At 43.3% G+C, this 1,102,973-nt stretch overlaps 1 protein-coding gene, 3 non-coding genes and 1 pseudogene across 4 annotated transcripts; 1 reads left to right on the top strand and 4 right to left on the bottom strand.

Annotated features, from left to right (window-relative positions):
* Positions 1–74,967: 74,967 nt before the first annotated feature.
* Positions 74,968–952,863, bottom strand: LOC124606071. Its single transcript, XM_047138035.1, has 4 exons — positions 952,814–952,863; positions 411,043–411,106; positions 160,704–160,848; positions 74,968–75,100 (listed from the first exon to the last, which is right to left on the bottom strand). The coding sequence occupies exons 2-4, from the start codon at positions 411,101–411,103 to the stop codon at positions 74,968–74,970; spliced, it is 339 nt and encodes a 112-aa protein (XP_046993991.1). The 5' UTR covers positions 411,104–411,106; positions 952,814–952,863.
* Trnat-ugu lies at positions 393,634–393,708 on the bottom strand. Its single transcript has one exon. It is a non-coding gene; the product is annotated as a tRNA-Thr (tRNA).
* Trnaa-cgc lies at positions 408,462–408,534 on the bottom strand. The gene has a single exon. It is a non-coding gene; the product is annotated as a tRNA-Ala (tRNA).
* Positions 869,797–869,871, top strand: Trnas-uga. The gene has a single exon. It is a non-coding gene; the product is annotated as a tRNA-Ser (tRNA).
* Positions 931,268–931,385, bottom strand: LOC124608758 (annotated as a pseudogene).
* Positions 952,864–1,102,973: the final 150,110 nt, after the last annotated feature.

Consider the following 1,102,973-nt stretch of genomic DNA (forward strand, 5'->3'; position numbering starts at 1 on the left):
TGTTTACGTTATGTTAATGATTTTCTATATATGCCACTAAAAGCAATTATATAATAAAACTTTGTTCTGCTGCAACCATTAGCGGCTTGCAAACAACTTCAGCATGTACTGTGAAAAATGTGGATAACGATAACGATCGATACATAATTCATAAAAGCTTTATGAGACATGGCGGTCATATTGTGCACTTATTCAGTCTCTAACCATGACCACGAATACTTCTTTATATTTCTTTCATCCTTAGGCTTTTCGGAATTACGTCATTTTCAAAGGGACAAACTCCTGTTGATACAAAGTATCGTATCCAACTTAATCATGTTAACCATAAGTGCTGATACATTTTATATGAGCAGGATTTTGCTTTCGTATAATGCTGAAGCGACTAAGGATGAAATAAATAAAATGAACACTTGTCGTCAAGACGAGAGTTATAAAAACAACAGCGACATCTCTCCCGCTTCAACAAGACTTATAATGAAAACAAAAAAATGTATGTAATTGATTTCTCGCTTTGTTTTTATATTGTTTCATGTCCACTGACGTTATGGCCGAGTGAAGTCCATCATATGCAAATCGCAGACGGTCAGCGAAGTCGGCAGTTATATTTTTATGAACGAGAGGTTTGAATTTTCAGATTTTGTTCGACCCGTTTTAACTCCTACTCGATAAGAACTCCAAATACTGTAAATGTTCCAGAATTAGTTACACTAGCATATTTTGCATGTGATTTTCTTTACAGATGCAGTTATGAGAACCCCTCCTACAAATTTAATCTTCCATATGCCCTCTCTGCGACACAATACTTGTTCACCCATTTTCAAGTCGCTTTTTAGTACGCCCAAAAATACCGGCGGTTACAATTCGTGTGCAGCTACTCACAGAGGTCCAATGTGGGCTGTAATTATCGAGTGGCAGCGAAGCCTGGCACATATTCTATCGCATTAATGTGAAAAAAAAATTAATTTTTATTTTGGACTCCAGCTACAAATGTGGTTCTATGAATGCAAGAATGACGTATAGAAATGTTTCCATGTGTAGTGGATTACGAAACGGTACATGGGCAGAAAAGGTCAAACAAGTGGGAAAGGCATAATGTTGATTTTATTATTAATCACCGCTTACACAATTTGTGCAGTATGAATACCAGAGACATAGACTAGATGCTGCATTCTGTAAAACGACGTGGTCAGCTGTTGCTCGCAAAGTTCCGGTGGAATCTGAGGAACATGTTCCTGTATACTGGCCCTCATACCAGGTACAGAGTGCACGTGTACTTGGTAAACGCGTTCTTTTAGATATACCCATAACCAAAAATCACAGGGATTAGATTATCTCGCAAGCCATGCGTCTGGAAAACGTCTGGAACGTTGCATTAAGATCTTTCACTGGGCGCGCGACATGAGGTGTTGCCCTGCCTTCCACGAAAACAGTGGTTTCCACACAGTTTCGCTCTTGCGAAGCCGGAGTCACACATACTGCACATGGAGGTCTCGATAACGTGCGCACGTCTGAGTAAATCAGTAAGGCTCTCTGGATGTATCCTTTTCAAAGAAGAACGGACGGAGGATAAAGATGCTTGTGAGTCCTCATCACATGGCCACATGCTGCGAGTGCAATGGCTCTTCGACCACAACACGCGATTTAACGGCACTCCAAATTTGACACTTCTGTGTATTCACTGCATCCTGTAGTATAAACTGTGCTTCTTCAATTCATAGAATATCGCTCTTCCATGCGTCATCAACTTCGATCCGTGCCAGAAACCGAAGAGAAAATACAGAACGTTGCTGCGGACCATGATATACTATGTGATCAAAAGTATCCGGACACCTGGCTGAAAATGACTTAGAAGTTCGTGGTTACCTCCATCGGTAATGCTGGAACTCAATATGGTGTTGGCCCACCCTTAGCCTTGATGACAGCTTCCACTCACGCAGGCATACGTTCAATCTGATGCTGGAGGTTCAAATGGTTCAAATGGCTCTGAGCACTATGGGACTTAACTACTGCGGTCATCAGTCCCCTAGAACTTAGAACTACTTAAACCTAACTAACCTAAGGACATCACACACATCCATACCCGAGGCAGGATTCGAACCTGCGACCGTAGCGGTCACGCGGTTCCAGACTGTAGCGCCTATAACCGCACGGCCATTCTGGCCGGCCAGATGCTGGAGGCTTCTTGGGGAATGGCAACCCATTCTTCACGGACTGTTGTACTGAGGAAAGGTATCGATGTCGGTCGGTGAGGCCTGGGACGAAGTCGGCGTTCCAAAACATCCCAAAGGTGTTCTATAGGATTCAAGTCAGCGCTCTGTGCAGGCCACTCCATTACAGGGATATTATTGTCGTGTAACCATTCCGCCAGAAGCCACGCATTAATCCACTCAGCACAGTGCGGGGTGGTCTTATATAGGGCTTCTAATGAAGTGCCAACGGTGACCAGCACGATTATAGTACGATTGCATTCGTTTAATTCGTGAATGCAATTGGGTTTTAAGACAAACTCTTTTATGGTTTATATCGTTAATATTGCGGCAGCTATTTGTCGTACCACACAAAATACGACCTAGGCTACACATATGTAACTTATGTATCTGACATAGTTATGTCACATTTTCTTGTATTTTAATTTTTTTTATTTATTTATAGCAGTTAATTATTTAAAAAAAATATTGCACTGGACATATGATTGTATGCAGCACATTTGATTGTTATGTTGCATGGCCTATTACAACTGTGTAGTACGGATTTATGTATAATAGCGTATTCATATGCTCATCTATCATGCTATATTCAACAGTGAAAACTATTAACAACAGCATGACATAGGCAGAAGCATATTTGCCCTAATGTTACATTAGTTTTAATGAAATACAGTATGTCTTTTTGAACCACTTACATAGTTAACATGATACCTGTCAATTGTTAACGTATGTCCTATATCTTTTATAATAGTTCATTTGTTCTACTCATTGTACAGGGGCCTGAAAATGACATCAACCTAATGCCGAAACTGGTAGCCCATAAGAAGTTCATAAAATAAATTTCTACAATACATATGGCTGTTGGTAAATTATTGCATTAAGAAAAACATTATGAACATGTGCTCGGTCGTGTTGACAGATGCAAACGTCATCCCCGAATTGCCCTTCAACAGTGGAAAGCAAGCAGGTGCTTAAAACTTCAATGTAGGACTGTGCTCTCATAGTGCCACGCAAAACACAAAAACGCGACCATACCACAACACCACCGCCTCCGAATTTTACTTTTGGCACTACACACGCTGGCAGATAACATTCACCGGACATTCGCCGTACCCACACCATGCCATCGGATCGCCACATTGTGTACCGTGAATCAACACTCCACGCAACGTTTTTCCACTGTTCAATCGTCCATTGTTTACGCTCCTTACACCAAGCGAGGTTTATGAGCAGCAACTCGACCATGAAATCCAAGTTATCTCACCTTCCACCTAACTGACACAGTACTTGTACTGGATCCTGATGCAGTTTGGAATTCCTGTGTGATTGTCTGGATAGATGTCTGCCTACTACACATTACGACCCTCTTCAACTGTCGGTGGTCTCTGACAGCCAACAAACGAGGTCGGCCTGTACGCTTTTGTGCTGTACGTGTCCCTTCACGTTTCCACTTCACTATCACATCGGAAACAGTGGATCTAGGGATGCTTAGGAGTGTAGAAATCTCGCGTACAGACGTATGACACGAGTGACAGCCGGTCACCTGTCTAAGTTCGAAGTCCGTGAGTTCCGTGGAGCGCTCCCTTCAGCTCTCTCACGATGAATACTGAGGTCGCTGATATGGGATACCTGGCAGTATGTGCCAGCACAATGCACGTAATATGAGAAACTTATGTTTCTGGGGGTGTCCGGATACTTTTGATCACATAGTGTATTTCAGTTGCTGCACCGCCCGGAACTTGTACTGGTACTAGTGTAAAAGAGACCGCAAGGCTCTCCGTACAGTTGACCGTGGAATGGACAGCTCTTATAACTCTGCACGAGCATTAGCACGACCCGGGGCACGTGCTGCATGGTCATTTACTCTCTCAATGCAGCTCTGTAAATGCTGCCGTTCACATCAAACAGGTTCACTAACAGCGCAAGGTCTCTGTTCTCAATAGCCATACTGTTCACTCGCGGTATGACTTGTCAAATGACAAGATGGATGCCATACCGTCAAACAAATAGTGAACAGGACCAGCTTTGCATCTGGTGGCCAGAACTGGAACTAATTAGTTTTCCAACGTAGATCGGTTCCGCGTTAACGCACTAGCATATCTGTCAAGTTTCGCTGCGATACGAAAATTACAGCTCACACTGGATCTCTGTGAGTACCTGTTCTTCAACTGAAACCGCCCGATACTTGAACGAAGTTGTGTACTGCAGACCATCACTGTTGTTGTACATATTCTAGACATACTGTCGGTTGGAGCAGCAAGTTTTTACTCTACATCGTGATTTCTTTACTTTGCTTACGAGCTACAGATTTCGGTGCACAGTATCAACCTCAGGCCATATCCTGTCTCGCAGTCATCAAGCCCACTTCCCAAGTACGCGTGTCCACTTTTTTGACACATCTACTTGGGAAACGACAGAGACGACTGTAGGCCAGTGAATGGCCTGAGGATGGAATTGTGCACCGAAACAGACAGCCAGTAGGAAAAGTAAGAAATTGCGACTATAGATTAAAACATATAATTTTTCCTTTCCTGATTTTTACTTATCTTTTAGTCGAATACTATCGGGTTATTTCCCTTTGTTCCAAGCACTTGTCATAGACTTTTCCACTTTAAAGGAGAAAATGGTTCAAATGGCTCTGAGCACTATGGGACTCAACTGCTGTGGTCATAAGTCCCCTAGGACTTAGAACTACTTAAACCTAACTAACCTAAGGACATCACACACATCCATGCCCGAGGCAGGATTCGAACCTGCGACCGTAGCGGTCGTGCGGTTCCAGACTGTAGCGCCTTTAACCGCTCGGCCACTCCGGCCGGCTTTAAAGGAGAACTGTCGTTACACCACACAAAAACGTTGTCCAAGACTTTCTGAATTTCCTTACAGCCATCCGCCGATGATGCTTCTCTGCAGACGACAGTATTGTAAGTGAACCACCTAGTGGTGCTGTTGATCCTATTTAATAAATTGCTTGCTTATATTAATAATATCAGAAATTCAAGTAACCGTCCTAAAAGCACAGACGATACTATTCTTGTTCCTGTCGAACCTTCGCCATCAAATCACCGTGCCGGATTCTATTAATCAAGAATTTATTCTGTGGATATACCCCATATGATTAGATTTTGTTTACACTCTGAGTGGACAAAAATACAGTAACACCCAAAAACAGATTAGCATACCTAATACGGTTTAGGAAAACCCTTGGCTTTTAAAACACCTTCCAGTCGTCTCGGAATGGATAACTAAAGCTCCTGTATTGTTTGTATAGTTTTCAAGTGAATCTTATGCCATATTTCCTGCAAAATAACGGCAAGATCAAGCAACGGTGATGGGGGTAGATAGCAATCACCCGGTCTTCTCTCTACAGTAGATCAGAGAGGCTCCGTAATACTGAGACCTGGTGATTGTGTTGGCCAGGGGAGATGTGACACTTCATCGTCGTGCTCGCAAAACTAGTCCTGTACGATGCGATCAGTGTGAATAGGGGCCTGTCCTCTTGGAACACACCTTCACCGTTTGGAAAGAAACATTGTACCATAGGATGGAGCTGATCAGGAAAAATAGCTACAACGTCCCTGGAAATAATGCGACCTTGGAGATTAACCATGAGGCCACGAAGTACCACGATATGGCTGCCCAGGTCATGAACAATGACCCGCCATGTTTCACTCCTGTGTCATAAACTTTACCAGAAGCTGGAAACAGTGAGGTGCAAGACACATCCAAACAAATGACATTCTTCATTGCTCCATAATCCAGATTTTATATCTTCGGACCACGTTTTCCTGTTAAGCTGATTTGCATCACTAATGTGTGTTTTTGGAATTCTAGCTCACCCTGAAGTTACCTGCTGATGAAACTCACTTCGAGTTGTTTTGGTGCTGACAGGCTTTTTCCCGGTTTCCATGTATGCGGTATAATTCTTCGATATGCCGCCTCTTGAAATAGCGAACGCTTCGCCTATCTGGGTTACGGAAGGATCCACCATACGAGCACCAACAATTTGCCCACGTTTGAGGCCACTTTGCTCCTTCATAATGCACTCACGACTATGAAGGACACTGTCCTTATCACGACTGACACATGCAACGTACTGAGGGCCCTGCACAGGCGCCGTTCGGAGTCAAATAAAACAGCACCACCTGCAGGCTGAGCTAGCATCTGCACTGATGTTAAACCACGCATTTCGAAAGCGTTGTTTCCACAGTTTTGTACAACCCCTGTATATCTCTGAGGTGGTACTGGGTTGAACGCCTCTCAGAGGTCTAGGGAGACGGAATCCAGCCGATCCCTTACATCTGCAGTTTTTCAGGTATAATGCTTCAATAAAGTGGGAATGCAGCAGTGATCAAGGAGTTACGTTGTACGGATTGAAAATGATGGGAGGAGGGGATAGATGTGTGTGTGAGTGCTTCGCCGATGATCGTCACCAGTGTTTTCCGTGCGTCAGTGTCTCTCCGTCTGTGTACAGTGTCTTCATCTGTGTTTTCTCCTACGTTCGTGTCTCCACCTGGACGTCTTCATTTGTTTTCAACTGGTGCCACCCTTCAGTACAGTGTCTTCCGTCGAACGACTTCTGATCTCTCGTACAGTGTTCATCTTATATCTTTATGTTTTCTATGCCTTCCGTGTATTTATGTTGTGACTTTTGACAGAAGAGCTGCGTATGTAGGCCGCTGCCGGCCCGCCTCAGCTGAGGCATGAAATTACAATAAAGGAAAAAAAGGATAAATGTGCGTGGACTTAGGCCAGGCCATTATTATGGAGAGAAAAGAAAGGGGAGTGGATCTCTAACCTGCAAGAGGACTGGAGGGACGCCTAGCAAATCGGTTAGACGGAGTAGGGTGACAGAATTGTTTATCTCGGAGTGAAAATCGCTCTAATTTGCACGGAAAGAATGTTTGGTGGCTGTACAGATGCAGGGACGTATGGTTTGTTCGTTTATGAGGAGATAATAAATTAGGAGGCACCGATAGGGTTATTAGTATACAGTTTACGAAATGAATAGGCTGTACATAAATGTCGAATATGGATGAGAGAGACGTGTGGGAAGTACGATGAGCTGGTAAAAAGTAGAGCTTCACGATTATTTGTTCGCTTTTATAGAAACGAGAAACATACCAGTAAGGTATCACGGAAGACTAGAAGACCTACAGACGATATTACAGACGCTGTGTTAAAAGTATCACGCGTCGATAGGAGCCTGTCTCGTGTATGCTAAATAATTCTGTCGCTTCCAGCCTAGATGAAGGTGCGGCGGCAGGAATTTTCACGCTTGGGAACAAGCACGCGCAGTGGCTACGGGTTAGTTGGCGAATCGATATAGCCCGCTCCTGATGAATAGGTATCGGTTATTGGAACTCGGCGAACTCTGCGTTAACCGCTACGCAACAGGTATTCCGTGCGACGGGGCCCTGGCTCGCGTATCAGCGTGCCTTCGCTCCGGCCGACCGCAGCGGCGGTGCGTCCGCAGAAATCGCTGACGTCGATTCGATAACGGCGGAACGTCGTCACAGCGGCGGCAGCAGTTAAACTGTTCTGCGGAATGTGATAAAGCCTTAACCGAGACAAGGAATTTTTCCAATAACACAAATATTTCAAACGTAAAAATATTGCTGCTCACAGTCTCGTTTGATTTAAAATATTTTCTCTTTATGTTATACTTAATCTGTAACGAAATGCCTAAATACGTTACATATTCCATAAATAGAGACCTGGAGATGTTTTGAATTCTATAAAAGTCTAAATGTCAGTAATGTGTGAAACACGACAAGACAATTTAATGCAAAGAAACCTAATTTGCAGGATAAATTACATTGGTCCCCCAAAATAACGAGGAGATTAGCAAAATAAAATATTCCACGTGAAAATTTAGTCTGTTAATATCATAAACGTGCTGTTTAAAATAACCACAAGCACACAGATGCATCTGCAATTACCGAGCGAGGTGACGCAGTGGTCAGCAGACTGGACTCGCATGTGGGACGACGACGGTTCGAATCAAAAATCGAATGGTTCCAAGCACTATGGGACTTAACATCTGAGGTCATCAGTCCCCTAGACTTAGAACTGCATAAACCTAAATAACCTAAGGACATCACACACATCCACGCCCGAGGCAGGATTCGAACCTGCGACCGTAGCAACAGCGCAGTTCCTGACTGAAGTGCCTACAACCGCTCGGCCACAGCGGCCGGCACGGTTCGAATCGCATACAGAGCATCCAGATTTACATTTTCCGTGGTTTTCCTAAACCACTCCAGGCAAATATCGGAATGGTTTCTTCGGAAGGGCACGGCCAATTTCCTTTCCCAATACGTATCTAATGATTTCGATATCGGCTAGAAGTTAGACACTACTCTACGAAGCAGATAACTGCTTGATACAAAACAGAACGACATTACAGCTATGAGACGTAAGAAGCGTGGGGCTAATGACGCCGATGTATCATTCCTGTTGCAGTATTCAGAATGATGAATGAGTTTATAAAGCACTCTACATATATTAGTCTTGTGAAAGCATTTCTGCGTAAGTAACTACGGAAACTTACATCCATATCAGCCCTGATCCCTCTCTTTCTGAACTTTTCACCTTTCCCCCTTCCATATTAACTCTCTTGATGCCTTTCAACCTACCTCTTCTTTTAGTCATGATCTACTAGAAAGCTCTTTTCTCATAATTAGTTACTCGAGGTTCTTATCGAATCTTCTACACTAACATTTCGAAAGCATCTATTCTTCTCTTTTAGATATTGATGATCAACCATGTTTCGTTCTCGTATAAGGCAACACTCTAAATCTCTTCAGGAAATACTTTTTATCATGATTTAATACAGAAAAAGTCCCGCAATACTTCCAGTATCTCACTTCCTAATCTAATTCCCTCAGCTTCGATTGATTTAATTCGGCTACAATCCATCACCCTTCATTTATTTTTATTAACGGCCATATAACTTCTTTTCAAGACAGTATTCGTTTCTTTGCACCCCATTATAAAGTTACAACATTATCAGCAAATTGTAAATATCCATCTTCCTGAACATTAATTCCTTTCCCAATTTTCTCCTTAGTTTCCTTCAAAGCTTACTCTGCTTACTTACTCAATAATTTCGGGGATAGGCTACAATACTGCCTCACTTAATTCTTAACTACTCCCTGCTTTTCGTTCCGTAGACTCTTATAAATGCACTCTCTTTTCTGTAACTATGGACTGTGTCTAATTCGTTATACGCTGACGGAAAAAGAATCGCAACACCAAGAAGGAAGTTGGTAGGCGTGTTTCAAAATCTGAGACATGATGTCTATTAATGTTTCGCACCAGTCGCTTAAGAGTGGTGCTAGTATCGCCACTATGAGGAATGAGATCAGTTTTGCTTTAAATACACGCTGTAATGGTAGTGAGCGATAATTACTTTTGAGACTGGACTTGGTGAGTTGATGTTAGCTGAGAATGACTTCAAGGCGACAAAGACGCAATTATCAACAATTCACAGAGAGTGAACGAGGTCGTATGATACGGGTACGAGAAGCTGGATGCTCCTTCTGCGATATTGCAGAATGACTTGACAGGAATGTAGCTACTCTACATGACTGCTGATGGCAGTGGTCACGGGACCACCCTGTCGGCTACGGACGACCACATGGCGCTATCGAGAGGGAAGACCATCGTGTTCGACGTCTGGCTCTGGCGCATCGCACTGCATCGGCGGCAGCAATCTGAGCAGCAGCTGGTACCACAGTGACACAACGAACTGTCACAAATTGGTTACCTCAAGGACAGCACCGAGCCAGACGGCCTTAGCGTGCCTTTCACTGGCCACAAACTACCGCCGTTTGTGACTTCAGTGCTGTTAAGTGGAAGCTCACTGGAGGGCGGAGTAAAGGTCAGTTGTGTTTTGTGATGAAAGCTAGTTCTACCTTGTTGTCAGTGGTGGCCCTGTGTCGGTGACAAGGAGGCAAGCTGAGGGCCTGACGGTTATGGATGGCGCCAGAGTTGTCACCCGATGATGTACCATATGTGGTAGATTGGAGACAGGTCTGGTCATAGAGCAGACCAAGACAACATGTCGACACCCTGTGGAGCATGTTGGGTTATAAAAGTGGTATGTAGCCGAGCGTTACCCTATTGGAAAACACCCCCTGGAAACCTGTTGGTGTTTAGCAGCACAACAGGTCGAATCACCAGACTGAAGTACAATTTTGCAGTCAGGATGCGTGGGATGACCACGAGAGTGCTGCTGCTCCCATATCAACACACACCCCAGACTGTAACTCTAGGTGTAGGTCCAGTGTAGCGTAGCACATTGATGATTCTGAACAAAATACTTGACATGAATACATGCCCTTTTCTTAACCATACCCGACGTACACCTGTATGAAAATTACAGGTGTCACTCGCATGTCCTTTTTGAACAGAACTCACTTGCGAATACAACTGGGGCGATATTACTGACCGTTTGAAAGTGTACTTCACTTGCGCGTGGCGGGGCGAGGAGTCCGGAAACATATCCTGGGCGTAGGACTGGCCGCCATGGAGCCCTTTCTTGGGCGCCGAGGTCACCCGATTTTAGTTCTTTAACTGTTTCTGGGATTGGCGTATGGGCGAAGTCTACAAGAGCAGAGTGGGCACAAAAGGAGGAACTTCTCACTCGTATTTTACATGCAGGTGCTCAAGTAAAGGCCCGTACGAATGACCTCAGATCAGCGACGCAACAGCTGTCTGCAAGAGCTGCAAAATGCATCGCAGTTGACGGTGGAGTTTTTGAACATCTTCTGTGAGGAAATGTACACAATTAAACAAAACATTAGACCACACTAACTCCTTTACGATCACCGGCATTTGTCCTATTCCATTAATTAGTTTCCTTGGAAACTGTTGTCAAGTGTACTTGTGTTCATGTGACAATTTTTGTTTAGAACCACCAGTACCATCACCCCTCAAAGCGTGTACTTCTCATCCTCACTCACCTTGTATTACCAAGGACAGGCTAGTGTTATGACTGCGACAGGCACTTGCTGTTGTACAAGGAGAAGCACGGGACCCCGACCAAGTTTAAGATAGTTTGCCCTTTGCTGTGAGATCGCGATATCGTAGCGCGTTGAGTGCAGTACACTTCTTAAAGGTGACAGACATTCGAGCTGCCCTCCTATTACAAGCGGAGTGAGTCGAGTACGTATAAACGTCGCGTCTACACCGCAGACCAATGGCTGTTTTTACCCCTCACGAGTGAGTCACAGTTTAGCTTCGATGACGATGTATGAAGTGGATTGTCTCATGAAAATCCATCAGGCTGTACTTTCGCATTATCCTAGAAAATACTTGAAATACCAAAATAATCCGACGTTTCGGCCGAGTCGCGGCAGTCTCACTGTGCCATGAGGTTTATTTTAGTACTCTGAGTATTCTATAAGAGGAACTTTAACAAGATTGACACCGGCAGCGGAAGCCTCGCATTTACACATGTGTTCTTTAATGCTGAAATTCCAGTTGAAGAATTTGGAGCACTGTATTGTATGGTAGTGAAACATGGGCACAGGGGAAACCAGAACAGAAGAGAATCGAAGCGTTTAAGATGAGGTGCTACAGAAGATGGTTGAAAATTGGGTGGACTGATACGATAAGAAGGACAAGAAGTAGGGACAGGATGATAAGACATGTGCTAATACAACAGGGAATAGCCTCCTCGGTACTGGAGGGATCTGTTAAGGGTAAAAACTGTCGGGGAAGACAGAGATTGGGACACGTCCTTTGGGACACGTTCAAATCTTAGTCAATATACTGTAACATAGCTATAGTAAGACAGATATTCGAATGGCTATTCAAAAGACTGCTGGTCCTAGCTAAACAAAAAGCCTTTTACCCCATCATGTTACTTGCTCAAATAGGAACGGAGCAGGAAGGATCCTCCATTCTCCCTCCTCCCCCCCCCCCCCCCCCCCACACACACACAAACACCATCCAACCAGGATTCCGAGGGAAGCCTTCACAGATTTGGTCAGCTTGAGTCGGAGGCGAGGTCCACGTTTCGAGAAGTCGTTAGCCGTGATGACGGCGTTTCTGGATACAACCATCGCCCTGGTGTAAAGGGAAAAGTGATTCATCCGACCTGGCGACACGTTTACATTGATTTACGTTCCAGACTCGAAGAAACCGTGCTCACAGCAGTCGTAACTGACGATATCTTTGGCTCAACGTGGGAACACTTCGTGGTTGTTGTGCCGTGCGTGGCTCATGTTCCGCCATCATGTATTTTACACCCTGTTTTTTACTTCCACCTCACTACGTTAATTTAAATTATTATTGTTCCTGAGTTGCTGCTTTGCCTCACCGTGAGCGGTATTAGCAGTGCATATCGATATATCCCCTCTCGTAGTATCTTTGCTTGACTGCTATTACTTCCTGGTCGTTGCCTGTCGTAAGCCAGTTCGGGTCGCGAGTTTGGGCTGCCAGTCAGCTGGAACGCGTCTGGAGCGCAGTCTGGACCTGCCGGTTGTGGAGTTGCTATGCGGCACTATAGTCAATTCTTTTACCTTGGCGGCTCGCGCATGCCTGCCCAGACGCGGGAGATTGCTGCGTTGCCAGTTGCACGCGCCAAGAGAAGCAGCACCATAGTGTAGTATAGTTCGCAAACTTTACGTTTAGGGGGGAGCGCACAGTTTATGAAGTAAAGCCACCAAGGCCGCATTAACCGTTTCGCTACTTCAGAGACGTGCTCCCCGCATTCCGCGCTGTGCGCGATTTTGCACAGTCGAGCAGTGCAGACACATGGCGTTCCGACTGTTTTGACATACTTATCATTCGATTTCACAAAAACTATTTGGCCCAAAAATTTGATTTTTACACATCTTCTTGACTGATTCCTTCCCCCCATAAATGACTTAATTTTGTTTCGATGTTCAACGCAGTTATTGTGCAGCATTAAATGTAGCAAAACATGCCACGAAATTTTGAAGAGTTTGCAGTGGTAAAAGTCCACAGCGTATACTTTCCGTATAGTCGATTTTAGTTGCCACTAGAAATTTCAAAAAATTACATTCAAACGAATAAAATTTATGAAATAAGACTTCGATATTGTTTTCAAGTAAAGATTTGAACTCAGAACCTTTAGCATAGTAGCTTAACACCTTAACCATTACGCTAACGCAGCTCTTCGTTCGACTGGAGTCCTAGAGGATTTTAAAGAGTCACGCAAAATACCGACAAACACTGTTGGTATGATTATGAATTACTCACGTGTCGTCGAAGTACAATAGGACAATTACCGCTGTTCTTTATTGTGAAAAAGCAGTTAGTGAGAATGAATATCCTTGCTATTGCCTGAATTAGGAGGCTTATTGCTTGTTTGGTTTAATTGGTTTATAGAATATGAAGCAATTGGTATAAAGGATGCTTTTTCCAAACTTTCTTTTATAGAAAGTCTGCTATCAAGACATTGTTTTTGTTCAATTACTTTATTTATGATGGAACGTTTCTAAAACTGAAAACACTCGTTCATGCTCTGTACTGCAGTCGAGATCTGGCAACGTCGTTCTCTGTTCATTGGCTGATTGTGTTTTGTGACATCAGATGCGCAGACTGAACCTAAACTCGGCCGCCGTCGTAAATGACGCGCACTTTAGTGCAGTTGGGTTGGAGCAGTGAGGTCTGCGCCGACCACTGCCGTCACGCATAACTTGATCCGGGCCACGGTCTTGATGGATCGTCGGTCGGTCGTCCTACCAGACGACGAGTTTTAGCTTGCCGATCGTTCATGAGTCGGCTGTGTGTGTGTGTGTGTGTGTGTGTGTGTGTGTGTGTGTGCGTGCGTGTGCGTGCGCGCGCGCATCGACTCCCGATTTGTCTTTGCGCGTGAGCCCTTCAATTATTTCCGTCATTCCTTCCTCGATGTATAGATTTAACAGGTGGAGTGAAAGCCTACATCCCAGTCAAACAATGTTTTTAAACCGAGCACTCCGTTCTTTGTCTTCCACTCTTATTGCTCCCTCTTGACTCTTGTGTATATTGTATATTACCCGTCTTTCCCTACAGTTCATCCTTATTTTACTCAGAATTTCGACCATCTTGCACCATTTGACATTGTCGAACGCTTTTCCTAGTTCAATAGATCCTATGTACATATCTTAATTTTTCTTCAATCTTGATTCCATTATAAACAGTCGTTTTGTTTCCACCTCTCCCAATGATCTTGGAAATTCCGATGGAATCTTATCTATCCCTTCTGCCTTATTCGAGCTTTCCCAAAGCTATTTTAAATTCTGATTCTAACACTGCATCTCCTACCTCTTCTGTACAACACTTGTTTATTCTTCTATCACTACATCAAACTAGTCTTTCCCCTCACCGAGGCGTTTAATGTACTCTTTCCACTTATCCCCTCTTACATATAGAATTTAACAGCTTTATTTCCATTGCACTCTTAATGTTACCACCTTTGCTTTTAATTTCACATACGATTCTTTCGACTTTTCTGTATACTGAGTCAGTCCTTCCGACAAACGTTTCTTTTTCGATTTCTTCTCATTTTTTGTGCAACCATTTCACCTTGGCTTCTCTGTACTTACTTCATTATTAAGTGACTTGTATTTCTGTATTCCTGAATTTCCTTGAAAATTTTTGTATTTCTTTCTTTTATCGATTAGCTGATGTATTTCTACCGTTAACGATGTTTTTTTCTTTTTTTCCTCTTACCTTCTCTGTACCTACGTTCTATCTAACTTCTGTGATTGCCCCTTTTAGAAATGCCCTTCCTCTTCAACTGGGCTGCCTACTAAGCTACTCATTATCGCAGTATCTATAGCCTCAGAGAACTTCAAGCTTGTCTCTTCATGCCTTACAATTTCTGCAACCCACTTCTTTGCACAGTGAGTCTTTCTGACTAGTCACCTAAACTTCTGCCTACTCTTCATCACTACTAAATGGTGATCTGGGTCTATATCTACTCTCGGGTATTCTTTACAACCTAGTAACTGACTGCGGAATCTTTGCCTAATCGTGATGTAATCTAACTGAAATCTTCCCATATCTCCAGGCCTTTTCGAGATATACGTCCTACCCTTGAGGTGGAACAGGATATTGCCGGCCGGGGTGGCCGTGCGGTTATAGGCGCTACAGTCTGGAACCGCGTGACCGCTACGGTCGCAGGTTCGAATCCTGCCTCGGGCATGGATGTGTGTGATGTCCTTAGGGCAGTTAGGTTTAAGTAGTTCTAAGTTCTAGGGGACTGATGACCTCAGAAGTTAAGTCCCATAGTGCTCAGAGCCATTTTTTTTTGAACGGGATATTCGTTGTTAACAGCTGAAATTTATTGCAGAACTCAGTTAGTCTTTCTCCTCTCTCATTTCAAGTATCAAGCCGGTATTCTCGCATAACCCTTCCCTTACAACCGCTTTCCAATCTCCCACGACTATTAGATTTTCATCTCCCTTTATTTATTGTATTATCCGTTCAATATCCTGGTACACTTTCTCTATCTCATCATCTTCGGCTTGTGACGTCGGTCTGTATACCTGAAGTATCGTTGTCGGTGTTGGTTTGCTGTAGATTCTGATCAGCGCAAGCCTATCATTATTCACAATGGCTCACTCTCTACCCAACCTTCATAAAGAATCCTACTCTTGTTATACCATTTTCTGCTGCTGTTGATATTACCCTACTCATGTGACAGAAGTCCCTGTCTTCTCTCAATTTTACTCCATTCACCTCAACTATATCTAGACTGAGTCTTACCATTTACCTTTCCTAATTTTTAGTTTACTTACCAAATTCAAACTTCTGTCATTCCACGCTCCGACTCCTAGAACGTTACCCTCTCGTTGGTTGCTCAGTCTTTTTTCACGTGGTCACCTCCCGTTTGGCAGTCCCCTCTCGAAGACCCGAATGGGGGCTGGTCGAGAATCTTATGCTGGTGAAGTGGTCGTCATGACACTTTTCTTAATTACAGACCATATGTCGTGTGGATACGCATAATGTGTCTTTAATGCAGTAGTTCCCGTTGTCGTCTGCATCCTGAAGCCGTTGATCATTGCTGGTTCTTCCACCTTTAGAGGCAGCCCCCACCTCAAGGGCAAGGGATTGCCTTGAACCTCTGCCCGCTCCTTCGCCCTGTTTGACAAGGCCGTAGACTGAATGAGGAGATGACGATATACACTCAAAATTTAAGCAATCGCGAGTCGAGGATGTCTTTGTTACTAATCAAAGACTCTACCCCTAGTTCACGGCTGCACGCCGAGGATTTCGTGTTTCTCTTTTATTACGTACCAACTCCGCTGATATTGTCTCGTGTTTGTCCCAATGTTCTTATGGTTTACAGTGGCATCCGATTCTCTTTAATATAAATTTAAATGTTTCTTTAGCACTGGAAATTTATAGTAAATACTCCTAGATAATCTGCGTAAGCTTTACATGCTGTGCTTGAATTTTCCCCTCTGGTGCAGCATTAAGGAAATTTTGCGGAGTAATGGATCGAGCGTTATGACGATTACTTCTAAAATGATCAAATGTATGTGCTAAGGTCATCAGTCCCTAAACTTACACACTACTTAACCTAAATTATCCTAAGGACAAACACACACACCCATGCCCGAGGGAGGACTCGAACCTCCGCCGGGACCAGCCGCACAGTCCAGGACTGCAACGCCTGCGACCGGTCGGCTATGACGATTACTGCCGTAGATGATGGACATTCTTGTTTCACTGTATATTTGATGGGAAGGAAATGTATCTGTTGCTTCTTCGTTGACGAACTCTAAAGAATTGTAATATGTCAGCAGATTAAAGACTGCAGCTCAAAATTTATGGTCAAATCCTAGAATGTTCATGACTTTTCACAGATACGTGGGCGTGTTGAAAAGTACTGCATCCGCATTTTTTTATGTGAAATCTCTTCCACTTTTTATATAAAACTAATGTTATTAACATTCTTTATTCTTTGTGCCTACATATGAGCACTGCCGCTAGAGGACTCCGCTTCCTAGCGTGTAAGTGGCTGTGCGAAACATAATTATGTCCGAGCACGAGAAACAGAGTGCTGTAAATGAGTTTAGAATTCGAAGAGTTACTCCACATATGAAGCACCCTCTCCTTCATCATGACACACGAGCGCTGCTGCATCTGCAACAACTCGAGGCCTTCGTTTCATTGTCACCCTCCATACAGTCCCGACTTGGCCCATATCCAATTTTCATCCGTATGCAAAACTTAAAGATCATTTCTAGGACTTCACCTTGATAGTACTGGAGAGGTGTAAGCAGAGACGAGTTTGTGACTCCGTCAACAAAATCAAAAATTCCACAGTAACGGTCTCTCGTTGGAAGAAATGTTTTCGTCACCAGAGTGACTGTGTTGAGAATTATGTAGATATGAATGATAAAGATGTAGAATATTAATAGCGTATCTTTTCTTTAAAAAACTTTAAGAGTTTTCACGTAAAAAATTCGATGGCATTACTTTTTAGCATGCCGGCAGTTGTGGCCGAGCGGTTCTAGGCGCTTCAGTCCGGAGCTGCGCTGGTGCTACGGTCGCAGGTTCGTATCCTACCTCGGACATGGATGTGTGTGATGTCCTTAGGTTAGTTAGGTTTAAGTAGTTCTAAGTCTAGGGGACTGATGATCTCAGATGTTAAGTCCCATAGTGCTTAGAGCCATTTGAACTTCTCAGCAAGCCCTCGTCTTTGTAGCTGACGTTGTCGAATTCCCGTTTGAAGTCTATTGATATTATTGGTGTGGGAGTGTATACTACTTTTGCACATCCAGTGCACTCGTGGTACGCTAGAACTGCGTCGAATACTGTTCTACTTCGCACGGCACCAGTTTGGCCCTCACTGAGAATTTTGTTCACGATCGTCTTGAGGCGTCCGGTGAAGCATCGTGCTACGGTATTGTACTCGCAGTTTAGAAGCGTGGTGGGTCTAAGATTTTCGATATAGTACTTATTTTGACTTTTTTTGGTTAGGACAATTCGACATCCAAGGAAATTTTCTGGGCACTACGTTCCACTTGGGACTTCAGGACGTCCAAGCACTCTAGGTAGAATTCCACAGGCAGCCGTTAGTTCCAGGTGACCTTCGTCTTAGACTCGTCGTCAGTGCGTCGTGAAGGTCGACGTCAGTGAAACCTTCGTTGAGCTGGAGTCTGTCCGTGGCACGTTGCGTAGAAAATAAGTAGTCGCGTACTGTGAAAGATGGCTTCATTTCATATTTACTCCATGCGGTGTGTCGACGCGTGGGACTGAATCTACGTACGAACTGCTCCTACACACCTCCTATAGGGGACAGACGGTTGAAATGGCTCTAAGCACTATGGGATTTAACACCCCCTAGACTTAGAACTATTTAAACCTAACCAACCTAAGGACGTCACACACATCCATTCGCGAGGCAGGATTCGAACCTGCGACCGTAGCAGCAGCGCGGTTCCGGACTGAAGCGCCTAGAACTTATCGGGGACAGATCTGGGGACCTTTCTCTGCACGGAGAGTATCTGAACATCAGGCAGACGGATACCATGGGTTGCCGAGCATCGTCGTGTTGAAAGGTGGCACCACGATACTGCCGCTTGGGAAGTAGCACACGTAGATACGGTATGTCCGCCACGTACCGTTGTGCCGACAGAGTTTCTCCGATGAGTTCCTGCACTAACTGAAGTCATGCTCGATGACGTTCCGCACAATCACACCAGGAGCAACATCTCCGCAATTCTCTAAGCGACTGGAACGATGGGACCTCCGTCCGAGTTCGCTGCTATGCTCACCGTCGATGTTATCCGAGACAGCCAAGAACCACGGTTCTTCGCCGAACACAATACAACGCCGTTCATCAGCAGTCCATGCTTCCCAGACATGCCACCACTCCAGACAAGACCGTTTGTGTTGTGGTGCTAACGGTAGTCTACGTGCAGGACAGTAATTCCCTATTCTCACTGCCGCCAGTCTCAAACCAATAGTGCACGACGATACCAAACGTTGTAGGTAGTCCATTACCTGTTCTCAGATGGCAGGTAAGATTTGAAGGGGATACGATATGGTTGGTGCTCAGTACAACGATCCTCCCTTGTAATGGTCAGACGTGGTCGACTGGATCCTTGACGATCATTATGCCTGCCCTCACGTTCCCATGCAATCCAGAATCGCAAGACTGTCACATCCAAATGTCCCACAAATATGGATATTGGCGATCCAACCAGCTGGCCATATAGATACCCACCATGAGGTCCCTTTCAAACTCTATCACATGCTGATCACGCTATCTCAGAAATGTACGTGGGATCTCTGTGTCCTTCACACCGATCACCCAACGTATGACACTGTTCACTCCCTTTAAACAGAATACCCAATACCATTTTCGAAAACGACCTTTTGCTATTTCTTCCCCGTTTTAGTTGATTGTAATACCTCAGAATTACGAAGCGTAATATGTGGATGTAAAGAAATGAGATGACAGACTTACCCTACTAGAACAGAAGTGATATCTGGCGTTCCACAAGATAGCGTCATAGGCCCTCTGCTGTTCTTGACTTACATAAATGATCTTGGTGGTAATCTGAGCACCCCCCTAGATTGTTTGCAGATGACTCTGTAGTTTACCGTCTAGTAAAATCATCAGACGATCAATCCAATTGCAAAATGATCTAGAGAGAATTTCTGTATCGTGTGAAAAGTGGCACTAAAGTGTGAGGTCATCCTCATGGGTACTAAAAGAAATCCGATAAATTTTGGGTATACGATAAATCGCACAAATCTAAGGGCTGTCAATTCGACTAAATGCCTAGGAATTACAATTACGAGCAATTTAAATTGGAAAGACCACGTAGATAATATTGTGGGAAAGGCGAAACAAAGACTGCGCTTTGTTGGCAGAACACTTAGAAGATGCGACAAACCCACTAAAGAGACGGCCTACATTACACTCGTCCGTCCTCTGCTGGAATATTGCTGTGCGGTATGCGATCCTTACCAGGTAGGATTCACGGAGGACATCGAAAAAGTGCAAAGAAAGGCAGCTCGTTTCGTGTTATACTGGAATAGGGGTGAGAGTGTCACTGATACGATACGCGAGTTGGGGTGGCAGTCACTGAAACAAAGGCGGTTTTCTTTCCCGCGAGATCTATTTACGGAATTTCACTCACCAACTTTCTCTTCCGAATGCGAAAATATTTTGTTGACACCCACCTACGTAGGAGAAATGGTCATCATAATAAAATAAGAGAATTCAGAGCTCGAACGGAATGATTTAGGTGTTCCTTTTTCCCACGCGCCATTCGAGAGTAGAATGATAGAAGAGTATGAAAATGGTTCTATGAACCCTCTGCCAGGCACTTAAGTATGAATTGCAGGGTAACCATGTAGATGTTGATGTATATATACTAGAAACGAAAAAAGTGTTTGCTCCATTTTCACACCTTTAATTGAAGTAAAGTCCACGACCTTTTGCACGCTTCTTACCCAGCAGAAGTAAAAGTTTCTTCAGGATTCAGATTAGACTACAAGACGCATTACGCTAGAGATAGATGGGAAATGTGTTTTGTGTGTGTGTGTAAATATGAGTTACATATGAATACACGGGTGAAGCTACGGTCATGACGCTTGTAAATAAACAGATAACAGTAAATAAAGTTCGCCTGACTCCTAGAACAGTATTTTACACATTTCCAAGTGAGGAGTCACCCGAATCCTGGATTGATAAATGCTGCAGTTAATGTAAGCCCCTATCACGCGACTCATTCGTCCCGTACGTCATTTTTAATGCCACTCAGTTGCAATATGTACGCCCTACTGTCAGGATTAACTGCAGAAAGGTTTTGCACTGCAGTGTTCGGCGCTCTAAATGCGCGAGAGAACAGCTGTACGCCTGCGCTCGGCAGGAGTGGCGAGCCACTTGACTGTGCCATGTGTTTTTCTCGCCGTGCGCGCTGAGTCAGCGCCGGCCGCTATTCAGAGCTAATTACCGAAAGTAAATGTTGGTTACGGCGGCGCCTGCTGTTAATTAGGACAACAAGAAAGGTCACTGGATCAACGCGCTCAATGCGGCACTGGACGGCCGGTCCGCCAACAGCCGAAACAAAGCGAAAATGCTGCAGCTCCATCCAGTGACGAAATAGGACATGGAACTAGATACTTGGTGTTTCCTTCCGTTAATACTCAGCCCCAGCATGATTCGCAGTAAATATTCAAGTGCCATCATAATATACTAGTCCCACTCCATCATAAAAAATACCTTGTAACAAAATGTAGTAAAACTGTTGAAACATCAACAAAATCAATGTTTCAACACATCTAACACAAGACAATTCAAAAGAATATAGCGATTACAAACTGCTGTAACTCTTTCCTGCATATCGACGAGTCGATAAGAATTAGTGAGAATGTGAAAAAGAGTCTAAAGTTTCGATCGTTGCCTAGCACAGTCAGTCAGAAACCTGCGCTTTCCTCGTGATGTATAAGTGAAGAATTCCGTGTCGTACATGAAAATGACAGACCCATGCAGAACAAATTCTGCATGTTACGTTCTGTGAATTATCTGTCTGTCACAACAGTGCAGGAAGTATAGCAGGAATAATAGCGTGAATGACATAGCCTTCGGAACTCAGAATGCGCATATCTAATCCGTTCACGTCGGTGACTCCATATTTTCTTTAGAATGTATAATACGAAACGGGTTATCAGATGTCATCTGCGTAAAAAAGGTGAGTTATGTGGATCATGTACTGAACGTTATAACCACCTGCTTGAGAGGCTGTTACTCCACGTTTAGAACGTAATGCATGAACGTGGCATGCAGACGCCTCCGGAGGTATATGACAGCGGATTTTTACTCACACGACGCACAATTCGCGGCGTCGGGTTTTGATCAGGCAAATTTAGTGACCACGTAATCGCCTAGAGTTTATCGTACTCCTCAAACCACCACAGAAAGTACTGGCCATCTAACACGGGCAATTATCCCGCTAGAAGATGCGATAGCAGCCCGGGACGACATTAAGCATGAAAGAATACAGGTAGTCCGCCTGTATGATAGTTAGGGCAGGGCCGAACCGTGCACGAGTTTCGTTCACCAACAGTGAGTACAAACAGCATAGTTGAGAGGCAGATTACGACAGAATGTGGTCCACTACATTTGTCTGATCTCCTTTGGAACCGACTTTGTTTGCTGATATGCCCGTATTCGACGCAATTAAAGCATTGCTTGACCATTGGCAGGATCTACAGAACTCCATTTCAATGAACAGGTGGAGCGTCAGGAAAAGTTTTTGAATCTAAGATTGTTCTCTGCCATTCGCTACACATTTGACAGCCAACGTCTCTTCTTGCGATCATCAGCTACTAAATGTTCTGGGTTCAACTCCCATTCCGCACAGAACTGTTCGTCACTTTATCCCTAGTTCTAACGCGCATATCTAGCTATTTATGAGAGAAACAGATATTTAATGCCTATTAGTGACTAGAAAACAAAGGCGACAGGTTGTGGATTCTAATCCTTTTAAAGCCTTCTTTTTTTTTTTTTTTAGACTCAGTATTTCATTTATCAAACATTTCGCCACTCGAGAAAAATTCGATATCTAGCATTTGATTCTGGTTAGTTAAAAATCACAAACTGACGGAATAGATTACGAGCGGCTAATAAAGGTACCTGTATGAATTACTCCCTCGGCCATGTCCGCAAGCAGTAATTGGCCAGATATGTTTTACTGAAATTTATTCATTAGTTATTGCAAGAACAGTGACCACAAACACACGACAGAACTACATCTTTGTTTCAAACATCCGCCAGGTTACTATTTTTCCAATTTTCAAAATAGTCTACTATTACTCCGTGTGAAATATCCTACAGATTACGAAAATTGTTTGTTTTTTGCTTTCAGGTAAGATTTGCAGACATACCTCATGGACACACCTCATTTAGGGCAAAGCAACTTCAACACCTCGGTTGGGGGGGTTTAATGCAGACTGAATTTCTTAAAAACACCAGAAAGTGTTGTCCAACAGTCGATTACTAACGTGCAAAATGATTTACGTAGATTTTATGTTATTTTAATTATTTCCTTACATTTATGTATTTATTTATTGTAATTTTTCGAGTCATCGGGATACTGATTGGTTTGATGCGGCCCCTTAATCATCCCTATTCATCTCAGAGTAGCACTTGCAACACATATCCTCAATTATTTGCTAGACATATTCCAATATCTGTCTTCCTCTACAATATTTTTTGCTCTACAACTCCCTCTAGTGCAATGGAGGTTATTTCCCGCGGTCTTAAACAAATGTCCTATCATCCTGTCCCTTCTTCTTGTCAGTGTTTTACGTATACCCCTTGTCTCGCTCTCTCTACGAAGAACCTCCTCATTCCTCATCTTCAAAACGTCACAGAGATGTTCATCAAACGCCATTGGGAGCCGACTGGGCATCTTGAAGGCTTCAACTCGCAAATGTCAAAGAATTCTTAGCGGCTCGCCACGAACTTCTCTCCTCTCTTCAGCCTTCTTTTCAGAGTAGCACTTGCAACCGAAGTCCCCAATTATATGCTGGCTGTTCTCCAATCTCTGCTTTCACCTGTAGTTTAAAGCCTCTACCGTTCCCTCAAGTACCATGAATGTTACTCCCTGATTCCTAAAGTCACGTCCTGTCATCCTGTCCCTTCTTGTTTTCAATACGTTCCTTTTTTCGCCACTCTCCGGAGAACATCCCCATTTGTCATACTATCAGTGCAGTTGATTTTCAACATTCTTCACAAGCGTTTCGATTCTCCTCTGTTCCGTTTTTCCCACAATCCACATTTCTCTACCATTCAACGCTTAGTTCAAAACGTCCATTCTTAGAAATTTTTTCTTCAAATTAAGGCAAATTCTCTTGGACCGGAATGCCCTATTTGCCAGTGGTAGTCTGCGTTTTATGTCCCCATTTTTGGGTTTATTTCCTTCCTTGGTAGTAGACGTCCTTAACTTCGTGTTATTCGTGATTGCCAATTATGGTAAGTTTCTCACTGGTCCCATATCTGCTACTTCTCATTACTTTCGTCTTTCTTCTATTTGCTCTGTATCCATATACTGTACTCATTACAGAACTCATTCCGTTAATCAGGTGCTGGAAATTCTTCTTAATGTTCACTGAGGATAGCAATGTCATCAACGAGTTTTACAACTGATATCCTTTCGTACTGAATATTATCACCATACTTGAACCTTTCTTTTATTTCCGTAACTGTTTTATCGACATACAGATTGAACATAAGAAGCGAAAAGTTACATACCTGTGTTACTCCCTTTTTAATACCAGCACTTAGTTCTTGGTCTTCATGTCTTATTGTTCCCTCTTGGTCCTTGTTGTATATTATCCGTCATTTGCTATACCTGACCCCTACTTTTCTCAGAATTTCGAATATATTGCACAATTTTACATCGTCGAACGCTTTTTCCAGGGCGACAAATCCTATGATCGTGTCTTCATTTTCCTTCAGCCTTGCTCCCTCCTACCCGACTTATTTTTAAGTCTTCTAAGCTCTTTTAAAATATCGACTCTTGTTTCTTCTTCGATCAAGTACTCAGACAAGTCTTTCTCGTCATACTGGCCATCAATGTACTCTTTCCACCTATCCGCTCTCTCCTTTGCATTTGACAGTAGAAAGTCCAGTACACTCTTAATGATACCGCCCTCGTTTTCAGTTTCACCTAAGGCTGTTTTGACTTTCCTGTATGTTGAGTCACACCTTCCGACAATCATCCCTTTTTCGATTTCTTCACATTTTTCATGCAGTCATTACGCCTTAACTTTCCTGCACTTCCTGTTTCTTTCATTCCTTAGCAAATTGTACTTCTGTATTCCTGAATTAACCTGAACATTTTTGTACTTCCTTCCCTACCGATCACCTGAAGTATTTCTTCTGCTATCCATCGTTTCTTCGCAGTTACCTTCTTTGTATCTATGTTTTCTTTCCGACTTCTTTAATTGCCCTTTTTAGAGATGTCCACTCCTCTTCAACTTATCTGCGTAATGAGCTATTCTTTATCGCAGCATCTATAGCGTTAGAGAAATTCAAGCGTATTTCATCCCTTGGTGCTTCCATATTCCACTTCTTAGCACATTGATTCTTCTTAAACTTCAGCCTACTCTTCACCACTGTTAAACTGTGGTCTGAGTATATATCTGCTCCCCGGTACGCCTTACATTCCACTATCTGATTTCGGAAGCTCTGCCTGACCATGATTTAATCTAACAGAATTCTTCTCGTATCTTCCAGCCTTTTCCAAGTATAGTTCCTCCTTTGGTGGTTCTTGAGCAGAGTATTCGCTATTACTAACCGAAATTTGTTGCAGAACTCCGTTGGTATTTCTCTTCTCTCATTCTAAGTGCCAAGAACATATTCTCCCGTAACCCATTCTTCTACTCCTTCCCCTACAACAGCATTCGATTATTAGATTGGCATCTCCATTTACGTACTGAATTCCTGTTCAGTATCCTCATATAATTTGTCTATCTCATCATTTTCAGCTTGCTACGTCGCCAGGCATACATGAACTATAGTTTTCGGCGATGGTTTGCTGTTGATTCTGATGTGAATAACACTATCACTCTCTGGCCTGCCTTCCTATTCATAACGAATCCTACTCCCTTTATACCAAATGGTTCAAATGGCCCTGAGCACTATGGGACTTAACATCTATGGTCATCAGTCCCCTAGAACTTAGAACTACTTAGACCTAACTAATCTAAGGACAGCACACAACTCCCTTTATACCTTTTCTGCTGCTGTCGATGTTACTCATCTGACCAGAAATCCTTGTCTTCACTCAATTTTACTTCACTCACCCCCACTGTATCTAAACTGAGCCTTAGCAAATGGTTCAAATGGCTCTGAGCACTATGGGACGTAACTGCTGAGGTCATCAGTCCCCTAGAACTTAGAACTACTTAAACCTAACTAACCTAAGGACATCACACACATCCACGCTCGAGACAGGATTCGAACCTGCGACCGTAGCAGTCGCGCGGTTCCGGACTGAAGCGCCTAGAACCGCTCGGCCACCGCTACCTGCGAGCCTTAGCATTTGCCATTTTCTAGCTTACCTACCACGTTCAAACTTCTGACATTCCACGCCGCGACTAGTAGAACGTTATCCTTTCGTTGGTTGTTCAGTATTTTTCCCATGGTCATCTCCCCTTTGGCAGTCCCCGAAGATCCTAATGGGGGTAGTCCAGAATCTTGTGCCAATGGAGAGATCATCGTGACACTTTTCCAATTACATGCCACATGTCCTGTGGGTACACATTATGTGTCTTTAATGCAATGATTTCCATTGCGTTCTGAATTCTCATGTCGTTGCTCGTTGGTGATTCTTCCTCCTTTAGGGGCAGTTTGTCACCCTAAAGGCAAGAGAGTTCCCTGAAGCTCTGACCAATCCGCCACCCTCTTTGACAAGTTCGTTGGCTGAGTGAAGGTGACTTCTTATGCTAGGAGTTTTCGGCAGCCATCGCTGTACACTTTTATTCAAGATTGAAGCGGTGGAGGAATTCGAACCCAGCATCGAGGAAGTCGTGATTACTAATCAAACACACTATCCCTTACTCCGCCAGGGGACCTTAAACCTTGGTTTGCGATACAAATTTCAACTTGATGTGTCAACCCATTCCTGACAAAAAGGGATAATAGACAGACAGACAAACAGTCGGATAAGAAACGACAACACTTTTTTTCTCGTGATTTCCTTACTAGTACTGTTAAACCTTACTACTTGCCAACTTTCTTGATACTGGGTCGACAGGAAGTAAATAATAGTTATTGACCATTGAGTTTACGAGTATCTAAGTATGTGACATACATGACCGTATCTTTTTAGTGCACTGACTCAAGAGGTTTAATTTTTTACATCACCAAGGGACCATAGACGATACTATGTGACAAAAAATTTCAACATGATACATCTACTAGTTCCTGAGAAAAATGTGTGTTAACAGACGGTCAGACAGACAGTCGGGCAACAAATTACAAATAAAATCACTTTCCGTGTGATATAATGAATGAACAGTTTTCAGATTTTTCTCCTTTACTTGTACTGTGTGACCGAGCGAGGTGGCGCAGTGGTTAGCACACTGGACTCGCATTTGGGAGGAGGACGATTCAATCTCGCGTCCGGCCATCCTGGTTTAGGTTTTCCGTGATGTCCGTCCCCCCCCCCCCCCCCCCCCAAATCAACCCCAAACTTGTACTTTGCTTTTTGTCAAATTTCATGGTTGTAGGTCAAAAGGAACTACTCTATACGTTTTGATGAGTTTGTGGGTATGAAAATTTATGTTATAAACTGCCATATCTGTTGATTGCAGCCGGCTACTGTGGCCGAGCGGTTCTAGGCGCTACAGTGCGGAACCGCGATGCTGCTACGGTAGCAGGTTCGAATCCTGGATGTGTGTGGTGTCCTTAGGTTAGTTAGGTTTAAGTAGTTCTAAGTCTAGGGGACTGATGACCTTAGGTGTTAAGTCCACAGTGGTTAGTGCCATTTGAAGCATTTTTTTTTTATTGAATTGAATTGGAAGGTTAAATATTTCACACAGCTAAGGGACCGTAGGCGTTAGTATGTGAAATAAATTTCAACTTTATACGTCAACTCGTTCCTGGGAGAAAGGGTTTTTAACAAAATGGTTCAAATGGCTCTGAGCACTATGGGACTTAACTTCTGAGGTCATCAGTCCCCTAGAACTTAGAACTACTTAAACCTAACTAACCTAAGGACATCACACATACCCATGCCCGAGGCAGGATTCGAACCTGCGACCGTAGGGGTCGTGCAGTTCCAGGCTGTAGCGCCTAGAACCGCTCGGCCACTCCGGCCGGCGGTTTTTAACAGTGGGAGAGATAGACGGACGGACAACGAAGTGGTCCTCTAAGGTTTCCATTTTTGTTTATTGAAGTATGGAACCCTATAAAAACCGGCGAGTGGAGTGGCCGAGCGGCTCTAGGCGATACAGTATGAAACCGCGCGACCGCTACGGTCGCAGGTTCGAATCCTGCCTCGGGTACGGATGTTGTTATGTCCTTAGGTTAGGTAGGTTTAAGTAGTTGTAAGTTCTGGGGGACTGATGACCTCAGATGTTAAGTCCCATAGTGCTCAGAGCCATTTGAACCTAAAAAAAAGCATAAGATATACGTTTATCATACCATTTCAGAAGACCAGTAGTAGACAATTAGCGGACAGGTTTGCAAACTCCTTTAACAAATTTTAAAAAGTGTTACCCATCGCTGTACAGGCTGTGAGACAATTCTCGTGTACTCCTCAAGTACCTCATTCGCAGGTTACGACACAGCCGCCCTCTGCTCGCAACGCCGTGTGTACCAGAGACATTGTCTCCCCCGACATGCTTTCTTCTGCCTCCCGGGATGGCTGCTAGCGGGAGTTGCCTAAATTAGCGAGCGAGACTGATGCTCGCAATATTTCAGCCGCTGCGGAGCGCGTCGTCTCGGAGTAATTTAGCCGCTGCCGCTGCCGCCGCTAGCTCGTCGCAGCGCCCGTGACACACTTCTGTTCTCCTCTGTCTCCGGGCTCGGCTGCGAATAACACTCTTCCAGCCGGCCGCCTATTGGGCGCGACAGCAAGGTATTTTGCATGTTCTTTCGTCGTCCCCTGCTACTTACTTAAACATAGCGGTTTTCTCCGACTTACAAAGAGATGGAAATACGAATGCGGATATGCCTGCAGCCGTATTTCTGAGACGTCGCCTCTCTGGGTGCTCCGGAGAGGTCTTCAGATAAGGGCTCCTAGAAAGAGGGAGTGCGCCGGAGTGGCAGCTATTTGCACTGAAAGCACCGCGCAGCAGCTGTTAAGTCTCCGCCTCTAGGAATTCGCGGAACGAAACTACTGCAAACTCGAATACCTTTTTAAGCAAACACTTGAAACGAGAGTAAAATAGCTGTAAGAAATGTAAACCAAGCTTTGTGTTTTATTTTAGTGACGTCGCTGGTGCTCTGTCTACGACATAACAGTTCTGGAGGTAGGCACGTCATTGTTTTGCATCTGACGGAGTAGTTTAAGCCGCGAACTTTAAGATCATTAACGAACGACTGGAAATATATTTATTTACTTCCAGCAAGAACTATATCGCCTGCGGTGTCGACGGACCATGCTTTTAATAATGATATAACAAACAACCATAGTTTTAAAAAACTCATATACGATGGATATTCAGACAATAAGTTCCGATCGAGCGCGAAATGGATACAGTGAAAATCCGATGAAGCTTTGCACAGAGGTGTTGGGCAATGCCTCTAGTATTCCCGTCAATCGCGTCACGTCACTCTTCAATTCTGAGCGCACAGTGAGCACGTAAAGATGCCTAGATAATACTCTCTCCCGCCAAGTACTCAGAAGAGCCAAAGAAACTGGTACACCTGCCGAATATCATATAGGGCCCCCACGAGCTGGCAGAAGTGCCGCAGCACGACGTGTCATGGACTCATCTAATATCTGAAGTAGTCATGGAGGGAAGTGACACCATCCATCCTGCAGGGCTGTCGAAAAATCCACAACAGTACGACGGGGTGGAGAACCAACAGCACTTAGCAAGGCATCCCGTTTATACTCGATAACGTTCATCTCTAGGGAGTGTTTAAGCTTAGAAGAGTGTTCTGAGCCATTCTACAGAAATTCTGGACCTCTGGGGTGTCAGATTGTCCTGCTCTAAATGCCCAAGTCCATCGGAAAGCACAATGGACATGAATGGATGCAGGTGATCAGAAAGGATGCTTACGTACGCGTCACCTGTCAGAATCGTATCTAGACACATCAGGGGTCCCATGCACACGCCCCGCACCATTACAGAGCCTCCACCAGCTTGATCAGTCCCCTCCTGACATGCAGGTTCCACGGATTCATGAGATTGAATGCATACCCGTACACGTCCATCCGCTCGATATACACTCCTGGAAATTGAAATAACAACACCGTGAATTCATTGTCCCAGGAAGGGGAAACTTTATTGACACATTCCTGGGGTCAGATACATCACATGATCACACTGACAGAACCACAGGCACATAGACACAGGCAACAGAGCATGCACAATGTCGGCACTAGTACAGTGTATATCCACCTTTCGCAGCAATGCAGGCTGCTATTCTCCCATGGAGACGATCGTAGAGATGCTGGATGTAGTCCTGTGGAACGGCTTGCCATGCCATTTCCACCTGGCGCCTCAGTTGGACCAGCGTTCGTGCTGGAAGTGCAGACCGCGTGAGACGACGCTTCATCCAGTCCCAAACATGCTCAATGGGGGACAGATCCGGAGATCTTGCTGGCCAGGGTAGTTGACTTACACCTTCTAGAGCACGTTGGGTGGCACGGGATACATGCGGACGTGCATTGTCCTGTTGGAACAGCAAGTTCCCTTGCCGGTCTAGGAATGGTAGAACGATGGGTTCGATGACGGTTTGGATGTACCGTGCACTATTCAGTGTCCCCTCGACGATCACCAGTGGTGTACGGCCAGTGTAGGAGATCGCTCCCCACACCATGATGCCGGGTGTTGGCCCTGTGTGCCTCGGTCGTATGCAGTCCTGATTGTGGCGCTCACCTGCACGGCGCCAAACACGCATACGACCATCATTGGCACCAAGGCAGAAGCGACTCTCACCGCTGAAGACGACACGTCTCCATTCGTCCCTCCATTCACGCCTGTCGCGACACCACTGGAGGCGGGCTGCACGATGTTGGGGCGTGAGCGGAAGACGGCCTAACGGTGTGCGGGACCGTAGCCCAGCTTCATGGAGACGGTTGCGAATGGTCCTCGCCGATACCCCAGAAGCAACAGTGTCCCTAATTTGCTGGGAAGTGGCGGTGCGGTCCCCTACGGCACTGCGTAGGATCCTCCGGTCTTGGCGTGCATCCGTGCGTCGCTGCGGTCCGGTCCCAGGTCGACGGGCACGTGCACCTTCCGCCGACCACTGGCGACAACATCGATGTACTGTGGAGACCTCACGCCCCACGTGTTGAGCAATTCGGCGGTACGTCCACCCGGCCTCCCGCATGCCCACTATACGCCCTCGCTCAAAGTCCGTCAACTGCACATACGGTTCACGTCCACGCTGTCGCGGCATGCTACCAGTGTTAAAGACTGCGATGGAGATCCGTATGCCACGGCAAACTGGCTGACACTGACGGCGGCGGTGCACAAATGCTGCGCAGCTAGCGCCATTCGACGGCCAACACCGCGGTTCCTGGTGTGTCCGCTGTGCCGTGCGTGTGATCATTGCTTGTACAGCCCTCTCGCAGTGTCCGGAGCAAGTATGGTGGGTCTGACACACCGGTGTCAATGTGTTCTTTTTTCCATTTCCAGGAGTGTAATTTGAAACGAGACTCTTCCGACCAGGCAACATTTTCCCATCATTAACAGTCCGATGTTGATGTTGACGGGCCCAGGCGATGCGTAAAGTATCAAGGGTACACGAGAGGGCCTACAGTTCCGAAAGCTCATATCGATCATATTTCGTTGAATCGTTCGCACGCTGACACTTGTTGATGACCCATCACTGAAATCTGCAGCAATTTGCGGAAGGGTTGCACTTCTGTCACATTGGACCCGATCCTGCAGGATCTTTTTCCGGCCTCACCGATAGTGGAGATTTGATATCTTACCAGGTTCCTGATATTCACGGTAAACTCGTGAAATCGTCCTACAGGAAAATCTCCATTTCATAGCTATCTCTGAGATGCTGTGCCCCACCGCTCGTCCGCCGATTATAATACAACGTTCAAACTCACTTGAATCTTGATACTCTGCCATTGTAGCAGCAGTAACCGATCTAACAACTGCGCCAGACACTTGTTGGCCGCGCGGGGTAGCCACGCGGTCTCATGCGTCTTGTCACAGTCCGCGTGGCTCCGTTCCCCCCCCCCCCCCTTCCCTTACGGAAGTTCGAATCCTCCCTCGGGCACGGGTGTGTGTTTCGTCCTCAAACTAACTTAAGCTAAGGTAAGCTTAAGTAGTGTGTAAGCTTAGGGACCTGCCTGTTTACATATACTATGTGTTCTAAAGTATCCAGACACCCACAAAAACATACCTTTTTCCTATTAGGTGCATTGTGTTGCCATCTACTGCCAGGTACTCCATATTAGCGACCTCAGTAGTCACTAGACATCGTGAGACAGTAAAATGGGGCGCTCCGGGGAACTCACGGACTTTGAATGTGGTCATGTGATTGGGTGTCACTTGTTTCATGTCTGTACGCGACATTTCCACAACCCTAAACATCCCTAGATCCACTGTTGCCGATGTGATAGTGAAGTGGAAACGAGAAGGGACACGTACAGCACAAAAGCATACAGGCCGACCTCGTCTGTTGACTGACAGAGACCGCCGACAGTCGAAGAGAGTCATCATGTGTAATAGGCAGACATCTAACCAGACCATCACACAAGAATTCCAAACTGCATCAAGATCCACTGCAAGTATATGACAGTTAAGAGGGAGGTGAGAAAACTTGGATTCATGGTCGAGCGGCTACACATAAGCCACACATCACGCTGGTAAATACCAAACGACGCCTCGCTTCGTGTTAGAAGAGTAAAGATTGGACGATTGAACACTGGAATAACGTTGTGTGGAGTGACGATTCACGGTACACAATGTGGCGATCCGAAAGTAGGTTGTGGGTATGCCTAATGCCCAGTGAACGTCATCTGCCAGCGTATGTAGTGCCAACAGTAAAATTCGGAGGCTGTGGTGTTATGGTGTGGTCGTGTTTTTCATGGAGAGGGCTTGCACCCTTTGTTATTTTGCATGGCACTATCCCAGCCCAGGCCTACATTAATGTTTTAAGCACCTTCTTGTTTCCCACTGTTGAAGAACAATTCGGGGATGCGACTTGAATCTCTCAACACGATCGACAACCTGTTCATAATGCATGCTTGTGGCTGAGTGTTTACACGACAATAACATCCCTGTAATGGACTGCCCTGCACAGAGTCTTGACCTGAATCCTATAGAACACCTCTGGGATGATTTGGAACGCCGACTTCGTGCCAGGCCTCACCGACCGACATCGATACCCCTCCTCAGTGCAGCACTTCGGGAAGAATGGACTGCCATTTCCCAAGACACCTTCCAGCAACTGATTGAACGTATGCCTGCGAGAGTGTAAGCTGTCACCAAGGCTAAGGGTGGGCCAACACTATATTAAATTGTAGCTTACCGATGGAGGGCGCCACGAGCTTTTAATTCATTTTCAGCCAGGTGTCCCGATACTTTGGATCACATAGTGTACCTCTGTATTTGAATACGAATGCCTATTACAGGTTTTTGGCGCTTCTGTGTATGAGGGCCTGCTGAGAGATTTGGTCTGATGTCATGTAATCCACATAGCATAACTTTCATGTGTTTCCTTCTTCTTGATAACTTTCAGAAGCACCTTGCAGGGGCAATGAAGATGCTCCTGCAGCATTTTCGTGGGGAAGTGTTTTATCTCTCACAATATATTCCGTAATTGGCTCACTGAGTTTCATCTACACTTACGTGAACCGCTGCCCCTGAAGAGAAGTACTGTCATTATATTCTAAAAAACAGATCCACAGATGCGGAGATGCATCTCTCTTGTAACGTTTTATCAATTACAGGCTTCCTACAGGCAACTCCACTCACTGAAGTGAATATTTAGTTTGTTGCAGACATACGCAAGATACACCTTGAGCCGAGTGGCCCCGCCTTCCGAGGATTTTAAAATTTCGCCACCTACCGTGCGCGTCGCTGTCTTTCTAAGGGACGCTTCCTAGTGACCGTGACCCGAAACTTGCAGCGGGCAGAGATGTAGCTACCTCTCTTGTGAGGTGCAGTAGAGAGGAACTTGCCAGCAGAATGAGCCTTCTGTAGCTGTTGTGGTGATAGGTTTACATCCTTGAATCTCTGAGGCGTGGAGTCACTTGTATGTGGATCTTGTTGTGACAGGTTCCCTCTGGCGTCGTCATATGCAGTACAGTGGAGTTGTATACTATTCCGCTTTGTCCTAAGAAGCGCAAGTGCTTCGTCTATTTTGCTAAGCTGTCCGATAGTGTAGTTAATCGTTTGCGAATGGAAAAAAAGCATCGTCTAGAGTTGTTACCTTTTATCACTCGTAGTTAGTTTCCACTTCTGTGGACTGGCAAGCTGACGTCTTCGTAGTTTAGCGATGGGTCCAGTACGCATGTGTGTGCACCTCATCAATTTGTATGACGTATTCGACAATTGGTTCTACCTCGCCTTGCGACTGTTTCCTTAACAACTTGTGGTTGGTGATTAGACACATTTGCGTTCCCTTTTCGTATGCGAACGTGTGAAAGATTAGTTATTAATAGCTGTAGGTCACATACATTCACACCAGTGGGCGCGTCTGCTTCTGGTGGGTTTAGGCAGTGCGTCTAGTGAAACTAGTTCTGGTTCGCTTTGTGAGGATTTCACAGTTACGTGTAGTTGCGATAGTGACATTTACGTTCCCTGCGCATGCGAAACGTGTGGAAGATTCGGAACAAACAGTTTATTTTTCTGAGGCTCCGTACCAACAACTGTTGACTGAGATCCTGGGGCGTCGAAAGGAATTCATACATCAGTGATTGCAGCATTCGCGTAGTGAGTTTAGTGACAGGCAGTGAAAACTTCACGGAGATACTATGGAATGTGCTCCTGGAAGTTCAAGTATTTTCAAGTTGTTGCTCTCAGCTCTCACATGGCACGGTAACTCACGCATGAATTTTGAAGCTACCCGCTAGCTTTATGTTCTGTCAACATCCGTTTAGAATTTGTTTCCTGATGCAGCCGCCGACAAGGCGACCTCTCAGAGGTTCTATGGTGAGTTTGGTGAGTGTATGTGCTCCCGGTCAATCATATGTCACTTCTCGGAAAACTGCTGTTGGCTTGCTTGCGTGTGTTTCGGCAACGCGACTGTTAGATATTGGTTATTCCTCGCAAGCAAACCGAGTGGAGAATCAGTCACCAATAGTATGTCTGTCTAGTGCTCTTTACTAGCCATTATGTTTTGAGATCGTTGACTTTGTGGAACCCGACAGCAATTTGGTGTTATTCAAAATTCAAATGGCTCTGAGCACTATGGGACTTAACATCTATGGTCATCAGTCCCCTAGAACTTAGAACTACTTAAACCTAACTAACCTAAGGACATCACACAACACCCAGTCATCACGAGGCAGAGAAAATCCCTGACCCCGCCGGGAATCGAACCCGGGAACCCGGGCGCGGGAAGCGAGAACGCTACCGCACGACCACGAGCTGCGGTCCAATTTGGTGTTGATTGCTTGTGATCACATAATACGTACGATTGGTCAGTTTATCGACGGGGAAATGAATTCTGCTTGTCGCTCTGGTGGAAATGACCAGGGAGTCTCGTTTGTGTACTGTGTGAGAACTTGAGCAAGTGTAGTTAGATGTGGCTGTCATAATTAAGACCCGCTGCACCACTTTTACTCAGTCAGGTGCGCCCCTGTCGGATTGTCCGAGGAACGTGTAGTTTGCGAGGGCCGTGTCCAGACGATCACTGAAATTCACCAGACTGTGCTTAATGAATTGCTCTTAGTCTCACGGTTGAGTGTGTTGCACACATGTGTGCGTATTTAGTGAAGTTGTTTCTTTGTCTTGGCCATTGTTTTCCGTGAGTATCCTCGTCCTCTTTTTTGTATTATTTGTGTGTTGAACACGCTTCTGCTTGTTTACCTCGTCAGCGAGTTTTGCCACTGTGTGTTTTGGTCAGTTGTGAGGAACGTCATCCCCATTGTTTGTATTGTATGAACGTTTTTGAATCACGTTAGTTCTGTTTGTTGAACGGATGTGCGCAAGTCCAAGTTGTTGCTTTGTGTTGCTTGTAAGGAACAACATACTGGTGTTCGTTCGCGATGTTGTCCGCCTTACTCGATGGCTGTCCTGAGCTCCCAAAAGGAAAATCCTACAGCGAGAGCTGTTCTAATTCTTCTAGTGATAAATTAGCCTGTGGCACTAATTAATGCTAGCGCCGTATGCTGGGGTTCCGCTGTTATTGTTGATCGGGCTAATGCCTCTTTAGATATAACTAGGTTAAGACCCCGTCCTACACTGAAAACCTAGATTAAGCTATCGCTAGTGTTGGGCTCTACTAAATCTCTTAGGAACAAAGGCCTTTTATCACTTCTTCCACTATGGTATGTCAGATGTTGGGCGAAAAATAAAACTGCGCTGTTCATTGCTGCGACGTCCATCATATTCATCCATAATGCAAATGGCCATGTTCTTGTTTGTCTCTTGCAAGTATAATAACGAATTTTCTGGTCCATTTGATCTACTCTACCCTTCGTAGAGTTATAGAACTTTATTATATCTGATTTCTGTTTTGCATGAGTTTCATCAAGGTTTCTGTCGTGATGCATTGTGCTAATGAGAACTACAGACTTTTTCTTTTTGGGAACATAACTCACCATTGTAATGTCACCTCTAAATGCAAACAAAGAGGTATGAATCGCTATTGAGGCAGATAGTTTCATCTCATTAGGAATTTCTGGTTTATTTTGTTTGATTGTTCCCAACACTGTGCCGGCCGCGGTGGTCTAGCGGTTCTAGGCGCGCAGTCTGGAACCGCGCGACTGCTACGGTCGCAGGTTCGAATCCTGCCTCGGGCATGGATGTGTGTGATGTCCTTAGGTTAGTTATGTTTAATTAGTTCTAAGTTCTAGGCGACTGATGACCACAGAAGTTTAGTCGCATAGTGCTCAGAGCCATTTGAACCATTTTTGAGCCCAACACTGTGATTTGTTTCTGAAGCATCTTTTCTGCCAGCTGCAAACTGGTAAAAAAAGTTGTCACTAGTAATTTTTTTGATGATCCTTTAATGCTTTTAGCAAGATCTTTCACCACATTCAATCAAAGATTTTTCTGAAAAGGTTCATAGGGCTTCCTCCCCGTGTAAACAATTCCGTCTAAAGCGTATGCAGATGTAGCATCACAAAATCAAAATATGTTTATGCCATACTTGGCTGGATTACATGGCATATACTGCGTGAAGCTTGCATCTTCCACGGAATGGGACTAGCTGGTAGTCAACTGTGAGCGAATCATTGAGAATCATTCTATTTCTACACTTGTCAAGAAATAGTTCCCATACATAGCGAACAGCTGCAAGTTTGTCATCTGCAGATCGAGCGTCGCGGGTAGGCTTGTCATCAAATCTAATCATTCTCCTTATATCCTCGAGTCTATTTACTGACATGGTGTCCTTATATGTAGGATTTGCCTTTTCATCCAAGAATAATTCTCTAAGAGAGACATCTCAACTCTTCTCAACACCAGAAAGCAGTAAAAGACCAAGAAAACCCTCCTTTTCAGCAAGCGAAACGTTTTTCCACGTTTTACCACAAAAAGCAGCCACTCTTCTGGCTTTAATATCTGTGCAGTTGATGATTTCCTCTAGTATTTCCTTGGAGATGAAATAGTCCCAGGCATCCTTAGGTTTACAGGCTTTCAAACCACGGGCTTGACCATGAGCCTTCTTTACGATATAATGGACAGGCATACGAAAAGTTGCAGGAGGACCTAATTTCCAAATCGTTCCATTGCGACCAATGTATGTGTTGTCTTTTATACCTTTTTGTGGTGGTTCTTCATTTTCAGACTCTGATGAAGTAATATTATCGGAAGAACTGTCGTCTGCCTGAATATTCACATCTGCAGATTCACTGGCTGATTCTTCACTACTTGCATCTTCAAAAATATTTCCTTCCTCGCGAGAATCATCTTCTTCAAACCACTGAGCCACAACACTTTCAAAATTAGCTGCATTTGCACGTACTGATTCTCTTGCTTTGCGTGTCGAAGCCATAGCAAAAGGCGTGCCTTTCGAACAGCAGCTTGTGCAGCACTAAACGAGTCATACTCGTAACAATATGGGCCTTGCAGCAACAAACAAACCACAGTAACAATGAGGTTGACAAGAGCAGCACAGGATAACAATACTATGCAATAATAAAACATCTGATAGCAAAAAGATCAATAATACACCGACATCGGCAATATGTGAAAGTAGTGTGTATTATTTTTTAGTTATACTATTACTACTACAGCTACTGTTGCTGTTGGCACTCCTGTTGCTGCAAATACCACTACAGTTATTGTTGAATTAATAACTGCTCCCAAACAAATGTTGAAGACAATATAGGCTAAAGAACATTTATAAATGTGTGAGGGCTTCTGAAGCCCTGCTTATGCAGTCACGGTGTATTGGTAAACGTATTGAATTATACAAAAAACTTAAAAAGGTATCTCGTCCAGACTGGACAGGAGGAATGTCACGGTGTTAGTGAAAGAGTACTGGAAAGCAGTTTGAAATCAAACAAAAAATTACAGAATTTTTTTTTTTTTTAAATGAAGACATACAAGGACCTCGTAGGCCCTGTATATGCATCCTAGGGTTAACATCTGAGGTCATCAGTCCCCTAGAACTTAGAACGACTGAAACCTAACTAACTTAAGGACAATATTGTTAAGGCTTTCGTGGCCACTTGTTGACAAACTGCCTATGAACGTCGGCCGAAGAACCCGAGACAGATGCCAATAGGCAATTTGGTAACTTAAGGAGATCACGCACATCCATGCCCGAGGCAGGAGTCGGACCTGCGACCGTAGCGGTCGCGCGGTTCCAGACTGAAGCGCCTAGAGCCGCTCGGCCAGCCAAATCTGTGTCCAAACGAAAATGTAAGACTGTAAGATATCTTGGCTCACTTACTCCCCCCTCCCCCTACCCACCCGCTTTTCAGAAAGTCACCCCTGAAGTCGTAACGTGAAATCGACCCAGAATTGACGGAATCGACAGATAATTTAGAACCGAGTATTTTTCATCAAAATATTTGGGGTCAACGAACTCATATTTTCCTCAAAATCGATGAATGGATTAAGACTGCTCCTTACGCGGCTATAAGGTAAGCATCATTCAATATTAGCGGGGATGGTGTAGTGACAAAGGCGAGTCTACAGACTTTTTTTTCATTTGTGCTTTTTCCATTTCGAAACTGTTAGTAGTAGGAGGGTCAATAACGTAAGTAAATCAATAAGGAATAACAACAAAGTAGGCAAATATATTTCGGAAACTACTTGAATCGTAAAGAATTAAAAATTTAATCCTGGTCGCTTTACAATAGTACAGCAGTACTAGTGTCGATACACGCTGCTGCTGCCACTCACGGAGAGGACAACAACTTTATCGCGATAACCGCAGGAGAAATGAAACCACAGGACCGCAACCAAGCTTTAATCCAAGACAAGCATGAGTCGAGCCAGCCACGGCTCAGTACTCTTCGCCACACACCAGAAGAGAAAGCGAGATAGTACTGCAGTGTCGTCCAGTTCTTACGCCAAGTAGCTACACCAGAAGAAAAAACGAGTTAATATTTCTTTGTCATCCAGTTCGGAGTTAAGTTGAAAGTTTCAAGTCTTTAGCTGATAGGGAAGTTCTTTTAGAATCAGTTGCAAAATTTGTACCGAACAGGCATACAGGCAGACAGACATACAGACCGAAAAACAAAGTTCCCTCTATCACACACCATACTCGTAAGCGAGTTAAGGTTACAGCGTCATCCAGTTCTGCGCTATATTTAAAATTCAAAGTCTCTAGATTATCGGGAAGCTAGTTTAGAATCAAGTGCAAAATTTGTTCTGAGAAACAGACAAGAAACCGACCTAATAAAAAGATCTTAAAAAGTATTGTTTATTTGTATATCTACAGTGCAGCACCAGATATTAAACTTTTAGAACCAACGAAAAACTAATATTGAATGCCACAAGTACGAAATTCGTATTTCAATAAGTAAATAGACACATTTGGAAATATACTTTTTTTGGATATATACTATTCATTCACATCTCCTTGAAATAAGATACTTTATTTGTCTCTTAAATGGTTGTCAATCCTAGTCATAATTCATGTACAACCGAAAAGGCTGAGAAAGATGTAAGTAGAATCACTCAAACACGGTGAGTGAGTGAAAACATTCATATGATAGTCGCAATCGAGGGCATCTTGTTTCAGTCGGTTGTCTCATACTGAGTGAAACCACTCAAACGCGGGGAGTGAGAAAAATTCATACAGCTGACGTGGCCGCATAGGCTAGTTTCATTCAGTTGTTTCATTCGACTGAAAAAGCCGACTGAACGAAAAAACAATCGACTGACCAATCGATTGTTAAAAACAGTCACAACTAGCGGAAACGTCCTCGGCGGGACGTTAAACCCTAATTTTCCTGCACGACTCTTCGATAAATTATGTAGAGAGCACTGAACCAGAGAATGTGAAGGAGAGATATAATAGTCACGGATAAATTACTTATCCCTTTTCCTCAGGGTTGTTACCGTATAATTTGAGTCTTAAACTGAGGTATAACCTTTGCATTGTTATTTTGTAAACACTATTTTAGACCGTTATTCGTAGTCGAAGATCGAACACCCCATGCCATGTCCCTGAAAGTATTGTCTACACGATGGCCTGTTAACTTTTCATTTCCACTTTTTCGCTGACTTAGCGTACACACACACACACACACACACACACACACACACACACACACACACACACACACACGTGTCATGGACGTACTAACCCACACTTCACATATCATTTACAATTTTTTGAGATTTTATTTACTTTCGTCCTGTTACCACTTAGATCCTTGTAGAGGCAGTTTATTTGTTGAATGTTGTCTTTGGTTACTCTCACTAAAATAGACATTTTACCCGCCCAAGTTTTCGTTGACAATGAAGCTCTCTCCTAAAGGCCTCTGAGTTGATTTTATTACCGATCGCAACGAAAAGTCCAGCTGCTTTTCCAGGTACGCTGAGGCGTGGATGTTTCCTTTACCTTGTTAAGAACGAGATGTTTTTGTATGTAACTGGGCACCCGTGGGCGGCCTCTCTGGTAAGTCGATTGTCCACCCATCTTCCTTTTCGTAAATGTTCCAGTGTATAACGTAGGATACGTAAATAAATGGAGCTGCTTTTCCAAGTGCGCTGAGGTGAACATGTTATCTTTGGCTTGTTAAGAACGAGATGTCTTGTGACACTTAACCAACTTCGGTTGACGAAAATGACGGAAAATGTTCAAAGAAGAACACAAGAAAAGAACACAAGAACAGCGAGCTTCCTCACGAATTCGTTTAGTCAGCGGGAGAACATCAAAGAGGATTTTTTTTCCATTTTTGTTTTTTAAAATATTCTTCTGACATACTACTTACGTCCTCAATTATTTGCTGGCTGTATTCCAATTTCAGTCTCTGCTTCCACCTACAGCTTAAAGCCTCTACAGTTCAAGTACCACGGATTGTATTTCCTGATGCCTTAAGCCATGTCTTGTCATCCTGTGCCTTCTTCTTGTTCTCCATAACTTCCTTTTTCGCCGATTCTGCGAGGAACATACTTATTTCTCATCTTATCAGTCCAGCTGATTTTCAACATTCTTCTGCAGCATCACATTACAAACGCTCCGATTCTCTTCTGTTCCGTTTTTCCCACAGTTCATATTTCTCTATCGTAGAATGCTATGTTAGAAACGTACATTCCCAGAAATTTCTTCCTCAGATTAAAGCGTGTTTGATACTAGTAAACTTCACTTGCCCAGGGATGCCCTCCTTGCCTGTCCTAGACTGCTTCTGCCCTACACTACTGGCCATTAAAATTGCTACACCAAGAAGAAATGCAGATGATAAACGGATATTCATTGGACAAATATATTATACTAGAACTGACATGTGATTACATTTTCACGCAATTTGGGTGCATAGGTACTGAGAAATCAGTACCCACAACAACCACCTCTGGCCGCAATAACGGCCTTGATACGCCTAGGCGTTGAGTCAAACAGACTTTGTATCTCGTGTACAGCTACAGTTACCCATGCAGCTTCAACACAATACCACAGTTCATCAAGAGTAGTGACTGGCGTATTGTGACGAGCCAGTTGCTCGGCCACCATTGACCAGACGTTTTCAGTTGGTGAGAGATCTGGAGAATGGCCAGGGCAGCAATCGAACATTTTCTGTATCCAGAAAGGCCTGTACAGGACCTGCAAAATGCGGTCGTGCACTATCCTCCTGAAATGTAGGGTTTCGCAGGGATCGAATGAAGGGTACAGGCACGGGTCGTAACACATCTGAAATGTAACGTTCACTGTTCAAAGTGCCGTCAATGTGAACAAGAGGTGACCGAGACGTGTAACCAATGGCACCCCATACCATCACGCCGAGCGATACCCCAGTACGGCGATGACGAAAACACGCTTCCAATGTGCGTTCACCGCGATGTCGACGAACACGGATACAACCTTCATGATGCTGTAAACAGAACCTGGATTCATCCGAAAAATTGACGTTTTGCCATTCGTGCACCCAGGTTCGTCGTTGAGTACACCATCGCAGGCGCTCCTGTCTGTGATGCAGCGTCAAGGGTAACCGCAGCCATGGTCTCCGAGTTGATAGTCCATGCTGCTGCAAACGTCGTCGAACTGTTCGTGCAGATGGTTGTTGTCTTGCAAACGTCATCTGTTGACTCAGGGATCGAGACGTGGCTACAAGATCAGTTACAGCCATGCGGATAAGATGCCTGTCATCTCGACTGCTAGTGATACGAGGCCGTTGGGATCCAGCACGGCGTTCCGTATTACCCTCTTGAACCCACCGATTCTAACTGTCATTGGATCTCGACGAACGAGAGCAACAATGTCGCAATACGACAAAGCGCAATCGCGATAGGCTAGAATCCGACCTTTATCAAAGTCGGAAACGCGATGGTACGCATTTCTCCTCCTTACACGAGGCATCACGACAATGTTTCACCAGGCAACGCTGGTCAACTGCTGTTTGTGTATGAGAAATCGGTTGGAAACTTTCCACATGTCAGCACGTTGTAGGCGTCGCCACCGGCGCCAATGTTGTGTGAATGCTCTGAAAAGCTAATCATTTGCAAATCACATCATCTTCTTCCTGTCGGTTAAATTTCGCGTCTGTAGCACGTCATCTTCGTGGTGCAGCAATTTTAATGGCCAGTAGTGTATTTCGTCCGTCATGGGTTATTTTGCTTCCAAGTATCAGAATACCATAATTTCGCCTACTTCATCATCACCAATTTTGATGTTAAATTTCTCGCTATTCTCATATATGCCACTACTAATTACTTTGTCTGCTGTTCACAATCTGTACTCATTAACCGTACTTGCCAGTCAACAGATTCTGTAGTTCTGCATCACTTTCACTGAGCATCACTTTCACCTTGTATTTTAATCCCACTCTTGAACATTTGTTTTATTTTCGTCATCGTAAAAAGACTGAACTCCTGTCTCACAGTGTTTTTAATCTGAACACTTTGTTCTTGGTCTTTCGGTCTCATTATTACCCATTGGTTCTGCTAGATATTGTTTATCACTCGTCTTCCCCTATAGTTTATTTCTAATTTTCTCAGGAGTTAAAACCTCTTGCACCATTTCACATTGTCGAACGCTTGTTTTAGATCGACAAGTCCAATGAGCTTATTTTTATTTTTATTCTGTTTTCGATCCACTGTCAAGGGCAAAGCAACTGCCTCTCTAGTGCCTTCACCTTTCCTAAAACCAAACAAATCTTCATTTAAACATCATCAATTTTCTTTCCCAGTCTTCTGTATATTATTCTTGTCAGCGGCTTGGATGCATGTTAAGCTGACTGTGCAATAGTTTTCAAGCCTATCTCCCCTTGCTATCTTTGGAACTGTGTGGATGATATTTTTAAGAAAGTCTGATATTAAATTGCCACTTTCATATATTCTGTACACCATCTTAAATAGTCATTTGATTGCTATTTACCTTAATTATTTTAGAAATTTCGATGGAATATTGTATATCCCTTCTCCTTTGATTGATCTCAAGTCTTCCAGAGAGAACTCTTTTAAATTCTGACTAATACTGAATCGCCAACGTCTTCCTTATCAACTCTAGTTTCTTATTCTATCAAGTCAGCAGATAATTTCTCTCTCACCAGAGGCCTTCAGTGTACTCCAAATATCAGCTCTTGCCTCTGCATTTAGCAGTGGAACTTTCAAACTGTCTTTGCACACTTGAAGTTGCCACCCTTGCCTTTAATTTCACAAAGTTTTTTTTCTTTTTTTTTCCTGTATGCTGAGTCAGTCCTTCCAACAATATACAGAGTGGACCACTAAAACATTTCTGCGCAAATATCTCTGGAATAACAACAGATGTTGACAAAAGACTTTCGCGGTTATGGATTTTCAGCAGGGGCTCACGAAAATAAATTCTATGAGACATTAGATACCTCGTATTATTTCTTACACAACCAATACCATGAAAAATCACAAATGGAATAGCGTCGGCTGTATCGCGATAGCCGGCTCTTGGCGGCCGAGCGGTTTTAGGCGCTACAGTCTGGAACCACGCGACCCCTACGGTCGCAGGTTGGAATCCTGCCTAGGGCATGGATGTGTGTGATGTCCTTAGGTTAGTTAGGTTTAAGTAGTTCTAAGTTCTAGTGGACTGATGACCTCAGTAGTTAAGTCCCATAGTGCTCAGAGCCATTTGAACCATCTGTAACGCGATACGTCAATTACATGCCGAGGAGCTGAAAAGTAAAGTTGACGCTTGAAACAAATATCACGAACCGTTATTGTACATCCCAAAATACCGGCGTCATCCCCAGGTTGCCCACAATAGCGATGTGACTAACGTGCTTCGATGCTACAAATTCTGTACTTATTCCAATTTATTGGAAACAATACAAATATTAGTCACAGACACAATGAAAAATGATGAAAGGGTTTACTCGTTCATGCTTTGTTGATTTTTATTACATTACTACAGATGAAGTAAAGGTAAAGTGACACCGAATATCACCGGCTAGTGTAAACATAATTAATGGCAAACCAAGGGTCTAACAGAGCGATAAATCCTAGTTGTACGTTGTTGCACATCGATTACATAATGGTACGTTACACGAACAGGGCATGTAAACGAACGTTTTAATGTTTACGTTACAGTTGAACTTTTGCTCATAAGAAACGATTGTATAAACGTATAATAGTACCTATAAAACAAACATATGTCTTCTCAGAAACACACAACATGTACGCCTGAACGCAATCGCTTTCCTTACAGCAGAAACGCTACAGAACACGTTTGAAGAGATCGCCACTTTCCCGCGGGGTGGCCGCGCGGTTTGAGGCGCCATTTCACGGATGGTGCGGCCCCTCCAGCCGGAGTTTCGAGTCCTCCCTCGGGCATGGGTATGTGTGTTTTTCTTAGCATAGATTAGTTTAAGTAGTGAGTAAGTCTAGGTACCGAAGACCTCAGCAGTTTGGTCCCGTAGGAATTCACACACATTTGAACATTTAGATCGCCATTTACGCGACAACTGCGCTTTGCACGCTCCAACACTGATTGATTAGTGTTGTGTTTCTGGTACTACTGTAGCGCATGCAGCGGTAATACGGGTTTTCATATTGTCCACTGCTGCTTGAAACTTCTAATGCCCCAAATTTTTCACATGTCCTCAGACAAAGAATTTCATGGGGATGAGGTCCTGCGACCGTGCTGGAAATCTCTGAACAGCAAACATCTGTGTTCTCAGATCGCTTATTAAGGGCAAGTTTTTCGATCCAGATTGCATACCAGTTAGGTTCCTTTCAGAGTATGCTGATGTAATAGCTCCTTATTTAGCAATCATATACAACCGCTCACTTGTAAAATCATACCAATACTCAAGAAAGCAAATAGGAGTAATCCACTGAATTACTGACACGAATCATTGACGTCGATTTGCAATAGGATTTTGGAATCATGTACCGTGGTCGAACGTTACGAATTACCTCGAAGAAAACGGTCTATTGACATACAGTCAGCACTGATTCAGAAAATATCATTCTTTTGCAACACAACTAGCTTTTTATTCTCATGATGAGGTAGTTGAGGGCTAGCTACAGGGTATATCAGACTGTTTCCATGTTTATAGTTCTCCAGAGGGCTTTTGATATCGTGTCTCATGAGCGACTTATATGAAACTGAGTGCCTATGGAGTATCAGCTGTGCGACTGGATTCGTGATTTCCTGTCAAAAAGGCCACAGCTCTTAGTAACTGACACAACCTCATCAAGAAAAATAAAAGTGATATCTGGCGTTCCCCAAGGAAGTGTTATGGGCCCTATGCTGTACCTAATCTATACATATGATTTAGGAGACAATCTGACCAGCCTTCTTAGATTGTTTGCAGATGACACTGTCATGTTCCGTCCCATAAAGTTATCATAAATTAAAGCCAGTTGCAAAATGATTTAGTCAAAATAAGTTTATGTTGTGCAAAATGGCCACTGACACTAAATAATGGAAAGCATGGGGTCATCCAAATGAGTACTAAAAGGAATCCTTCAAGTTTCGGTTTCACGTTAAATCCGATAAATCTGAAGGCTGACAGTTCAACTAAATTACTAGGGATAGCAATTACGGACAATTGTATTCGAACGATCACACTCATAATGTCGTGGGGAAGGTGAACCAAAGGTTGTATTTTATTGGCAGAACACTCAGAAGACACAAAAAATCCACTACAAACACTGTCTACACTATGCTCGTCCATTCTTTGCTACAGTGCTGCTGTGAGATAGGACTGACGGAGGAAGTAGAGAAGTTCAAAGAAGGGCAGCTCGTTTTGTGTTGTCGCGAAGTAAGGGAGAGTGCACTACGGATATGACAATGCAAGTAAGGGTGGCAGTCATCAAAACAAAGGCGTTCTTCGCATCGGCAAGACCTTTTAAAAAAATTCAAACTTTCTTCACCGAATGCGAAAATTTTTAGTTGACGCCCACCGACATATGAAAAAATGGTCAACATAATAAAATAAGACAAATCAGAGCTCCCGCGGGAAGATTTAAGTGTTCGACTTTTCCAGTGTACTGTTCAAGAGTGGAACGATAGAGAAATAGGGTAAAAGTGGTTCGATGAACTCCATGCAAGGCCCTAAGTGTGAATTGCAGACTAGTCGTAGAGATGTGGATGTGTGACATTAGAGGATCCATTATTGTTCTTCGGAGCTCTACCCGAATTTACTTTCATTCCTGTAGAACATTCGCGGTCCGCAATGGCGCACTGCATTTCATTATAGATTCTTCGAGCAGCTCGTGTATTTCTGAAGATATTCTGCATGGCTCTATCGTGGTAATCGATAGATAATGTGGTACAGTGTCGGAGGCTTTGCGAAAATCTGGAAAGACTAAATATACTTACACGCATCTACTGTCAGCAAAGTATTGTATGTGGAAACCGAGTAAAGTTTCAAATGAGTAATTTTTCTGAACCCCTGATGATTCGTAAAAAGATACTTTCTTTCGACCAGGAATGGGATACAGTTCAAACTTGAATGTGCCGTAAGCACCAGCAACAGGCAGAAGTTTGGATTAGATTTTATACTAACTGCGCTCCTAGTTACCGCTGCTGTGAAGTTTGAATCTGATGGCTGTTAATACAGTGTGTGTGAACAAGCCATTGGCTTTCACAATCTAATCCTATACAAAAGTCATCGGTCTCAATGTCCAAACGGCCTCATTTCGGGAAGTTTTGATTATTGTTCTGTACTAACGAGCATCTGGCTTTATAACGTAAACTCCGTCCACACGCCGTGGTAGTCATGTCAGTACCGACCGAGCGCCGTGCCATCCTTCTTACATTGGCGTCATTGGAGGGGCTGGGAATCGGTACACGGCTCTCCTGGCTGTTGTCGGTTTTCGTTACCTGGACGCACGACTACTCTGCTCAGTAGCCCCTCATTTGGAATCCTGAGGCTGAGTGTACCCCATTCCAGAGCTCCCAACAAGGAAAAATTCGACAGCACCAGGAATCGAACCGGGTCCCCGCATGGCAGTAAGCCACACTGACCACTCTTCTATGGAGTCGGATATCTGGCATTTAAAAAAGAAAGTGTACCTGCACTCTTTTCCAGACACGTGGGAGAGTGGGAGATTAGTTTTGTTAATCTCATGTATTTATCCAAATCACGAAAAAAATTATTAGGTGTAATAACACTTTCTTCCTTCTAAAAATTTGCATTTGAAAACTTAGCTATACGACTAGCTCATGAATGTTTGAAAGTCTCAGGTAGTCTTAGTTCTCTCTCTTTCGTTAGCACGCAAACTACAGTCAGAAGTGCCTGCCGCTGTGGCCGAGCGGTTCTAGGCGCTTCAGTCCGGAACCGCGCGACCAATACGGTCGCAGGTTCGAATCTTGCCGCCAGCCGGGGTGGCCGAGCTGTTCTAGGCGCTTCAGTCTGGATCCGCGCGACCAATACGGTCGCAGGTTCGAATACTGCCTCGGGCATGGATGTGTGTGATGTCCTCAGGTTAGTTAGGTTTAAGTACTTCTAAGTTCTAGGGGACTAATGACCTCAGATGTTCAGTCCCATAGTGCTTCGAGCCATTTGAACCATTTGAACACTCAAAAGTTGTCATTTAGTCTTACTACTGTAGTGGATACACATTTAAAACCCACACCCCTTCCCGGAGCGTGTCTCGAACCGATGGTGGATAGTGGAAAACTCACTGTCGCAATTCGATCCACACGTTGTGTGTTCAGTCACTCACTCGTACGTATTTCCTGTACACAGAATTTGTTCAAACATGTTATTTGTCTGTTTGTGTGTGGTACAACGCTTAAACATGGAACTGAGGATGTCAACACCTGTATAGCCATATGCAGTAACACAGAAGCGCTAATGTGGTAATAAAATCACAAGCGTTCATGCTGTTATTACGGGAAATACAAAAGCGTATGTGCACTTATCGAGTTTTGGACAAGCGGCATAATCGAATCCTGTTATGTCGGCTCCAGCTAATCGGTGCAGGCAAAGCACATGACAGAAATTTTCTTGCTGAAGTTTGGTTTTGAGATTGATAAATGGCTGAGATATTATTTTACTCGAAGCAGATATAATAGGTAACAGCCCAGGTTTTGCAAACAACAGGCAGTCAATAACCATTAAAGTTAGCACCTATGTGTAGGTTAATACTAAATCTCTCTGTATGATTGCTCGTTTGGATAAAGAATCATTGCCTGAACTTGCGAAGCGGGTAGGTGAGCGACAAATGGTTCTGTCCCATAGCCTAGATTTATAGTCGATGGTCAAGTGCGCCGGCCGTCTTAGTATGGTCTTTAGGCCGTCTTTAGGCCGATTTACACCTTCGTTTAGGCTAGAGTCCCAATCTCTGCCTCAGAAAGCACGATACAGATATAATTCAAGTACAGTAATATGCAGAGAAACATTTACACGATTCACATACAAATGGCGCACAGCGCTTCCGTCTATGGTGATAGGAAGGGCATCTGGCCGCAAAATTAACACAAAATAAATTTGTAAAACCATGGAAACAGCGGACTCCATACGACGTGGAGAACTCTAGGAAAGAGTGACAAGAAGTCATCCATATGAATGCAAAAAGGAATCCGTTAAACTTAGGTTACACGATAATCCACTCTACAGGCAGTAAATTCAACAAATCTCTAGGAATTACAGTTATGAACAACGGAAAGAACACACAGAAAATGTTGTGGGGAAGGTGAACCAAAGACTGCGTTTTACTGGCAAAAGATGTAAGAAAAATGCACTAAAGCGACTGCCTACACTACGTTTGTCGCCCTCATTCGGAGTACTACTGCTGGACGTGGAATCATCACAAGATAGGATTAACGGAGTATGGAGAGAAAGTTCAGCTACGGGCAGACGTTTTGTACTATCGAGAAATAGGGGAGAGAATGTCACGGACGTGACTCAGGAATTGGGATGAACATCATTCACACAATGACATTTCTCGTTGCGGCGGGATTTCCTCGCGAAATTTCAATCATCAACTTTCTCTTCCGAATACGAAACTAATTTGTTGACGCCGACCTTCCTAGGAAGAAACGATCATCATAATAAAATAAGGGAAATCAGAGCTTGCACGGGAAAATATAGGTATTCGTTTTTTCCATGTTCGTTTTTTCCACGCGCTGTTTTAGAGTGGAGTAACAGAGAGTTACTGTGAAAGTGTTTCGACGAATCCTGCCAGGCAGAGTGTCCATTTAGATGTAGATACCTGATATACGTCTTGTCGAATTAAGTTGTCAGATATTTCATGTTGATCCTCCGTCTTTAAAATTCGAAAGAAATAGCATTCACGCTTCCAAATCCTCACTAATATTCATTCCGACATTCATAACTAACAACATAACAGGGCACATGCACCGAACACAGTAGTTCGAATTTGGTAGTTTACATATGATACCTAGCACAACTACACTAGGTGAGATCAACATAAACCATTTTGTAAGCACCTACTCAAGACAAGAACGTGAGGTTTGAAACGGGAGTAGCTACCCCAAAGCAGCTTAATACGCTGTTGAGAGGTAGGGCTGGGCAAGGAAATAAGAAAGCAGCGTTCACAGCTGAAAGCATTATTAATCTTTTATTTAAACAAAAGTCAAACTCGCTGACTCCTAATACGGCACTAGATATAAGTAACGAATCGGGCAGCTCTTACTAACGTAAGCTCCACTATTTCAAATAGCTAAGCAACCGAATCTCAGCTGTCAAACTTTGTTTACCAGGCTGCCCATAACAACTACAGCAGAAAGGCACATTGTTATTTGCGCAGAATTTACCATATAAAATCTTAGGGCATGTCAACTAACAGCTCCAACAAAATGTTTTACAAATAATTAAAATTATTACAGTGAAAAGCACTCGATTAAGTTAGACTTCAACGTATTTAAAAGGAATAACACCACCCAGTTCAGCCCTCAACATGGTCCAGAGTAAGCCACTCGAAGTATGACCAATTTAAACAGGCATTTCTGAATAATGTACCTCCACTAGCTCTGTAACGCAGACCACGAAACTTCCAGACATTTCACAAACGCAGCTAACAGATTTCCTTCCATTAAAGTGAACTTCAGTTCTTTCGGTGTGAACACCCATAAACAGCAAACACGGCAGACCTTCTGGGAAGGAGAAACTAGCCGCACCACTACGACTTTTACAAAATAAGGCGCAGAAGTCACAGAAAGAATCTGACCAAAATATTTTATGAATGGCTCTCAAAATCTCCACACGCTCGGCACAGGCAAATTTACACAGTTCCATCACCACCACAGCCAACCACAAACATCGTCTTCGTGGGATGAGGTCTGTGCTCTGCAAAAGCCATTTACTATCAGTTCCAGACAGTGGAGGTAAACCGGCCCCTCACCCTGCAAGTGCTACTTCCAATCCGACTCGCCTATTCTAACTGTGAACCTTTTTCCGTTATAAGCTCCTCGCGTATAGAACCACTGAAGATCATGCCCCGCTACCGATGTAGTGTCGCGGAATAGTAAAGAGTTGGAAACGTGGAATACAGTCAAAGTTTCGTTGCCTATGCCAAGAGCCTGAGGTAGTAGGTTAGCCAAGAGGTAGGAGGATTGCACATACACTCCTGGAAATGGAAAAAAGAACACATTGACACCGGTGTGTCAGACCCACCATACTTGCTCCGGACACTGCGAGAGGGCTGTACAAGCAATGATCACACGCACGGCACAGCGGACACACCAGGAACCGCGGTGTTGGCCGTCGAATGGCGCTAGCTGCGCAGCATTTGTGCACCGCCGCCGTCAGTGTCAGCCAGTTTGCCGTGGCATTCGGAGCTCCATCGCAGTCTTTAACACTGGTAGCATGCCGCGACAGCGTGGACGTGAACCGTATGTGCAGTTGACGGACTTTGAGCGAGGGCGTATAGTGGGCATGCGGGAGGCCGGGTGGACGTACCGCCGAATTGCTCAACACGTGGGGCGTGAGGTCTCCACAGTACATCGATGTTGTCGTCATTGGTTGGCGGAAGGTGCACGTGCCCGTCGACCTGGGACCGGACCGCAGCGACGCACGGATGCACGCCAAGACCGTAGCATCCTACGCAGTGCCGTAGGGGACCGCACCGCCACTTCCCAGCAAATTAGGGACACTGTTGCTCCTGGGGTATCGGCGAGGACCATTCGCAACCGTCTCCATGAAGCTGGGCTACGGTCCCGCACACCGTTAGGCCGTCTTCCGCTCACGCCCCAACATCGTGCAGCCCGCCTCCAGTGGTGTCGCGACAGGCGTGAATGGAGGGACGAATGGAGACGTGTCGTCTTCAGCGATGAGAGTCGCTTCTGCCTTGGTGCCAATGATGGTCGTATGCGTGTTTGGCGCCGTGCAGGTGAGCGCCACAATCAGGACTGCATACGACCGAGGCACTCAGGGCCAACACCCGGCATCATGGTGTGGGGAGCGATCTCCTGCACTGGCCGTACACCACTGGTGATCGTCGAGGGGACACTGAATAGTGCACGGTACATCCAAACCGTCATCGAACCCATCGTTCTACCATTCCTAGACCGGCAAGGGAACTTGCTGTTCCAACAGGACAATGCACGTCCGCATGTATCCCGTGCCACCCAACGTGCTCTAGAAGGTGTAAGTCAACTACCCTGGCCAGCAAGATCTCCGGATCTGTCCCCCATTGAGCATGTTTGGGACTGGATGAAGCGTCGTCTCACGCGGTCTGCACGTCCAGCACGAACGCTGGTCCAACTGAGGCGCCAGGTGGAAATGGCATGGCAAGCCGTTCCACAGGACTACATCCAGCATCTCTACGATCGTCTCCATGGGAGAATAGCAGCCTGCATTGCTGCGAAAGGTGGATATACACTGTACTAGTGCCGACATTGTGCATGCTCTGTTGCCTGTGTCTATGTGCCTGTGGTTCTGTCAGTGTGATCATGTGATGTATCTGACCCCAGGAATGTGTCAATAAAGTTTCCCCTTCCTGGGACAATGAATTCACGGTGTTCTTATTTCAATTTCCAGGAGTGTATATCGGAATGTGTCGTCACGCAGGGGCAATGGCCTGGTTACACACAACAGGCGAGAGAGAATTGCTTAGCACGCGGGATTTTGTTAGACGGAGACTTTCGCAAAGACAGAGGTATAGCGTCAAATGTACTGCATTTCACAACTTCGCCTAAGTCTGCCGCAAAAACACGTAACTCTGTCGCAAGAACACCTAAGAGGCGAGTAAGGCAGATGAATCAGCAGTATAAGTGGAACGAATGCGTTCATTACAAACGAGCATGACTTCAGGACGTCGCTCGTGCTTCCTTTAAATACGCCAGCTTTGACCGCAACAAGCGACGCGCACTCGCAGTTAGACTTGCAGTTAGATGTGTACTGGGTCGCTGCGTAGCGCTCAGCTCGGTGATCGACATGTTAATCTTTATTAAGGAGATGTTGCAGTAAGGGCGGCCAATCCAGCAGCAGACGTGAGGGGACAGTACCAGCTCTGGTCCCCTCTGCTGCCGCTGTTAATCATCAACCCAGGATTAGCAGACATCGCGGCAGACTCGCTCGCCGCCAATGCTGACCACATCAGTGAGCCGTCGTCGAGATCGTGCGGGGCCTAGGCCCTGTACATCCGCCGTTACAACCGGATGAGCCGACGACGCTGGGGGACTGTAGCCCGTTCCGCCCGTCCACCGCGGACGAGCCAGCAGGAGGAGCAGAGAAGAAGACGGGATGGGATAGAGTACACCCCGTACTACGAGGACGCCTCTCGTGCCGACAGCGTCGGGACTCCAACCCAGAGCCTACACGCGCAGCAGCTTGCTGACCGCAGCCGAGCCAGCCGGGCGCCGCCAGCCGCGCGCAGCCGAAGTAAGGGCATTCCTCCGCTACGTCACAGCAAGCGGCACTGCGCTAGCAAGACTGCGCGGCCCGGAACTGGTGTCATCGCTACGAGTCAGCGAGGACTCGGGGAAGGTCGTTGATACCACGAAGCCACATTGTACTCGGCAAGAATAAAGTTGCTATAAATTAATAATGTTTCTTTGGCGTTTCTGAAGCATCCACAGTCATTTCCTAGCATCCTGACTACTGGAGAGGTCACCGCTCGGGCATCCAGTCCACCGTAGGCGACCGTGACCACCGGGACGCCTACACCGAGATGTTGCGATCGATTGAACGATGCAGGTCGGCATAGCTCAAAGTTTGTAAACAGTTACTATGCTACCTTCAATGGACTAGGTCGCGCTATATCAGGATTAACGAGGAAAGCCAGGAGAGAATCGCATGGTTTTTAACATTCAGGAAACATGTTAGAGGGCTGCAGCCAGGAGTCCATAAAGCCCCGTGGCGTGAGTGGGAAGACAGTGCTGACCAGTTACTGAGAATTAGCAACCCGCCCCGTCCTCGTACGGGTAGCACTAAGTTCAAATGGTTCAAATGGCTCTGAGCACTATGGGACTTACCTTCTAAAGTCATCAGCCCCCTACAACTTAGAACTAATTAAACCTAACTAACCTAAGGACATCACACACACCCATGCCCGAGGCAGGATTCGAACCTGCGACCGTAGCGGTCGCGCGGTTCCAGACTGAAGCGCCTAGAACCGCTCGGCCACCCCTGCCGGCAGCACTAACAAGGGAACCTCCCCATCGCACCCCCCTCCCCCCCTCAGATTTAATTATAAGTTGGCACAGTGGATAGGCCTTGAAAAACTGAACGCAGATCAATCGAGAAAACAGGAAGAAGTTGTGTGGAACTGAAAAAAATAAGCAAAATATACAAACCGAGTAGTCCATGCGCAAGATATGCAACATCAAGGAGAGTATGAGCTCAAGATAGTAGTGGTCCCGTGGTTAGCGTGAGCAGCTGCGGAACAAGAGGTCTTGGGTTCAAGTCTTCCCGCGAGTGAAAAGTTTACTTTCTTTATTTTTGCAAAGTTATGATCTGCCCGTTCGTTCATTGACGTCTCTGTTTACTGTAATAAGTTTAGTGTCTGTGTTTTGCGATCGCACCGCCAAACCGTGCGATTAGTAGACGAAAGGACGTGCATTTCCAATGGGAACCGAAAACATTTGATCGTAAGGTCCTAGGTCAACCGATTCCTCCACAGGAAAACACGTCTGATATATTCTATACGACTCTGGTGACGGCATGTGCGTCACATGACAGGAATATGTTGTCGACCCATCTAACTTGTACACTTGGCGAATGGGTGAAAAGATTCTTCTACCTTGCCCGATCTAGGTTTTCTTGTGGATGTGATAATCACTCCCAAAAAAGTGATGAAAACGTAAGAGTTTGTCACAGAAACTGCAACAAATGAATGCAACAGTTACACAGTCGGCGCAGTTACCTCGCATCGGACGGACGGACGGACAGATAATAATTGTCTGAAAATAAAAAATTAAACTTTTCACTCGAGGGAAGACTTGAACCCAGGACCTCTCGTCCCGCAGCTGCTCACACTAACCACGGGACCACGGCGCTCCTGAGCTCACGCCATCCTTGATGTTACCTATCTTGCGCATGGACTACTCAGTTTGTATATTTTGCTTATTTTTTTCATAGTTCCACACAACTTCTTCCTGTTTTCTCGATTGATCTGTGTTCAGTTTTTCAAGGCCTATCCACTGTGCAACTTATAACTAAATCTGAGGGGGTTGCGATGGGGAGGTTCCCTTGTAAGTACGCGCGGTCGGTCGACTAGTGTGGTGTATACACAAACCTTCATTGCGGATCAGTCCGTCTGTTAATGAAAAACGTAACAAAATCCCTACAGTAGTTCCGAGATAAGCCATCACACACAGACAGAAAAATGTGGCGGGGGACTTTTATAATATTTTTCAAATGCGTCTTTCATTGCGCTTCTCTAGATGAAAGCGACATACATAAGAACGTCATTATTCAGCAGCAGAAAGCTGCTGCAAGGATATATCCTTTAGTACCAAGACTATTTTCGAAGTTGACGAAAGTTACCTTTTATTCAAACGCATACAAGAACATCTTACGTTATTACACAGCGGCTCCGAACGCGGGCTCGTGATGTTCTATGGAATCTTAGTTTGACGAATCGAAACTCAGCCTTCTGAGTGGATTAATAAGACCCGCTACGAATTCCTCTCTTACGTCAATTTCATCATCTCAGAATATCACTTGTCCCCACCGCCCTCAATTATTCTTTGGCTGTGTTCCGATCTCTGGCTTCCTTTACAGTTTTTACCCTCTACAGCTCCCTCTAGTATCATGGGAGTTATTCCCTGACGTCTTAACAGATGTCCAATTATCCTGTCCCTTCTTCTTGTAAGTGTTTTGTATATATTCTTTTCCTCGCATATTCTGCTGAAAACACCCTCATTCCCAGCAATAGCAGTCCACCTAATTCTCAAAATTATTCTGTAGCACCAAAATTTCAAATGCTTCGATTCCCTGATTCTCCCGCTTTTCCCACAGTCCATGTTTCACTACCATTGTGTGTACTGAACAGGGGACCTAGAAACGACAGAGAGGTTTCGACCCCGCCGTAGCCCTCAATGGTTCACAGGCCCACAACAGGCTACAGCAGTCCACTCAACCCACCGCCGCCCCACCCAGGGTTATTGTGCGGTTCGATTCATACCAGACGAGTGTAACCCCAAACGTTTGCGTGGCAGAGTAATCATGGTGTACGGGTACGTGGAGACAGTGTTTGCGCAGCAATCGCCGACATAGTGTAACTGAGGCGGAATGAGGGGAACGTGCCAGCATTCGCCGAGCAGATGGAAAACCGCCTTAAAAACCATCCACAGGCTGGCCGGCATACCGGACCTCGACACTAATCCGCCTGGCGGATTCGTGCCGGGGACTCGCATGCCTTCCCGCTCGTGAAGCAAACGCGTGGTTAGCCGGGCGGGCTTTCACTACCATAATGCTGTACTCCAACAGTACATTCTCAGAAATTTCTTCCTCCAACTACGGTTTTGTCTCATACTAGTAGACTTCTTGGTAAGTGATGCTCTCTTTGCTTGTACTAGTCCGTTTTTATGTCCTTCTTGCTGCGTCATGTGTTATTTTGATTCCAAGGTAAGAGAATACCTCCACTTCTCCACTTTTCCGACTTTTGATGATAAGCTTAACGCAAATTTCGTTTATGATACTCCTCGTCACTTCCATCTGTCTTTGCACTACGCTCAGTTCACATTCTTCTGTTCAACAGACTGTTCATTTCGTTCAACAGATCCTAAGGTTCTTTCCCATTTCGACTGAGGTTTGCGATATCATCAATACCATCAGCGAATTTTATCACTGACATCGTTTCACCTTGAATTTTGGCCGGCCGGAGTGGCCGTGCGGTTCTAGGCACTGCAGTCTGGAGCCCGCTACGGTCGCACGTTCGAATCCTGCCTCGGTCATGGATGTGTGTGATGTCCCTAGGTTAGTTAGGTTTAATTAGTTCTAAGTTCTAGGCGACTGATGACCTCAGAAGTTAAGTAGCATAGTGCTCAGAGCCATTTGAACCTTGAATTTTAATTCCTCCCTGATCCTTTCTTTTATCATTGCTCCTTCGATGTGTAGATTGAACGGCAGGGTTGAAATATTACATTACTGTATTACACCCTTTCTAATTCGACCACTTTTTCTTCACCTTTTATTCGCATTGTCTGCTGTTGGTTCTTGTACAAATATTACTCGCATTTCCCAGTAAATTACACATATTTCCCTGAGAATTTCGAACATCTTGCACTGTTTTATCCTGTCGAACCCATTTTCTATGCAGATAGTCAATAAATTCTTGCTTCCATTCTCAAGCGCTAGGTGATAACTTACTCTTATTGCCTTTTCCTTTCTAAAAGCCTTTGCGTTCTCTGACAGAATTAGATCAACGGCAAACTGCGATGTTTTATTTCTTCTCTGTGTTTCCTTTATTGATTGCTTAATGTCCAGACTGAATAACATTAACTAGAGCTACAACTCGGTCTCATCTCAACCGCCTCCCTTTGCACACCAACTAATCGGAAGTTTTGGTAAGTCTGAAGTTCGTAAGTAATTTTCATAGTTACACCAACAACGATGGTGCAAACCATATTCATTCATTCATCGAACATCTCGGAACAATTCAAAGCAGTAGCGAATCAGTTGACAAAGTCACCTCAAAATTAATAGAGTCTTCGAAAGCAGGTGAGGTGCAAAGGAAATGAAGAAGAACAGTATAAAGAAGTGATTGGCATGTTTAGAAAGTGCGGCGAACACTAAACTTTTTAGGACTCTCTGGTAATGCAGGGGCTCGGCTGCAAACGCCAGAGTTTAATGGAAAATTCCACGCACTGTCGTCTTGGCAGCCCCTCCTTCTCTACGATCCCTCTCCGCCTTAAACTCTCCAATCTCTGCCTGAGATCGACGATGCAGAGAGAGGCTCTATAAAAACTTTGCGTCCTTTGAGCTGCATTATCAACCAACCAAAAGCCAGCTGGAATTGAAACCGTTGTGTAAATGTTTGTATAAATTTTTAAATTACTTGTTTTGAACCTGGCTCCGAAGTTGTCCAGAACTTTTTAATGACTCCACGCCGCCTGTAACTGTTAATTTCTAGTTTATTTTCGTATTACTGCACAGTTTCTGTTTAGGCCGTTTTCAAGTATATAGTAGAAACGTTTTTCAGTTGTCTTATCACTGAAAAATCTGCGATGGAAAGTATTGCAATACTCTTGTGTTGTGCTTGATATGTATGGAGCACCCCCGTTGTAACTGGCACCATTGGTATGTTGCTGCGTTATATATTGCACTGCAACATAAATTAGCACCCAGGGTACAAAAAAAAATGGTTCAGATGGCTCTGTGCACTATGGCACTTAACATCTGAGGTCACCAGTCCCCTAAAACTTAGAGCAACTTAAACCTAACTAACCTAAGGACATCACACACATCCATGCCCAAAGCAGGATTCGAACCTGCGACCGTAGTGGTCGCGCGGCTCCAGACTGAAGCGCCTAGAACCGCTCGGCCACACCAGCCGGCCACCGGGTACAAGCTACGGCTAAGAGTGGGCTAAGACCAGCTTCATACGCAACATTTACAGGAGTACAGTACCGAAATATTTGTCGTACCATACTCTTGTTCAGAAAAAAACAGGGCACCTTGAACTACTAGTGATAGGACGTTCATATTCACAGAACACGTACATTAATATGTTCTGCAGAAATGATTACCATTTGAACCATGTTGAACCTCGGGTTCAGGGTCAATACTGATATCGCGGCGCAGCACCATCTGCCGGTAAAATATGCCTACGGCTCTCGTTGTCGCAGTAAACCGAAAATAATTGATCGGTGTGACTTGAGAAGACGTGCAGGATGCCCCACAGAGTTATGTGCGAATCGTAATGCCAAATCAGTGAGTTTGAAATGGGGCGCATTATTGGCAGAGAGGATGTGATGCATCCATTCGGGAAATTGCTGCCCGTGTGGGACGAAATGTGTCGGCCGTGCAACGGGTGTGTGCAGAATGGTTCACAGAAGGCTGTAGAACGCGACGAGATGGGTCAGGTAGCACCGCCCAGACGCCCCCCTTCCCGACAAGATCGACACCTCATCCGTTGACACTGTAGTACAGATCTGGGTACTCGGCTCTGGCGCAACAGTGGAACACATCGTACACTATCAGGGGTGACATTCCGCCGTCGTTTATTATGGCATGGGTTACGTGCACGTCTCCACTTCTTCTTCTGCTTTTAACAAATGTGCAGAAACTTGCTAGGGGGCAACGGTGCATGGAACGACGTCAGGTGGGGTCGGGAATGGCATCAGGTAGTGTTTTCGGACGAATCCAGAATCGGTTTGTGTGAAAATGATGGCTTCGTTTTGGTTCGCCACAGACAGGAGGAGCCTCATCACAGTGACTGCATTCGCACGATACATACAGTGCTAATTCAAGGGCTTGTACTTTGGGGTGCTGTTTGGTACAACCACAAGTCGCAATTGGTGCATGTTCAGTGTAAGTAGGCTGTTTAGGTTTTTATGTTGGTAACGCCACGTAGCGCTCTATATGAAAATCACTGACTTTGCTGTGTGAAGTCTGTGGCTGGTTGGCATTGTTGGAATAGTCGCTATTGTAGTGTTGGGCAATGGGATGTGAACAGCGCGTAGCGTTGCGCAGCTGGGGTTGGGCCGCCAACAGTGGTGGATGTGGGGAGAGAGATGTCAGAATTTTAAGAGCGGACGATCTGGACGTGTGTCCGCCAGATAGAGTAAATTTGTAATACTGGGTATCATGAACTGATATATATATATATATATATATATATATATATATATATATATAATGACTTTTGAACACTATTAAGGTAAATACTTGGTTTGTTCTCTATCAAAATCATTTGCTAAGTATGCCTATTAGTAGTTAGTGTCTTCAGTAGTTAGAATCTTTTATTTAGCTGACAGTATTGGCGCTCGCTGTATTGCAGAAGTTCGAGTAACGAAGATTTTTATGAGGTAAGTGATTCGTGAAAGGTATAGGTTATTGTCAGTCATGGCCATTCTTTTGTAGGGATTATTGAAAGTCAGATTGCGTTGCGCTAAAAATATTGTGTGTCAGTTTAGTGTTGATCAGAATAGGTAAAGAGTGAAATGTCTGAGTACGTTCAGTTCTGCTCAGCTGTTTGAAAATCAAATAATGTAAGAGGTTTAGCAGCTCAGACATTCATAAATTTTTCTAAGGGGACGTTTCACCCGGGCACTGTGACCACTGTGACCTGTGTGAATGACATACTGCGACCTGTAGCCATACCCTTTCTGCACAACACCCCAGACGCCTTTTTTCACCAAGACAATCCGCGACCATATGTTGCTGCACGATCATGTACCTTCTTGGAGTCACAGGATGTCAGCCTTCACATTCTACACACCAACGTGAATAATCAAATGGCACTGAGCACTATGGGACTTAACATCTACTGTCATCAGTCCCCTAGAACTTAGAACTACTTAAACCCAACTAACCTAAGAACAGCACACAAGACCCAGTCATCACGAAGCAGAGAAAATCCCTGACCCAGCCGGGAATCGAACCCGTGAACCCGGGCGCGAGAAGCGAGAACGCTACCGCACGACCACGAGCTGCGGACCGTGAATAATCATTTTGTCTCCCCTTCCCCAAAGTACCAGTGAAAACCTACCACAGTCCCTACAGTACTTCCTGAGATTAGGCTTCGTATATAGACAAAAATATGCAGCCTGCGAAATTCCTAATTTATGTAGATATTGTTTCATTATAAAAAACTCATACTACCTTCAGTATCACAGTTGATACAAAAGTTAAGAGCATTAATATTCACAACAATTTCGTTCGTCTCTGCATATTAATATATGCCGAAATCCTCGTTCCGATATCTTGAACCATTCACAAAATAATTTTTCTGCGATTCTCCCTGTAGTCCGGGGAACTTTTCGATGCGTTCGGTAACGCAGTCTGCATAAAGCATAGACAATTTTCAATTTTTTATTTTTTGATCTACGGTTCAGTTTCTAACTATCGTCACAGTTTTTATTCACAGGAATGACCTCCCAAAATCACCTAAGACCAGTACAGGCGGTCACTCGTGAATTTTGGAGCAAGTTGGATGTTTGCCGGTTCCCGTTCATAACACGTAACACAAGCAAGGGATAATATCCCACACCCGCTCGGCGAGGTTCAAGTGAATAACCTTCTCTGAAACGAAGACGCTTGTCGGCTTTCTGCCTGCTACGGTCGCAATCATCTATGGAAAGTAGTTAAAAGATGGTGAAATGGCGAGTGAGCGTCAAGGTGTTGGACGGCCACGCCTCACCACAAAACGTTAAGGTACGAGGGTTTACCACTCAACAAAGAAGTGTAGGAGCTGATCTATGGCAGACCTGACCAAAGAGTACATGCGATGAAGGGACAAGTGCTTCGGAGCACGTCGATCAACGTGGATGACTCTTACGTCCATCCATGTTGACCCAACAACATAGTTATGATCTTTGTTAGTACGGGATTATCGAGACTGCACAGAGGATCAATGCAAACGTGTCGCCTGATTTGGTGAATCACGTTTCTTGTCGCATGAAGACGTTAATCGTGCCCGGATACTTCGTCATCCAGATGAATACCTGCTACCTTCATTCACTGAGCCACGGACGCAAGCTTGTAGGAGCTGTATTACGCTATAGGAGCTTTCACCTGGGCTTTAATGGGTCCTGCAGTAGTAATCGCAGGCACTATGACAGCTGTGGACTGCGAGAACATTATTGCGAAGCACGTGTTTCGCTTCATGGTTGCTCTCTTCCAGCAGGATAACTGTCGTACTGCAAGACCAAAATCGTACTACAGCGGTTTCGTAGTGTGACTGAGAATTCATGTTGATGTCTCGGCCACCAATTTCGCCTGATGCAAACACGATTAAACACATCTGGAACGATAAAGGACACCAGCTCATAGCCGACAAACCAAAGGCCCATAATTTACGGTAATTGTGTGGCCTGTGCTTAGACATCTGGAGCCATATACTCCGGAAACCTACCAAGAAGAGATACAGATAATTAGAGGCCTATATCGTTGATTTCAATCTGTTGTGGAGTTATCGAATAGGTTCTATGCTCACATATTATGACTTTTTCGAGAAATAAAATATCCTCTTTAAAAATCAACATGTATCTCGAAAGCAGATATCTTGCGGAACTCAGCTCGCTCTGTTGCTCCATGAGGTCCACATCGCCGTAGCGGTGCTTAGGCTGATGCCATGTTCCTTGCCTTGACTTCAGGAAAGCATTCTACACTGTTCCCCACTGCAGCTTAGTGGGAAAGGATATAAGCTTACTGAGTGTCGGAACAGATCTGTGACTGAATTCAAGACTTTCTTGCGGACAGATCTTAAAGTCGCTCTTACCGGAACAAAATCAATAGATGCAAAGGTAATTACGTAGGTACTCCAAGGCAGTGTGATAGGACCGCTACAGTTTACCATGAATACAAGTCATGTATCAGAATGCGTCAGAAGCCCTTTAAGGTTGTTCACAGATGATGCGCTTGTCTGTAAGACGGTAGCAATACCAGAAGACAGTAACGATTTGCAGATGGACCTGCAGAGGACTGATGAATGGTGCAGGGACTGGCAGTTGATTCTGAACGTAAATAAATGTGGATATTGCGCATACATAGGAAAAGGAATCCACTACTATACAATTGCACTATTGATGACAAATTGCTGGAAATAGTAACTACCGTAATCTGTATCCGGAGCGACCTTAAGTGGAATGACCACATAAAACAAGTAATAGGAAAACGAGGTGCGAGGCTGAGATTCATGGGAAAAAATATTTTTGCTTACAAGGCGTCTGTTCGACCGATTTTTGAGTAGTGTTCATCTTCCTGGGCTCCTTATCTGGTGGGACTGATGTTTGAGGTAGAAGATCCGACGAAGAGAGGCATTGTGCATCACAGACGGGTTTACTTTTGAAATTTCAAAAATTGGTTCAAATGGCTCTGAGCACTATGGGACTTAACATCTATGGTCATCAGTCCCCTAGAACTTAGAACTACTTAAACCTAACTAACCCAAGGACATCACACAACACCCAGTCATCACGAGGCAGAGAAAATCCGTGTTCCCGCCGGGAATCGAACCCGGGAACCCGGGCGTGGGAAGCGAGAACGCTACCGCACGACCACGAGCTGCGGACTTTGAAATTTCGAGAGAGTACTTTCCAGGAAGAGTCGGACAGTGTGTCACTGTCTCCCACAAACGTCTCGCGAAATGGCTAGGACGAGAAAATTGGAGAAATTGGAGCTAACGTAGAGGCTTATCGGAACTCACTCTTTCCCCGCGCCATTCGCAGATGGCACAATCTAAGCGGGCATCAGTTAGTGTACCAGAAGTACACTCCACCACACACCTTCAGGTGGCTAGCGGAGTATGATGTAGGTGTAGATGACTGCGTGCTACGCTGAATAGATGCTGTATTGCATTCCATAAGTAGACCAACAAGCTATTAGGCATGTGGTATAATGTTTTGGCTCGTCACTCAGTTCATCAGCGTTAGTACCGGTGATAATAATGCGATCTAACATAGGACTGTCCATATTTTTAAAAATATCGGGAATCCGAAAAATCGATATTTAAGGAACTATCATTATCGGCTCTCGACATACCGAAAAGAGTATCGATATATCGGCGTAAATGATATTGACATACCTGCCTATAAAATGTCGGACCACATTGTAAATATACTGCTGTCTTTAAATCTGTATATTGAAGCATTGATTTCTTATTAGATATTCTGTAAGCCAACAAGCTAGCAGCCTGCTTATCCGCCTTAGAGCAAGAAGTGAAAGGAAAACTATGCACGTTCACGCTTTGCGATAACCACGTTTGTTACAGTGGTAACTGCATAAGTGGCACAATAAAAGGTGTCTGCCGGGTCTACCGTTCGGTTTCGTCACATATCGGATTTGTCCGAAACACTTTATGTCGACTTCCCTGATCCTTTTTTTTTTTTTTTCCTGCCAACGCCAGCGACCTAGCGTTTGGAATGTCAAAATTGCGTGGTGAAGCTACATGTTGCACTTTCAGTTGACAGCGTCGAGCGCCAATTATGTCAATATTTCCCCTCAGGCGTCTCCGCCCACCGCAACGACCAATCTTGTCATTTAAATTTTTGTTCATCATTTTCAGCAACTGTTTTTGAAGAAAATCGATGTGAAGAATAGCACGCTAGTTGCATTAAAAATTGTTTCTAACGCAAGTGATGATCTGTTTCATCACATCACATCGGAGATCTTGTTGTACCATTCACTTCATCCCCCCACCCCAAGTGATGATCTGTTTCTCCACATCGGAAATCTTGTTATTCCATTCACACCTCCTCACACCTCCACCCCCCCCCCCCCCCCCCCCAGTGCAGACAGTGTTCTTGTTTTTAGGTCACATATACAGGAAATAAAAGAGAGGTTCACGAGCGGAATTAAAATTCAAAGTGAAATCAACGATATGATTCGCTGATGACATTTCTATTCTAGGCGCTTCAGTCTGGAACAGCGCGTCCGCTACGGTCGCAGGTTCGAATCCTGCCTCGGGCATGGACGTGTGTGATATCCTTAGGTTAGTTAGGTCTAAGTATTTATAAGTTCTAGGGGACTGATGACCTCAGATGTTGAGTCCCATAGTGCTCAGATCCATTTGAGCCATTGTTACTCTGAGTGAAACTGAAGAAGAATTACATAATCTGCTGAATGCAATGAACAATCTAATGAGTACAGAATATAGACTGAGAGTAAATGGAAGAAAAATGAAAGTAATGAGAAGTAGCAGAAACGAGAACAGCGAGAAACTTAACAGCAGAATTAATGGTCACAAAGTAAATGAAGTTAAGGAATTCTGCTACCTAGGCAGCAAAACAACGAGTGACAGTCGGAGCAAGGAGGATATCAAAAGCAGTCTAGCAATGGCGAAAAGGGCTTTCCTGGGCGAGAGAAGTCTACTAGTTTCAAACATACGTCTTAATTTGCGGAAGAAATTTCTGAGATTGTACGTCTAGAGTACAGCATTGTATGGCAATTGACTGTGAGAAAACCGGAACAGAATAGAATCGAAGCGTTTGAGATGCGGTGCTACAGACTAAAGTTGAAAATTAGGTGGACTAATAAGGTAAGAAATGAGGAGGTTCTGCGCAGAATCGGAGAGGAAAGGAATGTGTGGAAAACACTGACAAGGAGAAGGGACAGTATGATAGGACATATGATAAATCATCAGGGAATAATTTCCATGATACTGGAGGGAGCTGTATTGACAAAACTGTGGAGGAAAACAGAGATTGGAATACATCCAGCAAATAATTGAGGACGTTGGTTGGAAGTGCTACTCTGAGCGACAGAAGTGGCGAGCCGCATCAAACCAGTCAGAAGACTGATAAAAAAATAGTGCTTGCTTCCCATAGTGAAAGAGAAAAACTGGACGTCATGAAAGCTCAAAAAGTAGTAAGACTCCTTCACACAGTGAAAGTGATGTTCTACTACAATTTCAAAAGAACAACTACAAATATTTTCCGAACATTGTGACAAAATGTAATATACAATAAAAGTATCGGTACTTGATATTGCCGTTTTGACAGCGATGTATCGGGGAAAAAATATGCCCTTTGTGTGTCCAAGCTTTTGGGGAAAATATCGATATGCTGATATCTTATCGACAGACCTAATCGAACACTGAAGTATGGGTAGAAAACATGGTCACTCACTGTGACTCTTCTGTTTGCAGTCCACTACCGGTGAAGGTAGCCGTTTATCGACCTCGAACTCAGAGACAGCTCAACAACGCACTAACAGACTCGTAAGTAAAAGCGTCCTACAGCCAATGCGCGTCGCTCAACTGTTGCGCGGCGCCGTCGACCGCCCCCGACGCGCCCGGCCTCTCCGCACGAGTAGATCGACCACAAACCAGCAGCCGCCGCCCTCACCCCGCTAAGTAAGGATTCAATTAGCGAGGCAGCGCGGCGCGGGCGAGCCGCGGTTTGCAACGCAGCGAGCCAGCGGGGGGCCTTTGTGCCGGGCCGTTTTACCTCGCCGCTCGCGCGCATTAGCTGCCAATAATCTTCTCCGAGCGCTCATCTCCACTCCGATATCGACAAAGTCGCGCGCTCGCCTGTATCGGACTTTTTGTTCGCGTAAAGAGCGCGGGCGTAATCCGCATATTCTGCGGAGCTGCCGTTGTGTGCGTATCACCCGCTGCGGCACAATGCCTAGAGGAGCACTCCTGGAACGCGATGCGCAAGGAAGGGTCGGATGAAGCGGACTCTCCAGATGACGAGAAGGGCTGAGAGCTCGCTCCGCTACGCATTTTATACCCCGTATTGTACGACACTGAACGCGATTCTCGAGCCACTGTATTCTTCATATCCGCCTGTCCATCACCTGCTCAAGTAGTAAAATTTCTCATACCACTTCTCCTCACCATTCACCGCCCGTCCAGAGGGTTCCGAGACAGATTTAATTCCTGGCGTATTAGTGACGTCGGTGCAGCAATTACGGCGTCATCTTCAGCTAACAGCTGTAAACATGAGACAAGCATTCGGCGACTCCAGGCTGAATTAAGTAGTGCACATGCGGCCGTAGTGTGTGCATGTTGTTGTGTCACGAATTCCAGGGGGGAGGGGCTCTGGGGGGGGGGGGGGGGGCATCTCTAAATCAAGTGCTCAAGACACTTTCCAGAATGTTTTCAAGAAAAGAAAAATGTGTGCACTGTCCTTCCGGCAAACCTTGACTCCCCAACAAAAACGACACGTGGACTCCTGCCGAGACTCGTTGAAACGCAAAAGGTTGACAGCTGTTTTCTAGAGAAAAAGCATTACGAGTGACGAGACTTAGCATTATCAGGACTAACCTATCACAAAACGACCCTGTGCAGAAATTCACGTGAAGCTTTAGCGCTTTGATGTCATAATCGACATTTAACTCGAGGCGCGGGTTGAGCAACATTCTGAAGGACTTTTCTCGTAGTTTCATGTGACTGTATGAACCGTTTGTGCGCTCTACTCAGGTGGGGGAAGACAAATTAGAAAACGTGAATCATTAAAACGACAATTTTTTTGTTAATCCAGTTATGAATATTTTTAGACTTTCGAAGGTATAGTATTCGAACATAGGAACTGCAGAACATTTCGTACTAAGTCGCCTGCTAAATCATATACTGATTAAGTTTGTTAGCTCAGGTTAGGAAAACAGCCATCTTTAGCGAGCGCCAGACCACTGATGGAAGAAACGACGATCATATTTAAACAGCACGTAAAATGTTACATACAGAAAAACTGGTTAATATGGAACTATAGACCTTAAAATAAACAAGTGACTTATTAATTTCCGCTTCCAATAAACAAGGACTTAACACAATTTCTTGTAAGTGCATTACTTTTCTACGTGAGACCCTAACTGCAGCTTTGTGTAAATTAACAAACGGTTGGCAAGGAGCTGTATGGAAGCATGTCACATCCAACAAATAACATGAGTTTATCGTCACATAGTGCTGAAAAAAACAGTCCAAACACCTGGAAGACATGGTCGGAAGTCAACGTAACTTTCTAAACGTACAAACCGAAATGGTTCAAATGGCTCTGAGAACTATCGGACTTAACATCTGAGTTCATCAGTCCCGTAGGTCGGGAATGCGCCATGGTGGATCTATGGCCCTAAAAAGACAGTCATCAGCGACGTGATTGTGGAACACACTCGGGCAAGCAAAAGTGTTTGGTAGTGTCTGGCGGAGCTCACCAGCTAAGCAGCTGCTGTGACGCGCTGTGTTGGGTATGCTCATCTGCACTTGTTGCCTTGCGCTTACCGCGCATTTGCTGTAAAAATACGAACAGATATTTGGAGCTATCCGATGTTTCATAGGGCTCTTTATACTGTGCCTTTTACGTCTGGGTTAACCCTGTTTTTATCTAAAGAGTTTGCCGGTTTCAGTTAACTTCTATTCCTAGAAGTTTTCCGTCTGTTTATACCACCGTTACACTGTGTGATATGCTTGAGTATGGTTGTTAATTCGTAAATACTATTTGTGCTAGTTTTGTGTAATTTATTTTGTACTCATGGTTAATGTAAGTTCAGTTTTACTACTTGTTGTTTTATCGCGAGCTATTGTTTGAATTTTATTTATACTTTTTTTAACAGAACGAGCCGGAGAGATTTGCCTCCTTCTTATATTGCACTGTGGGGAATTTTTCTGATCTTTTTCCATTTTTTTGAAAAAAGCATTAAGACAACCGTAAACTATTTACGGGAATTCAAGTAATATTTATCTGTTTTACTTAAAGCTGATGCTCACATTAATTTCTAGTCGTGCATACTTGTACATTGTTTTTTCTGATTTTCTCTGCTTACTTATCTTAAATGATGTAATTTGCAGCAGATCGAAACTCACGACTGCTTCCTTCACAGGGCTTAAGGTTAACCTCTGCGAGCAAAATCAAGACAGAAAAATTTCATATTACGTTTGTTTGCATATCCTTATCCACAGAAAACTTCAGTTTTAGAGGAAAAAGTAAACTGTACCCTCTCTTCCATTGGTTACCTGAGACTATTCTCACACTTGCGACACGCGGTGCCGCGTTAGCAAACAATGAGCAGTCCTGGTTGGCACTTGGTTGCAGATTATTGGCGACTCAAGCAGATTCCAAACGAAAAAAGAATAACAGGAAGAAAAATAAAAGCAAATAAAAAAGTCAATATTATGATGGAAATGACGCGGCAAAGTAATACAATCAAAAAAATTTAGATTTAGACCAGTTAATGAAATAAAAAAGGTAAAATCTGTTGATTAGGTTTAGAAAAATAAAAAATTTCTATACGTTTGACGATATTCGAACCTTTGACGTTCTACACGTGAGATTTACACGCCAACCACTACTCTATGCTTTTACACTGTAAAAAGGTATTGTATTTATGAGTGATGTCCCAGTCACTACGATTAATTGACAGTCTTCAAAAATTCGGCTTCGCGCGATGTCGTGTGAAGGTTAGCTAAAGTAATCCAATCCCTGTCATTATAAACTCCATATTCTATAAAAGGCAGTCTCCCGACTGACTGACTGGTTGACTCATCCCACACAGCTAAGAATAGGAACTTGAAATTTGGAGAAGGAGTGAATCTCAGACGGTAAGCCTGGGTTTAAGAAGGGATTTTTCAAAATTCCTAACCTAAGGGGGTGAAATAGGGGATAAAGGATTTTTTTTTTAAATTTCGCTATTTAGGCAATTTTGAAGTTAAATCAACGAAAATTGGTAGTTGGTTTCTCGGTCAGAAATAAATACGTGTTTCAGCATTTTTGGAAATTAAACTCCATGTGGATGAAATAGAAGGCGGAAGCTTTTTTTTGAAAATATAACGTTGTTAAAGGACTGCTACAGTTTTTTTAAAGTTACACTATGAACACTGATATTTGACTTCTCGGCCACAAATAAAAAAAAATAAAAAAAAACATGTTTCGCTGTTTTTGGCATTCAACTCCTACGGGGATGAGACAGGGGCTGAAACGTTTTATGAAAATAAGTCTTTAAAAGTTGGTTTTTGAGTTCTCTTTTAGAGATGAAAAATTTTGTTTCACTGTTTTTGGAAATTTAGCCCCTAAACGATTGAAATGAGGTTAGACTGATTCACTGACTCATCGTCGCACGGCTCAAATCGCTGCGAATAGAAACGAAGTTAGGAGAGGGTGTGGATTTTATACTGTAGACATCGTTTAAGAAAGAATTGTCCGAAATTCCGCTCCTAAGGGGGAGAAATAGGGGATGAAAGGCGTTTTGAAAGATGTCACTATTAAGGGAATTTTGAAGCTAGAAATACGAAAATTCGTATTTTGTTTCTCAATTAGAAAATACAAAATACGAGGTTCCGCATTTTTGGAAATTCAACCACTGAGGGTGACAAATACTTGGTGAAAGACTTTTGAAAATAAATAATTACCATAGAACTACTGAAGGATTTATTGGGCTACATTTATGACAGTATTTGACTTCTCGGTTAGAAATTAAAAAATACGTGTTTCTGGAAATGTAACCCCTAAGGGACTGCAATAGGGTATGAGAAGTTTTAGAAAAATATTTCGTTACATTTAATAAATTGTAGTTAAATTTATGAGTTGGTATTGCACTTCTCGGTTACACATAAAGAAATATTTTTTAGGAGATGAAAGTTCGTATGGAAATATCTGCACAAGAACGCAAAAGCCATGATTAAAAAAAATTTCGGACTCCACCTAAGTGTATCGCTTTTAGGTCAGAGGTACATTCGAAAAAGACCATTCCTTATGGCTTTGATTAACCTGAAAAACGTAGAAAGTGTTCCAATTTATGAACAACATAAAAATTCGGTTAAATAAGGAAAAAAAAATCACTGCAGGCCATACAATACACGCGAGTGAAGCAGCGGGCGCTAAGCTAGTAGCTGTAAAAATGTCACTAAATCGCGTCTTACGCGTAAAAGATCCAATATACACTCCTGGAAATGGAAAAAAGAACACCCACCATACTTGCTCCGGACACTGCGAGAGGGCTGTACAAGCAATGATCACACGCACGGCACAGCGGACACACCAGGAACCTCGGTGTTGGCCGTCGAATGGCGCTAGCTGCGCAGCATTTGTGCACCGCCGCCGTCAGTGTCAGCCAGTTTGCCGTGGCATACGGAGCTCCATCGCAGTCTTAAACACTGGTAGCATGCCGCGACAGCGTGGACGTGAACCGTATGTGCAGTTGACGGACGTTGAGCGAGGGCGTATAGTGGGCATGCGGGAGGCCGGGTGGACGTACCGCCGAATTGCTCAACACGTGGGGCGTGAGGTCTCCACAGTACATCGATGTTGTCGCCAGTGATCGGCGGAAGGTGCACGTGCCCGTCGACCTGGGACCGGACCGCAGCGACGCACGGATGCACGCCAAGACCGTAGGATCCTACGCAGTGCCGTAGGGGACCGCACCGCCGCTTCCCAGCAAATTAGGGACACTGTTGCTCCTGGGGTATCGGCGAGGACCATTCGCAACCGTCTCCATGAAGCTGGGCTACGGTCCCGCACACCGTTAGGCCGTCTTCCGCTCACGCCCCAACATCGTGCAGCCCGCCTCCAGTGGTGTCGCGACAGGCGTGAATGGAGGGACGAATGAAGACGTGTCGTCTTCAGCGATGAGAGTCGCTTCTGCCTTGGTGCCAATGATGGTCGTATGCGTGTTTGGCGCCGTGCAGGTGAGCGCCACAATCAGGACTGCATACGACCGAGGCACACAGGGCCAACACCCGGCATCATGGTGTGGGGAGCGATCTCCTACACTGGCCGTACACCACTGGTGATCGTCGAGGGGACACTGAATAGTGCACGGTACATCCAAACCGTCATCGAACCCATCGTTCTACCATTCCTAGACCGGCAAGGGAACTTGCTGTTCCAACAGGACAATGCACGTCCGCATGTATCCCGTGCCACCCAACGTGCTCTAGAAGGTGTAAGTCAACTACCCTGGCCAGCAAGATCTCCGGATCTGTCCCCCATTGAGCATGTTTGGGACTGGATGAAGCGTCGTCTCACGCGGTCTGCACGTCCAGCACGAACGCTGGTCCAACTGAGGCGCCAGGTGGAAATGGCATGGCAAGCCGTTCCACAGGACTACATCCAGCATCTCTACGATCGTCTCCATGGGAGAATAGCAGCCTGCATTGCTGCGAAAGGTGGATCTACACTGTACTAGTGCCGACATTGTGCATGCTCTGTTGCCTGTGTCTATGTGCCTGTGGTTCTGTCAGTGTGATCATGTGATGTATCTGACCCCAGGAATGTGTCAATAAAGTTTCCCCTTCCTGGGACAATGAATTCACGGTGTTCTTATTTCAATTTCCAGGAGTGTAGTAGCGTTTTATTAGCACTGTGCATGAAACATATTTCCTTGGTATCGTTTTGTGTGTGTGTGTGTGTGTGTGTGTGTGTGTGTGTTGTTTCTGGTGTGATTAAATTCTGTGATGAATTCCGAAATAAAAGGGCCAGACATAGGATTCGGGATCCAAACACATCGAGAAAAAAAACTAGACAAGGAGTTGGAAGTGAACTAATTGTTGTGACAGTTTGGCTATGGCGAATTGTTCGGACCTGACGTTGAGTGCTCTGATTGGAGGAAGCTAACTGCAACGCGTGAAGTGTCAACAGTCAAGTAATTTTAATCAGACTTGCAAATTTCGCAGTACCAGCACAGTGAATGTCTTAGCTCAAAGAACATATTTGTGTTTTCGTGCGAGTAAACGTTGTTACTTAAATATCGAAGCTCCTAGAACAGATAAATATACGTTCGTCTACAGGAGATTGGTCTACTTTACAAGGTACATTTGTTTAATTTGAAATCCTGAAAGTTATTACTGTAGTTTCAAAACTAATTCAAACATGGCGATGGGGTACGTTAAGCAGTTCTGTTGGAGCATGTTTATACACTATTTTGCATTGCCACCCTAACTGATACCCCAAGTCAAAGGAACTTCAGGACAACAGCAGTTGGAAGCTCAGTCTAAAACAATGAGGACACATGAGGATAAAAGTTAGAAATCGCTGACAAAGGTATTTGAATCAAATGAATCTCAAGCAGAAAGAATTAATTCTATGAGAGCAAGAACTGATTAAAAAATGGTTCAAATGACTCTGAGCACTATGGGACTTAACATCTATGGTCATCTGTCCCCTAGAACATAGAACTACTTAAACCTAACTAACCTAAGGGCATCACACAACACCCAGTCATCACGAGGCAGAGAAAATCCCTGACCCCGCCGGGAATCGAACCCGGGAACCCGGGCACGGGAAGCGAGAACGCTACCGCACGACCACTAGCTGCGGACAAAGAACTGATAAGAGCAAGAAATTTCTAAGTGGTAGAACAAGAAAAAATGAAGATGGACCTACCTCTAGTATCATTAGTGTGCTGCCCAAAGCCAGATTTTTCGGTAACTGTGCGATCAGTGGTGCAGATTGCTAACCAAAGGAACCTGAACTCGAGTCCTGGCTAGGTCGAAGATGTCCTCCACTCGGAGACTAGGTGTCGTATGGTCTTTGCGTACGTATAGCCATAAATGACATTCTACAGTTGAGGTGGCTTTCTGGGCGCGTCCCGAAAGCCAATAAAAAGGCAGGTTTTCACATGTTAACTCTCCACGCACTTCTATTTTCTCCCATCCTCTTCAGGTTCGCGTAGTTTCTGCTTTACTTTAGCTCGCCTATCCTGTATCTCCTCCTTCCTCTTAACTCCTCCTCAGAAACTAGCCCTTCCAAAGAGTCTGTTATCAAGCACTCCCATCTCAACGAATGTCCAATCCAGTTCTCCTCCCTTTCCCTTACAAAGAGCAGTCTGATGAAGAGGAAGAAAATTGTCTTTGTATTTACTGCTTGAAAGGATACAAACAACCAAAAAGAAATTAAGAATGCGTTCAGTATCTAGAATGTAAAAGGTGGGCTCATGACGTTTGTGCTACATGAAATACAATTTATGCACACATAAAGTAATGTAAGTAAGACAGCGGTTACGAACAGGCCTTTATGTAACATTCAGATATCTGTGTAGGTCGTATTATGTTAAGAGGTAGAAGTTCGCCAAAAATGTGTTTACTGCCAGAATTCTTTTAATTTATCTGTTAACTGGTGTAAGCAAGCCTGTGGTTTTGTTTACTTCCAGTAAAACTTTAGTAGAGAGGTTTGTTACTCATTATTGTCATCTATGAAATATTTAAAAGTGCAGCCATAGGTGCATTAATCCGCCCCTTACCCAGGGCACGTTTACTCATGCTAATATTGAATTTGAAGTACACAGCGTGATTCAATGCTCCTGCCGATGAGTTTCAGGCAATCCTCAGTGCCTGCAAATAGCACAAGCAAGATTTACATTTTCTCTTGCTCGCTACACACAGACTATTAATTCTACAGAAAAAATGAGCAGGACCTTTTTGCAGGAAATTTAATGTTGCTAATTTCCTTTACTGAGATGCGTTTTCGTCAGAGGCCGCAGTTTTCGAATAATTCAAGGAAAAAAAACGCGTTTTTCTTAAATAACTCGAAAACAGTGGTCTCCAGATAAAAGGTTTCCCAGTGCAAAATGTAACTATATTAAATTTCCTACAAAAAGACCCTATTCATTTTTTTATTGAGTACTAATAGTATGTGGCGAGCGACAGAATATGAACATTTCGCTCACGGTTCTTGAAGGCGTTGGATACAACTTATAGGGGCAGCTGAATCACCCTGCATATACCACGCTATACTTCAATATCCATGTTATAAGACAACAAATTTTTTAACCAAAGAAACTTTAAAAAATCCGGGAAAGAAATCTGCATAAATGTGTTTCGGTCTCCATTAACATATTGCCACCGCGAGCCGTTTGCACATCGGTTGCACAACATTACGCAACTGGCCCAAGTCGACGGCTGCGTCGTATTAGGTGCTTGTCGCCGTCGCCACGAAGACGCGCAGCGCTGGTAGCGGAGGCGGCGGGTACTCACTCTCTTTGTACTGCAGCACGTTGGGGTGGCGCTCTGCTATGACCATACAGCGGTAGCACCGGTCGCTCCTGCAATAAAACAAACAGCCGAGTCAGCTTCATTTGGCCGGCTCCACATATTTCTATTACTGGCTCACGTGCGCTGAAATCTCTTTCCGCGAGCTGCGGTTTCGTCTGGCGGCTGAAAAAAAAAAGAAATAAAAAAGAACAAAAAGAAAAAAATAGCTAGAAAGAAAGACAGAGCTTTGCGGTAAAGCCGCGGAGGCACGAGGGAAACAGTGGCACATACGCGAGCTGCATGCGGAGAAAAAAATTTTGTTTCGGAATTTACCGAGGCCACCGCGTTCGTGGAAGTAGCGATGCGAGAGTCCGCTGCCGCAGCCCGAACACGTCAACTCGCTGAAACGTTCGTATGGTAGACGTTACTTCCGTCTCCATCAAGAGATTGAGTTGTTTCACCATTTCGTGAAACCCCTAACCATACACCGAATCGCTTTTAAACTGAATGATCAAGTGAACAGATAAATTCCGTGTACCTGTATTTCAGAAAGGCGTCCGACACTGTACTACATCGCTGATTTCTAAAACAGATACAATAGTGTGCAGCAGCTTCGCAGGAATAAATAAAAAAGAGTGTGATTCGCTCCATAAATATTTGTCCAATAGAACCTAATACGTGCACTGAACTCTTACATTGGACTCGACGACAAATGCTCCACAGAAACGAAAGTAACATCAGTTATGGCCCAAGAAAGCGTAACAGAATTCCTGATGTTTCCAGTGTACATAAACGATTTAGCATATAGGATTATCAGCGCTGTAAGACTTTCCGCTCACAGTGGTGCTGTATACAGGTAGCATTGTTGTTGAGCGATCGTAAGGAAACGATGGAAGTACTGGGCAAAATTTATGCTTGCTATAATGAATGGCAGTCCTCTTTAAAAGTGGATAAGAAGAAAAAACCGCCTAAAGCATGAAATAAAACAACCCCATGATTACATTCCTGTTTCAATACCCTAACGAAATATTATCCGAAGAGACAATTCATTGGAAGTTCCGTAATTCCAATTGCATCTAATAAGTGATTTCGCGTAATACATGTATCTCATAAAATTTATTATTTCTTTTGTTTACTTGTGTATAATGCCTGTCAAATATACGTTCGCAATATTTTGCTATCAGTGATAAAGCCATAATTAAGAAAAATTAGGTTATCATTGTTGTCTTTCAGTATTTTATAAAATATGGTGTATATCTAGAATGAAATTTTCACTCTGCAGTGGATTGTGCGCTGATATGAAACTTCATAGCAGATTAAAACTGTGTGCCGGATCGAGACTCGAACTCGGGACCTTTGCCTTTCGCGGGCAAGTGCTCTACCGACTTTGTTTTTGTTAACATAAATGAGTATACAGTCTCACCATCAGCAGCAACCCAAATTTTTTTTTTATTTTTTGTGGGGGGGGCACAGGAGCAAGAAAACAAATAGGCTGCAGATAGAGTGCTATGCGTGAAAAGGATAAACATGTGTAAGGAAAGGAAAAAACTTAGAAGAGGAGGAGAAAGGAGAACTGAAATAAAATAGGAATACTTTCCGCGCCATGCTTCACTTTGGCGCGCAATGAGAAGAAAATGCATTCTCTCATTGACCATTAAAGGGGAACGTGGGATCGTCCAGTCTTGGCTGGCACGGTTCGTTGAGATTCCAGCTTTGAGGCAGGTTGGTGAAAATAATCTGTAAATAGTTCGCAAAAGTGGCCCGATAGTGTCGATGTCGGCGAAGGGTGTGGTGATGTACTTAGAGGCGTGTCCAAAAGTCCGCCGGATCGACGATGTCGTCCCGGAAGAGGTAGTTGACGGCCATGCCACTGATTCATGTGATGGCGTGCCACTTAGCCGATGGAAAGTAGGTCGTGTCGGGATATATCATCATGGTATGAGAAACGTGATGTGGTGGTACTCGGAGGTAGAGAGCCACAATCTTCTGTACGAGGGTCCAGACAGCTGCTGCTGGTCCACACTCAAAACGATGTAAATCTTTATCTTCGACATTGCACTCGAGGCACAGGGGTGAGTCCACCAGTGCGATGCGATGCACTTTCTGTCTTGTAGTATACTTGCCGTTGACAAGAAGGTACCACATAGAGGTGGTGTGATATGGTTGGTGGATCGTTTTCCAAACTGTAGGCCATGTTGTCCGACTCTTCGTGAAAAATGCTGTAGAGAAATTTCAATAGTGGCCGAGCGGTTCTAGGCGCTACAGTCTGGAACAGCGCGACCGTTACGGTCGCCGGTTCGAATCCTGGCTCGGGCATGGATGTGTGTGATGTCCTTAGGTTAGTTAGGTTTAGGTAGTTCTAAGTTCTAGTGGACTGACGACCTCAGCAGTTAAGTCCCATAGTGCTCAGAGACATTTTTTTTTATTTCAATAGTAACTATGCGTGATGCAAAACGGCTCTCTTGTAACGTTTGACATTGGAGTTTGCTTAGCATATCCATAAAGCCCTCCCGCCAGCTAAACGATCACTTGATCTTCATTGGATCTTCTCTATCTCCTCTATAAGTCCTATCTGATAGGGATCCCAGATAAATGAAGAATACTCAAGAATAGGGCGAACAAGTGCCTCGTAAGCCACTTCTTTCGTGGACGAGTTATATTTCCTTAAGATTCTTCCGATGAATCGGAATCTGCTTTTTCCACCATCTGTTTTATATGGTCAATCCACTGAAGGTCGCTCTGGATAGTTACGCCTAGATATGTTACGCCAGATACTGTCTCTAGCTGCTTGTCATCAGTAGTGTAGCTGTACAGTTAGGGATTTCTTTTCCTATGTATGCGCAATATGTTATATTTACTTACTTTCAGGGTCAACTGCCAGAGTGTGCACCATTCATCAGATCTCTGTAGGTCGTTCTGTAAATTCTTACTACCTTCTGGAGTTGCTACTTTGGTATAGACAACTACATCGTCTGCGAATAGCCTTAAAGAGCATCCGACGCTTTCTACTAGATCATTTATATATATTGTAAGCCGGCCGGTGTGGCCGTGCGGTTCTAGGCGCTTCAGTCTGGAACCGCGTGACCATTACGGTAGCAGGTTCGAATCCTGCCTAGGGCATGGATGTGTGTGATGTCCTTAGGTTAGTTAGGTTTAATTAGTTCTAAGTTCTAGGCGACTGATGACCTCAGAAGTTAAGTCCCATAGTGCTCAGAGCCATTTGAACCATTTATATATTGTAAACAGCAACGATCATATCTCACCTCCCTGTGGTACTCCGGATACATCTACATCTATATCTACATACATACTCCGCAATCCACCGTACGGTGCGTGGCGGAGGGTACCTCATACCACAACTACCATCTTCTCTCCCTGTTCCACTCCCAAAGAGAACGAGCCCTAATCTCTCTGTACGAGCCCTAATCTTGTCTTTGTGGTCTTTCCGCGATATGTAAGTTGGCGGCAGTAAAATTGTACTGCAGTCAACCTCAAATGCTGGTTCTCTAAATTTCCTCAGTAGCGATTCACCAAAAGAACGCCTCCTTTCCTCTAAAGACTCCCACCCGAGTTCCTGAAGCATTTCCGTAACACTCGCGTGATGATCAAACCTACCAATAACAAATGTAGCAGCGCGCCTCTGAATTGCTTCTATGTCCTCCCTCAATCCGACCTAATAGGGATCTCAAATGCTCGACCAGTACTCAAGAATAGGTCGTATTAGTGTTTTATAAGCGGTCTCCTTTACAGATGAACCACATCTTCCCAAAATTCTACCAATGAACCGAAGACGACTATCCGCCTTCCCCACAACTTTCATTACATGCTTGTCCCACTTCATATCGCTCTGTAATGTTACGCCCAAATATTTAATCGACGTGACTGTGTGAAGCGCTACACTACTAGTGGAGTATTCAAACATTACAGGATTCTTTTTCCTATTCATCTGCATTAATATACATTTATCTATTTTTAGAGTTAGCTGTCATTCCTTACACCAATCACAAATCCGGTCCAAGTCATCTTGTATCCTCCTACAGTCACTCAACGACGACACCTTCCGGTACACCACAGCATCATCAGCAAACAGCCGCACATTGCTATCCACCCTTTCCAAAAGATCATTTATGTAGATAGAAAACAACAGCGGACCTGCCACACTTCCCTGGGGCACTCAAGATGATACCCTCACCTCCGATGAACACTCACCATCAAGGACAACGTACTGGGTTCTGTAACTTACGAAGTCTTCGAGCCACTCACATACTTGGGAACCAATCGCATATGCTCGTACCTTAGTTAGGAGCCTGCAGTGGGGCACCGAGTCAAACGCTTTCCGGAAGTCAAGGAATATGGCATCCGTCTGATACCCTTCATCCATGCTTCGCAAGATATCATGTGAAGAAAGGGCAAGTTGCGTTTCGCAGGAGCGAAGCTTTCTAAAGTTGTGCTGATGTATGGAGAGCAACTTCTCTGTCTCAGGGAAATTCATTATATTCGAACTGAGAATATGTTCGAGAATCCTGCAACAAACCGATGTTAAGGATACTGGTCTGTAATTTTGAGGATCCGTCCGTCTACCCTTCTTATATGCAGGCGTCACCTGCGCTTTTTTCCAGTCGCTCGGGACTTTACGTTGTGCAAGAGATTCGCGATAAACGCAAGCTACGTAAGGAGCCAATGCAATAGAGTACTCTCTGGATAACCGAATTGGAATCCGATCAGGATCTGGAAATTTATTTATTTTCAACCTATTCATCTGCTTCACAACCCCAGGGACGTCTATCACTATGTCCTTCATACGGGAATCTGTACGAGACTCAAACGTCGGTATGTTTGTACGATCCTCCTGCTTGAAAGATTTCTCAAATTCTAAATTTAAAATCGATTTAGTTCTGTTAAGAGTGACGAGTTGAGTTCTATCTGCAAAAAAGTTTTGAATCCGATCGCTGGTCTACTCCGATACTTCGTAAGCTTTTATTTTTCTCATTAAACGGCACTGCGGGACGGTGCGAAATGCCTTACTGAAATCAAGGAACGCGGCATCAACCTGAGCGCCATTGTCCACTGCGCTCATACTTAAAGGTCTAGTCTGATTAGAATGGAACAGCTAGTCGGCCGTGACCTTAAGCGGGAGAACCGCCAATGCTCCACGTCAACGTGCAGTAACTACTCGCAGACGGCAGGTGACAGCACCAGCAGTAGAGCGTATATCAAGCGTGTCAGGGGGGGGGGGGGCGGAACGGATAATATTGCAGTTTTCGTAACGCGGACACGGAGTGACGTCCAAAAGGGCGTGGTCATTGGTTTTCAAACCAAGGGTGGAACCATTCCCAATATGATTACGTCTGTAAATTTCTCGCGTCCGGCCGTGTTTAAAGTACACAGTGCACGACAAAATGGCGCAATCCAAAACCGGTGCCTAGGTAACTGTGAAGCACCACGGGTCGTAGATGACAAGGCGTAAGGACGGCTGCGCAGATGTGTACGGGCAAATAGCGTGCAACTACTGAGCGACTGACCACCCAGATGAACCGATGGGTTAGCGACAGTCTCTCCTCAGGACCATTCAGCAAACGTTGGTGCGTAAGGGCCCCCGCAACTGGGTCCTGGTTCATGCACACATGCTGAAGGCTGTTCATCGGCAACGAAGGCTCGAATTTGCACGCCAGTATCGCAACTAGATGTCCACTGACTGGAGAAAGGTGGCCTTTTCAGATGACGCACGCTTTGTGCTCCATCGGACAAATGGCCATTGGCGTGTACGGCGTGAAACATCTGAAAGCAAACATCTTGCAACAATTGTTGCAAGGGTCCAGGCTGGCGGAGGGAGCCTTATGGTCTGGGCAATGTTTTCGTGGTATTCCCTTGGTGATCTACATCTACATCTACTTCCACACTCCGCAAGCCACCTAACGGTGTGTGGTGGAGAGTACCTTGAGTACCTCTATCGGTTCTCCCTTCTATTCCAGTCTCGTATTTTTGTGGAAAGTAAGATCGTCGGTATGCCCATGTGTGGGCTCTAATCTCTCTGATTTTATCCTCATGGTATCTTCGCGAGATATACTGTAGGAGGGAGCAATATACTGCTTGACTCCTCGGTGAAAGTATGTTCTCGAAACTTTAACAAAAGCCCGAACCAAGCCACTGAGCGTCTCTCTTGCAGAGAGTTCCACTGGAGTGATCTCGTTATTCTGGAAGGTACAATGGATCAATACAAGTATGACTCTAATCTTGGGGATCATTCCCGCCATTACATGCAGTTTTTTTTTCCTCGGCACTATGGCGCCTGCCACCAGGACAACGTAACGTGTCACACAACTCGCAGTGCACGTGCGTGGTTAGAAGAGCCCCAGGATGAACTTACCTTACTCCCCTGAATTTAAATTCAGTCGTGATTCTGTGGGACCACATCGATTGGGGTGCACACGTCATGGAACCTCAACCGAGAAACCCAGAGCACCTGGCCACGGCACTGCAGGCGGCACGGCTCCACATTCGGATTATCCCTGGTGTCCACTACTGTTTCGCAAAACCGTTATTTAATAATGTAGAAGGCTAGTGCTACACTGTTCATTCATTTCTCTCTCCCAATCATTGTGCGAACTGCACACAATATACACACATTGTTCATACCGTAATATTACACGCACTTCCAATGGAAGCCGGCCGAGAGGTTCTAGGCGCTTCAGGCTGGAACCGCGCGACCGCTACTGTCGCAGGTTCGAATCCTTCCTCGGGCATGGATGTGTGTGATGTCCTTAGGTTAGTTATGTTTAAGTAGTTCTAAGTTCTAGGGGACTCATGACCTTAGCAGTCAAGTCCCACAGTGCTCAGAGCCATTTGAACAATTTTTCAACTTCCAATGGATGTGAGGGCCATAGCGACAATGTCTGTTCCCCTTTTGGGTACCGCATCATCTTATTTGCCTGCCAGAAGAAAATGAGTGATATTTTGACCTCTGAAAGAAGATAAGGTGTTAGTACTTATTCCATAGCTTTGGGAGTAAGGTTTTACAGAAAATGAGAAAAATAAGGAAAAAAATAAGTAAAATGATAAATGTTTCATTGTCATTATGTATATGTCTTACATTTTTTTACCAGTCCCCATATCTGTGCTGCTGCTGCTCTCATCTATTACTTTCCCCTCTTTGGGGAAGTGTGAGGGGGAGTTTGTAGCCTTTCGGCTTTTACTCCCCTGTGATCGTGTGTATGTGATTTTTCTATAGTTTTTGGTGTCTGTGATTTGTGATGATTGTTGTGTGTGTGTCTGGTACTTGCCTGAGGTAGGCGAGAAGATTGGTGTTATATGGGAAGGAACAGGATTATGGATTGGGTGTTGGGATTTTCTCTTCGACTTAGTCGTCGAAGATCGTCATAGGGCGCTTGTGCTTATTGCGGGACATGTCATACCGACCTAGGGAGTGGATGAGTGCGTTTCCGGATCTGGAAGTTCCCTCATAGAAGGCCCTTGCCAGATCTTGGAAACGTTCTCTCAGGAGTGGAATTTCGGCTGCGGCGTGCAAGTCGTCTGTAGGGAACCCAAGAGGTAGGTGCAGTGCCCTTCTGAGGGCGCGGTTCTGCAGCCTCTGGAGTTTGTCCAGGTGCTGCTTTGCCGCGTATCCCCAGACAGGGCACGCATACTCCATTACTGGCCGCATCAGGGCCTAGTACACATTTACTGCTACTGGGCAGGGAAGGGAGCTGGTTGTGTTCAGGATGGGATGTAGGATGGACATTCTGGCGCAGGCCTTCCTGTGGACCTCGTCTATGTGGGGTTTCCACGTAAGACGAGAGTCCAAGGTTACTCCAAGGTACTTGGCGGTTCTGCGCCAGGGAAGTTGGGTTCCATTTAGGTGAAGGTGGAGGGGGGGACGTTGAGGAGGTTCGCGCCTTCCGAGCCTGCGGGTAATCAGCATTGCCTGCGTCTTCTCAGAGTTGATGGTGATGCGCCAGCGGCGGGCCCAAGTTTCTGCGTCATCTAAAACCTTTTGTAGCCTACGGATGACCAGGTCCTTGTTCGCGTTTCTCGTGTAGAAGGCTGTATCGTCAGCGTACTGTGCAGTGTGCACCAGGGGGGCCGTTGGAGTGTCCGCAGTGTACAAACTGTACAATACGGGCCCCAGGACCGATCCCTGTGGCACCCCAGCACGAATACGCCTTCTGGTGGAGGTGGCAGTTTCTACTTTGACGGAGAAAGCCCTATTCGTGAGATAGCTCTTGATCAGCTGAACTATGCTCCCGGGAAACCCTTGTGTGTACAACTTGTAGAGTAGCCCTCTATGCCATACTGAATCAAAGGCTTTGGCTACGTCTAGTAGCACTATCCGCAGTAGCCTCTGTGGTTGAAGCCCTCTGTAGCTGCTTCAACCATTCTCATGACCTGTTGAGGGGCAGAGTGGTTCTGCCGGAATCCAAACTGGAAATCCGGCAGAATTTGCTCTCTGGTAATATGTTCTTGTATGGGTCTTAGCAGGAGGCGCTCGTAGATCTTGCTGAGAGTTGGCAAGAGGCTAATCGGCCTGTAGTGCTGCGGGAATAGAGGGCCTTTCCCTGGTTTGTGTATCGCGACCACCTCCGCATGTTTCCAGCAAGCTGGGAAAACACGGGATCGAGCAATCTCGTTGAGGACGTTCGCGAGGTGTGTGATTGCTGTGGGTGGGAGATTTTTGACTAACTGATTAGTGACACTGTCGTGCCCTGGTGCCTTTTTTGTAGGGAGGGACCTGATTACTCTTGCCACGTCCTCGGGGGCAAAAAGTATGGGTTCGTCCTCTGGGTCCTCCTCGGCATTGAGGAAGACAGTCAGTTGACGACTGACTACCTCTTCATGGTCTTCATCCTGGGGTTCTGCCGCTTGGAACTGCTTCTCGAAGGAGTCGGCGAGGGCGTTGGCCTTTCCAGCATGGCTGTAGACCAGTACCCGCTCGCCATGCAGTGGCGGCATCCTAGCGCGTCGTTTTGTAAACTGTTTGGTCGCTTGCCATAGTGTATGATCGTCTACTTTGAGAGCTGTGAGGCGGTTTTGCCATTGCTGGTTTCTGTGCTCATTGAGCGCTACCTTCAGTTCTCTCTGTAGACAATTGAGCAGCCTCCTGGTGGCCTGATTTCTGGTGATATTCCACTCTTTTGCCACTCTGTTCTTATGTCGAATTTGAGCTAGCAAGTGTTCCGGAAGCTGTATTTGCGGCGGTGGGCCATCCCTTTGTGGAGGGGTGGCTTCTTCCACTGCTTGCAAGATGGTGCCTGTTAGGTCTTGTAGCGCTTGTTCTACTGTTTCGGCAGTAGGTGGCGGAGCGCGAGCGATATCAGAGGCGACAGTTTCTTGGTATCGCTCCCAGTCTGTACGTTTATACGACGTCTGGTACCGTGGGAGTGCTACCCATTCTCCCACATCGACCTCCAGAATCACTGGGTTGTGGTCGGAGGACATCCTGTTGATTGTTCTTGCGGCCACAAACCCTGCGATCCTCCTAGTGAGAGCTATATCTATTACGTCGGGCCTGCCTCCATTTTTTGGAAAATGTGTGGGCTCGACTGGACCCCATGTTTCGAAGTCGTGGGTGCGCGCTAGTTGTTGCAGTTTGGCGCATGCTCTGGAGGTTACTCTAGAATTCCAATCAGGATGTTTGGCATTGAAGTCTCCCCCTATTATGAGTTTGCCTTCAATTTGCCCTAGAGCAACTATGTCTCCCTCATCTATCTGGTCATGTGGGGGTCGGTAGACTGCAACAATTGTTAGGGGTCCAGTGGCAGTGGTTACTTCCACCGCCACTGCTTCGATTTTGTTGGTAGCTGGTAAGAATACCTGGTAGTGGGGGATCCCTCTTTTTACATATATAGCCACTCCTCCGCCTTGGGTTGGCCTGTCTTTACGGTAGCTAACGTAGTTGGGAACTGTCGCTTTTATTCCCGGTAGACAGGCGATGTCAAGCCTTGACAAGGTTATAGCAACAAAGACCCGTATTGTGAGGGCTATGGTGTTTCCAGTTGTGATGTATGGATGTGAGACCTGGACCATTAGAAAGGCTGAACGGCGAAGAACTGACTCCTTCGAATTGTGGTGTTGGAGGAAACTTCTTAGAGTTCCATGGACTGCAAGGAGAACCAACAGATTGGAACAAATAAAATCAGATTTCTCCCTGGAAGGTCTAATATTAAAACAAAATCTGACCTACTTTGGACACACGGTGCGAAGGCATGCCTCGCTGGAAAAAACATTAACGCTAGGGAAGATGAAGGAACTAGAAGAAGAGGACGTCAGAGGACGAGATGGATCAATGGCATCACAGAAGCAATGTGTTCCAACCTGGACGGAGAAAGTGCAAGACAGGAAAAAGTGGCGTGATTTGGTTCATGGGGTCACGAAGAGTCGGAACCGACTAAACGAATAGAGAGAGAGAGAGAGAGAGAGAGAGAGAGAGAGAGAGAGAATCAGTCTTCTGACTGGTTTGATGCGGCCCACCATGAATTCCTCTCTGTGCTAACCTCTTTATCTCAAAGTAGCACTTGCAACCTACGTCCTCAATTAGTGGTCAAAATGTTGTCTTTGTCAAATCGTCTAACTAAGAGACCCCGCCCAGTCCTCATTATCGATTTCGTCCAAATTTATTGTCTATGCAGAGTTTGGCCAGACGTAAAAGTGACAGAAATGGGTGCTCCAGACGTCCAAGTGTTTAGAAAAATATTTTGGCACGGGTCGGATGAGATATGGGCCATTTATGCAAGCATACTTTGCAGGCTGCTGAGGGAAGAGTGCAGAACGATAACCGGAGGGAGGTGGGGTCGTTCGCTATGTGCAAACTTTCTTATTGTTTTATTTTCAAATTTTTACTTCACTTATACTGCAAATAAACTGAAATAATGCTCAATGTATTGAATTTATTTTCTTACAAAGGCGTTAAATGGAAAGGCAAAGGAAAAACATATGAGTAAAAATATATTTCCAGATAGGGATTGAAAGGCGTACACCAGAACTTAGTATATAAAATTAGATTCTTTTATTATTTTACAGTTGATGATTTACACCTGTTGGAGTGAAATTCATCGTAAAAAGAGAGCAACATACTGTTCGAGTCCAGGAGCCGAGGGCTGCTCGAAGGTACAAAATGAAACTAACGCACGTCCTTTATCGTTTAATTACAATACCTTCTGGGAAAGTTATTTGCAGAGCCCTCGTGGACGTTGTAAGCAGAATCCTTTGATGGAAATTATTTGCAATCTCATATTTTCTTTTGCTTTTCCTTTTTATGACTTCTACTTCGCTCTCGTAGACTGTACGGTCTGCACAGATTTTTTTAATCGTATTCTTATGTTGTTCACAAATTGCAGCACCTTCTAAACTTTTCAAGCTGATTAAAGTCATAGAAACATGGTATTTTCCGAATGTGCTTCTGACCAAAAATCGATTCTGATAGCTGGTATCCTTTTGTTAGTCCTACCTTTGCGTTCTTGTGGTGATATTTCCCTAGAAATTTTCATTCACTAACACATATTTCTATACATCTAACCGAGAGGTGAAGTACCAGTTTTTATAAATTCAGCTTTACAATTCTTTAATATAACGAAATATTTTCTTAAGAATTACTATCCCCTATTTCACCCCCTTAGGGCTTGAATTTCCGCAAACGCTTAAACGCCTATTTTTTATCTGTAACTGAGAAGCGAAATACCAATTTTCCAAGTTGTAGGCTTTAAGAACGGTTTAGATTTCTTTAATAACGATTTATTTAGAAACAACTTTCATTCAATATTCCACCCCACAGGAATCAAATTTCAAAAAATGTTGAAACACACACTTCTTTTTCTACCAGCGTTCGTGTGTCCAGCTTCAAAATTGCCGTAATTGCGACATAGTTTTAGAAAACCTTTCATCTTCTATTTCACCTCGTTAGGGGTAGAATATCGTAAAATCCGCCCTTAAGATCAACACCCTATCCAAATTTCGCGTCTTTATATTTAGCGGTTTGTGCTGGGTGACGATAATACAATCTGTACATTGCCTTTTTTATATGCTGATTACTGTGGAAAATACAATACTTTGAGCATTATTTCTGTTTATTTGCAGTGTAAATAACGTAAAAACTGAAAAGTAATTATAAAGAAGTATCTGGATAGGGAATCGACCCCACGACCCTCGTATTACCGTTCTGTGCTGTTTCGGCTGCGCAAACAGCCGCCTGGTAACTACTCTCACATAAATAGCTCATGTTTCGGCCGAACAACGACAAAAATGCTCTTTTTTTTTAATTCTTGACCATCTGGAGCTCCCAGTACTGTTAATTTCATTTCTGGCGGGTAATGAGTACACCATAAATTTGGACGAAATCGATGATGATGTGGAGCAGCGGTCCCCTTGTAAGAATTCACGGGCAGTCCTAAGACGCGGTATTAAATGTGACGATCACTTAAAGCCAATATTAGCGGACGCGAACGAAAAACGTATATTTTTTGGAACTGTTCTGGGAAAAGGCAATGCAAGGTACAAAGGTTATCGCACATAAGACGCTATTCTAGAATACTGTTCTATGTTTGGATTCCGTATCACGTAATCAGACAACAGAAATCGAACGGCTTGAGCGATATGCTGCTAGGACCGGACGAAGTCTTTACAACACGTAAGAGAGTGCGAGAGAAATTCTGAAGCAACCTAAACAGGAGTCCTCGGAATAAAATGTAATGTACGTCTCGCAAAACCCTTTTCGATCAATTTAGAAAACTTGCATATCGACGAAGATCGTGAGATCATGGTATATCTCGCATAGCTATGAAGAGATTAAGATAAAACAGATTAGGTCACTCACAGACGCACAGAGACGGTTATAATTCTGTCGTTCATTGCGCGAATGGAACATTGGTTACCGTTTACCTTTTATCCCACGCCATACACTGTACCCCTTCACGCCCACACCGAGTTGGTGACCATGTCAAAAGATCTACTGTCACCTCTGCATTTGTTATTTCGTAATCGAGGACTTCATGGGGTCTGGGTACCCACTAACACGGTCGCATCGAGGAAACAGATAGTGAACGAAAAGCGAAAATGTTCAAATGTGTGTGAAATCTTATGGGATTTAACTGCTAAGGTCATCAGTCTCTAAGCTTACACACTACTTAACCTAAATTATCCTAAGGACAAACACACACACACCCATGCCCGAGGGAGGACTCGAACCTCCGCCGGGACCAGCCGCACAGCCCATGACTGCAGCGCCCTAGACCGCTCGGTTAATCCCAGCGGCTCGAAAAGCGAACAAAGGGTAGCGGTTTCAAGGACAAAGGGGGGAAAAATGCCAAGGCAAGAGCCAAGAGGGAAAAAAACCTCTGATACAATCTGGACGGGTAGTAAGAGCTGTAGCGGTTTCTTGCTATCTGCGACATACCATGCAAGGGGAGGGTGGTTGTTAGTTTTTGGTATCGAGCAATGCTCGGTATCGTTGTCATAGCGTAGACCATCATAAAAAGTGTCAGTCCTTTCCAGGTGGTGTACTGCTGGCTGGGAACCTCCAAAGTTTCCTGGGGCAGTTGCAGCGTCTGTATCTGTAACCTGCCAAGATTGCCGTGTAAGTGGTCGATTAGACATAAATTGATCACTGTGTAGGGGTTCTGGTTGGGTTTGTTAGCGTTTAGTGTGCAATACGGTTTCCCTGCGTTGCCAGTTGGTCCGCTAGTTTACTCCTGGCGGTGCCAGTTAATTTTATCTGTGCTTCAGGGGTTCATCAGTAAATGTCATGTTTGCGTCTTGGTTCAGCCGTGAACGGCTCGAGTTCATGCCCTTTATTGTTTGTCATCTTCTCTTACGGTACTGCCGCCTCGTTTTCTTATTCCATTTACTGGCATCACTAACTTCCTGCCTAACTCGTACGTGAGCGGCAGCAGCAGCGCGTATCGATAAGTGCACTGTCGTACCATCTCTGGAGCGACTGATTGTATTTCCGGGTCGTTGTGTGTCTGGGAGTCAGTTGAAGATGGACCAGCAGTGCAGTCGGGATGCAGCAGCAGTGAAGTCGGGACGGAGCGCCGGTAAGGCGCCGACAGCCAGTGCTCACCGACCGCTGGCGACACACATGAACTGTCCGACGGAGGGAGACTGGAGCGGGACGACCGTTGGTTGGTCGTTCGGTTGGTCGTCTCATCGGGCCTGGGCAGTCGGTCGGTTGGCGTGGAGCAGCGAGGTAGTTCCCGTCGCGAGGGGTTGGGCCGGAGCCGCTGGCGGCGTGCACGCGCGGTTGGAGTGTGAGCTACTATTTGCGAGTGCTGCGAAGTTCGTCGCCCACCGATCTTAGACATAGCAGTTGAGTCCTCACTTAACCTACTATCGAACCTCGGCTGTTTACATTTCTTCGTTTGATCCTGGTTGTCGCTTTTGGGACATTCCTGCGAGCAACAACATGGGTGTTTTCAAGTCGGCTAAGATTCCAGCGGTCTTCCTGTGGAGTTTAATTTAACTTAATTTATTCCCTGGTATTGAAGTTGACCAGCGGTATCTTCTGCCTTATGGCCTTTGACGTTCCGGTTACCTGCAATGGTCGTTGACGTAATTTTATTCAGTGTATTTTCCTCGTGGCGTTGTTGCTGTCCAGTGCGGCGTGTAGTTCGACAGCTGTGTTGTTTTAGTCGTTGTGGGCGCCAATATCCTGTGTGTCGTTGTATTGAAATCTTGTGGTCGTTTTGCTGGTTGCGTGGAGCGGAACCGTTCAGTTTTAGTTATTTGGTTGATGTGTGGCCTTCAACTATCAACATGTCTGAAATTAATGTACTTGTCTTGCCCTTAAGGCTTGAGATTATTATTCTCTTATATTGGGCCTTTAACCCAATTTTACATGAGATGTTTTAAGATAAGGCTTCTGCCTTCTAAATTGAAACTCTTTTCTAGGCCTTAAGTCGTTAAACATATTTTGTCGATATGTGGCCTTCAGCTGAGTATTAATATCTCTTAAAGTTCTTGTCTTGCCCTTAAGGCTTGAGATTGTTATTCTTAATAGGGGCCTTCAACCGAATTTCATATGAAATGTTTTAAGATACAGCCTTCTGCCTTTTAAAATTGAAACTCTTCTTTCTAGGGTTGGTTCAAATGGCTCTGAGCACTATGGGACTTAACTTCTAAGGTCATCAGTCCCCTAGAACTTAGAACTACTTAAACCTTACTAACCTAAGGACATCACACACATCCATGCCCGAGGCAGGATTCGAACCTGCGACCGTAGCGGTCGCGCGGTTGAAGACTGTAGCGCCTAGAACCGCTCGGCCACACCAGCCGGCTCTTTCTAGGACTTAAGCCGTTAAATTATTTGTTGATGTGCGGCCTTCAGCCGAGTTTTAATGTCTCTTAAATTAATGTTCTTGTCTTGCCATTAAGGCATAAGATTGTTATGCTTTTGTTTTAAGACAAGGCATTCTGCCTTTTGATTGAAACTCTTCTTATTGCTTAATATGCGGCCTCCAGCCAAGTTCGATTAAAATTAAAATGCTAAGGCCTTCAGCCTTTTTAGATTGAAGATTTAGAAAATATTCTTGGGTGAAACCTCCAAAAGAACCTTGTATTTCAATTTCTTGCTTAGGCCTTGTGTCTTGGATTTTGAGTGTGGCCTTCAGCTGATCTAAGGTTAATCAAAGGAGATAGATTAAAGTTTTGAGTGTTTTGTATCCTTTTTGTAATATTGTGTGTTGATGAATAAATTTTGTATGTTAAGTGAAACTGACAGCAACTTTTTGGCCCCTTTCCCCAAACCTAAATCGCTCTGTCCTGCTAGCCCAGGTAGTTATCCATAGGTGATTAATCGTCCCTAATTAGTGATGTTTTTGGCAATTGTGCTTCCACCTATGATTGTGATCGTAGTTACCCAGGTTAAGGATGACAGGATTGTTCAAGTATGTCGTTTTCTTGTACAGTCATGTGGCAACTTTTTTGAATACCTCTGTGAGAGTCTCAAGGTAGTATTCTCTATAAACGTCCAGGCCTGTGGAGAACATATACCGACTGTACGCAGAGTTCTGAGACTGATTTTATTGCTTGCATATGGCCGACGTTACCGCAGTAACTACGGTGGCTGATTGAACTAACAACTATTGACAACACATGCACATTCGATCAGTCAATTGTGAGCAGGCAGTCCTAAGCAGAGAACGTGGGGCCGTAGTGTGTCAACATCGCTGTGTCACGAATTTCAAAGGAGCAACATCTCTAATAATGTGTTTAAGACATTCTCCAGAATGTTCTCAAACAGAGGAAAATGTGCGCAAGTTTATTCCGCACACCCTGATTCCAGAACGCAAAAACGTCGCTTCGAGGACGCCTGCCGCGATTTAATTGTAATCCAAAACGCGAGCAGTTATTTTCTGGGAAAAAGTCATCAAGAGGGATGAAACTTCGTGAATACGACCCTATCACGAAACGACAGAGTGCATAAATTCACATGGAGGATCAACGCTTTGACGACAGAACCGTCATTCCTTTCAAGCCAATCGATTGCACGAACTGTAAAACCTTCTAAAGAAGGTCTTTTCTGACAGTTTCACATGGTTGTACGAACGTTCTGTGTGTTGCACTCAAATGAAGCGAGACTAAGTAGTGAGCCTTGTGCGGCTCGCGTTGGTGCCGTTGATAGGTTGGCATCAAGTAATAGGGATAGTGGCGTCTCGTTCTGTTCTTTTGTTTACTGGCGCTGTCTGTCTGCGAGTGGCAGCAGCATCGTTTATCGATATCTACAACGGTCCGGGACCGCTGGCAGCATGCAGGCATTGCCGGATCGAGGGCCTGTTTGCGAGGGGCACAATCTCGTTGTCCACCAGACCAAGGATGTTTAGCTGATTGAGCATTAATCCAGTAGTGAAACCTCCACTGTTTGGTGATCACGCCGTTTGTTAGTGCGTTGCTGCTCGCAGGGTCGCTGTGAGACGAACAGCAACAAGTGCAGCGCGTCGAGTTGGTGGAATCTATTAGCCGTCTTCTACTGCCTGTTATTAGTTTTTGAATTTTGTGTTATTATTGGTGAAGTGAAATCAGAGGTATTTTACTGCCCAGTGGCAGCTAACGCCCCAGTTACCTGCCCTGGAGGTTAACGTATTTTTGTGGCAATGTACTTTCCCTCGTCTTGCCGATGCTGTTCGGCATGATGCGTAGTTCGACAGCCTCCTTGACTGCGGTGTGGATTGTGGTTTCTTTTGTCTACCTTCGTTGTAGTGGTTCCTTCTGCCTTTTGATGTTTTAAACACCGGATTCTGAAGGCGCAGTGCTGTCTGTCACTTCGTCCTCGCTTGAATTATTCCGTTTTGTACCGGTTATCACACGTTAGGTTGATTTGGTAAGAGATTGATCGGCGTTTAAACCATCCCTAGTTTGAGTTGCCATCCTGTTAGGTGAGCATAACTCTTAGCTGCTTGTCTCACCGCTTACGCAGCTGTTGGGACTTTTCTAAGGTCGATCCTTGGAGCACTGTCTGTGGATCACTCCCATGGTCTGATTGTTTCAATTGTTTAAAAAAATATTTTGTTTAAATTATTCCTATTGCTTGTGGCCTTCAGCTGACAAATAATTTGAATTCTTTCTTATAAGGCCTTCAGCCATCAGTGTAGCTTGTGTTACAAAAAAAGTGTGTGAAATCTTACGGGACTTAACTGCTAAGGTCATCAGTCCCTAAGCTTACACACTACTTAACCTAAATTACCCCAAGGACAAACACACACACCCATGCCCGAGGGAGGACTCGAACCTCCGCCGGGATCAGCCGCACAGTCCATGACTGCAGCGCCTTAGACCGCTCGGCTAATACCACGTGGCAGCTTGTGTTACAGTCAATTTTTTAAATGATTGTTTAAAAAATTCTTTTAGTATTTTTGTTAACGTGTAATTGTCTTCCTCATTTGTAATTCCGGCCTTCAGCCGCTAATTGTTCTGAAGTATTGCTTGTGGCCTTCAACCGGCAAATAATTTTGAATTCTTTCTTAATAAGGCCTTCAGCCATCAGTGTAGCTTGCGCTAAAGTAATTTTTTTTAAATGATTGTTTTCAGAAAGTTATTTCCTTAAATAAAGTATATGTGTTTACTACGCAACCAATGGTAACTGATTAGGCCCCATTCACACGTTTTCCTGCTTTCCCTAAGGCCCACTTTTAAAGTAGACCACCTGAAGCAGAGAAACAACCATCTTAACGTTTCTATATTTTCTGCTAAGCCAGTTTCCAAACCTTTTACACTAACGGTGTCACTGGTGAGTTAAAACATGATGACAACTGCCCACCGTGGGATCGAACATAATATGGGGACGTTCGTAATATAATCGTTAGAATGAGCTCTCTTTCGTCTCTGATCCACTTATATAAGTGGATCAGAGACGAAAGAGAACTCATTCTAACGATTATATATAAGTCATATGGAATTTCTTTGAAAGTTTGTGGTAAGTTCCTATGGGTCCAAACTGCTGAAGTCATCGGTCCCTAGGCTTACGCGCTGCTTAATCTGAGTTAAAGTAACTTATGCCAAGGCCAACACACAAACCCATGTCCGAGGGAGGACTCGAACCTCCGGGAGAGGGGGGGGGGCAATGGGGAGGGGGGGGGGGGACCTCGCGAGCAGTGACAGGGCCCCAAGACCGCGCTGCTACTTCGCGCGGCGGCGTAATATGGGAGGGTCCACAGACGACAGTGATTTTGACAAGGGGCGGATTTTTATCGCCCGGAGCTTGGAAACGAGCTTCTCGAAAACGGCGAGTATGGTCGGCTGTTTGCGTACTACTGTCGTGGGTATACTTGCAAAGTGCTTCAACGACGGTGAAACGACCAGTTGAACGTCTCATTACAGAAAGCGAAGGTCGGCTGCTTCCTCCGTTTAAATAGCACGAGAGGCAGCAGTTTAGATTTGACTAAAGAATACATTGCTGAGCACAAGTTCTTCGACCACTCCGTTCAGCAACCATCATTGAACACATAGCACCCCGGTTTTCGACCAGTACGTGTTCCCATGTTCACTCATCGTCCATTACGATTGCAGTGGACACTGGATCACCGAAGTTGCACTTATATGAATGGAAACGTATCGCCTTGTCGAATGAATCAAGTTTCTTGTTGTACCAGGTGGACGGTAGAGACTGATTGCACCATCATCCGGGTGAACTGATGGGAACATACACCGCTGCACGGAAGCCAATGCGGACAGTATTATGCTACCGCGGACAGTCATGTGGGTTTCCATGGGACCTGCGGTAGTAATCGAAGGCACAGTGACAGCTGTGGACTACGTAAACAAAAGGCATTCGAGGCAGTTCCAGACTGCCACCTAACGAACAAAATATAAGCATACGGAATCACACACCAACTGTGTGTTTGGGCTGAGGAGCGTACGGCAAGCAGCATGCCATTCTGAAGTCTTCAGACACAAAAGTAACCTCGGGCGTGACGCTGAGGAGTGTGGTATTCAGTCCGAAGACTGGTTTGATCCAGCTCTTCATGCTAGTCCATCCTGTGCAACTTACATCTCTCTAAATCTGCTTACTGTATTCATCTCTTGGTCTCCCTCTGCAATTTTTACCCCCACACACTTCCCTCCAGTAATAAATTGGTGACACCTCGGTGCCTCAACCAAGCCTTTCGTCTAGTCGGCTTTCTTTAAATCCTATTCAGTGCCTGGGCATTAGTTATGTGATCTACCCATCTAATCTTCAGCATTCTTCTGTAGCACCACATTTCTCTTCTCTTCTAAATTTTCTTTTCTTCAGGAACACTCTTCTTGTTGTTGCCATCTATATTTTATATCCTCTCTACTATGGCCATCATCAATTATTTTGCTGCACAAATAACAAAATTCATCTACCGGATTGTGCCGTTTCCAAATCTATTCCCTCACCATCACCTAATTTAATACGACTACATTGCATTATTCTTGTTTTGCTTTTGATGATGTTCATCTTTTATCCTCCTTCGACGACCCTGTCCATTCCATTCAGTTGCTGGTCTAAGTCCGTTGCTATCTGAGAGAATTACAGTGTCATCGGCAAATCTCTCCAAAGGCCTCTTTAATTTCTCCTAATGACATATGCCTCTAAAACCCTACATTTATCCTCTACACATTCCTGCTTAGCCATATTGCACTTATGTCAATCTCATTTTTAAACTTTTGTTTCCCCTTTCGCTTTCTTCATTTGCTGTATTTTTATATTTTCTCCTTTCGTCAGTTAAAGTCATTATCTCCTGTGATATCCAAATATTCAGATGATGTTCAAATGTGAGTGAAATCTTATGGAACTTAACTGCTAAGGTCATCAGTCCCTAAGCTTACACACTACTTAACCTAAATTACCCTAAGGACAAACACACACACCCATGCCCGAGGGAGGACTTGAACCTCCGCCGGGACCATATCCAAATATTTCTACTACGCCTTTTGACCTATCTGATCCTATGCTGCCTTCACTATTTCATCTCTTAAAGAGTCTTCTACTGTATTCCTGTCCCCTGTACTAGTCACCCGTTCCCCAATGCTGCCTCTGAAACTCTCAACAACCTCTGGTTCTTTCACCTTATCCAAGTCCCGTCTCCTTAATTTCCCACCCCTTTTTCAATTTCTTTAGTTTTGTTCAACAGTTCACGACCATTACATTGTGGTCAGAGTCCACATCTGTCACTGGAAATGTCTTATAGTTAAAAATTTGGTTCCTAAATCTCTGTCTTACCATTATATAATCAGTCTGACACCTTTCAGTGCCACCAGGTCTTTCCCATGTATACAGCCTTCTTTCATGGTTCTTGACCGAAGTGTTAGCAATGATTCAATTATGCTTCGCCACAGATGGCGATGTAATCGGAGGAATGGAAATGGAAACACAATCGTATTTTACGACATGTTACTCAATGGCCCTTGAATATATTACGGCACGTGGGACCCCAATTTCCATGCTGAAATGGTAGCACAGACCAGAAATTCATAACTTCTAACTAGAAACCCTATTCGCAACGTTGTATTCCCCCAACAAATCGAACAAGGGACTACCCGACGCGCCACTGTGGCCGTCGCTCGAGGCGAAAGTTATTCTAGTTTTCCAATTACAGTAAGTGTTCAAACATAGTACCGCCAACTTCAATACATTTATTGATCTGCTTTTCAAATGAACGCACATCTGCGGGAATGTCAGTACAATCGTTTCTGATGCGGTTGATCATGTCTCCATGGCCTTTTGGCACTTGCTGGTACACCTTATCATTTAAATACCCCACAGAAAAATATGCGGAAACATCAAATCCGGCAACCTAGCAGGCCAGTTAATAGGGCCACCTCTGCCCATCCGCCAACCAGAGTGGCCGAGCGGTTCTAGGCGCTTGAGTCTGGAATCGCGAGACCGCTACAGTCGCAGGTTCGAAACCTGCTTCGGGCATGGATGTGAGTGATGTCCTTAGGTTAGTTAGGTTTAAGTAGTTCTAAGTTTTAGGGGACTGATGACCTCGTCCCATAGTGCTCAGAGCCATTTGAACCATTCTGCCTATCCATTGACCAATGTAAACGCGACCTAATACTTCCAGTGCTTCACTTGCGTAGTGCGCTGGGCAACGGTCATTCTGAAACCACATCCGTTGTCAAACGCCCAGGCCAACATCCTGCAGTAGTACTGGTAGTACCTGTTTCAAAAACGTTCGATATATGCGTCCATTCAACGTGCCGTCAATAAAATACGGACCAATGAATTTGTTCCCCATGGTGCCATACCAAACGTTAACTGACGAAGGACGTTGACGCTCATCTTGCCATAACCAGTAATGCATGTTATGCCGGTCAACGCTACCATGGTTTGTGCATGTAGAGTCTTGACATGCCCATTCACAAAACACATCCCGGGTATAGAAATTGGAGCCATGAAGATCTTGATGTAGTGACACGTGGTATGGATGATACTTATGATGATGCAGTATTGTGACAACACTACCTGCAGACATACGAGAATCGCGGTGTAATTGTGCTCTGCCGCTAGTACAACTATTTCACTAGCTTCCCCTGTAACACGTTTGCTTCATTTCCTTCTGTCGGTCTGTCATCAGCCATAAAAGCGTTCACAACCTTGTTATTTTACAAGGTTGTGAACGCTTTTATGGCTGATGACAGACCGACGAAGGAGAGCGAGCTACCTCAGCGAAACTATCGGCATACAAGGCAACAGTAGCCTCAGCATTTCTCCTGCATTATCCGTAAGTCAGAATCATTTCAATGTTTTCTTCTGTGGTTCAACATATATCATCCACTTGCACGTCTGTTCTCCAGGCAATAAACACTGCGCGAGTACTGTAGTTCTTAGAGCCGCTATCTGTTCTGCACGATACTTGAGCTCCGGTAGCACTGTACTGCCTGTTACGATACGTTGACTCTTCATGTGAATTTCTGCACTCTGGTGTTTCGTGATACGTTCGTTTTGATAATACCAAGATCCGTCCCTCTTGATAACTTTTTTTTCCTGAAGGTAATTGCTCGCGTTTTGGATTTCAGTGAAATAGCGGCAGGTGTCCTCGAATGGTTTTTGTGTTCTGGAGTTAAGGTGTACGGAACAAACTTTGCAGACATTTTCCTCTTCTTGATAACATTTTGTAGGATGTCTTAAACACTTGATTCAGAGATGTTGCTCTGTTGCTACATGGCCGCAATGGCACGATGAGTAGTCCCCCCTCGATACGTTGTGTGGTATCGTTGTATGCCTCCACACCCCGCACCCCCCTCTCAGATATACTACCTGGAATTATAACTCTTTTGACCCGATGTGTAGTTTACGAGATTAGAAAACTGTAGCGGAATGCAAGAAGTCCTGCAGTAGATCGACGCTCAGTGCAGGTAGTGAAAATTGACCCTCAACATAAAAAAACATGTAACGTATTGCGATTACATGGACAGGAAGACCATTTATTGTATGATTATACAATTATAGAACACTCTCGAGTAAGGCAGTGCCATACTTTCATTGGGAGAGTCCTCAGGAAATGAAGTTCATTAAAAAGATAGTAGCTTACAAAACGACCTATACTTGAGGATCGTTCTTAAGTATGGGATCCGTAGCAGACAAGACTCATAGGAAAAATAGAGACGACCCAAAGAGAAGCAGTATGTTTCGTTACAGGTTCACTTAGTAAACACGAAAGCGTCACGGAGATGATCAACCAAATCCAGTGGCAGCCGCTGGAAGGGAGGCGTTCTGCATCCTGGTGTAGTGTATTGTTAACTTTCTGAGTATACACGTTCTTAGAAGAGCCAGCAAATATATTGCTTACACTTACGTATATCTTGTGAAAAGACCACGAAGATAAAATTAGAGATATTTGATCACGTACGGAGACTTGCTGTCATTCGTTCTTCCCGTGAACTACACGCGAGTGGGACAGGAAAAGAGAGAAGCGACAGTGGTACAAAAGTAGCCTCCGCCGCGTACCACAAGGTGGTTTCCGGAATACAAATGTAGATGTACATGTAGAACGTTATTGCGAAAAGCCTGCCTCGTTTTCACCGATGGCAGTGGTATCTTCCCACAGCTCAACTGTCCACGTCACAAGGGCAGAATCGTGCCACTTGACGGGGCTTGATAGTGAACTCACATTGCCTTGGTCATTAAGTTAGCTTGATCTGAACACGGTGAAACACTTCTCGACGCCTATCGGGCGCCAACTCGCGAACCTAATTCACCAGACGATAACTGACCGGTCTGTGCAGTATGTTGCCACATACTTCCGACAAACTACTAATAACTTGCCGAATCCATGCCACGCAGAGCCTCTGTTTTATTCCATTCTAAAAATCGTCCAACACGTTATTAAATAGGTGGTCATAATCCTCTGCTAATCATTATATACAGCTGTAATCAGGCAATTGAAAAATTTTAACCCTTTGGCCCCATGATCGAGTCGAGTTCTCCTGTACGACAGTTGAAACACCCTCGATTAATTCGACGTCGATTGTTGCTAACCGAAATAGTAGTCTAATTTTGATGTGACCGTGCCCTATTACACAAATGTTAATCGGATTTATCTACTTTGGGAGTCGTTTCTATTCTGGATACGGCTACTCAACAATGTTCGCACAATGATAAAGTGTTCTGCAATAACCAACGCTCAGATGTTTTACACTGTTTTATTGGTTATGTTTGGACACATTTCTTTCGCCTCACGCCTCTAAATACTGTTAATCTCATCACAGTTTATTACGTCACACGATATAAGAATGGAATGCGCGCAGACACACACACACACACACACACACACACACACAATCTTTACTGCAATCCAGTATGTGGCCGGTGCGGTTGACGATTTTGCCTACCATCGATCTGTGTGAGGCAAAAATTTTTAATTGTTGTACAAGGGATCGCGGACCCCTTACAGGGTAAGCTTTTGCTGGCGGCGTCTGTAAAATTCTACCGGACGTGAGACCGCGTCACGCCGTGACATTATAGACGAAGGTTTGCCACTATTGAGGCCGGTTTCCGTAAGAGTGACTACTTTTTATTTGTGGTTCAAATGGCTCTGCGCACTATGGGACTTAACTTCTGAGGTCACCAGTCCCCTAGAACTTAGAACTACTTAAACCTAACCAACCTAAGGACATCACACACACCCATGTCCGAGGCACGATTCGAACCTTCGACCGTAGCGGTCGCGCGGTTCCAGACTGTAGCGCCTAGAATCGCTCGGCTACCCCTTTATTTGTGGTTACCATTTTATTTATACTATTGCGTCCCTATCTGTCTGCTTGAAAATTACTTCTGGTGCACTGTATGTTGATTCGATGGTAGGATCGAGGAGGAGAGATAATAAACGCTTATTGCCGTGAATATTTGACGTTTGTCTTATTGGTCGTCGTCGGCGATTCCAGTGAAAGTTGCCTTTGTGCCAAAGAGTTGCTATGTTGTATTAACTGGTGGCTGGTTAGGACTTCCTGTTGCCTGCGGTCTGGTGTTTACATAGCGCAATGGGACAGCTCCATGTTTGGTGTTGGTCGGCCGTTTTCCTATTTCGAAGACATCTCCGATTTTTCCCGTAGTGGCAGGAACAAATCTCGCTTGTCTGAATTGTATGGAGCCACCATATTTCTTTCATATGTCATTTAGTATGCTGACCGACCAATAAATATCAGCATTAAATTATCCAAGCTTTAAGCATTTGACACCTCTCCCCTCGATGTCACCGCATAAACATAATAAACATATAGCATATTTGGACGCACATTGCTTTGTATCTGGAAGTATACGTATGCATAAAATAGTAACGAGCAATCATCCTGCTGAAAGTTGCCTATAACAGTACTCGAAACGTCGGTTAACAAAACTTTTTTTTTATAGAAACTGGTCTTCTTTCATTCTGCTTCAGAAGCTTAATGAGAATATGTGCAACAACTGACGGTTGTTATTGTTGTCGTTTCCAGTGCTAAATGTGGTTTGATGTACCTAACCATGCTAGTGTATCCTGCGTCCTGCGCAAACCTCTCAGTCTGTGCACAATAACTGCAATTTTCAGCCACTGGCTCCGGTTTGCTATAGTCAAGCGTCAGTCCCCACCCCACCCTTTACAATTTTTAACTCCCGCACTTGGTGATAGTAACAAGTTAAATCTTCCTTGATGCCTAAATATGTGTCCTGATCGCTTCTTATATTCAATTTGTGCCAGAAATTTCTTATCTCTCTAATTCGATGTAATTCAATAGATATCCGTTCTACCTGATCTACAGCACTTTTCTACACTATATTCTTGCTTGAACGGTTGGTTGTTTGATTTAGGGGAGGGGACCAAACACCGAGGTCATCGGTCCCGGTTACGGAAGGATGAGGAAGAAAGTCGGCCCTTTCAAAGGAACCATCTCGGCATTTTCCTGAAGTGAAATCACGGGAAACCTAAATCAGAATGGGCGCAAAATAACGGAAAACCTAAATCAGGATGTCCGGACGCAGGTTGAACCGTCGACCTCCCGAATGCTAGTCTGAACTGTTCATCGTCCACCTTTCACTTGCGTACGCTCCATACAAATATCTTCGTAAGAGACTTCCTAACACTTAGGTTAATATTACACATTAATAAATTTCTCTTTCTCAAAAACGCATTTCTTTCCATCGCAAGTCTGCATTTTATATTATCTATAGCTTTACCATATTCCGTCAATGTGCTGTACAAATAGCAAAACTCATCTACTACTTTCAGCGTCTCATTTCCTAATCTAATTCCCTCAGCATCGTCTGACTTTATTCAACAATGTACCATTAACTTCGCTTTAACTCTTCTCCGTCCACTATCCATTCCGTTCAGCTCATCTTCCAAGTCATTACAGTTTTGGTTAATAATGTGCTCAAGACAGCCGCTGAGTAACCTGATTGCAAATTGATTGATCAAGCTGAAACGTTGCGTTTTACAGGTTGTAGCATTGCTGCCGATGACATAGGGTAAAGCTTTAACATTCTAAAATTTCAGAAGTTATGCCTAAACAGCAGCACTGTGTTGTCAAAAAGTAATAACTGGGGACAACCCCAGTGTTCGTTGTTCTGCTTAACATGGCCGTTGGGCTTAATAAGCTTTTATACCTTTCTGTATTTCTGACCATTCGAGGCAACCTTTGGGGAGATGTTATGAAAATCGAGGCTCTGTGCCTAAGAATGACAGCACTAGATTATCTTCTTCTTATGTTGTAATTCAAGGTTTAAGCACTCATATCTGTTCCATCTTCACTTTTCTCTGTGACCTTGTTCTTGGTCTTCCTGTATCCCTTCTTCTCCTTCACTGGTGTAGCATGGCCTGACGCTGGTTTGTCTCTACCCTCATTCTTTGTATGCCATGCTTTCATTTTCTTCAGTCTTTTCATTAATATCATAAACGTTTAGTTGAATCCTTATATCTTCATCTGTTATAAGCTCTTCACTGGTAGCACCTCCGACTTTCCTGAGACATCTCTTTGCTGCTGCTTGTAGTTTATTTTATCACATTTTTTAGGGTTCCATGACTTACTCCTATATTGAAATACAAGTGCAGCATGCTTTTACAAAATTTTATTTTTGTTATCTTCCATATTTTGTTCTGGAATGCTTTGTTTATCATACCACATATTGATTCATATTTGTTAATATTATTTTCTATATCCCTGTCCATACCATAGTTTACGTCGTATCCTAAAAAGTTACGGATGGAGACCTGCTCAAGTGGTGCATTATCTATTATTATTTTTGAGCATCTAAATCAACATCTACGTGATTACTTTGCTATTCACAATAAAGTGCCTGGGAGAAGGTTCAATGAACCACCTTCTTGCTGTCTCTCTACCGTTCCACTCTCGAACGGCACGCGGGAAAAACCAGCACTGAAATTTTTCTGTGCGAGCCCTGATTTCTCTTATTTCATCGTGATGATCATTTCTCCCTATGTAGGTGGGTGCCAACAGAATGTTTTCGTAATCGGAGGAGAAAACTGGTGATTGAATATCATGAAAAGATCCCGTCGCAACGAAAAACGACTTTGTTTTAGTGATTGCTTTCCAATTCATGTATCACGTCTGTGACACTATCTCCCCTATTTCGCGATAATACAAAACGAGCTGCCCTTCTTTGTACTTTTTCGATTTCATCAGTCAGTCCCACCTGATGCGGATCCCACACCGCACAGCAATACTCCAGAATAGGGCAGGAAGAGTATTTCATATTACGAGCCGTGAGTTTAGTTTTCTTTGATAATATTCGTAGATTATATTCACTTTTCCCTGATTGGTGTAGTATATATGTTGCTTTTTGTAGATCGTCTTTACTTTCTTCCAAAACTGTAACATAGGCTGTATACAGAAGGTTACGAACGTATTTATTTCTATTAATCTGTGTACCCGAATTTACTTCCTGTTTCTAGTTCATAATATTATCATTTACATATACATTAAGTAGCTTGGGCGACAGGCTACAGCTTTGCTTAAGTCCCTTATCGGCAGTGATTTCTTCAGTCTTATTACTGCCACCTTTTATTAACTTTTTTAGTCCTTGTATGACGTCTTTATAGCTTCAGTAGCTTATCTTGGAAATTCAGCTTTAGTTTGTTACCTTCCATAGTTTCTTTCTGTTGACCCATGTGCTAATTATCCGCAGAAATCTGAACTACTGCCGTTAATCGTGCACAACGCTGCTGACCGCTGTGGCGTACAGTCTTGAATAAATTAAATACCACCAACTCGGCTGCAGCCGCCATTTCGTAGCTTGTCGGCTGCAGCAGCGCTATGAACGTAACTATTAGACTCCTATTTACATAAAGAGGTGAACGGAGCTACACGTGTATGTGATATGCAGCTGAATAAAATTAACAGTCAAAAACAGTTTTTGTTTCGTAGTTTCTACTGGAAGTATAAAGCAAATACCATGATGGCTTTTGCAATTACATCACAGGCATCGTGGCGTTTTATTGTCCTCATAAAACATTTGAAACTTCCTTGCACTTACTTTCGTCATAAGTAGTGTATGCTCTAGATGTAATAGCATTAGTAAAAAGCAAAAATGGTGATATCCATTAACTTTGTTTGACAGATGTACTTAGTAATTGGTGACGATACTGAAAAACAAATATATACTTTTGTTTACGATTCAAACTTTTTCATGTTACGGTTTGTCTTTCAGATTGTAACTCGTCTTACATTTACATTGCATAATTAGATCAAGCTTATCCAATATGGATATTTAAGAACCCACAACTGTTTATTGAATATGAGTATAAAAACGGACAACCAGTCACCTTTATGAAATAGTCGTTTATTCCAAACACTGGTTTTCGAATCTTTCCAGGCATATTCAGATGCTAGATTGGAGGTTACACGACTATTTCACACCGTGCGTTATTACTTTAACCATCTGAATAAGCCTGAAAAGGTTCGAAAATCGGTTTCATGTGTTTCAAAAAAGCTACTGGTTGGAGGTTTCTGTATTTTTATCTTGTACAATGTATTGAAGCGCCAAAGTAACTGGTATAGACATGCGTATTCAAGTACACAGATATGTAAACAGGCAGAATCGGGCGCTGTGGTCGGCAACGCCTATATAAGACGACAAATGTCCGGCGCAGTTGTTAGATCGGTTACTGCTGCTACAATGGCAGGTTATCAAGACTTAAGTGAGTTTGGACGTAGTGTTATAATCGGCGTCGGAACGACGAGACACAACACCTCTGAGGTAGCAATGAAGCGGGAATTTTACCGTGCAACGATTTCACGAGTGCACCGTGAATACCAGGAATCCTGGAATACATCAAATCTCCGACATCGCTGAGGCCGGGAAAAGATCCTGCAAGAACGGGACCAACGACGACTCAAGAGAATCGTTCAACGTGACAGAAGGGTAACCCTTCCGAAAATTTCTGCAGATTTCAATGCTGGTTCATCAACAAGTGTCAGCGTGCGAACCATTCAACGAAACACCATCGATATTGGCTTTTGGAGCCGAAGGACCACTCGTATATCCTTGATGACTGCACGGCACAAAGCTTTACGCCTCGCCTGGGCCAACATTGGACTGTTGACGACTAGAAGCATATTACCTGGTCAGGCGAATCTCGTTTCAAATTGTATATAGCGGATGGACGTGTACGGTTATGGAGACAACGCCATGAATCCATGGACCCTGCATGTCAGCAGGGGACTGTTCAATCTGGTGGAGGCTCTGTAATGATGTGGGGCGTGTGCAGGTGGAGTGATATGGGACCCTGATACGTCTCTGACAAGCGACACGCATCCTGTCTGATCGCCTGCATCCATTCATGTCCATTGTGCATTTTGACGGTGTTGGGCAATTCCAGCTGGATAATGCGACACCCCACACCTCCAGAATTGCTACAGAGTGGCTCCAAAATGGTTCAAACGGCTCTGAGCACTATGGGACTTAACATCTGTGGTCATCAGTCCCCTAGACCTTAGAACTACTTAAACCTAATTAACCTAAGGACATCACACACATCCATGCCCGTGGCAGGATTCGAACCTGCGACCGTAGCAGTCGCAGTTCCGGACTGAGCGCCTAGAACCGCGAGACCAACTCGGCCGGCTGAATGGCTCCAGGAACACTTCCGCTGGCCATCAAACTCCCCAGACATGACCATTGTTGAACATATCTGGGATGCCTTGCAATGTGCTGTTTAGAAGATATCTCCACCACATGGTTTTCTTACGTATTTATGGACAACCCTGCAGGATTCATGGCGTCAGTTCCCTCGAGCACTACTTCAGACATTAGTCGAGTCCATGCCACGTCGTGTTGTGGCACTTCTGTGTGCTCGCGTGGGCCCTACACGGTATTAGGCAGGTGAACCATTTTCTTTGGCTCTTCAGTGTAGAATCAGCCAAAAAATACAGGAAACACATCCTCTGTCTGGTGACTGTCACTTAAAATAACGTTATCATATTTTTCACACTTATGCACATTTTTCAGTGGCATCCTTCTCTACCTGGCGGTCATATTTCCTCAAAAAAATAAACACGCTTTTGTCAGAAATATAGGTACAGTTTTCTGTGTGACAGTGTGACAAGGAGGAATAATGTGAGCGAGAACCTTGGCTGCTTTAAGTGCAGCTCCCTCCAGTACTTGAAGCGACAATTTCGATACCAAAATCTGTTTTTCATTCACACTGAAAATTTTCTATGGCATTTGAATAATGTTTAACGCTGCTTCAAATACACATTCTAAGCCGTCGTTGGAAGTGTAATTTTGAGTTCGGTTAATCCACGAACTCTTTCCCATTCAGACTCTTCACCTGCTGAAAGTGGTACATGTATTTCTACTTGACTTGTTTGATAGTTCTCTCGGCTAGATAATTCAGAGGCTGTTCTTCCTCGAGGGAAATCTCAGCTACGTCGTTATGTCGAAATTAACGCTTACAGTCATGGGTGCATCGTTGTTGGTTTGTGTCCCATCACAAGTACACCTGTGTTCTAAGTACTGCAGTCGATGAGGAATCAAGCATTTTCCGTTTGGTAATTGCCATGGCGACTGGGACGAAAATACAGCAATAATCCACAAAACTGTCTTAGAACTGAGGGAATATGGAACTGGATTATTAGTTCGAAACATGGCGAAAAGTTTTTTCAGGGCATCTTTTGAAAGCCTGCACAACAAAACACAGTGGAAATCTTCTTCAGTCATACGATAGTTGAAACTGTTAATTGCTGTGCTTGTTCCCAGAACTACTGTTGTTTTCCAGATCCTTGTTTTGTCAATTTTGAGAGCTGTGAAAAGCCTAATAACACTCATGGGAAACTGCAGAGCATCATAGTGTTTGCCCTCAACAGCTTCACATGTTGAATCTTTCTGCTTCCTCCAGGTCATTAATTTAAACCCCCCACCCCGGAAAGTTCTGTCTGTAAAATATGCAGTTGACCCAGCAGAACTCTGAAGTTTCTGTTGTTCTAGGGCATACATAATACCTGCTGGAACAGTATGATTTAAAAGTGCTTAAGCAAGACCAACTCTCATTTTATCGTAACTCCCTGTTCTTATTACATTTCTTTGTAGGTTACAAGTGATGTTCGATCTTTTGCTCTTTTTCAAAAGCTTATGGCTTTTCAACGGACGCAATGAAGACATCTGAAAGTGCAAATTATTGTCTTCAGAAAGACGTGATCGGAAATTGTTAAATGGTTTTTCAAATTCTTCAGAATAAGAACTACATCAGGCAAGAAACACAAACATCAGCCACGTGATTCATTGATCATGTCCAAAATTAAGCTAATAAATAAAACTAGATATTAAAATGTTGTATGATATGGAATTTAATGTTCTTACATAGCTGTGTTAAGAATAAAGTAAACTTAAGAACGCAGTAGCGTTAAGCTAAGAGAAAAGGAAGTAAAACGAATTACTTTGAATGAGAATCGACCTTGTGAGCGTTGTATCTGAAGTCCATTGCACTACCACTTAGCCTAGAAGCAGCTATGTATACAATGTATATGAGTTCATTGTTAAGTAATACGGAATAAGCGAAATCGTCTGCTTTCAAAATGCAGTGTACTACATACTACTGTGGCATTCTTCACCATAGAAAAGTTGACACGTTCTGTTAGCCTCTAAATTTAACGTCAATCGAATCTGTGTATTTCACACTCCTATAAATACTAACATAACCGCTAATTAGATCAATTCTCTCACTTACTCTTATATAATACTTCAGTCCAAAATGGCTTCTTGTATCACGTGGCATTCTACTAACCAATGGCAGCATTCAGTTGTCGGCAATTCAGATTCAGACCGGAACCGCGCTGCTGCTGCTGCTATCGCAGGTTCGAATCCTGCCTCGGGCATGGATGTATATGATGTCCTTAGGTTAGTTATTTTTAAGTAGTTCTAAGTCTACAGGACTGATGACCTCAGATGTTAAGTCCTATGGTGCTTGGAGCATTTGGCAATTTAGACATATTAGATTGTCACTATTTTCTTTATTCAGGGCTTTACTGTGGCGCGGCCTATGGTGCAAATATGTGAAGCAAGCAGCAACCATGCTACGGTGACCCACTCGTCTTTCTTACAGCCACGTAAGCGATTTTGAATAGGGCAAACAGTGGCATTCCGAGTGGTGGGTTGGTCCTTTCGGAGAATTGCCAAACAAGTCGGACGTGCTGCGTCAGTTGTGTAACGACGCTGGCATCGGTGGTCACGTGAACATACTCACACACACAGACTAGGTTCTGGACGTCCACGCAGCACAGACGCTCGCCAGGATCGTCGTTCTATAAGGGCGGCAGTAGCAGACCGTACGGCTACTACAGCTCAGGTAAGAGGTCTAATAGGCCCAGATGTGTCAGCACAAAATGTTGCGAACCAGTTATTGATAATGGGACTACGGGCACGCACACCTATAGGCCCCCTTCCAATCACGTCACAGTATCGACGTGCACGACTCGGCTGGTGCAGTCAGTGGATGACTTGGAATGGCGTTCCGTGGTCTTCAGCAATGAAAGCAAATTCTGCGTTGTTTGCGCGTACGACGTAGATCTTGTGATCGCTGTCTCATAGAGAGCATTCGTCCAAGACTCACTGATCTCACCCTAGGCCTGATGGTCAGGGGTGTGATAAGATACAGCTCTCATTCACCATTGGTATTACCGGAGGGGACGCTAGAAAGTCCATCCACAAAATTACGTCACACGTTAAGGGGGAGGGAGGAGATCAACAAAATATGACATCGTGTAACAAGGGGAAAGGGGAGGGGGCGACAAGTCTTAATGTTTGTGATGCTACATGTATAAGGTTTTACTTTGTATTACAACCATAAACTTCACCTCTAACGAAAAACTGTAAAACATTATCAATTCTGTCATTATTATTTACTAAGGTTTAAATTTGTTTATATCACTACTTGGCACGTGGCGGCCGCACAGTTTGATTGTTGTTCACGTTCGCTGTACGTACGTCTGCGCGCTTCCACTGTCTTTGAAGCTTTCACAAAAGCCGCCACCGCTCCGATTTCTTCTATGTTGTATTGTCAATATCAGTCAGGCGGAAGATGTTATTCTCTACTTATTATAAAGCAAAACCAGCAACCGCATCTTTCTATCTGTCTCTTGGAGTTTATCTCTGAAGGTGCAGGGTCGATTTCAGTGCAGTTCTCACTATCGTGTAGCTGAATTCTTCAGAGTTTTTAGTATACATATTGGGAGAAACGCCCATATTCGCTATTTTACGTCTTTACTTTTATTGAAGGAAGAAACCAAACAACACATACCACAAGGCACTAAACGTATCAGATATGCAACGAATTGTAAATCAGTTACAGCAAACATTCCTGAATCATCGCCTAATCATCAGAACGGTTCTAGCAATTAAATTGTAGTACTACAACCTGAGTTCAGTAGCTTACTGTTAGCACGCGATGCTGGCATGGCGACAGACGACGTAATAAAAAGAACGACAGCATTAAGAAAAAACATTCAACAGGAAAAACACACACTGAAGAGAAAGATCAGCGCGGCCGAACGACAGAGAAACAAAAAATTCTATAAATTTGTGAAAGTAATTCCGACTTAGCAGCAGCTCTTGAAATTCGGAATACAATGTAAATTTATGTCTGGAATACTGTTGGTCGGCCTAGAGCAGAAGAAATTCAGTCAGAAAAAAAATACACGTAGTAACTGTTCCTATTAAACTGCGCAAACCGGACTCTACTTTTCATGTAAAGCGTAAAGATAGCAATTCTGTATAGCTACTATAACAATCCCTGAGTCTTTAGCTTCACCTTTTGTGCCCTGGTCAGCTATTCCTTTCATCTATGGATGACAAAGCACGAGTGCCATTAGGTATTGCATCTGCCCCCGGTAGCTGAGTGGAAGCCGGCACGGTAGCTCAGCGTGTTCGGTCAGAGAGCTGGTTGGCCTCTGTAATAAAAAAGTGAGTGAAAGGATCAACAACGAACTTGAACGAATGTCATGTGATGACCGCAACGATAAAAAAAAAAAAAGTGGTCAGCATGACACAATGTCATTCCTAAGGGCCCGGGTTCGATTCCCGGCTGGGTCTAAGGTTTTCTCCGCACAGGGACTGGATGTTGTGTTGTCCTAATCACCATCATTTCATCCCCATTGACGCGCAGGTCGCCGAAGTGGCGTCAAATCGAAAAACTTGCACCCGGCCCGGCGAACGGTCTAACGGACGGGAGGCCCTAGTCACACGACATTTACATTTATATATTAGGTATTGCAGCAACAAATGGTCAGGTACCAACAGTAATGTGCCATGCCTACGATGTAAAATTGCCGCATAATGATTTCGTGGTGGGTGGAAAGCATAAACTTATACTCTCTGTTTATGCAGGTTTTGTAGTTAAGAAAGATGGTGAAGCAAAACCTGAATCTGTGATAATCTCAATGCCTACGTTCGTAGCGAATCGTAGTGGAAAACATTCTTCCTCTAAAGCAGAAACTCATCCTGTAGACGTGCGTACATTTTCTGAATTACCAGCTCTCGAAAAGTTAATGAGAAATCAAGAAGATTTTGTAAAACCTGTGTTTATTTTCATTCGTGATGGTGGTCCCGACAAAAATCCACGGTACGATCGAGTTATAGTTTTAGCTGTATAGCATTTTAAATATTTTGACTTGCAAGCTTTTTACATTGCCACAAGTACTCAAGGAGAAAGTGCTTTTAACACAGTGAGGTCACGAATAGCGCCTCGTATTTGCGAACTTACTGGTGTTGTGTTAGAACATGACAATTTCGGTTCACATCTTGATTCTAGTAATCGAGCTACTGACATCGATCAAGGAAAATGGAACTTTGAGCTTGCAAGCATCTTGCTGGTTAATATTTGGAGCCAAATGGTCATTGACGATTTTCCTGTAGTTGCTGAATACATTCTGCCAACACATACCAGACTGGATATCTTGCAGGCAACTTTGTACGCATATCACCGACGTGAATCACAATATTTTTCACAAACTGTAAAATTAAAGGTTGTCGCGTGTTGCGAGGTGCGTAGATCTAGAATGTGGCTATTATTACGAGAGGTTTGTTTTAATATCTTCCGTTTTGATTAAAGAGACTTCAGACTGGTATGTACCCGCACGAAATGATGTCTCCGAAGGTAACTTTTCTCCGCTGTTGTTACAGCTATCTTTGGGTATCCGACAGTCATCACATCTGAAGCAAGTTCCGAACGATGGCTATTGCCCCAGGGTCGAGGTATACGTATTTAAACGATGGTGTGGCATCTATGGCCTATAATGTTCAACATAAAAAGCCACTAACCTACACAAGCAATCACATAAGAGCCAACAAGTAGTTTTTCCTATCACAAAGATTCATCCTCAAAGAATTACAGGTAGACATGATAGGAAAGTTCTTTGTTTGATATATGATGACAATGTTATATGACTGGATGAAGATGATTTGGAAACATTGAATGTCACTAACATTATCTAAATCGAGAACTAACTGACTGCTATGCCAATCATAAATACTATAAAGGAATGGGTTGAAAGTCATTGGACACGAGATGATCAAATTTTGTATCATCCATTTGTTGTGTTATGTTTTGTAAATATTCTAAAACGTTTCATTTATTGTTGATTTAATGAAAAACATATTTTATATAGAAAATACAAATACTGTTTTAATTTAATAATTTCTGAATTTAAAACTGCAAAATATGTTATGGCACACCAGGGAAGGGCGTCATATAAATGTGACCACTTTTGACAAGGAGGGAGAGGAGAGGGCTCCAAGCCCGCATCTCGTGGTCGTGCGGTAGCGTTATCGCTTCCCACGCCCGGGTTCCCGGGTTCGATTCCCGGCGGGATCAGGGATTTTCTCTGCCTCGTGATGGCTGGGTGTTGTGTGATGTCCTTAGGTTAGTTAGGTTTAAGTAGTTCTAAGTTCTAGGGGACTGATGACCATAGATGTTAAGTCCCATAGTGCTCAGAGCCATTTGAATTTTTAGAGGGCTCCAAAAGTCAGGAAATCTGGATGTTGTAATTTATGGATGGCCCCTAAACAGCGATCGGTACTAGCAGAGTGTCGTTAGACCCGTTCTTTTGCCGTTTTTACAGCAGGTAGGTGATGCGTTTTTCCAACAGGATAATGCTTGTCCACACACTTCCCGTGAAGCACAATGTGCTCTGCAAGACGCTCAGATACTGTCCAGACCAGCACGACCTCCGGACTTCTCTATAATCGAGCCCATGTGGGATATGATGGGACGAGACGAGAAGATGCTTTCCAGACCAGCGCGATCTCCGGACTTGTCTCCAATCGAGCACATGCGGGATATCATGCGACGAGAAGTGACTCTCACGACTCGTCAGCCAACTCTTACAGAACTACGCGTTCAGATCAAGCAGGAGTGGAATAACGTATCCCAGGACAGTATTCGCCGTCTGTATGATCCACTGGATGCCAGTCAGCGCCTGCACTGCGGCCCGTGGAGGATACACCACGTACTAATACGGGTTTTCAAGTATGGGTTGATACCTGGTACTTCCGAACCACATGCGCTGTTAATCTGTAAATGTAATCATTTCGTATACTCCATATTCACTGTTACAACAACTCTTGAGTGGATTGAAAACCTCTAGAAGGGTGTACTAATTTTCAAAAATGTTCAAATGTGTGTGAAATCTTATGGGACTTAACTGCTAAGGTCATCAGTCCCTAAGCTTACACACTACTTAACCTAAATTATCCTAAGGACAAACACACACACCCATGCCCTAGCGAGGACGCGAACCTTCGCCGGGACCAGCCGCACAGTCCATGACTGCAGCGCCTTAGACCGCTCGGCTAATCGCACGCGGCACTAATTTTCTTTTTTTTCTTTTTTTTTCTGGCACTGTATTTCCAACTCACAATGCAAGCATTCACAGCAAGCGTTCACATGTTTGGTGACTTCGCGTTTCTAGGAATCGTACGGCCCAATTCTCAGACAGCAATGTCACCAAGCGGATATTTCCACACCAAGAAGTAAATATGAAGGCAACTTTTTGAATTGTAAGAGATTATGATTCGGGCCTATAATGATTTGGACTGTAAGTTCTCTGATGGGCGATTAGTTTTTGTCTTAATCTGCTCGCGTCCGGCCATCCTGATTTAGGTTTTCCGTGATTTTCCTAAATCGCTCCAGGCAAATGTCGGGATGGTTCCTTCGAAAGGGGACGGCCGATTTCCTTCCCCGTCCTTCCCCACTCCGATGAGACCGATGACCTCGCTGTTTGGTCTCTTTCCTCAACACAACAACCCAACAGCTCTTGATCTGCTCCAATTTAGATTACTTACGTCATTGTTCCTGAGGCACTCATAGTGTTATATGACTGCATCTGTGGGTAGCTGCGTGCCAGTCCATAGCACCAATTATGCCTCGGCTATCAACGTATGCTTATTTTGTCTAGAACTGGGAATAGGACACAATAACGAACAGAGTTGTATAATAGGAAACGAGCAGAATCGGTCATCATTGCTGTTAAGCATAGCCCTAAATGTTTGATGGAAAAGTTTGTTACAGTTAAGTTCGCTGTAGGAAGCAGGACTTTAACTATCTGATGAATACCTTCATACACTACTGGTCATTAAAATTGCTACACCAAGAAGAAATGCAGATGATAAACGGGTATTCATTGGACAAATATATTATACTAGAACTGACATGTGATTACATTTTCACGCAGTTTTGTTGCATAGATCCAGAGAAATCAGTACTCAGAACAACCACCTATGGCCGTAATAACGGCCTTGATACGCCTTGGCATTGAGTCAAACAGAGCTTGGATGGCGTGTACAGGTATAGCTGCCCATGCAGCTTCAACACGATACCACAGTTCATCAAGAGTAGTGACTGGCGTATTGTGATGAGCCAGTTACTCGGCCACTATTGACCGGACGTTTGCATTTGGTGAGAGATCTGGAGAATATGCTGGCCAGGGCATCGGTCGAACATTTTCTGTATCCAGAAAGGCCCTTACAGGACCTGTAATATGCGGTCGTGCATTATACTGCTGAAATGTAGGGTTTCGCAGGGATCGAATGAAGGGTAGAGCCACGGGTCGTAACACATCTGAAATGTAACGTCCATTCTTCAAAGTGTCGTCAATGCGAACCGAGATGTGTAACCAATAGCACCCCATACCATCACGCCGGGTGATACGCCAGTATGGCGATGACGAATACACGCTTCCAATGTGCGTTCACCGCGATGTCGCCAAACGCGGATGCGACCATCATGATGCTGTAAACAGAACCAGGATTCGTCTGAAAAATGACGTTTTGCCATTCGTGCACCCAGGTTCGTCGTTGAGTACACCATCGCATGCGCTCCTGACTGTGATGCAGCGTCAAGCGTAACCGCAGCCATGGTCTCCGAGCTGATAAATGGTTCAAATGGCTCTGAGCACTATGGGACTCAACTGCTGTGGTCATAAGTCCCCTAGAACTTAGAACTACTTAAACCTAACTAACCTAAGGACATCACACACATCCATGCCCGAGGCAGGATTCGAACCTGCGATCGTAGCGGTCGTGTGGTTCCAGACTGTAGCGCCTTTAACCGCTCGGCCACTCCGGCCGGCTCTCCGAGCTGATAGTCCATGCTGCTGCAAACGTCTTCGAACTGTTCATGCAGATGGTTGTTGTCTTGCAGACGTCCCCCATCTGTTGACTCAGGGCTCGAGACGTGGCTGCACGATCCGTTACAGCCATGCGGATAAAATGCATGTCATTTCGACTGCTAGTGATACGAGGCCGTTGGGATCCAGCACGGCGTTCCGTATTACCCTCCTGACCCCCCGATTCCATAATCTGCTAACAGTCATTGGATCTCGACCAACGCGAGCAGCCATGTCGCGATACGATAAACCGCAATCGCGATAGGCTACAATCCGACCTTTATCGAAGTCGGAAACGTGATGGTACGCATTTCTCCTCCTTACACGAGGCATCACAACAACGTTTCACCAGGCATCGCCGGTCGACTGCAGTTTGTGTATGAGAAATCGGTTGGAAACTTTCCTCATTTCAGCACGCTGTAGGTGTCGCCACCGGAGCCAACCTAGTGTGAATGCTCTCAAAAGCTAATCATTTGCATATCACAGCATCTTCTTCCTGTCGGTTAAAGTAAGCGTCTGTAGCACGCATCTACGTGGTATAGCAATTTTAATGGCCAGTAGTGTAGACTGTAAACTCTAATGACCTTATCGTTGTTGAAATATTAATCCATAAACAAATTAAGAAAGGACTAAACTAGTAGACGAAACAAGATTATTCATATCTGGCTCCGAGTCAGACGTAGGAGAGTATCGCTACTTTGAAGCACCTTGGCACAACGTAAGCGCGTTTATCGATGATTAAATGTTAAAGCCGCACTTAACTTTGCACGCTACTCATGCCGCTCATAAACCGCTCGGTGTTAGCCAACTGCGGAAGCAGTGAACCGCTTGAATGTGACAATCTCCGGCCGTACCTACGTTATGGAGAGATGCAATTTCGCGAATAAACCACAGAGCCAGCAGGTGGTAGTGTTCTGTCGATACACGGATGTGAGTATTGAGATTGAAATCAGCACTCCGGCGCAACAGTTTGTTGCGTTTGCAAACGTATGTGTTTGTTGTTCATTCATGCAATGAGACATGTTCTAGAGATACTTTGTGTCGAGGTGAAGTGTGATATAATTCTAGCTAACGCATTTACATACTGTGACATGCTTTTCTCCCTGTGCATTTATGCTAAACAGGGAGCGCCTGAACAGTCTAGAATGTTCTAATAGATCCACCCAATTTTATTTCTGTATTTGTAATATTTCAAAAAACATTTGTGTCTGTAATATGATTGTGTTTGATCCGTACGACACTGTTCAACATCCTGAAAAATATCATAAATAGCAGTGTACAATGTCCGTTTTTACATTGTATTGCCGCCCGGAGTGACCGAGCGGTTCTAGGCGCTTCAGTCTGGAACCGCGCGACCGCTACGGTCGCAGGTTCGAATCCTGCCTCGGGCATGGATGTGTGTGATGTCCTTAGGTTAGTTAGGTTTAAGTAGTTCTAAGTTCTAGAGGACTGATGACCTCAGATATTAAGTCCCATAGTGCTCAGGGACATTTGAACCATACATTGTATTATTCAGAAATTATTGATACATCATTTTATTCGAGGGACACATATTTCTTTCCCTTCTTAGTAAGGCATTGAATATTCGTTTTGCCAAAATGGGGGCCGGCCGCTGTGGTGGAGTGGTTCTAGGTGCTTCACTCCAGAACCGTGCTGCTGCTACGGTCGCAGGTTCGAATCCTGCCTCGGGCATGGATGTGTGGAGGTTTAAGTAGTTCTAAGCCTATGAGACCGATGACCTCAGATGTTAAGTCTCATAGTGATTAGAGCCAAAATGGGCTCAGATAAGAAAGAAGATTTGTTTTAAGTCCTTGTGTTTAAACTGATTTTACGAGTACGAAAAATCATTTACCTGTAGCGCAGGTAATATCTTGTACTACAAAGGCGGCACAGCTTCTTTCTCATCTCTTTCTGATTTTTCAGTTTGATTATTTATTCTTTCTACTATTGCTCAGGATTAATTTCAAGGAGGTAGTGAGATTTGTCTACCAATTTCTCGTGGTAATAACTGAGCATGTTTCCAAGACGAGAGTCAGTTAACAGGCGTGCTAGGGTAAATCCAAGAGTCTACTGTAATCATGGTATAAGCGTCACTTTTACCTAGTTGCAGCTATTTTGCATTATGATGCAGCACCAAGTATAGAAAACCTTCATGTTAATTTTTCATGGTAAAATTGGAAATCAGGAAATATTCTGTAGCTTTCACTTCCGCTTCTGGTTCGCTTGCCGCAATACTGGTAATGTCTTACATGATTGAACATGTTAACCTTCATTAGCTTCAGTTGCCCATTGTATTGTAATCCATTTTACTGTTTTCCCTCAAGGTTACCTATAATATTTGGTATACTAGCCGTATTATGTTTCGTGTTATCTGTGTCTTCACTTGTCACATACAATGCCGCAGGATGTTCACAAAATGACAAACTCAGAAACTATTATGACATACAATAATTCAGCCCAACTCACAGAGGAGGTGTAGTAATACAAAATGAAAAAGAGAGATATTCAGTAATGTTCCCAGTGTTAGTCATCACTGCCACTTATTGTTGATATTTCCATTCGTCTTCCTTTTGTGGGTGGTTATAAAAGTGGAATTGCAAAGAAAGGCAAGTTTTGGTAAGAAAATATTTAATGGAAATTTTAGACATCGACAATGTTGTTACTTGTAGGCTAAAGGAACATTTAAAGAAGTTAAACTTCTTAGCAGATTAAAACTGTGTGCCCAAAAATGAATCGAACTTCGGAGTTCTGATTTTCAAGGACAAGTGCCCTACGTCTGGCCTACAATAAGTAATTTATTCAAGTTACAGACATTTTTAAATGGTGAAAAACAGTATCAAGCCATTAAATATTAATGCCAATGTCTGTATGATGAATAATATAGCGAACGGCCATTCATGCATCATATAGTGTCCGACGAACGAGGGCGTCGTCGACAGCTCATCGACATTCCGATCACGCCTCATGACCCGCAGGTGACCAATAGGAATGACCTCGTTCGTGTTCTCGTCGATCACTACTGTTGTACGTACAGGGAAGAAGGTGGCGACGCTGAAACAGACGACTCCATTCTGCAATACGTCACGCCGATACTTTGGCAGTCACATGAGATGAAGTCGATAAGTGTGCAGTCAACAGATGGCCCGGCATTGACGGTTTACCGATTGGGTTTTACCGAGCCTATAGGGGACTCAAGGCAACGCGGTGGATGACTATGTTTCTGGGACTGACGACATCTGACCAAGCAGTCCCACCCGCCTTTGATGAGGGCACCATCATTCCGGTCTTCAAACCATCCCGTTGTGCGACGGTCATGAGCTATAGACCGCTCACCCTACTCAAAGCCGGTTACATAATTTTCGCCCACTTACTGGCGGTGTGTCTCCAGAAAATACTCACTCATGTCTTCTCCCCAGAGCAAACGACGCCAGGGGGGGGGGGCAGGGGGGGGGGACAGGTTAACATACAGATTACCACGGGGGAATCCCGCAACTTCATTGCGAAGCCGGCAGCCTGCCGAGTGGTCGTCGCTATAGGTCTCGATAGCGCCTTCGATAAAGTGCGCTACCATTTCTTGTTTCCAGTGGCTGCCCGCATGGGCATCTCCCCTCCCTTCATCGACGCAGTCCGGCGACTTTACAGCAGTGCCACTTCCCGTATCCAAGCCACTGGACATTTAGCAGGACCGGTACCCATTCGCTGTTCAGTTCAGCAAATATGGCCCTATCCACACTCCTGTACGCTATTGCCCTAGAGCCCCTCATTGGGACACTGTAGACCGAGCTCTCCGGTTTCACACTTCACCAACATACTTTTCGCTCTCGTACATATGCTGATTGCTGATGACCTCCTCATTCACTCCGGCTCAGAAATTTGAGCAATCCTCGAATTGATTACATGTTATGTGGCTGCTGCTGGCAGTGCCATGAATGTCACTAAATCTTTTGCGATGTACACTGGACGAGGCTTCCAGGAAGGTGAAGTAGCACCCCTGCCACCTGTGCGGACGTTCCGATACCTGGGCGTTACATTTACCCCTATCATCAAACGCACAGCGGCGAAGAATTTCCGTCGCCTCTTTCACGTCATCCGTAACGACGCCGACAGTACCTCCTGCGCCCCCCAGGACACATTTCAACGCATTTAAGCATCAAAATTTGCCGACTTCGCGATGTTCTCTCTCTACCGAAGGGGATTGTGGGCAACCTTCAGGCGGCTCTTGGCTATTACCTTACGGCTGGTTCCACGTTTAAAGTCCATTATGAGACACTTTCCCTGCCACACTGGATGGTGGCCACGGGCTCGTCAACGTCCGTGTGCGAGCTGCGGCCTTGTATATGAGTACCAAGAAAATACAGTGGACCGGACGGCGCACATCCCTAACACGCAGCTTGCTTCATGTCTCCTGCCTGCGTCCACTTCGGCACAGGTGTCTGTCGGCCATATCGTGCCTCATTTGTCTCCTATTTCGGCCTTTCTCATCGATTGCAATTACATACATACCAGCCTCCCAGTCACGCGTCCGCTTAAGACACGGATTTTTACAGCGTGCTATTGCGCTGTATTTACGGTAATATGATGGAGACAAAATATCCCTCCGCCCACAGGCAGATAGTGTGGAATAAAAAAATGGCTCTGAGCACTATGTGACTTAACATCTGAGGTCACCAGTCCCATAAACTTAGAACTACTTGTTGTTGTCGTTGTGGTCTTCAGTCCTGATACTGGTTTGATGCAGCTCTCCATGCTACTCTATCTTGTGCAAACTTCTTCATCTCCCAATACGTACAGCAGCCTACATCCTTCTGAATCTGTTTAGTGTATTCATCTCTTGGTCTACCTCTACGATTTTTACCCTCCATGCTGCCCTCCAATACTAAATTGATGATCCCTTGATGCCTCAGAACATATCCTACCAACCGATCCCTTCTTCTAGTCAAGTTGTGCCACAAACTCCTCTTCTCCCCAATCCTATTCAATACCTCCTCATTAGTTATGTGATCTACCCATTTAATCTTCAGCATTCTTCTGTAGCACCACATTTCAAGTGCTTCTACTCTCTTCTTGTCCAAACTATTTATCGCCCATGTTTCACTTCCATACATGGCTACACTCCATACAAATACTTTCAGAAACGACTTCCTGACGCTTAAATTTATACTCGATGTTAACAAATTTCTCTTCTTCAGAAACGCTTTCCTTGCCATTGCCAGTCTACATCCTCTCTACTTCGACCATCATCAGTTATTTTGCTCCCCAAATAGCGAAACTCCTTTACTACTTTAAGTGTCTCATTTCCTAATCTAATTCCCTCAGCATCACCTGACTTAATTCGACTACATTCCATTATCGTCGTTTTGCTTTTGTTGATGTTCATCTTATATCCTCCCTTCAAGACACTGTCCATTCCGTTCAACTGCTCTTCCAAGTCCTTTGCTGTCTCTGACAGAATTACAATGACATCGGCGAACCCTAAAGTTTTCATTTCTTCTCCATGGATTTTAATACCTACTCCGAATTTTTCTTTTGTTTCCTTTACTGCTTGCTCAATATATAGATTGAATAACATCAGGGATAGGCTACAACCCTATAGCACTCTTTCTAACCACTGCTTACCATTCATACCCCACGACTCTTATAACTGCCATCTGCTTTCTGTACAAATTGTAAATAGCGTTTCGCTCTCTGTATTTTACCCCTGCCACCTTCAGAATTTGAAAGAGAGTATTCCAGTCAACGTTGTCAAAAGCTTTCTCGAAGTCTACAAATGCTAGAAATGTAGGTTTGCCTGTTCTTAACTAACTTATTTAACTACTTAAACCTAACTAACCTAAGGACATCACACACATCCCTGACGGAGGCAGGATTCGAACCTGCGACCGTAGCAGTCGCGCGATTCCGGACTGAAACGCCTAGAACCACTCGGCTACCGCGGCCGGCTGTGTGGAGTACCTCATGAAACTTCAACTTCAGTTCTTACGAAATGGAGAGTGCACGCCGTCACTCTAGGAGGCAATATGGTATGGTTGGTACCGTTGAACATTGTAGCCGATCCAGTATCCAAAAACTGCTACAGTTTCATTATTTGGAAAATATTTCGTTATTCTTTTCTTATGACATACAGAAACAAGCAGCCTAGGTTCAAACTCCTTAACTTATAATTATCTACCACGGCGAACCCGACCTCATAAATGGAAAATATCATGTCTAAATTCAATTATATGAATGTGTGAAATCCGCAGATGTGATACATTATATGTGAATTGAAGGTGAAAGTGGAGGGGGGGAAGGGGAGGAGAAAGGTAAGGGAAGGGTTTAATGATGCCAGCTGCATTGGGACATTAAATAGAATCAACGGCAACGAGCGAAAATGTGTACTGAACCGGGATTCGAGTCCAGTACTCCTATGTACTAGGCAAGTGAGTTAAGATCCAGAACATCCGATGTAGCTGACGTAAATAATACCTTTCCTTTCCTTCCCCCCCCCCTTTCCACCACCTTCAGTTTACATATAATGTGCCACAGCAGCGGATTCTGCGTGGTGTCTGTTCTTTCGGACGTGTCCGAAACAACAGACACCAGGCTTTCATATAACTGATTCGCCTAGCTGGGAAGCGGATCAACCCCCCTCAGTGCGGACGCGGAAGTAATGTGACCAAAAGTATCCGCACACCCCGAAAAACATACGTTTTTCATATCAGGTGCGTTGTGTTGCCATCTACTGCCAGGTACGAGTACTCCATATCAGTGACCTCAGTAGTCATTAGACATCGTGAGAGAGCAGAATGGGGCATTCCTCGGAACTCACGGACTTCGAACGTGGTTATATGATTGGGTGTCACTCGTGTTATTCGTCTGTACGCGAGATTTCCACACTCCTAAACATCCCCAGGTCCACTGTTTCCGATGTGATAGTGAAGTGGAAACGTGAAGGGAGACGTACAACACAATAGCGTACAGGCCGACCTCGTCTGTTGACTGACAGTTGACGAGGGTCGTGATGTGTAATAGGCAGACATCTGTCCAGACCATCACACAGGAATTCCAAAATGCATCAGGATCCACTGCAAGTACTATGACAGTCAGGCGGGAGGTGAGAAAACTTGGATTTCATGGTCAAGTGGCTGCTCATAAGCCACAGATCAGGCTGGTAAATGTCAAAAGACGCCTGGCTCGGTGTAAGGAGCGTAAACGTTGGACGATTGAACAGTGTAAAAATGTTGAGTGGAGTGACAAATCACAGTGCACAATGTGGCGATCCGATGGCAGTGTGTGGGTATGGCGAATGCCTGGAGAACGTCATCTGCCAGCGTGTGTAATGCCAACAGTAAAATTCGGACGCGGTGGTGTTACGGTGTGGTCATGTTTTTCATGGAGGGGGCTTGCACCCCTTGTCGTTTTTCGTGGCATTATCACAGCACAGGCCTACATTGACGTTTTAAGCACCTTCATGCTTCCCACTGTCGATAAGCAATTTGGAGATGGCAATTGCACCTTTCAACACTATCGAGCTCCTGTTCATAATCCACGGCCTGTGGCGGAGTGGTTACACGACAATAACAGCCCTGTAATGGACTGGCCTGCACATAGTCCTGACTTAAATCCTCTAAAAAACCTTTGGGATTTTTGGAACGTCGTATCCGTGCCAGGCCTCGCCCACCGACATCGATACCTCTCTTCAGTACAGCACTCAGTGAAGAATGGGCTGCCATTCCCAAGAGAGCTTCCAGTACCTGATTGAACGTGCGCCTGCGAGAGTGGTAGCTGTCATCAAGGCTAAGGGGCCAACACCATATTGAATTCCAGCATTACCGATGAGGTCGCCACGAACTTTTAAGTCATTTTCAGTCAGGTGTCCTGATACTTTTGATCACATAGCGTAGATCTGACCTCATGCGGGACTCTTGGAGTAGCGAGCATGGAGGAAATGAACGGGGATTGCGGATAGGTGGGGCTCGATGGGATTGTGGATCGGCTGTGCGGTGTGCCGCGATGTTCCACGCGGTTGCGATAACACTGTCTTCCGTGTGGTGCAGTGATTAAAGTACATGCCTAGTAAACAGAACATCCGGGGTTCGAATGCTGGTTCGCTACCCATTTTCGCTCGTCGCCACTGATTTCGCGTAATGTCACGCTGCATCAGGCATCAATAATCCCTTCTCTTTTCTTTCTCCCCCCTCCCGCCATCCAACTTCAATTTACATCTAATGTCTAAATTTGTCCACTATTTCCATGACTAGCTGACGAATTAACAAAACCCTGTCAATTTTCAACTTGTTTTTTAATGTTTCATCCTTTAGAGCGACCAGACTGAAAAATAATGCATGACTTTGCAAAAACATAAAGATTTGACTGAACACAGAATAATAATATGAGTAATTAGTTGATAATTAAGCTCACCGTGGCCAGAGCTATATGTGATCAACAGAGTTATCATATTCCCATACTGTAAATGGGGAATTCATTTACGAGTCCTGTGCAAAGTACCCACAGTGATATTTGCTATATTTGGGTAGCAACAGTGGTGAGACTGACAGAAAGGCCAAATAAAATCAGAATATATGTTTCATAATTTGGGAACAAACCAGCGAGGAAATTTAGGCTTAGGCTTTATTATAAATATTAGACTTACAAACAGTATAACAGACAGTATCTCAGACAAAACAACAAGACGTGTTTAATAATAAACGAAAATTGTTGGAATTAAATCTCCACCAACAATTACAGGACCTATAACATACCAAAGAAGGTCTTAAACTACAGAACCATTCTATCCTAGCAAATGCCGGAGCACGTTAGTAAAATTAAAGGAGGTGAACAATACGTTAGGTCTGTAACATTTTCCTCTAGAAGAAAACAAATGAATATTGATTGGCACAGACCACATGAACTGAAAATAAAATTAACTCGACTTAGTCAAACAATAACAATCTGTAGAGGATGTGACGGTCCAAAATCAGGTTAGAATATTGAGTCGCGCAAAGTAAAATAAAATACAAATCTAGAAATAAACAGACTCATCAGGCAGGAAATTAAGAGATTTATTTAAGAATTTGGGTACCTACCGCATTAAATTAAGTTAAAGTTTTACTGTGTCAGAAAATGAACATACCTATATAAATGAAAGGAACAACCATTTAACACTGGAACTTGTACAAATAGCTGATAACGTTGCAGGTACGAAGGCAACAGAAGAAACGAACAAATGGTTCAAATGGCTCTGAGCACTATGGGACTTAACAGCTATGGTCATCAGTCCCCTAGAACTTAGAACTACTTAAACCTAACTAACCTAAGGACAGCACACAACACCCAGCCATCACGAGGCAGAGAAAATCCCTGACCCCGCCGGGAATCGAACCCGGGAACCCGGGCGTGGGAAGCGAGAACGCTACCGCACGACCACGAGATGCGGGCAAGAAACGAACATCTAAAACTGAAAAAGGCAGCTATTGAAAGGAAGGGAAGCGTTCCGAACAAACGACATCAGGGAAATGATAATTTAAATAAAAGTATTCGAAAGTGTCTTCGGGACATTGCGGGAAGCTATAACGGAAAGACAGCTGAAAAAAACTGAAAACAGTGGCAGATGGGACATCACGAAAGGGAAGGTACCTGGATACGACAATGTTTCAATAAAATTGTTTCAAACTGGAGCACAAATAACGCAAAAAGAACTTGCGTATGTGTTTGCAGAACGTCTGAAGACAATGATAATTCCCGAGAGCTAGAACAGTCACGAAATTACTCTGCGTCATAAGTGTGGAGACAAACACAGCATAAGGACAGTTTAGCCTAACAGCTTCCTATCCCTGACTAACAGAATTTCCACCAATCCCAAATCGTACAAGTGCGAATAGGACTCGCGTTCTGAGAGCTCCGTACTAACTTAATTATGTAAATAGTTAATTGCAATACAAGTCACTTAGGAATGAAATGAACAGAAAGTACAGGGAAGCTGAGGCAAAACGCACTCATGAAAAACGCGAAGAAATCGAAAAACAATGATTCTCGGAAGGACTGACTCAGCATAGAGTATTAGAATAAGAATTCTAAAGAGATTTGGACGACTTGACATCAAACAAGGCAGAAGGGATAGATAATATTACATCCGAATTTCTAAAATCACTGGACAAAGAGGCAACAAAACGTCTATGCAAGTTGGTACCCAGAATACCTGAGACTAACGATACACTATCAGAATTTCGAAAAAACATCATCCACACAATTCCGAAGATAGAAAGAGCAGACAAGTGCGAGAATTACCACACAATCAGCTTCATAACTCATGCATGCAAGTTTCTGACAACGATAATATACGGAAGATTGGAAAAGAAAACTGAGCGTCTGTTACATGACGATCAATTTGGCTTTATTAAATGTAAATGGGGAGGTATTTCTGACGTTGCGGTTGATAATGAGAGCAAGACTAAAGAAAAAGTAAGACACGTACATAGAATCTGTCGACGTGGAAAAGGCGTTCGATAATGTAAATGGTGCAAGATGTACGAAATTCTGAGAAAAACAGGGGTAACATATAGGGAATGACAGTTAATATACAATATTTACAGTAAGCAAGAGGGAACAATAAGATGGCAAAAGAACGAAGTGCTCGAATTAAAAAGTGTGTAAGACAGGGATTCAGCCTTTCGTCCCTACTTCTCAATCTGTACATCGAACAAGCAATGACGAAAATAAAAGAAACGTTCAAGAGTGGGATAAAAATTCAGGGTGAATCGATATCAGTGATAATACACGCTGATGACATTTCTACACTCAGTAGAAGTGAAGAAGAATTACAGGGTCTTCTGAATGGAATGGTCTAATGTGTACAGGCTAAGAGTTGAGAGTGAGTCGAAGAAAGACGAAAGTAAAGAGAAACAGCAGAAATTAAAATGGCGACAAATTTTACGACGAATTGGGGATCAGGAAGTAGATGAAGTTAAGGAATTCTGCTACCTAGGGAACAAAATACCCCAACACGGACAGAGCATCGAGGAAATGCAAAAAAAAAAAGGGGACGACTAATACCTGCAAAAAGGGCATTCCTGGCCAAGAGAAGTCTATTAGTATCAAAAATTCTATGATAGTGATACATGAACTGTGAGAACACTGGAACAGAAGAAACTCTAAGCATTTGAGTTATGTGGTACAGACGAATGTTAAAAATTAGGTGGACTAATAAGGTAAAGAATGAAGAATTTCTCCGCAGAATCGCTGAGGAAAGAAATATATGCAAAACACTGATAAGGAGAAAGACAGGATGATAGAATATCTGTTGTAGAGGAAGACAGAGATTGGAATACATATAGCAAATAAATGAGGTGGTAGGTTGCAATTGCTAATCAAAGATGAAAAGATTGGCACATGGAAGAATTCGTCGCGGGCCACATTAAGACATTCATAATAATGATAATAATAATTTTGTGTGTGTCAATTGTTTGGCGCAAGTCATTCCATTGGAAGCTACTTCGACGACATGTGCAGCCCTAACCTACCCCAGTAATCCAACCATGGAAAGGAGACCAACGGTTTAACGTGGAATCTGGTTCTCGTATTGTTTCTCGCGACTTCTTACGTCTCTGAGAGATAAAGGATAGTTTAAAACGAAAACTGAAAAATCCGTAATCCGATCTAGTTTCGATCCCTTGACCTGTCGGTTTCCAGAAACTTACCGCAGGACCACCAGTCCCGACATGCATACGTACTGCGGCATACATGGTCGTATCTTTTGATTGCATTGAGTTAGAAGCTTAAATTTTTTCAGGGGGGGGGGGAGGGGGGGGTTGACAGGTGCACAGACAAGAGACCGCAAAGCTTAGTATGTTGTGACACAAATTTCAATTTGATACCTCCACCTGTTCCTAAGAAAAGAGGTCTCAAAATTTGGACAGACAGGTAGACGGAACAAGGAATCCTATACAGGTCCCATTTTTACCGACTGAGGTACGGAACTCTAAAACTATTATACACTGAAGTGCCAAAGAAACTGGTAAAGGCATGCGTACTCAAATACAGAGATGTGTAAACAGGCAGAATAAGACGCTGCGACCGGCAACGCCTTTATAAGACAACAAGTGTCTGGCTCAGTTGTTAGATCGGTTACTGCTGCTACAGTGAGTTTGAAAGTGGTCTTATAGTCGGCGCACGAGCAATGGAGCACTGCATCTCCGAGCTAGTTTCACGAGTTTCACAGGTCACACGTACGTAAGCACTGAGGATTCCAACGGACTCGGGCAATTCCAGCGGGACAATGCGACACCCCTCACGTCCAGAATTGCTACAGAGCGGCTCTAGGAACACTCTTCGTAGTTTTATACACTCCCGCTGGCCACCAAACTCCCCAGACATGATCATTATTGAACGTATCTGGGATTCCTTGCAATGTGCTGTGCAGAAGAGATTTCCACCCTCTCGTAGTCTTGCGGATTTATGGATAGTCCTGCAGGAATCACGGTGTCAGTTCCCTCCAGCACTACTTCAGACATTAGTCGAGTCCATGCCACGTCGTGTTGCGGCACTTCTGTGTGGTCGAGGGAGCTCTGCACGATATTAGGCAGGAGTACCAGTTTCTTTCGCTCTTCAGTGTGTCAATATAAATAAAATATAGACGTAGCACAGCGGACGAGTTCTGGGCGACATTGTAGAATATGAATGCGAACTATAATTTTCGAAGTTGTTCAATGATATTTTCTGACTATTTTTGTGTAGAGTAACGGATCCGTGGTCTCGAGTGCTTCGTTACAGAGTAATTGAATTTCGTTTTATTTCGTATTCCCCCCCCCCCCCCCCTTTATCACAGAATTTTTATTGCATTTAATTTCCTTCCACTACAGCGCAAATCTGTAAATTATGCAGGGTGAGTCACATTTTACAATGCAACAAACGGCACTGATTACGTATTTGTTTATATGTTCAGATGTGCTAACAAAACTAGCGGGTTTCCATTTTAAAAAAACGTAGGTTTGTGTTAAAAAACATACTCCCGTGCATTTTTTTATGGTTTGTGTTAACCAATTACACTATCCCCTCTCCTCACGTTCGGTCTGTGGAATCGATTCGTCAGTATTTGATGTGGTTTACGAAATATATCCAGCGGTAATGTTAGGTGACTCACCCTGAATACCGTGTGTCTTGTTTGGAAAGAAACTTCCTCCATTTAGGCACGGTACTTGTTGTTCATAACGAAAATGCCCATATCACTCTTCGCACTCAAACTTGCAATCAGTACTGATTGATTCAATCTAGGGTTTGTTTTCCCGCAATGTTAACAGTACGTTAATTGTGATACGCAGTAATAGGGGTAAGTTTGCTATTTAAGAGGTACAGTGACGTGGCTACCATATCTGTGAGAATAGCTGACCATAGCATCGTCGTACCCTTTTTCCATTGCATTCTGTGAAGCCATACAGAATGTGCATATCGGGCAACTCTTAGTCTGTACTCCAGTCTACAGTTCCGTGTATCATTGTCAATCTACAACTAATACTGCAGTAAAAACAATAATGAAACGAAGAAGACGAGACACGGAGTAGCAGCGAATTAAAGTTGAAGGGTGAAGAGCGTAACGGGCGTTACTGTTGTCGGCAGCAAGTACCGCGAGTAAATGGAAAAAGTTTGCTTCAAAATAAGACAAACAGGGCACACCGTTAACATTTATGCTGTTGTCCAGATATTTTCTAGCCAAAACAGACAAAAAGATAAATGTGTTAGGAACTGAAATAAAATTCTATTACTTTGTGGCGAGCCTTTGTACTTTGACTAAGACTCAAAATTTTTTGGAAAACTTGTAACTTGATTTAAACTAATTATGCGTTTACACCCCCTGATACTGAACGCAGTGACTCAATACACATCAGTATACTGAAAAATGGACACTTGTCACAGCTTCCACTCCACTCCATAAAGATAGCGTAAAATTGACAATTGAAGGAGGAGGTCGGATCAGGAAATTCCATGACAACAAAACCATTCTCTGAAGTTTCAGAGGAAGTTTTCAGTAAGAGAAAGGAATACAGTAAGAGAAAGGAATACGCGCTAATATAGCCTATCTAAACAACGTTCGTTCTACTGATGACGCTATTATTTCCATGTTCAGAAGTAAACCTGAAAAATCAATTATAATATGAATGTAAGATACATGACGAATATGTCGAAAAGGAAGTGGTATAATGAAACTAAAGAAGCATTTGAAGTCATTTTGTATTTAGGGCAAGGGTAGATTCTGGGTGGGTAGGCAGGGGAAGAAATGAACAGCAGAGTGAAAATGGCTGCGGCTACTTTTGATAATAACAGTGTTTTCAGAATTAAATATCTGGTTTTTGTGAAAAGAGATGCGTTCGTATAACCAGTTTTGAGTTATGGCAGTCAGACACGTGATTTTTAATAAGTAATCCTTTCATAAACTAAGGGTTTCTCAGCAAGTAATGGGAAAATGTATGTTGATTATTAGGAAACATAGGACAAATAAATGGAGTAGTATACTGAGCCAGTGAACGGCGTTATAATGAAAACGAAATGGAAGTGGGTGGAACGTACAGTAAGGTGAACGGGTGTGACATGGATCAATGAAGTTCTTTGCTCGATTCCGAGCGATAACTCAAGACCCGAACGACGACGAAATCAAACCGGGGCACATGGCATTACAAAACATATATTACCAACACGGATGCGTGTAGCTCTTAATATCTCTTAGCATCTTGTGAGAAAATTATTTATGTTTACTACGGTGCGCACTGTGATCATTAATTATGATCTTTGCCGCATACGTCGAACAATAATAGAATGTATAGCTGTGAGTTTGTATTAACCCTTTGTACCAGATGGACTCTCCTAAGATATAACATAATGGTTCTGCACGATAACTCACTCTTGTTCTGGTGCTCGCGTGATGTAATCATATGATATAAAAGATATCGTATCACGTGACCAAAATGAGATTTTCACTCTGCAGCGGAGTGTGCGCTGATATGAAACTTCCTGGCAGATTAAAACTGTGTGCCGGACCGAGACTCGAACTCGGGACTTTTGCCTTACGCGGGGAAGTGCTCTACCGTCGGAGCTACCCAAGCACGACTCACGACCCGTCCACACAGCTTTACTTCTGCCAGTACCTCGTCTCCTACCTTCCAAACTTTACAGAAGCTCTCCTGCGAACCTTGCAGAACTAGCACTCCTGAAAGAAAGGATACTGCGGAGACATGGCTTAGCCAGAGCCTAGGGGATGTTTCCAGAATGAGATTTCCTCTGCAGCGGAGTATGCGCTGATATGAAACTTCCTGGCAGATTAAAACTGTGTGCTGGACCGAGACTCGAACTCGAGACCTTTGCCTTTTGCGGGCAAGTGCTCTACCATCTAAGCTACCCAAGCACGACTCACGACCCGTCCTCTCAGCTGGCTAAGCCATGTCTCCGCAATATCCTTTCCTTCGGGAGTGCTAGTTCTGCAAGGTTCACAGGAGAGCTTCTGTAAAGTTTGGATGGTAGGAGACGAGGTACTGGCAGAAGTAAAGCTGTGAGGAGGGGTCGTGAGTCGCGCTTGGGTAATGAGATGGTACGCACTTGTCCACGAAAGGCAAAGGTCCCGAGTTCGAGTCTCGGTCCGCATACAGTTTTAATCTGCCCGTAAGTTTCATCATATTACGTAATCACAGCTTTCATTCGAGTAGACTGTAAAAACTTAGTTGGATGCTACGAGAGCTAATCAGTTATTTATAGAACGTAGTGATTCTCAGTACTGTATAAGTGAAAGTCTTAACTAAATATCTCAGTGGTATACAATTATTAAAGCACGTGGGTACTGCTTATTATCCTGTCTTGTGTGAATTTTAGTAACGAACTTTTATATTTGTAATAATTTTTCTCTGCCCGGAGACCGGGTGTTTGTGTTGTCCTCATCATATCATATCATCATCATCATTTGCGACAGTGGCTGGATAGAACTGTGAAAAAAAAATCGGACTGTGTAACAACTGTGACATTGTACGGGCGCTAATGACTGTGCATTTGAGCGCCTCACAAACCAAACATCATTATCTTGTAATAATTAGCGACATGGTTAGAGCCTGCGATTAGATTTTTCTGATTTTTAATCCGATAACCACAATTATAGTATTGTTTAACAGAGAGATTCGTAATCAGTTTCTTAGAACACCAGAAAAGACGGCCGAAATATTGCGCTCACACGCTCCGTTAGTAAAACAAACAGAGAGGCTTACTTTAATCTGAAGACAGTAATTCGGAGAATCCAGCAGAAAACATCAAATGGGCAATGATGACAACGACGATGACGACAACGATTGATGATGATGGTGATGATGATGATGATGATGATGATGATGGTGATGGTGATCATGATGATGGTGATTATGATGATGGTGACATGATTACTACTTGATTTGCGTTTATACCACAATTTCTCATTAAATGGAACTTTGGAACAGATCCTTATTTCGTTACTCTTGACAATACTTAATTGAATTTTACAACTCACTAACATCAAATCCCTAAATCCGCGGTTAATGTAAAATTTCTTTCTATTAAATTATTCATACACACACATACACACACACACACACACACAAACACACACACACACACACACACACACACAACTTACATATCGACGATCACAGACCCTGAAGCTCATGTGCCGACCTTACAAAGTTTCTCCAAGGACGGCTTTGGGTCCGGCTCTCATGGGCATCCAGCTGCTGAAGGTCCTTCTGCAGTTCATCCTCTCACCGTTTCCTTTTTCTTTCAATTGGACGGGTACCATCAGGTTTCCCCGTAAGCACAACTTTGGCGCCGCAAGTGTCTGGCTTCATGCCAATGTGACCTACCAGTCTTATTCTCCGCGCTTTCATTTTGAGCACAGTGCCCGGACGGTTATCAGGTCGTACAGTCTTTTCTTCAAGTCGTACAGTTCTTTATTCCTTCTATGTCTCGAGATGTTCTCTATGGAGATTTGTCCTAAGATCTTTCTCATGATTCTTCGTTCAAAGATCCAAAAATTCTCTTCATCTTTACTTTGTAGTGCTAAAGTTTTACATACAATAACACTGGCAGTACCACTGCGTTATAGGCTTCAAAGTTGGTCTTAATTGACAGATTATTTTTGACATTATCTGCCTCACACTGAAATAAGTTTTAACTCCATTGACAGTACGTTGATCAGTTTCCTGTTTTCCGATACTATACCAGCTGAATCAGCTGCTAATGCATCTAAAAATTTTACTCTCTGGCGTTGTTCCATATTCCTACTGATGAGGGGCGTTTTAAGAGTGTCTCTGAATACTTTTATTATTACAGTGTTCCCAATATTAATCCACAGTCCAGTCTTACAGGTATTCGAATAATTCATTCCATTAAAAAAAGACTACGACACGTGTCTGGAAGTTAGTGAAGAATTCTTTCCAACCACGAACACAGATTTCAGGAATCTAGTCTGTTTACGGGAGATAGTGAATGTCTTTCCGTGGCGCATCAGGATGGGAGATTAAAACCTTGCTACCGCAATACTGAATGCAAATCTCAGACTAACAATCCGCTCAAAAATTATCTGCAGAAGTCTATCAAATAAGCCGCTCAACAACGTGAACTGTGACAACGAATAACTAGCAAAAAAGTAAGAAGAACAGTAGCTGTTCTGAGTGTTAACTCGGACACGCATGGGAGTTCGAGACATTATCCGACATATGCGTTGTAAATAATAATGAGGTTACCACGCGTCCTTCGCAATATTTCTACCGGGATTCTACACATCATCTTCAGGAAATAAAGTTGCCTGTTGTGTGAGCGTTAACTGTCACGAATAAACGGAGTGCACATCCCTTTCTTGGACTGGCACCTGGTTAGAGCACATTTACTTGAAACGTTTGACTTTGTTCTCCTACGTTTGGCTGTAGTAACAAGACTAAATATTTAAATTAATGGTTGTCGAGATATTTCATAGTGATATTTAGCACCGTTTCTGGTGCAATGTCATAAGAATAACACTGCGTTACTGGACAGTGAATGCTAATGGGCTATAAGGTGTTAGACGCTGAATTCAATGCCATATTGAAAGGCTGAGTTTTCCCTTTTTTCCAAAATTCAGATAACACGAAAAGCTGGAAATAATATTTCGTTCTTTAAACTGGACAGTGCAATGAAAATATCCGAATTTCAGTTACGTCACTGATATTATGAAGCTCGATATAATCATTTTATATCCTGTTTCCTTTCTCGGGAGCAGAAACTATTTACAAGACTGGCAGGGAGTGCTTTCGACACTGTCCCGAATTCGTTGAATTTTGTATATATCGTAGTTCTGTCGCTTAACTAATCTTTCGTTTCATAATATGACGCATCTCTCAGGTGTTCATGAGAAAAACGCTCTTAAAATTTAACACTCTCGCGAAGTGCTGTGTCTCAATGTCAATTTGGCGACCACCTGCGATAGCGGTTTTATTTAGACAAAGAGATAATATTCTCATCAGAAACTGAAAAGATTAAATCATTAAAAAAGCTTTTGGTTTCTAGATGCAACTAACTTAAATTTCAATGTTCGGAAGATTACCTTCACTATGCCGTATAGATGGAAAACTAATAACTACATATAGAGCAAACGCCAAGGTTTTACTCCTTACGAGCAGCGAAGGAGGAAATATTCGAGACGTTGTGTTTTAATTCACTATTCATGTGACCAGCGGAAGGAAAGTCTTTTATGCCCCATGAAAGACTGTATGGATAAAAATTATGTATTGTAAATTCTATAATTTAATATCACTTATGGAACGTTAGAGAAAGTTGCAAACCTTATCTCGGACTTCTTTTCTTACTTCTGCTTCCGTCCTACTCTTTCTAATAAATATTAACACACAGTCAAAAATATATGTTGCACATAATAGCCAAAAATTGAGAAAAAAATATTTTAAGAATCTTAAAACAATTAGTTGCAGGTAAATATTTGTAATTTTAGAAATACTGTGATTTATATGATTGAAAGTTATTATCCACATTGAATTTTTAAAACACACAAAAATGATTCTCCTGGAAGAAAACTTAAAAAACATCAATTTCAAACTACCAATGTGCGGCTCCGCTGCCCTGCCCATTGCTGACAATGCTACGCTGTTTAGTCGCTGATCTCATCGTAAGAAATATTTCGTTGTAAGCATGTAAAGCTTTGTAGATACTATTCTGTCGGACTCATGGGAGTTCAGCCCCTTCTTTTATGACTCCTCTGTAATATCTTCCCTTATGCTCGTATCTGCACTTTCATTTTATGATCCATTGTCTGTGACATGGAGTAATGAAACGAAGTAAAAGCGTTATTGTAACCAGTAACAAGTGTCTCACAAAAAAAAAAACCAATAGATTCTGAGAAATCAGCATGTTGAATATGAGAAAATATTCAATATCTTACTATTGGTAAGCCGGCCGGGGTGGCCGAGCGGTTCTAGGCGCTACAGTCTGGAACCGCGCGACCGCTACGATCGCAGGTTCGAATCCTGCCTCGGACATGGATGTGTCTGCTGTCCATAGGTTAGTTAGGATTAAGTAGTTCTAAGTTCTAGGGGACTGATGACCTTAGAAGTTAAGTCCTATAGTGCTCAGAGCCATTTTTTTTTACTATTGGTAAACACCTGTTTGATTACAAATGCCTCGAAAAATACTAGCAAGCTTAGCACTATAGATAAAGAGTATGCTTCATACTGCGCAAGTAAGCCAAAAACTGGACGACATTGGAAACCGTTTCAAAGTGACTGTCTTTTACGCGATACCACCAACAAGAGAAACAAGCATAACGGGAATAAAAAAATTTTAAATTAGGACATACAGTAGGAAGAGAAAATTACAGGGCTAGCAGTTAAATTAAATCAGATCGACTCTGTTATATTCATTCCAAACGATGAGGAGCAATTAATCACACACCACCGCTGGAGTCCCCTGAAATGCTATGATACAAACCAGCTTAATTTCCATTCCAGAGCTACCGTTGCCTTTGGTATTTAACTAGGAGCTTTTCTGCTAGCTTTCCAATATCAACGAATGTAATATCGAAATTAGCGCTTGTTCCCTGCTTTTATGCTGACTTTTTGCCGTGTAACACACCAAAGGGCTGCATTAATATCTTTGGTTGTAATTATTTGCTAGAAACCGGGTTAGTACCAGAACTCTAGACCACACGCCAATGAAAGCTTTGTAGATCGTATGTTTGGATTTAAGAGACGCTCTACTGAAACTGTCATTTAAATCTTTACTCCCCAAATTTTACAAGCATTAAATAGCAAAATAGCGAAGTTTGGTATTTTCTGCTACCTATCGTAGGTATTTGACTGCGTCAATGGCAATATTCTCCTAGAAGGTATAGCCAGCCAATGTATAATGTCATATCTAACCAACGCTCAAACTCAGGTCTGCTATTGATCCTCTTATACGCGAACGATATTACTGTTAATGCGCAATAAACAGAATTAATTCTTGCTGCGCATGCCACTATTACTGTAATCAGTCCAAGCATACATAGACTGTAGCAAAAGAAGAAAGGTAAACAATGTCCTTAAAATTATCATTGACTTGTTTTCTGCGAATTGTCTCACTCTCATTTATAAAAAGACACAACACATTCAGTTCTGCACATCTAGGGGAACTACTCCAAAGTAAGCGCAACACATGGTGAGGAAATAGTAAATAGGGTGTAGACATCAAAATTCTTAGGTTCACATATTAATGAGAATTAAAACTGGAAAAAGCACTTAACCGCGACCCAAAATAAATTAGTACAGCCACAATGGCACTTAAAATCATTGCCAGAGCAAGAAGTTGAGATATTTTGCATTTTTTCTTTCAATAATGCCTTATGGAATAATGTCGTGCATTAACTTGTCTTTAAGAAAAAATCTTCACTGCACAAAAAGATGCTGTAAAAATAACAAGTGTTGTCACGATCAACTTATACCCATCTGTTCAAGGAGTTAGCCATTTTGAGTACTGCTTCGCAGTATTTTTATTCCCTCATAAAGTTTGTTGAAAAGAATCCGCTGCAATTCGAAAGGAACAATGACGCACATAATTACAATACCAGAAGAATAAATGACAATAATTGCGCCGTATTAAAATTGTCTCTAGCACCAAAAGGGATGCACAATGCGACAATCAAAATTTTTGATCACTTACACAGTGATATAAAATGTGAGACACACAGCATAGAAAATTTGAAAACATACAAAAAAACGTTACAAACAATGGAAAATCCAGGATGGAACGTAACAATATTATGCAAAGGGTAGTTCCTACTCACCATATAGTAGACATTCTGAGTAGCAGATAGGCACAAAAAAAGGCTGTCACAAAATAAGCTTTCGGTCAACAAGGCTTTTGTCAAAAATAGACGACAAACAAACAAACACACACACACACACACACACACACACACACACACACACGCGCGCGCGCGCGCGCAGTCTCTGGCAACTGAAGCTGCAGCAGCTTTAGCTGGGTTCAACTATTTCAACTATTTTTCACTAAAAACGTTTCACTTTGACAACTCTTTCTATTCCATAGGAGAATTTGTATTATAATTTATAAAACATGGTGTGTAGGAATTACCAGTTCACATCTGTATGTCTTCTTTTGTATAAAAAATAAAATAAAAAACACTTATTAATGATTAGCATGAAGGCACATTAACAAAGTAATTTGTTAATTTGTGATGTGAATATGAACTGACTCAACGTCATGACGATTTATCGTGTTAATGATCCGTGGAACATGAAACTAACTAAGATAGAAAAAAGCACATGTAAATATAATTCTAATCACGTTCGTTAGGCTTATGGAACTAAATATTCTCCGGACGTCGTGTGGACATGTGATATGAGTAATTCAATGATTTTCAAAACAACGCATAATAATTAAATGTTTATGATAGCCGTACAGCTGCGTTCTCTCTCTCTCTTTCTGTCTCTCTCCCTCTGTCTGATACACACACACACACACACTCACTCACTCACATACTTCTAAAAATTACTAATAGATAAAATGTTAACTTAATTTAATAATTTGCATTTCCAACTGTACTTGGTAGGGTATTATCAGATCCATTATAGCTTCAATTACAGTAAGTCACTTGAATACCTTGTTTAAATCGAGGCACTGGGTGTTTCGTGTTCTTTTATTTTTTCTGATTACTTCATTCTGTAATTCTAGGTGTAGAAACGGATGTTAGAGTAATGACCTACCGTAGTCCAAGCCTTTGCGATCAGACACCAGGTGAGTAGGTACTGAGACAGAGGAAGTTCTAATTGGGAGTATTTGGAAGCAGACTTCCGGTTCCACTGTTTTGCGTCGCACCCATGGGATGGGCATTGGACATTTTTCGTATTTTCCTTATTTTGTATGCCTTTCACTCCCCAATCATTAGAACAAAGTGGACTAATGAAGTACGCTGTGCATTTCAGGGAATTATCATAGTAGGCTGGGTGTGGAGCACACGAATTCCCAATTGGCAATAACTGAGAGGTGGCATTTACCTAGTAACTACGGGAAATGGCATTGGAGGATAGAAACTATTTTACTTTATTTCTGGGATAATGTTCGCTATTGTCCTGCGTGTGCGAGTCTTGATTGTCCTGTGTGTGCGTGTCGTGTGTGTGTGTGTGTGTGTGTGTGTGTGTGTGTGTGTGTGTGTGACAGAGGGAGGGAGGGAGGGGGAGGGGGAGGGGGAGGGAGGGAGAGAGAGAGAGAGAGAGAGAGAGAGAGAGAGAGAGAGAGAAATACGTGCATGTAGTGTTTGCGTGACCTTTGTGTTACCGAAATTTTTCACTCTCTGCTCCTTGGTAGCACCAACTGGTATCCATCCAATTGCCGAGAACAGGTTCTAAGTTATACAGGGTGTCCCAGGAGAAATTCCCAATATTCAGGGATATCGCAGGACCTACCTTTCGAAGCAAAGTGTCTAGTAAACATTGGCTCTAAAATGTATATATTAAGAGCAATGATCACTTGTTTGTCTCCTCTGTTGTGAAACATAGCTCATCTATTGAACAAGTACTCATAGTTCTTGAGGTATGCATTTTAGACCCCGCGTTTACTAGACATTTTATCTTAGAATGATAATTCCTGTCATTTCGCTGAATTACATGGTGCCTGTTCCTTTGTACAAGCCCGATGGAGCAGACACCACGCGGAATCTGCAGCTGTGTTACATGTATGTAAACTGAAAGTGGAGGGGGAAGAAGGGAAAAGAACTAATTATGTCATCTGCATGGAGACCTTATGCAGAATCAGCGTCGACGAGTGAAAACGTGGCCAGACTGGAACTCGAACCTGGGATCTTCTGCTTACTTACCGTTAACCACTGCGGCACCCAGACACAAAGTTTATGGCAAATGCATGGACTATTTCAGACACTCCCCAGCTGACTCACACTCCCACCTAGCGCTACCTGTCCTCAATTCCCATCCATATCGTCCATGCTCGATAATTTTAGATTCCTGCTGGAGGTGGAAAGTAAATGCGGATCTAACCTTCAGTGTCCAAATGAACAGACACCACAGATACATATAACTGATTCACCTCGATGGGCAATAAAACCACAACCTTCATCTCGGAAGCACAATATGTTCGACCACCAATGGGAATATAAAGTCAGTGCATGTGGAGGACGTGGATCGGTACTGTGGACAGGTGGCACTAGAGGGGAGTGAAGATCGGCCGGGAAGCGTACCGAGACAGTACGCGCGTTTGCGTCAAATGCTGTGTCGGATAGGGCAGTGGTTAACGCAGCTTCCTAGTAACCAGGAGATCTCAGATTCGACTTCCAGTTCGGCACACATTTTCATTCATCACCGCTTATTCTGCATGAAGTGCAGTTGCAGCTGATATAATTATTTCCTTCCGCTTCCTTTCCTTTCTCCCCCTCCACCTTCACTTTACATAATAGGTCTGAATATTAAATATTCCTCCTTTGATACCCTCTATATCTGGTGAGATCGTAGTCGGATAGAGGGCTTTCCAGCAGTAGATAACTGGAGGAAACTACCAGTTCCAGGATTTGCCTAATAACCAAGTGAGATCTTTAGAAAACTAGTCGTAACTGGGAACCAGTCTTGGAAACTGTCTACGCTTTACAAAAATATATAAAGCTCTTCCCCATGGGCTTGATATAATACATGTACAAATTTTCATATTTCCAGTTGTTGATACAGCAATATTGTTTGGAGCTGCTGATGAGCATTTACATACATATTTGACGTTTATCACTTTGGCCATATTGGCCGGCCGCTGTGACCGGGCGGTTTTACGCGCTTTAGTCTGGAATCGCGCGACCGCTACGGTCGCAGGTACGAATCCTGCCTCGGGCATGGATGTGTGTGATGTCCTTAGGTTAATTAGGTTTAATCAGTTCTAAGTTCTAGGGGACTGATGACCTCATGTTAAGTCCCATAGTGCTCAGAGCCATTGAACCATTTTGAACTTTTTTCATATTCACACTCCTGTTAAAAACAGTTCTGGCTATATGTGACCACGCATGGAAACTTCCAATCACACACACTGTATCACCGTCTGACGACATATATAGTCCGATATATATCTCCTGAACTTCAGATACTGAACAACACAGAAGAAGCATTCCTTCCTTTTTTGTTTTTGATCATCAGTCTTCTGATTGGTCTGACGCGACTCGCCACCGCTTCCTCGCCTGTGCCGACCTCTTCATCTCAGAGTAGAATTTGCCTAAGTCTCCAATTGTTCGGTGGATGTCTTCCAGTCACTGTCTTCCCCTAGTGTATTTACCCTCTACAGTTTCCACTAGTAACATGGAAGTTATTCCCTGATGTCTTAACAAATGTCCTGCCATTCTGTCCCTTCTCCTTGCCAGTGTTTTCCACATATTCCTTTCCTCGCTGATTCTTCAGAGAACCTCCTCATTCCTTACCTTGTCAGTCTACAGCACCACATCTCAGACGCTTCGACTCTTTTTCCACAGTCCACTATTCACTTCCAAACAATGCAATTGTCAAAAAAAAAAAAGTGTGTGAAATCTTATGGGACTTAACTGCTAAGGTCATCAGTCCCTAAGCTTACACACTACTTAACCTAAATTGTCATAAGCACAAACACACACACCCATGCCCGAGGGAGGACTCGAACCTCCGCCTGGACCAGCGGCACAGTCCATGACTATAGCGCCTTAGACCGCTCGGCTGTGCAATTGTCCAAACTTTACTGCCAGAGAGTTCTTCCTCAGATGAAGAACAATGTTTCATATTCTGTATGGCTAGGAAGGCCCTGTATCTGTCTGCTTTTTATCTTTCTTACACAGTACATTATTTGTTAATCTCCTTCCAAAGCAGCAGATTTCCTTCGCATCGTCTACGCCTAGTACGTGGTCCCCAAATTTGGTGTCAAGTTTATCACTAATCACTTTTGTGCTACTGTTCAATACTTTCACTTTTCATTGAAATGTTCTCAATCCATCTTTTGTTCTCATTCGGCTGTTCATTTCTTCAACAGATCTGGCAATTCTTCCTCTTTTCCCAAACAATAACAAAGTCATCAGAGACTCTTACCACTCATATATCTTTTACCCTGAATTTTAATCTCGCTTCTGAACCCTTCTTTCATTTTCGTCATTGCTTGTTCAGTGTTCAAGGAGAGCAGTAAGGGCGAAAGATTACACACCTGTCTTACCCTTACGAATCCGAGCACTTCGTTCTTGGTCTCCATTATAATTGTTGCCAGAGGTTCTTGAAATTATTGCGTGCTACCCGTCTTTCCTTACAGCTTATACCTATTCTGTGAATGTCAAACATTCTCAATGAAGATTTCGAACGCTTCTTTAGTTAAAAAAATTCTTTGAAAGTGACTTGATTATTCCCTCTCTCGCTAGCATTAATACACTCATCGTCAGGCCTGCCTCTCTGGTGCATTTGTCTTTTCGAAAGCCAAACTGATCGTCATTTAACAGACCCGCAATTTTCTTTTCCATTTATGTCTTTATCATGTTATTTTTATTAGCAACTTTATCATGTTATTTTTATTAGCAACTTTGATCCATGAACTGTTAAGCTGCTTATGGGATAGCTCTAGGATTATTTTCCCTTCTTATTCTCAGTATTGTGTAGACGATGTTTTTCCAAAAGTCCAGTCTCATTGATCCTACACACCATGTGTTGTACTCTGGCAAAGAGATAAATGCTTAAATTAAAAATTTAAAAAATGTCCGACACAAAAATCCTCCAAAAATAATAAAATGTGTATTGCCCCTTTAAGTTTATTAAAAGTACCAATACTTTGATCCATTCATGGTCGCGCAGGGGGAGATGTAAGTAAGCAAAAGAATTGGAGGTTAACAGCACCTATTCTTCCTGGAATAGCCTGCTTTGATTATTTCTGAATGTAAACCTCTTCTGCTTAACGTCATTCTTCTATTTCCGCGTGTCCCGCATCCACACCTCAAAATAGCTTAGTGAATTTATAAATGTAAATGTCGTGTGACTAGGGCCTCCCGTTGGGTAGACCGTTCGCCGGGTGCAAGTCTTTCGATTTGACGCCACTTCGTCGACTTGCGATTACTTATTACATAAAATATGAAAACCAGTCATCTCTAACTAGCCTAAAATTGTTGAAGAATAGAGTTATCTATTTGTTTCATATCATATTTTTACATAACTACGCACGAACTTAGTTTCTTACATTAATTTATCTTACGAGACATATGTCCTGCTGTGTTCTGACAATACCATTCTAACTCAAGCTTCGTTAAACCACCTGCGCGAGTTGCGCGGTGTGTGACCAAGTGCGACGACCCCAACAGGCAGTCGCCAGACGGTTGTCGTCTGCATTGCGAATTTTTCGGAGTAAATTAACTGTGATTTAGGTCAACGACTTGAAATTGTTGTTTTGCCTCGCCGAAATCAGCATATTCTGATAATAGATGTTTTTTCATAAATATTGTTACAGTTCAAGATTTTGCCAATAGAATGTTTAAAAATATTTTTAAATTTAGAATATTTTGCAGTTTGCACTGCCAGCTACTATTAGTAACAGAAATGCATTAAACACGATCGTTGTATTTTATCATTGTCAGTTACGTGATTTACGTGTTTCCTTTTTTTTTAATTCACGCATATATTCAATGACTACGTTTCAGTATATATTTAGCTAATTTAGGTAACATATGGGTAATAGGTAGTGGCGATACTTCTAAATCGTCGGAAGAAAGTAGGCTGCCATTGCGTTCTCTTACAATTAGGCTGCCTAAATTATTAGGGCAAAATCATCTGATGTAGTACTGAATTGCAGATCTCAAGAAGAACTGCAAAAAAGTGCGACAGCATGTGTTTATCTTTTGTTGTTGAGACCAGTCACCTTTCTCTGCTTTGCAGATGCTGAAACGAGCGACTTCAAAAGACAAAAATCATCGTTGTTGGTCAACCGTAAAAGATAAACATATATTTTCAAATACTTTCATTTAGATCTTTTTGAGCTCTATTGTCTAGGACTACGTCATTGATGTAGCTCTTATGTATTACGTAGTGTAAATCAAGAGAGCGAACTGGTAAAAAGCGATTTTACGGCACTTAATTAAGCTGTTGGAATTTGAAGGGCTGAACAGACTTTCAAGAAACATAGCTAAGAACAATCCCGATTACACCAGCTTTCAAATTAAAAGACTCCATTAAAGTTGGACCTTTCGGTTGGGAGCTTCGATGCCAAAGACAGATACAAAAATACATATACACACACACACGTTAAACTGTGTTTGCAACAGGGGTTAAAAGCTCGCGTTAGAGTTGCGCTTTTCTGTATTTAGAAACAGAATTCGTGTCTGAGACGGTTGTGCCCGCAACTACCACGATCGTAAAAAACAGTTATTAAGGGTGCCATCAGATGAGCTTCCACTACACAAGTATGTGGAATATAAGAGGGTTTGTTATGACAATTTTTTACTGTCATGGAGGTAGCACATGTAGGTTGAAAATGCGCAAATATGTGAAATTAGATAATAGGTAAAATGTGAAAGAAAGTGATTATTTCAAAAATAAAAACAGCGTATGCAGGTAAATGATTCCCAACTAGAAATTCAAAGTGGCTGTAGATCCGTGTATGCAAAAGATTGTCTACACACCTACTCCAACAATCGTCAGATTATCGCTTCATCCAATGATTTTAGAGATTCCAAGCAATGCTATCCTTCCTTTCCGCCTCTGTTGGTCACAAGTCTCCCAAAGCTCTGTTAAAACCAGACCCTACTACTGAATCTCGCATCTTCCAGTGTAGCGCCAGCCGCCGAGCCGAGTGGACGCGCAGCAGAGCAGCAGCAGGACTTGTGTCATTAACTGTAAATTAATTTAGTCCTTGTTTTTTGTTCACGTGCTTCTGCAAAGAAGTAAACTGTACGTGTGTTTTACTGTGTAGACAAGTGGTTAGAAAATTAATCGTAGTTTTTCTCTTTGCTTTAGTCTTGTGAATAACGTGTGTAGGGCGGCTTCCTAGAGTAAATTTTCCGTGTAGGGAAATTTAATATCTTGCGGAGATCAGAGAAATCTGCACACCAACTTTTAGTGTTACTTCAGTCTCCTGGAATACACTCTTTCAAATTCTGAAGGTGGCAGGGGTAAAATACAGGGAGCGAAAGGCTATTTACAATTTGTACAGAAATCAGATAGCAGTTATAAAGAGTCGAGGGGCATGAAAGGGAAGCAGTGGTGCGGAAGGGAGTGAAACAGGCTTGTAGCCTCTCCCCGATGTTATTCAACCTGTCTATTGAGCAAGCAGTAAAGGAAACAAAAGAAAAATTCACAGTAGGTATTATAATCCATTAGCAAGAAATAAAAACTTTGAGGTTCGCCGATGACATTGTGATTCTTTCAGAGACAACAAAGGACTTGGAAGAGCAGTTGAACGGAATGGACAGTGTCTTAAAAGGAGGATATAAGGTGAACATCAACAAAAGAAAAATGAGGATAATGGAATGTAGTCGAATTAAATCGGATGATGCTGCGGGAATTAGATTCGGAAATGAGACGCTTAAAGCAGTAAAGGAGTTTTGCTATTTGGGGAGCAAAATAACTGATGATGGTCGAAGTAGAGAGGATATAAAATGTAGACTGGCAATGGCAAGGAGAGCGTTTCTGAAGAAGAGAAATTTGTTAACATCGAGTATAGATTTAAGTGTCAGGAAATCGTTTCTCAAAGTATTTGTATGGAGTGTAGCAATGTATGGAAGTGAAACATGGACGATTAATAGTTTGGACACGAAGAGAATAGAAGCTTTAGAAATGTGGTGCTACAGAAGAATGCTGAAGATTAGATGGGTAGATCACAAAAATAAGGAGGAGGTATTCAATAGAATTGGGAAGAAGTGGAGTTTGTGGCACAACTTGACAAGAAGAAGGGACCGGTTGGTACGACATGTTCTGAGGCAGCAAGGGATCACAAATTTAGCATTGAAGGGCAGTGTGGATGGTAAAAATCGTAGAGGGAGACGAAGAGATGAATACACTAAGCAGATTCAGAAGGATGTAGGTTGCAGTAAGTACTGAGAGATGAAGAAACTTGCACAGGATAGAGTAGCTTGGAGAGCTGCATCAAACCAGTCTCAGGACTGAAGACCACAACAACAACAACAACAATAACAACAACTATTCTCCTTTGGTATATTTTCAGACTCAGTAGTGCCATTTGAGACCTTATACCTATTTTATACACAGTACGATATGGCTAGGGACTTTGCTTGATGTGAGCGGACACAAGGAGAGCTGGCTGCCGTCCGTAAACGGCTGGAAGCTGCTGCGTTGGCAACCGTCGACAAGCTTCTAACTACTGCTCGAAGTAGCGGTGACGTCGGGGCGCCAGTGGCGAGACCTGCGACACCTTTGGTGCCACTGGAATCCCCTGGTGACACGGACGTCACTGCGGCTTCCGATTTGCAACATCTGACCGGTCCGTCCTCACTCCAGAGTGGGTGGCAGACAGTGGTGGGTTCGTGTGTCACTGGGCGGAAGGCGGAAGAGGGAGCAGGCCGTGCGGCTGGCTCCCTACGTCTTAGCAACAGATACGAAGTGCTTCCCAGTATTGATGATAACTCTGAGCCAGCAGTGAATGACTCTCCTGCGGTCGATTTTCCTGCCCATTCCGGACAAGTTCAGAGGGTGGGGTATGCTAGTAATTGGGAGCTAAAATGTTAGGCCGGTGATGGAGCCCCTCAAGTAGATAGCACGCAAGGCGAGAAAGAATTCCAATGTGTATTCGGTATGTTTGCGGGAGGTCTCATCCGTGATGTGGATGAGGCCTTTCCGGCGGCTATCGAGCGGACTGGGTGCAACTGGTTGCATGTAGCGGCACATGTCGGCACGAATGACGCCTGCTGCTTGGATTCTGAGGCCATCCTCGGCTCCTTTCGGCGGCTAGCTGATTTGGTGAAGGCAACTAGCAACGCACGAGGGGTGCAGGTTAAGCTGTCTGTTTTTAGCATCGTACCCATGGTTGATTGCGGTCCTCTGGTTTGGAGCAGAGTGGAAGGTCTAAACCAGAGGCTCATACGGCTCTGCGATGATATCGGATGCGAGTTTCTCGACCTCCGCTATTGAGTGCAGAATTGCAGGGTTCCCCTTAAAAGGTCAGACGTGCACTACACGCAGGAAGCTGCTACTAGGGTAGCGGAGTACGTGTAGCGTGCACATGGGGCTTTTTTAGGTTAGAGGACGCCTCCCTTGGGAGCAAACACGATTTACCTGTTAAATTAGCCACAGCGACCTCGGAGATTCTTGGTCCTTGCAGATCAGAGATAGAAAACATTAATATGATTTTAGTAAACTGCAGGAGCATCCAAGGAAAGATCCCAGAATTGGTATCGCTTATTGAAGGTTACAATGCACATATAGTATTGGGCACAGAAAGCTGGTTGAAGCCAGAAGTCAGTGACAACGAAATCCTAAGTTCAGACTGGAATGTTCATCGTAAGGATAGGTTGGTCGCCTATAGTGGCGGCGTGTTTGTTCAGCATCTCCGTAACGCTCTTGCACCAGCTAAACGATCCCGTGACGATACGCGCCGCTCTTCGTTGGATCTTCTCTATCTCCTCTATCAGTCCTCGAGATCCCAGATAGATCGGGCGAAGAAGCTATAGCGTGTGCTTTGGAAGCAAATACGTGTTTTACAACAATGTATATGCACGATATCAAGTTTGACCATTTCTAGGACTTTTCTTTGAAGTGTGTAAGCTTCGAACTGGGTCGAAATAATCATTCACGCAACTGGAACTGTTTCGCGGGTGGCCCGGGGCAGCCTCGAATTTTCGATATTTCCGAACCGGGGCAAAGACATGATAGTGGCACCCTCCACCCCTCCTACTCGAGCGTTTGAGATAGGACGTCAAAAAGTATCAAAATCGATTTTTCAAAAATATATCCATTTTGTAGGGCACAACTTTCTGAAGAGATTGATATACAAAGCATATATGTCGCGAGGAAATGTAAGACATGTTACTTGGTCTTAAATGTGTCAAAGCGCATAGCACGCCTCTTCACACAGCATTCTTCTCTCGCTTTGTGGAATTCAAACGTGTATATTTTGTAATAGGAGCCATCAAACCTATATTCAAGACAATAGAAATTAAAATATCCTCTGGTGCCTCTCTTACTCCCAGTCGACCAGTTCGACATCCTACTCCTCTTAAGAAAAAGCTTCGCAGTTAATACTGGGAGGGATTATTTGTAGAATAAGAACACTTCAGAAAATTTGCGCTCTTTATTGCCTGTGAGCAAATAACTTTCTTTTTTGCGGGCCATAAAATTAAATATGGGATACATAAAACCCGTAAAGACAAGAGACAAGCAAGACAGTACACATTTCTTCAATCCTTAGGTCCCAGCATTTTTTTCTCTCTGATCTTGTTACATCTTTATACGGCATTCTTTCCCTACATGAAAAATGTAAATTTCGTTGGCTGATATTGCAAAAGCTGTTAATACGAAATACCAAAGTCTGGTGTGCTTTCTCGATTTGATTACGTCTATTTTGTCACTGTATGTTAGATGAAACGTAATAGGCCTTTATAATATTGCTGAAATTTTACCATACGCCACATAAGCGAGACTGTTTCTGCACAAATGGTCATTTTTTATCTACCTCATTTACGTTATTAACACGACAGAATATAATTCACGAAGTACCAATACCAAATGCCTATTGGGCCTATTACAACCAAAAAGATTTTTGTTAGCGAATAGTTTCACATTTCATTCATATGCTTCTGTTTCTCAAGCGCGAGATCCAAAAGTTGTAGTAGTAGTAACAGTAGTACGAAATTTTTATATCAATTTGGAATCCTTCATATTCTACCATATAATTTGTGTGATGTCCCTGTTTCTTTTCCTTCCTCGTTCTAGGAAACAGTCTTGTCATCAGTAATTATGTAACTATTCCTGCCATTGTCAAAACTTACTCTCCGGTTAACTTCACTAACCTTGCCAGAATCATCGGTTTAGTTATCGCGCACTTATTCTCCGGCTAGGCGTCATTACGTGTTCCTACAACGGGTTTTACGCGCATTTTCGAGAATAGAACTTAAGCGGCTGTTAACCGGAAAAAGATTATATAATGGTAAGACAGAGATTTAGGAACCAGGTTTTAAATTGTAAGACATTTCCAGGGGCAGATGTGGACTCTGAGCACAATCTATTAGTTATGAACTGTAGATTATAACTGAAGAAACTGCAAAAAGGTGGGAATTTAAGGAGATCGGACCTGGATAAACTGACTAAACCAGAGGTTGTAGAGAGTTTCAGGGAGAGCGTAAGGGAACAATTGACAGGAATGGGGGAAAGAAATACAGTAGAAGAAGAATGGATAGCTTTGAGGGATGAAGTAGTGAAGCCAGCAGAGGATCAAGTAGGTAAAAGGACGAGAGCTAGTGGAAATCCTTGGGTAACAGAAGAAATATTGAATTTAATTGATGAAAGGAGAAAATATAAAAATGCAGTAAATGAAGCAGGCAAAAAGGAATACAAACGTCTCAAAAATGAGATCGACAGGAAGTGCAAAATGGCTAAGCAGGGATGGCTAGAGGACAAATGTAAGGACGTAGAGGCTGATCTCACTGGGGAAGATAATACTGCCTACAGGAAAATTAAAGAGACCTTCGGAGAAAAGAGAACCACTTGTATGAATATCAAGAGCTCAGATGGAAACCCAGTTCTAAGCAAAGAAGGGAAAGAAGAAAGGTGAAAGGAGTATATAGAGGGTATATACAAGGGCGATGTACTTGAGGACAATATTGTGGAAATGGAAGAGGATGTAAATGAAGATGAAATGGCAGATATGATTCTGCTTGAAGAGTTTGACAGAGCACTGAAAGATCTGAGTCAAAACAAGGCCCCGGGAGTAGCCAACATTCCCTTAGAACTACTGACAGCTTTGGGAGAGCCAGTCCTGACAAAACTCTACCATCTGGCGAGCAAGATGTATGAGACAGGTGAAATACCCTCAGACTTCAAGAAGAATGTAATAATTCCAATCCCAAAGAAACCACGAGTTGACAGATGTGAAAATTACCGAACTATCAGTTTAATAAGTCACTACTGGAAAATACTAACGCGAATTCTTTACAGACGAGTGAAAAAACTAGTAGAAGCCGACCTCGGGGAACATCAGTTTGGATTCCGTAAATATTGGAACACGTGAGGCAATACTGACCCTACAACTTATCTTAGAAGCTAGATTAAGGAAAGGCAAACCTACGTTTCTAGCATTTGTAGACTTAGAGAAAGCTTTTGACAATGTTGACTGGAATACTCTCTTTCAAATTCTGAAGGTGGCAGGGGTAAAATACAGGAAGCGAAAGGCTATTTACAATTTGTACGGAAACCATATGGCAGTTATAAGAGTCGAGGGACATAAAAGGGAAGCAGTGGTTGGGAAGGGAGTGAGACAGGGTTGTACCCTCTCCCCGATGTTATTCAATCTGTATGTTGAGCAACCAGTGAAGGAAACAAAAGTAGGAATTAAAATCCATGGAGAAGAAATAAAAACTTTGAGGTTCGCCAATGACATTGTGTCAGAGACAGCAAAGGACTTGGAAGAGCAGTTGAACGGAATGGATAGTCTCTTGAATGGAGGATATAAGATGAACATCAACAAAAGCAAAACGAGGATAATAGAATGTAGTCGAATTAAGTCAGGTGATGCTGAGGGAATGAGATTAGGAAATGAGACACTTAAAGTAGTAAAAGAGTTTTGCTATTTGGGGAGCAAAATAACTGATGATGGTCGAAGTAGAGGGGATATAAAATGTAGACTGGCAATGGCAAGGGAAGCGTTTCTGAAGAAGAGAAATTTGTTAACATCGAGTATAGATTTAAGTGTCAGGAAGTCGTTTCTGAAAGTATTTGTATGTAGTGTATGGAAGTGAAACATGGACGATAACTAGTTTGGACAAGGAGAGAATAGAAGCTTTCGAAATGTGGCGCTACAGAAGAATGCTGAAGATTAGATGGGTATATCACATAACTAATGTGGAGGTATTGAATAGGATTGGGGAGAAGTTTGTGGCACAACTTGACTATAAGGAGGGATCGGTTGGTAGGACATGTTCTGAGGCATCTAGGGATCACCAATTTAGTATTGGAGGGCAGCGTGGAGGGAGACCAAGAGATGAATATACCAAGTAGATTCAGAAGGATGTAGGTTGCAGTAGGTACTGGGAGATGAAGAAGCTTGCACAGGATAGAGTAGCATGGAGAGCTGCATCAAACCAGTCTCAGGACTGAAGACCACAACAACAACAACCGGGATCTGTGCAAGTGGCCCTTGGTGGTGTACGGATATGGCAAAAATTTTCTGGCAAAATTTCAATTTCTTGGATACACCGAGAAGGTAATATGTAATCTTTCTTACCCGTTATTCCTATTAGTCGATTATTTCCACTCTGGCAGTCTGAATCTATGGATTTCGCAAATAATTATAACAAGGCTTATCATTCGCACACCCAGTCAGCCACATAAACAGCGATTAGTATTATTCACCCGTTCGGGTTTATTCAGCTCAGCCCGTATCGTCCCGCCTCCTTTTAACCGCGGAAAAGTTTTTTTTTTATTTCTAGATGCGACGGGGATTCCCTGGTAGAGACATCACTAACACTATGCACTTATTCAAGAATCAACATATGATTCGTTCAGAAATGTATTCAAAAACCAACGGATGCGTTTCAAAATCATATGAATAATCGATAGATTAACGTGCGCTGGATGCAAGGAGCTTTTTGAAACACGGTTTTTTTCTTGAAGAATATGAATTTGGCTCCCCTTGAAATTAGCGCCCGGGGCTGATATCCCCGCTTCGAACTTTACTCCGGAGATATATAAGTGCCGCGTATTTCATATTGTGCGCATTCTGGAACTTCAATCCTACGACACAGCCCACGACAACACCAGCGACAGTACGGGAGTCTTATCATTATGTGCATCACATGCATTGTGATTGTGAACAAATTGGACTGTAATAAAATTGGGACTTTGTACGGGCGCTAATGACCGCGCAATTGAGCGTCCCACAAACCAATCGTCATCATCATCAACAACAACAGAAATTGGACATTATGTAAGAGGAAGACAAGACAAACATACAAGTAATGGCATACTTAAAGAAAGAAGATAATGACAGTCTGCAAATAAATACAATATCCGAATGTAAATGGTTCAATATTATAAAACACTCTGGACGGATGTACGAGATATACAGGTGATTCTATCTGAACCAGATAGGTGTATAGACTTAATACCGTTGGCGGAGCTACAGCATGCAGTAGAGTCCAGCAAGAAGAGCAAGACTCCAGGGTGTGACAAAACTAATACAGAAGTAATAAAATATGCACAACAGATTATCTCCATTAGGAAAGTGGGTGCACTCAGCGACTGGTTATGTAATTTATAAATGATAGAGCGCAGCAATCAGTCGTCCTTCATTATCAGTGCACTGTTTTACAAACTCGATGCATGTTAGTTCTCCGATGTTCGGGCATCAATCACAGTTCTCTGAATCACGTCGAATGAATCACGTTGAATGACTGGCGTTCACTTGTGTTAACGTACCTCTGCAGTGCCTGAGCGACGTTATTATCGTCGCCGTTGGCGGCGCATTGTTCCTGTGTACAAGTCTTTGAAATCAATAGACATTGACCTTGCTGGCTAATTCAATAAGCGGCAGCTTATTGGTGGTCCAAATGTCCTTCGTGGGCTGAGAATGCAGTTCACATGTAATGTCAGTGCTTTTTTGGAGGCAGTACATGGTTGATCTTGGCTGTTGTATGGGGGAACCATGCAGACTGTGGTGGCCTTGAAGCTTTCCCTGATGCAAATATTCTTGGATGGAAGACGCGGAGTGTGGCAGAGAGTACAGGTCCCATGTGGTACTTTGGCTCCAGATAAGCCCTTTATTTTGACAACAACAAGAAAGAAGAAGCTGAGTTCTGACGAACACTTGTTTATTTGGGCCAAAGTAGGGTATAACATCTGTAGAGTAAGATTACAAAAAAAAGGGCTCTGAGCACTACGGGACAACATCTGTGGTCATCAGTCCGCTAGAACTTAGAACTACTTAAACCTAACTAACCTATGGACATCACACACATCCATGCCCAAGGCAGGATTCGAACCTGCGATCGTAGCGGTCACGCGGCTCCATACTGAAGCTCCTAGAACCGCTCGGCCACACCGGCCGGCAGTAAGATTACAACAGAGATTACTAAAGTTCTATAAGGTTATAGTCTACCCGTGGTCTAGATACAGTCGGCTCTCAGCCGTGCTAGCGTGCGGAGCTGCTCCGCGCGCCGTCCGACGCTCCGCTCTCGGCGGTGTTTACTTCCGCGTCGCGGTGTTTGTGTATATCGAGTCCAGTACTAACGTACACCATGGCGCACTCGTACCGCCGTGCAACGATCAAAGTAACGTTTCAGGCCGAACATCCACGACCCAGAGCTTTCGAAGTCGAACAGTTCATACGTGAGGATCTACGTTTGAACCCCCAGGACGTAATCGGTATACATTTTTCCATCACTGGAAGTGTTGTCTACATCAAGATGTCGACGGAGGAAATTTGCAATGACATAATTCACCGTCATGCCACCGGACTGAAATTTAAACACTCTGATGGACATATGGGTCTGTGACAGTCGCCCATGCTGGATTCGGTCTCCGGACATTGCGGGTGTTTGAGCTCCCGTTCGAGGTGCCTCAGGATGTGGTCATTGCCGCTTTCCAACCATATGGCACCGTCTTGGGTCACGTCGCGGAGAAGTGGCAAACATTTACGACCTACCCCGTATTAAATGGCGTCCGGCAAATAAAAATTGAGCTGACGAAACATGTCCCATCGTACCTGCTGATTGGTGGTGTGAGGGCCATCGTCATGTACGATGGACAGCCACGAACGTGCGCAGGATGTGGCCAGGAGGGACATGTACGTTCCGAATGCTTACACCGCCGTTTAATACAGACGCCGTTACGTGAAGAGACCCAGGCTTCGACGGTCACATCCTTACCCATCACCTACGCCAAGGTTGCACAGGACCCCGTCGTACCAATCTCGATTGCGCCAGCAGCATCGTCAACGCCACCCGCCGCAGCACAACGCGCCGACGACAGAAGCACGGCGTCGCCTACAGTGCTCGCTTCAGGACCGTCCGGCTTGCAGACCGAAACCGATGTTCCTGTTGGAACCATGGACGTCGACCTCGGTGTCGTGCCGACGTCTGCCTTTGTCCAGACGGGATCGGCGTCAGACGACGGGCGACCACATTCTGATTCAGAAGGCCACATCAGAAAACAGTGGTCGCCTCGCAAACACAGGAAACGACGACGAACGCCTTCCGATGACGCCCTTTCTCAGACGGCCCCGCGAGATGTCGACCTGATGTCTGACGGTGACCTCCCACATTGCGTCCAGTCACTCGATGCGGCAGCAACAGGCGCCCCTCCTGTGACGCCTACTCTCCCAGCCTGGGACGTGTCCTCGTCGTTGTCAACGAATGATGACGGCGGTCCCCCTGCCACTCATGCTGCGGAATCCACAACACCCGTTCCGGAAGTACGTGACCGTCACATGTCTACGTCGTCAGCTTCCTGGGCCGATGACGTTGAAGAAGAAGTGGAGCAGACTGCCAGCGTGTCTACACAGGAGTCCACCTCGGCGACACTGGGGCTGGCGCCCCGCCAGTAATTATCACCACTGCGGGACCACCGGCGGGTCTCCACCTGCCGGCTACTTTTACCGCACGTTCTGCAAATACTGAGGATGGCCGTACATAGCAATATCGTATCGCCACGATGAATCTTCCCACCATTCGTGCCCCCCATAAACTGGCCATGTTCAGAGACACTATTTACTCTGCGGATGTGGATATAGCGCTCTTACAAGAGGTGTTTGTGGCTGACTTCCTAGTTCCCACCGGATACAACGCCCATGTTTCCCCCGCATCCGACACCGGTAGCGGCGTCGCCATCCTGCTACGTGACGGACTCCCTGCAGAGGACGTCATCTACCTCCCCACTGCGCGAGGTATGGCCCTCACACTGTTCGGCGTGCGTATTATTAATATCTACGCTCCGTACGGCACTGGCCGCCGTCATGACCGACAAACTTTTTTTGCCGAAAGCGTCACACCCCTCTTCACCGGTCCGCAGGACGATTTGGTACTCGGTGGGGATTTTAACTCGACACAAGAGCCCGCGGACCAACTCCCGCGACATTCCCCTTGTGCATCTCTCTCAGTGGTCATCGACCGTCTACGACTTGTTGACACATGGAAGAAGCTCCGCCGGCCGAAGTGGCCGTGCGGTTAAAGGCGCTGCAGTCTGGAACCGCGAGACCGCTACGGTCGCAGGTTCGAATCCTGCCTCGGGCATGGATGTTTGTGATGTCCTTAGGTTAGTTAGGTTTAACTAGTTCTATGTTCTAGGGGACTAATGACCTCAGCAGTTGAGTCCCATAGTGCTCAGAGCCATTTGAACCATTTGAAGAAGCTCCACGGAAATCAACCGGGCTATACATTCTACACCTCTCACTCGTCAAGCCGCATAGATCGCACCTACGTTACCCGCTCCCTTGCTGATGGCACACGTCGTGCGGAAGTCTGGCCCTTGGCCTTTTCCGACCATGATGCGTACCTCTGTGACGTCACTCTCGCCCGACAGCAAGTGTGGCATAGTCGTGGTCTGTGGAAACTCAATGTCGCTCACCTGACCTCCTCAGACTGTCGCCGTATGGTCGAAGAAGCGTGGGCACGCTGCCACCATCGTCGAGAAGCCTATGACTCCACCTTATCATGGTGGCTCTCCTGCGCAAAGCCGACCCTCAGGAAGACTCTGATGAGTTATGGGAAGGAATTAAAGTCTTGGCAAACTAATACCCTGCACTTCTACTACACCATTCTACGTGACTGTACGACGATGCCTTTTTCGCCAGCCCGGCAGTCGATGGTCCATCGCACGAAAGCGCAGATCTCCTTGATCATGCGGTGTCACTTGGAAGGCACTGTAGTCCGTTCTCGAGCTTCTAATCGAATCACTCGAGAACGTCCGTCGATGTACCACCTCCTTCAGGAAAGACAACGACGACGACGAGCTCTGATCCAAGTCCTCACTGATGTGGAAGGGCGCCGGCACGACACCCAACAAAGCATCGGTCGTACTCTCCATGTTCATTTTGCCGGGCTATACGCAGCCGTACCGCATTCTACAGCACTGATCACAGAAGTCGCTCAGCTTACTACGAACACTCTTCCGGAGGATGCAGTGCATGACCTCCAAGACGACGTAACCACGGATGAAGTGGTAGATGCTATCAAGGCGGGTTGCGATAACAGATCTCCTGGACCTGACGGTATAGCCATTGAATTTTATAAAAGTTTTCACTATTTGTTGGCTTCCACGTGGACGGCAATCGCACAAGAGCTGATGTCACCCATGACAGTGGTCCCGAGCGCCTTCCTAGAAGGCATTATTATCCCCGTACATAAACCGCGCGGGTTATCGAGGGTCCAGGACTATCGACCAATTACTTTGCTCAACAGCGACATGAAAATATTCACACGGCTACTGGCATCGCGACTCAAGAAGGTCGCACGTTACGTCACATCCTGCGACCAGACTTCCCTAGGAGGCGACAACAACATCCGTACGGCCCTTTGCCGTTACAGAGACATGATAGCATTAGCGCATTATCAGCGTCTCCGTGGCGCCTTGGCTTCACTGGACTTTAGCCAGGCTTTCGACCGTGTTGACCACTTCTATTTACGGACAGTGCTTCAGCATATGGGTTTTCCTGGCGGTATTGTCACAGTGGTTATGCGCCTGTTGAGTAGTGAAACCTCTAAAATCATGTACAATGGTCGCCTAACACCGCCCCTGGTCATCGCACGATCTGTATGCTTTCGCCTTGGAACCCCTGCTCCAGGGCATGCGCCAACGTTTGGACGGTATGGCTGTGCACGGCCACCGTTTTTGTTGTACAGTCTACGCAGACGACATATCTGCGCAGTGAAGATGAAGTACGAGCAGCACTGACATGGGTGGCGACTTACGGCGAAGCGTCGGAGATCCGTCTCAACGTGTCAAAATCCACGGTCCTGCTCATTGGTGAGGGCTTGCCGGAGAGATGCGCTGCCCCCCTTAGTGTCGCCGCCACCATACGGTGTCTTGGACTTGATTTCACAACAGACCTACGCCGCTCAGCGACTATCAATGGTAGACGCTTGCTACAGACAATCAGAGCAAATCTCGCAGATCACCGGCTACGAGCTCTCGACGTTATCCAACGCGCGCAATACGTGAACATGTATCATGCTTCCCGTATACCACACGTGGCTCAAGTACTACCAGTCCCAAATCTCCTGGCGCGACGACTGTTGATGGCTTTCGGCTCCTTCGTCAGCTCGGGGATGTTATTCAAGGTGCAGTATGAATCCCTTGCACTGCCACGAGATCGTGGCGGGGTGGGATTCATACACGTGCAGACTCGTGTCAAGGCACATACGTCCGCTCCCAACTAAAACTTTGGCATCGTTGCCCGCAGAGTCTTACTAGCCTCCTGCTTCACAACTTTGCACCGGCCTCCTTGTCCGCCCCAGTACTAGTATCAACCATTCCAACCCCCTTTTATTACATCCAACGATTTTTCCTGGAGTTCAGTTATATCTACCGGTCCTTACCACTTACACGTTTGTACCTCACGAAAACAGTCTCCGAATCGTTACAACAGTTCCGCCCGTCCAACCCCATCGAACATAAGTATCCACAGTACGTGTGGCGACACATATGGAAGGCGATCCATGAGCGTTTTCTCGAATCAGACGTTCAATCAGCGTGGTACATCACTGTGAATGGCAAACAAGTTAACCGAGATCGTCTGCACCGCATCCATCTCACCGTTTCATCCCTCTGCACCCACTGTGGAGTGGATGACACGGATGTCCACCGGTTCCACTGTGGCACAGCGTTCGAAGTCTGGACACTCGCGCGGCGAATTTTGGCGTTTCTTACTCGCCAGACACCGGCTCAGATCGACGTCCACATGGTTTTGTACCCCGATAAGACTTTCTACACCTCCACCAAAACTCACTCTGTGAATTGGATCTGTGGCCACACGATTCGCTATCTTTTTACTTCTGGCGACAAGTCTACGATAGGATATTGGACTTATCTCAACGAACAACACTGCGTCCTGATACGCAACCCACGCTATAAGCAATATTTTTCCAATTTCTTACGGAGCACTTTCGATGACCCACCTAGTAGCTGGAACGACCAAGCCCTGAGAAGCTGAAAACTGTATAACCCGAACCGAACTGAATAGATCTGCTACCCAGAACCCACGCCTACGCCATGAGAAGACAGGTTTGGACGAGCTGGCATGCTGTAGGCGGAGACACTTCAGGAGCTCCTGTAAGAAATGGTCTTTAGCTACAAGTCGCACGACGACTTTGATTAAAAAAATAGCTTATTATACCTCAAAATTTGTTCTTAAAGGAAAAAGAAATTTGATTTAGGCTTTGAGAAACCTTTTTTGTTCCAAAAGATTGCTTCTTCGCCAAAAAGCCCGAAGGAGATTCATTTTTGTTTACTGGAAGGAGAAACCAGTATAATTGGTGTCTTTGTTTTCTTTTGAAAAAAGGGGGTAGCGTCTTGATTCATAATCAAAAACGTCTTCGGTCCCGGGTTCGATCCCCGCCACTGCCTAAATTTTGATAAATAATCAGCATTGGCGGCCGAAGACTTCCGGCATAAGAAGTCAACCTCATTCTGCCAACGGCCTTGTCAAAGAGGGCGGGAGCGGATAGAGGTTCAGGGCACTCTCTTGTCCTAGGGTTGGGAAATTGCCCCTAAAGGCGGAAGAATCAGCAATGATCAACGACATGAGGATGCAGAAGGCAATGGAAACCACTGCATTAAAGACACGTAACGTGTATCCACAGTACATGTGGCCTGTAATTGAAGAAGTGTCATGATGATCTCTCCATTGGCAAAAGATTCCGGAAGAGTCCCCCATTCGGATCTCCGGGAGGGGACTGCCAAGGGGGAGGTTACCATGAGAAAAAACGTTGAATAATCAACGAAAGGATAACGTTCTACGAGTCGGGGCGTGGAATGTCAAAAGCTTGAACGTGGTAGGGAAACTGGAAAATCTGAAAAGGGAAATGCAAAGGCTCAATCTAGATATAGTAGGGGTCAGTGAAGTGAAGTGGAAAGAAGACAAGGATTTCTGGTCAGACGAGTATCGGGTAATATCAACAGCAGCAGAAAATGGTATAACAGGTGTAGGATTCGTTATGAATAGGAAGGTAGGGCAGAGGGTGTGTTACTGCGAACAGTTCAGTGACCGGGTTGTTCTAATCAGAATCGACAGCAGACCAACACCGACAACGATTGTTCAGGTATACATGCCGACGTCGCAAGCTGAAGATGAACAGATAGAGAAAGTGTATGAGGATATTGAAAGGGTAATGCAGTACGTAAAGAGGGACGAAAATCTAATAGTCATGGGCGACTGGAATGCAGTTGTAGGGGAAGGAGTAGAAGAAAAGGTTACAGGAGAATATGGGCTTGGGACAAGGAATGAAAGAGGAGAAAGACTAATTGAGTTGTGTAACAAGTTTCAGCTAGTAATAGCGAATACCCTGTTCAAGAATCACAAGAGGAGGAGGTATGCTTGGAAAAGGCCGGGAGACACGGGAAGATTTCAATTAGATTACATCACGGTCAGACACAGATTCCGAAATCAGAGACTGGATTGTAAGGCGTACCCAGGAGCAGATATAGATTCAGATCACAATATAGTAGTGATGAAGAGTAAGCTGAAGTTCAAGACATTAGTCAGGAAGAATCAATACACAAATAAGTGGGATAGAGCAATAAGGAATAGCGCAGTAGGCAGTACAGTTGAAGAGGAATGGACGTCTCTAAAAAGGGCCATCACAGAAGTTGGGAAGGAAAACATAGCTACAAAGAAGGTAGCTGCGAAGAAACCATGGGTAACAGAAGAAATACTCAGTGGATTGATGAAAGGAGGAAGTACAAACATGTTCCGGGAAAATCAGGAATACAGAAATACAAGTCGCTGAGGAATGAAAAATAGGAAGTGCAGGGAAGCTAAGACGAAATGGCTGCAGGAAAAATGTGAAGACATCGAAAAAGATATTATTGTTGGAAGGACAGACTCAGCATACAGGAAAGTCAAAACAACCTTTGGTGACATTAAAAGCAACGGTGGTAAGATTAAGAGTGCAACTGGAATCCCACTGTTAAATGCAGAGGAGAGAGCAGATAGGTGGAAAGAATACATTGAAAGCCTCTATGAGGGTGAAGATTTGTCTGATGTGATAGAAGAAGAAACAGGAGTCGATTTAGAAGAGATAGGGGATCCAGTATTAGAATCGGAATTTAAAAGAGCTTTGGAGGACTTACGGTCAAATAAGGCAGAAGGGATAGATAACATTCCATCAGAATTTCTAAAATCATTGGGGGAAGTGGCAACAAAACGACTATTCACGTTGGTGTGTAGAATATATGAGTCTGGCGACATACCATCTGACTTTCGGAAAAGCATCATCCACACAATTCCGAAGACGGCAAGAGCTGACAAGTGCGAAAATTATCGCACAATCAGCTTAACAGCTCATGCATCGAAGCTGCTTACAAGAATAATATACAGACGAATGGAAAAGAAAATTGATAATGCGCTAGGTGACGATCAGTTTGGCTTTAGGAAACGTAAAGGGACGAGAGAGGCAATTCTGACGTTACGGCTAATAATGGAAGCAAGGCTAAAAAAAAAAATCAAGACACTTTCATAGGATTTGTCGACCTGAAAAAAGCGTTCGACAACATAAAATGGTGCAAGCTGTTCGAGATTCTGAAAAAAAGTAGGGGTAAGCTATAGGGAGAGACGGGTCATATACAATATGTACACCAACCAAGAGGGAATAATAAGAGTGGACGATCAAGAACGAAGTGCTCGTATTAAGAAGGGTGTAAGACAAGACTGTAGCCTTTCACCCCTACTCTTCAATCTGTACATCGAGGAAGCAATGATGGAAATAAAAGAAAGGTTCAGGAGTGGAATTAAAATACAAGGTGAAAGGATATCAATGATACGATTCGCTGATGACATTGCTATCCTGAGTGAAAGTGAAGAACAATTAAATGATCTGCTAAACGGAATGAACAGTCTAATGAGTAAATCGGAGAAAGACGAAGGTAATGAGAAGTAGTAGAAATGAGAACAGCGAGAAACTTAACATCAGAATTGATGGTCACGAAGTCAATGAAGTTAAGGAATTCTGCTACCTAGGCAGTAAAATAACCAATGACGGACGGAGCAAGGAGGACATCAAAAGCAGACTCGCTGTGGCAAAGAAGGCATTTCTGGTCAAGAGAATTCTACTAATATCAAATACCGGCCTTAATTTGAGGAAGAAGTTTCTGAGGATGTACGTCTGGAGTACAGCATTGTATGGTAGTGAATCATGGCCTGGTGAAAACCGGAACAGAAGAGAATCGAAGCATTTGAGATGTGGTGCTATAGACGAATGTTGAAAATTAGGTGGACTGATAAGGAAGGAATGAGGAGGTTCTACGCAGAATCGGAGAGGAAAGGAATATGTGGAAAACACTGATAAGGAGAAGGGACAGGATGATAGGACATCTGCTAAGACATGAGGGAATGACTTCCATGGTACTAGAGGGAGCTGTAGAGGGCAAAGCCGCCCGCGGTGGCCGTGCGGTTCTGGCGCTGCAGTCCGGAACCGCGGGGCTGCTACGGTCGCAGGTTCGAATCCTGCCTCGAGCATGGGTGTGAGTGATGTCCTTAGGTTAGTTAGGTTTAAGTAGTTCTAAGTTCTAGGGGACTTATGACCTAAGATGTTGAGTCCCATAGTGCTCAGAGCCATTTGAACCATTTTTGTAGAGGGCAAAAACTGTAGAGGAAGACAGAGATTGGAATACGTCAAGCAAATAATTGAGGACGTAGGTTGCAAGTGCTACGCTGAGATGAAGAGGTTAGGACAGGAAAGGAATTCGTGGCGGGCCGCATCAAACCAGTCAGTAGACTGATGACCAATAAAAATAAGGTTATGACTATATCAGCTCTGCTCTATGGATGCGAAAACTGGCCTACTAAGGAGAGGGATGAAAAGAGAAAAGAGGTATGTGAAACGAATTTCCTTATATATCTTCATGGATATACAGGGTGTTTATAAATGAATACAGAGGTTTTAACTCTTTATAATATTTATTATATTAAACTAACAGCTATAAATGATATGTTAAATGAAAGAGAAACTCAGACAGTTTTACCAAGATCTTTGTAAATGTTCAATGTGAGAACCATTTGTCACACGGCTCACATCAAGTCTATAGCCGAATTCTTCCCAAACGTTGATAAGTGTTTTACTGATTGTAGTGACAGCTGCTTCTATCCGATTTCTTAATTTAGGGAGGCCTTCTGATAGCGGAGGCATGTACGCACGATCCTTAATAAAGCCCCAAAGGAAAAAAATCGCATGGCGTTAGGTTGGGTGAACGTGGAGGCCATGGAAAGTAAGCCCTGTCATTGTGCCCCCTTGCGGCCTATCCAGCGCACGGCTATAGACTTTTTGTGTGCCGTGTGACAAATGGTGCTCACATTGAACATTTATAAGGTTCTTGGTAAAACTGGTTGAGTTGCTCTTTCATTTGACATATCATTTGTAACTGTAAGTTTAATGTAATAAATATTATAAAGCGTTAAAACCCCGATATTCACTTATAAACGGCTAAAAAGAGAAATGATGACATCCGAGCTGAAGTAAGTATTCAGAACATAATTTACTTAAAAAAACAATATCAGTTGACATAGGAAGAACATAAAGACCATACACCAGATGGAATAATCACTAAAGCCATGAAACAATATAAATCAAGGTCAATGAAGAGATGCCTCGACCAATTTTGAAGGAGACGGAACTGACCAAAAGGTCCAATCCTTGATGTAGTCATAGATGTACATATAACGGGTCAGCAGCATCGCGCGTAATATCACATAAACGAAATGTCACTGTGCGTGCTGCAGGGAAAGTTAGTGAGAGATCGCAGCGAGTAGCGGCGCGCTCCTCACCTGTCTTCAACGAGGAACTTGTCGACGCCGTCGGTGTCCACGCAGCGGCCCTTGGTCTCGAGCACGGACGCGTTGACGGTGATGAGGTTCGGCACACCCGACTGGAACCAGCGGCCCGTCCACCCTCCCGGGAACTGGCACGCCCCTGCAACACAGCAGCAGGCGTCTTGTGCAGCAGCCAGACCTCTGAGCGGACGACATGAATGACAACTTACTGGCATAACAGTAGGAAAACGTTGACCCTCACATATCTCTTTGCGCTTTTGCTTCAGCTCTGTTACGATTATGTGATTCACGCATCTGACAAAAGTCATGGGATAGTGATACACACATTTACTGATGGCGGTACTATCGCATACACACGGTATAAAAGAGCGGTCCATCGGCGGAGCTGTGTACTCAGAGCTGTGTACTCACGTGACACATGTAAAAAGATTTCCGACGTGATTATGGCCGGCCGCGCGGAATTAGCCGAGCGGTCTGGGGCGCTGCAGTCCTGGACTGTGCGGCTGGTCGCGGCGGAGGTTCGAGTCCTCCCTCGGGCATGGGTGTGTGTGTTTGTCCTTAGGATAATTTAGGTTAAGTAGTGTGTAAGCTTAGGGACTGATGACCTTAGCAGTTAAGTCCCATAAGATTTCACACACATTTGAACATTTGATTATGGACGCACAGGGGAAACTAATAGACTTCGAACGCGAGATTGTAGTTGGACCTAGATGCATGGAACATTTCATTTCGTAAATCGTTAGGGAACACAATATTCCGAGATCCGAAGAGTCAAGAGTGTGTCGAGAATACTACTTTTCAGGCAATACCTCTCACGGAGAACGCAGTGGACGACGGCCTTCAGTAAACGACCGAGAGCAGCGGTGTTTGCATAGAGTTGTCAGTTCTAACAGACAAGCAACACTGCGCAAAATAGCCTCAGAAATCAATGTGGGACGTGCTGCGAAATTTGGTGCTGATGGTGTATGGCAGCAGACGATCTTTGCTAACAGCATGACATCGCCTGCAGTACCTCTCCTGTGCTCATGACCATATCGATTGGGCCCTACACGACTGGAAAACAATGGCATGGTCAATTGAGTCCCGATTTCAGTTGGTAAGACCTGATGGTAGGGTTCGAGACTGGCGCAGATCCCATGAATACATGGACCCACGTTATCAATAAGGCATTGTATAAGGTGGCAGTGGCTCCATGGTGGTGTGGTCTGTGATTACATGGAAAGCACTGGGTTGTCAGATCCAATTGAACCGATCTTTGACAGTAAATGGTTGTGTTCGGCTACTTGGAGACCATTTACGGCCATTACTGTGTTCATGTTTCCAAACAACGACGTCATGTCACTGGACCACTGTTCACGTTCACCATTGGCTTGAAGAACATTCTGGTCAATTCGAGTTGATGATTTGGCCACTCACATCGCCCATCATGAATCCCCGCGAACATTTATGGGAAATAATACAGAGGTCAGTTCGTGCACAACATCTTGCACACTCAACACATTCTCAATTATGGACGACAATGGAGACCGCATGGCTCAGCATTTCTGCAGGGGACGTTCGACGACTTGTTCAGTCCATGCCACCCGATGTTTCATTACACCGGACAAAAGGGGGTCCGACACAATACTAGGAGGTATAACGTTACTTTTTGTCACTTCAGTGTAGTTAATTTTAGTGAGCTTGCTACATTTTGTTGGCAGTGGAAAGTATTCGATTTCGTTTCACATCGTTGTATATTTCCCCTTGTCTGATATCCCACGCAAGCCTCCAAATATACGAAATGTATCGGTGGAGACATACATAGATCTCTCAAAGGGCTTCTTTCGACTAGTCGAAGCTGATTGTACTCGCAGTACGAACATGCAAAGCACTGCAAAGATGAACTTGAGATTTGAGGCAAATTTTGTAGGCATAAAATGAAAATTCAGATGAACAGTAACTTTCACCATATGTTTTCGTGGCTGTTGCCATTAGTGATAAAATCTATCGAGTTCCGTCATGCAGTATATCCCATCAAACTTCTTCAATATCCGACGTTTCGATAATTGTGCTGGTATGCTCTTCAAGATTCCACTGGTGCCACTGAGTGGCTATGTATTCTGTCATTCAGGTACTCAAGTGGAGTACTGAAAATATCAGTAGAGGGCACAAAATGTCGAGCATTAAAGGAAGTTTGGAGAGGAATGTGATGGGGCCTAAAGACTCAGGAGATTTAACATCAGATTATGTATATGTGCGGTGTACCATAATTAAAAGCTAAAAGTGACATATATCATGAATTAATTCTAAAGTTTACATTTCAAATACATTTTACTTCATACTGAACCTACTGGCGCCTCGTAAGAACAATACATTAACGGCTCTCACGGCCACTGAAACGTTTTGTATCTGTGATTGTTAATTTTTCACCACTGTCAGTTTTAATTATTGAGTATAACTTATAAACATATATATATATATATATATATATATATATATATATATATATATATATGTGTGTGTGTGTGTGTGTGTGTGTGTGTGTGTGTGTGTGTGGAGAAATCGGCTTCAGAAAGTGCAGATAGTTTGAATATGGGAATTGCTGTTTCGCTTTTTGTTTTACCAGTGGACTACACAATATTTATGTCCGGCTTTTTGATTGACGTAACGACGGCAAAAACCGCCACTGACAAGAACAAGTAGATGTCATGACAAGCAGCTAAGGAGGACACTTCCTAGTTCCTGTTGACAGTACCGCCCTGATACGCATATAGACGGGTGAGTTAAATTCGGCCGTGCGGGATTAGCCGAGCGGTCTTAGGCGCTGCAGTCATAGGCTGTGCGGCTGGTCCCGGCGGAGGTTCGAGTCCTTCCTCGGGCATGGGTGTGTGTGTTTGCCCTTAGGATAATTTAGGTTAAGTAGTGTGTAAGCTTAGGGACTGATGACCTTAGCAGTTAAGTCCCATAAGAGTTCACACACATTTGAACAGTTAAATTCGCTCGACGTCATTTTCCAAGAAGATCAGCCAACCAAGTCCTATGGAAGTACTTTAATTTCGAAAGTTATGAACCTCTTTCAGTCTTTTTCTTTCCTTCTTCATTTTACGACTAAGGCATTTCGTTATTAAGAAGCAGCTCCACGCAGATTTAGAATTACGTCGTTGTAGATATGAATTAGTTTTATGTTCTTCCGTCTTGTCATTAGTGAGCTACCAAAGAGTGATGACAGCTATGTAAATAATGGTTTGTGTGAAAATATGATACATAGCTTTTCGACCCTTTTCAGCGTTATCTAGACTTACTTTATTTTTCTGTACACTATAAATGTCACCACATAGAAGGCATAAAAATCCATAAAACCATGACACATTACGGACCTCAAATACAGCACAATTTGACAAATAATATTGATTGGCATTTTTTTCATTGTGGATCTAGGGCCATAGAAAACTCTTATGCGACTCAATCTATACTTATAGGGTGCACCATGCAATTCGAATCATCCGAATATTTCGTAAAAGTTTGTAGATTTTGAAACGAAAATTATCCGCAAATAATAGCACACAAAAATGACGTAATTTCACTGTATTGGCAACGCTAGTATCTTTTTCACCTAGCGACGTATAGAACCATCTTTTCCTTCAAACTGAACGAAGTAAGATTTTTAACGACATTCCCTGGAGAGCGGTGTGCTGACCCCACGCCCCTCCTATCCGCATCCTCCTCTGAGGATGACACGGCGGTCGGATGGTCCCATTAGGCCACTCGTGGCCTGAAGACGGCGTGCTTTTTTTTTAATTCTAAAACTCTTTGAAATATAACTTTGTAATATAGCTTTGTTAACGTGCGCAGTGAAACGTTCGCAAAATATCGTTATACGAATTTCTAAACACAAGTGCCAAGGGAGGCAGGAATACGCGGTCTCTATCTTTGCTAAAGTTGTAAACATCATTGAACAACTAATACTTCCCTTCAGCTGTATGTATTATTTAAAAATATAACCTGAGGTAAATTTCGAAACTAATTCGTATCATCTTAGCACACCTTTGCTTGATTAAATCGCGACCCACATTCGTGCAAACTCACTTGTACTTGCGCACGCACTTCCGACCTATCTACGTTACCGGCTGACGTACTGTACCGATGTAACATAAACTCTCAATTTTTATCTTTCCTCGAAGCAGTTCCTCGTCTGCGGTCATAAGCTATTTATTTCGTTCCTCTCGTTGCAGCGTAGCTTCGTACTTTCTACGTAGGGTTCTTGTAGCCTTCCAGTAACAATGACACAAATGACATGACCGTTAAACACCTTCTGTCTTCGTATCTTTGTGCGTACAACTGAAGTGTTCTTTTCGCATTACCTGTTCTCCGCAAAGAAGTAAAAGATCGCTTTTTCTTGGTTTCTGAAAAGAATTTTTTTTTCACGTTGACCAAGTCCTGTCATACGTAAACAACAAGGACAGAACACGAAGCTGCATTTCGTCTCTGACACCGTACATGAAACGTTTTCGCAGTATTCGTGCAATTTCACTTGGTTTGAAGATCATTCTGGACAATTCGAGTGAATGATTTGGCAACCCAGATCGTCCGACATGAATCCAACAGACTATTTGTGGGACATAATCGAGAGGTCAGTTTGTGCACAAAATCTTGCACCGGCAACACTTCAGCAATTATGGACTCTATGGAGTTGCTGGACAACTACGCGAAAAAGGAGGGCCGTCACGGTAATAGGTGGAACCCTATGATTTCTGTCACCTCAGTGTAACATTAAAGCGGTACAATGCTATAAACTTCGCGTCTGGCCATCCTGATATAGGTTTTCCGTGATTTTCCTAACTCGCTTCAGGCAAATGACGGGTTGGTTCCTGTGAAAGGGCATGGTCGATTTCCCTCCCCATCCTTCCCTAATCCGATGGGACCTATAACCATGCTGTTTGGTCCCCTCCGATAAACCAACCAACCAACACTTTCTCGCATGATGTGATGGATTTCCTATGTTATTAATTAAATAATTATTTTGTATTGCAATATGAAAACGGAAAGGCGTTGTGGAAAGTGGAGCACAGGTGAACTGCATTTATGTAACTAAATGAGGATTGCGGTTTAAATGAATGTGCGCGCATCTGACATGTGCCTAAGCTGAGGGGTAATCATGCTGAAAATAAAATCAAAATGTAGACTGGGATAGAAAAATGTTTAGCCGCAGTAAAGTATTTTCCAACGAAGCTGAAAACTAGTTGAAAGAGCTTATTCATACATCCGAAGAGTTAATGTTCGGTTTAAGCATGTCGAACGTAAGAATAATTGCGTTCGACCAAGCAGCAGAAAGCGGATTGCCCCATAATTGCAACTCTGAGAAGCCAAGTCAGAAAGTGGGTTGAAGGTGCCCATTCAAGAAATAGTGTCGAATCCGAGGCAAGTGATGAAAGCTCCAAACGAAACTTCCAAGACCCTGCCAAGGAGCCTGTGAGCTGAGGAGCAATCCGTGCTAAACAAAAAGGTAACGGAAGCAAAGGAGATGAAATCTAGAACTACAACTCCACCCGTCACCAGCAAGTGTTTTGGAGACTCTGCGGCAGAGCCACCACAGAAATTCATTAGTAGAACAGAGATGGGTATAACGAGTTGTGCGCGGAAGATCGAATAGAAGAAATGATCAGCTGCGTGAAATGCCAAATGTGAGGTCATGCACAGTGTACAGGGTTCGGGAAAGAAGACTGCAGTTCCTGATAATAGTGATGTAAGAGGTGAAATATGAAACGGTTCCTTAAATTAGACTAGTACATACACATTGTGATAAAAAGTATTCTGACACCTCCAAAACCGCAAATTTTTCATATCAAGCGCATTGTGCTGCCACCTACTGCCAGGTACTCCATCCATATCACCGACCTCAGTAGACATTAAATATCGTGAGAGAGCACAATGGAGCGCTCCGCGGAACTCGTCAGGTCCTTGGGTGTCACTTGTGTCATTCATCTGTATACGATATGTTCACACTCCTAAACATCCCTAGGTCCACTGGTTCCGATGTGATAGTGAAGTGGAAAGGTGAAGAGACACGCACAGCACAAAAGCGTACAGGCCGACCGCATCTGTTGACTGACAGAGACCGCCAGCAGTTGAAGAGGGTCTTAATGTGTAATAGGCAGATATCTATCGAGATTATCACACAGTAATTCCCACTGCATCAGGATCCACTGCAAGTACTATGAAAGGCGTAAGGTGAAAAAACTTGGATTTCATAGTCGAGCGGCTGCTCGTAAGCCACACATAATGCAGGTAAATGCCAAACGACGCCGCTCTTGGTATAAGTAGCGCAAACATTGGACGGTTGATCGGTGGAAAAATGTTGTGTACCGTGATTCATCACTACACACAATGTGGCGATCCGATGGCAGGGTGTGGGTATGGCGAATTCCCGGTGGACGTCATCTGCCAGCGTGTGTATTGCCAACAGTAAAATTCGAAGGCGGTGGTGTTATAGTGTGGTCGTGTTTTTCATGGAGGGGGCTTGCACCCTTTGTTGTTTTGCGGGGCAGTATCACAGCACACGCCTATACTCATGTTTTAAGCACCTTCCTCCTTGCCACTGTTGAAGAGCAATTCTGGGATGGGGACTGCATCTTTCAACACGATCGAGCACCAGTTTATAATGCACGGCGTGTGTCAGAGTGGTTACACGACAATAACATCCCTGTCATGGACTGGCCTGGGCTGAGTCCTGACCTGAAACCTATAGAACACTTTTAGGATGTTTTGGAACGCCGACTTTGTGCCAGGCCTCACCTACCGACATCGATACCTCTCCTCACTGCAGCACTCCGTCAAGAATGGGCTGCCATTCCCCAAGAAACCTTCCAGCACCTGACTGAACGTATGCCTGCGAGACTGGGAGCTGTCATCAAGGCTAAGGATGGGCCAACACCATACTGAATTCCGGTATTACCGATGAAGGGCGCCACGGACTTGTAAGTCATTTTTAGCCAGGCATCCTGATATTTATGATCACATAGTGTATCTATATGCTCAGAAACATAGTTTATGAGGGTGGTACAATTTATGCATCCAGCGGTACAAATTATGAAGCCTGAATCCTAATTTGCACTACTTGCAAATGTTTGGCGGTGTGACTAGGCGAAACTACTTTCGTCTGGCCACAAGCATGGGTTCTTTGATTGCTCAGTGAGGCAACACATCGAACTAGAATACATGAAACATTCAGATCTCTTCATTACTTAAATGAATAAAATATTTACTTAATTTTTACACTGATTTTAGTACAGGATTGCTTGATAAGTTACAACTATTACTGACTATTAATGCATCACTTCACGTACAGATTAACAAATTGTTCTATTGCAGGACAATGTTTCACGTTCAAATGAACAAATCCATGAGAAACTTGATCCTAGACAATGATGTTGACTCCTGTAACTGAGGCTCGATCGGGGCAGAGCTATTGCATGCTCGACACTATATTGACCTCAGTGTGAGGGCGCTGCTGTGCCTCTCATACGTCGTTGCAGAATTTAGCGAGACTTGGCTAATGTGCGTAGTATCGATTCGCATTGCCAACATTGGAGTGGCAACATGATCTCTGTGCGATTACCGCACTTAAAAACAAGGACGCTGTACTATTGCCGCACTTAAAAAGTGTAGTGTAGTGTGCAGAATTTCCAGTCTTTATTCAGGTACTGAGAACAACGCCTTTCAGTATAGATGGCATTGTTTAGATAAGTTTTTTTACATATTGTTTAGGCTATAATAAATAAAATCTCAGAAATGGTACGATTTAAGCAACTCTCCATTATGTAGTTGTAGATACATGTATCATAGAACAGTGGATGCCTTTAGGGTCAAGAGCGTATTTGATTCTGCAGCGAGAAAGACGTCACCGCAGCGAGCCCCGTTTCTGACGTAAGCGCATGATTCTTTAAGTATGACAGGCTAACCGCAAAGTGCCGGGCGACGCGCAGGCCAGTTGGCAGCACCAGCTATGCCCTAGCTGGTGTCACCCCAGATGAAAAGTACTCCGCAAAATCCAGGCACGCCCACACGTTACAGAGCTGTAGCTTCGACCGCGGCCCGCGCCGGTGTCTCGCGCCGCTGAAACACAGCCGCGACCTCAGGAATGATGCATCGCGAGGAGCGAAGAACGTGCGCTCCCCGGCTCTGTGACTGTGACGCCCTCGCTGTCTGCGAGCCCCTGGCGCCGGGGGTGTGGGTGATGACGGAGGTTGCGGCGCGAGAACTTAGCGTCTTTATTCAGCGGCGCAAGTTGTGCGATAAAGAAAACTTGTGCTTAATGAGGAACTTCCCAGCGAGGAAAATGCAGCGGGCGGCAGTGTCGTACTTAGTTACCACTTACAAGGGGCCAGCAGCAGCGTTCTGAGAAGGTGAGCAAACCTTGCATAGAATCCACACCGCAGATGACGTCACTGCAATTAATGAACGGCAGTTAAATACCTAGACCGTATTTTGTTCATCCTAAGTTCAACTCTAACGACCGATCAGAGATGGGATGTCTACCACAGGGTACCTACATAGGATGCTGTAAGGCCACTGGAAATAGGCCCTATTAATGTATCATGTACGAGGGCAGTTCAATAAGTAATGCAACACTTTTTTTTTCGGCCAATTTTGGTTGAAAAAACCGGAAATTTCTTGTGGAATATTTTCAAACATTCCCGCTTCGTCTCGTATAGTTTCATTGACTTCCGACAGGTGGCAGCGCTGTACGGAGCTGTTAAAATGGCGTATGTAACGGATGTGCGTTGCGAACAACGGGCAGTGATCGAGTTTCTTTTGGCGGAAAACCAGGGCGTCTCAGATATTCATAGGCGCTTGCAGAATGTCTACGGTGATCTGGCAGTGGACAAAATCACGGTGAGTCGTTGGGCAAAGCGTGTGTCATCATCGCCGCAAGGTCAAGCAAGACTGTCTGATCTCTCGCGTGCGGGCCGGCCGTGCACAGCTGTGACTCCTGCAATGGCGGAGCGTGCGAACACACTCGTTCGAGATGATCGACGGATCACCATCAAACAACTCAGTGCTCAACTTGACATCTCTGTTGGTAGTGCTGTCACAATTGTTCACCAGTTGGGATATTCAAAGGTTTGTTCCCGCTGGGTCCCTCGTTGTCTAACCGAACACCATAAAGAGCAAAGGAGAACCATCTGTGCGGAATTGCTTGCTCGTCATGTGGCTGAGGGTGACAATTTCTTGTCAAAGATTGTTACAGGCGATGAAACGTGGGTTCATCACTTCGAACCTGAAACAAAACGGCAATCAATGGAGTGGCGCCACACCCACTCCCCTACCAAGAAAAAGTTTAAAGCCATACCCTCAGCCGGTAAAGTCATGGTTACAGTCTTCTGGGACGCTGGAGGGGTTATTCTGTTCGATGTCCTTCCCCATGGTCAAACGATCAACTCTGAAGTGTATTGTGCTACTCTTCAGAAATTGAAGAAACGACTTCAGCGTGTTCGTAGGCACAAAAATCTGAACGAACTTCTCCTTCTTCATGACAACGCAAGACCTCACACAAGTCTTCGCACCCGAGAGGAGCTCACAAAACTTCAGTGGACTGTTCTTCCTCATGCACCCTACAGCCCCGATCTCGCACCGTCGGATTTCCATAAATTTGGCCCAATGAAGGACGCAATCCGTAGGAGGCACTACGCGGATGATGAAGAAGTTATTGATGCAGTACGACGTTGGCTCCGACATCGACCAGTGGAATGGTACCGTGCAGGCATACAGGCCCTCATTTCAAGGTGGCGTAAGGCCGTAGCATTGAATGGAGATTACGTTGAAAAATAGTGTTGTGTAGCTAAAAGATTGGGGAATAACCTGGTGTATTTCAATGCTGAATAAAACAAACTGTTTCAGAAAAAAAATGTGTTCCATTACTTATTGAACTGCCCTCGTGTTTTGTGTCTGACACGAATGATACAATGAGGCCACTACACGACTTAAAGTCATCACTGTTGTTGCCAATAACTCTTCTAATCTTGGAATGGCATCATTGCCGCCATTTGACTGTTAGTTTTTATTAGTTATGCTCGCTGCTGTGCAAAACGTAAAGACTAACTACATTAAGTAACGTAGCTAGAGCCTGGTTTTCATGCAAATGCATGCTGCACACATGTTTGCATGTTTCTCCCATTTGTGGTGTAAATGCATATTTCGAATATTTCATTTAAACAGTTCCATGAATGCATAAATATAGACATTAATTTACATGTATATCCACAATTATATGCATATTTACATGTAGATTTACATATAGATTTACATATTTACACGTATATTTACAATTAAGTGCCTGGCAGAGGCTTCATAGAACCACCTTCAAGCTAATTCTCTATTGTTCCACTACCAAACAGTTCGCGGGGCAAACAAACAATCAGATCCTTCCGTTCGAGCTCTGATTTATTTTATTGTGATGATCATTCTTCCGTTTGTAGATGAGCGCAAACAAAATATTTTCACAGTCTGATTAGAAAGCTGATGATGGAGATTCCATGAGAAGATCCTGTTGCATCCAAAAGTGCATCCAAAAACGCCTTTGTTTTTATAACTGGCGCCCAATTAGGATACATATCCGTCGCAATCTCTCACCTGTTCCGCGATAATACAAAATGAGCTGCCCTCCTTTGTACTATTATGATTCCTTCGATACTATCTGACGTGGATCCCACTCCGCACAGATATAGTCCGGAATAGGGTGGAGTAGCGTAGTGCAAGCAGTTCCTTTAGTGGTATTGTCATCTTCTGTTCTGCCAATAAATCGCATTCTTTGATTTCCCCACAAGATTACCTATATGATCCTTCCAATTTAAGTTATTCTTAATTGTAATAACCAGTACGTAGTTCACTCTACAGCCCTTAGATTTGTGTGTTTCGTCCTATAACCAAAATTTAGCAGATTTCTTTCAGTACTCATGTGGATAATTTCACACTTCTCATTTTTTAGGGTACATTCCCACTTTTCGCACCATAGAAATATCTTGTCTAAACCGCTTCTCATGAATGCATGGTGTCTGTTTCTTCGGACATGTTAGTAGGCATTTGTGTTAACCACTGCGTTATCCGGATACAATCCGGCCGACCCACATTGCCACCTAGCACCATCTGTCCACAGTCCCCTTTCAGGAATGCGCATAGGTGGCAACGTGAGAGGCGTGCCGAGATAGTCCGCACTATTGCGATAAACACTGTGTCCGGATGGCGCAGTGGTTAACACAGCTGTCTACTAGGCAGCAGATCCCAGGCTCGAATACCGGGTCGGCACACATTTTTCACTCGTCGCCGCTGATTCAGCATAACATCCCGATTCAGCTGACAATGGTTCCTTCCCTATTATTTCTCCTCCCTCCTCCTTTCGTTTACATAACTAAATAGTTTTGCAATATTTTTGGTCAGCTGATGACTTATAAGACGGTTAATGGCGGCATCATAAGTAAACTATCTAAGAGGGTTCCTCAGTTTGTCTCCTAAAGCTGGCAATAACGCAACGTTGGGGAGCGCCATATATTACTTCTCTTTTACTCGATGGCATTCAGTCACTTACTATACGAACTGTGACCTTTCTGACAGGAACTCAGTCACACAATTGAGATGATACTCTACAAGCACGCAATTTGATTCGAAGTAACTTGCGATGACTGGTGTCAAAAGCCTTCTGGAAATCTAAATATAGGGAATCAATTTGACATCCGCTGTCGATTACACTTATTACTACGTGAGAATAAAGAGCCAGTTGTGTTTCACAAGAACGATATTTTCTGGATCCGTGTTGGCTGTTTGTCAATAAATCGTTCTCTCCGAGACAACTCTGAATGTTTGAACACAATGTGTATTCCAAAATCCTACTCCAAATCGGCATTAGGGACATGGGCCTGTAATTCAACGGTTATTCTTATTTCTTTTCTTGGGTAGTGGTGTGAATTGTGCAACTTCCCACATAACATAATTTTCCTGGCGTCAGTGCACACATTGCAATAATTTGCATGATAGCACATTTTATCGACTTATTTCATTTGAATTACGCCAAAAATGCATAACGTGAGTAAATTCGCACATTTTGTTACAGTCCGTAAACTTCATAGAGAGTTCAAGCGGCGCTGTTCAGCTCAAATGGTTCAAATGGCTCTGAGCACTATGGGATTTAACATCTGAGGTCATCAGTCGCCTAGAACGTAGAGCTACTTAAACCTAACTAACCTAAGGACATCACACATACGCTTGCCCGAGGCAGGATTCGAACCTGCGACCGTAGCAGCAGCGCGGTTCCGGTCTGAAGCGTCTAGAACCGCTCGACCACAGCGGCCGGCGATGTTCAGCTCAATAGATGAAGAAGTCAATATACTTCTTCGCAATAAATTTAAATAAAAGATGGTTCTATTGTTAAGTCATACTGCCCCGTATATGGTGAAGGTCGGGAAAGCAATTAAAATATTTTATCCTAACTTAAAGCACGTTAAATGTTTAGCCCAAGCGCTACATAATGTAGCTGACATAATACGCCTGAAATACAACAGTGTGAATGAGCTAACATCCTCCACTAACAAATAAATATACACACTAAATACAAATGTTTGATAATTCTGACAGAATTAATTAATTCATTCGTGTGCTGACTTTTGTTTCTTACTGAACGTATTCTTGAAATCACGTGTCCGTGTTGCCGCAATTACAAATATACTGTCAGATTTAGCATTGCCACCACAGCCTACGTATTTTAACCAGATGGGTTACCTCTTTAACTGTGATGACTCGGATGAAGTTAAGAGACCGTAAATTCTCGCAAATTTATTCAATGTAACGTCTGATTGCTTCATTCTATTGAAAATGCTTGTTACTGCTCCTGTTTTCCCGGATTCAGGTCGTAGATACTTTCGAAGCCACTAACGCAAAATGGTTCAAATGGCTCTGAGCACTATGGGACTTAACTTCTGAGGTCATCAGTCCCCTAGAACTTAGAACTACTTAAACCTAACCTAAGGACATCACACACATCCATGCCCGAGGCAGGATTCGAACCTGCGACCGCAGCGGTCGCGCGGTTCCAGACTGTAGAGCCTAGAACCGCTCGACCACCCTGGCCGGCCCACTAACGCAGCCGGCCGCGGTGGTCGTGCGGTTCTAGGCGCTGCAGTCTGGAACCGAGCGATCGCTACGGTCGCAGGTTCGAATCCTGCCTCAGGCATGGAAGTGTGTGATGACCTTAGGTTAGTTAGGTTTAATTAGTTCTAAGTTCTAGGCGACTGATGACCTCCGAAGTTAAGTCGCATAGTGCTCAGAGTCATTTGAACCATTTTTGAACCACTAACGCAGCTTGCATTAAAGACGTGGAAGTTGCATTCAAGACAACAGGTTTGGTTCAAGACCTGATTTAAATCAAATTAAATTTAGCGCGTTTGCCTGCGGCAACAACGAAGTCGACGTTAGCGATATGGGTCTTTAATTCAGCTGTTTACTCCTATTTCCTTTCATGTCTAGTGGCGTGACTTGTGCCAATTTCCAAACTATATATTTCCTCTGGCCTCAGTGCATCTTGCAATAACTCGCATGATAGCACATTTAATTGACGTCATTTCCTCTGACAGTTATTGAAGAGGTTTACAAATCGTTGGAGTCCTCCTGTAGAGATGTAGGTGTAGCAGCAAAACGTAAGATGAACAAAGTTACCATTCAAGTCCTGATTTTGGGTTTATGGAGTTGATAAAAAATATTTTGTGGCGAAAATATGAAACACTTTCAACTTGATGTGACTTTATCCAAAATGTCGTAATTAAAGTATCCACATGTCGCTTCTTGTGATTCAGAAAGGTGTGCAAGTTCAGTGATATGTTTAATGGTATCTTCTGCATTAATGCATGCATATTTTACGAGGGTTGCCCAGAAAGTAATCCATAATATTGTTTTCTTCAACAATACTTTATTGAACATAATGATATTTACACACACACAAAAATGGTCTTTTATCTTCACACCCTATGTTTCCACGTAATCTCCATCCCGTTCTATGGCCTTCCTCCAGCGCGAAACAAGGGAGTGTATTCCCTGTCGGTACCAATCCTTGTCCTGGTGGCGGAGCCAGTGCTTCACTGTGTGAACGCCTCCTCATCATCCTCAAAGTGTCTTCCACGAATGGCATCATTTAATGGCCCAAACAAGTGGAAGTCCGAGGGGGATAGGTCAGGGCTGTAGGGTGGGTGGGGTACCACTGACCAAACCTGTTTTTCCATGTGTTCAGGAATCCTCATACTTCTTTGGGGCGTTATCGTGTTGGAGCAAAACATCTCCTGGGTTGCTGTGGCGCCGAAGTCGGAAGCGCGCCTTGGGTTTTGTTAACGTGCTGACATATACTTATAAATCAATGGCGCCACCTCTTCGCGTCAAATCAAAGAGAATCACACGTTCACAATCCCAGAACATGGTGATCATGACCTTACTGGTGGAATCAGTTCTTCGAAGTTTTTCTTCTGTGAGGAGTGGGAGTGGTGCCATTCCATCGACTGCCGTTTTGTTTCGGGCTGAAAAATGGTGAACCAAGGTTTCATCACTTCTCACTATCCTGGTCAAGAAAGCCTCTCTCTCAGCTACAAAACGTTGCAACAAATCAAGACAAATGTTTTTTCTGTTCGATTTGTGTTCCGTCGTTAGACACCGCGGAACCCATCTTGCACACGCTTATGAGTATCGAAGAGTGCAGATAATTGCATCCACACTTTCTTTTTCTGTCTGACAAATGCGTCTGTCCTCGAGAACGACAACATCAGCTCGCTGCAGCATGTCAGGTGTGGATGGTCTCCCCGATCGCTCCAAATCGTGGAGCTCCGCCGAATCGCCTTCTGATGACCTCACCCTCCGTGACCAGGGACTAATGTACATCTGTCGACAGCAGATGCTCCATAGACGTTGAACAAGCTTTGTGAATATTCCCCACAGTTTGTTTCTCTGCATTTAGGAAATCAATGAAGGCACGTTGCTTGTAACTTACATCACCTGCAGACGCAATTTTGAAACTGTCCTGCAGCTACGCTATCTGTCGGAAGTCGTAAACTTGGCATGCTCACTCAGGAGACATCAAAAAATACATGCGTAACGTTTCGCAATCGCAGAATTGTTTTCGGCTGCAAAAAATGCTGTCCATACTTTTTGGTAACCCTCGTACGATCTGGTAGTGCATGAAAACCCCAGAATCTCAATATTACGTGTTAATCACTCGGTGGACACGAATGAACGTGCTGGAGCATGTTGCCAGAGATCTCTCTGTCGTGAACAGAATGTTCGTCGTCACATGATGTGGCATCAGCGTAACTATACTTAAAAAATTAAATAAAAACAATCAACTTTACAGAATTAAATTTTTTCGTAAGAAATTAGATAAACGGGAGACGTTCGATGGAACAAGCAGTTACAGTGCACTGTGGTAGTGTTGTTCGTTGCCCGGAGACAGTGGGATGACTTCACACTGTGAAGAATCACCAGGAAACTGCAAGTGGCGAGCGCAGCCGAGGACTTTGGTATTGCTCACAGCATTGGTCCACATGCACGGGGAGCGTTCCGAACAACAGACACTGCTGCCGAAGTAGATGATGTATCGATTGTGGTCAAAAACAGCAGCAGACGACCACTGCATTGTGCAACAGGCAAGAAGGGACTCACATCAAACAGCGAATGCAACTGCAACCATATTTAACAGGTAGCACGGCAACTGCGTGGTGGTGGGCTCTTTGTTCGACGACCAGAAGTTGTGTTCTACTGACAGCCGCACAGCGGCGGCGCAGTTTGCGATGATGCGAAGAGCATAGGGTCAGGACGAACCACGAGTGAGGTTGCGTGCTCTTATCGGAAGAGAGCGGATAAAGTCTCAGTGGTGGACATACCCTCATATGGTGAGAGGTGAGAACTCGTATTGTTCGCAGAAACATTGTGGAACATCATCGTTTAGGTAGTCCAGGAGAGCTATAATGTTGCATGGGCGTACTGACCACTAACTCGTCCAAAGCGGCACACTCACCTATCAAAATTTTTGCGACACTGTGTTTATTTTGCCATGTGCGTCTTTTCTGGTGTGCATTCGGCCTTAGTTTTATTTTTAAGGATGGCAATTCGCGACTACACTGAACAGTGCAGGAGGAAAACCTCTTGGAATGAGAGGATATTTGGTGAATGGATTCGCCTTCCCGTTCACCGACTTAAATCCCATCGAACGCATGCGGAGTGCTGTAGGGAGAGGTATTGCACCACATCCACATTCAGAGACGGCCATCTAACAGTTCTCAACCGCGCTGGTGGAGAGCTCATCATCCTTGTGGCCAGCATGGGATTACGCTGCAGAATATATGCTGCCGTTCGTGGTGAGCACATACCCTACTGAAAAACGATCCACCTTTTGCAATGTCCAGGTGACCATCACAAATCGCGCTGACTTCAGTATAATTATTATCTGTGAATGAAAGTGTCAGATCGGTTCGTCTCATTGCGTATTTCTTTCAGTTAGCTTCTGCACTATAATGTAGCAGCCCATTCATGTATAGTCCAAATTTCATTGAGCTATGTTACGTGGCAATGACACATCATGTGAAAGTCACTTTCGTCATTCAGTTTTGCAAACAAGAGTATTTCACTATTGTCATTTCCATGACAACGGTCAAAATAGCTCAGTAAGTATCAGATATGTCTGAATGACATATCGTCGTCGACATACCATCATATCATCTGACGGTGAGACGGCTGATATACACTTAGTGAAAGGAAAGCGATATACACATACACAGATACCGCGTACACAAGGTATAAAAGGGCAGTCCATTGGCGGAGCTGTCAATCGCACGCTGGTGATTCATGTGAAAACGTTTCCGACGTGGCTACGGACGCACAACGGGACTTACCAGACTTTGAACGCGGAACGGTAGTTGCATCCTAACGCGTGGAACATTCTATTTCGGAAATCGTTAGGGAATTCAATATTCCTAGGTCCGTAGTGTCAAGAATGTGAAATACCAGATTTCAAGCATTACCACTCTCCACGAAAAACGCTTTGGCTGACGGCGTTCACTTAACGACCGAGAGCGGTGGCGTTTGCAGTGAGTTCTCAGTCCGAACAGACAAGCAATACTGCGTGAAATAATCGCAGAAATCAAAGTGGGATGTACGATGAACTTACCCGTCAGTACAGTGTGGCGAAATTTGGCGTTAATGTGCTATGGCAGCAGACGACTGACGCGAGTGCATTTGCTAACAGCACATCAATTGCAGCGCCTCATATCGTTTGGATCTTAGACAAGAGGAAAACCCTGGCCTGGTCAGATGAGTCCCGATTTTTGTTGGAAAGTGTTGATGGTACGCATAGTTGACATGGCGCAGACCCCGTGAAGCCATGACTAAAGTTGTCAACAAGGCACTGTGCTAGCTGATGGTAGCTCGTTAATGGTGTTGTCTGTGTTTACATGGAATTGACTGGGTTCTCTGGTCCAGCTGCCCCGATCATTGACTGTAAATGGCCATGTTCGGCTTCTTGGCGACCATTTGTAATCAATAATGGACTTCATGTTCCCAAACAACGATGGACTCCTTATGGACGACAATAGGCCATGACACTGAGGCATGATTGGTTTGAAGAACATTCTGGACAATTTGAGCGAATGATATGTCCACCCAGTTCGCCCGACATGAACATCATCGAAAATTTATGGGACCTAATCGAGAGGTCAGTTCGTGATCAAACTCTGGGGGAGCAAAACTTTCGTAATTATGGAAGGCTGTGAAGGCACCGCGGCTCAGTATTTCTGCAGGGGTCCAACGACTTGAGCTCATGCCACGTCGAGTTTCTGCACTACGCCAGGCAAAAGAAGATCCGAGATCATATTAGGAGGTATCCTATGACTTTCGTCACCTTAGACTACTGGTATATGTTACACATGTTTCGTGGTATTTCGACGATGACGTGCATTCAGATACCATTACACTTCAAAATGGCTCTACTCGTGACACCAAGATAGCGAAATAAATAATTAATAAAAATTTACAGTGAAATGGCAGCAATGAGTTCATTCAAAAGGTACAAGCGGCGTACAAAGAGTACTCCAACACATCTTTTTTTCTCATCCAGTTTGAGTTGTAAAATGTGGAATTTGTTGTGGCACATCATAGAATATTGCCGCTTCAACCCCGGTAGTTTCATGAAGTTCCGATAGGTGACAGCGCTATACGTATAATCCAAAATGGCGTATGTAACGGATGTGCGCTCCAAGCAGAGAGCTGTCACTGAGTTTCTTTTGGCGGAAAACCGGAGCATTACGGTTAATCGAATGCGCTTGCGGAATGTCGACGGGGACACGGCAGTGACCCAAAGCAAGTTAGTCGAAGCGTTGTTGTCATCGCAGCAACGTCGCGCGAATCTCTGAGATATCCCGCGTACCAGCAAGCCACACACAGCTGTGACTCCTGTACTTTAGTATGTGTGGACACTCTTTGTCGATGTGATCGGTGGTGTACAATCGAACATTTCGCTGTTCAACTGGACGTCTCTGTTGGCAGTGCTCACACAATTGTCCACCAGTTGCAGTACCCAAAGGTGTGTGCCAGCTGAGTTCCTCACCGCCTAACAGAATATCGTAAAGAGCATCTGTTAGGACCAATGAAGGATACACTCCACGGGAAGCACTGCGAGGATGATGGGGAGATTACTGATGCAGCAAGATGCTGGCTCCGACATCGGCTAGTAGAGCGGCACCATGCGGGAATGCTGACCCCCTCCCCCCCCGTCCCCAACCCCTCCACCAAGAAGGTGGCGTGGGAAAATAGGACTCTGTAGCAAAAAGAGTAGGAAATAATGTAGTGTAATGAAATCCTGAACAAAACCAAACTGATACGGGAAACAAAAATGCGTTCCATTACTCACTTAACGCCACGCATATATTATGACTGTCATTCACAAGCAAGGAAATATCACTTTGTTTAATATTTAACCCATATAAGGTACCAGGAAAGAATTTGGAAAATTGTTAATGCGGCCAAGTGAAACTGTGTAATATGTAACGTGCGCGTGGGGCACACAATACTCATTAAAGCCTGTACTATGGTAGATGAGTGGGGTTTACCTTACGAGGCAGGACTTTTGTATAGATATTGACTGCGTGTACCTGAATGGAGGCAAATCAGACTTACACACACTCTGTAATAACGATGATACGTCAAATAAATCCGAAATACAACTACACGTCAGGGCGGCCAAAAAGCAACACAGCAGATGCTACCAATTCGTTAATAATACGGTCGCCAGCCTAACTAGGCATAACTGAGTTTCTTCCCTGTATAAGTTGATGCACATTCATGCAAAACAACACGTAGTAACACTGCATAATATAGTAAATTTTATAACCAGAAAATCTATTGAACTGATAGTTTCACTTTCTGTACTGATATGGAAAAACCATGAATACATAACACTACACTATAATGTATACTACAAAACTTCGTACTGTCTATTGATCTGATTAAAATCGGGCATATGTTACCCTAGAAATAGCACTTCCGAATCACACACACAATTTCAATTTTGATAAAGGTAAAACACTGATAAATTTTGGCTTTTATATTAACTTTATCTTTGCTGGTCAAATCAGTTTAAAACACTTCAGAATTAAAATGAATAAAAGGGGGGGGGGGGGGGGGTGGACCATGAAACTGTTATGATCACTGTATAAAAGAAATTTGATTACTGAATTCATTATGCGCTCAAGATTTCCAGTATATGAGTTACTACTCTTTTTATCTTATTTCCTGCTTATTTAAATACCTTTTTATTTGTCTCGAAATAATTAAACTCCATTACTAAATCAATATTAAAGTTATCTTCCAACTTTGTTAGACCTTCGTTATTCATTTACTGGTTCATTAACAAAACAGTTCTTTAAACACCATTCTTACGTAGTTAGGTCTGCAGGTAATTATTATTAACACGCACTTTAATTTTTCATCTCGGGACACTCGGATTGCACAACATTTGGAAAGGACCCTATCTAAGTTAGTTGTAAGGATAATTAAATGATAGGAAAGTTCTGGTAAAATTCAAGTTGTTATTGAACAGTATGGAACAAAAGTAACACTGGTCCATACGAATACAGTACTAAAAGTTTCAACCTGTTTGTATCGATGCGGCGATTGGCGGGCGGCGAGATGGCGAGGTACAGAGCATACATACAGCCACAGCTATGGCTCTTGATGTATCGGCGCTTCGCTTCTTCTTAGCGTCGCAATACTTTTCCTTTTAGTGCCTATGGAATTTTGCCATGCTGTATAGGCGTTGGAAGGCATACCCGAGGCTCAATGAAAACTACGTCTTCCAGGAGAGCCTCCTCGCTCCAGAACGTGTTGCTCAGACCAATGCCAAACTCCAACTACTACTGCTGAGCCCGTTATTCCGTGCAGTGCCCGCGTGCATTTTCCCGCGCTCGCCTGCCATCCACCTTTTACCGCTCCCTTACAGACAGGGTATTCATCCGAGGTTTTACATTCTACATATTCTAACACATTGCCTACGTATGGACCAGACGCACAGCTACAATTTTAAACATGTTACAACAGTCTCAACATTTGTTACATTTCAATTCTATTACAATATTGTTTGACATTTGACATAAACGTTAATATTCACATTGAAAATTGTTTACAGTTTTCTTAACACAATGGCATGAAACAAGAAATTAAATGAAATCAGAACATCAATTACTCAAGTTTAAAGAAAAATCAGATGGAAAAAAAATTTACTTATATGTACAATAGTACAGCGTCGATGTTGTTACAAATACAGTTAGCAAACAGACTGACGCCCTTTGGCGCGTCCCCTGTGACATGTCTTTAGACGTTTCTCAGGACTTTCCGATCAGAGCGAGCGCGCAGAATTGGTGCACCTGAGTCATTTTGTGGAACTTGTCTTGTTTGTGAAATTCGCTTATTTTTCATCTCCAGCAATTCCAAATAAACAAATAATGTAAGTTATTTAGTTGCGTTCTCTCCACGTAGTTTTTATAGTGATTCTAATAATGAAAATTGTCTTCAGTTTCTTTCAAGCAAAGCTTTTACTTTCAAGATTTTCTGGAAATTAACTACGTTGTTAAAATGACTACACCTCGTCACAATAGATGCTCTTGAGTATATAACAGCTGTGCGAGACATAATATTTTGATTCTGGACTCGCCAAATCATTCTGATGATTTGGATACGTCGGAATCATAGAAAAATCGCCAAAATACATTAAGTGTAGTAATGAACACGAATTTGTAAGATCTGACGGTCGCTTGAACACATTTGTTTAATGCTAAAGGCATTATAGAAACTGACAAACCCGATAACAAAAAGAATCTTGAGCGAGCTAAGCAAGTAAGATGAAGGTTCATTTCAAGAAGACATTGCCAAAAAAGACTGAGAAACGAGCACTGTGCTGTTTACTGCGAATATTACGTGAAAGATCTGAGAAAATTTGCTACTAACTGATGGCCATATTACCTCTATAAGCTTCTAACAGGTTAAAAATATTATGGTTTTGGGAAAGAAATATTTGTGTGATTTTCATGGAATAAATGTACTATTTGACATTTTTTCCTCACTAGTAAATACCGGATATATATTTTAACACTAAAATACTTGAAAATTTCATAAAACGTGTGTAGGAAGGATCTATGAATCTTACTACCAATATGGCCGTGGTACTTATTTGAAATCTCATTGCACATTTGCTTTTTCTGCCTCGTCGCTTTCATGTGTTCGTGCCATTCGTATCGGCTGTGAAAAGTGTGTGAGAAACATACGGGCGGAAAACCTTTACGAAGAAGCAAGAAACAGATTGTGCTTACTACGAATTCAAAAAGTCCTTAGAAAAAACATTGTCGCTACCGATACCGCAGACTGCAGACTGCAGAAATAACATGTGAGCGTAACGGAGTTTATACGTCGATTGTATCAGGTGCGCAGAAAGAAAAACAGAGCACAGGTGAACTGTCAACTCCCGATAAGACGATATGACGGCGACGATAACAATGTCAATATTTTGTGAACAGTGCTCTGCAGTCTATGGTTAATGTTTCTTCAGAAATAAAGCACCTGCAATAACTAAACACAGTATAAAAACCTTTTAGGTTAGGTTTTACCCTGACTGTTACTGATATGTATTGTAACAACAAGTTTACTGTCACCAGTCATAATTTATTTCTTATTTCCTCTACGCGCTTCAGACTACGAAGTGTATGTCTTGTGTTTACGAGTTGGGGTAACTTGTGACGCTGTTTCCAGTGCTGACACGTTCTTTTTTCTGTCGTGTTATATCGCATACACCATCACATACACTTTGTAAACAGGCCATGCATATGTAATGTAAAACAACAGCAAAGCACCCTGTGTCCGCTGAAGACGGTGCCACATGCCACCCAAAGTCGTAAATACAACAAATATATGTCGTATTAATAAAAAAAAATCCCCTTGAAAGGCTGGAGCTTAAACCCCTGAAACACGCAGTGGAAATAAAATATATTGTGGCTGCCAACAGTAAAACTGTGGTCCAATAGTTAAATACGATATGCTACTTCCTTGTTCATACAAATTGTCCTAAAAAGATTAATAGTACGCTTCGTACCCGGAAGCGGAATGTTATGTTTCTGGATAAAATGGTTCAAACGGCTCTGAGCGCTATGGGACTTAACTTCTGAGGTCATCAGTCCCCTAGAACATAGAACTACTTAAACCTAACTAACCTAAGGACATGACAGACATCCATGCCCGAGGCAGGATTCAAAACTTCTTTTACAACATCTGCAGTGCCAGAAACATCATCTGTACTACTTGAACTCGAAGTCCAACCAGCAACATTTTTTGCGAAAAATTTATCTACTCTGTGAAGCGTTTTTAGAACACTGGCTTCTCGTTCACGCCTTTCCTTCGATAATTTCTGAAATGCCACCCAACTTAATTTTGCACGTTCGCTTTTTTCACTGTTATTCATGTTAAGGCACTTACAAAATTGGCAACCAACAATCAAAACAAAACAAAAATTGTAAAAGGTAAGAAAGAAAGACTGTATCCAGTTCCAATAGTCCTACACCGCAGATGAGCACAAAGCTTTTTACTTTAAACACGGCACACGAGCACAAAGAGTTTTCCTTTAAACACGGAGCCTTGAACTGATCAACTTGAATAATTCATCATAACTGTGCTATGAAAGAACGATAATGCAGAATAATTTAATTTCATTTTCACCTGTTCCTCTCTTGTCAGTGAAAGTTGAAGCACGCGTGCCGGCTGGAATTCGTCTCGTAAAGAAAAGGGGACAGTTCCTTTTCGGCTTCTGTTTCCCGCGTCGCCGGAATTTTAGCTGGGACGCAAATATGTTCTGAATATCCTTAACACTGTCTTTCTAATTTAAACTGCAAATAATTTTTTTAATTTCTTACAGCGAGGTGTGCTGGATCGACTCTTATAACATTTTAGCGGTTTCTATTGGCAGAGAATACAGACTACAACGTTTAAGTAGTCTTGCTGGCAGTTGATGTGGTGTGTTGCCATTTGTGTGAACACTGCTGTTATGTCTACATGCAAATGCACCTTTTGTTCCAACATAAAATAAAAATAACCTTTCCTCAAAGAAAAAAAGCTTAGTTAAGAAGTTTAATATAAAATTTCCAGTGCAGTGTACTATTCGATTGCACTGAGTGGGAACTTTGATATCGTGCAGACTGCAGCACAATAAATGAGACAAACGGAAGTTGGTTTCTTCTTCTTTTTCGCCACAAAAAGTAACTAAGTAAATAAATAAATAAAACCTTTAAACTGTCGTGAAGCGTATTTCACACATTACTAGGCATTCTGCTTATGTTCTTTTCGTATAAAGATGGGTTTAAAAATGTAAAACATTTCCAATATCAACATGTTTTGTTAAATGGGTGTTATTAAATCAAAGCTCAGATATTGAAGACCACAGAGCTTTCACATTAATTGTAGTAATGGAGGGCTGACTTGATGCTTCCCCATATTCATCATCATCATCATCATCATTAAGACTGATTATGCCTTTCAGCGTTCATTCTGGAGCATAGCCCCCTTATAAAATTCCTCCATGATCCCCTATTCAGTGCTAACATTGGTACCTCTTCTGATGTTAAACCTGTTACTTCAAAATCATTCTTAACCGAATCCAGGTACCTTCTCCTTGGTCTGCCCCGACTCCTCCTACCCTCTACTGCTGAACCCACGAGTCTCTTGGGTAACCTTGCTTCTCCCACCATCTAAGCCTGTTCGCCCTGACTGCTACATCTATAGAGTTCATTCCCAGTTTTTCTTTGATTTCCTCATTGTGGACACCCTCCTGCCATTGTTCTCATCTACTAGTACCTGCAATCATCCTAGCTACTTTCATATCCGTAACCTCAACCTTGTTGATAAGGTAACCTGAATCCACCCAGCTTTCGCTCCCATACAAAAAAGTTGGTCGATAGATTGAACGGTGCACAGATAACTTAGTCTTGGTACTGACTTCCTTCTTGCAGAAGAGAGTAGATCATAGCTGAGCGCTCACTGCATTAGCTTTGCTACACCTCGCTTCCAGTTCTTTCACTATGTTGCCATCCTGTGAGAATATGTATCTTAAGTACTTGAAACCGTCCACCTGTTCTAACTTTGTTCCTTCTATTTGGAACTCAATCCGTTTTTATCTCTTTCCCACTGACATTACTTTCGTTTTGGAGACGCTAATCTTCATACCATGGTCCTTACATTTCTGATCTAGCTCTGAAATATTACTTTGCAAACTTTCAATCGAATCTGCCATCACAACTAAGTCATCCGCATATGCAAGACTGCTTATTTTGCGTTCACATATCTTAATCTCACCCAGCCAGTCTATTGTTTTTAACATACGATCCATAAATAATATGAACAACAGTGGAGACAGGTTGCAGCCTTGTCTTACCCCTGAAACTACTCTGAACCATGAGCTCAATTTACCGTCAACTCTAACTGCTGCCTGGCTATCCATGTAAAGACCTTTAATTGCTTGCAAAAGTTTGCCTCCTATTCCATAATTTTGTAGAACAGACAATAACTTCCTCCTAGGAACCCGGTCATAAGCCTTTTCTAGATCTATAAAGCATAGATACAATTCCCTGTTCCATTCGTAACACTTCTCCATTATTTGCCGTAAGCTAAAGATCTGGTCCTGACAACCTCTAAGAGGCCTAAACCCACACTGATTTTCATCCAATTGGTCCTCAACTAATACTCGCACTTTCCTTTCAACAATACCTGAGAAGATTTTACCCACAACGCTGATTAAAGAGATACCTCTGTAGTTGTTACAATCTTCTCCGTTTCCATGTTTAAAGATTTTGTCCATTCTGATGGAACCTGTCCCGACTCCCAGGCCATTTCAATTATCCTGTGTAGCCATTTAAGACCTGACATTCCACTGTATTTGATGAGTTTCGACTTAATTTCATCCACCCAAGCTGCTTTATTGCACTGCAATCTATTGACCATTTTCTTCACTTCCTCAAATGTGATCCTATTTCCATCATCATTCCTATCCCGTTCTACCTCGAAATCTGAAGCATTACTGATCGTATTTTCACCTACATTGAGCGACTCTTCAAAATATTCCCCACAATTTCTACAAGAAATTTAACTAGAGTCTGGTTTTACATACTGAGGCTCACACATGTTACAATATTTAAGACACTGTTGATTAGTCTATCAAAGCTTTTCAGAGGTTCCGGTATTTAACGGGGAAAATATGGCAGGGTTAAGCAGAAGCCGACAGCATTCTCGGAATATTAACGTTTCAAACAATATATTGTAGATTGCCGTCCTGACAGCTTACTTGAAAATATTTTGAACAATCATGAAGATGATACCAGACAGAAACCCAATGTTAAATTTCCATTCAGTCACCAAGTAAACTACGTATATTTCCAAGTTTGTACTGTCGAATTTCGTTCTTATTTAAAATAGCAAGTTGTTTAACAATATTTTAAAAACTGTCTTTTGTAAGTGCAGTTATTTTAAAACGTAAAAGGCTAAAATGAGTACAGAGCAAAAGATGCCGCCCCCCTTATGGTGCCACCCGTAGGCCCGTTCCTAGTGGGCCGATGTGTAAAACCGCCACTGAGAGGGGTGTTGTGCATCTAGCAGAGACTTAATATTGGAACTCTGAATATGATTCAAGAAATGATAATGAAAAAAAAAATTGTGCTAAGACGGAGGCTTATCAGCAATCATTCTTGAATCGCGCCATAAGCGATAGAAACTGGAAATGGGGAAGGCACAATGTTACTAGAATTACGCTAAGTACAGATGTGGATATATATGGGTATTGAGGCAGTGAGTTCAAAAGTGTTAACAGTCTTTTGTGGGTGAATTACACTAACATATAGCTCATAAATCCGAAGGTGACATCTGCGTTTTCCAGGGCTAGATTCTACAATCGTTCAACGTTAAATCTTTTCGGATATATATTCCTAGATACTTTATGTTTTTGTACGTCGTAGAAGCTGTGAGAGAAGTGATGAATCCCACACGCCATTTGGCTGTGCACATATTCAGGAATGAATACTTCCTCTCACCTATACGGTTGGACGGTAAACCGTAAACTGAATCTGCGTGGTCCAATATCGATGGATATGTGTTTAAGTAAGTGAATTTTGGTATTTCTTATATTGGACCTGATCTACATAAGATGCACTCAATCGTTGTAACATCATTTATATGGAAACATACAACTGATCAAGTATATCTTATCTACGAGAAGTTAATTTCCGTCAAAAGTGGCATAAACTTTCACGTGGCGCGGTATTGTTTGTTACTACTGTAGAATAAATGTGCATAAATAGGCGTATCAAAAGATTATGAAATACACCGGAATAATACAGTGTAGGTTTCCACGTCCCGTCCTTTCGGGGCTGACATTTCATCTCTACTGCAAGAAACATATAAGTTATGTCGTACTCATGACAGAAAATGTGTTTCAAATGTTACGACATTTTCTCTCAAGGGACTCTAGATATACTAGGTAACCTTAGTTAGCTGATTTTAGATTTTTACACTTAAGTTAATACTGATCTTTAGTTTTATCGGTCAACAGCTTGTCAGTGATGTAGCTTGTGCCACTCTATCCCCCATAATTTTGAGAGAGCTGATCCTAATGGTTGGCTGTCGGACTGTAGGGCGGGTGACGTACTTCAGCCGCGATCAAACAATAACATTAAACTACTGCCTAACTGTACATGCGCAACTGCAATTATTTACTACCAAATTAAACTTAAAAAGGTGTGAGTGGCCTTATAAATATAAGATGACGCCCTTTATCATAATTATTTATTTTCAAGTCATGAAAACTCGCCTACCTGTGTCATCTGATGATACTGACAAATTGTGAAGCGTATGCACCCAAAAAAGATACGGACGATTCAACACTCATATTCCAACGAAATATTTCCCCAACGCACTACTGAACAACCTCGCTTAGTTTCTTTCTCAAAGCTCTTCATCACATGTTCGCTCGACCGAGACTGTCCCGCTAGTGCCCTCACGCGGTCGCTACTAAATGGCATTGTCGAAGCAACTCGACAATGTCCTCTAGGCCAGAAAATTCGAGAGACCACAGAAAATTCTAGAAGGTGAGGTTCGTCATCTAGCACCTGCTGCTGCTTAGCTCGCTGTCAAGGATGTCGATCACGATGTCCTTACACTGAGTTCGTAAAATTAGTTGATTTTAACGTGATTGTTGTATATCCAGGAACGTCACAATCTCGATCGACACTAACTGAATGAGCTCCAGAGTTTGTATCACTGACGTAACCTCTCCGGTAGTGTAGAAAGGATCCCATTTATGCGACATCCTACTACCGTTCAGACAGTACTGTACGCTACAGAATCCTACGCTATGAACGTGTTCCGCTGTCTTCTTGCATTATAAAAAACATTATTGATAACTTTGTATCACAAAAAACGAAGCCTGAAACAGGAGAAGAACGATGATAAACGTTCGAGAGCCATTCGAAATGGGAGACTTCTACTAAACCCCGCAAGCCGAATATTCGCATTCAAATCCATAGCGCACGCGGTACTGAAATACGAGAATGTTTGTAGTCGGCACACAAACCGCACCAGTCGGTAGCCATGCTGGCGGTCGCTCCTGTTGTAATACACAGCACTGTAACCCGAAGCGTCCGTCCGGTAAACCCAAGTCAAAGCGAACGCCGACTGCCTGCAGGTAGGCAACCCCCGACACAAGCAGAATTCTCTCTCTCTCTCTCAGTTCCTGCTTTCTGTTCATACGACGCGGGCAGCAAGGAGCGGGGTGAGTAGAGGGAGGGGGTGGGGGATGGAGAGTAACGTAATGCTCGTAAACACAGCCAGATCATGCTCGTAAGCTGTATTAGAGATGCTTCCTCAACGACGCTATAAAAGAAATCGTAGCCTTGCGCCCGTAATGACTGAAAAAGTTAAAGATCCCAACAGTTCGCAGATCTCGACACTTTTAAGGAATATCACCAATGACAGTAGGCCAGTTTGAGGGAAAAATCGGTATTGCGTCTCACGTAAGTTCAATGTACGTAGTTTGTAGCACATCAAAGAGTAGTCTTACGAAACATCACTTAACACGTACAGATGAAATTAGTAGAATCTCAGTGGGAAACGTATAATATCACATAAGTTATTTATCTAATCTCAAAATCTATGTTAGCGGTGTTCCTGCACCACGCTCTTGCTATATACATTCTCTTGAGATTAGTAATGAGGAACACTATTATATGAACCACGAAAAGGTGATAACGTCCTAGTCAAACCATTTATTGGGAACTGTCATAAGTCACAGAGGTATTGACTTTCTAAATGAATCAGATGTCCACTTCTCCTTAAACTTACATCAGTTCTCACTGTAATCATTATTTTTTATCTGACGTTTGTCACGTAAGTCTAGTCTTGGACAGTGGAATCTAGAAAATTCGGTTTGAGCCATAACATATGTTACAGGGAATAAGATGTGGCCTGCTAAGACTGCGCAAAGATTCACAATAGCATGAAACGCAGCATTCTGGACTGGTCACAGCGAGTTCAGACGAGAGGCGCAGTGGTAAGGACACAACTCTCACGAATTAGTCCGCCATCCTTTCCATGCCACCCTTTCCCTTTATATATGAAAGTCTTTCCTTTAAACAGTCACGGACGTAAGGGAACTGGCATTTGCTGCCATGAATGGTCTCCGAATTAAGTGAAATAAGAATTCCAGAGCCCAAATGGGTGCCTTTTCTTGTATTAGAGAAATCATTACAACTAATGTGTGAAATGAAGTGGTCTCTTTTTTGAAGTAAAATCTCATGAAATTTGGAAAATGCAAGAATTGTTTCGCAAGAAGAGTTAACATGATGGGAAAAATGAAGTTTTGTTGTGTAATGACTAAAAAATGGATCAAGAATTCAAGTACAGTCCAAAACACATTTTCATACGTCGTCAGATGTAACAGCTGGTAGCATATATTCTGAATTTGAGTTATCAGTAAACAGTCAATATTCTAAAACTGCCTCGCCACCATCTGTGTTCAGGTGCACTGTTTACTGCTGAATTACCTCGAGTATGTGTCCTGGAGAAGACATAATTTGGATGTGCATTCTTCTGAGTTATATGTCGGTACTCCCACCCAGAAAATGGGCAGAGACGGCAACATCATCTGCTTGGTAAACATATAGACTTTTGTCTAATAATTATAGCCAACTGAAGGGATAATGATACAACAAAATATCTTGGACTTGCTGTGTGGCCCATTTCGAACAGTATTTTTACGCTATACAATCTGTGAAAAGTTTCGAAGTTATCTAAATTAATTAACATTTTGCACTATAGATGTAACCTCGAATGATGTTCCTTTAGCTTAGTACCATTGAAGAAATAACTATTTTGTTGACATCATCCTTGATTAGGAATGCATGTCTAAATTTATAGCGAAATTAACATTAATAAAAGGAGTGAATCTCTTCTGACGATTTAAAAATTATATCTAGATAGTGCTAGAAGTGCTTGGATTATAAAGGTTATAACTTACAGTCTTTCGCCCCTACTGTTCAACCAACACATCGAGGAAGTGATGACGAAAATAAAACGAAGTTCAAGAGTGGGATTAAAATTCAGGGGGAAGGAACATCAATGATAAGGATCGCTGATGATAGTGCTTTCCTCAGTAAAAGTGAAGAAGTGTTATAAGACTCTTTGAATGTTATTAACTGTCCAGTGAGTACAGAACATGGATTGAGAGTAAACGTAAGAAAGACCAAAACAATGAGGATTATCAAAATTGAGAATAACGATAAACTTAGCATCAAAATTGGTGGCCACGAAAACGACAATGAGAACGAATTCCACTACCTTGGAAGCAAAATAACACATGACAGAGAAAGTAAGGAGGACGTAAAACACAGGCAAAGAGAGCATCACTGGCCAAAAGTAATAGTATCAAGCAGAGGTCTTAATTTCAGGGAGAATTTCTGAAATTTTCAGCAATCCGGTAAAGAAGAGAACTGAAGCGATTTAGATATGGTGCTATAGAAAGATGGTGAAAATTAAATGGATTGATAAGGAGTGAGGTGATTCTTCACAGAATCGGTGAAAACAGGAACATGATGAAAAAAACGCTGACAAAAAGAAGGGACGAGATACCAAGTCATGGGTTAAGACATCGTGGAATAACTTTCATTGTACTAGAGGGACCTATAGAGCATACAACTATAAGGAAAAATAGATATGAGAGCATATGCATCAAATAACTGAGTACGTAGGGGTAGGATGTAAGTAGTACTCTGAGAAGAAGAAGTTGACACAGAAGAGGAATTCGTGGAGGGCAACATCGAACCCGGCGGAAGAATGATGACTTCTTACAAAAAAAAGTATTTTTTACCGATTTCCAGAGATTTAATATAGGATAAAAACGTCTGTTGCAATATGAAAATTGTGAGTGATCTATCCTCGCATGAGCTTTATACATTTAGAATCATAAACATGTTAATAAGAGCAGGAGATGAGACTAAATAGCATCACAGTTTTGGAAGAGTAAATCAGTTCATATCGATGGTGCTATTGTGGAGAACAGAAGAAGGTGCCTGACCTTTGTTCCGACAAGACCAGCGTATTTCATCTGTCTTTAATGGTTAATAATGAATTAAGGTTGTGTCTACTTTCTTGCAAGTACACAAATTACTGTTTCGTTTTATCATCCAAACACGTTTTGCCACAGTTATGGCATCCCCAATGGGTTTTTTATTGTTTTTCTGAAGTACATATATATATACAGATCATTTTTAGATTAAGGGATATGATATAACAGGTTTGGTTGTCAGTTAAATTTGCATTTTACCTTTCATTTTATATTTTGTGCGTCCTGTGGCTGCCAACCAAAGCCAGCCACAGGTCTAAATTAGTACACCGTGTCATCTGCAAAGATGAGGGATGTTAGAAAATCGTCTGCAATGATTTTTTTGTTTCTATCCGATCTCTAAAATGTATGTACTGATAAAATTCGTGGCATATGCCATTTTTGCTGTTAACATTGTAGTATTTTGCTGGTCCTTAGCTGTGACAAGTTTGTTTTTATGAACCAGACGTGGTCTGTGCAGTTGATTCGAACCTATGGAAATTGATTAAAGTTTTGTGAAGCTTAGGTATGGCGAACTATTTCGTGTAGTTTGTTATTCATAGTTTAATTTTAATTATGTGGCAAAATAATTCTTGTATGTTACGGAAACGTTAACAGTATTGTGGTAAAGATTACCCTTGTTTTTCAGTGTTTATAAACCATGAGTTTTAAGATGGTACTGAATATATTAGTGATAGTTAACTTCTCATCAGTTACAGAAATTTGATGAATCCTATATAACTGCAAATCTGGATTCGTTATGTATCGCAATAAAAAAGTAGTAAGCAGTATGTGAACTGTTAGACGAAATCAATTAATGTGGCTAGAGTCTTAAGAAATGTATGGCTGAAAATTTCACGATTGTTTCATACATCTTTAAATTAAACATATTGTTAGAACACATGTTATGTTATAAGAACAATTTATGATTTTTTTCTTGCCAATACAAAATTTAATTGAATATGAGCTACCATGACAAATTCTTCAGTGGACTGAACCTTTACTTATTCTGTGATACAACTGTACTTTCTATTTCATATAAATTTTTCATCTTATAGGTTTTGCAAGAGAGACTGCCTGCTTCAGTTATTCATAAAACGAAACGCCATTCTGTTGCCATAATTTTTCACTGTCATTCGCAGATATCTCCGACTGAATCATTTTGTTTATAATGCTTTGTCGTCATAATTATCTACTCGAATGTGGCTGTCTTCATGTCATACTCTGTTTCTCAAATTAACTTCCAAGAAAGTTCACAACAGAGAGTTTCATCACTGACGTATATCTTTACATGTTGAGCCATCGTCTACAGACGGAGGTGGTGCGTTGCGAGAAGCGATTACCTCTACGCTTTAATTACGTCTCCTCGAATAAGAGAATTACAAAAGCTCGTCGATATCGTGTACGGTTTCTGTTTTACGTAAATTAGTCAGCCATTTATTGTATTGAAGTCGTAAGTCGTTATAACTCGACCTATGAGTGTTCGACTATTTAAATCTGGATTAAAGTCATTGGATAATTTTCTGAAATTTTCTTTCTCTGTTTGCTAGTTCAATAGTATCTAATATATTGTCTGATCTATACCTTGTCACTGGATCCTCATTCTGAAGGTGCGAAAGATTTAGGAAATCTTAGATTTGTTGTGTTTCATTAAGTCGCTTCAGACATCTGTCGAGATTGCTCCCTTATAAGAGGGAGAAGACCACGGTCAATTTCCTGTCAACAGACAGCTTATGCTCCGTCTTGTTGCCAAAGGGACGTTAAACGTTAACCTTTATTTGAACAACGAGTGTATCTAGCTGGACTCAGCAATATTCATTACATCGAGAAATATATTCAGAGATGTGAGTTACTTTTTCCCATTTCCTTCAAATGTTCAGTGTCAGTCTGAAAAGGGGAGTCTGCCGAGGTAGTTCCCTTAAAAGAGGGAGAAGACCACGGTCCATTTCCTGTCCAAAGAAATCTAATGCTCCATCTTGTCGTCAAAGGGACGTTAACCGTTAATCTTTGTTTGAACAACGAGTGTATCTAGCTGCACTCAGCAATATTCATTGCATCGAGAAATATATTCAAAGATGTCAGTGACCTTTTCCCATTCCTTTCAAATGTTAAGTGTCAGTCTGAAAAGGAGAAGTGATAGATTGCGTACAGTTTTGTCAACCGCACGCAAATTACTAAAGCCTTCTGGTAATTCCGATTTGTAAATATCAAATCAAAACTGTGAAGTTTATTTTCTCAACACCACATTTGCGAAACAACAGCTTATTAGCAGCATACCGGTGCCCTAGTATGGCCATCACTATGACGATGATTCTCCTAGTTTTATGTTCACACAGTTGCTAAAGACAACCATTTCAGTATCATTGTAATATTCTCTCTCTCTCTCTCTCTCTCTCTCACTCTCTATCTATCTATCTCTCTATCTATCTCTCTATCTATCTATCACACACACAACTCTATACGCCTTTATGTAATTACTCACGCACTCAATTACTTTTGACAGGAAGTTCCTTCATTGCAAGATCCATAGTTCGCATAAATATTGGGGTGCCCTTTACTCAGGATCAAAGAGATGCAAATTACTTTACGCAGTTGACAGTAACGTTAATAGGCGATGGGAAAATATTAAAACAACGTTTAAAACTGAGACTGAGAAAACTATAAACATTATAACCAATGCTGACTGGTCGCTAAAGCCCGCATCTCGTGGTCGTGCGGTAGCGTTCTCGCTTCCCACGCCCGGGTTCCCGGGTTCGATTCCCGGCGGGGTCAGGGATTTTCTCTGCCTCGTGATGGCTGGTTGTTGTGTGATGTCCTTAGGTTAGTTAGGTTTAAGTAGTTCTAAGTTCTAGGGGACTGATGACCATAGATGTTAAGTCCCATAGTGCTCAGAGCCATTTGAACCATTTTGAACTGGTCGCTAATAACAGTCACAAGATGCTAGTTGAACCTCTTTATTGCATTTTGCATTTCGGGTGTAGCAGACAATCAGATCTGTTAAAAAATTATTACACAATCATGAGCACAAAGGTAACCTACAGCAAATCGTCATCCAAAATATGTAACATATGACAATACAGGATTTACAAATGATTTATATCAAAATACAAAGTAGATGAGAAAATTTTAGACGCAGGCAATGCCACACACAAAAATCCATAATAAGATATTAGTGCCAAGTCATCAAGACCAACGTCAGTACACAAATAAAAGAAGTGATGAATCCAAAATTAAGATTAACACTACTCACACCAAATGGCATGCAAACCACTGACGATGCACTATGACGCCAAAAGAATTTTTCTTATATTTATAATTACAGATGTGCCATAGCTACTATCAAAAAGTTAAAAATAGGAAAAAACCAACAAGCAAAAATTTTTTAAAAATATTTTTATCCTTTCATGGACATAATGCAGCGCCACTGATTTGCACACCATCTGGTGTGTATATAGTTAATATTAATTTTAGATGCATAATTTGCTTACTAGACAGATCATCTGATGATGGGTAAGTCCGGAACACGTAATGCAATAAAGAAGTTCAACTAACGTCTGTGACCAATCAGCATTGGTTATAATTTTTAACAGTATTAGTAAGTTCGCAAACCTCGTAAACGACTTCATGTGATATTTAAAATATAATGAAACAAACATTTTTAAAGTCCATAAGCGAATCAGAACACTGTGGCTTACACACAAAACTGACATGAAAGAAGGTGTATGAGAGTGAAAGGGAATCTCCACGCTAAATGCTAATTGCTGGCTTCCAAAAAAAAGCTAGAAAAGAATACAGCAAACGAAAATATGAGAAGACAGAATAAAACTACAAAAAAGGAACCTGTTCAAAGAGGCCAAGCCAACTAGCTATTGGCGAGTAGAAGGTATCTACCAGGAGATGTTAAATGGAAGGAATGACCTAGTTTGAAGGTGGCAAAAGAATGTGGAACGCTATACAAGGACAGAAGAGGTGTTAAAGGCAATCAAGAGGCAATATGATACGGAACGTAAAGTTATAGAAGAGGAATGCAATTCTGTACAAAGAAATCTACTAGCATCAAACATCGACATCAATTTGTGGAAATAGTTTCTAAGAACTTGGGTTTGGAGCTCGGCATAATATGGAAAAGAATAAAGAACTGTGAGAAAACGGGAAAAGAAGAGAAAAGATATGTTCGAGATGAACTATATAAGGACTTTCAATATTAGATAGACTGATAAGATAAGAAATATGGAGGTTCTCTGCAGACATGGCAAAGAAAGGATCATATGGAAAGCAGAAGTAGAAGTGGCAGGATGATATGACATGAGTTAAGAGATCTGGAAATAACTTCCGTGGCATTGCACGAACCTGTAGAGGGTAAAAATTGCAGGGGAAGATTAAGATTCGACTATATGGGAGAAATAATTGAGCACACAGGGGTACTGTGAGATGAAGAGGTTGGCGCAAGATAGGGATTCGGGACAGGCTATATCAAACTAGTAAGAAGACTGATGAATCAAAAAACAAACAAAAAATTCTACGAATTTGAGTGGTTGGCAGCAGGAAAAGTAATCGAAAATCGATTCTTTTGAAATGTGTGTTTGTATAAGGATACTAACAGTTTCACAGACTGAAATGAGAGATCGGATCAGAATGAAGCTAAGAGAAATGAGGAGGAAAATAGCGCCAAAGAGTTCATGGAGGGACACTGCTCATCAAGTCACCAGGGGTTGAAGATGATGGATCATAATGAAATGTACTCAAGATGTGAGAAAGACAGACTTGTAGCCGGAGACATTAAACAGAGTGTCCCAGGAGGAATGATCAATATTCAGGGATATACGGTCGTTTGAAGAAAAAATGTCTGTTAAGCATGGTCTTTAGAATGCGTACCTTCAGAGCTATGAGCGCTTCTTTATCTTCTATATTATGTAACAAATCTTTTTTGATGCAAGCTCTTTGCTTTTCCCTATTTTGGGAGGAGCTGATGTCGACCAAAACAAGAGACCATTTGTATAAATGGCTCTAAAAGACAATCCTCAAGAGCTTGTTCAGTGGAAGAGGTGTTTCTCACAGTAGCGAAGAGACACAAGTGCTCGTAGTTGTTAAGGTATGCACTTAAGAGGCCATGTTTACTGGACATTCTTGCTTCATACGATAGTTCCTCTCATATTACTAAATACTGTCCATTCGTCTTGGGTGTTGAGACACTCCGTATATTTCTACCAGTCAAGTGCAGAAAAAGGGCATGTTGGTTACTATGCAGTGGCAACTAAATTTGCAACGCCAGAAATGATAGCAGAAACGGAAATTTTAGGTGTGTAATGTGTGTATAAAAAACAAGAAGTAAAAGTGTCGAGTCGAACTGAGCTTGGATGACAGGTTCTGGTACATTATTCCACATTGTTTCGTCCTTATGCTTGAGTTCATCAATCGCAGAAGCAGGCGAGAGATGGCGTGCAAATTTCTCGGCAGCGCATGATTAGGTGTTTAAAATGGAGGAGAGACCTGGGAACTTGATGGCCATGGAAACAAAGACCCCTTGTCTCGACCTAGGTCAAACTAGCACTGGCAACATGCAGTCTTGCGTTATTTTGTTGAAAGTACACATCATGGAAACCTCGAAGAGACGGTACAGCTGCAGTCTTAACATATCAAGACATCAAGGCTTCTGTCCAAATTACAGACTGTGTGAACCAGATGTTATCGTTTTGGGTATCCAATGGCAGCACATATCAACATCACGCCATATGTTGGGCCCGTACCATGGGGAATGGGGTCTGGCAACATTCGTTCTGCTCGAAGCCTCCAAGAAGGGATTCGTCTTTCATGACGCAGGATGTCAACGAGCCTCTCGGATTCCACTAGAAATACGGACCCCACAACGAACTTGTGACGCCACATTAGTCGTCTTGTTCGCCACACATGATGAACACTCGGCTCCCTGCAGGGCCTGTTGGAAATCGATATGTAATTGGAAAGGTAGCCTCTAAATGTCTTTGTTGTATTCTATCAAGAGCTTCCATGCAGTTACGAATTATTAAAATCATCTGAAACAGTTACTCCCTCCCCGCCAGAGACGGCTGCTGGCGCTCGTAAGACCAGCAATATCACGTGCTATGACGTATGCGCCACGACCGGTCTCGCTAGCGTCTAGGCAAGCCGCAGCAGTCCATGGTGCTGCACTGATCGTCGCACTGGCCTTTAGGATACTTGTCCTGCTGCAGACAAACCAGAATCGAGGTATATGATGTAGCTGTACGATCCTACACAGCCAAGCGGACATTGTGGCTGTCTTCTGGGACGGTGCTCTGCATAATGTTGAGTATGGCCCTCCTACTTATCTATTCCATATTCGCATGACTTGTGACTTTCCGGCGAACGCGAACAGTACCGCGAAACGCTACAGGTCAGTGTAGACAGGCCACAGTCCTGCCACTACCGAAACGACGCTGCTCAAGACAAACCGAGCTTCTCAAGACAAACCACGCGATTATCGCTCCGTAGACTTTCTCCGAAACGTTTCTTGGCAAGACCGGCATATTTCTATATGATGCCACACGTATATAGTACCCTTAAATAACTCCAGACTGGAGTGAGACTTATTGTTCAAATGTGGTCCTCTGGCTAATCGGACCTTGGATTAAGATATATATATTTTTACTGCTTGAAAAAATCTTCCTTCAGTTGCATTTTACGTCCAAATGCCAGGTTTCTCTGGCAGATTTTAGAAGCGCACCTCCTTTGTACTTTAAATTTGTACGAATCGGTTCAAACTGTGCAAGAACATAGATAAACTGATAAAGTCATAATGAATTTTTTGTTTTCTTTTGTCCAACAATCTTTATCCGTGGTCGAAATACGATGGTTTAAAGTCGAGCTAAATGTAACATGCGAAATTCGTTCTTACGTGAGTTGACTACGCGGAAACAGTTTGAAATGAATAAAATAAGTAAAAAAATGCATTCTTCCGATAAAATTGAAAACTAGCTTTCAGAAGTCTAGCTTCATTCGAATTTTATGTGCAAAAAATACGTTTTTGTTAATTGTTCTGCCCATGCCATTTCTACGTTCAAACATGATCGGTTCAAATTTTTGTATGACTGTAGACAAATACATGTAATTAATGGTCTTCGTGTTGTCTAGTGACAGGTTACCAAGATATAAGAAACATGGTTCGAAAGACAATAAAAAAGCTTACGCTGGATCAGTCGTCCCCAGAAAAAAAAAAAAAATCCACACCGGTTGCAAAGGTATGGCAGCCTAATGTCAGAATTATGGGAGAGTTAAAGTTGGGAACCAGAATGAAAAAAATGCTCATCTCATGGCACAGAACAGGTAATATTTCCTGGCCACAGTTAGGGATGTAAAAGAAAGGAACTAGTTGTCATAGTTACCTGGCAACTTCAAAACGTTTAAATCAAAGTATCTTGACATACTGACGCTTTTTTACGAGTTAACCCAACTTCCCCAGTTCAGTGAGTTCTCTTAGCTGCTAGGTGTTGGCACACTTGCATCTCGCAATTTATAGACTAAAACCCGAAAGATTCACCAGCCATAGCAAAAAATGATAATTCCTATACTATATGGCTGAAGAGCATACATGTAACAGCCCGAATAAATTTTTTCTTTGGGGGGGGGGGGGGGGGGGAATAAAATTTTGAACGGTGCATTTATTCCCATAGGGACACAAAGATTTTTTTTATTTCTGTCCGAGGGGTGTGGGTTTATTTTCTTCTTCCAAAGGGACCATTCCTCCCCCAGACCCAACCCCTGTTGCATATGGTGATGGCTGTCATGGCTGTTGGAATAAAAAGCACAAATTTAGGTGCTTCTGGAAAGTGGGATGCATTTACAACAAGAAGAGTCTGGGAGTGGAGGTACATCGTTAATAGTATCTACCCGAAAGGGAGTACAGACATCTCAAACTTTAGTGACACGTTGTGTCATATTGCACAACATGACAAATGTCATGTTGGATTACGTGTTAGTCATGTTATACTAGATGACGTGATGTATAAATTTACTTTACTTGACACAATGAGTACTAACACTAACAAGTAAATAAACGCGAATATGTCAAGTTGTTCTGATTTCACTGTCTTTGAAGCTGCCGGATACGTTGAAAAGCTATTTCCCTTTTCTTACACCCCTAACGCTGCCCAGGACAATGCCATTTTTTTGTTGTATAAGAGCATTTTTGATTCTGGCATCAGTTTCACTGTAGAAAAATTCGGGTAATAGCTTAAAAAGACAGCTTAGAGTATAGCGTGTATCGTGGGAGTCAGAAATGGAAATTATCATTGAATAATCTAAGAAAGAGATAGGAACAAAAGTAATACTAATAATAGTTATTATTATTATAGTAATAATAATGACAATTACGTGCTGTAGTTATTTACTTGGTTTAGAGTAATATTCTTAATAATTGGTGGTAGTATTTATTTCTCTGTCGAGCAGACCTACGTTAAACTAATAAAAAAAATGGTTCAAATGGCTCTGAGCACTATGGGACTCAACTGCTGAGGTCATTAGTCCCCTAGAACTTAGAACTAGGTAAACCTAACTAACCTAAGAACATCACAAACATCCATGCCCGAGGCAGGATTCGAACCTGCGACCGTAGCGGTCTTGCGGTTCCAGACTGCAGCGCCTTTAACCGCACGGCCACTTCGGCCGGCGTTAAACTAATAGTAGAAAAGAGAAGTTAGGAGGAAATCTGTAGATGAGTGGATTGGTCACAAACTACTTAACTGTAACTATAAAGTACGAATTAAGAGACGTACATTAGAGAAAGACACTAGTTTGGGATGTCGCCGATGTATTAGTACAGGGTATATAATAAATAATCATCTGATTTGGCAAATTTATATTTCTGAAACTAATAAACATACACAAAGAAGTTTGAATTTTGATGAACGGAAAACTCAAAAAATGTAATATGCCCCCTTAAGATACATGGCATGTGTCAATGCGGTATTCAAATTGCTCCCATGCTGCAGTGAACACGTCCTGAGCCACACCTTCCACAGCTACTGTTTTGCGATGTCTCAGTTCATTCATTGTTGTTGATAACGGAGGCACATAAACAGAGTCTTTTATGACCCCCCGCCCTCCCAGAAATAATCACATACAGTCAGGTCCTGTGTCCTTGGAGGCCAGTAATGTAAGGCTGAATCATCTGGTCCAGTGCGACCGATCCACCGCACAGTAATTCTTTGCTTTAAAAATTCCCACACTTCCAGATGCCAGTGTGACGGTGCCCCTTCCTGTTGGTACATGAAATTGTTCGGATGAATCTCAAATTGTGGGAAAGGAAAATTCTCAAGCATATCGAGATATGTGCTTCCTGTAACATTAAACACTAAGTGAGGAAGAAAACTCCCTCTTGCCAAGAACGAAACTACCCAAGTCCACACGTTGGTGTTTGTCACCTTCACGAAGAGCTTGCTGTAGTTGAATTTTGTATGGCTTCATGTGTAAACGTCGACGCAACACACAACAAACGAACATCAGGGGCATGTTGAGTTGTCGAGTTGCACGTCGAAAGTAATTCTGCGGACTCGTGTAACTATGGCGGACACGTTCGACGTCTGTTTCAGACACTCGGGGACAGCCCGGCGATTTGCCTTTGCACAAACAACTTGTTTCTCGGAATTGTTCAAGCCGTCGTCTAATGCTCTGCTCAAATGGCTCTGAGCACTATGGGACTTAACATCTATGGTCATCAGTCCCCTAGAACTTAGAACTACTTAAACCTAACTAACCTAAGGACAGCACACAACACCCAGCCATCACGAGGCAGAGAAAATCCCTGACCCCGCCGGGAATCGAACCCGTAATGCTCTGCGCTGTAGGAGAATCCACCCATACCTAGTACGAAAGTCACGCTGAACAATTATTACTGACAAGCACTGCACAAAACGTAGAACACAAAACGCTTTCTGTTGTCGCGACACCATTTTTACTAGAACTGAAGTGGGTGGGGAGCACACATTGTTGCCACTTAGCGGGAACCGTGTAAAACTCCAGAATTTGCTCTTTCCAACAGTACGTTGTCCACGCACATATCTCAAATAAGATAATAGTTATAATTTTTTTATCGGATGATTATTTTTGATACACCCTGTATACTAATTTTGGCGTCGCTGTTATCGAAGCGATGACTTTAAATGTGACAACATCGGAAGCCATGTATAAATAAGTCCTGGAAGTCATTTGTAGCCTCAGCAGGATATTCTGATAATGATGCAGCAGTTCAATTCCGGGGAAAACTCTCAAGAGGAAGAGACTGTATTGACCTGAGACACCTCTCCAAAAACTATGTAATTATTCTACCGAGAAATGTATTTCCGCTACCGGAAGCTATTCCGTACAGTCGTGCATTGCAGAATAACGTACCCAAATACTACGTGATCCGTTTTTCTACATGTCATGCACGTTGTGTACAGAGATAAATAGAGATAATTTTATAAAATAATGATGGTATCCAATATAGCTGCAATGTGATAAAGATCAGCACTAATAATTCATGAACGTCGTAAAACAATCTTGTTTTATCCTTTAAATTAAGATGAACGTGTCTTATTAGTGATTAAGTAAATGATTTAATTCTAATACTACACGGTTCGATGATCACCCCAAAGGCACGTAGAACGCAGTATCAAAGAATTCACAAATTTACACGCAGCTCTGTATGTACCTTACTAGTTAATGCTGCGCTCTTAGCTATGTGAAGTACTGCGCAAAGTGCCTTCGGCACTCGCCCTTTATCCCCAATTCTACTCAGGGGCGTTTCAAAACTAAAATTAGTGCACTTTCTATATGTTCATAAGTGTTCTAAACAATCTGTTCATCCAAACAAATACGAGATTTGCAAGAGAATTAGAAAACAAAAGGTGGCACTAAACGTACAGAGAAACCGAGTTCTCAACTTTATTTAAACTGAATTTTGAGAGTAAACTTCCAAAAGTATCCACATCGGTAGCAAAGTGTCACAAAAACATACAGTGAGCAGCAGGAAAATTTTTTTTAGTGCTTGCTCCTTCTTGCGTTCCAATCACGTGTAAAACCTATATTTATTTATTCTCTTTGATGGTATGTTAAGTCTTAAAAATATCGTCATTTTAAAATCCACTCACTCTCGTGCAGCCTTTCACATATCTCAGGAATCTCATTTGTGACCCATCTTCTTCAAAACATCTTTTCGTAATCATGACCAGTTTCTCTAAGTCGTACAGAAAAACGCGAATATCTGACTATAAAATATCTTATATCTTTTCTCGTTTCCCTAGATAACGTTCTTCGGATTGTCCCGCATGTAACTAGGAATTTTCTTCAGTTTCTCACAAATATCGATGCCGCACGGTGCATCAGAGCCAAGGCATTGGAAGTGACACACTTACTCAGTGGGTGCATTATCTACAGTTACTTCTGTTCAGACCGGTTAGTCATAATGCTTTTAATTCGCGACAAAATTTCGCGCTACATTCGGAGTAGATCTTTTGTATACAATACACTCCCACTCTTAGCAGTCCTATCTCTGGTCTACTCTGCAGGACACTGCTTAGGTCCTTAGAGAATTACACAATACTCAGAAGTCACAAAGAAAAAACAAGCTGTGTGATACTTCAGTAACAGACCTAGATCTAACAGGGAGTTAGTGATATTGAATTTAAGTATAAGAGGCCGATTGCATCTTCGATCTACCTGACGTTTACGACCAAGTGTGCAACATGACCACTTAGCTCGGCAATTCCACGACTTTTGTGGATATACCTTTCATTAAAAAAAAAAAAAAAAAAAAATGTTCTCATTATTCCTTGCTGATTGCAGGTCTATGGTTTTTATTCCGGTTTGCAGTTTTTTCCTTGTGTTCCTAATAAATACATTAATTGAAAAACTCTTCTCCCTACGTTTGTTTATTTCAGATTTTTAAGCAGCCGAAAATTCTCGCCAAGAAAACATTTAAATATGATTGATGTAAGTGTTACGAACATAAAACCTGCCACAAGTACATGCTGTTAGACAAGTGACACGTCTGGCACACATCAAATTTCTACTTGCATACTCCAGCTGAGGCAGCTTCTTTTAACAAAGTCCATTAAACGAGTTATAATAATGACGACATCCCTGTTTAATTCTTTGATGTCTTACGTATTGTTAATTTATGTTGAAGGACAGTTTTCTGTATAGTTCAGTGCATCTAAATAAGCACGGGGGTCCACAACAGACGGCTGATTCTGTGAACACAAATAATATTTATAAGATATTGGCTGAAATGAGTTGACAAAAGAAAAGATGTGCTGAAAGATGAAAGTGAAAAAAGGTTGATTACAAGGGCGTGCTGAGAAGCAATGCCACAGATTTTTTTCTGTGACAACTACTAAAGCTTATTAAATAAAACAAACGTTATTAACATCCCGAGTCTTTATTCTACATGTCTACACATTTATTTTTCAACATAGTCACCCTGGTGACGTACAAATTTCTCCTAACGAGAGACCAGTTGGTTGATACCGTCACTGTAGAGTGTTTGACTTAATTGACGGAGCCACAACCTCACCTCTGCTTGCACCGCTTCATCACTATCAAAGAAGTCGTGCACCTGTATAGTTAGGATATACACCACCGAGCTACACGCTACAATTCCTAGCTCTCTCGTGGCAGAGGGCTTCGGATATGAAGACATGAAGAAAGAAGACGTAGAATGTTAATAACTTTTTTTATTTAAAAACCCTGAAGAGTTTTCACTTAAAATATTCGAAGACATTACCTTTCAACACGTCCTCGTAGAAAGTTACACCCATGCTTATCAAACGATAGCTTTTGATCTTTGGAGAATCAGATTTTGTCCTGTAAAAATGTATGAAACTAATACACATTTTTTCTGGTAAACCTTCCGGGATGTAAGGTCGTGGTCCATGAAACTCTTCAGCTCCTAACGTTTCGTCCAGAGCTGCTCTGGACATCTTCAGAGGGGTGTTTCTCCTCCGGTGAGTCTTGCCGACTGACGGGTCGGACGTCTGAGAGCGACTTATGTATCGTAGAAAGTGGGCGCGGCCAGAGTTGCACGTGATATACAGAGATAATCTTTGTCAGAGATAAAACTTAAGTATCGATCGTAACTCTGGCCACGCCCACTTTCTACGATATATAAGTCGCTCTCAGACGTCCGACCCGTTCCCACCCTCAAGTACCTTGGCGTCACCCTCGACCGTCGCCTCTCCTGGACTCCCCATCTCCAGACAATCCAAGCCAAGGCACGTTCCCGACTCCGTCTCCTCAAGCTCCTTTCCGGCCGCACGTGGGGTCTGGACCCCTCCACAATCCTCCACACCTATAAATCCCTCATCCGCCCTATCCTTTGTTACGCCCATCCAGCCTGGATCTCCGCCCCCCCTACCTTCTATAGATCCCTCCAAATCCTTGAACGCCATGCTCTCCGCCTTGCCTATCGCATCCGTCTCCCCTCCCCCACGCGGATCCTGTATGATCTCATCCCCTTCCCCCACCTCCTCCTTTTCCTTGAAAGGATACGGATCCTGTACACCTCCCGTAAACTTGATCCTCCTCACCTGCTCGTGTCCCCGATCCTCTCCCACCCCCGCCCGCTGCCGCGCCTGTATTCCCACGTCCCACCCGGTCTCCATCTCTCCACCCTCCTTACGCTCTCCCAAGGTGGCTTCCGCCAGCTCCCCCTCCCTGATAATATCCTTGTCCCCTCCATCTACCCCTCTTATCAAATTTGGTCCTCCCCCCCACCTCCTGTGTCCTCTCCTTTAGGCACCCTCCCTCCCTCCCTTCCCTTCCCTCCTCTTTCCTTTCCCCCTCCCTCCTCCCCTCTCCACCGGGCTTCCCCTCCCCCTTCCTCCCTCCCCCTCTCTCCTTTGCCCATGGCATCTCTGCTCCCCCCTCTCCCATTCCCCTTCCCATTCCTCCTCCTCCACCTCCTCTCTTGGCAGGTCCCCGGACTCGTAAACGCTCAGTGAACATTCGCGCGCCGGAGATCATCGCCGTCAGTGTTTCGTGTGTGTGCCTTCGTTTGTGTGTAGTGTTGTTCGCCGTCACGCCCCCACCGTTCACGTGCCGTCGCCATCATCCATGTTCTGTGCATCGTGTCGCCCAGTGTTAGTGATGTTTCTCGTCCAGCGTGAACGGCTACATGTTTTTTCGATTTTTAGTGTCTACATTTTTTTTGCCCACCGTTATTACTGTCTACTCTGTGCCACCTTTATGTACTACTTGTTGTAACACTCAAGGCTGAAGAGCGGCGTATTGTGCTGCTGCCAGCCCGCCTTTGTATAAGGTGTTAAAATCACAATAAAGAAAAAAAAAAAAGTCCGACCCGTCAGTCGGCAAGACTCACCGGAGGAGAAACACCCCTCTGAAGATGTCCAGTGCAGCTCTGGACGAAACGTTAGGAGCTGAAGAGTTTCATGGACCACGACCTTACATCCCGGAAGGTTTACCAGAAGATATGTCATCCGGTCGTGAAAGCCTTCATACTAATACACATTCCTGTGTTGACACAATCATTTATTGGAATTAATTAAAGCATTACCTTTGAGGGAAAAAAAAGTGTCACACTTTAAGTATTTTGACCTGCTACTACGACTAAAATAATGCTGTTCCCTGAAAAGTCGCTTTCAAAAAAAATGCAATCAGTACTAAGCACAGATCCATTGATAATTACTTCTGGTGTTTCAAAAGATGACTGCGCGAAAACTACATACAGAAAATAGATACATACCAGTGGATTCGATTCGTAACACGCCCCATTACGTAGCTGCAGTAGGAGCAGGCGACTCAGAACATGAAGACAATCATCCGCTCCCTATTGTCGCATCGAATTAGTTCGCACTTGCATACAGGCAACCCAATGAACAGATTCCCAAAGTAGGCTGGTGTTATACCTTCCTAGGCAATTCGTGTCTAGCAACTTCAATGAATTGCACGCACGTGTTAATGTTTGCCGCATCACAAACAATTCCAGTACTGAGCGTACGAGTCGGGCGACCTTACGCCTATCACCGCTAGATGGCAAACGCATCGTTTCTGTGGTAGAAGACTTCATTTCATCGTAGCTCAGTTAATCAGCACGACGTTGTGGCATCGATAGCTACGATGCCACGGCGTAGATGCAAGTTCGTAGGTTGGCACTGAACCGACACTGACGGCAGCGCCCTCTAGAAGGCGCTGTGCAGCTCTACGAGCGCTGCTGAAGATTCAGCCAATTTGATGCCGAGCAGTCGACCAAGCAACGTCCAATTTCACTGTGGGGAGCCACTACTTGTAACTTTGTACTAGTAACTTGATGTACAGCTTCGCACCTACGTGCTCATCTTCAGTGCAAACGTTACGTATATATCATTGACTAATATTCTCTATTAAATGTTCTGTTAAGTTGAAAGCAGTATCGAGCTTTGTACCTCACCTGCTCCTACTCGCTTCCTAAATTCGGCCTATCCTTCAGTTTACAGAAGCAGACCCACTCGCCGCCTACCAGGAAGGATACAAAAGAAGTATTTGTAAATGATACACACAAACGTTCACTATCTATTAGTGAAAACCAGATCAAGATCCATATAGTATCCTGAGATTTTTGTCAGATTATGAATGTAATGTTAAGTCTGTAGCGCCAAAAACGTTTTTTTAATATAACTACAATTCAGCAGTTTTCGTTTCCTTGCCTTTACTTGTACTGTGAAACGTTGGTTCTTGTCAAATTTTATGATTATAGGTCAACGGGAAGCACCCTAAAGATTTTGAGTGAGTTTGCAAGTATCAAAATTTTGACATATATGGCCGTATCTTTCGGTGCGCTAACATAGAAACATAAATACTCGACAGGAACCATACACTTTAGTATGTGACATATATTTCAGTTTGCTACGTGTACCCCTTCCCGAGAATGTGTTATTAACAGTCGGACAGACAGACAGAAAGACAACAAAGTGATTCTATAAGGGCGATATTGCAGAGCCTGTGTTATTCTGAGGACACACTGCGGCAAAAACAACAGTTGCGAAACACAGCAGAGACTACCATCGGCTGTAGAGTGGAATGACGACGATGAAAATTTATCCCGGACCGGGACTCAAACCCGGATTTCCCGCTTATCGCGAGCGGTCGCCTTACCATTTGGCTATCCGTGCACGACTCTCAGCCAGACCCAAACTTCTCTATGTCATCAACCGTGCGTCTACGACCTGTACTCGCACATCCACTATGTGTATTCCTGTACAGATCAGACGCTGCACTTGAAATTCGAATGCCCGGTATCGGCAGATAAATACGATATTGCAGTGCTTGTGTTGTTCTGATGACAAATAGGTAAATGCTAAGGCGTCCGCTCGCGAGAAATCCGGGTTCGAGTCCCGGTCTGGCACAAATTTCATTGTACTGATTCCGTTCTACAGCTGATGGTAGTCATTATTCGAAAGTGCGAATTCATCTGATGTGATTCTAAAGGGGTTTCGTTTTCACCGGTTGAGGTACAGAACACTAAAAAGAGATTTTAGTTTGATTAAATATTGATACAGTGCTTGCTGTCTATTTTTAATGCTGATGGTGGTAAATTCGCGATAATTATATGAAACATTTCCTCTGATTTATTACATGGACTTACACATCTGCCTCCCAAGTGCATATCATCAGCCACCCGCTGTAGATTGCGTAGACGACACACTTAGCAGAGGGTGATAGTAGTGGGTCTATCTGTGTTCAACAAATGTATTCAAAGTAATTTTAGTGACGATAGAGAGTTAGCGAGCCAATGCTGTCCAGATGAATGCTGCAGAAGTTCCGCAAACGAAAGGTCTGGAAGGCAATGAAGGAGTGAAGGAAGGAGTTAGATAGGTGTAGTGGGGCGGACAGCAGCTTCATCCACCAGGCAGCCACCAAATCCAGCATCGTTTCCGCCGGGATTTAGCGTCACCAAGTCTGTGCCTAAATCGACATTGCCGGTGGACTAATCGAGCAAACCTCAACGGCAACGGTAATGTGGGTAGCAAATTGACATTCTAGACCCAACAGGTAGTACAATACGCAACTGTAACATTGTGATTGCAATTTGCTTTGCAGTCAAGCTTGGGGCATTTATATAGTAACGACATCGCTTCAGAATTGGTTTTCCATCATGGGTGCAAGGATTACCATTTCATTATGAACACTATTATTAATGTGAGCTACAGCACGAAATGGCAAAATTTAATTATTTGTTCCAAATCAGGGGTATGACGTCCAATACTTGCTACAGCCAAAGTGCTACTAGTAATTGGGGAACTCACTAGCTTCGGAAAACACCACACAGAGTAGTATAACGCAGTATTTGTATCATGAGAGACAACGCCCTGTACCGCACTCGAACCACTACGTCGATCTTACTATTCACAGGTGGAGCAGCCCTATAAGTGAGGTAACACTCCAGTAAATATGCAGAGATAAATCATACCCAATATTCGTAGATACAAGCTCATACCTGTACGTTTGGTACTAGAGTAACTTAAGAATCTACCAGAATTAGAAATTGCTACATATAGCTCAATGGACGCAGCAAATTTCAAATAATGTTTCATGTATTAAAGGCACGAAACCAATTGAAAGCCTGATGTTTATTTTCTTTAATAACGTCAGAATGTATTGTCCACACGTCTGCTATTCCAATGAAATCAATTTACGCGAAATTATTTAAAACAACACTGTCATCAATTTCATCTTATCTGAACGAGCACACCACAGTTTCGTGTAAGTTTGTACTCGCAAGCCCAAGACAACATTAGTCTTCACACGTACCACGTAACACGATAACTTAAGCACGACATGCTTTCGTTCCCAGCTGTATGTAAAAAAAGATTCCGTTACTCCTTTTACTAGACGTAAAGTAGGTATTTGGAAATATCTCTAATCTATGATGTAGGGACAACAATCCTTACGTTTCAAGAGCATTAAATACAGTACGGTCAGTCGAACAAGTAATGTCTCGTCTCTTTAATTTATTTTGCTTTACGGGAAGATTAAGTTAACGTCATAGTAATATAATAGATGTATACATCAGTATAACTGTCGTCAATGTACAACGTGTTGCACACCATGCAACGTATGTCGTTATGGTACTTGTTTTTCTTGTGAATCGTCAGCCAATGGCGCACCGCACCCTGTAGTGTTTCGCCATTCTGGAAATAGGACTTCTTCCCATTTACGTGGAAACGATGCATAAGATCGGAGAGTGTTGTTTATCTTGTCAGTTTTGCTAGCTTGTGCTTGAACTTGGGCTAGTAATAGTACAAAAAATATTTTAAGGAGCAACTCATCCACCGTTTGAATAAAAAATTAGGCAACAATGGTTATTTAAATAGTTTGAAATCGTGACAATAGTAAAACATGTGCTTTCCTCCACCACATTTGTAATACGTTAACTAATATTGCTAAAGAAAACATGAAACGTAGTGTATTCACGTGTCACGTACTATCTGTGTCTTTCTGCCACTGATAAACCTAATCCGCTTCAAAAATGGTTCATATGGCTCTGAGCACTATGGGACTTAACTCCTGAGACCATCAGTCCCTTAGAACTTAGAACTACTTAAACATAACTAACCTAAGGACATCACACACATCCATGCCCAAGGCAAGATTCGAACCTGCGACCGTAGCGGTCACGCGATTCCAGACTGTAGCGCCTAGAACCGCTCGGCCACCCCGGCCGGCTCATCCTCTTCCATTACTGTAAATGTGATAAATACTGCACAGTATTATCATAATACATATTTGGTAACAAATGTAATAATTACAATAGCTAGAGGATGTTATTATCGCTTAGTTAACAGATCCGGGAGAATGGAGTACGTATTTTGTAAATTTGTTGCGGCGAGTGTGTGCACAGATATTTATTTAAAAGTATGGCCGAAAGGTCTCCGTTACAAGACTCCAAACGGTGTTACGGTAATTTATAAAAGCTCTGTTTCATGTGAATTCGTCTATATTCTCGCTGTCATAAAATTCGCAGCAGTGGATTACTGCCAAATTAACGGCGATGTTTGATTTTTATGAAGTGCCAGTTGCTCGTTAATCGTATAATCAGCCGCAGTACGTGACAGGCTAATTAATTACATACTTTGCATTATTCTATAGGCGGTGAAAACTCTCCCATAATTTGCTGTTGGCAGTTGCGATCCTAAATTTCAGTCCTGCTTGCAAACGAATTTAATTGAAAATGCTACAGTTCACTTCTGCGTTAACATTTCGGATAATATAGGTTCTGAAGTATGGCCTAAGATGCATTCTCATTCGCTTTCAACAAAATATCTACCAGGTTTTTCGATGTTCCTGTTGCTCGATCACCAAAGTAACGGCTGTAAGGATCCTCAACTCTGGCCCTTGGCCTTCGGGAAATTTATAAAGAAAGGAAGGAAATTCGGATTTCATAACCGGTCGGTGACAATGTCGTTGAAGACAGAACGCAAGCTCGGAGTGAGGTGACTGTGGGAAATCACGGAAATCCTAGATCTGGGAGGCCAAGTAGGGTGTTGAACTGCTGCCATCCGACATACGATTCCAGAGTCTCAGTATTGAGCTACTTCGCGTGAGTAATTTCATGGTGTACGTATTTGCATCTCAAAATCTCTAAATTCGAAATTTCTTCTATATAAATGTATATATTTTTATTAGTACACTGGGAAGTGTACAACTAGGAACTACACTGGCCAAAAAGCGCTGCCGGGCTGGGCTAGACCTTGTGTGGGTGACCATCCGTCGCCGGGCGCTGCTGGCAAGCGGGGTGCATTCAACCCTTGTGAGGCAAACAGAGGAGTTACTTGATTGAGAAGTAGCGGCGCCGATCTCGTAAACTGACATACGGCTGGGAGAGCGGTGTGCTAACCACATGCCCCTCCATATCAGCATCCGGTTGTAACGCTGGACAGGTCAATATTATTCTGAAAACCTTCATAAAATTTTATACACAATATGTTATATTTCAAGCTAAAATTTATGAGAAGGGATTTCTTTATTTTCGAGACATAAGTACTACAGTTAAAGTTATCTTTTTAGAAAAATTTGGCACAATTAAAACTTCTATTATTAGTTATGCAATCTGGCACTGTTCACTATGTTTATTTCTGGATTCATTTATGAAATAATAATCGAAATTAACTGAAATTCATTTGTCAAGAAAAATTATAAACCCTATGGAATATGGTTATTACCGCAAAGTGAAGTAGTAGTAAGCATGCCTCTGACGTGATCGGACGTATTTTTGTATTTTGGGCGAAAAATTTAATTTCGGCTTTGTTAATGTCAAAATTCAAAAGACTGTATGATATACTAATATTCGACAAAATATATTAACGTAACAACAAAAATTCTGCCACAACAATCTTCAAATTGAGTGTGAGAATTTCAGCTTCAAGAATCAGACCCCTTTCGCAAGAACAACTGAAGCCAACTCTACACGGAAAGATAAGTAAACTAGAAAGTTTACTGTGATCTTCGCTCCTCTCAAGTTTTTCATAAGAAACTCTCCTTATTGTGTGTGGACAACAGCCGGCCGGGGTGGCCGAGCGGTTCGAGGCACTACAGTCTGGAGCCGCGCGACCGCTACGGTCGCAGGTTCGAATCATGCCTCGAGCATGGATGTGCGTGGTGTCCTTAGGTTAGTTAGGTTTAATGTGGTTCTAAGTTCTAGGGGAGTGATGACCTTAGCAGTTAAGTCCCATAGTGCTCAGAGCCACGTTCTACTTCTTGAAGAAAGCGTGAATCCAAGTGTGTTTGATACGGAATAATTTACCGTACTGAACTTTTCTCAAGCCTTCGTACGAGTTGTCGATTGCAGTGTATTATTGTCTGTTCCGCCCACAGGGTTTCGTTAATAAATTGTTACATCAGGTTGAGACAAGCCCACTTCCCTTGTTCAGCCTACAAGCACACGCAGATGTTAAACCGTCGATTGCGGTAATTCAAACCGGTACCGACACACAACATATACTTCAGGCGTCATGATGTGGGGAGCCATCGAACATGACTTAAGTTCACAAAACATTAAAGTAAAAGAGTAGAGAAAAGAGATGATTGTGTTCATATTTACAATAGAGTGAAAAAAAAAGTGCTAGGCAAACGAAGAGCGACACAGAAAATGAAAACATGCATCAAGAAATGAGACTGTGTAAAAGAAAGTCTGATGCATGTGGATGTGGAGTTAAAGGGTTACGGAGTAACCATCATTGCAACTGACATTGAGAAGAATTGTTTCTTTAATGATCTGACAAACCTATTAGATGGCATTAGCAATTGTAAGGAGCTCTACTTTTTATATTTTAATGGACGATTGGGTAAGCAGGTTGCTAACAGAGTCGTAGACAAATTTGGGGAGGATATTGTGAATGACAATGGAGAGAGGCTAGTAGAAATGTGTGGACAGTATGGTTTTAAGATACGGAAAGACATTTCCAACACAAAAAATTCTATAAATATACACGGACACAACCTACAAGAAAGTTACACTCTATAACTGACTATGCTTTGGCGAAATAGAGGCTCGTAGTAGTGTGTGGACAATACAGTCTTAAGGTATGTAATGGCTGTTTCAACCCAGAAAAATTCTGTAAACATACACGAACACAGCCACCAGTACAGTTATGGTCTTTAACTGATTATGCTGTAGGGAAAGAAAGTGATTGTGCTAGGGTGCAAGACTGAATAGTCTATTTTGGAATATAAAGTGGATCTGAACATTTCCTGCTTCAGTATGCACTTTCATTTTCCTTTCAAAAAGTGATAGGTGCCAGAACGATTGAAATGAGAATGGAGAGAAACTGGACCAACCTCAATACAAGTTACTATTACTCCAGGATCCTTCAGCTTTTTTCTTATACAAGTTTAGATAGAGTAGGGAGCTACACCAAACTGATGATACGACAGTGGAAGCAGAGTATAAGGCAGTTGTGATAGCTATTCACGAAGTGGTCTGTCAAAGACTCGGAGTAGTTGAGAAGAAGTCTACCAAATTTAAAAGTGATTGCTGGAATGATGATGTTGCAGCACATGTGAAGGAGAAAGAGGCCTACGGCAAGTGGCTTAAGATGATAAAAATAGTTATTACGACTGATGGGAAAAGCAAAGAAAGCAGTAACTAGCCTGAGTGTGCTTATGACCGTTTCCACTGCAACTTCTAATTCTTATGTACATGTGCAACATGAAACGCGTAAAATTACCAGCTTGCTTCCAATCAATTGATTATCCTCAGCGGCCTATTCCGTATTTTGTGGACTACATTTTCTTTCCTTGTCAAAGTGATTGCATACCTCCTTCGAGATATTGTGTCATAGTTATGTTAAAGAAAAATTCATCACAAACGTATTCAAAAATGTCATAAATGGAAGCAAGGATGAATGGGCAAATTATAGATGCATCACAGTTCCCAGCGCTGTATCTAGACTATAAGGTAAGATCCTAATTGAGAATTGAGAGAGTAATTGAGGGGCCGGCCGATGTGGCCGAGCGGTTCTAGGCGCTTCAGTCTGGAACCGTGTGACCTCTACGGTCGCAGGTTCGAATCCTGCCTCGGGCATGGACGTGTGTGATGTCCTTATGTTAGCTAGGTTTAAGTAGTTCTAAGTCTAGGGGACTGATGACCTCAGATATTAAGTCCCATAGTGCTCAGAGCCATTTCAGTAATTGAGGAAGTAGAAGACCGGAGTGGATTCCGTGCAGGCAGGTCCTGTTTCGATAATATCTGCAGCATTAGACAGGCGACTGGCAAGAGAAGTGGAAACAAATAGGAGACACGCGTAGTTCTTGTAGACTTGTGTAAGGCCCTTGACAGTGTACCACTTTCTAGGATGTGAGAAGCAACGAATCACCAGAACATTCAGGAACGATACGTACAAGCCGTTAGAAAGCTGTATTCGGATAATATTTGTTGTGTTAAAGTTTGGAAGTTACTAGCACTGAAGTGAGAGAAGGATGCTCCTTATCGCCTACACTCTTTAAAGTGTTTTCGATCGAATTACTAAAAAATCGGAAAATTAAATGCTAAAACATGGCAATACGTATAGGTAACGACACCACGTTCCCTCTAAATTTCACCGACAATCAGGTCATTTTCGCTGAGGAAGAAGGGAAAGTATATTATACGTTAAGAATGTTTACAGAAAAAAAATGAGCAGTGGGGTATTAAAATAAACTTCGCAAAGACAGAATACTTGGTTGTCGGAGGTATAAAAAGGGATCTTGAAATGGGCGATGGATCTACAATAAAGAACAATCGACTATACGAGTATTTAGGAACGACAATTTCGGACAAGAGTGAAAGCAAAAAGACATAGGAAAAGAAAAGGAAAGGTGGTAATTAAGCCACTACGTTCCATTATTTGGAATAAAAAGACGTGAAAAATTTTGAAAACGAGAGTATAGAAATGTATAGTTGAGCGCATTTCCTTGTTTGGTGCTGAACTGTGGAAAGCCTCCTGGGTCAATGTGAAGAAATTAAAAGGCAATGGAAATCGTGTTTTCGAGACGAAGTTGTAAAGTAACAGAAAGAGACACAATAAGAACTGATGTGCAACGAGAGCAGATGTTAGTTAGCAAGGATATTGTAAGCAGAACTGAAAATAAATGTCTAATGTGGAGATTGACAGAGTACAGATGACCTTCTAAAATGTGCCTCCGGAAACCTCCACTACACATAAAAAGTGGACGATCCCAGTTATACTGGAATGATGGAGTAAGCCGTGCGATGCAGACAGAGCCATGCAAGCAGAGGACTGGAAAGATAGAAGGAGGTGAAACTTGGATGTGAGAGACGCTGCTTGGTGTAGAAAACTCGCAGAAGGAAGAAGAAGAAGAAGAAGAAGAAGAACAACCCATGCTAGAGGGGTTGGAATGTCATACCGGTAAGTGGGTTAATACTGCCAAGATCTTCGTAAGTTTAATTCTATTTTGCAATCACTGAAATAATATCAACTACGCTCTCAAACTGTGTAGTTTCATTTAGTTTCCTCCTCCCCATCCTGGTGATTCGCTTCTTTTGTTAGGCAGCGTATTTCATTGCTTTCCTTCGGGGAGGTACAGCAGTCGTACTCAATCTGTGAAACGAAAATATCTATCTTCGACTGTAATTATTACCGATTTTTCACTACTAGGCAATTCCAGCTGTCGGGTCATTTTCAAGCTGTAGCAGCAACGAATGCACCGGAATTATGCAGGACATCAATAAACGAAAAACATTGAAAACTTACAGAACAACAGAAACCAAAACATAGAATCATTCATTTTTATTAATTGTACTAATGTAAGCGACACGTCTCGTGATTTTATAACTTTTTTTTTCCTATATCAATGTCTTATATGATTAATGTAAGTCCCGCTTCAAAACGGCGTAACAGCGGAAACTGGGCAAAGCGAATAAGAACGAGTAATTACAGACAAAGATGGGAAATGCTATTTTACACAGGATGTATTCCTTTACCGAAGTTTCGTTATTACAAGGAGTGAAAAGGTATCAGTACTTGTAAATGATTGTGTGTGTGTGTGTGTGTAATGCATGGACCTCAGCTCTCGTAACCTCCTTTTGGAGCGAATTTGGGGCATGACAGAGACCAGAGCACAGCAACGCAGCCGTACAATGGAGCTCGTTTTTGCCAGTTAATAATTGTTGCTTGGAAAACGGCTCTGGCAGGTGGAATGTGAACAAGTTGTGACTTTCGCGCCGCAGCGGAAAAAATTTTATTCCCCGCAGCAGCCGTTGAAAAACGAGCGTACGCTCGGGAAGATGCAGTTCTCAGAAAACTGCCAAGCGGAAATTTACGATGTCAACGCTTTTGGTGGTTTCTGCTTGTACGATAGGGGCAGACGGAAGAGATGCAGCCCGGTGAATTTCCATGAAAGGAATACTTGCCGTCCTAATCTGCTAAGGCAGTGTGACATGTTTGTATGAATTTGTCGTGGTTGGGATATTGGTGATCAAGGTGCCCAGATCTATGAAGTCAGCATAAAGTGCAGTGTTACATACAGGACTGTGCAAACTGTGAAGGATTTATAATGAAGTCACGCATCAGGAACGTATGGGAAATAACTGCATAAAATGACTCAGAGGTGAAAAATCATTACTAGAGTAACAGTTTTGTTTTATAACCAGAAGAGGAACAATAGGTGGGGTATTAGCACTCCACCAGAATATGCAAAAGAGGTAAAAAATCATCGATGTGATTGACCGTTGAAATTCCATTTGGAGCAAATTAATTTTCCAGCCGACCATCCATATTAAGACTTTCTGTGGTCGCTTGATACAAATGCCGAGACGGTTCCTCTTAAGGGGAGCGACATAATTCCCTGCGCATTCTACTTGAATTCCAGCTCGTATTTCGCCTCTAATGATCACATCATCGACGAAACCTTAAATCCTATTCTTCCTTTTCTTTTCTGGTGGCAAGAGGTGGAGGCGCTTTCTACTCTTCGACACGTGCGCCAGAATGATAAAAGTTATTACCACCGACGTTTGAACTGCTTGGCTCAGCAGTTGAACCAGGTTTATATTCAGCTATAGTTACTCTTGTTATTTACTGGATGTCCGGCTTGAGTATGTATTACTTTTTACTCTGGTACTGATTTACAGCAACGTAGGCAGTGGAGTAAAAGTGTATGGGAGTTATAAGGGCGGACATACACTGAAGCGCCAAAGAGACGGGTAGAGGCATGCGTATTCAAACACAGAGATATATAAACAGGCAGAATACGGTGCTGCGGCCGGCAACGCCTATGTAAGACGACAGATGTCTGGCACAGTTTTTATATCGGTTACTGCTGAACAATGGTATGTTATTAAGATTTCAGTGAGTTTGAACGTGGTGTTATAGTCGGCGCACTAGCGATGGGACCCACCATCTCCGAGGTAGCGCTGAAGTGGGGATTTTCCCGCACGATCATTTCACGAGTGAACCGTGAATATCAGGAATCCAGTAAAACATCTAATCTACGACATCGCTGCGGCCAGAGAAAGATCCTGTAAGAACGGGACAACGACGAGTGAAGAGAATCGCTCAACGTGATAGAAGTTCAACCCTTCCGCACACTGCTGCAGATTTCAATGCTGGGCCATCAACAAGGGTCAACGTGCGCACCTTTCAACAAAACATCATCGATATGGGCTTTCGGAGCCGAAGGCCCAATCGTGTACTCTTGATGACTGCACAGCACAAAGCTTTACACATCGCCTGGGCCCGTCAACACTGACAGTGCACTGCTGATGAGCGGAAACATTGCCTGGTCGGGCGAGTATCGTTTCAAATTATGTCGAACGGATGGCCGTGTACTGGTATGCAAACAACCTCATGAATCCATGGACCCTGCAGGAGACTGTTCAAGCTGGTGGAGGCTCTGTAATGGTGGGGGGCGTGTGCACTTGGAGTGTTATGGGACCACTGAAACTTCCCGATACGACTCTGACAGGTGGCACTTTCGTAAGCATCCTGTCTGATCACCTACATCCGAAGGGCTTGGGCAATTTCAACAGGACAGTGCGACACCCAGCACATCCAGAATTGCTACAAAGTGGCTCTAGAAACACTCTTCTGAGTTTAAACACTTCCGCTGGCCGTCAAACGCCTCAGACATGAAAATTAGTGAGCATATCTGGGATGCCCTGGAAAGTGCTGTTCAGAAGAGATTTCCATCCCATCGTACTCTTACGGATTTATGGGCAACCCTGCAGTATTCATGGTGTCAATTCCCTCCAGCACTACTTCAGACATTCGTCGAGTCCATGCCACATCGTGTTGCGGCACATCTGCGAGACCGCGAGGGCCTTACACGATATTAGGCAGGTGTACCACTTTCTTTGGGTCTTCAGTGTACAAGGAAGAAGTGAAAAAGTCTAGTAAACATGGGCTCTAAAATGCATACTTTTAGAGCTACGAGCACTTTTCATCTTTGCTACTATTTATTACAACAACAAAATTGAAAAACAAGCAGAATTCGCTTATGTACAAGGAAAGAGCTTGGTATTAAGAAACAACAAATGGTTCAAATGGCTCTGAGCACTATGGGACTTAACATCTGAGGTCATCAGAACTTAGAACTTAGAACTACTTAACCCTAACCAACCTAAGGACATCACACGCATCCATGCCCGAGGCAGGATTCGAACCTGCGCCCGTAGCGGTCGCGCGGTTGCAGACTGAAGCGCCTAGAACCGCTCGGCCACATCGGCAAGAAACAACAATAACGAGAAATATACTCAAAGGCAGGTACAAAAGAAACTCTCCTAGTTTTAGGATACGATAATAATGATACGATGCTAAAATTCAGGCAACGAAACAGTCTAAAAAGCAGTGGATTAGGAACTTCTACAAGAAATCTGCATTGCACTACAAATATTACGAGTACAATTAAGTCTGAAAGGGTTTTCAAATATCGGTAACAGTCACAAAATTCGTTGACTACTTAAATTATTTAATTAGCAACATGTTTCGATGTTAGATCTCATCATTAGCTTACAATTTCAATTCTACAAAATTAAACGATTTGAGTAGCTGACATATTTTGAGACTGATACAGGTATTTGTAAAGCTTTTCATATCTTTGAAACAATTACGGTCGATTAATAGTCACTATGGCTTCAAATTGAAATGAAGTACATGAACATCCAGATTATGCACTGCCGAATGACACATTCTGGCAGTCTAATATAAACTCCGACGAAGCTTGGGAGCACAGCACCCGCGCACTGCAGAGACAAGCCTTTTGCAGGTACCAGCAGCCACACTAGTCGATCTGTCGGCATTTCAGCGTGCAGTGTGGTCAGCTATCTTTGTGTTGTTCTCTCGCTAAGCCGCCAGCGGAGTCTTGGTCACACCCCTGACCAGACGTTCCGCTGGTTCCCCTGCTCTCGGAAGGACTCCAGCATCTCATTCCATTCTCTACTCTGTCGAAATGTCAACACCAGTGGCAATAAAAACTGCCAGCTGATTTGGTACCACCTGCTGAGGGGGGTAGGACCATTACTAACAGAACACAAATCGTTATTCGTCTTGTACAGTATTAGTATGAGCGTGCGCAATAATAACTACAAAACAGATTATCGTGCAGTTACTTATCAGTAGGTTTTCAGCCCTATCTTTTTCTTTTCTTTATTGGTTTTCGATCCCCCCCCCCCCCCCCCGAAAGGGGATGGGCTGGATGCAGCCTAGTACGCCACTCTTCAACCTACAGAAGTTTTAAAAACATAATAATGAAATAATAAATAATAAAAGCAGGTGATAAAAACGATGACTTTTACATTGTAAAATGGCGGAAAATTGTGGAAGATAAAATATAAAACAAGAGTTGGCGATGCTAATTAAAACACACAGTAAGCAGAGAGGGACAGACAATTGGTTCAAATGGCTCTGGGCACTATGGGACTCAACTGCTGTGGTCATCAGTCCCCTAGAACTTAGAACTACTTAAACCTAACTAACCTAAGGACATCACACACATCCATGCCCGAGGCAGGATTCGAACCTGCGACAGACAATTAAAAAAAAACACAGCGACAATCTGGTTTCTGTTCGCAAGAGATAAAATTACACCTAGCAACAGTATGGTTTCCTTTTGCTATACTTCGGAAAAGATGCACAACACTTAACACTCACTCACTTAAAAAGCTGCACCAAAACGTTGGCATGGAGATGAGACGCCACAGCCTTGGGCAGTGGGGGGGGGGGAGGGGGGGGGCTGGGAGGGGACACGGACAGATGAGAGGAAAAAAGAGGAGAGGAGAGAAAAAAAGGAAAAGAGGGGAGGAGCCGATGAAGGGAGAGGACTCATGAGGGGGGAAGGGTGGACACAAGAGGGAGTGAGGAAAGGCAGAGGAGGGGATTGCAAAAGGACTCAGGGGGAGAGAAGGGAGTCAAAGAGAGGATATGCATGGAATGGAAGAGGGAAAAACAAGATGAGGGCAGAAGGAAAGGACAGAGGTATGGAGGGGGAAGTGAGGATCTGAGTTGATGGAGGGATAAATGGAGTGAGCGAGGGCCTCATCTCGGAAGGGAGTTGATGGAAGCCACCTTCAGAAAGGAGATGAAGGGTGTAGACGTAGAGAGTAGGTGGGCACAACGGTGAAAGCACGGCAGTGGGTGGAGTTTGGAGAGGAGAGGGGGGGGGGGGGGGGATCAAGTTTGCTGGGAGTGTAGAGGACCTTGCATATGTGCGAGGAAAAGGAGCAGAAGGGGTAAAGGAATCAGGTCACAGAGGATCCGCATGGGGGATGGGAGGCTTATATGGAAGGCGAGTGCATGGCGCTTGAAGATCTGGAGGGACTCGTAGAATTTTTGGGGGGGGGGGGAAGGGGGGTGATGGAGATCCAGGCAGGACTGGCATAGCAGAGGACGGGACGGATCAAGGATTTATACGTGGAAGATGGTAGAGGGTTTCAACCCTCATGTCCAGCCAGAGAGGGGTCTAAGGAGATGGAGGCGGTTGTGGGCTTTGGATGGGATGATGCGTAGATGAGGGGTCCAGGTAAGGTGATGGTCAATGGTGAGTCCAAGGTATGTGAGGGTGGGGGAGAGGCGGACAAGACGGGCACAGATGGTAAGGGAAAATTCAAGGAGCCAGAAGGAGAAAGTGGTACGGCCTACAATGATTGCCTGGGTCTTGGAAGGATTGATTTTTAGGAGCAGCTGGTTACAACATGTGATAAAAAGATCAAGGTGATTCTGGAGAAGGCGTTGGGACCGTTGAAGGGTAGGAGCGAGGGCAAGGAAGGCGGTGTCATCGGCATACTGCAGGAGGTGTACTGGAGGGGGGGGGGGCATATCTGCTGCGTACAGGAGATAGACGAGAGGGGAGAGGACAGAGCCCTGGGGCACACCTGCAGAGGGGTAGAAGTTACGGGAATCCGTGTTATAAGCCTATTCTTACACAAGAACCTTACCTTTACACGAGGTGACTGTAATTACTGCTTTGATCTATTCCTGTATTGAGCTTCTTTTTCTCTCTGTATTCACTACTTTCATCCAATGCCTTCAAAACAATGATTCGTTCATTATAATACAGGGTGTATCAAAAAGAATCATCCCATTTTAAAAAAATCATATCTGTTATGTTATTTGAGATATGTGCGTGAACAACTTGCTGTAGGAAAAGGCAAACTCTCTAGTTTTTCTTGGTTCTCACTAGGTAGCAACACTGTGCGCCCACTACAGTTCTTGTAAAAATGGCGTCGGAACAATAGAAAGCGTTTTGTGTTCTCCGTTTTGCGCAATCCTGGTTAGTAACAACTGTTCAGCGAGACTGTCGTACTAGGTACGGTGTGGATCCTCCTACAGCACAGAGCATTAGACTATGGCATGAACAATTCCGAGAAACACGTTGTTTGTGTAAAGGCAAATCCCTGGGCCGTCCTCGAGTGTCTGACATAGACGTCGAACGCATCGGTCATAGTTTCAAAAAGAGTCCAAAGAAATCCGTTCGCCGAGCAGCTCGACAGCTCAACGTGTCCCCAATGTCCGTCTGGCGTGTGTTGCGTCGATGTTTTCATATGAAACCGTACAAAATATAGCTACTGCAAGCTCTTCGTGAAGGTGACAAACAACATCTTGTGTGTTCTTTAATTTCGTTCTTGGCAAGATGGAGGATGACAGTTTTCTTGCACGCTTAGTGTTTAGTGACGAGGCAACATTCCATTTAAATGGAAATGTTAACCGTCATAGTGTGAGAACACGGGTTACGGAACAACCCCACGAAACTGTACAACATGAGAGGGATTCTCCAAAATTTAATGTGTTTTGTGCAGTTTCACGGGGAAAGGTGTATGGTCCATTTTTCTTTGGGAAGAACAATGTTACAGGAAGCACATATCTCGATATGCTTAAGAACTTTCTTTTCCTACAGTTGTAGACTTATTCGGACGACTTCATTTACCAATAGGATCGGGTACCGCCACACTGGCATCTGGGAGTGTGGTAATATTTAAATCAAAGGATTACTGAACGACGGATCGGTCGCACTGGACCGAATAATTCAGCCTTACATTACTGGCCTCCAAGACCACCGTACCTGACTACGTGATTATTTCTAGTGGGGGTTTATAAAGGACTCTGTTTATGTGCCTCCGTTACCAACAACAATGAATAAACTGAGACATCGCGTAACAGCAGCTTTGGAAGCTGTAACTCAAGACGTACTCGCTGCAGTGTGGGAACAATGTGAATACCACATTGACATATGCCGTGCATCTCAAGGGGGCCATATTAAACACCTACGAAAAATAAAAATTTATTGTATATGTTTATTAGTTTGAGAAATACAAATGTGCCAGATCGGATGATTCTTTCTGATACGCCCTGTGTTTGTCCCTTCTTGTATTTTTATCACTCCTTTTCCTCCTAGTGCTACGTCAATGATTTCCGTCGCCTAAAAAGATGTTTCATTTGTTTCATATTGATGTGAGGTCTTCGGACACTTTATAGAAACTGTCCATGGTAAGGATTTGCAAGAACTTACATGCGCTCATGATTTAACAATAAATATTTGAGCTGATATTATCACAGTCACAATATCTGCCTACATTACATGAAAAAAATGGACAAAATGTTTCTCCATTGACAACGAAACTCCTAGAAACTGTATCCACTGACATAGTGTGTGTCAGTGATTTTGAGGTGAGGTTATGCTCAAATTATTTGTTCCATTTTAATTCCTATCCACCCGTTTATTTCTGCAAACAGAAAAAGAGGAAAAATTACCTTGATAAACTGAATAAATATTAATTCCGTGCACTACTCAGGCACCTTCCACTCCTACTGACATTGCAAGAAACATGAAACTTTGCACAATACGATTTCCGAGTGATATATTTTAGTCATTGCTGTAAGAACTTTATAACCTGCTAAGCGTATTGCTGGCTCTTAAAATTGCTGGCTGTTAAAATTGCAGCACCAGGAAGAACAGGAATTAACGAAATTTTACTTACTGTGCGTATACAGTGTAGTAGAAAGACCACATTATTAAATTTGTAGGTGATTTGGGAGTGAAATTTAGTGCACAGATCTCTCAACTCTGGCAGTAACAGTAACTGGAACCCAGACAGGCGTAGTCGCAGTGATCTTGGTTGACGTCACGCTATGCTTCTCGTGGCCGACGATAAATACAGGCCTCAAACCACATCCATGTGCGTCAGCAATATCGTGTTAGCTGCCGTCACACACAAACGCATACGTTCTCGAAGATTTCGTGAAGCTTCCTTGACCAAACTGCTTCAAAAAATTTGTAAAACTTCTTAGACCAACCTACTTCACTGAAGCTATTACACAATCGTAAAATTTTTCGTTGTAGTTGTTCAGGAATAGGTGCAGAACAGTTAAAAACAGCATATGTTGGTGGCCAGCGCACTGCTTGAAAAGAAAGAGAAATGGAAACGATTTTGGGTAAAACTATGTGGAGCCAGAAGAGAAACTCGAAGTGTTCACCTGAATTTGCTTCGTAAGATACAGTGCGAGGACATAAAGAACAACGAAAATTATTTGAAAATGGGCGTACAGACATCGCAATTTGCCCTCAAGAAAGAGGGCACTCATATTTGCATACACTGTACTCATTTAAGAAATGCCTCCTTTTAATTTCATTCATCATAATCGATGTTTTTGGAAAGCCTGCAACTGTGTCATTTGTTACATAAATAATGAAACACTGTACTAGTTACCTAATTTTAAATGCATATTTTGACGCTTTTGGTGAATTTATTCTCAATATGAAAAGGAGATAAGTATTTTACTTGGAGTTCTGTATATATGCGCAATGGCACGTGTAACTGCACGTTTTGAATGGTTCAAACAACACACGAACTGGAAAGCATCTGACTGCACGCGCTTGTACTTTTAAAATGGTCATAATTAATTATTTTGATGTGCCTGCCAGACTAAATAACAACTATACATGAATAATACTGGCTGTCTGCTGGGTCATCACTAGACAGAAGTCACTGGCAGTGAAAACGCATTAACTGTTACCACCAAAACTGCTACTCCACAGCCGAAACAATTGAGTAATGGAGAAATGCTTTCACCTAAACTACACGAGACTAGCCTCACTACTGCTCTTACCTATGACAGGTGACGTAATCGTACACACACGCCAAATCACATGAAAAAGTACAAATATAAAGCAACAATATTTATAAAACTACTTAGGTAGTAAATTATTCTTCTGTTTTGACTGAATGGTTGTGCAGCAGTGTAACTAAAATGCCTTTTCTTGTGCAAGAGTATTCGATCTATTATGAATACATTCAATCCATTGACTTACCTGTAGTAAAACTGAAGATTGGATAGAAACTGTACCAGGTGATGCCTATTGACAGATTTGAATGAAATCGTGACATTCAAATTCAGCTCCATTACTATAATTTGCCGTGAAGAGATGCAATAATCGATTTGTTATAAAAGAGATTTAAACTACAAAATTACTAATGAGAGTTGCAGAAAAATAACATTGTAGTTATGACTGTGGTAACAAGTAAATAGGATTTTACTATTCAACTTAAATAGTGGGAGACAATGGAGGCAGATCAGAGGTGGTAAGGAAGGCTGGGCCTCCTCACTTTTCTGTGGCAGAAGTAGAAGGTTAGTAGTAGTAGCAATAAATGTTTTTTTTTTTTTTTACAATAAAGCTTCATGAACTTTTATCAGCGAGAGCGAAAGACATTAGCTTGTGTTGTTCCTTCTAAACCCGGCAACGGTCTTGCCGCAGTGGATACACCGGTTCCCGCGAGATCACTGAAATTAAGCGCTGCCGGGGTGGTCGACATTTGGATGGGTGACCATCCAGGCCGCCATGCGCTGTTGCCATTTTTCTGGGTGCCCTCAGCCTCGTGATGCCAACTGAGGAGCTACTCGACGGAACAGTAGCAGATTCGGTCAAGAATACCATCGTAACGACCAGGAGAGCGGTGTGCTACCCCCACGCCCCTCCTAACCGCATCCTCCACTGAGGATGACACGGCAGTCAGATGGTACCGGTAGGCCACTCGTGGCCTGAAGACGGAGTGCTATTCCTTCTAAACCACCAGCACTATAGAGCAAGTCAAAGTGCGAAAACTTACCCCTTACCAAAGGCAGCCAGAGGCGCGAAGCATATGGTGAGGAGGCCAGACCGTCTGCAAGTGCTCCGTTGTCATGGTAACCTGACGTCACTACTAGGAACAGAAGAGGGGGTACAGGCTGTCGTACCTGTGTCGGTGTGCACTTCGGTGGCGCAAGAGGCCACAAGCTGCGGTGCCTTCTGTCTCGGTTTCCCTTGCATATTTTCCCTCCGTGCAATGATTCTAGATGAATCCCAATCTTGTAGAAGTAGTGATATGACGCTTTCGAGTAAGAACATCATTATTTCCTAGCGGAAGCTTTCGTTTTCAAGGAGATGTGAAACTGAATGATATGAAATTTCGAAGAAAGGACCTTTAACACCGGCGCTACACCTTCTTCCAGAGTTCATGGTATAAGCAGCACAAGAAGTTACGTGCCAGTCCTACGAAAGGAAAATTATTCTGCTCACGATGTTTGTTTTTAAACACAAGAAAACTGTATGATCCGCTGAGAGTTTCGACTGTGTGAAGAACTCTTCTAGGCACAAAAATCCAGGACACGCTATGGATTTTCCTGCCACGAAAATCTTGGCCCCAGCGAAAACTTTCTGGGATTCAGTAATTAAAGAATCTGTGGAGATACGCCTAGCGCAAAATCTTATAAATTGTGATGGCGGTTTTCAACTGGACAAGGCTTAGGACCCGGTGATCTCTCTAATTTCCTCGGAGAGAAAACATTTTATTCATAATGACAAGTACGACGACATCTGATGTCTGTTTTTAGCGACGCGGGCGCGAATTCTGACAGAGGGCGGACATGTAGTTTTCACCTTCACGCATGCGCCTGCGCGCCACATATAGAACAGTAGCTCCAGAGGGCGCGGATTTCGATTGAGGACGCTCCTGTGACGGTGGCCAACGCGCATGCGTCTCCAATTTTTTTCTATAAAGTCGACTCTGGGAACTTGCAGTCTCCAGTGACGAACACTCACCTGAAGATGGCTCGGCGATTGCCAGCCAAAATATCGTGGCAAGAAGTCAACATGATCCGGCTGCAATCCCGATATCTCATCGAACATACGCCGGGAAAACTTCAAGAATCACAAGTGTTTAGTATTTCAGAGCTACTTAGTGAACATCACAAACTGATGAAAATCAAACTCAACAATGATGTGAAAGCTTACAAAGACATCAAGAAAACACTAACTGACGTCACAAGCCTTTTGTGTAAGCAGGATCTAGCTTTCAGAGTTCATGACGAGAAAGAAGATTCCTTGATTCCCGGAAATTTCAGAGCCATTTTTAAACTTGTTCTAAACGATAATGGAGATTTGAAAGCAAACTGGAAGAAAATAGGCTACTTATACGGATTTCCGAAAACTATACAGAACAACCTGATTGAATGTAAATGAGAAGATTTCTGAATATCTATGGGATTGGAGCGTGGAATGTCAGATCCCTTAATCGGGAAAGTAGGTTAGAAAATTTAAAAAGGGAAATGGATAGGCTGAAGTTAGATATAGCAGGAATTAGTGAAGTTCGGCGGCAGGAGGAACAAGACTTTTGGTCGGGGAAACTACAGCCGTAACTTTTCCCGCGGGCATGCAGCTTTACTGTATGGTTAAATGATGATGGTGTCCTCTTGGGTAAAATATTCCGGAGGTAAAATAGTCCCCCATTCGGGTCTCCGGGCGGGGACTACTCAAGAGGACGTCGTTATCAGGAGAAAGAAAACTGGCGTTCTACGGATCGGAGCGTGGAATGTCAGATCCCTTAATCGGGCAGGTAGGTTAGAAAATTTAAAAAGCGAAATGGATAGGTTGAAGTTAGATATAGTAGGAATTAGTGAAGTTCGGTGGCAGGAGGAACAAGACTTTTGGTCAGGTGAATACAGGGTAATAAATACAAAATCAAATAGGGGTAATGCAGGACTAGGTTTAATAATGAAGAAAAAAATAGGAGTGCGGGTAAGCTACTACCAACAGCATGGTGAACGCATTATTGTGGCCAAGATAGACACGAAGCCCATGCCTTCTACAGTAGTACAAGTTTATATGCCAACTAGCTCTGAAGATGATGAATAAATTGATGAAATGTATGATGAGGTAAAAGAAATTATCAGGTAGTGAAGGGAGACGAAAATTTAATAGTCATGGGTGAGTTGAATTCGAGAGTAGGAAAAGGGAGAGAAGGAAACATAGTGAGTGAATATGGATTGGGGGAGAGAAATGAAAGAGGCAGCCGTCTGGAAGAATTTTGCACAGAGCATAACTTAATCATAATTAACTCTTGGTTCAAGAATCATAAAAGAAGGTTGTATACATGGAAGAATCCTGGAGATACTAGAAAGTATCAGATGGATTATATAATGGTAAGACAGAGATTTAGGAACCAGGTTTTAAATTGGGAGACATTTCCAGGGGCAGATGTGGACTCTGACCACAATCTATTGGTTATGAACTGTAGCTTAAAACTGAAGAAACTGCAAAAAGATGGGAATTTAAGCAGATGGGACTTGGATAAACTGACTAAACCAGAGGTTGTACAGAGTTTCAGGGAGAGCATAAGGGAACGATTGACAGGAATGGGGGAAAGAAATACAGTAGAAGAAGAATGGGTAGCTCTGAGGGATGAAGTAGTGAAGGCAGCAGAGCATCAAGTAGGTAAAAAGACGAGGGCTAGTAGAAATCCTTAGGTAACAGAAGAAACATTGAATTTAATTGATGAAAGGAGAAAATATAAAAGTGCAGTAAATGAAGCAGGCAAAAAGGAACACAAACGTCTCAAACATGAGATCGACAGGAAGTGTAAAATGGCTAAGGAGGGATGGCTAGAGGACAAATGTAAGGATGTAGAGGCTTATCTCACGAGGGGTAAGATAGATACTGCCTACAGGAACATTAAAGAGACCTTTGGAGAAAAGAGAGCCACTTGTATGAATGTCAAGAGCTCAGATGGCAACCCAGTTCTAAGCAAAGAAGGGAAAGCAGAAATGTGGAAGGAGTATATAGAGGGTCTATACAAAGGCAATGTACTTGAGGACAATATTATGGAAATGGAAGAGGATGTAGATGAAGATGAAATGGGAGATACGATACTGCGTGAAGAATTTGACAGAGCACTGAAAGACCTGAGTCGAAACAAGGCCCCAGGAGTAGACAACATTCCACTAGAACTACTGACGGACTTGGGAGAGCCAGTCCTGACAAAACTCTACCATCTGGTGAGCAAGATGTATGAGCCAGGCGAAATACCCTCAGACGTCAAGAAGAATATAATAATTCCAATCCCAAAGAAAGCAGGTGTTGACAAATGTGAAAATTACCGAACTATCAGTTTAATCAGTCACAGCTGCAAAATACTAACGCGAATTCTTTACAGACGAATGGAAAAACTGGTAGAAGCCGACCTCGGCGAAGATCAGTTTGGATTCCGCAGAAATGTTGGAACACGTGAGGCAATACTGACCCTACGACTTATCTTAGAAAATAGATTAAGGAAAGGCAAACCTACATTTCTGGCATTTGTAGACATATAGAAAGCTTTTGACAATGTTGACTGGAATACTCTCATTCAAATTCTAAAGGTGGCAGGGGTAAAATACAGCGAGCGAAAAGCTATTTACATTTTGTACAGAAACCAGATGGCAGTTGTAAGAGTCGAGGGGCATGAAAGGGAAGCAGCGGTTGGAGTGAGACAGGGTTGTAGCCTGTCCCCGATGTTATTCAATCTGTATATTGAGCAAGCAGTAAAGGAAACAAAAGAAAAATTCGGAGTAGGTATTAAAGTCCATAGAGAAGAAATAAAAAACGTTGAGGTTCGCCGATGACATTGTAATTCTGACAGAGACAGCAAAGGACTTGGAAGAGCTGTTGAACGGAATGGACAATGTCTTGAAAGGAGGATATAAGATGAAAATCAACAAAAGCAAAACGAGGATAATGGAATGTAGTCGAATTAAGTCAGGTGATGCTGAGGAAATTAGATTAGGAAATGTAGTAAAGGAGTTTTGCTATTTGGGGAGCAAAATAACTGATGATGGTCGAAGTAGACAGGATATAAAATGTAGACTGGCAAGGAAAGCGTTTCTGAAGAAGAGAAATTTGTTAACATCGGGTATAGATTTAAGTGTGAGGAAGTCGTTTCTGAAAGTATTTGTATGTAGTGTAGCCATGTATGGAAGTGGAACATGGACGATAAATAGTTTGGACAAGAAGAGAATAGAAGCTTTCGAAATGTGGTGTTATAGAAGAATGCTGAAAATTAGATGGGTAGATCACATAACTAATGTGGACGTATTGAATAGAATTGAGGAGAAGAGGAGTTTGTGGCACAATTTGACAAGAAGAAGGGACCGGTTGGTAGGACTTGTTCTGAAGCATCAAGGGATCACAAATTTAGCATTGGAGGGCAGCGTGGAGGGTAAAAATCGTAGAGGGAGACCAAGAGATGAATACACTAAACAGATTCAGAAGGATGTAGGTTGCAGTAAGTACTGGGAGATGAAGAAGCTTGCACAGGATAGAGTAGCATGGAGAGCTGCATCAAACCAGGCTCAGGACCGAAAACAACAACAACAACAACAACAACAACAACATGTTCAGATTTGGTTATAACCTCATTCTATGCTCGCATAGAGACTAGTCAAAATGCTATAGCGTTGTGAGGCTAATGGAGTCCAATGGAGACATTCAAGAACATTTTCTTGGTTGCCATTATATTAGCCAAGCTAGAACTGCTGCTGCTGCTGTATTTACTAAGTGGCGTGTTTCGAAATTATGATAGGAAGGACAAACTGGTGGCCCAGTCCTATGATGGTTCATCCATTCTGACAGGAAAATTAAATGGCCTGCAAAGGTCCGTGAAATTCCCCCTGCCCCCTCCAAGTCCTTTTTACTCAGTGTTTTGCTGCGGGGCTGTATCACCGGAGAGCAGGTAGCGGTGGCTAAACCGGCAATGCCCAATCCGCAACCTGGTCAGAAGGACCTCCTCACGCCGAGATGGTCGGGAGGATGTTGTCCAAGCAGTTGGGAGCGGTTTTACTGCCCGGAGCTTGTTTCCTTGGAGGGATGACCAAGCATCCCACCACAACGACACAAGCCTCTTACATACATCCCCACGAACGTCAGATGACGGGACAGAATGGGAGGCTGGCCGAGGCAGGAGGACTGCAGCCTTGGCTGCAGCATGCGCACCCTCATTCCCAGGCACTCCTACATGTCTGGGAACCCACATAAAGCTGACAGGAGAACCATTATCAGCGAAAGAATGGAGGGACTGCTGTATCCGTTGAATCAAGGGATGGACCGGATAGGGAGCTCCAAGGCTCTGAAGAGCACTGAGCGAGTCAGAGCAGAGTACATACGATGAATCGCGGTGGCGGCGGGCATACTGAACGGCCTGATGGAGAGCAAAAAGCTCGGCCGTAAAGCTGGAACATTGGTCGAGGAGCCGGTGTTTAAAGGTGGCGGCCCCGACGACAAAGGCACAGCCGACACCATCGTCAGTTTTGGAGCCATCGGTGTAAATAAAGGTGTGACCGGCAAGTCGAGCACGAAGTTCAACAAGCCGTGAGCAATACACTGCAGCCGGAGTACCCTCCTTCGGGAGTGAGCTGAGGTCGAGATAAATAGGAACCGGAGCCTGGAGCCAAGGTGGTGTCGGGCTCTCACCCTCTCTGAAGGGTTAGGGAGGGCAAAATCCAATTGTCGAAGCAGGCGACGGAAGCGGACTCCGGGTGGCAGCAGGGCAGACACATACAACCCGTACTGACGGTCGAGAGAATCGGCGAAGAAGGACTCGTAAGAGGGGTGGTCGGGCATAGACAACAACCGGCAGGCATACCGACACAGCAGTACGTCGCGCCGGTAGGTCAATGGTAACTCGGCAGCTTCAGCATAAAGACTCTCCACAGGACTAGTGTAGAAGGCTCCGGTCGCAAGACGTATCCCCCGATGGTGGATGGAGTTGAGCCGGCGTAAGAGGGACGGCCGAGCGGACGAGTAGACGAAGCTCACATAATCCAGCTTCGATCAGACTATGGACCGATACAAGCGAAGCAGGACAGTGCGATCCGCTCCCCAAGATGAACCGCTAAGAACTCTTAGGACATTAAGGGAACGTGTACAACGGGCCGCCAAATAAGAGACATGTGGAGACCAACACAGTTTCCTGTCCAACGTGAGCCCTAAAAACTTAGTTGTGTCCACGAATGGGAGAACAACGGGACCGAGATGTAAGGATGGCGGAAGCAACGCTTTATATCGCCAAAAGTTGATACAAACTGTCTTCTCTTCAGAGAACCGGAAGCCATTTGCCACGCTCCATGAGTAGAGGCTGTCTAGACAACGCTGAAGGCAGCGCTCCAGGAGGCATGTTCTCTGGGCACTGCAGTAGATCGCGAAGTCATCGACAAAGAGGGAGCCTGAGACATTAGGTGGAATGCAATCCATAATTGGATTGATCGCTATGGCAAAAAGGGCTACGCTCAAGACGGAGCCCTGAGGTACTCCGTTCTCCTGGAGGAAGACGTCTGACAATACGGAACCCACACGTACCCTAAACTTTCGATCTGTTAAAAAGGAATCAATAAAAAGGGGCAGGCGACCGCGTAGGCCCCACCTGTGCATAGTGCGGAGGATACCTCCTCTCCAACAGGTATCATAAGCCTTCTCCAAGTCGAAGAACACGGCTACCGTTTGGCGCCTTCGCAAAAAGTTGTTCATGATGAATGTCGACAGGGTCACAAGGTGGTCAACAGCGGAGCGGCGGCGACGAAAGCCGCATTGAACATTAGTAAGTAGTCGTCGAGATTCAAGAATCCAGACTAACCGAGCATTAACCATGCGCTCCATCACCTTACAGACACAGCTTGTAAGAGAAATGGGGCGGTAACTAGAAGGAAGGTGTCTATCCTTCCCAGGTTTGGGTATAGGAACAACAACGGCGTCACGCCAACGCATGGGGACTTGACCTTCGGTCCAGACGTGATTGTAGGTACGAAGAAGGAAGCTTTTGCCCGCCGGAGAAAGGTGTGCCAGCATCTGAACGTGAATGGCATCTGGCCCCGGAGCAGAGGACCGGGACAGTGCAAGCGCACGTTCGAGTTCCCGCATAGTAAAGGGGGCATCATAAGTTTCCTGATTCTGCGAATGGAAGGAAGGTCGCCGAGCCTCTTCTGCCTCTTTCCTGGGAAGGAAGGCAGGATGGTAATGGGCGGAGCTTGAAACCTCCGCGAAAAAGCGGCCAAAGGCGTTGGAGACAGCCACAGGATCAACAAGGACCTCATTACCTGAGGTCAGGCCAGGTACCGAGGAGTGGGCCTTAATGCCCGACAGCCGGCGCAGGCTACCCCAAACGACAGAAGAGGGAGTGAAACTGTTAAAGGAGCTGATGAAAGAGGCCCAACAAGCTTTTTTGCTGTCTTTGATGACTCTACGGCATTGCGCTCGGAGTCGTTTGTATTCTATACAATTCGCCAACGTAGGATGGCGGCGAAAGGCGCGTAAAGCACGTTGTCGAGCACGGATAGCGTCCCTACAAGCCTCGTTCCACCAGGGGACGGAAACGCGACGTGAAGAAGAAGTAGTACGAGGAATGGAACGTTCGGCAGCATTGATGATAACAGCCGTGAGGTATTCGACCTGACTGTCACAACTGGGAAAATCGTGGTCCGGAAAGGTAGCCAGGGATGAGTACAGTCCCCAGTCAGCTTTCAGTATGTTCCAGCTCGAAGGACGTGGGGATGGGGTGTGGTGCAGGAGACGAACGACACAGGGGAAGTGGTCGCTCGAATAGGTGTCAGAAAGGACATACCACTCGAACCGATGGGCAAAAGTGGCAGAACAGATCGAGAGGTCCAAGTGGGAGTAGGTATGAGTAGAGTCCGAAAGGAAAGTCGGGGCGCCGGTATTGAGGCAGACAAGATTGAGATGGTTGAGGACATCCGCCAAGAGTGAGCCTCTTGGACAGGACGCAGGAGAGCCCCAAAGGGGATGATGGGCATTGAAGTCGGCAAACAATAAAAACGGCGGGGGAAGCTGAACGATCAGGTGCATCATGTCAGCCCGACTAACCGCAGATGATGGTGGAGTGTAGATGGTACAAACTGAAAAAGTAAAAGCAGAAAGAGTAATGCGGACAGCTATTGCTTGGAGTGGGGTGGTCAATGGGATGGGATGGTAATAAACATCGTCCCGAACGAGCAACATGACCCCACCATGAGCTGGGATACCGTCCACAGGGGTGAGGTCATACCGCTCCGAGGTATAGTGGGTAAAGGCAATACGGTCAGTCGGGCGCAACTTGGTTTCCTGGAGACCAAGGACGAGCAGACAGTGCAGGCGGAGGAGCAGTTGTAATTCCTCCCGATTAGATCGGATACCTCGTATGTTCCAATGAAACAACGCCATCGCTAGTCAAAAGGTTGGGGGAACGAGACGGGGGAAGAGCTGGTCACCTCGACGGCCGCGGAGGGCCAGGTTGCGAGGGAACTACGCTACAACCGACGGGAGGCGGATCCGGTTCCATCGACTCGTCGCCAGCTGCGGCCGCTGTCCCTGGTTGTGTAGGATGGGCCGCATCATTTGCCGACGAAAGGCCGGCGGAGCGCCTGGCAGCAGAGCGTCCCGGCGAAACTGAGGACGGCCGGGAGCAGCGACTCACGGATGGAGCGTCAGACGAAACGCGCCGGGGTGGAGAGGGGGATAGAGACTTCTTCTTGGAGGCCTTCTTGGAAGGCCGAGGAGGCACAGGGATGGTGGGCTGGACCCGAAGAAGGTCCTCACACGCGGGGTCCGTTTTGGAACGCCGGACCTCGGAAGCTGGGGTCCGGAACGTTTCCCCGATGGACGCCTGAGAAGAGGATCGCTTCTCAGGTGGCGTGGGGGGAGGAGGAGGAGGAAGGGTGGCCCCTGGGGCAGAGGGGGTGGGGGCCATGGGGGAGGAGGATTTGGAAGGGAGGGATTTGGGAGGCGGAGGCAGAGCCCCCTGATGGGTGGAGGAGGTGGAGGGGGGACAGGATAGGGGTGAGGATACCGCAGAAGGAGTGGACACAACTGAGGCAAATGAGGTGGTCAATGGCACGGGATGGAGGCGGTCGTACTTCTTCCGGGCCTCAGAATAAGAGAGCCGATCCAAAGTTTTGATTTCTTGTATCTTTTTCTCCTTCTGATATGCGGGGCAGTCTGAGGATCTAGGCGAGTGGACGCCAGGACAATTAACGCACCGAGGTGGTGGGGTGCATGTATGTTCCTCACGAAGAGGACGTCCACAATCGCCACAAAGGGGCTCAGCCTCACACCGTGAACCGAGCGAGGTGGCGCAGTGGTTAGCACACTGGACTCGCATTCGGGAGGACGACGGTTCAATCCCGTCTCCGGCCATCCTGATTTAGGTTTTCCGTGATTTCCCTAACTCGCTTCAGGCAAATGCCGGGATGGTTCCTTTGAAAGGGCACGGCTGATTTCCTTCCCCATCCTTCCCTCACGCGAGCTTGCGCTCCGTCTCTAATGACCTCGTTGTCGCCGGGACGTTAAACACTAATCTCCTCCTCCTCCTCCTCCTCACACCGTGATGACATGTGCCCAAAGCGCAAACACCTAAAACAGCGCATAGGAGGCGGGACGTAAGGTCGCACGTCACACCGGTAGCACATCACCTTCACCTTCTCCGGGAGAACGTCCCCCTCGAAGGCGAGGGGAAAGGCCCCGGTGTCGATGCGACGGTCTTTGGGGTCGCGCTGGACTCGCCGGACGAAATGCACGCCTCGGCGCTCCAGGTTGGCCCTGAGCTCCTCATCAGATTGTAGCAGGAGGTCACGATGAAAAATAACCCCCTGCGTCCTATTTAGTGCCAGATGTGGGCCAATGGATACTGGGATGTCCCCTAGGCGGTCGCACGCCTGGAGCGCCGCCGACTGTGTGGCGGAGGTGGTCTTGATAAGGACGGACCCTGAACGCATCTTGCTGAGAGCCTCGATTTCCCCGAAGACGTCCTCAATGTGCTGAACAAAGAACATGGGCTTGGAGGTGGCGAACGTCCCCCCATCGGTTCGAGAACAGACCAAATAGTGGGGGAAGTACTTCGCCCCAAGCCGGCGGGCCTGTCCCTCCTCCCATGGAGTGGCCAAGGGGGAAAGGGCAGGAGAACCAGAACTAGAAACGGTACCTTTTCTTTTGAAAGACTCGGCCGCAGAGCGACCAGATACATGTTGACGTTTCATCTGCGAAACGTCCGCCCCGATACTACCCACTCCGACCAGGGGCTCTCCCCACGGGCGCCACCCAGCCACAGCAAGGGCCACCTGGCAGGATGACCATTGCCGGGAGTCCTGATGCCCCAAGGAGACGGGCATCTACTCCTTGGCCGACGTGGGGAGGGTCAGCTCAGGTATCGGCAGTACGATCCCTGTGTTGTCAGGGGGCTACAACCTAGAGGGTACATGACGACCCCACCACAACGGGCTGGCTACCGTGCTGGATTTCTGGTGCCATGGAAAGTCCATCATGATCGCTGGTGCAGATGGAGATGCACTATGGGCGTAACTTGGACAACCCATCAGGCGTTGAGGCCCAATTTGAGGAATAGTGGGTAAGGTTACAACGCCGGTGCCATGCTGAGTGCCAAGGTCTTAGTGCACTTAGGACCAGTGGTACACCATGTAAGGTGTCCTTCCCCAAAAGGCTCGTACTTCTGTAGAATTTTGAAAAATGGAGGTCAAACCCCAAGGGGGACCATTACATGGAAGGCCGAAACGGTTGAAACTCCTTGTAGTCGCCTCTTACGACAGGCAGGAATACCTCGGGCCTATTCTTACCCCGGACCCGCAGGGGGGGCGTCCTTGAACTGACGTAGTGAGCGGCCGCGTAGGAATTCGTGCTACCTGTTACGTGAAGATGCTCTCATAGTTGTATGTCCACTTGCAGAGACGTAGCAGTGCCATCGGATTCAGAGCGATATTTTTTTTAGTAATGAAGTGGGAAGAAGTTCTTTCATTGAAATAATTTTCACATGGGATGACATTATGGTGCGTTTATTTAAGAAACACCGTAAAATGAACTTGTTCACACTGATTATAAGTAACTATTAACGGTATGAGAGCATGGTCTACCGCATGCCTAGATCGAAATGCATCCTACCGACGACTGCCGACTATGGCGCACAGCCTGCGACTTGAGTGTACAATCGGTGTAGTTCGTATAAGGTCGTACATCTTCGGTTATGCCAAAGCTATTCATTTATTTATTAATACGAGGGCTGTCCAGAAAGTAAGTTACGATCGGTCGCGAAATGGAAACCACAGTGAAAACCAGAAACGTTCTATTTGCAACAGTTAGGTACACCTTCCACCTACTTCACTACATAGTCGCCGCTCCAGCTTCCAGTTTTATCGTAGTGTTGTATCAACTTCCCAATATCCTCGTCATAGAAAGCAGCCGCCTGTGCTTTCGGCCAGTTATTTGCACTGGTCTGCAGCTCGTTGTATGTGGAAAATTTTGTCTTCATAGCCAGCGATTCTTGTGAGCAGAGATGAGACTCAGGGGGAGCCAATTACAGACTGTATTATGGGTGATCAAACACTTCTCATCGGAAACGCTGCAGGAGCGTCTTCATTGCCCCTGCAGTGTGCGGCCGAGAATTGGCATGAAGAAGGAACTGCTCGACAATTGTGTTATGTGGGACGCATGACACAGGCGAAATCTCTAACCAGGCCTTCATACTTGGTGGGAGACCCTATTCCTTACGCATCTTCACGTGCTCACTGTCCACTCAAAACTGAAAAGAGCGACGCGGCACGGTCGACGGGCACACTAGAGACATTGCCCAACACATCTGTGCAAAGCTTTACCGGATTTTCCCAGTGGTTTACTTTTCGCGACCGATCGTAACTTACTTTCTGGACAGCCCTCGTATTAACGTTTCCAGGCATTTTAAAATTACTGAAAGACCCTAATGTCTGAGTAGCAAAGACAACATTTGTTAGCAAATATTTATTAATAAAAATTACTTGCTGCGTACCACAATAAATGTACTTTCCCTTTTATCTCTTTGCTGACGTCTCGAGCGATATCTGCATCGGAACCTCATCTCACTGGCTCTGAAAGCGCCAGATGGCCAACCGCCTCTACTAACCAGCGTGGGGACCTACTGCTCTCTTCTTACTCTGTACTTGCTGCAGCGTTGATACATTCACTTCACGTATATGAAATAGCACAACTGGAAATAAATTTCCCTCTTATCTGAAAATAAGGGGTACCTTACAATGTTATGAAAGATTCGGGAAGATGAAGGATCATAGAGTTAACTTGTTCTACAAGTAACAACACTCAAATACCCAACATATCAGTTTATTTGTAAATAAAAATGAGTATCATTCCTATTATTATTATTATTATTATTATTATTATTAGCAGTAGTAGTAGTAGTAGTAGTAGTAGTGGTGGTAGGATTGGTAGTAGTCCTCATCTTCTTAGTAGTAGTAGTAGTAGTGGCGGTGGTAGTGTTAGTTAGAAACATTAAACGGGAGCGAAAAGTGGTTTGTTAATACGTTTCCTAGCCTCCACAGAATTTAAGTCCAAGATACGATACTGGTTGGACAAAACATTTGACTGTGAGAAATATCTACGTTTGAGTTTAAACTAGATACATTCGGATTTATGTTGCTCTGAAATAACTGATCCAGCTCCAAAGATGTTTACCGTCATTTGTCTTCACACTAAGTCTACTACGTAATTTTTGGTCCTGGTGTAAAGAGTGACGCGACGGGAATAATGGTTACCACCAGAGAAGTATAAAAGTTTCCTCATTTGAGCTGTAGATATCATAAACCCTACGTCCCAAAGGAAACTACTAAGATGCCGAGAAGTCGTCACGAAAATATATAAAGTTAACTGTGCAATGTTACGTCGTCAAAACTGTTGCTTCGTTACGGCATATTGCTGGTAAAATCTCTTGAAATTCTTCAGAAGGGAATTTTGAATGGTATGTGCTGCACTGATACACGAACACAGTTTTAAGCGCCACAATGGACACCTAAATAACGATGTATTTGAGTAACGTGGAGTCTATTTATTAATACTTCACAGTCAGCTTTAATGTGTGCTTTCGTCCTCAGAGGAAATAATTTCACTATAGTTGCTCTGCTCACAGTCCACCTCCTCAAACAAAGAAACCAGGAAATAGTCATTTTTTTAGAAATACGGTCGAGACTACCACTGTAATTTGCAGTCTTCCGTCTTTTACTGGTAAAAATAAAGCCCATACTTATCTCGTACACAATCTTTGCTAGTCCAGCGTATACTCGCTTTTTGCGACGACTGGTCCCTTCTCGTATTTTCGGTCTCTTGATTCTTCATCTTGATATCATCTTCCCTCTGCGTCGATATTCTGCTGAATTTACAGTTCTTGTGTCGTGTCTCTTGCTTCTCCTTTCCCTTATGTCTTCTCTTTTTCAGTGATACATTCTAAAAACTCATGATCTCCTCGTAAATATTGCAGTAATGCTTCTATGATAATTTACTGGTTTCTTCTTCATATCGCTCATCTCTGCACGCTCTAACAGCTTACAGTGTCTCTGTACTTAAATTCTCTTCTCCACATTACACCTTCCGACTGTTAATACAAAGAAAACCGCCACTCTCTCGAAAAATTAACACTATTTTCCATTAATAAAACGACATCTCTTCCGTCCGTCTTTGCACTGCCCTGTCCCGTCCCAGCTTCAGCTGTCTTCAGTTTTCACTTCGGTCTCAATAAAAATTTGGACAGATTATACTACTCCTGTCGGACTAAAGCATTCTCTTATACTATAAATTACACACAGTCAGTCAGGAGCCCGCAGACTTGCTGTTTGCGTTGCTGATTCTCGATCACACCCTCATGGGTTCGATTCCCGCTGCGTCGGGGATTTTCTCCGCTGGGGACTGTGTTGGCGCCATCATCACCGACTCCTACGACGACGAAGTGACGTAAAATGAAAAGACTTGCGCAAGGCGGTCAAACGAACCCAAATGGGGCCTCCCGGACAATAATTCCATATGCACGTTTCATTTTTTTCATTACATGCTGTGGAAGTTCCATGGAAGATAACAACATATTTACGGAATACACTGAACTAATTTGAAATCATAAAAATAATGTAATGATGCACAAATTGCGTTAAATCATAGTTACATACAGGGCTTCCCTCTTAAGAGTCGTCAGACGCATTTTCTTTGATGTTTCGACAGGTATTTGCAATTTCGTTTTTTTTCAGTGTGTAACTGGAGTCAGTTACGAGAATTAAATATTGCTCATCACGTTTTTTTTCTGCAACGTCCAGTGTCGATGGAAGGCGTGACTACACTGCTGGCCACCGTAAATGCGCAACACCAAGAAAGACAAGAGGTAGCACAACAAAATTTATTTTGTAGATAACATGTTGACCAAGTATCAAATGATTACGTTTACAGACGTCTGTGGCATGTGGTTCCTGCCAGAATCAGTAGCCAGAGTAGCCGCCATTGTTGGAGATCACCGCTGCCACACGTCTCGGCATTGAGCCAAAGAGACGTTGGATGTGTTCCTGGGGTACAGCAGCCCAAGCAACTTCCACACGTTGCCAAAGATCATCTGGTGTGGCAGCTGGGGATGTAATCTGGGTCACTCGTTGAGCAACCATGGACCATATGTTTTCTATCGGAGAAAGATCCGGAGAGCGAGCCGGCCAGGGAAGCAATTCAATCTGGTTATTGACGAAGAACCTTTGGACAATGCGTGCCACGTGTGGTCGCGCATTATCCTGTTGAAATATGGCTGTGGCCGAGCCCTGAAGGTAAGGAAGGACAACTGGCTCCAGCACCTCGGATATGTAGCGCCGGTTATTTAAAGTACCGGCAATGCGTACTAGAGGCGTGCGAGAGTAATATCCAATACCGTCTCATACCATAATACCCGGTGCAAGACCGGTGTGGCGGTGCATAATGCAGCTGTCCAGCATCCTCTCTCCACGGTGGCTCCGCACTCGAATCCGACCATCGTGGTGCTGCAGACAGAAGCGTGCCTCGTCAGTAAAGACAACGTCATTCCATTCTGCCGTCCACATCCGTCTGTCATCACACCATTGGCGACGGAGACGTCTGTGGTTCTGCGTCAATGGTAGACGAAGCAATGGACGACTTGCGGACAGACCAATCTGCTGTAAACGGCGTCGAATGGTGCGTGCAGACACTGGATGATGCGTTACAGACGCAATGTGCTGTGCTATGGTTCGGGATGTCACTGAGCGATCCGTCACTGCCATGCGCACAATTTGCCTATCAGCACGTGAAGTGGAGCACCGAGGTGAATGCGATCGACCACGTCGGTCCGTCGTACCCTCCTGCATCCAACGGTCACATATCCGCATTACAGTTGTTTGGTTCCGTCCAACACGACTAGCGATTTCTCTGTATGATAATCCACAATCTCGGTAAGCCACTATCCTTCCTCTCTCGAACTCGGATACTTGATCAAAAGATGTTCGCTGTTGTCTACGAGGCATAACTGATCGTCTTGTGAAACAACCATAAGGTAAACACACGTGCCGAACGTACGCTCGTCGAAATCACCAAGTCTTAAATGGCGCTATGAGGTGGCGCCACAGGCGCGCGTGATGTGCGTCTGCGCTGAAATTCTAATCAGTTGCATATCTCATCGCTGCAAACTCATGGTGTAAATTTCACTTGATTCGGATGCTTCCTTCAGGGTGTTGCACTTACGGTGGCCAGCAGTGTAATTTTCCTGCTAAGAACAAAATTATTTTTAAGAAGAAATTTTACGTGCCCGTTCGATAGAGCGGTGCCTAATTAGTCTTATGTGATATTTGTTTTATCGATAAGTCCTCCCAGAGAAAGTAAACCGTAAAGAATAACAAGTACCCCGGCAGCGACAGCAATGTACAGACCCGCACTGACTGCTACCGCCTTGCAGCAGCGCTGCTCAATCGCTGCTGGAGTACTCGATATTCTTCGTGTTTCACTGTCCCGGTTAATGCGTATCGATATAACAAGTATCAGCACTAGACTAATATGGGGCCGCTTTATCGAAATGGCATGTAGAATTTCAGTATAAAAACCATTTAGTTCTTAACGTGAAGCAAACCGGCGATTTCTGTCGATAATGGGCGTCGCTTGAACGACTTGATCAGTGTTTTTTTTTAGCTGACTCCAGCTACACACTGCAAAAACGAATCTGCAAATATCTGGTGAAACATCAGAGAAGTTAGCCTGACGACTCTTGGAAGGGACAACCGGTACATCGTTTATCATTGAAAATACGCTGCATTTGTTTGAGATGGGCTGAAGAACCGCAATTTTGCCTCAACAGTCTTTCTGCCCATGCACCATTCTCGAATAGAACAGGAGAGGGAGGAAATAACAGTGGCTCCAAAAGTACACACACACCCAAACACACACACACACACACACACACACACACACACACACACACACACCCGCGCGCGTGCACGATACGTTGGTTTGCCGGTAGCAGACGAAGGACTCGACATGACGTAAATTAAATACATTATAGAAAATATCACTAACGATAAATGTCTAAATATTGTCTGGTGATGTCGGAAGTAATGTCTCTAGCAAGCTGTTAAAACTAAAAACACTTTTCACCTAACGGTCCTCATACGCTGCTCATCAGATTTTGCATTCATTATACCACATTCAGTACAAATTAATGAAATGTTTACTTTCGAAGCAAAATATTCTCCTTTGCAAAGACTATGTACTAATCCACAGTTCAAAAGAGGAATGGTTCGACTGTGGTAAAAACTTATTCTCGTCCAACCCCATACTAATATTTTAAGTCTGGTAACCGTTTTCTCTTCGTAAAATTTAATTAACTGGTCACAGAGAGGAACTTAACACAATATGAAGATAATAGCGGTATAACTTCGCAGAGCGCAAGGAATCGTATATTCACAATGTTAAAATTAGTTAGAAAATACCTAAATACTGAGCAAAAGCACGCTCTATTAAGAAACATTAGCGGAAGAAAAGCATTTTGCATTCACAGATCGCTGATTCATAAATTGTCCGCTTGAGGAGCCTGCTTTGGGGAATGACATGACAGCCGTCTTTGCTTTAAATAGGATTTTATGCCTACCTGCTTCGCGAAGCGCACGGTGTGTAACTGAGAACAGCGACGGGATCATTCGTCTTGACAGCTGAATGTAAGTCCAAGCATGACATGAAATCGAAACATCTGGACTACGTCTTAAGCTAAGAATATAAGCATTCGTCGAAAGTTACGTGAAAAAATCCTGCTCCTGAACTAACATGAATAACGACAAAAACCTTTTCGTCGTAGTAAATCTGCTTTGTAACCCGAGATGCGCACATTTCCAGTGACTTGATATATAACCCAGTTGAGATATCAGTGTTTTCATTTCGGTGAAAATAGGAATTACGATTTAATGCTACTATTTGCGAGAAACGACACGATCTTAATACTGATGGGACAATAGAAACTTGAGATTTATTTTTTTATAGTGTAAGCGTTGTTCAAGAAGGGATTCTTCGAAATTCCACCCCTATGGCGGTGAAATTGGGACGAAACGTTTTATTTATTTATTTTTAATATGTCGATATTAAGGCAATTTTGGAGCTAGACCTACAGAAACTGGTATTTGGTTTCTCGTTGACAAATAAAGAAAAACTTCGTCTACCATTTTTGGAAATTTAAGACATGGGTGTGAAATAGTGCGTGAAAGCTTTTTGTGAAATTAAAACGTTATTAATGACCTACTAAGCCATTTTTAAAACTGCCATTTAACTTCTCGGTTAGAAATTTAAAAAAAATACGTGTTTCACTATTTTTGTAAATTTAACCCTCTAAGATAGTGAAACAGAGGATAAAAAACGTTTTATGAAATTATTTCAATGTGAAAGCATTTTCAAAGTTAAATGTATGAAAATTTGCAATTGGCTTCTCTGTTAGAAGTACAAAAATACGTCTTTCGCCGCTTCTGGAAATTCAACCCCTAAGTGGATGAAACAGTGGATGAAAAATCTTAAGAGAATATTTCGTTATATTAAAAGCTTACTAAAGCTAAATCTATGAAAACTGATATTTGACTTCTCGGTCAGATATAAGGAAATATGTGTTAGGGGATCAAAGTTATTACGGAAAAATCACCACAAGATCGCAAAAGACATGGACAACGTAAACCTTGGATTAAAGCTACCAGAATCGCTATTTGGTCAGAAGTACATTCTGGAAGGTACATGGTTCTATGGCCTTAATCAGAGTGAAAAGTTTACAATGTGTTGCATTTCGTGAACAATTCGACTAAAGAAAAACAAAAACAAAAAGATCTGTTCAGGCCATAGCATACGCGAGCGAAGCAGCGGGCGCTAAGCCAGTATGTCAAAAATTAAAACAACAAAAGGAAATTTTGCAAGGTTGCATTTATTTTGACATAATACAGTACAAACAGGTGATAGTGACAATGTAAAGAATACAGAATGTAATCAACTACAACATGCATAAGGCTAGACAAAAATGTTTTTCGTTTATTTCCAACCTCACGGATTAGCACACACATGCTGACGAATGGTTAATATACTCAGTATGAGATGTGACCACCTCTGGCACCAATACAGGCCTGAAAACGGCGGGACATGCTGTGAATAACGCCCATTCTCCCCGCAGAGTTGGTCACAAGTCTTGGAGAGGGGTTGGTCGGTGCTGACGTGATGCAGGCAGTCTCCTTAGTACGACCCAAACGTGCTCTATGGGATTTCAATCAGGGGAGCGAGCAAGACGCGCCATGCGTGCAATATCTTCCGTTTCCGAAAAACATCAACCACCCGTCCTCTATGAGATCGAGCATTATCGTCAATCAATACGAAGTCTTGGTCCACATCATCTCGCAACAACAGCGCATGAATCCCAAGATCTCCTCAAGGTACCTGGCAGCAGGTAAATTTTGCTGATTCACCCGTACAATTTGATGAGGAGATCTTCGAGTTGTCAACATAATCACTGGCCTCACCATTAGGGATCCTCCTCGATATCGGTGTCTTTCCACGATGTTGGCTCAGAATTTCTTCAAAGTGCCCTCCAAATACGTCGAGAATCACTCTCCAGACCAAACAGGGACTCATCTGTGAAAAGAACATTGGACCACTGTTCGACGTCCGAGTGGCATGTTGACGTCTCCACTCAAGACGTTCCCTTCTGTGAAGACACGGCAGAGGTAAACAGACAGCACGTATCCAACAACAAAGGCCACTCTGCTGAAGCCTTCTGTACACTGTTTGCCTCGATTCAACACGTCCGGGGGATGCTGCGCGCTCAGATGCTAGTTGCAGTGCAGTACTAAGACGATACCATCGTGCCCTTACGACCAAATAGGTCCACTCTTTCTGATGTCGCATGTGGTCGGCCCTGTCCCAGTCTCCGGGTTACACTTTCGGTCTCTTTAAACTGTCGCCACATCCGACATACAGGGTGTTTCAAAAATGACCGGTGTATTTGAAACGGCAATAAAAACTAAACGAGCAGCGATAGAAATACACCGTTTGTTGCAATATGCTTGGGACAACAGTACATTTTCAGGCGGACAAACTTTCGAAATTACAGTAGTTACAATTTTCAACAACAGATGGCGCTGCAAGTGATGTGAAAGATATAGAAGACAACGCAGTCTGTGGGTGCGCCATTCTGTACGTCATCTTTCTGCTGCAAGCGTGTGCTGTTCACAACGTGCAAGTGTGCTGTGGACAACATGGTTTATTCCTTAGAACAGAGGATTTTTCTGGTGTTGGAATTCCACCACCTAGAACACAGTGTTGTTGCAACAAGACGAAGTTTTCAACGGAGGTTTAATGTAACCAAAGGACCGAAAAGCGATACAATAAAGGATCTGTTTGAAAAATTTCAACGGACTGGGAACGTGACGGATGAACGTGCTGGAAAGGTAGGCCGACCGCGTACGGCAACCACAGAGGGCAACACGCAGCTAGTGCAGCAGGTGATCCAACAGCGGCCTCGGGTTTCCGTTCGCCGTGTTGCAGCTGCGGTCCAAATGACGCCAACGTCCACGTATCGTCTCATGCGCCAGAGTTTACACCTCTAGCCATACAAAATTCAAACGCGGCAACCCCTCAGCGCCGCTACCATTGCTGCACGAGAGACATTCGCTAACGATATAGTGCACAGGATTGATGACGGCGATATGCATGTGGGCAGCATTTGGTTTCCTGACGAAGCTTATTTTTACCTGGACGGCTTCGTCAATAAACAGAACTGGCGCATATGGGGAACCGAAAAGCCCCATGTTGCAGTCCCATCGTCCCTGCATCCTCAAAAAGTACTGGTCTGGGCCGCCATTTCTTCCAAAGGAATCATTGGCCCATTTTTCAGATCCGAAACGATTACTGCATCTCGCTATCTGGACATTCTTCGTGAATTTGTGGCGGTACAAACTGCCTTTGACGACACTGCGAACACCTCGTGGTTTATGCAAGATGGTGCCCGGCCACATCGCACGGCCGACGTCTTTAATTTCCTGAATGAATATTTCGATGATCGTCTGATTGCTTTGGGCTATCCGAAACATACAGGAGGCGGCGTGGATTGGCCTCCCTATTCGCCAGACATGAACCCCTGTGAGTTCTTTCTGTGGGGACACGTGAAAGAACAGGTGTACCGCCAGAATCCAGAAACAATTGAACAGCTGAAGCAGTACATCTCATCTGCATGTGAAGCCATTCCGCCAGACACGTTGTCAAAGGTTTCGGGTAATTTCATTCAGAGACTACGCCATATTATTGCTACGCATGGTGGATATGTGGAAAATATCGTACTATAGAGTTTCCCAGACCGCAGCGCCATCTGTTGTTGACAATTGTAACTACTGTAATTTCGAAAGTTTGTCTGCCTGAAAATGTACTGTTGTGCCAAGCATATTGCAACAAACGGTGTATTTCTATCGCTGCTCGTTTAGTTTGTATTGCCGTTTCAAATATACCGGTCATTTTTGAAACACCCTGTACAATAGAACGATTCCCATTAAGCCATCGGGCCACATCAGTTTTCCACTTTCCTGCTTCAATCTTCCTACGGCCCTCCACAGCAGAGACTCTGTGGGCGTCTTCTCTGTGCCATACTGCACCGTCTGTGACTCTGTACACAGAGAGTGTGGACGTGGAACTACCCGGCAAACACTATCCCCTGACGTCATTACTAGCGTGCTTGTCCGTTGATCGAAATGCCATCTTCCGAGCACAACACGATCGTAATGACATCTGTTGACAGTTTCTATGATTATATGGTGAATTAGACACAGGACGCGGAAATAGCAGTTTGTTACTTTTATTTGCGACACCATTGTATATATCAACATAATGTCTAAGCACGAATATTAGCTCTGTTTGTGCAAATAACCATTCAAGAAACGGTGATTCTACTTTTGTTAGGCAGAGAGAGAGAGAGAGAGGGGGGGGGGGGGCTGTGGTATGAAATTGAGCATGGTTTCATATATATTTTTTAATGTTTATCCACAAAGTTAATTAAATTCTTGATTACTAGTATTCCCGGGCAATAATATCTTGGGTGCACAATAAAATTAATTTAGTAGCTTTACTCGCTGTCTTGAAATTCAAGACGTCTCTTCGTTCCCTCTGAATTAAAAGCTGTATTTGTTTTACCGGATAATGAGTAGTTCCGGAGCTGAAGTTTTATTTATTTTTGCTAAAACTTAAGGAAGCGGAGTTAAGTGAAGTTGTCCCGCGATATCCCGTTCTCGGATCAATACACAATGGCTCTGAAGCAGCACTGTACGTGCAGCAAGTTAAGACATTAACGAGCACAGTTTGATAACAGATGTAAGATCTGGTTTGGCAGTTAAACTCTGGTATGGCCGCTTTCGCATATGATACTCAGCTTTAACAAATTTCGAATAGACCACGTATCACGGCTTGCTTTTTAACTCTTCCTCATTTTACTCTCGGAATCTGACGTAGTTATACTCTCAATGATGATCAAATAGACGGTCTTTATTTCTATGTACCGCCGCCAAACTGCAGAAACTGACCACAGTCGCATAAAGGATTCTTGCTGTAAACTTGATACGGAGACTACTTCTTTTCCTTTGCAGTTTTCTTCACTTCATGATTTACGCATTTACCTGTTAAGACTTCGCACCATTTCCCTACACCTCTCCTTTGGTCTTCTTAAATATTTGTATCACATTAGGTGATAACGGCACGATATTTTTGATGGTACGAAGTCTCCCATTTTTTCATGCATTTTCTTTTACATATCTGAGTCTTGTTGTGTATGGTTTCTAGTCTCCTCTTACACTCTTATTCATTTTCCGTAATCTCTTCTTCATACTATTATTAGATATTCATCTATGCAACGTTGTAAATTGTATTCATCTTTGACATTTTGCCCAAGTCTTATTGCAGTGTGGCCGTTTTCTTGTGAAATTTGTCTTCTCTTTCTGAACTAGCCTTATTCCTAGGTAATAAATGTTAGTTAACATCTACAGACTCCACTTTTCAATCTTTCTTTCAGCAATGTGCCTATATCCGAAAACAAGTCCTAAACAGTCTAAGAATGAAACTTATATCTGGATTTTGATTTTAATTACTTTTTATAACTCTCACGATTCTCCTTGTCCAAAATATAATATTTCTTCACTTGAAAAATTTGTCGTTCCGTGAGACACATGCAGTTAATTTATGTTGTGTAAAGGTGTTTTAGGTTGTCCTCTTTACCATTCCTGTTTCGATTTCATCATTTAATGGCACATTCATATATGCCACCTAATTTATGTGAACACCGTTATTTCCCATTGCTTTCCATTACATCCAAGATCTTGTCTGAAAAACTTGTTGATTAAAATTGTGGTGTCACCGCCAGACACCGCACTTGCTAGGTGGTAGCCTTTAAATCGGCCGCGGTCCGTTAGTATACGTCAGACCCGCGTGTCGCCACTATCAGTGATTGCAGACCGAGCGCCACCACACGGCAGATCTAGTCTAGAGAGACTCCCTATCACTCGCCCAGTTGTACAGCCGACTTTGCTAGCCATGGTTCACTGTCTACATACGCTCTCATTTGCAGAGACGACTGTTTAGCATAGCTTTCAGCTACGTCATTTGCTACGACCTAGCAAGGCACCATATTCAGTTACTACACTCCTGGAAATTGAAATAAGAACACCGTGAATTCATTGCCCCAGGAAGGGGAAACTTTATTGACCCATTTCTGGGGTCAGATACATCACATGATCACACTGACAGAACCACAGGCACATAGACACAGGCAACAGAGCATGCACAATGTCGGCACTAGTACAGTGTATATCCACCTTTCGCAGCAATGCAGGCTGCTATTCTCCCATGGAGACGATCGTAGAGATGCTGGATGTAGTCCTGTGGAACGGCTTGCCATGCCATTTCCACCTGGCGCCTCAGCTGGACCAGCGTTCGTGCTGGACGTGCAGACCGCGTGAGACGACGCTTCATCCAGTCCCAAACATGCTCAATGGGGGACAGATCCGGAGATCTTGCTGGCCAGGGTAGTTGACTTACACCTTCTAGAGCACGTTGGGTGGCACGGGATACATGCGGACGTGCATTGTCCTGTTGGAACAGCAAGTTCCCTTGCCGGTCTAGGAATGGTAGAAAGATGGGTTCGATGACGGTTTGGATGTACCGTGCACTATTCAGTGTCCCCTCGACGATCTCCAGTGGTGTACGGCCAGTGTAGGAGATCGCTCCCCACACCATGATGCCGGGTGTTGGCCCTGTGTGCCTCGGTCGTATGCAGTCCTGATTGTGGCGCTCACCTGCACGGCGCCAAACACGCATACGACCATCATTGGCACCAAGGCAGAAGCGACTCTCATCACTGAAGACGACACGTCTCCATTCGTCCCTCCATTCACGCCTGTCGCGACACCACTGGAGGCGGGCTGCACGATGTTGGGGCGTGAGCGGAAGACGGCCTAACGGCGTGCGGGACCGTAGCCCAGCTTCATGGAGACGGTTGCGAATGGTCCTCGCCGATACCCCAGGAGCAACAGTGTCCCTAATTTGCTGGGAAGTGGCGGTGCGGTCCCCTACGGCACTGCGTAGGATCCTACGGTCTTGGCGTGCATCCGTGCGTCGCTGCGGTCCGGTCCCAGGTCGACGGGCACGTGCACCTTCCGCCGACCACTGGCGACAACATCGATGTACTGTGGAGACCTCACGCCCCACGTGTTGAGCAATTCGGCGGTACATCCACCCGGCCTCCCGCATGCCCACTATACGCCCTCGCCCAAAGTCCGTCAACTGCACATACGGTTCACGTCCACGCTGTCGCGGCATGCTACCAGTGTTAAAGACTGCGATGGAGCTCCGTATGCCACGGCAAACTGGCTGACACTGACGGCGGCGGTGCACAAATGCTGCGCAGCTAGCGCCATTCGACGGCCAACACCGCGGTTCCTGGTGTGTCCGCTGTGCCGTGCGTGTGATCATTGCTTGTACAACCCTCTCGCAGTGTCCGGAGCAAGTATGGTGGGTCTGACACACCGGTGTCAATGTGTTCTTTTTTCCATTTCCAGGAGTGTATGAATGTATTCTGAACAGATAATATTGTGAATCATGTACCGTCAAGAGCGACGTTCATCATTATTGGATTAAAGTTAAGTATCAAACTAATTACGTCCGCTTTCTGAATTCTAATTCCTTGTCATGTTCCTGACCTCACGTCAGTATAGTTCTTCCCTCCTCACGCCAGCCTGCGTGAGTTAAAACGCGTGCATTTCGGCCTCCTCTCGTAACACGGTGTTCGCTCTTTTGCCAACACAACAAAAATGTACTATAATCCGTCCTTTGCAGTAATATTGCAGTTACCATTTCAGATGTTTTTAATTTTTTAAATGAACGTCTATTATTTACTTAGTTTTACATTGGGCCTCCTGAGTCTTACTATTTTCACACAGAATTTGAGCACTAAATTCGTAAAAATTACAGTCCGTAATTTTAAGTTCTTTTCTTTCTCTATATCAGCTACTGCTGATTTCTATTTTTGGGGTACAGCGTTGGCTTTGCGGCAGGTATGCTTCCGGTGACCACTCAGTCTCAAAAATATACTGACGGAAAATATCGCAACACCAAGACGCAGTTGCGCGACGTAAGCGAAAGTAGGTAGGCGTGTTTCTACATCTGAAAGATGATGTCTGTTTCAGTTTCGGGCCAGTAGTATAAAAGTGGTGCTAGTAGCGCCATTATGAGGATGCATACCAGGGTTGCTTTAAATAGACGCTGCGACCTTCCTGGGCGTTAGTTACCTCTGACATTGGACGTGGTGAGTTGATGCTAGTCAAGAATTTCTTTAACGCGACAAAGACGATATTATCAAAACCTCTCTGAGTTGAATGAGGTCGTGTAATCGGGCTACGAGAAGCTAGATGTTCCTGCTGTGATACTGCAGAAAGACTTGGTAGGCATGTAGTCACTGCACATGATTGCTGGCAGCGGTGGTCACGAAAGACCAGGCTCCAGACGACGACGTGGAACTACCGAGAGGGAGGACCATCGTCCATAAATTTAGACAACACTGTCTGTAGAGTGCAGCGATCTGGTGCTAGCTTTGAATTAAAACCACAGACGAGAGTGCAATAATATTTATCTATTTTTACCGGATTCGGCCTATATTAAAGCCATCCTCAGATTTTTAGACCCCCTTTAGCTGCTGTTGGCAGCTCCGCGGTTCTTCACGTGCTACCACGATCGTACACTGTCAGTGTTACTGTGGAATAGCGGATTCGATCAAAAAAGCTGTGTTAGAGCATAAACATTATAAGGATCTAGAATGAGATTTTCACTCTGCAGCGGAGTGTGCGCTGATATGAAACTTCCTGGCAGATTAAAACTGTGTGCCCGACCGAGACTCGAACTCGGGACCTTTGCCTTTCGTGGGCAAGTGCTCTACCAACTGAGCTACCGAAGCACGACTCACGCCCGGTACTCACAGCTTTACTTCTGCCAATACCTCGTCTCCTACCTTCCAAACTTTACAGAAGTTCTCCTGCGAACCTTGCAGAACTAGCACTCCTGAAAGATGTTCGAGTCTCGGTCGGGCACACAGTTTTAATCTGCCAGGAAGTTTCATATCAGCGCACACTCCGCTGCAGAGTGAAAATCTCATTCTGGAAACATCCCCCAGGCTGTGGCTAAGCCATGTCTCTGCAATATCCTTTCTTTCAGGAGTGCTAGTTCTGCAAGGTTCGCAGGAGAGCTTCTGTAAAGTTTGGAAGGTTGGAGACGAGGTACTGGAAGAAGTAAAGCTGTGAGTACCGGGCGTGAGTCGTGCTTCGGTAGCTCAGTTCAGTCAGCCTTCGGCGGCGCAGCGGTTCGGACGGTGTTTACGTCCCTGCCGCACGTCTGCGCGAGAGGTGTTTACGTTACGTGTGTAGCGGTGTGTGGCGGTATACATAGAACGAATCATGGCTTTGTTGTTCCGCAAATCGACACTGAAATTTAGTTTTGCTAACGAATATGCTCGACCGAAGGCTTACGAGATCGAACGTTATTTACGGGACGAGGTGAAAATCGAACCTGACGTTCTAGTTGGAATACACTTATCTATAGTCAGCAGCGTGGTCTATGTCAAGCTCATAAATGAAGCGGCATGTGACGAACTACTACTTCGACACCGACAAGGACTTCGTTTCTGTCATTCGGACGGGAATGTTGGAGCGGTAACTGTTGAACACGCCGGCATGGGCCTCCGAACGATCCGCGTAATTGAGCTTCCATTCGAAGTGCCAGAAGAATTGGTGACAGACGCCCTGCGTCCTTACGGAACGGTCCTATCCCATGTGGCTGAAAAATGGGCGAGTTTCAAGACGTATCCTGTCCTCAATGGCGTCAGACAAATACGTATCGAACTCCGAAAACACGTCCCGTCATACTTGTACATCGCCGGTTGTCGGGCGATTGTCATTTACGACGGACAACCAAGGACGTGCTCTGGATGTGGGAAGGAGGGACACATACGTTCTGAGTGTGCTCAACGAAGGTTATTACAGCTGCCACGGGATGATCCACCCCTCACGCCGCATCCGACTGTGCTCCCCATGACTTACGTAGCCGCATTACGCGATGACGTGGGCCGCAAGACAGACGCGTACCAGAACACACAGACAGCGACGGATCGTGGCGAGCCACAGAAAGACGACGTTGCGGTGGACCGCCTGCAGCAGTCACAGGACGCCCTCTCTTCGGTTCCGCTTGCGGCCCCTTCAGATAACGCACTTGGAGACGTCGATCATACAACGGCGCACGATTCCGACGTCCCCCACGAACAACTGGAGACCATGCTGACCTCTGATTCCGAGGCCCGGCAACGTAAACAGCGATCACCAAAACGCCGGAAGAAGCGTCGCCTCACGGTGGAGAACGACCGCTCTGATCTAGCAGACAATTCTGAGAAGTTTACGGGTACAGAACAGACGACAATGGATACAGAAGAACTGCCTAGCGTGGATGCAACGGTGGCCAGCGGGACGGCGGCACGACCTACCGCTGACGATGTTCCAGACACAGCGAAGGCGCTCGATCGACGGCAACAGGCTACTGAGGAGGCTACGGCGCCTGCACCGCACAACAACGATGGGACACTAGGGGACTGGTCAGAAGACCCACCCCCGTGGGGAACTGATGATGCTAGAGGAACTGCTCCCACGCACTCTCCCGGTGTAAGACCGGAAGGGTGCACGGAATAACGGCAGACCATATGAGGGTACGGCGGGGGACGTTAGTACGACAGCAGCCTATGTACGGAAGAATTAGCGACCGTACGGTGCCCTATCTACGTTGACAGCCATGCAACAAGCTTATCGGATAGGGTCTGTTAACTTCAATAGCATTGGGACGCCGGTAAAAAATCAAGATGCTCAGTGACATGATAAAGGCTGCGGATTTAGACATAGCACTATTACAAGAAGTTCGGGTACTTCCCCCCTCGGACTTTTACGGTTACGACATTTACTGTTCCCCGTGTGACGAGAGGGGCGTTGGCACAGCTATTCTATTAAAGGAAGGGATACGTGCAGACGAAGTGGAATATTTGCCTTCTGCCCGTGGTACGGCCGTGACCATAGGTGGAATACGTTTGATCAACATATACGCACCGTCAGGCTCGGATAAGAGAAGGGACAGAGCAGATTTTTACGCCCATGAGGTTACACCGTTGTTCCAGGGACGATACGATGGTTGCATACTCGGCGGAGATTTTAATTGTGTGCTCGATAGAAAGGACCAACAACCTAACTATACTACTAGCCAAGAACTTAGGGAGCTGGTCAACGGGATGGAATTAGTCGATACATGGGACCTGAAGTATCGAAACCAACCAGGATACACATTTTTTACTAGCCACTCCGCGGGCCGTTTGGACCGGATCTACGTTTCAAGGGCGTTAGCAACGTCGACGGTGGACGCAGAAATATGGCCGACGGCATTTACAGACCACGAGGCATATATTTGTACGGTTAACCTTAATAGACAGCAGGTGTGGAGACGGAGCGGTAATTGGAAAATGAACGTCTCCCACCTGCGAGATGCAGAATGCCGACGCATGGTGGAGGACGCGTGGCATGGCTGCCTCCGTCGACGAAATTCTTTCGGTTCTGTCCTGCAGTGGTGGATCGAGTGCGCGAAGCCAGCTTTACGGAGAACGTTAATAGGTTACGGGAAGGAAGTTTCTCAATGGCAGCGCACGACCACTGAGTTTTACTTTACGGCTCTCCGGGAACTGTTAGCACAACCACCTACACCAGAACGCCAGACGGCCGTCCACCGAGTTAAAGCGAAGCTGGTACAACTTGCGAAGCAGAGGATGGCAGGTACGGTGATACGCGCGAGGTCGCAGGATTTCCTGCGCAACGAGGTTCCCTCGATGCATTACGTGATAAAGGAAAGACGAAGAAGACGCAGGAATTTAATACATGAGATCGATCTCGGCGATGGCCGTCGTTTTACAACACAGAGGGGCATAGCACAGGCGTTCACGGATCATTTTAGCAGATTCTATGCGAGCAACGGGGAGGGTCAGAGGGAGCTGGGGAACGTCCTGGAAGAGATCCCAGACGCGACGAGTGTGAACGGGGAAGCGGACGGGTTATCTGAAATTACGTGTGAAGAGCTGGAGGAAGCGATTACACGAGGTGCTTGCAACAAGTCCCCAGGTCCAGACGGATTCCCGTTGGAATTTTACCGTGCCTTTGTGACCATTATGACACCGATGTGGCTATGTATGTTTAATGAGCTTCTGCAGCAAGAAGTACCGGTTCACATTCAATTCACGGAAGGGCTCATGATACCAATACCGAAGCCCCGTGGTGGCAAACGGCCTTGTGATTATCGCCCCTTGACCCTCCTTAATAGTGACTACAAGATCTTCATGCGCATCCTGGGAAGTCGTATCAAAAAGTCGCTGGAGAATCGAATACATGCCGATCAGACTTGTCTTGGCGGAATCAGTAATATCCACACAGCCTTGGGAGACTATCGTGACGTCGTCGCCCTCGCGGCTGCATGCCGCCTCCGGGGGGCGATGGTTGCAGTAGATTTCGATCATGCTTTTGATCGCGTGGATCATGTGTACCTCGCGGCGGTGATGAATAGGATGGGTGTCTCGCCATTATTGACCAATGCTGTGATGCGTTTGTTGCACGGCGCCAGATCAGCGATGGTGGTCAACGGAGGGAGAACTGAGTATTTTAAGATCTTAAGATCAGTGAGACAGGGTTGCCCCTCGTCGATCCTCCTTTATGCAATCGCCTTAGAACCGTGCCTCGCAGGCCTTCGCCGCCGTCTTAGCGGGATCTCCCTACGGCAATTATCATTCAAATGCAGAGCATACGCGGATGATATTGTGTTCCTCGTACGGAATGAGAGGGAGACTCAAACAGCACTGGATTGGCTACAGGCGTATGGGATGGCAGCTGGAAGTGTGGTCAACTACCGAAAATCACAATTGATGCATGTGGGGCGTGGACTAGAACCAGGAACGGAAGGACCCTTACCTGCGGTGGAAACTCTCCGCTGTTTGGGTATCACCTTTCATAAAGAGACAGCGAGAACGGCTGCGGACAACTACCGAAGATTGTTACTCAGAGTCCGCACGGCAGTACGACTAAACGCCCTACGGTCGATGGATATGCTGCAGCGAGTGTTACTCGTCAACCTTTATCTCGCGCCCATGATGTGCCACCTGACGCACCTTCTTCCCTTGACGCGCACGATGGCTATGAGGATTCAGGCGACTTTTGGGTACTATGTGTGCCTGGGACAACTCTTTAAGGTACAGTACAACACGCTTACCCTCCCAGCGCGAGAGGGGGGCGTTGGTTTAGTGAACGTGCACGAGAAGGCGCGTGCCATGTATATTAATACTATGCTCAAACGGTGGCGCAACAGGAATCACTCGCTTACGGGGACGATCATCGAAGAACTCGTACCCACATCGCATCTTCCTCCAGTCAGTGTCGGCCATATATCACCCCCTTTAACGTATGTGCGCACGTTCCTCGTGGAACACAGTTACGTTCGAGAGCGTTTACCGACGACCCGACAGTCGACATCGAAGGACGTGTACCATCTGCTTCTTCGACAGATCGCCCGGAATAGGGTGGAACGCAAACATCCAGCTGTTAATTGGCACGTGGTGTGGCGCACGGTCCACCACCCCCACCTACCTACATCTGTCAGGTCAACATGGTACATTGTCGTCAACAGAAAATACCCTACAAATGATAAAAAGTACGCAATACATTTGGAGGATTCGCCCTTGTGTCAGCAATGCGGCGTGCTGGATACGGACGACCATCGGCTGGTCTGCGGCGAGGCATTGGCTGTCTGGACTCTCGCAAGAAAGATAATAGCGTTCATGCGGCGCACTATCTATACAGCAGTCTGTTCTGACATAGTATTTTTTCCAGAGGAAACGTATTTTCCGCGTCATAAGACGAACGCAGTGGCGTGGATCACAGGTATGACGGTCCATTACATCTATAGAGACACACGTACGAACTTACTGAACGTCCTGGATTACTGGCAATACTTGCAAGATGGACACACGAAACTATTACGGCTACAAAAGTACAAGGATTGGTATGCCAATTTCCTGGTAACGGTATTTGCGGACCCGCCATATACTTGGGGTGTGCCGGGTGCGCAAAGATGAGCGGCGGTGCTTTCGTTGTGAAACCGACCAAGTAGTGTGATCGACTAAGAACACTATGCGAGTATGCGACCTACGAAAAACTCACGCTTGAACAGTTAGCAATTGGATGTACTTCAAATTTTGTTTTCATATCCATAAATACTTTTCTTTAGGGTGCCGGAAGTGGCCCCATTTTGATTTTGTTGTTATTTCATGCTGCAAGGTAGGACGGCAGCGAGGTTCCTTCCAGGACAGTTATCATGTGTCAGGACGTACTATGTTTATTTTGTGAATAATAAAGGTTTCTGTTTCTCCTTTCTCTTACCTTCCTTCATATATATATATATATATATATATATATATATATATATATATATATATATATATATAAAGTGTAGAATCTTCTAAGTTGTTGCAGTCACCAAGGAAGGAACACAGCAAGTCAAGTGTTAGTTTTTGAAACTTAAATTTTGGCCGCTTTTGCTGCCTTGTAGTTGAAAAAATATAAAAATAAAAAGTTGGTAGAGCACTTGCCCGCGAAAGGCAAAGGTCCCGAGTTCGAGTCTCGGTCGGGCACACAGTTTTAATCTGCCAGGAAGCTTCATGATAAGGATCTCCTTTTCTTTCAGTGCAAACCATAAGTGCGAGCGATTTTTTATAGAAAGATGTTCTACGTAACTAAGAACTCCTTCGGCCACTTTACATTCACTACTGGCCATTAAAATTGCTACACCACGAAGATGACGTGCTACAGACGCGAAATTTAACCGACAGGAAGAAGATGCTGTGATATGCTAATGATTAGCTTTTCACAGCATTCACACAAGGTTGGCGCCGGTGGCGACACCTACAACGTGCGGACATGAGGAACGTTTCCAACCGATTTCTCATACACAAACAACAGTTGACCAGCGTTGCCTGGTGAAACGTTGTTGTGGTGCTTCGTGTAAGGAGGAGAAATGCATACCATCACGTTTCCGACTTTGATAAAGGTCGAATTGTAGCCGATCGCGATTGTGGTTTATCGTATCGCGACATTGCTGTTCGCGTTGGTCGAGATCCAATGACTGTTAGCAGAATATGGAATCGGTGGGTTCAGGAGGGTAATACGGAACGCCGTGCTGGATCCCAACGGCCTCGTATCACTAGTAGTCGAGATGAAAGGCATCTTATCCGCATGGCTGTAACGGATCGTGCAGCCACGTCTCGATCCCTGAATCAACAGATGGGGGTGTTTGCAAGACAACAACCATATGCACGAACAGTTCGACAACGTTTACAGCAGCATGGACAATCAGCTCGCAGACCATGGCTGCGGTTGCCCTTAACGCTGCATCATAGACAGGAGTGCCTGTGATGGTGTACTCAACGACGAACCTGGGTGCACGAATGGCAACACGTCAGTTTTCGGATGAATCCAGGTTCTGTTTACAGTATCATAATGGTCGATCCGTGTTTGGCGACATCGCGGTGAACGCACATTGGAAGAGTGTATTCGTCATCGCCATACTGGCGTTTCACCCGACGTGGTGGTGTGGTATGCCATTGGTTACACGTCTAGGTCACCTCTTGTTCACATTGACGGCACTTTGAACAGTGGACGAGCCAGCCGAAGTGGCCGTGCGGTTAAAGGCGCTGCAGTCTGGAACCGCAAGACCGCTACGGTCGCAGGTTCGAATCCTGCCTCGGGCATGGATGTTTGTGATGTCCTTAGGTTAGCTAGGTTTAACTAGTTCTAAGTTCTAGGGGACTAATGACCTCAGCAGTTGAGTCCCATAGTGCTCAGAGCCATTTGAACCATTTTTTTGAACAGTGGACGTTACATTTCAGATGTGTTACGATCCGTGGCTCTACCGTTCATTCGATCCCTGCGAAAGCCTACATTTCAGCAGGATAATGCGCGACCGCATTTTGCAGGTCTTGTACGGGCCTTTCTGGATACAGAAAATGTTCGACCGCTGCCCTGTCCAGCACATTCTCCAGATCTCTCACCAATTGAAAACGTCTGGTCAATGGTGGCCGAGCAACTGGCTCGTCACAATACGCCAGTCACTACTCTTCATGAACTGTGGTATCGTGTTGAAGCTGCATGGGCAGCTGTACCTGTACACGCCATCCAAGCTCTGACTCAATGCCCAGGCGTATCAAGGCCGTTATTACGGCCAGAGGTGGTTGTTCTGGGTACTGATTTCTCAGTGTCTATGCATCCAAACTGCGTGAAAATGAAATCACATGTCAGTTCTGGTATAATATATTTGTCCAAGGAATACCCGTTTATCATCTGCATTTCTTCTTGGTGTAGCAATTTTAATGGCCAGTAGTGTATAAATCAGACTAATCTCTCTGCAAACGCCTTTTATTGTAAGGGCTAGTCTAGTGAAAACGAGACAAATGGGAAGAAAGTATGTAAACTGTCTATTATTTCAAAACTAATCACCATAGCTGAAAATTATTTATCCCACTATGAGTCAATACGGTCAGCGCCTTCATGAAAAAATGTTTGCAGTTTGCCGGCCGAAGTGGCCGTGCGGTTAAAGGCACTGCAGTCTGGAACCGCAAGACCGCTACGGTCGCAGGTTCGAATCCTGCCTCGGGCATGGATGTTTGTGATGTCCTTAGGTTAGTTAGGTTTAACTAGTTCTAAGTTCTAGGGGACTAATGACCTCAGCAGTTGAGTCCCATAGTGCTCAGAGCCATTTGAACCATTTTTTTTTTTTTTGCAGTTTCCTACTGTACCTTGACTGTATCCACGGGTGCTCCTCTTCGTCCGAAGCAAATTGACGGCCACAAATCTATCTTTCTTCAGGGCTCCAAATGTACGGAAATCATATGGAGATATATGGGGACTGTATGGAGGATTAGCGTTCCACATGTTGCCAAGGTTATTTCGATTGTGCTGTAGAAGTTCCACTGAGAATCCGTTACACATCCTCCACAGAGTCTTGACCTCTTTCCTTGCGATTTACAGATTTTTGGGACCCTGAAGGAAGCCATCGTGGCCTTCATTCTGCCTCGGACGAAGAGGTGCACGCTTGGGTACAATCATGGTTCCGTAGGTAAGCGAAAACATTTTCCCATGAAACCGTTGAGCGTCTTGTCACACAGTGGGATAAATGTATTAGCAGCCATAGAGGTTATTTTGGAAATAATGAATAGTTTACTTACTTTTTTCCATTATGTCGTTTCATTTGACTGTCGCTTACACATTCGTTCCTCTTTCCACACTTTCGAAATATTTATTTAGGGATTCAAAAATGGTTCCAATGGCTCTGAGCACTATGGGACTTAACATCTGAAGTCATCAGTCCCCTAGAAACTAGAACTACTTAAACCTAACTAACCTAAGGACATCACACAAGTCCATGCGCGAGGCAGGATTCCAACCTGCGACCGTAGCAGTTGCGCGGTTCCGGACTGAGCCGCCTAGAACCGCTCGTCCACCGCGGCCGGCTATTTAGGGGTCTACAGTGATTAACCCACGAATTTATGTCATCCTTCTTTAGCAATTTTTTTTCGTTCTTGAGTTCCATCTTTAGTATAGCAGATGTTTTCCTTAGGTGTGTTGTTTTTTGTATGACCTCATGCTAGCCAGTGCTCTGTCGGCATATTCAAAGTCTAATCTTTGTGACTTCTACTTTCAATCTTGCATCATTAATAGCAATGATAAGTTATTAGTGGAATTCACACCTACAAAAGAGTTAGTTCTACAGGTTAAACGCCTTCTATTTAATCCAGTCAGTCTTTCCTGTGTTCCAGTCGTTGTTCTTATCATGTAACAATAAACTAAGTACCTGATCTCTAGTGGTCTGCCAACGGCGAATAGAGGCGTTGTCTCCATTGAAGGTGCTTCATTCATTACAATTTTATTACCTATAGGCAAAGCACTGTCCAAGAAATTATGAATATTTGCTTCGGCCTTGCAAACAGCGCTTGTTAGCCTATTTCGTCATAACAGTAAATATTATTTTGTTATACCCTAAGGATCACATTATAACAAGTGGATTTAACAAATATGAAACAATTTCCCGCGTTAATCGACAGCTGACAACACGCTCTTTTTTCCACGTCAGTGAAACCAATGAAATTGAGATATCGAATAAATTTTATTCTGACACGTGATTATTTATTACCATCTGGTTTTCGTTTTCACAGAAAACGATGCTTGCTGTCGACGTTTGATAGGTTACATACAAAAGTGATTCAACACGGCGTGTTGTTCGAATATCGACATCACTTCTACATGCTGCAGCTACCATTAATCGTTATTCTGCGAGCTCTCTCAGATCAGCGTTCCATCAATTTGTACCTTTGCATTAACGTAAATTTGCAAACATTTCAACTGTTTTCAATTTTAATTTTCGAGTTTATGTATTTCTATCACAGATCCTCCAATCTGTCTTATAGTAACCAGAAATGCGTGCATGCATCTGAACAGCTCGCCAAAATTATTTACTCCATTTCTGCTACCGTAATGAAAATCAAGATTCACTGAACAGTGTAATTACAGATTCTGAAACAAATTCGTAGGACTGTTTTCAGACAACACTAGTAATAAATACATTATCCTTTGCACGATCGTACGCAGAGAAGCTCCGTGTTTAGACGTTGAAACTTTCTTTTTGAACTTTGAATTCTTTCCTTAAACTGTGAAAACTTTCAACTTTCTGGATCAGCTAACTGCCTGCGGACACGTAGTTTATTACAGACACGTTTCAGCGCTCTGCTGGTATCAGAAATAAATTGCTAGCAAGCATAACAGTTCTTGTGTAGTTTCAAAAGTCAGCGAAAGAATCTGGAGTTTTACCCTGTGGGTTTTCTCGAGTTTTCATTATTTAACCAGGTAAAGTGGAAGCAAACTCAGACGACATAAAGCAAATTGAAATGCTAATAGACAATTAGCGGCTAGAGGAAGCAACGGAAGCGATAGGAGAACTCCTAAGACAAGCCGCTAATCCCAGGTACAAAAGAAGAGGGGAAAAATGGTTCGAAACAGAGTGTTACAGTCTAAGAAAAGATGTACTAGGAAGCCTACAGTGCGCATAGAACACTAAACTCCTCAGGACTTACGCCGAAAGACGAAATATCTGTAATAAAACTCTAAAAGAAAAGAAGAGAACATTCTGGGCAAGAGATCGAGCTGAAACACACTGCATCGATATGAAAATATGGAAGACCACTTCGACAACATACTGAGCAAGGAAGGAATAAGAGGGAGACCAGACGGCAAAGGGGCTACAATGCCACAAACAACCATGGAGTGGGACCCACTGGCCACAGAAGAGATCAAAGATGCCATTAACAGCACCAAGAACAAAAAAGCTGCAGGCCCTGACAGACTTTACAGCGAATATTTAAAAGATGCTGCCCAAATACTAACCCCAATATCGACAAAAATCTACAACAAGTGCACAGAAACAGCCTCCATTCTAGAACAGTGGAGACATTTAATAGTAAAATTGCTATATAAAGGTAAAGGAGAGACTCCAAGAACCCTAGCAAATACAGAGGTCTAGAAAACTTACTTTTCAAAGTGTTCACAAAAATAGTAACAGAAAGTACGAAGAAAACAATGGACGAACACCTCCCCGGAAGCCAAATGGGATTCAGGATGGGAAGATCAACTCAGACTGCAGTAGAACTAGTGCTAAAGAGCGTATGGGAAGCCCTTGAAGACAAAGTTTTATGTGGTATTTAGAGACTTCACAAAAGCCTTTGACTTTATGAACAGAAAATTAATGAACAAAAAATTAGACGAAACCTTATGAGAAAACAATATATGGACAAGGATCAGTAACCCAATACTGCGATGGAGCGAAATAAGGATCTCATAAATCCTAACCCTATCGGAGCCGATACTCCAATCAACCGGAGTAGTGCAGGGAGACCCACTGAGTCCTCTGTTATTTATCCTTGAAGCGGAAGAAATTATAAGAATACCCCGAAGGGAGGGTGTAATCTCATATGCATACGCAGACGATATTGTAATCTGCGCAAAGAACATTGCAAAGTTACAAGAAGAGATAAACGATATGGAAGACTGATGCGTCGAACACAGCTTCGAAATGAATGCGCCGAAAACAGAAATAATGATCTCAGAAATGGAGGAAAACCGCCTGCCTCAGCTGAGATCTTCATACGGGAGAGAAAACTGGATATCGTACCAGACTTCAAGTACCTAGGGGTCACAATACACACAACTGCAAAATGTTTCACAAAACATGTAACAGAGAAAGCAATGCGAGCAATAATGGCAATCCATGAAATACAATACATCAGATCCCTTAGCCTAAAGGAAGAAGTGGCACTATTCAGAGCCAAAATCTCCCAAATACCGACATACGGCATAGAAATTATCGGATCACATCTTCCAGTGAAAAAAGGAACGACATTAGAAAGAGTGAAGAAGTCAACCTATACAAAGAAAGCAACAGGAATGTCCAAAACACCACGATCTAGACTTAGCGAGGGAACCCTTCCTCACTGAAGGCTTACGGACAAACCTGATGCTACTCAACTGCAACGCTTTGGGAAGTTTACATTGAAGGAAAAGGGGGAAGAAGTACGTGCAGAAATTTACAGCACAGGCCGCACGATTGACTGAACGTGGCAAACGAAAACTTCTAAATGAGACATGTGATCACCAGAATGGCAGTCCATGGTAATCACCACCTTATTTGCAACAGCACGTCATATCATGACCCAAACGCAATGTGTGAGTGTAAACTGTGTCAAAACATATGCAAACGTTACCATATAGGACTCTGTACCAAAAGGACACGGTCAGTAAGTGATTATGCAAATCACAATATGTAAACTTTCTAATTCTCATTATTATTATCATTTTACTCTGAATTTGCGTGGCTATTTGGCTGCAATAAACTTACTATTATTATTATTCTTTGAAGTACAACATTTTTCTCAACGTGAAGCTACGCAACGGAATAAAAGAAATCCGACTACTAAGGTGTGCTTTCTCACAAGCCCATCGAAATGGAAACAATTTTTAACTTTGCTAATTAAATAAAAAAAAGAAAGTCATACAACTATTTAAAATACTTATTATTTGAACAATACACGGGATGTAGCCACCACCAATAAATTTTACGAAATATCAGTATATTCTACCTGATCTAAATTACCCGGACAGCTGTTAGTGGGCTTTAGTTATGAGATGCGCCCACCCTTAGTCTCTACGACGCTCTCAACGCTTTCAATGAGCTGTAAATGTCTGTGGAGGAATGGCAGCCCATTGTTTCGCAAGAGCCGAAATCAGAGAAGGTAATGATGGACACGTGGGTCTGGAGCGAAGTTCTAACTCAACCCTAAGGTGTTCGATTGCGTTCACGTCGGGACTATGAGCAGATCAGACAATTTCATGAATGTTAGTCCATAACAATTGCCTCACACATGCTGTTTTATGACAGGCTGCATTGTCATGCTAATACAAACATCTTTTATGGTTTCCCTACTGCACCATGAGTCCTGCAGGGTTGTCCTTAAATCCGTAAGACTATGAGGGGGTGGAGATCACTTCTGAACAGTACGTTGCAAAGCATCCCTGATGTGATCAATAATATTCATGGCTGGGTAATTTGGTAGCCAGCGGAAGTGTTTAAACGCAGAAGAGTGGGTGCTGGAGCCACTCTGTAGCAATTCTGGACGTGTGAGAGTTCGCATTGTCCTGCTGGAAATGCCCAAGTCCGTCAGAATGCACAATGGATATGAATGGATGCAGGTGGTCGGACAGGATGCTTACGTACGCGTCACTTGTCAGTCACATCTAGACTTATCAGGGGTTCCATGTCATTCCAAATGCATACACTCCACACCATTGCACAGCCTCCATCAGCTCGAACAGCCCCCTGCTGACACGCAAGGTCCATGGATTCCACACCCGTACACGTCATCCGCTCGATACAATTTGAAACGAGACTAGTCCGACCAGGCAAACTGTTTCCAGTCGTCGACAGTTCAATGACAGACCCAGGCGAGGCGTAAAGCTTCGTGTCATGCAGTCATCAAGGATACACGAGTACGCCTTCGGCTCCGAAATCCCATATCGATGATGTTTTTTGTTTTTTTTTCATACTCCGCAAGCCACCTGACGGTGTGTGGCGGAGGGTACCTTGAGTACCTCTATCGGTGCTCCCTTCTATTCCAGTCTCGTATTGTTCGTGGAAAGAAGGATTGTCGGTATGCCTCTGTGTGGGCTCTAATCTCTCTGATTTTATCCTCATGGTCTCTTCGCGAGATACACGTAGGAGGGAGCAATATACTGCTTGACTCTTCGGTGAAGGTATGTTCTCGAAACTTTGACAAAAGCCCGTACCGAGCTACTGAGCGTCTCTCCTGCAGAGTCTTCCACTGGAGTTTATCTATCATCTCCGTAACGCTTTCGCGATTACTAAATGATCCTGTAACGAAGCGCGCTGCTCTCCGTTGGATCTTCTCTATATCTTCTATCAACCCTATCTGGTACGGATACCACACTGCTGAGCAGTATTCAAGCAGTGGGCGAACAAGCGTACTGTAACCTACTTCCTTTGTTTTCGGATTGCATTTCCTTAGGATTCTTCCAATGAATCTCAGTCTGGCATCTGCTTTACCGACGATCAACATTATATGATCATTCCATTTTAAATCACTCCTAATGCGTACTCCCAGATAATTTATGGTATTAACTGCTTCCAGTTGCTGACATGCTATTTTGTAGCTAAATTATAAAGGATCTATCTTTCTGTGTATTCGCAGCACATTACACTTGTCTACATTGAGATTCAGTTGCCATTCCCTGCACCATGCGTCAATTCGCTGCAGATCCTCTCGCATTTCAGTACAATTTTTCATTGTTACAACCTCTCGATACACCACAGCATCATCTGCAAAAAGCCTCAGTGAACTTCCGATGTCATCCACAAGGTCATTTATGTATATTGTGAATAGCAACGGTCCTATGACACTCCCCTGCGGCCCACCTGAAATCACTCTTACTTCGGAAGACTTCTCTCCATTGAGAATGACATGCTGCGTCCTGTTATCTAGGAACTCCTCAATCCAATCACACAATTGGTCTGATAGTCCATATGCTCTTACTTTGTTCATTAAACGACTGTGGGGAACTGTATCGAACGCCTTGCGGAAGTCAAGAAACACGGCATCTACCTGTGAACCCGTGTCTATGGCCCTCTGAGTCTCGTGGACGAATAGCGCGAGCTGGGTTTCACATGACCGTCTTTTTCGAAACCCATGCTGATTCCTACAGATTAGATTTCTAGTTTCCAGAAAAGTCATTATACTCGAACACAATACGTGTTCCAAAATTCTACAACTGATCGACGTTAGAGATATAGGTCTATAGTTCTGCACATCTGCTCGACGTCCCTTCCTGAAAACGGGGATGACCTGTGCCCTTTTCCAATCCTTTGGAACGCTACGCTCTTCTAGAGACCTACGGTACACCGCTGCAAGAACGGGGGCAAGTTCCTTCTCGTACTCTGTGTAAAATTGAACTGGTATCCCATCAGGTCCAGAGGCCTTTCCTCTTTTGAGCGATTTTAATTGTTTCTCTATCCCTCTGTCGTCTATTTCGATATCTACCATTTTGTCATCTGTGCGACAATCTAGAGAAGGAACTACAGTGCAATCTTCCTCTGTGAAACAACTTTGGAAAAAGACATTTTGTATTTCGGCCTTTAGTCTGTCATCCTCTGTTTCAGTACCATTTTGGTCACAGAGTGTCTGGACATTTTGTTTTGATCCACCTACCGCTTTGACATAAGACCAAAATTTCTTAGGATTTTCTGCCAAGTCAGTACATAGAACTTTACTTTCGAATTCATTGAACGCCTCTCGCATAGCCCTCCTCACACTACATTTCGCTTCGCGTAATTTTTGTTTGTCTGCAAGGCTTTGGCTATGTTTATGTTTGCTGTGAAGTTCCCTTTGCTTCCGCAGCAGTTTTCTAACTCGTCGAATGATTCGCACGCCGGCACTTGCTTATGGCCCAGCATTGAAATCTGCAGTATTTTGCGGAAGGGGATGCACTTCTGTCACGTTGAACGATTCTCTTCAGCCGTCGTTGGTCCCGTTCTTGCGGGATCTTTTTCCGGCCGCAGCGATGCCGGAAATTTGATGTTTTACCGGATTCCTGATATCCATGGTACACTCACTTACGTCTTATAACCTTCCATTGTAGCAGCTGTAACCGATCTAAAAACTGCACCAGACACTTGTTGTCTTCTATAGGAGTTGCCGACCGCAGCGCCGTATTCTGCTGTTCACATATCTCTGTATCTGAATACGCAAGCCTTTACCAGTTTCTTTGGCGCTTCAGTGTATTCCACTGTTGGCACTACAAATGACTGCACGTAACATTCTCCAGGTATTCTTCAAATCCAAACCCTTCCGTTGGAATGCTGCAGGGCGCACTGTGATTCATTACTCCAAATCATTGTTTTCCAGTCATCCACTGGCTTTACACTACCTCAAAGTGTCGCTTAGCATTTACTACAGAAATGTGTTGCTTATGAGAAGCTGCTCGACCATTGTATCCCATTCGTTTCACCTTCCTACGCACAGTCATTGCGCTAACTGGACATCTGGTGCCACATCGCAACTCACGAGTGATTCCTTCCTCTGATTCCATGCGATTTTTTACATCCACCCTCTGCAATGCTCGACGGTCCTTTTCCGTCAGTACACGAGGTCTTGTTTAAGCTGTGGTTGTTCCTTCGCGTTACCACTTCGCAAGCACATCACCAACAGTCCACTTGGGCACCTTTACAAGATTTTAAATGTCGCTGATGGATCTGTTACTCAACTGACACCCAGCGATTGGTCCACGTTCGGAGTCATTCGGCTCTCTTGACGAACAGACTGTTTCTCCACTGACGACACGATATTCCCTGCCCATTTTATACCGGCAGGTCAACCTCTTGTGTCATCTAGTGCTCAATTCTGCATTGCACAGTGGTGTCCGGATACTTTTGTTCAGATATCATATTCCCCAGTTCAGCAACAGATTTTGAACAGGACAATTTTATAAATTATTAATAACAAAAAAGCGCACACTACAAATATACATTAACAACAAATTCTTAACGCCACCAGGATCGGTGGAGCACGATGAGGTCTCAGTCACCCACGGATTGCGGGGCGAGTTCTCACGCGTTCCACTTTCGCAAAACAGCTAAAGAACAAAACCCACAACCCTACTAACATCGCAAGTGACCTACACATGATGAAAAAAGGACATTGTATACCGAGAACTAACAGTAGAAGAAAATTAAGAGGCGTATTCGGAAAGTAAGGTCCGATTAGGCGCGAAGTGGAAACCACTGTGAAAGGCCGTTGTAACTTCGTATAAACGTGTTGGGCAGTGGCTTTAGTCTGCCTGTCGATCGCTTCAAGTCGCTCTTTTCAGTTCAGAGCACAAAGTGATCACGTAGAAACGCATAAAACAATAGTGTCTCCCGCCAAGTATGTGGATCCGGTGAGAGATTCCGCTTGAAGCTATGCAGCCCACATAACATAAATGTCATGCGTTTCTTTCTTCAAGACAATTTTCATCCGCATTCTGCAGTAGCAATGAAGACGCTCCTGCAGCGTCTTGGATGGAAAATGTTTGATCACCCACAATACAGTCCTTAATTGGCTCCCTCCGTTGATCATCTCTGCTCACATGAACCGCTGTCTACGAAGACAACATTTTGGCACAAACAACGGAAAGCAGACCAGCGTGGACCATTGGTGGAAAGCACAGGCGGTTGAATCTGTGACAAGCGTAGTGAAGAGTTTGTACAACGCCATGACAAATGTCTAAGTCGGAGTAGCGACTATTTAGGCAGGTAGCAGGAAGGTGTGGCTAACTGTTGTGAATAAAATTTTTTTTATTTTCACTGTGGTTTTTACTTCGCGATCGATCGGAACTTACTTTCCGAACAGCCCTCGCAGTAAAAACAAAATGCAATAGTGGAAGGTAAAAACGTAATAAACGAAAACACAACGCTTTGCAACAGTACGCCCTTTACCTCCCTAAGAGAACTGACGCAGGAAGCAGAACAGGGGGGGAAAAAAAACCACGCACACACACACACACACACACACACACACACACACACACACACACACACACAAACCATTTCACACACACAGAGACATACTGGGTGATCAAAAAGTCAGTAAAAATTTGAAAACTGAATAAATTACGGAATAATGTAGATAGAGAGGTACAAATTGACACACATGCTTGGAATGACATGGGGTTTTATTAGAACCAAAAAAATACAAACGTTCAAAAAATGTCCTACAGATGGCGCTTCATCTGATCAGAATAGCAAAAAATGTCCGACAGATGGCGCTTCATCTGATCAGAATAGCAATAATTAGCATAACAAAATAAGACAAAGCAAAGATGATGTTCTTTACAGGAAACGCTCAATATGTCCATCATCATTCCTCAACAATAGCTGTAGTCGAGGAATAATGTTGTGAACAGCACTGTATAGGATGTCTGCAGTTATGGTGAGGCATTGGCGTCGGATGTTGTCTTTCAGCATCCCTAGAAATGTCGGTCGCTCACGATACGCTTGCGGCTTCAGGTAAACCCAAAGCCAATAATCGCACGGCCTGAGGTCTGTGGACGTGGGAGGCCGAGCATGACGGAAGTGGCGGCTGAGCACACGATCACCACCAAACGACGCGCGCAAGAGATCTTTCACGCATCTAGCAATATGAAGTGTTTTTTTTTTTTTTTTGTTCTAATAAATCCCCATGTCATTCCAAGCATGTGTGTCAATTTTTACCTATGTATCTACATTATTCTGTGGTTTATTAAGTTTTCAAATTTATACTGACATTTTGATCACCCGGTAAATAACGAAGTCGTCAGAACTTACGCTACAATTTTCATAACCCTCTCGCAATTTGTGCTAAGTTTCTCGCGCCACACGCAAGAAGAAAGAAGGCGTAATGTTTTGGTTTATGAACAAGTTGCGAAATTTATGCTTTTCTGTGTCTAAAAGTAGCTACAAGCCGCCCACCGAACGTAAGTACATGCCAGACTGCGTAACAACCTAGAACACACCAAAGCTGTATCCACAACACTACCGAAATTCCAATTGTATGACGTTGACATACGTAAGTTAATGTTTCTGTTTTCGTTTTCTAACAGGCACTTATACGGTTACAAATTACATGATAACGCCGGAAACAGCGACAACTATCGCAAAAACCATGCCGACTCATAAAGCAAATAAGGTAATATGAAATTATTCACAGAAAACAATATTTGGAACCAAACAGTACACATGTAATAATGTTTTACAATATTTATATTATGCTATATTTGCATGTTTTATAATCGAAGAACCCTCTGATCATGGTAATATTGTCGTTTAAACTAGTTTGGGAATGAATAAATAAATAACAAAAGTGTTTTGCATCAAGGTGGACCCACAATCCCATATTGTTGGTTTGAGTGGCATTCACTGCTGTTGTGTATACGCGAGCCTTGACGTAATCCCAACAAAAGAAGACTAAAGGCGTGACATCGAGGTAGCACGGGGCCCATGTGATGGGACAGTTACGACTCGCCAACCTCTCAGGAAAGGCGTCATTCTGCATACACCGCAAGTTCAAACTGCAATACGGAGTCGAACCATAATGCTGGAAGATGACTGACGGCAGCAGCTCTTCGATCTGTGATAGCGGAAACCGTTCTGTCATATTTATATCGGCATCTACACCAGCATACATAATCCACAAGCCACGGTATGGTACACAGTGGAGGGTACTCCGTACCACAGCTAGTCGTTTGCTTTCCAATTCATTCAGCACTATCTACAGGCCTCTGTACGAGCTCCAGCTTCTCTTATCTTCGTGCTCCCTACGCGAAATTTACCTTGGCGGCAATAGAATCGTTCTGCAGTCAGCCTGAAATATCGGTTCTCAAACATTTCCCGATAGTTTTCCTGGAAAAGAACGTAGTCTTCCCTCAAAGGATTCCCCTTTGAGTTCACGAAGCATTCCGTAAAACGTTGATCGAACGTGCCGATAACAAATCTACCAGCATGCCGCAGCGTTGCTTCGATATCTTCCTTCAACCCAATCTGGCGGTGATCCCGAACACTCGAGAAATACTCAAGAAAGGGTCGCACTACTGTTCTATACGTGGTCTTTGTTTCTTAAACTTCTCCCAATAGACCGAAGTCGACCATTCGCTTTCCCCACTACCGTCCTTACGTGCTCGTTCCATTTCACATAGCCTTGTAACGTTACACCTAGATATTTAATCGAGGTGGCAGCGTGAAGCATCACAATATTAATGCTACATTCGCACATTACAGGGGTGTTTTTACTTCTCATCTGCATTAACCTACGTTTTTCTACGTTGAGAGCAATTCATCACGCCAGCTAGAAATTTTTCATGTCATCTTGAACCTCCTACAGTCACTCAAGGATGACACCTTCCCATAAGCTACAGCGTCATCAACAAACAGTCGTAGATTGCTTCTCACTTGTCACTCAGATCATTTATGTATACAGAGAATATGAGCGGTCCTGTCACACTTCTCTGGGGCACTCCTAACGACACCGTTGTCTCTAATGAACAATCTCCGTCGAGGACATCTGGGTACTATTACTTAAGAAGTTACCCAGCCGCTGACATATCAGGAAATCTAATACGTATACTCACACCTTCATTAACAATCTGCAGAGGGGCACTTTGTCCAACACTTTCCAGAAATCTAACAATGTAGAATCTGCCTGTTGACCTCGGCCCATGGTTCGCAGGATATCATGTACCAAAAGGGCAAGTTGAGTGTCTCAGGGGCGATGCATTCTATATCCGTGCTGATTTGTAGACAGAGTATAATATGTTTCCCTGAGACGGAAAAACTACTAACTAAGAATATGCTAAGGAATTCTGCACCAAACCAATGTTAACGATATTGGTCCGTAGTTCTGCAGGTCCGTTCTTTTTCCTTTCTTATACACAGGAGTCACCTGCGCTTTTTTTCAGTCGCTTGGGCGAGAGATTGGCGAGCAAGGGGCCAATGTCGTACAATACTTTTTGCAAAACCGAATTTCACCAGAAGCTGGAGAATTATTTGTTTTATACACTTTCACGTAAATATTTCCCATTATGGTTTTACCTTCGAAGAAAAGTGGAAATTTCACCCCATCGTGAATTGATCCGGAGCAAACATTGAGCTTCGGGCTATTACAGATGTATTCATTGGTGTTGTGTGCATTTTTGGAGCTCCAAATCCTGTTTCTGGTGGTTGATATGTCCAGAAATGTAGAACGTTGCTTCATCTGAAAATAGGTACTTTTTTCAGGTAGTCATTGTCAGCATTGATGGAGGCCAACATAGAACACGCGAATGCATACCGCACAAGACAATCGTTTCGCTGTAACGCTTCGATATTTTTTACTTTGTACGCAAAAAGGTGTAACCGCTTGTGTAACAGTTTATGAACAGTTAATCTTGCTTCCTGCTGTTCACGTCATGCATGACTAACTGACTTCTTGGAGCAGAAATAGAGCTTGCACTGTGTCAACACATGCCGGGGCACAGGTGAGTGGGAGGGGGGGGGGGTGGGGCGGGGGACTTCGAGAAAGGTCTCTTGACACCCCCTGTATCACTGAAGTTTTTGAACTACCTCAATGTGCTTGTTTCTGTCTGTGGTACTCTCCTATACTGACATCTATAGTTTCGCAATGCCATTGTCACAGATTTGGATTCTGCATACCAAATAACACTTGCTCCTCCTCCTTGCACGCCAATTCAAATCTCCCACCACGGAGAGAGCAAAAATAGAGAGAGACAAAGAGAGAGACAGAGAGAGACCTGTTAAGCGTTTTACAATTTACAACAAACCGTGGTTTTCTGCATACAACAAATCCTCAGCCATAATTTTATCGATTGATAGAGGGCCTTTATGAGCACCCTGTACCGTTGGTAATCTCAGTCGATATATAGATTTTTTTTTTTTTTTTTTTTTTTTTTTACAAATCGACCAGGGTTAAAGTATATACGTGCTAATATTCTTTAAAATATTGGTATATTGAACCCGTAGTCTATGGGTAACGTCTTTGATTAGTAATCAAACGTCCTCGGTTTCGACACCCACCACCACCACCTAAGGAGGAGGATATTAGTGTTTAACGTCCCGTCGACAACGAGGTCATTAGAGACGGAGCGCAAGCTCGGGTGAGGGAAGGATGGGGAAGGAAATCGGCCGTGCCCTTTCAAAGGAACCATCCCGTCATTTGCCTGAAGCGATTTAGGGAAATCACGGAAAACCTAAATCAGGATGGCCGGAGACGGGATTGAACCGTCGTCCTCCCGAATGCGAGTCCAGTGTGCTAACCACTGCGCCACCTCGCTCGGTCCCACCACCTAAACTTTGATTAATAATCAGCATTGGCGTCCGAAGACTTCCGGCATAAGAAGTCACCCTCCTTCTGCTAACGGCCTTGTCAAAGAGGGCGGAGGAGCTGACAGAGGTTCAGGGCACTCACTTATCCTTGGGGTGGGAAACTGCCCCTAAAGGCGGAAGAATCAGTAATGATTTGCGTAAGCATGCAGAAGCCAATGGAAACCACAGCTTTAAAGAGACGTAACGTGTATCCACAGGACATGTGGCATGCAATTCAAAACGTGTCGTGATGATCTCTCCATTGGCAAAAGATTTCGGAATAGTCCCCCATTCGGATCTCCGGGAGGGGACTGCCAAGGGGGAGATGACCATGAAAAAAAATAGAATAATCAACGAAAGGACAACGTTTTACGAGTCAGGGCGTGGAATGTCAGAAGTTTATACATGGTAGGGAACCTAGAAAATCTGAAATAGGAAATAAATGCAAACGGTAAATATAGATATACACTCCTGGAAATTGAAATAAGAACACCGTGAATTCATTGTCCCAGGAAGGGGAAACTATATTGACACATTCCTGGGGTCAGATACATCACATGATCACACTGACAGAACCACAGGCACATAGACACAGGCAACAGAGCATGCACAATGTCGGCACTAGTACAATGTATATCCACCTTTCGCAGCAATGCAGGCTGCTATTCTCCCATGGAGACGATCGTAGAGATGCTGGATGTAGTCCTGTGGAACGGCTTGCCATCCCATTTCCACCTGGCGCCTCAGTTGGACCAGCGTTCGTGCTGGACGTGCAGACCGCGTGAGACGACGCTTCATCCAGTCCCAAACATGCTCAATGGGGGACAGATCCGGAGATCTTGCTGGCCAGGGTAGTTGACTTACACCTTCTAGAGCACGTTGGGTGGCACGGGATACATGCGGACGTGCATTGTCCTGTTGGAACAGCAAGTTCCCTTGCCGGTCTAGGAATGGTAGAACGATGGGTTCGATGACGGTTTGGATGTACTGTGCACTATTCAGTGTCCCCTCGACGATCACCAGTGGTATACGGCCAGTGTAGGAGATCGCTCCCCACACCATGATGCCGGGTGTTGGCCATGTGTGCCTCGGTCGTATGCAGTCCTGATTGTGGCGCTCACCTGCACGGCGCCAAACACGCATACGACCATCATTGGCACCAAGGCAGAAGCGACTCTCATCGCTGAAGACGACACGTCTCCATTCGTCCCTCCATTCACGCCTGTCGCGACACCACTGGAGGCGGGCTGCACGATGTTGGGGCGTGAGCGGAAGACGGCCTAACGGTGTGCGGGACCGTAGCCCAGCTTCATGGAGACGGTTGCGAATGGTCCTCGCCAATACCCCAGGAGCAACAGTGTCCCTAATTTGCTGGGAAGTGGCGGTGCGGTCCCCTACGGCACTGCGTAGGATCCTACGGTCTTGGCGTGCATCCGTGCGTCGCTGCGGTCCGGTCCCAGGTCGATGGGCACGTGCACCTTCCGCCGACCACTGGCGACAACATCGATGTACTGTGGAGACCTCACGCCGCACGTGTTGAGCAATTCGGCGGTACGTCCACCCGGCCTCCCGCATGCCCACTATACGCCCTCGCTCAAAGTCCGTCAACTGCACATACGGTTCACGTCCACGCTGTCGCGGCATGCTACCAGTGTTAAAGACTGCGATGGAGCTCCGTATGCCACGGCAAACTGGCTGACACTGACGGCGGCGGTGCACAAATGCTGCGCAGCTAGCGCCATTCGACGGCCAACACCGCGGTTCCTGGTGTGTCCGCTGTGCCGTGCGTGTGATCATTGCTTGTACAGCCCTCTCGCAGTGTCCGGAGCAAGTATGGTGGGTCTGACACACCGGTGTCAATGTGTTCTTTTTTCCATTTCCAGGAGTGTAGTAGGGACCAGTGAAGTGAAATGGAAAGAAAACAAGGATTTCTGGTCAAATAAGTACAGGGAAAATATCAACAGAAGCAGAAAATGATACAACGGGAGTAGGATTCGTCATGAATGGGAAGGTAGGGTAGAGAGCGTGTTACCGTGAACAGTTCAGTGATACGGTTGTTCTTATCAGAATCAACAGCAAACCAATACCAAATACGATAGTTCAGGTATACATGCCGACATCGCAAACCCAAGATGAAGAAATAGAGAAAGTATATGAGGATATTGAAAGGGTGATGCAGTATGTAAAGGGGGACGAAAATCTAATAGTCATGGGCGACTGTAATGCAGTTGTAGGGGAAGGAGTAGAAGAAAAGGTTACAGGAGAATATGGGCTTGGGACAAGGAATGAAAGAGGAGAAAGACTTATTGAGTCCTGCAATAAATTTCAGCTAGTAATAGCGAATACTCTGTTCAAGCATCCCTAGAGGAGGAAGTATACTTGGAAAAGGCCGTGTGATACGGGTAGATTTCAGTTAGATACATCATGGTCAGACAGAGATTTCGAAATCAGATACCAGAGTGTAAGGCGTACCGGGGACCAGATATAGACTTATAGTACAATTCAGTAGTGACGAAGGGTAGGCTGAAATTTAAGAGATTAGTCAGGAAGAATCAATATACAAGGAAGAGGGATACGGAAGAAATATGGAATGGCAAGATACGCTTGAAGTTCTCCAAGGCTATAGATACAACAATAAGAATAACTCAGTAGGCAGTACAGTTGAAGAGGAATGGACGTCTCTAAAAAGGGCATTCACAGGCAAGGTAATTGCGAAGAAGCCATAGGTAACAGAAGAAAAATGTTCACGGAAATTCAGGAATGCAGAAATATATGTCGCTGAGGAATGAAATAAAGAGGAAGTGCAGCGAAGCTAAGACGAAATAGCTGCATGAAAATTATGAAGAAATCGAGGAAGAAATAATTGTCGGAAGGACTGACTCAGCATATTAGCAAGTCAAACAAACTTCGGTGAAATTAAAAGCTAAGGTGGCAACATTAAGAGTGCAGTGGGGATTCCACTGTGAAATGAAGAGGAGAGAGGGGATAGGTGAAGAGAGTACATTGAAAGCCTGTATGGGAAGAAAGATTTGTCTGACGTCATAAAAGAAGAAGCAGGAGTCGATTTACAAGAGATAGGAGATCCAGTATTAGAATCAGAATTTAAGAGGGCCTTGGAGCACTTAAGATCAAATAAGGTAGAAGAGATAGAAAACATTCCACCACAATTTCTAAAATGATTGGGGGAAGAAGCGAAAACACGACTATTCAAGTTGGCGCGTAAAATGCATGAGTCTGGTGACATACCATCTGACTTTCGTAAAAGTATCATCCACACAATTCCGAAGACTGCAAGAGCTGACAAGTGCGAGACTTATGGCATAATTAGCTTAACAGCCAATGCATCCGAGTTGCTAACAAGAGTAATATACAGAAGAATGGAAAAGGAAATTGAGGATGTTTTAGATGACGATCATTTTGGCTTGAGGAAAGGTAAAGGCACCAGAGAGGCAATTCTAACGTTGCGGTTGATAATGGAAGCAAGACTAAAGAAAAACAAAGACACGTTCATAGGATTCGTCGACCTGGAAAAAGCGTTCAACAATGTACACTCTGAGAAAATAGTGGTAAGCTATAGGCAGAGAAGGGTAATATACAATATGTAGAAGAGCCAACAGGGAATAATAAGAGTAGACGACCAAGAACGAAGTGCTCGGATTCAAAAGGATGTACGACAGGGATGTAGTCTTTCGCTCTTACTGTTCAATCTGTACCTCGAAGAAGGAATGATGGAAATAATAGTAAGGTTCAGAAGTGGAATTAAAATTCAATGTCAAAGTGTATCAGTGATTCGATACTCTGACGACATTGTTATCCTGAGTGAAAGTGAAGAAGAATTACATGATCTGTTGAACTGGATGAACAGTCTAATGAGTACAGGGTATAGGTTGAGAGTAGATCGAAGAAAGACAAAAGCAATGAGAACAAGCGGTAATGAGGACAGCGAGAAAACATCAGAATTGATGGCCACAAAGTAAATGAAGTTAAGGAATTCTGCCACGTAGGAAGCAAAATGAACAATGACGGTCAGCGCAAGGAGAACAAAAAAAGCAGGCTAGCACTGGCAAAAAGGGTGTTGCAGGCCAAGAGAAGTCTACTAGCATCAAAGATAGGCCTTAAGTTGAGGAAGAAATTTATGAGAATATACGTTTGGAGAACAGCATTGTATGGTAGTGAAACGTGAACTGTGGTAGAATCGAAATATAAGAGAAGCGAAGCAATTGAGAGGTGCTACAAACGAATGTTGAAAACCAGGTGGACTGATAAGGTAAGGAATGAGGAGGTACTGGGCAGAATCGGAGAGGAAAGGAATACGTGGAAAACACTGACAAGGAGAAGGAACAGGATGATAGGACATTTGTTAAGACATCAAGAAATTACTTTCATGTTTCTAGAGGGAGCTGTAGAGGGTAAAAACTATAGAGGAAAACAGGCATTGGAATACATCCAGCAAATAATTGAGGATGTAGGTTGCAAGTGCTCTTCTCTGAGACGAAGAGACTGGCACATAAGAGGAATTCGTGGTGGGCCGCATCAAACCAGTCAAAAGACTGATGACTCAAGAAAAAAAAATGGTAGATATCCTCAGTATGTGTGGTGAGGTAGAAGTTGGAAAGTCATAATCAACGAGTGTTTAGTCTCACCACTGTTGTGTGGCTTTGGGAGGGTGTACGCTATGCTCGAGGTGTGTACAAGTGTGTAAGCGTCCCTTATGCAATCCAGTTTACGTAGACACACATTCTCAATTAAACGTGACATAATTCAAATTGCAATATGCGATCTATTTTGAAAAACACTGTCTTATTCAATAACTGTCTTGTTGGCATTTGATGGATATGACTGTCATCATAGAACCACTATCTTGTTGTGAAAGTAACACATCGAATATTCATCTACCACCCATCATGATCACTTTAAATGGCTATTTGACGTGTTAATTTCGTAGGAAGACACTGGATCTGTCATTGCGTGGCTCCCAGGCTTCCTCTGTCTTGTTGTGCCATTTCCCATGATTCCACGACATATCAACATATGCTTTGTATTATTCACTAATGTGAACTTTTTTGTCTGCGTCTGAATTTTGTGTGATCGAAGTATGAAATTCAGCATACTGTGCGCTTACTCGTATTTAGATTACTGAATAGTACTTCCATCTACGATAATGACATGTTTATTTTTTACTGTTATGTTTCTATGATCTGCAGCCAACAATCCTTGATCATCGGCAAATAGTAAACTCGACGGGTAATCCCCATTTCCTCCACACTTTTTCATCCATTCTTGAAGACTTTCGTTGTGATAGTATTTAAACATAGTACTTACAATATAGCACAGTAAGGTCTTTGATTAGTCATATTACCTAACAATTTATTCTTCCGTTTTAATTATTGTTTCCAATCCTACGTAAACGTTTTTTAACTGGAGAAGCATATATATCTTATTTGTTGTGCTCTCGTCAAAATAACGATATAGATTCCTTATTGATACGGTATCGCATACTTTTTGTAAATACTTGAAAATTATGCGTGTGCCTCTTCCCCTGGCTCTTCTATTTTCAGTTATCTCGTTTATAGTAAATATAGTATCTACACAGGATCGGTCTCCGGTAAAGCCACTCCGTTCTTCTACTGTTATAATTTCACTCTCCAGACCTTTTTCTTTTTCACAATTCGACCATACAGTCTTCCTGATGCGGTAGCGCTAATGCTCCTATATTTGTTGCAAACTGTTTTCGATCTTTTCTTAGGGCAATCGTATGAAGTACACTTTTTCTATTCTTTTGAGGGTGTTCTTCTTTAAGCTGAATTACTTTTTGGGTCGGAGGACATCTTCGTAGGATTAATTGCCGTTCTTTGGGCTGTAGCAATCTATGTTCTTACGCAGTCCAATGTACAATGATACTGTTTGTTCTTGCGCTTCACAGTGTCATAGGAGAGTGGAAGAGAAAGCGAGAGAGGACAGCAGAAACACCGCAGGAACAGCTGCTGGCTTTAAATCCCGCAGCCGCTGGTGGCTACTGTGTTTCGCCTGCCGCCAAGGAAATGAGACAAAACGCGCTGCGGCGGTAACAAAAGGCGAGCGGGCCACTTTGGCGCTCGTTCTTCTGGCGGCCGCGCGGGGCGCCACCGGCGGACGCGGACGCGGGCTGCGAGCAGTGAACAGTGAGCACGGCGCAGGAAATGAATCCGGGCCCCGCCGGCAGACGAGAGATGGCCGCTTTGTCTGATGCGAGGGCCCGGCCAGCCACACCGATAACCGACGTTTGCTGGGCGTGAAAATGTTGCCGGCCCGCTTTGTGGCGCTGCCGCCCACCCTACACTCCCGTACACATACCTACGCACACGCACGCGCGTACTCTTGCCAGCAGTGCGCTCTTATGTCGAACTACACGCATGCCGCGTTGTCGCAATTACCTGACACGCGACCCGGCCCGGACACCCGGGCGGTGCAATCGCGCGTGGGCGCCGGAGCGTGTGTGTGCCGGCGCGCAACCTCTGCGCCCCCTCCACTGACCTCTCGCCCCTCCCCCCCCCCCTACACCATACCGCCCCTCGCGCAGGCCAGGCGCTCGGTGACGCGTGTCCTGAAACGCTCGGCGCCCTCACCAAAATTCCGTGCGCGACGGTGCAGCGAGGCACTGTGAGCTGCAACACGCGTATGCTGCTCCAACTGCTGGTATACTTCGTCAGTCGTGAAAAGACATGTAGATCTGTTGGCAGATAATACTGTGAACGTCACGTGGACAACCTGCTTGCACACACGTGCTTGGTATTTTTCGTTATTTCTGCTGTACCAGGGAGTCATGAACCCAGAAAATGATAAATGAGGCCACACACTGAGAGCCAAGGAGTAGATAAAAAATTGATACAATTGATGACCAATGAGACAGATTAATTAAAACACGGAACATTCACGTTTATTATCAAGCAGTTAATCTACACATATATTATGCAATATGTTTGTATGAATGTCCAGTATCTCCTCCTAAACCATAGGATCCATTTCATCCGAATTTGGTACATATACAGCTTAAAACAATGGAAATCAGCACTACGGGGCCTGGAATCTCCCAGCTCCGTAGCCCATGGCATGTAGGTGTCCCCGCATAGCTGGTATGTTGTGCAGGTTGTATGTATGTATCTTGCAGACGTTGCATGTTTGGGTGGACATGGCTGAGAAGGGTTACAGGGACTGGGTGAAGAATTGAGAGTGGAGATATGGTAGTTGGAGGGAATGGGGCAAATGGGATATGGGCAAGGGAATAGGAGGAGGAAGATGGATTGAGGGAAAGGAGGAAGAGGAAATCTGAGAAGAAGAGGTGAAAAGAGAGAGCAGGCAGGAGCAGATGGGCAGAGAGGGAGGGGAATGAGGAGATGTTTAGAGAGGGAGTAGGAGGAGATGGTGAGAGACAGGGGGAGGGGTGTGGGCAGAGAAAGGGAGGAGGAGGGTGAAATGTGGAAGACATCTAGGAAACGTAGAATACCAGTAGTGACCTGCTTAGCTACCTACTTCACAGGATCTATACAGTGGACAGCCCACACTGCAGGTGTGATATGTTGGAGTAGTACTGGTCTAGCTTGTCAGCACTGAGATAGTCAGAAAGAGGGATAGAGAGAGGGCTGAGGATAGAACAGACAGACAGGGTGGGAGGAAGAGATGTACAGAGAAAGGGGGTTGTAGGAGATGGTCAGAGAGAGAGGGGCAGGAGGAACTGGACACAGGGGAAGGGATTGATGCAGATGGCTGGTGGAGGGTCTAGAGAAGAAAAGGAGATGGATAGAGAAGGGACGAGGATATAGACAGAGAGAAAATATAGAAAAAGAGAGGGAAGAGAAGGAGATTTAGAGACACAGTGGAGAGAAAGAGAGGTGGGAAGATGAGATGTACCAAGTGACAGGGGGAGGAAGAGGTGGACATATGTGTCGAACGCATACGCGGTGAAGCCATGAGGAGAAGACTAGTACAAATACAAATCTGAGGGCTGATTCGACTACACGACTCAGTAATCTTCAAGCTGGTTGTGTGGAATAGACCACATCACTTCATGAAGTCAGTTATCACGAGAGGGCATGTTCGACAAACGACAGATGCCAGATAAGCGCATTACATCAAACATCTCGGTGTGGTGTGACGATGAGCTGACAGGTTGCAGCTTTCACCTTTCTTATTCAGCGGCCTCGAGGCGATGCCCAGGCGTAGCTTCCACGCAGACTGATCATCTTTCTTCATCACTTCCAGGTAGAATGCTCGGCATGCTACGCAACCTCTGTGTGTCTGCACTGCTGGAGGCGCTGTTCCGCGTTAATTGCCTCACAGAAGAGCTGTCCTCACAGTGGTGTGAGGAAGATATAAGACAAGGAAAGTGCAGTCGCAGACGAATCCTTAAGATCTAAGCTCTGGACTGCAAGAATTTTGGAAATTTGGAAATTTGGAAATTTTTGGTAAGTTCTTACGGGACCAAACTGCTGAGGTAATCGGTCCCTAAGCTTACGCACTATTTACTCTAACTTAAACTAACCTACGCTGAGGACAATACTCACACCCATGCCAAAGGGAGAACTTGAACCTCCGAAGGGGGCAGCAGCGTGGACCGTGACAAGGCGCCTGAGACCGTGCGGCTACCCCGCGCGGCGAACAAGAATTCGTGCGTTCAACGTGGAGCGGGAAAAGAGAAAATCACACGATGGAAAACATTCGAAAGGAAACTGAGATGTAACTCAAATCTGAAGAATAAACACGCAGTTGGCTGACATGCCTCCAGATGGCTAACTCACCGTCTCATTTCTGATTATTCAGTGTCTCAGCTTCAATCTCCTCTTGCTGTCATCAGCTGACTCTCTCCTGAATCTCTCCTTGCTGATAATGAAGCTCTGAGGTTGCTCGAACGTTCCATCATATCATGTGACAATTATCAATTCCAACCAACAGCTGACACGTTCCGTAACCATGCCTCCCATTCTTCGTGCACAGTGAAAATTTACAGTCTTGCGGTGGCTGACGTGTGACTCTACAACTACTGCTTTTTGTCATGTATTCCGTGTCCTGCACTCACCGTGATCTCCTCAGCAGATTGTTTTGAGCGTTGAGATGCCCAGAGAGCAACCACATAACGCCAAGTCCACTCGTTTGTAAAAGGAAGCCCACTCTTCGTGCATTTGTCTGCACGTGTATGAGACTTATTGACATCGCCCTTGTAGTTCAATGGACTTCACGCAAGGCATCTCTCCCTGCGCGTGGGAACATTTCATGCCTGCACTGTGTCCAATAGCTTGTTTGTCCGTCTGTGGAACGAAATACATCACTGATACCGCGTATCGTGGATTCGACAATTTGTTGGTAGGTTTGTGGAGGTATGTGGTATTAGATGTCTACGCACAGGTCATGTAATTCGCGACGATAACGCCCGATAGCGACGCAGATGGGTTCCATAGGATTTACATCAGGTGAATTTGGTCGTCTGGACATCAACGTGAGTTTACTATAATGCGCTTCATGCCACTGTAACACGATTCCGGTTCCAAGATACAGACAGTTATACTGCTGAAAGATGGCATCGCCGTCGGGGAAGACATGAAGCATGAAGGGATGCAGGTGGTTAGCAGCTGTCAGCGTGTCTTCGATTACTACCTCAGGTCCCAAGCAAGCACAGGACAATGTCTCTCACAACATAATACTGCTCTCACCAGCCTGCGTCTGTAGCGCGCTGCACGTTTCAAACCGCCATTCACCTCGATGACGGCGTTTGTGGAGACGACCATCAACCTAGTGTAGCAAAAATGTAATTCATCCGAAGAGCCGACAGGTTTCCATTCATCGACGCTCGAATCCCGATGGTCCCGCGCCCACTGCAATCGCAATTGACGATGTTGTTGCGTCAACATGTGAACACGTAGGGGTAGTCTGCTGCGGAGCCCCACGTTCAAAATGTACCATGAACGGTATACTCCGAAACACTTTTGCGTGCACCAGAATCGTCCTCTTTTAACACTGATACTTTATAGAGCAGACAAGCCTTCTCCGACCTCCACGTTCTGTGAAGAGTTGTGGACGTCCAACCATTTAGCGCCTTGTGGCAGTTTATGTCCTTCTACCTCTTCCGGCATAAGAAGTCAGCCTCATTCTGCCAACGGCCTTGTCAAAGAGGGCGGAGGAGCGGATAGAGGTTCAGGGCACTAGGGGTGGGAAATTGCCCCTAAAGGCGAAAGAATCAGCAATGATCAACGACATGAGGATGCAGAAGGCAATGGAAACCACTGCATTAAAGACACGTAACGTGTATCCACAGGACATGTGGCCTGTAATTGAAGAAGTGTCATGATGATCTCTCCATTGGCAAAAGATTCCGAAATAGTCCCCCATTCGGATCTCCGGGAGGGGACTGCCAAGGGGGAGGTTACCATGAGAAAAAGATTGAATAATCAACGAAAGGATAACGATCTACGAGCCGGGGCGTGGAATGTCAGAATCTTGAACGTGGTAGGGAAACTAGAAAATCTGAAAAGGGAAATGCAAAGGCTCAATCTAGATATATTAGGGGTCAGTGAAGTGAAGTGGAAGGAAGACAAGGATTTCTGGTCACATGAGTATCGGGTAATATCAACAGCAACAGAAAATGGTATGACAGGTGTAGGATTCGTTATGAATAGGAAGGTAGGGCAGAGGGTGTGTTACTGTGAACAGTTCAGTGACCGGGTTGTTCTAATCAGAATCGACAGCAGACCAACACCGACAACGATAATTCAGGTATACATGCCGACGTCGCAAGCTGAAGATGAACTGATAGAGAATGTGTATGAGGATATTGAAAGGGTAATGCAGTATGTAAAGGGGGACGAAAATCTAATAGTCATGGGCGACTGGAATGCAGTTGTAGGGGAAGGAGTAGAAGAAAAGGTTACAGGAGAATATGGGCCTGGGACAAGGAATGAAAGAGGAGAAAGACTAATTGAGTTCTGTAACAAGTTTCAGCTAGTAATAGCGAATACCCTGTTCAAGAATCACAAGAGGAGAATGCGCTAGGTGACGATCAGTTTGGCTTTAGGAAAAGTAAAGGGACGAGAGAGGCAATTCTGACGTTACGGCTAATAATGGAAGCAAGGCTAAAGAAAAATCAAGACACTTTCATAGAATTTGTCGACCTGGAAAAAGCGTTCGACAATATAAAGTGGTGCAAGCTGTTCGAGATTCTGAAAAAAGTAGGGGTAAGCTATAGGGAGAGACGGGTCATATACAATATCTACAACAACCAAGAGGGAATAATATGAGTGGACGATCAAGAACGAAGTGCTCGTATTAAGAAGGCTGTAGCCTTTCGCCCCTACTCTTCAATCTGTACATCAAGGAAGCAATGATGGAAATAAAAGAAAGGTTCAGGAGTGGAATTAAAATACAAGGTGAAAGGATCTCAATGATACGATTCACTGATGACATTGCTATCCTGAGTGAAAGTGAAGAAGAATTAAATGATCTGCTGAACGGAATGAACAGTCTAATGAGTACACAGTATGGTTTGAGAGTAAATCGGAGAAAGAAGAAGGTAATGAGAGGTAGTAGAAATGAGAACAACGAGAAACTTAACATCAGGATTGATGGTCACGAAGTCAATGAAGTTAAGGAATACTGCTACCTAGGCAGTAAAATAACCAATGACGGACGGAGCAAGGAGGACATCAAAAGCTGACTCGCTATGGCAAAAAAGGCATTTCTGGCCAAGAGAAGTCTACTAATATCAAATACCGGCCTTAATTTGAGAGAGAAATTTCTGAGGATGTACGTCTGGAGTACAGCATTGTATGGTAGTGAAACATGGACTGTGGGAAAACCGGAACAGAAGAGAATCGAAGCATTTGAGATGTGGTGCTATAGACGAATGTTGAAAATTAGGTGGACTGATAAGGTAAGAAATGAGGAGGTTCTATGCAGAATCGGAGAGGAAAGGAATATGTAGAAAACACTGATAAGGAGAAGGGACAGGATGATAGGACATCTGCTAAGACATGAGGGAATGACTTCCATGGTACTAGAGGGAGCTGTAGAGGGCAAAAACTGTAGAGGAAGACAGAGATTGGAATACTTCAAGAAAATAATTGAGGACGTAGGTTGCAAGTGCTACTCTGAGATGAAGAGGTTAGCACAGGAAAAGAATTCGTGGCGGGCCGCATCAAACCACTCAGTAGACTAATGACCAAAAAGAAAAACCTCTTTCCGTAGATGCTCAAGACAGTGGCAAGTGAACATTCGAGCAGCTTCGCCGTTTTCAGATATTCGTCCTCAGGGTCTGCGCAATAATAATCTCTTGTCGTTGCGGTCTTCTGTCCTGAGACTGGTTTGATGCAGCTCTCCATGCAAGCTTCTTCATCTCCCAGTACCTACTGCAACCTACATCCTTCTGAATCCGCTTAGTATATTCATCTCTTGGTCTCCCTCTACGATTTTTAGCCTCCATGCTGCCCTCCAATGCTAAATTTGTGATCCCTTGATGCTTCACAACATGTCCTACCAAACGGTGCCTTCTCTTTGTCACGTTGTGCCACAAACTCCTCTTCTCCCCAATTCTATTCAATACTTCCTCATTAGTTATGTGATCTACCCATCTAATCTTCAGCATTCCTCTGTAGCACCACATTTCGAAAGCTTCTATTCTCTTCTTGTCCAAACTATTTATCGCCCATGTTTCACTTCCGTACATGGCTACACTCCATACAAATACTTTCACAATCGACTTCCTGACACTTAAATCTATACTCGATGTTAACAAATTTCTCTTCTTCAGAAAAGCTTTCCTTGCCATTGCCAGTCTACATTTTATATCCTCTCTACTTCGACCATCATCAGTTATTTTTCTCCCCAAATAGCAATACTCCTTTACTACTTTGAGTGTCTCGCTTCCTAATCTAATTCCCTCAGCGTCAACCGACTTAATTCGACTACATTCCATTACCCTCGTTTTGCTTCTATTGATGTTCATCTTATATCCTCCTTTCAAGACGCTGCCCATTCCGTTCAAGTGCTCTTCCAGGTTTTTGCTGTCTCTGACAAAATTAGAATGTCATCAGCGAACCTCAAAGTTTTTATTTCTTCTCCATGGATTTTAATAACCACTCCGAATTTTTCTGTTGTTTCCATTTCTGCTTGCTCAATATACAGATTGAATAACATCAGGGAGAGGCTACAACCCTATCCCACTCCCTTCCCAACCACTGCTTCCCTTCCCTCGACTCTTATAACTGCCATCTACTTTCTGTACAAATTGTAAATAGCCTTTCGCTCCCTATATTTTACCCCTTCCACCTACAGAATTTGAAAGAGAGTATTCCAGTCAACATTGTCAAAAGCTTTCTTGAAGTCTACTAATGCTAGAAACGTAGGATTGCCTTTCCTTAATGTTTGTTCTATGGTAAGTCGTAAGGTCAGTATTGTCTCACGTGTTCCAACATTTCTACGGAATCCAAACTGATCTTCCCCGAGGTCGGCTTCTACTAGTTTTTCCATTCGTCGGTAAGGAATTCGCGTTAGTATTTTGCAGCTGTGACCTATTAAACTGATAGTTCGGTAATTTTCTTTGGGATTGGAATTATTATATTCTTCTTGAAGTCTGAGGGTATTTCGCCTGTCTCATACATCATGCTCACCAGATGGTAGAGTTTTGTCAGGAATGGCTCTCCCAAGGCCGTCAGTAGTTCTAATGGAATGTTGTCTACTGCCGGGGCCTTGTTTCGGCTCAGGTCTTTCAGTGTTCTGTGAAACCCTTCATGCAGTATCGTATCTCCCATTTCATCTTCATCTACATCCTCTTCTACTTCCGTAACATTGTCCTCAAGTACATCGCCCTTGTATAGACCCTCTATATACTCCTTTCACCTTTCTACTTTCCCTTCTTTGCTTAGAACTGGGTTGCCATCTGAGCTCTTGATATTCATACTGTAACGCCCCCTTTGAAAAAATTATTTGATTTTCAAACAGCTGAGCAGAACTGAACGTACTCAGATATTTCGCTCTTTACCTATTCTGATCAACACTAAACTGACACACAATATTTTTTGCGCAACGCAATCTGACTTTCAAAAATCCCCACAAAAGAATGGCCCTGACTAACGATAACCTATACCTTTCATGAATCACTTACCTCACAAAAATCTTCGTTACTCGAACTACTGCAATACAGCGAGCGCCACTACTGCCAGCTAAATAAAAGATTCTAACTACTGAAGGGACTAACTATTGGTATGCATAGCTAGCAAATGAAAGATTTTGATACAGAACAAACAATGTATTTACCTTAATAGTGTTCAAAAGTCATAATATATATATATATATATATCAGTTCAAGACATCCAGTCTTACAAATTTCCTTGCACTGATGGACACACGTCCAGATTATCCGCTCTCAAAACTCCGCCATCTCTCTCCCCACATCCACCGCTGCTAGTGGCTCAACTCCAACTGCGCAAAGCCACGCGCTGTTAAAATCCAACTGCCCAACACTACAATAGCAAATTCAAACAATGCAAACCAGCCACAGACTGCACACAGCACAGTCAGTGATTTTCATACAGAGCGCTACGTGGCGTTGCCAACATAAAAACCTAAACAGCCTACTTAAAAGTGGCTCTCTTTTCTCCAAAGTTCTCTTTAATTTTCCTGTAGACTGTAACTACCTTAACCCTAGTGAGATGAGCCACTACATCCTTACATTTGTCCTCTAGCCATCCCTGTTTAGCCATTTTGCACTTCCTGTCGATCTCATTTTTGAGACGTTTGTATTCCTTTTTGCCTGATTCATTTACTGCGATTTTATATTTTCTCCTTCCATCAATTAAATTCAATATCTCTTCTGTTACCCAAGGATTTCTACTAGCCCTCGTCTTTTTACCTACTTGATCCTCTGCTGCCTTCACTACTTCATCCCTCAGAGCTACCCATTCTTCTTCTACTGTATTTCTTTCCCCCATTCCTGTCACTTGTTCCCTTATGGTCTCCCTGAAACTCTGTACAACCTCTGGTTTAGTCAGTTTATCCAGGTCCCATCTCCTTAAATTCCCACCTTTTTGCAGTTTCTTCAGTTTTTATCTACAGTTTATAACCAATAGATTGTGGTCAGAGTTCACATCTGCCTCTGGAAATGTCTTACAATTTAAAACGTGGTTCCTAAATCTCTGTCTTACCATTATAACCATAATAATCTACCCTTCGTCAAAGTCGCTTATGTCAATGGATTTCCCCATTTGCAGCCCATTTCTTCGCTAGAGTGATCCCCTGTCCGTGTCTGCTCCGCATACCTACTATTGTTACCATGTCACGTGTCCGCAACGCCACAGCGCGGCATCAGCGTACGTTTTCACATAGCTGGATACAGTTGCGGTTCGTGGTTTCCATACTGAGGAAACCTGTAAATCTATTACCAATGTGGTCAAACCCTCGAGTGACATAGGTTCTCTGTGACTGATTTACTAATGGTATACTTTCTGGTGTTGAAACGCATAGTTGATTCCATCGTATGCACAAAATTTCGACGACCAACAAATTCCTCTGTAGGTGCTGTGAGCTGTTTTGCTATGTGTACACACTGTTAGGAATCCATCCAGACTGTACCGTTGTTGGTGTCGTTCCGCTATTTATATAACCGAGTTCGACTCCGGGTGTTCGCTAAGCTCTTTGATATTAATGTTTTCAGACAGCCGGACACGTGCCAATACCCGAAAGCACACCATTAATAAATCCTGGAGTGTCATAGAGTGAAACAGAGGGTAAAAACAGTATGGGATGACAGAAATTGGAATCTATCCAACCAGTAATTGAGGACATTTGATGCAAGTGTTACTACTGGATAGGGAGATTTGCACAGTAGAGTAAGTCATGGAAAGAAACATGAAACCAGTGACATTTCTATTCCGCGGCACTGTAATTATTTTTGTATGCAGTTTTCCACTCTCCCTCCCACCCCCGCCACCCCCCCCCCCCCCACCCCCCGCCGAGTGCGAACTGACCTTTTAACAAGCGGCCGTGATTTAAGTTAAGGTTTGCCTTGTTTTTGAAGGTCACATTGAGGCACCCCTGAAGGGGACGCACTAGGAACACTGCAACTTAGGAGGTCCAAGCCCGAACATGTCGTCGCCTAAAGTCTCGGGCTATTCGAAGACTGATGCCATCTGCCCGTGCAACACTAGCTGTGGATTCTTTTCTTCCACCACACAACAAATGGATCACCAAAGGAGATTCAGTGCGATGAGAAACGTTTTGGAGCAAACGTTTCTGTCAAGTCCCTTGTGTGACCTCAGCTAACTGTTGTTTACATTTTCGAGCATCATTCGATCTGACCGTGTTGACTGTTTGCGCTTAGTGGTGATTGTAATGGATGTAACTCCCCTTCTAGAATAAAGAAAAAGGTTTTTATGGGTACTCTATTATACCCGGTGTTCTATTATTTTCTATTGTTATTTGCTACGGTCGCAGGTTCGAATCCTGCCTCGGGCATGGATGTGTGTGATGTCCTTGGATTAGTTAGGTTTAAGTAGTTCTAAGTTCTAGGGGACTGATGACCACAGCTGTTAAGTCCCATAGTGCTCAGAGCCATTTGAACTATTTTTCTATTGTTATTGAGTTTCAGATACTTTTTTCACACAAGTTTAATGGTTCGTTTACTTGATATTCAAAATTCTGCCTGTTTTGTTTAATCCTTTTATTGCGAATGCCTCACCTATATGCATGTTCTATGGAGACTTCCAACTGTTGCAGCAACATTGTACGGCCAGTTTAATGCTATCAATACTTGGTGGCAGAGGCCATTTGCTTATTGTATATTGGCTACATTAATTCACATTTTATAGATTTATATCGTTGCTGCTGGAACAGGTGATGAATTTATATGCTGTCTGTCTGAAGCCTTGCGGCAGATGTATTGTTTAGATTCTATGAATTTTTGTGCAGCACAGGTCTCAAAATAAAGTTGTTTCTTGTGCTAAATAATATTTTAGGTAGACCCTCCCACTCCCAGTTCTTCAGTCTCTATCCTGTCAGTTAATTAATTCCCTTGCGCGTCTTACAACCACGTTGCACTCACGCAGCTACGATATAAATATTATTAAGGTACTAGAGTGGCGCATAAGTTCGTAGTGTTTTTGTTTTGCATGTTGGTTTTCCGGTTGCTATGGGTTTTTTATTTTTTGTCATTTTTGATTTTTTAGTTCACTGTTGCTATTTGAGTTTACATATTGTCATTTTGTCTTTTGGAGATAGTGATTGGAGCTCTGTATGTTAGAAAATAGAGTGCCAAGTGTAGAAACTGGAATATTCCGACAGGTTCTTCTGTTTCAGTTCAGTGGAGGGGTGACAGCAGCGGAGGCAGCCAGAAGCATTTGCGTCCTATAGGGGGATAATTCCATAGGACAGAGCAAGGCAGGAATCTGGTTTTAAGGAAGATCGTTTTGACACAAGTGACTCTCCACGTTCAGGAAGACCTTCGGGGTTTGATAACCGTTTAAACGTCTTAATCCACAATGATCCATGTCAGTGTAAACTGTCAAATGAGATGAACTGTGACCATTCCACCGTCGTGAGATACTCCCATGTTATGGTGTACAGGTACCGCAGGCTCTAAGCCAAAATCACAAAAATCAGCGGGTGCCCATACATCCATCTCTGCTTGCTCGTCATCAACTGGGTCGTGAACAACACCTACCATTCCTCTCCTGTATCGTTACTGGTGGCGAGAAATGGTATCTACGCTAACATATGGGAAAGAAAGGAATGGTAGAGCTCAAACTCCCCTACAATAATCTGCTCGTATCAACGTAAGATAATGTTATGCATCTGGTGAAACGGCGACGGTATGGTATTCTAAGAATTGCTTCCCTGAGGTGTAACCATCACAGCTGACATTTATTGTGAACAACTGAGACGTGTTGTAGATGCAGTACAAGAACAACGTCCGCGAAGGCTGCGTGAATTCGTGGTACTCCACGATACAGTCCGACTGCATTCTGCTAGCCTGACACAAAAATGCTATACGGGAACTGGTTTGGAATCATTCCGCACTCATTCATCTGATCTTGCACCCTCAGGTTCACCTTTTCCGCTCTCTGTCGAACAACATTCAGGGAATTTGCTTTCTGGATGAAAACGCGACGAGTTCTTTGCCCCAAAGAATGTGATACCTACAGTCGTAGAATCGAAAAGCTACTCAAGCGTTGAAAGACTGGAAATTGGAAATTAGTGGCAAGGTCTTATGGGACCAAACTACTTAGGTAATCGGTCCCTAAGCCTACAAGCTACTGAATCTAACTTTAACTTAAGCTATGGACAACACACACACCCATGCCCGAGGGAGGACTCGAACCTCCGACAGGGGGAGCAGCACGGACCATGACAAGGCGCCTCAAACCGCGCGGCTACCCCGCGCGGCTTGACAGACTGTTGTAAATAAAGAAGGAGACTATATTATTGATGATTAAAATTTCTGTTAAGTGTATCATATGTATTTATTTAACTTACGGAAAAAAGCTACGAATTTACGCACCAACCCAATACATTTGTAGAAATTGGGACTATATTTATTGTTAGGAATATTTTTTGTTATTAATACTCTATCCATAGTCACAATACTTTATTTTTCAGTTTTCGTCCATAGCGTTTCGAAGTTGTAACTACATTCTTAAGTACTTTTTTGGTCGTTACACTAGCTTAACTTTATCAAATTCACTTCGGAACGACATGTTTACCTTCTATAAGGAAGGATACGAACATGGCAGCCAGTCGCCATCCCAATGGATTATTATTATTCTGGCATAGCCAGATTGCAGCTACAGATATCCATTCTCAGTGCTAAAATACAAGGAAATTACAGAATCGGAATTAATTTACACAAAGCCTTAAGTAGAACGCTACGTTGTCCCATAACAATGATCCATTGTAGCCAACCTCCAATTTGATTGAGTTAAAGTCCAACAAACACGCAGCAGAACATGTCTCGTGGTTGCTGTTCACGATAAGTACATCAGCCTCAGTTTGTCATGTAGTGTAAGTAACGTCGTGTATAATACAAAAATAACTACCCCAGTTTTTAATAAATAAAATCAGTTTGTTTGTTTGGGTATCATTCTTTAAAACATTGAGACGTTCAAAAGTGATATGAAGAAAAGACACGAAGGAATTACGACATGTAGCTGCTAGTGGGCATTAATTTACGTCAATGGGAAAGCTGAAAATTTGTGCTGGAGAGGATTTGAACCTGATTCTCGTGCTCATTAGGCAGATGCTCTGACCACTGAACCATCCGAACACAGTGGTCACCGTAACTGCACGAACTAGTCTCCCGCCAAATCCAAATTCTCAACTTATCTGCACGCTACTAATATAGTGCCCCTGCCCATTATCCTTATTTCTCGCAGCGTTTCAGCGATTCCCGTAAGAAGAGACGCCATTTTCACCCTGCAGCCATTGCCAATCAACACACAAAGGAATTACCACATGTACCTGCTAATGGACATTAATTTACATCAATGGCGACTTCCATAAGAGCTGGAGCATGGTCTACATCTGCACTGAAGGGATCGTTGTCTCGTCTTGCCTTAATTGTATATATGGGGTTTGCTTTTTCGGACATGTTCGAAAGAATAGACAGAACGTATATGAGACAAAAACAGTCTACGATTTTATTTATTTGAAACTTCCTCTTTAATTATTTTTTATTAAACATCGACCTACAGAATTTTCCCTGACAAAGACAACTCAAATTTAAACTATTCATTTATTACCCATAATATACAAGCCTAACGCAATCTGACTGCTATACATTGATAACATGACTTCCAATAATTAACACAAAAGATTGGCCCTGAATTGCAAGAAATCCTAACAATAATACAAATCCAAAAAATATGAAATTAAAGAAATATGAAACTACTTTAAACTCTTGTTAATTGCTGAACTCATTTCAATCAAGAATCCCAACAGTACAAACTCCATTCTTTTTCATAAGTCACTTACCTCACAGAAAATGTTCAGAACACGAACTACAGCTATTACAGCTAGTAGCAACTACAGCCAGCTAAATAAAAAGATAGGCTAACTACTAGGAGGCATATAGCTAGCGAAAGAAAGGTTTTACTGAAGAGCAAACAACGTATTTAGAAAATTTTACCTTATTCATGTGACATACAATTCCAAAAATTATATAGTTGTCAATAATTCCACTGCCCAAACATTATCAACCAAACATCCATCATCATATACTTCCTCGCGTATTTTCTTATAAACACATCATTTCATCTCACTTTTCAATGCATGTCTTACCAACACAGAGTCTCCACTAAGAATATCATGTCCATGCTAACTACTAGTCCGTACAACCACAGAATCTCTTGCCGAGGGCGCAGAACGCTGTCAGCGATATTAACACAGTCTATAGCGCTGCCAACATACGAACAGGCTCCTTACATATTTATTTGCTTTGCCAGGTGCGGTATAATACAGTTTTACAATTACGGGAAACAGTGTGCCTCTTAGATGGTTGTTGTTAAAATAGAACATCAACACGCGTTCCTGAAATCTAATGATTAATGAAAGTGGTCACTTCATGGCGAGTGACCCTGAACTCAAATGACGATTATGGAGGTTAGAGATAATAAATTGCATATTTAGTAAGCCACAACCCTACTACCACTGCGAACTTACGTCTCAAAAGACAAGCACCTGTTTTTGTTTCGATATTTGATTATTTCATTTCAGTATCCAATATGTATTCTCTTTCTTTGTTCAGTTGAATTTTCGCTATCAGAAACAGCTCAGAGGCTTCGGATACAGTTGCAATGCAATCGGCAAACTTGTGATCGTATTGTTTAATTTAACATGCAGAGCAGCACTTCATTGGCTCCACGGGCAAAGTGCGACTGTGTGCCGCAAACCTGTGTAGTTACAAAATACATAACATCAGAGATAGCTGTATCCGGTATTGTTCGGTAGTAAATGAACCGATGACAGCCATGAAGTGGCTTGATTTCACCCGTGTGAACAACCACGCCTGCAACGCTTGTTCCACCTACATCTGTGGTGGTGCAATAGAAAGTAGCTGAATCATCTCATCAGTCTTACAGGTGTACTTGTAACCTGTCACCGACGTGAAACATTGCAACTAATGTACCTATTACGGAAGTACAATAAAATTCCTTTGCTAACTAGTAAGTAACATGCATCCCGGTCACGAATATTTTTTTTTTTTTTAATTTCAGTAAGTCAATATAAAATGGAACTTAAAAATTATATAGCTGTATGCAGTGCTGTCTCATTACAAACAACACCACGACAAATTAATCTTGCTCTATTAAAGGCCCCATGCATCGGTTTATGTAGAGGTAACGACAGAAACATCTCTCATGAAGAGAGACAGAGGTCTCTAGAATGTACACTACACTTTCTAACTTGATGAACAAAAAGCATGGTATTTTGATGTTATTAGTTTCGTTTGAAATGGCTCAAATGGCTCTGAGCACTATGGGACTCAACTTCTGAGGTCATCAGTCCACTAGAACTTAGAACTACTTAAACCTAACGAAGCTAAGGACATCACACACATCCATGCCCGAGGCAGGATTCGAACATGCGACCGTAGCGGTCTCGCGGTTCCAGACTGTAGCGCCTAGAACCGCACGGCCACTCCGGCCGGCAGTTTCGTTTGAAGAAGAACGACTATATTCAGGTCTGCGTACACACTGAACAAATGAAGCCAAAACTTAATTATAATAAACAAGTGTCACAAAACTAACAGGAAAAAACTGTGGTCGAGTTAAAGTATTGAATATGACAGTCTGCAGTAGCATAACAATTGCGCTGCAAGCAAAGACGATGGTGCGAATCATTCTCGGGTGGTAGCAACTTGGCCTCGATAAATACTGGCCAACAATACAAGCGACGGCTTCGGCTGTAATGTGGCGATGCATTTTGTGTTAGATCGAACTCCTGCAGCAGCCTGCATACAGCGGAAAGACAAACCCTCGCCAATTCAGTAACTTCAGTCTGTTCCGCCCCACTTCGGAACTTCCGACAGCTTCCGATAACTGGAAAATATCGTCGCTTAGTCATTCATAAGAGTACAAAACGAACACTCTAGCTCGACAGTATAGAATGTCTGAGGTGGAATGCTGCAACGTCTAATTACGCAAATTGTACATTGCTGCAGGGCTGCCATTCTGCTTTCAGCTCAGTTCGTAAATTTTTAATTTTGCTTGTAATTTATTTAGATGTCAAATATACAACTTAGAAAGAATGTGTACCGTAAAAGAAGCCGAACATGAATAAATGAGAACTTGGTACATCTTTCCACTTTCAAAAGCAAAAGATCTCTGTTAGATACAGTAATTTTTCATGTCGAGACCTATATAAGCGACGTCAGTTTGCCATCCGCCTCTACAAAAGACAATGGCTTCCAGGAAATGCGGGTAAACGTCCAGTTTACCTACAGACGTATTTTATTAGGAATATACAAACTTCCGAATATGAATGTATTATATGTGTACTATTACACACCACGGAAAACGTAATACGAGTTTTAATATGTCAGATAAACGTTTGCGTTGTTATTGCATCTCTGAATGGTATCAGTGCTACAGGAAAGAAAGACAAATTAGTGGAGAAGTGTCGATGCGTTGTGTTCTCAGGATATCTAAACGACAAATTAAGTGCCTCCTTTAGATGCAACCTAAAATTTACATATTTTTGGTGGCTAGTCGCAAAGTGAGTTTCTACTTGAATTCAGCTTCCCTTAGTCCACGTTAGACGATCATAAAAGAAAAAGCTTCCATAAGGTCTCAGTTCTGCGAACGACATGGAAATATTAAGGAAAAACGGTTTGAGGAGGGTCTTGTGCAGTGGATCCAATAATACCTCGATAAAAATATTGACCCAGATGGATCAATCTCGAAAATAAATGTCATGATTTTACCACAAAACTATAAACGTAGAACTCTACAGCTAAAACTCGGCACGAGTTCCTTTATTGAGAATGCACTCGGAGAAAATAACAGGCACTGTGGATAATAATGTGTATAATCAGAGACTGAAGACTACTTTTTTAGAGAGGTTTAATCCTGTTCCAGCTCTCATTGGAGGTCAGGCGAGTTTTATTTTCAAGTGCCTTCTGGCTAATACTTTTAAGATTAGAGTGGATTTCAAAAAGACGTACGTAAAATATTTAGGTAATTACACCACTGACCATTAAAATTGCTACACCATCGAAGATGACGTGCTACAGACGAGAAATTTAACCGACAGGAAGAAGATGCTGTGATATGCAAATGATTAGCTTTTCAGAGCATTCACACAAGGTCGGTGCCGGTGGCGACACCTGAAACGTGCTGACATGAGGAAAGTCTCATACACAAACAGCAGTTGACGGGCGTTGCCTGGTGAAACGTTGTTGTGAAGCCTCATGTAAGGAGGAAATACGTACCAACACGTTTCCGACTTTGATAAAGGTCGGTTTGTAGCTTATCGCGATTGCGGTTTATCGTGTCGCGACAATGCTGCTCGCGTTGGTCGAGATCCACTGACTGTTAGCTGAATATGGAATCGATGGGTTCAGGAGAGTAATACGGAACGCCGTGCTGGATCCCAACGGCCTCGTATCACTAGCAGTCGAGATGACAGGCATCTTATCCGCATGCCTGTAACGGATCGTGCAGCCACGTCTCGATCCCTGAGTCAACAGATGGGGACCTTCGCGAGACGACAACCATCTGCACAAACAGTTCGACGGCGTTTGCAGCAGCATGGACTATCAGCTTGGAGACCAAGGCTGCGGTTACCCTTGACGCTGCATCACAGACAGGAGCGCCTGCGATGGTGTACTCAACGACGAACCTGGGTGCACGAATGGCAAAGCGTAATTTTTTCGGATGAATCCACCTTTTTTTACATCATCATGATGGTCGCATCCGTATTTGGCGACATCGCGGTGAATGCACATTGGAAGCGTGTATTCGTCATCGCCATACTGGCGTATCATTCTGCGCGATGGTACGGGGTGTCACTGGTTACAAGTCTCGGTCACCTCTTGTTTAAACAGTGGACGTTACATTTCAGATGTGTTACGAAAAATGTTCAAATGTCTGTGAAATCTTATGGGACCTAACTGCTAAGGTCATCAGTCCCTAAGCTTACACACTACTTAACCTAAATTATCCTAAGGACACACACACACACACACACACACACACACACACACACACACACACACACACACACACACACACACACATGCGCGAGGGAGGACTCGAACCTCCGCCGGCATCAGCTGCACAGTCTATGACTGCTACGCCCGAAACCGCTCGGCTAATCCCGCGCGGCAAATGTGTTACGACTCGTAGCTCTACCCTTCATTTGTTCCCTGCGAAACCCTACATTTCAGCAGGATAATGAACGACCGCATGTTGCAGGTCCTGTACGGGCCTTTCTAGATACACAAAATGTTCGACTGTTGCCCTGGCCAGCACATTCTCCAGATCTCTCACCAAAAAAATGGTTCAAATGGCTCTGAGCACTGTGGGACTTAACTTCTAAGGTCATCAGTCCCCTAGAACTTAGAACTACTTAAACCTAACTAACCTAAGGACATCACACACATCCATGCCCGCGGCAGGATTCGAACCTGCGACCGTAGCGGAAGCGCGGTTCCAGACTGTAGCGCCTAGAACCGCTCGGCCACTTCGGCGGGCTTCTCTCACCTACTAAAAACGTCTGGTCAACGGTGCCCGAGCAACTGGCTCGTCACGATACGCCAGTCACTACTCTTGATGAACTGTGCTATCGTGTTGAACCTGCATGGGCAGCTGTACCTGTACACGCCATCCAATCTGTGTTTGACTCTATGCCTAGGCGTATCAAGGCCGTTATTACGGCCAGAGGTGGTTGTTCTGGGTACTGATTTCTGAGGATCTATGCACCCATATTGCGTGAAAATGTAATCACATGTCAGTTCTAGTATAATGTATTTGTCCAATGAATACCCGTTTATCATCTACATTTCTTCTTGGTGTAGCAATTTTAATGGCCAGTAGTGTATGTGGCAAGTTGTTCGAATATTTATTATTTCCCCGTAAACTCTTTACCCTGTTTCCCCTCTTTGTCCTGAAACGTATTTGGTAGCCACGGAATACTAAAACCCTCTACAACTGAGGTAAACCACTTCTAACACTACATAGCCCTAAGTGAAAAACGAAGTACGTAAGAGTGTTCTGCCGAAGGGGCCAGAGACAGAGGTCATATGCAAGTTAGTTGCGCTTGCGCGAATAAGTGTATGTGTTTGTGTATGTTGAAGAAATCCTTTTGAATGAAAGCTCACTTGTTCAGCAGTCTTTTTCTTGTGCCTGTCGTTCGCGCCTCACTCAGCATCTTCACCACCATATGGTAAGTACCAATCTATCCTTTCATAATATTTTAAGTAAATTTTAATATTGTAACTAGTGTACTTGTAGTAATACAGTTCGGTGTCATGATACCTGAGCGGCCTTAGAAAGACGCAAGGTCGCCTGAGTAAAAAAATGAAAAAACAAATGGGCCACGTCCATATTCTGAAAAAGAAAAAAAAGAAAACGCACTTACGAATTTTTATTTGTTTAGTGCAAATAATGTAAATACTGCAGTTGCAAATATAGTTTTACTATATTTTTTAGAATATCATTTACTGTTGACAATTACAACTACGATGAAATGTGCCTTCCAGTGATTGCCTTAGTAAAAAAGTCCCTGATGGCGTGCTACTTCCCTTTCCCAAACAAATAGTGGAATTTATTTTGTGTATTCACATTTCACAAGGGTCGAAATAATTTGGAAGCTGCATTTGCGTCTCCTCCTCCTAACTTACAGTAGTACAGCAGTTCCTGCAGTGATCTATCAGCAAAATTTTGGGTTCTTTTTGTAGTGTACGCCTTTCCCGAGAACCTGTGCTACTTTCACACACTGATAAGTCGATTACGGGCTTTCCTTTTTCGTTTTATTTCTCTGCCTGTTTCCCGTATCTAATGGCTTATTATTAACTCGCTCGTCGGTAACAAAAGAAAAAAGCGTACAAGATCACCACAATTTCTGCACGAGTGACGTATAGATTTTAAAAGAATATCTTGTAATTATTTGCTAAATCATCAACTTCTGAGATAAATAAGAAATTAGACGAGATTTGCTTCCCATAGGCACTTCAGCAACAATGCATAAACACATTTTCAGGTATTTCAGTATCACTGTGCATTATACACTGTAAGATTGTTTATTTGAATATGAAACGATATGCTGAAATTATCCACGTATCCTACGGCGCAAGAAACAAACAAACACTGTCCGAACAGGTCCGACCGTAAAGACCGGCCGTCGTGGTATCTTCAGCCCTTAGGTGTCACCGGATGCGGATACGGAGGGGCATGTGGCCAGCATGCCATTTTCCCGGTCGTTGGCAGTTTTCATGGCCGGTGCCGCTACTTCTCAGCCAAGTAGCTCCTCAACTGGCCTCATAAGGGCTGTGTGTACCCCGCTTGCCAACAGCACTCGGCAGACCCAGATGGTGACCTTGAAACGTCACCTTAGAAAAATTATAAATGACTGTGCTGGTAAACCTCTTACGTTATTTGATTTTCAAACAGCTGAGCAGAACTGAACGTCCTTAGACGTTTCTCTCTTTACTCATTCTGATCAACACTAGACACACAATATTTTTAGCGCAACGCAATCTGACATTCAGTAATCCCTACAATAGAATGGCCCTGACTAACAATAACCTATACTTTTCATGAATCACTTACCTCACAAAAATCTTCGTTACTCGAACTACTGCAATACAGCGAGCGCCAATACTGCCAGCTAAATAAAAGATTCTAACTACTGAAGGCACTAACTACTGATAGGCATAGTTAGCAAATGAAAGATTTTGATAGAGAACAAACAATGTATTTACCTTAATAATATATCAGTTTATGATATACAGTATTACAAATTTGCTCTTTCTGATGGACACACGTCCAGATCGTCCGCTCTCAAAATTCTGCCATCTCTCTCCCCACATCCACCACTGCTGGCGGCTCACCTCCAACTGCGCAATGCTACGCTCTGTTCATATCCAACTGCCCAACACTACAATAGCAAAAATTCCAACAATGCAAACCAGCCACAGACTGCACACAGCACAGTCAGTGAATTTCATATAGAGCGCTACGTGGCGTTACTAACATAAAAACCTAAACAGCCTACTTACAACCTACCCAAGTGCTAGTCAAGCCCAACAGCAATTAACTTCGGTGATCTGACAGGAACCGGAGTTACGACTGCAGCAATGCCGTTGGACGGTACAAAATTCTAACTTTAGAAACTGGAATAAGGAAATATAAAAGTACTGTTATAGTTTTATTTTTATCGTCTTCGGAATATCAGTGTCAACGTTAAACTATAATTCACATTCCATCACGTTCAAAACTCGATGGACATGGTTCATTACATTGCTGAACAAGGAGATCTCATTTCTTACAGTAACACAAATCTGTCAACAGATACTGGGGAGATACAGTCCAGGTCATGGTTCGTTTTCTCCCAAGGTAGGTCTACGTCTCGAATGCAAAAAGTGTTTAACCAAAAGAAATGAGCAACGTCCGCTTGTTTTACTCACGTTACATCGTCGATGAGTATGACGGCGCAATTGGGAGAACTCCCAATATTTTGGAGACGTACAGAGGTATTACTACTGGCGTCATAGTATGGGAAGCCATCGGTATGACTTCAGGTCACGGCCGGTAGTGATTGAGGGAACTTTGACGGCACAACGGTACGTCACGGACACCCTGCTTCCCCGTGTGTTACCTCTCATGTGACAGGTTTGTGGTACGATTTTTCAATAGCTCGTCCACACATGGAACATTCTGTATGAACTGACTGCGTGATGTTGAAGTACTTTCGTGGCCAGCAAATTCCTCAGATTCTCCCAGACAGAAGTTTTGTGCGACCAGCTCCGACACCAACTCCGTCCCCGTGCTACTGTTCACGATATCAAGGACATTGCAACAGTCAGGGACCAGCTTGCAGCGGATGGGATACAACGGCTTTATGATACCCTTCGAGTGTACTGATCAGTGTCAGAGAGGAATCAGCGTCATTCTGATACGTGGACCTACACAGCCAAATTCCTTGTAAATTTGATTCGATTTTGTAATCACTGCAGTGATATCACACAGCTTCTCAACCCACGAAGTTTCATTTCATTTCGTCCTCCTCTTCCGATTGCTACAAGTCTTTTTTGTCAGGCAATGTGGTAGTCTCTTCAATTATGTCAATTATGTTTTATTCCAATGGGGCATGATTATTATTATTTAAAGTGATTGTAAATACCAGTACTACATACTCAACAAGGATAGCTCTCTTGATGAACAAAATCTGTATCAGCATCTTTAAGAAAATGTTTGACGACTGACCGCCAACAACTAATCAGTCTGTCAGTCATTTGTAGCGATTCTCGTTCCAGTCGGTGGTTACTACCAATGAATCTACGACTGTGTGAAATCTATGTAATGGACACATCTATGGGAAGCGCAAAGTTAGTGGAAACGAGACTCGCGACTTTCCCTAAAGTTTACACTACCTGTAACGCCCCCATGAAATGTCTGGCAGTTGCAGAAGGCCGACGTTATGTTTTCGGCGGTAAAGACGAGTGGAAATAAGATGACCGCTTATATATGCACATGTAGTTATATCTTAGCGATAAAATATTATGCGTCTGTCTTTTTTCTATGTTTCTAAATTCCTTGCTTGCAATCTTTGGAGACAACCGGACTGCAGACAGTTTCTCTGCTACAGCAGATCTAGTGAAGACTGCTTCACGCAAACTGATTTCGCTAGTCACGGTCCGCGTCATTGATCTTAGTAAGCTACGCACTAAAGCTATGTTTCATAAACTTTTAATTTTTTAATGTAAAGAATGGATTTAATCCCGCACAATCGGACTGTAGAAGTGTATATAAGTGGAGATGTAAAAGTAAACGTGGTCTGCGGAAGGCCGATTACGAAGTAATTCACTTTAATCAATGAGCTCTCCTTACTGAAGATCCGGTAAATGCCCATCTTTGAGGTCGATGTGTGTGAGAGACGAGTAGGTCATTTGCTTGAAGAAAGGCAAAAGAAGTGTTATCACTAATCTTCTGTAGCTCATCCACGGTGTGGAATGATTTGGACGTGTCTGATGCTGCAACTTTATATTACGTTGTTGTTATTGTTGATCTGGTCTTTAATCCGAAGAGTAGTTTGATGCAGATCTCCACACTACCGTCTACTGTGCAAACCTCTTCATTTCCAAATAACTACTGTAACTCGCGACCTTTTGAACCCTCTATTCATCCCTCGGCCTGTCTGCAATTTTTACCTCAAGCGCCTCTCTGTATTATCGGTTCGACGCTTTCTTCATGCCCCAGGATGTGTCCTGTCAGCCGCTCCCTTCTTTTTGTCAAATTGTCTCACATATTTCTTTTTTTCCTCAGTTCAATTCATTCTCTCCTCACCAATTACTCGATCTTGGAAATCGACCGTTTCAGGACGAGTGTCCGAAAGGCACCCTAGGTTGCCCCGCGCTAGGCGTTATGTCACTTTTTTCTTCACAGACTATCAGTCACAAATCGACTCTTTCTACGAGAGCATGCCGTGTTTGCCAAAACAAGAAATTACAAGCCTATCTTAATGCGAGCTAAAAGCACGGACGGCTCTGGGCAATGAGGCGGCAAAATTCGTTTCAGTTCCAACACAGGTTGTAGGTAGGACAACGACTTGTTTGTTGCCCGGAGAAGCACGCTATGGTAAACAGTTTTCCACGTATTTGTCTTCTACGAATATGGACACATTCGACCAGCAAACTTCGGTATAAAGGCGACATGGCAGATAATCGGAAGCACTGCAAGAGCTTTCATGTGATTAGCAACCATTGCAGTAGTCAGGTTAGGTGGAGTCTTGTTTTTTGTGTGTCACGCAAAATAACGGGCCTTTGTTCACATTTTCAGTTGATTCAGAAAACATGGTACTAGACATCAGTAAAATCAAGCGGCTCACAAGCAGCTTTCTCTACTCATGACGAAGTTTTCAGGAGGTTCGTAGTGTTATCTCTTTTGTGATTCTGAGATGCTGATCGGAAGGAACGCGAGATACTCCGACTCGATGTTTATTCATTGACACCATGGCAAAATTGTATAAATAATGTACCGATAATTTTTACTGTTTCTCTGCTACATTTAGACTTCGTGAATTTATTAATTCCAATCTTTTCCCAGAAATTACCAATTTCTGCTATGTTACTTGCCTCCATGCTGAAATTTATTACATACTAGCTGACAAACCCGGTATTGCCTGGGTATTCATTTTGCCAGTTTTCTGTTAGAAATCATAAGTATTTCTGCAGTAAACTCAGTGTGAGACGATCCTATACAATTTCTCTATACTGGGTGCAAATGCTTCGCGTGTGTACAACGCAATTTTGTAGATCTCTCTATGGCAACGCCTCTTCATAGCTATAAAGCCCTTTTTGTTTTTGCCTACAACCGTTTGCGCTCTGCCCAGGTGTTAGCTGTCAAAAACACTGCGAAATGTCAAAGATTTCCTTAAGTTGACTCGACTATAGGAGTATCACAGCAGTAAAGAATAAATAAATTAAAACTTCGTACATGTTGCGGCATTTTTACAAACATCTTTATGACGTCGTATCTCTTCACCTATGAGTAGTACAATCATATATTTGTGTAGGTACATCCAGCTGCATATCTTGATACTGTCTATGAAATATGTTGCGAATAGAGTTAGTAGGAAAGGAGTAATAAAATTAAACGTCATGCATGATGCGACAGTTTTTCATGCATATCAGTGTTTATTACGTCATGTCTTTTGCTCTATGAGCGACACAACGATACAGTTTAATAGATATATTCAGCGAAGTATGTGATTACTGTCTCAAAAATGTACTGCGAATATAGTTAATACCAAAGAAGTAATAAATTCAGACGTATGCACGATGTGGTAGTTTTCCACGCATCTCAGTGTTCATGAAGTAAGATATCGCGAATTATGTGCGCTACCAAGATATAATTTTGTATGTGCATTTAGTGGCATGTGTATATACTGACAGCGAAATTTATTGCAAATAGAGTTAGTAGCACAGAAGTAACAAATTATAAACGGCATGTGCGACGCGGCAATTTTTACGCTTCTCATTGTTTTTGATGTCACATCTCCTGAACTATGACAGGTAGGCGGTTCTTACGGCCACACAGATAGTTACCTGACAGTAAGCTATATGTGTACCAAGAATGGCTGAAATAGGTCCAGTAGTTTAGGAGGAGATGTAGAACAAACATGTACACACAAATACATACATTCATTTTTGTAAAGTGTCCAAACACTTTCATAGCGTGGTGTGCTCCTGATGTTGCACTTGATTCAGGACTACACTGCACATGAGTTCCCTACTAGTCGTTCTTGTTTTACAAAAAAAAATTCTTTGTTAAGACTGCGCTGATGCAGTTACTCCGAGTTTATCCGCCAGTGAGAGTATGTAATTGCAAGTCATTGCATTCAGCGCATTAATTAAATATTCACAGGTTGTTAATCAAAATTAAGTAACAGATTACAAAAACATTTCTCATCGCTCAAATTAGAACTATAGGGTGCCATTTATCACACTTGGCGGTTTTGTAGAATGTGGTTAGCATTTTCATATACGGGTTCAGTATTCCATTGCGCTACTTCCGAGTACGAAGGGCGATTATCGCTGAAACAACTGGTTTTCGGACATACTGGTTTTCTTGCTCTCCATTTTAACCCGAGGGTTTAAAACGCGCAAAATAACAGGCTTCTGAAATAATCGATTTTCGTTTTCTTTATTGGCTGTTATTTCCAGTAATATATGTAGCCATCGAATAAAGGCTGAAAAATTCTATGTCTCCTCAAACTTTTGCATTATACATTCCAAAATACATAGAATCGAACTATCATCTGAACCGGGAAACGAGAGAAAGACGAACAATAAGATTTTCTAATAAATTTGTAGCATTATTTTTCTTTAACTATTTCCAATGAAATTTTTTTTGTAGTCAAACGTACAGGGTGTAGCGGGTATAAGTGCAGATATTTCTATCGGTGACTGAGTATGGAGTACTGAACAACATTACATCAGTATTTAAGTCACATGCAGACTGCTAGTTATAGCTATTACAAGTCATATGTTTTCAGATTGGCTAGTAACTGCAAGTACATGTGGCAAAAGCAAGCCATTAATGCTTAATTTCTCCTGGAAAGTACATCAGACGTTGAAGTGAGGACGTGTGGAAGCAAAACGCGTAGTCTATACTAACAGGTGTAGTCCAAATAGTGGCGCAACTATGACCGTGCAAAAAACATCAGCCCCTAAAGTTTGTGATATGTTTGTGGGAAGCTGTTCGACGCACGGAAAAAACCGACATACTGATGTGTGTACATTTTAACGTACCACATATCAAAAGTTTTCAGTAGTATCGTTGTATCTTTGTCTTTAAGGCTGATTGGAAGCTTTGCCGGTTGGACTTTTTCTTCCCTATGTCTAGAATTGATATTTTTTAATAAATTTTCAACTATTATCACTAAGGGAGTAACAAGACTTGCTGTAATGTACTCGCTTCCATAAATCTTCCTTGTGGCCTCGACGAAAGCCATTAAAGTATGCAATATTTCTGACAACAATTCAATGCAATTCAGTACTTCCAGACTAGGGATAGTATTATTCGGCATCAGAACCGCTGTATGACAACGAAAACGAGAAACTTCCGTATAGAGCAGTACGTAATAGAAAATTCACGAATAAATATTACTCGATTTACAAAAAAATTTTATTTACAAACAGAAATTTTAGCACCACAACTGTGGCAATCTAATAAATCGTTTTTTTAACTCCAGATTGAATAGGGTGTATCATGAGAGATACACGGATTAGCGACCACAAAGTTGTTGAAGCTAGACTGAGTACTGTGACATCCAAACCCACCAAAAAGAACCGAAAAATACACCTATTAAAAAATCGGATAAAAATTCGATTAACACCTTCCTGAGAGACAGTCTCCAATCCTTCCAATTTGACTTTATAAGCGTAAAACATACGTCATTTAAATTCAGAGAGATAATATCGACGGCAATTGAAAGATACATACCAAATAAATTAATAAGAGATGGTACTTATCCCCATGATACACAAAACACGTCAGAACACTATTGCAGAAGCAGCGAAAAAAAATTCCAAATTTAAAGGAACCCACAATCCCCAAAATTGGCGATGTTTTACAGACGCTCGAAATTTAGCGCGAACTTCAATTCGATATGATTTTAATAGTTTCCACAACGAAACTCTGTCCCGGAATCTGGCAGAACACGAAAATTATTCTGGTCGTATGTAAGGTACACCAGTCGCAAGACGCAATCACTACCTACACTGCGCTATAAAAATGGTGACGTTAATGATGACTGTGGAACTAAAGCAGAGTTACTAAACACGGTTCCCCGAAACACTTTCTCAAACGAAAACTAAGTAAATACACCAGAATTGGAATCAAGAACAACTTCCAACATTAGTAACTTAGAAGTAATATCCTTGGTGTGGCGAAGCAGCTTAAAACGCTTACGAAAAGCAATGCTTTCAGTCCAAAGTGTGTAATAGTCAACTTCCTTTCAAATTATGCTGATACAGTAGCTCCATATTTGACAATTATATACAACCGCTCGCTCATAGATAGCTGGAAAGTTGTACAAGTCACACCAACACCCAAGAATGGAAATAGGAGTAATCCGTTGAATTACAGACCTATATCTTTATCGTCGATTTGTAGTAGGATTTTGGAAAATATACTGTCCTCGAACATTACGAATCACCTCGAAGAAAACGATCGAAGAAGACGATAAAAACTAATTGCAAAATAATTTAGACAAGATACCTGTATGTTGCAAAAAGTGGCAATTGACTAAGTCACGAAAAGTATCAACTGATCCATACGAGCACTAAAAATAATCCGCTAAATTTCAATTACAAGATAAATCACACAAATATAAAAGCTGGAAACTCAACTAAATGCTTAGGTATTACAGTTACGAATAACTGAAATTAGAATGGTCACACAGATAATGTTGTGGGGAAAGCAAACAAAAGACAGCGATCTGTTGTCAGAACACTTAGAAAACGTAACAGGTCTGTTTAGACATTGATTACGCTACGCTTGTCCAGACTTATCTGGAGTATTGTTGTTCGATATGAAATCCGCATCAGACAGGATTGACTTCAAAGAAGGGCAGTTCGTCTTTTATTATCGCGAAATAAGGGTTCAAAAATGGTTCAAATGGCTCTGAGCACTATGGGACTTAACATCTATGGTCATCAGTCCCCTAGAACTTAGAACTACTTAAACCTAACTAACCTAAGGACATCATACAAAACCCAGTCATCACGAGGCAGAGAAAATCCCCGGCCCCGCCGGGAATCGAACCCGGGAATGGGAAGCGAGAACGCTATCGCACGACCATGAGCTGCGGACGCGAAACAAGGGAAAGAGTTCCGTGGGTATGATACGCGAATTGGCATGGCATTAAACAAAGGCGTTGTCCGCTGCGGCAGGACTTTCTCATGAAATTTCAATCAACAATTCTCCCATCAGAGTGTGGAAATATTTCGTTTTCACTCATCTACATAGGGAGAAATGATCATCACAATAAAGTAAGAGACATCAGAGCTCGCACGGAACGATTTAAGCATTGGTATTCCTGCGCGCTTTTCGAGAGCGAAACGGTAGAGAAGTAGCTTAAATGTGGTTCGATGAAGCCTCTGCCAGGCACTTAACTGTGAAGTACAGAGTAGTCAAGCAGATGTGGATGTTGTACTGTACACCTCTCAATAGCACTGAGTAATGAATGGGTCTTTTGTTGATTCATAACACGTTCTGTCGTAGAACATTGTAAATACAATACAGTAGAGCCATCCTATTGACAAGAAAAGTAAACGACACCTGCATATGATTTCCTAGTTATCAGGCTCGTCCTCCTTGTTTCCTTGAATGGAATAAAGACTTTACATGTAAATAAACAGCACAGTACGACTAAACTTGTACGAATTTTAGTTGTAAATAAGCTGGAAAACAGTAATGCTAGACAAAGCTGTAGAAAGTTTCCTTATGAATCTCCTTAAGCTGACTTCTCCGACCCCAGAATCCCTACCTCAAATTGTTCAGCGGAGCATTGTCTACGTCCTGTTACATTTTTGCACGCTCTTGCGGAAACAACCTGTATATTAGCTGAAACTGATAATATATTGCATTATTAATAATGACCACGTAGATAATGATAAATTATTTTTGTTGTATATCACATTACTGAAAATTGTTGTGACTTTTTAAAATGAAAACCCTTAAGCCACTTCCTGACGTACAGTTGTATTGACTTTGGAAATGATTTCGTCTACGAACATTTTATCAAGATTCGTAGCTCAGAGTAATAGAACAATGCAAAGTGTAAAAATTTTGTTGTCATCTTCTTGGTTACAAATAAGCTAATCTCAATAAGATAGCTCACTACAAATTAAATCTATATAAAGCTTAGCTAAGTCATCAGTTTCTACGAGCCAAAATTCATATTCACATGATGGCGTGTTACGTATTAGACTAGTGTAATATACAAAAATGTAGATGTGCAGCACATGTTTTATCGCAAGATATGCGGCCGTCTATAGAAGTGATAGCTTTACTAGTAAGAGATCTATGCAGTTAAAATTAGAATTATTATCCATAACGTTTGATTAACCTACCAGTACAAACAGTTTCACAAAAGACACTGCTAAATCTGTAATCAAAATATCACATTAAATATAGTTTATGAATTATGTTTGCGAACACGTCGTCTTCGACGCACTCATACTCATTAGGAAACACATGAAAAATACGAAAGCCATGTTAGCATCTGACCTCCATTACAAATTACCTCCTAATCTGTACTTGTATAATCAGAAAGATATTTTGGAAATTTTTTCGTGAAAGACTGTCTTCAAATACGACCGCTGAAATACAAATTTTATGGCTACAGTTGTTTGTCTCCAACATGAAAAATGCAGTAACCATGGAATATAATTACTTTACTTCGCATATGCTTAAAATGGTGACTAGAATTTTAAGGACATTGGACTCAAAATTCTTTTGCTTCATTGTAACTTGTACATGGAACATTAACTGTGAAACAATGCTTATAATAAGCACGATTATGTACGCCAAGAACACTGAGAACTAGCTCGTACCCAAATGTTCGATAAGGTTGGTATCTTTCTAGGGTTATGAAAGGTAAAACAATTATCGAATAATTCAAAAATAGTCATTTACGACTTTAAATAAACCTATCACATGTAAATCAGTGCTGATGGTATGCAGTCTACAAAACTTCAATATCAGTTATAAGCCGCATTTCTTATTAATAGCAAAGGAGTTTCCTTTCGTGTAAATAGTATGATGGAAGAGAAGATTATTCCCTTATGATGCAGTTCCTTGTGTTCTTTAAATCTGATAACAATTTCAACTGTAGTCAGGTTGCATGTAGCATATAGATGAAATATTACTCCGTGTTGTTATAGTGAATTTTGTTCCACAAACCTGATAATAATGTTAATTGTAGTAAGGCTGTACGTAGCATTTAGATTAAGTTTTGCTTTTTAAAGTGAATTTTGTGCACACTGAGTCAATTGCTGACCCACATACTGCTCTCGTAATGAGCACTCATTGCTGCTTCCTGTGACGCTACGTGCACGCTTGACAAGGCACTAAATAAATGCTTATTGTAACAACTGGTTAGCATTATTGGGCAGGTATTTTAATAACTGACAGCACTGCACGCCATCTGTTCAATGAAATATGCACTGACCACACGAATTCGAATTTCCATTGAACTAACCTATTATTTCTCCTTCGCTATAAACACTGGATTTCAGCAGCATAGCAGTTAATTATGATCTGCATGGAATTAATCGTTAATTCCACAGAGACAAGCTTAATTTGTAGTGCTAAGGAAATAACCGGACGTGGAATATTCAAACATTCTCTTTTCAGTTCATCATGATGTTAATCAGACATGAAGATATTGAAAGCCAACTAATTGTTGATTTATTTGGTTGTTGACGGGATCACACTTAAATGCTATTTATACAGGAAAAACTTCTCTTTCATTTTTCTGAATTCTCAATTAAATTATGGGGACTGGCAGCTTACTACTGATTTTTGTTGCAGGACACAGAGCACTATTCTAAGTCTTTTTAATTGTCCTATGTAGCAGCCCTGTATTTCATTTACTTTACTTCCCGCCCCCCCTCCCCAAATGTGGTAACGGCCATACGCACTGAGGTGTGACATATCTTCCTGCAGATGTCGTATAATGTTTGTCTGTAATTTCACATCTCGGTTTGGTAATATAAATATCACACTTGATGTGAGGCACGGGAAGATTGTTAACAAAACAGGTGGATAGCTTATTGCAGAGTGAGAATATTTATGCATCTTCCGTCAATATTTCTGGCGTTGTTGATGTGTATCCTTCAATGGTATTATTTGTCGGCTACTAGCATCCTTGGCTTATGTTATTCACAAATCAGCAGTATTGTATTTCATTATGCAAGATAAGTATGAAAGTTCTTGGAAGATTTAATTTTGCTAGGAATAAGCTTAAGTATATTCCAGTTTCTTTAAACATATATTCTTATACGACAAAGTCTACCATGAACTGCTCCAAAAAAAAAAAAAAAAAAAAAAAAAAAAAAAAAAAAAAAAAAAAAAAACGCTTTGTCTAGGATAGAACCTACGACTTCTTTCATATTAATTTACTACACTAAAAAATTAATCAACATCAATGATTGAGTAGCATTAAGGAAAACTCTCTGTAGGTGTTGAACATTTAGTATAGATACCAATATTTATTCTCACAGTATCATATATAATAATCAGTCTTCAGTCTAACGAACTTGTGCAGCTCTTATAATTACATTCAAAATTTGATCACTATATTTATAGCATTTCTAAAATTAAATATCTTCCCCAGGAGTAAACAAATCTAGTATAACATCTCCTCAGATGTATTGTATGGTGATCCACAGCGCTACAATGATTGCACCTAGTTTACAGCGTCAGAAACCAGAATCTAGCTCTTATCCCTTGAAACTAGGCTGTGTGTTAGTTTTTTCTTGTAGAGACAATTTTTTTATCTGCCAACACCGCATTTTCCAACTTCATATATTAAGAAATCGTGCAAGAAAAGCTTGAGTTTGATGTAGACTTTAATGTGGTAGTGTTTAAAACATTTTTTTTCTTTTTATGTAAGTTATGACACAAGAATGATCAAATACGGTATACAAAATTCAAATTATAAAATCAAATACGACGTCTGCACAGCTCTTATCGATCCGCTATTCAAAGCAAAAATAAATGTCAATTATTGGGCGTTAACTTGGCGGAAAAGTTCTGAGAATGTACACTTGACAGCAAAAAAAAGTGGGTCACTGCCGAATACAACCAACATAATGTAGCTGTGTTGCAGGTCCTCTAAACACCAAAACCCTGTGGGGTACAGTCGTTTGACTACACACACTGGGTACCGCAAGAGACTACTTGAGACCAAAAGTCCTTATGGCAGTCAGTCTAAGCGTCAACTAATATTGTCATACAAAACATGTTACAAAATACGTTCTTAGCGATGAGACACCCCATAACAGTCATAAACTAACCTCAATTACAACAAGTGACATTCCAAAAGTTCTGAGAAAACGGATTATTTTATATATATCGTACAGTAATACTTAGTCAAAATTAAATACTTGAGACAATATATGGAGTTACAAAGCTGTATGGCAATTGGAAAAAAAGTTTTCCGCTCTCGAAAACGTTTTCCATCCACATGCTGAACGTCGCTCAACGGCGAGTGGCTCTGGAAACTGGATATTGGACGAACCAGTAAAAAAACGTTATTAACGGCAACAGGCACTCTACGGAAATCTCAACAAAAAGGTTCAAATGGCTCTGAGCACTATGGGACTCAACATCTCAGGTCATCAGACCGCTAGAACTTAGAACTACTTAAACCTAATTAAACTAAGGACATCACACACATCCATGCCCGAGGCATGATTCGAACCTGCGACTGTAGCGGTCGTGCGGTTCCAGACTGAAGCGCCTAGAACCGCTCGGCCACCAGCGGCCGGTGAAATCTCAACATTAACAGAGAATCACCAGTAATGTCATTGTTCTCGTAATACATCATCAGATACACATACACAAAGTTAAACTTTAAATGACATGACCAACGTCGTCATTCTGGACCTGGATTCAAACCCAGCAACTATAGCCATTGCTAACTAAGCTAAGCTTTGTTTGTGCCTTATTGAGACCCGATCACTAGGCATAAAGAGACGTGAAGTATAGACGTTTGCACCAGTATCAGTTATCAATTCAGATCCTGAAAATAAATGACGAAAATGTTTGTACTGAACTGGGAATCCTGTCTTAACAGCTATCTTCCTGGGAACTACCCCCAACGACGTTTAACATGGTGTCATTCACAAGGAACAAGGTATGCTCATGTTTAAAATTGAAATGCCACCATGTAAAGCTTGTGACAGGAATGCAAACCCAGCACGTAATCCGATTGTTAACGAAGCACGTAAAATAATCAGTAGTCAAATATCAAATGTTTTCAACAATATCGAGGTGTTGGAACCTTAAATGACGATAGAATTGTTTTTGTCTGACTGGGTTTCGAACCCAGCATTTAGCGCCGTCGGTTTCTTGCGAGCAACAGACGATAAATAGCTATTGTTGGTTCACCAGTAGCGAGATGTGCGCATGTTTAGCTAGACATCAGGCGACGAAAAGTTCTGTGCTGAATGGAATTCAAACCCCGCACACGTGGTCATGAAGCCACTTTAACTATCAAATGCTTTTCCAATAATAGCTAGGAGTGGCATGTTTGTACTTCCAGTGATGTGATGGAAAATACTCTGCTGGCTAGAAGTTGAATCCACAAAATATCGTCGTCGGTGACCACAACGAACCCAACGTCAAACCCAAAACCGTTTTCGCCAGTAGGATGGAGAGGAATGTTTGAACTTGAAAAGATGTAAGGAAACGTTTGATCTTGTAGTGTTGTGATAAGAAGCTCATCATGTGGCTGTGAGTTGAAACGAATAAGTTACAGCTGACAACGCAAGGAGACGTTGAAAATGCAACAATATTTCACTAGCAGTTCGGAGTGCGCATGCTAGGGCTTGAATATTTTGTGCTGATGAGGATTCGAAACCAGATAGGTTCCTTTCGAGGAGGCCTAGAAGGGTTTGCAGTCTTGGGGAACACAGTGAAATCGAATTCGAATCCCAGTCCAGCACCACAATTTTCAACGTCTCAGTTTCAAATAAAGTAAGAGCCTTGCGAACTTACGTGGTCATTGGTACATTAAATGAAATACGTTTTCTAGTTTACGACGGCTTGCTGGTGACAGAGTCTGTGCCTTCCGGGGTTTCTCCATCTGTCACAGCTCAAACGAATGCCGCTCTGCCCCAGTCGGCAGCGAGGGATGTTATTTTTACTGAGGATATTGACTACGGAGCTTACTGGCGTTCTGCACTTGGCGTTACTAGGGGTGAAGGAGAGTTACTTGTGTGTGTTAAAAATCTACGCCTGACGTGAGATGTGAACCTACACGTTTTACACATCAATACAAGATTAATCCACCAGACCACAGAACCCCCTGCCAAGCATATAATTATGAATTGGAGAATATTCATTTAGATGTAGATGCAGATGTCAAGGGACGGGCAACAGGAAGGAGGGTGGGATCTGGGAATGGATAGAAGTGCAACATATAAGCGTGAAATGCTTGCAAAGTATTGGTTACTTAGATGTGTGCCACAGTTCGTTTTATCTTAGCATCGAGAGATAAGGAAGGACTGTTTTCAGAACGACAAATGGATTATAGGGAAGAGGAGATCAAAGAATACGGTTTCATAGGTGTTGAGAGGAATGATAGAGAGTAAAGACAGCAGCAATTAAAAGAGAAAATGTAGCGTCAATGGAAACCGCGAGATTTGTTTATAAAGTTTTGGGGGAATGGAATAGAAGGGCACTTGCGGCGATAGTGTCAAAGAGAGAGAGTGTGAGAGAGAATAGAGGAGATTTTAACAACGCGTAAACATAATATGAAATCGTTTGCGTATTGTGTGGAGGACGGAGGGTGTATTCATGGATGGAGGGGAAAAGAGAGATGTATTTAAAATAACAAAAACTACTGTGACAGGGTCCATGTACGCTGATTAGTTTGTAAGTATCTAGACAAGGTATAAATGAAGTCAAAATAGAGTATTTAACAAACTGTATATTCATAAGAAACCCACTTGAAATATAAAGGCAACTCAAAGGAAAACTAGCCCATATTTTATCTTTTCTGTTGCCACGCGATCTTCCACTAGCTCCCAATTATTTTATACAGAATCCTTCATTATTTTGTACGTCTATCATGCGTCTTGGCATAGAATATATAAGCCGTCGGACGTAACAGCCTGAAGAAGCAACTTCCTGCCAGGCTTCCAGGACGCAGTCCCAAATGGCGTCCGCAGTAGTTGGTTGGTTTCGTGGCCAGTTCTCTGTTAATGTTCTGGTGACCTCAGCCCACATGTTTTCCATGGGGTTAATATCAGCCATCCGTGGCAGCCAGTCCGTTGACGCCAATCGTGGAGAGCATCTGCTGAGCAAATGGTTCAAATGGCTCTGAGCACTATGCGACTTAACTTCTGAGGTCATCAGTCGCCTAGAACTTAGAACTAATTAAACCTAACTAACCTAAGGACATCACACACATCCATGCCCGAGGCAGGATTCGAACCTGCGACCGTAGCGGTCGCTCGGTTCCAGACTGTAGCGCCTAGAACCGCACAGCCACTCAGGCCGGCTTGCTGAACAAATGCAGACTTGTGAATGGTAAAATGGTCCTCTTGCAATGTTACGTCCCCCTCTGCGTACAGAATTCGCACTGATGGAAGCATCGCATTTTCCAATATGTGGGCATACTGCACGCTGTCCAGAGTACCTTCTGTTTTGTGAAGAATTCCCGCCCCTCTCGCAGGAATCCGACCCCAGCAGGTAAGAGATAGCCGGCCACTTCTTTTCGTCGTGGTTACATATTCGCGTCGATGGCGAGTCCCTTGCGGCCTGTAAACGATTCGTGGACCGTCGTTACTGGTGGAAAACACCTTCTCATCAGTAAAAATGACGTTGTCCCACGACGCCCTCAGATGGAGCTCCGCAAATGCTAGCCGGTATAAAACGTTGTCTTCGCTGAGCTCTTGTTTCACGGCGGATCGTCGTGCATGCAATCCAGTGTCCCTCAGCCTTCGGCGAATCGTGTCACTGGAGCCGGGGAAGTTGGTCTCCCGCTGCAGCTGCTTCGCGTTCAGAAAGGGATTTTCTCTGCTCCTAGACACTTAGGTCCCTGTCTTCCTGCTGTGAGCTCACTCTCTTCCTGCCTGAGCCAGGAGCCCTGTTGGTGGTGCCTCTTTCAAGGCAGATCCTCCACCATCTCGTTGCAGTGGTATGTGGTACGCCATACCGTGTGCCATCTTCTCTGATGGAACATCCTCCTTCCTCAATGAGAGCGACGACTCTACCTCGGCCGGCCGGAGCGGCCGGGCGGTTCTAGGCGCTTCAGTCTGGAACCGCTTGACCGCTACGGTCGCAGGTTCTAATCCTGCCTCGGGCATGGATGTGTGTGATGCCCTTAGGTTAGTTAGGTTTAAGTAGTTCTAAGTTCTAGGGGACTTCTGACCTCAGATGTTAAGTCCCATAGTGTTCAGAACTATTTGAACCATTTTTTGACTCTACCTCGAATAGACCTCTCCCAGTGAGCCACTACGGCAGACAGCCTGATGTGTATTTCTGCTTGCCGCTCTTATACTGATTCCAGGAGAGGAGGTAAACATATTTACGTCAAACGTAGCGGCAAAGGCAGAGGCATGCGGCGCAGCCGTGCTGGCTCGTCCCGGGCTGTTGGCCCACCAACGCCACCGCCAGCTCGCTCACTTGCGTCTCGCCTCGGCCAGCCTTTCTGGCCCGTAGCTCGCGAGCCGCGGCTAGTACAGACCCGGACCGGAAGGCTACGATCACTGCTTGATGGATCAACAGTTACACCTAACCTACCCAAGTCTGTAGTACAAACTAACGCAGCTACAGCTATTATGCTATAACATGTGCAGGCACACCTACAGTTGACGATTCATTCATATATTTGATGAACAATACTTCCAAAAATACATTCATTTTAAACATAGCTACCACAAAATATTTCACCTAGCTAGCAATAGCATGATGCAGGAAACTATTCTTTCTTGTAAGCGCTCTACATTAGATGTAGCCTTAAGAAAACGTGTATTCAACCACGACAACTAAGCGGAATGTAAAAGTAAGTAGGTTTGGCGGCAGCTTTTCCAAATAATAGTATATACGTAGTATATAATACACGTTTTCTACACTTATAGCATGCACTCAGTGTCTCTGAAACAATACGTGCTGTACGACGGAAATTACTTTCTGCTGAGGCACATCATTTACATCTAAATGATACACGACCACTAGAGACGGCAGTCAATCCACTTGTAAATTAACATCATGATATCGCAGATATTAGGCAACATGTTACTAGGGATGAGAAAGGCCTTAAGGTTTGCAACCAAGCATGCTACTACTTGCTACTACTGAATAAGAATTTGATTATTAACCTGTCTTCATAACCATGTGTGCGGCGTTCGACTCTCAGTCAGCATAGACGTTTTCGTCGCCTTATATCTAGTTAAACGTGCGCACATCTCGCTAATGGTGGACCAACATTGGACATTTCTCGTCTGCTCCTGGTTAGACAACGACGGCGGTAGGCGCCGGGTTCGAATCCCAGTCAGGCAATACAACTTCAGTCGTCATTTAAGGTTCCAACCTCACTACTGGTGACAAACTGTGATATCTACATTCTGATTTTACGTACTTATTCAGCAATCCGATTAGGTGCTGGGTTCGCATCCTTGTCCCCAGCATTACATGATGGCATTTCAATTTTAAACATGTGCATCCTTTGTTCCTTGACATGCAACAATATACAACATCTTTCGAGATTAATTACCAAGAAGGTAATTGTCATGTTAGGGTTCCTGGTTTCGTACAAACATCATCGTGAATTACGTTTAAGTTGAGACTTGATAACTGATTCTGGTGCAAACGTCAATATTTGACGTCTCTTTCTGCCTAGTGATCGAGTCTCGATAAGGCACAAAGCTTTGCTTGGCTAACAATGGCTTTACATTCTGGGTTTTGCATCCGGATCCAGAACGAAGACGTTGGTCATGTCATGTAAAGTACAACTTTGTGTACAAGTAACTGTTGATGAGTAATGTGAACCATGATATTACTTGTGATTCGCTGTTAATGTTGAGATTTCCGTAGAGTGCTTGCCGCCGTTAGTCACGTTTTCTTTTAACTGCTTAGTATTACATAAAGTTGATGTGAAACCACTCCCCGTTGAACGTTGAACGACGTTCAGCATGTGTTGGGTAAACCTTTTAGACAGCAAAGAACTTGTTTCCAAGTGCCATACAACTTAATAAATCCATATACTGTCTCAAATATTTAATTGTGCCTAAGGTTTACTGAACGATTTATGTGACAAAATTAGTTGTCCCATAACGTTTGAAATGTCACTTATTGTAATTAAGTTTAGTTTACAAACGTTAAGGACTGTCTGATCTCTTCTGTACTATTGTGGTGTTACTTTACATCTGGACACACTGTCGTAAAGACCGGTGTTCTCTAGTTGTCTCTAGCAGTACCCATTGTGTATCTTACAACGACTGTACTGTGGAGGGTTGCGACGATGTGCAACACAGATATCCAATGTTGGTTGCATACATTCAGGTGCAGCTTACACGTTGGAATTCAGGCATGACCCACTTTTTTTGCTGTCTAGTGTACATCTGGAAAAGTGAATTATGGACTGTGATAAAATCAGAGGAGAAGGACAAGATCACAGGACATCTTTCCTCAACCACTCGCGAGGTTGTCATAACCTCTCGCTTGCTACGAGAAAACTACTAGTGACATAGAAAAAAATAAACAGGATCTTCCTTTCTAGGAAATATAATGTAGTTAAATTTTGTACTAGGATACGTTTTCGTTACAGACCATAGTTTTCGAGTACAAAAGTGACCTTCAAACGCACCCTCACTCCCACATTCAACCCCCATCCGTCAGGTTTTCTAGTACGTTGTCTATAGCACTTCCTTCTACCACAGAACAAAAATTTGCTTCTGCACGAATTATTTTCCGCATACGACCTTTTTTGGCCTTCATTGACTGGCCTTACTGAGCCACCCGCTCAGTCAAGCACTTGGGGGTAGGACACTAAAGTGTCCGGATCGACCCGGCGTAGCAGCACAGTAGGGGGCGCATCTTTGAGTTTTGGTACGGTGCTGAGCATTCTGTCTTCTTGAAGGGGCATCACAGTCTTACTTATGCTGAGTAAAATTGGCAACGCCGGCAGAGTAAAATCCAGGACTATCTCCAATCTCATCACCTTTACACTGGCGACAACTACCTTCTTAGTTACCAACTTGTAGTCACAATTCGAAACAAGCGTTACGGGAGTTAATGGTTGATGGTTAAAATGAACTTTGGGACAGCGTAAATTCTTAGGAGGGGAAGAATTAATAGCTGCTAAGGGAGTGACACTGCATTCCAATTTAAGCTTTATAGTTACTAAAGAGCCAAAGAAACTGGTACAGTTGCCTAATATCGCGTAGCGAGCACGTAGAAGTACGTCTGAAGTAGTGCTGGAGGGAGCTGACACCGTGAATCCTGCAGTGCTGTTTATAAATCCGTAAGAGTACCAGAGGGTGCAGATATCTTCTGAACAGCACGTTGCAAGGCATTCGAGATATGCTTAAGAATGTTCATATCGGGGAGTTTGATGGCCAGCGGAAGTGTTTAAACTCGGAGGAATGATCCTGGAGCCACCCTGTAACAATTCTGGACGTGTGGGGTGTCGCATTGTCCTACTGGGATTGTCCAAGTCTGTCGGAATGCACAATAGATATGAATGGATGCAGGTGATCAGACATACGAGCCACCTGTCAGAGTCGTATCTAGACGTATCAGGAGTCCCATATCACTCCAAGTGCAAACGCCCCACGCCACTACAAAGCCTGCACCGGCTTGAACAGTCCCCTGCAATCAGGCAAGGTCCATGGACTCATGAGGTTGTCTCCACTTCTGTACATATCTATCCGTTCGACAGAATCTGAAACGAGACTTGTCCGACCAGGCAACATGTTTCCAGTCATCAACAGTGCAATGTCGGTGTTAACTGGCCAAAGCGAAACGTAAAGAAGCTTTGTGTCGTACAGTCATCAAGGGTACACGAGAGGGCCTTCGGCGCCGAAAGACCATATCGGTGATGTTTCGTTGAATGGTTCGCACGCTGACGCTTGTTCATGACCCAGCATTGAAATCTGCCACAATTTGCGGAACAGTTGCACTCTATCACTTTTAACGATTGTCTTCAGTCGTCGTTAGTCCCGTTCTTGCAGGATATTTTTCCAGCCGCAGTGATGTCGGAGATTTGATGTTTTACCGGATTCCTGATATTAGCGATACACTAGTGAAGTGGTAGTACGGGAAAATCCCCACTTCATCGCTACCTCGGAGCTCCTGAGTCCCATCGCTCGTGCGCCGACTATTGCACCACGTTCAAACTCACTAAAATCTTGACAACATGCCATTGTAGCAGTAGCAACCAATCTAACAACTGCGGCAGGCAGTTGTCTTATATAGCCGTTGCCGACCTCAGCTCCATATTCTACCTATTTACATATCTCTGTATTAAATACGCATGCATATACCAGTTTTCAGAGTAAATTTGAATAACGGTAATTATCACAGATTTTGATCGTTCATTAATATGTTGCTGTCATAAATGTGTTTATGAATAAATGTGAATAGTGAACTTAATATTGATTATGTTTGACCTTTCCACATACATTAAGTTGTAGGCTTCTACTCCGTGTTCCGGAAAATATTAGCAACCATCTAAAAACTATCAGCAACATATAACCCCAGTCAGTTAGCTGTATTCAGAATGAGTTACTCGTTTTCCAAATTCCCCATTTTAAGAACTATGCCTTGTTTTGTAATTTTCGCTCCATCCATTTAACTTTGGCGCAAGTATTTAGAGTTTAGTTCTTAAAGAAGTGGACTGCTCCCAATTAATTTTAAAGGCTTAAGATAATTCCATCACTGCGTGGTTTTGCAACTCTTTCAATCTGATACCATTAAATTCCAACAGCAAATTCAGCATCAATGTTATTCAACATATATCCTTTATACATCCCATTCAGTGCATCTTAAGTTTTGCTCGTGGGCGCTACTACCTTCTATCTCTTTAGTGTCATTTGAGACTCGCAACAAATGGAGGCAATATAGTATTTTACAACCAAAAGGTAACTTATTAACTAACACCACCAGAGGAGAATCAAATGGAGGTTGGCTGAATTTAAATTTTATGATTGTCGTCGTCGATCGTTTCTGCTATTACGTACGGAGTATCAACTACTGTACAGTTGTTGTTGTTGTTGTTGTTGTTGTGGTTTTCAGTCCAGAGACTGGTTTGATGCAGCTCTCCATGCTACTCTATCATGTGCAAGCTTCTTCATCTCCCAGTACCTACTGCAACCTACATCTTCTGAATCTGCTTAGTGTATTCATCTCTTGGCCTCCCTCTACGATTTTTACCTTCCACGCCGCCCTCCAATACTAAATTGGTGATCCCTTTACGCCTCAGAACATGTCCTACCAACCGATCCCTTCTTCTAATCAAATTGTGCCACAAATTTGTCTTCTCCTCAATTCTGTTCAATGCCTCCTCATTAGTTATGTAATCTACCCATCTAATCCTCCGCATTCCTCCCTATCGCCACATTTCGAAAGCTTCTATTCTTGTCCAAACTATTTATCGTCCGTGTTTCACTTCCATACATGGCTACACTCCATACAAATACTTTCAGAAACGACTTCCTGACACTTAAATCTACACTCGATATTAACAAATTTCTCTTCCTCAGAAACGCTCTCATTGCCATTGCCAGTCTACATTTTATATCCTCTCTACTTCGACCATCATCAGCTATTTTGCTCCCCAAATAGCTAAACTCCGGTACTAGATTGTGTTTCATTTCCTGATCTAATACCCTCAGCATACCCGATTTAATTCGACTACATTCCATTATGCTCGTTTTACTTTTGTTGATGTTCGTCTTATATCCTCCTTTCAAGACACTGTCCATTCCGTTCAACTGCTCTTCCAAGTCCTTTGCTGCCTCTGACAGAATTACAGTGCCATCAGCGAACCTCATAGTTTTTATTTCTTCTCCGTGGATTTTAATACCTACTCCGAATTTTTCTTTTGTTTCCTTTACTGCTTGCTCAATATACAGATTGAATAACATCGGGAGAGGCTACAACCCTGTCTCACTCCCTTCCCAACCACTGCTTCCCTTTCATGCCCGTCGACTCTTATAACTGCCATCTGGTTTCTGTACAAGTTGTAAATAGCCTTTCGCTCCCTCTATTTTACCCCTGCCACCTTCAGAACTTGAGAGTATTCCAGTCAACATTGTCAAGAGCTTTCTCTAAGTCTACAAATGCTAGAAACGTAGGTTTGCCTTTCCCTAATCTACCTTCTAAGATAGGTCGTAGGGTCAGTATTGCCTCCCGTGTTCCAATATTTCTACGGAATCCAAACTGATCTTCGCCGAGGTCGGCTTCTACCAGTTTTTCCATTCGTATGTAAAGAATTCGCGATAGTATTTTGCACCTGTGACTTATTAAACTGATAGTTCCAATCCTTTGGGATTGGAATTGTTACATTCTTCTTGAAGTCCAAGGGAATGTCGCCCGTCTCATACATCTTGCTCACTAGATTGAAGAGTTTTGTCAGGACTAGCTCTCCCAAGGCTGTCAGTAGTTCCAATGGAATTTTGTCTACTCCCGGAGCCTTGTTTCGACTCAAGTCTTTCAGTACTCTGTCAAACTCTTCGCGCAGTATCGTATCTCCCATTTCGTCTTCATCTACATCCTCTACCATTTCCATAATATTGTCCTCGAGTACATCGCCCTTGCATAGACCCTATATATACTCCTTCCACCTTTCTGCTTTCCCTTCTTTGCTTAGAACTGGGTTTCCATCAAAGCTCTTGATATTCTTACAAGTGGCTCTCTTTTCTCCAACGTTCTCTTTAATTTTCCTGTAGGCAGTATCTATCTTACCCCTAGTGAGATAAGCCCCTATATCGTGCCGGCCGAGGTGGTCTCGCGGTCCTAGGCGCTCAGTCCGGAACCGTGCGACCGCTACGGTCGCAGGTTCGAATCCTGCCTCGGGCATGGATGTGTGTGATGTCCTAAGGTTAGTTAGGTTTAAGTAGTTCTAAGTTCTAGGGGACTGATGACCTAAGATGTTAAGTCCCATAGTGCCCAGAGCCATTTGAACCATTTGAATCCTATATCGTTACATTTGTCCTCTAGCGATCCCTGCTTAGCCATTTTGCACTTCCTGTCGATCTCATTTTTGAGACGTTTGTATTCCTTTTTGCCTGCTTCATTTATTGCGTTTTTATATTTTCCCCTTTCATCAATTAAATTCAATATTTCCTCTGTTACCCAAGGATTTCTACTAGCCCTCGTCTTTTTACCTACTTGATGCTCTGCTGCCTTCACTACTTCATCCCTCAGAGCTACCCATTTTTCTTGTACTGTATTTCTTTCCCCCGTTCCTGTCAATTGTTCCCTTACGCTCTCCCTGAAACACTGTACAATCTCTGGTTTAGTCAGTTTATCCAGGTCCCATCTCCTTAAATTCCCACCTATTTGCAGTTTCTTGAGTTTCAATCTACAGTTCGTAACCAGTAGATTGTGGTCAGAGTCCACATCTGCCCCTGGAAATGTCTTACAATTTAAAACCTGGTTCCTAAATCTCTGTCTTACCATTATATAATCTATCTGATACCTTTTAGTATCTCCAGGATTCTTCCATGCATACAACCTTCTTTTATGATTCTTGAACCAAGTGTTAGCTACGATTAAGTTATGCTCTGTGCAAAATTCTACCAAACGGCTTCCTATTTGATTTCTTACCACCAATCCATATTCACTTACTATGTTCAACATTATAACCTTTATATATCCCATTCAGTACATCTAAAGTTTTGTTCGTGGGCGCTACCACCCTCTATCACTTTAGTGTCATTTGAGATTCGCAACAAACGGAGGCAATACAATACTGTCCAACCAAAAGTTAATAAGCTAACTAACACAGTCGGACGATCAGCAGATGGAGGTTGGCTGAATTTAAATTTAATGATTGTCGTCGTCGTCGGTTCAAATGGCTCTGAGCACTATGCGACTCAACTGCTGAGGTCATCAGTCGCCTAGAACTTAGAACTAATTAAACCTAACTAACCTAAGGACAGCACACAACACCCAGCCATCACGAGGCAGAGAAAATCCCTGACCCCGCCGGGAATCGAACCCGGGAACCCGGGCGTGGGAAGCGAGAACGCTACCGCACGACCACGAGATGCGGGCCGTCGTCGGTTGTTTCTGCTGCTACGTACGGAGTATCAAGTACTGCACAGTAACTGTACTAAAAAAAAGCGATCCAGATTAATGAGTGAGGGAGAAACGAGGTGCCGCTGTAAATTCACGCGGCTAGAACTCCATAGCGAAGAAGAAAACTGGGACGAATCAATACCTGAGCGAAAAATGTACCAGGCATGGGAGTTGGCTACGAAAGGATACAAAGAACCGAGTTTATATTCGGATTGGACGTGGCGAGCCGGAGTTTATTAGGGGTGGGGGCGGGGCCTGTTAGCGGCGCAAAGTGAATTGGTGGCTGTTAGCCGGTCCGGCGGCCGCCTGCCTTATCGCACCTCACCTCGCCTCGCCCCGCCACGCCTGTCGGCATGTTGGACGGCCCATTATTGCATGCAGCGCAGTGCGGCTCGCCTATCACCGGCCGGCGTGCCACGCTGTGACCTGGCTTCAAAATGCACGGCGATTCAGAATGAGTAAGACGAACCGAAAGTATTCCTGTGGCCTCAGCAATGCCTTTGTATCAGGAATATATACGGAGACTGAAAGGTTAAGTCTCACAGTTGAGGCTGGCAACAATAGAGTAAATGGTGTCGGAAGTTCCATGCGGCCTTTCGCGGATGATGGTGTAGTATAAAGAAGCGTTGCAGCATTAGAAAATTGCAGCGAAATGCAGGAAGATCTGCAGCGGATAGGCACTTGGTGTAGGGAATGGCAACTGACCCTTAACGTAGGCAAATGTAATCTATTGCGAATACATAGAGAGATGGATCCTTTATTGTATGATTATACACTACTGGCCATTAAAATTTCTACACCGAGAAGAAATGCAGATGATAAACGGGTATTCATTCGACAAATATATTATACTAGAACTGACATGTGATTACATTTGCACGCACTTTCGGTGCATAGATCCTGAGAAATCAGTACCCAGAACAACCACCTCTGGCCGTAATAACGGCCTTGATACGCCTGGGCATTGAGTCAAACAGAGCTTGGATGGCGTGTACAGGTACAGCTGCCCTTGCAGCTTTAACACGATACCACAGTTCATCAAGAGTAGTGACTGGCGTATTGTGACGAGCCAGTTGACGAGACGTTTTCAGTTGGTGAGAGATCTGGAGAATGTGCTGGCCATGGCAGCAGTCGAACGTTTTCTATGTCCAGAAAGGCCCGCACAGAAGCTGCAACATGCGGTCGTACATTATCCTGCTGAAATGGAAGGTTTCACAGGGATCGAATAAAGGGTAGAGCCACGGGTCGTAACACCTCTTAAATGTAACGTCTACTGCTCGAAGTGCAGTCAATGCGAACAAGAGTTGACCGAGACGTTTAACCAATGCCTCCCCATACCATCACGCCGTGTGATTCTAGGCGCTCAGTCAGGAACCGCGCGCCTGCTGCGGTCGCAGGTTCGAATCCTGCCTCCGGCATGGATGTGTGTGATGTCCTTAGGTTAGTTAGGTTTAAGTAGTTCTAAGTTCTAGGGGACTTATGACCACAGATGTTGAGTCCCATAGTGCTCAGAGCCATTTGAACCACGCCGTGTGATACGCCAATATGGCGATGACGAATACACGCTTCCAATGTGCGTTCACCGCTATGTCGTCAAACACGGATGCGATCATCACGATGCTGTATACAGAACCTGGATTCATCCGAAAAAATGACGTTTCGCCATTCGCGCACCCAGGTTCGTCGTTGAGTACACCATCGCAGGCGCTCCTGTCTGTGATGCAGCGTCAAGGGTAACCGCAGCCTTGGTTTCCAAGCTGATAGTCCATGCTGCTGCAAACGCCGTCGAACTGTTCGTGCAGATGGTTGTTGTCTTTCAAACGTCCCAATCTGTTGCCTCACGGATCAAGACGTGGCTGCACGATCCGTTACAGCCATCCGGATGAGATGCCTGTCATCTCGACTGCTAGTGATACGAGGCCGTTGGGATTCAGCACTGCGTTCCGAATTACCCTCCTGAACCCAGCGATTCCATATTCTGCTAACAGTCATTGGATCTCGACCAACGCAAGCAGCAGTGTCGCGATACGATAAATCGAAATCGCGATAGGCTACAATCCGACCTTTATCAAAGTCGGAAACGTGGTGGTACGCATTTCTCCTTCTTACACGAGGCATTACAACAACGTTTCACCAACCAACGCCGGTCAACTGCTGTTTGTGTATGAGAAATCAGTTGGAAACTTTCCTCATGTGAGCACGTTGTAGGTGTCGCCACCGGCGCCAACCTTGTGTGAATGCTCAGAAAAGCTAATCATTTGCATATCACAGATTCTTCTTCCTGTCGGTTACATTTAGCGTCTGTAGCAAGTCATCCTCATGGTGTAGCAATTTTAATGGCCAGTAGTGTATTACAGCGGAACAAACGCTGGTAGCAGTTACTGCAGTAAAATATCAGGGAGTATGCGTGCGGAACGATTTTAAGTGGAATTATCATATAAAATTAATTGTTGGTAAGGCGGGTGCCAGGTTGAGATTCGTTGGGAGAGTCCTTAGAAAATGTAGTCCATCAACAAAGGAGGTGGCTTACAAAACACTCGTTCGACCTATACTTCAGTATTGCTCATCAGTGTGGGATCCGTACCAGGTCAGGTTGACAGAGGAGATAGAGAGATCCAAAGAAGAGCGGCGAGTTTCGTCACAGGGTTATTTGGTAAGCGTGATAGTGTTATGGAGATGTTTAGGAAACTCAAGTGGTAGACTCTACAAGAGAGGCGCTCTGCATCGCGGTGTAGCTTGCTGTTCAGGTTTCGAGAGGGTGCGTTTCTGGGTGAGGTATCGAATATATTGCTTCCCCCTACTTATACCTCCCGAGGAGATCACGAAAGTAAAATTAGAGAGATTCGAGCTCGCACAGAGGCTTTCCGGCAGTCGTTCTTCCCGCGAACCATACGCGACTGGAACAGGAAAGGAAGGTAATGACAGTGGCACGTAAAGTGCCCTCCGCCACACACCGTTGGGTGGCTTGCGGGGTATAAATGTAGATGTAGATGTAGAATGAAACAATGGAAAGCTGCCGCTGTTGTTTATCGCTATCATTAGTATTCAAACTGGTGGCATCAGCGACAGAAAAGACGTATTTGTCACAGCGTACTCAAAAACGCTGTCGCTAAACGTTGTTCAAAGACTTTTTGGAACAAGTTTGGTAAAGTGGCACCATACCGTCGCAACATTGCTGGATGGGCAAAGACAGTGATTGTCAAAGTTTTTCAGTTAATGGCCAATATCGATGCTGTATGGTGACACCTCGGGCTGCAAAGGAAGGAGAGAGAGGGGGGGGGGGGGGGAGGGTGTAAAGCGGTAGCTCAAAGAGAACTACAGTTTTCACAAAACAATGATTATTAATAGAAACTTACCACTTACGCATTTTGGATCTGCATATTATAAGATAACGCACTAAGTATTATGCAGGGGAAAAAAGATAGTGGAATAGTATCCATTTTTCCGGAAGCGTACATAGAGACCAGTTTTCCGTATCTAAGCGGATAACGTGGCCAGTGCCACTGCAACAGCGTCCCGTGTTTAGTTTTTCTGATTCCCGGGCACTTTTTCTAGACGTCGTCATGGCCCGGTATCTTAAAGTATACCAACCAGCTGCAGCATACCGTTTGCAATAGGGTTTTTGTGTTATGCCAAATATAACAGAACAAAGTCGATTTTAAACTATATGTTGCGGCCACATGCAGTAAGCGTTGCTTCATGGAAAAACAGAGGCACGCTGGCGACTGAGGCATTGCAAAGTAGGCAGGCACACATAGCCTTGCTGACAGCAGCAGTCTACCAACAGGCTAACACAAGGACGCACACAGACCGAGCGCCGAGCGAAGCCTGGAGAGTGCTGAGTAAGGGGAAGTGAGGCCAGCACGCTAAGTTACGCTGCAATGTACTGTGGGAGTAATAACAAAAAGCTACCATTGAGGGTAAAAAACGTACTCCTGCCGGATATAAATAGTGGAGCGCAGGCAGCAACAGACAGAAGCCATTAGGAAGCAGTTCGGATCTGAGGACGGACGTGGTCCGTGTCTGAATGTTCAATCTTCGTAGGTGACGATTCCGGAAGTCTGTTCCAGCTCACAGGAGTCATTCGTTCGCCGCCAGATTCTAACTTCAGCTCTGGAGGTCGGTCAAAGTTCGGTCGGCACCATGGCTGACACTACAGCGAGAACTTCCAGTAGGACCGGCCGCAGAGCGGTCTAGGTCACAGGCGCAGCTGGGGACTGACGCCCGCACTTCAGGGCAACCCGGCCCCACGGCGCGTGGTCCGTCCGTGACGGGACCTCGCGGACATCGCGACTGACGGCTTCCCAGCCGCCGGTGCAACAGGCGCCGGCAGCTGACCTCACAGCGACGCGGCTCCGTGGGCGTGCCTGTACTGGGTTGCCGAGTGGCAACGAATTCATCTCAACCACGGGGCATCCTGGCTTCAGCGGAGCACTGGTGGCCTGAGGCTTCCGAATGCGATCAGCGGCGCGCGTTGCGCGCATTGTCGGAGAATCTACACAGCAGCAGCCAGGCGGAGGGATCCGCAGGGCTGGGCAGCGACGACGAGGGAGAAATTGTAAGGAAAGTTCAATAAATAATTGTAAAACTCCACACAGTCTCAGTCTGTGGCGCAACCAATGTGTCTGCTGCTAACGAGTGGTGCAGAAGTCGTAACAAATAACTTCTTTTATTCAAATTTGTCACTAAAGCATTGTTTGAGAGATTTCATGATGCCTTCAGCTTCCATTCTCTTTATTTCATGTACAATTGTATAATTTCGGCTTAGACTATTTTCAACTATTTTATGGATGATTTTTAGTAGTAAATTATGCCATGTATGTCGTTGGTCCTATGATTCCAAGTTATGCTCATAAAATAAATCCGAAATGTTTTTCGATATTTTAGGAGCATGTTACTTTCGAGCAGTTGTTGCAAAGCTGTTATATAAAGAGAATGGCAAAAGCTTCATCGCAGCTGCAGAACCTATCGCATTGAAAACAAAAGACATTGAATGGCAGATGATAGCTTTGAAAAAAAAATGGTTTAGAAGTCAGTTTTAACAGTGAATTACGCACGTTTTTTCTACAAGCAGCTCCTACTGGGATGAACTTGATTGCCACTTCATCCGACGAGAAGTGTGGCCACGTTTCTAGGTAGGATGCCACGTCGGCACATGAATCTATCGAACTGAAACAACTCGTAAATAACAGGGAACTACATTTACAGAGCAAAATACGTTGTTTAAACACTGACATTGTAAAGAGAATAATGTAAATGACTTACGTTACGTCAGACGACCCAAAGCAAAGAAGTTTGTGCTAAAAAATAACGGAACAAGTTTCCTCTGTTAGACTCACTGACAACAATAGCGATGTATATTAAAACTAGTCCGACCACTCCTTGGCAAGCCCGAGTGCCGAGGGCAAAATAGAGCAAGCCGCTTTTCCCGTCTTGGCCACTTTATCACCCCTGCCCCTAACGATCATACTATTCATTGTTAAACTACATGATTTAGTATGCTATATTAATAAAAGTAATTGCAACTGAGACACAATTGCAAACGTTTACTACATGTTTTGAATGTCAATTTCCTTTTACTCATTGCTCTGTACTACAATTACCGTTTTCGTTGCATATTACTTGCCATAGACATTTACCACATTTGAAGATGACAGTCTTAATATGGCGCGTTCAAGGGTCCATGTTACTTCCGCTTGACATTTACACTATAGCAGCTGATCGATACCGTTGCGCACGCTCCTGACTTGTCAGCACTGGAAGACAGTAAAATATTCCCCCTCTCACATCCAGCACTACAGTGGCCGTGCTACGTATCACTCTGCCCGTGACGTAAGCAGTAAGCTACTTATGTCACAGCTGAATTCACCAATGTCGCTTAAAATTAAGCACATCTTACAATATTACGTCTCTGTAAGGATTTTTTTTCATGAGCATTAAAAACACACTCTTAAGAAGCTCTTAAGGTTAGTTGACGTTTCTGGATTCAGCTGTTAGTTGCTTCATGCATGTTATTATAAAATACAGTTAAGAAACACAACGGTTGCCGAGAAAGTAAGTCACCGCATTTTTTTCTTCAACTCTTCCTTTTTCAACATAATGAGAATTACACACGAAAGAATGGTGTTTTATCTACACACCCTATTTTTCCACTTAATCTCCATCCCTCCAGCGCGGAACAAGGGCTTGTATGCTCTGTCGGTACCAATCCTTGTCCTGGTGGCGGAGCCTGCCTTCGCCGTGTGGACTGCCTTTGCTGAGCGACAGACGCAGCGCCAACTGCCGAGTCGTAATGCGTCTGTCCTCGCGAATGACATCATCAGCTAGCTGCAACATGTCAGGTGTGACAGCCGTGGATGGTCTCCCCCGATCGCTGCAAAACGTGGAGCTCAGCCGAACCGCCTTCTGATGACCTCACCCTCCTTGTCCAGCGATTAATTGTACTTATTTCGACAGCAGACGCCCCATAGACTTTGAACAGGTGTTTGTGAATATTACCCGCAGGTTTCTTTCTCTGCAATGAGAAATTCAATGACGGCATGTTGCTTGTAACGTACATCACTTACAGACGCCAATTTGAAACTGTCCTGCAGCTACGCTATCTATCGGAAGCGTCGGAAACTGGACACTCTCACTCAGGAATCTTCAAATAATACATAAGCAACGTTTCGCAGTCGTAGCATTGTTTTCGGCTAAGAAAAGAAAATGCGGTGCATTACTGTTTGGGCAATTCTCTTACCTGATTCGGGCAGAACGCGGCCCGTGAGCCGCAGTTTGACGACCACTGGGCAAAGCAAAAAATGTTCAAATGTGTGTGAAATCTTATGGGACTTAACTGATAAGGTCATCAGTCCCTAAGCGTACACATTACTTAACCTAAATTATCATAAGGACAATCACACACACACACCCATGCCCGAGGGAGGACTCTAACCTCCGCCGGGATCAGCCGCACAGTCTCAGACTGCAGCGCCTGAGACCACTCGGCTAATCCCACGCGGCACTGGGCAAAGCAATTCGAGAACACAGGGTGCATGTCTAAGACGAAAACCACAGGGTGGCCAACAGTGGACAATGAAACGGTGAAAAACATTCGTACAATCTACGAAAGAAGGTCGGATAATGCAAGCGTTGTGTCAACGGAGAAGAGAATGTATCTCAGTCAGCAGTGTGGCTTGTGTTGTTCTGCGTCTGCAGTTCAAGGATTACAGCACACAAATGTTGCAGGCACTAAAACCAGCCGATAAACCAAAAAGCCATCGGTTTTCAAGCTTGGATGGAGGTGAATAGTTTCTATGTGTTCTATGACGAGGTCATATTTCACGCAAGTGGCAAGGTGAACATGCATAATTTGAAAAAATGGGGAACGTAAAACCCGCAAACATGCGCCACAGGCAACCATAGATTATGTGGTCCCTTCTTCTTTGCAGAAACTACCACTACAGGCATAACCTATCTCTATAGCTTTCACTCTGGTTATTTGTTCCGTTGACAACAGGGGTACCCGACCTCATTTTGCAGTAGGACCAAGCCCCACTATATTGGCATAACTGCGTAAGTAATCAACATCTTCTGCAGTGGTCGATTGGTCATGCTGAGTCGAATGATGTGCCGTTAAAGCTGTGGCCCTCCAAGCCGCCTGACCTTACACCAACAGATTTTTTTCTTTGTGGGTGAGTATCCCCATTTCCGCAGGACTTAACATCAGCTAATGCACCAGATAAAGCTGCATCAAACCAGTCTCAGGACTGAAGACCACAACAATCGGAGCAGTTAGCTCCATTGATAGGGGGACAGGTCCGGCAAGAAATGCAATACCGGGTAGACATCTGCCGTGTCACAAATGGAGCCAACATCAAACATCTGGAAATGTCCATAGGAACTGTGAGAGTTAACCTTTCTGTCTACATGCATATTTTTGAAATAAAGTCATTAACATAGTCACAAGAATACTTTCCTTCTGGCCCATTTATTTTGAATAGCCCTGTATACTCGCCGATCCGAGTGACTTAGCACAGCGCAGTGTAGGGCAGGGAAGAACTTTAAAAAGGGTACAGAATATTCACGTGTGAATCTAATATCGCTACCTTCTTAGGCGGGAGGTAAATCTTCACACACGTCACAACTGCTAATGTGTGGTTACGAGCCGTAACTTACACAAGTACGAAATAATATCCTTGTTACTTCAAATGTAGTTAAACTGTATCTTTCGCACTTTTATAGTTTTAAATAACGATAGTTTCTGGATAAGTGTAGTCGTTGTGGTAACGGTAGTTGTGGGAATTAAGAGAAAACATGTTTAAAAATGATCCGAACGACGTAAAATTATAATCATAAATTTATTATACATCCTTGTACATACATTTCCGTGCACATAATTTTGAACAAAATCCTTTACAAAGAGTACAATACCTCGGTGAAAATGATATTTAAAGTAAAAATGTAATCCTTCTGTACTTCTAGTTTTCCATTTTCTTTAAAGGATACAAAAACGGTACTTGATTTAGTTATCCTCGAAGAGGCTACATACAATTGTCATCGAATAAAGATGCCGTTTGATAAATACTGTCCCGCTCTTTGAAGCGTTTGTCCCTGCGACTTGTTTACAGTGATCGCAAACGCAATTCTAATAGGCAACTGTCTTCTTGTCAACTGAAAAGGCATGCTTGGATCAGATGGTGTTACGTTTATCGGTAGCATGACAACAGTTTTCCCGGTTTCAATCAGCTGAGCGTTAATTGTAATCAGGGGACCCAGGTGAAACTTTCGTACTTTTATAGTTGTAAACAATGACAGTATTTAAAATAAGTGTAGTCGTTGGGATAAGAGTAGTCGTGGGAATGAAAACATCTTTAAAAACGAGCAGAATAGATTGATATAATAATCAAGTACATACATATCCATGGAAATAACTGTGAACAAAATTGAGTTACAGTAAATACGTCCGGCCTTAGTAGAAATAGATAAATCACAATTCAAGACGACATGTTTGTCTTTTCGGAAAGTACACACGTTTAGAAATACGATGGGCAGAGGTAATGCACTAATGCAGTTTTCACAGTTATTAGGCCCTATCTGTGACAATGCTGTTTACAAATTATCGAGTTAATAAGTACATTAAAACAAAATAAAATCGTATTTGTAATAAGATACTATGAAAAGGGAGTCTCTTATTCGCTTCGTAATATGTACATATGAAGCTGGGCATCATGACCTCCTTTTGTCTTCGATAGTTAAAAGTGTCTTTTATGTTAAAATTTTCCACAAATAATAAGTTTTAACGCAAAATCGGTATGCGGTGTCAGCAGTCAGTTAAAAAACCTTTCTAACGATATCTCATTCATCATTGTATGATGATCACGCGTTGAGAAAAAGGGATATCGAATAGAGAAATAATATATACTATTTCGCTGTGAATTATGATACACTCAGTAACCTAAATTACGATGGCCTGATGGTGATCTGAACCAATTTTCCGCCACGTTCAGTCTCTCAGTTCGAAATGACGGTCTGTCGCATGCAAACATCGCCAGTAATGACCGATACACCCGCATTAGTGACCGAAGAAGGACAAACGCGTCATCAGCACAGCTGTAGCCTGACGTGACCGGTGTCGACATACGAAGGTTATTTTTTTTCCAACCCCCGATCGGTGGTCAAATGAAAACTACAGTTAAAATAAAAAAATGTTTTATTTGCAAACATTTTGCTACACCTTCCAGCTAGTTCTCTACACAGACCCCACTGCGACTTAGACATTTCTCATAGCGTGGTACCAAATTTCCAATACCCTCGTCATATGAGGCCGACCAACCTCAACAACAGGACCATGGAATGATTAACATACGCTCAGAAATTTACCCCACTGGGAGACGAAACGATGAATTCCTGTTTCGCAGAGCACGGTCGGTCGCTGACGGATCCACAATCGTACCTACTCTTGCACATCCTCGTCTGACTGAAACCGACATCCATGCATGTCTTTTCTAGACCGCTAAAGATGTGAAAATCATACGGCGAAAGATCAGGGTTGTACGGAGGATGATGCAGTGTTTCCGAACCAAATTTCTGAAGCGTAAGCTTCGTCGAGTTGGCAGTGTGGGGGCGGGCGTTACCGTGCAACAGGATGATTCCCGTCTGGCAGCAAACTGTAAATCGAACAATGGAAACATTCCACATCTCCCTCGCTAAAGAAATCCAAAGCTGTTCAAGAAAGTTCCGGTATGGCGATGATGACCTTCTTCTTCAACTGCAGGGGCCCTCTGTTCGTAGAGTTCCCCGAGCGTGGAACCACAATCAGTGCGCAGTGCTACGGAGAAACTTTGCAGAAACAGCGACGCACCAAAGTCAATACGCCCAGGTATCCTATCGGAAGGACTCGTCCTGTAGCACGATAACACCTGCCCCCACGCTACCAATCAGACGGGAAGATGACGGTTCAATCCCGCGTCTGGCCATCCTGATTTAGGTTTTCCGTGATTTCCCTAAGTCGCTCCAGGCAAATGCCGGGATGGTTCCTTTCAAAAGGGCACGGCCGACTTCCTTCCCCGTCCTTCCCTAATCCGATGAGACCGATGACCTCGCTCAGACGAAGGCTATTTCAGCAATTTGGCTGGGAAAAACTGCAACATCCTTCATGTAGCCCAGATTTTCACCGTGTGATTTACACATCTTTGATGACCTGAAGGAAGACATGCGTGGATGTCAGTTTGAGTCCGACAAGGGGATAAGATTAGATGTGGGTAGGGATCCTCGTTCTGAGAAATATGAATTGAGCGTCTCGTTGTGCAGTAGGATAAATGACGTAACACGTGTGGGGATTTTTTTTTTTTTTTTTTTTGAATGGCGACATCCAGTCCATGGTCACGTCGTGGCAGGTGTTCAATATTCATTTGACTTCCCCTTATAGAAGGCAGCCACCTGTGCTTTCCGAGATTCCCCAATGCAGGTCTGCAACACGCTGTCTGCGCTAAAATGCAATCCTCATAGCCAGCAGCTCATGTGAGCGAAAACATTAAAATCAGTTGAGCCAAACATTTCCTTTTGAAAACGCTGCAGGAGCGTCGTTGTTTCACCTGCAATGTACAGAGTACTTTCATGAAGAACGATCTGCATGACCGTTACGTTATGTGGGCTGCACGAAAACAGGCGGAACCTCTCACCAGGCACTTCACATCTGGCAGAAGATTCCATTGCTCAATGCATCTTTACATGCTCACTGTGTGCTCTGAACTGAAGATCGATGCGTAGACAAGAGACACTGTACAACACATCTGTGCAAAGCTTCATCGGATTATCACTATAGTATTAATTTCACGGCCAGTCAGGGATTGAAAACCAAAATAGCCCTCGCATAATACATACACTATCCATTAAATTTTTCGTATGTCCATCCTTGTGATTGGAGGTCTGCAACACTTCGGTCATTCACATCTGTAATACACTACTGGCCATTAAAATTGATACACCAGGAAGAAATACAGGTGATAAACTGGTATTCCTTATACAAATATATTATACTAGAACTGACAGGTGATTACATTTTCACACAATTTGGGTGCATAGATCCTGAGAAATTAGTACCCAGAACAACCACCTCTGGCCGTAATAACGGCCTTGATACGCCTGGGCATTGAGTCAAACAGAGCTTGGATGGCGTGTACAGGTACAGCTGCCCATGCAGCTTCAACACGATACCACAGTTCATCAATAGTATTGAGTGGCGTATTGTGACGAGCCAGTTGCTCGGCCACCATTGGCCAGACATTTTCAATTGGTGAGAGATCTGGAGAATGTGCTGGCCAGGGCAGCAGTCGAACATTTTCTGTATCCAGAAAAGCCCGTACAGGACCTGCAACATGCGGTCGTGCATTATCCTGCTGAAATGTAAGGTTTCGCCGGGATCGAATGAAGGGTAGAGCCACGGGTCGTAACACATCTGAAATGTAGCGTCCACTGTTCAAAGTGCCGTCATTGCGAACAAGAGGTTACCGAGACGTGTAACCAGTGGCACCCCATACCATCGCGCTGGGTGATACGCCAGTATGGCGATGACGAATACACACTTACAATGTGCGTTCACCGCGATGTCGCCAAACACGGGTGCGACCATCACGATGCTGTAAACAAAACCTGGATTCATCCGAAAAAATGACGCTTTGCCATTCGTGCACCCAGGTTCGTCGTTGAGTACACCATCGCAGGCGCTCCTGTCTGTGATGCAGCGTCAAGGGTAACCGCAGCCATGGTCTCCGAGCTGATAGTCCACGCTGCTGCAAACGTCGTCGAACTGTTCGTGCAGATGGTTGTTGTCTTGCAAACGTCCCCATCTGTTGACTCAGTGATCGAGGCGTGGCTGCATGATCCGTTACAGCCATGCGGATAAGATGCCTGTCATCTGAACTGCTAGTGATACGAGGCCGTTGGGATCCAGCACGGCTTTCCGTATTACTCTCCTGAACCCACCGATTCCATATTCTGCTAACAGTCATTGGATGTCGACCAACGTGAGCAGCAATGTCGCAATACGATAAATCGCAATCGCGATAGGCTACAACCCGACCTTTATCAAAGTCGTAAACGTGATGGTACGCATTTCTGCTCCTTACACGAGGCATCACAACAACGTTTCACCAACCATTTCCGGTCAACTGTTGTTTGTGTATGAGAAATCGCTTGGAAACTTTCCTGGTGTCAGCACGTTGTAGGTGTCGCAACCGGCGCCAACATTGTGTGAATGCTCTGAAAAGTTAATCATTTGCATATCACAGCATCTTCTTCCTGTCATTAAATTTGGCGTCTGTAGTACGTCATCTTCGTGGTGCAGCAGTTTTAACGGCCAGTAGTGTAACTTGGAATACCTACAGCCGTCCTTAAGATGTCATTTATTATATGGCTACCAGTTTCGGTGCTTCAGTCCTCTATCTTCAGGCCTTAGTTGATGCTGATTGGATTAACACAATCCGCATACACGATTCATCAGTGGGCAACATCGGTAACTTGTTTCCACAGAGTGCCTATAACAACTCAAACCTTATATCTGATGGTTAGAGAGATAAATCGCTGTAAGCTGTAGGTGTTCCAATTTATTAGGTATTCAGAGAAGGTTTTCTTTACCGCAGGAGACTGGTGGGATGTAGAGCTCTTACCGAACTTCCAGAAAGACAATGTTTACAGTGGAAAACATAAAACATAATATAGGCATAAGAGGAACGAGCGGTTAATTTTATCACTTTACAATATTTGTACACGTGTGCTAAGCTGTCGGTAACAGAAGAAATGTTACCAGAAGTGCAGAGTAGTTGGCAGGTCCCGATAAGTTGGCGCCAGTTACTGTTGTATATCAAAATGGTTCTGTATGGAACTCTATGATTAGTATTTACAATCTACGTTTGCAACAGTTCGAAAAAATTCAAGACATAGTGCCGCACTTCCCGTTGAGCGCCTAGCGAGTCGGTGACGCAACCCGCCCGACTTGGCTAGGCTCCAGGGCCAGGACGCACAAGCGGACCGCGGACCACTGGAGTGACTACAGCGCCCGTACGGGATAAACCACTCCGGCTGGCGCCTGCAGATTAGTGTTTTTTCAAATATTTTTAGTATTGCCTCGAGAATAAAACTGGAGGCAATGGAACAGCTCAAGCAGTAATCTTAAATTGACATATATTTTTCCGTGGCTGCAGAGTTAATTCCACCCCTGGAAGTCGCTACTGGAAATTCTGGTAGTGGTTGGTTTACCCTAGCTACTGTTCGTTGTGAAAACGCCTCCCTTCCTGGACTGGAATCCTTCGCCGATCGAGATGTTATCGCCTACAAGACGTGGCATTGTGGAATCGTCCCTAAGACTCAAAGTAGACCTAGTTATGTTTATGTGTACAGAGGACGTACAGTTTTTGATTGAATGTATTTTGCTAAGATGCTCGCTCGCGGAAATAAATTTATAGAAAACACATACTCGAGTTGGCAGATTCACACATCGCCAGTAGTCTAAGCCAGAAGTGAACCAGTGGATACTGAAAATAATGTACTGGCCAGAGCTTTCGGTGCACATGTGGACAATGTTGTTTTTTTTTTTTTTTTTTTTTTAAGTTAACCAGAATCCTTCCGTAAATTTCAAGTAATTTCTTTGTCAATCATCTAAAATACCAGTAGCCGACATTTTGGGATTGGTAAATGATGATTTGCTGCCGCGGAAAGACGGAGATTGTAAGATATCTAGTTCATACAGTATGGTTTATAAACGGAGTTTCAAAAAATTCGCGTCAAAAATCTAAGTGGGACACATCAAGTCAGAAGGACAACTTTAGATAGAGACAAGATGTTTGCTTACGCTTCCTGACAACGGTAGCCGTCGTTTAGTACTTTCTAGCCCCGGGACGACGAAATTTCACCGAAATACATTGCGCCACAAAATTAGAGGATTACTTTTCCGGGAACCCGTAATTATCTCCCATTGTGACGCATAAATTTGAAACTTGACTCAAAGGTGCTTACAACAGTCTAGCGTGGCGCCCTGCGACGTCACCTTCCGGCTTGGCGACGCTTCAGACGGCAAGGTATCGACACATGCGAGAAAAAGGCTTCAGCTCAGAAGTCCATGTGGATTTTAAGGTTGGTTAATTATGTCACAGTAACACCAAAATTTACAACGATTCTGCTCAATCCAGCGTTTACGAGTCACTTTGTAAGATAGTCACACCTCCGCCTCCCTCTTACCCATATTTCACCCCTTCTTTTGACGCCTCTGGGATGGAGGTCACAACCGCGACACTCAGCTTTGACATTCGCGTGGTTTTCTTTTGGGTGGCCGAGGTAAACATTTCAGACACTCTGCCGCTTCAGGAAGGGTGCCATAAAGGGCGTCAATGAAACAACCGCTTCCTTGATGCACTGATTCCTGATCCATTTCATGGTCGAAAATGACAGTTCGCCGTGCGACGTGCAATGGGACGATGTTCTTGACAAATCTGGCCATTGCTGCTACCCCCTGGGCACTACGGGGCTGCTACCGCAATGAACGTGTTTCCATCCCTTTATAGTGGACTGTTCGAATATATTCGACGAAATTTGAACGCCGTCTGATGGAAAAAAAGTTTTTTATGCTTCTTACTCCCTCCTTTGTCGCGCCTTGTTCTAGTGTGGTCATGGAGTGACCACGGGAGGGTTCGGCATTGATACATGAGCGAACTAAACGGCAAAGTTCCCCTATAACACCACCCAATTAGGCAAGGCCCTTGGTGCCAGCCTTGCACCTTTGTTGAGCACGTTAAGAATGTATCAGACACAATCTTCGTGACCATTCAGTCTCGCAGCTGCTCTAGTGCCTGGAGGTAAACAAATTTCTTCGAGAGTGTCGAAGGGGTTGCCTAAAAACCACTTGCAGCTGGAGATCTTTGACAGAGCAGGTTGCAATGACTGACAGCATACAGGCGACCAGAGACAAGAGGCAGCTGTGCCTGCACTAGCGCATTAACCCCCCATCAGAGCGGCGATAATGCAGTTCATGGCGGCGACATCTTCACAGTTCTGTACCTGAGGTACTTCAGTTGCCAACTCGCTCAGGGGATGGGCAGTTTTACTGGACTCTTTAGTGTGCCAACGGCAGAACTCCCAGCTGGCTGCTGGGTTCTCAATTATACCTTCAAAAAGTGAAACCTACATTGTCAAAGATCTTTTATCTCTACCCTCAAGTTGATATACCTTCCTTGGAAGCTATTTCGGACTTTATTTCCACATGAAGTTCTGCTCCTTAGCCACTCAGGAACAGTTTCCTGCAGTTTCTCCCCATTTAGCACAATCACTCTGTACACAGGGTTTTTCAGAATGACGTTTTACAAATTTGGAGACATTTTTCTTGCATCACAACAAGATAAAATGTCCAGCAAACATGGACTCTAAAATGCATACCTTGAGAGCTATGAGCGCTTGTTCATTCTCTATACTGTGAACCACAGCTCTTCTACAGTAAGCTCTCTGCTTTCCATGTTTTGGGACGAGGTGGTGCGGACCAAAACAAGAAAAATTTGTCCGGTAAGCATGGACTCTAAAAAACATACCCTAACAGTTGCGATCGCTTTTTCATCTTCGCTACAGTGAAACATACCCCTTCTACAGATATGCATTTTAGAGTCAATGTTTACTACCCTTTTTTGCTTTTTTTTATTTTGCCCATACTATTTGCTCCCAATACATGGAAAGCAAAGAGCCTGCTTCAGAAAATAAGTGGTTCACAGTATGAATGATGAACAAGTGTTCAGAGCTGTTAAGGTATGCCTTTTAGAGCCCAAGCTTACTGGATTTTGTTTTGTTGTTTTGGTGCAAGGAACCTGTCCCCAAATCCTTGAACGTCTTTTGAAACACCCTATAGAGAAGAAGTGGCAGCATCACCAAGACTCATGTTCGCAATTTATTTTATCACAACTTTACAACTACTCCTCGTATCACTCTATTGTGCTGTGTTTTTTGTATGGCAGTGCTACTTTTTAGATATATACTGCAAAAGCAATTTTATTCAAAAACTAATTAGTTCTGCAGCCATGCTTTATGGAAATAACTTTTGTATGTAACCCACATATCGTACTATCAAAGTCAGATTTATTTTTTTCCTTTTAATCTCGATCTAGGCGGTGTAGCATCCGCCGAAATATGCGATACGAATGACAGGCTAGGGTCACTGCCCTGCTTTGTGCTTGATGTGAACCTCATGTTTAATTTCACTTGTTGTCGCTCACGCTACCTCCAGAGACATGTTACGCCATCCGTTTCGGAAAGGCGGAAATGAAATTTTAATAACATGTTGCGTTCTGCGAAAGGAAATGCGTAAACAAGTGTGCTTCAGAATGCCGCGTCTCCCAGAGGGATAGCACTCCCGGCCGCTCCATTCTGGCCTGTCGACACGTGCGGATGGCCAGCTCTTCGCTTTCACTGTACATCAAGTGTCTTTCTTTCAGAACTCGCTCCCACCAACCGCCCCATACCCGCTGTCAGCGAATGACCAGGAGATTACAAATCCGCCTTTGAAACAAAACCGTGGTTACGACAGCCCCACTTCCGGTCTCTGTTTGGATATTCTGCATTGCGACTGACATAGCTCTCGCTTTCGAAATGCTGTTTGTAGCAGAAAAATCCAGTGACATTGTGTGATGTACATTTTTCTATTAATTTGCTGTATATCAGTCTGGCCCTGTAACCGGCCCTACTGGTCACCACCGATTCATCCAGTTTTATGGTAAAATCAGGCCCTGGTCAGAAAATAAAGTGGCAGAAGTTGGAGCTTCACATGGCCAAGCGTTTAGAGAAAAAAAAAATACTTTTGGCACATGTCGAACGAGATATGTGTCATTTATGTGTAATCAAACGAAACCTTAAAAAAATTATTCCAATCCATATGTGGCATACAGCAAACCAGTGCTTAACAGTATTGGTTAAAAACAGTCTTGCTTGCAATTTTAGTTTTTTATTTTTCAGCGACGCGTTTCGTCTTATTTAGGCATCTTCAGGTTATCTTTTCTAGATGGTCGCGAGAGACACCAAGAACTGCATAACGCGTTCCCGTTCACAGGCGCGAGTAACAGAATAATGCTTACTCTACCTGAGCCCCCATCTTATTCTGTTACTCGCTCCTGTGAACGGGAAAGGGTTATGCAGATCTTGGTGTCTCTCGCGACCATCTAGAAAAGATAACCTACAGATTCCTAAATAAGGCGAAACGCGTCGTTGAAAAATAAAATACTAAAATTTCAACCAAGACAGTTTTTAACCAATACTGAAAACTTATGGTTCCGTAGACCTTTGTAAGTCTCGGCCAACTGTGATGTACTGTAGGATCTTGATAATTCGGCATATTCGGGGATCTGTCAAATATCAAGGTCATTTCAAAATATCAAGATCATTTCAAAAAATAGTTTAAAAGTAAGTGATATAAGAAAGACCAGTAGTTTTAACGTACAAAATGATGTAGTCGTTTATTAAACACAACAGGAGAGATCACAGTAAAAAGTTAAAAGCATGTATTACTCGTCTGTAAAAAAAGTTGTATTAAAAGTTGAATACTATACTATTCTGTTAAATCAGTTCAACGCTCGATGTTTTAGAAAAGTTCAATATGTATAAACAATTTTGTGTACGCCAGTTACGAAATGAAACACGCAGAAATGATTTGAAAAGATCAAGTACAAGCTTATCAATAAAAATTGTTACTAAGGTGTGGTGCAGTTTAATTGTACTCACTGTCCTCAGAAACAGCACAGGTATCTGACGTTATCGATGGCGTGGAATATGTCGGACTCGTATCTACCACTGATGGTTAAGCCCAAATTTTCTTCTGAGCAGACTGTAACATTGCAGGAATGCTAACTTGCTTCATGAACTTGATAAAAATTATTTTGTATGACATGCAGATTCAAAACCAGAAGCGTTTTACTGTCGGCTACTCCTAGAGAATTTCACGAAAGATTTTTGTGGTCTCCCCAAGGCCTCCGATTGTGTAGATCCTAATCTCTTAGAAAAACTCAAGTTGAGGGAAGTGATGGCTGGTTTGAATCATACTTCACAAATAGAATACAAAAGGGTGTGCTGAATAACTCAGACAATGTTGGAAAAGTGGAAAATTTTGGTGAATGAGCCCTAAGATCACAAATGGACTTTCAGAGTGTTCAATTTTAGGTCCAGTCCTATACCTTATAATATGTGAATGGCCTTCCCTTAACATTCAACAAGAAAAATTGGTCCTTTTGGGTGGCATACTAGTGTTGTAGTAGATGGAAAGCAACAGAAGAGTTAGTACACGACATTTTCCAGGGAATTGTTAAGTAGTTCTTTGAAGATGGACTCCACCAACATTTTGAAAAAGCACAATACATTCAGTTCTGTGCAACAAATAGAGTCAAACCAACAATTGATGCAGCATATGAGCAGGAGTCAGTAAGTAGGGTGGAATAGTCCAAATTTTTGGTGGTTGATACTGATGATAAACTGAACTGGAAGAGGTATATTACTGAGCTTCCCAAACAAGTAGGTTCAGCTACTTTTGCTCTTCGCATAATTGTTAATCTTTGAAGCAGGTATGTCAACATCCTGACGTATTTTGCATATTTACACTTCATATTTCGTAAGGAATAATTTTCTGGGGTAACTCATCACTTATAAATAACGTATTGACTGTATAAAAACAAGTGGTGTTCACCCACGGATGTCATGTAGGCACGTCTTCAAGGAGCTAGGCAATTTAACTGTGCCGTCACAATACATATTTCGCTAATGTAATTCGTCATAAATAATCCATCACAATTTAAGAAAGTTATGTACATAGCTACAACAGCAGAGGGAAAAAGACCTTTATTACCCTTGTTAAAGGTGTCACTGGCTCAGGCAAAAGTTTAATACGCAGCAATAAAAGTTTTTATCATTTGCCCAATAACATAAAATGTCTGACAGGTAGCGAATCAAGTTTTAAATCTAATTTAAAATCATTTCTCCTGGACAACTCCTTCTATTCCGTTGATGAACTTGTACTTAAAAACTGGTAGCCAGTAAACAAAACAAAAACAAAACAAGAGAACTTGTTTTGAATGTGGCTGCAAGAGTAGCACATGATAACGTTTGCATTAATGTTAACACTAATCATGTATACAAATCCTGTAAACTGTCTCATTCTATATCATTACGATAAAAGAATCGTTCAGATGATCTATGGAACAGGTAATTAAAGAGCTAACTAACTAATTTAACATGCCGTACTCTTCCCGCTGCGCCAACCGCTGCCTGGCATATGGAAATACGTTATCATAAAAGGCTCATGTCCCACCCCACCCGCACCAAAAATGCTATTTTTCCTAAGCGCTCGGTCATCTGGAACTTCCACTTCGTCTTTTTCATTTCTGGCGAAGCCTCGAATACACCACGAATTTGGACAGAATCCGTGACGACAACTACGCACGGTCCCATGACCAGTAGGAAAGTACCAGACTCTGGAACCAATGGTCTCGGGTTCGACTGTCACTCCAAGATTTCCATTTGTCACTTATCGCTTCTAGAAATTTTTGTTAATGAGAAGAATGATGAGTTGCACTGCAGTTTGGAATCCACGTTAAACAGTAAGTTCCTCCGTCATGGACAGTTAACTGCTGCAGGAAGACTCCATACCTGCTCCAACAGGATCATGTCAAGTGGTGTTCAAACCATATATCACCTAGGTGACAGAGTTAACTGCCTTACTATCTTATTATGTTCCTAAGTGTATTTAATTTTCACGATAACAGATATCGAGGTGGATACGGATGAAATGGAATGGGTATGGCAGCAGAACAGTGCAGATCGCTGTTACGGAAGGCATTGACAGATCTAGCGGCTGAGGTGTCAACAGCCCTGGGTCCACAGTTCTTACGTGAACAACAGCTACCGCGGGTCTCGCCTTCGCTCTGCGCCGTGCTCTGTTTTCTGCGAGCATAGTTTATTTCAGTCGCTGCTGCAGGCCTTGTTCTGTTTGCTACGTGCTCGTCTCTACGACGTGGTCGGATACGCCGCTATACGCCGCTCCTTCGTAGATTCCCTCTCACGTTGAGTTCTCGATTTCCGTTCCCTCTTCCCGGGTTGAGCTCTCCGGGCCTGCAGTCGAGCCAGCGTCTGCTAGTATAGTAATATTTTTTGCCAACAGTGACAGTATCGCAGTGTTTTCATCCCTGTGCGGATACAAAAGCGTATTACCGTAAGGCAACAGTGTAGCGTAGTCGTAAGCAGGGGCATTAGGAGCAGACTGGGATACTTAAAGGTTAAACAAGTCTGTAAAATAAAGGAACATAAGAAAACACTTGTTAAAGGCACTTAAAAGCACCTTGTATTGTACCTTAACGTACCTTACTCGAAAATCGCTTTAAACTGTATGGTTTTCTTTTTTTGGAGCTCGGTTCAGTGAATTTAAATGGAAGATTTGTGAATGAAAAGGATTGCTGCCAAGTTTGTTCCTCGGGTTCTGACTGACAAAAAATGGCTCTGAGCACTATGGGACTTACCATCTGAGGTCATCAGTGCCCTAGAACTTAGAACTACGTAAACCTAACTAACCTAAGGACATCACACATATCCATGCCCGAGGCAGGATTTGCACCTGCGACCGTAGAGGTCGCGCGGTTCCGGACTGAAGCGCCTAGAACAGCTCGGCCATTCTGACTGACAATCAAAAGGAACGTCGACTTGAAGCATGTTGTACGTGGAAGCAACAACTTGAAACTGATCCAGATTTTCTGTCATAGGTCATTACTGTGATGACCCAGAAACAAAGGAAGAGTCAAGCCAATGGAATACGTCATCGTCACCCCATCCAATAAAATGTCATCAAGTCATATCAGACATCAAAACAATGCTGATTTCCTTTTTTGATACCAAGTGCGTACTTCGTTCAGAGTTTGTTCCTTCAGGTCAGACCGTCAATCAAACCTTTTAAGTTGAAGTTGTAATAAGACTGCGCAACTGTGCTCGTAAAAGAGACTCGATTTGTGGCAGTTCCGCTGCCCCATGCACCTTATTCGCCTGACCTAGCTCCGTGCGACTTTTTCTTATTTCCAAGCATGAAAAGGTACATGAAATGACACCGATTTGATGACATTGAAGTTCTCAAGAGAAAAACGAGGGAGGAGCTGCCAGCCATCTCTAAAGATGAGTACAAAAAATGTGCAGTTGGACTGATATGGGACCGCAGATACGTCTAGCTACGACTCTTGGCAGGTGGCACGTACCTAAGGATCCTGTCTGATAACCTGCATCCATTCATGACCATTGTGCATTCCGACGGACTTGGGAAATTCCAGCAGAACAATGCGACACCCCGCAAGTCCAGAATTGCTACAGAGTGGATCCAGAAACACTCTTCTGAGTTCAGACACTTCCACTGGCCACTGAGCATATCTGGGATGCCTTGCAACGTGCTGTTCAGAAGAGTTCTCCACCCCCTCGTACTCTTACGGATTTATGGACAGCCCTGCAGGATTCATGGTGCCAATTCCCTTCAGCACTACTTCAGACATTAGTCGAGTCCATGTCACGTCGTTTTACGACACTTCTGCGTGCTCTCGGGGGCCCTAGGCTATATTAGGCAGGTGTACCAGTTTCTTTGGCTCTTCAGTTTTTGTAGCTTCTACGGGCGTTACTCCAAAAGAAATGCACACTATTTTCTTTAATCCATCTTTTATTCTACATGTTTGAAAGTTTTACAGTGCGTAGATACATCCTTTAGGAACAATATTTTCATTTCTCCACATAATTTCCATCCTTCTCAACTGCCTTACGCCATCTTGGAACCAGCGCCTGTATACCCGCATGGTAAAATTCTGGACCAACCTGTTGGAGCCACTGTTTGGCAGCGTGCACAAGGGAGTCATCATCTTCAAACCTTGTTCCACGAAGAGTGTCTTTCAGTTTCCCAAAGAGATGATAGTCACATGGAGCCAGGTCAGGACTGTAAGGCGGGTGTTTCAGCGTTGTCCATCCACGTTTTGTGATCGCTTCCATGGTTTTTTGACTGACATGTGCCCGTGCATTGTCGTGCAACAACAAAACATCCGGCTTTCGCCGATGTGGTCGAACACGACTCAGTCGAGCTTGAAGTTTCTTCAGTGTCGTCACATATGCATCAGAATTTATGGTGCCTCCACTTGGCATGATGTCCACAAGCAAGAGTCCTTCGGAATCGAAAAACACTGTAGGCATAACTTTGCCAGCAGAAGGTGTGATTTTGAATTTTTTTTTCCTTCGGTGAATTTGCTTGATACCACTCGACTGATTGCCTCCTCATCACTGGTGCAAAATGATGGAGCCATGTTTCATCACCTGTCACAGTTCTTCCAAGAAATTCATCTCCACCACTCTCGTACCGTTTTTCTTGTTCCCTTGTGAGCCACTGTCAACATCCTGAGAACCCACTTGGCAGAAAGTTTTTTTTTTAACGCCAGCACTTTCGGTATTCTGCAAACTCTTCCTTTTCCTATCCCAACGTAGCGCGACAATTCGTTCAATGTGATGCGTCTGTCAGCAGTCACCAATTCGTTATCCCTCTGTGTGTGCAGTACGAGGCTTGCCGCTGCTAGGACAATCCTCAATGTTGCCGTGCCCGCTTTCATCACGTAACCTGCTTCCCCACCGACTAACTGTACTGCGATGTACAGCAGCATCTCCATACACCTTTTTCAACCTCTTGTGGATGTTTCCCACTGTCTTGTTTTCACAGCACAGGAATTCTATGACAGAATGTTGCTTCTGACGAATGTCGAGCGTAGCAGCCATCTTGAAGACATGCTGTGACGGTGCCACTCACGGGAACAGGTTGAACTAATTGTTCAAACAAATTTCGGTCTTGCAGCCGGTGTCGTTCAATACTTCGCACGATATTTCAACTAGGGACCTGCCAGTCATCTTCAGGTGAGCCGTCGCAGACTGGCGAAAACGTCCTCCGTTCCGCAATATATAGCGTACTGTAACTATTCTGCACATGCGTCGCAAACTTGATAGATGAATCACACTGCCCGCCGGCAGCGCCCTCGCTGGTGGAATAGCGGAACTCAGTCGCCCTCTGCGTTGCTGTTTGCCACGGCCGTCGACGCACTCTGTCCTCTTCGATTTGAGCAAATCGTGGAGATGATAGGATTCCATGCACTGTCCAGCTGGTAGCCGCTGTCACGGTTTAACAGATTTTCCACCAGTCGTATTTCTACGGGTTCTTTAATAATAGAGTCCCAGAAAGACGTTCCTGTGGACAAAATCATTGTTTTCTCATACTCCATCGAATGTCCAGTAGAAATACAATGTTCAGCAATAGCGGACTTACATGGCTGCAGAAGGCGGGTGTAACGTTGATGTTCAGTGCACCGTTCTTTCACGGTGCGTGTGGTTTGACCTATGTAAGCCATACCACATTGGCACGGTATCTTGTAAATTCCGGCCTTTCGTAGTAAGATATTGTCCTTAACTGATTCCACAAGGTCCGCAATCTTCGATGGTAGGCGGAAAACCACTTTTACCTGAACTTTTCGGAGGATTCTTGCTATTTTAAGCGAAGTGTTGCCAACGAAAGGAAGAAAAGCTAAAGATTGTTCCAGCATGTTGTCCTCTTTATTCACTTCCTGCTTCTTAATTTTAACTGTTAGTGCCCTGTTAATCTGCCGGATGGAATACCCATTTTCGTGGAATACTGTCTGTAGATGGGCGAGTTCTTGAGGTAGGCTATCTAAATCTGAGACAGTATGAGCTCTATGAACAAGTGTTTTAAGCAAAGTCATGGTTTGCGATGGGTGATGGCAACTAGATGCTTGCAGGTACAAATCAGTATGAGTGGGTTTCCGGTAAACTGAATGCCCTAGAGAACCATAATTCTTCCTTCGAACCAGGACATCCAAGAATGGCAAACAACCATCTTTCTCTATTTCCATGCTATGAATGGAGTTAAGGTGATGTAGAAACTCCATTAATTTATCTTCTCCATGAGGCCACACTATGAAAGTGTCATCCACATACCGCCAAAAAACTGTTGGTTTCAGGGCAGCTGATTCAAGCGCTCTCTCTTCAAAATTCTCCATAAAAAGGTAGGCCACCAAAGGAGACAGGGGGACCCGTGGCGACACCGTCATTCTGTTCAAAATAGTCTTGATTAAACATAAAATAAGTTGAGGAAAGAGCGTGCCTGAACAAAGCAGTGATATCAACAGGAAACATGTTACCTATCAGTGTCAAAGAATCTGAGACCACATCAAAACTTACTAGAAGGTCTACAGTGCTAAGACGAAGAGTCCCCAGTCTATTGATAAAATCAGCTGAGTTTCGTATGTGATGTGAGCACTTGCCTTCGAAAGGTCTCAGTAAGGAAGCGAGATGTTTTGCTAAATCATATGTAGGAGCTCCAATGTTGCTCACTATTGGACGCAGAGGAAGACCCTCTTTATGAATCGTTGGCAGCCCATACACTCTTGGAGGTACACAACCATGTGGTCTTAACCTCTTAAAATTCACAGGTTGAAGTAAGTTTGAAAACAAGCGAGAAGGATGTATCTACACACTGTAAAACTTTCACACACACACAGAATGAAAACTGTATTTTTACAAAAATAGTGTGCACTTCTTTTGGAGTGACACTCGTAAAAAATAATTTTTTCTGGGTAATCCTCGTAGGCTTAGTGATGTGAGGCAGATACACAAAATAAAGGTCACCGAGAGCATCAGCATCACACAGGCGTGCGTTAGCGGTCTCTGTTACGGTGGTTGGCGGGCTGGATAGGTAGGTAGGTACGTAGGTAGGCTGGCATTCGGCCGCGAGACAGACCCCGTGATGGAGCCCCGTGGAGGGCGCGCCGCCTGCTGCGGCTGACGTAAATGGCAGCCCGCCTGACAGAGGACCGCCGGCAGCGGGCCGGCCCGGCACACCGCAGCGCAGCGCAGCGCAGCCGGCGCCGCGAATTTTTTTCCGATGGCTGCATTCGAGTGCCTGCGCGACCCACTCGTCGCCCGCTTCAATCCGTTTCCCGTGACACCCGACACGATAGGTTTATTTGTGTAAGTAGCCAGAGAGGGGCCGCGCGAAAAACACCACGGCTTCCGCGCGACGAATAAACAACGGACCTCTTCCGCAGAGTAATTGTAAGAGCGTACTGCTGTAGAGCTCGTCTGCGATGTCACTCCCGTTTCTGTGCACAATGGTTTGAAAGCTAAAATGAGGGCTATTTCAGACGCCGCAGTGTTCGCCGCTCGCATCACATGCGATCGATAGTGACGTACGAACACTGTACGTGTCGAACGAGTCATCTACATTTTGCCTGGGACACATTGTCTTAGAATTAAATTAAAATTATTCGATGGTCCTGAGCTACAGTCGTACAATATCTTTTGAAGGAATACACCACCATTTGACTGTATATTTCCTGTGTACAACATAGATTTCGGCTTTCACATCACTATCGAGTACAATGTTCGCAGGCCATTAAGGTATATTGCTGTGTACCGTGCAGTATTAGATTATATCATGCCATCATCGAGTAAAGTTTTCTTGGACCATTAACATTATTTTTCCGTATTGGTGCATGTGTCATCCTGCACAGTAGACAACAAAATGATGAGAATGGTCTAAGAAGGAGGTCTATGCGTGAAGCGTTCAGTGAATTCGAAAGTAAAATCCTATGTACCGACTTGACAGAAAATCCTAGGAAGTTCTGGTCTTACGTTAAATCAGTAAGTGGCTCGAAACAGCATATCAAGACACTCTGGGATGATGATGGCATTGAAACAGAGGATGACAGGCGTAAAGCTGAAATACTAAACACCTTTTCCCAAAGCTGTTTCACAGAGGAAGACCGCACTGCAGTTCCTTCTCTAAATCCTCGCACAAATGAAAAAAATGGCTGACATCGAAATAAGTGTCCAAGGAATAGAAAAGAAACTGAAATCACTCAACAGAGGAAAGTCCACTGGACCTGACGGGATACCAATTCGATTCTACACAGTGTACGCGAAAGAACTTGCCCTCCTTCCAACAGCCGTGTACCGCAAGTCTCTAGAGGAACGGAAGGTTCCAGATGATTGGAAAAGAGCACAGGTAGTCCCAGTCTTCAAGAAGGGTCGTCGAGCAGAGGCACAAAACTATAGACCTATATCTCTGACATCGATCTGTTGTAGAATTTTAGAACATGTTTTTTGCTTGCGTATCATCTCATTTCTGGAAACCCAGAATCTACTACTCTGTAGGAATCAACGTGAATTCCGGAAACAGCGATCGTGTGAGACCCAAATCGCTTTATTTGTTCTTACTTCCGGAAGGTGTTCGATACAGTTCTGCACTGTCGCCTGATAAACAAAGTAAGAACATACGAAATATCGGACCAGCTGTGTGGCTGGATTGAAGAGTTTTTAGCAAACAGAACACAGCATGTTGTTCTCAATGGAGAGACGTCTACAGACGTTAAAGTAACCTCTGGCGTGCCACAGGGGAGTGTTATGGGACCATTGCTCTTCACAATATATATAAATGACCTAGTTGATAGTGTCGGAAGTTCCATGCGGCTTTTCGCGGATGGTGCTGTAGTATACAGAAAAGTTGCAACATTAGAAAATTGCAGCGAAATGCAGGAAGATCTGCAGAATATATTGCTTCCCCCTACTTATACCTCCCGAGGAGATCACGAATGTAAAATTAGAGAGATTCGAGCGCGCACGGAGGCTTTCCGGCAGTCGTTCTTCCCGCGAACAATACGCGACTGGAACAGGAAAGGGAGGTAATGACAGAGGCACGTAAAGTGCCCTCCGCCACACACCGCTGGGTGGCTTGCGGAGTATAAATGTAAATGTGCGGAGTATAAATGTAGATGCAAATATAGAAGAAAATTGTAGTCAGTCAGCGCGCGGAATTACACATCTTGCACAGTACACAGTGAAATACGTTAATGTTCTACGACTATTCTGCTCGATAATAGCCGAAAGGTAGATTGTACAAAGGAAATATACAGTCAAATGGGGATGTATTCATTCAAAAATAAAAGGAAACAAAATAAAATTAGTTCCTAGCCTACAATTCTGACCAACGTTTTCACAAGGTTTTCCTTGTTTATAAAGCAAACGCTGGAACCGTAAAGCCCTCTTCCAAATATAGCCGCCGACCGCTGTGGCCGAGCAGTTACTGGCGCTTCAGTCCGGAACCGCGCTGCTGCTACGCTCGCAGTTTCGAATCCTGCCTCGGGCATGGATGTGTGTGTTGTCCTTAGGTTCGTTAGTCTAGGGGACTGATGACCTCAGATGTTAAGTCCCACAGTGCTTAGAGCCATTTGAGACAAATATAGCCATTTAGGACTCCTTCTCCCGCGCGATCAGCTGGCCAAATATCTCGCTGAAAAACCTGAAATATTCATGGACCATTACTCGAATAGGACACTCCACCTTGAGAATGATATGCGCAATTTCTGTGGGAAGTATAAACAATAACTTTCTATTGTAATATTTACAAAAAGTTTAACATCCACTTATCTCATTCCACTGTTTCTTAAAAAATCTATGGATTTTCCTTTACGTGGAACCTGCTTCAAATTCCTTAACACACAGCCTGCCTTTTCCATCATTTGCGTGACTGGTTTGATGCTGTCCTCCACCTTTTCCAGCGTGAAGATAAACTTTTCATTTCTAATTAACTAATGTACCATACATTCTCTACAAACTGCTAAGAATATCCCAGTTATTCGCCTCAAGCAAGACTAAAAAATAAGTGGACGACAAAAAAAAGACGATTTCGTGTTAAGAAAGGTGTGACACCGTGCTAGAATCTACAACCACTTTTGCTCAACTTGCACAGTGAAGAAGCAACGAAGGAGGTGATACAAAATTTCAGATGATAAAAGTGCAAGTGAAACATATCTGTGCTAGGATTCACAGATGGTGAAGATCTTCTGGGCGAAAGTCAGGAAGACTTAGAGAGACATGTTGAGAGCAATGAACAGCGTATATAGCACGGAATGTGATTTAAACATAGGCAAAACAGCCACTTGCATATCATCAACGACTTGCGCAACATCAAAATCTGGAATGACTTGTACATCAAAATTTGGAATGACCTGCACGGGATGAAAATGTGGAAGGATTTATATACAGTCAAACCTGGGAACGACTTCCACAACATCAAATTTGGGAATGACACGACGGTGGACGTGCTGTTCGAGAGTTGGTATGGTGTGTAGTTGGCTAACTTCAGCTTGGCCAATTATGTTTAGCAAAATACTACTTGCTACTGAAACTGTTTTCAAGTTTTTCCAAAACGCACCTGTCCCTGCATATTTTAGTGAACGTAACTATCAGTGGAAATTAAAGCATTTCCTAACAGTATATGAAGTAGTGTTTTACTTTCAGGTCTGAGATGACTTTATCAATCTTCGGGTACCAATACCACGCCTGTTTCCGTGACGTTATCCTCGTTACATAAACTTCCGCTAGTTTGCGACCTATTCTTTAAGCGAAAAAGATAGTACACTTCATACTTTAATAGCAGACCACGTGTCTTCATCAACGCTTCCATCTTGAAGCTGTGCGATGCATAACAGCACAGTTGCATCCATTATATTGGGTTCTGATCCAAGCCTCATTGCTCATTAGGAAGGGGTAGTGGGCACATAGGAGTGAAATCTCTCCTCTAAAGCAGCAAAATCATTACACTAATCAGAAATGTTCACAAATTATTATGATTATAAAACAAAATTATCTATTTTTATTGTTATTGTTATGAAAATCCTACGCATCTGTGGGATGTGGTGGTTGAGCGGATATTATATTTTAGTATGAAACTGGTAACTGTACAGATGTCATTGGTGATCTTGCAGCTCTCGAAGACTTTTCGTTGCTTATAGGCGTTGATAAATACCAACGGGGATAGTTGAAAAATGTGTGCTCCGGCCGGGACTCTAACCTGGACCTCCTGCTTGCATGGCAGACGCTCTATCCGACTGAGTCACCGAGGACAAACGATAGCGCGACTGCAGGGACTTATCTCTGGCACGCTCCCCATGAGATCCATGCTTTCCACCTTGCTGTGATATCTATACAGATACCAGCTTCATGTAGATAAGGCTTACCGGCCGATGATCGCCTTCACTGCGGATGCACTCAAATTGTCCGACCTCTTACGGGAATTGGTAGATTGACTGCCACGAGTAATGAGTATGGTGGACAAGGGCACTACAAATGTAGTGTATGGACAGAAAGTGGGAAAGTGTGGGTCTCACGGGGAGTGTGCCAGAGATACATCCCTACAGTCGCACTATCGTCTGTGTCCCCGGTAGCTCAGTCGGATAGAGCGTCTGCCATGTAAGCAGGAGGTCCCAGGTTCGAGTCAGAGGGTTTGCTAACCTCTGTAATAAATGAGTGAATACCTAACGAAGAACCTTAACGAGCGTCATCGGACGTCCGCCCCAAACAAATTCAACGAACAATATAGAACAAAATGAGAGCAACAACAACAAAAAAGTCCCGATCGAGGCACAAATTTTTCCACTGTCCCCGTTGATATTTATCAACGCCTATAAGCAGCGAACGGTCTAGATTTCATTATAACTTCATTATACTTTAGCGTTATGATGAGAGGAGAAAGAGTGTAAAAAAACTGACCACACAGAAGACAATCTTGGATGCACACCAGCTCCACACACTATCTGATCAAAAGTATGCGGACACTTACTAATGGACATGTGGGTTGTGTCCACCCATCGCTATGCTGCGGACATTATCAATGAGAAATCCGAATGTCTGCAGAGCAATTGCAGACCATTCTTTCTCAAGACACGACACCAGCGGGCGATGTCGACGTTTAACGCAACGAGAAGATGTTGAGTTGGGTCCATGATCGGGACACTTGGCACGCAAGTCCATCTCAGGAATGTTATTGTGCACGATCCTTGTCTCACAGATGCAATTTTATTGCACTGTCATTGTGATACAAACAATAATCATTCCTGAACTGTTCCTCTACTGCACGCAGCACACTTTGCTGCAAAAAGTTTTCATGCTCTTCGCATTAACGTTTACTTAAGCGTAACGGGGAGTTCACACCCTGACTACGAAAAATCCTTCCATACTATAACGCCACCTCCTGCGTAATTCACTGTTGGCACTATACATGATGGCAGGGAAAATTTTCCAGGCATTCGCCAAAACCAAATCCTTAAGTTGAACTGACACAGGGTACAGTCTGATTCTTACTCCAAACCACTCGTTTCCACTCATAGAATCATCCACTCCAGCTCAAGCGGCTCTAAGCACTGACTACAGAAATGCGTTGCTTAAGAGGAGATACTCGACCACTGTACTCCATTCTTTTTAACTGCCTGTGCACAGTCATTGTGATAGCTGTACTGCTGATAACGAGTGATTCGTTCTGCAAATTTCAGGAGATTTTTTACAACTGCCTTCCACAGTGTCCTTCAGTAAATCAGGTATGTCTGGTCTTGGTTATCTCTGGCTCCTCCGCTTTCCCTTTCACAATCACAGTACACGGACAGCTTTATGAGGGTTGAAATGCCCCTGATGAATCTGTTATTCAGGTGACAGGCAGTGACTAGTCCTAGTTCGAAGTCGCTGAGCTCTCCTGACCCGCCAACTCTGCTGTTAGTTCTTCTCCAGTGACAACACAATATTTTCCACCTCGTTTTATGCTGCTCTATCCGCCTCTCGTGACATCTGGTGGTCAATTCCGTACTACTCCCCTAGGGGTGTGCAGACGCTTTCGATCAGATAGTGTATGCCGGCAGCATTTGAAAATTTTGATCGCCTCTTCCATCTAAACATGGAATTTAATTCACATGAGCTGTTTACAATCGTAAGAGTTCTTGTTACCTTATTTTTTTGCAACACCTTCTTATTTCACCAACTGTATGTGACCAACAAGGGATGCAGAAATGATGTCACCTAGTTCCTGATGGCCAGAGTTTGCGTCAGTGACCTGTATTAAAATCCAAACCTCTCCACACTCTCGCGTGAAATGGGGGTACGTGTTACTTTGACTGTAATCCGTCCATTAGATGGGAAATCCAGCACGAAAGGGCAGCAGAGATTATTCAAGAGGATTATGCATTATGTTGCAACTGCGACCCAACCACTCGTTTCTCTCGTCACCAACCTGCACACACGTAACACAACACTGCACTAACCACCTCCATTACAGACAGCTACACTCTATACACACTCTACATAACTCACTCACCGTGTGCAAAGGTCCTATTATTTGCGGGGGAAGAAAGCCGTTTCCGATTAGCCCACCATTCGGTGTCTCCCAAACAATAATCTAATACTACTATTTTTTTCTTCCCCAGTATAACCATCCACGTCCCCTGCTGAGTGTATACAATCGAGGGTTAGTCAAAACGTTTTAATTACGACATTGAGAAAATGAGCTTCCGCAATTAATTTCTTTTTCTTTGTGCGTATATGTCAGCAAACACGAAATTTCCGCTCCACAATGCCCTAGCACGCTTTTAAAAGTCCCACGTAAAATGGCGCTACCCATTCGTAAAGTGGAGACTTGCGTCCTCTAGCGGAGTGCTACGATAAGACATCGTGGCGCGTCGTGTTTCGATGTGTATCTCTTCCAAGGTGACAATAAAAGCTTTACAACTTCTCGTAGTATTCAAATGTTCAGCAGTGTCTAGAAATGAAACCCTGGTTTTCGTACAAGAGATCAGAAGAATTTAAAAGCATGCTAAAGCTTTTAAGTCGGCAGCATTTCATGGTGCCTGACTCTTTCTGAGTAGACTGTCGTTTATAGTGTCTGTACTTTTTAGGAAACATTTTTATTAGCGTTGAAATTTGCAATCATACACCCATCTCCAATCTACTTGTATGAAACAGACTCTACAAGTAACATTATAACCTCACGCATTCACAGCGTCAAATATTTAATCTCTTTCTACATATCAGTATCATTTAGTAGTCAAATCATTATACTAGTTCACCATGACGTGGTTCTGCAACACTGGTATATAGTGTGTAACACTAACAAAGTGTAAACCATCCAAAACAGTATATGTAAACATTAACTGAATAAAGCAGAGTTTCTTTCTGGTCTCATCTCTGCTGCGGAGGATTAAGCAACGCCAAAGTTACATGTTCACCGCTGCAAGAAAATTCGACAACCTTGATGTCTGCTGTTGGCAGTGCAATTCGGACGATTCATAAAATTATTTTCCAAAAGTTTCTTTTTTGATGAGCTCGTAGCATGTTTCTTAGGTCAGAAAAAACATAGTATACATTTTTCAAATTTACTATTGCGCAACTACTTTATTAACTCGTTTTTTTATATACGACGAGTCTGGTTTCGTTTATTATGCAATTTTCAAATGTTTTGAGAATGAAACTATGGTCGAAGTAGGCTGTATGCTTTTTCTTACCAGTGCGATTGACCAGTTTCAAACTTGAGTCATTTTCAAGCAATTATCTCAAGCTTTTCTCGCTTCATTTTTTGAGGTGCGTGCTTGAAAACGACTCAAGGTTGAAACTGGTCAATCGCACTAATAATAAAAAGAATACAGCCAACGTAGACAATGTTTCCATTTTCAAAACACGTTGAGGCCGTGGACGCCTTACAAAAACAGAATTTTAAAATTTTCAGGTGTTCGCTTTAGACGTTATAATATAGCATGCGGGAGTGCTTTGCTGAGATTATTTTTCAGTTTTTGTGCTGAAGATAATTCTTCAGAAATGTATACATTTTGTTTTTCCATCTATATTCAATTGGCAGTAGAGCTTACCCCCATGACGCTTAAATGTATGTTTACAATTATCTTACCTTTGCGGACATTCAATGGTTACAGCTACAATACACGAACCATATTACTATCTGTTTTTGTGTATGATGCAAAGATAGTTGTGTGCCGAGAGTTCTATTATTTTTAATTCATTGCCTGGAGCCATGCAGCATTGAAATTCATACTATTTCTTTTAGGATGTCCTTACTGTTTTCCAAATATAGTTTGTGTTTTGGTCCCGCCTGTTCGCCTGATCGCATGTTCATTAAGAATTTCGTCTAGATACGCTTTTGTGCATGGATAACTTTCGAGTTCTTCCAGGATATCCATTGTTCAGTAGACGTGCACTTACGGTGTCAGCGGCTTTTGTGTTCCGTGCTGCAGATGATAATTGTTTGCGCGGTGAATGATGAAAAGTGAACACGATGTACGAGTTGAATGATTAGACAAGACTGCGGATAGTGAGAAAATAGCGTTCGATAATGACAGCCATAATGTGGAGTGTATCCCGTAACGTGGCAGCATAATGGAATGTATCGTGCAGGATGTTGTCATATAAAATGGAATATCCCATAAAATTACACTTTCCTCTTAGGTTCCTGCATCACCACAATATCGGAAGTCACAACATTTCGAAAATACGCCATAGAGTTTTCCAAATGATCGTTGGTCTACGCTACGGATGAGTCCGCCACAACAACCAGTTTTCTTACGCTCACATTCGTTGGCTTCGCCAACTCACAATCATCATTTCAACTTAACATATACCGCGGGCTATGCTAAAGGTCAAACTATAACACTGGAATACGAAACAATATCCTAGAACACTCTCATACTCCGAGAAATGTACAATACGAGAAACACACACGAAAACCATAATCAACTTTGTAATCCATAATTGCCATCACTAGTCTTCAAACTCGCGCTATCCATGTCTGAAACAATTCCTATATTTCGTAGAAACAAATAGCTCCTTTGCGCACACAACGTATAATTTTTATGGTATTTTCTATTTGTCCTGTTTGTGCTTCTTTTGCCTAAGTGCATGTAAAATGTAGAACGATTACTTTCACAGTTGCGACTGTGTTCTATGAGCCTAACTGCAAATTTCCTATATATCGGACATGTTTGTCCGATGGAAAGCTGTTTACAATCATCGAATGATATTTTACACATTCGTGGATTCGACAAAATTGGAATTTTAGTTTTTACTTATTTTATTTTCGGTTTTATAGTGTTATTGGTATTTTACATTTCAATCTGCCAGACTTTAGATCAAATTTTCTACTATCATAGGAACGTAGACATCTCACTACTGTACTTGTAATAGGTAATGATAATGACGTTCAAATGATCCACTAAAAATTAAATAGCTTACTCGTGAAAACTAAACTGATTACATATTACAGAAGTACAGAAAAATAAGTCAATAAATTTTGTGGACCTGACAATAAGCAATAATAACAACTATCACAGTTTGAAGTGTATACAACACCAAGCACGACAGTCATCATCATTAACAATGATTCCTGTCTTCCAAAATATTATAAATATCAATTCGTTAGATCATCGATCAACAGCATCACGAACTTACCACTTGACGCTGTTGCAACACAGAAAGAAATGGAAACGTAATGACACGTAGCACAACAAAATGCTTTCAACCCTGCAATAGTACTCTAACCATACAATCAGAGCATAGAACCAAAAATGCAAATCATAAGGAAAGAAATCACGGTGAAAGGAGAAGGAAATAATCACACAAAAACTTACTTATGGAACAGCAACATACATAGGTCATATTTCCATAAAACTCAATAATTTATTTAAAAAGACTTAGGTGAAAACGGCATTTCATACGAATAAAGCTTTAGACACAAACTACAATCCAAATTTTCTCGAATCTAGGAATATACAAAAGCCCATCTCCCAAATAATAATCTAATACGACTATTTTTTTCTTCACCAGTATAACCAGCCACGTCCCCTTCTGAGTGTATACTGTACGAGGGTTAGTCAAATGGTTCAAATGACTCTGAGCACTATGGGACTTAACATCTGAGGTCATCAGTCCCCTAGACTTAGAACTACTTAATCCTAACTAACCTAAGGACATCACACACATCCATGCCCGAGGCAGGATTCGAACCTACGACCGTAGCAGCAGCGCGGTTCCGGACTGAAGCGCCTAGAACCGCTCGGTCACAGCGGCCGGCTCTGAACGAATAGACGGAACGCAATCTCATACATTTTGCATGGCTGGCTCTCCCAAGGTTATCAGTAATTCAGACGGAATGTCGTCCACTCCTGAGGCCTTGTTTCGATTCAGATCTTTCAGTATTCCGCCATATTCTTCTCGCAGTATCATATATCCCATTTCATCTTCATATAAGTCCTCTTACAGTTCGACAATATTGCCTTCAAGTTCATCTCCCTCCTTCCACCCTTCAGCTCTCTCTTCAACGGGCTTCATGCTGGTTTTCTGTTTGAGCTCTTGATATTCGTACAGCTGCTTCTCTTTTCCCGAAAGGCCTCTTTAATTTTCCCGTAGGTGGTATCTACCTTTTCCCTAGCGAAATGTGCTTCTAAATCCTTATATTTGTCCTCTAGCCACTCCTGTTTAGCCATTTTACACTTCCTGTCATTCTCATTTTTAGACGTTTGTATTCCCTTTCTCCAGCTTCATTTGCTGCTTTTATACTTTCTCCTTGCATCACTTAAAGTCAATATCTTCTGTGTTATCCAAGGATTTCTAATAGACCTTGTCTTTTCACCCATCTGATCCTCTGCTGCCTTCACCATTTCATCTCTTAAACCTACCGATTCGCCGTCTACTGTATACTTTTCCCCTGTTCTAGTCAACTGTTGCCTAATGCTCCCTCTGAAACTCTCAACAACCTCTGGTTCTTTCAACTTATCCAGATCCCACCTCCTTAATTCCCTACCTTTTTTTCTTAATAAGAATCTATCTATCTTGAACTTCCGCTATTACTACTCCCACTTGACTTCCCACAGCCTCTGTAAATCACTAGAGACCAATGCAAGATAGTGCCCCAAATAAGGCAACGCAAAATTCCCACCACTGTGCTTCTTCGATACAATATTGTCCATCTCTGTCGTCATCGATGAAATTCAAAAATTCCTCCTTTTTATGAATGTAATACAGGTTGGTGACTGCATAATGCTGTAGAAAACTCTATGTCGGAAATATTAGTCCTGATGAAGACTGTAACAGTCGAAAAATGGCAATATTTTGCACAATCTCAGATGGCGTTCGGTAAACAGACAACGGCCATGAAAACCGAACTTCAATTTCTGTTAAATGCTCGAATCTTGGTCCCCCAATACCAAATTCCATTTACTTAACAGAAGTTAATATGAATGCTGGAATGGCTACTCAAAGCAGTGATATACGCACTTATAGGTATATATCACTGTCATCAGTCTGTCTTAGAATTGTGGAGCATGTTCCAAGCTCACGCATTATGACGTTTCTGGGAAGCTCAAATTACCTCTATAAAACCAGCACAGGTGCCGCAATCAGACATCTTGCGAAACACCACTCGCTCTGTTTGTCTATGAAATCCAGAGTACCATAGACACAGGCGCCCAGATTAATGCGGTCTGGTCTAGGGGCGGCGTGTTTGATTAAGAATCAAAACGTCCTGTGTCTCAATTTCAATCACAGCCACTGTTAAAGCTTTGAACGACCTTGTCGAGGTGGTTGGAGAAGAAGATGTAGCTTCAGGGCAACATTTCGTCCCTGAGATGGAAAACCATCCTTAAAAGGCAGAAGAATTAGCAATAATCAACGACATAAGGATGTAAATGGTAATGGAAAACACTGCATTAAAGGACTTATGACCTGTAACTAAAAGAGTGTCATGATGGTCTCTCTCCATTGGCAAACGACTCCGGATTACCCCCCCACTCGTGTCTCAAGGAGCGGCTGCCGAGGGGACTGCGACCATGATAGGGCAGCTAGAAATTATGAAAAGGGAAATACAAAGGCGCAAGACACATACAGTACGTGACAGTGAAATGAAATGGAAAGAAGATAAGGATTTCTTGTTAAGCGAATACAGAGTAATCTCAATAGCAGCAAAATTGGTGTAACAGGAGTATGATTCGTTATGGATAGGAACGTAGGGCAGCAAGTGTGTTACTGTGAACAGATCACCGATAGTGTTGTTCTCATCAGAATCGATAGCAAACCAGCGCCAACAATCGTTTAGATATACCTGCCACCGTCATAAACAGAAGCTAAAGAAACAGAGAAAGTATACTTAACGGTTAATTCAATATGTGAAGGGACGCGATAATCAAGCAACCATGGGCGATTGACAGTGGTAGTAAAGAAAGGAATAAAAGACAGAGTTAAGGGTGAATGTGGGCTTAGTATTAGGAATGAAAGAGCAGTTTCTGAGAATATGCCTTCGGATCAAAGCACTGTATAATACTGACTCTCGTACTGAGGGAAGCCGGCCGTTGTGGCCGAGCGGTTCTAGGCGCCTAAGTCGGGAACCACTCGGCCACTACGGTCGCAGGTTCTAATCCTGCCTCGGACATGGATGTATTTGATGTCCTTAGGTTAGTTAGGTTTAAGTAGTTCTAAGTTCTAGGGGACTGATGACCTCAGATGTTAAGTCCCGTAGTGCTCAGAGCCATTTGAACCATTTGACTGAGGAAACATCACGAAATAAGAAATCAAACCGTCTGCGATGATGTGGTGCCAAAGAAGAATAATGAAAACTAGGTGGACTGCATAGGTAAAGAATGAGGAGGTTCTCAAAAGAATTGGTGAAGAAAGGAACATATGGAAAACACTGACAGGAAGGAGGGCAGGATAATAGCACATTTGCTAAAACATCAGAGAATAACTTCCATGGTATTAGAGGGAGCTGTAGATGGTAAAACCTGAAACAAGGGTTGGGATTCATTCAAAAAATAACTGAAGACGAAAGGTGCAAGTGCTAATCTGAGATGAAGAGTTTTGGTCAAGATTGTTTTGTTAATTATTCGTTTTACTGTTGTGCTGATCACGGCTGAAACTGAAGCGCTTCAAAGTAGTTCGAGAACAAAAAATTCATATTCGCTCGAGCAGACTTTGATTAGAAAAAGTCAGTTCCAAAAAGTCGCATTTTTTTAAATTCTGATCTTAGCAACTTGCTGCCAACTATGCAATATTTAGTGATCTCCGTAAATAGTTGTTATTATAACTGAAGAAAAGAATAAATTTGATGTTCATATCGGACGAAAAACAGTTTGCAATTCCAATTGTATCACTCCAAACGTCATATTCTAAATATGACATTCTGTAGTAAAGAATGTCTAACGTAACCCTCAAGTGATGGAGTCCATCACACATTTGCTTTTCAGCAAATGTCTTAGCTTCCTTCAGTGTACTCCCAACCTTCTGTTTCTTACAAGTACACTACTCTAGCAATAGGTTAGCATTGACTTACTCTTATTGTTTTGTTTTGGATCAGTTTACGTCCGAGGTGTATAGTACACCTTGAGAGCGTTCTGAGCTTACCTATACACTGCTATATTCGCAAACAGCTTGTATAGCTTCGATCAAACACAGTTTACTATAGGTGTCAATTTCAGCCGTCTGTTCTTGATACCCGATACGTCACTAACTACAATGCTATCGCAACCAATCTCCAGGATACAGCGTGTGCATTAACTATGCTATAGCCTGAAGCTCGATACTGCCTAATTGTCCGCGTTCAAAATCTATGTTCAATACATCAAACAGTATTCTTTCATATTTCCTAAGCGACAGTGTTCAGCGTAACATCACGGGGTGCCGTCCGAGGTTGAACATTTTTTTCGCACAAGTACGATAGCGGTAAATATTCGCAAAACGCTACACCCTATCATTTCGTCTACTAAACTTTACGCTTCTCGTTATTTTTCTTTAATATAACATGCTTCATTTGCGTATTATTATGCTCTTTAGTGTCGGGCTTCGAAAATGCTACTGCTTCATCGTCACACAAACAACTTTTTAAATTGGTATGGTTGTTTTAAAGCTATTTTACAACATTCATCTTTTCCTGCATCTTTTCCGCATTTTATTTTTGTTCATAAGTCTTCTGACGAGCGTGATGGGGCACTTCCCCTCCAGAGTCAACGTCTTCATCTCGGAGAACGACTTACACCCAAAGTCCTCGATTATTTGTTAGATTCACTACCATACAATGATGTGTTCTCGACGAACATTCTCTGAAAAATCTTTTTCAAATGGAGCGTTATGTTTGACTTCTTTAACAGAGGAATATTTTTTCTGTGTTGCTGTGGTTCCTATATACGCCTTCCAAAGCAGCACAATTTCATTACTTCGTCTGCTACGTGACCTCCCATTTCAGTGCTCTAGGTAATTGCCAGTCTCATTTCAGCTATTCATTCCTTTCTTTGTACTTTGGTTTGCTCTCAGCCTATATTCTCTGCTCAGTGGATTGTTCTGTCCATTCGAAATGCCCTGCAATTCTTCCTCGTTTTCACTGACCATAGGGATGACGTCGTGGTTTTTTCTCAGAAAGATCACAGTTCGTGGTAACTGATAGAAAGTTATCGAGTAAAACAGAAGTAATATCTGGCCTTCCCAAGGAAGTGTTATGGACGCCACTGCTGTTTTTAATATATGTAAATGTTTTAGGTGATAATCTGAGCGTCATTTTAGAAAGTTTGCAGATAATGCATTCATTTTCCGTATAATATAGTAATCAGAAGATCAACATCAATTGCAGAATGATTTACGCCAGATATATGTATGGTGCGAAAAGTGGTAGATGACTCTATATAATGAGAAGTGTTAGATCATCCATATGAGTTCCAGAAGGAATTGTTTAAATTTCGGTTATACGATAAATCACATAAATCTAAAGGCTGTCAGTTCCATTGAATACCTGCGAATTACAAATACGAACAATTTAAACTGGAACTATCACGTAATTAATGTTGACGGGATGGCAAAACAAAGACTGTGTTTCATTACCGGAATACTTACAAGCTGCAACAGGTATATTAAAGAGACCAGCCGGCCTCTGTGGTCGAGCGGTTCTTGGCGCTTCAGTCCGGAACCGCGCTGCTGCTACGGTCGCAGGTTCGAATCCTGCCTTGGGCATGGATGTGTGTGATGCCCTTAGGGTCGTTAGGTTTAAGTAGTTCTAGTCTAGGGGACTGATGACTCAGATGTTAAATCTTATAGTGCTTACAGCCATTTGAACCAACTAAAAAGACTGCCTTCACTACACTTATCTGTTCTCTGCAAAAGTATTTCTGTGTAGTATGAGATACTTAATAGATAGGATTGACAGTGGACATCGAAAAATTTCAGAGAAGAAAAGCTTGTTTTCTATTACTGCGAAAAAGGGAGAGGGGAAGACCGTCATGGATGTGACACGCGAGCAGGATGGCAAATATCAAAATAAAGTCGTTTCTCGTTGCGGCGAGATCTTCTCACGAAATTTCAACCTCCAAATATTTTTTCAACACGCACCTACAGATGAAGAAGTGAGTTTTGTAATAAAATAAGCCAGAGCTCGCTCCGAGTATGACGTTAGAGAAATAGAGTGAAAGTGTTTCGATAAACCCTCTACCAGGTACTAAAGTGTGAGTATCAGAGTGGTCATGTAGACATAAATAGTTGGAGATATATGACATTTACTTGTAGGAAAACTGACAAAACAGTATAAGGATTATTCGTCTAGGTCCTTGATACTTGAACCAAATGATGTATTTAGAGCAAATTAAGTCCATACGAAAAAAATAGCTCAAATTGCTCTGAGTACTATGGGACTTAACATCTGAGGTCATCAGTCCTCTAGAACTTGGAACTACTTAAACCTAACTCCTAACTAACCTAAGGACATCACACACATCCATGCCCGAGGCAGGATTCGAACCTATGACCGTAGCAGTGCGCGGTTCTGGACTGAAGCGCCTAGAACGGCTTGGCCACCGCGGCCGGCTAACTCCATACGTAGCGATACGTTCAAATTGAAGGGCAAAAGTTCCCTGTTCCAAAATTTTCCACCGTCCGTTACAAGAAAATTATAAAAATATTTACCGAACTTCTGGACGCTACAACATTGTTTTAGCAGGGAACTTAAGCGGAAAGTTTTAACTCATACCACAAATGTAATTATGCGTCTCACTTTTTTAATTTCTACTTTTAGTGATATCATGTGATTTGGATTAGCTTTATACTGCGACGCTGTTTTTTACTTTTTCTTTTTTTTTTTTTTTTTTTTGTCCAGAAGTACTCTCTCTTCAGTTAGCAATGTCATTCGATAAACGTAGCAGGATAGTCTCATTGGCTTTGGTAATAGTGCAAGTAACGTTCTGTAAGACTGAAGCTTTGAGTGATGTCTTACGCTGTGCACGTATGGTTCACGTGGTGAAAAAACTATTCAGCACAGTCAGAGACCAGACCACAAATTCTGACCTAGCACACAATTCCTCCATGTGAGCTAAATTTTTAAACAAGTCTTCTCTTCTGGAGAACATGCCAGTTTGAGCTGGTATCTCCCTTTCTTCCGTATATTCCAAAAAATAAAAAATAAAAAAATAGAAGAATCAGATCTTTCGGATCTGTGGGAAGAAAAGGCAGACATCAACCACAAACGGACAGTACTGAATGTTTTTGTCGCCTGAACGACATGTGCACACCTGAGGTCATCACTAAAGGCTTCAGTCTTACAGAACCTTACTCGCACTATAATCAAAGCTGATGAGGCTATCCTCTCTACGTTTCTTGAATGACACTGCTAAGTGAAGAGACGGCACTTCTTGACAATTATAAAAACACCGTCGCAGTCCTGGTATGTTACACAGCTACAATTTTGAAAGGAAAGGTAATTTTTTTAAACACGCACGCACGCACGCACGCACACACACACACACACACACACACACACACACACACACACACACGTCAGTATCTCTTTCCTCTCCGTTACGTGCTGTCTCCTTTTGAAGACGATATTAAGTTGAAAGACAATGTAATGTAAAGGAGTTAAAGCATTTCATTCGCAGCAGCAAACAGTGGAAAGACTGATGATTATGATATAAAGCTAATCCAAATACAAACGATATCCCTAAAAGAAGAAATTAAAAAAGTGAGAGACATAATTAAAGTTGTGGTATGAGTTAAAACTTTCCACTTAAGTTCCATTCTCAAACAATATTGTTAGCGTCCAGAACGTCGGTAAATATTTTATCATTTTCTTGTAACATCCGGTGGAAAATTTTGAAACAGAGAATTTTTGCCGTTCAACGTGAACGTAACCACTAATTTCGTATGGACTTAATGATCTGGCGTAAATCACTCTGCGATTGGTTTTGATCTAACTGAAGAGAGAGTACTTCTTGTGCCGGTCAGAAACTTATATTTTGGTACAAAAATGGTTCAAATGGCTCTGAGCACTATGGGACTTAACATCTGTGGTCATCAGTCCCCTAGAACTTAGAACTACTTAAACCTAACCAACCTAAGGACATCACACACATCCATGCCCGAGGCAGGATTCGAACCTGCGGCCGTAGCAGCCGCGCGGTTCCGGACTGCGCGCCTAGAACCACTAGACCACCGCGGCCGGCTTATATTTTGGTCTGATGAAGTTTTGCAGTACTGTCTTTTACCAACTACTGTGTCCACCCATGTCAGCATCAGTACTGCACCCTACGCTCAACAGTCAACAACATTCCTTTTTCCCTAATAAATCCGTCCAGATCTCTTATCGATTTGTTTATTCACACTTTTCGATCTTTTCGAGCTCCAGATCAAAAAGTTCTAAGTCGTAAAACAAAGTTCAGTGTCAGTTGCAATTAAACCCATGCCATTCTAATGAACCAAAGAATCTGCATTCAGTTACTTAACTACTTCAATATCGATAACCATTAACTATTCTTTGTTGCTTGAGGATATACCCTACGAAGTTGTCTCATCTTTTAATCAGGTGCGCCATTTTTTTTCTTTCCATTTCAGTTCGGTACCTCTTGGTCAGTTATCCCATCGACTCATCTTTGTTCATCAGTTTTCTGTAACAACACATTTCAAAAGGTTGTATGCTCTTTCTTTCAGTATTGTTTGTCGTCGCTGTAAAGGGTGGCTATAATTAAACTTTCGCTGCTTCAGATAGTGCAGACGGAAAACTATTTACCGTATGGCTACCCAGTTTTATAGTAATGATGTTCAGACTGTGGGTTGCACGATTTGCATTGTTATTAGTTTCATGATTTGCCCGTAAGTGCCGGTACTGGGACGGCGACTTAGGGTTGGAAAACAGCGTGCTTTACAGTTGCAGACAGCCAACATGGATCCGGACAACCTGTTTTATCAAAACAACAGCAATAGTACTCCTGCATGTCGCAAGTATCGACGCATTAAGGGAATTCGGAGAAGTCCTCTTTCCGCACCGGCGTTGAAGAACATGATTCGGAAGTTCAAATTAACTGGCGAATTTTGAATTGCTCCTGGGAGAGTCCGATCGCCAATTGCTCCACAGATTGTTGAAGAAGTTACTGTTGCCATGCTTGCGAATTCTCGACGCAATGTACGATCTTCAAGTAGTGCACCTTCTGTGTCACAACAGCTGAACATTCCATGGCCTATCGTTCTAAAAGTGCAGTGAACAATTGTGAAATGTTGTATGTACAAACTTAACGCACCAGCTTTAACCACTTGGCGTAGACATTCTAGTGGACTTCGCTCTTGCGTTTCTCGTGAGGGGTGAGATTGACGACATGTGGTCTTGGAAAGTTTTGTGGAGTGATGAAGCACATGTTACGCTCTCTGGGACAGTGAAGACTCAGAGCTGTTGCATTTGGGGATCGTCACTTCCAAAAACGGTCATAAGTTCCCCTATATTGTGATCCCGTCACTGTGTGGTGTGGCTCAAGGCAAAGTTCATAACTGGTCCATTTTTCTTTGAGGAACTCTGATACCAAGGACATGCAGCGTGAATGGGACACGTTTATGTGATCAGAATAGCTAACCTGCCATCCCTGCTCTACAGGAGAGAGGTGCTATGGACTGTTTTGATGCACGATGGAGCGTCACCTTACATTGCTCGCGAGATCACTCGGTTACTCCGTACCACAGAGGGAGAAAAATGAATCACTGCCCGATCGTTCCAAACTGAAGGGCCCACCAAGGTCACCATATTTGAACCTATGTGATTTTGGCTGCGGGGTTACCTGAAGGACAGAGTTTACCTCCGGGAAACTAATACACTTTGGAGGCTGAAGTCAGCATAGCAAAGAAGGTAGCCAACAACGCACTTGAGATGTTTCGGGCAGCAGTAGAGCAGTCTCTAGTGCGGTTCAGGCTGTGTTGAGCGCTTATGGTCATCACATTGAGCAACGTTTGTAACGTGAAACGTATACATTGCAAAAAATGAACAAATGTTACTCTGTTGTGGAAATTAAAATGTGTTTCTTTCAAAGGTTTATTCGTTATCTCTTTTCCACGTGTCCTTGCACATGTTTCCTGATGTGTTGGTAAATGTGCCAACACCTTGTAGATAGAGGAGGCCGAAATGGAAGCTATCTAACGCAGACGGGCGTAAATTCTGGAACAGGATAAGTAGTGAATGGTAGCAAGAAAAGTATGCAGCTCCTCGAATACTTAACTTTTAATTATCCTTGTTGTTTACATCATTCTTGATGAGACATTTCATACGATAATTATCAAACTCTGTAAGGCTAATGGCGCCTTGCTAGGTCGTAGCCATGGACTTAGCTGAAGGCTATTCTAACAGTCTCTCGGCAAATGAGAGAAAGGCTTCGTAAGTGTAGTCGCTAGCAAAGTCGTCGTACAACTGGGGCGAGTGCTCTTCCGTATCTCGAGATCTGCCTTGTGGTGGCGCTCGGTCTGCGATCACACAGTGGCGACACGCGGGTCCGACATGTACTAAATGGACCGCGGCCGATTTAAGCTACCACCTAGCAAGTGTGGTGTCTGGCGGTGACACCACATTTCCACAACGTTTCATTTCCCTACGAGCACTCGTTTTTCAGGCAGGCCTTCTCAAGTAGCGAAAGTTTCATTACAACTGCCTTGTGCATAGAAGACTACATCCAGATAAACTTTCAGAAAATATTTCCTAACACATAAATTATAATTCAGTTATTTATTTTCGTCAGAGAAGCTTTTCTTTCTTACAGCCGTTCTCCTCGTTTCTGCCGCCGTAATATATTTTTCCGCCTAAATAAAAGAACTTGTGTAGTAATTCGAGTTTCCCACTGCCTAATTTAATTTTCTCAACATAAATTGTTTTAATTGGACTAGACTATGCGACGGTACCTGTCGGTTACTCTTCCAAACAGCATCACAAGCGAGCAATCCAGTTGCAACTTTACCTGTGGTTACTTGTAGTTTACTTACTTGGATTATTCTTTTTAAACAGTTAAAAAGTATACGGATAGAGTCGCAAATGGCTGCTTTCATGCCCCGCAGCTAATTCGCTCAAATAATCTGTAGCTTTGATCCTGCAAACAAATAGTCTATGCGTTGGCTAGGATGGTGAATTAATAAATTATACATAAATATAAAATAAGAGTCAAATGAATAATGTAATAATAAGAGTTCTATTCTAACTTCCGTAATTGATGTACAAGACAGAGAATTATGCTGGATAACGTTTATTCAAGAAAGAGCATCTCAAAAATGGAAGTGGTCCTACAATATTCAGTTAAAATACAGACAGAAAGTACCCTTATCGAATGCAGTAAAGTTACGTTAAGAGCGTTATGAGAATGGTAGCAAAATCCACAAATAGTCATCAAAAATACATGATCGATCACAGCACATGAAACATTCAACAGCTCAAAACAGTTCAGAGTTCGACATGATAATTCACAAATTAACCCACGCGATACAAAGAATAGTTGACTTAGTCTGTCTACTCTCCAGCCCTATTCTGGAGCAGTTCAGAACTCTCGAAATACAAATCCCATTCTGAACTTAAAGTATGGTAGCGGCCGTTCACCGCTCAGAATCCAAACATCTCCAAGATCGAATACCACGCGTTAACACAGGCAGGTCTGCCTCCTTCCAGAAATCGGGTAAAAGTCCCCCGAATCGTTCCGTTGAGCTCCTCACTCGAAAAGTCGCAGTCTCCAGTTGACTTACGTAGTGTTCTACAACCGTCTGCTTTTCCCCACCAAAAATACATCGTTCTTACGAGCTACTGAACTGATTTGACTTTACATGATCACTTTCTGAACCAAACAAACATGTTACTACAACATTTAAACAAAGAGAAGTTATAGACATTCACTCACACTCAGATCATTCACAATAATTACAAATGAAGAATTGTTCGTTAATAAATAAGCTAGTGTTCTTGCGCAAGTGCCCTCATCTTAACTGACAAAGAATTATCGTTAAATATTATTTAGGCAATTATTTATGCCTACTTGACAGGAGCGTCTTTTGGTTTTCTTTTCAACCACTGTGGTGTCTGCTAACATATGGAACTTACCACTTTCAAATTAGCAGAAAGTTCCAGGAGCACTTACAATCAAAATTTAAAGAAGTTATAGGCAAAATAGTAAATTGTTCATTAAATAATTACACAAGTATAACAAACAATATATGAGGTATTCATACCGTGTTCATTAGCTAGGTAAATGCGAGCAATACAATGTTGTGACAACCATTTGCTTAACAAAAAAGTTATAAAAGACGTCATAAATGAATATATTCAATAGAAACAGATGATTGGGTTCCAGAGACAATAGCTATCATGCAGTGCTATCATTGGAGGTACTGCATGTTGAGACCTCATGAAGCGTTTAAAAGTCGTTAATTCAGTGGTTCATTGTGAAAATGTTTATAAGCAGTGAAATATTAACATCTGTAGTTTTAAAGATATTGAAATCTTGTTGTGTCACTGGATGTTCCTAATTTTTATGAGATGAATGTATTCAGATCCACCTTAATTTGTAACTGTGATTTATTAGCCATCTTTAAGACTGTATGACACCCCACCATTTCTTGGAGCATTGTCTGTCCTCCTAACGATCGTCCGTTGCCAGAATTCCCCGCACTGGGATTAATCTACGTCCAGTCCTTTACTGACACACCTGGCTCAACCTGAGCCCCGAGCCCGCTAGCGGTCAGCCGTAGATCAAATTCACCTTACCTCGTAACAATTCCAGGTTCCCGATTAGCTCACCTGCATACTCGTTACGTTATAACTACATTACCACCATTTTACTTCTTATTTTCATCTTTTAATCCCTTTTGAAACACTATCTATTCCAATCAACCCCCTTTTGTCTCGTACGACGCTTCGCAGTCTGGTTATTGTACAAGCTGAAGATAATCACACCCGATATGTATCCCTCAACAGCATTTCAGAGAATGTATTTCAGGCAATACTGTCAGAAGCCTTCTTTTATTCTATATATGTTATAAAAGTAGATTTGTCTTTCTCCAGTCTGTTTCAAAATGGAAAGTGTTACTTCGTGTGTTTCTCTGGAACCCAAAATGATCTATCCGCAAGTCAGTTTCTACTGATCGTTTCATTCCTCTGTAGATAATTCGTTTTAGTACTTTACAACCATGACCTACTAAACGTATCGTTCGATGATACACTTATTATCTAGTTAGTTACTTTAGTTACTTTTTTAGTTAGTTACACGTTCCATAGATCATTTGAATGATTTTCTTATCTAAATTACGCAGAAACATTTAGTTTAAAGAATATATATATATATATATATATATATATATATATATATATATATATATGTGTGTGTGTGTGTGTGTGTGTGTGTGTGTGTGTGTGTGTGTGTGTAACTGCATGAGAAAGTTGGAAAATAATACGTTCATGATTATATATATATATATATATATATATATATATATATATATAATCAGTTTTCACATTCATACTGGGATGTTTTACAAGCAACCAATTTTTTAATACGAGGATTGGGACTTAAATAGTGGCAACTATTTATTCACAAACGAAACAAAAGAGTTACATGTTTGCATCTGTTACCGTCCTTCCGAGTAGTCACCAGCGTTGTGTAGAACCCGTTGCCAGCGAGGTGGAAGGCGTAGTATACCGTTAGCAGAGCCTGGTCTGTTGATGGTGCAAATGGAGCGGTCTACTGCCTGTCGAATCTCTGGAACAGTTCTGACGCGAATGCCACGAAGTGGTTCCTTCATGTTCGGAATCAAATCAAAGTCACAAGGACTTAAGTCCGGGAGTATAGTGGATGGTACAGTACTTCCCAGTCCCATCGACCGAACAGTGCAGCCACAGCTTGCGCTATATCCGCCCGCGCATTGTCGTGCAAACTGATAGGTGGGTTGCGCAGAAAGTGTCGCCGCTTCTTTCGCAAAGCTGATAGCAGGTGATGCTCCAAAAACTAACAGTAATATTGTGCATTGACAGCCTGCCGTGGAGGAACGTAATGCGTTAGGACAATACCATCACAGTCGTACATGAGAATCACAACTTTAGACCACTCCATTCGCATCATCAACAGAACAGGCTATGCTAACGGTATACTATGCCTTCCACATCGCTGGCAACGGATTCTACAAAACGCTGGTGACTACTTTGAAGGACAGTAACAGGTGCAAACATGTAACTCTTTTGTATCGGTTGTGAATAAATAGTTGCCACTATTTAAGTTCCAACCCTCGTATAAATTCATGTATGCAACAGGAGTTGTGCAGAAGAAATTATTTTAGGTTAGATTAAAACTTGCTTTGATAGTTGTTAGACATTTGATGTTACTGTGACAGACATCAAAAATTTTTGTTAATGCATATTAAAGTCTTGACAGTTTTAATAAGGGTAATAGTCGTCATTTTTCCTTCTAATCTTGTAGGTATGGTCACCACTATTATTATCAAACTGTGTTGCATTGTTTAAGATTTAATAACAAGTACACTGTTTTTGTTCTGCTGATTTTATGGATTATTTACGATGAATTTCACTTGCAAATATATATGTGTATGTATTGAGAAGGTGCAGTTAAAATGCCTAACTGGTTAGGTTAGTGGTGTTTAACGTCCCGTCGACAACGAGGTCATTAGAGACGGAGCGCAAGCTCGGGTTAGGGAAGGATGGGGAAGGAAATCGGCCGTGCCCTTTCAACGGAACCATCCCGGCATTTGCCTGAAACGATTTAGGGAAATCACGGAAAACCTAAATCAGGATGGCCGGAGACGGGATTGAACCGTCGTCCTCCCGAATGCGAGTCTAGTGTGCTAACCACTGCGCCATCTCGCTCGGTAAAATGCCTAACTCCTTGAAGAAATACCTGAAGGTAAACACCAAATATCACATTAGTGCAGTCAGTACTATCTTTGTAAATGATGAGTTACACCAGAAAATTTATCACTAAGATATTTTGGAGAAGAAATACCGCACATGTGTTAAGACTTTATGAATTCTTTTCCCAGTTTCAGAATTTTTCTGAATTAAGTTCATTAAATATGATGATACGATATTACCTATTGGTGATACATGAAATTTTGTGCCGGATGGCGATTGGAACCTGGATTTCCCACTTGCCACAAGGGGTCATCTTAACCACTTCGTCTGCCTGAGCACGCTTCCAGGACGGACCCCCAACGTTCATATATAATTTTGTCTATGGCCCCATCGCTTCCAACTTGTACCACGGTCACAGGCTTTCAAGGAGACAAATGGATTCGACATTAGTATTTTGGGCCCCAAGGCTTGTAATACTTGTTCGTAACAATATCTGAAGAAACAGACATTGGTGACGATCTTGCAGCTGTACTAAATTTATGAATTTTATTAATAATTGTGGAATCTTTCTGACATAAGCTGCATTAAATATGAAGATGCTACCTGTTGGTGACCCACGAAAATTGAAGCATGTTCAGATAGCTGAAGTGGTTAAGGCGACCGCTCGATACAGGTGGGAAATCCGGGTTCGAGACCTGGTCCACCACAAATTTTCTTGTGTCAAAAGTAGCTAATATCTCCAACTAATGCAGCTAATGTCTGGAATATTCCGAAATTGCAAATAAATTTTATCGCCAATGTCTGCTTCTTCTGACAATGTTAAAAATAAATATGTTAGGAGGTTACCCCGTTCGTTTTCAACACTAGCAACAACAAGAATAGCAAAAGTAGCGGAAATAATTGCTTGAGCATCTCAGTAATGCGCTTCTTCAAGTTCAAGTTTTCATCAACATTTATACCCGGAAATATATCCGTTGTATGCAACTATGTATAGTGTATTTTCTCGAAATTATGGTAGAGTCAGTTTTCAGAGAAGCACTTAATAATTCTTTAAAAATGAATATTAGTTTTTTCTGCTGTTTAGGGATATGGTATAACATCTGCAAAATTACCAGTTCTGCTTGATGCATGTTAAGTGGAAGGTCATTCACATACATAAGAAATGGGAGGGTATCCGTAAATGAACCTTGTGGGATTGACATCATTTCCATTAATCAGCACATATTTTGTGTTCCGTTTGTTGAGTATGATTCAAAACAGATGTTTGTAAAGCTATCAGTTCCATAAAATTTGTTTTTAGGATTCCGTGCCTCAGGCTGTAGAAACGGAACCCTTACAGGACTGATTTCTTGTCCGACTGTCTATCTATCTGTCCGTCCGAGCGTTAAAAACCTTTTTCTCAGTAACGATCAAACGTATCAAGTGGAATTTATGGCCGGTCGGAGTGGCCGTGCGGTTCTAGGCGTTACAGTCTGGAGCCGAGCGACCGCTACGGTCACAGGTTCGAATCCTGCCTCGGGCAAGGATGTGTGTGATGTCCTTAGGTTAGTTAGGTTTAATTAGTTCTAAGTTCTAGGCGACTGATGACCTCAGAAGTTTAGTCGCATAGTGCTCAGAGCCATTTGAACTATTTTTTGAAATTTGTGTCACATGCTGAGGTCTATGGACCCTTGGCGTTGTAAAACATTGAAGCTTCTAAATCTATGCAGTCCATGTCATACATTTTGATGCAAACTCACGCATCAAAAACGTTTCCAGTTGGCCTAGAATCATGAAATTTGGCAAAAAGTAAGGTTTCCCAGTGCAAGTAAAGGAAAAATTACGAAAATTGTTAATTTGTAAATATATCATACGAAAAGGTATTTCTTTTGTCATTTGCTTAACCTACGTCAAACTTGAAATTAAGACAATCAGCAGTTCTGCATTCTGGCTGACAGGGTCGCAATGGTAAAAGTCAAACATCAGGCAAGGAATGACTATATTGCTCGTACACTACTGGCCATTAAAATTGCTACACCAAGAAGAAATGCAGACGATAAACGGGTATTAATTGGACAAGTATACTAGAACTGATATGTGATTACATTTTTACCCAATTTGGGTGCATAGATCCTGAAAAATCAGTACCCAGAACAGCCATCTCTGGCCGTAATAACGTCCTTGTTACGCCTGGGCATTGAGTGGAACAGAGCTTGGATGGCGTCTTCAGATACAGCTGCCCATGCAGCTTCAACACGATACCACAGTTCATCAAGAGTAGTGACTGGCGTATTGTGACGAGCCAATTGCTCGGCCACCATTGTCCAGACGTTTTCAATTGGTGAGAGATCTGGAGTATGTGCTGGCCATGGCATCAGTCGAACATTTTCTGTATCCAGAAAGGCCCGTACAGGACCTACAACATTCGGTCGTGCATTATCCTGCTGAAATGTAGGGTTTCGCAGGGATCCAATGAAGGGTAGAGCCACTGGTCGTAACACATCTCAAATGTAACCTCCACTGTTCAAAGTGCCGTCAATGCGAACAAGAGGTGACCGTGTAACCAATGGCACCCCATACCATCACGCCGAGTGATACGCCAGTATGGCGATGACGAATACACGCTTCCAATGTGCGTTCACCGCGATATCGCCAAACAAGGATACGACGATCATGATGCTGTAAGCAGAACCTGGCTTCATCCGAAAAAAATGACGTTTTGCCATTCGTGTACCCAGGTTCTTCGTTGAGTACACCATCGCAGGCGCTCCTGTCTGTGATGCAGCGTCAAGGGTAACCGCAGCCATGGTCTCCGAGCTGATAGTCCATACTGCTGCAAACGTCGTCTAACTGCTCGTGCAGATGGTTGTTGTCTTGCAAACGTCCCCATCTGTTGACTCAGGTATCGAGCGTGGCTGCACGATCCGTTACAGCCATGCGGATAAGATGCCTCTCATCTCGACGTTCAGGCCGTTGGCCGTTGGCCGTTGGCCGTTGGGATCCAGCTCGGCGTTCCATATTACCCTCCTGAACCCCCGATTCCATATTCTGCTAACAGTCATTGGATCTCGGCCAACGCGAGCAGCACTGTCGCCATACGATAAACCGCAATCGCGATACGCTACAATCCGACCTTTATCAAAGTCGGAAACGTGATGGTACGCATTTCTCCTCCTTACACGAGGCATCACAACAACGTTTCACCAGGCAACGCCGGTCAACTGCTGTTTGTGTATGAGAAATCGGTTGGAAACTTTCCTCATTTCAGCACGTTGCAGGTATCGCCACCGGCGCCAACCTTGTGTGAATGCTCTGAAAAGCTAATCATTTGCATATCACAGCATCTTCTTCCTGTCGGTTAAAGTTCGCGTCTGTAGGATGTCATCTTCATGGTGTAGCAATTCTAATGACCAGTAGTGTATGACGCGTTTCGGAATTTATCCATTCTCAAATATCCAGGACCCAGTATTGCAGTAAATATGGCGTCTCAGCTTGTTTGTGAAACGAAAATTTGCACACTAGTCTACGTGCTGTAATCGCTTCTGTATATCTGATGATGGATGAATTCCGAAAAGCGTCATACGAGCAATAAAGTCATTCCTTGCCTGAAGTTTGACTTTTATCGTTGCGACACAATCAGCCTGAATGGAAAACTACTGATTATTATAATAACGGTTGCCTGCCTCCTACATGACTTTATGTCACATTTATATTATTGAAATTGAAACATGCTTGAAAATCTTGGATCCTTGGGCCCAGTCTTTTGCGAGTATTAATGTTGGCAATAGGCAAGAAGCTTGTACGGACTCTTCAGTGAATCCTATCAGCACTTGGCCAAGTTTTTCTGAGAGACTAACATGTTCTATGCAAACAAACTCCTTGGAAAGATCAAAATATCTATAAAAGGCGATATTTTTATTACTGTTAGCTGCTTGTCATTGCAGTCAGTGTTTTAAATGAAACAATCAGTTAATGTTGATTATAACCTCTGGGCAAAAAATACGACCGCGTTGGGTACACTGCGTACGTAACGAGGAGAGAAATACGCACACAGGCTGAGCAGCGTGTTTCGAACATTAGTTACGTGTTGTCTTTGGCGAGGGGCGAACTGAGCCTTGCGCAAGCACAATCCACGACCCCCCCCCCCCCACCCCCGCCATAGTAGAAACATTGCCGGATGGAAACAGAGCCAGAATAACGGCTCTGGTTACAATGCTACTCCGGCGGCCATAATGGGCCGCCTAATCTCATTCTCTGCGGCCGAGCCGCTCCGCTCGGCGCCATAAATTTGCGTTCGATCCCGCGCCAGCAATCTGTTTAAACCTTTCACTCCCGTCCGCAATCCGCTGCATTCTATTACGCTCCGCCACCCTCTTTCTGTGCATTTAGGATGCTTCCCAGTTATTGTTTTTAGGACAGTACTACGTTTTAAGTGACGCAATAAATACATCGTTTCCGCAATACAAATGAAGTCATTCAGTTGATAACTTCCGGATAAATGAGCAACAATACGTGACAGACGACTAGTGTTATGGCGGTTATATGCGCAACAATGCTAATCACTTATGAGCTTCGGAAATGTCATGCATAATTGATATCTTGTCGTAGCATATTGACTGCTAACAGTTCGAAAAGCACTGTTATGCACTAGATTCGTTTGCAGAAAATTTCTCTTCCCCGCAAGCAGTAGCCATTAGTTTAGTAGGAAAGTATGCTTAAAAACGCAAGAATTGTCTTAAATTCGGGCTACCCTCCAAGCTACGAAAGAGCCAGTTACTCTGACGGCTTTGTGGTATCGCTCATAACAGAAAATAATGATGACGATTACAGACGTACTTGGCTCCAGAGACCGAAGTCCTTACCCTCCATTCTAGAAGCGAATCTTGCGTGATAGTGAGATAGAGGAGAGGGGGGGGGGGGGGTGGGAGAGGGCAAGGGACGAGAGACGATAATTGTAAAAGGTAGGAGTTAGTAAAGAGAGCGAAGAGAGTCATCCATTGGGTCCCTGAAAAACAAGCAATGAATACCGGTTTTGTAGACGAAACCATCTTTGGTGACGAGACCCATTTTTACTCCGATGGCTTGGTTAATTGGTAGAATTGTCGCATTTGTGGCTTAGACAATCTACCTATGACTGATAAAAAAAATACGTCCTCGACGTGCCACTCGTTTTTGTGTATTGTGGTCTGGAGAAATCATTGTATCATGCCTTGACGGTAAATGGGGCCGTCCTGAAGGATTGGAAAATGGAAAAAGGAAAAATCCTTGCTCTCATCCATGACTAAACCGGAACCCTCAAGGCTGTAGTCTAGTGCTTTACTCGCTAGACCACCACGACCGCTCCAATAGCAAAAATAGAAAACATTGAGGAATAAGACACGAACGCTCATTCGAAGAAAAAATGCTTGATATGCCCTATTTGCAATGGTTTCCGAGATAGGATACATTTAGTATACATTCGTCTTTGAGTCAGTGGCGCGCACTTAGTATGTATCTTACCCACACAGCATCTTTGACATTTTATTCTAGCCGAACCTACCCTGTTTCTTTCATTCCCTCTGCAGCTGACGGTGAAATATTATAATATTTATTGCGAACTATACAAGAGCTAAGTGAGGCGTACGATAATGTTTAGATATGAATGATACTTTGTAGAACACATATTTTAATGTATACTAACTGTTGTACCTCTTTCAACTTAACAACATTTCGAATAATACTGAAAATAAATAAGAACGTAGATTAAACAGTTCGGGACAGGACATATGTCCATATGAAGGTTTTTACTTCAAACGATCGTTCCTGTCATATCCCTGAATATCGACCGTCACCATTCATCCTGAGACACACTGTATAAGGTAAGAATCCTTTGTCGATACAGTTTTCGTTGCAAGTTACTGCTATTCACTGCATCATAAACGACATGCAGAACAATCCGAATAATGCCGGTAATCTTCCTTTACTCAAATCCACTCTCAAAGTACTTAACAAACTACGGTATGTGCCACATCAGGAATTTTTAGGTATGAAAGCAGCTCTTGTTTTGTTTAAAAATATCCTCTCCATAAGCATAAATGTTCTATGCAACAAAAGAGACATATAGGAGTTCATTCGGTTGTCAAGCTGCATTCGGTAATTCAGCCCCACGCACTGCCTTCACAGTTAAGGGATTCCCTATTTTGTGGGAATACGATTGGAGACAGTAGCTACTCGTGTAATCTGCGTCAAAGTTCTTTATTTACCAGTTTCTAGTCTCATCCTGTCAACAATTATGCTGAACGTCAAACTGGCTACGGTTTCTGTGAGATCCAGTAGTGAGAACGGATTCCTTAACGTGTGTGTGCCTCTGGTGGCTTTACTGAGAGATTTAATGCTACATAAATGAGCATCAAAGCACCGAAGCTCAGTTGGAGTACTGATAGGATTGTCACGATGTTCTCCAGAGTACACCGCACTCGTCAAGCATTGGGCTTCATATCATTACGCTTCCAACGAAATAAGACGTCCCCACTTTTCCTTCTGGTACTCAGTAGCTACATGCGTAAGTGATACTTCTGCAAAGGTTTTCTCCTCTGGCGAAGTATCAGATTCATAGAGTATTTAACTAACTAACTCCTCACGCACAGGCCAGATAGGCCCAAAGGTAAAGACTGGCCGCCGTGTCATCCTCAGCCCACAGACGTCACTGAATGCGGATATGGAGGGGCATGTGGTCAGCACACCACTCTCCGTACGTCAGTTTACGAGACCGGAGCCGGTACTTCTCAATCAAGTAGCTCCTCAGGTTGCTTCACAATGGCTGACTGCACCCCGCTTGCCGGTTGTATGTATCTGCCCTGCTACCTGCTACCTCCTGGAGTTCGCTTTCGTCGCCTCCTTCAGCACCTTGATTTTTCACTCCCTGCAACCTTTAGAGCGGGCGAGAGCCAAACGCCACATTGGCCCCAGGCTCAGGTTCGCGTTCACCTTGACCTCAGCTCGCTCCCAAAGGAAGTTACCCCAGCTTCGGTATACCGCTCGCGGTTTGTTGAACTTCGTTGTCAATACGATCTTTATTTATACATATGGCTCTAAGACCAATTACGGTGTCGGGTGTTCTTTTATTGTCGGGGCACACAGTTTCAAATACAGGCTCCATAGCCATTGTTCGGTCTTAAGAGCTGAGCTATCTGCCATCTATCAGGCTGTTCTATACATCTGTCGCCATCGACATTCTGCATCTGTCATCTGCTCTGATTCCCTGAGCGCCATCCAGAGCCTCAGTGATCCGTATCCGGTTCACCCTTTCGTGCACCGGATCCAGCACTCTCTTCAGCAGCTGGCGGACGACGGTTCTCCGGTTACCTTTATGTGGGTTCCTAGCCATGTCGGTATCCCTGGGAACGAAGCTGCAGATGCCGCGGCCAAGGATGCGGTCCTCCACCCTCGGCCAGCTTCTTGTTGTGTGCCTTCATCTGATTTTAGCAGTGTCATTTGTCAGCGCATTTTATCGCTGTGGCATGCCGATTGGTCTACACTTACTGAAAACAAGCTTCAGGCCTTGAAACCTCTCCCCACGGCTTGGACGACCCGTTCACGCCCTTCTCGGCGGGAGGAGGTCGTTTTGGCCCGGTTACGGATTGGACACAGCCGGTTCAGCCACCGCCATCTGCTGACGGCTGCGCCGGCGCCGTTCTGCCAATGTAGGCAAGTGCTGACGGTACGACACATTTTAACGTCCTGTCCAAATTTTAATACACTGCGCATTGATCTTAGTCTGCCATGTACTCTGGCTGAAATTTTAGTGGATGTCCCAGGAGCAGCTGCTCGCGTTCTTCGTTTTATCCACTTGACAAACCTGTCTAAGGACATTTGATTATGCTGTTTTCTTTTAATCCTTTGCCCGTTAATGTGTTGTCCTTTTTAGTTGCTGTTTTAACATTGGGCCTCGCAGTGCATTCATAATTTAGTCTGGGCGCTAATGACCACTGTAGTTGTGCGCCCGAAAACCACAAAAAAAAACCGCTTGCCAACAGCGCCCGGCAGACGGGATGGTCACCCATCCAAGTGCTAGCCCAGCCCGAAAGTGCTTAACTTCGGTGATCTGACGGGAACCGTTGTTACTACTGCGGCAAGGCCGTTGGCCGTCATAGAGTATTTACGAAATTTCAAAAGCATTCCATAATGTGTATTTTACGATGAAACTGACGTTAAAATTTATCTAGGCTTTTAACAGTTTGATGAAACATATCATCAATAACAGGCTTTCCTTTTTCAGGAGAGACACGTCGTGCTATACACTAGAGGTGAAAGAGTCATGGGATACCCCGTAATATCTTGATGGGTCTCCTTTTGCCCGGCGTACTGCAGCAACTCGACGTGTCGTGGACTCAACAAGTCGTTGGGAAGTCCACAGCAGAAATACTGAGCCATGCTGCCTCTGCAGCCATGCATAATTGCGAAAGTGTTGCCGGTGCTGGAGTTTGTGCACGAACTGACCTCTCCTTCACGTCCCACAACTGTTCGATGTGATTACGTCGGCCGGCCGCTGTGGCCGAGCGGTTCTAGGCACTTCAGTCCAGAACCGCACTGCTGCTATGGTCACAGGTTCGAATCCTGCCTCGGGCATGGATGTGTGTGATGTCCTTACGTTAGTTAGGTTTAAGTAGTTCTAAGTCTAGGGGACTGATGACCTCAGATGTTAAGTCCCATAGTACTTATAGCCATTTGAACTATTTTTTGATTACGTCGCTCGAATTATCCTAAATGTTCTTCAAACCTTTCGCGAACAATTGTCGCCTGGGGCGAGGTCGCATTGTCATCCATAAAAATTCCATTGTTGTTTGGGAACACGAAGTCTATGAATGGTTGTAAATGGTCTCCAAGTAGCCGAACGTAACCATTTCCGGTCAATAATCGGATTAGTTGGACCAGAGGATCCAGTCCTTGCATGTAAACACAGCCCACACCATTACGGAACCACCACCAGTTTGCACATTGCCTTGTTGATAAATTGGGTCCAAGGCTTCGCGGTACCTGCGACACACTCGAACCCTACCATCAGCTCTTACCAACTAAAATCGGGACTAATCTGACCAGATCACCGTTTGCTATTTGTCATGTGGTCACGAGCCCAAGAGAAGCGCTCCAGGCGATATCGTGCTGCCAATGAAGGCGTTCCCGTCGGTCGTCTGCTACCATAGCCTATTAACGCCAAATTTCGCCAAGCTGTCCTAACGTATACGTTCGTTGACCGTCCCGTGTTGGTTTCTGCGGTTATTTCACGCAGTGTTGCTTGTCTGTTAGCACTGACAATTCTACGCCAACGCAGCTGCTCTCGGTCTTTGAGTGAAAGTCGTCGGACACTGCGATGTTTGGGGTGACGTGTCCTTGCGTCTATGCATCTAACTCCAGTTGATGATGATGATGTTTGGTTTGTGGGGCGCTCAACTGCTTGGTTATCAGCTCCCGTACTAATTCCCAACCTTTGCTCAGCCCAATCTCGCCACTTTCCGGAATGATGATGAAATGATGAGGACAGCACGAACACCCAGTCATCTCGAGGCAGGTGAAAATCCCTGACTCCGCCGGGAATCGAACCCGAGACCCCGTGCTCGGGAAGCGAGAACGCGACCGCGAGACCACGAGCTGCGGACCTAACTCCAATTACCATTTCACGTTCAGAGTCTGTTAATTCCTGTCGTGCCGTCATACTCAGGTTGGAAATCTTTTCACATGAATCGCCTGAATAAAAATGACAGCTCCGTCTATGCATTGCCCTTTCATACTATATGTACGTGATACTACCGCCATCTGTGTATGTGGATATTGCTATCCCTTGACTGAGCATGCTCACTCCCAACTATGCGTTTCCTTGAACTTGGCTGTCTATCTGCGTTTGGGATCCCGCCGTTGTTGCGGTTATGCCGTGGTTCTTCCTCCTTCTACTTGTGGCAGCAGCGATGTGTATCGATGTTTGTACTGAGTGCCATCTTTGCTCTTGTGCATATAGTTCCAGTTAGGGGGTGTGCAGGCAGTTGGCCGGTTGGTGCCGACCGGGGAGGATATCTCTGCGCGGTGCAGTCGGCTGGGTCCGCTGGCGGTTCCTGCACAGTGTCGAAGCGTGTATGGAGCTGTCCGATCACTACAAGCTTCGTGGCTCACCGACCCAGGACGTCAGTGTTGAGTGGTGTCTTAAGTACGCAAGCCCCGTCCATTCATGCTGTGTCGTTCGTTTCGGTCGATCGCTGTTGGAGAGCTTCTCCTGTGAGCAACACCGAGGGTTTGTAGTGGTGAAATCGAGCCGCCGTGCAGTGGAATTAACTATATTGGTTCACCACAATTCAAGTGCACCAGCGGAATTTTCTGCCTTGTGGCCGTTAGTGTTCTGGTTACCTGCCCTGGCCACTGACGTAAATTCAAGCAGTGTTCCTTTTTGGTGGAGTTAACCTCTATTACCTTATTTCAAATTCAAGGGTACCAGGGAATTTTTTTCCTTGTGGCCGTTTGTGTTCCAGTTACCTGCCCTGGCCACTAACGTAATTTCAGGCAGCGTCCTTTCCGCACATGTTGTCGCTGTCCAACATGGTGTGTAGTTTTGACAGCTTAATACATATTTCATTGTGGCATTGTAGATAATCACGACCGTAACAGTTTGATCTTTGAGTTTTTATGCACCGATTGGTGGCTAGCAAGTCGTTTAGTTGGTCGTTCTGTGACTGACTCTTGATTGGGTTACCGACGGATCAAGTGTAGTTGGGCCCATCACCTGTCTCACCTAAGTGAACGTTAATGTTTCGAGGGCAGCCCCCCCCCCCCCGCCCCCCGGGAGACATCTGAGTGCCGTTGTCTCTGCTGTCCTTATCATGGGTGTTTAATGGTCTGTTGGTAATCTATTATAGCCATGGTTTGAAAGAAAAAAAATTATTGTGTTTTATGTAAATCAATTGTAGGCCTTCAGCCGCTTTAAACCTTATTCTTAAATTTAGTATTGTCGTCGTGTTGCTTTTTCATTTAGTGTGTGTTCGGCCATTGAAAACTTAAAGGTTAAGGTATTTTTGAATTTTTGGAAAATCAACTGTGGGCCTTCAGCCGCTTAAAGCCTTATGCTCAAAATTTCCCCTTATGCGAAAACATTGTGGCCTTCTGCCTTAAAAGATTATGGTAATATATTTGAAAATTTTGAAATTTAATTGTGGTCTTCAGCCGTTTGTATTGCACCTTGTATATGTTTATTCTATCGACCTTTGTCTTGAGGCCTTCCGGCTAGCTGTGATATGTATTAATTATTTTATTTGCAATTTTAGCTGCATGTCTTCAGTGACTTGAAATTTATCTTGTTAGTTTTTAAGATTTCTTGTTTGGAGGCCTTCAGCTGTGAAAGAATTGGATTTTGAAACTCGTAGTTGTAAAGTTGGTTTAAATGTGTTATAAAATTGCAATAAATTACAATTTTGAAGTGAAACTGACCGACACCTTGTCTGGCCCTTTCCACAATCGTAATCTGCCCAGCGGTTTTAGCGGGAATATCAGTTACTTTTCTCATCTCAGTATATGCTGTTGCAAACAGAAACTATAAAAAGGCCGTGCTGAACATTGCCGTCAGTGCGAAAGGAAATAGAACTGTCTCTGTCGGATTTCAAAAACTGTGACTGAAACAGCAGTAACTGCTTTAATGAGACCCGGCGAGTGCTCTCGTCCGTCATATACCTAGTTAAGTCGCATTACTGTGTCTGCCTCTTGCAGCTGACGCTGTCGGCGTGCTGACTATGAAATAAGTCAGCCTGGTGGCATTTAAGTGAGCGATAGACCGCCCGCACCCATATCAGTCTTTGCTGACACGCGAAAAAGGGGTGATTTGTCGGAGTTGCGGAGAATCGACGATTTGCTGCTTTCGGGTTAAGGACAGCAGTATTTCTCAAAGGCTGCAGTTTCTGAGCTGTTCGCGTGATGTTGCGGTGTAAATGTATCGTGACTGGAGAAATGGCACTACTCGTATTACCATTGTGGAAACTGCGCAACATCACGGGCAGCTGGAGTTGAACACAGTCTTTCAGAGACCGCATTAGTCGACAGACACGCTACAGACAAACAGCTCGTTGTCAGAAAAAAATGCATTCCTTCGACGAACCCGATACGCTGGAGTATCATACTGCATTATGGACTATGAGATGAACTAATTCGTCGCGACACATGTACATCATACATGCAAATTTTGACGTAATCGACGACCTTCATTTCTTTACGTAACTGAGCGGGAGTATTTTGTTTTGGCGAGAGAGAAACATCCTGCAACTTTTGTTGAATGGTCAAGCTATGGCATGGTAGCTTTACCGTTCTCTGAACAACACTTTTCAGATATTGTCCGGAGTTCTCGTCACCCTGACAGTTCTCAGTTCAAAATGTTCAAATATGTGTGAAATCTTATGGGACTTAACTGCTAAGGTCATCAGTCCCTAAGCTTACACAGTACTTAACCTAAATTATCCTAAGGACAAACACACACACCCATGCCCGACGGAGGGCTCGAACCTTCGCCGGGACCAGCCGCACAGTCCACGACTGCAGTGCCCTAGATCGCTCGTCTAATCCCGCGCGGCACAGTTCTCAGTATTATGTACAATTCGACTGCATACTAGCTAAAGAGTGGAAACCTAGGAAACGCACCAAAGAGAACTTTTGTCAGAAAATATCAAGCGAAGTCATTAGGAATGTAGTATTAAGGGCCAGCGAGTTTATTCTCTCTTCTTTAACACTCATGAGTTTCTGCCGTATGTTCCCCACATCACACCACAGGTCTTGTACCACCATGTGTCTGAACCCTCCCAAGGCGGCCATGTGCTATGCGACCAGACCGACAACAAGGGATGGGTAGGGTAGAAATCAAGAAGTAATAAATCAGGTGAGAGAGTCAGGTCCCATTGATGATAAACAACCCACATAAGTATTCGTAATTCACATGTCAATTTCATTTCTACGTACCCTAAATTCCAATCGCGAATTAAACCAGCAAAGAAATTTCAGAAAAAAATATGTTTAATTATTATAATACTTGACACACTCTTGAACCGAATTCTGGAAACAGATTTCGGACCCCTTCATTTTGAGAGGGAGTAACGATATACTTAAATGAACGACAACCGGTAAAGTTGTTGGGTTTGAAAAGAACAGCTTCCTGTTCCTGACGCGCATCTATAGAGGAAAACAGTCCCTTCCAACGATGGAGACTGTCCCACTGTGAGGAACCTCTGAGAGAAAAAAGAAGTGGACAGTTTCTTTGTCCCAGCAGCAAGCCCAAGACGCTTGACCTCACACGAGGTTGGCACCGGGATGTTTTTTGAAGCTTTAGGCTTAGGGGCAGTGCCAACAAAATGACTGTTGACGTTGTGTAGAATGTATGAGAGCGGCGATACGTCATCTGACTGCCGTGAAACAACATCCACACAATTCTGAAGATAGCTAGATCCGACAAGTGCGAGAATTATCACACAATCAGCTTAACTGCTCATGTATCGAAGCAGCCGACAAGAATAATATACAAAAGAACGGCACAAAAATGAGGATCTATTAGATGACGATCAGTTTGGATTTGCGAAAGCTAAAGCCACCAGGGAGGCAGTTCTGACGTTGCCGTTGATAACGGAAGCAAGACTCCCGAAAAAAGAAAAAACAATTTCATAGGATTTGTCGAGCTGGAAAAAGAGTTCGACAATGTCAGAAGGTGCAAGATGTTCAAAATTCTGAAGAAAATAGGGGTAAGCTCTATGGAGAGACGGGTAATATACAATATGTACAAGAGCCAAAAAGGATTAAAAACAAAGAAGGGTGTAAGGCAGGGATGTAGTCTTTCACCCCTACTGTTCAACCTATCGATCGAAGAAGCAATGACGGATATAAAACAAAGATTCAAGAGTGAGATTAAAAGTCAAGGTGAAAAGATATCAATGATAAGTTTCTCTGATGACATTGCTATCCTCAGTGAAAGTGAAGAAGAATTACAGGATCTGCTCAATGGAACGAGCATGAGTACAGAATATGGAATGAGAGTAAATCTAGAAAAAACGAAAGTAATGAGAAGTAAGCAGGAATAAGAACAGCGAGAATCTTAACATCAGAATTAGGGATCACGAAATAGGAGAAGTTAAGGAATTCTGGTACCTAGGCAGCAGAACAATCTACGATGGACGGAGCAAGGTGAATATAAAAAGCTGACTTGTACTGACAAAAAGGGCCTTTCTGACCAATAGAAGTCTACTAGTACCAAACACAGGCCTTAATTTGAGGAAGAAATTTCTGAGAATGTACGTTTGGAGCACAGCATTGGGTGGTAGTGAAACATGGGCCGTGGGAAAACCAGAAAAGAAGGGATTCGAAGCATTCGAGGTGTTACAGAAATAAGCTGCAAGTTAGATGGACCGATGAAGTAAGGAATGAGGTGGTTCTCTGCAGAACCGGCGAGAAAGTAATATGTGGAAAACACCGACAAGTGTTATTTATTATTTATTGTGTTATTCAATGGGCTGCGAGAAGCTGGAAGTGCTCTGCCTCTTACGATTCTTTCTCGTCTACGTGATCTTGCAAGGACTGTGGGGAACATTTATATCACAGCAAGCAAGTGTCGGAAAATGATATGAGCACTGCTTGTGGTCAATAGCTGCTCAAATAATTTGGTTTTGCATAATTTGTGGTCTGCATATAAAAATCATACTCCCTTAGAGCAAACTATCCCTTCTGAAAAGTGTGTGACATTGCAGTTCCCAACTGGAACCGCTGAACAAACTGAGCATCTGGATGGTTTGTTTTTTCCTTGTCTGTAAAACACATTATTGCACCATCTGCAGCATTGTTTTATAGTTTCATGATAAGCTCCACGACCAACTGCATGCCATAACATTCCATCAATTCTGATCACCTCATTACACCAATATGACTGCATTTGCAATCTTTAATAAGAGTGGATTCCTAGCTGAACGTCCTGCATCGTGTGTAACTCTCAAGGAGTTCGCCTTCGATCTTCATGATCCCAACTTTGTGATCACCGTGGCGCGCCTTTGATCATTCGGTGTGCAAGGTGCAAGTTAATGACTCGCCTTGAACACTTCTTTATGTCAAAGATATCCATTTTGTGAAGTGTAATACATGCATCCCACACAAAGTTGAACTCTGCACCTCTTCGGCAGTCACTATTTGTCGCCCCCCTTGAATGGCTTGCAGACCTCGAATTTTAAGGGGACATTACTGCACACAGTCCACTGTGGTTTCTTTTTATTCTTTTTCATTAATTTTACACTATCATGATTTCGGCATTATAGCCATTCTGAAGTTCATGTTGAAATGTTAAAATACGTCTGACCTATTACAGGATACGAGTACAAATCGAAGATACATAATAAAGTTTTCCACGAAGGAAAAAAGTTTACTCTTGATTTCATGGGATAGCGTTTAAAATGAAAATTACAATGTGGACGGGACAAATTCTGACGAAAAACGCTGTCCACTTTCCTAACCGCACTGTCGTTACAGGAAACACAATTTCTGAAGGACTCATTGTGGAGTTGAAAGAATTACAAGCATAGTTTTCTAGACGTCTTTAGGAGACTGCTAATCTTACATCTGTTTTTGTGCTGTTTTAGAGAATGTTTGCCATTTCAGTTGAGAGCACACCTGTGCATATGCGAATAGTACTGATCTATCTGTTTGTAAATCCCGTTCAAAAGACGGTTTTCACAACGCCATATAGATGTTGCAAACATGAGAGAGTGCTTCAGTCAACATACACTGGTAAGCCACAACATTATGACCACTGCCCGCAGCAACGTTGGATGCCGCCTGGTAAGTTGCAGCCACGTAATACGGTAACAAAAGCATGTCAGCGGAACAGACACGAACGGGGATCACACTAGCGATAATATGGACTGTAAATGGGGAAATCCATTGAGACATGCGACTTTGACAAGGGGCAGATTACTGTGTGTGAAATCTTATGGGACTTATCTGCTATGGTCATCAGTCCCTAAGCTTACACACTACTTAACCTAAATTATCCTAAGGACAAACACACACACACACCCATGCCCGAGGGAGGACTAAAACCTCCGCCGGGACCAGCCGCACAGTGGCAGATCTTTATTACACAGAGCCTGTGGACGAATATCTCGAAACTGGCGAAGCTAGTCGAATGTTCATTTGCTATTGTCGTGAGCATATACGGAAAGAGATAGGACAGTGAAACTACCACTACGTGCTAAGGGGTTGGACGTCCACGACCCTTAACAGAACGTGCAGCTCGGCGGCCTGTCTGCTTTGTGAAGTAGGATAGGTGGTGTTCTTTGGCATCTCTGCCGAAAGAGCACAATGCTGGTACACGCATTACTGTTCAGGACCACACCGTTCATCGTACACTGTTGAGCATGGAGCCCCGCAGCAAACCACCCCCATGCGTTCACATATTGACCCAGCGACATAATCAGTTACGACTGCAGTGGGCTCGGGACCATCGGGATACGACCGTCGATCAATGGAGACATGTCAGCTCTTCGGGTGAAACGAAGTCGTTGGTCGTCTCCTAGAACGCCTTCATCGAGGTGAACGGCGGCTCGAAGGGTACAGCGTGCCAAGGACGCAGGCTGGTGGGAGTAGTATTATGCTATGGGAGACATTCTCCAACGCTTGACTGGGACCTGCAGAAGTAATCGAAGACACGCTGACAGCTGGGAACCACCTGCATCCCTTCATGCGTGTTGTCTTCCGCGACGGTGGTGTCATCTTTCAGCAGTATAATTATCCGTATCTCAGAGCCAGAACAGTGTTACAGTGGTTTCAGCAGCATTAAAGTGAATTCAGGTTGATGTGTAGGTGATCAAATTCGCCTGGTGTAAATCCTGTCGAACCCATCTAGATCGTTAGCAGGTGCTATCACAGCGTACGGTATCAGCGGCCCGTTATTTAGACGAATTACATGACCTGTGAGTAGACATCTAATGGCACATACGACCACAAACCTACGAAGAAACTGTCGAATCCCTAATATGCAGTATTAGTAATGTATTTCTTTCCAAAGACGCACAAACAAGCTATTAAGCAGGTGATCATAATGTTTTGGCTCATCAGTTAATGTCCGTGAAAGGCTTTTTTCGTTCATGAAACTAAATAAATCACTATTATGTGGAAAGTGAGGTGTAGAAAATTTGCTCACGTACCTGTTTGCATGTTGACAGTTTTTCCAATGCAAACAAATTTTAGTCGCTGCTGCAAGTTCGTGAGAGATACTTGCACCAACACAGAACAATGTTACCGGGAAACATGAAATAAGAAACTAAGCCACAAGCAAGTCTTGGACGCTTGCAATGTTATGCGGAGCGTTCAAATTTGGCCCCTCTTTTTCTCCTCCTTCCCCTCTTTGCACTCAGACAGTGTGGCATGGCAGGGGGGGATAGTGTGCACTCGTGCGACAGCGATCGACACGTACGCAAGACATCCACAAGCATGCAGAATTCTTAGCTGTCCCCGCCTTACAAGGTCGGATACTGCATTGGAACTCAACCTGAAATCCCAACGGCGTGTTGATATTCGCCGCACCTGCAAACTGGTACAATTTTCCCAAGTCGCCTGTGATTACGAACACTGAGCCAGCGAGTTAAGGTATAATAGTGCAATCTCTTACAGATGTACGCCGTTCATGAGTAGGTCTAAGATTTCCAAATTGGGCTTCTCTATTCAAGTAAACCCTTATTACCTGCCCTTCTTCCCATCTCTGACGGTTTCGGTATATTATCTTTGTGCTTGTAAATCTGTTGCAACACGCCGCTACAAACCCATGAAATATGCATCGGAATTCAATCCTTCGATCTGCTTCGTTTCGTATTTATAAAGTCAGACGGTAAATAGGAGTAATATTCCGGCCTGTCATTCCCTGAATGTCGGATAACCGAAGTTCGTTACGAAAAGAATCGGAACGGCGCCAGCAATCAATGCACTGCTCTCGGTTACCTGAAGAAAGGCCGACTAAGCTGCAAACTCCGGGCGAGAGAGAGAGACTGCGCGGCGAGCTGGCAACGGCCGTCAGAGAGCTACGATAATTGAAATAAGCTGCAGCCGGCAAGGGCCAGAAAACATTCCCATTCATGCCGGCAATAAGGCGGGCACGTAAGCCGTGCCAACAGGGGCGGCCAAGTCGCAGATAACGACGCGATTTACGGGCGGTGAAAGCCGCCTCGCAGACGATAACATCCTCTCGTTTATTTGCGCTATCAATTACATTCCACATCCCCTCGCGGGCCGGCGATCAAAGTGCCCCGGAGACTCAATTACAGGGCAGCTCCGAGCGAAAATGCCCTTAAACCAGTTGTCGATTCGTTCAGCGGAATGAGCCGCTCTCGTGCGCCCGTTGTTGTTCCGGTGGTAAATGAAACGCAGAAATAATTATAGCGTGAGTCGCGGCCACACAGAACTAATTAGCGGATCTACGTCGCCCACTGAAAGGAGCGAGAAAATTCCCTTTGGTCGCTTCTGGCCCCGAAAAGCTCATCATTTCTATCAGCTGGCGCGGTATTTCCACAGCAGGCAGTGCCGCAAACAGTTTAAGAGGAGGACATCTTTCGGAGTTTTATACGTAATAACTATATAAATCAGTCAAGTGTTTGTGTGTGTGTGTGTGTGTGTGTGTGTGTGTGTAGGCCGGGACGGGGCTGGAGGACGGTAGGTGTGGTGGGGGACGCAGTAAAATATCTTCCCCTTCCATTTACGCAGGGACCGCAGGAAGAATAACTGCATATCACGAATTCTGCCTTAAGGTTACGGAAATGTTCCCGTCGTAGTTTGCTGTGTCTACAGAGGACGACAAGCTGTTCAGTTTGCCTTACAAAATTCGTAACATAGAGCTGCATTTGGTTCTTTTTTAGTACTACAGAAGAAAAACAGTTTTTTTCTTTTTTAAATCATCAGTCTTCTGACTAGTTTGATGCGCCCGCCACGAATTCTTCTCCTATGCCAGCCTCTTCATCTCAGCGTATCACTTGCAACCTATGTCCTCATCTATTTTCCGAATGTACTTGTATTCCAGTCTCTCTCATCCTCTTCAGTTTTTGCCCTCTACAGCTCCCTCTAGTACCATGAAAGCCATTCTGTGATGCCTTAACAGATGTCCTATCACTCTGCCCCTTCTCCTCGTCAGTGTTTTACACTCTCCGATTCTCCGCAGAACCTCCGCATTCTTTACCCCGGAACCTCCGCATTCTTTACCCTATCGGTTCACCTAATTTTCAACACCTTACATATAACGAAAACAGAGGCATAGAGATGCAACTATTAACACATTCATTGACAAAAATACGTCAATCATGTTCATGGTGACAAATAACGCAGGGTATTAGGAACCGACAAGAAAAGCTGGTTACGTATAACTGAGCCGAAAAAGGTCAACTTACCTGTTTGTACCTCACCTGTGCGTATACAGCCCTTCTTGTCGGTTTCTGATACCTTGTAGCGACATTTTTCAACATGAACCTGCCTCACGTATTTTTGTCAATGAATGTGTGCATTCCTATGTTTCCATCTTTATAACACACTGAGGTGACAAAAGGCATGGGATAGCGAGAACCACGTATAAAGTCCCCAGCTCGTGGTCGTGCGGTAGCGTTCTCGCTTCCCACGCCCGGTTTCCCGGGTTCGATTCCCGGCGGGGTCAGGGATTTTCTCTGCCTCGTGATGACTTGGTGTTGTGTGATGTCCTTAGGCTACTTAGGTTTAAGTAGTTCTAAGGTCTAGGGGACTGATGACCATAGATGTTAAGTACCATAGTGCTCACAGCCATTTTTGAACCACATATACAGATTAGAATTACATATTAATACCTTCAGCTGCTGACGGGTGTTGATATATATATATATATAAACGGGGACAGGTGAAAACGTGTGCCCCGACCGGGACTCGAACCCGGGATCCCCTGCTTACATGACAGACGCTCTACCCATCTGAGCCACCGAGGGCACAGAGGATAGTGCGACTACAGGGACTATCTCGTGCAGGCCTCCTGCGATACCCACATTCTCACCTCATATGTCCACACACTACATTCGTAGTGTCCCTACCCAACATACTCATTACTCGTGGGAGACATTCTTACCAAGTCCCGTAAGAGTCCAGTAATATGTGTGCAGCCGCACAGAAGAAGAAGGTCATGGCTGGTATTGCCAGAACTGTATACTTATATGGATATGGTGTCTGTTCTGTCGGACATGTCCGAAAGAACAGACACCATAACCATATAACCACATATACAGATGGCGGGCGTATCGCGTACACAAGGTATAAAAGGGCGGTGCATTGGCGGAGCTGTCTTTTGTACTCAGGTGATTCATATGAAAAGGCATCCGACGTAGTTATGGACGTACGACGGAAATTAACAGATTTTGAACGCGAAATGGTGGTTGGAGCTATGCACATGGGACATTCCAATTAGGAAATCGTTAGGGAAGTCAATTTTCCGAGATCCACAGTGTCAAGAGAATACTAAATTTCAGGCATTACTTCTCACCACGGACAAGCATTGGCCGACGGCCTTCCCTTAATAACCGACAGCAGCGGCGCTTGCGTAGAGTTGTCAGTGCTAACACACAAGCAGCACTGCGTGAAACAGCATAGAAATCAATTTGGAGCCGGCTACTGTGGCCGACCGGTTCTAGGATCTTCAGTCCGGAACCGCGCGACTGCTGCGATCGCAGGTTCGAATCCTGCCTCGGGCATGAATGTGTGTGATGTCCTTAGGTTAGTTAGGTTTAAGTACTTCTAAGTCTAGGGGACTGATGACCTCAGATGTTAAGTCCCATACTGCTCAGAGCCATTTGAACCAAATCAATTTGGGATGTACAACGAATGAATCCGTTGGGTCAGTGCGGCGAAATTTGGCGTTAATGGGCTATGCAGCAGACGACCGACACGAGTGGCTTTGCTAACAGCACGGCATCGCCTGCAGCGCTTGTTCTGGCCTCGTGACCATATCGGTTGGATCCTAGATAAGTGGAAACCAGTAGCCTTGTCAGTTGATTCCCGATTCCAGTTGCTGATGGCAGGGCTCGAGTGTGACGCAGTGCTCACGAAGCTATGGACACAAGTTGTCAACAAAGCACTGTGCAAGCTGGTGGTGGCTTCATGATGGTGTGGACTGTGCTTATATTGAATGGAACCGGTCACTGACTGGAAATAGTCATGTTCGGCTGCTTGGATACCATTTGCAGCCATTCGTGGAGTTCATGCTCCCAAACCAATACGGAGTTTCTACGAACCACAATGCGCCACGTCACTGAGCCACAATTGTTCGCGATTCGTTTTAAGAGCATTCTGTGCAATTCGAGAGACTGATTTGGCCAAACACAGAGCATTTATGGGGCAACTCGGGAGGTCAGTTCATACACAAAATCCTGCACCGATACCACTTTCGAAATTATGGAGGGCTACAGAGGCAGCATGGCTCAAGGTTTCTGCAGGGGGCTTCGAACAATGAGTCAGTGCCATGTCGGGTTGCTGCACTATGCCGAGCAAAAGGATGTCCGATACGATATTAGGAGGTATCCCGTAACTTTTGCCATGTCAGTATTTTTTTTTTTTTTCAATGAATGAGTCAATAGCTGCGCTCCTGTGTTTCCATTTTCGTAATATGCAGGGTGTTTTTGTTCGAGTTTCGTACCAGATGATGGTTTATAATTGAAACCCTTAGTACAATAAAAGAACCAAATATAGCTTTGTGTTATGAAATGTATGAAACACATTTGCTCTGTTGACAACTGCCTGAAGGAAATGTTCGATATTAGTTCGCATTTTGCTGATGACCAAGCCATTGCCGGCCGCGGTGGCCGTGCGGTTCTAGGCGCTCCAGTCCGGAGCCGCGCTGCTGCTACGGTCGCAGGTTCGAATCCTGCCTCGGGCATGGGTGTGTGTGATGTCCTTAGGTTAGCTAGGTTTACTTAGTTCTAAGTTCTAGGGGACTGATGACCACAGCAGTTGAGTCCCATAGTGCTCAGAGCCATTTGAACCATTTTTGAACCAAGTCATTTTTGTAGAGGATGAGAATGACATGAAATACGTGGCTAGAAACTTACACAGAGAGTATCCGAAATGGGGTTTAGCTTAGAGGAAACGGAGTATTTTGTTAGTGGAAGAGTAGGTAAAGACGTGACTTTGGACTTTGTGACAGTAAGGTCTGTGGACCGTTACAAATTTTCGGGAGTCATAATTAACAAGGGTAGACCTTGTAGCAGTGAAGTTAAGAACCGCCTTTTTGGAGAGAACGTAGTATTTGTTTACGGAAGGAGTCGGTCACGAGCTGACGTTAGATCTTTGGATAGTAAGGTCTGTGGACTGTTATATTTGGAAGGCATTATTGTCAAGGTTGGATCCTGTAGCAGTGAAATTAAGAACCGCATTGGACAAGGTACACATCAACCAGACAATGTTAGATCAGAAATGAATTAGGATATTTAAAGCTATTGTAGAACGTGTTGCAACATATGGAACAGAAACATGGGAAATAACTGAATGAATTAAGAGGAACATTGTCAGTGGAGATGGGATTTCGGAAGTATTGCTCTAAGTGAGCGTTTTGAGCGTGAGCATTAGGGCCAGCTCATGCTCTTGCTCGTGAGCACATCATCCATGGTGTGGAGTGGAGCGAGGAAAATGCGTGCGCACTATTGCGCAACAACACGGGAGGAGCGCTAACTATGAAAGATGGGAGACACAATACTGAAAGCGGTGCCACCTAATAGTAGCAAGGGTGAGGCGGCGTTTTATAACACCAAAAATGTCTTCAGATTTCTATTTGTAGTACGAGAAATCTTATAACACTGAAAGATTACGGTATGCTGATAATTTTTACTTATGGATCGTCTGACAGCAACTGAATAAAACACAATTTTAGTGCCATACGCGTTTCGCCTTTATTTTCTGCACGGCATCGTCAGTGGCCTGGAATATGTACATATTTTTGCTATTTAATTTACATTTTTGTCACTGTACCTGTAGGTTATAAACAGTTCTGGTGGTTGGTATTTCCTATTAAGTAGTAATGTTTTGAACTGTACTTACAGGTTGCGTGGACAATTTCTTACATATTACGCTCCTGTTGCATTTTTGGTGTTCTTGGTCTTCTTATGATTGCCAATTTGCGGTTTTTACCCACACTCCACAGCACTATGAACTGAACGCTTGTTTCAATGCAATGTTTTGGTTTCTGTTGCCGACAGTCAAATGTTTATAACCTACAGGTACAGTGACAAAAATGTAAATTAAATAGCAAAAATATGTACATATTCCAGGCCACTGACGATGCCGTGCAGAAAATAAAGGCGAAACGCGTATGGCCCTAAAATTGTGTTTTATTCAGTTGCTGCCAGACGGTCCATAAGTAAAAATTATCAATATATCGTAATATTACAAGCAACTGAGGAAGACAGGACTACAAAAGTTGAAGATGACAGAAAGATTAGTTCGTAAAATCTTTAGTGTATTATAGGGCATTGAATCCTTTCAGGAAGTTCAATTCACGAAGGCAGTACAAGTCTTACCACGTCAAATAATACGAAAACGGTAATTGTGAAGTTCCTAAGCGTGCACAAGAGATTTTAAAACTTGAAAGGAAGAGGAAGTAAAAACCAACTGAAAGTGCCGTTCGGACGAGCTACAAAATTGCTCTACTTCTAGCAAAGTCCTTGCACTCTTCTGCGGAGAATGGTTTCATTGAAGCATACTTGTTAACTGCAGCTGAACATTTATGTCCACTTCAGGCAGAACTGTTTCGAGTGGCGGCATTAACAGACACGAAAACCACGCGTCCCACACAGGCTACGGCAGATGAGGTTCAGAAGCCGTTTGCAAGACCTTCGCAACGAGTTTGTGCCATATTTTTTAGCGCTCTATGAAAGTTCAGATATTACAGGAACATAGATGGATGCGACTTTCATAGCAACATTCTGGAAAGTGTAGAAAATGTAGGTTTGACACGAAATTTATTAGTTTATGTGTCTACAGACGGAGCGCCGCCCATTTTGAGAAATAAATCAAGAGATGCAGCGCTACTGATTGAGAAAGAGAAAAAGCTTCCAATAATCAGTGCGCGCTGATCTACAGCTCCAAGTAACTGATCTGCAGTACAACAGATAATATAAAAGTCATTTATCACAACATTTCCCTCAGTATCGTTTTCCTCGTTTATACAAATCTCCACGTGGATGCTGACGCTATTTCCTGTGACGACTGAGGATGTATAGTACTCGCTGCAGTAGATTGATACTACGGGATAAACTTCACAATAAGGCGTACGTAAGAGAATGAACCTGGTCATCCCTGTAATGCGTACGATCGAGGCAAAACGACTGAGACGGTGCAGGAATGAAAGCCGTTTCCGCGAGGACAGATAGCCTAAGAAGATGATGGAATGGATTCCAACTAATAAAAGAAGAAGACGTGAAAACAACATGGGAAGACATGATGTTAGGAATAATTCCACTAACAGCTGGTAAAATTGTATGTGTTTCAATAAAATAATAATTTTACGAGCTGATAGCGGAATTCTTAACATCACGCCTTTCAGCACCTGCCGACGCCCAGAGTATAAAATAATTTGGATATGGGAAGAAGGAGTCAGAACAGATATGTCAGAGAGGACTTTACAGGCACAAGATTGGAAAGACAGGTGACACTGACAGCTAGGATGCGTGAAACTACTATAATGTGTTAAGCTTAAAAAAGAAATGGAATTTGTTCATGCAGCCAACATTCCGCTGTGTCTGTTACTCCTAAAAGTCCGTGCGGTTCTAGGCGCTTCAGTCTGAAACCGCGTGACCGCTACGGTCGCAGGTTCGAATCCTGCCTCGGGCATGGATGTGTGTGATGTCCTTAGGTTAGTTAGGTTTAAGTAGTTCTAAGTCTAGGGGACTGATGACCTCAGATGTTAAGTCCCATAGTGCTCAGAGCCAGGCAGAATAACTGGCGGACTTCCCTGTCTCACACACGTCAGCAGGTACCCAAAACACTCGCTAGGTCACCAATTTTTGGCTACGTTAGGAATTGTCTCACAATGGCAGTAAAATGTGCCGGTGTCCCATCATGCATGTGCCACATCCTCTGGTGTTGCTCTAAGTGAACACCCTCTAGTAATCCAGCAAGCTGACGCTGCAGAAACCGAAGGTAATTCCGTCCATTCAATTTGTTTGGTAACGTGTATGGCCCAATAAGATGATCATCTAGTGCCCCTGACCAAAGATTCAACGAGAAACGTGCTGATGTGGAGACTCATTCACAGGCTGGCGGCTGTACCCTAGATTATTCATTGTGATAATGAAACACACCATTACGAGTGAAAGCTACGTCATCTGTAAACAAAATGTTATTGTCAAACAGAAATTTGCCTACAGCTGCCTGTTGTATAGACTGACGGAAAGTTAGTCTAGGACAAAACTTTGCCCCACTAAGACGCTGAACTCGTTGGAAGTGGTACGACTACATTGCATTGCAATGCATTGATCTTCAAATACTACTGTGCCTCATTCTAGGGATTTGTGTGGCAAATCTCCTTGTCGAGATTCTTGGAGAGTGTTCAACTGTTTCCCGCACAACATCTTGAAGTAGAGGAGTAATTCGTGCAAGCCTACACACTTCCGCAGCAGATGCAAAGCTGCAAGTTTCTCGGAGGCGTTGACGCACCCTTGGAAACGGTAGACTCTCTGACTGCCTTCGGGCAGGGTATTCTTCTCGGTACAAGTGCGCAGCCTCTCATACATTTCCGTTAGCTGTACCAGACATGAATACCACACATGAAACGCATATCCGCGTGCTCTCCGTTGCCCTAATGTTCCATGATACCACCAACATTCGTACAATACAACTGACGCACTGCTAACAACTGAAATGACTGGCACTCTGACAGTGTACTATACTGTCGTATCCATTCTGTTTGCTACTCCACATCACGAGAATGTAAACAAAGACCACACTTGCGCTGTTTACGCAGAATCGCATCAGTGGTGGCTGGTAACCACAAAGTCGCAATTATCTCGCAAATGATTCGCTTGTGGACCTGTGCTCACTGAGCCTTTTTTTTTCCTCTAGTATGATGTACTTTCAAGAGTATGCGCCCATACCATTTGTGGTGTCACCGCCAGACACCACACTTGCTAGGTGGTAGCCTTTAAATCGGCCGCGGTCCATTAGTATACGTCGGACCCGCGTGTCGCCACTATCAGTGATTGCAGACCGAGCGCCGCCACACGGCAGGTCTAGAGAGTCTTCCTAGCACTCGCCCCAGTTGTACAGCCGACTTTGCTAGCGACGCTACACTGACCAATACGCTCTCATTTGCCGAGACGATAGTTAGCATAGCCTTCAGCTACGTCATTTGCTACGACCTAGCAAGGCGCCGTATTCAATTGATATTTATTATATGAAGCATGTATCATCAAGAGCGATGTTCTACAATTATGGATAAAAGTTAAGTATTCCAGAAGTTACGTACTTTTCTTTCTAGCATTCATTACGTATCCTCTTTCAGACCTCACGCCAGCCTGCGTGAGTTTAAGCGCGTGCCTTTCGGCTTCCTCTCATTGTGTCTAGGCTGTCTTGTCTAGACACAACAGCATTAATTATGATACCCCCTGTATTTACTTCCCACATGCTCCCAAACAGCATTACGCACCATGGAATATGGATAGCCGAACTGAAGTAGGTGCACCGAAACCACACAAACATAAATTGTTTTCATTCCCACTTTTCCTCTGTAAAGTGCAATAGGATGTAACGGATGAACAGCAAAAGTGACATAACAGTTCCTTTTAAGCACGGCGTTTAATTATCTTCCTTATGCACGTTAAGGAACTGTAGACAGATGGAACGAGGTAACAGTGCAGTAATGAAAACTGTGATCAAAAATGTACACAGCACCCAATGGAAGCATACTGTGACCAAAGCATAAGTACAGAAGATGACAATAAAACGGAACACATAACTAATGACCCAACAATTTTAATGTCGTTACGCTCAACAATAGTGTCGATACTGGTGCACAACAGCGTGCTTGCAGGTACGTGCAGGCAAAAGGGGCCAGGATAGCTCTTTGACGTAGCTGGGTGGAATACTGCTCGAAGAGCGCCGATGGGCTAGCCCAGGCACAACCGTTCCCCGTCCACTTCCGCGCCTAAAAAATACCTGATAGGTTTGATATTTCACAGCGTTGCTAAGATGTGTACTGGCTCCTTGCTACATTCCCGTTTGTATTCCCAATTGCGGAGCAATTCGTGACCTAGACGTTTAGGGGAAAAAACAGTAGATTGTGATCGGATTAGTTCCTCGCAAAGTTATGCGAGGAAATGTATTGGAAATTAACTTTCTCATACTGAGTACTAATGGGCTATCTGTAAATGTTCCACTTGAAGAGCAACAACTTCTCAGCCAAGATCACATTTGTAAAAACTTTATTTACGATTTCCGGATTCGGTAAAGAAGATTTACCTTCATCTGATCTGTGAATAATTTATACAAAGTGTAAAACATATTATCAAAAATAGAGTTAATGTAATTAGTTTCATATGTAGGCTGAATTACTATTAAATATTTCTCTTTACAGCTTAATACATGTGGATAATATGCGAAATAACTCCAAATCTAGCTGGTGGAACGGTTGATATAAGATGCATTGTCGTGTGAAAGTTAAAACCAGGATATAAAATATGTTCTAAATTAAAAGCAGTATTTACAAAACGATTCGCCAAGCGCATTCATCCCATATAACAGATCACGGAGTGCATCACTGATGCAAGATTGGTTGGCAGGCTGATTTGGGGGAAAGGGACCAAACAGAGAGATCATCCGGTCCCATCGGATTAGGGAAGAATGGAGAAGGAAGTCGGCATTGCCCTTTCAAAGGGACGATCCCGACAATTGCCTGAAGCGATTTAGGGAAATCCTGAATCTGGATGGCCGGACGCGAGTTTGCACAGTCGTCCTCCCGAATGCGAGTCCAGTGTACTGATGCAAGAACGCCGCTGGACTGACGTGCAGAGAAAGTCACTAAAGAAAGTGTTTCCTGCTAGAGGTCCCTTGTGTATTCAGGTCATCTTCACTTGCAAATATAAATATGCAAATGTAATAAAAATGTGGTAAATCGTGTACAATTATATTTCTTTTTAAGGAAGTAGAAGCTAAGCTACTTTCTGCAACCGGAAAGAGATACGTAAACACATGGACATAAAACAGTAACTCTAAAAATAAAACATATAATTAAGATTACATCGTAAGTCGCATTTCAAAATCTTGTCTTTATACAACGTCAGATATAAGACAAAATAAACACACATTAACATTTATTGACAATATGCCTGCACATTGGAAAACTAGTTGAATACGAGATTGCACAATATAGAGCCCCACTTGTAGCTCATTGTGTAGGTGACGAAGACGCAATCCATCATTGCGCGATTTTAACATCACAGTCTCCAGCAAGCACCTTAATTATTACCGGTCATCTGCCTAAGAATATCTTTTGGATATATCACATGATACACAGCCCGAGGTCTACGTGTGATTGTGGACTCTCAACAACAGTTAAAAAGAGAAAAAATTAAAATCTCAAAACCAAAATAGTAATACGACAGCGGTGACAAAGAAAATTCACTAAGCCACTTAAAGATTTAGATACGGATTACTTGACATTTCACGTTACCTCAGACGTAACGTCATCTTGTTACATCTGTCTTACGCTGGATCATGAATGGGGTATTTATTTTACCGTGACCGGTATGTAGCTACATCTTAGATTTATCCTCTCTTATATCCATGAGCATATAGCGCGTAATTACGCCTCTTAGTTACGACTATTCATTACTTTACCCAAATAGTTTAGTGTCTTAGTGAATTTTCTTTGTCACCGCTGTCATATTACTATTTTGCTTTTGAGATTGTAACGTTTCCCTGTTGTAATGGTTGTTAAGAGTCGAAAATCAAACGTGAACCTCGGGCTACGTATCATGTGGTACATGTAGCAGGTGATGTTGTGCAGATGACCTCCTGACCTCCTGTGATGTGTTATCCATTGCAGGTGTGTGTTGGCGACTGTGATGTGTTTGCCACTGCAGGTGTGTGATGGCGACTGTGATACTAGGATCACTAAGTGAAGAATTGCTTCTTTGTCACCTACATAGCGAGCTACGTATGAGGGTCTACACTGTGCAATCTCGTCCTCAATTAGTTTTCCACTGTGCAAAAAAGATGTCAATAAACATTACTGCGTATTTATTTTGTTCTATATCTGATATTGTACAAAGATAGTATTCTGAAATACGACTTAGGCTGTAATTTTAACTACATGCTGTCTTTTTCGATTTACTGTTTTACGTCCATATGGTTCTGTTTCCCTTTCAATTATTAGATAATATTTTAGCTACTACTGCCTACAAAAAATTATAATTGTGTGCCAGTTACAAAATTTTTATTAATTTACGTATTTATATTTGCAACTGATGATGACATGAATACACAAGCGACCTTTAGTGACACTAAATGTCAACATGTTCTCTAGCGACTTTCGCTGCGCGTCAGTTCAGTGGCGCTCTAGCATCGCTGATGTACTCCGTGATCTGTAATGCAATTGATGAAACGTTTCATAAAAACAGGTTTTAATTTTGAATATATTGTGTATACTGATTTGCATTTTACGGGAATTTCAGGCAAACCTTAACGTCCGTTCACCGATTCCAAGCTTGTTCCCGTGATCACCTGCCGTTAATTCAGTTAACCTCTACATGTTCTGACTTACTTGGAAATCACTGAACTCAATATTTGTAAAATTTGTAATCCCCTTACAATTTTGTGTTGTCTTCATCGTGGTTAATAAGTTTTTAAAGTCATACGCCCTTCGACAAAATTGTCAAGTGTAGATCATTGGTTTCACCTTTGGCGTTTTTAATCTATAACTGTTTCTTGTATTTGCATATCTTATTACCCGCCTTTTTCGTTGGCTATTAAGCCAGTTTTGAAGCTGCTAGGTTTGTCATTTGGTTTCCTTCAGCTGCCTATCAACAAAGCCACAAGGCGATTAACCATTTAACAGCAGTTTGATTTGCGATTCTTTGTTTGTCGCTGAAACTAGTCAGAATTTAAGTTTGGTTGTGCAAGGCAACTGCTAGTGATTGTGATGCGCTTATTAGTGTACTTTTAATTGTATGATTTTAATTATTGTGTAAAAAATCCCTTATCTGTTGGTCCCAGTACCCGCCCACCCTCCAGCTCCCTACCACTTCAGACAGATTTAACACATGAATAAAAATTCAAAAAACACCATTCTCTTGACTTAGCGTTGCTTATTCCGGTTGGGAACTCGGTCGCGACCTTGGCGTTTTACAAGGCCTGGTGATGTTTCACAGACTGTGTGCAGTGCGGTCCCGGTCTGGCACACAGCTTGAATCTGCCCGGAAGTTTTATTTCTAATTACGATAATTTATGAAAATTACAATTGGACCTATCTCGCAAATTACACTTGTTATACATCATATATGCCATCAAATGAAAGGTGATAATGCCAGGAATTACGATGATATGTTATTTTTCCTATGAAACAAAATGATAGAAAATGATAAACAGTTTTATTAGTTACATGAAAATAGTAACATAGCTATGAATTCCTGACATAAGCACACATTACAAGATTAGCATGAGTATACAACTCCATAATCCAAGTGGTTATCGAGTCGTTTCCAGTCTTGTCAAATCCCAGTCGTTCTAGTACCAAAAACTTGTTCGCATAATTCCATGTTTATATTGTATTTGTAGTTCTTAATTTTACTACGAACACGTTGTAGCGTCGGTTGTGTGGAGATGCTTGTACTGTTATTCACAATTGCAAAAATAATGAACATGTTATAACTATGTTAGGATTCGAACTTGAAAGCAACTGTGCACGGCCAAAGCCTGTAGACTTCAGCGTGCCATGCAAAAGTTTTAGGTTGTGCATTTCCTACATCGTCACTTCTAATCGCGTCATAATTGAGTTTGACTCGTTCAAGGATTGAGTAGCAGTTATACTGAGTCTTAACTCAGGACAATACCTCGCTTCTTGGTATACGGCATCTACCATATGGACCAAATTACTACGCTCCATCAAATCCAACGTTTAAATGACGATTCTCAAGTGAGCAGTGATAGTAAAAAGAACGCACATGCAACTATCTTATGAAAAAATTAAGAATATAAAAAAGTTGGCGCAGCTGTCCAGTAGTATTATAAAATGAAGCGGGATCTACTGAAGATTCAACACTTCAAGGTGGCGAAACATGTCAGGTTAACAAAAACGAAGGAGAATAGTTTTGTATTTTGCAGAAGGCGGGCTTATAAGAACTGTACATATCTCAGAACAATTATTTTGAAATCGTAAGAAGTGCTTCTAAATTCAGCAAGATTAGTACAACTGTAATGTTCACGTACCAAGCAAAGTGCAAATACAGGCGTCCAACTACACTGTCCAGTCACATTAATGTGACCATCTATCAAAAACCTGAATAGTTTCCTTTTGCAGCGAGGACTGCTGCAAGACGTTCAGGAAGGAAGTTAATGAGGTTCTGCAAGGTACCAACATGGATGAAGAACCATGCTGTGGTCAGCTGCGCTAGCTTCATCGGCTGAGGATCCGTGATGCGAACAGTTCGATCGAGGTGGTCCTACAGATTCTCGATTGGGTTTAAATCCGGAGAGTTTGGAGGCCAGAGGGTGTGGTGCTGTCAGAAACATGCACATACACTGCGAACTGTGTGACACGTTGCACTGTCCTGTTGATAGATGCCATTGTGCCGAGGAAAAACAAACACCACGCAGGGGTCGCCATTTTCCCGAAGGATAGAGGAATGCTTGTTTTGATCAATTGTGCTTTCCAATGTCACGAAAAGATTCCCAAAACTATAACTTCCTCCTCCATCCTGGATCCTTCTGAAAATTGTTACAGTATGTTTGTATTCAGGCGCTTCACGTCGTACACGCCAACAGCCAGTTGTCCAATGGAGCATTAGACAGGATTCATCTGAAAAGGCACCTGTCGCCACTCAGCATGCGTCCACTTGCGGTTTTGGCGTGCAAAACTGGCTGTGAGAACTATGGGACTCAACATCTGAGGTCATCAGTCCCCTAGAACTTAGAACTACTTTAACCTAACTAACCTAAGGACACCACACACACCCATGCCCGAGGCAGGAATCGAACCTGCGACCTTAGCAGTCACACGGTTCCGGACTGAAGTGCCTAGAACCTCACGGCCACCGCGGCCGGCTTTGGCGTGCAAATTCCAGCCATGAACGCCGATGACTAGCAGTCAGCAGAGGTGCGTGAACCGTAAGCAGCAACGTTCGCTGAACAGTCGCTAAGTAGACAGTGTTGGTAGCTCCTTGGTTCATCTGGGCAGTCAATTCCTCAACAACTGCATGTCTGTTCACCCGTACCCACCTCCGCAGCCGTCGTTCAACCTGTCATCTATCGCCTGCAGTGCACCACACTTGCCTTGGCGCCAGTTTTGAATAGCGCCGTTTTGCCATGGACGGTACACTTTAAACACAGTGGCAGATGAACGGTTTGCAAATTTAGTCGTTTCTGAAATACTTCCACCCATGGACAAAAGCCAATTCTCATGCCTTTTTAGGCATCAGATAAATTCTTCTTGTTCCACATTGCGGCACGGCTGCATTGTTTCCCACGTCCGCGCCACCCCCCCCCCCCCCTCCTCCTTCACGCACTTCGTTTACCCTCCACTGTTAGTTCTGCCACCTGCGATCTGCGAGTGGTTCTTCCACGTTGACGTCGAACATAGGCAGTGGACACATTAATGTGATTGGACCGTGTATAATGACAGGGAAAGATTTATACATTATGGGCTGTAACAGGCCAGTAAACACTTTTCAAACCAATGTCCATAGAAAATTTTCTTCTTCTTGCGTGTGAGGATTATCCTTTTGATACATTCTCCTGTCAGTCTGTTCAAAATACCTGAAGCTATGTCTTGGTTCTTCTCTTAATGTAATCATCAGGTTCCGACGTTTTCCAGGTGTTACCATTGTCTGCGTGACATAAGTATGGAGAACAGCCCATGCCCCTCCTATGAGATCCAGTGCACACAAGGACGGGTGTGCGACTCAGACAATGCCTGGTGTCGCACGACATCAGGAAGGTTCTGTGGCGACATGTGTAGTTATCCTGTTAAGATGAAATAAGATCCTGCTCCACCACTGGAAGATAAAAATGACCCCTGCACTACACCGCCACTTTCGTCGACCGCACCCTGCACGCTGCTCGCAGCTAGAGTCCGCACAGGATTCGGTTGCCAATTTGCAGCGACAAATTTTCGTCCAAAGCGCTGGAAGAGTTCATTCGTTTGGTCGGAAGGGGATGCCGACACTACCTGACACCTTTCGGCTGGTCGGCGATGACAGAATCGAAGCGCATCCCCTGCAATTTTTCTCAAACGATTTTTCAGAAACGATTCTATAAAAAAAATTCATTTTTGCTTTACTTGTACCATTATATGTCAGATTCATTATGATGTGTCCATCATTTCTTTAATTGTCATATTTATTGTGATATTTTTGTAGAAGTAGGACGCTGACGAAATTCGAAAAAGTTTGCTCCGAAAAAAAGGGGCGCAGAAGTTTACGTTTGGTGCATGTTACATAAGATGTTGTTGCGTATGAATTTAGGTGACATATTTAATTCTTCTTTAAACTTGAGTAGAGGTATCTATCTGTCACCAATCGTGAGAAAATTCCTCTGATGCAGAACACTGATTTGCGATAACGCCGCGCCAGCGATAAAGCCAGAGTGAAATATTCACAACATTCCTCACATTTTATAAGCGGTTCCAGATGTCGAAATGAGATTTTGCCACATGATAGCACTAAAAGAAAACTTCATATTTACCGAGTTGTTCCACTAACTACAGACTTTTTCGATGGCTGTCACCTAGCACACGGCCCAACAACTAGGAGTGATGGGCCATTCCATTTCATAGCAGGCACCCTTACCGCACAGCGATACGTGGACGATATTCTACGCCCAATTCTGTAGCCCTTCATGGCAAGCCATCCTGAGCTTGCATTATTGCAAGAGAATGCCCACCCGCACGTGGCGAGAATTTCCATTGCTTGTCTTCATACTCGCCAAATCCTACCCTGCCCAGCACAGGATTTTGACCATTTAACGCGCCAGTTGGACATAATTTGGTACTATATCCCTCAAGAGGGCATCCAACAACTCTGTCAATCGACGCCAAGCCGAGTAACTGCTTGCAAAAGAGCCTGAGCTAGACCAATGCGTTACCGACTTGCTCAATTTGTGAAACTTTTTCTCATGAACAAATCATCCAATTTTTCTGAAATGGTAATCAGTTGTTTGCCTGTATATGTACGTCACATCTACAGATTTCCGTCCCAATCGGTCTTTTTTTTTTTTTTTTTTTAGTGTAATTTCACGGAGCCGTGGCGGTGTTCGTCATACCGGCCTGTCAGCCGGGAGAGTTCGCCAGGGAAGGACGGGTGTCATTTAGTGGAGGAGGAGGAGGAGGAGATTAGTGTTTAACGTCCCGTCGACAACGAGGTCATTAGAGACGGAGCGCAAGCTCGGGTTAGGGAAGGACGGGGAAGGAAATCGGCCGTACCCTTTCAAAGGAACCATCCCGGCATTTGCCTGAAAGGATTTAGGGAAATCACGGAAAACCTAAATCAGGATGGCCGGAGACGGGATTGAACCGTCGTCCTCCCGAATGCGAGTCCAGTGTGCTAACCACTGCACCACCTCGCTCGGTTTGTCATTTAGTCGTGGACCATTTGAGGAGGAGCTGAGGTTTTAAAAATGTTTTGTGAGTCGGGAGTGAGTGATCGTCAGTGATCAACAAAGATGATGTTGTGCTACGGAAAACAAAAAGAGTAGGCAAGCTCATTTCCTGTCCCTTGAGGTGATGGGTTCAGCTGGTGGGTAGACAAAGGTCTCATATGAGAACGTGGCGACATCAGACAGCTGGAGGTAGTGTTTGATAACGACGAGGCAGACTAAGAGAGGGCAGTGAATCCCAATTGAGAGGTCTGGAATGCCTTCATCCTCGATACAGATTCTCGCTGCCGCCCCAATCTACTTTAAATTCCTACAGAATTGCTGAGGCTCTCCATGTTCTGGATTGCCCCTCTCAATAACTTGAGAATGGCATTCTATTTTGTTCTTGAAGGAGATACTACAAATGGGTTGTAGGTCGCTTTTAAATCCTGTGGTTGGATCTGAGTGTCTTTTGAAAGCCGTTGGACTTCTACAGGGTACGGTACTAGTGATATGGGAGTGCTGACAGTTTTAACACAGTGTCGCCGACAAAAACAAGGCAGGCGACACTTATGTAGACCGACTGTGCAGGTATAAGTGCAGAAAAATAATTTAGGTGCGCCCACAAAGTTTTCGAGAATGTCTACGCAGCAATACGTTATGTAATACATCTCGTGCACTGCTAAGACTTTGTAGATTTGGACCGTGGCCGCGAGTGGGTCACCGCCCAACGCTACAGTTGTGGTGTGTTGTCTTTTTAATCGCCTGAGAAATCTGTGACGTAATAAAAAATGAAAAGCTAATGCATCCAATGTAATCATGGTAGAATTAACAGTCCTCTACATATTTCGAGCCAATCTGCCACACATTATAAATATAAAACCAAATGACGCAATGTCAGAAACTTTATTGGTCTCATACAGTTATAATTTTGTGCATATAGACTGAAGTGGCGAGAGACAATTTGTATCAAGGCCGGGAATCGAACCCGGGCCTTCTGCTTACTAGGCAGGTGCGTTAGCCAATAAGCCACCTTGGCACATTAGTTCACACAATTGCATGGATTACCCTGGCATGCCTCCCTCGTCGATAAAATTCTCGCTGCCACCTAACCCACTTTAAATTCCCCCTTGTACACGAACAGAATCGCTGAACCTCTCCATGTTCTGGAATAGCACCTCCACATCGAGACAAGTAATGTCTCTGAAATTGTGTAATTTCATTTGTGTAAGTACCTGCACATGGGTTTCAGGCTCGCTCACCCATTTACGTTCGATGCGGAGGTGTTATTCCAGAACATGGAGGGCACCGGCAATTCTGTTATTGTGCAACGGGGAATTTAAAGTAGACAGGGACGCCAGTGAGGATTTGGATCGAGGAGGGAGGCATGCCAGGGTAATCCGTGCAGTTGTGCTAACCAATGGGCCAAGGTGGCTTAGTGGCCAGTGCACCTGCCTAGTAAGCGGGAAACCTGGGTTCCGCTTCAGCCTATATATATATTTTATAATAAATGTACTTAATGGCAGATAAAAATTGCATGTGGGACCGGGTCTCGAACACAGGACCTTTGACTTTGGCGAACAGGCGTTCTACCGACCATTTTTTTTTTTTTTTTTTTTGCTGATCTCATTATGTTCTCTATTGTTCGTTGCATTTGTTCGTGGCGGACGACCCATGACACCCGTTAAAGTTCATCGTTGATTTGTTCAGTCGGTTTTTTTATTACAGAGGGCAGCCAACCCTCTGACCGAACACGCAGAGCTACCGCGCCGGCTGGACTGAGCTACCCAGCTACGACTCACGACTCGTCCTCACAGATTTAATTCCGTCGTTATGTCAACATCTACATTCCAAAACTTCACAGAAGTTCTTCTGCGAGACTTGCAGGACTATCACTCGTAGAAGAAAGGATGTGGACGAAGCAGTACACCAGGCTATGACCATACCTCTCTAATATCCCTTCTTCCAGGAGTGCTAGTTATGCAAGTTTCGCGGAAAGCTTCTATGAAGCTCGGAAGGTAGGATACGAGGTAGTGGTGGAATTAGCGCTTTGAGGTCGGGTCATGAGCCGCGCTTGGGTAGTTCAGTCGGTAGAGCACTTGGTGTGAAAGGGAGAGGGCCTGGGTTTGAGTCCCCGTCTGGCACGCGGTTTTAATCTGCGAAAAGGTTTGACATCAGCGCACACTCCGCTGCAGAGTCGAAAGTGCATCCGGGATATGTAATTAATAGGCGCATCCTGGACATACAACCATCACAGTACAGCGTTTAGATGTCTCAGTTACCTCGTGTAAGCCCACGATATATTTGGAGAACACACAGCTAATTAAGTTATAATATAATGCATTTTTGAATTTCAGTCTGATGTATACAGAGGACATAACGACAGTACGTAGAAGACTGCGACTCGTACCTGACCTTGAGCTCAACCTGTGTCCTCCATTTAGCGGTGCTAACCCAAGATCACGGATATCGATGTCTACGTGGTCATGTGACTCTTACCGTTACCGTGTGAGGCCGCCAGGAGCGCCACCAACAAGCCGCTCCACGCGCCCAACAGCATTCCCTGCAACAAGAAACGTAACGAAACGAGTTAAATAACCAACAAAATAATTTCAAGGAGTTTTTTTGGTACAGTAAAATCACTATAGCGTTTATTCCTGACTCAAAGCTGATATGTCGTTTTCGTAAACTGAAAATGTGCGCTATACCATGCAGCCACAGTTACAGTATCTGTTCAAAATGGTTTCCACGTGCCTCAATACATGTGCATACGCACTGCAACATGTAGTGTCTCACAAGTTCACATCAGCGAGGCTACATCCGAATGTTGTCAAACGCAGCATGAATACGCTGTTACAGTGTCTCCATATCCGTAATGGGATCTGCATACACGATACTCTTGAGATGGCCCCATAACCAGAAAATTCACGGGTTGAGGCTATGAAATTAGACCTCTCGTCCCATCCATTGATCAGGGAAGACACTATTGAGATGCGTCCGGACGTTAACGGCGAAGTGGGCTGGTGCACCATGATGTAGCAGCCGCATAACCCTTCGAGTCATCAGTGGTACTTCTTCCAGGAGGGGAAGTAAAGTCACGCGCAAGAAACGCCGACAGTTCTGGCCTGTTAGGCAACGTGGAGGGAAGACTGGTCCTAAAATACGGTCGCCAGTTATCCAGGCCCACACATTTCAGCTGCACTGATGCTGATGATTCGCTGTCACCATACTATGGGGGTTGTGCATACTATCCCACAGACGACTGTTATGAAAGTTGAAGATACCATTCCGTGTAAAAGTGGCCTCATCTGCGGACAGGATGGACGACACAAATTCCGGTATCCTGAAGCCTGGGGAAGAAACCAGTGTCAAAACTGCTCCCAAAATGGAAAGTCTGTCGCTAGTAAGTCCTGAAAATGTTGCAAGTGATAAGGGTAGTAGCAATTGTCATTGAGAATGTTCCACACGGTCGTCTGGCTTACCCTGTACTGGCGGGCCAACTGCCTGGTACTGACATGGCGGTCGCCTTTTCACAGTGTTAATCACATTTTCCTCCAAATGGAGTCCGAATATTTCAGCTACGTCCTTCACGATTTCCTGCTTCCTGAACCGTGTCTCAGATAATTGGCAAACACTGTTGCAAACATTGAACACTGAGATTGTTGTCGACGGGGATACGTCTCTGATACAACCTTGCTGTCCGCCGCCCTTTGCCATTTGGCTTTCCGTAAGTAAACACCATGTTGGCAACCTCTCAGTTAGAATACGGAACCACTGTGTACAATTTTGTATCACATCCACTACAAGATAAGTCAGCAAGAGAAGTGAATCGGACGCAACATTACCAATTACGAAGACAGGAGAGGGCGCTAGGGCATAACGTATAAGGAACAGTACCACCCTCTAGGAGGAAACCAAGCATACTCTAACTGTGGGTGCATGGTACAGCGCGTATTTAAACAGTAGTCTCTGTAACAAAATACGATGAATAAATGGTTTGCATCATGGAAACCATGTATTTCAGGACATAAGTTCATTAGACATTTCTTGTACCGTATCTTCTCATCGATCAATCCCTAGAGTTTGTACTCGTTGGAAAAAATCATCAGAGAGGAAAAATATTTTGCTCCTTTACATCTTTCTCCAATGGTATCTTAGCCAATATAACACTAACCTTTGAACAAAGGAACAGAAACTGAAAAACTAATATTATCTTCACAGACATTCCAAAATTAATCTTCATCTTAAATTAAACGTGAGAGCATGAGTACAGAATGGAATCATTACATATTTGGAACTACTCAATCTTTTGTATCGAAAAAAATGTGAATTCCTTTGCATTACAGTTACTTGATAAATGTCTAAAGATACCTCCCAATATCGTGTCGGACCTCCTTTCGCCCAGCTTAGTACAGCAACTCGACGCGCCATGGATTCGACAAGTCGTTGAAGTCCTATGCAGAAATATTGAGCCATGCTGCCTCTATACCTGTATACAATTGCGAATTTGTTGCCGGTACTGACCTTTCGATTATGTCCCATAAATGTTCGATGGGATTCATGTCGGTCGACCTAGATGGCCAAATCATACGCTAGAATTTTTCAGAATTTCTTCAAACCAAATCGCAAACAACTGTGGCCCCGTGACGTGACGGATTGCCGTCCATAAAAATTCCATCTTCAATGGGAACTTGAAGTTCATGAATGGAAACAAATGGTCTCGAAGCAGCCGAAGATAACAATTTCCATTCAATAATAGGTTCAGCTGGACGAGAGGACCCAGTCCATCCCAAGTAAGCTGGCCGCGGTGGTCTAGCGGTTCTAGGCGCGCAGTCCGGAACCGCGCGACTGCTACGGTCGCAAACGGTTCGAATCCTGCCTCGGGCGTGGATGTGTGTGATGTCCTTAGGTTAGTTAGGTTTAAGTAGTTCTAAGTTCTAGGGGACTGATGACCACAGATGTTAAGTCCCATAGTGCTCAGAGCCATTTGAACCATTTGAACCATCCCAAGTAAACACAGCTGACACCACTATGGAAACACCACCAGCTTGCACAGTGAGCTGTTGGCAACTTGGGTTCATAACTTCGTGGGGTCTGCAACATAGATGAATTGCACATTAGTTCCTAACAAGTGACCAGGCCACTGTTTTCCAGTCGTCTAGAGTCCAACCGATATGATCATGATTCCAGGAGAGGCGCTGTAGGCGATATAGTTTTGTTAACAAAGGTACTTGCGTCGAGCGTCTGTTGCCATAGCCCGTTAACGCCAGATTTCGCCGCATTGTCCCAATGGATACGTTCGTCGTACGTCCCCCATTGATGTCTGCGGTTATTTCACGTTACCACTGACAGCTCTAAGTAAACGCTGCTGCTCTCGGTCGTTAAGCGAAGGCTGTCGGCCACTGCGTTGTCCGTGGTGAGAGGTAATGCCTAAAATTTGGTATTCTATGCACGCCCTTCACACTGTGGATCTCGGAATAATGAATTCCCTAACGATTTCTGAAATGGAATGTCCTATGCGGCTAGTTCCAACTATCATTCCGTGTTAATTTCCGTCGTGTGCCAATAATGACGTCGGAAACCTTTCCATATGACTCACCTTAGTACAAAAGACAGCTCTCTCAATACACTGCCCTTTATTCCTTGTGAACGTAATCCTACCACCATCTGTATATGAGTATATCGCTATACGATGACTTTCGGCATCTCAGCGTAGATCACCAACACAGGCAGGTACAGTCAGTTCTACAAGAAAGCGTAAGCCGTTAACCTTATGAAATAAAAGACACTATTATTAATATATGTTTACATGAAAATACATATTAGTAATTGGACAATTATCTAATAGTTAATCCAATCGTCGCCATTATCTTTTATAAAATTTTGGATTGTTTGGGGGAAGAGACCAAACAGCGAGGTCATCGGTCTCATTTGATTAGAGAAGGATGGGGAAGAAAGTCGGCCGTGCCCTTTCAAAGGAACCATCCCGGCATTTGCCTAGAGTGATTTAGGGAAATCACGGAGAACCTAAATCAGGATGGCCGGACGCGGGATTGAACCGTCGTCCTCCCGGATGCGAGTCCAGTGTGGTAACCACTGCGCCACCTTGCTCGGTCTATCCATTATAGACTGGCACCGTTTTGGTATGCTTTTCACGATATTTTCTGCATATTCTCTCCGTAACGATCTCCATATCGTCCTGATTTTATATGAGAACTGCTTCAAAGTATATATTGGCTTTCCTTTAAGTTTCATTTTAACATTTCCGATCGGATTTGTATCCGGAGACACTGCAGACGAATCCACTGTGGACATCCCATTGTCTTGTTTTCACGGTGTACAGAGACGGCTGCGATTTTTGGATCATTATCCTCTTGAAACACCCAGTTTGCCTAGTTCGAACCAAATAACTTCTTAACGGAACTCAGAAGGCATTTTTTATAAATATGCACATTTTTTCAACGTTTAAATTGGCTGTAAATAAGTGCAAATAGCCAAAACGGCAACCGACAAAACAAATCATTCCATTCTCACACTGTTTATCTATACACTGTGCAGAAGCACATTGAATATAGATTCGAAACCACTACCAGTGATGCCGCTGAGGATGTTACATTTAAAATTATGGCGTACACTTTCTTGCAGAGCTGATTGTATTAATTTTCTTCACTCAAAATCTTTGTTATTTATCAATACGGCAAAATTAAATTACGTTAGCTGTGTTATAATGGAACTGAATAGTTGTTTTCACATATTTCTGACACACATTGTATCTAGACATTGTATTCATGCACAATCATGTAACCACGTCTTCATGTTTTTGCTTATCTTAATTCCTGTGACCAAGAATTTACCTCTATACTGACGTTCCTTAGATTTCTTCTCCAACTCTTGAAAAATACTGTCGGCAACTGCAGCCATCACATCCAGAAATCTGATGCTCTCATTGAGATACTGAAAGGGGTACAGCAAGCCCTAAGTGATATTACGATAGTTTACAGAAGTACTGGTACCAGATGTATTGGTGCTTGTAGCTAGCCATTTTCCACCTGGCATTATGAACCTTTTTCCACACTTGGGGACGTCCGCTTATTTTCTGTACAACGTAAAATATTACACGACCGACGGTGCGGCTATGGGCTCTACATAATCACCAGCTATTGCTAAATGCTTTATGGAATATTTCGAAGAACCAGTTTTACATTATTCTCCTTTCCGTTCAATTTGTTTCAATAGTTACGTGGACGACACGTTTTTCAACTGGCCTGAGGAAACGGATCTACAGCATCAGTTCTTGGACTACATCAGGTTTCCTACGGAAGTAGAAACGGAAGGCAGGTTGCCGTATTTGGACGTGTTGGCTGAACATAAAGTGGATGGACGATTGGGTCATTCTGTGTATAGAATACCGATTCAAAGAGATCGTTATATAAATGAGCGTAGTTTCAACCATCTCGTGAAAAAGTATCCTCTTCTGAATACTTTATTATATGGAGTGCGAAGAATCTAAGGTAATGATCACTTGAGTTTTGACTTTTTTTTCCTCCCCTGCGCATATGTCTTCATCTAAGAGTAGCACTTCACCACTGCGTCATCAATTATTTGCTAGATGCATTCCAATATCTGTCTTCCTCCACAGCTCCCTCTAGTACCGTGGAAGTCCCTAATGTTTAACATATGTTCTGCCATTCGCTCTCTTCTTCTTGTCAGTGTATTCCTTATGTTCCATTCTTCGTCACTTCTGCGGAGGACCTACACATTCCTCACGTTGTCAGACTACTTGATTTTCAATATTCTTCTGCAGCATCTCATCTTAAACGCTTCGATACTCCTCTGTTCAGGTTTTCCCACAGTCCATTATTCACTATCAAACAATCCTGTCCTCCAAACGTACAGGATGACGACGGTTCAATCACGCGTCCGGCCATCCTGATTTAGGTTTTCCGCGATTTCCCTAAATCGCTCCAGCAAATGCCGGGATGGTTCCTTTGAAAGGGCACGGCCGACTTCCTTCCCCATCCTTCCCTAATCCGATGAGACCGATGACCTCGCAGTTTGGTCTCTTCCCTCAAACAAACCAATCCCCAACCACATACGTACATTTTCAGAAACTTCTTCCTCAAATTAAGGCCTATGTTTCATACTAGTAGATTTCTCTTGGCAAGGAATGCCCTTTTTGACAGTGCTAGTCAGCTTTTGATGTCCTCCTTGCTCGATCTGTCGTCGGTTATTTTGCTGCCTAGGAAGTAGAATTCCTTAACTTCATCTACTTCATGATCACCAGTTTTGATGCAAAGTGTCGCTATTCCCATATCTGATACTTCTCGTTACTTTCGTCTTCCTCCGGTTTATTTTTAACCCATATGGCAAATATGGTACTACACCACTATTCTGACCTCAGCGGAAAATTGAGGGACTGTTGCGATCAGTGACAGACAGTTTGGAAATAAGAGTACTTGTGTTCTACAGTGTACCACGTGAATGTGGCATAGTACAGAGCGCAACATCCGGCCCATCAAGTTTAGAAATCAAGAGAAATCAGTGATAAGGGAATACAGCCATACAAAGTGGCACAAGATCAACGTCGAGAAAAAGGAAAAAAACAGAGGTCCTCTCCCACGCATCGAGTTATTGGAATTCCGTTCCAAGAGAAGCGTTAGAAATTCACATGTGCGGTAACAAAACATAACATAGATGGACGTTACAGTCTGAGTGATACGTGGAGATGAGCACTTTAGACGGAACGTCATCAAATAAGAACAGCCAAAAATCGTAAATCTTAAGGGCATAGGTGTTGTTTGGGATGGTCTCCATTCCCTTTCCGCCCTTCAGTCGCAGCCCAGTGATGATGGGCGGGGAGAAGGGGCATACTGCCGAAGTGCCGATTTCCAGCATTTGCGCGGTTACGTCATAGCGTCTATAAATGTTAGAATTCCAAGCGACATCATCCGACAAGCTTGGACTCCCCAATAAAAAATGCAGACTTTGCTGTCGACTGATACTCATCTCCTGATGAAGTAGATGGTGATAAGCTTTGAAAGCTTGAGTCTTAACTCCGATCTGACGCGGTCTGAACACAAGAAGGTTTCGTATGTACGTATTACTTAATAATGTCATTAACCATAAATAGAAACTTATTCCACTTTCGTTCTTTGTAATACTGTTTAAAGTATGGAGAGAATCGAACGCTTTTAAGTCTCTACAACCAGTGATTTGGATATTTAGCTTTTTCAAAACAATAGCCAGTAATGCAGATGTGGTATCAGCAGCATATGAATGTGCTTCAAACTGCAAACAGAAGTCGATCTTAACCTCCTCGTAAATGCTAGTCTGAATTTCTAGCACAGGAGTCATTTGTTAGAAGGCACTATGGCGCTATTTCTCATTGGTATAGCGCGAACAGTGAAATCGGTGCAACAGAATTTCTTCTATCTGTACTGTGTGAAACTGTGTGTATTACACGCCACGATTCGTTGTGCAGAGTTACTCGAGTCCTGAATTTCAAACACAAGTTGCTTGCTGAAGCCGTACGTGGAACTTCAACACGACGCCGTGAAAATAAAAGAATAAGTGTTTGAATTTGCTACGAACCTCAGTGCAACATGTAAATCATACCGCATGTTCACTGTGTCGCAACGGATAAACCGTCAGCTGTGGGCGTTATATTCGCAAATCCTCTCGCAGCTGTGTATTGCAGCTGCTCATCACGGTTTAATTGGGTCGAGATAAGTCCGGCTTCGAGAACAGAAATACGTGCTCCAGTCATAATAACGACCTGACACTACAGCGTACCGAACGTTGCAAATATGAAAATACTGTCAAATGGTGTGAAGTTGACTAAGTTGACTGCTGAAGCAAAGCTGACCGAGAAGTTTACAAAACATTTTATGTTAATTAACTACAGATTTTTGATAGAAATTCTTTTCTTTTAGTTGTTACATTTATCGTTTGGAAGTTCCTAATACGTGGCAATGGTTGAAGCCACGCTTACCCTTTTTTTGAGTCATCAGTCTTCTGACTGTTTTTATGCGTCACGCCACGATTTCCTGTCCTGTGCCATCCTCTTCATGTCATAGTAGCTCCATAGTAGCACTTGCACTCTACGTCCTTAGTTATTTGTTGGATGTATTCCAATCTCTGCCTTACTCTGTAATTTTTGCCTTCTGCAGCTCCCTCAAATGCCATGGAAGTAATTCCCTGATGTCTTAACAAATGTGCTATCATCCTGTCCCTTCTCCTTGTCAGTGTTTTCCACATATTCCTTTCCTCTCCGATTCGGTTCAGAACCTTGTCATTCCTTACCTTATCAGTCCACCTAATTTTCAACATTCGTCTGTAGTACCACATCTCATCTCAAATGCTTCGATTCTCTTCTGTTCCGGTTTTACCACAGTCCATGTTTCACTACCATACAACGCTGTGCTCGAAACGTCCATCCACAGAAATTTCTTCTTCAAATTAAGGCCTATATTTGATAGTAGTAGATTTCTCTTGGCCAGGAATGCTCTTTTTTCCAATGCTAGTCTGTTTTTGTTGTCCTCCTTGCTCCGTCCGTCATTGGTTATTTTGCTACCTAGGTAGTTGAATTCCATTGTGATCATCAATCCTGATGTTAAGTTTCTCGCTGTTCTCATTTTTGCTACTTCTGATTACTTTCATCTTTTTTCGATTTACTCTCAATCCATATCCTCTGCTCATTAGACTGTCCATTCTATTCAGCATATCATGTAGGCCCTAACTCTTCTTCACTTTCACTCAAGATGGCAATGTTATAAACGAATCGTATCAATGATATCCTTCCACCTTGAATTTTCATCCTACTCCTGAACCTTTCTTTTATTTCCATCATTGCTTCTTCGATGTATACATTGAACAGATGGACGAAAACGTACATCCCTGTGTTACACTTTTTTATCCCGAAAACTTCGTTCTTGATCGTCAACTCGTAATTATTCCCTCTTGGCTCTTGTACGTATAGTATATTACCAGCTTCTCAGAATTTTGAACATCTTGACCTATTTTAAATTGTTGAACGCTTTTTCCAAGTCTACAAATCGTATGAAAGCGTCTTGATTTTTCTTTAGTCTTGCCTCCATTATCAATCGCAACGTCATAATTGCTTCTCTTGTATCTTTACCTTTCCTAAAGCCCAACTGCTCATCATCTAACACATCCTCAATTTTGTTGCGGTTCTTCTGCATATTATTCTTGTCGGTAACTTCTATATAGGAGCAGTTAACCTGATTGTGCGATAATTCTCGCACTTGGCAGCTCTTGCAGTCTTCGGAATTGTGTGGATATATTTTTTTCCGAAAATCAGATGGTATGTCGCCAGACTCATACATTCTACACACCAACGTGAATAGTGGTTTTGTTGCCACTTGCTCCAATGATATAATAAATTCTGATGGAATGTTATCTATCCCTCCTGCCTTACTTCATCTTAAGTCTTCTAAGGCTCTCTTAAATTCTGATTCTAATACTGGATCCTCCATCTCCTGTTTCTTCTTCTATGTCATCAGACAAATCTTCCCCCTTCCATATTAATATTATAAATGCGAAAGTAGCTCCGTTAGTTACATTTTGACAACTAAACTTCTGAACCGATGTCCATGAAATTTGGCGTGAGATAGGTTGAAACCTGGTGAAGAAGACAGGCTACTTTACAAAGTGTGTAGTGCAATATTACTCAAAAAAATGGTTCAAATGGCTCTGAGCACTATGGGACTTAACATCTCAGGTCATCAGTCCCCTAGATTTAGAACTACTTAAACCTAACTAACCTAAGGACATCACACACATCCGTGCCCGAGGCAGGATTCGAACCTGCGACCGTAGCGGTCGCGCGATTCCAGACTGAAGCGCCTAGAACCGCGCGGCCATCAGCGGCCGGCAATATTACTCAAATTAAGGAAAATATTTAGGCCTGAGAAAGTTATTTACTCTTTCACTTTTCAATTTTATCATATCTGTGAAAATGCTTTTATTGGTCGATATGTTCTACGCAATACGATTCGACGTAACCATTACAATGCTTATTCAATTGTCATCGTGTTTAATCCATACTTCAATATTAATATCAGTATTATTTATTGTCAAAGCAATTCACTCCGCTACGTTTTCACGACTCTACGGCTGAACCGATTCTGATGGTATTTGGGATTGAGGTAGCTAGAACGCCGAGGAAGATGATGGGCTACATTGGAGAGTTGTATCTTTTTGAGTACTATTAACGTTTTTTAAATTCTGTATACATGAGTGCCATGTGGATGACGCTGGCGCGATGGTTGGCTAATCTTAGTGTCTATAGATTACTCTGTGACAGTGCTAAGCGATTTCGATAGTATTTGGTATGGAGGTAGTTTGAACGCTGAGGAAAACGAAAAGCTACATTACAAGTTCTATGTTTTTGAGTGTTATTAAAGTTTCTTTATATATTGTGTACATGAGTGCCACGCAGACGACACTGGTGCGATGGTCGGCTATTTTAGTGTCTTATAGATTACTCTGTGACAGTGCTAATCCAACCTTATTGTGCGCGTGGTTTATGATATTGAGTTCCTACACAACCTCGCATTCATGGTGAGTTTTGGCGGAGATATAACAATAAAATCGGACGATAAGCCCGAGAGCCATATTTAAAACAGCTACTATAAGCCTCGAAAATGCAAATCTGATTTAGCGGATAGTTCTAAGAGAGATCAAGCTGCGAAAGTTCCTCGATCCCAACAAACTTCAGAGAAGTCTCATGTCGACCAACATAGAGTCATGCCGCCCGATGCAATTTAGATGCTGAGTGCCACGCTTACGATAACAGCTCCCAAGCAACTTGAACACTCACACCGAAGGCGTCATTTAAAGCTTGTGCGACCAACACAGAGTTTTACCTTCTCTTGTGGAACGTGGGAGGCTTTTGGTGAGGCTGCATTTGGATATTAGCAGTTAACTATGTTAAATACATATACGCCATCATAGAAGGATGGATCAAATATGTAGGCAACATAGCGCATTAAAATGGAAAGGAGAAACGGTCGGTTCTTTGTTCCTCTGGTGACCAAAATCTCACATCCCGTACTAGGCAAGCCAGAGAAACTCCTACAAACTGTACTGATGCATGATTGATTAATCGAGTCAATTTTTAAATATGTTTGGAAAATATAATGCAAGCTTTCAGACTCTACATACAACAAAACAACAGAAATACGCCGGTGACTAAAAACACTATGACCTCTTGCTTACAAGGGAACCTCCCCATCGCATCCCCCTCAGATTTAGTTATAGGTTGGCACATTCGTTAGGCCTTGAAAAACTGAACACAGATCAATCGAGAAAACAGGAAGAAGTTGTGTGGAACTATGAAAAAATAAGCAAAATATACAAACTGAGTAGTCCATGTGCAAGATAAGCAACATCAAGAATAGCGCGAGCTCAGGAGCGCCGTGGTCTCGTGGTTAGCGTGAGCAGCTGCGGAATGAGAGGTCCATGGTTCAAGTCTTTCGTCGGGTGAAAATGTTTACCTACTTTATTTTCGCAAAGTTATGATCTGTCCCTTCGTTCATTGACGTCTCTGTTCACTGTATTAAGTTTAGTGTCTGTGTTTTGCGACCGCACCGCAAAACAGTGCGATTAGTAGACAAAAGGACGTGCCTCTCCAATGGGAACCGAAAACATTTGATCGCAAGGTCATAGGTCAACCGATTCCTCCATAGGAAAACACGTCTGATATATTCTATACGACACTGGCGACGGCATGTGCGTCATATGACAAGAATATGTTGTCGACTCACGTAACTTGTACACTTGGCGAATGGATAAAAAGATTCTTTTACCTTGCCCGATTTAGGTTTTCTTGTGGATGTGATGATCACTCCCAAAAAAGTGATCGCATCGGACGGACAGATAATAAATTGTCTGAAAATAAAAAATTAAAATTTTCGCTCGAGGGTAGATTTGAATCAAGGACCTCTCGCACTGTAGCTGCTAACGCTAACCACGGGACCACGGCGCTCATCAGATCGGATTGCCCTTGATGTTGTACATCATATGCATTGACTATTCAGTTTGTATATTTTGCTTATTTTTTTCATATTTCCACACAACTTCTTCCTGTTTTCTCGATTGATCTGTGTTCAGTTTTTCAAGGCCTATCCACTGTGCCAACTTATAACTAAATCTGAGGGGGGTGCGATGGGGAGGTTCCCTTGTTAGTGGCTTGTTTGCCCGTCTTTGGAACAAATACATCATTGAGTTTGCGTATCAGGGATTCGAGAGTATGTTGGTAGTTTTATGGAGGTATGTAGCATTAGATGTCTAGGCACGGCCCATATAATTCGTATAAATCACTGGCCGCTGTTTTGCGTATGCGGTGACGGCACCATAGCGACCCAGATGGGTTCCGTAGGATTTACATCAGGCGAATTCGCCAAGACATCAACGTGAATTCACTATAGTATTCCTCAGACCACTGTAGCACTGTTCTGGCTCAGATACACGGACAATTATACTACTCAAAGATAACATTGCCGTGGGAGAAGACATCAAGCATGAAGGGATGCATGTGATTCGCAGCTGTCAGCGTGTCTTCGATTACTAACACAGGTCCCAAGCAAGCGCGGGAGATTCCCATAGCATACTACCGCTTCCACCAGCCTGCATTATAACAGATAGTGTATAATATTTCGAACCCCAGTATGAGCGCTAATCGTTTTCAGAAGGACAAATTCTTTAACTTTTTTAATCGTCTAAAATTTTCATTCGTGTGACTGACATAAAACAACTCACGTGTCTAACTCTTATGTACACTGTGCATTGACCCTCAAGAATGACAACCAAAACAGTAATAAATGGCTATTATATTTACATATTTACACAGACACACAAACAAAACTTTGCAAGTTCTTCGTGGAATTGTAGTGAAGTTGACCATCTGAGATACTTGGGGTAAAGCTGACCGCCTTTTATCGACCGGTTATTTCATGAAGCAACTTTCGCGAATGCGACAAGAATGTGACATAATGAACCCTGCAACAATGTGTCACAGTGGATGCAGCAACAACTGTCTCTAATAGTCTAGTGATATAGTGAGCAAGTGCTGTTGCAAGTGCCTCTGTTGTAGTGGAAGTTTCAGAGAAAGTATACCAAAGTATACCATCACAGGTGATAGTGCACCTTCGCTGGCTCATTTAGTGAAAGTGGACTACTGATTCCAGTTCTGTCAAATAATACACACTGCCTAGGGATAGTGCACTATCACTAGTGAGTGTATACTTTCACTACCAAGAGGTAAGGAACGTGAACCATGGCTGTTATAACAAAACAGTCGTATTCGAAACTGCATTTATCACTATTGAAAACATAGTCATATTATGTAAAGTTCATTTATTGCAGCAAGGACTTGCATCATGGCACTTTGAGTTGCACATCACATTTTTGTTTTTGCAAAACCATCTAAGACGCTGATATTTTTGTTGGCAGTTGCCAGGCCGCTTCCCATCCACTGAGACGTCGGAACTGTTCTCAGGACAACAGTTTTCTCTGCTGGAACTTCCTTCTGTGAAATTATTCTTAGACGGCAAGTACTGAATTGAGACCTGAAACAAAATGTTGTAGTTGTAGCCGCAGTGGTATATCGTATCGTCACTTCCATGATTATTTAAAAACAAACAATTTATTACCGTGTGTATAGTTCTCTCAGCACACCATCTCTCGTCCCGATTCGGTAGAAGCCATCGGCCGTTGTCTTGAGGACGACACCCAAGATCGACCTAGCATCTCCTCTTCCTCTATCGAAGTCGGGAACTGGAACTCACACAGAACAGCCCTTTTCCACTGTTGGAAAGCAACCATCTGAACACTGCCGCATTCTTTGCGCTTGTTCTTCTAAGCACTTATACGATTCAGTTCTGTGTTTTTTAGTAGCATGATTTGACTCGTCTACATCAGTCAGGCAGTAGTCATTATTGTCAGGAACACTTTCTTTCTCTTTGTACTCAACCTCCGTTCCTGTTGTATGTTATCCTCTCTCAGTGGACGTTTACTATGATCATTATCCTGCAACGTTTCAGTCCCTGTCTCACTGCTAACACTCGCTCGAATATTTATATTTTCAAGGTCATCCACAGGGTGAACGTTCATCAGTGCTTCTGGAGGTAAACTTGTTGAAGACCAACGACGTATAGGAGGGCACTCAAACATCGATCTTTCAATTCCAAAACGTACAGCTCTATTCTTCATTAGCTGCACAAATCTTAATGCACGGCTCCACTCTGCTGTGTTGTGCTCCTGCATCCACGTAGTTGGCATATTTTCTGTGTCTTGATTTGCTCGCTCTACGCTGCCTTGGATCTGACTGTCTAGGTTTACCGTGGACAATCTTAAAATTGGACCATAGTTCAGTTACGTTTCCCATTATTTTGTAAACGAACTCTCTACCATTGTCAGGCTGCAATACTGAAGGAGCGCCTAACAATGTAATAATGTCAATAGTGTTATCATATACCTCTTCAGCCGTTTTGGACTTCAGTGGCATGAGAACAACGAATTTAGTGAGGTGATCCTGATAAACCATTACGAATTTGTAATCTCCATCTGGTTGCGATTGGAAGTCGGTTAACTTGACATCTGGACATTAGCTCCTTAAACAGCATTGTCTTCACTACTATCCCTTTTTTCTGACCTTTTTCCTTTTGTAAACAAGGCTCAAACACATTAAGATAAATTTGGACATCTCTATACGTTATTTTACAGAATTTTGACTTTAAGAATTTCATCACTTGGTCGTGTCCACCTTGGTCAGTCATTACATGAGCATCACACAGTTCTTCATCGTAAACATAGTACTTAATCTTACCTTCTTCAGTTACAGCTTGTATTAATTTGGTCTCGTCCATGAAGACAGACTTATAAGTGAGATTTCCTCGTTGCACTCTAAGAACTTCATTGATTGAACCATAGCTGCACTGATGTGAACCGTAACTGCACTACTGTCAACCACAGCTGGACTGCCGGCCAGTGTGGCCGAGCGGTTCTAGGCGCTTCAGTCTGGAACCGCACTGCTGCTACGATCGAAGGTTCGAATCCTGCCTCGGGCATGGATGTGTGTGATGTCCTTAGGTTAGTTAGGTTTAAGTAGTTCGAAGTCTAGGGGACTGATGACCTCAGATGTTAAGTCCCATAATGCTCAGAGCCATTTGAACCACAGCTGGACTACAGTAAACTGTAGCTGCACTACGGTCAACCATAACTGCTCTGCTATATAACATAACAGTAACAAGCTGACGACAATCACATTCATGCTGATGCGTGGTAGCATTGTTGGATGCACTGTTAATACCCTGGGAGTAGCGATGGTACACCTTCACTAAGGGTTACTATGCTACTGTACACTTTCCCTAGGCTAGTACAGTGATTGTTCACCTTCACTAGTGGATGTGTTTTTTGACGGTAAGCTCTCACTGATCATTTTAGTGATGGTGTGCATCCACTACGGAAGGTTTACATTCTCCAAAGTTTCGCTTACACTATAGCACCTGTACGTTAACTTACAAATTTGCCACGTAGGCCGCAGCTCTCTTTGTTGCATTACACAGTTTATATCGTAAGAGCCGTAAGTGTGAAAATGCAGCGTGTGTACAAACTTAAATTGTTTGAATTGAAGAAATATAGCCTATATGTTCATTATAGCATTGCACCCTCAAATGGCGCGAAGTTAGCCACTGCAGTGAATTTGACCGAAATGTTAAAAAAAATACAAAACTTTTGCCAGACGCAGTAGTTAGCAGGGAGAATTTATGGTGTGAAGTTGAGATATCGGGGTTCAGTGTACAGTGAAAACGTTTTTAGTTTGTGTTTATTCGGGAATTCACAAGCAAGTTTTGATCACATTTTTTAGCCTAAGTTTTCTTTGAATGCTACACTGAAATTAGTATCAAACCTTAATTATTGCCTATTTTTCGGTTATTGATAAAGTTTCAAATCCAACGGCAGGTGGAGTGAAGTTGATCGACGAAGTTTTTTCCCCGATATATGTATTATAGCAAAAGAAGAAAAACCAAAAATTTTATTACTACAGCGCAAAACCCATTTTCTTAAAGAAAAACCGATATATTAATGTCATTGGTTTCAAAAATATGTAAGTTTTAAGTCCAGACGTTATCAATTTCACCTCATTTGTCAGTGCTTTCTCGTACGCACTTGGTTTATTGCCTAACGATGTTTTCTACTTCATGTCAAACAAAAAAAATGTATCGACAGCTAAGTACACGACCTTAAGAAACTGTTGAATTGTTCCAAAAATTTGCTTTAGATGTACCGATACAAGAGTATAAAATAAGCTTCCAGAATTGATTGTGAACGCATTTGAAACTGTATAACTAATCAGGGTGAATATTTTTAAACACAGTGAAACGATCTGTACAAAAAAGTTTTCTCTTTAGTTTTAACAAAAAGGCGGCACTGTATTATTGAAATGTCCACTCTTTAAATTCATTTTATTCCAATATCTACTGAACTGCACTACTGCAATAAAAGATTACTTCCCGTAGACGAATGACTAAAATTTCTCTCTGGTCCTCGTTATTTTTTGTTCACCAATACGAGACATCTACACTCAACCGCTGCATTTCCAGTTCTGGTTGAAAATTGAATGTTTATGCAAATGTGTTCACCGCAGCTGGCGTCATTTTATTCTATGGACGACTGTCATTAGCATTTAACCACAATAATTCCAAATTTTGAAAGAAATAATCTACATTGGCTTCAGAATACTTTTTGTTGAAAGTCGCGATCGGTTTCGCGCCACTAGAAGACGGCCGGCCGATGTGGCCGTGCGGTTAAAGGCGCTTCAGTCTGGAACCGCGTGACCGCTACGGTCGCAGGTTCGAATCCTGCTTCGGGCATGGATGTGTGTGATGTCCTTAGGTTAGTTAGGTTTAAGTAGTTCTAAGTTCTAGGGGACTGATGACCACAGAAGTTTAGTCCCATAGTGCTCAGAGCCATTTGAGCCACTAGAAGACGCATCCTCAGGTGACACATCGCCGAAAGATAACCGCCTTAGACCCATTCCCCATAATTCGCGTCATATTGCAAACAAATAGCGCGCTAAAAGCTGTAGTCCTTATTTAAAACGAAGGTGGTCGCAGAACCGCGCCACAAAGAGGAAGGTGTTTGAGCGGCACCTGCCTTGCTTGCTGCCACTCAACCACCAATGGTTTCTTCATCCGAGGAAAGTGGAAGGATACTCTGGATGCTGCTTATGGAGAATAGGGGAACTGAGCCAAAATCTGACATCCCAAAGGAGCAGCATGTATGACTGACTATGTCCTGTGCAGAATGAGCTGGAAATTTATCGTCGACCAAATACTTCTTGTAAAAGTTCCTTTGACGCATCGTCTTCACAGCCTTCTGTAACCTCATCGGAAATTTCAGTAGTATGTTCTCGTTACGATTTGCTCTTTGCGGGCATATTCTGTTATCACCACACATGACAGTTCCAATAAACATTCTGCATCGTCTTGCAAGATGATGGTTTGGCCTTCGCTTCTTTCGGCGATGGGAAATCCACATGTTTCGACTGCTTACTTTGCTCCTTTCTCTCTGGGTGAGAGTGATACACCCCTCTTTTTCTACAGTGATTAGACAACTAATCAAGTCCTCTCGATTGACCTGCCCCAGTTGGAAAACTTCCGTTGCTGTCTCGTTTCGGCGGGCTTTTGAGTGCTACTGAGCATTCCCGGAACCCAGCGGGCGGCTGCTTTTGTCGTGTTCTGAGTCTCGTACAAGATTTTGAAAACTAATCAATGAATGAATTTAACTTTCTTCACTGTTGTCTTTATTGTGACACACCGTAAGCTGCACTTCTCTTTCGATTTCCGGTTTTCCACAGAGAGATGGTTAGCCACATCGTCCATTTTTTTTCTTTCTTTGTTTGAGTCATCAGTTTCCTGATGGTTTGATGCGACCGGCCACGAATTCCTTTCCTGTGCCAACCTCTTCGTCTCAGTATAGCACTTACAACGTACAATTATTTGTGGAAATATTCCAATCTCTGTTTTTCTTCATAGTTTCCACTTCCTACAGCTCCCTCTAGAACCATGGAAATTATTCCGCAATGGCTTAACAGATGTTACCATCCTGTCCCTTCTACTTGTCAGTGTTTTCCATACATTCCTTTTCTCGCCGAGTCTCTGGAGAACCTCCACAGTCCTTACCTGATTTTCTTCTTCTGCAGCATCACATCTCAAATGCTTCGATTCTCTTCTATTGCCGTTTCCCCACAATCCATGTTTCACTATCATACAATGCCGTGCTCCAAACATACATTCTCAGGAATTTCTTCCCCATATTGAGGCCTATGTTTGATACTAGCAGACTTCTCTTACCCACGAATATCTTTTTGGCCAGTGCTAGTCTATTCCCTCTGCACATTTCATGTTACCACCCTTGCTTTTAATTTCACCGAACGTTGTTTTGGATATTCTATATGGTGAGTCAGTCATTTCTTTCCACTTTTCCTGCAGCCATTTCACTTTTGCATCCCTGCCCTTCCTGTTTATTGCATTCAAAGTGACGTCTATTTCTGTATTCCTGAATTTGCTGAAAATTTTTGTACTTCCTTCTTTCGTCGATCAACTGTGAGTGTTAGCGAACACTTCTATCAGTTCAGCTTGGCTTATTACAGCGATGTTTCTCTTCACACGCAGCAAACGAATTATCGCACGATACTCTGCTTTATCAAAGGGTAGCGACATTTAGTACTAACTCCTCTAACTGTGCTGCTGCACTGTGGTGTGGGGATTCCAATGTGTAACAGGTTTGTGTAGCTGCTAACAAACAAACGAAGTAATTACGTGAGGTTATTTTTTCAAGTTGATAACGTAAAACCTTTACGACGGCCCTTCGTATATGGTAGTCAGAAGTTATTTGGAATTACATCATATTCTTCTCCATGAATCTTGCATTGTTTTACTTAGAGAAGAAATACATGCTAATGTTTTTCCTCTGTGTAAATAAGACGAGCACACGTTTGTGTTGAATGTAGCGTTCTAATGTGTGGTAACAAAAGTTAACTGCACTAAACAAGTAACTTAGGGTATAAATTTTCAAGGAAAAGTTTTCAGTTAATGTTGAATAGAATCGGTTACCAATTATAATAGAAGGTGGTTTACTAATCGCCATCAGAGAATTATATGTTACTGCTGATTTCCATTATAATCATTCTACTTGTGATTCTGTTTGACATGTGACTATACAGGCTGAATCTGTACATCTTTTCTGCAGTACCAAGCACAACGTAAGTTTGAACAGAGGTTTACCCACTAGGACGTTGGATAATCGAATAATTCTCAAGTCACCGGGTAGAACGAATACCCATGTGTGTATCCAAATTTGTGGGCATCGGGCTTTACCAACTTCATTGCAGTTTTACAGCTTGGTCCTATATTTATAGTCCACCCGCAGCATGCTCACCTACCTGTGTCACGCTCAACCCCTGAGCAGAGCCGACACATCTATGAGTAGGAAATTGGATTTTGTCAAGTGTAGTGCACTTGGGTCTCTGTGCTTTGGATAAGCCACCTGTGATCGTAATGCATGCTGGAATCGATACGATGTGTAATCGTTATGGTAGTTTTTTGTCACGAGAATCATCGTGTGTTGCGAGACGCAGAGTCATATTCTCTTTTCATCCTAAGTGCCTCAGATGGTAATATTAAAGGTAAAACATTGTTAGTAATAGTCTCTCCTATGCCTTATGGAACCTTGACGATTAAGTGTTTCTTCCTTTTTTACGTATGATATGTGTTGTGAGAATGAAGGATTTCGCCAGTAGTAAACGTTTATTTTATAGAATGTGAGTGTATACACTTCAGTGTATACTAGTGTATACACTGAAGAGTCAAAGAAACTGGTACACCTGCCTAATAACGAGTAGAGCCTCCGCGAGTAGTGCTCGAGGGAACTGATATCATAAATCCGTAAGAGTACCAGTGGTTGGAGATCTGTTCTGAACAGCACGTTGCAAGGCATCCTAGATATGCTCAATAATGTTGATGTCCGGGGAGTTTGGTGGTCTGCGGTAGTGTTTAAACTCAGAAGAGTGTTCCTGCAGCCACTCTGTAGCATTTCTGGACGTGTGGGATGTCGCATTGTCCTGCTGGAATTGCCCAAGTGCGTCGGCGTGCAGAATGGAGATGAATGGATTCAGCTGATCAGACAGGATGCTTACCTGTCAGAGTCGTATCTAGACGTGTCAGGGGTCCAATATCATTCAAACAGCACGCGTCCCACACCATTACAGAGCCTCCAACAGGATGAACAATCACCTGCTGGCATGCAGGATCCAAGGAATGATGACGTTGTCTCCATACCCGTATACGTCCATCCACTGGATTCTTTCCAGTCATCAACAGTCCAATGTAGGTGTTGACGGGCCCCAGCGAGGCGTAAAGCTTTGTGTCGTGCAGTCGTCAAGGGTACACGTGTGGGCCTTGGGCTCCGAAAGTCCACATCGATGATGTTTCGTGGAATGGTTCGCACGTTGACACTTGTTGACGGTCCAGCACTGAAACCTACAGCAATTTGTGGGAGGGTTGCACTTCTGTCACTTTGAACGATTCTCTTCAGTCGTCGTTGGTCTTGTTCTTGCAGGGCATTTTTCCGGCCGTAGCGATGTTGGAGACTTTATATTTTACGAATTCCTGATATTAAAGGTAAAATCGTGAAATGATCGTACGAGAAAATCCCCACTTCATCGCTACCTCGGAGATGCTCTGTACCAACGCTTGTGCGCCAACTACAACACCACGTTCAAACTCACTTAAATCTTGATAACCTGCCCCATTGTAGCATCAGTAACCGATCGAACAACTGCACCAGGCACTTGTTGCCATATATAGCCGTTGCCGACCGCAGCGCCGTATTCTGCCTGTTTACATATCTCTGTATTTGAATACGCATACCTAAACCAGTTCCTTTGGCGCTTCAGTATATATCATTACATAAAAGCTTGTAAATACTTCAGCGGCGTTGGCTCAAATGGTTCTGAGGACTATAGGACTTAACATCTGAGGTCACCAGTTCCTTGGACTTGGAACTACTTAAACCTAACTAACCTAAGGACATCACACACATCCATGCTCGAAGCAGGATTCGAACCTGCGACCATCTTAGCAGCGCGGTTCCGGATTGAAGCGCCTAGAACCGCTCGCGGCGGTAGCTTCGGCTAATTTTTGTTGTTGTAGTGTTATGAAGTAGGTTTGGATCTTGTCATAATTTGTTTCCTATAAAGAGAGTGCAAACAGATGTGTGTTTCTTCATCTGAATCTGAATCATCTGGAGAATCTTGTTTCCTTTTAATTTTGTTGTTAAGTTTATTAACTTTAATTTGACAGTGACAGTGTGCAATATTAAAATCTGAAGCTATGGTTTAATCAATAACATAATAATTTTAGTAACTTGTAATAACTTCCATGCTTCCGTGAGTGTAACATCTATTACCTCTAAGTTCTAATCGGACTATAATTTCTATATTCCAATATAAACACGTTGGCTCCAGTGAACTCAGGTCTCATCTATAGTTAATAACATTTCAAGAGGCAATAATGCGTGTAAGTTGGAATACGATGTTTCTAATTATTATTTTGGAGTAAAATGTACAATTATGAATTGGATACTCGATCTAATCAGCTTGACAAAAAAAAAAGAACAGTCACCAGACATCATACGATATCAACATAAATTTGCACACGTCTACACCATGGGCGGATAAGTAAATGATTGCGATAGCATGTCTCGGTGACAGGAAGAGCACCAGTAGGGTGGATTCCTGAGGATCATGTCCGAACGAACAGACACCATATCCATATAAGTACACTCCTGGAAATGGAAAAAAGAACACATTGACACCGGTGTGTCAGACCCACCATACTTGCTCCGGACACTGCGAGAGGGCTGTACAAGCAATGATCACACGCACAGCACAGCGGACACACCAGGAACCGCGGTGTTGGCCGTCGAATGGCGCTAGCTGCGCAGCATTGTGCACCGCCGCCGTCAGTGTCAGCCAGTTTGCCGTGGCATACGGAGCTCCATCGCAGTCTTTAACACTGGTAGCATGCCGCGACAGCGTGGACGTGAACCGTATGTGCAGTTGACGGACTTTGAGCGAGGGCGTATAGTGGGCATGCGGGAGGCCGGGTGGACGTACCGCCGAATTGCTCAACACGTGGGGCGTGAGGTCTCCACAGTACATCGATGTTGTCGCCAGTGGTCGGCGGAAGGTGCACGTGCCCGTCGACCTGGGACCGGACCGCAGCGACGCACGGATGCACGCCAAGACCGTAGGATCCTACGCAGTGCCGTAGGGGACCGCACCGCCACTTCCCAGCAAATTAGGGACACTGTTGCTCCTGGGGTATCGGCGAGGACCATTCGAAACCGTCTCCATGAAGCTGGGCTACGGTCCCGTACACCGTTAGGCCGTCTTCCGCTCACGCCCCAACATCGTGCAGCCCGCCTCCAGTGGTGTCGCGACAGGCGTGAATGGAGGGACGAATGGAGACGTGTCGTCTTCAGCGATGAGAGTCGCTTCTGCATTGGTGCCAATGATGGTCGTATGCGTGTTTGGCGCCGTGCAGGTGAGCGCCACAATCAGGACTGCATACGACCGAGGCACACAGGGCCAACACCCGTCATCATGGTGTGGGGAGCGATCTCCTACACTGGCCGTACACCACTGGTGATCGTCGAGGGGACACTGAATAGTGCACGGTACATCCAAACCGTCATCGAACCCATCGTTCTACCATTCCTAGACCGGCAAGGGAACTTGCTGTTCCAACAGGACAATGCACGTCCGCATGTATCCCGTGCCACCCAACGTGCTCTAGAAGCTGTAAGTCAACTACCCTGGCCAGCAAGATCTCCGGATCTGTCCCCCATTGAGCATGTTTGGGACTGGATGAAGCGTCGTCTCACGCGGTCTGCACGTCCAGCACGAACGCTGGTCCAACTGAGGCGCCAGGTGGAAATGGCATGGCAAGCCGTTCCACAGGACTACATCCAGCATCTCTACGATCGTCTCCATGGGAGAATAGCAGCCTGCGTTGCTGCGAAAGGTGGATATACACTGTACTAGTGCCGACATTTTGCATGCTCTGTTGCCTGTGTCTATGTGCCTGTGATTCTGTCAGTGTGATCATGTGATGTATCTGACCCCAGGAATGTGTCAATAAAGTTTCCCCTTCCTGGGACAATGAATTCACGGTGTTCTTATTTCAATTTCCAGGAGTGTATATAGTTCTGGCAATACCGGCCATGAACTTCTTCTTCTGTGCGGAAGCACACATATTGCCAGAACTCTTATGGGACTTGGTAAGAATGTCTTCCATGTGTAATGAGTGTGTTGGGTAGGGACACTACGAATGTAGTGTGTGGACATACACGGTGAGAATGTGGGTCTCGCGGGAGTTGTGAGCGAGATAGTCCCTGCAGTCGCACTATCTTCTGTGCCCTCGGTGGCTCACATTGATAGAGCGTCTGCCATGTAACCAGGAGATTCCGGGTTCGAGTCTCGGGTGGGGCACACATTTTCATCTGTCCCCATTGATATATATCAACGCCCGTCAGCAGCTGAAGGTATTAATATATAATTCTAATTTCGTCCTGAATATCATGTTAGTGTTGTTACCAGACCTGGTATGCTATATATGTGCAGGGCCCCTTTGACTCACGTGAGACAGCGCTATCGTCTAATGACAGAGTCTAAAAGGAGCCTCATTGTGGGTCTCCATTTTGGTGGCTGGTGCAATATCCAGATTTGTGGGACATTTGGATGTGACAGTGGTCCGATGGTGAACCACGCAGGAAGATGAGGACACGCGTATTCGTTGTCAATCAGTCGGTCGACCAGGTCTGACCTTCAGATGGAAAGGTCGTCATATTGTGTACCAAGTACACTTTAAGCTCTTCACATCTGCGTCAGCTATGCAAGAACAAGTAATGGACTCCCTGCAATATTCTGCATCATAACACGCCACTGGCTGGAGACTACCAGCAACCAATCTAGGGCATTAACGTCCCATGTATAGGCAGCTGTTAACACCACAACACAAACATATGTGTCGTGTAGTGTTTTGATCAGGGAGCACGGAACGCTAATGATAGCCATAGTATTGTGTTCAACGATGAGTCGCGGTTCTGTACTACCTCGACTGACAATCGTCGACGAGTGTGCCTATGACCTGGGAGAGGTCCCATCGTTCCGACTTTCTGGAGAGGCACAGCGGGGCTACTTCTGGAGTCATGGCTTTGGGAGCCATCAAATCAAAAATTACGTGTAGATATTGGAAACAATCCCTACGGAGCTAGCTGCCGTTAACTCCACGAAACAAACTGCTGCGTTTGGAGTGGTACCGTGACAGGAAAGCAAGCACTGCATGCTGTTCAGCAATGAACAGCGGATCTGTGCTGTGCCAGGAAACCATCGTTGTGTAATATGGCGACGACTCGACGAAAGGTCCCATTCTTCCAGTGTTTTGGACAGGCACAGCAATACTACTCCTGGGGTCATGGTATGGGATGTTGTAGCGGGTCCAAGAGAAATATGGGCCCCAGAATTAACTTGTGACGTCACACTAGTCTCCTTGTCCGCCATACTTCGTAAACGCTCGGTTTCGTGCAGTTTTGTATATGTGACAAATGTGGAGGTTGTACGTTAGTGAACATGGGAGAGAAATGTCAGGATTGTGGGTTGATGTTTCACAGGGGAGATTGTAACGGGGAAGCTGTTGTAGTGCCAGATGAGGCTCGCCAATGGAGTTGTAGATTATGTAGCCGTGACAGGAAAATTGTGGAAAAGGATAAAAGATTTGTGCCCTTCAGGCTGAACTAGAAATGTTGTATTTTGAATTAGACAGGTTGAAGGGGGAAAGAGACAATGGGAGCTGGGAATAGGTAACAAATCGTAGATGGAGAAAACCTCAGAAATCACTTTTCAGATTCCAGTGAGCAATCAGTTTGATTTTTTACCTGAAGTAGAAGAGCCTCAAACAGTTTTTGAGCAAAGTAGGGTCAGCAGACTCGTAGTAACAATTGTAATGCTAGGTCGGGAGTAAAGTCAAGCAGAAAGAAGAGAGTCCTGCTGTTAGCTAGCAGTCACGGGAGAGGTGTAGGCCAGTTGCTATAGGATAGGCTAGGAGTCGAGTACCAGGTCACAAGCATTGCGAAACCTAGTGCTAAGCTTAGCCAGGTTACAGAAAACCTATGGGCCTTTTGCAAAGATTTTGATGGCAAGGACCATGTTGTTATAGTAGGAGGAGCAGCAAACAGCCTGGCTGGCAATTCGGACTATAGTATTACTTTTGACCTGGATGTAATAGGTGCAGCAACAGCTCACAGTCGTGTAGGGCTTGTGGATGCTTTGCAGCCCTGGGTTAATACGGCTGTCAACCTTATTAACAGAGAGCTGGAGGAGGGGAGGGGGGGGGGGTTACTGTTGGCAGAAACTATATCTCATATCCGTGCTGTGCCTGTTGATGCAGTTGGGAGGTGGGGTTACACTAGTCATGGCCTGCACCTGAATAGGAGGGGGAAGGACAGATTAGTTGATCTTCTTGCGGAAAATGTAAGGGGGCCACAAGCGCACAAGACAAAATACCTGTGATTCCTGGAGTCAGAGGAACACATTTTTTAGCTTAGAGTCAGAATACAGACGGAGAGTATTGAAAGAGATTAAAACAGAATAGTACCATAATGTCTGTAGCAATACCTAAAGAAATAAAATTTGTGTGTTTCGTCAGAAAATTAGAGGATTGAAAAATAAGATAGATGAGCTTCTTGTATGCCTGGAAAATGGGGTAAATTCTTATGGTATAGATGTTTTGTGTCTCTCTGAACACTATGTAACCGCAGGGATGGAGAAATTAAATTTAAGGGATTACAGATTAGCATCTTATTCTTGTAGAGTCAACATGGATAAAGGAGGAGTTGCTACTTATATAAAAACTGGATACAAAGTAAAAAATATTGAAATAAATAGTTTTTGTGTAGATCAGATCCTTGAAGCATGTGCTTGTGTGTTGCTACTGCAATACACTTCTATAGTAATTGTAACAATCTACAGATCCCTTCAAGGTAACTTTCAGCTATTCATGAAAAATCTTGAGGCATTATTGAACTACCTGTCAGACGAAAAGAAACAGTTAGTGGTTTGTGGTGATTTTAATGTAGATTTCTTAAGAGATAGGAATAGGAAAAATGAGATAGAATCTTTGTGTCGTTGTTTCAATCTAATATCAGTTGTAAATTTTAAACTCATGTGCAGCAGGGTAGTACATCTACATCTACATTCTACATTTATACTCCGCAAGCCACTCAACGGTGTGTGGCGGAGGGCACTTTACGTGCCACTGTCATTACCTCCCTTCCCTGTTCCAGTTGCGTATGGTTCGCGGGAAGAACGACTGCCGGAAAGCCTCCGTTCGCGCTCGAATCTCTCTAATCTTACATTCGTGATCTCCTCGGGAGGTATAAGTAGGGGGAAGCAATATATTCGATACTTCATCCAGAAACGCACCCTCTCGAAACCTGGACAGCAAGCTACACCGCGATGCAGAGCGCCTCTCTTGCAGAGTCTGCCACTTGAGTTTGCTAAACATCTATGTAACGCTATCACACTTACCAAATAACCCAGTGACGAAACGCGCCGCTCTCCTCTGGATCTTCTCTATCTCCTCTGTCAACCCGACCTGGTACCGATCCCACCCTGATGAGCAATACTCAAGCATAGGTCGAACGAACATTTTGTAAGCCACCTCCTTTGTTGATGGACTACATTTTCTGAGGACTCTCCCAATGAATCTCGACCTGGCACCCGCCTTACCAGCAATTAATTTTATATGATCATTCCACTTCAAATCGTTCCGTATGCATACTCCCAACTATTTTACGGAAGTAACTGCTACCAGTGTTTGTTCCGCTATCATATAATCATACAATAAAGGATCCTTCATTCTATGTATTCGCAATACATTACATTTGTCTATGTTAAGGGTCAGTTGCCACTCCCTGCACCAAGTGCCTATCCGCTGCATATCTTCCTGCATTTCGCTGCAATTTTCTAATGCTGCAACTTCTCTGTATACAACGGCATCATCCGTGAAAAGCCGCGTGGAACATATATATTGTGAAAAGCAATGGTCCAATAACACTCCCCTGTGGCACGCCAGAGGTTACTGTAACGTCTGTAGACGTCTCTCCATTGAGAACAACATGCTGCGTTGTGTTTGCTAAAAACTCTTCAAACCAGCCACACAGCTGGTCTGATATTCCGTAGGCTCTTACTTTGTTTATCAGGCGACAGTGAGGAACTGTATCGAACGCCTCCCGGAAGTCAAGGAAAATTGCATCTACCTGGGAGTCTGTATCTAATATTTTCTGGGTCTACATCTACATCTACATGACTACTCCGCAATTCACATTTAAGTGCTTGGCAGAGGGTTCATCGAACCACGATCATACTATCTCTCTACCATTCCACTCCCGAACAGCGCGCGGGAAAAACGAACACCTAAACCTTTCTGTTCGAGCTCTGATTTCTCTTATTTTATTTTGATGATCATTCCTACCTATGTAGGTTGAGCTCAACAAAATATTTTCGCATTCGGAAGAGAAAGTTGGTGACTGAAATTTCGTAAATAGATCTCGCCGCGACGAAAAACGTCTTTGCTTCAATGATTTCCATCCCAACTCGCGTGTCATATCTGCCACACTCTCTCCCCTATTACGTGATAATACAAAACTGGCTGCCCTTTTTTGCACCCTTTCGATGTCCTCCGTCAATCCCACCTGGTAAGGATCCCACACCGCGCAGCAATATTCTAACAGAGGACGAACGAGTGTAGTCTAAGCTGTCTCTTTAGTGGACTTGTTGCATCTTCTAAGTGTCCTGCCAATGAAACGCAACCTTTGGCCCGCCTTCCCCACATTATTATCTATGTGGTCTTTCCAACTGAAGTTGTTCGTAATTTTATCACCCAGGTACTTAGTTGAATTGACAGCCTTGAGAATTGTACTATTTATCGCGTAATCGAATTCCTACGGATTTCTTTTGGAACTCGTGTGGATCACCTCACACTTTTCGTTATTTAGCGTCAACTGCCACCTGCCACACCATACAGCAATCTTTTCTAAATCGCTTTGCAACTGATACTGGTCTTCGGATGACCTTACTAGACGGTAAATTACAGCATCATCTGCGAACAACCTAAGAGAACTGCTCAGATTGTCACCCAGGTCATTTATATAGATCAGAAACAGCAGAGGTCCCAGGACGCTTCCCTGGGGAACACCTGACATCACTTCAGTTTTACTCGATGATTTGCAGTCTATTACTACGAGCTCACGAACAAACAAAGCGAGTTGGGTCTCACACGATCGCTGTTTCCGGAATCCATGTTGCAGTAGGTCACTTATCGACAACATTTTCATAGACAGTGCTCAGGCAGAAACAATTAATGTGTACCCAGTTCTTAATGGGCTATCTGATCTTATTTCACGGTAATATTTTCCCCACAAGAGAAAGTAGTTTACATCCACTAGCAGCAGCAGAAATACTTGCGTGAAATTTGCCCGCTTTCCTGTCGACACCGAGGCGTGGCGTGGGGCAGGGGACGGTGGAGAGACAGCCGGGCGGCACCTGCTGTGACAGGGGGCTGTCAGAGCGGCGCCAGGCGACGCGGGCCGACAGCGGCAGCGGCGCCGCCAGCAGTGCGGTAACAGACGCGGCCAGACACAGACACCGGCTGCCGACTTCGATCCCGTCCCGCCCGAAATAATGGTATTAGGCAAATGGGGAGGGCTTTGCCGGTCCGCTGATACTCGTTATTGGGAACAGAGAGGCGCCGGCGACGGCGTCCGCAAAGACGGAAATCGCTCGCGAACAGCCCAGGGGCGCCACGCCGTTTAAACTGCCGTTACTTGCGTCGCGAGCTAATCTCATTTGCCTCTCAGAATTCCGGCAGCGCAGTAGAAAAACAAGCAGAAACGGAATGCTATTGCCTCGCCCGTCTTATTTTTCATTCCACGCGAACGCGAATGGAGCGGCACTTACTATTATCCTTTAAACGTTCCTTCGGCGTATTCTTCTCTTTATTTGCCTTTTCGTTCCCCTGCAGCACACACGAACAGACGTAATATAGCCAAGAGGTTCAGTGATACCTACTACAAAAAAGTACTGTCCCGACTTTTATTCAATGTCCCGTGACAATAATGTTCGAACCTGCAGGAACATTAAGAGTTGTTTTCTATACATCGTACCAAAAGAGAAAGAGCCACACGGTATTTATAAGTGTCAAAGAACCCACTGAGTGCGAGGTCGCCAAAGGCCAATGATGTGTAAGGCATTCGACGCCCCGCATATTTTCTTCTAAGCTACCACAATATTGGCTGCTAATGGCATCAGGAGGCAGGGCTGAAGGTATCCAATGGTGAGCAAACCTTGAGGTTAAGGAGCCTAGTTGAACTGCTTTGTCGACGAGTAACTCAGAACAGTGCTACAGTGAAACTTCCTGACAGATTAAAACTGTGTGTCGGACCGAGACTCGAACTCGGGACCTTTGCCTTACGCGGGCAAGTGCTCTACCATCTGAGCTACCCAAGCACGACACATGCCCCGTCCTCACAGCTTTACTTCTGCCAGTATCTCGTCTCCTACCTTCCAAACTTTACAGAAGCTCTCCTTCGAACCTTGCATAACCAGCACTCCTGAAAGAAAGGATAATTCGGAGACATGGCTTAGCCACAGCCTGGGGGATGTATCCAAAATCAGATTTTCGCTCTACAGCGGAGTGTGCGCTGATATAAAAACTTCCTGGCAGATTAAAACTGTGTCGGACCGAGACTCGAACTTGGGACTTTTGCATCGTTTTAATCTGCCAGGAAGTTTCATATCAGCGCATACGCCACTGCAGAGTGGAAGTCTCATTCCAGTGCTACAGAGTTTGCGGTGTTGCAAAGCAGAACAACGCCAACGATAACTAGACCAGGCATTTCTTTGTATCTACAACAACGATCCGAAGTTGAATTTTCGTCCACAAGGAACCCTAGAAAAGCCAGCCGGGGTGGCCGAGCGGTTCTAGGTGCTACAGTCTGGAACCGCGCGACCGCTACGGTCGCAGGTTCGAATCCTGCCTCGGGCAGGGGTGTGTGTGATGTCCTTAGGTTAGTTAGGTTTAAGTAGTTCTAAGTTCTAGGGGACTGATGACCTCAGAAGTTAAGTCCCATAGTGCTCAGAGCCATTCGAAACATTTTTGAACCGAAGAAATCTCGCAGAGTGAGACAGAAGTGGCAGATGAACTATTAACGTTTCTACAAGTTGAGTCAGTGGAATGTGTGGTATCGTATATGCTTGACTTACAGCTAATGTACATAAGGAGTGCCTAACAAGCGAAAGTGATACTGAAACAGATGTCGAGCCATGTAGTTCATCATCCTTGTCGAACAGAGTGCCACAAATCCCGTCTCATGTGAAACTTAGTGAAGGACAATCGTTGCCCAACGAGCGGGTATAAATACATATACACGCGTGGAAGATCATCTACAGCATAGGGAAAAAAAACAATTATGAAAATATTTCGAACAGGTCCGCTGCAGTATGACCTTGTAGTGCATAAGAATAACTACGGACATTTAACGGAGAACCAAGTGCAATTGCTACAAAAACTGGTGTTTGCGCACGATACAATTTACAGGATATGCACGATAGCGACCTACTACGTTACGAACTTTAAACTGCGCGCGTCATAGATTACAGTGATTTCAAGGGAAGCAGTGGAAGGCTGCAAAACTTCAAATAGTGCCACAGAATTGGGAGGCGAAAGATAACAAAATTTGAAACAAAGAATCAACTTCAAGATGCTCAGCAAACTGTGGAATCGGTCCTAAAATTTGAAGATAAGATAAATAAACTTATCCCCTCATTCAGTAAGGAATTTGTTTTCAGTTCTGAGCAATTGGTATTTGAAAAGGAAATGCTTATCAATGGGTCCTTGGAAATTAGAGGACCCAAGGGAGATGTGTCAAGATCAACTAACATTAATAAATTAAAAAGCTAAAAACCTGCCTCGATTGCGGAAAAAGCACCTAGTGTTAACCCAGGTTTCGGAGTAGATAACTACACCTTCTTCAGAACAAAAATAAAACCCACAAGTGCCTAAGAAGACCTTTGTCAATGATTAAAAGAATGCATATAGCATGTCCAACTTCGGATAGTCGCATCAAACCGTCTAGAGCGCGGTGTGAGCCTGTTTGTCGGAAGCTTTCTACTGTGTCTCACGGAGGGAAGAATGTCAACAAACTCTGATTAGTATATAGTTTTACTAAATTACTCATTAGTCTGGTGCTACAATACGAACGTTCTCTCGGTGACGGTTTTGGCAAATTCGCGCGAGTTGTTAAAAACTGAAATATGCAGAATGACATTGCGCCACGCTTCCATTAAGGCTTTAGGTGCTTTTGCAATAATATCCTGTACCGCTATTCACAAGATTAATTTTCTGTAGGCAATGCTGCTTCAGACGATGCCACACACACATAAAAGAAGTCTCGGACGCCAGATATAGTGCTGATTTACTGGAAAATGGCTTAAAGAAATTCATGAGACGATAATCTCAATTCAAGCAGAAGGTAAGAAATATGTTATGCACCGAAATACCGTCACGAAAAAAAAATCGTGCACCATTGGGTGGACAAACAGTATTTAGTAAAGAAAAAGAGGATATATTTGCTGCACATGGTGTGACAAAGTGTGATCATGGTTTCCCATTTTCATTGCTGGATTTGTGGTCCATTCGACCTATTTGGTAAGAGTGTCATCCTTCCATTAAAGTCTTGCGTTTAAAACAAATGTTGGACTCTAAAGATCGTAAATTACTGTAAAATATGCAATAATATATTAAATAATCAATAAAATATAATTATCGTGGATTTTTTATCTTTTGTTCTCATAGAGTTACCTTATAGGTGGTTGACATTAGGCCACTTACTGTTTAGTATTGAAAAACCCAAGAACAAGACAGTGACACAAAGTCATCTGACTGAACCGATGCGGCCCATCATAAATTCTCCTCTTGTGCTAACCTCTTCATGTTCCAGCAGCTCTTATACCCTACACCCTCTGTTCTCTGCTGGGTGTATTTCAGCCTTTGTTTTCCCCTACAGCCTTTACATTCTGCAGCTCTCTGTTGTTCATCAGAAGTTATTTCCTGATGTATAAACACACGTTATCCTGTCCGTTCTTCTTCTCAGAGCTATCCATATGTTCCGTTCTTGCCGGCCGCGGTGGCCGTGCGGTTCTGGCGCTGCAGTCCGGAACCGCGGGACTGCTACGGTCGCAGGTTCGAATCCTGCCTCGCGCATGGGTGTGTGTGATGTCCTTAGGTTAGTTAGGTTTAAGTAGTTCTAAGTTCTAGGTGACTTATGACCTGAGATGTTGAGTCCCATAGTGCTCAGAGCCATTTTTTTTTGTTCCTTTCTTCGCCGGTTCTGCGGAGATTCTCCTCATTTCTTATCTTACCAGTTCACCTAATTTTTATAATTCTTCTGTAGGACCACATATCAAAAGCTTTGATTCTCTTCTTTTCCTATCTTCGCACAATTCGTGATTCACTGCCATTCACTGCTTAACTTCAGCTATGCTTTCTTTGTCTGAGCCGGTCTACTTTTTATGTCTTCCCACCTTCCTCTGTAGTACGATATTTTGCTTCCAAGGTGTAAAATGTCTTCACTTCGTCTACCTCGTCGTCCCCAATACTGATGTTAAGTTTGTCGCTGTCCTCATTACTATTACTCCTCATTCCTTTGGTCTTCCTTCGGTTTACTCTCTGTACCTATGTTGTGCTTAGTAGACTACTCATTCCATGAAGTAAGTCCTGTAAGTCTTTCTCTCTTTCACAGGATTTTTATGATTACTTCTTTGGTATATAGATTTAACAGTAGGGGCGAGGGACTATATATTTCCTCATAGCCTGCTCCTATTTCTCTCAAAATTTCGAACAGCTTTCACCATTTACATTTCCAGGTCGACAAATCCTATGAATGTATCTTGATTTTTCTTTAGTCTTGCTTGCAATACCTGTCTCACTTTCAGAACTGCATCTCTGGTGCCTTTAGCCTTCCCATAGTCAAACTATGGAGGCGCTGATTGTCGTCCATGAAGACGAATGTCTCGCCAGTATGCTGGCGATATGGATGGCATTCACATATCGTACAGCCGTTACGGCGCCTTCCATGATCACCAGCGGCGTACGTCGGCCCCACATAATGCCGCCCCCCCAGCAGGGAACCTCCACCTTCCTACACTCGGTGGACAATGTGTCAAAGGCGTTCAGCCTGAGCGGATTACCTCCAAACACGTCTCCGACAATTGTCTGGTTGAAGGCAAATGCGACACTCATAGGTGAATAGAACGTGATGCCAATCCTGAGCGGTCCATTCGGCATGTTGCTGGGCCCATCTGTACTCCGCTGCATGGCGTCGTGGTTGCAAAGATGGACCTCGCCATGGACGTCGGGAGTGAGCTGCGCATCATGTAGCCTATAGTGCACAGTTTGAGTCGTAACACGACATCCTGTAGCTGCACGAAAAGCAATATTTAACATGGTGGCGTAGCTGTCAGGGTTCCTCCAAGCCTTAGGCCGTAGGTAGCGGTCATCCACTGCAGTAGTAGCCCTTGGGAAGCCTGAGCGAGGCACGTCATCGACAGTTTCTGTCTCTCTGTACCTCCTCCATGTCCGAACAACATCGCTTTGGTTCACTCCGAGACGCCTGGACACTTTCCTTGTTGAGAGCCCTTCGTGGCACAAAGTAACAATGCGGACACGATCGAACCGCGGTATTGACCGTCTACGCATGGTTGAACTACAGACAACATGAGCCGTGTACCTCCTTCCTGCTCGAATGACTGGAACTGATCGGCTGTCGGACCCCCTCCGTTTAATAGATGCTGCTCATGCATGGTTGCTTACATCTCTGGTCGGGTTTAGTGATACCTCTGAACAGTCAAAGGGACTGTGTCTGCAATACAGTACCGAAGTCTACGTCTGTCTTCAGGAGTTTTGCGAACCGAGGTGAAGCAAAACGTTTTTTGATGTGTGAACTTAATTTTCTTTTTTATTCTCCTGTATGTTGTTATTGTTAGCAACTTGGATGAATGAGTTGTTCAGGTGTTTGTGCTATTGTTCTTACTCTTATTTACGATTATGTGTTTGATATTTTTGCGGTAGTCTGTAGATATGTCTGCAGACTCAAGTTCTACACACCAACTTGAATAATCATTTTGCTGCCATCCTCCAAGTCAGAAATTTCAAAGGAATGCTATGTATCCATTCTGTCTTATTTAACCACAGTTTTTCCAAAGCTATATTAAACATTGATTCTAATACTGGATCCCCTATGTCTTCCACGTCGCGTCTAATTTCTACCTCAGTCATATCATGAGACACGACCTCTCCCTCGAATCTGCTCGCTCCTCTGGGTTTATTCTTAATGTTGGGACCTTTGCTTTTAATTTCACAGAAGCTTTTTGACTTTTCTGTATTCTGATACAGTCCTTCCGACGACCATTTCTTTTTCGGTTTCATCAAATTTTTCCTGCAGTCATTTTTCCTTGACCTCCCTGCACTTCTTGTTTCTTTCATTTCTCAGAGATTTATATTACTGTTTTTTTGAATTTCCATCAATATTTCCCTACTTCCTACTTTCGTCTTTCGGTTAAGTATTTAATCTGCTACCATAGGTTTTTTCGCTGTTACCTTCCTTGTGTCTTCATTTGTCTGTCCAACCTCCGAGGCTGCCCTTTTCAGAATCGACTCCTCTTAAACTGAATCGCCTGCAGTAATGTTTATTACCTCTGTATTTGCAGCCTCAGAAAATTTCAAGCGCCTCTCATCATTCTTCAATACTTCAGTATCTCAATTATTTCCACAATGATTCTTCCGGACGATTCTCTCAAACTTTAGCCTACTCTACATCATTAATATGTCTGCTCCTGGTAAGTCCAATATATGATTCAGTAATTTCTGACTAGGAAGTAATCCAGCTGAAGTTTTTCATTATCTCCAGGCCTTTTTGAGGTAAACCCCTCTCCCCTTCTGATTTCTCAACAGTGTATTCGCCATTGCTAGCTGAAATTTATTGCAAAACTGAAGCATTCTTTCTCCTCTGTCACTGTTATTACGAAGTCCGTATTCTCCCGCAAATCTTTCTTCTAATCCTCCCACTACCGCGCCCGAGTCCCCCATGTTCATTAGATTACCATCTCTTTTTACATACGAATTACCCATTCACTACGCTCATTTGCTTTCTCTACTGCTAGTGACGTCGGCATGTATACCTGAAGTATTGTTTTTGGTTTTCGTTTACTGTCGATTCCGATGAGAAAAACCTTATCACTGAACTTTACGCAATAATTCACTATCTACCCTTCCTTGTTATTTATAACGAATTCTACTTCCATTATACCATTTTCTGCTGCTGTTGATACTACCACTATCGATACTACCACTATCGATCTGATCAGAAATCCTTATCTTCTTTCCATTTGACTCCGCGCGCACTCATTATTTGTGGACTGTGCCTTTGAATTTTCCTTTTAATATTTTCTACCTACCTGTTCCACATTCAGACTTGTGACATTCCATGCTCCACCTCGTAGAATTTTCCTTTCTTTGATTATTCAATCTTTTTCCGCGGTTTCCTCCCCTTTTCCAGTTCACTCCCCAGATCTGAATAGGGGCTAGCCCAGGATCTTTTGCAAATGGAGAGATAATCATGGCATATTTTCCAGTTGCAGGCTATATAGAGAAGATTGGTCAATATGCGTTTTAAACATTTTTTATGCAGGTATATAGACTCTGACGAAATTTCGCCGTTTTTCCAAGATATTTCAAAGATCTATGAAACGGAACTTCAGATAACTAAGCTTACTGCGAAATATATAGTGAGTGGCTTCATTGGCAAGTGATGCAACATATTATTAATGGCCGAGCCTCTGGACTCTCCCTTTCGCTATTGTGGATGCCGGAGTCGGTACCTGGTTTCCGGTGGACAGGTCAATTCGTGCAGCCTGGCGGTGGTGGTGATCTTTGGTTTGTGGGGCGCTCAACTGCGCTGTCATCAGCGCCCGTACAAAGTTTTACACAGTCCAAGTTTTACACAATTCAATCTAGCCATTGTCACGAATAATAATGACGATGATGATGAAATGATGAGGTCAACACAAACACCCAATCCCCAGGCAAAGAAACTCCCCAACCGGGTCGGGAATCGAACCCGGGGCCCCGTGATACAGAGGCAGCAACGCCAGCCACTTTCTTTCTTGGTTTTTTTTCTCTTGTTCCGTGTTGCTCGTTGCGTTTTTTCTGATGGTCTGGGCGGACGCGAGCTGACATCAAGTTGATCGTTGATTCCTTCACTTAGGATTTTTTTTTTCTTCAGAGGACCACCGCCTCTCTGACCGAACACGCTGAGCTACCGTGCCGGCACCACTAGACCACGAGTTGCGGACGCCTAGTGATGATTGGTCACTCTTTCCGTCATCCTTCCACACTGTGAGTGGTCTGGGGCCTACTAAGCTGGCATAGTTACTTTCCTACCAAAATAGTGGACCTGTAAGTCGCGCTGGATGCTAGGAAAGAGAGAGAGACAGACAGACAGACAGACACAGAGAGAGAGAGAGAGAGAGATAGAGAGAGAGAGGGAGAGAGAGAGGGAGAGAGAGAGAGAGAGAGAGAGAGAGTGAGTGAGAGAGAGAGAGAGAGAGAGAGAGAGAGAGCGACTGAGGAGGGGTGGGGTGGTGAGAGGGGGAGGGGGGGAGGAGGGACAGAGAGACAGAGATTATTTTGCAATACATTCTACGTGTTTCTCTATATACACCGTCAGAGCAGATTGATAAATTTTTAATCACCTGCCATGTTTAGTGGCTGGTCATTGGCACATAATTTACCAATGGACCAAGAACAGAGCAACAACAAGTCTCACCATCACAAGAAATTGTAGGAGAGTTAGTAAGCAGATTCTACAGATGTAGACTGCAATAGTTATGCAGAAGAGGCTTACACAGAATGGGCTGGCAAGGAGAGCTGCATCAACCCAATCTGCGGACTGAAAGTCGTAACAATAACAGTAATTATCGTTATCAGCATAAGGCTACGTGCAAAACAAGTGAACTTTTGTATGTAGCACTTGACACTTTACGTACAAGGTGCCTTCAATAAGTAATGCAAAACATTTTTTTTTTCTCGGCCTGTATCGGTTGGGAAAAATGTCGACTTCGTAGCAGGACATCCTGGAATACTCCAGCTTTAGCCCCTATAGTGTCATGAATTTCCGATAGGTGGCGAGGCTGTTAGTCGCCTTCAAAATGGCGTCTAGGACGAAGGTACGCTCCCACTAGAGAGCTGCCAGTAAGTTTATTTTAGCGAAAAACCAGATCGTCGCAGATACTCATAGGCGTTCGCAGAATGTCTACGGAGACCTGTTAATGATCAAAAGCGCGCTGAGTCGTTGGGCGGGGCGTCTGTATTCATCGCAACAAGGTCGCATAAACCTGCCCGATCTTCCCAGGGATTGAAACACTTGCACGGAGTGACACTTGCACAGAGTTACACTTATACAGAGCCTGGGGCTCCTGCGGGGTTAACCGACTTTTCACAGATGCAGCCACACTAAGAAGCGCAGCAGCTGCTCGTACGGGCTGGCTCGCGCTCACACCGCAGCAGTGAGCAACCATGTGTCCGTTCAGGATGGCTAATTAACGCGTTTCATGGCAAATTTAATTTTTAAGTTTGTCGTAGCAATGAGAACTGAAAATGATATTCAACATAATGAGAACTGATAATGAAAATCAACATCTTTTTTTATATTTTGATGATTCAAAGAACGAGGGCAGCTAAGTAAGAAACATGATGTTTTTTACGATTGTTGCACCCCTATGACGACTATCGTTTTTGGACGAAGTTTAAATTGACTATATTTCGATACCACTTTATTTAACCGTTAAATATAAAAACACAGAATGTCGATGAATAATACCTATCTTGCTTTTCACAGGATCAATGTCTTATTTTTCTTTTCAGAGTATCAATGTCTGCTACCAATTTCCGAGTGTTGCTAATTCGAAGCCAAGCTCTTAAGATGAAGTCTGCCAGTAATCTTCTGTGGGTAGGTTTTGTTCTCTTCAATGCATAAAAAAGCAGTAAGAGCTGTAGCCGCGTTTGTAGACTGTCAACATAACCCGAAAATCAGTGAAATTGCACAACCCTTTTCAAGCTGAAAAGCAGTATGGTAACGTGATCTAGCTGCAGGTTCATTCGTTGAGTGCTCATCCACAAAATAAAAATACATTTCCATAGCGAAAATATTGGGAAAATTATTGAAACGTTTATTTCTCTGCTCCCACACGACGAATACTTTCTTCAGTTATATCGCTTAAAAACGTCTTTTTTTCGTTTTGTTCAAAGTTTTGAAGCACATTAATAGCACACTAAGTGTATCAAGACATCACCGCATACAATAAGCATATAGACCAGGTATCCTGCACTGATACGTCTATGTTGATATGTCTGACCGCTTTGAAGTCTCTTACCCGACCACCGTGCTACATTTCATCCCTTTAAAAAAAGGCACTCTCCGTTTTAAGGGGGAGACACCACCCTAAAACTTCCATTTTTTCAAAAGCATTGAGGGCTATTTCACATGTGTTTACTCTCAGATCCCTAAAATATTTGGCTGTATTCGGATAACAGATATGCTCTACGTCTAAGAAATGTTTGAAATACGGACTACTTAAGAGTCTGTGATTTCTATCACCATCAGACAGAACCATCTTTACTCCGAATTTGGCATAAACGCAAACTGGAAAAACAAGTTGCAAGGTTTCCAGAAAAACTGAAGCGAAACAATTGGCAGCCAGTCACTGGAAATCAGTAACTGTGGGTGTTGACTGTGTAAATATAAATTTAGGGAATGCACTGAAGTCCTGTACAGTACTGTCCACAAGTTTCAAGGATATAGGCATTGGTTTACAATCAAATATCCCCACCACTGAACCTCTTCAAGAAGACTGTGAGAGCTTTTTCAATGATAAAATTCAAGAAAAAGACTACCCTGATATTGAAATTACAAGAAGAAGCCTCATACAAGGAGGAAGGGAGAAACGTTATGGTGCTGGTGAATTTCAATGGCTTGCAGTAACATTCATTTTATGATAAAATGTTAAAATTCATTTTACTATAAGTTTGTTTTTCTAATCTCAGTTTCAAATTTTATCATAAATACTAACCAATCTGAATGAAATTTTTGCAGGAACTAGTATAGATGGGTTTGCATACTTCTATAAATTAATAGTATCCAAAATGTTATTTGTTTATTTTATCATCATATTTGTGTACCGATAACCAAAGAAAATTTAAGGCTGAAATTTTAAACAAACACTAAGAATAAATTATCAATATTTCTTATAGAATGAATACACAAAACCGTTGAAATATTTCATCTGAATGTACCTTCAAAATGTGGTATGCGAAAATTGTGGTGTGAGTACCAAAAGTCGGTTTTCGAAAATCATTAAAATCATACAAAAAATTCAAAAGTGAGAAACCAATGAAGTTAAGGACTTCAAAACTAGGGTATTGCTACATCTTTACATAATAGATACAATTTTAAAAACTGGTTGCTATCGACAAAGTAGAAGAAAAGTGGAATTTTTGGGTGGAGTCTTCCCCTAAGCACTGCGCCCTATATACGTACTGTACGTTCATACCTACGGCTACGCCGAACCTAATTACGGCCATTCCTCTAAGGCAGCATATTGATTGCACTTTTCTGCGCTAACAATCAGCTGTGGCGTACCACGTAACGCCGTCTGACCATTTTACCGCGACCGCTCGTAACCCAGGCGGCGAGCGACCGTGAGCACTCTTGCTCCCCCAGCTACAAGCAGCAGGCCTGCTGTAGTCTATGACATGTGTCGCTAGAAATTAGTTTTAATAGACGCCGAAAAGTTGTAAAATTGCTCCTAGTCACTTTTTATGAATGTCTTTAGTAGTTTCAATCTCGTCTTTTCATCTTCTAACGGAGGGAGAAAGTGTGGATTTAATTGCATGTTACATGCCCGTGTTTTTGGTGTAAAGTGTTCTGGCGTAACGAAAGCGCCCGCAGGAAGATAAAGAATGTAAGAACAGAAAAGGCTGTGAAACGACGTCAGCCAATGGTTCGCTGAGTACTACCGCACCACCTCAGGAGCGGCCTCTAGCCGAAGAGAACATAAGCGCAGCTCCTGCGAGCCTCGGCCGGACAGTAGAGGCCCGAACTAGAAGAGAGCACTTGAAGAGCTCTTACTTGTGATCCATACCCATTACTTGCATGGAGTTTGTACATAGTGAAGGAAACTGACTGTTACCATGTCATCAATCGCTTGCAACACGTTCTTGTAAACCAAAGTTAAGTATTGTCAATCTACTTTATTGTAATAAAAAAAAACATTAATGTGGTTTGCTTGCATTGTTGTATAGCTTTCCGAGAAAGCAGCATCCTTTAGGCCCCCTATTAGAGACGAGTGGGCAGGACCCCATACACAGATTTTGTATTCCTTGTCTCCCCATAAGGATTTTGATTCTAAGAACCTCTCATGCTGAAAGAGAGAATTTTACAAGTTTCAAGAGACCTTTAGCTGATTTTGTGTCGCTAACAACGAGGAAACAGTTCTTTCATTTCCCCCATTAAATTTATTTACAATATTCACAAGATTTTCAATGATTACATTAAACTGTTTTTCAATATTTAGAAATTTTTCAATAATTCTGACGTTTTCTTCATCGTTGTAAGTTCTGTGCGTAGGCCACATAACTCAAGAATGGTTTTAAGTTCCCATTACTTTGGAGTTTCTTCAAGGCCTCTCCAATTGTTTTGTCAGTCTTCATTGCTGACCGTTTTCTTCTTTTCCCAGCAAAGTGAAAAGTTAGTAGGTCAAAGTGGTGGCTCTAGTAATCTACCTCTTCTTCAAGCTTTTTCATTAGTAGGCAAACATGCGGATGAAGTTTTGATATTAACGTATTTATTCTTCGATTCCGCCCTTCTCAGATGGCGCCTTCCACTGCAGTCCCATATCTTTCTTGGCATATGTTCCTTATCGAGCCACTGGTCCGAAAAATAGTCATAAAAGTCCTGAAGCTTTTGGTTTTCAGGCGTGCACTCCTGAATACACAGCCAACCACCGTCCACCATTTTCAAGGGAAGATGTGATAGAGCAGTAGACATTCTTATGTAACAGCGTTTTTTCTAGTTTTCCTTATAGGCTGGAACGAGGCCGCAACACTTAACTTGCTTTCACGAACATTGATTAAAATGATAATTGCAATCAGTAATCACTGTTCCAGGAAACAAACTGTTAGCTGCTTGGACGATGGCAGTTTCGAAACACATTATCAGAGATGCAGGGTTTTATCCAGGCACGTTAGGTTTAATAACTCTAAAAAAAGTTCATATGTTTCCCGCCGTTTGTTTGGCAGCAAGGCATAAACAACTGGAGTGGTGTTTGTTTCCTCCCAAGGACTATGAAGATAGGCATGGAGTACAAACAACTGTACATACTGTTGGCTCAAACTCTTGAGCGTTTCGTTTACGAAGAATGATTCCCAGTTTGACCAACACGCTTTTCCCTTTTTCGCTGGAGAACAGTATCCTGTTATTAGATCCCCTGTTATCATCTGCAAGTAAAAAATTGTTACCATCCTTCATCAGTAAATTACGAGGGTGAGTCAAATGAAAATCTTAAATATTTTTTAAAATATTATTTATTTTGCAGAAGTGGTACGAAGCTGTATCGCTTTTCAACATAGTCTCCCCCACGCTCAATGCAATTCCTTTAGAAAAAAATTCTTTTGGTAGTCCGCGCAACCACTCATGCACCGCGTGGCGTACCTCATCATCAGAACGGAACTTCTTTCTTCCCATTGCTTGGGGCAAGGTCTGGTGAATATGGTGGATGATTGATGCAACTGTTGTACGGGCAATGTGGGGCCTTACATTGTGTTGTAGCAAAAGGACACCTGCTGACAGCAATCCACGTCGCTTTGATTTGATTGCAGGCCGCAGATGATTTTTTAGGAGATATGTGTATGATGCACTGGTGACAGTGGTTCCTTTAGGCATGTAATGCTCCAAAATGACGCCTTTTTCGTCCCAGAGTCAGCATCACCTTCCCTGCTGATGGTTCTGTTCGAAATTTCTTTGGTTTTGGTGATGAGGAATGGCGCCATTCCCTGCTCGCTCTCTTCATTTCCGGTTGGTGGAAGTGAACTCAGGTTTCGTCCCCAGTAACGATTCTTGCAAGGAAGCCATCACCTTCTCGTTCAAAGCGCCGAAGAAGTTCTTCACAAGCATCATCACGTCGTTCTCTCATTTGAGGAGTCAGCTGCCGTGGCACCCATCTTGCAGACACTTTGTGAAACTGGAGCGCATCACGCACAGTGTGGTGTGCTGACCCATGACTAATCTGTAAGCATGCTGCAATGTCATTCAGTGTCACTCGGCGGTTTTCCTTCACTATGACTTCAACTGCTAAAATGTTCTGTGGAGTCACAATTCGTTGTGCCTGACCTGGACGAGGAGCATCTTCCACTGAAGTCACACCATTTGCGAACTTCCTACTCCATTCGTAGACTTGCTTCTGTGACGGACATTCATCACCGTACTGAACCTTCATTCGTCGATGAATTTCAATAGGATTCACACCTTCACTACGCAAAAACCGAATAACAGAACGCTGTTCTTCCCTGGTGCAAGTCGCAAGTGGGGCGGCCATCTTTATAATGATACTGCGACGGTATGTGTGCATCTGCACTATGCTGCCACCTACAGGCGATTCTGAACGCTGTTTGTAGCACGCTTATCAACTTACAGGATAACAGCGCGAAACCTCGATTTGTTATTAGAAATTTAAGGTTTTCATTCGACTCACCCTCGTATTTTCTTGGAAGAATATCACTCCAGAATCGGTGAGATCTTGTGTAGTTCTCATACATTTTTCGCCTAATTCGATGTAACGATTGTCTCGCACTTCCATGCGATGGATGTTACTAACTCGTAGCCTCGATTGAAGAACTACCCTACTTCTTCAGCATAAGCTGATGAAGCTGTAGCGCGTATTTCTGTTGCTCGCTTCTTTACGCTGACAAAATGTTTTTACACTTCATTGCTCCTTCATCTGGAATACAAACATGGCTACCTCCCTCTAAAACTGTATTATTTCTTGTGCATCGACTTCATTTGCATTTATTCCTTTTAATGTTGACACAAGGGCAGTAAGCTTTGTTTATTTGTATAGTCCACGTGTACTGATGCCCGTTGTAAATCAGTAAAGGCTTGCCTGTCAGAGGTCAACTGCAGTACTGAACTCTGGGAGAAAGCCACGCACACTACGAACTGATGCGGGGACAGGCAACTTTGTGAGGAAACGGGCTTTGGCCTTCCCCAGAATACGTCGCAGGTAGCGGTAGGGGAACCAACATATCCTACTTCTGGAACACCCTGTACACTATCTAAGGTGTCCTCGGCCCCGCGCTTATGTCGAGACGTTCCCTCTCCGTACACGTGTCACTCTGTGCGAGTGTCACAAACTCCTCCCGGCGGCACAAAGTTGTGACTCCTGCAATGTTTGAACACGCGGACACTCCCGTTTGAAGTGATCGTGGGATTACTATCAAACACCGCGCCCCACAACTGCTCATCTCTGTTGGTAGTGCTGGCACACTCGTCCATCAGTTGGGGTACTCTAAGGTCTATACCTGCTGGGTTGTTCGCCGCGTAACATAAGACCGTAAAGAGCAACGAAGTACCATCTGTGAGGAATTGCTTGCGCGTTACGAGTCTAATAGTGACACTTTTTTTTAGAACATCGTCACAAGCAATGAAACATGGGTTCATCACTTCGAACTGGAAACAAAACGGCAGCCCATGGAGTGGCGCCACGCCATCTCTCCTCCGAAGAAGGCGCTAAAATCATGACTATTGTCTTCTGGGACTCTGAAGGGGTTATTCTGTTTGACGTCCTCCTTCATGGTGCAACGATCAACTCTGAGGTGAACTACGCTACCCTCAGGAAATTGAATAAAGGACTTCAGCATGTTCATCGCCCAAAAATACGAACAAACACGCAAGGCATCACACATGTCTGCTCACTCAAGAGGAGCTCACAAAACTTCACTGGACTGCTCTTCGCCATCCAACTTACAGCCCGGATCTCATACATTCTGACACCCATATGTTTGGCCCAGTGACGGATGCACTCTGCAGGATGCAGTTCGTCAAGGGTGTTTTGTTGAAAAAATGGGTTTTCTAGCCAAAAGAGTGGGGAATAACATGGTGTATTGGAATCCTGAATAAAACCAACCTGCTTTCGGAAAGAAAATGTGTTGCATTACTTATTGAACGACCCTCGTATTTTCCTGGCCCAGTTCAGTAGGAACGATGACGCTCGTCTCTCTTTTTTTTTTTAATTTGTTGTACTTCACACTATTACAGTTATCAGGAAAACTCTTAAGCTGGAGCTATATTTTTGATACCGCGACTAATTTACGTTACCGAATTGCTATTGCCATAAAACCATCCGTGCTATAAGTAGACGCTGTCCGCAGCTCGTGGTCGTGCGGTAGCGTTCTCGCTTCCCACGCCCCGGTTCCTGGGTTCGATTCCCGGCGGGGTCAGGGATTCTCTCTGCCTCGTGGTAACTGGGTGTTGTGTGCTGTCCTTAGGATAGTTACCTTTAAGTAGTTCTAAGTTCTAGGGGACTGATGACCATAGATGTTAAGTCCCATAGTGCTCAGAGCCATTTGAACCATTTGAAGTAGACGCTGCGCCGAAATGCATCAGACCGTCAAACTCTACTGCGTACATCCCTGTGCTTACGTCACTACTAGGCTCCAAATTCGGTCAGACTTCACCTGAAACGAGAGCATGGCCTGCCCATTCAAATTTCATCTGCTACATGCATTATTAATTGCGGCCGTAGGCGGGACCTGAATCGGTTTTACGTCATCCACCCACTGCAGTTTTGTGTCCATTACGCCCGTTTTAGAAAAAACAGACAGTATATAACATTTATTCTTAACGTATTCTGCATAACTTATTGATAAAGAAAAAAAATTGTTTCGGTGTATCTGCGACCATTGAGTCTATCACGTGAAAAAGTATCCTCATGAATAATATGAAAAATTTAAAGGAAGCAAACCACGACTGGTATTTAACAAGTGGCAAAATTCTAGTCCCACAACAATTTCTCCAGTGTGAGAATGTCGTATCGTCAGTTCATGAAATGGGCGCAGGGTGACTGCATGTAATACTAGCAATATGCACATTCCTTGGTAATCGACACGTAGACAAGGTTGTGGCGTGTTTATTGTGGGACAACACTGAAGATCTTCGTAATTTGTTACTGTCGCAGCATATTTTGTTCAACTCCTCGTTCTAATGAAACACGCACCCTGGGTGGGCTACCTCCTTCAGGAAACGCGTTGAAACTATGGGAAGTAGGCGACGATTTGTAATCGTATTTCTTGGAAGCACCGGCGGTATTCTTCAACAGCTTCCAGAATATTAAGATGCCAGGATACATTAACATAAACCACACCTTTGTATCCAAATTTACTGGAAACAAATGGCTTTTTTAGTGATCACTCTAACAAGGAAACAGTGTCTCATGCTTCACTATGATTTACGGGCACTCCTATTTGTTTAAAATGTCATTAGAAACTTGCAGTTGGACATTAAATGGGGCGCTTTCCTGGCAAAAAACTTATTCAGTGAACTGATGTTTGTGCTAAACATCGGTGAGAAGGACAGAAACCGCCTGCCACTAGTGAAAAAACTTACGTACGTGAAATGCTTTCTGTCCTGTAAATCATTCTGGAATAGGGGTATATGACCTTTTCTGTCATCTCTCTGCATGTTTACTTTTTCCTCTGGGATACCATGTATTGTATTGTACTGTACTGTACTGTACTGTACGGAACTGGGGGCCTAGAAACGACGGAGAGGCTTCATCCCCGCCGTAGCCCTCAGCGGTTCACAACCCCACAACCGGCTACAGCACTCCACACACCCCACCGCAACCACAGGGTTATTGTGCGGTTCGGCCCCCAGTGGAGTCCCCGGGAACGTCTCATTCGGTCGAGTGTAACCCCGAACGTTAGCGTGGTAGAGTAATTATGGTGTACGCGTACGTGGAGACCGTCTTTGCACCGCAATCATCGACATAGCCTAACTGATGCGGACTATGGGGAACCAGCCCGCATTTCCCGAGGCAGATGGAAAACCTCCTTAAAAACCATCCACTGACTGGCCGGCACACCTGACCTCCACACTCGCTACGGTCGCAGGTTCGAATCCTGCCTCGGGCAAGCCGGCCGGAGTGGCCGTGCGGTTCTAGGCGCTACAGTCTGGAACCGAGCGACCGCTCCGGTCCCAGGTTCGAATCCTGCCTCGGGCATGGACGTGTGTCATGTCCTTAGGCTAGTTAGGTTCAATTCGTTCTAAGTTCTAGGGGACCGATGACCTTAGAAGTTAAGTCCCATAGTGCTCAGAGCCAATTTGACCTCCACACTAATCCGCCGGGCGGATTCGTGCCAGTGACCGGCACGCTTTCCCGCCGGGAAAGCAGTGCGTTAGACCGCACGGCTAAATAGGCGGGTGAAATATTAGTGGTCCTAGTATTTTTCGCAGCTACTGTGTATCCCAGGATGAGTAAGTGTCGTAGGGTCCATGCTGACCAAAATTCGATACATGTCTCTTGTAGAGAAATGACAAGAAAGAATTTAAGGAAATTATATCAGCAATTCGTTTGTACCAACACTTCCAAGCATACTTGTGTGGCGATGTACAAACAAAGACAAACTGGTAATGCCCATGGCCTTCGACCACACTGCAATGATTCCGCTTCATTCAATAAGAAACAGTTTTTTCCGATTTATTTTTCATGGTGAAGTGCTGAACAGTGTAGAGACACATAAGCCACGCCGTACTGTGAGGTCTCTAGGATGACCTAATAAGGAAATGTTTCACAGAGCCCGCTATTTCGTGGAGGCAGGACGCAGATTCAAATATTTGAAGTAATTTACTTTAAATTTGAAATAAAAACTGGTTTTGGTCAAGGAGATGGTTTATCACCTATGCTGTTTAATTGGATACTAGAAAAAGTTGTAAGGATCTGGTATTTGTGAGCCGTGCTCTCTCCCAACTATGCGTTTTCGTGAACTTCGCTGTCTATCCGTGTTTGGTTTCCCGCCCTTGTCGTGGTTACATCGTGGTTCTCCTTCCTTCTACGTGTGGCAGCAGTGATGTGTATCGATATTTGCGCCATGCACCATCTTTGGTTGGGTGCACAAGGTTTCCGGCAAGGCGGGTCTCCAGTGAGTCGGTCGGTTGTTGCGGACGAGGGAAGTTATCTCCGCGGGGTGCAGTCGGATGGGGCCGCTGGCAGTGTCGAAGCGTGTGTGGAGCTGTCCGATCGCTACGAGCTTCGGGTTCACCGGCCTAGGACGTCGAGATTGAGTAGTGGTTTCAACTACCCTATCCACGTCTATTCATGTTGTGGTGGTTCGCTTCGGTGGTTTGCTGTTTGGGAGGTTTTCCGGTGAGCAACACCGAGTGGTTCTACTGCTGATATTTAGCCGGCATCCGGTGCAATTAACTATTTTGCACCCACTCCGAAGAATTTGCCGGTAGTTGATCTTATTAGTTCAATTGAACAGGCAGTTTGCAAACTACCTCCTGACGCTGCAGAGGAAGTTAGGAGGGAGGCATGCCGTGTTTTGACTAGGGCTCGTCCACCCAAGAGTAATGTAACAGCAGCAGAGAGGACTGCTTTACGCTCTCTCAAAGTTGATCCCAGTATTGATATTTTACCTGCTGACAAGGGCAATGCCACCGTTGTTTTAAATAAACATGATTATGTACAAAAGATGCAACGTTTACTATCTGATTCAGCGTATCGCAGAATCGATGCTGACCCCACGAAAAGTGTTGAGAGAAAGACCAACAGCCTCCTGAAGAAAAGTGGTTTGTCGTAGGACACAAGAGGCTGAACACCTATAGTGCGGTTCCCCCTCGGTTATATGGCCTTCCAAAGGTTCATAAGAAAGGGGTTCCTTTCCGTCCTATAGTGAGTAACATCGGCGCTCCGACATATCGTGTATCCAAGCATCTTGCTTCTCTGTTGAGTCCACAAGTAGGACGGTGTGAACATCATATCAGGAACTCAGCTGAATTTTTATGTCGTTTGGAGAGACTGAGGCTGAATGACACTGATATTTTAGTGAGTTTCGATGTGGTCTCTCTCTTCACTCGTGTTCCTCTGTCTGATTCGTTGCGGTTAATTGAAGCCAGGTTTGGCGCTGGTTTAACTAATCTCTTTAGGCATGTGTTGACATCCACTTACTTTTTATTTAATGACCAGTATTACGAGCAGACAGATGGAGTTGCGATGGGTAGTCCGTTGTCTCCTGTGATCGCAAATTTATTTATGGAAGACTTCGAGGAACGTGCATTGGAGTCGGCGCCTTTAAAACCCTCCTGTTTCTTTAGATACGTTGACGATACCTTCGTTGTTTGGCCTCACGGTAGGGAGAATTTGAATGTCTTTCTAGAACATCTGAACTCGATCCACCCGAACATTCGTTTTACGATGGAGGTGGAAGAGGATGGTTGCCTTTCCTTTCTCGACGTGTTGGTTAGGTGGAAGGATGATGGATCATTGGGACATGCAGTCTACAGGAAACGTACTCACACTGACTTGTACTTACAGGCTAATAGTTGTCATCATCCGGCTCAGCGTGAAGGGGTACTTCGTACCTTGATACACATGGCACATGTCGTTTCTGACGCTGCGACTTTGCCAGCTGAGCTGTCCCATCTTGAAGTTACATTTCTTCAAAATGGTTATAGCGATAGACAGACTGAACGTGCGTTGCGCAATCGACCAACTGTACATCGTGTGATTAATGATAATTCTGAGTCAACACCTAAGTCTACTGCCTTTTTGCCTTACGTAGGAAACACGTCCAATAAGATCGGTCGTATTTTACGGAAATACGATGTGAAATGTGTTTTCCGACCTCCATCTACAATTAGAGCACTTTTGAGTTCCGTTAAGGATGATCTTGGACTGCATAAGGCGGGTGTATATCGTATTCCTTGTAGCTGCGGCATGGCATATATTGATCAAACTATCAGGACCGTGGAGGACAGATGTACTGAGTATAAACGGCACACACGATTACAGCAGCCAAATAGATCTGCTATTGCCGAACACTGCTTGGATACTGGTCACCCCATGTTATATAATAACACCGAGATATTGGCATGCACGTCCAGCTATTGGGACAGTGTCATTAGGGAGGCAGTTGAGATTAAATTAGCGAGCAACCTCGTCAACAGGGATGGAGGTTTCTGTTTAAACTCTGTTTGGAATCCGGCTCTCTCCCTTGTCAAAAAACAGAGGAACAGAGCCTCACCTGCGAATTCATAGTCTCACTATCGATAGCTCTGACTTTGGTCATCTTTGGTGGCACTAGTGTTCAGTGTGTGTGAGTATGTGTGTGTGTGTGTGTGTGTGTGTGTGTGTGTGTGTGTGTGTGTGTGTGTGTTATCTTTCCTGCTTCTGTCCGAGAAACCGAGGTATTAAACTTGCATGTACGCCGCCTGTCCGTTGCAGTTTGCCTTGAAAATGGCGGGGTGTTCTCCCGCCGAAATATCGGCGGTCGCTGAAAGTGTTACCTGGCTGAATTCCCGGAAGTTATTTGAAAGTTGTATACGCCAGGAGAAACTCAGGTCTCAAACTATTTTGGTTGACTACAATTTCAGTGCACCAGTGGGATTTTCTGTCTTGTGGCCGTTAGTGTTCTGGTTACTTGCCCTGGGCACTGACATAAATTCAGGCAGTGTTCTTTTGAGCGAAGTTAACTATTACCATATTTCTAATTCAAGTGTACCAGCGGAATTTTCTGCCTAGTGGCCTTTAGTATTCCGGTTACCTGTCCTGGCCACCAACGTAATTTCAGGCAGCGTCCTTTCCTCACCTGTTGTCGCTGCCCAACATGGTGTGTAATTTTGACAGCTAATACATACTCTAATGGGGATTATCATGTTGTAACATTTCCGGTTTGAGTTCTCATGTACTGATTGACAGGAGCAAGTCGCTGTGTCGGTCGGTCCGTGGCTGTGCCCTGGTTGGGTTCCGACGGATCAAGTATAGTTGGGCTCACCACCTATCTCACCAAAGTGAATGAGGGCAGACCAACCTCCCTGGAGGCCTTCTGAGTGCCACCGGTGTTTGATTATGTGTCAGCTATTTTAAATTTTAAGTTTATAGTTATTGGTTTGTTTTCTTAAAATTTTGCAAAAATTTATTTTTAAACTTATCTTTCAAGCTTAAACACTGCGACAATCTGCCTTTGAAGATTATGGTAATATATTTTAAAATTTTGAAGTTTAATTGTGGCCCTCAGCCATTGGTATTGCACCTTGCATATGTTACTTCTTTAAATTATTTTTTTGCTATCTTAATTGGATTATTATCTTGTTAAGATTTCTTGTTGGAGGTCTTCAACCGTGAAACAGCTGCATTCGGTAAAGATTCGGCTATGTGCCGTTTTGGTTGTAAAGGTTATTAAATTACAATAAATGACAATTAGAAGTAGAAACTGACCTCAACCCTTGGCCCTTTCCACAATCCTATTACCTGTTCTGCCCAGCGAGTTTAGCTGGCGTATCAATTTGGAGCTTAAAAATCACAAAATTGCACTAATAATTCTAGGAAAGAAAACAGATTAAATTAATGTAAACTGCCTGGCTGTCGCAGGCTATTCTTCAGTATTTTGAGTTATTCAAATAAATCTTCTGGATGAAATAGCAAATAGAACTGGTCTCAAAATTTCAGCTGAAAAAAAACAGAATTTGTGACAAATATAAAAGATATACCAAAATTCATAGAAACACAAATAGGCAATATATTACGAGTAAGTAATTTTACAATCTTAGATAAACTACGTAACAGGATGGACAAGAAAACTTTGCAGTAGATGCAAGAGTTAACAAAATGGAGAATACATATTGTTTGACAAAGAATATTTACGATAAGGAGCGCATATGTAGAAATACAGTGGTACGACCAGAATGTTTACATACATGTGAATGCTTAACAATGCACTATAAGCTCGGCAGAACATAGGTACTTGAAAGACGGACTGTTAGAAAAATAATGTGTGCAATACAAACTACATATGGCTGGAAAATTAGGATCTACAAAAACATGTAGAAAATATCAGAAGTAATTGCTAAAAGAAGATTAATCTTTTTTGGACAACTCTATAGAATGAATGAGAACATGCTAATGAAACAAATATCCATGTATTTCTGGAAGGAGAAATTGACAACAGCACGGATTACAAAAATAAGGGGAAAACAAGAATGAAACAACATCAAAGAACCTAAAAAAAAAAAACAGACGAAAACTTTTTCAAGGATAAAATACTGAATTTAGAAGGCTTTCAATGCAGAAGAAATAACAAATCGGGAGCAGCGTGGACAGAAGAAAGGAAAAAGACAGCGTGGGAAGAAATGAAGACGCACTGGCAAAATAGGAGACAACAAGGAAAGAAGATGATCTGAAATTGTTAAGTGATCTTAGATGGTCAATCCCAAAAGGAAAAAAGCCACTAAAAGGTAAATTAGAAAGAAGCAGTAAAGATGTGCAAGTCGCCTACATGTAAGAAAGGTTACAATTTAATAAAAATGTAAATTGCGTCCAGCGGTATTGGCGCATCCGTCGGTACCAACGAACCGCCATGTCATCATCTTTCGATGTGGCCCACCGCGCTCTTTCTCGTCGTCAGTTTTCGCGATCTGGAGACGCTACTAGTCGATAAAGTAGCTCTTCATTTCGCATCACGAGGCTGAGGGCATTCCGTTCCAGTCCTGCTAGCGAGGAAACCTGGCTGTACCGAGAACCGAAGCTGGGTCCTCAGTGTGTCAGTCGCGCTGAACACGTAGCTACGGAGGCGGACACAATCTATTAGCACAATACCAACTGATAAAAGATAGGCAAAAGCCAGTCTGGGAGGGTAAGTGGAACAGCTAGCAGCCGGAAATAGCAGTGTCGAGGGAGAGAGAACGGCATACATTGGGATGCCACAAGCGGGGTATCTGTGGAACCGTTGATAAGAGCGAGTGCGTTGGCGTCGTAGTGCAAACTTTTTTGCAGTTAAAAACGACTTGTCTCTCGTAATTCGAGCGTAAGCACGGAGATGAACTGTGCGCAATTACAAAAACAAAATCCGAGTTCGTACAATGTTTGAACCTTACGTAGCAGTAACACTACTACACTACTGGCCATTAAAATTGCTACACCAAGACGAAATGCAGACGATAAACGGGTATTCATTGGACAAATATATTACACTAGAACTGACATGTGCTTACATTTTCACGCAATTTGGGTGCACAGAACCTGAGAAATCAGTACCCAGAACAACCACCCCTGGCCGTAATAACGGCCACGATACGCCTGGGCATTGATTCAAACAGAGCTAGCATGGCGTGTACAGGTACAGCTGCCCATGCACCTTCAACACGATACCACAGTTCATCAAGAGTAGTGACTGACGTATTGTGACGAGCCAGTTGCTCGGCCACCATTGACCCGACGTTTTCAGTTGGTGAGAGATATGGAGAATGTGCTGGCCAGGGCAGCAGTCGAACATTTTCTATATCCAGAAAGGCCCGTACAGGACCTGCAACATGCAGTCGTGAAATATCCTGCTGAAATGTAGGGTTTCGCAGGGATCGAATGAAGGGTAGAGACACGGATCATAACACATCTGAAATGTAACGTCCACTGTTCAAAGTGCCGTCAGTGCGAACAAGAGGTGACCGAGACGTGTAACCAATGGCACCCCAAACCATCACGCCGGGTAGTACGCAAGTATGGCGCTTCTAATGTGCGTTCACCGCGATGTCGTCAAACACGGATGCGACCATCATGATGCTGTAAACAGAACCTCGATTCATCCGAAAAAATGACGTTTTGCCATTCGTGCACCCAGGTTCGTCGTTGAGTACACCATCGCAGGCGCTCCCGTCTGTGATGCAGCGTCAAGGGTAAGTCAAGGGTTAACCGCAGCCATGGTCTCCGAGCTGATAGTCCATGCTGCTGCAAACGTCGTCGAACTGTTCGTGCAAATGCTTGTTGTCTCGACTGCTAGTGATACGTGGCCGTTGGGATCCAGCACGGCGCTCCGTATTACCCTCCTGAACCCACTGATTCCATATTCTGCTAACAGTCATTGGATCTTGATCAACGCGAGCAGCAATGTCGCGATATGATAATCCGCAATCGCGATAGGCTACAATCCGACCTTTATCAAAGTCGGAAACGTGATGGTACGCATTTCTCCTCCTTACACGAGGCATCACAACAACGTTTCACCAGGCAACGCCGGTCAACTGCTGTTTGTGTACGAGTAATCAAATGGAAACGTTCCTTATGTCAGCACGTTGTAGGTGTCGCCACCGGCGCCAACCTTGTGTGAATGCTGTGAAAAGCTAATCATTTGCATATCACAGCATCTTGTATCTGTCAGTTAAATTTCGCGTGTGTAGCACGTCATCTTCGTCGTGTAGCAATTTTAATGGCCAGTAGCGTATTAATACGCTTGCTCTGCTACAATCTGGACTAAATCATAGCATTAGTATGAAGTATGTAATACGCTGAGGAACTCATTGAATATCATGCGCGGTTGGCTTCAACACCTCATCCAACAGGTTTTGTTTTATGTACCCACGGTGGACTGTCTAACGAAGTTAGAACAACTGTTGTCTGAACATTGACTGCAGCCTTGAATGATTACAAATAGTTCTGCCGACCCGCTAGGTCCTATCACAATTGATTATCCGTTTCCTTGCTCATTTTGTAGTATCTTTGTGCAAGCTAAGCAAGTGAAGTGGGCACCTATGATCTGCAGTAAAAATTAACTGCGGCAATGAATTTCTCACACAAAATATGGCTAGGTCTCACAAGCTAAAAGCCGATTAGAAGCCCTTCTGAGTAACCAGAACATGTCTATCGCGTGTCTTCTTTCTTCCCGCTCCCAGCGCCTTCACTGTGGTCTCACAAAAAAACTCGCAACTGTACACCACGGACTAAGTAACAGCTGTCGTGCCCATCTATGGAGATGCCATCTTCCAATAATTATGTGTACATGACAATGTAATCGTTAGAATGAAAAGAGGGTAACAGCCACGTTTCAAACACCAGAACAGGTCAATAAGTACAAATTAACGCTTTATGCGTCATCAATAATTTTGCAGAAAGCTTTTGACTCAGTCAGTCTCAACAAAATCTGCACTATCAATCCTTGAGAAACAATGCATTTACTCAATAATTGTTAGTACATACAATAAAAGATAGTTCGTATCAGTACTAAGGCTTCCATCAGACTCCGTCAGTACAACTGTATATTCAGAATTGAGGGGTTTATCAAATCTATTCTCAGTAGCTGTACGAGAGGTCCTTACATCCATAAAATTAGAAGATTAAAACGTGTAGACGGGAAATACACTTTCGGCCTGCTGACGGCAAATTGTACCTTTTGCGCCGGCCGAAGTGGCCGTGCGGTTAAAGGCGCTGCAGTCTGGAACCGCAAGACCGCTACGGTCGCAAGTTCGAATCCTGCCTCGGGCATGGATGTTTGTGATGTCCTTAGGTTAGTTAGGTTTAACTAGTTCTAAGTTCTAGGGGACTAATGACCTCAGCAGTTGAGTCCCATAGTGCTCAGAGCCATTTGAACCATTTTGTTCCTTTTGCCTACACTGTAGATAAACAACGGTTGCAAGGGATTAATCGAGGAAGTTAGGTAGTCGGCCTGGAAATCAGTTTTCGTAAGACTAATGAATAATCAGCGTATCGAAAAAATAGTGAAAATTAACGATGAAGCACTACCATCAAATGATGAATTTTCGTAATTGGGGTAATAGAAGGCAGCGTTTAGATGGATCGTAAAAGACACAAAAAAGGGTAAACACGGCCTGCTTTTGGTGATGTTAAGAAGGAAACAAGAGGAAAATTTGAAGTAGGAATTAAAATCTATTGAGAAGAAATAAAAGCTCTTAGGTTTGCCGATGACATCGTAATTCTGTCAGAGACAGCAAAGGACCTAGAAGAGCAGTTGAACGGAATGGACAGTGTCTTGAAAGGAGGATATAAGATGAACATCAACAAAAGCAAAACGAGGACAATGGAATGTAGTTCAATTAAATCGGGTGATGCTGAGGCAATTAGATTAGGAAATGGGACATTTAAAGTAGTAGATGAGTTTTGCTATTTAGGGAGCAAAATTACTGATGATGGTCGAAATAGAGAGGATATAAAATGTAGACTGGCAATGGCAAGAAAAGTGTTTCTGAAGAAGAGAAATTTGTTAACATCGAGTATAGATTTAAGTGTCAGGACATCTTTTCTAAAAGTATTTGTATGGAGTGTAGCCATGTGTGGATATGAAACATTGATGGTAAATAGCTTAGACAATAAGAGAATAGAAGCTTTCAAAATGTGGTGCTACAGAAGAATGCTGAAGATTAGATGGGTAGATCACGTAACTAATGATGAGGTACTGAACAGAATTGGAGAGTAGAGAAATTTGTCGCACAACTTGACTAGAAGAAGGGATCGGTTGGTAGGACATGTTCTGAGGCATCAAAGGATCACCAATTTAGTATTGGAGGGCAGCGTGGAGGGTAAAAATCGTAGAGGGAGACCAAGAGATGAATACACTAAGCAGATTAAGAAGGATGTAGGGTGCAGTAGTTACTTGGAGATGAAGAAGCTTGCACAGGATAGCGTAGCATGGAGAGCTGCATCAAACCAGTCTCTGGACTGAAGACCAAAAGAACAACAAGAAGAAGACTTAATAGTCAAGGTTCCGAAGTAATTACTATGTCTTTCGTGTTGGATTTATTGTATTAAATGTTCTCGGTGCATCTCTCAGTTTAGATCATTATGACGAGAAATGCACCCGAAGACATTTAATACAAGCTTCCAAAGTGTTTTAAGACAAAAGTCTTCAGTCAACGTGTATTACTAGACTCGAATGGGCTTATGTTCCACAAGTAATTCAAAACTTGAAGTTGTACAGTACGAATGGAAAGACATGTGGGACAGACAGAAAAGCAACAGATGCATTAGGGCACAAACCTGAGTGGAAGACGTAATTATGACTGTAACGTGAATCAAATACAGGTGGCAGCGTTATGTTGCGAGACGGAAGGATTGTGGACGGACCAAGAAATTGTTTGCTGGATTCGAAACACATAAATACTGAGAGCACAATCTAATGGGAGATGTGTAGATAACACTAAACAATACACATAGCAACATAAGTGTTTATCGCTGAAGATTATAATCCAGGACGAAAGCTAGATGAGAAAAAAAAAAAAAAAAAATGAAGGCAGCAAAGTGAGATTGGAGCTGACGCGGAGTTTACTACCATCGTTCTTCCCGTACAATATGTCGACTGCAAGAGGAGAGGTACCCACTGAAGCACGCCATAAAATGGTTTGTCAAGTGCAGGTGTAGGTGCTCTTGATGATGATGATGATGATGATGATGATGATAATGATAACTGGTAGACTTAGTACTGATCCGTGAAGGACAGCAGAAGTTCTCTCCCTCCACGGAGACTTTTCGTTCCCTGTTGGCGACTTGTAACATATAAAACGTATTGTTTTTGGTTTCTGACAGTCATTTCACAAATACTGTGACCAATTCCGGTCTGTCGAAATCATCACCTAAATTCGGGAGGGACGTGGTAGTTTCCTGATGTCAATTCATGAATAGTTTCAAACTGCCTTTCATCTTGACAGTTTATGCTCTGTGATGTTTCCGAAATATTGAATGATTATTGTGAAATATTTCATTCGTTCTTAAGAATCCAGATAACTGGTCATACACTATATGTTCCGATGCCCGCACAGTAACGCTAGAAAATTTGAATTTGGTCTGCGTCCATAATAGAGGGGTTTATTAGGCCGCGTGTAAAGGCAGGTGAGACCAAACGCGACTTTATGTAATACGCGAATGACTGAAGGAATTCACTAAATTATAAAATATTCGAAATTGTGACGAAAATCAGTTTTCCAGGAAGGGGGAATATGATACTTTACCTCGACAGACACAGTCTCTGGAAAAAGCAAGAAGTTTAAGCAATGAACAACCCGTTGCAATTCTATAACTGGAGTTAACTTTGACGTGGCACAGCCCACAAGGAACGTTTTAGGTTTGGATATCCCCTTTAATCTGCACAGCTGAATGAGGCGGCTCTGCGCGTGACAACCCCATATTACGACGATTAATCTTTCCAGATAAATAGAGCATTGTTTCGCTGCTGAATATCGTGCAGATGACAAAATCGTCTACCTAGAGTAGTCTACCCATTCTACTGCAAAATTCCAAAAGCCAAAACAGATTTCAGTTGTTCCAAGGACTGCAAGGGAAAACATGTATCCATCGTTGCAGATTTTTACTTTACGATTCCTTCCAAAGCCGCACCGAGTGGGCAGAAGCTCAGACTCGCGTTTAGAAGAAGCGGGGTTCGTATCACCGACGGTCTGGATTGGTCACTCCGTCTCTTAAGGCAAACGCCGGGATGGATCTTTTCAAACCAAAGGAACATGGCCGATTTGCTTTCCTATCCTTCTCCATTCCGCGCTTGAAGTTCATGCGTTCTTACACTTCCGTCGGCGGTTAAGTGCGTCGTTTGAAATGCATACAGTCACGTAGTGCGGAATAATGGGGATTTACAAGTGATTATGTATAAGACTATGGCGGAAAAGTCCGACTCAAACTCAATGCGCATGGAAGTTGGCCGTGATTTTTGCAAGATATACACCGCTTGGCCCCTTCCCTATCCAGCAAGCTCATTCGTCTTCACATGCAGTGTCGTTATAATCAAACTTTCGTTGCTTGAGAGGGCTCCCATGACAAACGAGTGATCGTTTTATCATAACCACTAGAATTGCTTTTTGATTGTAAATATTTTATGGCGGATATTACTTCTGCTGTTGTAGAGAGGGCCATACTCATGTTATCGAAGTTATTTATAATGACTGGTCTAAGACATCCCGTGATAACATCTACTGAAACTAACAACACCATCGTTTCAATACCAGTTATTAAATGCTTGTTAGACTGTTTTGCAAGACTGCACACATCTGTTACCAATGTATCCTTTAAACTTAATGCTATCTGCTCCTCTACATGTCCGGATCTGCCGTATCCTCCTTCACTATAATATTGTCTCTATTTTGCTACCTGAGGTGATTATGTTTTCTCGAAATGCCATTGCTTTGATGTACGTATTACTATCTTTAATATTCATTTCCACGTTCAGATGAGATATGACTGTTCGGCACTGCAACAGTCTCAAGCAGTATAATGAACTCTTGAGACTGTTACTGCGAGGTTAAGAAACCGTCTACCATATTCTCTACACGCAGCATCACAAACCCGTACACAAGTACCATATCGTGATACTCAGCATTTGGAAAGACGTGTCCCCATGCTTAAACGATACTGCAGAATTGCACAAAAAAATCACGGTCACACTTTTAAAAATTTTACACTGTAAGATAAAAAAATCCTCAACTCGTGATCTCGCGGAAGCGTTCTCGCTTCCCGAGGTCGGGGTCCCGGATTATATTCCCGGCGGGGTCAGGAATTTTCACCTGCCCCGAGATGACTGGGTGTTGCTGTGTCGTCTTCATCATCGTCATTCATCCCTATTACGGTCGGAGGAAGGCAGCGTCTAACCACCTCTATTAGGACCTTCCCCAGTACGGCGGTGCGGGACACCCGCGTCGTTCCCCTACGCTCTGTGAAGAAGCATGGGACTTCATTTCCAAGATCAAAAAAACCAAACACCACGAAAGACTTATGCAAATTAATCAAAAATTGATATTGATACAGGTATCGACGGAAAATGCAAAAATGTGAACTTTGGCGGCCGATGGCTGAATGTGTGACGCTGCAGCGCAATTTCACCGCACTTCTAGCAGGGATAGTAAACAGGGGACGTGCCGATACCAGGGCATAAATTGTTTGCGTGTTTCTTTCCGTGTACTCAGTTGAACAGTAAGTATGCCTGGGAGACAGGCGAGTGAACAATGTATGCAGCTTTTGTATGCCACCATTTGAGAGAGGACGTATAGTTAGGTACAAAGAAGCCGATTGGAGTTATCGGCGAATCAGTCGACATTCGAATCGGAACGATGCCACTATTCGACGATGTTGGCAGATATATAGGGTGAAAATCATAGAACTACACTCCTGGAAATGGAAAAAAGAACACATTGACACCGGTGTGTCAGACCCACCATACTTGCTCCGTACATTGCGAGAAGGCTGTACAAGCAATGATCACACGCACGGCACAGCGGACACACCAGGAACCGCGGTGTTGGCCGTCGAATGGCGCTAGCTGCGCAGCATTTGTGCACCGCCGCCGTCAGTGTCAGCCAGTTTGCCGTGGCATACGGAGCTCCATCGCAGTCTTTAACACTGGTAGCATGCCGCGACAGCGTGGACGTGAACCGTATGTGCAGTTGACGGACTTTGAGCGAGGGCGTATAGTGGGCATGCGGGAGGCCGGGTGGACGTACCGCCGAATTGCTCAACACGTGGGGCGTGAGGTCTCCACAGTACATCGATGTTGTCGCCAGTGGTCGGCGGAAGGTGCACGTGCCCGTCGACCTGGGACCGGACCGCAGCGACGCACGGATGCACGCCAAGACCGTAGGATCCTACGCAGTGCCGTAGGGGACCGCACCGCCACTTCCCAGCAAATTAGGGACACTGTTGCTCCTGGGGTATCGGCGAGGACCATTCGCAACCGTCTCCATGAAGCTGGGCTACGGTCCGGCACACCGTTAGGCCGTCTTCCGCTCACGCCCCAACATCGTGCAGCCCGCCTCCAGTGGTGTCGCGACAGGCGTGAGTGGAGGGACGAATGGAGACGTGTCGTCTTCAGCGATGAGAGTCGCTTCTGCCTTGGTGCCAGTGATGGTCGTATGCGTGTTTGGCGCCGTGCAAGTGAGCGCCACAATCAGGACTGCATATGACCGAGGCACACAGGGCCAACATCCGGCATCACGGTGTGGGGAGCGATCTCCTACACTGGCCGTACACCACTGGTGATCGTCGAGGGGACACTGAATAGTGCACGGTACATCCAAACCGTCATCGAACCCATCGTTCTACCATTCCTAGACCGGCAAGGGAACTTGCTGTTCCAACAGGACAATGCACGTCCGCATGTATCCTGTGCCACCCAACGTGCTCTAGAAGGTGTAAGTCAACTACCCTGGCCAGCAATATCTCCGGATCTGTCCCCCATTGAGCATGTTTGGGACTGGATGAAGCGTCGTCTCACGCGGTCTGCACGTCCAGCACGAACGCTGGTCCAACTGAGGCGCCAGGTGGAAATGGCATGGCAAGCCGTTCCACAGGACTACATCCAGCATCTCTACGATCGTCTCCATGGGAGAATAGCAGCCTGCATTGCTGCGAAAGGTGGATATACACTGTACTAGTGCCGACATTGTGCATGCTCTGTTGCCTGTGTCTATGTGCCTGTGGTTCTGTCAGTGTGATCATGTGATGTATCTGACCCCAGGAATGTGTCAATAAAGTTTCCCCTTCCTGGGACAATGAATTCATGGTGTTCTTATTTCAATTTCCAGGAGTGTATATGAAACAAAATTATCATAACTCCTGAACGGTTTGCGTTAGAACGTCCAAACTGCGCGGTTGGCCGTGGGGAGTGATGGTAATTAGGAAATATATTTATGGTTTGGTTTAGCGACGAAGCCCATTTTCATTTGGATGGGTTCATCAATAAGCAAAATTTGCACGTTTGGGGGACTGAGAATCTGCATTTCGCGATCGAGAAGTCTCTTCACCCTCAACGGGTGACTGTGCGGTGTGCAATGACCAGTCACTGAATAATCGATGCTATATTCCTTGAATGCACAATTACTACCGAACGGTACGTGAAGGTTTTGGAAGATGGTTTCATCCCTGTAATCTAAAGTGTTCCTGATTTCGAAAATATGTGGTTCATGGAAGACGGAGGTCGACCCCACCGAAGCAGCAGCATGTTTCATATCCTGGAGGAGCACTTTGTGGACTGTATTTCTGTCTTGGGGCACCCAGAGGCCATTGGCATGGGCCTCGATTGGTCGCCATATTCCCCATGACTGAACACATGCGACTCCATTTTGTGGGGCTGTATTAAAGATAAGGTGTATAGCAATAACTCCAAAACCATTTCTGAGATGAAAACCGCCATTCAGGAGGTCATCGACAGCGTCGATGTTCCGACGCGCCCGGTTTAGTTACCCTTCGTGGCAGGCCATTCCGAACTTACATTTCAGCAAGATAACGGCTGTCCGCACACAGCCAGAGTTTTTACTGCTTGTTATCGTGTTTTTCAAGCCCTAATTTGGCCACCAGGGTCGCCGGAGTTCTCCCCAACTAAGAACGTTTGGAGCATTACGGGCAAGACCCTTCAAACCAGCTCGGGATCTTGACGATCTAACGCAGACAGAATTTGACACGATAACCCTCAGGAGGACATCCAACAACTCTATCAACCAATTCCAAGGCGAATAACTGCTTGCATAAGGACCAGAGGTGGGCCAACGCTTTACTGCGCAATTTGTGACTCCCTTTCTCTTGAATTAATCATCCTATTTTTCTGAAACTGTCCATAACATTTACCGATTTTCGTGTCATTCCGATAATTCCTTTCATGGTGCGTCGTTTTGTTGTCTTAGAGTGTATTGTGTAAACTCATCCACAACTTCACAACTTGAACTACAATACAAAACTGTCAATCGATAAATAAGCTCAGAGCAACTGGAGTACCAGCATGGGAAACGAGAACTTGTGTCTGTAACCAGCTGTATGTAAGCAATAAAAAATGGACACGTATTATATGCAATGTTTTATTCAAATTAATCAGTACTACGTACCACCTCCTGTAATATTTACTGTTCCTCCCAAAACTCCCTACACTACGTAATTAATACACTAGACTGCTTTCCACCTTAAAAAATTCAAATGCGTCACTTCACTTTTATCGCAGCAGATTCCTGCCTACAAACATTTGACGAGAGGAAATAGGAAATATTCTGCTCGCCATTTTTTCACAGACCGCGTTTACAGTGCTGTTGCGTTCTCGGTACTCTGTTACGTGTCCCTAGACTTGGTCCAAACGACAAATCATTGAGAAAATGTTTCAGGCATTCATTGCTAGATGGCGCCAAGCAGTGCTTCTCTCCCGAGTTCCAGGTGCTATGAGTCAAGCCTCCTCTCTTTAGCCTGGAATGTGGAATCGTCGTACATGGTTTGCAGAATAAAGCTACGAAAGAAACCCAGACGAAGTTTTATAAAATACTAGCAATACCAAGCCTAACTTATGGAACTGAAGCGTGGGCAACAATAAGACGTCAAGAAAGTGGAATACAGGCTCAAGAAATGAGATTACTGAGGGCAGTGGAAGGATGTACAAGGGAAGTTTTAAAACGAAGTGAAGGTGTAAGGAAATATTGAGGAATATGTGACCTAAACGAGAAAATGAAGGAAAATAGGAGAAAATGAAATCAGCATGTAGAACGTACGGGTGGAGAAATGTTACCGGTAAAGGCTTTAAATTACAAAAGCACTGGAAGCCGAAATGCAGGATGACCATGAAATAGATGGGTACCGTAAGAGGCATTTTGTCTAATATTTGAAGTCAAAAGGAAGAGGAAGATAGCTTGAAGAAATAACATACTAGATTTCGGTGTGTGGGTACAGTATCCTGAGCTGTGACAAAGATTTTTCAATTATAAAGAAAAGAAGAAAGGTACACAACGGCTTTGTTCCACAAAATTTACACATGAGTGTTCACTAAGCTAAAGCTATGAATCCATTCCATGTTATTCCAAAGCACACAACTGACTACTTTGATTTTAAAGATACTGTTGAAACATGTTTGTCTTTCCACGCCTGTAAGATCTCCAAATGCAGTTTGATGGAAGTGTCTCATACTCGTCCATATCAAATACCTATTAAAATTCTTACTATGGAACAGAAAAATGGAAAAATATTGACGTATTCGAAAGAGGAAAATCGATGTCACGCCATACTTCACCTGAAAGACCAGCCACGTTTATCAGTCGCACAACAGAAAGACCTATTGACGATGATGTGATTTCTACCTCAATAAGACAGGGAATTTCATAGAAAACTTTGCTACATCTGATCCCACGAATGGAGAGTTTCATAAGGAACAGAAAGCAATTCTGAGAGATTTATTTCATGAATTTTATTTTGTTATTCTCCATAAAAAATTAAATAAAATGAGAAATGATTTTCGGTGACTGCAGTTCTAAAACTTCAAATATTATTGCTGTATTTCTGCAATGCATTGCCTCTGTATGAATGGCACTTGGAACAAGAACTTTGTTACTGGCGCTTAGAACCAGAAATTTTTCTAGCGTGGCATTTAAAACGTTCTTAATAAATTATTTACTTTCTAATTTTACTCATTTTTTTAGGGATTCGCACCTCAGTCTGTAAAAGCAGAACATTTATAGAATCGCTTTCTTCTCGGTCTGAGCGGTTCTAGGCGCTACAGACTGGAACCGCGCGACCACTACGGTCGCAGGTTCGAATCCTGCCTCGGGCATGGATGTGTGTGCTGTCCTTAGGTCAGTTAGGTTTAAGTAGTTCTAATTCTAGGGGACTGATGACCTCAGATGTTAAGTCCCACAGTGCTTAGAGCCATTTGAACCAATCTTGTCCGTCTATCTGTCTGTCTGTCCGACTGTTACGAACACTTCTTCTGAGGAACGGTTAGACCTACCAAGTTGAAATATATATCACGCACTAATGTCTAGGTCCGCACTCAATGGAAAAAGTTTAAACCTCTAAATCAATGCAATCAAAAGATCCCGCCATTTACATCACTAATTTTGATACTCGCAAATTCAGTCATAAAAGCCTATAGGGTGCTTCCCGTGGACCGACAATGATAAAATTTGGCAAGAACCAAGGTTTCACAGCATAGGTAAAGAAAACATCCAGAAATTGTTATTTTCGAATTACATCATACGAAGAAATTATTTTTTGTCTTTTTTTTTATCCATCGTTCTATGTCCGACCATCATTTATGACCACTTTTCCTCAGGAATGGGTAGGCTTATAATGTTCAAATTTATGTCACATACTAAAGTCAACAGTTCCATGACTGTAAAACATTGAAGCTTCTAAGTCAACGTATTAAAAAGATACGGTCATGTATTTCACATTCTATGAAACTCGCAAACTCACTCATCGAAATTCATAGCGTACTGACATGCTGCGACATTGTCGCGATTAAAACAGTGACCCGTCTATATAATAAGTTTCCTTTAATTTACATCTATGGTCACAAACTTTTTGTTAACAGATTACCGGTTTCGGTCTATAATGACCATCATCAGATCTGTTTTGTAAAAGCAAAGTCCTGAAGTACGATGCCACTATGGCTGCAGTACATTAGGACTTTGTTTTTATAAAACAGATCTGATGATGGTCATTATAGACCGAAACCGGTAATCAGTTAACAAGAAGTTTGTGACCATAGACGTAAATTAAAGGAAACTTATTATAGCGTACTTCTCATTGACCTCGATACGCAAAATTTAGCAAGAAGCAAGGTTTCACAGCACGGCTGAAGTAAAAATATCTGATAGTTGTTAATTTGTAACCATATCACACGAGAAAATTTTTCGCCGTTTTTTTGCTTCTATCTATTTAGTAATCTGTTCATTTTTCTCAGGAGCAGATGGGGGCATGAATCTGAAATTTGTGTTACGTACTAAGGTCTACGGTCGCTTGACAGTGTAAAAACTATTAGGTCCTACGTAAATGCAATGAAAAGATGCGGGCGTTTTTTGAGACTTGTAAACTCACTCGTAAAAACCTATAGGATACACCCGGTTGACCTAAAATCATGGATTTGACGAGAAGCATGGTTTCGTAGCAAACGTAAAGGGAAAAATGTGAAATTTGTTAATTTTAATTACATCACGCGAAAAAAATATTGTTTTTGTCATTCTCGAAAGTCTTGGAATTCCTCGGACATATATCTTGGCACTATGAATATCGATAACATGAAAAAATCATTGGTGTTATCGATACCCTGGACGGATGAAATGCCTGTAGACATAATTATATTTGTACTGAACACTCGGTGCGCGAGTCCTACTCTCACTTACCCGCATATTTTGCAGTGATGAAGTGGGCAGCGAATTCGGTAATCTCAGAATACATTCTCAATTTTTTTGGATAGAAATTAGTGATGTACAAAGAGAGGTACATTGTTTCTTGATTCTGCCGATGAATGTGAGATTTTGGTACTTATAGCGTTTTCCACTTCCATTGTTCATTTATGAACGTACGATATCGAGGAGCGCGACCGTTCGGAGCACGGGTCACGGTGCTAATGGAACATGAAACACGGCGGCACGAGCGGCGGCGCCGAGTGATTAATATTGCAGACTTCTTGCCAGCGGCAATCAGCGCCGCGCTGAGACCCCTCGTCAAGCCGGCGGCCCTCTTCCCGCCGGCCGCGTCGATAAACACGTCCGGCCCGGCGCTGCAGAGCACACAGCGCCGGTGGACGCGGCCCGACGCATTAGCATGCAAATGACTATATGCGTCCACGGCCGCTGCCGCTGCCGCTCCTGACAGATGCAATAACCGCCTACCGGTCGCCTCCGATGCCGCGCTCTACATATCTGGCCGTCCGCACTCGCCGTGAATGAGCGGTATCGCCCGCGCGCCTAACAAACGCTGAATATCAATTTTGCCGAGCGACGTCTGCGTTCGAAAGTTCGCACGTCACCGCTTTCACTTCGTCTTCATTTCCTCCGCATCTGCAGGCTACCCAACAACTAGAGTCAATATTCGTCTAGAATATTTACTGTGAATTGGCACCTATCTAAGAAGCGATGATCTATCCAAATTTATAAGAAGAAAGAAGAGGATGTTGTAATGCCACTTCCCCGGCGAGAAATGAAAATCAAAAATTAGCTCCGAAATTCCCAAAGATTTCCCCAAAACAAGTTCCAAATTCCATGAAAAATGAACAAGTAAATAAATTTCCAGCTAACACTATTATTTGGATTGAGCCGTGGTAAAAAAAATGCTGTTTGAAGAGCGCGTTGTGTGAAGCAGTCGCCCTCCGTTTCTAGCGGTGGCGCCGCTGTGGCTATCGCAGCTTTGATGTCTCTCTGTGGTGGGAAAGGGGTAAGGTTGCCTGTTCACGTGCGTTTAAGGGGCGCTATGAGTTCGCTAGGCGGCGAGTTTGGTCAGTTGGTCAGCCGGGTCAGTGTGGGGCAGTCAGTGTCTGTCTGTCGTCCGCTAGTGCTAGTATGTGTTAGGCCGCCAGTCTGCTCGAGTTTGTTCAGGCAATGGTCATTGGCGGTTGGGTCGATCGGTTGGTCGGTCGAGCACTGGGACACAAGATGACTTGTCCGTCTTGAGCGTCGGCGCATGTGAGGTCGCCACGTGAGTCCAGTGGCCCGCGCCCTATAGCGAGGGGTAGCGGCTTCGCGGCCGACACGAGAGCAACAGGCGTCAACCCGTGACATCGGTCTGGCCGGTGCGAGCTGCGACGCCGTGAGACGGGAAATCGGCGCGCCTTCCTGCGTCCGTTGAAGCGGCTGGAAGCGGGCGGTTCGGGAGAGCGTTGGGTTCAAATGGCTCTGAGCACTATGGGACTTAACTTCTAAGGTCATCAGTCCCCTAGAACTTAGAACTACTTAAACCTAACTAACCTAAGAACATCACACACATCCATGCCCGAGGCAGGATTCGAACCTGCGACCGTAGCGGCCGCGCGGCTCCAGACTGTAACGCCTTTAACCGCTTGGCCACCACTGCCGGCAGAGCGTTGGGGCTGCTTCGCCAGACATAGCAGTTCATTAGAAGTTAAGTGATTCGTGATATGTTGTTTCATTTACTTGTTAAATTCTACTTGTTTTCTTGGTCAGTCTCTCGTCCCCAGCTTGCTCGTCTGTCTCTCGTCCGCATTTGTTAGACTGTGTCTGTCTGTCTGTCTGTCGGTTTGCCGTACGTTAATAGCTGCCTCTGTCATGTTTGTCGGATTCGGTGTTAACGAATTTATTGCTTAAGGTAAAGGCCGAATTCCTGGAATATGTTTTTATCTTGCCTATCATCTTGAGAGGCGGTATATGTGTAATGTAGAACATATTTCTACATTTTATGTAAGACTGCATTTCATGGGTTTTTATTTAAATGATCATTTTAGTATATAAAGTTGCCACCCTTCCACTGTATAAGAGTTTTCTTTTAAAAACAAGTTGCACTTTCGGTGGCAAGTAATTTTTTTTAATATGAGTGTTTTATACAATTTCCATCCCTCCTATGGCGTGCGTAGTTTGTGTTTGTGTGAGTTGTTAAAATTTTTAGTTTAATGTAATCTGGTGTGTTGCTGATTTGCATCAGTGTAGTCTTTCAGAGGTTGTTGTGAGCGGTCGTGACTACGGCCGCGTTAAAATCAGTAATTGAATCAGGAATCTAGTACTTAGTAGTTTATTAACATACGAAAGAAAGATAGGATTCCAGTAAAATCCAACTCAAAATTCAAAATCATAGTAAATCGCAAAATCATTATAATTAAAATTCGCAAAGTAGAACCAACCTTCCTAAAGAATACTCCGTGTGAGTACTCTTTGAGATTCGTGAGTAATGGCTAAGTGTAATTCAATCCATTGTCACTACATTACGAGAGTTAGCCAAAGCAGGTCACACTTTTGAATGTTCGTATATGTAGGCGCAATTAGATTGTTTTTTTTTTCAGAATTGATTATTGCGATCTACTATGACGCAGTGAAACGATACTTTGACTTCAAATATTACGTTATTTAGAATTCAGATAGAGGACTTGCATATATTAGACAGAAGTGACATTTAATTAGATAACCTGAAGTTAACACTATTTAGGAAGTGAACACAGATAGACAATTTCATTCGTAATAACTAATGGACAATGGAACTTCGCGATAGTTACGAAGCATGTAATTTATAATTCCCCCCAACACCTGGGAAAGCTTCTTCCTCACGGCTCTGTAAGGAAGTGACTAATATTGTGTAATAAATCAGCATATCGTGTCAATTCACGCATTCATCATTCAAGTTTTACACTATTATTTATATAGATAACGTGCTGCGATATTATTTGACAAGCGCTCGGCGCTTTTATGGAAACTCCTTGACGTTAGGAATTAACACTGCTACGACTGATAATAGATTTGAGATTACAACCAGTGTATAGGGAATTTGGTGTCGCTGGAACTAATTTGAACTTATCATTAATATTTAAATAGCAACTGATAAACCATCGACTACAAACGATTTAATTACGACATTCGGTGAAGTAAATATCTCGCACAAGTCGCGAGTTCAGTTCATCAATGTTCTTTTTTGTACCGTCGATACCGATACATTAGAAATAACAATCTCATTGCTCTACCGCTGAATGTTAGCCAAGACCGAAGATCCGAAGGACGTTACAATGTGAACAGTGGAGAACTACACTTCCTGTCTTTCCTATACGAACAAGGTATTTAAATTGCCTGAGTCGAGTCGTTTGTTAATAGTCTTCCACTGGCGAAAACAGCTTTTCCTGTTGTTTTGCCTGCAATGTATAGTGTGGACAATTTAACGTGTCAGTCGGGCGCGACCGAAAACAAACGAGCACTTCGACAGCCTCAGGAAGAAGAACCGTGAGGACAGACAAGCTCCGCCTCCCACACACAGTTGTCAGCTTACACCTGTGATTTGTGCTTGCATGAAAGCAGAGCTGATAAACAGTGATAGCGATTTCCAATCCCAACCTTCACCATGACCATAATTATCACCACCACGACCATCATCATGGCCACCACCACGACCATCATCATGGCCACCACCACGACCATCATCATGGCCACCACCACCACCGACTAATGACCTCAGCAGTTGAGTCCCATAGTGCTCAGAGCCATTTTGAACCACCACCACCACCATCAAGTCCACCACCACCACCACCACCACCACCACCACCACCACCACCATCATCAAGACCACCACCACCATCATCATGACCACCACCATGATATCACCATTAGCATATCATCACTATTAGCATGATATCACACTCTACATGATTGTCACCATCACCTTCAATAACACCATCATCACCACTGCCATGACTATCATCATCACCACTGTCATGACTATTATCATCACCACCATGACCATCACTACTATCATCACCATGACCACTGCCATGGCCATAGCCACCAGCATGATCAGATGTCACAATGACTATGACCACGACCATCACCATAGTCATGATCACAGCCATTTTATGACCATAACCATTGTGATGATCATCTCCATGCTTTGGTGTCGTACAAAGTGTGATGTCCCATATTAAAGTTGGCACCTCATGACGGAGCCACTAGGTAAGTACAGTCGCTGTCGTATGCAGCCACAAATGAGGTGCATCGATGAAGACACACCCTCAAGAGGCTCGGTACGCCGCCACTGCTGAAAGTCTACAACAGAGCGAAGTGCCGCCCAACCAACTCTTTCATAGCCCACTCTGATAGCAACTTCGTCATGGTTCAGACCCAGGAGTGAGCTAGTGATGTTAGTTGGAACAGTGTATTGAGGTTCATAGTTGAATGTAAAGTGATAATTGACTGTGATTCAGCATAAGATATTCAAAGAAATAGACAGGTAACAACGTATTCTGAAGCTGAATCAAAAATATATCATCCTCCATATGGACACAGATGTTTAGGTGTTCCTAGTTAAATATTCTGTATTAAAGCATTTTACTCAAACTGAAGTAATATTCATTATATGTTGTAGCATCCACTCAACCTACTCCAGAATCAAACCTATAAAACGATTGTCTAGGCTTGCTATGGCATATATAAAGATGATCAGATCATCTCCTTACAGCATGTATTTTGGTGCACAGCTACACACATTCGTGTTGCACATATTTCCGTTCCCATGTGATCTACCTATTTTCCATTTCATTGCCATCTGTCTTTTGGTATCTCTTGGAATCCAGCCAAGGACGTCCCACATTTTTCTACAGTTTTCTAGCATCGCGACTTTTCAGCAGCAGCATCCGCCAACAGCTGAACAGTTTCGGACGATATCCACGAGATCATTTACATTCATCGCGAACAGTAATAGCCCTACTACAATTCCTTTCAGTTCCATCCCATTTACCTTTTCCATTTTATAATTTTGCCACTTTAAGAACGACATGTTGAGCTCTATCTGAGGTAGTTCTTAATGCAGTCACACTTGTAAGTTCCCCACTATATCTTTCTGTATGAAATTTAGCCCAAATGTACTTCCCATTCTATGAAAAGCCTACCTATTACCAAAACTGTGTACCCACAAACTTATCCAACTAAAACTCGTATGCTAGTCTTTTACTAAACAGAATCTAATTTGAATTGAATTGTAACTGGTCTGAATATAAATTACCTTTATATTAAATGCGCAATTGAAGTAAAACAGTTATCTGGCCCTAATTACAATTCGTCTTGACGTCATTGTTGCAGATTTCTCGAAAGCACAACAGCAGACAGCAAGCAGGCATCAGCTAAGCTAGATTTATATTTTTTTAATAAAATTTCCAAACAATGTTCAAATTGTTGCATCCCACATGGTTCAATGTGCTAATGCGTGATGATAAACGTTCTTTAAGCAGTGGGAAGGGAAGACTATCTATTTCTATGAAATGATACTCCAAGACAACCATTTTAGAATGAAGTATGTATTTAAAAAGACAGAGTAAAGCTTCTCGTGATCTTCACACAAAACATTGTTCTGAACAGAACTATGCTTAAAAAATTGAACAATGACTAGAAAAGGGTACAATGATAACAGGTAAATTCTATAAAAATCAAACAGGTTAATCAGTTCATTATTCAAAATTTGTATTCTTTTCGCCTATCAATATATACGTCATATTCATCTTTGCTGTCCTTTACTATAAATCTTCCTTCATTTAACACACACCATTCCAAATCAACAAAGCACTACTGAATACGCCCATCATCTACCGCACTTCAACTAAGAATGTATCAGACCGCGCAGAGGCCAAGACTGCCACAAGAAGACCAAAGTTTGTTTAACAGTAACATAACTTGCTCTGACTCTGACGTGCACATTGATAATTTGGAAAAATCCAAGTGAGATGCCCACCTTACAACACATCTGGCCCGATATTACGTAACGCCGAATGTAGCTCACTAAGCTTAGTGCGGAACTGTATCGAACGCTTTCCCGAAGCCGAACAACAAGACTTCGTCTGGTAGTCATTCTTTACAGCTGGCATAGACACAAAGAGCAGACTGTTTTACGTGTTCGCTGTTTGTAGAATCCTTAAAAGGGTATTTTCGTCGTATGCGAGCCTAAAATGTGTTCCATAATTCTACATGAAACTGATGTCCTGTTTATCAGAACTGTGAAGTATCTGAGCCACAGGATTGTAGATCAGTAACACCGATATCTGTTTCTTGCATGATCCCAATGCTGTACATCGGTAACAATAGTTCTCGAGATGAAGCGAATTCCCTACAGCGAGAATCTCGACTTCGGGGAACACCACTTCTGTGAAAATAGCTTATTTCTTCGCACATTTCGCCATGCAAACAGTAGACGGGGGCAGGTAGTTCCCGTGTATCGAAATTTCGGAAGGATGGCAGTACTATACCACAAACCAACTTATAACAAGTTAAAATCATTCCGAGTCATCTTCTCAGGTACATGACTGACTCAAGTTGGACTCATGGAACTCAGTATGTCATACCGGACAGCGAATTTTTGACCAGCGAAAATAACATCGGATGAACTCTGTGGAAGTGTGCTAAGGCTCCAACGTTACCACACATATGATCTGAGTCCTGTCGTATGGTTTGACGACGATGTGGTTGCTCACAGGATCCGTAAATACATAGTCAGTATTCCCGCTTGACAGCCAGCGGCCTTGCCACAGTGGTAACACCGGTTCCCATTAGATAAGCGAAGTTTAGCGCTGTTGAGCTTCGCTAGCACTTCGATAGGTGACCGTCCGGTCTGGTGAGAGCTGTTGACAAGCGGGGTGCGCTCATCCCTTGTAAGGCAAATTGAGGAGGTACTTGACTGAGGAGTGGCGGCTTCGGTCACGAAAACTGACGACAGGGAAGGCGGTGTGCTGACATCAGTACCATCCATATCTGCATCCAGTGACGTCCATAGGCTTAAAATGACAAGGCGGTCGGTCAGTACCGTTTGGACTTTAGAGACCTTTTCGGACGTAGTTTTTTAATTTTAATCCCTGTTGATATGTTAACTGACAGCTTTCCTTACATAGGAATAAACTGAATATAAGGCGCGTAATTAACAAAGCTAACGTCATACCGAGAGTGAAGCGTTACTAGCAAAATCTAGCCAATTACATCTTTCAGCAGATAGTGCTATCACACTGCTCTGCGTTACTTGACGACGAGATAATTAAAGTAACATAACATATTAACTACTCTGTGGAAATGAATAAAGAGCGGGACCACGTTGCGTGCACAGAAGGTCTGCGTGAGGTCAATGTGAAACAATCCCACATGGGTCTGGCCCCGCAACGCGAGGCAGTTGAAAGTACGGGGAAAGACATGATTCATCAATTAGCGAGCATATACGGCGCACTGTGGTAGTGTTCCTCATTACACATGACCCGGAGATAACATTCGGACGAATAATCGAGAAACTAGATAAAGGACGAAATGTGATGAGTGTAGCCCAGGTGTATGGTACTCAAAAATGTTCGAATGTGTGTGAAATCTTATGTGACTTGACTGCTAAGGTCATCAGTCCCTAAGCTTCAACACTACTTAACCTAAATTATCCTAAGGATAAACACACACACACACACACACACACACACACACACACACACACACACACACACACACACACACACACACACGCCCGAGGGAGGACTCGAACCTCCGCTGGACCAGCCGCACAGTCCATTACTGCAGCGCCTTATGTATGGTACTGCTCACAGCAGTTTCGAACCATTGTTGTTCAGGCTTCTGTCGCAATTCGTTCAAGAGCCTTGAACTGTGTGCTCAAGACCCTTGAACGAACTGTGACAGAAGCCCGAACAACGGGGGACTAACGTACTAGTACATGCATTGATACCAAGATATAGTGCATTTATAACGGCTAGGCATTAATCGAAATCTAAATGTGCCTAATAAAACTTGAAAGAAAACGACGACTGATTGCTGTGCTCTATCATTTGACAGTATATGTTTGTATGAATGTAGCACTGGATGTAGGCTCATATTACAGCACCGAAAACGTAACACAGTATCATGCCTAACGTGGTGTACCATACACTTTGGCATTCAAAACCACTTCCTGTCGTTTCGGAATGGATAATACAGGCCCTGTATGGTTTTCAAGGGACTCTTATACCATTCTCGTTGGAAAACGATGGCAAGTTCAGGTAACAATGATGTAGATACCACGCAGCCTTCTCTCCAGCGTAGACCACAGTAGCTCAATAATATTGAGGTATGGTAACTGTGGTAGCCAGGGGGTTGCGACAATTCATTCTCGTTCTCACTAAACCAGTCGTGGATAATACAAGCTATAAGAGCAGAGCGCTGTCCTCTTGGAAAAATAGCATCACCACTGAGGTACAAACTTTGTACCTTTGGATGGGCCAGACTCATCAGAATGGTCACGTAATCCTCGGCAGTAATGCGAGCTTTTAAATTAACCGTGGAGTCCACGTAATAACACGATAAGGCTGCCGAAATCACCGAATCCCCGCCATATTTGTATGTATGTAGTACTGGAATGTAGCACAGGTCACACCAATATTCAAGAAAGGAAACAGGAGTAACCCATTGAATTACAGACCCATATCACTGATCTCAATTTGCAGCAGGATTTTGGAGCATATACTGTACTCTAACATTATGGATCACTTGAAGAAAATAACTTATGGATACATAACCAACAATTCAGAAAATAGCGTTCTTGTGCAACACAATTCCCATGAAGTAATTAGTGCTGTCGACAAGGGATCTCAGATCGAGTCCATATTCCTAGATGTCCAAAAGGCTTTTGATACCGTTCCTCACAAGCGACTACTAATCAAACTGCGTGCATATGGAGTATCGTCTCAGTTGTGAGACTGGATTCGTGATTTTCTCTTAGAGAGGTCACAGTTCGTAGTGATAGATGGTAAATCATCGAGTAGAACAGAAGTGATATCTGGCGTTCCGCAAGGTAGAGTCAGAGACCCCCTGCTGTTTCTGATATACATAAATGATCTAGGTGATAATCTGAGTAGCCCCCTTAGATTGTTTGCACATGATGCTGTAGTTTACTGTCTAGTAAAATCATCAGACTATCAATTCCAATTACAAACTGATCTACAAAGAATATCTGTATCGTGCGAAAAGTGGCAATTGGCACTAAACTATGGAAACTGCGAGGTCATCCACATGGGTACTAAAAGAAATCCGATAAATTTTGGGTATACGATAAATCACACAAATCTAAGGGCTGTCAGTTCGACTAAATACCTACGAATTACAATTACGAGCAAGTTAAATTGGAAAGACCACATAGATAATATTGTGGGGAAGGCGAAACAAAGACTACGCTTTGTTGGCAGAACAATTAGAAGATGTGACAAATCCACTAAAGGAACAACCTACATTACACTTGTCCGTCCTCTGCTGGAATACTGCTGCGCGGTGTGGGATCCTTATCAGGTAGGATTGACGGAGGACATCGAAAAAGTGCAAAGAAGGGCAGCCCGTTTCCTGTTATCGCGCAATAGGGGTGAGTGTGTCACTGATATGATACGCGAGTTGGGGGTGGCAGTCGCTGAAACAAAGGCGGTCTTCTTTGCGGAAAGATCTACTTACGAAATTACAATCACCAACTTTCTCTTCCCAATGCGAAAATATTTTGTTGACACCCACCTATGTAGGGAGAAATGATCATCATAATAAAATAAGAGAAATCAGAGCTCGAACGGAAAGATTTAGGTGTTTCCCACGCGCCATTCGAGAGTGGAATGGTAGAGAGGTAGTATGAAAATGGTTCGATGAACCCTCTGCCAGGCACTTAAGTGTGAACTGCAGAGTAACCATGTAGATGTATCTACATCTACATCTACATCCATACTCCGCAAGCCACCTGACGGTGTAGATGTAGATATTTCACTCTTGGGAAATAATCTCGACCAGAAGTTGGAAACAGCAAGTAACAAGACTGATTTGACCAAATGAAGCGGCCGTGCGGTTCTAGGCGCTACAGTCTGGAGCCGAGCGACCGCAGTGTGTGGTGTCCTTAGGTTAGTTAGGTTTAATTAGTTGTAAGTTCTAGGCGACTGATGACCTCAGAAGTTTAGTCGCATAGTGCTCAGAGCCATTTGAACCTTTTTTTATTTATTTTTTGACCAAATGACTTTCTTTCATTGCTCCAAGGGTCTAGTTTTTGTGCTTCAACATCAAGTTTCCGTATTACAGTCATTTGTACCACTGATATGAGGTTTTTGAATTCCAGCTTGCCTGCAATTCACAAATTATGGAGCTTACGGAGTTCCGTTCGTGTTGTTTCGGTGCTGACACAGTTCGCGGGTGACACAATCAATTGAGTGGCTTTTGCAGCCGTCGTCCCTTTTATTCTCGTCACAATCCTCTTACATGACAGATTGTACGATAGTTCAGCATACACTTTCGTCCACGTTATCACTTATCCCTCCCCCCCATGAACCATGGACCTTGCCGTTGGTGGGGAGGCTTGCGTGCCTCAGCGATACAGATAGCCGTACCGTAGGTGCAACCACAACGGAGGGGTATCTGTTGAGAGGCCAGACAAACGTGTGGTTCCTGAAGAGGGGCAGCAGCCTTTTCAGTAGTTGCAAGGGCAACAGTCTGGATGATGACTGATCTTGCCTTGTAACAATAACCAAAACGGCCTTGCTGTGCTGGTTCTGCGAACGGCTGATTGCAAGGGGAGACTAAGGCCGTAATTTTTCCCGAGGGCATGCAGCTTTACTGTATGATTAAATGACGATGGCGTCCTCTTGGGTAAAATATTCCGGAGGTAAAATAGTCCCCCATTCGGATCTCCGGGCGGGGACTACTCAAGTGGACGTCGTTATCAGGAGAAAGAAAACTGCCGTTCTACGGATCACAGCGTGGAATGTCAGATCACTTAATCGGGCAGGTAGGTTAGAAAATGTAAAAAGGGAAATGGATAGGTTAAAGTTAGATATAGTGGGAATTAGTGAAGTTCGGTGGCAGGTGGAACAAGACTTCTGGTCAGGTGACTACAGGGTTATAAACACAAAATCAAATAGGGGTAATGCAGTAGTAGGTTTAATAATGAATAGGAAAATAGGAATGCGGGTAAGCTACTACAAGCAGCATAGTGAACGCATTATTGTGGCCAAGATAGACACGAAGGCCACACCTACTACAGTAGTACAAGTTTACATGCCAACTAGCTCTGCAGATGACGAAGAAATTGAAGAAATGTATGATGAGATAAAAGAAATTATTCAGATAGTGAAGGGTGACGAAAATTTAATAGTCATGGGTGACTGCAATTCGAGGGTACGAAAAAGAAGGAAACGTAGTGTGTGTGATTGGTGGAGAGAAATGAAAGAGGAAGCCATCTGGTAGAAATTTGCACAGAGCATAACTTAATCATAGCTAACACTTGGTTTAAGAATCATGAAAGAAGGTTGTATACATGGAAGAACCCTGGAGATACTAAAAGGTATCAGATATATTATATAATGGTATGACAGAGATTTAGGAACCAGGTTTTAAATTGTAAGACATTTCCAGGGGCAGATGTGGACTCTGATCACAATCTGTTGGTTATGAACTGTAGACTAAAACTGAAAAAACTGCAAAAAGGTGGGAATTTAAGGAGATGGGACCCGGACAAACTGAAAGAACCAGAGGTTGTACAGAGTTTCAGGGAGAGCATAACGGAACAATTGACAGGAATGGGGGAAAGAAATACAGTAAAAGAAGAATGGGTAGCTTTGAGGAATGAAGTAGTGAAGGCAGCAGAGGATCAAGTGGGTAAAAAGACGAGGGCTAGTAGAAATCCTTGGGTAACAGAAGAAATATTGAATTTAATTGATGAAAGGAGAAAATATAAAAATGCAGTAAATGAAGCAGGCAAAAAGGAATACAAACGTCTCAAAAATGAGATCGACAGGAAGTGCAAAATGGCTAAGCAGGGATGGCTAGAGGACAAATGTAAGGATGTAGAGGCTTATCTCACTAGGGGTGAGATAGATACTGCCTACAGGAAAATTAAAGAGATCTTTGGAGATAAGAGAACCACTTGTATGAACATCAAGAGCTCAGATGGAAACCCAGTTCTAAGCAAAGAAGGGAAAGTAGAAAGGTGGAAGGAGTATATATAGGGTCTATACAAGGGCGACGTACTTGAGGACAATATTATGGAAATGGAAGAAGATGTAGATGAAGATGAAATGGGAAATACGATACTGCGTGAAGAGTTTGACAGAGCACTGAAAGACCTGAGTCGAAACAAGGCCCCCGGAGTAGACAACATTCCATTGGAACTACTGACGGCCGAGGGAGAGCCAGTCATGACAAAACTCTACAATCTGGTGAGCAAGATGTATGAAACAGGCGAAATACCCTCAGACTTCAAGAAGAATATAATAATTCCAATCCCAAAGAAAGCAGGTGTTGACAGATGTGAAAATTACCGAACAGTCAGTTTAATAAGCCACAGCTGCAAAATACTAACACGAATTCTTTACTGACGAATGGAAAAACTAGTAGAAGCCGACCTCGGGGAAGATCAGTTTGGATTCCGTAGAAATGTTGGAACACGTGAGGCGACACTGACCCCTACTTAGAAGAACGATTAAGGAAAGGCAAACCTACGTTTCTAGCATTTGTAGACTTAGAGAAAGCTTTTGACAATGTTCACTGGAATACTCTCTTGCAAATTCTGAAGGTGGCAGGGGTAAAATACAAGGAGCGAAAGGCTATTTACAAATTGTACAGAAACCAGATGGCAGTTATAAGAGTCGAGGGACATGAAAGGGAAGCAGTTGTTGGGAAGGGAGTAAGACAGGGTTGTAGCCTCTCCCCGATGTTATTCAATCTGTATATTGAGCAAGCAGTAAAGGAAACAAATTACAAATTCTGAGTGGGTATTACAATCCATGGAGAAGAAATAAAAACTTTGAGGTTCGCCGATGACATTGTAATTCTGTCAGAGACAGCAAAGGACTTGGAAAGGATGTTGAACGGAATGGATAGCGTCTTGGAAGGAGGATACAAGATGAACATCAACAAAAGCAAAACGAGGATAATGGAATGTAGTCGAATTAAGTCGGGTGATGCTGAGGGAATTAGATTAGGAAATGAGACACTTAAAGTAGTAAAGGAGTTTTGCTATTTGGGGAGCAAAATAACTGATGATGGTCGAAGTAGAGAGGATATAAAATGTAGACTGGCAATGGCAAGGAAAGCGTTGCTGAAGAAGAGAAATTTGTTAACATCGAGTGTAGATTTAAGTGTCAGGAAGTCATTTCTGAAAGTATTGTATGGAGCGAAGCCATGTATGGAAGTGAAACATGGACGATAAATAGTTTGGACAAGAAGAGAATAGAAGCTTTCAAAATGTGTTGCTACAGAAGAATGCTGAAGATTAGATGGGTAGATCACATAACTAATGACGAAGTATTGAATAGGATTGGGGAGAAGAGAAGTTTGTGACACAACTTGACCAGAAGAAGGGATCGGCTGGTAGGACATGTTCTGGGGCATCAAGGGATCACCAATTTAGTATTGGAGGGCAGCGTGGAGGGTAAAAATCGTAGATGGAGACCAAGAGATGAATACACTAAGCAGATTCAGAAGGATGTCGGTTGCAGTAGGTACTGGGAGATGAAGAAGCTTGCACAGGATAGAGTAGCATGGAGAGCTGCATCAAACCAGTCTTAGGACTGAAGACAACAACAACAACAACAACATCACTTATCAGATGATGTTTTTTTTCGCTTTCTCCGCATGCGGTGTAAATATTTGATATTGTGCCTCTTGAAACACCAGACACTGCCTTGGTTACGGAAGCAATCACTGTACGATCACCAACAAGACCAAAGTTGGAAGTCACTTCCAATGTAATGCATTCACGATTATAAATAACACTGTTTTGACCACGACTAACACTTGCTACTTACCGAGAACACAGGACAGGTGCCGTTGGTAGTCAGATGCATCAGCGCATCCTTGGTTAGCATCTGCATTCTGCATCTAAATCTACATCCATACTCCGCAAGCCACCTGACGGTGTGTGGCGGAGGATACCATGAGTACCTCTATCGGTTCTCCCTTCTATTCCAGTCTCGTATTGTTCGTGGAAAGGAGTGTCCGTATGCCTCTGTGTGGGCTCTAATCTCCCTGATTTTATCCTCATGGTCTCTTCGCGAGATATACGTAGGAGGGAGCAATATACTGCTTGACTCTTAGGTGAAGGTATGTTCTCGAAACTTCAACAAAAGCCCGTACCGAGCTACTGAGCGTCTCTCCTGCAGAGTCTTCCACTGGAGTTTATCTATCATCTGCGTAACGCTTTCGCGATTACTGAATGATCCTGTAACGAAGCGCGCTGCTCTCCGTTGGATCTTCTCTATCTCTTCTATGAACCCTATCTGGTACGGATCCCACACAGCTGAGCAGTATTCAAGCAATGGGCGAACAAGCGTACTGTAACCTACTTCCTTTGTTTTCGGATTGCATTTCCTTAGGATTCTTCCAATGAATCTCAGTATGGCATCTGCTTTGCCGACGATCAACTTTATATGATCATTCCATTTTAAATCACTCCTAATGGCTACTCCCAGATAATTTATGGAATTAACTGCTTCCAGTTGCTGACCTGCTATATTGTAGCTAAATAAGGGATCTTTGTTTCTACGTATTCGCAGCACATTACACTTGTCTACATTCAGATTCAATTGCCATTCCCTGCACCATGCGTCAATTCGCTGCAGATCCTCCTTCATTTCAGTACAAATTTCCATTGTTACAACCTGTCGATATACCACAGCATCATCCGCAAAAAGCCGATGACATCCACAAGGTCATTTATGTATATTGTGAATAGCAACGGTCCTACGACACTCCCCTGCGGCACACCTGAAATCACTCTTACTTCGGAAGACTTCTCTCCATTGAGAACGACATGCTGCGTTCTGTTATCTAGGAACTCTTCAATCCAATCACACAACTGGTCTGATAGTCCATATGCTCTTACTTTGTTCATTAAACGACTGTGGGGAACTGTATCCAATGCCTTGCGGAAGTCAAGAAACACGGCATCTACCTGTGAACCCGTGTCTATGGCCCCTCTGTAGGAATCAGCATGGGTTTCGAAAAAGACGATCGTGTGAAACCCAGCTCGCGCTATTGGCCCACGAGACTCAGAGTAGATTTCTAGACTCCAGAAAAGTCATTATACTCGAACATAATACGTGTTCCAAAATTCTACAACTGATCGACGTTAGAGATATAGGTCTATAGTTCTGCACATCTGTTCGACGTCCCTTCTTGGAAACGGGGATGACCTGTGCCATTTTCCAATCCTTTGGAACTCTACGTTCTTCTAGAGACCTACGGTACACCGCTGCAAGAAGGGGGGGGGGGGGGGGCGAGTTCCTTCGCGTAAAATCGAACTGGTATCCCATCAGGTCCAGCGGTCTTTCCTCTCTTGAGCTATTTTAATTGTTTCTCTATCCCTCTGTCGTCTATTTCGATATCTACCATTTTGTCATCTGTACGACAATCTAGAGAAGGGACTCCAGTGCAGTCTTCCTCTGTGAAACAGCTTTGGAAAAAGACATTTCGTATTTCGGCCTTTAGTCTGTCATCCTCTGTTTCAGTACCATTTTGGTCACAGAGTGTCTGGACATTTTGTTTTAATCCACCTACCGCTTTGACATAAGACCAAAATTTCTTAGGATTTTCTGCCAAGTCAATGCATAGAACTTTACTTTCGAATTCACTGAACGCCTCTCGCATAGCCCTCCTCACACTACATTTCGCTTCGCGTAATTTTTGTTTGCCTGCAAGGCTTTGGCTATGTTTGTGTTTGCTGGGAAGTTCCCTTTGCTTCCGCAGCAGTTTTCTAACTCGGTTGTTGTACCACGGTGGCTCTTTTCCATCTCTTACGATCTTCCTTGGCACATACTCAACTAACGCATATTGTACGATGGTTTTGAACTTTGTCCACTGATCCTCAACACTATCTGTACTAGAGACAAAACTTTTGTGTTGAGCCGTCAAGTACTGTGAAATCTGCTTTTTGTCACTTTTCCTAAACAGAAAAATCTTCCTACCTTTTTTAACATTTCTATTTACGGCTGAAATCATTGATGCAGTAACCGCTTTATGATCGCTGATTCCCTGTTCTGCGTTCACTGTTTCAAATAATTCGGGTCTGTTTGTCACCAGAAGGTCTAATATGTTATCGCCACGAGTCGGTTTTCTGTTTAACTGCTCAAGGTAGTTTTCAAATAAAGCATTTAAAAAAATTCACTGGATTCTTTGTCCCTGCCACCCGTTATGAACGTTTGAGTCTCCCAGTCTATACAAGGCAAATTAAAATCTCCACCCAGAACTATAACATGGTGGGAAAATCTACTCGAAATATTTTCCAAATTATCCTTCAGGTACTCAGCCACAACAGCTGCTGAGCCAGGGAGCCTATAGAGTCATCCAATTACCATGTTTGAGCCTGCTTTAACCGTGACCTTCACCCAAATTATTTCACATTTCGGATCTCCGTCAATTTCCTTCGATACTATTGCACTTCTTATCGCTATAAACACGCCACCCCCTCCACCGTCCAGCCTGCCGCTGCGGTATACATTCCAATCTGAGTTTAGAATTTCATCACTGTTTACGTCTGGTTTCAGCCAACTTTCTGTCCCTAGTACTATGTGGGCATTGTGACCATTTATTAACGAGAGCAGTTCTGGGACCTTTCTATAGACGCTCCTGCAGTTTACTATTACCACATTAATAGTGTTATTCCCTGTTGCATTTTGCCTACTCCTACCTTGCCGCGTCTCAGGAGGCGTCTTGTCGGGCCTAGGTAGGGAATTCTCTAACCTAAAAAACCCACATGTGCACCCCACACGTATTCGGCTACCCTTATAGCCGCTTCCTGTGTGTAGTGCACACCTGACCTATTCAGGGGGACCCTACATTTCTCCACCCGATAGTGGAGGTCGAGAAATTTGCACCCCAGATCTCCGCAGAATCGTCTGAGCCTCTGGTTTAAGCCTTCCACTCGGCTCCAAACCAGAGGACCGCGATCGGTTCTGGGAACGATACTACAAATAGTTAGCTCTGATTTCACCCCGCGAGCGAGGCTTTCCGCCTTCACCAATTCCGCCAACCGCCTGTACGAACTGAGGATGACCTCTGAACCCAGACGGCAGGAGTCATTGGTGCCGACATGAGCAACAATTTGCAGTCGGGTGCACCCAGTGCTCTCTATCGCCGCCGGTAGGGCCTCCTCCACATCTCGGATGAGACCCCCCGGCAAGCAGACAGAGTGAACACTGGCCTTCTTCCCCGAAGTTTCCGCTATTTCCCTAAGGGGCTCCAGCACCCGCCTAACGTTGGAGCTCCCAATCACTAATAAACCCCTCCCCCCGTGTGCCTGCCTGGACCTTGCTGAAGGATCGGCCACATGTCCACTCACAGGCAGAGCATACATTTATCACGGTGCTTGCATATTTTTGCAAACCCCCTTACCTATAAATAGTTCGGCTCGGTAGGCTAATTTAAGATTCAGACTGCTTTAAGATTCCATACAATGTCTGATGATGCCTTCAGCATTACGAAACGAAAAGTTTAGCTCTTGGTGCCTTGGACCACGTTCTAATGCCCATAAAATAAAATTCAGCAAGCTATCTTTTTACCCTTAATACTCCCTCCTCCCGAACAGGCCATGAAGGCCCAAAGATACCTATCGGCCGCCGTGTCATCCTCAGCCCACAGGCGTCACTGGATGCGGATATGGAGGGCCAGTTGGTCAGCACACCGCTCTCCCAGCCGTATTTCAGTTTCCGACACTGGAGCCGCTACTTCTCAATCAAGTAGCTCCTCAGTTTTGCCCCACAAGGGCTGAGTGCACCCCGCTTGCCAACAGCGCTCGGCAACCCGGATTGTTGTGTTGGGTTGTTTGGGGGAAGAAACCAAACTGCGAGGTCATTGGTCTCATCGGATTAGTGAAGGAAGTTGGCCGTGCCCTTTCAAAGGAACCATCCTGGCATTTGCCTGGAGCGAATTAGGGAAATCACGGAAAACCTAAATCAGGATGGCCGGACGCGGGATTGAACAGTCGTCCTCCCAAATGCGAGTCCAGTGTGAGACCGGATGGTCACCCATTCAAGTGCTAGCCCAGCCCGACAGTGCCTAACTAAGGTGATCTGATGGCAACCGGTGTTACCACTGCGACAAGGCCGTTCTTACCCTTAATAAGTATGTAATATTTCTTGATGTTACCGAGAAAATGCATGTTTGAGCATAAACGCAGATGCTAGCCAAGGTTGCAGGTAGCGCTGCGCACTGCCCTCAATACGTTGCAAGTGTCAGTCATGGCCAGAAAAGGGTTACTGTAGTTACCACTGCAGTGTGTGAAAGCTAATTGACTTCTAACGCGGACAAATTGTTCGTTGTCATATGGTGGGTGCTTCTGTAACCAAGATAGCCGAAGTTTTTGGTGTTTCAAGAGGCAACTTAGCGAATATTTATACCCCTATGCAGGGAATGCAGAAGAATATCATCCGCTAAGTCACAAAGCGGATGAAAGCGTGAGTGATCGTCGAGGAAGACTGTGACAAAACAGTAAGGGACAGGCAGCCGCAAAAGTCACTCTTGAACTGAAATTCGCACTGGTGAACCTTGTCAGCACCAAAACAACACGAAGGGAGCTCCATAAGGTGGAAACCACAGGGCGGGCCGGAATTCCAAAAGCACACACAAATGATTAAAATCCCCGTAATAGATAAATGTGCAGCTGAAACCATACAGCCTGGACTACGGAGCAATGAAAGAAAGTCATTTGGTCGGATGAGTCTTGTTTCACACTGTTTTCAACTTATGGGCGAGTTTACGTCCCAGGACTGAAACATGGCGAGAGTTTTGTGATGATTTCGGCAGCCATATCGTGGTATTCCAAGCGGCCTATGGTTACTCTGCAAGGTCGGATTGCTGCCAGGAACTACGTGATCATTTTAATTCGTGAGGTCCATCCCACGGTACAAAGCCCCCCCCCCCCCCAATGGTGATGATGTGCTCCATAATTACAGCCCCCCCCCCCTGTTCCATCGTCCAGGACTTGTTTTGAGAGCACAAGGATGGATTCTCAAATGTCCTTCAACAACCACAATTACGAGATCTCAATCTCGTCTACTTTGGAGTTGGTTTTTTTTTCGGTTTTAGGGCGCACAACTATAGTGGTCATTAGCACCCAGACTAAATTATGAATGCACTGCGAGGCACAATGTTAAAACAGCAACTAAAAAGGACAACACTAGAAAAGGCACATTAACAGGCAACGGATTAAAAGAAAACAGCATAACCAAATGTCCTTAGACAGGTCTGTCAAGTGGATAAAACGAAGAACGCGAGCAGCTGCTCCTGGGTCATCCGCTAAAATTTCATCCAGAGTACATGGCAGGCCAAGATCAATGCGCAGTGTATGAAAATTCGGACAGGACGTTAAAATGTGGCGTACCGTCAGCAACTGCCCACATGGGCATAACGGCGCCGGCGCAGCCGTCGGCAGATGGCGGTGGCTGAACCGGCAGTGTCCAGTCCGTAACCGGGCCAAAACGACCTCCTCCCGCCGAGAAGGGCATGAGGAGGTAGTCCAAGCCATGGCGAGAAGTTTCGAGGCCCGAAGCTTGTTTTCAGTAAGTGCAGACGAATCGGCATGCTACAGCGATAAAATGCGCTGACAAATGACCCTGCTAAAATCAGATAAAGGCACACAACAAGAAGCTGTACGAGACTGGAGGACCGCAGCCTTGGCCACGGTATCTGCAGCTTCGTTCCCAGGGATACCGACATGGCCAGGAACCCACATAAAGGTAACCGGAGAACCGTCGTCTGCCAGCTGCTGAAGATAGCGTTGGAGCCGGTGCACGAAAGGGTGAACCGGATACGAATCACTGAGGCTCTGGATGGCGCTCAGGGAATCAGAGCAGATGACATAAGCAGAATGTCGGTGGCGGCGGATGTAAAGAACAGCCTGATAGAGGGCAAATAGCTCAGCTGTGAAGACCGAACAATGGCCATGGAGCCGGTATTTGAAACTGTGTGCCCCTACAATAAAAGAACAACCGACACCGTCATAGGTCTTAGAGCCATCTGTATAAATGAAGATCGTATTAATGAACTTCGAAAGAAGTTCGACAAACCGCGAGCGGTATACCGAAGCTGGGGTAACCTCCTTTGGGAGCGAACTGAGGTCAAGGTGAACGCGAACCTGAGCCTGGAGCCAAGGTGGCGTTTGGCTCTCGCCCACTCTAAAGGTTGCAGGGAGTGAAAAATCAAGGGCTGAAGGAGCCGACGAAAGCGAACTCCAGGGGATAGCAGGGCAGATACATACAACCCGTATTGACGGTCGAGAGACATAAAAAAAGGAACGATAAGACGGGTGGTCGGGCATTCATAATAGCCGACATGAATACCGACAAAGCAGTATATCGCGCCGGCAGGTTAGTGGCAATTCACCGGCTTCAACATGAAGATTCTCGACGGGACTAGTATAGAACGTTCCGATCGCAAGACGTAACTCCCGACGTTGTATAGAGTTGAGGCGGCGTAAGATGGAAGGCCGTGCAGAGGACTATACAATGCTCCCATAATCCAGCTTCGAGCGAACGATCGACCGATATAGGCGAAGTAGGTCTACTTTGGAGAGGAGGCTGAGTGATCCACTTCCATCATCGTTGCCTGGATTGATCAATATTTTGCAGGAAGAATGGTGTAAATTTCACTTACAAACCATACAGGACGCATATTTATGCATTTCGAGAAGACTGGAAGTAACAAAAACAAGAAAAATTGAAATGAGACCAGTTATCTCTCTACTGTTAAATAAAAGCCAACATTTCGCAGCTACAAGTTCAACATCCCACGTCGGTACGAATCCGCGATCTTAGCCAGATGTCTGATAACTTCACGACCCGACCGTTGCGTCGATATGTACACTATCTGATAAAGGTATCTGGCCATCCCTATGTAATACGTAATTCATCATTAGATGTCAGGATAGGCGGACTTGCCAGTATAAGAATGCACAGGAGTAAGCTCGAGAGAAACTGGTGCCCACGGTAAGGGTCCATCTCTCCCAAACCAACAATTAGGGAAAACATTATTTAGATATTCTCTGAGACCAACGTCAACCTCTGGTAGGGCTACATCACTAGGCCCACAACTTTGCTTCCGTCGTTTATCGAAGTTTGGTGCTTTACTGTGAAAAACTTTCAAAAAATTATGATTCATAGTATTTCCCATCTCTGGCCACTATATTCTCCCATCTTTCGGATAGCATACGAATCCCGTGGAGAAAGAACTGGGAGGCTTTTGTGAGAATCCATGAATCAATTCAATTTTGCACTTGTTCTTATGATCGGAAGTGCTGATCAACCAGACTGTATGCCACTGATCGGAAAAGGTGGTGGTCAGAGAGGGAGAAACGTATGGAGAATACGGTGGGAGGGATAGGACTTCTCATTTTAACGTTTCCATGTATATTTTGACGGGTTTTGCGACATGGGATCTAACACTGACCTGCTGCAAAATTACCTTTACGTGTCTGTCGCTGTATTGTGGCCGTTTGTGTTTCAGTGCTGGGCTCGAACGCATCAACTGCTTTCGATAATCATGTCCTGTGACTGTCTTCGTGTGTTTCAGTAGCTACGAAAATGTTCTGTCTTCCCCCACCATGCCGGTCTTTGACATCAAAATCACCGTTCTTAAGGCGTTGAAAACATTCTATGCACGTTCTTCCGCTAGTAGTTCCCTTACCACTGGTCTTATCCAGAATTTTAAGAGCCACAGACCCAGATTTCTTCATGTTAATGCAGAAAGTTAAAACTTCCCGTAAATGGCGAGAAATGGATACGTAAGTTGCTGTACTTAATCGAGAATAACCTTATGATGCAATCACTAATCGACTAATATTTTTATGGCATTATGTTTACAGATGCCTAAGCTTATTGTATTACACCTATGACCAACCACCTGAACCCCACTTGCCGCTACTGCCGTCTATTGCAAAACGGCGGAAGAAAAGTTGTAGACCTAATGCAATCGCCGCCTGATTGCTAGCGGAACATTCTCGAACTTCAACATTCTGAGACAATCAGTCAAAGTTAACGAAACAGTTGCTCAACTCTTTCGCTGAAACTCAAGCAGACCCAAAATTTATTGCAGTGATGTAGCCGCACCTCCAGGCAGAGGTCGTTCAAATTCCAGTATGAATCTGAGTCTTCTACGAAGTGGGCTGAGTTTTGAAACCTCCTGGTAGAGTAAAACTGTGTGCCGGACAGAGAAGTTTGGAATATTGGACACATGTACAGGTGGGCATCGAATCGTACCCGGATACCTCACTCAGTGAGAGCGATACCCGTGAAAGATAAGGTTTCGCTTTAGAGTCTCGGTCGCTATACCATTTTAATCTGCCATGAAGTCTCGGTCCAGTACGCAGTCTTAACCGACAAGGAAATCGTACAGATTGCTAATAAATCCTGGATACTGTGCACTGTCAGACAAAAAGTATCCGGAGAGCACTGTGTAACAGGGAATTAATTTCTAGTTGGCACCAGAGGGGACCTGCCAGTATGAAATGAGGCACGGAGTCTTTTGTTGTCGGCGGAGAATCAACAACAGATGAACTGGTCCTCCAGGAGAGCTCTGAGCCTTCGATCGTGGCTAGTCATCCTATGTCACCTGAGTAACAAATCCATCAGGGACATTTTAGCCCTTCTAGGGCTTTCTAAGCCGACTGTTGGTGATGTGATTGTATAGTGGAAATGCGAAGGAGCAACCACACTTAGGTGACCACACCGTGGTTCAGGTCGAGAAAAATCAATTTTCGGTTTTTCGTCATATTTCGATATAATAAGGTTTTATTTAAGTACTCTGAAAAGGATTTTGATGAAAAAAATTTTTTTCGAACATTTAAAGAGCATTTTCCTACCACGTGTGTTTATGTGCCACGCCCACTTTTCTGTCACCCACTTTTCTAGATATATTGTAGATCTTTATATCCCCTACATTGCACGTTAGGGATTTTTTTTTTACTCCCGGGTATGTTGGCTATCTTTGGAATGCAACGGTCGGTGTTCTTTTGTTTGTACTGTTTGTAAACAACACGCTTTCAAACACGCGATTACGTGATTGCGAGTAGTTGTTATACTTAACGCTTGCAGTGCTTGTTTACGTGTGTTTTGTTGTTTATTGAAGATGACGAAACGTAAAGACATTTTAAAGAAACGACAATTTAGAGGAAACAAGTTTAGAAAGCCTTCTGTACAAGAGGCTATATCGTCGGCAACGATGTTTCTAATTGTAATTCTTCAACAAGTGCATCATCAAAGAAGGTCTCACCATTTCAAGAGAATTACAACGAATTTACTGTAAGTGACAAGGTGCGCAGTAACATTATTATAAATTTGAGAATATTATCAGATGTAGTTTCTAAATTTGTACAATGTAGACCGTGCGGTGAGTCACAGAGTGTGAAAATTTGTGAGAGTGCCAGTGGGAGAAAAGGCCTAACAATTGCTTTGTATTTAATTTCCACTAAATGATCAGTTGTGATTTCATTTATGAGTTCAAATCCAGATGCAAGTGGTCCTTATCAATTCAATACTAGATTATTTTATGCCTTACGATCCATTGGCAAGGGCATAGCCGCAGAAGGAACATTTTTCAGTGATGAACTTACATCAACCACCAAATAAATTTGAAAAGCTGACTGCAATATTAGAAAAGCTGTATGTGAGGTCGGTGAGGAAAGCATGAAACTGGATGCTAGGGAAGCAGTGGAAGAAAATGATGGATGTTCGGATATTGCAGTTGCACTTGATGGAAGTTGGCAGAAAAGAGGGCATACTTCTCTGAATGGAGTAGTGGCTGCCACGAGTGTAGACATCGGTAAAGTGTTGTATGTGGAGATAATGTTTAAATATTGCAAATGTTGTAAAGTCAATGAATATAAAGAACGAAACTGTGTGGCTAATTTTAGAGGAACAAGTGGTGGTATGGAAGTTCATGGAGCACAACAAATATTTCATCGCTCCGTAGAAACAAGAGGCGTACAGTACACCAAATATGTGACAGTAAGGCATACAACAATGTGGTGAACTCTGAGCCATATGGAGATACCATTATTAGCAAAAAAGAGTGTGTAGTCATGTTCAAAAACGTTTGGGAACAAGGCTGAGAAAACTAACTGTTGATATGAGAGGAAAAAAATTAGAAGATGGAAAATTGTTGACCGGACAGGGTCAGTTAACTAAAACTGAAATAGAAAACTTGCAGGTATACTATGGGCAGGCAATTAGGAGAAATAAAAAAAATTGGAGCCAATGAAGAGAGATGTTTGGCCCCTATTCTTCCATAAGTCGTCTACTGATGATAAGCCATGTCATGGATTGTGTCAATCAGGAGAAAATTCGTGATGCAAATACAATAGGGCTCAGGCAACTGGATAATCTTATTCTCACCAGTATTCTCTTCCTGCGGCTGTTATTACAGCAATTAAACCTATTTTCAGAGACTTGGCTCATCCTGACCTTCTAAGGAAATGTCCGCAAGAGCAGACACAGAACACAAATGAATGTTTCAACAGCATAATATGGAACCGCATTCCTAAAACCGTATTTGTAGGCATGCATACAATGAAACTAGGAGTTCATGATGCTGTTATACATTCAGTTGTGGTTATATTGGAAAGTGTTGGGTACTGAAAAAGCTGGGAATTAATCCTGGTGAAAATATGATCACTGCGATAAAATGAGGATAGCCGATGCAGACAGGTCTGCATCTAATATGGCCAAGAAAGCAAGACAAACATCCAGGAAGATGAAAAAGAAGCTGGAAGACGTGCTAGAGGCCAAATAAGGGCCATCATATGCATCACGACAGTTTTAATTAACTGTAACAAATTTCAAAAGTTTTTTTCTCTGAAGTCAATTTCCCGCAAACTAAAATTTTCAGTACAAATGTCCAATTATATCAGAAAATATCATAGATAAATGAATGAATTTTTCAGAGACTCTGCATAACATAAAAAGCCACCTCTGGTACTACATTCATTAATATTCCCCCTTTAGTAAGTTCACAAAAAAATATTTTCTGCAGAAAAAACCTAATATTTTTGTTAATAAATTTAAAAATGTATTTCTTAAAAACTATAAAATGGATAAAGTAGATTTTAGTACAGTTGACTATTAGCATCATGTAACATACAGTAGAAATAATAAGGTCCTGCATCAAATAGTTTTTTCAGAAATGGGTCAAATATTTGCCTAAATTAACATGGGGTAGATAGGCAGGGTGTGGTCACCTTAAACCAAGAACAGGCACACCTCAGATACTGACGGACAGGGAAAGTTGCGTATTGAGAGGATGGTGGATGCTTGTAAAAAGTCGCACTAAATCAGCAGAAAGAATCATGCCTGAGTTCCACGGTAGTATCAGATGGCCTATCCCTCTGCGTAGGGAATTAAAGGGAATGAGAACAGTGGTCGAGGAGCTTCTCATAAGCCACACATTTCTGTAGTCAATGCTAAGCGACGCTTGAGGAGGTGTCCGGAGCAACGTCACTGCACAGTGGATGACTGGAAACAGGTGACTGCGAGTGATCAAGCACGCTATACACCGTGGAAGTCGCATTGAAGGGCTTTGGATGAGCGAATGCTGGAGAATGTTACCTGCCTTCGCGTTTAGTGACAATAGGTAAGTAAGGAAGAGGTGGTGTGATATTTTGCTCGTTTATGTGCGGTCCCTTTATTGCGCTTAAGAAAACTGTAAACGCGGAAGAATATGAACACATTTTACAGCATTTTATACTGCGCGGGGTAATGGAACAGTTCGGAGACAATGATTCGTTATATAAGCAAGACAATCCTCTCTGTGGTAAGGAAGCAACCGTTGGGCAATGGCTTGTGAACAATAACACTCACCGAGTGAGGTGACGCTCGCAATCGGGAGGACGACGGTTCAGACATGTGTCCAGATATCCTGATTTCGGATTTCGGTGGTTTCCCTAAATCGCTTCAGGCAAATGCTGGGATAGTTCCCCTTCCTTCACTAATCCGATGGAACCGATGACCTCGCCGTTTGGTTCCCTTCCTCTCCCCCCCCCCCCTCCCCCCGAATGAACCAACAACCAATAACATTCCTGAGCCGCGCGGGACTAGCCGAGCGGTCTAGGACGCTGCAGTCGTGGACTTTGCGGCTGGTCCCGGCGGAGGTTCGAGTCCTCCCTCGGGCATGGGTGTGTGTGTGTATGTTTTTCTTATGATAATTTAGGTTAAGTCGTGTTTCAGCTTAGGGATTGATGACCTTAGCAGTTACGTCCCATAAGATTTCACACACATTGGAACATTTTTGAAATGGACTGACCTACATACAGTTCCGATCTGATCCAAAGATTTAGAACGCCGACTTCACATCTGACCTCATCGTCCATCACTACTTCGTCGGGTTTTGGCTCTCTGGGAAGAATTGGTTGTCACTCATTCACAGACATTTAGACACCTGATTAAAAGTGTATCCAGCACAGTTAACGTAGTAATAAAGGCGAGCGTCCAGTAACAAAAGGTGTCTGAATTTTTTTGACCAGACAGTGTACGAACAGTTCATTTTACCGGGTTTATTTACGTCTGAAATTGCTTTCTGGGTCTTTAAAGTCTCTGCTGATGTCTCCAGCTACTGGAGACGAAACGTTAACTACAGAAATAAGCCTTGGACGATGATCTAACGCTCATAAAACAGAATTCACCAAGGAAGTAATTACCGGCCGTGAAAACCTGCATAGTATGATCAGACGTGATACCGTTGCTTTAGGGGTGTTCAGCCAACAGATGGAAGGCAAATCGTGGCATGGTATGGTGAGCGCATCTGGCAAATTACCTCCGACTAGCCAGCTCTGCAACTGGTTGCTGCAGCCATATTCTGCTCTGTAGGTAACACTAGGCTGATCCGCTTGCACCGGCCTCGCGTCAGAACTGTGCATGTGCGGCCCTGTACGGATCTAGCGTTAATAGGATTACTGCTCTAAGGCCAACTTGCTCTCGCGTAATTACCGCCCACTACCCGTGTTCAGCGCAAGGCGGAGGCATCACCAGCAATGATGTCTCACGCACCACTGCCAGATTAATCACAAGAAATGACAATTTCTGACGATGTCTAATAGGACAAGGCAGTCTCCGCTTCCTGTAGTACCAAGGAGTTCCTAACTGCATGTTAACTTCTTCATTGACTGCAGCAGTATGAGCTGTTATAAAACTTTTTGTAGACAAATCCATAAGACACGTGATGTAGTCCGCACGTAAATTTCCTTGGCCATTTCAGTTTACTAGAGGTCTGGAATGAATGATATTGTAATTTCGCGAATCACGAATCCGCAGCATAGCAAAGCGACGCTAATAAATGGTAGGTTGAATATTTTTGAGTGCCAGTGGATGTAGGTGCGGATTTGACAAGATGTTATCAACGCTTCTGACACGTACTACCCTTTCCTGAGTGCTTGGAGTACTTCTACAACGATTTGGTTTAAGCGCCTATGTTCACGACACACACACACACACACACACACACACACACACACACACACACACACACACACAAGCATAGTCTTTATTACGTCTAGGTGCAGAGACTGTTCCACAGTATTTGTGACGTGACGTAAATTACGTTTTTATGCAATAAATTTGTTGCACTTGCAACTGAATTACAGAACACTGTTTCTGTAAACTACGTATCAATAAGCGTTTGTCGGTGCATGTGAGAAATGAAATCAGTTTAAAGCAAGTATTTTCGTTGATTTGTAGGAGCAACATCCTCCAGGACCAGTTGAGTTCGTTATTTACGTACCACTAATTTATTACAATTATTAATAATTCATATTAACATCCAACTATGACACTGTTTTGAATCACTGCATTTCACTTTTATTGCGATTTGGGAAATCTAATGAACTGGTAATACTCGGAAATTTTTATTTTAGTACCGATGAATCTCAGTGAAAAGAATGAATATTTCGCATCTCGTGGACCACCCGCTGATAGAGCGTGTTTGAAAATTCTCCTAAATAAACATTATGTTCTACCAGAAATCAAATCCAGAATAGCAATGTATCATCGAAATGTTAATTAAAAATATTTTACTAAATGATATATTGTAAGTGTTCGATGTGTCAAATGCATGTTGCTGCAAATATGCGAGATACCCAAACATACCTGACAAGTTCAACATAGTTTAGATTTGACTTCATGCACTCTGTAACACTGCATTACTAGTTACAAAATATGATTTTTTTACTTTTCTTTCAAGAGGAAACTTATTCGGACATTAATGGGTTAAAGTCTAAAAGATTCGGAAATTGTATCGTCCTAGCAAAATCTGTGCTCCAGTAGTCCCCCTAAATTCAATGGACTATTTATTCTTTCGATTATACAAATAGAAAATTGAGTCAGCGACTGGAGTCGTTCGTTTTGGCACGATGGAGAGCCAGCCACAACGGAAAAGAATATATATTCTTAGCTAATGCCATTTCCCAGTTGATCGGAAAAATTTTGTCTTTTCTGCTGCTGAACTCAGTTTCTTTTATTTATCCATTACTCGTTTTTTACCCCCGGCCTCGCCCGCATACGCGATTGTCACATACATTGCAGACATATGTGTGAATATCTCTGCTGTTTGACACCTTACGAGTCCTGATAAGATGTGAAATTTATCTGTGCTTTTCCGCCGTGTAGCATGATATCTGGCCTCGAAATACGTTCACAAAAAACATTCGCTCGCTGCAATGCTCATTCTCGATATCTGATTGACACACTGAAAAGTGTAAATAATAGAAAATACGCACTTCGTACGTATGAAGTCCTCGGTGACAAACATGGCATTGCCCAGTTGTTCATTTTGCCAAATAAATAACAGGAATTAAAACAAAACAAAAATGAACTGTGTTTGTAGCGACATAAGGAAAAAAGAATTCATTTCCATGTATTCATAAAACCGTCTTTGAAATTATGAAACAGCTGTAAAAAGAAATAGGCATGATGTACAAATGTCCGCAGCTCGTGGTCGTGCGGTAGCGTTCTCGCTTCCCACGCCCGGGTTCCCGGGTTCGATTCCCGGCGGGGTCAGGGATTTTCTCTGCCTCGTGATGACTGGGTGTTGTGTGCTGTCCTTAGGTTAGTTAGGTATAAGTAGTGCTAAGTTCTAGGGGACTGATGACCATAGATGTTAAGTCCCATAGTGCTCAGAGCCATTTCAACCATTTTGAACCATGTACAAATGTAGAAGTACAGTATCCAAATTAGAAAACGTAGTAAGAAAAACACAAATCCTCTGTAATGTTTATTTAACTGCTATATTAGCTTCGGTGTGAGATGATACCGGACAATGTCAACAACGGGTTTTTGTAAAAATCTCTATGGTAACACCTCTTCATAGCTCTATAGATGGCTATTGTTTTCGCCTAAAGCCGTTTGCGCTACGCAATTAGAAGCTGTCAAAAGTACTGCCAGGTGCCAGGAATTTCCTTAAGTTGATTCTAAAACAGGCTTGTCTTAGTCGTAAAGAAAAGATGTATTAAAACTTCAGGCGTGATGGGGCTTTTTTCACGTATCTTAGTGTTTATGACATCATATATCTTGAACTGTGTATTGTACAGTGGTACATTTGCGTAGGTACGTTCAGCGGCATACGAGGATACTGTCTGCGAAATATGTTGCAAATAGAATTAGTACCAAAGAAGAAATAAATTTAAACGTCATGCATAATGCGGCCATTTTTTACGCATATCACTGTTTATGACGTCATATGTCCTCTGTCATACAAAGATATAATTTTGTGGGTGCAGTCAGCGACATGCAGAATGTATTGTGAATAGAATTAGTAGCAAAGAATTAATAAATTTAGGCGTCTTGCATAATGCGACAGTTTTTCAGTATCTCCGTATCTATCACGGCGTATCTCCTGAATTCTGCGTGGCACTATGATATAGTTTTGTAGGTGCATTTGGTGGCATACTCGGAAACTGCCTCAAAATTTGTTGCGAATGAAGTTAGTAGCACAGAAATAATAAATTTAAACATCATGCGTGACGCGGAGATTCAAATGGTTCAAATGGTTCTGAGCACTATGTGACTTCAGATCTAAGGTCATCAGTCCCCTAGAACTTAGAACTAATTAATCCTAACTAACCTAAGGACATCACACACATCCATGTCCGAGGCAGGATTCAAACCTGCGACCGTAGCGGTCGCGCGGTTCCAGACTGAAGGGCCTAGAACCGCTCGGCCACTTTGGCCCGCGGCACGGCAGTTTTTCACACATCTTATTGTTTATGACTATATAGGTAGGAGATACTTATCCCCACAGTGATTGAAGCCTGACAGTAAGGGAAATATGTTCCAAGTTTGGTTCAAATCGGTCCAGTCGTTTAGAAGATGTGAAACACACACATATACATACATACATTTTTATAATATGTATGGATTCCAACTCAACTAAATACAGGAATGAAATACCAACAAGTCGTTTTAAAATATTTTATGTACCACTAACTTCTCATCTCCATACTACAACGGGTATCTTATTCCCAGAAAATTCTTATACAAATAATGAGTCATGTATACACCAAATTTGGTTAAAATTGCTCCAGTCGTTCCCGAGTAATGCTTGATATGACCTCCTATTCACATCAATCCCCACCCCTACGGCAGGTATGTGGTTCTTGCCAATACAGTGTTTCTTTCTAAATGGTAAGTAACATGTGTACAGTGCCAAGTTTGGTTGAAATAGATCCAGTGGTTTAGGAAGTGATATGGAACATACATACAGTTTTATAATATATGTATATAGATTACACTAAACCATTAAGAGTGCAGGCACTCTTCACCCTTTGAGTAAACGTTGCAGAATACGTAAGAAATATCCATGAATGGAAACAGAAATACTGATGTGAACTTGATGAGATGATATATGCTGTCTTCGGAATCAATAAGTATACTACTGGTGTGGACTCGTAATAATAATTTTGTAGGTGAGGAACTTGGAAGGGATGGAATGTAATTGGGATTGGGAATGGGAAGGGTAGAAAGACAGGATATATGTGGTAGGAGGCGGAGAGGGTTGCAGCTTTGCAGGGAAAATGTGTTGGAGCCTTTATTTCGAAGGACAATAGTAGGGTAAATTATACATGATAGGATGGGTACTTCCCACAAATGATATGGCCTTTTGAGGGGGTGGGCGTTCGAATTACCCTGTCCAACGAAATGGTTTTTGAACAGTCGTGATTTGGCAAAACAGATGTATGTCATTTTTTTATTAAGACTACCAGTTTAGATCAAACACTAGACCTCCCTCAAGCTTGAGCAACATGAATTACACGTCCTGCAACAAAACCTAGAATAATATTATACATTAACTGCGTTAAAATTATGGAATGCAATAAAGCACCCGATTTATGCATAAGGTAATATGCTGTCAGAACGAAGCACAAGACCAGACTCAGATAGTCTATCTGATACATAAATCATCCAGTATCATGTGCAGGGGGCTAATTGACAATAGTACATATGTGAATACTACCCATGAGTTCCCAATGAACGGAGAGTATGCAGTAAGGATGCCAAAATATACAACAGAGTGCAGACCAACAAGGAACAGTTCTTTTCGTCGATGAGGCTCAATTTAACCTACCATGGAATAGGGTGCTGTCACATTTTGTTTTCGCTACAAGACGGGACAAGAATCCATGTAAGGTCCTCGAAGAGACTTTCTTTGTATTAAACATTTTCTGTGGGTAGGATGGATGCAAAGATCTCCTGCCTTTCTGTAGGGACTGTGACAGTAGAGATCTAGACAGCTAAAAAGATGGTGACACCATTTTTAACGACTTTCTCACAGTGGGGGAGCAGAAGCCGGACCGGGTGGCCGAGCGGTTCTAGGCGCTACAGTCTGGAACCACGCGACCGCTACGGTCGCTGGTTCGAATCCTGCCTCGGGCATGGATGTGTGTGATGTCCTTAGGTTAGTTAGGTTTAAGTAGTTCTAAGTTCTACGGGACTGATGACCTCAGTACTTAAGTCCCATAGTGCTCAGAGCCATTTGAACCATTTTTTTGGGGGAGTAAATGACTGCGTCCTCCGCCATAACAACACTCTGTTGGACGAATATCTCCAACAACAAAATGTTTCGCACCTGCAGTGCTTAGGTCGGTCCTTTGATCAGAATCCTGCGGATCTCGGAAGCAACTGACGCTCAAAGTCCTCCTTTCCGAATGCCGTTCGCGAACGGAACAGGAAAGAAACAAATTATGTACATATAGAGAGCCCTGCACGTAATTCAAGACTGATGGAGAGCGAGAAAGCCATGAAAAATGTAAGCCAGGACGATACGACGTCTGGCCGTATTCGCACCAGAACAGCGTTGCAGTAAGAGAGACACATTTCTACTACAACGTCCTTGAAGTCTCTCTCACTAAGTTATACAGCAAAGTGGCGAAAGTCATAGAGCAGCGACATGCACATATACAGATAGCGGTAGTAACGCGTACACGCGATATAAAAGGGCATTGTATTGGCGAAGCTGTCATATACGCTCAGATGATTCATGGGAAAATGTTTCCGACGAGATTATGGCCGCACGACGAGAATTAACAGACTTTGAACGTGGAATGATAGTTGGAGCTAGACGCACTGAACACCTCTATTCGGAAATCGTTACGGAATTCAATATTCCGAGATCTACTGTGTCCCGAGTGTGCCGACAATAGCAAATTTCGGACATTATCTTTCATCACGGACAACGCAGTAGCCGATGGCTTCCACTTAACGACCTAGAGCAGCGGCGTTTTCGTAGAGTTGTCAGTTGTGTTTACACACAAGCAACCTGCGTGAGATAACCGCAGAAGTCAATGTTGGACGTGTGATGAACGTATCCCTTAATACAGAGCTGTGGAAGTGGCGTTAATGGGTTATGGCAGCAGACGGCCGACGTGAGTTCCTTTGCTAACAGTTTCCAAGAGCTGACGGTAGGGTTAGAGCGTAGTGCAAAACCTCTCGAAGCCACGGGCCCACGTTATCGATAAGTCACAGTACAAGATGGTGCTGGCTCCATAATTATGTAGGCTGTGTTTACGTGGAATGGACTGGGTCCTCTCGTCAAACTGAAACGAACACTGACTGAAAATGGTTATGTTTGTCTACTTGGCGATCATTTGCAGCCATTCATGGACCTCGTGTTCCCTAACAACGATGTAATTTTTATAGATGACAATGCATCATGTCACCGGGCCGCAGTTGTTTGTGATAGGTTGAAAGAACATTCTGCACAATTCGAGCCAATTATTTGGCCACCCAGATCGCCCGATATAAATCTCATTGAGCAACTATGGAACGTAATCGATAATTCAGAGCATAAAGTCCTGCATAACTTTCGCGTTATGGACGGCTATAGAGGCAGCATGGCTCAATATTTCTACAAAGAACTTCCAACGACTTGCCGAGTCCATGCAACGTCGAGTCGAGTTGCTCCACTGCGCCGAGAAAAAGGGGGTCCGACACGATATTAGGAGGCATCCAATGGCTTTTGTCGCGTCAGTGTAACGCTGGACTCATCTCTTTTAAACACCCCCTCATCATTTCCTAAATCTTAAGAAGAACTGCAAAATTCGCCGCTGTACATTCTACTTTTGAGATAACTCCAGACAGAAAAATCCAATCGAGTGAGATCAAGTGATGATCTTGGAGGACAAGATACAAGCCCTGCTCGACAGATCAGTCTCGTTCCATACTGGCGTGTTACCTATAGTCTTTCATCAGCAGCAAAATTACACAGGGTCCCATCAATGACGACAATACCTCATACGGAAGTTTGTGCAAGCTCGTAACCAAACATCACTAATTGTCTCGCAAATGGCTAGTTTCTGTAGTCATGCCTATCGGATCGTTTTTACTTCTGTTGTCATATACTTCCACCAGTATCAGTTTCACCATTAATTACGATAAACCGTTTAACAATATGTCGAATATATTACGTCCCATAAATAAAATCCTTCCATTTAAAACATGTGGCAGATGTTCAAAATAGATATGGCACTGTGCAGGTAACATTTTCTCACCAGCAATACAGAAATTCTGCGATGCCAGTTGCTTTTACCTACGACGTCTGTGACTTGTGCTGGCAGTATCTTGTTGGGAGAAATGGAAACGTGAAAGTCCAGCTCAGTGTTTTTTTGGCAGGGAAAGTCACTGTCCTGTACGCTACCTGATCAACAGAATCCAGATACCTACTAGTGGACATTAACATGGGTGTGTCCAATCTTCGCGTTTATGACGGCTTGAACTCCGCTGAGGAAACTTTCAGTGGGGTGTCGGAATGTCCGTAGAGGAACGACAGTCCATTCTTTCTTAAGACCCGTAATCAGATAGGGTAGCGGTGTTGGACGCTGGCGTCTAGGAGTGAAGTCGGGGTTCGAACACATCCCAGAGTGGTTCCATTTTAGGAACAAAAAATAGTTCAAATCGCTCTGAGTACTATGGGACATAACATCTGAGGTCTTGAGCCCCCTAGAACTTAGAACTACTTGAACCTAGCTAACCTAAGGACATCACATACATCCATGTCCAAAGACAAGATTCGAACCTGCGACGTAGCGGTCGCGCGTTTCCACACTGTAGCGCCTAGAACCGCAGGGCCACCCCAGTCGGCTTTAGGAACATTATTGTCGACAAAGCACTTGCCTGACTTCATGACAAGGTTCATTGCTGTGCTTATATAATCAGTCATCATCTACGAACTGTACCTCTACTGTTCGTAGCAGACAATGCTATAGAGTATGTTCATATCCTTCCGCATTTAGCTTTTTGTTAAGCACAGAAGGGGATTATACCCTAACCATAAAAAGCACCCCCACACCGCAACACCACTCCTCCGTACTTCTCTGTTGGTACTACATTTGATGGCAGATAACGTTATCCAGGCATTCGCCAAACCTCCCTCCTTTAGGATTGCCAGAGGATTTAGCCTGATTCAGTCATCCACTGCCTATTGGCGGTCGCTCTTTACACCGCCTTAACCACCACTTGTGAGGAGCAGCTCGATCACTGCCTACGCACAGTCATTGTCCTTTCTGGACTCGTTGTAGCAGTTTGGAACTCACGACTGATTTCTCCCGCTGATTTCATGCGATTTTTTACTTAGTGCTCGGCTGTCCGTTTTCATGAGTAGATGAGGACTGCCTGCCCTTGGCTCTAAATGGCTCTAAGCGCTATGGGACTTAACATCTGAGGTCATCAGTCCCGTAGAACTTAGAACTACTTAAACCGAACTAACCTAAGGACATCACACACATCCATGCCCAAGGCAGGATTCGAAGCTGCGAGAGTAGCGGTCACTCGGTTCAAGACTGAAGCGCCTAGAACCGCTCGGCCACGCCGGCTGGCGCCTGCCCTTGGTTTGACTGTGTATGTTCCTTCATGTTTCCACGATACAATCATATCACCAACAGACGAGTTGGGCAGGTTTAGAAGGGTTGAAATGCCCTTGATAGATTTGTTATTCGGATGACATCCAACGACTAGCTCGCTTTCGAAATGACTGAGCTCACCATACTGACACATTCTGATCTTACTACCTTTCTGCTGACAGTACAGTACTCCCAGCCTCCTTGATAGCGGTGACATATTTCTCGTGACATCTAGTGGTCAATTCCGCATTACGTGTGTTTGTCCGGATACTTTTCGTCAGATAGTGTATGATTCATTGCTGATGACGTTGTTCCGGTTTCCAGCCAAATCAGAAATATCTTCCGATATTTCGTAAGTTAAACCGAGATCCATCCGTATAGAGCACGTGTCTCCAATGATCTGCATTGCGGCACGCCCACTGCAAGCGCCCCATCCTGTAACTGGTGGTGAGCAGTACAGAAATGGCCGCGCATCTCACATACACACCGCCTTCACAAAACTTCCTGCGATGGGAATTCAGGGGTGACATCAAGGGCAGGCTGTGGCTGTTTGCGAGATGCGATCGAGTTGCTTTGAGTGCACGAAAGCAAATACTTGTCAGCATTTCGCATTTTACACATTGTCCTTTTATCTACCCTCTCTCTCACTCTCTCTCTCTCTCTCTCTCTCTCTCTCTCTCTCTCTCTCTACCCCTCCCTCCTCTCTCCCTCTCCCAGTCTCCCCTTCACACACGCACACGCGCCTGCACACACACACACCTGCAACTACGAATGGGAGGCATTCCTGAAGACGCGCCCTCTGCCTCAACACTGCAGCGTCTTTGCATGGTGGTCGATATAGGGCCAAGTATTGACTCGCTCTACCACAGTTTGTGTCCTCCAATGAAGCACTCAGCATCATCTAGTTAGGATACCAGTGCTATTCGAGTCTCAGATGCAACTGTACTTTCGTAAACGTTGAACTTTTATTTCACAGGAAGAGTTTGTAATTGTGTCCATCAAGCGATGCTCTACTGTTCAGACCGTTGTAAATATATGACACATTTCTGTGGCAATGGAATGTGTGAAGTTAACTAAATCTTTTTTTTATTCTTGTAATAAAGTGGGTAATGTTTCATATGTTGTATTTCTGATCAGCCATCTCTCAGAGCGTTCAAATAATGCATAGTTACGCCTGAACTATTGTAGTTTCATCAGGTCCTACCACACACTTTCTGAATAATGTAAGCAGAGATCAGCGGCGCTGAGCTTCTTACTGTAGTTGAATGCTGTTCATACAGAAACTCCCTCAGTCCACCTGAGTAAGTTTTGAGGAAAACGAAAAAAATTCTAACTCATAGTATCTTTTAAGAATTATAAAACCATCCAATATTATACCAATTGTATGCTTAATGTTACTTTGAAACACTACTTGGTATTCACACGTTAGCCTAGTATGGGTGATGAAATAAAGACGTACTCATGCCCTTTCTGTATGATTTGACATATTTTGACACAATTTGTCAATTTTTGCTTATAATTTTGTCAGAAGAAACAGGAATATCAGCAAGATCCAGAACTTGAAACACATTGATAATTGGTACAAAAGAAATAATTACAAATGGCACCTAATAGAGAAACTGTGTTCTACGATGGTCACTTCAAAAGAAATGCACACTATTTTTGTAAAAATACAGTTTTCATTCTGCATGAGTGAAAGTTTTACGGTGTGTAGATGCATCCTTCCCGCTTGTTTTCAAACTTAGTTCAACCTGTTCCCGTGAGTGGCGCCGTCACAGCATGTCTTCAAGATGGCTGCTACACTTGACGTTCGTCAGAAGCAGCGTGCTGTCATAGAATTCCTATGCTGTAAAAACGAGACAGTGGGTAACATCCACAAGAGGTTGAAAAAGGTGTATGGAGATGCTGCTGTCGATCGCAGTACAGTTATTCGGTGGGCAAGCAGGTTACGTGATGAAAGCGGGCACGGCAGTATTGAGGATCGTCCTCGCAGCGGCAGGCCTCGTACTGCACACACTCCAGACAACGTGCACAAACGAATTGATGACTACTGACAGATGCATCACAGTGAACGAATCATCACGCTACATTGGGATAGGGGAAGGAATTGTTTGCAGAATACTGAAAGTGTTGGCGTTAAAAAAGGTTTGTGCCAGGTGGGTTCCCGGGATGTTGACAGTAGCTCACAAAGAAACAAGAAAAACGGTATGCAGCAAACTTTTGGAACAGTACGAGAATGGTGGAGACGAATTTCTTGGAAGAATTGTGACAGGTGATGTAACATGGCTCCATCATTTTTCACCAGAGAAGAAGAAGCAATCAATGGAGTGGCGTCATGCAAAATTCACCCAAGAAAAAAAAATTCAAAACCACACCTTCTGTTGGAAAAGTTGTAACTACGGTGTTTTTCGATTCCGAAGGACTCTTGCTTGTAGACATCATGCCAGGTGGAACCACCATAAATTCTGATGCATATGTGACGACATTGAAGAAACTTCAAGTTCGACTGAGTCGTGTTCGACAACATCGGCAAAAGCTGGATGTTTTGCTGTTGCACGACAATGCACGGGCACATGTCAGTCAAAAAACCATGGAAGCGATCACAAAACTCGGATGGACAACGCTGAAACACCCGCCTTACAGTCCTGACCTGGCTCCATGTGACTATCATCTCTTTGGGAAACTGAAAGAGTCTCTTCGTGGAACAAGGTTTGAAGATGATGACTCCCGTGTGCACGCTGACAAACAGTGGCTCCAACAGGTTGGTCCAGAATTTTACCGTGCGGGTATACAGGCGCTGGTTCCAAGATGGCGTAAGGCAGTTGAGAGGGATAGAAATTATATGGAGAAATGAAAATATTGTTCCTAAAGGATGTATCTACTCACAGTGAAACTTTCAAACATGTAGAATAAAAGATGGATTTAAAAAAAAGTTGCGTGCATTTCTTTTGGAGCGACCCTCGTACCTTCTGAAAACGACCTGTCGTTGATGGAGACGATCAATTTAGTCCAGACTTTTTTTTGTGTCACGACACAATTGTCCGAGAACTGATATAGACCTTTTATCCTTTATTTCAACGGGAATATGGGCTTTTCCTTGTACTGCCCCTTACAGTACATCTCTCTTTTTCTTCCAAAAGGATCCATTTCTGAGTCTCTTTCCGCGTTTTACACCACTTCGTTCCATTGTTCTGTCACTTCGTAAGAAGACATTACGCCTCAGTTGCAACTGCTACTTGTTCTTAGAGGTATCACAATATGCTTGTATCGGTTTCTCCGCTTTCTGGGGATACGATTGAGGTCTTGCCATGGGTTGGTTCCAGGGTGTATTATTCTGACAGTAACTCATTTTGTCCAATATTATATTGGAGGCCCTTTAAGTACGGACCATTTGAGTTTGAAACGCTCCAGTCATGCCATCCTCGGAGCTTCCGTGACGCCACACGGAGTGTCATTGGTGGCCGACGGTCATAACCCACGCACTCTTCGCGATGTGTGTCGCGCGAAGCGATTTACGCTGCCTATTGATCTCCGTATTTACTCTGAAACTTTATTAGCGGACCCAGATTAATTTTATGCGCTGACCACATTTACGTAATCAGTGTGAATAAGGGTAGCCCTCCTCGCTTCTACCCTCGACACAAGGTTAAACGCGGTTAAACTTGTCTACACTCCCACCACCGCCAATAACGCCCTGTCGTAATCTAACTGTTGTGAGAAACGATTTTATCCGTGATGTATTGAAAGCATCGCAGCTGTTCGTGTAATAATTGCTAGTAGGCACACTTATTGAATTGAAGATTTATTTCACCGTAACTATAGCGGGGTGCACGTACGAAGTTAACCACGTGACGATCCAGCCATTCTGCCGCATCTGCCTATAGCACGCGTTTTGCGATACGCGTGTATTATTTAAAGCTGATTTTTATGTTAATTCACGAGGAATCACTTGAGTTCAAGGTCGCATATACGATATTTACTAAGATTCATTTGAAAGTGTTGTGTTAACAATTATGACAGGAAAAATATTAGCTGCTTATGATTAACCGCATGCATCAAGAGGCCGACAGAAAATGAGCAATTATGACACGAAAAATATTAGCTGCTTATGATTAACCGTATGCATCAAGAGGCCGACAGAAAATGAATTTTCGGGAGCTGCAGAGATCAGCCTTCTATGAGAAGTATATATTACACTTTACAAAATGGTCATCATCGACGTTCGAGAATTGTTGAAAACAAAGCATAACTTGCACCATGAATACCGAATGAAAAATGACGCCTCACACAATCACAAAGGTTCACTCCATCAAGACCGAAAGCGAACTCTTTGGGAGTTACAAACCGTGCAGGATGTTCAGATGGTTATCCACTCTTAAAGAATGCATATAGATTCATATTGGTGTAAAGGGGTGATAAGAACTGATGGAATATAATGGTATCCAACCGAATGCGAAACAGTTTGTCGTGGAACTGGCTATCGTTTAAGGCGTAGCTGAAAAGCCGACCGCCGTGGCCGTGCGGTTCTAGGCGGTGCAGTCCGGAACCGCGGGACTGCTACGGTCGTAGGTTCGAATCCTGCCTCAGGCATGGATGTGTGTGATGTGCTTAGGTTAGTTAGGTTTAAGTAGTTCTAAGCTCTAGGGAACTGATGACCTAAGATGTTAAATCCCATAGTGCTCAGAGCCATTTGAACCAATTTGAACCCGCTCCTTGGACGGGGAGTGTCCTTTACTGCGTTTCACAGGAGACGGAATTCGTGGCTTCCTATCCGTCAATGACGATGATACTGATTCAGTAATGCTTTCACTTGTTAAACACGTATAGTTATACTTGTGTTCCTCACGTGCATTGTACGCGCAGTGCAGAGGAGGTGACTCTACACATTCCACTGACTCATCCTGCAGAAACGCTAGTATTTCATCCGCAAAATTCCTTGGATCCTTCCTGAAATATGTCAACTTCGGCAATAATTGTTGTGGAAATAATGCAATGTTTGGTTTGTTCACCGTTGCCACCGCTCTACTTTGTATCAACACCACTAGCACTTAGCACTGTTCAAAGTTACTCACCGACTAAGCACTTCAACTGCGCTCTTAGCCTCATGCTCTGTAACTACACCACTGGATACCTCCAGCCCGGCCCCCTCTTGCCATTAGCAGCCAGTAGTGTGGTTGCGTGGTAGATAATTTGTGGGGCGTCGAATGTCGTAAACATCACTGGCCGATTCCGACCTCGCACTCAATGGATTCCTCGGCAGCCACTACAGTGTGTTTCTGTCAGAGCGTGCAAAAATGTAACAGGACGGAATCTGAGGTAAGGAACCTGGGATCAGAGAAATCAGTTTAAGGAGATCTGGAAGTAATCTTGTCTACCGTTTTGCCTAGGATTACTGTTTTCCAGTTTATTTAAAAGTCACATGCTTACAAGTTTACAAGGAAACAAGAAGAACGAGCCTGATTATTAGGATATCATGATGGAGGTTCTGTTTACTTTACTTGTCCATAAGATGGCTCTGTCGTATCGTATTTACATTGCCCCATGATACAACGCGCTATGAATAAACGACAGACCCACTCATTATTAAGGGGGGTAGGACGTCAAACGGGCCGACTTGGAGCAGGAGAGGCGTCTCAGGACATTTTAATTTCCAGTGTTTATACTTTTACAAATAAATTCATAAAACTTTGTCAGCATCACCAGGAAGGATTCAGGATTCACACCCATTGCAGTGGAAGTTCGAAAACATAACAAAATACATTTTTTACCTGCGAAATTTCATCATTTTTTCACTTACTAACGCCTGCATTTGTTGCAATAGGAACACTTTTCTTCATAAGTTAGAGAGATTCTTCGACGAATTTTGCACAGCATACAAACCATACTTATAGGTGTATGAAACTCTAGAATTTATTTAATTTATGAAAAAACGAATGAGCTGTTGCTTAAAAAAAAACACAAATTTTCTAGTTAATTACCTCAATTTTTACCACAGTTTTTAATAGATTTGTAAAATTCTACAGTTTCATACACCTTTGAGTATGGTTTGTATGCTGTGCAAAATTCATCGAAGAATCTCTCTTCCTTATGAAGAAAAGTGTACCTATAGCAACAAATTCTGCCATTAGGAAGTGAAAAAAAGATGAAATTTCACATGTAAAAAAAAATTATTTTTGTTATGTTTTCGAACTTCCACTGCTGTGAGTGTAAATTCTGAATCCTTCCTGGTCATGCTGACGAAGTTTTATGAATTTATTTGTAAAAGTATACACAGTGGAAATGAAAATGCCCTGCGATGCCTCTCCTGCTCCAAGTCGGCCCGTCCCACCCCCCTTAAGAGCTATTGAGAGACTTACAGTACAGTACGATACAACGGAGCAGTACCGGTACAGTTTCGCAGAACTCACTGAGATGCGTCTTGTGGTTGAGGAAGTACGTTACAATGATTTCGCTGCTGAAAGGTCGTACAGAGAACGATATCCTGACAGGTATCATCTTTCACGACGAGTGTTTATTTCTCCGGATTGACGAATGCGGGAGACTGGTCACTGGAAAAAAGAATCGAGGGACGTGACGACATGAGGACCACACTCACACCCGATTTTGAACAGGATGTGCTGGAATGTGCTGCAGCCGATCCCACTACAAGTACTCGTCGTATGGCACGTGAAATGGGTGTTGCACGTACTAGGGTGTGCGAGTACTCCAAGAACAACAACAAAATGTTTCAAATGGCTCTGAGCACTATGGGACTCAACTGCTGAGGTCATTAGTCCCCTAGAACTTAGGACTACTTGAACCAAACTAACCTAAGGACAGTACGCACATCCATGCCCGAGGCAGGATTCGAACCTGCGACCGTAGCGGTCGCGCGGTTCCAGAGTGAAGCGCCTAGAACCGCTCGGTTACACTGACCGGCCATATAAATTAAGGTCAGGTGACCTCGCAAGCAATGGAACAGGACCTCCCCTTCCAATCCAGCGACCAGAAAATACAACATTGGGATCGTTGCGGACATCCACACTGAAAGTCGTTAAGTCCCATACTGCTCAGAGCCATTTGAAACATTTTTTAATTTATATGATTATTTCCTTTGTGGGTATCTGAAGTCACTTGTACATGAGACACCAGTGGATACGGAGGTGGAATTAGTTGCCAGGATTGTAGCTGCCTGTGTGTAATTCGAAACACACCAGGGATATTTGTCAGGGTGCGTCAGAATCTTGTTCGCCGATGTCATGCTTGCATTGAGGCTGATGGCCATCAGTTTCAGCACTTTTGTAAGATGCATTACAGATGCAGTACAAAGTGACAATGATGGTATTTGCAGTATTAGTATAGTAGAGGGGTTTTTGGGCGCACGACAGCAAGGTCTTCAGCGCCCGTTCAGTAGCATAGTGAGACGGGTGTCAAGAAAAATCCCAGAACAGGAATATAAAACGGAACATAAAACACGGGTAACAATCGTTGAAAAATATGTGCTCACCCACACCGAAGCGTGGGATGAAGCATGGTTTTTGCAGTATTTGCAGTGGTATTTGCGGTTAACTGTAACTAATTTAAATGAAAAAGTCGACAGTAATGTGTTTTTATTACTTTTATTTCCTTAAGCTGGCTTCTCCAGCCCCAGGTTCCCCACCTCAAATTGTTCAGTGCAGCATCCTCGAAGTCCTGTTAAATTTTTACACACACTTATTGAAACACCCTGTAAAAGTACTTTCGGATGGCGTAAAGCAAACATGACAAGTGTTACGATATGGATCGACAGAAACAGTTTTCCGAGCAAGTAAATTCGACTAGGGAATGTCAGAAGCAGAAATAGTGGCCTAGTGCAGCGCTCACCCCAGCGAGGGAGCTCAACGGCTGGATCCTGTGTGAGTCGTTGGTTAGAGACCGAGGCTTCATTCACATCTTCCCACTGAGACGATACGATATGCAGTTCGATACGTTATGCGGCTCGCGATGCGGCGTGAAACAGCCTCCACTGGTGGTGCGCGTAGAAACGCAGTCGAAGAGACTCAACTGGTTCACAATGTGACAACAGTGATACAACGCCGATACTATTCTCTGCCGTATCGCCCAGCACAACACGGAGTGTTGGTTGCTCCACGTATCTGTATCGTACGATACACGGGGAGGGAGATTTCATTATCTGATATGACTAAAGAAAATTGTTTGATGTAGATCAGTGGTTCCGAACCTTTCCAAGACCATTAACCATGAGTGCAATTAAGTATTAGCTAGTACTCCCTTCTCCCCCCCCCCCCCCCTTGGCGTCTGCTGCCGCCCACTCCCCACACTACCACCAATTTTAGCACATAACTGAACCGTAGAATGAAATACTTTTCCTGCAACATTTTCATTTATAAAGTGATGGAATATAAACGATATTTGCGCGTGCGCGTCGCGTCAGATTGAATGACGAAGAAATTTGTGGTGCGTCGGAAATGATACCCCCAACTCCTCTTCGTATAAGAAAGCTAACTATCCATGGTGAGGTTAGGCACTTGTTACAAAATATACTTCCCCCCGCATTAATCCTCTCCACTGCAGCACTTGGCTGACCTGCAGACTGCAACCCCATTTAAAATCAACCAAGTTAAAAATGTGCGCTGTACCTACTGTTCATAAATCACTTGAATGCTGGACTCCTTACTTCTGAACGCAGAAATTTTAAGACTTCAGGCTGTTAATGCTTTGTGTCTGACTACAGCCACTAATAGTATTAGTAGTAATAATAATAATAACAACACTGTGTGCAGCACTATAGTACTTCTTACGTAGCTACTACTGTGCCGTGTCCGCCCCTGGTAGCTGAGTGGATGCCGGCACGGTAGCTCAGCGTGTTCGGTCAGAGAGCTGGTTGGCCTCTGTAATAAAAAAGTGAATGAAAGGATCAACAACGAACTTCAACGGATGTCATGTGACATCCTAAACGACCAAATACAACGATCAGCCATGAACAAAAAAAAAAGAAAAAAAAGTGGTTAGCGCGACGGAATGTCATACCTAACGGCCCGGGTTCGATTCCCGGCTGCGTCGGAGATTTTCTCCATTCAGGGACTGGGTGTTGTGTTGTCCTTATCATCAGCCTTTCATCCACATCGACACGCAAGTCGCCGAAGTGGCGTCAACTCGAAAGACTTGCACGAGGCGAACGGTCTACCCCACGGGAGGCCCTACCCTCACGACGTTTCCATTTTACTGTGTCGTGCTGTTAATTGATTCATTTATCTGTTTTGAAGTGAGTAATGAGATGATATCTGGACTACTGCAGGTACTATCTACAACCTGGAGAAGACATTTTCTTGAGATATTTAGCATTTGTAATGTGTGTGTTTAATTTTTAACGTCAGCGATGTACGGGACAAACCACAACATACATGTGTAGTGAGTGGACTATGTGAGGAACCTGTAACCTCCACTGCATTAACGCTGCAAATTGAGAAACACTTATTATTGATAACTTATATAATTATTATTAGAGTCTTACAAAATTTTGATAATAGTAATGATTTTTTTTAAATGAATTAGTTTCATGACAAAAAGAATCGAATCGCTTAGTTTTTACCCCTCAGAAAATTTCATTTTACCTGTTCGGGGTAGTAACCCCCAGGTTGGAGACCAATAATACAGATGAAGCTAAGCCACATCCGTCTCTGTAGTTAGTTACTCAGAAAAGTTTTACTTTTTGTATAAAAAATTAAAAACTACTGTTTTGGGATTCGCACATGTTTTCCGCTAAGCAGTGTGTCTCATTTGATTTTGAGCAAACTACTCGGTACAAGTAATTATTTCTTTTTTTTCCCTCCTATGGACTGATATCACAGCTTGGAAAATGAACTGGTTTCCTCTCTGTTGTTGCCGTGATACTTCGAAATTAGTAAAACGCACGTCATACACTGCTGCACACCAAACGTAGCTAATATATCGAAATTGTTTGTAACGCTGGAAAGAGAGCCATATCTCGAGTAAATACGTGATATATTTGGAGGTTGCCCACAAAGAGGCTGGCAGCGACACACCACGCGTGAGGCTATTGACGCCTGCTGTATCTTGTTGCTTGTCACATCACTCCTGTAGGAACAGGAGTGTTACACGGATAACCATCGTGTCGTATGACCTTTATTGCTACATGTCGTATCGCATCTCGTATCGCTTCAGTGAGAACCGCAACTAACAGCACGCTAGCGACGCAGTACAATATTCTGCGTCTCTCTCTTCGCAGAAGGAATCACACAGCCGCCATATAACGTGAAAACCACATCGTTTCAGGCCTAGGCCCGTCATTAGGTGGCAGCGAAAATTTTCGTACAAATTTCACATTCTTGTCTTCAGGAGAAATTTTGCATTATACATTACAGCTAGAGTTCTGCTTCATTGATATGTGATATGCTATATAGTGAGCTGGACTACAGACAATATGGCAGGCATATGTTATATGTCAGCAGCTCTCATCTTTTCCTTGGATGGATATTATGATATTTAACCATCCACAGTGTGTGATGTGTGTGTTGCCAATTTCCACTGGTTGTCATTAAGATTAGGCACTTTCAATACAGCTTCAGTATGTCCGGCCTTAGAACGAAGCAGTCTGTTCTAAACTGTTCGCCAAAATACATGTACTGCAACTATGATAGATTTTTAATAAACACTGCATGACCATCTGGTTAGCCAACTTGTCCACAGTTTACGTAACAGCTGGTTAAAGAAATTTATTTTCAGCTGATTAAAAACCGTTTGTTCGCCTCCGTAGCCGTTTGATCGGCGAGGCTGACGGCCATTTCGAGCACACAGGTTCGATTCCACGTACCTAAGGGATTTTTTTTCTTTGGTGGGCGGTCTGGAACGTCGTGCGCTCAGCCTCGTAACGATGCCAGCTGGGGAGCTACTTGGCTGAGTAATAGCGGCACCAGGTCTTCTAACCTGACAACGGCCGGGAGTGTGGCGTGCTGACCCCATCCCCTGCATACCGCTACTAATCAGGCTACTGGCTGATGGATGAGACGGCGGTCGGTTTTGCCCGATTGGTCAGCCTATGAATTATCATCTACTTACCTCAGACTTTAGTAAAAGAGCTCGATACAAACTGTCTACCCATTTAAGAGTTCAAAGACAGTATCCTCAGCAAATACTCCTGAGTTCTATGGGCACCAGCAAACGCCTTCTTACGAGTATAACATTTTTCTGTGCCAGTCACTTCTTTATTTTGCCACTACCCGTGTAGATGGTTCACATCATCATCGTCAGGCGGAGAATCATTTATTTACATAGCTGGTTTTGGTGGAGAGTACAGACTTCTTTTCACAGTAGCAGACGAAGGACGGCGTAGATTATGTCGCGTCTTTTGTTAATGATACAGTTCTTTATTTAGAAATGTTACTCTTGAGGATAAAAACGTGAAATTCTGTCAGTGAGTTTTATTTACAGGGGTGGCAGAGTTGTAAAAACCTGCATACTTCTGCCTGTTGTATGTCCTCATCACTGTACATTATGTTTACATCGTCACTTCAAAGGTGTTGTACATCTTACTGATATGCTTGCTTACACATAAGTAAGCAAGCAAGCATATTTGTAACACGTTCAGAATTACTGAAGTGACGGTGTAAACAAGTGAGGGTGTACTCAAGTTTACACTTGAGCAAGCATATCTGTAGCATGTACAACATCTTTGTAACGACGATGTAAACTTAATGTGCAGTGGGGAGGACGTCCAACTCGAAACGGTATGCAGACTTTTTACGACTCTGCCGCTCTTGTATGTACAATTCACTGTCAGAATTTAATATTTTTAACCTAAAAAGTGCCTTTCTTAAAAAACAATTTTTATTATTGGCAAAGTACGTGACATAGCCTACACTGCTCTTCGCCTGCTACTCTTCACCAAAACCAGCTACGTAAATAAACAATTCTCCACATCAATATTATGATGTAAACCATTGAAACGCTTAGTGCAAAAACAGACAAGTGATTATTGCAGGCTGGCCGGAGTGGCCGTGCGGTTCTAGGGTCTACAGTCTGGAACCGAGCGACCGCTACGGTCGCAGGTTCGAATCCTGCCTCGGGCATGGATGTGTGTGATGTCCTTAGGTTAGTTAGGTTTAATTAGTTCTAAGTTCTAGGCGACTGATAACCTCAGAAGTTAAGTCGCATAGTGCTCAGAGCCATTTGAACCATTTTTTTTAATGCAGAAAATTAATTTATTTGTATTTATCAACAGTCGATGGCTTCAAATACCGTCCTTTATGGACAAAATACACTGCTGGTCATTAAAATTGCTACACCACGAAGATGACCTGCTACAGACGCGAAATTTAACAGACAGGAAGAAGATGCTGCGATATGCAAATGATTAGCTTTTCAGAGCATTCACACAAGGCTGGCGCAGGTGGCGACACGTACAACCTGCTGACATGAGGAAAGTTTCCAACCGGTTCCTCATACACAAACAGCAGTTGACCTGCGTTTCCTAATGAAACGTTATTGTGATGCCTCGTGTAAGGAGGAGAAATTCGTACCATCTCGTTTCTGATTTTGTTAAAGGTCGGATTGCAGCCTATCGCGATTGTGGTTCATCGTATCGCGACATTGCTGCTTGCGTTGGTCCAGATCCAACGCCTGTGAGCAGAATATGGAATTGGTGGGTTCAGGAAGGTAATACGGAACGTCGTGCTGGATCCCAACCGCCTCGTATCACTAGCAATTGAGATGACAGGCATCTTATCCGCATGGCTTTAACGGATCGTGCAGCCACGTCTCGATCCCTGAGTCAACAGATGGTGACGTTTGCAAGACAACAACCATGTGCACGAACAGTTCGACGACGTTTGCAGCAGCACGGACTGTCAGCTCTGAGACCACGGCTGCGGTTACCCTTGACGCTGCATCACAGACAGGAGCGCCTGCGATGGTGTACTCAACGACGAACCTGGGTGCACGAATGGCAAAACGTCGTTTTTTCGGATGAATCCAGGTTCTGTTTACAGCATGATGATGGTCGTATCCATGTTTGGCGACATCGCAGTGAACGCGAAACCCTACATTTCAGCAGGATAATGCACGACCGCATGTTGCAAGTCCTGTATGGGCCTTTCTGGATTCAGGATATGTTCGACTTCTGCCCTGGCCAGCACATTCTCCAGATCTCTCACCAATTGAAAAACGTCTGGTCAATGGTGGCCGAGCAACTGGCTCGTCACAATACGCCAGTCCCTAATCTTGGTGAACTGTGGTATCGTGTGAAGTTGCATGGGCAGCTGTACCTGTACACGCCATCCAAGCTCTGTTTGACCTAGCGCCCAGGCGTATCAAGGTCGTTATTGCGGCCAGAGGTGGTTGTTCTGGGTACTGATTTCTCAGGAGCTATGCACCCAAATTGCGTGAAAATATAACCACATGTCAGTTCTAGTATAATATATTTGTCTAATGAATACCCGTTTATCATCTCATTTCTTCTTGGTGTAGCAATTTTAATGGCCTGTAGTGTATTCTCGCTCCTTCTTGTCCGCCAGCAGAATGTGTCAGGACGCAACCCTTGTTATGCGTGCGCGTAGTCACAGTCGTGTGATAAATGGAGAAGGCTTCCCTTTCCGAGGACTGTTATTCAAAGATATTAATATTTCCGCGAAGCACAGACGTTACAGTTTAATAATTTAAAAACAGCATCAGTCGGAAGATATGGGAGTCTTACTATCTCTCTTTCGCGTTCGAGCCCAATTTTAATTTTACTTGCACCGCTGCAATTCGGACAGTAATTCTGTGCTCAGAGGGCGTTGGCAGAACCGTTATAAATCGAGTGCCCTACTTCTTACGCCGCACGCGCGGTGCCGGGTTAACTAATTAAATAAATTGGCTCGGAATTGCAGCGTTCATTATAGGGCAGCACCTCGGAGCGAGAGCGTTTTAATTTAAAAGAAACTCGCGGACACGGAGCACGTTCGCGCCGGCCAGAACTGCAGCCGGGAGGATTCCGGGCGCCGCATCTGCCGCAAGGCGCCAACTATTCAGACGCCACGCGCAGCGCCGCTCTGCGACGCCCGGCGCCGCCTTCGCAATAAAAGGCCGGCCCAGGCGGTGGTCACTGAAAAGAGCTGCTTCTCCACGAAGAGCGAGGCAAGGCGAGGCGAGGCGAGGCGAGGCCAGACCAGGCGGCGCGAGTGCTCCAGTGGCAACACAAGGAGCTGCAGCTGGAGCTGGAACTACTGGAGCAGCCCCAATACTTCGCCGCCTGGCGCGGCGCCGCCTCGAAGTCTTCGGCCCTGCTGTGCTGCGTCGTGTTCCAAAAGGTGCGTAGCTTTGTCAGTGTCACTGACTTAGCTTCTTCTTTTTGAAAAGAAATATGTGTATTTCTTTCAAAAATGCTCTCGATTGGGGGTTTAGTATTTTTCCCTGTATATCGGTCTTCTGCGGTACCTTTTCAAGAAGACTCCCATTCACAAGTATTCATCTTATTTTACCCGTCCACGTACTCGCTATTTCCCTACACGAAATTTGTCCTTTATGTATGTCCTGAAGTCTTCTTTCTTTGTATCAATATGCTCTGCCTGACAAAAAAATGTAAAGCACCAAGAAGCGGAGAGAGAAAATAAATGAAACCACACAGACTGGGAAGGTATGTGATGTCATTTCAGTCATTACAAAATCGAGTCAAATTTGTAGAGAATTTGACAGTGTAAGTTCACGTATCAGTATAACGTTGCACCGCCTCTGGTCTGGTTGCATGCACTGGTTCGCTTGATAAGGTTGTCACGAAGTCTTTGTATTTTTTCCTGAGGCAAGACGGCCCACAACTGTTGTAACTTGTCTTCGATATCCCGGCTACTGGCACTAGAACGAAGTTGACGTCCAGCTAGTCTGACATACACTCCTGGAAATGGAAAAAAGAACACATTGACACCGGTGTGTCAGACCCACCATACTTGCTCCGGACACTGCGAGAGGGCTGTACAAGCAATGATCACACGCACGGCACAGCGGACACACCAGGAACCGCGGTGTTGGCCGTCGAATGGCGCTAGCTGCGCAGCATTTGTGCACCGCCGCCATCAGTGTCAGCCAGTTTGCCGTGGCATACGGAGCTCCATCGCAGTCTTTAACACTGGTAGCATGCCGCGACAGCGTGGACGTGAACCGTGTGTGCAGTTGACGGACTTTGAGCGAGGGCGTATAGTGGGCATGCGGGAGGCCGGGTGGACGTACCGCCGAATTGCTCAACACGTGGGGCGTGAGGTCTCCACAGTACATCGATGTTGTCGCCAGTGGTCGGCGTAAGGTGCACGTGCCCGTCGACCTGGGACCGGACCGCAGCGACGCACGGATGCATGCCAAGACCGTAGGATCCTACGCAGTGCCGCAGGGGACCGCACCGCCACTTCCCAGCAAATTAGGGACACTGTTGCTCCTGGGGTATCGGCGAGGACCATTCGCAACCGTCTCCATGAAGCTGGGCTACGGTCCCGCACACCGTTAGGCCGTCTTCCGCTCACGCCCCAACATCGTGCAGCCCGCCTCCAGTGGTGTCGCGACAGGCGTGAATGGAGGGACGAATGGAGACGTGTCGTCTTCAGCGATGAGAGTCGCTTCTGCCTTGGTGCCAATGATGGTCGTATGCGTGTTTGGCGCCGTGCAGGTGAGCGCCACAATCAGGACTGCATACGACCGAGGCACACAGGGTCAACACCCGGCATCATGGTGTGGGGAGCGATCTCCTACACTGGCCGTACACCACTGGTGATCGTCGAGGGGACACTGAATAGTGCACGGTACATCCAAACCGTCATCGAACCCATCGTTCTACCATTCCTAGACCGGCAAGGGAACTTGCTGTTCCAACAGGACAATGCACGTCCGCATGTATCCCGTGCCACCCAACGTGCTCTAGAAGGTGTAAGTCAACTACCCTGGCCAGCAAGATCTCCGGATCTGTCCCCCATTGAGAATGTTTGGGACTGGATGAAGCGTCGTCTCACGCGGTCTGCACGTCCAGCACGAACGCTGGTCCAACTGAGGCGCCAGGTGGAAATGGCATGGCAAGCCGTTCCACAGGACTACATCCAGCATCTCTACGATCGTCTCCATGGGAGAATAGTAGCCTGCATTGCTGCGAAAGGTGGATATACACTGTACTAGTGCCGACATTGTGCATGCTCTGTTGCCTGTGTCTATGTGCCTGTGGTTCTGTCACTGGGATCATGTGATGTATCTGACCCCAGGAATGTGTCAATAAAGTTTCCCCTTCCTGGGACAATGAATTCACGGTGTTCTTATTTCAATTTCCAGGAGTGTATGTTCTATCTGGGACACATCACGTGGTCTTGAAGGCCAGAGGAGTACCTCAGCATCAAGCCGAGACTCCACGTGTCGCATGCGGATGACCATTGTCCTGTTGAAAAGTGGCACCACTTACGGCCACATGAGGGGTGACGCATGAGTACACAGGATGTTATAACATCACTTTGTGCTCACTCTCGTGTAAGAATGCCCCAAAAATCTGGGTATTACACGATCCTAGAAGCTGGCCAATTGAAGACCCACAACCCGGTCCTCTTCAAAGTCTTCTAAGATGCTGATAACGCTGTCTCGTAGGAGTACGTGGACTCTCCGCGCCCTCATCAGCGATGACTCAACACCCGATGCTGTTCACTCCCCTTACATACTCTACCAGCCCTGGTACCAACGCTAAACACGAACAACACTAACGCACTGTGATGGCAGTTATACCTGTCGCAGAGAACTGCAACTCTAGCCATTCACTTACTCGCCAATTGTGTGCGCGTGTTCGAAATTACATTGACATCCGATCGTATCGTCTTTGTGCTTCATTCTCTTTGTCAGCCAGTGCAGTTCTCACTCGATCACATACACTGAAACGCGAAAGAAACTGATTTAGGCACACACATTCAAATACAAAGATGTGTAACCAGGCAGAATACGGTGCTGCGGTCGGCAACGCCTATATAGGACAGTAAGTGTCTGCCGCAGTCGTTAGATCGGTTACTGCTGCTACAACGCCAGGTTATCAACATTTAAGTGAGTTCGAACGTGGTGTTACAATCGGCGCACGAGCGATAGGTCACAGCATCTCCGAGGTAGCGAGGAAGTGGGGTTTTTCCCGTACGATCATTTCACTAGTGCACCGTAAATACCAGGAACCCGGTAAAACATCAGACCTCTGGCCTGAAAACGATGCTGCAAGAACGGGACCAACGACGACTGAAGAGAATCGTTCGACGTGACAGAGGCTCAACCCTCCCGCAAATTTCTGCAGATTTCATTTCTGGGCCGTCAACAAGTGTCAGCGCGTAAACCATTCAACGAAACATCATCGATATGGGGTTTCGGAACCGAAGGCCCGCTCGTGTGCCCTTGATGACTGCACGACAGAAAGCCTTATGCCTTGCCTGGGCCTGTTAATACCGACATGGGACTGTTGATGACTGGAAACACGTTGCCTGGTGCAGCCTCTGTAACGGTGTGGGGGGGGGGGGGGGGGGGGGGGTGCAGTTGGAGTGATACGCGGCCCCCGATATGTCTAGATACGACTCTGACTCTTTCGACTCTGACGTAAGCATTCTGTCTGATCACCTGCATCGATTCATGTCCATCGTGCAGTCCGACGGTGTTACGCAATTCCAACAGGACAATCCGACACCCCACACATCCAAATTTGCTACAGAGTGTCTCGAGGAAGACTCTTCTGAGTTTAAACGCTTCCGCTGGCCACCAAACTCCCAGATACTATTGAGCATATCTGGCATGCCTTGCAACGTGCTGTTCAGAAGAGATCTCCACCCCATAGTACTCTTCCTGATTTATGGACAGCTCTGCAGGACTTACGGTGTCAATTCCCTCCAGCACTACTTCGCACATAGCTCGAGTCCATGCCACGTTGTGTTGCGGCACTTCTGCGTGCTCGCGGAAACCCTGCACGATATTTGGCTCTTCAGTGTATTAGTCACGTCATTAAACTAGCACACTGGTTGCTTTGGAGCGCTGCTACGCGATCATCTGACACTCCTCAACTGTCATAACCCATGGCAGTTGAGGATTGAGTATGCGTCAGTAGACTGTCCCTAACCAGCGCAGTAACATGGGATTACTTGCAGACAAGACAAAACAGCAGAGAGAAGCTGCGAGTTTGGACTGGCCCATGACCACACTGTGAAGTAGTTAACAAATTTGTTGGTGCACCATCGCGGATATGACATTGTGTCTACAAGGAATGGTGTACTATTACAGCCACGTAACACTGCTTGTAGGGCAGTGATCGAAAAATGATCCTAATCGACAGGTACCAGAGACGAGAAGGCCTCGTCTTGTGAACCATAAATGTTTCAAATTCAGCATGAACTGCTATTGCAACATATCAAAAAGTTTCCGTACAACCGTTGCGAAGAAACTCCATGCAGTGGAGGTTTGGAGTCGGTTACCACGTGGCACAGTAAGGTGCACGTAGTGTGTGAGCCAAACAACACGGAAGACGGTTGGATGGGGTATAATGTGGTCCGACAAGTCACCATTTTTGTTCCCTTTCCAAATGATGCAAGGAATAGAGTGTATTGAGAGCGTAGTGAGGCGTATAGCCCGCAGTGTGTGGAGATTGTAGTTCGATGGTAGGTTGTTCTGTGATATTATGCGAATAGTTTCCCGCAGTTTGATAGCTCTATAGCCTGTAAACATCAATGTGTGGCTTCAGCAGGATACGCAATACCTGGAGAAACTTGTGGTCACTCTTTTCCTCACCAAATTGAATCGTTATCAAAGCAAGAGGCGGTGTTACATGGTATTAGCATGACGTATCTTGTGACTGACTAATTTTTTGTCCTGTGGCTTAGATAGATGACCTCGGGTATCATGGAATGGTCAGGCAGTGTGGAACATCGTGATTTCACATACGTGGTGTGGTGTTCACAGCATGAACTACTTCAAAATAATAATTTATCCATTTTATTGTTTGTTGAGCTTCAAGGCTGTGGATTACATTATTTTAAGAAATGCAGCAACTAGCCACTTTTTTATGTATCTTTGTTTATGGCAGTGCACATTCTGGGTTTTCACCTATCTTTTAGCTGGCGTAACACATATTTCAAAAATCGAGTTTCTTGCTCAGTTCATGCTGCATCTGGCTTTTTAGCCTAGTTTTTGTTGTTGCGATTTTCACATTTATAATTGTGCCACAAACACCCGTTCATTCATAAGTTGTGCAAAAATAGTGTAGTATCTACCATGTTGCTGACATAAATAAAAATACATGAAAAGTGGCTGGTTGCTGGATTTCTTAAAATCGCTGCTTCAAAATGTTCCTGTGCTGTTCTCTAGTGACTCCATTTTGTCTCCAGACATTGTCTGAGTTCTGGCGCAGAAAAATTTTTTGTGGTTTGACAAAAATTTTGAAGGTAAGTTTTAACCTAAGCAATTTATAAAGGAAAAAAGTAGTAGGTCGTTATGTGTTGCTCGATGTTTGGCTATACATACAGTTGGTTCTGTTTTGTGCAGTTGTATAGTCTTAGATGAGGCGTTGGGAGAATTGAGTACTTGCTAGAGCGCACGCAGAATGACGTGGCCGCTAGATGACGAAGCTGGCACGGCACTTGTGAGGAAGGCGTTAGTGGTGGGGGTTGAGAGTAGGCACTGTAGGGGAAATGCCGGGGGCTCGAGGGGAAATGCCGCTCTAAACTGAAGTCTGCATCCACGTCTTTTGTAAATATTACATTGAAATCCCCCAAGACCACTCTTGCAGTGTGTGGAAATTAAAAAAAAAAATCTGGGCCGATGGCCTCAGCAGTTTGGTCCCTTATGAATTCACACACACACACACACACACACACACACACACACACACACACACAAAATCTAGTTACCTCAGTTTTGGTTGATATATAAAAAGAATTCGACTGAAAATGCAACAAAAGCAGCGATTTATTTTCGTCTGACTTATTAACTATTTGTAACTTTTAAAGAAGTGTCATGAGTGGTGAATTTTGAGTAAAACCTACAATTCTTTTTTCTGAATGTTAAAATTTGCTTTTTTCACCAAAACAGAGTGGAGGTTAAACAATGTCACCTCATAAAAATATTGTGCAGACGCAATTGTGAGAGAATTCTGAAGCAGTTGTGTATTAAGCGAGGAAATGAAGAAAAGTAAGGTCGGTAGCTTATAAATAAGCACATCCTTGGTAAAAAAAATTTACGTGTAACGTCCTCAATTATGTTGTTTTAAAACATACAGCATTTCTCTTTCGCTATCAATGCTTCTTTAAAAGTTATGTTCTTCCGTCGAAAACGTCTGTGGTTGGTTGAATACTTTGGTAGATAATGAAGTTTTGCGTAATGCTCGGATGGTAAAACACTCGCCTCTTTGCATGTTATCATTTACGAAAATCTCATTTCTATATCTCAAAACGTTTATGAAGTACGAAGTGTGTTGTGGATATCTCGTTCTGGCTTTATTGCTGGTGCAAGCGGCCGCGAATGAGTGTGCTACATCAGATCAGTTTTCTCACGAAAGGTGACAAATCGAACCTCCACTCAAGCCTACAGAAAACTTCAATACGTTAGCTAAATTTAAAACGTAGCAACATATCATATAGTAAGCACCAAAAGCAAAGTCATAGCGACCACTATTTTTCATTTCATACTTTTTTCAAATTCCTCTCAGTGTCTTACTTAAATGCAAACAACACAATATCAATGAGCATTAACGAAATGGTGGTCACGTCATGATAAAGCTAGCATACAAAGCTATTAGTAACGCGAAAATAGTTTCTGTAAATTTCCAAACAGTTAACGTTTATGATAAAGTGCGTTTCAAATCTAAGTATGAGTTCAGTTTGAAGATACATCTACCAAAGTAAATGGTATTCCATAATTTCATTATAACTATACGTTCCGTATAGTTATAACTGTATGTCTAGTATATCATATTCACAATAAATATTATGTGAAACGTGTCAATTAAACAAGCTATTTCACAGACAATTTCAAAAATATATTCAAATGGCGACATTCTAGCGATTTACGGATTTTGCATGAGTACTCCTTTTTTATTCAATAATTCCTCTGCGACACAGAAGGAGTTATTAAGCAGAAACAACTTTAAACGACATTTAGTAACACTGTTAGTTTACCCAAAGAAACAAAATGTCTGAGAGACAGCACAAAAGAACTTTGTAGCTGTGTATTTCAAACTTTTCTGTGCCACAGTTAGATTTACTGGAGAGAAATATAGATCATTCGTGTGCTGTATGCGAGGAGATCTCTCTTGGTCACTGACCGCAACTGACTGTTGCCAACGCCTTGCATCAGTGAATAAATGTACTATGAGGTTGCGATTAATATTTCCATTGCTGGAAAAAATGTGTTCATGATGTACGTTTGTGAGCCCCACGCATACTTTATTTTCTTCTTTGCGATGAACCCATTCTGATGAAGTGAGCAGTTTACTCCTGAATAAAATTCTGTAAGTCATCATACGTTTTGTTTCTGAACAACGACTGGATGGACAGTAAAGGCAATAAACAGAAAGAGTGAAAGTATCAGGAGTTCTTTCTGGGTTTCAAACCCATCCTTCCGATTACTCATATTGGAGCGCGAAGGAGGAAACCTCGAGGGTTCTGAGGTACCCGATGACTACTACTAGGTTACCGTAGCAAATCTGTGAAATTAACTCTGGACTCGCATTTAAACATGAGCTAGGTTGTTTTTTTTAGAAATATCCATTTATGGCGTGAAAAAACAGCCCATACGCTTTTTTCATGCCGGGGATAAAAGTATTATACATCTTCACTTTCTTCCGATTTCCGAAGGATCCAACACACGTAATGTGTGCTTGTGTAGTCAGCCGTCACCACAATGAATCTCGCTGAACGCCATCGAAGCTCACACACTGAGAGGAATAGTTAAGGCCACTAATATAGACCGTGACGTTTACCGTTCGCGAGGCTAAAATTGTCTTCCTTATTTACGGTATCGGAATATAAAGCGCTGGCCCCTATTACAAGTTGTAGCATCACGTTTCCCAAACGAGTGCGGGAGACTTCCGTTGTCATACTCTTTTAAAAAGTACATAGCGACAATATAATGGGGTGTTGCCAGCTGGAGGAATGATTGGGTGGCATATAGCGAATCAATTCGTGAGAAATTATTAATTAAAAATAGCTTATCTTTATAGCAGCGCCTTTAATTGGTCAATTAAATATAATTGTAGACTGCCAGAAAAGCTAGTCACCTCATTAAATTGTCTCCCGCTTCTGCTCTCCTTCCATGAAATGTGACATCGACGGGGCGTTTATTTAAATTAACAGTAATGTTGCAAATAAGGGTAGGTAACCTGCTTCGGAAGTCTTGGTGCGCTAATTGCCCACCTTTTTCTCTCAAACTCGTCGTTTTCGACTATCTGGTCAAAAGTATCTGGACTCCTATTAGTGGACATCAGTATGTGGTGTGTCCACCCTTCAGCTTTATGACGGTTTGAACTCTCCTGAGAACACTTTGAAGGAGGTGTCTGAATGTCTGTAGAGTGTGGAGGAAAGGCAGCCCTTTCCTCCTCGTGATCCGAAACCAGGAAAGGTACTGATGTTGGACGCTGGAGCCTGGAGCGTAGTCGGCGTTCTAAATCATCCCAGAGTGGTCCCGTTTGGTTCAGAGCAGGACCCTGTGCAGGCCAGAATAGTTGAGGAACCTTATTGTCCACAAATCAATTCCCTCACAGGTGCATTCGGGAGGACGACGGTTCAACCCCGTCTCCGGCCATCCTGATTTAGGTTTTCCGTGATTTCCCTAAAATCGCTTCAGGCAAATTCCGGGATGGTTCCTTTGAAAAAGGGCACGGCCGATTTCCTTCCCCATCCTTCCCTCACCCGAGCTTGCGCTCCGTCTCTAATGATCTCCTTGTCGACGGGACGTTAAACACTAATCTTAATCTCCTCCTCCTCCTCCTCCTCACAGGTGCTGCTTCATGACAGGGTTCATTGTCATGCTCATACAAACAGATACCGTCTACGAAGTGTTAAGCATGTTCATAACCTTCTGCGTTCAGCGTTTTCTTAAGCACTGTAGGAGGACTACGGCCTAACCATGAAAAGCATCCACACGCCGTAACACCACCTCCTCCGTACTTCACTATGGCAGCTAACATGCTTCAGGCTTTCTCCAAACCTATCCCTTCCATCGGACTTCCACAGCGTATAGTCATTCATCACTCTTTTCCGGTCATCCATCGTCCAACGGCATCGCTCTTTGCACCACCTCAAGCGTCGCTTAGCACTCATTTCAGAAATGCGTGGTTTACGAGGAGCTGCTACAACATTCCTTTTAACTCCCTAAGCACTTTGGAGCTCTCAAGCGATTCCTTCTGCTGATTTCTATCATTTATTACAACCAACTTCTATAATACTCTAGGATCCCTGTCCGTCAGGCCGGCCGAAGTGGCCGTGCGGTTAAAGGCGCTGCAGTCTGGAACCGCAAGACCGCTACGGTCGCAGGTTCCAATCCTGCCTCGGGCATGGATGTTTGTGATGTCCTTAGGTTACTTAGGTTTAACTAGTTCTAAGTTCTAGAGGACTAATGACCTCAGCAGTTGAGTCCCATAGTGCTCAGAGCCAGCCTGTCCGTCAGTACATGACGTTTACCCGGTCTTGATTTGCCTGTGGCTCTTCCTTCGCGTTTCCACTTCACGATAACATCACCAACAGTCGACTTGGACAGTTTTAAGATTGAAATATCGCCGACAGATTTGTTACTCAGATGATATCCAATGACTGGTCCACGTTCTAAGTCACTGACCTCTCCAGTGCCGGCCCTTTCTGCTGTTACTGCCTCTCTACTGACGACACTATACTCCCGCCTCCTTTTGTACAGCCGGCCAGGGTGGCCGAGCGGTTCTAGGTCCTTCAGTCTGGAACCGCGCGACAGCTACGGTCGCAGGTTCGAATCCTGCCTCGGGCATGGATGTTTGATCGTTCTTAGGTTAGTTAGGTTTAAGTAGATCTAAGTTCTAGGGGACTGATGACCTCAGATGTTAAGTCCCATAGTGCTCAGAGCCATTTGAACCATTTTTCCTTTTGTGCTAGCAGGTCCATTTCTTGTGGCACCTAGTGGTCAGTTGTGCATTACATATGGATTTCAGGCTACTTTCAGTTAGATTATATGTGTATTTGAGAAGGAAAAGTTCCCAGTGGTGCGATCGGCTTTTCGAAACTATCAGTACAGTGATGTGAGTTAAGATCCCAGGTATCACACGCTGTAGCCATTCACCCTGGTGGGGCCTCGTTTTCGAGTAAATGCCGAAAAAAAGAATCCGAAATTTGTGTGACACTCAATAGCATAAAAAAAAGTTGCGATATATAATGTGGTTGCTTGGTGTAATGAATAGGGTAAGAACTTCTCATGCAGGAGGTTGTAGGTTCGAATTGCATCATGTACAGTACGGTATTTTCTTTTAAATCTTTATCGAAATTACTTCGATCATTATTTTCATTCAATTGATTGGTTTAAATGTAACTTTTTATTTCCATTCCTTTGTGACATGATTTTAATCACTGTATGAACTTTTTCCATTTTTTTCTTTATATCGTTCTTTCCCAAACAGAATTATTGTGAATATAAATTTAATTACATATACCTATTATTCAATTATTTGAAAATTCCGATGTATCAGTTAAAAAACAAACGGCGAAATAACCTGCCTGTAACTGTGTAGTGGTGTGAAAAATGTGTATTTGTTAACAGATGTGCATTTTTTTTATTTTTTGCTCGGTAGTCGTCATACAAACGTTATAACATTACCTAACTTCCTACTGGACTATGGACAAACTTACGCAGGAGAAAATTTAAATTAAAAACAAGTTCGTAAGTACAACAAAATTCAATCAAAAAGAGAAATAGATACAATGAGTGCAGTAATGTGGACGAAAAAACAAGATGATAAAAGAAATCAAATCCAAATTAATGCATAAAATTAGATAAACACATGAACAAAGATTTCAAGTGGAGAAAGAATGATAGGAAGAAAAATTAGAACAAATGAGGTTGATATTGCGATTAAAATTATGTACCATAGGAATGGAATTAGAAAATTACGTTTAAATCAATTGACGGAATAAAAATGATGATCAAAGTCATAAAGATTTAAAAACAAAGAAAACTTACTACACCTGTTGAGATTCGAATCCATGTCCACCTGTAAGCGAGGCTGACGCTCTATCCATGACACCACGCAACCAGATCACATAACGCAACTTTTTTAATGCAGTTGAGTGTTACACAAAATTCGAATTTTTTTTTTTTTTTCGTCAGTTAGTCGCAATCGAAGGCCCACAGAGGTGAGTGGCTGCAGTGTGTGATACCTGGGATCTTAACTTACATCACCGTATTGATAGTATCAAAAAGTCGATCGCACCGCTGGAGACTTCTCTTGTGAGTACATTACTTTAAAAAAGTTTTTTTTTAAATTAATAGCTCTTTGAACTAGTGAAATCTAAGGATAAATACTAGCGCATTTGTTTTACAGATTTCGGTGGCAATATTTCTTTAAATGTAAATTTGTAGTGCACTCTATAGTTCAGTTGTAAAGCCAAATTTTGGCAACTTCCCCCAGTTATGATTATGGTAGGACACAGGCATCCCTATGATTAATATTGATTTAATCAATTTACCTTGATTCACGAGTCTAAGTATGTTAGAGTTCGATCCTACCGAGGCTACACACAACGACATCCACTCGTTAGAGGAAATGTTTGGACGTTTGGTGCTCTCATACGGGACTCTTCATCGGAATCTAGGACCATTAAACGTCAAGTATTGTAGTACAATTAAGGAATTCAGTCATTCGTCTTCAAAACTGTATGACACGTCCGTCTTACATCTTCTTGCTAACTTTTCACAGCGTATATGGAGCCCGAGGAGGCGCCTGATCACTATCGTTTTCACTTACAGTAATTACCCTTATACATTGCAGTTCCGCCCACTCTAATCAGAAACCGTCGATAAATAATTTGAAAAGTCGTTAATGTGTTATTTGACGTAGAGGTTGCCACGGTGGCCTTTGAGTTATGAACGTGCAGTGCGATTTAGCTGCGCCTCAATAATTACAGTCCGTGAACGAAATATTTCACGTGTCAGGCGCACTCTACCCCCAGCAACAGCGTGAAGAATGGAAGCCTATTTCTGTACCCTCCGCTGCACTTCGATGTAACGATTGGATGTGCTCTGGCAGGGCAAAAGTTATACAAGCGGCACTAACTAATGTCCACACTACTGAACAGCTAATGGATACGAACAGGTCTACCCACTTCCCATCATACTAGTAGCGGAGATATGTTATACGCACAGGGTGCTTAAACTTGGAAAAATTAAATATCTCGAAAAAACCAACATCGTACGAAAAAAACTGTTCCACGTGAAAAGTTACTGCATTCTAAGGGAGGAGCTGTCTGCGCTAAAATTGGCCATTCCGTAACCCAGTTCCCTAAACTCATGGTGAGGTCGACTTTTTATTTTCGAAAGGGAAGCCCCCATGTTTATTACAGACCCTGATTCTACGCCAAAATATATCAACGGGTTACCCGAAACTTCGTTTCCATTCGTGTTAGATGGCGCCGTAGCCGACAAAATACAATTTTTCCCATTTTTCCAATTAAGAACAGACTCATTTGAGTCTACATAACATTTGGAATAAAAATGCAAATTTTTTTAAGACATTCAAATGTCTAACTGTTTAAGTTTAAATGTTACACACAGTTTTGTGTTTTTCTAAACAGCTGACATTTTTCTTAAGAATTTAATTTAGTTTTGCAAATTTGATTGTTCAGTAACACTTTTACGTTTAGGCATATAAATATCCAATCGCAAAAGTTTTAACTTTTCGTAACCACAGGCCAGGGCGCTGCTGTCGCTGATCGAGTACTGTTCATTCTTTGTGTTTTACTATCTCTGGTAGTTAGACAAGCGGCACTAACTAATCTCCACACTACTCAACAGCTAATCGGTACAAACGCTAGACTAATTTGGGACCGCTCTATCGAATGGGCACGTAAAATCATTTAGTTTATAAGGAGAAATAAACCGACGCTTTCTGTCAACACTGGACGAAATGTTTCAAATGGCTCTGAGCACTAGGGGACTTAACATCTAAGGTCATCAGTCCCCTAGGACTTAGAACTAATTAAACCTAACTAACCTAAGGACATCACACACATCCATGCCCGAGGCAGGATTCGAACCTGCGACCGTAGCGGTCACGCGGTTCCAGACTGCAGTGCCTTTAACCGCTTGACCACACCGGCCGGCCAACACTGTACATCGCGTGAAAGATGTGATGAGCAGTATTTGTTTGGGCGACTCCATCCGCACTTAGCAAAAACGGAATTTCAAATATCTGATAAACTCCAGAGAAAGTATGCCTGACGACTCTTAGGAGGGTCACCTTATACAGGGTGTTACAAAAAGGTACGGCCAAACTTTCAGGAAACATTCCTCACACACAAAGAAAGAAAATATGTTATGTGGACGTGTGTCCGGAAACGCTTACTTTCCGTGTTAGAGCTCATTTTATTACTTCTCTTCAAATCACATTAATCATGGAATGGAAACACACAGCAACAGAATGTACCAGCGTGACTTCAAACACTTTGTTACAAGAAATGTTCAAAATGTCCTCCGTTAGCGAGGATACATGCATCCACCCTCCGTCGCATGGAATCCCTGATGCGCTGATGCAGCCCTGGAGAATGGCGTATTGTATCACAGCCGTCCACAATACTAGCACGAAGAGTCTCTACATTTGTTACCGGGGTTGCGTAGACAAGAGCTTGCAAATGCCCCCATAAATGAAAGTCAAGCGGGTTGAGGTCAGGAGAGCGTGGAGGCCATGGAATTAGTCCGCCTCTACCAATCCATCGGTCACCGAATCTGTTGTTGAGAAGCGTATAAACACTTCGACTGAAATGTGCAGGAGCTCCATCGTGTATGAACCACACGTTGTGTCGTACTTGTAAAGGCACATGTTCTAGCAGCACAGGTAGAGTATCCCGTAGGAAATCATGATAACGTGCTCCATTGAGCGTAGATGGAAGAACAAACTAAAATGAGCTCTAACGTGGAAATTAAGCGTTTCCGGCCACATGTCCACATAACATATATTCTTTATTTGTGTGTGAGGAATGTTTCCTGAAAGTTTGGCCGTACCTTTTTGTAACACCCTGTATACACCTATGGATTTTTTGCAACTCGCGACGCCTTCAAATACCACGTGCAATATTTCATATTCTCTCGCTCACTAGACATAAATCATTTGTTCCACAGAAAAAATGAACAGGACCTTCTTGTACGAAATTTAATGTAGGTAAATTTTGTATTGGGATATGTTTTTACTGGAGGCTGCAGATTTTGTATTATTCAAGGAAAACATACAAACGTGAACTTCAAATGCGTTTTACTTCAATAATTGCAAAACAGTGGCCTCCAGCGTATATGTCTCCCAGTACAAAATTTACCTACATTAAATATCCTACCTGTAGGACTAATACACTGAAACGCTAAAGAAACTGGTATAGGCATTAGTATTCAAATACAGAAATATATAAACAGCCAGAATACGGCGTTGCGGTCGGCAACGCCTATATAAGACAACAAGTGTCTGGCGCAGTTGTTAGATCGGTTACTGCTGCTACAATGGCAGGTTGTAAAAATTTAAGTGAGTTTGAACGAGGTGTTATAGTCGGCGCACGAGCGATGAGACACATTAGATCCTAGGTAACCACAGAGTGGGCATTTTCCCGAACGACCATTTCACGAGTGTACTGTGAATATCAGGAATTCGGTGAAGCATCAAATCTCCGACCTCGCTGCGGTCGGAAACAGATTCTGCAAGAACGGGACCAACGACGACTGAAGAGAATCGTTCAACACGACAGAAGTGCAACCCTTCCGCAAATTCCTGCAGATTTCAATGCTGTGCCGTCAACAAGTGTCAGTTTGCGAACCATTCAACGAAACATCATCGATATGGGCTTTCGGAGCTGAAAGCCCACTCGTGTATCCTTGATGACTGCACGACATAAGGCTTTACGTCTCGCCTGGGCCCATCAACACCGACATTCGACTGTTGATAACTGGGAACATGTTGTCTGGTCGGACGAGTCTCGTTTCAAATTGTATCGAGCGGAAATTGGAAATTTGTGGTAAGTTACTACGAGACCAAACTGCTGAGGTCATCGGTCTCTAGGCTTACACACTGCTCAATCTAACTTAAACTGATATACCCTTAGGACAATACACATAACCATGCACGAGGTAGGGCTCGAACCTCCGACGCGAGGAACGGCACGAACCGTGACAAGACAGGCTAGACTGCGCGGCAACCTCGCGCGGCGAATGGACGTGAACAGGTATGGGAAGGGCCTCATATATCTGTGGACCTTGCATGTCAGCAAGACATTGTTCAAGCTGGTGGAAGCTCTGTGATGGTGTAGGGCGTGTGCAGTTGGAGTGATATGGGACCCCTGACATATCTAGATACGGCTCTGACGGGTGACACGTATATAAGCATCCTGTTTGATCAACTGCATCCTTCATGACCATTGTGCATTCCGACGGGCTTGGCCAATTCCAGCAGGACAATGCGACACCCCACACGTCAACATTGCTACAGAGTGGCTCCAGAAACACTCTTCTGAGTTTAAACACTTCCGCTGATCACCAAACTCCCCAGACATGAAAATTATTTAACACCTCTGGGATGCCTTGCAACGCGCTGTTCAGAAGAGATATCCACCTCCTGATACTGTTACTGTTACGGATCTATGGACAGCCCTACAGGATTCACGGTGTCATTTGCCTCCAGCAGTTCTTGCGACATTAGTCAAGTTCATGCCATGTCGTGCTGTGGCACTTCTGCGTGCTCGCGGGGTCGCTGCACGATATCACGCAGAGGTACCAGTTTCTTTGGCTCCCCAGTGTAGTTTGCGCGTAAATAGCGAGAGAATATGAAAATCTCGCGGTGTTTTTTGGGGGGCATTGTGGGTTGCATAAAACGTATAGGTGGTGTCGGCTGAAACATCCTGTATTCACACTCGATCTTTTCCACGAAGTGGATGACACCTCCTGAACTTATGGGAAGGAACAGCGATCACCAGCACAGTCACTATTATATAAAATTACTTTTAATTTAATCCTTGAGTTACCTTCAGATGACTACACTGCAAAATTCGTGTGCAGGATGTGGGGGAAAGTTATTTCTCTATGCTTCCGTACACCTCTTCCTATCTTGCTCTTATGATCCCTTGAACAGATATACGATGGTGACAGCTCCTTCCCGAGCATTTCTGTAACACTTTCGCATGAGAATACACCTACCTTGTGACGTCCTTAGGTCAGTTAGGTTTAAGTAGTTCTAAGTCTAGGGGACTGATGACCTCAGAGGTTGAATCCCATAGTGCTTAGAGCCATTTACATCATTTGAACACCTACCTGTAACAAACCTGGCTGAGCGTCTCTGAATCCACTCGGTGTCTGTAAGAATGCCTACTTCATAAGGAATATAAAGAGTTGAACTGTACGCTCTAGAGCTGGACTTGCTAGCGTCCTGTACGCGATTTCCTATAAACATGCACTGTACTTTTCCAGTAACCTCTTAACACATGTAACTCTTCCATGCTCTCATATACACTGATTTCAAGGGATCGTCCCCTTTCAAACTGCTCCAAGATACTTATACGATGTGATGTGTTCCAGTCCTTCACATTAATATTGTAATCGAAAACTATCGCGCAGTAACGCACTCTTCTACACCCTCAGACGGGGATAATGAGTTATTCTTTCACCACTCATTCTTGCCCACGAAGTGGAAGACTTCCCATCAAGTTATGAGAAGGAGTAATTATCATCGGTACGGTCACTAATATACAAAATATCTGTCTTTCTTTAATTTAATCCTTAGGGCTGATAACTACATTCACTTAATAAAATGCGCATGACTGAGTGCGTGACATTAATAATACGTCTCTGCTGAAGTGATTTTATTTTATTTTATTTTATGGGAATGGGTAGGTGAAGAATGACGGATGAAATTAATTACAACATTTACGCTATTTATGTGAGATTACAAACGGTTAGGCAAGGTAAGTTAACGAGAATTATTGTCTCACATACACTCCAGTATTCGGATCTACAGGCCTCGTGTTGCACGGTTTTTCGAGGACAAGGGCGTTGTTCCGTATGTTGCACACAATAAGCAAATCCATAAACACTATAATACGACAAAAATTGTCATTAGATTGAATTGCGAACGCATACAGAGACGCAAGAATAGATGTAGAATTGTACAAAACAAATAAAAGGGCTGAATCAGTTTAAAATGTAACGTATTACACATTCAGAGTGAGCTTTCAATACCTTATACGCTTTACTGAGGCTGAATTTAGTATTGGTCAACCATACTTGAATGTCCTTCATTCTCTGTAGTGTCGCTACCAACTCGTCCCCAGCACATCACATTTTCCTAATTTCATTTTTCAGTAGAGGCAGCATATGCTGAATCTCTTGGCACATTGTAGATAGGTAACAATATTGCAACACTCATATTTTAAATTTTTTTGCAGCTGCGTCCCAGCAGTAACTTTTAGACATGTCACGTAAAACTTTGTTTTTAGAGCATTTTTTTGTTTTTTATACTCTGTTACCTCTGTTGCACTATTTCAGCCTTATATTTATTAATTGCTTTAGTATTTTATTCCTCCCATTGCCATCATTCACACCTTAGGCGTCAAAGTCGCTGAAATGCCAGGGCAGCTTACACACACACACACACACACACACACACACACACACACACACGCACCTTTACAATGACTAATGAGACCTCGTAGACAACTAGCTATACAGCATATGATGTCAGATTAAAAGCATTGTAGCATTTAAGGGAGAGACATGCAACAAACGTATCACACACATGTCACTTAAGGTAAACTTAAAAATAAAAAATACGAGAGGAACACTCGGCGTATCTCTGCAGTGGGAAATGCGTTGCACTAATCTCAGTCGTCCTGCGACAAAACTCACATATGAATTTAAATATCCTCGGATTATACTTTTCTGCCTGGGTGCTCCGAGGCAAGCTTTTCGGAAAACGACTTCAACGTGCTACTGTTAGCATTCCATTTACTTTCCTCTTCTGCTGGAGAGGCACGACTGCAGTTTACAGAGCTTAATGTACTAACACTGGCCCACTTACATTTCTAGTAAAAGAACTTACGGAAATTAAAACACGAAGTTTAACATACGAAATGTAAAAACATTTAAAGTACATATAACTTGACACGACCCGAGAAAATGATATCCACACACTAGCACTGTGTCTAACGCCAGAAATCAGGATGCTTCCTCTGTCAGACGACCTATTCCTGGTTGCCATGTTACTCTCACATGTGATCGCATCATTAGCAGGAAATCGAATTCAATACACATTTTGCTTTATCTTTTTGTGAAACGCTGAAACCACGTGATTCTACGTTTAGTAAGTATATACAATGAACAAACACGCAAAATGTGATTTCTCCTGAAGACCAATGTTTGATGCAACATCAAAAATTTCACAGTGGTTACATTCACGGCATAAATTTTGGACCATCTTCACCTGTAATTTATTTACGTATCACTCTTTCTTACTCAACAAGTCGGGCACTTTTGTGTTAGATCGTGAAACACGCGAATCACAGAGTAGGGAAGAAAAGTAGAGGAAAAGTTTCGAAATTACTGGAATATCTGAGACTAATCCCATTCACCACCGGTGCAGATCTCTAGGTTTTCTTTTTCTTATTTTCTGTGTAAATACATCTACACAAAGTTTTGTCGTTATGCCAACGGACGAACTATCAGTATAATGAGCTTTTGCTTTATTTTCAGTACCCCACAAAACGGCTTAAAAAGTTCGATTATTACAGTTAATCATCAAAATACGATTACAGTAGTAAACCTACATTAAACTTCAAGCGTTCTAATCAGGTAGCTTTGCACGCAGGAGGTTCTTCTGCCACTCTCATAACAAGACGGTCGCACGTTGTTAGCTTTTTTATGCAGATTTTTATATTGGCTTGTGCGTCTTTATTGTGGTATTTCAATCTCAGTTATTGTTTTCATCATAATTGAATTATACTGATGAGAGGGTCATCTTTCCCATATCAGAAACAAGGCATGTAACGAACAAATAATATTTATTACTGATAAATTCTAAACTCGTGATCAAATACAATTAATTCATCATTTTAATAATTTTTATTTTTTATCGCTGTTATCACTTTCTAAACAGGAGTTTATCACCAGAGTGCTTCAGTACGTCCATTAACAGAGTAAAGCATCTCTAAAATCTTTTTGCACGCCTTTTAGTGGCAGTAAAGTTGGAAAAAACATTTTTGGAAGACAAAATTGGGCTGACGGAGGGTAGATCTTATTCAGACAACACGCTCGTCACCACAAAAATATCAAAAAGCATGTACAATTTAATAGCGAAATACACTGACTACGTGACTACTGTACACTGACTACGTGAAAGGCTTTGGCAGTACAGTTAGGGAAATGATGTGGAAAAAACTAAAAAGCGTAGGCACACAACGCCACTTACTAAGAGTAATCCGCTAAATATAATAAGACTCAAAAATTTTCATTTCCGGTAAAGAGATCATTAAAGTAACGACACATTAGGCTTACGGTAAGAAGCAGTTTGACTCCGATGCTTCTTAATAGCTATGTCCTTGGTTTGTTGGTACAGTACCTAAAAGGGAGTTTTACACCAATAACTAAAAGCACTTCTGATGATCAACATCTTAAATCTGACAGTGAGGACACCGTTAAAATGTCGTTTATTAATTAAATATAACTGTCATGAGTTAAAATTTAACAATCTCGATCAAAAACATAAAATTTTTGGCTTTTAAGGGCAAGAACCGTTCAAACGGAAAATTGCGCTAAACGACCAGAAAATAGATGGAGAATCTATTCAACTTCTTGGGATACAACAGCACCTTTAAAAACGAAAAAGAAATACCGAAAAAAATTGGAAGACTCAATTACATTAATGGAACGATACACAGAGCACTGAATGAAAATATAGTTCTACAAAACACTGGCATTACCATCTATATTGCCTGGCACAGAGACTTGGAAACAACAGCTGATACAGAACGGACAATAAAGTCTGCAGAAATTAGGTTTACAAGAGAAGCAGTTGGTTATAGACTCTCTGATTTTCTAAGGCGCACAACAGGCAAGAACTAGAACGGAAAAACGTAAATGAACAGATCAATGAGTATAAAAATAAACTTAGAGATCATGTCACAAGAATGAATGAAAACAAATTGCCTAAAATAACGATGAATTATTCATGAATAAGGAAAATATCAATAGACAGACCATGAAATGGGTGAAAAGCTCAAACAGAAACTAACCACGTACTATGAAGGCACTAAGCAAGAGGACGTAACTATCAAACGCATAACACTTGAAGAAAGAAGAAGAAGTAATAAAAGTTAAATGCTGCTGTTAAGAAGAAACATTGATTGAGGTACTCACTTTCGTGTTAATTACCATTGTAGGCCACCACTGCATTAAAATACGTTAAAGGAAAGGATGTTAATGATTCTCAAGTTCATAATTTTAATACAACCTTCTGAAAATGAACTCTCAGAAGCCAATAGTAGCGATGGTTAGTAAAATTATTTAATTCCTCGAATATTTTAGTGGCTGGCAGCTGTATCATACTGTCACGATTATTATCAGTGGCTGGTCCAGAGACAAAATAATAAGAGTCTTTGTGAATTTGACAATCCAATTTAGAAAGATTTGCTTCAGATCTTTTGACGAGGAGCAAAGCCAATATTAGCAGCCTTGGCAACCGACAGCCACTGACTATCACTACCTTCATTTAGATCCTGCATTTCATTGTGTTTTGAACTGAGAGAGAAAGAAGGGGGTGTGTAGAGTCGGTCGCTTGCCGCCACATAGCATAACCGTAAAGCTTAACGTCCCAATCCGACCGTCAGATAACCAACAATGTCATATGAACTCACTATATGGGACACTGCGTGGGCCTCGGAATTTAAACAAATACATTAGCGCAAGGTCTCCTTACCTGAAACTTCACACCTCCAGCTCTCTACCCTTTCTTGTCCAAATGCTGGTCAAAACAGGTTTTTGGAATCCCATTTCGAACTACTTTGTCAACGGCCTTATCGCAGTGGCAATAACGGTTCCACTCAGATAACCGAAGTTAAGTGCTGTTGGCAAGTGGGGTGCACTCTGCCACTGTGAGGCCAATTGCCGACCTACCTAATTGAGAAATAGCGGCTGTGGGCATGAGAACTCACAATGGCTGGGAAAGTGGTGTGCTGACCACATGCTCCTAGTATCCACACACTGTGAAGTCTGTTGTTGAGGATGGCACGGCGGTCTGTCGCTACCGTTGGGACTTCCGAGGACAATTTGGATGGAGTCCCGAATTACTTTGTTGAACGGCATCATTTGCATTCGCTACCCTTCCCATGGAGGCCAATGATTATTAGCTGTTAAACAAGAGACTACATATCGAAAATCAGTAATTACTATACTAAACTAAACTAAAATCTAAGTACAGAGTAACGATGTTCCACAATAATATTCACTTTACATTTTGTTTGGAAACGGCTTTCTAGGCCATTATAAGATACCTCAAGATGAACAGACAGCCCACATAAGACCAGAGCGAGAGATTTTGGCAATACAAAGATTGTTAGTTCCAGACATCCAATCAACAACTATACAACTCATTATCTTCACGAAAAACACAAACTGCAATGTTTCAGTTTGGACTGTGTTCAAATCAAGAAATATTCTCTGATAATTTACTAAATGTTTTACCTTCGAAATTATGTCTCTGAATCCTTAAACCCAATGACTGACTATCATAGCCATATTGACTACACAAGTTATGCAGATATTAATTAGTCTCCGAATTATAGGTTAGGTTAGGTTAGTGGTGTTTAACGTCCCGTCGACAACGAGGTCATTAGAGACGGAGCGCAAGCTCGGGTTAGGGAAGGATGGGGAAGGAAATCGGCCGTGCCCTTTCAAAGGAACCATCCCGGCATTTGCCTGAAACGATTTAGGGAAATCACGGAAAACCTAAATCAGGATGGCCGGAGACGGGATTGAACCGTCGTCCTCCCGAATGCGAGTCCAGTGTGCTAACCACTGCGCCACCTCGCTCGGTCTCCGAATTATACGCAGACTGATAAAGCATATTGAAATAAACACAAAGAATAAACCTATTACATTGTACTCAAAGATTGAAAGCGTAACAATATAAAGACCAAAACAATGCAACAAGAGAGTGCAGACTACTACTGTACAAAGTCACTGGTGAATTCAATGAAAAATCAGTAGCGATAGGTTCAAAGAAAGGAAGCAATCAACGGAATGTGGAGAAAGAGGAACAGTTGTAATATTTACAACAAGCGTTTTATTTCATGATGATGGAAATATTAACTTGTGGCTGCTTTTTACTAAAGGAGAGTAATGGAAATGTATTTGATCATTAATGATTAAGTCAGGCTTCTATGACTGGTGTTCATGTATGTACGTATTTCCAAACAACATTTGTTTTCTGCCATCATGTGCTTATAGAGAACATCACATTAAATATAAGTACCACATTCATTCAGAGCGTGCTAAGCAATCTCCTTTTATATTCAATTAGTTTAGTGCTTACAGCCGCACATGTTTATCTCCATATAATTTGCGACACAAGTTTCAGAAAACTCCACGAATTCCTCTCTGTTCTAAATGTGAAATCTTGACTTTGTTGTTGAACAGAATGTGAGTAATGGTATTTCTAGTGTTAAAATCTGGCGTATACTTCCTGGATTTTAATTTTCTGCGAAGCACCTGTGAAATCCTGCCAACTTATAACATGGACATCTATACGTTGTCCGTGTGACTTAGTGATTCTCGAGGACCATACAGAAATGTTATTATTCTTTGTCTCTTATTTCTACTAATTATGATATCAATTAGGGTAAGACGATAACCATTAGTGTTTGCAAGTTGTTCAATTATTTTCAATTCATTTTCACGTTCTGGTGTTGTTTGTAGTACAGACAGCAGACAATACAACATGAGTGGAAGGCTGCATGTTTTTATGTTATAGGATGCTGGTAATAGGAAGGTATTGCTGTATCTGTAGAAATCACTTTCCTGTATATCTTAAATCACTGTTTTTGCTTGGCAGTGTCAATGTTAAGGTCTAAAAAGTTAAATGAGTCTCCTCCATAATCCATTGTAGACTTAACTTTACGGTTGTGTCATTCAGTTATTGAAAAAATGTGTTTAATCGTCTGCTCGTACTCATCCACAAGCACAGTAAATCGCTCACATACATGGCACATTGAAAAAAAGAACCATTATCTAAAACTGTTTGTTCAAAATTGCCTATAAAAGTTTCAGCTAATAAGGGGATTAGAGGGGGCACTCATTGTTAACTCATTTGATTGACTGTATATCATCCATTGAAACTAAAAATAAATTTCTTTAAAGTACGTCCCAGTTGCCAACCCTACGCACTCTGCTTCCACTGAAATTCTTCTGGTTTGATATAACAGTTCTATTAAAATTTTCATAGCCTCTTCAACAGGAATATTAGAAAATAGACATGTGAGATAAAAGGAGACTAGCTTAGCAAGAGATGGAATAGTTTACTTTTCCACGAATGCAAGAGAATTAGGTATGCCAGTTTTGGTTTGAATTTAGTTTTTGTTTTAATTAGTAATTATAACTCTGACTACTTTATGGCACGGACCTGAAACTTAAACTTGCCATAAATTAAGTAAAATTGTAAATAGTATAACTCTACCCCAGTTCCCACATTCCATTGATTCCTTCCTCCCCTTACCCCCACCCTTTTAGCCTGTTCATTATATTCACCAGTAATTTTGTCTGTACGCCGCAGTAGTCTGTGCCAGACACACTTAGCGTTCTTACACTTTTAATCTTTGAGTACAATGTAACATAAGGTTCATTTATTATGAACGAAAACATACACACGGCACTGATGTAATATTCTACAATTTTAGACCAATGAAGTGTGTGTTTTCATTCATAATGTATAAAATATTCTACCAAGAAAAGACAAGACAGTCAGGCAATGCATTTTGTTCAACCTTTCTTTGTATTTCAGTATGCTTACGACAGTTTATCGGTCTGTGGGTAATTGACAGACATTAACCAATATCTGCAAAACTTGAGCAGTACAATTTGTTTACGTCAGTCGGTAATTAGACTTCAGGATTTATAATAATAACTTCGGAGTCTAAAACATTCATTTCATCCTTAAAGAATATTTCTTGTTTTGTTCCATGCCAAACTGAAGCATTGAAATTTGTGTTTTCCCTGTAGACACGTAGTGGTATAACCGCCATACATTTTAGGACATAACGATCTTTATACCGCTAAAAGCTTTCGCTGATGTTTTATTGATTGTCTGTTCTGTCTTAGGTAATCTGATGAAGACCTAGGAAGCCAAAAGCCGGTTCACTAAAAAATATAAAATAAATATTACTGTGGAACATTAATACTCTGTTTTTCAGTTTTAATATGTCTGTGTTCCACTAAGCACCAATGTTGACTTATAATACGTGTTGTTATAAAAATCTGTTTTCGGTACTATCAGTTCTCTGATTTTCACATCAAATAGATCCAGCGCAGCTAAAAAGTTTTTATAAGTAGTTACTCTTATATTGTCAAAGACGGCAGAGGAGCAGTTAGAGGTTTATTGCAGCCTCTTGCCGATCAGGGGGACAATTACCCTTAAAGACAAGGACAATGGAAACCACTACGCTGAAGACACATAACGTAATACACAGTAAATGTGGCATGAAATACAAAACGGCGTTATTATCACCTCCCCACTGGAAATAAATTGCGGGTTCCATTCGCATCTCTGAGAGCAGATTGCAAAAGTGGAGGTGGCAGGAGACTGAAAAACCAACGAAACGCTAATACTGTAAGAGTTGGAACATGGAATTTCAGAAGTGTGAATGTGGCAGGAAAAGAAGATAATCTGGAAAGGGAAATGAAAAGGCTCAATGTACGAATATCAGGAGTCGAAGAAGATATGGAGAAGATAAGGATTTCCGATCAGACGAATAGAATATCAGTGATAGCAGAAAATGGTATAACGGGAGTAGGATTTGTTGGAATGTAGAGGAAAAAGTAAGATTTTTTGAACAGTTTACAGCAAACCAATGGCAACGGCAAAATTTTGGTCCAAGAGTGGAACTCGCAGGCAGAAGATGAAGAAATAGAGAAAGAGAAAGGAGTGACCAGGGGAAGGGAGGCGGTTACTATAGCATTAGAGGGCAACAGTACGTAAAGGGAGATGAAAATCTGATAATTACTTTTACTGAGAACGCTGTCCTAGGGAAGGAATATAAACCACAATAAAACTGTTCACTTACTCCAAGGAAAATAGATATAACTGGAAAAGGCATGACATGGGATAATAGTTGATTACATTAAACGAGACAGAGATTGCGAATTGACATGTTGAAGTGCAGGGCTTACACAGGGACAGATATAGACTCTGATCACAACCTGGTAATGATGAAGAGTAGGATGAAGTATAAGACACTAGTGAGGAAGAATCAATGCACAAAGAAGTGGGATGTGGAAGTACTAAGGAATGAAGAGATACGCTTCAAGTTCTCTGAGGCTATAGATACTGCGGTAATGAATAGCTCATAATGCAGTTCAGTTGAAAAGGAATGGACATCTCTAAAAAAGAGCACTCACAGGAGTTGGAGAGAAAAACGTAGGTACAAGGAAGGTAACTGCGAAGAAACCATGGCTAACAGAAAAATTACTTCAATTGATCGATGTAAGAAGGAAGTAAAAAAATGTTCAGGGAAATACAGGAATACAGAGATACAAGTCACTTAGGAAGTGCAGTGAAAAATTGAAGAAATCGAAAAAGAATTTGTTGTCAGCGTATTGAAAAGCAAAACAATCTTCGGTGAAATTAAAAGCAACATCGGTAACATTAAGAATGCAATGGAAATACTACTGTTAAATGCAGAGGAGAGCGCGAATAGGTAGGAATAGTACACTGAGCGCCTCTATGCAGGGGAGAACGTATTCTGATGACGAGATAGAAGAAGAACAGGAGTCGACAGGGAAGAGATAGGGGATCCAGTATTGGAATCGGAATTTAGTAGGGCTTTGGAATACTTAAAATCAAAGGCAGAAGCGAGTTATAACATTCCATCGTAATTTCTGAAATCGTTGGAAAAAGTGACAACAGAACGACTACTCATATTGCTGTGTAGAATGTATAAGACTGGCGATATAACATCATACTTTCTGAGAAACATCATCGACACAATTCTGAAGATTGCAAGACCCGACAGGTGCGAGAATTATCGCACAATCAGCTTAATTGCTCATGCATGCAAGTTACTGACAAGAATAATATAGAGATGAATGGAAAAGAAAACTGAGGATCTGATAGCTGAAGATCACTTTTACTTTAGGAAAGGCACCAGAAGGGCAATGTGACGTTGCGTTCAATAATGGAAGCAAGACCAAAGAAAAACCAGGACACTTTCCTAGTATTTGTCGACCTGGAAAGCCGTTCGACAGTATAAAGTGCTCTAAGATGTTCGAAATTCTGAGAAAAGTTGGGACACACTAGAGGGAAAGACGGATAATGTGCAATATGCACAAGAACCAAGAGGGAAAAATAAGAGTGGATGACGAAGAACTAAGTAGTCGGATTAAGAAGGGTGTATGACAGGGACTTAGCCTTGGGCCTCTATTGTTCAGTCTGTACATCGAAGATGCAATGGTGAAAATAAAAATAAGGTTGAAGGAAGGAATTAAAATACAAGGTGAAAGGGTGTCGATGATCAGATTCGCTGATGACATTGTCATCCTCAGTGAAAGTAAAGAAGAAAAAAACTCATGGGACCAAACTGCTTAGGTCATCGGTCCCTAAACTTACACACTTCTTACTCTAACTATAACTTACGCTGCGGACAATACACACACACACACACACACACACACATCCATGCCCGAGGGGGAGGGGGGAGAGCCGCATGGAGCGTGACAAGACGCCTCACACCGCGCGGTTACCCCGCGCGGCTTAAAGAAGAATTACAGGGTCTATTGAATGGAATGAACAGTCTAATGAGTGTAGAATAAGGATTGAGGGTAAATCGAAAAAAGACGAAATAATGAGAAGTAGCAGAAATGAGAACAGCGAGAAATTTAATATCAGGATTGGAGATCAAAAAGTAGATGAATGTAAGGAATTCTGCTGCCTAGGCAGCAAAATAAGCCAGGACGGACGACAACAGAAAGACGACTAGCAAAAGCAGACTAGCACTGACAAAAAGGGCATTCCAGGCCGAGAGAAGGTACTTGTATCAAACATAGGTCTTAGTTGTAGCAAGAAATATTTGAGAATGTACTTTTGAAGTATTAAGACATGGACATGGGAAAACTGGAACAGAAGAGAATAGAGGCATCTGATACGTGGTGCTATAGAACAATATTAAAAATTAGGTAAGGAACGAGAAGAATCTCCGCAGAATCGGCGAGGAATGAAATACATGGAAAACATTGACAAGAATAAGAAACCAGACGACAGGACACCTGCTAAGACATCAAGGAATAACTCCCATGTTACTAGAGGGAGCTGTAGAAGGTAAAGACTGTAGAGGAAGAAACAGATTGGGATACATCCAGCAAGCCGGCCGGAGTGGCCGAGCGGTTCTAGGCGCTACAGTTTGGAACCGCGTGACCGCTACGGTCGCAGGTTCGAATCCTTCCACGGGCATGGATGTGTGTGATGTCCTTAGGTTAGTCAGGTTTAAGTAGTTCTAAGTTATATGGGACTGATGACCTCAGCAGTTCAGTCTCATAGTGCTCAAAGGCATTTGAACCATTTTGAACATCCAGCAAACAATTGACGAAGTAGGTTGCAATTCTAAAAATTAAGGCAACTAAATGACTTTTTAACTTTTCAAGTTAATGGGTAACTCGGTATGAATGGGAACATATCACTGAAATTTAGGAAGAAACAATTTGTGTCCTGAGTGGCAGCACACACAGAGTAGTTGATGATTCCTACGTAGTACATAATTAGTAATTTATTAGCACAACACAAAAGAGCACGGTTCGACATACTTTATATTCTGATAGACATAACTAAAGGATTATCCTGATCTAACATGAATATGATGAAGTGATAATAGGGTCACAACGTAGGTTGTGACTGCCATTAATGAACACAGGATCACAGTCTAAGCTACCCAGAAGAAATGAACTGCAGTCCTGGATACCAAGTACAGGGAAGACCAGCATCAGAGAAAGCGAAGGATCCGAGTATCATGGCTGGTGGCTAGATGTGGCAGCTGTCGAGCATCTTCTGTAATGGCTGGTCGAGTAGTGTCGCAGCGCGGTTGGGATCCCGAGGCTGGGCATGGCTGTATGGAGCCGGCGAGATGAGGCCACTGGGTACGGCTGATGTGAGCTGGCTGTTAGCATTCAGACACCGTTTTAAACATATAGCTGGTGTAAAGATACGCACACGGTGCTCGTTGAGCACGTGCCTTGTGGATGCAGCGTAGTGCACGCGATTGCGGCAGCACTGTCATCGATGTGCATGCTGCTGGTGGCGAGGGTGGTGGCAGCTGCTGGAGATTAGTTTGTCAACAGGTGTGCTTATGTTGTCGTCTGTAATGTTGTCGTAGTCGCAGTACACACGCGAGGTAATGTTTGAATAGCCCGGCTTGTGTACGGTCTCCGGCGGAAGACGCCTGCGGTACTGGCGAGTGACCACCCGCTGGTCGCGAGTGCTGTGCAGGTAGCCGAATTGGCAGGCAAATAGCCTGGATATAGAAAAAGTCGTCTACACAATCGCGAAGATGTCAGAGGCAGATAAATACAAAAAATACCCCAATATTAGATTAGTAGCTCATGCAACGAAGTTGCAGATAGTAGTTACGTTACAGAAAAACAGAAAAGAAAATTGAGAATCTTTCAGATGGAGATCAGTTGCGGAACGAAAAGGTAATAGATAGTTCTGATGCTGCACTCGATAATGGAGGCAATATTTGACAAAAATAAAGACACCTTTATTGGATTTGTTGTATAAAAAGCGTTCGCGAACATAACATTTTGCAAGATATTTAAAATTGTCAGTAAACTCTGCGAAATTTACAAGGAAACGTAATTAAATACAGGATGTTCAAGAACCAGCTGGGAACCATAGAAATGGAAGGACAAGAGAGAAATGTTGGGAATAAAAATGACTTAAGGAGGGGATGCAGTATTTCTCTCCCACTGTTCAACCTGTACATCGAAGAGGCACCGACAAAAATAAAATATAAGCTCAGGAGTGGACTTAAAATTGAAGTTGAAAGGATATCAATGATAAGGTTCATTGATGACATTGCTACATTCAGTAAAAGTGTGGAAGAACTACAGGACCTGCTCATTGTAATGAACAGCCTAACGAGCGCAGAATATCGACTGAGAGGGAGGACAGATGTGTTGAAGAGCAGCGGAAATGAGTTTACCTATAAGCTTAACATTAAAAACGGGGCGCACATCGTAGATAAAGCGAAGGTCTCCTATTACCTTGGAAGAAAATAACATTTGATAGTCGAAGCAAGATCGATAAAACAAGCAGACCACCACAAGCGAAAGTTTGTTCCTCTCAAACAGAAATTTGCTAGAACGAGGGTAAGTCAATTATTATCCGCAAAGTAGTTATAAAATTTTATTGTAATCAAATAGAAAACCTACAAAAACATCATTTTTCGACAGGCAGGCAAATAGCCTGGATATAGAAAAAGTCGTCTACACAATCGCGAAGATGTCAGAGGTAGATAAATACAAAAAATACCCCAATATTAGATTAGCCGCTCATGCAACGAAGTTACAGATAGTAGTTAAGTGACAGAAAAACAGAAAAGAAAATTGCGTTTCAACGCACTTGGCCCATCGTTGTACAAGCTTCCCGATGCCCTCATAAAAGAAGGTTTAGCTGCGAGCCAGGAATGCACCGCCTCTTCCACTGCTTCGTCCGAGGCATTTCGACGGCCCCTTAATGCCTGTTTGAGTGGATTAAACAAGTGATAGTCAGAAGAGGCAAGATCGAGACTACATGGAGGATGATCAACTACTTCAAATTTGAGTTTCTGGAGCGTTTCAACAGTATGCAGACGGACATTGTCGTGCAACAACACAACACCTTTTGACAACAATCCTCAGCGTTTGCTTCGAATTGCAGGCTTTAGCCCGGCAGTAAGCATCTCACTGTAACTTACACTGTTTATTCTTGCGCTCCTATCCCCAAAATGTTCCAGTACTGGACCTTGTGCGTCCCACAAAACCGTAAGCATCAGTTTTCCTGCTTACGGTCGGGTCTTGAACATTTTCTTGCATGGCGAATTTGGGTGTTTCCATTCCATACTCTGCCGTTTATTCACCGGCTCGTAATGATGGATCCATGTTTCATCACCAGTAATGATTCTGTCCAAGAAGTTGCCTCCTTCACTACCATAGGGATCTAAATTTTTTTGCAGATGTCCAAGCGCGTTTGTTTATGCAACTGTTTGAGTCGTTTTAGGACCCATCTTGCACAAATTTTATGAAACTCAAGTCTGTTGTGGATGATTTCGTAGGCAGAACCGTGGCTAATTTGCAGACGATGTGCCACTTCATCAATAATTAATCGTCTGTCTAAGAGAATCATTTCACGTGAACGCTCAGTGGTTTCACATTTGTGGCGGTAAACGGTCGTCCGTCTCCTTCATCGTGCGTAACACTTGTGCGACCATTTCGGAATTTTTCAATCCATTCGTAGACACTCCGTTGTGGTAAAACACTGTTCCCGTTCTGTACCGAAAGTCTTCGATGAATTTCGGCCCCTGATACGCCTTCCGACTACAAAAAACCGGATCACTCTACGTTGCTCTTCTTTGGTGCAAATAGACAGCGGAGCAGCCATGATTAAGGAAGCACGGCAGAGATAACGAAACTAACCTAGCAGCTTGAAAACTGCGAAGAAATAACAACAAATAAACAAAGCATGCATCAACATAAAACGACAGTAGTACCAAAATAGCCAAAAATATAACTAAATTGGGGATAATAATTGACGTAAGCTCGTATCAGATATAGTCCTTAACTCGGAAAGTAATATCTGATTATGTGTATTTACAGTACAACATTATGTGAAAGTGAATCATGGACTACAAGAAAACTAACACAGAAGAGAGACAAAAAAGCATCTGATATAAAGTGTTACGGTATGATAAAAATGAAGTGAATCGATAAGACAAGAAATGAGAAAGTCCTCTGAGCAATCAGCTTTGGAATGAAATACGTAGAAATTGATGACGGGAGGAAGGAAAAGGATAATAGGGCACGTGTTTAGGCATTAAGGAATAATTTTAATGATAGTACAGGAAGCCGAGAAAGCCGAAAACTGTACAAGAAGAAAGATGTGTGAACATATCCATCAAATAGTCGAGGACGTTGTGTGGAAGTTCATGCTGAGATGAAAAATTTGGCATAAAAGAAGAAGTTGTCGAAGGCAGCATTGCACCAGTCAGAAGACTAAGTTTGCTCAGAAAAGTTCAAACACAATGTAACAGAGGGAACTGGAGTCTGCTGATCACGTTAAAGCCCTTACCTTTTATGAAGGTAACATCTAACAGAAATAGGAGTTGTGCGACATAAACGAAAATTGGTAGGCGTGTTTCTACGTCTGAAAGATGATGTCTGTTCAGATTTTGCACTAGTCGCATAAAAGTGTCGCTAGTACCACCTCTATGTGAATGCAAATCACACTTTGCTTTAAATACACGCTTTTACCGTCGGAGCGTTAGTTTCCTTTGGAATTGGACGCGCTCAGTTGACGTTAGTCAAGAATGTTTTTAGAGCGACTGCAAAACACCACTTTCCGGACCTCACTGGGCTTGACCGAGGTCATATAATAGGGCTACGAGAGGCTGTATGTTCCTTCTGTGACACTGCAGAAAGAGTTGGTAGGAGTGTAGCCACTGTACATGATTGCTAGCGGCGGTGTTCACGAGAATGTACGGTCGCGAGAAGACCGTGGGCTCCGGGCGGCTACGTTGGCACAACTGAGAAGAAAGACCGTCATATTCGGCGTATGGCTGTGACGCTTTGTAATGCATCTGCAGCAGCAGCTTCAGTAGCAGTTGGTACTACAGTGACGCAATAAACTGTTACAAATCGGTTGGTTCAAGGAGAGCTCCGAGCGAGATGGCATGTAGCATGCATTCCACTGACCCTAAATTACCATCATTTGCGACTTCAGTGGTGTTAAGCAAGAGCTCATTGAAATGCAGGGTGGAGGCCTGTTGTGTTTTCTGATGAGAGCTGGTTCTGCCTCTGTGCCAGTGATGGCCGTGTGTTGGTTACAAGGAGGCCAGTTGAGGATCTGCAACCAACCTGTCTGCGTGCTAGACACACTGGACCTACACTTGGAGTTATGGTGTGTGGTGCAATTTCGTATGACAGCAGGAGCGCTCTCGTGGTTATCCCAACCACACAGACTGTAAAATGTACGCCAGTCTGGTGATTCGGCCTATTGTGCTGCCATTCATGAACAGCTTTCCAGGAGATGTTTTCGAACAGGATAACACTCGCCCACGTACCCGTGCTGTAGCCCACCATGTTCTAGAGAGTGTTGACATTTTGCCCTGGCCTGCTCGATCATCAGATCCGTCTCAGGTACCGGAAATATGGATCATCATCATCGGACGACAACTCCAGCGTCATCCATAAGCAGAGTTAACCGTCCCTGTATTGACCGACCAAGTGCGACAGCCAGGGAACTCCACCCACAAACTGGCATTCGCCACCTGTACTACACAATGAATGCTCATTTGCATGATTGCATTCAACACTCAGGTGGTTGCACGGGTTCTTAATGTACAGGTTCAAATGGCTCTGAGCACTATGGGACTTAACATCTGAGGTCATCAGTCCCCTAGAACTTAGAACTACTTAAACCTAACCAACCTAAGAACATCACACACATCCATGCCCGAGGCAAGATTCGAACCTGCGACCGTAGCAGTCGCGCGGTTCCGGACTGAAGCGCCTAGAACCGCATGGCCACCGCGGCCGGCTTAATGTACAGGATTCCGTATTTGCAATGGCTCGTCTCGTGCTTAAATTAATCTGTGATATTGCAATGTTAATTAAGTATGTTACCTAGACAAATGTATTCCCGAAATTTCATTACTCTACATTAATTATATTTGGTATTACGATTTTTTCCCATCAGTGTGTTTAATAGGTAAAATTGTGAACAACACATTGTTCTTTGGTGGAGAACTGACTTGCACTGTGCTGCTGTCTTTACCGTCTACCGCAGATGAGAAAAAATTCAGTGACTGAAAGCTTACTTTGGCCCAATATTTCGGCAGGAAAAGCATCGATGTTGTGATCTTATGGTCAATGTGCGAGATAGTAAATAAAAAATTATAGCCACTTAACTATCCCGAGCGGTTCTAGGTGCTACAGTCTGGAACCGCACGACCGCTACGGTCGCAGGTTCGAATCCTGCCTCGGGCATGGATGTGTGTGATGTCCTTAGGTTAGTTAGGTTTAAGTAGTTCTACGTTCTAGGGTGACTGATGACCTCAGATGTTAAGTTCAATAGCGCTCAGAGCCATTTGAACCATTTTGAACTTAACTATCAGGAGCGTTATTTTGATTTACTCCTTATTTGGTATAATGAAGCATTCATCGTTGAACAATTTTATTCATTTGTGTAACACATAAATGTAAAGCTCACATCGACCTGAACCCTGAACGGACTTACCCTGCCAGGTATTGGGACCTACCGTTTAACATGGTCTTTGAACCTCTGTGTTAAGTTTGAATTTTCCAGTTCAGCTAATTACTCACAGAGGTGAAAGAAGTGATAAGTGACAGAGAAATTTTTAGGAACAGCTCCGAATCGAAGCCGTGACTTTCGGCTTTGTAGTTTGGCACATAGTAATCGAGCCACTGAACCACAAATTCTTACAGATAACATGCACTTATCAGTCAGAACATTACGACCCTCGACGTACTATCGATATAAATCTGTCCAGCCGAAATGAGCGTCACCTGCAGAAAAATGACTGCTAGTCAGACACACGAACGGTGCCTGTAGTATCAGAGAGCGTGCTGTCCGTGTGTAGAGTGGGGAAGATGCGCTACCTCATTACATGCAGGGTGTTTCAAAAATGACCGGTATATTTGAAACGGCAATAAAAACTAAACGAGCAGCGATAGAAATACACCGTTTGTTGCAATACGCTTGGGATTACAGTACATTTTCAGGCAGACAAACTTTCGAAATTACAGTAGTTACAATTTTCAACAACAGATGGCGCTGCGGTCTGGGAAACTCTATAGTACGAATTTTCCACATATCCACCATGCGTAGCAATAATATGGCGTAGTCTCTGAATGAAATTACCCGAAACCTTTGACAACGTGTCTGGCGGAATGGCTTCACATGCAGATGAGATGTACTGCTTCAGCTGTTCAATTGTTTCTGGATTCTGGCGGTACACCTGGTCTTTCAAGTGTCCCCACAGAAAGAAGTCACAGGGGTTCATGTCTGGCGAATAGGGAGGCCAATCCACGCAGCCTCCTGTATGTTTCGGATAGCCCAAAGCAATCACACGATCATCGAAATATTCATTCAGGAAATTAAAGACGTCGGCCGTGCGATGTGGCCGGGCACCATCTTGCATAAACCACGAGGTGTTCGAGTGTCGTCTAAGGCAGTTTGTACCGCCACAAATTCACGAAGAATGTCCAGATAGCGTGATGCAGTAATCGTTTCGGATCTGAAAAATGGGCCAATGATTCCTTTGGAAGAAATGGCGGCCCAGACCAGTACTTTTTGAGGATGCAGGAACGATGGGACTGCAACATGGGGCATTTCGGTTCCCCATATGCGCCAGTTCTGTTTATTGACGAAGCCGTCCAGGTAAAAATAAGCTTCGTCAGTAAACCAAATGCTGCCCACATGCATATCGCCGTCATCAATCCTGTGCACTATATCGTTAGCGAATGTCTCTCGTGCAGCAATGGTAGCGGCACTGAGGGGTTGCCGCGTTTGAATTTTGTATGGATAGAGGTGTAAACTCTGGCGCATGAGACGATACGTGGACGTTGGCGTCATTTGGACCGCAGCTGCAACACGGCGAATGGAAACCCGAGGCCGCTGTTGGATCACCTGCTGCACTAGCTGCGCGTTGCCCTCTGTGGTTGCCGTACGCGGTCGCCCTACCTTTCCAGCACGTTCATCCGTCACGTTCCCAGTCCGTTGAAATTTTTCAAACAGATCCTTTATTGTATCGCTTTTCGGTCCTTTGGTTACATTAAACCTCCGTTGAAAACTTCGTCTTGTTGCAACAACACTGTGTTCTAGGCGGTGGAATTCCAACACCAGAGAAATCCTCTGTTCTAAGGAATAAACCATGTTGTCTACAGCACACTTGCACGTTGTGAACAGTACACGCTTACAGCAGAAAGACGACGTGCAGAATGGCGCACCCACAGACTGCGTTGTCTTCTATATCTTTCACATCACTTGCAGCGCCATCTGTTGTTGAAAATTGTAACTACTGTAATTTCGAAAGTTTGTCTGCCTGAAAATGTACTGTTGTCCCAAGCATATTGCAACAAACGGTGTATTTCTATCGCTGCTCGTTTAGTTTTTATTGTCGTTTCAAATATACCGGTCATTTTTGAAACACCCCGTATGTTCGACGTTGTAGACATGGCAGACTGGTAAAACAGGACAGGCGGCGAACGGTGGCGGAACTAATATCAGAATTTAACGCTGGGGAGAGTCCACGTGTGTCTGAACACACAATGCACTGAACCACCTAATGTTGGGCCTCCGCAGTCGACGACCCATGCATGTGCCAATGTTAACACCATGACTTCGGCAACTAAGACTGAAATAGGCACGTGACCATCGGCACTGGACGTTAGCACATTCCCAGAGCGTTGTATAGTGCGACGAATCCCGATACCTACTACATCATGCCAATGGGAGGTCGCGAACCCGTCGTCGTCCAGCGGAAGAACTCTTAGACACCCGTACTGCGTTACGGAGACAAGCTGGCGGCGGCTCCATTACCTACTTCTACATCTACATCCATACTCCGCAAGCCACCTGACGTTGCGTGGCAAAGGGTACCTTGAGTACCTCTCCCTTCTGTTCCAGTCTCGTATTGTTCGTGGAAAGAAAGATTGTTGGTATGCCTCTGTGTGGGCTCTAATCTCTCTGATTTTATCCTCATGGTCTCTTCGCGAGTTATACTGCTTGACTCCTCGGTGAAGTTATGTTCTCAAAACTTCAAAAAAAGCCCGTACTGAGCTACTGAGCGTCTCCCCTGCAAAGTCTTCCACTGGAGTTTAACTGTCATCTCCGCAACGCTTTCGCGATTACTAAATGATCCTGTGACGAAGCTCGCTGCTCTCCGATGGATCTTCTCTATCTCTTCTATCAACCCTACCTGGTAAGGATCCCACACCGGTGAGCAGTATTCAAGCAGTGGGCGAACAAGTGTACTGTAACACATTTCCTTAGGATTCTTCCAATGAATCTGTCTGGTATCTGCTTTACCGACGATTAATTTTATATGGTCACTCCATTTAAAATCACTACTAATGCCTACTCCCAGTAATTTATGGAATTAACTGATTCCAATTGCAGACCTGCTATATTGTAGATGAACGATAAAGGATCTTTTTTTCTATGTATTCGCAGCACATTACACTTGTCTATATTGAGAGTCAATTGCCATTCCCTGCACCATGCGTCAATTCGTTGCAGATCCTCCGGAATTTCAGTACAATTTTCCATTGTTACAACCTCTCGATATACTACAGATCATCCGCAAGAACCCTCAGTGAACTTCCGATGTTATCCACAAGGTCATTTATACAGGGTGGTCCACTGATCGTGACGGGGCCAAATATCTCACAAAATAAGTATCAAACGAAAAAACTATAAAGACCGAAACTTGTCTAGCTTGAAGGGGGAAACCAGATGGCGCTAAGGTTGGCCCGCTAGATGGCACTGCCCTAGGTCAAACGGGTATCAACTGCGTTTTTTTTTTTAATAGGAACCCCCATTTTTATTACATATTCGTGTAGTACGTAAAGAAATATGAATCTTTTAGTTGGACCACTTTTTTGGCTTTGTGATAGATGGCGCTGTAATAGTCACAAACATATGGCTCATAATTTTAGGCGAACAGTTGGTTACAGGTAGGTTTTTTAAATTAAAAAACCTAGATACGTTTGAACATTTTATTTCGGTTGTTCCAATGTGATACGTGTACCTTTATGAACTTATCATTTCTGAGAACGCATGCTGTTACAGCGTGATTAACTGTAAATATCACATTAATGCAATAAATGCTCAAAATGATGTCCGTCAACCTCAATGCATTTGACAATACGTGTAACGAAATTCCTCTCAACAGCGAGTAGTTCGCCGTCCGTAATGTTCGCAAATGCATTGACAATGCGCTGACCCATGTTGTCAGGCGTTGTCGGTGGATCACGATATCCTTCAACATTCCCCACAGAAAGAAATCCGGGGACGTCAGATCCGGCGAACGTGCGGCCCATGGTATGGTGCTTCGACGACCAATCCACCTGTCATGAAATATGCTATTCAATACCGCTTCAACCGCACGCGATCTATGTGCCGGACATCCATCATGTGGAAGTACATCGCCATTCTGTCATGCAGTGAAACATCTTGTAGTAACATCGGTAGAACATTACGTAGGAAATCAGCATACATTGCACCATTTAGATTGCCATCGATAAAATGGAGGCCAATTATCCCTCCTCTCATAATGCCCCACCATACATTCACCCGCCAAGGTCGCTGATGTTCCACTTGTCGCAACCATCATGGATTTTCCGGTACCCAATAGTGCATATTATGCCGGTTTACGTTACCGCTGTTGATGAATGACGCCTCTTCTCTAAATAGAACACGTGCAAAAAATCTGTCATCGTCCCGTAATTTCTCTTGTGCCCAGTGGCAGAACTGTACAGGACGTTCAAAGTCGTCGCCATGCGATTCCTTGTGCATAGAAATATGGTACGGCTGCAGTCGATGTTGATGTAGCATTCTCAACACCGTCGTTTTTGAGATTCCCGATTCTCGCGCAATTTGCCTTCTACTGATGTGCGGATTAGCCGCGACAGCAGCTAAAACACCTACTTGGGCATCATAATTTGTTGCAGGTCGTGGTTGACGTTTCACATGTGGCTGAACACTTCTTGTCTCCTTAAGTAACGTAACTATCCGGCGAACGGTCGGGACACTTGGATGATGTCGTCGAGGATACCGAGCAGCATACATAGCACACCCCCGTTTGGCATTTTGATCACACTAGCCATACATCAACACGATATCGACCTTTTCCGCAATTGGTAAACGGTCCATTTGAACACGGGTAATGTATCATGAAGCAAATACCATCCGCACTGGCGGAATGTTACGTGATACCACGTACTTATACGTTTGTGACTATTACAGCGTCATCTATCACAAAGATAAAAAAGTAGTCCAACTAAAACATTCATATTTCTTTACGTACTACATGAATATGTAATGAAAAATGGGGGTTCCTATTTTAAAAAACGCAGTTAATATCCGTTTGAGCTATGGCAGCGCCATCTAGCGGGCCAACCATATCGCCATCTGGTTTCCCCCTTCAAGCTAGACTAGTTTCGTTCATTGTAGTTTTTTCGTTTGATGCTTATTTCGTGAGATATTTGGCCCGGTCACTATCAATGGGCCACCCTGTATATCTTCGATTCGGTGCCTCCTGAAACACCAGACATTCCCTTGGTTACTCAAGCACCCACGATACGAGCACCAACAATCTGATCATGTTCGACTTAGCTCTGACGTAATGCCTCGGAATTACACAGAATGCCCTTCTGACACCGGTAACGTTTTGAGGGCGTTGGACAGGTGCCGTTCGTGATCAGCTACAACGGCACAATTTGGCTAGCATCTGCATATATGTTCAAGTATGCACTTCTTGCGGGTTTTCCATATTTTTGTCGAATCCCTGTACTTCTTGCCCTTGAGCCCGGTTGTCTACTGACTATCCCGTTTCCATTCATCTACCTTGCCTCTAAATAGCACGACAGGAGAATCGGCATCGCTGTTCGATCCGCTTGATTTACGTTTCGCGTGCCACTCCCAAATCAAGCAGCGTGAAGCTAACATCGTTTTCTCAAAAAGAACACGGTGGCCGAATCCTTATCCGGCGCTTGTCTAAATTGAGCTCGTCTGCAATCCTGATGGCCTCGTTTCTGGAGCAGGATTCTAATCTCACGAAGAAGAACACTTTTCGGTATTAATGACGTCTTATATTATCGAATAAGATTATCAATATTTAGTTGCGTACAGGAAACAAAATTCAGTGTAAAAGCCTCGAGACAGGGCAAGTGATCCTTCAGTTACAGTTAAAAGAATGTGGGACTAATGTCCATGTCAATGTCCTACACGATTCTATTTTTCAGCTTCACCTGGTACATGTGGTTATTTTGAGTTGTAAAGGGCGTTCTGTAGTAATTACTTGAGTGAAGGTGAGCTTGTTAGCCAGTATCGCTTGTTAACAAGCTTTGCTGTTGATTACCGGTTTCGGAAAGCATGGTTGGCGTCTTCAGATTTGTGAATCCACTCATACTCGTACAATGTGAAATTATACAGAGAGAAAATGAGGTACATAATGTAAAATCATACAGAGATAAAATTAAGTGTACAAAACAGATGCACTGTAACAGCAAAACTGTGTTACAACGTAACTTCAATACAAGGTTATTACGTGTCTCCTACGCCAGCTCTGCAAGTACTCTTTCGAAAACATTGCCGGTATGTGTGTGACGAGATGAACGATGCATCGGCAAGTCAAGTTTAAAACCACAATACTTTGTGAATTGTGTTACCCACTACCACTGTAATTATTTCATTATTTGCATACGTTGTAACCACTTGGTTTGCCATCTGCAGCGTAAATTACTATCCAAATGACACAGTGGAAGCTCACCTTGTGACTTTATTTCTACATAATTTTATAATTTTTATAATTTTACAATTACGTCTGCAGATTTTTTTCAAATTACAAAATATTGTCGTACGGCAATTTACTATATATTAGTTTGTAGAAATTACTCCAAGTTGTAAAGCAGCTTCTACATAGGCGCACTTGCGCGAGTGAACGTAATGAGAGCAATTTTTACCTACTGTTTTAATAACTATTTTAAAATATTTCTTAAAAAGGATGTTATCGACATGTTTCAGGAATCATTATTTTGAGTAAGAAATATATGAACACACTAGCGACACCTGTTTGTGTCAGTTATCAATTTTCTGTCCTGTTACGGTCGGCACCTGCCACTCTACCAGTGATGTGGGTGCAATTAAGTACACAGTAGTATGTGATATGGGACACAAGCATTTGATGAATTACTGTGTATGCTGTGGTTTTAGCCCTGACTTGCCGTTGCATCCCTCATCTCGTCCCTCACGTACCTGGATATGCTTTAGAAAGAGTACTTGTACAGCTGATAGAGAAGACATGCAATGACTATCAATCGAGGTTAAATTGTAACACGGTTTTACTACTACAATCCACCTGTTTTGTACACCTAATTTTATCTCTGTATGGCCTCACATTGTATGCTTGATTTTATCTCTGTATAATTTAACACTGTGTGCTTAGAACTGGAAGGAGAATCAGCATTGGTCGTATTTTTTTGTTTTATTATCCGCAAAATCGATTTTCGGTCACTTAGTGACCATCCTCAGTGCTGTAATATACAATTAAAATTGGTAGGCACTGGTATCAACAAGCTTAGAGCGATCACATAAACCTGAGTTTATGTGAACACTCTAAGCTTGTTGATACCAGCGCCTACCAATTTTAATTGTATATTACAGCACTGAGGATGGTCACTAAGTAAGTGACCGAAAATCGATTTTGCGGATAATGAAACAAAAAAATACCACCAATTCAGATTCTCCTTCCAATTCTATCCACTATTTGGTCGTGGTGCACAGAACACTCCATAGAGTCGCCAATCAACTGTGTGCTTAATCTTACCTCCGAATGTCACATTGTATGAATGCATTCACAGATCTGAAGATGGTAACCACGCTTACCGAAGCCGGTGATCAACAATAACGTTTGAAACTTCCTGGCAGATTAAAACTGTATGCCGGACCGAGACTCGAACTCGGGACCTTTCCCTTTCGTGGGCAGTACTCTACCATCTTTTTCTTTCTTTTTTTTTTTTGCATTTTGATCGTTACTGTTCGTTGTATTCTGTCGTAGCGGATGTCACAAGATAACTGTTGAAGTTCGTTGTTGATCCCTTCATTCAGTTTTTTTATTACAGAGACCCACCGATTCTTTGACCGAACACGCTGAGCTACCGTGCCGGCTGCTGAGCTACCCGAGCACGATCCACGGCCCGTCCTCAGAGCTTTAATTAAGCCAGTAACACGTCTTCTACCTTCTAAACTTCACAGAAGCTCTCCTGCAGATAAAGTTTGTTTGCAAGCAATCCGCCGGCCGGAGTGGCCGAGCGGTTCTATCCGCTACAGTCTGGAACCGCGCGACCGCCACGGTCGCAGGTTCGAATCCTACCTCGGGCATGGATGTGTGTGATGTCCTTAGGTTAGTTAGGTTTAAGTAGTTCTAAGTTCCAGGGGACTGATGACGTCAGGAGTTAAGTCCCATAGTGCTCAGAGCCATTTGGACCATTTTTTTAAGAAGTTCATCTTCTCTCAACACGTCTGCTGTCACATGGAATGTACTCAAGCGACTCAGAAACAGTTTCGAATCGAGGTGACTAGAAAATTAATGCTGTTGTTCACGCGTCACTTGGTATCATAAATGTAATGATTTAACCTAACGAATAACTGATTGGTTCATTACTTGCTGCGAAAGAAAACGATAGAAGAGAGAAACTTCCAGCACAAATTCATCAGGAAAAATGTTAGTCACCCCCATAAAAGAGCCTTGCAGATCCAGGCGGTAATGAGACCCTCCGCGCTTACATAAGTCATGGTAGGTAGTGTGTATGTGCCAGTCGTTTGTGTGGAATCGTCACAGGAAGTGGATTGACCCTGAGACGTGACAGTATGGCAGAAAGGAGCTATCGTGTTTGGATGTTCCCGTGGCCACACAGTGGACGATGTCGCTCGATTTGTTGGTATATCAGTACAGACTCTCCAGCACGTCCACAAAGACTGATCGGAACTGCGGTCGTAGAAAGATCCTAACCCTATCCACTGGAAATCCGTCTTCCAAGAGGCTGTAGAGATCAGAATTGGAACACGGAAGCGACCACTCGACGTAAAAACAAACTACAGATATATTCCGGCAGCGTTGTCGTGGAGTACTGCAGCAGTCTCTATTGTTTACCGTATGAGAAACAGAGACGAAACTATGACGGCACAAGTGGGCAGACATTATACACTCAGAAGCTCTCGCTGCTGGTTTCACAGAGTACATCTTCATCCCTGGAACCGCACAACACAGTCATCGGATTGCCGCTGTTGAAACAGCTGCCACCAAACTAGGAGCCTAAGTATGTATCAGGCCTTCAGCGAACACCATACGTACGTTTTCGTAGTACGGAAGTCTTTTATGTTTGAGAAGCCTGAGAAAAGGCTAACAGTGGCGGTCCTCGCTCTGTCGATGGGAAAACGACAGCAGTTAACACAGACCACCACAAGAACCCTACTTACAGGTGACAACTGACGTTATTTACAGCATGAAAGGAGTACGGACGACCCTCGCAGAGGCACCAAAAGGAGACAAGCACACTACATGGAGTACCACTGAGCACTGGGAAACACGTGAAACGGATTAGTCACCTGTCCCAACCTCGCAGGATGGTGAAGAAAAGATCCTAGATTATCTGGGTAACTGCGTCGAATCTGCAACGGCCGACTCCCTACCAGTCCTTATGCACTTTGCATCCTCAGGCCTCCTCAATTAGCTTTGTAGCACTCTTCACCCATAGGATTTAATCTGTGCACAACCTCTTGACCAACTACACACCTCGTATATAGCTCACCACCAAGAAATTATCCGAATGGCACGGAAATCGGTAGATATGATGTATCTGTACAGACGTACAAATTATTGCTATTTCAAAAAAATTGTATGATTCATTCAAGAGAAGGGCTTCACAAATTGATGCATTGGTACACCTCTGGCCCTTCTGGAAACTTGTTCTGCTTGGCACTGATTGACAGAGTTGTTGGACGTCCTCGTGAGGAATATCGTGCCAAATTCGGTCCAACGTAAGTGTTAGATTGTCAAAACCTCGAGCTGCTTTGAGGGCCCTGCCCGCAATGCTCCATATGTGCTCAACTGGGGAGGCTAGCGTAGGTCCACACGAAGACAAGCAACAGAATCTCTCGCCTGTGCGGGTGGGCATCATCTTGATGATCTGCATGCCCAGGATGGCATGCTGCGAAGGGCAACGAAACGGGGCGTAGAATATCGAGACGTGCCGTGATGTAAGGCTGTAAGGCTGTCGCGGATGACAACCAAAGGGATCCTGCAATGAAAAGAAATGGCACCGTAGACCATCACTCCTGGTTGTCGGCTCGTATGGTGGGCAGTAGTCAGGTTTGTATCCCGCCGCCGTCAGGGGCTTTTCCTGACGCGTCTTCATTGGTCATCGAGGACCAGTTCGAAGCGGAACTCGTTCAATAAAGAACATTCTACTTTCAATTAATCAGATTCCAGCCCGAAAACGTGTCTGGAAACACGGCGGACAGTGGTGGGATAAAAACATGACTGTGGCCCGCCGCATGGCCCAACAATCAAGAGTTTTGTTCTGAAGTGCCATTTCATTTCATAGCGAGACTCCTTTGGTTGTCATCCGCGACACCCTCACAACACAGCGGTACATCGACGATATTCTACCCCCCATTTTGTTGCCCTTCATCGCAAACCATCCTCGGCTTACATTTCACCAAGATAATGCCCGCCCGCCCATGGCATGAGTTCTTAATTTTTGTCTTCGTGCTTGCCAAAACCTATCCTAGCCAGTGAGCTCTCCCCAAATGAGAACGTTTGGAGCATTATGGGCAGGGTCCTCCAACCAGCTCGAGATTTTGACTATCTAACACTTCAGTTGGACAGAATATGGCAGGATATTCCTTACGAGAACATTCAGTGGAGGTCAATCAACGCCAAGCAGAATAACTGTTTACATGAGCGCCAGAAGCGGACAAACGCGTTATTGATTCGCTCAATTTGTGGAGCTCTTTCTCTTTAATAAATCATACTTTTTTTTGTAATTGTAATGATTTGTTTGTCTCTAAATGTACGTCGCATCTACCGGTTTCCGCCCCATTCGGATAATTTCTTCGTTTTCTTAGTGTGTAATTAGCTACAGTACTGGCCATTAAAACTGCTACACCACGAAGATGACGTGCTACAAACGCGAAATTTAACCTACATGAAGAAGATGCTGTGATATGCAAATGATTAGCTTTGCAGAGCATTCACACAAGGTTGGCGCCGGTGGCGACACCTACAACGTGCTGATATGACGAAACTTTACAACAGATTTGTCATACACAAACAGCAGTTGACCGGCTTTGTCTGGCGAAACGTTGTTGTGATGCCTCGTGTAAGGAGAAGAAATGCGTACCATCACGTTTCCGACTTTGATAAAGGTCGGTTTGTAGTCTATCGCGATTGCTGTTTATCGTATTGCGACATTGCTGCTCGCGTTGGTCGAGATCCAATGACTGTTAGCAGAATATGGAATCGGTGGGTTCAGGAAGGTAATACGGAACGCCGTACTGGATCCCAACTGCCTCGAATCACTAGCAGTCGAGATGACAGGCATCTTATCCGCATGGCTGTAACGGATCGTGCAGCCACGTCTCAATCCCTGAGTCAACAGATGGGGACGTTTGCAAGACAACAACAATCTGCACGAACAATTCGACGACGTTTGCAGCAGCATGGACTATCAGCTCGGAGGCCATGGCTGCGGTTACCCTTGACGCTGCATCACAGACAGGAGCACCTGCGATGGTGTACTCAACGACGAACATGGGTGCACGAATGGCAAGACGTCATTCTTTCGGATGAATCCAGGTCCTGTTTACAGCATCATAATGGTCGCATCCGTGTTTGACGACATCGCGGTGAACGCATATTGGAAGCGTGTATTCGTCATCGCCATACTGGCGTATCACCCGGCGTGATGGTGTGGGGTGCCATTGGATACACGTCTCGGTCACCTCTTGTTCGCATTGACGGCACTTTGAACAGTGGACGTTACATTTCAGGTGTGTTACGACCCGTGGCTCTACCCTTCATTCGATCCCTGCGAAACCCTACATTTCAGCAGGATAATGCACGACCGCATGTTGCAGGTCCTGTACGGGCCTTTCTGGACACAGAAAATGTTCGACTGCTGCCCTGGCCAGCACATTCTCCAGATCTCTCACCAATTGAAAACGTCTGGTCAATGGCGGACGAGCAACTGGCTCGTCACAGTACGGCAGTCACTATTCTTGATGAACTGTGATATCGTGTTGAAGCTGCATGGGCAGCTGTACATGAACACGCCATACAAGCTCTTTTTGACTCAATACCCAGGCGTATCAAGGCCGTTGTTACGGCCAGACGTGGTGGTTCTGGGTACTGATTTCTCAGGATCTATGCACCCAAATTGCGTGAAAATTCAATCACATGTGGGTTCTAGTATAATATATTTGTCCACTGAATACCCGTTTATCATCTGCATTTCTTCTTGGTGTAGCAATTTTAATGGCCAGTAGTGTAATTGTAATGATTTGTTTGTCTCTGTATGTACGTCGCATCCACCGATTTCCGTCACATTCGAATAATTTCTTGGTTGTGTGTCGATTTTTTTTTCTTAGAGTGTAATTAGCTATTTAGTATCATTGACTTCACAGAAATTTTCCTCAGTTACCCTAGCTGAATAGAGGTGTCGATCCCGCAGCACATATTGTCACATCAATATTCAGCGTTATCTAGAGCAGACAGGTGCTGACCTCTCATGTCGCCTAAAGGTGATGTGCGCGCAGATCTTCTTCACACAACAGCAGCGCCTGTTGCGACCTGACCTCCGGCAGCATGAAGGTAGTCTGTCGTTGGCGACGACGCTGATGTATGTTATCGTCGAAAGCTGAATTTTTTGTTCTAATTTGCCGCGGGAAGAGTGCCAGAAATACTTTATAGAACAATGGTGTTGCGAGGATCTGTACTCCTGCTTTTGACCCTTCAAAAGTGAACCTGTCCATCTCAGTTTTCGACTACTACACTCACCACTAGCACAGTGTAAGCTGTATGGGAGATGGAACCGCTAACTTGTTCAGACAGCTCTACTTGTCATCCCAGGCAGCGGTGTCGGAAGGGGAACGTCTCCTGCCCCCTCCCCGACCACTGCCCCCTGGCGGCGTTACGGAATGTGTGGCCAGCCCGCGTCGGCGCCGCAGAGGGCGCAGCTGCCGCTGGGAGACGGGCACGCGCCGCCAATTAATTACCGCGGCTCGGGCAGGGCGGCACGAGAGCTGGCGGTGCGGGCCAGCGCGTCCGCCGCCAGATGCCACCCGCGCGAGGTGCGCAGTTCTGGCCGAGCCCGGAGCAGTCTCACAGGCTGGCGAAGAGGTGCTCAAATTCACGAGAACATCTTGTTAACCATCCACCGTTTATTGCCAAGTATTCCGATCCCCAAAACTGTACATACCGACGGTGGACAAAGATACGAAAACACCAAAAACGTAACACGTTACCATGCCTGATACGGTCTCTCGGAAGTGATAAAAGCTCGTCCTATACCGTATTCAGGGGAATCTCATACCATTCTTTCCGCAAAATAGTGACAAGGTCGGACAACATTGATGCAAGTGTCATTGTTGAGTGACTGGAAGAATATACAAAATCACTTAGACAAAATTTTCTAGTTCATCTACATCTACATTTATACTCCGCAAGCCACCCAACGGTGTGTGGCGGAGGGCACTTAACGTGCCACTGTCATTACCTCCCTTTCCTGTTCCAGTCGCGTATGGTTCGCGGGAAGAACGATTGCCGGAAAGCCTCCGTGCGCGCTCGAATCTCTCTAATTTTACATTCGTGATCTCCTCGAGAGGTATAAGTAGGGGGAAGCAATATATTCGTTATCTCATCCAGAAACGCACCCTCTCGAAACCTGGACAGAAGCTACACCGCGATGCAGAGCGCCTCTCTTGCAGGGTCTGCCACTTGAGTTTGCTAAACATCTCCGTAACGCTACCACGCTTACCAAATAACCCTGTGACGAAACGCGCCGCTCTTCTTTGGATCTTCTCTATCTCCTCTGCCAACCCGACCTGGTACAGATCCCACACTGATGAGCAATACTCAAGTATAGGTCGAACGAGCGTTTTGTAAGCCACCTCCTTTGTTGATGGACTACATTTTATAAGGACTCTCCCAATGAAATTCAACCTGGCACCCACCTTACCAACAATTAATTTTATATGATCATTCCACTTCAAATCGTTCCATACGCGTACTCCCAGATATTTTACAGCAGTAACTGCTACCAGTGTTTGTTCCGCTATCACATAATCATACAATAAAGAATGGTGTGATGAATGGCAGCTTGCTCTAAATGTAGGAAAACGTAAGTTAAAGTGGATGAACAGGAAAAACACTCCTGTAAAGTTCGAATACAGCATTATCAGCATACAGATTGACATACGTAGATTAAAATTCCAGCCCCGTCTTCCCAAAGCGACATGAAAGTAATGAGCCCGTAAGGTTGGCACGGAAGGCGGATACTCGGCTTCTTTTCATTGGGAGAATTCTGCTTAAGCGTAGCTCATCAGTAAAGCAAACGGCGTATATTATGCTAGTGCGATCAGTTCTTGAGTATTGTTCGAGAGTTTGGGATCCCCAGCACGTCGAATTAAAGGAAGTCATCGAAGCAGTTCAGAAGCGGGCTGCTAGAATCCTTACCAGTAGGTTTGAATAACACGCACTTAATACGGAGATGCTTCGAGAACTCAGATTGGAATATCTGGAGAGAAGGCGACGTTCTTTTCGTGGAGGATTAATGACTACATGTATAGAATTGACATTTGAAAAAGCTGACTGCAGAGCGATTCTTTTATTTTTTGTCATCAGCCTTCTGACTGGTTTGATGCGGCCCGCCACGAATTCCTCTCCTGTGCTAACCTCTTCATCTCAGACTAGCACTTGCAACCTATGTCCTCAATTATTTGCTGGACGTATTCCAATCTCTGTATTCCTCTACTGTTTTTGCCCTCGACAGCTCCTTCTAGTACCATGGAAATCTGTCCCTTATATCTTAACATATATCCTATCATCCTGTCCCTCCCCCTGATCTGTGTTTTTCACATATTCCTTTCCTCTCCGATTCTGCGCGGAAACTCCTCATCCCTTACTTTATCAGTCCACCTAATTTCCAACATTCGTCTGTAGCATCACAACCTCAAATGCTTTGATTCTCCTCTGTTTCTGTTTTTCAACAGTCCATGTTTCACTACCATACAATTCTGCACTCCAGGCGTACATTCTCAGAAATTTCTTCCCCAAATTAAAACCGATATTTGATATTAGTAGACTTCTCTTGGCCAGGAATGCCGTTTCTGCCATTGCTAGTTTGCTTTAGATGTCCTCCTTGCTCTGTCCGTCATTGGTTATTTTACTGCCTAGGTAGCAGAATTCCTTAACTTCAATGACTTCGTGACCATCAATCCTGATGTTAAGTTTCTCGCTGTTCTCATTTCTACTACTTCTCATTACCCTCGTCTTTCTCCGATTTACTCTCGAACCATACTGTGTACTCATTAGACAGTTCATTCCGTTCAGTAGATCATGTAATTCTTCACTTTCACTCAGGATAGTAATGTCATCAGCGAATCGTATCATTGACGTCCTTCACCTTGAATTGTATTTCCACTCCTGAACCTTTCTACAGATGCCAAATACGTTTCGCGTAAGAACCACGAAGATGCAAGAAATTAGGGCTCATACGAGCGGTATACACAGTCGTTTTCGCGTCGCTCAGTTTGCGAGTGCAACAGGATAGCCAATGAGTAGTACTGGTGCAAGTCACCCTCCGATACGCACCGTAAAATGGTTTGCAGATTACGTATGTAGATGGAGATGTAGAACTGGATAGCGATCAGGCATCCTTCTCTCCAACACCACAAAGGCAGATAATATTGAGATCTGTTGACTGCGTTGGCCATGAGAGTTGCGACAGTTCATCCTCGCGAAATGCGAGATGAGTGAACAGTGATCATATTGTCTTAGAACTCAGTGTCACCACTGGAAAACAAACATTCTACAATGGGACAGACCTGATCAACCAAAATGGTAATATAATTCTTGGCACTAATACCTGGCACTAATGCAACTTAGCAGAATAACAGTGGAGCCCATGGAATGCCACGATACTGCATTGAAACTCCGCTAATGTCCACTCTTGAGCCATAATCTGCGTCAGACGATGGAAACAGTGTGAAACAAGAATTCTCCGACCAAATTACTTTCCTCCGTTGTTCTACAGTCCAGGTTGTCTGGCTTCGGCACCACGTTGTCCTGTTAAGAGCATTTGCATCACTGACTAGTGGTTTTGGAATACCCGCTAGCCCCTGAGTTCCTGCTTCTGGACCTCCCTTGGTCTTGCTTTGGTGCTGATAGGGTTCGCGAGTGCGTATTCAGTTCTGCAGCGATTTTTGCAGCTGTCGTTTCTTATTTTCGTCACAGTCAGCTTCAATAACCGTCTGTCAAGATCAGTCACCATACACTTTCGGCAGCGTTGTGACTTAGCGAATGATGTTTCTCCGCTTTCCATGTATGTGGTATAAATCTCCGATGTGGCTCTGGAACAAAGCAAACACGTCGGCTACCTTGGCTTTGGAAGCTCCCAGCAGAAAACCAACAATTTTCCGACGTTCGATGCCATTAGCTCCAACATAATGCACTCACAACTACACAGAACACCCACATGATCACCACTGATACCGCAATGTATTGACATACAAGCATGCATTTCTCGGGTGTTTCCATATTTTCGCCCAACCGCTGTACGTGAACTGCTCGTATAGCCTACTATGCAGAGCACTAGCTTACCAGACAGGGAGGTGCGCCACACACTGATGGAATCCGCACAGTACATTAACAACAATGGCTTGGTACACCAGCCGGCCTGATTGTACACACATCAAAAAAAGCTTTGCATCACCCCGGTTCCCACAACTCGAGAAGATAGACATTGACTGTGGGTATTGAATCACAGACACAGTCCCTTTGGCTGTTCAGAATGTCACTAAACCCGCCCAAAGATGTAAACAACCATGCATGATGAGCGCCTATTAAACGGAGGGGGTTCGATAGCCGAGCAGTTCCAGACACTCCACGAGGAAGGAGGTACACGGCTAGTGTCTGTAGTTCAACCATGTCCAGACGGTCAACACCGCGGTTCGATCGCGTCCGCATTGTTACTTTGTGCCAGGAAGGGCTCTTAACAAGGGACGTGTCCACGCATCTCGGAGTGAACCAAAGCGCTGTTCTTCGACCATGGAGGATATACCGAGAGACAGGAACTGTCGATGACATGCCTCGCTCAGGCCACCCAATGGCTACTATTGCGGTGGATGACCGCTGCCTCGGAGGAACCCTGACGGCAACGCCACCATGTTGAATAATGCTTTTCGTGCAGCCACAGGACGTCGTGTTACGGCTCAAACTGTGCGAAACAGGCTGCATGATGTGCAACTTCACTCCCGACGTCCATGGCGAGGTCCATCCTTGCAACCACGACGCTATGCAGCGCGGTACACATGGGCCGAGCAACATGCCGAATGGACAGCTCAGGGTTGGCATCACGTTCTCTTCACCGATGAGTGTCGCATGTGCCTTCAACCAGACAATCGTCGGAGACATGTTTGGAGGCAATCCTGTCCGGCGAACACCTTCGACACACTGTCCAGCGAGTGCAGCATTGTGGAGATTGCCTACTGTTTTTGGGGGCCTTATGTGGGACAGACGTATGCCATTGGCGGTCATGGAAGGGGCTGTAACGGCTGTACGATACTTGAATGCCATACTCCTACCAAAATTGCAACCGTATCAACAGCATATTGGCGAGGCATTCGTGTTAATGGACGACAATTCGCGCCCCCATCGTGCACATCTTGTGAATGACTTCCTTCAGGATAACGACATCACTCGACCAGAGTGGCCAGCACGTTCTCCAGACATAGCCCTATAGAACATACCTGGGATAGAGTGAAAAGGGCTGTTTATGGACGATGTGACCCACCTATTATTCTGAGGGATCTATACCGAATCGCCGTTGAGGAGTGGGACAGTCTGGACCAACAGTGTCTTGATGAACTTGTGGATAGTATGCTTCGACGAATACAGGCATGCATCAGTGCAAGAGGACGTGCTACTGGGCATTAGAGGTACTGGTGTGTACAGCAATCTGCACCACCACCTCTGGAGGTCTCGCTATATGGTGGTGCAACATGCAATGTATGGTTTTCATGACCAATAAAAAGGGTGGAAATGATGTTTATGTTTCCAGAACGAGATTTTCACTCTGTAGGAGACGAGATACTGGCAGAAGTAAAGCTGTGAGGACCGGGCGTGAGTCGTGCTCCGGTAGCTCAGATGGTAGAGCAATTGCCCGCGAAAGGCAAAGGTCCTGAGTTCGAGTCTCGGTAGGGCACACAGTTTTAATCTGCCAGGAAGTTTCGATGTTTATGTTGCTCTCTTTTCTGTACAGGTTCCGGAACACTCGGAACGGAGGTGATGCAAAACTTTTTTTGATGTGTGTAGTAAGGCGGAATATAGCTCGTTTAGGAAAATGCCTCAGGCGGTTTTGTGAGTCACTCGCCTGCGGACTGGTTTGATGTGGCTCGGCATAAATTCCTCACCTGTGACAAGCTTTTCATTTCAAAGTAGCACATACAGTCCAAGTTCTGAATTATTTTCTGGATGTTTTCAAGTCTCTGTCTTCCTCTGCAGTTTTTACACTCTACAGTTAGCTCAAGTACCATGGAAGTTACTCCCTGATGCCTATCCTATAATTCTGTCCCTTCTTCTTGTCAGTTTTCTTGTATGTTCTTTTCTTCGCCAATTCTGTGTAGAACCACCTCATTTATTACCTTATCACTCCACTTAATTTTCAACATTCGTCTGTAGCATCACATCTCAAATGCTTCGATTCTCTTCTGTTTTAGTTTTCCCACAGTCCGTATTTCACGACCATCCAATGCTGTACATTCTCAGAAATTTCTTCCTCAAATGAAGACCCATGTTTCATTCTAGTAGACTTCTGTTGGCCAGTAACGCCCTTGTTGTCAGTGTCAGTCTGTCTTTTATGTCCCCCTTGTTCCGTCCGTCACGAGTTATCTTTCCTCCAGATAGCAGAATTTCTCCATCTTCTTCTTAAGCCCTTAAGTCTGATGTTCGTGTTGATCTCATTTCTGCTACTTCTCACTACTTTTGTCTTTCTTCGATTTACTCTCAATCCACATTCTGTACTCTTTAGTCTGTTCATTCCATTCGGCAGATCCTGTAATTCTTCTTCGCTTTCACTCAGCATAGCAATGTCATTAGAGACTTATCATTGATATCCTTTTACCTTGACTTTTAATTCCACTTGTCTTGTTTACCTCATCTCTTTTTCGATGTACGAATTGAACATTAGGCGGGAAAGGCCTTACACCATTTTCACCTGTGCACTCCGTTCTTGGTCTCCCAGTCTAATTGTTCCCTCTTGGCTCTTTTGCATACTGTATGTTACTCATGTTTCCCTATGGCTTAACCCTATTTTTCTCAGAATTTCGAACATCTTTCACCAAATTACACTTTCGAACGCTTTTCCAGCTCGACAAATCCTATGAAGGTGTCTGGATTTCTCTTTAGTCTTGCTTCCTTATCAACTGCAACGTACAACTGCCTCTCCGCTGCCTAAAGCCAAACTAATCGTCACCTAACTCATCTTCAGCTTTCTTTTCCATTCTTCTGTGTATTATTCTTGTCAGCAACCTGTGCTATAGTTCTTGCTGTTGTCGGTTCTTGCAGTCTTCGGATTTATGTGGATGATGATTTACCAAACGTCTGACGCTATATCGCAAGTCTCATACATTCAATGACCCAACGTGAGTGGTCGTTTTGTTGCCCCCAACCAATTTAGATATTCTGATGTTCTGTTATCTATCCATTCTGCCTTATTTGATCTTAACTCTTCCAAAGGTCTTATAAATTCTGACTAACACTGGATCCCTTATCTCTTTCCTGTCCTTGTATCACGTCATCAGATAAGTCATTTCCCTATCAGAGGCCTTCAATGTATTCTTCCCACCAATCCGCTTTCTCATCTGCATTTAACAGGAGAATTCTGATTGTACGCTTAATGTTACCGCTCTTGCGCATCCTCCTCAGAGGATTCGGAACACAAATAGTTAAAAATGCGGTAATGCAGAGAACAGAGTTTACACAATTCTCAGACAGATCGCGCACACGACTTCGCTCCCTTTATGACTGCGCTGTCGGAGTCACGTAGTTCATATGGTAAAGAAACTGCTAAATCTTGCAAAAGTGGACCCTATACTAACAGAGCAAACACTAGGTGACAAAGAAAGATGAATGTAGATACGTAGGACGACAAATCCATAACTTTCGTGATTGTACGAGGACAATCCAATATGTATCCTCCTTAAGATAGTTGCTGCATACTGGATGCCAACACGAGTCGGTTTAAAGCGGCGGGAAGAATATCCACGTACTGCGTAATGGGACACACACCGTTGCACCCGAGTGGCAGATCCGATATTGGTTGACATTAGAGCAATGTAAGCGTGTGCTAGACCCGTGCGCGGTTCACTCGGATGCGATATGCGAGAGGAAGCTGAATACACTTTGTATAGGCTGGCGGAAGCGTCTAAGATAATCGACACTGGCTCACCTACAGATACAGCAGCCTACATAGCGTAGCTACGTCGAACTCACGCAGATGCATAGAGCCCACATCGTTGCGGTGTGCGCAGGTTCGATGCTCTTCCTCTATGCCTCGCTCTGAGTTCAGACGCTCCTGCCAAGTTCCCCCAACCGTATGAAAGTAGTCACGCATCTGTGGATCGCAATTGGCGAGTGTTCGCCCACATGAAAGCGGGTGACCGAGTGCGACCGAACAGTATGGCTAGCGAGTGATGAGGAACGTCTACCACTCACTCGGCTTCGCCTGGTGCACGCAGTTCTCCAGTATACACAGGAACTATTTAATGACCAAGCGACTCCAATACAGGGCAAGAAGTACGAGGGACATTCAATAAATAATGCTGAAACCTGGTAGTCAAGGAAAGCAGGATTCGGTTACGATTGTGGACGGGGCTGTACTTTTGCAATTAAACTCATTTATTTTTAAACAGTAATTCCAGACTCAGCAATAAATAAAGATATCACGCGTTATTAATGAAGGAATAAACAACTGTGTAATTAATAGTACATTCAGTACGTTACAATTTACCAAATGAGCATAAAATACAGACACAGCAAATAATGTTTTAAAAACAAGCCAATGTGATCCCAATTAGAATTTTAAGGTAAGTAACCACAGTCATGGCTGAAGGCCTTTAACACCAGGAACAGCAATTATAAAAAAATTTAACAAACATACTGTAAAACAGCAGTGCAATAGCAAGGTTAATTTAAAAAGGCAGGCAACTGATCACCAAACGGGTGAGACGAAATGATGGTAAACTTGGTAGCACAATCATTTAAACTTGCTGTGACGCCAAGAATGGCAATTATAAAAAATTTAGAAACGTACAATGAAACAGAAAATACAATAATAAAACAAAAGGCTCAGTCCCAGACAGTGCACTAGGAATCGACCTTTGAGTACGTCCGGCAATGAAACACTTACACGTGCGATGAGATAGCCAGCCAAGAGTTGCATTCACTTCAGAAGATGGTAACTCAGACTAGAGGCAGTCTAACGAATGACTAATGACAGTTTTGCTGAGGCCACCTCACGTCCAGTAAACCAAATGCAAATATGTAAAAATACGCCAAAGCCCGAACCGGCGATCTGGACTCCACCCGCAGAATACTGTGCTTAGAGCGCCCAGAACACGAAAGGAATCACTACTACCAAGATAGAAGAATCGCCAACTAACCTACAATCAAGAAAGCTGTCAAAACTACACGCCTCACCAGACAAGCGGCAAGGCAAGGAAATGTACACTGTCGTTACATACACTAACCCCCAGGGCAGGTAACTGGAGCATTAGCAGCCACGGGGCAGGAAATATACCGCTGGTTGAACTTAACAAATAGTGACAAACAGAACGCAATAGATAGTAATTAGAAGTCCAGGAAAGCTAATCAGATCCGCCTTTCCCAAGCACTCCATTCGTTGCTCTTCGCCTCGGCTACACTACGAGGAGCAACACGAACCCAAGTCACCGGAGAATCGCAAGATCTCACAATGGTGGAGGTTTCTCTACTTAAACCAAATGCACTCAACTTAAAACTTTTGAAGCCCGGTTTTCGACGAGGTCGTGGACCCTCGTGACCACAGGTTTTCGATCCGGCAGTCCAGGTACGTCGCCAGTGGTCCCAGCATGTTCTCGCACTGCGTGGACCTGTCTCCTCCTGAGTCCCCGACCAAACTGCACACTGACACGACCCAGAAGAAACACGACGTTGCCCCAAAGATAGGACCACAGTCACTACATATCGATAACCGACGCTGCTGCCACTAGCGGACAGGCAACGCTTGCGAAACCAAGCGGCGCCAGTCAACAGGAGAAGACGAACAACCGCAACTACCTCAACTAAGCGATACAGTCTGGCCTCCAACAGAGGACAGAACCTACAAACAGCACCAACACAAGCTGCAGCACAGCTCAAATGCAACACATTTTTTCTGAAATCAATTTGGTTTTATTCAGGACTCCGATACACCATATCGTTCCCCACTCTTCTGCCTACAAATACCTATTTTTCAACATAATCTCCGTTCAATGCGACGCCTTTACTCCACCCTACTGGGAGGACGTGTATGCTCGCATGGCACCACTCTACTGGTTGACGACGGAACCAACGTCTTGCTGCATTAACAACCTCCCCATCACACACGTACTGCTTCCCGCGGAGTGCACCCTTCATTGGGCCAAACAGATCGAAGTGGCAAGGTGCGAGATCCGAGCTGTAGAGTGAAAGAGGAAGAACAGTCCAGTGAAGCTTTGTGAGTTACTCTTCGTTATGCAGAGTTGTGTGAGGCCTTGTGCTGTCATCGAGAAGAAGTTTGTTTGCATTTTTGTGGCGATGAACAAGCTGAAGTTGCTTCTTCAATGTCATGAGGGAGCACAATACACTTTACAGTTGATGCTCTCACCATGAGAGAGGATATCAAACAGAATAACCACTTCAGAGTCCCAGGAGACCGTCGCCATGACGTAATCGGCTAAGAGTGCGGCTTTGCACTTCTTCTTCGGAGGACAGGTGTAGGGCCAGTCCATGGATGGCAATGTTGTGGGGAAGGCTAACCAAAGGCTGCGTTTTATTGGCAGGACACGTGGAAAACGTAACAGACCTACTAAGGAGACTGCCTACACTACGCTTGTACGTCCTCTTTTAGAATACTGCTACGCGGTGTGGGATCCTTACCAGGTAGGACGGAGTACATCGAAAAAGTTCAAAGAAAGGCAGCACGTTTTTATTATCGCGAAATATGGGAGAGAGTGTCACTGAACTGATACGGTATTTGGACTGGAAATCATTAAAAGAAAGGCGTTTTTCGTTGCGACGGAATCTTCTCACGAAATTCCAATCACTAACTTTCTCCTCCGAATGCGAAAATATTTTGTTAACACCGACCTACGTAGGTCGGAACGATCACCACGATAAAATAAGGGAAATCAGGGATCGTATGGAAAGATATAGGTGTTCGTTCTTTCTGCACACTATACGAGATTGGAATAATAGAGAAATGTGAAGGTGGTTTGATGAACTCTCTGCCAGGCACTTAAATGTGATTTTCAGAGTATCCATGTAGATGTAGATGTAGATTGCCGTTTTCTTTCCGGTTCGAAGTGATGAACCCAAGTTTCATCGCTTGTGACGAAGTTCAACAAAAAATTGTCTCGTCAGCCTCGTAGCGTCCAAAAAGCTCCGCACAGATGTTCCTTCGTTCCTCTTTATGGTCTTCCGTTAGACTGCTTGGAAGCCAGCGGAGACACTACTTTGAGTACCCCAACTCGTGGACAAATGTGTCAGCACTACCGACAGTGACGTCCAGTTGCGCAGCGAGGTGTTTAAATGTGATCCGTCGATCGCTTTGAGTGAGAGTGTCCGCACGTTCCAACATTTGCAAGAGTCACAGCTGTATGCGGTAGGCCAGCACGAGGGAGATCGGACAGGCTTGCGCGACGTTGTTGCGATGATGACAGATGCCTCGCCCAACAACTCATAGAGCTTTTGTTCACTGCTAGGTCTCCATAAACATTCTGCAACCGCCTTTTAATATCTGCCATGCTTTGGTTTTTTTTTTCGCGAAAAGAAACTCAGTGACAGCTCTCTGCTTCGAACGCTCCTCCGGTTAACGCCATTTTGAAGGCTTCGTATAGCACCTATCGGAGCTCCATGAAACTAAATGGGCTGAAGTGGGTATATTCCACAATACCCCGCAACAAATACCGCAATTTTTCAGCCGAAATTAGCCGAGGAAAGAATGTGTTTCATTACTTATTGAATGTATCTTGTAAAATAGTAACGGAAACTGACACGGTTGAAAGTATACGATGGCACTTGTAGTAGAAAAAACGTTCCAGTAAACAGAGGACTGCAAACGAGCAGTTTGCGATATAACTAACTGTGAATGTGTGGTTAAGAGCCACCGCTGACTTGAGCATGAAATATTGTGCAAGTTAGTGCAAATCAATTTGAAATGTAAATTTTTCTATTGTATCTCCATGTGATTGGTCTCAGAAATCAACCAAGGTCTGCCGTACATCGTACATTACAGGTTACAAATTACTGCGCACTCTTATCTCTTAAAAGTGTTTCACGCATTGTCCTCACATTCGGAGGCAATACAGCACTTGTCTCTGCAACAAGCTAGGAATTTTTTTCAAACGCCCCAGGATCGTCTCGTACATCTCGCAAATCTTGACAAGACCGTACCGTTTGTTGCTCCAGTTGTTCAATGAGAGCTCCGTACACTACACTTTTGAAATAACTCAAGACAGAATAATCCACAGGACCGAATCAGTTGACCTTACACACCAAAGTGCTACCTACTCTCTGCAGTTGCCCTGAAATTGTAATCATTTGCATGGCTAAGTATGTTTTGTGTCTGCCTGACGTTTGTTACGCGCCGCCTTCATGGCGTTGCAGTTACAATGGCAGTGCGTTACATGCGTCAAGCAACTAGAGAACAGCAAGAAATGTTTTCACGTTACTTACCTAGTTTCTACAGTTACCAGTATCTCGAAAAATAGTAACAATCTTTGGTATATATGATAAAAGACAAAGAGCTGTTTGCCCCCACGTGGTTTAGAAAACTAATTGCGCAGTAACGGTAAACCTTGATACGTGAGTATAATTACAGCTGACGAATAATAAAAAATAATAGAAAATCAGTGTTCCCGTTCTTGGTGTACGTTTGTAGGTGTAAGACACTGCTCGCGAGAAACTGCTTTAACACTCGTTACCACAGAAGGTGCAGTGGGCGTCATGAATAATAAGTGGAACGTGAGTGCCATTTTAGCCGTCTGTGTTTCTGAGGTCCCAGAAATGTTATACCGGCAGGCCTGTGCTGTGCTCCGCTGTGTTTATTTAGTCTGTAACACGAGGCGAATTAAAATACATCTGATAATTGACACAATATTTCATTCTATGTTTAAACAGAGGGTTATATGAACGTTATTTCAGACTGCATAAAGCTTGAGCGACACTGCAGATTTTTTTTAGTTTATGCAGATCCCAACAAAGGTAGGCTATATCTGCCTTCGATTGCTTTTGGACAGCAACTGCATAGTGAAGATTTTTGAATAGCAGCCAATGCTCGTGCACCGCTTGCAAGGAAATTCTTCCTACTTCCACCGTAAAAAAAGTGGGCTGCAAGATGTGCGTGGTGGAGGGTATTCTAGTAGAAGCGGCGGTGCACAAGTTCGAAATGCGGAAAGCATCATTTTCAGAGGAAACCACACTGGAACTTGCATTAAGCGATTTAGGGTAAGCACCGATGGCGATTTGAATCGCGCTTGCAGTACAGCGTTGTTTCAGCAAGAATGTATCAGTTTGTAAGACCATCTTTAGTAAATGTTATTTATCCCACATCTGCATAACTACTCTGCATTTCATTTCACAATTAAGTGCCTGCCAGAAGGTTCACAGGAACACTTTCAAGCTCTTCTATATGATCAAAGGTATCCGAACACCTGGCTGAAAATGACTTACAAGTTCGTGTTGCTCTCCATCGGTAATGCTGGAATTCAGTATGGTGTTGGCCCGCCCTTAGCATTGATGACAGCTTCCACTCTCGCAGGCATACGTTCAATCAGGTGCTGGAAGGTTTCTTGGGGAATGCCAGCCCATTCTCCACGGAGTGCTGTACTGAGGAGAGGTATCGATGTCGGCCGGTGAAGCCTGGAATGAAGTCGGCGTTCCAAAACATCCCAAAGGTGTTCTATAGAAGTCAGATCAGGACTCTGTGTAAGCCAGTCCATTACAGGGATGTTATTGTCGCGTAACCACTCCTCCACAGGCCATGCATTATGAAGAGGTACTCGATCGTGTTGAAAGATGCAATCGCCATCCCCCAATTGCTCTTCAACAATGGGAAGCAATAATGTGCTTAAAACATCAGTGTCGTCCTATGCTGTGATAGGTGATAGTGCCACGCCAAACAATAAGGGGCGAAAGACCCCTCCATGAAAACCACGACCACACCATAACACCACCGCCTCCGAATTTTACTGTTGGCACTACACACGCTGGCAGGTGACGTTCTCCGTACATCAGTCTTACCCACACCCTGACATCGGATCGCCACATTATGTACCGTGATTCATCACTCCATACAACGTTTTTCCACTGTTCAATCGTCCAATGTTTACGATCCTTACATCAAGCGAAGCGTCGTTTGACATTTACCGGCGCGATGTGTGGCTTATTAGCAGCCGCTCGGCCGTGAAATCCAAGTTCTCTCTCCTCCCGCCTAACTGTCATACTACTTGCAGTGGATCCTGATGCAATTTGGAATTCCTGTGTGATGGTCTGGATAGATGTCTGCCTATTACACATTATGACCCTCTTCAACTGTCGGCGGTCTCTGTCAGTCAACAAGCGAGGTCGGCCTGTACGCTTTTGTGCTGTACGTGTCCGATCACGTTTCCACTGCACTAGCTCATCGGAAACAGTGGAATATGGATGTTTAGGAGTTTGGAAACCTCGCGTACAGATGTATCACACAAGTGACACCCCATCACCTGACCACATTCGAAGTCCCGTGAGTTCCGTGGAGCGCCCCATTCTGCTCTCTCATGATGTCTAATGACTACTGAGGTCGCTGATGTAGAGTACCTGGCCGTAGGTGGCAGTACATTGCACCTAATATGAAAAATGTATGTTTTTCGGGGTGTCCGGATACTTTTTATCACAGAGTGTATTTATCTACGGTGCGCGGGAAAAACGAGCATTTAAATCTTTCTGTGCGAGCTCAGATTTCTCTTTATTTTCATCGTGATGATCATTTCTTCCTACGTAGGTGGACACCAACAGAATATTTTCGAAATCGGAAAAGAAAGTTGGTGTTTGAAACTTCACGAGAAGATCCTGCCACAACTAAAAACGACTTTGTATTAATGATTGCTACACCAAATCACGTATCAAGTCCGTAGCATTCTCTCCTCTATTTCGCGATAATAGAAAACAAGGTGCCCTTCTTTGATCTTTTTCCGTCTCCACCATCATTCCCGTCTGATGCGAATCCCACACCAAACAGCAATACTCCAGAAGAGGGCGCACAAGTATGGTCACAAGTGTGGTGTAAGCAGTCTCTTTAGTAGATCTGTTGCACTTTCTAAGTGTTCTGACAATAAATCGCAGCCTTCGGTTTGCTTTCCCCACAATATTATCTACGTGGTCATTCAAATTTAAGTTATTCGTAAGTGTAATTATGAATGAAACACAATGGCTTTAACTGGAGGACAGCTGCTTCGGTTATAGATCGATCATCAGACCAATATCAAGTCGACAGTATAAGCCAGTACGCAGAGTCCATCATGTCTGATAATGGTCGTGCCACACCCTAATCGGAAAACTACAGTAAAATTAACATTTTTTTAAGTTTTGGACCAATGCTTTTCCTTTATAAAAACATTGTTAACTAAATACCGATTTATGATTTAAAACAAGGACTCTGTGCGCCACGAAACAGAGTCAACGTTGTGTTTGGTATTATTTTAGAGTATAACTGGATAGCCTGTTCAGATCCGAGATAACTGTTCACATATCATGAATTTCTAGGGGCAAATGGTTAACGCCGGTACCTCAAAAATGTCCATTTGATCACATGCACCCACGTATTGTCTCGAAGAAATGCCACAGGTGAAGTTACCTCAAGAAGGGGTACCATTTTGGACGATAAGGCCTGTTTGATATATTCTTTGCTGTTCATGATGTCATCTATATGTGAAAGGTGAGATCACATCTTCTGAGCCACGCCTGTTCACCAATCTTCTCGCGTGAGCTGGCTCGCACTCACGTCTCAGCTGGGAGATGCTGTTCGGCTCACAGATTGGTGCAGGAAAGGAGCAGGAATCGGAGCAAGGCAACTCGGCACGAGAAACTGTTGACAAACAATCTATTCTCTGGCTGCTAATGTTAGTCTTACGCAGATGTATCACTTCACGATGACTAATTAACGCCTTTCGTGGGAAATGTATTTCCTGAGATTGTTGCATTGATGAAAAATGACAATGAAATGAAACTTATATTTCTTTTAATTGATGAAGCAAAGAACATACGACATTTCTTATGATTGATGCAACCTTATTACGAATGTCGTTTCCAGACGAAGTTCAAATTTACCTCAACTTGTAGTTCGTGACTGTCTCACAGGCATAATAAACATAAAGTTACTGGATGTCAATGAATACAACTTATTTTGCTTTCCACTAAAGCTCTAAGGTCTGACAAGACTTTCATATCACTGCTAATTCGAAGATTATCTTTTAAGCCTGTCAGTGAACTTCCGAGGGAATATAAATTTCTCTTCGCTGTGGAAAAATGTAGGTCCCAGCGTCTACATAATCGTATCTGTAAACTTGTGACGTCGTGGAAACTTGAAGAAAATTTTTATACAAGTCTGCGAGACTTATTCTATTATGAAACGTATTACCCAACTGCCTTTCATACTGCAGGTGCATAAATTTCGACTATGGATAGGCATCCCGCACTGACGTGTAAATTGGTGTTGGTTTGTCCGACCTTCGCTTTGAAGTTCCAAACCCGCCCATAATGTTACTTTTCCTCGATCTTGAAAGAGCTACTCTCCACTTTACGCATTGTGCCATTAAGTGTATTCGCTTGTGTCTACGGCTAGGGCGAACTTAACACATGGTCATTCCTCTTAAGACGGCGCCCAGTTTGTTCTTCCTCTTGTTACATAATGACGTCGGGCCACAGTTTACCGCGAGTGCTCACTACCCAGGCGGCGAGCGAGCGTGAACGCTCATACCGCCTAGCCTCCTCCTGAACAGGTAGGTCTGTTCTAAATCGTCGTCACACTTTGCGTTCATCAACTACGCCAAGAAGCTATGCAACCTGCCAGACTTTAACAATCACAGCACAGATTACGTCGCACACGGAGACCACTTGTGACGTTATTAAGTAATGTTGGCACGTTTTTATGTCGAAATGTGCCTGGCAGACGCAATGTGTCTGGCAGACGTCACAATAGCAATCACATTCACCTGCTCATTTATGAAAACACTTATGTCAATTTTTTCTTTCTTCGGTGCGTGGTAGCACAGCAGCCGTCGTAGTGGCGTATGTGTGACTGGACTATTCCGCAAGAGCGACCGTCGAAACTTCGGTACATGTAAGTTATGAAGAGCTAGAAAATCGAATGAGAAAGAAAATTTGTGGCACAAGTTGATTAAAAGAAGGCATCTGTTGAGAGAATGCATCTTGAGGCATCAAGAATCCGTCAATTTGGTAATGCAGGGAAGTGTGAGGGATAAAAATTATTGGGTGAGACCACAGCTTGGCTACAGTAAGCATATTCAAATGGATGTAAGTTGCAGTAGTTATGCGGAGATTAAGATGCTTGAACACGATAGGCTAGCATGGAGAGCTGGCTGAAGATAGCAACAACAACGACGACGACGACGACTACAACGACAACACTGTATTCTTTACAGTACTACAAGGTCGAGCCATCTCTATGGACAAAGGTGTACGGTCTGTTACGATAACGCATACGAGATGGCAATCATCTTCTTCTGAGGTTACACTGCGTGAACCGATACTGAGTCATCCCTGCTTCCAGTACCTCACTGTCTGTATCCATACACTGCAGGAAAAAGAATTAGTAAATGGTTCAAATGGCTCTAAGCACTATGGGACTTAACATCTGAGGTCATCAGTCCCATAGACTTAGAACTACTTAAACCAGCTAACCTAAGACATCACACACATCCATGCCCGATGCAGGATTCGAACCTGCGATCGTAGCGGTCCAGACTGAAGCGCGTAGAACTGCTCGGCCACACCAGCCTGCTTGGCCTAAGTGTGTTCCATCTCTTTGCTCCTCAACTCGTAACCGCGTTCTCCATATACTCCGTGTTTGGAATCATTCAGGCTATATTTATTTTTCTAAATGCAGCAGCATAAATGTTAATGACAGTCGCTGTAACTTCTTCATGTCTTACAGGCTTGTCAATTTTGTGATTAAATCATGTAAATATACGGGGGTCGTTAAATAAGTAATGAAACGCCCGCTAAAACACGCAGGGCTAACAGGTAATTAGGGCTGTGGAAAGGGCCAAGGGAATTGCGGTCGGATTAATTTCACAATTGTAATTTATTATCATTTAGTTCACAAATACACCTTTGAAAGAATTAAATTTGCTTCGCGGCTGAGGGCCTCCAAACAGATGCTTTAGAGTAAGTTCAATTCTGAAAAGACATAACACACAGTTAAATTTACGAATAAGATAAATCGTATACATATATGAGATCAGCATGCGAAGCGACTGAAGGCCGCCGGATTAAATCTTCCAAATTCCAAATATACTATGATCATTACTAAAGGCAGAAGGCAATGTTTCAAGAAGCTAAAAGGGCTGGTGGCCTGAAAGGTGCACAGAAAGAGATAAACAAACGCAATAAAATGGCTGATGGCCGCAAGGTTAAATTCTGAAAATTAAGGAAATATATATATTGCAACAATCGGTAAAACAGTACATTAAGTTTACAAATTTCCTTTTGCAAAACCAACGGCGGAAGGCCCACAATAACTTGTAAAATCTTTCAGAGGGAATTACAATAACCTTTCAAGAGCAGAAGGCGATAATGTTTGGACTTGAAGGAAACACTGAGAATATGTTTCTAGGGCTGAAGGGCCACAACCAACCTTGCCAAATTAAAAATATAAAATACAGTTAAATTACAACAACATAAACACTGCCAAAAGGATAATTAAGAGAACGGCACTCAGGAGTGTCCTGTGGATCGGTCTGCCCTCGTTCACTCAGGCGAGACAGGTGGTGAGTCCAACTACACTTAATGCGTGCGAACCCAACCAAGGGACTGTCACGAATCGACCGACCAACCGCTTGCTTGCCACAAGGAGTACACGAGAATTCGAGGTGCCGAAAAGGTTTCAAGTATCACTATCCCCAAACAAACATGTATGTGAACTGAGCTGCCAAAACTACACACCATGTTGGGCAGCAACAACCGGTGAGGAAAAGACACTGCCTAAACACTACGTTAGCGGCCAGGGCAGGTAACCAGAACACTAACGGCCACAAGGCAGAAAATTCCACTGGTTCACTTAACTACGAAACAAGATAATACGGTTACCTTCACCCAAAATGAACACTGCCTGAATTTACGTTAGCGTCCAGTGCAGGTAACCAGAACACAAACTTTTTTTTTTTTAATTTAGTGGCCCGCACCAACCGACAGACTGCCCGCTGGTTCGTCCGCAACTGCTGTTCCGTCGCGACTGCACTGCTGGTGCGTCTCCCACTCACTTCCAGACACACGACGGCGGAAATACTGGCTCCGACCGAACCATGCAGAGGAAACACGCCCACTGGCTAAACGACATCCCTGCACCCGGAAAGTACCGGCCGAAGATCCACAAGATGGTAAACGAAGGGGCCCAGAAGAGCTCGGCGAACCAGTTATATGCCGCCCGACGAGACAACCGACCTTTCATAGACAGTACTCCGACAACATTTAAAATAACTTGTCAAAGGAAATAACGCCAACTACTCACAGAACCTGACAAACACTTGCACGAAGACCAGAACGATACAATAGCAACTAAGCACGCACGAAGAGTCGATGCGCGCGCACACACACACACACACACACACACACACACACACACACACACACACACAGCCGACTCATGAACGATCGGCGAGCCAAAACGCGTCGTCCGCTTGGACGACCAACCGACGATCCACCAAGACGAGGCCCGGCTCAAGTGATGCGTGGCGGCAATAGTCGGGCGAGCCATGTCGACGCAGACCTCACTGCTGCTTCAACCCGACTGCACTAGTGCCGCATTGCAACTCCGCGACTGGCAGATCCGCACTGCGCTCCACACGCATTACAACTGACTGGCAGACCCGAACTCACTTTCCGAACTGCTTACGACAGACAAGACCGGGAAGGAATAGCAGTCAGCACAGATACTAAGAGAGGGTCAGGCAAAGCACTAACTCAGTGACAGTAGTAACTTAAATTAACGTAGTGTGGTGGAAGTACGTTCAAAACAGGGTGTAAATTACATGACGGCTCAACTAATGCAACTCATTTTTTTTTCTGCTAACAGGTTGGTTTAATTTAGGATTCAATGCAACTCTTCCTTTTTCTGAAAGTAGGTTGGTTTTATTCAGGATTCCAATCACCTTTTTATGGCTACAAAATCCTGTTTTTCAACATGATCTTCGTTTAGCGCAACTGCCTTACGCCATGTTACTAGGAACGCCTCTATGCCCTTATAGTACCGCTTTATTGGTCGACGTCGGAGCCAACGTCTTGCTGCGTCAATAACCTCCACATCCTCCATGTACTACTTGTCGCGGAGTGCACCCTTCATTGGGTCAGACGTATGGAAATCGGAAGACGTGAGATTCGGGCTTTAGGGGGGGGATGGGAAAGAACAGTCCAATGAAGTTTTGTGAGCTCCTCTTAAGTACGCGGACTTGTGTGAGGCCTTGTCCTGTAACGGAGAAGGAGAAGTTAGTTTGCATTTTTGTAGCGACGAACTCGCTGTTCAGTTTCCTGAGGGTAGCACAATACACTTTAAAGTTGATCCTAGCACCGTGAGGAGGGACATCAAACACAATAGCCCCTTCACAGTCCCGGAAGGTCGACGTCGTGACTTTATCGGCTGAGAGCATGGCTTCGAATATTTTCTTCGGAAGAGAGATGGTGTGGCGCCACTCCATGGATTGCCGTTTTGTTTCCGATCAAATGGTTCAAATGGCTCTGAGCACTATGGGACTTAACATCTGACGTCATCAGTCCCCTAGAACTTAGAACTACTTAAACCTAACTAACCTAAGGACATCACACACATCCATGCCCGAGGCAGGATTCGAACCTGCGACCGTAGCTGTCGCGCGGTCCATACTAAAGCGCCTAGAACCGCTCAGCCACATCGGCCTGCTTGTACGAGTACAAAATAAATGCGCTAACACCGGTCAAGTATCTGGGTGTGACAATTCGAAATGATCTCAAATGGAATGATCAGATTACACGAGTAACGGGCAAGGCGAACTCTAGATTGCGGTTTATTGGTAGAATCCTGAGGCGATGCAGTCCATCAACAAAGAAAATTGATTACAATACGATTTAGAGTATCGTTCGTCTGTATGGGACCCCTACCAGTTGGCTCTCATTCAAGAGAAGGTCAAAGAAGAGCGGCAAGATTCGTGACTGGTACATTTAGCCATCGCGGGAGCGTTACAAATCTCATAGGAAGTTTGAAGTAGGATTCACTTGCAGATAGACGACGCACTAAACGGAAAGGGCGGTTCACTAAATTCCTAAATCCGATCTTCGCCGAGTATGCAGAGCATATATTATTACCACCATCCTTCAAATAGCGCAATGATCACCATTCAAAGATAGGGAAATCAGAGTTCGTACTGAGGCGTCCAGACATCGATTTTCCCTCATGCGATCCGCGAGTGGAACAGAGGGGGAGGGGGGGGGGGCGGGAAATATGACTTTGGCGCGAACTGTGCCCTCCACCACACACCACTTGGTGGCTAGCGGAGTATATATGTAGATGTAGATGTAGACAACAGAGACGATACTACACAGTCACGCAATTTAATTAGACGCAGCTAGTGACGATCGGTTTTATAATCCTTCTGTACTTACAAAAATACGGAATCAACTTGAGATCTCCTGTCGAAAGCACTCATTACATTGTGTGAATACAGAGCCAGCTGTGTTTCAGAAGAGCGATTTTTGCTGAATCCACGCTAGTACACTATCTGCTATTGAAGCAATTCCCACTCGTTGAGAATGAAATGTCACTGTGTATGAGGAAAGAAGTAATCTAAAAACACGTTGCCAAGTCTGAGCTTCTGTCTACAGCAATTTACAGCAAAACCGGAGACAGTCCTAAGCTGTTATAAGAACAGAAGTTCGTGGAAGTTCATTAAGTCAGCTCTGTGTAAAGACAGTCAAAAAAAGCTTGTGGGTAGCAGCTTCTCCCGGCAGCATATAAGAACCGAAACTTCTGTCATTCAGCAGTTAGCAAAAACACCCCGATGAAGGGCATTTCAACAGTTACCGAAATGTGAGGGAACTTTACACACTGACAGTGTGGTCACATAACCAGAAGAATTTTATTTACTGTGACAACGGCCGTGGAAGCCTACGCTTACGTCTATGTAAAGGGCTGCGGCTCTTTTTTTTTGTTTTGTTTATTGCCTTTTACGATCGTACTCCAAATACGAGTAGAAGAAAATTATACAATACCTGATGTACGCTCATTTCTCAGATCACGTCTGTATATGAGGATGATTTAAAGAGCCTAGGAAAGATCAAAATTAAAGAAGGTCTTGCCTTAGAAGTAACGCACAACTGCTTCTGACAAGACGAAAACTTACACGCGGAGAAATGTTGACGATGTTGATGATGATATTTGGTTTGTGTGGCGCTCAACTGCGCAGTTATCAGCGCACGTCCCGTACAAATTTCCAATATTGACACAATCCAGTCTCGCCACTTTCACGAAAGATGATTAAATAATGAGGACCACACAAACCCACAGCCCCCAGAATCGAACCTGGGACCGTGTGATTAAGAGGCAGCAACGTCAGCCACTAGATCACGAGTTGCGGACCGAAGTTCTTACTGAGTATAAATTGAATAACTGCTATTATTATTACACTGGTGTGCAACTAATTTTGGAACATAATCAAATAAATTGGTCCGTAACGCTATGGTCATATATATATCATTTACTTATTTTGGGTCTGTTACAAGTTAACTATAATCCAATTAAAATTACTTGATAGTTTATGTCTCTCGCTTGTCGCTACAGTTTCCTCATCCGCTGCCGCCTACCGCTCGGTTATTGACAACGCACAATCACGGTGGTTCACTTCACAAATGCTGTTAATGTATAACGCGGAGCAATGATGGAAACGGCAGCCATGAGGTATAACAGAAACAGGAGATCCTCTGTACGCAGCTGATTTTAAGTGGCCAGTAACTGAACTGAGGAAGAGGGCGGTTTTGTAGCCTTGACTTGGAAATCATGTCCTACCTAACCACGACTTCGTCATGTGCAATGTATCCGAGAAAAGGGCGATCAACAGTCTACGGCAGAACTAAAATCATGGTCGCTTTGTTCACGTCGTTTAAGGCTAACCTCTACGAGCAAATGAAAGAATAAAAAATTTCAGTTTCTTCGGTAAAGAAAACTGTAATCTCTGGATGTCATTGGTTACCTGAAACCATCCTTACACTGGCTACACAGGCTGCTGCGTTACCAACCGATGAGCAGTCCCAGTCGGCAGTTTATTGCGATTTATAGGTGACACAAGCAGTTTCCAAACGAAGAAAGACTAGTAGGAAAAAAGTAAGAGCGAATAAAAAAGTCAATACAATCACGAAAAAGAGGCTGAAAAGTATTACAAATAACAAAATACATTTAAACCAATTAATTGAATAAAATAATAATCGAATTCTTCTGATTCGATTTAGAAAAATAAAAAATGTCGCTTAGTTTGATAAGACTCGAACCTACGAACTTCCACAAGCCAGGTTTATACGGTAATCACTGTGCTACACCATTGCATTGAGGAAGGCTGTGTTGTATTTACGACTCTGGTGACACAATCGCCACGATTAATTGCTACCTTCAAAAATTCGGCTTCACACAATTTCGTGTAAAGCTTATCTAATGTAAGCTGATCTCTGTGATCATAATAACTGTATATGTGACGCTGTATCGCGTCTCGTACGGAAGGATCCAATAGCGTTTAGTTAGTGCTGTGTATTAAACGTGTGTACTTCGTTAGTATAGACTGTGTGTATGTGTGTTTATAGTGTGTCCATTATGTGTTATGAAATAAAAAATACAAGGACAAGCCCCAGTATTTGGGATCCAAACACATCAAGAAAGAAAGCCAGACAAAGAACTGCAGGAGAACTGACCAGTTGTTGTGGCAGTTTGGTAATGGCGAACGGTTCGGGTGTGACGTTGAGCGTTCCGGCTGGAGGAAACCAGCTACAACGCATGTAGTGTGAACTATAAAGTAATTGTAATCGGAATATAGCGTGGTTCTGAACAGCTCACTAATGAAGACACATACACCTAAATCTTTTCTGAATACTCACCACAATGGGAAAAAAATGTTTTAGCCACATTTCTATGTGGAAGGCAAATGTTCCCGCATAATTCATATGAATGAGAAAGTTGTTCGTGTAAGCTTCCTTTGGCGTACTGAACACCCCGTGAAACAGGTCTGAGCAGATGCAGAATGGTGGGCGCTGAATCAATATTAGCTTATGGATTCTGGGCTAAGTTCGCTCTCAGGGGGCTGTAATACGAAGCGAACTTCGGCGGCTGCAGATTAAGTTCGCAGTACCGCCTACCAATGACGTAAGGTAGCAGAAATTAGGAGAAGAACGATTAACATGGATATTTCGTGGTTCCACGAATGGTTATAAAGTTGAAACCGAATATTGCGATTGAGAATTTTAATATTGCAATGGAAAATTATCAGCTTTGTTCAGCTACTGAAACTATTAATAAGTAGAACAATTTTTATCAACATGGACTTCAAACATTGATGCTCCTGTAGCAGACACGATAATGAGTCACAACCAGAAGGAGTATTCATAGGAGCAAACTGGAAGGGAGATAAAACAAGTTATACACTTCAGAGAGAGCGAGTGCAGAATCAAGACCACCTTAAACACTATTTATTTCATCATCTCATTCAATTCCCTTTTCAAAAGTCTTCCGTTTAATGATGTCCCCCATTCATTCCTGTCTTACTCTAGTCTTTTCAACTCTGTCTATTGACTCTGCTGCTGACCACTAAAATTGCAACTCCAGGAATGTTTTAAATAACGAAATTTTACTTATCGTCCATATACGAGGTGTGGACATAAAATAACGAGACTACTGCTGTAAGACGTTTTATTTCGAAAATATAAATATTTAGTTATTGTCACCTTCAACATATTTCCCTCCTTAATGCCTACAGCGCGCCATGTGAATTGTCCATTGACGGAAACAGTGCTAGAAGTCATCTCTGAGTTCCTTGATGACGCATACGGCATTTTCTTTCAATGCTTAACGGACGGAAATGTTGTCATTTTTTGTGCAGATTTTACCTTGGGGAATAGACAAAAGTCACGTGGTGCTAGGTCAAGTGAATAAGGTAGGTGGCCTACCACTTGCATGCTCTACTTTGCTAGAAACCTCGTAACAGACAATCGGTTTGAGCCGATGCGTTGTCTTGACGCAGAACCCATGACTTGTTTTCACAATTCAGGTCGCTTTTTTTTCTAAATTTCTCACGGAGTTGAACAAGAACCTGAAGGTAGTAATTTTGATTAATAGTTTAACCTTTAATACCCCATAGAAGATACACAATTCCATGAATATCGAAAAAAACACTCATCATCGCTTTGAATCTTGACGTGCTGCCTGTAAAGTTGGTCCATTCCAGTGCATGGACTAGCGCTTAGTTTCTGGATCATAATTTAAAAATCAAGATTCGTCACATGTTATCACTCTTTCCAAGAAATCAGGATCATTTTCAATGGTGTACAAAGTGTCAGTACAGACATTTTCATCAGCTTCTTTTTGTTCGATCGTATTTTCAGCTCTAGTTTCGTACACATTTCTCATGTTAAATTAGCGATATAAAATTTGTCTTGCGCATTCGTTATCATTTCCTACAGTTTCAGCAATCGATCGAATGCTCAACCGACGGTCAGATCGAATCATACTCCCTACTTCTGCGATATTTTCATACATTCTTTTATCTTGGAAACACTTGAGCCACTCAACAACTCACATTAGTGATAAATAGTCTTCGCCGTACACTTGTTTTAGTAAAAGATAGGTCTCAGGTGCAGTTTTTCCAAATATCATGTGAAACTTCACGACAATTCGTTGCTCTCTTATTACACGCATAATTTTTTCGCCAAAATAAAATAACAGTTTCGTGTAGGACTTCTCCAATGGTAAGGAAAGGTGGGCTACAGAGTGGTGTGGGAACTGTCGTCGCAGAGCAGCTGGACAAGAGCAGAAATGACTAACGAACTAGATACCACAACAAACACAAGATTTAATTAACTGATACACACATCAATAAACGTTTTGCATCACTCTGGTTCCCTGAACTCCTGAAGATAGACGTTGACTGTGGATATCGTATCACAGACACACTCCGTTTGACTGTTCAGAGATGTCACTAAACCCGCCCAAAGATGTAAATAACCATGCATGAGCAACGCCTATTAGACGGAGGGGGTCCGATTAGTTCCAGTCATTTCACCAGGAAGGAGGTACACACCTCGTGTTGTCTGTAGTTCAACCGTGCCTATACGATCAATACTGCGGTTTGATCGCGTCCGCATTGTTACTCTGTGCCAGGAAGGGCTCTCAACAAGGAAAGCGTCCAGGCGTCTCGGAGTGGACCAAAGTGATGTTGTTCGGACATGGATGAGATAAAGAGAGACAAGAACTGTCGATGAAATGCTTCGATCAGGCCTCCCAAGGGCTACTACTACAGTGGATGACCGCTACCTACAGATTATGGCTCGGAGAAACCCCGACAGCAACACCACCATGTTGAATAATGCTTTTCGTGCAGCCACAGGACGTCGTATTACGACTCAAACTGCGCAGTAGGCTGCGTGACGCGCAACTTCACCCTCGACGTCCTTGGCGAGGTCCATCTCTGTAACCACGACACCATGCAGCGCGATACAGAGGGACCCAACAACATGCCGAATGGACCGCTCAGGATTGGCATCACGTTCTCTTTACCGATGAGTGTCGCACATGCCTTCAGCCAGACAATCGTCGGAGATGTGTTTGGAGGCAACCCTGTCAGGCTGAACGCCTTGGACAAACTATCCAGCGAGTGCAGGAAGGTGGAGGTTCCCTTTTTCTTGGGGTGACATTATGTGGGGCCGACGTATGCCGCTGGTGGTCAAGGAAGGAGCCGTAACGTATGTCCGATACGTGAATTCCATCATCCGACCGATAGTGCAACCGTATCGGCAGCATATTGACGAGCCATTCGTCTTCATAGACGACAATTCGCGCCCCCATCGTGCACATCTTGTGAATGACTTGCTTCAGGATAACAACATCGCTCGACTAGAGTGACTAGCATTTTCTCCAGACGTAGAACCTATCGGATATGCCTGGGACACATTGAAAAGGGTTGTTTATGGACGACGTGACCCACCAATCACTCTGAGGGATCTACGCCGAATCGCGGTTGAGGAGTGGGGCAATCCGGACCAACAGTATCTTGATGAACTTGTGGATAGTATGCCACGACGAATACAGGCATGCATCAATGCAAGAGGACCTGCCACTGGGTATTAGAGGTACCGGTGCCTAGAGCAATCTGCACCACCACCTCTGAAGGTCTCGCTGTATGGTGATATAACATGCAATGTGTGGTTTCATGAGCAATAAAAGTGGCGGAAATGATGTTTATGTTGATCTCTATTCCAATTTTCTGTACAGGTTCCGGAAGCAAGGTGATGCAAATCTTTTTTTGTGTTTGTGAGTATTTCTCCGAAGGCACGAAGACTCATCACAAATGATACAATAAGGAACAGAGCCCAACTAATCAATAAGATGAGGTTAAAAGGGCGAGTAGGCAGAGTTGCTGCCCCGAACCTTCTATATTGTGGCCACAGAGGGCGCTCGAAGTACCGAGCTGCTAGAGGCATGGCCCAGCAGGCCTGCTCCATTGGGTCCATCAGATCCTGCACAAAAGTTAACAGAGTCTCGCGGAAACTTGCAATTCCGATGCTATGACACCCGTGAGGTGGCATTGATATGTGATATCTTTAACAGCTCTCACACAAACGAAGCCATGGCTACAATGATTTGTCTATAGATACCAGAGACGCCTTATTCGACTGATAAGGCTTCACATTTCACAGCTGTTGGTCGTTAATCTTTGTTCCACGCATACTTCCTCTGTGACAGCATCAGCCATACCTCGTACAGTAGAATAGGAAGAAAACATCCTTAATTTTGTAGGCGATATGTGGGTACAATGGGTGCGACATCTAGTACACAAAGCTACCACCTCTGGTAGCACAAATGGCTGTGACTCAGATGCGTATTGAGTGAAAATGATACTGGATGAGAAATACAAGTACCGGATTCCATGCTGCAGCAACTCTCTAAGAAAGTGGCAGGCAAATGGCAGCATGCCACGCCCTCGGGAACCTATGACGTCTGCAATGGGTGATCTCTTCTATCATGATCGCCCATGCAGTCTTGTTGATAGACAATGTCCTTGAAGATAGGAAGCTATAATGCTAATCTGTATATCCAAGCATCTGCCACACTTCATGGCAATTTGACGTTTGTTACGTGCTTTCTTAGTGCTGTAATTTTAATAACCGGCAGAACACATTTATTTGTATTAGCAATCACTATTAGCTACTGCAATTTTTCATACGTAGTTTTCTGTTTTTCCTTCTGGTAGTTGGTTAGACACATACTGCTCTTGGCCAACTATTTGTTCCGTTCTTCATACATTTGATCTTCATCTAATCTTTCCAGAAGCATTTCATTTCGTATATTACCCACTTAATTTCCAGCACCGTTAGGGAGCATTTAATTTCACGACTAACTATAGAGAAACTTATGTAGATGATAGACGATTCTAAAATGATAACTTTAAAATACAGAACCAATGTTTGGAATTTTTTTTAATTTGTTAGTTTAACCATGTTGGATCCTGTGAACTCCGCGGCCATTAATGATAGCTGGTGAACGACGCAACCAGCCGCAAACACATTTTAAATGTTTTATTGTAGTGCTATATCTAGTTTCGGTCTACCATGCCTATCTTCAGTTGGATAATATTTTCGATTACATAGATGTTTTGATCAACAGCATTTCGTCTGCTCCTGCACTGCATAAGAATATTTGAATATTTAGTGCCACTTTATAAGCCATTTCGTTACTAGAAACACACTAATGTGCTTGCATTTATTTACATATAATAAGAAATAATTGTATTCACTTATGTAACTTCCAGCAGGTTCTACTGGAACTTACGCACGTGAATACAATTGTTTCACATTATATCCAAATAAATCCAAGCACGATAGTGTGTTTTTACCAACGAAACAGCTTATAAAGTGACACTAAATATTCAAATATGCTTGTGCAGTGTAGGAGCAGACGACATGCTGTTGATCATTTCGTCATGTAACTGAACATAATAGCCATCTGAAAATTGGTATGGTAGAGCGAAACTGGTTATGGCACTAAAATAAAACATTTAAAATATGTTTGTGGCTGGTTGCCCCATTCACCAACTACAATTAATTATTTATTTATTTCATTCTAAAAACCTGTACGTCCGTGTCTTTACAGCAGGTCGTTAAAGATATTCATAACATTGCAAACTTTCTACGTCTTTTAATTCTTAACTCTAATAAAGCGATAGTAAATATATTGATTTATACAAGATAATTTACCTTTTCATAAAGTAATTAAAGAGAAGGAGTATCAGCTGAAAATTAATAATGAAACAACGAGTGTATTAACGTTCTAACAGTGTAGATTTTTCTTGCTGCTCTTCAGTTTGAGGGAATTTCATTATTTCTACGCATTTGCTGCAAATAATATCCAGAAACAGACAATTTGTATTCGATAGTATGATCTGTATGTAATGGCGTCCCAAGAACTTCCAGGATAAGTAATCATCTTCTTTCTGCCAACGGCCTTGTCGAAGAGGCACAGGTGCGGAAAGAGGCTCGGGGCGCAACTTGCAATTGTGGTGCGAAACTGTACAGTAAAGCAAATAACGCACAGCCTTTACTAGTAGCCAGCAGGTGTCAAGGTATTAGTCGGTACTATACGGCAGCTCCGTGTACTCACTCCTCAACATATCTAGGTAACACAGTATTTTATGTTGTAACTAATGTTACTTTTATGTTAGTATATTAAGCTGAATAGATGTGTGTCACACGTGACCTATTATAACCGTTAAATACTCTGAAGTGACAAAAGAGATATGCACGTATTCAGATGGCAGCAGTATCGCGTATACAACGTACAAAAGGGCAGTGCATTGGCGGAGCTGTCATTTATACTCAGGTGATTCATGTGAAAAGGTTTTCGACGTCATTATGGGCGAGAATTAGCAGACTTTGAACGCGGAATGTTACCTGAAACTAGACGCACGGGACATTCCATTTCGGAAATCTTTAGGGAATTCAATATTCCGAGATCCACAGTTTCAAGAATGCACCGAGAATACCAAATTTCAGACATTACCTCTCACCGGGCACACTGCAGTGGCCGACGGCCTTCACTTAACGACCGAGAGCAGCGGCGTTTGGGTAGAATTTTCAGTGCTAACAGACAAGCACCACTGCCTGAAATAACTGCAGAAATCAATGTGGGACGTACGGCCCGTTATCACAATGCGGCTAATTTGGCCTTAATGGGGCTATGGCAGCAGACGGCGGACGAGAGTGTTTTTGGTAACAGCACGACAGCGCCAATAGCGCCTCTCCTGGGCTCGTGACCATATCTGTTGGACCCTAGACCGCTGAAGAATCGTGGCCTGGCCCGACGAGTGCAGATTTCGGTTGATAAGGGCTGATGGTAGGGTTCGAGTGTTACGCAGACCCCACGAAGCCATGGACCCAAGTTGTTAACGCGGCAATCTGCAAGTTGGTTTGGACTGTGTTTACATGGAATTAACGGATCAATGACTGAAAATGGCTATGTTCGGATACCCGAAAAATCATTTGCAGCCATTCGTGGACCTCATGTTCCCGAACAACTATAGTATTTCTATGGAAGAAAATGCGCCATGTCACAGGGCCACGACTGGACGACATGGATTAGAAACATTCTGAATCCATCCGAGCAAACGATTTGGCCACTCAAATCAACCGACATGAATCCCATCGAACATTTATGTAACATAATCGAGAGGTCAGTTCGTGCACAAACTCCTACACCAGCAACACTTTCGTAATTAGGGACAGGTATGAGGTAGCATGGTTCAGTATTTCTGCAGCGGACTCCCGACATGTTGAGTCTATGCCACGTCGAGTTGATGCACTACGCCGGGCAAACTGAGGTCCGACATCGCATCAGGAGGTATTCCTTGCCAATTGTTACCTCAGTGTACACTGCCCTCCATAAGTTTGGGAACACCATGCTGTGTATTACAACGGAGCAAGATGGAAGTGATCTATGTGCGTTATTGGTTAGAATACGGAATAGCAAGCTCAAATAACGGTTAATAATGACACGTACAATATTGTACACATAATTATTCTACATATACATACATATTGGAAGGTAGGAGACGAGATACTGGCAGAAGTAAAGCTGTGAGTACCGGGCGTGAGTCGTGCTTCGGTGGCTCAGATGGTAGAGCACTTGCACACGAAAGGCAAAGGTCCCGAGCTCGAGTCTCGGTCGGGCACACAGTTTTAATCTGCCACGAAGTTTCATACTAGTATTGCTCTGTTATATGTAAACCGACGTTACACGTCCAAGCAGTTCTACTAAACACGCCAGATGGCGCGAATAGACCGCATGGCTACGTAGAGGTACGATGTTTACATTTCTGTTCACTTGTAGTTGCGTTTTCGTAAAGGTATAACATGCCGCGAAAGTAATTGAAAATGGCCCCAAAGTGCCAGATTCCTAATGAATCACGGGTAATGATGATCACTTTGCACCAAGAAGGCAATACTGTCCGACAAATAGCGAAGAAACTTACAATTTCTATCAGTAGAGTTGTCAAAACCATACACCGGCATCGAGAAACAGGCAACTATGGAGGTAGTCCTCGCTCAAGAGCACGCCAGGAAAAGTATTTGGTAGTGACCAGTAAACGTGACAGATTAAAACATGTCCGTGATTGACTGCTGAACTAAACGCAACGAGGGTTACACCGGTGAGTGAGTCAACTGTGAGACGACGCCTGGCAGACAACAACCTCCGAGGTTATTTACCAACAAGGAAACCACTGTTGCGCCCTGTTAACAAGGAGAAAAGGCTTCGGCGGACTAAGACACACCAACATTGGACAGCGGGGAAATGGGAAAGACTCTTATTCACTGATGAATCCAAGTTCTAAATATTTGTAAGTAAACGCCGTCAATTTATATGCCGTTTACCCCATGAACGCTTGAATCTCCAATGCGTAATTCCAACTGCAAAGCATGGAGTGGGTTCTGTGATGGTATGGGGATCCTTCGGAGGAAATAAAGTCGGAGATTCGGTGAAAATAGACGGAAAACTGAACCAAAAGGACTATCATGCCATTCTCCAGCGACATGCTAAGACATCTGTCTTGCGTCTGATTGGGAAAGGGTTTGGTTCAAAATGGTTCAAATGGTTCTGAGCACTTCTGAGGTCATCAGTCCCCTAGAACTTAGAACTACTTAAACCTAACTAACCTAAGGACATCACACACATCCATGCCCGAGGCAGGATTCGAACCTGCGACCGTAGCGGTCGCGCGGTTCCAGACTGAAGCGCCTAGAACCGCTCGGCCAATGCGGCCGTTGCAAAGGGTTTGTCTTGCAGCAAGACAACGACCCGAAACGTACGTCTCGCTTGTGTCAGAACTATGTGAAGTCCCTAGAGTTTAGTAAAATATTGAAAAACATGGAATGGCCGCCCCAATCCCCTGATTGTAACCCAATCGAGCTGCTATGGGATGAGTTGGACAGGAGGATCCGAAAACGGGAAATCAAGAGTGGGTCACAATTTTGAGAGGTCCTGCAGCAAGAATGGAGATTAATTCCAAGTAAAACTTTGGCAAAACTGACGGAGCGCATGACGGGAGTGAGCAAGGCAGTGATGAAAGCGAAGGGTGGCTATTTTGAGGAATCGAAAATTTAGTTGTTGCATCTTCCTGTGCTTTTTTTAAGCTTAATAAACATTTGGAAAACAACAAAATGTATTTTTATAGTGTATTTCCTTTCCATTGTCTATAATTACTAGGTGTTTCCAAACTTATGGAGAGTAGTGTATTTCAGAGCGTTGGTCTGAGATTGATCTAACACACCGAAACCGGTAACCAGAATTAAAAATAAAAAATTATTGCTTATTATTAAAGAAAAAGTAAAAAGTAAAAAGTAAAAAGAGTAAGAACCAGAGGGAGAATTAGGCAACGAATGACTGAAACGCGGAAGAGGAATGCATTGGAAGATGAATGGGTATCTTTGAGGTGAAGTATGACGTGAAGGAATCAGAGAATAGGCAAATAACAAGACTTAGTAAAAATCCTTGGATAAAGCAGGAGATAATAAGTTTAATAGATGACAGGTGAAAATATGAACATGCATCAAATAAACTAGGTGAATGGGGATGCACGCGTCTAGAAAAACCAGACTGACAAAAAATGCAAAATGAATACGCAGGAATAGTTACAGGACAAATGCGAGGTTGTAGAAGCAAGCATGACTATGGGAATTCCCCTAGCTATGGGAAAACAGGAAAGTTACAAAGGGCTTTGAAGAAAACAGGAGCAGCTGTACGAATATTAAGAGCTTAGCTAGCAAGCCATTTCTGACGAGGCAAGCACCGCAAGTGCGATAACCCGATTTCCCAGAAACTTCTCGCGGCGGAAAAGGGGTTAAAATAAGCGAACACGTGTCTCGGCTTACCCGTAGATACTCGACCGTTTCTGGGGAAGCGACGGCCAAATTTTTTGACGTACCTTATGTGCCTTTTAGCGAGCACATAGTTCATCCAAATAGGTGGCACAGTGGCTAGCACTGCGGCGTTACAGTTTTGAGCCTCGTGTTCGAATCCCGATTATTATTTTTTAGCTACTGACGTTCGTAAAAGATTACTACACGAATGTTTCCAGTGTATATTGAAATAACGTTGTCTGTATTAGTCTAATAATCTTATGTAAGTCTGGTGAATTTATTAAAAATAAAAAATAAATAAAAAATGAGAAAATGATTTGAAATTTTTTTCGGTGGAATTCTTGTAGTGTATCTTGATTCATAATTAGCTGCAAGATCCGTTTTTCTGTAAAATGATCCGTCATGCGCGGTTTGAGCTAAATTATTGCCAAAGCGTGAAATCATCAGTAATTTCAACAGCGTTTCTTTTGCGAGTGAGATTCATACGGAGAAATATCACTGTGGCAAACCTGTGTTCGCGCAATGCGTGTGGTGTTCGGAATTTCTATGTTTCGAAGGTTTCTACGATCGGAATCATCCAGGGGAAGATGGGAAATCTTTCTGAAGAATAAAATATATTGAATTAATATAAGAGCTCATTTACGAATAAAATATAAAAATATGATAATATAAAAATACTGTGAAACGTGGTAATTAACGAAGGCAGGATTGGGTTACTGTTGTGGACGGGGCCCGAATTAATTACTATTGGTTTGCTTTGCAATTTCACTCCTTTATTTAAATAAATTATTTTTTTTAAACAAGCCAATGAGGTTGCAATCAGACCTTTAAGGCACGTAACCACAATCACGGCAGAAGGCCTTTAACGCGAAAAATTGCAATTATTAAAAAATTTAACAAACACACATAAAATACAGACAACAAATAATTTTTTAAAACAAGCCAATGTGGTCGCAACCAGAATTTTAAGGCAAGTAACCACAATCACCGCTGAAGGCGTTTTAACGCCAAAATCGTAATTACAAAAAATTTAACAAATATACTGTCAAACGGAGAATGGCATAGCAAATGTTAATCAAAAGAAAAAACAAACAACAGATCACCAAACAGGTGAGACAAATGATGGTGACTCAATAAAACAATAATAAAATAAAACATAAGGGCCAATGACAGACAGTGCTGCGGGAATCGACCTCTAAGTAGGTCGCACCAAAAACACTTTCGCGAGCGAAGAGAAAGGCAGCCAAGAATTGCATTCAGATGACGAGGTCGTGCACCCTCGTGACCACTGCCCTTCGATCCGGCAGTCCATACACGCCGCCAGCGGTCCTGGCGTGTTGTCGCTCTGCCCCGACCTCGCTGCTCCTGCGTCCCCAACCGAACTCTCCACTCACACCACACATAAAAAAAAAAACGACGTCGCCCCAAATATCAGCAGAACTACATATCGATAAGCACCGCTGCTGCCGCTATCGGACAGGCAACGCTTACGGAACTGAGTGGCGCCAGTGAACACGAGAAGAAGACAAACAACGCAATGCCAACCAAACGATACGGCCTGGCAGAAACCTACACACGGCACCAACGCGAGCCGCAGCATGGATCAGACTGTAATCCTTGAAAATATCATACACTTACACATCGTTGTTGTTGTTGTGGTCTTCAGTCCTGAGACTGGTTTGATGCAGCTCTCCATGCTACTCTATCCTGTAGAAGCCTCTTCATCTCCCAGTACCTACCACAACCTACATCCTTCTGAATCTGCTTAGTGTATTCATTTCTTGGTCTCCCTCTACGATTTACCCTCCACGCTGCCCTCCAATACTAAATTGGTAACCGCGCGACTACTACGGTCGCAGGTTCGACTCCTGCCTCGGGCATGGATGTGTGTGATGTCCTTAGGTTAGTTAGGTCTAAGTAGTTCTAAGTTCTAGGGGACTGATGACCACACATGTTTAGTCCCATAGTGCTCAGGGCCATTTGAACCAACTAAATTGGTGATCCCTTGATGCCTCAGAACATGTCCTACCAACCGATCCCTTCTTCTAGTCAAGGTGTGCCACAAATTTCTCTTCTCTCCAATTCTATTCAATACCTCCTCATTAGTTATGTGATCTACCCATCTAATCTTCAGCATTCTTGTGTAGCACCACATTTCAAAAGCTTCTATTCTCTTCTTGTCCAAACTATTTATCGTCCATATATGGGTACGCTCCATACAATACTTTCAGAAATGACTTCCTGACAGTTAAATCTATACTCGATGTTAACAAATTTCTCTGCTTCCCTTTCATGCCCCTCGATTCTTATAACTGCATCAGTACACATAGTATAATCGTATATAATAAATGTTTGACATCTATTGTGAAACCCAGTTGCAATATTACAATTAATATAACGCCCTTGTATCCCCTAACTTGATAAGAAGCATTCGTATTGCAAACCTTCTGCGGCAGATAAACGAAGAAAAATAAGTAAAATAAATAAGTTTCGAACACGGGTCGCAAAGATGAGAGGTCGTGATACAAACTCCTGAGCCACCATTCTAGCTGATAGTATGGCGCGCTAAATAGCACATAAAGTACCTCGAAAAATGTTACCTTTTTTCTCTCAGAAAAGGTCCAGTGGCTACGCATAAGCTGAAACACGTGTTCGCTTACGTTGAATCCTATTTCACCGAGCAACGTTAGTGTAAAAGGGGGAAGGTACTTGCCGTATTCTGCTTGTAAGCAGAGAAGGGAGAGCTGTACTGTGGAACGAAATGAAATTGAAGCCATTTCTCTACAAAGGGGAAAGAAGTAGACAACACTCCCTCATGATTATTTGGTTCCTTTGCGACATGAACAAAACTATTCCACCCGGTGTGCAAGGTACATGTAACATGTGAAATACCTCTGACTTCGGGAAGACTATAATATTTCTAATTAGTGCTATGAGAATGGAGAAACTGGTACAAGCCGACCTCGAGAATTGTCAGTTCAGGCCCCGGAGAAATGTGGAGCACGCGAAGCTATAGTGACTTTCCACTTATCTTAGAAAAACCTTTAACAAGGACAACACTCCACGTACAGCACTGTAGATTTAGAAAAGATTTGAAATTCTGAAGGCAACAGTGACAAAAGATAGGGAGCGAAAAATTATTTACAACTTGTACAGAAGTCAGCCTTTAGTTACAAGATAGGGAAGCCTCAGCTGATAAGAGCTGAAATAGGGTCGTAGGCTATCCCCAATGTTATTCAACCTACACTAACCAAGAAGTAAATGAAACCAAGGAGAAATTAGGAAAGAGAATTGAAGTTAGCGGAGGAAAGTTAAAAACTTCAATGTTGCCGATAACATTTGAATCCTGTCAGAGGTAGGAAAGGACTCGGTAGAGCATTTGAACGGGTGGATAGTTTTTTAAAAATAAGTTATAACATGAACATCAACAAAAATAAAATAAAGGATGTAGTCGGATTAAATGAAATGATGCTGAGGAAATTTGATTAGGAACTGGAATACTAAAAGCAGTAGACGAGTTCTGCTATTTGGACTGTAAATTAATGTTAATGATGATGGCCGAAGCAGAGAGAATCTAAAATACAGACTTCCAATGGCAACAAAAACCTTTCTGAAGAAGAGAAATTTTGTTAACATCGCGGTCGCAGGTTCGAAACCTGCCTCGGGCAGCCGGTCGGAGTGGCCGAGCGGTTAAAGGCGCTACAGTCTGGAACTGCACGACCGCGACGGTCGCAGGTTCGAATCCTGCCTCGGGCACGGATGTGTGTGATGTCCTTGGGTTGGTTAGGTTTAAGTAGTTCTAAGTTCTAGGGGACTTATGACCACAGCAGTTGAGTCCCACAGTGCTCAGAGCCATTTGAACCATTTTTGAACCTGCCTCGGGCATGGATGTGTGTGATGTCCTTAGATTAGTTAGGTTTAAGTAGTTCTAAGTTCTATGGGGACTGATGACCTCAGATGTTAAGTCCCATAGTGCTCAGAGCCATTTGAACCATTTTTTCTTAACATCTAACTAAATTTCTATGTTAGGAAGTCATTTCTGAAGATATATGTCTCGAGTGTAGCCTCGTATAGGTGTGAAACGTGGACAACAGACGGTTCTGACAACAATAGAATAGAAGCTTTTGAAACGTGGTGCTACAGAAGAAAGCTGAAGATTAGATGGGTAAAGCGCGAAACTAATGAGGGAGTACTGAACAGAATTGGGGGAAAAATTACGCCACAACTTTACTAAAAGAAAGGACCGGCTGATAAGACACATCCCGAGGTACCAAGGAATAGTCAAATTGGTAATGGAGGGCGGTGTGGGAGTACAACTTATAGAAGGAGACCTGTACACGAATACAGTTAGCAGGATCAAATGATTGTACGTTGCAGCAACTGTTCCGAGATTAAGGAACTTGCGCAGAATAGAGTAGCATGGAGAACCGCATCAAAGGGTTGAAGGGCACAAACAACAACAGTGTCGTACTGGTGATTCTTCTTTCTTCTTCTCCAACTACTAGCTTCCAGTATGCCGCCGGTGTGGCCGAGCGGTTCTAGGCACTTTGGTCTGGAACCGCACGACCGCTACGGTCGCAGGTTCGAATCCTGCATCGGTCATGGATGTGTGTGGATGTGTGTGATGTCCTTAGGTTAGTTAGGTTTAAATTCTAAGTCCTAGAGGACCGATGACCTCAGAAGTTAAGTCCCATAGTGCTCAGAGCCATTTGAACCATTTGTTTTTCTGAAATATTTTGATAACAAAAAAATGGCTCTGAGCACTATGGGGCTTAACATCTTAGATCATCAGTCCCCTAGAACTTAGAACTACTTAAACCTAACTAACCGAAGGACATCACACACATCCATGCCCGAGGCAGGATTCGAACCTGCGACCGTAGCAGCCCCGCGGATCCGGACTGCAGCGCTAGAACCGCACGGCCACCGCGGCCGGCTTTTGATAACACATTGTTACGTGCAACGCAAAATAAATGCACTCATACTTCCTGCAGAATATCACACGTATATTCTCGTATTAAACAGACGTTCTTGACAGAACAGTTGATGTTCATTTGTGCTTTTGTTGCACTTTAATAATTACTATTGCGTATTCCGGCCAGATTAACGAAGTCTACCGACGCAATTTCGATGTATCAGCGGAAGCGGTTTCATTTCGTTAGTGCTCAGGTAAATGTTAATGGGACGTTAATTCAATCCATCACGATTTTACGCAGTATTTTCATAGTTTTCATCACATTGTGGGCAAATTACTCATACACCACGCAGCCGTATCGTGGGGGGTTCATTATTTAATACTCCACTCGTCACCCGTACCGGAGGACGTTCAATTCACTAGCTATTCACACAATATCTACACGTAATTGACGCTACGCCAACGCTCGTAAGTTATCTCAACCATTCATATAACTCGGCCGTTTAACTTCGTGCACCGATTTGTGGCCTCGTGTCTAGTATATACGACCGAATCAGAGATTCGCCAGTCATTGTGCTGCTGTCGTATGCCGTAATAACTGGAAAACGTCGAGTATCGACAGTAGAAACCGCTTCAAACTGGAATTAATCTTTTTTTGTGATGAGCATCAACATCATTTATATGTGGCTATAATGTAACCTACTATTAGACTAATTATGATAAATACACATTAGATCATGTTCTTTAGCTGAAAGGTAATAATTTTGTACAAGGTGTCACAAAAAGAATCATTCGATTTGGCACTTTTATATTTCTGAACCTAATAAAGATATACAATAAATTTTGTTTTTTGATGAACGGGAAACTCAATTTTTTTTTCATACCTTTTCGCAGGTATTCAATATCCCCCCTTGAGATGCACGACATATTATGTCAATGCGGTATTCAGATTGTTCCCACAATGCAGCGAGCATGTCTTGAGTTACAGATTCCACAGCTGCTGTTCTACATCTACATTTATACTCCGCAAGCCACCCAACGGTGTGTGGCGGAGGGCACTTTACGTGCCACTGTCATTACCTCCCTTTCCTGTTCCAGTCGCGTATGGTTCGCGGGAAGAACGACTGTCTGAAAGCCTCCGTGCGCGCTCTAATCTCTCTAATTTTACATTCGTGATCTCCTCGGGAGGTATAAGTAGGGGGAAGCAATATATTCGATACCTCATCCAGAAACGCACCCTCTCGAAACCTGGCGAGCAAGCTACACCGCGATGCAGAGCGCCTCTCTTGCAGAGTCTGCCACTTGAGTTTGTTAAACATCTCCGTATCGCTATCACGGTTACCAAATAACCCTGTGACGAAACGCGCCGCTCTTCTTTGAATCTTCTCTATCTCCTCCGTCAACCCGATCTGGTACGGATCCCACACTGATGAGCAATACTCAAGTATAGGTCGAACGAGTGTTTTGTAAGCCACCTCCTTTGTTGATGGGCTACATTTTCTAAGGACTCTCCCAATGAATCTCAACCTGGTGCCCGCCTTACCAACAATTAATTTTATATGATCATTCCACTTCAAATCGTTCCGCACGCATACTCCCAGATATTTTACAGAAGTAACTGCTACCAGTGTTTGTTCCGCTATCATATAACCATACAATAAAGGATCCTTCTTTCTGTGTATTCGCAATACATTACATTTGTCTATGTTAAGGGTCAGTTGCCACTCCCTGCACCAAGTGCCTATCCGCTACAGATCTTCCTGCATTTCGCTACAATTTTCTAATGCTGCAACTTCTCTGTATACTACAGTATCATCCGCGAAAAGCCGTATGGAACTTCCGACACTATCTACTAGGTCATTTATATATATTGTGAAAAGCAATGGTCCCATAACACTCCCCTGTGGCACGCCAGAGGTTACTTTAACGTCTGTAGACGTCTCTCCATTGATAACAACATGCTGTGTTCGGTTTGCTAAAAACTCTTCAATCCAGCCACACAGCTGGTCTGATATTCCGTAGGCTCTTACTTTGTTTATCAGGCGACAGTGCGGAACTGTATCAAACGCCTTCCGGAAGTCAAGGAAAATAGCATCTACCTGGGAGCCTGTATCTAATATTTTCTGGGTCTCATGAACAAATAAAGCGTGTTGGGTCTCACACGATCGCTGTGTCCGCTATCCATGTTGATTCCTACAGAGTAGATTTTGGGTTTCCAAAAACGACATGATACGCGAGCAAAAAACATGTTCTAAAATTCTAAAAAGGATCGACGTCAGAGATATAGGTCTATAGTTTTGCGCATCTGCTCGACGACCCTTCTTGAATACTGGGACTACCTATGCTCTTTTCCAATAATTTGGAACCTTCCGTTCCTCCAGAGACTTGCGGTATACGGCTGTTAGAAGGGGGGCAAGTTCTTTCGCGTACTCTGTGTAGAATCGAATTGGTTTCCCGTCAGGTCCAGCGGACTTTCCTCTGTTGAGTGATTCCAGTTGCTTTTCTATTCCTTGGACACTTATTTCGATGTCAGCCATTGTTTCGTTTGTGCAAGGATTTAGAGAAGGAACTGCAGTGCGGTCTTCCTCTGTGAAACAGGTTTCGAAAAAGGTGTTTAGTATTTCAGCTTTACGCGTGTCATCCTCTGTTTCAATGCCATCATCATCCCGGAGTGTCTGGATATGCTGTTTCGAGCCACTTACTGATTTAACGTAAGACCAGAACTTCCGAGGATTTTCTGTCAAGTCGGTATATAGAATTTTACTTTCGAATTCACTGAACGCTTCACGCATAGCCCTCCTTACGCTAAGTTTGACATCGTTTAGCTTCTGTTTGTCTGAGAGGTTCTGGCTGCGTTTAAACTTGGAGTGAAGCTCTCTTTGCTTTCGCAGTAGTTTCCTAACTTTGTTGTTGTACCACGGTGGGTTTTTCCCGTCCCTCACAGTTTTACTCGGCACGTACCTGTCTAAAACGCATTTTACGATTGCCTTGAACTTTTTCCATAAACACTCAACATTGTCAGTGTCGGAACAGAAATTTTGGTTTTGATCTGTTAAGTAGTCTGAAATCTGCCTTCTATTACTCTTGCTAAACAAATAAACCTTCCTCCCTTTTTTTATATTCCTATTAACTTCCATATTCAGGGATGCTGCAACGGCCTTATAATCACTGATTCCCTGTTCTGCACATACAGAGTCGAAAAGTTCGGTTCTGTTTGTTATCAGTAGGTCCAAGATGTTATCTCCACGAGTCGGTTCTCTGTTTAATTGCTCGACGTAATTTTCGGATAGTGCACTCAGTATAATGTCACTCGATGCTCTGTCCCTACCACCCGTCCCAAACATCTGAGTGTCCCAGTCTATATCTGGTAAATTGACATCTCCACCTAAGACTATAACATGGTGAGAAAATTTATGTGAAATGTATTACAAATTTTCTCTCAGTTGTTCTGCCACTAATGCTGCTGAGTCGGGAGGTCGGTAAAAGGAGCCAATTATTAACCTAGCTCGGTTGTTGTGTGTAACCTCCACCCATAAAAATTCACAGGAACTATCCACTTCTACTTCACTACAGGATAAATTATTACTAACAGCGACGAACACTCCACCACCGGTTGCATGCAATCTATCCTTTCTAAACACCGTCTGTACCTTTGTAAAAATTTCGGCAGAATTTATCTCTGGTTTCAGCCAGCTTTCTGTACCTATAACGATTTCAGCTTCGGTGCTTTCTATCAGCGCTTGAAGTTCCGGTACTTTACCAACGCAGCTTCGACAGTTTACAATTACAATACCGATTGCTGCTTGGTCCCCGCATGTCCTGACTTTGCCCCGCACCCGTTGAGGCTGTTGCCCTTTCTGTACTTGCCCAAGGCCATCTAACCCAAAAAAACCGCCCAGCCCACGCCACACAACCCCTGCTACCCGTGTAGCCGCTTGCGTGTAGTGGACTCCTGGCCTATCCAGCGGAACCCGAAACCCCACCACCCTATGGCGCAAGTCGAGGAATCTGCAGCCCACACGGTCGCAGAACCGTCTCAGCCTCTGATTCAGACCCTCCACTCGGCTCTGTACCAAAGGTCCGCAGTCAGTCCTGTCGACGATGCTGCAGATGGTGAGCTCTGCTTTCATCCCGCTAGCGAGACTGGCAGTCTTCACCAAATTAGATAGCCGCCGGAAGCCAGAGAGGATTTCCTCCGATTCATTGCGACACACATCATTGGTGCCGACATGAGCGACCACCTGCAGATGGGTGCACCCTGTACCCTTCATGGCATCCGGAAGGACCCTTTCCACATCTGGAATGACTCCCCCCGGTATGCACACGGAGTGCACATTGGTTTTCTTCCCCTCTCTTGCTGCCATATCCCTAAGGGGCCCCATTACGCGCCTGACGTTGGAGCTCCCAACTACAAGTAAGCCCACCCTCTGCGACCGCCCGGATCTTGCAACTGAGGGACAACCTCTGGAACAGGACAAGCAGCCATGTCAGGCCGAAGATCAGTATCGGCCTGAGACAGAGCCTGAAACCGGTTCGTCAGACTAACTGGAGAGGCCTTCCGTTCAGCCCTCCGGAATGTCTTTCGCCCCTGCCACACCTTGAAACGACCTCCCACTCTACCACAGGTGAGGGATCAGCCTCAATGCGGGCAGTATCCCGGGCAACCACAGTCGTAGTCCGATCGGGGGATGCGTGGGACGAGCTGGCCGTCCCCGACAAACCCCCATCCGGACCCCCACAGTGATTCCCATTGGCAACAGCCTCAAGCTGTGTGACCGAAACCAACTCTGCCTGAAGCTGGGCGCGAAGGGATGCCAACTCAGCCTGCATCCGAACACAGCAGTTGCAGTCCCTATCCATGCTAAAAACTGTTTTGCAAAGAACGTCTGAACTAATCTACAGAGAGCGCAAACAAATCGACACAAAATTTAAACGGTTATTGAAATACAAGATTGCCTAGTAAATGCAGTAATGCTGCTACTTGCGCACTGCTGACACACTGCTCGGCGGCGGAAGGAGACTACGCGATTTTACACTATTCAGGTACTAAAACGCGATGCTACAACTCTCAAATACTATAATACGCCCGAAATTTATGAATGAAACAATGCAAGTACCAAAAACACGCAAATTAATTAAGAATTAAACTATGTAACAAATGAGTGAGCTAGGAGTATACGACTTGCTGCTGCAGCTGCTTATCCAACGGCGGCAGGGAGCACACTTCATTCATTGTTGTTGATGAAGGAGGCACATAAACTGAGTCTTTTATAAGTCCCCACAAGAAATAATTATATACAGTCAGGTCCGATGACCTTCGAGGCCAGGCTGAATCACTTGGTCCAGTGCAACCGATCCATCGTTCAGTAATCATTTGATTTAAAAATTCCTACACTTCCAGATACTACTGTGGCGGTGCCCAATCCTGTTGATAAATGAAGTCGTTCCATTAAGTCTCCAACTATGCGAAAAGAGAGTTCTCAATCATATCGAGATTTGTGCTCCCTGTGACAGTGTTCTTGGCAAAGAAAAAGTGGACCATACCCCTTTTCCCGTGAGAGTTCACGAAACACATTAAATTTTGGAGAGTGATTCTCACGTACAACTTCATGTGGTTGTTTCTTTCCTCATACTCTCATGCTATGACGGTTCGCCTTTCCATTTAAATGGAATGTTGCCTCGTCACTAAACACTGAGCCTGGAAAAAAAACTGTTTCCTCCATCTTACCAGGAACGAAATTATAGAACTCCATACGTTATTGTTTATCACCTTCACGAAGAGCTTGAAGTACCTGAATTTTGCATGGTTTTGCGTGTAAACGTCGACGCAACACACGCTAGACTGATATCGGTGGCATATTGAGCTGTCGAGCTGCACGGTGAACGGATTTCTGCGGACTCCTTGTGAAACTATGGCGGATGTGTTCGACGTCTGTGTCAGACACTCGGGGACAGCCTGACGATTTTATTTTAGTTTATTTTATTTATTTGTTTATTTATTTTTCCTTTACACAAACAACCTGTTTCTCGGAATTATTCATGCCATCGTCTAATGATCTGTGCTGCAGGAGGATCCAAATCATACATAGTACAAAAGTCACTCTGAACAAAAAATGGCTCTGAGCACTATGGGACTTAACTTCTGAGGTCATGAGTCCCCTAGAACTTAGAACTACTTAAACCTAACTAACCTAAGGACATCACACACATCCATGCCCGAAACAGGATTCGAACCTGCGACCGTAACGGTCTCGCGGTTCCAGACTGAAGCGCCTAGAATCGCTCGGCCACATCGGCCGGCCACTGTGAACGGTTATTACTGACCGCTCTGCGCAAATTCGTTGAAACTAAACGCTTTCTGTTGTTTCGACACCATTTTTACTAGAAGTGAAGTGGGTGCACCTTGCTGCTACCTGGCGGGAACCTTGTAAAACTCTAGAGTTTGCTCTTTCCAACACTACATTGTTCGCGCACGTATCTCAAATAACATAATAGTTATAGATTGTTTAAAATCGGATAATTATTTTTGATACACCTTTTATAATTTCACGAATTAACTGATAATGGCTTGGAGTTTTTGTGCACTTCAATTTTGTCATTGGTTTCAGATATCTATAGTTGAGCTTCATTCATTTTACTAGACTTTCTTACTAAAATGGCATTTACTACCCAAAGATTCCTAAATATTTGATTTGGTCTTCCATTGCACTTCTGTTGTTATTAATTTAGATTTTAAACGGTACAAACAATCGTGCTTCAGATAGTACACTGTCCAGTCACATCAATGTGATCACCTAGCAAAAGCCTGAGTTAACCTTTCGCATCGCGGAACGCTGCGAGGTGTGAAGCAAGTGGTCGGTGACGTTCTAGAAGGTGCCGACATGGGTGTGGATCCATGTCGGCCCCAGTGCGGTGCCCAACTGCAGTCTTGAGTGAGGTTCTATGGAGCGAACAGCCCCCTCGAGCAGTCCCGTAGATTCTCCACTGGGCTTAAATCGGTGCAGTTTGGTAGCCAGGGGAGTACGATAAATACTGGTGCTCTTCGAATCATGCGCGTGTACAACAAATTGCATGTAGCGGTGAACCGATCCCCGAGGATAGATGCATACTTGTGTCAATCTATTGTGCCTTCCAGAATGACGAGACGGCGCAGGAAACGCTCTCCGGCCTGGCCCTTCCGGCAATTGTTGCAGGGCGCTTGCTTTCACACGATTCTCGCCGTACGCGCTACCGGCCATCTGTCCTATGAAGCATAAAACGTGATTCATCTGTAAAGGCCACCTATCATCATTGAGTGGACATCCAGTTGCGGTATTGGCGTGCAAATTCCAGCCAATGTCGCCGGTGAACAGCAGTCAGCATAAGTGCATGAACCACGTGCCTGCTGCGGGGGCCCATATGTAGCAACGATCGCTGAACGGTCGTTGAGGTGACACTGTTGGTGACCGCTTGGTTAATCCGAGCAGTCAGTTGCTTAGATGTATTCGCCCGCACACATTTCCGCAGCCGTCGTTCACGGAATCACAGTTGCTTTGGATAGCGCCATTTTGCCATGCACGTGTACCACGGTGACAGGCGAACAATTTACAAACTTAGCCGCGTTGGAAATGTTTCCACTCTTGGCACGGAAGCCTATGATCGCCCCGTTTTGGACGTCAGATCACAATGACAACGGCTGTACCGTTTTCCTCGTCTCTCCGACACGCTTTATAGACACTTAAGAGCCAGACAAAATGGTGCACCTGCATAATATCGTGTAGGAACCCCGAGAGCACACTGAAGTGCCGGCCGCGGTGGTCTAGCGGTTCTAGGAGCTCAGTCCGGAACCGAGGGACTGCTACGGTCGCAGGTTCGAATCCTGCCTCGGGCATGGATGTGTGTGATGTCCTTAGGTTAGTTAGGTTTAAGTAGTTCTAAGTTCTAGGGGACTGATGACCACAGATGTTAAGTCCCATAGTGCTCAGAGCCATTTGAACTATTTAGCCACACTGAAGTGCCGCAACGCGTCGTGGCGAGGTTTCTGAAGTAGTGCTGGAGGAAACTAACACCATGAAACCTGCAGGGCTGTCCATAAATCCGTAAGGGCACGACGGGGTGGAGATCTCTTCTGAACAGCACGTTCCAAGTTATCATAGATATGCTCAATAATGTTCATGTCTGGGGATTTTGGTGGCCAGCGAAGGTTTTAAACACAGAAGAGTGTCCTGGAGCCACTCTGTACCAATTTCGGACGTGTGGGATGTCGCATTGTCCTGCTGTAAATGCCCAAGTCCGTCGGAATGCACAATGGTCATGAATGGATGCAGGTGATCAGACAGAATGCTTACGTACGTGTCACCTGTCAGAGTCGTATCTACATGTGTCAGGGGTCCAACTGCACACGCCCAACACTGTTACACAGCGTCCACCAGCTTTAACAGTCCCTTGCCGACATGCAGGGTCCGTGGATTCATGAGGTTGTCTCCATACTCGCACACATCCATCCACTCGATAAAATTTGAAAACAAGACTCGTACGACCATTCATCAACAGTCCAATGTCGGTGTTGGCGGTTCCAGGCAAGGCGTAAAGCTTTGTGTCGTGCAGTCATCATTGGTACACGAGTGGGCCTTCGGCTCCGAAATCCCATATCGATGAAGTTTCATTGAATGGTTCGCACGTTGACACTTGTTGTTGGCCCAGCACTGAAATCTGCAGCGATATAGGGAAGGATTGCACTTATGTCACGTTTAGCTATTCTCTTCAGTTGTCGTTGGTCCCGTTCTTGCAAGATATTTTTTCGACAGCAGTGATGTCAGTGATTTGATGTTTTACCGGATTCCTGATAACCACCGTACACTCGTGAAATGGTCGTGTGGGAAAATCTCCACTTCATCGTTACCTCGGAGATGCTCTGTCCCATAGCTTTGTGCACGGACTGTAACAGTACATCCAAACTCACTTAATTCTTGACAACCTACCATTGTAGCAGCAGTAACCGATCTAACAACAGCGTCAGACACTTGTTATGTTATACAGGCGTTGCCGACCGCAGAGCCGTATTCTGCCTGTTTACATATCTCTGTATTTGAATACGCATGCCTATACCAGCTTCTTTGGCTATTCAGTGCACTCTCCACAACTAATGCTGCCATCTGCCATCTATGAGTGGTTATTGGACGCTGATGTCGAAAATAGCCGGCGGTCACATTAATTTGACTGGATCGTGTCTGTCGTCCTTTGTGACCATGACTACATTACAAACGATTGAATGACGTATACTTCTACCGATGTTAATGGGTTTTTTTCCACAGTAATTATTGGCTTGCGTACGTTGACGAGTCAAAGTTTGTGACCACTGCCGAAACCGCGAATTTGAAGGCCACATGGTGACTTTTTGGGCACGTGACGTGATAAAGAATGTATAAAACGGTACATGCGACGATTAGGGAACCATATTAGGGACTATGTGGGTCGCAGATAGGGAAATACACTGACATAAGCGATTTTGACAGGGGGTGGATTGTTATTGCAGGTGCCTGAATACTAGCATCTCGGAAATGGCGAACCTGGTAGGTTTTTCACGCGCTGCAGTCGCAAGGAACTGTGGAAAATGGTTGAAGGACGGTGAAACCATAAGCAGGCGCAAGCATTTTGTAGCACAATGTTCAGTACACATTTTTGAGTCTCTGCACCAGACAACCCCTACGTGTTATCGTGTTGGGCCGGCCAGTGGCCTAGCGGCTCTAGGCGCTTCAGTCTGGAACCGCTCGACCGCTACGGTCGCAGGTTCGAATCCTGCCTCGGGCATGGATGAGTGTGCTGTCCTTAGGTTAGTTCTAGGGACTGATGACCTCAGATGTCAAGTCCCATAGTGCTCAGAGCCATTTGAACCATTGTTGTCCGATTGACGTCACGTACGACTACAGTGATCTAGCTCTCATCGAATTGGACCGCAGATCAATGGGGAAAGTGTCGCATCGTCGGTTGAACCATGTTTCTTGTTGCGGCAAGTCGATGTTGGTGTCCAGATACCCCGTCATCCAAGGAAACTGCCGTTCGAAACCTGCACCACGTCACGAACGCAGGCTGGTGGCGGGAGTATTACGTTATTAGGGACACTCACCTGAGCTTCCATGGGTCATGTATAGTAACCTAAGGCACCACGAAAGGTGTAAACTACGTGAAAATTGCTACGGACCATTTGTACCCCTCCATGGTTGATTTCATCCCCAACGGCGGTGGCACATTCTAGTAGGATATCTGTACGTGTCACGGAACCAGAATCATACCATATTTTTTTCGAGGAGCAAGACAGTGAACTGATATCGATTTATTGGCCACAAAATTATCCTGATCCGTACATCTTTGGCGCTATCCGACGCCAGTTCAGGGTTCACCAACCACCGGTTCGTTACGTGACCTATGCGTAGACATGTGGCACCACGTACCTGCTGAGACCTACAAGGGCTTATCGAATAAGTGCCACGCAGAATTGCTGCTGTATTGCGTTCTGAAGGTCGATCAACGCGCTGTCAGGAAGGCGGTCATCTCGTTTTGGCTCATCATCAGTGCACAGGTGTATACTGAGTTGACAGAAGTCATTAGATAGCGATATGCACATATACAGATGGCGGTAGTAACGTGTACACAATGTATAAAAGGGCAGTGCATTGGCGAAGCTGTTATTTCTACTCAGATGATTGGATGTGAAAAGGTTTCCGGCGTGATTATGGCTGCGCGATGGGAATTAACAGACTTTGAACGCGGAGATGCATGGGACATTCCATTTCGGAATTTGTTAGGGAATTCGGTATTCACAGATCCACAGCGTCAAGACTGTGCCGAGAAAACCAAATTTACCTCTCACCACGGATCCACGGATTACCCGACTGCCTTCACTTAACGACCGAGAGCAGCGGCGTTTGGATACAGTGCTAATAGACAAGCAACATTGCGTGAAAAATCACAGAATTCAATATGGGACGTATGACGAACTTATTCGTTAGAACAGTGCGGCGAAATTTGGCCTTAATGGGCTATGGCGCCGAACGACCGAGGCGAGTGCCTTTGCAGCACATCGCCTGCAGCGCCTGTCCTGGGCTCGACACCACATCAGTTGCATCCCAGACGACTGCAAAACCGTAGCTTGGTGAGATTGGATCCGATTTAAGTTAGTGAGAGTTGATGGTAGGCTTCGAGTGTGGTACAGACCCCACACAACGTGGAGCCAATTTAACAAAGTACTGTTCAAGCCGGTGGTGGCTCCATAATGCTGTGGGCTGTGTTTACATGGAATGGAATGGGTCCTCCGGTCCAAATGAACCGATCATTAATTGGAAGTTGTTACCTTCATCTATCTGGAGACCATTTACAGCCATTCACGGACTTCATGTTCCCACACAACGACGGAACTTTTATGGATGACAATGCGTCATGTCGCCGAGCCACAGTAGGTCGCGATTGGTATCAAGAACGTTCTGGACAGTTCGAGTGAATCATTTGGCTACCCAGATCACTCGCCGTAAATTCCATCGAACATTTATGAGATTTAATCGATAGGTTAGATCGTACATAAAATCCTGCAGCGGCAGCACTTTTGGACGGCTTTACAGGCATCACGGCTCAATATATCTGCAAAGGACTTCCTACGACTTGTTGAGTCTACGCCACGTCGAGTTGCTGAACAACTCTGGGAAAAAGGAGGTCCGTCACGATATTAGGAGGCTTCACACGACTTTTGTCACCTCATTGTTTGTTACAGTACACAGAATAAAAATCTGTAGTGTAAAACACTCTTCGCTATGTTGGCTACTGCGTCGTATGTGTGAGATGTATCCTCGACAGCACAATCGTGCGCCACCCCCGAATCCCAATTTGTAGGCCGGATCTGACTGTATGCAAAAAACATAAAATATCTGTGTCGCAGATCTCCTAAACCCTCCGGAGTACAGTTGTTTGACTATACACCCACAAGAAACTATTAGAAAATGCTGTTCTTTATGGAAGCCAGTCCAGGTGTAAATCAATACCGTCATATGTCCCGTCAGTTACTGCGAAGTGTGACAATTATGAAGAATGATATCGCAAGCCTTTGTGGAACTCTATAAATACGGAATCAATTTGAGAGCCCCTGTATGCAGTACATCGTGCGAATAAAGTTCCAGCTGTGTCTCACAAGAGTAATGCTTCCCAAACCCATGCTGATTTGATGTCAACAGGTAATATATTTCGGTGTATTTCATAACGTTGAACAGAGTATTTGTTCACGCGTCCTGTTATATGTCGATATCAAAGAAATGGATCTATAACTCAGTGAATTACGTTTATTTTCTTTCGTATGTACTGCGGTGGTCTGCGCATCTTTCCGTTCTTCTCCCTCATTATAAATACCAGAATACTTCTCATGACGTTGTAGGAAAAGTGATTAACTCGCTGCATCGTTGATGCGCAAGATACGATCTTAAAATTGTTAACCCACTCAAGAAAGACACTGTCTGTAGCTACACAATCGTCCTGCTACGACTCTGATATGGTCATGACAACACGGTGGAACAAATCTGGTGATAGTTCTCTTATTTCCTGGAATGACAGAACTATCCTGCAAGATTCACTTTGCATGTTAGTGGTATACTAAACAAAGATTCAGAATGAATTCCATCTTGGTGTGTTATCGAAGTATCAAATATATGTTTACAGACAGGGAAGATTACTTTGGTGCAGCAGCTGCAAGTAATCTCGTTGTGTAAATTGACAATTATCTGTATGCAGCGATTTCTGATTCTGAGTTATGCAACGTTTCAAGCGCAATATCAAGAACAAAACAAGCAAAAGAAAACAATACCTAGCTTTCTTCATGGTTAATCGATAAGAGGCGCGAAAGGTAAGCACATGCGGGTGGCAGATTAGAAGACGTGCGGTGGGCTATTTGCCAACGAAGCTCCTTGGTGCTGTCTTATAGGTCGCATCTGTTACTCTGGGAATGCAAGACATCTCATTTGTTAGCAACAAATATCAACTGCGAGGGACACATGTCTGTGAAGCAGTTCGCAACGTAAACGCCTTCTTAGTGCTTCCAGATGTACATCAATAAAAATACATTTTGTGAATTATACAGGCCATATTTGAGATAATGTTTGTTATGGCTTACCCGCTATTTTCTCGTGATGAAGTAAACGCCACCGAGCACGCTGAAAAACAGTATGATATCATAAACAGTGTTACATAATGTTATGATTTGCTAGTTCGACCGCAGAATAGTCCGCTGGAGATCATAGGTCCTATGCCCGAGGCGTCGCGATCACTTGGGCAGACGCCGGTCTGTATCAAGCGACTGCTGGCTGATGTGAAATTGGTCTTACCATGACAGACACCCACGAACCCTTTCACAGACATGTTTCCTCATGATTTTCTATTACTGGCTGATTAGAAAATGAACGAAACTGTCTCTGATCTACTGTCGGACTGATACTATTTGCAGGCAGACGCAATGCAGCTTAAAAAAGAAAGGAAGGGTTTGATATCACAGCTTTGCATTCGCACTGCATGACGTTGTCTGTTAGACTACGAATAGGTTACTCACAACAACAGCTCAAGTGGAACTCAACAAATCTTGTGCTGTGTGCTGCATACCCTATTATGACATAAACATGCTAACACATGTGAAATTCGGTGGTTGGTTGGGCTGAGGCTAGTTGTATTGGCTAAGGTGTGTGTTCGATTTGGGGCACCAGTTTTTAACATCCACAAACATACCCCCCTTCACCTCCAGTAACTCCAAGTAAAGACTGCAGCACTCTGCCGTGGTTCCAGATCGACAGTCAACATTTTCATTCGCTACTGACTGGAACAGAGTTGGATTAGTTTTGGCTGTTAGAGGCGGAAGTTGCTGCTTGCAGAAACTCTGTCTCTAGTAAGGTTTCTTACACTATTAATGTTACTTTTGTTCAGAACCCAACTTCATGTAAGGTCATAGGACTTTCATTTCTTATTTTAAGTAACATTGAGATTTTAAAAATATTGGTGCTGGACTGGAATTCTCTGGATTCGAACCCTTCGAGATGACACTTTCCCATCATTTCATTGTTTCCTCACGATGCCAAACTCCTCCAGGTCCCTATCAACTACTGGTGAAAGGGAATTCGATAGTTGGCACCTCTTTGTGTGGAATTAACAACGACGATGCGTGGAGTTGGTGTCCCAGACAGCACAGGACTATTCGTTGCGTTACCTCTAGCCGAGCATGTGTACATCTCGCTGCTCGTAAAGAAACCAATATTTTCGAATCCCTGCCAGGCAAAAGTCACCGGTATCGCCGTTTCATGTTCCAATAGCACGCTATTGGCCAACAAAATTTAATAAGTGATATCTGATTCTGCTTCGTTAACAATTCACATAGGTGTTTGGTTCTACTCCCTGTCCATCACAACAGCTGTACCTCATGGTGTTTCACATTTGTGCGTTACACTTTATTACATACCTTTTATGGTTGGTTACTTCTCAGGAGCAACGAAAGCCTCACGGGGTTCCCAGTGCAGTGCTAAACGTAACGTCATATATTTCAAGGTTCGGACTGGTGAATACTTCGATATTTTACGTCTCCTTATTCCTAGTCGAGTCTCGATCAGACAAGCAAGCTTTGGTTAACGGTGGGTCAGTTCACATCACAAACAAAATGTTATTTAAAGGGTGTGATAAGGCTTCTGCAGGATCGCTTATTGTAATGAAGTTTAATTTACAAGCATTAGGGACCGTCTCACCCCTAATTAAGTGTTTTCTAATATTTGTTATATCACAATATTAGTTTACGTTTGGACTGAGTACCATAATGGGCGGTATTCTCTAGTGGTCTCTTGGGGTAGCCATCGTGTACAGTCAAACGACTGTACTCCATAGGGTTACGGCGTTTAGAGGACCTGCGACACAGCTATTTGGTTTCAATCAGCAGTGGACTACTTTTTTTCAAATGGGCCATTGTGTACAGTCAAACGACTGTACTCCATAGGGTTACGGCGTTTAGAGGACCTGCGACACAGCTATTTGGTTTCAATCAGCAGTGGACTACTTTTTTTCAAATGGTTGGTTCAGATGTCTCTAAACATTATGGGACTTAACATCTGAGGTCATTAGTCCCCTTAGAAACTACTTAAACCTAACTAATCTAAGGACATCACATACATCCTGTGCCCGAGGTTGGATTCGAACCTGCGACCATAGCAGCAGCGCGGTTCCAGGCAGAAGCGCCTAGAACCGCTCGGCCACAACGGCCGGCCCATTTTTATTGTTTATGTCAAGTGTACCTGCAGACAAGGCAAATATGTCAGAACAGCAGAGCCTTATTCGTATTCCCATCTAGACATTCTGATTTAAACTTTTCGCGATTTCCTTAATAGCGCAGGAGGAGCGATGTCCAAATTTTTCTCTGTCACTCTGATTCACATATTCGGTGAAATAATTTTGTGCCTGCTCCACGTTGTGCTGCTCCAGCTATTAAAACAAAGATACATGTACACTACTGCCCATTAAAACTGCTACACCACGAAGATGACGTGCTACAGACGCGAAATTTAAGCGACAGGAAGAAGATGCTGTGATATGCAAATGATTAGCTTTTCAGAACATTCACACAAGGTTGGCGCTGGTGGTGACACCTACAACGTGCTGACATGAGGAACGTTTCCAACCGATTTCTCATACACAAACAACAGTTGACCAGCGTTGCCTGGTGAAACGTTGTTGTGGTACCTCGTGTAAGGAGGAGAAATGCATACCATCACGTTTCCGACTTTGATAAAGATCGGATTGTAGCCTATCGCGATTGCGGTTTATCGTATCGCGACATTGCTGCTCGCGGTGGTCGAGATCCAATGACTGTTAGCAGAATATGGAATCGGTGGGATCAGGAGGGTAATACGGAACGCCCTGCTGGATCCCAACGGCCTCGTATCACTAGCAGTCGAGATGACAGGCATCTTATCCGCATGGCTGTAACGGATTGTGCAGCCACGTCTCGATCCCTGAGTCAACAGAGGGGGACGTTAGTAAAAGACAACAACCATCTGCACCAACAGTTCGACGACGATTGTAGCAGCATGGACTATCAGCTAGGAGACCATGGCTGCCGTTACCCTTGACGCTGCATCACAGACAGGATCGCCTGCGATGGTGTACTCAACGACGAACCTGGGTACACGAATGGCAAAACGTCATTTTTTCGGATGAATCTAGGTTCTGTTTACAGCATCATGATGGTCGCATCCGTGTTAGGCGACATCGCGGTGAACGCACATTGTAAGTGTGTATTCGTCATCGCCATACTGGCTATCACCAGGCGTGATGGTATGGGGTGCCAATGGTTACACGTCTCGGTCACCTCTTGTTCGCATTGACGGCACTTTGAACAGTGGACGTTACATTTCAGATGTGTTTCGACCCGTGGCTCTACCCTTCATTCGATCCCTGCGAAACCCTATATTTCAGCAGGATAATGCACGACCGCATGTTGCAGGTCCTTTATGGGCCTTTCTGGATACAGAAAATGTTCGACTGCTGCCCTGGCCAGCACATTCTCCAGATCTCTGACCAACTGAAAACGTCTGGTCAATGGTGGCCGAGCAACTGGCTCGTCACAATACGCCAGTCATTACTCATTATGAACTGTGGTATCGTGTTGACGCTGCAAGGGGCAGCTGTACCTGTACATGCCATCCAAGCTCTGTTTGACTCAATGCCCAGGCGTATGAAGGCCGTTATTACGGCCAGAGGTGGTTGTTATGGGTACTGATTTCTCAGGATCTGTGCACCCAAATTGCGTGAAAATGTAATCACATGTCAGTTCTAGTATAATATATTTGTCCAATGAATACCCCTTTATCATCTGCAGTTCTTCTTGGTGTAGCAATTTTAATGGCCAGTTGTGTATAACACTACCTTAGCTGTTGTTAAAAATGTTTGTTGCTAGATGATGATGTGGGATTCTACTTCTGCGTTAGCATATTCAGTGGTTGACCTGAAGCTCTTTAGAGTATTCCAAGACGGTATTTCCAAGAAATTCACGGCCTTACCTGACGTGGATGCCTCTTCTTCCATTAGAGCTAGCGAACTCGAGACAAACTCTCTTGGTGCAATGTGAAGAGTTACTCCTTGATCACCACAGTAGGACTCTATTTCTCTTCTGCATGTTTTTGAAGGAAGTAGTTACTGACACCTGATTTTTTTTAAGACTGGTGATTCTCATTTGCAACTGTTATTGCGCTACACGTTGTTTGCATTTCTTATGGTCTGAAAGAACGCCGTATATTTATTGTTTTATTTTTGTTGTGATATTATCAAAATGGTTCAAATGGCTCTGAGCACTATGGGACTTAACAGCTGTGGTCATCAGTCCCCTAGAACTTAGAACTACTTAAACCTAACTAACCTAAGGACACCACACACATCCATCCCCGAGGCAGGATTCGAACCTGCGACCGTAGTAGTAGTGCGGTTCCGGACTGCGCGCCTAGAACCGCGAGACCACCGCCGCCGGCCTGTGATATTATCGTTGTACCTTTGCGTGAGGGTTGTTTGATGAAACTGTTAGACTGACCTTGGTTAACTCTTTGTTAATTGGATGGTTAGTGAAATTGCACAATTGATGGAAAGAGATAGATGCCGAAGGGGAAGGAGGAAGGGAGTTGCCTCGGGGGTTGAAGGAGGGGAGGGAGGGGTCATGCTTTCATTGTAAATTTTGTTTTAGAAACTTAGCGTATCGGACATTTGATTTGAATCAAACTGTAGGGTATCGGACAGTACCCAAGTAATTTCCACAAGAAGCCGTTGCACTACGTTACGTCAAAAAGGCTTCTTAGCTATGCTGCCACGTTCAGTGATGCCTAATGGCAGGTTGTTTAAATACAGTGGGAAGAAGTGTAGCAAGCGCAGAAGGAAAGCATGTCATGAAGCGATACCGGATAGTTAACAACGCTTCCAACTCGTCCATTACAAATGTCGAAGTATCACCGTAACAAGATGTTAGGCGGCAGTTCTTCTGCTTTACGGTCAGCGGTAGAGTGGAAGGAAAATTCAGCGCAAAACCGTCAAACGCAGCCCACTTAACAGGGAACGGAACTAGAGCGAGGGAAGGGCCGGGCCGAGGTGGGACCGCTCTTAATGACTGACGTCTGAAATTACTCGTAATAACGAACTCAGAAGTCGTTTGCCGCGAAGAATATTCATAAAATTCAAAATATGCTACGTAATGTTCACGACAACGGCTAAAAACAAAGCGCTAGTAACACTGGGACTTACATTTCATTTTTATGTTCGTATTTGTTCTCGCAAAAGCGGGCTTCGCTTTTTATGTCCTCGTGTTTTATTACCACCGCGAAGCGGGAATGTAATTACGCTGGGAAGCGTAACGTACTGAAAATCTCATTACGGGACTCTTCAAGAGGAGGTGTCACGGAGACGGCCGGCTCTGGCGCTCAGGAAGAGGAGGAAACTGCCGCGAACGCTCAGCCTCACGTGACCGACCCTAACGACAGTCCCCACTGGAGCCTGTGTAGGGTCTCATTCCTAAGTAGGCCGAGTCTCCCAGAAGCCGATAACTGCTGTTTTAACGCCAGGGACACTTATTTAGACATTTTCATTACATTCGCGATGGTGGCCATGTCAAACACGTGCACTACCTACAGCAGTCAACTGCGAGAGAACTTCATAATACACACACCATAAAAGTTTTACATCACCCCGGTTCCCAGAACTCCTGAAGATAGACGTTGACTGAGGATAGTGTATCACAGACACACTCCCTTTGACTGTCCAGAGATGTCACTAAACCAGCCCAAAGATGTAAACAACCATGTATGAGCAGCGCCTATTAGACGGAGGTATCCGACAGCCGATTATTTCCAGTCATTCCACCAGGAAGGAGGTCCACGGCTCGTGTTGTCTGTAGTTCAGCCATGCCTAGACTGTCAATACCGCGGTTTGATTGCGTTCGCATTGTTACTTTGTGCCAGGAAGGGCTCTCAATAAGGGTAGTGTCCAGGCGTCTTGGAGTGAACCAAAGCGATGTTGTTCGGACATGGAGGAGATACAGAGGGACAAGAACTGTCGATGACATGCCTCGCTCAGGCAGCCGAAAGGCTACTACTGCAGTGTATGACCGCTACCTTCGGATTATGGCTCGGAGAAACCCTGAAAGCAACGCCACCATTTTGAATAACGCATTTCGTGCAGCCACAGGACGTCATGATACGACTCCAACTGTGCGCAATAGGCTGCATGATGCGCAACTTCACTCCCGACGTCCGTGGCGAGGTCCATCTTTGCAACCACGACACCATGCAGCGTGCTACAGGTGGGACTAACAAGGTGCCGATTGGACCGCTCAGTTTTGGCATCAAGTTCTCTTTACCGATGAGTGTCGCATACACCTTCAACCAGACAATCGCCGGAGACGTGTTTGGAGGCAACCTGGTCAGGCTGACCGCCTTAGACACACTGTCCAGCGAGTGCAGCAAGGTGGAGGTTCCCTGCTGTTTTGGGGTGGCATTATGTGGGATCTACGTACGCCGCTGGTGGTCATGGAAGATGACATAACGGCTGTACGATACGTGAATGCCGTCCTCCGACCGATAGTGCAACTATATCGGCAGCCCACTGGCGAGGCATTCGTGCTAATGGACGACAGTTCGCGCCCCCATCGTGAACGTCTTGTGAATGACTTCCTTCAGGATAACATCGCTCGACTAGAGTGGCCAGCATGTTCTCCAGACATGAACTTTATCAAAAATGCCTGGGATAGATTCAGAAGAGCTGTTTATGGACGACGTGACCCACCAACCACTCTGAGGGATCCACGCCGAATCGCCGTTGAGGAGTGGGACAATCTGGACCAACAGTGCCTTGATGAACTTATGGATAGTATGCCACGACGAATACAGGCATGCATCAATGCAAGAGAACGTGCTACTGGGTATTAGAGGTACCGGTGTTTGCAGCAATCTGACCACCAACTCTGAAGGTCTCGCTGTATGCTGGTACACCATGTGTGGTTTTCATGAGCAATAAAAATGGCGGAAATGATTTTTACGTTGATCTCTATTCCAATTTTCTGTACAGGTTCCGGAACTCTCCGAACCGAGGTGATGGTTCAAATGGCTCTGAGCACTATGGGACTCAACTGCTGAGGGCATTAGTCCCCTAGAACTTAGAACTAGTTAAACCTAACTAACCTAAGGACATCACAAACATCCATGCCCGAGGCAGGATTCGAACCTGCGACCGTAGCGGTCTTGCGGTTCCAGACTGCAGCGCCTTTAACCGCACGGCCACTTCGGCCGGCGAACCGAGGTGATGGCAAACTTCTTTTGATGTATGTAGTACAGCGTGTTTCAAAGAGGTTCATCCTATTTCACATGACGGTCTCTTTTATGCAAATCAGGACAGACACCTGCGTTGGATTTTAACTTACACATAGGACAACAAACTTGCAACATGACTAGTAGAGATCGCCTCACTATTCTGTATCAGTACAGTTACATTTGTTTCTTAAAGTAGCGGGTATTCATTCTGCCACTTTTCAATTAGAAACAGAAAAAATCTGATTTCCATGTATTCGTGAAAATACCTTCGAAATACAATCGAACAAAGATACATGCATAACGCACGAATGTATATGTGCAGAATCCAAATTATAAAACACGGTCTCTGACAGTTTCCGCTCGTTGGGCCCGACTGCTTCGCGTGTCTAAAAGGCGATATTGTAAAGGTCTCTATGGCAAAGTCTCTTGATAGCTCTATAGACAGCAACTGCATTGGCCTACAACCGTTCGTGTTCGCAGTTGAAAGCTGTCAAAAGCGCTATCAGTTCTCAGGGCTTAAGTTGACTCGACTGCAGGAGTGTGTTAGTTTTATAACGCATTAAAACTTCAAGTATGATGCATTTTTTCACGTATCTCACCATCAACGTTTATGACGTCATATCTCTTGAACTGTGTGTCGTAGAACGACGTACTTATGTAGGCACATAAACCGGCATGTGTGGATACCGTCGGCGAAATATGTTGCGAATAAGAGTTAGCAGCAATGAAGTAATAAATTTAAACGTCATACCTGATGCGGCAGTTTTCATGCGTCTCCGTGTTTCTGACATTGTATCCCATGATCTGTGTGTCATACGGTGGTATAGTTTTGTCGTGACATTCAGTGATTTTTGTGGATACTGTCTGCAAAAAGTGTTGCTAATAAAGTTAGTAGAAAAGAAGTAATAAATTTAAATCTCATGCTCAATACGGCAGTTTTTCACGAATGTCAGTGTTTATGACGTCATATCTCCTTACTACGTGTGTTACCATGATGTACTTTTATAAGTGCACTTAGCGGCGTATCAGAACACTGCCTACAAAATTTATTGCGGACACAGTTTATAGCACAGAAGTATATATTTAAACGTCAAGCATGATGCGTCAATTTTCATGCATTTCGTTGTTTATGACGTCATATCTCATGAACTAAGATAGGAAGTTCGTTCTTACGCGCATAGAGATTGTTCCAAGACAGTAAGGGGTATGTGTACCAATTTTGGTTGAAATCGGTCCAGTGAGTTAGGAGGAGATATGGAACACATTCACTCTCATATATATATATATATATATATATATATATATATGTGTGTGTGTGTGTGTGTGTGTGTGTGTGTGTGTGTGTATACAGGGCTATTACAAATGATTGAAGCGATTTCGTAAATTCACTGTAGCTCCATTCATTGACGTATGGTCACGACACACGACAGATACGTAGAAAAACTCATAAAGTTTTGTTCGGCTGAAGCTGCACTTCAGGTTTCTGCCGCCAGAGCGCTCGAGAGCGCAGTGAGGCAAAATGGCGACAGGAGCCGAGAAAGCGTATGTCGTGCTTGGAATGCACTCACATCAGTCAGTCATAACAGTGCAACGACACTTCAGGACGAAGTTCAACAAAGATCCACCAACTGCTAACTCCATTCGGCGATGGTATGCGCAGTTTAAAGCTTCTGTATGCCTCTGTAAGGGGAAATCAACGGGTCGGCCTGCAGTGAGCGAAGAAACGGTTGAACGCGTGCGGGCAAGTTTCACGCGTAGCCTGCGGAAGTCGACGAATAATGCAAGCAGGGAGCTAAACGTACCACAGCCGACGGTTTGGAAAATCTTACGGAAAAGGCTAAAGCAGAAGCCTTACCGTTTACAATTGCTACAAGCCCTGACACCCGATGACAAAGTCAAACGCTTTGAATTTTCGGCGCGGTTGCAACAGCTCATGGAAGAGGATGCGTTCAGTGCGCAACTTGTTTTCAGTGATGAAGCAACACATTTTCTTAATGGTGAAGTGAACAGACACAATGTGCGAATCTGGGCGGTAGAGAATCCTCACGCATTCGTGCAGCAAATTCGCAATTCACCAAAAGTTAACGTGTTTTGGGCAATCTCACGGTTTAAAGTTTACGGCCCCTTTTTCTTCTGCGAAACAAACGTTACAGGACACGTGTATCTGGACATGCTGGAAAATTGGCTCATGCCACAACTGGAGACCGACAGCGCCGACTTCATCTTTCAACAGGATGGTGCTCCACCGCACTTCCATCATGATGTTCGGCATTTCTTACACAGGAGGTTGGAAAACCGATGGATCGGTCGTGGTGGAGATCATGATCAGCAATTCATGTCATGGCCTCCACGCTCTCCCGACTTAATTAACCCCATGCGATTTCTTTCTGTGGGGTTATGTGAAAGATTCAGTGTTTAAACCTCCTCTACCCAGAAACGTGCCAGAACTGCGAGCTCACATCAACGATGCTTTCGAACTCATTGATGGGGACATGCTGCGGCGAGTGTGGGAGGAACTTGATTGTCGGCTTGATGTCTGCCGAATCACTAAAGGGGCACATATCGAACATTTGTGAATACCTAAAAAAAACTTTTTGAGTTTTTGTATGTGCGTGCAAAGCATTGTGAAAATATCTCAAATAATAAAGTTATTGTAGAGCTGTGAAATCGCTTCAATCATTTGTAATAACCCTGTATATATATATCCATTTTTATAATATAGGGATTAAGGTGTGCGATCCAGACTGTTGAGTGGTGGCTAAAAGTTTCTCATACGAGAGGCGAATTCCGGGAATCGCCGTCGTCACTCTCGTGTACGGCAGAAAAGCTTTGCTCAAGATTAGAGTGATACTCTACAGTGGCTTCCAGGGTCCGCCAGGCATATTCTGAGGTTCCTGTTCCTGGGAGGTAATCCCCGATGCGTGGCCACAACAGTATCTTAACCCTCATGTCAAATGCACACATGGTACAGCACCAGAAGGGAGTGTCCACTGGAGCGGACTGTGTAACATCCACAAGATAAATTTTAGCTACAGTGCGACGAGAGGAAATTATGCCTCTAACAGTTACAAACATTATCTATTCGACATATGAAAAAGATGATAAATATTAATTATTATATAATATTTTATGATGTAATTGGACATATCGATGTGTATCATACAAAGACAATTATAATTGTAAATTCGTTTTATGATCTGCGTTTGTCTTCCTTTGTTTTTACCTTTTGTTGGTTGGCTTTTGTAGGTTGCGGACGCAAGACGCATATCAAACTGAGGTCTGTTAAGAAATTGTAATTATTTATTAATTATTACTTGAGAATAGAGTGCGTTATTAGTATAAATATGAGTGAATAATTATTTGTAACTTTAATTCCTCTCCCAATAAGCATCATCTGTGTTAATTATTTCTTTCCTATGCAAGGAGCGCAGCCATTGATGATAGCGATTTGTATCGCGTTTCTATCTGTTTTCCTCACGAAAAAAATCAAAGGTTTGCATGATGATAATTATTCTAAATAGTCCACAATACGAAAGTAAAGTTTAATAAGCATTTCAAGTACGTATCCTATTTGCTCTAACAATTGAAAGTCTCTATCAATTGTCTGCCGCCATCTTAACAATTATCTCAGCGGCAAATTCAAATTACACAACTCTGCACACATAAATGCCGAAGGTAATAAAAATGTGTAAAACTAAATGTGCACCGATGGTCCCGAGCCGGCCGCGGTGGTCTCGCGGTTCTAGGCGCGCAGTCTGGAACCGTGCGATTGCTACGGTCGCAGGTTCGAATCCTGCCTCGGGCATGGATGTGTGTGATGTTCTTAGGTTAGTTAGGTTTGAGTAGTTCTAAGTTCTAGTGGACTGATCACCACAGCTGTTAAGTCCCATAGTGCTCAGAGCCATTTGAACCGTTTGGTCCCGAACTTATTTTAATGAAAATAATTCGAATCAGATAGGTTCTTTAAAAAACAGTGCTCATAGCACGATCCATATAACAAACTTTTCTTGCTGATGTGTGGAGCCGAAATTAATTACGCACGAGTTGCGAAGAATATTGTTTCAGGTAACATACGTCAGTGTTGTGCGCGGCTAATATTCGGTGGTTTTAATGATCATTTTTCTGTAGATAACTGTTTCCATCATAATCAATAGTTGTATAGAATCTGTTGTATGATCTGTGATTTAGTGACACTTACACAACTTACAGACAACACTTTAACATAACGTTAACTTGGAGTCGTTTAGTAACTTGACCAAATCTTTAGCCGGGAGAAGAAATTATTTTGTAATTAGTCACTGTAATGAAATAACGTTATCGTTTTCCTTTACGAATTAGTTAAATACCAAACCACTGAATAACCAGCGAACGCCACAACTGTATACATTTCCAGCCTCAGTACTGATTAAAAACACCAATGAGGCGACATTAACAGCTGTCCACTGCAGTGTACAACTGCACCTCAGCGTTAATGTTTTCCTTGCTTTATATTTTTAACTAATGTTTTTTCTGGGGAGTAGAAAAAAACGTGAATCCTGCCTTTCCGTTCCCATGAAACGCGAAAAACTTAGCACCTTCACATTATTTGCAGTTTGGCCAATACTAAAAGTATCGCCTCGCCTTCTAGATACTTTGTATCCTTCGTCAACCGATAGATGAAGAGCGTTCAGACTCAGTACCAAATTGTTTACGCGTATTGGTATGCCGTGTCGCGGAACCTTTCACACCGTTCCCCTCTATTTTCATGTTTAGAGGCACATTTATGTTCGTCGCATTGTCTACTAGCTTTAAATAATGGAAGGCTGCAGCATTTAGTTATGTTTTCACGCTCGGCACACCGCGTTTCGAGAATTTATTCTCATTTTCAAGTGCATTTGTTGAAATGAATATTTTTTGCTATGTTTTCATCTGTGATTTTCGGCCTCTATTGGACTGTAGTTGTCTTTTCCAGCTTGTAAAATGTTGTGCGTGCTCCATCACACAAACGCAGATCATCATTTGGATTGAAACTTAATGGCAGATTAAAACTGTGAAACGAACCGAGACTCGGACTCGAGACCTTTGTCCTTCGGGGGCAAGTGCAGTTTTAATCTGCAAGGGAAGTTTCATACCAGCGCACACTCCGCTACAGAGTGAAAATCTCACTCTGGAATTATTTAGATTGTTTGTTTTTGTAATCAAAATATGCTTCTGTTGCATACTTTGATTCAAAAAACAGACAGTGTAAGTGAAAATACTGTAGTATGTTCTGATTACAAAAACAAACGGTGTAAGTGACGATTTGCGTGTCTATCATGTTCTGTGTAATGGAGTAAGCACAATATTTTACAATCTCAAAAAGACAACCACAGTGCAAGACACGCAGAAAATCACACATGCAAACATCCCAAAAATATTTTATGAAAACAAACTCACAAGAAATGAAATGAGAATGAATTCTCGAAACGGGTTATGCTAAGCTTGAAAAAATAAGTAACTGGTGAAATTATTATTATTTTGTATTCTTATCATTCTTTTCACGTGTATTGTTTCTTACCATCTAGCATTCGCTTTCTGGCTGTCGTTCCGTGCTAACTGTGCACATAAGCGTAGTTTTTTTGCTATGGCAGGTGTTGGTTTTGCACGTCACAGTCCGTACTCTGAGCCAATTGCACTTAGCAGGTTGTCTGTGCAGCTTATATATCGATTTCACTGGGTTATTTGTTTGTTTGATAATGCGACTTAGGCATATGAGGAACTCTGACTTGTTCTTGTTTTAGTTTTTGTAACGATGTAGAAGTCCCGTTATTATTAGCTTCATTTTTTTCATGTTAATTTTCTGTGTTTTGTTTGCCAAGAGTAACATTGGAATAAGGTTCCATGTGGTTTTTAAATCTAAACAGAAGTTTGGTAATCATTAAAATCGACTTCCAGTTATGAACCCTATTTCTCACAATTTCCCCCATAATCAGTCGACCCTTACTGAACAGATGCAATCAGGAATACATCCAGGTGTTGCTCCAAGATGATGGTGCAGTGATCAAATTATTAATGGAGTATTGCAAAAGTTGTTTATTGTGGTGACGGATGGATGGCGCTCGCAGGTTTTAATTCCGGAGCTCAAAGAGTTACGGATGCAGATTAGTTTCAAAGTTTTCATTTTGGTATCCTGGTTCTGCAAGGCCACATGTTCTCTACATGCATGCGTACAACCTTTTGGTACTTTTTACAGTTACGTTTAGGATCAAAGTTTTCCATTATCTTCCGTAACTGTTCAATGTGACTTCCAACGGACGCGTAGTAAATATCCTGTAGATAGTGAAAGTCGTCTCACACTTTTGCAAGCATGTCCGAATACCGCTATCGGCCGATCCATCATTGAGGCAACTCACTATTCAGAAATGCTCTTACATGCAGTTGCCAGAATGGTGGTGCTCCAACTTACTGAAAAATTAACATTTCGGCATATTCTTTGAATTGTAGAAACGGTCACATAGCCGACATATCCTTAGACGTGATTCCTGTAAGCGTCCTTTCCGTAAAAAAGAACCAGCCCTTTATCTGGGTAACGTTACAAAACCCATGATGCTTTGCAAAGTCTCGGGTATTCGACTACAGTACGTGATTGCTTTGTTTCTACATCATTACGATGTGGTGACACACTTTTCCACTTAAGTGGAACGTAGCCTCGCAAATGAACACTGAACGTGAAAGCTAAATTTTATCTTCCATCCCAACGACCAGAATGAATTTGCACAGTTTGTAACGCCTCAGTTACATACGTCTTTTTCTACTCGCCAGAAAAGTATTGCTTTCAAATAAAAAGCTAGGAAAATATTAATCGTGTGGTGCAGTTGTCCGTTGCAGTGGACAGCTGTTAATGTCGCCTCGTTGGTGTTTTTAATCATTCCTGAGGCTGCAGATGCACACAGACCACTGAAGTGGACACTCCCTTCTGGTACTGTCCCATGCATGCATTTTCTGTCTCAGAACTGAATAAAAAACCCAAAGAAATGACATTAACAACTGTCCACCACATTGGACAACGGCACTAGAAGGTTAATTTGAAATCGTTGCAGTGTGGTTGGAGGAAGGTGACATGTGCGGAAAATTCGTTTTATTAAGGTTTTTTGGGAAAATTTCTTCCATTTAATTGGCAAACCGAGTACCAGGGAAGCTGCACCGTGAAGACTGATATACGCGCGGCTAATGGGCTAATGAAGTTAATACTCATACTCTAAAAGGTTGTTAGGAAGTTGAATTCTATGGCGCGTTGTGCCTGCAATATTATTTAAATAGTTGTACTATATTCTGATTTGTTCTCAGTAGTCAGACCTTTCTAACACAAATTGAATTAAAGCGAAGTGAGATTATTTTATTTTCAGTCAGATTCTACAGCATTTTTTCATTGGTTCTTGGAACGGACACAGTCATTTATCCCTAGTTTTTTTTTTCATTTAATAGTGGACAGTATTATACTTTGGAACACATTTCGGACTTTCATCTCTAGTCTGCAATAGAAGTTTAATAAGTTTTCCCCTTCCATTATAAAATGACAGTCTTGACTTTGTGTGTGTGCTGCAGTCCTTTTCTGACATTACATAAATACTCCGGAACAGTAAGGTTTCTTCAAACATGAAAAACTGCTCCAAGGTACAACATGGTCATTTACCTATGGACAGAAATTTTATTCCAATTTAGAGCTGTTTAAATTAATGAAATATTGTCATCACTGTATTTAATATTCTAAGTGTTGCATTATTTATCTACTACACACCAATAGTAAGAAAAATCAAATTAAGAAGAAGTGTTACCAAGAACCAGCAACAAGCTAAAATAGTTTCAAATTGAAGCTATTAGCAACTACAACCAACATCCATTCTGAAAGCAGGTAAACTTTTTAAGACACTAAAGGAACCCAGTTTACTTGTAAACAGCATGTGCTCCATGATAAAAGATCTTTTGTTTCGAGGTATAAGATGGTGGGCAACTGAAGAAGTGTAACTTAGCTATCCACACGTTAAGAAATTAATTTTAAAAATGTACTAATTTTTTCTCACCACTACGCTCTGTTACTCAACAATTAATAACATCCAGCAAATATCTTTAATATACTTATATAGCACTTCAATATGTATAAGTGCACAGATCACAACATCATGTCTCACAACAACAGAAACATTACAAAATGCTTGTCTTTTTCTAAACCAGGAAACATCTTGTGTTGCTAGGTATATACTATCCTCCAGATAAAACACTCCACGCTACTCATCGGAGCTTAGCGGAGCCCGGAGCTGCGGAAAACTGTTATCAGCAGCCAACTACGTTTCTTACGCAGGTAAATTAATTTTTCTAGGGGATTTTCATTTTAGATCCATTATAGCGGTGGTTCACTCTAGACAAACTATAATAACTCCCATTATATGAATTTTGGCGCTCAGATAATCACCCATTATTTTCTTCGGGAAAGGGAGCTGCCACAAACTCTACACGTTTTAATTTCATCTCCATTTTGAAGAGCCTGTAGCAGTAGAATTCTCTTTGGTTTTGAATATAAACGTCGCTTCAGAACACGCCTGGGTGGCACAGGAGGAATGACTCATCCTCTGCCGGATGTACGATTAGGCTTCTATACACCTCGTGCAGATTCTGCGTAGCGTGCTCCACGACTTGAAAGCGAACTGTGGGTCTCTGCTTACATAAATAACCAGTGTCTTCATACTGCTCATGCCATCGCAGAGTGCTACGATCCACAGAACGTGCAGCGCCTTGCTCTCTGCGAAAATCACACTGCACTGCAGTAACTGAATTACACTTGCGGAAACGAAGGACGAAAAACGACTTTTGTTGCTGTGATGTTGCCATTTGGATTCGATGCACGTGGGGACTGACCGCCCGAAATGAAATAGCTACCTGCGCCGAGGAGACCGCTATTGGCAACCACATGAACTTAGAAGAGACGCCAACGTAAGGATTCAAATTCAATGTGTAAGTAAAAACACACTTCAATTTTTTGTCTTCAATCATTTAGAAGATACAGTCTTGTGAAATCTGTAAATTTCTTTGACGCACTCTGTATTCTTTTCATTGACTTTGTTGCGTCATCATTATCAGTCACCAACGTAAAAAATTGTCTTCTCTAGGCCTTTCCATGCATTATGCGCATCCATTTTGCTCCTGGGTTTTTTCTTCTGTCGTCTACCCACCGCCCCCGTCTTTTTGGTAAAATATCTGAGCGGACCGAAAACAAAACTCCATAGAAATTATATGATGCATATTTGGTCAAATTTTCATAGCCGAATGGATAGCGGGAAATGGATAAATGGTGTAACAAACTGAGCAGTGCTAGGTCTAGGTTCGCATATAAATGTTTAATTGCATTAAAGTAATCAGGGTAATTAAGAAAGACTTAATATGTGATTTGAGGCAAAATTTAAATATTTCATGGACAGCTGCTGCAAGTTATGTATGTAAATAAAATATATAAAATGTTAAATCACAGTATTACTCGAATCTTCTGTTTTCTCATGATCTACATAATCTTGATAATAAAAAAAGAACCTATCAATATTAAAATGTACGAAGGCGTGCTGAAAAGTAATGCCTCCGAATTTTTATGCGAAAACTCTTAAATCATTTTAAATAAAACAAAAGCTATTAATATTCTACACCCTTATTCTTCATTTCATCATATTTGAAGCCCTCTGCCGCTAGGGGGCTCCTAATTGTAGCTTGTAACATGGCGGTGCGTAACGTAATAATGTCGGTGCGAGAGACACAGTGATGAAATCCAGTTTAGAACTGGAGTAGTTGTTCCACACATTTTCAGCGTGAAAATGCCAGACCACGCACGAGCGCTACGAGCTCTGTGACAAGCCGATGCCTTGGGTTCGCTGTCGTCGATCACCCTCCGTACTGTCCCGGCTTGGCCCCATCCGATTTTCACCTGTTTCCAAAACTCAAAAGAACACCTTGGAGGACTTTGCGTTGATAGTGATAAAGCGGTGCAAGCATAGGTGATGTGGGTCCGTCAACAAAGTCAGACATTGCTATCAACAAACTGGTCTCACGTTGGGAGAAATGTGTTCATCGCCAGGGTGATTATGTTGAGAAATAAGTATGTAGATAAGAAGAATAAAGATGTAGCATGTAAATAACGTTTGTTTTATTTAAAAAGCTTTAAGAATTTTCACATAAAAATCGGGAGGCATAAGTTTTCGGCATTCCATCGTATTTTATTTCAAGCTTTCTGAGCAAAACTTGAAATAAAATAAGAATTTGAAAAAGTAGTGTTAAATGTTTTGTGAAATGATTTGACTAACAGTAAGAAATTAAATTAGACAAACATTGGACGCACCTTTGAATGACACTCGAATTCAAGTACAGAATATTAGGTGCGAATTGAGAATTTAAAGTTCAATGCTTTAGCTGGAATTTTAGAGAGTACTAGAGGATATTTGTCTGGTGCAATTCCACTCAGTGGACTCCTTACTCCACTAAGGTACGAGCATCTCTGCTCCTGTACGTGATTTCGAGGATCATATCTAATCTATTTTACTTCTTACTTTTAGACAAAACATTATACGAAACAGTTGACCGGTTTTCTATTCAATCTTCTTTTATTTTACCTCTTGATACTCATCGATCGAGATGGAACACTGGTCAGGACAGCGGCCCAAATCCCCTGCCGGCCATCGAGGTTTAGAAATTCTAGTGATCTTCCAGAGCTATAATGTAAATGCCAGGATGGTTCCTTTCCAAAGGACACGGTCCTTGTTCCTTCCCCACTCCGAGTTGAGCTCTGTCTCCAGTGACCTCTTTGCTAACGCGATGTTAATCGCTTATCTTCCCTCCCTCCGTCTTTCTAGGTACTCAGCAACCAATTTCTTAGCCCAGCTTCAACACATTCACCTCAGTTAAAATTCGGAGACGAGGTACTGGCAGAAGTAAAGCTGTGAGTAGCGGGCGTGAGTCGTGCTTCGGTAGCGTAGTTGGTAGAGCACTTGCCCGCGAAAGGCAAAGGTCCCGAGTTCGAGTCTCGGTCGGGCACACAGTTTTAATCTGACAGGAAGTTTCGAAATGTAATCTTATTTATAGACTCTTCCGTTACTTCTCGGTAGAATAATTCTATATTTAAGGCTGAATAACAGATACACTTTTAGTTGAATTAATGAAGTTGTTATTCAGCCTTAAATAAAACGTAAATTTTTGCAGAATGTTACTATATTACGCCCCGAGTCTCTGTGATGTAAAAGATATACATGCGAAATTTCAAGAAGATAGGATAATACTTAGGGGCTGTACACATTGGTTCGATTTGTAAAAACAGGAAAAAATACGATGTTTTGATGTTAATTACTTATATTGGTAAAACTAGAAACTAAAAAACTTAAAATAATATTCAAACTAGACGCTAAGTTTAACAGGTGGTATGACGGGCAAAAGAGATGTTATATTAATCAGAATTGAACGATGCAGTGCCTTATGCTGTTCACTTGTTGACGACTTTTCTGTTATGACTGACTATCCTCTACAAGAATTGTTTTTGTTGTTCGTACCCAAACGATTCATTAAACATTTTTATCAGAGAAATTCCCCTTTCTGCGGTACCAATGACCACCTCGAGGATGTTCACGTGGCTTCTTCGAGAAGCACTGCAGTATTCTGCCACGTCGTGGATCCCTAACAAGTCAGCGGAACGGGTCAGGTCTTTTCCTCCAAAAATTAGGTTTTTACCATATAAACGTTACATTTCCTTTTTCTTTGCAGGTATGGGTTTAAATATTTAATCATATTTTTTTTAAGAGCCTGAGTAATACATTCCTCCAAAAAAGCCAATCCTGGGTTTGGTTGGTTCAAATGGCTCTGAGCGCTATGGGACTCAACTGCTGAGGTCATTAGTCCCCTAGAACTTAGAACTAGTTAAACCTAACTAACCTAAGGACATCACAAACATCCATGCCCGAGGCAGGATTCGAACCTGCGACCGTAGTGGTCTTGCGGTTCCAGACTGCAGCGCCTTTAACCGCACGGCCACTTCGGCCGGCCAATCCTGGGTTTGTTTCTAGCGAATACCGAAGGTGTGTCTACGCATCTGTGAGAGCACATTTTTAATGGGTATGTCTGGGCAAGTGCTCGGAAGTTACAGAATATTCAAATTATTCTTTGGATCCCATTGTCATACAGTTCCCTCGTGCCAAAAGCGAAAATATATGTGACTGCGCAACTCGTTTCATTTATTTCAGTTCTCGTTGAGGAATACTAAACTGTTCAGTGAAGAGGACAGTTTTAGGTGCATATTTTACATTGCCATCCACACTGCTTGATGCAGAGCCCCTGCTATCCTGAAACTAAAGTCGTTTCTAGACAAACCTCCTAGGTACAGGAATAAGAGTTGTAATAACTCTTTTTAGTCTTCTCTTGAAAGACTTTCGTCTTTACGGGCATTCTGGATGTAATTAACCATTTTCGCTCACTGCTGTTCTAGAAAGCCTTGAACGGGACTTTCTTCATCCATCATTGTCGCATATGACTACTTATCAGCTGAAGCTCACACACTTTGGAACTTCCAAAAAATCTGGATGTCACGACCATTTGATGGTGTGCCACAACACTCCCGTAACACTTCTTCCAATATTAGTTCCTGGGTATGACGACGGTAAGCGAATCACGGCAATGTTCGTAGGAATCCCCTTTCGATTCCCGCAACTTGCCTCTGGGATCAGACTGACTATGTGCAGTACCTCTGGGATCAGTCCTATATTAGATGCTGCAGTATCAAAAGATATACCAATGATATTGTTGCATAGCCCAAATCGATCCACTTTGCAAATAACTGCTTCAGCCTTTTGCCTATTCACCAGTGCCTTTCGTGGCAACAGGTACGCTAAGTAAATGCTCAGAATATTTGCCACTCACTAGAGCTGCAACTCTTTATCTTCCGAAGTTTTGACACTCCCATGGGCAACTAACGGCAAGTCCAAATGACAGAACTTTCAAATTTACTATTTTATTTCTATTGATCACCCGATCTCGGTATTCGGTAACTGGAGATACGGAAATTTTTGAAACATCGTGCCCAAGGCTCTTTGCATTTGCTAGGAATGAAGTATTTGCGTCTCGAATAGAATGTTGTTCTCGATGCCAAACAGAAGTGAGTGTCTGACCAAGGGGTACTAATCTAGTACTTGAACGTAATTTTGTCGTTGATGGAGGCGAAAACTCTGCCTATTCGTCACTAGGTGCTGATGATCTTAAAAATGAGTCTTCCAGTAGAACTGTCCTATTGATTTCAGCAATAGCTTTGTAATGATCATTCTTATATCTTCTAATTTTCTGCTTTTGTACACTTAGTTCTTATTTTCGAGGCGTAAACCTTGTCAATTCCTTTCATTGACAAACTAATACGATCTTCTCTTTGTAATCTAAGAAATTGTTTATCTTCCTGTGATGCGCTAGTCATGTTCAACACATTTTACCGGAACATGTCACATCACCTCTTCAAATATGCCGTTTCGTTTATGCTTCATTCGCCTTTCTCGATTTCTCTTGCCCAGATTTTAGTACTATTTGTACAACATCTGTATACCAGTATGGATGTTCTCCTCTATCTTATCAGGAATAACTGCTTTCCTCCACTCTTCCTATACTTTTGTAAGCATAGATTTAGCTGCATCCGATAGTGTTTCATTTCCCTGTGATGGTAAACAAAAATTAAAACTACTTGTTTCTTTGAAGGGAGCCGAGCTCCTAAAAACTCACCACTAAGCACATTTTCTACCAGCTGGATCTCTCTTTTGGTTCCAAGTTTTAGTTACCTGCAAAAGATAAAAGAAATAAATGAGAAGCTCACGCGTGCAAAGCACTTCAACATTAGAATTTTAACTAGTTTGAGATAAAAGTGATCAATGTATGCAATCCCTAAAGGTTGTCCAGTGTTCCTGAAATTTGGCATATCTTTTACATCACTGGGTCTCGAGTCGTAAACGAAGTCATATGAAAATAACATTTGTGAAAAAATGAAACATGTTACATACCACATTTCCAAGAATCAAAATATCTCTTTCTGAAAGTAAATATGAGAATTTTCTGAACATTCATTCTGTATTTTATACACTTTAATACAAAGCAAAAATAACTTCGTTGTTAACGGATATAACATACCACAGCAGTGATAAATGTACTTAGCCCTCTTTAGAGGTACCTCCGGAACTGATAAGCATTTAACCTCTTGGTAGCGTTTCTGTTCAGTCGAGTGTGCAGCATATCACAGTTATGCGAGCACAGAAGCGTACAGCTACCGCTAGTCGGTTGAAGTGGCTTTAGGTCAACGTGGTAGAAAACAAACAGCTTATGGAAAGGACGCACACTAATGTGTGAGTTGTGATGGGACTGGCATAGGGGACAGAAATGGACAGTTGTAGAGTATAACGAGGTCTTTTTACAACACATTTTCTATTATGATGGCTGCAAAATGTGTTTTGATATACTGCTCGCAGTTGGAAGTGAGACATCATGAAGACGTCATACAGCAAACATCCAATAGATGTGAAGTGCACTACATGCTGTGATATATATATAATTTCAGCATAACTGCACGAAGTGGAAAGATTATTCAGCGGGTTCCTCATTCAGAAGAAGATTTTGAATGAATCATCCGCTGTGTTCAACAGATTGTCCAAGTCCTTTATCCATCTTTGACATTATGATTGTCATCGACAATCCTCAAACTTCATTAATTTCTCCTTGCTGAAATTTAATTCCTTTTCCAGATTTATCCTTTGTTTCCTTTGCTGCTTGCTCTATGTAAAGATCGAATAACTTGTGGGACAGATTACAACTTTATCTCAATCCCTTCTCATTTACTGCCGCCCATTCGCGACTTTATACTGTTGTAAGAGCAGTTTGGTTTCTGTACGAGGACATATACATCGTCCGATCAGAAGTCAGAACACGTATTAGTGAAGATTAATATGAGGTGTTGTAGCGTCGCAGCTATTACGCCACTGCTGATTTTTGTAGTAAGTTTGTTAAGTTATGGCAAGCTGTTTTGGAAGCCTGCAGTATAGTAGCGTTCGGTGGCGGTCGGCTTGTGACCTGCCGTATGTGTCGCTACAGCGGAGCGTGAGAATGCTCACTGTGGCGTGTACTAAAATCACTTATTCACCTCACCTAAGAAACTAAATAACTACGTTTGATATTAGCTGTTTTATTCCAAATTTTGTACATGAGCTTTTGTTATTCAGACGAGCTTTGTGTCGAAATTTGATACCGCTACCTATAATAGTTTCAGAGATATAAAAAACCTATTAAAAATACTTAACGGACACATAGTAAAGCAAATTCAGATATGAATCGTGACAGTTTAAGTTTCTTTGTCATTTGAAAAATACTAACAGCACTCTCAGTGATCACAAGTTATTTTTTAAAAAAATTAATTCTAAACTTTTAATAATTTAAATTTAATAATTTAAACTTTCGTAACGAAAATAATAGTTTAAAAGTTGATATTTATATTTTGTGTTAGGGTGGGAGTAGATGAGAGTGAATGTGAGTGTGTATGTGGGGACATACGTCAAATTTCAATTTTATAATGTATTGCACTATCCGTAACTAGCAAGTGTTACATATCAAGGATGTCCTGAAAACGGTGAATCCGCCTACCTGGTGGATGACTTATGTCTAGGAGCGTTTGCTTTTGTAATAAGGCAGCCAGAAAGATAGTAAGAGGATACTTAGTTCTAAAGTATATTTCAAGCGTTGTTTTCTTTTGATTTTCGTTTCGTTTGGGTTTGTGGAACATTTTGTGAATTTTTGCAATATGAAATGACCTAGATGCATCTGCGAATGCTGATTGGAGTATAGCGGTTTGTGCGCGAAATTGATCATGAAAGGTTAATCTGATTGGATGATCGTTTTGATCGACCAATTCTAGAAAAGTCTTTCCCGCGTAATTGAATGAGTTATATGTAAGCAACGGCATTCAGTCAGTCGTGGGCTAGCTGCCGGACGAGAAGGTCATGTTAGAAGAGTCCGAAAAAATTATTTGCAAAATGAAGAAATGACTGCTATATCGCGTTCGGTTTTTTATCGCTGAGCTAGCAGATGCAATTACGGACATTTCGGTGAAGTTTTGAGAGGTTTTGGAATGTTGGTTGCAGAATAAACCGCGTGTGAAACTATCGGCCTTTGTGAACATTCTGCGTGGCGTGTTCCGTATGCATGTACAGAACATTTTGGCGAGCATCTTCTTTCGAAGAATCCACTGAAAAGAACCGAATGTGAACTCTTTTTGTAACAGTGTATTGCCTGTGTGAATCTCTTAATATTTCGGGTTGGACATTTCTGGCTGTCTTACGTGTGATATAAGCTGCACGAACTAGTAGTAGATGTACTACCAACGTTAATGTGGGCTTGGTGACACCATATATGAAAAGGACCGTAATAAAACATCAGTATCTACAAACAAACATTTTCAATGAAGGGAGGAAGCACCCACTTTGCTCGTTATTAATAGAGATTTACAGGTTTATCTTGTTACTGGAGTTAAGCGGACTTTGTAATGGTAAGTCTGGGTGGTGGTTTTCTTCAACGCTGCTTTTCTCATCATCTACATAGTGCCTACGAATGCAGAACAACGGGTGGTGAATGGACACTATACTGAGGTAGGTGGACATTAAATAAATCGCAAAACGAGACCCACCAACCCCGCCCCACCGCAGTGTGTCGAAACTTCGCCCTTACGGCGGCTTAAATTCTGCTGTCTGTCTGAATGTTTGTGCGAGAATGCCTGCCCATTCTTCCTCAAGAGCCGAAACACCCGCGTGTCCTAGCACCACCTCCTCCGTACATCACTACTGCCAACCCACATGATAGCAAGCATTTACTAAACCCACACCCTTCGTACTGCCACAAGATATAGCGAGATTCATCACTCCAGATTATTCGTTTCCGGACATTCACTGTCCAGTGGCGTCACTCTTTAAACACCTCAACTGTCGCTTAGCACTGACTATGGAAATCAGCCGTGAGTTCCAAAGCATTACCAGGAATTCAGCAAGCACAGTGACTGACTAGGGAGTTAAAAACAATAAGATACAGTGGCCGAGTAGCTCCTCGTAAGCGGCACTTTCCTCGACCACCGTATCTTATTCTTTTTAACTCCCTAGTAAGTCACTGTGCTAGCTGAATTCCTGGTAATGCTTTGGAACTCAGGGCTGATTTCATGTGATTTTTTGCAACCACCCTCCGCAATGCTAGACGGTCGCTGTCCATAAAACCATGAGATCAGTCTGAGTTTAGCTGGAGTTGTTCCATCTCTTTTCCACTCTACAGTTGTATCACCAACAGTCGACTTGGACAGCTTTAAGAATGTTGCAATGATGGTGGATTTGTTACTCAGATGATATTTAGTGTCTCGATCACGTTCGAAGTCACTGTCTCACCCATTCTGCTGTTATTGCTTCTCTGTTGATGGCAAAATATTCCGCGCCTCCTTTTACATTGGTGGGTGCCTTCTCGTGACTTCTAGCGGTTAATTCCTGGTGTCCGGTTATTCTTTATGAGACTGTTTACCGTACCCAGGGATTTCTACCAATGTGGACAGTTTTTCTGATGATTAATACTGTGTACTGGATCGAAACTGCCTGGCCGATTAGAACTATGAACCGAAGCGAGACTCGAATCCGGAACATCACCTTTCGCGAGCCACACTCCTGCTATCCAGGCACGATTTGCTGACCAGGTGTACCTCTGTCATATTTTCCAAATTCGCGGTACGACACCCAGTTTCAATGTGCCAGGAGGTTTCAAAACAGAGCCCACTTAGAAGAAGAGTGAAAAACTCATCCTGGAATCTTGAGGACTTCTGCCTGGTGGAGCAGCTACACATCACTGCAACAAATTTCTGGGTCTGGTTCAGTTTCATCGAAAGAGTCGCGCAACTGTTCTGTTGAAGTACTACCGGTAATGTTCGACAATACTCCGCTATGATTACGGTCCACGCATTACGATTCCCCATCACGCTTTACCGTTGACGTCAGCGTGCACCTACAAAATCTTTTCCCTAATTGTTGAATTGGGAGAGATGGGCGAATACCGTGGTCACCACATTCTCCAGACTTCACTCCTAAGGATTCCTTTTTGTCGCAGAGGGAGGAAGGGTGGGAAGGGAGATGAAGCGTTCGGTATACGATACACCAGTAGACGCTCAAGAAGAAATGGTCGTGCTTGCGAATGAAGCAGCAGCCAGCAGAGAAGGTTGATAAGACCAGCCTTGCGCACCGAGCTTCAACCGAGCTCACAGTTTGCAGCATTGTCCCCAGAACTGATCTTGTTTCTGAGTCGAGTGGAAGAACCGAACCAGAGAGTCAGAAAGCCCTGTGATAAGCTAGGCTGCGACTTAATGGACCTGCGCCATAGAGAACTGAAGGTTGCCCCTAAATGGGTAAAGTGTGCACTATACATTAGAGGCTACTACACAGAAAACTGGCTGTGTGTGAGGGGCATACGAGATTTTTCAGATTAGGTGGCTCTCCATCTAGCGCAGTGTACGAACGATTAGTGCAACATGCCTCTCGCAGGTAAGATTATTAAAATCATAGCGGTTAACTGTCAGAGCATTCGCATCACCGTGCCAGAGATAGAAATGCTCCTGAAAAGCAACGAAGCTCACATAATTCTAGGTACAGAGTGCTGGTCAAAATCCGAATGTGATAGTAGTCAGATTTTTGGAGAAAATTTAAGTGTTTATCGAAAGACTAAGCTAATGGGAAATGGAGGTGGCGTGTTTGTCGCAGCAGACATGAAACGCAAATCCAGCGAAACTGAAGCTGCATGTGAGAGTGTTTGGGTGAGACATAGTATCAGGAGTGGGCGTAATACGGTAATTGGATCCTTCTATCGCCCACCGGACTCATCCCCTGATGTAACAAAAAACTTTAGAGAAAATCTCAGTTCACTTGTAAGTTCCTCAGTCATAATGTAGTCATCAAAGGAGACTTTGATAATCTAACAATCAGTTGGCAAAATTACAGTTTTGCTAGTGGCGAGCGTGATAAGACAGCCCGTGAAAAATTACTAAATGCCTTCTCTAAAAACTATCTAAAACAGATAGTTTGGGACGCTCCCTCATGGTGGAAATATATTGGATCTCATGGTAATTAACAGTCCTGACGTCTTTGACGATGTCAACATCAAAACTGGTATCAGTGATCACGAAGCGGTTGTAGAACAATTATTACTAAAATGCAAAGGACAACTAAAACAAGTAGAAGTACACACACACACACACACACACACTATATATATATATATATATATATATATATATATATATATATATATTCAGTAAACGGGATAAAAATCAGTAGTTTCGTAGCTCAAAGAGAAACTTGAAACTTTCAGCACAGGACAGGAGCGAATAAAGGAACTCTGGCCCACGTTCAAAAGAATAGTTGGCAATGCGCTGGATAGATATGTAGCCAGTAAACCGTTTCTAATAGGAGGGACCATCGGTGGCGTACAGTTACTGTAAAGGAACTTCTACAGAAACAGAGACTACTGCATATTAGATGTAAAACAAAGCATAGGACTATAGACAGAGAGATGATGCGTTTCATTCATTTGGCTCTCAAGAGAGCAACGAGTAAAGCCTTCACTGACTACCGTAGAAAAATATTGTCGAACTTTCTCTCACAAAACCCAAAGAAATTCTGGTCGTGTGTAAAGGCTGTTAGTGGCACCAAAGTTAAGTGTCCAGTCCCTAGCGAGTGAGACAGGAACTGAAATTGAGGGTATCAAAGTAAAGCTGATACGCTTAACTCTGTTTTCAAATGTTTCTTTACAAAGTAAAACCCAAACGAACAACCCAATTTAATCTTCGTACCACTGAAAAGATGAGAAATCAGTATTAGTGCAATGGTGTTGAGAAACAACTGAAATCGTTAAAATTGTACAAAGCTCCACGGCCCTATGAAATCACTGTGAGTTTCTATATTGAATTTTTGGCTTAGTTAACCCATCTTCTAACTATAAACTATCATAGATCCCTCGAACAAGAAACCATGCCCAGTAGTCGTAAAAAAGCACAGGTAACACCCTTCTACAAGAAAGGTAGTAGAAGTAGTCAACAAAGCTACCGTACAAACTCTTTGATATCGATTTGTTGCAGAAACTTAGGACATATTCTAACATCAAACAGAAGGAAGTATCTTGAACAGAATAACCTCCTCCACGCCAATCAGCATAGATTCGGTAAACATCAATCACGTGAAACCCAACTCGCAATTTTCTCACATGACATACTGAAAGTCTTAGATCACGGCAGTCAGGTAGATGCAGTATTTATTGATTTCCGAAAAGCTTTCGACTCAATACCACACTATGCTTATAGTAAAAAGTACGATCATATGGGGTATCAAATGGAATTTGTGACTAAATTGATGACTGATTGGTGGGGAAGAAGAAACGTGTTATCTTGGACAGAGAGTCATCGTCAGATGTAGAACTAACTTCGTGTGTGCCCTAGGGAAGCGTGTTGGGATCCTTGCCGTTCATACTGTATATTAATGACCTAGCAGACAATATTAATAGGAAAATCAGGCTTTCTGCAGACGATGCAGTTATCTTTAATGAACTACTGTCTGAAAGAAGCTGCATAAATATTCAGTCAGATCTTGATAAGATTTCAAAGTGGTGCAAAAATTGACAACTTGCTTTAAATGTTCGGAAATGTAAAATTGTGCACTTCTCAAAACGAAAATCCTATAACTAGAATATCAATGAGTCACTGTTGGACACTGTTAACTCATACTGTTTGTAATACTTTGTAAGGATGTGAAATGGAGTGATCACTTGGGCTCAGTCGTGAGTAAAGCAGGTAACAGACTTCGGTTTATTGGAAGACTAATGGGGGAAGTACAATCGGTCTACAAGAGAGAATGTCTAAAAAACAGTCGTTCAACCTATGTTAGAATATTGCTCAAGTATGTGGTACTAACAGGGGATATTGAACTACCGAGATGGGCAGTACAAATGGTCACAGGTTTATTTGACTCGTGCGAGAATTTTATTGTGATACTGAAGAAACTAAACTGGCCGACTATTGAAGATAGACGAAAACTATCCCCAGATAGTCTGCTAGCAAAGTTTCAAGAACCGGGTTTAAAAGATGACTCTAAAAATTTACCACAACCCTCTACGCACCGCCCACGCAAGGATCGCGAGGACAAGATTAGAATAGTTACTGCACGCATACAGGGATTCAATCATTCTTCCCGCACTCCATAAGTGAATGGAACGGAAAGAAACGCTAAAAACTGGTACAATGGGACGTTCCATCTAGCATGCACTTCACTTCACGGTAGTTTGCGCAGTATGGATGTAGATGTAGCTGTAGATTATTCGTTAAACACCTGGTTGATTTCAGCGTGTTTAGACAATCATAAACATGTAGATGCAAGTTGTGCATAAACATAAAAGGACGACGTTTTCAGCAACATCTTCACAACGATATTAATCGCATGGCAGTTTGAACACCATCTTTGGATACCACTAGCGTCAAAACGTTCATGGACACCATCGAGTAAACGGTGCGCCGGTGACATTTTTGTCAAATGAAAAAAGTGTTCCTTTTTATTGGCATTAAACACACTAAAATTTCGTACACGTATTTATTGACACCCTATGTATTAATGTAAAGTTGCTTGATAACGCCGAAGTATAACAAAGTATCTGTTTCAAATCAAAATATCCTTATAGAGAACAAATGTCGTTAAACAACAATTTTAAAGCGGCTGAGAACCAAACCATAAAAAGCAGTTTGGAACGTTAGTAGAACACTTAAAAATTGCCATTAGTCATTTTAAAACATTTTAAATGTGCTGGTTCGGTTTAAATGACAGCAATCGATGTTGTCTTACTCATCTTCATACCACAATATTTATGGTGTTTAACTTTACACGTTTAAAATCACATTTTGTGGCTGCGCTCAATCACAGCCACACGGCGTTAATTTCCAGCGAAACACTGAAATAACTGCTGCTCTCGAATTTACTGCGGCGTTTAACTGCAGTGTTGGCTAGGTACTCAACTGTTAATGTCTCCTTAGTCCTTTCATGGAGTTGTCGCCCTGTATTGGTACAATGGTGGATTCGTATAGAAAGGGGCCGCCAAATAAATCTGCTGCAAATTAAAATATAATTACACTTTAGGGAGTTTAAAGGGAACATAGAACTACCAATGCCCTGTTGACGACGACGTCATCGTCATTAGACAGGGTGCATGCTCGAAAAGGACAAAGATGGGGTTTGACATTGATTGCAGAAACATAAGAAAAATCGCAACGATTGCCCTGATCACAGACGACCAACAAAAAAGAATTGGAAAACTACACTCTTCACCGTATCGGTTGCGTCAATATCTACAGCCGTCACAAATCGTCTAAACTATATCACACTGATTGTCATTGAATAACGTACGGCTTCCCTTTATTTTTCTACCATTACTGTACAGTTTCGGCTGCTAAGCTTGATTCCTACATGCTGCTATCTGGCCGACCAAAGATCCTCGTATTTCGTTTCTGCAACATGGCGGCCACGAAGTGACGGTAGGACTCGAAGAAAATATCTATTTCCCTATTCCGCAGCCACGTGGTTCTAATGTATCAGATGTCCCAGATTTTTGGAGAAAAACAAAACCAATTGTTTAAAAACTAATACACGAACAATTACAGTTCTGCTACATCATTTCTAACCTCTAGTGTTTTCCAAACATTTATTTATTCTGGCAAGATTGGAGCCATCGTGCACTCTCTTACATCTAACCAGACGTTCTCTACATTTTACATTAACTTCATTACGACTTATCAGTAATAAGAAATCTTATATTTCACTTGAAATACGCCACAATAACAAATAGTGGAAACAACAGCAGTTATAGGGAAAAAAAATCAGTCACTGAAAGTAAAGTAGCGACAGTTCACAGGCCGGCAGATTTAAAGTGAGGGCTCTGTCAGCAATGGACGTCAGAGAAGAGGTATGTGATAGAAGACTGGAGAAGACAGGGGGAAAGAAGGACGGGTGACTGACTGAGAACGAAAAGAGAAAGAAGGGTAATTGGGAAACGAGAGCATTTGCTTTAGTCTTTTCTTTTTTTTTCCAGAGAGAAATTGACCACATATGTATTACTCTTTAAGAAACAGTTGTGAGGTTGACAACATGAAATACTGCAGAATGAGTATTCATAGCATAGACTGTATAATTTTATCAGATTCACAGTCGGTCTTGAAGCTCGTTAAATATCATTACATTATCAACAGAAATAATTAATTTTATCCTGCACTATGTCTTCTGTTGAAACAAAAGTTACGAGACCAAACAAACAGCTATCTCATTCTGGGTCAAGGCAGACAGCGGAATACTGGGTAGCGAAGAGTACGACATCTTTACCAAGGAAGCAGTGCGTATGAGAATAGAGCAGTACGATAAATACCACCCAACGACTTCCTCCACTCCATCAGAAGACAAAGGAGCTATGGGGCAGAGCGCTGAAATTTGCATGTGCAACTAAGAACAAAAGAAATGCCGAAATTTTACCATCACTTCTAGGAAAACAGTGGTGTGAAATTTCATTGTCACCAGAGCTCGCCTCAGATCATTCTGTTGAATCAATATGGCACCCCCCCCCCCCTCCCCCCCATGAAGGTGTGGAACAATGAGTTACCCATATCACCCTCCGTTACTCACGGAGGTATAAAATAACAACGCGACTACTAGCACCGCTGGTCAGAGCCAATATCACTTCACCCACATTTGTGAAAATCGTGTCACTACTCTGGTTTGTCAACTTGATAAAAATAATTGGTCTCATTCTGTATTACATGTTGCAGTGTTAGGTACTAATAATCAATTATTCAAGATACTTCAGAATGAATCCATACATATTATAAAATATTACATGTTACAGTGTTAGGTACTATAATCATTTATATAAGGTGCTTCAGAATGAATCCGTATATATTATAAAAGTGTAAATGGGTTTGTTTCCGCCGCTCGCGTTCTCGCTTCCCGAGCACGGGGACCCGGGTTCGATTCCCGGCGGGGTCAGGGATTTTCATATGCCCCAAAATGACTACATGATGATGTGTCATCATCATCATCATCATCATCATCACCACCACCGTCATCTTCATTCATCCCCATTACGGTAGGCGCAAGGCAACGGCAAACCATCTCCATCAGGACCGTGCCTAACACGGCGGTGCGGGTGTCTCGCATCATTCCCCTACTCTCTGTCAAGAAGCATGGGACTTCCATGTAGGTTTGTATGTATGTTCCACATCTCCTCCTAAAAACTGGATCGATTGCAACCAAACTTGGTGCACGAATCACTTACTGTCTAGAAAGAATCCCTGTGGTGGTAAGAACTATGTAACTATCAAAGAGATGGGGATGAAAAGATAGTGTACCCCACAACGCGCGAATTCTCAAACTTTACCGATCCAGTGTTTGGGAATAAGATCACTTCGTGACTTAAACAAACTTTTACGGACAAACCTTTACGAATCTTATTCTCGCTGACAGCCCCCACAAAACGAAAGGGAAAAAGGTTATCGTTTACCACATTTTTCACTGTTCGTGCAGTAAAAGTGCCTCATCAGGCATGAGATTTTATTTACTACTTTTGTACTACTAACTGTATTCGCGAAAGATTTTGCAGACAGTACTCACTGAGTCGTGCACAGCTCGTGTTCCTGCCTTTATTGCTTGACATCTTGTCTTGGCAGTATCCCCGTCTCGTTTCTTATTCGATTTACTGGCGTCATTAAGTTGCTGGCTTGCCTGCCCGTGAAAGGCAGCAGCAGTGCTTATCGATAAGAGCACTGTCGTACTATCTTTGGACCGATCGCTAGTATTTCTGGGTCGTTGTGTGTCATCTCATCAGACGACATGTAACTGGTCAGCGACCGCTTCCGGATTCTCTGTGTGTGTCGACGAATTCCTCCTAGTTGTTCCACAGCGACTGGATTTAGTATTGTTCGAGTTGTTTGTGGAAGTGTTTCGAGGAACCGTGTGTAGCTTGTGTGGTTTTGACTGAGCAGTTATTTTAATGCTTTCTGCGTGCTTGTTTGAGTTGGTCAGATGGGACAGAGCATCGAGGAAGTTTCCGCAGTGTGAGGTCAGGCTGGGACCGCTGGCAACGTGCACGCGCAGTCGGATTGTGAGGCGCTGGATGCGAGACCTACAAAGTTCGTGGACCATTGACCCCTGGACACTGAAGCTGAGTGATCAGTTAACCTGTTATGAAACTCTAACTGCTGTGACATCTCTTCATTCATTGCTGGTTGTGGCTTCCTGGGCAGTTCTAGCTAGCAGCAACATGTGTGTGTTGGAGTCGGAAAAATTTTGCAGCTGTCTTCCTGTATGGTCTTTAACCATCAAATTAGTTGTTACTTATCAGTGAAGTGCACCAGTGGTATTTTCTGCCTTGTGGCCGTTAAAGCCCCAGTTACCTGCCATAGTCGTTAGCATAGTTTTCCGGCAGTGCGTTTTTTCTCGCCATGTTGATGCTGTCCGGCACGGCGTGTAGTTCAACAGCCTTTTAGTTGTTTGTTCATTTTTTTTCTTAGAGTGGTTATTGTGCCTTGGCTGTTTTTATACGCCAATTTTGAAGACATAGTGCTGCTGATATCTTCGTCCTCGGCTGATACTTTCCACTGTCGTGCCGTTGGTCGGGGAGAAGGGAATGGATTAGGTTGTTGGTCCGTCCTTCAGCTATCCCTGGGTCGGGTTGCCATTCGATTATTTAACCTCACTCTTGGCTGCCTGTCTCACCTCACCTTACGTTAGAGCTACTTCCTCAGGCTGACCCCTGGAACACTTCTGAGCACCACTGTTCTGTTGGCTTTAGATTGTGATTTTCATTTTAGTCTGATATACTGTGTGAGGCCTTCAGACATCTATTAATTTAGTTCGTTTTAATTTTAAAATAAGGCCTTGAGGCCTTATTTTGAAGGTTGATTTGTTGATTTGAAGGTTAATTTCTTAGAAACCAAATTTTGAAAGTTTTGTTCTATCTGAAATTCTTGTTATCCAGGCCCTAAGCCCCGAGTGGTTTAATGTCTTGTGTGTGGCCTTCAGCCGAGTATTTACGTGAAAGATTCATTTTTAAATGAGGTCTTCAGCCACGTGTATTCTTTAAAGCAATTTTATAACTTGTGTTAAGGCCTTCAGCCGTTCTTATTTTTGGGGTGGTTTTGGGCTTTCAGCCCAGGAGGTATCGCAACTTTTCTTTACCAGGCCTTAAGTTGTATTGTTTTAATTTGATCCTTTTAAGGAAATGTGTAATTAAGTGGTTCTTAGGAAAATAAAGGTTCGTGTGTTTTGTGCAACTAACAGTAACTGATTAAGGCCCCCTCCACAACCATAACCTGATCCACTCTGTCCTGCGAAACCAGATCTCACTCACATATGCCACTGAATGTATGTGCCAGATTACATAGTTGTACGACACGCAGTTCAGGAGATATGACGTCATAGATACCGAGCTGCATGAAAACGAAACTGCAGGGCCAAATTCACAAGAGATACCGGTGAAATATGCATACAAATATGTGTGAAATATGTTACATATATGTGAAATATATGTGAAATACGGAGGTGCGAGCAGAGCCTAGGGTGAAAATGTACTCCTTAAGCCCTAGAACTATGTCAGCAAAACTTGCTACTGTCTGCAAATAAATGCTCTTGTAAGAAACAGCAATCTCCTACGTGTCGAGGTGATAGAGTAGAGGGGGAACGAGGGGACAAAGCGATGGATAAACACACAGGGGAAGCGAGGAAAGCGTCACAGATATAGGGGAAGAGGAGATGGACAGAGAGGGGAGGGGGAGAAATGGACATAGAAACGGAAGAAAAGGGGATGGACGGAGAGAGGGGGGGACGGGGATGAGGAGACGGAGTCGAGAAGTGGAAGTAGAAGATGGACTAATGGAATAAATACAAGTACATACACATGGAACGCCGGGTACTCAGCTAGTAGGAGACATTTTAGGAGGTGGCAGTACAGAGTGATACGAATAAAACATTCCATATAACATTTTTCTCGTTTTTTTGCTACAGAGATACAGCAGTTAGAATGTAACTCAAACATATACTTAAAAGAAATGTACCGATTTCCCGTCGTCGTTTTCACTGGCGTAAGGGGTCGCTGTCATTCCTCGTGGAGAGAAGGCGTGCGCTGCGGTTTGGGGGAGACCTTTTACAATGAAGCGCCAAAGAAACTGATATAGGCATGCGTATTCAAACACAGAGATAGGCAGAATACGCCGCTGCAGTTGGCAGCGCCTATATAAGACGAGTGTCTGGCGCAGTCGTTAGATCGATTACTGCTGCAACAATGTCAGATTATCAAGATATAAGTGAATTTGAAGGTGGCGTTATAGTCGACGCACGAGCGATGGGACACAGCATCTCCGAGGTAGTGATAAAGTGGAGATTTTCCGGCACAATCATTTCACCAGTGTAGCGTGAATATCAGGAATCCGGTAAAACATCAAATCTCCGACAACGCTGCGGCCGGAAAAAGATCCTGCAAGAACGGGACCAACGACGACCTATGAGATTCGTTCAACGCCACAGAAGTGCAAACATTTCGTAAATTGCTGAATATTTCAATGCTGGGCAATCAACAAGTGTCAGCATGCGAACCATTCAACGAAACATCATCGATATGGGATTTCAGAGCCGAAAGCCCACTCGTCTACTGTTGATGACTGCGTGACACAAAACTTTACGCCTCGTCTGGGCCCGTCAATACTGACATTGTACAGTTGATGACTGGAAACATGTTGCCTGGTCGGACGTGTCTCGTTTCAAATTGTATCTAGCCGATGGACAAGTACGGGAATGGAGACAGCCTAATGAATCCATGGAACCTGCATGTCATGAGGGGACTGTTCAATCTGGTGGAGGCTCAGTAATGGTGTGGGGCGCGTGCAGTTGGAGTCATATGGGACTCCTGCTACGTCTAGATACGAGTCTGACATGTGACACGTACGTAAGCATCCAGGCGTGTCCATTGTGCATTCCGACGGACTTGGGAAATTCCAGCAGGACAATGCGACATCACACGTGCAGAATTACTACAGTGCAGCTCCAGGAACACTCTTGTGTCTCTAAACACTTCAGCTGGCCACCAAATCTCCTGACATGAATATTATTGAGCTTATCTGGAATGCCTTACGACGTGCTGTTCGGTAGAGATCTCCACCGCCATGTACTCCTACGGATTTATGGACAACCCCGAAGGATTCGTAGTGTCAGTTGCCTCCAGCACGACTTCAGACATTAGTCGAGTCCCGGCCACGCAGTGTTGCGGCACTTCTCCGTAGTCGCGGGGCCCCTGCACGATATTAGGCAGGTGCACCAGTATCTTTGGCTCTTCAGTGTAACTAGACATTGCCTGCAGGCAGTGAGCAGACCGTACGTTGCACACGAAGAGGAAATTGGATCGGCTCTCGGTGTCACTTGCTATTGTCCACGCCCGAGACCGACGGGAAGGCGGATCGGCAGTTTCAGATTTGCAGCAGTCGCGGAAGATACACGAGAGCGAGAGCGAGAGAGAGAGAGAGAGAGAGAGAGAGAGAGAGCAGCAAGTTGTCGCTGGGCCAACCGTCCGTGATATGAGCAGGCCCAGGTGCGGGATGTGCAAGCCACACTGGACTGAAAGCTGAAGTTTCGCTCTCGTCCTCGACCTCTAGTCAGCAGGAGTAGTTTGCTGGACACGACAAAACAGGTTCAAATGGCTCTGAGCACTATGGGACTTAACATCTGAGGTCATCAGTCGCCTAGAACTTGTAACTACTTAAACCTAACTAACCTAAGTACATCACACACACCCATGCCCGAGGCAGGAACCTGCGACCGTAGCGTTCGCGCGGTTCCAGACCGAGGCGCCTAGAACCGCTCGGCCACACTGGCCGGCTGAACACTACAGTTAAGGTCTTCAAGTACTGAACTCTTAAGTGGATCTCGACGTCACGAGGTCCCAAAAATGTATTTTTTATTGAACAGAATTGTCATTCTTTCTAAATCTAAAAATTTATACTTCGTGTGTAGCACCTCATCGTTTTCGTGTTCAAATGCCTAACTGTCACACTACTGTCAAACACAAAATATTACCCATCATGTCTCGTCATTTGATTTTGGCGTCGCTATTTCCGTAGCAACTCGCTTGAATCCTTGAAGAATGTATCGACTGCACTATGAGCAGGAGTTTATTGCAAACGATGCTTCTGCCGATACAAGTAGATAACCTGCCAAAAGCCTTGCCAAAAGCCTTGCCAAAAGCTGTTTCTATTGGCATGTCAGCTTCTCAGATTGATATGACGGACGCCACAATACGTTTTGATTGTGGAATTACAAGCAGATTAAAAACCATGAGCAGACGTGACATCAAAACTGAGAGCAACATGAAAAAAGGGCAGCTACGTGTGGTCAGACAACGCGTCACTGAAGCTGAAAAAACTGCTGAAAACATGACAAAGCAGGCCAGAATAACAAAGAAAATAAAGAACACTAAAGAAGATGAAAAGGGCAGTCAGGAACAAGAAGATTATAGAATGAGTTTTTCACTCTGCGGCGGAGTGTGCGCTGATATGACACTTCCTGGCAGATTAAAACTGTGTGCCGGACCGAAACTCGAACTCAAGACCTTTGCCTTTCGCGGGCAAGTGCTCTACGATCTGAGCTACCCAAGCACGATTCCCGCCCCGTCCTCACAGCTTTACTTCTGCCAGTATTTCGTCTCCTACCTTCCAAACTTTACAGAAGCTCTCCTGAGAACCCTGCAGAACTAGCACTCCTGAAAGAAAGGATATTTCGGAGCCATGGCTTAGCCACAGCCTGGGGGATGTTCCCAGAATGAGATTTTCACTCTGAAGCGGAGTGTGCGCTGATATGAAACTTACTGGCAGATTAAAATTGTGTGCCGGACCGAGACTCGAACTCGGGACCTTTGGCTTTTGCGAAAGGCAAAGGTCTCGAGTTCGAGTCTCGATCCGGCACACAGTTTTAATGTTCCAGGAAGATTCATAGCAGGATTATAGAGCTGGAATGTTTTGACATGCTATCATTGAGAAGAAGATGACATACAAATCTTTAGTTTCAATTGTCAGTAATCAAAGTTTTCGCATTCTTAGGTGATGATTATATCATCCAGTACTAAAGCAACAAAAACAAAATTTTGCATGAATAATAAAACAGTGCTTGCCTACATAGTAAATTACATTATTCAACATTATATTAAATATTTTCAATTGGAGCATGTCATAAGTACTTAAATTATTAGGAGAAAAATTGACTGCCAAAGACCATTTTCTTTTAAAAATACACAAAACGACGAACTAGTTAATATTCCTGGTTTACATGTTCAAAAGTTAATAATTAAAAGAATAATATTTGTTTTGACCTTTTATGTAGAAGTAGTATGGAAGTATAGTGTACCTAAAGTAAAAATTACATGTCATTCAGTAAATAAGATAAAAATCAGTATTAACTCCACTATGTTTTCCATGATTTTTAAATTGTTTTACACGTAGAGCTCACGCTATATTATTTGGTTAAAGTTTTATACAAATATCTAATAAAGTTTTTGAGTTCATAAATTTCAAAATACTAGTAAAACTATAGGCCCTACGCGCAGGTCTCCTTAATTTCATATGCTGATTATTACGTCGGGTATCAGCAACGGACGACAGACTTTGAACCTCTTATTAAAAGTCGGTCTTGCACGTTGTACTCGGCGAAGACATAGGTTCCAACGTGCACTAAACTGTTTTTTATTTTCATTGTCAAACTGTTGACCAGCGTGGTTGTGATTTAACTTTTTTTACTGCTTTGTCAATTGCAGCTATTTGCTCGTGGAGGGGGGGGGGGGCATGGTGTTAATCCTTGTGTAATTAACTTGCTTTACTGTATGTGAATTAATTATGCTCTCTCTCTGTTGTAGAAGTCCCCTAGTATTTGTGAAGCATTTAATTAATTTGGTATGGGGCGTGACAATGGGGCGTGACACACTGCCGGACGACACAAGTGGTTGTCGAAAATTGTACTTCGGCCAGATGCGTCAGAGCAGACGCCAGTTTACTGAACATCTGCCCCACAAAGATTATTTGCACAGCTGGGGTATAACACTGTGATGGAGATCAAGTCAGCAAAGGACTGATAAATATTGTTATTATCCTGTGTACTGGTTTTTAATTAATTCTGTCTAATACCAGAACTTTGGATCGATAATTAATCCGATAACTGGCAAAACTTACTCCAGTGGCAGAAAGTAATGTTTGGCTGTGTGCCGTATATTGCTGCTCTAGGTTTGACCTTATCAATTGCTTGAGGGCCTTAAGGCAATTACCCTGTTGGAGGGTTTGTTTTGAACGTCCAGTGGTATGATTGTTCAAGTACCAATGTATGCAAAGGAAAATTTTAACATTGGCAAACACACAAAATGAACGAAACTGCTTGGCACATTAAAACTGTGCACCGGACCGACACTCGAACACGGGACGTATTGTAGAGCACTTGCCCCGGAAGGCAAAGGTCTCGAGTTCTAATCTCGGTCCGGCTCACAGTTTTAATCTGTCAGGAAGTTTCATTTCAGTCCACACTCCGGTGCAGAATGAAAATTTTATTCTGGAAATAGCTCCCAGACTGTGGCTAAGCCATGTATCCGCAATATTCATTCTTCCAGGAGTGCAAGTTCTGCAAGGTTCGCAGGAGAGCTTCTGTGAAGTTTGGAAGGTAGGAAAAGAGGTATTGGTGGAAATATAGCTGTGAGGATAGGTCATCAGTTGAGCTTGGGTTGCTCAGTTGGTAGAGCACTTGCCCGCGAAAGGGAAAGGTCCTGAGTTCGCGTCTCGATCCGGCACGCAGTTTTAATCTGCCAGGAAGTTTCATATCAGCGCACACTCGGCAGCAGAGAGAAAATTTCATCCTGGACATAAAATAAATGATTAATAAAAGGGTTCAGTGGCTTTCTGTTCAAGGATTCCTGTGTACAAGCCGACCTGCTCCATCGTTAACAAAATTGTTCAAATGGCTTCGAGCACTATGGGTTCAAATGGCTCTGAGCACTATGGGACTCAACTGCTGAGGTCATTAGTTCCCTAGAACTTAGAACTACTTAAACCTAACTAACCTAAGCACATCACAAACATCCAAGCCCGAGGCAGGATTCGAACCTGCGACGGTAGCGGTCTTGCGGTTCCAGACTGCAGCGCCTTTAACCGCACGGCCACTTTGGCCGGCCATCGTTAACAGATGCCTAGCATTAACCTACGGTTTCACGTTTTAAGAAGGTGTTGAGAACAGGCAAATGATTAAGTTCTAAGCCTACTTTCATGAAGTCCACAGCTAATTCCAATGACTTTCACAGTCTCTTGACAACATCGCGTGTAACTCTCGAGGTCCTCCTGGCATTATTTTATGAGCGCGGTCCTATTCATAATCTGAGCAATCAAATCGTCACTTGGGTTTACTTTTTCTTCGAAGCCTTCACCTTTCACTCATCCGCAGAGGCAACAACCTAAAGGGGTAAGGCATGGTGACCTTTGGGGACGTGAAGCGTGACCTTTCTGCCGAGTCATCTTGCGGGGAATGTTACATTGTGTGTGTCACCTAATGACTAGAATGCAGTGGGGCTCCGTCACGCTGGAAAAACTTTCCCGTCCTTGCAGGAATCCCTTCCATAAGGCGGCAAGCACGTTTTATAGATAACGGGTCTTGCGAGACGATGTGGTAAAACAATAACCCAGCTCTCTATCATACCACACAACACGTTTACAGAGAAGTGGTCTTGAAAACGTGTCTCCACAAATGCATATAGGTTTTCGCCGGTGTTATTGATACCATCAAGAGTGACAGTGGCCTCAGCAACTAACAGTAGTAACAGTACTACTCGGCGATTTACAATTATACGACGACAGAATGTCAATGGACTTGTTTGTAAATAACTTTTCTGCTACCAGACACGGTTTTCTTTTATTTCCATTTTACACGACGCGTTGCGCGAAATGATTCCCATTGTCAAGAGCGTTTCCCTCTGTGTACTACGCAACTTTCCGTACTGTTTCTAAAGTATGAGGTTCTGCTTTGTTCTGTTGACTTCACCGCAATATGTAAGAAAACGCGCAAGTTGGTTATCGATCTTTATACGAGGGTTGTCCAAAAAGTATGTATCGCATTTTTTTCATAAACAATTCTTTATTGAACATAATGAAAATTACACTCACGAAACAATAGTGTTTATCTACACACCGTATTTTTCCACGTAATCTCCATCCCGTTTTATGGCCTTCCTTCAGCATGAAACAAGTGCGTGTATGCTCTGTAGGTACCAATCCTTGTGCTGGTGGTGGAGCCAGTGCTTCACTGTGCGAATCACCTTCTCATCATCCTCAAAATGTCTTCCACGAATGACATTCTTTAATGGCCCCACACAAGTGGACGCTCGCTGCAACATATCAGGTGTGACAGCCTGGATGGTGTCCCCGACCGCTGCAAATCGTGGAGCTCCACCAAACCGCCTTCTGACGACCTCACCCTCCGTGCCCAGCGACTAACTGTACTTCTGTCGAAAGCAGATGCTCCATAGACATTGCACAAGCGTTTGTGAATATTCTCCAAAGTTTCTTTCTCTGCACTGACAAATTCAATGACGGCACGTTGCTTGTAACGTACATCACCTACAGACGCCATTTTCAAACTGTCCTGCAGCTACGCTATCTGTCGGAACTCTGAGAAACTTGGCGCGTTCACTCAGGAGACTTCAAATAATACATACGTGATGTTTCGCACTCGTAGCATTGTTTTCGCCTGAGAAAAAAAATGCGGTGCATTACTTTCTGGGCAACCCTCGTATGTAGATAGTGGCGAAATGTGGAAGTACTTGTACTTATCTGTGGTGCAGTTTGTGTCTGGGTCTTTCTTCACTTTGTCTAGAACTGTGTCAAGCAGTATAATCGTTGGCAACTCCAATCTGTTTCACTATGTTTATTTCTTGTTGCAAGTTTTCTTGATTCAAAGGTATTTTAGCTGCTCTGTGTTGCACTTACCTGTATCTACTTGTTTAAGGATGTTTGCCTGACGTGAGGTTGCAGGGATTGTGATGTCCGTCAGCGTATTTTTCCTGTAAATTTTGAATGTGCATGCGTTGTTGTGTCTTGTAATATTTAGGTAGAGGTAACTGACGCTTTTGTCTTGTTCATGTTCTATTGTAAATGTGATTTTCTCATGTAAAATGTCAATCGTCTACCTTAATTTCCTTCTTGAAGGCGATGAATCCGCTGTAACTGTTAGGAGTAAAGTTCGTGCATACGTTAAGTCCGCCATATTCTCGTATGTGGAACACCGATAAGTTTAGACTGATCTGATGCGGCCCGCCATGAATTCCTCTCCTGTGCTAACCTCTTCATCTCAGAGTATCATTTGCAACCTACGTCCTCAATTACTTGCTGGATGTATTCCAATCTCTGTCTTCCTCTACAGTTTTTGCCCTCTACAGCTCCCTCTAGTACCATAGAAGTCATTCCCTAATGTCTTAACAGATGCCGATGTCCTATCATCCTGTCCCTTCTCCTTATCAGTGTTTTCCACATGTTCTTTCACTCTCCGATTCTGTGCAGAACCTCCTCATTTCTTACCTTATCAGTCCACCTAATTTTCAACAATCGTATATAGCAACACATCTCAAATGCTTCGATTCTCTTCTGTTCCGGTTTTCCCACAGTCCATGATTCACTACCATCCAATGCAGTACTCCACACGTACATTCTCAGAAATTTCTTCCTCAAATTAAGACCGATATTTGATATTAGCAGACTTCTCTTGGCCAGGAATGCCCTTTTTGCCATTGCTAGTCTGCTTTCGAGGTCCTCCTTGCTCCGTCCGTCATTTGTTATTTTACTGCCTAAGTAGCAGAATTCCTTAATTTCATCTACTTTATGACCATCAATCCTGATATTAAGTTTCTCGTTGTTCTCATTTCTGCTACTTTTCATTATCCTCCTCTTTCTTCGATTTACTCTCAGTCCATACTCTGTACTCATTAGACTCTTCATTCTGTTCAGCAAATCATGTAACTCTTCTTCAGCTTCACTCAAGATAGCAATGTCAGCAGCGAATCGTATCACTGATGTCCTTCCACCTTGAATTTTAATCCTGTACCTGAACCTTTCTTTTATTTCCGTCATTGCTTCCTTGATGTACAGATCGAACAGTAGGGGTGAAAGGCTACATCCTTGTCTTACATCCTTTTTAATACGAGCACTTCGTTCTTGGTCATCCACTCATACTATTCCCTCTTGGTTGTTGTACATATTGTATATGCTTCGTCTCTCCCTATAGCTTACCCCTACCTTTTTCATGATTTCGAAAAACTTGCACCATTTTACATTACCGATAACTTTTCCAGGTCGACAAATCCTATGAACGTGTCTTGATTTTTCTTTAGTCTTCCTTCTATCATCAACTGCAACGTCAGAATTGCCTCTTTCGTGCCTTTACTTTTCCTAAACGCAAGCTGATCGTCATCTAGCGCATCTTCAATTTCCTTTTCCATTCTTCTGTATATTATTCTTATCAGAAACTTGCATGCATGAGTCGTTAAGCTGATTGTGCGATGATCCTCGCGCGTATCAGCTCTTGCAGTCTTCGGAATCGTGTGAATGATGCTTTTCCGAAAGTCAGATGGTATGTCACCAGGCTCGTACTTCCTGCACACCAACGTGAACAGTCAAATTGCTTTGCCACTTCCCCCAATGATTTCAGAAATTCTGATGGAATATTTTCTATCCCTTCTGCCTTATATGACCTTAAGTCCTCCAAAGCTTTTTAAATTCTGATTCTAATACTGGATCCCCTATCACTTCTAAATCGACTCCTGTTCCTTCTTCTATCTCATCAGACAAACCTTCCCCTTCATAGAGGCTTTTAATGTATTATTTCTACTTATCCGTTCTCTCCTCTGCATTTAACAGTGGAATTCCCGTTGCACTCTTAATGTTATCACCCCTGCTTTTAATGTCACCGAAGGTTGTTTTGACTTTCCTGTATGCTGAGTCTGTCCTTCCGACAATCATTACATTTTCGATGTCTTCACATTTTTCCTGCAGGCATTTCGTCTTAGCTTCCCTGCACTTCGTATTTATTTCATTCCTCAGTGACTTATTTATTCCTGAGTTTCCCAGAACATTGTTGTACTTCCTCCTTTCGTCTATCAATTTAACTATTTCTTCTGTTACCCATGGTTTCTTCGTAGTTACCTTCTTTGTACCTACGTTTTCCTTCCCAACTTCTGTGATGGCCCTTTTTAGAGATGTCCATTCCTCCTCAACTTTACTGCTTACTGAACTATTCCTTAGTGCTGAGTCTATAGCCTAGAGAACTTCAACCGTATCTCGTCATTCCTTAGTACTTCCGTACTTCTTTGTGTACTGATTCTTCCTGACTAATGTTTAAACTTCTACCTACTCTTCTTCACTACTATATTGTGATCTGAGTCTGTATCTGCTTCTGGGTATACCTTACCATCCAGTGTCTGATTTCGTAATCTCTGTCTGACCATGATACAATCTAAGTGAGATGTTCACGTATCGCCTGGCCTTTTCCATGTATTCCTCCTCCTCTTGTGATTCTTCAACAGAGTATTCGCTATTACTAGCTGAAACTTGTTACAGAACTCAATTAGTCTTTCTCCTCTCTCATTCCTTGTCCCAAGCCCATATTCCCCTGTAACCTTCTCTTCCACTCCTTCCCCCACAACTGCATTCCAGTCCCCCATGACTATTAGATTTTCATCCCCCTTTACATACAGTATTACCCTTTCAGCATCCTCATACACATTCTCTAACTCTTCGTCTTCAGTTTCAGCTTGCGACGTCTCAGTGCTGGTTTGCAGTCGATTCTGATAAGAACAATTAGTCAATGAATAATCTTTTTCTCGTTATACAGACTCTGTTCATTTGCACATTCAGGTGAGATATGGCTGCTGCGAACTGCACCAATGCCAAGGAGTTTAGTGAAAACGTGAGTAAGCAAATACTCTTGACTCTTGTAGTCTGCGATTAGAAAATCGCCCGTATCCCCTACATGTATCAGCAGCAATAGCATGTCCATGGCAAACCCTGTGCGACATACTTAAACGATACAGTAGAATTTTAAACATGAAAGGTAGGAAGGGGCAAGAGAAGGAAAGAGAAAGGTTCGGTAGGAAATCGTGACGGTTAGCCGCACAGGGCATCGTGATAATGCAATGGCGGAAGTTGAAAATTTGTGCCGGACTGGGAATCAAAAATGGTTCAAATGGCTCTGAGCACTATGGGACTCAACTGCTGAGGTCATTAGTCTCCTAGAACTTAGAACTACTTAAACCTAACTAACCCAAGGACATCACACAACACTCTAACCGCAAATCCTGATCACCGCAGGAGTTCAGAGGATATTTTGTACATTCGCACTGAAATAAACGCCGAGAAGCCGTTACCATCTTTTTCAGAAATGTAGAACTCTGAGTGGTGTCTGCTCCGTCGGATATGTCCCACACGACAGACACTAGTCGAATATATACAGTGTAACTGATCAACAAATCGCCATCACTATCACGGTCATAGTTGAAAAACTCAGTTGAAAACCTGAAGCGGAACTTCACAATTTCAACTTAAAAATTACAACCGTTAAATAAACACATAGCAGCTATAGTACTAACACGAGAAATGAAAACTTCCCTCTGTAACCAAATGTAACTCTGTAACCAATAAAAACCGGTCACATGTTATATGGAGCGTTTTATTCGAATTATTCTACGATGGCCTGCTGAAAGCTGATCCCTCCGCTCCCACCCCCCACCCCCCCTCCAAAAAAATATGAACAGTCCACATCTTTATTCTTCATGTCTACATATTTATTTTTCAACATAGGCATCCTGGCGACGCAAACATTTCTCCCAACGAGAGACCAGTTTGTTGACACCACCACTGTAGAATGTTTGACATTCTTGACGGAGCCACAACCTCAGCTTTGCTTGCCCCGCTTCATCACTGTAAAAGTGAAGTCCTTGAAGGTGATCTTAGCCGGCCGCTGTGGCCGAGCGCTTCTAGCCACTTCAGTTCTCAACCGCGCTGCTGCTACGGTCGTAGGTTCGAATCCTGCCTCGGGCATGGATGTGTGTGATGTCCTTAGGTTTGTTAGGTTTCAGTAGTTCTAAGCCTAGGGGACTGATGACCTCAGATGTTAAGTCCCATAGTGCTTAGAACCATTTGAAAGTGATCTTAAGTTTTGGAAACAAAAGAAGATTGGTTTACCAAGAGGGGAATGTATGCAGGGTGATCGATGACAGTGAGCGCAAGGCGTCGTATGACGCAGCACTCGTGTGTGATCTGGCATTGTCATGCTGAAGCAGAGGGTCCGCCGTGTGTGGACGAACTGTTCGAATTCGAATCTCGATTACAGCACGCTGTTTCTCACGCCCCGATATACTTACGTTACACACCAGCATGTTACCCGTTACAATTCGGAGCCTCTAGTGGCAGAGATCTACAAATATGTACACATGAAGAATAAAAAGTATAATATTCATAACGTTAGTTTTATTTAAAAAGCTTTACGAATTTTCACATAAAAAATTCGGTGGCATTACTTTTCAGCAAGCCCTCGTACAATGTCATAAAATACACTAACACAAAAAAATACGATGCTCTACGAAGGAATTATCCAAATGGAACGGAAGTTGGTAGATATGAAGTACGTAAGTACTAAGTAAGGTCTCCTATTTTTTTAATAAGTACAGAACTCTGTCTGTGTGGCAGTTGGTCACCCTGTTATGAAGAGTGCTTCACGCGCTGTGTGTAAACATGCGCACCCCGCGCTGAGGCGCTCGATCTTGGCTTTGCAGCCGTTGAGAATGGATCTGCCGTTGGATGTTACCGCCAAGTGCGAATTGCGCGCATTTATTAGGATTTTGAACGCAAAGGGCACTGTGCCAATTGAAATCCACCGCCAATTGACGGAAGTGTATGTTGGATTGTGCATGGATGTCAAAAATGTTCTTAAGTGGTGTAGAGAGTTTGCAGCTGGTCGGACCGAATTTCACGACGAACAAAGGAGCGGGAGACCATCAGTTTCTGAGGAGACAGTGTTGAATGTTGAGCAAAGCATGAGTGAAGATCGGCGGATCACCCTGGATGATCTCTGCACGTTGGTTCCTGAGGTTTCCCGAAGCACCGCTCACAGAATTTTAACGGAAACGTTGAACTACCGGAAGGTGTGCGGAAGATGGGTGCCACGCATGCTGACTGAGGACCACATGCGGCAACGGGTTGACATCGCTTCCCGCGCATTTCTTCACCGACTTGCAGCCGAACAGGACAACTTTCTGGACTCAGTTGTCACGGGTGACGAAACCTGGGCATACCACTTTACACCTGAGACCAAGCAACAATCACGCCAGTGGCGGCATCCTTCTTCGCCAAAGCCGCGGAGCTGGCGGCGAGCTGGAATGACACGCGCATACAAAAACTGCCACAGCGTCTACAAAAATCCATCGACAGAAATGGTGATTATCTCGAAAAGCAGCTAAATGTTCAAGCTGTAAACTGATGTAAACCGTTGTAGAAATAAACAGGTCTATGTACTTATAAAAAAATAGAGGACCTTACTTTTGGGACTACCCTCTTACATGTACAGACAAACAAATGATTACGATTTCAGAAAAATTATATGATTTATTCAAGAGAAAGGGCATCACAAATTGAACAAGTCAGTAATGCTTTTCTCCACCTCTGGCCCTTAAGCAAGCAGTTATTGTTGTTGGATGTCCTCCAAAGGGATATCGTGCCATATTCTGTCCAGTTGGCGCGTTAGATTGCCAAAATACGGAGATCGTTGAAGTGCCCTGCCCATAATGTACCAATCGTTCTCAATTTGGGAGAGAAAAAAATGGTTCAAATGGCTCTGAGCACTATGAGACTTAACATCTATGGTCATCAGTCCCCTAGAACTTAGAACTACTTAAACCGAACTAACCTAAGGACAGCACACAACACCCAGTCATCACGAGGCAGAGAAAATCCCTGACCCCGCCGAATTTGGGAGAGATCAGGCGAAGACAATCGGTAGAGATTCTCACTGTGTGCGGCCGGACATTATCTTGCTGAAATTAAGCATTCAGGGCAACAAAGCGGCGCGTAGAATATCCTCGTCTACGTACAACTGGTCTGTAAGGATGTCGTAGATGACAAGCAAAGGGGCCTTGGTATGAAAAAAAACGAGACTTCAGACCATCACTTCTGGTGGTCTGACCGTATGGCGGGCAACTGTCTGGGGCGTCTCCAGACAGGTCTTCGATGGTCTTCGGGGCTCAGATCGAGGCGGGACTCATCACTGAAGATAATTCTCTTCCAGTCAACGAGGTTCCCGGCCGAATGTGATCGGCACCATCGTAAACGGGCGTGTTTATGTACAGAGGTCAATGGTAGTCTGAGCAAGCGGCACCATGAGCTCAGCCGCCTTTCTGTGAGCCGCCTACGAACTGTTCTCGTGATCATTGAAATACCAGGTGTACGTCGTATCAATGATAGTGACGAATCTGGGCTCGGAGTGCATCTCTGACGATCGCTCGGTCCTCACGTTCTGTCTTCTCTCTAGGTCGACAGCATCCATCTTGACGCTGTGTTCGGCCATAGTCCACCCAGTCCTGCCAACATTGTCGAACAGTGGCTTCGCTCCTATTCAAATGTCAAGTGATTCGCCGATCACTACAACCGGCTTTGCTCTACATCTGCATCTACATATATACTCCACTAGCCACCAAGCGGTGTGTGGCGGAGGGCACAATTCGCGCCACAGTCATATTTCCCTCCCTCTGATTCACTTGCGGATCGCGCGAGGGAAAAACAACTGTCTGAACGCCTCAGTACGAGCTCTAATTTCACTTATCTTTGAATGTTGATCATTGCGCGATCTGAAAGTTGGTGGTATTAACATATGCTCTACATCCTCGCTGAAGATCGGATTTCGGAATTTAGTGAACAGCCCCTTCCGTTTAGCGCTCCGTCTATCTGCACGTGCGTTCCACTTAAAACTTTCTATGAGATTTGTAACGCTCTCGCGATGGCTAAATGTAGCAGTCACGAATCTTGCCGCTCTTCTTTGGACCTTCTCAATCTCTTGAAACAGACGCAACTGGTAAGGGTCCCATACAGACGAGCAATACTCTAAGTCTGGACGAATTAACGTATTGTAAGCAATTTTTTGAAGGACTGCATCGCTTCAGGATTCTACCAATAAACCGCAATCTAGAGTTCGCCTTGCCCGTTACTTGTGTAATCTGATCATTCCATTTGAGATCATTTCGTATAGTCACACCCAGATACTTGACGGACGTTACCGCTTCCAAAGACTGGGTATTTATTTTGTACTCGTACATTAATATGGATTTTCACCTTTTTATACTCAGTAGGTTACACTTACAAATATTGAGAGATAACTGCCAGTCATTACACCACGCATTTATTTTCTGCAAATCCTCATTGATTTGTTCACAACTTTCGTGTGATACTACTTTCCTGTAGACTACAGCATCATCGGCAAACAGTCTAATGCCGCTGTCAGTACCATCAACCAGATCGTTTATGTAAATCGTAAAAAGCAGAGGACCTATTACGCTGCCCTGGGGCACACCTGAAGTTACTCTTGTTTCTGTTGAAGTCACCCTGTCTGTTAGAAAACTTTCTATACAACCGCATATGTCATCGGATAGACCGTAAGCGCGCACTTTTTGGAGCAAGCGACAGTGCGGAACTGAGTCGAACGCCTTTCGAAAGTCGAGAAATATAGCCTCAACCTGGGAGCCGGTATCTACAGCCTGTTGTATATCATGTACAAAGAGGGCCAGCTGTGTCCCGCATGACCACTGTTTCCTAAAACCGTGCTGGTTTCTGCAGATGAGCTTCTCAGAGTATAGAAAGGTCATTATGTCTGAACAAAAAATATGTTCCATGATTCTACAACAAATCGATGTCAGTGAAATTGGCCGGTAATTATGTGCATCCGATTTTCTACCCTTTTCATAGATTGCTATGAACTGGCCCATGTTCCTGTCCCGTGGAACTATCCGCTGTTCCACTGTTCCAATGATCTCTGATAGATGATGGATAAGAATGGTGCTATATTTGTAGCATAGTGAACATATAATCTTACGGGGATATCGTCTGGGCCAGATGCCTTTCTGGCGTCTAAGGATTTTAACTGTTTTACAATCACAGATACACTAAACACTATGTTGTTTGAGCCCAACAACATGCCCTCTCTCAAATGACGACACCTTCGTATATTGTTCACTCGACTGTCTGCGAGGCATAGTTACTGCGGAATGAAATTCGCAAACACTTTATGCCTCGTTTGCTATCCTTCCCAGTTGCGCGGTGAAATTCATCCACCGGCCGCCAAGGTTTACAGCTTTGTATTTTCCGTCGATACCTGTATAAACATCAGTTTGTGACCAATTTCCATAACTCCTTCGTGGTGTATCCTTTTTTTGTGTCTTAGGATGTATTTAGAGTTCCTCCTGAAACATATAACTGTTAAATTTGAATCATCACATTGAGTTCTTCTCAGATGTAGATTGTGTAATACCCGAAGACTAATGCCAATAAACAAATCATGAACAACAATTTTGAAAAGGAATCGCTAGAAAATGGGCTTGGAATCTGAAACCTATGTCACTGAAACAGAAACTGCATCACAGACAAAAAAAAAAGAACATAATAATAAGGGTCTACTGAATTAAAATAAAAAAATAAGGGTCTATTCTGTTAACATAAAAAAAAATTTAATCTATCTTCTAATTTGCTCATATTTACTACAAGCCAAAAAATAAATCGTCACAGTTCATTGCAATTATTTATAACGAGTCTTTACAGTAGGCTCAATATTTGGTGAGACTGCTCTTGCAGATTCTCCATTACTGTCGACCAACTACAGTCTGCGTCCAGTCAGGATTTACAGTTTCATTTTAAACCAAGATAAGCTGCAGTGCAATGCTGCGTCCATTTTATTTCCAGAGAGAACCACGAAAATACTACCGACTTTCAGAAGTGGTGGTGAAAAATAGGTCTCAGAATATTAAAGAATGATATACGGCAAGCTTAAGCTACAGAATACCTTGAAAGCAAAAGACACGTTGCGCCTGTGCGCTTCAAACTCTGTCGTGGAAAGTACGAAAATGTGTTGCACGTGCAGTCGGTTACGCAATTAAGGGGAATTAGCAAACACAGTAAACTCACGTTCAAAAAAGAAGATTGCAACTCGTCTTGTGCGGACAGAATGGTTACACATACGATTATCCAGCAGGCCACGCCTCAGTTGGTGCTGGCACTGGAGAATCTAAACTCTCTTCCTTCTGTGTTTGTACTCTGGAGTCATTTCATTTCACGTATATAACCGAGTACTTTTTGCTTTCCGCACAGACATTATTTGTTCCCTTTGCCAGTCAGTCCGCGAACAGAACGGAAGAAAAAGAGTTTCCAATGCACTTCGCCGTTTCCGCGAACTCTCTTCTCTTATCGTTATGATCTTCTCACAAATGATATATTGAACGTGAGGAATCGTTCTAGGGGCCGTCTTTAACACTGCAAGAAGGCTTCGTGAGGACTTAATGTATTATTCCCAGCTAAGCTGTAGACGCATCTGTTTACTGACCTGTAAAACACTACAAAATAAAGGAATGAATGAGTAATTTTACGGCACAATGTCGACACATAATGGCTGACAGATGTATTCCTTACGCCGTGAGTATAAGCATCAGCATTTAAAACTTTAAAGTTTTCGGGCAGCTGTTGCATTTTGTGCACGTTTTAGTGCAGCGTTTCACAACCGCCATGCCATCACATCACTTGTGTGTCACGATTATACACTCCTGGAAATGGAAAAAAGAACACATTGACACCGGTGTGTCAGACCCACCATACTTGCTCCGGACACTGCGAGAGGGCTGTACAAGCAATGATCACACGCACGGCACAGCGGACACACCAGGAACCACGGTGTTGGCCGTCGAATGGCGCTAGCTGCGCAGCATTTGTGCACCGCCGCCGTCAGTGTCAGCCAGTTTGCCGTGGCATACGGAGCTCCATCGCAGTCTTTAACACTGGTAGCATGCCGCGACAGCGTGGACGTGAACCGTATGTGCAGTTGACGGACTTTGAGCGAGGGCGTATAGTGGGCATGCGGGAGGCCGGGTGGACGTACCACCGAATTGCTAAACACGTGGGGCGTGAGGTCTCCACAGTACATCGATGTTGTCGCCAGTGGTCGGCGGAAGGTGCACGTGCCCGTCGACCTGGGACCGGACCGCAGCGACGCACGGATGCACGCCAAGACCGTAGGACCCTACGCAGTGCCGTAGGGGACCGCACCGCCACTTCCCAGCAAATTAGGGACACTGTTGCTCCTGGGGTATCGGCGAGGACCATTCGCAACCGTCTCCATGAAGCTGGGCTACGGTCCCGCACACCGTTAGGCCGTCTTCCGCTCACGCCCCAACATCGTGCAGCCCGCCTCCAGCGGTGTCGCGACAGGCGTGAATGGAGAGACGAATGGAGACGTGTCGTCTTCAGCGATGAGAGTCGCTTCTGCCTTGGTGCCAATGATGGTCGTATGCGTGTTTGGCGCCGTGCAGGTGAGCGCCACAATCAGGACTGCATACGACCGAGGCACACAGGGCCAACACCCGGCATCATGGTGTGGGGAGCGATCTCCTACACTGGCCGTACACCACTGGTGATCGTCGAGGGGACACTGAATAGTGCACGGTACATCCAAACCGTCATCGAACCCATCGTTCTACCATTCCTAGACCGGCAAGGGAACTTGCTGTTCCAACAGGACAATGCACGTCCGCATGTATCCCGTGCCACCCAACGTGCTCTAGAAGGTGTAAGTCAACTACCCTGGCCAGCAAGATCTCCGGATCTGTCCCCCATTGAGCATGTTTGGGACTGGATGAAGCGTCGTCTCACGCGGTCTGCACGTCCAGCACGAACGCTGGTCCAACTGAGGCGCCAGGTGGAAATGGCATGGCAAGCCGTTCCACAGGACTACATACAACATCTCCACGATCGTCTCCATGGGAGAATAGTAGCCTGCATTGCTGCGAAAGGTGGATATACACTGTACTAGTGCCGACATTGTGCATGCTCTGTTGCCTGTGTCTATGTGCCTGTGGATCTGTCAGTGTGATCACGTGATGTATCTGACCCCAGGAATGTGTCAATAAAGTTTCCCCTTCCTGGGACAATGAATTCACGGTGTTCTTATTTCAATTTCCAGGAGTGTATGTCAGATATGTTGCGAGATTATTAATGTCTTCTAATCTTCCACAGATGAAATATCCACAGCATAAAAAAACATCCACAGCATACAAATCTTTTCTTGAAGTAGCCAAGTTTGCAAGAAATTGCCGATCTTTATATGTGATTATACGCATTTAAACATGTATCGTATCATAATAATCACATATCTTTTCTTGCAATCAGCTCTAAAACAAACGATCCCTCATGCCATGAATAATCGTCAACAAAGAAGTCCCTTTTTTGCGGTGTGTGATATCTTGTGATTCTTTGTCGGGGCGGCTGCCGTTTTCTTTGATTTTTTGTCGCTACTGCCTGCTGCGTCAGTAAGAAATGTCGGTGAGTACTCAAAAAGGACTTCATGAGATTTGTATCTGAAAGTCATCTCACAAAACAAAATATGCGTTGTATGCTCGTTATGTGTTTGCTGCTTTTAGGATTCCGAACATCAGTCGGTAAAAACGGAACCCTTATAGCATCACTTTGTTGTCCGTCTGTCGGTCTGATTGTCAAAAACCATTTTTCCCACGAATGGGTAGATGCATCAAGTTCAAATTTATGTCCAATACTAAATTCTACGGTCTCTTGGCTGTGTAAAAGAAATGAAGCTTCTAAGTCAATGAAATCAAAAGATACGGCCACTCATGTCGCATATTTTAATCTCGCAAACTCACTCGTCAAACAGTTTTCAGTTGTGGATAGCAGCAGTTGAAGTAATCCATGTTTCTGAAAGAACCGCTTTTGGCTATATATGGACTTTTACGGGAACGTCGGCCGCAATGGCCGCGCGGTTCTAGGCGCTTCAGTCTGGAACCGCGCTGTTGCTACGGTCGCAGGTTCGAATCCTGCCTCGGGCATAGATGTATGTGATGTCCTTAGGTTAGTTAGGTTTAAGTAGTTCTAAGTCTAGGAGACTGATGACTTCAGATGTTAAGTCCCATAGTGCTTGGAGCCATTTTTTTTTTTTTTTTTTTTACAGGAACACGACGGGTTTCGTGATGTCAAATCACGTCTTCATGTGTACATTTGTCAGTGAAACATTAAACCCCCTCATACAGGAAGGAGAGGGACTCAGCCTTTTTAAAATACAGTACCGTTTGTTACCCGCAACAAGCAGGGTGTCATAGTCCAAAGTCACCAGTTGAAAAACTGACATGTTGAAAGCGCGTTTACCAGAAAGCGGCGGACAGCAACCCTCCAAATGTCTTACCATGCAGAAGCGTGGTCCTGCAAGGCGAGGGAGGTTGGACGGTTGCCGTCCACCGCCTCCGGTAAAAGCGCTTTCAACATGTCCGTTTCTCAGCTGGCACTTTGGACTATGACACCCTGCTTGTTGCTGGAAACAGTATTTTATTTTGACCAGGTTGAGTCCCCTTCCTTCCCGAATCAAGGCTTAACGTATACACACCTGAAGACGTGATTTGATGTCATGAAATCTGTCACGTTACCGTAAAAGTTGATGTATAGCTCAAGGATGTTTATTTCAGGAAAAAAAAATATCAAAAGCTGTAGAGTACTTCGTTTTCGCTGCAGTCATGAGAATTGGTCAGAACCAAGGTTTCACTGTACAAATAAAACAAGTAACAAGAAAATTGTTAATCTGTAATCCGCTCACAGGACAAAATTTTTTTTGTTATTTGTTACCTTATTGTATGTCCGTCAGCCTACAAAGACCCTTTTCTCTCAGGAACAAGTAGATGTATCGAGTTGATATTTACATCACATATTAATTTCTAAGGTCTCTTGGCAGTGTAATAAAGGTAAGCTTCTAAGTCATTCCAATCAAAAGATATGACCATTTATGTCAGCTAATTTGATACTTGCTAACTCATTCATTAAAACCTACAGGGACTTCCCGTGGCCCTAGAATCATGAAATTTTGCAAGAAGTAAATCGTCACATTATAGGAGAAGGAAAAAATACAACACCTGTTAATTTTTAATAATATGACACAAAAAAATTCTTTTGCCATTTGATATCCGACTTCAAACTTAAAATTAAAACAGCCTCGAAAGCTTTGGAATTCTAGGGACCTATATCTTGCCAGTATCAATGTCGATAACAGGCAAAAATCGTCGAGATACTCGATTCCCCGAGCGGTCCACTATCAATACACATAATTAAGTTTGTACGGAACCATTAGAGCGCGAATCCTACTGGCACCTGGCAATTATTGTGTGTGTGTGTGTGTGTGTGTGTGTGTGTGTGTGTGTGTGTGTGTGTGTGTGTGTGTGTTCTTGCTAAAGAGTAATTATTAGGAGTAATAATTTCCTAGTATTGCTTGTTTTATGTTTACGTTCATATGCTCCTATTCAAGAGTCTTACGTAGTAAATTTGTGCCTGAATGTCGTTCTACAACAACGAAAAATGTATCGTGTGTACTTTAGGTGTTTGCTTTTTTGCATCTAGGAAAAAAAATCACGTGTAGGGGTGTCGCAAAAGTTTGAAATGTACTTTGGTGTGGCGCAAATAAAAAAATGTTGAAACACGGCTCTAGTGAATACAGTAACAAGAAGAGTTTATAATTTCATAGTTTTGTCCAAGAAAAGCTCCCTAGTGGTACTGTTCTTACCGTAGGACAATAAGGGTGTTCCATAGCGTAGGAGACGCATACAGTGTGCATTTGCACATCTGTGCTGCGTTCTGTATTCACGGAGGTCGTCTAGTCAAGATCAAAACCTATATCTGCAACTACATTCATACACTGCACACCATTGTTAATCGTATGGCAGAGGGCACTTCTCACAGTACCTTGTAATAATGTTTCTTCCCGCTCCACTGGCGTGTGAAGCACGCGAAAGACGCGTACTCCTTTCGTTCTTTTAGTTTTTTAACAACGGTCCGTCACAAAGAATGACGCCTTAAACAGCTCTGTTCTCGCAGTAATTAGTCTAATCTTCGAAACCCCTATGGAAGCGACTGTATATTTCTAGATTTCTCACATGAGACTGTTACGCGAAACTTTGTAAATACACCATCCGTCCAGAAAGTCCAGAGAATGACTTACTCCTGGCGTATCAGCGACGAGGAATGCACTCGTGGTCTAGAGGTAGCGTCTTTGCATTAAAGATACGTAACTTCTATCCACAGGATGTGTTGCCTGGGACTGAAAAAGTGTCATGATGTTCTCGCCATTGGCAAAAGATTCCGGAATAGCCCCCATTCGGATCTCAGTGAGGGCACTGACAAAAGGAGAGATGTCAATGAGAAAAAGGTTGAGTAATCCGTTTGCTCATAAAACTGTTCATTCCACTTGAAGTATGTGGTCGTCAAACAACACTTTTTACCATGGTTCCACTTAATGATTGGAACAGCTGGATCGAATTTTTCCTGCCGATATTTCAGAACTGTTTAAGTGTTGTTTGACGACCACATACTTCAAGTGGAATGAACAGTTTTATGAGCAAACGGATGGCGTGGCTATGGGAAGCCCCCCAAGTCGCGTAATTGCAAACTTCTTTATGGAGAAATTCGAAGAACAGGCCTTAGGTACTGCCAGCAAAAAACCAAATGTATGGTTCCGATACGTGGATGACACGTTTGTGCAGTGGAGACATGGTAGGGAGGAACTAAGCCGGTTCCACGAACATCTGAACAGTATAAACTCGAGAATTGCTTGCTTTTAGAAACGAAAATTGTAGTTTGGGCTACTCAGTATACCGCAAACCCACGCACACGGACCGTTATTTGCACCGGGATTCGAACCACCACCCACAACAGAAGCGGGGTGTTATCAAGACGTTAGCGGACAGAGCTAGAAATATTTGTGAACCTGAGTTGCTCGACGCTGAGATGGAACATCTCCACAATGCACTAATGAAGAACGGATATTCGTCCGCCGAAGTAAAACGTGCGTTGAGGCAGCCACGCAGAAATCATACTGACGTACAGGCTACTGCAAAATCTAAGGTTTTCCTGCCGTTTGTTAAAAATGTAACGGAAAGAATAGGGAGGATCTTGGCGAAGCGGAATATTACCGTAATTTACAAGCCCCCCAGGAAGATACAGGAATACCTTAAGCCTGCCAAGGACGCTCGCAAACCTTTGGAAAAAGCTGGAGCGTATAGGATCTCATGCAGCTGTGGTGATGTTTATGTGGGTACCACTAAAAGAACTGTTTCTAAACGTTTGGAAGAGCACAAGGGAAATTGTAGAAGAGGAGAAACGGAACGATCAGCTGTTGCGGAGCATGCTTTCCAACCAGGGAACCACAATATTCGTTTCGAGGAGACGCAAGTACTAGCGGCCAAAAGCGGATACTGCGAAAGGCTCTACAGGGAGGCAATCGAAATCGCTAAACACCGAAATAATTTCAACCGAAAGGAGGAGGGCGTGAAATTAAACGGTATATGGATGCCGGTGTTAAAGAAGATGTGTACCACCCATCCACTGCTGGGTGATGGCAACGGCGATCGACGGCGACGGACAGCGGCCAATTGCACTGACGTTTTCAAAACAAGTGACTTCACACCGCGGCCCGGGAGCGCGCGGACACGGAATTTAGCGGCAGTCAGTAGCAAGCCAGTGGGTGTGTTGTACCTTCCATCGACCTACGGACCCCCTTGAAGATGTCTCCCGCAGTCTGAGACGAAACGTTGCGAATTGAGACAAAATTCATCAACCGACCACGGCATAACAGCCCGGATAATGGACATGATATTTCCGGCCGTGAAAGTCTACATTTTAGTATCAATCTAATAATCATCGGTGACTGGAATGCAGTTGTAGTGGAAGGAGTAGAAGAAAGTTTACAGCAGAATGTGGGCTTGGGGCGAGGAATGAGGGAGCAGAAAGACTAATTGAGCTCTGCAATAAATTTCAGCTAATAATAGGGAATACGATGTGCAAGAATCGCAAGAGGGTCAAGTGTACCTGGAAAAGGCCAGGTAATGCGAGAATATATCACTTAGATTACATCATGGTCAGACAGAGATTCCGAAATCAGATACTGGATTGTAAGGCGTACTCAGGAGCACATATAGAGTCAGATCCTAATGTAGTAGTCATGAAGAGTAGGCTGAAGTTTAAGAGATTAGCCAGAAAGAATCAACACGCAAATAAGTGGGATGGGAAATACTAAGGAATGACGAGGTTCACTTAAAGTTCTATAAGGCTACAGAAACAGCAATAACGAATTACTGAATAGGCAGTACAACTGAAGAGAAATGGGCATCTCTGAAAAGGGTAATCACAAAATTTGGAAAGAAAAACATAGGTACAAAGATGATAATTGCGAAAAAACTATGGGCAACATAAGAAATTTTTCATTTAATCGATGAAAGAAAGAAGTACAAAAATGTTCAGGGAAATTCAGAAATACAAACCGCTGAGAAATGAAATAAATAGGAAGTGCAGGGAAGCTAAGACGAAATGGCTGCATGAAAAATGTGAAGAAATCGAAAAAGAAATGATTGTCAGAAGGACTGACACGGCATATAGGAAAGTCAAAACAACCTTCGGTGAAATCAAAAGCAAATGTGGTAACATTAGGAGTGCAACGGCAATTCCACTGTTAAATGCAGAGGAGATAGCGGGTAGGTAGAAAGAGTACACTGATGGGGAAGATTTGTCTGATCTGATAGAAGAAGAAGAAACAGGAGTCGATTTAGAAGAGATAAGGAATCCAGTATTAGAATCCGAATTGAAAAGATCTTTGGAGGACTTAAAATCAAACAAGGCAGAAGGGATAGACAACATTCCATCAGAATTTTTAAAATCACTGGGAAAAGTGGCAACAAAACGATTATTCACGTTGGTGTGTAGAATGTATGAGTCTGGCGAAATACCACCTGACTTTCGGAAAAATATCATCTTCACAATTCCGAAGACTGCAAGAGGTGACAAGTGCGAGAATTATCGCACAATCAGCTTAACAGCTCGGGCATATAAGTTGCTAACAAGAATATACAGGCACGTGAGAGGCAATTCTGAGGTTTCGGTTGATAATGGAGGCAAGACTGAAGAAAAATCAAGACACGTTCTTTTGTTTTATCGACCTGGAAAAAGCGTTCGACAATGTAAAATGGTGCAAGATGTTCGAAATTCTGAAAAAAATGAGGTTAAACTATAGGGAGAGACAGGTAATATACAATATGTACAAGAGCCAAGACGGAATAGTAAGAGTGGGCAACCAAGAACGAAGTGCTCGGATTATAAAAAGTGGAATACAGGGATGTAGTCTTTCACCCATAGTGTTCAATCTGTACATCGAAGAAGCCATGATGGAAATAACAAAGGTTCAGGAGCAGGATTAAAATTCAAGGTGAAAGGATATCAATGATACGACTCGCTGATAACATTGCAATCCTGAGTGAAAGTGAAGAAGAATTACACGATCTGCTGAATGGAATAAACCGTATAATGGGTATAGAATACAGACGGAGTGTAAATCGAAGCCGGCCGAAGTGGCCGTGCGGTTAAAGGCGCTGCAGTCTGGAACCGCAAGACCGCTACGGTCGCAGGTTCGAATCCTGCCTCGGGCATAGATGTGTGTGATGTCTTTAGGTTAGTTAGGTTTAACTAGTTCTAAGTTCTAGGGGACTAATGACCTCAGCAGTTGAGTCCCATAGTGCTCAGAGCCATTTGAACTATTTGTAAATCGAAGAAATACGAAAGTAATGAGTAGCAGAAATGAGAACAGCGAGAAACTTAACATCAGGAGTGACGGTCACGAAGCAGATGAAGTGAAGAAATTATATTGATAACTTATACTTATGGACCGTCTGACAGCAAGTATAAATTATCAATATACCGTAATATTACACGCAACTGAGGAAGACAGGACTACAAAAGTTGAAGAAGAAATTATACTACTAGGGCAGACAAGTAACCAGTGACGGACAGAGGAAGAAAGACATCAAAATCAGACTAGCACTAGCAAAAAGAGCATTCCTGGCGAAGAGAAGTCTGCTAGCACCAAATATACGCGTTAATTTGAGGAAGGAAGTTCTGAGAATGTACATTTGGAGCCCAGCATTATATGGTAGTGAAACATCGACCGTGGTGGGAAAACCGGAAGAGAAGAGAATCGAATCATTTGAGATGTGGTGGACTGATAATGTAAGAAATGAGGGGGATCTGCGCAATATTGAAGAGGAAAGGAATATGCGGAAAAGACGGACAAGGCGAAGGGACAGGGTGATAGGACACCCGTTAATACATCAGGGAATGACTTCCGTGGTTCTTGAGGGAGCTGTAGAGGGTAAACACTATAGGGGGAAACAGAAATTGGAATACATCCAGGAAACAGTTAACAGTGATTGTGAAGTAGAAACGCGAAGGATCAACTACAGCCCAATCAAGGGTAGGGAAACCTCATGGTATATCGTCGTCAAGAGGTGGCCCCTTTACTGCGCTTGAGGAAGACCTGCTACCCTATCGTGGTCAGGATTTTTTTTTTTTTTTTTTTGTTTGTGGTTTTAGGGCGCAAAACTTCTATGGTCATTAGCGCCCAGCCCGTGACGTAGGAAACAGGAAAAAAACGAAATTTAAAATCAGCAGCAAGGGGAACAAAGTCATAAATTTGAGAAACTAAAGGCAGAAGGAATGCTTAAAAATCCACTATAGAAAGGGGTTGGTTGTCCCCCCAAAAAAAAAAAAAATCAAATGACTGACGTCATTTCACTGTCACTAATAAACTGTAGAACGCGGTCAGCTGAGCGCGTGTCATCTGCTAAAATCAACGATAGATCAGGCGATAGCTGTAGACGGGAGCGTAACGGATTAAAATAGGGGCATTCAATTAAAAGGTGTCTGACCGTCCACAGCTGAGAGCAGTGGGGACAGAGTGGGGGAGGATCACCGCTTAAAAGATGTCGATGGCTAAAAAGACAGTGCCCTATCCGGAGTCTAGCTAAAATTACCTCCTCCCGACGACGCGTTCGGGAGGAAGAGGTCCAAGCGCAAGGAAGGGCTTTCACTTCCCGCAATTTATTATGGGGAAGTGTTGACCAATGCGCATGCCATAAATGAGCAACTTGGCGACATAAACCGCTCCGTAGATCGGTAAACGGAAGAGACTGAATAGCTGGCCGAGGAAGAGAGACTGCAGCCTTGGCCGCTATATCGGCCGCCTCATTCCCACAGATACCAGCGTGTCCCGGGAGCCAGAGGAACGCCACCGAGACGCCCCCCAGGTGGAGCAAGCGCAGACAGTCCTGAATCCGGTGGACCAGAGGGTGCACAGGGTAAAGAGCTTGGAGACTTATGAGAGAGCTGAGAGAATCTGAGCAGATTACGTACTGTATCCGCTGATGGCGGCGGATGTAGTGGACAGCCTGGAGAACAGCGTAAAGCTCCGCAGTATAAACCGAACACTGGTCGGGAAGCCGAAAGTGATTTGGGGTGTCGCCAACAATATAGGCACTCCCTACACCTAACGATGTTTTCGAGCCGTCGGTGTAAATAAATGTGGCTTCCGTCATTTGTGCACATAGAGCAGCAAATGTCCGACGGTAGACAAGTGTGGGGGTACCATCCTTGGGAAATTGACATAGGTCTCTGAGCAAGTCGATCCGGGGACGGAGCCAAGGCGGTGCTGTACCCCAAGTTGTCAAGAAGGTTTTAGGAAAGCGGAAGGAGAGAGAATGGAGCAGTTGACGGAAGCGGACTCCCGGGGGTAGTAGGGAGGAGGAGCGGCCTGCATACCCGACATCAAAGGAGGTGTCGAAAAAAAGGTCATGGACTGGATTAGCAGGCATGGAAGACAGATGGCTAGCATAACGACTCAGAAGAACTGCCCGCCGATTGGACAGCGGAGGTTCAGCAGTCTCAGCATAAAGGCTTTCCACAGGGCTGGTGTAAAAAGCTCCAGACACTAAACGTAATCCACGGTGGTGGATAGAGTCGAGACGCCGAAGAATAGACGGCCGAGCAGAGGAGTAGACTATGCTTCCATAATCCAATTTCGAGCGCACTAAGGCGCGATAGAGGCGGAGAAGGACCACTCGGTCCGCTCCCCAGGAGGTACCATTCAAGACACGGAGGGTGTTAAGGGAACGCAGACAGCGAGCCGAAAGATAGGAAACGTGGGAGGACCAGCACAGTTTTCTGTCAAACATAAGACCCAAGAATTTAGCGACGTCGGAAAACGGAAGGTTGACAGGACCTAGATGTAAGGAGGGCGGAAGAAACTCCGTACGTCGCCAAAAATTAACACAAACGGTCTTACTGGGTGAGAAACGGAAGCCGGTTTCGATGCTCCACGAGTGGAGGCGATCGAGACATCCTTGAAGACGTCTTTCAAGCAGGCTGGTCCGTTGAGAGCTGTAGTAGATCGCAAAATCGTCCACAAAGAGGGAGCCCGAGACATCAGGAAGGAGACAATCCATAATTGGATTAATGGCGATGGCAAACAGTACAACACTCAGCACGGAGCCCTGGGGTACCCTGTTTTATTGGGAGAAAATACGGGAGAGAGTAGTGTTCACCCGCACCCTAAATGTGCGCTCTGCCATAAATTCGCGAAGAAAAAGGGGCAGCCGGCCTCGAAAGCCCCAAGAGAACAGTGTGCGGAGGATGCCTGTCCTCCAACAGGTATCGTATGCTCTCTCCAGATCAAAAAATATTGCTACCGTTTGGCGTTTCCGGAGAAAATTGTTCATGATATAAGTGGAGAGAGCAACAAGATGGTCAACGGCAGAACGATGCTTTCGGAATCCGCATTGGGCTGGTGTTAAAAGACTGTGGGAATCCAGCCACCAAGCTAAACGGTAATTCACCATACGCTCCAAAACCTTACAGACACTACTCGTGAGAGAAATGGGGCGATAGCTAGAGGGGAGATGTTTGTCCTTTCCAGGTTTCGGAACGGGAACGACAATAGCTTCCCGCCATCGCCTGGGAAAGGTACTGTCGGTCCAAATTCGATTGTAAAGGCGAAGGAGGTAACGCAGGCTATGGGTTGATAAATGCAGCAACATTTGGACATGGATACCATCCGGTCCTGGGGCGGAGGAGCGAGAAGAAGAGAGGGCATGTTGGAGTTCCCGCATGGAGAAAACAGTATTGTAGCTTTCGTGATTTTGAGAGGAGAAAGCAAGATGTCGCACTTCCGCTGCACGTTTCTTCGGGAGAAACGCTGGCGGGTAATTTGAAGAGCTCGAAATCTCAGCAAAGTGCTGACCCAATGAGTTAGAAATTGCGACGGGGTCCACTAAGGTATCATGCGCGACAGTGAGCCCAGAGACCGGGGAGAAACTAGGCGCGCCTGAGAACCGTCGAAGCCGACTCCAAACTTCCGAGGAGGGAGTGACGGTGTTAAATGAGCTAATAAAGAATTTCCAGCTTGCCTTCTTGCTATCGCGGATGACGCGACGGCATCGCGCACGGAGCTGCTTATATCGGATACAGTTTGCCAAAGTTGGATGGTGACGGAAAATGCGAAGAGCACGTCGCCGCTCACGTATTGCGTCACGGCATGCATCGTTCCACCAAGGAACTGGGGGGCGCCGGGGCAATTCGGAGGTGCGTGGTATTGAACGTTCCGCAGCTGTGAGAATAACGTCGGTAATATGTGTGACCTCATCGTCGACGCTGGGAAAGCGACGGTCATCGAATGTCGCTAGAGACGAAAAAAGTGTCCAATCGGCGTGGGCAAACTTCCAGCGTCGCGAGCGCATATATGGCAGTTGAGGCTGCAGTCTAAGAACACATGGAAAGTGGTCACTCGAGTGTGTATCATCAAGGGCGAACCATTCGAAGCGCCGAGCTAGCGGAACAGTACCGACCGCAAGGTCCAAATGAGATAAATTTGTCGTGGAGGCAGACAAAAATGTGGGGACCCCAGTGTTGAGGCAGACTAGATCCGCTTGGTGGAAGACGTCTAGCAATAGTGAGCCACGTGGACAAGGATGTGGAGATCCCCAAAGCGGGTGGTGGGCATTGAAGTCCCCAACCAGCAAATAGGGGGGTGGAAGCTGACCAAGAAGATGAAGGAGATCAGCTCGTGCCATTGGTGTGGACGATGGAATGTATACCGTACAAAGAGAGAACGTGTATCCAGAAAGGGAAAGACGGACGGCGACAGCTTGGAAGGAACTGTTTAAGGGGATTTGGTGATAATGGAGAGTATCGTGGAGCAGAATCATGAGTCCTCCATGGGCTGGAGTGCCTTCAACAGAGAGGAGGTCATATCAGACGGACTGAAAATGAGGGAGAACAAAGCGGTCATGGGGACGCAGCTTTGTTTCCTGAAGACAGAAGATGACCGGCAAGTAGGATCGTAAGAGGATCGACAATTCATCCCGATTGGCTCGAATGCCGCGGATATTCCAGTGGATAATGGACATAGGGTGAACAGAAAATGGAGGAACGTGACCAAGGGTGCTGTCAACTCAACGACTGCTCAGAGCTTGCGACCGACAGCATGGAATGGCATTCAGTCGAAGGCAGAAGATCCTAATCCATAGGTTGGTCAGGAGCAGCTCCAGCCACCAACGATCGGCCAGTTGACCGGCCACCAGCAGTGCGCCTTGGCGACACAGAAGACGGCCGAGGGCGATTTCCGCCAGGTGGTGCTGTAGATGGGACACGCCTTGGCGGAGAAGGAGAGGAACTGTGTTTCTTCGTAGCCTTCTTGGAAGTATGATGTTTAGATGAAGGAGGAACCGATGGTTGTGAAGTTGCGGTACGTAAAAACTCTTCACGAGAATGCTCTTTTTTCGAAGACTTGGCGTCTGACTTTTGGGCTCGAGATTTAGCAGAACCCGACGAAGGGTGAGCCATAGAGTGGGCAGGCGAAAGTTGTGAGGTTGAACGGGCGATCTTTGCGCTGGCCGATCTGACGACCGTGGTACTAAAGGTGAGGTCGCAAGTCTGCGTGGCCGCCTCCTTTGTTGGCCGAGGAGAAGCAAGGACAGTGCTGTATTTTCCTGTCTGAGGCACAGTGGGCTGTCGACTGGCGAGTAACTTTCGAGCAGCAAAGGTCGACACCTTTTCCTTCACTCTTATTTCCTGGATGAGTTTTTCGTCCTTAAAAACGGGGCAATCTCGAGAGGAAGCAGCGTGGTCACCCATACAGTTGATGCAGCGAGGGGATGGAGGTGGACAAGCACCCTCATGGGCATCCTTGCCACACGTAACACATTTAGCCGGATTGGAACAGGACTGGCTGGTGTGATTGAACCGCTGACATCGATAGCAACGCGTAGGGTTTGGGACGTAAGGGCGAACGGAAATTATCTCATAGCCTGCTTTGATTTTTGATGGGAGTTGAACTTTGTCAAATGTCAAGAAGACAGTGCGGGTTGGAATGATGTTCGAGTCAACCCTTTTCATAACCCGATGAACAGCTGTGACGCCCTGGTCAGACAGGTAGTGCTGAATTTCTTCGTCAGACAATCCATCGAGGGAGCGTGTATAAACGACTCCACGCGAGGAATTTAAGGTACGGTGCGGCTCCACCCGGACAGGGAAGGTGTGGAGCAGAGAAGTACACAGCAATTCTTGAGCCTGGAGGGCACTGTGTGTTTCCAACAACAGGGTGCCATTCCGTAATCTGGAACAAGACTTTACAGGACCCGCAATTGCGTCGACACCTTTCTGAATAATGAAAGGGTTGACCGTGGAAAAGTCGTGACCTTCGTCAGACCGAGAAACAACAAGGAACTGTGGCAATGATGGAAGAACCGTCTGTGGCTGAGACTCAGTGAACTTACGTTTGTGAGCAGACATAGTGGAAGGTGAGGAAACCATTGCGGAAGAATTCCCCATGATTACCGGCGTCTCCGATGGCGCGCTCCTCCCTTGTGGGGGCCCTCACCGAGGGCACACCCGCCTTAGGTGATTGTTCACACCTCAGGTCACACCTCCCGACAAACGGATGGAGGGACCAATCGGCACTTTCGGAAGGTATCAGCTCGGGTAATCACCCCTCCCTGGGCCTGGCCGTTACCAGGGGGTACGTATGTGTCCTACCTGTCTACCCAGGGCGAGGAATTACGCGTTACCCCGTCACCGGCTACGCATGGAAGAGCGTGGGTCGGCCTTCAGACACGCACAGGGAGGAAAAAAGAGAAAGGGAAAGGAAAGAAGAGGGGGTCTCAAACGCCGCAGCAGAGAAAAGGGCAAGGAGAAGAGGGAAGGAAAAGAGAAGGACAGAGGAAGGACGAGGACTTTTAAGTGTAGAAAGCAAGTAAGTTGGAAAAGTTTCGAGCGTCCGTCTCCGGGCGTAGGCACAAACCATACTCCCAGAGGGGGAGAAAGGGAAGGAAAGAGCCAGAGGTGAGGGAGGGGGGGTGAAGATGGGGGACGGGGAGGGATGCGGAAAGGGAAGGGAAGGTATGCAGCCCAGAAAGGAAGGAGGGCCACATTAGCTCGGGGTCCCGTGCTCGCTACACACGTGTCCACAAAAGAGTTGTGGACCCCCTGGGGGGGTGGTCAGGATGTGGACCCCTTATTGCGCTAAATGGGTCCACTTTAGCGATGTCCTTAATTAGCAGCATCAGGTTTGATATATCTGTTAAGACATCAGGGAAATATTTACATGGTTCTCTAGGGAGCTATAGAGGGCAAAAACTGTAGAGGGAGACAGAGATTGGAATACATCCAGCAAATAATTGAGGTCGTAGGTTGCAACTGCTACTCTGAAATGAAAAGGCTGGCGCAGGAGAGGAATTCGTGGCTGGTCGCATCAAACCAGTCAGAAGATTGATGATTCAAGAAAACAAAGGTATAATATTTTCTACTGGTCATTCTACACTGAAGAGCCAAAGAAAATGGTATGCCTCCCCAATACCGTGTAGGGTCCCCGTGAGCACGTAGTGCCACAGCACGACGTGGCATGGACTCGACGAATGTCTGAAGTAGTATTGCAGGGAATTGACTCCATAAATCCGCAGAGATTAAATCCGTAAGAGATCGTGGGGTTGGAGATCTCTTCTGAACAGCATGATGCAAGACATCCAAGATATGCTCAATAATGTTTATGTCAAGGGAGTTTGGTGGCCAGTGAACTCAAAAGAGTATTCCTGGAGCCACTCTGTATCAATTCTGGACGTGTGGGGCGTCGCATTGCCCTACTGAAATTGCCAAGTCCATCGGAATGCACAATGGATATGAATGCATGCAAGTGGATCAGACAGGTTGCTTAGGTACGTGTCACTCCAACTGCACACACCCCACACCATTACAGAGCTCCACTAGCTTGGACAGTCCCCTGCTGACTTGCAGGGTCCGTGCATTCATGAGGTTGTCTCCATACCCATACACTTCCATCCACTCGATATAATTTGAAACGAGACTCGTCCGACCAGGCAGCCTGCTTCCAGTCATCAACAGTCCAATGTCGGTGTTGACGGGACCAGGCGACGCGTAAAGCTTTGTGTCATGCAGGCATCAGGGGTACACGAATGGGCCTTCGGCTGCGAACGCCCATATTGATGATGTTCCGTTGAATGGTTCGCTTGTTGACACTTGCTGATAGCCCAGCATTGAAATTTTCAGCAGTTTGCGAAAGGGTTGCAGTTGTATCATATTGAACGATTCTCTTCAGTCGTCATTGGCCCCTTTCTTGCAGCATCTTTTTCCGGCAGCAGCGATGTCGGAGATTTGATGTTTTACCAGATTCCTGACATTCACGGTACACTCGTGAAATAGTCGTATGGGAAAATCCCCACTTCATCGCTACCTCAGAGATGCTGTGTCCCATCGCTCGTGCGCCGACTATAACAGCACCTTCAAACTGAAGTTAAATCTTGATAACCAGCCATTGTAGCAGCAGTAACCGATTTAACAACTGCGACAGGCATTTGTTGTATCATTTAAATGTCATGCAGAGTGCTTAATGAGCCATCAGACAGTTATGAGCTTGAAAAGCACTCACTGAAACGTCATTATAAGGCCAACCAGAAAGATGGTACGATGCACTTGTCTTCTGACGAAAGACAATGAATTCTGGCTGAAGGTGGCGAGTAGGGAAAAACTGAGTTAATGGTAAGTAGAGTGGTGACAAATCATTTATGACCGACATTACCCATTATTTAAATTCATTAAGTGTCGTTATGCAAAGTAAGACTCACTTGGTAACAGATGCGACAAACAACACTGATGCCATCAAACAAAAAGTGATCCCATGGAAAAATCAGCTTCAGTTTCACGAAGTGGAACATCTCCCATAACTAAATGCAGTCATTTGTGGTCGAGATATGACTGACTACTTTTTAATAACTGAATCATTCCATCATGGGTTCCTAAAGAGATTCAGAGACATTGCAAGAATATTTCGATTTATCTGTCAGTCTGTTCTCGCTTTTGGATGCTAGTGTACCTCGTTACTTCCAACTTGATCTGATAGGCGTACCCAGCTCAACAACCTGTTTGTCAAATCCAAGGATGTAAAAGACTTAAAAAAATGTTACACGAAGAGCAATATCCTCGACTGCATAGATAAGCTGCTAAAGTTATTTGAGTATGGTTTTGTTCAACACATGTGTGAGAATGTTTTTCCTCTCTTTTGAGCCGGCCGGAGTGGCCGAGTGGTTCTAGGCGCTACAGTTTGGAACCGCGCGACCGCTACGGTCGCAGGTTCGAATCCTGCCTCGGGCATGGATGTGTGTGATGTCCTTCGGTTAGTTAGGTTTAAGTAGTTCTAAGTTATAGGGGACTCATGACCACAGCAGTTAAGTCCCATAGTCCTCAGAGCCATTTGAAGCAATCCTCTCTTGTGAAACTAACGATGTCCAACAACTTTTTAGTTTAGCAGATCTTAATCTGCATAACGCCATGTGTCTATGTCACGAAACATAGGACCAGATATATTACGTATTCTAAAATCGAAATATGAATAAATGTGTAAAAATCGCGATTTACTGCTGAAAACCTGTATCTAAAGTATTGTGAGGTTCTGCTTACCGTGTCCGCAGCTCGTGGTCGTGCGCTAGCGTTCTCGCTTCCCGCGCCCGGGTTCCCGGATTCGATTCCCGACGGGGTGAGGGATTTTCTCTGCCTCGTGATGACTGGATGTTGTGTGATGTCCTTAGGTTAGTCAGGTTTAAGTAGTTATAAGTCCTAGGGGACTGATGACCATAGATGTTAAGTCCCATAGTGCTCAGAGCCATTTGAACCATTTTTTCTGCTTACCGTCTTAGCAATGACTAATGCCCTTCTTTACTAAAGTAATAAGTTATACCTTTGACCAAAAAAATGAAAAGCTAAAAAGTTTATAAAAGTATGCTGCAGTTATCACCTCTTAGAAGCAGTTGCACTGTCCTGAAAACAAGTTTCCCACGCTCACCCTTGGCATATTGCTGTGTCATTCACACCACTTCTCGGAATAGCGAGCCGGCCCTGTGACCGAGCGGTTCTAGGCGCTTCGGTCGGGAACCGCGCTACTGCTACGGTCGCAGGCTGGAATCCTGCCTCGGGCAAGAATGTGGGTGATGTCTTTAGGTTAGTTAGGTTTAAGTAGTTCTAAGTCCAGGGGACTGATGACCTCAGATGTTAAGTCCAATAGTGCTCAGAGCCTTTGAACCATTTTTTCGGAATGGCGCTGACTAGAGTGGCCGGAGCTTGCCGAGCGCTCTCTGGGAGTATAAATCTTGACCAGGCATGTTTTACATGAATCCACACATTGCGACATAAATGTAGTACTGGTTTTTAGGACTTGACATATAACGTTCAAAGGTTTTACAATAGGCAGTAGCTGCTGGCTGTGGCATTTACATTATAGGATATACAGTACTATGTTTGCTAGGCTAATGTATAAGGTGGTCATATCATTTTGATTTTTGTATGTTGTGGATGTGCTCGTCAGAGAGAGAGAGAGAGAGAGAGAGAGAGAGAGAGAGAGAGAGAGAGAGAGAGCAAGTTACGTTGCTGTTAAACAATCGTTAGTCTTGTCGTGGCGCAGCATCGCCCCTGCGCAGTTTGATACATTCTTAGTGGGTGATGGACGTATTAAGCAGTGCTGTGTTGACTTGTGATTGCATCTGTTAGATTAATAAAATTTATTGTAAGGGACAGCAAGGATGAATGAGATGTGTGTCTTAGGAAGCGAAGAGAATATAAATTCTGAATAATATTTTTTCAAAAAAATAAGAAGTTTCAGGTGGTAAGGCTTCAGCACTGCACACCTAAAAATGATTATTGGTAGCTAGTTAACTTTTTCACTTGCTCAGAGCAGGACCACTCACTTTCTTGAGTTATGCACTGACATATTAATTGATTAAACTGTTCGATTTTAATAGAAATTCTCTTTTAATATTGTGGCGTCTTTAATCATTGTTCACTTTGTTAAGCATATTATTGTTCCGACCTGTGTTATGTGTGAACATCACTCGAAATTTTAGTCTGTCTTTTTGGATACATATTTCATTCTAAATTCGTTGTCTTGGAATATCATTTCATAAGAATATTTACTCTCCCCACCCCACTGTTTATCATTACACATTACCACATGTGGTCTGCAACAATTGTAAATTTTATTTAGAAATAGAAATCTAGCCTAGCCGCTGCCTGCTTGCTTTTTGCTGTTGCGCTTTCGAGAAATCTGCAAAAATGTTGTCAAGACGCGAGGTAAGGGGAAATTTTGCTAGCGCCAGATAATTGTTTTACTTCAGTTGCGCCTTTAATATAAAGATTAGTTATAGTTCAGTTGAAATCAGGTTCTGTTTAGTCAAACGTTAGCACACGTGTTTAACTTGGAAACCAGTTTGTGGGGACATAGTTTTAGTAAAACGTAGACTTTCATAGAGTGGGAGGTAAAGTTGGGCTAAATTTCATACAGATACAAATACAGTGGGGAGGTTACAAATAGCATAGAAGCACTGAGATGGGTTATACTACAGGAAGATATCAATACTAGAGGAAGAAATAAATTTTTGCTCACTTGTCAGCATATGCAGTATTGAGATGTACTGATTTGTTTCCTTGTATTGTAGCACTTGATAATGGGATAACACAGCCCTGAAATACGTTGGGGAAACAAACGTTTGCCAACTGGTGCGTACCATTCTCAGCGCCAAAGAAGTACATTATCTGGGTCACTTGCTAAATTTCATTTGGATTGCACGTGAATTTGAAGATGAATTGTACTACAGGTCCAAACCGGTTCGCCAACTATATCGTAATAGACCAAAACTTCGCGTTTTTCCGTTATACGTATCGGTATGATTGAAAACCGTGTTTGTTGCTACACAGAGGTTGTAGGGTACTCGCTGTTGACTGATCAGAAATTGAACGGCCGACCCGATAGCACCGAACTCACTAATGCGTCTCTAAGATCATTCGTGGATGGCTATCAGGAGGGCAAGTCAAAGCGTATCTTCGCTGAGTTCAGCCATCAAAAACTCCAGTTCTCTCGCGTAACAGTGCCGAACTACATACACGTGCACAAAGAACATCTGAGACTGCGAAACTTGGATGGGAAGCTTTGCCTCACCCGCCGTACAGCCCGAACTTGGAACCATCGGCAAGCAGTTTGTTGAGGTCCCTCAGAGGATGATCATCACAGCTGCCGTCTTGAGGACGATGAGACTCTGCGATATTCCGTGTGCCCATGGAATGGAGGCAATGATTTTTTACCGTGCGGGAGTACATGTCCTTTTATGAAGGTGGATTCAAATATTTCAGAAGGACGAAGAATATATCGAAAACTGAACCAGTACTATCAAAGCTTGAGACTGCGTCTTCGATAAAATTCCCTTGGCTGTTTTTCGAATTGAAACAGAAATCAGTTAAAAGACATACTTACGGACCGACAATACGAACATTTTTAATTGTTCGTATTGTAATAACTAAAGCATATTTGTTTACAAAGAAGTTAGAGCGTTCGTGGTGACGTCTTAACTAACATTCTTGATAACAATGTCAGTTCTTCGTCGGAAAGGCAATGTTTCCTGACATCAGTATATCTGTTAATGATGTCTTCTTTACCCAGAAGCACATAAAGTCGGCTTGCATTGCATTTTTTCTACGTGTACGCTATTTGATTTGGTCCCTGTGTTTCATAGCCGACTGAAAAGACAGTACCATTTCTGTTTGTGTATAGCGTTATACTAATACCGCTAAGGCTGGTAGACTGTCTTATTTCAGGTATATATTTCTCCAGATAGTAGGTATACAAAGTGAATCACTCATAAGGGGAGGAAGAAACAAACTGAAATTTCACGGCTTAAGACGATACCTGATCATATTTCATTGATTACAAAATAGAGTCAAATTTACATAGAACTACTTAGCAGTATGACGTTGCGCCCACTCTGTCCTGTATACAGACACTGATTCGGTGGGAAAGATTGTCATAAAGCCGTTGTATCATCTACTGAGGCAAGCTGGCGCACAACTGTTGTACCTGGTCGTTGACATGCTGGAACGATGTTCGAGTTGGTTCTACACATGTTCTACCGGCGGAAAATCTGGATATCTTGCTGGACTCGGAAGTACCTCAACTTCGAACAGGAAGTTCTTAGAAATATGGGTGACGTATGGAGGAGCATTGTCCTGTTGAAAACTGGCACCACAATATTGAGCGGTAACACTCGAGAACACAGGATGACCATGACGTACCGTCCCGCCTTCAGGGTTCCGACAACCAATTACCAATCGAGACAAACTGTCACCCAATGGCTCCACGCGCCATGACGACAGGTGTAACACTGCTGTGCCTCTCCAAAACATTGGAAGAACGGGATCTTTCTCCAGATTGCCGCCACATTCGCCGACGATGGTCATCCGTGAAAATGCAGAAACGCTTCTCATCGCTGAACACAACGTTACGCCATTTATCAGTAGTCCAAGATTCCCCGTCATGGCACGACTCCAAATGAAGCCGTTTGTGTTACGGTGATAACGGCAGCCTATGCGTTAGACGGTAATTTCCTAGTTCGGCTGCTGCTAGTCTCCGACAAATGGAACTGGATGACACAGTATGTTGCAGCGAGTCCACTATTTGTTATCGGATGGTAGGTGCAGTTGCGAGGTTCCTGGTACGCAATACGGCGATCCCCCCTTTTGTTGGTCAGACGTGGTCGTCCGGGACCCTCTTGACGAGTATACCTGATCTCGCGGTCCCACGCAGTCCAGCATCGCGCCACTGACACATCCGAATGCCCCACAAGTACTGGATTGGCACGATTCCACCAGCCGGCTAACTGGAGACCAACAATCAGACTACTTTCAAACTCTGCCAAGTGCGTATAAAACTGTCTCGCACGCGTAAGTGACATCTCCGTGTCATTCAAGCTCGACATCGGGTGTTGTTCAGACCTGAGAACAACACCAAACGCGGACAACACCATTCCACACTGGTGGCCGTTCTGCCGGAAAGCGATTCTAATCATTAATATACCCGGAGATGGTGTGTGTGTGTGTGTGTGTGTGTGTGTGTGTGTGTGTGTGTGTGTGTGTGTGTGTATGTACACACATGAAGTAATTGCAACCAAATTTGGCATATATATGATTTAGTCTACGTTATGGAAAAATATACAACTGGAATAATACAGTCATACCGTCCTTAGGGGTCAGGTGGAGCCGTCAAAGTGGTCTCTTGTAAATACACTACTGATCATTAAAATTGCTACACCAAGAAGAAATGCAGATGATAAACGGGTATTCATTGGAAAAATATATTATACTAGAACTGATATGTGATTACATTTTCACGCAGTTTGGGTGCATTGATCCTGAGAAATCAGTACCCAGAACAACCACCTCTGGCCATAATAATCGCCTTGATACGCCTGGGCATTGAGCCAAACAGAGCTTGGATGGCGTGTACAGGTACAGCTGCCCATGCAGCTTCAACATGATACCACAGTTCATCAAGAGTAGTGACTGGCGTATTGTGACGAGGCAGTTGCTCTGCCACCATTGACCAGACGTTTTCAATTGCTGAGAGATCTGGAGAATGTGCTGGCCAGGGCAGCAGTCGAACATTTTCTGTATCCAGAAAGGCCCGCGCATTATCCTGCTGAAATGTTGGGTTTCGCAGGGATCGAATGAAGGGTAGAGCCACGTGTCGTAACATCTGAAATGTAACGCCCATTCTTCAAAGTGCCGTCAATGCGAACAAGAGGTGACCGAGGCGTGTAACCAATGGCACCCCACACCATCAGGCCGGGTGATACGCCAGTATGGCGATGACGAATACACGCTTACAATGTGCGTTCACCGCGATGTCGCCAAACACGGATGCGACCATCATGATGCTGTAAACAGAACCTGGATTCATCCGAAAAAATGTCGTTTTGCCATTCGTGCACCCAGGTTCGTCGTTGAGTACACCATCGCAGGCGCTCCTGTCTGTGATGCACTGTCAAGGGTAACCGCAGCCATGGCCTCCGAGCTGATAGTCCATGCTGCTGCAAACGTCGTCGAACTGTCCGTGCAGATGGTTGTTGTCTTGCAAATGTCCCCATCTGTTGACTCAGGGATTGAGACGTGGCTGCACGATCCGCTACAGCCATGCGGACAAGATGCCTGTCATCTCGACTGGTAGTGATACGAGGCCGTTGGGATCCAGCACGGCGTTCCGTATTACCCTCCTGAATTCACCGATTCCATATTCTGCTAACAGTCATTGGATCTGGACCAACGCGAGCATCAGTGTCGCGATACGATAAACCGCAATCGCGATAGGCTACAATCCGACCTTTATCAAAGTCGGAAACGTGATGGTATGCATTTCTCCTCCTTACGCGAGGCATCACAACAACGTTTCATCGGGCAACGCCGGTCAACTGCTGTTTGTGTATGAGAAATCGGTTGGAAACTTCCCTCATGTCAGCACGTTGTAGGTGTCGCCACCGGCGCCAACCTTGTGTGAATGCTCTGAAAAGCTAATCATTTGCATACACAGCATCTTCTTCCTGTCGGATAAATTTCGCGTCTGTAGCACGTGATCTTCGTGGTGTAGCAATTTTAATGGCCAGTAGTGTATAATCGAAAATGATTTATATAACTGTTTAATCCATAATTATATGGGTTTCTGGACCGGCCGCTGACGGTCCTGTTGACATTTAGCTCTTAGAAGGGGTTGGGGAGGGGTTTGGTGGCCGTGGGATGGAGTGAAATGTGCAGCATAAAGCTTGGCGTAATTTCTGACAGACGTGGTACACGTACATTCTGGTACCTGAAGAAAAAATATTTGGATCTAGCGCATCCCATGCGGTGCTGGGAATGGAAATAGGAGGGATCGGGTTACAGGTAAACATAACGTTGGTATATGAAACACATAAGTAAAAGCTACAACAACCGAGTTCATTACTTATAATTTTATTTATGATGACCTTGCAAATGGCCTTGCTGCAGTGGTAACACCGGTTCCCGTCAGATCATCGAAGTTAAGCGTTGTCGGGCTGGGCTAGCACCTAGGTGGGTGACCATCCGGTATGCCGAGCGCTGTTGACAAGCGGGGTGCACTCAGCCCTTGTGAGGCAAACTGAGGAGGTACTTGATTGAGAAGTAGCGGCTCTGTTCTCGTAAAATAACATACGGCCGGGAGAGCGGTATGCTGACCACATGCTCCTCCATATCCGCATCCAGTGACGCCTATGGGCTGAAGACGACACGGCGGTCGGTCGGTACCGTTTGGGCCTTCATGGCCTGTTCAGGAGAAGTTTAGTTTAGTTTTTTTATGATAACCATTGGGGTACATATTTTCACAAATTGGATTACAGGATGATCAGAAACAGTCTAAAAAGTTTTAGAGGGTTGCAGGATTGGTTGTGCTGGGAAATAATTGTTAAGAAAGAAATTCGGTACGTTGGGCCGTTTCTGAAGTAATTAGAATCGAAGATGGCCAATTAGCTTCTTGCGCCTATCTGTTTTCAAGCAGCCTGCGAGAGACAATGTCGCTAAACACGTTCTTCGTTTGGTTTCTTCCGACCGAACTAGCATAGCTTTTGCTCACCTGCGAGAAATTCGTCACTTTCGGAAAAGGCACATTTTAACTGGTAATGGGCATTTGAACACGCGTAACTCACCGGCCCACAGATTTCCGTAACTGCCGCATTTCAGCTCATTAGCTCATGCAAATGATTGAATTTGCGCACACAACGACCTGATTAGCTAACGTCATTACCAGTTAAATCGGAAACGGTTCTAAATATTGAATTTGTTTCATAGCAATTGTTTCTCAGCACAACACTCTTTCAGGTTTTTCAGACTGTCTCTGACCACCTTGCATACAACACACCTTATGCAAATACATCTCAATACATCTCTATCGTACGTACAATATATAGTGTCAAGTCTTAACACATCATTCCAGGAATGCCGAAACCAATCATCATAAAAAAGTATAATAAGCCATCTTGGCTGTTGAAATTTTTACATCTGTATTTTAGATCGTCGCCACACTTGAGTGATGTCAGGCATACACAACAACGTTGAAATGCCTTGTCTAGGAACAAACACTGTGGTTAAGGTATCAAGCCACAGCTTGGCTTGACGGTAGGAATGGAAAGGAGGTGACGTGTAAAAATAATCGAAAACGAATGAAATTAGTGCGTAATCCGTTTGTTTCAACGTTTACAAGCGTTAATGAACTGTGTCCTACGTGCGGGGGAAGGAAGTTTTCGGGTTTAACGCCCGCCGATGACAGGTCATTAAACACCGAGCAAAAGCTGAAACTGAACAGGATTTTGATTGTGCTCGTTTCGAACAAATCATTCTGGCTTTGAACATTTCTGGGAATTGATAAAAAACCTACATCTGCATGAAGGTTTCGGGATTAGTGGCTGTCGATGACAGGTCATTAGAAACACAAGCAGAAGCTGAAACTGAATAGGATTTTCACTATGCTGTTTTCGAACAAATCATTCTAGCTTTGAACATTTCTAGGAATTTATAGAAAGCCTACATCTGCATCGGTTCATGAGGATTTAATATCCGCTGTTACTGAATATCAATCCAGTGTTATCACCACTGCGCCTGCTCGACCGTTTGCATTTACAGTCGTTTTAAGATACGCATACATCGGCGACCAAGACCAAGTATTTCGCTTTACTAGAAACAGCGTAATGTCGTTACCAGCAATTTTTCTGTTCGCTGACTCATGATACGAAACTAGACTTCCCAGGTAATCCTATTTTGGAGTGGAAATCCCAATTTTCCTATTGAGAACCTTGCTCCCGATTAAAACTAGTTAGGATACATAAAAATTCCGCCAACACCAAAACGTATAATGTTTTCATAATATAGTATGTTCATTACGCGAATCTTTAAATAACGAGTCAGCCTTGTAAACGTAACTGAGATTAAAAATTCAGCTGTTAGCCTGAAAAGAGATAAGTTGTCTATCTCGTACTCTGTAACTGTTACCTCCAACTTACTCGTATTCAGTAGCGGCTCAGAAGTCGATGAAAACAATTCTATGTCGTCGCTGTGAATTTTAAGGTTCGTGAAGCTTTACTACAAAAATAGACGTCGAAAGGTAACGGAATATTTTCATGAATAAAAAGAAGTGCTCAACAAGAGAATTCTTAAAAGTAACTTTTCGGTGGGAATTTAGTGTTAAGGATTTCATGTTCGAAGAATGTGCCTAATTAAGGATTTTTCTCAAGAAAGAAGGTATCTTCCCTTGCAGCGAAGTCAGATGAGAACTGAATAAGGAATTTTCACTATCGTCCAGACTGTGACAACCAGTTTAAAGTTCTCCGTTTCATGCTGTCTGCACCTCATTCTAATGCTACTCAGAAAACAAGTCCTGATGTATACCAATTAATATTACTCTAACCTGGGTTCGACCGATGATACCCGGAACACTGTTCCGGATGACCTACCAGATTACTCTGAAGATGATCAATACGAGCGCTAACCAGACTGAAATTACGAATAACGTGTCTGAGAACACTGCGTGAAAAATTTATTACAGTATTTTAAAGTATAATTAAGTCGCAGCTGTTAGCTTCTGTTAATGTTATTAGACTTGCTAGAAGTAAGCAGTATCAAGAATAATATGAAATGTATTTGTTTCCAAGCAATACTGTGAAATGCCAGTACGTTATATGAACTCTTTAAATCTAGCAGTAGTGAAGCCCAGAAACAGTACACTCTTTCCAACAAAGCAACCCGAAGTGTAAAATTAAAGCTTTACGATCTTTACCAAAATTTAGCACAGAGTCAACCCAATACATAAAAATTACAGCTGACGGAACACCCTTCTTAAAATTCTATATGCACGCCTACACCTTATAAGTTCTAGGAGGTGAATGGCGTGCTAAGCAGTGCGAATAGGTTTTATCGGGCAGAAAAAATTAAAAACCTGGCGCCACAATACTATCGGGCGAGACTTGAATTACGTTCTTTGCTTCCGAGAGGATAGCACGGTTGGATGTTTTTGCTTGGTTCGTCTTGCTGTTATTAGGTATAGCTTCTCCTTCCCTCCCTCCCTCCCTCCCTCCCTCCCCACCAGGTCACTTGAAATTCATATTTCGATGATCTGTCAGCACGTTCAGTTTTTACCGTAATTTCTCATTCTCCATTTACCTGTACACTGTTGTATTAGCAAAGATTCTGCTAGCTTGCTCTGTAACATACTACCTGCAGGCACACTCCCAGACGGTATAGTCTGAGCTGTCAATTTCTCGAAATTCACAGCTGCATCTGGTGCTTTGTTGCATTTATAGTAAACAAGTGGGGCACTCCAATATTCATGCAAACAGTGTATAGGGCTATTGGTCTTTCCTGTGTATTATGGACGAATTTGTACGACCTCCTTGTTTCTGAAATGTCCCAGGTATCTTGCCGTCCCCTATCGACGCTCTCGTTTCATTATTGTATGCGGCGCTTGTGACCACTACGTCATCCTCCTTTTCAGGTACACAACTTCCCACAGCCGGCGTCAACGGTAGTCGAGGAGCATGCCCACAGCTTATTCTCATACAAGGGGTAATCATTAACTATAACATCGAAAAACTAAACTTACGTAATTAATTTTTTTTCTATTTTGTATAAAACTGACATGATGAGACTGTGGCTGTGTACAATTAATATAGGTTAATTCTTACAAAGAAGAAAACAAACCAGCCACTATTAATACTGCTATTTATTTAGGTAAATAGCGCCGTTTCCGGTTTCTAAATGGCAAGTTCATCATCAGACGGCTGTTCACATGATTTTCAAGGTACACTTTGGAATAATAAAAATCGAAAACGGACGATAATGTAAAGTGTATCTAGAAAATCATGTGAACAGCCGTCTGACGATGAACTTGCGAGTTCGAAACCGGTAACGGCGCTATTTACTTAAATAAATAGCAGTATTAATAGTGGCTGGTTGCTGTTTTCTTCTTTGTAAGAATTAACCTACTTTTTTTTGTTTTGAAGGTACGTATCTGCGCTTCCACGCCCCTAGCACGCGGCTGTAGTAGAGTAAACCGAAATGTCGCAGCTGCTCTCCAGATTAGCAGCGGATTGCGCAATTTTGCTTTGGATCCTAGATGTGCTACGCTATCATAAAACAGGAGTTTCAAAGTGTACCACGATTGTAGACATTTACATTCAAAGAAAGAAAAAGTTAACTACGTAACATTACTTTTCGAGGTGACACTTAAAACTTTATGGCCACCCCTCGTATTAGACTGGGAACGTTAAAGAGCCCCACGAACGAGACCCATACCCTGCCAAAGCTTGCCGAGGTCCCGCACGTGCTCGACACTTGGCACTTTCCTGGAAACATGTATGGCTTATCGAACGCTACGAGCACAGCGAGCATTACAACCTCCGAACACTCCCCCTTACCCTCCCCCCACCCCCTCCACCGCCGTAGTCCCGATTCGAACACCGAACTGTACTTAGTCCCGAGTTGTGCTGCACGGCCTTGCGTCCGTTGGCTGAGTCAAAGAGTCGCTCCCTCACACAACAACCGCTGCCGCCATTTGACTCTTTCACTGCCTGTCCATTGTAAAATTTTAAAACTTTTAATGAACTATATTGCTCAACGGCTGATCAACGGCGAGATCACTCAGTCCCTAATGCAGGTTACCTATCTGACGGTTTCCAGCAGCGACAGAAATTTAATTTTCAGTATTTTTAATTATTCACTAAATTTAGAAGTTTTAAATGCTATCATAATGCACTCTTTTAGAGGCATAATCTTTTGTTAAAGATTTAACAAAGCACGACAAGTATTAACAGTTACAAAATGGTTCAAATGGCTCTGATCACTACGGGACTTAACATCTGAGGTCATCAGTCCCCTAGAACGCAGAACTACTTAAACCTAACTAACCTAAGGACATCACACACATCCATACCCGAGGCAGGATTCGAATCTGCGACCGTAGCGGTCGCGCGGGTCCAGACCACAGCGCCTAGAACCGCTCGACCACTCCGGCCGGCTAACAGCTACAAACTGTGTGTAAGTTTTGAGGTAGTGTAGTTCACGACGCACAAATTACCCAGACTATAATCGTCCACTATTTGAAAATCACAGCACTTAGCGACTTCCAACAAACTTGACTCATTACTTCAAACCTTTGCCAAACTGTTTCTCGCCGGCACTACCCATCAAATAACTAAAGGAGAAACGTTTGTCGCCGACTACATTTTCGCTGTTCACGTAATAAAACCTAACGTATGGCGTTTTAATTTATTACTTCTTTGCAACTACCTCTATACGCAGCGCACTTTCCAGACAGTATCCACATACATTAATGAATGCGCTTCAGAATTTACTGCTGTAACACACATACTTCAGGAAACATGCTTGTGTAACATTTTTCTGTCCCTTTATGGGCTGCTTGTTACTAAGGAGGAACAGGTTATCCTAAGAGTCAGAGCGTTACTAGTTCAATTTGCGGTTTCAACTACAATGAAGCACCAAACAAACTGGTACGCCTGTTAATGTCGTACAGGCACGCAGAAGTGCCGCAATACGAAGTGGCATGGACTCTACTAATGTATGAAGTAGTGCTGGAGGGAACTGACACCATGAATTCTGCAGGGCTGTCCATAAATCCATAAGAGTGTGTGGGGTGTCGCATTCTCCTGCTGGAATTTCTGAAGGCCGTCGAACTGCACAATGGACATGAATGGATGCAAATGATCAGACATGCTTACGTACGTGTCACCTGCCCAAATCGTATCTAGACGTACCAGGGGTCCCATATCACTCCAATTGCACACGCCTCACACTATTACAGAGCCTCCACCAGAATGCTGACATGCAGGTTCCATGGATTTATGAGGTTGTTTCCATACTCGTACAGGTCCACCAACTCGATACAATTTGAAACGAGAATCGTCCGACCAGGCAACATTCTTCCAGTCATCGACTGTCCCAAGTCGGAGCTGACGGGCCAAGGCGAGGCGTACAGCCTTATGCCGTGCAGTCATTAAGAGTACACGAGTGGGCCTTCAGCTCCGAAAGCAAATATCGATGATGTTTTGTTTAATCATTCGGATGTTGACACTTGTTGATGGTCCTGCATTGAAATCTGCACCAATTTGCGGGAGGGTTGCCTTCTGTCACGTTGAAAGATTCTCTTCAGTCGTCGTTGGTCTCGTTCTTGCAAGCTCTTTTTACGGCTGCAGCGATGTCGGAGATTTGATGTTTTACCGCATTCCTCATGTTCATGGTACACTCGCAAAATAGTCGTACGGGAAAAACCCCGCTTCATCGCTACTTCCGAGATGCTGTGTCCCATCGTTCGTGCGCCGACTATGACACCACGTTCAAACTCACTTTAAACTAGATAACTAGCCATTGTAGCAACAGTAACCGATCTAAGAACTGCTCCAGACACTAGTCTTATATAGGCGTTGCCGACCGCAGCGCCGTTCAAATGGTTCAAATGGCTCTGAGCACTATGGGACATAACATCTGAGGTCATCAGTCCCCTAGAACTTAGAACTACTTAAACCTAAGTAACCTAAGGACATCACACGCATCCATGTCCAAGGCAGGAATCGAACCTGCGGCCGTAGCGGTCGCGCAGTTCCGGACTGTAGCGCCTAAAACCACAGCGCCGTATTCTGCCAGTTTTCATACTTCTGTAATTGAATACGCTTGCCTATACCAGTTCCTTTGACGCTTCATTGTAATTTCTGGGTTCCCGGGTTCGATTCCCGGCGGGGTCAGGGATTTTCTCTGCCTCGTGATGGCTGGGTGTTGTGTGCTGTCCTTAGGTTAGTTAGGTTTAAGTAGTTCTAAGTTCTAGGGGACTTATGACGACAGCAGTTGAGTCCCATAGTGCTCAGATCCATTTTTTGTAATTTATGAATGTCACAATGAATCTTCATCCAGGTGGAAATTCAAGGTACTCTGGAATTTCCACGGCACAATGGAGAGTTAGAGGTCACACCGAAGAAGGTGGCGTGACCTTAGCACCAAGTAGGGCTGCCCCCGCATCACGAGGCAGTTGAAGATACGGGAAAAGACAGTGTGTCAATCAGCGAGCAGTTACGGTGCACTGTGCTGATGCTCTTCATTACAACATGGCCTGGAGACATTATTTGGATGACATCATACGGAGAAGAATCATCGGGAAATTAGAAGATGGAAGGAGTGTGATGAGCGTAGCCTGGAGTTTGGTACTGCTCGCAGAACTGTTTCATGCCTATGAGGAGCGTTTAGAAACACAGGCACTGCTGTCCAAAGGAGAGGAGGTGGTCTACCACGGTCAATTAGAGCAGCAGATGGCCGCTACTTTGTGCAACAAGCAAGAAGGGGCGCACTGCAGACAGCGCGTACAATTGCAACCACTGCAAGGCAGGCAGTCTCACGCTATACAGTGGCCGGTGACACCGTGTTGGTGGTCTCTTCGACCGACGAACAGTGCGTTGTGTTCCGTTGGCGCCTGCACATCGGCGACACCGTTTACGATGTTCCCAAGACCTTAGGGACTGGGTCAACGAGGAGTGGGGTTGCTTGCTCTTCTCGCATGAGACCAGTAGTGATTCTCGACGTGTCGTCGTATGGCGAGAGCTTCGAACACGTAATGCACCCACTAACATTGTGGAATGCGATGTTTTCGTGATCGAGGTATTATGGTACGGAGATGAAAAATGTGGCATGGGCGTACCCATCATCAAACCTCTGAACAGGGTACACTTACCGATCAGCGAAATTGGGACGTTGTACTCCTTCTCCATGTGCGTCTTTTCAGGGACGCATTCAGACCTGACTTCATTTTTATGGATAACAATGCGCGAACGCGTCGAGGAGCGCAGGTGGATGAGCTCTTAGGACGACAGTATGGATTTTCCTCCCTGTTCCCCCGCCTTAAATCGCATGGAGCACGTGTGGCACACATGCGCCGACGAACATGCAGCACTGCGCTGGCGGAGCGATGGAATGTCTTATTACAACTCCTTACCGAACTTGCAGCAAGCATGGCAGCTCATTACAGAGCACGTATTGCTGTTCGTGGTGACCACACACCAATTTAACAACTATGTCCCACCTTTTTGTAATGTCCAGGGTACAATCTTAAATAACGGTGACTTCAGTGTAATTATTGTCTTTGAATAAAAGTGCCATTTCTATTTGTCTCACTGCGTATCTCTTTCGATTCGGTACTATACTGTAGCAGTTCTTTGTACGTATAATCAATCGAGCTGTGCTACTTTGCAGGAAGACATCATTGGAAAGCTACTGTCCTCCTTATGTTTTGAAAGCTTAAAGCAGAGAGAAAATTATCCAGACTATAACCATGAAGTGTTTTAATAGAGCACTTAACTAAGACCAAGAAATTTTAAAGATAATTTCAAACCTTTGTAAACACTTTCTCGCTGATATGGTTGTTGTTGTTGTGGTCTTCAGTCCTGAGACTGGTTTGATGCAGCTCTCCATGCTACTCTATCCCGTGCAAGCTCCTTCATCTCCCAGTACTTACTGCAATCTACATCCTTCTGAATCTGCTAAGTGTATTCATCTCTTGGTCTCCCTCTACGGTTTGTACCCTGCACGCTGCCCTCCAATGCTAAATTTGTGATCCCTTGATGCCTCAGAACATGTCCTATCAACCGGTCCCTTCTTTTTGTCAAGTTATGCCACAAACTCCTCTTCTCCCCAATTCTATTCAATACCTTCTCATTAGTTATGTGATCTACCCATCTAATCTTCAGCATTCTTCTGTAGCACCACATTTCGAAAGCTTCTATTCTCTTCTTGTCCAAACTATTTATCGTCCATGTTTCACTTCCATACATGGCTACAAACCATACAAATACTTTCAGAAACTACTTCCTGACACTTAAATCTGTACTCCATGTTAACAAATTTCTCTTCTTCAGGAACGATTTACTTGCCATTGCCAGTCTACATTTTATATCCTCTGTACTTCGACCATCATCAGTTATTTTACTCCCTAAATAGCAAAACTCCTTTACTACTTGACGTGTCTAATTTCCTAATCTAATTCCCTCAGCATCACCCGATTTAATTTGACTACATTCCATTATCCTCGTTTTGCTTTTGTTGATGTTCATCTTATATCCCACTTTCAAGACGCTATCCATTCCGTTCAACTGCTCTTCCAAGTCCTTTGCTGTCTCTGACAGAATTACAATGTCATCGGCGAACCTCAAAGTTTTTCTTTCTTTTCCATGAATGTTGATACCTACTGCGAATTTTTCTTTTGTTTCCTTTACAGCTTGCTCAATATACAGATTGAATAACATCTGGGAGAGGCTACAACCCTGTCTCACTCCCTTCCCAACCACTGCTTCCCTTTCATTCCCCTGGACTCTTATAACTGCCATCCGGTTTCTGTACAAATTGTAAATAGCCTTACGCTCCCTGTATTTTACCCCTGCCACCTTCAGAATTTGAAAGAGAGTATTCCAGTTAACACTGTTAAAAGCTTTCTCTAAGTCTACAAATGCTAGAAACGTAGGTTTGCCTTTTCTTAATCTTTCTTCTAAGATAAGTCGTAAGGTCAGTATTGTCTCACGTGTTCCAACATTTCTACGGAATCCAAACTGATCTTCCCCGAGGTCCGCTTCTACTAGTTTTTCCATTCGTCTGTAAAGAATTCGCATTAGTATTTTGCAGCTGTGTCTTATTAGACTGATAGTTCGGTAATTTTCGCATCTGTCAACACCTGCTTTCTTTGGGATTGGAATTATTATATTCTTCTTGAAGTCTGAGGGTATTTCGCCTGTTTCATACATCTTGCTCACCAGATGGTAGAGTTTTGTCATGACTGGCTCTCCCAAGTTGTCTACTCCCGGGGCCTTGTTTCGATTCACGTCTTTCAGTGCTCTGTCAAGCTCTTCACGCAGTATCTTATCCCCCATTTCGTCTTTATCTACATCCTCTTCCATTTCCATAATATTGTCCTCAAGTACATCGCCCTTGTATAAACCCTCTATATACTCCTTCCACCTTTCCGCCTTCCCTTCTTTGCTTAGAACTGGGTTTCCATCTGACCTCTTGATATTCATACAAGTGGTTCTCTTCTCTCCAAAGGTCTCCTTAATTTTCCTGTAGGCAGTATCTATCTTACCCCTAGTGAGATAAGCCTCTACATCCTTACGTTTGTCCTCTAGCCATCCCAGCTTAGCCATTTTGCACTTCCTGTCGATCTCATTTTTGAGACGTTTGTATTCCTTTTTGCCTGCTTCATTTACGGCATTTTTATATTTTCTCCTTTCATCAACAAAATTCAATATTTCTTCTGCTACCCAAGGATTTCTATTAGCCCTCGTCTTTTTACCTACTTGATCGTCTACTGCCTTTACTACTTCATCCCTCAGAGCTACCCATTCTTCTTCTACTGTATTTCTTTCCCCCATTCCTGTCAATTGTTCCCTTATGCTCTCCCTAAAACTCTGTACAACCTCTGGTTTAGTCAGTTTATCCAGGTCCCATCTCCTTAAATTAGCACCTTTTTGTAGTTTCTTCAGTTTTAATCTACAGTTCATAACCTATAGATTGTGGTCAGAGTCCACATCTGCCCCTGGAAATGTCTTACAATTTAAAACCTGGTTCCTAAATCTCTGTCTTACCATTATATAATCTGTCTGATACCTTTTAGTATCTCCAGGATTCTTCCATGTATATAACCTTCTTTTATTATTCTTGAACCAAGTGTTAGCTATGATTAAGTTATGCTCTGTGCAAAATTCTACCAGACGGCTTCCTCTTTCATTTCTTAGCCCCAATACATATTCACCTACTACGTTTCCTTCTCTTCCTTTTCCTACTCTCGAATTCCAGTCACCCATGACTATTAAATTTTCGTCTCCCTTCACTACCTGAATAATTTCTTTTATCTCATTATACATTTCATCAATGCTTCATCATCTGCAGAGCTAGTTGGCATATAAACTTGTACTACTATAGTAGGCTTGGGCTTCGTGTCTATCTTGGCCACAATATTGCGTTCACTATGCTGTTTGTAGTAGCTTACCCGCACTCCTATTTTTTTTATTCATTATTAAACCTACTCCTGCATTGCCCCTATTTGATTTTGTATTTATAACGACGTCCTCTTGAGTAGTCCCCGCCCGGAGATCCGAATGGGGGACTATTTTACCTCCGGAATATTTTACCCAAGAGGACGCCATCATCGTTTAATCATACAGTAAAGCTGCATGCCCTCGCGAAAAATTACGGCTGTAGTTTCCCCTTGCTTTCAGCCGTTCGCGGTACCAGCACAGCAAGGCCGTTTTGGTTCATGTTACAAGGCCAGATCAGTCAATCATCCAGACTGTTGCCCTGCAACTACTGAAAAGGCTGCTGCCCCTCTTCAGGAACCACATGTTTGTCTGGCCTCTCACCAGATACCCCTCCGTTGTGGTTGCACCTACGGTACGGCCATCTGTATCGCTGAGGCACGCAAACCTCCCCACCAACGGCAAGGTCCATTGTTCATAGGGTGGGGTGGGGGGGGGGGGGGGGAGACATGGTTAGTGTCGAATATTTAAAACATAATTCATGTTTGCTGGAACGATTTTGTTTCTTTTGTCATATACTCCTACTGGCGTCAGTTTTCGCTGTTAATCTTCATAAACTTCGTACATGACGCAGAAATATGCACGTTACGCTCAAATTAAGAGGGTTATTCGGAAACTAAGGAACGATCTGTTGCGAAATGTAAACCACACTGAAAATCAAAGCCGTTTTATTTGCAACAGTTAGCTACACTTTCCTACTACTTCTCTACATAGTCGCCGCTCCGACTTAAACATTTGTCGCAGCGTTGTACTAACTTTCCAATATCCTCGTCACAGTAAGCAGCCTCCTGTGTTTTCCAACCATCTCCTATGATGGACTTCAGAAGTCTGTTCCAAAATGTTGTCTTCATAGCCAGCGGTTTATTTGAGCAGAGACAAAAATCAGAGGGAGCCACTTCCGGGCTGTATGGTGGGTGATCAAACACTTCCCATCTAAAATGCTGCGTGAACATCCTCATTGCCCCTGCAGTGTGCTGCCGAGAAATGTCATGAAGGCGGAAACGCGTGACACCTACGTTATATGGATTACATGAAATCTAGCGAAACCTTTCGGCAGGCACCTATACTTGGCGTCAGACACTATTTTCCACCCTTCTTTACGCGCACACTGTACGCTCAGAATTGAGAAGAGCGACGTGACACTATCTACGAGCATATTAGAGACACTGTCCAACACATCTGTGCAGAACTTCATCGAATTTTCACTGTGTTTTCCAATTCGCGCCCAACCGTTCGTTACTTTCCGAACAGTTCTCGTATGTAGACATCAACTGCAGGCGCTATAGATTAGGAAGATATACGGGTTGAATCCGTGATGAAATTACTAACCTTCAGGAATGATGGAGAAGTCTAAAAGTCATCAGGTTATCTTCCATTCAGAAGGCTGTTGCACTCAGCGACTGTTATATTGACTTGTAAATAATAGATTTCAGCTATCAGTCATCCTTTTTAGATTTGATTTTAATCAATGCATGTAATGCCTGCTGGTCGGGCTTCCTCCACAGTTCATTGAATATAATCTAAAAAGGACGACTGATAGCTGAAATCTTTTATTTAGAAGTCTGAAAGTATCAATTTGAGGGAAGCGACCCTAATCATGAAACGACTGACTCGAAAGTTATATGCAAAAATTATTCTGATACCTCTGACTGTGGAATTTACGTATCGGTATTGTTGTTGCTAGGATTGTGCGGTAGGCAACTTTCAGATGTGATACTATGACCAAAACAAGGAAGAAAGTCTTCTAAACATGCTAGTGTGAAACACATTTCTTCTACTGAACCAGTGACCATAGCTTTTAAGATATTTATAGCCCGTACATACTGGATATGTTTTTCTTGTTTTGGTCCGTACTACTACTACCTCTTGAAAGTAGCCTATCCTACAATCTTAGCAACAACAGAAACCGGCACATGTATTACGCAATCAAAGGATTCAGAACAATTTTTGCTTGTAACATTTGATTCGGTTGTTTTCGGAACAGGGCCCTTACCTCATATTAATACATTTACCTTTCTCCATTACCGACAAAACATTATAACATCGGCACGGAATTACCCTGTATAAACATAATTGTCATCATTAATTTACCGTAAATGAAACATCGTCACGGAATCATCCTGTATGGAGATCAGTTGCGATCACTATGATTTACTGTACATGAACATACCACACTATGAAATTAATTTCTCAATAAACAGCGTATTTTCGTAATCATTCGCTTAACCATATAGATACTGGATAGACAGCGTTCAAATAGCCACTGAGCCAGATGCTATGACACAGTCAAAAATCGATTACACATGTGTAACTGGAGATGCACGTAAACACCTCTCAGTTGTGACCGTTGTTGTTATGGCCTTCAAACGGAGGACTGATGTAGCTCTCCTCAGTAGTCTTCCCTGTGCAAGCCTCTTCAAATCTGCGTAACTACTACCCCCCACGACAACTGACCCTGCTTACTGTAGTCAACAGGTCTCCCTCTATAACTTTTATCCTTCATACATCTTACCATTACCAAATCGACGACTTATTGGCACCTCAAAATGTGTTCTGTAAACGAGTCCCATCTTTTACTCAATTTGTGCCACAAATTTCTTCCCCCTCCTCTCCTCCATTTCGATAATTCTCTTCTTGTCTGAAGTGTTCATCATCCACCTGTCTCTTCTGTACAAGGTTACACTCCACGTAACTATCTTCAAAATTCACTTCCCAAAAGTTAAATATATATTTGATGCGAAAAGTTTTTTCCTCTTTCAGAAACTTTTTTCCTGCTCTTGCCGGTCTCTATTTCCGCTATGGACAGTTATTTTGCTACAAAGATAGTCAAACTCTTCTAGTACTTTCAGTGTTTCATTTTCGGTCAAATATTTGAGTGGAACGAAAACACCAATCAATATAAATTATGCAAAATGTTTTCGTCCAAAATTTCTTGCCAAATGAAGTGCGAGAAATTGAGATATGAGGTATGAGATATCAAGTTGAGCAGGGTGAGGTCTGGTTTTGCAAAGAAAGACTGAATTGTTTGAAAGTATTTTGAGTAATTAAGAAATACTTAATGAGTAATTTGGGAAAAAAAATTTGTTGGAATTTTCAAAGCCAAACGAAAAGTTGGAATTTTGGAAATTAGACCGTGAACTGGAAAAGTTGGAAATCGACAAATGGTGTACCAATTTGACCAGCGTGAGGTCTAATTTTGCGAAACAGTGGGAGGTTGACAAATGGGGTGTCAAAATGACCAGCATTAATTCTAATTTTGCAAAAGCAGATGTAAATGCTTGAAAGCAATCAGGGAAATTATTGACTTGAGGAAAAAATGAAATATTTCACAAACTGCTGCTGCCATCTATGTAAATGAAGTGTCAAAAAGTTTATCTGTTCAATGTATACCTGTTTTACCATAAAAAGTGTGGTGTCGCCGCCAGACACCACACTTGCTAGGTGGTAGCCTTTAAATCGGCCGCGGTCCGTTAGTATACGTCGGACCCGCGTGTCGCCACTATCAGTGATTGCAGACCGAGCGCCGCCACACGGCAGGTCTAGAGACACTTCCTAGCACTCGCCCCAGTTGTACAACCGACTTTGCTAGCAATGGTTCACTGACAAAATACGTTCTAATTTGCCGAGACGATAGTTAGCATAGCCTTCAGCTACGTCATTTGCTACGACCTAACAAGGCGCCATTATCAGTTGCTATTGATATTGTAAAGAATGTACAGACAAGAGCAACGTTCAACATTAAGGGATTAAAGTTAAGTATTCCACCAGTTACATCCTTTTTTTCTAGTCTAACTACCTTGTCCTGTTCCAGACCTCACGCCAGCCTGCGTGAGCTTAAACGCGTGCCTTTCGGCTTCCTCCAAACCCCGTGGGTTGACTCCTGCCAATCCACAACAAAAAGTTAATTGCTGCATTATTTAAAGGTCCATAGCAAAAAATTTTAATTAAAAAGCTTTGAAAAGAAATATGGTCAAATGTTTTGTCGAATACTTGTCTAAAATTAAATAGATTAAAAAACATTTGATACACCTCTGGATGGTGCTCGAAATCATGTACAGTAAATGAGCTGCTGATTGAAAATATAAAGTTGAGTGATTAACTTAGAATCTTAGAAATTTGATGAGTAGCAGAGGATATTTTTCTGGTAGATTATGTACACTATGAAGCCTCATGTGCTGTACATGATTCAGAGCATCGTTCAAAGGTGGCAGCGAATGTTTTTCTAATCTGCTTCATTTCTTGACTAAACAAATCATTCCAAAAATGTTCAAATGTGTGTGAAATCTTATGAGACTTAACTGCTAAGGTTATCAGTCCCTACGCTTACACAGCACTTAACCTAAATTATTCTAAGGACAAACACACACAGCCATGCCCGAGGGAGGACTCGAACCTCCGCCGGGACCAGCACCACAGTCCATGACTGCAGCGACTAAGACCGCTCGGCTAATCCCGCGCGGCAAATCATTCCAAAAAGCATTGGATCTACTTTCCTTTTCAGTTTCCTATCTAATCTAATTCCCTTAGCTTTTGCTTATTTAAATTGACTACATTCCATCACTCTTGTTTTACTTTTCTGTCATTCATCTCCGGTTCCAGAATTTCATGGGAAATGTAGCGTGGAGTGACGACAGTACAACGTAAGTATGTCACAGACATAGGTGCCAGTTTGTAACTCTACGGTGGCTAAATGGGAGAGAGCTATTCTAGGCAGTGCTATTCAGGAGCGCTGTGAAAATAATGGCACCCAGTGGCTGCGCCGGTCTGCGAAAGAGCGCTATCTCTCTTCGCTACAAACACCTAGCTGGGGATGAAACGGCAAGCGGCGTCCGGAGTTGGCGGAGGCGGCCGTAACTCGTGGCGATACGTGATAAGAGCGCATTTGGCGACCCCTCTGCGCTGCTCTCGGCCGGCGGAAAAACGTGGCATTAAGATCAGCGCGGCCCGGCATCTGGCGAGGGCCATTACCTGGCAGCACGCGACGCGACGCGGGGCGAGCCGAAGAGGGCCGGGCCGTGCGAAAACGGGAGCGGCGCGCCAGCGCGCTGGCGCCAGCAGGCGGCACGGCCGCTCTTAATCTGCGCCCGCCGCGCCAGCGCCTGAGTGATCCCGGCACGCGACGCGCCAGTCGCTCGCCAGTAGCGGCAACGGGAGGCGCCGAGCGGCGCAGCCCCGCGGGCCGCCAACACCGGCGCGAAATCAATAGCCCCGGCCCACGGCCGCCCACTACCCCAAATATTACTGACCCGATGCGCCGGACGTGCGAGGGGCCCGTCCCCCCACCACGCGGCTCCTCGCCGCTACGCGCTATGCCCTCCAACTCGCAAGACTCAAGTTTCACACGGAATTTGCAGTCTCCCCTCCACATAAGCCACAGGCGTAACTGCCAGCGCTCCACAGTTTGCTGAGGCCGAGTGTATGGAAAATATTGACAATTCAATAATTATTGTATCCTATTTGAGCAGCATATGGACAAAATATTGGAAACTCATTCTTCAGCCGACTGTAAAACTCTGAAAAGTCATATCCCAAACTATGCATTAAATGTTATATCAGCCTAAGACACGGATATATTATGAACATAATGCTTGAAGTATGCGGAATAAAATCTCACAAGAACACCAGCAGACAGCAACTTTAATAAAGAAACGAGACGAACAATGCACTGTTTGCATCTGCTAAATGTTTATGTGTAAAGAAATAGCCAACTCGTTACAGCACGCTAAAGTGGAAATTTCACGAACTTAAGCATTTTTAATTGCCGTACACGAAATTAAAGCTGACTCCTTCGGCAATTTTGTCACAGACATTTTATTTTGAGCAATAAAAACATCACAGTAGAAACTCATGTTCGCTACACACGAAAGTTAATAAGAAAACTATTTATTTTGAGAAACAAAACGGGAAAAGAGTGCAAACTTTTGTGAAGTCACTTAATCTTCTAGGCTCTTTTTGGGCTGTACGTTTTTAAACAACTCGTAGTAAAAACCTGAAAAGAATTTGTGCAATCTGGCTGTAGTGGACTTTGCTGGTTTTGCTTACAGACACGAAGCAGGCGAGAGTGTGTTTGTTTTCTGGCGGGAAAGGCAACATAGTACACTCAAGTAAAACCAGGAGCGCTGGCAGTCACGCCCCGTCGCCTGTCCGTGTGGAGGTGGAATCACGTGACCGGCCTTTGGCCGTTGTGGAGGGGAGACTGCAAATTCCGTGTGAAACATGAGTCTTTGCGCTCCCAACTCTCCACAACGGGCACCGGGATTATGTGTGGGAATTTCCCGAGCAACATACAGGGTTCCTAAGGGAACACGCTTCTAGACTAGCTAATACACCGTAATCGGTGGTGGAGGGAGACGGCTACATTGTGTAACATCCACGAGATAAATATTAGCTACAGTGCGACGAGAGGAAATTATGCCTCTAACAGTTATAAACATTATCTATCCGACATATGAAAAAACAGTGTGCCGACCGCGGTGGTCTAGCGGTTCTAGGCGCGCAGTCCGGAACCGCGCGACTGCTACAGTCGCAGGTTCGAATCCTGCCTCGGGCATGGATGTATGTGATGTCCTTAGGTTAGTTAGGTTTAAGTAGTTCTAAGTTCTAGGGGACTGATGACCACAGATGTTAAGTCCCATAGTACTCAGAACCATATCAAACTGAGGTTTGTTAAGAAATTGTAATTATCTATTAATTACTACTTAAGAATAGAGTTCATTATTATTATAAATATGAGTGAATAATTATTTGTAACTTTAATTCGTCTCTCAATAAGCATTATCTGTGTTAAATATTGCCAGCCGAAGTGGCCAAGCGGTTCTAGGCGCTACAGTCTGGAACCACGCGACCGCTACGGTAGCAGGTTCGAATCCTGCCTCGGGCATGGATGTGTGTGATGTTCTTAGGTTAGTTAGGTTTAAGTAGTTCTAAGTTCTAGGGGACTGATGACCTGAGAAGTTAAGTCCGATAGTGCTCAGAGCCATTTGAACCATTTGTTAATTATTTCTTTCCGCTGCAAGGAGCGCAGCCACTGATGATAGCGATTTGTATCGCGTTTTTATCTGTGTTTTTTAGGAAAAAATCAAAAGTTTGCTTGATGAAAATTAGTCTAAATAGTGCACAATATGAAAGTAAAGTTTAATAAGCATTTCAAATGCTTATCCTATTTCCTCTATCAATTGTCTGCCGCCATCTTAACAATTATCTCAGCGGCAAATTCATATTACTAAACTCTGCAGACATAAATGCCGAAGGTACTAAAAATGTGTAAAAATAAATGTGCACCGGTGGTCCCGAACTCATTTTAATGAAAATAGTTGGAATCAGATTGGTTCTTTAAAAACAGTGCTCGTAGCACGATCCATATAACAAACTTTTTTTTGCTGATGTATGGAGCTGAAATTAATTACGGACGAGTTGCGAAGAATATTGTTTCAGCTAACATACGTCAGTGCTGCGCGCGGCTGATATTCGGCGGTTTTAATGATCATTTTGCTGAAGAGAAGTGTTTCCATCATAATCAATAGTTGTATAGAATCTGTTGTATGAACTGTGATTTAGTGACACTTACACAGCTTACAGACAACACTTTAACACAACGTTAACTTGGATTTCTTTAGCAACTTGACCAAATCTTTAGCTGGGAGAAAAAATTGTTTAGTAATTACTCAATGTAATGAAATAAGATTATCATTTTCATTTACAAATTAGTTAAATACCAAACCACTGAATAACACAGCGAACGCCACAACTGCCAGACAAAAAAAGAAGAACGAAGTACCTAGAAAGGAAGGAGTAAAAAAGATGAAACTTCACGTGTCGAGAAGCTATGTGATATTGTTTCACGTATTCCCTTCATACTCTCAGTTGAAACAGTGGGCAACACAATCAAAAAAAGTAGATGCGTTAGTCTATAGTAGCAATAGGCAAAATAAAAAAAATTGTGATTATACACTACAACATACACTGACGGAAAAAAGTGTCAACACCAAGAAAGAGCTGTGCAATAAACGAAAGTTGGTAGGCGTGTTTATACATCTGAAAGATGTCTTTCAGATTTCGCGCTAGTCGCATAAGAGTGGTGCTAATAGCGCCACCATGAGGATAAATATGAGGTTTGCTTTAAATACACGCTGCGACTGTCACGAGCGTGAGTTACCTGTGAGATTGGACCTGCTGAGTTGGTGTTAGTAAAGTATGCCTTTAAGGCGAACCCTTAACACACGCTTTCGTCAGCTTTGTGCATGACGGATGACGTTTTCCCGCTTTCCCTGTATGCGATCTAAATCTTTGATACAGCTCGCATGGTTACGGTAGCACCCACAATACGAACACCAACACTTTGTCCACATTCGGATTCACTTAGCCCCGAAATTATGTATTCACAACTGCACAGAACATTGTTCTGGCTATGATTGACACTTTCATCGTACAGAGGGCCTTCCACAGATGGCATTCGTGGTCAAATACAATAACGCAACCTGTCGGCTTGTCTACCTCTGAGAAATGTTGCTTGAACGTAAATGCAAAGTGTTTGCCCAGTCACAGTATATCTTTACTTGCAATAGTTTACTCTGGATTATATTGTGGTTTGTAATGCGCCGAATATGGACAAGCCTGATACAGGTACCGAAATCATCGTGTGGTAACGTATTCGCTGTGCTGAGCTCGTTACCTTAGAATCTTCTCACGATCATATCCATGAGCCCACGACCTTAGGAACATATCCTTTTAGTACGATATTAATCAAATGAAACAATCATAAATAAGATAATACTGTACGATAGGGAGAGATCGATGATGAGCTATGAACAGCTACCAATTTTCATTGTGTAAGTCTGAAAATTTTCGTGACCATCCTTGTCAATGAAGGAATATTAGGTGGCGCCACGTTCCTCTTCAGTTTCTTCTTATACAATCGATTTCTCTGCTGTGATCTTTTTCAGGATCTTCTCGTGTTCTCGGTTCGATGACCACCACTAGCTGCTTCAGCTAACCGGGAAGACCAGAAGATCGCGAAGGAGGCCACAAGAGGGGCTTGGAGATACTACCTAAACTAAAAACATAAGATTTGTAGTAGCTATAATTATTAGTCTGCTAATGACATAAATAGTGATGTAATATTGTTCAGTACACCGTCCTCAGTTACCAGCAGAGATATATGCACTTATACCCATTACATTCTGCATATTCTGTATATACTGGTATAATATACCAAATGTGTTTCTTGGTTTACAGAGTTATTAGAGGAGATAATCACAAACACGTTTTTTTAGCAAAAAATGGCACAAGGACGCCGATTCCCTGATAGGGTTCCCTCAAGAGTTAAAGACTGGACTTCCCGTTGACCAACGTTCCCAGTTGTACTGACTGCTTCGTATGCAACACGTAGACAGTCGAAACTGATTTCCAACACAATTAAATCTTACTGCTAGGGAGGGTAAGCTTTCATAACTGCTAGCATTGATCAAGTCCTTGGCTAAACAATTTCATTATCATTGTAGATTTTATGTTGTGTTTACATGAAATATTCTACGGGTGTTTACAGTTTCTTGATTGGTTAGTTGACACGCCTCTCATTTATAGGGAGGCCAGATGTAACAGTCGAGCAACAAGGCGTCTGCGGTCATCTTCGTGAAACAGGATCCCTTGAAGCATACCGACAGGAAACTGATATATTCCGCAATGTGGAAACTGTTCAGTTTGAGGAAGCTGTGTTACCACGAACTGAGGCAACCCCAGCACCAGCACAAGACACACTGCTAAGGAACTATATGCTTCCAACGCAAATGTGTGGAGGGTCTTGCACGAGACAAGCATGTATCCATTCAAGTATCACAAGATACAATACCTATCAGACGACGATTTTTCCAGTGAGTAAAATTCTGCCAGTCTCATATACACCAAACTGTAAATATCCCTGGCCAACAAAAGTGTGTTTTCTTTACTGAAGAGACTGTCTTCACAAGGACAAGAGTATTCAACGCCACAATACTCATATCTTGGAGCTGACACAGTGTCCCTAAAGCAACTCGTGTGTTCCACCATCAACAAAGATTTCACGTAAATGTGTGGGCAGGTATTGTTCATGAGCATCTAATTGGGACCTAACTTCTACCTAATGCTCTTTCTCCGCGAAGTACTATCGTAGATGCTGCAGAATGTCCCACCAACCGTCAGCCAATGATTATGGTTCCAGCTTGGGGCTCATCACAGTTGATGTTAGAGAACGTTATGGGACTTAACATCTGAGGTCATCAGTCCCTTAGACTTAGAACTACTTAAACCTAACTAACCTAAGGACATCACACTCATCCATGCCCGAGGCAGGATTCGAACCCTCGACCGTAGCAGCAGCGCGGTTCCGGACTAAAGCGCCTAGAACCGCTCGGCCACTCCGGCCGGCTGTGGCAACTCATTCTCTTATACAGACTATCCGCTCTTAAGCTAACTTAATCTTCTGAGCTCAGATGCATAAACTAAGGGACGAGGCAATGCAGCAGCACAAAACAATTAACACAAACAGCAATGACAAAAAAATGCAAATTGGGAAAGCTAGCAGTAGTAAAACTAAATTAGCAGAGCAAATGCAATATTACAACTAATATGAGCCAATGTGCAGCAACAAGAAAAATAAATCAGTAGTAAAACTGGCTTAACAGAGTAATACAAAGTGAAATTCAGTAGCATTATGCCTAGCAAACAGCAGCAGCAATTGCAATAACTTATATCTAAACATGACAAACCCACAAGCAAAAAAATAGTGCACTAAAGACAACAATGCAGATAAGGGAAATGTCTATGCACATATTAATGTCTGTGTCATTAAAGTGGTGCACCACAACAACTTATTCTACAAAGAAAATTACCAAGTACTTGAAAAGAAAATTATGTATGCAGTTACTGTTATTAGTCTCTTCTTATTGTTCTTTCCTTTCCAAGTGCTCCTTTTTCGAAGAATGTGGATCATAAAATTATTATTTAATAGATCTGTTGACAGAAAGTGTTCACATTAGCAATTGCATTTAATTTTATTTTACAAAACCAATGCTGCAACACAGTTGGAAACCAGATATCAAATGAAATAAGAAACTATGTACAAAGCAAAGCATAAAAACATCATTCATTAGTCGTGTGGCATTTCATAAGTCAGTAGAAATTCTCTAAACTCTCGTAGAAAGACACTTGTCATAATCAGGTGTGCAGATGTTAAAATATTTCCCATCAATTCATAACCATTTCAGTAAGTTGCACAAAGTACGAGCTCCACATTATAATCATATGTTTCCAAGTAATAGTGTGTCATACTTGCGAGGCTTTCTACAAAGGAATGTCAATAGCGAGGTTATTGGCCTCTTTTTTCTCCACCTAATGGCTTTTTCTCCAGGCAACTGGAACAGCTGGGCGTACACAATGCATTAGGTCAAGGTCACTTAGCTTTCTTACCGAAATATTTAAGACAGCAGTTTGCACTACAGTGACAGTCTCATATAAAAAAATTTCACAGGTCGTGAATTTGCGTTACAAATGTGGAGATACAAAATCCTATAAATATAACAGTGTCCAAAAAATTTTCGCCGGCATTGTGATACATTTATGCATGTACATACATTTCATAACTCATAAAGTACGAGTCTTGGTTTCCAACATCCTTTTTCACAAATCAGAGTCCCTAACCACAACTCATTATTCACATACATATAAACAAGTAATCACATACCTCATATACGATAGCATCAGTTTATTGATCATGAACATACCTCAACAGCATAATACACATCTTCATCGTAATAATAACATCATAACAGATCAATCACATCTCAAAATCGTCGCAGCTTCTTTCACTAATTTTAAAACCTTCAATAAAGTCATCTACCTCAAACGTCCTTCAGAAATCATGATCCCTTACCAAATACATCATTCAAAGCTCTCATAGTATCACAATGGTTCCGAAAAAATATGGTTCACGAAGTACAGACAAAATACAATTTCATAAGTGTGAAGTTATCCAACTGTGTAATTACGTAAACATCTGTCACTGACGTAGTAAAAAAATGTTTGTCTCTCTCTCTCTGTTAAATGATCAGATAGCTTTGTAATTCTGTGTTAGAGAAATATGGTACCGATGTGTTAAGTTGTATAAACATATACCATATTAGCTAGGGCTCCTAGCACTCGCGACACACATGGTACACAAGTAGGCGTGTACACCCTGAGGATTAATGTAATTATTCCCTCAGGTCTTACCGATTACAGCAATGGAATGAAATGTATCACGGAAAACCTGTGTATCTTTGTATTTCAAAAATCTTTAAAAATAAATGTTTTAAGTACAAAGTTAATCCCTCAAATACGTGTACTGTAGCGCTAAACTGTTCGTCTTGTTGTGATAATCTCTGTCATTACTTAAGAGTAAAAAATGTGCCAAGTATCGTAATTATCGTCGTCCGTAAGCAAAGTTCTGTAGAAGTCGATGTACTTACCTCGTAATAAACAAAATTGAAATGCTTTGCGTATAGATATCGTAGTTATTACGCTTATTACCGTGATGAAGTACTGTACTGTAACGTATTGGTGTGCTACGGAAAAGGCTGTCTGATTGTAGCTATATCACAAAGTTACTACCAAAACATGTTTTACTTTCCAGAATAATACAGAAAAAGTGTGCAGATATAAAACAGATACACCGCAAAAGCAACGCTGTAAATTGTGTCACACATTAGTAGCGTCGTGATATAATCGTGTAGCTGTCAAAGAAACCAAACGCTAAGTCATCTTTAATCTCACAGAATGTACTTCAAATAAAGAATGTCTTTTCAAGTAAACCAAAATGTTGCATTAAAATCTCATTAGCAGTATATGTTCTATGTATGTAAGCCGTATATTCGTTACGTAATCGTGCAACTAACAAGCAAGAATGTACAAATGACAACACAGTGTCGTCTGTTCACTGTAACAATGCACTAGTAATTTCTGTTTAAATAAGTTCTTTTGGTTCTTGCCTGGATATTTAACTTCAAACATTGTTGCATGTTAACAGTTTTTTCGCCGGCCGCGGTGGTCTCGCGGTTCTAGGCGCGCAGTCCGGAACCGCGCGACTGCTACGATCGCAGGTTCGAATCCTGCCTCGGGTATGGATGTGTGTGATGTCCTTAGGTTAGTTAGGTTTAAGTAGTTCTAAGTTCTAGGGGACTGATGACCACAGCTGTTAAGTCCCATAGTGCTCAGAGCCATTTGTTAACAGTTTCGAAGTCTGACAAAGCATACTAGTAACGTGAAGTGAAAAGTTTTATGGCAAAGACTGAGTTAAAAAACAGATTATCTTTCAATAAACGGTTTTACATGTGAAATGTGGTGTAAACCTTTACTCTTCCTAGTACGCAGACTTTCAACTTCAACGCAATTATCATGTGGTGTACGTCGGTAAGGAATGCTAAAATTTTTCCCAAGGTAGGCGTCTATGTTATTTTTCTCTGAGCCAGCCGTCGCACGTGACTGCCTGTGGTGCGAACCATTGTCTCTTTGTTGGCGCGCGTCGTTATTAGGATTAGGAGACCTAACTTCTACAAATTAACCTTGTCGAGAGGGCCCTGCCCTGTTTGAACCCCGCCAGTTCTGATTGAATTCTGGTCTGTCGTTACGATTATATCGTCTGTCGTCATGTCGGTAGATTCCACAGTTACGTGGTGGAGAATTTCTCCCTGAATCGTAACTGCGCGCTGAAATGTTGCGTCTGAAGTTATTCTGTCTCCCTTGATAATAATTGTTTTGGTTCCCATATTGTCTGTTTCTATGGTTATCTCTGTCATATTCATTACTACGGAAATGCGATCTTTCTCTGTAACTATTATTCTGCCAACGGTTGTCATACAGGTGCTGTCTGTTTTGGTCACGATTTACGTTGTAAGAATAGCCTTGTCGTGTCCAGTTATTACTTCTCTCATAGCGGAATCGTGACGGATGTGACCTGTAATTGTTGTCTTCATGTTTTCGCGTCCCGCGATTGTCAGTGTCAATTTCCAATTTTTGTAAGAGTCCCTGAAAAGCTTCAATGTCATCTTTGCAACGTCCTACCAAAATAATATGTCGTAAATGTTCAGGCAATTTGATTAAGCAAATGCGAATAAGTTCTGAGGGGCTGTATGGGTTTGAATGATACTGATTCTTATGCAACATGTCTTCAAAATATTTGACAAGACTGGAAAATTCAGATAGCTCAAAGTGTTTCATCATCGTGATGCTATGTTTTACGCGATCTTGAGTAGCTTGTGACCAATATGCTGAGAGGAAGGCATGATAAAATTCTCCTTCACTATGACAATCGTGAATGACCGGTCGCATTCTTACAGCTGGTTCATTCTCTAAGTAGCCACACATAAATTCTAATCTGTGCTCCAATGACCAGTTGGGAGGAAAACAATGAGAGAATTGCTGAAGCCATGCTTGTGGATGAATGTCGTTGTCAGAATTCTTAAATGTTTTGAATTTACGTGTAGTAATGAACAGCTTATAGTCAAAATCATCATGTCGGCGAGTCGCATATCGGTCATTGTTATTTCGTTTCGGCGGTTCCATCTCAAAATTCAGTGTACCTTGCCAATTTCTTTCATGATTTCTGAAGTGCCCTGTGTTATTATTTTGTGGCTGTTCCGTATTTCTATATCCCTCTTCCCGTATTGGAGCGCGAGTGTCCTCTGAAATATGTAATTCTTGTATTACCTGTGTCAACTGATCTTGTTCTTCCCGGATTTCTCTTTTGTACTGTGTATTGATTTGATTTTGATTTTGTTTGAATTTTCTAATTTGTTCATACTTTTCTGTGCCAGTGAAGGCTACGGGTTTTGTGTCATTCAGATCATCATCTACCTTTGTAGATAAGTTAGCGAACTGATCCGAAAGTTCGGCTACTTTCTCCAATAGTGAACTGATTTCCTCAGTGTGTTTTTCTGAACCAAGTTTCAGAGTGTCCATTTGTGTTGAAATCGTATCTACTGTGTCCTTTAAGTTTTCCTGAGTTTTTGCAAGTTGCGTAACCGAATCGGTAGATCCAACTGAGTCAATTTTAGCTTGCAAGGTGTCGTGATTTTCATGAACAATAGTTTCCAGATCTTTTATGGCTGCTTCGTGATTCTGTAAAGCATTTTCATGACGCGAAAAAATAGGTTGGAAATGCTCACAAATTTGTGTTTTTACGTCATTACAGACTTTTTGACATTTCGATTCGATTTTAAGTAACTCAGCAGTTAAAACTTCACGTGTTTGTTCAAGCGTTTGTTCCAATGAGTCTAACTTTTGAAGCTGTTGCTGTGTTTGTCTCTGATTTTGTTCCATTGTGTCTAACTTTTGAAGCTTTTGTCCCATTTGTTGCATTAATTGTAATAAAAATGCACTGGCGTCTGAAACTTGTTCCTCTGTACTTTTCGACAGTGCATTTGCACCGGCAACATTCACAAGCAGAAAATGTGTCTTGACTTGATTGAGAAACAGGTAATGACGCAAAACCTGAATCTACCGTATTTGCAAAATTGGGTCCTGTCATTTCGGATCCCTGTGGCAAGCTGTTGCCGACCGACCGATCGACAATACTACCCTCTTCACTAGCTGTTTCACTGTCTACACGGTTATTTATTGCCTGGTCCATTCCCCTATGCACAGTTACCAAATTACTATGTTGAACATTAGTTAATTCATTACGGTGGCGCTAACACACTGCTTTCGTCTTCACTACCATTTCTTAGTTTACTTTGGAGCCTAGTATTACGTTTTTCACACGCCATTATTGTCACAATATTTCACTCGATAACACAGAAAAGCACAATTTGAAGAACAAAGTAAGAAAACACATTAACATAGCATTGAAAATAGTATCTAATTAATTGCAAGCACAGCTGCGAAATACTTGGTGCAAATCTACGTGCATGCCACATCTGTTTTACTGTACAACAATGAAAAACTACAACTACAAAGAAGATTATCTCTACAATTACGCGCTAGCAATAAACAATAGCTAGACTAATTACACGAACTACAAGAAAAAAATCAGAAGATTCCAGTGAGGTATCCTCGGCTAAGGGTCGACATATGAAACGTACCCTTTGGAAAATTATGAATTACTGTGCTGGTAAACCTCTTACGTTATTTGATTTTCAAACATGAGCAAAACTGAACGTACTCAAGACATTTCTCTCTTTACTTATTGTAATCAACAGTAAACTGACACACAATAATTTTTTTTTATTTTTTTTTTAGCGTAACGCTATTTGACTTATGATAATCCCTACCAAAGAATGGCCCTGACTAACAATAACCTATACCTTTCATGAATCACTTACCTCACAAAAATCTTCGTTACTCTAACTACTGCAATACAGCGAGCGCCAATACTGCCAGCTAAAAAAAGATTCTAACTAATGAAGGCACTAACTATTGATAGGCTTAGTTAGCATGTGAAAGATTTTGATGGAGAACAAACAATGTATTTACCTTAATAGTATTCAAAAGCCATATGTATATATATATATATATATATATATATATATATATATATATATATATATATATATATATATAAAAATCAGTTCATGATATCCAGTCTTACAAATTTACTCTCTCTGATGGACACACGTCCAGATCATCCGCTCTCAAAACTCCGCTATCTCACTCCCCAAATCCACCACTGCTGGCGGCTCACCTCCAACTGCGCAACGCTACGCGCTGTTCACATCCAACTGCCCAACACTACAATAGCGAATACTCCAACAATGCCAACGAGCCACAGACTTCACACAGCACAGCCAGTGATTTTCATACAGAGCGCTACATGGCGTTACCAACATACAAACCTAAACAGCCTACTTACAAAAGATCTGGCAGAGAACCCGAGAAAATTCTGGTCCTCTGTAACATCGCCATGCGGGTCTAAGGCTTCCATACAGTCACTTGATGACCAGTCTGGCGTGACAGTTGAAAATAGCAAAGCGAAAGCCGAAGTTTTAAATTTCACATTCAAAAAACCGTTCCAGGAGATATGTACAAACATGCCGTCATTTGACCACCGCGCAGACTCCCTTATGGGCGATATAATAATAAGAATCTCTTGAGTAGAGAAACAACTGAAAGTGTTGAAAACAAGTTGCCAGGTCCGGAAGGAATCCCAATTCGTTTTTTACAAAGAGTCCTCTATGGCATTGGTTCCTTACTTAGCTTGGATTTATTGCAAATTTCTAGCCCAGCGCAAAGTCCCGAGAGACTGGAGAAAAGTGCACACGTTTCCTGTTTATAAGAAGGGTAAGAGAAACGACCCCTAAAATTACAGACCAACATCCTTAAAATTGTTGAACATATTCTCAGTTCAAATATAACAAATTTCCTTGAGACCGAAAAGCTTGTGTCCGCGAATCAGAAAGCATCGCTCGTGCGAAACACAGCTTGCTCTTTTCTCACATGATAAACTTCGAACTGTAGATGAAGGGCAACAGTCCGATTCCATATTTCTAGAATTCCGAACACATTTGACATGGTGTCCTACTGTGGGTACGATCACATGGAATAGAATCCCAGATATGTGAGTGGCTCGAAGACTTCGTAAGTAAAAGAGCCCAGTACGTTGTCCTCATCAGATGTAAGGTTACTATCAGTAGCGCCCTAGGGAAATGTGATAGGAGCGCTATTATTTTCTGTATACGTAAATGGTCAGGCGGACAGGGAGGACAGCAGTCTGCAGTCGTTTGTTGATGACGCTGTGACGTACAGAAAGATGTCGAAGTTGAATAACTGAAGGAGGACAGAAGATGACTTAGACATAATTTCTAGTTGTTGGTATGAATGGCAGCTAGCTCTAAATGTAGAAAAAATTATGTTAATGGGGATGAGTAGCAAATACAAACCCTAATGTTCGAATACAGCATTAGCAGTGTCCTGCTTGACACAGTCACATCGTCTAAAAATCAGGGTGTAAGCTTATAAAGCAATATGAAATGGAACAAGCATGCGAGGATTGTGGTGGGAAAGACTAATGGACGGCTTCGGGCTATTGGGAAAATTTTGGGAAAGTGTGGTTCATCTGTAAAGGAGATCGCATATAGGATGCTATTGAGACCTATTTTTAAGTACTGCTCCAATACATGGGATCCGCAACATGTCGGGTCGAAGGAAGACATCGAAACAATTCACAGCCGGGCGCTAGATTTGTTACTGGTAGGTTCGAACAACATGCAAGTATTACGGAGATGCTTCAGGAACTCAAATGGGAGTCTCACGGGAAAAGGCGACGTTCTTTCGAGGAACACTCTTGAGAAAAACAGAGAACTAACATCTGAAGCCGACTGCAGAACGGTTCTACTGCCGCCAGCATGCATTTCCCGTAAGAACCACGAAGAGATGAGAAATTAGGGCTCATATGGCGACATAGAAACATTCGTTCTCCCTCACTGTATCTGCGTCCGCCCCCGGTAGCTGAGTGGTCTGAGCGACAGAATATCAATCCTAAGGGTCCGGGTTCGATTCCCGGCTGGGTCGAAGATTTTCTCCGCTCAGGGACTGGGTGTTGTGTTGTCCTAATCGTCATCATTTCATCCCCATCGACGCCCAAGTCGCCGAAGTGGCGTCAAATCGAAAGACTTGCACCCGGCGAACGGTCTATCCGACGGGAGGCCCTAGTCACACGACATTTACTGTATCTGCGAATAGAACAAGAAAGGATTGGTGGTGGTACTGCCACGCACCGTACGATGGCTTGGGCAGTATCTATGTAAATGTAGATGGGCATTCCATACTCATCTGCAACAAAAGCAGCCGAACTGAACACCTGAGCTACTGCTCCTCATAGCTGATTTGGGTTAAATAGACCATAGAACACAGTCTCTCCTAATATATTGATTCCTTTAATAAAGCCACCACTGAACTTCTTGATTACGAAAATGTTTTACTAGAATACCACAACCTTACCCAAACAAAAAGTTCAGATGTAATATCGAGTTGTATTTGTGATTAAACAGAAGATTTCTTTGCAGCCAGTATGGAGATGGTTAAACTAGAAAGAGAGCCGTCATGAGACAAAGACCACAAAACGTGTGCTGGAACACTTACTGCTCGTATCACGTAACATGACATGTGCTACGACCTCACACATCTTGAAGATGTAGTCACGCAACAAAAAGCTTTACGCAAAGAAAAATGATTGTTCTTAATGTTCCGTAACGGGACTTCGGTCCGATCGAACACATAACCTTCGTCTAAATGTAGAAAAATAAAAAGTTTTGCAGCTTAGTGATTTCAAATAAATGGCAGTAGCCACTGAATCGATGGTTAAAAAATATCTCGTTTTCAACAACTGATACTAGACAAACAAGCATGCACGTACTACACGAGGTACTCTGTTAAACTTACCGTTTTACGATATTCTTGTACGACCTAATCGTAATTATAGCGTGAGCGTTTGGGAGCGTACGGTACCAGACTATCAAAAGATATTAAATGTATACAGAGAAAGGCTCAGTCAGTACTATAGGGATACGACAGAGATAAAAACGCCGCCCGCAAAAATTATTCATAAAATTTAAGAAACGTGTTTTAGAGAATAAACTAATAACACCCTGCATGGTACGCGGCCAGTATTTGGGTACAGAAATCGCCTATGTACGACTGATTTCTATACAGATAGAAGCTGGAAACCAACTTGAGCCCTCTAAATGCTAAAATGATTCAATAAAAAGTAATGAAACTCAGTGGTACAATGTCAGAGAGCATAATATGCAGATGAAAGCGAGTTGCAGTGAACTGTAATTAGTATTAGCAGCTCTGCATACAAAGCACGTTGGCGCATAACGCTCTCGGCTGTTGTTATGAAAAGCCGCAAAGTGTTTGTCACGTTCTTCTTCTGCTGTACAGAGGCTCGCAGGTTAAAATGTGAAGCAGTTGAAAGTACGCAGGTGTATGCAAAATATCAGTCAGAATCAGAAGTAACGTATATCGAAACCAATAAAGAATACTTCGAATAAGTTTTTACGAGTGGTATTTCAAAACTGAGCATTCTGTATAATGTAACATCCCTTCGACTTCTTGACCTCACTGTGTATACGTTGAGGGAAATTATTTGAACTTGCGTACTTATTTTTCGTTACTACCGATTTTAACAGCAAATTAAAACATTGCTGACCTTTAAAACTGCAACACTATGAAGGCGGAATTAAATAAGTGTCATTTATGGAGCAACGCCATCTACTTTCTGTATTTAAAGAAAGATTACGCAGAGGGTTCCTCATTCAGAAACCGCATTTGAATTTGTTTATTTGAGAGAAGATTGTGTTATGACTCGTGTAAGAAACAAAGATGTTTACCATAAAATTTCGGAAATCGGCAGCGGCAGGATCGTAGCCTATCGAGATAGAGATTTATCATTCTTTGAATTAAAACAGTCTTGCTTGTAACTTATTCTTTTATTAACAACGCGTTTCGCCTTTGTGAGGCATCTTCAAATTACTTTACAAATTTTGCTTTTAGACGTGTTTAGACTAGCACAGCCGCGCGGAGTAGCCGCGCGGTCTCGGGCGTCTAGTCACGATCCGCGCGGCTCCCCCCGTCGGAGGTTCGAGTCCTCCCTCGGGCATGGGTGTGTGTGTTTTGTGTGTGTGTGTGTGTGTGTGTGTGTGTGTGTGTGTGTGGTCCATAGCGTAAGTTAGATTAAGTAGAGTGTAAACTTAGGGGCCGATGACTCAAGCTGTTTGGTCCCATAAGATCTTACCACAAATTTACAAATTCTTTTTACTCGCACAGAGCGGTTTCAGATTTTTAATATGTTGTGAGAAGAAAATTTTAAGATATTCTGAAGATGCCCTATGAAGGCGAAACGCGTTGTTAATAAAAGAATAAGTTGCAACCAAGACTTCTTTGATTCAATTATTCTACATACGGTTGCTATGCCATATGGTCTAATGGAGTGGAAGAAATTTTACCATTTTTTCGTTCCTCGATATTGTTGCTCACGTTGGTTGGGATCCCAAGTCCGTATATGCGGATACGGAATCGACTGGTTCAGGAGCGCCGTATTCAACGCCATTAAGGATCTCAACGGCCCCACGCGAATAGCGCCCGAGAGGACTGACATATTATCCGCCCAGGCGTGCAGTATGGTATAGCCACGTCACGTGCTTTTAGAAAGTACATGGGCTTGTTTGCAGCAAGACATGTATCCACTTGGACATTGTGACGACGTCTGGAGCTCCACAGACTGCCAACAAGACGAGCGTTGCTGCGGCTTCCCCTGATGTTGCGCGCCGACTGTTGTGTGCCATCGACAACACTGGACAAAAAAGTGCCAGAGGTAGCAGCTCTTTGTAATAAATTTCGCACCCTGTATACTCTCCATATCACCCACAAATTTAATCATATATCTTCCTACTGTACTTCGTATGCACAGTAAGTAGGATTTCGTTATTTCCGGTCCTTCCTGGTGCAGTAATTTTAATGGCCCATTGTGAATTCCAGGAGAACATAATTGCGTAGCTATATTAAGAACGTGGTTGTTTTTATGTGGCAAGACCTCAGAAAACTGATGGTGGGGTGTCCGGACATTTGCCACGCCGGACATTTGCCACGATTTTACCTGTTCCGAGGGGTTCCGTCCCTTGTCTCCCCCGCCCCCTCATCCTCCTCGTCCTCACCCACCGCCCGGTTTGCTTTAGAAGTTCCTAACGTGACCATCAGTATGAAAGTTATTTTTGCGTTCGTCTAAATTATGTGTGCCTTTTGCGGTGCTCCTGCAACAGCTTTCTGTCATGTTTTGTGTACCATGGGGGATCAGTTCCATCTCTTATTAGTTTATTTGGTATGAACATCTCGAGTTCTGTTGATACTATTTCTTTCAACTTAAGTCACATATGGTCTTCATTTACATAGTTTGGAAGGATTGGAGACTATCTCTTTGAAAGACGTCATCCGAATTTTTAGCTGCTTTTATAAATAGATATAATTCGCGTTTAGTTTTGGTGAATTCATTTGTTACGGAAGTGAGCCTCTCTACGACTGCGTGTTCACTAATCCCTGTATCCGTCGTGATGCTCAGGATTATTTGTGGCTAAGAGGTCAAGTGTGTTTTCGTAACCATTTACAATTTGAATGGTCTCGTCAACTAATTGTTAAAAATAATTTTAAAAAAAGCATTTAGAACAATTACGGAAGTTGTTTTCTATTTACAATAGGGTATGAAAATGTATTTTTGTCAACATGAGGAAGGTAGATTGAAGTACCTTCCAACTATAATTGTATGAGTAGGGTACCTATTTGTGATAAGACTCAAGTTTTCTTTTCTTTGAACTGTTCAGCAACTGTTTCATCTGAGACAGGGGGTCGGTAAAAGGATCCAGTTATTAATTTATTCCGGTTGTCGAATATAACCTCTGCCCATACTGAGTCACAGGAGCTATCTGCTTCAAAGTCGATTGTGAGCTTACATTATTTTTCCTTCAATTGTCCTTGTTTCTGTTGTAGTGCAGATAATTACAATTACGGCTTTTCCCTCCAGAACCTAAGATGCTTTCTCTGTGACCCTGTAAATACCAGAGCTAAACAATGTAGAACAACAACGTACGTTACAAGCGTAGCATTCTGTATTACTTCATTTCCTTTTTTTGTAACATTTTAAAATTGTAGATCGACTTTAGATGATATGTCAATCATAGATGTTCTTATCTCTATTTAGTGAACGTGTTTTCAGTTTTGAACATTGTCCCGCTACATTTTATTAACTAATGTTTTTAGAGAGTAAATTAATATGGAGTATGTCGTTCTTCTTTTCAAACATTCACAAACCTATTTACTCTTTCCCTATGCAGTTGTAGTAATTGAAGTAGGCACAAATGCAGTGATAAAAAAGAAATGATCAGCGTACATTTGCATTCTCGTTTCATCGTTCCTTTCTTGTTGCTTCCATGCCGATGGACTGTTTCTATCGCAATCAGTAAGCGTGAAAGGAAGCTACCGTACAGACAGAGGAATCTATATTTATACTTGGCAGAACTAATTACATACTGACATAATCGTCGGTATTGCTCTCGTTTCCCAAAAGTTATAAATATTTCAATTTCGGAAAAGAAGCTCTGTATTTGGCCAAAATGTCGAAGAAGAAGGTCCCTTACGTACTTGTTGTATCTAGTAAGATGTGGAGACAGTGGTTTGAAAGAGGACAGAGGGCGTCCCTTACCTGAGGGATCGCTACCTGGCGAAGGGGCAAGTGTGGCAAATGTCCGGCGTGGCAAATGTCCGGCATTCGGTGGTGGGTGTATGGAGGCAAAATGATAGTTCTTGTCTAAGCAATTTCAAACATCAGTAACTAGGGTCAAAATAAGCATTGCGGCACCAACTTGGTTTCGTTTCAAAGGAAGAACAAAGGTTTGCGATGGAATCACTCGTGGTGGTCTGACACCAGGAAATACACACGTGCAAAAGAAGTTTAATTGTAATACTTTACCTTCTTACAGATTTAGGTGAGTTGATAATGGGAGACTGAGGAAGCAGATTTCATTTACTCGCTGTTGTATAGCCTTTGTCCCTGTACTTTTTCTTCAAACATGGCATTTTTTAAAGGTCTTGCCCACCTTCATATTTACACAGCACACACGAACACTACACATTTACTTTGCCTCCAGGACACAGTCTCTAATCACACAATGTATGTAGTGGTCGCTAATTGCCAATATTGGTATCAAGTACAGTTCACACAAGGGGGCTGTGAGCAAACTGAAAAACGAAAACATTGAGACCCGATCACAAGCAGTCTTAAAGTGAAAGTCACCACAAGCCACTAGTTTTATGTATGTTGTACGTTAACCAGGGAGCTAGAAACGACGGAGGGGCTCCGTCCCCGCCGCAGCCTCAGTGGTCCACAACCCCACGACGACTACTGCAGTCCACTTCACCCCTCCGCCGCCCCACACCGAACCCAGGGTTACTGTGCGGTTCGGTCCCCGGTGGAGATTTTCTCCGCTCGTGGATTGGGTATTGTGTTGTCCTCAACATCATTTCATCCTCATCGCCGGCACGCGAGTCGCTCAGTGTGGCGTCGACTGCAATAAGACTCGCACTCGGCGGCCGAACTCTCCGGATGGGGCCTCCCAGCCAGCAATGCCATACGATCATTTCATTTCATCTCATGGCAACATAGCCACAACTGTTCCAGTTCGGCGTGCTATCTGAAAGGGTAATTTTGGAAACTAAAAATAATATTGTCGACGATATCTACTTTAATACTGAAAAATAAATTCCTGATGAAGAGAAATTATACAGATCGATCGATAAGATGGAAAAAGTTGAAGGAAGTTTTAACTTCCCTACGCAATTTCTAAATTCTTTGCAAGCATCAGGAATGCCATTACACAGCCTAAGAGTGAAAAATTCGATCTCCGATCATACTACTCAGAAACCTCAACTCAGCAAAACTATGTAATGGAACAAATGTTCAAATGTGTGTGAAATCTTATGGGACTTGACTGCTAAGGTCATCAGTCCCTAAGCTTACACACTACTTAACCTAAATTATCCTAAGGACAAACACACACACCCATGCCCGAGGGAGGACTCGAACCTCCGCCGGGGCCAGCCGCACATTCCATGACTGCAGCGCCTTAGACCGCTCGGCTAATGTAATGGAAGAAGGATGATCGTCAAAGGGCTGTCGAGTAATATGATCGAAGCCTAACTTATGACTGGAAAGTACAAAGACACACACTATTTATACCCAGAATATCTCTGACCTCTACTGAATTGCCATTCCAATTTAAAGAGTGCAATTTCCAATCAAATTAACTTCCAGTTTTACAATTAACGAAGCACAAGGACATACTTTAAAATATTGCGGCATCAACCTCAAAGACAACTGCTTCTCTCACGATCAGCTATACGTAGTTTGCTCTCGAGTAGCAAAATTCGAAAAAAAATTTACAGGTATAGATAGACCCCAGATAGCAAAATGGAAAATGTTGTGTACAAACAAGTACTGTAAGTAGTCAGAAAATGTTTTCAATGAAACATTTTTACTCTTATACTTTAATAAGTATTGTACATTGTTGGAATGTGTTTTTGCAATATTCTTTTTTTACCTCTTATACTTTAAAGTTTATCCTTATATTTCATCTACCTCACAGTCTCATATCAATTCCCTGAGCAAAGCCGGGTACCGCAGTTAGCTGTAAATACGAGGACTATTCATAAAGTAGGGAACGTTTCCGTCTGACGCCGCTAGGCGCGCGCCGATCGCGTATATTTTGGTATGTGCGTGCTCGGAAGCTCAGTCATAACCACCTATGGCAAGCTAACATGTACCAACAAGCTACAAACGTCGGCAAGCCCCTGCACATCAGCAACGTCGACTGGATATACCAGCTGCTATTAAAGCTGACCAACAGGCTACAGCAGGGAAACCGACGAGCTCACCCACTGACGCGCAAACAAATCGCCACCATCACCCTACACTGTGCATCTGATATATGACCTATGGACACAAAACGATGATGAACCTAACTGTTACAGGTTCTCTGACACTAACCAAGAGATCAACACCACACCCAGCGACAGCAGCCGAGTAACAGCACCGCACAATGTCAAAGGTATCGACATGCATGATACCCACTACTAATAAAACCTACCCTTTCATGACCTGCCACAGGCAGCAAGACATCCGCTACCGCTCTTACTACCCGACCTTACTACCACAGAGGTTTCTTTTCCCTTGGCTCTTTTTTTCCTCTGACCCTCAAACCGCTGCCCTTCGTTCGACTTCCGGCCCACTCTATCTCCAGATGAGCGCGTATTAATGGTTAACCTTAACCAGACGTACGCAAACATCGCAGTACCCACATCCTGTGACACCTCACTTCAGTGAAAACTAACCCTTATGCAGAGATGGCAGTAGACCTTTTGAGTTGGTCATCATGCCGGTGTGGGCTTGGAGGGGCTCCCTCTCCCGAAAAAAAAAAAAAAAAAAAAAAAAAAAAAATCGGCAGCTCAGTCGGCATCCATCCGTGACAGCGGGAACGTCTCTGCGCGTCTGGTTTTCTCGATATTCGAATTTGAAATATGTGTTGCAATCGAAAATCCCCAGTTGTGAGGTGCTGTCTGTGATACGGTTTTTGTTGGCAAAAAACCTAAAACCCATAGAAATTTATCTTGAACTGTGCTACGTGTACGGAAACAACGTAATGAGTGAATGTACCGTCCGGAAATGGTGTATCCTGCTTAAAAATGGCGGAACCAACGTTCAAGATGAAGAGAAAAGTGGATGCCCGAGCATTGTGACTGAAGATCTTGTCGCTAAAGTTGATGAAACGACTCGTGAAAACTGTCGCTTCACAATAACGGAGCTTTCGGTTTCTTTTCCACAAGTTTCACGAAATTTTTTTGTTTGAAATTGTCACCCAAAAGCTAGGCTACCACCTATTTTGTGCACGATAGGTGCCCAAAATGCTTACAGAGCACCACAGAGAACAGCGAAAGGGGGCAACGTTGACATTTCTGGAGGCCTACCACAAACATGTTGATTCATTACTGGATCGAATCGTAACCGGTGACGAGACTTGGGTGAAACACGTCAATTGCGAGACAAAATTAGAGTCCATGGAGTGGGGCACACAAGGTCTCACCAAAAACCAAGGAAATTTTTGCAAACCTTGTCAGCAAGGAAGTTGATGGCAACAGTGTTTTGGGATAGGCAAGGTGTGTTTCTTATCGATTTTCTCGAACATGGAGCAACCATAAATTCTGTCCGGTACTGTCAAACTTTGCACAGCCTGAGAAGAACAGATCAAAACAAACGCCGAGGAAAGCCGACATCCGCCGGCCGGTGTGGCAGAGCGGTTCTAGGCGCTTCAGTCTGGAACCGCGCGACCGCTACAGTCGCGGGTTCGAATCCTGCATCGGGCATGTATGTGTGTGATGTCCTTAGGCTAGGTTAGGTTTAAGTAGTTCTAAGTTCTAGGGGACTGATGACCTCAGAAGTTAAGTGCTCAGAGCCATTTAACCATTTTTTGAAAGCTGACGTCCAAAATCTTGTTTCTGCACGACAGTGCCCGATCTCACACGGCAAACCGCACTAAAGAACTCCTTAATTCATGAAAATGGGAAATTTTCCCTCATCCGCCCTACAGCCCCGATCTTGCACCAAGCGACTTCCACTTGTTTCCCACGATTAAGAAGTGGCTTGCAACGCAGAACTTTGATCATGACGCGGACCTCCAGGCGGGCGTTACTCACTGGCTGAAGTCTCAGGCGGCAGAATTTTATGACGAAGGTCTTTCAAAGCTTGTGCACCGCTATGATAAGTGCCTCAATGTGTTTAGTGGCTATGTGGAAAGGTAGTAGTCGCTCTTTCAGATGTATATAATAAAATGTAATTCTTGTACTTTTTTTAATGCCAAAACGTTCCCTACTTTCTGAATAGCCCTCGTAAATGGTAAGCCCATTTCAGTTCTTCGTTTTTGTAATTTCACTGCATTTCCGTTATGCTTACATGGGCTACCTTTATCTGTTCCACCCTGTCTAGTACACACATATTATGTAAATCTATCCATTATTTCTCAGAAATGTATCAAGACTTCATGACCACCCTGAATACAGTCTACGTTTCCTTACCGCGTGACAAGGCCACTGTTACCCCGAACTCGTCTATTACTCGTTCGCGTGATAGCATGTGAGGAAACTGGATGCCGCGTGCTTCCGCACCACGTGAGAAGTGAGTGATGGGGAACGAAAGACTCGCAGCGGCATCGCCACGTGGATGCAGTGCTTTAATGGACAGTAGGATGGGGCGTTACTAACGCCTCCATACAATGCCAGGGGCTGATAAACGGGCCTCGCAGACTGACCCCGTTCTTCATACTTATAGGGTGCCTGGTGATCAATTTTCGAAACCAGTACGTGGTAATTCTTAGAAAACCTCCAATAAATAACCTTTGAAAACTTGATTTCAGACCGTCGTTACGTACAAAGTATCTCTACATTGTTTACCGCATTCGTCGGTACCGTTATACATAGCGTAACAGGTCTTTTAATTCGTTTGATTCAGTATTTATTAACAAATGGAAATACTCATTAACAAATACTGAACCGTAATTTTAAAAAAACATATTTGTTTTTAGGTACCGTCCGTACAATAAATTACAATTTTATACAGACAGGCCAAATGTCTTTGTGTCAAACACAAAACGTTATTTACATCAATAATAAAGTCCAATCACTAACGATAAAAAAGTACTTTATTTTCTGTTTGATGTATCGCGTTTTTTTGTACCAAATGTTAATTTATTTTGAACAGTCGTATTTTCATACGAATAGAAATTAACAATAGTAATGTTACTTTTATTAAAAATTATTCCACATCTGTTAATTAACGTTTTCATTTGCTAATAAACATGGAATTAAATAAAAGTAAAAAAATAAAATTACAGCCCTATTACGCAATGCACTGATTTATGGGGGACACACGTTTATAATCCAAAACTGTGTTGCACTTAGCAGCGTTCGGATATCCTCTAGCCTTCAAAGTCGATTTTTTTTGTCCATTAAGTCCCCTTTTGAGTATGGAGCCCCCAGCATTTATTACGTCAGAGCACCAGGGCGTCTGGCTTGCCTATGATCATCTACGATTAGCATGCCGGATGTCGAGTCGCTCGAGTTCACGGAACTTTCAGCAGATCGCTGTTTGGGGCGAAAAATAAGTTTTGTTAGATACTGTAATGTTTTTTTATTTATATTCATCACAAGTACATTAACATCGAGATGTTATACAGTACATGTGTAGTTAAGGCACATGTAAAACGCACAAACGTGTCAGCATGCTACACACTAATTTTTTTAACCCGTGTAAATGTTGTAAAAAGCTCATTTTTTTTAGGATTGTTTTATATTGTGTCATAAAATTCTGTCGGCGGAGATCGCTTTTCTCAAAAATGAATCACAAAATTTTAAATTATCATGAATCGTTTCGAATATTTTCCACGCAGATTCAAATAATGACAGTCAACGTTTTTGAGACTGTTCATATCGTAAAATGTTTTTCAAATAGGTAGTAGCTAGGCTTACGGCTGCGCCTTGAAATACCGCTTAGCTCCATGTAGCAGACGGCTGGGGTTGTCGCTTCTACAGAGGACGGTGTTTATGGGCTTATAGCAGGCTCAATTAGCTTAGACTGTGCAGTCGTACCAACTTCCACATAATTTACACATGCCACAAGGGGAATCAAAAGAGTGGCTGAACCTTCACTGTTGAATCTCTGTCTCTGTATCTCTCTCTCTTATGCTTTGATGTGACATTAATCGGTGTTTAATAGTTATGTTTTGTCAGTGTCAAAGATTTTTTTATGGCGTTAATATTTCAATACAACGTAGCAAAGGCATAATAAGTACGTAAATGGCTCTCAACTATACCGTAACATAAGTGTCGCTCCCTATTAAGAGATTCACAAACGATCTCGAAAAGGAAAGATTCTTACACTGACTAAAAACTGCCGGCCGGAGTGGCCGAGCTGTTCTAGGCGCTAAGGTCGGGAACCGCGGCACCGCTACGGTCGCAGGTTCGAATCCTGCCTCGGGTATGGATGTATGTGATGTCCTTAGGTTAGATTAGGTTTAAGTAGTTCTAAGTTCTAGGGGACTGATGACCTCAGAAGTTAAGTCCCATAGTGCTCAGAGCCATTTTGACTAAAAACTGAATAATAATGTTCACGTTCACTAATCATGCCTCCTGATAAGGACATCTCCTAATCAATGCAGTTCACGTTTATAAAGAGCAGAATTAAGATACAATATTAAGAATTATATAAGCAGTTCAAACACTTTTTTTATAATATACACAAAAGTAACGTTTCAGTGATGCTAGGTCTCTAAATCCAAGAGTCAGGAGACCACTTTTTTGCTATGATTTGGTAATTATACAGACACCTGACATATTATACAATTACCACTATCGTTTATAGTATATATTTAAAAAATACATATCTAATAATACATAGGTATTCACACAAAAGCCAAAATCTCAATTTGTTACATATAGATAAATAATTCTTTCTTGGGCTAAGGTATGTAACACACTAAAAAGAACACTCAAACAAATTAAAATATATTGAGGTGTTGAAATGCTAGTAAAATTAATTGAGTGTCCAATTTGCCACGTTAGCTGTTTTACTGTTCTTTTTTTTTTTTCCGTGGAGTTTAAGGGCGCTCAACTGCTCAGGTCATTAGCGCCCAGTCACTGTTAGAGCACATGGAATCTAGTAAAACTCAAGGGGATGGGGGGGACACCAGAAGGACCTGACAAAGATGCGGATAAAATAAGTAAAAAGGTCAGATGTCATTGGACAAACCAGTTAAAGTTATAAAACGCAGAATACGGGCAGCTGCTCGAGCGTCATCAGCTAAAACATCTGGTAAAGTAGATGGCAGGGACAGGACAACACGAAATTGACTAAAACGGGGACACGACAATAAAACATGGCGCACTGTTAATGCCTGACCACAAGGGCACTGCGGGGCTGGGTCACCGGAGAGCAGGTAGCGGTGGCTAAACCGGCAATGCCCAATCCGCAACCTGGCCAGAAGGATCTCCTCTCGCCGAGATGGTCGGGAGGAGGTTGTCCAAGCAGTTGGGAGCGGTTTTACTGCCCGGAGCTTGTTTCCTTGGAGGGATGACCAAGCATCCCACCACAACGACACAAGCCTCCTACATACAACCCCACGAACGTCAGATGACGGGACACAATGGGAGGCTGGCCGAGGCAGGAGGACTGCAGCCTTGGCTGCAGCATCCGCAGGCTCATTCCCAGGCACTCCTACATGTCCGGGAACCCACAGAAAGCTGACAGAACCACCATTATCAGCGAAAGAATTGAGGGACTGCTGTATCCGTTGAATCAAGGGATGGACTGGATAGGGAGCTCCAAGGCTCTGAAGAGCACTGAGTGAGTCAGAGCAAAGTACATATGATGAATGGCGGTGGCGGCGGGCATACTGAACGGCCTGATGGAGAGCAAAAAGCTCGGCCGTAAAGCTCGAACATTGGTCGAGGAGCCGGTATTTAAAGGTGGCGGCCCCGACGGCAAAGGCACAGCCGACACCATCGTCAGTTTTGGAGCCATCGGTGTAAATAAAGGTGTGACCGGCAAGTCGAGCACAAAGTTCGACAAACCGTGAGCAATACACTGCAGCCGGAGTACCCTCCTTCGGGAGTGAGCTGAGGTCGAGATAAATATGAACCAGAGCCTGGAGCCAAGGTGGTGTCGGGCTCTCACCCTCTCTGAAGGTGGTAGGGAGGGCAAAATCCAATTGTCGAAGCAGGCGACGGAAGCGGACTCCGGGGGGCAGCAGGGCAGACACATGCAACCCGTACTGACGGTCGAGAGAATCGGCGAAGAAGGAATGGTAAGAGGGGTGGTCGGGCATAGACAACAGCCGGCAGGCATACCGACACAGCAATACGTCACGTCGGTAGGTCAATGGTAATTCGGCAGCTTCAGCCTAAAGACTCTCGACAGGACTAGTGTAGAAGGCTCCGGTCGCAAGACGTATCCCCCGATGGTGGATGGAGTTGAGCCGGCGTAAGAGGGATGGCCGAGCGGACGAGTAGACGAAGCTCCCATAATCCAGCTTCGATCGGACAATGGACCGATACAAGCGAAGCAGGACAGTGCGATCCGCTCCCCAAGATGAACTGCTAAGAACTCTGAGGACATTAAGGGAACGAGTACAACGGGCCGCCAAATAAGAGACATGTGGAGATCAACACAGTTTCCTGTCCAACGTGAGCCCTAGAAACTTAGTTGTTTCCACGAATGGGAGAACAACGGGACCGAGATGTAAGGATGGCGGAAGGAACGCTTTATATCGCCAAAAGTTGATACAAACTGTCTTCTCTTCAGAGAACCAGAAGCCATTTGCCACGCTCCATGAGTAGAGGCTGTCTAGACAACGCTGAAGGCAGCGCTCCAGGAGGCATGTTCTCTGGGCACTGCAGTAGATCGCGAAGTCATCGACAAAGAGAGAGCCTGAGACATTAGGTGGAATACAATCCATAATTGGATTGATCGCGATGGCAAAAAGGGCTACACTCAAGACGGAGCCCTGAGGCACTCCGTTCTCCTGGAGGAAGACGTCGGACAATACGGAACCCACACGTACCCTAAACTTTCGATCCGTTAAAAAGGAATCAATAAAAAGGGGCAGGCGACCGCGTAGGCCCCACCTGTGCATAGTGCGGAGGATACCTCCTCTCCAACAGGCATCATAAGCCTTCTCCAAGTCGAAGAACACGGCTACCGTTTGGCGCCTTCGCAAAAAGTTGTTCATGATGAATGTCGACAAGGTCACAAGGTGGTCAACAGCGGAGCGGCGGCGACAAAATCCGCATTCCAAAGGCGTTGGAGACAGCCACAGGATCAACAAGGACCTCATTACCTGACGTCAGGCCAGGTACCGAGGAGTGGGCCTTAATGCCCGACAGCCGGCGCACGACACCCCAAACGACGGAAGAGGGAGTAAAACTGTTAAAGGAGCTGGTGAAAGAGGCCCAACAAGCTTTTTTGCCGTCTTTGATGACTCTACGGCATTGCGCTCGGAGTCGTTTGTTTTCAATACAATTCGCCAACGTAGGATGACGGCGAAAGGTGCGTAAAGCACGTCGTCGAGCACGGATAGCGTCCCTACAAGCCTCGTTCCACCAGGGGACGGAAACGCGACGTGAAGAAGAGGTAGTAAGAGGAATGGAACGTTCGGCAGCATTGATGATCAGCCGTGAGGTATTCGACCTGACTGTCACAACTGAGAAAATCGTGGTCCGGAAAGGTCGCCAGGGAGGAGTACAGTCCCCAGTCAGCTTTCAGTATGTTCCAGCGCGAAGGACGTGGGGATGGGGTGTGGTGCAGGAGATGAACGACACAGGGGAAATGGTCGCTCGAATAGGTGTCAGAAAGGACATACCACTCGAACCGACGGGCAAGAGTGGTAGAACAGATCGAGAGGTCCAAGTGGGAGTAGGTATGAGTAGAGTCCGAGAGGAAAGTCGGGGCGCCGGTATTGAGGCAGACAAGATTGAAATGGTTGAAGACATCCGCCAAGAGTGAGCTTCTTTGACAGGATGCAGGAGAGCCCCAAAGGGGATGATGAGCATTGAAGTCGCCAAACAATAAAAACGGTGGGGGAAGCTGAACGATCAGGTGCATCATGTCAGCCCGACTAACAGCAGATGACGGTGGAGTGTAGATGGTACAAACTGAAAAAGTAAAAGCAGAAAGAGTAATACGGACAGCTATTGCTTGGAGTGGGGTGGTCAATGGGATGGGATGGTAATAGACATCGTCCTGAACGAGCAACATGACCCCACCATGAGCTGGGATACCGTCCACAGGGGTGAGGTCATACCGCTCCGAGGTATAGTGGGTAAAGGCAATATGGTCAGTCGGGCGCAACTTGGTTTCCTGGAGACCAAGGACGAGCGGACAGTGCAGGCGGAGGAGCAGTTGTAATTCCTTCCGATTAGATCGAATAGCTCTTATGTTCCAATGTAACAAGGCCATCGCTAGTCAAAAAGTTGGGGAACGAGACGGGGGAAGAGCTGGTCACCTCGACAGCCGCTGAGGGTCAGGTTGCAAGGGAACAACGCTACAACCGGCAGGAGGCGGATCCGGTTCCATCGAGTCGTCGCCAGCTGCGGCCGCTGTCCCTGGTCGTGTAGGAGGGGCAGCATCATTTGCCGACGAGAGGCCAGCTGAGCGCCTGGCAGCAGAGCGTTCCGGCGAAACTGAGGACGGCCGGGAGCAGCGACTCACGGATTGAGTGTCAGACGAAACGCGCCAGGGTGGAGAGGGGGATAGAGACTTCTTCTTGGAGGCCTTCTTGGAAGGCCGAGGAGGCACAGGGATGGTGGGCTGGACCCGAAGAAGGTCCTCACGCGCGGGGTCCGTTTTGGAACGCCGGACCTCGGAAGCTGGGGTCCGGAACGTTTCCCCAATGGACTCCTGAGAAGAGGATCACTTCTCAGGTGGCGGGGGGAGAGGAGGATGAGGAAGGGTGGCCCCTGGGGCAGAGGAGGTGGGGGCCACGGGGGAGGAGGATTTGGAAGGGAGGGATTTGGGAGGCGGAGGCAGAGCCACCTGATGGCCCCGGTGTCGATGCGACGGTCTTTGGGGCCTCGCTGGACGATATGCACGCCTCGGCGCTCCAGGTTGGCCCTGAGCTCCTCATCAGATTGTAGCAGGAGGTCACGATGAAAAATAACCCCCTGCGTCCTATTTAGTGCCAGATGTGGGACAATGGACACTGGGATGTCCCCTAGGCGGTCGCACGCCTGGAGCGCCGCCGACTGTGTGGCGGAGGTGGTCTTGATAAGAACGGACCCCGAACGCATCTTGCTGAGAGCCTCGATTTCCCCAAAGATGTCCGCAATGTGCTGGACAAAGAACATGGGCTTGGAGGTGGCGAACGTCCCCCCATCCGTTCGAGAACAGACCAAATAGCGGGGGAAGTACTTCGCCCGAAGACGGGGGGCCTGTCCCTCTTCCCAGGGAGTGGCCAAGGGGGAAAGGGCAGGAGAACCAGAACTAGAAACGGTACCTTTTCTTTTGAAAGACTCGGCTGCAGAGCGACCTGATACGTGTTGACGTTTCACCTGCGAAACGTCCGCCCCGATACCACCCACTCCGAGCAGGGGCTCTCCCCACGGGCGCCACCCAGCCTCAGCAAGGGCCCCCTGGCAGGATGACCGTTGCCGGGAGTCCTGATGCCCCAAGGAGACGGGCATCTACTCCTTGGCTGACGTGGGGAGGGTGCAGCTCAGGTATCGGCAGTACGATCCCTGTGTTGTCAGGGGGCTACAACCTAGAGGGTACATGACGACCCCACCACAACGGGCTGGCTACCGTGCTGGATTTCTGGTGCCATGGAAAGTCCATCATGATTGCTGGTGCAGATGGGGACGCACTATGAGCGTAACGTGGACAACCCATCAGGCGTTTAGGCCCAATTTGAGGAATAGTGGGTATGGTTACAACGCCAGTACAATGCTGAGTGCCAAGGTCGTAGTGCACTTAGGACCAGTGGTACACCACGTAAGGTGTCCTTCCCCAAAAGGCTCGTACTTCTGTAGAATTTTGAAAAATGGAGGTCAAACCCCAAGGGGGACCATCACATGGAAGGCCGAAACGGTTGAAACTCCTTTTAGTCGCCTCATACGACAGGCAGGAATACCTCGGGCCTATTCTTACCCCGGACCCACAGGGGGAGCTGTTTTACTGTAGTCGCTCAGAGACTGGTGCAACCGGTTTCGTACCATGCAGGTACATCCTCAGGTGTATTTAAAGTCCATTGTCCCAAGTTATCTAAGTGGTTTAATGCGTGTTCCTATGTTCAATGAGGAGCACTACTGCCACAACCACCAATGGAACACATTCAACATTACAATAGAAAATCACAAATGAAGAACATGGACGCATATAAACGAAGTCAGTGTGTATAGAAACATAAATACTGGTTGTTGCACTTGCGACATCGAGAAAATAGATCAGATCAGACTGCTGCACATTGAGAAGCTGAAACGTTAATAGCACGTTGGTCCACCTCTGAGACGCAACGCAGCAGCGATTCTGCAACGCGTGGATTCACAAGTTCTACGTAGCATAATCCTGCCCACGGCCAGTGTCCGTGGCCTGTACGGCAAGAAAGGAAGAATGAATTGATTGTTGGTGTTAATAATGATCATCCTCCTTTACCTCCTCTGCATTACTGCAGATGATGTGTCACTGAGCACATTTGTTCTGTGCATGCAGTACACGAGAGGTACCTAGTTGTTTCCACTGCACTGTGTGGAATACGAAGGTTCTGTTATAGTTCACTAACCTGCTGTCTTCTAGTTGATGTCCCCAGCGCAGAAAACAGCACGCAGGTCGTAGGTTCTGTATCTTGAGGCTGAAACTGACTTTTAGCCAGGTTCTGTTCTGAAATAATGTATCACTTCTTTGGGATGCCACTCGCGTATTTTAATATAGCCACACGAGAAGACTAAATGACCTTAATACAACACCTTATGATACAGCAAAGCACACGATCAAACACAATGTTTACGAAAATGTATCTTTACACTATTTGTGGCACGTGCCTCATGACTACCGAAGTGAATCTTTTTATACTGAATATTGGCAAACACATCCTGCCATAGACAACGTGCCTGTACATTTCGACTGCCTAATCCAGAGTGACGAACAGGAACTTAAATAAAAATTGGAAACACATCCTGCCATAGACAACATGTCTGTTCTTCTCGACTGCCTAATCCAGAGTGACGAACAGCTCGAAACACTTCGCGCGCCATACCAGAAATGGCGTGACCCGGACGCTTCCGAAGTGCTTCGTCTGCAATTGCGTCAGTCTTTTGTTTTCGATTTAAATTGTTTTTAATAATTCTAAAATGACTGACTGATAGTCAGCTGTTGAGAGATATTTATATTAGAAAGTGAAGTCATTCCAATTGCAACGTCCCCTTTTGAACAATTATACAAGACTGTGCTTAACCTGACACAATATTTTTAGCGCAACGCAATCTGACTTCCAAAAATCCCTACAAAAGAATGGCCCTGACTAACATTAACCTATACGTTTCACAAATCACTTACCTCACAAAAATCTTCGTTACTCGAACTACTGCAGTACAGCGAGCGCCACTACTGCCAGCTAAATAAAAGATTCAACCTACGGAAGGCACTAACTACTGATAAGCATAGTTAGGAAATGAAAGATTTTAGTAGAGAACAAACAATGTATTTACCTTAATAGTCATAATATATATAGCAGTTTATGACAAATTTCAAAACTCCGCCATCTCTCTCCCCACATTCACCACTGCTGGCGGCTCACCTCCAACTGCGCAACGCTACGCGCTGTTAACAGCCCAGCTGCCCAACACTACAACGGCAGACAACAACGCAAACTAGCCACAGACTGCACACAGCACAGCCAGTGATTCTCACACAGAGCGCTACGTGGCGTTACCAATAAGAAAACCTAAACAGCCTACGTACACAATGAGTAGTTTAACTAACAATAATAACAATACTTTAACGTTTTGGCGCCCTTGCTCCGAACACAGCAGCCAATCACAGAGCAGTTGCATTATGCAGTCGGTTTTTCTCACGGGAATGGTACCGAATCTTACATCTGTCACAGGTACTTCACACCACATTTCGTCATCTATATACTTCTTGCATCTCCACTGCTCTGGGAACAGCTTCTTCGAGCGTAATATGATGGCTTACTAAGCCTCAAATATTACACCTAGTGCATGTTTCGAGCAGATGTTCGCCTTTATGACGGCGCGCCCGGACACAGCGATCCACATGGTTTAACAAGAAACTTGATTTATCTGACCAGACAACACATCTCCATTGATGCAAGGTCCGATCTCGATGATCTTACTTTCATTGCAATCTTAACTGACGGTACCATTGGGTCAACAACGGAAGACGAATGGGTCGTCTGTTGTGGAACCTCACGTTCAAAAGTTGTTCGATGAACAGTGTGCCCCTCAATACTTGCGCCTGCACCAGAATTGTACAGTCATCAGTTCTGTCGGCTGCCGTGTGAGAGTGATTACTGCACGTTAACGTTGAGCTTAGGCAGTAGTCACATTAATGTGACTCGGTTGCATACGTTTCCCTTACTACGTTACATGCAGCAACGCTACCAGGCGGTGTCCAGTCTCGCGGTGGGCGACGGTAGTGTATTGGCTCCCAACAGTAAATAAAACATAATATAATTAAGTATCAAGAAAAATTTTTTTTCTTATCAGTCTTCTGACTGGTTTGAAGCCGTCCGCCACGAATTCCTCTCCTGTGCTAACCTCTTCATCTCAGAGTTGCACTTGCAACCTACGTCCTCAATTATTTGCTGGATGTATTCCAATATCTGTATTCCTCTACAGTTTTTGGCCTCCACAGCTCCCTCTGGTGCCACGGAAATCATTCCCTCATGCCTTTACAGATGTCCTATCATCCTGTCCCTTCTCCTTATCATTGTTTTTCGCATGTTCCTTTCCTCTCCGATTCTGCGCAGAACTTCATTATTCCTTACCTTATCAGTCCACCTAATTTTCAACATTCGCCTGTAGCACCACATCTCAAATGCTTCGATTCTCATCTGTTCCGGTTTTCTCACAGTCCATGTTTCACTACCATACAATGCTGTACTCCAGATATACGTTCTCATAAATTTCTTCCTCAGATTAAGGCCTATGTATGATATTGATACTAGTAGACTTCTCTTGGCCAGGAAAGCCCTTTTTGCCATTGATAGCCTGCTTTTGATGTCCTCCTTGCTCCGTCCGTCATTGGTTATTTTACTGCCTAGGCAGCAGAATTCCTTACCTTCGTGACCATCAATCCTGATAAGTTTCTCGCTGTTCTCATTTCTACTACTTCTCATTACCTTCGTCTTTCTTCGATTTACTCTCCATCCATAGTCTGTACTCATTAGACTCTTCATTCTGTTCAGCAGATCATGTAATTCTTCTTCACTTTCACTTAAGATAGCAATGACATCAGCCAATCGTATCATTGATATCCTGACACCTGGAATTTTAATTCCACTCCGAACCTTTCTTTTATTTCCATAATTGCTTCCTCGATGTACAGATTGAACAGTAGGGGCGAAAGGCTACATCCTTGTCCTGCACCTTTAATACGAGCACTTCGTACCTGGTCGTCCACTCTTATTTTTCCCTCTTGGCTCTTTTACATATTGTATATGCCCCGTCTCTCCCTATAGTTTACCTCTACTTTTTCTGAAATTCGAACATCTTTCCCCATTTTACATTGTCGAACGCTTTTTCCAGGTCGACAAATCGTATGAACGTGTCTTGATTTTTCTTTAGTCTTGCTTGCATTATTAACCGCAACGTCACAATTACCTCTCTCGTGCCTTTACCTTACCTAAAGGTAAACTAATCGTTACAAAACAATTATTTCGTAAAAATACAGGAAAGAGAATAGACCCCAGATGGAAGAGCCGGAAGAGAAGTGTTGGAGGTATCCCTGAGAAATGAAATAAGTAAGCGACCAAAGGTAAGATGATTACATGTACGTATCCTCCCGTAAAAAGGTCAGGAAGCAAATTATTGAATATAGAAGAACTTCAACATCAGTCAAGTGAGAAGTAATAAACCATAAAAGAGGACATTACGTCCACTATTTCAGAGAAATACAGATGTATTGGGAGAATCAACATAAAACTTGCACCAAACTGAAACAATTAAACAATCAACGAAGAGGATATCTGAATTAACCCAATTTTACAGTGAAAGTGTGCAAGGTATCGCCTGCTGTAATCATAAATATATGTATGAGTATTATCTTTACATAAAAAAATATTATCTTCTCAATAACCTTCAAATCGTGAGCCACAGCCTTAATTTTTATATATGAAATTAGAGAATTTACTCATGACCCTTTTGTTGTCTATGCCTGCAGTCACTTTCAGAGCTCAAGTTAATAATCAAATTAATTAATTTAATAAGTTTGAACGTTAAATTTCTGATTTACCCACACACCAACCACAATAAAATAAAAGCAGTGAATAGTTGAGGGAGTGCGAATGAGTACAGTACCGTGTTTAAGTTTACAAAATAATGATGAGTTATATTAATCCTTTACACAAAAATGACAAACATAAATCAGAAAAGGGATGGTGTTTGACTGGCAAAGCATTCATTGGGATGGAAGCTACACAAATTCTCCCTTGAATTAATCCCTTTTACAACGCAATATGACTTTATTTACATGAACGCACTGTGAGGTCCAATTCTATTCAAATTGAATCAACCACAAACAAGTATACCACGAACTATGGTTCAACAGAGGCCAGGGAACTGAATATCATTTAACAACCCTACACCACTGCAGCATTATTTTATCCTTGATTCAGGCAGCAGCAGAAAATGGTCCGCTGTGGGCGAGGAGCGGCGCGCCACAGCAGCTGCAATGCTTTGAGGCGTCCACGAAAATTAGCAAACTACGCGGTCTGGCATTCTAATTATCAGAATGTGGGAAACTTCCCTATCAGATCCCTTAAATTCCGGCTGATTACTGTGTGAGGTGCATCCGTCTTCTGGTCTGGCCAAACAAATATGGCTCACAGGCACGACGATGCATGCTGGAATTGTCGCACGTCAGATGGCCGACTCAGGACGAATAAGTTCACCCTCGTGACACACGATGTATCTGAGATGATTTGTAGTTCAAGTGTCGGTACTGTTGGAAACTGCCACTGGCTCTTTGTCCACCACAACAAACAGGCCGTAAGTTTCACCCACTAGGGAAAAATGGTTCAAATGGCTCTGAGCACTATGGGACATAACATCTGAGGTCATCAGTCCCCTAGAACTTGGAACTACTTAAACCTAACTAACCTAAGGACATCACACACATCCATGTCCGAGACAGGATTCGAACCTGCGACCGTAGCGGTCTCGCGGTTCGAGACTTAAGCGCCTAGAACCGCTCGGCCACACCGGCCGGCCACTAGGGAAAGGCCAGTAGTTCTCCTCTAGAGGATGACCACAAGATGAAGAAAACAGTCACCACCACTTTCCACCAAGCCTCAGTACGGGTGCCAAATTAGCAAAAACGACACCGCCCCGCATTGTACAAACCAATCTAACTGTACTCTACTCATTGAATCTCCCGTCTTGACTGTTGACCTGGTAACCAATCCAGATACAACACTGGGGCCCCCACACTGTGGGAACAAGGCTCCACTTTGCTTATCCTGATAGGAGGCAATCAGTGACTCCAAATCGGCCTTGTCTGAAAATAGGAGACTTTAGGCTATGGAGGAATCGTTCCACAGTAAACATAGCCATGCTTTAGACAAAAAACGTCTTCCTCGACGGTACCACTGTCCTCCTTTTACAGAGAGATCTAATCTTTATAGGCCAACCATTTCAAGTTTCTGAGAGAAGGCTGTTAAGCTTCCCTGACAGTTATTCCTGTGAAATACACTACTGGCCATTAAAATTTCTACACCACGAAGATGACGTGCTACAGACGTGAAATTTAACCGACAGGAAGAAGATGCTGTGATATGCAAATGATTAGCTTTTCAGAAAAATTCACACCAGGTTGACGCCGGTGGCGACACTTACAACGTGCAGACATAAGGAAAATTTCCAAACGATTTTTCATACACAAACACCAGTTAGCCGGCGTTGCATGGTGAAACGTTGTGATGCCTCGTGTAAGGAGGAGAAATGCGTACTGTCACGTTTCCGACTTTGATAAAGGTCGGATTGTAGCCTATCGCGATTGCGGTTTATAGTATAGCGACATTACTGCTCCCGTTGGTCGAGATCCAATGACTGCTAGCAGAATATGGAATCGATGGGTTCAGGAGGGTAATACGGAACGCCGTGCTGGATCCCAACGGCCTCGTATCACTAGAATGGCTGTAACGGATCGTGCAGCCACATCTCGATCCCTGAGTCAACAGATGGGGACGTTTGCAAGACAACAACCATCTGCACGAACAAGTTCGACGACGACGTTTGCAGCAGCATGGACTATCAGCTCGGAGACCATGGCTGAGGTTACGCTTGACGCTGCATCACAGACAGAAGAGCCTGTGACGGTGTACTCAACGACGAACCTGGGTACACGAAAGGCAAAACGTCATTTTTTTCGGATGAATCCAGGTTCTGTTTACAGCATCATGATGGTCGCATCCGTGTTTGGCGACATCACCGTGAATGCACATTGGAAGCGTGTATTCGTCGTCGCCATACTGGCGTGTCACTCGACGTGATGGTATGGGGTGCCGTTGGTTACACGTCTCTGTCACCTCTTATTCACATTGACGGCACTTTGAACAGTGGACGTTACATTTCAGATGGGTTACGACCAGTGGCTCTACAATTCATTCGATGCCTGCGAAACCCTACATTTCAGCAGGATAATGCACGGCCGCATGTTGCAGGTCCTGTACGGGCCTTTCTGGATACAGAAAATGTTCGACTGCTGCCCTGGCCAGCACATTCTCCAGATCTCTCACCAATTGAAAACGTCTGGTCAATGGTGGCCGAGCAACTGGCTCGTCACAATACGCCAGTCACTTCTCTTGATGAACTGTGGTATCGTGTTGAAGCTGCATGGGCAGCTGTACCTGTAAACGCCATCCAAGCTCTGTTTGACTCAATGCCCAGGCGTATCAAGGCCGTTATTTCGGCCAGAGGTGGTTGTTCTGGGTACTGATTTCTCAGGATCTATGCACCCAAATTGCGTGAAAATGTCATCACATGTCAGTTCTAGTATAATATATTTGCCCAATGAATACCCGTTTATCATCTGCATTTCTTCTTGGTGTAGCAATTTTAATGGCCAATAGCGTATATACACTCCTGGAAATTGAAATAAGAACACCGTGAATTCATTGTCCCAGGAAGGGGAAACTTTATTGACACATTCCTGGGGTCAGATACATCACATGATCACACTGACAGAACCACAGGCACATAGACACAGGCAACAGAGCATGCACAATGTCGGCACTAGTACAGTGTATATCCACCTTTCGCAGCAATGCAGGCTGCTATTCTCCCATGGAGACGATCGTAGAGATGCTGGATGTAGTCCTGTGGAACGGCTTGCCATGCCATTTCCACCTGGCGCCTTAGTTGGACCAGCGTTCGCGCTGGACGTGCAGATCGCGTGAGACGACGCTTCATCCAGTCCCAAACATGCTCAATGGGGGACAGATCCGGAGATCTTGCTGGCCAGGGTAGTTGACTTACACCTTCTAGAGCACGTTGGGTGGCACGGGATACATGCGGACGTGCATTGTCCTGTTGGAACAGCAAGTTCCCTTGCCGGTCTAGGAATGGTAGAACGACGGGTTCGATGACGGTTTGGATGTACCGTGCACTATTCAGTGTCCCCTCGACGATCACCAGTGGTGTACGGCCAGTGTAGGAGATCGCTCCCCACACCATGATGCCGGGTGTTGGCCCTGTGTGCCTCGGTCGTATGCAGTCCTGATTGCGGCGCTCACCTGCACGGCGCCAAACACGCATACGACCATCATTGGCACCAAGGCAGAAGCGACTCTCATCGCTGAAGACGACACGTCTCCATTCGTCCCTCCATTCACGCCTGTCGCGACACCACTGGAGGCGGGCTGCACGATGTTGGGGCGTGAGCGGAAGACGGCCTAACGGTGTGCGGGACCGTAGCCCAGCTTCATGGAGACGGTTGCGAATGGTCCTCGCCGATACCCCAGGAGCAACAGTGTCCCTAATTTTCTGGGAAGTGGCGGTGCGGTCCCCTACGGCACTGCGTAGGATCCTACGGTCTTGGCGTGCATCCGTGCGTCGCTGCGGTCCGGTCCCAGGTCGACGGGCACGTGCACCTTCCGCCGACCACTGGCGACAACATCGATGTACTGTGGAGACCTCACGCCCCACGTGTTGAGCAATTCGGCGGTACGTCCACCCGGCCTCCCGCATGCCCACTATACGCCCTCGCTCAAAGTCCGTCAACTGCACATACGGTTCACGTCCACGCTGTCGCGGCATGCTACCAGTGTTAAAGACTGCGATGGAGCTCCGTATGCCACGGCAAACTGGCTGACACTGACGGCGGCGGTGCACAAATGCTGCGCAGCTAGCGCCATTCGACGGCCAACACCGCGGTTCCTGGTGTGTCCGCTGTGCCGTGCGTGTGATCATTGCTTGTACAGCCCTCTCGCAGTGTCCGGAGCAAGTATGGTGGGTCTGACACACCGGTGTCAATGTGTTCTTTTTTCCATTTCCAGGAGTGTATGTTTTTGCCCCTCACTAAGAGAACTTGGTGACTCCCTGGCATCAGGGGAGCTACAGTCTTGTCTTCACTAAACACATGCACCAGCACTCTGTCGGTATTGTTCCAGCTTCTAACATTGTAATGGACCAGTGTTTTATGATCTTCCCACCGTTTCACAAAGGCTCAGTTTACAGCTGTCTCTATTAAATGTCTTCCTCCACCCACTTTCCGCCAACTGGCTACTTTCGCAACCGACTGCCACCTGGCCTAGGAAAAATGTTTTGCGAACTGGCGCCCTCCTGTCTGACCCTAAGCAGAGGGAGGAGAGTGCTATGGCCAGAAGTCCCTCTGTAGGTAGGACCCACTGACTGCTGCTTCCTAGAATCACTCACACAGCCTGGTCATAGCACTCAGAATTTGTGGCCCCAAACCATCTCTCTCTCCCTTTTCTCCATCGTGTCCACTAAGGCCCCTCAGGTACAAGTTATCAACAGGCTACCCAAGCAGTTATGAGAACATTTTGCGTACAATTTCTTTGTGTAAAAAAGTCACCACAAGATACCAAAAGTAGTACTGGGGAGCACCGATATCATAACCAAAAATATGAACGTTAATCTGACTGACAAGTTGTTAAAGTGAGGGAGTGGCGTGTCACCTCTCAAGTGGTTGAATTATTTTTTTAAAAGCTATGAACGAATTGTGAAGATGAAATCATTGTACCTAACCCAATGTCTAACTCTGTCGGTTCTATTAACAGAGAAGACCAATAGGAGCAATGGTATTTGTTGGAATGTAAACCTAAAATTCTAACACCCACCAAAATCTTGATTCACAAGCATAAGCCTTCTAAGTAATGCTGGGCCCATAGGTGTTTAAGCAGTGACTCGAATGAATCCATTAGCGACACAATTACTCTGCTGGACGATCGTCGAAGAGAATTCAGTTTGGCAAAGTAGTATTCATTCATTAGACTCTGACAAGGTTAAAACAGTCATTACAAGTGTTATGAGAACAGAAATAGCAGCACATTTTTTTTTATTCAGTGAAATTGTTTAAGACAATACTGTTTCTAGAAAAATGTTACTCTCAACAAATATCAAGAAGTCAGGGAAGAGTGATGGTCTGACATATTTTCACAACAAACGATCGTAAACTTATAACGGGACTTTAAATACTCAAAAGAATAGGCAAAGACGGATTATATACAATACATACAAGAACCAGGAGGGAGCAACAAGAATTGAAGACGATCAGAAAAGCACTCGAAATGAAAAGGGCCTAAAGCGAGGATGCAGTCTTTCTCCTCTACTGTTCAATCTGTACATCAAAAAAATAGTTCAAGTGGCTCTAAGCACTATGAGACTTAACATCTGAGGTCATCAGTCCCCTAGAACTTAGAGCTACTTAAACCAAACTAACCTAAGGACATCACGTACATCCATGCCCGAGGCAGGATTCGAACCTGCGACCGTAGCAGCAGCGCAGTTCCGGACTGAAGCACCTAGCACCGTTCGACCACAGCGGCCGGAAATCTGTACATCGAAGAAGCAATTACAGAGATAAAAATAATGGCTAAGAGGAGAATTAAATTTCAGTGCAAAAGAGTATCACTGGTAAGATTTGTTGATGAGATTTATCATCAGTGAAAGTGAGGAATAATTAGAGCAGTTGTTGAATGGAATGAAAAGTCTGATAACGCAGAGAGTAAGCCAAAAATAGACTAAACTAATGAGAAGTAGCAGAAATGTGGTTGGCGGCAAAGGTAATATCAAAACTGGAGATCACGTAGTAAACGAAGTGAAGGAATTGTGTTAGGCCGCGCGGGATTAGCCGAGCGGTCTGGGGCGCTGCAGCCATGGACTGTGCGGCTGGCCCCGGCGGAGGTTCGAGTCCTTCCACGGGCATGGGTGTGTGTGTTTGTCCTAAGGATAATTTAGGTTAAGTAGTGTGTAAGCTTAGGGACTGATGACCTTAGCAGTTAAGTCCCATAAGATTTCACACACATTTGAACATTTTTGAATTGTGTTACCTTGGCCTCCATGGAATAGAGGGACCCGCGGAGGGCAGAAACTGTAGGGAAAGACAGATATCAGAGTGAAGACAACAAACAATCGAGTACTCTGAGAGTAAGAGATTGGCAGAGGAGGGGACGTTATGGCGAGCAGCGTCGGACAAGTCAGAAGACTATTGAAAAGGAAAAGCACTATTGACGGAGTGTACGTCAGACCTCTTCACAATGCCCAGTGGAGTGAGAACGTGACGCTGTTCACGGTAGTCTAGCTGATGGCTGGGAACGTTAAGCTCGATGGCCTCCATTGTGCTGTTCGAGTGGAATAGACTACGCACCGGAACCAGGTTACTCCGTCCGCCATGAACAACACATACACAATGCGACGAGGACATCAATGTCTGAGTAACTACCCGACGGCGCACACCAACTTATTCGTGGATGCTATCTCTGGTGCCAAGCGGAAGGAAATTGTCACCATTAATAATTTAAGAGCGAGCCACATAGCTACCAACAAAACGAAGCACCCTCTGCGAATCACAATTACGGTGCAGTTGAAGAGGACATCATCTTTTACTTTCTAATGGCTTGCGTAAGGTAAAAAAAAGAACAAAAGCACTACACATGATTCTCAAAATTGTTGTTTACTTAGGACTCAGATTACTTCAAAGCTATTGGTGGTGAAAGTGTTCGTAGATTTATTAGAGTTTGTTAAATATATCTCTTATCTTAAATCAGTTATTACTTCTTACTCGACTGATTCTTGTTTGATTGACTTATGTCTGTATGCTTAATTGCAAAAGATACAACGTTCATAGCTTACAGCCATTAGGTTTATTATTGTACATTTCCATGTTGTGTTAACGAAATAAGTTTAATTTTATCACATGATTCCGTAATACTGCATTTGGTTATATTGCCGCTGCCGAGAGGCACTTCAAAAATTGCAGAATATGCAATGTCCGACAAATGCACTCATCGGAGTCATCTGTACTGAATGGATATATTTTTCACGAAGTGAACACAGCTCGTGAACAAAGCAAGATTTTTTTTCAATTAATTGTTCGTAATTTTTGAGAACTTCCAGCAGTTAACGCCACATAATTTTACCATTAGATTCAGAAACAGAATCAGAAAACTGCAAGAAACCCGAGGACTGTTGAAAAACATTAGCAAATTTTTTGCAGCAATGAAGCATCCCAGCGACATGCCTTTGGCAAAAATGAGTTCGTTGCCACCTCCTGAGCAACCACACTGTTTCACGTTGTTGATATCTAGATTATTTTCCGAGATATTGTTAGCTCAGTGAACGATGGTGTTCATGATAATTTTTACAACAACTTGGTTTATGGAAGAACGATGTCCCGTGAAATTGGGTCAATTGTTTAGCGAAGCGTTTGAGCCTTCTTAGATCGCTTACTGATGTGATGCTAAAGGTCGAATACAGTTTTTAGGAATCGCCGTTCCGATTCAAAAGCTGTTGTCAACAAATTGAAGGTTACGGTCGACCAGTAATTCCTCGTTTCTCAATTGGCGGAGCTCACATTACGAAAATAAAAGAAAAATACGACGTGTACTAACTGTCCTCTGTCAAACGCATTCTCAAATTGAGGTTGGAACACCAATTTGTTTGTGCCACGAGATTCTAACGGAAAAATTGAACGTTAATCGAGTTGCAGCTAAGTTTCCTCCTTGTTTAATGACCGACGAGCAGAACAACCGTCGTGTGCAGTTATATGAGAACATTTCGAATGAAATAACAATGACGTAACGATATGAAAGGGTCATCACAGGAGGAATGTATTGGTTTACAACTACAGTATTAAGATAGAGGTCCAGCCATCACAGTGGGAAGACAAAGCACTCCCACGCCCAAAAAAAATGATAACGCAAGAGTACTTGCAACCAAACACCACAGTAGTTGCAAGACAATTCGGTCTTCTACGAATATACTGTCACAACGCTCCTTTCTTCTCGGGTTGGCCAGTTCACAATTTTTGTGCCAAAATCTAATGACCGTTCACTACAAATACCATATTATCAAGCTCCTCCTCGATGTGACTTTGTTTACAAAATGACAATTAGTACTGAAAGAATGCTGGTTTCGACATCATTGATGACAGTTAGGAGCATACATCGCGTACCCGGAAGAAAATTCCAAAAGAAGCTTACCAGGACTGCATAGTCAAGTGAAAACACCTCTGAGACAAGAGTATGGACAGAGAAGGGAAGTGCTTTGGAGAAGACAAGGATTAAACATCTCTAGCTAATAGAAACATTATTTTAAAAACTTGGTTAATTGTGGAACTGATACTGTCAATATATTACAGTGGCATTGTAGCCCTACAGTTCTGTACTACATACGCTGTCTGATCAAAAATATCCTGACAGCTATTAGCGAACATTTATTTGGGATGTGTACACCCTGCTCATTTATGACGTCTTGAACTCTGCTGGAGACACTTGCAGTGAGAATCTAAATGTCTTGAGGAACGACAGCCCATTTTTCCTCAAGAACCACAACCAGAGAACGAAGCAATGTTGCACGTTAGGGTCAGGAGCAAAGTCTGCTCTCTAAAGCATCATAAAGGTCCACAAACCATTGCCTAACAGATGCTGTTTTATGACAGGGTGCATGTCTCGGTTATACAATCAATCATTGTCTCCGAACTGTTCATCTACTGCAGGCAGTACACAATGCTATAAAATGTTTCATATCTTTCCGCATTTAGCGTGCTTTTAATCACAATAAAGGGGCTACAGGTTAACCACGAAAAAAAAAGACCCCATTCCGAACACCACGTTCTCCACAATCCACTGTTGGGACTACACATGGTGGTAGGTAACGTTCTCCAGACATTCGTCAAGCCCGAACTCTTCCATCAGGCCACAGGGTATAGTGTAAATCATGACTCCAAATCACTTATTCACAGTCAGTCACTGAACACTGACGTCGCTCTTTATACCAACTCGGGATTTGTAGGACTCCCATTGATAGATCAGGGGTGTAATATACAAAGGAAGCAATTACTCAGATACAAGAATTCTTGTGGAGAGCCCATGGGATTTATTTTTTTTTTTTTTTTTTTTTTTTTTTTTTTAGGTTAGGGGCTAGTTTGAGGAACTCTGATCAACACTCGCCAGTCGATACGCAACAATGGGAGTCAGACCGCGTTCAGAGTAAAGGCACTTCGACTGTCAAAATTTTATCAGTAAATTGTTGAATTATTCGTAAGAAAATTCCCGAATTTACTGCTCTCCAGGAAAATTCTCGCCATCAAATTATTCTCGGGACCGAGAGCTGGCTGAAACAAGAAATGGAAAGCTCCGAGATATTTAGCGAGTCATGGAGCGTATATGTGAAAGATAGATTAGACGCCATAGGTTAGGGTGTGTTTCTTGCAGTTGACACAAATATTGTCTCTACTGAGGTCGAAGTCGAGTTTGGCAGTGAAGTTATCTGGTTGCATGTAACAGATCTAGGTGAAACCAAGTTAATTGTTGGATGTTTTTACCGGCCATCCGATTCTGCTGTGATAGTTCTGGGGCGTGCAGTACCTAGATCAAGCGATGCTCGTTGGAGGCGACTTTAAACTACCGAGTATAGACTGGAACGTCTACGGAATCACTGCTGGGGGTACACGTAGACAGTCATGCGAAGTACATTTGAACACGTTTTCTGAAAACTGTCATCAACATCTAGTTCGGCAGCCAACACACAATGGAAATATCTTCGATTCTGTAGCTACAGATAGGTCGGATCTTACCGACGACGTCAACTCAGAAACGGAGATTAGCGATCGTGATGTGATTATATCAACTATGGTTACGGAAGTTCATAAATCAGTTAATAACGGCCGGCCAAAGTGGCCGAGCGGTTCTAGGCGCTACAGTCGAGAACCGCGCGACCGCTACGGTCGCAGGTTCGAATCCTGCCTCGGGCATGGATGTGTGTGATGTCGTTAGGTTAGTTAGGTTTAAATAGTTCTAAGTTCTAGGGGACTGATGACCTCAGAAGTCAAGTCCCATAGTGCTCAGAGGTATCTGAGTTAATAACGCTAGGAGAGCAGAGAAGTAGTTGTCAACTGCGCGGGATTAGCCGAGCGGTCTCAGGCGCTGCAGTCATGGACTGTGCGGCTGATCTCGGCGGAGGTTCGAGTCCTCCCTCGGGCATGGGTGTGTGTGTTTGTCCTTAGGATTATTTAGGTTAAGTAGTGTGCAAGCTTAGGGACTGATGACCTTAGCAATTAAGTCCCATAAGATTTCACACAAATTTGAATTTGAAGTAGTTGTCAACATCTCACTTACACAGTGTAGTGATATCACTCAGTTCCAGTAAGATGGACATAGAGAAATTAAGGGCAAAATTTAAGAAGATTGTAAATTGTGGTCTAGAAAATTATGTGCCTACTGAGTGGATTTAGGACGGAAGAGACCCACCGTGGTTTAATAACGAGATTCGAAAAATACTGAGGAAGCAGAGCTTCAAAAGGAAAGGCGCAGATGATGACAAGCAGAGGTTAGAGAAAAGATCTATGCGCGAAGGATACAACAACTACAACCGTCATACCTTAGCAAAAGATATGGCACAAAACCCGAGAAAATTCTTGTCTGCGTAAAATCTCTAAGTGGGTCTGAAGCTTCCATACAATCACTTGTTGACCAGTCTGGTGTGCCAATTGAAGGTAGCAAAACGTTCAAGAAATCGTTCATGCAGAAGAATCATATACCACTGTCGTTTGACTACTGAACAGAAACACGGATGGACGACTTAGTAATAAGTACCCCTGGTTTAGAGAAACAACTAAAAGAGTTGAAAACAATTCGGTTTTTCAAAGAGTATCCTACGGCATTGGCCCCTTGCTTATCTTGCGTTTATCGTAAATCTCTCACCAAGTGCGAAGTCTCGGCGACTGGAAAAAATCACAGGTGATTCCTGTATACAGGAAGGGCAAAACAACGGACCCTCAAAATTACAGGCCAATATCCCTAACATCGGTTTTCTGCAGAATTCTTGGACATATTCTCAGTTCAAATGTAATCAATTTTCTTGAGACCGACAATCTTATGTCCACGCATCAGCATGGTTCCAGGAAGCATCGATCCTGTGAAACTCAGCTTGCCCTTTTCTCGGGTGATTTATTGCAAACTACGCACGAAGGGCAATAGTCAGCTTCCATATTTTTAGTTTTTCGGGAAGCGTTCGACACGGTGACCATTGCTGGCTGTTCAGGAAGGTATGAGCATACGGAATAGGTTCACAGATATGTGAGTGGCTAGAAGACTTCTTAAGTTATAGAACCCAGTACGTTGTCCTCGACAGCGAGCGTTCAACAGAGACAAGATTATACGACATTGCACTGCCTGTGTTATTCGGATTACGACCCAAGTTCCTTTGGACATGTATGCATTTGCAAAGCAACAGACACTGCAGGGCTACAATCGTTATGAAATACATTAAATTTATTCTCTGTTGCGAATAAGGACAACCATCAGCTGTAGAATGGAGTGGCGACAATCAAAATTTGTGCCGGACCGGGACTCGATCGCCTTACCATTTAATACAGTACAGGTCATGGACGCATGGTTGGCGGCATATGGAAGTTTGGGTCTGGCAGTGAGTCGTGCACGGATAGCCAAATGACAAGGCCACAGCTCGCGATAACGGGCAATTAGGGTTCGAGTCCTGGTCCGGCACAAATTTTCTTTGTCGTCATTCCCTTCTACAGCTGAGGGTTGTCCTTATTCGCAATTGCGAATGCATTTAGTGTGGGGACAAGATTATCCTCAGGATTTCCCCAGTGAAATGTGGGACACTGCTATTGTTCTCTGTATTCAGATATGATTTGGCGGACAGAGTGGGCAGCAATCTGCGGTTGTCTGCTGATGAAGCTGTGGTGCACGATGTTGAAGTTGGGTAACTGTTGGAGGATACAACATGACTTAGACAAAATGGTGTAATGAATGACAACTAGCTCTAAATGTAGAAAAATGTAAGTTAATGCGGATGAGTGAGAAAAACAAACCCATAATGTCCCGATTCAGCATTAGTACTTTCGTGCTTGACGTCGTTTAAATATCTGGGCGTAACGTTGCAAAGTGATGTTGAACGAGTATTTGAGGATTGTGATAGGGAAGGCGAATGGCCGACTTCGGTTTATTATGGTTCATCTGTATCGGAGATCGCATATAGGACGCTGGTGCAGGCTGTTCTTGAGTACTGCTCGAGTGTTTGGGATCCATCCCAGGTCGGATTGAAGGAGGAACGAAACAATTCAGAGGTGGGCTGCTAGATTTGTTACTGGTATATTCGAACATCACGCAAGTATTACGGAGGTGCTTCGGGAACTCAAATGGGAATCCCTGGTGGGAAGGTGACGTTCTTTTCGAGGATCACTATTGAGAAAATTTAGAGAACTGACATTTCTAGGTGACTGCAGAACGATTGTACTGTCTCCATCATACGTTGCGCCCAAGGACCATAAAGATAAGATACGAGACATTATAGCTCATACGGAGGCACGTAGACAGCAGTTTTTCCCTCGCTTTATTTGGAGTAGAACAGGAAGGGACACGACTAGTTGTACTGGGTACCCTCCGCCATGCGCCGTACGGTGGATTGCGAAGTAGCTACATAGACGTAGGTGTAGATGTAGATGTAGATGCATGTGTAGACTTCAAATGTCGCTTAGCATTGACTAAAGAAATGTGTCGCTTATGAGGATCTGCTCAACCATTTTACTCCATTTCTTTTTATTATGCTGATGTATTAGTTGGTGGTGCTCTCGTTTTATATCTTGGTATTCCGGCTGGTATGGACCCGCCAGGGTAGCCGAGAGCGCTAACGCTCTGCTTCCTGGACTCGGGTAGGAGCGCCGGCCCCGGATCGAATCCGCCCGGCGGATTAACGACGAGGGCCGGTGTGCTGGCTAGCCCGGATGTGGTTTTTAGGCGGTTTTCCACATCCCGCTGGGTGAATACCGGACTGGTCCGAACGTTCTACCCCAGTTACACGCGTCGCAGACATTCGAAACACGTTCGCACTATTTCACGATTTACACTAGATGCACACAGCTGGAGTACACTGATTCCATCCTGGGGGTTTCCGGGGTGGCGGCAGGAAGGGCATCCGGCCACTCCTCAAACCAACCTTGCCAAATCCGTTGTATCCACGCCGACCCTGCGATCGCTGCGGGACTATGGTGTAAGTGAAGGAAAGGAAGGAAATTCCGGCTCGTATGGGTTTATTTACCGAGAGTCATTTTTCTTTTGTTGTTCACTGTGACTATCTGAGTTTACAAGCTGCCATTTGTTATTTGGAGATAACGAGTGGAGCTGTGGACGCTACAAAAAGAAGTGCCAATTGGACAAACTGGAACTTCCTGACACATTCTTCTACTTGAGTTCATTAGAGGAGTGTCAGCGGAGGGGACAGCCAAAGACATTTCCGCAATGTATGGGGATAACCTAATTGGACAGAGCATGGCAAGAAAATGGTTTTCTCACTTTAAGGAGCATCGTTTTGATAGTCAGGAAGTTCTTCGGGGTTTGATGAAGACAGTTTAAACTCATTAATCCACAATGATCAACGTCAGTCTAGTCGAGAACTGGCAAATACATTGAACATTCCACCTTCGTGCGATATTTGCGTGCAGTGGAGGAAATTGAAAAATCGGGTGTATGGCTACCGCATGCTCTAAGCCAAAACAATAGAAATCATCTGGTAGCTATATGTGCTTCTCTGCTTGTTCGTCAGCAGTCGCCTCGTGAGCATCACCGAGCATTCTTATCCTGTATCGTAACTTAACGAGAAGGAATGGTTGAGCCCAAACAAAGCAACAACTTTCCGTACAAAGACCTGCACGCACCCACAAAAAATAATGTATGCATCTGGTGGTACAGTGACGGTGTGGCGTGCTAAGAATTGCTTCCTCGTGGAGTAACGTTCACTGGTGACATTTGTTGTCAACAACTGAGACGTCTTGCAGACGCAATCCAAGAACAACGACTGACAAGGAACACTATACAGAAGTTGGGTTGGGAAGCCATACCGCAACCTCCTTATTCATCTGATATTGCGCCCTCAGATTTTCACATTTTTCGCTCTGTATCGAAAAACCTTCAAGGAACTTCCTTTCAGGATGAAAATGAGCTGCAAACATGGTTAGACAAGTTCTTCGCCTGAAAACCGTGTGATTTCTACAGTCGCGGAATCGAAAAGTTGCGCCAGTGTTAGCAAACTGCTGTAAATAAGTACAATACATTATTGATGACTAAAGTCTCTCTGATATATATATCTGTTGTGTTTATTAAAATTATGGGAAAACGATACGAACTTAAGCTCCAACTCAATAAGTTCCTACACACATTCATTGTACCACATGGACTGCTGTCAGCACTTTGCAACTCACGAATTATTTCTTCAGATAATTTAATGCTATCTTTTACTATCACCCTCCGCAATTCCGCAATGTTAGACGGTACCTGCCCTTTAATACAAGAGGTCGGCCTCGTCTTGATTTAACTGTGGTGCTTCGTTCGCGTTTCCACTTTACTATCACGTTACAGACAGTCGAATTGGGCGGTTTTAAAAATGTTGAAATGCCCCTGATGGATTTGTGTCTCAGATGAAATCGAATGACTAGTCCACGTCTGAAGTTACTGAGTTATCCTGACCAAACCATACTGTTGTTACTGCTTCTGTACTGACAATACAGCACTCTCTGCCTCCTCTGGTACTGATGAGTCCGCCTTCTGTGACATCTAGTGGTCAATTCCGCATCACACAGTGTTGTCCAGGTACTTCTGATCAGATAGTGTATGTGTAGCCCACGATAGTCCTTTTCATGTTGCCTGGGATATTATGTTTTTTCATATCATGTTCGTGAACGACTGATGCGAAAAGAAGTCGAGAATATTGTAAAACTGACCCACAGTTAATGAAATCTATCAAACCAAGCGATTTTTAAATTGACACTCACGAGTCCATATTTTGATTTCAGTTTGCAAACTGAAGCTTCAAGTTCACTGAATGTTATCAATGACAGTAAAATATATTGTGGAAGTGTGCTTTTGTTCACTCTTAATACTTATGTGTATGCACTTTTGTTTCATCAGCTTTGTGAGTATTCTATTCGAACTATGTGTTCAGAGTGAGTGAAAATAAAAGTCGTATGGCATGAATGGGGGGGAGTCCTTCAACGTTATAACCAAGGATAGGACTTTTAGCAAATCATATGCGTAACTTCAAGTTTGCCTGTTTATTAAATTTGATAGTTAAACTCAGTTTTACTTCAGATTATTGCCCGTAACGTTATAATTGGCTTTAGTGGCCTCACCGTCAGTGTTAAAGAATCCTCCCCCATATTAAGAGAAATAATATTTAAATTACAGCGTCTAGAAGTCTTAAGTGAAATAATATTTCATTTCATTATGACAAGGATCTATGTAAAGCAGCGATGCATTAACTTCGTAACTATTACCAAGATAAAAAATACGCAAAGATAATACTGATGAAATTCAACAAAAAAGCACTCCGTCTTCAGGCCACAAGTGGCAAATCGGGACCATCCGACCGCCGTGTCATCCTCAGATGAGGATCCAGATAGGAGGGGCGTGTGATCAGCACACCGCTCTCCCGGTCGTTATGATGGTTTTCTGTGACCCGAGCCGCTACTATTCGGTCGAGTAACTGCTCAGTTAGCATCACGAGGCTGAGTGCACCCCGAACAATGGCAACAGCACATGGCGGCCCGGATGCTCACCCACCCTAGTGCCGGCCACGCCCGACAGCGCTTAACTTCGGTGATCTGACGGGAACCGTGTATCCACTGCGGCAAGACTGTTGCCAATACAACAAAAAGACATGTAATATTGTGGGAAGAGCTCTTGTCCTCTTGTTGTGTGACTCTCTTGCTCTTGGGTTTTGGTCTCTCTTACTCACATGCTATTTTACGCTAGTGGCTCTTTTGTCATTGCTGATAATAGATCGTCGCCGTGGAATACAAGTGCTGTAAAGTCGTTTCACATTAAAAAATTTAAAAAATATTTTTTGCGTATAGATTGCGTTATTTAATCATCCTTTTAGGAAAAGGATAGTAAAAACAAACAGTGAAAGACAGGGAAGTATTTAAATACAGACACTTTTCATTTCGTTCGTGATCTAATATGCGCCATTTTCTGCGTGATTACCATTTAATCGTGACATTCGTTAGAACCTGAGATCATTTCTGTTTTTCGAAGTCTGATGATCTTTTTGGATAATGTTTTGCGAATAAAAAAAAACTGACAAACGGATCGTTCTCCAAGCGAACTGTGAGCCGTGGCTAATTTCAGAAATCTATCAAGAAAGTGATAACCTTGGTAATTATTCTTGTCTGTCATGCAAATTAATTACGATTAATCAGAAAGATCTAATTTCATTGTTTGGCACTAGTTCTTCTTGTAACGTTGTCGCCAAGGACAGAATTTTTTAATAAATCATTTACGTAACTTCAAGTTTGCCCAATTATATTTAATAATTAAGCTCAAGTTTTACTTCAATTTACGCAGTAACGTTATAATACCACATCGAAGACTTGTGTGCCCCCAAGCTATCTCAGTTATCCTACGGGGGAAAGGAGTTTAGTTGGAGACAACATTGCTAAACAACTGATACTCTTAAAAGTTTACGTTACTATGACGACGATGAAGAATTTAGTTGCAGTTCAGAACGGTCCGTTCCAAACATTTCAGTGAAGTAGGACGCTGTTCTTCCTGATTAGTCACCTTCACAGCTATTAGAGAAGAAAATATAAAATACACACTGACAGTTTATAAGATTTAAGTAACGCTAAGTAACCAAATGGTGAATATTAGCGTTGTCCAAATTGGACTGGAAATCGTTCACATTTCATCATAACTCACATTACTGAAGTATGTAACCCGCATTAAACCAAGGTGGTGTCTCAATTCACTGTATATGCAACTGCATTAGATCACACATTTCATTCATTATATTGCGACAAGTGAACGGAACGTACAAAGAAGATCGATGCAATACATATTTTGTGAAAAAAAGTCAGTGCACAGTCTGTATTGCAGTTTTTAGATTTTAATAAGGTGTTAGATTTTTATTTAGCAGAGAAAGGGTTTACAGTATTCATGTGGGGCTTTCAGTCTTGGATTGGTGCAGCAACCCCACCTGAAAGATTTTATGCTGTTATATTTGGGATGTTTCAAGCACAAAATTACGGAACCAAATCACATGCGTAACGAAAAAAAAAGACGTCGAATACAGTCCTGAACAGTTTTAAAACTTCGGCTTAAAGCATTCCACCCGTTGTAGCTTTCGTTTCACGTTATCATTTTCTGTTCCTACAAAAATCAACTAAATACTTTTTTTTATGAAACACTCTGTACTTTTTTCATAACAATTCGCATAATTTCTCGTAGGAGTAAGAAAATTATGTTATTTGACAGCAATTTTCTTTCATCAGAGTCTCATTCGTTTATTAATTTATTTCTGTCTTCTTACTATATACTTTTTAGCCACCACAAATTAAGAACATTTACAAACACAGCATATCAGTAATATTTCACCACTTTCATGCATACATTTTAGAGCACACATTCCTAAATTTGCCTTCAGATTGAAATTGTTGCATATATTCAGTTATACACCTTGATATAAGTTGACAGCTAACCACTTGTTTGCATTAAAACTACTAATTCAGTGCCGGCCGGGGTGGCCGAGCGGGTCTAGGCACTACAGTCTGGAACCGCGCAACCGCTAGGGACGCAGGTTCGAATCCTGCCTCTGGCATGGGTGCGTGTGATGTCCTTAGGTTAGTTAGGTTTAAGTAGTTCTAAGTTCTAGGGGACTGATGACCTCAGAAGTTAAGTCCCATAGTGCTCAGAGCCATTTTTTTTTTTACTAATTCAGCTCTCTAATAAACTTCAAATCCATCTTTTTTTTTAATTTTTTTATTCTCTTGTGCTATAAACCCATCCCTGGCGTTATTTGCTCTCCTGACTGTGTACCCAAGAGCTAGTGCAAAGTGGCTGGCAGTAGCCAAGCCCCGAGTGCTCCTTTGGAAAACTGGCTCTGCTTTTCTCACAGAGCTTGCGCTGAAATAGGGTGTTATATACTTCACCAATTGTTACGCCGTCAGATTGAAAAAAGGCTGCCTCCAACATGTCGATTTATGGAATCGAGCGGAGGAAGACCTATTATTGAGGACCATTCTCACAATGGACGCTATTACTTTCCTCGATTTTCTGCACTTAACCAACTTTGGTTGTCTTGGTATGGCTGACAGTATACTTGCATATATTTTACCTCTTTTTTTCTAACTTCCGTTCTATCATTCTTGCTACGAGATACTCGCTTGTTGTTTTACTATCAGGAGGTAAACTGTGTGTGGACTTTTGCGTCCGCGTGTCCACGGTTGCAAATTGCATCTCTAGTTAGTCTAGAGGCTTTGTCTTGGTATTTAATGCCGAATGAGATTAAATGCTTGCTAATTTTATAATTTGACCAGTCTTTTTCGCTTGATATAGTGATCTAGTTTTCACTAATTCTTTTGTTCCAAATTTTGCAACTAACTGTTCTCACAATAAAATTAAAACGATTGCAGCCCTCGAACGCGAAAGTAAAGTGTTTTTGATCTAGGTTTCGGCCACTTCTAAGAGCGCCTTCATCAGAAATAAAACATTTAAAACTGGCATGTCACGTATGAAATAAATATGAAGCGGTAAGGCTTTAGTACATCGAGTATAGATTTAAGTGTCAGGAAGTCGTTTCTGAAAGTATTTGTATGGAGTTTAGCCATGTATGGAGGTGAAACATGGACGATAAATAGTTTAGACAAGAAGAGAATAGAAGTTTTCGAAATGTGGTGCTACAGAAGAATCTTGAAGATTAGATGGGTAGATCACATAACTAATGAGGAGGTATTGAATAGAATTGGGGAGAAGAGGAGTTTGTGGCACAACTTGACAAGAAGAAGGGACCGGTTGTTAGGACATGTTCTGAGGCATCAAGGGATCACAAATTTAGCATTGGAGGGCAGTGTGGAGGGCAAAAATCATAGAGGGAGACCAAGAGATGAATACACTAAGCAGATTCAGAAGGACGCAGGTTGCAGTAAGTACTGGGAAATGAAGAAGCTTGCACAGGATAGAGTAGCATGGAGAGCTGCATCAAACCAGTCAAAGGACTGAAGACCACAACAACAACAACAACAACAACGCTTTAGTCACAAAATATTAAAATAGAAAACATAGAGGCAGGCCACTAAGGGCTGCACCACATGTTGAGCTGCGGTAGCATCAGACTGAGGCACCCGCGTTAGCAATTGCGGGCAAGTGAACGTTATATCAAAAGTGCCATCTCGTAGCCGCAAATACAAGCCGGCTACTTAACATTCGAAATACAGACAAGTGAAGTGTGTAATACATGAAGTAAGAGGCAATATTTTACCTGAAGCAGCAGACATGGTAACAATTTGTCTACATAAGAGCTTAGAAGTACAGTTAAAAGCTGAAAAACACCATTACAGAATTACAAAGGAAGCTGAATAACTCGGCGAATAGAAAAACGGTATGACATGAAACGTAGTCAATTAAAACCACTTTATGAACGAACAACTATGAACCGTCTTAGATAGAAGAAATATTTCGGTAACTGCACGAGGGAACACGAAATGAAATATCAAGTAACGGATTTATACCGATGAAGAAGCTTTTATTAAGTAATTGTAGCTGCTCATTAAGAATGAGGCCATCATTTCGAGAAAGATGTTTAAAAATTTCTAATTCTTGGACAAAATCTAATCTACGCCCTTTCTTCTCACTGTGCAAAATGTTGATATCGTGAACAGCTTTAGGCGCGTGACCTGTATTCAAAAGGCGGTCAGCAAAAGACGTATTTTGGGAGTTAGTACCATTTTTTCTTAAAAGATGTTGTTTGTATCTGACTGTAAAGGCACGTTCTGTTTGTCCTGTGTAGTAAGAAGAGCAGGTGTCGCAAAGAATCTTACAGACACCAAAGTTTTTCAAATGGGAACGAGTCGATTTTAAATTATGAATTACAAAACTTTTCAAACTTTTGTTGATTGAAAAGGCTACATTACAGTTGTATTTATTACGAAGAAGGCGTTGGATCTGATAGGAGATGGGCCACAAGAAAGGAATAGAAAAATCTTCTTTAGAATGGACTCAATGATAGAGGTGCCGAGTGTAGTAACTCTTTCTACAGTTTTCTTTTCTACTGATGTTATCCACTATGGCAGGTTCGTATTCGTTATCAAACTGCTATCGTTTTGATTATTTTTCTTTCGACATTGGAATAGAAGTAGCTCTGTGAATAGTAGAGTGAAAGAAAGCGTTATTATGAGATTGTGGGTGCATAGAAGACGAAGGTACGATCTGATCAGTGTATGTTTCTTTACGAAAAAGATCAAATGAGATTTTATTTTCTTCTGCTGTAAGCGTCAAATCAAGAAAATTCAATCGAGGGACCTCGTTTTCGAGTTCGCTGGAGAAGGATATTTTCTCGTGAAGTTCACTGAAGAGATTGAATATACGGTCAATGCCATCAACAGGTCCTTTGTAGATGAGTAGAATATCATCGATGTATCTGAAATAGGAGAGAATGCCATGCACTGTAACTGAGGAACAGTTGAACTTTTCTTCTAGAGAGTTAATGAAAATGTCAGCAAGAATACCGGCAAACGGATTTCCCATAGCGAGACCGTCGGGTTGCTGATACAATTGTTCATTAAATTCAAAATAGTTGTATTTGACTACGACTGTCATTAGATTCATAAAGTCAGTGATTTGTTAGTCTGAAAGTTCTCTTTGGAAATGACGTAATTTTTTCCACGACTAAGCGTTTCTTGTACTGGAACGTTTGCATGAAGATTTTTGACGTCAAGTGAAAACTTGGTATGTGGGCTGCATTTTAAATTTTTTATTTTATGTACTAAGGCGTGGCTATTGGGGATAGAATAATTTTTCTCGAAGACGGATGATTTTTTTCAGAGTTTCATGAAGAAATTTGGCTAAATCATGGTACGCGCTATTTATGCTATTAGAAATCTGGCGTATTGGATGGTTAGGTTTGTGAATGTTGAACTGAGAACGAAGTTTTGGGCACTGAGGGTTCATGTTGATAAGCATTTTCTTATGGAAAAGTTTCATTAAAAATTTTGCGCCGCTGATACCTCACCTGACTTTTTTTGTAATTCCGGAGTCGGATCCTCATGCAGTTACGAAACATTTTCGTTAAAAAAATTGAATGTTTTAGAAATATATTCGGAATTGCAGGCAGTAACCGAAAAGCAACCTTTGCCACACTTGGTGATTGAAGTATCAGCTTCTTTAAGTTTATTATTGGTAGATTTAACCAATTTCCTATCGTTATGCGTAACATTTTGAAAACAGGCAGTGTTTTTACTAAGAATGTTAGCTACGTCAAAGGCAATTCAGTTTGACACGAATTATCCATTTTTATACAATAAAAACCAGTTTTTATGTCGACAAGCATATTTTCTATTACATTTTTGTCTGCCGAGTTGGGCATGACCTTGTACTTTAGACCTTTTTCGAGTAAGACAGTTTCATTCTGTGTAAAAGTAATGTTAGTCTTATTTAAAATTTTTATAATATATATGGCTGTTTTCTTAAAAGTACTCTGAGAACATTTTTCAGTAGGAAACAGACAAAAATGTTTACTAAGTTTCTTTTCGTGCTTACGCAATATACCTTGTTTACAAATTTCTAAATGATCGTTAATCTGTATCCTGATATCGTCATCGTTAAAATTATAATTAATACGGAGGATATTTGTGAGCTCTAAATGCAGATAATGTGCCTCTTCATTGAGAATATCTTTTTTAGAGAATATAGATTTTTAATATTTTGTGACTAAAGCGTTATCGCTTCATACTTCTTTTATACTTGACATCCCAGTTTCAAATGTTTTATTTCTGATGAAGGCACTCTTAGAAGTGGCCGAAACCTAGGTCTAAAAGACTTCACTTTCGCGACCGAGGGCTGCAATCGTTTTAATTTTATCCTGTAACGGTCGCTGACAACGTCGCCATCGTAGCCATGGTTCAAATGGCTTTGAGCACTATGGGACTTAACATCTGAGGTCATCAGTCCCCTAGAACTAGGAACTACTTAAACCTAACTAACCTAAGGACATCACACACATCCATGCCCGAGGCAGGATTCGAACCTGCAACCGTAGCGGTCGCGCGGTTTCAGACCAACGTAGCTATGTTTAAAGCTTTAATGCTCTCACAATGCTTTGTGTGTGATCGATTATTGCTGCTTTGGGTAGTTTGAGAGAGAGTGCGTATTTTACTGCCTCCAAACAGCGAATGTTTCAGTTAGAAATAAGGAAGCTTTACCTAGTAGTTCAAAGTTCCTGTCTTCCGTACTTTGTGGAATAAGAAATCGCTTCCAGTGTAACTTTCCGTAATGATTTTCTATCCGTCTGCACATGAGAACAACCTGCCCACTTTTATTCCACTTACGATGTAGGTGAAAATTGGCTGTATCCTTTCTCTTTGCTTGAACAACCGGCATATGCTACATGAATATTTTGACAGATCCTGTCATAGTCGTGTAGGAACATTACAAAGACTTCTGAATATGTATCACAGTTGCTGAGAGGGCTGCACAATGTTAAAAATTCTTACAAAGACTTCGGTACATTTCATTTTGCTGATATTTTCAACGTTCGTTCCTTCTGTAGTATGAAGCTGCCTGCTCCTCATATAGTATTTCTGAAAGCCTCGATTTGAGAGAGCGTTTCACACTTTTTGTAAGTGAATATTTAGTATCAGCCATTCTGTGTAATACGTAACGATAACACAACATTGCTCTGCGAATACGTAAAGTTTAATCTGTAGAGAACAACTTCGTAAACGGACATCTTTGATCCCTTAGAGTTTCTTTTCAGTGTATGTTTCTTTTGTAATAATGTGTGTACAACAAAAAGCAAACACAAAAAGCTTTGCCATGAGCCGCCAGTAGACTTTTTTTTTTTTTTTTTTACAACGTGCAAGGATTTTATAGCGCTGTAGTTTGTTTCTACTAACACTCACGTATTTTTACATTTATATAATAACATAACATTTGTCAGGTCCAACCGTTTCACCATTTCATTAGGGAAAGCCTCACGTGAATGTTGAAAACCCAAATTCACATAGTTGACAGACTTTTATTCATAAAATGTATATCCTTCACTGTGTGTGTGCGCCACGTCAAACAATTATGGGTTAGGTAAAAAAATATTTTTTCGATCTTAACTAAAGTAGTTCAACAGCTTATCTAAATACTTGCGGAACACTACCGCGATAAAATTTACGACGAGACCGGAAAAGTAATGGCATGTTTTAGTAGTAGGCCTACATTTTTCCCTTGTGAAAGCATAATTTTAAGGATGGCTCCCATTTCACACCACCACCTGCAAACGTGACGTCATTTTGACGTCATGTCCAATACAGACGACCGCTTAATCAGCTAACGACTTTGTGACAAGTAAGAATATGAATGTTATTGCTCCTCGTTTCACTCGCAACAATGGAAGGTGTGTTCCTGGGTTTCCACCTAACCATACACTCGGAAATGGCCACGTATTCGGATATAAACAGCCAGAGATGTGCGAAAAGACAGAATATGAATTTTATTGCATCTCGTTTTTCGCAGCATTTAAAGCTATACTGTTAGTTTCCCTCCTAACCACACATTCGGAATTTGCCACGTATTTGTAAATAAACAGCGAAATATTTGTGAGATGTAAGAATATGAATGTAATTGCCCCCCTTTTTCTCGCAGCCATTTGAACTGTCCTCTTAGATTCCTGCCTAACCACGCGCTTGGAGATCACCCGGATTCGGAAATAAACAGCCAAATATTTGTAAAAAGGCAGAATATGAATTTTATTGCAGCTCGTTTTAGTCGCAGCATCTTAAGCTGCACTGTTACTTTTCAACCTAACCACACACTCGGAAATCGCTTAATATTTATTTCGTCGTGCGTTCTCTAATCACATAGAAATGTAAAAACATAAAATACTGCAGAACACACTTGTCGTACGTTCATAAGAAAGTCCCGGGATGTGTTAACAACTGGGAATCTACTTGTAATTGTTTCGACTCCGGAAACCACAACGTCTTATGGTAATTGACAGCTGCAGTTACTATCATACGAGTATGTCTTGAAGGTTTACATCACTGGCTCTTTATTAACTGACATTTAGTGATAATGAAGACGTGTTTGTGATTAATTTTCATTGTTCCGTTCCCTTGAAACGGCATACTGGGAATTTAATAGATACTTATTTCATGCTTAGTTTGTAAATTACTGACGATAACGACGCACAGCGGAGAGAACACTCATATGAAGAAATTAACCACCGATAAATCACTATGTGACGTTTAATTATAATAATATTTATAATAAATAATTCCAAGAACGACAAGCTTTTATAAAACTCCGATATGCGTGCATCAACTCTTGTGACAGGCTCGTATCGAACGTTAACGAAAGTCGATAGCAGTTCCTGCGTTCGTCGACATTGCACGTCACATCAAAATGATGTCACGTTTGCAGAAAGTTTTATGAAATGAGTGGTGCCCTAAATTTAATAAGCCAGTAGCGCTGAAAATTGAGTTGGATTATTATAGCATGTATCAGTTGTTTGTATACAGTGATGTCCAAACGCGGCTAACTTCAGTGCATAATCAGCTTTGACGAAGAGCTCACGCTGGATTACCAACTACATTATAGAGTTTTAATTTAGGCCATAGTCGGTTTTAAATAAAATGTTTTCGTTGTACAAAAGGTCTCACTTTTGATAACACATTTATCCCGAAATATTTCCAAGTATTAATAAATAAAATATTGGTGTAACAATGTATTGTTTGTGAAGATTCCTCTACTAGAAAAATATTTGATAGTTGCAAGTCATGGTGTTCAGAAAGGTCGCTTTGTTATTGTGAGGAAGTGATAGGTCACTGTTGATTCCGTTTTATGAGTACAGCACAGAAGCTCTTATTCATCGCTCGCAAAAGCACACAGATAAAGGTAGCAGCTACGTGTGATAACGAATAAGCTACTAAAACCTTTCATCCTCTGGCTGTACCGTATTTTGTACTTTTTTTTAATTTTCGCCAAATGAATTTTCAGAATAGGCTTCGTACATGAAGATACACATTACAGTGCCTTCCCTTCAAACGTGCTAATTTATAAAAGCAAACAAAGAAGTTAATTTCTGTTAGAGATCAAGTACGCTCATAAAGACTTTTTTACACTGACGTTTTGTGAGGTAAATATGTCTACGGCCGTTGCCTGGTGCAAACAGTACTGCATTCAGTCGACGGGAGGGACGCCCGTTAGAGGACAGCGTGAATGAGATGGGCTGGGATGCGATGGAATGGGTTGGGTTGGGCCGGTTCGCCTCTCGCAGCTGCGAGCTGTCGACAAAAAGCCGACGCATTTGTAACGCCTACCACGGCGCCCGCACAAAACAGTTGATAGCGGTCATTTACTGTGCCTGCAGAAAGCTGTTCGCTCGCTTTCCACCCAGACAAAGGTGACACACCAGGGTACCACGATTGTGGCACATTTACAGACCTGCTTCTAATTGGTCGCTCTAGACTCTTTGTTCAACCTCTATCATTCCACTTACCAGTAAACTCAAAACTTCCACAGTATTTTTCTGCAAGGGTAAGGTCGGGTATTATGAGACACGTAAGCTTTTTCAAAATAATCAGTTTTTTCTGAAGGGTTTAAAGGAACATTCTCCACACTAAACAGCACATAACTTAATAAAATTCTAAAACTCTGTCATTAGAATATATGTATTCGTTGATTTTATTTTTCTACCTTGTGATTCAGTCGTTTAAATTTTGGAGGATTATATTGGCCACGAAATTATAACGTGGAAAAAATTCTATTTTACTATAAAATGATTTTAAGTGGACGGTAAATGATTATTGACATTAAAATAAAGTAAGTACAAGTTATCCATTTTAGTAATAAGTTTGTTAGTCTAGAGGAATTTTGAAAGAGTGTTAATAAGCAAAAAGTCGTAAGTTACTGAATTAAAATTTTAAATATTATAAGACTAAATCAAAATATTAGTCTGAGCCTTAGTGTATACCAATGCTTGTTAACACTATATGGAGATAGTGCTCATGGGCCTAACCACACCAGCGCTGCAGTGAGACCAGTCTTCTTCGAGGGTTCCATTGATTGTATGATACTGTTCCCTCTTTACCAACAAATGTTCTTCGAATAAAACTTGTTACTTTCATGACCACTCCTTTGACTTTCTCCATTAAGATTTAAGCATATCACCTAACATACTCCACGGAACTAAATCTTTCTCCCTCGATTCCAAGATTGTCATCTCGAAAAGTTCGGCTTTTCTACGGCATCCACCATGATATTTTAGTCCCATCTAAGTCGTGAATCCTCTATATTTGACTTTTAAATATAAAATCGTAAAAAATAACTTTTTATACTATTAAGACAGCCAAAATTACTAGGGGCGTTCGACAAGAATCGCAACATTTTTTTTTCCCGAAAGCAAGTTGGTTTTATCCAGGACTCATATACACCATATCATTCGCCACTCTTTTGGATACAGCTTCCCACGGAGAGCATCCTTCATTGGGCGAAACAGATGGAAGTCAGAAGGGGCGAGGTCTGGTCTACAGCATGGAAGAAGAGGAGATTTGCCCGACCTCGTTTAGATGACGACAAACGCCTCGCTCAACGACTCACTGCGCTTTCGTTCACTGCCGCGACTCCATAGACATTCCGTAAGTGTCTAAGAATATCTGTGATGCTCTGGTTTTCCGCCAAAAGAAACTCATTGACAGCGCTCTCTTTGGAACTCATCTCTGTCACAGAAACTAGTATATCGCCGCCACCTATCGGCACTTCCTGGAACTACAGGGGTTGAATCGCGAATATTCCACGATGTCCCACAAAAAATTTCACATTTTTTTCAACCGAAATTGACCCAGAGAAGAAATGTGTTGCACTACTTATCGAACGCCCCTCGTACTAACTACTTCTGTCTAAGTACACGGTTGCTAGTGATTTAGTTTGTAAGTACGCTGTTTAGGTTTCTATATTGATAACGCCACGTAGCACTCTGTATGAAAATACTGGCTGTGCTGTGTGCAGTCTGTGGCTAGTTTGCATTGTTGTCTGCCATTGTAGTGTTTGGCAGCTTGATGTTAACAGCGCGTAGCGTTGCGCAGTTGGAGGTGAGCCGCCAGCAGTGGTGGATGTGGGGAGAGAGATGGCGGAGTTTTGAAATTTGTAAGACTGGATGTCATGAACTGCTATATACATTATGACTTTTGAACACTATTGAGGTAAATACATTGTTTGTTCGCTATGAAAATCTTTCATTTGCTAACTATGCCTATCAGTAGTTAGTGCCTTCCGTAGTTTGACTCTTATTTAGCTGGCAGTAGTGGCGCTCGCTGTATTGCAGTAGTTCGAGTAACGAAGATTTTTTGTGAGGTAAGTGATTTGTGAAAGGTATAGGTTAATGTTAGTCAGGGCCTTTCTTTTGTATAACGAAAATTTTTGTGAGGTAAGTGATTTGTGAAAGGTATAGGGTTAATGTTAGTCAGGGCCTTTCTTTTGTAGGGATGTTTGAAAGTCAGATTACGTTGCGCTAAAAAATATTGTGTATCAGTTTAAGCACAGTCATTAGAGCATATCTACCAAGTTGCTCCTAGCATAATACTAGTGCTAACCCAGCCCGACAGCACTTAACGTCGGTGACCTGACGGGAACCGGTGTTACCACTGCGTCAAGGCCGTTGGCAACATGGTGTATTGGGATCCTGAATGAAACCAGCCTGCTTTCAAAAAGGGTGTTGCACTACTTACCGAAGCCTCCTCGTAGCAGCAGTAAAAGAGAGCAAGAGAAAGTGACAGTGAGAGAAGATAGTAGTAGTAGGACAGAACGAAGGAGACTGTGCATGTGAGACAGGAGACAGTGACAGAGAGACACAAAGAGATAATGACAATGATTTGGGCCGAATGAGCAAATGAGAGTGGTGGGTATGAGCGACTTACAGCGAGAGACAAGTGAGCGTGACTGAGTTACAGTTAGTGAAATTTGAGGCAGTGAGAGGTCAGTTGCATCCTATAAAAGAGCGCAAATTTATTCACATAACAAATTTTTTGGAAAAAATTTTGAAGGTGCTGAGGAAGACAGAATGAGGCAACTGGTACCCTACTTTTAAGTCGGAATCTTTTGAACAGAAGCATATTTGCCTTTTCTGTGCTTCGATAAGAGCATTTTTCTGCTGATAAGGCATGCACAAGCCTCTATGTTTACACCGACCCAGTTGTACAGAATATAACAAAAGCTAAGCCCATAGTTTCAGGAAAGTGAGTAAGTGTAATAGTAGTTTTTTTTTATTAATTGGAAGACGAAGAACATTCCTACAGTCCATGCCGAGTTGCTAGAAGTCATGGCACCAACTACCAGAATATGAGCAGTGTTCAGATAGCGCAAGCGCTTCCACCGTGCTCCAATAATAAATTAGTATGAACTGCGAAGAATGGAGTGGCAGACCATCTGTCTCCCTAAGAAAGACCGGGAAACGCCTCTCTGCTTCTCGGAGACCGACGTATCACAGTCGAAATGACTCTGAAAAAAGTGAAGATCAGCCATGGAATTGTTTTCGACATTTTGCAGGGCATTTGGACGTGACAAAAGTCGCCACCCTTGCTCACATCCTTCCAAAAAGCCTATCGAACCGAGGCAGTAGCGTAAATATTTATGCTGTGTCAGATTAATTCAGATGACTTTCTTAGCCGCCTAATTACCATGGACGAATGCTGGGTGCACCTTTATGAGCCCGAGACAAACGAGTAAAGCAAACAATTGAAACGTGTGCATTCACCACCACCGAAAATGACGAAGACCCAACCTTCATGGGGCACAGTGATACTTTTTGTGACCAGGCTGCACCAGTGGTTACCTTGGTGCTCTGGGAAAAGGCCCATCAAACTAGAACACATGAAATATTAGTTCACTTCATTATACATTGATTCGGTTCTTTGCCACATGATTGCTGGATAATTTACAAGTCATTCACTATGAAAGCATCACTTAGTGCTCCAAGTAACAGACTGTTATCTTGCAGTACAATGTTCTACATTTACAACAGTACAGTTCATGAGAAACATTAACTGCTCGTTGGACCCACACTACGATGTTGTTTGCTGCAGCTGAGGTCATGAACTGGGGCAGAGCTCTTGCATGCTCGACACTAGGTTGACTTCAGGGCGGGGTCGCTGTTGCACACAGAGGAAGGGCGTGTCTTCTGGAGTGTCTCCCATTGGTTGTTTCGGATTGTAGGGAGACCTCGCTAATGTCTATGGTATCGATTCGGGTAGCCGACTTTGGTGTGGCATCGTGATCTATGGACTGTAACACAATCTTTTAAAAGGAACTTTAAGTGATTTTCACGACTTCATGACGTGTTATTAACAGATTATGCTCGTAAGGACCAGAAAGGGCACACTAATGAAATCGCCTGTCGAGGCTACAGGACGCAATTAAGACGAATCGACGAATCGTCGCGGTAAGATTTCGGAGGTTGATGTGTTTGCTCCGCAACAACTTCCCATCTCATTCTACACAGTACATATGATACTTTGTTCCTGATGCTCACTTCCCCCGCTCTCATCTTCCTGAAATCCGGAAATGGCACACAGTTACTTCCTCCTCTTTCGTTGGGTCAAGAAATGATTGCAAGGTGGGTACATGTCACGATGAGGTGATTCTTGAGAAGGAACTTACAGATCGACAAGGAAGGTGTCCAAGTTCTATGCGCGAACCATGGAACTACTACAACCGCAATACCTTAGCAAAAGTACTGTTCGCGAACCCGAGAAAATTCTGGTTCTACGTGAAGTGGATAAGTGTGTCTAAGGCTTCTATCCAGTCACTCGTCTGGTGTCGCAGTAGAGGATAGTAAAAGCAAAGCTGAAGTCTTAAATTTCGCATTTCAGAGTCCAGTATGGACGACATCGTAATAAGTGTACCTGGAGCAGAGAAACAAGTGAAAGAGATGAAAACAAATAAATCGTCAGGTCAGGATGGAATCACAGCTCGATTTTACAAAGAGTACTCTACGGCACTGGCCCCTTACTTAGCTCAATTTATCTAAAAACTCTCGCTCAGCGCAAAGTCCCAAGCGACTGGAGAAAAGTGAAAGTGACTCATGTACACTACTGACCATTAAAATTGCTACACCAAGAAGAAATGCAGATGATAAACGGGTATTCATTGGACAAATATATTATACTAGTACAGGCATGAGATTACTTTTGCACGCAATTTGGGTATATAGATCCTGAGAAATCAGTACCCAGAACCACTACCTCTGGCCGTAATAACGGCCTTGATACGCCTGGGCATTGATTCAAACAGAGCTTGGATGGCGTGTACAGGAACAGCTGCCCATGCAGCTTCAACACGATACCACAGTTCATCAAGAGCAGTGACTGGCGTATTGTGACGAGCCAGTTGCTCGGCCACCATTGACCAGACGTTTTCAGTTGGTGAGAGACATGGAGGATGTGCTGGCCAGGGTAGCAGTCGAACATTTTCTGTATCCAGAAAGGCCCGTACAGGACCTACAACATGCGGTCGTCCATTATCCTGCTGAAATGTAGGGTTTCGCAGGGATCGAATGAAGGGTAAAGCCACGGGTCGTAACACATCTGAAATGTAACGTCCACTGTTCAAAGTGCCGTCAATGTGAACAAGAGGTGACCGAGACGTATAACCAATGGCACACCATACCACCACGCCGGGTGATACGCCAGTATGGCGGTGACGAATACACGCTTCCAGTGTGCGTTCACCGATGCCAAACACGGATGCGACCATCATGATGCTGTAAACAGAACCTGGATTCATCCGAAATAATGACGTTTTCCCCTTCGTGCACACACGTTCGTCGCTGAGTACACCATCGCAGGCGCTCCTGCCTGTGATGCAGCGTCAAGGGTAACCGTAGCCATGGTCTCTGAGCCTATAGTCCATGCTGCTGCAAACGTCGTCGAACTGTTCGTGCAGATGGTTGTTGTCTTGCAAACGTCCCCATCTGTTGTCTCAGGGATCGAGACGTGGCTGCACGATCCGTTACAGCCATGCGGATAAGATGCCTGTCATCTCGACTGCTAATGATACGAGGCCGTTGGGATCCAGCACGGCGTTCTGTATGACCCTCCTGAACCCACCGATTCCATATTCTGCTAACAGTCATTGGATCTCGACCAACGCGAGCAGCAATGTCGCGATACGATAAACCGCAATCGCGATAGGCTACAATCCGACCTTTATCAAAGTCGGAAACGTGATGGTACGCATTTCTCCTCCTTACACGAGGCATCACAACAACGTTTCACCAGGCAACGCCGGTCAACTGCTGTTGTGTATGAGAAATCGGTTGGAAACTTTCCTCATGTCAGCACGTTGGAGGTGTCGCCTACGGCGCCAAACTTGTGTGAATGCTCTGAAAAGCTAATCAATTGCATATCACAGCATCTTTTTCCTGTCGGTTAAATTTCGCGTCTGTAGCACGTCATCTTCGTGGTGTAGCAATTTTAATGGCCAGTAGTGTGTATAGTAAGGGTAAAAAAACGGACCCAAATAATTAAAGACCAATATCTTTTGCTGCAGAATCCTTCAAAATATTCTCATTTCGAATATAATAAATTTCCTTGAGAGGGAGAAGCTTCTGTCCATAAATCAGCACGGTTTTAGAAAGCATCGTGCGAAACTCAACTTGCCCTTTTCTCACATGATATCCTGCGAACGGGCGGATTCCATTTTCCTAAATTTCCGTGAAGCATTTGACGTGGTGTCATACTAATGACTGTTAGCGAGGTATATGCATACGGAATAGGTTCTCAGTCATGTGAGTGCTTCGAAGTTTTCTTAAGTAACAGAACGCAGTATGTTATCCTCAACGGAAAGTCGTCCTCAGAGATGATGGTATCGCCAGAAGTGCTCCAGGGAAGTGTGATAGGACCGCTATTCTCTTCTATATACATACATGATCTGGTGGCCAGGATAAGCAGCCATCTCCTGCGGTTTGTAGATGATACTGCGGTGAATGCGTAGGTATCGTTGTTGAGTGATTGTAGGAGGATACAAGATGTCCGAGATAAAATTTCTAGTTGGTGCGATGAATGGCAGCCAGATTAAAAGTGGAAGAGAGTAAGTTCATGCAGATGAGTAGGAAAAACAAACGCATAATATTCGAGTACAGCCTTAGCAATGTCCCGCTTGTCACGATCACGTTTGAAAGGTGGCTACACTGAGCCACAGCGCCAGAGAGTTTTGTTTCGCCGCCTCCACTGGCAGTGATTATTGAGAAGTAGCGGAGTGCAGTGCTTGTTGAGAACTCGTAGTAGTGAGTGCTTGCTGAGATGTCGTAGTGAAGAGTTCTTGTCGAGAGGTCGTAGTAGGGAGTTCTTGTTGAGATGTGGTAGTAGCGAGTCGGTGTGGAGATGTTGTAATGATTAGAGTGCTTTTCATCAATATAAATGAAGGTAACAAACTCCTTTTCTTTTTTTTTCTCATTATTTCAATGTCCTGAATAATGCGTCATTACAGGTTCAGTCAACAAAGCATCTGCCTTGTGTTCTTGTATTAGAGTGTAATTCTGGTTTTCTTGCGCAATTATAGTATTTCTAATTTTTTTTCACGTCTGTATAAATGGTATTTGAAATTTCTTGTCTTATTGAAGAAGAACCGTGCCAGATGTGTACGTTGAGTCAGACTTCCACACACAGAACAGTTATACTTGTGCTTTGGTTTCGTAGGTTTTATAGTTGCTGGGGACTTAATTAATTAATTGTGTTAACGAAAATTTTCATTTCATTCTTTGTTGTTATTCTATGCAGTCAGATTGCGTACAAATACTAGTCAGGGCCAACCGTTTACGAGAAAGCGTAATCGGACATACAGCTACGAAAAATAAAAATTATTTTCAAACTTAATAATTAAGCCCCCATGCACGTTGTTTAAATATCTGGACGTAAAATCGCAAAGTGATATCAAATGGAACGAGCGTGTCAGGACTGTGGCACGGAAGGCTTCGGCTTATTGGGAGTATTTTGAGCAATTGTAGTTCATCTATAAAGGAGACAGCATTTAGGAAGCTAGTGCGAGTATTGCTCGAGTGTTTTGGATCCGCAACAGGTCGGACTGAAGGAAGACATCGAAGCACTTAAGGGGCGGGCTGCTAGGTTTAGCACCGGTAGGTTCGAACAACACGCTAGTATTACGGAGATTCTTCGAGAAATCAAATGGTAATCATGGTAATCTCTGAAGGGAAGGCGATGTTCTTTTGAAGAAAACTACTGAGAAAATTTAGAGAACTAGCGTTTGAAGCTGACTGCAGAAAGATTCTACTTCTGCGCCGATGGAAGGAGGCGGATCGGTCGCCTTAACACCAGTATTGCGGGATGGAGACAAGCTCGCGACGGCTCCATTAGGTGGACATTCATGGGTCCAGTCAAGCAGGTGCTTGCTTCCATGACGGCAAAGGAACATCATACGCTGTGATTCCGTAGATTTTCCCGGCGTCTTATATGTTTATGCTCTTCACGGGTATGCTGCCTGGTATGATCGTCTTCACTGCACGATATTTCGGCAATCCATCTGGCCACCATCTCCAGGTGCAATCGCTGAGTACGCTATCACGCCGGAACAGCATCATACACTGGCTGCAGACCACGTACACCACTTCATGACTCATGTTTCCCGACGGCAGTTGCTTTTTTCAACAAAATAATGCGCCATGTCACAAGGCCAGGAGTATGACGGAGTTGTTCGAGGAACACAGTGGGCGAGTTCCAATTGACGTGCTGATCCCCCAGCTCACCAGATCCGAACCCGATCGAACACATCTGGGATGTGAGTGAACGTGACATCGAAGCTGATCGCCCCCCTCCCCAAAATTTACGGGGATTACGTGACATGTGTGTGCAGATGTGGTGTCAACTCCCTCCAGCGACCTACCAATGGCTCATTGCTTCCACACGACGACGCGTCGCCGCTGATATGGTTTCCGTGCTACTAGGTAGATGGTCATAATGTTCTGGCTGATCAGTGTATGTAGATGTGAAATTTATCCATTGCTGGGAAAAATGTGAATATACAGATTTTTCTAAACTCTTTGCATCGGATCTTTAGGGGTGAGGGCATCAAGTGGAACAACTTTCGGTAGAGACAAAATGCTCGCTGGCACTTCCCAGCGATACTACGTATCGTTAAATATTGGTTATGCCCCTGAGAGGAGGCGGAGTGTAGGAACTATGCGGCGTATGTATGCCTTGTGTGTTGCCTAGAATCCAGTTACTTGCACTGTATAAACGGGCGACGCGATGTTAAATCCTTATCCTCCTACATCAACATCTACATCTACATCTACATGACTACTCTGCAATTCACATTTAAGTGCTTGGCAGAGGGTTCATCGAACCACTATCATACTATCTCCCTACCATTCCACTCCCGAACAGCGCGCGGGAAAAACGAACACCTATACCTTTCTGTTCGAGCTCTGATTTCTCTTATTTATTTTGATGATCATTCCTACCTATGTAGGTTGGGCTCAACAAAATATTTTCGCATTCGGAAGAGAAAGTTGGCGACTGAAATTTCGTAAATAGATCTCGCCGCGATGAAAAACGTCTTTGTTTTAATGACTTCCATCCCAACTCGCGTATCGTATCTGCCACACTCTCTCCCCTATTACGTGATAATACAAAACGAGCTGCCCTCTTTTGCACCCTTTCGATGTCCTCCGTCAGTACCACCTAGTAATTATCCCACACCGCGCAGCAATATTCTAACAGAGGACGAACGAGTGTAGTGTAAGCTGTCTCTTTAGTGGACTTGATGCATCTTCTAAGTGTCCTGCCAATGAAACGCAACCTTTGGCTCGCCTTCCCCACAATATTATCTATGTGGTCTTTCCAACTGAAGTTGTTCGTAATTTTAACGCCCAGGTACTTAGTTGAATTGACAGCCTTGAGAATTGTACTATTTATCGAGTAATCGAATTCTAACGGATTTCTTTTGGAACTCATGTGGATCACCTCACATTTTTCGTTATTTAGCGTCAACTGCCACCTGCCACACTAAACAGCAATCTTTTCTAAATCGATTTGCAACTGATACTGGTCTTCGGATGACCTTACTAGACGGTAAATTACAGCATCATCTGCGAACAACCTAAGAGAACTGCTCAGATTGTCACCCAGGTCATTTATATAGATCAGGAACAGCAGAGGTCCCAGGACGCTTCCCTGGGGAACACCTGATATCACTTCAGTTTTACTCGATGATTTGCCGTCTATTACTACGAACTGCGACCTTCCTAACAGGAAATCACGAATCCAGTCGCACAACTGAGACGATACCCCATAGGCCCGCAGCTTGATTAGAAGTCGCTTGTGAGGAACGGTGTCAAAAGCTTTCCGGAAATCTAGAAATACGGAATCAACTTGAGATCCCCTGTCGATAGCGGCCATTACTTCGTGCGAAAGGGTGTAAGCCCAACAAAACAATTTTCTGGTTAGCTTCTAAAATATCTTTCTTCGCTTACAGACACTCGTCCTTAAGATTTTCTTTTTGGGAGAACACTCCATCAATTTACTGGGGTAGGTAGTATGGCTTCTAAGTAGATCCTGTTAGTTCGGTGCAATCTCGTCCTCCCAGGGCCAGCGAATGATAAAGGACTCCTGGAGTCGACTGGAAGCGTCAGCGAAAATTTAGTATCTCCCAGGGCCAGCGAATGATAAAGGACTCCTGGAGTCGACTGGAAGCGTCAGCGAAAATTTAGTATCTAACAAAAGCTGATCCCGCGACGAGGTCTGTCACACCTAGACTTTTGACGCAAAGACTTTGAAAAAGTCTGCATGGAGAATGGGTGGTCGCATCTCGATTTTCTCAAGGTGATGATTAAAACTTTATGACCACCTCCCTATGGGAACAGCCCTATACGTAGTAGGAAAAATAAAATGAACAAACAAAAATGAGGCCAGTACCTAACTTTCCAGACGCGTAAAAGTAGCCGTGTTCCTAAAGAGAAACTACAGACTGTCAGAGTCTCTTACCAAGGGCTTTACGTTGAAAAACTTGACGAAGATACTGCAGTGTATAGCTTCAATGTGCGTCGCTAGTGTCGCAGAGTTAGCGCAGAGCCTTCATCCATCACACTTTCAGCTACAACGCCAGTCTAGATAGCGTGCCGCCGCGTTTCTACTTACATTGGCCCAAACTACCCCCACCGCCGCAGTCTTGACTGATAGTCTCCCTCTTTAGGGAGGGAGAAGGAGGGAAGGGAGTGAGAGAGATAGAGATAGATAGTGAGAGAGGGGGGGGGGGAGAGAGAGGGGGGAGAGGGAGAGGTCCTCCGTAACGGCTGCAGCCGCCGCCGGTGTAGGCCGGAATGAGGGGACTAAGCATGAGCTGCTTTTTCCAGGAACAGCAATTCATTATTTGCTGCAGCCATGACGCGCACCGGTCGCGGCGAAAGCTGCGGAACATTTCCAGATGAAACCATCTGCATACATCAGCCGCGAGGTTTCAGGCGGTGTTTTGCTCTTTCCGTAGAATCCATTAACTTTTATTTTATTTATTTGTTTCCTTAAAAATAACACAATAAGCTCCCTGCAAACTGGTCGCCAAGAAATGCAAAGGCGATCTCTATTACAGCTGAAAATACAGACTTGTGAATTATCTTAATATTTACAATAAAATCAAATTCTGAATTTGTAACAATAAGTACCAGCGCCGTCTTCTTAAAGCAATAACCGTTTCTTGAACGACCAAGAAGTAGTGTGTGTCGATGTTTCCTAGAAGATCAAACCACTTCAGCTTTTTATTTAGAACCTGTCTCTTCGACAAGTAGGACACATAGAAACAAATCACTACCTCGACAAGGAAAATTGGGGGGGGGGGGGGGGGGGGGGAGTTGGATGGGATACTTGTCACAAAAAACAGAATTACCCCAAAATTATCAGGCTATTCATAGAGAACTTGAACCCGCATGGCCGGGCCGAGATTTACTTATCTAATGGCTCCAGCATGATTTGGAAACATGAATATCGCTTTATACAAATAGCCATACCTGCAAGGAAAAACATCGTATATCACCATCATTTTGCTGGTCTGATATTATCACTTATCTCTTCCTACATGTTAATCTATACATAATTGCTAAATCCATCAACCTCTGTAATATGTTTTCCATATCCCAATCGTTCTCTGTTCCTAACGTCCCCTCCCCATCTTTCTGCTGCACCTTCCAGAGCCTAGTTAGTTAACTTGGCTAGTCGCACTGTGACGAAACTTAGAATAACATGCAGAGTTCTGCGAAGAGTGTCATATTTCATACTTTCTGTAATAACAACGGTAACGGAAAGCAACTTGACCCGTAATTATCACCGAACGAGGTGACCCAGTGGTTAACTCGCATTCGGGAAGATGACGGTTAAATCCCGTGTCCGGTCATTCTGATTTAGGTTTTCCGTGATTTCCCTAAATCGCTCCAGGCAAATGCCGGGATGGTTCCTTTGAAAGGGCACGCCCGACTTCCTTCCCCGTCCTTCCTTAATCCGATGAGACCGATGACCTCGCAGTTTTGTCTCTTCCTCCAAACAACCTAACCCGTAATTATCAGTTCAAGCGAAACTTAAATGAAGACAGTATGCAATTCATCCACTGCAGTTCTTGTTTTATGCACATTACATTGTAAAATCATTCCATGATAGGAGGTACTAAAACACAATACACATACAAAATATTTAATGGTCGTTCAATTACTGAAAGTAATAGTTAAACTCTTCCAAGCAGTATTTCGTGTGCGAAGCTCCACTCCGCAGCTCGCCTTTATTGCATTCGCCCCCTTTACAGTTCACTATCAAAAGTCTTTTATTAATGTCTCACATTTAGCTGTTAGTAAAGAACAAAGGGCAAAAGTCAGCTAGGCTTGTCTGCTTATTTTCAATTACAATCGTTCGTTAATTCCTCTTTCTACTATAGTCATTACTTATGAATTGATGGACTAGTAATAGAAATTTTCGACACTAGGTTACCATTGAGAGGTATTTACGTATCATGCTCATTAAGTAGCAAATTCTGAACTATACGTCGGAAACGAAAAGCGTTGCATCAGAATCATCTTGACCGACTGCTACCAAAGTTAGATCCCAGTATTTCCACGCCTGTGGGCTTTAAAATTTTGTGCGAGCTTATTTCCAGTACAAAGAGAAATTCAGTCCTGTAAATGAAGAATCACGTAAGAACATCGTGGCTATTGGACGTGCCTAACATTAGTGCAAGTTGAAACGGAGAACGCGATACAGCATTATCAATCGGCGTGCACTCATCGGCATCTTTCGGACTTTGAGATATGTCGAAACATCGGCATGAAGGACAGGGGAACTTCGTACCTACATATCGCGTAAACAGTTGGCAGTAATGTAATCTTTGGAAAACTGGTGGTCACGTAACGCGCTCAGGACAACATTGTGTCAAGTAGAATACGTCCTTCCAGAAGGATCACCCCAGGAAAAAGTCTGACGAATAGAAGGACAACAGCTAAAAAAAAAGGGCGCAGACCTCGAGTTGCGTGTCCTTTATCGCTGACGCCATACTATAACAATGAAGATTTGCGTGGTGCAGAGCCATAGTCAACTGGGACAATGTCGTTCTGCTGCTATTCAGTGATGATTCTCATTTTAGTCTGTGGCAGCCCTGTCGACGCCAACGCCGCCGTAGACGACCTGGTGAAATGGGAACAGCAATTCTCGAGACTAATACTTTTCGACGACGGTAATAATGGTACGATGTGCTGTTATATATGGTAACGGGACTTATTTGGTTGTGCTGAAGGGAAGCTAAATATTCGCGAAAAAGTGACAAAAATGGTATATCGTGTTCTCATACTCTTCATGACAGGGGTGCCAAAAGACATAACCCAGCAGTATATATTAATCATCCTGAGACATATTGTGTCTCACCTTTATCTACGAAAATGATGCACGGTGAAACAATGAATTAAAATTTGTACAAGCACAATGATTCGAACCCGGGCCACCTCTTTACTATGCATTATCCGCTACCCTCACTGACACTGTAGCTACACAGTTGCAAGGATTACCGTAGTGTCCTTCCTTCCCGATACAAATTCCAATTCATGACGGCCCATTGTTGTTCCACTTCTAAACTCGCATCAGCATTGCAGATGCTCTTCAGTCTTGGAAATAGCACCTCAGCAGTGAGCGAAATTGGGTTAATCCTGCTTGTACCTCAGGCACGGGTGATATAGTAATCATATACACACACATAACAAAAAGTTTTGCATCACCTCGGTTCAGAGAGTTCCGGAAACTGTAGAGAAAATTGGAATACAGATCAACATAAACATCATTCCCGCCCCTGTTATTGGTCATGAAAACCATACCTAGAATGTTGTACCACCAAACAGCGGGACCTGCAGAGGTGATTTCCGTACACACCGGTACCTCTAATACCAAGTAGCACGTCCTCTTTCATTGATGCGTGCCTGTATTCGTTGTGACATACTATCAACAAGTTCATCAAGGCACTGCTGGTCCAGATTGTCCCACTCCTCAATGGCGATTCTGCGTAGATAACTCAGAATGGTTGGTGGGTCACGTCGTCCGCGTAAACAGCCCTTTTCAATCCACCCCAGGCATGTCCGATCGGGTTCATGTCTGGAGAACATGTTAGTCACTCTAGCCGAGCGATGTCATTATCCCGAAGCATTCACAACATCTGCATGACGGGGGCATGAATTGTCGTAAATGAAGATGAATGCCTCGCCAATATGCTGCCGATGTGGTTGCTCTATCGGTCGGAGGATGGCATTCACGTATCGTAAAGCCGTTTCGGCTCCTTCCATGACCACTAGCGGCGTACGTCGGCCCCACATAATGCCACTACAAAACAGCAGGAGACCTCCACCTTGCTGCACTAGCTGGACAGTGTGTCTAAGGCGTTCAGCCTGACCGGGTCGCCTCCAAACACTTCTCCGACGATTGTCTGGTTGAAGGCATATGCGACACTCATCGGTGAAGAGAACGTGATGCCAATCCTGAGCGGTCCATTCGACATGTTGGGGCCCATCTGTACCGTACTGCACGGTGTGGTTGCAGAGCTGGACCTCGACATGGACGGCGGGAGTGAATTGCGCATCATGCAGCTGTAACCTCCCCCTCTCTTATCGACCTTAATGACAGTGAAAAATTAAACCGCGTGTACCTAATGGAAATTTGGGAAAAGCAATCGTCACCGAAGTTAATCTGTCGGTAAAGAGCGAGGAAAGGGTTACATCTAAATGAAAGGAAAAATGCAAATGAAACTGGTGGAAATTAATTTTGAAAAGGGGTAAAGTTAATGAAGAAAGTAAATGTGTGGCCGTTACGTTAACAATTAACTAGCGGTAATTAGATATTTGAGATTTGGGGGAAATTACGGTCGCCAGTCGTAAGGACAATTACTATAGTAACTGAAAAAGAAAGGTAATTACACATATAATTAGCACTAGAAGCGTGGCAACTGAAGGTTGACACGTGTAGTGTGAAAACTGAAAGTTTGTCAGAAGTAATAACTTTCGCTGCACTCTGACTTAATTTAGCAAAAGAATTAATAAAACCGGAAAACTGAAAGTTAATTTAGTGACTGAAATTAATAAGAAGCTTTCTTTCTTAAGCACATCGAAATTCACTAAAATACGGTTAGTCTTGGACTACCTCAACAATCATTTCAAAAGCTACTTGAATCTACGCAATTTAGAAATAAGAGATTTAGCTTTGAACTTGAATTAAATGATTCTGAACAATTAACAATAGTAAAATTTAGTACGTACCAAGCTGAGCTGCAGTCACAGGTAAGCTAAAATACGGTAACAAAACTCGCACTCTTAATTTGTACTTGCGTAATCTAAATATTGTAGCCAGCTATGAATACTTAAACTGAACTTTGAAATTAAAGCAGTGAAATGGAATGATTGTACATTAATGCTGGCGTCTGAATTTCAACGACACTCGGGTTCATTTCGGAAAAGGAAGGGACCCTGCTTGGTAATGCAATTGGGACAATGAGCAACAAAGGTTCATGCTAAGTTGCTGTAATTTTGCGAGGCAAATGGAACAGTTTGAAAAGCTGAGGTCTGCCATACAGTTCTGAAACTTTACGTGCTTTTAGTCTTCCTTGTTGGTTGATTGAAGGTTTGAAGCCGTCGATCGAGGAGGTGGCGACAGTCACTCATTGTCGGCCGTCGCTGTTGCAGAAGCTGGATGTTGGCGCGCCTTCTTCTCAACACGGTCACCAGACGAAACGGGCTCTTGATGTGCGCCAGCTAATGCTTCCCGTCCGCGACACCATGTCAGAAACTATCATCGCAAGTCTAGCGCAATTACATGCTGCCAAATCCCGAAAGCGCGGCAACTCGCGGGAGCGTCACACAACACATCTGCTCCACTGCACTACTCCCGCCAGACTCTCACTGCTCTGCCCGCGCTCCACGCGGCAGAGTTAACACCACCAAAGATCCTAAACACTTTAGTTCTCCACACGACCTATCGATGTATTCGTTCGATAGTATAGTTTTCCCTAGGCTAGACCCAGCGTATAAATACAAATAATATTCACAAAACAAACCAATTATACATCGACATAAATGCATATATATACAAATAGTAAAACAATTACAATATACAAAGACACAGAAATGTTATATATTCAGGTAACAACATAAGGAAAAATCTATAGTACAATAGATGGAAATAGGAGGATATGCATTTCCGGCGTTACACAGCTTACTGCGCACAGTTTGAGTCGTAACTCTACGTCCTGTGGCTGCACGAAAAGCATTATTCAACATGGTGGAGTTGCTGTCAAGGTTCCTCCGAGCCATAATCCGTAGGTAGAGGTCATCCACAGCAGTAGTAGCCCTTCGGCGGCCTGGTCGAGCCATGTCATCCACAGTTCCTGTCTGTATCTCCTCCATGTCCGAACAACATCGCTTTGATTCACTCCGAGACGCCTGGACAATTCCCTTGTTGAGAGCCCTTCCTGGCACAAACTAACAATGCGGACGCGATCGAACCGCGGTATTGACCGTCTGAGCATGGTTGAACTACAGACAACACGAGCCGTGTACCTCCTTCCTAGTGGAATGACTGGAACTGATCGGCTGTCTGATCCCCTCCGTCTAATAGGCGCTGCTCATGCATGGTTGTTTACATCTTTTGGCGGGTTTAGTGACATCTCTGAACAGTCAAAGGGACTGTGTCTGTGATACAAACCCACAGTCAACCTCTATTTTCAGGAGTTCTGGCAACCGGGATGATGCGAAACTTTTTGTGATGTGTGTAGTTGATGCGATTTTGGAAGGGGAATAGCAATGAGCTGAGGTGCGAATTGGAATTTACATTGGGGAGGAGGACATAGTAGGCTAACCTGTTCAAGTGTGGAAGTCGCAGTGACAGTATAGTGCACAGGTTAGCGCCTCTGCTTAGTAAGCAGCAGACAAGAGTTCGAATCCTGACGCTGGTACAATTTTAATTCATTGCTTCAGCCTGCATCTATGTCGAGCAAGACAACATTTATAAGACTGTTAGATCTGCCTGATTCGCTGATTTGTTATCCATGTAGCATGTCTGGAATGCGTATACTCTCATGCCAGAAATCTTCATGAAATTACACAGCGTGTGCTTCAGGATTGGTAAGAAATCCCTGAAGATGACATTTGGAGGTTGTTTGCTTCCATGCCACCACGAATACAAGATTGTATTAGTGCCCTTAGGGGGTCGCATCTGATACTGATGATGATGATTGTGCCAACCCAGAAGTCGTCACTGTTGTAATACAGGCGCACAGTTCTGAGTGGCGCTGAGTTCAATGCAACTGTGGCGACTCATAAACGAAGCTACCGCTGTGGGGTGACAAGGCAAGATCTTTTCCGCCTCCAGCTTTCGACCTTTAAGGAGCATCGATGGAGCCCAAGCTGCCGGAGGGCACTATTACCACGCCCTGGATGTGCTTGTTTCCTAGCTCCGTATCGTCAACAGAGGCGGCTACCTTCGAGTGATCCAAAGTTTGTTTCTTCGGGATTGTGAACACACGTATACCTCGCTGGACGCGCCAAGTGCTAGACGGCCTCGGTTATTACCTACAAAGCCTCTGGTCGTGATTCAGAAAACAGTTGATGTTGCTGGCCTAAGGCAAGTTGATTGTCTCAAGAATTTAAAATCATGGTTGCTCTGATCTTACTGGTTTGCCATATAGAGCTCACATATATGACAGTTCAGAGCAATACTGCATAACTTTCATTAACTGCGTTGATAAAAGTTTTACTGAATTTTAATGCATGGATAATGGGGGTTTATATTACGTTGGTGCATTAAGTTCATAGCGTTTTCCAGAACTTTAATAAGGACAAGCGGTACACATTACAGGAACTTGAGTCATTAATAATATATTCTCCTTCACTACTTACAACAGCCTGCCAACGCTGGGAACTTTTCGATTCCGCGACTGTAGAAATCACATTGCTTTGAGGCGAAGAACTCGTTGACCCATATTCACAACTGAACCGTGAATTTACTTTCAAAACCTTTTCTTAAAGAATTTACTTAATTTACTAGCGATTCATTAGGAACATTAACACATTTAAGCACACTAGGTGACCGTGGAAGTGGTTGCCAGGGAGTAACTGATGAAAATGTAATTACCTCTAACAAATGGGTATTTTATTCATAAAAGCCTTTGCAAAAACAGATTTAAAATTTATAAGCAGAAAAGCACCCTCGAAATATCAAGTTACAATTTTATTTAGAGGCAGAAAGAACAATTTCGACAATATGAGCCTTCGGGCTGAGAAGCTTGCCGCTCCCTTTCAACACGGCCGTAGTCACGACCGCTCACAACAACCTCTGAAAGAGTACACTGGTGCAAATCTACAACACACCAGATTACTTTAAACTAAAAATTTTAACAACTCACACAAACACATTAACTATGCAGCCCGTAAGAGGGATGGAAATGGTACAAACACTTACACTAAGAAATTATTTGCCACCGAAATTGCAATTTGTTTTTAAAAGGGCTCTTACGGTGGAAGGGTAGCAAATTTATAAAAATGACTATTTAAATAAAATCCATGAAATTCAGACTTACATAAAATGTACAACATGCTCTACATTACACATATACCGCCTCGCAAGATGATAGGCAAGATAAAAACATATTTCAGGAATTCGGCCTTGCACCTTAATTCCATAAATTCGTTAACACCGAATCCGACAACATGACAGAGGCAGCTATTAACGTACGGCAGAACGACCGACAGACAGACAGAAACTGCCAAACAAATGCGGACGAGAGACAACGAGCAAGCTGGGGACTAGAGACTCGCCAAGAAAACAAGTAGAATTTAACAAGTAACTGAAACAACATATCACGAATCACTTAACCTTTAATACCTGCGATTTCTGGAAAAGACCTGGAGCAGCACCCTGAAAACGCTCTCCAGAACCGTCCGCTGCCAGCCGCTTCAACGGACCCAGGAAGGCGCGCCGATCTCCCGTCTCACGGCGTCGCAGCTCGCCCCGGACAGACCGACGTCATCGGCCGCGAAGCCACTACGCCTCGCTATACGGCGGCGACCTCACATGCGCCAGCGCTCCAGGCGGACAAGTCATCTTGTGTCCCAGTGGACGACCGACCAACCGATCGATCCAACCGGCCTTAAAGGTCGATCCGAACGACAGACATCTTGGCACTCCAGACGGCAAACCGACATTGACTAAGCGATCACTAGGTCGCACGCACCCATCCCTGCAGAGGAAACATGCCCTCAGGCTACCCGCCACACCTGCCCCGGGAAGAGACGGACCTATCGATCAGTCCCACCTCCAATGTCCATGGCCTGAACAACTCGAGCAGACTGGCGGCCTAACACATACTAGCACTCCGGACGACAGACAGACACTGACTGCCCCACACTGACCCGGCTGACCAACTGAACGACTCGCCGAGACTCACAGACTCACAAGACTCGCCCCCACTGACGAACTGCCACTGGCGAGCTCATGGCGCCCCTTAAATGCACGTGAACAGGCAACATTTCCCCTTTTCCACCAGAGGGAGACACCAAAGCTGCGATTGCCACAGCGGCGCCACCGCCAGAAACGGAGGGTGACTGCTTCACACTATGCGTTGCGGCGCGCTCTTCAAAACAGCAAATTTTTCCACGGCTCAACAGCGTATTTTCATACGGAAATAAAGTTCCTTGAAGGTGGTTGATAGAGAACGGAGAAGGTGAAAATCTGAGGGCGCAAGATCATGCGAATAAGTTGGGTGCGTAACGACTTCCTAACCCAAAAAAGAAATGGTTCATTTTATGGGACTTAACATCTGATGTCATCAGTCCCCTAGACTTAGAACTACTTAATCCTAACTAACACAATCCATGCCCAACACAGGATTCAAACCTGCGACCGTAGCATAAGCGCGGTTCCGGACTGAAGCGCCTGGAACCGCTCGGCCACAGCGGCCGGCTTTCCTAACCCAATCCCTGTACAGTGTTTTTTGTCAGTCCAGCAGAATGCGAGCGGGCGTTATTGTGGAGAGGCGTTGTTGGGGAGTGGCATCACTTCACGCAGTCTTTCTGGTCGTTGTCATTGGATTATGTCTGCAAGAGGTCTCAGTTGTTGGCAATTAATGTCAGCATTGATGGTTACACTTCGCGGAAGCAAATCGCATACACCACACTGTCGCTGTTCCACCAGATGCGTAGCATTACCTTTTGTAAATGTGGGCAGGTCTTTTTGTGGGCAATCGCTGCTTTGTTTGGGCTCAACCATTTCTTTCTTTTCCGTATTGACGAGCAAACAGAGATGCACATATGGCCAACCGCACATTTTTGTCACTTTGACTTATAGCATGCGGTACCCATACACTCAATTTTTTAACCTTTCCCGTTGCATGAAAATGTCGCACGATATTGGAACGATCATAGTTCATCGCATTTGCCAGTTCTGCATCTTCATCTACATGGATACTGTACAAATCACATTTAAGTGCCTGGCAGAGGGTTCATCGACCACCTTCACAATTCTCTATTATTCCAATCTCGTGTAGCGCGCGGAAAGAATGAACACCTATATCTTTTCGTAAGAGCTCTGATTTCCCTTATTTTATCGTGGTGATCGTTCCTCCCTATCTAGTTCGGTTTCAACAAAATATTTTCGCATTCGGAGGAGAAAGTCGGTGAGTGAAATTTCGTGACAAGATTCCGTCGCAACGAAAAACGCCTTTCTTTTAATGATTTCCAGCCCAAATCCTGTATCATTTCTGTGACACTCTCTCCCATATTTCGAGATGATACAAAACATGGTGCCTTTCTTTGAACTTTTTCGATGTACTCCGTCAGTCCTATCTGGTAAGGTTCCCACACCGCGCAGCAGAATTCTAAAAGAGGACGGACAAGTGTAATGTAGGCAGTCTCCTTAGTAGGTCTGTTACATTTTCTAAGTGTCCTTCCAATAAAACGCAGTCTTTAGTTAGCCTTCCCCAGAGCATTTTCTGTGTGTTCTTTCCAATTTAAGTTGTTCGTAATTGTAATACCTAGGTATTTAGTTGAATTTACAGCTTTTAGATTTGACTGACTCATAGTGTAACCGAAGTTTAACGAGTTCCTTTTAGCACTCATGTGGATGACCCCACACTTATTTAGGGTCAACTGCCACCTTTCGCACCATTTCGATATTTCTTCTAAATAGTAGTGCAGTTTGTTTTGATCATCTGATGACTTTATTAGTCGATAAACGACAGCGACATCTGAAAACAACCGAAGACAGTTGCTCAGATTGTCTCCCAAACCGTTTATATAGGAACAGCAAAGGGCCTATAACACTACCTTGGGGAACGCCAGAAATCATTTCTGTTTTACTCGATAACTTTACGTCAATCACTACGAACTGTGACCTTTCTGACAGGAAATCACAGATCCAGCACCATAACTGAGACGATATTCCGTAAGCACGCAATTTAGCTACGAGCCGCTCGAGTACACTGAAGTTTTCAAATGGCTCTGAGCACTATGCGTCTTAACTTCTGAGGTCATCAGTCGCCTCGAACTTAGAACTAATTAAACCTAACTAACCTAAGGACATCCCACACATCCATGCCCGAGGCAGGATTCGAACCTGCGACCGTAGCGGTCGCTCGGTTCCAGACTGTAGCGCCTAGAACCGCACGACCACTCCGGCCGGCTACACTGACGTGGATCGTGTGGATTAATGCGTTTAAACGATCTCCGTCAAACCCCGAGAATCTTTCTGCGCGTGGAGAGTAACTAATGTCAAAACTTATCTCCATAAAACGAGACAATTATTTTCACGTCGTGCTCTGTCCAATGGCATTATCCGTCTATGCACCGCAAATCTTTCTGACTGCCTCTGCCGCTGTCACCCCTCTACTGAACTCAAACAGAAGAGTGTGTCGGAAATGTTCCGATTCCTCCACTTGGCACTCAGTGTTCTAGCGCCCACAGACCCGCTCACTATCTCCCAAAGACAAAATAACAATAATTATGTAGAATCAGTTATCAACAGTGAGCAGTAAATAAAAAACGACAATCGATAAATAAACCGATAGGAACCGATATACCAACATCCAAAACAAGAACGCTACCAACTTATTCACCAACAGAATTAATTATAGGTTTTAAGCGTATTGGTTCATTAGAGTATGTCTTTCTAATTAATACAGCTTGCGTTGTTGCATTTGCTGAGTTGTGAGTGTGTTTCCATTTGATTAACTAGAATTATATGCAGTCTTAAACTGAGATACTTTGTGTATGGATGAGAGGGTTTGCTACGAATACGGTTCAGTTTTTCATGGGAGTCTTTTATCTTATAAAACTGAAATGAAATTTGAAAGAAACTAATGTATCACACCACCTCGACCTACATGTTCCACTTATTCACTCTGTCGCAATGATGATGCAAATCAGTCGTGAACTGAAAGGAACTTTAAACGATAAAGTGCCCTCATATGAAGAGCATCTTCACAAAGTTTGATAAATATCAGTCTGGTGCCTCATGTCGTAACACTTCCCATCTCTGTCAGCGTATGAGCTAGCTCTCTCTCTCTCTCTCTCTCTCTCTCTCTCACACACACACACACACACACACACACACACACACACACTGGCGCCAGTCCACTCGACGAAATCGGAAGAGGGCTGGCGTAACACCAGAGCAATGCGAGATTCAAAGCTGGCGCGTCGTCAGAGCGCACCGCATAAAAGCGCTGTAGTGGAGGGGGAGAAATGTGGTGCGTGTTTGAAGCTCGTTAGCCGGCAATACGGCACGGCGTCGTACTTGAGCGGATTACCAGCAGTTAGGCGCGTTTAAACGCGGCCCGCGTGCCGCGCACACACAGGCGGCCGGTCAGTTTGGATCGTCGTATTTCCCTCAAAGTGGCCCTCTGCAACATGTCCCCATCACCTAGATGGCGTGTGGAAGTCCCACCGATACAGTGTGGGGATGGGAAATTCTCACGTGCGTGCATTTGCACTAGCACCACTCAAATGGCTCATGCAAGTTGTTGCATCTACAAGATATTTTTGTTCTGTCGTCATTAACATGTATGTGGACTTCACGCAAGGAGCATCTGTGCTATATACCCTTAGCCCCTAAGATCGTACAGTACACTGTGATTGGTACATTGAAGTAGGAATGTAAATATTTAACGTAACTGTTAATGTGACAATGTTACTAACTCGTACATATTAGATAATACGTTCCACACCGGAAACTATTCAATTTCTAACTTGGCAGAATTCATCAGCAGGGAAACGAATTTTTACGATTAACGTGGTATGTGAACAACGATAACAGGGCTATTCAGTTTTTATTACAATGATTTTCCTTCTTGTTCTTAAAATACCAACAACTTTAAACAAATTGATACCATCCGTGCCACGTCACCGTAAAAAACAGCCACAAAGTTCTGTCTCGCAACCTCTTGCACAAGGGCAGCTCTGTGGTCCAAATGGTCCAAATGGCTCTGAGCACTATGGGACTTAACTTCTGAGGTCATCAGTCCCCTAGAACTTAGAACTACTTAAACCTAACTAACGTAATGACATCACACACATCCATGCCCGAAGCAGGATTCGAACCTGCGACCGTAGCGGTCGCGCAGTTCCAGACTGTAGCGCCTAGAACCGCTCGGCCACTCCGGCCGGCGCAGCTCTGTGTGGTCAAGGTGTTATCCGCGTGCCTGCAACGGATTTTTTTCATCCCAGCCGTTCCGTCAGGCAGCCGTGACTTAATGATGCTTTATCATAAATATCTGGATATCCCTGCGTAATGCACGACTGACCACTAAATATAGCGAGAGACTGACACGTCAGTATATTATGAGGAAAGAGTTTTGTGTTTTCAGTAGGGAAGTAGTAACAGTAGAATCGGTCGGTAAGGAGAGCTCACCAAACGTGGACTAGCCACCGGACGTCAGCTGAGTAACAAATCCATTAGTGAGAAATATACCACTCTGACACTGCCCAAGTCGACAGTTGATGTGAATATGTGAATATGAAAAAACAAACACCGCTAAATCGCCGGCCGGAGTGGCCGTGTGGTTCTAGGCGCTACAGTCTGGAACCGAGCGACCGCTACGGTCGCAGGTTCAAATCCTGCCTCGGGCATGGATGTGTGTGATGTCCCTAGGTTAGTTATGTTTAAGTAGTTCTAAGTTCTAGGAGACTGATGACCTCAGAAGTTAAGTCGCATAGTGCTCAGAGCCATTTGAACCATTTTAAACAGCTAAATCAAGACCTGGATGATCTCATGGTCTGATGGAGGGGACCGTCGAACATTCAGGAAGGCAGCTATATGAAGTCGCATGAAAGAAGCGGAAGGAATCACTCAAGCTCCAAAGTGGTACCAGCTGTTCAGCTGGCACAGTGACTGTGCGTAGGGAATGAAACAGATAATTTCTATAGTCAGTGCTAACTAAGGATTGAGGTGGCGTAAAAATCGACGCCACTGGACACTGGATGACAGAGAACGAGTCGTTTGTAGTAATGAAACACGCTGTAGCCTGTAGCAATCCGATGGAAGTGTTTGGGTTTGGAGAATACCTCGAGAACATTACCTGCCATCACTTATAGCGCCAACACGGAAGTATAGAGAAGCGGTGTTACAACATGGGAGTGTTTTCGATGGTTGGGGTGTGGTTCCCTTATTGCATTTAAGAAAATGCTAAATGCGGAAGAATAAGAAGACATTTGGCAACAATGGGTACTGCGTACAGTAGAAGAACAGTCCTGAGACGACGAAAAATTGTATTACCATGACAATGCACCCTGTCATAAAGGAATATCTGTGAGGCAATGGTTTATGGACAATAGCATCCCTGAAATAGACTGACCTGCCCACAGTCCAGACCTGAGGCCGATGGAACGCCTTTGGGTCGAGTTAGAACGTCGACTTAACGCGAGGCCCCCAGACTCCAATATTTACCTTTTCTGGTTTCGGCTGACATTCTTCCACAGACGTTCAAGCACCTCGTTAAGAGCGCCCCCAACATAGTTCAAGTCGTTTAAAAAAAAATGGCTCTGAGCACTATGGGACTTAACTTCTGAGGTCATCAGTCCCCTAGAACTTAGAACTACTTAAACCTAACTAACCTAAGGACATCACACACATCCATGTCCGAGGCAGGATTCGAACCTGCGACCGTGGCGGTCGCGCGGGTCCAGACTGTGGTACCTAGAACCGCTCGGCCACTCCGGCCGGCCAAGTCGTTTTAAAGGCGAGGGTTGGACACAGCCCCTTATCAGTGCCCACTAATACAGGTCCGGATATTTCTCTACAGACACGATGCAACTAGCGGCTGGAATGCATTCGTCCTGTCGGTAACAGAGTCTTTCCACTGCGCAAGCAATGCTACTATTAGTATTGTGACACAGTTACAGCTACAAATGTGTTGAGAGATCACTACTGTAGTCCTGTACTCATGTATCATGCAAATGCAGTAATGTGATGTATTGCAGAAATTTTGTATTGAATCTTGTTTGTAGTTGCGTGTCGTTGTCAATAATGAATAAGATAAATCTAATTATTCGTAGGAAATTTTTCTGTAAGAGACGAAACCGACAAAACTGAATAGTGCGATATTAGTGGTCAAAAAATTACACTACTGGCCATTAAAATGGCTACACCACGAAGATGACGTGCTACGGACGCGAAATTTAACCGACAGGAAGAAGATGCAGTGATGTGCAATTGATTAGCTTTTCAGAGCATTCACACAAGGTTGGCCCCGTGGCGACACCTACAACGTCCTGGCATGAGGAAAGTTTTCAACCGATTTCTCATACACAAACAGCAGTTGACCTGCGTTGCCTAATGAAACGTTGTTGTGATGCCTCGCGTAAGGAGGAGAAATGCGAACCATCACATTTCCGACTTTGATAAAGGTCGGATTGTAGCCTATCGCGATTGCGGTTTATCGTATCGCGACATTGCTGCTCGCGTTGGTCGAGATCCAATTACTGTTAGCAGAATATGGAATCGGTGGGTTCAGGAGGGTAATACGGAACGCCGTGCTGAATCCCAACGGCCTCGTATCACTAGCAGTCGAGCGAGATGACAGGCATCTTAGCAGCATGGCTGTAACGGATGTAGCAGCCACGTCTCGATCCCTGAGTCAACAGATGGGGGCGTTTGCAAGACAACAACCATCTGCACGAACAGTTCGACGACGTTTGCAGCAGCATGGACTATCATCTCGGAGACCATGGCTGCGGTTACCCTTGACGCCACATCACAGACAGGAGCGCCTGCGATGGTGTACTCAACGACAAACCTGGGTGCAGGAATGGCAAAACGTCATTATTTCGGATGAATCCAGGTTCTGTTTACAGCATCATGATGGTCGCATCCGTGTTTGGCGACGTCGCGGTGAACGCACATTGGAAGCGAGTATTCGTCATCGCCATACTGGCGTATCACCCGGCGTGATGGTATGGGGTGCCATTGGTTACACGTCTCGGTCATCTCTTGTTCGGATTGACGGCACTTTAAACAGTGGACGTTACATTTCAGATGTATTACGACCTGTGGCTCTACCCTTCATTCGATCCCTGCGAAACCCTACATTTCAGCAGGATAATGCACCACCGCATGTTGCAGGTCCTGTACGGGCCTTTCTGGATACAGAAAATGTTCGATTGCTGCCCTGGCCAGCACATTCTCCAGATCTCTCACCAATTGAAAACGTCTGGTCAATGGTGGCCGAGCAACTAGCTCGTCACAATGCGCAAGTCACTACTGTTGATGAACTGTGGTATCGTGTTGAAGCTGCATGGGCAGCTGTCCCTGTACACGCCATCCAAGCTCTGTTTGACTCAATGCCCAGGCGTATCAAGGCCGTTATTACGGCCAGCGGCGGTTGTTCTGGGTACTGATTTCTCAGGATCTATGCACCCAAACTGACTGAAAATGCAATCACATGTCAGTCCTAGTATAATATATTTGTCCAATGAATACCCGTTTGTTCAAATGTATTTGAGCACTATGGGTCTTAACATCTGAGGTCATTGGTCCCCTTAAACCTAACTAACCTAACTTAAACCTAACTAACCTAAGGACATCACACACATCCATGCCCGAGGGAGGATTGGAACCTGCGACCGTAGCGGTCGCGCGGTTCTAGACCGAAGCGCCTAGAACCGCTCGGCCACTCCGGCCGGCGAATACCCGTTTTTCATCTGCATTTCTTCTTGGTATAGCAATTTTAATGACCAGTAGTGTATATTTCAAAACAACTGTGAATCACACATCTTTTAATGCGATATTACACTACATTATTTTTAGTCGTATTTCTCGTCAAGCTGTCACTTCCAACTATAATAAGGAGTATTTGTGCAGCAGTCATGCACTTTTCGTGTTCTCCTCTCTTCAGATAACTTTACAGCCCATATGGAAACCACAAAATAATTAATATGTTTCTAGAACCTACTGCGCACCTGGAACTGGAACGTTGTAACATGTTTCTGGTGATCAACAGATTATCCCATCCTTATACAGAAAGGAGCAACTTCACACAGGAATAATCATGTGATGACTTGTGTGATGTGCGTGGTCTAGGGTGTCTTGTCACGGTTCACGCGGCTCCCTCCGTCGGAGGTTCGAATCCTCCCTCGGGCATGGGTGTGTATGTTGTCCTTAGCGTAAGTTAGTTAGATTAAGTAGTTTGTAGGCTTAGGGACCAATGACCTCAGTAGTTTGGTCCCATAAGACCTTACCGCTAACTTCAAACTTGTGTGATGAAACTTCACTGAAGGTACCGATGATTTCAGTGGGCATAGTATGGCGGTATCTTGCAGTTGCTGCCTCTTTTTCTGCAGTTATTCGGTGGCGCTCCCAATTCCACCAAGTAGCACAGTAGTAAATGTTCCCACACAGTTTGTCACGGTATAACTTAACATGCAGGGATGGAACTAGCTGGGGCAACCGGGGCATTGCTCCGATGCCCCGAGGGTGAGTGGCCCATGGCGCCAGAGGGAAAGAAAAGAAGGAATAATTAAAATGGAAAAATTAGTAAAGTCAAGTGAAGTCTTTCCCGATATTAAAATAATCAAAGTTGATTTTGAAAATCATTCGGGCGTAAAAATATGAGAATCATTTAGCCAACTGTAGCTGGCATACCATGCTGTGTCCAGCGTGTATATACGGGGTGAGCTAAAAATCCGCACTTGGTCGTCGGCATGTGACTCCTCATCCCAATGTAAGACAAAAGTGTATCCAGAAAAGCAAATGCAGTTTGAAAAACGAGGCTATGGCGACGCTGTAACAGCATGCAGCGTGGCCAAGAGAACGTAATATCAACTCGGCGCAGTGCCGGGGCTGTCCATTTAGCTCAGTGATGCCCTGTAATAAAAAAACTTAGTGAATGGATGAGCGATGAACTTGGACAGGAGTCATATGGACGTCCCCCTAAAAAATGCAACGAACATTAATGAACGAAATGAGATTTAAAAAAAGGCGAGACGAAGCAATGCCGGTTGTAATGGATATGCAGACCCGCCGATGTTCGAGTCACATTCGATATAGAAACTTTTTTTCACTTAAAGCATCAAACTGTATCCAATTTACACCTCCACAATGCGGCAACTTGTCTATTTCTTTCTGTTACGGTTACCTTTATTTAAACATTAATAAATAACAAACTTCTCACAGACGTAAACGACCAATTTGTTTGGTCCATAACACGAATAAAGACAAAAGAAAATAATTGTGGATACAATAACATCGTCTGTATCCAAACAGGTCCAAAAAATACAACAGGTGGGCTGCACCAGATAGCACATTATGCTATGCATAATAATTCCATTCTGTACGTTTGACGTCCAGAGCCAGTAGATACACATACGAGCAATGTTGACGTTAGAGATTATGTTCAAAGCGACTAACTTGCATTTGCAAACACTTCGCCTCTCGCTGGGGGAATGGGAATTTGTGGTAAGGTCTTATGGGACTTAACTGCTGAGGTCATCGGTCGCTAAGCTTACGCACTACTTGATCTAACTTTAACTTACGCTAAGGGCAACACAAACCCATGCCCGAGGGAGGACTCTAACCTCCGACTGAGGGAGCCGCGAGGACCGTAACAAGAGGCCTTAGACCGCGCGGCTACCCCGCGCGGCGCCTCTCGCTGGATCATACTTTACTTGACACTACGCAACACATCTGCATCCACCAGTGACGAAGCGGCGTGCACGTGAGGTATCAGGTCGTGTACATCCTTGGGTGGAGTACTGTAAGTAGGCTGTTTAGGTTTTCATGTTGGTAACGCCACGTAGCGCTCTGTATGAAAATCACTGACTGCTGTGTGCAGTCTGTGGATGATTTGCATTGTTGCATTATTTGCTATTGTAGTGTTGGGCAGTTGGATGTGAACAGCGCGTAGCGTTGCGCAGTTGGAGGTGAGCCACCAGCAGTGGTGGATGTGGGAAGAGAGATGGCAAAGTTTTGAGAGCGAACACTAAACCTGTTCCTTTAAGTGTCCCCACATATAAAAATTTAATGGAATGGGGTCTGAGGAAAGTGGAAGCGAGAACACTGGACCACCACAACGAATCCATTTCCATGGAAACCCTACATTTCCATGGTTACGCATACCCATTCCGAAGAGTAGCGGTGCACCATCATCGTAAAACCATAGCTGTCCTCGAACATTAGGTGGAAAGTTTTCTAATGCGTCAGGTGAAGTATTGCAAAGAAACGTACTATACAGGGCGCACTCAACTTTTCCGGCAATACGTAAGGGCCCAAACGAACTCCTTCCACGATTCCAGCCCGCCGGTCTATGCCAAAGCATGCCTGAAAGTCGCGTTCACATGTGACATTTGGGCTGCGCTCTGGCAAAATAATGGCTGTTGTGGAAAAGTACCTTCACGAATGAAACTAGACTCTTCAGTCCTTATCACGTTGTTAATGAAAAGTTTGTCATCTTCCACTTGGTTCGAAAGCAATTGATAGTATCGTACTCTTCGAATGCGGTCTTCTGACGTGTAATGATATGGATGCTGTTCTTCATCGCGCAACACTTCAGCAACCAGTCTTTGAGATACCTGACACTGCCTTGCAATGTCAAGGGTATTTCGCCAAGGTGATTGGTGAACCGTTTCAAGTATCACGTTTTCTGTTTGTGCAGTACGTCTAATCCTTGGACGACCTGTGCCCACTACTTGTGGACGAGTATTAATGGTTTCTCGCGGGGTATTTCTCCAGGCGACGGAAAACATTATTATTGGAATGGCAACTTTGAGGGTACTGTGCAGCCTACGCAAGAGCAGCTGCAGTAGCAGCAGCTTGGTTATCGGATGCATCCAGCACCAAATGGATATCGACGTATTCATCGTCTGTTTACACCATCGGGAAGCCGCCCAAAATGAACTTGACAGGACCAGTTTAGAGTTGCGCACTGCGTCGTTTGTAGACACTTGCATGCAGTTTAATGGATCCCACTGTCCTGTGATACGCTATTGTTACGTGACGAATTGATGTCCTCCTTAAAAACGACGAGAACTGGGGAACGGACGTTTAAAAAAATGAACATGAAGAGGATTCGATCGATAGCTCCGTGGTGGATGCGGATTTGATGCCCCAGCAGTCTGCTAAGTGAGCTACGACGTCTGGTACGGTAGTTCGGGGTGGTACACATTCCTCTGTACATTCCGATGCGCCAGCACGATGTGGCAGAGTTGGCAGCTCCTCATTTTCATGTATGTGATTTCAAAATGCACCCGACTGCTTTTTCTAGACAAACTTTTGTATTGAATTTCGATGAAGAATCGCATGCCGACATCCAAGTGCGGCATTTTTTCTTCACCCTGTATATTCCTAAATGTAAGCAGTTTTAACAAGCGGAGCAAGGAAATTATGTAATTTGAAAATACTTAAGTTTATTGATACGTTCAATAAAGATGCTCTTGTTACACACTATGATATGTCCATGGGAAACGTGTGTTTCAAGACACTACCGAGACACGCGACTTGTCGAACAACGTCAATATGAGCGAATACAGAGATCATGTGACTCGGAAATTTTGAAGAAGAATGTGTTATTTGTAGTTTTCCGATTTTTCTGTAATTATAAGATTTACAAAAAGTCATACTCCTCCAACACAAGCTGACTCAAACAAACACTGAAACAGTCTGGATGACGGGTTTGTAAAATCAAATTACCCTCGAAGTAGCTGCAGCGTCGAAAGTCTTCATATTCATTAAATATACAAGCCTGTGACAATTTATGTTACGAGTCTGAATAAAGGTGCAATTGATTTGACGCCTGTGTTTTGGGTGCCACGGATTTGCAGAACTGAGACGTTCGTTGGTAGTCTACCATCAGTCTGCTGTCGATCGTGTTCTTATTGCACTTGCACGCTGTCCTTTAAGTATCTGCTAATTGGAGACGGACCCCTAAATGTTGCTCGCCGGTCACCTCGTCTTAAACTGATGCTAAACAATGGCGCGGGCCGCTGTACAGACGTCTATCCACAACTGTGGCACGTCTCGATAGTTAACTTACTATAAGAGGATATGCGGAGAACAATAATCACTCACTTTAGGAAAGAGACTAGCCTGGGACGATTGGGGCAATAATGGAAGTGCCATGAGGCTAGGGCCTCCCGTCAGGTAGACCGTTCGCCTGATTCAAGTCTTTCGAAATGTCGCGACTTCGACGACGTGCCTGTCGATGGGGATGAAATAATGATGATAAGGGAAACACAACACCCAGTCCCTGAGCGGAGAAAATCTCCGACCCAGCCGGGAATCGAACCCGGGCCGTTAGGTATGACATTCCGTCGCGCTGACCACTTTTTTTTTTTAATCTCATTTTGTTCGCTTCTGTTCGTTGCATCTGTTCGGGGCGGACGTCGTAATACATCCGTTTAAGTTCGTTGTTGATCGATTAACTCAGGTTTTTTTTTTTTTTTTTTTTTTACTTCAGAGGGCAGCTAACCATCTGCCACTCAGCTACCAGGGGCGGACGATTTGGGCAGTGCAATGGAGGATAAGATGTATCTGGAACTAAGGGAAAAGAAAAGAAAAAAGTACAATGGAAAGGAAAAATAGAAAACTTCGTAAAATCGTTCAGTCAAGAGAGGTTTTTGCTAAGTTAAAATAATGAAGGTTGTTTTGAAAATCATTCTAACAAAAAGTGAATCGTTTACCTCCTTCATTCAGGTCAAAGATTAGTCTTCATTAGGATGCGAACATTCCTTAACTTTATATACATAACGGGAGAAAATAGATGTTAGCAAGCATGTGTTCCGGCCAAGGCAATGACAGAGCTTCAGTCTTGAGGTCGTATACAATTCTATGCATAACAGAATCACGACACAATTTAAATTTAATCCTAAAGGCGCTGCATAGGCTAAAAGGATAATCAAAATTAATCGTGTATGTGGAAACAGTTGAGAACAGATACAAATGTTTTGATAACAAGATAATGCGGTCATCGCATGATTTAAAGAAATGTCCGTTCAATACCTCCATTGTAACGCTAAAGACACCAAACTTAACGCGTTGTGCTGGCAGATAAAGAAACCATCTATACACACAGATATTCAATGAAGTTCTTATGGCACTGACAAAAATAATTCGAAGAGCAAGAAATGAAACGAACCAACTGGAGCAATAGGTCTTAAAAATATAACTTTCTCTTTTCGGATGCAGTATACACTGAGGTGCTAAATGTAATCGGATGTCCTCCCTCGGACATGGGTGTGTGTGTTTGTCCTTAGGATAATTTAGATTCAGTAGTGTGTAAGCTTAGGGACTGATGACCTTAGCAGTTAAGTCCCATAAGATTTCACACACATTTGAAAATTTTTTGTAATCGGATAACAATATCTACATATAAACATGGCGGTAGCACCGCGTACTCAAGGCACAAAACGGCAGCGCATTGGCGGAGCTGTCATTTGTACTCAGGTGAGTCATGTGGAAGGGTATCCGACTTCATTGGGGCCACACGACAGGCCTTGAGCGCGGAATGGTAGTTGGAGTAAATGCGTGGGACATTCCATTTTGGAAATCGTTAAAGAATTCAATATTCCGAGATCCACAGTGTCAAGAGCGTGCCGAGAATGGCAAATTCCAGACATTGCCTGTCACCACGGACAACGCAGCGGCCGACGTCCTTGACTTAACGACCCAGAGCGATGGCGTTTGAGTAGAGCTGTCAGTGCTAAAAGACAAGCAACACTGCGCGAAATAACAGCAGAAAACAATGTGGAACGTACGACGAACGTATCCGTTAGGACAGTACGACGAAATGTGTCGTTAATAGGGTGTGGCAGCAGAAGACCGAAACGAGTACCTTTGCTAACAGCACGACCAACGACTGCAGCGCCTCTCCCGCGCTCGTGACCCTGTCGGTTGGGCGCTAGACAATTGCGAAACAGTGGCCTGGTCAGATGAGTCCCGATATTGGTTGGTAAGAGCTGCTGATGGGATTCGAGTATGGCGTACATCCCATGCAGCAATGTACCGAAGTTGCCAATATGGTACTGTGTAAGCTGGTACTGGCTCCATAATGGTGGGTCTGTGTTTACATGGAATTGGTTGGATCCTATGGTCCAACTGAACCGATCATTGCCGGCCGTGGTGGCCGAGCGGTTCTAGGCGCTGCAGTCTGGAGCCGCGCGACCGCTACGGTCGCAGGTTCGAATCCCGCCTCGGGCATGGATGTGTGTGGTGTCCTTAGGTTAGTTAGGTTTAAGTAGTTCTAAGTTTTAGGGGACTGATGACCTGAGAAGTTGAGTCCCATAGTGCTCAGAGCCATTTGAACCATTTTTTTGAACCGATCATTGACTTGAAATGGTTATATTCGGCTACTTGCAGACCATTTGCAGCCATTCACGGACTTTATGTTCCCAAACAACGGTGGAATTTTTATGGATTTCAATGCGCCATCTGGCCACGACTTTTTGCGATTGGTTTAAAGAACATTCTGGACAGTTCGAGCTAATGATTTTGCCAACCACTTCGCTCGACATGAATTCCATCGAACACTTACGGGACGTAATCGAGAGGTCAGTTCGTGCACAAAATCCTGCACCGCCAACACCTTTGCAATTGTAGGCGGCTATACAGGTAGCTTGGTTCAATATTTCTGCAGGGGACTTCTGGCGCCTTGTTGAGTTCCTATCACGTCGAGATGGTGCACTGCGTCGGGCAAAAGGAGGTGCGACACGATATTTGTGGGGTATCTCATGACTTTTTTAACCTCAGTGTAAATCGCTATAAGGTATTAACACACCGCGTAAGGGCATGCAGAGCCTGATATCACTTCTTAGGAACCGCGTTGTCAGAAACAGAGGTGCAATATTACCGTTTAATGTCACGTCGACGACGAGGTCATTAGGGACGGCGCACGAAATAGGGGAAGGAAGGATGGGTAAGGAAATCGACCATGCCCTATTCAGAGGGACAATTCGGCATTTGCCTCAACTGAATGGGAGGGAGGGGGCGCAGAGGAAATCACGGAAAGCCTTACTATGGATAGGCGAACAGTGATTTGACACGCCGCCCTCCCGAATGCGAGTGCAGTGTCTGCCTTACCGTTGTCGCTAGATAGCTCTCAGAAGCAGCTGGAATCATGCATAAAATTGCTTAATTAATCTTTCAATATATATGAAAGATTGGCCACTGAGTGTGAACTACCTAATGAGCAAACTAAATAGTAGAGAAACACTTCCATGAGCTTTGTGAGGAAGAGAGCCTGACAGAGGCCGTAACTGAACTCAAAGTAATACTTATTTGTCCAGTGATAACCAACATTTGTCCGCAGCTCGATGAGTTGCTTGAGCACAGGGTCCCGGATTCGATTCCCGGCGGGATGAGGGATTTTTCCTCCCTCAAGATGACTAGGTGTTGTTGTGTCGTCTTCATCCTTTTCATTTATCTCCATTACGGTCGGAGGAAGGCAATGGCAAACCACCTCTACTAGGTCTCCCGCGTCGCTCCCCTACGCTCTGTAAAGAAGTATGGGACTCATCATCATCATCAACCAACATTTAGTCAGAATTAATTACCAGATTTTAAGGAATGAACTGTGTTACAGCCGCATATGTAGCAATAAAACCTGTGACGGAGATCTTAAAAATTAAGCACTTAGGTTTTTCAATGACGTTTCCTCATCACATTCCTCTTCTATTTCTAATGTTGATAAGAACCTTATTCAAATCTGTCTTGATGTATGTAACAGATTTCAGGACTTTTGCAAAAGCTGAGCGTTCTTTTTCCAAGCTACAAGTATTTAAAGAAAATCTATGATCAGTCAGGGATGCTTATCTGTTTCGAAGTACTACCAGTGGGAGAAAAGTGGTGAGAATGGTCACAGACCTGTCTGGTTGGCGGAAGTGTGTTACAGAAATGTTGGAAAACCTGCCAGCACTCAAAACAATACGCCGTACATCTCTCAAGAACGTCTTTGGAAAACACCAAGGCTCATCTTTCAACGCAGAAACGACGAATGTTCCTGTACCCGCTACGTATCTATCAAGCTCATATTCAAACTTACATACTCCTTTTACATTATCTGTGCAGTACAGCATGAGATATCAATTCACTTTTCGTTATATCATTCAGTTATTTATATAATTAGGTGTCTATTGTGTGGTGTCACCGCCAGACACCACACTTGCTAGGTGGTAGCTTAAATCGGCCGCGGTCCATTTAGTACATGTCGGACCCGCGTGTCGCCACTGTGTGATCGCAGACCGAGCGCCACCACAAGGCAGGTCTCGAGATACGGACGAGCACTTGCCCCAGTTGTACGGACGACATTGCTAGCGACAATACGGACGAAGCCTTCCTCTCATTTGCCGAGAGACAGTTAGAATAGCCTTCTGCTAAGTCCATGGCTACGACCTAGCAAGGCGCCATTAGCCTTACCTAGTTTGAGAGTTATCGTATAAATGTCTCAAGAAGAACTTTGTAAACCAACAAAGAATAAAGTTAAGTATATTCCAAAGCTACGTATTTTCTTTATAGCAGTCATAACGTATCCTGTTCCAGACTTGACGCCAGTCGGCGTGTGTGTACGCGTGCCTTTCGGCTCCCTTCTCAGTGTGGCGTAGCTAGCTTGTTACGCCACAACATATTGTTTTATTCTGAAGGTAAGAAGATCTTCTTACTAGTTAAATGAAGGTTCTCAGAAGGAACAGTTTAGTTCTGTATTTAATTAAAATGTACTTTTGGTAGTGTGTAGTAGCAGTTAAGTGGAATTATCTATGGTCCAATAGCTGTTTCATGTATAAATAAACTGCAGAAAGACGGTACTTCATTTAGCCAAAGTACATAAAATAAATCGTACTTCTCTAAATTTTTCATACATATTTCACTTTTTGACTTTAGTGGGAGGAGTGTGGCCAGGGAATGGTGTAATGTAGAGAGTCTGTATATGAAGGAAAAAGTCGGGAGGAAGGGGAGGGGGGCTGTGAACGACTGTGTGTGTGACGTTATGTTGGACTGAGAACAGTATGAGTGGGGGTAAGCATGTAGAAGGGGGTGTCCCCATGACTGTACTTAAGTCCTTGACAATATGTCGAGCCTATTTTTGAGTTGCTGCAGCACCTTCGTAACTTGCACACAGGGTGAATTCGATCTCTACCGATACGATTACGGAGGTTGTTGAGCGACCCGTGGTCCTCTGTGACTTGTTACAGAGTAATAACGTAATTATTATTTTTCCGTTTGTTACGCAAATCACCATTGTTTCTGTGAAAACGCCTGTAACATGTAATCTCCAAAATTTTCAACATAAAGCACTGACTAATGCAACAATCTTCGAGCAGGCGCAAGAGTACGGTGACGGGAACAGTTCAGCGTAGCGCCGTTGTGCCTCTCTCCCATTGCTCCCACACACGAGCTCCATACCGACCACATCTGCATCGGTAAACCTATCACTCTTAACTCAAAGGTAAAACAGCAGGAAAAACAAACGCGATTCAGAACCGTGAAGAACTGAATGAAAGATTTAGTGCGAAGAGTAAAGTGGTCATCAGTTGTTGTGAACAGCATGCGCTGTAAGTTAATGGAAGACTGGCGATATTTGCACTATTGAGCACAAATTTTAAATGCAGTATAGGTACAGAAGGGTAATAATTTAACTATACGTGAACACATTATTACGATCCACCTAAGACCACGGATTCCTTATGCCAAAATCAGAAAATATCTCTGTACAACCTCGCCAGTATTGGTGATGGAGTTGTTGTTATCTTCAGTTTTAAGACTGGTTAGATAATGATCTGCATATTAGTCGCTTATGTAAAACTCTTGTCATTTCTTCGCCACAGCTCCGACTCAGTCCAAATTAACCCCTCCCACTCCCACGACACTCTCATTTCCCTAAACCGTCAAATTATTTATTCCGTGATGCTTAGACACTCTTCATTGCGTTCCACTGATCATACAAATCCTTTACCACCTCCGACAGAATTATTGGGTTGGTGCATAAGTTCGTAGCGGCTTTCCGTAAGTTTAATAAACAGAAATTTCAGTCATCAATAATATATTCTTCTTCGCTGTTTACAACAGTCTGACAACACTGGGGTAGCTTTTCGGGTCCTCGACTGTAGAAATGACGTGGTTCTGAGGAAAACAACTCGTCGAGCCATGTTCAGAGCGCACTTTCATCCGGAAAGGAAGTTCCTTGAAGGTTGTTCGATAGAGATGTGAGGGTGCAAGATCACGTTAACGTGGATGGTGTGGAATGATTTGGCTCTGAGCACTATGGGACTTAACTTCTGAGGTCATCAGTCCCCTAGAACTTAGAACTACGTAAACCTAACTAACCTAAGGACGTCACACACATCCATGCCCGAGACAGGATTCGAACCTGCGACCGTAGCGGTCGCGCGGTTCCAGACTGTAGCGCCTAGAACCGCTCGGCCACGCCGGCCGGCGTGGAATGATTTCCCAACCCAACTCCTGTATATTGTTCTTTGTCAATCTAGCATAATGCGGGCGGGTGTAATGTGGGGTAACATAACTTCATGCAGTCTCCCTGGTCGTCGTTGTTGGATTGCAACTGCAAGACTTTCAGTTGTTAACACTAAATTTCAGCAGTTGTGGTTAAATGTCGGGGAACCAGTTCCTAGTACACTATAACGTCGCTGTTCTACCAGATGTATAACGTTATCTTGTGTGGATGCGTGCAGATCTTGGTACAGGAAGCTGCTGCTTTGTCTGGGCTCAACCATTCATTTCTTTTTCTTATGTTAACATAAAGACACAATTTCTCGTCACCACTAACGATACAGGATAGGAATGGTTGATGTTATTCAGGAGCCAGTTGATGACGAGCAAGTAGAGACGCATATACGGCCACCCGCTGATTTCTGTTATTTTGCCTTAGAGCACGCGATACCCATACACCCGATTTTTGAACCTTCCTCATCGCATGTAGACATCGCACGATGCTGGAGTGATCGCAGATCATCACATTTGCCAGTCCTCGAGCACACTGACATGGATCATTGTGGATTAATGCGTTTGAACGATCATCATCAAACCCCGAAGGTCTCCCTGGAAGTGGAGAGTCACTATCGTCAAAACGATCCTCCTCAAAACGAGAAAACCATTTTCTTGCGGAGCTCTGTCCAATATCCTTATCCCCATTGACCCAACGTATGTTTCTGGATGCCTTCGCTGTTGCCATCCCCCTACTGAATTCAAACAGAAGAAAATGTCGGAAATATACCGCTTTCTCTCCGAGGCATTCCATTTTCTAGCGTCCACAGCTTCAGTCACTATCTTCAAATGACAAAATGACAGTATGTAAACTCAAGCAGCAACAGTGAACTACAAATAAATAGTGAAAGTCGATAAATAAATTCATAGAAACTTGAACACCATTATGCAAAACGAAAAGTTACGAACTTAGGCACCAACCTAATACAGTGCCATCGATGAACCACGAAGTTCCTTATTGTCAGTAATGTGACGTTACTATCACATATCACTATCCGATATTATTTAATTTTCACTGATATTGCGCTGTTATATACGAGCTGGAGTCAGTTCACAGTTAGATATGAGCTGGAGTGGGTGTTTTGTCGCCAGAAGTGTTCCTGCAGCGTCCCTTGCCGCTGAATCTCATTAGCCCGAGCGGGGCCCGCTTTCCGGAGAATAGGCAGTTCGCAGAATCCGGACGACGGTACGGTCTGCTGCTATTGAAAGCCAGGCTGGCGCCTGCATCACGAGCTCTCCGCTGCTTCTATAGCCGTCTATAACATCGAAAGTGCTGGCGGTGCAGGATTTTGTGCACGAACTGACATCTCGGTTATGTCCCGTTGAAACTTCCCCTTTGAACAATTATACAAGACTGTCCTTAAACTGACACACAATATTTTGTTAGCGCAACGCAATCTGACTTTCAAAATTCCCTACAAAAGAATGGCCCTGACTAACATTAAACTATACCTTTCACGAATCACTTACCTCACAAAAATCTTCGCTGCTCAAGCTACTGCAATACAGCGAGCGCCACTACTGCCAGCTAAATAAAAGATTCAAACTATGGAAGGCACTAACTACTGATAGGGATAGTTAACAAATCAAAGATATTAATAGAGAACAAACAATGTATTTACCTTGATATCATCATATATAAATATAGCAGTTCATGACAAATTTCAAAACTCCGCCATCTCTCTCCCCACATCCACCACTGCTGGCGGCTCACCTCCAACTGCGCAACGCTACGCGCTGTTAACAGCCCAGCTGCCCAACACTACAATGGCGAGTATTACAACAATGCAAAGCAGACACAGACTGCCCACAGCACAGCCAGTGATTTTCATACAGAGGTGGCGTTACCAATAATAAAACCTAAACAGCCTACTTACATAGAGAAAACATAAACAGCCTACTTACATAGAGAAAACATGAACAGCCTACTTACACCGTAAATTTTCGATGGTATTCATGTCGAGCGAAGTGGGTGGTCAAGTCATTCTCTCGAACTCTACAGAATGTTCTTCAAACGAACCGCAAACAACTGTGGCCCGATGGCAACGGCGCATTGTCATCCATAAAAATTCCAACGTTGTTTGGGGACATGAAGTACGTGAATGGCTGCAAATGGACTCTTCCTTGAATCAAGATTTTAAACGTGGTTGAAACAGCAACTGTTGAAATTCTTCACGGTAAATAATGACAGCCAAAACACTTGCAGGATAAAGATTTATTAAAATTCTTGACCACGGTTTTGGTATATCTAAATATACCTTCATCAGAAGTAAAATACACCTGAGTATTACAGGCACAAAAACTTTTAGTCACTTACTAAAATCGCATCCTGCAATGGAGATTCATAAAACAATTGTGCCAAAGGCGTCGTCAGTAGTTAAAACATCATCTCCATTTATACAACATAATTATGGAGAGCGGGTCGATGCGAACACAGCTGAGCATCAGCACTTCGCCTATTAGGCGAACTGCAACTGTTTTGGCTGTCATCATTTACCTTGAATGGCTGCAAATGGACTCTAAGTAACCTAAAATACCCTTTTCCAGTCAATAATCGGTTATTTGGACCAGAGGGCCCAGTCCATTCCATGTAATCACAGCCCACACCATTATGGATCCACAACCAGTTTGCGCAGTGCCTTGTTGACAACTTGGTTCCATGGTTGCATGCGGCCTGTGCTGCACTCGAACCCTATCATTAGCTATTACCACCTCAAATCGAGACTCATATGAACACGCCACGGTTTTCCATACGTCTAGGGTCCAATCGATATGGCAATGAGTCCAGGAGAAGCGTTGCAGGCGATGGTCGTGCTGTTAGCAAAGGGAGTCGTGTCGGTCGTCTTCTGCCATAGCACATTAATACCAAATTTCCCCGCACTGTCCTAACGGATACGTTCGTCTACGCTCCACATTGATTTCTGTGGTTAATTCATGCAGAGCTGCCTATTTGTTAGTACTGACAGCTCTACGCAAGCACCGCGCTCTCGGTCGTTAAGTGAAGGCCGTCGTCCAGTGCGTTGTGTAAGTTGAAAGAGAAATAACGCCTGAATCTTGATACTCTCAGCACACTATTGACACTGTGAATCTCTAAATACTGAATTCCCTAACGTACTTCGAAACGGAATGTCCCATACGTCTAACTCCAACTACCATTCCCCGTTTAAAATCTGCTAATTCCCGTCGTGCGGACGTAATCACGCTGGAAACAATTTCACACAGATCACCTGAAAAACGACAGCTCCGCCGATGCACTGCCCTTTTATGTGTTGTGTAAGCGACACCACCGTCATCTGTCTGTATGCTCATACCCCACGACATTTGACACCTCAGTGTAAGTAGCGCAATTGCGATTGCGAAACCTATTCTCTGCAGCTCATTACTTCCTTACTTTGCCACATGACTTGTCTTCGTTACTTTGATTAAACTTGTGGGTTCTTTTCGTACCGTTGTACTCGATTACGCGAGCTTCCCGGATAAGCAGATTGTGTGTTTTTGGTGCCTCGCACTGTGTTAGTGTGATTCCGTAATATAATTTTAACTAGACAGAAATTTTCCCTCTGTTAATCTCAATGTTTCATGTCATCATATAATCTCAGTTTTAACCTAGTGCTCAAAATCCTTCGACTTTCTTACAGCTTGTCCTGGATAAGTGACCCTTTAGAAATGAGCAAAACCTGTTGTATTTCCAATTGGTTTACTTCACTGTGTCGGCATTCTCCTTGTGCACAGCAGCCCACTACAACTTACTTATTATTCTGTCGAAGCAATGAGCATACCACTCGCTCTACTTGTGACAGTACGATTTAGTATCCGCAGGTACTATTTTGTCAAAGCAATGAGCATTCCAATCTCGTTTTTTTTATCAGCATGAGATAATTTATCTTAATATTCAGTGTTAAGTGCAACGAGCACTGCACTCACTCGTCCTGTATCAATACGCCGTACTCTTGAGTGGCGTTGTGTGAAAGCTACGATCATTGCGCACTAGTCGACTTCCACCAACGCACACGAGGCCTACAGTGGTTCAATACCTTTTCAAAATTACTCCTTAACATCTTTTACTGCTTATTCGTATCCATTCCAGAGTGAATAACATGTGGGGACAGCATCTAAAGTAAAATATGAAATATTTAATGAAGAGTGATTTGTTTAAATATGGTGTGACTTGAAAAATTATGTCCAGAAACAAAAACTGACAATTTGAATAGTTGGTATGATTGGTCGGAGTAAGTAGATAGTGTTTCCAAGGAGAGTATTCTCTACACTCTCGATAGCAGATGTTTTCGTGATGCGGCAGAGTCTTCCACGAATCACACACTGAAGGCTTTCGCGTCCGGTTGTCCTGGTTGCTAGCGAATATTCTGGGTTGTAGGGTCATGATTCATGAAACTATTTTGTACTTTACGTTTAGCCCACAGGTGCAATGGACATCTTCAGAGGTGTTCCTGCATCCGCCGTGTCCTTCCGGCAGAACTCAGCGAATCCTGGAGCACTTATGAAGATTTCCAATGTAGCTGTGGGATAAACATCAGAAACGAAACATTTTCATGTACCACTTCTGTGAATCGCCAGGCAATATATGCACATCTGAAGCTGCGAACGTTATTCATTGATCTTGTTTACTGATATACCAGCTACAACTGCATTTGTAGCAGCTGACGGAGCAGGTGTGCTCTGATAGCTATGAATTGCAGTTACTTTGATTTAGAACTTTACTGCTACTGATTACACTACTGGCCGTTAATATTTTAACACCATGCATGCGACATACAACAAACATCGTACTGGCATGTCGAGCTTCGGTATTCAAACAATTGACATTTCAGCACAATGCACATTTTGCGCCGGCCGGTGTGACCAAGCGGTTAAAGGCGCTACAGTCTGGAACTGCGTGACCGCTACGGTCGCAGGTTCGAATCCTGCCTCGGGCATGGATGTGTGTGATGTCCTTAGGTTAGTTAGGTTTAAGTACTTTTAAGTTCTAGGAAACTGATGACCTTAGAAGTTAAGTCCCATACATCTCAGAGCCATTTGAACCAACACTTTTGCATAGATGAAAGATTAAGTAGCCGATTTGTGATTCGTAAATTGCATTTTTAATGTTTGTTGTGGGGAGATCGTGTTATGTTGAAAAATGGCTCTGAGCACTACGCGACTTAACTTCTGAGGTCATCAGTCGCCTAGAACTTAGAACTAATTAAACCTAACTAACCTAAGGACATCACACACATCCTTGCCCGAGGCAGGATTCGAACCTGCGACCGTAGCGGTCGCTCGGCTCCAGACTGTAGCGCCTAGAACTGCACGGCCGATCGTGTTATGTCTCATGCAAGAAGGACAAACGTTCCGGAATTCAACAGCAGCAGGATAGCAACGTATCCCAAATTACATTTTATCGTTCCGCGATGTTACTGGGATTTGCCACGATTGTCATGCGAGTGTAGAATCTATGAGTTCATGAGGCTCATGCTCAACGCCATGAAGAACCTCAGCTGCCCATCAATTAGCGCCCGAGACGGCAGACGTATTATTCGCTCCGCCGAGCAGGATCACAGAGTCATGTCACATTCCTTGAGTCTAGGAGAAGGCCTGTTTACAGAGAAACAAGTATTGACTCTGAGAGCACGAAGGACTGTCAGCACTGTGACAACACTACGGTTTCGCATACCGCGGCAGAGGCGAGAGGCGCGCCCACAGCGCTGCGCATTACAGCGCTATAAACACGAGTGGCACCAAGTCGCCTTTTCAGGTGGAGGCGGGTCTGTGTTTTTTTTTTTTTTCTTATTTCTTTCTTTACTTTGGCAGCTTTCCCAAAACCGATTTAACAAAAATTTACAAAATTAAATTTTGGATTAGAAGAAGGAAATACATGGAATAGTTTAGACTGAAGAGGAGAAAAGACGATAGGAAAGGAAGAGATGGTAGTCCCACCACCGTAGGGGACTGAGGATGAGCGCCTTGGGATTTATCTTCAAGCCTCTGATCCTCAGTCTCCTAACCTTAGCCTAGGAAGTTCTATTCTATTCTATTTATGGCGATTGATATCTCTATTTATGTTCTATCTAGTTATTTATGTACAGGTTTAGAGTGCTGTGGTAGCTGATGGCAATTGCGACGGTGCGCCGACACTGTTTATGCCTAATTTCATACATTAATCTGTTGTCCGTTTCAGGTCTACTTATGTAAGTCTATTGCATGTCAGTTGTTTTATATTGAGACTTAGTTTAGCTCTTCCACACTATGGTGTCTGTCTGGGTGCTGCATATAGGTTTATTGTCTGTGTGGTCTTCCGTTCCTGTACTCTTTGTGGCATTCGTCAGAAATTTTGTCTGTTAGTGCGTTCAGTATGTCCCAAAGTTCAGGTGTTCTCTTCGCATCGTATATGTGTTCCTCTGTCTGTAGGTGTTGTATCCCAGGTGTGTTCCTGTGCTGTCTGTATTTCCCGCAGAATAGGATTGTGTGTTCGGGGGTTTCCATACCTCCACATGTACACGTTGATGTGTCTCTAAGACTCACGCGATTTAAGTGCGTGGGATAAGGTCCGTGGCCAGTCAAGAAATGCACCATGCCGCGGCTAGGATCGGCATGTTTCATTCTTAACCTTTCCGTTATGTTCGGAAAAAATGTATAGACTCTCCGTCCCTTATCGCTTGTACCCCATTCCTGTTGCCATGTGTCGATTTTCCATTTTTTGAGGTCCCGCTTATTGTTCAGCGGGGAACCAGTCAACATGTTGACCTGGTCTAGCCTGCCCACCTTTAACCAGTACAGAGCGGCCCGATATTTGATTGTGATATCCATCGGGAAGATTCCTAGCACAACACACAGTGCTTCAACTGATGTAGTGCCGAAGGCTCCCGATAGTCGCAGAAGGACGCTTCTCTGCCCTCGCCTAACCGCTGTTCTGTTTGTGGCGAGGTTGAAAATAATGGGTATACAAGACGATCACTTCTGGTTCAAATACCTGGCAGTATGGACAGAAGCCCTTATTTCCTGACGTCTTATCTTCAACGTATCGCCGGCCGAAGTGGCCGAGCGGTTCTAGTCGCTGCAGTCTGGAACCGCGTGACCGCTACGGTCGCAGGTTCGAATCCTGCCTCGGGCATGGATGGGTGTCATGTCCTTAGTTTAGTTAGGTTTCAGTAGTTCTAAGTTCTAGGGGACTGATGACCTCAGAATTTAAGTCCCATAGTGCTCAGAGCCATTTGAACCATTTATTTTTCAACGTATCCGTGACGTTACCTTTCAACAGCATAATGCAGTACGACGTGATGCTCGTGCTGTCCTGACCCTCCACAATTCAGAGGATGTTCGACTGTTGCCCTGACCAGCACATTCCCCAGATCTCTCACTGGTCTCACGCATGGTAGTTTTTTGCTGAGAGTCTGACACCTCACCACACATCAGTCACCACGATTCCTGATCTCTGTCACAAAGGTGAAACAGCTTGGAATAACGTACTCGTATCGGTTATAATAGGGGCGTTCACATTTTCTCTCAATTCAGGTAGGTTTTATTCAAGTTTCCATTACACCATATTATTTATCACTCTTCTGGTTGCAAAACGCTATTTTTCAACATAATCCCCGTTCATTGCGACAGCCCTACGCCACCATACTGGTAGGTCCTGCATGTCCGCGTGGTACCATTCCACTGGTCGACGTCGGAGCCAACGTCTTTCTGCATCAATAACTTTCCCATCACATACGTACTGCTTCCCCCGGAATGCACCCTTCATTGGGCCAAACAGGTGGAAGTCGGAAGGTGCGAGGTCCGGGCTTTACGATGGATGAGAAATAACAATGCAATGAAGCTTTGAGAGCTCCTCTGGGGTACACAGATGTGGTGTAGCCTTGCATTGTCACAGGGAAGGAGAAGTTCGTTTGCTTGTTTGTGGAGGCGAACACGCTGAAGTCGTTTCTTCAAATTCTTCTGAAGGTACCGCAGTACACTTCAGAGTTGATAGGTGCACCATGAGTGAAAACATCAAACAGAATAACCACTTCAAAGGCGCAGGACACCGTTGCCGCAACTGTATTGGCTGAAGGTGCGGCTCTTCTCCGGAGTGTGGCGCAACTCCATCGATTGGCGTTTTGTCCCCAGTTGGAAGTGACGATTCCTTGTTTTCACGCCTGTGACGATATTCGACTAAAAATTGTGACTATCAGCCTCGAGATGCACAAGCAGTTCCACACAGACAGTCCTTCTCGTCCTTTATAGTCTTCTGTTAGGCGGCGAGGAACCCATCGCGCACACTCTTTAAATAATGTAACTAATAGACGAGTGTGTCAGCATTAACAAAAGATACGTCCAGTTGTACAGAGAGGTGTGTGTTTGTGATGCGTCTATCACATCGAATGAGAGTGTCCACACGTTCCAACATTACAGAAGTCACAGCTGTTTGTGGCGGCCGGCAAGCGGCAGGTGGATTGGTTTGAGCGACTTTATTGCGTTCATGACAGATGTCTCGTTCAACAACTCACCGTGTTTTTTTTCACTGCCACATCTCCATAGACATTCTACAAATGCCTATGAATATCTACGGTGCTCTGCTTTTCCGCCAAAAGAAACTCAATGGCAAGTCACTGCTTGGAATACACCTCTGTTACAAACGCCATTTGGAAGCCCAGGTGCAGTGCCGCCACCTATCGGTACGTCATGAAACAAATTTCACAATTTTTTTCAACCGAAACTGAAAGATAAATGTTTCGCATTATTAATTGAAAGTTTCTTGTACAAGCTCAGTTCGACTCGATGCCCAGCCAAGTTAGAGTCATTGTTAGAGTCATTGTTAATCCAGAGGCGACAGCTCTGTGTAAACAAATGTCCATCCTGCATATCCCAAATCATAGGCTTCGACAAGGGAGGCAAGAGGAGCACTTGCACCGTGCTGCCCTCTCCACCGCCCTAGAACTTGGCATAGAAGGTTTTTACTCGTTACGGAATTCTTACACACGCCTAGGCGTGATTACCCGTGATTCCGCTAAGACACTCGTTTAGCCAGTTGAAGCATTTCGTGGCTGATTGCAGTGAGACAGTATTATGGCTTTAGCAATTGCTTTCTCGGAGCTGGCGGTCTAGCGGCGCCGGCACGATCACGATACGTCAGTGTGGCCGCTCAGAGGTCTGGATGCAGAAAAAAAAAATTTTAAGCTTTCACCGATGAACTTGAAGCGGTGTCCTGCGACGCCCATTCAGACCAAATGCCGAGAGTAATAACGACCAAAAGAAGGGAAAGAAAGGATGGCTGGTAATGTTATCAATCCCTTCTGCGTTATTTGATCTTAAATTGTCCAAAATCCTCTAAAATTTTGATTCTATACTGTATCCCCCACCTTTCCTAAATCGATTCCGTTTCTTCTATCATATCAGACAAATTTTCCCCTCATAGAGGGGAATTCCGGTTGCACTCTTAATGTTACCACTCTTGCTTTTAATTTTACCGAAGGTTGTTTTGATTCTCCTATATGCTGAGTCCATCCTTCCGACTATCATTTCTTTTTCGATTTCTTCACATTTTTCGTGCAGCCATGCTGTCCTGGCTTTTCTTCACTTCCCTTCTATTTCATTCCTCAGCGACTTGTACTTCTTTATTTCTGAATTTCCCTGAACATTTTTGTACTTCCTTCTTTTATCGATCATTTGAAGTATTTCTTCTGTTACTCATGGTTTCTTTGCAATTACCTTCTTTGTACCTATGTTTTTCTTTCCAGCTCCTGTGATTGCCCTTTTCAGAGATGTCATTCCTCTTCAACTGTACTGTGTACTGGACTATTCTTTATTGCAGTATACACAACCTTAGAGAACTTCAAGCGCATCTCTTCATTCCTCAGTACTTCCGTATCCCACTTCATTGCGTATTGATTCTTCCTGAATAACCCCTTAAACTTCAGCCTACTCTACATCACTACTAAATTGTGATCTGTGTCTGTATCTCCTCCTGGGTACGCCTTACAACCCAGAATCTGATTATCCATATTAAATCAAGGAAAATTTTACTCAGGGAGGCATAGCGCCCTTATAGGCATTGTACTGCGCTAATATCGGCCTCGCGGTCCGAATACAATTCAGTTAACTTTTAAAGGTTTCCATCGTTGCAAGATAAATACCTAAGCAGTTCACTGCATTATAGTTCCTATCAAATGTAAACGTCTAGTGACGAAGGCTGTTAATAGTGGCGTACTGAGAACGCATAAAATGTATCACATATGAATAAAAGTTTACAACATTTATTAATGAATAAAGTATATGCAGTACTTAACTCTCTGCTGAAGAGCAGCAACGTTAGATACAACATTTGCCTAGTAATCACTTTCCATTAAAGTCCTAATCAGATTAAGTTACATTTCCAAAAACTCCTTTCACCGAGTGATGAACTTGGTGAAGGAGTGGTAGCCGTCAGAGACGGGTGGTGAACGTAAGTCGCACTAGCTGCTGGGAAGATGGCCTTAGAAGTAAACCAGCTGACTATTCAGTTGAACTCCATTTGCCTCACAACTTCGCTCTGCTGCCGACTGGCTGTGCGGTCCTCTAAATACTCTGCGGGCGGAAGGATTCTGAGCAAAGCTCTAGTTCATGTGACCGGCGCAGCAAAATAATGCGTTAAAAGCTGTGCTCTGTGCTCTCTCCACTGCTTCCTCCCTAGGCAGCGCGCCGTCCCGCCACATACGCCTGCTGTGCAGGCAACCGCGCAGACTGTGGTAACACAGGGGTACAGAAGTGAGCAAATTGATCAAATTAATGGTGACAAGACAAACTTTAACTGTGCACATTTATTACTGTATGAGAGTAGTTACGTAAATCTGATAAATTTCCACGAAAGAATGGAACATTTTAGAAAGAGATTTTCACTCTGCAGTGGAGTGTGCGGTGATATGAAACTTCCTGGCAGATTAAAACTCTGTACTGGACCGAGACTCGAAGAGTACTTGCCAGCGGAAGTCAAAGGTCCCGAGTTCGAGTCTCGGCCCGGCACACAGTTTTAATCTGCCAGGAAGTTGCAATGGAACATTTTTGTTGTGTCATCACGGATGATCGTATAAAGAAATTCAACAATCTATAGCGTACAGTTTATTGCTGACAGCCGTCTGAATTGGTCAGTGTGTTGATTGCGACTGAACGTGAAGAAAACCGAATATCGTGTTTTTATTACACATTTTCATTTAAAGGGTTGGACTGCAGCACAAATCAAAACAGAATTTGATGAAGTTCAAGCGGATTGTGCATCATCATTGAAGATTATTTACTTCTGGATTAATGAATTTTAATGTGCTCGGACAAGAACCGAAGGCGAAGAGCGCTTCGGCCGTCCAATTGAAGTCACCACAAAGGAAACGATTGAGAAAATCCGTGATATGGTAATAGAAAAGCGGCAAATAAAAATTCATGATATTGCTGAGACTGTAGGAATCTTAAATGAGCGTGTGCACAGTATACTGCCCGGAAAATAGGCTGTGAAGGAGATGTATGCGAGGTAGGCGCCGCGATCGCTCATAGTCTACTTAAAGCGCACCCGGTATAATACTTCAACTCAATGTCTGACTATGTATTTCGCAAGAGTTTTTGTGCCGATTAGTGACTGTTGATGAAATCTGGATCAATCATCACACACCAGAGTCAAGACGGCAGTCAAACCAATAGACATAGTCAGGTGGAAGTGCATCGAAGATGGCAAAGACCATTTTATCAGCTGGTAAGGTCATGGCCATTTTTTTGAGATTTCCAAGGAATAATCCTCATAGATTACTTGGATAAAGGTAGAACCATAACTGAACCACATTATGCTTCACTTTTGCATAGTTTCAAACTTGCGTTGGCTGAATAAAAAACCAAGACTGGCATGCAAAAAAGTGCTCTTTCACCAGGATAATGCACCATCCCACGCATCAGCGATAACAATGGCGAAAGTGCATGAATTGAACTCTGGATTGCTTCCTCATCCGCCCTATTCACCGTACTTAGCCCCAAGTGACTTGTTCCTGTTCCTTAACTCAGAACTTTGGCTTTCTGGAAAGAAATTTTCATCAAATGCGGAAGTGATAGTTGCAGTCAACGAATATTTTGCAGAGTTTGACAGAAACTATTTTTCTTGCTTTTTTTACCAGACTTACCAAACCAACCTCGTATAATACAGTTAGTAGTTCACTGAACATTAGTAACAGTAATTAATGTGTTCTGTTGCTTTAATGATCTTCTGAACACACTGTGGCATAGATTCGACCAGGTTAGAGCAAATGTGTCCAAGTTCGTTGTCTTGGAACCACATGCTTACCACATTTACTAACATGTATTCTTTTGTGGAATAGTCCGTTTAACCTTTTAATAATACTCCACAAGTTCTCGACGGCATATAATACAGGCGAATACCAGGCAACTGAAGCATATCAACGTTGTTTTCTTCCATGAACTTCTTGACTTCTTTAGAAGTGTGACACATGGCCAGCTCAAGTTGAAACGTTCTTCCACCATCTGCAAATCCTGAGCCTAAGGATTTCCACGTAATTGGTTGAATTCACCACACAGTCAACTGGAACTAGTGCCTCAGGGCCATTTGCAGTGAAGGAAACCCAACACATTTTTCTGGGTTGGTATTTTACAGTCTGTTCAATACACACTCAGCTATCATTGCGTGAAGGGTGCTTGGCCTTACAACTCTTTCTCTGTACCATTGAACAATAAAATGTGACTCATCAGTGAGAATTACATGTTGACAGCCATTGGAGGTCCAAGATTTATATATCTTGGGCCATTCCAATCGTTTCTTTCTTTCGTAGTAGGTGTTAACAACTGCTTCTTTCTTGGCTTTCGTGCCTTCCGCCCACAATTCCAACATTCATGCATGTCCCAAGGAACTTTGCATCGTAATTCAGAATAACACAGGCTCTGCAGTATCATATTTTTCTATATGTTTGTAAGTAGGCAGTTTAGGTTTTAATGTTGGTAACGCCACGTAGCGCTCTATATGAAAATCACTGACTGTGCTGTGTGGTGTCTGTGGCTGGTTTGCATTGTTGGAATATTCGCTGTTGTAGTGTTGGGGAGTTGGATGTGAACAGCGTGTAGCGTTGCTCAGTTGGAAGTGAGCCGCCAGCAGTGGCGGATGTGGAGAGAGAGAGAGAGAGAGAGAGAGAGAGAGAGAGAGAGAGAGAGAGAGAGAGAGAGAGAGAGAGAGATGGCAGAATTTTGAGAGCGGACTATCTGGATGTGTGTCCATCAGAAAGAGTAAATTTGTAATACTGGATATCATGAACTGCTATATATATGATGACTTTCGAATATTATTAAGGTAAATACATTGTTTGTTCTCTATCAAAATCTTTCATTTGCTAACTATGCCTATCAGTAGTTAGTGCCTTCAGCAGTTAGTGCCTTCAGCAGTTAGTGCCTTCAGCAGTTAGTGCCTTCAGCAGTTAGTGCCTTCAGCAGTTAGTGCCTTCAGCAGTTAGTGCCTTCAGCAGTTAGTGCCTTCAGCATTTAGTGCCTTCAGCATTTAGTGCCTTCAGCATTTAGTGCCTTCAGCATTTAGTGCCTTCAGCATTTAGTGCCTTCAGCATTTAGTGCCTTCAGCATTTAGTGCCTTCAGCATTTAGTGCCTTCAGCATTTAGTGCCTTCAGCATTTAGTGCCTTCAGCATTTAGTGCCTTCAGCATTTAGTGCCTTCAGCAGTTAGTGCCTTCAGCAGTTAGTGCCTTCAGCAGTTAGTGCCTTCAGCAGTTAGTGCCTTCAGCAGTTAGTGCCTTCAGCAGTTAGTGCCTTCAGCAGTTAGTGCCTTCAGCAGTTAGTGCCTTCAGCAGTTAGTGCCTTCAGCAGTTAGTGCCTTCAGCAGTTAGTGCCTTCAGCAGTTAGTGCCTTCAGCAGTTAGTGCCTTCAGCAGTTAGTGCCTTCAGCAGTTAGTGCCTTCAGCAGTTAGTGCCTTCAGCAGTTAGTGCCTTCAGCAGTTAGTGCCTTCAGCAGTTAGTGCCTTCAGCAGTTAGTGCCTTCAGCAGTTAGTGCCTTCAGCAGTTAGTGCCTTCAGCAGTTAGTGCCTTCAGCAGTTAGTGCCTTCAGCAGTTAGTGCCTTCAGCAGTTAGTGCCTTCAGCAGTTAGTGCCTTCAGCAGTTAGTGCCTTCAGCAGTTAGTGCCTTCAGCAGTTAGTGCCTTCAGCATTTAGTGCCTTCAGCATTTAGTGCCTTCAGCATTTAGTGCCTTCAGCATTTAGTGCCTTCAGCATTTAGTGCCTTCAGCATTTAGTGCCTTCAGCATTTAGTGCCTTCAGCATTTAGTGCCTTCAGCATTTAGTGCCTTCAGCAGTTAGTGCCTTCAGCAGTTAGTGCCTTCAGCAGTTAGTGCCTTCAGCAGTTAGTGCCTTCAGCAGTTAGTGCCTTCAGCAGTTAGTGCCTTCAGCAGTTAGTGCCTTCAGCAGTTAGTGCCTTCAGCAGTTAGTGCCTTCAGCAGTTAGTGCCTTCAGCAGTTAGTGCCTTCAGCAGTTAGTGCCTTCAGCAGTTAGTGCCTTCAGCAGTTAGTGCCTTCAGCAGTTAGTGCCTTCAGCAGTTAGTGCCTTCAGCAGTTAGTGCCTTCAGCAGTTAGTGCCTTCAGCAGTTAGTGCCTTCAGCAGTTAGTGCCTTCAGCAGTTAGTGCCTTCAGCAGTTAGTGCCTTCAGCAGTTAGTGCCTTCAGCAGTTAGTGCCTTCAGCAGTTAGTGCCTTCAGCAGTTAGTGCCTTCAGCAGTTAGTGCCTTCAGCAGTTAGTGCCTTCAGCAGTTAGTGCCTTCAGCAGTTAGTGCCTTCAGCAGTTAGTGCCTTCAGCAGTTAGTGCCTTCAGCAGTTAGTGCCTTCAGCAGTTAGTGCCTTCAGCAGTTAGTGCCTTCAGCAGTTAGTGCCTTCAGCAGTTAGTGCCTTCAGCAGTTAGTGCCTTCAGCAGTTAGTGCCTTCAGCAGTTAGTGCCTTCAGCAGTTAGTGCCTTCAGCAGTTAGTGCCTTCAGCAGTTAGTGCCTTCAGCAGTTAGTGCCTTCAGCAGTTAGTGCCTTCAGCAGTTAGTGCCTTCAGCAGTTAGTGCCTTCAGCAGTTAGTGCCTTCAGCAGTTAGTGCCTTCAGCAGTTAGTGCCTTCAGCAGTTAGTGCCTTCAGCAGTTAGTGCCTTCAGCAGTTAGTGCCTTCAGCAGTTAGTGCCTTCAGCAGTTAGTGCCTTCAGCAGTTAGTGCCTTCAGCAGTTAGTGCCTTCAGCAGTTAGTGCCTTCAGCAGTTAGAATCTTTTATTTAGCTTGCATATTGGCGCTGGCTGTATTGCAGTAGTTCGAGTAACGAAGATTTTTGTGAGGTAAGTGATTCATGAAAGGTATAGCTTATTGTTAGTCAGGGCCATTCTTTTGTAGGGATTATTGAAAGTCAGATTCATACGAAACGTCCCCTTAGAAAAACTAGGGAATTACTGTGCTGATAACCTCTACGTTATTTGATTTTCAAAACTGAGCAAAACTGAACGTACACAGACAATTCTCTCTTTACTTATTCTGATCAACACTAAACTGACACAAAATATTTTTAGCGCAACGCAATCTGAATTTCAATAATCCCTACAAAAGAGTGGCCATGACTAACAATAACCTATGCCTTTCATGAATCGCTTACCTCACAAAAATCTTGATTACTCGAACTACTGCAATACAGCCTGCTAAATAAAAGATTCTAACTACTGAAGGCACTAACTACTGATAGGCATAGTTAGCAAATGAAAGATTTTGATAGAGAACAAACAATGTATTTACCTTAATAATATTCGAAAGTCATCATATATATAGCAGTTCATGATATCCAGTATTACAAATTTACTCTTTCTGATGGACACACATCCAGATCGTCCGCTCTCAAAATTCTGCCATCTCTCTCCCCACATCCACCACTGCTGGCGGCTCACCTCCAACTGAGAAACGCTATACGCTGTTCACATCCAACTACCCAACACTACAATAGCGAATATTCCAACAATACAAACCAGCCACAGACTTCACACAGCACAATCAGTGATTTTCATATAGAGCGCTACGTGGCGTTACCAACATAAAAACCTAAACAGCCTACTTACATGGGCCGGCCAGTGTGGCCGAGCGGTTCTAGGCGCTTCAGTCTGGAACCGCGCGACCGCTACGGTCGCAGGTTCGAATCCTGCCTTGGGCATGGATGTGTGTGATGTCCTTAGGTTAGTTAGGTTTAAGTAGTTCTGAGTTCTAGGGGACTGATGACCTCAGATGTTAAGTCCCATAGTACTCAGAGCCATTTGAACCATTTTTTGAACCTACTTACATGTTGAATCAGTTCTCCAGTCGCCCATTTCTTCAATTTCTCCACGTCTTCTCTGCAGCGATTTCGCAGTGGCTGCCCTGAAATTCCTATTTATTTCATTCCTAGGGGATTTATATGGCTGTATTCCTGTCTGTCCCTAAAAGCTTTTATACTTCCTTCTTTTGTGGATCAACTGAAATGTTCCTTCTATTACCAAAGACTTTTTTATAGCTACTTTCCTAGTACGTATGTTTGTACGTCTAACATCTGTGATCGCCCTTTTTAGAGATATCCATTTCTCTTCAACTGAACTCTCTGCTCTGGTATTCGTTATCGCAGATCCACACCCTCAGCGAACTTCGGGGTCTCATCATTCCTCAGTACTTCAGTAGCCCGCTTCCTTCTACATTGATTCTTCCGGACGGTTCTCTTTAACTTCACCGTGTTCATCGTTACTAAATTGTGATCCGAGTCTATATCTGTTTCTGGGTACGCCTTACAACCCAGTATCTGATTTTGGCTTGGCTTTGAGCACTTAACATCTACGGTCATCAGTCCCCTAGAACTTAGAACTACTTAAACCTAACTAACCTAAGGACATCACACAACACCCAGTCATCACGAGGCAGAGAAAACCCCTGACCCCACCGGGAATCGAACCCGGGAACCCGGGCGTGTCTGATTTTGGATTCTAACTGGCATCTTACCGTATCTCCCGGTCTTTTCCAAGTATGCTTCACCTCTTTATGATTCTTGAACAGTGTATTCGCTATTGCTAGCTGAAATTTATTGCAGAACTCAATTAGTCTTTCCGTTCTCTCATTCCTAGCACCAATCCCATATCCTCTAGTAATCCTTTCTTCTACTCCTTCCCCAACAATGGCATTCCAACCCCCCATGATCATTAGATTTTCATCACAGTTCACATACTGAATTACCCGTTCAGTGTACTCTTATACTTTCTCTCTCTCTTCATCTGCTTGCGACGTTCGCATATATACTGGAACTAACGTTGTCGGGATCAATTTGCTGTTGAATCTGATGAGAACAACCCTATCACCGAACAGTTCACAGAAGCTCACTCTCTGTCCTACTTTTCTATTCATAAGGACTCCTACGCCGATTAAATTTTCTGGTGCTTTTGATATTCCCTATGCTCGACTCCCCATTTCACATCGATTATTCCATCTTCTTCTCATTGTCACCTCCCCCTTGGCAGTCCCCCATCTATGTGTAGAATGAGTCATTGCATTTCTTATTTCCGATTTTCTAGCTTTCTTCCTATGTTCGGATTTCTGACATTCCATGCGTCGATTCGTAGAATCTTATCCCGTCATCGGTTATTCCATCTTCTTCTCATAGGCACCTATCCCTTGGCAGTCCCTTCCTGGAGACCCGAAAGGGTAACTAATCCCGAACCTTTTGGGAATGGATAGATCATCATGTCTTTTTTTTTTCAATTACACGCCACACAGCGCCTTTAATGAAGTACTTCCCATTGCGCTGTGCGCTCTCATGCCGTTGATCATTGGGGAGCCTTCCGCGTTATGGGGGCCGTTTCCCATCCCAAGGGCAAGTGAGTGCCCTGAACCTCTGTCCGCACCTATGTCCTCTTTGACATGTCTGGTGGCAGAACGAGGGTGACTTCTTATGCCGTAAGTCTTCAGCCGCCACTGTTGATTATTTTTATTCAGAATTTAAGCAGCGGTGCGTTCGAACTAGGGACCCATCACGATTTGTTTACACTACCCCACCCCTTTGTTTTGGAACAAGGCATGCAAAAATCTTTAACAACAAGGTGTGCGGGCAATAAAAATACGTGCAACCGTAAACAAGTAAAACTTAAAGTAAGCTAAGAGGAGTTACACCGCAGATAAGACACTTAGACCAACGGTTGCTGAATACTTCTGACGGAACACTTTGAGAATCCTGGTACTTTTATGGAACACCTTATGTTTTTTAGAGGCTGATAAAATTTTTAAAAAATGAGAACTCATTCTATTCTGTGTTTGCCTCAATACTGAATCATAACTAATAACACAGAAAACACAACAAATTTTTAAAAAATAATTAGTACGTCAAATTGCCGTGAAAAAACGGCATGTGATTAACAGATTCTCGAAGAGCCCTTTTCACCTTGCGCGAAACACCAGTGATCTCGGAACACGGTTTTGGAAACCTTGTCCTAGACCAAGGTAAACATAACTACAATTACCCTTCTACTAACTTAATTTGCCTATGGAAGAATAGCATTTCCACCATCTCTTCGTTGGTATACAACACAAAAGTTCAATTGAAGACGGCTAACTGAATGACCGGCGTGTACTTTTCTTGTGTTTTCATTTGTTTACTGTCAACTCCAACAAGTGGACGAGTTCCTTTACCCAGGACACCTGCGCTGTGTATTAGCACAATGAAGTCAGTCATTTTTATGTTACGGTGTTAGTACTGTCGTGCTTACGTGAATTGTAACACGTTTTTGAACATATCTTGAGGTGAGGAAGCAGATTAAAAATAAAAAAAATGCAAGCCATCCACAGAGGAATATTCAGTATTTAGGGATATGACAGGAAGTATGATTTGAAGCAAATACTTCACATGAACATAAGCCCTTTCCGAATGGCTTGCGGGAAAATACACTTTTAATGTAGTCGGACTACGCTGCACAGTATTGACAATGTTTTGCTCTTCCCACACAGGTTGTTGAACTACACGTTCAGAAGAAAAACGTGAACTTGGAAGAATACCTGTGTCTCGCAGTTTGAACACTCTACGGTTAAGAATTCGATGTGTCGGAATACGCCGGCGGTATTCTTCGAAAGCAGCAGGAGCGCTACCATCACAGAAGCTGTAACGTACAAATCTGCATGTTCCTCATTACTGTACGAACACAGTAAGCCGATGCCTGTCTCTGATACTCTCTCAGCCACTCGCACTACTTCAGTCACATTGGGTTATGACAAACAGTGTGTTCAATGGGCTACTTTAATGGCAAAAAGACGTCCCGAACAAAGAGATTGAAAGCAACGAGGTAGGGTGTGAAGCGAGACATCAATTGATTTTCGTTTTGTATTATAGATGCTATTTAAAATATGTAAGCCAATGACTTTTCATAGTCAGAAAATGTAGATTTAGTGCATATCAGTGATTGAGATGAAAATGAACAACACGCTATCTCTGAATTTTTGTAAGTTATTCTTCAATTGTTTTTGTCACAGCTAACGGACAGTGTATTGAGTTTCTATAATTACTTAGTAACGCTTTCCGGAATAGCGGCTTGTCGGCGAACAATTAGCAGCCACTTTTTACATTTCATGTAGATTGCTACTATCGGTAGAAAATTTTTCCAGATCCTGCAGTTACTAGGTCCCTACGAAGTCCGATGTTTCAGTGCTATCAAATTGACGCACCTGCAATAATTATTATTCATGTGGTCGTGAATTAGAAAGTCCGGCAGTATTATTCCGGCAGCGGACATACCTTAATCTCAAAATCATAATAATTGACAATATTTATTCTTTTGCCCTTATAATTCTTCCTTTCGGTCTGAAAGGAGTTATAAGTGGGCTGGGATAAAACGCCAAATAGTCTGCGTATGTACGACACATACGTGCCCGTCACTAGCCTAGAAACAAATGCACATTAAATGTGTTCTATCTCTGAAACCATTCGGAATAGGGCATTTGTCTTTGTGATGTTTTTTGCTTCAAATGAGCGTTCCTGTGATATCCCTGAATACTGACAATTCCTCCTGGGACACCCTGTATAGGATGCTGTTTAAAAAAGACATAAGGCTGTTCATACCTTGGTATCGGACGAAGTTACAAGGAAGGCAATCGTGCAGGTTAATGACCCCTCGGTAGCTAAACAACCTTTTATTTATTTGCTTCTACATAAAAAGTTATTAAGTGTGGTCAATATACCTGGGACAAACTGCATTGCCTAACCGCAGCCTTAATCTGACTGTAAGTGGAGCACTTCCGTACTTTATTGTACAGGGATTATTTAATTTTAAAAAAATGTTCACGTTCGACCTAGATGTGCTGCAGGCCAGGCGAATGGCCCAAGCTTGACTAAATAGCAGCGACGTCCGGACTAATGATGTCATAAATCCAATTTACGGATCCAGACTTTTGTAAAAGAGAAGCGCCGCCATTCTAAATGAGAGATTAATTAAAAATTTTGCGAGTGAAATTAACTGTAGCTGCAGCGCTTGCTTCGGTCTCTGTTTACTCTCAAAATATTCAGTTTGTTATACCCGTTGAGAAGGCTACACCACTATTCATTTCCGTGTGAAAGTGCTTCTCCTTCATTTGTTTATATTTCCTGATATTCGTGTGATGCAGTCTCGTACGTATCGTTAATTTAAAATATTAGACTTTTAACTGCTTGAAGGAATACAGTAATCAGACACTTTTTATATAGCGGTATTTTATGCAACGAACTTTCACCGATCTCCGACTTGGGCAAGACATTTAGATCTTCATCAGTACAACTTTATTATCAACTGCATTTTAAATGCTGCACCTACCTGTACAACGTTGCGATTCGTCTTGTAATATTATTGAACTTTCCGTCGTATGAAAGCTGTAAGTAACCTTGGAAACGCGTTCACAAAGCTACGTATTAAATGATCAACTTATGAGACCCATTCTTTGAAAGACATTTGGTTTATATAATTTACGTCACTGTAAAGATGTGCATCTAGCGCAAAAGCTAATACATCGACTGCGCAGTCAGAGAAACATTTTAACAGAAGTTGAACTGAGCGTTCCGCTTCGATCTAAATAAAAAATATGAGAGTAAAAACTTTTGTAGATCTTCAGATTTTATCGCATTTCTTCTTGCAATCTGAAATGGTAAATAAAAGGTCGATTGTGAGCCATAAAAATGAACGGTCTTGCCAGCGTACAGACAACAATTGGTAAAATTCAAGTAATTTATGTTCGATCCCGTACATCGGCAAGTTATTGTCATAAAAGTGTTAAACAGTGAAAGAATTGCATCGAAAGAAAGAGAAAGATAATGAATGTAATTTGTGATATAGACGTGAACCAAGAAGCGATCACAGGACAGGCTGAAATCTTATCACACCAACAGTCAGGAAATTACTTATGTATGTTATACTGTTTATAAATAAGCCCTAATCGGTTGTGAAAATTATTTGACTGTATTTAGTGTTTATCAGAATTCTTATTCTATTCTTTCCCTTTTTTACCTCCATGTCATACTATTTTTATAAATATCAATCAGCATTTACTACAGCAGAGAACAGAGCGGCACCATGGTCGTAGACATAAGACCGTTCCTTGTTTTCTACACAACTCAAAGCCGCTTCATAGATTGATGATTTCATTTGCAAATGCAATTTTTATTGTTCATTGTTAAACGTCTTTTAGGTAATTATAAAATTCATATCGATTACCTAAAGGAATCCGTGTTGTTCATTTCCAAATAATAGAAGCCTTTGCGTAATCAAAAGCTAGCCTCCTTCTGCCAACGATCAGGAGCCGACGAGAAGACGGACGTCTTCGGCGTCTTTTGTGTTTCCCGTGGCAAAGCTGTGCCAAACTGGGAACACGACATTTTAGTATGAAATACAACATCCACATAAATATTAGATTAAAATTGAAAAAAATTGAAATATATCAATATTTAATTTCATTTTTTTTATCATACTAGAGTCTGGGTACTTCTTTGAACTGTTTGTTAACAGCACAGGATAGGCCTTAACACAGTATCTTATTTCTGCAGTTCATAATGACTAGCAAAGAACAATTGCAGAACCGCAGCAATAGAAGTGAAACCCATACGACAAGACTAGATCATGAGTAATAACAACTCCTTTCTCACTCGCATCATATTGCTTCGCACATTTAAATGCTTATGCATCACTTCAAAGGGCGGTAAAATTAATATCACAAAGAGACATTACGCAAAATAAATTCTTACGGAACACCGCATCAACAATGCGGCTACACTGACTTCTGTACCAGACAAAACATACTTGTATTACGTGGTTCTCTGACGCAACCTCGTTAATCGCAAAAGCAGAGTTGTTCGGACTCCTGGGAAGTGTAAAAACACCATTTCTCTTCGCCACAGACATGAACATTGGTGTCGGCATATATTTTTGTCCAAGATGGAACGAGATTCTAACATCGGCATTCTTTCTAAAACTCATTTGGTAAATTTGAAGCCCATTTTGAAGCCAGTTTTCTGGCAGTACATTTAAATCAAAAGCCTACTGTTCTAAATAGTAGCATAATTTAAATGCACTGGTAGGAAATAATACAATAAAACATTTACTGTTAACTAATTTTCTTTTGTTTTTATAGACCGCTGTTGATGCCTAATGGGGATAAGTGAAATATATTTGGTTAAAAACAAAATAAACATTCAATTGCAAAAGCGGAACATCATTTGTTCTTACTAGGAAAACAACAAATAAATCAATAACGTTGGTAACAATGAAAATTAAAAATCTTCAGCAGAAAAATACCCTACACAAAAAAATTACTCTAAAAAAATGCTTTTCATTGGAATGGAGTACAAGCAAATAAACATAAAAAATGCCTTAACTACTTTTATGCCTACTACAACACTTCTGGGTTTTTATTAGCATTCACTTCCGTAATTAACGTTCAACAAAATATGTTTTGAAAGCCACATTGTTTGGATTTCTTGGGTAAATAGTAACCTAGGCGCAGCATTCGATTAGTTGAATGTGTGAAACCACACAATTGTCAAATATTCGATTTGGTATAACAGCCGAAACTTATTTTTTGAAATAGTTAATAGTCTGTGCCTAAAATCCCTGAAGGGAGCAAAATCTCCCTCTTGCATGTATTTCGGGCGCCTATGAGTACGAATGACAGTGGATAATGTCACGAACTTGCTTAGATTATTCGGAAATGACGCTCTTAACCCTTTATTGCATAGTGTAGCTGATCAGCTACAGACTTCATTTCTTCGATGTATCCTATACTGAGCAACATTTTGTAACAAATTCGTTATGTAGTTAACTGTATACGCTCTACTGCAGCTGCTAAGCTGCTAGAAGTTCTTCATAGCGATCGTTAAGTGGCAGGATCAACTGAACCAGGTCGACAATCAGCTGTGTGGATGCACTGCCGCGCGTGTTTTTTGGTGGAAAGTAGAGACGTTTTTCTGGTGTTTGTACACTGATTTGTGGGTTTGAAAATTACTTTTTTATTTTGAAAACGTAAGTAGACTTGGTGCAGACAGTTAATTCGAGAGTCTTCACTAAATTAGGACTGTTTTTGTGTTCGTTGCGATTGTCAACAATAATGCTTTGTTTTTTTTTTTTTTTTAGCTTTTCCTCATTACAGAGGCTTATTTCCAACATAATAATTAACTCGGAAATTACAATACAAAGAATAAACGTTCTTACACTATATTTTCAAAATATTCCTCCAGGTGTTTCGATCTTGTGTGTCCTCTTCCTCTGCGCCCATTCTCCTCATTGTGTACTGTACATTTTGGAGCCAGGTGGTCATAGGTCGTCATCTTCTTCTTCTACCCTCCGGTTCCCACTCCAGTATCAATTTTGGTATTCTGGCTTTCTCCATTCGTCGTACATGCCCATACCACTGTAATTTCTTCCTATCCATTACGTCATATATTCTTTCTTTTATTTCCATTCTCATTATTTCAGTGTTCCTTATCTTTTCTTTCCTGTAGACTCTTGCCGATCTTCTCCAGAAGTCCATCTCTAGAGCTTGTAATTTTTTAATGTGCTTCAGGTGAATTGTCCAGGTGTCCGTTCCATACAGAACCACACACTCTAATAGGGATTTGTATATTAATTTTTTAGCTCTGCTCATTACATTACTGCTCCATAAGACTAACAAGGGAACCTCCCCATCGCACCCCCCTCAGATTTAGTTATAAGTTGGCACAGTGGATAGGCCTTGAAAAACTGAACACAGATCAATTGAGAAAACAGGAAGAAGTTGTTTGGAACTGTGAAAAAATAAGCAATATATACAAACTGAGTAGTTCATGGGAAGATAGGCAACATCAAGGACATTGGGACCGCAGGAGCGCAGTGGTTTCGTGGTAACGTGAGCAGCTGCGGAACGAAAGGTCCTTGGTTCAAATCTTCCCTCGAGTGAAAAGTTTAATTTTTTATTTTCAGGTTATGTGACAAACTCTTGTTTTCATCACTTTTTTGGGAGTGATTATCACATCCACAAGAAAACCTAAATCGAGCAAGGTAGAAGAATCTTTTTACCCATTCGCCAAGTGTACAAGTTAGGTGGGTGGACAACATATTCCTGTCATGTGACGCACATGCCGTCACCAGTGTCGTATAGAATATATCAGATGTGTTTTCCTGTAGAGGAATCGGTTGCCCTATGACCTTGCAATCAAATGTTTTCGGTTCCCATTGGAGAGGCACGTCCTTTCGTCTACTAATCGGACGGTTTTGCGATGCGGTCGCAAAACACAGACACTAAACTTATTACAGTGAACAGAGACGTCAATGAACGAACGGACAGATAGTAACTATGCAAAAATAAAGAAAGTAAAATTTTCACTCGAGGGAAGACTTGAACCAAGGACCTCTCCTTCTACAGCTGCTCACGCTACCACGGGACCACGGCGCTCCTGAGCTTACATTGTCCATGATGTTGCCTATGTCGCCCATGGCCTACTCAGTTTGTATATTTTGCTTATTTTTTCACAGTTCCACACAACTTCTTCCTGTTTTCTCAATTGATCTGTGTTCAGTTTTTCAAGGCCTGTCCACTGTGCCAACTTATAACTAAATCTGAGGGGGGTGCGATGGGGAGGTTCCCTTGTAAGTTAGGCATCCTAGTGACCTTCCGTCCGCTACTAATTCTTTTATTGATTTATGACTCTGATCTTCCCTCGATTTCTAAAATGAATCCCAAATAACAGAAAGTGTTTATCTTTTTGATTTTCTTTCCTTCAAGGTATAGCTCATCTGAATCATTAGTCAAATGTTCTGTTTTTTGGTAATCAATCTTCAAACCCCAAGTTTTGTATGCTACTGCCAGTTGATTGCATATATAGTTAGCATCCTCCCCATCTTGTGCTACAACTACTTGATCATCAGCAAACAATAAATGATGTAGGTACACTCCATCTCTTATTTCTAATCCCATACTACTAATGCTTTGTTAATTTAATTTTTAAAAAAATTTCAATATTTTTTCGTAGTGTAGGCACTATAAAATAAACGTGGTAAGTTTTACAGCTTGAAATAAAAAATCATGCATTTAAGGGTTAAATGCAGGGATGTAAAATCGATGGGAGATTTTTGTGTAGTATTGGACAACGTGTTCAACCCAAAGAAATGTCTCCTGATTCAATTGTAATGGAGTTGGCAGCGTCAGGTACTGTCGATCCCTTTTTGGTTAGTAGGAAGGAGGTGGAGAGGGCAGGTGTAGGTTCGTCAGGGTGGCTGTTCCGACCTCCTCATCCTGAGTGTTCGATTTCTTTAGACGAGAGCTGGAGAAAATTAACAAATATTCATGGTGCAACCATATATATTAATACAATCGAGTGAGACGGCTCTAGAAGTATGTTTCGGTGTGTATGAACTAATATCTTTCGAACCCGTACGGTAATCAACAGTTTACGAGTTGGAGGTGTAAAGAACGTGGGGGATGCTGAATGCAGCGAGTGATAAGCTGAGTATTTGTGTCGGGCTGGAGACGTGCCCGGCTGGCCGAGACGGTTAAGGCAACCTTTCTAGAGAAGCGGAGCATCCGGGTTGGAGACCTGGTCCTGCACAGATTTTCAACTTTTGCAGTACCGTTCCCCCTTTCTATATTTCAGAAAATATAAGTTTATTATACACTGAAGAGCCAAAAAAACCGGTACACCAATCTAATATCGTGTAGGGCCCCAGCGAGCCCCCAGAAGTTCCGCAATACGACGTGGCATGGACTCTATAATGTCTGAAGTAGTGCTGGAGGGAACTGACACCATGAATCCTGCAGGGCTAGCCATAAATCCGAAAGAGTACAAGGGGATGGAGATCTCTTCTGAACAGCACGTTGCAAGACATTCCTGATATACTCCATTATGTTCATGTCTGGAGAGTTTGGTGGCCAGCGAAGTGTTTAAACTCAGAAGAGTTTCCTGGGGCCACTCTGTAGCAATTCTGGATGTGTGGAGTGTCGCATTGTCCTGATGTAATTGCCCAACTCCGTCGGAATGGACAATGGACATGAATGGATGCGGGTGATCAGACAGGATGCTTACGTACGTATCACCTGTAAGAGTCGTATATAGACTTGCCAGGGGTCTCATATCAATCTAACTGCACACGCCCCACACCAGCTTGAACAGTCCCCTCCTGACATGCAGGGTCCTTGGATTCTGGGGGTTGTCACTATACAATTACACAGCCATCCGCTCGATACAATTTGAAACGAGACTCGGCCAACCACGGAACATGTTCCCAATCATCAACAGTCCAACGTTGGTGTTGACGGACCCAGGTGAGGCGTAACGCTTTGTGCCGTGCAGTCATCAAGGGTACAGAGTGGGCCTACGGCTCCGAAAGCCCATATCGATGATGTTTCGTTTGATGGTTCGCACACTCACACGTGTTGATGGCCCAGCATTTAAATCTGCACCAATTTGCAGAAGGGTTACACTTCTGTCACCTTGAACGATTCTCTTCAGCCGTCGTTGGTCCCGTTCTTGCAGGATCTTTTTCCGGCCGCAGCGATGTCGGAGATTTTATGAACTGGATTCCTGATATTCGCGGTACACTCGTGAAATGGTCGTATGGGAAAATCCCCACTTCATCGCTACCTCAAAGATGCTGTGTCACACCGCTAGTGCGCTGACTATAACACCATGTTCAAATTGACTGAAATCTTAATGACCAGCCATTGTAGCAGCAGTAACCGATCTAACAACTGCGCTAGACACTTGTTGTCTTATATAGGCGCTGCCGACCGCAGCGCAGTATTCTGTTTACATATCTCTGTATTCGAATACGCATGCCTACACTAGTTTCTCTGGCGCTTCAGTATAGCTGAAGAGTGGAAACTGAAAACGTTGTAAGTGCCACTTTTTCACAAAACACGTTTACACTGCTACTATGATCTCAGGATTCTGTTTCATGTCCCTGGACTTCATCCAGATGCCAAACCATGAAAAAAGTGTTTCAGACATGCGTTAGTACATGGTTATGTGCTATACAGTACTTCCCTCTCGAGTTCTAAGTGCTATGCGGCAAGATCTCCTCCACTCAGTCTAGGATGGTTTGAAGAGAGAGAACACTGTTGTGGACTAAGCTAGAGGCACACAACGAACACCGCGATAGGCCGCCACCACATAGTCACAACCACTCGCTTGGGGTCTCTCTTCTATGTGCAGCATCCTCCAGATGGTGTTCACAAGCATGAACTTCTTCCTGCTTCTGCGACACTTCCTTCAGCGCGCCATATGCATATTTCGATAGTGTCGGGAGACACCTTAGGGAACGCCATCACTTGCGAATTACAGTGCTTCCACCTTGGACTGGCGGGCATGGAAATCAGTCCACCGACAGGAACCAAATTGGGCGCGCCACGGACACTCAGTTCCGAACCGGCAATTAGTTCAATTCAGTAACTGTAGCTAGATCAGCACAGTATTCTGAAGACTACTTCCCGACTTAATAGTCGCTATTTGCGGAGTCATTAATAGCGAGAGTGTCTGTAATCGCTACTATCACTTATATTAACTATGTCATAGACTGCCAAGAGAAAGCAAAGTTACATACATCTCATTATACACACATCAAAAAAAGTTTTCCATCACCCCGGTTCCCAGAACTCCTGAAGATAGACGTTGAATGTGGATATTGTATCACAGACAGTCCCTTTGACTGTTCAAAGATGTCACTAAACCCGCCCAAAGATGTAAACAACCAAGCATCAGCAGCGCCTATTAGACGGAGGGGGTCCGACAGCCGATCAGTTCCAGTCATTCCACCAGGAAGGAGGTACACGGCTCGTGTTGTCTGAAGTTCAACCATGCCTAGACGGCCAATACCGCAGTTCGATCGCGCCCGCATTTTTACATCTGCATCTACATCTACATGGATACTCTGTAAATCACATTTAAGTGCCTAGCAGAGGCTTCATCGAACCACCTTCACAATTCTCTATTATTCCATTCTCGTATAGCGCGCGGAAAGAATGAGCATCTATATCTTTCCGCACGAGCTCTGATTTCCCTTATTTTATCGTCGTGATCGTTCCTCCCTATGTAGGTCGGTGTCAACAAAATATTTTCGCATTCGGAGGAGAAAGTTGGTGATTGGAATTTCATGAGAAGATTTAGTCGCAGCGAAAAACGCCTTTCTTTTAATGATTTCCAGCCCAAATCCTGTATCATTTCTGTGACACTCTATCCCATATTCCGCGATAATACAAAACGTGCTGCCCTTCTTTGAACTTTTTCGATGTACTCCTTCAGTCCTATCTGGTAAGAATCCCATACCGCGCAGCAGTATTCTAAAAGAGGACGGATAAGCGTAGTGTCGGTAGTCTCCTTAGTAGGTCTGTTACATTTCCTAAGTGTCCTGCCAATAAAACGCAGTCTTTGGTTTGCCTTCCCCACAACATTTTCTATGTGTTCCTTCCAATTTAAGTTGTTCGTAATTGTAATACCTAAGTATTTAGTTGAATTTATGGCTTTTAGATTAGACTGATTTATCGTGTAACTGAAGTTTAACAAGTCCCTTTTAGCAATCATGTAGATGACCTCACACTTTTCGTTATTTAGGGTCAATTGCCACTTTTCTCATCATTCCGATATTTCTTCTAAATTGTTTTGCAGTTTGTTTTGATCTTCTGATGACTTTATTAATCGTTAAACGACAGCGTCATCTGCAAATAACCGAAGACGGCTGCTCAGATTGTCTCCCTAATCATTTGTATAGACAAGGAACAGCAAACTTTGTGAGAGGAAGGGCTCTCAACAAGGAAGTGTCCAGGCGTCTCGGCGTGATCCAAAGCGATGTTCGGACAGAGGAGATTGAGAGAGACAGGAACTATCGATGACATGTCTCGCTCAGCCCGCCCAAGTGCTACTTACTACTGCAGTGGATGACCGCTACCTACGGATTACTGCTCGGAGGAACCCTGACAGCAACGCCACCGCGTTGAATAATTTTTTGTGCAGCCACAGGACGTCGTGTAACGACTTAAACTATGCGCAGTAGGCTGCATGATGCGCAACTTCACTCCCGACGTCCATGGCGAGGTCCATCTTTGCAACCACGACACCATGCAACGCGTTACAGATGGTCCCAACAACATGCCGAATGGACCCGTCAGAATTCGCATCACGTTCTCTAAACCGATGATTGTCGCATATGCCTTCAATCAGACAATCGTCGTGTTTGGAGGCAACCCGGTCAGGCTGAACGCCTTAGACCGGGTTCAGCGAGTGCAGCAAGGTGGAGGTCCCTGCTTTTTGGGGTGGAATTACGTGTGGCCAACGTACGCCGCTGGTGGTCATGGAAGACACCGTAACGGCTATACGATACGTGAATACCATTATCCGACCGATAGTGCAACCATATCGGCAGCATATTGGCGAGGCATTCGTCTTTGCGGACAATTCGCGCCCCCATCGTGCACATCTTGTGAATGACTTCCTTCAGGATAACGACATCGGTAGGCTAGAGTGGCCAGCATGTTCTCCAGACATGAACCCTATCGAACATGCCTGGGATAGATTGAAAAGGACTATTTATGGACGACGTGACCCACCAAACACTGAGGGATCTACGCTGAATCGCCCATGAGAAGTGGGACAATCTGGACCATCAGTGCCTTGTTGAACTTGTGGATAGCATGCTACGACGAATACAGGCATGCATCAGTGCAATAGGACGTGCTACTGGATATTAGCAGTACCGGTGTGTACAGCAATGAGGACCAACACCTCTGAAGGCCTCGCTGTGTGGTGGTAAACATGCATTTTGTAGATTTCATGAGCAATAAAAAGGCCGGAAATGATGTTTATGTTGATCTCTATTGCAATTTTCTGTACAGGTTGCGGAACACTCTAAACCGAGGTGGCCAAAACTTTTTTTAATGTGTGTGTAATGTTTAGGACATGAAGTGCCACGCAGAAAAATGTATCAATATTAAGCCAAATTCGTAACATACTCTTAGTAAATTTTGTGGGCTATTCTGTATTGTGTTGCTACACCTCCGTTATAGTGTCACCCTGTCAAACAAATGTTGAATTAGCCAGCATACAATTAGCCGGCTTTAAGGAGCTGTAGAAGGGAAATACTTTTCTGCTATCCTGGATGTTTGGGTTTAATTAACAGTAGTATGCAGTTACTAAATTTAGAAGAAACAGGTTTTTGGTGAGTGGGCACAGCTTTTTAGGCTACGACAGAGATTACGCAATTACAGAACAACGAGGAAAATTAAGCAGGGTTTTCATTCCGCAAGGTCTACACAAGATTTTTGTGTCAACTGAAGCTAAAACTACTCCATGTAATTCCATTGATGGCGACTCCATGGAGTGTTCTGTGCACCACGACCAGATAATTGTTGATACCAGTGCCTACCAATTTTAATTGTATATTACAGCACTGAGGATGGTCACAGAGTGACCGAAAATCGATTTTGCGGATAATAAAACAAAAAAAATACGACCAATGCTGTTTCTCCTTCTAATTATATCCATGTAATTCCAATGCATACAACTGACTTCTTCGCTTTTAAACATGGTGCTGCAACTTTTTTGTCAATGCAGGCGTGTAAAATCTCCAAATTCTCTTTGTTCAAAGTGCCTCAAGATCGTCCATCTCAAATACGAGGAATATTCGGTAAGTAAGGTCTGATCGGTCGTGAATCGGAAACCACTGTGAAAATCAAAAACGATTCATTTTCAATAGTTAGCTACACCTTCCAGCTACTTCTCTACACAGACGCAGATCCGACGTAAACATTTACCGTAGCGTTATAGTAACTTTCCAACGCCCTCCTCGTGGAAGACAGCAGCCGGTGCTTTCCGCCAATTCTCTACTCTCGTCTACAGCTCGTTGTCTGTACCAAAATGTTATCCTCGTAGCAAGCGGTTCATGTAAGCAGAGATGAAATTCAGTGGGAGCCAATTACGGACTGTGCTGTGGGTGATAAAACCCTTCCCATCGAAAACGCTGCAGAACCATCTTTCTTGCCCCGGCAGAGTGCGGCGGAGAATTGTCATGTAGAAGGAGACCAATGACAGTTATGTTATATGGGCTGCATGACATCAGGCGAAATCTCTCACCAGACTCTCACACTCTGCGAGAGAGACTATTTTCTAGACATTTTTACGCAATCACTATGCGCTCACAATTGAAAACGCGACGTGATGCGATCGACGGGCGTACTAGAGACGTTGTCCAACACATCTGTGCAAAGCTTCATCGGATTTTCGCTGTCGTTTCCATATCGCGCGTGATCGGACATTACTTTCTGAACAGCCCTCGTAGTTACTCAAAATTCTTACTCCGGAACCGAAGAATGTCATTATATTCAAATGTGTAAAGACCAAGGCTGATGTACCCCATGCCGTGCTTCATCTGAAAGACCAGCCATGATTATCAGTCGCAAAACAGAATGATCTGTTGATGATGTTTCCATTACTCCCACACAGGATAGGAAGTTTTACAGTAAAGTTTGCAACATCTGATTCCAAGAATGGAGTTGCTTAAGAAACCGAAGTATACATTGGAGATTTTTTCTTGAATTTCATTTTGTTATTCACTTCCAGCAAATTCAAAAGTTACGAGAAATGTTTTTTGTTGGCGACAGTTCTACTAGTTAAATTATTGCTGTATTTTCATAAGTGTATTATCACATATAAAACATAGTATCTTTGTACGAAGGTAAACCCAAAAGTAAAGTATCCCATATTTTTATAAGTTATAGACCTGTTTATTTCTACACTGGTTTACATCAGTTTATAGTTTGAACATTTAGATATTTTTCGACCTAATCTCCATTTCTGTCGATGCATTTTTGTAGACGCTGTGGCAGTTTTTGTATGTCCCTGTCATACCAGCTCGCCACCATGCTGTTCAGAAAGTTATGAACCTCTTCTTTCACCTCGTCGTCGGAGCTGAATAGCTTTCCGGCCAAATGTTCTTTTAACCTAGGGAACAGGTGATAGTCAGTGGGCGCCAAGTCAGGAGTGTAGGGTAGGTGGGTGATTATGTTCCACTGAAACTACTGCAGCAGAGCAACGGTTTGCCGAGCGCTGTGTGGGCGAGCGTTGTCATGGAGAATGTGTACGCCCTTGCTCAACATTCCTCTTCTCTGGTTCTGAATTGCACGTTTGAATTTTGTCAGAGTCTCAGAGTACCTGTCAGCGTTAACTGTGGTCCTATTGGACATAAAGTTGACCAACATTACCCCTTTCCTATCCCAAAAAGCGGTTGTCATGACTGTTTGAATTTCCGCGGCTTTGGAGAAGAAGGATGCCGCCACTGGCGTGATTGTTGCTTGGTCTCAGGTGTAAAGTGGTATGCCCAGGTTTCGTCACCCGTGACAACTGAGTGCAGAAAGTTGTTCTGTTCGGCTGCAAGGCGGTGGTGAGCTGTGCTTCGGTTGGTTGGTTGGTTGTTTTTGGGGAAGGAGACCAGACAGCGTGGTCATCGGTCTCATCGGATTAGGGAAGGATTGGGAAGGAAGTCGGCCGTGCCCTTTCAGAGGAACCATCCCGGCATTTGCCTGGAGTGATTTAGGGAAATCACGGAAAACCTAAATCAGGATGGCCGGACGCAGGATTGAACCGTCGTCCTCCCGAATGCGAGTCCAGTGTCTAACCACTGCGCCACCTCGCTCGGTATGTGCTTCGGGAAACCTCAGGAACCAACGTGCAGAATTCATCCAGGGTGATCCGCCGATCTTCATGCATGCTTTGCTCAACCTTCAACACTGTCTCCTCAGAAATTGACGTTCTCCCGCTCCTTTGTTCGTCGTGAATTTCGGTCCGACCAGCTGGAAACTCTATACACCACTTACGGACATTTTTGACATCCATGCACGACTCACCATACACTTCCGTCAATTGGCGATGGATTTCAATCGGCGCAGTGCCCTTTGCGTTGAAAAAGCTAATAACTGCGCGCATTTCGCACTTGGCGGTAACGTCCAACGGAAGCTCCATTCTTAACGGCAGCCAAGCCAAGACTGAGCGCCAAGCCATTTTACAAAAATGGTTCAAATGGCTGAGCACTATGGGATTTAACATCTGAGGTCATCAGTCACCTAGAACTTAGAACTACTTCAACCTAACTAACCTAAGGACATCACACACATCCATGCCCGAGGCAGGATTCGAACCTTCGACCGTACCAGCAGCGCGGTTCCGGACAAGCGCCTAGAACCTCTCGGCCACACCGGCAGCCGCGCATGTTTACACACAGCGCGTGAAGCAGTCTTCATAACAGTGCGACCATCTGACACACAGAGTTCTGTACTTATAAAATAAAATAGGCCTTACTTTTGGGATTACCCTCGTAACAACGGCCTTTCAAACAAAAACTTTCGTATTGGTGCTGAGAACGAGCCGGTTACCTGATGTGACGTTAGCACGTTCTTAATAAATCATTTATTTTATAATTTGACCCATTGTGTTTCTCAGTAATGCGGTGGCCTCCCTAAATCTGCAGTATCAGTATACCTTCTCATTTTTTGGTTCCAAGTAAGGTGTGTACAAAGAGAGATGCAGTCTTTTTCGCTTCTGATGATAAATGTGAGATTTTGCGCTCGGAACATTCTCAGTATCCACTCTTGAATTGGTTATGGTCCAGCGATGCTCCAAGTCCAGCAGGCAGGATGGGTATCGAACTCACAGTCCTTGGCGGCGGCGCGCTTTAAGGATGCCGGCCGCAGCTGTACACGACGCAGCGTGGCTCAGAGCGGACTGCTCTTGCTAGGCGGGCCACCCGACTTGGCCGACGCTGCTGTTGCTTCGCGGACACACGAAGAGTGTATAAGAGGTGAAACATCCTGGCAGATTAAAACTGTGTGCCGGACCGAGACTCGAACTCGGGACCTTTGCCTTTCGCGGGAAAGTGCTCTACCATCTGAGCTACCCAAGCACGAGGACGGGGGGGTGAGTCGTGCAGGGTAGCTTAGATGGCAGAGAACTTGCACGCGAAAGGCAAAAGTCCCGAGTTTGAGTCTCGGACCAGCACACAGTTTTAATTTGCCAGGAAGTTTCATATCAGCGCACACTCCGCTGCAGAGTGAAAATCTCATTCTAGTGTATAGGTAGTGTTGCTGACCGGGTATGCAGCAGCTTGACGCGACGGCGATGTCATCCAGGGAGTGCACTCCGGCCCCTTGAACTCTGGCTGGCACGGTCCAGTGACAGTAGTTGGTAAGGGGGCGTTGCAATAGCTCGATCAGCGAACGATGGCGGTTCGCGCATGACGACGCACGGACGGGAACGTCGTTGTTGACGATTGCAAATGACACTTGCGGTACACGGAAGCGCGTGCTTTCCACTCGAAGGAAGCGTATGTCCTACAAACTGTCTCGTTTGCTTACTCCGAATTCATCAGTTACCACCACCATCAGCGATAACACCTCGCAACAAATGACCTATAAACTCACTAAACAACTCGCTACGATCATGTTTACTGCTCGCATTAGCTACGGCATTCACAGCAGAGCGCACAGAACACTACTGAACGCTCAACGGCTGTCGAAATATGCGTGACGTAGGTGCGCAGAACAAGCCTAAACTCGACCGCCATCGTTCGTGACTCCAACATTAATGGGGTCCCAGTTCCACTCTCAGGCCAAGCGGAGCTAGACGTAGGACCACATGGCAAGTTGTCCCGCTGTATGAGGCTGACTGACTGCACCAAAGCACGGTGACTGAGCGACGATGGCCGGCCGGAGTGGCCGAGCGGTTCTAGGCGCTACAGTCTGTAGGTTCGAATCCTGCCCCGGGCATGGATGTGTGTGATGTCCTTAGGTTAGTTAGGTTTAAGAAGTTCTAAGTTCTAGGGGACTGATGACCTCTGAAGTTAAGTCCCATAGTGCTCAGAGCTTTTTTTTTTTTTTTTTTTTTTTAGCGACGATGCTTCTACAGACCCCACAGTGGTTGCCCGACTCCATGCTCTTTGCCGGCTGATTGGGCGATGTTTATACGCAACAGGACCCGCCGTGTTATCATAACGCTGATGTGGTACCCTGTTTCTCGGTAACACATCTGGTTGGCAAGTGGTGGTTGTACCAAAAAGTTGACCAAATTCTTGAGCGTATTCTAAGTTCCAATATAACAAATTTCCTTGAGACAGAAAAGCTTCTTGCAATTTTGTCATATGATGACATGGTTGGAGACCGTGGGTGTTATTTGAAAACAAAAGTTGATGGTGTTGGGACAGCAACTACCCACAAATTTACTTTCAGTTCCTTTATTCAAAGGGTACCGTAACCGGATTCGAATCGTTATGATTCATCTTCAGACGGTTCACACGCTTTCCTTATAACATGTGCAGCGTTTTTTACAGATTAATTGTGCTAAAATATAAATAATACATAATTATAAACACTCCACGCACAGATGGTTGCGTTACAGATTTTCATTGGATGTAACTTAAGTGAAATGTCGGTTTGGAGTGGGTTTTTTTTTTTTTCATAACATTCGTCCAAAAGATGTTATGATATATCGTAACATTTGAAGATTTCCTATGTTTGTCGAAGGATCATACAGGGTGTTTCAAAAATGACCGGTATATTTGAAACGGCAATAAAAACTAAACGAGCAGCGATAGGAATACACCGTTTGTTGCAATATACTTGGGACAACAGTACATTTTCAGGCGGACAAACTTTCGAAATTACAGTAGTTACAATTTTCAACAACAGATGGCGCTGCAAGTGATGTGAAAGATATAGAAGACAACGCAGTCTGTGGGTGCGCCATTCTGTACATCGTCTTTCTGCTGTAAGCGTGTGCTGTTCACAACGTGCAAGTGTGCTGTAGACAACATGGTTTATTCCTTAGAACACAGGATTTTTCTGGTGTTGGAATTCCACCGCCTAGAACACAGTGTTGTTGCAACAAGACGAAGTTTTCAACGGAGGTTTAATGTAACCAAAGGACCGAAAAGCAATACAATAAAGGATCTGTTTGAAAAATTTTAACGGACTGGGAACGTGATGGATGAACGTGCTGGAAAGGTAGGGCGACCGCGTACGGCAACCACAGAGGGCAACGCGCAGCTAGTGCAGCAGGTGATCCAACAGCGGCCTCGGGTTTCCGTTCGCCGTGTTGCAGCTGCGGTCCAAATGACGCCAACGTCCACGTATCGTCTCATGCGCCAGAGTTTACACCTCTATCCATACAAAATTCAAACGCGGCAACCCCTCAGCGCCGCTACCATTGCTGCACGAGAGACATTTGCTTACGATATAGTGCACAGGATTGATGACGGCGATATGCATGTGGGCAGCATTTGGTTTACTGACGAAGCTTATTTTTACCTGGACGGCTTCGTCAATAAACAGAACTGGCGCATATGGGGAACCGAAAAGCCCCATGTTGCAGTCCCATCGTCCCTGCATCCTCAAAAAGTACTGGTCTGGGCCGCCATTTCTTCCAAAGGAATCATTGGCCCATTTTTCAGATCCGAAACGATTACTGCATCACGCTATCTGGACATTCTTCGTGAATTTGTGGTGGTACAAACTGCCTTAGACGACACTGCGAACACCTCGTGGTTTATGCAAGATGGTGCCCGGCCACATCGCACGGCCGACGTCTTTAATTTCCTGAATGAATATTTCGATGATCGTGTGATTGCTTTGGGCTATCAGAAACATACAGGAGGCGGCGTCGATTGGCCTCCCTATTCGCCAGACATGAACCCCTGTGACTTCTTTCTGTGGGGACACTTGAAAGACCAGGTGTACCGCCAGAATCCAGAAACAATTGAACAGCTGAAGCAGTACATCTCATCTGCATGTGAAGCCATTCCGCCAGACACGTTGTCAAAGATTTCGGGTAATTTCATTCAGAGACTACGCCATATTATTGCTACGCATGGTGGACATTTGGAAAATATCGTACTATAGAGTTTCCCAGACCGCAGCGCCATCTGTTGTTGAAAATTGTAACTACTGTAATTTCGAAAGTTTGTCTGCCTGAAAATGTACTGTTGTCCCAAGCATATTGCAACAAACGGTGTATTTCTATCGCTGCTCGTTTAGTTTTCATTTCCGTTTCAAATATACCGGTCATTTTTGAAACACCCTGTATATTCACTTATGCAACTGAAATGCTTTTTACACTAGTACAGACACATTGATACTGTTACATTAATTATAAAGTTGTACCTCTTTTTTATTTTTTATAAGTAAAATACTACATTATTTAATTACATTTAGCATCATGAGGATTGTAGTAACACATAAATTAGCTACTTGATCTGCAGATAGGCGTAGGAATATTATTTACTTTGGAGGTTGGAAAATAATTTTTGGAAATTTTTCAAGAAAAGGGTGTTAGCTAGTTCTGTTTGTTCATTAAGGATATAGTCTGGGGTGCTGTTTTTGTGTGTGTGTATTTCTATTTCAACTAATATATTCATAATGGCTCCTTTTTCTGCTAGATGTAAAATTTTTAAGTTGTTCTCAATGTTCCTCACTGAATGGTTTTCATCAGCAATATGGGCTGCAAATGCAGATTTGTTCAAGTTTGCAAGTCTTAAAGCATCAATGTGTTCCTTGTATCTAATTTCAAAGCTTCTACCTGTCTGTCCAATGTTGAATTTTGGGCATGTATCACATTTGAGTTTGTATATTCCTGATTTACGGTAGGGTCTCTTGGAGGTATTTACATCATGGATTACTTTTTGTTGTAATTTATTATTTGTGGAAAATTCTGACTGTGATATTTTTCTTTTTAAATAAGTTTGCTATTTGGAATGATAGTGGGCCTATGTATGGGAGAGTAGCACATTTAGGTTTGGCTTCTGTGGCACACTGATTTGCCTTGAAGTAACTGCTTTGAAGTGGATCTGTGGTTTTTGTTTGCATTTTGTTGTGGAGTTTTTCTATTTTTATGGGTTTATATCCATTACTATGAGCAACTGTTTTAATTATATTAATTTCATTCAGTTGGACTGTGTCACTCATTGGTACTTTTGTAATTCGGTTAGCATCGCTCTGAAATGTGCCATTTTTTGTTGGCGGGGGTGGCAAGACGAGTTGTCAGTACTGACATCTGTGGTGGTAGGTTTTCTGTAAATACTAAATTGATGCTTATTGTTACTATTGCAAATCTTCAGGTCAAGAAAGTTAATGCTTTTTTTTAGTTACAGGTTCAACTGTGAGCTTCTGACCACAAAGCAGCACGCATCTGGAAAGAATCGCTCTTTCGAAACTCAGATACCCTCTTCTCGCACGATATCCTGCGGACCATGGATGAAGGGCAGTCGACAGATCCCATATTGCTAGGTTTCCAGAAATGTCCGAGCGTACTATAGGTTCTCAGATAAGAAAGTGGCTCGAAGACTTCTCGAGTGATAGAGCCTGGTATGCTGTCCTGTTCCCCAGTGACAAGGATATCGTCAGGAGTGCCCCAGGAAAATGTAATAGAATCGCTCTTGTTCTCTATATACATAGATGATGTAACGGATAGGGTGAGCAGCAGTCTGTCACTGTCTTCTGTTAACGCTCTACTGTAGGGGAAAGTGTCCTCGTCGAGGCCTGTAGAAAGATAGAGCATGACTTAGACAGCATTCTATTTGGTGTGATGAACTGAAGATTGCTCTAAATGTAGAAAAGTGTGCGTTGACGAAGTTGAGTAGGAGAAACGATCATGTAATATTGTAATACTGTATTAGTGATGTGCTGCTCGACACAGTCACATCGATTAAATATACAGGCGCAACTTTGCAAAGCGATGCGAAACGGAACGAAAACATAAGATCGACAGTAGTGAAGGCGAGTGGTCGACTTCTGTTTATTGAGAGAATTCCGAGGTAATGTATCTTGCCTATAAAGGAGACCGAGCTTAGGAGACCAGCGGGACCTATTCTTGAGCACTGCTCGACTACTTGGGATGAAAAGAAGACATCGAAGCTGCTAGATTTGTTGACGGTAGGTTAGGTTCAAATGGCTCTGAGCACTATGGGACTTCACATCTGTGGTCATCAGTCCCCTAGAACTTAGAACTACTCAAACCTAATTAACCTAAGGACATCACACACATCCATGCCCGAGGCAGGATTCGAAACTGCGACCGTAGCGGTCACGCGGTTCCAGACTGAAGCGCCTAGAACCGCACGGCCACACCGGCCGGCACGGTAGGTTAGATCAAATCGCGAGTATTATGGAAATTCTCTGTGAACTCCAGTGGCAATCCCTGGAGGGAAGATGATGTTCTTTTAGCACAACGCTATTGAGAAAATTTAGAAATCCGGCATTTGCGGCTGGCAGCAGAGTGGTGCTACTGCCATCAATGTACGAGGGTGAGTCAAATGAAAACTTTAAATTTGTAGTAACAAATCGAAATTTCGCGCCGTTATCCTGTAAGTTGGTAAGCGTGCTACAAACAGCGTGCAGAATGGCCTGTAGGTGGCAGCATAATGCAGATGCACACGTACCGTCGCAGTATCCGCATAAAGATGCCGCCCCCCCCCCCCCCCCCCCCACTTGCGACTTGCACCAGTGAAGAACAGCGCTCTGTTATTCAGTTTTTGCGTAGTGAGGATGTGAAACATATTGAAATTCATCGACGAATGAAGGTTCAGTACGGTGATGCATGTTTGTCACAGCAGCAAGTATACGAATGGTGTAGGAAGTTCGCAAATGGTGTGGCTTCAGTGGAAGATGCTCCTCGTCCAGGTCAGGCACAACGAGTTGCGACTCCACAGTACATTGCAGCCGTTGAAGCCATAGTGAAGGACAACCGCCCAGTGACAATGAATGACATTGCAGCATGTTTACAGGTTAGTCATGGGTCAGCTCACCAAATTGTGCATGATGTGCTCCAGTTTTACAAAGTGTCTGCAAGATGGGTGTCATGGCAGCTGACTCCTGAAATGAGAGAACGACGTGTTGATACTTGTGAAGAACTTCTTCGGCACTTTGAACGGGAAGGTGATGGCTTCCTTCCAAGAATCGTTACTTGGGACGATACCTGGGTTCACTTCCACCAACCGGAAACGAAGAGAGCGAGCAAGGAATGGCGCCATTCCTCATCACCAAAACCAAAGAAGTTTCGAACAGAACCATCAGCAGGGAAGGTTATGTTAACTCTCTTTTGGGACGAAAAAGGCGACATTTTGGAGCATTACATGCCAAGAGGGACCACTGTCACCAGTGCATCATACACACATATCCTAAAAAATCATCTGCGGCCTGCAGTCAAATCAAAGCGACGTGGACTGCTGTGAGGAGGTGTCCTTTTGCAACATGACAATGCAAGGCCCCACACTGCCCGTACAACAGTCGCAACAATCACAGACCTGCCTTTTGAGTGTCTTCCTCATCCACCATACTCACCAGACCTTGCCCCAAGTGTCTTCCATATGTCTGGACCACTCAAAGACGCAATGGGAGGAAAGAAGTTCCGTTCTGATGAAGAGGTACGTCACGTGGTGCATGAGTAGTTGCGCGGACTACCAAAAGAATTTTATTCTAAAGGAATTTATGCACTTTGTGAGCGCTGGAGGACTTGCATTGAGCGTGGGGGAGATTATGTTGAAAAGTGATACAGCTTTGTACCACTTCTGCACAATAAATAATATTTTAAAAAATATTTAAGTCTTTCATTTGACTCACCCTCGTATATTTCGCATAAAGGACCGCGAAGACAACGTAACAGAAATTAGGGTTTGTACGGAGAATACAGACAGTCATTTCTTCCTCGCTCCGTTTGCGAGTGAACAGGAAAGAGATGACTAGTAGTGGTCACCTTATGTCATGTATGTAGATGTAGATGTAGACGTAGACGCATGCCTTAATGCTGAAGCTGGAGGCTGCAGTAACCGACGGCGGTTACGCGGTCATCAGGTGATGACTTGCCAGATCTGGCTAACGGAGTTACACTATAAATGCAAATGTCCTTTAGAAGATGCAAAGAGGTGAAATCATTACGTACTGCATCACTTCACCATTTACAATTGGAAAGAAGAGCAGGAGGGTGCTTGCCAATACTATAAATAACAACACTTTTCTCCTACAACACTGTGGTTTATGCACACGTTGAGGAATGTAACTAACACCTATGATAAGGATGTGTTTCTATCATGAAAACCTCCTAGCCACCTCCACCGGACAGACGTTAGGGACTCCCCAAATTGTTCGTGCACCTCAGCGTCAGAAGGTGGTTTAAATCATTCTGTACTGGTGAGTGATATTGCCATCAGCAAGTGATTTTGTGCAAGTGGAGACAAACAGCAACGCAAATTTCTCACTAGTATCACCACTATGTACATGACAGAAAATGCAACAGCTTACAATATTTTCGTGAGCTTCTTTAGAGATTGTAACCTGCACCTATAATTGAGTATTTGCTCCCCAGTACTACTTCAGTATCACACCACTGAGTGTCTTTCGGCCATAGTTTCTTTTCGAGGTACTTCTTAATCTTCACCTTCTGGAAGCAATCATATAACGTCGAATGCGACTTTCAAACAAATTAATATATTTATAATGGTTTGTACCTGTTTGTAGTTCATAATACAAATGTGTTTCTAGCTCTTTGCAACACCAAATGTGAATGAAATAAATAAAGCCATATTTCTTCAGAAGTTTTCACCTTCAATGAGCCTCTGTTGATCGATGTCAGAGATACAGATGGACAGTGAGTGTTTCTCTGCTTTCACAATCGTTACATCCCGAAAAAAGTAACTGATACACAAACGGTATGTTCTGTATTGGTAAAAATGCTTAGAAAGGTCCTCTTCTATTGATACGAGGACGTAATAATAAGATGAGAAATATTTTATTATACAATTTGATTTTAATGATCCAGGTAGAAGACTGACTGACTGATGCACAACGTGGTTGAGTATACAGTCGTATCTTAGGAATATTTTCGCGTCAGGGAAGCAGTGATGTGCAGTGAGGTAGACTGGAGCAATTGCAGTCAGGATAACAGCAGTTCAGGTCTACATCTAGCCACCTACATTTACGTTTCCCTAAACTGAATAAAACTAACGCCAGAATGTTATGTTTTCTCGATCTTTTGTTCGGTGTCTAATGACATTACCGACACGACGTTAAACCTTAATCTTCCTTCCGGAGCAGGTCAGCCAGTGTCCCGAGGTATGCGGACACTGGGACTTGCGGACACCATAGATCTGCGCACACAACCGTTTCATTGAAGAATTTATCTGCTCGGAAGAGATGGGTATCCTATCCTCTCTTCCGCTTCCCGGCCGCTGGACAACAACAGTTGTTAGTCATTTACAGTTTTCTAAAACTCGCTTTTACCTACCTCGTTAGTTGAGAGTATAATTACCCCCACGACAATGTTACCAAAAATGATATGATGGTGTTTAACATGTAAAAAGGTGAATTGTTCAAACAACAGCTCATGGTTACTAGTCGATAAACAAGCAGAGACCAGTTGTTTGGAATCCGAATACACCTGAAATAGCTGTATATGCAACACTGTGTGTCTTTACTACACAAAATAAAGGCTAGTTCCTCAGATTAAATTTTTTGGATATTATTTTAATACAAAATTGTTACGTAACATAGGTTTGTGCAATAATATATATATATATATATATATATATATATATATATATATATATATATGTGTGTGTGTGTGTGTGTGTGTGTGTGTGTGTGTGTTTTTAATAAATGATTCTCTGGGATACTACTTTTATTCTAAACAATAAAACAAATTTTTTACTTGGGTTGTTTGTGGGAGGAGACCAGACAGCGAGGTCATCGGTCTCATCGGTTTAGGGAAGGACTACGAAGGAAGCCGGCCGTGCCCTTTCAAAGGAACCATCCCGGCATTTGCCTGGAGCGATTTATGGAAATCACGGAAAACCTAAATCAGGATGGCCGACTGGAACCGCGCGACCGCATCGGTAGCAGGTTCGAATCCTGCCTCGGGCATGGATGTGTGTGATGTGCTTAGGTTAGCTAGGTTTAAGTAGTTCTAAGTGCTGTGTTGGCTGAAGAGCCAACACCGTGTTACTAGAGGAGGCCGAAATGCACGCGTTTTACCTCACGCAGGCTGGCGTGAGGAGGGAAGAACTATACTGACGTGAGGTCTGGAACATGACAAGGAATTAGAATTCAGAAAGCGGAGTAGCTAGTTGATACTTAACTTTAATCCATTTATGATGAACGTCGCTCTTGACAGTACATGATTCACAATATTCTCTGTTCAGGATACATTCAGTAACTCAATATGGTGCCTTGCTAGGTGTAGCAAATGACGTAGCTGCAGGCTACGCTAAACTGTCGTCTTGGCAAATGAGAGCGTATGTAGTCAGCGAACCATCGCTAGCAAAGTCGGCTGTCTGGCGGTGACACCACACTAAGTTCTAGGGGACTGATGACCTAAGATGTCAAGTCCCATAGTGCTCAGAGCCAGGATGGCCGGACGCGGGATTGAACCGTCGTCCTCCCGAATGCGAGTCCAGTATGTTAGCCACTGTGCCACCTCGCTCGGTTCGAATCAAGTGAGAACCGTATTCCACGTTAGAACTGAGTAAAACTGCTTCCACTTCCAACAGTGATTGGCAGTATGAAAAATTCACATTTGTCTAAGTACTGTGGCAGTACTTAGATCGATGCTTATCAAAAACTAAATCTTTATCCCCATTTGTTTGTACAGTATTTGCATGATCCTCTAGACCAGTACTGCTCTTCAAGCCGTTAGCACTGATTTTCATCTCATACGAAATAATAATCCCAAAACACAAAAAATTGTTTATTACTTATCTTTAATTAGCTATAATAAATATGGCATTAGAGATATAATTGGTTTGCCCGTTTTCATGGGAACTGTACTGCTCGCGTTTGCTGATATTACACCTCTAACAAACACACAAATGACCTCCTTCTCGCCGGAAATTTGATTTCCTTCTTGCCTTTTTACTTTACATACCATGTTTTCTTTCTATATTCTGCCCCGAAAACTTGGTCAGAAATTGGAAACAGTGTGAGACAAGACCCATCCGACCAAGTGACTTTCTTCCGCTGCTCCTTAGCCCAGATTCTATGGCTTCGGCACCACGTTTTCCTGTTACTGGCATTTGCATCATTCATGAGTGGTTTTGGAATTCCAGCTCGCCTTCCAATTCCCAGGTTATGACTGTCTCTTCGTGTTTTCTTGGGGCTGAAAGGGGTCCCGAGTGCGACATTCAGTTCTGCAGTGACTTTCTCAGCTGTCGTCCTCTCATTTTTCGTCAGAATCCTCTTCAATGACAGTGTTTCGCAAACACACACTTTCGTCCGCCTTGTGACTTAATGGACGATGTTTTTCCGCTTTACCTGTCTACGGCACAAATCTTCGACACGGTGCTTCTTGAAACACGAAACATTCCGGTTAGCTTGCTTACGGAAGCACCCATCGTGCGAGCAACAACCATTTTCCCACGTTCCAATTGACTTAGCACCGACTTTATGCGCTCAAATACACACTGAATTCAATTCTGCTCACGATTGACACTTGCAACCTATAGGGGACACACACAGGAGTCGTTCGTGGTCAAACAACAGTTCAATCTGCTAGCTTGGCTAGCATCTGCGATTATGTTGAAGCATGCATCGGTCGCGGTGTTCCCGTACTTTTGTACAGCCTCTGTACGAGGGGCGTTTGAAAAGTCCATGCAAAGCCCGAGAGATGGCACCACCGACGTGTATCGAGGTCTTGTTTAGTTAATAGCATCTTTGGAAAGAACGCACACCAAGTTTCAGCCATATTGGTCTATTTCTTTGTGTTGGGCTTTCGTGTGAAACAAGGAAGTCGAGTGATTGGCAAAAAATGGACGAAAAAGAATTTCGCGTGGTGATTAAACATTGCTTTATGAAAGACAAAACGCCTCGGGAGGCTAAAGAGAAGCGCGATAAACATTGTAGTGACTCTGCACCTTCGATTAGAATAGTTTATAAGTGGTTTCAAAGTTTTCAGAGTGGCCATATGGGCACAAGTAATTCTGAAAGTTCTGGACGCCCTGTGGAGGTTACGACTCCAGAAATCATTGATAAAATCCATGATATGGTGATGGATGAGAGAAGAGTTAAGGTGCGTGAGATTGCTAGTGCTGTGGGCATCTCGAATGACCGGGTGCATAATATTTTGCATTAACATTTGGACATGAGAAAGCTACCCGCAAGATGGGTTCCGCCATTGCTCACGCTTGACCAAAAACGGAATCGTGTGAAGTGTTGCAAGGATGGTTTGCATATGTTCAGGAAGAATCCACATGACTTTAAGCGTCGTTTCGTCACTGTGGATGAAACATGGATACATTACTATACTCCTGATACGAAACAACAATCTAAACAATGGGTTACCAAGGGAGAATCTGCATCAAAATAGCGAAGAACATTCCTTCGGTCGGGAAGGTTATGGCAACTGTCTTTTGGGATTCTCAAGGGATAATCCTCGTCGACTATCTGGAAAAAGGTAAAACTATTACAAATGAATATTATTCGTCTGGACCGTTTGAAAACCGAGCTGTAAGAAAAACACCGGCGATTGGACCGCAAAGAAGTCATTTTCCATCACGACAGTGCACCGGCACACACCTCAGCAGTTCTGGTCGCAAAATTAATGGAAATAGGATTCCAACTCGTTTCACATACCCCCTGTTCTCCTGACTTGGCTCCCTCTGTCTACAATTTGTTCCCCAATTTGAAGAAATAGCTGGCGGCACAAAGACTTTTCAAACGAGGAGGTGATTGCAGCAACTAATAGCTATTTTGTAGACTTGGGCAATTCCTATTATTCGGAAGGGATCAACAAATTAGAACAGCGTTGGACGAAGTCTAAAAGGAGACTATGTCGAGAAATGAAAAAGGTTTAACCCAAACACGTAAGTAGTTCTTATTTTTGCACGGACTTTTCAAACGCCACTCTTATAATGTGAGCGTCGAGTTTAAAATCTCTTGTACAAAAGGAGGGACACTGGAAATATTTTTTCGTATGTATTGTACTATTTATAACCAAGGCTGATTATGACATAACACTAGTGCTTATTTGCTAGAATCAAGGTTTTAATCACAAAGAACAGTACCTACTTATGAAACTTCCTGGCAGATTAAAACTGTGTGCCCGACCGAGACTCGAACTCGGGACCTTTGCCTTTCGCGGGCAAGTGCTCTACCAACTGAGCTACCGAAGCACGACTCACGCCCGGTACTCACAGCTTTACTTCTGCCAGTACCTTGTCTCCTACCTTCCAAACTTTACAGAAGCTCTCCTGCGCACACTCCGCTGCAGAGTGAAAATCTCATTCTAGTACCTACTTATAATTTCGCCGAAAGTAGGAACAGTATATTTGACGGGAAGGTCGCAGTTAAAGTGAGATAACACGAGACTTCCGCTGCCCTAATTCTCGGTAAGGAGCTCACAAGTCGATTCAGCGTGCTGTGCAAAGCAGTGCCAGGAACTCTGCGTTTACGGAGAGCAGTCAAGCCATTACGTCACAAGAGCTCGACCGCTCTGCTGCCGGTTACCGCAAAAGATAAGCCGCTGCCTCCATCTGTCCAAATGCCAATGGTGCGTTAAATTGACTGTGTTCGCAGAAGACAGGATATCACTCGTAGCTCTGAACCGAAACATCCGTTACAGACTTCATGTGGGTGCCATTGGTTCTAATCCAGGACATTTTCTATTCGGTATCTGATCAGTACTGACATTTTCACTAGTGTATTAACACAAGCTATAAACATAGTACACTGAAGAGCCGAACAAAATGGTACACCTGCCCAATTTTGTGTAGGGCCCAGGAGAGCACGCAGAAGTGCCGCAATACGACGTGGCATGGACTCAACTAATGTCTAGAGCAATGCTGGAGGGAATTGACATCATGAGTCCTGCAGGGGTGTCCATAACTCCGTAAGAGGACGAAGAGGCGGAGGACTCCTTCACAAGGATTTAAAGTCACTTACTCTTGTCCAAAAAGGTTTGCACTATTCAGGAACACACATTTTCAATAACTTGCCAGCAGTCATAATAAGCTTTAACAACCAATGAAATTCAGTTTAAGAGAAGCCTAAAGGATTTATTGATGGCCAACTCCTTCTACTCCATTGATGAATTTCTCAGTAGAACCAACTGATTTGTGTGTGTGTGTGTGTGTGTGTGTGTGTGTGTGTGTGTGTGTGTGTAAGTACAATCTAACTTCTGCACCATTTCAGTGCAGAAATGTGTTCATTGTAAATAAGTATTGTAGTAGTTATAATATATATTTATTACCTTATAAATAAATAAAACATTATTTTTGAATTTTAATTCAGTGCATTAATCAGGTTTAATAAATGAGTGTTTGTGAAATGATTCTCTCATATAGCGTTCATTTAAAAAATGATCATTCCACTTGGGGCCTGTGGAAGGTACATTAGCTTATTTTCTTTATTAAAATGAAATTCCTCCAGCTGTACTAGAGATTTTTTATTTACTTCGCTACTAGTCTCGGCGTTGCGTAAACGCCATCTTCAGGCCCGTATACTTTGATGAAACCAATTGTGTGTGGCTCAGTCTAAGGATCCGCGGTGAGACCAACACGTGCTCCATATGGATGGAGCACGTGTTGATCTTACCGCGGACCTCTACACTGAGCCACACACAACTGATTTCATCAAAGTGTACGGGCCTGAAGATGGCGTTGACGCAACGCCGAAACTAGTAGCGAAGTAAACAAAAAATCTTAAGTACAGCTGGAGGAATTTCATTTTAATAAAAATTATACCAGCTGTGTCCCACCTTCATCCTGTTTAAATATGGATGTAAGAAGATTATCTTATCTGTTCCAGTTGCAAACATTTATCATGTATTATTGTTTTTATGACATGTTCTACATGGAGGACCTCCTCACTACAGATCAATTGGAATGAAGGTAAATCTAATCTAATCTAAACTGCACGTTGCAAGGCAACCCACATATGCTCAATAATGTTCGTGTCTGGAGAGTTTGGTGGCCAGCGGAAGAGTTTAAACTCAGAAGAGCGTTCTTGGAGCCACTCTGTAGCAATTCTGGACGTATGAGGAGTCGCATTGTCCTGCTGGAATTGCCCAAGTCCGTAGGAATGCACAGTGGACATGAATGGATGCAGGTGATCATACAGGATGCTTACGAACGTGTCATCTGTCAGAGTCGTATCTAGACGCATCAGGGGCTCCATAACTCTCCAACTGCATACGGCCCACATCATTACAGAGCCTCCACCAGCTTGAACAGTCCCCTGCTGATATGCAGAGTCCATGGATTCATGAGGTTGTCTCCAGTCCCTACATGTCCATCCGGTCGATACAATGCGGAACGAGACTCGTCCGACCGATCAGCATGTTTCCACGCATCAACAGTCGAATGTCGGTGTTGACGGGTCCAGGCGAGGCGTAAAGCTTTGTGTCGTGCCATCAACGGTAAGCGACTGTGCCTTCGGCTCCAACAGCCCAAGTCGAATATGTTTCCTTGAATAGTTCCCACGCTGACACTTGTTGATGGCCCAACATCGAACTCTGCAGCAATTTGCTGAAGAGTTGCACTTCTGTCACTTTGAACGATTCTCTTCAGTCGTCGTTGGTCCCGTTCTTGAAGAATCTTTTCCCCGTCCGCAGTGGTGTCGGATATTTGTAGTTTTACCAGATTCCTGATATACACGGTACACTCGTGAAATAGTTGCACGGGAAAATCCTCACTTCATCGCTATCTCGGAGAAGCTGCGTCCCATCGGTCGTGTGCCGACTATAACACCACGTTCAAACTCACTTATATCTTGATAATCCACCATTGTAGAGCAGTAACCGATATGACAACTGCGCCGGACACTTGTTGTCCTATATATGCGTTGCCGACCGCAGCGCAGTATTTGAATACTCATGCCTGTACTAGCTTCTTTGGCACTTCAGTGCATATTAAAAACGGATGACTTTGTTAAAGGTGAGTTTCTGACTTAGGCTTGGCAGTCACTGCTTCTCCTAACATACGCCGGTAAACAGCCACAAATGCCGAAATGATGAAATGATGAAAGTCGAAGAAAATTAGTTACATCCACTGCATGCATATACTCAAACATAACCTAGGCTGAGTTCTAGGGAGAGCTTTTTACAGTGAACATCTGTACTAAATGCATCAACCAAGGTAGCCAGAGAAAAACTGTTGAAAGCAAAAATATTCCACCTACAAGTAGGGGTAGAACCAGCAGAATACTTACCAGCCAGGCACAACTTAGACTGGATCATATGGAGATCACTGAACAGGCTACAAACGGGCGTTGGCAAATGTCAAATCCAAGGACAAAGAAATGAAATGGGGATATCCACAAGGGCCAAACACGGTGTGGATGTGGAGAAGTATAGACAATAAATCGTCTGTGTAAGTAAGGACAGAGGCAGAAGTAGTGAATCAAAATTTGTGCCCTGGTTGGGAATTTAACCCGGATCGCCTGCCTACTGTGCTGATGTGCTAACTCCTACATCACTGTGGCATTGTGGCTTAGACAACTGCACAGACTACCCTCGTCCAGTGCCCTCCCTAACACAAATCTCGGTTCACCTCCTCAACCCATTTTTCCATTGTTAGATCGTCAGTACTGCCGAGGCTCTCGATACTGGAATACCACTCCAGCTTTGTGCATAATGGGGAAATCAACTTGTACCTCAGACATAGGTGATCCGAATTACTACTTCAGCTTCTATCCTTATCTAAAGTTGAGACCCGTATGTCTCGAGGAAGATGTAATTCCATTTGTGTCAGTTTTTATGTTGCCTTGATTCTTGCAACGAAGAGGATATGTATAAGACACAAGAAAATGCTATAGCAGTTGCTCGTCTGTGGGCGTAGATTCTTTGATTTCAATTTTGTGTATGTGTATACATATAAATTCATTCTGTTCTCTTAGCTAAAATTTTAAATGGAATCATATGTGTTTGCCTCTGACCCTTGTAACTAAAATGTTCGCGATGTTCGGAGGTTATTTTGAGACGCTTGTACATGATGTCATAATTACTTTGTTGAAATATATTAAAGGCGAGTTCACCTATACGAATACTTCGATTACTTGACAATTGTAGTAATAATAAGAAGTTTTTTCCTAACTCATGGTGAAAAATCTCTTTACTTCGTGACGAATGACGTACAGAGGCTTTGTAGTATTTTGATTTTACGTCAGTCGAACACGTAGTAAACGGATGCTGTTGTCGTGGTCTTCAGTCCAGAGACTGGTTTGATGCAGCTCTCCATGCTTCTCTCTTCTGTGCAAGCTTCTTCATCTTCCTGAACCTACTGCAACCTACATCCTTCTGAATCTGCTTACTGTATTCATCTCTTGGTCTCCCTCTACGATGTTTACCCTCCACACTGCCCACCAATACTAAATTGGTGATCCCTTCATGCCTCAGAACACGTCTTACCAACCGATCCCTTCTTCTAGCCAATTTGTGCCACAAATTTCTCTTCTCTCCTATTTTATTCAATTCCTCCTCGTTAGTTATGTGATCTGTCCATCTAATCTTCAGCATTCTTCTGTAGCACCACATTTCGAAAGCTTCTATTCTCTTATCGTCCAAACCAATTATCGTCCATGTTTCACTTCCATACATGGCTACACTCTATACAAATACTTTCAGAAACGACTTCCTGACACTTAAATCTGTCTTCGATGTTAACAAATTTCTCTTCTTCAGGACGTTTTCCTTTCCATTGCCAGTCTACATTTTATATCCTCTCTACTTTGACCATCATTAGTTATTTTGCTTGCCTCATTTCCTAATCTAATTCCCTCAGCATCACCCGATTAAATTCGATTACATTCCATTATCCTCGTTTCGCTTTTGTTAATGTTCATCTTATATCCTCCTTTCAAGACACTGTCCATTCCGTTCAACTGCTCTTTCAGGTCCTTTGCTGTCTCTGACACAATTACAATGTCATCAGCGAACGTCAAAGTTATTAATTCTTTTCCATGGTTTTTAATTCCTACTCCAAATTTTTCTTTTGTTTCCTTTACTGCTTGCTCAATATACATATTGAATAACATCGGGGATAGGCTAAAACCCTGTCTCACTCCCTTCCCAACCACTGCTTCCCTTTCATGCCCCTCGACTCTTACAACTGCCATCTGGTTTCTGTACAAATTGTAAATAGGCTTTCGCTCCTTGTTTTTTACCCATGCCACCTTCAGAATTTGAAAGAGAGTTTTCCAGTCAACAATGTCAAACGCTTTGTCTAAGTCTACAAATGCTAGAATCGGATACGACTTCTAAAAGTAACTACATCGCATTTTATTTCCTTCTGTCAGCGCTTGTAACATTCCAGAAATCAGTGCAGATCCTGTATATTATACTAATATGTACATATTTTGCGTATTAATCAGACTACATAATTTCGCATGTAAGGGGCCTGAATTAGGTAACACTTTACACGCTGCTTAGCTAACAGAAGACTAACACGCATTATATGTATTACAACTTTAAACACATTGCTTTACGAAACAAATTAGATTTTTCCAGTGTTGTTACAATAATCTGTATTACTACCTTATACACATTGCTTTATACAAAAAATTCTAGAGTTTTCCAGTATTTTAATAATACTCCACGTGTATAAAGCTTCATTACGGTACCGCCGAAATTTAAATTTAAATGATAGCTCTAGTTTTGCGTTGAAAATTACGTTGCGTAATTTTAACTGCAAATAACATTTAATTGCCTCCGGGACTACCAGTGACACCCGCAGAGGAAATTTCAAATGAGATAAATTATAAGTGTCTCTGAAAATGCCGAATGTGAAATAATGTTTCGCTCTACAGTTCGGTGAACGGAGAGCTGAGATAGAGCTGCGCATTTCGTGAATAACAGCACCGCAATGATGTGGGAAGAAAGAGGAGAAGAATTTAAGGGTTGCCTTTGAAGAGAGCTCACGCTTCTTCTTTAATTCGTTTCGTCAATCTGTTGTAACACCATATTTCTCGCATTGTTCTCTCATTTTAGACTCTAGTGCAAATTACTCTTTTATTTTTTAATCACTAGTCGTTCGACTTGTGTAATATATCCTATTTCTCTTCCTATGTTGTGTTAAGCTTTTCACATATACATATCATATACACTTCCTGGACCCATTTTACCTATTCTAGTAGGTGTCTGGCCCTCATTCTGTACGTTACGCATCCACTAAATTTTCGACATCCTTCCACAGAACTACAATTAAATCGTTTCTTTTCCTCCAGATTTCCCGTGTTGTTCATTCCACTTCCACACAATGCTATGCCACACAGACATTTTCAAAAAGTTCTTCCACAACTCCTTGCAAGTATTTTATATCGATACAAAAATTCACCTCTAATATCTTACCTCGTTCAGCATTGGAGTTTAATGTTGCTCACTAAATATTGGAATCTCTTGTTTTTTCCCAACTTCCGATGTTAAGCATGTTGTTAGTCTAATACTAAATAGTTTTCGTCTCCAGCTAAGTAGTAGTAGCAGCAGCTTTATTGATCCATAGATCTCTTTTTACAAGGATATAGGACATGTCAAAGTATTTACAAATTTACATCAATTCAAAATAAGCTAATTCGTATACACATATATTTACAGACTTCTAGTTGGAGACAATCATTAGATTTACTCCTGGTATACAATCATTCTTTTCCAAATAACTTATTAAATAATGTAATGTCACATTCATCACTCATATCTCACCATTAGTCACTGCACACACTATACACACATTGTTTCATAACGCTTCACTGACTACACACACACACACACACACACACACACACACACACACACACACACACTTTGCCAGCGTCATATGCTTCGCATGTTACTCATTATAAAGAGTAATTCAAGAATACTTTTAAACTCTAGAGTCAGGTGTCTTACACCAAAAAAGAAAAAGTATGAAAGTTGCGAATTAAACGGCACTTTCAGTTCATCAATAATTTTGTCTGCTTTCAATAACTCGTGAAGTGGTCTTTGCAAACATTTTTCAAACCATGTTACCTCTGGTCATTTGCGCGGTCCCAGCCTATCAGACGGCTGGCTGTTAGTGGGACATGCTCGCGAATAACTTTGAAAGACGCTTTGTCCCGGAGGCTGTCTTATGAGTAGGCGCAAATCAGAGGCGGCAACAGCAGTCAGCACATTTAGCGCGAATGGTTGCTAATAGGCAAGCTGCTGCAGTTACGTCATTCGTGTGGTACTAATGTCGCACAGTTTATTTTTCACTAATTTCGGGAGTCAAACTTGAGATGAAATGCAAGGTGATATTTAGGTGCGATGAGTTGCAAATGTGCAGTCTGTGTTTTTTCGTGAACATGAAGCTGGCTACAGGATCGTGTTGTGGCCATTCAATCCAATGCATTACGCGTTCAATTTCAGCGGTCTCCTGCAACTTAGATCATTTCATATTTTACTGGAAATAGTGCACATAAATCTGAATTTGTATGATAACGGAATTTCTCGATTTACGTTCCAAGCATATTTTGAATGTCAAGTGTTGCGCTTGCCCTTTGTTTCCTTAATTTGATATCAATATACATCGTATAACTGCATTTGCTGCTACTCATTTCTACTTTCCTATCAGGTACTTTATATATATATTCATTTTCCTGATGCCATTTTGGATTGATGCTGTCTTGTTCAGACGTGTTGCGAAGTGCATTTTTGTCTATTAATGATTTCAAATAGTATACAGGATGATATATTCAGGATTTCACATATTTTTCCCCGTGGATAGTAATAAATATCCCGCTCTCAAAAAGCAAATTTTTGTGCGAGAAGATAAGTTTCGTCATCTATTGCTGAGTGCGTAATTGCTGTAGGAGATTTTCTACAGTGTGTGTGCGTGCGTGCGCGCGCGCGTGTGTGTGTGTGTGTGTGTGTGTGTGTGTGTGTGTGTGTGTGTGTGTGAAATAACTTGCACGGCGGATTGTGTTGATGTGTTAAGTACTCTGTAATAGCTCGGGTATATTCAGTTCTTTCGAACCCCGTTATTATTCAAATAACTTAGAGAACTATTATAAGCAGTTAGTAATTTCCATACCTAAGTACTGTGATTACACACAGGGACCTAGATCCCCATTCCACGGTGTTCAACTATAAGTTTGTCATTACTACACTCCTGCAGTTTTTATCGCTACAGCGCGAAAGCACTGTCCAGCGGTATTTGTATAGCCATTCTAACATCTATGTTGCAGTATACTAAGCGAGGTTTAAACAACGAACCGGAGCTGGCGCCCATACACCCAACTGTGCGAATAGATTAAGTCCCTTTGGAAAATATTTTAATTGGGCTGAAATTAATGCTCGGGAAATGACATTTGTATGTGCACCGTTTGGATTTTACGTGCAAAAACAGTCATTCCTAAATAACTCCAGACTGGAGCGAGACTGATGGTTCAAATTTGGTGTATCAGACGGTTTTAACCGTTTGAAAAAATGTTGCTCCGCTTGAATTTTGCGTGCAAAAAACACGTTTTTGTGAACTTTTTCACGTTCACCTCTTCTATGTTTCAAACTTGTGCGAATCGGTAGACAAATACATGGAATTAACGGTTAGTTGTTGCTTTGTGAAAGCTTTATCCGTTGCCACGATATGATGGTCCAAAGCTGCATACAAAAAGCACGTAAAATCCTATTTTACGCGAATCTCACGTGCTGAGACGGTTTAAAGTGATACCGATAACAATAAAAACTACGTTTTTATGATAATGATAACATTCCTTTGCAAAAATCTTTTACTGCTCGGGCTTTACGTGAGAAAAATCACACGTTTGCACATGAAAATGTAGTTCCCTTCTTTTACACCCCATCCCTGCCCAGAATATACCCGCCCTTTTTTTGAGCTAAGCTACGAGTATTTATCAAAATCAGTAGTTCCCTTCTTTTACATCCCTAACCCCGCCCAGAAGAAACTCGCCTTTTTTGTGCTAAGGTACGAGCATTTTTCATTTTGGTATGATTTTATGAGTGGTTCACACGGGCTGATGTTCAGTTATACAAGCTATGCCCGCCTTTTATCAGTTCTGCGATTTATTCTAACAAAGAGAACACAGCAAGTGCCATTACGCAATTTCCCAGAAAAACTGCTCATTGGAAGATGGGTCGAAATAAGCGAACAAGTGTGTGGCGTACCCCGTAGACACTTGACCGTTTCCGAGAAAACGAATATCAAAGTTTTCGCCGTAATACATATACCTTTTAGCAAGAGGTAAGTTCAACGGAAACGGTTGCACAGTGGTTAGCGTCACGGATTTTTTTTTTTTTTTTTTTTTATCTGCCCATGACCATAGAAGATTACTACACGAATGTTTCTTATCCAGTTACGAGATACAAGGGCATTTTGTTAATTTTTCAATTACAACTGTTATCTGTAAGTGTCATACATTTATTATTTTTGTCATTTTCAATGATTACCATCTTTTTAAACTCACAAATTCTTATGTTTCATCCTTATATCAGTTCTTACATGAATTCTTACGTTTTGTTCTTTTATTTATTCTTCAGGAAGATTTGGTGCATTCCCTTGGGTGATACCGAAAGTAAAAACATTGGAAACAGAAATACCGAACACCGTGAGCATTGACCGAAGATAGGCTTTCCACCGTGACATTTCTTCGTATCAGTTGAAAGGTGGCTACACTGAGCCACAGCGCCAGAGAGTTTTGTTTCGCCGCCTCCACTGGCAGTGATTATTGAGAAGTAGCGGAGGGCAGTGCTTGTTGAGAACTCGTAATAGAGAGTGCTTGCTGAGATGTCGTAGTGAAGAGATCTTGTCGAGATGTGGCAGTAGTCAGTTCTCGTTGAGATGTGGTAGTAGCGAGTCGGTGTGGAGACATTGTAATGATTAGAGTGCTTTTCATCAATATAAATGAAGGTAACAAACTACTTTTCTTTTTTTTCTCATTATTTCAATGTCCTGAATAATGCGTCATTACAGGTTCAGTCAACAAAGCATCTGGCTTGTCTCCAGAATGAGATTTTCACTCTGCAGCGGAGTGTGCGCTGATATGAAACTTCCTGGCAGATTAAAACTGTGTGCCCGACCGAGACTCGAACTCGGGACCTTTGCCTTTCGCGGGCAAGTGCTCTACCAACTGAGCTACCGAAGCACGACTCACGCCCGGTACTCACAGCTTTACTTCTGCCAGTACCTCGTCTCCTACCTTCCAAACTTTACAGAAGTTCTCCTGCGAAACATGCAGAACTAGCACTCCTGAGTACCGGGCGTGAGTCGTGCTTCGGTAGCTCAGTTGGTAGAGCACTTGCCCGCGAAAGGCAAAGGTCCCGAGTTCGAGTCTCGGTCGGGCACACAGTTTTAATCTGCCAGGAAGTTTCATATCAGCGCACACTCCGCTGCAGAGTGAAAATCTCATTCTGGAAACATCCCCCAGGCTGTGGCTAAGCCATGTCTCCGCAGTATCCTTTCTTTCAGGAGTGCTAGTTCTGCATGTTTCGCAGGAGAACTTCTGTAAAGTTTGGAAGGTAGGAGACGAGGTACTGGCAGAACTAAAGCTGTGAGTACCGGGCGTGAGTCGTGCTTCGGTAGCTCAGTTGGTAGAGCACTTGCCCGTGAAAGGCAAAGGTCCCGAGTTCGAGTCTCGGTCGAGCACACAGTTTTAATCTGCCAGGAAGTTTCATATCAGCGCACACTCCGCTGCAGAGTGAAAATCTCATTCTGGAAACATCCCCCAGGCTGTGGCTAAGCCATGTCTCCGCAGTATCCTTTCTTTCAGGAGTGCTAGTTCTGCATGTTTCGCAGGAGAACTTCTGTAAAGTTTGGAAGGTAGGAGACGAGGTACTGGCAGAAGTAAAGCTGTGAGTACCGGGCGTGAGTCGTGCTTCGGTAGCTCAGTTGGTAGAGCACTTGCCCGCGAAAGGCAAAGGTCCCGAGTTCGAGTCTCGGTCGGGCACACAGTTTTAATCTGCCAGGAAGTTTCACATCTGGCTTGTGTTCTTGTATTAGAGTGTAATTCTGGTTTTCCTGCGCAATTATAGTATTTCTAATTTTTTTTTATCACGTCAGTATAAATGGTATTTGAAATTTCTTGTCTTATTGAAGAAGAACCGTGCCAGATGTGTACGTTGAGTCATACTTCCACACACAGAACAGTTATACTTGTGCTTTGGTTTCGTAGGATTTATAGTTGCTGGGGACTTAATTAATTAATTGTGTTAACGAAAATTTTCATTTCATTCTTTGTTGTTGTTCTATGCAGTCAGATTGCGTAATAATACTAGTCAGGGCCAACCGTTTACGAGAGACAGCGTAATCGGACATACAGCTACCAAAAATAAAAAAGATTTTCAAATTTAATAATTAAGCCCCCATGCACGTGGCGACCGCTGCTTCGGATCGTCCCTTGGAATTCTTCTGATTGTAAAAATAGTAGACCGTAGTATTGTTGTAGTAATTTGTAGTTTAGTAATTGTAGTCTATATTGCATGTGTAGATTTGGTAATTGTCATTCTTCTAATGGTATTTTTTCTCAGAATTTGATTTGTTGTCTTGTATACGCGTTTGACAATTTAGTGCAATTATTTCAATTGTTCGTTAATAGTGTTTGAGGGAAACATCTCGTGTGAATGGTATTGTTGAAGATGAGGAGTCATTGTGTGTAATTTTCGTACAGTGACGAATTTTTTATGTTTTGTAAATGATTACGCGGTCAATGAAACAGGCAAAAATGATGAATAGTCAGAATAATGAAATTGTTGACATGGCGAACTCGCCAACACAGGACAACAGTATGATGAATAATGTTGTTGAAAACAATTTAATAAGCAGGGAAAATAGTCCGGAAACAGTTCAAAATTTTTCTCAATCAGAAAATTCACAGATTTCGTGGTTAACGACAGAAGAATTGGAGCAGTTGATGGTTGCTATATTAAATTTTGGATCACAGATGGGAACTTTGCGATCTGAATTAAAAACAGAGATAGGGAGAATTAAAACGAAGATGGAAACTTTGACAACACGATTAGACTCAGGAATAGGGACATGTTTCAAAAATACGAATGATGAATCAAAGAAAGAAATTAGAGAAGAAGTACAACCGATTTTGAATGCTCACAATAATAGTTTAATTTCAACAGAAATCAGACAAGAGGAACAGGACAGAGAACAGGAAGAAAAAGATCGCGTAATAGTACAAAAATTTTCAGAATTAAATTTACAACGTGCACACGATAAGGAAGAAATAATTGAAAAAATCGAGGAATCCGTACCAAATGACAGAATAAATAACTTAACGCAACAGTGTGAGCAGTTAACTACTAAATGTGACAATACCGAAACCCGAGTCGCGACACTTACGGAAGACGTAAATAAACAGAAAGAACAATTAGGTGACTCATCGGAAAGAGTTGAGGAGATTTCAGATAAGCTGACAAGTCTTAGTTTAAATGGGGACAGAGATTCGGATGATACAGCTCCATTACCATTTTCAGAACGAAGAGTACCAGAACATAAATAAGCATGTTGAAAATCGGGGAAAATTTAATAAACGCGTGAAAAGGGAATTTGAGGCATTGCAAAAGCAAGTAAAACAAACTGAAGGCGAAATTGTAGGAAAAGACAGCAAAAGAAATTTAGAATCACAATTAGCAGAGGGGTTTGAAGAAAATAATTTGTTTCATTTACGGGATGCAACAAGAGAGCGCCAGGCGCGCGAACTTGACAATAATCAACATTGGGACTGGGACAGACGCGGTAGGTCTTTGTCGCCACGAGGCGAAAACTTTGACTATAAACACTTTTTGACTGTTCGGAAATTTAAGATCTTTCGCAATTCTAAGAATGACGTACATCCATGTTCATGGTTAGATCAATTTACGTACGCACTTCCGCCAGATGTGCCACAAAGTCACAAACTAGAAATTATGTGCGGCTATTAATGTCCTCAGGGGATTCACTACACTAAGTGAATATGTGCCGTAGCGTGCATAGGGCCCCGAGCTGTAGTGGTGCTATTTCCCTTTTAGTTTTCTGCGCCGCTGCCTACTCTTTTACTATTCTTTGCATCTGTCAAAACAACTCTTCGACTATCAATCTATCAAGAGAATCGTTAAACAATAACCGGATATGACTATTTTACCTAAAAGTGATTTCGGAAATTACCATTTGGACTTACTGTATCTTCATCAGCATTCATTCGTAGTTTAAATGAAATTTTACCTGTTTATCTCCGTGACAATATTACTTCATATGTTGACGATATTCTTATTGCTAAACGTTCTTGGAGTGAGCACAACAAAATTTTGGATTCAGTATTACGTATCTTTGCAAGAGTTGGCATTACAGTGAACTTAGAAAAATCTGAATTTGGTCGTTCTCAGGTGAAATTTCTCGGTCACATTATTTCTACAGAAGGTATTCTTCCTGATCTAGAAAAATTAGACGCTATTCGTAATTATGCTGTTCCTACCACAAAACGTGATGTTTGTAGTTTCCTTGGTGTCTGTAATTTTCTTAGACGCTTTGTTAAATTGGACGATTTGGCCACACCTCGTTTATGTGAACTATCCGGAAAGAATTCTAATTGGTGTTGGGATGAGGAAGCTCAATCAGAATTTGAACAACTTCGTGATGCTTTAGTTGCTGCTCCACTTCTTTCACATCCGGATTTATCTAAAGATTTTTGTTTGGCGACAGACTCATCATACAAAGGCCTAGGTGCACATTTATTTCAAGAGATAGAAGAAAACGGCGTTGTAGTACAAAAGACTATTGCATTTGGAAGTCGTCTTCTCTCTAAATCAGAAAAAAATTATTCGATTACGGAACTTGAAGCTTTAGCTGTTGTTTGGGCTTTCACAAAATTTCGCACATTTTTGTTTGGCAGACATACTAAGGTTTACACCGATCATCGAGCTCTGGAATTTCTTATGTCAACAAAATTAACTCATGGCAGATTGTCACGATGGGCGTTGTACCTACAGGAATTTGGTTTTAGTATTGTTTACATACAGGGTTCTTCAAATATTGTTGCTGATGCTTTATCACGTGCACCTATGGGTTTGAAACAAAGTGCTGAAGAGGACTGCAAGGAAAACAATTATTGTTTGATGTATATTCAAGGTGTTGCGTTTGAGAACTTTATTTCGTCTTCGCTCCAGGACATCGCTGAGGAGCAAAATAAGGATCCAATCTGGAAGGACATTAAGGAGAAGTGGAGGAGAAAGGAAAGCGTAGCCATTAGACAGCATTATTTAGTTCGCAATGACATTCTTTTTAAACGAAAATCGGTCGACAACTCTGTTTGGTTAGTTTGTATTCCTGATGAGTGGGTTAATAAGCTGATTTGGTATACACATTTCAGTTATGCACACTTTGGTCCCAGAAAATGCTTTCATAAATTACGGGAAAATTGCTACTTCAGTAATATGGAAAAACGTATTCGATCTGTTCTGGCCAAATGCAAATTATGTCAAAAGGCTAAGCCGCCAACAATTTCTCACAGAGCACCGTTGTTTCCTATCATTCCAGCGAAATTAAAGGAGATGGCTGCAGTCGATTTGTTCGGTCCAGTGGTTCGTTCTACTAATGGTTTTGCGTACATTTTCGTAGCAGTGGAGTTGACATCAAAATATGTGTGTTTTACACCTTTACGCAAAGCAACAGCTCGTTCAGTATCTAATGCTTTCATTAACCATTTTCTTAAAGAAGTTGGTCATGTTGATAAGGTTATATCAGATAATGGATCACAGTTTCGTTCTAAAATTTGGCTTCGTACTCTACGGCGTCGTAAAATTAAATCAATTTTCATTTTACTTTTTCACCCTCAATCTAACGCTTCAGAGAGATGGATGAAGGAAATCAATAAATTGTGTCGTCTTTATTGTCAAGAACGTGGGATCAGTATCTTCATATTTTTCAAAACATTCTGAATGAACTTCCTAATGACTCAACTTCTTTACCGCCTATACTGATATTAAAAAACAAAGCACCGACAAATCGCATATCTGAAATCGTTCCTTTTCCGCCTTCACGGAAACTGCGGCATTCTGAAGTTGTCAACCTGGCTCTACAAAATATTGCATCTGCGGCTGCTAGAAGAGAGAAATCAGCTAAGCGTCCTTGTCGTTTAAAAATCTTGTCAGTTGGTCAGAAGGTGTTAATTAAGTCTCATCGTTTGTCTCACAAAGGAAAGGGCTTGTGTCGCAAATTTTTTCTGCTTTATAACGGTCCATATAGAATTCGCAAAATTATTCATGATAACACTGTCGAAGTAGAAACTCTTAAATCTCGACGCTCTAAGGGAATACATCATATATCTAACTTTAAAATTTTTGTGGAATGATATACTTTTGAAAAAATTTTGTGGAATGACATACTTTTGAGAAACTAACAGCTAGATGTAAACATGCAGAGAATACAAGGATACCGCGCTGTGTTTTGGCGGCGGCATATACTCAAACCAACAGTCAAGTCTGCGCGCCGCACAAGGCAGTCGTTGACCGCAAACAATTGCTTCCTACGTCACGCGCCTACAGCTGATCTAGCGCTCAGTGCGAATGCACTGACAGCCGTAAACAAATACACAGTCTAATTTCTCCGACTAAATTCAGTATAAAGCTATAGTGACTTGATGAATTATGTTATTAACGTTCAGTATTTTTCAGGATACGGTTGTATAAAATATTTAAGAACTTCAGGTAAATTCTGTGTGTCTCCGACGTTAAGAGGACTTGCTATCGAGAAAATTTCAGAAAGAATGTAATTTCCAAGAAGAAACTAACAAACTAAAAAGGTAACTATTAATTGAGTTTATTTTTTCAGGTAACATATTTCCACTTAGGTACGTACTCTAGACGTAATTTGCTGCCCGCGATTACGTGATTCAGACTTTGTGCTAAATTTCATGTTCTATGAATTTGCTTGTGAAGCGACGTGCTTGCGTACATTTGCTGATTTTTGTCAATGTTTTATTAATGAACAAGGTTGTTATTTGTATATATTTTGTATCGCTTGGCTGCAATGCTTTTTCACTGATGTCATTTTTTTTTATTATGTGTCTGCTGTGCTTATTTATTTAAATTATAATTGTCACCTGATTAATTGTGCTGACTGTGGTTATGTATATAAGTTATACTTTGTGATTTATCTGCTTGCGCCTTCATGTTTACTTATTAAGATGACATATGAACATTTATTTGCTTATGCTGATATGATGCTAATGACCTGTTTATTACGTAAGATATATGTTTGCTGCTATGCGTATGGATTGCATATTTATACATTTCTGTTTGTTGTCATAACTACTCTTTAATTTGGTATATAGAAATGCTGATATACTGTGTACAAACAGAGTTTAGGTCACACTATTGTATTAATTATAGATTGTTCGCTTGGCAGAGCCTCGTTGTAAGAATTGTGCTGCATCCACTTGTTGACATTCTGTTCTCTACTGGTATATTTACTCGCTAATGCATGTTTTGCTTACGCTCAGTGCCTTATATTTTTAAGATAGGAAAATGAACTGCTATAATTCGACATAAACGACATTAGTACAAGAAACTTCATAGATGTCACATGAGCTGGAGGTTTTATGGAAGCTGTATAAATTTATGCTAATAGGAAGGAAGCTAACGACATGACATATCAACACTAGGGTTAGACCATTGACAGTTATTACACTGCATTTTTCGTGAGCAATTGAAATAGGAAGTGACACTTGACACAAGAAACACTCCACACGTTTGCTTCTGTTTGCCGTAATTCTTGAAGTGGTGTACACACTGTGAAATATTATGATCACTCACACTCCGTAGTCGTACTTAATTACTGAGAGTTATTCGAACAAAGTCTGTTAGAGGTCATGTATGCATTTTTTTTATTTAATGATGGACAAGGTAACCAAAATCCATCTTATATTTATAATGAGTAGAAGATTTGGGTCAGATGGATTACACAGAGGTTGTGTGTTGACAGTGTGTCTTCGGATTGTATGGGATGATGAGGTTTGCATTAGGATTTTATCTGTACTTGTTCGAGGAGACTGACTAGAGGAAAGAGTTGTTATGGAAGTGAAATGATATTGGCGATAAGGTTTATATGTGTCGACGTATTGAAGAGGTATTAAGATTATATGAAGTTGATGATTATTGGAGTTTTTGTGGACAAGAGGTAAGGTAAATGATATTGATGATAAGATTTATATGTATCGACGTAAGAGGTATTATTGAAGTACTGAGATTATGTGATGCTGATGATTATTGGAGTTTTGGTGGATAAGAGGTAAAGTAAGTGAGGTGCATTTTTTTTTTTTTTGTTGGGCTATATGGAACAAGGAGGATGAAGATGGCAGACTAGAACACTCAAGTAGAAGGAAGATTGTCTACACACACTTTGTTAAATCAATAAGCAGTACATTTTTTTTTTTTTTTTTTTTTTTTTTTTTTTTTTTTTTTTTTTTTTTGGAGAGAGGAAGTAATTGCATATCTTGGCTCACTGACAGTTGTTCAGCAACCGTACATTTTGATCTGGCTTGGCAAACATTGGTCTTGACATGATGACTATGACGTTGACTTAACTATTATTGACTGTTATACATTGCTGCCACTACTACTTGATACACATGATGAACATCAAATTTTGTCAGAATTGCATTTACACAGTTAACACTATTCAACTAAACAGTAGTACTTAATGTGGATGAAAGATGAGTGAGTGTGTTTTGTGTGTTTTCCTTTCCTAATCCTACCCACCTATCTCCCAAATATTATTTTATTTGTTTGTAGTGGCTTGCACTGACACCCATAAATATTATAGGTTTACTGATATTTGAGTATTTGTAATAGTTAATATGACAATTATCTGATATCATTTGTGTGTTTATTAGAACTTGTATGTTTAGTGTAAGAGCATTGAGAATAATTTTGTAAAAGCATTTGTATGTGCATTCAAACTATTGTTCATGCCTGAACTGTCTGATTAGTGATGGTGAATATTATGAACTGTTACCTGCACTTGTTCAACATTGATGTGTGACACTTAGAAATGTTTAATTCTGCTGATGAACTGTGTGATTGGGATAGTGAATATTATGGACTATTACTTGTACTTTTTCTACATGATTGGTGCCACTAGGACATGTTTAATTTCTGCTTATAAACTCTGATGAACAGTGTGATCAGGGATAGTGAATATTATGGACTACTGTCTGCACCTGCTCATCATTGCTAGGTGCAACTGATGGACTGCTTCTACTGAAATGATGTCACTTGTTGGTGTCTGCACCTGTCAACATTGCTGGGTGCTACTGATGGACTGCTTCTACTGAGATAATGTCACTTGTTGGGGTCTGCACCTGTTCAACATTGCTGGGTGCCACAGATGGACTGCTTCTACTGAAATTATGTTGCTTCTTGCTGTCTGCACCTGTTCAACATTACTGGGTGTCACAGATGGAACTGCTTTTATTAAAATGATGTCACTTGTTGGTGTTTGCACCTGTTGACCATTGCTGGGTGCTGCTGCTGGAACTATCAACTATTTGTTTTTTTTTTTTTTTTTTTGAATAATTAAAAGTATTTTATGTGAACATTTGTATAAACTGATTTTTTGTGTATTGTGTAAACTATTATGTAAAGCCACATGTATGAAAGAATTTGTATTGCCTACTGTATTTTATATATTAGGTTATTGAAAGTCAGTGCAAAGCCAAAATTTTATCTAATTATGTGATATTTACGTATTAATATTATCTTTTATTTTTGTCTGTATTTTTTTTGACGAATTTGGTGGTAATCAGATTAAGAGCAGCCGACCAGTTGCAAAGGATAAAGTAATCTTTACCTAGGTTTCAATAGATATAAATCTATCTTCTTCAGAAGACGGCCTGGTACCAGGAATCCTTCTCACATCTTGTAATACAATATTTTCCTAATATATGTTAAACTTTATTCTTGATTCATGTTTCATACCTTAATATATATTGCGATGTTCATTGTCCCCAGGCCGTCTTCTGAAGAAGATAGATTTATATCTATTGAAACCTAGGTACAGATTACTTTATCCTTTGCAACTGGTCGGCTGCTCTTAATCTGATTACGTGGAACCGTTGCTGTAGCGCAGCTATGTTTAAAGTACTGAATTTGGTGGTATTTTCACCACCAATGCTGGCAAAAATACCATCAAATTCTAGCCCGTGGAGGAAGGGCATATGAAAGGTGGCTACACTGAGCCACAGCGCCAGAGAGTTTTGTTTCGCCGCCTCCACTGGCAGTGATTATTGAGAAGTAGCGGAGGGCAGTGCTTGTTGAGAACTCGTAATAGAGAGTGCTTGCTGAGATGTCGTAGTGAAGAGATCTTGTCGAGATGTGGCAGTAGTCAGTTCTCGTTGAGATGTGGTAGTAGCGAGTCGGTGTGGAGACATTGTAATGATTAGAGTGCTTTTCATCAATATAAATGAAGGTAACAAACTACTTTTCTTTTTTTTTCTCATTATTTCAATGTCCTGAATAATGCGTCATTACAGGTTCAGTCAACAAAGCATCTGGCTTGTGTTCTTGTATTAGAGTGTAATTCTGGTTTTCCTGCGCAATTATAGTATTTCTAATTTTTTTTTATCACGTCAGTATAAATGGTATTTGAAATTTCTTGTCTTATTGAAGAAGAACCGTGCCAGATGTGTACGTTGAGTCATACTTCCACACACAGAACAGTTATACTTGTGCTTTGGTTTCGTAGGATTTATAGTTGCTGGGGACTTAATTAATTAATTGTGTTAACGAAAATTTTCATTTCATTCTTTGTTGTTGTTCTATGCAGTCAGATTGCGTAATAATACTAGTCAGGGCCAACCGTTTACGAGACACAGCGTAATCGGACATACAGCTACGAAAAATAAAAAAGATTTTCAAATATAATAATTAAGCCCCCATGCACAGTCTCACTTGGGAGTGAAACGTCGTTAACACTGCTGAAGATTTGACGCGTTGGCAATAATTCCGGCAAACCACGCATAGTGGATCATTTTCCCGAAAAATGGCGTTTTCAGTTGATTATCAACCAGGATACTCTACAGGGATTTTACCGAAAACAATTTCAAACAATTTTCTCATTCCTTTATGGCTTTTTTAAAATTCATTCACTCGACAGGCTATTGGTAGACGAATAAGGACAACGTTAGTTTCAACATGCACTGGAAATCATTCGTGGTAACCTTCTATGGACATGGATAGATAAATGAAAAACAAAAATAGAAATAACAAAAGCAGGTTTCGAAGTTTCGAACGAGGTGCCCAAAAATGTGAAGCTGCAACGCCGTCCATAGCGCCAGAGCTTTGTTTAAAATTATTACGTGCTCAAAAGCATATAAACTACCTCGCAAATTTTGACCGTCGTTTTCTCGAAAACGGTTGAGTATATACGGATAAGCCGACACACGTGTCAGCTTATTTTGACCCCTCTTTCACTGTGCGAAGTTTCTGGGCTATCGGATGATGGCACTTAACGTGTTCTCCTGGTAAGTAAGTGTGAGGAAGCGAGTTAATTTCTTATTCACTTAGCGTTACGAAATTGTTTACTGCGTCATAAATTTGTATATAACGCGTCGTGGTTTCACTAAATCAGGAGTTAATGATACTGCTGTGTGCTGAGGAGCGCCAGCGCCGTCAGCTACCAGAACGGCCGCCGCACAACAGGAGTTTACTGTTCGTCTTCCGCCAGCAGAACTTTGACAACCAAGTCCCGCGGAAGATGGCTTCCACCGCCCGGCCGCCAGGCGGCAGTAGCGGCGTTTTGAAATGTCGCTGGCCGCGCAGAACTACACAGACGAAAAAAAAAAAAGCGCAACAGAAAAAATTTTGACGTAGAGTACTGAAGTTTGAGGAATACATTTAGGCCGGCGCACTACTCACAGTGAGCCACTTCCTCCGGAGCGAGAGTAGGGGAGTGGGCTAGGCGCCGAGAACATTAGTACTTCTTCAATCAGAGGCTCGTTCTCGACGTACTATCAGCCGTACAGTAGGATTGTCACACTAGTCACTTCGGGACTTTACCGTTGCTAGGTGACGTGACGTGTAGGACACAGTTTTTTACTCACTGTTCTTCTCGTTAGACACGGATGGGCAACCGGCGGCCAGCAAGCCGGATCCGGCCCGCGACTGGTTCAGTCCCGCCCGCCAAAGAAAATTCTTGCGAGAGCGAGACGCTCTTGTTCGCATTTTTCCAGTCTGACTTCTCTATAATACAGCTGATATACTTCAAGTTCAAGAGATTTAGATCTTTAAACTTTTCAAAATCAACGAAAAAATGATGGTTTAGTTCAACTGCTCTTCCCCAAGCGGTCCGTCATCAAAAATATTTTTGGACAGATATTTTTAAAATATTTACTAATACTATTTGTGAATATTGAGACACTAAATTTCAAACACGGTAATGACCTGCCTGTGGTCAAAAATTTCTAAGTTACTCCTAATTGCTTGTTGATTGGAGTTGCCTGTTTCATTGCAATATTTTGTTTTTCTAGTCTTCCTCGTATTAACATTAGTAAACAATTTTTGTCCACTGTGCGAGTATTAGAACAAGGCCACTGTTGAAAACTGAAGGTTATTATTATTATTCTCGTATCAGGAACATACATAAAACGCAGTTTATACGATTGTTCATAGATCAACACAGTTTATATAATTATTGACCAAAATTTGGCCACATCCAGTGCATTTTCCGTTGCCTGGTGAAGGTCATCTTCTGTTCAGGTGGCTGGACGCAGTCGACTCTTAAGCATATGTTGAACGGTCTGTTCTTGCCCGCAGTCACATTGGGTTTTGTTTTCTTCAATGTATCCCCGTTCTGCCAGGTGAACCAGTGATGTGCCCTCTCCTGACATCGGACTATTCAAGGACTTCCACGCTGGCCAATTTTCATGACGACCTGGGGATAAAGATTCTGAAAATCTTTCGAACCGGGACTTGGGGATGTCTCAGCCCTCCATTGTTGCAGCCTCGTTTCTTCATCAGTGATTTTTAGTTTCTCCGATGTTCTGAGGAAGCTTTCCCTTGCCCATAGTCATTTTGGGTAGGGTTGTTGCCCACACAGGGGATAGGTTTTTTCCTGCTCCAGTTACGCTCTTTCCCTGTTTGCTGCTATTTCCCTTCGAACAGGACGTAATGCAATTCCTGCAAGGTGGTAGAGCTATTCGACTGGAGCTGACTTCAAGCAGCCTGTTATAATTCTGCATGCGTCGTTATGGCAATATTCACCCGTTTGGTATCTGTTGGCTTATACCAAACAGGACAGTCAGTCTGCAGCTGAGTAGCTTAACACCCTTGCAGAAGTTCGGATGGTTTCTGCTTCACTGCCCCACTGCGTTCCGGCCAGTTTTTCTCAGCAGGCTGTTCCTGGTTTGATTTTGATTTGAAATTCATACAATATTTTTTAAACCTTAGAGATTTGTCAAGTGTTACTCCTAGGTATTTGGGAGTGGCACGGTGTTCCAGTTTAACCCCTGACCATTCTATCTTTAACTTGCGCGTGGTTTCCCTATTTCTCAGATGGACAGCACGCACTTCTGTCTTTGATGGGTTTGGTTTAAGCTGGTTTGTTCTGTAGTATTTTGACAGATCTTCAAGAGCACTATTTAGGGTAATTTTTATTGAATCGAAGTTTGTGCTTTGGGTTGCCAGAGCGATATCATTAGCATACAAGAAACTCCTGCAGTTGGGGACCACGGGATGGTCGTTAGTATACATACCAAACAGAGCTGGAGCCAACACACTTCCCTGGGAAAACCCTTTTTTCGGTATCTTCCATCGGCTATGCTGTCCTTGGAGGTCAACGAAGAATCTTCAGCTCAGCAGAAGACTGGCGATCAGCCTTGTGAGGTTGAAATCTTTAGTTACGTTGTACAGCTAGGCCGGCCGGAGTGGCCGAGCGGTTATAGGCGCTACAGTCTGGAACCGCATGACCGCTACGGTCGCAGGTTCGAATCCTGTCTCGGGCATGGATGTGTGTGATGTCCTTAGGTTAGTTAGGTTCAAGTAGTTCTAAGTTCTAGGGGACTTATGACCACAGCAGTTGAGTCCCATAGTGCTCAGAGCCATTTGAACCATTTTCTACACCTAGTTTAATAGCAACTGGTGGATGACGGTGCCGCTTGCTGTTGTCAAGACCACAAATACCACTCCTGTCACCTTACTGGTTTCAAAACCACTTCTTTGAACTGTGTAAGACTGAGTAATTGTCCTGTGCAGATTTTACCAGGACGCAATCCAGCTTGCTGAGGTATAAGCTAGGGATCAATAACATGTGAAAGACACTTTAAGTCATTCTCTGTAGCAGTTTGTAAAGTGACGCAGTAGTGCAAGGACTGTTTCCTTCTTTACCAGGTTTCAATATAGCAGTTACTCGGCTCCTCCGTCATATCTTTGGAATTTAACATCTATCGATACATTTGAAGATAGTATCTGTTCCTTCGGACATGTCCGAAAGAATGGATACCATCGTTGAGCATGCAGCTCGTAAGAATGAAATTGCAATGAAATGAATACCCCTAGCTGTATACAGGTGTTAATATTAGGACTCGAACCCGGGATCTCCTGCTTATATGGCAGACGCTCTAACCATCTGAGCCACCGAGGACACAGAGGATAGTGCAACTGCAGGGACTTATCTCTGGCACGCCTCCCGTAAGATCCACATTCCCAACTTATTGACCCGCTCTATATACATAGTGGGTCTTACAGGAGGCGTGCCAGAGATAAGTCCCTGCAGTTGCACTATCCTCTGTGTATTCGGTGGCTCAGATGGATAGAGGGTCTGCCAAGTAAGTAGGAGATGCCGGGTTCGAGTCCCGATCGGGGCACACATTTTCAACTGCCTCCATTGACGTATATCAACTAGAGATGGGCAAAACTGTTCTTTTCAGAGATTGGATCAGAACTGTTCACTCCCTGAAATGAATTAGCTCTTTTTCATGACTCACCACTCATTTACAATAGAAAATAAATGGAAGGCACATTGTCCTTTAAACTTGGTTTATTCCAGTACTACACCTGTATTTTGATCTTATTTGATCCTATTTTTAAGTAACACAGATAATGAGTAAGAATTTTGTATTGTTTATTGAAATTTCCACGATATGACAAAGTTTTTGATTATTGATTTATTTTGCACTATCGTGGTTTTTTGGGTGATCGGAAAATGTTGTAACTTGAGATTTACATTAACAATATATTTGGCTATAATGTATTAAAATTTCATTAACCTCATACAAATTCATCGCAAGCCATATATTTTTAAAGTGAACGTTTCCTTCCGAAGACGCCTAAAATCGCAAAATCCGTACCAGAATAAGAAAAAAAAATATAAATTTGACTGTAAAACGAAAGTGCTACATATAGCCTTACGCAGAATAAAACAAGGAAAATATTGGTGTATCACATTTTGCGATACGTTTATCGGTTCGCTCGTAATTAAAGCGTAAATTCGAGTGTCCATAATAAAAATCCTATAGTAAGAGGAGTCATCAGGAACCTAATCTAATCAGTTTAAACAAATAAAAATAAAATAAAAACGATTGATGTATACATAACATAATAATGTAATATACATAGCGGTATTACTACGAAGAACAATATCCAGTAGGGACGAACTCCGATGCAGAGGCGCTGAGTCGAGCGGGTCGAGCCGCGAGCTGTATTACTGCGTGAGCTGAGACCGCAGAGACCAGAGTGACACCTGAGTCGCTTTGCTCAACGCTCTGGCTAGAGTCGAGACGGTGGGGTGAGCGTTGAGCGGGCGAGTTCCGAGGGTGGGGGGAGCGGTGAACTCACCCGCTCCGAAACAAATCGTCCGTTCCCTTGCGAGCAGGTTGTTGCAAGTAGTTCTTATGTTCTCCGCGAGGAGGCTCTCTGTCCTGTTGCTCGCATCAACTGCCCAGAGGGCAGGACGTGCGACTGAAACGATCGCCGACAGAGTGCGATGCGAAGTTAAGCTGCGCCAGACACTGCGCGCGGCAGACGACGCACATGGACGGCACGGCATATGTGAAACACAAAATCCAATGGGGCACTGCACAATGCAGGCAGCCAAGGTATAAGCAGGGCAGAGGCAGGCGCTGACTGTGTTGTGTTGCGTGCAGTGTGCTCTGACCAGCAGAGGCGCTGCTGATATGCTCCCTCTCTCTCTCTCTCTCTCTCTCTCTCTCTCTGCCGTGGGAAACGTTTGGAGCTACCGTTCTTTTTTTCTGAATCACTGATTGTTCACTCCTTTGAAAGATTCAACTCAATGAATTAGTTCAAGAGCGCATCCCCCATCTCTAATATCAACGCCTGTATGCAGCTAGCGGTATTCATTTCATTGCAATTTCATCTATCGATACATTTATTGAAGAGTTGGAGAATCCATTCCTTTGCTGCTAATCCAAAGGGCTTAATTTGCTCAGTTCGTACATCGTCCAAACCAGACGATTTACCAGTTTTACTCCGCTTAATAGCCTTCTGTAATTGATCCGTCGTGAATGGGACTGAAAAGTTGTTATTCTACTCATGCTCAGTTCGTCGTAGCTGTAACTGGTGTGCTGTTTGGTTGGTGGTGGTATTTTGGTGTGTAGCGGTCTTAGTTGCATCGTTACACAGGCATCGCAGAAGTCTCGAAGCATTATGACTGTCTCATTTCAGATCCAGGTTTTCTATTGTTTTAATCCATTTCCCCATTTTTCACTCATTAATACAGGAAATGAGTTTGTTTCCTGTTTCTATAGTTGTTTCACTGAAAGGATTTTCTCTACATAAGTTGCTATATTCTGTAAATAATGCTGCCTGATCTTAGGGCCACAGCTCAATCAACATAGAAGGGAAACTGAAGATAATTTACAACGAATTAGCTGCAACCAGTTGGTTTTACAGGCGTTTATTTCTCCATAATAACATTTCAAGATACCGGACATCCCATCTTCGTAAGCTTACATTTATTTAAGTGTGATGAACATTGTTTCTTCACTAAAGGCGTTGCAGAATTTTGCAATTGACGCTGTTAAGTCAGATATTGCAAAATGTTGTAATTAAGGAAACAGTGTTCATCGATTGTAAATAAATGTAAACATCTAAAGATGTGACAAATATAAAATGAAAGTACTCTCAAAAACGCGTGACTTCAGACGTAATTTGTTAGCGTGTAATATCCGTAAAGGGGTGCCAATCGTACGAGTAAGTCACTCCATAAACGTTGCCGGGCACCATAATTTTGACTTTATGCAATAAGTTTGCTGCTGCCACGTCACGTGACAAGATGGCCTACAAGCATAAGTAAGTGTGCGAATTAGGCCCGCTCGGTATCGTGGGGAACAACATACGAAGCAAACTACAAGAACCTACAAGTCCTCCAAAATTGACGTTGGGACACAGGAGCCGCCTGGTGGGTGAGAAACCGAGACTTTCATCCCAACTCGGCGAGAAATATCTTAAAAACACAGTGAAAGACAAGATCACAAAGACGTTCGACAAACTCGACGCCCTTCCGAGACATAGTACTCCATATGGATTCATTAGGGACAGTTGAAACCCCACGAAGACACAAGTAACAATTTCCCAAGTAAACAGTGTTAGACCCTACATAAACCAAAACATTAAGACGTAGAGATTATCAATCCAACAAATACGCCCATGCGAAAAAACAAAATTAAACAACAGCTGGTTCACGGACCCACGTAGTGCCCAAAACCTGGCTGACTGAAGCAAGAAATAAAATATGCAGATCTTTTACCTGTACCATACACTACAGAAGTACAAATCACCAAAGGTGATCAGACTTCGAGCTACACCACACACACACACACACACACACACACACACACACACACACACACACACAGAGAGAGGGAGGGAGAGGGGGGGAGAGGGAGGGAGAGAGAGAGAGAGAGAGAGAGAAGAACTAGCCCGCGGGTCACCAAAGGTTGCCCATGCCTGTTTTGGACTATCAGATGATTGTGATTCAACGATTTTAGTCAAGTGCACCGTGTCAGTGACGTAATTTTGCAATTTATTTTCTTCTGAAATAGTGTGGCGCTCCTGACTTCAGACCGCAGGGTTACAGTGTTACCGTTATTAAGGTTGGGAGTTCTGTTCAGTTGGTACTTCACATAAAGACCCTAGAAGCGCGAACTTCTGTTACCATAGTTATCTGTTCTGAAACTTTGCAAATTGTGAATAAATTTACATGTTTTGTCAAAGCGCTACCTGGGCTTCTTTTGTGGCCGTATCCTCAGTCAATGGATTCTTCCGGTACTACTTGCACTGCTAATCCAGTGTCCTAAAACAGTAGTCACCTTGCAACTTCATATGAACATGTGCTCAAAAGTTTTTAGTTTATCAGTGTAACTTTCTATCAAACACATCATTTACACATTTTCAGCTTGATGATGCCATCAACTCACAAACTCGTTGTAAATTTTCAAAATTTTCTCCTCTTGCTTCCACACACGAATGCACTCGTGAAATCATTGGCTGTCGCACATTATCAAATACTTTTTGACGGTGTCGAATGGTTTTGCTAGATTCCGTGATACGTCATCAAAGAGCTCCTGAATTCAGATTTTCTGCTTCATAAAACAAGTCTTTCAAGTGACCCCAGAGATAAAAATCCAACGTGCTGAGGTCATGAGAACTTACAGGCCGTGGAACTTGTCCTCCTCTACCTATCCATCCGTCATTGTTGGTGAAAATCGCGTCCATCTGCTCACGAAATTAACCTTCCATAGTGAACGGAAGAGTCTTAGTTAAACCAATACATGTTGATGTTGAAGACAGACTATTGACAAATGTGACAAAGCCGTCATGATACCACATCGCCTTCTATGATACAAAGTATGCAATGCGTCAGGGTCTTGTATGGAAGAGTGCAGCACACTACAATCTACACGGCGCAACACAATTCGACATCTATACGGGTTGTTTATATAAGAGCGAACAAAAATTTGACACGACATAGAGAATGCTCCACTGAACAATTTGAGTTAGGGAACTCGTGGTCGGAGAAGCTAGCTTAAGGAGATATGGAAGTAAACTTGTCTACCGCGTTGTCTAGCACTACTGTTTTGCAGTTTTTTTTACAACTATCATGCGTAAAAGTTGAAATGTACTGTGCTGTTTATTTACATATATATTCTTTCTTTCCTGCAAGGAAACAAGGAGGACGAGCCTGATTACTAGGAAGTCATTATGCAGGTTTGTTTACTTTACTTGTCCACAAGAGGCTCCGTTAAGTCGTATTTACATTTTCCCGTGACAGAACGTGCTATGAATCAACGACAGACCCATTCATTACTCAGTGCTATTCAGAGACGTACTGTACAACACAATGGAACAGTACCGCTACAGTTTCGCTGATATGCGCCTTGTGTATGGGCAAGTACGTTGTACTGCTCTCGCTGCTGAAAGGCTGTACAGGGAACGATTTCCCAACAGGCATCATCCGTCACGACGAGTGTCCATTTATCTCGGTCGACGAATGCGGGAGACTGGTTCGTTGGAAAGGATAAACGAGGAACCCGGCAACACGAGGACCACTCGCACACCCGATTTGAAGAGGAGGCGCTGGATCGTGTTGCAGCAGATCCCACTACAAGTATTCGTCGAATTCGTGAAATGGGCGCTGCATATATAAGCGTGTGGCGAGTACTCCCCGAACAACAGTTACACCCATATCACCCACAACCAGTCCATGCAATACTTGTGACTGACTTTGCATCGAGGTTCGCATTGCGTCAGTGGTTGCTGCAATAATAAACTGACCGACCAGATTTCCTTCAAATCGTGCCGTTTATTGACGAGGCCTCATTTGATCGTAACGGTATTTCGAACAGCAGGAGTAACCATGTGTGGGATGAGCAAAACCCTCACGCTGTAGTAGAGTAACACCATCAAGTACGTTCTGCTGTGAATTTCTGGGCCGGCATTATAACTGACGATCTCATAGGGCCATATCTTCTACCTGGCCGTCTGAATGGCCACCTGTACTTGAGCATCCTGCAAAGAGATCTACCTGAGTTATTGAAAACGTACCCTGGGCTGTTTGTGGGGATGTGGACACAACATGACGGCATACTGCCTCACGTCAACTTGGATGTCGGCAACCATCTCAATGCCGTATTTCCTGGTCACTGGATTGGAAGGGAACGTCCTGTTCCATGGCCTGCGAGGTCACCTTACCTGAATCCCCCTGATTGTTTCCAATGAGGATATCTAAAGTCACTTGTGTATGAGACTCCAATGGATACAGAGATGGAATTAATTGGCAGAATTGTAGCTGCCTGTGATGTAATACACACCAGGGATATTAGTCAGGATGAATTAGACTCTTGCTCGCCGATGTCATGCTTGCGTTGAAGTTGATGGGCGTCAGTTTCAGCACATTTTCTAAGATACGTTACAAATTGTACGTACATTGTGTCTGTAATGGTACTTCCAGTTAACAGCAACTGATGTAAATAAAGTACACAGTAATGTGATTTTATTCCTATTATCTCCTTAAGATAGCTTCTCTGACCCTACGGTACCTACCTCAAATTGTTCAGTGGAACATCCTCTATGTGCTGTTAAATTTTTGCTCAGTCTTATGGAAAAATCTACACTACTGGCCATTAAAATTTCTGCACCAAGAAGAAATGCAGATGATAAACGGGTATTCATTGGACACATATATTATACTAGAACTGACTTGTGATTACATTTTCACACAATTTAGGTGCATGGATTCTAAGAAATCAGTGCCCAGAACAATCACCTCTGGCCGTAATAGCGGCCTTGTTACGGCTGGGAATTGAGTCAAACCGAGTTTGGATGGCGTGTACAGGTATAGCTGCCCATGCAGCTTCAACACGATACCACACTTCATCAAGAGTAGTGAATGGCGTATTGTGAGGAGCCAGTTGCTCGGCCACCATTGAGCAGTCGTTTTCAATTGGCAAGAAATCTGGAGAATGTGCTGGCCAGGGCAGCAGTCGAACATTTTCTGTATCCAGAAAGGCTCGTACTGGACCTGCAACATGAGGTCGTCCATTATCCTGCTGAAATGTAGGGTTTCTCAGGGATGGAGTGAAGGGTAGAGCCACGGGCCGTAACACATCCGAAATGTAACGTCCACTGTTCAAAGAGCCGTCAATGCGAACAAGAGGTGACCGAGACGTGTAACCAATGGCACCCCATACCATCACGCCGGGTGATACGCCAGTATGGTGATGACGAATACACGCTTCCAATGCGCGTTCACCGCGATGTCGCCAAACACGGATGCGACCATCATGATGCTGTAAACAGAACCTGGATTTATCCGAAAAAATGACGTTTTGCCATTCGTGCACCCAGGTTCGTCGTTGAGTACACCATCGCAGGCGCTCCTGTCTGTGATGCAGCATCAAGGGCAACCGCAGCCATGGTCTCCGAGTTGATAGTCCATGCTGCTGCAAACGTCGTCGAGCTGTTCGTGCAGATGGTTGTTGTCTTCCAAACGTCCCCATCTGTTGACTCAGGGATCGAGACGTGGCTGCACGATCCGTTACAGTCACGCGGATAAGATGCCTGTCATCTCGAGTGCTAGTGATACGAGGCCGTTAGAATCCAGCACGGCGTTCCGTATTACCCTCCTGAACCCACCGATTCCAAAATCTGCTAACGATCTGCCATTGGATCTCCACCAACGCGAGCAGCAATGTCGCGATACGATAAACCGCAATCGCGATAGGCTCCAATCCGACCTTTATCAAAGGACGGAAATGTGATGGTACGCATTTCTCCTCCTTACACGAGGCATCTTCTTCCTGTCGGTTAAATTTCGCGTCTGCAGCACGTCATCTTCGTGGTGTAGCAATTTTAATGGCCAATAGTGTACATACATAATCCGCAAGCCACCGTACTGTGCGTGGCATTACTACTGCCACTACCAGTCATTTCCTTCAACTGTTCCATTCGTAAATAGAGCGACGGAAAAACGTCTAAAGGCCCTAATTCCTCTCATCTCATCTTCGTGTTCCTTACACGAAACATGAGTTGGAGGCAGCAGAATCTATGTGCTGTTGGCATCAAATGCAGATTCTCTACTTTTCCGCAGTAGTTCCTCGCGAAAAGACCACTACGTTCGCAGGTTCGAATCCTGCCTCGGGCATGGATGTGTGTGATGTCCTTAGGTTAGTTAGGTTTAAGTAGTTCTAGGTTCTAGGGGACTGATGACCTCTGAAGTTAAGTCTCATAGTGCTTAGAGCCATTTTTTTTTTGTTGGAACATACCGGTAACAGATCTAACAGCCCGCCTCTGAATTGCTTCGAAGTGTTTCCTAAACCGGACCCGTTGGGGTGCTAAACACTCGAGCAGTACTCAAGAACGGGTCAAACGAGAGTTCTATACACCGTCTCCTTTGTAGCTGGGCTACACTTTTCCAAAAATCTCCCAGGAAAACGAAGTCGAGCATTCGTCTTACCGAGTACCATCCAGACGTGTTAAAGGATCACTTTTTCGAATCCCCGTAGTTATCTCCAGTTTGAAATTTATTTCAAAGGTGCCTCCATTCTTCCTCTGTAATCATGCATAAGTTTGGCGCCCTGCGACTTCGCCCTAGGCTTCGGCGACACCTCAGACAACTAGGTATTGACATACGCAAAAAAGAGTCAGGGCTCAAAAGTTAATGTGAGGTGTACGGTGGTTTACTAATGTCACACTGGCACTAAATTACACCACAATTCTGCTTAAGCTCTCCATCCTAACTTACATCTGAATTATGGAATACATGGCATCAAACGTAAGTAATTATATGAATGTGTGGTGTCTGTTTCTTTGGACATGTCCGAAAGAACAGACACCATGCTTTCATAACTGATTCAACTCGATGGGCAATGAACCCATAACCTCCAGCGGGAATCTAAAGTTAGCGAGCACGGAGGACACGGACGGGGACTACTGACAGGTGACGCTAGGCTGGAATGTGGGTCGGCTGGGGGAGGTGCCGAGATAGTCCGTGCATTTGCAATGATCACTGTGCCTGGATAGCACAGTGGTCAACGCAGGAGATCCCTAGTTCGAGACCCAAGTCTAGCACACCACTGACTCCGCACAAAATCCTAATGCAGCTGATATCATTAGTTCCCTCCCTTTTCTACCCTTTCTATCCCCTAACTTTTCAGTTTACATAATACATAAGTGATAATTTTATTCGGCATGTTGTGACTAATAAAAGCATTTCTTATGACGTTTAGTCTTGTACAATATGTGTGATTACCACATCAAGACTGGAATACTCTCTCTCAAATTCTAAAGGTGGCAGGGGTAAAATACAGGGAGCGAAAGGCTATTGACAATTTGTACAGAAACCAGATGGCAGTTAAAAGAGTCGAGGGACATCAAAGGGAAGCAGTGGTTGGGAAGGGAGTGAGACAGGGTTGTAGCCTCTCCCAGATGTTATTCAATCTGTATATTGAGCAAGTAGTAAAGGAAACAAAAGAAAAATTTGGAGTAGGAATTAAAACCCACGGAGAAGAAAAACTTTGAGGTTCGCCGATGACATTGCAATTCTGTCGGAGACAGCAAAGGACTTGGAAGAGCAGTTGAACGGAATGGACAGTGTCTTGAAAGGAGGATATAAGATGAACATCAACAAAAACAAAACGAGGATAATGGAATGTAGTCGAATTAATTCGGGTGATGCTGAGGGAATTAGATAAGGAAATGAGACACTTAAAGTAGCAAAGGAGTTTTGCTATTTGGGGAGCAAAATAACTGATGATGGTCGAAGTAGAGAGGATATTAAATGAAGACTGGCAATGGCAAGGAAAGCATTTCTGAAGAAGAGAAATTTGTTAACATCGAAGATAGATTTAAGTGACAGGAAGGCGTTGCTGAAAGTATATGTATGGAAGTGAAACATGGACGATAAATAGTTTGGACAAGAAGAGAATACAAGCTTTCGAAATGTGGTGCTACAGAAGAATGTTGAAGATTAGGTGGGTAGATCACATAACTAATGAGAATTTTTGAATAGAATTGGGGAGAAGAGAAATTTGTGGCACAACTTGACTAGAAGAAGGGATCGGTTGGTAGGACACATTCTAAGGCATCAAGGGATCACCAATTTAGTATTGGAGGGCAGCATGGAGGGTAAAAATCATAGAGGAAGACCAAGAGATGAATACACTAAACAGGTTCAGAAGGATGTAGGTTGCAGTAGATACTGGGAGATGAAGAAGCTTGCACAGGATAGAGTAGCATGGAGAGCTGCATCAAACCTGTCTCAGGTTGAATACCACAACAACAACGACAACAACCACATCAAACTAAAGCTTCGCCATCACATCATATATTTTACAATAAAGGAAGTAATTAAATAGAAAATGGCGAACTAATGATCGAAATAAGTTTATATTTCTTTTATAATGTCTCTTGAATGTGCAATGTGTAGTCAGTATCAAGAAATACAGTATTACACGGGGCCTTATTTTAAAAATAATTTATACCGTACTACTATTTTCAGATACGGCTCATTCCCAAATGCATCTAAGTAGCACCTGTCGATGCATCGTCCTCGTCACATCAAAAAATCGTGCCATTTGTATTTGTGCATAGCACGGTCGTCAACGTTCATCCCCTCGTGACGCACAGCTACAAATCATACTTCCAACCACTCACATATTTTTGTATTTGTAACAGCTTTCTGAGCCGTTAAAACCTCTTATGATGTCTCCAGAATTGGAAGACGAAACGTTAGGCCTTGGACCATGGCCTTATGCCCAAAAAACAAATGTTAGCGACAAGGCAAATACCGGGCATGGAAGTGTACATTTTATCATGTATCGAAAGCCTTCTGTAAGTCAAGGATATCACTGACGAACAGAGCAAGCTCAATTTTCGCGGTTGTAGACCGTCGTTGAATCCTATATAAAATATTTTTCTCCAGAAAGGTTACAACAGGCGAGGAAAAAACGTGTTTCATTATTTTGCAGGAGCTGGACATTAGCAGTATAGGGAAATAGCTATGTGCAGCAGACTATGTACACTCGACAGCAAAAAAAAGTGGGTCACTCCTGAATTCCAACGTGTAGGCTGCACCTGAATGTATGCAACCAACATTGCACATCTGTGTTGCAAGTCGTCGCAACCCTCCACAGTACAGTCGTTGTAAGATACACAATGGGTACCGCTAGAGACTACTAGAGAACACCGGTCTTTATGTCAGTCCGTCCAGATGTAAAGTAACAAAAAATGGCTCTGAGCACTATGGGACTCAACTGCTGAGGTCATTAGTCCCCTAGAACTTAGAACTAGTTAAACCTAACTAACCTAAGGACATCACAAACATCCATGCCCGAGGCAGGAGTCCAACCTGCGACCGTAGCGGTCTTGCGGTTCCAGACTGCAGCGCTGTAAAGTAACACCACGATAGTACAGAAGAGATCAGACAGTCCTTAACGTTTGTAAACTAAACTTAATTACAATAAGTGACATTTCAAACGTTATGGGACAACTAGTTTTGTCACATAAATCGTTCATTAATCCTTAGGCACAAATATTTGAGACAGTATATGGATTTACAAAGTTGTATGGCAATTGGAAACAAGTTCTTTGCTGTCTGAAACGTCGTTCAACGTTCAACGGGGAGTGGCTTCGCATCAACTTTATGTAATGCTAAGCAGTTAAAAGAAAACGTGATTAACGGCGGCAAACACTCTACGGAAATCACAACAGTAACAGCGAATCACAAGTAATATCATTGTTCACATTACTCATCAACAGTTACTTGTACACGAAGTTGTACTTTAAATGACATGACCAACGTTTTTGTTCTGGATCCGCATTCAAACCCAGAACGTAAAGCCATTGTTAACCAAGCAAAGCTTTGTGCCTTATAGAGACTCGATCACTAGGCAGAAAGAGACGTCAAATATTGACGTTTGCACCAGTATCAGTTATCAATTCTCAACTTGAACGTAAATGATGATAAATTTTGTACGAAAGCAGGAACTCTAACATGACAATTACCTTCTTGGTAATTAACCTCGAAAGACGTTGTATAGTGTTGCATTGTCAAGGAATAAAGGATGCACATGTTTAAAATTGAAATGCCATCATGTAATGCTGGGGAGAAGGATGCGAACCCAGCACCTAATCGGATTGTTGAATAAGTACGTAAAATCAGAATGTAGATATCACAGTTTGTCACCAGTAGTGGAATTGGAACGTTAAATGACGACTGAAGTTGTATTGCCTGACCGGGATTCGAACCCGGCGCCTACCGCCGTCGTCGTCCAACCAGGAACAGACGAGAAATGTCCAATGTTGGCCCACCATCAGCGAGATGTGCACACGTTTAACTAGAAATAAGGTGACGAAAACGTCTATGCTGACTGAGAGTCGAACGCCGCACACATGGTTATCAAGACACATTAATAATCAACTTCATATTCAGTAGTAGCTAGGAGTAGCATGTTTAGTTGCAAACCTTAAGGCCTTACTCATCCCTAGTAACATGTTGCCTAATATCTGCGATATCATGATGTTAATTTACAAGTGGATTGACTGCCGTAAAGAGAAATATCATGATGTTAATTTACAAGTGGATTGACTGCCGTAAAGAGCAATGTTCTCTAGTAGTCGTGTATCATTGAGATGTAAATGAAGTGCCCCAGCAGAAAGTAATTTCCGTCGTGCAGCACGTATTGTTTCAGAGACACTGAGTACATGTTGTAAGTGCACAAAACGTGTATTATAAACTACGTATATACTATTATTTGGAGGAGCTGCCGCCAAACCTGTTTACTTTTACATTCCGCTTAGTTGTCGTGGTTGAATACAGGTTTTCTTAAGGCTACATCTAATGCACAGCGCTTACAAGAAAGTATAGTTTCCTGCATCATGCTATTGCTAGCTAGGTGAAATATTTTGTGGTAGCTATGTTTAAAATGAATGTATTTTTGGAAGTATTGTTCGTCAAATATTTGAATAAATCGTCAACTGTAGGTGTGCCTGCACATTTTATAGCATAATAGCTGTAGCTGCGTTAGTTTGTACTACAGACTTGGGTAGGTTAGGTGTAACTTTTGATCCTTCAAGGGGTGATCGTGGCCTTGCGGTACGTGTCTGTACTAGCCGCGGCTCGCGAGCTGCGGGCCAGCCAGGCTGGCCGAGGCGAGACGGAAGTGAGCGAGCTGGTGGTGGCGTTGGTGGGTCAACAGCCCGGGACGAGCCAGCACGGCTGCGCCGCATGCCTCTGCCTCTGCAGATCCGTTTGACGTTAATATGTTTACCTCCTCTCCTGGCATCAGTATAAGAGCGGCAAGCAGGAATACGCACCAGGCTGTCTGCCGTAATGGCTCACTGGGAGAGGTCTATTCCAGGTAGAGTCAAAAATGGTTCAAGTAGTTCTGAACACTATGGGACTTAACATCTGAGGTCATAAGTCCCCTAGAACTTAGAACTCCTTAAACCTAACTAACCTAAGGGCATCACACACATCCATGCCCGAGGCAGGATTAGAACCTGCGACCGTAGTGGTCAAGCGGTTCCAGACTGAAGCGCCTAGAACCGCTCGGCCACTCCGGCCGGCCGAGGTAGAGTCGTCGCTCTCATTGAGGAAGGAGGATGTTCCATCAGAGAAGCTGGCAGACGGTATGGCGTACCACATACCATTGCAACGAGATGGTGGAGGATCTGCCTTGAAAGAGGCACCACCAACAGGGCTCCTGGCTCAGGCAGGAAGAGAGTGATCTCACAGCAGGAAGACAGGGACCTAGTGTCTAGGAGCAGAGAAAATCCCTTTCTGAACGGAAGCAGTTGCGGCGGGAGACCAACTTCCCCGGCTCCAGTGACACGATTCGCCGAAGGCTGAGGGACGCTGGACTGCATGCACGACGATCCGCCGTGAAACAAGAGCTCGGCGAAGACAACGTTTTATACTGGCTAGCATTTGCGGAGCTCCATCTGAGGGCGTCGTGGGACAACTTCATTGTCACTGATGAGAAGGTGTTTTCCACCAATAACGACGGTCCACGAATCGTTTACAGGCCGCAAGGGACTCGCCATCGACGCGAATATGTAACCACGACGAGAGGAAGTGGCCGGCTATCTGTTACCTGCTGGGGTTGGAATTTTGCGGGAGGGGCGGGAATTCTTCACAGGATAGAAGGAACCCCGGACAGCGCGCAGTATGACCACATATTGGAAAATGTGATGCTTCCGTCAGTGCGAATGCTGTACGCAGAAGGGTACGTCACATTGGAAGAGGACCATTCTCCCATTCACAAGTCTGCATTTGTTCAGCAGCGGCTCTCCACGATTGGCGTCAACGTCATGGACTGGCCGCCACGGGCAGCTGATATGAACTCCATGGAAAACATGTGGGCTGAGGTCGCCAGAACATTAACAGAGAACTAGCCAACCAACCAACTGCGGACGCTCTTTGGGACTGCGTCCTGGAAGCCTGGGAGGAAGTTGCTTCTTCAGGCTGTTACGTCCGACGGCTTATACATTCTATGCCAAGACGCGTGATAGAAGTACAAAATAATGAAGGATTCTGGATAAAATATTAGAGTTCTTGAAATGTTTTGTTATGTCTTCTTTTTCGTCATTTTTCCTCATTGGGAGCTAGTGGAAGATCGCGTGGTAACAGAAAAGATACAATATGGGTTAGCTTTCCTCTGAGTTGCCCTTTTAATTCAAGTGCGTTTCTTTTGAATATACAGTTTGTTAAGTATTCTATTTTGATTTCATTTATACCCTGTCTACATACTTAAAAACTAATCAGCGTAGATGGACTCTGTCACAGTAGTTTTTGTTATTTCAAATATGTCTCTCTCTTCCCCTCAATCCATGAATACACCATCCGACCTCCACACAATACGCCAACGATTTCATATTATGTTTACTCGCCACGCGGTACTAGCCGAGCGGTCTTAGGCGCTGCAGTCATGGACTGTGAGGCTGATCCCGGCGGAGGTTCGAGACCTCCCTCGGGCATGGGTGTGTATGTTTGTCCTTAGGATAATTTAGGTTAAGTAGTGTGTAAGATTAGGGACTGATGACCTTAGCAGTTAAGTCCCATTAGATTTCACACACATTTGAACGTTTGTGTTTACTCGTTGTTCAAAAATGGTTCAAATGGCTCTGAGCACTATGGGACTCGACTTCTGAGGTCATTAGTCCCCTAGAACTTAGAACTAGTTAAACCTAACTAACCTAAGGACAGCACACACATCCATGCCCGAGGCAGGATTCGAACCTGCGACCGTAGCGGTCTCGCGGTTCCAGACTGCAGCGCCTAGAACCGCACGGCCACTTCGGCCGGCTTACTCGTTGTTAATATCTCTTCCATTGTCTCTCACACACTCTCTCTCTCTCTCTCTCTCTCTCTCTCTCTCTCTCTCTCTCTCTCTCTCTGACACTATCGCCGCAAGTGCCCTTCTATTACACTCCCCCAAAACTTTGTAAACAAATCTAGCGGTTTCCAATGACGCTACATTTTCTCTTTTAATTGCTGCTGTCTTTACTCTCTATCATTCCTCTCACCACCTATGAAACCGTATTCTTTGGTCTCCCCTTCCCTATAACCCATTCTTCGTTCTGAGAACAGTCCTTCCTTATCTCTCGGTCCTAAGATAAAACGAACTGTGGAACACATCTAAGTAAGCAATACTTTGCAAGCATTTCACGCTTTTATTTTGCACTTCCGCACTTCTATCCATTCCCAGATCCCGCCTTTCTTCCTGTTACGCGTCCCTTGACATCTGCATCTACATCTAAATGAATATTCTGCAATTGATAATTATGTGCTTGGCAGGGGGTTCTGTGGTCTGATGGATTAATCTTGTATTGATGTGTAAAACGTGTAGGTTCACATCTCATGTCAGGCGTGGATTTTTAGCACACACAAGTAGCTCTCCTTCACCCCTAGTAACGCCAAGTGCAGAACGCCAGTGAGCTCCGTAGTTCAATATCCGCAGTAAAGATAACATCCCTTCGCTGCCGACTGGAGCAGAGTGGCATTCGTTTGAGTAGTGACAGATGGAGATACCCCGTAAAGCAGAGACTCTGTCACCAGCAAGCCGTCGTAAACTAGAAAACGTATTTCATTTAATGAACCAATGGCCATGTAAGTTCACAAAGCTCTTACTTTATTTGAAACTGAGACGTTGAAAATTGTGGTGATGGACTGGGATTAGAATTCGATTTCACTGTGTTCCCGGAGATTGCAGACTCTTCTAAGCGTCCTCGAAAGTCACTTATCTGGTTTCGAATCCTCATCAGCACAAAATATTCATTATTTCATTTCAAGCGCTAGCATGTGCACTCCGAACTACTGGTGAAAAATAGTTGCATTTTCAACGTCTCTTGGTGCGTTGTCAGCTGTAACGTCTTCGTTTCAACTCACAGCCACATGATGAACTTTTTATCACAACATTACAAGATCAAACGTTTCCTTACATCTTTTCAAGTTCAAACATTCCTCTCCATCCTACTGGTGAAAACGGATTTGGGTTTGACGTTGTGTTCGTTGTGATCACCAACGACGACATGTTGTGGATTCAACTTCTAGCCAGCAGAGTATTTTCCATCACATCATTGAAAGTACAAACATGCCTTGCTAGCTATTATTGGAAAAGAATTTGATAGTTAAAGTTTCTTAATGACCACGGGTGCGGGGTTTGAATTCCATTCAGCACAGAACTTTTCGTCGCCTGATGTCTAGCTAAACATGCGTCCATCTAGCTACTGGTGAACCAACAATAGCTATTTATCGTCTGTTCCTGGCTAGAAAACGACGGTGCTAGATGTTGGGTTCGAATCCCAGTCAGGTAAAAACAATTCTATCGCCAATTAAAGTTCCAGCATTTCGCTATTGGTGAAAACATTTGATATTTAACTTCTGATTTTATGTACAGTCGTGCTCAAAAGTATCCGAACGACTTGAATTGCATTTCACCTGATTCCCATGCGACCCACATAACGCAGCTGTCTAGCGGGTCCTCTAATCACTCCTTGGTACAGTCATTTGACTATTGAAAATGGTTCCAACAAATTACCACTAGAAAACACTGCTCTGTATCGCAATAACTCAAGATGTAAAGTAATACCACGATACTACAAATATCAGGGAACACCTCATCACAGATAAGACTGTCCTTAAGGCTTGTAAGCTCACATTTATTGCAATAAATGACATACCTGAAATTTTAGCACTCTCAGTATTATGTTAGATAGGTAATGCACGTAGTACGTTCGTCGTAGTCATGATTTCCTCTTCAAAGTAACATACCATACTTGTTATTTAACACAAAATGTCATAAAAAATTTACGTCATTCACGAGCAGCTAGTTGCCAATATGTATGAACTTCAAATGACACGACGAACCGACTCGTTCTGCATATGGATTCAAACCCAGGTCATGCAGGCTAGGCAACGGTGCCCGTGCGGTTCTAGGCACTTCAGTCCGGAACCGCGTGACTGCTACGGTCGCAGGTTCAGATCCTGCCTCGGGCATGGATGTGTGTGATGTCCTTAGGTTAGTTAGGTTTAAGTAGTTCTAGGTTTTAGGGGACTGATGACCTCAGATATTGAGTCCCATAGTGCCCAGAGCCATTTGAATCAATCATGTAGGCTAAGATTTCGTGGCTGACGGAAATTAACAGTCATTCCTGACTAGGCATAAAGAGAGTGATATAACTCATTTTTGGACATTATCAGTTAGCAAATATCAACTTTAAATTACATAACGTAACATTTTTAACGGACGCAAATTCATACCCAGCATCTACTGTCCCTGTTTACGAACTACGAGAGATGTTAAATACTGCTTCTTCACAAGTAACTTACTTGACATGCAGTGAGGTAAAGCTTTGTGTTGGACAGGGATTCGAACCCATAACCTAATTGGATTGTTATCGAAGCACAATCAACTTTGGCATATCGGATTTTCTCAGCAGTAGCTAGATGTATTAAATGAAATGACGAGACGAAAGATTAATTTTTCCTTCCCAGGACTCCAACCCGGCACATATCGCTGTTATATTCTAGAGAAAGGGAACGTTAAGTATGGGTTTGTTACACCACCAGCGACATGTGAGCACGTTTGAACTAGAAATAATATGACGAAGTGTTCAGTGCTGACTGAGAATCGAACCCCACACATATCGTTGTTGACTACACACAAAGAGACGTCAGCTACCGAATTTTTCTCCACCAGCAGCTCGGAATAACATCCTTGAACTTACAGTGATCTCGCAAATAGTGCTGCGTCTCACTGGGAGTCAAAAACGTCAGATATCGTTAGTGTTGACAAAGAATGAAAATGCATTAGAAATAAAAATTATTATCCACCAGCAGATAGGTGTTCTCATGGTAGAGCTTGATAATACATAGTGAAAAGTTTAGTCCTGGGCCAGGATTCCAACCCATTCATGCGCAATATGTGGAGATGTTGAGGAATCTGCAGTTTTGAACAAACAACAAGTTGTAGTCGAGCTGTATTGTCACGAAGGGATCAAATTCCACGTTAAGGGCGGTCTGAGTTGCATTACCAGTTCAGAACCAATTTAATCGACATACAGAAGCTCAAATAAAAGATGGAGTAAGTGTCCTGTGACCATACACAGGGTTTGTTTCGTTACAGGTGATACAGTTTCTACATGCCGCCACTCCTTACTTTATTGTGGTTCCACCTAACGTCTACTTGGTAGAGAAGGAATATCATGTTTAATGTGATTTTCAGACCACAATGCCATTATACCTTCTTCACTTGACGTAGCCAGAAGAGAATAGAATCTGCCTCCCCCTATCAAAAAAAAAATCGGCAGAAGTTGGAATCGAACCGAGACCATCACCGTATGGAGCTATCATCAGTCCAAGAGTCCACCAAACCCTCTTCGCTACGACTCATTTCTCAATCATAGCACCGTGCGGTGAAAATGAAATGCTGTAACTGTCTGTCTCTCAGAAGTCTAGATCCGGCCATATGCATTATCTCACACCACTGTGGAATGCCGAATTTCTGGAGGAACTGCTGTTCACTTCCAGAGGTGCTGTAGCTACGTCACAGCTAGTAGCGTAACAGTAAGCGTCGCGCGCTGTTGATAAGACGTTGCGTGTTCTATTACATTCGCTACTATTTTTTTTTTAAACGCAATTCTGCTGTCTGCTGAAGTTATCAATTTAATGGAACTTTAAACATAATTCTCTTCACTTCTCAACCCAAAATAGTCGCATGTGGAAAAAAGGCTAACTTCTGCGTCATTTTGTTCTTTTGAGGTTTAATAGACGGCCAGGCAGCAGATGCGTCTCGAAGCTTTTGTATTATGTATGGGGAGAGCGCATTGTGCAAAAATAGTCAGAAAAGTATTTTCTACATTAGGTGTCGTCTGGTAGTGGTATTTTATTCTTCTTCAAACCTTGTTTGACAGCTTTAACTCAGAACAAGTTTTCCACATGCATGTAATCAATAAACTGCATGTGCATTGTCAGACTGTTATAGATAACATCCTCTGATGTTCGCATATATCATTGATGATTAATTTCTCTCTCACGTTTAGTATTGTTTTAACAACACTAAAAGAAACCTTACTAAAACAGTGCACTGTTTTAACAAAACTGAGTATCTGTACACAAGCGTGCCTCTATCTGCACGAATTAGTACTACTCACTTAGATTTCGATTGGGTCTGTGTTTAAATGGTGTGCTGTGTCATACTCAACAGGTATGCAAATGTGGCATTTCATAAATAAAGTTACGTATTCCTAGAAACCCAAAATTTGCATGTCAGCAGCGGAAAGAGGCGTTACCTGTTGTGCAGCATTGTAAGTTTTCCACCATTGCACTTTGAGCTGAAAGTATTTTCTTGCGATTTGCTAATCAATTTATTTCCATCATACTTATCACCCTGGCATGGGAGTCTTAAGTGAAGAACATTATTGAATTTCGTATCGTTGACGGTCGATTCGAATTTCTTCAGAGGCGCTTGTATTGTATAGCAGCTTAGCAGTCAGAAAGCCGAGATCTACGACCATTAACACAAATTACTGAGTCGAGCTGCCAAGAGGATTTGATGTGTAAAGGTTTTCTTCTGATTTTGTTACAGAATTTTTTCCGGGAATTTGCAGCTCCATGAAATAATACACAAAAAAAGCTCCCACGCGCTGCCCGAACCACGGTTAGAACTGACGATTCTCTTAACCATTGGAACACGAGACACGGGCGGTACCACGGGGCTATCGACACACTGCTGCCAGCACGCAACTCTTGTCATGGTATTGGTCGCTCAGCCTCATAACGCATCGTGAAAGATATTAAAAGTTGTCACTTATGTGAAGAATAGCATTTCTTTAGCCAAAAAATTGAAATTTATGTCTCAGTGTCTTAGTTTACGTGAGGGTTATATACCACGAGTTATTCAAATGGAAATGGAATATCAAGTGAATTTAGCGAGTCAGTTCAGTACCATACGCGGAAGTGATTGCACTGTCACAGTGATGCCAAATGTTTGTGACGATGTTGTCAATTCTCAGCTGTGCTAGGAACAGCTCTTTAGGGTTATAGGAGGAGAGTCCTGTGCTCGTGCCATAGGAGGATACGGAGAGGAGGCGGGGGGTTTGGTTAATGTGCAGCGTTTTCTCCTACCAGCTGTGTCAAACATTCAGGTGTGTAATCTTCCATCACGATTACAGTTTCCCACAAAATATAAACGAATAAAATACTTACCTTGTTACTTTGTGACAAAAGATTATTTCAGTACAATAAAAGGTCTTTGGAAATCAACTTTGCCAACCTGTCACGAAAAGTAAGGTAACAAACACTTTGCACCTCGAAATCGATTGCATCTATGTGCAGTCTTGTGATCATACAAGAAGAATCTCATGAATTGCACGAGAATGTAAAAAAATGTTGGCGCGAATGGAAGCTGTATGAAACACAGTTACCTAATTATTCTGTACCACGTAATAATCAATTCATTTGATAATTCAGAAGAGAAGAAACTAAAAATTATGCCCATTAAGACAGAACTAAAGTGCAGATGCGTGCACTGTGCAGATCTGCGCTTTTTCGTCTTCAGATCTATACAAATAATGTGTACTAAACAGCGTATTCATTGCTTTCGTAATGTTTCCCTCTTGTTTAGTCTTCTTATGATGAACTGGATCCACACCCATGAGTGATTTTTTCTTTGTACCCTTCCATCTACTATCTTTGTGTATTATTGTTCGGTGTTCAAAAAGCAAAATATTATGCCTGCTCCCACGAGGTATTAAAATGAGGTCGCAAAAAGGCTAACGAATTATAATCAAAATACAGTTAGACCCCAATTTGTCTGTCGTCATGGTGTTAAGTGGACAGAAATAGTTGGGTGTTATTGTCGTCTTTTCTTATTGAGATTTTCATATTACTCTGACACAAGACGCCGAGATAAATGTGTATATTCTCCGTGACGAAACATCCCACATTCCATTCATCCTGATCCATTCGTTACGTGCATCGGCGGCAATGAGTGATAGGAAAACTTTTGTGGGGTGACGAATAACAATAACAATGGTAGTAATTACAAATCAATAATCAAGGATGTTTACTGCATTACAGATGATTAACAAAATAACCAAGAATGGCTGAGTGTTTACTTGGCGCACTGAGTAAGTGCTCTTACCACTTTGTTACTGAATTCTGTTCTAGTTGTTTGCAGAGAGAAAACAAAGAACCCCGAAGCCATACATATCGCTAGTACAACGAGATATTACCTATCAATTATCCTTGCTTTACATCACGAGACGAACATGGCGTCACTGAGCTGATATTTGAAATACATTTCTGTTTTCTCTCATTGTCTCTCTCTCTCTCTCTCTCTCTCTCTCTCTCTCTCTCTCTCTCTCTCTATTTTTATTTTTATTTTTAGAGGAAAGCAGCGAGAAGCGCGATAATAAGCAAGTAGGCATATAACCTGTTTACAGTTATTTTCATCGGGATACATAATGCAAAAATACAACTTTTAAGTGTGTTATCGCGTAATTCCAGTTATTGACAGTCTATTCGTGAGCTTGCTCGCATTCAGTGGGGTGAAACCTATCACAGAAGCAAGCAAAACATAAATATTTCTCGCAACATGCGCAACACACAAACGAAATCTCGCTGCACTGACGTGTTGGATATATTGCACGGAAAACATATCTGATTCATGTTGCTAAATACAGCTCTATCAGATATCAATTTGGAAGCGTACCAAGTGTATAAAAGTATATCGTGAAATACGCAAAAAAGCCCATAGAGGTAGTCGACTGAAACATAGCCATGACCAAAATTGTAACTGGGGTCGACAGCATCGTCGTCTACCACATTGACAACTCGAACGGTGACAGTGCTCGGCCGGTTACTTACGTTTACTGGTATCAAAGCTACAGCATGAAAACACAAAATTGTTAATAACACGAAGATCATTAGTTTTGGAACCCATAGAAAGTAAAGCAGTCATCAGTCGCAAGAGTGGTTGGAACACCACAGTGCTTTAATAGGCCCGGTCTTGTTGGAGGTGGTATGCTGTTGCTTTCAACCGACTTTTGAGTTGACTTACCTAGCCAGTTAAAAGGGGAACCTACAGTTTTACGTGGTTTTCGGACAACAGTGCAACTCGGAATTTTTCACATCAACAAACACTGCCCCAGGGGAAATATGTGTAAAACGGCACATAAAAATCGTGGGACTGGTGAGGGATCGAACCTGAGACCTTCGTATCCATAGTCTTGCTCTTTATCACCTTGCCACCATGTAGCAAACACTGTGGTTTCTATTATCAGTAAACTCTTCCGGGCTAAGTTGCCGTGGTCGTAAAGAAGAAGGATTAAAATTGGATAAGATATGGCGGTCGACGTTGCATCAATCACGTGACAATCGATTGCCTGCAATCGAGAGAACAGACGATAGCCAGAGATAGCTGCACATCGACGCCATGTGACGTGTGGTGGCGCCCCCTACGATCTCTATATAAGCGGCGGCCCCAGCTCCTAGCAGCCAGTCGTCGACTCACCTCGGAAGATGTTCTCCGCAGTTGAGAACGAAACGTCAGGGAGAAGAAGTTCTACAGATCGACCACGGCAACTTAGCCCGGAAGAGTTTACTGATAAAGACGCCGGCCGTGAAAGCCTACATGGAATGACTGTGGTTTCTGCTTGCCATTAAAATTAAGGACCTGTCGTTTGTGCCTGCGTTGGCAGTTGCGTGTGCCTTAGGAGACCTTACCTTTGGGATTACTCTCGTATACGTGTGTGTAAACGCCTTCCAATGCCTACTCAAGGAAGACAAGGATACCTAGTCTAGCTTCAATATTACAAATACGCCTCAGTTTGTGAATGAACGCAGACTTAGATTGATAATCATTTTGAATATTTATCAGAACTGTACTCACTGGTGTGAAACTCGTTTTCTACCAATGATTCCCACAGCTACAGGAACACTAATTTAATACCTCTTACACAAAATACTTACGCAGTGCTATCAGACGAAAAGATCAACCTGACACAAACTGTGGGAAGTTTGTTTTACAACCTTCGTACCTAGATAAAGAGCTTTTCCTATTTGAGATATCTGTGAATGTTGCTGCATAAGACGATTTAAGAAGAAACTAAATTCCTTCAACTACGCCAATGTTTAAAGAAATCGTGTTAACGGCACTAAATCGTGGTTTTTAAATCGTTTACCAGCCGTACTCTGCCGCATTTCCCTGGTTCGAAGGCAAAAAGCTTACTGACAAATTTCACAGACGGAAAAGGGGGACGAAATGTCACCCATTGGAAGATCGTGTTATTTTATTTAAATGATTACAAAACCAGGTAAAACGAACAGTGAGGTTGTCAGTAAAAGCACATTACTGTTGTCAGTATGATGTTGCACTGCCCAGGGCCTGTAATGATAAAGGGCCCGTTTAAATCAGGCATAATGTATACAGAAGTGAAAGTGAGAGCACCACGATATTCAACAATCCGTATGCATTGCACACTCACAGAAATTACTGTTACAGTGTACTTATGGAGCCCAATGGGTTAATAGCGTATTTTCCGGCGAGAAAGAGAACTGACAAACAGTATTCGTTACATTAGGTTACTTAAACTGGTGTCACACTGAGCTAGAATTTATGGTCAGCGTAATGTCAATGGGTCAGATGCGGGTTTTGCAACTGTGAAATACTTTTCCACATTACAGAAGCGAATATTAAATGTGAACTAATACTGCGAAAATTTTGAACTTGGTTAGTTTAGAATGAAGATCTTTCTGTTTATAGCAAAGGAAAACAATTGATTTTCTAAAACATTCTCTGTCATGCACAACTTGAAACAGGTCACGTCGACCAAATCATATGGAAGAACTGACAGCGACGTATATCGAAAGGCAGTAAGATACCTTGGCTTTTGGTTTGGCAGTATTCGACAGCCATTTCTAGGCGCAGGTAAATGAAGAAAGACAATGCGTTTTTGTTATCAAGTGACATCTTCATCAATTACTTCAGTTTTAATGTAATCTACGAGTAATTGCTGATGTTTGATATTAGCATGAAAAGAATTCCGTAGACAGGGAAAGAACCTGTTCTTGGACAACTACTTCTATAATGACCAAAAGGACTTAAATGATCTTCAACTCATGTGTTCCAGCAGCGGTATGAAGAAAATGATAGCAATAATGACGGTGATAATCGAATTATCCGGTAACTTCACGCTTCACAGTGGATTTTCTCGAACTAAGAAATTTCTTGAATCAGTGAAAATTTCAAAATGGCTTCAAATCGAGGCTATGATGCCTAGAAGAGTCTTTACATCCTGCTGACATGAGGATAGCATAATCTCCACGTCAGAAGCTTGCTTCTACTTAACCATTTAATAGACTTGCGTTTTTTCCCACCGTGACTAGTTTAGTAAGTCAAGCACATCATCCATTATAGCACACTCCTGGGGCTGGGAAATGTGGCCACAATGGTCTGGTGGAACGAACTATCACAAGTGCAATGCGTGGGTTCAGGCATTTACTTTTAAGAGGCACAAACAGATTTCCTTTACCTCTGGTAACCTCAAGAGAAAGACGTTATAATCCAGAATCTGTATTAAACATCACGTTCCTTCATTACCAACTGGGCAGAGCCGGTTTACGTTGGGAAATGACATAGGCGGAAGTCATGGTAAACAGAAATACTGTCACCAGTAAATTTACTTACATTAGAAAATTTTACTTTATTTGATGAGCTGATAGCCATCTAAAGGAACAGGGCTCTTATTTTACTTGTACTTGATTGAACTAGGGACGTTGAAAAATTTGTTGCTGGGCTGTAATTCGAATTCGCATCTCCTCTTTCGAGGATCTGAATCTCTCGGAACAGTATAGTTCAATCATTTCATTCCTTTTCCCAATACTGCAGTTTTCTCTAGGTCTCCTCCACAGGTAAATATGTGGGTCCGAATCCTGATCCAGTACGAAAATATTCATAATTTCATTTCAAGCCCTATCACGTGCACACCGGCCTGCAAGTGAAAATTAACGTGCATTTTTAATGTCTGTTCATGTTGCCAACAATTTCTGGACAAACACACACACATCTTACTGTTGGTGAGTAACCAATTGATACTTAAGCAATATTCGTGAACAATAAAGAAGAACGATAGGAGTGCGGTTCGATTGTCGCTCAGGCAGAAAAATTTGTATCCTTATTTTAGATTCAAACACCTAGCAGCTGGCAAGAAAAACCGATACGTAACATTTGATTTTACTTAGTTAACAATCCGATTACGTCTTGGGTTCGTATCTCCGTCGCAGAACTTCACATCATGCGCTTCATCTTTAAATGCATACACACTTCGTTACTTCTGAATTGAGGTATATCAGACATCTTTCATGGTTAGTTAACAGGGGTGAAAAGGTGTTGATAGGAGTCCCGGTTTATTACAAAAACTGTCGTCTTTTATTTTCAAGTTTAGATTTGGTTACTGATATAGGCGAAAATTTCGGTACTTCGTGACTCTTCATGGATAGTCAGCAATATGATATGATTAGATTAGATTAGATTAATACTTGTTCCATAGATCATGAATACGACATTTCGTAATGATGTGGAACGAGTAATTTTAATGAAAGATTTCTTTACATACCACTATTCAATTTCTTTACAACAATTCCCCCCCCCCCCTTCTCTCTCTCTCTCTCTCTCTCTCTCTCTCTCTCTCTCACACACACTCACACACTCACACACTCACACACTCACACACTCACACACTCACACACTCACACACTCACACACTCACACACTCACACACTCACACACTCACACACTCACACACTCACACACTCACATTCTCTTCTTATTTTTATTTGTTTGTTGTGCTCGACTATCGGCGAGGCACGAAAACGTCCATGAATGAGTTTCTTAGTTTTGAGTACAGTTACGAAAGAAATATAAAAACAACTGATTTACGATGCTTAGTAGCAGTCAGTTCTGAGTATTACTAGTAACTAAGCTCCAGTCCCTAAACCTAGTTACAGAAATGCGAATCAGACGCATTACGTATTCCAGGCCGTAGGAGCCGCGTCTTTGAGGCGAAAGCTATGGTCACTTCCCAGCCAGCTGTAGACAGCAGACAGCAGAACTGCGTTTAAAAAAAAATATAGTAGCGAATGTAATAGAACACGTAACGTCTTATCAACAGCGCGCGACGCTTACCGTTACGCTACAAGCTGTGACGTAGCTACAGCACCTCTGGATGTGAACAACAGTTCCTCCAGAAATTCGGCATTCCACAGTGGTGTGAGATAATGCATATGGCCGGATCTAGACTTCTGAGAGACAGACAGTTACAGCATTTCACTTTCACCGCACGGTGATTGAGAAATGAGTCGTAGCGAAGAGGGTTTGGTGGTCTCTTGGACTGATGATAGCTCCATACGGTGATGGTCTCGGTTCGATTCCAACTTCTGCCGATTTTTTGATAGGGAGAGGCAGATTCTATTCTCTTCTGGCTACGCCAAGTGAAGAAGGTATAATGGCATTGTGGTCTGAAAATCACATTAAACATGATATTCCTTCTCTACCAAGTAGACGTTACGTGGAACCACAATAAAGTAAGGAGTGGCGGCATTTAGAAACTCTATCACCAGTAACCTTTCTTATACTAGTTATTTATTGCTAGTGACGAAACAAACCCTGTGTATGGTCAGAGGACACTTACTCCATATTATATTTGAGCTTCTGTATGTCGATTAAATTGGTTCTGAACTGGTAATGCAACTCAGACCGCCCTTAACGTGGAATTTGATCCCTTCGTGACAATACAGCTCGACTACAACTTCTTGTTTGTTCAAAACTGCAGATTCCTCAACATCTCCACATATTGCGCATGAATGGGTTGGAATCCTGGCCCAGGACTAAACTTTTACTATGTATTATCAAGCTCTAGCATGAGAACACCTATCTGCTGGTGGATAATAATTTTTATTTCTAATGCATTTTCATTCTTTGTCAACACTAACGATATCTGACGTTTTTGACTCCCAGTGAGACGCAGCACTATTTGCGAGATCACTGTAAGTTCAAGGATGTTATTCCGAGCTGCTGGTGGAGAAAAATTCGGTAGCTGACGTCTCTTTATGTGTAGTCAACAAAGATATGTGTGGGGTTCGATTCTCAGTCAGCACTGAACACTTCGTCATATTATTTCTAGTTCAAACGTGCTCACATGTCGCTGCTGGTGTAACAAACCCATACTTAACGTTCCCTTTCTCTAGAATATAACAGCGATACGTGCCGGGTTGGAGTCCTGGGAAGGAAAAATTAATGTTTCGTCTCGTCATTTCATTTAATACATCTAGCTACTGCTGAGAAAATCCGATACGCCAAAGTTGATTGTGCTTCGATAACAATCCAATTAGGTTATGGGTTCGAATCCCTGTCCAACACAAAGCTTTACCTCACTGCATGTCAAGTAAGTTACTTGTGAAGAAGCAGTATTTAACATCTCTCGTAGTTCGTTAACAGGGACGTAGATGCTGGGAAGGAATTCTCGTCCGTTAAAAATGTTACGTTATGTAATTTAAAGTTGATATTTGTTAACTGTTACTGTCTAAAATCGAGGTATATCGCTCTCTTTATGCCTAGTCAGGAATGACTTAATTTCCGTCAGTCACGAAATCTTAGTTTGCATGACCTGGGTTTGAATCCATATGCAGAACGAGTCGGTTCGTCGTGTCATTTGACGTTCATACATATTGGCAACTAGCTGCTCGTGAATAACCTAAATTTTTAATGACATTTTGTGTTTAATAACAAGTATGGTATGTTACTTTGAAGAGGATATCATGAATACGACGAACTTACTACGTGCATTACCTATCTGACGTAATCATGAGAGTGCTTACATTTTAGGTATGTCACTTATTGCAATAAATACGAGTTTACAAGCCTTAAGGACAGTCGTATCTGTGATGAGGTGTTCCCTGATATTTGTAGTATCATGGTATTACTTTACATCTTGAGTTATTGCGATACAGAGCAGTGTTTTCTAGTGGTGACTTGTTGGAACCATTTTCAATAGTCAAACGACTGTATCAAGGAGCGATTAGAGGACCTGCTAGACAGCTGCGTTATGTGGGTTGCATGGTAATGAGGTGAAATGCAATCCAGGTCCTTCGGATACTTTTGAGCATGACTGTTCTTCGTTAACAATCCGATTAGGTGCTGGGTTCGCATCCCTGTCACAAACTTTATATGACGGAATTTCAATTTTAAACATGAGCATACCTTGTTCCTTGTGAATGACACCATATTAAACGTCGTTGGGGGTAGTTCCCAGGACGGTAACTGTTATGACAGGATTCCGAGTTCAGTACAAACATTTTCGTCATTTATTTTCAGGATCTGAATTGATAACTGATACTGGTGCAAACGTCTATACTTCACATCTCTTTATGCCTAGTGATCGGGTCTCAATAAGGCACAAACAAAGCTTAGCTTAATTAGCAATGGCTATAGGTGCTGGATTTGAATCCGGGTCCAGAACGACGACGTTGGTCATGTCATTTGAAGTTCAAATTTGTATACACGTAGCTGTTGATGTGTTACGAGAACAATGATATTACTGGTGATTCGCTGTTAACGTTGAGATTTCCTTAGAGTGCTTGTTGCCGTTAATCGCGTTTTTCTACTGGTTCGTCCAATATCCAGTTTCCAGAGCCACTCGCCGTTGAGCGACCTTCAGCACGTGGATGTGACCTTTCAGAGAGCAAAAAACTTTTTTCCAATTGCCGTACAGCTTTGTAACTCCATATACTGTCTCAAGTATTTAATTTTGACTAAGGATTACTGTACGATATATGTAAAATAATCCGTTTTCTCAGAACTTTTGTAATGTCACTTGTTGTAATTAAGGTTAGATTATGAGTGTTATGGGGTGTCTCACCGCTAAGAACGTGTTTTCTAATATGTTTTGTATGACGAAATTAGTTGACACTTAGACTGCCTGCCATAAAGACGTTTGGTCTCTTAGTAGTCTCTTGCGGTACCCACTGTGTGTAGTCAAACAACTGTACCCCAAGGGGTTTTGGTGTTTAGAGGACCTGCAACACAGCTATGTTATGTTGGTTGTATTCGGCAGTGGCCCACTTTTTTTGCTGTCAAGTGTACATACAATCAGATAAAGTGAACTGCCGTTGTATATACTTCATTTAGTATGACATGTTTCTTTCGCTAAGCTTTGATAGGAATTTCGTGAAAACACTTTGCTATGATGCGTTCAACCGCCTTACGAAGCAATAACTTCCGATTCATTTTGTTCCTTGTCAAAAGCGTGAATTTCTTACTCTAGATATTTTGCAGACCTACTTGTCGCTAGAAATTTCGACCGACTAAGGAAATAACACTAAGGGATTTTATTGTACTTCCGTTGCCCCAAAAATATAATAGAAAACTCACGAAACAGCGCGATATTACGACGTCCTAACTTCGCGCTCCAGAAGGCTATTTCCCCTTCATAGCTGGCAATATGCCAAGCTCAGAAGAAACCAGTATTTCTCCCTCGTCTAGACTAGACAAGCCCGTATGTGGGCGTGAAAGCAGGATGCTTATTGCGTGTTCTCTCTCTGCAGTCGTCACTCGAAAACAGAGGTACTTCTATAACACAGTAGCTGCACATCTCTCCGTGGGTTGCTGTTTGTAAATACGTCACAGTTTCGCGTTCACAGAGAAAGGCAAACAATCTAGTCCTCTAGGGACTTCTCCCCAATATCCCGCTGGTAGCAACGGAAGATTTTGTATTTGGTCTAGGATATATGCGTATGCCAGCAGTTTATGTTTTGGAAACATTCAGTACAACTAAGTGGTAATCATTCGAATGTGATAGAAAAACTTTCCTGAGCCAATCTTAAAGCCCAGACGAAAATAGTAGAGCGGGGAGAACATATAGGAAGAGCGAGAAATGTTTCATACAATACCTTACATCTACATGAACAATATTGAAATGTACACAGTCAGTGTTGCGACAGTCTCAAGACATGTCAAGAACCAGCTGCGTAAAAAACTGTTAATGTCTGCAGTGTTCATATTAAAGTGAATAAACAGGTGCAGATGAACAGGTGAAGGGAAGGAAGTGAAGGGATTTCATGGTGGTCATGACTCCCCACTCCCCCAAGAAAAAAATTATTGCTGAAACTGAAAAACATTACATCAGCATTTACTTCATTTACGGACTATGGCTCTGAGCACTATGCGACTTAACTTCTGAGGTCATCAGTCGCCTAGAACTTAGAAGTAATTAAACCTAACTAACCTAAGGACATCACACACATCCATTCCAGAGGCAGGATTCGAACCTGCGACCGTAGCGGTCTCTCGGTTCCAGACTGGAGCGCCTAGAACCGCACGGCCACTCCGGCCGGCTTTACGGACTAATATTATAGCATTTGGGAGTACTATGTTTTTATCCTGGTTTGTACCTCCAAATACATGAGGGAAGAGCATGTCATTAGTGGTTATTTTCCCCTGGGCAGCAGGTCAGGTGTTAAAATGTGGATGCGTAGATGCAAAACGGCCATTCTATACTGGCAGGCGTACTAGGCTTACGATTAGTGCTGCAATTATCACTGTGCAGAAAACATTCAGTCATAGTCCGCGGCTCGTGGTAGCGTTCTCGCTTCCCGCGCCCGCGGTCCCGGTTTCGATTCCCGGCGGGGTCAAGGATTTTCTCTGCCTCAAGATGAATGGGTGTTGTGTGTCTTTCATAATCATTTCATCCTCATTCACTCGCAAGTCGCCGTAGTGGCGTTAAAGAACTTGTGGAGCGGCGGCCGAACCGCCCCGCGAGGGGTCTCCCGGCCACCAATGCCATACGCTCATTTATTTATCCAGTCATAAAGATTGTGTCTCGTTCGTGAGAAGACTGCTCAACACAGAGAAAAAACAAGGTACCATATATACAAATATTTGCGCTTACATGTTAGAGCCTGTATTTTTACATATGTCCATTTCCAAGGGTCTCAGCTACCTTACAGAAAGTAGAAAGTACAGTAGCATGTAAACTGTCTCGAAAATACCAAAAATATGGAAAATCGCTATCTGTGTTTAATATGGGATGGTTTTTCGTTGCTGCTCCGTGCAGATTCGATTGCATAAAACGCTGAAGTCAGGTAGAGATACATATTAACAGTGTGACAGTGCCTGCTATCAACTTTTTTATTTATTGTACTTATTTCGCCTCTAGTTTCCCAGCTATCCAATTACATTTTGATTTGTTATGGAAAGTAAGGAAAGCCAGAACGGGAAAGACTCTTAACTGACGAAACAAACAACAGAATGAACGACTTACCGATAGCAAGCGGAAGCGACTACAAGAAATGAAACATTCTCATTCCAACACTCACATTGCCATAGTCCGCAGACCTGTGCTCAAAATCGTACTGGTTAGTTAAATTCATTACTTAGATTTTATATTCTGAAAAATATATCGTGTAAATCAAGAAACTATCAAACTTGTGAGGGTTTGTTGCTCTTTCAGTTCGTCAGTTAATTGCACGACTTCTCAAATTTTCGGAAATATGCTTTTTAAATGCTACATTTCCATGAACTGCAATTCCAATACTATGGCTCTGTAACGTTTAATATATTTTATTGGAATTAAAAACTTGTTACTGCTATTATTGTGTTAAAAGATGATACACATAATACTATTATTGTTATTAACGTAACAGAAAACCGTGACACGTTAGAAATGAGAATATGGCAAATAATAACTTCCATGTGTGTGGGGGGGGGAGGGGGGGGGGGTAAGGGGGGGATGGAGTGAGGAGTTGCACTGTCGCCCCCTTTAAGATGGACAAGTGCTGTTCTGGACCGATGACACGACATGGTGCAAAACGGAATTGTCTTGGTTTAAGACAATGCACATCCACACGCCGAGTCTCTTTCACACTGTGCAGATGATTTGGAACTTGTAGTAACAATTGTATTGAAAACCCCTCTCTCAGTCCTTATGCTGCGCTCAGTGACTAACCCCCCTTGCTGCATCTTAATAAATGACTCCAAACATCTTGCAAATAGCAGCAAGTTGAATACAGAATTCAGTGCAGATGGCTTACAAAGAAGTATTGTTCCAGGCGACACCAGAACTGTTTGGTGAATAACATAATTTGTGTACAAAAATTATCAGAAAGAGCGTTTAGTGAATACCAAAGTACACTCAAGACAAAAAGAAAGACGCACCACGAAGGAATTATCCGAATGGGAGGGAAATTGATTGATGTGATGTACATGTATAGAATAACAAGTCAATAAAATTTCAGAAAAAAATGGATGATATATTCAAGGGAAAGCGCTCCACAAATTGAGCAAGTCAGTAATGCGTTGGTCCACCTCTGGCTCTTATGCAAGCATTTATTCGGCTTGGCATTCATTGACAGAGTTGATGAGTGTTCTCCCGCGGGATATGGGGCAAACTTCTGTCCAATTAGCGCGCTATATCGTCAAAATGTCGAGCTGGTTGGGTGGCCCTTCCCATAATGCTCCAAAAGTTATCAGTTGGGGAGAGATCCGGCGACATTTCTGGCCGAGGTGGGATTTGGCAAGCACGAGATCAAGCAGTAGTAACTCTGCCCGTGTGCGGGCGGGCGTTATCTTACTGAAATGTTCCCGGGTTCGATTCTCGGCGGGGTCAGGGATTTTCTCTGACTCGTGATGACTGGGTGTTGTGTGATGTCCGTAGGTTAGTTAGGTTTAAGTAGTTCTAAGTCCTAGGGGACTGATGACCATAGATGTTAAGTCCCATAGTGCTCAGAGCCATTATTTTACTGAAATGTACGCCCAGGATAGATTGCCGTGAAGGGCAACAAAACAGGGCTTAGAATATCTCGATGTATATCTGTGCTCTATGGGTTCCATGGATAACAACCAGAGGGGTGGGTAACAACCGCCTTAGGCCATCACTTCTGTTTGTCGGGCAATATGGCGGACGACCGTCAGGTTGGTATCCTACCACTCTCCAGGACGTTTTGCTCCGCCCTTGAATCTGATTGGAGTAAAATTGTCTTCAGTGATCAGTCACACTTTGAAATGATTCCCAATGACCAGCCATGACGTTTCTGGGGACGTCCCGAACAGCGGTAGGGTACCAACTGACTGTCGGCCCCCATACGGCCCGACAACCAGAGATGATAGTCTGGAGTGCCATTTACTGTCACAGAAGGACTCCTTTGGTTGTCATCCGCGGCACTGGTACAGCACAGCGGCAAGTTGACGATACTCTAAGCCCCGTTTTGTTGCCATGCATCGTAAGGCATCCTCGCTTACATTTCCCGGAAGATAGTGCCTGACCGCACGGGACGAGAGTTTCTACTGCCTGTCTGCCTGTACATTTACATCTACATCTACATCCATAATCCGCAAGCTACCTGACGGCGTGTGGCAGAGGGTACCTTGAGTACCTCTATCGGTTCTCCCTTCTATTCCAGTCTCGTATTGTTCGTGGGCCTCTGTGTGGGCTCTAATCTCTCTGATTTTATCCTCATGGTCTCTTCGCGAGATATACGTAGGAGGGAGCAATATACCGCTGGACTCCTCGGGGAAGGTGTGTTCTCGAAACTTCAACAAAAGCCGGTGCCGAGCTACTGAGCGTCTCTCCTGCAGAGTCTTCCACTGGAGTTTATCTATCATCTCCGTAACGCTTTCGCGATTACTAAATGATCCTGTAACGAAGCGTGCTGCTCTCCGTTGGATCTTCTCTATCTCCTCTATCAACCCTATCTGGTATGGATCCCACACTGGTGAGCAATATTCAAGCAGTGGGCGAACAAGTGTACTGTAACCTACTTCCATTGTTTTCGGATTGCATTTCCTTAGGATTCTTCCAATGAATCTGTCTGGCATCTGCTCTACCGACGATCAACTTTATATGACCATTCCATATTAAATCACTCCTAATGCCTGCTCCCAGATAATTTATGGAATTAACTGCTTCCAGTTGTTGACCTGTTATATTGTAGCTAAATGATAAAGGATCTTTCTTTCTATGTATTCGCAGCACATTACACTTGTCTACATTGAGATTCAATTGCCATTCCCTGAACCATGCGTCAATTCGCTGCAGATCCTCCTGCATTTCAGTACAATTTACCATTGTTACAACCTCTCGATATACCACAGCATCATCCGCAAAATGCCTCTGTGAACTTCCGATGTCATCCACAAGGTTATTAATGTATATTGTGAATAGCAACGGTCCTACGACACTCCCCTGCGGCACACCTGAAATCACTCTTACTTCGGAAGACTTCTCTTCATTGAGAATGACATGCTGCGTTCTATTATCTAGGAACTCTTCAATCCAATCACACAATTGGTCTGATAGTCCATATGCTCTTACTTTGTTCATTAAACGACTGTGGGGAACTGTATCGAACGCCTTGCGAAAGTCAAGAAACACGGCATCGACCTGGGAACCCGTGTCTATGGCCCTCTGAGTCTCGTGGACGAATAGCGCGAGCTGGGATTCACACGATCGTCTTTTTCGAAACCCATGCTGATTCCTACAGAGTAGATTTCTAGTATCCAGAAAAGTCGTTATACTCGAACATAATACGTGTTCCAAAATTCTACAACTGATCGACGTTAGAGATATAGGTCTATAGTTCTGCACATCTGTTCGACGTCCCTTCTTGAAAACGGGGATGACCTGTGCCCTTTTCCAATCCTTTGGAACCCTACGCTCTTTTAGAGACCTACAGTTCACCGCTGCAAGAAGGAGGGCAAGTTCCTTCTTCGCTTCTACCCATTTTCGTCCCATTCAGGTAATTCCTTCGTGGTGCGACATTTTTTCTTCTTTTTTTTTCTTAGAGTGTAAAATAGACAGCTTGTGAGTGGAATGGAGGGCTCTACAAACCAAAGGGACGGCTAACTGATTGTTTGGTGTCTGTGGAAACCCTTCCTCGAAACACAATGCAGACATGCCGAGAAGAGCACTGTTCCCCACTAGAGAGACATTACTATGAAAGTCTTATGACTGACAACAGATGGTGCTCGTCAACAGCCGGCTCTTTGCTCTAGGGAAACGAGCGCCCCCGTGACGAACATAACGGGGAGATAACCTTTCTGCACCCTGACGTCACCTGAATACTGCTCGAAGGGATAGGATTGTTAGCAACGCGCCATGAGCCGTCATCCTGCGTGGAAAAACCGTGAGAATGCTTGTTGGATGCATGCATCTACGTGGAAGCTGTAAAGACATTGCTTTCCCAGAAAGTCGATAATTTTTTTTTTCTTTCGTGCATTACCTTGTCATAGTACGAATGAATCATTTATTTCAACTATTCTTTATTTGTTAATACGTCACATTGTTTTTTCATTCATTTTGCTACTGTTTTATATTTTATATTGTACGAATATGAATGTTCTGGTTCTATATGCTTTGTAAATCTTTGGTTAGGCTAGGAGAAGTACTGTGTCAGAGAGAGAGCGAGCGACTATCGATAGAGAGCGTGCGAGTTGTTGTGGTATCGTGGCTGGTTCGCGGGTGGAGAAACGTTGAAAAGTTTGGCGTGAAAGACGTGATACGCGGAGGAACAATTAATTACAGTGCGTCCGCTGTGTTAATGGGAGATCGTGCATTATTAAGTGAACACTAAAACCTGAAAAGTATATCGAGTGTTTGCGGTGACGATTTTACATACTGTGTGAACTTGTGACAATTAGCCGTGAACCAGACACCACTGTCGTGTGGAGACACTAACTGTTAGAATTGCGTGAAAGTGGAACAAGCCAAAATGTTAAGTAAAAGAACAGTGCTGTGATTTGATCAAGAAACATTTATTATATCATCCCCCGTATTTATTATATCATTACGACGCCGTGAAGTGTAATGATGTTTAACGGACTGTTATAGTGATAAACACATGTGAATGTTTTCCTGTGGCAAGACGGTGAAAGAACTGTGCGAAGTATTGGCATTAACCGGCTATATATCGTAAGTACTAAAGGCATTGCATAATTCCGACCTACCCGCACCGCGTGATTAATAAACTTTTAATAATAAAACGTCGCGCGCGTTATGACAACACACACACTGGGACTATTATTATCGCGACAGTGCTGCCAGCTGATTCGACTGCAACGGAGACGTGGACCAGCGCCGTAACTGGAATATTAATGAAACAGGAGGATCCATCATTATCTTCACGCCACGAACCAAGATTAACTGCACACATCGTCCGCGTGGACCACCGCTGACGTCATCGCACTGCCTGCAGCAACAGTTAAGACATTAAAAGAAAATTATTACGCTCTCTCTCATTTCAAAATTAAAGACAATTGCAGTTATATTATCTATTTTAAAAATACTGTCACAATACCAATATTCAATTTTGTTTAGTTCAAATAAATATTCTCTCCACTATTTTGTCTTGTTGACAGTGTTGAAAACCCGCCAAATTAAAGTTCAATTAATAATTTTCTTTCAAAATTCTTCTCAGACATTTTGCTGCTCATCATAATTTTATTTTAATGTTTGTGTGTAACTTCTTTTGGAGGGAGCGCATATTTTACTTTTGTGCAGTAAAACTAGCTACCATGAAATTACGTAAATTATCAGCTGATGCTGTCCGCCATTACTGCTTGAAAACTGACCAGTAGTATTTTTGCACCTATTTTCTCACTGGCTGTCAGCTTCAAAACAAAATTACGTATTTCGTGGGCATCTAGCAAATGCGCGATCTATGTAGTCCCCTACTTACTTTTGCAGGTTTACTGGAATTATATTGACTTTAATTGTTCATTTGGCCCCCGTTAAAGTGATTGGTCGCATGTATATAATAATTGTACTGAATTGCCTAATTTATGTTTTTAATATGTAAACATTGGCATATCATATTTAGATTAAAATTGACGTCTTATTGGCCCCATATAAGATTCTGCACGTTCTGACAAAGACTATGTCAATTTTTTTTCCGTCCATGACTAACAGGGATAGTCAGATTCCTTGTATAGGTCATGTTCCATTATTTTAAAGGTTTTTTTTCAGAAGTAGAGAACTAGTTTCTTTATAAAGCCCATACACGACAAATGGCCGCAAATGATATATTTTAGGGACTCATGTGAGAATTCAGCGGAAAGTAGAACGTGGAATCACGTGGAGGAGAAATACCCAGGAGAAATCGTCTATTGGCTGGCACACGTATATGGTCAGCCAATGATATGTTGCGGAGGGAAGACCCAGACCAAAACTAGAGTGCTGGAGAGTGGAGCGACCTTCCCTCACAGTAGAGTGATGCGATTCGGTGGACTTTTCAGCGGACTGATGAATGAGACTTCGTGTTTATTCTTTCGAGAGATTTTGTGTTGGGATATTTATATTAAGTCTTGGTAGCCAGTACCTGGTGTATACTTCATCTCGGTGCTGATCAGGCGCAGTTATGAGTTCAATCTACTCCATGTTGTCTTGGTTCTCATTCCAGTCTCTGCTGAATTTCATTCCAATGTAACGCTTATACTCACGATCAATCGACTTTGCTTTCTTTCGTCTCTCGTCTGAAAATCCTTTTCCTAAATCATTCTCGGGATCATTGTCAGCTGCTTCAAATCCGATTTCTTCGGCACCACCTCTGTAATCCGGCCTTATGCAAGACTCTGGCCCGGTCGGTAGAGCTACCCCTCGTAACGCAACTACCTGAGGTGAGTGCTTCGGCCGTGTAGCCGTCGCCAGAGTACCGCAGCGCTAATACTCTTGGTATGCACATGAGGAACAGACAATTCAGCCGCCGATAGTTGTCGGTCAACGGCCAGGCACTGCCCACTTGCAGAGATGAAGGACAAGACCAGCCCATTACACAAGCCGTCGGAGATCGATGTCCGCTGACAATCGACTCTACACTGTGCGGCCGATTCACGACTTTGGTGAGGTCTAGCTTACAAACCAGCTCCTCAGAAAACTCAATTGTGCCGAGTGTGCCCAATTCAAGCGACATGAGCCACTGTATTTGATGATGTTTCTTGCTTTATTGTTATAATGAGCTGTTTTCATGTTATTACCTGTGTTCACCTCTCAGTTATTCCGATGTTCTGCACACGTCCAGAAAACAGGTGACTTTTGGTTTGATTAACTATGTTCAAGTATGGAACACAGTTTTTACATGTTTTGTTAGAGATGTTGGCAAACTGTACGTTACTGTGGAATGCTTTTAAAGGGAAAAGAGGGTGTGTCAAATGAGGAACGTAATTTGCTAACAAAGGATTCAACTAACGAAATTCAGAATGTAAGTTGGCCATTCAAACGTACCGGCACACCCAGGACAAAATTTGCAGAACGCCAGAGGACACCAGAGACTCTGATATACTCTTACTGTGAGACATTTTTCTGCTGCATCTGATGTGAGACGATTAAGCTTCTGCTGCGACGTCGCTCAAGCATTAGCTCATGAGCATAAGCCTTGACGGTCAGGCAGCGGTTGCTTACAGACGCTTGGACCAGTGAGACCTGGCGACAGCCTAAGCATGCAAACAGGTGCTATCATCTCGTGTATATAGCTTGAAGGCTGTGAGTCATTAATTTCCAACACACCAGCCAGCCGCTGTTTTGTAACTGACCTACACAAGTAAGAATAACTGTCAGTACTCCATTTGTCTCAAAGTCGTCAATAAGCAATACTCAGTAAAATGACCCAGAGATTGTCATTGATGTGATGGGAATCGATTTTTTAGGTTTAGTTTTCAACAGAAAGGTGTTAGTTGTTTAAATTAAAACTAACCAGAACAAATATTTAAGTAATTTTGTATAGGATAAATACCATCAATTTATCTATTCAGTGGAAATAAAGGTACCGTAATTACTTAAGTGAAGCTTGAAACTTTCAGGATGGAGACAGAGGTCTTGACGTAATCTATTAAATAAAAATGTGCTACTGTAAAAAAAAAAAGCCTTTTAAGGCCTGCACCGCAATTTTCATTGTACAATTAAAGTATGATGACTAGTTTCTGTTGCTTTTTACAACCGTCTTCACATCATTCAAACTGTAAAAACTAGTTGAATATGCACTGAAAACCATTATTAGCTACAGTCATGGAATGACAGGAATTCGTATTATGGGCCAACAAGGTCTGGTCAGTGTGTACTTAAAAACTTTATCGAAATAGATTCAGGCTGTAAAGATGCAGGTAATAAATAAAATGCCCAGTTGCATTAGTAAAAATTGCTGGCAGCGTAACTTCTTTAATCAGTAGCTACAGCTTGCAAACCTAATTCTTTAACAGGCTGTATTTTTCTACACTCAAGTGCATTATTTATAACTGTCATATTAAATTAACCTATATTAGTTCCTCACTTTGATAGAATAAGAAATCAGTCACCATATGCCCCAAAGTAATCCAATAAAATACACCATAATGTTTATACGGACTTCTTTCCTTGTTTTAAGGGAAAAGTTCTCCCCTCCATAGCTTAATCTATGTCGACATCTACATGATTATTCCCCAGTTCGCAATTAAGGGCCTGGCAGAGGGTTCATCGAACCACATTTAAACTACTTCCTTACCGTTCCACTCTCCAACAGCGCGCGGGTGAAACGAACCCTTAAATCTTTCCGTGCGAGCTCTGATTTCTCTTATTTTATTATGATGATCAATTGTCCCTGTCTAAGTGTACGTTAACAAAATATTTTCACACTCTGAAGAGAAAGCTGGTGATATAAATCTCATGAGAAGGTCCTGCCGCAGCAAAAAACGCCTTTGTTTTAATGACTGCCACCCCAACTTTTGTATCATAACCGCTGCACTCTCTCCCTTACTTCGCCATAATACAGAACGAGCTACTCTTCTTTGAACTTTTACGATGTCCTCCGTCAATTCTATCTGATGCGGATCCCAAACCGCGCAGCAATACTCAGAAGAGGATGGACAAGCGTAGTGTAAGCAGTCTCTTTAAGGAAGCTCTTTCATTTGCTAAGTGTTCTGCCAACAAATCGCAGTCCTTGGTTCGCTTTCCCCACATTATCTATGAGATCGTTCCAGTTTAAGTTATTCGTAACTGTAATCTCTAAAAATTTAGTTGAAAATAGTTCAAATGGCTCTGAGCACTATGGGACTTAACTTCTGAGGTCATCAGTCCCCTAGAACTTAGAACTACATTAATCTAACTAACCTAAGGACATCACACACATCCATGCCCGAGGCAGGATTCGAACCTGCGACCGTAGCGGTCGCTCGGTTCCAGACTGTAGCGCCTAGAACCGCACGGCCACTCCGGCCGACAGTTTTGTTTCACAAGGACGATATTTTCTGCATCCATGTTTGCTATTTGTCAATAAATCGTTTTCTTCGAGGTGATTCATAATGTTCGAACACAGTATATGTTCCGAAAACCTACCGCAAATCGACGTTAGTGATATGTGTCTGTAATTTTGGGGATTACTCCTATTGTCTGTCTTGAGTAATGGTGTGACTTGTGCCACTTTCCAGTATTTGCATACGGATCTTTCTACAAGCAAGCGATTGTATATGATTGCTAAGTATGGAGCTATTGTATCAGCATACTCTGGAAGGAACCTGACTGGTATGCAGTCTGGACCGGAAGCCTTGCCTTTCGTAAGTGTCTTTAGCTGCTTCGCTACACACAGGATACCTACTTCTAAGTTACTCATGTTGGCTTCTGAAACAATTTGTCTTTACCCGAGGTACACGCAACTGCACTTACATTCTTGGCTACATGCCACGCTAAAGCGTAATTTCTCTTCCCTGGTGCATCTCACTGTCAGGCAGATTCACAGCAATACCTCTAACAAATAGCAAGAGACGCAGCTACATGCGGACTTGTAGTGCTGGCGCCCGTGAATAAAGCTACAGGGTTGGCTGCATGTGAAAGGTTGCAATTGTAGACCGGCAGAGAGAGCCCCGAATGCCCACTATCGGCGAACCCCGTTCCTCCAGTTAAGCCACCCGAGCACGCCCCGCTGCCGCCTTCCGTTGCGAGCCCCGCACAGCTTAACCCTGCGGGACTAACTCTGGCTCTCCTGGATTAATAATACAGTGCGGAGAATGGCTTTAGTACAGCCACCAGGAGGTTACTACAATGCAATGTATTACGCGTGGCAGAGCGTTCACTGGAGCAATACGCCAGGTACCGTGTTTCGAGTCCCGGTGCAGTAAACACGTTACACACAGTAGCAGCCTGTCTATGCGCAAGTGAACTGCAGAGGTATCGACAAACAGATTCGCAACGCGCGACCTAGATCACCACAGCAGAGGAAACAAGACTGACGGACACCCCAGAACAATGGCACCGGAATAAAAAGCTATGATCGGTTTTTTATTCGTGTTAGAAGTTTCAGATTACAAATTAAAAGAAAAAAACTGCAGAAGTGCGAGTAGGACTCGCACACCGAGTGTTCCGTAGAAAATTAATTAGGTATGTAGATAGTTCATCCATCCCGCTAAACAAGAATCTAGAAGGTTTTTCCCTGTTACACTACTGGCCATTAAAATTGCTACACCACGAAGATGACGTGCTACAGACGCGAAATTTAACCGACAGGGAGAAGATCCTGCGATATGCCAATGATTAGCTTTACAGAGCATTCACACAAGGTTGGCGCCGGTGGCGACACCCACAACGTGCTGACATGAGGGAAGTTTCCAACCGATTTCTCATACACAAACAGCAGTTGACCGGCGTTGCCTGGGGAAACGTTGTTGTGATGCCTCGTGTAAGGAGGAGAAATGCGTACCATCACGTTTACGACTTTGATAAAGGTCAGATTGTAGCCTAACGCTATTGCGGTTTATCGTATAGCGACATTGGAGCTCGCGTTGGTCGAGATCCAATGACTGTTAGCACATTTTGGAATCGGTGGGTTCAGGAGGGTAATACGGAACGCCGTGCTGGATCCCAACGGCCTTGTATCACTAGCAGTCGAGATGACATGCATCTTATCCGCATGGCTGTAACGGATCGTGCAGCCACGTCTCGATCCCTGAGTCAACACATGGGGGCGTTTGCAAGACAACAACCATCTGCACGAACAGTTCGGCGACATTTGCAGCAGCATGGACTATCAGCTAGGAGACCATTGCAGCGGTTACCCTTGACGCTGCTTCACAGACAGGAGCGCCTGCGATGGTGTACTCAACGACAAACCGGGTGCACGAATGGCAAAACGTCATTTTTTCGGATGAATCCACGTTCTGTTTACAGCATCATGATGGTCGCATATGTGTTTGGCGACATCGCGGTGAACACACATTGGAAGCGTGTATTCGTCATCGCCATACTGGCTTGTCACCCGGCGTGATGGTATGGGGTGCCACTGTTTACATGTCTCGGTTACCTCTTGTTCGCACTGACAGCACTTTGAACAGTGGACGTTACATTTCAGATGTGTTACGACCCGTGGCTCTACCCTTCATTCGATTCCTGCGAAACCTTACATTTCAGCAGAATAATGCACGACCGCATGTTGCAGGTCCTGTACGGGCTTTTCTGGATACAGAAAATGTTCGACTGCTGCCCTCGCCAGCACATTCCCCAGATCTCTCATCAATTGAAAACATGTGGTCAATGGTGGCCGAGCAACTGGCTCGTCACAATACGCCAGTCACTACTCTTGATGAACTGTGGTATAGTGTTGAAGCTGCATGGGCAGTTGTACCTGTACACGCCATCCAAGCTCTGTTTTGCTCAATTCCCAGGCGTATCAAGGCCGTTATTACGGCCAGCGGTGGTTGTTCTGGGTACTGATTTCTCAGGATCTATGCACTCAAATTGCGTGAAAATATAAACATGTCAGTTCTAGTATAATATATTTGTCCAATGAATACCCGTTTATCATCTGCATTTCTTCTTGGTGTAGCAATTTTAATGGCCAGTGGTGTATTTATATAGATACTGGCAAGATATCGGTCCCAGGAATTCTAAGACTTTAGAGAACGACAAAAATATTTTTTTCTTGTGATATACACTCCTGGAAATGGAAAAAAGAACACATTGACACCGGTGTGTCAGACCCACCATACTTGCTCCGGACACTGCGAGAGGGCTGTACAAGCAATGATCACACGCACGGCACAGCGGACACACCAGGAACCGCGGTGTTGGCCGTCGAATGGCGCTAGCTGCGCAGCATTTGTGCACCGCCGCCGTCAGTGTCAGCCAGTTTGCCGTGGCATACGGAGCTCCATCGCAGTCTTTAACACTGGTAGCATGCCGCGACAGCGTGGACGTGAACCGTATGTGCAGTTGACGGACTTTGAGCGAGGGCGTATAGTGGGCATGCGGGAGGCCGGGTGGACGTACCGCCGAATTGCTCAACACGTGGGGCGTGAGGTCTCCACAGTACATCGATGTTGTCGCCAGTGGTCGGCGGAAGGTGCACGTGCCCGTCGACCTGGGACCGGACCGCAGCGACGCACGGATGCACGCCAAGACCGTAGGATCCTACGCAGTGCCGTAGGGGACCGCACCGCCACTTCCCAGCAAATTAGGGACACTGTTGCTCCTGGGGTATCGGCGAGGACCATTCGCAACCGTCTCCATGAAACTGGGCTACGGTCCCGCACACCGTTAGGCCGTCTTCCGCTCACGCCCCAACATCGTGCAGCCCGCCTCCAGTGGTGTCGCGACAGGCGTGAATGGAGGGACGAATGGAGACGTGTCGTCTTCAGCGATGAGAGTCGCTTCTGCCTTGGTGCCAATGATGGTCGTATGCGTGTTTGGCGCCGTGCAGGTGAGCGCCACAATCAGGACTGCATACGACCGAGGCACACAGGGCCAACACCCGGCATCATGGTGTGGGGAGCGATCTCCTACACTGGCCGTACACCACTGGTGATCGTCGAGGGGACACTTAATAGTGCACGGTACATCCAAACCGTCATCGAACCCATCGTTCTACCATTCCTAGACCGGCAAGGGAACTTGCTGTTCCAACAGGACAATGCACGTCCGCATGTATCCCGTGCCACCCAACGTGCTCTAGGAGGTGTAAGTCAACTACCCTGGCCAGCAAGATCTCCGGATCTGTCCCCCATTGAGCATGTTTGGGACTGGATGAAGCGTCGTCTCACGCGGTCTGCACGTCCAGCACGAACGCTGGTCCAACTGAGGCGCCAGGTGGAAATGGCATGGCAAGCCGTTCCACAGGACTACATCCAGCATCTCTACGATCGTCTCCATGGGAGAATAGCAGCCTGCATTGCTGCGAAAGGTGGATATACACTGTACTAGTGCTGACATTGTGCATGCTCTGTTGCCTGTGTCTATGTGCCTGTGGTTCTGTCAGTGTGATCATGTGATGTATCTGACCCCAGGAATGTGTCAATAAAGTTTCCCCTTCCTGGGACAATGAGTTCACGGTGTTCTTATTTCAATTTCCAGGAGTGTAGTTACAAATTAAAGTTTGAGTTTCTTCATTTATCTGTACTGTGAAACCTTGCTTCTTGACAAATTCTAGGCGGACAATAAGTACCCCACACGTTCTGTTGAGTGAGTTTGCGCGTATCAAAGTAAGTGACATAAATGGCCGCGTCTTTTGAGTGTATTGACTTCCAATCTTACATTGATTACACCTCCAAGCGACCACGTACATTACGCGACATAAATTTCAAATTGATACGTCAACTACGTCAACCCACTCCTGAGAAAAAGAGTTTTTAACAGTCGAACAAACAGACAGACAAATAGGCAGACAGGCAGATAGACAAAAAAGGGTTCCGTTTTTAGCGACTAAGCGACGAAACCCTAAAAATGAAGTACAATTTATGGTAATACACAGTCTGAAATTGAAAATGTTAAAACACGAACATCTTAACGGAACTGACCAAACTGATATTTCAGTATTTCCATAAATTTGGCATACGTTGTTTAAAATTTGATCCTTACACGAGCTTCTTTTCAATATTTTAGACACAGGAATAAACCCATTCCCGGAGATGAAGATCGGTGTGAGTACTTTGTGTCCAACGTTACAAGAACTTTCTAGGTGGTATTGCAACGCAGCATGCTCAGAGAATTCGCACATACAGATTTTGCCATCTGTCGGACTCTGAGATAGGTGGAATAATTCGCATGAGGGACACGGGGGCATCGTACCAGAAGATCTGGCTGATGAGCTGGAGTTATGACACCAGTGTAGTAACAAGAGAGGGCGCAGGTCCTTCCACAGCAAGCCTAAACGTGAATACGACGATAACATTGGTCTCGCTTCATTGTAGTCTTTTTCGCCTTTGGGCGGGAATAAAATCAATAATACTGGCGAGAATTTGGTGATGAATGTAGTGGGCTATAGCATAAGGATGTAATCAACGTGACATACGGAGGTTTGGGTCCGTAAGGGGAGTGTGCACGGATAGCAGAAATGGTTGACAAGGATTGACTCCTGCTCTTGTGCTACATCAATTGTTGGTATGGCTCTACTTGTTGTACAGAAGTGAATGTAGTGGTCTTTTTGTAGAGAGAGAGTGCATTCTCAGAGAATCACTTAATAATTCATTGAAAAATACTTTTTAATAACTGTTCTATTGCTTTCTCTCTCATGGGATCGTTTGCAAAAAGGATCAATTTTGCTTGTTGAATGTTAAGTGGAAGGTCATTCACATATATTAGGCATAATATTGGACCCAAAATTGAACTCTGTGGGACTGCGTTTGTGATTTTACCCCAGTCACTAAAATTTTCTACCATTCCGAAATTGTCTGAATTATTCAATACAACTTTTTGCACTCTGTTTCTCAAGTATGATTAGAACCAGATGTGTATAAATCCACCAGTTCTATAAAACTCGAGTTTTTCTGAGAGAGGAGGAGGAGGAGATTAGTGTTTAACGTCCCGTCGACAACGAGGTCATTAGAGACTGAGCGCAAGCTCGGGTGAGGGAAGGATGGGGAAGGAAATCGGCCGTGCCCCTTCCAAGGAACCATCCCGGCATTTGCCTGAAGCGATTTAGGGAAATCACGGAAAACCTAAATCAGGATGGCCGGAGACGGGATTGAACCGTCGTCCTCCCGAATGCGAGTCCAGTGTGCTAACCACTGCGCCACCTCGCTCGGTTTTCTGAGAGAGTACCATCATCTACACAGTAGAAGGTCTTGCAAAGATCACGATAAACCGGCGATGTATTATTATTTAAGGCTTGTACTATTTGATGAGTGAATGTACAAATAGCATTCTCAGGCGAGCAAGCTTTTTGGAATCCAAATTGTGATACAATAAGTAAATTGTTTCCACTTAAGCGTGCGACTACTCTTTACTACATTACTTTCTATTTGAAAAAAGATGTCAGTAAGGAAACTGGACGATAGTAGTTTAAATCTTTCTTATGAAATGGTTTAATAATTGTATATTTTAAACTGTCTGGAAAACTTTCCTGTGCCAGCGATGCATTCATTATATCGCTAAGGACATTACTTATTAAGCAGCAACAACTTTTCAGAATTCTGTCTGAAAGTCCATCAACCCCATAGAAGCGAGTGTTTCTTAGAATTTTTTGCAATTGTATTAATCTTTGTGAAAGATGTTGGTGCTATTTCTAGTTGATTAAAGTTTTATAGAATGACATTTTTAATATATTCTCTTGTTTTTTTCAGCTGAACCATATACTTCTATAGATGCGGCTGCGTTTAGAAATAGACTGTAGAAAGTACTTGCAACTTAAGAATTATCAGTCACGACATTGTCATTCAATTGTTATGAAATGTTCTACCCTGACTGGGTGACCTGTGTGCCTTGTCCTATACAGTTTTAATCTTATTATCTCCATTATTTATTTCTGTCAGGACATGTATATTTTTTTTAGTACGCAAGTAAAGTCAGCTCTTGACTTCCTACGGTCTTCACATGGCCCGGTGTCAACGATGTACGCACTCTAATACTATTATCAAACATTTGCGCCGAGCACGCAATAGAACGTGATTTGGTGCGAGTTAGTACCGAGTTCCACGCCCTGCAAAAAAGAAAACCTTTGTCTTTATTGATAAAATGCTCTGTCAACCTAATTTTTGTCTCCTCCTTATAAAAACCATTCCGAAAATAGATCGTACGGACAACTATCACCGTCTCGTCATATTTCATCCCTGGTCCCCCGTTCGGACAATGTTCCCCTACCGCCGACTATTCAGTCTTTTGTGGCCTCGTGTGCCGTTGAAATTCCACGCACCTGTCCTAAAATGTGCTAACCGAAGGGCCGATGTAACCCATCCTATATTGACGCGGAACTTTGTACATGCCAATCATCCAATTCCCAAATCATCTTTGATAGAGCCTAGTAGGGCTCTAACCTTGGTAAGTGAACGGAACACACTCTTAATGTCAAATCTTCTAAAAATTCTTCCAGTCTTAAAGAATGTGCCTCTATCATAAGGAATAAAGGGCACAGATCTTTGCTACTCTCCATAAACTTCCGTGGACAATCCGAACTCCATAGTCAGAGTCTCTGCTTCAGAGTACCCATTTTCCTTAAACATTGCCATCAGTTATGCAGATTCCAAGGTTAAACTTCCCGCGTCGGAAATAGCGTATGCTCTACGTACCAGCGTCCTAAGGACGCCACTGTATTAGTAAGGTAGATGGCAGCTCTTAATATACAGATACCGACCAGTGTGAGGCGATTTTTAGTGAGCAATATGTCCACAAAGTATCGTCATTGTCTTTGTAGCCTTGCATCAGTATTCGTCGTGACGCAGTAGAAGCAGCAGCGTTCTTATAAAGACGGCCGACTGGTGGATCGTCGAAACACCGAGTCGTGTCGATTTTAGGAACTGGATGCAAACCCAAGGATGCTACCAGTACAATTGTTGATTCTCTGAACTTTCCCATAATTCCCAATTTTAGATGATACCGGGTAGAACATTTGTGAAGATTTCCTTTCGATCACGTTATTCCTCTCCATAGTCTGTTCGGAGCTTTTCTCATTTACCAGTTTTCTTTATGGTTTCATCCAGTGATGTTGCTCTGAAGTTGACCATATCAGTTTCTCTGCAGAAGTTATTTCTTGATTATAGCCTTTGGGTGGCTGGTCGTATGCCGAATAGCATAGAGGACGTTGATTGAACCCACTTTGTGGGCAGTCGCATCGCTTCGAATTGTAGATAGTGATTCTAGCTATGTAGTAGATTTTATCTGTGGAAATAGGTTTCAGACAGCCAGAAATGAGTTTGCACATATCGTAGATTGCGTCATCGACTTGGTTAATGTGAGAGGACTTGTACCAGAACAGAGAGCTCACAAAGCAAATCTATGAAGTACAAGGGAAGTCTTCTTCTACATTCACATACCCATAAACCTCTTTCTCTCTTGAGCTGCTACTTCTGAAACTGAGTTGCTGCTTATTGCATAGATAACAATAACTAAAAACTTAAAAAACTGAACTCCTCCCGAACAGGGCATGAAGGCCCAACGGTACTGACCGACCGCCGTGTCATCCTCAGCTAATAGGCGTCACTGGATGCGGATATGGAGGGGTATGTGATCAGCACACCGCTCTCAAGGCCGTATGTCAGTTTCCCAGACCGGAGACGCTACTTCTCAATCAAGTAGCTCCTCAGTTTGCCTCACAAAGGCTGAGTGCACCCCGCTTGCCAACAGCGCTCGGCAGACCGGATGGTCACCCATCCAAGTGCTAGACCAGCCCGACAGCGCTTAACTTCGGTGATCTGACGGGAACCGGTGTTACCACTGCGGCAAGGCCTTTGGTAGATAACAGTAACTGCACACCTGAAATGTCAAAGTACAAAAATTAGCCGCTTCCGGTTAAGCAATCCCTCGAACTATTCAAGGATTAAGCATTACCTTTCCATAGTTCACTGGGACGACTGAATGTACCATGTGATGGTAAAAAAGGCGAAGATCGTTCCAGTCCAAAGAAATGTGAACCGTAGACCTATCTCTCTGACGTCGATTTCTTATAGAATTGTAGAACGTATACTACACTCGCATGTAGTGACTTTCAAAGTTAAAGCAGTCCCATACTCACGGAATGAGCATAGGGTAGCGTATACAGGAATCTTACATCATAGTTCTGCGCAGTGTCCAAGTGGAGGTCATTGGACGTTGCCTCCCTCCGATCTGTTAGGAAGTTTAAAGAGTGTATCTGCGTCGTGTGGATGATTGTGATGAGTGCCTGTACGGTTTACAGTAGGGTTAGCATTGATAGGGATGAAGGGAAAGGTAAGGATAAATCTCGGTGCTGGCACACAGACTACTTCTTTCGAGTAGCAGCAAAGCGGCCGCTGATCTTAACTTCCGCATACGAAGTGCATATCATCATCAACAGTACCACATGCCCTCGTTTGATGAGACAGTGTGAAGAGGAATCAATGACCCTGGTACAGAGACTGTTGGTGAGGAACTTTACGCCACCATCTCTTCTCGTCTTGCCACCTGACAACCGCCAGTGAAAATGTCCACCACCAGTATTCTAAGCGGCTTACCCTCGAGTCGAGGGTGCGGTCGCGACCTCGGCTACGGGAGCGGCTAATATAATGACTTTACTAGAGACCAAGTATTTTCTGCAACGGCCTTGCCGCAGTGGTGACATCAGTTCCCGTCAGATCACCGAAGTTTAGCGCTGTCGGGCTGGTCTAGCACTTGATGGGTGACCATCTGGTCCGCCGAGCGCTGTTGGCAAGCGGGGTGCACTCGGCCCTTGTGAGGCAAACTGAGGAGCTGCTTGATTGAGAAGTAGCGCCTCCGGTCTTGTAAACTGACAAACGGTCGGGAGAGTAATATGCCGACCACATGCCCCTCCATATACGCATCCAGTGACGCCTGTGGTCTGAGGATGACACGGCGGCTGGTCGGTACCGTTGGGCCTTCCAAGGCCTTTTCGGTTGGAGAGAGAGAGAGAGAGAGAGAGAGAGAGAGAGAGAGAGAGAGAGAGAGAGAGAGACATAAGTAATTCCTATTCATGAATAAACAAGGTTTCCGCAAACATCAATCATGTGAAACACAGTTTGCTGTCTTCGTTCACGAAACCTGGAAGGCAGTAGGGAAAGTAGATTAAATTTATGTAGCGTTTCTTGACTTCCAAAAATACATCGACACAGCTATGCACCGTCGTCTAATGAAGTAAAAAAATATGAGGGCACGAAATAAGCTTTTGAAATCTGATGCTACAGAAGAAACCTGAAGATTAGGTGAGTAGATCACAAAACTAATGAGGAGGCGCTGAGTAGGATTGGGGAGAAAAGAAATTCGTGGCTCAACCTGACTACAAGACAGGCTCGGCTGATTGAACACATTCTGAGACATCAGGGGATCACCAGTTCAGTATTGGAGGGAAGTTTTGTGGGTAAAAATTGTAGAGGGAGACCGAGAGATTCAAAAGGATGTAAGTTGCAGTAGTTATTCGCAGATGACGAGGTTGGCACAAGACAGAATAGCATGGAGAGCTACATAAGACCAGTCTTCGGACTGAAGACCACAACAACAAAGAGCACCGTTTCAATACCACACAGACACTGTTTTCTCTAATTACTGCGCTCTAATAGACTGTGACTTCATGGTGCGATTATGTCGTTAACACCATTTTCGTGTAAGTAAAATGGTGGTAATTACTTGCATGTAAAATTTTACGTAAAACTGGATCTGGTCACTGTAATGTTTGTGGTTATTATACGTATCGAAAAGGCTACACTACTTGGAAATTTGTGTACTACACATCAGTTTACAGCTGATCCACAAGACTGATCATCGAAACTCCGAAGGCTTATGGACAACGAAGGTAGGCACCGACGCAGTTGGGTAGATTGACGTATGCAGAGAACTGAATACTTTTAATACAAAAGAAAGAATCAACGTATGTAAAGAAAAATGGCTGTCATCCGTGACCAAGTGAACATTGGCAAGAACGTACCATGTGACCAGAACAGGCGCATCACTTACTCCTTAAAATAAGAAGAAAAATAAGAAGAAGAAGAATATATTTCCTCGTGGACCATGCTCAAATACTAAACTCTTATTTAATTAGAGATTTCATTGGATTCAGATACATTTTACAACATTAAGCACGATATGTAAGCCAGGAAACGGAAAAAAATAAGTCGATTTGAGTCGCTGAATTAAATTTATTTTTATATACGTTTTTCTGCTTTTCTCACACCATTTATTAGAGGTTTTGTAGGAGTATCGACGTATTCCTTCCACCACAACAGTAAGCCTCCGAATTTTTAATTTAAGGCGCGTTTCTGGTGTCACATCACTAAATTTTCGAATGTTCTCCTCGTAGCAACGAACGTTTTCGTCCTAGAGATACAAATACCCAAAAAATGTTTTGATCTACTTTACTTATACAGGTCAACGCATCCATTTAAATTCCGCGTTCAACTACAAATGCACCGTGATTGTTGATATGATCCAATGCCAAAATATGTATGATAAGTTATTTTCGGAGTAATATTTTTCTTTTGAAATGCAGGGCGTTTATAAATTAGTTATACAAAAGCATCATTTAATTGAGAAAAAGCTAAATAACTTATAGAAATATTTGATACTGCATGCAGTATATCCTCAAGTTTTATTTACAGATGTACAATGTGGCTACCTTTTGTAAGGCGACAAATACTCCATCTCTAATCAGTCTCCTGCCAAATGCTATAGAGCAAGCCTCAATTTGTGGTGATAACTGCTTGTGTTATTCATTGTCACAGCTCGTCGACGTTTCCCGGAAGCGGAGTAACAAACACTGTCTTTTAATGTAACCTCATATACAGAAGTCCACTGGTGGTCACGATATTGTCCAATCGAAGTCGGCATATTCCTAATACGCGACAACTTCACGACGACAACGTGGTGGCACCCCATCTTGCTGGAAAATGAATGCTGTGCCCATATCATGTTGTAATAGAGGCATTAGACAATATATCTAGCATGTCCAGGTACGATATGCCAGTTACAGTTGATTCGGCAAAAAAGAAAGGACTGTAAATCTTGTTAAAGCTTATAGAGCGAAAAAGATTTACCTTAGGCGAGTCCCTTACATGTTCAATTACAGGAATCGATTTCTGCTCACCCTATGCTCTAACGTTATGCCGTTTAACTTTACCGCAGGTATGGAAGGTGGCTTCGTCACTGAACACAATATTAAGAAAATCATCTTCAGTCTGCATTATATTAAACATTTCCACAAAAGCGCAGCTCGTTTTCCTTTGTCACTTTCTTTTAAAGTTTACAACACTTCCAGTTTGCAGGGTTTGAATCACTGCCATTTCCGTAATATCGTCCTTACCGTAACACTACGCATATTCAATTCTAAGCTGCCACGCCTCTAATCTACCCGGACACCGAATGTAAGACTGCCGAACTCGTTCAGTTGCTGAGTGAGAAACTGCTGGCCTACCCTAACAAAGTCCTATGTGGTACACAGCCAGTTTCGGTGTAACGATTGTGCCAATTAATAACATTTTGTCTTTGAGGTACTGGCTCGCGATATTTAGTCCTTACCTGCCTCTGAACTGTAACAGGTGGTTTGGATTCATGAAACCATTGAAAACAACACTGCGCACATTCTGCACCGTTCTACGACTCTGATGACTGTTGGAATAACTCATTCGAGCATGCCACCTAGCGGGAAGGTCGGGATTAACAGTGTTAGGCTGGAATAAAACTTGAAGATTACTGATTTGAAGGGTCTATCAAACTTTTCCGTAAAATATTTACTTTTTCACAATTAAAGGTTAGTTTGTATAACTAATTTATAAACTCCCTTTATATTTGTTCAATCTGGATTGTCGATGAATTAGTAGAGGTTGATGCAACAGTAAAAGTCTTGGAGTAGGCAAACGGAGCCATCTAAAGTTGAATAACGACGAGGGAATAATTTTAGGAGAAGTAGATGCTCGACTGGGATTGATTGCAAAAAATCTTAAGTAAATTGCATCACGAAATGCGCGTCGATTGATTCTGCAGCGTTGTTTGTCAGTCTCAGATCCTTACAGGGAAGAAGTAAAAGAAAAGATAGACAGCATCCAAAGAAGAGCAGAAGAGTTTGTCATTGGTTCGTTTTAAAAGTGTGAAAACGTCTTGGAGTTTTCAACCAACTCCACTGGCCAGTGCTACAAGAAATGCGTTGTGCCTCACAAGTAGGATTACTGTAAACTCCGAGAGTGTACTTATACACGAAGGGTCGGGCCATATATTACACGGTCTGACAAAAAGAAAGTGAAGCACCCATATGAGGAGAAGGAAAAGAAATGAATCTTCACAGGTTGAGAGGTTATGTGATGTTATTTCAGTCATTGCAAAATCGAGTTAAATTTACAAAGAACTTGGCAATATCAGCCCACTTATCAGTACGACATTGCACTCCCACTGGCCTGGATTCATGCAGTGATTCGGTTGGGAATGGTGTTCTAAAGCTTTTGTACAGGGAGGCGATTATATCTCGTTAAAGTAATTAAAGCACCGTTACCACTTTGTAGATGTTAATCTAATTTTTTCTTGCATGTTTCAGATTGTGTGAGGCAAACAGTGGCTGATACGTCAAATTACAGCACTGAAGAACGTGTTATTGTAACTTGTTGGGAACAAGAGAGGAATCAAACCAGGAACACAATGGCAGAGGTTCGTGGTGACTTTCAGACGCGATTCCAACGAGATACTCCACAGAAACAAACACTTTTGCGATGTGAACATCAACTCTTCGCCACATAATGTGTGAAGGATAAGGAAAGAAGTGGCTGACCTTCCGCAGTAAAATAACCACGCCTGCAAGTTGCGGAGACCGTGGAAAGATCACTAAAAAAGTCGAGGCGTAAAAAATCTGCTGAAATGGATGTGCCGCTGTCGACAATGCAGAAGCACATGAAACAAGACTTGGGCCTGAGTCCATTTTGGCCTACACTCGTCCAAGAACTATTGGATGCTGACACGGATCGTCTGAGAGTGGAAGCATTTGCGGCTCGATACGAAACCAAAACGAGGCAAAGTCATCTTTTACATCTAGATCTACATTTATACTCCGCAAGCCACCCAACGGTGTGTGGCGGAGGCCACTTTACGTGCCACTGCCATTACCTCCCTTTCCTGTTCCAGTCGCGTATGGTTCGCGGGAAGAACGACTGCCGGGAAGCCTCCGTGCGCGCTCGAATCTCTATAATTTTACATTCGTGATCTCCTCGGGAGCTATAAGTAGGGGGAAGCAATATATTCGATACCGCGTCCAGAAAAGCACCCTCTCGAAACCTGGACAGCAAGCGACACCGCGATGCAGAGCGCCTCTCTTGCAGAGTTTGCCAAACAACTCCGTAACGCTATCACGCTTACCAAATAACCCTGTGACGAAACGCTCCGCTCTTCTTTGGATCTTCCCTATCTCCTCTGTCAACCCGACCAGGTATGGATCCCACACTGGTGAGCATTACTCAAGTATAGGTCGAACGAGTGTTTTGTAAGCCACCTCCTTTGTTGATGGACTACATTTTCTAAGGACTCTCCCAATGAATCTCAGCCTGGTACCCGCCTTACCAACAATTAATTTTATATTATCATTCCACTTCAAATCGTTCCGCACGCACACTCCCAGATATTTTACAGAAGTAACTGCTACCAGTGTTTGTTCCGCTATCATAATCATACAATAAAGGATCCTTCTTTCTATGTATTCGCAATACATTACATTTATCTATGTTAAGGGTTAGTTGCCACTCCCTGCAACAAGTGCCTATCCGCTGCAGATCTTCCTGCATTTCGCTGCAATTTTCTAATGCTGCAACTTCTCTGTGTACAACAGCATCATCCGCGAAAAGCCTCATGGAACTTCCGACACTATCTACAAGGTGAGTGTGTGATTTACAGGAGTTCTCTAGCAGAAAATGTGGTCTTTTGTTGTAAGGAAAATCCACAGTCTTACGAATCGTTGGAAAGCAACCCTCCGCATGTAATGATACGGCCAGCCTTAGATAGCAGGCACGTGTTTAGGCCATACTTTTTTCGACGGTAAAGCGAATCACCAACGGTACACGACTATGTTGAATAACTGGTTTGTTCTTGAATGAGATTTTCTTCACTCTGCAGCGGAGTGTGCGCTGATATGAAACTTCCTGGCAGATTAAAACTGTGTGCCAGATCGAGACTCGAATTGAGGACCTTTCTTTCAGGAGTGCTAGTTCTGCTACGTTCGCAGGAGAGCTTCTGTGAAGTTTGGAAACTAGGAGACGAGGTACTGGCGGTAGTAAAGCTGTGAGGACGGGGCGTGAGTCGTGCTTGGGTAGCTCAGATGGTACAGCACTTACCCGCGAAAGGTAAAGGTCCCGAGTCCAGTCTTCGTTTACTCTTCTCTTGCAGCATTACGGAATTAACGACACATGTTGGTTTCAGCATGATGGAATACCTACCCATTATGCCATCGCAGTAAGCGAATATTTTATTAAACCCCTTCCTGGGCGTTGTATTGGTCGTGGTCCTCCCGACGTCCGGGCATGGCTTGGCTGACCAGCACGAAACCTAGAACTCACCATGTCTAATAATTCGATATGGACGTTCATAAAGGATATCGTTGCACAAATGACGTGAGAGACAAGCTTTCACTGAAGTTACACCAGCAATGTTCGGAAAAAGGTCGCACAAAACCTGGCGATCCTTTGCCATGAGAATGACGGCGCACAAGTAGTGGTTCACATCTCAAGAAAACTCTAAACGTCGATTGTTCCTCCCCCCCCCCCCCCCCCCCCGTCTCAGGTTCGAATCCTCCCTCGGGCATGGGTGTGCGTGTTGTCCTTAGCGCATAAGTTAGCTTAAGTTAGATCAAATAGTGTCTAAACCTAGAGACCGATGACCTCAGTAGTTTTGTCTCATAGGAAACCATCACAAATTTCAAGATCTACATCGATAATCTGCAAATGACATTTAAGTGCCTGGCTGAGGGTTCATAGAACCACCTTAACAATTCTCTATTATTCCAATCTTGTATAGCGCGCGGAAAGAATGAACACCTATATCTTTTCGTACGAGCTCTGATTTCCCTTATTTTATCGTGGTGATCGTTCCGCCCTATGTAGGTCGGTGTCAACAAAATATTTTCGCATTCGGAGGAGAAAGTTGGTGATTGGAATTTCGTGACAAGATTCTGTCGCAACGAAAAACGCCTTTCTTTTAATAATTTGCAGCCCAAATCCTGTATCATTTCTGTGACATTTTCTCCTATATTTCGCGATGATACAAAACGTGCTGCCTTTCTTTGAACTTCTTCGATGTACTCAGTCAGTCCTATCTGGTAAGGATCCCACACCGCGCAGCAGTATTCTAAAAGAGGACGGACAAGTGTAATGTAGGCAGTCTCCTTAGTAGGTCTGTTACATTTTCTAAGTGTCCTTCCAATAAAACGCAGCCTTTGGTTAGCCTTCCCCACAACATTTTCTATGTGTTCTTTCCAATTTAAGTTGTTCGTAATTGTAATACCTAGGTATTTAACTGAATTTGCGGCTTTTAGATTAGACTGATTTATCGTGTAACCGAAGTTTAACGCGTTCCTTTTAGCACTCATATGGATGACCTCACACTTTTCGTTATTTACGATCAACTGCCACTTTTCGCACCATTAAGATCTATTGTTCAGGTTATTGATTTAAGTTTATTGGTTATTAAAGGGAGGAAAATGGACTTTGTGGCCTGCCCGTATATCCTGCACAAACTGGCCCACAACTTTTGTAATTGGTCTTTAATATCCTCAATACCGGCACTGGGGCGACTTTATGTCTGAGCTGATCCCACAAACGTTCTATCAAAGACAGTTCCGGAGAATTTTTTCGCCACGGCAGTACCTCAACATCACGCAGACACTTCATAGGGAAACGTACCAGGAGTTCCTTTAACTACTGTCAACGGTGACTTGAGGCCACAACCATTGACTCTCCACACCCAACGCCAGGACTTATACCGTTGCGCCTCTCCAAAACGCTGGAAGACTGGGACCCCTCCCCAAGTCGCCGCCATACGCGGCGACCTCGTCCGGTGTAGTGTAGAACCACATTTCGTCGCTAAACACAATGCGATGCTATTCATCAGCGCTCCAAGCTTCCCTGTCAAAACACGACTGCAAACACAGCCGTTTGTGTTGTGGTGTTAACGGCAGCATACGAATGGGACGGTAATTCCTTAGCCCGGCTGCTGCCAGTCTCCGATCAGTGGTGTGGATTAACACCGAGTGTTTCAGGCAGATAAATACTTGTGGTTGGGTGACACCCGTACATGTGAAGGAGCTACGATGTGCTGAGTGCAGAATACCGTGGTTCTCCGCTATGGTGGTCACTTGTGGCCGACCGGGACTTTGATGACGCTATGCCTTCCCTTACATGCCCGTGCAGTCCAACACAGGGATACTGTCAAATCCGAATACCCCACAAATCTGTATACTGCACGATTCGACCAGGTGGGCAAATGGTGACTCCACTATGTCAGATGGTAAAACGGCTGTTTCACACAGGTGGAGGAGTATGTTAGTGTTTAACGTCCCGTCGACAACGAGGTCATTAGAGACGGAGCGCAAGCTCGGGTGAGGGAAGGATGGGGAAGGAAATCGGCCGTGCTCTTTCAAAGGAACCATCCCGGCATTTGCCTGAAACGATTTAGGGAAATCACGGAAAACCTAAATCAAGATGGCTGGAGACGGGATTGAACCGCCGTCCTCCCGAATGCGAGTCCAGTGTGCTAACCACTGCGCCACCTCGCTCGGTTTCACACAGGTACGCGGCATCTCTGTATCCTTCACAGAGATCAATCAAAATCTGGCGCTAATAACGCCCCACGTATGCCCTTACAGGCTTGGTAACACTAAGCACGAACCATATTAATGCACTCTCATGTCACAGAGAATTACAACTCTAATCATTTCCTTACTCACCGGTGGTTTACCATGTCAAGCAACGTGTCTCCTCCTAGCAACGCCCTTGCTGCGATGATAACTTCATTCCCCGTCAGATCACCGAAATTAACCGCGGTCTACCGAGCGCTGTTGACACGCGAGCTGAGGCGAATTGAGGAGTTACTTGATTGAGAAGTAGCGGCTCCAGTCACGAAAACTAACAACGACAGGGAGAGCGGTGTGCTGACCACACGCCCCTCCATATCCACATCCAGTAACGCCTACGGGCTGAGGATGACTCGGCGGCCGGTCAGTATCGTTGGACCTTACGAGGCCTGTTCGGACGGACTAAATGAATCTTCTCCCACATACATCTTGCGAAAGGACCATCACGATAAAATCAGAGAAATTTGTTTGGAAACTAACCGAAAAGGCATCTGCACCTGTACCGCGCGTAGAACAGGAAAGGAAGAAACGATAGTGGTTCGCTAAAGTACCCTCCGCCGCACACTGGATATTGGCTTGCAGATTATAGGTGCAGATGCAGACTATCGACGTAGGTGTGCTGTATCGACTCCTGGCGCTGCCGTAAAATCCTGGATTTGCATTGTGAAACAGATGGATTTTAACCGTAATGGCCTTTGTTCTAACAGACAAAATTTATTGGATTCAGAACTGACGTAAATATTTTTCTGGGTACGTCGGTTTGACTGAATAGTCATTTTCTATCGTCCTGAAATGAGAGTAAAGAATAAAGTGTATTTTCAAGTACACATACGAATACACTTTACTGAATAACCACACAAAAGAGTTTGTAAATTACGTAAAATTTACGAATGATACCATAGGATAGGTTTAACCTACGGCCACGACATAATATATGCAATATACACTCCTGGAAATTGAAATAAGAACACCGTGAATTCATTGTCCCAGGAAGGGGAAACTTTATTGACACATTCCTGGGGTCAGATACATCACATGATCACACTGACAGAACCACAGGCACATAGACACAGGCAACAGAGCATGCACAATGTCAGCACTAGTACAGTGTATATCCACCTTTCGCAGCAATGCAGGCTGCTATTCTCCCATGGAGACGATCGTAGAGATGCTGGATGTAGTCCTGTGGAACGGCTTGCCATGCCATTTCCACCTGGCGCCTCAGTTGGACCAGCGTTCGTGCTGGACGTGCAGACCGCGTGAGACGACGCTTCATCCAGTCCCAAACATGCTCAATGGGGGACAGATCCGGAGATCTTGCTGGCCAGGGTAGTTGACTTACACCTCCTAGAGCACGTTGGGTGGCACGGGATACATGCGGACGTGCATTGTCCTGTTGGAACAGCAAGTTCCCTTGCCGGTCTAGGAATGGTAGAACTATGGGTTCGATGACGGTTTGGATGTACCGTGCACTATTCAGTGTCCCCTCGACGATCACCAGTGGTGTACGGCCAGTGTAGGAGATCGCTCCCCACACCATGATGCCGGGTGTTGGCCCTGTGTGCCTCAGTCGTATGCAGTCCTGATTGTGGCGCTCACCTGCACGGCGCCAAACACGCATACGACCATCATTGGCACCAAGGCAGAAGCGACTCTCATCGCTGAAGACGACACGTCTCCATTCGTCCCTCCATTCACGCCTGTCGCGACACCACTGGAGGCGGGCTGCACGATGTTGGGGCGTGAGCGGAAGACGGCCTAACGGTGTGCGGGACCGTAGCCCAGCTTCATGGATACGGTTGCGAATGGTCCTCGCCGATACCCCAGGAGCAACAGTGTCCCTAATTTGCTGGGAAGTGGCGGTGCGGTCCCCTACGGCACTGCGTAGGATCCTACGGTCTTGGCGTGCATCCGTGCGTCGCTGCGGTCCGGTCCCAGGTCGACGGGCACGTGCACCTTCCGCCGACCACTGGCGACAACATCGATGTACTGTGGAGACCTCACGCCCCACGTGTTGAGCAATTCGGCGGTACGTCCACCCGGCCTCCCGCATGCCCACTATACGCCCTCGCACAAAGTCCGTCAACTGCACATACGGTTCACGTCCACGCTGTCGCGGCATGCTACCAGTGTTAAAGACTGCGATGGAGCTCCGTATGCCACGGCAAACTGGCTGACACTGACGGCGGCGGTGCACAAATGCTGCGCAGCTAGCGCCATTCGACGGCCAACACCGCGGTTCCTGGTGTGTCCGCTGTGCCATGCGTGTGATCATTGCTTGTACAGCCCTCTAGCAGTGTCCGGAGCAAGTATGGTGGGTCTGACACACCGGTGTCAATGTGTTCTTTTTTCCATTTCCAGGAGTGTATTACGTGAGTTGCCATACATACGGACCTTCTACCAGTAGACTGACGAACTAACGCTTAGAAGTCCTTAAAAATAGGCTAGCGTGGCTATAGGAGTGCTTGTTCTTAACATGCGTAATGTAATTTAAGGTTAAAATAAGAAACTTTTGCAATAGTGTTCAACTGTCAAGAATTATTGTAGAAGTCAATTATAACGTGTTTTAAACAGAATGAGTGGTGGCTTCAGACGACAGCGAATGAGCAGAAGACAATTCCAGAGACAAAGAGCTGAGTCTTTGTCGTGTGGTAAGATGATAAATGAATAAATCATCAGTGTAACTTGCAACTATAATTGGCTTAAATTGCTAGTGCCCGACATTACATCTGTGCTGTATTGGCTGCAGAACGTTTGTCGTCATGACTAGAGACTCGCTGGGGAGGCTGGGGGGGGGGGGGGGGGGTAGTATAAGTAATAGAGAACTGATCGCAGCAGAAAACTCTTACAATACAGAGAGCGTATCAAAACACAGAACGTCTCCCAAAACCTGCACTCTCCATTTTTCTGCTTCGTTATTACAAAATACCAAAAATTTTAAGACTAGCGATAAACTAATTCTAGAAGAAATAACGAAACAAGGTTAAAGTTACCATCTAGTCGACAGCGATATAATTAAAGACATGGCTTTAACGCAGTAACTCAGTTGAACATCGATGGAGAAGGAAATGGGGTGCGGCATTATCCTCAAGTAACAGCTGAATCAACAGAGTCGGACAGGAATTTAAACCGTTGATCCGATCTCAATGTCCTTAACCATGCAACGTCTTCCCGGTAAAACATCATAATAAGAAATACCGACTGTTCATTCCAGCACTGTGCACTTCATAACACAGGCCATATTTTATCATTTGCAATTCATAAAAACAGTACAGAAAACATGAAAACATTTAAAATATTAGTGGCGTTTTTTCTCAGACCCGAGAGAGGTGCCATGTAGAGTATAAAACATGTATCCGCTTCACTCTCATTCTAAATATTTTAAGACGCACGACGAAGCTGTAGTAGCATGCTTACAGTTCTAGATTTTGCCTACATCATCGACCACAAAAAATCTGGACAACTTTCAGTAGACAACAGCACTAAAAAAAAAAAAAAAAAAAAAAACACCTCCTAAAGTATGACTAAGTTGCGGTGCTCAGCTAGGTAACACTACGGTAACTCAGAAAGACCGCTTCAAACATTTAAACCTCGAGCAGAGGCGCCGGAAACGGAAAAAAATGAATTTCAAAGCTCTTTCTCGAACATGACGGACAAAAGTTGACTCGAAATAACAGAACTGGTGTATCTTCGTCGTGTTATTCGAGTGAAAACAAATTTGACGCCCATTCACATGGAAAGCACAAAAGTTGGCTCGCAATAACAAAACCTGTTTATCTTGTCATATTTTTTCGAGAGAAAACAAATCTGAAATAACAAGCGATGTTTTATGCTGTATCTGCGTAAAGGTTGGAGCAGGATATGGGATGAAGTTTGCCGCCGTTGTTGTCAATAGCAGATTCGGCACTCCAATTAAAAGTTTATTCGTACTGCAATTGACTCCTGTCTATTTCCACCACCGATGGCAGCAGTCGTAGAAACGATAAAAAACGCCAACGACCGAATGAATATTTGCGCCTTCTCAAATGACGAATCAGTTTCAACCACTAGATGCACTATCATTATTTTGATTAAATATTTGAACGGTGCGAAAACAAGATTCTCTAGTGATTACACAATAGATTTTTGTCTGAAATTTTATAGCCAAACTGAGTTGGAAACGGGAAAATTGGGTATCAGACTGACCAACGTGAGGTGTAGTTTTGCAAAAAAAAATATTTAATTGGTTGAAAGTAATCAATTTTTAAGGGAAACTTAACTAGCGATCTGAGGGTAAGTTGAAATATTTCACGAACAGCTGCTGCTACGTAAGTGATATGTCAAAAAGTTCATATCTTCAACATCTAGCTATTCTGTGCTTAAAATGTTACAATGGCGTGCCATTTAACGGCAAATAAAAAAATTTGAAATAAAATAAAGTTTAGGAGAACACGTCAATTTCTTTTGGTGGTGGTGGTGGTGGTGGGGGGGGGGGGGTTGATTTGTTTAAAAGCAAGAAGAAAGTACTCGTAGATTAGAGAAATATTTGACGCTCCTTTGAATGATACTCAAAATCATAAGCACCGAACGGGATACCGAATTAGAATTTAAACTCAGCGTTTAGCTTAGAATGTCAAAGACTACTAGGGAGTAGCCTACTAGTGTGCTTTATGTGGACCGTGAAGTTTCATTTGCTATACATGGATTCGAGTATCATTCAAAGGGGTGTCAAATGTTTCTGTAATGCACTTTATTTCTTACTTTTAGACAAATCATTACACAAAACATTTGACATTTTTAACTTCTATTCCTGGAAGTCTAATATTAAGGTTCTGTTTTTTACGGGAAATGCCTTTCGATATTGTAAATTAATTCACCCTTCTTCGTCGCGTATCTACGTACCATGCCACTGTCTGTGTTCCACGCGCAGATGGAACTAACATTTCAGAATGTGTGTTTCGTCATAGTACGAAAATGACAGAGAAGGTTTTCATTTGCAGCAGAGTACTTGATATAACAGCAAGAAGACTTCTACACGTCCATCATAGAGAAAATCAACTGACAAAAACTATCTTGAAACTTCCTGGCAGGTTAAAACTGTATATCGGATCAGGACCCGAACTTGGAACCTTCCACTACTCAGACATGAGTCACGACCCAAACTCACCTCTTACTAGCCGTCAGTACCTCTCTCCTATGTTTCAAACTTCGCAGATTCCCTGCTGCGAGACTAGAACTTCCAGATGAAAGTCGCATAGAAAAGTCTTAGCTGCATTTTAGGAAATATTTCCAGAATTAATCTTTCACTTCAGTGGGGTGTGGCGTGTTCTGAAGCTCTCTAGCAGATTAAAACTGAAACGGTGAGGGCAGGCCACGAATCGTAGCTACATAGTTCAGATGTTAAAAGCGCGTTCAGCGAACGGAATGTTCTGGGTTCGAGAGCAGGCCTAGCACACAGTTTAATCTGACAGAATCGTGGCTGGAGAATGAAATAATCATTCCGAAAACAGTCGTCCTCAAAAGATACCGAATGAAAGTCGAATAGTCCCTAAATGGTGATACTGTTACTCAGAGTTGAATCCGATATCTATTCGTTTGTCAACCTGGAAAAAACCCTCAACAATGTCAAATGGTCCAAGATAATCGAAATTCTAAGAAAAATAGGGTAAGCTATAGAAAACACGGATAATATGGAACATGAACAAGAACCAAGAGGGAACAATAAGACTGGAATACGTGGAACGAAGTGCTCGGATTAAAAAGGACGTAAGACAAGAATGTTGTCTCGCCCCTACCAAGAACTTCGTCTTTCGCCCCTACTGGTCAATCTATACATCGAAGAAGCAATGACAGAAATAAAAGAACAATTCAAGAGTGGGATCAAAGCTCAAATTGAAAGGATATAAACGGTAAGATTCGCTGAGGCCATTGTTATCCTCAATGAAAAAGAAGAAGTATTACGTGATCTGATGAATGGAATGAACAGTCTAATAAGTACATAATATGAACCGAGAGTAAATCGAAGAAAGACGAAAGTAACGAGAAGTAGCAGAAATGAGAAACTTAACAACAGAGGTGGGGATCACGAATCAGACGAAGTTAAGGAATTCTGCTACCTACGCAGGAAAAAAAAAAACCTCATGATGGACGGCGCAGGAAGGACATAAAAAGCAGACTAGCACTGCGAAAAAGGACATTCCCAGCCAAGAGAAGTCTACTAGTATCAAACATAGGCCTTAATTTGAGCAACAGGTTTATGAGAATGTACATTTGGAGCACAGTATTGTATGGGAACAGCGGAACAGAAGAGAATCGAAGCATTTGAGATGTGCTACAGACGAATGTTGAAAATTAAGTGCGCCGGTAAAGTAAGGAATGAGGAGGTTCTCCGCAGAATCAGAAAGGACTAATGGAAAACAATGACAGGAATAAGGGATAGGGTGATAGAACACCACTTAAGATGTCATTGAGTAACTTATGGAGGATTAAAAACTATATGTGAAGACAGAGAATGGAATACATCCAGCAAATAATTGAGGCCATAAGTTGCAAGTGCTGCTCTGAGATGAAAAGTTTGGCACGTGAGAGAGATTCATGGCGGGCCGCATCAAACCCGTCAGAAGGCTGATGAGAAAAAAAGAATCTACTCGTCTGCTCTGAAACTACAGGATATAAATCCGACTTTTAAAATGGCAGACTGTAATTTTGCTCGGCCACTTATTAATTTTTGAATTTGTGATTAGTTCTACAGTTCATTCGTGTACGTACTCCTTCTTGATAAGCAAAAAACAAACGGGAATATTTTTTTCCTTGTACGTAAATACTGAAGGTAACTAGCTGCTTCAGTTTTACTCCGTCCTCTGAACTTTCGTAAAACACCTCCCCCCCCTCTACATGTGACTTTACATGGGTTTTTTACGGTCTAAGAACATGGATTAATCTAACATAGCATCTCTGAACATCGTAGGTTTAGCTATTTCAATGCCCGAATTAAAAATATGTGCTACTTAACGAATAGCCAACGGCCTAGCTGCAGCAGTAACACCGGTTCCCTTCAGATTACCAAAGTTAAGCACTGTCGGGCTTTGTTAACAGTTGGATGGGTCACCGTCCGAGTCTGCCAACTGCTGGGGCAAACGGGGTGAATTCAGCCCTTGTGATAGTAGTTGAGGAGCTGCTTGATGGAGAAGTAGAGGCACCGGTCACAAAAACTTGCAAAGGCTGGGAGAACGGTGTGGGTTCGATTCCCGGCGGGGTCAGGGATATTCTCTGCCTCATGATGACGGTGTTGTGTGCTGTCCTTAGGTTAGTTAGGTTTAAGTAGTTCTGAGTTCTAGGGGACTGATGACCATAGATGTTAAGTCCCATAGTGCTCAGAGCCATTTGAACCAGAACGGTGTGCTGACCACATGCTCTTCCGTATCCGCATACGGTGATTCCTAATGGCTGCGGAAGACACGGCGGCCGGTCGGTACCGCTGGGCTTTCAAGGTTTGTTGGGATAATGTTTGTCTGTTATTTAACAAATGCGCCATCTGTGATCCTTGGCATTCAGGTGCATCACACAAAAACTTTCGAAGAAAATCGAGATAGTCTTCCATTTCCTAACGCTTATAAGAAATAAGTAGGAACATATAAGTCAAACTCGTAGCCAATCTCATCCTCGTATTGATGTTTTAATTGCAGGCAGTAAAATTACAAAAACTGTTTAGAAGATACACAAAATAAAATTGCTCCGGAAAACATTTCTTGCATTATAAGATAGGCAACGCAGCCTCCATCATCCGCGTCCACGATGGGTGACGTAAGTTGGGTTGTCCCTTAAGGTTCTATCTTAAGCTGCATGAAATAATTACGCGCCACTTTTACTGTATTTTGCCCACCCTGAACCTAGCACGTCGGGCAATGTCCCGGTGAACACTTTTTCTATCTTCATCAACTTGGGTGAGTTCCATTTACCTTATATCACCTTGGCACACATGTGAAGTTGGCTTCACACGTACCCCACATCTGCTAATCTGAATAATGGTACGCATACAGTTTCCCTTGAAATTTTTTCCGAGTTTTGTGAAGTATAATTCATGGTTGCTAATCGCACAATTTCAGGCACATGACATGGAGACGGTAATTGGCATGGAGACAAAGAAGAAAGTGTAGTAAACTACGCACAGAGCATTGTCATCTGATCTGTTTTCCCTTTCCTGTCAACGAAATCGTACCACACGGAGACCGATGGACCAGTGTGTTGATAAATGGTCTTCAAAAGGCACTTACAATGAATAAATAAATGTACTACCAGTTCACAGCAGATAACCAAATTTCGTACACTTGGTATAGAGAGATTCGTCGTTTTGTTGCGATTTTGAGACCATCAAATAATCCAAAAGTTAGAGGATATCGTGAATTTATGTGCATGTGATTGTTCTTCCAGTTAATACGATATTTATTCTTTGACTTTTTTTCGAAAAATTCTGTATTTAATAAAATAAAGAACGTGCACTCTTATTCACTTTACACACACAGGGTGATTCATCTGCCCCTATCGCTGTCATTTTATGCAATCCACAGTGTATTTCCTGGCATTCATAAACCACACGCGAAATTTTCATATACTGTCGCTCGCTACGCGCAAACTGTTAGTCCCACAGATAAAATGAACTGAATCTTTTTGTAGGCAGTTAAATGTAGTTAAATTTTGTACCGGGATACGTCTTCTCTAGAAGCCGTAGTTTTGGAGTTATTCAAGAATGAGGTACAAAAGTTAATTTCAAGCGCACCTCCACTCCCATCTTGCCGCCCCCGCCCCCTCAGGATTTCTGGTATGTTACTCGTGGCACTCCCTCCTAACACTGTACAAATATTTGTGACTGCACGAATTACTTGCCACACTCGACCTTTCTTTTATCTTCATTGACTGGCATTGTTACGCCACCGGCTTCGTCGCGCATTTAGAAATTGAAAATTGACGTTCGTGTAAATTTTACCAAACAATTTTGTAAATTTTTAACAGAATAAAATAATTACATCGTTATATTCGTCAGGCCTTCTGACTACGAAACTGCTGCGCTTGTAAGGGTTAAGTTTGGACCGAATTGTCAGGGTAATTAGTTTCAGCGTAACGTTAACAAAAGTCGTTTTTCTCTTATTACTGTCAGAGGCACGTTTAAAATAATAATGTTAACGAAATAGCCGTCTGTGCCGGTGGCGTAACAGCCCTATCAACAAAAATAAAAAAAGATCGAATATCGGGAATAGTTCGTGTAGAAGGAAATTTTTGTACCGTGATAGGAGGGAGTGCCACGAACAACATATTAAAAATACTGCCTCGTGAGGGATGAGTGTGGGGTAGCGGTGAGTTTGAGGCTCTCTTCCCTTTTTTTTAATAACTCAAAAACCGTGTCCTCTAACGAAAACGAATCCCAGCACAAAATTTAACTACATTAAATTTCCTACAAAAAGATCCTTAGTTCGCGAGTAGCGGTCGAGAGAATATGAAAATTTTTCGCATGGTTTACGAAGGCAAGCTATAACATTACAGGTTGTTTAAAATGACAGCTGTAGAAGCAGCTAAATCACCCCTTATAAATGGCATTCAAATGAAAACGAGACAGTTGGAAAAGAAAGTAAGTAAACTGTTTATTATTTCAAAACTAAGTTGCCTTAGCTGTTAACACATTTATCTCACTGTGAGATAAGACAGTCAATGTCTCCATGGGAAAATGTTTGCGGTTGAATACGGAACCATGATTGTACCCAGGACCTCTTCGTTCGAAGTAAATCAACGACCACGAATGTCTTTCTTTAGGACTCCAAAAATATGGAAATCGCTTGGGGAGGGATCGGGACTGTGTGGAGTATATATAAAGTATTCTCAGCGAAAGTCTGAAGTGTAGTCGAAACAACCTTGGCAACTTGAGGGCGGGCGTTATCTGTCCTGGAGGTTTGAATTTGATGACGCGCTGCAGTTTTTGCAAAGTTTCTACGTACCATTGTGCGTAAAATGTGGCACAGTGTTCCAGAAAGACAATGAGCAGCTGGTTTGACGGACGGCATCGTTCTGTTGCAGGACAATGTCCGCCCACATGTTACCAAGTTTGTTCCGTCTACGCCCCGGCGTTTCGCTGGGAAGCCTTTACACAACCTCCATATAGTCCCTATCTCTCCCCATGCGGTTTCCATAGTTTTGAAGTCCGAAAGAAAGACATTCGTGGCAACTGATTTGCTTCGGACTAAGAGCTGCTCGCCTGGTTATAATCATGGCCCCGAAGGCAACAGCAAACTTTTTTCATGAAGGCATTGATTGTCTTGTCTCATAAAGGGATAAATTTATTAACAGTTACGGCAATTACTTTGGAAATAATAAGTTTGTTTACTTTTTATCATCTGTCTAGTTTTCAATTGACTGCCCCTCATAAGCACGATTAGGGATGATACTGTAGATGAAGACATAATTGCTTGCTATGTCAGAGAAACATAGTTCACTGCGCATAGGAGTGTACTATTCCTGCTCATCGATGTCATGGAATCATTTTCGTTTAACTTTGCCTCCAAATAATGTATTGCGCAAAACTACAGCGAGATCGTAACGGAAGTAACTCTCCATGCTCTATGCTCCACAAATACTAGTCAGAGACTTAGAATGTCGGTGTGCACTACTGTCAGCATTTTGAGCGCCCACGTTCCAGTAGTAAAAGGAAAAATTACGTCCTGTAACTCACAGAACGTAAAAGAGAAAGTCTGGTGTAGGGGCAGAGGCATCGATAATGTTTCATGCCGCTTACCATTCACCAATGGAACAGAAAGAGGGAGATACACTCCGTCTCGCACTTTATGATGGTGTGGTAGGGGTATACAGTAGATGTTCATATTTTGTGAAATTGTATTCGTATTTGTATATTAAATGACTGTTCGCCGTAGTTTCACGCAGATTGTCGCTTTTTCCTGAAGCATGCTAGTTACTTGTAACGACTGAAACGAAAGTGATCTTTTCTGCATAGGTATTCTACAGTAGAACAAAAAAAACCTCTAGCAAACAGCGTTATAGTGAAATTACTTGATGAAGTCTCAACCAGGGCAAAAATATGTATCTCTTATAATTCCTCTGGAAACGTTACAACATACACAGAACTTCCTCAGTTTTTTGCACTGCGATTTTCGTCTGTTTGGTGCGCTACACGGAAAACTGAAAGATCGCAAATTTTCCATTGAAAGTGACACCAGGAGGGTATCTCATACATTTCCACCGTACTACCAAGAAGGTTCGCGAGGCTGACTCCAGAGTTTTGTTTTAAACACTGGGTTCTTGGTTCAGGACTTGTAAAGTACGTGACTAACAACGTATGTACGTTTAGATTACTTCTTTGGTCCTTTCCACATCCTATAGTAATATAATTCCAATTATTGACACCTTCTAAATATTTATGAAAAATCATGTCACTTCTTTATTGAAACTACCAGTTCTGGTCAAACAGACCGTCCTCAGGCATGAAGAACAACATTAAGTCTACGTCATTCGACTAAACATGATCATTTTATCTAGATCAGCGCCATATATTAATTACATCAAAGTTATAGGAAGGTAGCAAAATATATTTAAGCATTGCACAAAATGCGAGGGCACGCTTGTGTTTCGCCTTGACAGCATTTTGATGTATAAACCGGCTATCTTCCTGAATACTGATCTAGATCTTGATCTAGAAACAAATGATCATGTTTGATCACAAGGCCTATAATTAATGTCGTACTTCATGGCTGAAGATGGTCTGTTGTTTGACCGAAGCTGGAGGTATTAATAAATTGTAATAAATTGTATTAAATAATTGTACCAAACTACGATTTTTCAATAACACTATCCTCCTATTGTAATACCGTTTTCCCTCATTTTCTTTAATACTGACCATTATACATGCTTTCAGGGTAATACTAGAAGAGTCGGCAAAGACTCGCAATTTAGTCTCCTGAAATATCTACATATTCATAAGCTAGGTTCATCATAAAGTGGTCACATCTACATCGTCAACAAATTTGACAGCGTCGTCTGTAGCCTATGTGAAAATAGGAACGTGGTATTTGTTTTCGTCGGTGCTACAGCTCTAGGACATTCTTCATGTTTTATTGTCACATAATGTACTGTAACTGTCATGATCTGATGATTACTGAGTCATGAATTCTGGCTGACAAGTATAAAAAAATTTCAGGTGACTTAATTGCGACTGGGTGTTTTGCTGCATCTGTCTTCTATTCTAGGCTCGTTCTTGTTTATGTAAATAAAGGGATAACTTGGAGTCGGCAGTACTTAACGAGCGATTAACAGGCGTAACTGGAGCTCACTCAGGTGGATGAGACGACGTTAACACTTGCGAGCTATGTCGAGAAAACAAGAGCGCTTCGGGTTGCACTGACCTCCGTTCTGCCGAAGTGGCCGCCACTGCCCAGGAGGATCTCAGGCGCGGCCGTCGTTCCGCACGGCGCAGCACGGGGCGGACACACGCAGCGGAGAGCGGCGAAGCGTGGCGTGGGCGGGCCGGCGCACTACCACCTGCGATCCTGCGCACCGCATGTGAAACTCGCGCGAACCGAGCGAGCGTCACCCGTGGCGGTCGGGCCGCGACTGGCTACCGCGGCGCCCGCGCCCGTGGCAGCCGCTAGTGACAGCAGACAGTCGCCGCGCATGCGCAGAGAGCGCCGCCGCGCGCACCCCCACCCCCTGCGACAACTGTTGCACCCACAATTACACGCAAGTGCCCTCTCGATTTCCGGCCGGGCTGCACCAGCTCGCGCCTGCTTCCATTCCGAACCGCGGCACGCTTACACCCGGACCAACGCGCTAATCTCGTGCAGCGAATGCTTCTCTGTTTCTGACTGATTCCGGCTTAACAACAAGATTAACTTATTGTTAATATTTGAAGCCATTCTTCCTCAAACGCTACTGCAATTATGTTTTCATGTAGATGAGAATGAAGCTTGGTCTACACGTATAGTTTTGTCGTCAGTCTTGCATGATCGAGCCAGAATCGCCAAATAACACGCTACGTGTGGATGGAAGTTTGACAGTCTCTCATTAACTAAATGAAGTTTGACAGAGACTGACTGGCTCGACCTTTATCTACATGCAAGACTACCGACAGGTCTGTGCATGAAGGCGCACGTCAGTCTTATCGCTCACACTTAGCGCTGCAGCCTGTGTACTCTCGGTGACGCCAGATGTTCCAGCTGTTATTTTATTGCTTATAGTGGCGAAAGAAAATGATAGGCTTGCGACACGACTGACGAATGTTTCACGTAGTTCACAGAGATGTACTAAAGGTTTCCTTCCATCTAACAAGTAAAATCTGAGGATTACAGGAACTGAGACAAGAAAAGCAGGCATATGCCATTTTGGTTAATAAGTGCAAGCAAGCGGATCGTGAAGCAACAAAAGTGTAGGTCACCAAAAGGTCTAACTCATCGAACAGTTTACGCCAAAGTAACTGCTAAAATAAAGGCGTCCATGATATCTGGAGCTGGAACGGAATAAATTTTTATACCTTTTTTGTCGTACTTTGATTTGCTTTCATTCTTGTACGTCGAAGAACACGTCAGACATAAAAGGTTCTGAAAAGGAGTTAAGTGTTAAAAATTATTTTAATTTTCGTGGCCGACAACCTTTATTTATTGCGTCACTCGTACAAAATTAGGCAATACAAGGTCCTTGTAGCTTTTGCCAGTCGCTAAGAAGCTTAACGTTCCAATAAGTCCCTCCTAGGGACCGATAGCAGCCCCCCCCCCCCCCCAAGACAATGTCTTCTTCAGTTTCTGGGGTTACAACTGTCAACAGTTTACAGTACTTTTTTATGTCCATACGTAATTAATTGCGCCTATTTTCTGCTTCCTGCTGTAGTTCTCGGAGAAAACTCACATGGAAGAATGCCTTTCTCTCCATTAAGCAATCCTGGGACTATCGTGAACACGTGTAAACTCCGTTTTCTTCTTCAGTTTAAAAGCACATAGCGCAATCATGACTAGCAGTTCTTCCTCCAACACTGTTTCAGAACGGCTGAGCAAAACACTGGTGAAAGTTTGAATAGTGTAGCTGCGAGATTTGTGTCAGTCTTGGATGACTGTGCAAGACTGACGTCGAAATGTTACATGCAGGCGAGGCTTAAATAAAGGGCCAGGGGAAAGACGAAGGTAATTCAATTTTTGTGAAATTCGAAAAAAAGGCGATTTTCATGTTAAAACGGGGATTGGATCCATCGAACCTCGGACTAGCGTTATTGGCATCAGGAGTGTTCCCAGAACGAAGTAATTTCCCAAAACGCAATCAAACGTCTCCCTGTAAGGTGAAAGAAGGGAAATCCAGCGAAACAGGCGTAGTAAACCCATTATAATAACAATTATAATAATGACTAAATGAATTTCTGGTTGTGATAATAAGCGACACTACTCATGTGACATATATTTAGCTGCGGTGCAGCTGACTGAAGAATTTCACAGCATCAGGATGGGAAAACGTAATCAGGCTTTGCAAATCTTTATATTTTACCAAGCTTGTTGACAGTATCAACCAGGAGATATGCGATCTGTCATACACTTTTATTTATATTATGGATTGAAAACCCGTGAAGTAGGGATCGCAGGCGAAATCTTCTTTATTTGGATGGATTACTATTTTCGGCTAACAGTGTAGCCATTTTCGGATCATAACACGTACTTGATTGGTGTTGGGGGCCATTACGGCTTCACACATCGTTAAAAAAACTTTTTTCAAATGACAGCACTCAATCATGGCATAGCTAAAACAGCTTTCCATCGTTCGTGGGCACTGTGAACGATAGTCATAAGACTTACGTAGTTGTTTGAATTCTCCTGCCGCTTGACTTGGCACATTTACCAAGCATGTTCACGTTGTCAACGAGGAGATACGCGATCTGCTGTAAACTTTTTATTTATGTTAAGGGTTGAAAACTCTTGAAGTGAAGATCGCACATGAAATCATCTTTATTTGGACGGATTACTAGTTTCTAATCAAGTATGTTTTATGATTGCTAGTTGGAGCTGGTAATCAACCCAAATAAAGATTTCAAGTGCGATCTTGATTGACTTCATGGGTGAAGGAAGTCTAGAATAAAGAACGGAATTGTTGAGTTAGATTACAGAAGACGATACGTTCCATTGTTTGGCGCGCTCTATTAACTTCTACATCTACGTCTACATATATACTCCGCTAACCACCTAGCCGTGTGTGGCGGAGGGCACAATTCGCGCCAAAATCATATTCCCCCCCCCCCCCCCCCCCCCCCCCTCTGTTCCACTCGCGGATCGCGCGGGGGAAAAACGACTGTCTGAACGCCTCAGTACGAGCTCTTATTTCCATTATCTTTGAATGGTGATCATTGCGCGATTTGAAAGTAGGTGGTAATAATATATGCTCTACATCCTCGGTGAAGATCGGATTTTGGAATTTAGTGAGCAGCCCCTTCCGTTTAGTGCGTCGTCTATCTGCAAGTGTGTTCCATTTCAAACTTTCTATGAGATTTGTAACGCTCTCGCGATGACTAAATGTTGTTGTTGTTGTGGTCTTCAGTCCTGAGACTGGTTTGATGCAGTTCTCCACGCTACTCTATCCTGTGCAAGCTTCTTCATCTCCCAGTACCTACTGCAACCCTACATCCTTCTGAATCTGCTTAGTGTATTCATCTCTTGGTCTCCCTCTACGATTTTTACCCTCCACTCTGCCCTCCAGTACTAAACTGGTGATCCCTTGATGCCTCAGAACATGTCCTACCAACTGATCCCTTCTTCTAGTCAAGTTGTGCCACAAACTTCTCTTCTCCCCAATCCTATTCAATACTTCCTCATTAGTTATGTGATCTACCCACATAATCTTCAGCATTCTTCTGTAGCTTCTATTCTCTTCTTGCCTAAACTATTTATCGTCCATGTTTCACTTGCATACATGGCTACACTCAATACAAATACTTTCAGAAACGACTTCCTGACACTTAAACCTATACTCGATATTAACAAATTTCTCTTCTTCGGAAATGCTTTCCTTGCCATTGCCAGTCTACATTTTATATCCTCTCTACTTCGACCATCATCAGTTATTTTGCTCCCCAAATATCAAAACTCCTTTACTACTTTAAGTGTCGCATTTCCTAATCTAATTCCCTCAGCATCACCCGACTTAATTCGACTACATTCCATTATCCTCGTTTTGCTTTTGTTGATGTTCATCTTATATCCTCCTTTCAAGACACTGTCCATTCCGTTCAACTGCTCTTCCAAGTCCTTTGCTGTCTCTGACAGAATTACCATGTCATCGGCGAACCTCAAAGTTTTTATTTCTTCTCCATGGATTTTAATACCTACTTCGAATTTTTCTTTTGTTTCCTTCACTGCTTGCTCAATATAGAGATTGAATAACATCGGGGAGAGGCTACAAACCTGTCTCACTCCCTTCCCAACCACTGCTTCCCTTTGATGTCCCTCGACTCTTATAACTGCCATCTGGTTTCTGTAGAAACTGTAAATAGCTTTTCGCTCCCTTTATTTTACCCCTGCCACCTTCAGAATTTGAAAGAGAGTATTCCAGTCAACATTGTCAAAAGCTTTCTTTAAGTCTACAAATGCTAGAAAAGTAGGTTTACCTTTTCCTTAATCTAGCTTCTAAGATAAGTCGTAGGGTCAGTATTGACTCACGTGTTCCGATATTTCTACGGAATCCAAACTGATCTTCCCCGAGGTCGGCTTCTACTAGTTTTTCCATTCGTCTGTAAAGAATTCGTGTTAGTATTTTGCTGCCGTGCCTTATTAAACTGATAGTTCGGTAATTTTCACATCTGTCAACACCTGCTTTCTTTGGGATTGGAATTATTATATTCTTCTTGAAGTCTGAGGGTATTTCGCCTGTCTCATACATCTTGCTCACCAAATGGTAGAGTTTTGTCAGGACTGGCTCTCCCAAGGCTGTCAGTTGTTCTAATGGAATGGTGTCTACTCCCGGAGCTTTGCTTCGACTCAGGTCTTTCAGTGCTCTGTCAAACTCTTCACGCAGTATCATATCTTCCATTTCATCTTCTTCTACATCCTGTTCCATTTCCATGATATTGTCCTCAAGTACGTCGCCCCTAAATGTACCAGTCACGAATCTTGCCGCTCTTCTTTGGACCTTCTCAATCTCTTAAATCAGACCCAACTGGTAAGAGTCCCATACAGACGAACAATACTCCAAGACTGGACGAAATAACGTATTGTAAGCTATTTCCTTTGCTGAAAGACTGCATCGCTTCAGGATTCTACCAATAAACCTCAATGTAGAGTTCGCCTTACCCGTTGCTTGTGTAATCTGATCATTCCGTTTGAGATCATTTCGAATAGTCAAACCCAGATACTTGACGGACGTCACCGCTTCCAAAGACTGGGCATTTATTTTGTACTCTTACATTAATGCGGATTTTCGCCTTGTTATATGCAGTAGGTTACACTTACTAATATTGAGAGATAACTGCCAGTCATTACACCACGCATTTATTTTCTGGAAATCCTCATTAATTTGTTCACAACTTTCGTGTGATACTACTCTCCTGTAGACTACAGCATCATCGGCAAACACTCTAAGGCCGCTGTCAATACCCCATGAACCAGATCGTTTATGTAAATCGTAAAAAGCAGAGGACCTATTACGCTGCCCTGGGGCACACCTGAAGTTACGCTTGTTTCTGTTGAAGTCACCCCGTTCAGGACGACATACTGCTCCCTGTCTGTCAGAAAACTTTCTATCCAACCGCACATGTCATCGGATAGACCGTAAGCACGCACTTTTTGGAGCAAGCGACACTGCGGAACTGAGTCGAACGGCTTTTGAAAGTCGAGAAATATGGCATCAACCTGGGAGCCGGTATCTACAGCCTGTTGTATATCATGCACAAAGAGGGCCAGCTGTGTCTCGCATGACCGCTGTTTCCTAAAACCGTGCTGGTTTCTGCAGATGAGCTTCTCAGAGTCTAGAGAGTTCATTATGTCTGAACACAAAATATGTTCCATCATTCTACAACAAATCGATGTCAATGAAATTGGCCAGTAGTTGTGTGCATCCGATTTTCTACACTTTTTATAAAATTCTATGACCTGTGCCTTCTTCCAGTCCCGTGGAACTTTCCGCCGTTCCAATGATCTCTGATAGATGATGGATAAGAATGGTGCTATATCTGTAGCATAGTCAACATAAAATCTTACGGGGATACCGTCCGGGCCAGATGCCTTCCTGGCGTCTAAGGATCTTAACTGTTTTACAATCCTAGATACATTAAACACAATGTCAGCCATCCTTTCGTTTGTTCGATAATTGAAAGGGGGAATGGTGCTGTAGTTCTCTACCGTAAACGAGTTTTTCAAAGCAAGGTTTAGAATTTCGCCCTTGTGTTTATCATCATCAGTTACATTACCCGTACTGTCAGCAAGAGAAGAGAACTTGAACCTGACTTTTTGCGACTATTGTTGGTGTTTTGACGCTGTTAAATTTCCCATGTCCGTTCCTGCTGAAGCCTTGAACACATTGTCTTTTGAGATGGGTCAATGTAGTGTTGTTTTGTCCCTGCTTTATTTCAGAGAGGTTTTATACGTGTTGTTTGAGCCAGTGTTAATTTTACACTTTATCGCCGCGGGTCGGGTGCCCGAGGTCTACCACAGAGTGTGATGTACCGTCTGCCGGCTTGCACCCTGATCTCACACTGGGCCGATGCCCCATAATTTAGTGATTGTGTTTTAAGGAGGCTCTTGGAGTAAATTGCTCTGCCTGAAATTATTGAAGCATAAAGAGTATATATAAAATGCTGTCTTAATATGAAAAGATATAGTGCCCGGTGCCAGTAAACTGCTTTTGTAATATAATGTAAAATTTCGATTCTCGCTGTAGGTGAACTTTCCGTAATGTTGCACTGTCTAGAAAAAAAATAATTCTTGCAGCCAGTAACTGGTTTATTGTCAAAATAAAGGAACTTACGAATATTTGTAATATACTGGTGATTTCCGAGCGGGAAGGCGTGCCAGTCCCTGGCACGAATCCGCCCGGCGGGTTAGTGTCGAGGTCCGGCGTGCCGGCCAGCCTGTGGATGGTTTTTAAGGCGGTTTTCCATCTGCCTCAGCGAATGCAGGCTGGTTTCCCTTATTCTGCCTCAGTTACACCGTGTCGGCGATTGCTGCGAAAACGCTGTCTTCACGTATACCATAATTACTCTACCACGCAAACATCTGGCGTTACACTCGTCTGATGTGTGACGTTCCAGGGGGGAATGGGGGGGGGGGGGGGGGGCGAACCGCACAATAACCCTGGGTTCGTTGTGGGGCGGTGGTGGGGTGAGTGGACTACTGTAGCCTGTTGTGGGGTTGTGAACCACTGAGGGCTATGGCGGGACGAAGCCTCTTCGTCGTTTCTAGGTCCCCAGTTCAATACAGTACAGTATACTGGTGAATTGTGCTGCTCGAATAAATTTTGTCATGATGTTTAACTTGTTACCTAGTCCTTCCACTACAACCTGTCGATTGTGTCCTCTTATTGATTAACGTCCTCGATAGGCCTTATCAGTCACTTTTTTTCGAAATTGAGTTTTTGCTAAAGCTCGATTCAAACATCATAAGCATCTGTTGAGAGACTAAAACTGGGAAAAAAGCCTAACGAGTTCAGAGCTATTAGCGTTCAAAGCTTTGCTGTATGGGGCAGGAACCAGGTAAGTAAATTTTTCAGGGAAAAGAAGATGGTAAGTCAGTGGTGACTCATCCTTGAAAGGACAAAAAACCAGAATTCTTACGCAATCTGCCCCCCTCCTCCCTTACAGTGAATCGGTCGCATGGAAAGACAATAAGAAGGTGAGTGTCAACATTAACTTTACACTGTCAAATACAGCAGCTAAAAGTCATTCACGTTAAGAGGGACAAATGAAGTGGCATCATTTCAATCTCACTTCCATACTCATGCTTGGTATGGACGTTCAAGAGCTCTATACAAGTTGCCCCAGGAGAAATGGTAAATTTTCAGGGATATGTCAGGAACGATGATTATTCGAACCAAAAAAACTTTGGTACACATTGGCTCTAAAAATCATACCTTTAGAGCTATGAGCTGTCCATCCTTCTACCCCAAGCTCTTCCCTTTCCATTTTTGAAGGAGGAAATAATGTGGACCAAAACAAGAAACAATTGTTTAGTAAACAAGTGCTCTAAAGTGCATACCTAAAGAGCTATGAGAACTTGTTGAGCAGAAGAGATATGTTGAACAGTAGTGAAGATGAACCTCAGCTCTTTAAGTATGCAGTTTAGAACCTGTGTTTACCAGACTTTTTTTTATTTCTGTCATATCCCTGAATAGTGACCGTTCCTCTTGGCACGCCCTGTATATTTTTTGATTCTGTTGATGGTCAAAATATAAACTTTACCATGGTCCCATTCATTCATTTTGTTACTCTCAATCAAATTAGTGATCTGAAGAAGAGCAAAATTGCATTCCCTGTGCATGGCCATGGGAACACATGAAGATTTCAACGAAATGATAGAAGCATCCAGATGTAAGCCAACTCCTTTGATTGTGCTCAGTGTTAATCGAGAAATGGGAAACACCATCTCAAAACACGCTGCTGAGTCCCACTTCAAAACTCAGCCTATTGCAGTAATATCATCTGACTTCAGCCACTGCCGTATGCTGAAATATCAAACGATTTATCGCGGGGGAATGCAAACTGGCATCATAAGGACACCACGACAATGACAACCAATGGCTGGGCTGTCTGAACTGCCACTGTCTGCTTATAAAGGCATGTTTAACACAAAAATTCCTTACTTGTCAGTTAAAAAATGGCTTTGCACTTATATTTTTGGTGCTATAGAACAGTTGCCGTATTTCAGGATACGAGTACATATCGAATGCAACAAATGGTCTATAAGACCACAAATATGGTTTTCCAACGACGACGTGTCACATACAAGTCCGACACACGAGGGTTGGAACTTAAATAGTGGCAACTATTTATTCACAACCGATACAAAAGAGTTACATGTTTGCACCTGTTACTGTCCATCAAAATAGTCACCAGCGTTGTGTAAAACCCGTTGCCAGCGATGTGGAAGGCGTAGTGTACCGTTAACAGAGCCTGTTCTGTTGATGGTGCGAATGGAGCGGTCTACTGCCTGTCGAGTCCCTGGAACAGTTCTGAAGCGAATGCCTCGTAGTGGTTCCTTCGCTTTCGGAATCAAATCAAATTCGAAAGGACTTAATTCGGGGAGTATGGTAGATGGTACAATACTTCCCAGTCCCATCGACCCAACAGAGCAGCCACAGCTTGCGCTGTATGCGCCCGCGCATTGTCGTGCAAAATGATGGGTGGGTTGTGCAGAAAGTGTCGCCGCTTCTTCCGCAAAGCTGCTCGCAGGTGATGCTCCAAAAACGAACAGTAACACTGTGCATTGACGGTCTGCCGTGGAGGAACGTAATGTGTTAGGATAACACCATCACAATCGTACACGATAATCACCATAACTTTACACCGCTCCATTCACACCATCAACAGAACAGGCTCTGGTAACGGGCCTTCCACGTCGCTGGCAACCGGTTCTACACAACGCTGGTGACTACTTTGAAGGACAGTAACAGCTGCAAACATGTAACGCTTTTGTATCGGTTGCGAATAAATAGTTGCCACTATTTACATTCCTGCCCTCGTATTTTAACATTTCAACATCCACTTGAGAATGGCTACAAAGCTGAAATCATGATTGTATAAGTAAATCAACAATGAACTGTCAAATGGCGGAAATTGTTTTCAAACAATTCTATATGACTGTGGGTCCAGAAGTAGGAAAGATCCAAAAATATCCTTTAATCCTTTTTAGATTGCTGTTCTCTCAGTGTCTAAAACAAATTCGTGTATTCTGGGCGCGCCACTTAATCCAACTCTTCCTCGTCTTTTCTGTATTGAATCCCAGTTTGGAATTTATTAATATCGATTCCAGACCAACAATCATGAACACTGGTACAGATCGTTATAGTGGTAACTGTGCTTCTGCAGCCTATCTTTTCCAAGAACGTTTTTAAGGATGGTTTCATTTATGTGATCGCTGCAAGGTAAATACAAGAGGTCCTGCTCTAAAACGTTTTCACTCAAAATGCAAACATCTGTAAAAGTTCCTGTATTTGATGCAGTTGTATCAACATATGACAGTTTCATACACAGCCACAGCCTGATCATTTCCAGTCGCTCACCGCAAAGAAGTCACTCCAAGAAGTTGCTCAGTATCACAGAAATTGTTTCTACAGTATAGTTAGCCGTCGATGCTGATAGTAATTTACCATCCTATTGGAGCTTAGCAGCCTGCAGAGTCTTATTTTTAAATTGGTTCTTTTTCTTCGCCTTTTCAATAGCTGTTTTTCTGGCGAAGTTTCTCTCGGGATTTGTGAATAGAACTGCTACTGACGACAAAATCTTCAGTACCTCGACTTAGTGCTTCGATTGTAGCTGTCAGGATATGAACTGGTTCCCTGTCACTGGCCCTGCATTTATCAAAGACAGAAAAACTTGGGAGTCGTTACTCGTAGACTATGTTTTTATTTGTGGTGATGTAACTTTGAGACATTCTTTCAAATCGATATTCGTTAAACTTCCTCCAAATCAAGTAATTCCGATTCGACGCTACATAATCTTGGTTTCACTAGTTCAGCAAGGTATTTGGGCAGAAATGATAAGAAAGAGCTAAACAATTACAAGTTAGAAGACATGATGATGACATGATAAAGTCCTATACTCCGTAACAGCCGCGCGGGATTAGCCGAGCGGTCTCAGGCGCTGCAGTCATGGACTGTGCGGCAGGTCACGGCGGAGGTTCGAGTTCTCCCTCGGGCATGGGTGTGTGTGTGTTTGTCCTTAGGATAATTTAGGTTAAGTAGTGTGTAAGCTTAGGGACTGATGACCTTAGCAGTTAAATCCATAAGATTTCACACACATTTGAACATTTGAACTCCGTAACAGAGCATAGGGGACGATGCGGGAGACCCGTACCGCCGTAATAGGCAAGGTCCTAGTGGAGGTGGTTTGCCATTGCCTTCCTCCGACGATAATGGAGATGAATGATGATGATGATGAAGACGGCACGTCAACACCCAGTCATCTCGAGGCATGTGAAAATCCCTGACACCGCCGGGAATCGAACCTGGGACCCAGTGCTCGGGAAACGAGAACGCTACAGTTAGACGACAGAAATACGAGTAAAATTATCATCGCTGAATGAGTACTGGATTTTTAAAAAAAAATTACAAATGTATGTTAATGTATGTTATATATACATAAATAAATAACTTTCAGAACTGTTGAATTTCATGTTCGCTTCGCTCGCGCCTCTTCCCAGCTGCCTCTGCTGGACCAGATGCTCGTCTCTCATTTTCAGTTAGTTGGTGATCAATTCCATGAATCAACTCTGGCCACCCTTTCAACCATTGGTTGATCAAAAACTGTTCATCTTCTGCAGCAGTAATGATATTTAAAGCAATAGCAAGTGATATGTTGAAACTTTGATCACATTGCTGAACAATATCCATTTCATTTTGCTTATGAAAGTACGACAGTCTTCCAGCATGGTTTTGTGGTTGCCTTGATTGCTGATAGAAACCTTGTAATTTTGCTATGCAGTTTCTTATTTCACGTGTCAGAATTCATGCTTTTATCCCAAAAAAAGCTGCCCAGAGGCCGGTGAGCCACCACTTTACATCCAGTGACGACTCATCATGTTGCGACATGCCTATAAAACATCGTCCATATAATATCTATCTGCATATCACACTGTTGCTTGACCAGCAGTGGGAAGTCTCTTTTATTCTGGACACAGAGCAAATAGGCCGCATGGGATTCGCGCGAAGGATTGGCTTTTAGAGATGGGCGTGGCTAGTTTCAACGTTTTACACGAAGGCTGGAGCAGATCTCCACCTTGGCTCCTACAGAGGCCCAGAATCATTTTAGATTTGACGAATAAGAAATGTGGTACTCCCAGTTCTACGTTTCAATATCTGCAAAAACATTTTACATAGACATCACGGTTTCTACATCTACATCTACATTGATACTCCGCAAGCCACCCAACGGTGTGTGGCGGAGGGCACTTTACGTGCCACTGTCATTACCTCCCTTTCCTGTTCCAGTCGCGTATGGTTCGCGGGAAGAACGACTGTCTGAAAGCCTCCGTGCGCGCTCTAATCTCTCTAATTTTACATTCGTGATCTCCTCGGGAAGTATAAGTAGGGGGAAGCAATATATTCGATACCTCATCCAGAAACGCACCCTCTCGAAACCTGGCGAGCAAGCTACACCGCGATGCAGAGCGCCTCTCTTGCAGAGTCTGCCACTTGAGTTTATTAAACATCTCCGTAACGCTATCACGGTTACCAAATAACCCAGTGACGAAACGCGCCGCTCTTCTTTGGATCTTCTCTATCTCCTCCGTCAACCCGACCTGGTACGGATCCCACACTGATGAGCAATACTCAAGTATAGGTCGAACGAGTGTTTTGTAAGCCACCTCCTTTGTTGATGGACTACATTTTCTAAGCACTCTCCCAATGAATCTCAACCTGGTACCCGCCTTACCAACAATTAGTTTTATATGATCATTCCACTTCAAATCGTTCCGTACGCATACTCCCAGATATTTTACAGAAGTAACTGCTACCAGTGTTTGTTCCGCTATCATATAATCATACAATAAAGGATCCTTCTTTCTATGTATTCGCAATACATTACATTTGTCTATGTTAAGGGTCAGTTGCCACTCCCTGCACCAAGTGCCTATCCGCTGCAGATCTTCCTGTATTTCGCTACAATTTTCTAATGCAGCAACTTCTCTGTATACTACAGCATCATCCGCGAAAAGCCGCATGGAACTTCCGACACTATCTACTAAGTCATTTATATATATTGTGAAAAGCAATGGTCCCATAACACTCCCCTGTGGCACGCCAGAGGTTACTTTAACGTCTGTAGACGTCTCTCCATTGATAACAACATGCTGTGTTCTGTTTGCTAAAAACTCTTCAATCCAGCCACACAGCTGGTCTGATATTCCGTAGGCTCTTACTTTGTTTATCAGGCGACAGTGCGGAACTGTATCGAACGCCTTCCGGAAGTCAAGAAAAATAGCATCTACCTGGGAGCCTGTATCTAATATTTTCTGGGTCTCATGAACAAATAAGGCGAGTTGGGTCTCACACGATCGCTGTTTCCGGAATCCATGTTGATTCCTACATAGTAGATTCTGGGTTTCCAGAAATGACATGATACGCGAGCAAAAAACATGTTCTAAAATTCTACAAGAGATCGACGTAAGAGATATAGGTCTATAGTTTTGCGCATCTGCTCGACGACCCTTCTTGAAGACTGGGACTATCTGTGCTCTTTTCCAATCATTTGGAACCCTCCGTTCCTCTAGAGGCTTGCGGTACACGGCTGTTAGAAGGGGGGCAAGTTCTTTCGCGTACTCTGTGTAGAATCGAATTGGTATTCCGTCAGGTCCAGTGGACTTTCCTCTATTGAGTGATTCCAGTTGCTTTTCTATTCCTTGGACACTTATTTCGATGTCAGCCATTTTTTCGTTTGTGCGAGGATTTAGAGAAGGAACTGCAGTGCGGTCTTCCTCTGTGAAACAGCTTTGGAAAAAGGTGTTTAGTATTTCAGCTTTACGCGAGTCATCCTCTGTTTCAATGCCATCATCATCCCGTAGTGTCTGGATATGCTGTTTCGAGCCACTTACTGATTTAACGTAAGACCAGAACTTCCTAGGATTTTCTGTCAAGTCGGTACATAGAATTTTACTTTCGAATTCAATGAACGCTTCACGCATAGCCCTCCTTACGCTAACTTTGACATCGTTTAGCTTCTGTTTGTCTGAGAGGTTTTGGCTGCGTTTAAACTTGGAGTGGAGCTCTCTTTGCTTTCGCAGTAGTTTCCTAACTTTGTTGTTGTACCACGGTGGGTTTTTCCCGTCCCTCACAGTTTTACTCGGCACGTACCTGTCTAAAACGCATTTTACGATTGCCTTGAACTTTTTCCATAAACACTCAACATTGTCAGTGTCGGAACAGAAATTTTCGTTTTGATCTGTTAGGTAGTCTGAAATCTGCCTTCTATTACTCTTGCTAAACAGATAAACCTTCCTCCCTTTTTTTTATATTCCTATTAACTTCCATATTCAGGGATGCTGCAACGGCCTTATGATCACTGATTCCCTGCTCTGTACATACAGATTCGAAAAGTTCGGGTCTGTTTGTTATCAGTAGGTCCAATATGTTATCTCCACGAGTCGGTTCTCTGTTTAATTGCTCGAGGTAATTTTCGGATAGTGCACTCAGTATAATGTCACTCGATGCTCTGTCCCTACCACCCGTCCTAAACATCTGAGTGTCCCAGTCTATATCTGGTAAATTGAAATCTCCACCTAAGACTATAACATGCTGAGAAAATTTATGTGAAATGTATTCCAAATTTTCTCTCAGTTGTTCTGCCACTAATGCTGCTGAGTCGGAAGGTCGGTAAAAGGAGCCAATTATTAACCTAGTTCGGTTGTTTAGTGTAACCTCCACCCATAATAATTCACAGGAACTATCCACTTCTACTTCACTACAGGATAAACTACTACTAACAGCGATGAACACTCCACCACCGGTTGCATGCAATCTATCCTTTCTAAACACCGTCTGTACCTTTGTAAAAATTTCGGCAGAATTTATCTCTGGCTTAAGCCAGCTTTCTGTACCTATAACGATTTCAGCTTCGGTGCTTTCTATCAGCGCTTGAAGTTCCGGTACTTTACCAACGCAGCTTCGACAGTTGACAATTAGAATACCGATTGCTGCTTGTTCCCCGCATGTCCTGACTTTGCCCCGCACCCGTTGAGGCTGTTGCCCTTTCTGTACTTGCCCAAGGCCATCTAACCTAAAAAACCGCCCAGCCCACGCCACACAACCCCTGCTACCCGTGTAGCCGCTTGTTGCGTGTAGTGGACTCCTGACCTATCCAGCGGAACCCGAAACCCCACCACCCTATGGCGCAAGTCGAGGAATCTGCAGCCCACACGGTCGCAGAACCGTCTCAGCCTCTGATTCAGACCCTCCACTCGGCTCTGTACCAAAGGTCCGCAGTCAGTCCTGTCGACGATGCTGCAGATGGTGAGCTCTGCTTTCATCCCGCTAGCGAGACTGGCAGTCTTCACCAAATCAGATAGCCGCCGGAAGCCAGAGAGGATTTCCTCTGATCCATAGCGACACACATCATTGGTGCCGATATGAGCGACCACCTGCAGATGGGTGCACCCTGTACCCTTCATGGCATCCGGAAGGACCCTTTCCACATCTGGAATGACTCCCCCCGGTATGCACACGGAGTGCACATTGGTTTTCTTCCCCTCTCTTGCTGCCATTTCCCTAAGGGGCCCCATTACGCGCCTGACGTTGGAGCTCCCAACTACCAGTAAGCCCACCCTCTGCGACTGCCCGGATCTTGCAGACTGAGGGGCAACCTCTGGAACAGGACAAGCAGCCATGTCAGGCCGAAGATCAGTATCAGCCTGAGACAGAGCCTGAAACCGGTTCGTCAGACAAACTGGAGAGGCTTTCCGTTCAGCCCTCCGGAATGTCTTTCGCCCCCTGCCACACCTTGAAACGACCTCCCACTCTACCACAGGTGAGGGATCAGCCTCAATGCGGGCAGTATCCCGGGCAACCACAGTCGTAGTCCGATCAGGGGATGCGTGGGACGAGCTGGCCGTCCCCGACAAACCCCCATCCCGACCCCCACAGTGATGCCCATTGGCAACAGCCTCAAGCTGTGTGACCGAAGCCAACACTGCCTGAAGCTGGGAGCGAAGGGATGCCAACTCAGCCTGCATCCGAACACAGCAGTTGCAGTCCCTATCCATGCTAAAAACTGTTTTGCTAAGAACGTCTGAACTAATCTACAGAGAGCGCAAACAAATCGACAAAATTTAAACGGTTATTAAAATACAAGATTGCCTAGTAAATGCAGTAATGCTGCTACTTGTGCACTGCTGACACTGCTCGGCGGCGGAAGGAGACTAAGCGAAATTACACTATTCAGGTACTAAAACACGATGCTACACTCTCAAATACTATAATACGCCCGAAATTTATGAATTAAACAATGCAAGAACCAAAAACACGCAAAGAAATTAAGAATTAAACTATGTAACAAATAAGTGAGCTAGGAGTAAACGACTTGCTGCTCAGCTGCTTATCCAACGGCGGCAGGGAGCACACTGACTGCGACCAACCGACACTGGCCGTTCAAAACAAAACAGTAGACAAACGACTACGCGAATTTACACTATTCAGGTACTAAAACGCGATGCTACAACTCTCAAATACTATAATACGCCCGAAATTTATGAATTACACAATGCAAGTACCAAAAACACGCAAAGAAATTAAGAATTAAACTATGTAACAAATGAGTGAGCTAGGAGTATACGACTTGCTGCTCAGCTGCTTATCCAACGGCGGCAGGGAGCACACTGACTGCGACCAACCGACACTGGCCGTTCAAAACAAAACAGTAGACAAACGACTACGCGAATTTACACTATTCAGGTACTAAAACACGATGCTACACTCTCAAATACTATAATACGCCCGAAATTTATGAATTAAACAATGCAAGAACCAAAAACACGCAAAGAAATTAAGAATTAAACTATGTAACAAATGAGTGAGCTAGGAGTAAACGACTTGCTGCTCAGCTGCTTATCCAACGGCGGCAGGGAGCACACTGACTGCGACCAACCGACACTGGCCGTTCAAAACAAAACAGTAGACAAACGACTACGCGAATTTACACTATTCAGGTACTAAAACGCGATGCTACAACTCTCAAATACTATAATACGCCCGAAATTTATGAATTACACAATGCAAGTACCAAAAACACGCAAAGAAATTAAGAATTAAACTATGTAACAAATGAGTGAGCTAGGAGTATACGACTTGCTGCTCAGCTGCTTATCCAACGGCGGCAGGGAGCACACTGACTGCGACCAACCGACACTGGCCGTTCAAAACAAAACAGTAGACAAACGACTACGCGAATTTACACTATTCAGGTACTAAAACACGATGCTACACTCTCAAATACTATAATACGCCCGAAATTTATGAATTAAACAATGCAAGAACCAAAAACACGCAAAGAAATTAAGAATTAAACTATGTAACAAATGAGTGAGCTAGGAGTAAACGACTTGCTGCTCAGCTGCTTATCCAACGGCGGCAGGGAGCACACTGACTGCGACCAACCGACACTGGCCGTTCAAAACAAAACAGTAGACAAACGACTACGCGAATTTACACTATTCAGGTACTAAAACGCGATGCTACAACTCTCAAATACTATAATACGCCCGAAATTTATGAATTACACAATGCAAGTACCAAAAACACGCAAAGAAATTGAGAATTAAACTATGTAACAATTACACTGTTGTGTATACAATCCCAACTAAGAATACACGACCAACTATGTTTCCTACAGCGGTGGGGGAAGAAAGTGCCACTCTCCTGGGTACCAGAGCACGTGGGAATTTGGGGAAATGAGTGAACAGGCCGACAAAGCCGTTTCTGTTGAAACGGTTAGGTTCAGCTACTTACGCTATTATGGTTATTGCAAATGTTGATGATAACCATATCAGTAAATTAGCCTACTATGCTTTCATATGGCATCATATTTTGGGGCAATTCGTCATTAAGAGAGAAAGTATTCATTGTACAAAAGCGTGTAATCAGAATAATAACTCGGGATATACACAGTACCTTCGCAATACATATATTCACTTTTGAAATTTGTCATTAATAACCCATTTCAGTACAAAAATAACAGCCAAGTGCATAACTACAACACTAGAAGAAAGGATCATCTTCACTATTCTGGATTAAATCTCACTTTGACACAGAAAGGGGTGAATTATGCTGCCACAAAAATCTTTGGTCATTTGCCAAATAGTATTAAAAGTCTGACAGATAGTCAACCAACAGTTAAAAGCAGATTAAAAGAATTTCTGAGTGACAGTTCCTTCGACTCAATAGATAAAATCCTAGATATGAAGTAATAACGGTAAAAAAATTAATTAATTAATTATTTTGTGTAAAGAAAACTTATGTTATAGTGACACGTTCCACATCACTACGAAATGTCGTATTCATTATCTATGGAAGCAGGATTAATGTATGTATGTACACTACTGGCCATTAGAATTGCTACACCACGAAGATGAGGTGCTACAGATGCAAAATTTAACCGACAGGAAGAAGATGCTGTGATATGCAAATGATTAGCTTTTCAGAGCATTCACAGAAGGTTGGCGCCGGTGGCGACACCTACAACGTGCTGACATGAGGAAAGTTTCCGACCGATTTCTCATACACAAACGGCAGTTGACCGGCGCTGCCTGGTGAAACGTTGTTGTGATGCCTCGTGTAAGGAGGAGAAATGCGTACCATCACGTTTCCGACTTTGATAAAGGTCGGATTGTAGCCTATCGCGATTGCGGTTTATCGTATCGCGACATTGCTGCTCGCGTTGGTCAAGATCCAATGACTGTTAGCAGAATATGGAATCGGTGGGTTCAGAAGGGTAATACGGAACGCCGTGCTGGATCACAACGGCCTCGTATCACTAGCAGTCGAGATGACAGGCATCAGCCGGCCGGAGTGGCCGTGCGGTTCTGGGCGTTACAGTCTGGAGCCGAGCGACCGCTACGGTAGCAGGTTCGAATCCTGTCTCGGGCATGGATGTGTGTGATGTCCTTAGGTTAGTTAGGTTTAATTAGTTCTACGTTCTAGGCGACTGATGACCTCCGAAGTTAAGTCGCATAGTGCTCAGAGCCATTTGACAGGCATCTTATCCGCATGGCTGTAACAGACCGTGCAGCCACGTCTCGATCCCTGAGTCAACAGATGGGGACGTTTGCAAGACAACAACCACCTGCACGAACAGTTCGACGACGTTTGCAGCAGCGTAGACTATCAGCTCGGAGACCATGGCTGCAGTTACCCTTGACGCTGCATCATGACAGTCGCATCCGTGTTTGGTGACATCGCGGTGAACACACATTGGAAGCGTGTATTCGTCATCGCCATATTGACGTATCACCGGCGTGATGGTATGGGGTACCATTGGTTACACGTCTCGGTCACCTCTTGCTCGCATTGACGGCGCTTTGAACAGTGGACGTTACATTTGAGATGTGTCACGACCCGTGGCTCTACCCTTCATTCGATCCCTGCTAAAATCTACATTTCAGCAGGATAATGCACCACCGCATGTTGCAGGTCCTGTACGGGCCTTTCTGGATACAGAAAATGTACTACTGCTGCCCCGGCCAGCACATTCTCCAGATCTCTCACCAATTGACAACGTCTGGTCAATGGTGGCCGAGCAACTGGCTCGTCACAATACGCCAGTCACTACTCTTGATGAACTGTGGTATCGTGTTGAAACTGCATGGGCAGCTGTACCTGTACACGCCATCCAAGCTCTGTTTTACTCAATGCCCAGGCGTATCAAGACCGTTATTACGGCCAGAGGTGGTTGTTCTGGGTACTGATTTTTCAGGATCTATGCACCGAAATCGCGTGAAAATGTAATCACATGTCAGCTCTAGTATAATATATTTGTCCAATGAATACCCGTTTATCATCTGCATTTCTTCTTGGTGTAGCAATTTTAATGGCCAGTAGCGGGTGTATGTAGAAGGGCTGCAGGAAATGTATCATTCCCTTGATTGCTGCGGTTTTTCTGGTGGGTCGTAGATCCCTGCAGTTGTGGGAGAAGGAGTGGCAGGCAGTGACGGACAATAAGCTGCAGTTAGTGAAGCCAACTATCCGGCCGTGGTGACACTCATGCCAGTCACTCTAGCGTGATGAGGTTGGACGTGACCCGCATCTGCATTGGTCATTGTCCCCTAACACACGGCTTTTTACTCTGGCAAGGGTACCCCTTAGTCTGTAGTACCTGCGGCGTCCAAGTCTGTGCACGCCACATTTTAACTGAACACATTTTACTTCGCGACAAGCGGACAGAAGACAATTTAAGTGTCCTCTTTTTATCTGGTGACGAGACGAGTTTGGTCAAGCTTTTAAAATCTTGTGAAGTGTGTGGACTGTACCGTAAGCTTTTAGGCTGGAGATTTTAGTGTGCTGCAGAGTGGCTGGCTCAAACCATTTCCCTCCAGCGATGAGGTATCCGCTGTCTGCTATTAATTCTTTCCACTTCTTTCTCCCTTCCTTGCCGTCATTTATATTGGACAAATGATTTCCGTTGTTTCGTGTGTGGCTGTGTTTGTTCAACTTTTCAGGACTTTTTTTTGCGTTTTTATTCGCAGTTCTCATTTTAGCAATTTTGTGATATTCTTCCGCACTCGTCCCATAATATTTCAGTATGGGCGCTAAAGACCTTGGTCTCATGAGCCCACAAAACCTTATCATTTTCTCTCCTCGCACAGCTAGTGTAGGTCTTTGACGCGCCGGTAATTCACATACCTGACTGGGTATAAATCACGTACAGATTCACCAAAGCTCAGTGTTACGTCCACTGTGGTTCCCCTTATATGTAAACGATCTTCCGTCTAATATACAACACAATATTGCGGTGTCTGTGTTGTTAAGAACTTCGTTGCAGTGTTTATTTGGACATGCATGGATGTACGAAGAAACAGGCACTAAAATATGTGAAATATATTCGCAGTTCCGAATACGGAAAACCATCGTCTGTATAATGGAATGACGAAGTGAAGATTCGAACCTGGATTACCCGCTTTACGCGAGCTGTTGGCTCATCCGCTTTGGTTATCTATGCACGACTCACTGCCAGACCGAAACTTCCATACGTCGTCGTTCCAGCGTGGCAGTCTGTACTCCTACAAACATTATGTAAGTCCCGTACAGGGGGAGGGGGCACGACGACGACGACACGCTTAAATTGAAAATCGCTATCTGGTTTTGCTGGATAAATACGATATTGCAGTCCCTGTGTCGCATTATATTTCTCAACAACACAGACATTGGAGTATCGCATTTACCCGCCGAAACTAGACAGTGATTTTCAATTAAAGTGTGTGTGTGTGTGTGTGTGTGTGTGTGTGTGTGTGTGTGTGTGTGTGTGTGTGTCCTCCCGTTCGGTGAATTACACAGTGTGTGTATCAGTACATGTTGTGACGCAGGAACGACGACATATGGAAGTTTGGATCTGCAAAGCTGAAAATCCTGGTTTTAGTCCCGGTCCGGCACAAATTTTTCACTGCCGTCATTCCTTTAAAGAGCTAATGGTTGTCCGTATTCGGAACTCCGAGTACATTTCATGTAATATACAACGAACAGAATTAGTTCTGTTTTCGGATGACGCTACTATTCTAATCTTCCAACCACACATACAGCAACAAAGGAAATGGTAAACAATATTCTTAAAAGTATGATTGACTGGTTTTCTGTCTCACTCTCAATATCAAAAAGAGAGAACATATTCAGTTCTGCACATCTAGAGGTACTTCACCAAAAACAAGTGAGGAAATGATAAACAGAATGAAAACTTCAACAGTTTTTGTTGTCCACGTTGATGAGGATTTAATTTAGAAAAAGCAATTTTTGGAACTCCTAAAACATCTCAATTCAGCCACATTTGAATTTAGAATCAATTCAAATGTTGGGGAGGTACAAAAATCAGTAAGTTACATATACTACATATTTTTATTCAGGAATGTCATATGGAATAATGTTCTGGGGTAAGAAAGTCTTCATAGTCAAAAATGTGCTGTAAGAATAATATGTGGTGCTCACCCGCGATCATCTTGTAGGAGTCTGGCATTTTGACTACTGCTTCGCAGTACATTTGTTCTCTCATAAAGTTTGTTGTAAGTAATCCACCGAAATTGAAAAGGAATAATGATGTATATAACCATTACACTAGAAGAAAACATGGGATTGATTACTCCACATTACAGTTGTCTTTAGCACAAAGAGAGGTATACACAATGCTGCAACCAAAATTTTTGATCACTTAGCCAGAGAAGTAAACTATCTGACAGAGAGCAAAGTAAAATTTGAAAACAAACTGAAAAAGATTCTCCATTACAATTTCTTCTGTTGCGTAGAACAGTTTCGATTGTTGTAATGTAAAAAAGGTAATGGTTAGAAATTACTAACTCACATCTGTATATTAAAAAAAAGAAAAGTTTCTAAATGTACCCATATTTACGAATTAATTTGTGACGTGAATATGAAATAACTCGTTCCATATCATTACGATTTATCGTGAATGTGATCCATGGAACACTAACTACGTAACTGTAAATCGTGAAAGAAAACCTTTAACATCTGTTTGGAGTTATAGAGCCTTGTAGAGCCCGAATTTCACACAGCTGATTTCTACATTGAATAGTACTAAAGTGAAGATAGCTCAAGTTAAATCAAAAACAAAAAACAATAATGCATTTTCGAGTAAATGCTTATAAGTTATAGTCATTATTTTTACATCTGTAGGCATTCTAACATATTAAAAGTGTATGTGACTGCAAAAAACATTTGTGGGGATAGGGAGCAGTAGCAACAAAGTTGTGATCCCCCTTCCCAGGACCAAACTCCTTATCAGCCCTTTTCTCTACAGCTTACACGTATTTTTACTAAGAATTTCGAATATCTTTCACCATTTAAGATTGCCGAACGCTTTTCTTAGTTCGACAAATTGTATGTACATATCAGAGTCAAAACTGTGTCTTTGGTGCCTATACCTATACTAAAACAAACCTGATCGTCAAATAAGAGCTCCTCAATTTGCCTTCGCTTCTGAATATTGCACTGAAGAGCCAGAAAAAAACGGTACACCAGCCCAATTCGTGTAGGGCCCCCGCGAGAACGAAAAAGTGGCCAACACGATGTGGCATGGACTCGGCTAAAGTCTGAAGTAGTGCTGGAGGAAACTGACACCACGAATCCTGCAGGGCTCTTCATAAATCCGCAAGAGTAACGAGGGGGTGGAGATCTCTTCTGAAAAGCAAACGTTGCAAGGCATATGCTCAATAATGTTCATGTCTGGGGAGTTTGGTGGCCAGCGGAAGTGTTTAAACTCAGAGTTTTTTCCGTCGGAATGCACAATGGACATGAATGGATGCAAGTGATCAGACAGGATGTTTATGTACGTGTCACCTGTCAGAGTCGTATCTAGACGTATCAGGGCTCATATCACTCCAACTGCACACGCCCCACACCATTACAGAGCCTCCACCAGCTTGAATAGTCCCCTGCTGACACGCCGAGTCCATGGTTCCATGGGGTTGTCTTCATACCCGTACACGTCCATCCGCTCGATACAATTTGTAACAAAACTCGTCCGACCAGGCAACATGTTTCCAGTCACCAACAGTCCAATGACGGTGTCGACGGGCCCAGGCGAGGCGTAAAGCTTTGCGTCGTGCAGTCATCAAGGGTACAAGAGTGGGCCTTCGGCTCCGAAAGCACTTATCGACGGTTCCACAGTCAGAAGCTCTTCTGAAATCCTCCAACAGCCTGTGGTCCTACGCCAGTCTACCTGCCTGGCACCTTCACCTCTGACGAATGTGGAGTCTCCAGCAGTCGTCTTTGAGCAATGCCGAGTCTTGGAGTCTCAATGTGGACGTCCGGAAGTTGGGAATTTTGGCCCCGTGCACTGTTCGTGTAATTAGATACCAGCAGTTCCTCGTGGCCCAGTACTTTGGCTCTAGTAACTGCAATTAAGTTTTCGTTTACTGACAGTTCAGAGGCCTTCTGTTTCTCGTCCACTTCAAAGACAGAGACTTAATTCTGAACTATTTCTTGTGATGTGTGAGCTTAAGTTTTAATACCTTTATTTTTATTTATTTATTTACACGTCAAGTTCCGTAGGACCAAACTGAGGAGCAAATCTCCAAGGTCATGGAACATGTCAGTACATTAAATTACAACATAAAAGTAATAACAGATAATAAATGTTGATGGACCTGAAAAAAGTCAGTACGTAAGTTTAAATAAACGCTATCAGCAATACAATAAGAATCAGCTTAATTTTTTCAAGGAATTCCTCGACAGAATAGAAGGAGTGACCCATGAGGAAACCCTTCAGTTTCGATTTGACTGCGCGTGGATTACTGGTAAGATTTTTGAATTCGAGTGGCAGCTTATTGAAAATGGATGCAGCAGTATACTGCACATTTTTTTGCACAATAGTTAAGGAAGTCCGATCCAAATGCACGTTTGATTTCTGCCGAGTATTAACCGAGTGAAAGCTGCTTATTCTTGGGGAGAAGCTAATATTGTTAACGAGAAATAACTGTAAGAAATATATATATTGAGAGGCCAATGACAAAATACCCATACTCGTGAACAGGAGTCGACAAGAGGTTCGTGAACTTACACCACTTATTGCCCAAACCGCCCGTTTCTGAGCCAAAAATAGCCTTGTAGAATGGGAAGAGTTACCCCAAAATATAATACCATACGACATAAGCGAATGAAAATAAGCGAAGTAGACTAACTTTCGTGTCGAACGATCACTCACTTCTGATACCATTCGAATAGTAAAAATGGCAGTATTAAGTCTTTTAATAAGATCCTGAACGTGGGCTTTCCACGACAGCTTACTATCTATCTGAACACCTAGAAATTTGAACTGTTCATTTTCACTAATTATATGCCCGTTCTGTGAAATTAAAACGTCAGGTTTTGTAGATTTGTGGGTTATAAACTCAAAAAACTGAGTCTTACTGTGATTTAACGTTAATTTGTTTTCTACAAGCCATGAACTGAGGTCATGTACTGCACTATTTGAAACCGAGCCAATGTTGCACACAACATCATTTACTACCATCAGCAAACAGAAATATTTTAGAGTTACCTGTAATACTAGAGGGCACATCATTTATATAAATAAGTAACAGGAGTGGCCCCAACACTCATGCCTGGGGCACCCCCCACTTGACATACCCCACTGATCACAGCCATTATCAACATTGTGAGTAATGACCTTTTGCTGCCTGTTGCTAAATTAAGAGGTTAACCAATTGTGAGCTACTCCCTGTATTCTGTAATGGTCCAACTTCTGGAGCAATATTTTGTGATCAAAACAATCAAATACCTTAGTTAAATGAAAAAATACGCCAAGCGTTCGAAACCTTTTGTTTAGCCCATCCAGTACCTCACAGAGAAAAGAGAATATAGCATTTTCAATTGTTAAACGACTTCTAACTGTACATTTGATAGAAAATCGCATGATATAAAATGATCAATTATCCTTACATACACAGCCTTTTCAATAACTTTTGCAAACACTGATGGCGTAGAAATAGGTCTAAAATTATCTACATTATCCACTTCTCCCTTTTTATAAAGCGGCTTTAGTACTGAGTACTTTAATCGCTCAGGAAACTGACCATTCCTAAAGGAAAAATGACAAATATGGCAAAATACAGGCCTAAAATGTACAGCTCAGTACGTTAATATTCTGCTAGACACTCCATCATAACCATGAGTCCTTAGTCTTCAGTGATTTAATTACTGACTCAATCTCCCTCTTGTCTGTATCACAGAGGAGTATTTCAGACATCAATCTCGGAAAGGCATTTGCCAAGAAAGTTATATGATTTCCTGTATAAACTAAATTTTTATTTAATTCACCAGCAATGATCAAAAAAAGATTGTTAAATACTGATTTATCAGTAACAGAAATATTTTTACTGCAGACTGACTTTATATCGTCGACCTTATGCTGCTGACCAGACACTTCCTTCACAACTGACGATATTGTTTTAATTTTATACTGTGAATTAGCTATTGTATTTGCGTACCACATACTCTGACTTCCTAATAATATTTTTAAGCACCTTACAATACTGTTTGTAATGGGCTACTGTAGCTTGACTGTAACTACTTCTAACATTTTGATATAATTCCCGCTTTGTTCTACATGATATCCTTATCCCACTAGTCAGCCAACCCGGGCTGCCCATTACTGCTAGTACCCCGTTTAGAACGTTCTAATGGAAAGCAACTCTCAAAGAGCACGAGAACTGTGTCAAGGAAAGCATTGTATTTATAATCAAAATATCCACGGGTGTACTGCCGGTCTACAGTGTCCAACGGGCACAATATTTCGGCGATCATACATGTCGCCATCATCAGTTGAACTGACGGGCTGAGCTCCTGTGAACGTGCCGACACGGAGATCCGTACGCTATGATTGCTCAGGGGGAACTGGGTTCAGTCGCCTAGAACTTAGAACTAATTAAACCTAACTAACCTAAGGACATCACACACATCCATGCCCGAGGCAGGATTCGAACCTGCGACTGTAGCGGTCGCTTGGCTCCAGACTGTAGCGCCTAGAACCGCACGGCCACTCCGGCCGGCAAAATTTGTGCATCATGGTCTGAAAGGCCATTCACCCTTACACTAACAGAATGCCCATCTACTAATGAAGAATGAATAAAAATACTGTCTATGGCTGTGCTACTGTTCCCCTGCACCCTAGTTGGAAAAAACACAGTTTGCATCAGATCATATGAATCTACCAAAATCCTTTTTCTTGCACAATCATATACAAAATTAATATTGAAGTCACCACATGTAACTAGTTTCTGGTACTTACTACAAAGCGAATCAAGAACCCTCTCTAACTTGAGTCGGAGTGAGGGGACCTATAAACAACAACAATTAGAAAATTAGTTTCACTAAATTGAACTAACTCTGCACAACATTCAAATATCTGTTCAGTGCAGTGCCGTGATACGTCTATGGACTCAAATTGAATACTGTTTTTTATGTACAGAGCCACTCCCCCACCCCACAAGGAACTCCTTGAGAAACAGCCAGCTAATCTGTAGCCTGGTAAAGGAAGCCTCTGAATTGTCAAATTATTTAAGTGGTGACAGAGTCAATATCTATAAGCAGTTCACTAACTTTATCTCTAATACCTCTTATATTTTGATGAAATGTGCTAATTTCTTCTCTACTTGGAAACATTACATCCTCTGAAGGTGAACCCTTAGTTAGAGGGACTTCCTTTAAGCCAGTATACCTATCAGCTGACTTCAATCTAAAAAAGGTGCAGCTCTAACACGTGAAGCACAGTACTTTAATATTCTGCTAGACACTCCATCATAACCATGAGTCCTTATTCTTCAGTTATTTAATTACTGACTCAATCTCCCTCTTGTCTGTATCACAGAGTATTTCAGACATCAATCTCGGAAAAGCATTTGCCAAGAAAGTTATATGATTTCCTGTAGAACAGGAATTTTTCCATGAGTGACACCACCACCACCACCACCACCACCACCACCTACACTGTCACCTATAAACTTAGGCAGCCTCCCCTTCCTATACCAATTTAGGTGCAGGCCATGCCTAGTGAAACCCGATCTACTGATAGACCCAACTGGCACCACTGAGATGTGATCCATGCCCTCCGCCATCAGTGCCCTCACCAGCCCCACATTAACGTGCCTAACAGCCACATTAAGATGAGGCCGATCTTGATGCTGAAACAGCTGCACGAAATGCACATTAGTGCCACCAGTTTGAGTAGCTATTTTAAAGTCACCACCTACATCATATTCCCCCGTCCCTATCGAGACTGTTCCCTGCTCCACCCACTATCACTACCTGATTCTGCTTCGTAAAATTCTTACGTAACTCCCCTACGCTTTCAGTCACCTGAGTCAACCCTGTACTAGGCTTCACGATGCTGGTGACCTGGTACTCACTCCCCAACACTTCCTGCAACTGCTGGCCCACACCTCTACCGTGGGAACTACCTAGCAGCAGAACCTTCTTTCTGCTAGACTTTGCAACTAACCTAGGCCTCCTAACTGCTGAGGACTGCTGCAAGTTACCTACAGCTACGCGAGGCTCCTCTCCACTCAACTCTGACAGTTGGTCATATCTATTGCATGTACGCAAAGTAAAACTGTCTGAATCCTCTCCCTAGCTGCCTTCTTGCCAACTGCCAGTTCCTACTTCCCACCACCCTTCACCCCCCTCAACTTATCTAGTTCCTCCTTTGCGCATTGTAACTGCACCTGAAGGGCACAGAACTTATGCTCCTCTGTCAACTTATTTCTACTACAGATTCTGGATTCTCAGGAGAGGATCTCACTAAAATGACCACTGGCTTCCCCACTGTATTCCCCCCAATGAAAAGACTTTGAACAAATCCCACACCATAACCCAAAACTCACAAAACTACGACAGAGCCCACACCTCTCACTCATGGTAAAATTTTACAGTTACTGAAAAAAACTATACGTCTATGTTACTAAAGCTCAGTTACACCAGTACAACTTTTTAAGAACCAACAATAATGGTCTCGAAATTCTCAGCCTACTAAGAAAGCAACTAGTCGTATTAATACTATTACACCACAGCTAATACTAATACCAACAAAACTTCACAAAATTATTAGCTAAAACCAAAACGTTCAAACGGCCACTGTAACACTAAGCGAAGTTAAAACACTGAATGAAAATGTTATTGAAATATTTCACAAGAAACAATAATAAATATCAGCTGAAAATTAAAGCACGAAATTTACTAAACGACTTCAACCCACAGAAAACTAAAAAACACAGCGAGCGAACGATTACAAAAGTTTATTAAGTCGTTACTTCGCCAGAAATGGCACGCAACACCGCTGAAATCTATTAAATTTAATAACTGTATTACAGAGTACAAATAAGTTTGTCAGTATTTAGCTTTATAGCCGCTTCACCTGCAGTGCACGCCGCAGGATGTAAACACACTACTGAGGCGCGAGGCTTAGACAAACGACGCAAGCACACTCACGAATAATAGACCACTCGAGTCAATAACACAGGAAGAAAGACTGAGATCAATGAAAACCCACTAATAAGTTACTTTTACAGCAAATATTAACACAAATAAGTTTTAAAATAAGTTTCGCCTCGAGCAGCAATGTTTACAGAAAGAAGGAATTCTGACACTCGTTACAAACACACATAATGTGATCACTGAAAAACTTAATGGATCATTGAGGATTTGTGGAGATTGTAAGTCAACTATCAATTGCCAGTCCATCATCGACACATACCCTATTCCTAAACTGGAGGATATCATGGCGTGCCTTGCTGGAGGCAAAGCAGTTTCAAAAAGTGAACTACAGGATGCTTACTTGCAGCTCCCCTTGGATGAAGCTTCTTGGTCATCAACACGACATTTGGTCTTTATCGGTATAATCGCCTGCCATTCACCGCTACCAGTGTAATGGCCATATCCCAACTCTACTTGTAACACCTCACATGGAATGTTCTTGGGACAGCACGGTATTTGGACGACATCATTGTCACTGGCAGGATCTGGCAACCAATTTTGTTTGACTTCTTGTTCAAAGTCCTCCAGTGGGCTAAATTGATACACAGTAAGGACAAATGCTGTCTATTCTACATCTACATCTGCATCCATACTTCGCAAGCTAACTGGCGGTGTGTGGCAGAGGGTACTTTGAGTACCTCTATCGGTTCTCCCTTCTATTCCAGTCTCGTATTGTCCGTGGAAAGAAAGATTGTCGGTATGCCTCTGTGTGGGCTCTAATCTTTCTCATTTTATCCTCATGGTCTCTTCGCGAGATATACGAAGGAGGGAGCAATATACTGCTCGACTCCTCAGTGAAGTTATCTTCTCGAAACTTCAACAAAAGCCCGTACCGAGCTACTGAGCGTCTCTCGTGCAAAGTCTTCCACTGGAGTTTATCTATCATCTCCGTAACCCTTTCGCGATTACCAAATGATCCTGTAACGAAGCGTGCTGCTCTCCGTTGGATCTTCTCTCTCTATCAACCCTATCTGGTACGGATCCCACACTGGTGAGCAATCTTCAAGCAGTGGGCGAACAAGTGTACTGTAACCTACTTCCTTTGTTTTCGGATTGCATTTCCTTAGGACTCTTCCAATGAATCTCAGTCTGGCATCTGCTTTACCGACGATCAACTTTCTATGACCATTCCATATTAAATCACTCCTAATGCCTGCTCCCAGATAATTTATGGAATTAACTGCTTCCAGTTGCTGACCTGTTATATTCTAGCTAAATGATAAAGGATCTTTCTTTCTATGTATTCGCAGCACATTACACTTGTCTACATTGAGATTCAATTGCCATTCCCTGCACCATGCGTCAATTCGTTGCAGGTCCTCCTGCATTTCAGTACAATTTTCCATTGTTACAACCTCTCGATATACCACAGCATCATCCGCAAAAAGCCTCAGTGAACTTCCGATGTTATCCACAAGGTCATTTATATATAATGCGAATAACAACGGTCCTACGACACTCCCCTGCGGCACACCTGAAATCACTCTTACTTCGCAAGACTTCTCTCCATTGAGAATGACATGCTGCGTTCTGTTATCTACGAACTCTTTAATCCAATCTCACAATTGGTCTGATAGTCCATATGCTTCATTCGACGACTGTGGGGAACTGTACTGAACGCCTTGCGGAAGTCAAGAAACACGGCATCTACTTGGGAACCCGTGTCTATGGCCCTCTGAGTCTCGTGGACGAATAGCTCGAGCTGGGTTTCACACGATCGTCTTTTTCGAAACCCATGCTGATTCCTACAGAGTAGATTTCTAGTCTCCAGAAAAGTCATTGTACTCGAACATAATACGTGTTTCAAAATTCTACAACTGATCGACGTTAGAGATATAGGTCTATAGTTCTGCACATCTGTTCGACGTCCCTTCTTAAAAACGGAGATGACCTGTGCCCTTTTCCAATCCTTTGGAACGCTACACTCTTCTAGAGACCTACGGTACACCGCTGCAAGAAGGGGGGAAAGTTGCTTCATGCTCCAAGTGGAATATCCGCGACACGTTTCCAGTGCATCAGAGATACGCCCCACTCTGCTCCACATCGAAACCATACAAAACCTACCAGTCTCCACAGATGCCAAACAACACAACTCCTTGTTATGTCAACTGTACTATTAACCGAAAATTCATTCTTCGTGTGGCAGCTATCGCCAAACACTACATCGGCTGCTGTACAAGAATATCAAATGAAAATGGTCCTCTGCTTGCAACAAGAATTCTCGACACCTCAAACAGTCTCTAATTTGTTGATTGTGACTCATGGCGTATGATTTTTTCCAAGCCCCTTCCAGTGGCACAGATGCATTGAACTTCAGCTTGAGGTCATTCTTTCTCACAAAGTCGACAGAGTTCAATGTCCAATTGATTTTATTTCAAAGATATTATTGCAGGAACAGTGAAATTACAGTGAAACCGAAAAAGAAGCCTTAACAATCAGTTTTGCACTGAAGAAATTTCATCATAATGTGTATGAACGACGATTTATCCTGTTAACGGACAATAAGCCTCTGTTACTATTGTTCAACTCCCATGCTAATGTTCCGACCACGACCACCCAGCGCCTGCAGAGATTGGCAGTGTTCGTCTCAGGCTATCACTATGACTCCCATTATTGTTCCCCAGCGTAGCACGTCAACGTGGAAATTCTATCGTGACTCCAGTGGGGCAAAACCCGAGTTTGCTGCAGCTTCTGAACTACCAAGGCAACCATGGCCTGCCCACCCACTGACCCTGCAACCATTGCCCAACGATCGCCAGAGGCCCAAGACCTCTGAGAAGCCACGAGAGTGGTGACTTACAGTTGGCCGACAGATCCAAGACTCTTGAATGTACGGACATCAGGCCTACTGGTACTGCGCACATGAATTGTTCACTCTAAAACCCGCAGGGCAGGAAAAGTAGCAGGAATTGTGGAACGGGGCCAGAATGAGCGGCTGTCAGTTACACTCCAAACATAACACTTTCTTTAGTTGTCCAAACATTACAGCGCAACTTCTAAGCTTAACTATCGACAGAATACGTCTTTAATTCTAAAACGGCTGAAGGCCAATGAATTAAGTGCAACTGCTATAATTCCTTTTTTTTTTAGACAGAAGGCTTTAGGCCTTAACCTTAAATAGTATTTAAGGCCAAGCGATGTAATACTAGTCAGATAGATTAGGTATTTTAAAAGTGGCTGAAGGCCGATAAATTTAAAACAACATAACTACAATAACCTTTCAATAGGCAGGAGGCCCAAGCTTTATGACCAATAAGAAACCTTACTCCAAAACGGCTGAAGGCCTTTGTTAAAAAAAACTGCATCCAATTTTCCAAGGCAGAAGGCCCAAAGTTTTTAACCTTAAACAGTATTTAAGCCCAAGAGATGTAAGACTTGATAAGTAAGAATCCAAAATTTTAAAGCAGCTGAAGGCCCATCATTTTAAGAACAATACAACTATGATAAATTTTCAACAGGCACAAAGTCCACAGCTTTATCTTGAGAGAATGCAATACTTGATAAGTAAGAACGTTAAAACTTAAAGCGACTGAGGGCCCAAGCTTTTTAAAAAAAACAATACAACTACAATAAAATCTAAACGGGCAGAAAGCCCACAGCTTTATCTTGCAAAAGGTAATCTTGATAAGTAGGATCCTTAAAACTTAAAGCGGCTGAAGGTCGATGCTTTTAGAAACAATACACTACAATAAACTTTCAACAGGCAGAAAGCCCACAGCTTTATCTTCCAAGGGTAATACTTGATAAGTAAGATCCTTAAACTTAAGCGGCTGAAGGCCGATGCTTTAAAACAATACAACAAATTTTCAACAGGCAGAAAGCCCACAGCTTTATCTTCCAAAGGTAATAATTGATAAGTAAGGTCCTTAAAACTTAAAGTGGCTGAAGGCCGAGGCTTTAAAACAATACAAGAAGGCCCAAGCATTATCTTCAGACAGTGTAAGACTTGCCCAATTTAGAAAAACTTACTTTTAAAATGGCTTAAGGCCTTTGATTTTAAAAACACAATTACAAGCACACAAATTCCAACCATCGGCTATGAGCCATTAAAAATACACAATTAAACGCCAACAAGAAAGGCAGTATAGGCAACGGCGCTCAGAAATTTCCAGTGGGCTCGGTCTGCTCTTGAAATCTTAACGTTCACTTACGTGAGACAAGCAGTCGCCCCAGCTATATTCGATCTGCCGGCAACACAACCAAGGCACGGTCAGGGACGCACCGACAAGACGACTTGCTAACCACCGACCAGTATACGATAATTCCAAAGCCAAAACGTTACAGACATAGCCGCCTACAACCAAAAGTACGTTAAGCTGTCAAAAACTACACACCATGTTGGACAGCGACAACAGGTGAGGCAAGGACACTGCCTGAATTTACGTCAGCGACCAGGGCAGGTAACCGGAACACTAGCGGCCACAAGGCAGAAAATTCCGCTGGTGCACTTGAATTTCAAACGGACAACTTTAGTTAATTTCACCACATGGCGGCTAAATCTTCACCCACTCGAACACTCGCTGTTTTTTTTTCCAGGAATACCGCCGACCAAGAGGACAACATGATCAGACATGGCTTCGGTAATTAAATCACCACGATACTTTCATGTCCTGGGTTGGTGAGCCACAAACCTCGTAGCACTCGGAACAGACCCCACACGCTCCGACACTGCATAGAGACTGCCAGCAGGCCCGGCCGACTGCGCCGTGTGGAGACTTGCTTGCTGATCTGCTCCAAACGACCGACTCACTGCCAGTACGCCGACAACATTTAAAACAAGTTGTCAGTGGAAATGACACCAACTACACACACAGTTTGACAAACACTCGCACGAAGACTTGAACGACACTCAGCAGTGGATGTGCAATCACAAAGACAAATCGGGAGTCGATACACACACACATCCAACCCATAAGCGATCGGCAAGCCAATTCACGTCGTCCAGTAGGACGGCCATCTGACAATCCACGAAGACCGTCCCCGGCTCAAATAATGCGTGGCGGCAACGGTCGGGTGAGCCAAGGGCATCCAGACCTCACTGCTGCTCCATCCCGACTAAACTAGAGCCGCGTTCCAGCTCCACGACTGGCAGGTCCGAACTGCACTCCTGGCACGTTCCAACCGACTCCATGACAGACGACAACCGGGAAGTAATAGGGAAGTAATAGCAGTGCAGCAAAGATAACACGTGAGGGCTATATCGATAGGCGCTGCTGCTGCTGCTGCTGCTGCTGCCGCCGCCGCTGACAGGCAGACGAAGCAGCAACTCAGTGACAACAGAAATTGAAACTAACATAATGAGGTGGCAACACGAAAAAAAACAGGATGTAAAATAAGACGGTACGAAACAAGATATGTAAATGTAAATTGCGTCTTATAAGGTCGTATCAAGGATCGGAAATAACCAGCAAAAGCTGATGAAAGCATCCACACAATCCTGTATAAACCTATTCGTGACGCGTAACCTCTACCTAGGTGGTGTCACAATTCCGGAAACTAACAGTCCTTTGTGTGGACTCATAGTTGGCTTAGCTACTGCACGGACCTCGCAAGACTGTACCCACTCCCTAATCTCCTTATCCATGCCCTGCCAGACAAAATTCTCGCGAATCTTTATCCAGGTTTTAAATATTTCTAAATAGTAGGCGACGTGACTCGTTGTAATATTTACATATTAAGACTATTACTTCAGGGGGTAAAATTTGTTTATCCCGTTTACTTTCCTGGGCTGGACAACACAAAAGATTTCCGTTTAAAGGATAGAAATTTGGTCTGTTCAGTTAATGTTACTCTTGGATGTTTGTCTTAAAATTAAATTCATTAGTGTTTTTAGAAACGTGAATGAATTCATTATGGGTTAGTACCTTTCCACTCAACACCAGCTCCCTACGCCGCACCCTTTCTCCGCCACCCTTAGTCTTCTCCTTAATTTCCTTTAATCTAACATCAGATTCATGGTGTTTCACAATGTCCTTAAACAACCCCGGAAGATGGGTGAATACAGCGGCAATGAATTCTGCTTCACACTGATTGTTTCTTTCAAGGTCTATCCATTAGATGGTTCACTATCGTAAGGCTGTCAGGAGTAACATTATCCCCTATGCATATATGACAAACTGAAAGGTGGAGATCCAAATTGCCCATCTAGCAATACAATCCGCTCGCCCTGGTCTTCGCGAGATCCGAGGGTATTTCGCCCGTCTCATAGTTCTTGCACATCAGATGGACGAGTTTTGTCATGGCTGGCTCTCCCAAAGCTAACAGTAGTTCTGACGGTATTTCGTCTACTCCCAGAGCCTTCTTTCAACTTACGTCTTTCCTTGCTCTACGAAATTCTTCTCGCAATCTCCCATCTCACTTTCAATTACTTCAATTACTTCAAGTTCATCCCTCTTGTACAGACCCTCTATATACTCCTCCCACCTTTCAGCTTTCCCTTCTTTGCTTAGCTTTGGTTTTCCAACTGAGCTCTTGATATTCATACAGCAGCTTCTCTTTGCGTCAAATGCCTCTTTAATTTTACTGTATGCGGTATCTATATTTCCTCTAGTGATATATACTTCTATATTCTTACAGTTGTCCTCTAGCTATTCCTGCTTATCCATTTTGCACTTCCTGTCGATCTCATTTTTTAGACGTTTGTATTCCCTTTCGCCTGCTTCATTTTCTGTATTTATATTTTCTCCTTTCATCAGTTAAATTCAATACATCTTTTGTCATCCAAGTGTTTCTACTAGGCCTTGTCTTTTTTACCTATTTGAGAATCTGTCCTTCACTATTTCATTTCTGACGTAATATGCCTTGTAAATCCGCGAATGACTGGACTTGTCACAAACAGCAAGCTAGACCTATCCTCCGTACTTTTCCCTTCGAGAATATTATTGACAAGCTCTGTTTCACTATACGGCAAACATAACGCTTACACTGTGCGGCTGATATCCCACACATATCGTTCTAATGGCTCCCCGTTTTGTTGCATCTGCCAGTAGTACTTTTGTACTAATTTCTGCACGCTTGTGGGTGTATATGAAGGGCTTATTTCAATAGTGGGACAAGTCCATTTTTGTTCATTCTGAGATACAGAGTCTTAAAGTTACATGAGCGCTGAAAAATCTGCAGTTGAGATACCAGAAATATTCAAGCATATGCTTCTTGCTAGAGATGAACCTTTCTTTCTGTTTGTTTGGACCATTAATGTAGGAAGCATTATAGACAGAAAAATGGAGGTAATGGACTTGTACCACTATTGAAATAAGCCCTTCATATATGGCTTACACAAATACTTCCGATATTCACTAATGATATGCAGCACTGCTGTAGCTGTATTGGCATACTCCATTAACAGCGCTGTACACGTTAGATATAGTAACTTATGAACTGCTGTTCTCTCAAGCCACAACATTCATCTTGGTCTTGTGATTCGACAAGGAACCACAACAACTGCTGAATCTGTGCTAAAGCGTGGACCGACAATTTTCTGCTCTCTTGTAACAACCCAAGTAAAGGATTAGGTAACTGAGCAAACAAGTCACTGCACTCTCGATCTGTTACACCCCCTTGGCTCACCTCCCTATCAGACTACCGTGTTCAGTTTTCCTTCCAATAGTATCTGAGCGCTTCACTTCTCATTTCGCCCTTGCCACGGTTCGCGGGGCTCCCCCATTCGGAGGTTCGAGTCCTCCCTCGGGCAGGGGTGTGTGTGTTTTCCTTAGCGTAAGTTAGTTTAAGTTAGATTAAGTAGTGTGTAAGCCTAGGGACCGATGACCTCAGCAGTTTGGTTCCATGGGAACGTACCACAAATTTCCAAATTTTCTCATTTCCCTCCTAGACTGGGGCTGACATTTCCTCAATAAGTACGTTCCAAGACGGCAGAGATTTGTTCCTGTAACTTGTGTATCTGTTTACTCATTCGCTCACTCCCTTTGATACAACGCAGTTCGCTCGACCTATTCAAATAAAGCGTTATTTGGGCCTTCAAAAGCCTTACTTGCGCACGGGAGGATTCCTCTAGTTCAAATTCAGATGGCTCTAAGCACTATGGGACTTAACATCTGAGGTCATCAGTCCCCTAGACTTAGAATTACTTAAACCTAAGTACATCACACACATTCATGCATAAGGCAAGATTCAACCTGCGACCGTAGCAGCAGAAAGTTTCCAGGCTGAAGCGCCTAGAACCGCTCGGTCACAGCGGCCGGCTCCTCTAGTTAAAAAAAAGACACAACCGACAGTATTTCTGCTACAACTGATTCAGTTATGCCTACAGCCACACTCACCTGAATCGGATGCGTCGGTGTTATGACAAGAGGATGGTGCAATAGTTCCTTCAACATCTACAGCTGGTCATCTGCAACCCAAGGGTCTCGCACCTCCTAATTCTAAGTTATTCTTTCCTCAGGTCGCTGACACCAGGCACCTCTCTGTCAGTCATCCTAAAATGAACAAATCACAACTAATACATATGTTCCAAAATATTCTAAAGAGAATAATCTAATAAATAAAAATTACCCATAAGCAAAAGCTACCACACTCTATTACCATTGTGTACCAGTGCTTAGAGAAAGTGAAAGGGATGGTTAACCATGAAGGTCATTCTTAGATACTTTTATTAAAACAAAAAAAGGCCAATTATTCTCAGGTGTAGTGCCTTGAGTAAAACAGCTGAATGCAAGATACCTGAGAAGGCCCAACGCCCGCCTTTAATTTTAAAATTAAATCAATGATTAGCCTCAACGGCCACCTTTAAACAATAAGCTCTGGGTGTCCCTCGAAAATGCCAAAAAAAAATTAAAACTGTGTAAATGATTAGACTGAATGGCCACCTAAAAGAAACAGCAAGTTCAAGGATTGTCCACTATTTATCGAGAAAATTAAGAATTGAATTTAATGACAAAGCACACAAAGCGTTAGCCACTGATCATTAAAATTTTGGCAGTTTAGAGTCAAATGATTGGGCGTTACGCCCTCCTTAAGAGAAGTTTCTGATCAAGACCGGTGAAGAAATGCATTATTTTAAATCATTTGCATCCCTGAAGTATACCGATTATGCCGGGTAAAGAATTTTTTATTGTGGAAGTATTTTAGAAGTTACATAGTGTTGAATGCGACCGTGCACCGACCGAAATATAGGTAACTGCGCTCGATGAATTAGTTGAAGAAAAGACTTGGCCAGTATACGAATTTCCGTCCAATGAATATTTTCTTAAAAGATGCATCGGTGCCAACACACGAGAGCTTCAACGCGTGCTTTGGATACTAGTACCGAAACACCTTCATTGCAGGGCAAAACCGGTTGAAACAGCAGCGTATCTAAAAACTAAACTCCGTTCAAACAAGCCTCGGAATAACCAACGGTACCAGCCGACCGCCATGTCAGCCGCAGACGATACTTGTCACCGATGCGGATATGGAGGGGCATGTGGTCAAAATATGGTTCAAATGGCTGTGAGCACTATGGGACTTAACATCTGAGGTCATCATCCCCTAGAACTTAGAACTACTTAAACCTAACTAACCTAAGGACATCAAACGCATCCATGCCCGAGGCAAGATTCGAACCTGCGACGTTAGCGGTCGCACGGTTCCAGACTGAAGCGCCTAGGACCGCTCGGCCACAAGGCCCGGCTAATTATATTCTTCAGTGTAAGAAGTGCTCTAGAGCCTCGGCAGATTAACCGATTCATTTTATTTTTTAAATGAAAGATAATTAAATTTTGGAATACTTTTTATTAACATTTCGACTTAAAAAAATATGTCAAGAAATATGTGCGTTTTTCAAATAACTTCCGTTCTTTCGAGATATTTTTCAAAACTCCGCAGCGATGGCCTCCAAAATTCGTCCTAATTTAAGAATATTTTATATTTATGATTTAAAAAAAAAAAAAAAAGCCTTGAGTCTGCACAACGCTGCGCGCAAACCACGAAGTGCCGCGATACATATACTTTGACAAGGGCTGCAGCTGTCATTTTTAATTTGTTGTGAGGTAAAAAATTGTTTCATACACGAATGTATGTGCACTACTGACCATTAAAATTGCTACACCAAGAAGAAATGCAGATGATAAACGGGTATTCATTGGACAAATATATTATACTAGAACTGACATGTGATTACATTTTCACGCAATTTGGGTGCATAAATCCTGAGAAATCAGTACCCAGAACAACCACCTTTGGCCGTGATAACGGCCTTGATACTCCTGGCCATTGAGTCAATCAGAGCTTGGATGGCGTGTACAGGTACAGCTGCCCATGCAGTTTCAACACGATACCACAGTTCATCAAGAGTAGTGACTGGCGTATTGTGACGAGCCAGTTGCTCGGCCACCATTGACCAGACGTTTTCAATTGGTGAGAGATCTGGTGAATGTGCTGGCCAGTGCAGCAGTCGAACATTTTCTGTATCCAGAAAGGCCCGTACAGGACCTGCAACATGCGGTCGTGCATTATCCTGATGAAATGTAGGGTTTCGCAGGGATCGAATGAAGGCTAGAGCAACGGGTCGTAACACATCTGAAATATAACTTCCACTGTTCAAAGTGCCGTCAATGCGAACAAGAGGTAACCGAGACGTCTAACCAATGGCACCCCATACCATCACGCCGGGTGATACGCCAGTATGGCGATGACGAATACACGCTTCCAATGTGTGTTCACCGCGATGTCGCCAAAGACGGATGTAACCATCATGATGCTGTAAACAGAGCCTGGATTCATCCGAAAAAATGACGCTTTGCCATTCGTCCAACCAGGTTCGTCGTTGAGTACACCATCGCAGGCGCTCCTGTCTGTGATGCAGCGTCAAGGATAACCGCAGCCATGGTCTTCGAGCTGATAGTCCATGTTGCTGCAAACGTCGTCGAACTGTTCGTGCAGATGGTTGTTGTCTTGTAAACGTCCCCATATGTTGACTCAGGGATCGAGACGTGGCTGCACGATCCGTTACAGCCATACAGATTAGATGCCTGTCATCTCGACTGCTAGTGGTACAAGGCCATTGGGCTCCAGCACGGCGTTCCGTATTACCCTCCTGGACCCACCGATTCCATATTCTGCTAACAGTCATTGGATCTCGACCAATGCGGCAATACGATAAACCGCAATCGCGTTAGGCTACAATCCGACCTTTATCAAAGTCGGAAACGTGATGGTACGCATTTCTCCTCCTTACACGAGGCACCACAACAACGTTTCACCAGGCAACGCCGGTCAACTGCTGTTTGTGTATGATAAATCTGTTGGAAACTTTCCTCATGTCAGCACGTTGTAGGTGTCGCCACCGGCGCCAACGTTGTGTGAATGCTCTGAAAAGCGAATCATTTGCATATCACAGCATCTTCTTCCTGTCGTTTTCTGTACCACGTCATCTTGGTGGTGTAGCAATTTTAGTGGCCAGTAGCGTATAATAAAATGGTAAGACCACCATTTTAATGAAAACAGTCCCTGAATAAAAATTCTAAACGTGATCCATTTTTTGTGGCTCTCGGCCAGACCCTCCACTAAAGAAATAGGAAGTTCCGATAAATGCTATCCTAACAGACAAGCTTAACTTACACATTTACAAACATGGAGGTTGCATACAGCAACCAGCTGACAAGAAAGTACCCTTTCCGGATTCCTCCTGGATTCCGGACAACTGCCTCAGGACCCCTGTTGACATGACATGCTATGCAAAGGACCCCACTATAGCCTGTAAGACTTACAGCTAGCAACAGAGGCGAAATCGTTACTGTCAACAGCGGCGACGACCGGTCGCCTGCCCTATTGTGGCCATACCAGTTCGGCGCAGAAGCCGATCCATCCACCAAGTGCCTAACTGCTCCATTGTGCGCGGTGGTCGCCCATCCTGTGACGGCCAGAGGCCACTCTGCGCGGCAGACGCGAGATTTGAAGCTGCGCAGCCGGCATCCGCGGATCGGCGTCGTGTCCGTCACGGCACACGTACCACCCCGGATGAGTTCCGTCTCTTCTTAATTTATTTCACAATATGTCTCAATTGCTGCTGATACTATTTCTTTGAATTTAAGACACAAAGTATGCGTTCGGAACGATTTGGAATGGAATGATCATGTAAAATTAATTATTGGTAAGGCGGGTGCCAGGTTGAGATTCATTGGGAGAATCCTTAGAAAATGCAGTCCATCAACAAAACAGGTGGCTTACAAAACACTCGTTCGACCTATAAGTATTGTTCATCAGTGTGGGATCCGTACCAGGTACGGTTGACAGATGAGATAGAGAAGATCCAAAGAAGAGCGGCGCGTTTCGTCACAGGGTTATTTGGTACGCGTGATAGCGTTGCGGAGATGTTTAGCAAGCTCAAGTGGCAGACTCTGCAAGAGAGGCGCTCTGCATCGCGGTGTAGCTTTTTCTCCAGGTTTCGAGAGGGTGCGTTTCTGGATGAGGTATCGAATATATTGCTTCCCCCTACTTATACCTCCAGAGGAGATCACGAATGTAAAATTAGAGAGATTCGAGCGCGCACAGAGGCTTTCAAGCAGTCGTTCTTCCCGCGAACCATACGCGACTGGAACAGGAAAGGGAGATAATGCCAGTGGCACGTAAAGTGCCCTCCGCCACACACCGTTGGATGGCTTGGGGAGTACAAATGTAAATGTAGATGTAGAAAGTTCGTTAGAAATGGTGACTAACTCTGAGAATGGCATCAAGTGATTTTTAACCTGCTTTTTTAAACAGCTATATTTTATTTTTGGTGGCTCTGAATGTTACGGTATTCAGTCTCGCTACAACTACCTATATCCGTCATGATACTCCCTATTTGCTCAGGATTATTTCTTTGTAAGGCGTCGAGTATGTTTTAGAAACCATTTAAACCTTGAATTGGCAACTCAACTAATTTCTGAAAATAATTTTCCGAGAAAGCACTTAGTACAGTTTCGGACGATGCACCACCCCAATCAGGGCCTTTAAATATGTATTTTCGACAACATATCGAGGGTAGAGGGAAGTCACCACCAACTGTAACTGTATAAGTGAGGACCTATTTCAGATGACATGTTTTCTTTGAATCTTTCAGCAACTGTATCACCTGAATCAGAGGATCGGTAAATGGAACCAATTTTTAATTTATTCCGGTTGTCAAGTGTAACCTCTACCGACAGTACCTCACAGGAACGGACCCAGAGGAAAAAATAAATCTTCAAATTCCAACAATAGCTCTATGTTCATTCTGTCTACTCCCTTTAGATACTCCACCGTTTTACGCACTGCAGTCTTAGTGACGACTTCTGGCTGCCCATTACTTACATCCTCTGTGCACCAGTCCTTCTCTTCCAGAATGTCCAAACATGCTACTAACATCCCCTTTGTCAACTACTTCTCTTTGGTGCCAAAATTATCTAGATTCATGAGTACTACCTTCCCACAATTTCCCTCCTGTACGCATACAATACTCTTTTTAACAAACCAAAAACAACTCGCTTAATCCACCATATTGTTCCCTTGCAGCAGCCCTGTTGTACACAACAAGTCGACAGGTACGTCTGGCTCCACACCCTCCCAAAGCGACTTTCGTGTGCCACCTGGCACACAGCTATTTGCCTCAAGCCACATTTATATGTGGTTTAATTGAATTGTCCAATACGATAAGTGCAGCTCGCGGCAGCTCTACAGCAGGAAAAAGCTTCCCCTTGCTGGTATGTTTTCCCACTAAGTTCCACAGAAACAGAAAGTCAATTTTGATAGAAAAGGTCCAACCCCAGGATCATCTGTAACCCTCGCTTACGCGAGTCACTATCTCCACATAGTACTTAAACCGAACTGCCTCTACTTGAAGAATTATCTACACTGACCGCAGTGGTTTTACATGATTATCTCCCAACCCACGCAACCTATGGTATGGTGGGTTCTTTAGTATCCCAGCCAGTAGACGCCGAGATGGATGCAGAGGAGCTGGTGTAGGTGTCGCAGCAGAACATTACAAAACGCTGCCGTGGAGTGGATGTGCAATATGTGGCATGGGCAGAATCACTGACCAAGTCGGCCGGCCGGTGTGGCCGAGCGGTTCTAGGCGCTTCAGTCTGGAACCGCGCGACCGCTACGGTCGCAGGTTCGAATCCTCCCTCGGGCATGGGTGTGTGTGTTCGTCCTTAGGATAATTTAGGTTAAGTAGTGTGTAAGCTTAGGGACTGATGACCTTAGCAGTTAAGTCCCATAAGATTTCACACACACTGACCCAGGTGTTTCCCTGCCCGCAGCAATAAGCCTGGCCCAGCAGATCTAACAATTTCAGCGTCCGCGAACCATGCCTTAGCCTTGAGCAACGCTCGTTCCATGAGCACCATTGTCAGCCGTTCACACTAGTCGCGTGTTGTGTTTTCCTCCATGCTCGTTCTTTACACAGTGTTCAGACCCTCTGCTTCCCTGTAGATTAACTTTATGACGAGATTCGTTCCCTCTTCCAGTGTTCAGCTCCCTGGCATGCTGCTGAGCAACTTTTGGTTAGCCGAGTTTCATTCACGCCGACAGTGTCGATTTCACGGCGTAGACAAGTCCCATGCCGATACCAAAGTGGTGACGTAGCATGTTCCAATGCGAGTGATAAATTTTTTTTCTCTTGTAGTGTTAAATTGTCCACCACGGGCTTGGCGTTTTTGCCGTTTTGGAAGGGGCAGTTGTGCCTCCAGAAACAGCAGTGAAAGCTGCAGCAGGGGCAAATGCACGAACTGCGCGAACAGATTGTGAAATTTCTAAGTACTCTTGCCGTGCTGACAGTGGACAAGGCGCCAGCAGACAAGAATTCTTCCTTGCCGCTCCCGCCACCCCCATCGCCTCCGACGCCGTTAATCGGCTTCGAAGAGGCTAAAGAGTAGTGGGTGATTTACCAGCGCCGGTTCTTCCTACACTCCAGGTAAGGTGTATCGTCGTCCCAGTTGATACGACTGCCTTGTTATAGTCCAGTACAGCAGGTTTATAGAAAGTTATATAGAATTTTAAACTCCTAACCAGTCCTGAGAAACGTACCTTTGATGATAAAATCTTCGCGGGCTTCCAGCCACGTCAGGTGGTGGCATTTTAACCACCTGACGTGGGCAGAAATCTGAGAATATTTTATTGACTCATATCGCTGCGAGACCATGCAGTCATAATTACCTTTGATGAAAAATAAAATTTTCACGCTGCAGCGGAGTGTGCGCTGACATCAAACATACTGGCAGAGTAAAACTCTGTGTTGGACGGAGAATCGAACTCGGGATCTTTGCCTTTCGCGAGCAAGAGCTCTACCACCTTTTTTCTTTCCTTTTTTTATCTCATTTTATTCGTTACTTTTCGTTGCATTTACTCGGGGTGGACGTCCCATGATGCTTGTTGAAGTTCATCGTTCATCCATTAGCTCAGGTTTTTTATTACAAAGGGCAGCTAACCCTCCGACAGTACACGCTAAGCTACCGCGCCGACGAACCATCTGAGCTATACAAGCACGACTCACGACCTGTTCTCACAGCTTTTCCGTCGGTGCCTCGTCTCCTACCTTCCAAACTTCACAGAAGCTATCCTGCAGTCCTTGCAGAACTAGCACTCCGGGAAGAAAGGGTATTGTGGAGACATGTTTCCAGAATGAAATTTTCACTCTGCAGCAGAGCGTGAGTTGATATGAAACTTCCTGGCATATTAAAATGTGTGCCGGACCGAGACTCGAACTCGGAACCTTTGGGAAGATTCGAGGGTAGGAGACAAGGTATGGTCGGTATTAAAGCCGTGAGGACGGCTCGTGAGTCGTGCTTGGGTAGCTCAGATGATAGAGCATTTTCCCACGAAAGGCGAAGGTCCGAGTTCGAGTCTCAGTCCGGCACACGGTTTTAAGCTGCCAGGAAGTTTCACCTTTCTCAATTGCTCAAGTTGTGTATCTGGGGCAGAGTTACAGTTTAATTAGTACCACAGACGCCCTGGTCAATGGGACGCGGCGTGGATCGCCGACTTCCAAAGTCTCTCATTCAAGTATCGTCTTGAATGTCACCATTGCGCTACCTTCTATGCGGATTCGCTAATTAGAAGCTTGATCGTCAGGATAGCACCCGACCTGGTATTTCAAACTAGGGCGCTGGTCTTGTCCGACCCTTCCACACCCAAAGTCGATAATATCATTGAATCACGCCAAGGGAAGTGCTGTTTGACAATTGGCAGGTGGAAAAGTTAGAAGGGCATGGCCCACAGAGCCCCGTGAGGTGAGACAAGTGGCCTCACCTTCCGCTGAGCCACAATGTGTTGATACCGCTAACGATTCGAGTGTAGTGACTTCAAAGTCCTGCACACTTTGCCCACGACATTTTTCGGATTCCTTGTGTCGGTCTCCTTCTGCTCAATGGGCAATCTGCAATCCTGACCTGATTTCTCACATGTAGATGCCATGTGTGGGGTCTGCCGCCAAACAAGTCATTTGTAAACAGTTTTTGACAATCAGCGAGCTGCGTGACTGACTGAGTTTCAAGTACACATGGAAGCATTGGTCAGCCTTGTTAACTTAGATATGACCAGCTCTTGGGCTGCTACGCGCTGCAACAGCCACTCTGTCAGGTTGTGTCTTAAGTAGACAGTGTATCCCTTTAAGAGGGCAAATATCTGCACGTAACAAGAACGTAGAATAGCGACTTACGTTGTTGTTAGTAAATTTGCCATTGGCTCAATATTTTTTTTTTAATTAGATGCCTTTCCTGTTTTTGGCTTCCAGATAGTCGGCAAAGTACATTTAGTGTCCCAGTTGGTCTCCACCCAAGATTTAGACTTTTTACTATGGTCTTGCAACCAACTGTTTGAGAATATCTTGGGACAGGCAGAAAATTTTAAGGTACATGTCTCCCTTTAGCCATCTGAAATTCTTAAGTTTTGTTGCCCCTACCCCATTCCCTTCCCCAAGGATGACAAAGTCGAGTCGAGTTTCAGTGCTGGAAGAACAAAAATGTCTCTGAGCACTATGGGACTTAACATCTATGGTCATCAGTCCCCTAGAACTTAGAACTACTTAAACCTACCTAACCTAAGGACATCACACAACACCCAGTCATCACGAGGCAGAGAAAATCCCTGACCCCGCCGGGAATCGAACCCGGGCGCGGGAGCTGGAAGAACCTTAGTGTCGTTTCTGCTATTTCATTGAGTTAGTGGGTCACCCCTCTGTTGGTGATTCACAAGCCTGAAGGCGGCACGCTCCTTTGCAACAATTTTAAACGGATGATAAATGCACAATATGTTGGGAATGGGAACTCCAATACCACTCCGTGGCTGGAGGAGTTGCTGGCGAATTTGTCATGGGTCCAGTCTTTTTAAAGCGTCGACTTCACAATTCATACCGGCAGTTGCCACTGAATGCCGATTCTTGACGTTTCTTAGTGTTCAACACCTCCTTTAGGCATTATCGGTTTACTCACTTGTCTTTTGGAACCTTGTCCGTCATTGGAATTTATCGACGATATTTGGAGCGGTTGATTCGGGACATTCCTAGCCACATGAACTACGATGATGACATCTGTGTCACGGGCTGAATGCAAGAGGAGCAGTTGTGAAATCTGCAGGTGGTTTTCCAGAGCCTTCTAGAGAACAGCCTCATCTCTACATTTGAGCACGTCAAAGCCATTGCCAACCTGCGAGAACCCAGGAACACGACGGAACTCAAGACCTTTTTGAGCAAGATTCATATCATGGTAAATTCATACCCCAGACCGCACACATATGCCATCCTCTTACCCAGATCCGCCAAAAGGGCGTCAGATTTGTCTGATCTGCATATTGTCAATAGGCTCTTCAGTCCCTCAAACAGTGTTTGTGCTCTGTTTCCCGTTTGGCTTCTTTTATGCTGGATAAACCTCTAACCCAGGGCTTTGACGTGTCCCAAAAAGAATTTGGTGCCGTCTCGTCACATTGTAACCCAGATGGCAGCGAGCAGTCCATCGCTTACACATCAGAGAAGCTTCATGGAACGCACTGTAGTTATTCACAGGTGGAAAAAAGACGCAATGGCTATCGTTTCAGGAATTAAAAATGTTCACATTTTCTTGAATGTGGTGAAATCCCTATTGATCACTGACCACAAGCTGCTGGTTTCCTTATTCGGCCCTCATTCCAAACTGCTGGATAGTTTAAGGTGTCAGACAAATAACACACCTTACATTGAATTCCTAAAACAATTCCGGTTAAATCGATGTCACTCGACATAGTTACTTGAAAATGTGCAAAGTCGAATAAAAAATCTGACATTTCATGAATATAAACCACTAACACTCAGACTACTAATTGCACGCAAGTAGTTTCCCAAAACCGAGCTACGAGGGCTCTGAGTACTATGGGACTTAACATCTTAGGTCATCAGTCCCCTAGAACTTAGAACTACTTAAACCTAACTAACCTAAGGACATCACACACACCCATGCCCGAGGCAGGATTCGAATCTGCGACCGTAGCAGTCCCGCCGAGCTACGAGACGCAGTTGTGAGGAAAGGAGAATTTTACGACAGCATTGCCTGTCCCATGTTTGCCCGAAACCTTCACAACGGGATATCCAGTGGGCACAACGAGGCGCCGGAGCCACTACGCAGGCTGGTGGCAAAAGTTGCCCTTGTCTCTGCTTTTAACGACGACACTTCGGAAAGCTTTTCTGCAGGAACACGGCTGTAGATGAGAGGTAAACATCCGGAGAAATCCAACTCAAAACATTGGTGACTCACTGTAGCCATCTGTGTTAAAACTCGTGCGGAATAAGGCTGTTTGTCTCATTATTACATAGAAGATGGTAAACTCTGCCCTAAGAAAGAAATGATGCATGTGATAGGCTTCAGAAACTCTAGTGGGCGCAGTTATAACAAGTACGAATGCTCTGATTGGCCAGAAAGAAAACGCGTGACCACCGGTTTTGATATAGGTAAATGCAGACAGAAAAATTCGCTCTTCTCTTGCAGCAAATCGCCGAGTGTTTGAACAAGGCGAGACGCGCCGTGCTGAGACGATTGCGAGAGTAATTATGTGAACAGTTGTTCACAGGCTCGTCTTAACTTTTCAAGAGTTAAACTGCAAAGTCTCCGAGGATGGAGAATTGCACCGAGCACTGACAAATTCAAATGGCTCTGAGCACTATGGGACTTAACATCTGACGTCATCAGTCCCCTAGAACTTAGAACTACTTAAACCTAACTAACCTAAGGACCATCACACACGCCCATGCCCGAGGCGGGATTCGAACCTGCGACCGTAGCAGTAGCGCGGTTCCGGACTGAAGCGTCTCGAACCGCTCGGCCACTACGGCCGGCGAGCACTGACAGTTAACGCTTCTGAGTGATGTATGCGCTATTCCAGCTAAATAACGTGTACCATGAAATAAACTTAGCTAGGAAATAACTAGAAGTCTCGACTTCACTGAAGATTTAGGAAATGTATCACACTGGTATTTAACAGTCGCGAGAGATTTAGAATAGATTCTCGGGTTCACAGCTCGCGCAGACAGCAGCCACTGCCGCCGACGACGAAAAGTAATCACGCTCACTCGCCCTACGCCGGCAAGTCATATGCAATTGACACTCAGAACTGCGGTCGTTTCCGTCCCTCCTATTTTTTCGTACATTCAACCATTACCTGTAGTTAAACATATTTGCAATTGTTGGGCTTAATTGAAGCAGAAACGCGAGATATCCGACCTAATGAAAAGGATTGACCATCCACTGCAGAGTGCTTTATACTCTGAAGTTATTGAATTGTTTTAATTGTACAGTTATATTTGCAGTGATATTTACGTATCCTATAGAAACCTCATTCAATTTTAGGTATTTTCATTGTACATTGAAAGCTTAATTGATATCTCTGGCCCCAACTGTATTTAATTTGTTTGTATTTTATCGACCTCCCAAACATGGTCATCAACCATCTTACTATTAAAGAACCTTAGAATAGTTAGGAATTTCACTTCACGGTTGTGAACACCCAATATCAATATTTTACCATCCTGCGCATATCACAATTATTATGATTGGTATGTCACAAAGTCCTACTTAGACTAAAAAAATATACCTTAATAACGAAAATCTAAGGTTTTCATTTGTTGCTAACATACAGTTACACCTGAACCCTTGCACTAATTTCTGTTAGTGATAACGTTTCCTTTACAGAGAGTTTAGTGGAACCTACATTGAGATCATTGCCTTTTTACATCGCTATTCCTACTGCTGCACTCTTCTGAACTCTGCCTGGTGAGCTGGTGTCTTCCTACAAATCCCTAAAATACTCACAGAGCGTTCTTGTGCAACTGTGGTAGGAAGATAAATCAGAATCTGTCTCACACACGTTAGAATAGGACTGCCCACAGATTGCAGAGGTGGAAGCTTTTCTTCTGTAATTATTCTCATGACGTTCGATACCGATCCATTGCCCAGGATGCAAAAGTTGATATGCTATAGCAATTGCTAGTGGGACTGCCTCCTGAATTAGACCAACAAAAGGCTCTCTTTTTCGCCTTGAATTATGCCTTCCAGTAGACCTTGCTGGATTGTCCTTTGATGGTGTGGGAGATCGTGCCCGCCATGGCCGACGACCACCTTTTCCAAAAAATCGTTTGTCCTGTGCAGCTGGGTGGCCTGTATGCGCTCTAATGGGAGCGGATTCTCCTACATGATCGACTCAACATTGTCGAGGAGGGCCTCATGCCTGCCATGAAGGGGCAAAGCTGTCCAATTGTCTTCCCTCTGATGTTGCATCCTTGCATACTCCAATTGTTGCATGCGTTACACTGGGGTATGACGCATATGAAGACTTTGGCCTGGATGGCGATCGATCCTGATACTGAACACCTTCTGCAGCCTCGGACAAAACCAGGCTAAGCCATTGCATCAGTTTTCTCTTCGGGCATCATTGTGCAAATCGACTTTGTAGGCCCCTGTTTGGGAAGCTTGTGGTTGTTGTTGGCCTCTGCGTTGTCGAATTTCGCATACATCGCCAAACTGTCGTCCACAACGTCGATGAAAAATGTTCCATCAGTGTCAGTCACTTTTTGGTATCGAATACTCGCTCCTTGCCCTCTTATCAGACAATGGTTGGCAATTTGGATCATGGAAATTTAAAGTCATTTATCTAATGCCCTATTTCATGCAGCTTCTAAGTCGGAGGTGGAGTTCTTCATGCATATGTTCAAGACGCAAATGAAGAAGTCTGTATCCACTTTGACCCATGACGATGCCCTGTCGAGTTTCCTGGCTAGGTACCAAGTGTAGTCCGGTAGAATATATACAATGCACACCAACCACAGGGTCGTTCGGATCTCTTGTACCCCGATAGTGCCTTGGACCATCATGGCCTGCATGTTTTTCTCACACAGCTGACAACAGGGGTGGCTGCTGGGCGTATGGTGGGCAACAAAGGTGCATCTTGCAATAATTCAACAGCTCGGCTGCTGTAAGCGAAACCCTGAACTCACCAACTACCAGCAGCTGCTGCATTACTCCTGCACATATCCTACTGTCCCGACACCATAAACGTTTATCCTCACAGATTTGCCCATAACATGTAAAATGATGGTGGCACTGAGCCTTAGTTCGTCAATGTTGAGGGTTTTGAAGTGAAGCAGAGGATTTTAATGAGATATTTGTCCACGTCAGGTCTAATTGCAATATGAGATATTTTATAGTGACAGATGCAGCAAAAAGAGGATTGAAAACTGATTGAGTCTGAATTATTATTAGATACCCATACAGAAATAAGAAGAAAATAGGTCGAAGCTGTGACTGAATGACCATTAAATATTCTTGTTGAGTTTCCGTTAAGCAACAATATAGTCTCTGGGGGAGAGCAGAGAAAGGAACAACTCTGGAAAATTGGAAATGAGTTTATTAAACAGAGCAACCTAGGAAACTGAAAGGGAGCCGTGGATTAAAACATTGGTAACGAAAGTGTACGACAGACAGATAAATAGATACATACATAGGAACAGAGGTAAAAAACGACCTGAACCAACTCAACATAACGGCAGACACAATAAACGACAGAATAAAATTCAGAAACATTATTAAGAAAAGTAAATTACATGAGATACAATGTGACAAACGAACAGGCGTAAGATGGACCAAAGAACGCAACCAAGACCACAGCCGGAAGATGAAAGAAATATGGGCAACCAAAAAGGCAATCAAGATGAAGTCGAAGACACAAAGCCGACAAGAAACATGGACAGAGGACCGGAAACAGAAACACAGCGAGCGAATGAGGGAAGTTTGGGCAGCAAGGAAGGCAGCAAAAGGCAATGGCCATGTAGTTTAGTCCACATGCGCTCTTTCAGGGCAAAACATCAATAATAATGATATAGGAACATCAATAAGACACGGTGGATGTAACCTGTTTTCGTTAAATCTGGATTGGAATAAGTACGTTGACCTTTGTGGACGATACTTTATCTACAGCATTCACAAGCTTCCTAAAACGAAAAGAAGAGATAATGGTACCTTTGTATTTTTGTCTTTGGTACGCAGTTGGGGATCGCTGTAAAATGATGAAGGGAGCTGGTGATTTCTCTCTCAGGATCTCGATAAAAACACTGAAACCTGAAATAGGCTAAGTTACCGGACAAGACGCCGGAGATGTATTGCATAAGAATAGTGAATGGTATGTGGTGTCATCTGTTTCCTTTTTTCCGGGTGTGATGATGGAACGGAACCAAGGTAAGTGAATATGTTTGTTTGTTGCGTCTGAGTGCATAAAGTTATCGCCTGCTACATTATTACATGAGTGTCAGTACACAGAGATGAACTCCAAATTGTGAGCTACGGATTTTTCTTAACAAATAAACTCTTTCCCATCGCTTCTTATTCCCTGTTGCCATTTCCAAACTAACATAAATAAACGACTGCTCATTTACTCTCTATAACACACTGAAGCGCCAAAGAAACTGGTATTGGCATATTCAAATAGTGAGATATTTCAACAGGCAGAAAACGGCGCTGCGGTCGATAGCGTCTATATAAGACAACAAGTGTGTGACGCAGTTGTTAGGTCGATTACTTCTGATACAATGGCAGGTTATCAAGATTTAAGTGAGTTTGAACTTGGTGTTGTAGTCGGCGCACGAGCAATGGGACACAACATGTCAGAGGTAGTGATGGATTTTCCTGTGCGGACACCTCACGAATGTGCCGGGAATGTCAGGAATCCGGTAAAACATCAAATCTCCGACATCGCTGCGGCCGGAAAAAGATCCTGCAAGAACGGGACCAACGATGACCGAAGTGAATTGTTCAACTTGACAGAAGTGCAACCCTTCCGCAAATTGATGCAGATTTCAGCGCTGAGCCATCAACAAGTATCAGCGTGGTAACCATTCGACGAAACATCATCGGTATGGGCTTTCGGAGCCGAAGGCCCACACGTATACCCTTGATGACTCCGCGGCATAAAGCTTTACGCGTCGCCTGGGCCCGTCAACACTGACATTGGACTGTTGATGACTGGAAACATGTTGCCTGGTCGGACGAGTCTCGTTTCAAATTGTATCGAACGGATGGACGTGTATGGGTATGGAGACAAGATGATGAATCCATGGACCCTGCGTGTCAGAAGGGCACTATTCAAATTGGTGGAAGCTCTGTAATGGTGTGGGGCGTGTGCAGTTGGAATGATAGGGCCCCCTGATACGTCTAGATAGGACTCTGACAGGTGACACGCACGTAAGCATCCTGTCTGATCATCTGCACCCATACATGTTCATTGTGTCTAGAATGAATTTTTCACTCTACAGCGGAGTGTACGCTGTTATGAAACTTCCTGGCAGATTAAAACTGTGTGCCGGACCGAGACTCGAACTCGGGACCTTTGCCTTTCGCGGGCAAGTGCTCTACCGTCTGAGCTACCCAAGCACGACTCACGCCCCGTCCTCACAGCTTTAATTCAGCCAGTACCTCGTCTCCTACCTTCCAAACTTCATAGAAGCTCTCCTGCGAACCTTGCAGAACTAGCACTTCTGGAAGAAAGGATATCGCGGAGACATGGCTTATCCACAGCCTGGGGGATGTTTCTAGAGCACTTGCCCGCGAAAGGCAAATGTCCCGAGTTCGAGTCTCGTTCCGGCACACAGTTTTAATCTGCCAGGAAGTTTCATGTCCATTGTGCATTCCGACGGACTTGGGCAATTCCAGTAGGACAATGCTACACGTCCAGAATTGCTAAAGAGTGGTTCCAGGAACACTCTTCTGAGTTTAAACACTTCCTCTGGTCAGCGGACTCCCCAGACAAGAACATTTTATTGAGCATATCTGGGATGCCTTGCAATGTTCTGTTCAGAAGAGATCTCCACCCCCTCATACTCTTACGGCTTTGTAGACAGCCCTTCAGGATGCATGGTGTCAATTGCCTCCAGCACTACTTCAGACATTAGTCGAGTCCATGCCACGTCGTGTTCCGGCACTTTTACATGTTAACGGGGGCCGTACACGATATTAAGCAGGCGTACCAGTTTCTTTGGCTCTTCAGTATACTGTTTCTCATTGTCTTTTAAGTAGATTTGGATGATGAAAGGTGTTGGCCTTATCTTTGGCCGACCTTTTTCATTAGTCGAAAGATATTAAACCCAACTCTATTTTAAAAGAAAAAATATGAGAAATATGCAGAAAAATGGCTGCCGTGAAATTGAGGGCATGTTACCCCATTATTTCTCTAAACAGCAGTTATTGTATTCGATTAGCAATTTCTCATAATCCTGCCTATTTGTTAAGAATGGAAATTCTGTATCTTTGTCTCAGTGAATAGACTCTGAGGTCATCGAACTACTTGTGCTGCCGATATCGATCCTGATCATATTTCGGGAGCTAAGGTCTTTGGTCGAAGCGTTTGTTGTTGGTGTAGGGCGAGTCTTGGTAATGACAGTTAGATTGATGCCACGTGGCTGACAAGTTGGTTTTGGGAGGAGACCTACTGTGTGGTTCAGGCCTCGAGAAACTGCGAGTGGTTAAATCGGCCGGAGGCAAGATTTGTAGGCTGGATTAGTGACTGATAGCGGTGAGTTGCGGGAAAAGCAATAGACATCGCGTGAAATATGATGGGACGGGTCCTGGCCAAATCTGCGAGCTTAAATTTTACAGCACCTCGAAGACTACCTGTACGGATTGGAGGCACAACACCCCTGCTTGGAGTCCTGGAAGTCACGCTCCTTCACACCTGAGTAGAGTTAAGTGTTGTTTTTTATTCTATTTGTTACTGTAAGACCATGTCTGCGTTAATGTGGAATTGGACCTCTCATGTTAACATGCATCCGAGCGATCGTATGCTTGGTCATCGCTCAATGATAATTTGTTGTTCCAGGCCATACCGCGTGCAAGTATACGATGAAATTGAAGTTGTGACATAGTCTGTATCGAAGGCAAGGCACCCTGTTATAGATGAATATGCTGTGGGTACTGGATTTGCAGGCGCTGATATTTCACCCTGTTAATTTTCAAGTAATTTTAATGAGTGTTAAGCTTATAACTTGTATTGTTAGTCACTTCCGGAATAGGTTAATATTGCCTACATCCTAGAAATGCTCGTCTGTAGCCTTATTTGGGCAGATTACTGTTCCCTTCTGATGTTTGCTTACAGGGTAGTTTTGGCAGCAGATGACGCGTTCCTGTTTCATGGGCCTGGAGCAGAGATGTGTTTTGTTTCTGCTGCGGCGACACTTCCGTCGTCGCACGACGTCTAGGTTGCCCCACAATCAGTTGCCTCTATTAGAGGCCTCGTGTTGGCTCAAGTTAAGTAAATTTAATCATTTCATACGTGCCACAGCCAAGTGTCGACGGTTAATCCAGAATTCTTGATCTATTCAATATTGTGAAGTCAACGAACACGCAAGCTTTAATGCATGTTCTGCAAGCCTGAAGTTTCTCGTCATTATACCTGTTCTTTAACTGTTCGTTTAAACATTGCTTCCTCATTGTCAGTTCTGGAGCGTGTTAAGTTTTAAAGCACTTTACTTATGAATATGAACTGTAGAGGTTTTCCTTTCTCATTCACAGTCATTAGCTAACTCCACTCCTTGTAAAACTTGCCTGCTTGTTGCTTGTTGGCTATGATAGCCGCCTGCTGTATTTACCAGCTTTTCTTGTATTTTGCGCAATTGAATATTTATTTAAGGCTCATTGTCAATGTTTCTGCTGGTGTGTGTCAGCTGGGAGTCACATTTTCAATTGTATGCATTCCTGGCTTTTCTTGTATTTTGGGGGATTGTGTCGTTTATTGCTTAAGGGATTTTATTAAGATTTATAGATTGTTATGCGCTTTCCAACGGCCCCAATCATTGGCGTGACTTGTTTGTGTATTTTTTGTGGGTGTTGTCTGTCAGCTTAAGGTGTTATCTATGCTTGGGAATTGTTACTACCTTTAGTTGCAGTCATTTATAATTCATTTTACTGGTAAAACTCAGCCTGGAGAACTAGCTTGCGGCCACACTTAGTTGGTGTGGCTTCTTACTTGTATTTGGTGATTTTATATTCCTGGATTCAAGACCTGTTCTTAATGGTATAAATTGTTTGTTATTAATGAATTGATCCTATTCAAGTTCATTAAATTATTGAGAGCGATGTTATTTAGATTTTGACAAGGCTTTTAATTTGTAATCGTAATAATTTCTGTTAAGCAATGAGGAGTATTCCTTGATATAATAAATGACGAAATATGTGGACCCACCTTTCATGTGTTTTTCCTTAAAATTATCCCAACCATTATTGTGAGTTATCACGGTTTCAAAATCATTTTTGATAATTCTTAAGTGTAAATTTTTTAAATAAACCAATGTTCCTTTGTGAACATGACATGTAATATCAGACAATCTTTTGTATCCCTCATGCCTTAGATAGGTTCCCACAGTATTTCTTCTTAGCTAATTGTGCTTAACTAGTGGTTTAAAATCATTTGTAATAATTTGCAACCATACTTTTTAAATTAAACCAATGGTTTTCGTGAATGTGCATACATCGCGTTAGACAATCTTCTGTACGTCTTATACTCTCTGATAACTCCCCATTACCAGAGCCTCTTCTTTGCTAAACTTTTTTCAAGAGAGTTATAATATCATTTCCTATTCATTGTGAGAATCGGATTTAACCTTTGTTGTTACGTGAATTCGTACACGTGGCGACATGAATGCAAGATTCTAGCCACTCTTGCGTGTGTAGATTACTCTTGAGTCTCCTGTATGTTTCCCCTATCCGCTTTACATTAAATCAGTCATTTCTCCGCAAATATGGCAGACAGTCTGGTATGGCGCTGTCCTTAATTGTCAGCGTCATCCTAACCCGTATGCAGGAAATTTGAGTGAGCCGTAAGGATATTATGTTACTCATCCCCAGCGAATAGTAAAAAGATTTTAGTTGGTGTTTGGCTATGTAATTGCTAAGAGATCAAAGATTGTCTGAACAATAGAAATCTGTGTTTATTAATAATGGGAATTAATGTTCAAGTAGTTTAACCCTGTTCTTTTATTGAAAGTCAGATGGTAACATTCTCCTTTCTTAACAAACTTTGCAGACAAATTTAAGATGCATAGTCAACTCGCTATTCTTGTAAAGCTAGGATCCTCACAAAAGAAAAACAAGCCCCTATGTAGGGTACTTCAATAAATACTGTCTTTCTCAAGATCTTGGTGTGGTTTCCTTCCTACAGGAACAACGGACATTGTTAAGTAGGCTGTTTAGGTTTTTATGTTGGTAACGCCACGTAGCGCTCCATATAAAAATCACTGACTGTGCTGTGTGAAGTCTGTGGCTGGTTTGCATTGTTGGAATATTTGCTATTGTAGTGTTGGGCAGTTGGATGTGAACAGTGCGTAGCGTTGTGCAGTTGGAAGTGAGCTGCCAGCAGTGGTAGATGTGGGAAGAGAGATGGCAGAATTTTGAGAGCGGACGATCTAGACGTGTGTCCATCAGAAGGAGTAAATTTGTAATATTGGATATCATGAACTGGTATATATATGATGACTTTTGAACATTATTTAGGTAAATACATTGTTTGTTCTCTATCAAAATCTTTCATTTGCTAACTATGCCTATCAGTAGTTAGCGCCTTCAGTAGTTAGAATCTTTTATTTAGCTGGCAGTATTGGCGCTCGCTGTATTGCAGTAGTTCGAGTAATGAAGATTTTTGTGAGGTAAGCGATTCATGAAAGGTATAGGTTATTGTTAGTCAGGGCCATTCTTTTGTAGGGATTATTGAAAGTCAGACTGCGTTGCGCTAAAAATATTGTGGTCAGTTTAGTGTTGATCAGAATAAGTAACGAGAAAAATGTCTGAGCACGTTCAGTTCTGCTCAGCTGTTTGAAAATCAAATAACGTAAGAGGTTTACCAGCACAGTAAATTCACTAATTTTTCAAAGGGGAGTTTCATATGTCGACCCTTAGCCGAGGACACATCACCGGAATCATTTGATTTTTTCTTGTAGTTTGTGTAATTGGTGTAGTTTATTGCTAGAGCGTAACTATAGAGAGAATTTCCTTTGTAGTTGTAGTTTTTCATTGTTGTTATTTTCAGTGCTATGCTAATGTGTTTTCTTGTTTTTGCTCTTCAAATTGTGCTTTTCTTGTTATCGTGTGAAATACGTGATAATTATGGCGTGTGAAAAACGTAACACTAGGCTCCAAAGTAAATTCAGAAATGATAGTGACGACGATTGTAGCTTATCAGGACCACCGTGTAATGAATTAACAGACATTAAACGTAGTAATTTGGTAATTGTGCATGGGGAAATGGAGCGGGCGGCAAATAATGGTGTAGACAGTGAAACAATTAGTGAACAGGGAAGCATTATCGATCGATCGGTCGGCAACAGCTTGCCCCTGGAATCAGAAATGACAGGACACAATCTTGCAAATACTGTAGATTCAGGTTTTGTGTCCTCACCGTTTTCTCAAATAAGTCAAGACATATTTTCTGCTTGTCAAAATGTGTATGTTGCCGGTGCAAATGCACTGCCGAAAAGCATAGAGGAACAGATTCCAGACACTAATACATTATTGTTGCAATTAATGCAACATATGAAACAAAATCAAAGACAAACGCAGCAACAGCTTCAAAAGTTAGAGTCAATGGAACAAACGCTTGTACAAACACGTGAAGATTTAACTGCAGAGTTACTTAAAATCGAATATAAATGTCAAAAAATCTGTAATGACGTAAAAACACAAATTTGTGAGCATTTTCAACTTATTTTTTTGCGTCGTGAAAATGCATTACAGAATCATGTTATCGCTGCGCACATACGAGGGTTGGTACCTTAATAGTGGCAACTATTTATTTACAGCTCGTACGTAATAGATACGTATTTCAAAGTTTTACTGACCTTCAAAGTAGTCACCAGCATTGTGTATAACCCAATGCCAACGATGTGGAAGTCGTAGAATATTCTTATCAGTGCCAGTTGTGTTAACAGTTCGAGCAGCGTGGTCTATACGAAGCAGTCATAAAGGAACTGCAGACTATTGTTCCTGAACATCACGACACCTAGCGGGCTAAAATTGACTCAATTGCATCTACCGATTCGGTTACGCAACTTGCAAAAACTCAGGAAAACTTAAAGGACACAGTAGATACGATTTCAACACAAATGGACACTCTGAAACTTGGTTCAGAAAAATACGCTGAGGAAATCAGTTCACTAACGGATAAAGTAGCCGAACTTTCGGATCAGTTCACTAACTTATCTACAAAGGTAGATGATGATCTGAATGACACAAGACCTGTAGCCTTCACTGACACAAAAGAGTATGAACAAATTAAGAAATTTAAACGAAATCAAAATCAAATTAATAAGCAACACAAAAGAGAAATCCGGGAAGTACAAGATCAATTAGCACAAGTAATACAAGAATTACATATTTCAGGCGACACTCGCGCTCCAATACGGGAAGAGGGACATAGAAATACGGAAAAGCCGCAAAATAATAACACAAGGCATTTCGGAAATTATGAAAGAAATTGGCAAGGTGCACCGAATTCTGAGATGGAACCGCCGACACGACGTAACAATGACCGATATGCGACTCGCCGTCATGATGACTTTGACTATAAGCTGTTTATTACTACACGTAAACTCATGGCTTCGTCAATTCTCCCGTTGTTTTCCTCCCAACTGGTCATTGGAGCACAGATTAGAATCTATGTGTGGCTACTTATAGAATGAACAAGCTGTAAGAATGCGATCGGTCATTCACGATTGTCACAGTGAAGGAGAATTTTATCATGCCTTCCTCTCAGCATATTAGTCTCAAGTTACTCAAGACCGAGTAAAACATAGCGTCATAATGATGAAACATTTCGAACAATCTGAATTTTCCAGTCTTGTGAAATATTTTGAAGACATGTTGCATAAGAATCAGTATCTGTCAAACCCATACAGCCCCTCAGAACTCATCCATATCTGCTCAATCAAATTGCCTGAACATTTACGACATATTCTTTTGGCAGGACGTTGCAAAGACGAGATTGAAGCTTTTCAGGGACTGTTACAAGAATTGGAAATTGACACTGACAACCACGGGACGCGAAAACTGGAACACAACAATTGCAGGTCACATTCCTCACAATTCCGCGATGACAGAAATAACTGGACACGACAAGGCTATTCTTACAACGCAAATTGTGACCAAAACAGACACCACCCACATGGCAATCGTTGACAGAGTAGTAATAATTACAGGGTAAGCTCACCTCTCCCCGGTAATAACTATGACAGAGACAATCAGAGAAACAGACAATATGGGAACCAAAACAATTATTACCAAGGGAGACAGAATAACTTCAGACGCAACAGTTCAGCGCGCAGTTACGATTCAGGGAGAAATTCTCCACCACGTGACTGACAAGAAAGAAACTGTGGAATCTACTGACATGACGACAGACGATATAATCGTAACGAAGGACGTGAATTTCATCAGAACAGGCGGGATTCAAACTGGCCAGGGCCCTCTCGACAAGGTGAATTTGTAGAAGTTAGGTCTCCTAACCCTAATAACGACGCACGCCAACAAAGAGACAGACAATGATTCGCACAGCAGGCAGCCACGTGCGCCGGCTGGCTCAGAGAACAATATCATAGACGTAACCTTGAGAAAAATTTTAGCATTCCTTACCGACGTATACAACATGATAATTGCTTTGAAGTTGAAACTCTGTGTACTAGGAAGAGTGAAGGATTTGCACCACCTGTCACATGTAAAACCGTTTATTGAGAGATAATCTGCCTTTTACCTTAGTCTTTGCTATAAATTTTTTCACTTCACGTTACTAGTACACTTTGTCAGACTTAGAAACTGTTAACATGCAACAATGTTTGAAGTTAACTATCCAGTCTAGAACCTAGGGAACATATTTAGACAGTAATAACGTTTGCATTGTTATAGTGAACAGACGACACAGTGTTATTGTGTGTGTACATTCTTGCTTGTTAGTTGCACGATTACGTAACGAGTATAAGGCTTACATACTTAGAACATATATTGCTAATGAGATTGTAATGCAACATTTTGGTTTACTTGAAAAGACATTCTTTATTTGAATTACTTTCTGAGAGATACCAGATGACGCAGTGGTTAGTTTATTTGACTGCTACACGATTATATCACGACGCTACTAATGAGTGACACAACTTATATTACTCCCTTTGCGCTGTATCTGTTTTGTATCTGCACAGTTTTTCTGAATTCTTCTGGAAAGTAAAAAATGTTTTAGTAGTAACTTTTGTGGTATATCTTCAGTGAGACAGCCTTTTTCATAGCACAACAATACGTTACAGTATAGTACTTTCTTGATCACGGTATTGTATGTAATAACTACGATATCTATACGCATAGCATTTCACTTTTGTTTATTACGAGATAAATACAGTGACTTCTACAGAACTTTGCTTATGGACGACGTTAATTACGACATTTGGCACATTTTTTACCCTAAAGTAATGACAGAGATTATCTTACAACAAGACGCTCAGTTTAGCGCTACAGTACACGTATTTGAGTGATTAATTTTGTACTTCAAAAACATTTATTTTTAAAGATTTTTGAATTACAAAGACACAAAGGTTTTCCGTGATATATTTCATTCCATTGCTGTAATCTGTAACACCTGAGGGTATAATTACATATATCCTCAAGGGGATACACGCCTACTTTGAATAACATGTGTGTGGCAAGCACAAGGAGCCCTAGCTAACATGGTATTTGCTTATGCAACTTTACACAATGGTACCATATTTCTCTAACACATAATTACACAGCTATCTGATCATTTAACTGAGAGAGACAAACATTTTTTTTACTATGTCAGTGACATATGTTTACGCAATTACACTGTTGGATAACTTCACACATATGAAATTGTATTTTGTGTGTACTTTTTCGGAACCATTGTGATACTATGAGAGCTTTGAATGATGTATTTGGTATGGGATAATGATTTTTAAAGTACGTTTGAGGTAGATGACACTATTGAAATGAGCAGAGAATTTTTTTTAGGTTTTGAAATTATTGCAGAAAGCTACGACATTTTTGAGATTTAGCTGAGGTTTTATGATCTTATTATTATGATGACGATGTGTATTATGCTGTTGAGGTATGTTTATGATCAATAAGCTGATGCTGCATGAGGAAATTGATTATGCTACATATTTATTATGATGAAATATTGAAGAAGTGTCGACGAATATGTATATATGTAATAAAGTAAGGAATAATGAGTAGTGGTTAGGGACTCTGATTTGTGAAAAAGGATGTTGGAGACCAAGAATCGTACTTTAAGAGTTATGAAATGTGTATACATGCGTAAATGTATCACAATGCTGGCGAAAATTTTTTGGACACTGTTATATTTATAGGATTTAGTTTCTACACATTTGTAATGCAAATTCTCGACCTACGAAATTTTTTTATATGACACTGTCACTGTAGCACAAAATATTTCGGTAAAAAGCTAAGTAACCTTGACATAATGCATTGTGGGTGCGCAGCTGCGCCAGTCCCCTGGAGAAAAAGCCATTAGGTAAAAAAAAAGAGGCCATTAACCTCGTTATTGACATTCCTTTGTAGAAAGCATCACAAATATGACATGCTATTACTTGGAAACATATGACTATACTGTGGAGCTCGTACTTTGTGCTACTTACTGAAATACTTATGAATTGATGGGAAATATTCTTACATCTGCACACCTGATTATAACAAGTGTCTTTCTACAAGAGTTGAGAGAATTTCTACTGACTTATGAAATGCCACATGGCTATTGAATGATGTTTTTATGCTTTGCTTTGTACATAGTTGCTTATTTCATTTGATATTTGGTTTCCAGCTGTGTTTCAGCATTGGTTTTATAAAATAAAATTAAATGCATTTGCTAATGTGAACACTTTCTGTCGACAGATCTGTTAAATAATAATTTTATGATCCACATTCTTCGAAAAAGGAGCACTTGGAAGGGAAAGAACAATAAGAAGGAACTAATAACATAACTGCATACATAATTTTCTTTTCAAGTACTTGGTAATTTTTTTTGTAAAATAAGTTGTTGTGGTGCACCACTATAATGACATAGACATTAAGATGTGAATAGACGTTTCCCTTATCTACATAGTTGTCTTTAGTTTACTATTTTTTCTGCTTGAGCTATGTCATATTTAGGTATAAGTTATCGCATTTGGTGCTGCTGTTTGCCAGGCATAGTGCTACTGAATTTCACTTTGTATTACTCTGTTAAGCCAGTTTTATTACTGATTTATTTTTCTTGTTGCTGCACAGTGGCTCATATTAGTTGTATGTTGCATTTGCTTTGCTAATTTAGATATACTGCTGCTTGCTTTGCCAATTTGCATTTTTTTGTCGTTGCTGTTTGTATTAATTAGTTATGTGCTGCTGCATTCCCTCGTCCCTTAGTATATATATCTGAGCGCAGTAGATTTAAGTTAGCTTCAGATGGGATAGACTATATGTGGTGTCACCACCAGACACCACACTTGCTAGGTGGTAGCCTTTAAATCGGCCGCGGTCCGTTAGTAGACGTCGGACCCGCGTGTCGCCACTATCAGTGATTGCAGACCGAGCGCCGCCACACGGCAGGTCTAGAGAGACTTCCTAGCACTCGCCCCAGTTGTACAACCGACTTTGCTAGCGATGGTTCACTGACAAAATACGCTCTCATTCGCCGAGACGATAGTTTAACATAGCCTTCAGCTACGTCATTTGCTACGACCTAGCAAGGCGCCATTATCAGTTACCATTGATATTGTGAATCATGTACCGGCAAGACCGAGGTTCTTCATTAACGGATTAAAGTTAAGTATCCCACCAGCTGCGTCCGTTTTTCTAAATTCTAATTTCCTTGTCCTGTTCCAGAACTCACGCCAGCCTGCGTGAGCTAAAACGCGTGCCTTTCGGCCTCCTCTAGTAACACGGTGTTGGCTCTCCTGCCAACCAAAACCCTATATAAGAGAATGAGTTGTGATGAATTGGAAGAAATGCATTGAGAAGTTATACGAAAAAAGTTTGTAAAAAAAAAGGAACTGTACAATGAAGAATAATTATTTTGAAAGAGGATATGAATACAATATAGAAATCGGGTATTGATAGGACTTTTTGGGAAAAATGATGAACAAAGGGAGATCTCCAAGAAGTAAAGAAAGTTTTGTTTGCAAAATACTGCAGTAAAACAAACCCTGTCCTTTCCTTTTGTGTTATTCCGCTATGTGTTTGTGTACCCTTGTGTATTTGTGTTCTTCCTGTCTTTATATGTTTATCTGATAAGAGTAATGTTGTAGAATTTTTCTAATACTATGTTATTTACTTTGTAAAGATGTTTAGACATTATTAATTCTGTTCTGTTTTAATGCTCATGTGTGAAGTTAATGTTTCGAAAACTATTCTCATTATTTTATTTATTTACTTATGTCATAATTCCTGTAACACTGATGTACATGTTTATTTCTATTCTTTTGTAAATCCTTTATTACTACAAATGTTATCTGTATTATTATGTTTTTAATGATGTCTTCTGTACCTTTGTAATTGTAATCTCATGTTATAAAATTGTAATTGACACCAGTTCATCAAATTAAGTAACTTGTAAGCATTCATTTCAGTGCACACATTTCTGTTGGTCATAGTATATGCACAATATGTGAGAAATTGGGACTGTTAGTGTTTCCACGTGTGTTAATAATTCAGCAAGGGACTGGTTAACAGCATTGCTGGTTCTAAGGACATATCAAAAAGTTTGTGAGTGCACAAGTGGTGGTTTATGAACTTGCTATATTGTCTGCAACACTCATTACGGTGATTGTGCACCCACACAGTCGCAACAGATGGCTGCTGGCCATCTCTACAAGGACTACAGTGGGTCTACACCTTTGATGACCCACCAATACCATTATTTCTACAAGGACTACAGTTGGTCTACACCTTTGATGACCCACCAACACCATTATTTCTACAAGGACTGCAGTGGGTCTGCACCTCTGGTGGCCCACCAATACCATAAGCTCTACCAGGACTACAGTGGGTCTGCTCTGTGATGACCTACCTACCAATATTCTTCAAAACTTCGACTGACTCTGCTGTGGGTTTGCTCTGTTGTGGCCCATTACCTGTCTTCATGTCAAGAGTCAGCACTGTCTTTCCGTTGGAAGGACAACACTACTTCTTCAAGACTGCATGGAAATCCGCTACTTCCGTGTGCATTTTCTTTTACTGCTCAGACTTTGAGAAAAAAAAAGAAAAACTGTGATTACTATTGTGATGAATGATCAGGACTGTCTTTATAAGAACAAATTTTGCTTTTGACCAACATTGCATCAGTAAGTGTGTGCATTTGATATCTTTGTTATTGTAATTGTGAAAAATTTTATCAAATCATTATTGTCCACTGCCCAAAACAATTTGTAAAATTGTTTATGGGGAGCATGGGGGCTATGTAAGTAGGCTGTTTAGGTTTTCATGTTGGTAACGCCACGTAGTGCTCCATATGAAAATCACTGACTGTGCTGTGTGAAGTCTGTGGCTGGTTTGCATTTTTGGAATATTTGCTATTGTAGTGTTGGGCTGTTGGATGTGAACAGTGCATAGCGTTGCGCAGTTGGAGGTGAGCTGCCAGCAGTGGTGGATGTGGGGAGAGAGATGGCAGAATTTTGAGAGCGGACGATCTGGACGTCTATCCATCACAAAGAGTAAATTTGTAATATTGGATATCATGAACTGATATATATATATATATATATATATATGATGACTTTTGAACATTATTTAGGTAAATACATTGTTTGTTCTCTATCAAAACCTTTCATTTGCTAACTATGCGTATTATTTAGCAGGCTGTATTGGCGCTCGCTGTATTGCAGTAGTTCGAGTAATGAAGATTTTTGTGAGGTAAGCGATTCATGGAAGGTATAGGTTATTGTTAGTCAGGGCCATTCTTTTGTAGGGATTATTGAAAGTCAGATTGCGTTGCGCTAAAAATATTGTGTGTCAGTTTAGTGTTGATCATAATAAGTAAAGGGAGAAATGTCTGAGTACGTTCAGTTCTGTTCAGCTGTTTGAAAATCAAATAACGTAAGAGGTTTACCAGAACAGTAAATTCACTAATTTTTCAAAGGGGATGTTTCAACATGTAGATCTCTTTTTTTCTTTCTTCTCGGGGTCTTGCACAAAATTTTAAACCTGTTTAAAGCATGTACACAGCCCTTTGAGGCCTTCAGCGCGTTTTTTCCGTCCGTCCACTCTCTCATCTGCGTTTAACAGCGGATTTCCTCCTGCACTCTAAATGTTGACATTTTTGCTTATAATTTCAACAATGGCTATTTCGGGGTTTATTTATTCTAGATCTGTCATTCCAACGATCATATGTTTTCGATTTCTTCAAAATTTTTCCTGCACCCATTTCGCCTTGGCTTTCCTACACTTCAAATTTACGTCATTCGTAAGTGATTTACATTGGTTTATTCCGCTCTTTTACTACCCAGTTTTTTCCATCCTTCTTTCGCCGATCAATTGCAATATTTCTTCTGTTACCCAAATTTTACTTTTCTTGTACTTCCATACGTCTGTCCAACTTCTGTCATTGCCTTTTCTACAGGTGCCCATTCCTATTCATCTGAACTGTCTACTGTGATGCTCATAATCACAGCATCTAGCGCCTCAGAACTTCCATTGTACTTGTTCATGCCGCAGTACTTCAGTAGCCGATGTTCTCCATGGTGAATCTTCCTGAAGATTCTCTTAATCTTCAGCCTAAATTGTGATCGGATTCTGTATCTGCTTCTGGGTACCACTTACAAACCAATACCTGATTTTGGACATTGTCTCATCATGGTGCAATAGAGCTGGTACTTTCGGGTGTCACCGAGCCTTATTTCGTACTACCGACACCATATTCTCCCTTAACACTCACTTCACTTCCTACCACAGTGTTCCAATCCCCCATGATTATCAGATTATCGTCTCCTTTGACAAACTGATGTCAGCATGTATTGCCTATATACTATTGTTTTTGATGTTGGTTTGCTATTGATTCTGACGAGAATAATCTTATCACTAAATAGTCCAAAGATACTAACTCTCCGACCTATCTTTCTAGTGATAACAAACCATACTCCCTTATATCATTTGCTGCTGCTGTTGACATTAAACTGTACCCGCCGAACCAGAAATCCTTATCTTCTTTCCATTTCACTTTACTGAGCACCACTTTACCCAGACTGATCCTTTACATATTCCCTTTCAGATTTCCGTCATTCCACGTTCCGACTCGTGGTATGTTATCCATTCGTTGGTTTTTCCCATGGTCACCTCACCCTTGGCAGTCCTTTCCTCGAGATGCGAATGGGGAACTAATCTGGTATCTTTTGTCAATGGAGCTATCTTCGTGACACTTTCTCAGCTCCACGCCACATTTCCTCTAAATACAGTGTATTAAGTGTCTTTAATACAGTGGTTTCCATTGCCTTCAGCACCCTATACGGTTGATCACTACTGATCCTTCCGCCATTTCTTACAGTTTCCTGATGCGCTGAACCTCGGTCCACTCCTCCATCCTCTTTGATAAAGCCGTTGGCAGAACAATGTTGATTCCTTAACCCACACGAAATTGATCCCTACGTACTAACCTACCAGCTTCGTTGGTACTCGAAGCCATATTGCGCCGACGAGCCCTTCTTTTCCCCATATTATCTTTTTCGAGAATAAGTGTTTCTTAGTGTAGCATAGTCTTCATTACTTACACTTTCATCAGCATTTGTTTTTAAAATACAGTAAACTGTTTTTATTATCGTCAGTGTAAAGATAACTGTCCTTTCTGGTAATTCTTAAAATCTATAAATATTGTCTTTAATATTTCCAGTCTCTGTTTTCCATAATGCACGTAGCTGATGATCGGCAAAATGTATCACTAACTGCAACCCGCGCCTTTGAAGGTAGTCAGCCCAGCCATTGTAGACTATGTTATCAAAAGTTTCCGGTCACCAAAAAAAAAAAATTGTTTTCGTTTAGGTGCATTGTGCTCCCACCTACTGCCAGGTAATCCATATCAGCGACCTCAGTAGTCATTAGACGTAATGAGAGAGCAGAATGGGGCACTCTGCGGAACTCACGGACTTCGAATGCGGTCTGGTGATTGGGTATCATTTGTGTCATACGTCTGTATGTGAGATTTCTACACTCCTGGACATCCCTAGGTCCACTGTTTCCGATGTGATAGTGAAGTGGACACGTGAAGGGGTACGTACAGCGCAAAAGCGTACAGGCCGACTTCGTATGTAGACTGATAGAGATCGCCGACAGTCGAAGAGGGTCTTAATGTGTAATAGGCACACATCTATGCAGACCATCGCACAGGAATTCCAGACTGCATCAGGATCCATTGCAAGTACTATGATAGTTAGGTGGGAGGTGAGAAAACTTGGATTTTATGGTCGAGCGGCTGCGCATAAGCCACACATCACGCCGGTAAATTCCAAACAACGCCTCGCTTGGTGTAAAGAGCGTAAACGTTGTGTGGAGTGACGAATCACGGTGCACAATGTGGTGATCCGATGGCAGGGTGTGGGTATGAATAATGCCTGGTGAACTCATCTGCCAGCGTGTGTAGAGCCAACAGTAAAATTCGGAGCAATGGTGTTGTGGCGTGGAAGTGTTTTTCATGGAGGGGGCTTGCACCCCTGGTTTTGCGTGGCACTATCTCAGCACAGGCCTACATTGTTGTTTTAATCACCTTCTTTCTTCCCACTGTTGAAGAGCAATTCGAGGATGGCGATTGCATCTTTCAACACAATCGAGCGCCTGTTCATAATGCACGGCCTGTGGCGGAGTGTTTACATAGCAATAACATCCCTGTAATAAATTGGCCTGCGCAGAGTCCTGACCTGAATCCTATAAAACACCTTTGGGATGTTTTGGAACGCCGACTTCGTGCCAGACCTCACCGACCGACATCGATACCTCTCCTCAGTGCAGCACTCCGTGAAGAATGGGCTGCCATTCCCCAAGAATCCTTCCAGTGCCTCATTGAACGTATGCCTGCGAGAGTGGAAGTTATCAGGGCTAAGGGTGAGCTAACACCATAGTGAATTCCAGCCTTACCGATGGAGGGCGCCACAACCTGTAAGTCATTTCCAGCCAGGTGTCCGGATACTTTTGATCACAATCACATAGTGTTTGTAAATGAACTGAACGGGCAACGAATAGAAAATTTGCGAAAAAATAAACAGCTCATATTATCCTGATAACTGGTACGGCGATAGGCAGACTACAGCCTTACACTGAAGTCCATAATTGCCCTTCTAGATAAGATTAACAAGAACTGACTTGCAAGTTCCGCTCTTTGGCAATTTAAATTCATGTCCCCGCAGGGAAACAGACTAAAAGTGTTTGAGCAACGTGAATGCTGCCACTGAACTACTCGGGAAAACTTGTTTAGCGTAAATGCAACGCTCTCTACTTCACAAAGGACTGTAAGAGAGAGAGGCAGACCATTATCTTCTCTTCCCGTTTTACTTCGGAGTGTTTTGACGAGGTAGATTTTTCGAGGTTCTTTTACTGTTAGAAGATAAATAGGGGCTTTCTCAGATAGCTTAGTCAAGAAGTGATAAGAGTTTGAAATATGGTCTATATTCCAAACCTGTTCGCTGTTCCAAAAATCGTTTGAGAATCTGATGTGGTTCAAAATGGCTCTGAGCACTCTGGGACTTAACATCTATGGACATCAGTCCCCTAGAACTTCTTAAATCTAACTAACCTAAGGACATCACACAACACTCGGTCGTCACGACGCAGAGAAAATACCTGACCCCACCGGGAATCGAACCCGGGAACCCGGGCGCGGGAAACGAGGTAGCGATGAACTGGGGAATTTCCCGTACTACCATTTCACTGGTGTACCGTGAATACCAGGAATCCGGTATAACATAAAATCTCCGACATAGCTGCGGAGACCAAAGACAACTGAAGAAATCGACGTTTGACTGTTGACTGGAAACATGTTGCCTGATCGGAAGAGTCTCGTTTGAAGTTTATCGAGCGTATGGGCGTGTACGGATATGGAGACAACCTTGCATTTTAGTAGGGGACTGTTGAAGCTGGTGGAGGCTCTGTAATGGCGTGGGGCGTGTGCAGTTCGAATGATATTGGACCCCTGATACATCTAGATACGACTCTGACACGTTACACGTACGTGAGCATCCTGTCTGACCATCTTCATCCGTTCATGTCTATTGTGCATTCCGAGGGATGCGTTGCAATGTGCTGTTCAGATGAGATCTCCACCCCCTCGCACTCTTACGGATTTATCGACAGCTCTGCAGGATTCATGGTGTCAGTTCCCTCCAGCAGTACTTCAGATATTAGTCGAGTCCATACCACGCCGTGGTGCGGCACTTCTGCGTGCTCGCGGGGGCCTACGTGATATTAGACAGGTGTAACAGTTTCTTTGGCTCTTCGGTGTAGATTCAAGTGATACATACTTTATCGTGAAAACATAAAAGTATTCCGAAATAAAAAATAAAATATCATAAGAGTGTGAAACTGCTCTGCATGTGTAACGATCGAGCGAGGTGCCGCAGTGGTTATCACAATGGACTCGCATTCGGAAAGACGACTGTTCAAACCCGCGTCCGGCCGTCCTGATTTAGGTCTTCTGTGATTTCCCTAAATCGCTTCAGGAAAATGTCGGAATGGTTTCTCTGAAAGGGCGCGGCAGACTTCGTTCCCCATCCTTCGCTAATCGGATGGAACCGATGTCCTCGCTGATTAGTTCCCTCCCCCAAATCAACCAACCAACCAAAAATTAACAACATGTAACAGAAAATGTCGTCGCTGATGAATTTGCGTTCTGTTGGACCTTGTAGAAACTTCCAATAAAATTAATTTTCATAACATTCGAGACATCGTTCTTGTATCGTGTCACCCATGAATGCATTTTATTTAAGAGACTCCGTGTGTGACGCCGTGGGAGTAGGTGTATGCCGCCGCCGAGTTTTAGTTATGACGACTCGCCTTAATAAGACCGAGAATATTCCCTACCTTCAGAAAGCTTTTTATTTGTAGCTGTTATTGACCCTTCCACTGCATCCATCACCAAATCGCCGATATAGTCCATACAAAGTTAACTTACGTACTTTCAGGCCAATATTTCTGTTAAAGTCGACCAAAATCCGAGTTTACTATTTTTGTGTACTTTTCTATCCGTTGGATACTCATCTGTGTCGTAGTATTGAAATAGTTATACGCACTAGCTTTTGTTAAAACCGTCAAATTCTCTAGATTACATTCCTTTCTTGGAGAATCAAAACACGTCCTCACATCTAGAGATTCTGCAGGTATTACTGATCTATTGATATGGGATATAGTCGATTTGGGAATATGGCAAGGTTTTGTTGTCATTTTATGAACTTGCGCAAAACTTATGTTATTCCTGGCGTCTTCACTGTTAAGATCGATAAAAACTGCAGTGTATTCGATACGACAATTTTAGATTCTTTTCGAATGTCTCTTCGTCCCTTGCGCACTCTATCCAGAATACCACTGTGGGTAGGCACTTGCTTCAGCATTTCCTGCATGTCGCTACCAAACACATGTCAACGCGCCGTTCCGCAAAATATAGAAACCACGCATCAACACACAATCTCGCACAGAAACAGCAAACATTTAGCTGGCGTTGAGCTACTGCACTGTAAACAGTGTGCACATGGCAACAAAGCTATGAGGCAGGCGAACAGTAACGCTTAGCGCCTTCGGACTGCAGGCAGTGGCTGTGATCTTGAGAAGTCGAATTTCGTGACGGGCGCTCTAGTTTACATTCCATGCTAAACCAGTTACTGGTTAAACGCACATAACTTTAACAACAAAACAAAATAATTTGTCTCCTACATTACACATCACCCGTTATTAATTTAAAATTCTTGTTTGAAACACGGGTAATTTTTCAGAAGAAAAAGTTTGTTTATTTTTGAAGTATCATCATAGCTCAAATACCATTTAGCTACACAAAAAAGTTATGTATTACACGCATGAACATACGTGTCGCAGAGAACTTCCCCTTCTCTTTTGTCAACTTCATCTTTTATCCCCTTATTGTATGAGGTTGTTTCTCCTGTGATACTTTATACAGTCTTGTGGTTGAAGAGCGGAGAACTGTGCCGCTGCCAGCCCACCCCTGCCCATATGGGGTAGGGGTATGAAATAACAATAAAGAAAAAAAACCGTTCAGTCAATCGTGTACATCCTCCGATAGAATTCGCTATTATCTTCACCATACTACTGACTATTCCTCGACGACTTCACTTTGTTACTGATTTTCCTCTTTGGTCTCGCATTGCGTCGGAAGTTGGTTGCGCTTTATTGTGGCGTAGGTTATCGACTTGCCCTTGTTGTATCGGTCCACACCTCGGTCTGCCCTATTGCTCGACTCCGACATGGGTTTGCGTCTTGTCCCCAGGCGGTCTTGCGTATCGTATCTCTCTTTTTTTCTGACGTGTGCACCTGTATCAGGCTACTCGCGGAAGTAGCAATGACGGCTGCTATTCGTGGTCGGCCGCTGCATTGAGATCAGCTCTGCCTGGGAGACCGATCTAAGGGCGAGTACGAGAGAAAAGAAAAAGCTAAGCATTTTTTAGAGTGGTCGGACAAGTGAAACTACGAACGACATTACTCTGAAACAAGGGCCGCGCGGGGTAGCCGTGGGGTCTAGGGCGCCTTGCCACGGATCGTGCGTCTCCTCCCGTCTGAGATTCTAGTCCTCCCTTGGGCACGGGTGAGTGTGTTGTCCTTAGTGTAAGTTAGTTTAAGTAGTGTGCAAACCTAGGGACCGATGACCTCAGCAGTTTGGTCCCATAGTATTTACCACAAATTTCCAATTTCCTGAAACAAGGACGGCAAAATATGCGACCGACTCCTGTGGCTACCAGGAACCGACTCCCTAAATTCTCTTCCGCCGCGCACCCATAGAGCGACCACCTCGCTGTGCAAGACTCGGCCAATCGTCGCCAATGAACAAAGCTTTCGCCAATTACGACCTTACAGCAAATTCGTCTAGTCCCCCACTACCGTACTACGTCAACCTAGGCTCCTATTGCTTGGTGCCAATTCCCGACGGTGACTGCGAACGTGTTCTGATATGACAGACGAGCAGCCTATTATAGCCTCCACCAGGACTTTGCGCGGGAAGCTTCCTGGTAAAGGGCTCCAACGGAATATGATAATTGGGGTGCTTGGTATGACGTCATTCTGTCGGCTATCCCGCGGAGCTCCGAAACACACCATGGCTAATGGCGCCGAACTGGCGCGTTCCTGCCCAAAACGTGGCTTTCGTGAGGAAACTGCTCCAAGCCATTGTAAAAATAGCGAGCATCTCTCACTCTGCCCCTCAGACCTGACATCAAAGGAGAAAGACGCCAGTCAGGGGTCGGGACTCTACCGGCCCGGTCCGATTAGGTTATGCACCGTGGTCGCTGGCATGTCCAACGTTCGAGCGATTCCCGTGCACTGCATGTTTGCTCACGACTGCTGCGTCCCTCGTGCAATGCTGCGGCAACATTTTCGACAGACGCTGGCTCCACTTCTTTCCTCTCCTTGCAACACTGCGCTTCAAAAGAACCTGTCTTTTCTAATTTTCTAATCTTTTCTCCAGATCCTTACCAGACTTCGAACCAATACCTTTTCTACTCTCTTGAGTGTCTGGAACTTCTGCAGGGCTACTGGCGCATAGTCACCGTTCTTGTAAAAGAGCTTTACCAGAAGGGTGCCATTCTTCTTGGCAACAGTCATGTTGGGCCTCTCGGACGCAAACTGAGGAACAGCCGTGTGCCGCGCGTCTGTTGGAGAGCATAGTCTGACGCTAACGGTGCCATCTATGAGGGTTTTTTTCCAAGACGTCAACAATATACTGTTCAAATTTGACGTCATTCTGAGCAGTGGTTCTCTTTCTACAGCGTTTTGAAAGTGGAACTTTGGGGATATTGAACGGGTGCCGTTCGTTGGCTAATTCTACAGCGCAACTTGCAGGGTTGATTAGCATGTGCATTCATGTTCAAACATGCATTTGTCGATGTATTTCCATATTTTTGTCCAACGCCTGGATTTTTACGGTGTTAAAGCTCAGAGGGACATTACAGCAGGCTGCTCCCTATAAATGACCTTAAAAGGGAATCACTTCATTATTTTAAAATGACTGCACTAGAATACCCACCTTAGGCAGCTGGCATCTACGTAGGAACATTTATGAAGCTAGTGAGCGCTTCTTGTACAAGGGATATCCGGAGGAAAAATAAGTGGGACCCATGTTACAACGACCAGATTGAAGCCAGCTCGAGATTCGGTGCAAGTAAGCCCATTTTCCAAACAGCATCTCTGTGCGATGTGTCCACCAGAGTAATTTTACGCCAGCGTCAGTACAACTTAGGGTAAAGTGGTGGGGCAGATTATTGACCAGCAGCGGCTGTAGCAACCCGGAATATAACTCCTAATTCCTGAATTTTGGGAGATATGAAAGCAAAATTGTTTAGGCGACTGCTTGCGAAAAGTAGAAAGCCCAGGATTAGTCCAGGTCTAGGACAAATTTTTGTCATGAAGTACTGACTACATATTACGTTCATCACGCCTGAAGGGCTTGCACCGATATGTCACTCTAAAGTCAATTATGTCGTCGACATCGATTCATTCATTTCATTTCAGTGCATTGAATTGATACAGCGTGGGGAAAATAAAACTGGCATCCAACATATTTCATACACCTTAAGTTACATAACCCAACTTACATATTCTGTACGTGGGGAGAATTATGTAAGTTGGGATGCCTATCTCGAGGTCCATAAAACACAGGGATTGGAAACATCGCGAAAATGCATGCTTCATCATAAATGGAGATGACAGCCAAGTCTGCAGGTGGCGCAATTGTATTTGATCACAAACCTGCACCTGCCAATGTTCTCAACTGGCTGCAAGCGTCGGTCGTAGTCAGAACTGTGCTCTGTGTAGTTGTGTGTGCATTATGTCGGACCTAAGTGAATTCGAACATGTGAAAATTGTTAGTGCCTGTTGATGAGGATAAGATTATGTTTGATTTGTGGGGCACTCAACTGTTCGGTCATCAGCGCCCGTACAAAGTCCAAATTTTTACGCAGTCCAGTTATTTCACAGTCCAATCTGGCCACTGTCACGAATGATGACGAAATGCTAACACAATCGAACCCGGGACCTCTTGATCCAGAGGCAGCAACGCTAGCCACTAGACCACGAGCTGCGGACGTTAGTCCTTGTAGGCTGGGTGCTTCAGTAGCTACGGTAACCGAAGTGCTTGATGTTGCAAGAAGCACCTATTCGAAGATTTGTACCATATAGACGCAAAGCAGAAATACATCATCCGCTAAGTCACGAAGCGGTAGATTGTGTGTGTTTAGTGACCGTGACAAACGGTCATAAAATAGGAGTGTGACGAAAAGTAAGGAGGACACCAGCTGCGAAAGTCACTGCAGTGCTGAATACCGCACTCGCGAACCTTGTCAGCACCAAAACAATACGAAGGGAGGTCCATCAGCAGGGGATTGCAGGGCTAGCTGGAATTCCAGAACCACTTATCAATGCCCTTAACAGGAAAATCTGGTGCCGAAGCTATAAAACCTGGATTATGGAGCAATGGAAGATTGTCATTCGGTCGGATGAGTCTTGCTGCACACTGTTTCCAACTTCTGGCCAAGTTTACATCCCAAGAGTGAAATATGGCGCGAGTTCGGTGATGATATGGGAAGCCATATAGAGGTATTCCACAGTCCCAGTGGGTATTCTGCAAGAACCCGTTACTACCAGGTTTTATATGACCATTTTGGCTGATCAGGTTCATCCCACGGTACAATGTTCCTTGCCGGCCGAAGTGGTCGAGCGGTTAAAGGCGCTACAGTCTGGAACCACACGACCGCTACGGTCCCAGGTTCGAATCCTGCCTCGGGCATGGATGTGTGTGATGTCCTTAGGTTAGTTAGGTGTAAGTAGTTCTAAGTTCTAGGGGACTTATGGCCACAGCAGTTGAGTCCCATAGTGCTCAGAGCCATACAATGTTCCTTTCCCAGTGGTGGGCTCTCTTTGGATGCGACATGGTGCTTGTTTACACAGTTCACATCGTCCTGGACTGGTTTTGTGAGCACGAAAATGAATTTTCGCATCCCCTCTGTCCATCACAGTCATATCTCAGTATTATTGAACCTTTGTGGTCTGCTTTGGAGAGAAGGGTGCGTGACAGCTATCTATCTCCATACTCGCTATCTGAATTTGCCACCATTTTGCAGGCAGTATGGTAAAGAGTTGTGTTGTTGGTGTTTCATACTTTTGTCCACCCCTTGTGTTTTCCGGGGCAGTATTATTTTGACCACCACGTATATGACTTTTCTTATAATCTCTCAGTTTAATCCTCAAAAATGTAATAAAATCAATCAACTTCGGTGGTTCCACATCGCAAAGCTTCGTAAAGGACCAGTAAACACATCAGATCAAACCCGGTCTTTGCTTTCCTGCTGCAACTTCCCTGTGGATAGCGCACCACAGTGTAGTTCCGTCAGGGACGACCGTGAACCTGTACTTACAAGCAGCCGCAGACAGGTAAGACGTTCGCCTGGAACTGTGCTTGTAAATGGCAGCACGACAGCAAATCCCGTATGAGGAAACAGTTCCAAATGTCCCGTTAGACTGCACAATCTGCAGCATGATTTCATTTCCGGTCCCCTCGACTCTCGCACAGCAGTTTCTTTCCACGCCTCTAGATTACGACTTACCTTTCGCTCTCAGCACCACCAACACTGATGTTTCACCAGCAGTCATAAACATTTTGGTTCATCCACATATCCGTTATGATGATACAGGGTATGAGGAAATCCACTCCCTTGCTTCAAGCCACAAACCAGATATAACATTAGCCGCGTGATCCAAATATACCGGGTGATCAAAAAGTCAGTATAAATTTGAAAACTGAATAAATCACGGAATAATGTAGATAGAGAGTTACAAATTGACACACATGCTCGGAATGACATGGGGTTTTATTAGCACAAAAAAAATACAAAAGTTCAAAAAATGTCCGACAGGTGGCGCTTCATCTGATCAGAATAGAATAATTAGCGTAACAAAATAAGACAAAGCAAAGGTGATGTTCTTCACAGGAAATGCTCAATATGTCCACCATCATTCCTCAACAATAGCTGTAGTCGAGGAATAATTTTGTGAACAGCACTGTAAAGCATGTCCGGAGTTATAGTGAGGCATTGGCGTCGGATGTTGTCTTTCAGCATCCCTAGAGATGTCAGTCGATCACGATACACCTGCGACTTCAGGCAACCCCAAAGCCAATAATCGCAAAGATTGAGGTCTGGGGACCTGGGAGGCCAAGCATGACGAAAGTAGCGGCTGAGCACACGATAATCACCAAACGACGCTCACAAGAGATCTTTCACGCGTCTAGCAATATGGGGTGGAGCGTCATCTTGCATGAACATCGTACGTTCCAGCAGGTGTTTATCAGCCAGGCTGGGGATGATGCGATTCTGTAACATATCGGCGTACCTCTCACCCGTCACAGTAGCGGTTTTGCTGTCCAGCGCCATCTGTCGGACATTTTGTGAACTTTGTTTTTTTTTTTTTTCCTGCTAATAAAACCCCATGTCATTCCAAGCATGTGTCAATTTTTACCTCTCTATCTACATTATTCCGTGGTTTATTAAGTTTTCAAATTTATGTTGACTTTTTGATCACCCGGTACTTTTCAGTTTTAAAGAGAATTTACTCCACTACTTCTGCAAGTTTCTCACAATTCTGTAAGTACATTTGTGATATTTGCGTCAGATGACCTTCGTACACGAGGTTCCTAGAACTTTCTGCATTCCTAACAGTTGCTGTTGGTTGATAGCAGACGTTTTCGTGTCCAACATGTTGGATGTAACAGTAATAAAATAATCAATCTCAGTTGAAAATAGGTGTTTTATTAGTGATATCTGATTTAAATCTATACAGATCGTCTTCATACCATAAAAGATCTCTGAAAACTTAACATCTATGGATGTCTGGCCAGCTGCAGACGCCATTCATCGGGTGCTCGTCTCCATGGCGGCTGGTGTCGTTTGGATTGTTGCATTGAAGTTAAGTTTCCTACAATCTTTGACAAAGCCTCTGTGGTCTATTACTGTTACGTGCTGCCCATAGATGGCATTTAGTGTAACCGATTCACCATTGACTGGCCTCTTCATTCTTTTGTTTTAATATTACAAATATGTTTAATGTGTCTGAAAATTGGTACTGATGCATTTCAACTTACATTTTTACATTTCTTAATTTTTCATTTAACTCATTTGTAATTCTCGATGAATTTACGTGGCTTGCGTTTACTCACAAGTGAGAGAAAAACAATTTAATAAATTTGAAAATCAGATACGCCCATAATATGGGGAGGTTTCTCGATGGAATCGTTAGTCACAGCACACAAAAGGGATTTACGTCAGCGACAGAGATACCAACGGGTTACTTCCTGGTGCCACGTTTCATTATTATACGCACATCAAAAAAAGTTTTGCATCGCCTCAGTTCCGAGAGTTCCGGAAACTGTACAGAAAATTGGAGTAGAAATCAACATAAACATCACTTCTGCCATTATTATTACTCATGAAAACCACACACTGCCTGTTGTACCACCATACAGTGAGACCTTCAGAGGTGGTGGTCCAGATTGCTGTACATACCGGTACCTCTAACACCCAGTAGCACGTCCTCTTGCATTGATGCAGGCCTGTATTCGTCGTAGCATATTATCCACAAGTTCATCAAGGCACTGTTGGTCCATATTGTCCCACTCCTCAATGGCGATTCGGCGTAGATCTCTCAGAGTGGTTGGTGGGTCACGTCGTCCATAAACAGCCCTTTTCAATCTATCCCAGGCATGTTGGATAGGGTTCATGTCTGGAGAACATGCTTACCACTCTAGTCGAGCGATGTTGTTATCCTGAAGGGAGTCATTCACAAGATGTGCACGATGGGGGCGCGAATTGTCGTCCATGAAGACGAATGCCTCGCCAATGTGATCCGATATGGTTGCACTATCGGTCGGAGGATGGCATTCTCGTATCTTACAGCCTTTACGGCGCCTTCCATGACCACCAGCGGCGTACGTCGGCTCCACATAATGCCTCCCCAAAACAGCAGGGAACCTCCACCTTGCTGCACTCGCTGGACAGTGTGTCTAAGACGTTCAGCCTGACCATGTTGCCTCCAAACACGTCTCCAACGATTGTCTGGTTGAAGGCATATGCGACACTCAATGGTGAAGAGAACGTGCTGCCAACCCTGAGCAGTCCATTCGGCATGTTGTTGGACCGATCTGTACCGCGCCTGATGGTATCGTGACTGCAAAGATGGATCTCGCCATGGACGTCGGGAGTGAAGTTGCGCAACGTGCAGCCCACTGCGCACAGTTTGAGTCATAACACGACGTCCTGTGGATGCACGAAAGGCATTATTCAACATGGTGGCGTTGCTGTCAGGGTTCCTCCAACCCATAATCCGTAGGTAGCGGTCATCCACTGCAGTAGTAGCCCTTGGGCGGCCTGAGCAAGGCATGTCATCGACAGTTCCTGTCTTTCTGTATCTCCTCCATGTCCGAACAAGATCGCTTTGGTTCATTCCGAAGGCCTGGACACTTCTCTTGTTAAGAGCCCTTCCTGGCACAAAGTAACAATGCGGACGCGATCGAACCGCGGTATTGGCCGTCTAGGCGTGGTTGAACTACAGACACGAGCTGTGTACCTCCTTCCTGGTGGAATGACTGGAACTGATCGGCTGTCGGACCCCCACCGTCTAATAGGCTCTGCTCATGCAAGGTTGTTTACATCTTTGGGCGGGTTTAGCGACATCTCTGAACAGTCAAAGGGACTGTGTCTGCGATACAATACCCACAGTCAACGTCTATCTTCAGGAGTTCTGGGAACCGTGATGATGCAAAACTTTTTTTAATGTGTGTAATTAGTTATATGATCTAGAAAAAAATTCACGTTTCGCTTTAGATTTGTATGCAGGAGGCAGATCGCTTACTTGATGCTGACTTGGAGAAAACTATCATTCCTTTTATGTTTTGACCGTGAAATCGGAAAGTTGAAGGCTGCAAGCTCTTGAAAGCTCTTGAAAGCTCTTGCAAGCTCTTAATTTTTACGTACCGCACAAGCAGTTTTTTTGACGAAGTCCAAGCCAGCCAGGAATTCATGCGTTTTCACTTACCTCCTTTTACAGCCTCAAAGAACCGCTACACTTCTTCGCCTTCTCTACAGTAAAAGGTGCCACAGGACAATAATAATTTTGTATACCGATTTCTTCACTTGAATGGTTATTATTAAATAATGAACGGGCATACTCCCATCTGCCCGAACTCTCTTCAGTACTAAAAAAGCAAAGATTCCAGAATGTAACAAAACAAGATCAATCTTAATAAATCTACTGTTTTTCTACAGAGATCACAAGATTCCATCTGGCATCGAAATTATTTACTGCAACGCTTTAGTTGCCATCGTATTTTCTTTTCATTGACGGCTTCTGAGTTCATGCGCTTAACGGAGCGCGGATCTTCACGCTTATAACTCATAGAGCCTTTACGCTCTTCAACAGTTGATGGATACCCCTTCCAGCTCAACGTCTCCGCAGATCAATGAACCATACAAATATTTTGTATTTTATCGTAATTTACATTGTGTCTCATGTATACAGTGTATGTCTATAAAAGTTTCTGATCTCCTTCTAAGAACATTTATGTAAAATTTTCAGAGATGACTTAAGGTCTGAAAATGATCTGTGTAGACTATAACCTGTCAGCGTGAATAAAACTATTTCTGTTTGCAATCAAGACAGATTATTGCATTATAGTTAAATTTAGATTGCTATTATTCCAAATATGTTATCAAAAGTCATATTGGAGTTAACTGAAGTTATGTATTTTAAAAAGATTGCTTTCTTGTACTTTGGAGTCTGATTTTCAGAATTTCTGTCTGTGCTAATCTGCACATGTTGTCGAAAAGGCATATTTTGAAACATTATCTGTTGGGACAGCCTGTCGAGAACCCAGACGCCGACTTAAAAAATCACTCCTTTCTGAGGTTCTCAAATAACAATGCGACATTGAATACTGTGGTGCCCCACCTGGCTTCAGATACCACCAGCCACACTACATCTGAAAGGCTTTCGTCATCAGCAGCAGTCACGGAGGTGTGTTCCTTTTAATGACTTGTACAGTACAGGCAAGACACTACCCCTCATCAGACTTGACTGCAGTACAGCGGCGAGTACTGTAGACAAGGCCTAACCGAGCGGGCCACTGTGGCTCCCGTGCGTCCGCCAGACTGGCTGTCCTAGGGCGCTCCCCCAGTTGATGCGTCCCAGTGGGACGACCGACTGGCCATCCTCCCCGTTCGCTCCCCTTCCCCCTTGTTCCTGTTTACTGCCGGGATGCGCGCGAGCACGCACCAAGAGCTTGCGCAGCTCGAGTTTGCAATAGCTATTTAGTCGGATGTTGGACGGCTTGTTACTACCACTCAGTGCCGACAATGACGTCATCAACCGGCTAAAAAGGCTTTAATTACATGTGAGAGGTTCGTGTTAATGCGATTTTAATCCTCGGCAATAACTCTGATTAATCAAATAGTAATATGGTGGCAAAATTGCTCGTTTTGACGTGATTAACACATCAGTCAGAGACGACGCAGAAAGATGCATCATCTGGTCACTGTCCAAACCACTCCCAATTCAGTGACACGTAAGGCACTACAACTGCAATCAGTTTGATTCGCGATCCCTTCAGTCATCGTTGTTGCAAACAGTCCTTGAGACACCGTTCTGAACACTGAGCGAATATCGAAAAGGAGAAGCGAAAGCAACACAACGTTGTAGAAGTATTAAGAACGAAAGTACCTTTCGCATGATGTATCACTGCCAAGTAACACAGCTCGATGAAACTTGAACAATACACAGAATGAACAGTTACAGAATAGCACAGAAGGTAACTGAAAGAATTAAGCAATCAGACGAACAGGAACGCCACTTTTATTCAAAGATAATACTTACACAGAAGTCATCGCGATTTATGATGGTCCCCTGGATATTACAAAAGGCAGGACATGGTTCTTAACAGGGTGTGTGATCACACGGACACGGATGCTGTAAGACGTTGTGGTCTCCTGACCTTCATTGCTTACATATTCCGCCCTCACAATCATATTCCGCACATCAAGACGCTTCATTCGAACCCAAACTCGATAGGATAAGGTTAATGTTGTATGAATTCATGTAAACGATAGGCAAATAACTAATAAATCGTAAGTGCGCACCGTGGTTGAAATACTCGAGGCTGGCGTGCACGCATACATTCCTGACACGACGGTCACAGGAGCTTTTAGTTCAAGAGAGGCAACCGCACGCCAGGAGGCCAGTCCCAACCCATCTACGTCGGTCGGTGGCCGCCTGTGGAGCGAACAGCATTCGCCCGAGGGAAATGAGGAACGACCCCATGTTTGGCTTAAAAGCAAATTCCTCAACATTGTGTGGGAGCGGCCAGCCTACGCATTCTTTACACATAGCACGCAGTTTCAGAGATTTTCACAGGGAGACAGCAAACGCCAAACGCCGATACTACAGGTTTCCGGATTGGTAGCCTTAAATGAAACGTCATTCTCCTGTTTTAGAAGAGCAATGCTGACTGGCAGACGATATTTCTGACGCCTTGAGCTGAAGGAGTAATGGAAGAGACCGAAAGATATACCCCTTCACGTCTGGTGTGGAGAGGCGCCGTTCCGTGGTCGCCCTTGGAGCGAGGAACAAGTCTCTCCTCAGTACTTCACTGGGAGAGCACCTCTGTCAAGAGCGAATCGAAGTGCGACTCTCTATATTGAGTCCTTGCGATTAAGCGTTGTTCACTGTGTTGGCCGACACACTTATTGTGCGGTGTGAATGGACAGAGTTATAGTTAAACGCCTGCGAGCGAATTTTTGAGTAGCATCGCAGTGGACTGGTTATCTGACTGGTGTACCACACCAATAGTTAGACTAGAGGCGAATAGGAATCCTTGACTTCATCAAGGCGTAGGGAGAGTTTGATTGGCGAAGGTCAATCTAGATAGAACGAGAGTTATCTTATTTGTCAGCAGCGAGCGGCGCAAACAGCAGTCATCGCAGCTTACGGTATTGTGCGCTACCTCTGTTCTTCCACAACAGTACACTTTACTGCATTTCACACGCAACAGCCTCAACAGTACCTAGCAACATTCTAAAGGATAATTATTCAAGTTGAGTAGGCGCGCCTCTCAGCCATTCTGCCAAGTCAACAACCATCTTAAAACTTTGTATAGAAATATCATTAGCGATTCCTATCCTTGAGAGGTAACTTCACATTCCGAAAAGAACCAGGATATAACTTGTTCAATTCATAACCAAAAGTGCCATTGTGATTTCTCAGAATTTTTGCAAAATAAATAATAACTTTCGTTAGTTTCATGTTTTTCTTACACTAACTAGCACTACTCCAGTAACCAAGTATCCCACTAGTTACATAAGAAATTTTGTGAATTTTTGTGTCATTTCCTTACAGCAGATGACTCCAGAAGATATTTATTGCTGAAAGTTTTTCAGGCATTTCTCTTTAGAACGTTAGGAGCGTCTTTCTGACTTCTGTAGTAGTGTGGGGGTGGAAATTGCATCTTGCAGGAGCCACAGGGTAAAGGGTACATCTCAGATCAATCTGTTGCGCAGAATAACAGATCAACCCCACGCTCACAATGCATGCTCTGCAGCGTGCTCTCCTTCTGGCCACAAGATTGGTAAGGAGTTATTGTGGTACGGCTTTCCATTCCTCCACCAGCGCGTTTGAGAACAACTGGACGGTCGTTGAAGCATGTAGACGTGCTGCAATACGTCTCCCCAATGCATACCACATGTGCTTGATGGTATTTAAGCCAGGCGAACGGGCAAGCAAGTCCACTCACCGAATATCATCTCGTTCCAAGAACTCTTCCACCTGCACTCTTCGATGCAGTCGCCAGTACCATCCATAAAAATTAAGTCATGGCCAAACGAATTCCTGAAAAGACACACATGTGGGAGGAGTACAGGGCGGCAATAACGTTGACTAGTGAGTGTACTGCGTTAGAAGATTTGTAGTTCAGTATGCCCATGCAACATTCTTCCTTCCTACATCATAACATCTGAACCACAAAAACGAGCTGTTCTACACTGTTTGTGAGTACATTACATGTTCTCAACTCTCGCCGTATAAGGGTACATCGAAAATCATTAATCAGACTGAATCTGGTCTCAACCGAGGGGAGCACGAGCTCCCACTCTTCGTTAGCCCAGTCCCTATGCTCTTGGCACCATCGAATCGGTTCTGTCGAGGTGCTGGTGTCAACGGGACACGACATACTGGTTGTAGGGAAAAGGGAAGACCTCAAATGGTTCAAATGGCTCAAAGTACTATGGGAATTAACATCTGAGGTTATCAGTCCCAGGCGAAATACCCTCAGATTTCAAGAAGAATATAATAATTCCAATCCCAAAGAAAGCAGGTGTTGACAGATGTGAAAATTACCGAACTATCAGTTTAGTAAGTCACAGCTGCAAAATACTAACGCGAATTCTTTGCAGACGAATGGAAAAACTGATAGAAGCCGACCTCGGGGAAGATCAGTTTGGATTCCGTAGAAACGTTGGAACACGTGAGGCGATACTGACCCTACGACTTATCTTAGAAGAAAGATTAAGGAAAGGCAAACCTACGTTTCTAGCATTTGTAGACTTAGAGAAAGCTTTTGACAATGTTGACTGGAATACTCTCTTTCAAATTCTGAAGGTGGCAGGGGTAAAATACAGGGAGCGAAAGGCTATTTACAATTTGTACAGAAACCAGATGGCAGTTATAAGAGTCGAGGGACATGAAAGGGAAGCAGTGGTTGGGAAGGGAGTGAGACAGGGTTGTAGCCTATCCTCAATGTTATTCAATCTGTATATTGAGCAAGCAATAAAGGAAACAAAAGAAAAGTTCGGAGTAGGCATTAAAAACATGGAGATGAAATAAAAACTTTGAGGTTCGCCGATGACATTGTAATTCTGTCAGAGACAGCAAAGGACTTGGAAGAGCAGCTGAACGGAATGGACAGTCTCTTGAAAGGAGGGCATAAGATGAACATCAACAAAAGCAAAACAAGGATAATGGAATGTAGTGAAATTAAATCGGGTGATGCTGAGGGAATTAGATTAGGAAATGAGACACTTAAAGTAGTAAAGGAGTTTTGCTATTTGGGGAGCAAAATAACTGATGATGGTCGAAGTAGAGAGGATATAAAATGTAGACTGGCAATGGCAAGGAAAGCGTTTCTGAAGAAGAAGAGTATAGATTTAAATGTCAGAAAGTCGTTTCTAAAAGTATTCGTATGGAGTGTAGCCATGTATGGAAGTGAAATGTGGATGATAAATAGTTTAGACAAGAAGAGAATAGAAGCTTTCGAAATGTGGTGCTACAGAAGAATGCTGAAGATTAGATGGGTAGATCACATAACTAATGAGGAGGTATTGAATAGAATTGGGGAGAAGAGGAGTTTGTGGCACAACTTGACTAGAAGAAGGGATCGGTTGGTAGGACATATTCTGAGACATCGAGGGATCACCAATTTAGTATTGGAGGGCAGCGTGGGGGGGGGGGGGATAAAAATCGTAGAGGGAGACCAAGAGATGAATACACTAAGCAGATTCATAAGGTTGTAGGCTGCAGTAGGTACTGGGAGATGAAGAAGCTTGCACAGGATGGAGTAGCATGGAGAGCTGCATCAAACCAGCCTCAGGACTGAAGACCACAACAACAACCTAAGGACATCACACACACCCATGCCCGAGGCAGGATTCGAACCTGCGACCGTAGCGGTCGCGCCGTTCCAGACTGTTGCGCCTAGAACCGCTCGGGCACAGCTTCCGGCTAGGGAAGACCTCCCCATGCAACTGTGGAGAGTGAGAGTGAGAGTGAGACTGCGTACGTCGAAGTGCTGTTAGATGTGGTTGCAACTGTATCTGCTATTGCACAACGTAAACGTCATCTGCTGCTTTAGTTGACCGCCCCTGCTTCGGGCAGCAGTTCCGTTGTTCGGAGCGCTCCCCACGCACTTGAAACAATGCTGTGAGCAATACCAAACTCCTACGCTGCCCGTGTGAAGTCATCCAAATGCTGACTCCGGGCCATGTTATAATGAAGTGCACCGTAACTGCTCGGTGACTGACACACGTTGTCTTTTCCTATTGTTTCATCTGCCTCGTGTTGCTGGGTCAGCCCGATTTGGCGCTATGGTCGAGCTGATTTCACAACACGTGACGTCCAGCTTACTCCGTGACGTCTGCCAACATGCTCCCTCACTTTCATTCATTTCCATCGAGTAGTTAATACGTTACGTTAGTTTATCTACCTCGTCCTAAAGTTTAGCACAACAATGTACACAGAGACTGAAGAAAAATGTTGTATCTTTTAACGGCAACTATTTATTTGTTTATCAGGGCACAATATGTACTGAATTAATTTTTTCGCGTTAAGTTTCGAGTGCTTGTAGCAGGTTCGTCTTGCGAAGGAAACAGTCCAACTCACTTTTGTGCAGCACCACTTCAGCAGAGAACCTCTTCTGCTATATTTTATGTGGTGTCACCGCCAGATACCACACTTGCTAGGTGGTAACCTTTAAATCGGCCGCGGTCCGTTAGTATACGTCGGACCCGCGTGTCGCCACTATCAGTGATTACAGACCGAGCGCCGCCACACGGCAGGTCTAGTCTAGAGAGACTCCCTAGCCCTCGCCCCAGTTGTACAGCCGACTTTGGTAGCGATGGTTCACTGTGTACATCACTCTCATTTGCCGAGACGACAGTTTAGAATAGCCTTCAGCTACGTCATTTGCTACGACCTAGCAAGGTGCATATTCAGTTTCTATGTCTTCTGAACAGATAATATTGTGACTCATGTACCGTCAAGAGCGACGTTCATCATTAATGGATTAAAGTTAAGCATCAAACTATTTACGTCCGCTTTCTGAATTCTAATTCCTTGTCATGTTCCAGACCTCACGTCAGCATAGTTCTTCCCTCCTCACACCAGCCTGCGTGAGCTAAAACGCGTGAGTTTCGGCCTCCACTAGTAACACGGTGTTAGCTCTTCAGCCAACACAACATTTTAATCCATTCACGTCCTGATCCTCATTTACATAATTTCTAACAATCTTAATCTCCAGTACTGTACAATTCCATTAGCGTGTTGAGCGAAGGAAAATCTACTCTACATACCTCTGTATGTGCCCTAACCTCTCATATTTTCATGATCCCGACATGAAATGTTGGAGAGAGTTCTGAAAAGAAATGCGTCAGAATTTTTTGAGAAAACTCTTACCCTTTCAAAATAAACAAACTTTATTAACATTCTACCTCTTCATTATTCCTGTCTCTATATTTATTTTCCAACATTGTCACGCTGATGACGAACACAATTCTCTCTGAGAGAGACCAGTTTGTTGATACAGACACGTTAGAATGTTTGACTTAGTTGATGAAGCCACAACCTTAACCCTGCATGCTCCGCTTCATCACTATTCTAGTGAAGTCCTCGAAGGTGTTCTTTAAGTTATGGAAACAGATTAAAATCGGACTTAGCCAAATAGGGACTGTATGAAGACCGATGACGGTGAACTCAACGGGTCTGATTGTTGGAGGTCTCTCAGTGCTCGTCTGTTGTCGGACATTGTTACGGTGAAGGAGACTGTGCTCCATGTGTGGACACACTCTTCGAATGCGAAACTCGGTTGCAGAACGTTGTTTCTCATGCACCGACGTAGTTACGTTATATACGATTACACGGCCATGATACACGATACATTTCGCAGCCCTCTAGTGGCAGAGGACTGCAAATATGTAGACTTGAAGGATAAAGATATAGAATGTTATTAACGTCTGTTTTATTTAAAAAGTTATAGTATTTTACAGACAAAAAAATTCGGAGCCACTTCTACTCAGCATGCCCTCTTACGCCTCTCGCAGCGTAATGGTCACGAGAACGGCATAGTCTTTCTTTGAGGGATTTCCATGTCAATTGCCCGAGCATATCTGTTACGCTTTCGTAAGGGCCTTACCGACCTGTAACAATCCTAGCAGTGCGCCTCTGAACTCCTTCGATGTCTATTGTAATGATAGACTGATAGAGATTCCAAACACTGGAACAATATCCTAGAATCGACCCAGAACCCTTGCAACAGTTCTAAGGCTTCCTTTCACCTATTCTAATAATTATTTTACGTGAACGTAGCATTTCATATTGCTCGTTAGTATTACTGTACCCCTAAATATTTGTACGATGTGACATGGGCAAGATGCTCTCCGCTACTCTCGTAATCAAATGCTATAGGGTTATTACTCTTTGTTAGAGAGAGTATCTTCCATTCATCGACAGTATATCACAGTATTGACGACAAATCACTGGAAACAGTGAGTACCGCAAAAGACACAGAAGTCAACATACAGAGCGACTAAAGTAGATGACCACGTAAAACTATCTGTGGGAAAAGAAGATGTCAGGCTGAGATAGATTGGAGGAATCTATAAAGGTTTTCAATATACTGCGTCTCGCACTTCTCAGATACTCAAGAAAATACATTTTTAAAATGGTTCAAATGGCTCTGAGCACTATGGGATTTAACATCTGAGGTCATCAGTCCCCTAGAACTTAGAGCTACTTAAACCTAACAAACCTAAGGACAGCACACACATCCATGCCCGAGGCAGGATTCGAATCTGCGACCGGAGCGGTCGCGCGGTTCAAGACTGAAGCGCCTACAACCGCTCGGCCACAACGGCCGGAATACATTTCTAACTGTTTGCACCAAAGCTGCTAATCATTTGTTGGTTGACTAGTTTCGGGCTTTGCCCATTTTCACAGGCCATCCGTTACAGAGAACAAAGTTTATTCTCATGAGTTGATGCGTCAAATGTGAGTAATAAAGGTATCAGGTCTAATGTTTTCCAGATAATAACCACCTAAGTATATTGTATTTGGAATATACATGAAGTGTACTGTTACAATGGCACCACAGTTTATATATAGCTCAGATCTGCGTTAAAATATGTTACAATTGTAGTTACACCTTACTGTAGTATGTCAGTGTATGAGAGTACGGTATAACTGTTTTGATTGTAGTATCTTCACTATCCACCATGATCTGATCGACATGACAATGATATTCCATATATAATGGAGAACTTGTTCTCGTTGGAGTTCACTGTGTGTCACGTTGATTTAATTTCGTAGGAGATACCATAATTTTGACAGACGTTGCTGCCCATGTTGAGAAACGCCGGCAAATTCAAAATGAGTAAACACACGCACGTCATACAGCACCATTTACTTCAAATATTCAACTGGCTCAGATGCAAAAAAAAAAGTTACGTTGTATTTAAAATCAACGACAAAAACTGTGTAATAGCTCTTTTAACAAACAGTATTTTATTTATTTATTTATTTATCGTATGACATACATCACAATCCTTATACATTTTATACGTAAGTTAATTTCGCATAAAGACACTTAATATAATCAATTGCCTCCTCTGTTGCAGCGAGGAAAACGTTGAAGGTTCCCTTGTAAGCTTGAACCGGGCAGTCTTCCACTGTGTCGGACTGTTAGTTTTTCAGCGCCGCAGTCACAATTTGGTGTTGGTGTCGTTCCCCATTTGTAGAGGGCGTCAGCACATCTTCCGTGGCCAGTACGTATGAGTTTCCTGAACTGCAACGATATCAATGTTGTCATCACATAATATCTTACTTAGTACTTGGAATTAGCCCAGCTTATTCCTTCTATATTCATATTGCAAATCTTGAAGATGCGTCCAAGGGGCCTCGTCTGTTGCCTCTGAGAGGAGCCTTTTCGATGGCCAGTCACAATGGTTTGACATATCTGTGATATACGATGTACAATCAGCCAGGAGCTCACGACCAAGATCGACGATTGTTTGGCCGCCTCGAAGTGGTTGTTCTTTAGCACCATCCGGGAGACACGTGTAGCTTACGTTATGCTACTGACGCGAACAGCCATTGTCTCCTAACAAACAGTAAGCTGCATTGTTCATAGTAGACTACCAGCGGCGTTAAAAACGTCTGCAGTTGTATACACCAGACTTATATAAAATTCACAGAAAACAAAATTTTTTTATACAATGTGACAAGTGAGTCTTCAGTGTCAAAAACGCGACAAATATAGATAACGAAAAAATAACTCTACATGTGGTGTCTGTTCTCTTGGACGTACGTCTATGAATCAAGACACAAAGGAATTATAGACATTAGCTGCCAGTCATTGATTTAAATCTGACAGGAGGCATACTAGGGTAGTCCGTGCAGTTGTGGTGACCACTGTGTCCATGTGGTGTAACGGTCAGCACATTTGCCTCGTAAATAGCGGACCTGGGTTCAAATCCAGGCTCAGCATAAATTTTCAACCTTCCCCATTGATTTAATTCAATACCCAAGCAGCTAATGTCCTTAATTCCTTTGTGACTCAATTCATAGTAGCTGCAGGATATGTCTGAAAGAACAGACACTACATATACACAGATAAGCCAAAACATTATGACCACTGCCCATCACGACATTGGATGCCGCCTGGTGGTGTTGAGGGCACGTGACACAGTGACAAAGTATGTAATCAGAGTGGAGATGGAAGGGGGATCACCCTAGCAAAGATATGGGCTCCGAATGGAAAAATCCATTGAGATAAGCGACTGTAGCAAAGGGCAGATAATTATTAAGCAGAGCCTGTGAACGAGTGTCACGAAAACGATGAAGCTGATCGAATGTTCATGTGCTACTGTCATGAGCACTACAGAAAGTGGTAGAAAGACAAACTACCACAAGAAGCTAAATGGTTGGACACAGAATGTTGGGTTCGGACGCTTGTCTGCTCCGTAAAGTAAGATAGATGGTGATCTGTGGCATCGCTGTTGAAAGAGCACCGTGCTCGTACATGCTCAAGTGTTTCAGAGCACATCGTTCATCAAACATTGTTGAACATGGAGCTCCGCAGTAGACCACCCCTACATGTTCACGTGTTGACCCACCGATATCATCAATTGTGGTGTCACCGCCAGACACCACACTTGCTAGGTGGTAGCCTTTAAATCGGCCGCGGTCCGTTAGTATATGTCGGACCCGCGTGTCGCCACTATCAGTGATTGCAGACCGAGCGCCGCCACACGGCAGGTCTAGAGAGACTTCCTAGCACTCGCCCCAGTTGTACAACCGACTTTGCTAGCGATGGTTCACTGACAAAATACGCTCTCATTTGCCGAGACGATAGTTAGCATAGCCTTCAGCTACGTCATTTGCTACGACCTAGCAAGGCGCCAGTACCAGTTACTATTGATACTGTGAATCATGTAACGTCAAGAGCGACGTTCACCATTAATGGATTGAAGTTAAGTATTCCACTAGCTACGTCCGTTTTTTCTAAATTCTAATTTCCTTGTCCTGTTCCAGACCTCACGCCAGCCTGCGTGAGCTAAAACGCGTGCCTTTCGGCTTTCTCTAGTAACGGTGTTGGCTCTCCTGCCAACCCACAACATTTGGCGACGAGGCCAAACCGCGTTCTTATCGATATTGCCCTGATTTACTTGTGTAATGGCTTCGCCACAATCTCCAGATGTACTGTCCGAATTTTATCGCTTACAGAATCATCAGACGCAGGCCTTACTGGATGCCCTTGGACAGCTCGTCCAGGGTCAACGGGCGATGCAAAACGATGCGGCAGCAGCCGCTCCACCGCTACCACAGCCACAACACGCTTTTGCACCAACTTTTCGACCTTTTGATGCTGCACTGGAAAGCTGGACGGAGTGGTCACGCCAATTTGGATTCCATCTCGCCACCTACAGAATTCAAGGTAACGAGCGGCAGCCTTTTTTGTTGTCCTCCGTAGGGGTGACCACGTACCGTGCGATAGTCAAATTATTCCCCCGACGCGACGTAGCAACTCTGTCTTACGAAGAAATTTTGTCTGCAGTAGATGCATATTTCAAAGAATCAGTCAATGTAGTTGCAAAAAGGTATACCTTCTTTCGTACAAAATGTATGTCAGGTCAGACTAATCAGGAGTGGGTTGCAACCTTGCAAGGCCTTACTAGGGATTGTGCTTTTGAGTGTCAATGTGGACTCCCTTATTCAGATACTATGGTACATGATGCAATTGCACAGAACGTTTCTGATGTTCGTATAAGGGAACAGATTTTGAAACTAGTCAATTCCTCGCTTCAACGAGTGATGGACATATTGGATCGGCAGGACACTTTTCACTTTGCTCAGGATTCATTTGAAACTTTGCCACCCGTGTGTCAGGTTAACTGGCCCGCCGAGCGAGCTGCACGGAACAGTAAACAGTTCTCGCGCCCGGCCGCGCAGATGCCGCCAGGCTCTCAGCCACGTGAGCCGCGCAGGCAAGCAAATGCAGTGCTCAAATCATGCCCGCGGTGTGCTACTAGACATTCGTGTGAGAATTGCCCGTCACGCCAAGCTATTTGCTTTTTCTATAATAAAAAAGGACATGTTCAGAGTATTTGCCAGAAAAAGCTCAGATTGGACACTCACACCCATTCCAGGCCCTTTGCTTCGCGCCGAATTCGAACCAAGGATACTCAGGCCCGTGAAACTTCGCCCATGGCAATTCATGTAGTTCATTCCACTCCGCTCAGTGCCACTCTCTCTAGCAGTGACTGTGTTCGTCCCACAAACAGTGTGCGTCGACATCGCCGGAATTCCCCGCAAGTCGCAAGTGATTCTGTACCAGTGTCAGTTCACGTTGCAGGAGACAGTCGCTCTTGTCTTCAGCAGGACAACAAACTTTTTGTAGATTTGAACATTAATGGCAAAGTGATACCATTCCAGCTCGATACCGGAGCTGCAGGTTCACTGATCAATCAAGACACGTACAAACAGCTGGGCACACCTCCGTTGCATGCCGCAAATGTTAAGTAGTTATTCCGGTCAAGCTATCCCTGTGTTAGGACAGTGCAGCCTTCTTGCAACATTCAAAGGACAAACAAAACTTGTGTCATTTTACGTCCTTCATTCTTCTTCTGCAGTGAACTTGTTTGGTTTCGATTTATTTCAGTTGTTTAACTTGTCTATAGTAAATCAGGTCCTATCAGTGAACCAGACTGTGCCTTCAGACAGTGTTTCTCGTCTATGTGAAGAATTTGCAGACATTTTTGCACCGGGCCTTGGTTGCGCTAAGAACTATAAAGCACATTTGGAACTGAAAGTAAACGCGCAACCGAAATTTTTCAGAGCGCGCAATGTTCCCCACGCATTGCGTGATGAGGTCGCAAAAACATTACACGATTTGGAATCACAAGGTGTAATTGAACGTGTGCAGGCTTCTCTCTGGGCATCACCCTTAGTAATTTTGCCAAAACCTTCCGGAAAATTGAGACTTTGTGTGGACTTCAAGGCAACAGTGAATCCACAACTAGTGATTGCAACTTTTCCTTTACCCCGCCTGGAAGATCTTTTTGACAAACTGTGCCTGGGTAAATATTTTTCGAAGTTGGACCTAGCAGATGCGTACTTGCAAATACCGGTGGACGAAGAATCCCAGCGCATTTTGGTGGTTAACACGCATCTTGGTTTGTATCGATTCGAACGACTGCCATTCGGGTGTGCATCCGCCCCAGCATTGTTTCAGCAATATCTACAAACTGTTTGTGCGTCGGTCCCTACTGCAGCAAACTATCTGGACGATATTGTGATCTCCGGAAAGACGGAAGAAGAACATTTAGCCAATCTCAGAACATTATTTCAGGTCTTGCGACAAAATGGTCTTCGCTTGCGGAAGGACAAATGTGTGTTTTTTGCTCGCGACTTGCCCTACCTGGGACATGTACTCAATGCCCAAGGCATACATCCCAGTCCCGAGCACCTCCGTGCCATCCAAGACTTGCCTTCACCGCAGAATTTGAAGCAGCTACAGAGTGTGCTGGGAAAAATTAATTATCACCGTTATATCCCGCACGCCTCTTTCATTGCAGCTCCGCTTCATCGCTTACGCCGTAAAGGTGTTCCGTTCGCCTGGACGACGGAATGCGAACGCTCCTTTCGCCAGTTGAAATCGGCGTTGCTTTCCAATACTTGCCTTACGCCACTCGATCCCCAGAAGCCCCTTTTGTTGATGGTGGATGCATCGGATTTCGGGATCGGTGCTGTGCTTGCGCACAAAGGTGGATCGCACGATCGCCCTATTGCCTTTGCGTCCAAATTGCTCTCGTCGGCGCAAAGAAATTATTCACAGATCGAGAAAGAAGCATTGGCTCTCGTATTTGGTGTTACAAAGTTTCATAATTTCTTGTATGGTCGTCACTTTACCATCATCACAGAACACAAACCTTTGACATCGCTTTTTCATCCGAACAAGCCTGTACCTCCACGTACAGCGCAGAAATTCATTCGCTGGTCTGTTTTCCTCTCGCAGTACCGCTACGATATCTTGAGTCGGTCCACTGCTAAGCACGGAAACGCTGATGCGTTGTCCCGTTTGCCTGTTGCTGAGGATAGAGCATTCGATTCCTCCGAACTTGCTTGCATGTTCATTGATTCGGAAACCGATGACGTGGTCGAATCGTTTCCGATTGATTTTCGTCGTGTAGCTACAGCCACAGCTGTCCTTGCTACCGTTCTGCGTTTTGTTGCTACGCAATGGCCCTTGTCAAAGTCACGGATAGGGGATCCGTTGGTTCGCCGATTTTTTGCTCACAAGGAGAGACTTTTTGTTCGACGTGGTGTTTTGCTGTTGCGTTCTGTTAATGATCAGTCCAGGGTCGTGGTCCCACGTTCGTTACAGTCCTCTGTCTTACAGCTTCTCCGCCAAGGACATTGGGGTATAGTGAGAACGAAACAACTTGCTCGTCAGCACTGTACTTGGTTCGGAATCGATGCTGCGATTATGAATATGTGCTCTTCTTGCATGGTGTGTCCCGAACAACAATCGGCCCCTCCGCGGAAATTCCTTGCATGGCCAAAAGCCACTTCCCCTTGGCAACGCTTACACATCGATTTTGCTGGTCCATTCTGGAATGCTCGATGGTTGGTTGTGGTAGATTCCTTCAGTAATTTTGCTTTTGTTGTCCGGATGTCTTCCACGACGTCATCTGCCACCATCCAAGCGTTATCTGCTATATTTTGCATTGAAGGTCTTCCACAGACTATTGTTTCCGACAATGGCCCACAATTCATGTCCGCAGAATTTCAGTCATTCTGCAAGGCCAATGGTATTCAACATCTGACGTCCGCGCCGTTTCCGCCACAGTCAAACGGTGCCGCTGAACGATTGGTCAGGACTTTCAAGTCACAGATGTTGAAGTTAAGAGTCGCATTCTCGGGAGGACGCGTTATTGCTCTTTTTGTCCTCGTATCGCTCTCAGCCCCGAAATGGTCGCTCGCCGGCTGAGTTGCTCCACGGTCGTCATCATCGAATCTTGATATCTTTGCTACATCCGCCGCATCAGGTTCCTGTGCAGCGGCAGACACCTGCTTTTGCTCCAGGCGACATCGTCTACTATCGTCACTATCGAGGTTCACGGCGTTGGCTCGAAGGGCGCATTCTTCGCTGCCTCGGACGCGCTATGTATTTGGTTTTGGGGGCCTCTGGTGAGGTGCGCCGGCATCTCAACCAGCTGCGCCTCTGTCGTCGCATGGGATCCGCCGCTCGCCGTCTGCTTTCAGCGACGGTGCCGTCCGGTCAGCGCCCTGGGGACCCATCTACTGGCTCGCCTCAGCCCCAGGTGTTACCGACGCTGCCTTCCATTTTGCCCCATGGCGACGCGCCACCGCCGCCGCCGCCGCCTCCGCCGCCGCCGCCTGTTCTCCCGCCGGCGACGCCCGCAGTGGACGCGCCGCTGCAACCGCCGGGCGCCTCCCTGGGTCACGCGCCGCCGATCGCTTCCCGTGACCAGTTGTCCTCCGACATGGAACTCTTGCCCGCTCCGGACCATATGTCGTCTTCGCCCGTCGGGTGCCCCGGCCCGATGGAGGTCGACCCTTCGGCCCCTCCTGTCTCTCTGCGGGCGCATACACCGCATGTTGGCGTGCACCCTGGAGCAGGTTTTCAGGCGTTTCCTAGCTCCCCGCGGTCCGAATGGCAGGGTGCGGGTGGCACAGCCTCGCCTGTTGTTAGGCTTCCCACCTCGTCGCATACGTCAACATGGGGTCCTCCCCTCAGCGGGCGAAAGCCTTATAACACAACCGTACGCCGATTTGCGGGGGAGGAATGTGGTGTCACCGCCAGACACCACACTTGCTAGGTGGTAGCCTTTAAATCGGCCGCGGTCCGTTAGTATACGTCGGACCCGCGTGTCGCCACTATCAGTGATTGCAGACCGAGCGCCGCCACACGGCAGGTCTAGAGAGACTTCCTAGCACTCGCCCCAGTTGTACAACCGACTTTGTTAGCGATGGTTCACTGACAAAATACGCTCTCATTTGCCTAGACGATAGTTAGCATAGCCTTCAGCTACGTCATTTGCTATGACCTAGCAAGGCGCCAGTACCAGTTACTATTGATACTGTGAATCATGTAACGTCAGGAGCGACGTTCACCATTAATGTATTAAAGTTAAGTATTCCACCAGCTACGTCCGTTTTTTCTAAATTCTAATTTCCTTGTCCTGTCCCAGACCTCACGCCAGCCTGCGTGAGCTAAAACACGTACCTCTCGGCTTTCTCTTGTAACGGTGTTGGCTCTCCTGCCAACCCACAACATCAATTATGATTGCAATGGGCATGGGGCCATCGGGATTCGACTGTCAATCAATGGAAACGTGCCAGCTCTTTGGGTGAATCACATTTTTCCCTGCACTAAGACGATGGTCGTCTCCATACACGCCGTCATCGACGTGAATGGCGGCTCGAAACGTGACGTGTGCCTAGAATACAGATTGGTGGAAGCAGTATTATGCTATGGGAGACATTCTCCTGCGCTGGCATGGAACCTGTGGTGGTAATCAGCAACACAGCGACAGCTGCAAACCACCTTCATCCCTTCATGTTTGTTGTCAGCCACGACGGCGATGTCATTTTTCAGCAGGATAACTATCTGTATCTTGGAGCCAAACCATGCTGCAGTGGTTTGAAGAGCATTATAGTGAACTAACGTTGATGTCTCGGCGACCATTTCGCCTGATATAAATCCCATCGAATCCATCTTGGTCGTTATCGGGCGCCATCACCGCGTACGCAAATCAGCAGCCCTTTATTTACGCGGGTTATATGACTGGTGTGTAGACACCTAATGCCATATACTTCCACAAACCTATCAACAAACTGTTGGATCGCTGATGCGCGGAATCAGTTACGTAATTCGTTCCAAAGACCGACAAACAAGCCATTAAGCACGTGGTCCTAATGTTTTGGCTAATCACTGTATAATCAAGACGAGGATGGATAATGATCCCTCCTGTACAGGTTCGCACAAAGGTCGAACTCTTATGGCTATCGGCGAAATGCCGCAAGGAATGGTGATAATGGGCAAGGGGCACTACATCAGTAGTGTGCAGGTAAGTTAAAAATTGGGCTCTGACTGGAGACGTGGTAGGGTAGTCTGTGCTTTTGTTGTGACCACTGTGTCCAGATGGCATACGAGTCTGCGTATCTCCCTAGTAAGCAGGAGACTCAGGTTCGAATCCTGGTCTGGAACAAATTGCCAACTTCTCCATTGATTTAATCAATGCCAAATGGCAGTTAATGTCTCTAATTCCTTTGTTTCTTGATAAAATAACTACATTTTATGAGAATACCGGTACATACATATATACATACACACATTAATCCTTGTTCCACAGACCATGAACACGACATTTCGTAATGATGTGGAACGTATCACTTTAACATAAGTTTTCTTTAAACAAAATAATTAATTTTTTCTTTTTATTTTAATTTTTTTTCAGTTCATATCTAAGAATTCATCTGTTGAATAGGAGTTGTCACTCAGAAATTCTTTTAATTTGCTTTTAAATGTTGGTTGGCTATCTGTCGCTCTTTTAATACTATTTGGCAAATGACCAATGGTTTTTGTGGCAGCATAATTCACCCCTTTCTGTGCCAAAGTGAGATTTAATCCAGAACAGTGAAGATCATCCTTTCTTCTGGTGTTGTAGCTATGCACTTTGCCGTTACTTTTGAGTTGGGATGGGTTATTAATGACAAATTTCATAAGTGAATATATGCATTGCAAAGGTACTGTGAATAGCCTGAGTTCCTTAAATGAATGTCTGCAAGGTGATCTTGGGTGGGGTCCAGCTATTATTCTGATTACACACTTTTGTGCAATGAATACTTTCTCTCTTAGTGATGAATTGCCCCAAAATATGACGCTATATGAAAGCAGTGAATGAAAACAGGCATAGTAGGCTAATTTACTGATATGTTTATCACCAAAATTTGCAATAATCCTAACAGCATAAGTAGCTTAACCCAGCTGTTTCAGCAGATCATTGATGTGTTTCTTCCAATTCAGTTTCTCATCTATGCACATACCAAGTAATTTTGAGTATTCTGCATTAGCAACAGGCTTTGTTCATAGTCTATATTTATCAATGGTGTTATCCCATTTACTGCACAGAATTGTATAAACTGTGTTTTCTCAAAATTTAGCGAGAGTCCATTTGCAGAGAATCACTATTTACAATTTCCTCAGCTTATTCTTGCTTGTTGGGTGCGATTACCATACTTGCATCATCAGAAAAAAGAACTAGCTTTACATCTTCATGAATACAGAGAGGCAGTTCGTTAACACATATTTAGAACAAGAAGGGACCCAAGACTGAACCCTGTGGGGCACCGTTCTTGATACCTCCCCAATTAGAGGACTCTGCTAATTTTTGCAGATTATCTGTACTGTTCATTTCAATCTTCTGCTTTCTTTCAGTTAGGTATCAACTAAACCATTTGTGCACTGTCCCACGCATACCACAATATTTACTCTTATCTAGAAGAATTTCGTGATTCACGCAATCAAAAGCCTTTGAGAGATCACAAAATATTCCAATGGGTGATGTTCATTTATTCAGTATATTTAATATTTGATCAGTGAAAGTATATATAGCGTTTTCTGTCGAAAAGCCTTTCTGAAAACCAAATTCACACTTAGTTAGTACTTCATTTTTACAAATATGTGATACTACTCTTGAATACATTACTTTTTCAAGAATTTTGGATAAAGCTGTCAGAAGTGAGATTGGGCAGTAGTTGTTAGCATCAGACCTATCCCCTTCTTTATGCAATGATTTAACAATAGTGTATTTCTGTCTATGTGGAAAAATGCCCTGTTTCAGTGAGCTACTACATATGTAGCTGAGAATCCTACTTATTTGTTGGGAACAAGCTTTTAGTACTCTGTTGGAAATGCCATCAATTCCAAGTGAGCTTTTGAGTGAATTTATTATTTTCCTTATTTAAGTAGGAGAGGTGGGTTGAATTTCATTTTTATCAAATTGCATAGGTACTCCCTCTTTGATATACTGCCTTGCATTTTCTAATGAATAGCTGAATCTTATTTTCTCTACAATACTTACAAAATGGTTATTAAAAATGTTTTCTACTTATGACTTCTTGTAAACAAACTTTTCATTGTGTCTGATAGAAATACAACCTTCCTGTGCACTCAGTTGCCCTGTTTCCCTTTTAACAATACTCCAAATTGTTTTAATTTTATTATCAGATTTGCTAATCCCAGACATAATGCACGTACTTCTGGACTTTTTAATAACTTTTCTTAATACAATGCAGTAGTTTTTATAATGTTTCACTGTTTTGGGATCATTACTCCTCCTAGCTATAAGACACTGTTTACAAGATATTTTTATCCCTTAAATAAGCCATGGCTTTTTACATGGTTTCTTACAATTATATTTCACTGTTTTCTTAGGGAAACTGTTTTCAGATGTACTGACAAATGTATCATGAAATAGGTTAAATTTTAAATTAGCATCATGTTCCCTGTACACCTCATTCCAATGTAACTGTTGCAAGCTTTCCCTAAAATTCTGAATTGTTAAACCATTAACTGAACACGCTATTTTGGAGGACTGTTTTGCATAACTGTATGAAGCTGTATCATATACTATAACTAGTAGTGCATCATCATCAAACAGACCATTCTTAACAGGAAAAGTTTTTATTTGATTAAATTTATTTTGGTCTATGAAAACTTTGATCAGTGTGCTGCTTTCCTGTACCACCCGAGTAGGAAAATCAATCCATAAATAGTTATCTGCAGCATTTCAATGTGAAAACTGTCAGGAGTGCTAGGTGCAAGACTAGGGTGTCCATTTCATTTTCATTGAAAAACGGAACATTTAAAATAAATTAGAGAAAAACCTGGGACAATGAAGAAAAAAACGGGACATAAATATTGTATTGACTAAATTTAATACACATACAAGTTTATCTTTAGAACGTGCACTCAGATGACCCCAAATCACTTTTTACAATTATTCTGCCACACTATCACCATATTATTCACTTTTATGTACTTCATCAAGAAGTGCATTTTCGTTTGAAATTGTATCATAAAAGTCAGTACACGATACACAATTAAAGTGTGCTTTGACAATGAACAAGGCCCTCACTGTTTCAAATTTCATTCTGTTTTTTTCATCTGACCACAAAGAGTTCACTAACGAAAACACGCGTTCCACAGCAGCATTTGACCCAGGAATTTCCAGACAAAACTCCACCAAATGAATCATGTTTTTCACGTTAATATTTTTACTTTTGAAATATGCAAATATTTTACACCACGTTGCACTAACACTTTCTTTGTCTCCTTCTTCACTTTTTATGAAATTCTGTGCACATGAAAATTCATCGAACAGTTGGCCTTCATCAACAGGAAAATTTGGTACAATACTTTTAACAAAAACACAACAGTCCTGAATATTCTTCCACTGTAGCTGCTCCTTTTCACTATTAAACCAGTCAAATGCTTTAAAAGGTGTGAGAAATGGTAAACACCATTCTTTAATATACTCAATGCAAGAGTCATGGAAGATGTCAGCATAAATATGAAATTGTTCTACAGTAATTTCACCCTCTTCTTCCAGCTTTCTTAGAGTCTCATGTACAAAGGATGTGAGAAATCTTTCAGATTCTTTACATTGTAATTTGCCCAATAATTTTTTTATATCTTGATAAACTTCCACTATTGTGATTTCTTGTTTCTCAATACATTTAACTGTTGTGGAGAAAGATTTTAGTCGGCTAACAAGAAAATGTAGGAGAACAATAGACACAAGGTTATCAAAGAATTGTTTAAGGATAACAGGACACTTATCAAGGGAAATGAAATATGATTTCAAAGCAGGAAATATCTCTACAATTCTTTCCAATGCTGGTAGCAGAGATAGCCACCTTGTCTTGTTGTGCCCAAGTACAGTTTTGTATTCAGTTTCAGTAAACTTACAGAATTACTTTAGAGATTCAACCCTTACTGTATATATGTGAAAATGCTGGTAGATTTTGTTTAAAATTAATTGGCAATCGCTGGGTGGGAAATCTGAGCCAGTTTGTAAGGAATTGTGCACCACATGTGCTGGACAGCCAACACGCACTATATTATTCACTGTGTTCTGTTGCAGTTTATAGAACGAATTGTTTTTCCCTTTCCTCTGCTTACAACCAAAATTGGTGTTAGTGTTGTCTGCAGAAACTGCAATCACCTTTCCCTCAAGATCATATTTCTTTAAAACCTCCAGCACATAATTCTGTGAAGTTTCTCCAGCTACATTAACCAATTCGAGCACTTTCACCGTGATGTCATTTTCAGGGTGAAAATACTTGATAAGGAGAGGAACCAGCTTCAAATCCAGATGATTCAATGTATCAATCATTACAGAAATGAATTGAGCACTTTCCAGTTCATTTAAAACCTGCAGAACTGCATACGGTGCAATAAAATTTGAAATATTGCATTACATTTTGTGTGGCCACATGTGAATTTAGGATTGAAAAGTTTTTTAACAAGTGCTGTAGTACAGTCCATTGACTTAAAGCTATGGTTATGCATTGTACTGTGGTATGCAAACGTAGCTTCTTGTGCTGCCAACTGCCTATCCATTTCTGTTACAGATTTTAAGTTTACATAGTAGTCACTCACGCATTTATTTGCTCTTTTTGTTTAATCACTCGTGCGATGTTTCTTAGTCTTAGTGTAATTCACAATGTCAGACCTTCCATCATGACCAATAGCAAATTTTGATCTGCACAATGTAGATTCTACAGTTTTTCCACTACCAGTGATAAAAGTAAACTTGCTTTTTATATTGCTGTTAAAATTACACTTTCGTTTTGGCATAATGAAACAGTGATTGCCACAGTCTAACATAACAGTCGCGACACTTCGCCTCGATTTTGTTGCCTTCAGCGCCAGCAGCGCTCCAAGCGGCCGGTAGGTTGAACTGTGAGTTCGGCGCGATCGTGAAAGCGAATAGTGATTGTTTATTTTGATTTATACAATGGTTTTTACCATCGGGAGCGTTTGTAGCGCAATATATTGCAGCAGCAATAGGAAGAAGACACCACAGCTGTCTCTTGTTAGGTTTTCTAAGGACCCTGAAAGGTATATACCATCATGTTACTAAACTGTATCGTCAGGATTCATTTGCAAATGTATGTGTATAAATCATGAATGTTTCGTTTTAGGAGCAAAATATGGCTAGTTAATAGCAAACGAGAAGACCTTATGAAGAAGGACCCGGTTTACCTGTATAATAATACTAGGTTTTGTTCGCTACATTTCGAACAAAACCAGTTCATGAACGCAGACAATAACAAACTCGTGTGGAATGCAGTACCCACACTGTTTGACATTCCAAATAAGCCACCTCAACTGACGATGAAGAACAAACTGCCACAAAGATTCGACAGTCAATCTAAAGCTGTAAAACAGTCCTATGACACAGAAGCAGCCAGTTCAACGCTCTATGTATTAGTGCCAGATTCGTGAGAATCATTAACGCAAGACCTGCTTTGACGATGAAGTGGTTAGATTAAGTGCAGCTGTTCGTGTCTTACAAAAGCATGTGAAGTGTCAGAATGTGCAGATCGCTAGACTTCGAGCGAAACTATTATGGGACAAGGAAAGTGAATACAGACAGATTGTTTGAAAATTATTCAAATATTTGGTTTTTCGTGAAATGTAATGTAATCAGTTCATTATAATGTTTTCAGCATATTTCTCCCACTGTTTGTCAGTTGCTTGTCCCACTTAGAATAATATAAAGATGATGGTCGTGGCAACAAGTGACAATGACAAACACAGTAGGCCTACAGAACAATAAACGAGCTGTCCATCGCTTTTGCATGAGAGGTACATGTCTGTGCTTCTTGCATGTGAATCTGTGTGTTTATATTCTTTTGATATCAACGTGGTAAGCTGCGATTCTGTCCAATGTCACAAGTGTTTCTTCACGAATGTGTTGTAGTTTGCCACTCTATTCATGGTTTTTGTCCATACGTGCGCTTATTTTAGAATCATTTTTAGAAACATTTATGCCTTCTGATACTACACAAACTCTTCGAGGCAAGAAACTAACTCGAATAATTCGGAAATTACGTAGGAAATGGATGCAAACAAACATTATGCTTACGACGCGTCTGACGTTCACCTTACCTGCCGCTCTGAGCGCTAGTGTCGCTCCATCTGTCAAACGGCAACAACTTTTACAGCAGTGAGTGTCGCGACTGTTATGTTAGACTGTGGTGATTGCACAGTGCAAAACATTAACATTGTGGTGACGAAAGCCACAGAGCAAGTATTCGTGGTGTAGAGTATCTCTGGACCGAAAGGACGGATTCAGTGGATCGATTTAGAAGAGAAGAATCTTCGTTGTTATTCGTAACCTATAGTCCGTTTAAAATTACTTGCGATTTTTGACAGTTCAGTACATGTTTGGGGTATGCTGAAAGTCATCACACGCTTCCTAGCGTAAATAATTGAGCATTTAATAGCAAGTCAAACAACCAGTAGCACAAAATACTCTAGCCAAGCGGAATCATAAAAAACGGGACATTTGAGCGTCCCCAAAAAAACTTTCCGGACAGCGAGACATTTTGGTAAAAATGGGACTGTCCCAGGAAAAACGGGACGAATGGACACCCTATGCAAGACCCAAGTACCTTGCACGCAAGATAAGTGTAACAATGTAGTCACCATCAGTCCAACACAACTTGCTCCCAAAAAGCGCGGCACATCTCTAAGCATTTGCCAAGATGCAGGTGTCACCGTGACAGGTAGCCAGGGTGCAGGCACGTCTAATGCAGCGCAGCACGTTTGCTGTACTATGCCCCATTTCACGTCAGTGTAGGAAGACATCAAAACCATCCACAGGCGTGCAGGCATTCCTTTCACAGTCGTACAAAAGCACATACGTTTTCCCCTTGCTACAGTACCGTTACTTGAAGGTTTGACATGTTCTACACAAATACTTAATGACATCACACATTTCCACTGGATTTCTCAGTCAGATGCCTAAATATCACCAACAAAACAGAACTGTTTGTTCAGAAATCAGCAAGTATATGAGTTTTACTGTCACTTCTTTAAAAAATGGGAAAGATTGCTTAATAGCATGTCGGTATAAATTGCAGTGTCTATTCTGTGTGACACAAGATGAGAATGTTGCTCATGGCATCGATACGTCTCGAATTTTACACAGAATGTGGGATCCACCCTGTAATGCGTAGTATTTTCTAATAACAGCTGTACTTTACAAAGTCAAAGAACGATTCGACTATAACTGCAAAGGTGTTCTTGTCTGTAATCGTTTAACTGACTGTGGGTTTTCTGTTTTAAAGAGTTCGCATGGCACACACACATGTGAAGTTTTCAGGACTGCCTGATGAGGACACGGAGTCCAAACATCATCTCTTTGTTCTGACATGACTACGCAAGAAAGTAGCCCTTCGATTCAGATAATGATGGCTAGATAAAAATGTGTATAGTGCTGACAGAATCTCAGCGCTTCCTGTCATTGACTCAGAATCGCTAAAGCCACATAACTGAATGACTTTCTTTACATCCAAAGTTTTTACTAGTTTACCAGATATAAGAGAAACTAATACGGTCTGGAGAGGGTGACTATCCAAGAATACCATACGCAAACAAAAAACGTGGGTGTAATCATAATAAGGAAGCAGTTGAACCAAAACAGAACGACATTAAAACGAAAAAAATTGGGAATGCAAATAGTGCTGGAAAAATTACTTAACAGTTGTTCCCCAAAATATATGTTCCCTAGCAAATAAGGCCCAACAGCTAGAAGTGGAGCTGGAGTCTACAGAGTGCTCAGTTGTTTTTCTCACTGAGCATTGGTGCAATGAGGCTGAAATTAATCAGTTAGTCTTGCAGTCTTATAATTTAGCGTGTGCATACTGTAGGACTTCTATGAAGTGTGGAGGGTGTTGTATTTATGTAAAACAAAATTATCAGTATAAGATCAGAAGCGATTTATGTGTAATCAGTGAAGAGCAACATTTTGAACTGGCAGCAGTTGAAATCAGGGACCAATACAGGTGTAGGAATTTGCTTATCTTATGTATATACAGATCTCCTAGTGGAGACTTCAATATCTTTTTCTCCAAACTTAATCATGTTCTTAACAAGATATCCACTCCAAAGAACCACATTCTCATATGTGGAGACCTAAATGTTGATAAACAGAATCCTGATTCTACATGGGACTCATTACAAAGTCTTGCTCAAAGTTTCAATTTAGTTCCAATGGTTAACAGTGCAACCAGAATAACAAAATACTCAAAGATAGCTGTTGATCAGGTATTAACAGATTTAGGCAAAGATAACTGTGAGGTGGTGGTAGCAGAGCTAGGATTATCTTATCACTCAGCTCAAATCATTAATATAAAAGTGGCTCCAAAAGAAACAAAGAAAATGCATATTAACAGACGAATTTTTTCTAAAAAAAAATAGACATGAGTTTGCCAAACAGATAGCAGGACAAACTTGGGACTCAGTATAGTCAGAAGTAGGTGCAAATGAAAAATTCAAAAATTTCATGACATTGTTTAAATTAAATTTTGAAGAAACATTTCCTAAAGTATTATGTCCATTATCAACAGCAGGAAAAAGCAAGTGGGTCACAAAAGGAATCAAAAAATCATCTGAAACACTAAAGTACCTGAGCTCCATTAAACACAGCCAAACTAATCCTGCTTTCTCACTCTTTTATAAAAGATATAGGAAAACATATAGGAAAATATTGCTTGCAGCAAAGAGAGCTCATAACTCCAAAATAGTGCACTCTGCTGAAAACAAAAATAAGGCAGTATGGAAGATTGTGAAGCAGAAAACTGGTACCAGGAAAATGAATCTGTCAAACTTGAAAATCAAAGAGGAAGGGACTCTAATAAAAGACCCAATATATTTGGTAAACTATATAAATGATTATTTTAGTAGCATAGGAATAAAATTACAGGAAAATTTTCTAACAGCCCCTCAGGTCAAAAAGCCAAATAATGGTGTATCACACTCAATGGTGTTATTCCCTACAACACAGGAAGAAGTCTATAAAGCAGTCAGCAAACTGAGAAACAAAAACTCAGCAGGTCTGGATGAAGTCCCCATTTTTATAATTAAGGACTGTATCAAGAGCCTACTTCCACCTTTAGTTGATATTATAAATCAATCTTTCAAGCAGGGCTACTTTCCAGAATATATAAAATATGCGAAATTACTACCTCTCTTCAAAAAAGGTGATGCAGGAATAATTGAAAATTATAGGCCAATTTCTCTACTATCATGCTTTGCAAAAATATTAGAAACTATTATGAAAGATAGGCTAATGAATTATTTAAATAAATACAACTTACTGTCTGTTGACCAGTTTGGATTTCGATCAGGGAAAAGCACAGAATCAGCAACAGCACACCTCACAAAACACATTCTAGAAGCATTAGATAAAGGGAACTACACAACAGGTATATTTCTTGATCTAACTAAAGCGTTTGATACAGTAGACCACAACATATTGTTAAATAAGTTAGATGAACTTGGAATAAGGGGACTTGTGAACAAATGGTTCCAGTCATATCTAAAAAATAGAAGACAGATAACTGAAATCTCACATATTTCAAGTTGCTCAAACTATATTGTAAGGTATCCTTCAGACCCAAATTATGTAAATATAGGTGTCCCACAGGGTAGTGTCCTTGGCCCAGTACTATTCCTCATTTACATAAACGACTTCCCACAGAGCATCAAGCATGGACAAACAATATTGTTTGCAGATGACTCAAATGTTCTAATCAGTGACAAATCACCAGATGCACTAAAAGAAAAAGCCAAACAAACACTAAACAGTGTACGTGAGTGGGCATCCAATAATAAACTAACACTAAATCTTAAAAAAACAAATGCTGTTAACTTCTATGTCTGCAAAAAACCACACTATAACAACTTTAAGTTAAACCATGAAACTATAGAATGTGTAGACTACACAAAATTTCTTGGTATGCATGTTGACAGTCAGTTAAAGTGGGAAGAACATATTAAAATACTTAGTAACAGAATCGCTACAGCATGCTATGCTCTGAGAATTCTGACTGCAGTTTGTGATAATACATGTGTCAGATCTGTATATTTTTCTTATATCCATTCTGTTATTACCTATGGAATAATATTTTGGGGAGTCAACAGTAAAAATATTCAAATAGTTTTCAAATTACAGAAAAGAGCAATTCGTATAATAACCAAGAGTGGCAGTAGGGCTCACTACCTTGAACATTTCCAAAAGCTGGAAATCCTAACTGTCCCCTGTGAATACATTTTTCAAAGTGTTATGTATGTAAAAAAAAATATTGACTGCTATATGAAAAATTCTTTAGTACACAGCTATGAAACTAGAAACCAATACAATCTGCATCTAGAGAGGAAAAATAAAGTTAAAACTCAGCAGAGCTTGTTGTACAATGCAGTTAAATTATATAATAAATTACCCCAAAAAATAAAAGATATTGATACAATCGGACAGTTCAAAACAAAACTAAATTTTTTTTATTAAATAAAAGTTATTACGCAGTAATGGACTATCTGAATTAAAACATTTAGTGTAATTAAAGTAGCCTGCATTGTAATACATGAGGAAATCAAAAATTGTACAGTACTATAAGAAAATTACAAATTACACAAGGATATAAAACTAATTTAAGATACCTCAAAAATGTGTGTAAATACAAATTTTATGTGTATAATTGTAGGTATATTGTATTGTATATGATTTTGCTGACGAAATCCACACAATGTAAATTGTTACATGGATTAATAAAGAAATCAATCAATCAATCAAAAAAACCAAGAGATTTAGGAGTTTGATGCAGCTTTTCACAAAACTACATTTCCTGTAATTCTTCTAAACATAACTAATAAACCCTACATCCAACAGCACACAGTTAATGTAGTGAGATCAGGAGTGACATGACTCCATATATTAGAGTATCATTACAGTCACCTATATACACCTTCCAACCAATCCAACACGATTCAGCCCTCATACCACAGACACTTACATTCTGTTGGAAGACAGAAACACAGGCCGGCCGAAGTGGCCGAATGGTTCTAGTTGGTCACAGGTTCGAATCCTGCCTCTGGCATGGATGTGTGTGATGTCCTTACGTTAGTTAGGTTTAAGTAGTTCTAACTTCTAGGGGACTGATGACCTCAGATGATAAGTCCCATAGTGCTCAGAGCCATTTGAACCATTTTTTAATAGAAACACAAATCTTCAGATGCAAAGCTAATGTCCAGTAACATAATGGATGCATTCAGATAAGAATAATTTTATAGATATGATATTAACAATAACGTCCCTCAGACCATAGCAACACAATCTGAGCCTTAAACTTGAGACAGTTGCAAGAGTGCTTGTGCAGGAGGTCATTTGCTGATCATGATAGCAAGTGTCAGGAGATGTGATACGAAACAATTATTAGTGTGGGCTTGGGAGAAATTCTACAAGCCACCTAGACAGTAGGCAGCGACAACCAATTATGTTATAATGCAAATACCACACTAAAATTATGCCATTTCTCTTCAAATGTGAGGCGGAAGTTGCACTAAAATTACTCCATTCCTCTTCTAATGCAGGCTGGAAATAACACTAAAATTACGCCACTTCTCTCAGAAAGCATGCTGGTATGCACAGACGAAAACACGTTTTGCAGCGCTATTTCCACGTTATCTAAAAACCAGTCTCAAGTGCTGAAATGGTGCTCAGCTGCACTATGATTGACTCAGACAAAGAATGCAGCTGTGTTTTCAACTGTATGTGCTCTTGTATGATGCCATCCCTACCAGCATTATGAGTGTTAAGTTGCTCATGGGGCATGTAACAGGCCAGTGTGTGTAACGTATTGAGCAAGCATAGTGTATGAGGAACTTTTGAGGAGCATTCAATGTAGTAATACTGTGCTGAGTGGTCAAGCACACTGATTGTCAATTCGTCAACCCAGGTTCAGTACCTGCTGCTCTCATCATTTTTTGTTATTTTATTCCTTGCAAAATTAAACTATTAATTGAAAATTTATATATATCCAAGCAGTTCAATTTATATTCATAAAATTGATATACTGAATTTAGTTATGATTAGTAATCTTATAAATCAAAAGGCTACAGAAGGTGAAAGGAAAATCAAGTATATAAGGAAATTTAGTATGAAAGTGTTTTCTCTAGATGATCTACTAAAGAAGCATTTTTCCAGTAGATCTTTAGAGGAAAAGCTGAGAGTTGAAGTATTAGGTAGACCTACTTCAAATTTATATCTATCGAGGGGAAGGCATGGACAATGCTCATCAATTTGGCTCAATCTATGTAAGTAGATTCGGGTAGATGCCCCTTTCTAATCCCCAGAATATTTCAGCTGAGTGGCCCATTGGAAAATTTAAAATGGTTTCTAAGGATTTACATGTGAAGTATAAGAGATTTTTGAGCAGCACTTCACATATAAGCATGGCAGGCCAGTGGCCGAATGAACCAACTGGCAGTTCGTGGGCTAGGATTTAGTTCCCACTACTACTATTTTTTTTTCATTTTATTTTACTCCTCACAATGCTGAATGATTCATTATAAAATTTAAATATATTTAAACAGTGCAATTTATATATGTAAATTTAATATATTAAATTTAGTTATGATTACTATTCTTAAGTCAAAAGGCTACAGGCTACCAGATTGTAGCATATTAGTAAAATTTTTCACGTGCCACCACTGGTTGTAGGCCATTAAAATATATTCAACTGTAGCTAGACTTTGAAATACACTCCTGGAAATTGAAATAAGAACACCGTGAATTCATTGTCCCAGGAAGGGGAAACTTTATTGACACATTCCTGTGGTCAGATACATCACATGATCACACTGACAGAACCACAGGCACATAGACACAGGCAACTGTGCATGCACAATGTCGGCACTAGTACAGTGTATATCCACCTTTCGCAGCAATGCAGGCTGCTATTCTCCCATGGAGACGATCGTAGAGATGCTGGATGTAGTCCTGTGGAACGGCTTGCCATGCCATTTCCACCTGGCGCCTCAGTTGGACCAGCGTTCGTGCTGGACGTGCAGACTGCATGAGATGAAGCTTCATCCAGTCCCAAACATGCTCAATTGGGGACAGATCCGGAGATCTTGCTGGCCAGGGTAGTTGACTTACACCTTCTAGAGCACGTTGGGTGGCACGGGATACATGCGGACATGCATTGTCCTGTTGGAACAGCAAGTTCCCTTGCCAGTCTAGGAATGGTAGAACGATGGGTTCGATGACGGTTTGGATGTACCGTGCACTATTCAGTGTCCCCTCGACGATCACCAGTGGTGTACGGCCAGTGTAGGAGATCGCTCCCCACACCATGATGCCGGGTGTTGGCCCTGTGTGCCTCGGTCGTATGCAGTCCTGATTGTGGCGCTCACCTGCACGGCGCCAAACACGCATACGACCATCATTGGCACCAAGGCAGAAGCGACTCTCATCGCTGAAGACGACACGTCTCCATTCGTCCCTCCATTCTCGCCTGTCGCGACACCACTGGAGGCGGGCTGCACGATGTTGGGGCGTGAGCGGAAGACGGCCTAACGGTGTGTGGGACCGTAGCCCAGCTTCATGGAGACGGTTGCGAATGGTCCTCGCCGATACCCCAGGAGCAACAGTGTCCCTAATTTGCTGGGAAGTGGCGGTGCGGTCCCCTACGGCACTGCGTAGGATCCTACGGTCTTGGCGAGCATCCGTGCGTCGCTGTGGTCCGGTCCCAGGTCGACGGGCACGTGCACCTTCCACCGACCACTGGCGACAACATCGATGTACTGTGGAGACCTCACGCCCCACGTGTTGAGAAATTCGGCGGTACGTCCACCCGGCCTCCCGCATGCCCACTATACGCCCTCGCTCAAAGTCCGTCAACTGCACATACGGTTCACGTCCACGCTGTCGCGGCATGCTACCAGTGTTAAAGACTGCGATGGAGCTCCGTATGCCACGGCAAACTGGCTGACACTGACGGCGGCGGTGCACAAATGCTGCGCAGCTAGCGCCATTCGACGGCCAACACCGCGGTTCCTGGTGTGTCCGCTGTGCCGAGCGTGTGATTATTGCTTGTACAGCCCTCTCGCAGTGTCCGGAGCAAGTATGGTGGGTCTGACACACCGGTGTCAATGTGTTCTTTTTTCCATTTCCAGGAGTGTATTTCCCACAGTCATCGAACTTTGAGTTATTCATGGTTGTGGGGAGTTTGATTTTGCAAGGGCAACTCTGAAATATTTTGGATTTTGAGTATTTTATATGAAGCAGAAAAACGGAAGAGAGATTGAGCAATTCACGTGCTGTACAGTGGAGTCCACATAACATTTCACTCTATACATCTACCTGTTACTGAAAAATTGTGACGAACTGCCTCAAGAATTATAACAGATCATTCCCAAAACTGTTTCAATTTACCCACAGAACTATAACAAATTACCCCATGTTGCAGAAAAAATTATAACAAAATGCTACCCACACCCAAAACTGTAACAAAATCCTGTCCACACTGTAAGAAATTACTGTAAACAAGATGTTTGACCTTAATACAGTTTGCTTGATGATGGTGTTTTGTTTTCTTTCAGTCCTAATATTCCAACCACTTTATACAATAATGAATTTACGTAAAGTCATTATTGTCAGAACCTCAATGAAATACAGTTTGTATGGGTGGAGTAACTCACAAGGGAACATCCCCATCGCACCCTCCTCAGATTTAGTTATAAGTTGGCACAGTGGATAGGCCTTGAAAAACTGAACACAGATCAATCGAGAAAACAGGAAGAAGTTGTGTGGAACTATGAAAAAATAAGCAAAATATACAAACTGGGTCGTCCATGTGCAAGATAGGCAACATTAAGGGCAGTATGAGGCGAGGAGCGCCGTGGTCCCGTGGTTAGCGTGAACAGCTGCGGAACGAGAGGTCCTTGGTTCAAATCTGCCTTCGACTGAAAATTTGAACTTTTTATTTTCAGTTTATGCGAAAAATTCTTATGTTTTCATCACTTTTTTTGGAGTGATTATTACATCCACAAGAAAACCTAAATCGGGCAAGGTAGAAGAATCTTTTCACCCATTCGCCAAGTGTACTAGTTAGGTGGGTCGACAACATATTCCTGTCATGTGATGCACATGCTGTCACCAGTGTCGTGTACAAAATATCTGACGTGTTTTCCTGTGGAGGAATCGGTTGACCTATGACCTTGCGATCAAATGTTTTCGGTTCCCATTGGAGAGGCACGTCCTTTCGTCAACTAATCACACGGTTTTGCGTTGCGGTCGCAAAACACAGACACTAAACTTATTACAGTGAACAGAGACGTCAATGAACGAACGGACAGATCATAACTTTGCGAAAATAAAGAAAGCAAAATTTTCGGTCGAGGGCAGATTTGAACCTTCTTTTTTTTTTTTGACGTATATAGACTTTTATTTACAAAATAACAATTTCGTTTTACAAAATAGAGTTTACATTTTACTTGTAAAGACGAGACAATCTATTCTTTGCTTTTATTTTTCTGTTACTGTACTGTCCAGGTAATTATTTCATTCGGTGTTTTTTTTATATTTTTATTTTTTTTTAAATATTTTTCGAAAGTCTGTCAGTCAGAGGATTTTTAGTTGTTTCTTGCACCGTTTATTGTTGTAGTTTAGCAATTTAGCTTTTCTGAGCCTTTGTACGCTACCTTTATACGTATGGCAGAGTGAATTTGGAGTAAGCATTGATTTTACGATCTAGTTTTTTACAGAGAATAATTAGTATATAAGAAAACAAAGTTATTTTATGGAATTTTACTTATTACTAGTTATGGTATTATTATTATTATTCTTTTTGTAGATGTTTTGAGTGGAGGATGTGCTCTATTCATTTTAAAATAATGTTGTGTTATTACTATCCTCTTATTAAATCTTGTGTTAGAAAACAAGGGGGAGGCATTTTACGTTGGGTCTTGAAAAACGAGACCTTAGTGGGACATGCACTAGGCATGAAATCAGTTTGATAGAAATATTAACGAGTGTATCAGTTGTCAGCTCTTGTTTGATGAGTAAAGTGGTATCCAAAGGGGAAACCCTCATGAAAAACTATCTTAACATATTAAACAATCCATGACAAAAGAAAAAGGACATTACTATTTTAGCGAATTATTAAACCTATTTTTTTTTTAGATTGAGCAAAGAGCAATACACTAGGAAGCATTATATAGTGCAATTGTAGAGCTAGTTTACTATCCGTGGTGCGTGAGAGTGAGGAAGACTGAAAGGAGGAAACTATTCGTGGTGGAAAGACAGACATATATAAGCATGTAAATCACTAGTTTCTTGTACTGATAGGCCTGTAATAGTTTTGTGGTACTCACAGTTTCGCACACCTCTCGATTGCACACGATGGAAGGTAGAAAAACAAAAAAAGCACAAAAACACAAAAGACAAAAGGACACTCGGAGCTACGGTTATATTAACACTATATTGTAAACTTATACGCGTTCGATCATTTTTCACTGTCCCTTTTTTTTTTTAATAAAAAGCACTTTAGCACTTTAACACACGCATCACTGTTGGTGCTTTTGGGATGTGGGAGGACATCTGTGACTGCGGCAAGGGCGTGGGGGGGTTTGTGGCGGTGGACGGCGGCGATGGCAGCGGCAGCGGCGGCGGCGGACACGTCACGTGGCGGCATACAGGGCGTCCCTGAAGGCGGCGGTCAGCGGGATCTCCAGGAAGTTGTGGAAAGTCTGACGATATGTAGCGCGTTGTTTTGCCCTCTTGTGCTCTTCCCACAAGTCCGTAACGAACTGCACGCTGTCTGACTGCTTTTTGGCAATGACTGCGTGTGCAGTCATGGCGAGTATCCACATCGTGGCCGTTCGTTTTGGCCTAGGGAACGGTTTCGCGTCAGGGACGGTGAGAGCCGTGACTTGGTTGTTTCTTGGGTCGCTTCTGTTCATGTGGGCTATTATCTTCTTGCTTGTCTCCCATATGTTGCTGGTTGCCCTGCACAGGAAACGGTGCTCTACAGTGTCCTTTTCGTTGCACGTTTCACAATTGGGCGATTCTTTTATCCGGATTCGCGCCAGTCTCTCGTTGGTCGGTACGGTGTTGTGCACTACTTTGTACCACGTAGATCTGGCGTGCTCCGGTATTGCTTTTTCTGAGATATTTCTCCAGACGACTGGCCAGTCGTGGTCTGGAGATTTTATCTCGATTCTTGTTCTGTGTGTTTGCCCTCTTAGTGCGCCGTAGATGTTTTTCGCCGTCCTTAGCTGCGGGTTTGTTACGGTGGGCAGTGCGTAACTTATATCGAGGATCAGTTGCCTGATGTGTCGCATCTTAAACGGTATGTGACTGGTGTCTACCGGCGCTTCTTCTGATCGTGGCCTGTAGATGTTTATTAGGCAGGCCGTGATGCTGTCTTTGTTTTTGCCCTCCATTTGGATTGCTCTGTGGAGCACCAGCGCAGCACACTTTGTCCTGACGTCCACCAGCCCCAGCCCTCCTTCCTCCTTCTTCAGTGAGCACGTCGCCTGCGATACTTCGAATATTTCCCGCCTCCACAGCAGGCAGTAGACGGCTCCTTGTATCGCTCGAGCAATTTCTGTTGGTGCACTCAATATATGTGCCACGTACCAGGCTTTCGACAGGATCGTTGTGTTGATCAATTCTGCTTTTTGTCCTAATGTTAGATGTCTACTCGAGTGAGTCCTGGCGAGCCCTCGTATTGTATGTAGGGTTGTTCGCCAGTCCTGTGTCGCTATCTTTAGTGGGCATTTTTGGATGAGTATCCCTAGTGTTTTGTGGGTCTCGGTTACTCGATACCACTCCCTATTGATGGTCAGACTTCCGTTGCCAATGGGGAGCAGCACGGTTTTTCTGGGATTGACCCTTGCTCCCGATGCGATTTGAAATGTTTTGATTATCGGTTCTATTTCGTCTATCTCCTGCTCGTTGTTGACAAAGATTCCCACATCGTCGGCGTAGGCCATGCATGTGACCTTCTGCTGCCCGATTTGGTAACCGTGCAGGCTTGCAGCCAGTTTACGTAGCAGTGGATCAAGCGCTGCCGCGAAGAGGGCCATGGACAACGGGCAGCCTTGCCTTACTGACTTGCCTAGTTTTAACCTTTTTGTTGTCCATCCATTTACAGTTATTATCGATGTGGCGTTCTTTAGAAAGTTTCTTATAATGTCGGTGAATTTTTGTCCGAATCCGAGTTTGGTTAACGTTTGCAGGAGATATTGGTGGCTGATCCTGTCGAAAGCCTTGTGGAAGTCAACAGAAATTATTGCTGCGGTCGTTCTGCTGGTGGCGGCGTGCGCAATTACGTCTCTGTATGCGCAGGCGGCGTCGAATATGCTCCTGCCGAGCACTGCACAAGTTTGCCACGGGCTGATCGCCTTCATTAACGCAGTCTTTGATGTTATTTGCGAGGCATTTCGCGGCAATCTTGTAATCTGCATTCAGCAAAGTTATGGGCCTGAACTCTTCGATGTGTTTCGCTGCCTGTGTTTTTGGGAGAAGGATTACCGTCCCTTCCAGAAAGGAGGCCGGTACTGCTGTCCCGTTTAGGATTTCGTTCACCATTTCTGTCAGATGTCTTCCTACTTGGTCCCAGAGCTGGCTGTAGAATTCCTTGGGGATGCCGTCGGCTCCTGGTGCTCCGCCGTTTGCGCTGTCTTTGAGGATGGCTCTCACCTCATCCTCCGTCACGTTTTCGGTCAGTAGCGCCCGATCTTGATTGGTCAAGAGCCGACGTTTCTCCAGCAGGATGTCTGCCGTTTCGGCATCGTCCGTCTCTTCGCTTCTGAAGAGCTTTTCGAAGTGGTTTTCCACGTGGTCCACAATTTCCCGCTTTGTGGACAGCTTGTTTCCGTCCTTATCGAGGAGTTCGGAGATAACCTTGCTGTTTGCCCTTTGCCTTTCCCTGACTAAGTGGTGCAGTGTGGCAGGCTCATCCTCGATGACGCCGTGCGTTTGACTGCGAGCGATGACGCCTTCCATTCGCTGCCGTTTCATGTTGAGCAGACGTGCTTTTAATCTTCTCACGCGCGTCAGGTACTGTAGGTCGTCAGCGGGGGCGTTAAGTGCGTCCTTAAGGCAGACTGCGTAGAAGTCTGCTGTGCTTTTCTTCCAGTATGCTTTTTCCGCGCTGTATCTGATCAGTGCTCTTCTGATCGCTGGCTTGGCAAGTTCTGTCCACCACTCTATAGTGGAGTTGTATGCGTGACGTCTTTCTGAGCATTTCCCTACTGTGTCGGAGATTACCGACCGTAGTTTCTCGTCTTTGAGGTGTTTGACGTTTAGTTTCCATCTCGCCTTTTGTCCAGCGGTTTTTTTTCTCGGCAGGTGGATTTTGGTTACGTATGCGCAGTGATCAGAGAAAATCACTGGGCAGACCTCTACGTGCGATACAGAGGCGGCCAACTCTCTGCTCACGTACACCCTGTCTCATCTGCTTTTCCCCCTGTTGTAATGAAAAGTGAACTCTTTGTTCTCTTTGTTGAGCAGACGCCACGAGTCGTCAAGTTTTAGACGCCTTATGAGCTCTTGCAGCTCCATTCATAGATTCGGTACCGGGATCTGATCTTCTGGTGCAGCTACGCAGTTAAAATCTCCTCCTAGCACAATGTTGGTGTCATTGTACGGGAGGAGTTCGCAAATGCGTTCGTTGAAATATTGTCCTCTCGCCCTCTTCTTTTCTGAGCCCGACGGTGCGTATATGTTTATGAACACCGTTCCTGATATTTCTAATGCGATCCCGCTTCCGTCTACCATCAGTTTTGGCTCCCCTGTCTCTATTTCTTCTCTTATCATAATCGCTGTCCCTCGTCGGGTTTCGGGGTCTATGTTACTGATAACTTTGTATCCGGGTACCTCTTCTATTTGTGTCGTTACCACCTCCTGCAGGAGAACTACGTCTGCGGTTCTATGCTGCAAGAATTCTGATAGGGCGTCTAATTTCTATTGACATTGCATGAGATGATCGTGCGCGTTGTTTTACTGTGCATTTAGAACGAGGGTCGTCGGGCGCTTTGCTGGGGCGGGTCGGGTGTGTGCTGTGGCCGGTCAGGCCGTAGGACGACGTCCTCGGGTTTGCTGGTGTGCGTTACGGTTTTTGCGGGTGGTGCGTCTGATGATTCTCCATCAGGGACCTCTCGTTCCGCAGCTGTTCACGCTAACCACGGGACCACTCCTTGCCTGACATTGCCCTTAATGTTGCTTATCTTGCGCATGGACGACCCAGTTTGTATATTTTGCTTATTTTTTCATAGTTCCACACAACTTCTTCCTGTTTTCTCGATTGATCTGTGTTCAGTTTTTCAAGGCCTATCCACTGTGCCAACTTATAACTAAATCTGAAGAGGGTGCGATGGGGATGTTCCCTTGTCAGTAATTCAGAATACTCATCTTGAAATCTCCTTACTATCCTAAAGTTATTGCTGAGAACCGGATTCACATTTTAGGTCAACAGAGTCCATGTGAATTAAGATACAGATACACTTTTATACTTTTTCATTGCGTATTTATTGCACTATATGACTTAGGTGGTGCGTCAAGAAACCTCTGATCAACAATGACCGCTAACAAGGTGGCTTTAGCTCATATACGTCATCTCAAACGATCTCACAAGTTGCGACATGGTCGCGAATGGAACAGGGACCCGAAAATGTATAATATATTTCTTTTATTTCACGTCTATGATCACAAACTTGTCAGTCCTCAGACTACCGGTTTCAATCAGCAACGACCATCTTCAGATCTGTTTTATAAAAAAATGTCCTAATACACTGAAGCCATATTGGCATCATCAATGCTAAACACAAAAATCAGCATTTGGTGATGCCACTATGGCTCCAGTATATTAGGACACGTTTTTATAAAACAGATCTAAAGGTGGCGGTTGCTGACCCAAACCAATAGTCTGAGGACAAGTGAGGACAGACGTGAAATAAAAGAAATCTAATCTCAAATGCTTTTGTTATTTCTGTTACACATTGTCAATATTACAATTAAAAACAATTACATCCAACTCAACTGACATGTACATTATAGTTCCGAATACTCGCATCACTTTTAGACATACAATTGAGACTAATTAAAATGTGTTTGGACAGAGCTTTTTAGAAGTATCGACAGCAATGCCGTCTCTTACACAGAAAGTATCTTTTGATAATTTGTTGACATTTTGGTTGATGTAATACCTCAAATTAATTACTTTGAAAATTAGTGACTTTGGTTGCATACATTTCTGTTACAGATGGATAACAACAGTTCATGATTTGTTCCACATTCTGTTACAGGTATTTTTGAATACTAGATGCAAATGACTAACACTGTATTCCATTATTTCATTGTGTATTAATTACAAGAGAATATTATCATTTCCAACATTCCTACCTATCAGCCGAATTCAGTAAATTAGTTGTTAGGTGTTTCATAGTTATTTATATTTTATATCACTAGAAGGTGGTTCAAACATTGCTCTGACATAATTATTCAATTAATTGATATTTTGGGTGAAATGAAATGATAGTCACACCATCAAACAGAGTAATACACAACCAAATATTTGTTACATATCAGTGAACAATTCAAGATGATGATGTTGAGGGTAGTGCCACAGTCTGCATGGTTCTAAAATTGGAATTCAACATGGCAATCCTTAATGTCATTGATGATGTCACAATCCAAGATGGAGATGCAAGATGGTGGATCTGGGCGCACAGGTGCAGCCTGCATAGTTGCCCATCCAAAACTGTAGTTCCAGTTTATGTGGCACTGCAATTGTATGCCCCAACCACTTGTCCATCCATCTACTATCCAGTGAACTCAGCAGATATGTTCTACACACCATAGTGAAAGGTTGATCATCTTGAGTAGCCGCACCTGCATTGTGGCGACCTGGTTATGGGTGTATCACACTACTGTGGGGACAGGTAGTCTGGACCGATACCGACTAAATAGTTCTGCTTCTCATGTGTGGGTACTGCTGGCTGTTTTTCTTATTTAAACACTGTACACAACAATGTTACAGACTGGTACTCTCATAAAATGTAGTTTTTTTTTAATCACTTGTATTAGCCACGTTTTTGACAGTTACAATTAACTTAGCAAGTTGTATAAAGGAATTTTGTCTTCTATGCATTTTGTATCTGTCTGGTGTACATAACTTCAAAGTGGTTTTTTTTTTTTTTAATGCAACTGGTGTTCTACTATGAACAAGGCAGCTAACTGTTACTTTAATAGCTATCACACAATTTTTGTGGGGAATTTTAAAATAAATGTAGTACCTTCTTTACTTTGGCTTCTGAGCCATTTGCACAACTTCTGTGAAAGAACAAGTGTGCAACTCCTGAGTCTTTGAATTTCCCTACAATGCATTTGAAATCAGCAGTGTTATGACATGTGGTTATTGGTTATTCTGAATTTCCCACAATTTCCCACCATTTTTCAAACAAGGGATACAGCATTTGTCTCCCCATGTTGGTAGGGGTTTGTGGCAGTGGCTGCAGTGCTACCACAAAAGCATGCCAGCACACTAGCTTTGCATTAGAGTAGCAAATTTGCAGGTGTGTGTGGTGGCCTTGAGTGCTAAGATGCCACCGGCCATCAGTGGCATGACTCCCTGCTACAGGGCTGGTGCTGTTCCAGGCTCATGTGTCTGCTGGTAACTGTGAACCAGTAATGGTCGCGTGCGATCTTTCTGGCAGCAAACTTCAGCCCTGGGATGCAGTGGGCACTCTCAGTGTGGAGTTTGATTAAATGAAGACAAACATTCGTACCCTTTCTCAGCAGAAGTGGCTTTAAACTAAAGAGTAAAGATTGTTTAATGTGAGGGGCAGCAGAAGCCAATGATTTTTTTTTACTTTCCCACCATTTCAAATATAGGACTGATTTCAATACTTAAAACACAAGTGACCTGGCAACCACCAAGGCCTTGCTCCTACACTCAGGTCTATCACCTTGAATTCTCAACTTAGCACAAGTGACCTGGTAGCATCATGGAGTTGTAATTGTAATCCCAGGTCTGCTATATTGGATTTTGACATCATAAAGCTGTGCTTTTATTCCCTGGTCATTCATCATGTATCTCTGTCTTGAATTATTACATCATCATAGATGTCAGTGTGTATTCCCAGGTACCCATAACACAGTCATGCAGCCTGTACTTGTATTCCTAAGTCTGTTCGCTATGTTTGACTGTGACATCATAGGAGTGTGCTTGCAGACATCTTGGATTTTCGGCCACTAAGACAATACACCATCTTGGATTTCCTAACAATTTACATTTAGTGAGAACCAAGCTCTGAGTTGCAACACCAGAGGAGTGGGTGGAAGGAACCTTCTAGCACAATTGGCCTCTCTTGCATATCCTGCTTTTTTCTGAATTTTTCAACATTTTATACAAAGAGCAATTGTGCTATTCAGAAGGGATGGGAGGAGGCAATTGGCAACTGGCAATGTTGTATGACATCTTTGGGGGATGTGGGAAATCTGTGAACAATGCAGGTGTGCTGAGTTTCTAATACTACTGGGGTGGATATGAAATTAAATTTTGATCATTTTATTGACCACTAGATTAGTCTCCTGATGTAACTGAAAACTAGAGAAAACCTCAGTTCACTAGTATGTAAGTTTCCCACTTGTGACAAAGCAAGCTGGGATAATTTTAATTCCCCCTCTTGTTTTGTTACTTTTAACTATTTAACATTAGCATACCAGAATATTATCTGCATCTTCATAAAAGAGAAATATTGGCCCTCAGTTTAAAGAATATAACACCAGGTATAATTTTATGCTTAGTTGTATGTATATAATTGCTTTTCTAATTTGTTTTAGCTATTCCTAATTAGTATGTTTCATTATAGGGTGAAATCAGTAATTGTTTCATAACTTAAAGTCTATTGTTGACACATATATAAATATAAATTCTATTATATATAAAAACAAAGATGAGGTGGCTTACCGAACAAAAGCTTGTGTGTCTATCGACCTGCCAGCGCTTTTGTTCGGTAAGTCACCTCATCTTTGTTTTTATATATAATTTTTCCCACGTGGAATGTTTCCTTCCATTATATTAATATAAATTCTATACTACTTATAAACATTTGGAAAACGAAATACTAGTAATATTAAAGTATCTATTTAGTTCTATTCGAAAAAATGTTAGCAAAACCAGCCCTGAATTAATTCCAAAGTAATTAACAGTTTTATCAGAAGTATTGTTTGGGTAACTATATTTGTTAATTTCATAATTTAAACAAATAATTCGGCTTAACTCTTGCAGTAGAAGGAACTGTTAAGAAAGATGCAATTTTTCGATGTATTCAGTTAATTGAATGACTTACGTTTTATTTGTAATTTCTGTAAATTTAACTTCGAACAATGTGTAGTTTCAGCACATATTATTGTGATGATATATAAGGGCGCAGTTTTTGGTCACGAAACAGTCAGTCCACATCCGAGTTTCAGATGAAGAACCTGTATTAGTTATAACAATAACAATACTTCAACTTAACTGTAGAATAAGTGTTAAACAATACCTGATTAGCCGGCCGCAGTGGCCGAGTAGTTCTAGACGCTTCAGTCCGGAACCGCGCAACTGCAACGGTCGCAGGTTCGAATCCTGCCTCGGGCATGGATGTGTGTGATGTCCTTAGGTTAGTTAGGTTTAAGTAGTTCTAAGTCTAGGGGACTGATGACCTCAGATGTTAAGTCCCATAGTGCTCAGAGCCATTTGAACCATTTTGAATAACTGATTATTCTTCAAGAACTGTGAACTTTGTGGTTAGCTTTTACTGCTCATAGATGTTCAACAGTAAACTATTGTAGTAGTATGTGGAGGTTCGCCTGCAAACTATTAATGAAGCTTATGGAAAGTTTAAGCAATAGTTCATGGGCCATACACATATCAATGTGTATATTGGGGAAGTGGGGAGGGGGGGGGGGCGGGGGGAAAAAGTGAAATTAAAGTACTGTGAAACGCAACTGTGGATATGTCAGCTACATTATTTACAGTACCCAGTGTTCAAATTCAAACACCAGTTCTTAGCCAGTGTAGCGACGCAATACGTCGACACCGAGAGCAACAAACGGAAAAAAAAGGGCAGGTGGAACCACTACACACTGAAGGAGACTTCAGTCACCCATCTAGAGGTGGGCAAACAAACATCTAACTGCAAACACTGTTTTGAAACAATGAAACAGTTTGTGTTCTGCAATCTTATAGGCCTACACATTTTATGATCTGCAGTATCTACTATATAAATATTGCCATATAAACACAAATGAGGTGCGAGAGCGTCAATCACATCGCAGGAAGTATGAAACTATCAGTCTGGTGTCTTGTCAGTTTCATATTTCATGCAGCAAATGTCCTGCTTTCATGTCATGTGGCTTTCATACGTTCCAATTGGCTGTGACATAACAGATGTTGCCAAACTCGTTTCCCTGTCCTCTAGTGCCTAATTTTGATAGGTTTTATGATGATCTATATGTGCTCTTGAAAAGGCATATCATGAGGTATAATTTATTCAGATATCATTCTGGAAAATGATGCACTGAATTAAGAAATAATGTCCCGATATCACACACTGGTCGGAAATTAAATAAGTATGTTGTCTGTCTGGACTACTACACCAGCCAGTCACAGCACAATGAACACATTGACACAAAATGCGCCCATCAGAAAACTTTTAAGTCAAAAGCTGAATCACTATTATTTAATTTTTTTCAACTAGCCCCTTGTGGTCCTTGAAGTATAGCACTCCTTGTGGATGATTCACATTTATGAGTGTGCCACTCACACTTTTCTTACTCACAGCTAAATTTTCCATTGTTTGTCACACAAAGCAGGACTGCAAAGTGACTCATGCACACAGATCAAAAAATTACCATAACAGACTGGCGCATACAACACAATGGTCAAGTATGGCAGTTTTTCCATCGAACCTCCACAAGTCAGCTGAATACACCTCATAATATGTACACTTGATAGAACTGAAATGCAGAGAATGGTATGTTTCCTTGAAGTACAAAAGCCAAACAAATTTAAAACAACTCATACAGTGTAATGCCTTTGTGATACCTATCTCATAGATCGGGCTCTACACCACTTACTATTCTTGCTAAAGAAGTTTGCTTGATGTACAGGTATATGGAGCTCCAGCATGTACTCAGAGCAAGCAGATATATTATTTTATTACAAACTTATACAGGAAATCAAAGAGGAAGGTAAGTTGCTGTTGGAACGCAATTTTTATCACAGTATCTGAATGCCAAAAACAGAATTATCGAAGTACCATTGTTGATCTGCCTGAGAATTATTGATGGTACCCAATTATTAAGATGCCTATGTTGTGTAATAACCAAATACAGTAATTTTACAAAAATAAACACACAAACACATACATAAATAAATTAGATAATTATTCCCAAACACATAAATAAATAAACATACTCAAAAAAAAATTAAAGTTACTGAATGGTCAGCAAAAACGTAAGTGTCTTCTGTGTACAACAAATTTGAGAAAAATGTTCATGAAGGTAGCTACATGTAAGATTTAGTGGACTAAACAAAATACAAACACAAATTCAGTGCACATCATCCAGAGAAGAACAACATCAATTGAAATTTTACTGAGTAGATCTACTGCATTTATTCTAAATTGTAGTTTATATCATTTTTGATACTTTTTCACTTGAAAGCTGGGATCGTCTGTCATTGTTTGCCCCTGCTTTGAAAATATGCGATCATATGGGTCAGAGGCCCCCATGAACCATGGACCTTGCTGTTGGTGGTGAGGCTTGCGTGCCTCAATGATACAGATAGCTGTACCATAGGTGCAACCACAAAGGAGGGGTATCTGTTGAGAGGCCAGACAAACGTGTGGTTCCTGAAGAGCCTTTTCAGTAGTTGCAGGGGCAAAAGTCTGGATGATTGACTGATCTGGCCCTGTAACACTAACCAAAATGGCATTGCTGCTGTGATACTGCGAATGGCTGAAAGCAAGGGGAAACTACAACCATAATTTTTCCCGAGGGCATGCAGCTTTACAGTATGATTAAATGATGATGGCGTCCTCTTGGGTACAATATTCCGGAGGTAAAATAGTCCCCCATTCAGATCTCCGAGTGGGGACTACTCAAGAGGACTGGCATTCTATGGATTGGAGCATGGAATGTCAGATCCCTTAATCAGGCAGGTAGGTTAGAAAATTTAAAAAGGGAAATGGATAGGTTAAAGTTAGATATAGTGGGAATTAGTGAAGTTTGGTGGCAGGAGGAACAAGACTTTCGGTCAGGTGAATACGGGTTACAAATACAAAATCAAATAGGGGTAATGCAGGAGTAGGTTTAATAATGAATAAAAAAAATAGGAGTGTGGGTAAGCTACTAGAAACAGCATAGTGAACGCATTATTGTGGGCAAGATAGACACGAAGCCCACGCTTACTACAGTAGTACAAATTTATATGCCAACTAGCTCTGCAGATGATGAAGAAATTGATGAAATGTATGATGAGATAAAAGAAATTATTCAGGTAGTGAAGGGAGACGAATATTTAATAGCCATGGGTGACTGGAATTCGACAGTAGGAAAAGGAAGAGAAGGAAACATAGTAGGTGAATATGGATTGGGGCTAAGAAATGAAAGAGGAAGCCGCCTGGTAGAGTTTTGCACAGAGCGTAACTTAATCATAGCTAACACTTGGTTCAAGAATCATGAAAGAAGGTTGTATACCTGGAAGAAGCCTGGAGATACTGACAGGTTTCAGATAGATTACATAATGGTAAGACAGAGATTTAGGAACCAGATTTTAAATTGTAAGACATTTCCAGGGGCAGATGTGGGCTCTGATCACAATCTATTGGTTATGAACTGTTGATTGAAACTGAAGAAACTGCAAAAAGGTGGGAATTTAAGGAGATGGGACCTGGATAAGCTGAAAGAGCCAGAGGTTGTACAGAGTTTCAGGGAGAGCATAAGGAAACAATTGACAGGAATGGGGGAAAGAAATACAGTAGAAGAAGAACGGGTAGCTTTGAGGAATGAAATAGTGAAGGCAGCAGGGGATCAAGTAGGTAAGAAGACGAGGGCTAGTAGAAATCCTTGGGTAACAGAAAAGATACGGAATTTAATTGATGAAAGGAGAAAATACAAAAATGCAGTAAATGAAGCAGGCAAAAAGGAATACAAACATCTCAAAAATGAGATCGACAGGAAGGGCAAAATGGCTAAGCAGGGATGGCTAGAGGACAAATGTAAGGATGTGGAGGCTTATCTCACGAGAGGTAAGATAGATACTGCCTACAGGAAAATTAAAGAGACCTTTGGAGAAAAGAGAACCACTTACATGAATATCTAGAGCTCAGATGGAAACCCAGTTCTAAACAGAGAAGGGAAAGTGGAAAGGTGGAAGGAGTATATAGAGGGTCTACACAGGAGCGATGTTCTTGAGAACAATATTATGGAAATGGAAGATAATGTAGATGAAGATGAGATGGGAGATATGATACTGCGTGATGAGTTTGACAGAGCACTGAAAGACCTAAGTCGAAACAAGGGCCCGGGAGTAGACAACATTCCATTAGAACTACTGACAGCCTTGGGAGAGCCAGGCCTAACAAAACTCTACTATCTGGTGAGCAAGATGTATGAGACAGGCGAAATACCCTCAGACTTCAAGAAGAATATAGTAATTCCAATCCCAAAGAAATCAGGTGTTGACAGATGTGAAAATTACCAAACTATCAGTTTAATAAGTCACAGCTGCAAAATACTAACACAAATTCTTTACAGGCAAATGGAAAAACTGGTAGAAGCTGACCTTAGGGGAAGATCAGTTTGGATTCCATAGAAATGTTGGAACACGTGAGGCAATAATGACCCTACGACTTATCTTAGAAGAAAGATTAAGGAAAGGCAAACCTATGTTTTTATTATTTGTTGACTTAGAGAAAGCTTTTGACAATGTTGACTGGAATACTCTCTTTCAAATTCTGACGGTGGCAGGGGTAAAATACAGGGAGCGAAAGGCTATTTACAATATGTACAGAAACCAGATGGCAGTTATACCAGTCGAGGGACATGAAAGGGAAGCAGTCATTGGGAAGGGAGTGAGACAGGGTTGTAGCCTCTCCCTGATTCTATTCAATCTGTATATTGAGCAAGCAGTAAAGGAAACCAAAGAAAAGTTCAGAGTAGGTATTAAAATCCATGGAGAAGAAATGAAAACTTTGAGGTTTGCCAATGACATTGTAATTCCGTCAGAGACAGCAAAGGACTTGTAAGAGCAGTTGAATGAAATGGACAGTGTCTTGAAAGGAGGACATAAGATGAACATCAACAAAAGCAAAACGAGGATAATGGAATGTAGTCGAATTAAATTGGGTGATGCTGAGGGAATTAGATTAGGAAATGAGACACTCAAAGTAGTAAAGGAGTTTTGCTATTTTGGGAGCAAAATAACTGCCGATGGTCGAAGTAGAGAGGATATAAAATGTAGACTGGCAATGGCAAGGAAAGCGTTTCTGAAGAAGAGAAATTTGTTTATATCGAGTATTGATTTAAGTGTAAGGAAGTCATTTCTGAAAGTATTTGTATGGAGTATAGCCATGTATGGAAGTGAAACATGGACGATAAATAGTTTGGACAAGAAGAGAATAGAAGCTTTCGAAATCGGTTGGTAGGACATGTTCTGAGGCATCAAGGGATCACCAATTTGGTACTGGAGGGCAGTTTGGAGGGTAAAAATTGTAGAAGGAGACCAAGAGATAAATACACTAAGCATATTCAGAAGGATGTAGGCTGCAGTAGGTACTGGGAGATGAAGAAGCTTGCACAGGATAGAGTAGCATGGAGAGCTGCATCAAACCAGTCTCAGGACTGAAGACCACAACAACAACAACAACAACAACAACAAGAGTCAGAGATGGCCATAATAAAAAAAATGTCATTTCATTATTTCAAACAGCCTAGGAAACAATACAAGATTTTCTTTCCACCACAGCAATGGATCTTGTGACCTGTGTATCAGTGTCACCTTCATATATTTATCAAACTCTACTATACTTGTAGCACGTGGATTGTCTGCACTTTGGACCAACTCTCCTACAGCTTGGTCAAAATCTTGCTTAATGTTGCCACTGCTAGATTGAATGTGCTCACCACAACAGGTTTGCCTGGTATTGGATTGTCTCTAGAATACCGAGTGGGTTTCTGTCGTATTGCACAGCACTTGTTAATTATGGCATCTTTTGCTTCTTTTAACTGATGCCCAGTTTTTGGAAATCAATGCTCCCAGAAGTGATGATCCAGTAAGGCTGCTTCACAAGCAATTGCTTTATCTGCAAACTTTTGAACAAGGCGAGTACAGATTCCATCCTCAAGTTTAGCAGTTATTATATTAATGGCTTCACTACTGTAATCTGTGGTTTTCCACTCTCGGACAGGCACTTTGTAAACCTTTGCTTAACAAGGCAACTTTTGACAAGGTAACATTTCTTTTGTTGCTAATTTCTGTCGTTACTTGCTCAAAAGAAGATAATATTTCACAAGGTTTTTTCAATAACTGGCCAGACTTCATTGGACAGTTTTGTTTGTGAATCCACACTTAGGATGGCAAGGGTGCTTTGCAAAGGTTCTTTGATTTTCATAAACCTGCAAACATTTCATATGTGGAATTCCATCTTGTAGGACAATCTTGTTTTGGTGTTAAAATAGGGAAGCCATTTGATTCTGAATGTTGTGTAATTTCTCAAGTGCTTGAGGACTTCATTTGAAAAATTTCACTATTGACTTCACTTTTGCCCTTGTCTGCCCTTGTTCAAGGCTTGCTTGCACAATTAAATTTAGTGTATGTGTAAGACAAGGTATATGCCACCATTTGCACATCATGACTGCCTTCACCATGTATGTGCATTATCTATAGTACAAGCTACAATTTTATTGGTAACACCCCAAGTTGAAGTCACATTTTGTAATTCACAGGAAATGTTTCCAGCTGTATGCTTGTCATGGAGTTTAAAACTAGACAACAAATATGACTTCAGATTGCAGTTTTCATCATTGAAGTGAGCAGTCACTGCAATATAGTTCTATTTTTCACAAATGTTCATCCGTCAGTCATAATGCACATTTAGGATACAGCTTCACTGCAGATTTTGCTCACACTAGTGTGTTGTTCTATTGGGAGGTACATAGTTTTCAAGTCATTTTTCTAAACTCTACATTCTCAACTGCATTAGATGGAAGATATTCTTTAACAACAAGTCTTAAAACCAGTTCGTCTATTTTGGCTCGTTTGGATGAAAGCACTGATCTTGATGCAAATCCAGTAATCTTTGTTTGTCTCCCACACCTACCCAGAACTGAAACAGTAGAAGTGCTGGGTATTTCTTGCACAGGTTGTTCATCTTCACGCACAAGCACTGAAATGGCAGATTCCTGCACAGTTGCTGAGGAAGCTCAACCAGCTTCGTCATTGCCGAGATTCATAAAAAATGGTTTCCAATGAGTTTCACTTAAAGTAACTGTTGGACGCTTATGTCCTTTTAAACAAGAAGTAGAACTACTTTTAAATGATTGCACTGCTGAACACAAGTTACACTTAATTTTTTCAGGATTCATTTACATAAAGTAATCCCACATCGGGCTTCGTAACATCATAGCTGAAGACAGAAGAACCAACACAAACGGAACTGGATGCGGGAGCAAACTGTAGAAACAATGGATACGCTACTGAGATTCCCACATTCCGTTAGTATGGGTAATATACCCATCCTGCTAATTTCCATGCACACAAAAGGAATCGTTATGGACAATAGGCACATTGACTATAGACTCACAAATAACGACACGTGATTCGAATAAATAGCGAAATATAAGAGAAAAAAATGTTTGTTCCCCATGGTGTTTCGAACTATTACTATAAATCCATCATGCTTCCCAGCTGTTGCCGTTCACCATTACATCCTCAGTGATCTGTCAATTATATTGCTTGCAATTATACCTACACCCTGTTTATGTATATGTCTAAAAACTGCCCCTCTACACCTTCTTTTATTCAAAACATTGTAGGTTTACTTGCGTCTTTTAATATGATTACTATACATGAACAGAGAAGCGTATGTTAAAAGGGATGTGTAATTGAACTGAATGTTTTTCACACTTTTATTATTTTGAATGTGAATAAAGTGCATTATTTTATTGTTTGTTAGTATTTATTAAGCAGATGTAACTCCATTTCGGAATAGGGCAGTCAATTAGAAACGAGGCTTCATTGTCAGAAATCTTAAGATTTATGCTGTTGTTTGTCAAAAAGATTTCGACACTCCTGAAAGTGTTTCATGAAGTGGTATATTAAATGTGTTTCAGTACCTGTGCTGAGCCCGAATCTCGTTTGAGACAGAGTAGAATGAAACACCACTATTTCGATACAATTAGTCCGTTCCAAGTGCAAGCGTACTGAAACAGCGTTATTTTGAAATAATGATAGAGTTGCTGTGTCTGGCCTGGGATCGAACCTGGTCCTGTTATCCGAGACAGAGCGGAATGAAACACCACTGTTTCGAAACAGTGAAATATAGCCATTTCAAAACACTGAAACAGTTCCACGTATCAATATACTGTATCTAAACATGGAAACAGTGGCCAAGTCTGTACCCATCAGTCAAATGGGATAACTATTAACTACAGTTTCATTAGTGGTGAGTGTGACAAGCCATGCCACGATACAGTTCTAAATGCCTTCTCCAAGAACTACTTACAACAGTTAGTTTGGAATGCCACTTATGACAAAAACATATTGAAGCTTATTGCAACAAATATAACTGATCTCTGAGGACGTTCACTCTGGAACTGGTATTTATTCAGACGAGGTGGTTGTAGCAACAATGATTACCAAAGTACAGGGTTCATTCATTTTCAAAGCTCTGTATTCTCCAAAGAATTACATGTACAAATATAACTAATGCATAAATAGAACCATAAGCTCATGGAGTTCGCGTTTTCCATCCTACAAATGTTCGAGTGCCGTCTGATCTCTCAACATATATCCAAGTGGCGGTAAGTTCGTTCCATATCTTATGTAGCAACATTCTGTCAATACTCATCACAGGGGCATTGATGAGTTCTCTGCACTATTACAGTATTCTTCGCAGCAGGGGTATGTAAATATGGCGTTTATGTGCAACCCCAGAGAAAAGTCACAGTGCCTTAGATCAGGTGGCCTGAATTGTCCAAGGGGACACAGCCACATCATCTTGACCAGTATCCAATCCAGCAATGTGGAAGTTCATCATTTAGGTAGCAATAATCATTGATGCTAGGTAGCAATAAACATTGATACTAGGTAGTAATAAACATTGATGCTCAGACACGGGAGGGGGGGGGGAGGGATCAAGAGGTGCCAGTCCGTCTTCTCACAGAAGAAAAATAGTCCTCATGGCTTCATCTGTCACACTCCACACAAAAAGTTAATTTTCAGCAAATCTCATTCATGTGCCACAATTTCATATAGATTTCCAGTGCCCCAACCCAAAGAAAGTCTGGATGTACATAAAGGCTATTAGTGGCACTAAAGTAATGTTCAGACACTGATGGAAGAGACAAAAACTGAAACTGTGAGTAGTAAAGCAAAATCAGAAATGCGTAACAGTTTTCGAATGCCCCTTCATAAAAGAAAATGAGAATAATGCCTCACTTTAATTCCCATTCCACTGCAAAGAAGACTAAAGTAGACATTAGTGTCAGTGATGTCGAGAAACAGCCCAAGTGATTAAAACAACAAAGCTCAAGGGCTAGATGGAGTCCCTATCAGATTCTGTACCAAATTTGTGACTCATTTAGCACCACTTTTAACCATAACATATCAAAGATCCCTTGAACAAAAAAACTGCCTGCAGTTATTGGAAGAAAGCACAGGTCATACCCATCTACAAGATGGGGAGAAGAAGTGATCACAAAACTACCACCCAGCATCCTGAACATACATATGTAGCAGAATCTTAGAACGTATTCTTTTTGGAAGGAAGTACCCCCTCCATGCCAGTAGCGTGTTTTCCAAAATCATCAATTACATGAAATGCAAGTCACATTTTTCTCATACGACTTTCTGGCAGTCATCTATCAAGGCACTAAGGGGCAGTGTTTCTTGACTTCCAATATACATTTGGCTCACTATCACAGGAATGCATATTATCGAAGGTATGTTCTTGTGGGATATCAAGTGAGATTTGTGACTTGATTGTGGATTTCTTGGGGGGGGGGGGGGGGGGGGGGGGGGGGGGGGGGGGGGAGCATACAGCACATTTTCTACAATGGAGAGTCACTGACATATGCAGAAGTAACTTCAGGTGTGTAGGAAAGTGTGTACGGACCCTTGCCATGGTGTTTATTAATGAGCTTGCGAACAATAATAGTAATCTCAGGCTTTTTGCAGATGATGCTCCAAGCGAGATGGCACAGTGGTTGGCACACTGGACTCATTTGGGAGGATGATGGTTCAAACCCACGTCTGACCATCCTGATTTAGATTTTCTGTGATTTCCCTAAATCGCTTCAGGCAAATGACAGAATGGTTCACTTGAAAGGGCATGGCCGACTTCCTTTCCTGTCCTTACCTAATCCAATGAGACCAATGACCTCACTGTTTGGTCCCTTCTCCAGAATCAGCCAGCCAGCCATTAGATGATGCAGTTATCTATAATGAAGTATCATCTGAGAAAAGTTGTACAAATTTTAAGTCAGATCTTGGTAAGATTTCAAAATGACGCCAAAACTGGTAATCAGAAATGCAAAATCGTACACATCATAAAATGAAAAAACATTATATCCTGAGACTACAGTATCAATGTGTCACTGAGTATTTCAAACTTGTACAAAAACTTGAGTGAACAATGTGTAGACATATGAAATGGAATGATCACATAGTCTCAGTCATTGGTACAGCAGGTGGCAAGCCACAGTTCACTAATAGCAAGCTAGGGAAATGCAGTCAGTGTAAAAAGGAACTTCTGTGAAGTTTAGAAAGTAGGAGATTAGGTACTGGAGGAAGTAATGCTGTAAGGGTGGTTCATGACTAATACTTATATAGCTCATTTAGTGGAACACTTGCCCATGAAAGGAGAAGATCCTATGTTTGAATCCCAGTCAAGCACACAGTTTACACTGACAAGTTTCAAATCAGTGCACCCTGCAGCAGAATGAGAATTTATTTCAGTTTTCAAAGAAGATAGCATACAAAACACTTGTACTACCCATCCTTGAATATTGCTTAAATGTGTGGGATCCTTCCCAAACAAGACTAACAGGAAATATTGAACAGATGAAAAGAAAGGCAGACCAATGTCACACATTTCTTTGACCCAGGGGTACTGTCACATATGTGCTGAAATAACTATAATGGGTGTCACTTTAAAATAATGCAAACTATCCTGTGAAAGCCTACTTAGAAAGTCTCTATGGTCAACTTTGAGTGATGAATCTAGGAATATACTACAACCCTGTACATACTGCTCCCAAAGGGACCACGAAGTCAAGATTAGACAAATTACAGCATACACAGTAGTGTTTAAGGGTCCATTCTCCTCAGTCAGCTTATAATACAAAGTTTGTTATGATTTTTTTGGAAAACTAATGAAGCTATCAACATAAATCTTTTTTATATTATTTATTGATCCTGGAATAACATTGATAGCCAATTTTTAACAAACTCAATCTTCATTAACTCCCATACAAATAGTTACAGTTGCTCTGTCCAGAATGAGGTGTCTCCATGATGGAAGTACTGCAGCCTGCAAATATTATCTTAAATCAAAAAAACCAAACAATTTTCTTAATCTATTTGATATCATGCACAGGATAACAGCATAGTTCTTTTGACATTTGAAAAAATAATAATAAAATGGTTGATATTTGAAGCCAAGATGCAATTTTGTTGTGTGTTTTTGCTTACTTTTTTGCCGTACCAGTAACTAAGGAATCAATTAAAATTTATAAAATTTGCCTGTTACTCCTTGTAAACATACCCAAGCAGTAATTTAACCATATTTCAGAAAGATATCTTTATTAGTGTTCCTGCAGTCCATTCTGTCAACTTGAGATAGTGCATACTTCAAGCAGACAGAGTGGATTGCTGGTATGCTAATGAAGATATCTTTCTGAAATTTCAGTGAATTACAACTCGGGCATGTCCATTAGCAGTTATAGTTTAATTTTTTTTAAATCAATTTATTTGATTGCAAGAAGAATGTGACATAATCCATAACAAAACTACATCTTTGCTTCAAACATCCACTTTCTTTTTCAAATTTCAAAAAAATGTGGAATTACTCTGTGCACAGTATCCTATAGATTAAGAATTTTCTTTTTAATTTATTTAGTAAGATTTGCAGACTACAGTACTTCCATCATAGGTACACCTCATTTTGGACAAAGAAACTTCAACTACTTAGATTGGGGGGTGGGGGGGAGGGGTGGCACTTAATGATGACTCAGTTTCTTTAAAAATCAGATAATGTTGTCCAAGAATCAATAAAAAATATGTAAAAACAATTATGTTGATTGTTTCATTAGGTTTTCCAAAAATAAATTGTAAAACTGACATTAAGGCTCACTGAGGAGAATGGACTCTTAAGCAATCATTCTTAAAGTGCACCACATGTGAATGGAATCCAAAAAAGCCATAATAAAAGATACAATGGGACACCCTCTTCTATGCTCTTCACTGTGGTTTATGGAGTACGAATTTAGATGTAGACCAGTTTCAGATGGATGTAGATTGCAAAACATACACTCCTGGAAATGGAAAAAAGAACACATTGACACCGGTGTGTCAGACCCACCATACTTGCTCCGGACACTGCGAGAGGGCTGTACAAGCAATGATCACACGCACGGCACAGCGGACACACCAGGAACCGCGGTGTTGGTCGTCGAATGGCGCTAGCTGCGCAGCATTTGTGCACCGCCGCCGTCAGTGTCAGCCAGTTTGCCGTGGCATACGGAGCTCCATCGCAGTCTTTAACACTGGTAGCATGCCGCGACAGCGTGGACGTGAACCGTGTGTGCAGTTGACGGACTTTGAGCGAGGGCGTATAGTGGGCATGCGGGAGGCCGGGTGGACGTACCGCCGAATTGCTCAACACGTGGGGCGTGAGGTCTCCACAGTACATCGATGTTGTCGCCAGTGGTCGGCGGAAGGTGCACGTGCCCGTCGACCTGGGACCGGACCGCAGCGACGCACGGATGCACGCCAAGACCGTAGGATCCTACGCAGTGCCGTAGGGGACCGCACCGCCACTTCCCAGCAAATTAGGGACACTGTTGCTCCTGGGGTATCGGCGAGGACCATTCGCAACCGTCTCCATGAAGCTGGGCTACGGTCCCGCACACCGTTAGGCCGTCTTCCGCTCACGCCCCAACATCGTGCAGCCCGCCTCCAGTGGTGTCGCGACAGGCGTGAATGGAGGGACGAATGGAGACGTGTCGTCTTCAGCGATGAGAGTCGCTTCTGCCTTGGTGCCAATGATGGTCGTATGCGTGTTTGGCGCCGTGCAGGTGAGCGCCACAATCAGGACTGCATACGACCGAGGCACACAGGGCCAACACCCGGCATCATGGTGCGGGGAGCGATCTCCTACACTGGCCGTACACCACTGGTGATCGTCGAGGGGACACTGAATAGTGCACGGTACATCCAAACCGTCATCGAACTCATCGTTCTACCATTCCTAGACCGGCAAGGGAACTTGCTGTTCCAACAGGACAATGCACGTCCGCATGTATCCCGTGCCACCCAACGTGCTCTAGAAGGTGTAAGTCAACTACCCTGGCCAGCAAGATCTCCGGATCTGTCCCCCATTGAGCATGTTTGGGACTGGATGAAGCGTCGTCTCACGCGGTCTGCACGTCCAGCACGAACGCTGGTCCAACTGAGGCGCCAGGTGGAAATGGCATGGCAAGCCGTTCCACAGGACTACATCCAGCATCTCTACGATCGTCTCCATGGGAGAATAGCAGCCTGCATTGCTGCGAAAGGTGGATATACACTGTACTAGTGCCGACATTGTGCATGCTCTGTTGCCTGTGTCTATGTGCCTGTGGTTCTGTCAGTGTGATCATGTGATGTATCTGACCCCAGGAATGTGTCAATAAAGTTTCCCCTTCCTGGGACAATGAATTCACGGTGTTCTTATTTCAATTTCCAGGAGTGTATGTAGAGATGAAGGTACGAATGGACCAGCATGGAGAACTGCCACCACTGCCGCCGCCACTGCCGCCACCACCGCCGCCGCCGCCGCCGCTGCCGCCACCACCACCACCACCACCACCACCAACAACAACACCAACAACAACAACACCAACAACAACAACCAAATTTGTTAATATGATGCAGAGCAATCAAAACCATTGTTTATATTGTTCCCATTATCATATTAAACATTCCTAGTGGTCTTAGTGCAGTCCCTTCTTCATAGAAAGCTGTACAAGGGCAAAGAGAACAATTCTTCAACTGTGCTAGGGTTTTATCAATACAAAACCTGTACCTTTTTGTGTCAATACACTGAGGTCTACGTAATGTTTATATCTGGAAAGTAAAAGAGCCCTCAATTTTCCAAATTCACAAACCTCACAGATATGCTTAGCATGCAATGACTTCTCCTTCTCCCTCCTCCCCTCTCTCCCTCCCCCTCTCCCCCCTCTCTCTCCCTCTCCCCCCCCCCCTACCCCCCTCAGCATTATACACATCATCTATACAGATTGCATACAGTAATGGTCTTATAACACTCCCTTTCAGTACTCCCAAAATTACCTTTACAGCTGCTGATTTCATCCCACTAAAAGGGTAGAGTTCTACCTGCTACGATGTCCTGAATCCAGGCACAGATCTGGTCTGCATTCGGCTAAGATCTCTAAGTGCAAGTATAAAACTGTTCTATAATTTAACTACAGATTGATATCTCCTAGTCTTTTTGCAATCATTTAAAAACGATTTCTGTCCACTTACTGTTTATATGTATGACCAAAACTTCTTAGGTTTCTCTCTGTCATATTGGTTACCAAACTTTCACTTCCAAATACATTGAACTCTTCTCACATCACTTTCTGTACACTCCTCTTGGTTCTGTTCAGCTTCTGCCTGTCAATTACACCTTGTAAATGTTAACAGTACAATCATATCTAATATTAATTTTACCAGAAATGACACTGTTTGATAAATAACCTTTTTCATTCAGTAAGAAGCTGATAAATATAATATGGTACTAGTCAAATTAGCATAAGATATCTAGTAAATAAAGGTTATTTACAATTTGCAAAGAAAGTAGATGGCAGTTATAAAAGTCAAATGGTCATCAGTGCCCTGATGGAAAGCCAGCATGCCAATCTCATGGATGGAGACAAAGGCTGTCCCACATGTGGAGCAGTTTATAATGCATTAAAGTCAGCCTTCCTCCACCAATTTAGGGATGGGGCCTGATAGTCCACAAAATTTTGCCACTCCTGTAACACTGGAATCAGCATCGGCAAGGATGGTGGGAAGATCTCCATTGAGACTGAGGGCTGCTTTTATATCAGTATATAGGACACACATTGCCAAAATATACTGAACAAAGTGGCACACCACAAACTTCACAGGGCAGTGGATCCTCCCACTGGAGGAGGAAGTCATGTGTTAAAGAGCATGTCCAATGCACAGCCTGGTAAGCAAAACCTCTTTCCAGCAATGAGGCTGACATGAAGTCCACCATGCCTGGGTGGTCTATTTGAATGACCTCAATTTGTTTTCTCTTGCCTGCAAACATGCAGTCTCCCACTGACACATCAGAAAATGAGTTAATGGCATGCCACAGGATGGGACATTGACAGACAATACCATCCTGGTATGCTTCCTTGGCTGCTTCCTCAACCATGTCGTTTCACTGTATCCCAATGAGGCCAGGTACGCAGCAAAAGAGCATGGTGTTGGAGCTGCTGTAATGAGTCATGGATGAGCTGAATCAACTCGTCTACTGGATATGTGTGGTGAAGTACTTGTAGTGCACTAAGTGAGACTGAAAAGACAAGAAACCTCATACGGCGATATCTGTGAATCCTCTCCAGTGCCATCATAATGCCATATAACTCCGCATCATAATTTGTGAATTGTTCCAGAAGACAAACACTATTAGAGAAAACAGTGGAACAACCGAGGACATTCTCTTGCTGGGAACCATCTGTAAGACCAACAATAAAACTGTTGTACATACTTAAAATGAAAGAAAATGAAGTTGTAAAAACGTAATCTGGAGTACAAGTTTTCTTATACAATATCAAGCTCAAAATCACTTTGTGCCTCTGAAGAAACCAAAGCAGCACCGTGTTCCATCCCTGGTTGTGTATTTGGAGGTCTGATAGACTCAGATTCTCGAGACAGTTCGTAGCACGTATCCCAAGTGGCTTGGTCGCAAAGGTCTGATTCCTGAACAGCCATTCGAAGTTTGGGTTGGACCAGTGCTCTAAATGCCAATGACTGAGGTGACCCAGAGGTTTTCAGTGCCTGTTGAGCCAAAAGGATATGTCGCTCAATCCAGAGTGGTGGTTCACCAGCCTCCGCACACACAGTCCGAACTGTGCTGGCCCAAAAGGCTCCAATTGATATCTGGATGCCCTCTTAGTGGACAGCATCTAACACCTTGAGGTAGGAAATACGGGTTGATACATAGACCAATATGGGTTGATCCATAGACCACGGTGCCATAATCTAAATGTGATTGAAAAATAGCCTATAAAACTGCAGGAGGCGGGATATGTTAGGTCCCCATGCTTTTTTGCTAAGGCATTTCAAAATATTCAATGACAGGAAGCATTTTGTTGAAAACATAAAACACTGCCCCCCATTGTGAGCATTGGTTGGTTAAAACTTCAATGAACATGGTTAAAATTGACATGTAGTCTTCTATGGTGGGAACTGAAAACAAGTTGTCCTGGCCCATGTTTCCAGCCACCTAATAGTTGGCTGTAGCTGCCTTGTAATCATTGTAAGATCGGAGGATCACTCAATCTGTACAATGAGCAAGCTGTGAAGGAAATCAAGGGGAATTCGGAGATGGAATTAAAGTTCAGGAGACAAAGTAAAAACTTTGTGGTTTGCTGATGATATTGCAATTCCTACAGAGGTAACAAAGGACTTGTAATTGCAGTTGAATGGAACAGACTTTATCCTCAAAGGAAGGTATAAGATAGACATTAACAAAATCAAAACAAGGGTAATGTAATGTAATAGAATTTAACCAGGCAATGCTGAGGAAATTAGATTAGGAAATGAGATACCAAAAGTAGTAGATGAGTTTTGCTATTTGGGCTGTAAAATAACTGGACACTTCGGGCGTTGAAACATGAAACATGGCACTGCATGCCGTTTTGTTTCATGACACCCAAGGTCGTTGACCGGGGTCAACTGAGGTCAGCATGGCAGCATCACTGGCCCGCCGAGATAATAGTCCAGTTAGGACATTATCTGGACATGCACCCACGCCAGCAAAAGGTTCGCATGTGCAGAAATTTTGAAATGTGAGCGTTATGCAGTGACAGATAAGGATGTTCCCTAGCAACAATGTAAAATCTGAAGTATATAAGGGACGCCCAATTCTCGTTTTCACATAATGTCGTGCACTTGTAGTGGGAGCTCTACACTGTTCAACGGAGAATCTGCTACAGTAAGTACACTTTTCAATAATGGAGTCTTTGTATAAACTTGCACGTGGTGTCGTCTGTGGTTGAATAGAAACAGCTATTGATGCATTTGAACTTGGTCTGCCACATCTCACAGAAGAAGATATTGTATGTAATTTTAGAATTGACAAAATGAGGTCAGTGTTAAATGCATATCAGTTACCAGAATGTTATTTATATACCAACAGTGCCAATGTTCCAATAATTAAGGAAATAGTTTGTGATGCAATTCATGCCGGCGGAAAAATTAAAGTAAATGAACGAATTCCATGGCAAACAATGTGTTTGCTGACAACGTCAAATTTTGGTCGTTTCTCATTCTGGCAGAGTAGATTTAAAATTCATGTTCAGTTTTATGAAATCGCATTTAATGAATATATTTGGCACATTTGTGAGCTTGCTTTCCACAAATTTGTTGGTATTTGGCATAGTGAATCAATACAATATATACTACCACACTGTAAAATTTATATGAATTCTAGGGCACCTTATTTTGTTGGCGGTGTAATATGCCCACATCACATTAAAATGTATGGACACTGGTGCATGTTTTGTGCAAATACACCATTATTTAGAAATGTACGTGTTGTAGGGTTCCCTGGGTCAGGTCTCTGATTCTGATGATGGCAATATCGATTTGGACGAAATGTTACTTGCAGACTGGTAATGAAGAATCTTGCAGAAGTGATGCAACTCCTTTACAGCCTGCTGGAAGCCCACGTAGCGGAGCCGTCCCTAAAGTGCCCCATATAGTTAATGGGATTCTTGTATGACTCCAATAAATGGCAAAGTCTATAATTGCTTTAGCATCCAACTGCTGTACTCGTTGCCTAAATTCTTCTTCAGTAAAAATATGTTCTCGAGCTTCCTTTAGTAAACGACCATACCCAACATCGTGATCTTTAGCAATGGCATGAGCTCCACTTCATGTTGTGTCTATATTTATAGGGTTTCCAGGCCCAACGTAATCACAACCTGGTAACGTTAATCCTCTATTTTTCACTCTTTCAATTAATTTCGTTGTTCCGTATGCTACTCCAGCACCTGCTAAAGCTGTTATACCAGCAGCACCAGCCATTTGCGCTGTTGGTAATGAGGTGCTTAAGGTCGCGCCATCTACTGCTGTTTCAGTCACTCCAGATAACAGCAGCGTAGTTTCAGCTGTATCCATTTCTATTGCTGTGTGACCTTCCTCACTGTACTGATAGGGATGGTGCTGGCACAATCCAGTATGGACTACTTCTGCCAGTTTTAGCTCCAATTCAGATTCCACAACTTCTTCATCTAAATCATCATATGCTGGATTTTGAAAAATCTAATTTCATTTGCAGCATCTTGCCTACTAATTGTCCTTATACTGTTGCTTTTATTAGCATTAAAATTGTTCCCCCTTTCCGTCGTTTCAGTATCGTCCACCGGTCCTGAATATAAAGTTCCTCCATCGTACTGTATTGAACTACGTTGTCCTGTGCTTAAATACTCATTTAACCACAACATTGTGCTGACTAAAAAAGATTTACTAGTAACTCCATTTATATAAATATAAGGATAAAAATCTGTTGCCACATGACACTATAATTTTGAAATTTCTACACGTGCCAACCTTTTACTGGCATGGGTGCTTCCCCAGATAATGTCCTAACCAGACTATTATCTCAGCGGAACAGTGACGCCGCCATGCTGACCTCAGCTGACCCCTGTCAATGACCTTGGGTGTCGAAACATGAAACATGGCACTGCGTACCGTTTCGTTTCATGGATTCAGGTTGGGACATACGCAAGAGGTCAGTTTGTATACAAAATCCTGCACCAACAACTCTTTTGCAATTATGGACAGTATGGTTCCCTATTTATGCAAGGAACTTCCAACCACTTGTTGAGTCCATGCCAGATCGAGTTGCTGCATTACGCTGGTCTAAAGGAGGTTTGACACAATATTAAAAGTTAGCTCAAGACTTTTGTTATCACAGTGTATTTGTACCATTCACTATTTGCTGACGACCAAGTCGTCATAGCCAAAGATGGGGAGGATGCAAATTATATGTTATCAGCTGACAATGGAGTATAAAAACTGGGTTTTGCAGATTAAGCATCAAAAAACAATTTACTAAAAATCTGAATGAACTAAAACTGTAAAGGGGGGGAGGGAAGAGATCAAAAATATCTACAATTTTTGCTACCTGGATCAATTTTAGAGAAAGAGGGAAATCCAAATTTAGAAATCAATAAATTAATTAGTAATAAAAGCAAGTTCATTGAGATGCTCAATTCAATCTTATGGAGCACATAAGTGGTGAATAGAACAAAGAAACTCATATTCAGCTCAAAACTACAGAATATAGTCCTGTATAGAGCAGGGACCTAGACAGCTGATCAGAGACACAGAAAAAAGCTGAAAATATTTGTGGAGAAGACTAGCAAGAACGTTAAGATAGACCGAAGTGATAAAGATAATGGGGTGGAAGAAGGGGTATGTGATTTAATGGATTGAATAAAATTACACTGGCACAGACATTTAAGGAGAAAGGAGGAAATAACAATACCAAAACTGATACTACTGTGAGAAACTGTGGAAGACAAAGAAGAAAATGGCAAGTTACTACCTAGCTCCAAATTGTACAGATGACAGATTTGGAGCAAAAGAAGAGGATACACAAGCTCCTGCAGAGAGAGTTTGAGTACTTGTGTAATTCTCCTTGTAGTAAGCTATGAGTGTATCATCATGTTGGAGAGGAGCCTCCCTATTTAAAAAACCTCACCTTTTAAAAAAAGTATCTGCTGCACTTCAACAACCTCTGTCTGTCCAGCTGAGGCATTGTTCAGGTGAACTTAAAGTCATCTAGTCTGCTATGTGCATACTGGGCTTAATCCATCGTGTCATAACAATATGACAAATATAATTACCAAAGGCCTCAGTCCTTGGGACTACAATTTGGAATATCAGTCTCTAACGACTTTTTAAAAGCCTAAAAGAGAAGCCTCAAGCATTAGGTACAAATGTGTATGCTGATGCTTAGCTACTAGCCAAATGCAACAGTAAATTACAACTGAAAACAAACACACAAGTTCTGCTGGACACTATTCAGGAAGAATACACTCTCCATCACACTTCAGAAGACAATCTATACAATGTTTAAAACACTGAATAAGTTATAGCCACAATCTTGTAACCAGAATTAATGCTGTATCCAAATGCAGAAGTCTAAGTATTCAGGGGTCAGGACTGGCAGTCTAGTAGCAAAGCTCGTGATTGGAAACCGAAAGGTCACAGGATCAAATCCCAGCAGGGCCAACGAATATTTCAGTCTGCCATTGACCTAGCCTTCACCTCTCAGTGATGAGCAAATTCACCAGAACAACACATGGTTCAGATTCTAAAGTGTAGGAGGTGTCGAATTGAGAGACTTGCACCATGCCACAGAGCCACACAGAATTAATATCACAGGGTGTACATGAATGAGAAGGCAGCAAACTTTTCTACCCACATACATGACAGCATGCTTCAAAGGCTTGGCTGTTATGAGTAAAACTGTTTGCACTGGACAATGAAGATTTGGTCTTCCTCTACTAATCATTCATTTCTGTCGTGAGATGATAATAGTCACTTATATGTCAAGTGGATGGGTTCACATATTAAGGCTAGTGAAAGATAGTGTATTTGTCAAATGGATGCAGTGTACAGTTCTGTAGCATTTCACATCAATTGACTCACTTAGGTTGCATTTGTTGTCCTACTGTTGATATGTACATCATATAACATGCCGGTATGTATTTATGTAGGAAGGCAGGCCACAAAGTAACTTAGATACTTGGGACTCAAGAAGACAATCTCACCTCCATTACAGGATACATTACAGATACGGTAAGAGAAATAGGAGTAATCTGCCACTGGAAAGTGAATATTTCTTCTTCTCAAATGAAAACAGGTATTCTAAAAGGTTCACTATTTGACTGGGGCAGTCACTAAATGGAATAATTATGTTTACTCACATGGAATGAGCAACCCAGTACTGTTTGTGGAACAGGTATACCTGATCACGTCCTACTGCAATGTCCAATTTAGGAATCCTTGACAACATGACAGCCACTACAGTACTTTGTCTGATACTTCACTTCCTTAACATAAAAGATGCAATTATTTCACATCAGCCACAATAGGTATGCTGTTCAGCTAATGCATTCCTGGGGCAGAAGATATATCATGCTGAGGACGTTTTTTTTTAAAAAAAAAAAAAAAAAAAAAAAAAAAAAAAATATTTTGCTTCCTATAAACTGTTGACTTACGCCTATATCTGAAACACATTAGAAAATGCTAATGAATTTCAAATACCTAACCTGTAAGACTAATGGAAATACTTCATTAGCTATACTATCAACTTGCTTTCAGATTGATGAGGTTTGTACAGCTACAGAGAAATGGAAACTGAGCACATCTATCCACTGTGATTTGTTAATTTTGCTTGTAAACTGATTCAGTAATTGTCATATCCACACATTTTAGTGATAGTGCCATGTCACTTTCATTACTATCTCATTTCTTTTCTATTCTTTCTTCCTTTTCCTCTCTCTCCACCTCACTGTTAATATTATTGTAATGTTTAGTACCGAATAGTTTTAAAAGCTAAATTCATAAATGTTGAGTATTACAGATTTCTTAGAAGAAACACATTCATATCAACACACACTGTTGAAATGGTTATCAACCAGATTTACCAGGATCACAATAATATAATGGAACATAAATAAATAAAACACTCTACTTTTTTAAAAGTTGCATATAAATATGGAGTCTGTAGTACTTATCTAGATGACAGAACATGAGAAATAAATAAATCGGATGGCATTCTTAATGATCCAAGTGGGCAGAGGTTGTGTGGATGTGACAATTACTGTGTCAGTTTACAAGCAATATTAACAAATCACAGTGACTAGGTACGCCCAGTTTGCTTTTCTCCCCTAGCTCTACTAAGGGTTCTTTAGTAACAGTGTTGCTAACATTGGAGATCAACTTTTTTTAATGAAATTAATTTCTGAGACCATTTGATTTACCATTAAGAGGGGTAGGACGTCAAACGGGCTGACTCGGAGCAGAAAAGGCATCACAGGACATTTTAATTTCCACTATACTTTTACAAATAAATTCATAAAACTTTTCAGCACGACCAGAAAGGATTCAGGATTCACGCTCATAGTGGTGGAAGTTCAAAAACATAACAAAACAATTTTTTTTTATGTGAAATTTCATCATTTTTTCCACTTACTATTGGCTGCATTTGTTGCTATAGGTACACTTTCCTTCTTATGTAAGAGATTCTTCAATGAATTTTGCACAGTATACAAACCATACTTGCAGATAAATGAAACTCTAGAATTTTCCACGTCTATTAAAAACTGTGGTAAAAATTGAGATAACTGACTATAAAATTTTGAGTTTTTTCTCAGCATGAAGTAAGAGCTCATTCATTTTTTCATAAATTAAATATAAAAAATAAATAAATTGACATCCTACCCCCTTAATCTAAGACGAGGTAGCTAATGCAGTCTGCTGCACTGACATTGCATCAGAAATGGTTCTGCAAAAATGAATGGCATAGTGAAGGATGGAACCCAGTGAATGTCTTGTATTCAGTGCAATCAAGTCCTGGGTTCATACCTCACTTCGTCTACACAGGCTGCTGATAGCTGTATTGAATCATTTGTAGACCCGCTGCAAAATGCTTGTGAACTGGCACCACCACCACCACAGCATAATCCGCCCTTTTGCATCACTCTTCAAATGATTCCAGTTGGATGGACCCTGTTTGCTCCTTGGAATTTTATAGAATCAAACAAATTCATATCTTTATCATGTGAATGGCACAACATTTATGTTTGTAAGTGCAGCTCATCTTTAACACTGATTTATTTAGTATTTAACATTTTTATTGTAAGTTGTACACAAGTACTGCACCAATGATTAGAATTGCTTTCAAAATACAGTACATCATATTACTTTTTCAGGATATGTTTTACTTTCTCATGGATCAGAGCATGTATCAGCTGTAGTCTTGCAATGTACAATGAATACAGGGACGCAAAGTGAAACCTGTGGACAGTGGAGGACCCACCTTTAGCTGCACAATATAAAATAGTGTAAGCAAACAACTTACCACATAGGACAGACAAACTAAAAAGTGGTGTTGAGACACAATCCAGAATGAATATATTCACCAGCCATATTTCCGAAACTGAAATGCAGTGCTCTTAAACATGTGTACATGCTTCTATACTAATAACTCTCTTACCTGTTTGCTGCAACACTTGACTTCTTCCACTGCCTCTACACCTGCATCTGTTATAAAATTTTACAAGGGACTATAGCTTTTCAACAACACTTTAAATGAAAGTTTTATGTAACGTTTCTTCTTTAAAGAATTTGTGACAGCACAAACATTATTCCTTGAGTATTAGGTTGGAGTCTTGTCTTCTTTCACTGAGATGTGCTTTTTATTGTAACTTGTTCGTTTAAGCTGTGATATAAAATTGTTACTACTGAATGTTTTGTTACTATCAAATTTAACAGATACTTGCCCTTATCAATTTATTTAACTATTACTGTTTACACAAACATAGTGTATAAAATTGTCTACACAGCAGTGGAGCACAAACAGATGTAACCCTTGCAGAGTTCATCCAGACCCACAATAAACAGAACTTAATTTAAAGCTAAATTACTATGGTTTATCTTTTTGGGTAATTGATACAGAAAGGAGTGAATGTATTACATTATGTGCTGCTGCTGTTTATGCCCCTTTTTACAAGTCTAAATTATAAATTGCAGTGCCCAAAAGCTTAATTTACAAAACTGTACTACTAATACATTCACACTTATAGGCAACTAAGTTAGATGCAAATGCACATACCAGTGCTTCATGAAAAGAATTTGCCTGTGAAAACACTAAGAGAAAACTATTAACAAAATGCAAAACTACCCATCCACAATAAAATGCAACTATGACTGTCAACCAGTAAAACTCAGGAAACAAGAGTATAGCAACTGTCTATTGTTTGAGAAAAGTATATTATGGGTACCTAATAAAATCACATTCTTGGGAAGCACGTATATCTTCATTTGTAGTGGACCTTGTCTATAGCCTTATACTTGATTGAATTCAATGGTCCATGACAATGAAAGCAATGCACAAAAATATGTAGTGCATCAGTTATACCCAGGTAATCATTTACTGTAGTCAATTCGCTCACACAACTTAAGTCAAATACAGTCCAATTTCTGCATGTTACTAGCATCTATTTCCTCCAATTCTTCGGTACACCAGGAAATTCTGCATTGTCTGTCAGTGCCTTTCAAGCTTATCCTGCAAAATTTCTATGTGAGCTTCTAGAATTTGATATAGGCCCTAGTCTCATTCATGTTATTTTAAGTGCCTATCGATCAAATTATTTCTGTAACTATTGACTAAATAATTTCATTCAGAACATATTTTCACATATTTATTTTCTTAAAATCTGATCACTGTCAACAAAGTATACAAAAAGTTCTCTAAATCAAGACTGCTTATATCTTTTTGAGAGCTACCTTTTTACTTCATTACAAAACGCTCCTGTTTGCAGAGGGTCTCTGAACAACTGTAGAGAAAGATTGTGAAACAAATATCACTGTTTTCTACTTCGGACGTTCAATGTCTTTTTTATTTGTACTGTCATTCTGTTTTTACGAGAACTTAGAACACTGTTCAGTTTTCATCATCATTTACTAATGCCTTCATTTCTAATTGCCAGTCATCTTAGTGGCATAATGTAACACTTCGTGATCACAAGAGTTTCCCCTTCTTAGCATATGTAATTTTTAAAATGTTTCTCATTCTTTACTTTGCTCTCAAGATAGAATTCCCTGCTGCCAACATGTCACATCTGTTGCTGCTAATTTTCCCTTCCTGGCAGTATCATACACGTCTTCATGAAAGCGCGCACAACTTCTTGGAGGATTACCATCTGATGCTCTGGTTCAGATCTCTTTGGGAAGTAAGAAACATTCACACCTATTAATAAGCACTAAGACAAGAACAGAGTGCCAACTCTCCCGATTTTTCCTTCTTCCTCCCGATTTTCAGAGCAGTTTCAATACTTTCCTTACTATTCGAAAATCCCGCGCCTTCGATATATTGGTGGATGACAAGGTATGGCTGCTACCGTCTATGTTAACTTGGTAGATTGGTGCGGTGGCTGTCGGGAGGGGCAGTAGGGGTAGCTCGCGCTTCGTATCAGGGGGAAAATTTTTTAGGGTTACTACCCGCCCCCTCCGCTCGACAATTTCATTCTTGACTCCCTTTTACCGCCCCACTACCCCGCTTGCTTACCCGACGGTATGATAAATTATTTAGGGGAATTTGAAGTGCAATATAGGGGGAAATGGTGCGCGAGCGTTGGCATCACTGCTGCACGACCATTGTCTCTCTAGAACGTAGGGTCATTATTGTATTCTCAGTTCTGTTGCGCGATTTGTGTACAAAGTAGTATTTGTTGGCTGCGTATCTTTGAGGTGTTAATTATTTTTCGTGCAGAATGGCGAAGAAACATGATGCAGTTCAGAAACGTGTATAAGGAAGAGTTTCCGTGTTTAAGTTAATCTAGGAAGGGACAAACTTACGAATTTTGTAGTGTATGTATATGTGACTTTTCAGTAGCTCATGGCGGGTAATGTGACATTCTTAAACATGTGCAAACTAAAAAACACCAGGTGAGTGTCCATTGTGTAAAAAGGGTGTGGCAGGATGTTTGAAGCAAGAGATTGCTAACTTAATCATTGTAGGCTGTTCTTGTCACCTATATAAACTTGCTGCTGAGAAGGGGGCGGCATGTTTGCCTTTAAACGTTGAAGAAAATATTATTGACATATTTTATTATTTGGAAACTAGTGCAAAGAGGAAAGAAAAATTTAGAAAGTTTCAAGCTTTACACGACAGAGAAATGAAAATACTGAAACATGTGCCTACACGATGGTTATCGTTGAAAAGATGTTTGGATAGGATTTTGGAGCAGTGGGACCCTTTGGTTAGTTTGTTCAAGAGTGAAATTATAAGTAACGATTCTGAAGTGGAAACTTTGAAGAACTATAAAATTCCAAAACATACTCAAAATGTAGATGTGTGTCTACTTCATATCACAAGTCCACACTTCTCACTTAAATGAAAAACCCAAACATCAGTTTTACAGAAAACCATTGACACTGTGGACCATGCTTTATCATGTGAGGAACGACTGTTCATGTTTCTGTCATTAAATTTACATAAATCTTTATGCCTTTTCCTTTCAAATTTTATGTCTGTCTTTGAGAGCCCAAATGTAGCTCTTCAGTCAAGTGCCCCACATATCCACTTATTTAAGTCAATTTTGGAGGAACTATTGAAGAATATGATAGCAAGATTTCTGAGACCACTCATTATTAAAACCTCCAGCTCTCTTATTGACATAGATTATCACACTCCAGCAAATCAAAAGGATGATTGTGATCTGATGATAGGGAATTCTACATTTGCTTTGGTGACCACTTTGAAGCCTGAGGAAAAGTCTATATTCTTTAAGTCTGTAAGAAAATGTTTCTTATCATCATGTGATTACTTGATACACAAATTTCCATTCAAAGGTGAAGTTTCAATGCATGCAGAAGTTGCAAATATTTCTATAATTGGCGAAGCATCATTTTCCAGCCTTAGATTTTTCACAAACAGATTTCCTAATATTCTGACAAGCGAAAGTGTACAGAAGTTGATATTTTTCACTCTCAGTTCTGTAACTTTCAGCTGGAAGAAACAAACTTGGCAGCAGAGAGAATTGAACTTCAGTGGCCGTTGGTAGGTCAAAAGAAATCAGCTGATGGGATTCTTCAATATGATAAACTTGCAAAGGTGATGCTGGCTATTTTGTCAATTCCACATAGTAATGCGGAATGTGAGAGAATTTTGAGCACAGTTACAAAGACCAAAACTCAGTTCAGGTCCATGCTTTCAGAAAGGTCTTTGGAGAAATTTTTGATTTTAAAATCAGTTCAAAAAGGCAGGTGCTTTGAACAGAAATTTAGTTCAGAGTTTTTGAAGAAGGCTAAGTCAGCTACAGGTGTGCTGAATAAGTAACTACCGTAATCAGACAAATTCAGACTGATAAACTATTCAGATTATTTGCTAAGCCTAACATGTACATCCTGTATAAAATTTATTTAAATTTGGGAAAGATGTCTTATGGATATAAGATGCCCTGCAAATATGGGTTGCATTATGAAATGAAAACGTGTGATTATTTAACAGTGATTTATTCATGCAAAAACTGTTCAAATGGCTCTGAGCACTACGGGACTCAACTGCTGAGGTCATTAGTCCCCTAGAACTTAGAACTAGTTAAACCTAACTAACCTAAGGACATCACAAACATCCATGCCCGAGGCAGGATTCGAACCTGCGACCGTAGCGGTCTTGCGGTTCCAGACTGCAGCGCCTTTAACTGCACGGCCACTTCGGCCGGCTGCAAAAACTGTGCTAATGTCAAAACAGAAATCTAATATGCGTTAATTTGTTTCCTTGGATCGTAATTTCAAACTGTAGTTCTCTCAAGAGTGCTTCATTTGAATGTGTGTGAATCCAAAGAAACCTGCAGAGCTCATCATTCATATTGTTCAGCATGTTGAATGATAAATTACACAGTCCGAAGGATCAGGTATGTCCATTATTTAGTATTTACATGTAAATAATAAGGCAAATGTAATTGAATTGTTACAGTTATTGAATTATTGCAACTTTAATCGTCAGGAATGTGCTGTAATTCACAACAGTACACCGCTAAAATTCTCCTGATTTTTCACTTTTGAAAGTTGGCTTGTCTGCAAGAAGAAGGGGGGAAAAATGATATAAATGGCATCTTAAATCTAATGAAACTTTTATGTCCCCAGAACACGAAGGACAAATGTGTTATTGGACTACATCCTACAATTGAGAGTTTCAATACATCTGATGATATGTATTGTGTAATAGGCTCACAATACACATAGAAACTGCCCACTACTAAGTTTAGCAAAGCAAGAAAATTAAAATGATTATGAAAAATGGATAATTATTCGCTTCTGAGTCATGGATACAGAATTTCTGAAACAGTGCAACATGAATGATTTTCAAGTGTCCTGTGTGTATCTTGACTAAATACACATCATATAGCTAAGTGTAAGTATCATGTAACACTGCTGAACGATCACTTGCAAGGATGTGTGGACCCAACAATGACCACTGTTCATCAAAATGAACCTACTACTACCACCTTGTTACAAATACAACCATCTGATGGAAATAGGAGTCCTTATTTATTCAGAAGGGCTCTAGGGAAAGTAACCCAGTACTGTGCAGGGAGTAGTGAAAGTGGAAGTAAGAAGGAATGGGGCAAGGGGCTGAAACCCTGGCTATACTGGCTCACTTCACAGAGGGGATTTATCAACCAGTTAACAGACAATATAAAGGCTTAAATATGAATGGAAATTATATAGTTATGATACACAAACATGTAAGTTTAAAAAATTTTGGACAATTTTCTTTAATCCTCGTCGTATTTCATTTAAAGATGGGGTATTTTTATGTAAGGTTCATTTTTTAGTAAGAAGCAAAATACAGCAAATAAAATCCAATCCATGACTGTAGTTTTCACATTTCATTGAACTGTTGACGACCAAGGATCTCCTTTAATTGTCATTAATAAGTAAAAGTCAAAGAGCGTGAGGTGTAAACTGTAAGGTAGATGATTAAATTGCTCCCATCCAAAACATATAATTGGACCTTGTGTTTCTGCAGAAACTTGTG

The sequence above is a fragment of the Schistocerca americana genome, chromosome 3 (assembly GCF_021461395.2).
Source record: "Schistocerca americana isolate TAMUIC-IGC-003095 chromosome 3, iqSchAmer2.1, whole genome shotgun sequence".
Lineage (NCBI taxonomy): Eukaryota > Metazoa > Arthropoda > Insecta > Orthoptera > Acrididae > Schistocerca > Schistocerca americana.

Bases quoted from the DNA above. Each gene is read 5' to 3' on its own strand.
- LOC124606071 (XM_047138035.1), bottom strand. From the start codon at position 411,103: ATGCTGTTGGGCGCGTGGAGCGGCTTGTTGGTGGCGCTCCTGGCGGCC. The intron at 160,849-411,042 runs GTAAGAGTCACA...GCTGTGTTGCAG, and splicing joins GGCGGCCTCACACGGTAACG to GGGCGTGCCAGTTCCCGGGA. The intron at 75,101-160,703 runs GTGAGGAGCGCG...GTTTTATTGCAG, and splicing joins AAGTTCCTCGTTGAAGACAG to GAGCGACCGGTGCTACCGCT.